Below are 1,065,022 nucleotides of genomic sequence, written 5' to 3'. Positions count from 1 at the left end.
ATTGTTGACTTAGTACATGCCTAGGCAAATAGCGGCCCACACCGAAATTTATTTTAAGCAATCATTCTAACTTTAAAAAATTTTTTAATTTGGTTTTGTGTTTGTGTCCTGCCAAAATATTGCTTATGTCAAAAAAGATTGGCAACAAGAAAGTATTAACAAATTGAATGACTATTCAGAAAAGGTCTGTAAGTTATACGACCCAGCATCTAGGTAGGTACTGGCGAAACAATACAAACATGTGCTTCGTCGTTAAAAACTGTATTTGCGTTAAAACAGTCAGTTCGAGAGCAATTTATAATTGAGAAAGTTTGGGTTTACGCTCCTACTATTAGTTCTAAAGCACAGATATGGATATATGTTCGATATACTTATCATTACTCCTGCTTATATTTTGAACAAATTTATAGAAATTAAAATCATTACTATATTTTTTTTATTTATCAATTAATCGGAGTAATGATAAGTATATCGTGTGCTTTAGAGCTAATAGTAGGAGTGTAAGCCCAAACTTGCCATCGCTTTCTTAATTATGAATAATAATGAAGAGGATAGCTCTCAAACTGACGGTGTTAACGCAAATATACTATAGGTCTTTCACAATCCGCAATTCAAACATTCCTGACTTAAAATTAAAAAAATACTTCCAGAATGTTGTGGGGAGATAGAAAACTTCGTGGCCTAACTCAGAAAGGGTAATAACAGATGCACAACTATTTTTGTGAAGATATGGGAGCTGTCATTAGCGAGTGCAAAATAAGATTTTAAAGTATAATATCTAATATTTTTTCGCAGTTTCTAGACTTAAGTCTCTCACCTGCTTGACGAGGATTGGTGTCTGTGTGTGTTAACACGCATCACCTTTTAATTATTATTTTATTTATTAGAGTTTAAGAAATATTAACTGGAATTAATCAAACAAGTCAGCTATTAAGCCATTTGCATGATTTTGTATTCGTTCGCGGTGTCTATTATTAAGCCTTTCGAAATGATTTTTAAGTGTGTCTATTTTTAGATCCTGATGCAACATCGAATTGCGAACATACCAAGGAGCGTTTGCTGCGATTCTCAATGAAATATTCTGCTGGGCTTGTAATTTTTGAGGGTATTTGCGAGTATTTATAATGTATCCCCACACAGGGGATGCATAAGACATTGCGGGTCTGATTATTGCTTTATAAATTAGCAGTTTATTTTTTATACTTAGTTTACTTTTGCGGCAAAGAAGGGGGTAAAGCTTAGCTCTTGTGTATTTAACTCGATGAATTAGAGTGTCTATGTGTGGTTTCCACGAAAGTTTAGAGTCTAAGGTAAGACCTAAGTATTTGGCCTTATTATGCCATTCTATCGGTTTATTATACATTTTAATTTTGGCTAAATTTTCTATAGCAAAGGCTTTTTTTCTTCTAAGAGAGAACATTACTGCGACGCTTTTTAGTGGATTTGCAGTGACCAGCCATTTGTCGAACCATTTTTCAATATTTTTTATTTTATTTTGAAGTTTAATTACCGCTCGATGAGGATTTTTATAGGTACACAAAATAGCAGTATCATCAGCGAATAGAGCAGTTATGTCGTTACCGCGGTGCTTGGTTGGAAAGTCGCTCGTAAATATAGTGAATAATAAAGGACCCAGTATTGAGCCTTGGGGCACTCCAGCAGTTATAGGTCTGGGATTTGACAAATGATTTTCAAGTTTTATGTTGAAATTTCTCCCATTTAAAAAAGAGTTGATTAGTTTAATTAAATTAGCAGGGAATTTGAAATGTATTAGTTTGAATATGATGCCTGTGTGCCAGACACGATCGAAGGCTTTGGCGATGTCCAGGAACACTACTCCAGTGGACATTCTCTTGTCAAAGCCCCTTTGGATATGTTTCACCACTCGATGAAGTTGATCAGTAGCAGAGTGTGCGTTTCTAAAGCCGAACTGTTCGTCGGGCAAGATTTTATTTTCTTTAACATGAACTAATAATTTGGCTTGAATAATTTTTTCGTAAATTTTGCTTGCAGCGGGTAGCAAACTTATAGGTCGGTAACTAGAGGCTAATGAAGGGTCTGTTCCCGGTTTGCGAAGGATTATTACGTTTGCTTGCTTCCACACCGTCGGGAAGTATAGGCACTCGAGAGAAGAATTAATTATATTTAAAAAATAATTGATGGCACTTGGGGGGAGGATTTTGAGAGCTTTATTTGGTATGGAATCATTGCCGGGTGCTTTTCGATTAGGAAGTAGACGGATGATGTTTTCTAGTTCAGGTAGTGTAATTTTTATATCAATATTAGTATCCACTGTTTTTTCAAAAAAGGATTTTAGGCACTTTTCTGTTTTATTTTTAAATTTACGTTTAAGTTTACTTAAATCGACCGAGCATTGATTTTGAAGACTGTCCGCTATAGTTTCGCACTTTTCTTCAACTGTATATACAAAGTTACCCGTTATTGTTTTAATTTTACATATGCCAGTGGATTCGCGGCGAAGAATTTTTGAAGTGTTCCAAAGTGAATTATCTTCAGGTTTTAGATCTCTTAATTTGGTTTCCCAAGTAGTATTATTATGTTCAGCAATAGCGATTCTAATTTCTTTTTGTAATTTGTTAAGTTGTCTTTTAACCGATTTTTCGTGATAATTTTGCCAAAGATGTCTTAAATGATTCTTTTTTTTAATTAATTCTTTAATTTCTTTGGGTAGGGGGTCATGTTTATTAATTTTGTTTTTAACGGTGCACCGTTCAATTGAAGATTTAATCACTTTGTTAAATTCGATTATTTCATCGTCGATATCAGTTTCAGTTCTTAAGATGTTGATACCAGGAAGGGATTTCTCAACGAAGTAAGGGAAGAAGTCCCATAGTATTTTATGCGATTGTGGGGCTGGATTATTATTTCTTAGATTAATTTCAAGCGTGAATATTACCGGGTTGTGGTCTGATGCGAGACTATTATGGACTTCTATTTCACACGCGGGCAGATCTTTGCAGATGGCAATGTCTAATATGTCCGAGCCTCCGCGAGTAGAGAAATGAGTTGGCACGGACGGTATTTCTAAGTGTATGTTACTATGAGAAATGTCATTAACAAAATTATTCAAAGTTCTACCGTTGCGATTGGTAGCTCGGCAATTCCAATCTTTATGTTTGGAGTTAAAATCACCTGCGGCAAATATGGGTTGTGAATAATTAAACAGTGATTTAATATCTTCTATGGGATATTTCGGTGTGGGAGGAGTGTAAACGGAATGTATTATGACTGGAGAATGCTCATCGGTTTTAATTTCTATACTCGTTACTTCTAATTGCGCGTACGCGTTTATTTTCGTTTCATTATGTTTTATATTATTTTTAATATATACTGCTGTTCCGCCGCCAGCGCCTAATAATCTATCCGTGCGGTAAGTTGTAAAATTGGCAAAGTTAATTTTTATCGAGTTCTTTAAGTGTGTCTCGGAGATAAGAGCAATATCTATATTTTGATCTAATAAAAATTGATGGAGTTCACTTTTCTTATCACGTAGGCCATTTGCGTTCCAGGCCATTATTCTTAGTATTTTACGATTTGGGTTTTTAATGTCATTAGGATTAGTCATAGGGGCTTCTTTTTTTTTTAAGTTAATTTCTATATTTTTGTTCGCGAGTTTACTCTCGGTCTTAGGATTATTATTATACTATTGTTATATAAGTCGTACTTCATTGATTTATGTTAATTAAGTGTTTAGTTATAAGCGCTTGTATTTGCTGCTGCATTTCAATTATAGTTTTAACTATATTAATATCCTGTAGTGGTGCTGGGGTATTTTCTACTGGTTCAATAGGTACGGACTGAGTGGTCGGTATTTCAGAGTTTAGGGACTGTGAATATGTCTTTTGATTTTTTGTATTATCATTTTGTTTACTGTTTTTTGTTTTAAAGAATTCACTTTTTTTATTATTAGGATTTTTAATGCATCCGCCATAGCTAGCAGGGTGTTTACCACCGCAATTACCACATAGTGGGTTATCTGTTTTATTACCGTGTGGACATTCTAATGCCACATGAGGGCCTGCACACTTAACACAAACTGGTGCTGCCCTACAATTCACAGCAGCATGTCCAAAGACTTGACAGCGGTGGCACTGTAAAGTATTTTTTGGTTTATTTTGAATTTCGATTGAAACTTTTTGATGTAACAAATGGGTTAAATTATATATATTTTTATTTTGCTCACTTTTTTTTAATGAAATGGCAAACAATAACATCGGCTGGTTGGTAGTTTTATTTATTAATTGATGAACATGGAGTACATCGAAATTTAAACGAATTAATTCTTCTTTTATTTCATCTATTGTGAAGTTGGAATTTAATCCTCGAATTATAACGCGCAGAGGCTTATCTTCGGGCAATGTATAGGAGAAGAATGAGAATTTACGTTCGTCCAAGACTTTTGTAATTTTTCTAAAGAGCTCTATAGTAGGTGCAATTATTTTTACATTGTTTGGTTTTTGAACCGAGGTAAATAAAAGACCGTTGTTTAATAGGGTCTGACGAGCCGCTTTAAAGTCGGAGGGTTTATTAAGAACAATCGGAGGAATTGATTCCTTTTTAGTTTCGACTGTTTGTTGAATTGTCACGGGCTCGATTGAGCGAACAATTTCGGAAACATCAGACATTTCCGGAGAATTTGGGCGTGGTCTCTTTTTAACTGGGGGCTTTTCTACTACTTTAGGAGCTGCAATTTGCGATGTAGTAGTCGCAGGATCGGATAAGTTATTTTTAATGTTAATTGGCGATTGGTTAGTACGAGTTTTAACGTTAGTTGGCAATTGGTTAGTAGGAGTTTTAACGTTAGTTGGCGATTGGTTAGTAGGAATTTTAACTTTAGTTGGCGATTGGTTAGTAGTATGTTTTTTAGTTTTAATTTTTTTTCGGAGATCTTCCATCTCCCTTTCTAAACTAATCCTAAGGCGCCGTTCCTCAAGGAGTTCATGGCGCAAGGCTTCCATTTCCTTTTTAAGGTAATTAATCGATACATGGTCACTCACCTGCCCGGTGTCCATAATAATGGAATCGGACGATGTTTTACCAGTCGACATGTCGTAGCTTGCGAAGGCGGCTGGTGAGTCAGCGGGAATTCCCACTTTTTATCACAAACACTAGTTATCAGAGTGACAGATAGCGCGCGCGACTAACTCGGTCGAATGCCAAAGCAAGACTCGATTTTAAAGTATTAATCGACTATAATATTAAAATACTACATAAAAAGGGTTTCACAAAAACATCTTGTTCATCATACATAATGGGCAAATAAAAGATAACATTGAGTTCAAAATATTTCCAGCAATGATATGAATACCAAATATTTCTGCAAGAACAGTTGACCATATATGTGTTTTTTTCGTGGCGCGACTTGTTGCTCTGTTGTGCAATTGATCATGATATTGGTGACAAAGGTTCACCAATATCAATTTATTATTAGGATTATTTACAATTTATTATTACAGGATGTTTCTAGCTGTATAACACATTCAACGTTTTCAGAAACAAAAATGACGTGTGAGGTGGTTTGTTAACGCGATGTAAATTCCAAAAATATTTGCCTAAAGTTCTGATCGTTTTCTTCGGATTATATTATGCAAATAGCACAAATTAAAACTCCTTGATGACTACCATAATAAAAGTAAGGCAACTTCAGTTTCCGAACTTTAAAAAATCAAACTTAAGTATATCTTCAGATTTTTTATTTTTAATCAAACATTTAATGTATTTCATTAATTATGAAAAATAATACATATAGACCTTTTGCAGCAGCCGATCCTTTCGATGACTTTTGTATACTTAGGCGGTATCTCGTTTATAACATGGCATATGTTGGTTTTTAAGTGTTCCAATGTTTTTGGTTTACGGCGTAGACATGACTTTTAGTGTAAACTCACAAAAATCCAACGAAGTTAACTCGCATGATCTTGGCGGTCAGTTGACGTCACCAAAAGGTAAAATAATGCGACGGCAGCTGTCTGATTTACCGTGCTGTTAATGTAGAAAACTCGAATTAGATAATTTTGTACAATCTTGTGGTAAGAATTTGTAGTGAATTTTACCGCTGTAATCTAAAAAGAAACGTCTTGACATTCGAATGAACTTGATACACTCTTTTTGCTCTTGCCTCTTAAAAACACTTCCATTATTTTAATAGTAAATTACACTTATGACTATTGCTAAGTTACAACAAAAGGAAAATATGTTTTTATTCTTAAAAAATGTGTCTGAGTTATTTAATAAAATAAGGGGAGCACCAAGATTTTTTAAGCAGGGAGTAGTATAATAAAGTTTGAAAATCACTGCTCTAATCAGTATAACTATGTTAAAAAATAATGTAATTACATATCGCTAAATTTCTACCTCGTTACTCCGCGAAGTTGGCTACCTAACTTCATGCACTGTTTTTTGTTACTGTTAGATTATTTTACCTAATGTTTTAGTTGTTCTAAGAAAAAATCGAAAAATCATGATCGATTTATCGACATAAATCTTATTGCATGGCAACCCCGACGCTGACGTTTCCGGCTGCGCGATATTCAAACACGGGCATTAGCATTTCCCGGCATCTTACTCTAAAATCGTAGGGTATATGATATCGAGGGTTCGGTTCGATTGAAAAAAATGTAAGATTCTGAGCATGGCCGCGATTCGGTCGGTCGGGGGCGTATGGAGGCGCTGCGCGCGCGTGCATGTGCGTGCGGCGCCGAATCGATTATCCGCGACTACGAGCGGCGAGCGGCCGGCGTCGCCAGTAGAGCGGGAGCGGGTGCCGGTGCCGGAGCGGAGCCGGGCGCCCCCCACCGGCGTCGCGGCTATAAATACGCGCGCGGACGCACGCGCGCGCACGAGTGGCCGCCTCGGGGCCCTGCTCCCCCGTCGCGCGCCAATAGCCCATGGGGCGGCGCCGCGGCCATGGGCAACTCGTGCAGCTCCGGCCAGGCGCACAAGGACAAGGACAACGCTTCGCAGCGCTCCGAAGAGTGAGTCGTCTTTCTCTCATCCGTCGCGCGCACAACAGGTGGCGTGCGCGTTTATTTATAGGCTTTTTCTAAAAGCGAACGCTCGAAGGGAGTCGCGCGATTCATTGTGTTGTTCATTTTTTATCATATTTTTTTAAATATGGCAACCCTCGATCGACCGTTTCATTGTTTAAGTTAATTTCATGATTCAAAAATTGTAACCGAAATCAGTATTAAATGTAATGACATTTTTATGTTGCTGAATGGCAACCCTGAATTGAGTTTTTCCTGTCCTGGAATAAACGTTATCTGCGTAGAAGTCATATTTCAGTATTTCAGTTGTGTCAAATATGCTGATTAAAATGACATAGCTATGTATTAATTCTGATCAACTGAAATCATGCTTAGAAGAGAGTATATAGATGTATGTATAATCCGGTAATATTCTCATATATCAAAATATACTATGAGACTTTCTCCATTAAACTGATCCTATACTCATCCCTGGTTATAGATCACACTGATACGCCCTTCTGACATCAGACATGCAATACATATATTCAAAAGCACTACTTGTTATAATCATAAACATATTCAATGTCTCTCTCAATCGGCTACTCTCCAGATATAGAAATAAGAGCCAACACAATTCCAATACAGAAACCGAATCAAGTCTAAACGACTGATTCAAATAAAAACTGCAACCACATATAGAACATATTCGGGAAGACACGGTTCTTTTAGATATCGAAAAGGCGTTCGACGCGGTTCTTTTATATATCGAAAAGCGTTCGACCCGGTTTAGCATAAAGGGCTATCTGCTTTGACTTCGCGAGATATCCCGATGGGAGTATACTCAGACCTCTTTAATGTGCTCGTTAGTAATATGACAATGCCATGGACTGTCAGCTCTATCTGTGCGATGATGACACAGGTTACTACAGTAATCCATAGGTTATAACCTCATTATAAATCGGTTCCAAGAGGCATCACTCTAAATAGCAGATGGAAGATAGAAATGAATGAGGATTCAACCGAGACAATAATATTTTGTACAGTTTTATTGCACAAATCTATAAGTTATAGGGATATACATTAAAAATGCATGTGTCAGTTGAACCAAAAGAGGGCGGGGTCGATGAAGATTTATAAAGCATCGCAGTTGTCTCTATGGTTCGAATGTATGAGTGATAGTGCTCGTCCAATGATTATCATGTCGTAAATTTTATAATTTACCCGGGTATGTCATTTCAGCTTTTTCCAGGGGATGAGGTACAAAAGTTGGCTATTAAATTGGTATTTAATTGAATGACATGCATTTTTCGGTTTGGTGATTATTGCGCAAACGAAAATTGCGCACAACGAAAATTTTGAACAGGAAAAATCTAATCATAGGAATGTATAGGAATATATGTATATCTATATTTAAGAATACGTCAATATATAAAAAAATATGTATATATGACATATGTTAATATGATTCTAATTTAATTTATATTAGAAATTTACATCGGTGTGATACACTTACATTTCATATAGAAAAATATATAAAGGAATTAAAAGTATAATATATTTGACAATCAAAACTTGTGTAATATCCGTGTGCGCATTTTTCTGGTTAAATTAAATGGGATCCCTGTTTAGAATACAAGTCAAAAGCAATATAATCAGTAGCAAAAAGGGTCGGTAATCTAGCGTTCGTATTAAAACTTTTTTGTCGTCGCAGTGGGAACGCTCGGTAACGAGCGTTCCCACTACGACGGCGCCGACACGATTTTATTGCTTTTGACGTGAATTTTTGACTTCTGAGAAGTGATAATTGTTTTTGCGCCCTCCTATTGACTAAAATTCGGTTTGAATATAATTTGATCAACACTTCTATATCATAAGTCGTAGTAATATCGATAAGTACAGCTCTCATACTATTAAAACATGGTGTAATATCCAAGTGCAGACAAACTGGTTCTCTTCCGCTTATTTTCCTCTAATAGATGATTTGGCTTATTTTGTATTTTGGACTTGACCTAATTAGTTTTAGAACTTTCATTAGGTTAGGTTTGGGTTTCAACAGCAAATGGACGTTTCGCAACTCTCAAATTGAGTTTCAGAGACAAACAGCTACATATAATTTAATAGCGTCAATCGGTTAAATGATATTTTTGCTAATAGAAATATATATCTACTGGTGAAAATGTATTCAGATTTCACTAGTGAAAATATAACTTCACTGAAAAATACACATTTACTGTAAAATTTATACATTAAGGATTAAGTAATTAAAGAAAAAGCATAAATTGATGAATCCATATTGTATCAGTAGCACCTTAAAATAAAATCATAATAAATAAAGTAGTCGATATTTAAATGAGTTTTTATGAAAACATTTAAATGATGTTTTTGGATGTATTTTTCGAATTATTAAAGGTTGTATTATTTAAAAACTGCAATAGTAATTCAGTTCCTAAAAAAATCGCTGAATAGAGAATTTTGCTTTATGGATGTTCGACTGTAACTTTAATTTATTATTCATATTGTAAAATGAATTATTCAAAAGCAGGCTTTGTTGGTATGGTCAACCCTTTGTGCATTAGTGAACCGACTCCTAGCGTAAGCCAGTGACTTCAAATATTTTGTTGTAACATAACTGGCGTTAGCCTAATGTGTTACATCAGGGCCAACACCATCATCACCTATAAAAAATAGTGTGGTAGAAATCATTGGCATCTATTTTATTAATTATATATGTATTTAAATCGTTTTTTTTTTAATTTTCATACGTGAGATTAGGAAAATCTAAAAAAACATTGGATGTGTTATGATACTATATAATAATCGTTATAAATTAAAAAGCACTAGATATCATATGGGACTAGAACCCATGTTTTTCAGCTATTAGTCATCGACTTTATCGTGTTGGTATTTTTATACTTCAATCAACACAATAAAATATGTTTTTCTAATTAATACTGTATTTGTACTATTGCAATCTTAGTTACCATTTGAAAATTAACAAAGAATTGTAAGCTATTCTATACCGACTAAAGATTTCAATAGAGAAGATAATGTAAATATTATATTAACAGAGTACGAGCCATGTTTTGATTTTATATTATAATATTTGTCGATCTATATATACAGATATATAAAATAAGCTACAGGCGCGAAATAAATATTTTCCATCGCATTTTACACCAAAAACATATGTGAAAGTGATTTGAAAATATCGATAGATAACATATGGAGCAACAAACTTGTCGATTATAATAGACCACGAGGAATTCTTGAAATCGTGGGGGTTTCAAGTATGAAATTCATCGTCCTTATATAATCATGTTAAGCACATGAGTATTCAAAGGAAATTTTTCTGATATTGCTACAAAATGTAGTACGGATCGCATCCGTATTTTTATCCTTGAAAATATTTAATGAAACACTATGAGGGTGGTGTCGACAATCCGTCGAAGCTCGTCGGGCAGTAGAGTGCCTTAGAGAGTCGCCATGCGTTCCTTTTTCTGGATCAAAAAATAGTGGTTGTAATAAATAATAAATTTGCATTGAAGCTTATTGAATATTTTAGTTTTTACGAATTAAATTTTTCTGATAAACTGTTGTTGATTTTTCTACAATAGCAATCCCGTTCGAATTTTTGTGACAGTTTTTTGCATTTTAACTGTGTCAAATCTGCTTATGACTGAATGTTAATTCTTATTAAAAATATGTACTATACTTTAAACCAAAATTGTTATAGCTACGTCTTTTTCACTTTATGGGAATATACTTTGATTAAAATTTTGAAGAAAAAAAAAATTTTTGGCGCTTGTGTTACAAAAAAATACGATTGTAGAGAAAATCTGCCTCCTATTTTTTTAGCATACATAACAAACATATCATTAATTATAAAAATAGTTTTCTAAGAAATTGTCATATTAAAAAAATAGGACTTGATATACATTATTTATCTGCATAATATTTTTTTGTATATTATACATTATCTATAACATCTAGGAGAAGAACAACCATTTAGTTGGTGATGACTTCTTTTAGCAAATCGATGATATTTTAAATGTCAACAACATTTAAAATATCTATGAATAAATTTAGTTGAAGGCAAAATTTATACAATTGTATGTAATAAGTTGTTTTTTTGTTATTGAGATACAATAAAAAAATATGTTTTTATATTTTTACATCTATATTATTATTTTATATCTAAGTTTTTGTCAATTAGTTGTATTTTGAGATGTACATTTTAATCTTATAATAATTTTTACTTTGCTTGTAAAAATAATGTTAAAATCTACCTAAAATTATTATTAAATCTTTCTTAATTTACATTCCATTTACATATGTATATATTCTACTTAAAACAATCCTAAAAATACAATCACATTCTGTTAAAGTTAGTATAATTAATTATTTCCTTATATTTAAATTACGCGTTACACCATCCGTATATAGGTAATTAAATGTACGCTCCTAAAAATACCTAATTACATTACTATTATATTAAAGATCGTTTAAAAAAGATTTTGTAGCAATTTGTAATAGCGTGTTAAGGGATACGGTTCCAACTTTGGCCCTCTAGTATAACAATAAAAGTTTGGCTAAAGAAATTAGAATTTCGGAACATATAGAAATGCATAAACCCTATTGATTACCACAGCATATAAACTCATTATTCGTTTTTATTGTTGTAAGTATCATTTGTAATAATTGGATTGTCGCCCATAAATGATGATCGGAAGCTGAGCTAAACAATAATGCTATTGGTTCTAAATTGGCATTCTCTCCCATTCGCACCATTAGTTAAAGGTGACATATTTTTATTGCTCTTATATTTAGCATTTAAAGAATTTATTATTTATTAAGTGAATTCTTATTTTATAGTTGAGTAAATAAATTTATTTAAATATGTATTCAACTGCATTAAAAAACATGACGCGCTGCATTAAAAAAAATCACACATTATATATAGTATAAATAGCTATAGTAAATCGTATTAGATGATCTATAATATATTTTACATTGAACTGAAATTTTTTTTAATGTGAAATATATAATATAACATTTATTTTCATAAATCAGTAACATAAACAGGATATTAAAAATCTGCACGTGCTTTATTCGATCGGAATTTTATTGCGTCAATTGGTTCGATTGTGTTATTTTTTCTTGAAATATCTTTTGCATGGATCATGTGTCTATTTTCGATAGCAAAATGCGCGGAATCCACGAAAAAATCTAAACTCAATCCAAGTTGAAAGCGCCTAAAGATTGTCCCTTTGGCTTACTAGTTTTGCACTAAAATTGGCGCACGTCCAGCCGCGACCACTTATTGACTCACGTGTTAGTTTTCATATCGTTTTATAAGCGTCGATGTGCAAAAAATGGGAAACAAACGTCACTAACAGTTTCACCGCTCTAGAAGGTGAATTGAAATTGAGATTCTAAGTTAATTTCTTTTTTTTTTATTTTCTTCATATTTTAATGAAGTTGAGAGTCACTCCTGATAACATCATAGCTCTCCAGCGTGTACTCACTGAGTTTTTATGAACTCTAAACGAAAAGTAGACGTCGATGGAGAAAGTTGCCGCTTCCCTCTTCACGTCAGACCAGCTCGACGTCCGGAATCCAGAGTTCAGTCCGCTTCGAAGACGATTGGATCATTCAAAGGACTTCAGATTAACATAACTTTACGTAAACGTAAATTGTTGCACAATTATAAATTATAAACTAAATCAAAATAAACACCCCTGACTCATAATATTCAACTGCTCTTAAGATACACATCCATATTCTTTCAAATACCCAAGTAATATTTGATCGTACAGTAAACCCATCAATAACGTGCTATTTGGGTGCGTGTAGTTGGGGAATCATAAAATACAATATGTGCGTACGAATCAGGCGCGTGTGGTCAGATATCCTCCCTTTGGATCGCTCATACATAAAGTAACAGGCACACAAATAACATGTCCCAAATTTACTGTGTTAATGGGGAGTCTACTGTACTGTGATTTCATATAATGTGTCAAATGAAATTGGAATGAAAGTGAGGCTATATTTTGTACTATTAATTATTAGATATATTCTAGAGAAATCCATCAGATCTAGATATCTATGATAGATAATGTAACAACATGACAATAATAGTTTTATTTTGATTAGAAATGCAATATAGAATTGTTTTTCAAAGCTAGTTTAAGCGTTTTCCAATAAAACAATGCGCGATAAGCTTTAAAGCTCGTTTTATGCACTCAATGGGCAACATATGGCTAGATAACACGATCGAGTGTCGATAACGATTTATGCAGCTATAAAGCTTCCTATGTGCCATGTTTAAAATTATGGAGATAGTAAAATTGAGCTGACATTGCTGAAGATTGTATCTTATGAATATGTATAATGATAGCATTGCTTAGAAGTTTAAAATGACTGAACATTATCTCTTCTCAAACATCAAAGAGTCATGATTTAAGAGATAATTTACGTATCCGGACTAACTTAATTGAATAATCTCGGTATTTACCGAAGAAAACAATGCGAGACGCTATTGCCTAAGTATAATCCATTTAAATTAACATTTTATACTATACTTATTACATTAAGTTTAAGCCATCAAAACCCACAATGATTTTGATTAGAACTTCTTCATTATCGTCGCATCATTGATAAGGATCGTGATTCACAACCACCACTTATGTATTTAAATGCTTCCAATAACTTACGTTATTTTTTCGAGTTTCCCATCTCAAAAATCAGCAAATTTCTCGAGAAAATTATCATTGTCTTTTTTGTTAAAAAATAAATATGAACGAATATTTTTGAATGTTTTATTACGGCTGAATTTTTTTATACCGCTGCATAAAAAGAGTGAGTCTGTGCCAGACGTTTTTAAGTAATTTAGAAAAAAATACTGTGACCAGGAAGTGGTTAAAGGAATTGCAATTATATGCTCAGGTTGCACAATGGTATTTTTTATGAGGATTCTTTGATAATTTAGGTTGCATAGGTACAATTTTTATAATTTTTCTCGAACTCATAAACAAACCCTTTCCACTCTCTTTTCATATGTTTATTCTAATATAAGATTTTCTTTAAAAAAATGTTAAAATCTTGTTTGCTTCCTAATCCTAAATTTCTAGATGGTTAGCATAAATAAAAATAATTCACATTCACCCTATTTTTTTAAAAATTTAATGTAATCATTAGAAAAGGCATTAAAGTTCGCGGCTAGTAATACATTATTAGAACAACTAATATGTTTTTACTCTAGTCATTTTATTTCCTCGTTAAATATATATTTTTTCATACATATTAAATAACACAAAAATGTTTCTGTGCGGAAATATTAAAGCATATTTAAAAAATGTCAAGAAGTTATTGTGATTATATTACTTTAGTAAAAATATTTTAGTTTTTTTTACTGTACATGCCCTGACCTATGTTTCAGAGGTGTTTATTTTCGATACAAGATACAAAAAAATAGTTTTTTTTTGATATTTGTGTCACATTCACATAAAAGTTTATAATCAGGTTAATGTATACGTGAAGTCTTCTTGTATTTACGTTTGAAGGATTCAGTCGTCGCTGAACTAAGGTTGACGTGAAGAGAGAAGCGGCTGCTTTTTCGATCTTTAATCTGATCTGTACTACCCACTAGTGGGCGATCGTTGTTTTTGTCCGGTTTTAAAAACAATGCCATATAAAAACTTTGCATGTTATACATACTATGTATGTATGAATAAAAACATACATTTAAAAACCAATTTTTTACAAACCTTACTCCCTCTAAAAATTATTTTACACTTGCACTAAATTGAATTACTGTGATGTTAATAGGCGTTAAGGAAATGTTCCCTTAAAATATACAAAAGTAGGCGGTAGGTATTAAAAAGTTGACGACCCCTGGTTTATCTTATTATTTAGTTCGAGTTCGTACGAACTCAGTGAGTTCAAGCTGAAAAGCTCTGGTTGAAGTCCTTGATAATGTAAGTTTTTGATTTGGGCGCTGTATATCTGCTTTTATACACATGGTCAGCCCGAGGGAAGCTTAGTGCTCACACACATCTTTGTTCACTGTGTTTCTTACTGGACTTTTATATTGCGTATGGCCTTGAATATTGAAAATGTTTGAATCGGCCTGTAAATATTTTGAACAAATTTGAAATCTTGCAAGAGTAGGTGATACTCATTTTAATAAAAGCTTTTAAAAATTGTTTTGTAAAAAATCTCTATAATTATTCGTTAATGTTTATGTAAATACTTCTCGAACTTCGGTGTTTATGTAAATACGCATTTAAAAGGTTCCCCTTTTATCTTTGTCAAATATTGTAACTCTTAAATATGTAAATGTATTTATATAGACTAGGGGTGACCAAACTTTTAGACCCCGCGGGCGACTTGCTACTGAATCGTAAAAAATATTTTTAAAAGATATTTTTATCTTTATGTAAATAATATTATTAAAAATAACATCATGATTTATTTACTTAAACTTGAATTAAATTAATAAAGAGGATTTTCAGGGCTTGAACATTTCGGTTATATTAATTTAAACCGTAGTTTTTGATAAAGAAAATTTTATAAACTGCTATTTTCCTGTAAGAATAAGTCGGCGTATAATTTGGAGTTATTCAGTATATCATCCCTTTCAATTTTCGATCGCCTGTCCAATGATATGATACGGGGGGCGGAACTAGACTATTTGTTATTGTCTAATAAATATATTATTACTTTTTGATACTATAAATTACCAATTAGGTGTGTTTTTAATTCGCTTTGCTCTTCAAACATCAACCCTATCAACACTGGTCCGAATATGGTATCGTACGTGACAGCCACGAACGTGATAGGCGATTTTGCCTTTCATGCTTCCCGTTCGGAGAACATAATTGATATTGTTCGCTTGTCGTTGATAAGTTGATGAAGTGATATCGGCCAGGAGTGCCGTGACATGTTGACGGACACGGTTGAATTTCGTCGTCATAGTTTTGGAACGTTTGGGGCACTTGACCTCGCCGATTTTCCGCCTGATCAATGCTATAAAAGCGGCTTCTGTGGCCTGTGATGACTATTTCTATAGAAAATATGTAAAAAAACAAACACAGAAATACCATAGGAACCTTGTCACTTAAGTCACCATCAGGGCGATTTAAAGATTTAAAACCATGATTGGAATGATTGGAGGAGAATGAAAAATAACTAGCTTAAGACGAAAATTATAAAAGCGCTCCATTCTAATGAAGTAATATTTTCTATAGAAAATTCATTGAACACAGAAGCATTTCTGATCATTGCATCATTGCTCAAAGTATACGTTCAGATAACAAATATTTTTCATTAAGAACCATCGATCGATTAATTAGTTTCTCTAATATGCGTGTTTTCCTAAACTTGTTTATGAGTTAAGGCGTTGTTGTCTTATTAAATATTTTATCTAGGGTTCGCCGTTTTGTTAACCTTATTATTTTATCTGAGTTCATAAGATGATTTTTTTGCAGTAAATTGTGTTTTCGATATACATAAATCAATAGTTTGTTATTGCAAGTTGTTTTTTTGCATTTAAATCTATCTATATGAGTGTTTTCAAACTTTTTCGCGCCATTTAATATGAATCAAATACCACTTTTTGTATATTGCTATGTGATACAAAGTTTTATTTATATATTTTTTTTAATTCTTAACAGTTTTAAATTCACGCATTCGAAAGCGGCTGTTTCCTTGATCTTGTAACTTTCCTTGATGCAAGTTCGGGTAAAGTGAAGTGGTAGAAGTGTCAATTCTGACTGAAAATTCCTGTCTCAGAGGTGAATTCAGTACGCCATGTTTCACTGTGTATACACAGTTTTTTCTGTTCTCGATATTTCGGCCAATACTTTCGCTCGGGGTGGAAGCAGACTGTTTGTTATCTAGTTAGACTATCTTGGCGATCATTAAAAAAATCAGTACACTTTGTAATGATGTAATTTCAATGATATGCTCTTGTGTTCATGTACCTGCTGACGCACTCCATATCGTATTATACAACGATCTTTCGGCTTTGAATTTGTAGTGTTTTCTGCAAGTACTTATAATAAGCTCATACATGCACGACTATTTCGTGCCCTCTACAATTTATCTATTATTTTAATGTTTACCTTAAATATCGAAAATTCAGTGTTCAGTATCTTTTGTTTTGATATTATCTCTTCTGTTTTTCTTAAATTTAAAAACGTTCTCTAATTTTACAAATCGGTTTTTAAAACCATTAAATCCTAGTTGTAATTTTATTATCTCGCCTGTGTGATACAATGGGTTTCCGCGAATCCATTTCATATATTATACATACCTATTATATATGTACATAGTTAAAACCATGTACATTATTATTGACACCTGTCAATGTCTAGATTTAGTAAAACCGTTGGTGGTTTAGATGTAGTACGTACATACGTTTATTTATTTTAGTGAATATACATATGTGCAGAGCCTAACAAATTAATGCTTATATAACTATAATACAAATAAACACTAGTGTTATTAAATAAAGGCAACAAATTAAATCAACTTTGGGATGTAACAAAAATCAAATCACAGTCATAATTATATTAGTTAGGGTCAGAATAAATATCAAATGGTTTGAATACAAATAGTATACGGCCAGAATAAAAATAAAACATATTATAACATTTATAAATAGCCAATAAATTATTTATTATAGAAATATCTTATAAAATATCTCACTCACACCAAAACCGTTGGACAGGTTAGGTGCGAGCGAGCGTTGGTCAGACATTGAACACTCCATGAATCTGTTGAACGCGAAGATATCTAGGGCGACAAACGAAGCGGAAATAACGACAGAACACTGGATGAAAGCACGCTTAGCTTGTTGTGTTGACAGCTGACAATGTTTCGAACATGCAAGTTGGTCCTAAAACACATTGATAATGACCATGTATTATTATGCTGACCGTCTGTCAACATAAAATTGACATTGAGGTTAAAATACAGATCATATAATATAAATACTGGACATTCCTTATAAATACAGACCCATACACTGTGAAAAATGATTCTGACCATCTGTCAAAATAATTCTTACCATTTAATATAAATTCCGACCAATTAATATAAATTCTGACCGATTTATTCTGACATTTTTATATACATTCTGATCTATTAATATGAATTCTTACCACAACCGTATTAAAATACTGAACCAAAAAACACAAGGTGATCTAATACGAGTTTTTTATGTTGGCAGCACTGTAATCACGCACCTTCAAAGTGTCAAATGTTGGTCTGCATAAAATTCAGATAACACAACAATTTGATGGGAAAAGTCGTAACTTAAGTTATTCGCATCTAAGAAAACCCTTTTAAAACTTTTGCAAAAGATTGTTTAATTTAACATTGAAAACCTTGGTTGTCTTTCCTAATGTGTGTGATGAAAGTATTATATTATATTATATGTAGTTTATATATTATTAAAATGTAAATATTTTCTACCCGTTTATCTGGTTTGAAATCAAATTATCTTTTCAATTAAGAATCGTGCTTCATGTACCACATAATCTTTAAGACCCATTGTTTCATCTCATCGACTGGAAAAATGAACAAACACGCCTAGAATCAGCCGCTCCTAGACAAAAGCGTAGCTCTGCTCGCAGCATACTTAGATTTTCAGGGACGAATCCGTCAGACGGATGCGGGCTCATATTAAATTTTCTTCCACCACCACGTCACGCATAAATCTACCACGAAATACGCGTACTACATATTCCGCTACGCTAGGTGGAAATCGGTTTATTTATTAGGTTATGTCCGGGCGGCTATCAGCGCGGCGCTGGGTGGGTGCCACCCTTTTCCGCCCCGAGAAAGGGGCGGGTATGACGTCACGCCTAGCCGCGTGACGTCACCGCCGTCTAATCTGACCCCTTGCGTTGTGCGTGCACGTATGTGTGTATTTTACAGCGTCTGGTCGCTCGTGACCTCGCCGGGGAGAGGAGAGAAAAAATAAAAGATTCGCGAACGCGCCGCCTCCCCCTCTTTTATAATGCGTTGAATATTAAGATGATCTGCATCGATTGAGTGTTTGCTTTGCGTTGAAACAGAGCGGCAAACTTGTCGATATGGTTTAAAAAACATGGTTAATATATCTTGGAACGAAACCATTATAGCTAAACCTGACCGTGTTATGATCTTTTATACATTTTTAAAAATTTTCAATACTAACATATCGTATTTCGGTATAATATACGACAAAATCATGTATTGTCTTTCGTGAATCTTGTGGCGTTGTATATTTTCGACTATTTTGCATACCTTTATTTAATATTTTAAGAACGGAGGATGCAAAATTTGTTTATAGAAAATCAGCGCTGAGATATTTGGTGATTATTGATTCTCATCCACACACCAGAGCCAGATTTATACGAAGAGAGGCTCTAGGCCAGGGCTATCCAACCTTCTAGTAGTGGCAATTTTTCTCCTCTATAAAAAAACATCGCGATCTATCAATATGCAAGGGGTTAATACTTTTTTTTTTATAAGTTCACACATAAAGAATGATTATTAAACGTTTCAGTAGATCAAAAAATACAATTGAAAATATAATCATAGTAAATACTACATTAGATAAAATATTGTTAGAGAGAAATAATCGTAAACATTGGTTAATATGTGCATCACTCAAATAATTTCGTATATCTGATTTTATAATGTCAAAAACAGCGGATTTAGACAAATGCATATGTAGAGCCAAAACAAGACATTAATATTTGTACCGCATTTATAAGGGTTAGGTATTTATCTTTGGTGTATTTCCAAACACAATCTTTAGATTTTAAATATAAATCATTCTGAAGTTAGCTTATTTTCAATTTAAGTTCATTCTGAGTTGCTTTAAATAATGTAAATATTTGACTTGCGATTTATTCTATGTTGATATCTTTCTGAAAAGAATTTATAAAAATAATGTGATATTTACAATCTTTTCAACATTTTTAATTTCGAGTTTCACTAGGTTTGGCTCAAATTAACTCACATCTGGATATATTATATATGCAAATATTTTTGAACGTAAGTAAATGTTAGAATACTCCAATTTTTAAATTTGCTTAAAAATAATATATTTTGTTGAAAAGCTTTTAACGAGCTTATCATATCTAATTGTAGGTAGCTATTACCTTTATCAGAGAGGAAACTTTTTATGTATTCTAATAACTAAAAACATCATAAGAACTCGACTTCTGCTAAGCCAACAAACATCAATGCCCAACAAAAGCTCCTTATCGTTATCCTCATTTTCTAATCTGAAGGGCACTGCCTCGTATCCAATTGACTATTTTAAAGTCTCTAAACATAAAATTTATTGCTGGATAATGCAGTGGTATGATAAAAGGTTTGGATGATTATCATCCTGCTGTCATAAAGAAATATAAACATTATTGCGACCGGTCATACATGAAGCACCGTCTGTTGAATTCGAAAACAATTTATAAATATGAAATTTTATTTCTATTATAAAGTTATTAAAAATTGTAAATGTATATTTTTTCGTGCAATTGTATTACTTTAAAAAGTTATATTTTTACTGAAAAATCTTTTAATACCATCCGGATAAATCAGTTCAGTCTATTCATAAAATTTAAAAGAAAAGGCTATGCATATATTTATGTCTTCTTTAAGAGGTCTTCAGGTGCTACATATCTGATCATTATGGTCAACTTGTCAATATGTGAAATGTCAGGAGTGGAATCTACGGAAAAGTTGAAATCTCTATCCTTTTCCATGTCAGCTACAACTAATGTCCATCCTTCATTTTCTTTGCCATGAATTTCTATACTGATTGATATGAGCATGTAGAAATGGATAGAATTTTGCTACCTGTATTAAAAGAGCAAAATACAGATACAAATTGTTGTTATTATTCATTTCAGTTGGAGGCCCTAGGCCTAATTAGTCTATATTATATATAAGGTTTGTAAACATTTGTTGTGTGTGCGTATTCGTTTAATATCAAACGCAATATATTTTATTTTTATTGTGATGTTAAGCTGTTAATTGAAGGTCGAAAAAATCCTGATAAATTAAGGCACAATAGTTCAAACAAGCTATTAAGAAACCATACATCAACTCGCCTTCAATGAGAAATATTTGATGAAAGCTTGTTATTTTACGACCGTATTTATGTAAAATATTAATTAATTTTTTGTGTTTCTTCGCGTATTTCATTTATGTGCGCGTTTATTTTTATAAGTACAAAGTATTTAATAAATTACTTTTAAATCAGTGCGAGTTCTACAGAACTCTCTTGTGTTCCAAGTCGTAAAAGTGTCGTCTTTCTACGAACAAGTTCATTTGTTTCGTCGGAATTATTAAAGCGCACGAGTCGATTGCATATTTGGGTTGATTAGGACCATTCGCAGAAAGCACATTTTAAATGTCGATACAAATACAAAATAATGTATTGAAAAAGCGGCAGGTATTATATGAAATTTAAAGTGCCCAGTTACAACATTAAAAAATATTTTTATTATATATCTGGAAGTTCCACTTTATTTGTAAAAATATAAATATATATAAAACAACTAAAGCGGAAGTTCCAGATGTATCACATTTAGGGTTCGGTTCTTCGGTCTTCCTGCTCTCAATCGTCTAGCTAATGCTATGCTTCAGGACGGAAACAGACTATATTATTGTCTGTTAACTATATAATAAAAATATTTATCAATGCTGTAACTGGGCACTTTAAATGTAATGTAATACCTGCCGCTTTTTCAATACATTCTTTTGTATTTGTATCGACATTTAATAGGTGCTTTCTGCGAATAATCCTAATCAGCCCAAGTATGCAATCGGCTCGTGCGCTTTAATAATGCTGACGAAACAAAGACGCAAATAATTAGTTTTAAAAGTTTTATTATACTTTTAACCAGGGCTGTGGAGTCGTTAAAAAAAACACGACTCCGACTCCGATTCCGATATTTACCAACAACACGACTCCACTCCGACTCCGACTCAAAAAAGTTTAATTTTATTAGGTATTTTTAGTGTTTTTCTACACGTTTAATATTCATACGCTATACACATTCATTATTACGCAATTAAAAAATCATAAATTTCATAATTTAAAAAAATGCTCGGAGTCGCTCATTTTTCACGACTCCGACTCCAACTCCGGCCAAAACACCACGACTCCAACTCCGACTCCGACTCCACAGCCCTGCTTTTAACAAATCATTGTAACAAACTTATAGACACTAAATTATCCTAAAATTCCTATAGAGTTAAAGATTAAAAAATGGACATGTTTGAAATGTAGTGCTGGAAAAGGATTCTCGGTGTCTCTCCATAATAAAAGAGAAATTATATACGTATATCCATAATAGAAAAAGAACGGTGTATGTTTGTTAAATGTTAAACTCAAAAGTGAAGACATTAAATATTTGGAAAAAATATACTTCTTTCCGTATTCAAGTAACTTTAAAAAAGTTCTAGCAAAAAACACTAGATAGATTAGTGGAATATGTATTAAGATTGTTTTACTTTTTTTTTTTTTGATTGTTACTGTCCAATTTTTGTGTACTATAGATACTTCAACTCAAATATCAAAATCTTTTTTTTTCATATTGATGTACGTTGTAGTACGTTGACATGAATGAGGACTAAAAGTAAATCCAGTGAAAAATTTTACAGAAAATGTTAAATGAATGATTAAGAACCAAATTTGAGTATGTATAAAAAGTTTTAGAAATATTTAAAATAATAATAGATGATTGTTTCTAGAGATATTTCTTTGAATAATTAGTATACATGTACAATGTGACTTGCATACTGATTGACATGCATTGACACATATCATTGTTTCAAAGCCGTTACAAAAATAGATACGATTTAGTTAAAATGATGGCAATCGATGAGATTTTATCTTTCATTCTATTAAACACATGTATGGCAATCACCATTACGCTACTGCTATTAAAACTACACAGTATTGTAGAAATTAGTAGTACAAGTATCGAGTAATTCGCTATACTTGTCGGTGACAATGGTTTCGCTTACGTTATCTCTTATTTGGCCTTGTTTCAGCCCATTTGATATATGCATACATATATACTTGTACTGTTCCAAAAATTATAACTATTGCTTTTTTCAGATCTCCATCATATCAGCTGGCATGCAAGAAGTCATCGGTAGACGGAGCAGCTTTAGCTGTAGGTGCGACGGGGCCTCCGACGACGGGCCCTATTGTACAATTACAAACGCAGCAGACTACGGACCAACGTGAGTGCAAAAAGCCTGGATTGGCCAAGGTTTTGAGGGGAGTAGCCAGCTCTAGCCTTTCAGGTAAACTATTTTAAGGCTAAAGGACGTTAATTGCTGATGATAGAGCATAATTGTTTTTGTAAAGTTTTATAAATTTACAGTTCGATAGTCTGTAATTAATAAACTGCATCCATTTTCTGCAGGTCAGCAATTCCATAAAGTCTTCAAAAAATAGAATTTCAGTATATTTATGAGGTTCTGTTTTTTTGTTGATCTACATACTTTTTAAAAAATAGTATCAAAAACAATTTGGCGCCCAGCACAAACTTCACTCGTATTTTGAGCATTTGTAACACAACCATAATATTTAGTTAAAAATCCACTCATAAAACAATGCAAAGTTTGGTTTAAAGCGAAAAATTTAACTGCTGCAATTCTGACAGATTCAATTCGGCTTATAATGGTCCAGATCTTTTAATGCTCACCCAATTGCCTCATTAATAGTTGGCTACTCTCGTCTTTTTTCGGTCACCATAAAATGTTGATTTTCTATAATTTCAGAAATCTAAAGGAGGAAGATGAAAGTTTTTGTATAAATTATTTTTAAATCACAACTGTTTAAAATATTCCCATAGAAATTGAGCAATAATAAATATAGTATATATACATATCTATTATTGCTGTAGTATTTACAACATCACATAGTAGTTCTTAAGTTGTATCGAAGATCGGGAACTCTTGAGAATTAGCTGACTGCTTAGTCGAACTAAATCAAACGATAAAAAGCAACAGATTTTTTCGGTATTTTAAGGGTTGTATCAGTAGATTCGGCATAGCTTTGCTTAGTGAGAGTTTGACTGAACTTATGTTATTCCAAATTGGAAGCAAAGTGGTAGTTTTGGATGAGGTTCCCGATTGAAATGTCTGAAGGAAATTAGTCAGTACGGCAGTGTTATAATTTATATACCCTTGAAAATTGGGGGAATTGTAAAGTCTCTTCCGCATAATCTGGAGATGCTGTGTTTGAAGATATGTCACTGACCATTGGCTTTAATGTAGTAAGACCCAACGGTTTTAGTACACTTGTTTGAAAATATTATAAAATCCTTTGTTTCTTAAAAAAATTCTAGGGCAGATAAATAAATTAATTTTATGCCCCTTTTGGCGAGTCTTTCGCAACTAATTTCAAAAGCTGCTATCTATACGCGCAGTGCAATATTTTTGGTATAATCACAAACAACGATACATTAATGAATCGAGTAATTTAGTACTTAGTTAATTTTCTCAATTAACATGTTTATTATTTGTCTGTTTTATAGATTCTATGTCTTTGAGCTCACCAATCGGAGCTCCAGGTTCTGAGCTAGATAGACTCGGTGCTCTAGGATTGCCTAGTGCTACACAGGTTGTTTATTTAAATACTTAATTATTTTATTTTTAATATACTGATATTTACTTATATATTTTCGGTTTTCAGTCTCTTCCTGATGCAGCTTTACTCCTGATCATGGGTCGAGCTGGCTTGGCCAAGCCACTCTTGAAGATGAACAAAATAGTCATATACATCTCAGCTGCTGATTCTCAGGGTATTTCTAACACTTACTTCATTATACGACACATGCGGTATGATTCGGATTTTTTCTTTGTGCTCATAATCAGCCGCGAAATATGCTTACCATGTTTTGTATCTCCTTTCCGGCCATTCTTTGGCTAACACGTAAAATGTATTCATATTGCATAATTTTATGTTTTGTTTGCTATGTTTTAATAACTCGTATCTCCGCAGATTGTTGTGTTGAAAAAGGAATGTTACACAGCGAAGTAGCGTCCGATTTGCGAATCTGGTGTCGAAAGAGAGGCTGGCAACTGCATGTAGTCGACTTGCACTGGAGGACACCTTTGGAAGCTCAGCGAGACCACGAATTTCCGAGGCTTTGCCTCTCCGAATTAGCTAGTATGCTCCGAATCATTTGATCTTAAAATTATTTTTGTGTAATATTTATTATAATAATACATTTACGATTTCAGGACATTCTGAATGCGCATATGTAATACCGGTACTGTTCCTAAACTCTTCGTTAGGAACTCCTCTATTACCACTTACTATTGAGAGCTCAGATTTTCGAGCTGCAGTTGACAGTGCAGAAAACGAAGATGATCGTTTGTTACTGAGCAGATGGTATGAAGTGGACAGTGCAGCGTCGCCGCCTTGTTTCAGACTGACCGAGCGAGGAAACGAAGACAAAGGCGACGAAGAACGAAGAGTTCTCGCAGTATTCCAAAAAGTACTATCTGTTGAATTACGAGATGCATATCTGACGACGGTAGTCGAACAGGTTTGATTTTATCTAAATAAAATTATAGATAAATACAGGCCCATGCGAAGGGGGAAGGGGGTTGGAAATGGTGATGGTTGAAAATTACATACAGATTGAGCAGCTGCAGTAGTATTATTTTTATTAAAAAGTTCATAATAATTTACAAATTATGTTACATGATAATATATGCGAGTGAACGGTGGACGAGGCACCACCGGCCGTTGTTTTCCCGTCGAGCTCCACCAAAAATTATAATTATAATTGCTGATTCTAAATTATTATTCATTTAAATTAAATTAAAACCAATTATAATTGCTGATTATAAATTATTTAGCAATTATTATTCATTTAAATTAAAAGAAGATCATCGTAACCTATCAGGTTACCCCAATGCGTCACGATGGTCGAAAACAATAATTGTATTATTTCAATACACAAAAAAAATATATAAATAAAATAATACATATAAAGTAGCAAACAAAAGAAATCATAAAATATAAAAATTAAATGATATGAACCGGACCAGCTCCTCTGACATTAAACAGGTGTATGTGCAATGCCAGTGTATTATGGAGCCGGATGTGACAACCATAGGCGAGTCGGCAAGTGCGGACGTCCTAGCCCCAACGATCATAAAAAAGGACGCGATCGTGTTTCGTGGAAGTTTTTCTAGTCAAAATGTTCCCACCGAGATCGTAGGAATAAACTGATGGCGAACTGGATCAAGAAAATAACATAGTATGGCACTTTCTTACACTAAAGGGCAGACGATTAACGGAAGCCCATCTCCATAGAGTCTAAAGCATATTGTAGAGAGGAGTCCGCAACAGATCGAATGCATTTATAGAATTTTAAATCATCTTCGTACAGAAGAAAACTTGAATTAGTAACTGCCGTATTTATGTCATTAATAAATAACATAAAAAGCAGAGGACCCAGGTTGGACCCCCGAGGAACCCCCGAATTTAAAAATTTGTAATAAAATACTAGCAATTGTGTACAAGAGATGTCTCTTGTACATTCATTCTCTTCACCCAAATCATAACATGTATTCCGTTCACTCAAATCCTAACAATAAAAATCCAGCATAGCAGGTAACGCGAAACCCTCTACGCAGATTCCAATCCCAGGATAACTTGAATACCTTGTTTTTTTATACATATAGAAAAAAATATTTATTGGTATATACTTTTTCTGGGGAGGGGGTGGCGCCTGATTAATGCTTTGCTCTGAGCGCAACTTTTACTTCGCACGGGCTTGTATATTTATATATAAATAAATATAATATATTGATCTATCGTTTACAGGAAGTTCATAATACAGTATTAATGAGTCAAGAATTGGCGCGGAGATGCTTATGGATCAACCGTGTGTTTGTACAACAAATAGGACGCCCTGAATACGAATCAGCTGGCGAAAAAGAGCTTCAAAGACGTCTTGCAATTTTACAGAAAGATTTAAAGGTATCTGTTTATCTTGGCTCATATTCGAGTACTTCAGAAATTTAATGACTTGTTTTTTTAGTCTCAATTAATAGAGAAGCATATTGCGAGGGCCATAGTTGCTGGAACTGGAATCGACGGAGTACAACCGTCAGTTCCTGAACACGCACATTACTTAGCTGGAGCACAAGCTCATTTAGCCGAAAGACTTAGAGCGGCTGCTGAAGCTATAATTGAGGAACATGCTTCTCGATCGCCATTAAATCACGCACAAGGGATTCACGCAAGGTATTAACATGATAAATATATAAATGAAGCAGCATGTTTAATATTCGCTTTTCAGTTTATTTGAGGAGCTGAATGAACACACAGTATTTTGCCAAAAAACTGCTCAAAGCAGTGTCAATCGAGAGGCGGTGCTCAACAATGTTAAAAGTTACCTGACCAGCGATAGTACGCAGACTCTGGTCATCGTCGGAGCCTCGGGGTCTGGCAAATCCACCTTAATTGCACGAGCGGCTCAGTGTTGCCATCAGTGGAGTCCGGACGCGTTCTTAGCGTTCAGATTCATAGGGATCACAAACAGATCCAGTACTATGGAGAACATCTTAAGTTCAGTAGTTAATCAGTGTTCTATTGTGATGAGTGGATCGCAATACACCGGAAGACATGTAAGAAACATTTCTATTTTTTAGTTAATATAAGAGAAAAATACATATCAATCAATCAATATTATAGGACATATCGACGTTGTGCGAGTCTTTTAAGAAGATAGTTTCCGAAATCGCTCAACAACGTCCCACTATTATAATAGTGGATGGATTAGATCAAGTCGAAGGCTTTGAACCGAATACCTTAGATTGGTTGCCATCGAAGCTGCCCGATAACGTTAAGATTATAATAACAGTGGCCGAAGGACAGAAAGAATATTGTCCGCAAGCAGCTGAGACACTACGTTCGAAATTAGCCGAAGGATGCTTCATGAAGATGCCAGATCTAGAGAAGAGCGAAGCTAGGAGTATTGTGATGTCCGGTGTGGTGCAGTACAATCATTCAGTTAATCCTGCTATACAAGACGCTGTTTTGAAGTCAGTCGGAGATTGTAAAATCCCATTGCATGCGAAGGTATGATTTATTGTGCTACTAGTTTTTAATGCTGAATTATATTCATCTATTAATCTGGATGCTCTGCACGTGCCGTTGCAATACCGATAATACCGGTTGGGGTAAAAATCGACTTTTGATACTACCGATATTACAAAATGCCCCTACCTGCTCCCTTCAAAAAAAATGGCGTCCCTATTTAGAATTCACATCAAAAGCAATAAAATCCAGCCGTTACAGTTTAAACGCTCGGCTATCTAGCGTTCATATTAAGACTTTTTATAATCGAAATCTTTTTAGAGTCGAATGAAGAATATCTAAACTGAATTTTGACTAATAGGAGAACGCAAAAAACAATTATCCCTTCTCAGAAGTCAAAAATCGACATTAAAAGCAATAAAATTGTCTTCCTTCCTTCGCAGTGGGAACGGCGCTAACACGATTTTATTGCTTTTGACGTGAATTTTTCACTTCTGAGAAGTGACTATATTATGACTTACTGAAAATCAGATGAAACAGATCTGAACCAAATTTTGGCCAATAGGAGAATGCAAAAAACAATTTTCCCTTCTCAGAAGTCAAAAATCTACCTCAAAAGCAATAAAATCGCGCCATCGCCGTGGGAACACTCGTTACCGAACGTTTCCACTGCGACGGCGCTGACACATTTTTTTTTGTTTTGCCGTGAATTTTTTACTTCTTAGAAGTGATCATTGTTTTTGCGCTCTCCTATTGACCAAAATTCGGTTTGAATACACTTTGACATGTTTCTTGTTAAATTATATTTGCATTAAATTATTTGATCTTTATTTAAGATCTTGGCGTGGAGAACATCAGTTTGGCAGGCTTGGGGAGCAAGAGCCGGAGGATCGGGTAGTGCTGGTGGGGCATTAGCCGCTTTGGAAGAATTGTGCGGTGAAGGACGATTGCGAGCTTGCTTGGGAGCATTGACAGCCTCTCGTCACGGCCTTGCAGATCATGAAATGGTAGATTTGTTAGCCAGAGATAAACAATTTCACAGCGATGATACTTACTGTAAGTATTACATTTTTTAGTCACTTTCCTACTTGATTTATAATGTAAATTATACTTATGTTATATTTGACGGTTTTCAGTACCATGGGCTCCTGCTGCTATATTCTGGGCTCGTGCATCTGCTCGTTTAGCACCGTTCTTGTGGTGGGGCGGCGATGGAAGAGCCCGTTGGAGAGACAGAGCTTTGAAGGAGGCTGCTCGTGAGTGCTTCTTCCCTCAGGCTGAAATGCATATACGGATGAAGTTGGTCGATTACTTTGAGGTATCAATCTCAATTAAAATATCGATTTAGATATATTATTGTGTACTAATAAATGTTTTGCACATAGGGTAAATGGTACGAAGAGAAGGATCCTAAAATGATCGGACGATTGATCTCGCAGGAGAATAGAATAACTCCCGAATGGTAAATAATTTCATTATACCTAATATAATCACAGTGATAAAATGTATTATTATTATTTTAGTTACAATGCAAGAAAATTAGAAGAAATTCCGTATCAAAGATATCACTTGTGTAAGCCAGATTTGGAACCATTAGGTACTGAAAAATTCTTCACTGATGACACATGGATATACGATAAAATAACAGCTTTGGGTTGCGGTCAATTATTGGAAGACATTGGTCTGTTGGAGATCAAAGACGAAGAAAAGATGCCCGAGCACGTCAGTTACCTCAAAGAGTTCCTCGAAATCAACTCGTTCGCTCTCAACTATGACTGCAAACAATTCCATATGCTCATGTATTTGTTCTTGGAAGAGAAGGCAAAGATTAATGCGCTCCAAAGTGAAACCTGCCTGAAATGGCACGAGAACGCCAAGAACTCGCCTATCCCTTTGCTCGTTCCGTTAAACCTATCGACAAGTAACAGACACAAGAAAGACTTGTGTGTAAGCGAAGTCTTTGATTCGAAGGTGTACGATTTGGTCATCAGATTGGATAAATCTAGCGGTTATGTTGCCAGTTTGTCGACTGAAAGGGAAGAAATTTGCGTTTGGGACGTTGCCAGGTACAAATAGAGATATTTAAATAATATTTTTTATTTATATCTTCTAATATTAATGTAATTTTATAGATGCAAAAAAGTACGAACTCTCAGAGGAGTCACTCATCCTATAAATCTAGTTGCTATCGATCAGTATAGATGTGTTGTGTTGTGCCGACGGGAGCTACGTGTCTACGACTTAAATCAGGTATGCATATGTCAATCAAAATGTATCCGACGTTAGACCATAAAAAGCCAACTTACTTATTTAATTGAGATTTTGTATTTTTGGACAACAGGTCTTGGTTTCTTGTATCTTAAAATTACTAATTATATGCTATTCGTGATGTGATATTTTTGATTGTTTTTAAAACACGTCTATTCATAAATCATTTATTAAAAAAATACATATGCTTCTAACGTGGCATTATTTAATAAAAACCTTATCTTTCAATCGATTATATTACATTTATCTTAGGTTACTTAAGTATTGCGCGTATCCAGCTATCATACTTTGCAACGTCTGTATATATTATATAATTGTCCAAATTACACGTTATCGTTTGTGTTAAGGATAATGACACTAGACCTCTTAGGTACCACTTGTTGTTATACATTAAAAACAGTCCTCCGCCAGAGTCTCCGTTGCATGGTCCACTGCCGTCTCCAGTACCAGCGCAAAATGTATTTTCGTTGGTGACTGGAAAGTATTTCTTTCCTGAACTTCTACATCCCTCCATTGACAATATGGAAACTTTCACAGTCCTGGGCTCAGCTGAAAAAGATCCGGTCTCATCTTTTCCCCATCCTACCACAGTTCCTTGCTGGCCGTCAATGGACTTTTGACTATCATCGAACGGCCAAAGGCAAATTGGTTTGATGTAGTAACTGAACTGTACTATCTGAGACATGACCATTAAAGCGATATCGTTTTTTAACTCAGAATTGTAGTTTTCGTGGACTTTAATCAAATACACCCCTCTAGTGACCACCGTTTCGTCTGTCTCATCGTCTAGATTGAAAGCACCTACTTTGAGAAGTAGACTTTCTGCAAGTTCGGGCAAAAGATTGGGTCTAGTCACGCAATGGGCCACCGTCACCACAATTTTTTCGGATAATAGAGTTGAGCCGCATTTGAAAGTGTTGTATATGTTACCGGTGGATACCTTGTTTTTCTTGTACACGGCTACTATCCAAGGCCAATCTCCCTTTATAGCTCCTTTGCCGTGGACGATGAGAGACACAGTTTTCTTACTCTCTCCGCACGAATCGTAGTCGTTCTTATTAGAACTGTTCGTTGGTTTGCTGTTAAAGATTTGCTCAAAATCAATGTTTCGGAGCATGTTTGATTCTGGCTTAGTGAAAGTAGTGGCTTTCCTTGGTTCACTTATGAATAATTGCGATGGCTGCTGTCGAGTTTCGATGAAATTTGGCTGTTGAGCGGTAACAAAGCTAGGTTGCTGTGAATTGCCGAATACAGTCCTCTGTTTCGTGTAAATCAGCTTTGGTTGCTGAGTTGCTATGTAGTTAGATTGCTGCGATGGATAACTCTCAGCTTGGAATCTATTTTCCACGTAAGAAGGTTGAGCACTTAAAGGTTGAGCGGTAACAAATCTAGGTTGCTGTGAATTTCCAAATACAGTCCTCTGCTGCATGTAAATCAACTTAGGTTGCTGATTTGTTATGTAGTTAGATTGCTGCGATGGATAACTCTCAGGCTCGAATCTATTTTCCACGTAAGAAGGTTGGACACTTAAAGGTTGAGCTAAATATTGTTCATCATATTGTTGCTGTTGGCTATAATTTGGAACGCCAGTTTGGGGGAAAAGTCTGCCAATGCCGTCTTGTATGCCATTCACCAAACTAGATAAGGAGTCCCTCAAATCTCCTCCTCCTCCTCCTCCTCCTCCACCTCCTCCACCTCCTCCAAACAATAAAGGTAGGAATTGCGATTGACATAGTTGAAGAACACAACACAGGAGTATCAGAATAAAAATATTCCGACAATACGCCATATTGTTTGATGATTTAATTAGCGATATTAAGGCATTGGCGTCATTCTTGTTGTGAGTTTGGTAACATACTAACTAGGGTTCTCAACTATTCGAATATTGAATAAAAAATGGATAAAGTATACGATTATTCAAATATATTCGTACTTTTTTTCGGTTTTTACTGATATTAATTTATTTAACAAATTAGTGCAAAAATCAAGTAATAATTAATTAAAAAATAATTATTGATTAATAATAATTATTTTAATTAATAATTACTTGAACTTTAATAACTTTTTGAATTTTATAAATTATGCATAACACAATTTAAATTTTTAAATTACTCCGAGGGAGTCAAAATAAAAATGCCTGATTTATTATTTTACATACTTTTTGATCAGGGGCGTCATTTCAGCTTTTTCAAGGGTGGAGCAAAACTTGACCTATTATACTAATAGCTAATAATATTTGGAACGAATTGCAGATTTGCATATAAATTAAATAACCAGAAATAAATCAACAGCGATCGAATTATGGAAATAAAATCTTTGCGTCTTGAAACAATCAATACAAATAATTTCTAGATTATAACTTTACAAAAATTTCTGACACACACCTCTTTTTTTGATAAGTGTTAAATTATAATAAAAGGTGGGCCTTCTCAACATTTTGTTTCTTTCAAGAAACGAATTCTGCGTTAACTGCGTTGAATTCTAAATTAACTCACTAGAAATTCATAGTGGTCTAAAAATATACAGGCCAATATTTTAAAAATGTTTAAACTGAGTAAAATAAAGTCATGCAACTGGCATCATCTCTTGAATCAAGAAATTAATTATATTGTATTTTATATTAGTTCCAAAAAATAAAGGTCGAAGACAAAAATAATGAAAATAACCTATTTTTTATTCTTTAATAATTTTCACCTTTATTATCATTAGTGTTTTATTTTTTATATTTCAAGGGTACATTTTTAACTACATTAAAGGGCGTAATGAATCAAAAAATGCCGTTTTATGGCTTACATGATCCGTCTCATCTCGTTTGCCTATCTCGCAATCGAATGTACGTAAATCTCATGAACACTGACACAGGTAAGATTATTTGCATCAAAAATATACTTATTCTCATAAAGTATTCTGTAACTATATACAATTAATTCTACAGGCGATTGCGTCACGACATTCAAAGCCGGCGAAGATCGTTTTCTTAACTCCTTGTTGGTATCTGGCGACGGAAGGTTTGTTACCTCATAACATCATATAATTTACTAAGAGTGATTATAACCTAATTTTTTAATTCGATAGAATGTTGGTATGTGGAGATGAAACTCAAAAACCATTCCCACTGCTGGTATGGAACCTTAGTTCTCGTAAATTGCTATATGACTTACGAATTCCTCACCATGACTTCATAACGTCTCTCGCTGCCATAACTCATGAAGGTATTAATTCATTTTTTTTATCTAATTTAATATTAATTAATTCTAAATTTTGTTGTGTCTATCCAGGATCATACGTCTGTGTGGTGGCTTTGGAGTTGGACGAACCGGCGCCGAATTTCATAGTAGTTTACGATTTACAGTCCGGTACATTGTTCAAGAAATGGAAACCTGGACGCGATACAGCTTCGCTCGCAATTAGTTCAATCGATAGTTGTGTAGTTTCGGGACTAGATGATGCACGAATCTTGGTTTGGGATCTCGTTACAGGTACATATGTATATACATACAGTTTTAGAGTGTCATATTTATTTTATTTTTCAAGCATTTAAAATTGACTAAATTACTATATATATTTTAGGTAACTGTCGATTCACACTATGGGGCCATACGAGCGCCGTGACATGCTTGCGTCTTGCGCCAAACGGTGGTCGTTTGTTATCCAGTGATGAAAAATGCAGAGATCGTTCTGTCCGACTTTGGGATTTGCATTTAGGTATATTTTTATTTATATTTGTTTACATATTTATGACCTTGTGCAACTTTTAGTTAATCAAGTTATTATGTCAGTTATTATGTTTGATTTAAATCAGTTTATGATATTGTTGGGAACTTGTGTGGGATCACTTAAGGAGACTTTTATTTTAAAAACATATTTATTTGGTTAAGCTAGGTATAAATATAATACAAAATAAAATAACTAAATGGTTTTGCCGACAATAAGAATACGGTATCCAGAGGGTGCAGACGCTCTGATGTTATTGACTCCCTAAAAAACTTAGCGGCGCTGGTTGTTGGCTGGACCTCTAAGGAGGCACTCTTTGTGCGTTATTATGTCCTTCCTCGGCGAATAAAAAATTTACCGTTATCTGTCATCTGGCGGAGAGAAGGGGGTTCTCGTAACCAAAACTTTAGTTCTTATAGTAGCACGCAAGTAGTTATTTTTACCCTTAACCCGATTTTATTTATTTCAATTATCTGAACTGATGATTGGTTCAGAGCCGCCCCAAGAATGTTTAGCGCCCTGGGCTCTAAAAAAAACGAAGGTCATCATGGAAATTTTTGTTTAAAATCCATCTTGTAAATTTTTCTCTGAGAAACTTAACAGAGGAGATTACCGCGAAAGCTAAAAATTAAAAGGTCGTCATGGAAACGTTTCTTCAAAAACTATCTTAATATTTTTGGACAAATTTGGAGTAATTGGCGTCCCAGGCGACTGATCGTATAGCTCGCTCGTTGATTGGATTGGTTATAACTCACAGATTAAAATTTGTACTGTCCGTAATCTATATTGAAGAATATACAATAATATCGCATTTCATTACTCAAAATTGTAGATGATATGGTACTATAATTTTTATAAATATTTTTACCACAAAAGCTGACAATCAATTGACTAGGTGACCACTCAGTAACAATATAGATATACCCCTAAATGAGTTACAAAAAAATCGGAGAAATCCAATCAAGATATATATTTTAAATTCTAATGATTTCGAGAAGAACTGTGTCTTATGCAAACTACTTTATAAGCTTTTGCCAAATAAGCCTGTTATAACGGGCTTACTGACTGTGATTTCTGAACAGAGTATAGTCTTTATTCATTATGAAATTGTTGCATTAAAATTGAACATAAGATTTGTTCAAGATTTGGATTTGTCTCTATGATGAATTAATAAATCAGAGTTTTACTAACTGTGTAAAAAATTTACAGACCAGTTATTATGAAATAATTGTGTTGAATGTTTGCGACGAGTGGAATTCAGTGGGTTTCGTTAATGACTGAATTACAGTTTGAGTGGGATTGCGAGACAAAGAAGTATGTGTGTGTAAAATGGCGAGACTACGCCTTCAAGTGAAAGATTGAAGTGCCGCGATGTACTCTGCATAGAGCTTGTACCATTTTCGAATGACCTATTTAAGAATGTGATGTAGGTGCATCGCTTTTATTCCTAGCGATGTATGTTGACTAGGCCTTGAATGTGTGCTCTACAAATTGTGATTTAAAGGGCTTATTTTTAAATAATAATTTACTTAAATTTAATTCAATTATAATTAATTTTTCTTTATAGGAACATTGATTGCAGTCTACACTCCACCCGAACGGGTAAGTTCCTGCGAAATAATGGCTGGCGGTCTCCACGTAGCGCTAGCTTTGGAAAGCCAAAAAGATTTGGTTACGTTGAAGTTGGTCTCTGGCGGTAGTGAAATGGATGCGAACGCCGACGAAGAAAATAAATCCGAGTTCTATGGCGAGCCGGAAAACGACGGCAAAGTCTTTGATCTCAGAGACAAGGAGCAAGGAAACAGCTGCTGATTGCATAGCGGTACAATAGCGAGTGTCGATATCTCGAACGCTATTCACTTCTCTTAGTTTGTGATATTCACATTCTACAACAGCTCACATGATGCGTGGTGAATTTAAAAAAAAGTACAAGTGTAACTTTAAATTTGTCGATTGTTCCCGTCAATGTCCCCTTGTGTATTGTATTAAATTCTTAGCAAATGCCAAATGATGCGGCAGTGGATATGCAACTATTGCCAATCGGTTTGATAAATGATAAAATAGTAAATAAAAAAAAAACACTAACGTTTAAGCCGGATACAGAGAGCAATACCTTTTCTTAAGATTACTTTTTGTTCAGCTGTAGCCAAAAATCGGTGTGTTTGACAATCTCGATAAATCATTGTTATTTATTGGATGTGTAATGTTATTTGTATAATGATAACTGTTATTAGTTTTGTTTTTTTGTGGTTTTGTTGATACAGAGTGGACCAAGGAAGACTGACGTATGAAGATTAGTATAATTTTTGTTATTCTGTTTGTTACTTGGATTCATATAGGAGATAATTACCTCTTATATCTGGGTTTCACAGACATTTTTGTTAAATGGTTTCTTCAGGATTTTTTATGCTTTTATCATTACAGCCCTAATTTTTTACTAAAAAAATAATATTGCACATTGTTATGTAAAATTGTAGTTATACAATCAGTTTTATTTTGATGTCAATGGCAAAAAATGGTGCATATATTTTGTGATAATGTAAGGATCACAATTGTCACATTTACCACTACAAAAATAGCAAAAACATTATTCACATTCTTAAATTTTTCTGGGTTCGCTCTGTATATGTGTAGATAATTTTCTGTGCAGTCATAAATTATTATATAATAATAATTAGCTCGGTCTTCTTTGTTACTATGCTATATCATATTAGAGTATAGTATATAATACATATATATTTAGCGATATGTGCGGATCGTTTGCGTTCGATCAAAGCTACCCTTTTGATAATCTCATACTCTCTTATATAAGACTTTTTCTAAGACCACCGATGCGCGGAGCCTTCACCCTTTCGGACGAAGCCGCCGAGAGAATAATGATGAAGAAAAATGACCAATATCTTTACTTATGTTGTGTATCATAGATATGTTAGATCGTTCAGGACCAAGAGTCTGTACATAATTTAATTGTGAATCGGGGCGAGCGTGAGCCGTTTTTGATGTCGTCATACAAGTTATGCTTTCAGAGTAGATGTCATGATTATAACGAATATCAAAAATATTGTCCTATTATATTAAAAACCTAAGAACGGTTTCAAGTCAATTTATATTTTTTGTGTTGTTTTTTTTTACATAAATAAACTGCATTTTAACCGCATAAGACTATGCTAAAATTATATATATTTATTGTTTAGTTAAGACTTACAAAAATGAAGTGTTCATGATTAACTGTGACTGGTTATAAATTATTTATTTATTAATATACGTTACCGGGAGTATGTTCCTGAAATTTATTTATTTATGTATATTTTATTCTCCTAGGTATTAGGTTCAATAAGGCTTTCAAAAGTATATTTCTCGAATTTTTATAATATATAACTAAATCATTATTTAACTATGCAGCACAATTAGGATTATGATAGATCATATCCATAGTATTCAAGATGTACATAATTCATTTGAGGTTATCTAATCTTTTTAAACCTTTTGAAAAATATTGCGTGAGTTAAGATGGATTTTGAATGAAAGAATCGTTTGATCGTAAAAATTTCTTAAAACGATAGATATAATTGCGCATAAGAATTGAAAGTAGTGCATTGTAAGCGAAAGATGTTGAAAATAATTTTTATTATAAATTTTTTGCGATCGTATTGAACAATCATGAATTGCGGTTGTATTTGTTTGTCATTTTATTTCTTAAGTTGGGTTCACACTATATAACAAAACAATGTTAACAGTGATGAATACAAACTTATTATATAATATTCTTCTTCAAAATCTCTTTTAATTTGAGCATTTCAAAATGGCGTGCGTTCCTAATATTTTTTTGTGTTTAGTCTAGTTTTAAATTTGTTACCAACATTCCAGATATTCAATCTTAAATGGATATATAGATTTTAAAGCGTGTTGTCAGGGTTTTATCGAAATGGCGCGTTTATTTTGTGTATTGGAAAGAGGCGAGTTCTTCCACTCGGTTTGGTCCTGAGCTGACGTCTGTTAAAGCTGCAGCTGTCTTCCTATTGTCTTTCTTTATAAAACGTCAGGAATCAGTCAATCTTCCCGGCCTAAGACCGCATTGGTTCTCGGATATCTTCTTTTGGCCGTCGAACAATTTCCCGATTCAAGTCTCAGATTACGGGACCGTTTATTTATTTTCAATTATGATTACGTTTTAGTTTTTAGGATTGTTGTGTTTTTAGCGTTGTTTTTATTTATATTATTTATTATTATTGTCGTACAATGGCTGCGAGCAGCCCGACCTTCTCTAATTTATCATTTAGCCAAATTTTATCACGTTGCTGGTCAATATTGATAAAAATTAGTAAAGTAATAATGGGTGTTTATTAGCCGGTAAGCGTAAACTCTTAAGCGATTATTATATTATTACATATTAATATGTGTAAAATCGTCATGACTCTCTTTTGACATTGTGACAAACTATCGAAATGTCTCTTTTATCATAAAGGCACAAACTATATTTTAATGTAAATATTAATAAAAAAAGTAATTAATGTGTAATTTGATATGTAACGTTATAAATTTAAATGTGAAATTGTCAACTATCAACAATGGAAAATTTATTTTTGTCTAAAGCAATTATATATGTATTGTATACAACATAAATATATATATAAATATGCAAAACATATACTCAGTGTGTGCATTTGTGTATTCTCAATATTTCTATTTTACTCTGTCATCTATACATTTACTTCTTGTAACGTTTATATATTTTGAACAATTTGGCAATCTTTTTCTAATAATTGTAATAAAGCGGTCATTATTTACTGAATTTTAATTCTTTCATTTCTACTTTTCAAAAATAAAAGCTCCATATCAATTTATGATTTCAAGGTCATGTCGTCTTTATAATGGTCTAGTGATCTAGTCAATAGTGTAAGAAAGCCCACAGAAAAATAAGATATAAATTAGAAACGCAAAAAAATGGAGATCTCGTGTGCTATGTTACAATGCATGATAAAAGAAATCTCATTTCATACCCTTTTCATCAACGCATCACTTATTTGATAGTCAAGCAACGTAGTGAGAAATTTATGTTTTTCTTTATGTAATTATTTTAATTTCTGTAATTAAATTTATAAGCTAATAAAATACGCTGTTACTAATAAAACCTACATAAAAACATATATGTATATACATATATTGGTTTTAATTTTATGAGAAAAAGAATTTCAATAAGTTTTCTCGATGAAGCCGCGCAGCGTGAATTTTTTGCTTTTGTGTTTGCTAGAATAATTACACTGAACAAATAAAAAAAGATGTCATTGAAGAACTAAGAGTGAAAATATAATTGTTTGTGTCAAAAACTATTAATGATCCATAAAATTTGAATTTGCTATAAACGTTTACAACAGATAGAGATACAAATATGATTGGTTTTAAAATTGTTTGGGTCAACTTTATCAGAATCTTAAGGTAAATCAATGTAAAGGTAAGGTGACCAGATTTTGAAAATATCAAAGGAGGACACTAAAAAAGAAAAAGTCATCTCTGAAATTTTTCGGAAACATAAAACAATTATAGTCCTTACAAATTGTATAAAAGAAATAAAAAATACACAAAAAAATTAAAAACCTTACAATTGCATAAAAGAGATACACAAAAAAGGAAAACTTTACAAATTATATAAAAAATTACAAATTGCTTAACAAAGTAAAAATTTATTGGGAATTACAAAACAAACAGAACATTTTATAGAAAAAAATATTTGTAATATTTTAAATGTTCCGGTAAATCGGGGGCGGGGAACTGAGATTAATAATATAATAATCGACGCAAACAGCAAATGTTCTATATTACTGCTAAAAATAAATTACAAGGTCAAAAACTGTTTAGACCTTATAGTGCATCTTGCTCGCACTCTCATACAATCAAGCAAGAGAAAAAATATGTCAAACAAACTTCCGTTCCACGCGTACATAAAGTATGCCATTGCAAGCGCGCATAATGAGGTTGTAAATAAATAACACATAATTTTTTTTTTTAATAATTATTTATTGTAGCAGTTCTCGCTATGATTTTGAAAAACATCTTAGTAGCCAAAAGGTAAAATAAAATAGCAATATATTAATCCAGAAGTAAATATTTAGAAAAATTGCGACTTATTTATTTATTGAATTTGCGTAAAACTGCAGAATTATAAATTATGTTACAGGTTTTCATAAATTTGTACCCCCACCCCTCTATGTCACAAGATGTCATTGATCTAAACTCCTGTTTGTTTCACACTGTCACCATTCCACTCACACTCCGCCCCCCTAAACCTGTAACGTCATTTATGGAAGCCGCCTAATTACATTTCACATAATCTTACAAAAATATTTTCTGGTCAAGTTTTGCCCTCTCTGTGCCAAAGATTTACAAACGGTGCAGGCCGGTTATCATTATATTTTTTTGAAAAGTGGCAGTACAAATCGGGCATTCTACGCGGTGGAGATCAATTAATTGTCACATAAGCTAGTAACTGGCAGCACTGGCATAGAGTGGCAGTGGGGACTTGACCTTTTATACTTTAATCGTTTAATAAAATACGAGATATAAAATATTAACCCCCCTTCGTACACTGTAATATAAATTAATATATATTTTAAGAATAGCTATGTAAAAACATTATGTTACTAAATTTAGTTATTATTTATATGAATTATAATTATTATTATTATTAAGAATTATTTATACGCTTTTTATTTAATTTTATAAAATAAAAAAAAACAGATGCCACGCATTGTCGGCTAATGGCCGTGAATCGACGCGTCAAGACCGAGATCTGCTAATTGTGGTGCGGCCGCGAGCGGGCGGAGCCGCATTTTATTGTCTTTCTGAAGCTTCTGAAGATGAGCGGTGTCGCCCGTCGTCCCGTTAAAGGGCCCGTCGCCCCCAATAGCCCCGCGACGCCCGTCGCCTACGCCGAGTCCTCAGATAGCGGCGATCATTCCGATCCTGTCAGTCGCTTTCCATAAAATAATCTTAATTTCACATTTGCCAAAAAAATACATCAGATTTTCACCAATCAGATTAAAATTTGTTAATTTGATTAGATACGATTAATTGCACGCGATTCTATGCGACCGTTATAGAACACGGGGCGACCTAGAAATCGGTGAAAATTAATTGAATTTTTTTCGCCATGTCGCCATTTTATTTTTCAAAAGAAAAACTTGAAATTAATATTAAAACAATATTTTTTTAAATTGAAATTTTTTTGTTGCATAAATGTATCTATTTTTAAATATATTAATTAATTAAATCTATTTTTTCATATTAAATGTTTTATTACAGTGTGCATTCTAAATATACATACACATTTTCACTTTGAATTGAGGTCAATTGACCTATTTACATAATTAACTACTTTCTCTGACACATCTAATATGAACTAAATAATCAACAAATGTTAATTTACATTTTTCAGGAAGGACGCGATATAGAATCTGACGAATATGGATCTGCCGAACACAGCGGTTCTGAAATTTCAGATAGAGATAGTGCCGATGCTCAGGTTTGTAACATAAAATACTTATTTCTACTTTAATACTTAAAAATAATATTGTATTATATTACAGGAAGATGCTTTGAAAGATGATTCTAATAATCTAGGTAAGCCAGTCGATCACGATGAAGATAGACGTAATCCTCAGTATATACCAAAAAAGGGCACATTTTACGAACACGACGATAGGACGGCAGCCGGGTAATTATTTATAAAACTTTTATTCGTTCTAAACTGAAAGTTTAATCTTCTAAACTTCTTAACAGTGGCGAGAACGAAAATGTAGAAGAAATCTCTGATGGAATTTCGTCGATTGAACTTAACCGCATCGACAGGAACAATGTTTCTGAATGTTCGGACAAAACTCCGACTCCTTCGTTGATTAACGAAAGACGTAAAACTCCTAAATCAAACGCTGATCGTTGGTTACACGATAAATACAATGAAAACGATCAAGTAGGTTATATTCTTAAGAGTAGCTAGTTATAAAAATAAAATAATAATGATTTAGTAGAGTAATAAAATACCCAGAGGCAAAAACATGTTAGTTGAGAAATATAGTACTTTTATATTTGAAGACTTGTTTAAAAACCACAAACCTTACTGGAGAGAATAAAAATGATTTCTTCCTCTATCAGCAAAAATAAATACACATGATTTTTTAATTTATTTCGAAGTATTATCATAAATATAATACTTATTTTAGTGGGGAAATAAAGAAAAAAAATCGTAAAAATTGCGAATATTATAAATGCACTGTTTTATTCATATTTTCTAGTAAATGTTTGTAATTTCGATCAATTATTTTTTATTTTGCCGGTACATGTATATATATCAATGATATTTGAATATTATTAGTTTTTGGTGAAAAAAATACGTTTAATAGATGTATATTACATACACAATCTGCATCCTTTTTATGTGTTCCTTGAAATTGATAAAATCAGAATCACAGATGTTCTTTGAAGATTCTAAATCCAAAATGGAAGTAAATGTTGTTTAATATTTTAAAAATAATTACGAAAATAAATTTAAAAAATGTATATTGATTTTGTCAAACCTCGTGTTCAAGTGTGTAAATACTGTAAATGTAAAAATATTATAAAATAATAATTTCTTTACGTAATATTATCAATCATATTGTCTTCAATATGGACGATTTGTTAAAATAATATTATTGATATTATTATTATATTATTGGGATGACTCGCATCACTCATCAACGCATCACAAAATCAAGCATCATGTGTTTCACATTTCAATTTATGTTTCACAAGTGATAAATTGCTTTTTTAGGCACACAATATATTAACAGATATACATTTTAGAACGTGTTTTAGATGCTTTATTTAAAAAAAAATGTAAAACTTTTATTGATTTTTATCTCTTGTTTATTATATTTTTATAATTCCTCATAAAAAGATTTACAATAAAATGCTAAGAACCACTAAATATACTTTATCAACAAAGCAAATTTTACTCTAATATATAAGTAAATAAAAAACAGTTTATAATTTAATGTTGAGAACCGCTTAATTTGCTTCATAAATAAATATACAATAAATTATATTAATAATAATAATATAACAAAACGAATTTACAAAAAGTCGTGTTATTTCCATTAGTCTTTACGTTTCTTACATTTGCAAAAATGTGTTAAGTTTTTATTAATTAACGATGATTTCACTATTCTTTCGGTGTTCGTCAACAATACATAGTCGTATCAATGATGCTATTCAGTAATGGGATGTTTTTTGTTTCGATATTTTCAAACTTAAATCAACAAAGGCAGTGGAGATAAAATAATCTCAGTTAGTTATATTATGCTTTATGAGTTCAACTCGGTCATAATGCGACATTATCAGTTAAAATCATCTGTAATGCAATGGACAGGGATGCCATTAAATTTAGAGTGTCAAATGTGGTTCTAAAAATTTCGTTCTGGGAATTTTGATATTGAATATATACGTAAGGGCCAGTTGTTAGTGAAGATATTAGGGCTGTCATCAAAGTAGGTCCAAGATTACTGATACAGAAGTTAGCACAAAATTTCAACATGTCGTCTATATCAATTCACAGACATTTAAAAAATTAGAAAAGGTGTTAATTTGCAGAATATAGGTATCTCGTAAATTGTCTGAGGAAAAGTTCGCACAGTGAATCTCAATATGCCTATAATGATTCTAAAACAGAATGATTTATTTTTGAGTTGAATTGTTTTTGAAGGTGAGAAGTGAATCTTTTAGGGTTCTAAAATTTTTGGCAACAAAATTAATTTAATATAATCATATTATTAATATTAACAAAATTAATTTAATATAATTATATATATTATATAATAGATCATTATTTTTATGTTATTTATTTATTTCAAACTTGTCTATATAATTAAAACAATTTTTATTGAATTTAATATGTTTTAATTATGAATAACAGGCTCCTAAGAGTAGTGAGGAGTTGATGACTGTTTACGGTTATGATATAAGAGGCGAAGAAGGACCTCCCAAGGCTCTCCGCCGACATCGTTATAAGTATATTATAATCAAATGAGTTACATAAAAATAACATTATATAAAATTATATTGTATATTTTAGTCGCGGGCCGAATAAATACACTCGAAATTGGGAGGATGAAAATGCATACGGAAAGATTAGTCCTGTAGTTAGAGCCAAACAGCCACCGTCCGTTACGAACGGTAAAGAATTCCCTTCGCTGCAAGATAGGAACGATAAGTGAGTTATATTACATTATATGTTGTTTAGTTCTATTAATCATTATTATTCATTTGCATTGTCAGAAATCGGCCTATAGATAAACGTAAGCGGAACGAAAAGAGAATCGTCAGGACTGTAGAAAGCAAAGTCTCGCCGGATAAAAATGCCAACGATAAAATAATTCACGACAATAAAGTTTTTACAAATAAAATTATTAAGGCTGAAAAGGAATCGATCGATTTGAACAAAAGACAAATCAGCGACGACTTGCCGAGATGGAAGAATAGACCACTGCCGAAGACCGACCTTAGGAAACCCGCGTTCGTTATGAAGAATCAAGATAACCAACAACAGGAACGACAGATAAAATGGTAAATTAAATAAAATAAAAATAGTTTTGTGATCAGCTTTTATGGAGTTTTGATATGTGTACAGGCCAGAGCTTCAAAGAGTCGGTTCGCCTCCAAAGTCGCTGCCGGTAGCGCCTTCGCAGCAGGTGAATTCGTCGCCGGTCTCAGTGCCTTTACAAGAAAATAAACTACCACCCGCTAGGAAAATTAATCCGGCTCAAGTTCCGCCACGCATGCAAAGTTCGACGGCCGCCGTTCCTCTGCCGCCGAGAATGCAACCTTCGACTGCAGCTGCTCCGGTACTGCCGTCTTCCGTAGTCACTGCGACATCTGCTACGGCCCCTTCGGCTGATTCCAACACGCGCGGGAAACGTTATTCTAGTTTACGACAACGACCGATGCCTGATACGTATCAACCTCATCAACAACAGTACATTTCTGGTGAATGTTTTTCTTAAAAACAAAAAGTATAATTTGAAATACTGATAAAAACATTATAAATTATGTTTACAGAGTATCAACAAATACCAACCAAACAGCCGGCTAATCAACAATCAATTTCCAACATTGCTCCTATATCTCATCAACAAACTCCTCCTCCTCTACTACAATCATCTACTCAACATCACCAACCTATTCAGCAATTACATCAACAGACGCCGCCGCCGGCGCTACCTCAACTGCATCAGCAAACCCCTCAAATTCATCAACAAAGTCCGCAGATTCATCAACAGACTGCTCAATTACATCAGCAACAAACGACTCAAATTATCCAACAAACTCCTCAAATCCATCAACAAACTCAGCAGATACATCAGCCGAGCGCTCAGCAGATACATCAGCCGAGTGCTCAGCAAATACACCAACCGACTGCTCAAATACATCAACAGAGCGCTCAGATGCATCAGCAGACCGCTCAGATACACCAACAGAGCGCACAGCTGATTCAGCAGAATACGCAAATGCATCAACCGAGTACGCAGCAGCTGCACCAGCAGGCTCCGCCTATCCACCAACAGACTCCGCCGATTCACCAACAGACTCCGCCGATCCATCAACAGACTCCGCCACCGGCCATGCAGCAACCTCAAACTCACCACCAAACACCGCCGCCGGCTCATCAATCTCTACCTAGGCAACAGCCCAATATGCCGATGAGACAAGTGCCAAGATCTCATCAGCAGCAGATGACCATGCATAGTCAACAAATTTCTATGTCTATGCCGCAAGGTATAATTGTGTATATACTTATTAATTTCCTGCTGAATACTGTGAACCCGTGATTCATCGCCAGAAAATCGTACAGATCTATTTGACGTAGCGTTGCTTCTAAAGTGGCATAAGCATTTTCAGTATTTATTTAGACCCAACTTTTGTCACGCCAAGATGTTTATAAAGAATTTTCAAGATAGTGAAATCAAAATATTAAAATAAGCAACCACTGACTGGCTAACTTTTGCCACCCCAGAGAAAAACCTGAGATAACGTCCCTGGTTTTAAACTAGAAATTCTAGGGTTATCCTTCAAAGAAAATCGAAAAAAAACAGTCAAATCTATACTGAAAATATATTTTTAATTATGTCTTTTCAGTGAAATTATATTAGAATATATTTTCACCGGTAGATATATTTTTACCAGTAAAAATATAATTTATCTGCTAGGTGCTAGTAAAATTATATGATTTCAATTTTTCCATATGTAGTAATATACACTCAGGCCTCTTTTTATGCGGTAGATACGTTCCACAGGAAAATGCATAAAAAATACCTGATATGTTCCATAATTTTTTAAAACTGAATAAAACTAAATCAATGAGTAAAAATATACCAAAAATCGCATGTATGGACGGCACGCCACTGTTCCAAATATGGATGACATGGTGCATTGTCAACAATCAATAGAACTTTAAATCGAGAGCCTTCTGTTTAATATATATTTCCTCTTTCAGTACAAAGCAATTAGTGAACCATTCATTAAATACAGCAGTTGTTACCCAGGCCTTTGTATTAGCCATCCAATGCACAGACAGCTTCTTCAAATCTATGCCTTTTAAAGCATAGGGTTTTAATATTCGATCTCATAACGCATTACTGCAAAGTTAGATGATCTTTGCTTCCTTTTTTCTCAGACTGCGATATACGTTTGACTAATATAACCCAGTCTCGTCAGCAATACTTGAGCGGGGCTGTATCTACCGTCTTTAATAATTTTAGCTAACTTTGTCTGCTGATGCAGTCTCGCCTCTGATCTTCAAATTGTGAACGGAACTTCTAATAAACCCGGTCAGCCATCTTTTGCTAGCTACAAATTCTTTATCTCCAATTGCCTTATCTGTTCATAAAACTCAAGAGCCATTTCCTTAATTAAATAATTACTTATATGAATTTTTTAGTTAGATCTTCAATACAAATAATGAGCGCTCGTTCCGTTTTTTTCTAATAAATCATCTCTCGAGTATGATGATAATTTGGAACTCGGTTTTGTTTAAAAATTGCTTCTTGAAATATAAACCGCATAACTTGAAAACCGTACGTAACTAAAAATAGTACGTATAAAAAGAGACCTGAGTGTATACATTTACATACTTAACATTATTTAATTATTTATTAGTATTTTTCAGTAAGGTTATGTTTTCACTAGTGAACTCCAAATACATTTTCACCAGTAAATATATATTTTTATTAGCGAAAATATAATTTAACTGATGGGCGCTAGTAAAATTATATGCGGTTCTAAAATGTATGAAACTCAATTCGACAGTTGCAAAATGTCCATTTGCTGTTTATACCCAGCTTAATGAAAGTTCTAAAACTAATTATAGTTTTAAAACTTTCATTAGGTCAAGTCTAAAATACAAATTAAACCAACTTAACTCAGGGGAAAATAAGCGGAAGAAGAAGTACAGATAGATCTCGCATATTGCTCCATGGTTTGTTTGCACTTCGATATTTTACACTGTTTCAAAAATATGATAGCTATCTTTACTGATATTACTTCTGATTTCTGATCGAGAGTATTATAGGAGAGAGTATAGGAGGGCGCAAAAACAATTATCACTTCTCAGAAGTGAAAAATTCACGTCAAAAGCAATAAAATCGTGTCAGCGCCGTCACAGTGAAAACGTAAATATATAACTAAAACTTACCAAAACTGCCATAGTTTATTATATCATATTTTTTTATAGGAAACATCTAAAAAAGTGATTTTCTTAATAATTTTTATTTAAATTAATTCGAAAAAATGTATTGGGTTGCACGGTGTCAGTAAAAGCACTAGCAATTGTTGTTATTTTTCAAAAAATATAGTCTTCATTCTACTGTCTTCAATAGATCAATCTTCATTTACATTCTGAATTTCGGAGTTTCTTTCGCAAATTCACAACTTTATCTTCAATCTTTGATGACATATTTTCAATATAAAAATCACTTTCACTAAAATCTCCATCAAGTTTTTTCATAGCATTAAGTACTTCCTCTTGTAAAAGTCGGAAAACATTGTAGTATTTGTCTCAAATTTTCATTTTCGTGAAGAACGGGATGATCCTGATAAAGATTTCATTTTGGGGTAAAATAAATCGTGATAATTAAAACCACGCACAATTTCTAAAAATACATTTTAAAACAACGCCCGGCGACAAACTCATGACATGTACACAGTAGCGGCCATGTGTTTTTGTATCACGTGCCTTCAACGTGTTGTAGAGTCCATGCAACAAGTAGTAGATAATATTTCCTGTTAGATGGTTGCTATTTAGTTACAATTTGGTTACATGGTAACCTCTGAATCAATAATTGTAATACTATTCCTAATAGAGTATAACTACTTTAGCATCCTTTGCGTGCACCACTGCCATTACCAGTACTTGGGCTCTACGAGTTCAACCCTATGGGCGGGCACCCAGCTTGTGACGTTCGGATGAGGGGGACCCACCTCCCGTAGTACTACATATTTTATGGAGTTTCATTAGTATTTCTCCCGAGCGTGGGGGTGCTCTCAATGGCGACCTGCATTGCTTTGAAATTGCATGCATTTGTGGATCATCCTTGTAACAGTACCATCCCCCTTTTATAGAAGGGTGTATATACTGCCTCAGTCGCAGCCTCGGCCCTCAGTCACCTTAAGGGGCCGAGCCCTTTGGCCCTGTTTGCGTTACTATGCTATGCTTTGTTCGTCATGGGTAGTGCCTCACGCTACTACCTCGGACAGTCGCCCGAGAGATCACTTCCTCAAAAGTTTGGGTTTTAACCTCATGAGGGTTCCCCCGTTCTACCACACTGCTCGGCGAACTCCAGCGTGTAGTCGACTGGCGCCGACTATTTCAAATATATGTAAATAGTATATAAGTAATGTAATTATTTTCATTGTTGCAATGTTTACTTTCAGGTGGACTCGTTTCTTCTCAAACGTATCCCACTCCGCAGCTAATGGCTCAAAACCAATACATTCAGGTAGTTGTGACATATAGGAAATACATGTAAAGACAGATTTTTCAATCATGCATATATTTTCAGAGTGCAAATGGTGCTGTTTATGGTCATGTTGTGCCTCAGGTATATCCTCCTCCTCAAGCGTATGCCACACCGCAACATCAGCCGATCGCTCCACAAGGTATACCTCCTCAAGCTTTGCCTCCCCAGGCACTGGCACCTCAAGCCATGCCACCTCAGGCTATGCCCCCGCAAGCGATTCCGCAGCAAGCAATGCCCCCACCGCCGCCGCACACTTATCATCATCAAACTCCTCCGCCGCCGCCGCCACATCAATATCCCGCACACGTGAGTATTTTACTGCAGATCTTTCGTACAAAAAAATATAATAGAGATATAAAAAAATTTTAAACCTAAAAATAAACAGACTGGTCGACCGGTGTTCAGGGAGCCTAGCGGAATTACGTATTATAGTCCACAAGAACAAAAAGGAACAGCACCACCTACCCGAAGGCCAACTAATGCAATTCCAATCGTACCTCCACCGCCGAGGGAAAGGTACTGCATCTTATTTATAACATATTCTCTCAAATCTTATTTTTTACTAATATCTATTATCTGTTCATATAGAGGAAAGCATTCAGATTCTGTTCCACCGCCGGCCAGCAACATAGATCACATCATCGATAATATGTTTGTACCGCGCCAGGGTCGAACAGTTGCAAGATCTAGTATGTCAAAACTTTTTTATAATTTTATCGATTGATTATTTAAAGATAATGTTCATTTTATAGGCGAGACACCACCTCGAAGCGTAGACTCGATGAGGTCTTTGGAAGAATTCGGGCGACATTCCGAAGAGAAATTCGTCGAAGAGAGAATTTACAAGGAACATACTCCTGAAATTTCAACGACTAGGATAGAGCCTCTACCGATGGCCGTCGAATCCTATAGCATAGTTTCTAGCGCAGTAGAACCGGATGTTAAAACGCCACCGGAAATTGTGTCAGAAGATGTTTATAAAACTGTAGAAGACTTTCAACAAACTTTAGAAAAACAATCGATCGAAGATGTACCTCATCCTGTGAAAGAAGATATACCCGAAGAAGTAGTGTGTAGCGAACCGCCGCAAACGATTCCAATGCAAGAAGAGGCGATCGAACAAAAATGCGAAGCCGTCCTAGAAACAACCGTCGAACACCAAGAGGTAGAAGTCATTCAAGATAAAGTCAACGAAGTAATAGTTGAAGAGACGCCCGCTGAAGCTCCGATTGAGGAAAAATTAGAACCAGTTCCGCTTGCAGTCCAAAGTCCCGACGAAGAAACAACCGTCGTAGAGACCGTAGTAGAGAAAGAATCCGATCATCAAAGCACAAAAGAAATCAGCGATGATAAAGTAGATGATTCCGATCCAAAAGTCGAGGCAGCAGCCAGTGTTTGATTGAAATACAATATAAATAATGTGCAATGTTGAGTTTTTTTAATGTTTTTTAATCAGTTAACAACTTGTTATTTGTATACTTTATTAGATCCCTTTTGCGCGTCCAATAGGGACCATGATTCTTTAGAATACATTTATTTAATGTATCATTAAATGATTATGTTCATTGAGATTGTTATTTTTGAGGCTCGACTACTCTGGTTATATTCAACAGAATGTCTTACATATTTTTGATTTGAAATTGGCTATAAGGCGTAGGAAAAGGGATCTTTGATATTATTTTTTTGAATTTGTATTTAGTTTATTATGTGATCAAATTCCTTTTCTATTTTTCGTATCGAATCTAAAGCTTTATATTATTTTTTTGCCAAGGTTCGTGTTTCATAACTTTCGTTGTTTGATATCGTTTACTTGTCGAAAATTGTATATTAAATATTAAAAAACTGCATATGCATTGAGAGATTTGCATTTAATATAATCAGGATGATTTACAATTTGCTTTTTTTTATATATTTGAAATATTGCACTATTTAATGTATGCTTTGTATACGTTGTAAAATAACAAATTCATAAATTTAAAGCACGTTATTGTTGGTGGCTTTTTGGTGTATTAATATTTATCATAACAACTAGATTCTTTGTTATAATATAAATATTTAATTATTTTTATGCGTACGCACATATACAAAAATATAGAATACTCTTTATTTGCTATTGAAATGAAAATGAACAAATTTTGTCTGCGACAGTGGGAAATGCAGAACGATGTATGCACCGTTTTCTGTTTCTAGTCACGCCACAATATTGAATCGGGAACGCATTTGGCATTTGTTGACTAACAAACTATTTAAAACCTTTAACCATATAATTTCAAATTATTTTTTCGACACTTATCATTATGGGTTATTTATTTTAGTTATGTATTAACGGAAAGTGTATGAAGAACAAGGTTTGATTTGCAGAAATGTGAATATATACGAACGAATGTTTCCTAATTGTGAGTTTCATTTTTTCCCCCATCTCTCCTGTGTTCTATATTTTGCGTAATTCGAAATAGAAATTGCATTTGGTTGAAATTAGTATCTGAGAGGTTATTGGCTTATGTTCATTTGATTATTAAACTTAGGGGCCTCAGGAAAAATCCTGCTTATTTGATCACTGTTATGAATCCAATATTTTTTATGTCACATATAGTTCATTTTTCATATGCAGGTTATAATATGAATGCAAAATAAAATGTGTTCAAGAGTGAAATTTATACCACGTTTGTTGTCATGTATGTAACAATAATTTTTTTAGTTAATATGATGGAAATTCTTATGCGAATAAGAGTTATTAAAGAGCATTAACATAATTATTTCAATTCGGATTTGTTGCGCATTTTAGCAACAAGTGCTTTCAATGTCAATGTTCGATTTAGCAATGCGTAATGGTGTTTCTGCGAAACAAAACATTTATCATAGGCAAAACTATATTTTTATACTTTTTGACTCATTTATCAGTGAGCCAAGGTTAAGATATCTAAATAATCAGAACTCCACTATATAATTGAATCAGTTGATAATATTAGCATGAAAAAGGAACGAAAAATTTGATGGGAATAAACCAGTAACTATTTACAATAGTATAATATAAAACAAGTTTTGTTGTGCAACATTTCAACGAATAAAAATTGTATATCATTATTAATTTATTAGCTATCAATATTATTAATGACTAAGTTTTATGTAAATGAATATAAAACTTGATAGAATTTGGCAAATAAACTGATCATATAAAAAAAATCATAAAAACCGTTAACTCCAATCATGTTTTAAATGGCAGCCTTTCATGACATTTCGCCACACTTCTACCTGTTTTCTCCCTATGTATTTGGTCACACATTTCCCCTATATTTGCGCGTGACTCCCCAACTACTTTGCGGACCCTTGCTCTAAAAAAAACAATGCTCTATCTATGTCTTAGGATAGGGCGAGCCGAATTGTCTGGTTTACTTTTAGAAATGGGGTTTAATTTCAGAGCCATTATTATTAAAGAACGTGATCGTCCTACATTAATTTCATTACGAATGTTCACATTGTTCAATTTGGAACCCCTCACAGTTAGAGAGAAGGGCGGGGCGCAACTCATCCCATACGCCACTAGAAGGGTAGCAAAGCGCGCGAAATACCTTTGTAGCAACTTATTATGTCTCAACCAGACATAATACGTTGAGCGTATTTGATTGCCCAGTGCAATTACAGGTCACATTTCCTTGTGCATTTTGCCAGTTTCGTGACAATAACTCAGTGTGTACTGTAATGGTATCGTCAGAATTCAACAGACTAGTGGATTATATCGAGAGCATAGTATCATAATTTTTTATGCGATTTTTTGGAATATCAGTTTTGCGGAATTCTTGGCGCTTAATTTTTGCCCAACCATTGTGCATACCTCTTTCTGTTGTGAAAGATCCATATTTTCACACTTTCCAATCGATCATGAAATCAATCGTTTCTATATCGTAACAGCATTTTTTTGTTTTTGAGCTGTTTGTGCGGCACCCATATGTCGAGCTGTTTATTTTTTAAGGTAATTTTAAGCGGTTCAGATTTGTTAGATTATGCCTAATTTTGGTTCAACTAAAGTCTGCAGTTGGCCGTTATCAAACTGCCGCATCTTCAAGCCCTTCGCCCCCAGGATGAAATTTTCGTAAACATTATTACACCTTATTTTTCTTAAACTGTTAATGAACTTGAAGTGTTTTTGATGCAGGTATTGCCCTGCACCAAAACATTGTTTAGTTTACGAGCAGTATTTGTTTATGATAGGCTCGTATTTTTCGGGTCAGAATATCCGGAATAAATATTAGATGGTCAGAATTTATATTAAATGGTTAAAATTATTTTGCCAGATATTCAGAATCATTTTTTTTCAGTGAGTATTTATTACAATTCCTTGGTCAGTATTTATATTATATAATGTCAGTTTTATGTTGACAGATGCTCAGCATAATAATACGTAGAGATTATTAAGATGTTTTAGGGCCAACCTGTTTGATTGTATTTGCAACATTGTCAGATGTAAACACAACAGGCCAAGCGTGCTCTCCGCCGCAGCTCTGTCGTTATTTCATTTTCGTTCGTCGCTCTGAACATCTTCGCGTTCTACATACAATTAAATAGATTCGCTGAGAGTTATTCGTAGGGGGATCATTGTTCTGACCAACGCTCGCTCACACATAACCTGTCCAACAGTTTAGGTGCGAGCGTGATATTTTAAAGGATATTTCTAAAATAAATAATTGATTGCCCATTTATATTTAATAATGTTGATTTATGGGTTCTAACCCTAAGGGGGTGTGACTTTGCAACTAGTATGACCTCGGAAACTAGTAACGAAATTTATTGTATAATATTACATATTTGACAAATTATGGTGGGCCTATATTGTTTTTCTCCAAGCGTCGCGTCGGTGGAGAAGCTGGCGGAGGGATGATGTTCAGTGGATATTCCTCAGAGGTCTTATAGTTGTGGCAGCGGCGATGTAGTTGATGTCCGTTCCTTTACGAGCTCTGCCTCTCTCTGGCCGTCACTGACTATCTGCCCCTTCGTCACTTGGAAATGGACTTTAAGTATCATAGTTATTAAAAACTCTCTGGCGAATTAAAATCATGCAGCGACCATTCAGCCAATTATTGCACTCGTTTATTTGACCAACAAAATATGTCCACGCCTCTAGGAGTGACATTTGCTTGATGGACATCTTTCGCAGGTCGAATTGTGCAACGGGGTAAATGTTGCTTTACGTCCGGTAATAAATTGTTTCTGTGCCAGTTACGCAACAAAGAAATATTATTTTTATTTATCGGAGGGTAATTACAACGTGTTATTTCTGTTTTACATTTTCCCCTTTGGACGTAACGAGGGCTATTGTGTGATTCGCTCAGTTACACTTTTGTCACGTTCGTCCTTATTATTGTCGTGGTTACGGTGATTAATTGCGCGAGTTTCAAGAAGAACCCCCATATTGTAATATAATATTTTTTATCACACGATTGTCCTATATTTTAATTCTATATTTATTTTGGGTTTTTTATTTTGACATAAAGTTGATTCAAATTCTATTTAATTTGTCGCCTTAGTTTTTTTGGCATCGTCTTAATTGTATCTTAATTTTATTCTACTATTATCCTTGTATTATAAATTGCTATTATAATTTCAAGTTTGCTCTTCTATGAAATATTATCGTCGATAATCTGGATATTTTCCAGATTTGTATAGCATCTTAAAGGCCATATCTTCATTAACCGACCATGCGAATATTTATTCAACACTTTATGTAACTACCGTACCTTTTGATTGTTATTTTTTGTCATAACTTGATTTACTTCTGCATCGTGTAACTGAGTTGTTAACAGTAAAATTGACTTATTTTGCTAAGGCACATATGATATAAGGCCGGCCGCACATGCACGGTTTCTTGATGCGGACCCCTAATCAGGAAAACGTGCATATGGTTCTTAAGCAAAATTTTCCGTGATGCCTTTTTTTTAGCTATCTCGGCAATTTTTTTCCAAATGAACTTTGTTTTTATTTTAAAGTCCGGGGCGTTGAACATTCCCGGGCCGGCCCTGCAAAGTTATTACTTTTATCCAAAAGAGCATCAGCTAATGATACCAATGTAAAATATTTCGGTTGTTACACCTATATTAATGTCATATTGTTATTGAATCACTGCTCAAGTGAGATTGTTTATCATGTCCAGTGCTATAAATACAGTTTAGAGGCAAAACATTAAGAGAGGTAAATTTTATGACTTATTTTTCATTTAAAAGCTGCTGAAAAATGAGTTGGGATTCAGAAAATAGGGTTGATATAATAACAACTCCATAATGTGGCAATAACTTATTTTACGTTGTCGTGGTCTAAGAATTTTAATTTAATCTATTGAATATTTTTTGGCAATAGACATACGACGTAATGTACATATGTATGTATTTATTTTATAGAGGAATATTTAGAAAATAAAGATAATAATGTAGTAAAACGATGTACATTCTGTGTAAAATAAGTTGACTAGAATTTGAAAATATCTAAGAGGGATACTAAAAAAGGATCATTTCGGATTTTTTAAGGTCACCTCGGACATTTTTGTTCGTGGACAATCCTCTAAAGAAGGACGTCTAGTCAGCTTATTTGTAAGGGAAATGTTATTTTTTGTGTTAAAATAAATTAAATCAACGTATATATAGACGTTGATTTTAATCAGAGTAATTTAAAATATGTCTTATAAATTAATTTGATTTTAGGAATCGGGAAAAGGGGAGACGTCCAAATCTTGTTTGCCTGGGTTACGGAAATGATACGGGTCGGCCTTGCTTCCTTATGGTCTTTTTATTTAATACATTTTTTTTAGGTGGCTCATTAATTATTTTTCGAATCATTGAGAATATTATCTTTAGTCAAAAAGAAAGTTGCGCAAGTTTTGATTGCAAAAGTGGCTTCCGCGCATGCGTAATAGGAACAGACGGCGTCCTTTATAAGAGCGTTGCGAGCAAGCGCGCGCCGTCAGTATCCGCGACGATCGCGGAATGAGTCGTCGGCGGCGGGCGGCCGGCGGTGCGCGATGACCGCGCCGCTGTACGCGCTCGCCGGCGCGTTCCTCGTCGTTTGGATCGCGTTGTGGGCCATCCATGCGATCGCGGCGGTGGCGGCGCGCTGCCGGCTGCACCGGCCGGCCGAGCCGCCCCCCGCAGAGGCGTCCCTCCCCGGCGTCAGCGTGATCAAGCCTCTGATGGGCGCCGACGCGAACCTAGCCGGCAACCTCGAGACTTTCTTCACCATGGACTACCCCCTCTTCGAACTGCTGTTCTGCGTCGAGGACGCGAACGACCCGGCGGCGGCGGCGGTGCGCACGCTCATGCAGCGGCACCCCCAAGTGCCGGCGCAGCTGCTCGTAGGCGGCGCTAAGGTGTTTATAGTTCCAAGCCTTCCAAATTTCACTCAATTGATTTTTTTTATTTTTTTTTATTTAAAATTCATGTTCAATGTTTATTATTTTTATTTTTCACGTTCAAAGTTTTATCTTATCTCATCATTAATACTGTAGTTCAAAAAGTGCTAAACTGATAAGCCAGAACCGTGGATCCAACTCCATATTAAAAATCAGCTCCAGTTATTGAAAACTATAATGTATAGCCATCACTGATTTACAGACTGGTGTTGTCACGATGCATAGTCCCAGGAGTTGATTGTTACACTGCTGTAACACTAACGTCTGTTGCGTTACAACGCTAAATTTCATTAATAAATATATATTTAAAAATAATCATAACAGCAAACCCTGTCGCGTTTTAAGCTACTGTGACTATTAATTATTTTTATCTATTCTTGGTATAAGATTTTTTATTTACTTTATCCCCAAACCAAAGAATCAGGTCAATATAACTTAATTAGTAAATAAGTAAATATTTATTTATTTCCTGTGAACCTCTCATTGAAACATGACAGCCGTTAGCCCAATGACTTACAATTGGTAAACAAGCAAAGTTTGTAAATCAGTGATATATATTTTATTAAGTAAAGTATTATAACAATGCACAACATATCTTAATTTTATTTTAATTATTCATCCAAGAGATTTAGAATATCGATCGGAATTACATTTTTGGGGTGGAAGCAAATGAATTCTCTTGAATTTGGCCATAAATATGCATGTTATTTAATTAAAAACAATGAGTCTTAATGAAGCAGAAATATTTAAAAAAAAGTTGAAATTTGAAATATGTAATTTTAGTGAAATTATATCGGAATACATTTACACCGGTAGATATACATATATATTTTTACTAGTGAAAATATAATTTATCTGACAGATGTTAGTAAAATTATACGATTTCAACTTTTCCATATTTAGTAAAATAACATTTACATACTTATCATTATTTATTTACATGCGATGTATAAATGTTACAGTGAATGTGTATTTTTCGGTAAATTTAATTTTTTTACTAGTGAAGCCCAAATACATTCTCACCAATCGATTTATATTTCTACTAGCAAAAATATAATTTCATTGTTATGCTCTAGTGAAATTATATGCTGTTCTAAAATGTCTATGAAACTCAATTTGACAATTGCTATTCTAACCCAAACCTGAAACTAATTATAGTTTTAGAACTTTCATTAGGTCAAGTCCAAAATACAAACATAGTCAACTCATCTCTCAGGGAAAAATTGGCGGAAGAGAATATTACACTATATTTTAAAAATATGATAGCTATTTTTATCGATATTACTATGGACTTCAAAATATATTCAAACCGAATTTTGGTCAATACCGAGCGCTCCCACTGCGACGGTGATGACTTTATTGCTTTTGACGTGGATTTTTGACTTCTGAGAAGTGATATTGTTTTTTGCGCCCTCCTATTGACCAAAATTCGGTTTAGATATGCTTCATTCGATTCTCAGTAAGTCGTAATATCATTATAAAAAGTATTAATATGAATGCTAGATAACCAAGCGTTTCCACTGCTGATTTTATCGCTTTTGACGTGGTTTCTAAACAGAAAAATGCATGTCATTTAATGAAATACTATGAATCATAATGAAATGGAAAGATTAAACAGCCTTGGAAAAATCTGAAATGACATCCCTAATTATAATTATAGATAAAAATTACTAAAAAAAAAAAAACTAGGTCTCATTTGTGACTCAAACTAGTCACTAATTATTAGCTCTTAGTTTTTTTTAGTAATTGAATTAGTTTATCTATTTACAGTTTTTGCTAATCTAGAGGTTTATAATACATATTAGATTTAGATAATCTTTTAGTAGCTATGTGATATTGTTTTGAATAATAATCGTGAATATTGTGAATAGGGAAGGCCCTAAAATTGCACATTGGAGAACATCTTCTTGGGATTTGACAGATATTATTCAATTTTTATTTTAAGTAAGTAATAAAGTTGCAACTACATGTTGCACAAAAATCCAATCGTAAATATTTTAAAACTCGATAAATGATTAAAAATTCCAATTATTCAAAGCTGGTTATTGATTCATTTTTTATTTTAAATATTATTATTGTTGATTTAGATTCACTAGTTTTCAATTTTCTTATGCATTATATACTGCAACAATAATGATACTTTTAATGTTAATATATTTACATTCCATATATTGAGGAAAACACATCTCAGTTATTATTGTAGTAGTTACGCAGTAAGCTTATGTAAGGATTACTATACTTTGGTTTCATTGGAAGATATGAATTATTGTGTCATTGGATTTACATTATAGGATCCGATGATGTGAAAATATTGTCGTATCTTATTTCAACAATTTGCTTGTTTTTATTGTTGCATTGCAGTTAGCTCGGTTAACTATATAATATCTAAATATTGATGATATATTTGGAAAAAATGTTATTTGATATGTTGACAGCCAAACCTGGACGTTAACCCTTTGAACGGTATCACCTTTGAGGTAAACCGTATAGTTATATATTTACATATATAACTGAAGAAAGAACATATTTTTATACATTTGATTTAATATAAATGATTTTAATAGAAAATAATACCAAATAAATCAACATAACAAACATATTTAATAAAAAATATTGAGAGCTTCTGAATTGATATAAAAAAATCCACAAAAGTTGAAAAATGTGTAAAAAATATGTAAAATAAAGTAACGAATAATGATAGGAAAGTGTTTAATAAATTATTAAAACAGTTGTAAAATAAATTAAAGCAATAAAACGTTGAGAATCACTGATTCGTTTTTAATATAATTTACTATAAATGCAATTAAAAATAAATAATTAAATATAAACTGAAATTATTATGGAAACATATATCAAATTAACTCACTCCCAGGTGTATAATAAATTAACTCACTACACAAAGGGTTAAAATTTAAATTGTACCCCTCCCCCCATACATTATCCAAAAACGTATTTTAATATATATATATTTGGTTGCAGGAATAATAAATAAATATATAAAAAAAGTATTATTCATACTTTTTATTGGATTAGGCATTTTTCAATAATCGGTGAAGATCTCTATTGGTGAAAAGATCTTTCCACATTTCCATTATGTTCAAGAATTAAACAACATATTAAAATATTTTAAATATGTCAAAATACGGTATCATCACAAATGAGCGCTGCTTCATAAGAGCGCTTAACAAAGTAGCGTACCTTAAATGCTTGACAAAAGAGAGCACGTCATAAGAGCGCAAAAATACTTGGAGAAAATCAAGTAATGAATATTTTAATATAATTAATTAATAAGGAATTTACAAAGAATAAAAATTCATTATATATAGGCGGTGAAATTACTATTTTATGTGCCTGAGCGTAATAATGATTAAAACGATTAGTCAATGAAAACATTATTATTTATTAATTAATAAGTACATACGAAAGTATGGCCACCCATACATACGATATACATATATTTTGTACTAAAATGAAATGCTGATTTTGAATTTATCATTAAATTTGTTCTGTAATGTTTCATTAAATTAACAAATTATTATCGACTCAACTTGCAATGAATGCGTACAGTTATAGGGCAAGGTATATGGACCTTTCACGATTTTTTCTCAGAAGTCATAAAATGTAGGTAAAAATGACCCATTCCGTTATCAATGTTTGCAACGCATTCATTTTTAAAATCTCATATTTACATTAAAAAAATATTTTACAACATTAATTTTGTATATATTTTGCAACGCTACGCTAAAACAACGCTACTTTGTTAAACACTCTTATGACGCAGCGCTTATTTTACGGCGCTCACTTGATGTACGCTCTTTTGACCGGCCGCCGTCAAAATACTGTTCGGGAAACAGATTCCATTTTTGGAAAACACATTCCCACCTTGCTGGTTTTTTTTTTTTAGATTCAACCAGATGATTTTTTCGATGTTTCCTTTTCCACAAATTCTTCGACTGTGATCTTCTGGTTAAAAATAAATGTCTCATTAATAGAAGTGTTATTTTATCATTAAGATTCATTATAACTCTTCTAACTCATCCATTGGAAAAATGCCGGGCAAGTTTAATAATGTATTTCTTCAATTCAGGCAATTCTCGCTAAAGCTTATCAGCAATCAAATTGTATTGATCTCCAGGACATGTGGGATATCTCAACTCTTCTACATGTAATGTTTATAAGACGTATATTTCCTAAAATAGTAAATCGCATATATAGCTTCTAAAGTAACACAATCACAACTTCATTTTTTTAAATGAATTGTTAATTTATAACAAAAATATCTCATTGAATGCCCAAATACCAATATTTTTGAGAATAAAATACTTTATTTTTTCTAGATAGTGCATATAATTTATATACATGATAAACTTCTTGGCGACTATTGATTTTGATTTAATGTATTTTTAGACTATGACAAACAAATGGTTTAAAATGTTATTAGATTTTGCGTCTCAAATCTAAGCTTTGAAAGATTTGGTCTTCTCTGATTCAAATTAGCTTACTGGAATAAAACAATACAATTTGTACAAATAGTTCTTTCCATATTTGATTAAATATTTAAAAGAAAAGTAGATTGTATAATATGTATTTACATTAAGTAATAGTTTTATTTTTAATTCTCAGGTGGGCGTCAATCCCAAGATCAACAACATGCAGCCGGCGCTGCTGTCAGCCAGACACGAGCTCCTGCTCGTCTCGGACGCAGGTATCCGCATGAGACCGGACGCCTTGCTCGATATGGTTGCTCACATGTCTCGCGATCGAGTCGGCCTGGTGCATCAGATGCCGTTCGCCTGTGACCGCCCCGGCTTCGCCGCTACCTTCGAGAAGGTCTACTTCGGTACCGTTCAGGCGAGAATCTATCTAGCGGCCGATTTCCTGCGCATCAACTGCCACGTCGGAATGTCGTCCTTGGTGAAACGGGAGGCGCTCGACGAAATCGGAGGACTGCAAGCCTTCGGCGACTACTTAGCGGAGGACTTTTTCTTAGCAAAAGCGCTGAAAGAGCGCGGATGGCGCCTGCGCGTCTCGAGTCACCCCGCTCTTCAGAACCCCGGAGATTCGTCGCTCGCGTCGTTTTTGGCGCGACTCTCCCGTTGGGCGCAGCTCCGCGTATCGATGCTGCCCCTCACAATACTCTTCGAGCCCCTCAGCGAGTGCTTGGTGCTCGGAGTCGGCGCCGCCTGGGCTTGCCGCCTCTTCTTCGGATGGGAGCCTGGCGCCGTCTTCCTCCTGCACGCGCTCGCTTGGTTCCTCAGCGACTGGTGGCTTCTGTCCGCCACCCAGCAGGGCCCACTGCCCTTCAGCCGCTTCCACTTTGCGGTGGCGTGGTGGCTGCGAGAGGCCGTCGGTCCGTCGCTCTTCGCGCTAGCACTGTGGAAGCCTCAAGTGCGGTGGAGGAGTCGAGTGTATCGTCTCGCCTGGGGTGGCCTGGCCCAGGAGCTCAAACCCAAGGCCAAATACTGACTGTTTAGCTAGCCAATTCCTCAGTGTAAATAATGTGCGGCATTTCGAGATCCGCATCTCCAATACTCAGTATTCTGTAAGCGATTAGCTTTAAGCGGCGTCCGACGGGGGCGCCTTAGAGTTACCCGAGAGACTTTTCGTATTCGTACGAACGTTGCGGCATTACGTTTAAGGATCGATATTTATTTAAAATGTTTTATATAAGATGGCTTAATTTTATTAAAAAGAAATGTTTCGATGAAAAATAAAAAGATTCGCAAAGATACATTTGTTAATGTTTTATTTCTTCTACATAGATAGGTACGTGTAACGTCAGTTTTACATATAAACGTTCGATCTAAGAACATAAATATTTTCATAATACTTGGTTACATCTGCTGTAGTGTAAATATACAAACATTCTTCATTGCAGGTTTCTGCTATATTATAACAATATTGATTTACGTCGCTTTTACACCTATCGAAACACACCTGACGACAGTATGTTCATTTGGAGATTAACTAAGGTGACCAGATGCCCTCCTTTATTTAGCACATGCAGCAATTTATTCTCACAAAAATTCCTAGATGGTTTTCGAACAAAAATTTTCATGAATTTTTTTTAATTTTCAAGGAATTTATCCTCAAATAAAAATTTCCGAAATGACCTTCATATTTTTAGTATCCTATGATATTTTCAAAATCTAGTCATCTTAGATTAACACATTTTTAAAGTTACGAATGTAAATTGTGCTAATCTCATTGTGGAAATAATATACACAAGCTATGCTAGTTATGATAAATCACACCTCATAAGATGTATTTACTTATACCGATTCTAAGAATATCTAGAATAACAGTTCGAAGAAAAGCTATTGAATCATCAAAGTGAAACGTTAAGCTACGATATTTGATAAAAAAAAATTTGGAATACGAAAAGACGACTCGAAGAATTATGGAAATAAAATTGAAAGAAAAGTTCAATCAGATCATCAAATCAATATAATCAAATTGAAGTTTGACATTTGAAGAACATACTTTAAGTTTTAAAACAATAACACTATAAAATTTGACCATAACGCTTAAATTATAAAAAATATGAATAATTCAAATTGGGAGGAACAATTATTATTTTGACGTAAAATTGGGATCGATATAAAAATTAAATCATATTTATATTTTATTAATTTTTTTTTCGTATTTGCGTATTTAACCCTTTTACCGCGGCTAATAATTTTGCGAGCCATTTTAAAATTTGCTAATTAGTGGGGGAGCATCTATTTATGTCACAAGTTTTTTAAATATTATTTCAATAAATTAGAGTGTTTTTCAACCTTAAATTATACAAAAAAATCATATAACAAGGCTCAAAAGTTCATGGCACCTTTGGTGCCCATTGCATACTGGCAATTTTCTTGATGCTTTCTATAGGTGTCATCCGTTATCAAAGGGTAAGGGTAGGGTGACCATCATTTCTCAACTAGTATTTGAATATATTTTTAACACAAACGTTATTTATATGCTTAAAAATAATTAACATATTATATTTTTTCATAATGTCATTCTAGATTTACGCTTACATGAATTTGATACATAATGAATAAATTCTGTATGTATAAACAATTTTCTAAAATACTTAAGACTAATTTTTTACTATTTAAGGCAACTTTATTTTATGCCATGTAAACGATAAAATAAAGTTCTATAGTCAGTATTTTCTATTTGAGGTCAATTTTTATTTAAGATTGAGTCTATCACCCAGTGCCATTTTATGTCCATACATTTTGTACTCTCAAGTCTTTGATTATTTTGTTATATATTTTTGGAGATACTATAATTTGAAAACCGATTTTTATATCGAATCTAGTCATTTTAGTTTATTTTGTTTTATTGTATATTTCTAGTTGCATAAAATATTGACTTTTAATCTGTATTTTTAGTTTTCAATTTAAAAAAAAAAACAAATTTAAGAAAATCTTAATTTTTTTTTTAGCCGAACATTTGCTGTATTTCAATAATTATGAAAAATATTATCAATTAAATGGCCGCCTCTAGACCTTTTGCAGCAGCTGATCCTTTCGATGTAATTTTCCATGACTTTATATGTTATAACTTGGCGGACGTTGGTTTTTAGGTGCTCCGTCGCTTCGGGTTTGTTGCGTGGACAAAACTTTTAGCGTAACTCCACTAAAAAATCAAACGATGTTAAATCGCATGAGCTTGACCTCCAGTTGACTTCATCAAAACGTAAAATAATGCGATCTAGGAAATTTTTACGCAAAACATCCAACGTTGCATCCGATGTGTTGCAAGTTGCGTCGTCTTGTTGAAATCACATGTCTTACATGTCGGCAATTTTGCTTATAACATAAACAGAGAGGTGTAAATGTGCCTCATCAAAAAAATCAGCACCAACTTCTTGCTGCTCTAACACCCAATCTAGGTAAATTCTTCGCTGTCCATGCTCTTTGGACTTCAGTTGCTGTGTTATCTTAATTTTATACGGATGTAGGTGCAAGTCCAGATGCAAAATGCGCCAAAGGGAGTCATACGAAAAGCCCAAAATCTGCGAACGCCGACGGCTAAACGGGCTAAACGGGCACCACGATGATGCAAAAGCCTGACCCTATCTCAAATGCTTCTATGCTTCCATTCGCTTTAATGTTTTTAATACGTTGCGATTTGTTCGCTCAGTAGGATGATGAAATCTGTAAATTTCAATACACTTTTCGTACATAATTATTATCTCTGTAGAGCAATTGAACTATTTTATCGCGTTGAGCAGTGGTTAAGCGAGCTATTTCGTATATGTGTTGTTGCAAACTAGCATTTGACACTTTGAACACCGTGATTATTAACAGCTGTTTAATTTACAATGCTGCCAACACAGGAAACTTGAATTGGATCAACCTGTATGTATGAAATTTTTATGATATATTTTTTTTCTAGTACCGAAAATAAAGTTAAACTATATTCCCCTTTTGGGAAAAAAACGAAATACTTAGTACTCGTTATTTGTCTGTAATATAGAAATTAAAAAAATCAAAAAGTGGATTTATTATATTTATTCATACATTTTTCCGTATACAAATTTAATAGTGTGATGGGCTTAAGGAAGTTTCGTTTTTTGCTTGGTATAATTTGTAGAATACCCTAATTCTTTTATGACCGAATACATAATTATAATATGTACGCGTAATGATTTAAAAGTTGTTTCACTTGAATCAAACGATGGTTACTCTACAAAAAATGTTGAAAAGGAACACGAACAATAATAAGTCCACAATAAATCTCCCAAAGCCTATGAATTGGTGTCAATGATTCATAAAAGAGAAGTTAAGATCGAATTACATTTTTTTGTAATGCGAATGGAACGTGAAATATTTATAATTAAATATATCGATTCACACGTAGCGCATTATGATAAAGTTTTAATAACAAAGAAATACGCTTAATAATGATTGTGCAACAACATATCAATGACCAATACGAATGTCATCATAAAAAAATAATCAAATGCTTCATAGACAACATACGATCAGATAAGATGAGATGAGATTATGATGTCGTTGAATTAACGAAAACATATTTAGTACACATAATTTTTATTTGTAAAATTGCTATATCCGCTAATCATGAAATACTGTTTTACAAACAGTACTTACATACAAATTCACTTATAACGATTACCTTTGCGCGGCCTTGACTGGATTTTCCGCCGCTTGCTGTCATTTACAACAATGCCGTCGTTAATGGTCGTAAAAGTGTTTATTACGATCTACCTTTATTTTTTCGCGCCGATCGAGCTCGTTCGTTTTGTCGGGGTTGCCATGCATGCTAAAGGATTTCCCTCAATTATTTTTAAATTGGATGCAATTTAAAATATACCAAACGATTAAATTGGGTGCTATATTTCAAGATAATTCCCGACAATATTTCGTTCATTCTGGAGTACTGCAGTGGTCCAATTGGTCTGTTGCTTTTCCTCCTCTTTATTAATGACATACATTATTTATTATACTATGTTAATTACCTGAAAGTATTCATTTTTAAATAAGAGTAGCGGTAGAGGTAGTCGATCGACATCTATTGTTGTACCACATTGTTACATTTTACAGATATTCTTTCTCAGTAGAATTTTCTAATAGTTTAGACAGAAGTGCTTAAACTGGAAATTCTTTCGCTAAAAAAATATAAGTGACGTTCGAGCAGGGATGGAGATTTAGTATGCACACTCGACCTTGTTAGTTGTTGTTAAACATATTAGATATCTCTAAAAGAAGGAGTGTAGTTTGTTATACGTATTTGTATTCCAGCGCCTTTATTACGAGTGATAGGGCAGAATTCAAGATGTTCTCGACTTAAAATGTACTCAATAAAGTACTATTTGCGTTGCTGAGGGAGGTGTCGACAATCCGTCATACGCGGGCATGGTTTCAAATTATTTAACTCGTATATAGAAGTCGCATTACGTTGATATAATAGTAGCGTTATCAAATGTGTTTATTTCAAAACTATGTTGAATGGTAACAAAGGTACGCTTGCCCAAGCAGTTTTTATATCAGGGGCGTGAAAATGAAAGAGATGTATTTCTCTTCTTAATTTTGGTTGAAGTTTCCAAGGACCAAACGATGTATTTGAGACTTAAAATTCGACACTTCATTACTTGTGTCATTTGTTTTTTTCCTTCGGCATTCACTCACGCTGGCTTTATCAAGATTTTTCGAGTCTCATATAGTTAAAAATGTAGGCAGCAGTACACATGTTACATATATTTTAAACTTACATGAACATAAACTCACGACATATTCAGGAAGCGTCTTATTTGGCAAACAAGTCACACACATTCTGCTCCAAACCTCAAAATGTTATATACGAGCTATGCGCATGTAGGAATTTAACTGTCGAGACGTATATCTTAAATCATCTGTTTTTTAATCTATCAATGTCTCGGAAAATATTTTATAAACATTATTTACACAATATATTGCAAAATACATTAGAAACTTTATTTAGCAAGGAATTGAAATATTATACAACTCGACCAAAAGCAAGTTTAGTGTTGTGTAAGTTCAGTGTAGTAGTAATACGTTATTTTCTCATCATCTTCTAGAATGAGCTTCAGACAATATTAAGCTTTTATAACGCAGTTTCCAAATTGAAACTGGCCCAAGTTGAAGGCCGTATTTTTCGACGAGGGTTCGCTTTAAGTAGGTAGACAGTATACATATACGCCGAACCAATATAATACTGTTGGCCGAATTTATTGCCTCCCCATATCGTAACAGTATCGGAAACACGAAAATTCCCAAAACACATGAGTATATTGTGCAAAATATAACCATTATTTTTGTTATAAAATATTGCATATTATTTCGCAAAAGCTGTATTAAGATTATTACATAAGTGGGTTATCGATTTTATAATATTGATAGACTTGGATTAACATTTAAAAGTAAACTGTGATATTTTCTCTATGGTAAAAACACAATTTCTATGTATTTTATAAATAATTGTGAAAACTTGAAAAGGTACATTTAACTTATTTTAGTATTAGGCAATAATTTTAAATATTCCTATTAACTATATGATTTATTATATCACGCAGTGTTATCGCGTGACAATATCTATTATTATTACTTAAGTAAATAGTTCCAGTGTATTTTTCAATACTCTGCTTATTATATATTATATATATATTTGGTCACTCAATGGGAAATTTCATATTTTTTTATAAATTTAATAAGTTGCGTATTGTAATTGAATGCAGATAGTGCAACATACTTGACAACGACAGGTTTCTTATACAACTCGTACAGTTTATTGTTGTATCATCCTTGCGTGTATGCCGAAAATCTTCTATATAATCATTCCCTCATAAGCCTGCCGTCGCTGAAAGTCTGTGAAAGTCCTGGACTGGTATAATTAGAATCTTGAATAAACGTATTTTAGTTCTTCTAGATATACTGGTGCTTTTGAAGTGTCTGTGCAGACCAAATACACGCCTGTTTGAATCCCATATGAAGCTTATCGTGTCTGGGAGATTATATGATTTTTTTCTAATTGATCATCATAGATTAGGTTCACCAAGATGTTCCTAATCTTATGAGTAAATATCGTGAATATCGGCCATACATAGTAACATATACTGATTGTGAGATGTAATAATAGTTTTGTCACTAATTTTTCACTACTTACTCAGTAGTTTTTGATTGTGTTTACCCCATAGTAACGCATTTGGATAACGCCTATAATGTCAAGTAAAGGTTAATAACAGATTAATAAATAAATACCATTAAGTTAATATGTTTTTTTTTGCTGAAATGAGCCTTGGCTCAAATCCATTTATATCCCTGAAGTCTTGCGGAAGGAAGGGGTTTCTTAGAACCAAAACTTTAAAGAAAAGTGTGACTTATGTTAGTAATAATTTTACTTTTATTTATTTTGGGCAATAAATCCAAAAAGTGAAAACTATTTTCATTACCGAAAGATATTGTAATATATATTTTATAAGGCACATTTCTTATAAAAAAACTTAGTACTTTTTTGTTTGATATCGATTTCTCAAGAATCTTGATGAAAAATAAATATGATTTATAATAAATACATAAGCATTTTACAACCAGAGCCAGCTGTATATGCAGTTGCCTGGGGCACTAGCTCCAGAGTGGTGCCAAAAAATCAAAGCAATTGTCTAATATTTATTTAAAATATTTTCAAGCAATGTTGCTAAAAAAATATTTATAAACACTTTAATTTTAATTTTACATTAATTAAACATTTAATTTTACATTAATTTAAAGGGATTACACTGAAATTGAATAATAACTTTTTAATTTAGCATAGCAAAGAGATAAAACATATTTTTTAGCTTCCATAAAAGATAGAGTGACACGATAATAGTCTTATCGTAACCGTATACTTTAATTTCTGCACCTCATTGCTTTTTAATGTACACTTTGGTTAGCTATTATTATATTCTTTGTTCTGTGGCTACCATACAGTTGTTTTCGACGCTGTGTATGATATTTGAATGTATTATATATGAGCTCATGTTTTAAATGCAATGTGTTGATAATATATGTAGGAGGCAGAAATGCACGATTGTTTGGCAAAAACTAATGATTAAATTTGTGATCAATTAATAGAATATTGATTTTGTCATAATGTCATAACATTAACATAACCAACCAAATGCATACAAAACATATTAAATATGCACTAAAAGAAGCGACTCGTTCCACTTTCAAAGTTATAAAACATAAGGATATAAAATATAAAATACGATTATCTCATTTTTTCAGATATACACAAATTTATTTCATTTTATGTTTGTGATGCATTGGCAATAATAAAAGCATTAAATTGTTGCAAAACAAAATTGTGAGAATTTACCCAATGAAAAATGTTTATTGTGTAATCGGCGCCGATTGGAGTTTTATGGAAATCTATAATACAGACGTCTAGATATTTCACGTGGTGAAAAAGCTCAAGGTTGGATATAAATAAAGAGATTTTTCTGCTCCACAAGTGTTTGGAAGCACTTGTTGCTCGAAACGCGGAAATGTGTGAGATAAATTTAAGGAAATCATGACTGGAATGTGAGATAATATAGTTTTAACGTTGATCCGAATTAGTGCTGCCAGACATATTAACTCGCGTAACTTAATTCTGTGAATGGAGTATAATATACTACAGAGAAGTGATTTTGATTTCACTAGAACGAATATTGAATTGGATTTTTATGGTAAAGTATGATAATTGGATTATGGTAAATATCATTATGCTTTGCTGTGTATATGTTACTGATACAAAAGTTTTCCACTTTACCATTATGGTATTGACGCATCGAATCTCGACTATACATATATATGTACGTGCTACGCCGTAGGGGCTACGATGTACAAACATCGAAATTATTGCTGCTTTACGATCTTCATTACTTTGGGAAACGATACACACAAACGTATATTATTCATTTTGACACACGCGACGCAGGTACGTCTTTCATACACGCCCATCCCCATATTTTTTGGAGGTAAGTAATTAGATTCTGTCGAAACGATTGAGGTATGAAATTTTTATGTGACAATTACTTGCTGAATAAAAGTATAAAATTTCGATCAACAAAAATTTTTTTCTTCGGTTATGAGGAAAAAAATCAATTTGTTTTTATTGTGAATTCGCATATTTATGTAGGTTAGGTGATGTGAGAAAATTGTCATTAAATAATATTTTTTCTAAAAAGATGTTAATGCGGCGAGCACAGATAGGCAATGCCACCCTAACCAGCTGTGTATTACCGTTACTTCAGTAACATAGTCATACTCACATAAGAAAATATATGAACAGATTATTTGCAATGACGTCATTTCAGTTTTTCCAGGCATTTTTCAGACACCCCTCAAATGACCTGTTGTCTATATGGATGCTGTGTTTGGTACATATATGCACCGACTCTAGATTTTGTTCATGACTTGAAACTGTCAATAGATACCGTTCAACAAATCCGTTCGGCTGAATACGCAATCTAATTTAAATTTGATCTTGTCGTAGTCACCGATTCTAGAGATTAGTGCCTTAATCGATCTAATTAACTGTTATTTTTAGTCACTTCTAGAAGTTTTTTATAATCGGTTTTGTCTTGGATTCATCAAAGTTTTCTGATCGGTGGATATTTTTGCTTGGATCGTAGTTTGGGTTGTGAGAAAAGCTTTTAATGGTCGCACGGTACGATTTCGCTCTATAATGGCGCATTTATTTGCTTCTTTTTCTATTTTTATAAAGTTCATGGCTAAAAAGCGTGAGCGAATTGGTAAAAGCGAGCGACGCACAGAGCGACATTCACGACCGACGTTTGAAGCAAAATGTAATTTTAGACTTATTTTATCATTAATAATGTTTAAAATTTATAAGACTTAGATAACAACAACCTCATTCTCAAAATTTATTATATTTCTTCCCCGTTCTATCAAATCTCTAACGTATAAAAAAATTCATTGCAGATAAAAATCATCAAATCTAAGTGACGTATGAGTCTTTATTATCAACACATAATTCAACCAGCTGTGACAGAATAATGTACCCAAATTACACTTGTTTTAATTTAAAAATAAATTACTCACTTAGCTTTGCAGTTGGCGACCCCATTTAGGGTCGCGACTAGGGTTCTCAATCAAATATTCGAATTAATCACCAGATTTTCAACTATATGAATATTCAACAATTGATAAAATATTTGTTTATACTATCTCGATTAAAATTTGAAAAAATCTTAGATTAAAATAATTTGCTTACTTGAGTCATTTTTTATCTCAACATAGTGACTAAAGCCGCTCTAAAGCTCATGGTCCTTTATATATATTGTTATTTTGTTTTGAAATTCGAGACAATGAAATGCTTCTTTTTAACAAAAAAATATTTTTACGCCTTTGAAAAACATCTGTGAATATAATGTTTATCGGTAGTGTCTACTATGACCGAAATATGCAGAATTCGTTCGTTAAACGAAAGAAAATATTGGAAAGGCTCACTCTTTATTATCGTTTAACACTTATCGCAAATTTTTGTTACGTGTTACGTTTTTGTATTTGTTGTTTCACGACCTCTACAGTCAATAGACCTCTACATAATAATTTTAATTAATTCAAATCTATCTTATATTTTATTTTAGTGGTTAAGTTATAGGTGTTGTTTTATTTTGGTAGTTATAATACATATATTATTAAAAAAGCCATGTAATATTTCATTCGCGAATTTTTTTAGTAAGACAGGATAATTATAGTATTTAATATATGCATATGCTATATATTATTAGATTTTAATTAAAGACCTCGAGGATAAATTATAAAAATTAAATCTATTTAGACAGTGGAAAGCATGTTTAAGAACTCAATAGTATTAAATATAATTTGCAAATTGTTATATTATGCATTCTAATCCTCATCATGTGATTATATTGATTCGAGGAAAACCCATGTCACTGTGTATTTATAGATATGATTAGTTATATCAAGTTTGTTATCAATCTAGTTACTAACAGTTATCATATATTTTTCGTTATGATATTATCGTTGTTTCATATGTACTATTATTCATAATATATGTACCTATATATTTTGAATCGCTGTTATAAAGTTATTTCAATCTTTATTTTCTACAGAACTTTAACCCTTAAATTAGAAAATAGTCTACCGCAAGAGTACGTGACACCCATTGGTATTCCACTCGTACTTTGTTCGAGTTTTCATTTAAATAATATATATTGTTACAGTTTTATCCTATCGGGGGATATGTCAAGATAATTTTGCGTCATCCGCGTAGTTTCTCATTCCAAAGCGTCAAGTTCACCAGCTCGGACCTTTGCCTTGGAGCCCTGCCAAGGGATAGACACGTTTATGGATCAAAGACAAATTTTAAAAAGACAGACGAAAATAGACGCCGCTGCCGCCGTAGCTTCGCAAAAAGTCATATTTGTGTGTAATACAATATGTTACAAAGATCTTTTAGTTACTTTTATTATATATTCTACTTATTGTTAGCTTTACCGTTTTACTTTCTGTCATAAAGAACATATAGAAGCAATAGCTAATGTGGTCGACATTGAAACCGCAAGTGATGCATAGTTTCAGAGTTAAGTTAGGTTAGTTATATTAAAGACAAACGCTATATTTATTTTTATCGAATCATATATTGAGCTACCAAGGAATTAAATTTAATTTGCAAAATAACATTCTCATAATCTTATAAGATAGAGATAAAAGACGTTTGTTCTAAATTATTCTAAAGCGTATTTTAATATAGTAGATTTAATTACGTGCTCTGCACGGTGCGAGTTTGGCTTACCTCTCGTATATTCCAAGTCGGAAGCGAAGTGTAAGTTCTGAGGCTATGTTCCGGATGGAAGTGAAGACGTATGGCAGCGTTCTGGCTTTCAGATGATTTTGGCTGTAACTAGAATATTTGTTTTTGTGTAATACAATCGTGGGAAAACTGCGGTTTGTATGCAAAATACAAGAATCATCAATTAAAAGTGGGAGACGAGGACGAAACCTTTTTGTACTTTGATGTTAATCTATGTCTATCTGTTTTTGTAAATATTTAGCTTTTAGAGGCTACTACTTCACCACTTCAACATTGCAAATAATTATGATTCTTTTTTATTATTTTTTTAAAAAAAAACCAAATATATTATTTTAAATGACTCCTAGCGAATAACTTTCTTACTACTACTGGATATCATTGGAAATTGTGTAAATCTAGCAATATTGGCAGTGGCGTAGCTATGGGGGGGCGGAGGGGGCGGGCCGCCCCGGGCGGCACTTGCTTGGGGGCGGGATATTCGCGATGGAATCGTCTAGTGTGGTTCTTAACCCTGAATAAACTAAAATTTATGTAAATCTACGAATACCAAGAGCTTAACAATAATCAATTTATTATTTTAAGAAATGCTGATTTTATGACCCTGCAAAAAAATGTATGGGGGGGGGGCGGCAATTTTAAGGATTGCCCCGGGCGGCACATACCCTAGCTACGCCACTGAATATTGGGTGCGCTCTGGAATGTTGTAATTCAGCGAGATTGTTTGCTACCTGCTCGGTGACAATATCCGGGGCTGACCGTTTTCTGTTGTACTGCGACCCAATGCTTTTAGATTCATTTTTTAGCTTGCGTCGCCACTTTTGATCGTTAAAATAGAAAAATCATATTAATTCTTAATATATTTGAGAGACATTATTTTACGAATCTTTTAACAGGTCTTGCGTAACTAATTTTACTGCGACGATTATGGATGGTCCCGAAAATATTACATAATATGAAAACGCAAATTTTAATTTTCCGGTTATTAAACATAGTTAAAATTGTCGCATTTTGATCATATGCGGTCACCCATTGTGTAATCATAAAGAAATGTCCTTGACATTGAAAACGAAATCGTTTGACACTTTCCAATGCTCAGAGAGCAGTATACATATATTATACAAATACGCTATTGCAAGTATACTTTCCCAAGGTCATACCACATTTTTATTCATATAAATAAATCGGTATTAGAGTGGCAAGTTCTTGTTGCGGTAAATATCTGTATTAATAGTTTTGAATAAACGTGTTTTAAATAGCATTGTGATATTAATATTCAGATCCAATACTTTTATGTGTAATAACATCATAAAACATATATTGTGCAATATAGTACAAATTACCAAACACATAAGTTAGTAACTTTTCAGACGCGTGAGCTACAAAATGTAGTTAAATTTTAATGAAAGAAAAATCGAGCCCATTTTGTCGAAAGTTTTTGTATGATTTACAAACTGCCATTTTCTAAAAATGACGAAACACACGCAGCTTGAAAATTTGCGACAATTTACTCATAAACTCTTTTTTTTTAAAAGAAAATATCTTCATTGGTCGCAAAGTTATTTTTATAAAATAGATATTTTCTTGAGTAGATTTGGCCGCGAAGTATATATTTTTAATTTATTTTATGGCTCAATTGCCGGATTATTTAAGATAACTTTATTATTTGAATTAACTTATAAAGTAATATCATTTTTTTAATATGTTTGCATATTATAAACGTGACGTAATGAAGGCAAAACGTGACGTAATAAAGAGAAAATATACTCGCTTTATTGAATACAAATATCATTTACAGTAATAAGTAGTATTTAAAAGCATTAATAGCCATAATAAAATAATTGTATATGTACATATAGAATGTAACTTAGTATTGTAAATATTATGCGCGTTTTTTTTTGTAACTACAAACTTTTTTTATTAAATTATTTTAAAATCAGTTTTATGCAATAATAACCATATAGATTATTGAGCTTAACTCTTATTCAAGTAACTGTTTATTTGGACCTGATCAGATAATAAAAAAAGAAAACTGTTAATTACCTCAAGATTGAAATGGTCACCTCGGTCGATTCAGCTTAGCTCCACTTGGCATGAGTTGGTCATGGTAACTGTTGGTTTTGGTGAAAATCTTGATGAAAATGGAAGTACGGTAGAGTTCTGGTTCATATACTCTTGAAAGATGAGTAAAGTATAATATCTCTTTCCTTACTTAGCTGATTACCGATAATTCGGGGTGGAACCAGACTCCTTGTTTTTTGCCTAAAACATATATTATCAAATTTTTTGACATGTGTAATGACGTAGGATTAGATTCAAAATCAGTACATTAAAGAAAGTGTGACGCAACGATTATGGGTGCATATTTGCATATTGAAAAGCTTTGTCACTGTTATTTAAATATCTCAAAAGAACGACTTTTGTGTGTTTTAAATAGTTGCCTTTACCATTAAAGTTCAAGAGCAAGATTTATGAACAAATTTGTTTTTAGAGTCTCATATTATGCTCTAAATTAATTTTGTATCAGATCACTCACAGTGAAATTAAAAAAAAATATTTAAAAAATAAAGATTTTTCATAAATTAAAAAAAATATCTTAAATAAAATTATATTATATATTCGGAATAATAATATAGTAGGATTATTATAGCGAAAAATAAATTACTTAGAAAATAATAAATCTTTCTTAACGGCACAATATCTCATAAACTCATGAATATAAAAATCATTAATAAAAACATGCAAATTCTCGTTTCGCATCAAAATACCTATCACATTAGATTTTTACATACATAATCGATTCCATAAGAAAGAATACATGTAATATCTATAAAAGCCTACACCAGTGTTTCTCAATTAAATTTAGTCACGTAAGTTTGATATTCATTTTGTAACACGCATAAACAAGAATTTGACATTTACAGTTACTATTTTATATCATAATTAAACTAAAGTATCCGTCAGCTATTATTTGATAGATCAAGCTACAATATAAGCGTTTTTCGTACTCAAGAATCGATTTTCCATATAAATCGCTCTTATACTTAAGAATATATTGAATTATGTTTAGTTGTAAGGACATTTAAAAAAAATATTCCACAATTTGATAATTTGAAGCTCATGTGGATGAAGAGCTTTGAAGTTATATATACATTTATAAATACGAACATGTGGTGGCCGCGTAGTGCGAATTTTTACTGATAATTTGTTGTTTTACTAATTTGTTTTCCAGTAGTCGAAAACTCATTTGATCGCGTGATGCATGGCATACATATTTTTGATAGTGTTGATACGTATTAAATTATATAAATTAACATGTTTACTTTACATGTATAATATTAGCATGAATTACATATGAATCCGAGTGCTTTTTAATTTATATAGTTTTTATTAGATCAAAATTAGTAATAACTATTATTTATTTAAATTAAATTAGAACTATTGTGAACTATCAGGTTACTCCAATGCGTCACGATACACAAAAAATTAATATATGTAGAATAAAACAATAAGAAAAATCATAAAATATTATATAAAAATAATTATGATCAATCATCACGGATTAGGTTTTCCTAGATTTTTCTAATCTCACGGAAAAATAATGTGAATAATGCTTAAAAAACAAGCTGGGTTTTGCATGGTGACATCCATTGATTTTAAGCTACATTAATGGTTTATAAATAATTAAACATATGTTACTTACTATATACAAGCTTTGCTATTAGTTTAGTGTCTCACTATTAATTTGTAGGCGATGCATGTGTCAACGGCGTTGTAACGCATTGGGCCAATGTCTGTCATGTTACAACTGAAAATAAATAAAAAAATTCAAGTTGTAATAATCTTTAAAATATGTATGTGAGAAATATTCGTACACGCTCAACGTACAATTTATTTAAAACAAAAATGTAAATATATTAAAAAAATCTGCGGACTATTAGGGGTCCATGGACCACCGGTTGGCGATCACTGAAAGTTGCCGATCATTAACGGATTGTCGACATCACCCCTTAGCAATTGCATAAACACTTAAAATATCATACCGGCGAATAAACATATTTTTGCGTTGATATAACATATTATTTAGTAATTATAATGATGTCTCTGAATCTTATGAATTTTCTCCAGCAAAAAGTTCTTCGCTGGTATTTCAGACACCATATTTTAAAACGCTAACAACTAATTTGTCATTCAGAACGTTAGTCGCCAATATATATTGTTAAAGTGACACACGCTCCGCATAACAAAGCCGAGCATTTTCGACTTTTACTTTATTAAATTACTTTTACATACACTTTTTTATATGTATTAAAAATGTTTATCAAGAAAAAAATGTGAGATTTTATACATCGTTTTTAATTAAATTCAGGTAGGTTGCAAGTTTATTCTGAAAGTTAGACTATGGTTATAAAAATATATCTTATTAACCGACATAAATCCAAAGTAGTCCACACATGCGAAACTTTTCCACTAAAATTCTCGTCTGTTATTGTCTTGCTCTTCTCCCACGCTTATCCATATCGAGTTCAGCATCCCATAACGAGCTTATCCGACCTTGCCCACAGACTGATGTTACTATCGAGTGACATTCCGGTGGCCTAAGTTCGCTTTTCGTTCGGGCCCCCGCGTAAAGGGTCCTCGCACACACGTCGAATGTAAACCGTAATAAACAATCGATATGCCGCATTGGGAACAACTGCAAAGCTAGAAGTAATGCTTCAAGCCTTGAACCGAAAACCAATTACTAGGCCGAAAAGAAAAGTTGAGCACGGAAATCGTGCGAAAAGATGAACTGGCGCCGCAGAGGTAAATGTGCACTTCTCGACTAACTTTTCACATTTGTAGACTATAAAAAAGATAGCGATTATGAGAACATTGACATGACATAATACAGACACATCTATAATGTAAATATAAATATGAGCAATTTCGGAAAAAAATAGATACATGGGTAGTAAACATTTTTACTAAGTTGCTAACACTTAACGTGGCAGATTTTATAGGCTTTAATTGCAGCTTTGATGTGCTTAAAATAGTCGAGCTAGTTTATTAATGACAGTCGAATTAAAAAAAAACCAAATATATAATAAAAACAAAATAATATCGTTTACTCTTTACGTTTAAAATTATATTATTCGTTCTTTTGTTGAAATAAATTCATCTATTATTTTATTAAAATCAAATTGTTTTGTAAAATCAGGACCAATCGATAAAATTGTCATATTCGATCATCTTTCCTGAGCAAGTGACGATATTCAATAGGTCTTTATATATTTCAATTTTCTGAAGCCCTTTCAGCAGAGTCTACAGTGAACGGTAATTATAAATTATTCTTAACGCAACATCCTAATTCAAATATATCTGTATTATATTGTATTCGTGCACTATTATTAATATACGAGGTATGATCAAAAAATACGGTGAATAATTTTATTACGAACAAAGTAATAAGCCTAGATCAAATTTGAATTAATCTCCTTGGCTAGCGATGCACTTATCCCAACGTTGATTTTATGACTGCAAGCAATTTTGTAAAGCTTCTTTCGGAAGGGCCTTCAGTTGCTTCGTTATGGCCCTCTCAATGTCGGGAATTGTGGCAAAACGTGTTCTTTTTAGCACGGTTTTTATTTTTGGAAAGAGTCAGAAGTCGCATGGTGCTAAATCTGGAGAGTAAGGTAGATGTGGATAAACAGTATTTTTTGCCCAAGAAATTGCGGCTTAGAAGCTAGGTGTGGCACGCCGCGTTGTCGTGATGAAGGCTCATTTCACTGGTCTCTTTCTCTGCACATCGTTTCATAAACGTTGCAGTACGTCCTTGTAATATTCGGAGTTTACAGTAGTTTCCCTTGGAACAAACTTTGAACGCAATATGCCCTCACTATCGAAAAAAACAATTAGCATGAATTTGAGGTTCCGTGAGGAGAGCCATTCGTTTTCCATTGGGAACCCTGCATTTTTGTCTCAATGTCATAGCCATACACCCAACATTCATCTCCAGTTATAAATTTTGACCATGAAGTCTGGTTCTGCATCAAGACGATCCTTCAATTCCGTGTAAACTGATACACGATTTTCCTTCTGTTCTTCAGTCAAAAGTTTGGGAGCAAATTTCGCACTCACTCGTCTTATTAAAATGCTTTGCACGAAGCCATATGAGATGTTCAGTTCTTCGATAAGCTCTCGAATAGTTAATCACCTGTTTGAATGAACCATTTTGAAACTTTTTGCAGGTTTTGTCTGTTTTTGAAGTCAAAAGACCGTTGCTCGTCTCCAACCGACTCATTTTTTTTGCAACTTAAAACTTAAAACCCTGACTTATCGCGATAAATGAGCTCTCCCCGGCTTGATTCAAAACATGCTCAGGAAATACCCAAAAATCGACGTTATATTTCATTAATTGAAATGGTGCGCCTGACGCACCTTACGAGTAATATAGAGCCAAGCGATGGTGCGTCTCAAGCACCTTACGAGCGGAAAGAGTTAACGCGTTGTTCGAAATCCATGATGCGCAACAGACACGGTAAACACGACCTCACTCTTCCGGTTCTGGAAGCCGGCTAACAAGTCACAACTTGTTCAAACTTGACACTGACTATCTCAACGGATCAAGCTATCGGACTTATTACTTCAAATGAATGTATTAACTGTACTTTTTGATCACACCTCACATCTAAGTTGAGATTTGAAATTAATGCCATTGCCTGGTTTTTGAAACTAATTATTTATTCATAAGAATTAATATCGTTAGAATATTTGAAGGCAATCTGAAATTAAATGAAAGTAAATTTTCTGCATTCATCGACATCAATATTTCTTCTGTTAAAAATTCAAAATATGTAGTTTTTTATATCTCAATCTAAGTTATGTTATTAAAATATCTACCACTCCTTTCATTGCAACCGTAAATAAAAAATATCATCATAAGGATCATATTGTAGATATCTATCATCACATTATTTGTTTTCAAATTCTGCAGACAATTCCATTTTTGGAGCCAATTTATCACTTCTAGAAAAAATATTTTTCCATATAATGTCTCATTTTTTGCAAGGAATTTGATAATCTTTGAATTAAACGTGAAGCTTTAATTATAATCATCGTTATTGACTGCAAAGCTTTGTTTACTCTATCTATTTCGTGCAATAATAAATTCCATGCAGATAGTGTAAACAAATATTTAAAAAATATTTGTTTTATTAGGCTTTTAATTTTGACGCGTTGTAAAAATTGTTCAATTTATAAATCCATTAACACGTTATATACTAATGGTATTTGCTGATCCAAATCCTTGATGCCATTTGCTCTTGAGACTCATCGGGTGTCTGTTTCTTTTAAATTTATTTTTAATACAGACATTAGTTTATCACATCTAGTCATCGAATTAAAAAACGTATAGATTCTGTGAACAACTCCGAAAAATGTAATCATGCTAGAATTTGAAGAAGCAACATTTTTACAAACAAAATTAAGGCTGCAATTTAATGTGGCATGTATGTTAAGGACCGAGAGGAGGAATCAATTGAACGAACGACTTGTAAAATGAAAGACTGTATTGACTCTGACTTCACTCTATCTCTCTCCGAGTGCAAGATCCCATTTATTTATTTATATTCTATATATATATATTAATATGTGATACATCATGTGACTAGTAATCACATGTTACAATTGTGTTATAATGTCAAAAGTATGTTATCTTAATACAATGTTGATAAAAACACTTAAAATATACAAACGCTCATATGACCAGGACTGCTGAGAGCGAACCCGGGACCTGGAAAAACAACGATTCCGGGCCTCATGACAAAAATGGCACTTTATATGTTTTTTAACATCGTAATATAATTTCTTGTATAAATAATAATAGGTACGAGTTAACCCTTTCTATGCTATGAATAAATAAAAAAAATTAGCCACCGTTGCGATATATTTTTTGAAATCATATTTTATGCGAAATATTTTAAATAAGCATTAAAAAGTATTAAAAATATCTACCCATAATATTTTTCTGAAAATTATTCGTTTTCTTTGCTGCTCAGTGTTGCTATATAGTGAATTTTTAGTCCAGGTCAGTCGCAGTGAAAATGCTCGATTATGAAGCGTTTATATTAAGACTTTTTATAACAATATTACGAGTGAGAATCGAATAAAGTACATCTAAACCAAATTTTGTCCAATAGGAGAGCGTAAAAAACAATTGTCGCAGTGGGAACGCTCGTTACCGAGCGTTCCCACTGCGACAGCGCCGACACGATTTTATTGCTTTTGACGTGAATTTTTGCCTTCTGAGAAGTGATAATTGTTTTTGCGCTCTCCTATTGACCAAAATTCGGTTTGAATATACTTTGATCAGCCCTATTATATTAGAAGTCCATAGTAATATCGGTAAAGATAGCTGTCATATTTTTAAAATGTGTAATATCAAATTGCAGACGAACTATGGAGAAATATGTAAGATGCGATTTATTCTTCCGCTTATTTTCCCCTGAGATTAAAATTTTATTATTATTTTTTGCACGGTTCAAGGAAATGGACCAATTATTTTTTTACACTGTTTTTTCTTATTAGCACTGTTACAAAAAATAAAAAGTATTAATAAATATTTTTATTTAAAAATACTATGGACCTTTACGAAATATTATTTTTTGATATTCAGCGAATTTTAAAATGCTGAATGAATATATGTTACTATATTAAATTAAATTTAAATCGCATACAATGTCAGTTTACTACTTATTATGTATGTAACTTATGAAACTATTGTTTTTCGAATTGGCAACACTTTTTTCAGCGACACCCAATTTGACCACTGACAGCTGATTTGTGCTCTGTTTGGTTTGCCATTTTACCATGAATAGTAACAGTTATTTTATTATAATCTTTTATTTTATATAATTTTACGTATAGTATTTACCACAAATACGCAATTTAAAAATATTAAGCACTTAACCTTAGTTATTACCTTGGTTTATAATCATGATAAAAAATAAAGATATTTTGTTAACTGTTTATGATTTATATTTATAGATAAAATATATATAAAAATAAAAACCTTTTTGCGAAATTTTTATTTTTATATATATTTATATATACATATTTATTAAATTCAATATTTTCGTATGTACTCATATTTATTAAATTAAAAAATAAATACAGTTTTTCACACAAAAAAACTAATTAAGAACATTTATTTACAGAGATGTTAATGTACTCGAGTGGTTTACATATATTGTAAAAAGTTTTAAAAACGAGTGCTAGAGCTAATTCGAAACCGAACATTTGGGGCTTCCACTTCTTCAGGGACGGGTGTCGCAGTAGCAATTGCCTAGATGCAGATCGTTAAACTTCTCAGACGGTCGCTCATAACCTAAACCGCGGTTTTCCCAGCTTTGGCCTTCAAGACCCGATCTGCCGTGGCTGAGGCTACTACTGTTGATATGGACTCTATACATGGAGTTCACTCAAGTAAGTGAGCATGGCTCTGAATTATAATAAAATCTTCCGCATCTTCCGTATTCGCGCTGAAAGCAGATATTTCTGCGATATTAAAAGCCACTTCTTCTCCCAGTGACGTAGTCTAGGGTTTGTGCCGCTCGGGGCAATCTTTAACTTTGCCTTCCCCCCCCCCATACAAGTATCTAATACATATAAATCTATAACTTAAAATAACTCCTTCTTTAGTTGAAGATTACCGAATGATTTTAAAACTTTCAGATGAAAGAAAATTATCCTTTCATTTTTTTACACTTCCCAAAGACAAATTGTTACGCGTTGTCATCCACCAGCTTAACAAGACTTATTCTGCCGATGAGATTAAGGAAGAGCTGATCTGGTTAATATTTCAGGTGGAGAGTGTAATCCACCTCATTAGTAATTAAACAAATAAAGCAATGCTTTTGTACGCTGTCGCACTAAAAAAGGGGGACTAAAAATATAAAAATTACAATGGCACAGATGTCAATTATTTGACCATTCTGTCATGATTCAGGGCTCAACCTGCTTGTGTGAAGTGTGCTGGAATGCATCTAACTTTAGATTGCCCGTATGTAAAATCCAGTCTGTAACCATCCTACTAGTTATGGAGGTTGCTTAAAAATTCCTAACAATAAAAAAATAGAATCATTCTGAAACGTGCTATTAATAATATAAACCCAACTCTTATCAGTGGAGTCAACCGCAACCGCTCCGATTACAGAATGCAACGATAATGGACATGCAAAAACAATTAAAAAATCTTATAACTACTTAATTATATATACACTATTAAAATATTAATGTACAACGTAACGGTTTAAATTTTTAACTTGGAACGCGTACGGTCTTCGAGAGAGACAGCATGAACTTAATTCATTTTTAATAGAAGCACGCAAAATTATTATATTAATTTAGAAGCAACAACGATATGAGTACGGTAATCCTCCTTGCCCTAACTGCACAGATATAGATTTACAAAAACTTTTTAATTGTTCGCGGCGGAGTACTTTAATTCAAAACACCGCGATTAGAACTGTAGAGCTACAAAAAATGGTAGATCCTTACGCGAATTTATATTCAAGAGAATATAAACTTAGAAGCTCCAAATTCACCTACGTATTATTCTACGCGCGGAGTATCAGATACATAATATTAGATATTGCTTTTTTTTAATTATAAAATGCAACTGATATTGAAGTTCATGCTACTCTCATGTCTGATTTTGAGCCAGTTAAATTGTCATTCTACTTAAGCCACTTGTCTCAAATTTAACAATATATCTCTTCTCCTTATTAGGTAAAGGAAACCCTTCTGGAAATTAGTTAATTTACAAATACTTGTACGGTTTCTAAATTCCATTCTGCAAGTGAAGTTGGTTAAGACTAGTTCTGGAGTTAGAATTAATGGCAATTCTTTAGCTGTTATTTTGGTTACAACCTATTTTTCGAAATAAACTATCGGATATGCTGGACTACTTAAATTGTATGATAAGTGTTTGACAATTAATCACTATAATTTTTTTCCTGCTATTTATTACATTATTTATTCTTAAAGGCGCATATCAATTGTATTGATTTATGTAACAAACAATTGCACTGTAGAGATTTTAGTGATTTATGTCAATAACACTGCATAACAAGATTTTTGTCATAGCAATAGAAAACAATTGACGATGTAATACATATATACAATATGATATAATATACTATAAATATTGATATAAAACTTTGATAAAAAGACAATATATAGATAATATTCCATGATTTAATTAGCATCTAAATAAATTAATTAAAAATATAAATATTTGTCATCACAATTTGAAGCTTGAACCAATCATTATTTTAACTCAAAAAACTGCTTAGCGGAGAAAAATAAATTTCTGTAATAAAATGCTTAGTGTTGCTAATAATATCCAATTAAAAATATGGAAAAATATTAAAACAGTTATCAAAAATACTCTAAATAAAATAGTTGTACTAAACATTAATGGAATTTTATTAAGTACAGATTAAAAAAATAGCTGATGAATTCAATAAACATTTTATCTTAATTGAAACATATCTGTAAGATAAAATACAAATAACCTTGATGATATAAACATTATCACAGATATGGCTTAAGTTAATAGATCTATTTTTATTCACCTTATATTAATACAATTACTGCCATATATCTGATTTACCAGTTCTATAAAAACAGTTTGAATCAATTCTAGCCAATAAAATAAATGCATTTTTAAAATTATAACTTCTTTATCATATTTATAATACGGATTTAGAAATAAATCCATTATAATTTTATAATATGCAGTTTTTGATTTATTTAATAAAATACAACGAATCTTAAATGATAAAAATAAAACTTCAGCATTATTTATAGACTTTAAAAAAGCTTTTTACACAGTATACCATAACATATTATTAGAGAAATTAAAACATATTGGAATAGTAGGAGTAACGCTAAATATATTAAAATGCTATTTAAATCATAGACAACAAGTAGTTGTAATAAATGATACACAAAGCGAATGTGAGGTGGTGAAGTATGGAATTTCACAGGACTTTATTTTGGGAAACTAGGATACAATTGCACCAAAAACCGTTGGACCTTATATTAACAAAAAACAAAAGTCAGTATTTAATACCTCGACTTAAATGCTAAATTTACGTCCTTAATTTAAAACCAGAAATTCTCGGTTTTATTTTAATTCAAAACAGAAAATATTTTTTTACATATGTCATTTCAGTGAAATCGTATCGGAATACATTTTCACCGGTAGATATATATTTTACCAGTGAAACAATAATTTAACTGATAGGTTTTTGTAAAATTATGTGATTTAAACTATTTCATACGTAGTAATACATACATTTACATACTTATCATTAAATTTACATTACCTTTCGATGTAATATTCGATGACTTTTTCGTACATTTCTGGCGGTATCACGGTTATAACTTGTCGGATGTTGGTTTTTAGGTACTCAAACGTTTCGGGTTTGTCGACGTAGACACGTTACCTATCAAAAAAATCCAACTGCGTTAAATCGCATGATCTTGGCAGGTATTGGGCAAATAGGCGCATTTACCTCCCCTCCCCTTACATTTTGACCAAAAAATGCATGTCATTTATTAAAATACAATCAATCTTAATTAAATCGTAATATTAAAAAACGACCATTGAATGATCAAATTTTGTCCCCTCTCTGGAAAAATCTGAAATGTCGTCCCAATATTTTAAATCTACCGAATCTAAAGAATCTGATTATATATTGTGTATTTGAAAAAATCTGAGAGTCTGTTCTTATTCCGAATCTTCTGCATTGATCAAAAATCGAGGACTGGGGAGGTCATTAGACTTACTGTTACTCTCTTAAATGGTAGATAAACTAGAACACACCGTCAAATCTTGATTACAGATGTACCACTTCGCTTCCGACTTGGAATTACGAGTGTTTAGTAATGAGAGCTTCGTTCACACCGAATAGACTAAAACGAACCTTTTCAATTTGATCGTACTTAATTACTTCGGTCATTAAAAACATTAACCAAAACTACCACTTCGATTTTGACTTGAAAATAGCGGTGCTAAGTGGACTTTCTGTGTAGCTCTGCTTGATGCAAGTTTGGCTGAACTATAGTTTTTGTTGAATCCTATTCGGTAGTGAAGTGGTCAAAATGTCAAGTTCTGACAAGTGTCTGGTATATACTCTTTTAGATCTAGAGGAAGTCCTTTGCTGTTCTTGTTCTGGATCGTCTGGCCAATGCGATGATGTAGGGTGGAAACAGAATATTTGTTTAGTTATACTATATTTTACGGACTTGGCAATGATGTAATTTTATGAAATGCTCTGAGGGTTCAGGTACCGTTCTGCACGCAGATTGTTCTTTTAACCTTTTGGTCGCGATAATCGACTACAGTCGCGCAATTGATTTTTTTATCTCTTTACGCAAAAATCAGTAAAAAAAAATGTTTTTAAGAAAAAAATTTTTTTTGTGAATAAACATAAAATATCATTTTAAATAAATAAAAATTAAAAAATCAGAACATTTAAACACAGAACCAAAGTAAAATTTGAATTTGAAAAAAAAAATATTATATTTATTTTTGATTAACGCGTCCAAAGGGTTAACGAGTGTATTTCACCCGTTCATATTTGCATCATTTGTGTCACGTCGACGATGCTTAAAATGAAGAAAATTACCACGTAAATGATATTTTATTTAGAGCGCTTCATACTGACTTACAACTAATAATAAAATCGATTAGTGTAACAAAAACATATACGATTTGCAATTAGAATGAATTTTTAAATTTAAATAACAATATTGTATATTTGTTGCTATATAATGCTCAGTGTAATTTAACGTTAAGGTAATTACATTTTATAACAGTCTACAATCGTTGTAGTAATGTGTCTACGCATCCAAATCGTCGGTTGATGTCTGTTGAATTATATGCTCGATTTACGTTAGGTAGGTCGGTGGTCGATATATTTATGAAACCGAATATGTTTAAATCTGAAAAATAAAAATGTTACTGTTAGGTTAGGTCATCGTTCGAATTACTTATTCGTACATTCAGCCAAAAGGCCTCGTTTAGTGAGCATGGCCGCCTTTAGACCGTCGTTTGGCTCGTTTGTGCGGAAAACGCGTGTCGCAAGATTGTGCACCGTTTGTGAATATCGTTTGCTGATAACCGAATATTGTGTCATGTGAACATCGATCGTCACGCTATCGCCTCAAGGGCGGAACTTGCTCTCTCCCCCTTTTTCTCTGGCATAAGGGGAGAGAAATAACACACAAAAATGAATATAATATTATATACTCGCGCGACTCGACTCACTGCGAGTACTATTGAAAAATAATTTAAAAGCAATCGTTTTACTTGCGTGTGGCGCTTGTATGATGCCGGGTCGTTTTTACATTTTTTTTTCATTTTTGCATTAAGGTAATTTATAAAATCGTTTGGCCTTTACAATATAAGTTTATCTCTCCCTTTAAAGCCGTCGGTTTGGAAGAAGTCAATTTTTAAGATTATTATAACTAGAATTTCTCGAGAAATTTATAAAATAATTTTTATTATATAAAATTCAATTTGTAGGAATATTTTTAAAAAGTTTACAACCACTGCCTATTTTATAACGCTGCATAAGTAAAGGCGGGTTCATGTCTAATATTCATACTTCTTGAAAGGTTTTTTAATGGGTTTGGGAATGGCAAAAAATTGTTCACAAAATTTTAACACTTGAACTCGATTCTTTTTTGTTTAAACATTACAAGAAGGCACTCAGATAAGAAACTCAATTTATATAATCCTTCTTTTAAGTAGATTTGTTTCAGTTCAGAGTATTATACTGTTCGGATCAATGCCCGCTGTATTTATATAGCAAAACGTTATTGGCCGCTTACGCAGCCGTTAGGGCCAAGCCATTGTCAATTTCGGGAATGTGCCGCAGCGGAGAGTACATAATCACTGATAAACGGTTAATTGCAATTTTTAATTGGTGTTTGGGGAATAAACACGCGCACGGCGATAAAAATCTAAATTTTAAAACGTATTTGTGTGGCACAACGTTGTTGGCCGCTTTCGTAGCCATTAGGGCCAAACGCAGCGGAGAGTTTCTAAGCACTAGTTTCTGAGCATGGCGCCGTTATTCTTAGCAAGTATCAAAAAGGTGGTTCTAGGAAAGTTTACCTACTGCAATAAGCTGACGAAAAGAAAATTAAAAATGATGTAGGATGAAAAGTTCATTTGTTCATCAGTGTATGTAACATCTAAGTGCAGACAAGCTATGGAGCAATATGCGAGATGCAATCTGTTGTTATTCTTCTTCCGCTTATTTTCCCCTGAGAGATGAGTTGGCTTAGCTTGTATTTTGGACTTTGCAAATTAATGAAAATTGTAAAACTATTATTAGTCTTAAAAAAAAATCGGTTAGGTTTTGGTTTGAACAGCAAATGGACATTTCGCAACTGTAAAATTGAGTTTTGTAGACATTTTAGAGCAGCATATAATTTCACTAGCTCCTATCAGTTCAATTATATTTTCGCTAGTAAAAATATATTTGGATTTTACTAGTGAAAATAAAACTTTAAGAGTTAAATAATACACATTCACTGTAATATTATACATCGCATGTAAATAAATAATGATAAGTATGTAAATGTTTATGTACATTACTACGTATGGAAAATTTGAAATCATACAATTTTACTAGAATTTCCCAGATAAATTATAGTTTCACTGGTAAAATATACTTCTACCGGTGAAAATGTTTTCCGATACGATTTCGCTGACATGACATACATAAACAAATATTTTCTAAATAGATTCAAGTCTGTTTTTTTTTTAAATTTATTTGAGAGATAATATGAGAATTTTTGGTAGAGAACCAAGGATGTCATTTCATTTTATTCCAGGGTGGATTGTGAAAAATTTGACCAGTTAGTGGGCAATTTTATTAAGATTCATAGTATTTCATTAAATGAAATGCATTTTTCTGGCCAAATTCAAGTTTTCTCCCAAACAACGTCTCTGACCAGAACGTTCTGATGGTGAATGAGATTGTGAAAATAGCATAATATGGCATTTTCCGACACATGTCAGACAGTTAACGGAAGCTCATCTTCATAGAGAATCTAAATCACTATGTAGAGATAAGAGTCCAGAATAGATCAAATGCATCTAAAAAATCATTGTCATAAAAAATAAAAATAAATTTGTAATCGCCGTATTTATGATATTATTGAATAATAAAAATAACAGAGGGCACAGGTTGGACCCTTAAGGAACTCCCGAAGGGGTAAAATATTATTTCGACAATCGGCTTCCATAGTTTACAATCTGTCTGCGATTGCTTGAATAACTTAAATAATCGTGTTAGATCATAATATAATAGCAACCGAGGTTCAATAATATTTTTTACTATGACAAACTTTGCCGAAGGCTTTTTCAAAATCAGTATATAGGACGTATACTTGTTTCCCGCATCAACGTATTTCGTAACTGTTTTGGCATAAGACAGTGACACAGGCGGGTCAAAGATATTATAGATAGCGTTTGTGACAGTCTGTGTTGTCAAATATTTATGATTTATATAAAAGATTACAGCGTCTTATGATATAGTGATCTTTATCTTGAGTTTTTTTATGCATTACAAAGTTATTGCTATCAAATATTTTTTTTAGTCACGTACGATTTGCTTAATTGTTCTTGTAGCCTTATCTATCTTGCATAGTTTCAAAGTCTCCAATGATCGGGTTGAATTCTTGGATTTCAGACTTCGTACCAGCTTTGACGTAAATTAGAAAATCGCTACTTTCTTGATCTTTTATGTTTAGGCGTAGCTTTGCTTAACGCGAGTTTGTCTGAACTTTCGTTATACCAAATCGGAAACGAAGTGGTAGTTCTAGTTAAAGTTCCTAGCGAAAATGTATCTGATTTGTGACTACTTGTTCTACTGAACACTCGTGTATCTCAAATCAGAAGTGAATTAAAAAAAAGGCAAATTTTGACTTGTGGAAGATATTGATGTATGTGTATTTTTTTGTATAAAAGAGTTGCTTTGGACCTTTCCTATTTTTGACCCTTGGGTCAATGAAACGATTTGGGTGGCAAAGTTTTTTTTTATTAAAATTTAAAAACAATATATGAAAACTTTTATGACCATTAAATTTTATTAATTAAATTTCCCAGTTTATCGAACTTTAACTCTAAATCTAAGACTGACGATTTTGGTTCACATCCACTATTTATTTTCAATTATTAATTGGGATTGATCATAACTGTTCATGTTGATAAAAATCATTATCCCTTTATCTAAATTGCGCAGTGCGCAAATATATTTATACGACATAGAATGTTGTTGATGAAAAATATAGAGATAATTAAAAGCACAAATTCTTTACATTCCAATTTTTAGATTAATACTAAATTTCATAATAACAATATTGTTAATAACGACAGACGTTGTTTTGACAAGTATTATATATTTTTTTATAAAAAAAATCACACGCACACGAAACACCCATCAATCGATAATATTCATATTCATTTTATCATTACAATACATTGTTTTACTGTATTATTTGGAAATGGGAGGAATATATAATATAAATGATAACAAGGTGCATCATTACGATAAAAAAATATGTAAATAGAATGTGACAGACAGAGGTTTTTCTTATTTTGTTACATTAATATAAAATCGTGGTTATAATGTTCATTTAAATATGACTTATAGATAATAGCATAGTACTAGTTATAAATTAAATATATGTTAATTAAATTGAAGAGATAGTATAACTCAGTGGCGTAGCTAGGGTATGTGCCGCCCGGAGCAATCCTTAAAATTGCCGCCCCCCCCCCCATACATTTTTTTGCAGAGTCATAAAATCAGCATTTTTAAAAAGAATAAGTTTATTATTGTTAAGCCCTTACTATTCGTAGATTTACATAAATTTTAGTATATTCAGGGTTAAGAACTACACTAGACGATTCCATCGCGAATATGCCACCCCCAAGCAAGTGCCGCCCGGGGCGGCCCGCCCCCACCGCCCCACCATAGCTACGCCTCTGGTATAACTAACAATTTATAGTATTTATTTAGAAGTTCTGTTGTAATGATTATACATAATTTCAATACAAGCCGTTGATAAATGACAAAAGACATTTGTTGTAAAACTAATGGCCTACAACTCTGCAAATACTAATCGCGAAAAAGCTCAGAGTACTAACAAAACTACTTTTTGAAAATTGTTTCAGTTTTGTTTACTGATTTTATGCAATTTTTAGTGCTGATTCTAAAAATGACAAGCATTTTTTCCTCTCCTCATAAAGTTATTTCACAAAAAAATAAAAGATTTAAATAAATACACAAAATCCAATTTTAAGATATTTGTGTTTTAATGTTGACACTTAATATAAACCAGAAATACACAAATATGAAAACTTAAATCACTATGAAAGTTTTTAACGTTTTTTTCTTTTGTAAACTTGCTGGTGATCGTCATTGTTCAACATCCAGCAATTTAACAAGACGATTATGTTCCAATTCCATCTTCTTTGGTATTGCATTTCCATTGTCTTTACGTCCTGGTAAAATTTTTCCCCTTGCTCCTTGCTTACTGCACCTAATTTTCAAGAAAGTAGTTCAGATGTGAATGGAGGCAAAATAATATTAAACGCATGTTATAGCCCAGGATCTTGCAATTTTTCAACATATCTTCAACGATATTCTTGTAGTTTAACTATCTTTTATTTCCAAGAAAGCTAGTTACAGCGAGTTTAAATGCTTTTCACGCATCCTCTCCCCTAATTTTTTTAATTTTTGTTTAAAAATTTTCATACTGCATAATTTTTTTGATATCGATTTCAGCAAAAATGCATTTTTTTAACTTTGCCTCTTTTTTTTAACTAGAGAATTCTTAATATATATATACTTAAAACATTCTACGTCATTTGGCAGAGCTTTGAAAAATTTCATCAGGCCCAACTTAATGTGAAGTGGCGAAAGTATTATTTATATTTCTTGTTTCGGATCTTAACGTTTTTGATTCAGGCTGTAATGTGTTTCTGATTGGCAATACTTAAATGATATAAAGCTGTTCTTTAGTATAGGTGGAATAAATACTTTGAAGCCATTGTCTTTAAAAAAAAAACAAGCACAAACACTCTTAAGTGACACTGTGTAACTAAAAAGTGGTTTCGCAAAGCTCAGAGCACTATGAATCTAAAATACACACTGTAGGTGGACGAAGGGATCGGAGAGACACTGAGATGGTTTGGGAAATGTGCTTGGGATGGGAAAACAGGTGTCAACAAGCTAGTGAACTGGTTTTCACAAGTTGTATTGTTGCAATTATGCTAGTTTAACCTAGTTTGGGGGCAAATGCTTACTGTTAACATAGTTAAAATAATTATTTATTTTGCCATAAATATATATGTATTGTACATAAAAACGGGTTGACTGTACTTTTCACTCTCCTATATGGAAAAATTATAAATATGATTTGTGAGGAAACTGTACATGCATGATTTTTTCCAAGCCATTGCCATTGTTGAAAACGTGTAATTTGTTGAAATATTGTTAATTATATTAAGAGACACAATAATGTTTTTATTAGATATAGAGAAAACGTTCGAGATGGTATTATATTACGGTTTAAGAGCTGATGTATTTTATTATAATTTTTTTCGCTTACACATTGCAACAATTGATTGAACATACTTACTCTTGCACAACTTCATGATTCATATATAATAAATAGGAAAACTTTTTGTTAAGTTGGCACAAATTTGATGCACATCTGTGTAGAGAAAATTGACAAATAATTGTATAAGTATACACAATATATATTTGTAATTAAAGGATGTGTTGTGCTGAGTCTTCTTTATTATTTTTGTAAATAGCTAAGCACGGTGATTAACATTTGGGACCCCAAATTGGCGTCACATTCTTGTAATTTAATTGGTTATAACCACAATAAGTAAGCCTTGAACTCGTATTTTAGAATAGTGCCACTGAATAGTGACGCTTGCTAATTAAGACCGATGACGACTACTATCTCGTATATAGCGGAAGACAAAACTTTTGACCGCTTGTCAAAGTGCAATTAGCGCTAAGTCAAAAGATACGCTACGTGTCGAATTAGCGCCACTTTTTCGCACTAAAAATACCTAATTTTACTTACTTACTAGCATGTTTGGTGACTCGATGATAAAGTAGTGGTTCCTGACCGACATGAAAGGTAATCGATACAAAAATGTGTTGCTAGGAACTTTATAAGATCAATAATGATATAGGAAGTAGGATGACACGAGCGAAGCGGTGACTCATCATTAGACGAGCCGTTTCCTGTTAAAACTAATAAATTATTTATTAGATTGTGGTGGCACTCAAATCGAATTAATGTACATTGATTTATGAATGTATAGTATAGTTTCCGCTTTCATTCACTCTTATTCAAAGTTCACAACTCAACAATCAACAGATTAGATTTGTCGTTTACCCTATAAAAAGTGTTTAACTTTATATTGTACCCACGTTGTTAAGTAAAAAAATGTCATAACACACAAAGAATCATTTTTCAGGATATGTAGGATAGTAATATAACCATGACCGCAATTTTTAATGTTTATATCTAACAAAAACATTCATTTTTTAACGATCTATGTGCGTTTGTAAGAAAGTACTTAAAAAAATACCATTGCGATATTTCGTTAATCGTTTACTGTTCATTTCAAGTATGTTCCATTGTTAAAAAGTAAACTAAGACAAAACCTGTTTTATTTTTTTTTAAATCATATAAATGTATTTAATAATTTATATTAATTAACAATGACATCTTACACGATAAATTAAAAACACATTTTGATTCTTTTCAAGTAATTTCTTTGTCGATTAAAATTTAGAGTTTTTATATATATATATACCGTTATCGGTTCAATAACTATTAAATCGGAGGTATTCGGTGAAAGCGAAAAAACACACGCGAAACTTGGTTTAATGTTAGAAAAATACTAGAGGATACTTGCAACATCGATCCTCCAAAATGCATAGCGTAATAGCGTAGGCCGTAGTCTCTGACTAATAACTCTGAGGTTACGGGTTCGAGCCCCGGCAGCGGGACTCGAATTTATATTTATAAAAATGCGCTATTATTATAAAAAAATGACCCCCGACTGCAGTGACATCTATTGATTATACATTGTTGAGCACATATTAATTTATAATTAATAATATAGATGTCACCGATTTTCACATTTTTAGTCTGGTAGCTAATACTTGTAGGTATTATTGCCACCATTGATTGACTTACTCAGTTGCTACAGATTTTCCCGTTGTAACGCATCGGGCTTACGCCTGTCAGGTTACAACGGAAGTTTTCATAAAAATAAAATAAAATAAATAACCAATATTCAAAACGCAGCTGCTTACAAAAACATGACATAAGCCGTTTTTTCGAAAGTAGAATAAGTCATTTTTGAAAAAAAATGAGTTAATAGTAGTTTTAGTCAGATATTGATATCTTCTTTTTATTTTATACACAGTCAATGATAATCAAAATAAGTTGAACTTTTATAAAATGTTATCGTTATGTTGAAAGTTAAGTCCATTCGTAATAATCATTATTGATGAGTTTACTGCCTTACACACCTACTACTCACCATAATTACTTTACAATGCCAAGTGTAAAGATGATTGTAGTATGAATAAGTTTGTTATTATTAGTCATTGTAACGAAGTGTTTTACTTTTCATATTTGTTTATTTTTAAGTTCAATATCATATAGCTGTAATTATTTATTAATAAGCTTGATTATTAGTTTACTAACATATTTTTATTTTAATTATTATTTTTTGTATAAAAAAATATATTTTAGAAATTCCAACTAATTATTATTGCAAAATAAAATTGAACAACTTTATAGTCTTAAGAACAATACCCGAATTAATTAACGTTTGCCAATATTTTTAAGTAGATTCAAACGCAAACCCTTGAATATCTCAACGTATGTATAAATACCACTTTCAAAAACAGTGGCTCATATAACGCGTCATAAATATACGTATCGTTAGAAGAAAATTCCGAGGCACAGCCGCAACACAGCAAACACATTTATTTTTTATTAATTAATTTATATATCCTAAATGTTTGCTATGTTGAAAAATTATTTAATAACTCTAACCGTGTGCGAAATGCGTTCTGCAATATTAACAAAATCCATTAAATGTTTTTATAAATGAAATATTACAAATCAAGACCAGCCTAGATAATAAGTGTAGCTTTTTTTGACAATGGAGATATACTATATGTATATCAATCTAGAGTTCATATCAGATTGTTAGTAAAGTAGCAAATAAGATATTTAGATAAAAACCTTCGAAGCCGGGCCTCCGAATAGGCATATACAGTCCACAGAGAGTGCGCCGTCACTGAGCAATCCCCAAACGCTGCGCCGTTAGGAAATATAAAACTCTGAAACACTACCCCCTAAAGAAATGGCTTCATAAATAAATTATTATAATAATAAATAAAACTAGTTTACAAATTTAAAAAAATCTTATCCATGACATTTCAGCTTATTATTATGTAAAATCGCACAAAATCAAAAAATTCGCGATATTTCTAAAGTTAAAAAAATTTCATTACAAAAAATAGTTGCTTGATTGGAAAACATTTTACGTAAAATTAAAAGTAATTAAATTTTCTATTAACCGTTTAATATTTTTTTTATTAATAATTATTTTAAGATGTTAAAGCCCTATCTATTAAAAAGAAAACATGCGGCTGTTTTTTACGATAAGCCCGTAAACCTAAGCTTTCCATCTCTTTCTCAATTATGAATAATGATGAAATGGTAGCTCTCGAACTGACTGTGATAACGCAAATAGGGTGTAGTGTAATTATTATTAGCTAGACAACATATTAACTATTATTTGTGAAATAGCAAAACATTTTGAAAAACGGATCGAATTGCTCCTCCTTTAGGCATATCAATAAGTAACCAGTTTCATTATAAATCAATCGGTTAAGAATGGAGCCAGCAACAAAACCATTCTAGCTCTGAACACTCCTCTCAGTAATATGCAGCAAAATTCTGTATTCCATTCAAAATATGTGTAATTAAAATACGTATTTGGACTAAGATCACTCTAGGCGCAAAAGAGTGCCATTGAAAAACACATAATTACGCCAAAAACATGTATTAAAATAATATTAATAAAATGATTAGTCAGCGAATCTTTTTTCATGTCGTTCAATTTTTGTTTTAAAGGGTCATTTATCGCAAATGTTAAAATTATGTTCCTTTGTAGCTTGTATCGGAGCAAAAAACTCTAAGATGCCACTTTGATGGTATTGTGTAGCGAGAGCATATGCATGAGTGCAGCGCTTTGTGTGTGTATTGCCGTTTAAAGAGCGGTACTTCCTTGCTTATATATATTCTTGTGTAGCACAATACCACTGCTTATCGTCGTCGTTTAGGAAATATTTTTATTAGATTAAATTACATAATTAGATTTTACTGTTTTTGTATTTGATATGTGATATATGAATTGTCTGCGTCTATCTTTTTTGTGAGAATATAAAGATACAAAAGTTTTTCTGTGAATTTTATTGTCACCCATAGCAAAGGAAGGCACAAGAGATAGATTGTTGTGCGTTAAGACAAGATTGATATCCCCTGCCTAGACAGGTATCACTACGCCCGCTTGTGAATCAATGAAAAAAATGCCATTTTTTCCGTGCGAGGTGTATCGCGTGACCCACCACACTGAAACACGTATTGAAACGTGATTCGAGGTAAATCGTCCATTATTTGTGATCAATAATACAATCGGACAGCAAACCCACCCTAGCTGGCGCCTTATTAAAATGTGTGCCGAGCAATTTTTCATTTACAGCCAGTGTGATATAAAACTGTTGTAATACTCGTCACGCTTTTCCGTATAGACATACACCGTGAATTATTACTGCAATTTAGCATTTCAGACGTTAATTGCTTTCGTTTTCAGATACCTTTTGATTTTTTCACAAATTAGAATCGTATAAAATAAGCAACTCAATAATGCTAAATACATACATATTAAATTGAAGTGGTTGCCAAAAGTCATCAGGCTTGAGTCGCCCACTTATTACTTTTATGAACACATAAAAATAATAAACGGTCTCTCCGGTCCTTTCGTCCACCTATAGTGCTCCCAGACTCTGCAGTACACGTGTCGTAGTAATAAAAGTTTTGTAAAAAAAAATACAATTTCATAAAAACTAGTGAATCTAAATCAACAATAATAATAATTAAAAGATTCGAACCTTATTCGAAACTACGCGATAAACTTTGAACCATGAAACTAACAGTCTTTGAGTTTTACCGAATAATTCAGACCTTTCTTGAATCTTTAACAGCAACAGTATTTATCAATGCCATATAAAATAACAACATAATAATGGTAGTTTATACAATATAGATAACAACTATAAAATAAAACTATCCAACATCTCAATATTACAAAATTTAAAAAAACTAAAAATAAAAATATATTTCAAGCCCTTTAAAATTCATAAAATGCTGTTGATTATAAAAAAATACATTATAGAAAATTAAAAAAAATATATATAATAGAAAATTAAAAAATATAATAAATCACTATAATGGAGAGTACTTGAGTAACTCTTTAGATATATTTCTATAGAATAACTACCTATTTCAGAGGGTCTAATGTCGCAACTTTCGAAAAATTTCAATGCTCTTTCTTCGACTATGACCTGTACATCCCAAAACTACCATCCATTAACAAACGTATCCCGTACAGTTATATTGAATGTATCGGTTTTTGTAACATAATAAGAAGTATCATATTTCACTTTTCTTAAAAGTATTTTTTGTACCTTTATATTTATTATATAAACAATATATCGTATCTACATTGTTACCTAGTTTGATTATTCTTGTTAAAAATCTGTCAATATTTTAAATCATATTATAAAGTATCGATCACACATCATTTAATTTTATTGGGAAACTTCAAGTCTGCTTTTTGGAAAGGCTATGTTTATTATTGTTAATTGTGCACAATAATTCACTGCGGTTGTTTTATTTGATTCCAGAAATAAAATAATTCTTTTATATTTTTTATATCACATTAAGCAGAGAGCATTACCCTTTTAAGTGGGTTTAGGGTTTCGCTTAATTGGACTTGTAGACTCACCGTTTATAACGTAAGCCATTTATTAATTTAAAAAATGTTGGTATTCTTGTATTGATTCATTAAATTTGCAATAGGAAATACATATGAGATTCAATGACATATTTAATGTGTTCAACACGTTTTATTGTGATATTGTTGCAGTTGTGATATTGAGATAAAACATATTATAGAGTAAATTTAAATTGGCATTATTGTAGTAAAATATTGAAAAAACAATACTATTTTTAAAATATGTAATAAATGATTTTTATTAATAATAGAGGAACTTAATTTCTTATCAAATCATCAATTTGGATTTAGAAATAAACATTATAAAATATGCAATGAAGAATTGAAAATAAAAAATACCGCTCAACCGTATTCATCTGTATCAGTGCAAAAGCTACGGTGGTGTTCGTATAGAGGAGTTCCTCTCAGGATGAGACCGCCCATGACATTATGCTGGTCTCTTCGAGTGTCCGCCTGTGTCTTCGAGTGGCTGCTTGTGACTGCCTTCTCCTCATTGGAGTCCAAGCTTGAGTATCCAGGGCTGCAAAGCTTGCTGACCAATTACAATCATGCAGAGATCATCCAGCCAATATATGTACTCGTTCTTTAGAACAGGGAAATAGGTCTACGTTTATAAAAAACGACATTCGCTTGACGGGCATTGTCCAAGGTCGTATTGTATTGCAATGAGAATCTTGTGGATCCTGTGATTTATTATATCGCAACAAAGAAATAATCTCTCAATGATGGATAATATTTACAGTAAGAACACTTATGTGCTATTTTTTCTAATCGTAACGAGGGCTTTTGTGTGGTCCATCTTTTACGCTATTGTTTCCTTGTTGATGGATGATCATTTTGATCACAGTAAATTAACGCAAGTTTTGAGAATACGACCCTTAAAATCTGTGTGTGGTCACAGATACTCCTGGCGAAACGGTGACCTCCCGATTTGATTTAAACATGCACACGTTCAACACTTCACTTTAAGGTTTGAGAACCCTAAGGGTGTGACTTCGTAGCCAGTGAAATGCTTGGTGGAATCTAGTTTTTATTAGATTATATTACAATTGCGAGATGTTTTTTTCCGAGCGGTGGTGGAGAAGCTGGCGTAGGGATGATGTCCGTGTCTTGCATGTGCCTGCAGCGAGAGTGTCTGGAGGCAGTTCCTCTTGCTGCGATGACATGTTATTTTTATTTTTCCTTTTCCTAGTTCCTAGTTTCTTGGAGAAAGGAGAAAAAGAGAAAATAATATAATAATATAATAATTGACTATTGTCCAAATAGCTGCATTTTAATAAAACAAAAATATATCTTATTCGTGTTTTTTTTTAATATGCAAAGCATTTCGATCGAAATGAAGCAATAAAACATACTATTAATGTACGATATTAATAAATCAAAATACATTTCTAAATAATGAAAAATTGTATTTTTACGAAAATTCAACGTTACATTTTTTTAACCAACAGGTTTTTCTCGTTGCTTTGTATGCAACATGCGTTTATAATGTATGGGATTTTTCTACAGTAAAAATATAAATTTATCCATCACAAAATTGCGAATTCGCGCTTTCATCAACAAAGCAGATGGAGTATAAATATTTTTATTCTACGAAAAAACACATATCAAGGTGAAAGAATAATTTGAAAAAAATGTTGTGTAGTGAATTTGAAAACACGAATATTCGATATTAACCCACATTTTGGGGGCACGCAAGCGAAGAGACGAGACCTTGACCTAAAATCCGGAAAACGACCCTTAATTTGTTTTTCATTGTGCATTTATAAGATCGAGGGATTCGTGTGAAAGCCGAGGCTCGAGTTGGGGGATGTTTTTTATGGCTTCATGAAAAATTACGCAGCTGAAAAATGGCCTTCAGAAATTGTTTAGCCCACATCATTTTGATAATTAAATTACATTAAGCTATAGAAATTAAATCAAGATAAATTGTATTATTTAATTTTTTTATTACAAATCTGACTATCACAACTTGACAGGTTTCGCCAATGCGTCATAATGACCATTATTAAGATATTATACAACTTAGCAGGTGTCAAAGAAACGGCGGGTTATATTATTTTAAAACAAGATCTAACAAATCAGCTTAGATCAATCATTTTATATTTATTCATAGATCAAATGCTATGTTGCGAAATATAAATATCTATTAAATTTTATACAGAATTCTCAATAAGTAACAGATATTTTAAAATTGCTTCTCAGAAACTCGATACACATGGGATAATACAATCAACATTATAATGTTTATTATAAATAAACGTAACACATGTATATGTGAAAATGTTTTACGGATGATAAAATTAGATGTTTTTTTGAAACTTTTTGTATTTTATTTTTAAATTACAAGACTAAAGACATTAAAAGAAAGGGCGTTTCTAATATTTTCACAACTCTAATTTGTCATACATTGCAAAAATATTTGGAAAAACTTTTATTTTTCCAATTATCCAGGGATCCAAAGTTGTTCAATATGTTACAAAATTTTGATATCTACTATGGAATTATATAGATACGATACTATATCTAAAAAATATTTTTTAATATATCCCTACAATTATTTATTAATTACTAGAACCAGTCCATTTTATCTCTGTTATCAATTCATATATGATAATTCTTCAATAACCACAATAACCAAACATTGCATTATTTAGATATGCTTATCTAAAAATACACACATGTTATTTTGTCACGAAATTTTATTTGCTTATTATTAAGTGATAAAATTGATCATTCATTTATGCATCTATATGATTTAGTATTTATTTAAGATTATATTCAACTGCGTGTAATGTTTAGATATTGCTATCTAAAAAATAAACGCCTTATTATATTACTTCTTATCAACAAAACCCTATTTATATTATTATAATGGGTCATGCATTAATTTATATGTTCCAATTCGCCAAGATAAGACCTCGTTGATTGATACATAGCGTTTCGATAAATAATTACCAATATCTCTATTGCACATTTATATCATTTTTATATTGATCTAATTTCTAATACTACTGAAGCAATTGATAAAGATAACACGATGGAGATATTTATAAGACAATATTGTAAAACTCAATGTATGATATCCTCAAGTACAATTTGATAAAAATATTATCTACTGTACTCTTTTTTTTTGTCAAAGTCGTGAATGTGACTATGAATAATATATATTTATATGATAATGATATCATTTTGTATGTGACTTTAAAATATAATTTATCATTTAATATATATGAGTCATACATACATATGTGTTTATTACATTAAATAGGATATATTAAATCTGATATCTTATAGGTACCATTAATGTTATTTCCGTTACAGTACAATGCCTCTCATTTGCTTAGCATATGATGTAACACATTAGTTTTTCAAATGATCTGATATGTAATTTATTTCGAGTGTTTAAGATAAGAGTGGTGCGTAGATATTAGGAATATTGATTTTTGGCACTTTTTGATCATATATAAACCTCGGTTTATGTATTAAAAAAATAGTATAATCTACTTCAGCTCCTCTAAAAAATGGATAGGTTTAAATTAATACTACAAGTAAAATATATATTATATATGAATTAAGTTTAGTAAAATATACTTCAACATATGTATTATTTCATATTCTAATAAATTTATTTGTATTTGTAAATAATTGTTTTGATAGTTTTCTTTAAATGTCTGATGTTTGTATTCTCTACCTTGATTATCGTGATATTCTACAAATGCTTTTTATTCAATTATGTGAGGATCATCCACAACGTTGTAACTAATATTACTAATATTGCTCTACAAAATGCAATTTTAACATGTAAGTAAATATGTATAAATTAAGAAGATTCTGTCTGTTCATTGTATTTATTTGCCAAGTTTGACGCGTTTCAAAAGATCAAAAGATTTGTATTAAAATTTGACGCATATTTTTTTGGCATTCTCAGAACACCTCACTTATTAAACACCCCTTTTATTCAAGTAGCAATTAAAAATTTCGCCTTGTTTGCGCACTGGCACCAGGATGACCGCAAAATTTTCAACCCTGATATGACACGTTCGGTAAACTCATTGTCGCGTACGCCCCCTCCCTTCCCAACGCGCAGTATACTAACAGTAATTGGTCAATAAATGTGATATAACTTTATAAATACCCTTGTATAATATGCTGCATTGAATATTATTATTAACGAATTAAAAGTATATAATTTATTATTATAAAAAAACGCAATGATTTTTATTTCATTTTTGCCCTTTATTTAATTTCAATTAATATAAATCACTCTCCCTTTTAGCGCCACTCTGTCACGTTGGCAGCCCTGCGGTGACACTATGCACGAAACAATCATCGAACAATGGTCGGAAAGTTGTTTACGTTTTTACAAATTCATGTTAGAAATTTTGGGTCACACTCTTGTGTCAACAGAAGATACAAATATAATACTTATACACTACAGCGTGTTCTTTTGTTTGTTTTTTTAAAACAAATACACGAAATGCCCGCTTGGGATGTTAGTTTACTACATGTATTTTTTACCTTTCGTATGAGTACTTATTTGTCGAAAAAGTGACTGTTGGTGTAAATCTGTTCAACCGATTTCAATGAACTTCCAGATTTATAAAAAATCTTTTGTAAAAAAATAAAGTAGCGATAATTTTAATTATAAATAAAATAAATGATTATTCATTTTTTTTGCTTTTCGAATATCAGGAAATATTTTAAAAAAATCCCTCGAGTTATGAGATTTTACGGCAAATTTAGTTTATAAACATTTATATTTTGTTGGAAACGAATGGAAGGAAGTTTCTAAGAAAAAGTTTAATATGTATGAATTTCGGTAAGGTGGCCAGATTTTGAAAATATTAAAGGAGGGCATTAAAAATAAAAAGTCATTTTTGCTGTAGGAGCTAAAAAATTGAGAAGGAGAATTTTCTACGGGAGCTTAAAAAAGTATTTTATAGTATTTTTTTCCAAGCAGGATAAAGAAGTTTCTGTTCAGAAACATTTGAACAGAACAATCCTCCTCAAAAGAGGACATCTTATCACATTCATTTTGGGGATTGTCAGGTGATGAGTACGCGTTAGATATCAATTTTTCAATATCAGAGATTTTTGCCGTAGGTGTCTGTGTAAATCGGCGTATGCCCAATTGTTCACTTCGTGTCCAAACATTCAAAGTGTGCGCGGCGAAGTTCATGCCATGAGGAATTAACAACCAATTCATCGTACATCGATTAAATACTCACATATGCAACGGAACCCGTTGTATGTGTGTAGGCAATTACTGTGTGATCAAAGATCAGTTTGTTTTTTAAAAAAAATATCCTCTGTAAAGTAATCACCGTGTAATCAAAGATGAGTTTTTTTAAAATTCTCTATAATTTAAAAAAAACATCGAATATATTTTCACTACTAAACATGGAAATGTAACATCTAAAAGGATATTAAGATCAATGACGAGTGCTTGACCTAAGATAGAAATAGGTTGAATCTAAAAAAAATGGAGGCCGAGTTGATGATAAAACAGAATTTCGGAATAAATTGTTCGGAACTTCAATTTAAAAAATCAAGGTTGAGGTCAAGTGATAAATATTAAATAATTTTTGGCTGCAAAGTCGTAGTAGTGTCGTTTTATCAGGTTTCTTGTTCTCTATTTAGATATTGCAATTTCATTTATTATTCTTATTTATAATATAAATAAATAAAGGGAAAAATTTGGTTGAATATTTGCAACATATATTTTTATACACCTGGAACTACAAAAAAAACTTATAATTAAAGCTTAGGGATGTATTACACCTTATTTTAAGATTTTCTCCGAGCGCTGGCGAAGAAGCTGGCGAATGGATGATGTCCAGTGGATGGTACTCTGAGGTGTTGTTGTTGTGGCAGCAACGGTGTAGTCGAGGACTGTTCCTCTCTGCGATGATCGTTTCTGCGAGTCTCTCTTTGGCAGCCTCTGACCGTCTACCTCTTAGACAGACCTTAAGTACCATAGCTAATGAAAACTCTTTGGCGAGTCATAATCATGCAGCCACCATACAGCCAATTGATGCACTCATTTATTCGAACAACGAAATATGTCCACGCCTCTATAAAGTGACATTTGCTTGATGGACATATTTAGAGGCCGAATTGTGCAACGGACAACATGTTAATAACAGTGCTTTTTAGATTCTGATGGTTTTGTTTCCATGCACGTTACGCAATGAAAACAATTCTTTCTATGCATCGGAGGGTAATTATGTGTTACCATTTTTTCTGGACGTAACAAGGGCTTTTGTGTGGCCCATTCCTTTACAGATTTTTGTCACGTTCATCCTTATTATTGTCGTGGTTACGGTAATTAAATGCGCGAGTTTCAAGAAGAGCCCGCACAAAATAATAATTTTGTGAGGGTTCTCTTTAACATTATTTATAAAATTAGAGATTTATTGCCAATATAATTGAAACAAAAAACACAATTAGGTTTAATCAACAAAAAAGGCGAAGCTTTTCACCACGATAACGCACACTTATATTACGTTAAAACTGTCCAGTAAAAACATCAGGAGTAAACTGAGAATTTAAGTCACATCAGGTTTTGCACCTTTACATTACTATTTATTTAGAACTATTTAACATTGATTTAGATATTTTAACATATGATCAATGTAAAAAATATCTTTTATTTTTAATTTATAATAAAGGAGCAAAATATTGTAGGGTTATTAAAATTATATTTTAGCTTAGTTTAATACAAACATAATATTATACGTTAGTTGTATATATAAATATATATAAAAATATGTAACCATTCACACGTATATCTTTTCGATATTTCTACTTATGTGAATTATATAAATAAAAATATCTCAGTGACAGCTTGATGAAAAAAATATTATGATGCAGTGGTTTTTAACCCTTTGTAGTCCAAAGTGTTACTTCATTTTTGAATGAATATATTTAATTAAAAAATAAAAAACAACTATTTTGGAAGAATAAACGTTAGAAGTTACATTATGTATTTATAATATAAGTAGTATTTAATTAATTTAAAAATTATAATAAAAATATACTTAATTATATTTATTTATTACTAGAATTTTTTTAATTACAATTTATTTTTTTAATTGAATGGAATTTAATTCATTTTATTTTAATAAATGTACTAATATTAATCTTATTCGATTATAGAAGCTTATTATTTATTAAAAAAAATATAATATATAGAGATATTTACATAATAAATAAAATGTTTAAAATACGTATTTATAGTATTATTAATGTCCTGACGATATGAGCATAGGAGCTGCCAGTAAAAGAACATATTCCAAACGGTTAATGAATATTGTATTTATTAAATTTAACAATATATAATACATACATATGTATATTATATAACATAGTATAAAAGAATTCTCGGTCATTAATGTATTTTTAAGGCATATTTTTTATTAGCGAATCAGTGGTTTTGTAATACTTTCCATGATTGTTTTTACATATATATAGTTTTTTTTTGATGTGCAATATAAATCGAAAGTATTCTTCGACTTTTATAACCTGAATCCTTGCAGCATTTTCGGTCACGTCAATACATAATAACAAGTTTTACCTGTCCACTTTGTGTTTTCTTATTTTTTGCAATATTATAATTTATAATGAAGCAAAAAGATCAGACAAGATTGAATACTTTGATCGTTTGTTTCAAAATACATGCTCATAGTTATAATTATAAGCTACTTTACTTCAATGACGTTTTTTATGAACAAAAAAATGCCATTTGTATGACTCAATAAAATTTATATATGTTTTTTTTATATAATATAAAATGAGCTCTTATAGTTTCTAAATTTACTCAATACCATTAGTTGAATGGAAGCTACGCAATGGAAAGAAACCCAAGTAAAAAAATAAAACACTTGAAAGGTACATATATGTGTGTATATAGTATGTTTAAAATACCAACGTCTACGTGCTGTTCAACCTAATTTAGGTTTTAGGACTTTCTTCTAACATAAAAAACAGGTTTTCGATTGTGGACCATTGAAAATAGAGGCATGTAGAAGTTTCACCAAATATTTGTCCATTAATTATGATGCTATAACTCCAGAAAAAAATAGTAAAAATGTAATATAAATAAAGAAATATTTTTTAATCATAAGTAAAATGTCATTATTTATAAGTCAATTGATTATGCTCTCTGAAAATTTAGTTAAAAATAATATTGTCACAGTATGAAAAACATAGTACGGAAAATTTATTTTTACTATCTATATATCAATCACTAAGTTATTTTACTTTGATTACAAATAGTTTGAAACATATTCGATATTTTAATAAAAATGTCTGTGAAGCAACATTTCACAAGACGTATTTTTGGCCAACGAAGATAATCATTTATTAGGATTATTTTACTTCAAAAATATATTCATTAACCGCATTTTATAAATATTTTTTTTTCATATTTTAAGTTATTCTTGAACCACCAAGAACATCATACATATCAAATTATCATAACAACTTTGCGGTTAAAGGATCGATTTAACAATCACAATTTCAACCACAATTTGTTGAACTATGCTTGTATTAGACATATCAACTACTCAAATAGATTTCATGGAATTTCAATAATTTAAGTTCCGATATTGCTAGTATTTTGATTCGATAATTGATTGAATGACACAAGCGTCAATTGACTTATGCCATAGCCTAGTAACCTTAACATCTAAAACCGATTTGCACTTATACGGTGCGCATTACATAAGAGGCCGTTATTACATAATCGTTTTTCTCAAGCGTCCAGATTGATATTATACCATTGTTTATAACCAGCGCGTTGAACTACCCGTATGTTATGCTACATTATCTCCAATCAACGGTCCATATGTTCATAATTGCTGAATGAATATTACATTTGCTTCGTCGGTCAAGACCAAGGCTATTTTATGACAAGTCCATATAAAAATATAAACACATAAGAGGAATATAAATAAAATTTCAGTGAAATCATATCGGAATACATTTTCACCAGTAGATATATATTTTTAAAAGTGAAAATATAAATTATCTGGCAGTTGCTAGTACAATTATATGTTTTCAACTTTTCTATATGTAGTAATATATATATATTTACATTTATTTATATCCGATCTGATGCATAAAGGTTACAGGAAATTTTTGGTAAAGTCATATTTTCACTAGTAAAGTCCAAATACATTTTTACCAGTAGATACACATTTTTATTAGCGAAAATATAATTTAATTGATGCTGCTCTAAAATGTCTATGAAGCTCAATTAAAACAGTTGCGAAACGTCCATTTGCTGTTCAAACCCAAACCTCTTAGGAAAGTTCTAAAACTAATTTTAGTTTTAGATGTCCAAAATACAAATTAAGCCAACTCATCTCACAGGGAAAAATAAATAAAATAATACTTACAGACAGAAATCGCATCTCACATATTGCTCCACAGTTTATCTGCATTTTGATATTACACATTTTAAAAATATGATAGCTATCCTTACTGATATTACTATGGACTTCTAATATAAGAGGGCTGAAAAAAGTATATTCAAACCGAATTTTGTTCAATAGGAGAGCGCAAAAACAATTATCACTTCTCAGAAGTCAAAAATTCACGTCAAAAGCAATAAAATCGTGTCGGCGCCGTCGCAGTGGGAACGCTCGGTAACGAGCGTTCCCACTGCGACGGCGATGGCACGATTTTATTGCTTTTGACGTGGATTTTTGACTTCTGAGAAAGGATAATTGTTTTTTGCGCTCTCTTATTGGGCAAAATTTGGTTTAGGGGTACTTTATTCGAATATTGTTATAAAAAGTCTTAATAGAAACGTTTGATAATCGAGCGTTTTAACCGCAATGGCACAATTTTATTGTTTTTGACCTGGACTATAAATTCAATATATGGCAATACTGATTAGTAAAGAACACACGACTAATTATCATGTAAATATTATGAGAAGATATTTTTAATAATTTTTAATGCTTAATTAAAATATTTCGCATAAAATATGATTCCAAAAATATGTCGCATTTATTTGTAGCATAGAACTCGTACCTATTTTTATTTATTCAAGAAATTATATTACGCTGCTAAAAAATATATAAAATGCCATTTTTGTCATGAGGCCCGGAAGCACATTTAGACTGGCATATGACTAAAACCAAGTGTAGCTGTATGCGTGCGAATACCAACTGAAAGCCGAGTGTAGTGTCTCTTTCTAGCATTCACTTGTATCTTTCTAGCGCGTTTTGGAGGCGCCTCGCTGCCGCTCGCGCCGAATTTTATTGTCAAACCAAACAACCTAACCTTTTTTTAATGATATTAAAAAAAATGAAATTTAGAATAAATCAATACAATATAGGTTGTTTGGTTTGACAGTAAAAGTCGGCGCGAGCGGCAGCGAGGCGCCTCCATGACGCGCTAGAAAGAGACACTACACTCGGCTTTCGGTCAGTATTCGCACGCATACAGCTAAACTTGGTTTTAGTCATATGCCAGTCTAAATGTGCGGCCCGGAATCATTGTTTTCCCAGGGCTTGGTTTCACTCTCAGCGGCACTGCTAGTGCTTTTTTTTTTGAGAAACTCATTTTAACTTACACTCACACGTTTCGGCTACTCTGCAACTTTGGACTCTACGCCTTTATGATCAACGTATGATTTTTCCGCATTCAAAAACGCCCCCCAATAGTGACACCTGATTACATTTATAAAAATAATTACTGATTTCAATAAAAAAACATACCGTTCATGTGTCTCTCTTGAACAGTATATTTAACATTTTATTAATATTGCTTAATTTATACCCACGCTATAAACATTTTTTTCTAGCATTTAAAAATAAGGCAAATTTTATGTGCAGTGGTTTTTCTGTGTAACAAACAACATTAATTATTCATAGAGTAGAAAAATAACAATATAATATAATAAGCAGCTAACTGACGCTAGATATTATAGACACATTATGTAGTAAAGGAAATAGCATTGATTTCTAAAACCACATAATTTGATTAACTTCTATTTTAAAACATGATAACAAAGGTCAATGTAATGATATGTGACTCAATGTTAAATAGTTCGCACAATTAGTAGATTGAGTTGACATTGTTGTATGAATAATGCATCAGCTGTTTCACACCAAAGCTATGCATGTAAAATAATAAATACAAAAGATTTTCCATTCCATTGATGGAAATCCATGTATTTATTATTTTATTTGGACGAAATGTGACTCCATTAATTTTATATACTATGATGTATGTCTGTCTGCATATCACAAAATTGTATGTGCGTGATAGCGCATAAACTACTCGACCGATATAAGCAATTTTCTTTAAAATTATAACAGAGATTTTCTACTTTTGAATTAAAAATAAAATAATGCTATAAGTTAATAATATATATTATCATATAATTTTGTTTCAATCCATGTTTAGGTCAAAAAAATATTCTTGTTATTCATCATACATATTATAAATTTTGCTATATATAAAAGGTTTTCTTAGATTCTTAAATGAGTGTATTTAAAGATTGTTGAGCTAGGTTCTATATGTATGATCAAATGTTTCTACAATACTGTCGCCACCACTTATATTTTTGTGACGAAATTAGTCACAGAAGATTCATACAACTAATTGAACCTAAGCAAAAAAAATTTCGTCGACGTTAACAGTTCCAAAATTACTTACCGTATTAAAATAAGTGCAATAAAAGGTCAGTGTGAAATGCGTTGCGAACAGGTATCATCGGATTAAACATTTCTTAGAATGACCACTGCCAATTTTACTTGATATCAAATGTTCCGTAACGCAAATGCACGCTAATGAGTTAAGATTAGACTATAACAAAAAATATATTGGACTTTTCCCAATTCTGAATTGTACGTAAACTAGAACATTTCCGCACTGAATTAGACACTTCATCTTCAGGGTTTAGTCGAACTTACACTTAGTGGAGTTACGTTGAATCGACCGAGAGTACACTTAGAAGCCAGGGAAAGCTGGAGCTTCTATATCAATATTTCGAACCGTCACCTGAATCTCAAGAGTTCAACTCGATCTTCGATACGTACAATATGAATCAAAGTATTGTGATTTAAAATAGATCTGGCAAAATTTACTAAGATTACTGTATATAAAAGTGTGTAAAAATGTTTCTTACGTAATTTTATTTTATTATTTAATTATTTATTATAAAACATATTTAACTGTAATTTTTAATATAGACATTTTAAAAAAAAATCATTTCTCTTAATTAAATTATTTGTCCCTTTTTAATTTTTTTATTCGAGCTACGAATTATTAACTTTTTTAGTTAGTCGCCATTTTGAAACAATATCTATCTAATAAACGCGTGTAGTTTTACCATTATGTTACGCACAGTATTAATTGCACATTAAATAAAACACCCAAAACATCATCATTTCCTGATCTATGCAAATGCACAAAAGTCACCCCTATTCATAAAAAGGGTGACAAATTATATATAAAGAATTATAGACCAGTCGCAGTGTTGTCAGCTCCTGCTAAATTATTTGTAATAATTATTCATAAATATCTCTATAATCACTTTCGGCAAGTTTTGTTAGACCAACAGCACGGGTTTCGTCCTGCCCGTTCCACTGTTACTAACCTTCTGTCGTTCATCAAAACGGTGACAACTTCTCTCGATGCGGGAATTCAAGTAGACGTCGTGTATACAGATTTTGAGAAAGCCTTTGACAAAGTTTGTCATAGGCTATTATTAAAAAAATTGTCGAACCTCGGTTGCTCAGATAATTTAACTCGGTTATTCTCGAGTTATTTAAGCAATCGTAGACAGTTTGTAACCTATGGTGGACGATTGTCAAAAGAACATTTTACCCCTTCGGGGGTTCCTCAAGGATCCAATCTGGGACCTATGCTTTTTGTGTTATTTATTAATGACATAAATACAGCAATTAAAAATTCAAGTTTTCTTCTGTACGCAGATGATTTAAAATTATATAAATGCATTCGATCTGTTGTGGACTCCTTCTCTCTACAAAGTGATTTAGACTCTCTGTGGAGATGGGCTTCCATTAACCGTCTGCCCTTTAGTGTCGGAAAGTGCCATACTGTGTCATTTTCTCGATCCCGTTCGCATCATAAGATTCCCTATCGAGCTCGACGGTTTACCGTTACATTATAATTAAAATCCACTACTATTTGCCTCTCAGCCATACACCGTGGGGGTGTTACCCTGCGCTTCTAAAGAAATATTTACCATTTGATTTTTATTATATAAAAATGCTCTTTTCTTATATTAAATATAAATATTTTATTGCTTTTGGAAACAAAAATAGTAGGAATACATTTAATAATGACTATAATAATTATATTTATTTAAACTATCGTTAAAATTCTGCACAAAATTAAAAAAAATCAGATACATAAGTAGTGAAATTATGGTATGAAGTTAGTGGTATTGTAGGTTAATCAAATTTATTCATTTAACAATCCAGAACTGACGCCGATCCCCTAGAAATAAAAGTGGGAGTGGTGTTGCATGCAACGAAGAAAGAGATAAAGCATGCTCTTTCGTGTAACGGTACTTCGTCCAGATGACATGGGAATCTTATGAAGCATCCCGTTCACCATCAGCTTATTTCTACCATCTCGGTGGTAACATTTTGACTAGAGAAACTTCCACTAAAGATCTCGGAATCACTTTCGAGAGCAAATGGAGGTTCTCTCTACACATACACGACGTCTGTGATAAATCTTCCAAGATGCTCGGCTTTGTTATGAGGAATGCCTTTCACTTTGACGATCCGTCAGTTATTCGCATCATCTATGACACCTTAGTTCGTAGCATTCTTGAATCGGGATCTATAATTTGGAATCCCCGAATAGCCAAATATTCCCTTTTAGTGGAAAAAATTCAAAAAAGGTATTTAAGATACCTTTACAAAAGGACATTTGGTTATTATCCGTACTTATATCCCAGCGCCTTTCTTTTAGGAGCGTTGGGATATGATTAGCTGAGTTCTCACAGAAAGTTGTATGTCGCTAAGCATTTTTTCAAATTACTAATAGGTGCTGTCGACAATCCAGCTATTCTCGAGGAATTTCAGTTTTGGGTTCCGGAACATTTTCGAGAATCACGATCGAGACCTCTTTTGATGCCGTTAGGGCTAGGACATCCGCACTTGCCGACTCGCCTATAGCTGTGGCCATCCGGCTCCTTATTACGCTGGCATTACATATTGACTTATTTAATGTTAGCTACAAGGATCTGATCCAGTTTGTATCATTTAATTTTGATATTTTATAATTTTTTGTTGTGTTTAAGTATTGTTATATTTATGTATATATATACGTTTTTTATGTTTTATAAATTTAAAATTTGTTTTCGACCATCGTGGCGCATTGGGGTAGTCTGTTAGGCCACGATGGTCTTAATTTAATCTAAAAAATAAAAAATAAAAAAATCAATCGTATATTGCCAATGAAAGCATACATTATTCTTATTGATGTTTTTTTTGAAAAAATAAGAAAAAAAAATTAAGTTATAAAACTGTAAAACTGTTTGGAAAAAATTAATTTTTTTTGATACATTATGTATCTCAGGAGCTGCTTATGATAAAATGCAAAAAATGAAATGAAAAGTTATTTTAAGTACCTTTTATTTATAGTAATACGAATTAAGCTTAATGTAGCTCTTAATTTTTAATGTATTTTTTACTAATTTACCATCATAGAAGACTATGTTTATCATGATGTGTGTCATTTTATTTTTTAAATGCCGCAATACCTGATGTTATTAACACTATTATTTAACATTCTATTACGTATCTTTTTACTATTATATCAAACAGATTTTTTATCAGATGTTCATTAAATACCACGTAGCGCACCCACAGCACGTACACACTATATAATAAAATTAGTTCAAGGTGATAGGCATAAGAAAAAAATAATAAAAAAAACAGGAGAAATCGATCCGGTTTTTTCGAGTTCCAGAGATGCGTGACTCTCGTGTCGTACGTACAGCTTCGTTCCCAATCTTGCTTTCGGGTTTTGACCGCTTTTACTGTTGTGTAACGATTATTAAAGCTTTTACCTTCGAAGGACACACCTGTGAGAGTTGGTACGCAAAAACTGGATGAGATTCGATTTTTACTACCTTCGGAAGCGTTGACCCAAAGCTTGTTTGCGCTTCTACATGTGAAAGTATTGAAAGAATACGATTTATGAGCATAGGTGCATGTATTCAATAATACGTGTGTAAAAAGCCCTCGGATCATGGGAACGTAAACAGCATCCGTATAAACATTTCGTTCGTTTCATAAATGTTTACGAGCTTATTGACGTGGAATGTATTTCTTTGTTTTCGTCTTAAGCTCGTGTGACATTACATAACGTGACGATGTGTTTTTACCTTTAACCTTATCAGTTTCTTATAGTGACATAATGGAATTTGTTAAGAAATGTATTTTTTTCGTAAATTGCAAAACTTTTCGCCAGAAAACATACAAATAGAAAACTATGCTAAGGTTGCTACATTGCGATTATTAATTTATTATATGGCAACATATGCAAGAAAATTTTTTACAATTGGATATTTTTAATAAATGGTTCTGGTTTTTTAATCACGTTGGATGATATAAGCCACTGTTTCCTCATCTTGTTCGCACAGCGGCGCAATTATTATATTATAAAACTTTCGCAGCACAGCAATGAATATTAACTTATAATAAATTTGTAAACACCACAACTTTGCCATGTAAATTTACCGAAGTATGAAAGAGTGGTCGACACGTGGTAGTGCGACAAATAATCATTCGTATTTTGAGTAGTGAAAGGTGAAACAAGGGTAGTGAAGTGCTCTCTTAGTTTATTTTAATTTTCCATTCAATAAAAAAATTGTAACTCAATTGCAATTGCCTAAATAAGTACGTCAATAAGAATATATTTTTTTTAATATGAATGTTATTGGTATATAGAATGAAAAGGAACGGTTTGAGCAACATTTTCTGCGGGACTCCAGGTGGAATTTCGCGCGGCATCGAGAGTTCATTCTTTAGTGAATTTCTCAGGTATGAGCGTCTTTTATATACGTATATATTATAATCAGATGCTTTATATTTAAATAATTTATAAGATAAGCTGTCGTACCAGACGGTGTCAAATGCTTTGTCTATGTCTAGCATTAGTAATGCTGTACTTTTTCATGTTTAAATTAGCGGAAACTATTTATTAGCTTGTTAAGTTGCAGAGTCGTTAAATACATTTCGCGAAAACTAAATTATAAGATCATTTTACTATATTCTTCTAGTTTTTTTTAATTGAATAAAATTTTATTGTTTTCCAAATAGTGAAGAAGTAATAATATGATAAACACGCTTTAAATATTTTAGATAAAGCCATTAAATGCCAGGTTTATATCATTATGTTATTTTATTTATCTATTTAATATTTAACATAACTCAGAATTAACAGTGGGTTTACTACAGTAATTGCATGATTAATTTTAAGAATCATACGCGCGGAGGCAGGCGCGTATGGTAAGCTACATTCCCTTCTGCTCGCTCGCTTGTAAAGTGACGGGAGTGAGTGAGAAGAAGTGGGCGTGCGGAACGCATGTAATGTACACCTATATCTCTCGTCACTTAGCACGCGAGCGAGCGAAAAGGAATGTATCTCACCGTACGCATCTGGTGCGGACGTCAAAAAAATATTAGTTTTTACTTTTAAGCGATTTTTCTATTTTTTATAAGGAATTTTCAGCCGATTTTTTGTCTCTCGTATTAATGAGTCAATACTAATGTATCATATAACGAAACTGAGGTAACTGTTTGTCAATCGGTCTTCGTGTATTTTTTAAAGACGGCGAATCCGCATTTGTTCGAATACTGATTTCTGAATGGCCGCATATATATCGTTGATAAAGAAAAGCCAAATTAAATCTCCACGATAACATAGCTTACATACTGACTGCCGTTAAGTACAATATATACTTAAAAATGTTAGTGAAACTCTTTTTAATACAAAGAGGTGAAATTACAATAGCAATAAGTAGCTAAGAAATTACGTACAACAGAGGCGGTATAGTACAACAATAAAACAGATCAAACAATCACTATCGAATTTCAGTATTATTGTTTTAGTACTAACTGAAATTCGATTACGGACACTCAAACAAATTGCGTAATGCAAATGAAAATATGCTGATCGTTATACCAGCGTTACATTTTGACTTTAATTTTTTTATCCTTATTGTGATATACTTGCGTTGTTTTAGCGCAAATTATATTGTTGTTTTAGCGCAGAATTTATCACCTGCTAATACACACCTTCGGCACACATACACAAAATATAGCGCAAAATTAGACATTTTAGACATTTTCCGGTACGCTGAGCAAACATGGTGACTTATTGCAGTTTGCGGTTATAAGAGGCGCGACCTAGTGTACAAAATTTAGATTATATACATATAGATAAATAGGTCGGAGTTTTATATGTAAAGATTAATTCTGCGTAGTAAAAATGACTAGTTTTAGAATGAAAAACGTCTTAATATAATATCAGAAATGGTGTAACATTAGCATCTAATTTAGTGTTTCTTGACACAAATTAAAATACATAAAAATCGTGGCACACCTATGAATATTATATATACTAACCTACAACTGATATACGTAGTTCGTGCAATATGTTCTTTACACTTGTAAATAAATGGCGTTTTAGCGACTGACTAAAAGGAATTTTCATGACATTGGAACATTAACAAAGTAATGCAAAAACAGGGGTTTATATAAATAGCATAAATAACGAAAAAATTGCGCCCCTTTGAATAAAGTTTAAAGAGAGATTGTTAAAACCGACAAAAAAATGACCTAAAGGAACCGAGTAAGAAAATCATTTCAACTTGGATCTTTGCTTCTGATTTGATATACACGAGAGTTCAGCTCTGAGCTTATGTTAAATTGCATGGACGACTCTTTCGAAATTAGAGAAAGCAGACAAATTTGGTCAAACCAATCAGTCACATTGAATCGTCAAGAGTTTAATTCTATCTTCGAGACGACTTGAAAACTACTAACTGCACGTACCTAAAAATACACGCGTGTCTAGACGCAAAAAAATGTTCAATGGAATTTAACCTCTGATGATTTTCATTCGACAACATCCCTGCGCCAGCTTCTCTACCACTGTTCGGAGAAAACAGATCGCCATTCATAATCTATCGCAATATGTAATATAATCTTATAAAATTCTCACTAGTTTTCACCTGCGTCTTACTGGCTGCAAAGTCACATCCCTTAGGGTTAGAAATTCAAATCAATCGCATATAAAATAGTTTCATAACCAAATTCAATTGAGGAACACTGTGATATTGAATGATTTTTAACAGTATTCTACTTAGAGCCATTAAAACGACTGCACATTTATTATCGCATTTGCGTATGTACCTATTTTGAAATGTTTTTATCTATATGGAACTTTGTTCTGCGTTTTTTGAACAAACGGAAGTAATTTAAATGCTTATTTTTTGTCTGACGATTAAATAATTTGTTTTTTGTTGTTGTTATGACTACTACGTTTAGTATTATTATTATTATATAGTACAATGGGTAGATCGCTCGTCTGCGGTTTTTTGTAATAATTTATCCACATGTTCGTGAATCATGTATGATTAATCAATAGCATACGTGTATGTAATAAATTTGTTATCAATTCTTCAGCTTAGATTATATCTCATATAATAAGAAACGTGTAAAGTACTAGATTACATATTTTGAAAAACCTGCATAGTGACATCTACTGATTGAACGCTATATAAAATAATTTACAATCAATATAAATAAACGTTAACCATATTCATACCTAAGTTTGTCTAGTGTTGTTACAATACTCGAAGGACCAAGTAATTATTTGTGTTACATAAGAATGTTGAATAAATACACTTTCACAAAGTTGTTGATTTACTTCTTGTTCGTTCCAAAATCGAATCCGGACAATTGCACAATATCAGAAAGCGAAAGAGTGCATGTTTCCGCATCGTTTAAAAATCCTTGCATATTAATTTAATAGCAATACTTATTCAGTTCTATAGTCAATACATTATAAGAAGATTTTCTACTTTTGTTCTGTAACGATATTAAAATTGATGATAAGACGTAGTTATGTATGTAAAGGAACACTTGCTCAATGGGAAGAAATTCCAAGAGATATTAAGCTAGGGGTCAATTGGAATGAATGGGGTCGGCTTTGGAATCTTTCATAGTAATTGACCCCACACACTAAACCTGCGTTGGGCAACACGTACCTGCGTTATTAGGGTCATTTTTATTGTTGTTGTGAAAAATGAACAATTTACCTTGAGTCGTTTGAAATTTTGTGGGTACATTTTATTCATGAATGTTTTATTTGTGAACGAAACGCGTTGTGTGTAATTATTGGTAACGAGAGTCGTTTTCAGGATCAATAATGAGGAAATAAATTATGCGTATTAAGTGTTTTACTATTTGTTTTACTATATATGTGTATTCTAATCAATAACATTGCCCATTGTAGTAATAAATACGTGAAATAATTTATTGTTAAAATATGTTTTAAATCAATATGTATTATGTAAATTAATCAGCTGTGCTGAAATTGTTTTACTGTAATATAACTTATTGTATTATATAGTGACATCTATATTCCAAAATGGGAAGATATAACTGAAATAAACTGAGTCAGAGAAAAACGGCTAAATCGTATAAATATCATATATAGCAAAAGTAAAAAATATTTTTGTAATATATACAATATATAATATTAAATTAGGAAATAATAAAAATATTTGATTTGAAAGTATATTTTTTAAATATATTTATCTCACTAATATCATCCTTCTCTTACCTGACATTTTTGATTTAAAATTTCAATTTTTACTACAAAATCATAGAAATCTAATATTCAATATAATATTTATGATAAAGTGTAGTTGTTTTTATATAATATATTTAACTTTCTATCTCAAATGCTTACGCTTTATTTTTATAATTTGTAGTCATATATACTATTCTTTTTCGAAATTTTACTTAGACTCGACCAAAAGTGGAGTGGGGGAAATTTATTACTCTGATCTTGAGCGTAAGCTCGAGTTGTATTTATTTAAATTACTTAAATTTAATTTAGTTATCTTACATTTTTTGTACGACATCCCAAGTGCACGTCAACGATTCTTCTTAATCCACGCCCTTCTTTGTATATGCACGTTCACTGTATTCATACGAATACTTCTTTTTATTTTCCAAGATCACATAACTCCTTTCAAAATGTTATATATGCTTGTCTACAACCTTGAAGTATTTATGAAAAAATTTAATACACGAAACGATTGGAATGATTAATCTTTTAAGTGATTTTCTGTTGAAACTGACTTTTAAAGTGAAATAAATTAAAACAGTTTTTTATTGTCGCAAAAGAAGAGGAAATGTTACATATAGTTTTTTATTGCAGGTGTGTTTTTTTTAATACTTAGCTTGTGGTATAATATTTATTATTTTTTAAATAAATCCCTAACACTTAAGGGATTATAAAAACTATTATTATAAATGATTTTTCAATTTTACGGTTTTCCCCTTTCATACTAAATTAAAATTGTATTAACTTGCAAACCATATTTAATTTTGCTACTAATTAAGATAAATATACTTAATTTTTATTTAAAAACTATAAATAAAAGGTATCACGTTTTATTTCTTAATTTTACACTATTTATTAATTTTATTTCATTAATATAATATTATGTGTTATGGCCAAAAACTTTATAAAGGAAACAACACACGTGGTTCCTACAACTGTCAAACGGCCGTCTATTGTCAAAACAATTATTAACTTGCATATAAATTGACAATACCATGTCATCCAGCAAGCATTCGGATCTGATTCGAACCATCGAAGATGATCAGCCGACCGAGAACTTTTCTGATGAATCGGACAAGGAAATAGAAGTAAAAATCTATTTTATAACCTCAAAAATTATTCATACAAGAAATGCGGTATTAAAATATATATTTTCTTTTAGTATCAACCTTCTAAGCAAAAAAACAAGAAACAGGTAGATTTTAATCCAGAATTCAAGTTCGTATCTTCGGCTGCCGAGTATAATAAGGTATGTTTTCAATGATTTTTATTAATATTGTGAAGGTTTTTGATTGAAGATTGATTTTAGGATACATGGGACGATTTAGCTAAGTATGTTAAACGTAAGGTTAAATCGAAGACTGAAGACAAAATTAAAAAAGCTCGAGAGAAAAATACTGCGTTGGCAAACAACGAAGAGTTAAAGAGTGAAGACGGTAAGGGCATGCCTTTAATATGGTTTGTTTATAATATTTTATTTTATAAATGTAATTATATTTGCTATAGACGATAGTTGTGACGATATTCATATATCTGACGACGAGCTCAAAAAAGATGATATCAAAATCAGAAAAAGGAAATTGACTAAAAAGCAAAGAGAGAAAGAAGTATAATTATATAAAATAATTATTTATTTGAGGTAATGCTCAACTATAAAAATTGATTCTTTCAGGAGCTGGAAGGTCTTGATAATGCTGTCGTTGAATATGATTCGGACTATTTTGAAGACGCTCCTCCATATGACGAAAATGCTTCTTTTTATCTAATGAATTTGTCTCGTCCTTTATTGAAAGCAATCGGTGCTATGAATTTTGTTCATCCTACTCCGATTCAGGCCGCTACGATACCAGTAGCTTTATTAGGTTTGTTTAATTTATTTCTTATAACAACAAAACGACTATTATTATTTATTTTAAATCTGCCATTAAAACAGGGTAAACACAATCAACAACTACTAATTAAGTGGTGGAACACCAGACTGAAATCAGTGATTTTTTATTTTATTAATTATAAATTATTATTACAGCTAACGATCAATAAATGTAAAACTGCATAACCTAGCTCCGTTTTATATTAATTATTCATACGTAAGACCAGAAAATTCAGGAATACAATATATGGGATATAAGAATTACTAGACGTGATCAAAATTTAAAAACATTGGGGGTCTCTATATGTTCATGATAAATTTATTTAAAATTGTGAGAGATAGAAGAAAGGAGTCTGTGAAAAGATATTGAAGTGCTTTACTTATGCACTTGTACTTTACATTACAGGTAAAGACGTTTGTGGTTGTGCTGCAACTGGTACCGGAAAAACCGCTGCTTATATGTTGCCTACATTGGAAAGGTTATTATTTAAACCTCATACAGGAACACCCGTCACAAGGGTAGTTGTTCTCGTTCCAACGAGAGAATTGGGCGTACAAGTTTATCAAGTTTCAAAACAACTTGCCCAATTTACCAGCATAGAAATTGGTCTGTCGGTCGGAGGTTTAGATCTTAAAGTTCAAGTATGTATTAATTGCTTCACTTCCTGACATTGATACAGTGTAGTTCATTAATTTATTATTCTTTTTATATTACAGGAAATGGTGCTTCGTAAAAATCCAGACGTCGTCATAGCGACGCCGGGTCGTCTCATAGACCATCTTCGTAATACACCGTCGTTTTCCTTGCATTCAATCGAAGTACTGATTCTTGACGAAGCCGATAGGTATGCGGAATAAATTCCTACATAAGATTTTATATTAATTTTAATTAAATAAAATAATTTTCATAGAATGCTGGATGAATACTTTGCTGATCAGATGAAGGAAATCATCAAAATGTGCTCGCCTAAGCGTCAGACTATGCTCTACTCGGCCACTATGACCGAAGAAGTTAAAGAATTGGCTGCTGTGTCACTTTCAAAACCTGTGAAGATCTTCGTCAATTCCAATAAAGATGTGGCCTTTAATCTAAGACAGGAGTTCATCAGGTATAAAATAAAATTTAAAGCAAGTATTGTAATTGTTTCATAATTAATCTTTGTTTGGTAGAAAAATCAATTTTATGATTTAAATAAAACTAATTATTTTATATGTATATACTTCAGTCAATCTAAGAATGTATCTCTTAGCAGAATTTTTTTGTGTGGTTTCGTTTATTAATTGAGTGCATCATCGAGTCGGATTAAATAGAAAGCTAAGTGAAATTAATTCACTTTCACTGGTGTAAAAAAATAGAACAGAAAGGGTGTTGCGTTTTCTATTTCAAATCTTAATTCCTTATTTTTTTTGTTTATATTTTAGGATTCGAGCTGGTCGCGAAGGAGAAAGAGAAGCGATCTTAGCCGCTTTAGTCTGCAGAACATTCCGATCCCAGTGCTTGATATTCTCAGCGACCCGTTCGCAAGCTCATCGCCTACATTTACTCTTAGGGTTACTAGGAATACACTGCACTGAATTACATGGAGCTTTACCTCAACCTCAGCGACTCGCTGCACTTCAGACATTTAAAGATCAACAAGCAGACATTCTCATAGCTACGGACGTTGCCGCAAGAGGTATTTTTAATTAGTCAAATTCTGAAATAATCTGATATTTGAATATTAAATATATGTAATTATTATAGGTCTTGATATTAGTGGTGTGAAAACAGTAATAAATTACATGATGCCTGCATCCGTAGAACATTACATTCATAGGGTTAGTATATATTTACCCGACTTATATGGAAACAATATGGAAAAATGCATTTTATAATTCCAGGTAGGAAGAACGGCACGTGCTGGCAGAGCCGGTGTATCTGTATCGCTCGCCGGGGAGAAAGAGAGAAAAATGGTCAAAGAAATCATTAAGAGAGCGAAGAATCCGGTTAAATCTAGAGTGATACCTACAGAGATTATTGCAAAATATAAAACCAAAGTAGATACGTTAAATGTTCAAGTCGGTTAGTATATATAGTTAAATTATAAAAAATCAGGGCTATTTTTAAACAAAAAAGGTACTGGAACTCACTTCTTGTCAAGCTTTTTACTAAAGAAAATTATATTTAAATATCATTTAAATTAAACCTATAGCACCTTTTCCTATGTCACGAAGTACATAAAAAAATAAACAAATCTAAAATTAAACGAACAAATATAAAAAAAAATTATAAAACATACATATATTTAAAACTTTTGTCCAATTCTCGTCTGACCTTTTTTAAATTGACACTTTCAATGTGAAATAAAATGTTTTTGAGTCAATAGAATCATTTTTTGAAAAATTTTCGTATAATACAGCAGTTGCAATACATTTATAATATGATCCAAAATCAGGGATGTCATTTGTCCTCCCTTGAATTTGGTATTTAATAAAATACTATGAATTTTAATGTAATCATAATATTTAAAAAAAACGATCACTGTTTGGTCCCCCTATCCCTGGAAAAAGCAGAAATTATCTAGTTACCTCAAAGAAAATATAAAAAAAACAATTCCGAAACAATCAATCACAAAAATATTTAAAAAAAATGTCATTTCAGTGAAATCATATCGGAATACATTTTCACCAGTGTAAATATATTTTAACTAGTAAAATATAATTTATCTGGCAGGTGCTATTAAAATTATATGATTTAAAGTTTTCCATATGTAGTAATAAATAACTATCATTTTTTGATTTTGAAATAGTAAAAATACAATTGATTTTGAAACAATAAAAATACCATAAAAAGGTGGCGGAACACCGTTCCACCGTGTTACATGACAAATAAAGCCCTGTAAATAATTATTATATTAAATAAGTATGTTTGAATCATGATTTTGTAATTCTAGAGGAGATTCTCCAAGAAGAATATGCCGAGCGGATGTTGGCTAAAGCTGAAAATCAGACAAACAGATTGACTAAGAAATTATCAGGTGAAGAAAACGGTGAAAGGGAACGTCCGTGGTTCCAATCGCCGCAGGAAAGAAAAGCCGAGAAGGATAGATTAACACTCACTAATAAATTTAGTGCGTCAAATATGAATAATAAAGGTATTAGAAAGCATTCAAAGAAGCAAATAAATAAGAAATGAAAATATAATGTTATATTTAATTTTTATTTTAGAAAATAAAGGAATTAAAAAGGGTAAGATTGAAAAACCTAAAAATAAAAGTGATAAGAAGAAAGGCAAAGGGAGGTTGACCCCTGAAGAGAGAGCTGATGCCGAATTAGATAAGGTCTTTGAATATTTACTTGTTAATTCACACGTGAGATATGGTTATTTTTATTTAAAATACGTTTTAGGTTGCTTTGCTACAAGCTAGAATAGCGAAACGGAACAAGAAAGAAAAACGAATCAGAACAGTTCACGATAATGTTGATTCTCACGGCTCGAGCAAACCGGGACAAAAGAGGAAACCCAGTAATTTCACCACCGATTTAACCGATACGTCCAGGAAAGGTGCTAAGAGAATGCGATACGATGCAAACGTCAGACAGAAAGAAATAAAAACGGGCAAAGTTAGGAACAAGAATAACTTCACTAACAAAAAAGGAGGAATGGGAAACAATAAAAAAGGCGGTGAAAACAAAAACTTCTCTAACAAACCGGGAGGAGCGAGAAATAATAAAAAAGGCGGTGATAACAAAAGTTTCTCAAACAAAAAGGGAGGCGGAATCAACAAAAAAGGTGGAGATAAAAGAGGGAAGAAGGCATTCGGTGGTAAAAATCACAAATAGATTCGAAATTTTTTTATTAAATTAACGCAAATTGTATATTTACAAAAATAAAATGTTAATTTTAATTATGTTTTTGATGCAATTGACCAACATATCCAAATAAAAAAATCTTAAATAACACCTTACATTAAAAATTAAATTACACAATAATAAAAAAAATCAACATTCAGTAGTTAACACTGAAATTTGATAAATCTAATACCTCTATGTAGATGAGAAGTAAACAGAAATACAATTTATTATTTAGTATTACATATACCCAATATTCTAATATCATAATTTATCTAAAATAACAATAAAGATAAAAAAAAATAGTCAAAAGGTAAAAAAATACATCATAGATCATAAAGTGAAATCAATGATCGTAGGATATTAAGCTCGGACATTATTTCACAGTTTATCATAAATAGCAATACAGATTATACATCTTACAGTAGTGATAAACCGATTAAAACTTGTATTTTGAAGCTTTCTTTTTGAGATATGCATTAAGGTTTATCTGCAGCATTTTGAGTTCCTGGCGAGTTTCAGGCCTCATCTGCTCGAAGGGCAAATCCAAATTACCGGACTCCTTCAATTTGTTTGGCAGAATAGACAGTATTGTCCCGTCCGATAGTGGTATGTTACAGTTTGCTTTGTCGTCTACGCCGCTGATGCTGAAAAAATTAAATTTAGTGGTGAATCAAACAGTTTAAAATTATATTATGATACTGGTATCTCATATTGTAATACAAACCTATTAACTAACAGTGGACTTCCTGATAGCGACACAACCATTTCGCCGTTCCTCGGTCTGCGGAGCACTGCCAAAGGTGTGTTCGGAGTGACCTAGAATAAATATATCATTAATCTAGCTCTCTTAATTTATTTTATTTAATATCACCTTTGGTGTAATGAGCGGATATTGAGGTGTTCCAGCAACACGATTGTTCGGAGTGCGATAACGCGGCCTACAAGAACGGGGTGGACCCATTGCCGAACTGGTGCTCGAGCTCCGCGACCTCTTTTCCATACCGGTACCATGCTGCTCTATAATTTTACAATGAACGGCAACATGAAAAACTACAAAATGATAATGTAAGAAATAGATAATTGTAAAATTGATTCGCTCGTACTCATTTTTGTATTGTTGCGTGACAAACTCCTAGACAGTCGCCGTGTGCTTTTGACGGGTGCCGGCACTACCGAGTGTACATCTGTAACGTAGCCTGTGTTTGAAGACAGCATAACAACCACAAGCATAACAAGTAATGAAGTAATGAGCCCCAGCAAACACCAACGACGAGTTTGATAGAAAATGGAAGAAGATAGATTTGCGATTAAAACATGTTATCACAATATACGTATTAGAAACAGGCTGTTAGTCATGGATGATGTTAGTGACTATTGTATTATATGTTTTGTACAAATATTAAATAATTTTACATACCGTCGTCTTTACTACTTGAAGCTAAGCTATCAGAATCAGATGCAGTAATAGTCAAGATTGGCAACAATGACTTTGGGGCTTGGTTTATTCTCTCGAATTCCTTTCTCTAATAAATAAAAAGTGTATAATAAAGATTTACAATAATTAATATTAGTTAGGAAATAACAAACTAATACAATTAAAAATATAATGCATAGCTTGTGATGGCCAGGACAATTAACCTTTAATCTCATTCTACTGGCCGGAGGTTGCATACACCTATGTGCGTATTTTTTGCATGACCCATTTATTGTTTTATTTTTCATTGCGTTTAGTAATTTATTTTAGTAATATTTTATTATTCAAATGCGTTTTTTGTTTTTATTTATCAGAATTTAAAACATTCCGGCAAAGATGGAATTATTTGTTATGAATCATTATTTTTATTGTTTAATTTTATTATTATTATATTATAAAAAAAATCGGGTGCGATTTAACAGGGAATTATTTTAAGAGATATGTGCATTTAAATAAATACTTAGTTCAATAAGATGAATTGTTTGTGCATTTCTGCTGCAGAGTTATTCATGGGGTGTTCACTGTTCTGATCAATGCTTGCACAGTAATGCACAAACAATACGTTTTATGGAACAATTATTTTAAACTTTTTTGCTCCTCTAAAAAAAGATTTATATTTATTATTCACCTTTAAAAAGAAAATAAAATGATTGAAAAATATTTCAGGATGGAAGTGGTTAATAAATAACTTATAATATAATAAAATATAACCAAAAAATCTTAGCTTTTATAAAAAAAAACTCGTAACCGATAGTTTGTTTACATTTAATCATCTTGAATTTTTGTCAAAATAACGCCGGCTTCGGAGACAACGGACAAAATGGTAGAATGAGGTTAACGGTTAAATATGTCAGTCACAACTCAAAAGGAGATTTTTATATAAAACTGAAAGATGCTTTATAGTGCATGTATTGAATGATACCCGAATTTGTAAACGTTCTCAGTATGTATACATTTAAATATATAACCAAAATACACCTTTAATTAATTTTGAAGTGAGTGAACGGAATAGATTTCCCGATCGATCAGAAAAAGCTCCTTTAAATAATAGTGGTGTTTATGCAAAAAAATACTAGCAAACTAAAGAAAACAATCTCTAAGTCTATTCACCTTCTTCCATAGTCGAAAGTCGAAAATTATATTAAAAAAATATTTACATAGAAACTTAACAGCATTTAAGGTTCAGTTGGCAGTGGGTTAGAACAGCTAATATGGGTCAAATTAAATTTATAATACATTTTATGGCTTAGTCATTTTACGATCTCTATGTATTACAAAAAGACGCATTAATATATATTTAAGGGAAAAAAATAGTCGAAATATTTTTTCAAATAGTAAAAATGAAAGTGGTTTTGGAAAAGATAATATTGTAAAAAAATATTGAAATTCGTCTCAGAAATAGTCTATAATTTTAGTCATGACGCTTTAAAGATGAGTTTAGGGTCGAAAGATTTAATGAAGATCTGTTCTATGAAGGAAAAACAGCATGGCATATTGTAAAGTAAAACTTACCACTTCGCCAACTGTCTTATTAAGATATGGTTTGTGTGATTCCAGAAGATATTCATAATACATGTTGAGCTGCTTTATTTTGGATTCATAAACATCGTTGATCCTCGCCCTTTTGATTTGTACTGTAAAAAAACAACAACTATGTTTGACAACGCATATAGTTATAGATTTTCGATTGATATCAAATAAGCTACGGCCTTGTCACCGCCATTTTGAATCGACTATGAACGGTTAATCATGGCGACGCGAAAGATAAAATATGTCAAATAAGGGCAAACCGTGGAGATCGAATTCGACGAGCACTTGCTCCAGCTGTACCACCGAAGGTTTCTTGGTGGCGGTGGTGCGGCGCCGGACGGCTTTGGTGCGCGGCATCTTCGCTCCGTCAGTTTCAAAGCGAATTTCAAATAAACGGTTCGCTAGGTGTTGCTAGAGCTTGGCGGCACTAAACGCACGGTGCGGTCTAAGCGCGACACATTACAGCCATGTCTATTCTTCTAATACGTTTTTGTGAATATTGTTTGTAAAAATAAATTAAAATATACCATAAAAGTTTTTAAATTTTTGTGCTATTAAAAAAAAAATGAAAGTATAACAGCTATAAAACAACTAATCTATAAAATAAACAATTTTTTTTATACATACAAAAGGTGTTATTTAATTTGACAGTTTTTCTTTGTTAAGTATAATATTGATATATTTTTAATACCAAAAGTACTACATTACATTTATTCATATAAATACATGTGCACGGTATAACAACTATATGCCAATGCATAGAAAAAAATACATATAAAGTTATTTACATTTTTTATATAAAATTTACATATAACATAAATAAATTACAGCGCGTCAACCAATTGCGAGTACTTGGGTGAGAATATTATATGATAGATAGTATTCTCACTGTAACGCAATATCTGGTAATTAGGTAGCACACAAAAAGTAAGTTTTTCCAGAATCTTATTATAAAAAGCAATAAAATTGTGTCTGCGCCGTAGTGGTGGGAACGTTGTTATGTAAACTAGACAGTGTTAAGACTTAAAAGAGTTATAAAGTTAGTACTTTATACATAATCTATTTATTAAATTTAGTACTCCATATATAATATTTTTATTTATTTATTTTTATTAAATCTTTTGTTGTATCCTGATAAGCGTAAGCCCAATGCGTTACAACAAGCAAATCTGTACCAACTGAATAAGTCAATCAGACATAATGAATACCTACAAGCAGGGCTTTTTTTAAACAAAAAAAATGCCGGCTCTGACTTCTTGCTAAGCATTTTACTACAGAAAATTATATTAAATATCATTTAAATTTAATTTAATCCAGCTTTATCTATGTCACAAAGCGCATAAGAAATTAAACAAAATTATTTATTTCAAAATTTATTGATATTGTTGCGACCTCTCCCCTTTGGAGATGGCCGTCTTTTCTTTTCGAAGGACCACCGTCTCTCGACGGAATTAAACGCCTCTAACCATAGAAATGCTTTATTATCAGAGTTTACATCCTCAGAATCCTTGCTGACGCACGACCACACGCCGTGACAGCTGAGGCGTCTTCAGGTTATTTATACACAAAAAACCACGCACGGCCATAACACACTTTTATTCGGCCATGCATAAATATATGTAAAATTGTCGGAACAGATATGAAAATATTGGTCAAAGTGTATTCAAATCGAATTTTGCTCAATAGGAGGGTGAAAAAACAATTATCACTTCTCAAAAGTTAAAAATTCACGTCCAAAGCAATAAAATCGTCCCGTCGCCGTCGCAGTAGGAACGCTCGTTGCCGAGCGTTTCTACTCCTATTGGTCAAAATTCGGTTTAGTTATTCTTCATTTGATTTTCAGTAAGTCATAATATTGTTACAATAAGTTTTAATATGAACGCTTGATAACCAAGCGTTTCCATGGCGATGGCACAATTTTATTGCTTTTGACGTGGATTTTAAGCAGGATTTGACCAGAAAAATGCATGTCATTTAATGAAATACTATGAATCTTAATGAAATACAAATGTTAAAAAAACGACCACCGATTGGCCAATATTTGCCCACCCCCACCCCGCTGGAAAAATCCTAAATGCCGTTGCTGGCGAAGGGTTTGTTTTTAAATAAAAAATAATGTTAATTATAAAATTAATGAAGATAATAATAACCTCGGAATTAAGATCATAGAGATGGATCGATCGCATGGTAAACATTTACATTGTGTGCATAATGATTTTTAAGATTTATTAAAAAACATGTTAAATAATATAAAGAGAATAAGAATAATTTTAGGAAATTTTAACATAGACATAACAAAAAATATATACATCATTAGTGATTATATAACAATGATACAATTTTATATATTTTTTAAACATTTAAAAAAATCTTTGTACATAATTCATGAATATATCATATTATGTTAAATTTGAGCTTGATAGGAAAAAATATAATATTGATAACGATGACAACATATAGCTTATAGAATGTCTAAGTAATATGAAAAAAATATCCAACAGTCTTGTATCAATAAAAGAGATATTTAAAATGAACTATATGTAAAAAATATAATAAATCTTGCAATTTTAAATTATTAGAAAATACCAATGAAAACTTTAATGATTTTATAAATAAAATTAAAGGATTTAAAAAAACCATAATTAAAATATATAGGCAAAGTTTCATTGTTTGACGAGCCTCTAAATAATATTAATAAAAATATAAATATTTGTCATCACAAATGGAAGCTAGAACCTAGTATTATTTTAACCCAGTACAAAATCTAGTTAGAAATGCTGTAACTGTTTTTCGGAGAAAAATAAAAGTTTATTATAAAATGTTTAATAATGCTAATAAGGACTAACTTAAAATTGTAAAAATATTAAAACAACTATCAAAAATACTCCAGAAAATTTAAATGAGAAAAATTGCTTTCCGAGGCACCGGTAATGCATTCTGTTGTTTCGACCAATAAAAAATAAGCATTGAAATATAAAACAAGATGGACGACATCAACGAGATAATTTTCATTAATTTGTTATGTGCGTTGTTTGATTTGACTGAATATAAATAATCGGACTGAAAATTAATTAGGTATGCTATAATTATGAAAATGAAATATATACATAATGTGTGTAAATATTATAAGAATACATTGATTAAACTAGATAAACAATCATAAAACAATCTTCGTAATGAAATCTTCAAATTTTGAATTCCTATCGACGGGCTCCGAGGCTGAAAAGTGAGTTTTTTTCTTTTACAATACATACAAATTATCATTGCTTCTGATTTAATGTACATATTCGTTAGAATTGACGAATTGTAGGTTTTAAACATGAACGTGTAATATATCCTTAACCCTTTCTACCCCACGCGCATCGTAACATTCGCAATTGAATCGATTCTCCTACGCCATTTTATAATAATAATAAATATTATAATTGTACTTACTATATTTTTTTAAATGTATATGTATTATATTTTTAATTTTAATGTATCAAATTGTAAAGTATAATGACTTATTTCTTATCATGAGGAAATACGTTAAAAAAATAGAAAAAATTTTCGCTGCGTGGCCAAATTATTTTTAAAACAATAGGTATATTTTTTACTCTTTTTCTGTTTTTTATAATGATACAAATAATAGACATATTTTTATACATATACATTTATTAAATAAAAACGTGCGATCGAACGTTAGTCATTACTAGTAATATATCAATTGAGTTACATCAAAATATATGTACATAGAGAAGAATATTTGGAAAAATGCACATAATAATTTGCTAAGAATGTAGTAGTGGACAATATTTTATTTTAATATATATTTTATAAAACCCGTCAATAATTTAATGAATTTATTTAAAATTAATTAGTTGGTGGACATTTTTTTGGCGGTTTATTCATTTCGTTGTTTTCCTCGTCTTCAAAGTGTTGTATTGTCGACCATTCTTTGGAAGCCATTGTACTGCGCATTGTGCTTTGACGAGCTCTTCTATTTCTTGCCAATTGCACTGGTATTAATGCGAAATATTTTAAGAAATTCACCTTATCCTGAAAATTTTTGTGGTCCATGATTTTTCTGAAATAAATTAACATAGTTTTGTCAAAGAAGAACGGGATCTAAATATATGAGAAAGAGGATAAGAACAAAGAAAACATATTTTTATTTATTTATTAAGATAAGATTGTGTATACTACATTGTATTGTTGGTTATTTCAGTATAACATGTATACATATACAAAAATAGTAAAAAGTCAATTTTTAAGTAAAAAAAAAAGTTGAAAAAGAAATTCAATATTTTCAATAAAAATACAAAAATCGAAATATTTCATTTTTGAGAAATTCAATACAATTTTATTGTTGGCAAATTAATAAAATTATTTTAAAATCGGTTCTTTAATTAACGAAACACGTAACAAATTTTTATAAGAAATTAATTTTTATTATATATATTATTTTTTTATTGCAGTTAATTAATATTTAAAATATATAAAATAACTTTTTTTATTGCACGCTAAATTTTAAAGAACCTTTAGAAGAAAAAGAAGCACTTAAAAATTAGTAAAAAAACAGTTCATCTTGTTTTCCAGTTCTCCTTAATTGGCTTTTGAACAATTCCCTGCTTCTTATAATGAGTTTTGGTTGCCATCTTTTCGTAGATATTAAGCGAATCTTCATCGGCAATTTGATCTGCAAATTTGGCATATTCATCGGGGCTGAGAATTAATTCGAGTATTTCGCTTAAAATCATGTTCCTTTTTAAGAACTTCTCCGTTTCAATTTCAACTTTGAGCATCAGCTCGTACGTCTTCTCTTGAGCTATCTTAGTTCTGGCTCGGCATATCCTAGCCTCTCGGTTGCTCTTTAATCTCGCCATTACATCATCCGCGTCTTCGTTGAAGGTTCTCTGCATTTTTGGATTGTAGTAAGCCAACTCGTTCGCGATTTCTTCTTCAGTAACCAGATTCTTAAGATTTTTCAGTACCCCTCTAGCTTTCTTAACCAGCGTTTTGCCCTCGTTGCTTACGTTGTTAACTGGCGTCATTCCAACGACGTCAAAGACGTCTAACTTTTTTTTCTTTCCGTACTTTACGGGCAGCTCATCGTCAAAGCCCATCAAGAAGTTAAAGAACTCTTCATCAGAAGAAAAGTCCTCTAGCATAGAATCAGCTTCATCTAGTCGTTCCCTTTCTTTCAAGTAATGCAGCAGGGCAGTGCTCAAAGTTTCTGGCGCTTTTCGCTTCCGAGAAGGCGGATTCACGGAACATTCTTCAACTATCGCTTCACATTGCTTGTCTGCAATTGTATCTTGCTCAAATGTCGTCACGCTTTGCACATTGCCGCTATCTGCACTAATATGACTCGTCGGCGATAAGGCTTCGTCGCTTCGTTCTCCTTGACTCATTTGTTCTAAAATTAACCCCATTTCATGGAGATCTTCTTCGGCAGCCCGGGTTCTTTCGTCCTCATTATTCAGTAATAATTTCAAGTCCTCCGTCGGACACATCTGAAATTAAAAATAAAATAAATTTAATGTTAATTATTCAGATTAATGTGCAAAAACATTAAATAGAAACAGTGTCTAGTGTGGTAATTGTTCAATACCTTAGAGTGTTGCATTGATGTGCTCCGTCGGAGCTCTGGATGGAGAATGAAATTTGTTTTTCGGCGAACGCCCTAAGGTACGCGAAACGAACCTAGCTTCTGCAGTTACTCATATTAGCACAGTGGTTACCAAGTGACGGGTCGCGGACGATTTTAGTTGGTGCAAATCAAGTACAATATACTGTGCGTGAAAATAATATCTCAATTTGGAAGATTACCAAATTAACATATTAATTTTAATTTAATAAAATAAAGTACAATTTTACGGTATATTCACTATTTGATACAGAAAAATAAATTTTTATCTGTAGTATGTATTGTTCTAAATTAACATATCGACATAAACATTTTATTTAGCATGAATGGTTCATACAATAGCGTTTTGGTATCTATTTATATGCGCATCTACTATGTGTAAATTGGCACGAAGAGTTCCATTATTCGCCAATTGAAGACGTTTAAAAGATAGAGAAAAGTGACGCATGATTATAAATATCAGAAAAGGCCAGAAACGTAATTTGGGAGGGGGTAAGTGAGGGCATTTGCTCCCCCTCCCTTGAATTTGGCTAGAAAATACATGTCATTTAATAAAAAACTAAGAATCTTAATGAAATAGAAATATTAAAAAAAATTTAAATTGACGTCCCTGAAATTCTCGAGTTATCACTCAATGGAAATCTAAAACAAATGGTCGATTATTTCCCGAAAATATTTTTTAAAATATGTTATTTCAATGAAATCATAGTGGAATACATTTTCACCAGTAGATATATATTTTCACCAGTTAAAATATAATTTATCTGGCAGGTATTATCTAGTATATCCATATGTAATCATATATAAATTTACATACTCATCATTATTTATTTATATGCGATGTAAAAATGTTACAGTAAATGTGTATTTTTTTATATTTTCACTAGTGAACTCCAAATATATTTTCAACAGTAGATATATATTTCTGCTATCGAATGTAAGCAGCTCTAACATGTCTATAAAACTCAATTTTATAGTTGCGAAACGTTTATTTGCTGTTCAAACCCAAACATAACCTAATGAAAGTTCTAAAATTATAATTTTATAATTTTCACTAAATCAAGTCCAAAATGTAAACTAAGCCAACTCAACTCTCAAGGGTAAATAATAATGAAGAAGTACATTTCACATATTGCTCCATAAATTGTCTGCGCTTGTATATTACACTATGTTTTAAAAATATCATAACTATACTTCTGATATAAGAATGTTGGTCAAAGTATATTCAAATCGAATTTTGGTCAATAGGAGGGCGCAAAAACAATTATCAATTCTTTGAAGTCAAAAATTCACGTCAAAAGCAATAAAATCGTGTCGGCGCACGCTTTTATTCTTGTTACAATATTACTTAGAATAAAATAAAAGAGAAATAGTTGCATCAAATGTTTAAAATTAAGGTCGAATTGCCTTCATATTTGATTATATTTCTTCAGGTCCTTCAAGAAACATATTTTTACGACTTCTTTTAACGTATTTCTCTGATATATCTGTTTCAAAATGAATTTTTTTTTATTAAAATATGGTATGGATTTTTGAAATGTGACATTCTTAACCCAACACAAATTTTAAAGTTCTTTAGTTCAATAAATCAATAGTACATAAAGCGATCTCAAGTCAAATTGTTATTTCTTTAGTCAACATTTGTATTTACAAATTTATCGTGTACTTAATACGCTGGCATTGCACATTGATCTGTTTAGTGTCAGCTACGAGGAGTTGGTCCGGTTCGTATCATATCATTCTAATATTTTATGATTTTTTTTGTTTGCTTCTTTATTTGTATTATTTTAATTACATTTTTTTGTGTATTGAAATAATACAGTTATTGTTTTCGACCATCGTGACGCATTGGGGTAACCTGTTAGGTTACGATGATCTTGATTTAATTTAAATAAATAATTAAACGACAAATCTTACTAGTAATCAAAATAGATATGCCGTTTTTTCCCAACACAAAATGATATTTATTTTGCAAAATTATTTATAACATTTCCTCACAAATTTAGATTTTTTTAAATTCCTCTACTGTGAAACAGTTTTTATATGGTGGATGTTGAAAACGTTCTAATAACTAAGTATTAATTGTATTATTTAAAACAAATTTTTAAAAAACAAATATTCAATTTAAAAACCGTTTTTTTAGAGTCGACCATTCGTAGATTATATCAAAAAATAATAAAAGCTTAGCAAAAAAAATAATGCAATCTATAAATATACGTAGTATACTACTTTATGAATTCAATTAAAAATATATTTATAGCTTGTAGCAATGTCTTTTTATTTCTGAATATTTGCTCGCCATAATCAATATGTTTTTAGCTTATACAAAATAAAATAAATATCTACATATATCAAAATTTATGCTGCTTAGTATTTTTCAATTTAAAATATATACATAAATGTATATAAAATAGTTATGTATTCAGAAAGACGCAATAATGTATCGGTAACGAATGACGGTCCTTCCATAGTTTGGGTCGCGTTCACCGAAATATTGTAAGCCCCTGACTCTAAGCAAACAAATTGATAAGGCTTACGAAAGCTTCAACTTTCCACCAACGGCACATCAGGGATGTACAATAGTTGGAGTGATTTATGGGCCAAAATTATATTAATTATTTATTTGAAAATTTAATAATATGGGTTATATTATATTTTAAGATTACAGATATTGTTTGACAGTAGACTTCTATGTTTATCAATTAAAACATATATTTAGAATAATTTATAATTATTTATCTTTCAATTGTCATTAATAATTATGAAGTAAATATTAAGTTAAAGTTATATTTAATAAATCTTGCTATTTTAACAGAGAACTAGGTATATTATGCGTTGCTTAAAAGAAAAGAAATTGTTCTGTTTAAATAAACCTATAAAAATGCATAAATATTCGACTAGTATTATATTTGCAATAGGAGCTTTATTTACTATATATTTATAATATAACTGATCGTTAAAAAATGTATTAAATGTTTTACATTCTGTGTAATATTTATTTGATAATAATTTAATTTATATTGAAATACTGTTAAAATTTTAATAAAATGAGTTTAAGATCACTATAAAAACATATTTAACTGTTTATCTAATTAAAAATGTTACTGACCGATTATTAATTTTAAAAATCGCATTCAATTCTCACAACAATAAAGCTACTTATAATTAATTTTCTAGTAGGAGTATTTATTACACATATTTGTAATATTTTAATATAGGGATGATAAATTGAAAAATAAAAAATAAAAACCCAAACCTAACCAAACGTAAGCACTAAATTAAATCCAAAGTAAAATCTAAGCCAACTCAACTTTCAGAGGCAAATAAGCGTATGAATAAGTAAAGATAGAAATATGATAACTATACTTCTGATATTAGAATGTTGGTCAAAGTATATTCAAATCGAATTTTGGTCAATAGGAGAGCGCATAAACAATTATCACTTCTCAGAAGGCAAAAATTCACGTCAAAAGCAATAAAATCGTGTCGGGGCTGTTGTAGTGGGAACGCTCGGTAACGAGCGTTCCCACTGCGACGGCTACGACACGATTTTATTGCTTTTGGCGTGAATTTTTGACTTCTGAGAAGTGATAATTGTTTTTTGCGCCCTCCTATTGGTCAAAATTTGGTTTAGTTATGCTTCATTTGATTCTCAGCAAGTCATGATATTGTTATAAAAAGCTTTTGACTTGGATTTTAAACAGAATTTGATCGGAAAAATCAAATTAAACAGAATTATTACACCAAATATAATATTTCAATATCAGTTTTAATAATTGCTCAAAAATCTTCATTGATTAAAAATAAATTAAAAAATAGAGCTAAAATTTTATTTATTTATAGTTTATTATTACATATTTATATATACAATACAATTTCAATTAATGTGATAATTTATTTTATAAAATAATAGTTTTTTCTCATCGTTTTCTTATAAAATCAGTGCTGTGTATTTGGAGTCGGAAATTGAGTATTTTTCTGGTTTAAGAGTCAAATTTATGAATTGTCAACAATTTTTTTATTATGACTATATATTCGTGACAATGTGATTATTCATAAAGGAATTTTAAATTTTAAATTAATACTTTAGGTAGATTTGACAATTTTTCAAAAGTACAATTGAACGTTAAAAAATTAATGTTTAATTGATTTTTAACCATTTTACTTCGCATTTCTTAAAAATAGTATTTTTTATAACGACTGCATATATAGATGATTTTTTTAAGATATTTAAATTATTAAATTCAGAATCAGAGTTTGAGTTAAAGTGTAATTAAAGCCAAAGCCTGAGTCAGAATTAGTCAATTTGTTAGATTATAATTTAAAAAGATAGGATATTAATGGTAATTTGTGTTTTTTATATTAAAATATTTTAATTCGGTTTTTATGAAGTAATTTAATTTTATATATTGAAACGCATATTAAAATCTGTTAAAATACCTAATATGGTATATCTAACAATTCATTTCATAAAAATTAATATAAAAACTATAACCATTTATTAAAACTACTGACCATTTAAATAAATTACTGGCCCAAAATATATTTTTTATTCTATTAATAAATATTAAATTAAATTTTTAATAAAGGTATTCTACAATATAAAGATTTTTTTACTCATATCTTATACTATAATATATGTATAGTATATTATAAGTGATATTATTCATCCACTAAAATTATTTTAAAATAATACATAATAATAAGTATTAATAATTAAATAAATTTACTAATTATTTAAATTAGCAATTTTTTTATTTAATGAAAAACTATTCTATTAATTCAATACATGTATACTTTTAGAATACAATATCTGTAATGATAGATAAAAGGGCAAAAACCTATAATTCCAATTTTTTGAATAAACAATTTATCACAAAATCGTTATTTTTAAGACTAGATTTTTTTCAATTCTTCTGAATTCGCATCTTCATCCCTTGTGGCAAAAAAAATCATAGAATTTTAATGCATATCCAGGTAAAAAATAGCAATGCAAATGGTAGATATCTAGCATATTTTTTTACAAGTGTATCTTGCGGCTTAGAAAAAAATTTAAATATCTACTTATTTAATATGAATTTGTAATTTTGCAATATATCTGAAAATTACAAATATTTATTGAACAATGATCATACTTGTAGATAGAATTTCGCAACTTGAATTAGATAGTTTGCTCAAAATTTTCACATTCTCGAAACTTTTGAAAGAAGCGACGTAGAGACTTATGAAATACATTGTTAGCTTGTATAACAAGTCTTGCTATCGATTGCGTTATACTATTTAAACAATTAGCTAAGCTTTCTCTTAAGGTTCTGATATTCTTTATATATATATATGTATAATATATACAATATTTCATATAATATACTACATTAATGAAAAAAGGTTGGCAAATCCTTAATTAGGTTGCTCTTTATCTTCTTCCTCAACAGTTTGTACATTTTGAATAGTACAAAATGCAAATCAGGTATGGTCGCAAGGACCTCGACGCCATTGTGTTATCGCAAAATTTCCGAAAAGGGTTAATCCTTCGAATATTAGCAAAAAAATGTTACCTTGAATAGATTTCCGTCAAGATTACAATGTGTCGATATTTTGAAACCTGGAGGAAGACTAAAATTTTTAAATGGCGAAGTGGCCGTTAAATTTTTGAACTCATTACATTCGCATTATGTATTAATGATGATTATTGTGCTAATGTAAGCTATAAATTATAAATCAATTATAAATGTGACGTTAAAAAACTGTACCCACCAATTATTTGCAACATATTTTATATTTGCATTTAAACTAAATCTTGACACAATGTAATAATTTGCACATATGACTAATTCATCAAAAAAATGTGATCATGTAAAGATAGATTGATATGTAATAATGTTATGTTATATTTATAAATATGTATGTGAATTTTAAACTTAATAATGATTTTTATAATCATAAAAAAATATTTAAGTTGAGAGGTTTTTATAAAATAACACAAAATATTTTATACAATAATTATTTATTAAAAGTACAAATTTTATTGGAGAAGGAATTAATCAAATGTTAATTTCAAAGAAAAAATCGAATTATTAATACAAAGATATTATAAACCCAAGAACATAATTAATTAATTAATTAAATTATTGAAAACCAATGTGATTCAATTCATAATACAATTATCATTACTCCCGACTAGTTTTTTTGGTGAAATTCCAAATCTTCATTCGCTTATAGATATATTTAATTTTGCGAGGCCTCTTAAAAAAATTCTCTCTAAAAGATTTCTTAATCACATCGAGGGCGTCTTCGTCGATCTCAGACTCGACAGTCTCATCAGGAAAATCACCAAAGGGGTCCAGGATTTTTAGCGATTCCGTCAGCAAAGTAAACCTCATCAAGTTTTTTTGCGTTTCTCTCTGAGCCTTGATCATCATATCCAATTTCTTCATTTTTCCGACCATAGTCCTGGTCCTATCGAACTTCGCCCTGCGGGTCTTCACAATTCGACTCTTGAATTCTTCCAAACTCTCGTTCTCATTCTTCTTTAATTTGTGAGTGTAGAAAGTCATCTCTTTGGCCATCTCCTCTTTGGTCACCAACGATTTCATGTTTCTAATTACCGCTTTAGCGTCGGTAAATATGACTAAACCTCCTTTCTTGGGGGGTATCGTTCCGATGATTTCTAGCACGTCTAGCTTTCTCTTTTTACCATATTTTTTAATAATCATGCTGTTGTTCCCTACCAGAAAGCTTCTAAACTCTTCATCGTTGACGAGTCGATCAGTGGTTGTCTTCTCAATTTCTCCGCTTTGTTTGAAGAATTTTGCTAAGGCAGCATCGTAAATATCAGCCGCGCTTCGCTTCTTCCCTCTTCTTTGCGACAGCATATTTTCAAGCTCCGGTGGTGAATAGTCTTGGGTAACTTCATTATGGTAGAAGATAGTAGATAGAAACCCGCTATCGATTTCGTCTCTTTGATTCAGTGCTGCTAATATACGCAACGCTTCATCTCGAGGCTCTTGCATCATAATATTATCTCGAATATTTTCATTTGGATATGGTTGATCGTCCAGTGTGGGATCTTTATCCACTAGTCCAATGCACATCTGAAATTAGTATTTTATGTTAGAAATATTTGGCTTGTTACAGGATATAAATATCTATAACGTAGGGCTTAAACAATTTGAAAGTACAATACAATAATTAAACTTTCACATTTAGGAATCAGAAATAGGTATTCGTTTACAAATATTTCGAAATAATCTTTTCCAAATTCATAAAAATATATTTATAGCATTTCTTCAGAACGAAGCGGTTAAGAATAATTAGAAATAATTTATGCATTTTGTCCTTTTCCGTTGTGATAAAAACTTTAAATAAAAAAAATACCTTTTAGAGATTTTTTGCCGATAAGACGTCTTTATTGTCTGAGATCCGAGACGCCAAAGGGAGAAAAAAACAAATATTTTTTTAACAATAACATATCCATTAAGTTGTATTGTTAATAATATGCTATTTTAATTTGATGTATGACTGAATAATATTCTACCTAATAAGATTTGTGACATTTTCGTGATAATTAATATTGTATCATTCATCATATATATAGAAAAAACATACATATTGAATATAACACATAGAAAAAATATTAAAATCCGCTGAATTTCTGCGGATTATCCTGAAAATATTATTTTATAAATTCACACCTCCTATCTGCCCTTTAATTATATATACATTTTTATTTATTATTATTATTTTCTAATTTATACTTTAATCTTCAATATTTCTCGAATAGCCTCTATTTTTTGTTTACTTGGAATTAAAATTGATTACATTCTATATTATAATACATACTATATACAGTTTAATGTAAATCCAGCCTTTAATTATATATACATTTTTATTTATTATTATTATTTTCTAATTTATACTTTAATACGCTCATACGCTCATAAGACTTGCAATATAGTTAACGTCAGTGTGAGCTTATTTATACATATTTAAAGTTGAATTTTTGTGACAATATAGAATTCTTGAGCATCCTGTGAAATCTAATGTGTCAAATTTTTGCAAAATATCGACAAGTATAAAAATTTAAACACTCGTAACTCAGTAGGTTTAAATTTTAAAGAAAAGATTGCTACAGATGACACGTTTAAAAGCCTAAACTACATCCAAATAAAATATAAAAAAAATAGTTTTTTGCTTCAAAACAAGCGATGTATCAGTTCGATCGGACCCCCATACGAGCCATTTTGACACTTTCAGAAGAGTTAACGCTCTTAACTGCTTGGTTTTAAAGATTAAAAATTAAACTTTTAGTATCGTATAGAACTAAAATTAAAATGAGTTTTTTTTATATAATTTAAGATTTTACGGTTATATGTAGATTTTGCCACAATTATAAAAGTACCTGGATTTACATTAAACTGTATATAGTATGTATTATAATATAGAATGTAATCAATTTTAATTCCAAGTAAACAAAAAATAGAGGCTATTCGAGAAATATTGAAGATTAAAGTATAAATTAGAAAATAATAATAATAAATAAAAATGTATATATAATTAAAGGGCAGATAGGAGGTGTGAATTTATAAAATAATATTTTCAGGATAATCCGCAGAAATTCAGCGGATTTTAATATTTTTTCTGTGTTATCTTCAATATGTATGTTTTTTAATATTGATATTAAAAATGATCTATTTGCTAAATAATTAAAATAAAATAAAATTTACAATCTCTTTATTTTAAATAATTTTAAATATAGTTTTAACTAATATTTTACTTATATAATATTAAGAATTAAACATTAGTTTATGATTATAAAATAAGTATTTACATCACTGATTATGATTTTTATTTGTTAAAAATATATTTGAAGGAGAGAACTCCTGTTTTACTAATGAATAATAATGTTTCTTATTCTTTGAATGCTATTGTTGTACCACAAGGATCTTATCTTGCTCCCATTTAATTTTTATTATTTATAAACGGTTAATTTTTATTATTTAAAACTTTTAAAAATCTCATGCAAATGCTCAATTTGTTTAGATGATTGCTCGTAACTATTATATATCAGGCATTATTAGTACATATGGCTAAATTTCAGTACCGAATTACCGGTAAATATATTTATATTTACCGATGTATCAGTAAATTCCAAAATCACATTTATTTACCTTTTAGCGTATTTTTATTTTGAAACTACGATGTTTGCAGCGAATAAGATCAGAGGGTGTATACTTACCTAGAATTCTAGGAATTCTCTCCGACTTGATACTTACAAAGGCACAGATGTTTAGGCCTGGAGAGTATTACAAAAATCACAGGTCGAACTTCATTTTAGTGCTCTCTATTCCTGACAAATAAGAGATTCTTTGACGAATAATTTGTAATTTACAAATTACTTGTGCCATCACCGGTTCGTTAATCTGAGATCTTATAGTGTACACATTAAAGATTTATCAATTGTAAAAAAGTTATATCATGATTTAACCAACATAGTAAAAATTAAATTTCGAAATAAATTGTCAAGTTGAAAGAGAGGTAGTTATTAGTCCAGAGAAATCGCCATTTGCTAAAGTATCAACAATGAACAAACTGCAGCAAAATATGAACATAATTAAGTAATAGAAAGTCATGCCACTAATAACATAACGAATGATTTGGCAAAGTGATATGATGTATGTATTTCAATAATAAAAAAAACGAAGAAAATATTCACAATTACCATTTAATAATTTTGCAATAATTAAACAAATAGTTTACAGAAAGAACTTTTTCTTAAGCATGTGTGATCTGCAATAAAATTAGATCCAACCTAAATATTTATCATTTTTCTTAAATATTTTTTTGTATTAAAAAAATATACATGTGGTTTTATACAAAATCCAAAAAAATCACTTTCAATGCCTTCAAAATTACCGGAAAATTATTATTAACTTCAAATTTTACCGATTTACTGGTAATGCAATTTTCCGTTGAGTATGCATGAGTGATCATTTTTTTTGAAGTGGAATTAGCCTACATGTTGATATAACACTTTTTTCCATGTTAGAAGTTAATGCTAAAAACGTTTTGAAAATATTGTGTTTTATTTCAGGAGTTTGTAAACGAACTAAAGTATGTATATTATATACTTATATTATACATATGTCTATTTAGTAAAAAGTCAACTAGAATATTTGTCGGTCTGATGAAATTAAAATATACCAGAAAAATTCTTGCGATGTGTGATTTAATTTAGTTTGATTTAATTATATTCATTAAAAATATATTTAAAAAATAGATTCTCTAGATCTAGCAAAACTTCTTAATTTTAATACAGTCTTAAGTTTTACCAGGCATATAATTCATATCTTCTCTTTTTTATGCCACTAGATCAGTGGCATAGATGGGTATGTGCCGCCCGGGGCAATCCTTAAAATTACCGCCCCCCCCCCATACATTTTTTTGCAGTGTCATAAAATCAGCATTTAATAGAATAATTAATTGGTTATTGTTAAGCTCTTGCTATTCGTGGATAGTGTATTCATGGTTAAGAACCACACTAGACGATACCATCGCGAATATGCCGCCCCCAAGAATGTGCCGACCGGGGCGGCCCGTCCCCTACGCCACTGCACTTGATCGTTCCAACGTTCTCCTGCGGTAGCGCCAACTTTGGGAATCATTGGTCTAAATGAAGATTATTCATCAAAAATATTATTAAATATAGACGATCAAAAAACTCGCGAAAATTGTGATACAGGTCAAAATAATATTTGTATTGGTCGGAAAAATGACAAATTGTCTTGGCATGCCGCAACTTGTTAGCTTTTGTACAAATATCTTGTGAAATTGTAATCTGAGCACAATTCTAAATGATAATGGTGTATTATATATTTGATCAATTACCTTTAAAATGTTTATTTTAGATTAAAATATAAATTTGTCAAATAAAATTATATAATTACATTCTGATTTATCCTAAGAATGCGAATGGCGCGATTAATAATCCTTATTGCTTAAAAAATATTTTTTACTTAATTTGTAAAACTAAGTATGATGAGATTGAATCTGTAGTCAAATAGGTGGGGAATAAAGAATTACTTGTGATATGAATATGTATCTAAAGTCAAATATAAAAATATAAACGCTTATCAGCTTCCAATCTATAATAAAATAAGGACGTAACGTCTCCGTTATATTTTCACTAGTAAATTCCAAATACATTTTCTCCAGTAGATATATATTTCTTCTATCAAAAATATAATTTAGTTGATAGGCGCTAATATGCTTCTTTAAAATGTCTATGAAACTCAATTTGACAGTTGCGAAACGTCCATTTGCTGTTCAAACCCAAACCTAACCTAATGAAAATTCTTAAACTAATTATAGTTTTAGAAGTTTTATTATGTCAAGTCCAAAACAAACTAAGCCAAATCATCTCTCAAGGGAAAATTAAGTACAGACAGTTTAAAAATAAATTAATAGTTTTTATTGTATTTATTTTTTTATCACACTTATTACATAAATATAGCAATAGAGTAAGTCAATATATATTTACAAGACAATTTTTTGTATTCTTTATATAACATAATTTTTTTAACGTATAGTTTATTTTCGATACAATCATAAAATTGAGATATTAAATAATATTTAAAAACAGCATTTTATTTTGCATAAAATAATATTTAATATAATATCTATTAAATTTAATCATTAATACAACCTAATTTAATTATTGCATATTTTAATTACATAATTAAAATTCATTTTTAAGTCAAACATTATTATATAAATAATACACGCACATTTTAGAGGCACCATTCTTTTTTCTATAACACTTAGGTAAAGTAAGTAATTTAAAATTATTTTTATTATTAATTATTATTTTAACATATTATATCTGTATTTATTTTAGTCATTTGATAAGATGGAAAATCGTAGTGAGGAATTTAACTCGATTTTGCAAAAGGATCATCTAACAGCCTCGCAGATTAAATTACTTAAAACAATTAACAAATTACGAACCCGTATTGCTGAAGACAAACCGGCAGATTTAAAAGGCGAAACTAGCAGCAAAACTTCTAAAAAAAGAGAACCGTCTACAGAGCAAAGTTGTGTCGAAAGAAGTAAATAAAAAAATTATTGGAGTGCTGAATCTAACGCATCTGAAATCACACATCGGAATGCGTAGATTGAATCCAAACAATGTATGGAATTTTTGACCTGTGTATATAATATACTAGATGACGAGGCTAGCAGCGGTTTTTCAGAATAAATAATGATCGTACACCTCTGCTGGCTGAAGTTTAAAATTACTAAAACGCTACGTATCAAATAAATTCTGATATATATACATAATATGATAATTAAAATAGATAGGCTGCGAGCCATATATTATTTAATTATTGAATTTATAACAAATAATTTTAATAAAAATTGTACTATACTACTATTTGTGTTTCAATAGTCGTGCCTCTTTCTATTTCTCATTATATTTCACTTAAAAAAACTTTGATATATAAAAATTAACCATAAGTAATATTTATATGTTCATCATAACAAGATGTCAACCACTTAAATAAAGGTAAATTACTTAATATGAATATTTAAATTTATAATCATAATATTTTCCAAATATTTAGATATAGATATTATGAGGAACAATAAGTTGCATAAAATTCGAGTGGTTAATGATTTTTTATTAATGTTTACTTAGAAGTTTTCCAATAAACTCTTAGATCTTCTTCGTCCATGTTTTGTTCGATCCACGAACTTTAAGAGGCAATCCAGTGATGACAAATTGTAGAATATGTGATATTTATAATATATTTATATGTCAGCTTTGGGTGAATCAAAAAAGCTTTCATTTAGCTATAATTTTCTATTAAATACAAATAAAAATAATTATATTGCTTTGCTATAAAAATATTATATTTATACTTACAGTTGTAGCATTATTTTTAGATGTAGGTAGTTATTTCCAAAAACAGTATCTCAAATAAACGTATCTGTGGTCCAAGGAATGTATAAATTAAACTGATCATATTTTATCCGTGCGAATTTTTATATTGAATAGGATATAGGACACATACAGGGTTGTCAATATTTGTTTATTTAATAATAAATCAGTTTGCGCAAAATGCATGATATGAAAAAAATAATATTTTTTTATAATTTTAATTTTAATCTTAATCTATTTAATTTATATATTGATTACATGGTAAAGCTTCATAAATTTTTTACTGGCTTAACCCTTTGAGGTCAAATATTTTTAAAACTACAGATCTAGATCAAGGCCCGCCAATTTTTATAAGAAACGGAACAGATTGAAATTTTTAAATGTATTCTTACTGGAATCATATGTATGTACAATATATGAAAAGTTTACGAATACAAATTGTCTATATAATAATAATATTATCCGTTGTATGAAGAACAACGATTATACTATAGTATTAAGAGCGCATGGCGCACGAAGAGTGATCTGGGAAAATTTCAGTTACCCTGGGTATTTATTAAAATTAAAATACTTTAAAATTAAATGTAGGTTATTGGTTTACAACCATTTTCTATTTTGCCAGATGAAATTAAAAACAAATAATTAAGTAAAAAAAAAAACACCTGAACCAATTATTTAAATTATTAAGATTATACATTTTATGCAAGACCACAATAACCTACGAAATATCCAGATAATAAGCACAATGATGTTTTTTATTAGCAATAATTTTATTGCTAATGCTGACTTATCTTGTTACATTTAAATTGATAGGACGTACTTGAACTAAAAATATTTTTGCTTGTTTAATAATTAATATCGTCAAATGTTTTATTATATTGTCCAGTGTATTACTGCTGTTTGAAACATAAGCTATTTTCGATATCAGTTCTAAACCTTTTCAACATTAGGAGTGATTTGAGGACCCATGCTGAATACAGTGCATCCTCAAGATCCGAAAGTTACTTCCGACTAATCTAATGTCTAAGATTGACGGTGTCATGTTATTAATAGAGTAATGCGATGGTGTTTAAAACACATTGCTCTACAAAACTCTATTGATTTGCTCTAAAATAATTAAAATAATGGTATTTGATTTTATAAAAATGTTTCCAGGTCTAAACACGGCATCAAAATCGCTTCGAAGCAACTCGTCTCACGGATAATTATACCTATCGGTAAATTGTTTGAATATCTTTGCTAGTTACGTTTACTAGTTCATCATACGTACGTTATATGTCAATGGCTTAATGTTTAAATGGATTTTAAGTTTTTTTAATACAAAAATAATACATCATGAGAAAAGTTCACGAGGTTTGAATGTAACATAAATCATACATTATGGTTCCGCCCTATTCGATTCGAGGGAGCTACAGGGTGTTGATCTCCTTCCATTTCCCTGATCGTATATAAGCATGAATCACTTTAATTGGAAGTTAACTTAAACTTTGCTTTATGCTTTATTTTTGCCCAGAGTCTGCTGTATTAATCGCCTAATTTATTTCAGTAATAAGGTCATAGCCATAAGACGCAACTAAATATTAAAAAAAACACCTATTTCGAAAAGTTTCAGATTTTATGTTTTTTATTCATATTTTCATATTTTATCAAAAATGAGATAAAATACAGTAGCTAATATTTCGCAATAATATCTACTTTTTTATTATTTATTATTTATTGTTTACCCTTTTGTGTGTCATTTTTTCAGATAATCTTGAACTTATACTTCTAAAGATTTTTATAAAAAAAATAATTTAGTTTTCTATTCTGGATATCTTGTGGTTTGACATAAATTCCTTGCTATTTTTTTATTATATTTTATATTATAAGCATTGAATATTTCATGTTTAAAGCATTTATTTCATTAAATATCAATTAATTATTAAATATTTATGTATATTTATTTTGATAAAAAATTGTCATTCTATTATTATATATTATAAAATTTTAAGTTGTAGCAATACTTCATGTTACTAATGAATTATTAATTATAATATTATAGTTGAGTTAACCGTATCTAATATTATTTTTGAGAGAAAATGATTTAATTTAACAATAAAAATATAATACAAAAAAAACGTACTTGTGTGAATTGCTCTTATAATTTTTCACAAATTGGCGATCGATCGACGTGATAAACATCACAAGTAACTAATAAATATTAATTCATATGTAACATATTATTTTTAATCATAATTAAATTTAATTTTTATAAATATATAGCCGTTTAGGGTTTAATAAATTGTCACAATAACAAACATTGGTTATAAGAAATTATTAATTAATTTAGTGCTTAGATTAATTTACTGCAAAGTACACGTTATCAATTTTAATATTTTTTACTTTGCATTGAATATTTATTAGGATTGATTGAAAATATTTGTATGTGAGTATTTTAATTTATTTGATTAAATTATTTGTAATAATATAATGTCAATATTTATGTTTACAGATATAAATATTTGACGACCACATTTGCAAGATTTTTTAAATTTATATTAAAAAAATGTCGCAAAATAAAAAAATAAAAGGAGCTAAAAAGAAACAAGATGATAATTCCGAAAATATTCCACCCCCTTCAACTTCAGGAAGTTCTAGCAATACAAATAAGAACGCCGTACCCAAGAATGTTGGTTTATTGATAACTACAAAAAAGTTACAAGAACGACTTGAACTAGAAAAATCTCGGAAGCAAGTGTTGAGTCAAATACAAGACGAAGCAGTTGCAGGACCAAGTTCTGTAGAACAGTCTAAGAACGAAGAAAATATTGACGTGGAACCTCCGAGAAGAACTAGACGCTCAGCAGCACCGGTGTGGCTGGGAATATCTGACGACGAAGAAGATTATGAAGAACAGGAATCAGTACAAGTAGAACCAAAACAAGTACAAGAACAAGAAGAAAAGGAACAAAAACAAGAAGAGCAGCAACAAGCACGAGTAAAAGATGAATGCGATACAGAGTCTAACACATCAGACGTTAACAATCCTGACAATAAAGATACTTTAAAAGAAGAAGTGCCAAGCACTAGTAAATCGAAATCAAAATCGAAAGCTACAGGACGGATATTTATCACAGAAAAGTTTTTGGGCATCGTAGGCGAAACGATGACACCGGAACTGCGGTCTGAAGCTGTCGATAAAATAAATCTAGAACTAGCAAAACTTGATCCTAAACAGCTGGGGAGCAAGAAGCTCAAGAAGAAGAAGACGGGGATCAAGGATAGGATCGTAAACGAGATGATCAATAATAAGTTTGTGTATATTTACGACACTCTTTTGGATTTGGCTACAACTAATCAAGAATTGATGAAGAAATACGAACTGGCTTTGAAGAGTTTACCTGAAGACGATCCTAGAGTGGAACGTCTAGCTAAGTATCTTGCTACTCACGTTGGATTGTGATTGCCATTTTATATGACGCTATTATTTTGTAACATAACGATTGTTTTTTTAGCTGCCATTTTTTTAGTTACAATTCTATGTAAACGATACATGAACATCATTTTCCGTTTTTATTAATTAATTTTAGTCTTGACCGAGAATAACCGAGAAGTTAGTTGTGATTATATTTTTTTTAATGGAATTACTAGTAATTAAATATAAATATTATTTTTTTATAATTTAATATACAGGTCAATATTAATTTTATTGGAGATATTAACTAATGTAATAATTTCATGTGCTTATGAAAATAATAGAATATATTATTGAAGATTAATTGAAATTAAAATAGTGTTATTTATATAAAATGCTTTGATGTTCATAATTTTACGTAAATATCTGAATTAATTCACAATAATATTTTTTTATTTGGATATTTTAAAGAAAATAATGTGATGTAATGTGTCTTAAACATTTCTATTATTAACTTTGTATATGCCAATCGAATTAGTTTAGTATTTTTTTTATATATTATATGTACAGTATACATAGTATATACATGTTTATGTACAAATTTAAGTCAAACGTTTATATAATAAAATAAAATAGTGTAACGATAAAAATTGTTTTAATTTTTTATCAAAAAGTAGAAGAAACATACATAAAAATATTCAATTCAATTTAACATTAATAAGAATTAAAAAAATATAGTAAAAATTAAAAAAAATAAAAAAAATCCATAATAATAATTATCATATTATATTTTTTGATGCGATTTTTATACAATTTTTTAAAATTCTAAGTTCATAATTAAAAACTAGAAACTAAAACGTAAATACAATATGGTTAATGATATGTATTGTAATATATATAATATAATGAAACATACAATTTATAAATTAAAAATATATATAAAAGAAAATTATGATATCTAAATACAATATCTTGGGAAGAAACAAATAACATAATAAAAATGAGTTTGTAATTGTATTTATAAAATTAATTATCTTATCTTTGTAACAAATTTTATGTAGTAGCTTTATTACAAAGTAATTTTTACAGCACTTAACAAAAATCAGTTTTATTGTTAAATGTAAAATAAATATATTTAATAAAAATGGAAATACAAATACAAATAAAATTTATTAAAAAACGACCAGTCCGTTTTTGGTTATAAAATATTAAAAAATACAGGTGAAAAATACATATTAAATTAATATATAAAATAACATATCTATGGACTGATATTAAAATATGACTATAAAACCATCATACATATCGTTATTAAAAATATGAATTAATTTAATCCTACATATTGAGATTATAAAAGATATTCAATATTATTAACTAAATTGTTATTAAAGAAAAAAAAGTCTGGCCAGTCTATTGTATATATTAACAGTACTAGCCCTAGTAATCTGCTCTGAGGTATTGGATAGACGGAAGATTTTTCGTCTTGATATTTTACTATAAAATATCTATCGCTCAAATATGTTTTACTTTCATATATAATATATGGCGAGGTAGTATTTTATATTTTAATCCCATATTGTCAAAAGCTTGATTTATATCTTATCTATACAACAAAAATCTATATGTGCAGTATTTATTTATAAAATTTCACTTTATGTATGTATATTTAATAATAATAAAAGACAGATCGCGAAATGTAAAGAAAGTTGTCCCATTTTTGTTACAAAATACAAAAATACCGGTCATTCAGTAAATATTTAAATAATTTAAAAATTCATTAAAACACAAAAAAGTATATTAGTAACATATTGAATAAAATACAAATTATACTTTTCATGCTCTATAATCTAATTTACAGTTTTTTATATGTCTGTTTTCATAAAATACAACAACATAATCAGAATAACAATAATACATTTCAAATCAAATTATATATATATATATTTTTTTGTTATTAAATATATAAAATGTAGTTTTTCAAATTAACAAAAAATGATATGTAATATAATAATGTATTTTTAATAAATCATTTGCGTTATTGTACTAAATGTTTGCCACACTGAAGAATCTATTTAGTAACCATTTTAGTCGTTATTGAACCGTCGATCGTGCGGTTCTTACAAACGATTTCATTTAGAGCACTATATATTTTATGGTTGAAAATATATAATAAACATATTGAAATTAATCATCGGCTTTGGTGAGTTTTTATTCAATTTGGATATATGATATTAAAATACTGTATTTTTTATTATAACATATCATTTTATTGTCACGTTGTAACAATACTAATTATTTTTTAATCTTTAATACATTTTATTTCAGATATTCTACAATATACGTATTTTTTTAAATTAAAAAACATATACTATATTTTTTGGATATCATGCGAGAATTATGTTCTTTAAAATAACAGTAAGTAATCAAATTAAATTGTTTTTATGTGCTAATTAAAATTATAATACATCTATGTAGTCTTAATGACTGCAATAATTGATTTTATTAACAGACAACAATAAAATTATACAATGTTTAACAAGTTGTAACAAGTATATGAAACAAATTACAGATTAAAATACAAACCGTTAATTTACTTTCAGATTAATATCTCAAATTAGAGATCTTCCCTTTCCTAAACAATATTGTTGATATTTGTCTTCTGAATCAACGGTGTTACAAGTATATCATTATAATATAAAGTATACCATATTATGATGATCTAAAATAAAGGTTTGTGTTGTATTTTATTGAACGACTGTAATTTTTATATAATTAAAAAGCCACGTTTTTATTACTTTCAGATTTAAGCATTGGTAATGAAAAATTAATTGGAACATAGCTGTATATCAAATTATCTTCTAAATCATGAGGAGACTAAATCTTCATTACCAGCAACCTTCGATTTTTTAAATTGAGTAACGGTTTGTACTTTACCATCGAAATTTCATATGGAATTTTACCTTGTCGTATAATAATAAGCATAACATATACCTACATATGTATTTATTGTTCAAATTACAACATTATATCTAATCTAAACATTAAATTTCAACAATTAGTAGGCATGGTAACAATTATAATTTTATAGTTATTTTACTACTAATATAATTGTTATAAATGGGGGCAAATCTATTATTATTTTAATAGTAATATGTAAGAGTCAAATGACTCCAAATTATTTATTTAATGACTAAATATACATATTAAATAATATAATATTACCAACAATATGTAAACAATTGATAGATAAATTCTGAAAATAAGCGACTGAAGCAATTTTAGGATGAAACATATTAAATGAAAAAAAGTATAAAAGGATTATAGTTTAGGCGGCGAGTAAATCAATTTAAAGATCACAGTCACTGCCATGGTGACATACTCAGAGACTCTGTTAAGCTAAGCTCATATCACTCTCGGTGCGCTACGGTAAGCTCATATCACCTTCAACCTCGTTCTTTCCACCCTCATGGATTCTGCCCATATAGGTGAATGGAGTGGACAACTTCGTTGAAGAGCCGTCCTCTTTTCGGTTTTGGTCCAACGACATTTGGCACCAGCCTGGCCAGTTCAATACCTACTAATATACTCTACGTCGCAGTATATCCATAACGATGCCTTGTACTTTGGATTGGGATTGAGGTTGTTGTTTGGGTTTTTCTTCTCTTATCTCGGTTTGGTTTCTAAAATGTTGATATTTCAACAATAATGAGTCCTATCTATCATGAAAAACATAATAGCTCACCAGGCCTGGGCTATACTTATTTTATAACAGCGGTAATTATTTGCCACTGATCAGAATACTGCTTGTCGCTTAAGCGTAACATTTACTTCCGATGGTTTTTTAATCGGTCTGTTCATATTATGCATATACCAACTTAAAACATAAATCATAGAAGAATCCAGCTTTTCATGCTTTCTCTATTTCATCTCTCTTGCCACTACTTCGGCAGCTCTCTTCAACATATTTTCCACACACTACTTCAAACTGCTTGCGACCGTCGGTTGTACATTTGTAGAATTTGTACTAACATTAAAGGGATAATCTGGTGTGTCCTCCTTTTCATACTTCTCTGTCCCATTTCTTTTGCCACTTCTTCGGCAGCTCCCTTCAACATATTTTCCACACACTGCTTCAAACTGCTTGCGTCCGTCGGTTGTACATTTGTAGAATTTGTATTAAAATTAAAGGGATAATCTGGTGTGTCCACCTTTTCATACTTCTCTGTCCCATCTCTTTTGCCACTCCTTCGGCAGCTCCCTTCAACATATTTTCCACACACTGCTTCAAACTGCTTGCGTCCGTCAGTTGTACATTTGTATAATTTGTACTAAAATTATAGGGATCAACCGGAGTGTCCAACTTTTCATGCTTTTTCTGTCACATATCTCTTGCCACTCCTTCGGCAACTCCACTTAAAATATTTTTCCGCCTTAATAATGTTGAACTATGTACTTTTAAGCGTCTTGGCGAATTATTTTACAGTAGCCGCACTTACTCGCCATTCTCCTGAAATCATCATAGTGATGTGTTATCCTAAGATGGTTCCTTTTTTGAGCCACTTTAACAGCAAACTGTACAAAGTGGCTCATATGAATCTCATAATTTGCTTCTGGTACTACTAGTGCATTTCTTTGGAAGTTGCCAGTACTGTCCTGATTGAACTTCCTCAATGTAAGATGTGACATTCTCCTCCGATGGTTCCCTGATTGTTCTATCTACGATACGCATATACCTACTTTAAAACATAAATCATAGAAGAAGGTAATTTACATACCTACTTAAAACATAAATCAAAGAAGATGGTTATTACTTTAATGTTAGAATTCACATTATACTATACTGTTCGCTTTATTCATTTGTACATTTGTAGAATTTGTATTAAAATTAAAGGGATATATCGGCGTGTCCACCTTTTCATACTTTCTCTGTCCTATCTCTTTTGCCACTCCTTCGGCAACTCCCTTCAACATATTTTTCCACCCTTATAATGCTGGGTTATTTTATAGCTGACACACTTACTTGCCACTCTCTTGAAATCATCATAGTGATGTGTTATCCTGTGATGGTTTCCTTTTTGGACCGTTTTAACAGTAAACTGTACAAAATGGCTCCTATGAATCTTTTAACTTGGTTATTGACTACTAGTGCATTTCTTCTGAAGTAATGGGTACTGTCCTGATTGTACTTTCTCAGTCTAAATGACATTTCCCTACATTCCCAATTCTTCGTTATGGAATATTACAGGATCGGTTGTTGCTTGAACTGTGACATTCTTCTCCGATAGTTTTTTTGATATATCTGCCTATGGTACGCATATACCTACTTTAAAACATAAATCATAGAAGAAGGTAATGCATATACCTACTTAAAACATAAATCATAGAAGAAGGTTATGCACATATAAAACATAAATCATAGAAGGTCATTACTTTAATGTTGGAATTCACATTATATTATACTGTTTGCATCCGTCGGTTGTTCATTTGTAGAATTCGTACTAAAATTAAAGGGATCAATTGTTGTGTCCACCCTTTCATGATTTCTCTATTCCATCTCTCTTGCCACTACTTCGGCAGCTCTCTTCAACATATTTTCCACACACTGCTTCAAACTGGTTGCGACCGTCGGTTGTACATTTGTAAAATTTGTACTAAAATTAAAGGGATAAACTGGTGTGTCCACCTTTTCATACTTTCTCTGTCTCATCTCTTTTGCCACTCCTTCGGCAACACCCTTCAACATATTTTTCCGCCTTAATAATGCTAAGCTTTGTAGTTGTATGCATCTTGGCTGACTATTTTATAGTGGCCGCACTTACTCGCCACTCTCCTGAAATCATCATAGTGATGTGTTATTCTGTGATGGTTCACATTTTGGGCCATTTAACAGTAAACTGTACAAAGTGGCCCCCTTGAATCTCTTAACTTGGTTCTGGTACTACTAGTGCCTTTCTTCAGAAGTGGTGGGTGCTGTACTGATTGTACTTCCTCAATGTAAATGATATTTCCCTACATTCCCAATTCTTTGTTATGGAATATTAGAGCATCGGTTGTTGCTTGAACTGTGACATTCTTCTCCGATGGTTTCTTTGATATATCTGCCTATGGTACGCATATACCTACTTTAAAACATAAATCATAGAAGAACGTAATGCATATACCTACTTAAAACATAAATCATAGAAGATGGTTATTATTTTAATGTTCACATAATACTATACTGTTCGCGTCTGTCATTTGTACATTTGTAGAATTCGTACTAGAATTAAAGAGATCAATTGGTGTGTCTACCTTTTCATGATTTCTCTATTTCATCTCTCTTGCCACTACTTCGGCAGCTCCCTTTAACATATTTTCCACACACTGCTTCAAACTGGTTGCGACCATCGGTTGTACATTTGTAGAATTTGTACTAATATTAAAGGGATAATCTGGTGTGTCCTCCTTTTCATACTTCTCTGTCCCATTTCTTTTGCCACTCCTTCGGCAGCTCCCTTCAACATATTTTCCACACACTGCTTCAAACTGCTTGCGTCCGTCGGTTGTACATTTGTAGAATTTGTACTAAAATTAAAGGGATAATCTGGTGTGTCCACCTTTTCATACTTCTCTGTCCCATCTCTTTTGCCACTCCTTCGGCAGCTCTCTTCAACATATTTTCCACACACTGCTTCAAACTGCTTGCGTCCGTCGGTTGTACATTTGTATAATTTGTACTAAAATTATAGGGATCAACCGGAGTGTCCAACTTTTCATGCTTTTTCTGTCACATATTTCTTGCCAATCCTTCGGCAACTCCACTTAAAATAAATTTCCGCCTTAATAATGTTGAACTTTGTATTTTTATACATCTTGGTGGATTATTTTATAGTGGCCGTACTTACTGGCCACTCTCCTGAAATCATCATAGTGATGTGTTATCCTGTGATGGTCCCTTTTTTGGGCCATTTTAACAGTAAACTGTACAAAGTTGCTCATATAAATTTCTTAACTTGATTTTTGTACTACTAGTGCATTTCTTCAGTAGTGGTGGGTGCTGTCCTGATTGCACTTCCTCAGTCTAAATGACATTTCCCTACATTCCCAATTCTTCGTTATGGAATATAGCAGGATCGGTTGTTGCTTGAACTGTGACATTCTTCTCCGATAGTTTCTTTGATATATCTGTCTATGGTACGCATATACCTACTTTAAAACATAAATCATAGAAGAAGGTCATTACTTTAATGTTGGAATTCACATTATATTATACTGTTTGCATCCGTCGGTTGTTCATTTGTAGAATTCGTACTAAAATTAAAGGGATCAATTGGTGTGTCCACCTTTTCTTGATTTCTCTATTTCATCTCTCTTGCCACTTCTTCGGCAGCTCTCTTCAACATATTTTCCACACACTGCTTCAAACTGCTTGCGTCCGTCATTTGTACATTTGTAGACTTTGTACTAAAATTAAAGGGATCAATTGGTGTGTCCACCTTTAATGATTTCTCTATTTCATCTCTCATGTCACTACTTAGGCAGCTCTCTTCAACATATTTTCCACAGACTGCTTCAAGCTGTTTGCATCCGCCGGTTGTTCATTTGTAGAATTCGTACTAGAATTAAAGGGAGCAATTGGTGTGTCCACCTTTTCATGATTTCCCTATTTCATCTCTCTTGCCACTTCTTTGGCAGCTCTCTTCAACATATTTTCCACACACTGCTTCAAACTGCTTGCGTCCGTCGGTTGTTCATTTGTAGAATTCGTACTAGAATTAAAGGGATGAATTGGTGTGTGATTAAAACTGAAGTACACCCAAATTCATTATCACTTCTGTCTGATGAAGCACATTATTTATTTCATAATTAAAATTAATTAGCGTTCTTGCTCTAGAAAAGGTCATGGAATGACAATTATAAAGATAAAAGTAATGGGCTTTTGTTTTAAATTGCTTGAAAATATAGTAAATAACACCGGCCTTCACTTTAAACCTTTAGATAGACCAACATCTAATGGCAAAATTTGAATTTGACTCGCGGACATAAATTGAAGACAATTATGGTTAAAAATAAAATTCAATCGTTGGTATATGTTATAGCGATACCCGTTTAAGCTATTCAACTTTTTATTATGTTTATTTGATATTTTGCCAAATAATCAGGTATTGAGCTTTAGTTTATCATAAGGGATTGTTGTGTATATATTTAAATTCGTCTAACTTTGTATCTAGGCATATATAATTGTAATAGTCAACGATGTTGCGTTATAGTATTTGTAAAGCTTATCTATCATGTATAGATATTGGAATGATTTATCTTTATAATATGATTTATCACATTTATGTTTTGTGGTGATACTTTATTTGCCTTCTTTATTATAAAAGTTTTAAGATGTTCTCCTCTATCTCAGAAATTGGTTTCACTACTACAAAACTATTAAAAATATATTAGTGATAATATGTTTTATGTATATATATATTAAGATTAGAAATTTGTATCCTAAGGAAGTAGGATACATTATTTAGCATAGTGAAGAATATATAAAGCTTTATTGCATTCATTTTCTACATGCTTGGAATAAAACACTTTAATCAATTACCAAATCTGTGCTCTAGTTTCAATCATGATCAAACGGAGGTTATTTATGAATCAAGCTGAAATTTGGTCTTTATAGCAGTTGATTCAGATTTATTATTTAGCTATCTTGTAGATTTTTTATTTTGTACGCATAGCTGGACAGCTTTACATACAAATTAAATTATATTTTCGTAGTAAAAATTGTTATTGTGAATTGTTTTTACACAAAAAATTATACACTTTTCTTACACAATTATTTTATTAGTGTTTTACCGCTCTTGTTTAGCAGATGTAGCGACTATTGTCCGATTGACTTAGCAACTGATTATTGATTGTTATGTTATATAATCTAATCCATTATGATGCTCGACAAATTAAATAATCAATTCAAACGTTTATATTTTGATTGTAGTCGCGCATTAGCTTAACACTTCAGTTACCCTCTCTTTCGATTTGGATTTGGTGTAAAAGGCATCGTTTGCTTTTGTGTGGTTATTCTTTCTGTCTCATGTCATTGGACGTTTGTTATTACTGAGCTTTAGCTTCAGACTATTGCTGAGGGCTCATTCGGAGTGCTAGGACGTGGTCTTTTATTTGTGATGTGTGGGTTTTACAAAGTGGGTTTGTTGACGTTGTGTTCCACTTTGTAAAACCTTTTTAACCCAGCATTATAGAGGTTTATTAATTTTAAATTTCAAGTTATGGCTTATAACATAACAGATTACCCCAATGCGCCACTACAGTCTTCTTTATTATTATGCTTATATTTACAACAAATAAGTTATAGACAAATTTTCAGTTTTGGTGTTCTAAATTTTTTACCTTGAAACTGCATCTGTTGATTCAGGGTCGAACCGATAATATTCAGCGCCCCGGGCAAGGACTAAAATTTTCAGAATAATTTTGATTAACAAATCAAAAGAATTCGAATAATAAAGATTAAAGGAAATGTTCTCTACACAAAGATATTTTTTTAGCTGTATCATTTTGTATTGATAAAATTGCTAAAGAATTCAAGGGTGCATTCGATAAGATGAAGAGTTCATTTGATAAGATTGAAGATAAATTTTAATTTATTTGAGTTCGCTAAAACTACGTTCACGTTAAGCAACTGTTATTGGAAATGTTCTAAAATTCTCAATGCTTTCCATAGAATTATTTCACTTCAAATTTGAAATTATGACTTATGATATAACAGATTATCCCAATGCGCCACTACGGCGTTCTTTATTATTATGCTTATATTTACAAAAAATAAGTTATAAATACACTTTCAGTTTTGGTTTTCCAAATTTTATATATATATAGATAACAAATACGACGTATTCTTTGTAGGCAAGAAAAAGTAATAAAGTGATTATGCCGCCCCGGGCGGCACTTGCTTGAGGGCGGCATTTTCGAAATTTTAGGACCGTTCATGTAATGTGGTTCTTAAACTAAATGCGCTAATATGTATCCATAAATAGCTTAGAACTAAGTTGAATGTGTGTAAACGATAACAATGGTTTAAAAAATGCCGATTCTATACCCCGGCCGGTCATTAAATGCCGTTCCTATAAATAAACATATTTTTGGCTGGCATTATTGGACAGTTTACAAATTTTTGATAAGCATATAATGTGTGAAGGGTATGCAGCGTAGATGGGGAGGGGGTTAAAGGGTCCGCTAGCCTCGGAAACTTTTGTTAGATTGAAGAGGCCCTGTAATCAGATTATATGCTATTGCTGCTGATGTTGATGCTACTGAAGTTGCTGTACTGTTGGAGCTATCTCTAAGCGGTGCGCAGAATCTTTGTGGTACTCAGATTTTGCCGCTTTGTGCTCTTGTGCAAATCTCCGCATGCGAGGGACGCGGGGCGTGGGCGGCTGCGTCACCTGTTGCAGCGAGATTTTCGAGCGACGCTAATGCTATTATGTAGGCGGGTTATTACGTTAGTGCCGTCCTGGTCTTCCTTCAATCACGTCGTGGTCACCACTTTATTGCCGTTCTGGAGGGTGCTATTTTTGTGGCAATGACAGTTCCCGGGTGCTTCCACCCGCTCCCTCAGGTCGTGTGGCTCATTTGCGACTTTAGCACTTGAACACGATGCTTACCATCGACCGATCGATGGTCCGCTGCCAGTCTCAACCTGGGTCGTCCCAGTGAACGACCACGGTTGATAACTTGATCCGGAGTTACTGATGGTCTTCGGGCATCACTATATTTTGTTGATGGCGGAGGGAGGAATAATCTGGACAGGTAAAGTCAGTAGGCAGTGTCGTCTCGGTGGAGATGTTTATGAGTGGTAGTGCAGTGTCGTGTTTAGTCAGCTATTGACGCGTGTGAATGTGCAGAGTTGAAGACTCTGAAGCTGAAAAAATGTTAAATCAGTTAAATTGGTTATAATTTTTTCTGAAACTGTTTTTGGTGATTTAAAATAATTAATTAATGTAAATTATTAAGAAATTGGGTAATGAAGAATTCTTGGCAAACTACGCGTTTAGTTATGCCTGTTAATGGTTACAAATTATGTTAGTTAGTTATTATCAATATAATTAAACAGTAAGAAGGATGAATGGCGAAGGATGATGCATTATAAAATTTGCTATTGCATCTGTGGCACGCGAGCTCAAGTTATCTGTACCTTACTTTAAGAAAAGAGATGAGTAATGCTGGGTTAATATCCGTCATCTTTCTGCCATCTTTTCTGCCAAGCGTTGAGCACCACCACAATTGTCTTCGTTAAGTTTATTTTCCCAAATTTGATTACTATGCTTAGTAATGACTATTTGCATTTCATAGTGTAATATAATATATTAGGGCGTTTTCCCACTATTTTTTCGCACTAATTTTGCTACATAGGTCTTGTTTGATTTTAAATTTTTATTAGATCTTTAATTTCAGTCGGTAAGGGGTTTATTTATGTTTAACTGTGCAACGTTCTGTAGATTGTTTGATAGTATTAGTAAATAAGCTAATTTAATTCGTTGATGTCTAATTTACTGTTAAGACGGTTAGGAACCGCAAGGGATTCACTCCCCAATATAAATGCGGATAAATGATATTTTCTAAAAAAAGAGAATTATAAATTTTGATGCTAGATTCTTCTTAGACGGGTTGCTTGCTATAGCAATATATAGAATATCTGCTACTCTATGTGTAGAATAATGTGTAGGTTTAGTCGGACCTTCTAAATGTATATGTTAATTTATAATAATAACTCGCCTAATTCACTGATAAGACGATTGGGAACTGCAAAGGATTCATTCCACAATATAAATGCGGATAAATGATATTTTCTAAAAAAGAAAATTATATGCTTCGATATCTGTTGTATTTCGTATTATTGCTTGTTATAGCAATATATAGAATACCTGCTACTCTGCGCGTAGAATAGTGTACAGATGTAGTCGAGCCTTCTAAATTTATATGTTAATTCTTAATAATAACTCGCTTAGGGATTCACTGCAATTCCGATCGCGGTATTTAGAATATAAATATTTAAAACAAATATTTGTTTAACAGATGTATGTACAAAGTACATAATATAGAAAGATTGTGCATCTATCCCAACCTTTATTTTTATAATCATTAATCGTGTATTTGATAAATATTCACCAGTTCACCAACGGCTTAAATCAATGTTGTATAGTTTAAAAAAGATTAAATGTGGTAAATAAGAACAATGTCTATTTGCTTATTCGATTATAAACTTTGAATTCTAATCTTTTCTCGCGTAAACCGTTAGCGTTCCATGACAATGTTTTTAGTCGATCGCGACGCGCGTTGCAATTCAAAATTAACAGTTATTTATATTTTTGGTGAAAAATGAATTGTAATAATGTTAATTTGAAACTGTATTTGTTCCTTTCGAGGCGCTTCTGATGGGGCAGTGTTGCCAACATTTTTTGAACTTTTTCGATTAAGAGGGAGTACTTGGTATATAAATGTATATTGAAATATGTATTAAAAAATGACATTTATAATTTCTCATTTGCAGAAACCGCGTCATTTGTGTGTTTGTTTATTGAGATATTTTTTTAAATGTCTATTTCCATCGCCTCACATTTTGTGCAATCAAATGGATTGCTTTTGGGCAATAAACAGTATTCATTAAAATATTTTGAAGTGTGTCTTATATGTGTCTTCATATTTTACATTCAGTAAAGTTGTATCTCCAGTACTGCACGGCTTATTAATTAAAAAATACTCTACTATTTTTCAGATACAATCTCTGACCAAAAAAAAACATCTTGAGGAAAATTCAATCGTATTTCATTGTTGCCTCTCCTCTATTGGTTGGTTTTGAATATCTTCTATTTGTTCGTAATATACTTCTTTATTCGATGTACCCCCTTTCGTGTAGATCTTCATTGTTTTAAACGCATTCTTCGATATTTATTTTTGGAAAAAAGCATTCAAAGATTTTGTTCAATTTTACGAGCTTTGCTCTATTTCGTACAGCGCCCGATGTATTCGTTCGTCATACATCATGTATCGGCCTGCACATTTCCCGCACTTCTTCAGGCACCCTAGGTATTCTGTGTACCTTCCTCGGATGAATATTAAATAATATAAAAAATAATATTAAACTTGCCTATAGAAATCCCCTTTGTAAATCGAATATGTGGAGTTAATGCAATTTTTCGTCAATTCTTCTATGTTTTTTTAACAATATGGTTATGATCTTTTGCAATGGAAGAACCAACTAGAAGATCTTGATCGCCCAAGTTTATTTTTCGAAATTTGTCTCGAACGAGCTTTTTATTTAGAGGCCAGTTTTCCTGTCAGTGGTTGGAAACCCTTTGCAAGATATTTCGTTAGTTCTTGAATAGGTGCATCAACAGAACTGGCAATTATACTCAACGGTAACTCTATTTTATAAGTTTTTAGAAGACCATAAAAACAAGAGGTCCTTGATGAGTTTAGTCCTAGTGCAAGTTGCTCATTTTGCAGTTTTGTCATTGGTGATTTATCAATCATATTTTTTCCTTTTCTTCTCCTGGTAATTCTTTTGATCATTTTTTATGAGCTTTATCGTCCAGTAAAGCTTTTATTTTAATATTATAGTCGCACTGGCTTAACCACCACGGTTGCATTTGCTTTTATTCAAGTTTCTTAAATGTTTGTGATTCTTCTTTCGACATATTTTGTTTTAGTAGTTTAGTGTCTCGTATAATTCTGCAAACGTCTTGAAGGACTTGATCCGCTGCCACCGGTTTCAATCTATCAATTGCTGCCTCTACGTTGCCAATAATGTCTAAATCCTTCTAATAAAACTTTTTTTCGACATCGGTTTATTGCAAAAATTAAAAACCGTTGAAGTGCAGTGATCAATTTTATCATGATCTCAAAGTTCAGGAAATTTAACTATCAATAGGTTACTTATTGTTGGTAATAAATATATGAATTTATCCGCTCTTAGAGTTGCTCTCCATATATTTACTTTACTCTGTTACAATGTTGCTTTGATATACTGTTGTATTTATGTAACTATACTTTTTGTATTATTTTATATGTATTTATGTATAAAGACAACGATATTTTGTTATTTTTTTATGTAACTGAAAAAACAACTTACCACTTAATGTATTCGGCATATTTCTTATTTATATATATTACTGATTTAATAATTAAAAAATGAGTTGTATTTGGTTTAGTAAAAATTCACAATACTTTTTTTACAATATATATAATTACAATACTTATTTAATTATGTGCGTTTGTGTATATCTGTTTATCTTATCTTTGTATTTCATGTAAGACCATGTCCATGTTTATTAGCTTTGATAAATAAAATTTCACAAGAAAAGAGAGTTAGCCCAGAGTATATTCGGGTTGTTTAAGTGGGGGTATTATATACTGTATATAAACGGTCGCAGAACTACATCATTAGTGGACTGCTAACCGAACGTTATTCACATCATTACTTACAATGTTCAATGATTGTTACTCTTTTTTGGAATGGGTTTCGAGTTGGGGGTGTGAATGGAGTATCAATAGTCCATGGGACCCCACTCTATCTGACAATACGAAGAATAAAGCTGAGAAAAAGTACATGAGCACTAGCGACGTGATAAAGTATAAAGGAGTTTTGACGGATGAAGCGAAGGCGAAGATCGTGGACACGGTGAACGCTGAGATGAAGATCTCGAACCCTAATATGAAGAGGAAGATGCAGGCTCGTGATAATGGAGCGGTCAAAAAGAAAGCGTATAATCCCGAAGCCTGCAAGCTGAGCAGAATCAAACAGAAGGCAATAACTAATGCAATTGCCGATGATATCCGTCGAATTAGAACGCAAAAGGAGTTAATCAAGGAGAGGATCCAGGGCCTGAAGAGTTCTGTATCTGAAACTTTGGTAAGCATGAGAGACGACGAACCAAAAAAGTGGGCAATCAACCATCTGATCCAGAGGCACTTAGTCAAGGACAGAGATAATACTGATTGAATATTTTTTGTAATAAAATTGATTTTTTGTGAATTATTATTTTTTTATTTATATCTCTTCAAATATCCTTAATAATCATAATATAATATACTCCACATAACTAATCAATACTACACATATGCATACAAAAAAAGTTTATTTTCTCGCGCAGTGCGAAATTTTTGCATTATTTAATACTACCTGTGTTATCAAGTATGCATTACTCTCTAGATTTTTATAGGTAAACTTGTAAATTGAGAGCTAAAAAAATGTTACCTGCATTTTTCATTAATTATCTCAGTAAAACACTCATTTTAATTACAAACTCCACGAAATTAAATTTTAGCCACCAATAATTTTAGTTCTCTCTTTATTTCTTTAACTGGTCAAAATTATAAATATTTAGACCAATAACATCTACATGCGATTTGACAGTTCGCCGATGCAACGCTACAATGTCACTTCCACCTGTTATTATTAAGATTGGTATGTAGTAAATAATTTATTTACCAATAAATGTAATTCATTTCAAGGTTTAGAAAAAAATATGCATAATCACAAACTTATTTCGGTTCACCTCATATATCAAAAATTGGTGAAATCAACTATTCTTTCCTCTGTCTTATGCACTGAGGTCTTTAATTCATCATATATTCTATTCACCGCACATATCTCTTATTTTAGCTTGATGCGTACTTTTTCGTTAAAGCGGTGGTTTTCAACCTTCATTAATCTGCTGATTATAAAGATATATTTTATTCCGTAAATTAAATAGTACTTTTTTAATCGTGACCAGGAGACAAAAGTTGGTTTGTCAGTGGTCGTTTTTTTTTTAAATTTCCATTTCATTAAGATTCAGAGTATTTCATTAAATGACATGCATTTTTCTGGTCAAATTAAAGGTGTCCCTGTTTAGAATATACGTCAAAAGCAATAAAATCAGCATTGAAAACGCTCTGTTATCTAGTGTTTATATTAAGACTTTTTATAACAATATTAGAACTTACTGAGAATCAAATGAAGCATAACTAAACCAAATTTTGCCCAATAGGAGAGAGCAAAAAACAATTATCCCTTCTCAGAATTCAAAAATCCACGTCAAAAGAAATAAAATCGTGTCGTCGCCGTCGCAATGGGAACGCTCGCTACCGAGCGCTCCCACGACGACGGCCACCACACGATTTTATTGCTTTTGATGTGAATTTTTGACTTCTGAGAAGTGATAATTGTTTTTACGCTCTTCTATTGACCAAAATTCAGTTTGAATATACTTTCACCAACAATCTTATATCTGTAGTAATATCGGTAAGGATAGCTATCATATTTTTAAAACATAAGTTAATAGTAAGTTCAATAAAATGAAGATAAATGACTAAAAAAGGAACAATTTTTTTCCAGATTATGACTTGTATAGTTTAGAATACACGTAGATGGATATGCATAGATAAAAAAATAAAAAAATTGTTGAACTCTCGCCAATGCATATTTAACAGCTGAACTGGATTAGTCAGCCTTGTCCCTTTTACGACCCTTTGAGTAGAATGAGAAAGGGCGAGTAAAAAAATATGCCATAATATTATTATAGATAATACAGAAAATAGTCTATTCTCTATTTGGATAACAATATTTTTAATAGTTATAATAAATAAAAGTGGATTCGTGACGATGAACGTCATTCCAGGTTTTAATCTTAAACTTTTGACCGGTAGTGTATATATGAGGGCTATGGAGTCGAAGTTGGATCATTTTAAGCGGAGTCAGAGCCGTAAAAATCGACCGACTCCGACTCCTTTTTAAACCTTTCCACCCCGACCAATATTATTTTAATTGTTCGTCGTGCGCCATGGGTTTTAAGTCAGTAATATGAAGTAAACAAAAGTTATTATGCACTTAATCAACAGCCGACATAGACACATACAATGGCACGGCACTAACCTTTAGATATTATTACAATTATTTTTTTTCTTTGTTGTTATTTACATGAAAAAAAAATAATTAAAAATAAATTTAATATTTTAAGATTATCTTATCGAATGTCGGAGTCGGAAAAAATTTCCAATAACGAATCCGCAGCCCTGGTATATACAAAACGAAGTATTATTATTGTTTCTTCAGTATGTGAGAGATCTGGCGTGCAATCGACAATTATAGAATAATATGTATTTGTTTTCAACTTTGTTACAATATTTCATTTTAAATATTTTTTCCCAAATAATTTCAGTGAATTTCATCATTAGTGATCTTCTTACGTGTTTTATCATTAACATTATCATCTATATATAATCCTCGTAATGCAATATTTTGGGTCCTGTGAAACTGAATGATTAAAATAATTGTTTTAATCACGTTTCTATAATGTTTTATATTTTCATTCGTTTGATTTTGATACTCACTGCCAATGGTTATACAACATTCAATTCTCTTTAAAAAGTAGTGTGTTACTTAGATGTTTCGTGAATATTTAATCTACGATACGTTTTGTGTCGATAACATCTTCCATAATAATATCATGTTTTTCCAGAACCAGGCATTGAAAACGAGGATAAAAGAATTAATTGTATGGACACAATTATATGTCCAGTAAAGGTAAAAAATTATCAATTTATAAGTCTATAAAGATTAAACAAATATTATTTATTTTTTAGACTGAAAAACAAGAAATAGAAAATAGCAGTGTTGTAGTTTGTTATACAAACAAAGCGAACGATATGTTTGAATCAGGTAAGAATACGTACAATTATATTTATGTTATTAATTTTTTTATGTTAATTTTTATATATTTTTAGAAATTCATGATGTTAAAGATGTTCTGGAAGAAAGTAATATCATCAAATGTGCAAACGATTTTACAGAAACACATGTATTAGTAAAATATATTACTATATAAATTTGTTAATGAAATATAATAAAATTTAATTATAATTTTCAGAAGCCAGATATTGAAGAATACATAAAACATACAGGTGATGTTCAGCAGTTTACTTGTGAGACTTGCTATGAATCATTTTCTCAAAAAAGTAATCTAATCCAGCATCTTAAATTACATTTTAACTTGTTTATCTATAAATGTAAAATGTGTCCAAAACAATTCAATATCAGATCTCAACTTTCACGCCATATGGAAATTCACACTAATTTTGTTTGTTACGGTTATGATAATTGTAGAAAAGTATTCAAGTGTAAACTTAATCTTTTACGGCACATTAAAATTCATGATTCTTCCGAAAACTTCAAATGCGACAGATGTGAAAAAACGTTTAAAAATAAACAATACTTACAACAGCATATGAACACGCACAGCGATTCTAGAGACCACAAATGCGAAAAATGTGGAAAAGCATTCAAAAGTAAATCTAACCTTTTACAACATATGAATATTCATATTGATACTATGGATTTGGAATGCGATAAATGTGGGAAAACGATGAAGAATAAAGAATGCTACATTAGGCATATGAAAATTCATATTGAATCTAAAAATTTTAAATGTGATAAATGTGGAAAAGCATTTAAGTGTAAATCTTACCTCACACATCATATGAATATTCATATGGATTCTAGAGACTTGAACTGTGAAAAATGTGGAAAAATGTTTCATAATAAATCTTCCCTCATATACCACATGAATGTTTACTGCGATTCTAGACCCTTTAAATGTGTCAAATGTGAAAAAACATTTATGAGTAAATCTTTCTTATTACAGCATATGAATATTCATAGTGATTCTAGAGACTTTAAATGTGACAAATGTGAAAAAGCGTTTAATACCAAACAATGTCTCGCGATGCATGTATATCTTCATAATGATTCTAAGTCCTTTAAATGTGAAAAATGTGAAAAATCGTTTAAGCGTAAAAGTGACCTTTTACGGCATGTGAACGTTCATAGTGATTCTAGGAACTATAAATGTGAAAAATGTGGCAAGGCATTTAATACTAACAATCAACTAATACGACACATGATTATTCATAATGATTCTATGAACATTAAATGTGACAAATGTGAAAAGATATTTAGGAATAAGGAATGCCATAGAAAGCATATGATAATTCATAGAGAATCTAAAGATTTTAAATGTGACAAATGTAAAAAGGCATTTAATACTCAACATCACTTAAGAAGACATGTTAATATCCATAGAGTTTCTATGAATATTAAATGTGACAAATGTGAAAAAATATTCAAGAATAAAGAATGCCATACAAGGCACATGGTAATTCATAGAGAATCTAGTGATTTCAAATGTGAGAAATGTGAAAAAGCGTTTAAGACTAAATCTTACCTATTAAAGCACTTGAATATTCATAGTGATTCTAGAGACTTTATATGTGACGAATGTGGAAAAGTATTTAATACTAAGCATTGCCTTGCAATGCACATATATCTTCATAGTAATTCAAAGATCTTTAAATGTGATAAATGTGAAAAAGCATTCAGTACCAAAGGTCACCTAATAAGGCATATGAATATTCATAGCGATTCTATAAACTTTGAATGTGAAAAATGTGAAAGAACATTCAAGAATAAAGAAAGCTTTATAAAGCACATGGTAATTCATAAAGAATATAAAGATTTAAAATGTAACAAATGTGAAAAAGCATTCAAGAGTAAATCTTATCTTTTACGACATATGTATATTCATAGTGATTCTAGAAATTTTAAATGTCAAAAGTGTGATAAAGCATTTAATTATAAAAATCACCTAATGAGGCATATGAATATTCACAGTGATTCTAAGGATTATAAATGTGACAAATGTGATAAAGCATTCAATAATAAAGATTATTTAGTAAAGCATATGTATATTCATATTGACTCAAAAAACTTCAAATGTGGTAAATGTGACCATGCGTTTAATACGAAACATCGCCTAATAAAGCATATGAATATTCATAGTGATTCTTTGGATTTAAAATAAGAAATGTGGAAAAATATTTAAGTAAAAACATATTTTTTTTACATGTGTATATTCATAGTGATTCTAGTTATACGTGAAAATCATTTAATGGTAAACATTTCACAATTACATATATCCATAATCAAAGAACACCTGACAATTTTGTCACTAGTGAGTAAAGAACATGTTAACTGCATATTTATCTAAAATATCATCTACGACAAAAATGTGTTTAACGATTGTTTTTTGTTTCTAAAATTTTTTTATAAGAAAAAAATATTGTTATTTACATTAATGTAGAAAAGTTAGATAAAACATGAATTTATCTACGTAAATCATAGTTTTACGAATAACTATTTCAAATGAAATATTGCCTCTTCAGTCTAAAAAAGTGTTCAATTGCCTTCATTTACTATTTATCAAAAGGCATTAGGGAATGCTTCAGCAGTAGTTTTAAAATAAACAAAATTTTATTGTGAAACGTCAAAAATAAAATACATAAATAATGATGTTTTTTTAAAAATTCCGTCAAAAAATTGAAATGTTATAAAAAACCTTATGTTGGTTAACATGTTCTTGCCTTATATTATTCATGTAAGTACATTTTATACCCTGCTTGAAATAGTTATAAAAAATAGTAATTTTTGCTTTGCGACTGAAAATATTGTAATATTTTATTATATTAATACTTTAATAAAATAAATAGCAATTGCGAAATACGTTTTTTAATCCGTGCAATAGAATTGCTTTTCTACAATTTTCAGAAAAATAATACATTTAAGAATGAAATGTATAAAATATTATTTTTATACAATGATAAAAGCACTGAAAACATATATTCGAATAAGCAACTCAATTATAAAAATAAATCTCGTTGGATGGTGAATTTTAACTAAAATGTTGTATTTTTGTCAAAATCCATCGACGTAGAGTACTAAAAGCCATATGTTCTGATTTATTTGGAACATGGACAACATAATTGCTACGGCCAACGACCAAGACAAGTCAAAACTTCCTCTTGTACTGGAGTCATCGTCCAACAGTATAAGAGACTGGACTAACACCATATTTCAAATGTGTTCAAACAAAAAGTCTTGCACATTCAATCTTAATTTACGACAATATTTCGTTAAAATATTGTTAAACAAATTTTTGCCGTGCGGTCAAATAAATTACGATAAAAATAGTAATGTTATTTGGCAAGATAACGTTGAATTATATGTTTAAATATATAGAGAAGAGTGAATAAAAATCAAAATCTATAAATATATTTCAAAACATGTACATAAAAATAGAAAAAACATAAAATAGCCTATTATTAAAACATGTAATAGCCTATTATTAAATTTTTTACATTTTTTTTAATAAAAAAGTGATAGGGGCGTGTTTTAATAATTTACTGATACTCAAAAAATGACTACGGATTATTTTTATGTTAATATTGTGCTTTATCTATGCCTATTTTCACAAACATTTAAGTTATTTAGTCGTATAAATAAATGAGTTTAATAAATAATCATGATATAATAAAAAAAAAACTCAAGTTATGAAAGGTTAGAGGACCTCTCGATGGTTAAATGATTTTTGGGAATTTTTCTCTTACTACCTAAAAAGAGGCCGTCACGAAAATTTTATTTTAAAACGATCTCGGGGGTTTTGTATGAGGAGAAATTGCTATAGGAGCTAAAAAAAAATATTTTAGAAAATTTTGATCAAATACCATCTCCGAATTATTTTTCGATGAATCAATGAGATATTGATAGCGTGTTACATATAATCAAATGGCACTGCTTTTAAAGCTGGTGACCGCCTGTATGGCCTGACTCTCGGCCCAGCCCATTTTAGCCTAATAATATATAAAGGACTGACTTATTAAATAAAAATATCCTGCGTCGACATAAACTTCCTTCAAAAACTGATTCAAATTAATTGAATTATAACGATAGCTCTGTGACCAATTTGGATATGTGTTACTTAAATGCAAGCGGTAGATTTATTATGTGGAGTAATGAGCAAATTATCTAAAAAAATTATATTCAACATGATCACTATACTATTATATTAATAAAAAATTAAATAAATATTTATCAGGAAAACATCACAATCAAAATTACAAAATTATATCAAAATATATACACGACGAAAATTAAATAATTCATATTCATTTAAATTAGAAATCTTACTTAATCTACTTTTTTTAATGCAGAAGATATTCAAATGGCAAAACGCGCCATTTGAATCATTGATCTTATTATTATAATTTTAAAGATAAGTTTATATTATGTTACTTAAACGTACGGATGCGAAAATAATATTTTTGGAATACGTTGAACCTCTTTTAAAAACTGTAAAGCTTAAAAGACTTTTTTTAAAAAAATGTCGCTACTCACACATACTATTTTAATTGAATTTTGATTATTAATTAAAAATCAGAGAACATCATGAACAAAATACAAGATAATATCAAACCACGTATTAACCATACTCAAAATAAATACAGTTATTAACTCTACAAAATAGTATCCAATAAGGCAGATCCTTCCCTCTTTTTTTCATGGTCAAAATTATAGATACTTAGACCAAAATGTGTTTATTTGGTTTGACAGACGTTACAATGTCCCTTTCACCTGTTATTAAAATCGGTATAAATTCAATATTTACTTAATAATGAGCTTTTTTGTTTAATAATAATGTAAACTCTTAAACGCCTTTAAACTTTAATCTTACACTAAATATTTGCGAAATCAATACCAAATATTTATTTTACTTTGTATTTATGATGACTGAAGTTATATCATATAAGCAGTCGAAATTCCTCAATGTACAGACATGGCAATTTCTTATTATTTGTGATTTACGGATTTTTTTACATCAATTTTACAATGTAATATTTATGTAAAACGTTTCTGATTATCAATATCATATCACTTATTTTATTTTGAACAAATTGGAAAAAAGTGAATTAACAACATCTTGTAAAATAATACAATATTTTTCTAGAACCAGGAGTTGAAAACGAAGATAAATTAATATATAATGAAACCATTGGTTACACATTTAAGGTAAACAAATCATTTATTAATTCAAATATGAACTTAAAATAAGCAGGATTTAATATCTTATTTTTTCAAGATTGTAAAAGAAGAATTAGAAAGTGACGACAGCATTGAAAATTATTGTTCAAACATAGGTGAATACCTGAATTTAATTATCTCATTACAGCAGGGCTTCTAAAATCTGAAATTTTGTAAACATTTAATTGAATACAATGTATTTTTTTTTCTAGCACCAGACATTGAAAACAAGTATAAAGTAGTAAATTATACTAACAAAATTGAATGTACAGTTGAGGTAAAAAAATTAACTATTAATACTAAATTAATTAAGTTAACAAACTAGCAGGATTTAAAATCTTATTTATTTTAAGTGTGAAAAAGAAGAAGTTAAACATGGAAACGGCGTTAAATTTTTTTATACAAATGAAGCGGACGACAAGTTTGAAGCTGGTAAGAAACATCTATATTTATATTTATGTAAAAAAAATATTTTTTAATATTGCTATTATATATTTTTAGAAATTCATGATGTTAAAGACATACTAAAAAATAATGCTATTGACAAATGTTCAATCGGTCTGACAAAAACAAATGTAATACTTGAATCGTTCATTATCAACAGTGTTTATTTATTAACAAATTAAATATAATTTAATTGTAATTTTCAGAAGATAGAGAGTGACATAGTTAAGCAGTTTACGAGTGAGACTTGCCATGGATCGTTTTCACAAAATAATAATATTAAAATGCATTTACGCTTGTTTATCTATAAATGTAAAATGTGTTCAAAACGATTTAAATTAAGATCCCAACTTTTACGCCATATGGACAATCATGTGTCTTTTAAATGTAATAAATGTGGAAAAGCGTTTATTAGTAGAGCATATTTAACAAGGCATACTTCTATTCATAATGAATCTAGGGACTTTAAATGCATCAAATGTGGAAAAGCGTTCATTAATAAATCTTATTTAACTAAGCATATTTCTATTCATAGTGATACTAGGAATTTTAAATGTGACAAATGTGGAAAATCATTTAAGAATAAAACTGACCTTGTACGGCACTTGATTGTTCATGATGATTCTAAAAACTGTAAATGTGATACATGTGGAAAACTATTTAAGTGTAAACGTAACCTTTTAAAGCATGTGGAAATCCATAATGCTCCTATGGACTTTAAATGCGATAAATGTGGAAAAACATTCAATAAAAAAGGTTACCATATAAGGCATATGAAAATTAATTGTGATTCTACAGACTTTAAGTGTGGCATATGTGAAAAAGTATATAGTACTAAACAACGCCTAATCAGACATTTGAATACACATAACAAATCTAAGAATTTTAAATGTGACAAATGTGGAAAGGCATTCCTCAATACAGAATATTTGTCAAAACATGTTTCTATCCATAGTGATTCTAGAAACTTTAAATGCGACAAATGTGAAAAATCATTCAAGCATAAAACTGATATTCTACGACATATGAATATTCACGCTGATGCTAAAATCTTCAAATGCGACGTATGTGGAAAACTTTTTAAGTGCAAACGTAACCTTTTATATCACATGTATATCCATAGTGATTCTTGGAACTATAAATGTGACAAATGTGAAAAAGCATTTAAAACTAAACATCACATAATAATGCATATGAATAATATTCATAGTGATATAATTAATATTAAATGTTTCAAATGTGAAAAAACGTTCAAAAATAAATCATACCTTGTCCAGCATATGCATATTCATAGTTCTATGGAATTTAAATGTGAAATATGTGGAAAAGCATTCAAGAGGAAATTTAACCTACTACAGCATTTGTATATTCATAGTGATTCTATGAATTTCAAATGCGATATATGTGGAAAAACATTCAAGAATAAAAAATATTATACAAGGCATATAAAAACTCATATTTAACATTGAAATTTTAAACGCTACTAGAAAATTAATGGTGTTTCTAAAAAACTTTAAATGTATAAATCTATTTAATTTCACACATGTAAAAAATTATATGATTCCATACAATGGAAAATTTATATATGTGAATGATAACCACATATTCGTAATAATTCTATGAACTGTATTTAATATTAAACATGAAGCTCTAAGAGTAAGCACTGTACAATTTATACGAAAAAAAACATCTGTTTTTGTTCTTTGATTTTGAACAAATATTTTTTCATTATTTTTCACAAAAAATGTTACCTTTTTGAATACAAGGTACTATCATAACTCGCAAATTTCCTCAAAAATGGGAGCACGTTGTTATCGCTTTTTAAAAACTTTATTGCTGTTTATTTGAAGTGCAATTAGATTGAGAAAATTCTATTTATAGTTGTTATTTGGCAAATAAAAGATTATGTCTTTTCTTATATCTATAGAGAATATATAGATATTGTTCTGTATTTTAATGTTATTATTAAAATTTATTTTACAAATGGATATTTTGTTTTTATATTACACTTTCACTTACAGCAATAATATTCTGGGCTGAACGGGCGCCACGATGATGCATAGGCCTTACCCTATCTCCAACGCTTTAGTCTCTTCAATTTTTTCTATTGAAGAGACTAAAAGACGATGAAATTGACTATAATCTTTCCGTAAATTTCGATACACAGTTCGTACAAAATTGTTATTTCTATAAAACAAATGTACAATTTTAACGCGTTGAGCGGTAGTTAAGCGATCCATTTCATAAACATATTGTTGCAAACTAACATTTGACACTTTGAACACGCGTGATTATTTAAAGCAGTCTGATTTACAGTGCTGCCAATATAAGAAACTAGAATTGGACCATCTGTACATGAGAAAGTAGGATTCACGTACCATGAATAAAAATACAAATTGTACTACTTTGCATTTCAAAACAATGTATATACGAAAACGTGGCATAAACAGTGGTGAAGTGGGGTCGAAACGTGCCGGAACGTCATTCTGACGCATTTTTCTAAAAACAGGTCGCATTCTGGTACGATATGCTAGATTTGTTAAAATTTCTTTGCGTTTAGTTTAATTGTTATCAATTGAACAATTTTAAACAGCACAATAAAATAAATAATTAGGGTAATCGTCCCTAAATTTACTTAATAATCCTTGGAGGAAAGTAGCGTTCCGGTACTTATTTTTTTAGAGCTACACCATTGGTCACAAACTTCATGAATTATTAACACAGATATTGTGGATAAATCATTTTGTTTGTTTATTATGTTCAAGCTCTTTTTACAAATACTTTGAGGTTATAAAATTCAAGTAAAAAATGTTCTTTACATTCTCAACATTCAAAGCATTTTACAATAATGTAGAAAATGAGTTTAAAATTATTTTAAGTTCAATACGCAATATTTTTAAAACCAGAACAGTGTGCCGTTTCCAAATATTTTACATGAACAGCATTACATAAAGTTTGCAATTTGCAATAAATAAACCTTAATATAGAAGAGTCATATATAGAATTTTTAATAGATTAGTATTTATTGAAATCAATATAACAACTAAATGTAATCATACGCTATTAATTAAATAAAAAAAAGCACTTAATAATGTGTACCTATGACCAGATTTAAAAAAAAGTTTGCGCATCCTGGTGGAACATCACTAGTGACGTATTGTGTTTGGCGGCAATTTGCTTTTGCCGATTGAGCTTCGATTACTTCGATCAAAATGGGGATTTTGGGTTTAGCAAAAATTATAGCCGACGTGGCTCCTAATGCCATCAAAGAGAGCGAAATTAAGCATTATTTCGGTGAGATTCGTTCGATTTAATAATTCGACATTAGTTTGTGACATAACCTAAATTTGTGAATTTCAACTATTAGAAAATTAACACATTCTTTCGCACTGTATTTAGGCAGAAAAGTGGCCGTAGATGCGTCTATGTGTTTGTATCAGTTTTTGATAGCTGTCAGGAGCGAAGGTATATATACCATAATGTTTTTGTGCTGAATTTTTTGATGAAAATTTATAATAAACACCATTTCAGGCGCTCAGTTAATGTCCGTCGATGGCGAAACCACATCGCATTTAATGGGAATTTTTTATCGGACGATTCGATTCATCGAAAACGGAATCAAGCCGGTGTATGTATTTGATGGAAAACCGCCAGAATTGAAGTCTAACGAGTTGGTGAAGCGTTCAGAGAGAAGAGAAGACGCTCAGAAAGAATTGGATAAAGCGACGGAAGCAGGCGATGCGGCTATGATGGAAAAATTTAATAGGAGGCTCGTGAAGGTTACGTCTCAACATGTAGAAGAAGCTAAACAGCTCTTGAAGTTGATGGGCGTTCCTTATGTGGAAGCTCCGTGTGAAGCCGAAGCTCAGTGCGCGACTATGGTTTGTATTATTTAATTATTTAAGTCCCTTAAATAATTAATTAAATATAATTCATCAACTGCGAGCTTTAAGAAAATATATCTTATTATGAACTCTTAAGAAATTGTTAGTCGTGAGGTTAAAGAGCTTTACTTTTTATGAAAAACATTTGCCTGATTGTTGTGAAAATTCGCATTTTTTTTATATATTTTTGATATCTCTTAATATTAGGTTGCTTCTGGTAAAGTATATGCTACAGCAACTGAGGATATGGACGCTCTGACATTTGGCTCAAAAGTACTGTTGCGGCACATGACTTTTTCTGAAGCGAGGAAAATGCCTATTCAAGAATATCACTTAGATAAAATATTGAATGGATTAGAGATGACTAAAGAAGAGGTATTTACATTACATCGCAATATGTCATATTTTTACAATTGTACTTATTAAAACGCTCTATGTGTACAGTTCATAGATTTTTGCATTTTGCTCGGATGCGATTACTGTCCTTCGATCAGAGGAATTGGTCCTAAAAGAGCTATCGAGCTGATCGGACAGTTTAAATCGATCGAAAACATACTTCATAACATTGACGTTAAAAAGTATGTGCCACCTGAAAATTGGAATTATAAAGAAGCAAGGAAGCTCTTTGTAAATCCGGATGTGTCCGACATCGCTGAAGAGGTGAGTCTTTGAAGGTTTATATTTATATATTATTATTATTAAATATTAATCATGGATTAAACCTTTCTAAGTTGAAATGGATTGATCCTGATGAAGATGGCTTGGTGAAGTATTTATGCGGCGATAAACAATTTAATGAAGATCGGATCAGATCTGGTATCAAAAAGTTGCTGAAATGCAGATCTACAACGACGCAGGGCAGATTAGATGGATTTTTTACCGTATGTATATCATATTTATGTAAATGAATCAAATAATGTAATTTTTGGAGTGGCTGCGCTTCTTATATAACACTTTAGTTGTCGAGCCTTTTGGAATTACTATCTAAATATGGATGTATTAAATAATAAAATAAATATATGTCATTTAACCTGAAGCAATTAAAATGTATCCAATTCTTTCTATAAAGATAACGTCAGATCTGGCAATTCTCATTAAAATAGCAAAAGCTGATATATCGATTTTGGCAACCAAAGGGTTAAGTAATGCCATAATGATAATATCTTTCAAATAGTAACTATTGTATTAAGATGATGAGATTTATTATGAGAGGATGATAGTTACATGACATATAATCTTGAATTTTTTAAGAATGATATTTTCCAATTGTTACTTTCAATCTAGTGTGTGATAAATATGCATTTCTAAACATATTAATAACTGAAACGTAAGGCATATAATCACATTTTTATGTACCACGATTTATCATGCATCAGCTTATCATTTTTACTAAGGTATATTTTGCATTTGTATACTTATACATTTAATCTCAATTATATACTAAAATGTTCAAAATATGACAACACATACGTTAAAAGTGATCTGATATGAACGATTTTATTTTTTCTGGCCTTGCCCGCCTGATGTGTTAAATTAGCAAAGTATTTGTAATTGGAATAACAGAAATATGGACGCGAGTGCTTGGCGAAATTGAGTAGCTGAGCTACCAGGAACACATGATACGTAGAAGGTCTTTTTTTGTGTAACATAAGAATAATGCAGTACCAGCTCACATATTGAACGGCATACGCTACTAACAAAATTGCAATAATAATAAAAATTATTTTTATTTATTTTTTTAGTGTATAAAAACCGTATAAAATTAAATGGTCAGACTTTAAATCAACTTTAATTCAGAATAAAAATCAAATATCGAACAGAATTTTATTAGCACATGATCAGAATAGATATTAAATGGTCAGAATAAAAATTATAGATGGTTAGAAATAAAAATAACACACGGTAAGACAAAATAACTTGCTACCATATATTTTAAGCTGGAAACTTGAAGTTAACCTATTTTATTATCTCATTCCAATCTTTGTACTTATATATGCATCTTTGCCTTTTGAACAATTGTTTAATGAAATTAAATAGTATTAAAAAACAGAAAAACCATTATTAATAATTTTATTATATTTTTTATTAATTAATTAATATACATTTTTATTAATTAAACAAGATGCATTATTTAATCAATTATAACTGCCTTATTTACCAACTTTGGCTTCCCTCTTTGTATTGTCATCCCAATCGGTATCTGTTTAGCCACTGGTGGTAGTTTCACATATTTGAGTCTAGTCAAAACTAGTAGTAACATAAAATAGAGAACAACTTAACTTATTTAAAAACTGTTTATAATTATGTACATTTTTTTAAGGTCTTGCCATCTACGAATACTCCGAAACGCAAGAATGAAAATGATAAAAAAGGCTCAACACCAAAGAGGGGAAAGACTGGCGGACCTGGCAGAGGAAGAGGACGTCCAAAGTAATTCAAATATTTCAAAAACTAATGCTGATCTTCTGAGAATCTCGCAATTCTGCATTTATTCCATACTTGATATTTATAATCAATCTCTTATGTGTAATTAATTAATAAATTATCTTTATTAAATTTATTTTTATAATAATATGGCTATTATGATTTTTCATAATAATCCTTAATGACCAATGAATATTCTTCAGGATGATTTGCACTGATATGTGATCAGACTTTTGCAGACACTGATTTTTCTAGACGAAAAATATTTTTAAAATTTTATAAAGAAAAAAAATTTCAAGATTTGAATTTTCGTTTTGAAAAGTTTTGATATTACCACACGGATGCTGGGCGCTTTGCACAAAAGACGGGGCGAAAAAAACATCCATATACTAAAAAAACAATTTCTTATCCATGTATATTTAAACACATAATTTGGAGAAGTTGTCAATCAGTATCTTATACAAATTTAGAATGTCTAATTTTACAGAAATAATATCTTTTCTATTAGAAATCGTTAGTGGTACTAAATAATTTGCACTGTATTTGATTTACGATCTATACAGAACGCAATATTTATTATGCAGGTATTAATTTAATTACGATCAAGTTAGGTTCCTAAGTCAAACCTTTGTAACCTCAAAAATAATTTACAACAGAATTTATAGCTTTCGAGGCATCAAAGGGAATAAACAGCTGCACAAAACGTACTCACTATTTATTCTACATAAAAAAATTAGGAACAACAATTTTACGACTAATTTATGGCCTTAAATGATTTAAAATTTGTCACGTCAAGAGTTAATTTTGGTGTCAAAAGCAGGGATGCACAACCCACGGCCCGCTTTAAAAAAATGATATACTTTTACTTTATATTTGCTTCAACAATAAATTTCCTGTAACAGTAATATATGTATATTATATATAATTGTCATAATTTTATATAATCGTCATTACTGATGTGAATTATATTTTTATTATTTACAGTAGACCCCCCAATAACACGATTAATTGGGGACGTGCTATATGGGTGCGTGTAGTTAGAAGACTATAAATTTCAGACGCGTGTGGTGAGATATCCTACTGTGGTGAGAGGTTAACTGCGTATGTATATAAATAAAAGTTAGCATAAAACCTGGACTAAGGAATCGTTGGAAATTTTTCCTGACTCCAACTTTTTCCCAAGGTCCGACTCGGAATTTAAAAATTTCGATAAAATAATCTTAAAATATTGAATTTATTTTCATGTAAATAACAACAAAGACGAAACAACAAAAAATAATCAATAATTTTTGGTATACAATTTACGTGATTTTTCTATACATATTGGAAATAATTGAATTTTTATGATAGGATGTGTTAGCGAATTAGGTGTGAAAGTAATTAGTAAATACATCTCTTTGTAACGAATACAGAAATAAAGAAATTCCCAGTATAACGAATCTTCAATTTGTCCCCGAAAAACTTTCATACAAAATGTTTTCATTGTAACGAAGACTGATCTCAGTATAACGAAATATTTTGATCCAAATTTAAGAATGACGTTACAACCGGACACAATATTTCTCCGAATTCAGTTCGTCCTTGACTTGGTGTGTGCCGGATGTGTTCACAAGCGACATTCAAGGTCTTTTGCGGACCCTCAAACTTTTTTTATAAAAATTTTTTCAACTAATTTTATTGTGTTCATTGTAATGAATCCTCTCTTACAAGATCGACAGATCGTTTTTTTGTCCATTTTTAGGGATAATGTAGTATCCCTTTAAATGGACAAAAAATGTCAATCTTTAAAAACGTCAAATCTTGTAAGAGGTTATTTTGATACTGTAGTCATATGGTAATTAAAATTAAAAAAAAATTATCATCATCCTTGCATTCAATATAATGAAAATTTTTCTTCGGTCCCGTGAGCTTCGCTGCACTGAGATTTCACTGTATTTCTAATATATCATATGTAAATATGACCAGTGTAGAAACATGACCCTGGATGTCATTCGATTCTAAGATCTAGATATAAGAATCAGAAGTAAAAACGTGCTTAAATTATCTTAGAATGTAGTCTTTCGCATTAATCTTATTTAATACATAGTAAAATATAAAAAAACTAGAGTTGAGACGATGAAATAAAACATTGATTTATGTTGCATAATTTGTGTATTTTTAACATACAAACATCTATGATATATTACCCTTCTTCAATGCCATTCAAATTGATCTTGACAATTGCCATTTGATATTCGCTGTCGCTTTCATTCCATTCTAAATTGTACAACATTGATACAACAATCACATAATATACTCGAACAATTATAATTTATTAACATCCATCAAAGCATTAATTTGTATATATATAAAATAAAAAGATTTAATAACAAAATGATTCAGTCTCGATATCCAAATCAAAAATAATACAAGAAACATTGCTATGTTTATATAAAAAATATTAAACCCACAAGTTGCGGCATTAAAATAAATGCGAATTAAGTAAAAAGTAAACCTAATCCATCAAGTGTCTACTGTGTGTTTAAGCAAAGTTTTCCTTCAAGAAGTTGATTAATCCGTTTGTAGACGGATCGTGCGACGACACCGGTTTGGAATCTTGCAACTCTGGCTCTATGGCTTTGGCCAGCTGCTTGCCGAGTTCAACGCCCCACTGATCGTACGAATTGATATCCCAAATGACTCCCTGTGTGAATATCTTGTGTTCATATGTTGCTGTGAAAATAATACATATATAATATTATTATATTCTATCATAAATGCTATTAATTTTAAGTTACCGATAAGAGCTCCAAGTGTAAACGGCGTTATCTTCTTCACGACTATGGAATTAGTCGGCTTGTTGCCTTGGAACACTTTATGCGGCAAGATCTTCTTGATGTTTTCAGCTGACATTCCAGACTTTTCCAACTCGTCTTTGGCTTGAGCTTCAGATTTTCCGGTCATCAGAGCTTCGGTTTGAGCTAAAAAGTTAGCCAATAAGATCTTGTGGTGGACGCCGCCGGCGATCGGATTGTGAGTCTGGGCTGGAGCGATGAAATCGCAAGGAATCAACCTATAAACATAAAATCAATATTATTAATCTACTCTCAATATAGATAAATCTAATATTATTAACCTAGTTCCTTGATGGATGAGCTGATAGAATGCGTGTTGTCCGTTTGTGCCTGGTTCTCCCCACACGATCGGTCCAGTCGAATAGTCGACTTTATCTCCGGTTCTCGTGACGTACTTTCCGTTGCTCTCCATGTCACCTTGTTGGAAGTAAGCGGCGAAACGGTGAAGGTATTGATCGTACGGCAGCATGGCGTGAGTTTCGGCGCCATAGAAGTTGGAATACCATATGCCGATTAGAGCCATGCAAATTGGAATCTTGAAGATGATAAAAAAATGTATTTTAATTTAAGAGGTTCGATTAATTTATGTTTTGTGAAAAATAAATACATTTTTCTGTAGTGGTGCTGTGCAAAAATGATTATCCATGAAATGAGCGCCTTCCAGTAATTTTTCAAAGTTCTCGTATCCGACGTACAGTGAGATCGATAAGCCGATAGCGGACCACAAAGAATATCTATAAAAAAAAATCGTCAAAAATTGATCTCAAAATAGGTTTTAAAATTAAATGTACTAATCAATCAAGTTATTTTTTATCAGAAAGTTTATGAAGATAATGTAACGCATGGCAAAAGAGAGGTTTATATTTTAAGCAGGGTCCTAAAGGAGGAACTATATAATTCAGATTGACCATGAATTTAAAATATTACCAAATTGTTCAAATCAAAAATTATATTGAAATCACATTGTTAGAGTAGAATATTCAAGAACAGTTTGAAAACATAATTACCTTCCTCCGACCCAATCCCAAAATCCAAACATGTTATTCTTGTCGATTCCAAACGCTGTGACCTTTTCGGCATTGGTTGACAAAGCGACAAAGTGCTTGGCTACAGCGGAGGGCTATAAAAGTAATTCATTTTAAAATTTTCATCCAAAGTACATCGTAAATAAATTTTAAAACTATGTTATTACATCATTGGCGGCTTTGAGGAACCACTCCTTTGCCGACGTAGCGTTAGTGATAGTCTCCTGAGTCGTGAATGTCTTCGAAGCGATGATGAACAACGCCGTTTCCGGATTGAGCTTCTTCAAGACCTCAGCAAGATGAGTTCCGTCAATGTTTGACACAAAGTGAACGTTGAGACCTTTAGAGTATGGTTTCAAGGCTTCGGTGACCATCAACGGTCCGAGATCGGAGCCGCCGATACCGATGTTGATCACATCGGTTATGGACTTTCCTGTGTATCTAATAAATAAAATATCGTTAAGTAAATTGTCAATAGTCTATAAAACATTTAATTTTATCGTCGGAAAGGAAGAAGCATCACAATACAAAATTAATAGATTTTCAAGTAAAGCATTTCAAAATTAAGTACTGGTCGGTTTTATACCGACCACCGCCGCGCTTGCACACATATTAATGGAGCAATTTAGCGCATGCGCAAAAGTTGTCTTAACAGTTGACTGACCGACGGGTCATTTATTCATTGCGTGATGTATGAAAACGGCTGTTTCGCGAAAAAAATATGATATACATATATTAAAAACAAAAATTTAAAGCAGCAATTGTGTAGTGTAATCCATAATATAAAATATGGCAATAAAATTCAACTCCAAACATAAAAAAAGTGTTAACATTATAGAACACGAGTTCTTTATCAATATTCTCAATAATCCATAAAGAATCAAAATGACTTTTAGAGTTGCAACGATTGCAAAAATCTTCGATAGATTATAATGCATAGTAAATTGTTCATTGATTATAAATCAAAAATCAAATTGCATATATAACAATTTTTTATACATTCTTGTTATCGGGGTTCAAATTTACTCTAAAAAAATATTAATTTATTTTATTTATTTATATACAATTATAAATGCTATTTTTTTAGAGTAATTCGTTGCAGTTATTCTTGGGGTGTTCACTGTTCTAACCAACGCTCACTCACTGCCCGTTTTTTGCATTTATTTAGCAAAACAGATTAAGCGGCAGCAAGTAAGCGTTGGTCAAAACAGTGAACATCCCATGAATTACTCTCTGCAACGAATCTACTCAAAAAATGTCATTTATAATTTTAAATGAATACATATTTTTAGAATAAATTTGTATTCCGATAACAGGAAAGTACTAAATTTTTTTACCCTTTCCATTGTCCGCCGATCACTTGTTCGGAAAATTCCTTCATGTGAGCGAGCACAGCTTCGACATCAGGAGTTACATCTGCACCGTTGACCAAAATCTCTTTTTTAGACCTGTTTCTCAAAGCAACGTGTAAAACCGCACGATCTTCTGTGAAGTTGATCTTTTTGCCTGAAATTTCAGTAAATTTATTAAACGCATTCTTTTCCCATAAATATTATTAATCGCTTACCTGAGAACATAGCATCTCTGGCTTCTTCCACTCCACGGCTTTTGGCCAAATCGATCAGCATACAACAGGTGGCTTTGTCGATACGGTTCTTGGAAAAGTCAAAGAACATTTCTCCGTCTTTGGGAGTAGGCAGCTTTATTCTATTTCAAAAATAAATAAAAATATACAACTTAACCTTCTGTGTATTTAGAGGTCACGCATATGTAACATACATTATTATGTGAATAAAATGAAAGTAAAAGTAGGGCAAGGTAAATGATCAATATGAAAGGTCAAGTATAGGACTTTCGTACCTTTGCTTATAAAATTACATAATGATTACGTGATATAATTAATTATACTTATAATATTTTTACATTATTTTTTAAATACAAATGCTATTTTTTATATTATTTTATTTAAGATGAGATTAAAAAATAAACAAATTCAATAGATTATGTTGATAAAAATAGATGAATTAACATGCTATTTGTATAAATAGAAGTAATGAATTTCTTACGTGAAATTGTCCATTCTGTCAGGTTCTTGTTGGAACAATTGCATGATGTTGAGTTTATCACCATTTTTGTTGTAGTAATCTTGCAATTTTTGATAGGCGGGATCAGCTGTTAGTTTTCCCTTGCTTTCCATCTTTAATACAGGTTTTAAAAGTTTACAGACAAAACGACAAACCACCGGCTAAACCCAATGCCGAATGACAGTTTGAATCGGAAAAGTCGTATGAAGGTCGTACGTATTTATTCATATATGTTCCATCTTAACACGCAATTTTTTGAGCATCACTAAAAATAAATAATAGCTCTATCGTTTTTTGTATGTTTTATTATTAAAAAATATATTTATATATTAGGAGAAATATATAAGTAATATTTACCAAGTATAAAAAATATTTTGTCGCACAACGTCAACACCATTTTTTAAATAAATACTAATTTTAAGCCCCATGCCCGTTTCACGGTGTTTATTGTTGTTTATATTGAACTTTAACGTTTCAGTCTGGTAAAATTCTGAGCCTTTAACACTTTAAGGCTGGCCACAAACTAGGCAACTTGGCTACCACAGAATCTCTTATAAGTTATTTTAGCCAGCGTAATTATTTTCTTAATTTAAATTATAAATCACTTTTTCTATACTACTATACAAATCTGTAGACTATGTCTGTTCATTGTAATTTTATTTCAAATTTTATGTCAAATATTACTTTTATGATCCACTCATACTCATAGATATGCTATCATTTTTTTAAATTTTTTGTCTGTCTGTTTGTCCTTTTGTAACTAATCAACTACTGATCTGATTAAGATGATTTATTATACATGTAAAAGACACTGTTCCTTAAAATATAGGCTACTTTTTACATTCCTTGTTTATCATAATCATATGTCAGTGGTGGGTTTAAAATTGCGAAAATGTAAAGGTATATTAAAACAACGTATTAAATATATTTAGAATTTTAAAAGTATTACAAAAGTGGTATAACAGAATGTACATATCATCACTAACTTTCAGATTATAATAGATTTTAGTAATCCCTTAATTATTTTTATAACGATTCTTTTTTATAAATAGCTTGCTGGGAATCGGGTTGTGGTGTATTTATCTTTGATAACTCGTTAAATAATAGCTCCTGCATCTGTGTTCTAAAATTTAACTTATTTAAAGATGGTAACTGTTTTATATATGGTGATATAGATTTGAACCAAAGAAGGTCATCGTCATTATTATCCTGTTGATCCTAACGAATCACTTTTATCTTCTCTCTCTCGATTTCGAGAAATGCTTCTAGCTCATTGTCTTTTCTTTTGCGTTTTTGTCTCACATTTGTTGTCAAGGATGAAGGCGAAGACGTCTGCCGTGTGATGCTATCGTGCTGCGGTGTTTCTGAGTATAGCAGCATGAACGACGAACTATCAGACAGATTGTCATCGACAGTAGCACTTTCAGTAGTATTTTGTATCATGTTTACGTCTAATTCCTCTTCCGGATTAGCGTCTGTAGACTCCCACAAATCCACCGAACTTCTTTCTGCTGGGTATTCTGGTAGAATATTCCCGTATGTTTTTCGGGGTTTTAAAACATCTTTTAAAAATAACATGGAGTCAAAATATGGCCACGTGCCTTTATACTCCGGCTTATTGTCAGGATCAGTTCCCGAACGAGGTTTCGGAATTTTTTTAAATTCTTTCATGAATGTGTCTCTCAAATTTTTCCATTTTTTCTTAGCCTTATCACCTGAAATAAAAATACAAGAAATTTATATACTTTAAAATTTCAAAATCGGCTATTTAAAAAAATCACTATTGTATCAGACGTTTGTAAAGCTATATGGACAACATTTTCACCGAAACACATGTCCGACCCTCCAGAAGATGGCTTTTAAAAAAATGGCGCAATGTTTTTGGGAAAGATGGCAAGTCCCTAACTGCATCGGAAGCATTGACACATTCGCATAAATAAAACCCAAGAAATCTGGTTCCGTGTATATTGCTACAAATTCTTGTTTTGATCGTATTATTAGCTGTCACCTATGCAACATCCATATAAGTTTGTAATGGTGAACGTAAGCTCCTATGGTAAAGAAAATTATGCAGGTGTTTTTGATAAATAAATTACTAAATTATAATGGACAGAAAATATAAAAAAAATATTTTGTGTTATTGTTATTTTTGTATATACATGTATATATATATACATATTTATTTACTTTTAGAAATCAGTCTTACAATAACGAACGGCGATCAAGTGATGGATATTGAGAGTAGTGACGATGAATTTTATATTGAAGATCACTTTTTTAATGATGAAACATACCATGAGAATTACTGACAGTGATAGTAGTGGGAGTGATTTATTACCACCTATAAGAAGAAAAATTATGCCATTATCTTATACTGATGATGAAAATTAATCTGCCCATATTCATAAAGAGGTCGATGAAAATTTATTTGGCATTTGTTATGATGTGACATACCAATATTATACATTTTACAGGAAAGCCATTTACTAGATCCCAGATATCATTATTAATTTTTGCTAGTATATTTATACGAGAAAGATTTCTTAAAATATTTTAGATGGTTCATATAAATGAAAATCAATTTATTCAAACGCTCAGAACCAGAATTGGTAAATTGAACAATTTCATGCTATATATAGAATCCAAATTTCAAATGTATTATGTACCTGAACAGAATATTAGCATAGATAAATCTGCAGTTAAATTTAGTGGTGAAGCTAGTTTTATCACATAATAAAAATAAGCCAATAAAATGAAGAATTCTGTTATATGTTTTAGCTGATTTGAGCAATGGCTACATATACTCTGTTTTACCATATTATGGTAGAGAAAATTTAGAGAAGGTTCTTCTGCTCGTGGAGGACCATCAAAGGCTTAACGAAAAAACACATTTTATAAGTAAAGATAGAAAGCATAAAGACTGTAAAGTATGTTCTAAGCGAAATGTCAAGGGCGAGCGACATGAAACTCAAACCATGTCTTCATCCTGACATATGCTTCGAAAGGCATAGCATATTAAACAATTACAAAATATAATGTAATAAAAATATGTGAATTTATTTTATTTAAAAATAAGATATTTTTTTATTTCAACAATTTCTTTTTACTTATATATTTAAACTGTCGAAAAATTATAAATATAGAAAAACTATATGAAAACTTATATTTATAAAATAACCTAAAACTATATAGCAATGTTATATCAAAATATAATATTTATTTATAGTTATCTTTAAATAAAAAATAAATAATTTGTTAAAAGTTTGGAAAGCTATATATTCCAATGTAATAAAAAATATTAAATATTGTGATATTTTATTTTTTCTTATTAAAACCATATATACCACAAAACTGGGTTACGATAAAACATAGCGATCATCATCATCTTTGTTGTCATGCAACGTTGGTCTTTTGAACTCCTCAAATGAAACTCTTCGGTTCATATATTTTTTTTTGAGATCCTTTTCTCGAGCAGTGATGACAAGTCGTGCATTGATAATTACATTCCTAGCAAAAATATTTAAAATTAAATAATATAATGTATGAACATGGATTTTGTAAAAGCGTTTCATAAAGTCAATCACGATTTACTTAAAAACTATCATATACTATCAGATTTTCTGAAGGTCTTACAAAATTATTTTAAAATTACTTAATCGATAGTCATTTTGTCAAGTATGAAAACTCATTTTCAGAACGATAAAATACCTTTACTGGAGTACCACAATATTCCAACTTAAGTCCTTTAGTGTATTTATTGTTTATTAATGACTAAGATTTGAAGAGGTGTCTAATTTAATCGATATCTATGTTTAACTTTTATTGATACCATTTCGAGCATGTTTATTCACAAAGTTTTATTAAATGGCAGCAATATTTTAGTAGCTTTTTCACTCAATTCCGAATATTTCTCATTATCACCCATTTTGATCCAAAAACATCCAATGATTCATTCTCAAATATATTTTTAAAAGTTAAATTTTCAATGCATTTTCCTGAGATAACGTGAGTGACTATTTCCAAAACAATTTAAGTGAATAAACAGATCTACCACCCACAAATATCCTATACGAGGAACATTTTCAGAAGAAAAATATTTATTAAAATTATTGAAAAGCATGTTTAAATGTTTTATAATTATCTGAATAAGATTAGAATTATCATTGTTTGAATTAATCGTGGTTGCAAACACTCCTTTCATTTTTGTCTTCCAGAACATATTTTTTTTATGTGCCTCAATCTTTTTTACTACACTAAACTAATTAGGTAATTGATCTTAAAGCAGTAAATTCAATTTATTTACCTCGTTATATATGGCAACTTCAAGGTCCATTCCTCGTTGTTAAATAATTTAGATAATTCCATACGTTTATCTATAAAAAAAGAATGAATTTCTTCCTTCAACTCAAAAACACGCGATAATATATTCCTCCTAGATAGCCATCTAATTTCAGTGTAATACAAAATATCATCGTGTTTAAAGTCCATACTACTACATTTATGCTAAAATAACCACTCTAATAAAATATTTTTAATAAGATTTACAACTTTAATAGAATTATTTAAAATTTCTAGGAGTTCGGGAGGCATTACTTTCGACGCCGGCACTTGACGATGGATTACACAGTGATTTGTTAAATATCAACATTCGCAACTGCTCGAATCTTTGAGGTTACTTCAGAATGCACTTCTGTCATTGCTGGGGCACCGTCTGTACAAAGACCAATAACCCGCTTCTAATCCAAACAGTGCTTTATAAAATATTCGTTTATGATTCGAAATATTTCTGAGCTGGTTACACATTTTGGTAAATTCCAAACATTTAAAATTTCCTCATGAAATTTAGCATTATATATGTATATATTTGATAAGCCCTATCAACATAGCACCATTAGATATATTAAGTGACTCGTCGATGTAAAAATAATATAAAAATAAAAATAAATATTTCGCAGAAATTAAATAAAAAAATCATATTTATGTAATATCACAGTAACTGGTTGTCAACTCCTACCTGTGATGTGTTAGTCCAGTGTGCGTGTGTTTTGGATAAAAAGTGGAAGCACAGGCGTTAAACTCTTCATCAAGAGCAGTGGTAGAAGTGAGGGAAAAATTTAAATTGTATTTTAAACAACATTCTTACAAATAATGTAAATTATAAATAAATGTATATACATACTTACTTGTAGTACCAATTATTTTGGCAACTGTCTCCCATTCACGGTTCGATGATACACGGTTGTAATAATTTTTATTTTTCTTGTCCCAAACTATAGGACGTTCTTTGATAGCAATGATAAAAAATTCTACCTCCGACATTATAAAATTAGAAACGGCACCGTGTCTACGTCGCGTGTGAAAATATCAAACCAACTGATCGCGTTCGCTTCGTCTCGCGCCGCGCCGCACCGCACCGCACCGCACCGCACCGCACCGCCCCGCACCCGCGTGCATTTGGTCACGTAGGCCACTATTTGATTTTTCAAAAAGCGTTGTTAAATTATATCCATTGATTGGTGTTCCAATTTACACTAATATTATTATGATAGAAAATACACAACTTTGCAAAAAATCCGCACGTAACCTTCGCAACGAATGTCTGATTTTAACTGATCAACGATTTTCAACCGTCGTTTTACGGATTAAAAATATTTCGTCACCGAATGAAGACGAAAGCCGTGCATTCGCATGCATTTTCAGAAATACGCATGTACGTGCGTGTGTTAACAACCCAGTGTCTTTTATTATTGTTTGCGTTATGTAGAGGAAATAATAAATCAAACCAAGATGATGCACTTATTAAAATAACGATCGCTTTTTTCTACAAAAAGAGATTGAACTTTTGAAATGTTGTTTTGGATTGCTATAAAAAATTATAATAATTCATAAAAAAATAGTTTTCATAAATGCTAGGGCCCCTTCGGGGCTTCTGTCCAACCGGGGTTCTGGGGCGAACGCCACCTTCGCCCGTGCGTAAATTGCCACTGGTTATGTTCGAAATAAATCAGTATAATAACTTCTTCATATGAAATATTTTCGCATATGCATTTTTCCGATTATTAAAAATAACAGTATATTTTATTTACAATAAAAAAATAAGCTTGAACACTAATATTAAATGAATATTTTATAAAATTACTCAAAATACATTTTTTATAGTGGCAATATAAAACGCGCAGGCGCACTGTACCATGAGAACCACTGGCGATTCAGCTGTCACGTTGACGTTTATATTTTCACAATATGGATAATGGAAGTTCTATAATTTACGGACTAGAACATCAGGTAAAATGACAAAATTCAAATATTATGCTGACATTTTATATATTTTTATCATCTTATCTCAAGAATACACAAATTATTTAATGAATTGTCAATTTTTAAGGCTCGAGCTTTAGCACCACAAATAGGGGAAAACGATGCTATTCGCTTCTTCATCGGCACTCAATGTCTAAAACCGAACAGTAATCAAGTGCACGTTGTCGAAGTTGAAGAAGATACTGGAGCGTTGCACACCAAAGTAACATATTCATAAGATACATATTCATATAAAATTGTATTATTAATATTATTTTATTTCAAAGGTATTTCAACATCCTTTGGGCGAACTTTGGTACATAAGATGTTCTCCGCACGATGCCTCCAACTTTCTATCGTGTTATTACAATCCAATGGATGGACAATTTGTTATGGGAACAGCTTTATTGAAGTTACCTAGCACTCAGATAATTCCTGATGATTCTTCGCCTCCCGACGAAGTAACTGCTTCGGGAGTACAAAAACACGAATTAGAAGTAGTTCAAATATATGATGTTGAAGTGAGTTTTATAAATTTAATCCAGGATATGTATGTTGTTTTTATTTATTATGTTATTATTAACAGAAATATGGCCAAGAAGTAAAATGCAGCGAATTTCATATGACTGAAAACAACAAGTTATCCATCGTAGTAGATAATAGCATAGTATTATTTGATGCTAACGGATCTGTGGTGAATCATATACAATTAGAAGGCAAAGGGCATTTGAAGTTTAGTGGTGGAAAATGGAATCCGCATCAAAATGGACAACAAGTATGAATTACATTATTCATATAAACATATCTAAATATTCAATCAACATTACCGTTGGAATCACTAATTCGTTTTATGGAACAATTGTTTTTTATATTGCGCATTTAAATTGTCCTCATATTTTCGTCAGTTTGTCGCCATGCAAGACACTCATTTAAAATCATATGATACGAGGAACAACTCTTCAAAACCAGCGTGGAGCTTAGAATCGGCACACAGTCAACATTTGAGAGATTTGGATTTCAACCCGAATAAGCAATTCTATCTAGCGACTGTGGCAGATGACGGTTGTCTTAAAATATGGGATTATAGAAACACAAAAGTTCCGGTGTTTTTAAGGAGTGATCACTCCCACTGGTATTGACGTTTTTACGATGTATTTCTATCTTTAATCTGAGTCTAATTGATTATTTTTATAGGATTTGGTCAGTCAGATTCAACACGTTCCACGACCAACTCATATTGACGGGAAGCTCTGACGCTCGTGTACTATTATCGAGCGCTGCTAGCGTAAGCTCCGAAGCACAGTTAACAAAACCCAAAGACTTAGTGCCGAGCGACGATCAAGGAGACGATGATACGGATAAAGATACGATAATACAAGAAGACGATAGCCTTAATAATGGTGGAAAAGATGCTGAATATAATATATCGGACAGTGATGCTACTCCAGAACATAATGGAGCTCCAAAGGAAAAGTAAGTACCAATAGTAATCTGAATCAATCAATCTCTCTTCGGTCTTCAGTTGAGTCTTTAATATATTACCTTGGACGAATTGAAAAGAAAGCTTATTTAGACTAATGACAGTATTGTTAAACCCAGCTTATTAAAGTAAAACACTTTCAATTTAGCAAGAGTATGGGTACTGGTAGATTAGTGACAGGCCAATCTGGGAGTCACATAAGATCAAAATTAAAATCATAAAATTTGTTTTATTTCTAGTTTAAAAAAATATTAATTGACTATAATAAATAAAATAGACGTCACTTATTTCTCACTATTTATTGATTGTGTTTACCCAGTTGTAACATCTGTTATGTTGCAATGGAAGTCTTACAATAAATAAATAAGTTTTCTAATTACAATCTTTACTAAATGTCATTGAAACGTGTATTTAAACAATTTAGGTACATATCATAAAATTGCATATATTACTAATATGATTTGGATAAAATTTAGTCAAGCTTGTCTTAAATTAAAAATATATGTTATGGTTACTTTCCTTTGGGTCAAGTATCTTTTTCCAGTTTCGAAAGAGAATTAACATAAAAATATTAATTTCTATTTTGCTTTTATAGATTAGCTGATGGTGTCTTGCAATGTTACGAACAACACGAAGATTCTGTGTATTGCGTAGAGTGGAGCTCTGCTGATCCTTGGACGTTCGCGTCTCTCAGTTACGATGGAAGACTAGTCATCTCTAGAGTACCGAGACATCATAAATATAGAATATTATTGTGAGACTAATACACCGATCAACACAATGCGATCGGTCTCATTCATTAACATTCCGTTCTATTTATTCGCTTATAAAACAATTGAAATAAATAATATGCTATAAAATATATTTATTTATTTTATTAATTAAACTATTACAATCTTTGTGAGACGCGAGATGCAACGTTTCGAAGCTGACCGTAAACTTTCGAAGGCGGAGAGCCGAGAATTAGATTACAAACAGCTCTCCTCGCTAGCTGAATATTCTGATAACTTCCTAAGATGTGTATTTTAGAGTCGGCGAGAACGATTCGAGTCTTTGTAACATTCTCGATTGTAAATTTTGTCCTTCCGCCTTTACCGGCCAAACGACCGATAGCTCTGCCCATATGGTCTCCCTTCAAGGTTTTCACATCTTTAATTTCGAACGATTCTAAGAATAAATCATCTAATCGCAACAACGCCAAAGCATCTTCAACTTCAAATCCACAAATGTACGCCTAAAATAATATAGAAAGAATGTAATTATGCAATACTAGATAATAATGGATAATTTAATACACACCTTAACAAAATCAGCTCCTTTTTGAAGATTCGCAATGTCTGTCGTTTCAGGGCCTGTTTTAATCTCTACGTTTCTCGTTCTAGTATTGAATCTCACTCGTAACAATAAATGCTCGACCAAAGGTGTGAATATCTGCGTCCACTTTTCTTTTAATGGCGTATATCTGTCGAATACCAGCGAATTAGAAACTGTTTATTGTCGTATTTTATTATGTTTGTTTACCTGTGTGCGGGAACTGAAATTTTTCTCATATCTTTCTTGGCTTCGTCGTCAACGGTCGCTTTGGACTTTTTTGCTTTCGGTGGCGCCTCCAGAGCCCTGCCGCGGACGCCTCTATGCTCTTCTTCGCCCAATTCCATGTCATTTTCGGTGGTAGGTTTCCGCTTGTTTTTACTTAACTTTGCTGTTTTCGTTGCGGGAATGAAGGCGTCCACGTCAACGTTAATGTCGTTCGTTTCAGTTTTAGACATTATTGCTGCGTGTAATTACCAAACAGCGTCGCGAAACTGTACCAAAATAAACAAGTGACAGCTCGCTAACACGTGCGAACTAAAAGGAAGTTTAGTTTATATTTTGACCAAAACCCAAAAATTTTCGACCATATCTCGATTTTATTATTTTAAGATAAATTGCAATTTCAATGCATGCAAAGAGAAACGTTGATTGAAAGCTTAATAAAAATAGATATGAATAAATTAAAATATAATTTAAAAAATCCTAAAGATATTTTTAATGATCAACACTCTATTTTAGCAATGTTGGCGAAAATATACTGTCTGTCTAAATGCACCGGAACGTCATTTTGGTACATTTTTCTACAATTGGAACACGTTTCAGTAGAATTTGTCAAAAGATCTATTCAAACTTGATATTTACTGGGGTGGCAGATTTAGGGGCTACAAAAAGTGGTGTGTAGAAAAAATAAAATTTATAAAAAAATATATGAGATGAATGTGTTATACGTTGTTAGCATTCCGCAGATAGATGACATTGACAAATTACTGCATTTGTAATAAAAACATAATTAATGGTCATTTCCTGCGCACATCTCAATACCTACAATCAAAAACGCTAAAAAAACTCGTTTGAAAAGCTTACATATTTTTGACATATTTTTGTAAAAAAAATGCACTAAGGAAAGGGCGCGTCTCTTTTTTGAAATCCACGGTTACATCCCACCATTCGAATTAAAAATATGGAATATATTATATATTTAATGTGTAGTAAATGAAACGTAAAATAATTTGCAGAGAAAAATGTTATTCTTATTGTCAATTGTGCTTTTTTAAAACCATTTTTGAATATATTTTCGAGTTTTGAGGTTAAAGGGGGTGTGACTTTGCAGCCAAAATAGCAATAGGAAAGCCTATAATAACTTGTTTAAATAATTTGTTCTTGTTTACCAACACTGAAATGTTGTCGAGATGAAAATTCTTTGTTATCCGAGTGCTGGTATCCTCAAAATTATTCATTGATGTCTCTCGTGTCTCAGAACGGAATCACAATTGTGTCTCAGAACTTCGGTGAATCACAATTGTGATGCTTGATTATTCGACCAACAAAATATGTTCACGCCCTGAATAAATGAAATTTGCAAGACGAACACATTTCAGGGGTCGATAATGCAAAGGTGGCGAATGACAATTGTGGATTTCTTCGTTGCCGGATGTACAAAATAATGGTAATAATGAACGCTTAACTATGGTGGTCTGTCAAATTACGCAATTGTCGAGTGCAATCCTTTCTGCTCAAAATAAAGGTTTTTCCTAGTGATTAGCACCATCACGTCAATGTTATCAGAGTGCAGCAAATTTTTGGATATAATAAAATAAATACATATGTAAGTAGGCCCCCACAAATGTTTTTACTTTTTAAAAATATTTACAAAAATTGCCTGTCGAAAAATTATGTTATAAAATAATAATATGTAAAGGGTGGCGAAATATGTTTTGGCAATGGCGGCGAGAAAACTGGATCGGTGTCTGTCCCAAACTTGTGTAGCGTTCCAATAAATGCAAAGTTGGTGTTTGGTTGTGAACAATGCTTATTCATTCATTCATTCAAATATAAGAAAAAAAAAAATAGTGAACATTTTTTTATTCTTTTCATGCCGAGTAGTAATATCAACTACCTTACCTGCGCAAAACCCGACAATATTTGCAACCTATTTCTGTATTCACAAAATAATTTTAAATATTAGACTTCAACTGTTTATGCTTTGAAATACAAATCATTTTTTAAAGTAGTTATCTGTTCCTTGAATGGTAACATATCAGCAGACCTAAATCGACTGTCGCAAAAAAATTGAGACGTCTGGTCATTTTAATAAATCCCGTAAAAATTGGATTCATCTTCATATTTCGCGTTGTTGGACTAGGTGAAAGAATAAAATATAAATATATTTTTAATAGTTTTTCAATATTTTTTACTCGTTCTTAAAATAATTAAATTATTCATGGTGATAGAAAATAATTTTAACACTTTCACCCTCTTGGGTGACAGTTGTATTTGACACTTGGCGCGAGCGGGTTACTTGCTATTGAATGACCTTCCGGACCGCCAAGGTTACTCGGAAAAATCTCTCCCGGCGCATAGTCCTCTCTGTGATTCCATAGGAATTACTTATCAAAAATACTCCGAAGCCTATCAAAAGTAAGTTTGACGATTTTAAGTAACGTTTTAATTAATTGGTTCAACTATTATTCAATAATTTGCAATTTTAGGTAAATCTTATCAAGATGCCACGACAATTCTGCGTCGGCGGAAACTGGAAGATGAACGGAGACAAAGCTCAGCTGACTCAAATTACGAACGATTTGAAGAAAGCCACTTTGGACGCCAACACCGAAGTCGTCCTCGGCTGCCCTTCCATTTACTTAGATTTCGTCCGATCTAATGTACCCGCTAGGTTCGGCGTCGCAGCTCAGAACTGTTATAAAGTTCCCAAAGGAGCCTTCACCGGAGAAATCTCACCGGCCATGATCAAAGACATCGGGTGCGATTGGGTCATCCTAGGCCATTCGGAACGCCGAGCTATTTTTAAAGAGGACGACCTCCTAGTCGCGGAGAAGGTCATACACGCCCTGCAGAACGGACTCAAAGTCATCGCCTGCATCGGCGAAACCCTGGAAGAGAGAGAAGCCGGAAAGACTGAAGAAGTCGTATTCAGACAGACCAAAGCTTTAGCAAACGCTATTGGCGCCGACTGGAGCAAAGTCGTTCTGGCGTACGAGCCCGTATGGGCCATCGGCACCGGAAAGACGGCCACTCCTCAACAAGCTCAAGATGTGCATGCCGCCTTGCGTAAATGGTTAGCCGAAAACGTATCCAAAGATGTATCCGACGGTCTCCGCATCCAATACGGAGGCTCCGTCACCGGCGGCAACTGCCGGGAACTCGCACAGTGTCCGGACATCGACGGTTTCCTAGTCGGCGGGGCCAGTTTGAAGCCCGAGTTCATAGACATCATCAACGCTAAGATGTAAACATTTATTACACCGCATTTACTCAAATATTAATTTGCTGGTTTGTTAATCAAACGTATACTTTGTATATAAGTGTATAAAAAAAAGTCAGTCATGATTTTTATTGTTAATGATACGCATGTTGTGGAAATTAGATGAAAAATTAATGATGTTATAATAAATTGCTATGTAAAACATATACTTATTTTTTACTCATTCTTTGTTAACCTATTACATAATAATTATTTTATTACCAAGTAAACTAAATAAATAGGTCGTCGGAAGACTTCTAAGGTTCTTGATGTATGTAGCGCCTAACAGTTAAATTATATTTTCGTTAGTAAACATATATAGCTACTGGTGAAAATGTATTTGAATTACTCTAGGGAAAATATAACTTCACCGAAAAATAAGCATTCACTATAACATGTATACATCTTATGTGAATAAATAATGGTAAATATGTAAACGTATATATTACTATGTATGGAAAAGTTGAAATAATGTAATTTTATTAGTACCAGCCGGATAAATTATATTTTCACCCTGCAGCCCTGAATACATAAGCGAAGATGTGGCCTGAGACTCCACAACACAATCATCGCAGCTAGAGGAACTGACCTACAGATACTGTCACCGACATTGATTACAAGACCCCTGAGGATCTTCCACGGACTTCATCCCTGCGCCAGCTCCTCCACCATCACGCATCGTATACGCAGAGATGGAATGTTTTTTTTAAATATTCCATTTCTGGGTAGATGATGCGAAAAAATTGTAAATACGCTATATTATATTAAACAAGTCACCGCCTTTACACAATAAGGAGCTGCATCATTAACCATTAAATGTATTGTATGAGAGGAGTACGATACAAAGAATGCTCTCGGATGCAAAGACAATATGCAGCTCTAAACCTCATTATGATTTCCTAGCATATTGGAGCCGTTATCATATCCTTGACCGTTAGATATTTCGAATATTTTTTCTGTCATTTCTTACCTATGGTATTATCTACAAATATTTATGAAACCTAAAAAACGTTCTTGATTTCTACATATTTAAAAAATATATACTGATTATAAAAATTAGGCGCCCCATGGCGTGCCTTTTACCATGGTGCCCTAAGCCTACTTGGCTTCACGTTAGAACCGGTCCTGACAACAAGTAGACATAAAAAACAAATAACGGTCTTATTGTGAATACTGACAAAAATATAACATGATAAAAATGGTTATTTATTGAAATATTTAGAAACCGTTTCGATTATAATTCGACAAATAAGATTGGTTCCCCACACATACATACACCTCAGACACGTTTGGTAATTTATAAGAAATATTTTCAACGTGTACGATAATGTGTATCTTTGATATATGAAAGTTTGCTCAAAACAAATATTAATATATTTTTAAATAAAAATATTCTCACGCATTTTATGCGTAAGTCTGGGTATTTACATTTATAAAAATCAATATTTTCAAGCAATTTATGTGTACTGAAGATGATTCATACATTTTCAATTGAATTATGTATTACGTAAGAATTAAATTTTTCAGGGTAATAAATATAGAATTTTTTTAAATTTATATTACTTAAAAATTATAAGTAAGGTACTAATCAAAATTAAAAATATATCTATTGGATTAATTGTGTATTTTTAATACACTATTTTTACATCTACAACAAATAGTTAAAAAAATCATATTATATAAATGCACATGTAAATATATAGTTTATTTAATGTATATAAAAAAAAGGCATTAACTTTTTAAATATTTAAATAATTTTTGAAATTTGGGTTGAGTTGATATTCAAGGTATTTTATAATTTATGTGCATATAACACAACAATATCCAGAAAGTCTTCTTCGCAAGCACTCAACTTGTTTGTATTATATATGTATATATTTTTTTAACACGTTTATTTAAATCTATGAAGTTAAGTGCGAATTATGGCAATAATAGTTTTTTAATTATATATTTATTAATAATAAGTTAGTTTACTATTTGCGTATTTATAGTTGATAAAACAAACTATCGTAAAGACGATAGTGAAACGATGTGCAAATTCTCACGCACTACATTTCACACGATATAAATATCTATCTTCAATGTCGTATTCACTGAGAGTATATTTTATATTTACGTTACGATTAAATATTTCAGAATCTTAAAAATAATTACATCGTCATTATTATAGCGTATCAATTAAATTATTGATCTACTGTTACAAATTTGATGTTTCATCATTATAATAAAAATAATTCCTTTGTCATTTTCTACAGATAAAACAAATTTTTATTTGAAGAAAACGCAATTTCTTAATTTTTTTTGGTGATCTGAAATTATTCTAAAATAAACTACAAAAATCTTCAAATTAAAAATATAATAGTTTTACTCAAAACTACTGTATTTATCATACATAACGCGATTAAAATGTGGCGGCCGACATGTGTCACACGGATGGAAAAATTGCTTTTTTTGAAGTTCGAACGACTTGCAACATTAACTTAAAATTACCTATTCTAGCGATCATTTAAAATAAATAAAATATATACCAACTCATCTAAGAAAGTCAAGCCTTAACAATAGAAAGAGGAATATTTAGACAAAACAATTGCGTTAATAATTGTTAAGATTTCATTCGCACATCCGCCCCGACTCGTTATTAACTCATAATCACTCATAAGTATCGGAAAAATGAGGCGCTATTTACAATGCATTCTACTCTGCACAAAAATGACTACTGTCATTTTATTATTTTGTTAATTAATGATCGTTGAAAATGGTTAGCTGAAGGCATAAACATATTTCATGGAGTGATGCAATTGGCCCACCAACATCCTTATCTGGGATTCGACAGAGGTGTCTCGAATCAGCATTGGTCACAAGGATACTTGATTCAGCAATTTATACACCAAGCTGTCATTGTTGATTTTTTTAGGTAAAATTATATAATGTCAAACTTCTTAAGCAATTTCCCCCAATAGTGATTTGGCGATTATTAAGCATTTTCATTGGTGAATGAATGCGTATCTTTCTTTGCAGATAATTCATAAAACGTTGTACCAGTAATAAACTGTGATGTTGAGTTAGCTCAATGTGGCCGTTATCGCCAACCGCCTCCGTTTCCTGCGTTGTCATGCCGCCCCCGTTGGTCCTAAGCCCACCCTCGTCAGCCTAGTCCTTACAAACCCTTCGATTTTACATAGTATCCTCGTCAAAGGCTACAAAATATAATGCGTTAATAATATTTGATTGTTAAACACAAATTACGCGTCAAATTTGATTGCTTCACACGCTTCTTAATCAGTGGCACCAAAATTAGACATACAAATTTTTATTTTTCTCATGCATTTGCATAGGGACGACTCTACTCGACCGTGGGCTGGAACGGAGTGCTGCCATATTTATGGCGTTTCTGTTAAGATACGACTGTTGTGTTCTGCCGGTTATTAGTCTTAATTATGAATTAAATTAGTTGCATAGTAAATATTGTACATCGAAACGATAATTCTTAGAATTTTCTTTAATGAATAAACAATGAATGTTGATTTTTTAAATGTTGTTTTATTAATGAATTACAAATCTAATTATTACGCTTTACCTAATGGCGTCATGATGACCTTTATATAAAATAGTTCAAATATTTCATACACATAAATATCTATTATACGTCAACACAAACATGAACCCATATATTTACACACATATACACACAATTTAACGCACATATTCCTATTAAAAAGAATATTAATATTTAAAAAAATATAATTGCGCACACCTAAAGAAACACGGTTTCAAATAAATTGTGACAGCTCCTCCCAACTATCGCCGAAAACATTTTTGTTGCTGGTGAGTTTGTTGAGAAGCTCATGTAAGAAGAACGTCATGGTCGAAATGGTCTAAAATAAGGAACGCAATTACGACTCTTTAAGATATTATACAGCTCAGTAATTCAGTAGCACAGGATACGTCGATAATGAATCAAATTAATTCCCAACGCTGCTAGAAAAAAGGCAATAGTATACAAATACTATATTGTGGAGATATCTGAAAAATTTCCTCTGAATCCTCTCTAACAACACGGAGTACTATGCTTTGCTGAGACGCTAAAAATTAGCGTAAAAACAGTTAAAATGACAAGCGCTCCGCATAACGAAGTCGAGTATCTTCAACGCTTTATTGGAAAATTTAGCGACGTGCATATTAAATCTCTGGTTAATTATTTCATCAGTGCCGAATACTAATAAATTCACGTATACTGTCATCGTTTTTTAAAATTAAATTCTTGTAATAGTTTGAAGAAAAAGTCAGTAAGGCGTAGCTGTAGTATTTCTTATAATATATAACATAATCCAAAGTTGATTAAATATTAAATCTATAAATATAATATAAAATATCACTATTAGTATTTTAATATATTTATGAGTATATTATTATGATACGGTGCCTTATTTCATTGTTATGAGATTGTAAATATTTACTTGTTTTGTGTATTAGCTAATAAAAAGATAAGTTTAAGAATACACTATTTTTAGTAAGGGCAATTTCTAGTGTATCTGTTGTATTTATTTATATAAATAGAATGAGTAACGTGTCAAAGGACGCTACAGCTATTATTAGTATTATTTAACATAAAAATCCCAATATTATTGCATTGATATTTATAGCGCATTGTTTGCATTTCATAAAAAAAGTTTAGAAAAACTGTCACCAGGGGTGTTTCTGCAATATTTTTGTACTATTCTTAATTGATTTTAATGCACGTCGATGGATTTTTTCAAGGATTGTTAGCTTTATAATGCTAAAATCATCATAGCTATACTAATATTGATTCTCAATATGCGAGTCGCGAGGAGAAAAATCAACAAAATGTTCTATTCGCAATAGAAACGTGATTGAAATTATAAGCGAATCATGATCGAAAACATCTCCATACTGGGAATCACCGAATCCGGTATTTATTTTAACGTAATGTTTGTATAGTTATTATTTGTGGCGTCATATGTATTAACTCTGAAACTTTACTAATTTTTGAAATTTTGTTACATTCAATGTGTCGCAAACAAACTATTATTGAAACTGGCCAGATGCTCTGAAATTGTTTTATTGTAACTATATTATTATTATTTGCAATACAAAAATATTTGATTAAGCCAAATAGAAGCATTTCTTATCTTTATATTATTAATGTATAACATTTTTATATCATAAACATTTATAATGGGGAGAAATGATAAAGAAAGTGTGATAAATTTATATTTTGGACGAAATTCTTTCATAGCAAATATACGACCTATTTATTATTTATAATATGTGTTTATATTTTTACAATCTCTAACTGATTTATTTTTCTATTTATTTAAAATATTTTGTGATCATAATGTGTATTAATAATATTTAATGACATTTTTTACCATTGATATATTATATTCGTAAAAAATAAATTAAAATAAACATAAAATTTACATTCAGTACATATTATATTTATAGAATTTTACCAGTATAGTTTGAACGATGTATAACAAATCACTGCCAAAAAAATAAAACCAGATAGTAACATCAACTGTCTGACGTGACTCAAAATTATTGATATCCCTAGCATTTGACGAAGGGAGGTGGTTTCTCAGAAGCACTCAGAAATATATAATAAATCAACGATTTCTATATTTTATATAAATAGTTTATTATCAATAATTAAACTTACATGTATTGTAAATATAATAAACAGGATTTGTGTATATTACATGAAGTTAGTCGCGAGTGAAATAATACAATTTTTTTTTGTTTAAAAAAATAAAATAAATGTTAATGTATTATATTTATGGCAGATCTATATACATTTACATAGTCGTCTGATTTTATTAAATATGTAGGAACCATCCATTGCAATTATTTCGTGCAAAATATGTTAAAAGAGCGATAAAAATTAATATTTTTTTATGCTTGATTTGAATTGACTACTCATTTGTAATGCATCTCATTGCAGAAATTAAGTAACGCTAAAACGGAATCTATCGTGCTGACACACATAACGAAAAAATGTGCATAGAATGGTAATATTTTTAATTATAAGTTTTAGCGGCTTGCCTAAAATAAACAAAAGACAATAGAAAATCAGCTATGTCGAGAGCAAATCATGCTGAAATAGTTTGTGTGTGCGTGCTTGAGAGAGAGTTGGGTTGTGAATCTTTTCCTTTTTTCCTGATTATATATAAAAAAACAATTCCACTTACGTTCGTTCTTTACTTCGCTTCTGACAGGAATACACAAGCGTTCAGCCAAGAACTCGAATCCAGTGGAGCTTACGCCAAATAGACACAACAATATTTAATAGCATCACATCTCCAGTGAAATTTCAGAATATTTTTAATAAATATATTTATAAATTAATTTTTATTTTATAGTAAAGTAACCATAAACAGCCTTTATAAAACTTTGAATGTTTGGCTTTGTATTTGCCACACTAATACTTTTTGTTTAATAAAATTAAATGTTTCACGCCCCTGGCTTTGCTTTGTGGGTATAAAGCAGGAAAAATTCGATGATTTCAAACAGTTCTATCGCAGCGCTTTGCGCGGTTATAGGACTAGTGTAATAAATTATCAGTAAACGCGAGAACGACACAAATAATCGAGTGTTCAGTTTCATTTTTCCTTCATTGAAAAAAGGGACAGTGTTGCAGCAGTGAAATCGAAAAAAAATCAAAATCATCATGAAAAATCTTGTGATGTCCCTATTTCTTTTAGTGGCCCTTATTGGCCTGGCGGATATGAAGGGTGAGTAAAAACTATGTATTTTGTATAATGATAGTATAAAATAGAACCATTTTATTTTTTTCAATATATAGTTATTATAATACGTTAAATTATAAAATTGTACGATATTAAAAATGAAAAGTGGAACCTTAATTAATTTTTTCTCGTAATTTTTTCTTTGTTCTTTTATGGCAAATCATAAGCAAAGAAAAGCTTTTTTATGTAGGTATAGTATATGCTTAACCTAGTTTTTATTTTCTTTAATTATATTACGATTTTATTGTCACTTAAAAATAAAAAATTCCACACAAAATAGGTTATGTAAACAGGAGATAAAAGCCTTAGTTCATCGAAATAGCGTAATAAAAATGAATCATATACAGACATTATTGATAACATGTTATTATTATTAACAATGTAAATTTACTGCTGTAAGATCACAAACGTGATTCAATATTAAGACAAAGTCTAGCAATTTGAGTCATCTGTATAAAATCATACTTTAAAATGAGTTAATTCACTATATTTTGTATGTACAGAAATCACAATCAGTAGGTAGAATTGAACAAAAGCAATTTATTGGTACTGATAGAGTACTAGAAAATGTGCATGTTTGAGAATAACAATTATTTAATCCCTTTTAAATGTTTTTATTTTATTTTAATGCTTTAAAACATAATTTCTTTCAATTCCAATTTAATTTATTTTCCTACCTCTAGCTTAGTATTTTAATTTCATTAGCATAACATATTGGAAGTTTTGATTCAAAATTATCATATCGTCTGCATTTTGGATTTTTTCCATCTAGGAAGTGATGCATCGATCGTTCGAAATAAATGGTAGTTGGAAGGAGCAAGGTTTGGATAATTAGGTGGATGAGATAAAACATTTTAGGCAAGTTCTTTGATTTAATCAAGAGTCAATTTTTTCACATAAGGACGTGCATTGTTAGTTAGAATATGTAGAATCAAAAATCTAAATATAGCAAAATTGTAGTTAAACTGTGTTTTATGATTTTGATACTAATATCGTTAGAATTATCTAATAAATTTAATTTAAGAAATTGTATAAAGCCTTTACTTACAATCAAACAGCTAGAGCTTCTGAATTAACAAGTGATAATTAAATTTACAATTAACAAATGAATATGATATATAATAATTGAATTATCATCTCAAATAAAATCTATGGATCTGTGATCTGATTTAGTGATTATTAAATAATTATAATTTCGATCGATCGTCACAGATTACCCAATCTCACGGATGAATATTGCGATAAATAATTTTAATAATATGGAGTTACATCTATTGATTGTAAGCTGTAATAATATATTTTTTACATCTTGTGTTTCGCTATTTACTTGGTAATTGTTGATTGTGTTTACCCTACTGTAACGCATTGGGTTAACGTCTGTTTTTACTTTAAATTTGCTAGAAATATATTTTGTATATTTTCAGAAAATGTAAGTACATTAATCACTGTTATTTGACCTGCTGTAGGATATTTTATTAATTATTGCGGTCAACAATAAAATATTGGCGATGATCTCACCACTCATTTATGTCAACAAAATATGATATACCATCTGAAAACACTGAGATCATCGATCTGAACGTAAACAATTGATCTATGAATCACGGTGTAACGGTTTTCTGATATGAAAACCTGCGTTAAATATTGTTAGGATTATTAATTTTTGAACACATGTTGTTATAATATTGAAAAAAGGTTTTAAAATATAAACTAATCCCTTAAAAGTTTGCGCAGTAAGATTTCATATTTTAAAAATAATTTAATATTAAATAAAATGATAATGAACGACATAATATTTCATTTTATTATAAAATGCAATTTTCTTATCTGAATTCTGCTATTAATAAATACATAAACTATTTTTCCATAATTACACGTGTGTGATTAGAAAATAAAATAATTTTATATATAACATTAGTTAAAAATATTAATTTATTTTACAAATTAGTATTTTTAACTTATTTTATAATGGATTCTTTAGTGAATTGGATTTAGTAGATTTAGTACTTCTAGTCCCCCAACTACACGCACCCAAATAGCACGTCTACTGTGTTTAAAAATGCCAGTTATTCAAAAAATGAAATACAAAAAAATATACTAGACAAAAAAAGGCAAAGTATCATATATATTAAAAATAAATTGTTTTTTTTTCAAACAATTTTATAAACAGGAATCTACTTGATTCTTGTGGCTTTCACTGAACATATTTTTACACTGAACATATTTAGTCTTACACCACTAATAAATATCACGAATAAATATATTAAAAATAAATAGAAAACGATTATTTTGGCATTCTACACAATAATATAGAAATTCTCTTTACTAACTTTTATACATGAGTTTCAAGAATAATCGTTTAATGTGACAAAAATTATTAGAATGATGAATGCTTCTCTCATGAGAAGTTTTATATCGTAATATTGAAATAATTTACTAAAAATCATCGCCAATTGGCAAATATTTAATAGTGGCAAATCATGTTTTCATAATTTTTTTAGCAATTTGGTCTACCTGGAATCTACGGTTAAAACATGTATTTGTTTTATTTCACGTTTTATTTTTTATTTCAAAATAGTTCATTTTCATTTTTAATTTGCAATAAAGGACATGTCATTGTGTGTAGCTCTAATACTCACAATTTTGAGTAATCTTTATCATTATATACAATTACTAATGGATATTTTTGTGTATAGCATATAATAATATTATTATATTATAGTAGGTCAAGGCTCCAAATATTTTATTTACTTATTTTTTCCTTTTTGTAATAATACTTTATCTTATTAAAATATATACGTTATTTATCTAATAACCTTAAATAAATAATAACACATGATTTGGCTACTTTTGTAGAATTTGTGATTTACAACAGTGTTTCGCAATTATCAGTTCCAGTTAAACAAACAAGTCGAAAAAATGTCATAATACACATATCCTTTATTTCATATCAGCTTCTAATTAAATGATTGTTTTTTCCTGGTACTTTTAGATAGTGTAACGATTTTGTTGATTTTATGAATATGCCATATTGCGTGCTGTGATAAAGACTAAAATCATATTTGTTAACTTCTAATCGACATTACTCACGAATGACGCTTATAATCAATAGTGTACCTATTTATTGCGTAGAGAAATTACGCATATATATGACACACAGTATTTTAAAAGCTAAACAAGTTTTAGATAATTTTTATTTTTATGTTAGACCAGTATTTTAAAGTAAATATAAATTATATGATGCCATGAGTTATCTCTAATGTTCTATATATTTATTTTATTGAAATAATACAAGTTTAGTTAAGTTTCATTGTAGATAATATGTCTAAAACTAAGTTTCATTAATGAACCAGGAAAATTCTACTCCTCACATTTTTTTTAAGGTTTTGTATCTGATTAAAAGGAAAGCTTTTTTAGCTTATGAATTAAATTAACCTAATTTATTATGATGTATATTTTAATCGTTTTGCTTTATCGTTTTTGTGTCGACTTCCTGAGAGGAAACGTGCTGTTTTTATCAATTTTCTTCAGAGGTCAAATTTATACTACATTTTTGTAACATAGTTAAATGTCTCGTTTTACGTAAAAATGGCGTATTTTCGGAAACGCTTATTTTACATCCGATATTCGCGATAATTTACGCTCCGCAGGGGAAGTCGTTATCAGATCGTTTCCAATTTCACATGCACAAGCTATGTATATTTATAATGTGAAGAAATTGTATAATAAATCTATGTAAATAAGATACGATTAACTATTATTTCTATATTAAAATTATTATAAAATTCTCTCATATATCTAACATGAAATAATCAATAAGTAATTTACTCTTGGTTAAAATTTAACAATAAGTATTTGTCAGTTGACATCGTCTCTCAAATATCCATTGTCAATGACGTTAGTGTTGCGTATGTCAGATTACAGTTTCTTCAATGAAAGATTTTTTGAGATAAATCTGTTTAAAATTTGAGAACGAAAAAAATGTATGACGACGAGTTGAGAGTTCAAAGCGTCGAATAAAACTCAAATATCTCTATTTATCAATTCATATAAATGTTTTAAGAAATAAATAAATAAATAAATCGAGTTCACGGTCATAAGATACTATATCATGGATCCGTTAATATAATAGTTTCGTTTACTTTATGTATCTATCAACAAAGAAAAAAAAAATCGCTGTAAAATATAGCCAACATGTTTAACTATTATATATAAATATATTTATTTAATAGAAGTGAAATAAACACTACAAAAATATAGGAATGGAAATTTTGTAGTATACATAAAATAAAAATATTTTGGAAACATCTATCATTATGTTTTGTGCGAATGACCTTATTTGCGATAAAGCTTTGAATAAGTACTGATGGAAAAATACTGCAAAATATTTTTAATTAATTAGGTTTCAATCATATAGTAATATTATTAATATCAGATTTCAGATCGAGATTAGTTTTTAAATATAGCTGAATAGTTACTTTTTTAAAATCATCAATAGTGGACCCCATAAAATATTTAAACTGACCTCACTGGACTCCAAGCTATACATATTTGCTAGTAAAATAAAAAAAATTTGAAGACGCAATTCTAGCCCTATATTATATTTAAACAAATTATATTTAATTGAAGATTGGATGTATATATATAATACAATATAAACACAGAGAAAAAAGCACTAGTTTTTGATAAAGTCACCGGGAAAGATATACGGGGCGCAGACCTTCAACAACACGCCATCTGCTTTATAAGGGCAAATTATGAGGTGAAAGCGAAAGGCCAAGGGCAATTCAGCTTAACATAAAAAATATTTACAGATCAATAAGACCAATTCATATACAATAATAGATAGACCACAATGCGTTTATCAACTGCGAGTACCTGAATGAAAACAAATCTAAATTGTCTTTTATTTTTTTTAAAACCAAACTGTTGATAAACATATTTAAAAAAATATATTGCAATATTCATTAAAAAAATAAGGAAAGTCTAGGGGAACCCAATCTGCGAAGATCGATGGGAATTATAATTAAATAAAAAGCGATAATAATATGCTGTAACATGCGTTAACCCAATGCATTACAGCTGGGTAAGCACAACCAACACCTACTGCAGTAGTGAGTTTAAAATCAGTTTGTAAATTAGTGACATATATTTTAATAATTAAAACCTATTATTAAAGCTTACATTTTTTATTTCAAATCTCACCATCCTCACTTGACAGATTTCTCCAATGCGTCACGATACGATTTAATATTATTTTAAGCACAATACATTGATTTGCAAGTTTTTATACGTAAGACAAAATAATATATAAAACACTTCATTGATTTTGTAGTTTAAAATATTCCATTATGTACGTTTAGCGGCTTCACTGTTTTATTGCACCCATATACTTTGCCACCTTTCATTGCAAAAAAATGACTCATCTGCGAAACACAAATGTGATCCTATTTAAATGTGTTAATATTGAGTTTATTATTATACAAATATCACTGATCAAAAACAGCTACATCTCTTAATCTGGGGTTTATTTTTATTGATGGCACACTGTGCTACGGAGAGGCTGCGTCCTAGTAGGCGATGATGTTCGTCATTAATATTTCGCTCGACCTATTTTCATGGCGAGACTTATCGGCCGACATGTTGACCCCAGCGGTCGCCATGTTTGTCAGCCCAACAGACACGCAGGCACCGACCCGTGACCCCTTCTATCGCCATATGCTGTTTCGAAAATTTTGACCGAAAAATATACTCTTTAAATAACGCTATTCGCAAATATTGAAAAATGAGCGCAAAGCGCATCAAATTGAGAGCAAAATGCGTAATACACTGGTGCAAAAATACACTTGTAAATGTAGTCATAATGCATTTTTAATTATGTATGTATATTACATATACATATATTTTTAATTCATTTTTATTAATAGTGTTAAGAGTAACATAATCACACTATTTTTTTTAATAAGGAAATACTGTCGATTTTACATTTATACAAATATGAAACGGGTTAGATATTAAAATAATAAAATTCTTCAAAAAAAGTTTAAATAATATTTAAATATTAATAATAGTTTTAATTAATCAAAACATAAAGGTTGAATTTAAAAAGCTCATGTACATATTTTAAATTTATATAAATTAATACAATATTTCTTTATTAACCACTGTAGTTAATTTATCAAAGTTATACTTTAAATTGACTCAATTTTATTTTAGTCAATGACATAATTGTTTTTATAAATGTGTTTATCGTTAAATTAATATCGTTATAGTTAATTGCGTATTATTTTTTAAATCATATTTATTTATATATTTATTTTTATTTTTTACAGGACTACCTGTTGACGACACATCCTTGTATGACATGCCAATGGTAAGAATAAATATTTAATCATATTTATTTTAAAGTAATATTTATATACAATGGTGAATGAAGAGCAAATATCTACTCGTAATCGTTTTGACAAATATTTTTCAATTTTATCTTTCACATTTATTTATATTAAAGTTCATTCACCATTCATTAAAATATTATGTAATATTGTGACACAAGTTTCATTTGTAAATAATATGATGATCTTACAAATTTTAACCGGGTCTAATGGTGGAAAGTTTTTCGCTTTGTTTATACTTTCTTTGAAACCAAACTCTTCTCTTATCTTCTTTTACTGTGCAACATGAACTTCTACTTAACACACACGCTTAAAAAAAGTAAGTCTTACTTTTATTCTTTATGTACATATGTATATTTATTTATATAATATTTCTATATGTTTTAAATCAATAAGTATCCGATTTTAGGTCTCGACTGTTTATTTATTTTAAAAATCGCATCATTACTCTTAATTTGTAATCGATATGCCGCGAAACAAATAATTTAACCCTTTAACCCTTTCGTTACATAAATCTGATACCGGATTTTGCTTCTTTCCGATCCGATGTTATTATTAACGAAAGAATCGAATACTTTTTTAATTGGCCATATTGTATTTTGACCAAAGATAAAAAATATTATGTGATATATCAATATTTAGACAGGCAACGAAAGGGTTAAGAACAGAGAAGAGCATAAATAATTTGTCTAAATTTTACAATAATTACCTAATACATTGGCAATCTATTTGCATTTAGAAATTTATGATGAGCGCAAATTTAGATTCAGCCTTTTTTAGTGTGATGTACACCGAGTGTACATCACAGTAATAGTAAATGTAATCTTATTATGTGAATATCACTATAAATATTTCAAATAAAATGCTCATTATTTAGGTATTTCTCCGTGATATATTTAAAATAAGATATCCTCCGTGAGATATATTATTAAATTAGATAATCATAATGCCAAAAAAATCAGGTAATCAAATCAGTCGAATTTTTTAAACTTAAGTTTCGATTCTGACTATTATAATTATGTTTATTTTACGATAATATTCGTGTTTTTTAAAAAAAAAAATATATGTACACTGAGTGTACAACACCGGGGCATAATTTTGTTATGCACCGTAAGCATCATAAGATTCCCTATCGAGCTCGACGGTTTACCGTTACATTCTAATTAGAATCCACTACTATTTGCCTCTCAGCCATACATCGTGGGGGTGTTACCCTGCGCTTCTAAAGAAATATTTACCATTTGATTTTTATTATATAATAATGCTCTTTTCTTATAATAAATATAAATATTTTATTGCTTTTGGAAACAAAAATAGTAGGAATACATTTAATAATGACTATAATAATTATATTTATTTAAAATATCGTTAAAATTCTGCAAAAAAATAAAAAAAATCAGATACATAAGTAGTAAAATTATAAAATGAAGTTAGTGGTATTGTAGTTAATCAAATTTATTCATTTAACAATCCAGAACTGACGCCGATCCCCTAGAAATAAAAGTGGGAGTGATGTGGCATGCAACGAAGAAAGAGATAAAGCATGCTCTTTCGTGTAACGGTATTTCGTCCAGATGACATGGGAATCTTATGAAGCGCACCGTAAGCGGAAAACGATTAGCATCATTTGAGTGCATTTTTCATTTGAATGAACTAGATAATATTACAGAGAACTGATTTTAGATAACAACCGAAGAACTGCGCATTTTGTTAAATAACACTAGTCTCAACCTCAGCATCTAAAAATGAATAAATCGGATACTTTTTGATCATAAATCATATGGTGGATGAATAACACAATTTTAATATGTATTAGAATTATTACATGTACATGTTTTAGGATGCTTTCAAGAGGTTGCCAAGAAGTCAAATCAAAAAGTGTGAGCCTGGACAGGAATTCAAAGTCGGCTGCAACACGTGTTTCTGCAATGAAGTCGGAACAGAGTTCTTCTGCAGTAAAAATAAATGCCCGACTGATAACGTCGAAATTAAATGCGTACCTGGAGCTGATTTTAAAGTAGATTGCAACACTTGCTTCTGTAACGAGAAAGGCACTGAGTATTTCTGCAGTAAGAACGTATGTCCTGATGAAAAAGGATCTATGGTGTGTAAGCCCGAAGAGAGCTTCAAGATGGACTGTAACAATTGTCGCTGTAGCGCAGATGGAAGTAAATATTCTTGCACAAGAAAGTTTTGTCCACCACGTGTGCCGTTTGAGAGAGCTCCTGAAAAGGTATTGATAAGTTGTTTTAATATAAATATAAAATTATATTATTATTATTATTATTTTGTAGTCTGAGGATGATTTGAAAAGAGTATCCAGAAGCACAACGAAATGCGAGCCCGGTAAAGAGTTCAAAGTATACTGCAACACTTGTTTCTGCAACGAAGTAGGTTCAGAGTTCTTCTGCAGTAAAAATAGATGTCCAGAAAATCCAAATGCACATAAAGATGAAATCAAATGCGTGCCTAGTAAAGACTTCCAAGTCGATTGCAACACGTGTTCTTGCAACGAGAGGGGCACTGAATATCATTGCACTAAAAGAGCATGTCCAGTTCCACCTATAGTACAAACTGGGGGTAGAAGTGGAATATGTGTGGCTAAAAAGGAATTCAAAGCTGGTTGCAAGTCGTGTTCCTGTAACGAGTTAGGAAACGAATTCTTCTGCAATAAAAATAATAGATGCAATGGACAAGATTTTGAAGTTAAGTGCATGCCAGGGAGCAATTTCAAAGATGGATGCAATCAATGCTTCTGCGATGAGAAAGGATCTGACTTTTTCTGTAGTAAGAATAATTGCCCTCCGCCACCTCCGCCTCCACCAGTTAGTAACGGACAGATGAGGACATGTGTAGCCAGTAAGCAGTTTACAGCTGGATGCAAAACGTGCATCTGCAATGAATTTGGAACGGAATTCCACTGCAGTAAGAATAAATGTCCTGGAGGCAATCCGGAGATCAAATGTATGCCAGGAAACGATTTTAGAGTCGATTGCAATACGTGTTTCTGCAACGAGAAAGGCACTGATTTCTTCTGCAGCAAGAATAGATGTCCTCCACCGCCTCCAGAGAGGAAATGCGAACCTGGGTCTTCCACCAAAAAAGATTGTAACACGTGTACTTGCAGCGAAGATGGTGGAGAGTTAAAGTGCACAAAGAAATTGTGTATTCCGAAGATTGGATAATAGTAAAGTAACTTCTATTAAATAAAGTATAATATTCAATATATATTTTTTGTAATTTTTAATGATTTTTTTAGGGCTTGAAACATTCATGCAGAAGAAGGAACAATACATTTTAAAACATATTAATTGATATTATGCTTGAATGTTGTTTTCGCACATTTTTATATATAAAAATAATAAAATTATGAGTACATATTTTTTTTTTATTATTATTAAAATGTATTATTATAATGCTAATGTTTAAATAAATCTTTTAGATCCATAACATAAGCCTTAGATAATAATATTTTTTTGTTCAAAATATTTTTGTCAAATAATGAATGGTTAGTAAGTTGTTAATAAAATTGTCATTCATATTGTAAATATATGATTTGTCATTATTTTTATTTTCAGATTTTTTTTGACCATTTGTCAGTAAATAATTTATCAATTTATCAAGAGAAACGAATTCCAGTGTTTTATTAAACACCATTTTTTTATTTATGTAATATTATAATAAAACTATTATTCATTTGTTAAAATTAAGGGACTAAGGTCGGACCAGCGTAGGCCGAAAGGTTTAGATTGGTAATACAGAGGCCACGGGTTCGAGCTGCAGCAGTAGACTCGAATTTTTATTTATAAAAATGCGCTAATTCAGTGTTTAATTGGCTTTAAATGCAAAGTGAATTTAATTATATATATATATATATATATATATATATATATATATATATATATATATATATATATATATATATATATATATATATATATATATATATATATATATATATATATATATATGTCACTGATTACCAGACGGAAAAGTCTGCTAGTTTTGTAGATATTCATTATGACTTAGCCAGTTAGTAAAGATTTACCCCGTTGTAACGCACTGGGCTTACGCCTGTCAAGTAACAACGGGATATGAAAACAAACATGACCAATCGTTTTTAAATACCAATATTCAACATAGTGTTCAAATTTAAAAATAAAAAATTGTTAATAGAATCAAAATTATTTAAACTACAATAAAAACTATTTATTTACTAAGCATTTAATGTAACTATTTAATGTAACTGTTCTGACCATTTATACAAAAAATTTTGACTCTATAATTATATTTTAACTTAAAAGAGTTTATTGCCAGTAACTTAGTTATACACAGTCAGTTAGCTTTAAACAAACGGAGAGTAAAGTAGCAAAAGATTGCATGTAATTTTTAAAAACATAATTTATATTAAAATTTTATAATTATTTTATTTTATATATAGCAATGTATCTTATTATCTGTCAAAATGACAAAAAATAGTTGAAATTTATAATAACCAATTATTTAATTTATTAATTTATTAGCAAATATAAAAATTTATTAAATTATTAATCAAAAGCAAACAAATATAATCTAATAAATACAAACAAAGATTTTTTTGTAATATAATTAGATTTAAAAATATTATATTAATAGTTACATATTGCTTATTTATTAATATAAATAAAGTAAGTGATATTAGTATTAGTATTTGCACACAAAATTCCATGATATTCTCATAAAATATTGTAACATAATCATTAAGTGATTTGAATGACTTTCATTGAGCTTTTAGTATTTTTCTAACAAATTAACAAATATTTGATTCAAGTTTTATTTTTTAATTTCATCTTTTGTACCATATTTTTACAATCTAGAAATATTATTAATAAATTTATTTTTGTATTTCACAGGGGGATCAACCTGCCATGCCAACAAAATGTATAGCTGGAGAAGAATTTAGGATAGACTGTAACACTTGTTTATGCAACAACGACGGAAAAGACTTTGCGTGCACAAGAAAAGATTGTATAAAATCAAACAGACGTAGAAGAGGTATTGTATCGATTATTATTTTAGCACACGTTGATTTAAATTAGTGCTCGTTTAACGGTGACTTCTATGCATATAGATGTTAGTACAAGAATACTGAAATGTATACCGAAAGAAAAGTTTATGGACGATTGTAATGAATGCAGATGTAACATTGATGGAACGAGTGCAGTTTGCACGAGGGTTGATTGTGGAAATCGAAAAAAAAGAGGTTATTTTTATTCATCATCATGAAGCTAACGGTTGATCAGATCAGTTAATAGCATGTACATTTACTAATATAATAATATATGAATAAAAGTAATATATTATATAAGGGTGCTTCACATATTTTTATAGAATATTATTTATATTAATTTTAATGCCTTGTAATATATATATATTGCTTTTGGTGACTAATTTATTTGCTAGATGACTTCGATAGTGTTATAAATACGTACCGTTTTATAATTAATTAGTTGTCTGAAGTAATAAGATCTAAAATATATTTAATAAAATATCGGTTTAGAGCTAAAACATTTATTACGTTCCCTAGATTTGAAAATTTTTTGCATCTAAAAACTGTAGATTAGGAAACAAATTAAAATCTGAGAGAGCAAGATCTGAGGAAAATGGTGGATGCGCTAATTTCTCAAATTCTCTTAAATTTATGGTTATATACAGTTAAGGTGATTTGTGATTTATTATAAATTTATCTAGCAAAACAATTTTTTACACATTCGTTTGTTTCTAAACTTTACTTTCAGCGCAAGGTTTATTTTATTTAAATTAATTAAACAATGTATATTTCAAAATTTATAAGAAAAAAATGACATGGTATAAAAACGGCACGTATTTATAAAGCTATTTAATATAAATATGAGTAGGCACACATGCAGAAAAGGAAAGATGAAAAAACGCTTTATGGAAATATTTTTTTGTATATAAATTGGCAAAATTAAAGGGAGATATGTTTAGTAAATTTATATCTACATTCCAGCTGTGAATTTCCCCGGTTTCAAGTGCGAAGCAGGAGTGAAGTTTATGGACGGTTGTAACTCGTGCTTCTGTGCAGCTGATGGAAAGTCGGCCGCGTGCAGTCGCAAAGCTTGTCCACCAAAACAAAAAAGATGTTAGTTAATATTTGTCAATTTTTATATTAAGTGAACAGGGTTAAATAATTTGACAGATTTAGATTCTGGATTTGTCTGGAAATTTCTAATAAAAATAATCTAATTTATTATTTACTCCAGTTGACTTTTATACAAGATTAAGACTAAAAGTTATTTTTGGACCTTTCAACTAAACATGTTTTACATATAAAAAATAATTAAGTGGACATTTTGAGTTTTCAATATAATTTACATGTATACAATCTACTCCCTAATAAACATAAAATACTAAAAACACATTTTAGTCAGTAGCTGTGCTTTTTAAAATCACTGTAAAAGAGCATAGCAGTTGTCAAACTATCGTTCTTTCAAAGCTGGTGTGGTACTTATCTCAAATCTCGCGTATTCTGTAACAATACTCATACAGAATCGAAACTGCCTATCTGATATTGGGTGTATATAAAGCACGTACAGTGAGATACATTCCCTTTCGCTCGCACGCGTGTTAAAAGAGAAGAAGTAGGCGTGCGGAACGTATGTAACGCACGCCCTTTTCTCTCACTCACTCTCGTCATTCAACACGTGAGCGAGCGAAAGGGAATGTATCTCACCGTACGCGTCTGGTGTATATGCCGCTTAGATGTTTCTCTAATCAGCTTTCTTAATATGAATCACCTCTTTAGGCTTCCAAAAGCCCAGGAATATTTAACTAAATAGGCGCTTGCAAACACATATTTTGAAAATCTCCTCCGAAGGCGAGAGATAGGTCCCTCTAATATGTCAATGGCTGTCTCACTAGAGTCGGTTGCGCAGATGCTATTTTATTTTTATTTTTTAACAATTCTATAGTGCCAGACTGGAACATGTTCGTCGCTCTCTCTGGCTACATATTCTTCTAAGTCATGATTTGCTTGTTGGCAGTAAACATATAGTTTTACAAAGTCTCCTGAAGCAGTCTGCGAGGTCACAGTCGCAAGTCAGATATCACAACCGCCGCCTTACAGGACTATGAGCTATCTAATTTAAATAAAGCCGTAGTGCCAGACTATTTCTGAACTATCTAATCCACTCGCACACTTGCTGATGTGGCAGACACAGATGGTTGTGTAAGATTAAAGTGAAAAGTTATGGCGCTATTCCTTGCTTACTCTTTGGATTTCCAACTAGCGGTAGTAAGCCCAGGTTTTATCTTCATTAACAACTCTTCCTTATAAGCAGTCGGCTTATTTATTACTATTTAATTAAAAAATGACCTCAAATCGAGAAAAATCTGCAAACTCTAGTCCACTCGTATCCTTTCTGAAGTAGGTGTGTGTATTTGTATTGGACTTCAATTTATTCAATATAGTAACTAACTGGTAATAGTATTCTAACATTATATAAAAAATAAATATAACCTGTTTTAGAGATTTACATTATAATTACCATATATTGTATTATAATATCTTAATCTGTAAATTTTTAACCTAATTTAACCACAAACCTAAGTAAATAGTATTATGATATACAACTTAACACATGTACATACATACATTTTCCATGTAAAGTTAAACATTATACAGTAGACCCCCCAATAACACGGTAAATCGCGGACGTGCTATTTTGGTGCGTTTAGTTGGGGGACTGGAAAATACTCATACATTTTTTTGCAATTTGCGCAAAAAGATGTATGAGTATAAATGTATAGTTCATACTCTTACTCTTACTCTAGCTGTGAATTATCCTGGATTTACATGCGAGCCAGGGTTGAGGTTCAAAGATGACTGTAATTCTTGCTTCTGTTCTGCTGATGGAAAGTCGGCTGCATGTAGCCGCAGAGCGTGCCTACCGAAACAGAAAAGATGTTTGTTATCTTCAATATCTATCACACATTTTACCTCGTAAACCTAAACGATTCAATCTATTTCAGCGTTAAACGGACCAGGATATCGATGCACACCCGGAGACCAGTTCAAGGAACAATGCAACGACTGCACATGCTCGGCCGACGGCAAAAGCGCCTTCTGCACCCTAAAACTATGCGCGACCGATTAATAGAATTTGTTGTGAATGCGGATGGCAGCAAGATATCAATCATAACACATAAATGATAATGTAATTTTTATATATAATAAATATAATTTGAGTTTCGCTTTGATGTAAAATAATAATTCCGTGAAGTTTTTTCAATTATTACCACTAATTACTATAGTCGAAGCATTAAAATTATTTATATATACATATATAAAATACAAAATAAACTTTTAGATCTATTAGATAATTTATATATTATTATTACTATACTATTATTATTATTAGAATATACAATACGTATGTATGTGAATACATTTATATACAAATAAATTATTTTAATAATATTGTTGTGATTTTTGTGTCATTGAGTATTTTGTGCTAAATATATTATATATTAGAAATAATTTGTGTTTTTTTACATTAACATTTACTTATACAGCATGTGAGTTATTACAAAAATAAATCATTGGGAATCTTACATAATTTAAATCAGATTTAAATGAAACTGATAAAAAACAAGTCTTCAGCTGTAACAATTATACATCACCTAATTAATTTACCATCAGTAAATAGCTTTCCTTTTCCTGACACAAGAGACTTTTAAGGGTCACATTAGACAATATTTTTTGATAATGTGATTCAGAATATATTATAAAACAGATTACATGCTATAAAAAATGTATTTAGAGATAATAGCTTTCACTCTCAAAGTTTTTTAAATTAATCATTGAATAAAATTAATAACAGGTATTTTTTTATATGTATATCATTTTTAAATTAATCAAATTAATCATTGAATAAAATGAATGACAGGTATTTTTTTATATGTAGTAATTTTTTTAAATTAATATATATATAGTTCAGCTAAGTTTTGAACCATAATAAAGATGTTGGTTGTAGTATTTCATAAATTAAATACATTTCATTGACTATCAAAAGATGGTGTTTTATATACGATTTTTTAAAATAATAAAATTCTCTGTTACAGCTGTTGTGTCTCAATTTCTAACAAGACTTTATAACAGCTGATAAACTGGTTGACTATTAAAAATCAATACAACTGGCATTGATTTTGATATACTGTGTTTAAAATAAATAAATGTCTGTACTATAAAATTATATTTTTTATTTAATGTATATCCATACATATAATATTTTTTTTGTAAGAATATAAATTACATAATTTTTTATGTACATAAGAGAAAATAGCCATAAATAAAATGGTTTTATTCAATTTTGTAGTGGATATCTTCACTACTCATTTTGGAATTAACTACAATTCTCTTAAGAGAAATCTAAAAAATATAGGGACAGGCGTAGCTTGGTTTAAAACGCCAGTGGCACTTTTTTATGAAATACCAAGTCGTATTTCAAACACAAATTTATTACTGCAGAACAAGATATATAAATGAGAATTCTTGTACAAATTTACGTACATATGTACATATATGTATGTATGTATGTGGATATGAATAATATTAAGTAATACATTGGAGATCTTACACAAATAATCTTAAGCGATTTATAAGTTACTTTTGTGTGGAATTTCAAACGATTTAAAATACTTCAAATTATCACATAAAAAGTCGCTAAAAATGTTAGTGACGGGAAGCACATATATGCGTCATTCATTCTACGAATTAAAACAAATTAAATTTCCATTTATTATAATTAAAAAAAAAAAGATTTTTAAGACTAAATATGAATTTTACATGGTGACTTTTATTCTGCCCAATAAAATTATTGAGCTATGTTGATTTCACAGGGTTTGGGTATAAGGACCGATTTTGTTAGTCTGTGAGAAGCTTATTGATGTAAAAAGATAAGTCGTAAAAGAGCCTTAAATACCTGATCTTTCAGCTTCGTTTGAATGTGAATATGTTCCTGTGAGCAGCTTTGACGAATGGTGTACTGGATTTTTTGAGCAATTAGGTCACATGATCAATCACAGCTCCCTATGAATTAAAAAATTATAAATTAGATTATTATCTGGCGCCTTGGCGGTTTTTCAATGCGAGTGAATGGCAATGACATAGAATTTGTAAACATTGACAAATAAATTAAGACAATTATATTGTTTAATATATAAAAATATGTCACAATAATAAATGTGATTTGCGTCTAATAAACGTACTTTATTTATGTTTTTGACTGTCTGCGGGGATTTCTACTTTTGGGGGTTCTCATATTACAAATTTTGCTTAAATTGCGATTTTTTGGTTGATTCATAACGTGTATTTGTAAAAATAATATTGCTTAAAAAATAGTTTTTTGTTTATATTTGTTTAACAATTCAACCAGGCGATAATAAATTCACATAAAAATTAATTACTAATAACATAATCTGATTTGTTTGCACTTCTTCAGTAGATAATTTTAACATTTCAAGGTAAGTCTACCATTGATACTCTACAATAATCTAGTTTATAATAACTACATTAAAGATTAAAAAATATCAATTTGGTAATAAAAATTAAAAACTAATAATAAAAACCGTAGCATTCTAAGATCATTATTTGTTCTATTAATTTATATTGACCTTGCATTGGAATCGCTTAATTTCATATTTGTACAAAAAGTTAATTAGCAATCACTAAATGTCACATAAAATTAATATTAATCAATCTAGTCGCATTTGACACTTCAAAGGAGTTCAAACATAAGCACAATATTGCATAGTTCATAAGTAGGTAGAACATTGTTAATTAATATAATGTAAACATAGTAATACCTGTGTATTGCGAGTTGAATGTGCAATTCGCCGGAAGGAAAAACCTTGGGTTATACCTTTATACCTAAAAGAAAAAAGAAAGTTCTTAATGCCATGGCTAACGACTTTGTACATCATTATATATTTGTAATTATTTTTGTATCATATTATATGGTCTATTTATTGAATATATAATAGCTGATAATTTTTTTTATGATTTTTTTATACTTATCTATATTTTGGTATTTATATTTGCTAGAAATAATTTACCACGATAAATATATGTATATTTAATTCATACAACGAATAAATTGTATAAATATATAATTCAATAAAAATTTGTTTATATTGCTGTAGGTGTATATACAAAAAATCTATTGATTTTTTAATGATACTAGGCTAATATTTAAACAAATAAATTTATGTAATTGATACAATACTTGAAATTAGCTTTAATTTACTGTGATATCTCAAAAGTCCAGGTTTGTGTGGCTTTTTTCATTAAAAGCTTAGCTTTTAAATATTTGTCCATCGCAATAATGAGATTTGAGCGAATACATACATTTTTCAAAATTCCAGCTTTAAAGAAAAACAATTGAGTAAAATTAGATTGTTATGATTATCACTTGGCAACATATTTTTAATCCGTCACTTTTTGATACATTAATATGTATTAATATCAATTTAATTTATAAAAATGTTGATAAATCCTCAATCAAAGACTATAGATAGATCGCGTGTAAAGTTGTTTGTGACAATTCTGTACAAATATATCCAGGATCGCTGTTGACAGGCTCTAGTGGGGAAGAGAAACGGTTTTCGTCTGCGTCGCTCTACGGAAACAGTGAGTCTCTTATTATTATCTTCTATACCGACTTTCGAAAAACATTTGACAAGTTTGTCATAAACTTATACTTCAGAAGTTAAAAAAACATTGCTTTTTTGAACAATTTTGCTAGTTTTTTCTCGAGTTAATTAAATGACATAGCTTCAAAAAGTATTAATTTATTTTGGAGTACCGCATGAATCTTATCTGCTTTATCTTTTCTTTATAAATGAGTATTCGTACAAATGCGAATTCGTTGTTTTTATAAAACGACATAAAGTCGCTGTCGATAGACACTTTGTGTCATATTGTTCATAGTTTTTTTATCTAGCAGATTTCTAATAGTATAGGGCAGGGGTCGGCAACCTTTTGAGACGCAAGAGCCAAAAGTTACAATTTACAAAATTTCCCAGTTTTTAAAGAGCCACTAACGTTTTTATTTTAATATTATGGTATTTGATTAGGATTAAGTACATCAATTTGATTTCTGATTTAAAATAAAAGCTTTAAATATGAAATAATATTTATTCATATTCATATGCACCAATAACTAAACAAACAGAACAGTGTTGCCACATTTCAAAAATGTCAGCTGTCCGTATACTCTCTACTCCACCTATTCTCACTGTTCTCTGTTGAGTGTTTTTATCCTGTTTAAAGTTTTTTTTTTGCAGTTTTTATGAGTTTTGAAAATAAAATAATTATTAATATTTGCGCATGGAACTGGAGAGCCGCATGCGGCTCGCGAGCCGCAGGTTGCCGACCCCTGGTATAGGGGGAAGTATTTTATAAAAAATATTTCCGTTGGAATCTTAGCAGTAATGTTGAAGCAAAGATAAAGATTTAGTATAGACATTGTAAAGATTGCGATAGGGTGTCGAAGATGCTCGGCTTTGCTGTGCGGAGCGCGAAGTTCTGTGATATTCAGATGCGGGATATAAACATTCTTGAGACTCGCAATTGCATCCCTAATTCTTACCCGTTGCAGCTAGAACGTCAGCGTTCGCTAATGCTTTTCTTATACGAGTCATTCAGTTTTTTAATAAGTATGTTTACGACAATAGCTATGAGGAGCTTAAACTATTTATGTCAGATGATTTCTATAAAGGCCATCATGACGCAATAGGGAAACTTTTTAATCAAAATCTAAAAAACAACAAACTTATCTAACCACTTCTGCTTCATTTCTACATTATTTTAATTTTCCAGTGTTGTTCGACTTGTGTCCTCTTTAAAATCAGGAAGTTTACATATACATATTGAAATAAAATATTGTGCAAACATAATTTTAAAATTAGATTATATCAGGATTAATTTCTAAGCCAGTGGGGGAAGTGATAGGAATCCTAAAGCTCAATAGATTTAAAAGCCCAGTCGGCTAAAGCGCTGAAGCTTTTCTTTTCACACAGTCAGAAGGACTTGAAGTAGAAGTAGTAGACCTTAGTTTAAAACGGACTACACAATCACCATTCGCCTTATTTCGCTCTAGTCGCCGCTAGTGCGAGCATCAATTTCCAAAAAACCGGTTCGGTTCTGATAAAAGACTATCGATGCGTGCGAATATCGTATAAAAGTGTTTCAAAACAATGATATAGTGATATTAATATCTATAAGATATTAGGTAAATTAAATAAGTGTTAAACGAAAAAAAACTAGTGAAAACTTATATTATTCTTGATGGTAAGTTAATAATTTTCAATGATTTATAACACACATTTTAAAATACAGACAAGATAAATTAAAAAAATTAAAACACTAGCCTTTTTTATATGTATGATTTAAATGAGCCTGTATTTATATTTCTTTTTAATTTTTATAATAGTTTAATAATCGTGTGATATGTCAATAGAATGTACTTGAAATGCATATTTTTACTGCAAAATAATCAGTTCATGCAATTTCTCAATAGTATTTTTTTTCACAATAATTTCTGTGCCCATTAAAATATATTGAAAAGATTCAATGAATATTTTTGTTACTGTATTTATTTTTTCTATAGCATAAGCTTTTATTTTTCGCAACTATCCTGTATATATTACATATTTAGTGTATAATCAATAATATGCAACGTGATTTTAGCTATATACATATATTCTAAATTATTTGCTAATCTATAATATATTTTTTATCACTTTATTTAAATTAGTGAAGCAAATTTTAATATCATGTTACGCAATATGTTTACATAATTAAACAATGATTATTTTTGTAAGACAATAGTTTACTACTTTAATATACCAATTAAATACCAGAGTATTTTTCGTAAATATATGTTTACCGCATATTTACTATTCACCTTCAACTTGGGCAAGGAAATTTAAAAAAGTTAATGTCATATTGAATATTTATGGTACAAGAATTTCACGTTTATGATGTCATGGATTTTGATTTAATATTACATAAGTCACATTTAAATTAATTTATTTGCGAATGTTATTTTTTTTTATAAAATTTCTTAAAAACTATGAATTTTAAATATTTTTTATATAAAAAAACGGTATCCTTTCATAATAAAGAAGGAGGTTACGACTTATGCAAACTAAATTAATTGTTTTGTAAAAATTGATGCTGATAATTTTGCATCTGTAAATCAATATGTAGAAAGATTGCGTTAAGCTTTTTGATTTATGATAGATTAATAAAATTTGTTAAACTAGCGAAATATATACATAAACTGAAATTCTTTTAATTCTAATTTTGAAATACGTAGTAATTTGGAAAATTTATTTTGTAATATTTTCGCAGGAAATTTAAAATTGCATATAAGAACAGTTTTTCGTTTTTGTTTCAAATCATCGATTCGTATTTTATGTTTAATTTTTATATGCTGTATATATCATTTATAAACGGGTTAATTAAAAAATATATAAACGATTGTTTCATTCAGAAAACCAGATTGTTTTGTAACCGCTTTAATGTTTATTATTGGAAACATTTACATCAAAATAATGTGTAACACCCGCAAAGTTTTCTAATAAAATTGCAAGTCAAAAAGTATAGGCATTGCATGAATATAAATAGTATTTATTGCTTAATAATAAAACAATCTTAACATACTGATATTTGGCAAAACATTTAGCATTAAATCTTATGTGGGTTAATCAAATCAATAATCTTTTAGACAATCTTTCACTAATCAATTTATTTGGATGTTTCTCTAGTCCTGTAGTTTTTTGTGAATAAAATATTTTGGACATACCATAATCAGCAAAGATTGCACAAGTAGTCCTGTTTGTAGCTAGCCAGTCTGTTGTACATATATATTAAGTACAGTAATGACCCTAGTACACTGCTCTGAGGTACTCTAGATTTTATTGGTCAGAGGGAGGATTTTTTGTCTTGATATTTTATACTCAAATATGACTTTAGAATATGATGAGGTAGTGCCTTTTTGATTTTATATTTTAGTCCCAAAAGCTTGACTTATATTCAAGAAAGCAGCTGAGCAATATTTCTTCTTTTGTAAATTTTTATTTTCAGGTTCTTTTCCTTAAAATGTAGCCATTCTCTACATTCTCGCATTGGGGAAACATATCATGATTTGATATGTTTCCCCAATGCGTCACGATATACAGTATACAATTAATCATTCCAAATGAATAATAATAAAAAACAGTTGAGCAAAATTCACATATTTTTTTAGGCTTTCTTGGCAAATTCTAGAGTAGTAATTTCTTATTGTAGATATGTTGTTTGTTGTAAAAGTGACATCATTATATTTCAATAAAACCCAATGATCAATATATCTTGTATATGTCTTTATTTTCGATTCGTCCATTCCTCAACCTTCGCGGTGGACAATCTCCATTAAAAACACATATCATAATAATCGTTTATGGCACATTTCCATAATTCCATACGCGGTCATTCGTTTCACAACATCATCAGCGTTCCCAGTGGCAATGACTTTTCCGATGTCGTACATCTCAAACAGCACCGTTACAAAAATGTTACTATTTTTTTGTTAAATACCACAGACGCGTGTGTTGTTTTCGATTGTCATTTCCATGAAATTATCGCTCCAATTGAATCAATGGCAACATTCTTGTTTTTCTGGAAAGCATGTACCTACAGTACATATTCGTATCAGATTGCGTTAGGCGCGAATCGTTCGATCGTAACTGCTCAATAGTGTATTATAAACTACACAATAATATGAGCATCGAATTGTGATTTATTGCATGGTGCGCGATTTGATGCGTAATTATGCAGCAAAACTACTTTTGTATTCATTTAAATTCTTATTTAAAATATTTTTTATTATCTGAACTGCTATTTTTGGGCTTCCAAGAGTCGCATCGGACGATTCAACGTAGCTCTGCTTGAAGTCAGAAGCGAAGTAATAATCAAGTTTCGTGTAGGAAGACCTGTATAAGTTCTGTTAAGACCTTAAAACTGCAATATTTTAGTCTATATATCTTTGAGGAATATTTCCTTTTAGTCACCGATCCTTTGACCAATAACGATGATTCGGAGTGGAACCAGACTCTTTGTTTTTTACTAATACATATATTATTCGACTCTTTTATGTACATTTGATAAACATTTTCTGGAATAAAAAATTGAGAACGCTGTGTTTATTTTCTACTAGGCGGCGTTATGTTTAAGTAAAGTCCAATGGTTTCAATAATACATATTTTTTAATATCAGCGAAGATACGCATACATTTAAAAAATCAAGGGACACAAATCTATTATTTTCACGATTAACACGATCTAACAATTAATTTCGTAGCAACGATTATGGATGTTCTCGAAAAAGTCTCTAAAAGACATTTAAATATTTTTGAAAGATATCTTTCAGGGTTTTATTTTATCTTAGCATTATATAATGCTTGTTTACAGATTATATAAAAAAATTAAGACTCCTAAATAAGTTCTGGAATTTCTTATTTATTTAAAATAAAATTTTTGACATATCTATAATTTAAAGAAATATATTTTCGTAATTAAATTAATTAATTAGTTGTCATAAAAAATAAATGTTTTTTTTTAAAAAGCAATAAAATTCTCGCTGCGCAGCCAAATATATTTTTTTAAAACTGAATACATAACGTATGTTTTAATGTAAGTAGTACTTATTTACAAAAAGGTGAGAATAGAGCGGGGAAGTGCAAGTTAAGCGTTCGGTTTTATATTGCGTCACTGTTTTAAACCTATATTGTTTAAAAGTGTACTTTAAATAGTGTTTGAAAAAATATTTTTCCCATAGCTCTTATTTTATCTTTAAATATAATTTTACAACACAATAAAAATAAAATTAATTATAGCATTTATGTATATAGTAGGTGTACCTTGGTAGGTGGAAAACCTTTCAATAACTCTTGATACACAAAAAAACATCGAAAGTGCACGAGCCTTGATGTCGAGCACGTTAAATGGTACTCAATCGAATCCAAGGTAACATAAGTATTGTCAGCTTCGCCGAAGATATCTTCAATTTCCTTGCATCTTTGTTGCTCTTGATTAATAACCGTTCGTTAACCTCAGTGTTTCGTACAAAACACTCAATGTCTCTCTTTGTAATGATCCTTGAGTTCAATCTGACCAAAATTGCCAACACAAAGGTCACTTATTATAAACAAAATAAACACATCAACTTATGCAAATATACGCCCACTGAGCTTTCGGTGTTTTATTGCCATAATCTTATTAAAAACCGAATAACGGTTTAGATTCGTGCCTATAGAACAGTTATTCAATTTTACTGGTTATGTTTTCATGTGAGTCTCGATGTCATCATTATAAGTTACTATGGAATAGATAGTTAATAAATGCTGGTAACCAAAAAATATTTTTTTCCTTCAAAATTTTTAAAGGCAATCAAGTTCATTATGCATTATAATATACTTCCTGCTTCAAAAAATGTTATACTTTTTTAATTACAGATATTGAGTATCATACAATATTAATATTATACAATCAATATCGATGATGTGAGTTTTCGTGATACATAGTAGTGTTTCATTGCTTCTCTATCTTGTTAATAATATTATAAGCTTGTATCTCGTTCCATTATTTTATTCTATGGTATGCGAGATTATATTATATAACGAAATTAACGTCTGCGATAATGCGAAAGTGAACGTTACGGAACGTTCACGAAGATGAAACGTATTCATAATAATCATATAGATAACTGTATTGATTTTCATGCGTACATGTTGAGAAACACTAGATGTAATGTTTGACAGCATTATTGTGTATTATATAAGCACATACCTTGAATGTCGCAACATGTTAATTTAGTTTAATTGTCAATATTTAATGGCGCAAAAAAAACACGTTGCGAAAGCAATAATGTTTTTTTTGTTAGACTGATCTTGATACGCAGTTTGAATATAAGTTTTTATTTTAAAATAATAATTTTCCCTTCATTATCTGTGAGATACTTAAAGGTCTGTGTGACTGTCAACATCCTTGACATGGAATTGCATTCGCCTTTTATTTATCATGCTCTAGGATGCGAATTGTTCTACCGAAGGATTTATTAAACCACAAAAACACCTACAATTTGCATGCTTTCAAGCAATTGATAATTTAAATAACATATTTTTTATAAAAGCTTCCATATAAATATTTTTTTATAGATTATTTATTGATATTCTCCCTTTCTTAAATAAAAAATAATTATTTTTATAAACGCAGTATGGCCACCCTTACCATTTATACTTAGTGTCGTTAAGATTTAAAATTTATCTATGTTTTGTTTTTCATAAATAAATAATTGCAAAGTTTGCATCTTATTTTATTAACAATTTGTAAAATATCATCCAACAAGTGATGAAGCAAGTACGTTATAGTATTATGATTGACGAATTAAATCAGTGTTGCATTTTGAAACAAAGCGCCTTGGGCTCTTCAATTTTATTGTTTGACACATTTGGTCGCAACACCTCAATTATCGTCTATGTGTAAAAATAATTTTAATTGCCTTTAATTCGATTATAATTATAAACGCATACACTTGTGAATTTTTTTTAAATTTAATTATTAGACAGATTAACATCTTGCATCCGTTTATTTGTCACTGACACACTGAGATGATATCTGATTTATTATCATTCGCCTTGACAAGAATTTCTATATATGAGGTGTTGCGACCGTCTGAAAAAATAACCTCCTCCAAATCCACGATCTCACCAATTATTTCACCATAGTTATTAAATTTACCAAAAGAATATTAAATTAAACGAGGGGAGTACCTATTCATATCGCAACTATTATGATGGCCCGGTACTAAAATGTTTGTATACAAGTTGGTTTTGTAAGAGCAATAGCCTTTCGCATAGTGATTTATTGTGAAAATCGGTCAAAAATAAGATCGAGCATGTGAGATGGAAAAAACTCGTTTATAAGTGTTTCAAGGTTAACGATTTTGATGATGATGATGCAAATTAGCAGCATGAAGTTCGTTAACCTGCACGCTTGAAATTGTTACACTTAAATGGTTATTGCTTTGTAATAAATTATTATTGATTGCAATATTGACATTGCGACGGAAGCACGTGTTTGCAATAATAAAATATTGAAGTGGGGGGAAAGTAACAAATAAATTTTACATTCCAATCCATATGGGAAAAAATGTCGTTCTTTTGGAGAACCGTAATATAAAGAATATAAATGAATGGATTTATTGATAAATTATTTATTTTGCTTTCACAACGTTTATATACTAAAATGGCAATGAAAAAAATAATATGATAATCAACGTTTATATCGCATATCAAATAATACATTGTGCAATGGATATGCTAATCTTTTTTTTTGTTAACTACTTAAAGTGTATAATATCCGATGATTATTAGATACACATATGTTGATGTGTACATAAAATAATTATAGTTTATATTATTGAAAAAAATATAGACAAATCGATTCATATTACTTTTTATATGATATCTACGAGCCATTGTTAAGATAACTTACTATAAATTGTGCAACCATAAATAAACCCTATGTAAACTATTATATTATAATTGCAGATATATATTTTCGATGTAGCTACGAAACATAAATAAAATACTTGTTATTATAATGAATGAAAATGTGTAAAATAAACTTTCATTTTCATTTTTGTTTCTGAGATCTTAACGGTTAACTATAATTAAAATATATTTTTAAAACACGTACAATTAAAATATAGGTTATAATACTCGATTTGTAGTACTTAAGGATGCCAATAAAATATAAGTATAATAATAATTTTGTCCTGACCTTGTCAGTGTGTTTGAATATATTATTATAAGCCATTATTATTGTGCAACAACTTTTGAGTATAATTTGCTAATTATTGTATATAAACGATGTTCTCGTAGCCTTGTCTGCGTCTAGTAATCCAGTAATCTTCGAAAATTGAACTCTGGATTTTGAAAGACGTAGGTAGTCCCGGGTTGACGTAGAGCTGCTGCTTTCTCGATCTTCTAAGTTTCCGTCGATGGTCACCATAGCTTTATTTGGTGCAAGTTCGAATGAAATCGCAGATTCCTTAAGTCGGGAGTAGCTAGTGAAAGTTTTTGTCAGAAATAAAATCCAAATAGAAGTGGTGATAGGTGTGAATTTCAATTTCTTCGCATTACATTTAATGCTTTTGCATACATTGATACAATAGCATTTATATTTGTAAAGGTACCGAATGGCTCAAGATACTTTTGATTAATCCTTCTGATATATAATTGTTACGTACAAAATGAATTTTTCAGCATAAAAATGCCACTTGGTGGGTTTTGTTTATTGCGCTTTTAACGCATGATGCGTCAAAATTTTTCTCATTTTCGATTTTAATTAAAGTTTTCTACCTAGCTGATGATCACTACTTAATTTAATAAGACAACATGCGATTTTGTTTAAAACCCTTGTTTATTATATAATTAAATTCAAAAATCTAAAATTAGTGTCTAACTTCACGTTTCCACGACAACGTTGTTCATTGACGTGATCTTTATTAAACAGTACAAATATTCACGTACCGTCTATCATTGTTTTTTAGCGAATATTATTATTATTTATATTTTTTATGATTTATGATGCTAAGATGCTATTTATGATCTTGGGGGTTTTTCGGTATATTTTTTTAAATTTGCATTAGTTACTTTTACTCTTAGATTCCGGTGACTTCTTAAGTGAAAAGCGGCTGCTTTCTCGGTCTTCTTGGGCAATACTCGATGTAGCTAAGCTGGTGCTTAGATTTTTCCGGACGCAATCTTTCCGGACACTGATTATTCAGACAAAAAATATTGCTATTATTTTATTAAAAAAAAATGAAAATTTGTATAATATTCTCTGAAGCAGTTAAGCTTAGTGAAATTCGGCTGAAAACCGGTCGACTTTAAAATGATGTAATTTTTATGAAAAGTGGGTCTAAGAAGCTATAATCACATTTCACTGTATTATATATTGATCCTCCGGCTAAGTTTGAATTACAGCGACTAAAAAAACTTGTTCTTAGAAAGTCACAATAAATAAAGCAATTAGTATTATTGGCTTTTAGCAAGTTAATATAAAAAAAATCGTGTAAGGATCAGGTGTGGTTCTAGCAATTTAAATGATTTATACTTAGATTAATTATGGGCTCCCGATTATAACTATGACTTTTACAAAAGGTGCTCACTATTTTGTATTAAATTTATTAGTATCACGTATGTAATAAATATAGTGTTATTAATTTGTTGCAAGTAAATGTAGGTTTCATATTATACGGCTTATTATGATTATGCGCTGATTAATTTTACTTTAGCACGTATAGTTTTTTATAAGCAATATTACTAAGTAATAAATTTCAGTGAAAGAAATCATGCTTTGAAAAAATTAAACACTTTATACATCATATAATTTTTATGATAACACATTGAATGATATTCATGACATGACTAGAGTATAAATACAATGAATTTTGTATATAAATCTCTGTGGCTCAAATCTTATTGTACAGTATTAAATTTGATTAATTGCGAACAAATAGAAACAAACGGACATGGTCAGATAAATGTTTGTTATAATCAAATAATTTCGTGAAAATATACACAAGTGCAGTATGTAATCCAAAATGGTGGTTTCGAGTGTCAACAAGAGTGTCATAACAGCGAAACGATCGACCATGATTTTTTTTATAATTAATAAAGCACGACTAAAATTGAGCAATTAATTTGTCGGATGTGCTTTTCGCAACGCTCTTCTTCCTCAATATTGACAAAATGTATACAAACCTGGCCTTGATTGTATGTTTCTTACGCAACGTTAGCGCCATTGAATTAATCATGGAATTTTTGTTACTAAGTATTTAATTTATTGTGATTTAATAAGTTTATAAAAGTTGTATATAGTAAAAACTTTCTCTAATCTCTTGTTTTTCGCTTACATACACATGTATTATAATGTTTTTTTGCCATTTGAGGCTTTGTATTGAAATAAAGGCTTCTAAATTTCACTCGGCTTATTGAATATGGGATAAAGTACACCGTTACGTAACGACGCACTATGTTTCTCAACAATTTCAAGCATTGATCACTCATAGAAGAGAAGCCTTTCAGAACTCGACAGTCTTGGCCTTTGTGTTTGGACACGAGGAGCGTTGAGGAGAAATTTCGCAACTTCTCTCTCGTTCGAGTGTTTTTTTATGTAGAAAATCAATACGAATTCGATAAAAAACTGAAATAAAATGGGAACTGACCCAAGGCCAAAGTTAAATTTCGTCACTACTGCGTGCATAGAGATTCTCAAAATCAGACTGGATTGCATTATTGTACCGGTTCTAACGCATGCGTACAATGTCGTGAATTTTCATTTTTTCTTGCGACCTCAGGCGTTGCATTTGGATAAGTAATTTATACATAGTATATCTACATCTTTAGGTTAAGCAAACGTATTTGATTAGAGCAAATCATATCAAATTTAACCGATGTTCATATTTAATTATGAACAATGGTGTTTGTATAATATGCATATTTTTAACTGTAAAAAATAATTAATTGATCAGGAAGTGTGAATGTTGCATATCGTGCAAGGTTTTGCGTTTCCGAAAAACGAGTTCACTTTCGCAATTTGGCGTAGTGAAAATGTCACTGTTACGCATTAAACTCGCACATTAGCAGCACTAGCTTAATTTATGCTAATTCGTTTTTAAAGATGATCGATATGTTGAAATATGTTTCGAATGATTTGTTCTTCGACGAAATTTAGTAAATGTGAACCAGTTATGATCTTCTCGCAATATTTATAATGCCAATATAATATATGTTAATGCACCTGTTATTTTTTTCAAAGTAAATAATTACAATACACAACAATAATTGAAAAAGTACACTATTTTAGTATAGTTTGTGATAATAGCACACAGGTGTGTATAATTAGTGTCGGATAGAAAAAAATATTCGAAAAAATTATTATTTAATAAAATCTGCTTTTCATCCTAATTTCTCCCATTGCATTACTTAATTTTTATGGTAAAACCATTACAGTTAAATAAAAATCAATGCTTATAATACTAAAAATATACAAATAAGGGTATGTACATTTATGTGTATTAGAAAAATCTATGGTTTAGATTGCAGTCAAAAATATATGAGGTACTGTAAAATAAAAACAAATATATGTAACTGAAAGTGCAAGCAATTCATATTTTATAGATAAAACACATCTACAAAATAGTACAGTCTGAACAAATTGGACAAAGAAGCTAACTTCATGGATCCATAATGTAATTGAATTGAAAATAATAAAAAATCGAACAGAAGCAAGATTTTCTTATTACTTTCACATTTTTGTGTAATATAAATTTTAATTTTACTGATGACTGTTATCAAGGTTAAATTAGCTCTGCAGCAAAATATTTTTCCAAATACATTAAGGAAATATTGAATATTTATAATTTGTCATTCGTTGGAAATGTATGATCCAATTTTTCTAATATACTATCATTTTGTTGTGTGAATATGTAACTAAATACAATAAATCATTATCATTAACTATTGAATATAATGGTTAATTAATGTCATAAAATGTAGATAAGAATAGCGTTGCATTTGGTAATAAATAAAGCAAATGGCCACGTAGTGCAATCTTTTTGAATATTTTTTCAAAAACTTATATATATATAGACAATGGTCTACTGTAAAATGTGCTAAATGCTTTTAGTAACTCGTGAATGAACGCTTAGAGACCGCTGGTCTATAGAGTTAAATCAGTCTTAAATCGGTATTTTCATTGTTGAAAAATCTTATATAATTTTAATAAAAACATTTTCATTTTTGGTTTAGGAAAAATTATGTTGTATTTTTTATAATAACATTTTGAAGTGAAGGTTTTTTGATACCACATCAATTTGGATACTATTTTCGGGGTTGAACCGTCTATCATATTTTATGGAAAATCCTTGCTAACAAATTTCACTTCCTTATGTGCTATTTTAAAAGCCTTGGCACTATTACCATCCAAAACTTATGGATCTGTCTTATTATGAAATTAAATACAAGCTTCAAAAAGTATCGGAAAATATATATTAAATAACGCTATACAACAATTTTTCACTTTTTTCTACCATAAAGATGAGATTTTTTTGTAAAGTTACATAGTGATTTCAGCTGTTAATTCTGCTTTATTAGTTTATAGTCGTTAGTAAAAATCAACATTTTTAACACATTTGATTTATTAAAATATTTGATTGAATTTTTTTCAAGTTGATTTTTGAACGCCTTATAAGTATGTATAGAAAAAACAGTAATGTTAATACATTTTTTTGTAATGTAAGTCGCTACAAAGTTGTGCCAAGAATATTTTTTACAAAATTTATATTAGAATATATAGATTTCATTTCTGGAAATATTTTTTGCTAATATATCTAGTTTTTTAGAGTAGATTTATTAAGTATGTTCTAGTTTTAAAATAAAGTCTAAAAAAACGTCGCTTCTGCTTTAACGTAATATTATAAAATATTTTATACAATTATACTTTATGCAGTATCTGACGGTGCACGCGTTTATTTTATTTTTAATCCAGTATTAAAGTTCTATTATGTGTCACGTAGTCTCCAATTCGTCTCGAAAATCAATTCGAGCCCTTAAGATTCAGGTGACACATAATCAAACTTACACCAACCAAAAACTCATGTAAAATGATTGAAAATATGAATAATTAGAAGTCGGTTATGCATGTGTCACATAGTCTTCAAATCGTCACAAAGAACGCGTTGTGCTTTCGACATTAACACTTTACCGACCGGCAGTTTCACTACCAGACTTACGCTAAATACCGGCACTTTTTCGCAAAACTTCGCGAATTTTACTTTTTTTATTTAAATTTATGTATCTTTTGATACGGTCCGAATATTTCGTTGAATTTTTCTAGACATGTTATAAATGTATCAATGCATCAATTCAAGTTATTATTAGATGGTTCTCAACATGTGGTTCGCCGTAAATAAAAAATAATTATTACTTTTCCTTATTATTAGATTTTTAAAATGATTATCTTGATTTTAAAATTATAAAAACGAAGAACCTAGAAATTTTAATAAAAATAATTTAAATTGAGTTAACCAGCGGTTCTCAAACTTTTTTAAATTTGTAAAAACTTTTTTCAAGCAAACTTTTCTTTTGTATTGTGACATTTTTACTAATACGAGCTTACTGATATATAATTCATTTGCAATAAAATATTCACTAACCGTTGTAATTCACTTCATCGTAATGTGAAATTTTCCAGGCACATACACAGATAATTTACATTGTCTTTCACGTGTAAATCACTTTTCACAATAACTAGTTATATAATGAAAGTTTAAAGTGTCTCGATTTTTTACCGTTTTTCGCAATTGCAACAATATTACCCCATATCGTTTATATTTGGTTTCAAATAAGAGTAATTTTGCATTTTTCAGATATTCTGGTAAAACCCGATTCTTCCTTATGGTACCACAGATTCTATTTTTTTCATATATATTTTTTTTGCTATTTCAACACTGTTATAAAAATCGTCCATATAAAGATGATGCCATTTGTATTTATTGTCTGATGTTAGATGTTAGATGTGATATTGAATCTTGTATCGAAATTCCAGGTCCTGAATATATTTTAAATTTCGATATGTATCCTGACACTAATTCACATACCATTCTTATCACTATACCGTACTTTGTGAGCTTACTGGGGTTGTATACGTGAAAATTTATTCTTCCACACCATGGGATCATACCCTCATCCAGAGATATCTTTTGGCTTAGTTTGTACATATTTTTTAATCTTTCGGAGAAATAATCAATTATTTTTTGTACTTTGAACAGTAATCCTACATTATCAGGAACATTTTCATTATTGGAAAAACGCAGGTAACGTAATATTTGATAAAACCTATTTCTACTCATGGTTTTTGTAAATATCAAGGTTCCTATTAGTGGATTTATTGTCTAATACAGGTGTAATGAGCCTTTTTTTACCAGGCCCATTAGCAGCACACGAAAACCAGATGCACTTCACACGATAGTATAACTTAAACTTAATTCTTATCCATAAATTTTTATGTGTATCGTGCTAATAATTCAAAAATAATAACTCGAAAAAATTCCCACTTTCTATAATAATGTGTCACTGAGATTCGGTATTTCCAGTAAGCCAGTATTATCTGACGGGAGATAATATTTACTCACAAAAAATATGTTGGAATTTCCTTATAACAGGATAGAAAAAAATACAATAGAATCTTACTAATCTGACAATCTTGAGATTCTCAGTAATCCAATACTATCTAATGGTTAATGATATGATAAATTTTTAGTGTCTTGTACTTTTTATATATGTACATCGTATTTTTTAATTTTATATAATTTGACTTTATTTCTAAATAAACCCATTTACCCAATAAATTATTTTTAAATATACATATTTATATGTTTGTGTATAAAATATCATATTTTTTCTTTTTTTACACCGTCCGAAAAAAAAGTGTGCTGGAAAAAAGTTTTTAGAAATTTGAAAAAGTTTGAGAACCGCTGGTTAACTCAATTTAAATTATTTTTATTTAAATTCCTAGATTACTTGCTTTTATAATTTTAAAATCATCAATCAATTTTAAAATCTAATAATAAGGAAATGTAATAATTAATTTCTATTTCCGGCGAACCACATGTTGAGAACCACTTAATAATGGCTTGAATTGATGCATTGTTACATTTATAACATGTCTAGAAAAATTTGGTAAAATATTCGGACCACATCAAAAGATAAATAAGTTTGTCTGGTAGTGAAACTGCCTGATGAAAGAAATATAAAATATATTTATAAAACCTTCGCATTTGTCTAAATATAATTAAAAAAAAAAAAAATTAAAATAAAATGAAAATTCATACATTTATTTAGTCATCTCTTAAAAAAAAGCAAATAAAACACTAAACATATATTTTTAATTTGACATGGAAACGAAAACATACACAGGACGCCAATTGGCGTCTGCGGTGTTTAACTTTCGGCACACTCAGGACGCCAATTGGCGTGAGCGGTAGGTAAAGTGTTAAAATAACTCAATAGCTTAACCTGGTTGATGGTCTTCTAAGGCTCATTTCAGTGTAGCTGCACTTAGTGCTAGTTCGGCTAAACTCTCAAGTTGAAAGCAAGGAGGTAGTTCTCTGAAAGTTTTAGTAATGTATATGAAGAAAGTATATCAGCTTAATCTAAAAATATCTGATCCAATTTCCCCATAGACGAGTTAACTCGTATGTTTTAGTATTGACTTTGATTTACGATATGAACGAAACTACCCATTATCGAGTATACTCACTAACTGAAAAAAATACGATCATATCAAAGTGCTTCTGATTATTAAATTAAGTGGACCAGTTTATTCTAATACATGTGAGATATGGTATTTATACGTTATTTTGAACTGATTCTTAAGAAAAATGTTTTTTTAATTATATGGAGTTTGCCCTAACATTTTTACACACACTTATATTATGTATGAATACACACACATTTCATTTAAATTAAATTTTTAATTTGATAATTTTGTGTTTTTTTTTGTATATTTTGGTTAATATTAAAATGTGTTTTTTTTTAAATAAAGAAAAAAAATATATATTTATTTTAGTCCTTAAGTTGTCAATCGATATGCTGTAATAAAACTATTTCTATAATCATTTACATTATTATGATGTTGAGTACATGCTTTATGTTTAAATTCAATTTTGTGTTATTTTTTCTTTTAATTATGAACTTTGAACGCAAAATAATACAAAAAAATAAAAACATATTTTTACCATTGCTTGTGATAGAGTAACGTTCAAAATTAATATTTAAATGATTTAGTGTTAGTTTTTGCGCTATATATTATAATAATATAAAAAAAACTCATCTAAAAATAAAATTATAGAAAATTAATGCTGCAAGTAATTTTAAATATTATTTTATATATATTTAATTTTTGTAGTAAAAATCTTAATACATTTCTGTACTTCTGAAAAGTTATTATCGCAATCAAAAACAAATTAAAATTTACTCGAATAAATCTATATAGCAATTTCTCCATGCAATTATATGTTTCTAATTTTGATTAACATGTCTTATCAATCATACATTCACAATCATAATAAATATTCGAGGTCGTTATACCGGACAGTAAAGTATTATTAGAAAAAAGTGACCGCGTGTCTAAATTGCAGTTTACCTTGAGTTAATTAATATTTACTTTTTTTCAGTGTAATGAAATATAAACCGTATGTTTTCCATCGCAGGTGGCGCCAGGTTAGAAATAGCTGTAAAAATGCAAGTTTGAAACGCGGAACCGTTGAATAAAAAAGGAGAAAATGTGCGTCGACCGCAGAAAATCGTCCATAATTAAAAGATATGAGCTGGGATTTCGGCTGACGATCGATTGGTGCGTTCGCGTAACTATCTTCGCGGTTATGCTACTCATTTACTTTTCGAGCGCAAATCCGGTTGCTTACCATAATGCAACCGGAAGTGAAAATCTCATCGCGGGTGGAAGTGGAAAATACAACGCTTTTAGCAATGATCTTTTGAAAGGAAAACTAAACTTGAAGAGTAAAAAATATTCATATAGCGACACGCAAAAATTATCTTCTGATACTGAAAGCATAAATAAGTTCGATAGACAAAAATTGCACGTCACTACTGAAGGTCCAACTGATGAAACAACTGTTACAAACTTGAATGAACACAATTCGACTGATATTAGTGAAGGTATCGAACTTACTACGACAGAAATAAATGCAATTATTACTACTGAAGGTTTGGAATTTACTACTGAAAATCCAAATGATGAAACAACTGTTTCAAACCTGAATGAGCAACATTCGACTACAATTAGTGAGGGTTTGGAGCCTACGACAGATATTAATGAAAATGTTTTAACTCTGAAAAACATAGATGAATTGCTGGAAACGACTACCGAAAATTCAAGATATGAAACAACTGCTACAAATCAGGATGAACTACTTTCAACTGATATTAGTGAAGGTTTAGAACATACTACCACAGTAGTTAATGAAAATGTTTCAACGCTGAAGAGTATAGTAGACAATTTCAACGAAAGCTCTGATATTGTTGAAGGTATGAAACTAAATTATGAAACTACTACTGAAGTAAGTGATGAAACTACTACAGTATTTTTCACCACTGAAGTTAATTCCATCACTACAGATCAATCATTTACAACTACTACAAATATTGATGTTGATAGTAATAAGACTAAAAATGTAAACTCAACTATAAAAGATAACATAACAAATATAACAGAAACAGTAAGAAAGTGCAGGGACTGTGATAATAAATATTATAATAAACATACCACAAAGAAACATGAGACGGAGGTCATAACGCAGTCTGACTATAATTTAAGCTATGAAGATTATGAAGAGGAAATCGTGAAAGCATTTTCGTTATCCACTACCAGTACTACAGTAAGATTAAAATTATTATATATAGTCTCTTAGTTAAGAAAATATTAACTGACGTATACTTCATAATATAAATATATACATGTCTTATCTATTTTTTTACATAGGACAGCACAAAAACTCTTTATAAAACACATTCTTACCCAAAATTTGTCTCACATGCAGTGAACGTGTTCTTAACTTACTTTGAGAAATGTGTTTATTTTATCAAATAAACAAACAAAACTTAATCTAAACCCAATTCAGAAATCAAACATTGCATTTATGGTTAAAAAAGACTCGGTATTATCAAATATGCATCATTTTAGAAACTCCTTCATAGCAATACCCAATGAGTCTACTGACTGTGATTTTTGAACAGAGTATAGTAGATATTAAACGTGACAGTTAACATGTTTCTGCCTTGAGATCTTTAAATACAATCGGTGCCGGGTCATGAGTGGATATTGTGTAGCTATTTCTTAAAAAGTGTAGTACTATAAATTTTATATTTTATATAATTAACAAACATAACTATGCAAAATCCTCTTATGAATTGCTACTGTATAAGTGCATTGTAAATATACATATTTTAAATTAAACTCAAACTTTTTAGACCGAGAGATCTAATCCGTTCAACTCGTTGAGAAATCTTGCTAGCAGTTTTATTGAAACCTTATATGAAACATACGTACCGAAAACTTTCAAGGATGTGTTTACAAGAATGCAAAAGCAGAATGATAGATTGGAAATGGTTCGACTGAGAAGCAGAGAAGAAAACGGTGGATTAGGTCAATTCGGAAGGAGTATAATAAAGGGTTTGTCGGAGCCCTTAAATCAACTAATGCAAGGCGTCAGGGATTACGGTTCTTTGGATTCAGATAAAAACTTCTTTGCCGGAGTGGCCTCTGATATAGTATCGCTTGCAGATTCAGTCTCAGACTCGTTCAAAGATAGAGTAAGAGCAATATATCCAGGTAAATATAAAGTGAAGTCCAAATAGTAATGTATAAACCAACAAGAAACCTTAACATTTATTTATCTATAGGTACTTTATGGTGTGGCGATGGAGATATGGCTCGATCGGCAGAAGTAGGTTTATTTTTTATGACCGACAATTGCTGCAAAAGACATGACGCCTGCAAATATTACATTCCTGCCGGTGCTACTAAGTATGGGTTGATGAATACGGGTATCTTTACTAGGTATGTATTGTTAACACTGCACAACAGTTGTGTACATTATCTGCTACAAATAACTAAAAATATACATTAATTAGATTTTTAAAATGATATATAGTACGTATTATTGTATAACAGTATCCAAGTTGTCGCGAAGATTGAGTTAAACTTTTGAATGTTGAAGTAAGTGATAACGGTTGTCTTTACTAATGGCACTCTTTGGTTACTGTGTAGCAGCATGACAGATTAGTTTTAGTGTAAATTATTTTTATTCATCGCTTTTTTCACCCAAATTTTCAGGAAATTAATCCAGATGTGAATAGAGGAAATGTACTTTTAAACTCACGTTACAGCCCAATATCTTGAATTTTTTTGATATTTCTTCAAAAATATGCTTGTAGTTTAATTATTTTCTATTTCCAAGATAGCTGGTTATAATAAGTTTAAAAACTTTCCACGCCTTTCACATTTTTTAAAATGTTTGTTTCGAAATTTTCACCCTTCATAAGTTTCGTCATGTTGGGTCCAACAAAAATGCTTTCCTTTAACTTTGCCTCTGACAAACTAGGAAATTGGTTACAGAAATACTTAAAACAATCTCTTTCTTTTGGAAAAGCTTTGACTAATTGTTTCATTAGCCCCAGCTTAATGTGAAGTGGTGGAAGTAGAACTTTTTCGGAGCAATAGGAATCCTTTATCAATGTTTTTGATTCTAGGCTGTAATGTATTTCTGACTGATCATACTTTCTTGATATAATGCTGCTCTCTGGCACGGCTGTTGCATTCACACAGAAAACACGGGAATTTTGTGTAACCACTCTGCTGACCAAGTATCATCGATATTACTTTTAAGTCGCTACAAATTGTCAATTTATGATCTGGATCTGGTCCACAAGGGCGACCCAACTTTGACTACACTAGGATTACTCATTATTACGTATCCGGTAATTCAAGAATTTGGAGATTTTTTTATTGGAATTTTCGTTGATGAGTCATTCCTTATCTTGGTGCCATTGGAATGTGGTTTTCATCTGACTGAATAAAAATATTTAAAAAAATAAAATTTAAATATAATTACAATTTAGTTAATTATGCAAAGGATCTTGTTGTACAGTGTGGTATATATTTATATTTTATAGTATAAAATTAATATTATTTTGATGTTATAGATCACACTGTGAGTGCGACAGAGCTTTTTATAAATGTCTTAAAAGGACTAATTCGTTCATATCCATGCAAATTGGATTAACATACTTTTCAATTCTCGGTCCACAGTGTTTTAAGCACGAACATCCGATTGTTAAATGCAACAAGAAAGCAAGGTATGTGTTTAATATAAATTTATATTTGTTATAAATAAATTGACTAATTTGTGATAATTTAGTGGAATGACTGGTTCAAAATGTGAGGAGTACCAGTTAGATTATAAACAACCAAAAATGTGGCAGTGGTTCGACAGTGAAACATTTTGAATATTAATAATGTGATAAAACTGGTATTATTAAGTATGTGTATATATCAAGTGGTGTTAAATTTTTATTAATCCACTAATAATTCTTATGTAATAAAATTGGTTTTATTAGAATAAAATGTAAGAATGCCATTTATATGTAAACTTATATTGTATAAATAAAATAATTTATTTTTAATGTATTTTTTATTTGTAAATAAACAAAATAATTATATAAACGGCAATACATAGAATATATTTCCAATATATGGTAAACGTATCAATATATTTCTCTATATGTGAGCGAACGTCTTTTATATGTAAATCAACATATATTAGTCAATAATCATAAATGAATAAAAATAAATAAATATTATACATATATAGTTTTAGAATAAATAATGCTATTTTTTAATACATTTATAACAATGATATGTCAGGCGTTTAATAATCTATAAACAATATATTTATTATGTATACTATGAATAAATTTTATTACAATACATACAACAATTTAGTAATATATATTTAGAATTTATACATACAATTTAAACATAAATTATAACAATAAAACAAATTTAAACATAAGTTATGATCAAAATAATTCATTGAAAATATTGGCACATTTATTTTAACATTGTAAAATAATATGAAATAATTATAACAATAATGATAACATCTTCACACAATAAATACATCAAGCGACAATAAATTTGACTATCTATATTTGTATACAATACATAAATTAAACAACGGTAGATATTTATCATTTATACTAGTTTGTGCTTTCGATTAGATTAATGCTATGCCCATTTACCGAAAAATCTCTGTTTTCCAGATGTTAATTTTCACTGTGAAACATTTTTATAGTATGAGACAAGCGAGAGAGACAAGACAAGTATAATATTTCAAAATTGTAACAGTGCAATTTTACTACTAGTATTTCAGAACTAATTTTTATACATAGAGATAGATAGGAAGATAAATCTATATATTTCACAATGAAAACATCCACATTTCTCTTATAATTTCTTAGTCTTCATTACGCGATATGAGCGATCTCATAACTTATTACATTTCATAATATATATGTATATACACAACTATTTATGAACAACTTTGTAAGAAAATAATGTATTTGGAATATGTTTATATTTGAAGAGTAAAAGAGAGCAGAGATCAACTAAACATGTTTAATATTGTAGCAGTATTGAGCGTTTTAATAACTAAGCAATATTTACAGAACAAAAATATTTTTTTGTGTTTCTTACATTAGTCAATACTTGCTTCACAGAAGCTTTTCACTTTTAAAATAAATTTTGAGGTTATCTTCTTCATCATGGTATACGATTCGTGGGTTATAATAATTAAAACGTTAATCAACCTCAATAAATACAACCGGTAATTATCAAACTAATAATAAACATTTCTAGCTCGCTTTGTTTGCAGTTTTGTTGTACAAACTTTGATTCCGCTTCTCCTTCTTCTGCAAATCCGTTAACGGGAGCTGATTCTTTCCTCGTCTGCTGATATTTCTTGATATCACAATAGGAGCTTTGGTTGCACTACTCTCCACCATAGTCTTTGACGTGGAGTTTGAATAAATCCAACTATCGTCACTGAGCATCGCTAGTCTATCGCCCTCATCGGATATCAACAACGTATAGTTTCCACTAGCGTCTCTCGAACAGATCGGTATTGCGTTAGACCATTTTCCACTCCTAACATATAACACAGAAGATTAAAAACTATTTGCATAAGATACATTTAATGATGTCTTTATAAAAATGTCATCTTTCATAACCGGCTATCACTTAAATCGTATCCTTTTACAATTGCCCCTTATATACATCAATTTTCTTTCATTACTTATGAGCATTTTGGATGCTCCACAGTATTAAATTGACAATAAGAGAAGCATTCATTCACTTCCCAAGTTAATTCAATGATCAGTGGGATTCTAGGATTAAACACATTCTTCATCTATTATTTTGTCAATTTAGCAAAATTAACATTTTGTGAATGACAATAAAGAAATTAATTTCATCACTTTTACATTTATTAAGACGAGCATTGTTCGTTTTTTAAGCTAACTCTAATAAAGAACAATAGGTGTTTTTATTTATTCATTATGGCCAAATCTAGACGGCACATTTATGTGACGGCGGCGGAGAGCAGCACATTCTTTGGAATATCTCGACGGGAGTTTGAGGTAAGGTGATGCCTCGTACGCCGATACAATATAAAATGTGAGCCATATCATTTATTCAATAAAATAATACTGTAGCGGCCCAATCCACCAAATAGGTATCATTGATTGAAAAATATAGATATAAAATCTTGGGTTACCAATAAAAAGAAGCAGAGAGAAATTATCTAAGCAAAAAAGTGTTTTATTGCAAAATCTGAGTTGCAGAAGACGGATATAAAAGGCCCGTCTCTAGAACCCATAATCAGTTAAGGGCGTATTACGGTTGGAATTGCTACATGAAAGTAAGATTTAGACCAGGGGTGGCCAACCCGCGGCCCGTATGCGGAACATTTTTCCGGCCCGCGAGATTCATCACACTTTTACAAAATATATTTATTTTATAATGGGCAAATACACTATAGACAATTTTTCACTCCAAAAAAATGTCTATAGTGTATCTAAATCTAATATGGGGATATATAATTTTATATGTGGCCTGCATTTCCAAAGTGGCCCACAAGATCACTTGGGTTGGCCATTTAGATTTAGACTATACATTGGCCTTGAAATGTGACGTTATAGACAGATACTCAAAGACTCAAAGACAGATACTTCAAGACTCAAAGAATAGCATATTGAATAAGCATACCTTAAGCACCGCAACATTGCTGCACCTCTCAACTGTAGACCTGGCTCACAGGTGAAGCTTATATTTTCGCCGATCTTATAGAAAAACTTGACCGAAGACATTCGACCAAATATTGTTGTTCCTGGATATGAACAGGCTTGTATACCTAAACATAATAAATATTAATCAGATGTGTCGTATTATGATATTTATGTTATAAGTAGAACATTTTACATTTCGGAGTTTCTCCACTCCATCTGGCATTATCTTGGCACGCGACTATCGGTTGGCCTTGCATCATGTGCGTCGGATTGCAGTTAAATTGTACAATGTCACCTGCTCGAAACGGAGCTCTTCCCAATAAGTATCCATTATTCGGTGCTTGTGGCGCAGGACATGATACTTCTGTATACAAAAATCAATTGAAAATTATTTTCTTCATATGAACAAGTATAAAAGCTTTACATGTTTTTAAATATTCACTTTATCATAAATATTTATTAACTGCACGTGAATAATTGTTGTATTTAAAAAAAATGACTTCGATTTTGACACAATGAAAATACAATCAGAGAGAATGTTTTCAATACAATTTTTTATTTTTACTTATATTATATGTAGATCATATGTAGGTTCTTAAAGTGAGCGATGGATGAATCTTGGTGGCTAATGCTGGGTCTGAAGACTTTGGTGGGCGATGGAGAAATAGGCAAGAAGTTCATTGTTCAAAAAATTATGTTATGCAAAAATCTTTTGAAAGTGGCCGCTGTAAATGTTTTATCCAGATACCAATGAGCTAAGCCCAAATCGTTAGGATACTTACTTATTTTTTAAATTGCCAATACTATTTTTATAAATATCATTTATTATTTTATAAGTAGAGCATATTTAATATATGTAGCAAATGTACGTTTCGCAAGTGTCAAATTGAGTTTCATAGACATTTTAGAACAGCATATGATTTCACTAGCGCCTATCAGTTAAATTATATTTTCGCTAGTACAAATATATGTATATCTATTGGTAAAAATGAATTTAGACTTTACTAGTAAAAATAAAACTTCACTGAAAAATAAACATTCACTGTAACATTTATACATCGCATGTAAATAAATAATAATTAGTTTGTAAATGTATATATTACTACATGTGGAGATGTTGAAATCATATACTAGCATCTACATTATTATATTTTCACTGGTAAAAATATATATCTACCGGTGAAAATTTATTCCAATGTGATTTGAATGAAATAACATATTTTACAAAATATTTGCTGGATAGATTCAGTTGGTTTTTTTTTGAAATATTTAGAGGTGCAAAAGTTGGCCAGTCAGTGGTTGTTTTTTTAATATTAAATTTCATCAAAATTCATAGTATTTCATAAAATGTTATGCATTTCTTTGGCCAATTTAAAGCGAGTAGAAATTGGCTAACACCTGCCCCCTTCAAATGACGTTCCTAGTAGTACAATCTCAGTCATGTTTAAAACCACAAAATAATATTTTTTCTCTTGCGAGTAACTTCTTACAGTATATTCATATTTGTAGCTTATAATAATAATTCATACGAACCGACACAAAGAGGGAAAGGTTGAGACCATTCGCCGTTCGGCATGCATATAGTTTCTTGCGGTCCTCTCAGTCCCCATCCAGAAACGCAGCTAAAAGCAGCACGTCCGCCAACGCCCCGCGACACAATGGTAACGCGTAGCTTTCCAGTGCTGCCACCAGGTACGGCAATCTCACCACACTCTACGCCTGCAGGTACAACGGACATTGCTACGCATTGAAAAAGATTATGTACTTCTATCAATAAGTCAATATTCAAGAAAAATATCCAAATCGGCACGGATATCTTTCTCAATGTACGCGCCATACTCACTTTCGCATAATGGCAACGGAGCGCTCCAGTTGCCACTTGGCAGACACGTCAACTGCGACGCTCCTATCAGCGAATTTCCATTGGCACATGAGAACATCACTTCAGAGCTCATCTTTGTAGATTGACTACTCGAAATTAAGCCTCTTCTTAATGGTAACGGCGAACAATGCACGGCTGTATTGAAGTTCCAAGTCATATTAAAATATATATATATAGACTAAATGATCATCTACGATTAATATCAGACATGTCACATTTATTTATTATTAAGTAAAATTAAAAAAATATAAAAACAAAGTATAATATCAGTTCAAATAATATTTCCTATTAAAAAAGGTTTATGTAAAGCAACTAATGGCACTAAGATTAAGTAAAAGACACTATTAATGGACGCGTCTGATATTGTTTCAAGATGTCACATATATGTATATATTTACAATATACTATACCTTCGACTACTATTGTGATGTGATGTGATTGCCGAGCTGGTGTTATACATGTGAACACACCAGAATCATCTTTTGTGGCGTGAAATATGCTGAGTCGGAATTCTAAAGAGTTATCTCTTCCGGGATCACTGGACCAACCTTCCGGATATTTTCTAAAAATATAATATTGATTTTTTAGTTATATTCTCATTTTAAGCATTGTATATAAATATAAATGTAGTTATCTAATATAAATAAATAAATGACTTTAAGGATAAGTCAACCAGTAATGCTAGAGATTAAGAGCATTGCACTCATAATTAATTAAAATCAGATATTTAAATTTTTGTATCTTTTCTTTATTTTCTGTAAATTATAAGGTATACCATGACAACATAAAGTAAGACAAATATGACATAATTAATTCATACAATCTGAGTTAAATGATCATATCTTAATATTTTATGATACTTGATGATTAAAAATACCTGTATTCGTGGCTGACCGTCCATTTGGGATTACCAAAGCGTCTCATCCACAAACACTCCATGTGCAATATAGTGCCTGGATAGACAATCAGACGCCCGTCGTTGCTCTGAGCGATAGGTCCTAGCTGGTGACGGAACAGTATCGTCGGTGGTTTTTCCACTAAAACGTAACATATAAATGGAAAGATAATAAATCATTTTGCTTCGTTTAACGCAAATGTATACTTACTAGCATAATCATTTTCTTGATTCAGACCGAAGCACGACGGCTTTGAGCCGTCCCATTCACCGCCCATACACCTACGTTTATTCGGACCAATCATGGCGTATTTACCAATATCGACACATCTGAGGATATGAATAATAAGTTATTATGTACATAAACATGCATTGGTATGTGGTGTTGAACATTGAGGATAGAGAAGAGTGGCAGGAAAGTGTCCTTACTCGCACTCGGAAAGTTGATAATAATAAGAAGATTGACTCAATGTACTCAAACAATTGCAATATTTAGCCAAATCAAAAAGCTTTTGTCAACAAAAGATCCTTGTAAGTGTTCATCAATAATATCACTCGGCTTAACAAGTGCGCATTCCTCAGTGAATTTAAAAGTAAAAGCGTTGACAAATGAACCGTATCCGTTTAAAAGTTTTAAAAATGAAAACAACTTGCAGCTAATATAATACCCTTTATGCCAAGCAAGCAAGTATAGTAATTGGACAAGAAATTCGAAATTAAGATATTTTTTACTTTTGTAATGACAAGGCGATTATTTATTACTCTACATTAGTTTTTAAAATTGTATGATGTATATAACATATTATTTACCTTGATATAAGAACAGTTGCTGCTGGAAATTCAACGAGTTCTTCTTTGATCTCAAGATCGTTGTAGAAAGACACTACGTTAGGCTCATTGTTTCTGAATGTGCACGTACTGTTGCCGAGAAGACCGGAAGGAACTAAATCTTCTTCTTCTAAACATAATAAAGTATCGCCATCAATATAAAATCAGTATCATAAAATTTATTCTCATCTTAATATTTACCGCAACTGATGCTCTTTCCGATCCAATTTCCTCTCTCGCATAAAATCTTCCACGTTGATTTTTCTCCCATGATTGTGGCTATGCACCGAAATGTGACTTCGGTGCCGTGAGGATACCTAGTTCCTGGACCGGTTGAATTCATCGGTGTTCCGTCGCGATAAATCAGAGTTCCTTGCACCCTATCACAAAATTGAAACAGTCAATGAATATGCAATATTTAACAGAGCATTCGGGGATTGTTATGCTCGCATTGAAGAATCAAATAATACACAGTATTAAAAACAGCAATGCAAAGCTTATCCATGCAAAATACATGCAATGAACTGTATATTCTCATGTTTATTTAACAAAATTGATTTATAGATTAAGCGGTCACTACAGACTTACCGTGCGGTTAATGATTCACGATGGTGTTAGATAATGAAGACGCTTTTATTGGTGACATAAAAATGTATGATCTGAAATGAAATATGTATGAAGTATAAAGGAGTGTTAATAAAGCGAAGAATCACACATGCAAGGTCGAAAAAGTTGTGAGCCATTATCTGAAGAAAAAATATTATATTTGAAACGATAGATGTCACTGATTAACTTTATAAAATAAAAATGTAGTTAAACGCATTATATGTTTGTCAGAAACTGGACAGTGGTTACGATGAATAACGCAAGATCAAAGTGATAAATAAGAGAACTTGGTATGGCAAGAAAGTCCCTGGACTGAGTGAAACAATTAGATATAACATTTAACTTTTATAATAAAATTGATATACTTGATACAAAAAAGGAGTAAATAACCATCAACATGTAGTAGACCTCCCAATAGCACGGTAAATTGGGAACGTGCTATTTGGGGGACTAGAAAATACAGATACATTTTTTTGTAATATAATATATACGTACGAATCAGGCTCATGTGGTGAGATATCCTCCCTCTAGCTCGCTCACATAAAGTAACGGGCACCTAAATAGCATGTCCCTAATTTACCGTGTTATTGGGGGGTCTACTGAATATCAATTCTCTAGTTGTTCTAAGAATGTATTACTTGTTGTGTACGGTTATACCTCTTAAATGACTCGTGATTTTTAATTTATTGTGAAGACATGCATTGAATGAACTATTTTTATCCTAAGAGATACATTCTCATATTAACCAGAGTATCCATTCTAACAGTTTTGAGAAAACATAGTACTTAATTCAAAAGTATTTTTTTTTATTGCCTTGAAATTTTCTTTATAAATAACAGCCGATATATAATTGTAAAAATAATATTTTTTACAATTAAAATTCACAAAAATTAAGTTGCTCTTTAATATTAAAATATCGTGAAAAAAACAGTCCAAGCACTCTCCTACAATACTCTGAAAATATGAAATTAAATTTATTTGAGTCATAAATAATTTATATTACATTTATACAAATTATTAGTAATAAGAAAAAAATGCCAATAATACAAAAAAAAATAAATATTATTTATGACTCAATGCGTTTTGGAAGTTCCCAAATTGCACTTATATTTATTGTTGAATAAATAATAATAGAAAAATAAAACAGAAGCAATATAATATAATAAGCAAAAGAGGCTTACCAGGGTTTAGCGTTGCGGTAAGTGTGGCTGCCTTTGAGACTTCAGCCGACCGCACAGCGAGGAAAGCAAATCAAACAACGAAGGTTTTGCAACTATTTTTACTATCTATAGGCCTTATACAATCACTACTATTTAAATTTATTCACACAGATATATATAAATATATATATATATATATTGTTCACTGACAAAAAGAAACATAACTTATTCGTTAACATGTCCAACCACCTTTGTGTGAATAATGAATAATAAAAATTAACAGTTATATCGCTAAATATATCAGAGATATATTTAGAAGGTATAAATTAAATAAAAATGTTCACTTAATACACACAAAAATAGCAATATAAGACATATAATAATAGGCTAACACAACATTGCTGTTAGTTTAGAAAGCAGAGAAATATCTAAGGCCACAATGCAAAGTAAATAGTAATTAATAGTACGGTACGATTATATGCAACTAAATAAGTATAAGCATGTGTTAATATGGTTGTTGATTGATGTAGGATCGAAAGTAATAAAATTAAGCTTATGATTGTCATAATATAATACATCCATCCCTTTAATTAAATACAAAATATTTAAACATTAGGGGATAGATGTGTGGTATGATTTCGTCGAATGTGTGAGGTATAGATAAAATATAATCGATTACCTGGCTGGTGGACCACAGTCTGAATTGCTCGATGAAGTAGGATACTCCAATTCGTCAAAATCTTCACGAACAATATCCGAGCCTCCTCTGAAATCTTGACCCTCTCGTATATTAGAATAGTTCCCTAAAAACGTCACACAATTAAATCTTTAAAACATTTTTATAAAGCAGTAATAAGATGATAATGTTTATTACAATCACCTTGAATCGGAATGCATAAATCTGCATATTGAGGTCTCAAATTGCCCAGTTCGCAATGGAATGTTGCGGTTGGAGAGTATCCAATCTCACAGTGCAAAGCGACTGAAGATCCGTGGGCAATCGTAAGTCCTGCTCGGTATCCAGCAGTATATACTCCATGCCGAACTACCGGTAATTCGCATGGTGCTAAAATAATATTTATTATTTATTAAGTATATTAATACTTTTTCGTATAATGTGTAAATGTAAAATCATACATGGTATGCATTCAGGCATAGTAGTAACGGCCCATTCTCCATGCCAACATCTTAAGTTACTAGCTCCTTGTACGTTGAAACTAAAATAAATATAATGGTTTAAAATTGTATTTTTAAAGGGAATATGATGAAATGAACATATGATTTTTACCCTATTTCACAAGCAAACTGTACAACTTGTCCATTAAGGACACGTGAGGTATCGTTTAGTAAAATGTCGGACTCAATCGGACCTCCATCTGTTCCTGATAATGTGAATATTCCATTTTCCGTCACAGGTATATGACACGGTACTAAAATAATAATATATTTAATATGTATTTTTGTAATAACTTAATGTTATGTATTTTAATATAATTTGGAAAATATTATTAGATTATTAGGTATATATTTGTTATTTTGACGATTGATTTCCAAGCCGATTAGCAAAGTGGAATGCACACGGTACTGAAAAAAACTTTTTTTGTGTGTTTAGTTGGCAAAATCCTATACATCCGATTTTAGTAACCATAATGGATGAGAATAGCGAAGAAGCAATTTGGAAGTTATTACCATTTATTGAAGAAATATTAATAAAATCTAGAATTTATAACCACACATATTTTTATTTTTTTTATTAAATCTTCCCTTGTAACATGACAGGCGAAAGCCCAATGCATTACAATGGGGTAAATCTGTACCAACTTAATCAATCAGATAAATGAATAGGTACAAGTATTAACCACCAGACTGAAAGTCTGCAAATCGGTGATAGCTATATTAATAATTATAAATTATTATGTGTAATATAATTAATAACCAATAGATGTCACTGCAGCTGGGGCCGATTTTTTTTATAATAGATTCGAGTGCCGTTGCCAGGACTCGAACCTGCAACCTTAGAGTTTCTAGTCTGAGATGTTACAGACTATGCTATTCCATCCTTATACGTGGAAATACATATATTGTAGTAAAAAAAGTCTCAAAATATTTATTTTTTAAATTATTTTCTCTTGTAATCGGACTTTATATTTGAGAAAAACAATTTTACAAAACAAAAATCTACTCACAAATCTCGCATGTAGGTTTCGATGGCTTCCATTGTCCACGTGCACATCTAGCCGTAGAGTTATCACTGCTCAATCCATAGCCTTTACCGCAGGCAACTCTCACTATCGTACCTATTTTTTAATAAATTAATAATACTTTTCAATATAGATATATAATTATTTTCAAAAAAATATTTTTCAATTCTCACCTGAACTGTGACTTATATTGGGATCTTTACCGTATTTGACAATTTCTATATTAACGTAAGGTTCACTGGATAGAATTTCACACGGGACTTTCTCTCGAACCTTTTTAGTACCCTTTTCGGGTATAGTTTCATTCTTCAAATCGGTTGGACCGCTTACAGTCAAATTATTTTCTTCTTTCTTCACATCGTCCGTTATTGGAAGGTTGTTGTGTAGTTGCTTTCCTTTGGCATCTTTATTGCTAAAATTAATAAAAATCATACAAAACATGCATCTTAATAAAAATATGATTTATAATTATACTTTTTTGGTACTGTCGACGTAGTTTGATTCAATTTTTCAGTTTTACGGCTCGTTCTTTTACTTCTTTTTATAAAATCATCATCTAAAATCCTAGGTAAAGATCTGAACGGCGTACTTTCTTCAATCAACGCAGAAGCAATGCTACGTTCGTTTTGATTCCGGTTCGGAAACGATAAAAAATCTTTTGCCTTCACCGCTAAAACGGATGCTATGACTTCGCCACTATGATCCACTTTCCATAAATCACTATTAACATCTCTTTTTGAAATTCTCTTTAATGTTTTTGGTTTGTTAAAAATATCTCTATACAAGTTTATATATTGTTTATTAAACGGCATTCTTCGTTTCAACTCAAAATAACGATCGTTCAAATGAGCTTGTCTCTTCAAGCGCTTCAAAGACATTATGGACCTTTTTCTATGATACTTGTAATGATTGTATCGCATCATATTTATCAATTGAGATCGTCTGGATCGCTTAAAGCGAGCTTTAGACATTAAATAATGATTGTAAGGCGGCAATCTTATACGATGATATTCTTTTAGATCGTTTTTTGAATCTGGAACGAATCGTTTGATTCGATTCGGGACTTGAACTGTGACTTTTGATCGTATCTCAGATATTATGTTGTTGAACTCTTCGGTGGCGTCTTCGGGTAGTTCGTCTAACTGTTTAAAGTAATTTTCTATCAACAGCTGCCGTTTAATGTCCATCGATTTCTTCCAAAGCTCGTCGTAATATTTTCTAAGATATGTTGCTCTATCGTGTCGGAATTTATCCATATCTAACGACCGACGACGACGACTCCAACGCAATCTAGGATGTTGGCCTAATGTGCAACTGTAAAAATAAAACAATTATTATTAATAATAGATTGACATAATTTTATTTATTAGCCATACTTGGGCAGTTCTCTAGGACTCCAATGTCCGCCGATACATGTAGCTCCTGGCGGTCCTTCCAATAGAACATATCCTTTATCACAATCGTACATAATCTGCTTATTGTTGACTACCTATAAATTAAACAATAATTAATAAACAATATTTATTTAAAACAATAAAACATATATACCAAACAAACCTTTCTAACATATGGTCTATAATCATACAAGCCCATATTACCGACGAGAAGAACTTTACCATTTTCTATATATCCAGGAAATGGACAATATACTTCCTGACATATTGGCATTTCTCCAGTCCAATTTCCGAACGAGCATTGCAATAAATCGGGACCGCGAAGCTCAAATCCATCTTTACAATGGAATCGAGCTCTCATCCCATGTTCAGTCTTGGGAGCCACAACCATGCCATTTCTTGGAGGTTTAGGCAGTCTCTTACATCTGTACGTTCAATTAAATTTTAATTCAAGATTCAATATCAAATATAATAATATGATAAAAATATTACCGTGCAGGTTGACATTTTGGAATCTGAGTCCACGTTCCGTTATTGCAAGTGACTGCCGGATTGTTTGAGAGAAACTCATAATTCTTCTCGCAGTCTACTATTAGAGCTTCACCTGTGTTATAAAGTTATATGCTATCATTTATATACTTTAGGAAAAGCGGTGTAATAAATAAAATATAATTACCATGATGAACCATCGTCGAAGAGCCGATCAGTTGTGTCGTTGGCGATGGCGATGTGTCGTTAGTTTCTGGTGCAGTTATATTGCTCGGGATTAGAATGACTTTTCCTTGAGTTACATGAGGTACGACGCAGGGAGCTGAAACAGTATATTTAACTCTTAAATATATTTTTTAATTTTACAAAAGTAAGTAAAAACCTCTTCCCGGTCATGCATCAGAAATTAATTTATCAACAAATTTCTCGAGAAAATTATCATAGCCTGTTTTTTTTAAATTAAATTTGTACGAATATTTTGAATTGTTTTACAATGGCTTTTTAAAATCCGCTGCATATGAAAGGATGGGTCCATGCCAGATGTTTTTGAGTAATTTAAAAAAAAAAGTACTGTGACCAGGAAGTGGTTCAGAAGAACTGTTTTTTCTGCCTGTCTTTCTAAAAATTTATAAATGGACCACTTAAGTGATACTACATTTTTACAAAATCTAGGTTCCTAAAATTGATTACTTTAAAAAGCAATCAATGTAAAAGTCAGAGGTTCAAGAGGTAATGTCAGTTGCAGCAAGTTTATTTTACTTAATTGACGAGATAATGGATGACGAAAAAGCTACTAGTTATCTAGTTGTGTTCTTAAATTACCCAATTGGATTACCGTTAACATTACGTCATCAATCAGAGAAATTATTGTTTAAATATGAAGGAAAGATGCAAACTCTTATTATAAGTTGTAATTTAATACAAAGTATTGAACAGATCTAAATAAAGCTATTCCAATTTTTTTTAGTAATATATAATTAAGCTAAATCTGAAAATATTATTAATCCTGATTTCTAGCAATGGTAGCTTCACTCAATCCATTATTTATGTATTGCTAACGGAGAGTACAAGTAAAGGAAATATTGATAGAGCTGTATCATATATCAAATTTTATACAAACCGAGACATTTTGGTAGAGGATATCTCCATGTTCCGTCCACTTGACACACAGTACTCGAGTTGCCCTCCATTCGCATTCCATCGTGACACCGGAATATGATGGATGCTCCCAGTCCAGTACCAGCTTCGATATTTTCTAACCAGCCATTATATAAGCGTCCGGGGTGACCACAGTTTATTTCTGCAAATCAAAAGTTTGATGTACAATCAAAGATTACTTGGATTACATGGGACGATCGGATCTTACCTTTGCACATAGGTTGAGTTCCTGACCATTTTTTATCAGCTCCGCATCTTCTCGTATTGTCGCCGACTAATCTATATCCATATTTACATTCGTAGCTAACTATGGAATTGTAAGCGCAAGACGTGTAAACGGGTCTGCCATGTCGGGGAGCATCGGGGACCGGACATTGGACTGCCGTTACAACTGTGGAATGTTTCAAATGTGATTGTTATATAATTATGATTTAATTTTTATTGTAAAATATATGTGATTATTAATTAGTTACTTAAATGTTTATGCTTTTTGCCTTATTATAAACTTTTTAGTAACAAAGGTTAGTCCATAAATTATTATTATTTGTTAATCAATATATTAGGGGGTTAAAATAATAATAAAGGCGATGCACGAATTTTGCTACAAAATAAAATGAATTGGAATAGTTTATTATGTTTTATGTTTTTTATAATTTCTTTTAGGTGTTATTTACGTTATTTTTGCAACAAAAAAAATCACTCGGTGTCGTCAAATGCTTCAGCTCGTTCTTATTCTCTTAAATTTGTCCACATCTTGCTTACAATATCCACATTAATAAGTCAGGAGCAATGAGGTTTGGCGATCTTGAAGATTTTTCCCCAAAGACCCCGAACTTTGATCAATTAACTTTTCTTTTTATAAATTATATGCGTCACAAACTATTTTGAAAATAAAAATAATGAAGATATTTAGATTTATTTTTGTAGCAACATTCCTGCATCACCCTTCATTTTCATAGACATAAGGATGATAATAAAAACAAAGAAGAATGTTACTTTAAGACATATTTTATTATAGAATAATAAAATGTTTCTATATATTATGTATATAATTCAGAAGATACATTTTAAAAGCGGTAAATTACTAACAACATCAAAGTACAATATTTTTCCAATATACACTATGTATATTCAACGTTTATAATAAATATACTAATCTTTAATTTTCTCCGAAAGATAAATATTAAAATTTACTAACAATTTCGATAGCCATGAGCAATATAAATACAAATATTTTCTTATAAACATACCAAATAACAACAATTTGATAAAATCGATCATACCTGATAATATAGTATATTTTTTTACAAATTTTCAATAGAAATATTTTTTTAGTTAATTTTAACAAAAAATATCACTATGCAACAATTAGATGAGTAACGTGAAAAACATGCAATTATTTATTTATATATTTATTGTAAAATGTCATGCATAGAAGATCTATATTTAATATTATATAAAAAATGATTTAATTTATGATAATAGTAATAAGTTGTGCGTTGAACCGATTATTAGTAAAAATTAAAAATATAAAGAAAATAAAAGAGCATGAAAGCAAGTGGGAGTGCAAAACTACTATATTATATTACACAGTATGGAAAATAGTTATTTTCTATTGATAGATCTGCGGAACAAATTTATATTAAATTTGATTAATCATTGTCTCCATACTGTGCATGATATTTTTTAACAATTACATGATAATAATGTGCACATGTGCGTTTGTTATACAATCGTTTATAAACATTATAAAGTGATTTTTCACAATTATAAAATACAACTTAAAATGAAACTATGAACTATATCATTAAACTTTATGATATGTCTGAAAACCCGGCTCTCATGCTCCTCCATTGGAAATGCAGCATTAAAAACATAAACGAACGCATTAAAAAATATGCAAATCTACTAAGAAAGAAACATTCTTTAGATATTGTCGAATAGAAAATAAAAACGATGATAAACATTACTCCAAAAAATTATACTACAATCTTTGGTAATCGAATAAGCATGATGTGATATTCAATTATTTTAAAATTAGTTAGTTATTTTTTTAAAATACATTCTATTTAACAATGTTAATTAATCAGCTTCTCGGTATATGGTAATACAAACAAGAGTTAAACTTTGAATTACAAATAGTCATAATATGTATGTATATAATAGAATTATAAAATTCAACAAACGCTACTTATCTACTACGAACACATTTGAAGCTTTATCAATGAATATAACATGCTACTTTAATATTGTTTGTTTGGTTAGGTCACGGTTATAGTAGAAGGAGTAGTACACTTACGAACACACGTCGGAAGTTCGTTCGGAGCCCATGTGCCGTCCGGCTGACAGAAACGTTCAGCGCGGCCGACCAATTCAAAGCCGGCTCCGCAGTGCAGGGAGGCGCGGCAGCCAAAGGTGTGACATTCAGCGGTGACCCAACCGTGGGGCAACTCTCCAGGAGGTCCGCAAGATCTCGCTGAAATTTTGATTGATATATAAAACTATGAATGACTTAAAATATCTTAAGAACCAAACAGTAATCATTTTTCTACACATAGTTATGACAGAGGAACATTTCAAGCTTCTCCGATGTTAAATTCGTGATAAAAAAAATAGGATTCATTCAGAAAAGCGTTGCATTGTTATTTATTAGTATATGTGTAACATACCTACATATATCTGCAACTAACATTAAACACCTAAAATAAAATAGATGCCGAATCTTGTCAAATACAGCATCTCATTTGTAACAAAGATTGATAAAACCTAATGTTTTAGATTGAAATCTTTTGATAGTTGCTGTTATTTTAGCAGATTTGGTCTCATTAACAAATTATCTTTTGTAGTGCGAATATCAGTAGTGACCCATGAGTTTAATTTACTAATATTAAATCACTTAAATAGTAGATTATTTTCTAGCACAATAGGACAGGTAACTAATACCTAAAAAAACCCGAGTTTGAATCCCATTAAATTTCTATTATTTCTGGGAGATCATGATTAGTGATTATTATATGGTTTTAATTCTGACCGATTATTACAGATGGTTTTCCTAGATTTTCCTTATCTCACGGATGAGCATTGTAATGAAAAATTACAATAAAATCGAGATAGATTGTAATCTATATAATAGTTTTTGTATGTGTTGATTGTGTTTACCCAGTTGTAACACATTGGGCTAATGCTTGTCATATTAAAACATGCGCTTAATATTATCAATGTATTAAAAGTAATCTTCAGTATGATTAAAGAATTAGGAATATAAGATTAGGTTAAGTTATTCTAATTTAAAAGTTTTAGTACAGTATCCTCGTCTCTTGTAGTGCTAATATCAGCAGTGATTAGAACCATAAGTTTAATTTGTTCGTCCTTAATTTCATCAGCAGGCGCGTACGCTGAAATACTTTCCCTTTTGCTCGCTCGCTCGCGTGTTAAGTGAGCGAGCGAAAGGGAAAGTATCTCACCGTACGCGCCTGTTCATCAGTATGATTATAGTATTAGAGATCAAAGGTTAAGTCAGGTTACCCTAACTATAAGTTCCAAATACAGGATCTTCGTGTGATGCAATCATCAGTGTATCTTAAATATTAGATTGATACTATAAAGCTGCCTTGTGGAACTCCAGAATTTATTTATAGAGTTATGATCAATCCTCCTGATACTTGACAGTATGATTTGTTGCCTAGTTGCTGATAAATAATATTATTTCAACTGGCTTCCTAATAAAAGAGATAAGAAAAGAATCTGTTCTGCTACCAATGAAGGGATTCTAGAACAACTCTATTTTTGGGTGCCTCACATTTTCTATTATTATAACATACCTTTGAATAAGATGTAAAAAAATGTTATATATATGTATTTTTTGGTAGATTATGTATTAAATTATATAATTAAATATTTTTAGTTATGGACATGCTTAAAATATAAACTTAACTAGACTTTGATAAAACTAAAATATAAAGCAATAGAGATAACTAGAGTATTGAGCGATCATGTGATTTTGGCATGAGTCTGAATTTCAAGCAATGTACGACTATAAGTTATTTTTATAATAATATGTTTAATTTGGCTGATTATTAATAAAATGCTTGCTTAATTTATCTCCGCATATAAGATAAAATAATAAAAAATGGATATACCTGATATTGATTCAATATGTATGTTTGTTAAATTAGAAACTTTAGCTGGAAATAGGCAGCTCAATTTATAGTTCAGGGTTCTTTAGAGATACGATTTTTTATGCTTTGAAACTTCTTTCTCAGAATACCATCAAAACTTTTTGCTCACAGGGGTGTGCCTCAACAAAAACTAATATGATAAAGTTTGATTACTTTTCGGTGCCTATGATACGGAAGATACGTACGTTCGCAAGTAATGTCCGGTCCGTACCAAGATGCTTGACCTTCGATGGCTAGGCATTTGGCTCTCGGGAATCCGTTCGTAACGTATCCCGTGTGGCAATGGTACTGAATCGTCGCGTCCAAGTCGAACGTAGCCTGTTCGGGTAACGCTGAATGTCTTGCATGTTCAATGTGCGGCGGAGTCAGACAATAGACTGAAACAATAATCATTAATTAACACACATATGGTTAAATTTATTTTTGATGAGGAACTCACTGTTTTGTTTGCAAGCAGGAGGCTGACCGGCCCACTGTCCGTCAGCTTGACAATTTCTACTTTGTAAGCCGACGACATGGAAACCATGAGGACAAGAATAGACAGCTCTGAAATTAATGATCAAGATGATACGATTGTCATATTAATTGCATACTATATAAAGATATAATGCGCATACTTATCACCGAAGAGTCTTCCAGATACGGTCACATCTCCAACTTCCGGTTTCTCCAATTCGGGGCATTCACGATCTACGAGTAACAATATTGACAACAGGTTAGGTTACAGCTTTGTGAGAGGTTAAGATGTTAACTTAATGTGGCTTACTAAAGAATAATGTGTATAGGAAGAATAGGTATTTCCAATCGTCGAACATCACTTAATATGTATTGATATAAAAATACGTCTATCCGAGTTGGATAATGAGCGGTGAACGCACCAAAACAAAATCATGTATTCGGTTTTAAAATAGACACACAAATGACAAAAATATACTACGTCGTCTCGCTGTCTGCTTCGAAAGGATTGCCAGGGTTCATTCGAGACGTATTGGCGCCCTGGGTTAAAAACTATAAATTTATTTATATATTAAAGTATTTTCCTAAATTTGATAGCAATATAGAAAATAGCTGTGTAGCGAAAATTTTGTGAATTTTTAATAAAAAAATTAATTTTGAACTAATTATAAAATTAAATAAACTTTTGTTGTTACATAGTATCTAATTCGTCGGTATACTCACTCTGTTAATCGCATGTTACATATATTTTATATTGTATGGCTAAAGTTTATGGATATTTTATTTATTAAGTTTACAAAAATACTAATACAGCTGCCGTTGCAATTTTAACAAAGGTAATTCGGCCCATAACAATATCTGACCTAGTCCTTTCGGGCTTCGTATTTTTTTCTGATTTTTTATGTGTTATAATTTAGGTGAGTATTTTGGAATAGTAAGCATTATTCGAAATATTAGTTTTTAAACGCAAAAATTCATTAAAATACATATTTATAAATATAAGTAAAAAGACCAATGGACCAATAATACATATTTTATTATTGTACATATATGTTACAGTGACCAGTGAAAATATATTTTCATTGGCATTTCAGTGAAATCATACATTTTCATCGGTAGATATATGGGGGCCATTTATATATCGTGATGTGACGACGGCGGACTTCCAACGGCCGGTGCTGCTTCGTGCACCATTCATTCACTTTCATATTCTAAATGTAAGCCTAATTATATTTCAATAAAACACTACTGTAGCGGCTCAATCTGTGTCTAATATCCACCCATCACCATCCGTCCGCCAAAGATATAATGAAAATATAATTTCACTAAAAAATGCTAGTAAAAATATATGCTGCTCTAAACTGTCATTAAAACGGCTATTTGCTTGTTTTAAAAAAAACGTTTTTATCTCGAAGAATATTAAAAAATATATTCAAACCGAGTGCTTTAAAATTAATATTATAAAACTAACTATAGATCACCACCAACCTGATGTTTGTTTAAAAAAATACTTGTAGGGCGACAAAAAGTCAAAATGTATTACGAATTAATTATACCCAAATTAGCTAATGAAAGTTCTATAGTTTTTGAACTTTCATTAAGTTGGTTAGGTTAGGTTTGGGATTGAACAGCAAATGGACGTTTCGCAACTGTCAAATTGAGTTTCAACGACAGTAGGGCGACACATCACCTGCTAAGATTAAAATTTACCAAATGTATGTGTAACAAAAGTTTCACTGTTATTAGCCAATGAAATTATAAATCAATTGTTTGATACATTTTCACTGGTCTAGTTAGTGAAATTATATTTTCACTGGTGAACATACAACTCTATTGGTCCACTGATCATAAAAAAATGACAGCTTCTCAAGGACCGGAATTAGTGATTATTAAAATAAAATTTAGATCGTCACAAATGAGGGTTGTCTAAAGTCATGGATGAATATCGTTATGATTAATTAATAAAGATAAGTTGTGCTTATACATATATTGTATGAGATGAGATTTCAGGTTTTAAAACATCTTAATTCTTTGTGTAGCATGTTAATAAAAAAAAAATAGGAGAAAAAAATCACACTGCACTGCTTAAAATTTGACGTTGAGTAATAAATACAAAAAATATTCAAGGGCGATTATTCATCCCTAGAGACCAGAGATAACGAGCGCAACAAATCAATGTCTGGAGCTTTCGTTAAACCATAATTTTTCCACCCCCGGAAGCGTTGCACGAACTCTTTGAAAAATCTATCCTTTCAGCGCTCGTGCATTGACTAATGGTCGCCTTGGATAGCATTTTATTCTAAAGATAGGGTATATAATTTATGATAAAAGGATCTCACCTGGTTTTATGCAGGACATTCCACACGCTCCGTCGCATAGACACTTTTTCTTTTTGCTCTTGCAGTCCTCGTCCGAGGAGCATTTCCTCAAGCATTTCTGACCCTAGAAATTAAACAAAGGCAAAAATATATAAGTTAACTGCTTGATTATATAATCGATCATTTTTTTATAATGATAAAGTAGATCGATTAGTGAACAAGTTATTGATCACTCACTATAATTAATACATCAGGTTTATATATATAATAGCTATTGATGAAAACCGGTCCTAAGTACTTTATTATGTAAAAATATTGTTCATAAACAAACTCACTCTCCTTTTCACTAGATTCTTTCAAAATTTATTAGCATTCTGATTTATTTCACTTTTCACTTTAAAAGTTCTAAAGTTGCTCGACATGTTTTGATAAAACTTTCGCCATGTATATGTATTTTTATCTCTATATACTTATGTAGGATACTTTAATTTGATCTGATATTTTATTATAACGTGGCACAATGTTTAATAATCAGATTCGACATCAGTTCGTGAAATTAGAAAAAATCTTGAATTGAGCCGTGATGTCATTTTATGAAATACTGTGAATCTTAATGAAATCAAAATGTTAAAAAAACGACAACTGATTTCGCCTCTACTCTAGAAAAAGCTAAAATGATGTCCCTGAATTTAAACCAGAAATTCTTGGGTTTCGAATCTATCCCGATTTTTTTTAAATATGTCATCAGTGAAATTATATCGGAATACATTTTCACCGGTATATATATATATATTTTAACGAGTAGAAATATAATTTATCTGGCATCATACATTTACATACTTATCGTTATTTATTTACACACATATGATGTATAAATGTTACAGTTACTAGTGAAGTCGAAATACATTTCTACCAGTAGATATATATATATATATATATATATATATTTCATACCAGTGAAATTAAATTTATTTATTTATTTTTTCGATTAAATTAAGACCATCGTGGCCTAACAGGTTACCCCAATGCGCCACGATGATCGAAAGCAAATTATAAATTTATAAAACATAAAAAAACGTATATATATAAATAAATATAACAATACTTAAACATAACAAAAAAAATTATAAAATATTAAAATTAAAAGATATAAACCGGATCAGATCCTCGTAGCTAACATTAAATAAATCAATTTTCAATGCCAGCGTATTAAGGAGCCGTATGGCCACAGCTATAGGCGAGTCGGCAAGTGCGGATGTCCTAGCCCTAACTGCCATCAAAAGAGGTCTCGATCGTGATTCTCGAAAATGTTCCGGAACCCAAAACTGGAATTCCTCGAGAATAGCTGGATTGTCGACAGCACCTTTTAGTAGTTTGAAAAAATGCTTAGCGACATACAGCTTTCTGCGAGAATTCAGCGAATCATATCCCAACGCTCCTAAAAGAAAGGCGCTGGGATATAAGAACGGATAATAACCAAATGTCCTTTTGTAAAGGTATCTTAAATACCTTTTTTGAATTTTTTCTACTAAAAGGGAATATTTGGCTATTCGGGGATTCCAAATTATAGATCCCGATTCAAGAATGCTACGAACTAAGGTGTCATAGAGGATGCGAATAACTGACGGATCGTCAAAGTGAAAGGCATTCCTCATAACAAAGCCGAGCATCTTGGAAGATTTATCACAGACGTCGTGTATGTGTAGAGAGAACCTCCATTTGCTCTCGAAAGTGATTCCGAGATCTTTAATGGAAGTTTCTCTAGTCAAAATGTTACCACCGAGATGGTAGAAATAAGCTGATGGCGAACGGGATCGAGAAAATGACACAGTGTGGCACTTTCCGACACTAAAGGGCAGACGGTTAACGGAAGCCCATCTCCACAGAGAGTCTAAATCACTTTGTAGAGAGAAGGAGTCCGCAACAGATCGAATGCAATTATATAATTTTAAATCATCTGCGTACAGAAGAAAACTTGAATTTTTAATTGCTGTATTTATGTCATTAATAAATAACACAAAAAGCAGAGGTCCCAGATTGGATCCTTGAGGAACCATCGAAGGGGTAAAATATTCTTTTGACAATCGGCCACCATAGGTTACAAACTGTCTACGATTGCTTAAATAACTCGAAAATAACCGAGTTAAATTATCTGAGCAACCGAGGTTCGACAATTTTTTTAATAATAACGTATGACAAACTTTGTCAAAGGCTTTCTCAAAATCTGTATACACGACGTCTACTTGAATTCCCGCATCGAGAGAAGTTGTCACCGTTTTGGTGAACGACAGAAGGTTAGTAACAGTGGAACGGGCAGGACGAAACCCGTGCTGTTGGTCTAATAAAACTTGCTGAAAGTGATTGTAGAGATATTTATGAATAATTATTTCAAATAATTTAGCAGGAGCTGACAACACTGCTACTGGTCTATAATTCTTATATATAATTTGTCACCCTTTTTATGAATAGGGGTGACTTTTGTGCATTTCCATAGATCAGGAAATGATGATGTTTTGAGAATCAGATCATAAATACATTTTAGAGGAGCAGCGAGACTGACTTCGCAACCCTTCAAAATAAAATCGGGAATTAAATCAGGTCCAGAATAATAATAAATAAATGTCTATAAAACGCAATTTGATAGCTGCGAAACGTCCATTTGCTGTTCAAACCCAAACCTAACCTATAAAAGTTCTAAAACTAATCATAGTTTTAGAATTTAATTAGCTGCATTTCAAATATAAACTAAGCCAACTCATATCTCAGCGGGAAGTAAGTGGAAGAAGTACAGACAGATGTCGTATCTCGCATATTGATCCATAGGTTTTAAAAATATGATAGCTTTCCTTACTAATATTAAAACATTCTTAATATAAGAGTATTAGACAAAGTATATTCAAACCGAATTTTGATCAATAAGAGGGCGCAAAAACAATTATCACTTCTCAGAAGTCAAAAATTCACGTCAAAAGCAATAAAATCGTGTCGGCGCCGTCGCAGTGGGAACGCTCGGTAACGAGCGTTCCCACTGCGACGGCGACGACACGATTTTATTACTTTTGACGTGAATTTTTGACTTCTGAGAAGGGATAATTGTTTTTTTTGCGCTCACCTATTGATCAAAATTCTGTTTATGTACTCTTTATTTGATTCTTATTTATTGAGGATTATAATATTGTTATGAAAAGTCTTAAAATGAATGGTACATAATCAAGCGTTTTCACTGCGACTTGGACGGCACGATTTTATTGCTTTTGACGTAGATTCTAAACAAAGATTCCCTTGAATTTAGCCAAAAAATGAATGTTATTGATTGCTACTTTTATACATAAAATAAAAAATAATAAAATGTTTGAGGAAATGAGACCAATTAACATGTTACCATGATGTAAAAGTACTAAGCAAATAATTAAAGGATTTTATTTTTTCTCGACACATTCTACGTGAACAGCAGTCGGGATTCAGAGAAAAACATTCCACTAAAACTGCATTATAAGTAGTTATACTGATTGGTTGTTAGCCAAGGATATAAACAAAATCATTGGAGCAGTTTTCTTGGATTTCAAGAGAGCTTTTGAAACAACAGACAGATAAATAATGTTGAAGAAATTAAATAATACTAGTATAAGTGAAATAATTTGGAAACCACCGTTGCCAGTTTTATGCAAATATTCGTCAAGATGATACCAGACGTGAGAATTGTTGATTTTCTTATATTAACCAGCACGATAGATCAGTGGTATAGGTCGAAGACAAATCTGAAAGACTTAAGTTGGAATCCTATATGGAATATAATGTTTTTATTCACAAAGTTACCACATTATATAATAATTGTAAGGATTTCTTATTTTTAAAACGAAAAACTTATAAGCCGTATATTAAAAGTGATCTTGAGGAGTAATCTACGAGAGATATGAATAATATTATATTAATACTTGTCTGTGCCGATATTAAAATTCAATATATTCTCAAAAAAAAAAACATAAAACAGCATGTAAATATGTTTGTATATGTATAAAGAAGATAACTACTTAAAAATCAAGAAACCCAAGTTCTAGTATACTAAATCATAATATAATATAATATTAAACATTGACTGGTAGATTGGCACAAACTTTTCCCATTAATGATTATAAAATAAATCTTATCAAAAATAAGATCAAAGTACATAAAACACCATGATTTGTGGTAACTTTGGTGAAAAGTTTTTTGATGTGGCGCGTATAAATTTATCGCATCGATCGTTTGCGCGATTTTAGAATAAAACACGTAGTTACAACACCATTTTCAAAATCTAAATATTGCCATAAACACTTCATTATATTATAATCGGCGACCTTTAAACGTCGGTTATCTTAGATTCATTGTTTGTGTGATCTTTCATAGTGAACGGTGAGTAATCTTTCTAGGGCAGCTTAAGAAGTTTGATTATGTTTAAGATAATATAAATAACGAGATTCGAAATAGTTATATGAGAATATTATTTCCCAAGATTGTCAATAAAGCTACCAAAATAAAACAAAGCTAATCAATATTGCAAATAATGGCTAATAAAATGTTACAAATTTATACGATTTAACTAAAAGATTCAGAACAAATTTTAATACTATAGAAGTTAAGCAAAACTAAACTAACATGGTCGAATGTGTTGTACCTAAATCTTATTTAAACTCTCCAATCCTAATTTAGATAAACTTTATTCTATATTTTCCATATATGTATGTACTTATAAGCTATTCAATAATTCTCAAATTTCATCAGTATTAAAAAAGTACTAAGCTAGCAGATTTTTATTACATAATGTTCTGCTGCAAATGTATGTTTCTTCATATTATTATCTAAATTAATTTCAAGAGCAGAAAAAAGAGAGATCTTTTTTATGGATTTGTAAAATAATTAGTTATTTCTCATGTATCTGAATAATGACATCAGCAATCAATAATGAAATTTAGTCTTTCAAATTTAAGACATTCTTAAAATATATTTATTTTAGTAGTCGCCAATCGGTGGCCCGCGAAGAAATTTTAATATATTTACAATTTTCGTATCTATTAAAAATTTTCATTATATTATAATTTATCTATTTTTATTTTCAGTCTATAAAATAGAAAGTTCATTGAAGGCCCAGATCAATAACCAATATTAGCGGTGCAATTGATAAATCAATTTATTTTTAAAGAGCCGCCATCATCAATAGGCGAGATCGAGAAAGCAGCCGCTTCTCTCTTCCGGCAACATTGGTCCAGAATCCAGATTTCAACCCACTTTGCATACGACTAGATAAGAGGGCTTTGCGTGTACGTTAATATAATTATAGAACTTTACGGGAATGTGACTAAATTTTATGCACTAATATAAAATTTAAAGAAAAACAAAATTTTTGACACAATATGCATTTTTAATGTATTGATATAACTTATAACTTAATTTACAAAAACAAGAATCATTTCATATTTAGAATGTTACTTGTATCAAAAAATCATGGTAGTGGTCAGCAAGATATTTATTTTTGAGTCTAATGATTCATGAGATCCGAATGGTTGGCGACCGCTGTACTATTTACTCGAAACCAGTAAATGATGGTGGCAATTAGACACAGATTGAGCCGTGCAGTAGTATTTTTTTTAAGTCCTCCAAAATAATGCCCTGCCATTACCAGAGTGCCGTTTAGTTTTGGCATATTAAAATAAATACATATATAAATAAGTCCCCACAGTACTCCCCCACTGGCAATTCATAATTGTGAAATTCAACTAGAAAGAGAAAAGGGAAACGTTGGAGTTACTGCTCTACAAACGTTGAGATTGGTAGAGCTGGTTTGAAAAAATTAAAAAAAACTGTCCCTCTTAATATATCGTCAAGTTTTGCCATAATAAAATAAATACATATATAAATAGACCCCTACAGTACTCTCCACTAGCAATGTATAATTGTGAAATTTAACTAGAAAGAAAAACGTTTGCATTGCTGTTCTTCACACATTGAAGTCGGTGGATCTGGTTTAGAAAAAATAAATAAAAAAATAGCCTTCCTTATATATAATTTTAGAAAAAACAATATTTTTCATGACAAAACATGTCTATCTGATTAACGAGTTTTGTATTTATGTAATATATGCACGTGTATGTTTCTATAATTTATGTTTTAAATCGTTTCAAAGATCCGGTTGTACTCTTGGGTTTCAGGTGAAGGAAAACCGATGTTTTTATCGGTCGATTCAGTGTAGCTTCGCTTGGTACTTAATTCTCGTATATTCCATGTTTCTGACTTAGGTGATTCAGTATGGCACTTTTCTTGCTTATATTGCTTTGAATATTGGAGGGAAATTTAGTGTCCTCTAACCAATGTCGATGATTAAGAGCAGAATCAGATTATTCGTTATTGTCTAATACATATCTTATTAGACTGCATAACTGCGTAACATTAGATTAAAAATCGGTAAATATAGCAATATCATCATTCTATTAAATGCGTATTCCGAAAAATCAGGAAATATGCACTGACCTTCGTCTTTGTTAAAGTAAGGTCCACAGTAATTATACAAGTGACGATTTGATACGCAATCTGCCGAAAACGCATTTTTTAGTTGATTAAGCGTAGCTATGTTTGATGCTTCATTCTTTTATATTCCAAGTCGGAAGCGAAGTGGTAGTTCTGGGAGAAGTAGTGGAAGCGAGTTATTGATTTGAGTGATTCAGTATAGCACTGTTATTAGAATTAGGTGGAAGTTTAGTGTACTCTTACCAATGTCGATGATTCAGATCTTAATAGACTGCATAAGTTCAACATCAGTAAATAAGGTAACATCAACAAGCAGAGATATGCAACGACCTTTGCCTTTGTTTAAGTAAGGTCCACGGTATTTATACAAGTGACATTTTGATACGCAATGTCATTTGTTTACGATAACGAGAGAAGAACTTTGTTTTCGAAAAATCTAAGGGACACAAATTAATTTAAATTTGGACGTAACGATTATGTAATGTGGTTTTTAATTAACTAAGTATTTACAATGAAGTAAAAGTATATGAAATATTTATTTTATTCAAATGATTATGCTGACTGTTGAATTGATTTTTCAAATACCTGATATGCGTAAATACTAACATACATTTTTTCCCCCCCTCAAAATTACTGTTAATTTGTAAGGTATGCTGGAATATGAATCTTTTTCTTCACTTTGACGCGTATACTTAGTAAATTTATCTTATAAAAATCAGTATTTCACAGAATAAAAATATCACCATAAACGATAAGATGAAGGTAGATAAAGTAGTAAAGACTCACCAGTAGAGTAGCTTGTTCTTCGTCTCTAGGACATTGAGCTGATGGAGAATTCCTCGGATTTTTGTACACTCTGCCGTCGTCGTCTGCTTCTTCGCCGCCGTTACCAGAATTGGCCGCAGTTCCAGTTCCCGTCGTTCCCGAGGGCTCTTCCCAATCGTCGTCGTCATCGGGAGACTCCGTGACGGCGCAGTTGACTGAAAAAAACCATAAATGTACAAAGGCGGAAAAGACCTATGATTAACTTAGCTAGATGACGGTGCATTGAACCGGTTAAGTGCTAATCACGCAACGGCCGTCAAGCGGTTAATTAATATACTGCACATGGTGGTTGAAAAATGTAGGGAAAGTCAACAATGCGGTTAAATAAATCAAGTAAAGTATAGCTTTCAAAACATATGTGAACACGCGCAGAGGATTGATTGGAACGTTGATTAAAGACCAATAGTATACCCTTACAATTATGTAAGCATTCAAGTCTGATCCGAGCGAGGAGAGTCTGTCACGGAACCTACTTCCTACAACATTTATTGCAGTTGATACATTTAATGTGTTTCCTGGTTTTTGTCTTAAATCTAATAGGCATCAGAAAAGGACAGGATCGTGGCTTTTGGAACCCAAAACTAGACATCTTTGAGAATAGTTGGACTGTCAACAACACCCTTCAGTTGTTTGAAAAAATGCTTAGCAACGTATAACTCGGTGAATCGAATTCCAACGCTCATGAAAGAAAATAAAATATCTTCATACAAAGGTATCTCAAGAACACTTTCTAAGCTTTTTCGATTAAGATCGAGTATTTGCTTATTCAGGGATTCCAAATTATAGAACCCAATTGAAATGTTACGGACTTAAGTGTCATAGAAAACACGACAAAGTGAAACGCGTCTGATAAATTATGTGATAGTTTATACAGATGTATATACAATACAAATACAGACGTCTCTCTGATCTCTAGTTCATTGTGAAGTGAGTTCGTGATTCGCGAGTAAGTGGTTATATTTTTAATACTGGTCCTTCGATAAAACTTGAACAAATGCGAGAAAAGGTTCATTTAGAACCAGTAAAGTTATTGTTCAGCTACACTTCCGGTACATTACAGTAAATTGATTAAAAATCACTTAGTTAAATGTATTAATAAAAACATCCAATGTGGCCATTTATGGGCGACCATCCGATAATTGCAAAATATACGTAATATATTTAATTTAATAACAAGGTGTTGTTCCTAGGCATGTCTCGAAGTTTTTGAATAGCGAGTTTATTGTGGTAATTAATGATAATTGATGGCTTCTTGGGTGTTCCGAAATTTCAATTTCACTCGTTTTGTTAAGCCTAATTTTTATTATTGTAGCTTTTTGATTTAGGTTAAAATAAGTGCAGTTTTTTTTATTAATTTAAAAAATAATACTACACTCAGTATCAAGAAAAGAATTTATTTTTAATATGGTTCTTAAGAGTCAATAATAATATCAGATAGCAAAATAAATATTAATATTTTTTTTTGGAAGCAGCTAAAATAATTAAGAAATAACAAAGACTAATATAGTGTTTATTTTATTTTTTATTACAAATCTGACCATTATGATTTGACAGGTTTTCCCAATGCGTCTTCATAGCAATTATATAAATAATAATACACATTTAAAAAAAATAGTGCACACCTAAAATAGATGAGCACTATCTCAAATATATTTTTTTCCAGCACCTCCTAACTATCACCAGGGCCAAGGCAAAATGGAATTTTATATATTTTTTAATATCGTAATATAATTTCTTAAATAAATAATAATAGGTACGAGCTAACCCTTTCTATGCTACAAATAAATACAAAATTTAGCCACCGTTGCGATATATTTTCTAAAATCATATTTAATACGAAATATTTTAATTAGGCATTAAAATGTATTAAAAATATCTACTTTCTATATTAATCGTTTTCACTGCTGCTCAGTGTTGTCATATAGTGAATTTCGAGTCCAGGTCAAAAGCAATAAAATTGTGCCATTGCGGTGAAAACGATCGATTATCAAGCATTTATATTTAGACTTTTTATAACAATATAACGTATTGAATATTTCGTTTTATGTTTAATATTTTTTAAAGTTCAAAAAGCAATAAAGTCTAAAACTACAATCTGTCCCTTTGAATAATAATGTTTATTGTGAAAGTACTACCTAGAAAGACGGTTCTTTGAAGGTAATGTTCCACTTATTTTATTTCTTGTTAATATGTATAAAAAAACAAAGGAACTTATATTAAATTGTGTCATTATTATAAATTAATTGGTTTTTAAAAATATTTTTCAGATTTAATTATATTAAAATTAGCATTAAGTAAATATTTTTAATTAAATAATTTAATAATCATTAAATATACGAAATTTATATTCATTTAATAAAATAATACTATTTAATTTTAACTAATAAATGGATATTTGTAATTAAATATGAAAAAATAAATGAAATACATCAGTACATAGTACATCTTAAACGACTGTAGTTAAGTTCAGATTCATTATTTGAGGTCGGTTTTTACTTTTTTTATACATATATCTTTGCTATGATTTTTTCTAGAATCAGGCCACGGGAATTTGTCCCCCCCCCTCTTGACAGGTCTGACTATCACCGAAAACAAACTTGTGCAGCTGGATTACTCGTGCAAGCGGAGAGTTCTCAAGCGCTGACGTCCTAGCCGCAACCGGGAGGAATAAGGGAAGCAATCATGACTATTTAAAGATCATAGCTAAAAATCGATAAGCATTAACGGATTGTCGATTTTATTCTTACATTTCTTTTCTCGCATGTCAAGACATGTATGTATATATAATCGATAAGATCAATGCATATTGAACATTTTTAAATTGCATATTAAATAAAAATTATTAGTTATATTGTAGTTTATTGATTATTATTTATTTAGGAAAAAGCTTCAAGTGAAACATTTCAGTCATATCATTCTGTTAATATAAATAAGTAATTTATTTTACTATCAGAGACACATGAAATACAAAAATACAAACCATACGATGAACTACTTAATGTGGTAAAAAATAATATCATTAAAGTACTGCTACTTTTTAGAACTCTTTATACTAGTTTTTAATCATTAAATTGACAAACTATTGGACATTTAATTATATTAAAATTATTTATTTCTAATAATTATTAAAATAAATTAATAGTAAATTAAATTATTAAACACTAAAAACATGTCATTTAATCTATTTAGTTAACTGATGAACAAAAAATCAATTCTAGTCATCGCCATTTTTATACAAACTACAATAAATTGGCGATAAACTAAGAATTTGAAGAAAAACTCAAACAGAGTAACGTTGTTCTAATAATACATATACATATACGTATGTATATATGTAGACATTTTATTGTTCTATATTGCGTGATTAGATTTTTGCATTCGTGCACGTTATTCACGCTTGGCGTGTATTATAAAAGTTATATTTAAATGAATAGTATGAAAAGCTATTAATCAGACAATGTAATTACTTATACATTTCTCAAATACTTCATAGATACAATACAATTTTAATAATCTATTAATCATTATCAATGTGCATCCTTTTTTTGCTTGTTTCACGAAAAACTTGTAATATGATTTTTACAAAGCATCGACTATAAATATGACTTTGGAAACAATCAATGTTAAACTAGTTATTTATGATAGTTGAGATATTAAATTCACTGAATCTAAGAGGATTATTACAATACAAACTAACCTTTGCTAGTCCCTAGCGATTTGTCTTTTAGGGAATAGATAAGTCACAACAGTCACTTAATACGACAGGAATTAACTTGATAGATAGATGCTTTTTTACGGTAAATTTTATCTTGTATACAAAACATTAATATGTGCTAGAAGATGCTCTTATTTCATCAAAAAACATCGTTTATAGTCAAGTGTTAAAAGATATTATATATATCCATAAAAAATACAAATCTAATTTGACAGAAACTCATGCGTCTTTTTGAGATACGTATTATCAATATGTTCTGTCAGTTATCTCGAAGAATAAATCTCGATGTTAGATTGATAGCTCTCTTCCACAAGAATGTACTTTCCGTTTCGGGATTCGCTTTCGAGGGAATAATGCGTAACCGCGAAATTAGAACATTCGTTCACGCGAATTTCTATTATGGTAAGACTTTCGTTCAATCAAAGCTTTCAGTTTCGAAGAGTGAGAGTAGCTGGAGATACAGATCTAAATGAGTCGGTTCACGGGTTTTGAAAATAATTATTGTATGTTTCTATCTCATGTTAATATACATATGAAGCGGCATGATTTATTAGGAAAAATATCGTTTTTTTTTCAAGACACTTTTTCATCTAAGAACAATTTAATTGAATTTATTTTTAATACATTACTTGGAAAATAAAATTGATACGGGCACCAAGGGAGATTGCCGCCCGGCTTGCTGCCAAGTCTAATTTTCCAACCTTTCAAGCTTGGAACATAAAATCTGATAAAGCTTTAAAAATACGAAAATTTTCGCCTTTTCGTGGCTATACGCCACAAAAAAGCATCTTATTTTTAGACCCTAAAAATTTCACATTTAATTTTTTGTTAAGGTATTAGAGTAAATTAAAACGATTTTATTTTACTGTAATACATTTGCGGTTAATGTAAGTGGGTAGTGTAATAATTATAATTTTGCTAATAACTTCCTGTCTAGTCATACAGTCAATTCAAAACAATTAGTTTTATGTAGTAAAGCTTTGCAGCGGAAAAGTAAAAGTCATCGATTATTATATAATACTATTTAGTCGATTAAGTAGTAGAAAGTATTATATAGTGGCATTGATAACAGTTTATACGGATAATGTATTCCATAACAAGATCCAACTTAATCAATATATTTAGATTTTTGTGTCATTTATAATTGTGCTTTGTATGTGAGTTATAATAATTTTGAGCAACAGCAAAACTATTTATTTCTAAATAAATTAGGTCACTTGCAAATAAGTGGAAAGGAACACAGATTTAGAATAAGTACAATAATAATTTATTAGTTAAAACGTATGAGATGAATAAAAGAGCTAAGCATTAATACGTTTCATTGCTGCAGTATTTCAATGACATAAAAGCTAAAGTGTAAATGTTGTGGCATAAATCAAGTTGCTGTTAAAAATACAAAGAAAATTTTATCACGTTTTTAATGCTGTTTTATATATTTTTAAGTTCATAAAACGCCTATGTTATTTATTAAAAAAAAAACATTATAATATAGATTTTAATTGTAATATATTAAATTAAAAAACACTGTTATATGTTATATAATGTATATAAGGTAAGTCCAAATTTTCAAGAACTGTGGACGAGAACTAAAATAACCTTAAAAATATTTAAAGTATTTTATTATAAACTTCTATTTCCTCCAGAGAAAATGTCGAAACGATATTTTATTGATAACTATTTTCCTCGAAGAAATGAGTGAAAGTTAAATGTTTTTACTAGTTCATTTTTATTTATGAAATAGACAAGGGGTTTTATTATATGCTTTTTTTTAATTAATTGCTAATTTTAGATATCATACTTAAGAGCTGGTATTTTATTTTCAATATAAATTAGACTAAATTTTACTTAAATGTAAATAAAGTCATCGGCAGAAGTATTTTATTGAATTCTAAGATTATAATTATGAGCAAGTTGAGTTGAATCTGGGTTTGACATGGAGAGGGAAGCGGTTGCTTCTGCGATCTTCTCCATTTTGAGCTGTCTCGAATTTGTATACACATAATATACGAGTCCAAGTTTTGAAATTCGAAGTGAAAGTTCATTTTAGGTCATGTATGTCATTTATTTTTTTCATGGCTATTGCTAAATCAAGAAAAAAAATTTAAATATGCTGACTTCTCGAGAATTTTTTTATTAAAAAATATTTGTACGACTGTTTTTAAATGTTTTACAACCGCTGCATAAGAAAGGCTAGGTTCGTGCAAAAATATGGATGTTTACTTGAAAGCTTTTAATAGAGCTTGGAAGTATTTGAATGATAATAATTTTTTTATGATTTTATCAATTATTCCTATCAATCTTATATTTGCTTAGGTAATTTTAAATTAACGTTATTAATTAGATAAAAAAATTCACTTCGCGTGGGAATCAGCAGATTGCAAAAATGTATGGAGGGCTTTCCACAGAATTACACCATAATATTACCTTTCGACTCACAACAAATCTCATTTTTTCATTATTCCAAAGGGGATTTATATTTTAATCTTGTTCGAAATATAACAAATGTAAAGTAGCAAAAGTCGTTATTGAATATTTGCTTTACGATTTGGATATAAATACGAAAGCCAGAATATCCTTCGTAACTCAACGTTCTGTAATCAATCGAAGTAGATTGATCCGTTCTAGTCCATTATAACAAATCATCATTCTACTAAAGTTTTCTTAAACGATCAGAGTTTTTTGTTAATCAATATTTTTTTTAAATTAGAGTAAAGAAACTTTTACACAGCCGAAAATTTTATTTGTTTTGGAATAATGTATTAGTTTTTAAAAAAGTTATTCTAAAAATAATCAACCTACTAAAATGTTTTACTAAACAATAAATGTTTTACCATACTTCAAATTTTCTTTATAATTTAAATTTTATTAATAATATTATTTACATGCTTGAATATTATAAAAAAAAATAGTAAAGATATTTTATTTATACATATATATAAAGATATTTATAATAATATATTGTTTTATTATATTCGCATATTACGTATTACAAATATAATTTTATTCATCAAAATTTATCGAGAATTCTCGAAAAAATTAGAATTCTTATTACTTGAAAAATGAAAAATACCGAGAAACCAAAATGCCTACTCATGGCTCCTCCAAAATGAGATTTAGGGCTCACCCACTTGTGCTGTTTCTCCACCTCTGCGTCGTTTGACAAGTAAATGCGATGAAAATACTCTTGAGATATTATGATTAATTCGTGCTTGTGTGGCATGACAAATATTGCATTCATATGGTAATAGAACGCTATTTTAATGCATTCCGGGCAACAACTACAATGCTAGCTTTATTAATAGTCCGCAGCATATTGTCCGCACCTTGTTTTATGACTTCGATAAGCACTTGTTTTTTGAAGTACTTCATAAGCTCTATCTGCCTGCCAATGTTTATGACTTGATAACGTAAATTTTTTTTCGCTTCGATTTTTTGACATATTTGTTTTGAAATTAGCTGTATTAAATTAACTGTCGCTTACATACGCTGATGAATTGCAGATTGATATAATTGATGAATTGTCATATTTAAAAATTAATACAAAAAACATTGCTCAAACAATAACTAAAAATGAAATCTTACTAATGAATTGAATCAAATCAAAAGCGATAAGGTTTATAATCCAGTTATAATATTAATATATTGTGTGTAAAAAATCCTGATATAAACATATAGAATCAAACTTGGTGCGTATTTTGTCTCCACTCTATTTTTTACAATTTTTGTAGGCAAGATTATGCAAGTATCATCTTACATGATTGAAACCTAAGCCTTTTGTTCTCCTGTCGCATTCTATACAACTTGGCGAACGTTAAATTTGCATCAAGTGCAAATTTATTGATGCTGCCTCAGTAGCACAGGTGGGTCCCTGTCGCTTCCAAATTGTCTGGGAAACCACCTCTCGCACTTTACACACGCGCCGTGAATAAATTATCACTACCCCGAGCGCTTATCGCACCCTGGAGCCGCGGGGTGGATTTAAGTCGTCGACATGAAAAATGTAGTGTTGTTGTGTGCCTTCCACAATGCAGTATTTCTCGGCTGGTCGGGGCGGATCTCATGATTTACGACACGGGGCGGAAAAAGCAACTAAGGAAACTTTGTTCTCCTCTGGGTAGAAAAAATATATCATATAAACCCTCACACCCCTGGGCATATTCGCATGAAACACGATGCTAAATCTGTTGTATCGCTGAATAAAAAAATATATATACCTTGAGCAAAAATGTTGTTGAAATGAGAAAAGTAAGTACCTCCGTATTTATTTTGATTTAAAAAATATTTATTAGTTACAGCAGTCTACATTAGAGCTGACGATCAAAGTGGAAGCGGCTGCATTCAATTAAATTTTATGTATTTATGTGATAAATATTTTAATATACGATTATATTTACTGAATCATGTAAGTAATCAGTGGTATGTCGAATATAAATAAATAATTATTTGGGTTCAAATATATTAGATCTATAATATTGCTACTTTATATTTAAATATTAATACAAAATGTAGAAAAACCTGGCGCATAATAAAGGATTACGTTTTGTTGCTCCCGTTACGCCATTTAGGATATTAATGTAATTTGTTGCTTTTATTGCGAGAGACTGAGATAAAATTTCTTATTCCGAACATGATGGTTTTTATTACTCTTTGGTGTATTCAACTCTGCTGTGAGATATCGATGGGTTCACAGCTAATATCAGGCTTTATTAAAAATTTATAAAAAAGGGTTAGAATTCGTCCTATTTTTGGCATCGCATTTTTTTTATAATATAAGATATGTTTGCAAATAAATAAATAGCTTACATACATTTTTTAATACACTTACTTTTTTATATGAACATAAGATATCAGAGCTTTAAAATATATTAAACCCTTTGAAGCAAAGAGCCTTTTTTGCGTAATATAGCAAAAAGTATTGTTTTGTTGAAATCAAACGAATCGTATTTAGAAATATTTTTATGCGAGCCTTAAACATGAACATGATTCCTACTGCTGCTGCTATACAACATCAGATAGTACTAATTTTACTTCAATGTTTGAATGTATAAACGCAATTTGCAAAATATTCTTATGCGCACATAAAAAAATGACGCCAAGACTTAGACGCTCACAAAGTTAAAAACATATCTTATGGTCTATTCCTGCCTTCTCATTTTTATCTAAGAACTATGGTTTTTGTTTTTTTAAAATATTTTTTTTATATATTTTGAATTAATTAATTATATAAATAAACGTGTAATGGCAAATGAGAACATGTAACACGCAACTACACATGCAACGCTTTCTCCGGACCGAACTATAATATTATATAAAATTGCAAATACTTTTTTTATAAATCATTAGTCATAAAAAACGATTTTTTTAGTTAGATAATGTACTGTATCTATTATATGTAATATTTTTATATTTATTTTTAAAAAGAGATATTGACGCGTGAAGAGAAATAACAGATGGCAAACTAAAAAGTCGCCGGTATTTAAAGGGTTAAAAATATTAAAATGCATATGTTCTTTAAAAAAACTGTGAACAGTCAAAAAATGTATGATGATATTTGTAAGCACTTTTCTAATTTTCACAAAATCTAATTTTTAATTATTATAAAATCTGTCAGGATCATCCGTAACTGGTGCGACAAAATTAATCGATGAAGTCTTGCTAAAAGAGCCTTATAAATAATACAAAATTATGTTATATTGATTTTTCCGTCGGTGTAAAACAAAGGATTGCGTATTTAAGTAAACATATATTAAACGGTATCCATTAACTGTTTCAAAAACATTAAAAAATTGAAATAAAAGCAGCAGAAGCTAGATCTATATTTATGCCGAACAAGTACAAAGAATCTTTGTTAAGATAACTTTGTTAAGTATCATCACCGTTAAGCAGTGACACGCTTTAAAAATATATAGTATATATATATATATATATATATATATATATATATATATATATATTGAACAATAACAAAAATTCTGGTTCCATCCCCAATGACAAGAACTTGTTGGAAAGTTGGACTTTTTCTTATTCTAAATAAAAAATAAGCCAGAAAATTGCTGTACTAAATCACTTTTTAGATAATAAAGTCAGGAAATTCATCCAGAACTACCACTTCACTCTCGATTTTAACCGAACAAGTACAAGTAAAGAAAAATACGTCAGATCAACTAAGATGCTTGTTATCCAATCTGAGTAAGCAGTCACCTGAATCACCAGAAAAGAGTGCAACCTGATCATCCAGACGACTTGGAGACATGTCGCAGTATTACGACAAGAACAGGCACGCATACTTTAATATATTATACTATATGAGTAATTTAATCGTGTTGACCTCCGAAGAAAAATTGTGGGCGATTTTCGCGAAAATTTGCAAATCGTTACACTAACATGCGATTAAGTGAAGTATATGTAGTCACAAAAAATATGGTATTACTTGGTCAGTTTCGTGAATGTACGCCAAGCTTTTCAGCACCAACAGAAAGCGACTAACCGCAATTAAGACACGTTTCCGGAATGATAAACCGAGTTTTAAATGAAACCTAAACCCTTTTAAGCATTCGAGTTGATCAACGAGCCGAGCTCGGGGTCGGTGGGTGGTTTAGCGTTGTTAATTCCAGGTGTCTAGGGCCAAGCCGCAATTTGTCACGTTGACCCAATTTCGCAACGCGGCTTTGTTTCCAGTCCGATCAGATAAAAGGAGGACAGTCCACTACATACAAGTGGCATGATCAGATCGCACCAGGACGATAACTCACAGCTCCTTCCTACTTACGGCTTATCGGCTAGAAACACCGGGCCCGGAATCGATCCCGGAACGAATATGACGAGCGTGGGTGGCCCGGGACCGGGTCAGGGTGTGAGGACTTGTGTTTTTTTACCTCTAAGACGTAAGTGTGCGTATTGCGATAAGTCAAGATTGTGCTACTTGTGCCATTTATTCCAAAGCATACCAATAATTTGCAAAACTTCCAACACGCAACAGTTCAAAGTATTTCATGGCTACTGATTTAGTATTTATTGTTTCATGTGTGCTACTTGTTCGCTAAACATATTTTTCAGGCTTAATATAATATGGTGATTTTTATACGTTAGCGGATAAAAATTTAGAATGCCTCAGTTGGTAGTATTTATCTCAGCTCTTTATCTGCGAGAACAGGAAAAAGTCGCAGTAAAGTTATATCTGATGAATACGTTGGCTGCGGCATTACGACGGTGTCGTTTTTGGCCAAAAAAACACGAATTAGTAGTGAAGTATCGTGTTCGCCTACAATTCTGGTTGTTTCTTTTAAATTGCCTCACACAGTGTAAGTACCAGTGGCGTACGGTGGGTGTTAATATTGGGTGTGCTATAAAAAATAAAAAAAAACGTACATTTTTTCATTTTTATTAGCCGAGGTTTTGACATGCCTAAACTGCCTTACAGCTTTTTCCCATATATAAATAAATAAATAAATAAACATCAAACCTAATCTAAAATATTATTATATAAAAATATCAAATTTACAATAAACATAAACTTATAATTATTTATATATAAAATCTAATCTTCTTTCTTTAATCATAAATTTTTCTATCACGCTGTCATAAAAAGTGCTCTTCTTTTTAATATCCATAAGGATCCCTTTTTCTATTGAAATCAAGCTAAGGCCACATAGCCTTTCTTGGCCTTGGGTACTTCGATAACAATTATTAATTCGTTTCAGAGCAGAAAATAAACGTTCTGCTGAAGCAGTACTGCTTGGAAGAGTTAATATTAGTTTGTCTAATTTATCTATTTCCTGAAAACCTGACTCAAGATTATTTGTGTTCATAAATTGTACAAGCTCATGAACAGATTTCTCTGTAAATTTAGGTAAATGATAAAGAACAGCAAGCTCATTTTTTAAACTTATATAATCAAATAATGCTCCATAGAATTGTTGCAGTTTGGTAAGTAATTCATTTGGAAATTTTTCTTTATATTGCTCATATTTTTCTTTCTCCAGAAGGTGAAAATATTCCAATTTGGATATTGAAGAAAAACGGTTTTCAATTTGCTTACATATATTATCAACTATTGTATTAAATAATTAGCCAAACGCGTGCTTTTCTTCAACAAGCAAATCATTACTCAGTCTTGGATAATTTTCTTCCGTTACATAAGAATCCCATAATGTTTCATAATTATTTTCCTGTTCATGTCTGAGTTGTTGCAAAATTTCGGTAACTTTCTTACAGCAATAATATGTCAAAAGATTTGGATTGTAAAATGTTGTATATCATCAGTTTTTCCAAAAAGGTTTGAAAATATGTGGAGAAGTTTTCTTGTTTCAAAATCTTCCAAAAAGCTAAGAAAACCTCGTGCTTTTATTACAGTGTCGGGGTCCCATTTTCACGACGTCTCGAAAAAAGTCCGTAAATTCATTTCTGTATTTTTGCACTGTGTTACTTAACCGTGATGTATAATTCCATCTTGTAGGTGTAACAGAAGGAAGTCTTCTATCTACAAACTCTTGTAAAGCATTTATTCGTTTGGAAGATTTCGAAAAGAATGCAGACAATCCATTTAAAGTTTGAAAGAATGATTTGCACACTTTTATATTGGAAAGACCTTGTTGTAATGTTAAATTCAACATATGAGCATAGCAGTGTGTAAAAATGGCCAGTGGATAAACTTCGAGTACTTTGGCTTGCAAACCATTAATATGCATACTCATTACACTTGCCCCATCATAAGTCTGTCCAACTAATTTTTTCTTGAATTTGAAATTCTTCAATTATATTTACAACGTGGCAAAATAAGCCATCGGCTGTTTTATCAGAGCTAACGTCTGTAAAGCCAATAAACCGCTCGTAAACTTTACCTTCATAAACAAAACGCAAAACTGTCGAGAGCTGTGAGTTCGTCATTATATCTGAAGTTTCGTCAAGAATAATAGCGACAAAATTTGCTGAATTTACTTCTTCCTTAATATGATCTTTAATAACATCACCAATTGCTTCAATTATGTCATTCTGTATGGATGGGGAAGAACCACAAAACACCGTTGCAGTATTTAAATGAGTATCCAAAACAGAATCGTATTCTCGAAGTGCATTTAAAAATTCAAGGTAATTTCCTTTGTTTAGTGAATTACAGGATTCATCGTGGCCTCGAAAAGGTTGTTCTTGTTTTCCTAGATATACTACTGCGTCAATCATTCCTTTTAATATTTCTCTATTTTTATGAACATGTTCATTATGTTGACTTATATTAGCTTTACGTTGAGCGTCTATCATGACTTCAATTCGTTGTTTTCCAAACATTTTGAGAGAAAAAAACGATTGAACGTGTGACTGCGCTCTTTTGTGTTTTTTCAGTGCCGTTATCAGATGACTAAGGTCAGCAAATCCACTTTTACTCCACACGCTTCTTTCTTTGGAAAACAATATACATGGCCAACAGAACAATCTAGATCGAAGTTCGCAGCCTGTTAACCACTCAGTTCGTTCATATGATGAAAATGAAAAATGTCTTGTATATTCACATTTATTGTCTTTATGCTTCATAAATAAATTGGGAAGAGGTGGACGTGGTTTGGCAATTTTGATTATCTTCAATTTAATTTCATAACTTCTTTTTGAAAATTGATTATTCAGAATATCTTCAACAGTATTCTTCATCATTATTGGGGTAAATAAAAAAATATAATCTAGAATAGAAAATTAAATATTGATCATATGTAAATAAGATAATAAACTATTTTACGCCAAAATATAAAAAATGAGTGACCTGTTATTGTGATATAATGTAATAAAAAAGCAGCGACGGACGCAAGAGTTTTTGAAGTACGCGCACCAAATTCGAGACCAATTTTACTACTGAGCGCTGCCAGCCGACAGATCGACTTCAGCCGTTAAATCTCGGAACAATTTACTTTAGTCGGCGGCCGCGCGCAAGGTCGGCGCGTTATATGTGTTGTTCCAAAACGATCGCTCGCGCGAAAACGTTCAGAGCGAATGACAAATACCAATGCATACTATACACTGCATATTAAAATTTTATAATTTTGCATACTACTCTATGCAAAATGATGTCGCTTTACGCCCTAAATTTTCTAAATTTCTAAATTTATATTTTAGATGGTTTTGCGGGTGTGCGCCGCACACCTAGCACACCCTGAATATACGCCCCTGGTAAGTACAGTAAAAGCTCGATATAACGAACTAATGCGGATGAGAGGGTGTCCGTTAAAGCCAAAAGTCCGTTATATAAAAATAGGTAATTCAACATCAGTGAAGTTTCCATAAATGGATTGAAAATATTTTGTGGTTTTAAATAATGATAAGATAGGAATAAAACTTTATTTCACAGAATTATAATTTTTTTTAGGTATAAAGTTAAAGTTAAATAATTAATGTACATATGTATATTCTCAAATATGATACATATGTACTAATGTATTTCGAATTAACTTTGTCTTGTATAAAATAAACACCCTGATACCATAGGTAAGGACAAGTTTATATAACAAACTTAAAGAAAATATATATTTAGCAAAATAATATAAATAATAAAAAGTTCGAAAATTACTAAAAATAATGCGTATGTTTTACATCGTAAATACTAGCTTTTTTAGAGACACTTTTATTACTATATATACGAACGCAAGAGGTTAGGCAACTAAATTTTGCAGGCATGTTTATATTTATTTTCACTCTTGTACGAAAGTTTCTTTGATTTTTTAAATGGAAACAGAAAATTTCTACCTTTAAAGCTGGGCATAAGTCTGACATTTTATGTGGTATTGTCACATATTTTAGTAGGAAAAGGGTCGGCTCACGTGACTACAAAAGTTTTTTCATTGAATGGATGGAAAAACGTAAGTGAAATTATGTGACAGCTTGCATTATAAAGGCAAAACCTTTTACGTTAAATATTTTTATCTCGATTTATACTTTTCTTATTCAGAGCTGAATATACAGCATTATAAATATGTAACAATATTCACAATAGAAAGAATTTACAAGCGGAAAAGGTAAGAAAGGCCCCGGAGGATTTCTGGTCCTGGGGAGTTTTGATCGCTCAACTGAAAATGCGAAACGATCCATTCATGACATTTACTTACTTTAGAGTCGTTTATTTTATTTTAAAAATGTGTTTCGTTACTCAAAAAGAAATGTCTTTTTTTTTTGATACCGTCTGGGTTCAATTTGTGACAGACGAACGACCGGGGGAATTTAATCGTTAAAAATTCCGTTTGTTTCAAAAAAATTTCTGTAATAATATAGTCAACGTTTTTAAATTGCTGAATATACTTTAATAAAAAAATACATTTAACAGTAAAGTTAGACGCGCTCCGCTTAACGAAGCCGAGCATCCTCGACGCCTTTTTATAAACTTCATTCATCTAGGCAAGGGGATCTAGAAAATATGACAACGTGACACTTGGCGATGCAAAAAATCACAGCGACTTTTTTTATAAAGAAATTGAATCTTAATTTGGCGTGAATACTTTGAAACACTTTCAAATGAATATTTTGTCAAAATATTCATGATGATCTAAAGAAAAATCACTAGTTTTCAAATATGTTTTAAATGTACACTAAGTCTACATCACCGGATCTTGCGGATTTTTGCATCGTAAATTTAATGGAAAAAAACTACCTTTATCAAAGAAAGTATTGAATCGCTTTTTTCATATTTTATTCATAAAGTGCTTTTATTTAATAAAATATTCGAGTTCAAATTGCTCGCACAATAATTAGATTTTCATATAATATAAGTATTGAATCACTGTGAAAGATTCTTCATATGAGTTATTCATTTAAGAATGAGGATTCTCATCAGTTATTTACATAATAATCTCGATAAGAACATATTATTAACATATATACAAAAAATGTACGTTGAAGTTAAAAGGTATTATTTAAAAATCGATTAAGCACATTAAGCAATCACAAATAAAAGGATAAAGTAATAAATGAGCCATTCAAATAGTAGATTAAAACATGACCTAAATTAGGTCTTAAGAAATAAGTTTTTTAATCTTTCGTTGTCGTCAACGCAATGCATTACAAACTGCTAAATCAAAAAGAAATAATGAATTCCTACAAGTATTAAAAGAATAGGAATCAGATAAATTAAAACTTGTTATTTGTGTTATAATTTATAAGCAATACTTTTTAGATGAGGCCAGTTTTTATTTTTAAATAAAAATTCAAGTCTGCTGCAGTGGCTCGAACCTGTGGCATCTGGGTTATCAGTATAGACCCTACGGACAACACTATTCCGACCCATTAAATAATAAACGCTCTGCATTCACAGAGTTAAAGAGCAATGCTGCAGAAATTAACGCATTTTACAGCCAATAAAAAGCAACGATGAGAATAAAGTTCGATAGAAGTTAACGTCATATTCGACAATAAAACAACCAAATTGGATTAAAAACACGTTTTTATGACCGTTTCACATTGCATGTAATAAAATATATTGCATTTAAAACAATCGATTGTACATATTTTTATAAATTAAATATTGTTGCAAATGTCATTTACACACCATCAGCTTAAATCAGTTAAAGAAAGGCAGGAGCTAAAATTATTCTAAATTAGTGTGTGTAAATGCATAAATAGGTACATATAAATTAAATAAATTAGGAAGATTTCAAGGTAACATTTATATATTGTTCTTAAAGGTAATTTACATTTTTTTGTGTAATATAATATTATTTTATAAAGGACTAAATTTTGAATTTCCGTTACTGATTGAGCCACATGTGTTATTAGCTTTTTTGTATCTCTCAATAACTAGATTTCACGAATCGGAGCTATCTATTCGTATATTCCACAAGCCGCGTTTCGGTTTTCTCCGGTTCATTTTCAGCCCTGAATAAAATATATATTATAATCAACACATGAACCCTTATCCGACCCTCTTAATAATCCATTGACTGTGTTGGGAATTCCTAATCCAAACAGTTTCATTAGACGCTTGTTAATTAAATGATACCAATCTTCGGCAAAACAGAGACATCTTTGGAACCCTTTCGATGTAGCATCAAAGCGGTGATATATATTCCAAAAAAATACCAAGATTAAAAGTTTATAAACCTGACTTTAGATAAATCTCACTCGGTATTATCTACCATGTGCTGTCGAACTGGCGCAATCGTCTGCAAAAATCAACTTTGCGCTGAATAGTCGTTTTTGCGTGGGAGAATAAATTTAAGCGTTTTCTTTTTTTTTTTTTTTTTTTTTATTATTTTATTTCGTCGTCGTTTCTGTTGTCACAATGGACATACATAAATCTGGAGCCTTGACATGAAAAGCCAGCGGTGTAATTTATTCGAGCGGCGCTCGGGTTCAGATAAAGGTCCGTTTATTGCGCATAAACATTAATTCGGGGCAAATAACTGCCGCTGTGAATTTTCCAACTAGACACTAGAAAAACTGGGAAAACAATTGATACCCATTCGATTCAAATTTGCTTCAATTAACCAACACGTTCCACAAAATTTATGTTATGTTCATATGTAGCAATTTCGCACTAATGAAAACCGACTCGAGCTTTATGTTATATTATATTCTAGTTGTTGAAATATTGTTTTTATTGTTATAATAGATTGCACCAATTTATAACTTCAATAATGGCGATTTTACGGACTGATAAACAATTTCATTTATATGGAGTAAATCAGATTTGAAATACAAATTAATTAATATAATAATATTCGTGGATTATAGACCAAAGTTGACGTGGAAAGAGAAGCGGCTGCTTTCTCGGTCTCGTCATTTTTTATAAGTTATAAGTATACATATTTTAAAGTTTTACTATTAAAAATATTCCAAACATAAAAAAATATTTTCTGACATGGTTAAATTAAATTTTATTTTTGTGTGATTATCTCGCTATAACAATTGGTTATGTATCTACTGTTGTATTCCATAATCAATTTTGCGAACTCGAGCCGTCTCATTAAAATGTATACTTCTTTTATAAATTTTGTACAACGTGCCTGTTTATTATTAGTTAATGAAGTTGACTGCCGGGGTTCTGCGGAACCGTTTCCTCGCAAACTTTATGAACTAGCACCGCAAACGGTTCTCGTCAAAGTTTTTAACGAGCGGTTCCCGGCGGCGCGCGCCCCGTTAAATTTAACTTTTAAACTTATATAGAATTCGTTTCAATGTAACAATCTAAAAATATCATTGTATATTACTTCCGTCTCTGAATTAATATATATACATACATATACAGCTTATTTTATGATTTAATACAATTTAATACTGATTTATCGTTTGATTAGATATGTACATATATCAGATCATATCAAACAGACAAACGTAAGAATCTACTTGTAGGAATACGTTTGAATAGAGCTATGTATTACAACTTGTTTTAAAGCAAAAAACTTTTTTTTTCTTTTTTTTTCGATTCAAGTTTCAACGTTTTTTATGAGGCACACTTTTTTGTAGGATTTTATCCGACGAAAATATGATATTTTAAGTTTTAAAATTTGTCATCATTTTGCAAAAAAGAAACATATATTTTCTTAGAAAATATTATAGGGGTGCTTAAGAATTCTATATTATGGCAACAATTTAATTCTTAGTCATTAAAACAAAGCAAATATCAACCTTAACTATATTGAAATCTTATAAAAGTTTGTATGGAGGGTCGATCGACTTATAATACTTAGCTTGTTTTGAAGCAAAAAACTATTTTTATGACATATTTTATTTTTTAGCAAATATTATAAGGGTTCTTAAGAGCTCTATTCTATAACAAAAATTCAAGTTTTAATCTTCAAAACAAACGAATTGATAGCGTTAACTAAATTGCAAGTCTCATAAAAGCTTGTATGGGGGTCCGATCAATTTATTATAAAACTTGTTTTAAAGCAAAAAAAACTATTTTTTATATTTTATTTCGATGCAGGTTTAGCTTTTGAACATTTTATATGTAGCAGCCGACGAAGTTATGAATTTTTAAGTTCTTAAATGTAAATTTAAAAAAAAAATCTATTTTATAACAAAAATTCAAGTTTAAATCATTGAAACAAGAATTACTAGCCTTAAGAAAATTGCATCAACTTGTTTTAAAGCAAAAAACTATTCATAAAAATTTGATTTTCTGATTCTGTTTTTTTTATCACAGATGGTGTAAGTGGCATTATTAAATAGTTTTCACTAATTTTAATGATAATAGGTAATTACGTTAGTCGTGCTTTGGCTGTTGATACCTGTTGGGATTGCAAAGAAGCTTTTAAACCTGGCCGAACCATAACATCAATTTTATATTGTGATCAGCTAGATCTTTAATAAGAAAGTAAAAAAAGGCCCGCACAAAAAATACTAATTTACTCAAATCAACAGTAGCTTTTATTTCAACATTTTATATATACTAAATTTTGTGTGAATTTTGATAAGCCCAGATATGTGATATAGTATATATATTTTTCATTTTCATTTTCGTATTTGTTTTTACTGGTTTTTAAAACACTGCTAAAAAACGTTGGTTACGTTAGGGGTCGATATGACATTATTAAGGGTCGATTATGGTCGAGAGAAAATAATAATTAAAACTAATTATTATATACAATTGATAAACAGGATTTTTTTTAATTTAGTCAGGTCATATAACGTGTTTAAGTGAGTAGTTATACTATTTTGAAACAAAAAATCACAAAAAGCTATTTTTTATATAATTTTAAAGTAGTAATATGTTATTGTTGTTTAATTTATACTGCTATCGTGTTTTTTATATACACTTTTTGTATACTGATTTTATTTAATTTAAATAAATGTTTGTATAAATAGATATACAAAACTTTTACAAAGTATTGAATATAACCAGTCACTGAATTTGTAGTGAGATAATCACATTAAAATAAGGACGGGCACTTAGCTTACGATGAATTCAGTCATGTCATCAGGATATATCTACAAATGCTTTTCAATACTTTAATTCTCTATATTTTAAAAGTGACTAAAACAGAAACGTAACATAAGTATATTTTATTTTATATATATTACAAATTTGACCATCATAAATGACAGGTTTTCCCGATGCGTCATAATGGCTATTATACTCGTTGAAAAGTTTTTATCAAGCTTATCATAAGTAAGGATGAACTAACACGGTAAAAATAAAATCACGAGTGATAAAATTACAGAGCAAAAAAAAAGGAAAAAAATTACTTCTAAGAATACACACGAAATAAAATTCTCACTGTAATAATTTTAAATTCTACAGTAACATTTTAACCCTTCTATCATGCATATAAAAATTCAAAAGTAGAACCAAAAACGTGAATTTCATGTATAAATATTTTCTATTAGGGATTATTTTTTATATATTTCTTTTCTATTCAGGTCTGGTCCTGACGGACTATGCTATTCTAAACTAATTAAACAGATCCATTAACCATTTTAAAATACTTGCATTAAAACGAATAAAATCAAATGATCGTACCAAAAGCAAAGGGATGCGTTGCATTTATTCGTCGAACAGGTACAGAAACCAGGATCTTCCATTCAATAAAATGACGACGTTGTTAGTTTGGCGTTATATAGATGCACGAAAAGCATAAGTCTAACAAAATATATATTAGACTATAATAATAATTCTAGTTCTGTTTTGAATTACCGTTCTGAATCACTTCAGTCAAAAACAGAACTCCCACTTCAATTTCGAGGGTCGAATCGGTCTAAGAAGCTCGAGAAAGTTACTGCTTTCAACTTTGATCGTCAGATCTGGTATCATAGTCGACTCAATCTCAAGAGTTTAACCTCATCTTCTGAGACTGTGTGACGAAATATTGCGACGGGAACAGATATGTATATATTTATCATTGCATAAATTGAACATCCATTGAATCAGCTGTGATTAAAAATAATTTATATAAAAAAAACTTTGCACTTAAATAAACTTATAAACGCGTACACCGTCAGGCTTCGCAAACAAGTAATTATTTTAAGTGGAATTGAATGAAAGTAATTTGGATAAGGCAGCAATGATAATCATAACTTTTATGACAACATATCATTACTGGAAATAAAACATAAATACAGATCGTGCCTTTTAAGCGGAGACTGAAATAAATCATGAGAATAAATATCAAGATATTGATTTTTTTATATTTAAATATACAATGTTATCTCTTCAGACTGTTTTTGAGAGCTGTAGCAGAAATAAAGTTTATTTTTGCTTAATAAGGTAGTGAATGAAGTGTTTCACTATATCTAATAAAATACACACAGAAAATAAAGTACTGTTTTACATTAAGAACTAAATTTTTTGAGAGCCTTAGATTTTCTTTTAGATATTAGGAGCCGTGAAACAAAAAAGTTTAAGAGTCTCTACTATAAATAGTACTGATCTCACGAGCAAGCTATTGGTATTTATATAAGTAAACTTTGCGTAATTGCCATTACACTTATCCCTCGATTTACGCGGTTGAGAAAAAACTTTTTTTTTAATATTCCAAATCAGACATATTTGTTTACAGACGTAATGGTGATGTACAAAGGCATGTGTTAATTAATGGCTTACCGCCACTTCTTGCACTTGACCTACATCTAGAACCTCTTCCACTGCCCATGCAGTGTGTCCCGAGTTAATATTTGAAGTGCACGCGTGTCACTGAAGATATATTTCTTTGAACGTATCTACCGCGTAAATCAAGGGATGAGTGTGTATGCATTTAAATAATAATAACACTACTGTGCTGAAATTTCCATTTATCGAATTGCGCTGAAAGGAAACTCCGGTGAAAATGGTAACTTTGTTCGCGAAAATAAACATGAAAAAGATTTTGGTAATTATTTTTCATTACCAGACATAAAAATGCTTGTTTTATTCCCGATGTAAATTAACAAAATAAAATTAATGGCTTTTTCGGCGTAACGTTGACCGCCGACGTTTCGCTTTAATTGCATTCCCATTGTTGCGGGAATTGTATAAATTAACCCAACTACACCCTGCGGAATTACGAGCGTGTCCCCGTTGGCCATTGTGGGGCTCATATTTGAAATATAAAAAATATGTACAAGACCGCAGGGGCGATTTTTCACACCCTGACGAAATGTAATCAGTCAAATTTCACGGAAAATAATACTGAAACATGAATTGAATCGTTTGTTTGCTCTTTTTTAATTAAGTTGAGTGGAAAATAAAAAACATATTCACAACTGTTTTTCAATTAATTTATTTAACTTTAAAAAAGTATGTTATGGATACGAAAGGTATAAAAACTAAGGTTTTTTAGCAATCGCGATCATACAGTCTAATTAGAACTTTATGAGACAAATACAAATAGTCGGTTTCCGCCCTCAATCATCACATTGGTCAGATGATTGAGAACTGGAAAGGGCGGTACACTTATCCCGATTCTTAAGATTATATAAGCCCGAACAAAACCGCACTTAACACCTAAAAATCATTTCACTTCTGACTTGAAATTAACGAGAGTTCAGCAGAACTCGATCTTTTGAAGACCAATGGAAATAGCCACGTGTCTTACGACAATAGACCAGGTCTAGTTAAGTAATCACATCAATTCCGAGTTCAACCCAATCTTCAAGACGACTTGCAGACTAAGTATAGCAGTATTACATGAACAAGTACGTATATTAATTATTAAAATTAGTTAAATATTGAGTTGGGAATTAAGAGAGCGAAGCGCGAAATTATGAGTGCAAGTCGAGAAATTATAAGCGCGTATTGCGAAACGGCTGCCGGCAGACCTGATACGAACGATAGCGAGCACCAACGTTGTTGAAGTGTTTTAATAAACATTAATAATAAAAAGAGCACGTTTCAAAGTAAATTATATTAAAAAAAGTATTTTTATAAAAAAAAAAATTATTTCACAAAAAAACTCGATTATTTATTTATATTCTATAGTACATGTATGATATTTTCTATAAGCTATAGTGGTTATTTGTTAGAATTTTTTACTTATTATGTACGACCTAGCTCGATTTTAATTAATTATCACGATATTCATCAGTGAAATTAGGAAAATCTAGGAAAACCTGATCTATAATGATCATTATACAATGATTATTAACTCTGATTTCTTAGATACGATATAAATTGGAAAACACAAAGGTTCATATTGGATTCCAGCCCAGGTCTTTTGGTTATTAGTCATCAACTATACCGCGTGTCTATCGTATTGGTCATACAATATTATACAACAAAAATACTACTTTTTAGACGTTGTATACAATTTAAAACATTTTCTAGTAAAAAAGTAGAAATTAAAATAACTAGGGTTAATGAAAATATTTTTTTTAAATAAATTACCCTTATACAATAGAAAGAGCATACTTTAAAATTTAAAGTTGAAATGGTTAAGTTTATTAAAGCTACATCAACTAGGACAAACGAGCTTAGGCATTTTGTGTATACTTAAATTTGGTTTTGTCGTATATTCTAAAGACCATCGGATTAATATTTAAATAATATTAAAGCGTATTACAATCTAATTTTATCTTTATTTTAATGATAAAATATAATACTTATGTTTCTCTAAATCTGGAAAGCATTGGTTATAACTGATCTAATTAGCTGTTAATCTAGTACAATCATATACTCTTATTATAATATATAAAATAAAAAATGAACGATCACTTTTACTGTTTAATAACAAACATAAGTTACATAAACGTATTTTAAGAGACGAACTGTCCCAAAAGTTTAATGATCTGAATCCAAGAGGTTGCTGCTGTTGGAAATTTATGGTATCATTGATTAATTATACTCAATCTCTGACACTTAATTCTAGTGATGTGCTTTATTATAATGAGATCCGTTATTGAGCAAAAATAAAGTTTAGCCAGGAATTAAACTATATAAAAATTTAAAAACCAAGAATGGAAAATAATTATTTATTTTAGTTGATATCGTAGCTCGCTTATCTAAATTTAATATAAGTTTACTCATTTAATATTTTATGACAATTAGAATAACACTCATATTAAAATCAATATACAATTTAATACAAATAACGCTTTTTATTTTAATAAACGTTATTAATATACGAAAAATAATTGTGGAAAACAATCTAAGAACATTCTAATATTTTATATAACTGTTGAAAACATTCTAGATGATTTTCAAAACAAGATTATTGATCTTAATAGAGATTTTAATTTGAAAGAAGTATTTTAATAAATATAACTAATTGACTTTGAAGTTTATTCATAAAAAAAATAATAATAATAAAATTAAAAATATTTTTTTTACTATTGTTTGTAAAATATTATGAAATAATATCGAACTAATTATGATTATTAAACTTGTTTTACTTTTATTTCAGTATTACTTTTTATATATTGAAACATATTTTATTTTAAGTTTGTAATTGTAATTTAATAAGTTAATTAAATTTAATGTAATAATTTTAAAAACACAAATCCTTTGTTTGTCACCGTTTGACGTTTCATCGATTTGGCCATAACGCCCGAAAAAACAAAACATTCGTTTGACGTTTGTACACTTTTTTAATATAAACCCTTAACGGTTTTAATATCGACCATGATTAATTTGAAATTTGATCGCGTATTGTGTAAAATCGAATGAGGTTGTTTATCATAGTACATTTTTTGTTTAAAAGAAAAATTTAAAAATAAATACCTGCGTTCAAGACGAAGAGGGCGGCGAGGAACACTAGCAGACGGCGCATGGTGGCGGCCTCTGCGGAGGTGGGGGAGGCCACTGACGCTCAAAGTGTGGCGCCACGCTCCGCCATGGACGACGTCGCTACAGCTCGAGTGTTTGGCCGCGACTGAAGCTCGGCCGGCGCGCCGACACGACGACTGCAAACTGCGCAACCCCCGGAAAAGCGCCGCCGCTGGAAATTACACAACGAGAGAGCGAAATTATTGCACTTTTCTTTGAAACGACTCCCCCTCCCCCTGTAAAATAAAATTGCGAATTATATTCTAAAACAGGGGTAGATGAACACATTTAGTTATTACCGCAAAATATATTATTGTACAACTATATTAATGCCAAAAATGAAAAAAAAATCCCCCCGCAATAAAACAAATATTACATCGGCTAAAGTTTGCAAACCTCGAAGTCGCTTCGATGAGTATTTCGCTCATTCTGGAGTACCACGGGGATCCAATCTGGGTTCTCTGCTTATTTTGCTCTTTATTAACGACATATATGTTACAATTAATAACTAAAATTTAGTATATGCTGATGAACTGAAAGTGTTTCAGGGTATTCGCACAGATTCGGATCCACTCTTTTTACTGAAAGACCTTGGGTTGCCGTGGATGTCTTTCAATAAAGGTGTAGATCTTTTAGCAGTCACATTTTCAGATTACCTTGCCTGGTGGAATTCTCTTACAGTTTATGCGGAGGTTTTTTAAACAGAAATACTTCCGTCGATGTCTTGGAGTGACGTTCGAACTGATATGGAGATTTTCTATTAACATCGCCACAATTTGAGATATCTTTAAAAATAGGTGTACGGATTATATTAGTATGTATATCCTAGTACCTTTTAGCTAGTAGCGTTGAGATACAATTCATTGCATTCTCGGCATAGCGTCTACTATATAAAGCACTTTTCAAAAGTTGCTAAGGGGCGGTGTCAACAACTCGTTAATGTTCGGTGACTTTAATTTGCAAAGTTTATTGTTCTAAAGCAATTATAACGCATTTGAGAAACCTGTCAAGTCATGATGGTCAGATTTGTAATGAAAATAAAATATAAATTACGCTTGAATCAGACGTTTATCAGATAAAAACAAAGATTTCAATTTTACTATAATACATCTGTATGGGCTCAATAATCGTTGGTGATGCAGATTTTGATCTTTTCCCTTTTCACAGTAATAGATAAGCAAGAAAGCTGCAATGGAACTTAACTTTAGTTGTTTAATAAGAGCTTTCATTCGGCACTTATATCATAACTCCTACGCCGAATCGATGCAAATGTCCTTTTAACTAGAGATTGCAATACCTTTAGTTACATTATCGACCTCGTTCCATTATTACAAAATGAATGAATACCGGTAGTACAGAAAATATTATTTTTTTATTTTTAATTACTTATTTTTTGTTAACGATATCTCCATGGCTTAGAACTACGAAAATGACATATTTATTTTTAAGATTACATTGCAAAAATTTATACATTTTTTAACACGATAAATTTGTGGAATAAATGAATTTTATGATAAATATTCATGCTGTGTTATTCTTAAAAGTAATGCTGTATCGTAAAGTCTTCAAGTCATGCTAAAAAACGAATTAAATTCAAATTGATTTGACGAGACTAGACCTGATGATCGTTGTGGGAGCAGCTAAATTTTTTTGAGCTTCGTTGATGTTAATTTGGCGTAAGTTTCGATGGATGCATTGTAAGTTGAAATGGAAGGTGAAGTGATTTTTTAAATAGCAGCGTTCGGATACGATCAGAGAAATTGGAGATTTACAACTTCTCGACTTATTGACCAATCATTGCTAATTTAGGGTGGAAATTGAATATTATTATGATATTACAGCTGTTAAATATGTGCATTCGTCCTGGGTTACATTAATCCGGCAACAATGGAATTGTATAGATTGTCTGTTCGGAGAAACGGTAATGCTGGCTGGTTTATTTTTTGGTGTTGTGTTAACGGTCAGTTATATTTTTAAGAATGCTTTATCCACGTACATTTGATGAAAATTCTTTAGTTTTTATGACTTATTTTAACATATTCTATATTTTGTACGATATACGAAAGGTATCAACATAAAATGAATACATTAGCTTGATCTCAGGCAAGTCTAACGGCACCTAGTAGTTCCTAGTAATTATATTATATAACAGCAAAATAAGCGCGCCGCCGTGGCCTGCCGTCTTCATTTTTTATAATAAGGATGGCTGGCGAAGTATGCAGGTATTGCATACACGAAATTATTTTTACTATTTGTACATTTTTTATGACTCATAGCTATTATTGTAGGTACATAGATGTTTATTAAACTATGTAAAAAGTAAATAAAAAAACAAGAACGAAAAGAGGATGTACTCAAATTTAAATATAAAATGAGCGAAAATCGTCGATATATGTTGGGCAATGAATTTGGCCTTTAAAATTAGTACACTTTGAAATAAACTGGCATGTTTTATTTAAAAGTGATAAACTTTCAATTTAACCAAATCATTAAAAATAAAACAGAAAAATACACAATTTATAATGTATTTTTACGTTTTCTATTTTGACTTTTTAAAAACAATTTATCATTAAATATTGTCTATAATCAAAGTTTAATATATATAAAATTATACTTAACTTCAGTTTTTCAGTAAAAATGTTATTTATTTATTAAAATAAATTATTATAAATAATAAATGTGAGAGAGCGTCTTATTCTCATATTAATATAAGATTATAAGTATGATATATAAAAAATAATACTCTTTTCAATTATTAACAAAAATATTATTTATTTAAAAAAGTAACTTAGAAATAATAAAGTTTATAATAGTTCCATATTTCTGAAAGATAATAAGACAATAATTTTGCGATTTATTATAATATAATTTTGTGGAGTATATGTAAAATAAAAATGATTTCAATTTGCCCATATTTAAATTGTAATTATTTCAATTTTCCCAAAATTCTTATCGAATTTATCTCACATTATTGAGTGAAAATCACAAAATATATTTAAAACTTTTCAGAAATAGGGGAAATGATAATAAATAAGTAAACAGTGGTAAATAAATTGGTTTCCTAATAACATGCAAGAAAAAGAGACGCTTTTTTCTTTTATTAAAATTCTTCGTGCATTGACAATGATTAACTTAAATAAAAAAAACAGTAACCAATCTTCTAATAAAACTACAAATTAAATACGAATACTTGTTAAATGTCTAATTAATCACAATAGCATAAAATTACAAGTACAAAGCAGGCGCGTATGGTGAGATTCTTTCCCTTTCACTCGCTCGCGTGTTAAGTGACGAGAGTGAATGAGAGATAAGCATGTAACGCACACCCTTATCTCACTCTTGGCATTTAACACGCGAGCGAGCAAAAGGGAAAATATCTTACCATACGCGGCTGGTACAAAGGCTTACAAATTTAAAGATTATTTCTAAAATAATCAGTTATCGCAAATATTTTTGGGACAATTACTGTAACAATTATAAGAGATCTTCAAAAATTTACATTTCGACATATGTAGGAATCGTTTCTACGCCACAATTATTACCTTTAGCAGACATTAGGATGTAACCATCGATACCCCAATTCTTGGACCATGAGTTTTTGATCAACCAATAGTCTTGACCTCTAACCGTACCATATCCGACAACTAGCACTATATGATCTAATTTATCCAGCCTTTTCTTGCTAAACATATAATTATGATTAGAAAACTATATTATGAACATATTGAGAAGTATGAGATTTACCATTTTGGTTCATAATATACACCGTGCGAATAGAAGCTGAAGGACTTATGGGAAGCATCGATAGCAACAGATACTGGACCATGTTTGAAAATAGCCAACTAAAATAATAATAGTATTAATATGATAACCAAGGTGAACGACTAAAACAATGAGTAGTTTATCTTATTTGTCATATTACTTTTAAAGCATAGGGATTGTTTGTGGTGACATTGACGAAGCCTTTGATAGGAGCGACAAAAGTAACATTATCAGCATGACAATAGTAATCATGTCCGAGATAGCCCCCATATTCCTCTTCCAATGGAATACCTCCATATTTCATAATCCATTGATAAGCTCTGAAGTCTTCACCCCCTTCGCATCCAAGATTTCCAATGCTACTCCATTATTTAATAAATTAAATTAACGCAATGATCTATTAGATCTTTAATATAAATATAAGATACACCTACCCCCAAGAACAATCAAGCAAAGCTTGTTGACTGAGAGGCGTCAAATAACCTCCATTATGCAAGAAATAAGCACCTTCAACGGCCCCAGTTACACCAAAAGCCCAGCAAGATCCACATACAGATTGATCTAAATATTAAATATTATTTTATTCATATTTGTACAAAAATATAAATAAATTGTGAAAAATTACCCTTAACAGGCGTAACAGCTCCGTATATCCTCCAGTCATACTCTTGAGGAATTTTGTTCTTGATCTTTCTTAGAAGTATCTGGTCATAAGGAAAAGGTTTAGCTCCATTGTTTGGAGTAGTGTAACGGCGGCCACGTAAATCCCGTATTTCTGAATCGTAACGATCGGCTAAATGATTGACCGATAGAGAATATCCATGATGCGCTCGGTTAAATGACTGAATATATCTATTTTTAAAGAATTATTTGTAGCAAAGAACAAGTTATTTTTATATAAATAATCTTACCTAATATTATGTCTGAATATATCCTTCCTCTTCGTATATTCCAAACTATTGTCATACTTTTTATGGTGTTTATTTATAAATCTAAAAGTGTTATATTAGAGAGTAGTATAATATTAATTAGAATATTAAAATATTATAAAATAAATCAGGATACCTATCAAATTCTTGATCGACGTGTTCTGTAGTGACCGGGTAAATAAACTCCCTCATTGGATTAAGCGTATAAATGTGCGTCACACCAGGACCAGGAAAACCCATGCAAGTCATATCTAAGAAATATAAATTTTTATGTAATATATAAGAATATATTTTAAAAGTGTAAATAAAATAGAGAATTACTATTGAGTGAAAATATTTGTTCAGGAATGTCGTCAACGTTGTACTCATCATATTCTAAGATATAATCATCGTAATGAAATCCGATCCCTGAATTAAAACCAAGCATCTGGTAACTGAAAATAATAGTATTGTGTTGAATTATGATTCGGCGAATACAAGAAATAAAAGGAGTGGAACATTGCCTTCAAAAGCATCCACCCACTTTATATATGCACCATTTATTCATTCATTGTCAAGGAGAATCTGTGAGAGAACTCTCGCCATTTCGAAACTTCCTACTAAATTTTGTAATAGATATCCATTGTCTTACAAAAGTTGAATGAATTTTTTTTACACAAATGGTAATAAAAAAATAAGTAATGATGAATTTTTGCACACAGGTATAAAAATATCCTTCTATCTACTACTCCTACGGGCTTTGACTTTTATTATTCTAACTTGACCTACCGTACTGGTACTGGAAGTTTGGCTTTCATATCGCTAAATCTCTTATATTTGATCCACATTGTGTACTTATTGATTTTTTCACCAATCTTTTTTGCATAGTACCATTTTTTAGTTTTTTCTCCATTAATAATTTCAGATCCTGGATTAAAAATAATACAACTATTATGTAATAATTTGATTTAAATTGAACGAATAATTCAATAATTATAACACAACCTATTAGTTTAAAGTTGGTAAGATCAGGAAGTACCGATTGAATGTCCACGGAGCTTTGTTGCGTTCCGTTGACTTGCAAGCACGTTTCAACATTATGCTGCTCTTCGGTAGTTATCGGAGCTAATTTAATGCTAGTACCGAATTCGCCGACGGCATTCTTTGAAAATTGATAAGTCTTGACCATTCCTTCATAGTAATCGATTCTTGAACGTCCACTTTCGCAGTCATACCTGGTATATAAAAAAACTATTAATATAAATAAAATAAAATGCGTTTTATAAACGTTGCGTTATCGGTGTTTGTAAGAAAAATACAATATTCTTATCAAAGAGGTCGTCGAGTTCATAGCTTAAACGTACTAATGTATCATTATATCTTTAATTTAATAATGGTAAGATATACTAATAAAAATAAATTATTACCAAGCGTTGAAAGGCTCCATTACGTCTGTGAAAGGAGTTGTTAAAACACCTTTTACGGTATACACGCTACTCCATATTGGCGATGCTTTGGCTTTTTCGGCGTTGAAAATATTAACTGTAAAAATATTGGTGCAGGTCAAACTTTGGACATTTGATATAAATACGTAAACAATAACATATTTAAAGAATCAATGAAAATAAAGATTTATATCAAGTCGCTATTTTATATTTTTAGAAATCCATTTTTTTTCATGGCTTGGAAAAAGCCATTTTTATATGTGTAAATTTCAGTGATAACAAACTAAATCATATTTATAACGGTTTTAAATACCTGAATGAGATAATCCAAATAGCAAAAGTATAAATATTAACTTCATTAAAATCATCTTGATGCTCTTAATCAAATGAAGATGCGTAATTTTTTTATCCGAAAAGAGGACTAGTTGCTCTTAACAACAAATATGATGTATGTCCGTCAAACAATCGTTTATATGGAATGAATCGTATTTATCAGCGAAACTTAACATTGTATTTTGCGTTTAAATAAATTGGACAGCAGTGGATTCAATAGGAATAAAGTTTTTGTTCGGTAAAGGTTTTTAATATAAATAGTCATTGGTTTTGAATCAAGTATCACTTAAAAACAAAAATACTAACTTAATTAATATTACTATTTGTTACTCTCTCAACAATTAGTTATTAATGTGGTGATCGGTAAGCAACCACAATGGGTATGTTTATGAGGGGCCACCCGGGATCAATTTTAATACGTGCATACACGCTGCATAATTGGTATAAATAAGCTTTTTTCACATTTTTCCCAACTTAATTTAAAATATATAATTTTTAAATATTTCACTATGCTATTCTATAGAGGAAACTTTTTAATGAACTTTTGCGTCAAGAATCAAATTTTGTGCTATAAGCGCTAAAAAAGTTCACATTTTTAAATATTTTATAATTTTAATAATAAACTTGAGGGTTTGTGAACTAGGGGTGTGAATCCGTAGCCAATGAGACTCAGGGTATAATCTAGCTAGAATTTTTATCACAATATTTACATATGTTGCGACGGACGGTTAATGGCGAGACGTTTTCTCCAAGCGGTGGTGGAGAAGCTGGCGCAGGGATGATGTCCGTTGACGATTCTCAGAGTTCTTCTAGATGTCTGCAGCGAGTGTCAGGAGGCAGTTCCTCTTGCTGTGATGATCGTGTTCGGGAGTCTCAGGTTATATCTTCGCGTGCCAGGCGGGGTGAATCTGCTGGTGACTTTGTGACCCTTACTACCTGACTCCTCATCGGAGTCCGGGACTTATGTAGGACCAATCTCAATTATGCAGTGAACATACAGCCAATCGCTGCAGTCGCTTCGCAGGACGGTGAAATAGGTCTACGCCTTTAAAAAGCGACATTTGCTCGTTCAAGGTCGTATTGCATTTTCGGGAATGTCACGGATCATTTACGCTATTGCGTTGTTTCCTTGTGATGGATGACCATTTTGGTCACAGTAAATTACTGTAAATTTTGAGACAATCGTGGTCATCTGTGTGTGGTCGCAACAAAATATTTAAGTCGATAAAATGATCTCATTCACATTGCTTATTCTCTTTTATATATGTAACAAAATTGAAATAAAAATTTACATGATATTGAAAGTATTAAAACCAGTTTGAATTCAATGTAAAATGCACTAAAATAAGTAATTTTAATTTCAGTTATAAAATAATTTTTCAGTACTATACGAGATATTTTATTCATTATTATGCTTAACTAATATTCCTCGATTTTCACTGATGCCTTTCTGAAGATGGAGAGGTCATGAATGTTGATGAAAGATGGATTTTAAGATGACAGATTTTATTCGATAAAAATATGCAAAGGTTCCAAAAAATTTTGTCATACAACAAAGACAATATTGCATAATGATAATTTTGTATTAAATTCACTAGGTGCAATGCAGGTAGTAGAAATTCCTAACAGTAGTAGTTAATGGGCAATTTTCAGCAGTAATGACTAAACCATTCTTTTTTATTTCGCATCATTTAATCGTTACCTTACCTTAACCTTTGTGAATTGACAAAGGTCAAACCTAAATATAAAACATAACAAGTCTTTCAATAAAACTACAACATAAATTCTAATATTTAATAAAAATCTAATTGATCATAATAGCATAAAATTACAAATACGAAGGCTTACAAATTTAAAGATTATTGCTAAAAGAATTAGTTATGCACAGCATGATTAAATTTAAACATTATTGCAAATATTTGTGAGACAATTACTGTAAAAAATATGGGAAATCTTTAAAAATTTACATTTCCACATATGTAGGAGCCGTTCCTACGCCGCAATTATTGTCTTTAGCAGACATTAGGATATAGCCATCGTTACCCCAATAGTTAGACCATGAGTTTTTGATCAACCAATAATCTTGACCTCCAATTGTACCATATCCGACAGCTAACACTGAATGATCTAATTCATCTATTTTATTTTTGCTAAAAATATAATAATCATTAGTAAACTATATAATAAATATATTGAAAAATGTAAGTTTACCATTTTGGTTCATTATATACACCGTGAGAATAGAAGCTGAAGGTCTTATGGGAAGCATCGATGGAAACAGATATTGGACCATGTTTGTAAATAGCCAACTAAAATAATAATAGTATTAATATGATCTACAAGGTGAACGAATTGAAACAATGAGTTGCTCGTCATATTTGTCATATTACCCTCAAAGCATTGGAATCGTTTGTGGTGACATTTACAAAGCCTTTGATAGGAGCGACCAGAGTGACATTATCGACATGACAATAACCATCTTGTCCAAGATAGCCTCCATATTCATCTTCTAATGGAACACCTCCATGTTTCATAATCCATTGATAAGCTCTGAAGTCTTCACCGCCGTCGCATCCATTGTTTCCAAATCTATTATTTAATAGATTAAATTAACGTGATGATCTTTAATAAATATATGAGATGCACCTACCCCCAAGAACAATCGATCAAAGCTTGTTGACTGAGACGAGTCAGATGACCTCCATTGTGCAAGAAATAAGCACCTTCAACGGCTCCGATTGTGCCAAAAGACCAGCAAGATCCGCATACAGATTGATCTAAGCATTAAATATGACTGTTCATAGTTGTACAAAAATATAAATAAATTATGAAAAATTACCCTTAACGGGCGTAACAGCTCCATATATCCTCCAATCATAATCTTGAGGAAGTTTGTCCTTCATCTTTCTTTGAAGTGTTTGGTCATAAGGAAAAGGTTTAGCTCCATTGTTTGGAGTAGTGTAACGGCGGCCACGTAAAGCCAACATTTCTAAATCGGAACGATCGGCCAAATGGTTAACGGTTAGAGAATATCCAAGATGCGCTCGATTGATTGACTGAATGTATCTGTATTTTTTTAAATGATTAAGTAGAGAACAAGTTATTTTTAAATAATTAATATTACCTCATATTATGTCTGAATATATCCTTCCTCTTTGTATGTTCGAAACCATTGTCGTACTTTCTTTGATGCTTATTTACAAATCTTAAAGTGTTATATTAGAGATTAGAATATTCATTAGAATTTAAAAATATTAATCATAATACCTATTAAATTCATGATCGAGATGTTCTGTAGTGACCGGATGAATAAACTCCCTTATTGGATTAAACGTATAAACGTGTGCCATACCAGGACCAGGAAAACCGACGCAAGTCATATCTAATAAATATATATATTTTTGTATTTGTATATATATAGAAATATATTTTAAAAGTGTACATTAAATAAAATAAAAAATTACTATTGAGTGAGAAGATTTGTTTAGGAATGTCATCAACGTTATACTCATCATATTCTAAGAAGTAATGATCGTAATGTGATCCGAGCAGTGAATTAAAACCACGCATCTCGTAACTGAAAAGAATAGTATTGCGTTATAATTATGACTATGAGTCGACCAGTGGGAATATTTAGATTAATCCTGTACACAAAGATCACTTGATACTTTGTCTGTCTAATCCAATAATACTCTATTTTTTACTATGCCTGCTACACCACAACAATTCTTAAGGACTCTCAAGCATTCGACACCGCCACCCAACACTGACACCTGATTTATTTATATATATATTTAAAATTTGTGCAATAAATCAAATATGTTCAATAAAAGTCACACTATGACTAGTTACTGAAACATTGACCATAACAAAAAATACATATGCTAGTAATATTTTCATTTAATATAATAATAAATATAAAACTGAAACAAATTGAAATATAAAATCGAAGATATCTAAAAAAAAACATGACCTTAACATATCTGATTTATTTTGTTATAATTAGTTGTAAACATTTTCATAAATTTTATTTTTAATGATTCATCAAAATTTAATGATGACATATGTATGTATGTGGTAAGAAGCTAAAACTGTTATTGAATTTGACATGTTTTTTTGTCACATGGCTAATGACAAGTGGGTGCGTAATCCGTTTCTAGATATGTATATGTGTGTAGGTTCTCAAAAAACATACATATGCGTAGCCCGAAATGAACGTGTTTAAAGGGAAAGATTACAATTAATTTTTCATACTTAAATATATTATTCACAGCAGATTTATATGAATATATTTTAGTTCCCTTTATTTAAATTTTACATACTTGCATGATTGTTTTTATTGCGACCCTTTTGGGTAGACAGATTGAGCTTAATGTAAGATTAAAGTATATACTATAACCGATATTGGGGCAAAAATTAACCTTCAGTATTATGAAATACCAGTACTGAAAATATTTTTTTTTAAATCCTCACATCTCATAGTTGAAAACAATATCTTTATGCCTTAGAACTACGATAACGATGATGTCAACATCGCTTAAAAACAAAAGCGATGAATTAAATGATTGTAGGGGATTAACATAAGTAGGTTTATCAGGGTAGAATATCAAAGTAGAATAATATTATCCCTTTTAATTCCCAAAGGGTCGAAATATTGGCCCTTCCTACCTATGCAGAAAATCACAGTGGCCAATATTTTAAAATTTAATTTAACATGTTCGATATTTTTTACGATATGCCGAACGTGTTAACATAAAAGGAATACCTTTCCTTTATCTCAAGCAAGTCTAACATTACCTAGTACTTCCCAGTACTTCTGTTATGTAACAGAGAAATGACTGCGCCGCTATGGCCTGTCGGCCTCTTTTTATGATAGGGATGGCTGGCGAAGTAAAAACAAAAGCAGGTATTGCATACACAATTTTTTTTCAACTATTTGTACATTTTTACCCGAATAATCTACGGAATATGCTTCACTAAGCATAGCTGTTAAATATTAGCAATAAGTCTCAATAATTATATTTAAATAAAAAAGGAATTTGAAAAGTTTGTGCGAAATGAAAGTTATTTTTTAAGAAAATCCTTTTTTATTGGATTTTTTTTGTACCCTGGTATAAAATTTAGGAGGTAGTTGATCAAAGAAAATTTTAGATTTATTGTTCTAATTGGATTGAATAGGGGTTCGAATTCTTTAAAATTTGGAAAAAATGTAGTCGAGAAAATAGTGTGGTAAATAAGACATGTGATTGAGACTTGTGAAATTTTATTACGAATTTTATTAAGTTTACCATTCAGTGTCGATTCTGCAGAAATAAGTTTTTCGGCGTTACGACGCTAGGAAATCGAATTAATAAAGAAAGAATATTGGATCTGGCTTTATTATATATTAATTGAGACAAAGACTTAAATCCTAGATGAAAAACTTTTGTACTGATTTACAACGGCAAAAAAACGAAGATTAGTTTATTTTGTAATTTAAATTAAAATTAATCTCTGGTGTTTTTAATATGATTGATAAATAACAATCCATGTTCATAATAATATTATCTTCTTTATTCTACTCTAATCTTATTTTCTTACGTAATTATAAATAAATATTATATAAAATATAAATATTATATAAAATAATTAATAAAATTGTCGGGTTCATTAATTAGAACACTCTCTATTCACAATTGGAATGATAACTTGAATTATAATCATAAAAAAGGGCCAGTCAATCGCGATAAAAGCGTTTTAGGCATCGAAGAAAAAATGAATTTCTTCGTTTAAAATGAGACACCGTGGGAGACCACTTAACGGATTACGGTATGCGCCATAAATCATAAATAATTAAATATTTATCGCTTCAAGAATAGATAAAGTACATAGGCGTTTCTAATTTATTTCAAATAAATTCGCCACCCTTCTTCGGTTTGGTCGTCCCACCGAAAATAGGCGGATCACGAAATACCTTAAGCTTTGGACTAGCAATTTACTTCAAACGTCTGTAGCCTACGGACGTATCCACGAATAACCCGTCTTAACTGTTGCGCAACAAACATTTATCTTTATAAACTTTATCTTCAGCAAATCAAGACCCCGGAAATAATGTTGTTTTTATCTGTATATAATTAACTTGAAATAATATCAAGACATAATAAAACATTTATTTCCATTAAAATTTCACATTGTTTTAATTTAATCTTTCTGAAAGAGGTTCTACACCAAATTAGTTTTCTCTTAAAAAAATACACTACTATGTATGTATCATATTTACTATTATTTATATCGTAATTTTAATTTAAAATCACATATTTTTAATGCATTTTTTACCTATTATGTTAAATTTTGCAAATTTCAATTTAAAAATGGCCCCTTAATTTTTTGAATCCGCTAGTGAGTGAATATTGTAACAAAAAGTAAGTAATAAAGGATATTTGCACGCGGATATAATAAACGTTCCTTAACCAACTAATCCTGTCAGCTTTAAATTCTATTATTCTAACTTGACTTACCGTACTGGTACTGGAAGTTTGGCTTTCATATCGCTAGGTCTCTTATATTTGATCCACATTGTGTACTTATTGAATTTTTCACCAATCTTTTCTGTATAGTGCCATTTTTCAGTCTTTTCTCCGTTGAGCATTTCAGTTCCTGGATAATAAATAATTTAAGTATTACTCAATAAATTAAATAAATTGAAATAATAATTTTAGAATATATAACAACCTATTAGTTTAAAGTTGGTAAGATCGGGAAGTATCGATTGAACGTTCACAGAGCTGTCTTGTGTTCCATTCACCTGCAAGCATGTTTCAACGTTCTGCTGTTCTTCTGTAGTGACCGGCGCTAATTTAATACTAGTACCGAACTCGCCGACGGCTTTTTTCGACAATTGATAAGTCTTTACCATTCCTCCGTAGTAATCGATTCTTGAACGTCCATTTTCGCTATCATACCTGTAAAGTATATAAAAATTATAAATATAAGGAAAATTTAATGCGTTTTAAAAACGTTGCGTTATCGGCGTTTGTAAGAAAAATACACTATGCTTATCAAAGAGGTCGTCGAGTTCACAGCTCAAACATACGAATATAGGATTATATTTTTAATTTAAGAATGAAAGATGTATTATTAAAAATAAATTATTACCAAGCATAGAAAGGCTCCATTAGTTCTGCATAAGGAATTGTTAAGACTCCTTTTACGGTATATACGGTGCTCCATATTGGCGATGCTTTGACTTTTTCGTCGTTGGAAGGCGTAACTGTAAAAATATTAGTACAGGTCAAACTTTGGACGTATGTAATAAATAACTTCTTTAGAAGCTGTTTTATATAAGTACGAAAACAATTATATATTCAAAGAATTAATGAAAATAAATTTCATATCAAATCGCCATTTTATATTTATAGAAAAATGTCGACCATTTTGTTTCATGGTTTAAATGAAGCCATTTTTATACTTATTAATATAAAAAACTTTTTGCAATAATTACCTAATAACACAAACAATAAAAATAAGAATCAGTAAATATGAAACATATAAATTGTAACAATAAATATATGTTTGAAAATTACAATGATAACAAATTAAATCCTGAGAAAGACAAATTTAATTTTAAATACCTGAATAGGTTAATCCAATTAGCGAAAGCAAAAATAAGAGCTTCATCGACAGCATCTTAATGCTCTTATTCGAACAAAGACACGCAATTTATTTATCCGAAGAGAGGACTAAGCGCTCTCAACGGCAAATGTGACGTATGTTCGGCAAAACAATCGTTTATATATAATGAATCGTATTTATCAGCGAAACTAAACAATGGCACGCGTTCTTTCGTAAATTGGCCTAATTTGTATGATGTGCAAATAAAGTAAAAAATAATTAAAACGAGATTTTACAGTTAATTTAGGATTTATCAAATAAAAAATATTTATATAAATTGTGTTCGATATTACCCCTAATTATATATTTGTTTTACATACGAAGGTTATTCGCAAAGTATATTCGCAAGGCTAGTAAATATAAAAGTATTTTTATACTACGCAGATATATTCTTGTTAAATACGATTTTCATTTAGAAGAAGAGAAATAAGGCTATCGGAATCTGCGCGCGTTGGGTGTCGAAAAAAAAAGTTTGCGTAAATGGTATGCGCGAGTCTGTACTTTCAAAAACAATCTATGTTGATTTCAAAATTATGCTTGGTGTGCTTGTATTTTTAACCGATTTTGAGTGAAATGTGTATAGTCAGGCTATTAGGCTTTCGGTATACTAAGTGTGGTCCCAATTTTAGCAGTTTTCCTCAACTAAAACGTGTGTTATGTAGTATATTAATGTAGATGTAAGGGTACAATTGAGATAGGGTTATAGTGGTTCATAGTTAAAATCAGCGAATGCTAGTGCTTAAACGTGTAAAATTAAATGGTCAGAATTTAAATCAACTTTGAGTCAGAATAAAAATCAAATCTCGATCATAATTTTATTAGCAACATGGTTCCGAATATAATGGCTACCGAATACGAGTCATCAGAGTATAAAACCAATAGTGAGTTTGATGATTCAACATTATCCACAATAAACGGTTCATCTTCGAGCAGCACGCCGGATACTATTTTCCAATTACCCTAGAACACTCACTGGTACGAAATGAGAAAAAAACGCCTATCAACTACACCAGTGAACATCACGCTATCCACTTTTTATTCAAAACACACATACGCTATATGCACACAATCGTATTGTAGGAGTTGACAATCAATTACTGTGATATTACATATATTTTATTTTGTGCGTAATAGACTGAAATATTTACCTGTTGGACAGATTAGCTGTGAGCATTGGTAAGAACAGTGATCACCATATGAATAACTCTCTGTATCGAATTCTTTTCCGAAGAAAAAATCCGAAGATTCACCTTACATTAATGCACAAACAATTTATTTTGTGAAACAAAGTATTTATTTAAATGCATAAAATAATTTTCAGTTAAATTTCATCTGAAGCAAATAGATTATAATTAAAAAAATGTCTCATTATCAACCCAATCTTCTACTTCACGTTCTTCGAAAATTTCTGCATGGAAATCCGTCTCTAATTCAAAGATGAGGGTATTTTTTGTTTCGAAAATTTTACAAAGCATATATAAAAAACTAAAGGATTTTTTTCTTATGCAACCAGATCAATTCTACTTACCCCTTTCTTTGGGAAAACTATGTCTAAAGGAAAATTTGAGAAAATTAATGATGGGAAAAATTGACAATTTTGAACGGACCGGAAGAAACGTTCAAAATCCAAGAGCTTTGGGAAAAAACCGGGAATTTTGAGAATTTATAGATAACATTTAGGCTTAGGCCACAAACTTAATAATACATATATTATGACATGTATATATTCTTGAAAATTGAAGTAAATTCAACTATAACTTTTTTGACAGGATTCAAAATAAAGCGGCATCACTTTTATACTTTTTTGGCAGATGGATGTTGACGGGTGGCAATTATGCACAGATTGAGCCGCTGCAGTATTACCTACTTATTGTGAAATATATGGTGTACTTGTTATAACAATGAATGTTCGGTGAAGGAGACAACAGTCGCTGTCTATCCGTTAAAGTCCACCAAAAGAATGTGCCGCCATCAAATTAATAAGACTTTTATTTTCTAAATAAATTACTGAAAAATAAGGTTGTTAAAAAAATATAACATACGTTTTAAACACAGTAAAAATGATAAAAACATTAGACCAAATAAAAATCAAAAACTAGGTATATTTTTGGAAAAAATGATTATACTTTTGTAAAATAAATTGTTTTAAAATTAAAAATTTAATGCACGTGTACATATTTATAATATGCAATAGCTGCATATTTGTTACGCTCAAGATAACGTTTAGGTAGCAAGGTAAAATAATTAAGTGCAAATGCAATATATATATATTTTTAAACGCTTTAATGATTTGCATAATAATATTTTAACCATTAATTTTTATCAAGTATGAGTACGATATTTTTCATTTGCAATACATTTATTATTCCCTTTTGGTTCTTAATTTTTAATAAATTGGTCGATTTGCCCATGGTGATAATTTATGGTGTTACGACTGAATTCGTTGACAGTTGTGAGTCAGAGCTGTCGGTTCGGACTTCGCCAAAATGGTAATTTATACGAACGCAAACCGTTATTGTGCGATTTATTTTGTCAATGATATATTTTCAATTTCAGGCAACTGAAATCGAAGATACGCTGAAGAGAATTCACGCCCACAAGGGAGTAGTCGGCACAATAATCGTCAATTCTGAAGGTGAGGCTAATGGAATGTTTGTATGCGTTGTTATGGTGATATTGAACAAACACATTAAAGTGTATTCTAAAAATATGTCCTTTTTAATCTTAATATTAGATATAACATATTTATGAAAAATTACTTGTGAATTGCACTCACACAAATTGTCAGTTTTGAAAAAATTCTAAATCATATTTCTACTCGCATACATTGAATCGCAGATACGGCTAATAATTGTTAATTTTGTAGTTGTAATAATATAATACTTTTGACAGGTAGGACTTCTTATTTCCACTTATCTGTTAGATGCTGTATCTTAAGTTCAGTTATTATAATAATTAAATATAAACCTAGATATTAGGTTAAATATTAAATTAGATCAGACATGTAGAGATCGATTATGCTGCATACAGTAGACCCCCCAATAACACGGTAAATTGGGGATGTGCTATTTGGATGCCCGTTACTTTATGTGTGAGCGAGCCAAAGGAAGGATATCTCACCACACGTGCCTGATTCGTTCGTACACATTGCAAAAAATTGTATGAGTATTTTCTAGTCTCATAACTATACACACCCAAATAGCACCTCCACCATTTACCGTGTTATTGAGGGGTCTACTGTGTATTGATTTTACAATGGTAGATAATATGTTCCTATTTTTAGATTTTTGCCCAAATTTTTCAATTGCATGTCGCATAATTTGAAGAAGTAGTGCCGGCCATTTGTGACTGCGTTAGTAACGCACGCTTGAATATCTTATGTACACACATGGCATTGCGCTCATGCGTGTGCTATTCATACAAATCCAGTGTTGCCACACAACTAAATCATATCTACAAAACGCATAAATCATTCAAAAGCAAAAGTAGTCATCTGCTATTTTTATCAAAATTTAGTGAAACTCAACATTCTACTTAATACCTATGTATTTATTTCGAAGAAGAACTAAACAAATGAACATTAGAGCTTAGCTTAGATTCGAAAAAAGTATTCTGATTTATTTAAACGTTTTTAAATTACTTTTACATAAAACTATAATAGTAAAAAATATACACAAACTTACAGCAAAAATATTTTTTAAGGCAATTTGTTGTGTTTCACGATATTAATTAGTTTACCATATACATTTTGTTTACACAAGTTTAGTGCGGCTTTATGCAAGTACTGGAAAAGACATTTGCTGATTGCAATTTACTGTGTGACTGTTTTGTGTTTAATAGCGATTCATTACAAGGGTTGTTTTATAAATCTCCATTGTTTATGTTTTTGAAAGTGTGTGACGATTTTTTATTCTGGGGGTTCTCATATAATGATTTTTTTAAATTGGGGTGCTATTTAATTTATGCATTTATGTAAGGTAAATCTATGGAAAAGGATTCGTTGCAGAGTTATTCATAAAGTGTTTACTGTTCTGACCAATACTCACTCGCTCCCACCCAATCTGTCCAATAGTAATGCACAAACAATTATTTTATATATCGCTCATTTAAATTGTTGGACCATGTAGCATTTTCTACATATTATTAATTTATTTTACGAAACACAAACGTGTCTGACTTAAAAGTTCATATTATTTTTGTAATCATTCTAGGTATACCGATTAAAACATCTTTGGATAATGCCACAACAGTGCAATACGCCGGTCTCATCAGTCAGCTGGCGGACAAGGCGCGGAGCGTCGTAAGAGATTTAGTCAGTATTTCAATTATTGAAGAGTTTTTTCTCAGTATTTATAATAACACAAACGTTTTGTCGTTTTTAGGATCCCACAAATGATCTTACATTCCTCAGAGTCAGAAGTAAGAAGCACGAGATACTCGTTGCTCCCGATAGAGAATTCATTCTAATGGTAATACAGAATCCGACGGACTAGCTATTTTTCTGACTTAACTATTATTTTTTTATTATACTATGCATTCAACAAAATATAACAGCGGCCATCATTGTTTTTCAATCGCTTATTATTATGCTAATCAGTGTATATAACTTATGGAATATTATTTATTATGCAGTTTAAATAAAACAAATTTTTAATATAATTCTTTTTTATTTATAATTTTAAATTATAATGGTATAAAATTTGTAATAAATAATTTATACAATGTGTCTCTCAGTCTTGTCTCTGCTGCTGGTGCATCTGAAATTCTAAAATTAAATAATATAAACAATTTTTAAAACTATAAATTTAACAAATTTACCACTTGAACCAATTATTAATCACTGTATAAATCAGTTTTTTATAAAATTGAATAAGGTCAATGTGAAGTGTAAATGGACAGTGTATTGAAGTTAAAATGTTCTTGGAAATTCAACATAACGGGTAATTTTTTTCCAAGAAAAATTATTTAGTGGTACATAGGATGTTTTCGTTTGAGAAAATAGATATGCAAGTCAGACATTTGATGTACCTAAGTCACTCAATTTTGTTTTTAGTATATATATTATTATTATTGACATCAGATTCCGTCGCGATCTTACTTTTTAATAAGTAGTTGACGTTTTGAAGAGACTCTCTTCATAATTGGAGCTGAACTCCGATTTAGCTTCAATGATGAATCTTCATCATGGCGGGAATATATCTGCCGAAACATCAGTCAAAAACGACCAGCACAAAAATACCACAGGAAAACTTATGTTTATTTTATTAGTTATAAATATTTATCAATTACAAATTTTTTATTTCACCGGACAATACTTACGTATCTTTACACCTAATATTAGATTAATTATTTTTAAGGATACTCAATTTGTCACGTAGTTTTTTAGTCTATTATATTTTTAGATATAATTTTTATTTAACGTATATTATTTATTCATAAAAATTTAGGGTAATTTAGCGTTTAATAAAAAAATATTGTTTAGTTTCAGAATTAAATTTATTATAGAAAGAAAAATATAGTCAGATACACACACACACACTCACATATATTTTGAAAGTTTTAGCTTATATTTTATATAAGAAACATTTTTAGTGTTACAAAAGATACTTTTGGTTTCGTTCATATTGATGGTTTAAAAAATAAATTTATTCAAAGTACATATTAATCTTTTGTATTATTAATGTTTTATTATACATTATTATTTTTTTTAAATTGAGTTAAAATATAACAAACATATGAAAATACTATGTTAAAAGTTTACCGGTTATTCATTATTATATAAAAAAACCCCCTAATAATTCATTTAAATTATATTAAATCTCAATTTTGACATTATTATTACAAAAATTCATGTCTATGAAAATACAATCTTTAATGTTCTCAAATATACATATATAAGATCAATATCCGACTTTTTATGTGTATTTTACGATTTTACAAAATAATCTATTTTTTCATACCAATTTAAAATTGGTACTGTTTTTTTTTATTAAGATATTTGCATACTTGTAAACAAGAATGCAAACATTTTTAGTTCTACAAAACATTATTTATACATTTATGAAAAAAATTACAGTTTTGAATAGTTATTCAAATTATAATTATTTATATTAATGTAAATATATAACATTCGTTATGCCGATGACACGCTTTAGTTTATTTTTAACAATCGATCCTACTTGTGGTTAAAAACAATTTTGATAGGTTTAATATTTTACGATTCTATTACTACTGAGTATCCTTGTGAGTGATTATTATATAGAATCTTAAAAATACTACACGCACTATTTTTTTTTATATTTTAAATTGGGAATTTATGTATATATTTTTGTGTTGTAAAATTACAGTGGTATCCTATGTACTCGGTTAGCATAAATTAAAAAACAACATTCAAAACAGAAACTTCCCTTAATCCTCATCAGCGGTAATAAGCTCACTTATCTAATGTACAGCGACAGATTGAAGACATACATTTACACATAGTAAGAAGCGAACGCAACTAAAGATCGACTCGAATGGTGACATCTTGAAGTCTGATTGTTTTTTTAATAAGTAATCTGACAAACGAAAAATAGTACTTAATTATGCAAACAAATGAAACGTGCGCACATTTATTATGTATAAATAAATACATGTAATAATAAAACTGATGGTAAAGCGTCATAAGCTGTCCTTACCTAATTACTTATTGGGACGAGGGTACGGACTGGACCTGTAGCGAGCTTCCCTAGATGCCGATGTGGCGCGGCGTATTCCTGAGTGAGAATCGCTGCGAGTGTTGGACATGCCCTTATAAGAGCGGTGATGGTGATGAGACGATGTGGTACTTCCTGCATTAAAATCAACTTGAAAAAAAATTTTCAAATACGTTAGGCGGAGCGAAGTATAAAGCCGTTTTTTGTTAATATTGTCGTTTACAGCAAAACTCTTATAAATCTAAATGAATTTAAAATATGAAAGTGAGCCTAATATAATTCATTTAATCTGCTTGGTACAAATGACTTAAATGCATTAATCAATTGCAAACTAAACGTATATTTTTTAATTCAAAATTATTTCATATGCATTAACTGCATTTAAGCTTAAAAATGCACCAAACGCAAAATATAATCATGATTGATAAAATGTTTTTCAATTAATTTATAAAAATATGACATATAAACAAAATGCCAATTTTTACAAAGCAATAAAACCAATACAACAAATAGTGTTTAGGTTAATTTTATTTTTATACTAGCTAGCTATATTTTTCAGAGAATGAGAATATAATATTTAAATGCTATATATAATATAAACTGTATACATTGTTTGTTTGATTGCAGTGGTTTTAAAAAATTAAGCATTTTTACTTCACAAGTTAAAACAAATTAGATATAATCATAAATGTCCTTAAATTTATAACTACATGATTATAAATGTACAAAAATATATATGATGACCTTATTTGAAAATCTGACCTCTTTCTTATTGTCAAGAGCATGCAAAATCATAGTCTCTACTTGTAAAAGATAAAAATAAATTCAATGTCACAAAAAAAAAATCAGAACACTAAAAACACAGTAGTATATTTCTCATTTCTGTCATTCATAATTTAATCGCGTGATATATTTATTAGCCCTTAGATCAGCAATCCAGTAAATTTTACTTTTCATAGATTATGTAATAAATTATTTATATTTTAATTAATACCTAAAATGCCGATGACATTATTATGAGTTAATTGGTAAAATTATCGTTAAGAGCTGGTGACGCAAATGTGCGTCATTTGTACAACTATTATTAAAAAATTGTATGCAAAAGATGAGAAACTTTGTTTCGCTACGTTTAAATTGATTAAAAGTGGGATACGAAGAGTGTGTATATTTATCAGCAGCCTGTAGTGGTAATATATCAAGAAAACTACTTACTTATTAACAATATTTTTTGTATGAAATTTTTCTAGGACCAATTTATTAGATAGGTTTGAGATAATTTGTTTCTTGGAGAACATTTATTTGATTATAGTGTAAACAGTGCCGATATTTAATTATTAATTTTAGTGAAAATATTCTGAATTTGAACCAACTATTTTTTAATAATGATTAGTTATAACTAAATTTTTATATACAATTAGCTAAATAGACATAACGAGAAACTGTTTTTTTTTTTGTATCTATACCAGTGGTCGGTATACTTTTTTGTAAAGAGCCGGATGGGAAATATTTTAGGCTCGCTGGACCAGAAAGCACAATTAAATTGATTCGAAAAAATTTGGAGACCACTGGGTGTAGTCAGACAATGTTTCAAATTTATTTGGCTATTGATGTCACTCACAATGTGCTCAATACGTCTCACTGAACAATAATTTAATTCACTATCGGTAAATGGCTTTGATTAGTTATTAAATGAGCTACTTGTGAACTGACTTCAGCTACAGCCCTATTTTTATTAATTGATGTTTTAAATTGTATTTTTGCAAGTTGTGAATATTGTGTCGTGTGCTTATTTATTAGTATTGTAATAATGACGTATATTGTATTCTTCTAGTACAGACATAATGGCATTGCACAATAAACAAAATACATTGTTATCTAATTTAATAAAAATAATTTATAATCCACTGTTTTAATAACACGGCATTCGAAATCAACTAGTCTCCTTTTTCTGGCTTTGACAATGACCTGACGAATATCCACTAAGAATAAAATATCGCAAAAAGTGTTAAACGGCCACTGAAGAATTATAATTGCGTAGCGTCACAGAAGAATACGAAGCAATAAGAACACCACATGGTCATATCTAGCAATTCAACTCGTTTTAACATTATAGTTTGAAAATGGCAACTTAGTTTGCGGGCTGGATTAAAATAGACGGCAGGCAGTAGTTTATTGACCCTGGTCTAGAAGATTCGGCTGAGCTTACAGTTGGAATACAAGAGACCGTGAACACTAGTTTTAGAGGTATAAACCCGTCAATTTGTCGGGTGTCATTAAAAATAGGTGTCAAAATATTGTTAATATATTTGCATTGTTCAAAAATAAAAAGTCGTATACTGTCTGATACAAATTAAATCAGAATACGGACCAGAAACCCGTCAATTTGACGGGTGGCGTTAATCTAGTGTTAAAGGTCTATTACTAGCTCGCAGGCCGGATTAACATGAGCAATGGATCATATTATACCGACCCCTGATCTGTGCTGATTTCCTTCAAGGAGACAAAAGACTTGTCAATGTGGCTTGGATTATTTAGCAAACTGTTTTATTATAAAGATATAAATAAACAGGACAACACTTTATACAATTCTGAATGTTGTTTTTAAAAATAATTTGTTCAGGAATGATAAAGATAAAATTAAACAAAATTTTTCATACAATACACTTTAAATCGATAATTGTCGTTAACGAATCGTAGATTCCCTCAACACACAATCATTATTATCACAAAATAGACAAATATTTAAAAATCATAACATGATGTTCTACACATAAAGAATTGGGTGTAGGGAATTATATTTTAGGGTGGATTTGATAGCTGGTTACATAAAATATGGATCATTTTCTAATTTTAAAAATATATAGATAGTACAATTTAACAGCAAAAATTTTATATTTAAAAAATAAAATAAAATAAAGATTTAGAGGACATAAATATGGATATTAATAGTTCAGCAATGAACGTTACTTTCTTGTATGACATTGGATGCACAGATGTATCAGGTTTCAAGTCAGCAAGTAATTAGTTTATAAAAAATCTGGGATATTCGAAGATTTTTTCTTCTTAAATATTATTGTAGTACTTTTAACGCAGACGTAAAATAGCAGAATATTCCAGGACTAACAGATAGCGTTAAACTAACTTATTCAAAACACATTCTAGGATCTATAAAATCAGTTTTATCCAGGGCTTCGAACCGTTATTTTTTCATTTTGGTTTTCGTTCCAGTTCAATTAAATAATATCAGTTAAATCAGTTTAGTTCCGTTTTATAATAAGCATTACTACATGAATTGAAACGAAATATAATAAAAACCCATTTTTTCCTCCCACCAGCATCCCATATTCAAACTTAACACATCGGGTCACTTTAATTAATGCACGTGTTTGAACAAATATCAAACTGAAATAAAGCGATATTTTTTGGTTTTCCGGTTTAGTTTCATTTATATTTGGGATAAAATAAAGCCCTGGGTTTATCCCAAATATAATTCAGATAATCTATAGCGGGCAGAGATATTAGTCATAGTCAGTGCTTTGAAAGCTGTGGCATGATAATAAAAATATTTCTATTCAAAAGTCCAAAAAGGGTTAGGAAAAGATAAATATTATATCATTTTTTGTGTGTATCTCGTTGTTATAAATAAATTTTATCAATATATTATGTTTAGTTTACGTTTTTTGGTAACAGAGGATATAAAACAATGGTAGTGTTTTATGACAATGTTAGTTTTACAATAACGAGGGGGACCCAAAAATAGCGAGACTTTATATATTTTTTTCAATATTTTTAAACCAAATTTTAATCATCTTCAAAGTACTCTCCACTGAACAATATGCACTTATCCAAACTTTTTCCATTGTACAAAACAGTTCTGGAACTCACGTAATGGTATGTTAACCCCTCCAGCGATTTTTATTTTATCTCTTCCACAGTCCCAAAACGTTTTCCTTTCATGTCCCTTTTGAGTTTAAGGGAAAAAATAAGTCAAAGAATGCCAGGTAATGTGATTAGGGCAAGTGAATAATCGGTGTCATTCCGTTTTTGCTCAAAAATTGCCTCAGACGTGGTGTGAGCCGGTGCATTATCATGACGGAAGAACCAATCCCCTGTGTGCCAAAGATCCACCTTTTTCTTCCTGATGCTCTCTCTCAACCTTTTTAATACCTCCATGTAGAAGGCGACGATCTTCACGGATGAGGTTGTCGATTTTTTCAACGTCAGTCATCTTCAATCGTCATTTCGCCCCTTTTAAACCGTGAAAGCTCTAAACCATCATCCGTGTAAGCGGTTTGAAGCATTAAGGTTCGGATGCCGTTTTCCAGACCAAAAAATAAAATTTTACAGTGTGCGATGGTATCGAGCGTCAGCCATCTCACGTTTTCGCTACGTGGGAAAAAGTTGTTTTGGTTGCACGAATGGGCACTCTCACTGTGAAGCATCGCATACTGACTCATACTGGATACCCCACTACTCAGAACTCGTTCGCCTAATGTCCCTCCCCTCCACAGCCCGAGTCTCGTTACTTTTGGGTCCCCCTTGTATAAAGAACAGGCACAAATTGTTGTCGGAGTTTCTCATTATTAAAGTCAATTAGTTATAATCATCAGCAGTTGACCTTTGCAATAAGCAATTTCATACATTTAAAGTCCATTTCAATTATTAACACTATTTAAATATAATTGAATTATTAGGTGTTTGCTAACTTCAACAGATTTTTTTTATTCTTCATCACTGACTGAAATTAATGGAGTTTTACTGTACAATATAATAGATATTTTGAAAATTAGTTTCATAAAAAAAAAGAAAAACAAAAAAACGACAATAAATTTCACCACATTAATGATAGTTAAAATCTGTCATCACCTCCGTATTCGTGTTCTGGTGGTGCATGGTGGCGAGAAGACGGTGCATAATATGGATCTGCGTTGCTCGAGCCAGACGGCGGGCCGTCGTAGTAGTTGTCGTGGTGGTGATGTGATGGTGGCTCCTCGTACGTCACAGCATAGTGATGTGACGAGTGGTGGAACGGCTCCTCCTCGACGACGCCCCGCCTCCCGCTTGACGTTCCCTTGTACTCATCGTCGTATCTGAAAGAGCGAAAGGAAACAATAACAAAAGGCATTGACAGGCTAAGAATATTTGAAGAAAAAAACGAAAACACACAAAATCGGCTAAATGTAAAAAAAAAAATAACTTCTTCATAGAGATATAGTGGCAACGTACACGTAGGTTTCTTCCATGGCGGCGCGAGCGCGATCGAGTATACTCATAATTTTAGTTTTAGCAGGCATAACACGCGGAGTAGGTAGCGGGCTTCGAGTCGGGGGCGCACCGCGCACCACGCCACCTCTGCTATAAAATGTTTTAGTATTTAAAATAAACTTACGATTAAGCGCACGGTCAAAGAAATGAGATTACCTCGAAACGGGGGGCCTGAACATGCCACGGCCTCTGCCGCGGGGTGTGCTGGTTTCGACTGGGGGAGACGCTTGCGGGGTGTGCATGTCCATCATTTCGCGTATTTGCTCTTGACTAATTAGATCGTTGTTGTCTGGGATCAAATACTTTCTTACCTAAAATCATAATTGATAAATAGGATAAATACTGATTGTTAGATAATTAAATATTATATAATTTACCTCAGCGAGGGCAAATGCGATGCGAGCATGAGCTTCCGCCGGTGGTCCCAAAGCGCTGATCTCAACGTGTAGATCGTCAGACAAATGAGCGTACTTTGGATCCAAAGCCTGTCTGAGCTCTTCTTCCTTTTGTCTAAAAATATTCGAATGTTATGTTAGAATACGTACTCTCAATATACAAAGTAATTCATTGATTAAATATATTTATATTTTACCTGTCTTTCATTGATCCTCTTCCTAAGACGGCCATCTTGCACATTGTTTCTTCTTGAAGTCTTTTCATAGATATTCCTTTAGGTCCTAACAGTTTTCCAACAAAGTTAAACTGAAAGAATAACACAAATTTAAATAATTAAAAATTGAACATGAATAATTCTTATGATTATCATTTGTTTTAATGATTTTGAGGAACCAGTGAATGTTGCATCGATTCGAAAAATCCTACACGATACTGTGATTTTGACTTCTTCCAATTTTATAATACATGCTAATTAATTAAGAATAACTAACTGCACAAGCAAATAAGTTAAAAAAGTCATATATTAACATTAGATTTACGGTACCAATCAAATTGACAGGTTTTCGATTTGTTTGTATCACAGTATTTTTCTGTTTTTTTTTACGACTTTTAATATATTTGAACAATGCAAATATATTAACAATATTTAATTTTCAGAAACGTCTTATTTTTTAAATTCTGGTACCCATATACTTATTTTTAATGACAATTGTCAAATTGACTAGTGTTAAGGAATTAGGTTTTAAATTTCAGAATTAGTTTCAAAAATCAATTTTTAAGAAAAAAGTATACAAGTTAACTAATTTTTCATGAGAAAATAATTAGCAAGGCAAGCCGAATAATTTACATAAATATGCATAACATAGCCAATTATTATTTTCGTACGTGAATAGTGAAAATCTTTGGCGGGTTATATCGCTTTTGCAACTATATTTAAATGCAAAGTAGGCATTCTAGTAAATTACTTCAAAGCATTCGATTATTTCGGGCAAGAATCAACACTATAAAAAGCGATTTATTAGAAACAAAATTGAATATTCTGGTACGTTTTAAATAAAGAGAGAAACTAGTTAAAGTCGCTGAAGTAATAGAACTTGCAATCTCGACGATAGACAATATATATCCAGTTGCTCCGGTGTTTTTGAAAACGAAATTTGTTCCAAGCTTCATATAATAATTCTTCTTAGTGGCAATGCAGAAGGAGCATTAAACTTAAAGCCCTTACTGGTCTTTTTTTTTACAAAAATCCATCTATTTTATAATGCACATGGGCAAGATGCAACTGAGAAAATTAGAATCAAGTATCTTCATAAAAATACTATATCCTTTATTCAGTTGATGGATCAAGCAGAAATATTTATGTTAAATGCTTATTATTTAAGGGAATCTTTTTATCTATTTATGATGATACGGAACCTGGAAAATTTTAATCATTCGAGGAATTTTGTTTTAAAGGATGCATCAGATAATATCAGAAAGAAGTAAAGAAACAAATAATGAATCATGCGTGAAAAAAATATTTGACTGGAGATTGCTTTTTATGCTTTAACCCTTTTGATGACAGAGGGCTAAAAAATTAGCACTACATAGGTAAAACTGCTACAGGCCGATTTTTCGACCCGGCACTTTTAGTAAAATAAACAGAATATAAAGTGACCTATATATTTGGATCAGGAGTGAAATTTTGTGGTCCTATTGACTCAGTACTTGATGGAATGAGATACTTTATGGATAAGAAAGACAAATAATTTTTTTTCAAACATTTGTTTTATTACGTAATACATCGACATTTAGATGGTAGACCACCCAAAAGGTTCGGCAACCGAAGTGTTATTATTAATTTAATTGTATAAATTATTAAATAGGATCTTTACATACTTTAGGACTTAATAAGCACTATCAACTATCATATGAGCCCGGAGATGTCAATGGTTGGTGTTGACAATGAAAGAGAAAGAACTCAAAGATGACGCGCCATTAATAACAAATTGAGAGGTTAAGTAAAGAACACTTTGGCTTTAAACTATGAAAAGAGAAATTTACTGTACTACAAAATAATCATTGTTTAGAATGAAAGTGAGGACCTCCGCCATGAGAAGTCATTTTAGACAACAGAAGAGAAATCTCACACAAAACAAAAACAATTAATAAAATATATGAAACAATTAATTTATAATTTCACTGGGCAATATCAGCGAAATTGTATTTATTCACTACGCACATTATACAGAATACGTACATTTTGCATTTAACATTTCGTGTATTGCCCCACAATTATGTTTTAAAAATATAATTTAACCGATAGGTACTAGTGAAATTATATGCTGCTCTAAACTTGTCGAAACTTCAATTTGACAGTTACGAAATGTATTAGATTTGGGTTTAAAAAGCAAATGTACGTTTTGCAAGTGTCAACGAGGGTTTAGAGCAGCATATGATTTTACCTGATTTTGCCTATCAGACGAATTATTTTTTTCAAATATATTGAGATGTGATTTCACTCAAAATATTACACTATTTTTTAGCGATTAACGTTCTATATAAACCAGTCAATACGATACACACATCTCCTAGTTTATTCGGTATGTTACCTTGGGATGTTCTCGAACCGGAACCCGCACCTTAACGGAGACTTTAATTGGTTTTTCGCGGTATATATCCACATACCGCATGTCACGAGTGGGTACACGTCCCAAAGACTGCACTCTGGTTACCTCTGCAAACATACAAGTCGCGTCAAAATATTATGACATCGAAGTCGGTAACGGCGAGTCGCGTCGACATTGCACGACCTCAAATCTCAAACAGCGGACAGGCAGCATCGTCGTGAGAGACGTAACGCCGCCGGCGCCATTTGTAACCATAACCATAACCTAAACGTCGGGTCACCTTGGTCGATGAGCCTGGTGGATATGGGGAACTTGGTCTGGTCTATCTTGATCTTCTCGGCGAGGAGCTCTCGCATGTATTCGCCGGCGCGCTCCGCCCCCGGCTCGTTGGACTCGCCCTCGTTGTCCGACTTCATGGGTGCGCCCATAGACATTTGTGGCCCGCCGCCTTCGGACGACGCGTTGCGCTTGAAGTCTCCGCCGCCGGCGCTGCCTCCGTACCCGTTCTTGTCGTATTTATCCGTCATGACGATCGCGCACAAGATTGTTCGCCGGCCGGACGACGCCAATCAGCAGGCCTGCCAACGCGCAGTGCTGCCAACGCGAACGGCTGTTGAATGTTAGTCTTAGCGCGATATAAATCGGCCATTGTTTATTGTAATAAAAAATATTTTTTTAGACAGTAATTAAATATTACCCTAAACAATTCAATATGACCCCAAACTAAAGATAGAATTTAGGCATTTAATTCATTTTAATTATATTATATATGTACATATTATGCACCAGTTTAATCATTTTCTTTGCTGAAGATTTATTGATATGCATTTTTGACAAAAGATTGGCTACTTTTCATAAATTATGTCATAGGTTTAGGAGAAGGGGAGGGTACGGAATTGTGACAGTGTAAACAAAACAGGAGCCTGGCTCAATGAAATCTTGTAATACAAGGCAAAAATCTATGACATATATTATATAAGCCGCCTAATACAAAACAATAAATATTGTAAAAATGACCACAAACTTTACATAAATTTCGATACACAGTTCGTACAGAATTTCTGTAGAGCAATTGAATGCGTTGAGTGGCGATCCATGTCATAAATGCATTGTATCAAACTAACGTTTGACACTTTCAACACGCGTGTTTATTGACATATGTCTGATTTACAGTGCTACCAACACAGGATACTCTAATATATTTAAATGCAAATAATTGGTGTTTTTCATAAATGGTGCAATAATAAGAAGACAATTAAATGCATATTATTTTTATCATTCTTCTCTTATGTTTATAATAAAATACCTATTACTTTTTGCGTATTATAAACAATAAATAATAGTATCACTTTTTACGGATTCATATTGTTAGAATTTTACACAAAATATTCATCCCGAGATTTATTTAAATTTACAAATTTTACGCTGTTAAAATTTGCTACTTTTACAATTAGTTTTTTTTTGGGTTTCAAGTTGAAGGGTTGCGACTTTGCAGCTAAAGTGCAGTTTAACGGATATTTTTAATTCACATTCTTACTCACATTACTACATTTCTCGAAAACATAGTATCAGCGATGCTTAAGTTATTAAAGCAGTATCATTAAAAACCTATTGTTTATGTAGATTGCCTGTTTATAATTGGCGCTTTTTGAGTTTGTCAACCTTTAAGTATCTGTTAAAGGACGCTTATACACGAAACAAACGTAATGATCAGAACGAGCTGCCCTCATCTCAAAACAGAAAGTGAAAATGTACATCATATTTTTTTTGAAGTTATACATATATACTAGTATTTTATGATGTATACAAACGAGAAGGCACAGAGGTGGTAAAGATACATATATCTGCTATTTTTTAAGATAGGGGGCTTAAAAATTTCTCTTGGCCCTGGTCGTAGTTATTTTAACTATATCAGTCAAAAAATACGTAATATAATTCGTCACTCCAAAGTAGCAACAAAATATGCTAATCGAACCAAGTGCAATTTATTAAAAAAACATTTGCAATTCGTATTGTGAAATGAAAAGAAAGTGAAATTATGCCTCTGGATTTAACCTCGAAATGTAACAATATTGTTTTATGCTCACTTGCAATTTCCTGCCATATAATTCTGTAACTCTGTTTATATTTTAGGAACCATTTATTTTATTTATCTTTAAAGTATCATCTGTTGAGAATCGCTAGTTTTGATGAGTTTCACATATCACAACTATTGAGAATATATACAAACCTCTAATTAAGTAAGAGTATGGCTTCCGGGTGATTCGTTATAAACGAAACCACTGTCGTCACTTGTGAATTTCGACAAAATAATAAATATATTTGTATGTATAGTAGGTCCTATGTAAATGAATAAAATTATTTAGTGCGGTTAAGTAGTTTTTGTTATGGTGTTTGAATGTCTGCGTGACTATTGTTAATATGGTCGCTCTTCAGATTCTTGGGTGTTTTGTTATACTGCTATAATAAATACTGCGCAATTATTTGGAATCTTCTACATATATTATTTTTGTAGAAAACAAAGAGTTGTAGTTAAAAATAATACTAACGCAATGCAATTTGAAATAAATATTTATTATACAAATAAATAAAATTGCGCTTTGACATCAAGAATAACATGCACACTTAATACTTCTTTATAAATATAATTTACATATTTCTTGCGTGTATTAAGGAATTTATTACAAAATAATAATATAATCTTATACATTATATCTGATGTACAATACATACATACATTTACAATTTATCTAAATACAGTGCAATTTATCTTTTTTTGCAGTTTATTAAATCTGTGATAATGTAATTATTAGTGATAAAATCTGGGATGCATTACATTTTTAGCTTTATAAAAAATCAAGTGTACTCATTAGACGTGCTTTAAGTATTACATTATAAGCTTTCTAATGTAAATATTTTTCTTGTAAACTTGTATTAATACTCACATTAAGCTTGCATTGATATATTTTATTTTTTCGAAAATAAATTTAAAAATTCAGCTAGCTAGTGAAAACAAGTTTTGTAAATTCTATATGGTAAATAATAATAATTATTAAATTAATATTTCTTGTATGAATTTACATTTTAGAAAGATTCTATTAACTTATCCATCGAATATATAGTAATACATTTATATTTTTCAAGTTGACTACTCAATCACATCTGAAAGTTTTATAAATATAATATATTTAACACATTATAAATAAACCACATCATACACAGTTTGTAGTAGGTATGTATCATATTTTGGCTTAATAGTTTTTGCCATTGATAAGATGAAATAACAATTTCGTTTATTTTTTTCATCATCACATTTAAAGATAAACATATGTATTGAAAATATGGAAATTCAAAGCTCATTGTTACTTAAGCTAATTAACTTTAATACTGTTTTACATTTCAATCTTTTCCATTAAGAGATATTAAAAATCCATTGATATTGGATTAAAAAATAATTTGGTAGATAGATTTTAAAATATATATGTTAATTAAAAAATAAATAAATGGTTTTTGTACTTTTTGAAATTGAAAAAAAAAATGTTTTTCAATAGTAGTAAAATAAACAACTATTGTTTTTGGACGAAGAGATATATATAATGTAATAATATATGTATTTTTTATATTAAATATTTTACAATTTTTTGTAACAAAAAAATATATTTTCAATAACCTTTTAATTGTATATGAATACATTTTACAAAACTTTTGTAAATTGTGTAAAAGTAAAACGTTTCAAAAACATGATGCATTTGGTCCCGCCATGCTTTTGACAAATACAAAATTAAAAAGCAATTTTTATACATGAAAATACATATTTTGCATAATTTGTAATATAAAAATAAATAAATAATATTTTTTTATTGTGTTATTTAATTTTGTTACATTATTATGTATTTTTTATTTTAAGATTTGGAGAAACAGCAGGACCACTTGCAATAAATCAGACTTTTAAATTTTATCATCATTCTATCAAAAGTTTATAATTGTTAATGAAAATAATTCAAATATTGCCTGAGAAATGTAATTCAGAAAATTTGGAGATCACATTCTCAGTCGAAACTTTTCTAAAACATAACGAAATGATTGTCAAATTCAATCTTGAAGCAATATCTATTATAAATATTAGCTAAAGTAACTTACACACGACAATTAAGGTAAATAAACAAATTTACTGATTAAAAAATGAAGGAAATCAACAATTTACGATTTTTTTTTATACTACTTCATGAATAAAATTTTCTATTATCTATAGATTAATGCAAAGGGTGTTTCATATTTGCAATAGTTATTTCTAGCAATTTGCAATTATTGGTTATAATATTATTTGGCACGCTATTTATAGAAGGATTGTTTAGTTTGCAATATTTTATACGTTTATTCGTTTAGTCATGAAATTAAAATTTATTAAATCATACAATAAAATTATTAACATGCATTCGATTACATATAACACTTAAATATCTATTCATATTGAATTGACACGTTTTATAAAGTTATCTTACCATCTAACAAACTTATTCATCGATTATGATATCCGACTGCGTTGAAAGTTTAACAAATTATGTGATTTTAAAAGTCGAACCTTAACTTAATCACCATTTTAAATTGATGAAATAATTTTACATTATGTAAAAAGACAACGTGTTATAACTTTTATCAGATTGTATAATATTCATATTATATGATACAACATATATTTTTTAACACGGTCCACTTGTTATATGTAAATCAACAAAATTAATTATATAATAATGTGTAATATATAAAAAAAAACACTATCTACTACAATAATATATAACGTTGATTATTTGATGGAATTTATTTTATATTACACATATATTTTATTAATGATCTATTTGCCATATATTTTTTATTTAATTAATAATAACTACATATCTTTTTAAATAGTTTTTGGAAAAAATACAAATTATATTTATATGCTGGATAATGTGATTATTTTATATTTTGTGATCGTGTGTTGTAACAGAATAACAAATCTATTTTTATATTAAATCTGTGCTGCGTGTTTGTGTGTTTATAATATATAATTTAATCTGTCATAAATATTTAAACAATACCCATTTTTGATAAGAAATTTAGGTTGAAATTGTTTACGTCAATTAAAATAAATTTTCAGCTTTGTTTATATCTAACACGTAAAGCAGAATATTTTTAATGTCTATACATATATCATATATATTTTATAGTATATATGTATATACACATTTTAAAGTACATACATAACGTATTATAAATAATATGTATATTTTATTTAGTAAAACGAAACGTATGTAAACAATAGGAATTCGTATAATTTGGTGTATACATAGTTCTATTTAAAAATTTATCTACTCATTTATTCGCTTTATAACAATTAGTTAATTAAGTTTAATTATTAACAAATTATGCGTTATGAATTAAATAATTTATGCTAAATTTATGTTAACTCCTACACCAGTCACGTAGTCTTCTCGCAGAAGTGGCACCAGAGTCGTCGCTTGTCTGAAAAGATAAAAAAAATATATTAATTTCATTTTGAACATATTGAAATATTATATACATATTCTTATCTTTAATAAAAATAAAGCAAACATTTATACAGGTATTAGTACGATTTTGAAGTGCTCCAAAAGTTTCCTTTAAGCGCTTTGTTAATTCCGTCCTTTCGTTGTAGTTTCTTGAAATTTATCGTACAACTTCTTATCAAGGGCCACTCAAGTTGTTCTAAAGTCCAAAGGTCTAGTTTTAATTTATTATTATTATTATTATATAATTTAGAACATTCAAGAAGCAAAATAATATATAACATATGTTTATGGATGTGGTGTAAGTAAATGCAACACAAAGGGATCCTTTGGAAACACTTTTAAATACAAATTTTTCAGATTAGGCGGTAAATTTTTATTTTGTACGAACACAACGTGGAGCAAGCCACCAGAAATATCAATTTGGTATTTAACGAGGGTACTGTTAGTCAAATAATTTATTTAGTTGTCGTCGTTATTGATATTGAAAATGAGCATCGCGATTGTTCGAGGTTTATTATTGTAAAGAAAAATTGGATTTTTTTTTCAACATAAGAAAACTTTTATTTCCTGTAAGAAATAGTTATTATGGCACACACTTTAAGGTTGTTAATTATAAAGTGGCCGATTTTTACCCGAATTGGAACAAGACCTTATTTTATTTATTTTGTAAAGGTGTTGTGTTCTTTATTTTTGTATCTAATTTGCAAACAATTATTTTCTTTACTTTTTTAGGTTCTATGCTTGATGTTAATTAAAAACTTACGTATCCTTTTTTGTACAATTTAAAATCCAAACACAGTGCAACACAGATCTAGAATAATGTTACTCAGAGAATTGTAAGACGTTGATTCGATTTTTTTTACTAGTGATATTAGCCAGGAAAACGAATCTCGTGAAAGACCGCCATTGATGAAGAAATATTCACTGCGACTTAGATGTTTTTTCTGCATCCGTTTAATGACATCTGTATGCCATATGAAATGTGAAAAAATATGGATAAATGGGTACCGCACGAACTGACTGAAAGGTTAAAATAGCACGTCTTTAAGTCTGCTCTTCGTTAGTTTTTAGAAGCAATAGAATAATATTCTTGAAAAGAATCATACTATATGATTAATATATTAATTAAAATAACCACAAGAGTTCAAAACCATTTGAAACAATTAAAAGTTTTAAAACAATATTTGGAACTGAGCTTAGTAGTATTTTGATGAATTATTCATGTTTTACACGTTTAATTATATTTGAAACCCACGAGTCTTAAATTCTATCAAATTATATTATAGATATACATAATTCATGAATCTTAAATTATCCCGGAAATTCCTGGAATTCTATTTTTTTTTATTCATTAATGTTTCCATCTGCTTAAAAAATATTTATTTAATGTGTCTGATTGTTTTTTTGTAAGTTTTTTTATTATATTAATTTTAATCCTCAGTTGTAACATGACAGGCGTAAGCCCAATGGGTTAATTTGTACCAACTGGTTAAGTCAATCATACCTAATGAATATCTGAAGTAAATATTATACACCAGACTGAAAGTTTGGGGATCATTGATATCTATATAATATATAATAAATAAATTTCACTTTGAAGCTTTGGTCAATTTTTAATAAAAGCGCATTTTTATAAATAAAAATTTAAGTCTGCTGCTGTAGCTCGAGCCTATGGCCGCTAGATTTTTAATCTAGACCACGCGGGCTACGCTCTTTTTACAATTATTGCTCTTGGTTTTTTTTTCTGTAGCTAGTCAACAAAATATGATAACAATAGCTTCGTTCTGAGGACATTAAAAAAATATTTTTTGTATGCAAAAGTGGTTTAAAATTTGTTTAGAAAAAAATCGACTATGCGATTTTATAAAGAAACTGTAATACAAATTATTTATATGTTCTAAGAACTTCACATCTTATGAATTTATGGTCTCTATTTAATATCTGTAATAGTATTTCTATTTTTGATGCGTTATTTTTTAGCGTACTTTTTTTCCTTTATTAACTCTGAATCGCTGTATAAATTTTAGAAATAATTTATTATTGATATTTGAAAATGATGCTTTTTGAAAATTTCCAAATTTCAATATCATTTTTATCTGTGGGAACAGAAAAAGCAATATGGGACCATATTTTGTAAATATAGTAGCTGCGGCATCACGATAGTGTCAAGTTCACATAAGTAGTGAAGTGTGAGCCGGCGCGTTATCGTTATGATCGTAATAAATTGTATGTAGGACACAGACATTCGATTGAACTTTGCGTGCTTTTTCTTGCGTAGACTCTTCAATGCGCTTACATTAAAACAATTGCATTTTTGTTTTAATATCAAAACTATACATATACTTTATTATATGTTTGAACAACTTCATTGTTATAACACAACAGATTTAGTCTTAAATCTGCGGCGTCCATATGTACATACCGAGCCACTGCTAGAAACGAAATAGTGAACTCTCTTGCCATTTGATCAAAGTTGCCATATTTTTATTGGCCTAGGATCTATAGCGTTCAGATATTGCTCAGCAATTTTCTCTCTTTTATATCTTTCTATATTATTCAAATTAATTATATTTTGCCAGAATTAACTTTAGAAGTTAAACTATATATTTATAATATAATTAGTATTTAATTTTTATTTTTGAATTAAATTTAATTGATATTATTTCAATACATGTACTAATATTTTTCTTGATAAATTAAAAAAGTTTAATTTTTATAAAAAATATTTTATTAATTTCTTTTTTTATATTACATAGAGATATTTTTATAATAAAATATTTAAAATACATTTTAATTATTTATTTTATGTACTACTTTATATTACCTTATTTTATTTTAAACATCGAATTAAATCCGTCATTTTTAAAATAATTAAATCGCTGAGCGTTATAAAATGCGTTGTTAGTAATTGTCTGTTAAACACAAACTACGCGTCCAATATAGCTGGCAATTGACACGTGTATTACATATAGTTGTAGCACCGTAAAAAAACTATAAACTCAACTGAAAATTGTATGCATATTATATGTAGCAATTAAACAATGGTTTGTTATATGATAAGGGAGATAAAATGTTAATTAATAAAAGTTTTATGTGTATATACATATGTATTATATATGATATTATTGCTCCAGACATACGGGTAAAATAAAGGTTATCCACGAGTGCAAAGTACAAAGGCTTTTACACTTTTTTGTTCGACAATTTCAAATTAACTCCCTTTGTTTAGAGGGCTCTAATTCAAATTACTTTTTTTAGCCAGACTCTCTCTCTCGTTTCGCCCAAAATTTCAATTAAAACACCGTTTCGGCACACTTATGCCCATGAATAATAAAAGGAGGCTGGACGTGGCTGTGACAGCCTTCAGACTGAGGGGTGGCAATGGTAAAACGAAACCTAGGGGAGGATTAAGGCAACAGAGTGATTAAATGTGTTTTTTTTTTAAAAAGTGCTCTACATATATTATATTATCTCACATCAAGTGTAAGATGAACTACAATGCAATTCAAGGGTTTCAAGATTGCATAAAGTTATTCGGCTGTTCAAACTTTAAAGTATAATAAATATACTGAGAGTAGAGATATATTTTTATGGGAGCGATATTTCGCTAGGGTCTGCGTGACGTGAGCTTACTATAATATATAATTCAGATCTGCAGTGTGTTTTAAATTAGAAAATTGTCCAGTATTCAGATTTCTACTTAAGCTCATCATCAATCTGTTAAAACCAAAACAAAACGTGACAAAGCGATATTGTGAATATAAAATAGACATTTGTAACGTTTTGAATTTCTTTCGGGTGTATGAAAAATATATATATAATAATTTAAATATTATACATATATATATACATAGCAAGTATATGACTATAGTACAAATGTGAAAGTCATCTGTAAGTCGAATTAATTGCTAACATCGACATATGCGTCGCTCGGTCAAAGGTTATGATAAATACAAGTCGTTTATGTTAATTGGCAGTAAGAGATAAAATGCAAGTTAAAGTGTTGATAATAATATATTTACCAGCATTTATTATTATTAAAGAAAAATTTTGAATCGCGCAATTTTACATATAAATTTTTTTATCGAGTCTTTGTGTCAAAAAAAATCGTTAACACGTATTAAAACCAGAAAATTACATATACACATCACACGTTGCCGTAGAATCATATTAAAATATAATTTAAAAACACATATTGTACCATAAAAAATAATTATTTTGTATAAAAATACTTTTTAATCTAAATTTTTATTTAAAAAATATGAATAAATAATCTAAAGCTACGTAGCTTTTAATAAATTATGTATAATAGTATATATTATATAAATTTTATCATAAAATTAAAAGCAAAGGTATTTAAAATCAACATATACATTAGCGTCGGGTTACGCATATGTGCGTCTTTCGAGTAACCATATGTAGATGTTAGTTACGCACCCGTAAGTCTTTAGCCATGAGATACCTTGGTAAAAATATGTTGAAGACAATGACACTTTTTACCATTATTAGTCATAATTATTTTTTGATGTATCATTATAAAAATAAAAAATATCAAGATGTTTTTTAATAATACATAAAAAATAAATAGAGCCATTTTTACGTATTTCAGTTCATTTTATTTCGGTAAAAAAAATATTTGTACAGTAATATCTAACTTAAAATTAGATGAGCAACGGTAACTTTATTTAAAAATTCAATAAAATTTTATAGTCTAGTATTTAAAGAAAATTTAATTCACTGTATGATCTTTTCTATTATTTTTACAATTGTAGAAAATAATATATATACCATTTATTAAGAAGTAATGTAATCTTGTTACATCGCGCTTGTAAAAAATACATACATGTGTAGGAATGTTTATTTTTTTATGAACATATGTTTTTAGCATGTAGATACAAATTTTCAAAAATGTCGCTTTGCATCTTTTTTAAATCTATGTACACATATACTACATTATTATACGCATTATATGTTTACATATATGATACAACTGTTTATGTTTACTTTATCCTCATTAAGAAGATATAGATATGTTTACGCGCTTATAATTATGTTATTATTGCAATACCAATTATCAAGAGCGATATTTACTTCAATTAAAACATATAAATCATAATTATTTATCAAGTCATATTTAGTATTTTTCACTATTTAAGATTAAGTACTATTAACAACTCATAAGTATACGCAATGATTTGTTAGTAGATGCAGATTTTTTGATTAATGGATTATTCCAGTGTTACAAGCCAAACTTTATATATATTATGATTTGCTATTTCACCTACATATCACAACTATTCGGTTAAGTGCAAGTTGATTTTATGTAGAGCGCGTATTTTATGGGCATTATAACGACCACTTGAACAAAAAAAAGGGAAATTTTACAAAAATCATAATTTTTATATCTCACGTATCACACAACAGAAGAGAGATCTCAGTATAATGAAAACAAACACTTGTAATAGAAGACGCATGACAGAGCATGCGTTAACAATACAACTTCCGTATATTGTTAGCGTCCATTAATGTGTAATATTTGATTTAGCGTGAAGATATGTGCGTTAATAAATATATAAATATACACAGATTACATTTACTTAATCTGAGAAGTAATACATTAAATATATTTATGAAAATATGTACCGTATTTATTCTGTTAAATCGATTTTAACTTATATTGAATTCAATAATAAGATAATAATGCATACTCATGAGTGCATCAAAAAACATAATATTTGATGAAAATAAATGTTATTAATTAATACGCAAATTAACTATGGCAATTGCGAAAAAGGTGTTTCTCAGATAATGTACCCTAAATATAAAACTGAATAACTTAAGAAATACTGAGATAAGAAAAGTTAAGCTTAAAGATTTAAAAGTTAATCTAACTTTGTAGCAAAGCATGTTTGTGAATGCTATTAATAAACCATTGCATCTTTGAGCGTGTGTCGTTTATAAAGAAAGCAAAAATAAAAATCCGTTCACTAATGAAATTTTAATTATAAAACCTTTTTACGGCAAAATAGTAAGATTTTAAAAATAAAAAAGTAAATATTCACACATGTATAATTTTTCAATTAAAATGTGTACTCGAGTACATCTATTGGCTAGATGATTGCTGCATGATTGTGATTGGTCAGCAAGCTTTGCACTCCAAGATAATTAAACTTAGACTCCGATGAGGAGAAGGTAGTAGAAGAGACAGTAAACATGGTGTCTTGGGCGCATCTGTACACTCAATGCCACGCCACCTACAGGACCTTTGAGGACTTCTCACGGACATCATCTCTACGACAGCTTTTCCACCACTGCTCGGAGAAAATATCTCGCAATAATCTAATAAAACTAGATTTCACTAAGCATCTCACTGGCTACGAAGTCACCCCTCCTAGGGTTCTCAAATTTTAAACTATCTTATTTATTAAATTCATTTTAAAAGTCATATCTCTACAATATCTAAAACAAATTAGGTTATTAAGTATGAAACGATTTTTAATTTTTTTTCGTATAGTAGAATTTATATGTATCTATATTTAATTATTATATATTTAGATGTAATCAAATCTTATCTTTACATATTATTAATGTACTTCATTCATAATACAGTGGCAAGGTGTTATTTCATGGTTTAAAAATGTATCAAAAAAATCTGGTAAAATATATGATTAAAAATTAATACTTTATTAAAAGCATTTCACTTTACGAATGAAGCTTGAGAGGTTTTAATATTTAATTAAAGACGAGTCAAGTGTCAAATTCCGACGTTTCCATTCGCAAAAGTGACGTTTTGAAAACAACAGTTAAATAATTGATAAAAAGGAATTTTCACCGCTCGCATTTGTGCGGAAAAATAACTGACGCGTTTTTGTTACCAGAGTGTAAAAAGCAGCAAATTTCCGCCGCTCAGCGACGCAGTAACTAAAAGTGAAATCGGAAGAGGGGTAGAATATAATAAATGTTTAATATAAAAAAAGATCACATTGTTTAAAATGTCCCGGGGGCGAGAATTCTTATAAATTTATAAAATGTATTTATTTGCACAATATATGAATATTATATAATACTAGTCGATAACCTCCCTGGGCGATGTACTTGATTGAAAATCTGTCTTGCCAAATCCGACTGAAGGAAAAAAAATACTTGAATAAATTTGAGAAAGTTTTAATGGGCACACAAAAAAAGTTCAAGTCCAGAGTTAATCTGCTCTGAAAAATTGACGGTACAAAGACGGACGTTTTAATTACTCGCTCACTCGAGACAGATATCTCTTTGTAAAACTTGACCATTTAACGATACAATTAAGAGTTGAGATTAACCACAGTTAACCCTTCCCTTATTTTGTAATTATGTGAAACAACATGTAAATACATACATAAGTGTATATTCTATTATTATTAATAATAATTTATATAGCTGCTTAAGTTCTCATCATAATATGCATTGTTCTTATGCTTAATACTATATTTTAAACATATAATTTTGTAAGTCTATCTTTTCAAAACGATAGTGGTCGTTAGCTTCGAGAATGGATACATAGTTAACGACCCGATATTTAGATAGATATGAAAGTATACAGACGATCTTGTCTGTGCGAACTTCTAGTAACGTGACACATATTATCTTAATCTGATTAAATAACGCTGAAATAGTTGCTTACTACAAAGTTTCAACAAAATGATGCAAGTATAAAAAAAAGCTAATCAGCTTATTTAATACATTTCTGACCCAGGACTTTCAATCAACATGACGCCAATTACTCTTTTTTACAATTGAGTTGTGTGAATTATAAAAACGCAGACTCTACGCGTTGAATATGCTATAAGAAGACTGGATCTTGGTAACATCTTGCAGCATCGCCGATGGGGTGAGGTAGTAAGTAGCAAACGAAGCGAAATAGGGTTCAAAAGGGGGAAAAAGGAAACGGAAATAGAGCCTGCAGAGGATGAAGTTATCCTCACTCGACGAGGAGGGGCACTGTAATTAGCAGAGGTGAGAAAGGATTGCCTCGGGGCTGAATTTATCGGGAATATATTATAATTAAAATTTAGTAATATAGATCTTCTGATTATATTATAAATATATCGTATCAGTTTTATTAGTTGTACAAATAAAATATATATATAAATCTACCCATCCCGAAGCAGGGTAGTTAATAATAATATCTAGCTAATATTTATGGTCAATTAAAAATATTTTACTATAAATTTATCGCAATAAAACAAGCTTATATTATCATTTGCAATCTTTAATGGGGTTACTCAAACATTTCTCGGTGTAATTTTCAGGCTAAGAGCGATTAAAACGTTCAAATATATATTACACGGCATAGATACACACACATATCTCTAAACATTTGATTTATATTATGAATATAATGCAAAATGTAATTTCAAAGCTCACTAAAATATTAATTACTTTAAAATAAATATGTGCTGCTGCATGAAATAATAAATACATAAGTTATGTAAATTAATAGAAAACAAACTCGAGCTAATTTTGTTCATTTCTGAAACCTTTTAAATTTTCATATGAAAAAATATTTTTTAATCTAAAATCATTTTTTTAATATTGTTTCTTGCTTATTTGTCAGTTAGGTTGAGTTTTTTAGGACAAAAATATAAGTCAAAGAAAAGCAATTGATTAACTATGTGATATGATATTTTTTCTGTTTTGAAAACTTTCGAAAAGTTTGCGATAAGGCGTCGGAGATACTCAGTTTCGTTATGCGGAGCGCATGTCACTTTAGTAATTTTTTGTTGATTCGCGTTTTATACTGTCAGATATGATTTTTTTTCAATGTAGTAAAAGTCTATCAAAATCCGTTATTGATTTTGACAAACAAAAGGTTAAACAATGAACAGTAAATTTTTAAGTGTATTTTAAATGATTTTTTTTAAAGTATAATATAACTAAGTAATATTAAATTCTATACATTATAGTATTTACACAAAGCTACAACTTTTAGATTATGATATCGTTTTAACGTATAGTAGACCCCCCAATAACACGGTAAATTGGGTGCGTGTTGTTGGGGAATTAGAAAATTCTCATACATTTTTTGCAATACGTTCGTACGAATCAGGTGAGTGTGGTAATATATCCTGCATTTGGCTCGCTCACACATAAAATTAACGGGCATCCAAATAGCACGTCCTTAATTTACCGTGTAATTGGAGGGTTTACTGTACTTGTATATTCATATAAAAAATGTTAAAAAATATTTTTAAAATTAAAATGTAAGCTTTTGTTGCCTTGCCTGTGTACACTTCCTATGCTCTTAAACCGCATTTTCTAACTTTATAAAAGCCTTCCAAGGCCAAAGATGCCTCTAAAACTTTTCGCATATAAAGAACCACGCGACACGTTTCATTTATAGCTACAAGTGCCTGGCAAGAATAGGCTGGCGACGTTTCGCTAATTGAAAATTTGGTCTCCTCCGAGGTGTACGTATTATCGCACATACGTGTAGCATATACGTAAAAGCCTTTTCGAGCACTGGCTTTAAAGTGCGACCTTTCCAGGAGCGAAAGCTTGTTAATACGAACGGCACGTTTGAGGCAAAACGACCCGGGGCAGTCAGTTCGAATTTGTAGCGGAATTACCGAAACAATATCAGATTTTGAGCACACGTGTGCTAAACTAAATTCCAGTTTCAATCGCGTGGGTTTCAATGTCTATAAAAATGGGATTTGGAGAGAGCGAGAGAGACTAAATTTGTATTTTCTGTGTCGATCGTTTGAAGGATACAATGTTGTGACTTGAGGATTATTTACAAATCTCAATGTTAATAAGAATTTTATCAAAATAAAAGTTTGTTGAATGTTTTCTTCTAATGATTTTCAATAAATTATCAACAGCTAATTAAATGATTGTAATAATGTCAGCAAATAAATCGAAAGACTATTAAGACAATTATTGTATTTAATTAAATTAATACAGCTTCTAAAGACAAACATGTGATATAATTAATTTGTTCTCAGGAATGTAATTCAGTAATGATTTATAAAATTTAATTTCGTATCATAATCGACTATAAATTTATTATTTTTTTAAATAAAACAATATTTAAGTAGTTGTAAAGCAATTTGTCTATATTTTCTCAAATTTATTTATTCAAATTAAATTAAAACTATTATAACATTACAAGTTACTTCAATGAGTTACAATGAGCAAAAATAATTTATAGTACATATGAAAATTAATAAAATGAAATAATACGAACCGGACCAGTTTCTCGTAATAACATTAAAATTTAAGGAGTGGAGTCGTTGGAATTTTTTTCAGACTCCGACTCGACGAATTTCAAAATTTCGATAAGATAATCTTAAAATATTAAATTTATTTTTAATTATTTTTATGTAAATAACAACAAAAAAAATATAATAATATTTCTTAGGATTAGTGCCGCGCCATTGTATGTGTCTACGCGTGACAACGCCGGTCGGTTGACTGTTGGGTATTTGATTAAGTGCATAATATTGTTTACTTCATATTACCGACTTAAACCACATGGCATATAGTTTAAAGCAACATATAATTTCCCTATCATCTATCATATAATTTAGATTTTTAGTAGTAGAAATATATATACCTACTGGTGATATGATTTTATTAAATTGTCAATGAAAATATATTTTCACTGGTGATACACATTCACTGTGACATATAAACTTTTTGTTGATTTTCAAATTTATAACATATATTTATTATATGTTATAAAATATATAATAAATATAAAATTAAACGTTATAACAAATATTTATTATATAAAATATGTATTTTTTCAAACGTTAACATATAATTAATAACATATTTTTCCCGAAAATGTTTCGAATTTCATTATATTAAATGAATTCTTTATTAATTTTTATCAAGGAAAATACTAGTTTTTAAGATAAGAAGTTTTGAATTAAATCACGTATTATCCATATAATTATATAATAAAATAAAAAATTTAAATGCTTAAAAATAAAATTATTAGATACAACCCAATACGGTAAAAGCATTAAACAAAGGGAATACCTTATCTGTGAGAAAATGGGCCGTAACGGCATAATTCCAGGAAATTACATCTCAGAAAACTCCGTTCGCATGGCAGAATAATTTTCATTCGCATATTTCGGCTGTCGTATTTTTTTCATGAGGTTTTTAATAAAAGTATTTATACCATAATATTATATACATCGATGTCATTTTTATGTAAATTTCATTTCAAACACAATTAAAAATAGTAATATTTTTATATTTAATTATATAAATTGATTCTCGATGTATTTATTATTAAAAATTAATATAATTTTAAAAGAATCTTTTAATGATTAATTGTAAGCTTCGCAAGTTGAGAATATAGTACTTATCATAGCGAGTGGTGATATATGTATCATAAAAATCATTTTTAATTTATATATTAATTCATTATGCTAAACTTTATAAAATGTCTGTATTGTGTCTAAAAATACCAGAAAACAGTTTCATTTTTTGGAATGTATTTGTTCGGTTGTTAAGCGTTCCTCCTTTAAGCTAATTTAATAATTGGGAATAAGGTTTTCATCAAAGAAAATATTTTTTTTAAATATTTGGAAAAGACTTATTAGTCTAAAAGAGTTAGATTTGTTGATTTATTATCCTGGTTTTAATATAAGTATTATTTTTAAAACCACATTTTGATATAAATAGTATGTTTTTCTTAATATGCCATTTAATAAATACTAGATGTCGGTACCTCACTGCCGTGAGGTACCGAAGCTAGCAAGTGTGCGATTACCGGACCTTAAACTTTTTAACTTTTATAATTTTTATATTATTTTTGCTTTGTCCTGATTTTTTTAATCAATTTTTAAATTTAATGGTTAAAATTATATGAAAAATTACAATATAAATGCTTTTTGAAGCTAGAAATTACCTACTGATCTATGAGCTGAATTATCGGAGTAACGGAAAGCTGTCCTTAAGATTGAATGATAAGCATCATCCATAACCAAAAGTGCCGAATTATTTTCCTAAAGGTTTGTTTTCACTGCAAGAAGAAGCAATAGTTTGTCTTCATTGTAAGACATCGCTCGTTTTTCAAGTATAAAAATGCTTGAGATTGCGAAACGTAAAAAAATGACAATATATTATCAAAAAAATTGCAGAAATACATATAAATACATAAAGAGATAAATATTTAGTTATAAATATTGATCACACTCATGTCAATCAAATGACCTCGTCTGCATTGATAAGCTCTAAAAAACAACATATTTTGCAAGATTAAGAAAATGGTTTAAAAAATCAATCAATAATTATGTTCATAATAACATGCTGCGTACAAAAGCAAAATCGCAATAGTTTTATAAACATCACATGAACCATGAACCTGAGATAAATCAAACATTTTTTTATTAAATAAACAGTATATAAACTGGCACAGAGCTCCGATAGCTTCAGAGTCATCTCGCCTCTCATATAGTTGGCATTAGACCCATAATGCCAACTGAGAGGTCAGAGATTGTGATTCTGGCGGTCTTATGGCGATAAAAAGACCGTCAGTTGATGCTTTGAGATCTTAAAAAAATATCAAAGTACTCTCATGTCACCTATAAAAGATTTAAGATTCTTAGTGATTTTTAGTTTAAAATATCACACAGAATCTTAGTAATATCAATCGCCTATCACCGAAACTAGATCTAATGGATTAAAAGTGAGTAATATTTATTTTAAAATGTATATATATACATATATATATATATAAATCTTAATATTAATTTTAATTTCAGGTGTGCATGTAGAATATCTTTATTAAATAATCAATGAAAATTAAACGCAACTATATCATCTTTGTGTGCTTAACTTTGGTATGTATGCTTAACTTAAATATTATTAATTTTAACAGCTGTATTTTATTATAGTTTGTTTTAATTTCAAGTCTCATGGTGCCTTATTTTATAGATTAATATAAACACAAATGCATAGCCAATAGGTATAATAAATAGTTTATTAAAGAAGATGTACACAAAAGATAAGATTTCTTGTTGAGTGAAAAGTGAAATTATCCTTTCAATGTCTCAAGGGATTTTTATTTCATTTAAAGAATAAGAGGTAGATATTTTAAATGAAATTATAATGTAGTTTCTGATAAAATATTTATGATCTGTACTTGAAGATGGGATAAAGAAAATAATTTTACATTTCACATTGGCAATATTTAATTGAAATTCTATAAAAAATATTTTTTCTAATGCAAATAATTGGCAAATATTGTAAATGTGAAGAAATAGTTTTGCTATAATTTCAATTGAAAGTATCTGTGGATATAAATGTTAATTTATACAAAGACATGTTTACCTAACTAAGAAGCAGTATTTTGAGCTTGATGGTATATTTTCTAAATTTATTTTATGTTTATTCGCTTAACCAAAATTTGTAATGATAAATTAAAAACTACCTATTATTTTTAGATATTATATTTTAAGTCAAATATTCAATAGTTTAAAAAACTATAACCAAATTCGCTGGATATGTTAGCATATGTATGTTTATATTTATAACATTTTTATTTTTAGTATTTTAATTATTGATTTAGTTAGTAATTTAGTTTTAGTTGAAGAAGTTTTTATAATTTATGTTAATTCCCCCTGCGTTAATATAAAGTTGAATATATAATGTAACTAGTGTCATCTATTAACTATCGCATGTATTGGAAATTAAAAAAATGTACTACAACAAAATTATATGCCTTGCTATCTATATACATATATTAGTAATAAAAACGTATATATTAAAATATAATGCCATTATTTGAAATAAAGTTCTGTCACATATTTTTTCGTTTAATTTTAATCTTAAAATGATATTCTGATTTTTAGTAATTAATCTAATATGTATAGGTAATAATATTTACTAAACTAGAACCGTACCAATTTAAAATTATCAGAAAGTATATTTTACTCATAAGTGCAAAATTAATTGTTATGTTTTATTTTAAATTTTTATACGTATTTTGAATTTATTAGAAATTTGTTGTTTTCATAAAGCCCCTACTTTTTTATAAAAAAATTAATTTGTACGAATATTTTTGAATATTTTAAAACCGTTGCATAAGAAAAGGTTCATCCATAACAGATGTTTAAATATATAAATGCTTTTTTGAAAGTTTATCATAGAGATCGGAAGTATCAGAATGGCAAAAATTCTAGCCTTTTTAAAAAAAAAATTATAGCATATCTGAGCATTAATACCTTATAGGTTTCTCCAATGCGTCACAATGGCCATTATACAAACAATAATAAACACTGTAACACAGTTATGGTTCAGTTATGGTATAGGTTTCTCCAATGCGTCACAATGTATCACCGAACACATTCTTGCGTTTGGTAAGCTCGTTAAGAAGCTGGATATTCTGGCCGCGACGGGTTAGAATAAGGGACGCGATCGAGACAATTTTTTGTTATTCTGGTGTCAAGATCGATTCCAGACATTGACAACTATTTTATTGATTTGTTTTTAGTATCTTTGGCCGCACGAAACACTTTTGAGTATATTTCGTAACCATGACATATTTTTTTTCCGATCAATTTTTTTACTTTAAAATATTCCTACCATTAAAGTATAAAAAAAGCTAATATTTCTGACCTCGAATCGCGTGTGTAAGAAACTACATTTATCTCCATTTGATGGTTAAAAAAAGTTCTTATAGAATTTTTATGTACACGCCTGTAAAGCCAGATCTCAAACGTTTTCATCCTATTATCGTTTCTTCTCTTAGAAGAATATCCAGTTCTCTGTTATACAATAAAATCGAGAAAATCAAGAAAGTGTAATAAAAAACAATAATAAACCAGAATCCCTAACTATAAAATAAATCTATTAAAGGTTGTTCATAATGAATGTTTCAAAACTGAATCTCTATAAACACAAAATTAAAAATCACACTTTGTTTAACACGACATTGCGCAAATTTGTTTAATTTGTCGCAATGATAATAGAAAATTTAGCATTTGGTACATATGGTATCTAGTACAAATAAATAATGTATGGAGTGCATTTCACCGTGTATAATCTCATGGGTAAACAAAGCTGAAATACGAGTGTTTCAGTTGATAATTTCCCTAATGCCTCACAATAATAACACGGAAAACTTCGATATTCGTTATACACGTTTTTCATCAAGGGTTTGTTTAGTCACCCTGAAACGGGATGTCATTATATGTAATATAAACATACTATGGGATAGTTTGCCTAATAAAGCACAATATGATCGAAAAGTAAGTGGATTTATTTTTTATTTTATACTTTTTTAAATAAGAGAATACGCACTTAATAATCTAAGAAGTTCTTTCATTTAGAGTGTCTGATTTTTACTTAGTTGAAAATTAACTATGATTGGAAGACCTTCATAATTAATATCCTTATTTAATTTAATTGATAAAATGTATCGTGTTATTTATTTTATATTATCTTGCTTGCCGTCAAACTTGTTTTTATGTATTTTTTAGATTCTATGCATATGATTGTCGTTTTTTAAATTAAAACATAATGCGGCGCAAAAACATAAAGGATTTGGCGAGAGTACTGTTAGTCAAGGAATTGTAAGGCGATGGTCTTAGAAATTTATTATTGGTGATATTAACCTTGAAGATTATATTTGTGGAAGACCCCCATCTGCTTTTGACCCCTTGAGTAATGAGTTAAGTTGTAAACATTTATTAATTTGTTAGTAAGCACCTGGGAGTGAGTTAATTTTACGTATATTTCCATAATTATTTATGTTGTTATTTATTTATTGTTGCATTTATAGTAAATATTAATAAAAAAATCAGTGTTTAATTGTTTTTTTGTATTATTATGTTTTAATAATTTATTTTAACACTTTTCTAGTATGAAGTTATATTAATTATTATTATATATTATTTGGCATTTGTGATTTTTTTTATATCAAAACAGAGGATTTTAATATTTTTTTATGAAATTAATATAAAGTATTTATTTTGTATGGAAATCATTTATAAAAAATTGATTTGAAAAAATATAATATAATTATAATGTATTTTATTTATTAAAATATATCTGGGGTACCTCAAAACAGTGAATGATCGACCGCCGTACATGTACGGCGATACTTCTCAAAGGGTTATTTAAAAAATGAGTAAGAAACACGGTTGATGCTAATTTACAAAAAGATCTGTTTAATTACTAGCAGCAGACTTTCAACGGTTTCATGATATCTAAACGCCATAGAAAAGGTATAAAAATAAATGGGTACCGCACGAACTGACAAAAAAGCAATAAAACAACATTTTTTAAAGAGAATCATAATCTGCGATTAAAAATTAAATTTCCACGATAAGTAGAATAAAATAGTATAATGTATAGAAAAGAAGTTTCAAAACTGAGTTTGCCTCCGAAAAAATATAGATTGATCGTTTTTTAAACCAGTCAATTCAAACCATACATTTAAAATCAAGCATGAAACATCTGATGCTAATAACCAAACTTATTAGGATTGTAATTTTGTCTCATCTCACATATTCCCACTACATTCCTCTACAGATTATCACCTTAACCAACATTTACTCATTTCTTTAAAATATAAAATTCAATACAAAAGATCATTTCTGTAATAAATTTGTAGTGTAAATAAGTGTAGTGTTTTATATCTGACTAAATAAAAAAGACTCATTAAAATGCTAATAGAAATAATATATTTGTGTCCTTTAATTTTTTTTTAAAAACAGTTTTATATCAGCTTAGCAATAAACGATTATTTATACAAAAATGGAAAAATAACCGCTGGACCCTACTTTAACACAAAAAAACAAAAGTCTGTGCCGAATATTTCTTTCAAGCAGGTTCATTGCCATCAAATTGCACATTACAGAAAATGATGACTTTGCCAAATAACAGATTTTTAACCGCCATTATACATGCTAAAGAGTCTTATAAGATATGCATTTAGCAAATACAAAGAATTTGATTATGAGGATAGAATACTACTGCACTGAATAACTCATTCAGCCAAAATTTAGGAAAACAACTTTAACTTGACCATATATATGTTAACTAAACTAAATCAATCATATGCTGCTGTAATTATTATTATTAATGCATTTGAACCTAACTATTTATATAATATTTTCTAGAAATAAAACACAATGATTATTCAACTAATTTGATAGTCCTGTTACTTTTTAACGATACCTCTAATATTAGTGTATACATATTTTCTATTATATTGTGTCACAAAGATTACTTTATATCAGATAAAATAATTTGGTTGTATATTATAATATAAATTTTCTTAATTACTTAGTTTTTCGATGTCGTATTGTCGTAGCTATAATAATACATTTTCTCGGAAAAATATAATAAACAATGGAGCAAGTTGCGTTAAATATACATAGAAAAGTTTTCACGAAAAAAGCAATGTAACAATAACCAATAGAAAAAAGCCCACAAATATAATTGCTCACAAGAAAAATACTCACAAAGTAAAAGCACACACATAAAATAAATGAAGTCAATTTTACAGTTTAGACAATTATGTTACAACATTATGTTTTAACAGAATTTTGTTGTGATTGATTGATAGTGCTTATAGATAATTTTATAAATTAGTCCTAATAAAAATATTAATCTATATTACTGTTTTATTGTTATGAATACAAAATTTTTCTGTGAGATTTTCATTTTGTAGGCATTTTTCTATGTAGATATATTCGGATTTTCTGATGATTATAGCATGTATATTTGTATGTGCATACATCAATACAGATTATTCATAGACATTCTGGATTTCGATGGCGCAAATCGAGTTAAGCATAAGAACATTATTCACTTTGCATATTATCCGGGCAACGGCCATGTCAAATTGTATTATGGATGCATCTATCACTTGGATCGTTTCCGGAAATTCACGCGCTGTTTCATTGCATGACTTGTGTAAATTTCGGGTTGTCAATAAACCATACTTTAGTCGAGCGTTGGTTTTAAAATTACATAAAAAAATGTAAGAACTGAACTCATATAGTACTACTGCCAGTTTATAAAAATATTATGGTAGTAGAGACCTAAAATAATGGAATCAAAGTTTACTACTTATTGGATTTTACATTTAAATAACTCACGCGGCATTGACATGTAAAGTTTAGGCTTATTTTTAAGTACTGCTTCATCGTAGTTTTTAAATGGTATTAAATATCAAGTTAACTCTTGCAGATTCGGCGTAAAATAGCTTTGTGTTAAGCTAAGCTCTTGTCATTGCGAGTCAAAAGCAACGTAGTTCTAAAATAAAGATCCGGATAAGTAAAGAATTCAGGCAAAAGTTTTATCTATAATGTACTGGGTTGTTAAGACACAGTTAGAATCATATTTACAAATATTGACCACGAAAATGTGGTATTTATATATAGTATTAAAAAAATAGTCAATAATTGGTTGTTAAGACCAAGCTGTGAGTGAAATGGTTAAGACCAAGACAAGAACTTAATGGTCAATGAACTTGTGGTCCTTTTTTGACCGCTAAAAAAATGTTGTGTACTGCACTCTTAATTTTAATTTCTCTTTAAAAAATAATATGCAACACTAAAAATTGATAAAGATTAAGAAGACAATATTGCTTTCCTAAAGAAAAGTTTACAATAAATATAAATTTTGTTAAAAAATTTAGTATATTATCTAAATATTTAATTGATTCTATAACAGTTTACTCGATATAGAATATATATTTTTTTTTGAAAAATGGAATGCAGCTTTAAACTATTTCTGGAAATACAGAAATTCAAAAAAAAGTTTATATTAAACAAAGTTTTGTCATCATCATCTTATTTATTACAGTTAAGTTGTTTTTGCCTTTATATTTAGTCAAAAAATGAATAAATATATATTTTTATTTTTAGTCATTGTGGTACTGTTTTATTATAGATAAATTCAATTAAAATAAGTTTTTATTAAATATTAAATTATATAAAATAACATTCAAAGTTTATTTTAAATTACATTGATGCTTCTGTGCATATGTGTGTTGCTTTTTAATAACGATTAGTTATTAGCTTACTTGTCATATAAACAATAAAAATCTAAATTGTAGTTTTTAAATATTGTTTAAGGCGTACAACTAAAAAATATTTCAATTAAACTTCGATGGACATTATATAAAAAGTAGAAGGAAGCGAGTTGGAGGAAATTATTCATATTCATTTACATTTATATCCAAGAAGAAGGAAAATAAGCTGAAGCAACTTTTTAAAGAGAGGCTGCTTATAAAATATTAAATAAGACCCTTTGGCTCCTCGGAGTTCCTCAATTAACCATCCCCGGCTAACAACGTTTGTTGCCAGGTGAAAATATAAAGAGCGCGAGTTCCTTTTAAGGCTTTACTGAAATGCCCTCTTTCCGTGTTGTAGGCAGAGCGAAATCGAATTATTTCCGATGCCCTAATTTGTATCTGCCTCGCATAAAAGTAAATCATTGTTATTGCATTGGACGCGGGCTTTAAATCACTATTGCAGCGGTGATCCCAGACATGATTAATGGTTGTTAGTTTCCAATGCAATTATACCGCACGTTGGTTGCGGTTCGTGTCAGATTTGTAAAAAGTTTCATAGCGTGCTACTAGGAACGTGGGTGGCATGAGTTTAATTAGAAAATGTGTACGATTTGTGCAATGCTAGTAAATATTCTGGGTAATTTTTAAAAAGTAAAATAAGGGTAATAATTTAAAAATACGTGAAACTCAGAATTTAAAAAAATTTTGTTTGATTGATCTATTTTTTGGTAACTTGCAGTCTCTATATTTTTTTTGATTTGAGACAAGTTCTATGATTGAACTGCAACTTTACAGTTTTTAAAAAAATTACATTTACAAGTATTTATAAGCGGACAAATGTCCCTTAATACTTTTTCACAACATAAAAAACATATTTATTCGTCAAAAAGTTATACAGCTTTGCAAAAGTATCTGAATATTTATTTAAATAAAAATAAAAATTATTGAAATATATATTGTGGTCAAATAAATAAAGGATTATTTATGTTAAAATAAAACTACATTTGTAAGAGTGGGTGTTTAAAAGATGTATTAAATGCAGCTCGTTGTTTAATTTATATATATTTACAAAATAGTTAAATTGACTAAAGTTCTGAAGTTATTCTTATATTGAATAGCATCAATAATATAATTTTTAAGGTTTATCTATATAATATATAACAAAATTTCTAGACACATTTTTTTGCTTACAATACAAGATTTTTTACCTAAAATAAATATGTTGATGTTTAACTACAACAAATAGTTATAAAAACAAGCATTAACTGCAGAAATTCACGTAAAATTCGATGAAATAAAACTATTGATTCGAATGTGTATTGGGAACAATATCCATTAGGATAAAAAATTATCAGCAATTTAGTTGCGTGCTTAAATTCTACTGCATAACCGAACCCTCGTGGTGAATGATGTTGAGGAATATGGATATACGTTTGCAAAGATATTTAGCACATCAATGAACATTGTGGTTATTTCCAGAATTCCATTAATTCGTATGATTCAAACACATTTAATTTGCCTTGCCTTAACAACACTACATATATACGTTACATAAACTAAATGTCACAATAATTGATTTAAAAAATTATTGCTTATGTCATGGTTTTCAATTTTAAGTATTTTAAGTACTTTTTGAGGTACAAAATATGTATAAATACAGCAATAAGTGGCATTTTGGGGGGCACTATCTAATAATGAAGAGTTTCATCTGTCAGCTGAGTTGAATTTGTGACTCTTGAGAGTCCGAGAATAAAATTTGTAATGTGATTAAATGCCTAAGTCTTTCGAAGAAGCTTTGGCGAATAGGAGCAAATATTAATTGAGAGTCAATCGCGTTAGTGTTTAGCGTCAACTTATTGTTTTAAGGTGATCTCATGTCTGATAAATACGATGCCTGTTCGATGCAAGGACATTATTATTTTAAATAGATAAGCCCCGAAGCTATTAAAGAAGCAGTTGTAGAGGTATTGCGGGATTTCATAAGAACCTAAAATGTTGTTTAAAAAGCCGAATAGACTCTTTACTTTTTTATTCCGCAATTTATCTATAAATTTTGTCAAGATATGATTGTGATTAAGAACAAACCATATGTAATAAATCTTTGTGTCTTCAACCAAAAAATACGGAAGACTTGGAATGCTTTCACAAACATACACTGAATATAATGACCCTGCTTAAAACAGAGGAATTCCATAATCTACTCATACCTACTCTACCCCTTTCTATTAGTTTCAATGTGTATATTAAGACATTAAGTTAAAAAGGTTAAAATAAATAAATTGCTTTACAGCAGAGTTTATCCTTCATCATCTGATCTATGTATGTAAAGATTACAATAATGGCTCTGTTAAACTTCATACTTCTTTATGCTAGAATATCAAATTAAATTTTCTACAATTTTAATGTCATATGTTTAAATCGGGAGAGCACGCAGAATTGCACAATAGCCACATACATATACTCTTAGAAAATTGTAACAAAAAATATTTTTTTTTCATAAGCTTCAAAATTCGTCTGGACAAAAACACTAATGGCCTTGCATTAAATAAGTATTGTTTAAACTATCCTTTGTAATTATCGGACAGTCACCAAACGTTGGGCTGTGAATCAAGGTTGATTTGGAGGTAGAGCTAAAAAAGAATGCGATTGTAATTAAATTTGCTTTATCTGCTGTAAGTTCAAACCATTATAAAATATGCGACTCTTTATGTGTATTTATAAGTAGAACATATATCACTATTTTTTTATTTAAAATTCATAAGATTATTAATAGTGATCAGACCAAAGCCAGATAATGCCTGAAATTCCTGTTTTTCAGGGTGATCGTCTGCGGGGGGAGTTTCACGTGTGCTTTTTATTATATCGGAGACTGCGTGCACTGGCTTTATTAGGATGTAAAACATCGACGCTTGCGATTCGCGAGACACGTAGCAAAAATGTGACGCCATTCTGCGTGAGGGAACGCGCAACATTTTTTTTATATCTTAAACGACTATGTTGTCGCTCGTGCTTGCGGGATTTGTTTTTTGTATGTTCAGTCGCGTCGTTTGGAAAATTAGGTTATGTACGGTGAAATTTAAAATGAAATCGTGAGGCTCGTTTCAATTCGATGCTGTGTGTGAATTTTTACACATTTTTTTATCAAGCACCTCCGTGAGTCGGTTCAGATGCAGCAAAAATGTTTATAATATGTTAAAAGCTCGCCCGGCGCAGAAATAATTTAATTTGAGCGCCTTGCTGTATGTGCAATTTACAAAATTAATGAACATTTACATATTAAGGACTGTTGTACTTTGGGAGAGCTTGAATTAAATTTATCATGATCAGTGCTTTTATATAATGATAATAACAAGAACTACAGACATTAATCAATATTTATAAAAAATATAATAGATAATTAATTAGAAAATTACTATTGTTAATAATCGAATAAAATATTTAAAAATAACCAAATATTGTTTTTGGAATAGATTCTGATTATCTTATACTTTTTAAATATTGAAATATTTTTATTATTATTTTAAAGCGTACATGAACTGTTTTTTAACAATATTTTAAATCACTTATACCTGAACATTCAGCACGTATGTTTTGGTTAAAGCACTATTTCATAATCACGTTATAGCCGACCACACTAAAGCGTAGTTGCATGCCGTTTTCAAAATCAGGAATTTCAGGTATTTTAAAACAGGCAATAAAGCCGCAAACTCATACGCAGAAACAGCGTCGGTGACTATATATCAGGTCACGTGACATTAATGGCAATTCCGATACATTTAATGCGACCGTTACCCTAGCCGTTCGATACGCAAATTTAAATTGTTGCACATCCCTGGCTGAATTTGCAAATTATATTTCTGCGGTTCCGCAGATAGCTGCTTAACGTTTAAATTAAGAGAAAAATAAAGACCAATTTAATTAAATGGTATTTCAAGAAAAGCATTAATCTTGGGATAAAACTCCCGAACTCAAATCCACACTCATCGCCATGATTAATATCAGTTAAATGGTTACTGTCACGCAGTGATACGGATTTGTTATGTTACAATGTTTTTTTAAAGTCGTTACTTTAATATGTTAACCTGTTTTTTGGTAGCTTTTATATAATAGGTTTAAAATTTAATTTATGATGTATTAGATTGTCGAAAAAAAAATGTATAACGTCTACTTTTTTAATCTTCTCTATTATAATATATTACAATATAAGTACTCTCGTTTTCTTCGCTTGGTGTAAGAAAATTGCTTTTTACGCTGTTATCAATTACACGCAATATGAAAAAAAATAATATTTATGTCATCATATATTTTGTGGCAATCGTTTACTAAATGAGATAACTAGTTTATAACTGCATTCTAAATAAGATGGGCAATTGATCTTGAGTCATTGATCAAAGTGAACTTCATTCAAAGCTTCATATGCATACTTAAATAACGAAGTCCAAAAAAGGTTTCTCTGATACCTTAAACTTTATTTTTGTGGGTCACCCAGATGTTTTCTTGAGAACGTATCGAGATTTTTAATTTTTTCAAAAAATTTTATAGAGCCTGTTTTGTTACAAAATAAATTTGTATGGATATTTTAAAATATTGCTACATGTGTCAGATGTTTAAAAATATGTATGCTTTCTTGGAAGCTTTTATATATGACAAAAGTATTTAAATAAAAAAATACGATTTACAAGTACTCTAAATGGCCTAATCTTTGCTTCGCTATTTTAATAACTACAGTCCGTCCAAGATGTGAACGCTCATCGATATAGTATTGGTGAGAAATATTTTAGAGTGACCATGTGAAATTAAACGTTCTAACAATTTTTTTTTTACTTTAATTTGTTGAGGAAAATGTAAGATATCACTTTCCCGCTTATTTTATTTATTTATATACATATTTAACTCAAAAACATGAGAGCAGTTTTGGAATCACTCTCTAGGTTGAATATCTGTTTGATATAATATTAAAAAAATACCAATAGAATATTACAGGAATTGTTTTATTGATTGCAAGATACCACAACATGACAATAATTTATAATAAAAATATAACACATTATAATTTTTAATTCAATTTCTAACGTGTGGTCTCCTTACCATTAAACAGCCCTGATTTAGTATTGGTAACGTTCTCCTATTGGTGTAAACAAATTCGCGGAAAACTGTATATGTATGCATGCATGCGTATACGCACACTTATTTCCAACACAACAATGATGAGCGTTAACATCTTGGATGGACTATACATTAGTAATCTAATAAGAAAAAAATCAGTTCATGTAAACATTTACATTGGCGCAACAATTAGAGAAATACATTTTTTCAGCCTTACAGAGAGTAATATAAGAAAACCAACGTGTTACAGATTAATAGAGAAAGAATTCATCCTATCTGAATCGACTAGAAGGAGAACAAATAATTTACAGTGCCTGTTTGAAATCTTGTTGTCGATTAAACTAATATCAACACAAAGCGAGAGGAATTTTTCTACGACAAAAATTTTTTAACAAAAAAAAAGAACGAGGGTGTTTGATTCTACTTTAGATTACATGTGTTTTTAAAGGGTTATTTTAAGAATAATATGTTATAATGCTTTTGCAATACTTAACATATAACATACATGTTTTTATTTATCAAAATTTCTCGAGACATCTCGAGAAAAATGAAAATCATTGAGAAATCAGAATGCCTAATTCCAATCTAGCATATATCAGCATCCCAAAATGTAAAATTTTCTAAAATCCATCCCGGTGTAGAGTTTTATAAATATGGTAAGCTTATATATAGCTAAGTATTAAAATAGATTTGTAATACCAGAAGAAATAAAATTAATTATAAGGAATAAAGAATAACTGGCGAAGCTGGATAATAACGCTGGTATATATATTTATGTAATGAAAAGGAACGGACAGAGAAAACTACCCTACGGGACTTCAGCTGAAACTTTACGGCACTAGCCATTAAAAGAGACAGTTTTAAAGAACTTGTAAAATAAAAATATACTTTTTATGGGAAAAATAAGAGTACCAATCTTGCAAATTTCTTAACTACTTGACTCACAGATATTTTTCAGCATATGAATGGGATATATCTTCTCATTGCGATGTCACCATAGATGTAACTAAACCTTATAAGATTTTGCTATGTAAAATGCTGATTTAAAATAAGAGAGTAGTGGAATTCTTGCAAATTTGAGACACAAAAGTCTGTCACAATTCTTAGGAGAAAGAACTATAACACTTTATTGAAATCTATATAAAATTTTACAACTTATTTCAAATGATTTATATCTTAGTGCGATAAAAACTATGGATCCGCAGTTTATATGATAAAAACGAATAAAAACTAGTTTTTCTTTATACATAAAATTTATTACAATTAACTCAAAATTAATTCTAGTGGTTTTTGAGAGTATCCTATATTAATCTTATTAAGATAACAATTTATTTATGATTTCAACAAGGTATCTTATGCAAATCAGGAACAGTAAGAACATATTCTTAAAATCGATTAGATGTCTAAAGTGACATACTTATTAATATATAACCTAATTTTATATATTACAATCTAATTTTTTTTCTTACATTTAAAAAAATATTTTTTATAAAAGGCGCCCATATAATAAAAATAGTAGCAAAATAATATCCAGAAAGTGGTTTAAAATATATAATATGTATCTCATAAATTTAGACTATAATTGCTAGTGACACTATTTGATATTACGTGAGATTCATTAGTAGTAATATAGTAATATTATTTTAAAAATAAATAAGTATTCATATTTATAATGAATGTATTAAGGTTGATTACCTATTCTGATCGATCAATAGGGTTTCAGAAATTCAACAAACGCTATTCAATAATTTAACCCTTCAAACACAAGCAAGAAACCATCTGCATCCGGCCCGTTGTGAATAATGCCAAAATATTTGTTTATTCAAACGAAATTTTGAAATAGTTTTACCCGACAATAGGTGTTTACATGGCATGGGGTATAGAAAATATAACACATTTCAAACATTGCCAGAGCCAAACTGAAACTTAATATTATATTTGGATTTCAGTTTAAGTTAACCGCACCTTGGGGCATAAATCCTTTTAGTTTTCGAAATAGACATGCGTCGGTCGGTGTATATATTGTTCATAAATCATGACCGGGGTCTTTAGGGTTTCATTACGCCATATGTGTATGTGTAAATTGTAGATATTTGTAGCATAACATAACTAACTTTTTGACACTAACGTAACTTGATACAAATTTAATAAACAAATGTACTTACTAGAGGCGGTTCATAAATAATCGACCTTTCATAGAATATCTGAAAAACTATGTGTATATACAGTCAGATATACACATAGTCATATAATAAACAATCGAGAACGTGCTGAACTACAAATAATAGAAAACTGCGTATATCTAGGGAATCAGTTGAACGCAGAAAAAAGGTCAGATGAAATCCTACAAAAGCTAGTATACTTATTGAAATATTTTGTGGATTATGCGAATATAGAAAAAGGGTTGGAATACTTGTCTCAACTGATAAAAAAATGACAATTAATGTTAGTTAATTTTTTGTAATAAAATAAAGCATTTAGAAATCTTTGACAAAAAATCGTATTTTTATGTCAGTCTACGCGGGTAATGAAGCGGTTAAAAAGGGTGTACTCACTCGGGAGCTGGCCTGAAGGCCGTCGACGGCAGGTGCTTGGCTTGTGCGGCCCTCGCCCTCGCCAGCAGTCCCATCACGGTCCTTTTGGTGGGGCTCATCGAGGCCCTAGGGCCTCCGGCCAGCAGCGGCCTCTTGCGCCCCATCACGCCGGCGCCAACTGAAAGAATACAAAACACAGTGTCGCATGAGAGAATCAAAGTTAAGCAATCTGGTCACGTCCTGTCAAAGGTTAACGATCGTCGTTCTTATCCCTTGTGTGAGCATTATGTTTTTGATTGCTATCTGTGGGAAAATATCACATTTGTGTCTGGGTAATGTGCGCCTAGAAATCCCAGAAGTCGTTGTGTTTGACAAGTTTGTTTGGGTTTAGATTAAATATGTCTGAAGTTTGAGATAGATATCAAAAGTTAAGTTAAACATATTACTTTGTAGCGTCAAAAATAATATAAAAATTGCCTATTAAATTTATGTAAAAATGATGTTTATTCTTAGTGTAGGTGCTGCAGTGACAATAAGAAACAAAGTAGGTGCTGCAGTGACAATAAGAATTGAATTCAACTGTATTTTACAGTTGAATTCAATTTTCTGGCATTCGCTGTGAGCTAAATAATATCATCTTTCAGAATATTAAGACGTTTTATATTAATTTGGTTAGGCTAGACAAGGAGTTGGCAAACCTATTATGTGAAGGGCAAGATCGTAAATCTTTTAGGCTCAGTGAGCCAGGAAGCAAAATTTACTATTTATTTATATTTTAATTTCAATTGAATGTTTGGAAAAGCCGTTCAAATCGTTAAGTTACTCTTAATATTTTCATCAAACCCTTAAATTATATGAAAAATTCGCTATTTCGATATATATACGTGTTATAATTTGACATTGAGCGCCTTTTTGCTTTGCTATATAATTGTCTATTGATGTTTCACACAATGTGCTCAACCCTTCCGGCAACTGTCTATCCAAAAAGCTAGTAGATTAAAATAAATTTATTTTTTCGGGACACATTTCTTCTGATACAACAATCAACCATGAATTAACCATCAGTAAATTTTTTTTTACTTATAGTTAATATAGATAAACCGAAAAATAATGTCGAATTTATGATGGTTGTTAAATATTACAAAAATATAATTTGACATTTAATTTTTTTACCCATTTACAAATAGAGGATTTGATTAAAAAAAATTGCAACTAACGTTATCAACAGTATTTGCGATGTACTAAGTGATGTTTTGAAAGTTCAAACATTTCAAAGGTTGTTTTAGATGAGCAAAACAATGATGACATTTTAAAAGTCAAAACTTAAGCAAAATCAACTACAACCATTTAGAAAATTCAGGTTATATCCAATGAAGGGAATTACATTGTAAATTATTAATTATTAAATTGGGTTAACTTTTTTGAACTTCAATTACAGTCTCATTTTAGGCATTAGTGAAATTATATGCTGCTCTTAAATATCTATAAAATTCAATTTGATAGTTGCGAAACGTCCATTTGCTGTTCAAAACAAAACCTAAGCTAATGAAAGTTCTTAAACTAATTAGTTTTAAAACTTTCATTAGATCAAGTTTAAAATACAAATTAAGACAACTCATCTCTCAGGGAAAAAGAAGAACAAACAGGCATTGCATCTCGCATATTGGGGTTTATCAAAGTATATTAAAACCACTTTTGCGTTGGTCAAAATATATTCAAACTGAGTTTTGGGCAATAGGAGAGTGCAAAAACAATTTTCACTTAAGTCAAAAATTTACGGCAAAAGCAATAAAATCATGACGGCGTCTGCACATCGTTATCAAAACTAGATTTAAATCTAAAATGTGTAAAAGTCTTCAGTGCACTGATTGCTCAGTTGATTGCTGGCGACCGACTTGGTAAAGCTCGTCAAAACGTCAGTTTTCGCTGCCTGCAAATACACAAAATATTTAATCAGAAGCAATTAAAACAATTTAATTGCTTTAATGCACTAATGCAGGATTTTATAATATTTGATTTAATAATAAGAGCTTTTAGTTAAATTTTTTTTAAAGCTTATTTTCATAAGGTATATTCATATAAGAGTAAGAGTATATTTAGCGAAACTAAACATAATACGATTTTTTTTTAATATTGTTTAAAAGCTAACTCATTTATTTCGTAGGCGAAAGGTTATATTTTAAGTTACTATTGTAAATCTTATTAAATATTCTCTTTCAAGGTAAATTCTAATGTTACATTTATTACTGTTATTACCAGTATTTATCATTTATACAAATTTCGTGCAATTTAATTTTAGAAAAATTACACTGCGAGCCTTAAAAGAATTTAAGACAAGTCAAGCGAATATCTTGAAAGTCTTTGTTTAATTTATATTAATAAATAATAAGAATAAAAAACAATGACAGCTCGTTTCCTAACCGTTTCGAGGAATTCAGTTACAAACGAAGTTTTTAAGCCAGACGAATGTTTCATATTTCAATACATTAAATTTTTACCGTTTTTCTCTTTAATTAATAGAAAATACCGTAATCGATTTTATTATAATAATTTAAAACCAGTATTTTTATATTTATATATTATTGATCAATAATATATTTTTATTCGTCCTAAGTATATGTTAATAAAATAAAATTTAATGGCGCTTGTGTATACTTGTTATTAAGCTTTGATTCCCAATGGGGTTAATTATTGTTGTGGTTCAATGTGACATGCTAATAATAATAATTTAATTTTTAATAATGCTTAAATGTAATAAAATTTAAAAAATAATTAAGCATTAAAATCATAAAAATTCTCAGGCTTCAACATATTTGATTTGCAACACCACTAGGTGTTATCAATGTATGTTTTAGGGTTGATATTCAGATGCGTGTGACGTGTTGATCCTTCAATATATGGTATTCATAACGTCAGTTTTGAGTAAAAAACTCTTTCCACCTCGACACCCATAGCGGGTTATCTGTTGGATTTTCCAAAAATAAAAAAAACTTTTCTTCCTACACATTGCGTTTTTCAATAATCTCTTTGTCGTTTATCTTGGGATAGACTGAGCTCAGATACGCCTTGAATATATTTAGGCAATATTGCTTTTTCGCGATTCGTAGGAACATTTAGATTTAGATAGGCGAGAGAAATCGTTGGTGCATGAAAACAGACATTTAGAATTGGTTTATACCAATTCAGATATGTGAACATATTGACGACTTTGAGCTATCAATATCAGAAGATTTTTTCCCAATATGGTTTGTGCATATAATAAAAACAGCAATATGCTTTTGTACCACTAACATGTAACATTATTTTAAGGCTTAAGTCGTTTTCACAATAGCATAGTTTTATAATCGAGTTAAGCTGGAGATTCAATTTGATACCAGTCGTAGTATTCGTTATATGCCCATTTACGAGGACTTTTATGGTTTCGACGCCTTTTCCTTAGTTGGAAAAGAACGTTTTGAAAAATGATGGCGTTTATGTATAACACTTGCGACATAACTGCTAAACATAAATCGAAACGACGGGTGCTAGGGTTGTCAAAATGGACGCTCGTTATGTATGACACGGTGTGGACACTTTATACTTTTGCACCTTTGATATTTTATTTTATGGATATTGATATTGCTGTAGAGTGTAAGAAGCTTCTCGCAATGTTGAAAACCTTCCAAGTTTTCCAGATGTATCAAATTATTTTTATAAAACAAATACATTTACCGAACAGTCGAAAACGTAAATAAGTCATAGTTTAAAGTTAATAGATCACACACTAAAAGGCCAGTAGAGTTGTAAAGCATTTACTACAAAAGAAGTTTTTGATTCACATTAATAAAGACTTTTGAAATTTTGACAAATTTTAATTTAGAATTCTATTACAGATTAGACGAAGGTGTTTTAATTAGAAATACTTCCGTCGATAACATAAGAATGACGTTTGAGCAGATATGGAGATTTTTTACTCACATTGCCAAAGTTTGCGATACAGCGTCAAGGATGCTCGGCTTCGTTATACGGAGCGCGTGTCACTTCAATTATTAATTAGTGATACGCGTTCTGTACTATACGCTAGTTCGTAGCGTCCTTGAATACAACTTCATTATCTAAAATATTTTGTCAAGTAACAATTTTGACTCAGCTACACCAGCAAATAAAGCAACCCTTTTTGTTATTTAATGTAGTCTATAATGTATGTGATTCTGTTATATGTTGATCAACGAAATATTTTTTTTGTTTTGTGATCCAGAACTATTGATTCTATTGACCATCAATACAGATCTACATCTAATTACTAATCATTTTATTATAAGTTTGGAAGGTATGGAAAGCTCTAATATCAACAAACATTGCACTAATACATTTGCTATTTTTTTATTTACTTTTGAGTACTTCGTGTATAATAAACTTTTTTTGTGTTACATTGTGTTAAAACTAAACCTTAGCAACGGTTAGACAAGTTGAAATGGTGTATGTATAATTTATGCTATTGTAATACAGTAAATGCACATTACAACTTGGAAATGGCTGTCAAATGCTACGACGTTCGATTATTTAGTTGGGTGGTTGCTGTGTTATGTCTATGCGACTTGAATAACCAACAAAACTCTTTGCTACAATATTAATATTGCTTAACAATATGTAACTGTGGAAGCTCGCTTAGTTTCCGCGACATTACTAACAATTAGTGTGTGACTCTCTTTGCTGTAGAAAATGCATTGTTTAATTCATAAATTTATATTAAATTAATGACGGTTTATGTTTTTAACGGAGATTTTTAAAAATAAGTTGTAAAAAACACTCATTATAAATCGATAGATTTTTGGGTAAGCAGCGTCAAATTAAAATAACGCTTAAAACTGGATCTAATGTTAACGGCGCAAATAAAAAAAGAATTTGAGGCAGTGAAACTATTAATAATAATAAATGTATGGCCATATTTTATCGTTTTCTATCTTCTGCATGGCAAATACTTGTGCTAATAATATTCATACTAATTTGTTCAGTAATAGTTCAATGCGTTTTATTGAAGTTAATCAGACATAACGAATACATACAAGTAAGTATTGTATTAAACTATTAGACTGTAAATTAATTATTAATTATTATGAGTATTATAATTTAAAATCAATAATAGTTATTTTAGAGTTGTACCCAGTTTTTAAGAGCATTTTATAAATAAAAAATTGAGTCTACCACCGTGACTTGAACTCGCAACATCTGGATTACCAGTCTAGACCGAATTGACTACGCTATATAAATATGATATTAGTAATAATTAAAACCCAAGCATTTGAGTCACCGTATTTATTACATAAATGTCTGTCTGTGTGTTACAATAACATCTCCTAAATACTGAACAGTAGCGACGTGACATTTGCACAAGTCCACTATATTTGGTCAGCTATTTTTAACTTTTAAATATGATACTGCAATACACGTAGACAAATCTAAGCAGCATTAAGAATAGATACAAAAGTGGTATGAAAACTCGATAGATAAAATAAAAAATGATTCATATAAGATGTGAAAAACAATAAAGAGAATAATTAATCCGACTTAGAGAAACGACATAATAAATATAAAGATTAATGGAAATATAAATAATAGCAGAAGAAATAAGTACATATTACTTTGATAGTATAGAAGAGATTGTGAATTTAATACTTCAGTTTAATAATTTAGAACAATACTATAATGAAACATTTATTTAAAAACTCAGTGAATTTAAATCAGTATCTATAGAAAAAATTCACAACATAATTTGTAAATAAAAAAAAAACAGTTTTGATGAATTATATGTAATTATAATTAAAGAAACTTGGGAAATACTAGAAACTAAATTACATTATGTAGTAAATACAGAACTTTCCGAAGAATAAATACTTGATAATCTGCTACTATTAAACCTATACTTAAAATAAAAAAATAGCAGAAAGGTTGAGGAAATGAGAGCAATTAACATGTTGCCTTGTATAAAGTATGTGAAGGAAGAAGTAGGTAGTAATATTAATACAGAATTTTGAGTATTGGTTGAAGTATATCCAAACCAAATTTTGTATCAATAGGAGAGCGCAAAAACAATTATCACTTCTCAGAAGTAAAAAATTCACGACAAAAGTAATAAAATCGTGTTGGCGTCGTCGCTCGGCAACGAGATCGACACGATAAAATAAATTTTAAGGAACATTGTAATTAAATATTAAAAAAAACAGGTATACAAAAATAGGTATATTATTCAGAATGAAAAATATGTTAAGCATAATCACAAAAAATTACAATAGTATCATACTGCTCTAATTTATTAGTGTGTATCAATATTAGATATGTTAAATAAATAAGATAAATTGATATTGCAAAAATTACAAAATCGGGCAATGTGAGTAGTCCTAAATATAAATAGATTTAGTAGTTGTAGAAGAATGATTGATAGATTGGAATGGTTATGTTAAAAAAATATTGATAATATAATAATAATTTTATAAAATATTTTTTTTTAATAATTAAAAAAAATATATTTAAAGTATTATATAAGTTAGAAAATAATATTTTCAAAAGAGTATTTAAATAGTTTTTAATAATAAATAAAGATTAACATAGATTTAATACTAGAAATAGAGTCAATTTAAGGATAGTTAGGTATATGAAAATGAGTACGGCCAGGGGAATTATGTACGGAGGTGTGAATTTGCATATTAATATTTCTAGAACAATTCGAAAAAATAAGACTGTAGCGTGTTTATATAAATATATAAATTATAATATTAGGTATTTTTTTATTTTCTGTTTATAATATGTATTACATGTTTGTTTAGTGTAAAATTTAGCTATATAAGCAAAATAAATTATTAAAATAATAATAAGATACTAAAGATATTGTATATAGCTAAATATTTAAATAAATTTGTAATAAAAGGATAAATAAAATTATTCATAATAAATAAAGAATGAGTTTGTATCTATCCCGAGCGAAGCCGGTATAATTTGATATGAAATATATTCAATCTTGAAATAACAAACTAAATTATAGAAACGCTGTTTCTTCATACTACACTAGAAATAAAGGTATACACATTTTAGATTACATTTATAGTTAGATATGTATCTCGAATTGGGTATCAGGTGTGAATATTAGCAAGTGATGGTGTGAGACCTACAATTGAAATTGTGAATTATCCTCAAACTGTAACCGATAATTCACAACAATTTAATAATGTGTACAGTGTAGTGTATTTTTACATCTATTCTTATATTATATTATACGCATTAATTTTGTACGGTATCTACATTAATATGTGTAGTACCAGTGAAATTATATTTTCAGGTAATCAATATCGGAATATATTTTCACCGGTAAATATTACTAGTGAAACAATAATTTATCTGGCAGGTGCTAGTGAATTTATATGCTGCTCTAAAGAGGCGTAAAACATGTGAAAAAATCCTGTAAACCAGTGGTGTCAAACACTTATACGAAGATGAGTCAGCAAAATAATTTGAATGTCCGTCGGGCCGATGACAAAATACCGGTAAAAATTCAGGGGTAGAATATGTACAAGGATATGATTTCACGAAAACAATTAGTGATTTCATAATTACACAAAAAAAATACACATTCACTATAACACATCAACTACTGCATTTTCATATAACACAATATGATGTAAAAACCTTAATCGAATATTATAATATACGTCGCATTATAAACGTGAGCTAACAACGTAATTTTTATCTTATAAAATGCTATTTTTAATTAATACACGAGATCGTACTTCGTAAAGATTAACCCAATTTTTTCCTCCTTATTTCGACAATATTTACGCAACTCGGGGGCCGAATCCCGGCGGGATTCAAAGTGCACCCACTTCTAGTCTCTCGTTATTTCAATTCCATTTCCGTCGCTTACCCGCGAACGTTCCGTTTTTATTTATTTAAATAAAAAGGATAAAGTAGAAGAAACGAGACGAAGAAAAAAAAGGCAAGTAAGAAAACACGACCGTGGGATGATAAAGACTTTAAATTAGCCCTACAGGGATGAGGCGAATTTCGTTGGGGGCCAGGTAAATAATGAAGGCCCCTCTCCTTGAATGGATATATTTATTTTGTCTTGGGTTTTCGATGGACGGGAAATGGCTGTCGAATATTGAAAATTAATCAGACCGAGACCAATTTGCGTATCGGTTACACTTATCATATCGCAATTAGACGCTAATCGGATCCGATCGTGACTGTGGATCTCAAACTATTTATATCACAATTTTAGGGCGTAAAAGGGTTTTGGTTAAGTGGCAAAGAATAATTTCATTATAATAATAATATCGTTATAAGCTATATAAGACATTTAGATTTAAAATGCCTATTTGCTCGTAAGATTCTGATGCTTAAACTATGACGATATTACATCTTAAACATTGCAAAAAAATAATATTTAAAAGATGATAAAAAACAATATATTCTAGCATTAAAATACATACAAAAAATATATAAAATCAATACACAAAAAATTTACTTTGGGGTATATTTTTTAAATTTTTTGTAGCTCATTCATAGAGATTTAATACTTTATATAAACAACTATTTTGATTTTAAGAATCATCATGATATTCTGATAATCGACCGAAATTAAAATTTATTAACAATCTCCCAGAAACGATATAAATTAGAAAACACTATGGTATAGATTTGAATCCGGGTCTTTCAGGTACACTGTCAGTGACTTATACCACTCGTTTATTGGGCTGGTTCTATATAATAATATGTGTAAAAATCATTAATAAAGCTTTTGCATGCTAAACTGTCATAACATAACATAAAAATATTAAATTGTTACTGAAAAAAGTGACGTTCAAAATTAACAAATACCATTAATTGTATTTATCTGAAAATTACAATTATTGATAAATACAATACATAATTAAATCATTTCTGTTTTACTTTTTCTCCATAATGAATAAAATAGTATAGTTTGAATGAAAATTGTAAAGATGTCACAAAAATATTATAACCCAGCTAAAACATGTTATATTATATATAAGGGTAAAATATAAGTATTCAAATTATCATCTGAATCTAATTCAGAAGAAAAGGTTGTATTACAATTTATTTGTGTATTTTATTTAAAAGCTCTCCACCATACTACGGTACATGCTTATCTTATGTAGTAAATATTTCCATATATGTGTACTTGTGCCTTCACATAAACCAATTAATAAAGGCAGTTCTAGGACCTCGTTATTACAAAGTAAAATTTATGAAACTAGGAAAGATCGTATGCGAATAATAAAAAAATTTCAGTGGTTTAAGACACTTATTTTTTAATATTATTTAATTTTTATTTTATTTTTTAGATTAAATTAAGACCATCGTGGCCTAACAGGTTACCCCAATGCGCCACGATGGTCGAAAACAAATTTTAAATTTATAAAACATAAAAAAATAAATATAACAATACTTAAACATAACAAAAAATTATAAAATATCAAATATATTAAGGAGCCGGATGGCCACAGCTATAGGCAAGTCGGCAAGTGCGGATGTCCTAGCCCTAACGGCCATCAAAAGAGGTCTCGATCGTGATTCTCGAAAATGTTCCGGAACGCAAAACTGGAATTCCTCAAGAATAGCTGGATTATCGACAGCACCTTTTAGTAATTTGAAAAAATGCTTAGCGGCATACAGCTTTCTGCGAATCGTATCCCAACGCTCCTAAAAGAAAGGTGCTGGGATATAAGTACGGATAATAACCAAATGTCCTTTTGTAAAGGTATCTTAAATACATTTTTTGAATTTTTTCCACTAAAAGGGAATATTTGGCTATTCAGGGATTCCAAATTATAGATCCCGATTCAAGAATGCTACGAACTAAGGTGGCATAGAGGATGCGAATAACTGACGGATCGTCAAAGTGAAAGGCATTCCTAATAACAAAGCCGAGCGTCTTGGAAGATTTGTCACAGACGTCGTGTATGTGTAGAGAGAACCTCCATTTGCTCTCGAAAGTGATTCCGAGATCTTTAGTGGAAGTTTCTCTAGTCAAAATGTTACCACCGAGATGGTAGAAATAAGCTGATGGCGAACGGGATCGAGAAAATGACACAGTATGGCACTTTCCGACACTAAAGGGTAGACGGTTAATGGAAGCCAATCTCCACAGAGAGTCTAAATCACTTTGTAGAGAGAAGGAGTCCACAACAGATCGAATGCATTTATATAATTTTAAATAATCTGCGTAGAGAAGAAAACTTGAATTTTTAATTGCTGTATTTATGTGATTAATAAATAACACAAAAAGCAGAGGTACCAGATTGGATCCATGAGGAACCCCCGAAGGGATAAAATATTCTTTTGACAATCGTCCACCATAGGTTACAAACTGTCTACGATTGCTTAAATAACTCGAGAATAACCGAGTTAAATTATCTGAGCAACCGAGGTTCGACAATTTTTTTAATAATAACCTATGACAAACTTTGTCAAAGGCTTTCTCAAATCTGTATACACGACGTCTACTTGAATTCCCGCATCGAGTGAAGTTGTCACCGTTTTGGTGAACGACAGAAGGTTAGTAACAGTGGAACGGGCAGGACGAAACCCGTGCTGTTGGTCTAACAAAACTTGCCGAAAGTGATTATAGTGATATTAATGAATAATTATTTCAAATAATTTAGCAGGAGCTGACAACACTGCGACTGGTCTATAATTCATTATATATAATTTGTCACCCTTTTTATAAATAGGGGTGACTTTTGTGCATTTCCATAGATCAGGAAATGACGATGTTTTGAGATGTAATGGATTATGATTTTTATGTTTAAATTAGGTTGTAAATTAAAAACCTTATTAACAGACAAGGGTAAATGATACTTTTTCAAATACTTGGACTAACTTCATATATTAATGTAAGACATTAAAAAATCATTTATACGACAGCTTTATTTAAAAATCTGAAAGCTAAAGTATACAGGTAAATTTAAATAAAAATGATTTAAGTCCGATAATAATATTCTTATTTTTTTGATTGACTGTAATATAGGTAAATATATATTTTTATTCTATACAAAAAATATTTGTATAATGTTTTAAAAAAATAAGAAATGTAGAACCACGTATATAAAAAATTACTGTTCTGGATATGATTACAATTTATCTTTAACCGGTATTAAATGTGGTGAAGTTAGCTATTAATCTATTTTATTACTTTAATATTCTCTCCGTTATATTTCAACGGGTACGATATTATGATTATTTATTTCATATCCCTATTGCCAAATATGTGCGAATACATGTTATGAAAAACGTTGGCCGCAACTGGTATCAGAAAGCGTAATTTCCCTGCCAGCTTTATAGACCGACCGGTCTATAAAGTACCACACATAAACACACATCACCACACTTTACCACACACGTCTGGTCGATGGGGAGCGAGAGAGAAAGATTTTTACGACGTTAACGGTCACAATCGACGAATTGCGAGGTTCGTGGTATCATGAAAGACAATGTGGTGGACGAGTCTTCCTGTTGGCCTTTCCGGTTTTCTAGAACGACAATCAAAAGCTTCATCCCTTAACCCTCGGATACTTATCTCCGGACAGAACACATAAAATATTACGGGTGGTCGTTAGGTAATAGGTCAGAAGCGATTATGGTAATGATTGAGAGAGAAAGGAAATTTATTTATTATATACTTACTTAAACTGAAATATAAAATAATATATACATAAAAAAAACGAACTGTAATATATATATCAGTTTAATCCAAATTAGCACTTTCCAATAATGTATTATATTTTTTCATTAATATATTGTCAAGTTGAAAAACTGTCCGGTAGAATTAATGTCTCCTAAAATCCAGTTTAATAAAAAGCGAGCGAAGCTGAATATTAAAGAGAAATATGTTCCCTTTATTTTTGTAAAAAATATTGTGGATACTTAAGCCACATTAGAGAATTTAATTATTATGCACATTGAAATTGTTAAAAAGGGCGTTTCTTATGTCTTAGCTTATTTTATAGTGCATGGGATTTTGTATTAAGCCCAAGAAACACTGCTGTAGCATCTCTTTTTCCAATAATACGCCTTCCGAGCGCAATTTAGAATTCAATTATTGCATAGTCGGCTCATAGGGATAATGGCATTGTAGTAGGTCGATCGTAGCATCTGGATATGCAAGTCGAATCGGGGCAAATTCCAATAGTACATCAAACCCACAGGACCGACATTTAGCGACGGTCAAGCGAGGTACGCGATCTGAATATGAGCTACGAAATTGCAGCCGAATAAAGCGGCCAACATTGACGAGTTAATGCGAAAGCCTACTAATTCGAGCCCGGAGAGACAGACGGATGCTAGTTTCTGTTCGATTCGCTTATCTATAGGGGGTAACAGTTGGTGGTATATATATTGGAAGGGACGTGATTCGGTCTTGCAAATTTGGATTTGAATAGAAGCAGTAGTCGCCTTGTTGAATCTGTAGATGTGTATATATATAATAGAAACCTGCAAGTTTCGCAGCTTAAAATAAATATTTAATTCAAAGTGCAAGGGTATATATAATATGTATAGATGAAAAAAATATTTTATGGTACACAGAAAATATAGGTAACCTAAAATGCATTTTTAATTCAGTATTCTTTAGTATCTTAATAACTTTTCTAAACTTGAAAAGTTAATAAGAGTATCTGGTTACTCAGGGATTCCAAATTATAGATGTCGACTAAAGACTTCTTTATTGGATTATAAATTAACATGATTTTTGGGTGTAATACATTTTTTTATATCATTAAGTACTTTTCCGGAGTCTGTGAGCGACTGTTTGTGACTGCTCTCTCCTCATTGGAGTCCAGACTTTAGTATCCAGAGCTACAAAGCTTGCTGACTAAGCAAAATCATGCAGCGATCATCCAGCCAATAAAAGTACTCGTTTATTAGAACAGCGAAATAGATATATGCCTTTAGAAAGCGACATCTGTTTGATGGGCATTGTCCAAGGTCGTATACTGCAATGGGAATCTTATGGATCCGGTGATTTATTATATCCGTGACCTAAATATTTTTTCAATGACGAAGAATATTTTGAGTAAGAAGAAAACTCGTGTTATTTATGTGATTTTTCCTGATCGTAACGAGAGCTATGTGGTCCTAATCTTTAAGAAATTATTTTGTTATCTTCTTAATGGATAATAATTTTTGAGTTTTAAAAATAAAACGTCACAGATATATTTTAATAACACATGCAGAAATTCACTATTGGCTATTGTGATCATCTATTGTCACGTAGGGTCTGCACTAATCGGTTTAAAATAAATAGATTTATGGCGCTCTTAACGTATTTAACGGTCAGTGCGTTGATTTCAAGATTTTTGTACTTACAGGTGATCACTTTGGATTCTAAAATTTAATTTAAAAAAATTATAACAATTATTATCATCAATCTGTAATTATAGTCGGTCCGGACAAAATATCTTGGAACCTCTCATTATTTTGCAGCTAGAAAAATAACTAGATGTTGGTCTAAGCCAGTGGTCGGCAAACTTATTAGCCAAAGAGCCAAATATATACATTACAACGATTAAAAAAAAATTGAGAGCCAAATCTATTTAATAATTTAGCAAATCTTTATTATAATTTTCCAAATCAACACAAAGACGTTCGAATTTAGAGCCCCATATTTCCTTGTTTTTTAAATCTGGTGCGAATGCCCGTGAATATTTGTGCCAGAGCCGCACTTAAGGGGCCAAAGAGCCGCATGCGGCTCCGGAGCCGCACTTTGCCGGCCTCTGATTTAAGCCAATAATAAGGCGAAAATTAAAAAAAAACCCGAATAAATGACAGATTTTTAAAGTGAAACGTTTTACTCATAGCAAAGGTGAGGGCATAGAAAGATTTTTCGTAGACGACGTTCACCTGAGAGAGAACCTTCACTTACTTTCAAAAGTTATTCCGGATCTAGTGAATTTAGTAAAGGTCACTCTATCTAAAATAGTAAAAAAAATCTGATAGCAAACGAGACGAGAAAATGACACAATATGCCACTTTGCGACACTAAAGGGCAGATGGTTGACAAAAGACCCTCTTTATAAACAATTTTAAAACATCGACATAAATAAGAGGGTTGCACCCTTGACAATCGGTCGCTTTAGATTATAAACTGTTTATAATTCACTAAAATAAATAATAAAGTTTATAAATAAAAAATCTGAGTAATCGGATCCAACAAGAGCGCATTTCTGCAAACTTTACCAACTTTTACTGAACTTGTATTTTACTATCCAAATATCAATTGTACCTAAATTAACTTGAATCAAATCCTAATATATTTACATATAAAATTTTGCATCATTAAATTTCTGAAGATCTAAATATAGACGTCTTATTAAAAAATTTTCATTTATTATATTGTTAAATCTTAAATTTAGCCAAAATACCCCTTTTGGTTTTTATTATGTATTACGAATTCCACATAAATTCTATAGAATGAGACGTACAATATTTTTATATTGAATTTCTATCCGATATGAGGAATAAGACATTTTTTTATTATTAAATTCTGAGAATGTATTTTTCTCTCCTCTCCCGCAATATTATGTTATGTCATCTTCTATATAAAGCGTTAACCTAATTTTTCGCATTATCCAAAATTCAATTATCGCGTTTTGATAAGGCGAAAAAGTTGCCTTTTTTGGCCCGATATTCAATTAAGCGACCCCTTTGTTAAAAACGAAGTTTGAGGAACTTTACCAAACTGAAATATAAAATATTATAGTACTATTTTTATATTAGAAGTTAACGAGTTATAAAATGTTAATATTTTAAATCAGAACTCACTATATAATTAAAAAAATATGGGTATTATAAAATTAACACAGTTAGTAATATAGAACAAGATTTCACTATAAAAATATAAAGCAGAATTTAAAATTTAACAAGCACTATAAACGAGTGGTATTGTTGAAAAAAAGTTTTAAATTAGTGTTTATTACATACAATAATTATAATTTCGATCGATCATCACAAATTACGTATGCCTGAATTTTTTTTATCTCAAAAAAAATTAATCAACGAAACTTCAACACCTTCAAAGATCACTGATAAGAGAATTATCACATTCTCTGAAATAATATCATTGTTTTAGCATAAGATTGAAAGGCTCAAAACAATCAGTGAAACATATGTCTCATTATCAGGTAAAAATCTAGATTTTAACAAAAAACACACAATCCAAATTTAATGTAAATAACGAGATTACAGGGCAAACATTAAATTGAAATTAAGTGACCGTGTCAGACAAATCGCTTAATGCCTCTCATCGCGCCTAGAGGGCTAGTTTGTTAATGATCTCCCCAGACATGGGTCCCATTAAATCTTTACAAAAGGGTTCTGTATATTTAAACATACATCAAGCTTAATTCCGAAAGTGTCTTCTCGTGGTAAAATATCTATGTGTAACAAGATTTTTAATTATAATAGAAGCCTCTCAAGGGGTTGCTTTGCGGCTTCCTACGCAGATATGAAGTTTGTGTAGTTGTATGTGTGAACAATTATTTGCTTTTGAGCAATGTGTATTGTCGCAGTGCCTACAAGTGGATGTTCTCTTGCACAAACAGACGAGTGACGTGGTCAGTCACTGCCTAGGATTAATTAACTACCGTAACTGATACTGCGGCTATGCGCACTCTATTATGGTAAACTAAAGTTTGGAGCGAGCTGTGTGCTGAGCTATACAATTTGAAATCTATTAATAGTAATTCAATTTTATAACAGTAATCTAACGAGAATTGGTTGAGTAAGTAGTTTTAAAGATAGAAAAAGTTCTAACCTGATGGAACGGCGTGAAGGGTGGAAGGTTTCAACCCTCTTAACGCAGGGTGTAATGCACCACCTGCTACCACAGCATCGGATGGACCTCCTGCAAAGTGTTGAAACTTATTAATTAGTCAGTTAAATATTTAATATCCATTGTTATATTTTTTATGGTAAGGTAAGAATATAATAAAATTAAATATATATTAGTTGTACATACCAATTAGATGCGCTTGTCCACCATTTTGTGCTAGTACATGAGCATGAGGTGCACTTGCAACAACAACTCCATGAGCAGTCATCTGTATAAATAGTATAATTAAATTATTATTAAATAAAATATGTCTTTAAATATTGTTTTATTTGATTAAAAACCTAATATTTTTTTCATGCTAAAAATAAATATTTTTTGTTTAATTAAAATATTATTCTTAATTACTGCTGAACAAATTATTTAGCTCACTCTATGATTAAAAAACAATGTCCTTTTAATGTCTTATATTTTTGTGGAAACAAAAAAATATATAGGATAATAATGGATGCGGCATCATGACGGTGTCGTTTTTAGCCAAAAATTTACAGCTTGGTAGTAAAGTGTGGGCCTGTGAGTTATCATGGTACAAAATCCAAAACTTTTATTTTCTGGGACTTCAGACAATCGAGCCATATTCAAAGACGCTACGAACTACCGTATAGTACAGAACACACTTTGGAACATTTCTGTCAATGCATGGCATTTTATGCCATTTATCTCCTTTCTGATTGTTATTTATTGTGGTTCTTTAAGTAGATACATTGATCACTATTAATTGCACTGCCTTTGCATTTTGTTTGAACAACTTTATATTCATAAAAAGGCATTATCGTGAAATATATTTACGCGACTATATCGTTTCACTTAAAGGTGAGTAGTATTAATAAATTAAAACATAGATTCGCTTTATCACAATATACGCTTTGTACATTATCTGTTTTATTCCAAGATTTTTTAGATCAATGATGTTTTTGTGTGAATATCTCTCAAACACAATAAACCAACTGAAGTATTCATGCTGAAATTTGTTTTGATGTTTGTTTGATAAGAGCTACCGCTGGGATGATAGATATTTCAGTTATGTGTATTTTTCATTTTAATTTACAGCATGTTTTGTTTTTAATAATATTTATATGTGTGCTAATATTCTTTTTTAATTAGTAAAAATATAAAAACAAAATATATGGATTCTAAAGTTAATTCCAATAATACGTTAAGCACACTTAAAAAATATCCCCTCTATATTTGTTTACCCTTATTGCCAATTTAGCGACGCAAGAGCGACAAGTAACCCAGAAAGGCATTAATTAACGTCGCGAGTGACAATCCTCCTCTTCGTGCTTAATTAAAATTTTATCTGCTCAGCACAAAAGCATTGCCTTGCGAAATTTACATACATACAAAACCACGCCCATTCCAATGTGAATAGTGGCCGGAACTATTCTTGACAAATTGTGGACCGCTGGCAATCATTTTCTGCAAATTTCGCATACAAGACGCAAAATTGTGTTATTACTGTTATTCCGGGAGACGACGTCGCGTGAGTGGGTGGATGGGTGGTTTGGTGGTAAGTAAGGGATGAGATTTTCACACGGTGGTTAAACTGTAATTGGTTAAAAGCAAAAATCTCATAATGGGGTTTTGTTCAATTTGCGACGTCGAACAAACTTGGTTAAGTTTAGCCGAAAGCTATTATTCCTAAACACCATTTTGTTGAACTATAGCGTCGTTAAATTTACAGAGATCTTGATTTAATTAGTAATAAAAAGTAATGCTTCTTTACTTTTTATATATACATAGATGATCCATTAATGAGTTTATGTCTAAAGCAATAGTAAGAAAGTACTTATTTGAAATAAATTTTATTGAGATAAATATATAAAAAAACATTCACATAAATAAAAAAATATCATGATAATGTTTCCGACTTCTTTAAATCAAAGATAAAAGTTTTATTATTAGCAAAAATATAACGGGTTTCATAAATGGAATAAAAAAACACCTTCGTACATATAGAAATAAATTATAATATTAAGACTTTATTATTGTATATTATATTATGTATTTTTTATATATTTTTATATATGTTTACTAAATTTGTTAGATGTAAAGATTAGCTATTAAGCTAAATAAATTAATAAAATAAATAATAATAAATAATAATAATAAATGCATAGAATTGTCTTTTAGACGTCTAGTTTTAGTTGTATTAATGAGGTGCATTGTTAATATAATATTTTCAATAGCACAAGAACAGAAAAAAAATATCTTGATGGTAAAACAATTTGTTAAGACAATTTTATAAAACACAAAAGAGAGAAGCTTAGTAACTAAAATACTAGAGAAAAACTTAACCCAAAGAATAAATTAAAATACAAATTTACATTAGAAAGTAAGAAGTTGCAACTTTAATAAATATTCTTTTAATATAGACATTATTTTATAATTTGTAGACGTTTGCGTTATAATTTGTACTGTTATGAAAAATTTTATTGTACAATATAAGTATTTTTTTACGATTTGGTAAAATTATTAGCTCACGCAAGGCTATTTTCTTAAACAAAAAAGGTGCCAAAACTCACTTTCTGTCAAGCGTTTTACTTAAAAAAATATTATTTAAATATCATTTATAATAAATTTAAAGCAGTTTTTTCTATGCCATAAAATAAAAAATTAAAAAAAATTATATAAGAGATTTTTTTATTTTGAAATTTATAGCTATGAAAGTATTAATCAAAGTGTATTTAAACCGAATTTCGATCAAAAAAAGGGCGCAAAAACAATTAACACTTCTCAGAAGTCAAAAATTCATGTCAAAAGTAATAAAATCGTGTCGGCGCCGTCGCAGTGGGAACACTTGGCAACAAGCGACGGCACGATTATATTGCTTGAGAAGGGAAAATTGCATTTTGCGCTATCATATTGATCAAAATTTGGTTTAGATGCTCTTCATTTAATTCTTATTAATTTATAATCGTAATATTGTAAAAAAGTCGTAAATAAAATTGTAGCTTAAAAATAATTAAAATGAAAATAATATTTACATAAAAATAAAGATATGTAATGTTATGCAGATTGTCAATGTTTTTTAAACATTAAAAATACCGCGTTACATAACAAAAAAACCCTGAGCTTACCTAATCTAACCAGTAAATATCAATAAAAATATGCAGAATTCCTTTTACGCCTCATTCACCATTTTGCACATAGCTACTTTATAGTTTAAACATCTAATTTCAACAATTTAATAGTTAATATATATTTTTAAAATCAGTATGAATTAAAAACAAGCAAAAGCAAACAGCTTAGCGTCCGGTATTCGCACACACGCTAGCTGCGGTATCTCGCGACAGTAAAGGAGCGACAATATTTCAAGTCTTAAAATTAAATTTATTTATAAATATTTAAATTATAAAACACAAAAATTTTAATTGTTATAAATATATTGGCATGTATATATTATATATTAGTCCATTTTCAATATTCATATTTAATGTACATTAATAATAAATGCTCTATCTCAAAGCGTATTATATTCAAAATATAAAACATATCACATTTTGGTTATATTATTGTATAAAAGAAAATGTAATAAATAATATATTAACTTTTAAACTATGAAATATCAAGCTTAGTGTCGTTTCGTGTACATAAGCAAGTGATGTTCTTAAGGGTGGAAAGTTTTAAGTGAATATAAATATTTGATTTAGTAGTAAGTATAAAAGCTCTGAAATATTTTTTTCACTTGACAGTTTCATCCTATTATATAAGTTAAAAGCTATTCGATAGAAATTAATAATTTATGTTTTAATTAGTGGATATTTATGAGGTATTACTGTATATTAAGGCGCGTCAAAATTCACGCGTAGGAGTCTAAAAATTACACAAAGCAATTAAGTCAATACATGTAAAACCGTTTGCTTTAGAAATAATACATATTGTAATAGATTTAAGTGTTAAATAATTGTATATGAGAAATAAATTTATGTTTGATTCAAAACATGGAGAGTTTTACGTAAGAGTCAATTGTACAATCAATGTTTTTTGTAGAACCTTCCTTAAATTTATAGATAAAAGATCTATAAAATAGTCTACTGATTTCTTTTAAGATATGCATTTGACATTTAATAAGCTATAGTCCACTATCCTTATTAATTACTACGCTATACATAGATAACTATGGCAGATCTTTAGACAGCGTACGCCGTCTATTATAATTCATTAATTAAATAAAACTGTTTTCTGATTCGAGCAGATAGTGAAAAATTAAATTACATTATTTTCAATCATATATAAACCTAGAATGCATCTGGTAAACAGCTTAAAAGTATTATTAGATAATAAAAAAAGAGATTCTATTTCCGCCTAAAATTATTCTGGTTAACAAAAAAAATCGAAGAAGAGTAAGATCGTTGATCTCCTCCCTTTCTCTTATCGCATGTGCACGTAACTCTGCCATATAAAAATCACTTTCTAGGTATTAATTCACAAAAAATCACTTCGATTCTATAGTTTCAATAACATTTCAAACTTTTAGCCTAAACTTTAATCCAGTAAATCGACACAGTCAAATAATAAATTCAATATGCACTTTTACAATTAGTATTGTGGTATCTGTGCATTATATAATAATTAAATTAAATAATTGCTTGCTTTTATGCAAAAATAATTTTCAGTCGCAATAGAAAAATTCAGATTAGGATATGGACAAGTTTTTAGAAATATATTAGTAAGCAAAAATTATTTCTCAATAAATGGTACAATAATTAGAATTAAAAATATTTTACATATAAATATTGAAAATTCTAATATCTCACCTGTTGCTGTTGAGTGGCTACCATCGTCTGATGATGCAAGGGCGTCATCGTTTCTTGGTCGATGGTCACGATGCCTACCGTTGCTTCCACTCCATGTCCATTAGTCATAGGTTGTACATGCACTGGCTGCACATGCGTCGTCTGCTGCTGCACGTGTGTAGTTTGCTGCTGTACGTGCTGGGTGGTAGTCTGTTGCACATGAGGCACCGACTGCTGGTGGGCGGAAGGGGGTGGATTTCTTTCCCCGGACAAAAGAGGCAGCGTCTCTTCACTGCCGCTCTGCGAAGAGTCGGGCGGCGTCATATGCTGTCTCTGGGTTGATAGGATTTGCATTTCCCACATTTGTTCCTGTCGTATGTCGTCGTTGTAGTCCTGAAATAAAATAATTTAAAATATAGTAATTTATGTAGTCTAGACAATAAAAACATCTAAATTTAATTTGTATGTAGTTATATGTAGTATGTCTCTTAGAAATAGGCACTAAAACGTCAGTCTATACCTCCACTGAACAGATACTTAGCATCCCTAGTATTAACATTACATAGAATTTAGAGTTAGTTTTATTTTATTTCTACATAATATATTCATAAGTTCAAATACAGTACAAGAGAATATCACTGATAGCTGTTACAAAATATTTGTTAAAAAGGTTTACCTATTATCATTTGTCGTGAACGATAAACTATTAATTGGAACCAGATAGGGGGTGACTCATCACAATGATTGTATTTTTTTATATTTATGTTTAAAATAATTTGTTTTCTAATTCTTTGTTGTTATCTGCCAAATGCATTACAACAAGGTGGATCTGTAGCAACTAAAAAATTAAATAAGATATACTTTACCTAAACTAAATAAATATTTAAAATATTAATAATATCCCAAAAATATACGCACAATGTATGTTGTCATAAAAATACTTTCATTGCTACTTTTGTAATTACTGCATATGCTTCATTTTACAATTCACATTATTATGACAATAAACAAGTTAGAAAGACGCTAAATGTAATAGTATTGCATATAAATTATTAAATAATTCAAAGTAATATAAAAATATATAGGTTTGAGTTAGGTGTTTTAAAGATTATCGGATGGCTTACTACATCTCAAGTTTCATAGTAAGCGTGTTAAGAGCATTTATGAATAAAACAAAGCGTGAGAAGAACGGTCAGGATATTATTTATTAAGTCCAATATTGTGTGTCGTACAAGGTCGTAACTGCCTTGGGGAGAATATAAAAACATTTTTTTATTATTTGTCCCTTTAGAAGTATGTGTTGGGCTTTGCGTTGGCGTCAGCGTATTATTGCATATTTTTGGGGTCTCTCGAAAGAAGAAAATAAAAATAAAACATATATTACTGGAAGTAATCTAAGGATTATAAACGGTCCAAGAGTTTATATAACTATTGAACAACTTATTATAATTTAATAATTTTTTAAATTCATATTCCCCAATGAGAACTCAACACTATACAAAAATATTGATTTAGGTATAAAGTGTAGTTAAAATAAATTCTATAAAATTCAAGCATGAAAGTTTATTATTATAAATCAAAAAATATAATAAATATCTTAGTTAAATTCAAAATCGTTTAAGTTATTTTGAACTAAATACTCGGGGGCGTTTCTTTGAAAAACTTCATTAGTCCAGTTTAATCTGTACCATTAAAACAAGGTAGAAAACTTATAGAGCATCGTTCGTTAATAAAACGTAAACTTTGCCTTAACTGGCTTAATTAAATAATTTGATTAGCAAAATACTGGCGTGATTAAATTTTAATAACACAATTTATCTGATGCGCAATTTGCGATATTGCATTAGTTAAATAATTTAGGTAAATTCATTCGCTTAAATATTATAATTACTATTTTAATATATTAAATTATACAAAATAATATACATTATTTATGTTAGCTTTATTTTAAATAATGGAAATTAAGTTATTTTTAATGCGGGTCGCGTTTTCATGTTGTTGTATCTTGTTCCGTCAAAACTTTTCCCCCTAAATTTTATGAATTGTCTATGTTTACGAATGTTTTTAAATGTTTTACAAGCGCTACATTTTTCACCGCTGCATAAGAAAAGGTAGGTCTGTGCCAGATGTTTTAAAATATGCATGCTTTCTTGGGAAGTCATTCATCAACAATTGAGAAAAATAAAACAATGTAGTGTAAAGGATGGGATCACACAAAGGTCCTCGTTACATAAATAACAAGCAAGAGTTCTCTGGTGCATTGACAGAATATTTCTTTGTTGCGAAATGGTCAAGGGAAACAATATATCACGGAAAGACAAAAAGCACCGTAAAGTCACAATATTCCCGTAGCACAATTCCACCTTGAAGGTGTTTATTAAGCAAATCTCACTTTCTATAGCAAGTGAAACGGTTGGCTGGATGATAGCCGCATGATTGTGATTTGTCAGCAAGCTTTGCAGCTTTGCTCCCATGAGAAGAGGGCAGACGCCGGAAAACACCGCAGATTTAGACGCGAAGATACGGCCTGAGACTCCCGAGCACGATCATTGCAGCAAAAGGAACTGACCTCCAGACACTGCCACCTACAAGACCCATGAGGATCTTCCACGGACACCATCCCTGCGCCAGATTCTCCACAAATGCTCAGAGATAAACGCCCATTATAGTAACTAACAATATATGTAATATAAAGTGATGAATTATTACTAATTTCTACCTGCATCTTACTGGCTGCGAAGTCACACCCCTTAAGGTTACCAATCCTTAAAGTTTAATGGTAAACTAAATCGTTGTATATATGTATTCTAATTTTTCCATGTTTTTTATTTCTTTAAAAATGAAAAGTCATGTTTTCACTAAGCAATTTTCTTGAGAAATTTCAATAAATAAATTAATGTATGTAATAAATAATATTTGCTTAATATTAAAAATATATACAATATACTATTAAAGATATTTTTATTTTAACTTTTGGAATATTTAAGCATGTAAATTAAATTATTCAAAATAATTAATTTGTAAAGTAGTAAAATAATATCTTTTATCAAAACATATCAGTAGGTATAACATTACACATTAATATTGAAATAACTTTTTTAAAAGCACATATCATCTAAACTGAAATTAGATATCTGTTTTTTTTTTGTTGTCAGGAAATATTCGGTGGAAATAACAACTGAAAAGCCTCCATAAATTTTTGCAATCTGCCGATTATAAAACGAAGCGCTTTCTTATGGATTATGTAGTTCTTAGATTAACAAAACAAATATAAGGCCGATAAGAATGGTTAAAAAAAATATAAACAATTTTTTGCCATTCAAAAAAATTCTGTAAATGCTTCCAAGAATGCAAGCGTATTTTCTAGCCCTATTCAAATTCAATGATTGTAAGACATTTAAAATTTTTGTACAAATTTATTTTGTCTCTATGAAAATATTCTGGAATTCTCGATTTTAGCATTTCCTCTAGAAATTCTAAAAAAAATCACAAGAATATAAAATCAACTACAAGGTGTTATGATTCCAATCATAAAAAAAAAATAAAAAAGTAAAACTTTTATTTAAAAAATAATTTCAAGCAAGTCCAATTAAATTAAAATAAAATAAAAATTATGTGTATTCAAATGACGAAATTTTGAAAAACACTAATTGACCAAAAATTTACATTGTAACATGTATTTTAGAATTATTAAGATTACTTTGTAATTTGATTTCACTATAACCAGTTCAATATTTCTATTTTTTTTGCTTATATTTAATCATATTATATAATGATGTTAGATTTAAAATGTTTTAGTTATTTGTAAATAAAATTTTAGATACATTTATAATAAACCTTTCTAAAATGTAATATTTGTGAAAAATAAACTTAGAGCCAGATATAACAATAAAAACTATCGAGACCAAAAAATATATCACTAAAACTTGCCAGTGAAAATTTTCAACAAAAATTATATGTAATATTGCTTGTAGAAAACCATTATATATTTATACACGTTTATTTGCTCTTAAATGATTGTGTCATCACACAATCGTTTTATTAACATTATATTAGTTTCTCAGTATCTTGAAGTTTTGCAGTATTTAACCTTTAATGAGAAATATACAATACGATATAGAAATTCACGTAATATAAGGTTCATTCCGACTACAGTTTAAGTTGAAATACAAATAAAAGACAAAATACATTCCAAAGTTTGATTTGGATATTTGTATTCTTAAGCCTATAGTATATTTTAGTCAATTTAACAGTTTAAACACACAAAAGGTTTAAACACACAAAATATTTTCGATAATATTTTTAGAAAAAAAATGCCTTTATCATATAAATATATTATATTTTACAGATAATTTAACAAACTTTTGTAAGAACATATTGATTTTATAAACATTAATTAATATTAAATAATGGACCTTTTTATATATATTTTTAGTGACACTATAACACTAAATATAGTGTACGATATATAAATGATCAACATCCAAGATCTTTACGATTTTTGCGACATACAGTTCATAATATTGGTGCAGCCGGATTAGATTTTTTATTACATGGGTCTCATAATCATTTTCCATTGATCCGGCTTAATTGCGATATTTTACTACGCAGTCCCTCCCGAAAGATCTGGACCTCACGTTTTGCGGCCCAAATACCCCTCAAATCGACAATGGCCCGTGGCAGTTTAACAGCGATGGTAAGCCGAGCAAATCCCCGGGGATTAAAAAGGTCGTTTTTATAGGAGGACATTGCGTGTAGGTACCTACCCTCATATCGAAGGATAATGCTACACCAATAGGGTAGGCAAAAAAATACCCAAAAATATTTCCGAGGTGGGATTTGCAATATGCTCCACGCCGTTTTGCTTTGAATGGCTCATATGAATAACGAGCTAGGCAAGGGATAAAGTTAAAGAAAGGGGTTAATTTAAGGCATGTTCCCATGATGATTGATTGTGAAAGTAGGTAAAAATAGCATGTTTCAAACTAAGATTGATTGAGCATCACTGGCTGCGCAAGTTACCTAATATAATCAAGACGACAAGCCTTAAATAAAGGTTTCGGAATTCTAACCCTAAGGGATGTGACTTTGCAGCCAGTAAGACGCAGGTGAAAACTAGTGAGAATTTTATTAGATTATATTACATATTTCGACAGACTATGATGGCTGAAATCGTTATTCTCCGAGCAGTGGTGGAGAAGCAGATTGAGAGACGACGTTAGTGGAAGATCACTAAAGTTCAGGATGGTGTGGCAGTGACAATATATCGCAGTCCCTCTCAGAATGTGAGCGTCCATGACCGTAAGAGCCGAATCTGCCTGGTCTTCATTGGCGATCAGCCTTATGTATTTAGCTGCAAAGCTTGCTGACCAATCACTCCAGCCAATCGTTACACTTAAACAACGAAATATGTATATACCTTTAGAAAGTGACATTTGCTTGATGGTCATCTCTGATGTTGAATTGTGCAACGGGAATGTTGTAGCCTTACAGTGTTTTTTGTCTTCCGGTGATATATTGTTTCCCGTGGCCGTTTCGTAACAAAGACCTATTTATTCAAAGCACCGGAGAATCCTTGCGTGTTCTTTATAAGAACCACTTTATTTTCTAGTCGTAACGAGGGCCTTTGTGTGATCCCACTATTGTCTAGTTTATCCTTATTGATGAATAATCACTTTTAGTCAGAGTTTCAAGAATAGGACCCCCCGCAATGCCATGCACTTACAATATCCGACTTGGACATACGACCAATATGTAATAAATATTAATCATATAAAGCATCTATACTATTCGTCATTAAATAAGCTATTTATAAATTACTACATGATTAGAAGCAAACTCTATCTATATGTTAAAAAGGAGTTTTTATCAATTTTATACTATTTGAGAGCGTATGGTGATGATTAGATTATAATACCTGAATAAAGTGAGCACTGATTATATTGTATTTAAACACGTTTAGCAAGAATGAATGGTTAAAATCGTAGCATCCCCAGTGACAATGCACCGGCTTACACCGCAGCACGCACGATTTTTTTATGTCTAACTTTTGCGATGTTTCCTTATTTATGCACTTGTGCTTAAGTAAATTTGCCGTGTTATATAAAGTAAAAAACAATCACAAGGAATGAACTTTTGGTCCATTAAAGAGGCAATTATGTTGCACAACGGGATCATTCCGTTGGTTCCTAAGTATACTTATTACTACTTAGTTTTAATGAATAAAACTGTGTATAACCTTGACCAAAATAGTAAGGCAAATTAATAAAGGTCTTAAGGTTTGAGTGCAATACGTATACCTAATAGCTTAGGATTTTTTTCATGATATATAATTTATTTTAAGCACGTTTTAAATATAATAAATTCAATTGTAACTATAATTAGCCTACTATTAATTTTTTTTTCATTTGATTAACATAATTTTGAAGCAAAGCTTAAACTTTGATATAGGTTTTTTGCTTTTACAATGACCAAAAATTTTATTTGTTAGGTTTTACATCCATTTCCGTAACAAACACAATATTGTAATAAGTTCTTAAAATAATATAAAATTAATCAAAAAAAATTAAATATAATTCACACCTGGATAATCGAGAGTACACTGTATTTGGTCGATTTAACTCAATACTTTTAGTGTCAATAATCTTAATATTTTACAGATTTTTTTTTATGTTTAGGAATAATTTTAATTTAATACTCACTGGAACTAGGAACCGTCTAACTTCAGCCAAGGCGTATGCTATGCGCGCATGCGCTTCTGCGGGCGTAGCAAATGCGCTAATTTCCACGTGCAAATCTTCGGAAAGGTGCGAAAACTTTGGATCTCCGCTCGTGCGAAGTTCCTCCTCCTGGAAGTCAAAGGAAGGTTGCTGATGTGCTTTTGAGCAATTTTTAAGAGATAACAAACTGCATAGTAGATTTGTACCTTTTGTCTGTCTTTCATTGAGCCTCTGCCTAAAACAGCCATCTTGCACATTGTGTCTTCTTGAAGTCTTTTTAGTGAGTTGCCTTTGGGTCCTAGTAGCTTTCCTACGAAGTTGAACTGTAACAAGATAAAAACACTAATTAAAAACCTGTCATTAACATATTTTTGAAACAAAAAATTGTCAAGTAATATTAATTGAGTAGTATTCGTTTGAATAATTTATATTTTATTAAAATATATAGAGCAAGGGTGGGAAAATATTTTGGCTGCCGGGCCATATTAAAAAATTGCCTATTTTATAAGTTAGGAGGGCTATTTTATAAATATTTAAACACAATTATTTATTGTGCAAAAAGAATTAAAAAAAAAAATATTATCATCGGATATTTCCCCCAAGATACATTTATCATATAACACAAAACAACAAGATTAATTAAAAACTGTACAAAATACTGTAACATAAAATAAGATATTTTTTTTACATAATACATATTAATCCTTTTAGCAAAACGTACAATTCCAAATAAAATAAAAGGCATTTAAAATATGAATATTTACATATATAATATAAACATATGCATAGAAATTAAAATTTTTAATAAGATTCATTTTTAACTAAACCAAAAAATGATCAAAATTAAAATTTAAAGACAATTAATTTTTTTAGAACGTACAATTTTCATATAGTGAAAAACATAAAAAGTGAAAGAAAAAAATTATCAATATACATAATAATCGTTACAACAACATAATACAATTGTTAATAAAAGCATAATACAACTTATTGAAAGAATGATATTTACATTCATTTTTCATTAGACCGAAAAAACAACACCAGAATTACCTAATTCTTATGAATATCCCATTATTATACTGCGCGACACATAACAAATAAATACGTAACGTAAATAAAATTTTAAACAAAAGAAAAATTATTCGTTTAAAAAAATTATAATAAAAGTTTGTAATATGTATGCAAATGTAACTAATAAAAAGGTTTATATTCACTTAAAATATATATACGTAATTTGGATTTTTTTAATTAAAAAAATCAAGTGATTTTTTTTAAAAAAAAGAGAGCGATATAAATAAGCAACTAATATAGATATTAGTTGCTTATTTATATCGTCATCAATGCACACAATTCTACGTGTTATTGTCCGTCCATTTTGTAATTGGGTTTTAATACTCGGACATACAATCTTTTATTTTTTAAATTACAAGCTTGGCCATAATAATGACACACCCCCAAAAATCGTAAAAATATAAATAAAATACCTCCTAAGCTTGTTTAAAGTGCTTATATAAACTCTATTTTTATTATTTAGTAGGACCATCCTTAGCTATAATTACAGCTGTAACCATTTTTGGCATCCTGTCAGCTAATGACTTGCGGGTGGACAAAAACAATTTTCTGCATTCCATCTGAAATTTTTCTCGCAGCTCAATTTTGGGTTTGCAATTGTGTTTGGCAACCTCTTCTTTTAATTTTTCCAATAAATTCTCTATACAATTTAAGCTGTAAGGCATTCTAAAAGCAGCAATCACTTTAATCCACTTTAATGTAGGAATCCATTAAAGTGAATTCCATAAATATTACTATTCTTAGTTCCCTCGCAAGTATACAGGCTTCCTATCCCTGCTGCTGCCATGCAACCTCAGAACACAACGCTTCCGCCACAACATTTTACTTTGGGTAGTACGCAATCAGTTAAATATTCTTCTCCGACTCTTTGTCGCACGTTTACTACACCAGGGGTCGCAAAAACTTGAAAAAATGTTAAAACATGTATGAATATTCTAAAAAATAATGTTTTTTTAAAACTCAAGTGCACTTGTAAAGAGTTACACATCATTTTAAGGGGTGCCCCATTATAATGGCCAATGCAGTATATGAGGAATTACATAACTCGCTTTTGTGGTATCTTCTTGTATATATTTTGATAAGACATGATAACAAACATTTTTTAAAGGGCTTAGAATTTCGGCGCGAGCCGGATCCGGCCCGCGCGCCCCCATTTACCCAGGCCTAGCTATAGAGTAATGTCATTCGACATTACCCTATACATTTGTTTTGGCTAATTTATCATAATCGCAACGCATTAAAATTAAAAAAAAAAGTGAGATGGGTACAACATATTTGATTTGCAGCTTATCAATTGTGGAGAGGAGTTAAATTAACATGTCTAGTTCAAGAACCGAACAGCTGCACTGGACACGGAACAAATTAATATTTGAAATTATACCAACTCCACCACAACCCCTCAGGCACTAGCAACCACAAATCCAGGCTTAGGCGAGTGAACGATTGTTCCCGGGGTCCAGTCGCGACCTCGATCGATAAATATCTGCGGTTTTCCTACCAGGTATATATCTGGCGATATGCTTTATCTCACCGCCACAGTGACAAAGGATAAGTTCGATACAAGAATTTTATTTCAGAACAATCTGGATTTCATTTATCCTCGAATGGAACCGGAGGGATGAAGACACTGTGAGTTCAGGCTTATGCGGACAAAGCGTTCGAAAAACAAAATATTATTTTTAAGCTTATATATGTATTTTATGATGAAAGATAGGGCTGCGTAGTTAGATTTAAATATATTTTGATAATTTAGGCCTTGTTACTTTTAAATCAATCATTTTAACATAACAGTAGACTCGCTAATATTTTCTCTACAATTTTAAGCTCACCCAATCAAGCTCACGACAAGATGGCGTCATATCGCCGATTCAGAACAACGATGCTTTGATTTTAGGAAAAAATCACAGTCGTTTCAGATTGTTAAACTTCCTTTACGAATTACTAACACGCGTCGTTGGTCGCGACACGCGCCTGTCATGACTACCAGGAAATGCTTTTGACAGGGGATCATTCACGGACTGAATCCCGCAACGAGCTTTCCGTAATTTCCTCGAAAATTGTGTATAATGTACAACATTTTTTATATGTAGCGTACAATGTAATGACGCGTGTAACGCTGAACACAGGGATTTGATTGAAGATGATTAAAAGCGTGTTTAAAACTCAGATATGCTCATGGTTCAGGGGTAACCAAAATGTCAACTGTGAAAATTACACTGAGTAACGACATAACTAAAAATTAATGTGGTTTAAAGATAACAAAAATTAACAAGCAAATATATAAAGTATGGAATATGTAAGCTGTAATTTTTTACGCTAATATTTTATTTATGGCAAGATTTAATTGATGTACGCAGTAGTAATACTCTTGTCATAAATATGTTTTGAGATTTAGCTCTTTAAGTTTACGTGTCTTAACCCTTTGAGTGGCATTGCCGTACATGTACGGCAGTCTATCTTTCACTGTTTTAAGACACCCTAGATTGTTACATATTTATATATATAACTAAAGAAATAATAAATAAAAAACATTGCATTTATAAAAATTTTTTTTTTTATATTTGATTCAATATAAATGATTTTTATAGAAAATAATACTAATAAATTAAAAAGTACGTAAATGAATATAGCAAAATATATGTTATATTAATTTTATAAAAAAATATTGAGAGCCTTTGAATTGATATAAAAAAATAATTCACAAAAGCCGAAAAATATATTAAAAATATGAAAAAAAAATTACCGAAATTTAAATTGGGTCTACAATAATATTGGAATAATTGCTCAAATAATAATTTATAATATCTAGAATAAAATTTGACAAAAAAATTATATTCAAATAATTTGTATACTTGACCAATTGACTGATGCCGCTCCTAAATCTACGGTTATTTATATGCCAATATTTTGTTTCGAAATTCGAGACAATGAGACACTTTATCTTACCAAAAAATGCTTTTACGTTTTCCAAAATCATTTTCGAATAGAATTTCGGTTGTGTCTAATATGACCGAAATTCACAAAATTCGTCCGTTGCATGAAATAAAATGTTTATTATCGTTTAACGAATATCTCAAAAATAGGTGTGCGTCGCAAATTTTTGTGCACTTCATGTTACATTTTTGTATTTGTTGTTTCAAGACGCAAAAAAATATTTTAGGAAAATCAATAATTCAATCAATGTTAATTTATTTTTATATATAAAAATCTGCCCAAAACAAACGTCGAAGCGGATCCAATTTTAATGTATATATTAGCCATTGTATATATAACAAATTCGATAAAATTATGTATATAAAATGTTCTATCAATTTTTCTAAATTAATTCAATCGTATAATAGTTAATCTGAATTCTGGTAATTTAAAAAAGTTAAGATAATTACTCTGATACAAAAGTATGTAAAATAAAAAAATAAGCATTTTTTGACGCCCCCACTAATCAGTAATTTGCACAGAATTGAAAAGAAAAATTAAAGTAATTATTGAATAACTTAAATAATTATTATTAATTAATAATTATGTTTTAATTAAATAATATTCTATAGAAAATGAATTGTTTTTTTGCACTAATTGATTGAATAAATTATTATCGGTAAAAACCAATAAATAAATTACGAGCATATTCGAATATTTATTTTTTAGTCAATACTTGAATATTTAAGAACCCTACTGCAGAAGTTTCGGAGGTGGTTTTTTTCTGGATTCTGGATGTCGATTTGGACCAGTGAATGTAAAGAGAGAAGCGGCGGCTACTGCGATCTTCGCTGATCTGAAGTTGGGTGGGCTTCCTATTGGTTTTAGTTAAATTTGGAGTGCTTTTAAAAGCATATGGTTAAAACTAAAAGTGTGCACGTCAGTAGTGTCGGAAAAAATCTCTAATAGAAAATGTCTAAGGGGAAGTCCTTAAGCAGAGTGTCTAAAGGGAAGTGATTTTAGTACTTATATTCATGGCCCCCTTCATACAAGATTTCAATTTGTCGGTCTCTTTTTTCGAGTTTTCTCTTCTCAAGGCATCAAATATTTTTATCATTGCGATTTAAGCTGTTAATAGGTTTCACATTGCTATGTTACATTCGAACGAAAAAAACATTTTTTCTTGCACAGTCAAAAAAAAAAGCAAAGTCAAACTGGCTTATTTTATAATTTATTTGAGTTAGTCCTCCAATGCAATTTATTTGATGCTCCTGAGAATGTAGTTTAGATTTAAAAAAAATCTACGTAAATCTGTGTTAGAATCCGTCATAAATAAATAATAATACGTTGCTGACTAATAATGTACCCAAAAAACCTAGGTTCGAATTCTATATAGACCTAAGTGTTTCTCAATTTATATCGTGTTTGCGAGATCTGAATTAGTGATTATTATATAATTATAATTCCGTTCGTTAATCGCAGATAAAGTTAATCTAGATTTTCCTAATGTCACGGATAAATATCGTAATGAATAATTAAAATCGAGTAGATCGTACACATTAGATATTGAATAATGAGCCAATTTAGCTCATGGAGTATATATAAATATGTATATATATATACTTTTTAATATTTCGATAAAGATTGAGAATCGCTATTTTTTATTAAAAAAAATAAAAATAATATAGTTATAACATGCAATTTTTCTTGAAAGCTTTTAGTACAGTTTAGAAGTATTTAAATGACAAAAAAATATTTATGATATTAAGTCTTATATTTGCATGGGTAATTAGGAATCAGATAAGAAAAAACCGCTCAGCTTGAAAAAAGGCAGATTGAAAAAATGTATGGGGGACTTTCCACAGAATTATGTACACCATAAAATTTGCCTGTCGATGAACTAAAATTTAATTTTTTCTATAATCCAAAGATGTTTTTAATCTTTAATTTGTTCGAAATATGAAAAATGTAAATAAGAAACAGCTGTTATTGACAATTTTATTTACAATTTAGGTATAAATATGAGAGCAAAATATTCTATTGTAGTAGATCGATCTGTTCTGATACTTTTTAGTTTGTACTTTTTAACCATTATTCTCTTAAACTGTATTATTTTAATGACATACACTATAAATTTCTTATTTATAATTTTTTTTCTAGAATTATCGAGAAAATCGATAAGTGAAAATTTTTATTTATCGAAAAATCAAAAACATCATGAAAGCAAAATTCCTACTAATATAAATACACACATGTTATTACAAAGGTGTTTATTAAGATTAACTTAATTAGTCAAATAAACTCAAACATACACTCATTTGAGCAATGTCGAAAAATAACCCAATAAAAAACCTTTTCACTCAAATGACTAATCTATTTTGAGCTCCCAACTTTATGAATTACTACAGCATTCAACATTGACGCCTGACACTGAGACCGAATTTACATCTTAATATTGCAAAAAAAAAAACCAACAGGCGTCACATTGTCTGACAAAGTCACACAAATATAATTTATTTTACATTATGTGATTCTTTAACAATTTATATTTTCTTCAAAGATTATAACTACTAATTTGTAAGACAATGTTAATTAAGTATTTGTGTTTTATTAAGAATTAATTGTAAGTAAAATATCTAAATTATTGACGCTGCATAGCTAGTTCTATTTCAACATTTAATTAAAAGAAAATTGGCAGTTTAGAGTAATATAAAATTAAAATATATTTATCTGGATAAGAAAAGGACTTTCACTCATTTTTTATAATTTAAAATTTAAGCGACAATTCTATCACATTTAACCTAATCATAATATCATTTCCATTTCAATTTGCGATGAATTTTAGCAGCAGTTTCATCAAAATAAAACAAAGCCTGAATATACCTTTTTACACTTCGAGACTAAAGCTTTAAAAACACACTTATATTTTAAATAGGCTTGTATCTATACTTCTTGATTTTATTATAACGTAATATTAAAATATATTTGTTATTATTTAAGAAGTGGGACATCATAAAATGCATACCATTTTAAATATACATCAAGCAATTAGATCTGTTCGAATCAAATTTAGATGTTGTATTAATTAAAATAAGCAATCATAAATTCAAAGCAGTGTTTAACTTGAAACCTAACAAAACATCTAGGACTTTTAGTGACCGCTTCACTATTTTTCTACGTATTGTTGTGTATTGATGGCTTCAACTTTAACAGAGAGTTTATTTTCTAAAGCAGACGCCATCGCTTAAAAGTTTTCTACGTACTTGTGTTTTAGCACATTGTATTTATGTTAGATGTCGCGATACGAGTAAGCTTTTTCACGTGCATGTTAAAATGAGTTTTGAAGCTTTGCGGTAATCAATAGCACCAGAACATCGCGCCATATCACAAATCAATGAAACTAATGTCGAATAGTTGTCGGATTGTTTCAACATTGCCATAAATCGACTACATGTTCGTTGGTATATGTATGTTTTGTCGTTCGTTTTCAATCGTAAATATCCAGTAGGGGTTGACATATATTGATGTACGTGTCAGGACGATTCGGCGCAATATAATATTTATATAAAACCATATATCTTCTGGTGGCTTTCCGTCCATCGGCCCTTTTTATTTTTGTCTATAAACTGTGAAAAGGAAGCGACCATTGAATATTTCACTGGCGTCCCTTCTTCGACTCCTGTCCAAAATCTTCGATAATAATAAATGTGTGGAATGGGTATTTTTTTGTGCTAAACTCAACGAATGATTTAGACGTGACAGTTGATCATTTTTGGATCAAGCGGTAACTAAATAATTGTAAGGTGAAGTTCAACGCAATAGATTACTTCATGTTACTCTCAAATTAGTTGCATATTATTAAATCATCAAATCTTTTAGAGACTCGTGCCAAAATAAACACAGCGAGCTGTAAAAGAGCAGTAATAAATCTGCAGCGATTCCTATGACAAATTGCCGAAAATATGAAAAACTCGTAAAATAATAATAAGAAGGTCGAGATTTTTCAGAATATTTTGCTGTCGAGTAAAGACGTTATAAAGCGCCATTATCAATCGACGTCTAACGAAAATTATATTTATTGTTAAAAAAAGTTGGCAAATGCTCTTTGATGAAGATAATTTTCAGTTTTCAGTCGGACGTTAAAATATTTACAACAACGTAATTTTTCAATGGTAAATGTTAGAAAAATACGTTCTGTTATTTTAATTTTAATTAAGATATTTCAACTTGTATGTTTCTAAAAAGGTCAAATTGATTTAACCTAAATTAAATATAATATATATATTATTATATTTTTTCAAAATTGTATGCCTAGTAATACAAAAAAACATTAATTAGATTGTTACGATTTAGTATAATTAAAAATATAAGGAGCTTGTATTATATATAATAATTATTTAATTAAGATTAAAAATATTAATTTTAATAAAAGAATACATTTTAATAAAAAATGTTATATGCTTTCCTGTGGATACCTGAGTACTTCTTTTGTTATATATGTTGGTGCGAATCTATACTGGACATACCGATATTAATAAAAAATTGGGCCGCAAAATTTACAATAGCAGAATTTATATTAAAAAAAATATCAGAAAGTACGTTCGCTAAGAACATTTGTAAAGTAATAGGTAATTCATTATGCTTCCACTTCACTCTCCGAAAGTAGGCGACAGTTGGCCAAGGACGGGAAATATAATGTGAAAATTCGGGCTTACTTCGGTCGAGCTCGGTTGTCCCCGCGCTAAAATCTCTCGCAAGTTCTCCGAGGTCACCGCGAACGGGAGGTAAACTGGGGGTAATTTTGGTCGAGGCGGCCGACTTCGTCGCCTCCAAAAATTCCCTCGCTTTCCGAAAGTAATACCCGAAGACGCTTCGAGCGCGAGCGGCGAGATACTTCCCCTTTCGCTCTCTCGCGTGACGAGAGAGAGAGATAGAGATGGTTTATCGCAAACTGAGATAGAACGATTCAATTTTAATATGGGCGTCTTCACGATCGCGCCACTGTTTGGTATTTTTGCCCGATCTGGACGGCCAAAATTATTTCACCACTTTAGTTGATTCCATAAGTGCTCTTAGTCAAATATATAATATTATAAGTGCTAAAAAATACAATTATTTAAAGTATTTCTTTAATTGTAGGCCCGAGGAATAGGAATTCCGTGTTGAACGGTCGTGCGAATTTCGCCGCGTAGCGTAAAAAAAAAAATTGTATATGTTTTTTATTAAGAAAAAGTATTTGACTAGCATTTTATCATACTCGGTATCGTTTTTTTAAATATGTATATATTTAGTCATTCCAAACAAATTTTTATTTTATTTCATTAGTACGCGATCCACAATTTGACGTTTACTGATTTTACCACGGTAACCATATTATTAAAAAATTACAATCATTACAAAACTGTATTTTAAATTTGACGTTAACATTTCTTTAATTGTAGGCCCGAGGAAGAGGAATTCCGTGTTTAACTGCCGTGCGTAGCGTAATAAAAAAATTTAGCCGCGTAGCGTAAAAAAAAAAATTGTATATGTCACAAATTTGCTGTTTTATATTAAGAAAAAGTATTTGACTAGCATTTTATCATACCCGGTATCGTTTTTTTTTTAAATATGTGTATATTTGGTGATTCTGAACAAATTTTTAGGTCGTAACTTTCGCGACTAAGCCCCGTCCCATTTTTAAGAATAATACATTTTTAAGGTATGCAATGTGTTAAAAACCGCAAAAATCCGCAGTCAATTTTGCATGTATCATAAAGAGAAAGACCTAAGCTATATATTGTATATAAAATCTCAATTCAGCAAATTGACTTTCCATACTTTTCCTTAAAAAATAATAGAAATTATTCATTAGTTGCACACTTGAACGTTTCCTGTTTATTATTTATTAGTGACAGTGAAGCCTCGATTCAACATAAAATGTCTTATTTACTAACATTGATCTATTCCGGTGCATTGCAATCATCCACCATCTCCTTTTTCTCCATTTGGCTTTAATTTTTTTTGTGTTTAAAACACGCACGTAGTTATAATACGCGAGGTTGAGAAGCGTGCACGCGTATGAAATTCCCGGCTGTGCGAACGCTATTCGAAAAACTGCGACCTTGACCGACTTCGGTCGAACTTCCACTAGGACAACTTTCGGAGAGTGAAGTGCGGGTATTATAGATATCCATTGATGGCAAATATGGTTTTTTAACAAATTTGAGTGGAGAATTAAGATAGCAAGAAGAGTCCTAGATGTCGGAGACAAGAAAGATAGACGATGCAGTCCTAGCTGTAGCAGGGGAAAAAAATCTGACTCAAACTACCTGTCAATGTATTTTATTTTAATTTTTTACATGAAATTGTATTTATCTATGTATAATATTAAATATGTTATTATTACTGAATATTTAATATAAAAACATGCTCAATGATTTAAAATAACAGAATTAAATATGTAATAACTTTTGGTTGTAGTGAATTTATAGTATTTTAAATACAGACGTTTAGTAAAACTATTGATTAAAAAAATATTTTATCTCATTTGAATTACACGTTTAATATAAATATCAGTTTTCACTGAAATAAATAAGAAAATATATTTTTTAATATTATTGCAATAAATAACTTGTCGCATTTTTCACTTTATGGCAGTAAAAAATTGTTCAAAACCATTTTAATACAAAATTTTCCTTTTTTCTATTAAAATATAATACAAATTAATGATTAAAATATATATTAACAACTTTGCTTAAAACACAATAAATTTGTACTTTGTATAAAATGTTGTTAAATTAAATAATAAATAATTAGCGACATTTTTCCCTTCATGGCAGTAGCAAATTTCTCAAAAATATTTTTTACTGAAATTTTCCTTTTTTCTATTTAAATATAATACAAATTAATGATTAAAATATATAGTAACAACTTTGCTTAAAACAAAATAAATTTGTACTTCGTACAATATGTTATTAAATTAAATAGAAAATAGTAAATTTTATAAATTTTAGAAAACCTTAAACTTAAAGTAAAGCTATCTATGTATAATATTATATGTTTTTATTGTTGGACATTTAATAAAAAAGCATGCTATAACGATTGATTGCTTATTATCCTGAAATAAAATTAATAAATATGTTATTATAATAATGAGCTTAAATTTTAAATACAGACGTTCAGTAAAGTAATTGATTACAAAAAAATATATTACAGTAAAAAAGCTATTTTTTTAATCTGTAAAATATTCACAATTGTTATATATTTTTTTTATATAAACCAGATGGTTTTATTTTATTAAAATTATTAATTAAAAAAAATTATAAAATTATTTTATTAAGCTTATTATAAAAATCAGTTTTTACTGAATTAAATAAAAAAAATTGTCATTTAATATTATTACAATAAATAATTTGTGATGATTTTTACTTCATGGCAGTAGAAAATTGCTCAAAACTATTTTTGTACTAATTTTTTTTTTTTTTTTAATAAAATATAATATAAATTAATAATTTAAATATAATAGCTATAACTTTGCATAAATCACAATAAATCTGTATTTTGCATGATATGATATTTAATAATAAAAACCATAGTTAATATCCTATGACACAATATAATTAACGTAAAATTAAAAAATATATTTTCTTTATCCTTTTAGCAAAATAATGGTGTGAAATTATATATATATAATATATATATTATGTACGTGTTTTAAAAATGTGTTATTATTACCAATTTTTTTTAATGAATTTCTGCACTATTTTACATTTTAATTTAAGACAATCTTAAGCACTATTTTATAACTATTCTATTTGGTTCATCTAGAAATCTTACGTATTATTTTAGACAGCAGGAAACTTTTCCATAATAAAACATCTGTCAACAAAAAATATTTTTATACACAAAACGAATCATTTGAAAATGTTTGAGAAGCTACGTTCTATAATAGATTTTAGAGCAATGTAGGATGCGGTTTTAACGACGTTAGTGTAGCGCTATACCTTCCTGAAACCGTTGATCAAAATGTCGTTAGATGATATGGCGGAGACATACGAGAGGAGACACCACTTCAAAGTTATCGGATTATTCTGATGCAACACCTACATAGTATATGGTATAGCACGAATTGTATGCAGGCGTGCATAATGGATGTTAAGGAGGTGCTATAAAATGTAAAGAGATAAAAATAAGTGGTTGTATTATGATTTTATATCAGAATACTTAAACGTTAGTCGTTACAAAAAGATTCAAAGACCATTCTCTTTCAGATAACATTATATAAAATATACGTATCACTTTTAATTTTTATTTAAACTCGTTATTGCCACAAAAATGTACATAATACACTTTTCACATTAAAACTATCAAGTATGGTAAATTAAAATGAGCTTAATTTTTATGCTATTATTTTTAATTAATACTTAATTAGACTCAGTGTTTCACCCATGTAATATTATTTTATTTCATAAAATCTCTTTGATATTACATTTTCGAATAAATATTAATTAAAATATAAAGGAATTGCCTTTACTTGCATACATCTCTTTGTTATGAGAATAACATATTTTTTTTATTAAGATTATTCAGCGAATAATAAATATTTATATCATTTTAATACATTATTACTAATTATGATTACATAGAAGTTGAATAAACGTTTTAATATAGCATCTAATTATTGTTCTGCATTTGACTATCCTAGAATTTGTACAAATGTTCATACTTTATGGTACATGGTTTTATATTTAATTAATTGCACAGTAAAAATTTATAGATATGACTATTTAAAGTATAGATAATTTATAGCTATGTATTTTAATTGAATTAAAATATTTTTATATCACGGTAGTTTAGATGATATCTGGAAGATTCTAATTAATAATATGTTACATATAAGACAATAACAAAGTTTACTTATTTATTTCTACAATTTCCAACCCTTTTAATTTTATACTCGCGCAAGGCCTGCTTAAGATGGATATCCTAGGGCGATATAAAGTTTTCAGGTAGTTTTATTACCGAGCCGGATATAAAACATGCTGCCCGAAAGGGCCGAACTTGTAGGTACCTTGAGGTCAGAATCGATAGTGTTTTTCGGCAATAAAATTAAAACCCTGCACCTAATTTCATTACAGGAGGGACTACAAAAAGTCGAGGAAGAAAAAAAAAATCAACAAACAATGTTTATTTTACTTTCATGACATAAACACATAATAAAAGACATCCATATAAACAAGAAAAGACGAACAATTATAAAATGTTTTTTTATTTATTAATAATATAATTATTATTTATATAAAAAAAACATATTTACTTCTTTGTGTTTAGTGGTGTTTCGTCATAAATATTTTTGTAAATATGTTAAAAAATCAATAGGGATAAAATAAAACATTGTATCACTCTTGCTTTAGTTTTAATATTATATAATATATAGAATTTTAATAAAGATAAAATTAAAATAATTATCTAAGTAATATTGAATATCTTGATACCAATATAATAAGTTGTTAAAAGAGTAAGCTAACCTTTAATTTTTTATTCTAATTAATTTCAATCTCATTTGCTTAAAAAAATTCGCTAAAACCTAAATTTACATACAGTCAAAAAGTATTTCTGATTAGTTATAAAGCTTATAATATCGTCATACAGGCAATATAATTTGTTTTCCCCTAGAATTAGTTTGTTTCTAGAGGAAAAACAAATGATATATGTAAAAAGCTGTAAAAAACTCGAGAATCGAAGGACCAGCGAAACACTTTGATTGCTATTAAAATCGTTTATTTTGTCTTTTTAAGTACATTACAATGCGTAGGCTTTTCCCTCGCGTCCGTACATCATGAACTTAAACAAATATAAGAAGAAACAGAAACTCTTGTTTGAGTTGGAATAGCATCTTAATGATAACTAACGTTTTGCTAGGCATACATTTAATAAATCAGAACATCCTTTGTTACAAAAATTTGTTGCTATATTCACGTTTGTCTTAATTTTATTTTAGATGCATTTTTGCGTGAAATACTCTTTGTTTAATTTTGTAAACAAAGAATATCGTCTAGCTTAGATTGTCAAATATTCGAGGGATATTTACAAAGTTCTAGTTCTATTGTTTAATCGCTATAAAGAATCAATATTTACATGCATACTGTTCATCTATAATATTTGCAATTTAGTTTGCTCCAATTGTTTGTTGAATATGCTTCTGCAGTATTGATTGGGGAATTAAATCACGAGCCAAAATTGAAATTTGACGATTACGAGATATTAGGAATAGAGGAAAAAGTTATTTATATTTATATGTGTATACTACATACCGTTTATAAAATTAGTAACATATAACAAATACAATTGTTATTCATGTTTTTTTGAATAACAATAATTTTTTCAATAAATAATGAAGTACATAGCAATATATTATTAAAAAATCCTAATATAAGTAAATAAAAACTTATTTTTTATTATTTATTATTATTAGTTCTCTAAATTAATTTATATATTAGAATTACTCAGATCTTTGGCGATGTTATAATCGTGTTTTGCACCGTTAAAGGATTATTTATTACACGTGAGCATTCAGCGATCCCGCACTTGACAAGTGCAGGTGTATCAAACAATTTTTATTAAGTTGCTTGTGTTAGACAGTTTTTAATTCTGGGTGCTCTCGATTTTTATTAGTCCTATAGTTGTGATACATTTTCAGCCATAAAAGACTCACAAAAGATTTTGCGTTTATAAGGCATTGAATCGAATCAAGTATCATAGAAAACATGTAAATGACAATTTAAAATGTCACTGTTTCATATTTAATTGTATTTCTAGTACTTAATGAATCACCCTGTGTATCCAAACAAATGTATTTTCATCATGTGTATTTATTTGAAAGCTTATATTCTGTTGAGTGTGTCTACAATATAAAATATAAAAAATATTTGTTATTCTCTATAGCTTTCTTGTTTTTTTATTTGTTCCATCTGTTCCGCTTCCTATTCTATTTTTTTATGCTGCCTTATTACTTTTTGTTTCTTTGACATGGCAAAACTTACATTATTTATTACAATATGTATCCATATGTCGATACGAAGCATGGGCGTACGTGTTGACAGTTAAAATTTTCAATTTCCCCAGGTGCAAAAGCATTGCCTTATATAAACACATACTTCCCGACGCTTTTACAAAATAACGGCGGTCGCTACAAGACCCCATAAAACCCATGAAGACCTCTTGAATCCTTGCTGGGCTTGTTAATATTTTATATTTTACAGCACACCCGCGAGAGTGCTAAGTTTTAAATTTTTGCCTCAATTTTAATATGCTAGTGAATAAATAGTTATTTATAGAATATGTTTAAGTATACAATGATAATTAATTTCAGGGCTTATAAACTTATGGAAATTTATCCGAGAACATTTTGAAACAGAGTTACTAAAATACAAATTTAAAATTAAAATTTTCTTTTGGACAATGGAGCATCTGAGTTTTAAAATTCTATTCAGCGAACACCTTTATAAATAATACGCCTATATATTTTATAAAATTATAATTAAGAATCTCTTTGATCAAATTTAAAAGTAAATTTTGAATATTAAAGCAAACGTTTAACAATACCTTCATTTGTAAATTTGTCCTGAATTACAAGTAATTTATAATATAAGCCTTCTTTTGAGAGACTTGATATATATTTGTAATGGAGTGGTTTGACAATAAAATCAGCAAGAAAAAACAGTTCAAACAACTCAAGTCTAAGACCTTTGAAAGTTGTCTATTAAAGAAGGCGGACCAATACAAGTAATTTGTTTTTATATGGGTAAAAAAATATATTTTTAATCGAGTACCATTCGTTTTACTTAAATTAAAAGTTTTTGGGTTTTGCCAAAGTGTCAAAAACCAGATTGTTTATAACCTTGTGTATAATAATAGCATAATCAAAAAATCACATCGGTCTGTGAACTTTTTGATCTCCACTCGTTGTTCTCATGTTACGTTTGATGGAAGCATGTCGTAAAACGCGCGCTTCGGGCCAAAAACACACCCAAATTACGCTAATGGATGCTTCGTCTCAATAGGTGGACATGTTAAAACGAGACAAACGCTCGTTTGATATGTTTGTTTTCCACAAACATAATCGAAAAACACGACTGAAGCCTTCGTGTGTAATAAAACGCGTAACGGTCGACGGACGGCAGCTATTTCGAAAGTTGCGCATGTGCTATTGCATAATAAATTATTTATTCGAGAGGAGAGAGAAAAGCAAGAAAAATTATAATCACACAACATTTATAGATAGTCTTGTTCGTACGAAATACCAGAGCCATTTGTAAAGTTCGCTAATAATGTATAGAAGTCGGTAATATATCTAAAACTTTTACTGCTTTGTATTGGAATACTTGTCTTATAAACAGCTATAAAATTTCAAGTCGATTGATTTAATAGTTTGATGTGTAAAGTTGTTTCAATAAAAGCACATAAATGCAGTTTTAAATAGATTAAATTAAAAAAGGTTTAACACTAACTGAGATTTTTAACCCTAAAAACAATATATTATGCTGATAGGAAAATATAATAGTTGCGGTTTATTACTTTTTATGACTTAGTATATAATTGTAATAATCAAAATACAAATTATAATATAATCTTTTCAGAGATCAATCGTGCGATATGTGGTCTTGCATTGTCGTACAAGAGAATTAAACCAATTTGATAAACTATCACACTTAATAATTAATGTATTTATTTTCATTCGATTAAACCGAGTTTTGACGAAAAATATTCGATGTGGCAAAATTATTTTGAGTTTCATTTTTATCTAACCATTATGCAAATTTCTTTCTGTTTCCTGCAAGATTCGTTGAGTGAAATAATACAAAAAAATTTTTTTTTTGTATTATTTCACTCAACTTTTCATTTAGTTCGTGCAGCACCCATTTGTACAGCTTTTTATATTTTCCTACCAATCTTAAGTGTTTCAAAACTATTTGATTATTAAGGCTAACATTTAACTTTAAAACATAAAAAACTCCCACACCTTTTTCTTTAGCGCAATTTTTTAAAACTACTTTTAAACCATAGTACCGACACCTCAAGCACTGTTTTTTTTAGTAATAATGAATCAAAAGATAAAAACATAATCTAGGTTATACCAAGCGCAGACCATTTTGCGATATGTTCAGGGGTTTTATTTTGTCCAACCATTGAGCTAATAGCTTTTACTTGTCTGGCAATTAAACAACCTGGCCAACTAGAAAGCATTTATTAAAAATATGCATTGACAATGAGAAAGCACTTGTCGCATACATGCGTTAAAAGCGCAATAAACAAAAATAAATAATTGTTATGTTGACAAGTAAATTTGTACGATCGGAGATTCTGATAGATTGTCATACCCAAATGTTTCAACAACGGTTGTTGCAGTTACAAACTAAGGTGGACAATCTGTGAAATGTTTTACTAGGAAAGACAAGTGCAGTGTTGCCAAATCTATTGCTTTTAAAACTTCAACGCTCACGCAACGATTTTTTTAATTACGTAAAAAATAAATCTAATTTCTTCTCTAAATTGTAGAAGAGCAGAAAAACCTCTTTTATCTATTTTATTACATTGGTACACAAAATTACATTTAATTCGTGCGGTACCCATTTGTAAACTTTTTATATTTTCCTAACCTAAGTGGTTCAAAACTATTTGATTATTAAGGCTAACATTTAATTATTCGGATACTCGTTATTGATATAAAAAAAATCCCACAACCTTTTTCATGCTTATCACATTTTTTTAATATTATTTTTAAGCCCTACGTTCCTTACTTGTACCCACATTTCAAGCACTGTTTTTTTAGTGGTATTGATTTTAACAAGATTAAAAATATAATGCAGAACATTTCACGATATTCTTAAGGCACTAACCGCTTTCAATTGTCGTAAAAAATTTAGAAATCGATTTGTGAGGACAACCTGGGCAGCTAGAAAGCACTTAATAAAAATATACATTGCCTGTGAGAAAGCACTGGTCGCATATATGCGTTAAAAGCGCAATAAACAAAAATAAACAATTGCTATGTTGGCGAATAAATTTGTACGATCGGAGATTCCGATGAATTGACATTCCCAAATGCTTGCCTTTACAAACTAAGGTGAAAAGTATGTGCTACCTGGAAAGAGAAGTGCAGTGTTGCCAAATCTCCAGCTTTTAAAACTTCAACGGTTTTTTTTAAATTACGTAATCTAATTTGGTCTCTAAATTGTAAAAGAGCTAATAAACTTCTTTTATCTTAACTAAGTATATTTAAGTAGATGGCGCACATACAAAAACTTACATTGTAAACTACTAGCAATATAGTTTATTCCAATTCGAACCAAGCTAATCATCGACTAAGGCTTAAAAGACAATTAAAATATTCAGTTTAAACCAAAAAGTCAATATTCTCTGTAATAAAAGTTAAGGCTTTTATTTTATGGAATCCAAATGGCACATTGCAATTGATATCTTAACAAAATAGTATGCTAATCTTTTGTAAAAAAATAACCAATTCAGGTAATGCACAATGACAATGCTATACCAGTTTCTTTTTAATTTAGCACTAATGCTTTTACTTGTTTTCATACTAGCCATTTTGATAGCTTAAAGGTATCGTTCTTTCGTGATGTAATAAATATACTAAAATATCTGTAAAAGTTAAGAGAAATTATATTAAAATATTCGATAGTAAGAAACTACATATTTATGGTGCATTGTATTAACCACTTAATTGTGTTGTAGAATTTTTAAAACAACAACAAAATATGAATCATAATTTTGCGTTGTTATTACAAACTTCGGTCCGGAATTAATTAATCGAAGGGGCGATTGCCCCGTTTCCGGATTATATTTGCATCTCATTTGTCGGGAGGGTGGCCCCCCTTAGTGCCACGTAAGGGTTGTTTCGCTGAAATAACGATGTCGAGTGACAAAATAGGCCGTTTCTAATGACAGCGCCACTTTAGAGAGTTAAAGAGGGCCATGGATAGAATCTGGTAAAGCCGTTCCGTTTAATTGAAGTGGAAAGTCGGACGGAGCGACCACCGCGCTAATGATGCCAAGGGGCAAAAAATAGAAAAAGAGCAAAAAAGCTAGAAGTATTTCCGAATCAAAAATTCTACGTATGCGCTAGCTTACTGCGCAGAAACTGTCGGCTATTCTACCTTTACTTAACCCTCTTTGATTAATGATACTGAGTATTGTGACTAAAATATAAAGTTTTGATTTTTAAATATTAAGCTAATAACTATCGATTACGAGCATACAATTATAAAATATTTTTATCTATGCTATCTACTCTTATTGCATCATATAAGACGAGATATAAAGCAAGAGAAATCAGTGGCATACGTGAGTTAATAATACATAAAAGACTTGGGTGCGAGTCTATTGAATTAAAATATTTGCTGCTGTTGATACAGGTAGCATTTAACGCACTTTTGCCTTCACTGCTATGAGTTGTGTGGTACATACCCTTTAGTTGGCGATACGTGATGATATTTTTGTACAAAAAAATATTTCGTCCTTTATACAGAAATTCTAAAAAATCATAGGAATAAACATGCTACCATCAGAATTAAGAACTTGAGATGTCTTATAAATTTGTTACGTATAAATATTACATAATTGCTGAGAAAATTGAACAGGTGAGATACCGATGTAATTAATCAAAAAACTTATTTCAAGAATGACAAGTGTTACACACGTGGCGCTAATGTGAAGCACCGACATACGTACGATATAAAGATACACGAGGGCAAATTTATTACTGCGTTAGTGCCTTAATGAAGCCTTTAAGTAAATTTAGCGCGGCGCACGCGAGCCTTTTGCCTCTTTGAAGGAACATTTAACTGCGGTTGAACAGCTCGTGTACGAATTATGAATATTGCGAAATTAAGAATATGATGTACATACATAAAATGAACGAAGTGGTTATGGTCTGAAACACAAATCTAGTATAAAGGGTTGAAGCTATATAATTTTCATATCTAATGTATAATATAATATATTTAAAAAGTAATACTATTATAAACAAATATCGGTGAGAATTATGATCATATTACTATTCCATCCACGCTGTGCCATGCCACCACTCAAGCAGTCTCCAGAACGCTTTTGTTATCATGGCGCCTGAATATTTAAAATTTATTCTAATCGGCTTAAGTGATGCACTGGAAATGAGCTTAAGAAGATTGCAAAGATTTTTTGCGAGGGGACGTTTAGGAATCCACCCCCGCATTTTGCTCTACAACTTGCAACGAAACGCTGCAGGGATGTCGATGAAACTATTTTCACATTTTTAATGTTATTGTAAAAATAATCTTTTCAGTGACATTAGGTTATAATTTATGTAAGCTTGCGCCTGGACTATGAAATATCATTCACAAAAAAAACAGTTTTAGGTACTGATTTTTTTCGATAGTATATTATTTTTTAGCAAAATACAGCGAATTGCAAAACTCATATATATTAGACTAAAAATAGATGTCTTGTTGAAAAAATTAGTTATTATGATACAGTTTAAGCAAATATGAATCTAATATTCCATCTACGATGTATTAAACCAAAATTATTTGGTTTCGACAAATTTAAGTTGAATAAAACATGTGCCTCATAAAATCTGTTTTATGTTATTTTTTATAACTATAAAGTAAACTTAAAACTGCGAAAACAATTTCATAAAATTCTTAACGTTCAACACTAAAATTTCATCTGCACCAATAGCGAGGTTTATGCGCGCAATATGAAAAACTCTCATCCAGCTAAATTAATCATAGTTCTTAAAGCTATTACGCTTTACCTGTATATTGTATATACAAGAAACGCGTCTATAGGCAGTTTTCAGAAAAAAAGTATATTTTTAACATCCGTGAAAAGTTGTGAAACTCTCGGATGAAACTGTAAACATTTTAATTGCCCCAGTTCGAATCGCTCCAAGTTTTCGTGCTATTTAGGATCGTTAAAATTTGAACTCAAAACTGAAATGCATTGTTATTTTTTTATAAATAAATTTTTAAGCTCTGAAAAGCTTAACTTTAGAGACTTGAGTAGAAAGAGAGGGATTTGGTTTAAAGAAAATTCCACGACATATTGCTTTAGAGTTTAAGTTGTTAAAATCGTGTTAAAAATCACAAAATGTCACTTGTATTATATAATACAAGTAACATTATGCTGAAAAATTTCAGCTAGATCACACTTATACGTTATAAATAAATCTAGTAATTTTAAAAACATTAAGTAATCAAATTTGTTACAACCAAAAATATTTAATGTAATAATAATTTGGCTCTAATTGCAGGTAGTAATAGTTAAAGATGCAATCAATGTCAATGAAACAGTATTCTTAGCTTTAAGAGATTTAAATTAAAAATGCAGTTTGTTGTATGTATAATGTGAAAAAATTTAGAGTGTATCTATTAAGTGGTAAATTGGCTTAGTAATTATTAAAGTGAAAATAAATTATGTAATTATAAAATACGCGATATAATAATAATTTAGTTTACTAATTGTATAATAAAACTAGGTTGTTAGATAAAAAATATTATTTTTATATATTTAATTTATTAATAAATTACTGTATGTAATCATACATAATAAGTAAAAGGGTACATATGTTTCTTATAAAACATAGAGACAATTTAAGAGCAGTGAAGCATAAGTGAATAATTGAGAAGGTGTAGGTTTATATAATAGTTTCTGGGGTAGAAAAAACATTGCTTCTATTATATCCCAATTTTAATTATTTATTTTAAGTTTGTAAATATTTTCTGATTTTACGATAAGCTATTAGCTAATATAAATAAATTACCATTTAACTAAAAAAGTTTATTAAGCTTAAGCTTCATTTGCACAAGTACATATGTACAAAAGTTGATAACTTCTTAGTCAAATCTGTTAGTAAAACTTTTGAATGTGACTATTAAGCTTAAATAGACTGCAGTCCATTTACCATGATCATTTAATCAAAGCCCAGTCAAGCGTATTTATCTTATATTCAAGATGCTGGAAAGAAGCATATTATATATTCCAAAAAGGAAAAGAGACTTTGTGAATTTGTATAGCATTAAGACATTTTTGTTGCCTCATATGAAAAATTTGATACTAAAAGCATTTTTTTAATATACTATTTAAGTGTATGAACACATGTGAGCTAAAATTTATGTAGTAATTATTATCCGGCATAAGGAACGGTTATTAAATGTCTTCATTTCCGTGGAAACGAAAGGTTTAAATTCTCATTAGTACCTTTTATTATCAGTGATGTGTCAAAATGTGTGACTCGCTATAATTTAAAATAAAATGATATATAATTTTAATGAAAAATGCCTATCTTAAAGTATAATGAAAATCATTTTCATATACATATATTTCAGCAAAATAGTTTTTTGTTAAAGGCATTCTTGCTTTCCGTTATTTTTTATAATGATACACATTATTTTTAAGATATTCCAAGAAAAAATCTATATTTGGTTGAAAAATTTCAATCAAAAGGTAAAATAAAATTTAGCAAAACCATTTCATTATTTCAACGATGCTCATCAAATACTAATGTTTTTATAAAAAATTGTTTGATATTACCAATTCTTTCAACTGATCAATTAAATGTTTCCAGATGTATTTTTAATGCTATGTACTATTTTTTTTCTTGAAGAAAAGTTGAATTAAAAGATTAATTTTGAACTTAAAAATAATTAATACACCTTCTACAAGCTGGGTATATGTATAAAATCGGATATATAGCGATAACAGGATATTTTCTTTTGAGCTTTTTAATTCGGACACACGAGGAACCGAGAGAAGTAACCGAATATCAATCAACAGGTAAGATCGAGAAAGCAGCCGCTTCCCCCTTCGCGCGTACTGGTCCAGTTTGACGTCCAGAATCTAGTTTTGCCACTTTTGATTATTTTATTTTTAATAAATTAAATAATCATTTATGAAATTTTTTACGCGTCTGTGCTGATGATTGTTCGATTACGGTTGTTAAATATCAATAGTTGTAGTGTCCGTTGGGGCATAGTTCTGTCGTCTAACCAATAAACAGGACTCGACAATACTCCTGAAACCCTTTCAATCAGCTTTGTAATTCAAAGACAATATAATGCATATTTCAGTGCAAAAACGATTAATATGTATATATAAAAAAATCTCTGTATATCATAATACATTACTAATACAACTAAGTTCATATTATAAATTAAACATACATATTATATGTACATAAAGTGTTTTTTAATTATTTTTATAGACAATGCAATGTTGCTGTACATTGTATTTATAATTAATAATTTTTATGTTGGATAGTTTTAAAATTTAATATGTTTCTTAATGAGAGTTTCATAATTATAATATTTCACGTACACGTAAAAACTACGTGATATTTATAAACTAATCTTTCCCTCGTTATTACATATTACAAGATATTAAGGTAGCTTTTACGAAGCCATTGTGCTTTTCCTTGTATTACAAGTTAATTATCAACGCCTGCTTAATTATTTTCCTGTTTTTAAACCTCGTCTTGTTTGTAATATAACAAAATAGAATACCTGATTTTATTTATAATTATATTATAATTGGTAGGTTCTCGAGCCCGTAGGCGTTTTCTGCTGATACACCAAAAAGTATGTATAAATTTTTAATCCGTAGTTAATACGTTATACAATGTAATTATAAGGTATTTTTAGTAAAAAAATATGGAGTGTTTTTATAATGAAATTTTCATTCATCCTCTTTTCAAGTATTTTTCTGTTGTTTTAACTTTACGCTCCAATCTGTCAAACTCGCATGGAAAAGATAAACGTTTTAATGAAATATGACACAAACATAATAAAATTTAATACAGTGTAGGCAAAATTTATTTTCAGGAAACACAACGGATAGAGAAATATCTACAAAGAGAATTAAAATATGTATGTATAACACAAAAATGTAAAAAATGTACGTGTTTGAACTCTTATCTAAATTTTGCAGGTCATTGCACACAAAAAGAGAATTTATGTTATTTTATTTTACCCATAAAACAATTTTATTCGTTATTATATTTTAAAATAATGACTTATTTACGTGCTAAATATAATAATATCTGTTAAAAGATATTATAAATTGTATTTTTTACTTTTCAAAACATATACCTAAAATCAAATCTCAAAGATGCAATTTTATTTAATATTTTTTACGTTAATTTGTGCATGCATTTTAACTGTAATTAATCACATTATCGGAAATCAAGATTTCGCTTTTTATATATAACATTATACACGCTATCTTAAGTAGCACGCTCTTACGTACCAGCGCACGTCGTCGTGCTACGACAGGATAATAATACTAAAATTAAAACTAACGACACAATAACGTGTCCATAAACAGATTAATAATATATAAAAGTTGCTTATCAGGGTGATAGTACATTTCTACGAGCAATACTATTTTAGGTTGTCTATTAAAACGAAGTTTTTTAATAAATACAAATAATCTTCTACGTACCAACGCTTGTCGTCGTGCTGCGACAAGATAATAATACTCATTTTAAAAATGACTAGACCACTATTTTTTCAGTAATTGCGAGTATTTGATCTCAATCACTAAAATCTAAACTTTATGATTATTTTGCTGTTATTTAATGTTTCCGTTTTATGAGAAATATTTTTCAAGGCTCATGAAAATAAATTTCTGCTTGTATTTTAGCAAATGTTTAGCGAAAAGTTGAGAAATAAATATATTCTTTTATTTATTTAGCTTTTGAGACGCTATTCTCAGTATAGATACTATGGATAGAAGGCTAACGACCCCTTGGATATCAAAATTGATTTTATAGCCGAGAGAACAGCGATAAACCGCCTCGTTTCTCTCCACGCGAATACTGCGCAAATCCTCGCAAACAATTGCTGAATAGAACCTGCAAAAATACTGAGAAATTCTCTCCATAAGTGATAAAATTAAAAATGAAAACAACTTTAATATGAGTTAACGCCAATTTAGCGCATAAAAATATACGCTCACTGGCAACACCGGCGATTGCGAAAACAATGTTCAGCCGTCAATAATCTCTTTGGGACTCTCGCTCGACGATAAATACCGAACCGTTGTAATATCAGTTTAATGCGCACCAACCGTTGTTGACAATGAAAATTAATTAAAACGTACACGCAGTATATTGCCCATTTAGGGTTGTCAGGTTTCGAAACAAAAAACTATATTATGGTCGTCGGAATTTCCAATTAGTACTATTCAGCACTGGCAACACTAAAATATGAATTAACGTCAACTGTCGCTCCACAGACCATTAAAAAAATTAATTCAGTTGTATGGATTATCTCACTACAATGCTATACTATTCTATATATATATATATATATATATATATATATATATATATATATATATATATATATATATATATATATATATATATATATATATATATATATATATATATATATATATATATATATATATAAATATATATATATATATATATATATGTATATATGTAATAATACTAAGTTAACCAATAAAAATATATACATTTATTAAATCGAACTTAAAGACATCCCTACGGACGACCTAAAGAAAGAATATGTCCGAGAAATGTAAGATGCCTGGCATCCCTAGTTTAAAGTGCGCTTCTCGTTGTTGACAATGAAAATGAATTAAAACGTACACTAAGTCTATTGTTTATTGAATTTTAATAAGCGCGTGGCGTGCGCCGCCATGTTTTTACTTAACGCCGAATGAGCAAGAAAATTAGATCATTATTCGCTGTTTACATTAGGACTATAAATTTATGCGTCGCTTAATCTCTTTTGATATCGAGAACCAAGGATTATTCAGCAAGCGATTTTGACAGATGCGAACATAACAATATGTTTTGCGACCATTGTATAATTTAATTTGCAACTTTGCAAATTTAATCATTGTTCTATGCTCTATGGGGTTAAATAAATAATAACAATATCAATATTGATCAATATTTAAAAACTTAAATATCGATACGCGTTTGACTAAATAAAACGTGATGCTCTTGTAGAAAATTATCAAATGAAGAAAATATTTTTTTTGTGACACTTCGTGGATCAACAGTAAAATGAGTTATTAATTATTTTTTTCAAATTTAACCATCTTGACTTGACAGGTTTTTCTAATGCATCATGATAGCCATTATGCAAACAATAAAAACGAAAGTGAAAGGACAGCACATGGAATGCGAAATTACTGACTTACAAATTATGCGAAATATTTAACGGGCGTACAAACTCATTCACATGACAGGTTGAAATCTGTTCAAACGGCCGTTGCAGTAAAACATGGGCGAGCACTAAGCCTCCTCCAGGCTTACCATGTGTATAAAAACGGATTTACAGCGGCTAAATAGTAACTTTTGTGCGAGCTTCGCGAAGGATTAAAAGATATTATTTTTATCGCTTGTGAATAGTATGTATAATTATATTCAATTTAAAATTAATTGTACCTTATTTTTTTTAAATAAAATAATAATCATATATAATAATTAATGTAGTTAAAAAAGGTTTTGTAGAGACAGTTTGCTATTCAAAAATTAAAACTATGTCGCTATAATTACTTCAGTTTGAGAACTTCAACTAGTGTTTCAGAAGTTAGAATCACTGAGCTCGTACAAATTCGCACCAAGTGAAGCCGCTAACCATTGACAGACGATGAAGATCAAGAAAGCCTCTGCTTCCCTCTTCACGTCAACCTTAATCCGGCTCGAATGGAGCATTTGGACGCTGACACGGATAAAAAGATTTCGTTATTGTGACGTAACTTGTTGCATAATATAAAAATAAATACATTAAAATATTAAAACAGCATTTAAATAATATTTAATTGAAATTGCTTAGAGTTTTATGTAATCGCATATAATTTTTGTGGGGTAGATACATGTTAGTAAATTAGCACACTGTTCTACTTATTTTTATAGTAATCAAAGTTTAGAGGTACATATCATTTAACGTAGGTTTATAGAAAAATATCTTTATAAGTAAAATGTTTGTTTAAGTTAATATTCGTTATATTTTTTTTTCAAATACTAAATACATACACAAACGTATAAAGCAGGGTTATGTAATCAGGATTAAACAACATAAATCCACGAAGTTAATAGTGAGATTTATATGCGTACGTTAAATATACACACAGATTTAATATATCGCGCGAGTTATAACACATTAAGACCACATGTCGGTTTCGTATCTTAACGTCATTTTGATAGGTACAGGACGTACCCTGGGATATAACTGTGTATGTGGCTACATCTCGGCATATACCTACTACTACATGAATATTTATCACTCCTAGGAATTCTTTAAAAGCTAATGCGTCAGATAAAAATGACACTGGAGACAAAAATGCAAGGGTGTTTTTTTATGGTGAAGTGAAGGAAATTTTTGAGGCTAATTTAATTTCACGTCAAGGGGATTATTCCATTATGATCTTAAATGTAATATTAGAAAACCTTATAAAATATATTTTTATTTTTACTTTTACAAAAATATACTGGTAGATATTAATCCTGAGTCCATCAAAGATGACTGTCCTTTTAATAGTAGAAAATAAAATGTTTTGATTTGATCTGATTAAATGTTATGTGCGTTTAGATATTTGGTTTAAAGTCGTCAATATATATATTTATACCATTGCGTATTCTGTGTGATTTTTTTTTAAAGGTTATAACCAGTGGAATTATTAGATAAATACTATAATTAATTTGTAATATATTTAAATAAATATAATTGTTAATTATTTGGTTTGGTTCTATTTCAATATTATATACATTTACAGCGCTGTTTTTTGCTTAGAAAAACGTTCTAGTATAATATACGTATAATTTGACTATGTTTTATATTTCAAACGTTAAAATAGTTTCGTAAAACAAAGGTAGTATGTCACTTCTACCATTTTAATTAAAAATAGCAATATATCATGTATCACCAGCCGAATGGTATGTGCCACACAGCCCATAGTAATGAATTCAGCAATGAGTATAACATTACCTATATTAGAATCATTGTTTTTGATTGCGAGGTGACGATCAGTTAACGATTGATTGGCAACTGTCATCACAGTACACATCATAGGGGTTGTATAGTGGTTGAAGAAAAATATTCTTATAAGAAACGAGCTCGCATTAGCTGATCGAAATATGTCTTTGTGTTTATATATATTATAATTAAATAGATAATGTGCTAATGGGGACGCTAATATCAAAAGCATACAACAAAGCATAAAAACAAAACCTTTATTCTTGTTAGAGCATGTTCTTTTTATACACAGAAGACGTACAAAGAGCATTAATTGGATTAAAGCAAAGACAGCGGCAGTAAATACAATATATGTTCCGAATGGAAATTGGTACGAACAAGGGGTAGAAAATCGTGTTAAATACCCCCTAATTGAGATATTTATCCGTTGATTAGTTAGAGGCGGTGTGTGGGTGGTACGTTTTAGGCACTACCATTTTGTAGAAAAGCGTTCGACGTTTTCCGTTTGGTATCTGTTGTGGCAATAATTGAACTCGCTAACGCCGGTTGTGTATTATGTGTTGATAATTTTCGCCGAATCCAGCCCTGTATTGGATTTCTAGAAATACATATATAGAGCTGGTTGAAACAGCCCATGGAAATATCGGATTAATTTAGTTTTAACATTAAATTTCACTGGGTATTCAGATGGGTTTTTGTATTAACTACTCGCTGAAATATTAACGGAAATCTAGCTTAATTGGATGTATACTAAAATAGCATCTAATACAACACCAAATACATTTATTTATTATTAGAAAAATTAGAAAATAGATCTAAATTATTTTATTTTGCAGTTAATCTAAGCATTCTAAGCATATAAAACACATTTGGCTTACTAAAAGCGGAAACAAAACGCAACATTTTATTTAGATTTTAATATTTTTTGTTTCCGCTGGGGACCGTATGACGTGCCAGAATTTATTAGGACTTAATCGTAGGTTTTTTTATAATTTAACATACGAATAAATATATTTAGAAAAGGTAAAAATTTAATTTAACGTTCTTAACCAATCTATAAATTAATTGTTTTGTGGCGAATATTTGCCGACTTTTTGACACTCAAAGACGATAACTTTATTTTATGAACACACACTAAAAAGAGAAAATGTAATTATAAACTTGATTATTTGCAAGTATTCATCGTATAACAAAGAACAGGTGAGAGCATCCCCCCCCTTGAATTTGGCCATTTATTGCAATACTTTGAATCTTAATGTATTCGAAATAATAAAAAATACAACAACTAGTCAACTTTTGCCCCACCCCCTAGAAATATAGTAAAATGCCTTCCCTAATTTTATACCAAAAATACTCTGCAAAGAAAATCTAATAAAAACAGTCTCGAGTTTATCCTGAAAATATTTTTTAAAATATTTAATTTTAATGAAAATATAATAAGGAACATGATTTATGAAATGTGAGATTGCCCCTCCACAAATTGTATAAAAATATTTAACACCCGTTCCAAACATTTTACAATATCAGGTTGTAACCTGTTCTTCCATAGATTCGCTACAGAAAAAAAATGGGCGAGCACTAAGCCTTCAGCAGGCTGGGCATTTATTTTAAAACTAATACATAAATTTGTTCAAAACGCGCAAAATATCCATTAAAAAAAATATTTATAGGCTTGTGAGTAATATTTATTATTACATTCAATTTAAAAGCAAATGTACTTGATGCTTTTTTATATTACGATTTTACTAAAAAATGCATCAAATATAATTTATTTAATGGAAAACAATTAGTCGTTAGACTCTAGCAATAAAAATCATATATGTACATACATGAATTAGAGTAATAGTTTCATAATAAAATACTCTGTTAGACACTAAACTGTATAACAGGTCACAAAGCGCCCGGGAACGATTAGTTAAATTCATTTCAGAAAGTCATAACTATAAATTTTCATATGGTAACACTTGCCTCTCCGCGGCAAGTTTTTGGTCTTAAGACGAATTATTGCCGACTAGACGCTAACTTGTGGCGACGAATTTTAAAGCTCATTTGGAGTGAAATTATAACTTGTTGTAAAAGAGTTACAAATTATTCACCATAAAAAGTTGACTCAATTTGAGAGAGATTAACTAAAAGCAATTAAAGGCATTTATTATTAAAGGGTATATGTTTCAATTGAATTTAAAGGTAATTTTTTTGATCAATTCGAACATATGAAAAGATAAACCAACTCATTCGAAAGTAAGACCTAACAATAGAAGAGAGATCTAGGACTGAACAATAGTATTAATAACTGTTAATATTTCACGGAACATTTATTAACACATCTGTCACAAGACTAATCACTACTAAGCACATATAAGTACCGAAAAATATACATTTTATTTATAAAATATGCTCGATATATAATTAAAAATGCGTATAAAAGAGTATTGTTATTTAATCTCATTATAATGATCGTTGGAACGGCTACTTTGCCGTTTTCTTTTTAAGGCATAAACACATTTCGTGGGTGTGTCCAAGAAGCGACACAATTGTCCCACCGACATCCTAATCTGCGATTCACCAGAGCTGTCTCGAACCAGAAATATGAAATATGTGACACTTAATCACAGACGGGCAGAAGACAGATGAAAAAAGATGCCACTAAAGATGCCAGAGTACAGCATCATCCAGTATCATCTCAAGAACATATCAAGACAGATCACAGCTGACGATAATTTAACTCGACACTCCAGCGAAGACTGTTCGACTTCCAATACTTGCCACTTCGTCACTACCGGGTAGTGACATCTATATTTTTTCATATATATGAGCTTATTAGTATATGCTTGTACAATAAATTTGTACCGGATTTTCTGGTGTCTATTTTGACTGCAAAGTCACACCATTTCGGCTTCAAAACTCGAAAGAAGTCAAATAATGCATATTTTTAGAAAAAAAATATTTAATTTATATTTGAGACATACTGTATACTGTTTAACGCAAACACAAGGCGTGAAGAAAATTTGATGTTTTTTGCTATAAAGCTTGTTTTAACGTCTGCAGAGAATTGAAATAATTTACATTTAGTACCCAACTATTGTTTACTTATGTTTACGATTCAGAGTAAGAGCAAAAGAGTGCGCTTTAAATAATAAACATAGTCGTATATCACTTTTGATGTTAAGTCATGGATGATGCGCTTTATGTTTGTATATTTATGTGTTGTGCGATGTCTAGTATCGATATAAAACATGCATATTTACTTATAACATCAGCTCTATACTAAGTATTTTTAATTTATTTCTATTACATGTATATAACGTCATATATATTATTTTATTAATAATAAAAAATATATTAGTAGTTTTTTATTTTAATGTTTGAACATGTATTCGTTTGTATGTTAATCAAAAAGTTAATTAATTAAAAAGTTGTATTTCATTCATTTGTCTAGGTTTTTCTCTCAAGTCTTTTCTTTAAATATTTAATAACAAACTCCCTGATTTTATTAATATTGTTTTTATATAAAATCAAATTATAGATCATATTGTAGGGTCATATTCTTAAAACTCACGTTAATTGACTGTGATCAAAGTTATCATTCATCAACAAGGAAACAAGACAATAGCGTAGAGGATGGGATCACACAAAAGCCTTTGTTACGACCAGAAAAAATTACATAAAGAACACGCAAGTGTTCTCTGTAAATATTCTCCGTCATTGAATGAATATTTCTTTGTTATGAAACGGTCACAGAAAACAATGTATCATCGGATGACAAATATTTCCAACGTTATGTTTTAAATTGTGTCTCAATGGCTGCAAAGTCACACCTCACTTGGGTACAAAACCTTAAAATATTGATTAAAGACATGTATTATGATCAAGTAAAAAACTTAGATATTTTTTTATTTAGTGTCACAATTAAAATATTTTTTAAACATCAGTAAAATATTTTCTACAGCTTTGGCATAATATAAAACTATTTTACTAGAGCAACATTTTAACAGATTATAATTTATTATTAAGCATTGAATAGTTTATGTTGAAGTGATATTTTAAAATCTAAAAAATCACCTTTATCTTAATAAAGTTAAATAATATAATTTAAGTATAAATTATATTCAGGTAAATTGTAAAATATATTATAATAAATGTCTAAAATTTAGCAAATTTCTTTAAACTGTGTGATATGTTAGCCAAACTTCTCTACAACTTTAAACGACACATTATTGTTATTTGTATATAAATCTCAGGCGATACATTCCAAATAAATTTATTTAGCTATTGCACTTATTTTAATTTAATTAACAAGGCCCGCAGCCAAAATTCAGACGCAGTAAATTCACAAAAAAGCGATTTAAATCACCCGATGGAATGAGCAAAACTACGGCCGGATAATATAGTAGCAAAGTCGGGGAATAACAACGAAAGGTCCAAATCCCCGGGGTCCGACGTTCTGCAATGAATCCTATACCCTGCAAAAGATACAAACAAAAACTGTCCGATTATAATTGTTGCCTCTAAGACACATCGCTTTATTTGTTCGAAATCGAAAAGATTCAATTTTCCGCTTTCCATTATCTCCCAAGATCCATCTATCCCCTCGTTCTCTTTCATTATTATATCTATAGGTGAAATATTGTAGGTGGGGCTCTAGATGGATGATCTAGAAAGCACATAGCCATAAAAACGTTTGAGATTCTCTGTTTTTTATGCTCGATAAGCTTTATTACTTTGGAGTCATAAAAGTGGATAATTCGTTAAAAATACGCGTCAAAATGGCGATAGATAAAATATGTCAACCTGGGCACAAAGAAATACTGATAAGGCTCGAATTTACATTTTATGGGCGTCCAAAATTGTGGATATAAATTTTAGAAAGCATTACGCCCAGAGTGGCGTAATGCGTAAGGTGATGAACTTAATTTTTTCAGCAATAGTCAATTTTTATTTATAATATAATAAAAAAAAAACACTAACTTGTATATTTTTTTTAAGTATAATGCAATCTGTCTATTAGGAAAATAAGCAATTCTAACATTATATATATTTCCTTCTTTTTCCTTTCTCACAGAAATTAGGCACATGATGATTTAAAAAGAGATTCCTCTAAAACCAGTTCAAATTTTTTTAGTAGTAATTTTTCTAATATTTTTGACAGAACTTGTAAGATACTTAGCGGTCTACAGAAAAAAATATCATCGTTTAATTTTCCTGGTTTCAATAAAATTATAATTAAAGCAACATTCCATTGGGTTGAAAAGTGTTAAATAAGGTAGTCATTAATCTGATGACATTCACCGGCAATTCTTATATCACTTTGCCGCTTATCAGGCCATATTCTGGCGTCTCTTGATATATTATACTACTTTTATTAGGATTTTTTAAAATTATTTTTCCATCTCTTACTATTCTGATTATTTTCATTATTGTCTAAATGTATTAAGTAAATGATCGACGGAAGCTTCGAATTTTTCAATATCGTCTCTGACCCATTTTTCTTTATCAAGTTTTTACTATATATATAATTAAAAAATATATTCGAGTACTAAACTAATTTTATTTTAATTTTTATTCTTAAGTGTTACACATATAACACATTTGGTTAGCGCTTTTTATGTTACAATAATAATAAATTTACATGTGAGAGGTAATATATATGTGTAAAAAAAAGTAATTTACGCTTTTATATGTATATACTATATATATACTTTTAAAGTTTTTTGGTTCATATAAATGATTTATATTCTAGTTGATTAATATTATAACAGGCTATGTATGCTCTCTTTCACATTATTAATTTGGTTAAAATGATAATTTTCATTTATGATGAATATTAAACGTATGTTTATTAAATTTTCCTTGAATGAAAATTGTACCGTTAATTATGTAAATAAAGTTATCCTCAATGTAGGCAACTTTTTGAATTTCACGACTCACGAGGGATTACCTTTAATATATTACAGTGTAGCGTAACATTATCGACAAATTGACAGCGTGCTATTGTGAATTTTTTTCTTGTTTGCGTACAAAATATTGCAGTTTTGCTGATAATTTATACGATTTTGCAAACGTGGACATTGCCAATATTGTCAATTAATTAAATCGTTTATCTGCGCTGGCAGATATTATTATCATACTATTATACTAATTTAAAAAGCTTTATATAATACATATTATATTATAAACTCTAAACTGTAAAATATTAGGTTCAAAGTTAATTTCAGAAATAATTTTTCTTTCAGTTTAAAACTATTGATACATAATGTAAAATAAACAGCGCTTTTGGTATGAATACTGTAAATAAAAGTGCGATTACATTGTTATTTAAAAATATTGTGCTGGACATGAGAGCATTAAATATAATGAAGATCATGTCGTCCTTATTTAATTGACAACACTCTAATGAAATCGTTAGTCAGAATCACGCATTACAATTTAAGACTTGGTTAAGAGCCATTCACGCCATAAGGCGTCACATAAGAGCCAGCTGCTATCAGCCGCTGACGCCATTTGGCGTCAGAAAAAATAGTAATAGCAAATACAGTTTTACTTTTGGATGGCATATGGATACATATATGCATATGTAAATAAAATATTTACACAATTGCGATACGTAATTGCTTAGTAGGAAGCAACTAGCAAACAAAGGTTCTTTATCGAACAAAAAATAAAGAAATCGTAATTTAAGAGCGACTTAGTATAGTAACGCAAACTTTTACTAAAATTACATTAACAAAAATACTAAACACCTATAAAAAATAACATTGTTTCGTGTTACTAATATATTGTTATATGTATAATTTTTCATAATCAAAAATTACTACAGTGGTCGCCTAGAAATGACCACCTGGAAGACATACTTTTGCTTCATTAAAATAGTCGTACAAAGGTAGCGTTTAATAAAAGGGCATTAGTATAAAAATGTGATTTCGACTAATAGTTCAAGCTTCTTCAAAAAAAACTTTACACTTGCTCACATTAATAATACGAAAACAAAACAACTTTGAAAACTTCACTTTTGCTAAGCCTCCACTTAGGATACAGCATCAGGATCAGAGATCCATCAAGTATGATTAACTTGTACTAACCGTCGCGTCGAAATTATGTGAGCAAGGAAACCTTCCTTATTAGACAAAGCATATTCATAGCAAATATCATTTTCTTTTGCTCCACAAAAGAATCTGAACTCGCACAAAGTGGAGCTACACTATCAACAGAAACTGAGGGGACCGAGACGGCAGCCGCTTCCCTCTTCACGTTAACATTAATCCAGCTTAGAAGTTCAAAATCCAGAGTTAAATTTGATTTTTTGGGATGATTGAATAACGATACGCAGACAAGGCTACTAACACATCACGTATATATAATACAATAACTAAACAAATTTTACGTGAATCACAATAATCCATATTTTTAAATTCACAACTCTTATTTTGACATTTTTTTTACAATTTACGAGTGAGACAAGTTTACTGGTAACCAATATATATATTTAGCTACTAATAAATTATAATATGCTAATGAACCGTTTATTAAAAATAAATTACCAAGGCTTTTGCTATATAAATATAAATTCGCTTATAAATTATAAAATATAATCATATTATTTTATTAACATACAGTTGCTTTATTTGATATTAAATTTAGATGTATCTAAAATTAAATAAGTATTTATATTGTAAAATGTTATGGCAATTCTAGCAAGAAAACAATTTCACTTCGTCCCGATTTTCACATTTTACATTCGACTAGCGCCGCACAAAGCCAACGTATAAAAAACAAAGTAAAACTAGCGAATCCTTTATCAGGACCCCCCAAAGAAATGGGTTCTAGTTCCTTTGAGCCACATTTTTTTCACTGAAGACAAATCAAAGACAAATCTCTTTTGCTAGCTCCGCCGCAACTTAACGGCATGAATCACTTTCGCGACAATACAATAACAAAAAACGGCAGTTTTTGCACCTAAAGCCTTTGAACTAAGCCCCCATTTTCTATTTGTGCGTTTTATGTATATGCATAGTATGCGAAAATACTATTATATTTAATATACAAATATTAAAACTAATATAAAAGTGTTGCTCTAAGATTAAACCGAGTAATAAGTAACATATTATAAGAGTTCAGAAATAGCTATTTTATTGATAATGATAATTCCGATGGATCATTACAGAAACAATTTTTACTTAATTTCATAATTTCACGAATAAGTATCGTGATGCAAAATTAAAACAACATCGATCTATGTCGTGCGTAGTGTTATATATTTATTGCCAGTTATAATAAAATTGATATGTTATATATAATGAAAGAAATATCATATATTTCTAGACTAGTTCAGTTTGTTGTCTAAGTAATAGATTGTATTTATCCGTTAAAACGCATTTGGCTAACGCTTTTTATGTTATAATATTTACAATAAATAGTTCTCTTTTCATATTAAGTTTTACTTGAGAAAAATGTCAAATCAAAAATTCACATTTCTCAAGAAATTTTATAAATCATTTTTTATTACATAAAATTTAATTTGTACGAATATTTTTAGAAGGTTAACAAACACTGATATTTTTATAACGCTGCATAAGTAAAGGCGGGTTCATGCCTAATATGCATATTTTTTTTGGAAGGTTTTAATCTGGGAATGACAAAAATTGTATACAATTTTTTAATTCTAAAACTCGCTTTATTTTTGCTTGTGCTAGATGTGTGAAAATATGCATACTTTTTCGGAAAATGTAAAGTATTTGAATGCGATTTTCTATTACTCTAACCGGCCGGCGGTTTCATCTTTGCTTTGGTGATCTAAGAACCCGCTCTGATAATAATAAATAACGCATGGGATTCGGCAGAATGCAAAATAATTTAGGGCTATGTTTCTTTTTCGATAATCCAAAATTGTTTTTGTATATTTACAGCTGCTATTGACAATTGTCTCATGATTATTATTAACAACTGAAGGGGTTTAAAAATTTTTTTAACACTTGGAAAATATACATATATAATTATAATTAAAGAGAAATTATATAATCGAAGAAACCAGACATTGATGCCGTTAATTAAATATTTACAGAATCCAGAATATTTCAACAACCGAAAAAATAATTACTTTTTTAGTTATTCCTCAAAAGCAGAAATTTAAAAAATAGAGAAAAAAATATTCCCAGATTATTTAATGGCTCGACGAATTCTAAGGACCGTTGCGACTCAGTTAAATCCATTCAAAAAATTTAAAATTTATCACTGGCACAACAATTTGAGAAAGAATTCATTTTTAGCCTTACAGAGAGTATTGTAAGAAAAGCAGCATCTTACGGATTAATGGAGAAAGAATTCAAAATATATAAATCGACGGGCAAGAGTCAAATTTAAAGCCATGATGTTGATTAAACCAACAAAAACATAAAACGAGAGAAATTTTTTTAACAAAAAAATATGGAGGATGTTTGATTCTAATTTAGATAACATGTGTTTTTTAAAGGGTCATGTAAAGAATAATATGTAATAATGTATCTGAAATACTTTACTGTATTACATACATTTTTCATCAGTCAAAATTTGAGAAGTGAAGTCAAGAATTCTCATTTTTCGTGTAATGAAAATGATCGAAAAATCAGAATGTTTGGTCACGGACATTAATTATTAGAAAACGTTATTATTTTTAATAAATAGGAAAGATAAATTGGTTTGTATATATGACGATATCTTGTTAAATTCTAATATTTACTAATAGTTAATTATAAAATATGACAACAATAAACAATATATGCATATAAAATATAATAGGAATATAAGAGAATCTAATTTAAATTTTATAACAAAAAGGTGTTTCTTTATTCTCATCAAAAATCCCATTAAATTTTTACTTTTAAGAATACTATTATAATAAACCCAAGCCTCCTTCGTATAACATTTCCATAGCCGTACTCATTTTCTTTTATATAGCTTTATAGTATTTATTCTATGTAAATTTAAATTACAGTATATCCTTGGTATATTATTTTAATACTAATTCCTAATACTTAATCATTGACCAGTATTTTTTAATAATTTTTTTATACGTAACTATCAATACTTTTATAATTAGTGAATCAATTATATATTAACCATTTGAGTAGTGAGTTAATTTAAACACATTTGTCAATTTGCTAATACACCTGGTGAGTTATTTTTACGTTTTTTTCTATAATTATATTTATTGTTATTATTATTTATATTGCATTTATAGTAAATTTAGAAAAAAATCAGCGTTTCTTTTACTACTTTCATGTGTTGGTATGTTTTAATAATTTATTTTAACATTTTCTAATATTAAAAATTAGTTCATTTTTTTTACATATTTTTTATATATTTTTCGGCCTTTGTAAATTTTTTTTTGTATCAATTCAGAGGCTCTCAATATTTTTTTTATAAAATTAATATAACATATTTTTTGTTAGATTAATTTACTTGCTCTTTAATTTATAAAAAAAATATTATTCGAATATAATGATATTCATTTATTATTCTTTACTTCTATATGTAAATATATAACTACCTGGGGTACCTCAAAATAGTAAGATATCGACTGCCGTACATGTACGGCGATACCGCTCAAATCGTTAATTATTATGAAGTAACATACAACTTCGGATTTTTATTATGATACACTTTTTTTTTTATAAATATACCTTTCTGTCTTATATTTGCAACTAAAACATATACTATATATTTTTTACATCATATCATATATTTGTTTATGTTCCAAAAATTCACCTACAATTAAGAAACACTGCTTCTTTAAACTGTAACGTAGGTTATTTGTTTTTTGGTATATTGCACCATAAAACATATATGTACTATGTCTTTGAAAAATGTAAAAATGTGCCTGAACGTCGACGATAGTTTTCCAAAGTTATAATGCTAGGTTGTGATCTACATTTTCAACGCTAAAATGTTAAGTTTGATAGTTGAGCGAAAGTTTTAAACGAACACCTTAGTTTCAAACGCTTCTTGTTCATGAAATTATATATGTGTATACATACATATATAATTTCAATTTTTTAATAAACAATATGTATTTTTATGAAAGTTTCAGATTCTTAATGCCAGAAATTGCATCATCAAAGTTCGAGTGATGCAGAAAATATATTCCACACAAATAAATTACGTTTAATATTTAAAACATTCCCAGTTGAGTTAAAAATTATTTCATTTAATTTATAATAGATGCTTGAGAGAGAAATAAAATAAAGGTTATATCACTAGCTTCTCGGTACTTTGGTTAAACCAAATGTTACAAATTGCTCGTGTGTTATTTTACCGTCATACATGCAAATTTTCGTTCGTTATCAAAATATGATCGTGAATGCTTATACATATGTATATGTTATTATTATATTTGAAGATTTAATATATGTTAAATCTTTAGGTCTTCATAGACTGTTTACATAACCAATAATTATTAATCATCACAAGCATATATTGATAACATTTATTTATTTATTACAAACGTGACTAACATTACTTGACAGGTATCCCCAAGCGTCATGCTGGCCATTAAATATTTAAAAAATATTAAATAACAAAATATATGATGCCCCATAATAACACCATCCCATATATATTGTTTCAACTCACGTAAAGTTATCACGTAAAACATCCTTGTGTCTGGCAAGCTCAAAGGCCCCATAATGGATTTCTATGGCACTCTAAAATGAATAAAATATGCTATAGATAAGTAATTTAATATTATAATATATTATAATAAAATATAATATGCATATTTGGAAGGCTAGATCAAGCAAAAAGTCTTTCGTAGTAAATTGTACAGAGTACTCGTTATCATTTTACTAATAAAATATTAAAATATTGAAGCAACATCAGATGCTCCCAGAAACCGTCGTTTCTCATCAAAGTTCAGGCTAGTATCCAATCACAATTATGCAGCAATCATCCAGCGTATCGCTGTAGTCGCTTCTTAAAACAGTGAAATTTGCTTGATGGGCATTGTCCAAGGTCGTATTGCATTGCAATCGGAATGTTGCGGATAAGATGATTTATTATATCTGTGACCGTTTTGCAACAAAGAAATATCTTTTTAATGACGGAGAATATTTACTGTAAGGACAAAAAAAGGATTTTTCTGATTGTAAAGAGGGCTTGTGTGGTCTAAATATTTTATGCCATTGTGTTGTTTCCATGTTGGTGTATGATAATTTTGGTCACAGTAAATTAACGCAAGTTTTGAGACAAAGACCTTTTCAAACTGTGTGTGTTCGTTACAAAATGTTATTTATAAAACTGTTTGTCAGAACCATCAGATATAAAAAAGACAAACATGGATGCCAATGGTTTAAAATATGCATATTTTTAACGATTTTTGGATAAATAAATCCAAGCAATGACTTGACACTTGATCACATAATCATTTACTCACATATTAACTTACAAAAACAATCGGACTGAGAGACAGCTCATGAGCTCGCAAAACAGCCGACAAGAAACCAGAGACCAGAGAGACTTATTGATTAATTCAATATTAAATTGAGAGAGAGAGTAATTATTGATAAGTTTATTATTAAACAGCTCTTCTAGTGTCTTAATATAATTATAATAGTGCCTCGATAATTTAATTTGATAAATATTTTTGTCACGTTTAGAGTTAATGTGTGTAGTTCACGTACACTTAAATGAACTTTCATTACTTGAAAGACTTAAATATATAAAGTTTATACTATTGTGTTGCGGTTATTATATATAATATAAGAGTCAACGCTCTTTTATTTAACACAATTGACATAGTTCTAATTATACGCATGTAGTTTTGATAAAAAAATAATTTAACAGGTATCTGTTTAACACATCATTGTCAAATGTTTACTTGATAGTATTTATGATAACTAAAATTTACATTTTTACTGAATGTTTATAGTAAAAATATATTACAAAGTTACGTAGAGTAACTAAGCCGACGATACGATACACACTTCACACAAATATTGATTTCGAATTTTACGAATACATTTACATTTTCGAATCAAGTTTTTCTCTCAAGTATCCAACGTGAAAAACGATTCCATTCAGGGTTTTATAACCAAATGTCAAAATTGAAATCGTAAATTCTCAATATAAAGCACCTGCCGTACAAAATCGATTTTGATTAATTTCACAGCTTTGCCTGACCAAAAAATATATTCTCCTTAACTAAGATTGTTTGACTAACAGCTCACAATATTATATTTAGTCCGTAACATTTTTATGTATTAGTTTTCAGCGCCATCCAAAGTGTCGCGATCGAAGTTTGAAAGTTACAAGAACACTTTGCAGAGGATCTTCTAGTTTCGCGATAGACTTGCTCAAAGTTCGACTTTGGACTCGAACAAAAGGAATTAATCTCGGCAATTACCCCACCCAGTTATTCTAAAAGCGACTACGTGCTCACCTTTCCACGGAATCAGAGTTATAAATACGAAATTGCCTTCGTACTAAATTCATGAAAACATATGCGTCGAAAGAGCATAATTGGATCGAGTCTTGCTAGCAATAATTTATTAAACTCGGAATTATCTACGTCATTAGATACTACTGATTTGCGCTCGATTTCTCTATGTATTTTATATAATTAAAGTATTTATAATAAAACAAATAGAGCTAAGAATTAAGGCTGTGTTTCTTATAGAAGCTTAAAAATTTATGAAACTCATTATTTATGATCAAATACTTATGCCCAAATCTTTTATATTTGATTTAGTTTAATTTAGGATATGTTTTTGATTGGCTAGTAAAAATTTAGTTCAAAGCCTTCGTACTTTATTTTAACAATTTGTTTTGAATTATGCTTTGAACAATAATTAAATATTACTACATATTCTGACAGATGTATTAGTAAACATTATGAACAAGACACGTGTTGTATGGTGCTGCGTGGTAAGTGCCCTTAAATCATCTCGAAGTCAAAACTCATGGAGATTCACGATGACCGCTTGGCTTGACCAGAGTTGACGATCGAAGTATAAGTGATCGCTCTCTTTGGACCTAAAAATAGCCATCTGTATTGATTTAGCGTAAACTTTTATTTATTTTAAGTCGAAAGCATCCAATAGGTTTCAAAAGAAAATTTAAGTAAAGTGCCAGTAATACTTATATATCTCAGATCTATGAAAATAGTGTCAAACAGAATTCAAAAGTACGGCATATTTATGACTAGGGAAATGAAAGAAGATCAAAGTCGCATAGAGAGCAATACTCTCCCCCGTTACTTTGTTGTAAATAAAATCAGTAAAGGTTTCGTATATACAAAATATTTATAGTAAATATCTTTAAAGTTTAATAAAAATTAGGATTAATTTATAATTTTTGAGAATTGTAAAACATCTAAAAAAAAATAATCGCCAGGAATACAAACTTTTAAGAAATGAGAAACACGAAAACACGTCTGTTGAGTCCAAAGCCAGAATTAGGAATAATGCAGAATGCTATGAAGCACTAAAATAAAACTCAAGTAATTGCTTAAGCTTATGATCAATGGCTCGTTAAAAATTCTGTATAAAATTCGGATGGGCTATATTTGTGTTCATAATCTGCATTATTATAAAAGTACGTATATTGTGAAGAGTTATGAAACAGACTTTTTTTTAATAAAATTCTGACCATCATGACCTAACAGGTTTCCCCAATGCGTCATGATGGTTATTAAACAAACAATACTTGTCCAATTAAACATTAAAAAAAACAGTTATGGTTGTATAAACAATTTGGGCATACCGTACCGTCCGTTCGGTCTCGTTTTTTAAGGAAACATTGGTCGAACACACCGTAAATTTCGTCATATAAAGCGGTAAGGGTTGCGTCTAGGATGTCGTATTCATAGACTCGCGTCCGATTACATTTCGCCAATATGTTATCAGGTTAAAAAAAAGACTATTTTTGAATCTGGCGCTTTGATAATTAATGGAATGTAATAATGTCATAAATAAATGTAATTTTCAACTTAATTATTAAAGCTGGGTGATATTTGTTTTGAAAGATTAATTAATCGTTAATAATTATTTTATATTATGGTTTCAATAACTTAAAAGCACTAATAATATACACAAGTTCATGTTCTTAGCATAAAAAAAATCCATAAATTAATTTTAAGAAAAAAGTACAAAAAACTTGTAAGAAATAAACGTATATCATAGACATACTCAATTTGCTTTTTTAACATACCATTTTCATGTATTATATACTCGGTTGCAATTCGTTAGATGTCAAGATGGTTGCTGTGAATTGCATAAAAAAATGAATTATATTTCTCGACGCGCCCCATAATGCAACGTCGCGCTACGTAATGGCAACGTCGTTCGTGAAGTGCGCCGGGCTTCGTGAAGCATTTCCCACCGTGAATGACAATTTTTATATTTTTTCAGTTTTATATGTATCTATTATACAGGTTGATTAATTTAAAAATACAACTTCAAAAATATTCACACTAAAATAATATACTATTAACAAAATTATGTGTCAATGATATATCGGTTAACATTTTAACTACCAGTTTTTTAGAATACATCATTAAAATTTATTAATAATGAATATTTTCCTATTGCCTTTGATTTTTTATTTTTATTTAATAGATCAACCTGTATTGCATACGTATACTTAGTGTAAATATACGAATACCTAGCGGTGAATACGATGTGAAACTATTTTGTCACGCTATGGTTGGCATAATGGTAGTAGGGATGATGTTCAACAATGGAAAATTTAAAAAGTGCTAGAGTTCTGAAAATTTACGCTCGTGATACGTTTTCAAAGTACCTCGTTGAGATTTATGCGCACTTTAATAAAGATTATATGCGATTTAACAAAGTCACAAACTACAATGTGTGCGATTTCATCTAGATATGGTTTTGTCGCACGTATTCTAAAGCCACCATATCAGGGAAACTGATAAATTATAGTAGAATAATCTCATCTATAGTGCGATTTGTTTTTGTCATGAATCTGCACACATATATTAAATTTGAGACGGTTATTTTAGACATGTATTATATTGTTTTTCGCATTCAATTGTGTATTGAAAAAAATCCGCCAAATACATAAAATACATCGCCATATATAGATCGAACGTCTACCTTACATGAACAAATTGAAGCCAGCAAAGTGGTTAACTTTAAATAAGATGAGCGCATGTAGACCGCAAATACCTTACAAATACATCATTTTACAAGTAGTTAGAATGTTAATGAATAGAGAACACGCAATTTAATTTATGAACAATAACGGAAAAATGGCAAATAAAAAAGAAAACAAGATGAATATAAAATTTGCCAAATAAACTATTTTTTTTATTGACTTTGAATATATTGTGCATCACTGAACAATAAGAAAGATAAGCTCAATATCTATATGATTGATTCGTTTAAACTCAGTAAAGATCACTTTACATATAGGTGCTCAATATGGTTTTAATATTAGATGTGTTTCTTTGGACTCAATAAATTAAAATACTACGAGGGTGGGTCAATAATTCCTTACAAAACAATAAAAAACACATTATTTCGGGTAGATTTGCAGCGACCACATAAATATGACATATTTTAAAGTGTGATTTTTTTTAAACCATTAAACTCGCGTTAATTACTGTGACCAAAAGCGATAATTTAAGAACAATGGAGACAAACATAATAGTGTAAAGGACCACACGTAACATGAGTTCACAGTAAATATTCTTCGTCGTTAAGAAACGGTCACGTATATCATAAATCAATACATCCGTGACTGTTTCCGAAAAATGCAATACAACCTTGGACGAGCAAACGTTGCTTTCTAAAGGCGTAGATGTATTTTGCCGTTCTACGAAGCGACTGTAGCGATTGGCTGGAAGATCGCTGCACATATGTGAATGGCCAGCAAGTCTTTGACCCCTAAAGTTAATAAGCCCGGGCTCTGATGAGGAGAGGCAGACGGTCAGAGAGACAGACAGTCAGAGATGTACATATTTCCATCTTATAATAAAAACTCCAGTCTTTATTAAGTTTACACGATATTTTTACAACCTTATGCTACATTATTTATAACTATTGAAAACTTTCGCTTTCACGCGAAAATGCGTGAACGGACTGCTTTGCAAACCACCAAAGTTACTAAAATAGAGCACTACTTCATTACTTATACAATGGTGAACCTATTTCATTACGTATACATTGGTCAACCTACGCTCATATATAAGGCAATAAAATGCAAAGAAGAAAAAAGCAGAATCTAAAAATACAACCTCGTATAACGACTTTTCCAGGTCATTACAAAATGGTTTAAGTAACTACTAAAATAACATTATTAGTTACAGTTTTTAATTAAAGAATCAGTAACATAAAGATTAAAGTTAATCTGTAAACCAGCACATGTCAGAGTAAATAAAACATTAAGCACAAGAATCTTTAATGATACTATGACTAGATAATTGTCTACTATTAATAAAAGAAAATTATAATTTATATGCATATAATTTCAAAGCATGTACAATATGTAATATAGTACAATCCTATTTAGAACGTTAATCTAAGAAATGGCGTCTACTTTTCACGCTTGAATATTATTAATATTTTTCTCTATTACTTATTCGTTCCACAATACGCGCAATATTCTCGAAAAAGACGCCTCAGACAATTTTCATTGTCATACGAAACAGTAGTGCCAAGGATTCATCTCGTCTTCGCACATCCGCCAAGATTGCATCGTAAAATATGAAGAAGAACAAGTAGACGTTCGTCTCTCACTCAATGCTCAAGAGCGCTTCGTACAATTTTCCAGATTTTCAGTTCAAACAACGACAAGCCCCACATATGTTTTCTTTTGCACGGTTATCGAGTGTGTGTGCGTTTATTTGTTTTGTTACATTTTTTCTCTCTCTCTAACCAATTCGCCCCTGTGTGGAGTGGTAATTTTCGCATTTTCCGTGCGAGTGAAGTTTGTGTCACAGCTTCGTATGGTTTCGGTATAAGCTAGACAAGGATTGAATGTATATATTATATAATACATCCGGAAAATTGTACAGCTGTATTTCAGATAAATTAACTTTGCAACGTATTTTAAACAAAATGTGTTTTAGTTTAAATGAATTTTAATATTTGGAAAATTAAGAAAACAGCTGTGTAAAAATCTTGATGTAAATTGATTTTTATTTTTAAAAACACAACTAAAACAGCTATTTATTTTTAATAAATTTGATTTAGATAATCTATTATGATATATTACATACCAATTCATATAAACAATAAAAATATGAATTTTTAAGGTATATTTATTGCTTAAAAATCTGCATCATAACGAGTGCAATGTGTAAGGATAAAGAAAGCTCAAAAAATATTTTTTATTTACCTGCAAATAGGTTTTTTATACATAAGACAACGCTAGTAGCGTATAGGATTTAAGAAGTGGTGTTCATAACTGTCACTTAAATATACCAAATATGTCGTTTTTCTTACACGTTTTACGCCTGTCAAATGACAGTTTAGAGCAGCATATAATCTCACTATCACCTCTACTGCTGAAAATGTATTCCAACATAATTTCACTGAAATGCTAGTAAAAATATATTTTTACATATGTACATAAATACAATTAAATATGAACACAAAAGCATTTTTGATTAAAAAAAACTTTTAAATTCTATACTTAATAGAGTTTCAATTTATATGATCTAGAAAAGTACTGAGAATCATAGTACTTATTTAGTCTCTCATAATAAATAATAATCCATTATATATTCTCGCTTAGGTTTACGTGTTACATTATATAAAAAAAATAAGTCTATACTTTTTTTTTATTATACCGCTCACGTATAATTCTAGTAAAATACTACTCATCGCGGAAACCGTTCAGGCTTGCCTGAATTTCCTAGCATTTTCACCGTTTTTTCTTTTCAGCGATTCTCAGTCAGGGCCGGCTGGGGCTGAAAACGTGAAAGGCCGCATCGGGACTAATTAAACGCGTGTCTGGCGTGAAATACGCCCAGCACACGACTTGAATAAAATCTTTTAATTTAATTGATGACCAAAATGGCCGAATCAAAAAAAACGTAATATAATCAAATTTTAGCATTTTTAATTATTATTGTCTTTGCAAAGAATTTCAAACCTTACTTGCAATTGAAACATTATTTCAAAGAAACAAACCTAAAATATTTTTTTTTTGAGTTTGTTTCTTTGAAATGATTTTTCTTGTGATTGTTATGGTATGCATTTGACTGAAAAAGTCGATGTCAGGCATTTTTTTATGTTTAATTATATTTTTTTTAAACATTTATGATTATCTAATAAAACATAATAAAAAATGCTTTTGTTGACTATAGTTGCCGAATTTTCTTTAAGACAGTTGTAAGTTGCTCACATGGTAAAAATTCTGCCATCGTTAATTTTGGAGCCCAAAGGAAGATGGCAGTCTAGTTATGTACCAACTAAAGATCGAAGTCTCTGTTTCGTATCGATTGAGTAACGATAATGAACGATCATTTTCGATAACGACAACGATAATTTTTCATTATCGATAATACATTTTTCGATTATCGATCTCTAACGATAATTATCGATAATGAACGATATTTTCGTTTGTTTAAGCGATATTTGGCGGGAAAATACAAAATAAAATAATGTTAACCAATGGCGCGCGAAATTATGCGGCCTTTGACTTCACGTTTATGGCCGAACTAGTCCTGATATTAGAAAAAGTGAGGGACATTCTGCTGATGATTCACTGACCGCTCAAAAAATATCTTGGAAAAGTGCTCACTGCTGATCTAACACAACAACTCACGAAAGAATTCATCACGGAATTTCAGAGACAAATGGAACGAGTTTTGCCGAAACCTAGTACTGAAGAGCACCGTGTACGTATGGCCAATCAACTTTACCCGTATTATAATGGATTACCTCATACTCAGTTCAACAAGGAAGAGTACACTCTAAGAAGATTTCTTGACTCACATCCATCGTCTCAAGAGGTTGAACAGGATACTTCAACAAGGCAGCATATCGGACTGGCATCAACTCTTGCCCTTGTGGATCAGTTGGTGGCTGAAAAAGCTCAGCATGCGATTCTAAATCGGACAAAATCGGCAGTGGAAAAGTAGTGGGACTCCTTCAAGATTTATCCCGGACCTTCATCTTATAAAATTGATGTATTGACCTGGTGGAAAGACTACAACAGGATCTTCCCGTTGTTGGAGGCTGAAGCCAGAAAATGGCCAGAAAAGTGAACGGGTTTTTTCTGCTAGAGGAAACCTCGTAACATTTCAGAGTATAAGGTTTGACCTATCAAGTGTTGAAAAGATCCTCTACGTACAACTGAATCACAGTAAAGTCCGTATCACTAAATACAACATTGGAATTCCTATTGCTGAAGAATTACCTGTTGGAGAGAAGGATAATGAGGAGAGTGGACCATCATTTTTAACTTCAAGAAGTCGTGCTGGTTCTGCATCCAGTGCAGCAAGTAAGGACTCCCGCAACACTGTGAATGTGACTCCAAGAAAAGCTCAAGACAGTTACCGAAAACTTAAAAAAAATGGTAAAAAGAATTGTTTATGCTCCAGATTCAGACTCAAAAGATGATGTTGTCAGCATTGGTCCTTCAGACACTATCAGTGGAAGTTACACAGAATCAGAGGCATCTACATAAACTGATTAAAGAAATGCATCTTAAAAAGTCATTAAATTAAGGTAAATTTTTTGAAATTTTAATATTTGTGATTTTTTGGCTTTAAGGATAAAGTAATATTTTTATTATTTAATATTCTGGTCAATTTAATTTATAGCTGGTAATTTCAGATAATTTTGTAATAATAATAATTTAATAAAATTTTGTTACCAAAAATTTTTTTTTATTACAAACGAAAGTTACAAAATTTATCGTTAATTTTTGAGATTGTACAAAATTAGACAATATTTAAATGAATAATAAACGATATTATTTATATTAAGCGATATTAGTCGATACCAAACGTTGTTTATAATATATTTTTTTATCGTTTCGTTCATTATCGATTACGCTCCTTAGTACCAATACAGATATTACAAAATACGTAAGGTATTAATGGCCAAAGCACAACTGACCACGGTATTACCTAATATCAAATATTAAAAGGTAATGTATATGCGATATTTACGGTATTGGCTAATATATAATTTATGTGAATCATCCATACGTTTATCGAGACAATAGAAAAAAAGAATTCTACGAAATATATCTAGGTCGCGATTATTTGGCCGAACAATGGGCGCGAAGGGGTTGATTGAACACGCCCGATCTCAACACAAAAACGAGTGTTCGAGGCAATTCATCAAAAGCGCGAGGTGAACGAGAAAACGCGTGTCTAGATTAAAGACTCTCACGGCACAAAAGAACGACGATAACCCCGTATTTCAGAGTAAGAAGACTCGAGACACATCCACAAGTGTGTTTGTGATTAATCGACAGTCGATTGAAAGAAGGATGTTCTTGTGAACCAAAGGCCAATCTTGTCGATGTTGGTAATTCCACTCGACGCCATACATCCAGGTTTTATCGAATGGAAGGAATCTTATTGATTTTGTTATTGTGGAGGCGGTTTAATACAATTTAAATAAAATCTACTGTATGTACTAAATGTCGACATATTTTAAATCGATTGGAATATATGGGTCTCTTTGGAATTGAAAGTCGTTTGGGATTGTATTGTACACTGCAACAAATTGAACGAGACAGTCTCTTGAATTAGTTGTTGAGCAATATTATGGTATATGAATAAAATACGGTGCAAAATAACGCTGATTTGATCAATTTTGTCAATGGTATTATCATCTTTATTAACTCGTGCCACAAAATACTGTTGACCACTTCATTACACCAAACGCTTGTCATCGTATTTTATTTACGAGCCCACGGGGCCTTTATATTGAAAAGCTTTCTCCAAAATAGACCCCTATCCTCCAGGGCTTACGTGGATCGAACCCAAATGCCAATTTAACACGCACATTGTAATAAGGTCCTTTAGAAAAACTCACACATACAAACTACAGTGTATATAAATCTTTCAACTTTATATCTACTGTAGAATTTGTTTACTCCAACGTTTCATAATGTCCACAGCGTTCATGCTATCTATGTTTTATATCAAATTCGGACTCCTGTGCTTACAGCTCAACCGGACTGATTAAGTTTTCGCTATTAAGAAAAGTCTGAGAGAAACGAAAGAAAATTAATTACAAACTGTGTCTCAATCAAAATTAATTATCTCTATCAATTCAGGATGGCAATAAAGTAGTGAACAAATACGTTTTCCATGGTACGATAGTTGCTGAGATGGATTTGAGGTTTAGTGGCGAAATCGAAATATTGTAGAATTAAAATGTAAAGCTATACATAGTAATATAAGGTAAAAAACTTAATTTACATATTAATTTATAGCTAATAGTGGATGCGAAGAGAGAAGCGGTGACTTGTGCGATCATCGCTTAGCTTCCTCTTGGTTGTAATCCAAGTTGAAAAGCTCTTAAAGATGCCTAAAATTTCTAAGTAGCTGTTCAAGTGTCAATTCTATTAGAAGTAGACTCAGAAGAGTTTTTAGAAAAAAATTCCAAGAATAAGTCCTCAGAGAAAGTAGTTCTTGGTTACTTGCGTTCCCTCTTAATGTGAGATTTTGGTGGTACAATAAACTACAGAAAGATGGCGAGTATATTTTCAAAAAAAAATTCTATTGGCCACTTAAGTAGATTACAAACGGGCGTTTTAAGGGCTAACTAGAATGCACGAGTATGTTTTTTCAAAACAACGAATATTTTAATTCTTTCTAAATAATAACGTGTACTTTGTAACTTAAGCTGTTACAATTTTGCCCACGGTGGTGTCCCATTTTAACTAGGAAACGCATTTTTTCTTAAAATGTTAAAACGCTTTATTACAATTTGACTTGTTCTCTTTTATAATTAAATAGCATGAGTTAATCCCTTTAAATGTAAACAAAAAAACCCAACAAAACTTATCCTAAGAATAAATTAATGTTATTCTATTGTTGTGAACGATTTTTTGCACGCTAAAATTCAATCAAACAATTAATTAAAAATTTCACAGTATATGTAAATTATATTTTTTTTACTTTTTTTACGGATAACCTAATACGTTTATTTTCACACAAATTTAAGGATCTTAGTCTCAAAACTTGTGTTGATTTACTGTGACCAAAATGATCATCCAACTTTTTTAGATTTAGACTACATAAAAAGCCCTCGTTAAGAACACATAAATAACACGAGTTTTGTCCTTACTACAAATATTATATGTCATTAAGAGAATATTTCTTTGTTGTGAAATGGTCACGGATATAAAAAATCACTGAATTCAAAAGTCTTCCGCTACAGCATACGACCTTGGACAATGCCCATCGGGCAAACGTCGCTTTATAAAAGCGTTTATCTATTACACCGTTCTAAGAAGCGATTGGCTGGATAATCGCTGCATAATTACAATTAGTCAGCATGCTTTGCAGCCCTGAATACTTAAGCCTGGACTCCGATGAGGAGATGCGAAAATACGACCTAAGACTCCCAAACACGATCATCGCAGCACGAGGAAATGCTTACTAAATAAGACCTTAGAGAACCTTCCGAACATCATCTCGCGCCTGTTTCTCCACCACCGCTCGAAGTACACATCATCTGACGCAATTGTAATATAAACTAATAAAAACTCTTACTAGAATCCACTCTGAATCTCACTGGCTACTAAATCATCATCCCCTAGGTTTTTCAAACTTTAAAATCACATTGTTTTACAAAACACTACAATATTTTAAATACTTTAAAACATAACAAAGTTACCATATGAAAGATGTACAACTATAATAAAAAAAAATCTAGAAAATACCAACTTATGATGATTGATCAGAATTATAATTATATAATAATTATTAATTTAGATCTTTCAGACACAGAAATGCTAGAGTGCATATGGAATTTAAACTCAAGAATATAATATAATTGTCATTGGTCTATTGTGCTTTTGTATATGTTACAGTGAATGTGTTTTTTTACAAGTATAATTATAATCTCACTGTTCTAGTCAAATCATATCTGAATACATTTTTAATGGTTGATATATTTCTACTAGTGAATATTTAATTTAAATTTTATGCTGCTCTTACATATTTTTGAAACTATGTAAATAGTATATTTGACAGTTGCAAAACATCCATTTGCTGTTTAAACTTAAACATAGCTTAAACAAATTAACACAATAAAAGTTAAAAAACTGTAGGTAGTCTTATAACTTTTTAACCCAAAGTTTAGTTAATTCGCTTAAGTTAGATTAGGGTTTAAACAGCAAATGGACGTTTCGCTACTGTCAAATAAACTTTCAATGACAGCTTAGAGCAATATATAATTTCACCTATCGCTTAAAATTATTTTTTGCATAAAAATATACCCTCACTAGTAATATATATTTTCTGTTACATCACAATTAATCATGTAATTATTTTTTCTTAAAAACTTTTTATAATAAAATAAAAATTGTGTGACAAACATCAAAGAAGTAGCTTCATACTAAAAACATTTCTACCTAAAGCGCATTCTAAGAAATATATTATATAATATATAGATCATCGTCTTCTAGGTAAATGTTCTAGGGAAATTAAGTTATAAGGAAAAGCGGATAAAAAGAGCGAAATACAAAAACTTTTGTATATATGTATACACATTCTTATACATACATATGATTCACTTTTGCGCCTGTGAAAATACTGTATTGAATATACATTTCTTATCTATTTTATATTCCCATTCAGTAGATGACACATGTCTAAACATCCATTCACTTCCATCTGATAGATAATCAAACAACGCCACCCCAAGAATAATTTTTATATACACACAGATTTTGAGTGACGTTTTGACACTCCTCCCGTGCAAATGTTCAAATGAGAAGATTTTATATGTGAATAGTCAAGCCTGAAAAGTGCTGCGCTTGTATAGTCTATTGTAGTTAAAAATACATAAAATAAAGTAGGTATTTATTATTGTATCGTACTTTTATTTAATATTTTATTAGGAATAAAATAATATATATTTGTAAGTAAATATGTTTGAATATTTTTGAGGATGACTTAAATATTTCTCAAAAGCTAGACTGAAATTTTAGATCTACCTCAAAGCCAATGCGTATAATATAATTAAGCTCGCGATTATAACTAAAAGTCAAATGTGGTCTGCGGGGCTTAAAAGTTGCCCACTTCTGGTTTATACCATGTGGTCGCCGGCGAGCAATCTACTAATGAACTGTCAAAATTGCTGGAAAAACCTCTGCCGGTCCTGGAAAATTAAAGCAGATCGATCTTCGCAACTCATTTATCACGCGATCCAACTTTACATTGCTCGGGGACAGGGATGACCCGAAAGGTTTTATGCTAGATTTGTTTTTTTAGAGGGCCACATTTATGTTCGATTCAAAGGCTCGTGTTCAATCAAAACAAAGCTTTAAATCAATATGCAAAGGAAGTTCACTGAATTAGTATTTGTGCTACAAACGGGAAAACCATATACATTACTTAAAAAAAGAGTGTATATATTTCTACACAAATAAATTAATTGCTGTGTTTTAAAATACTTATTATGATTTATAGTAATACTTATTATTTTCTATATAGTTTAATTGGAGCATAAAGCGTAAAATTATGAGCGTAAGGGGTGAAATATTGTTTTAATGAAAATTACATTAAATAAGGAATGGACTTACATATATTATTGTCAAATAAAATACAAGTAAATACATGCGAGTGCAATATTGAGAATTTATTATTCGACTTCAAAGTTAATTAAATGTATTTTTTTGCAAGTTAAAAAATTTAAAAAAGTTATATAATAAATAATATTTTAATTTTATATTATCTAATTAGATAAAATACATTATTCTTGTTCGTCATTATAATAAGACTGTTTTAAAATAATAAAACAGTATTTTTAATAATTAAAATTAGCTAATATTTATTTTCATTAAAGTATCCACTATGAACTTTAAATTACAAATAAACTAAAATTATTTATGATACATTTTCATTATTTTTAATATTTAAAAACTTTAATATACGTAAAAGTTACTAATGAATAAAGGATATTTTTTACAATAGAAAATACTATTGAAAGATTTTGTACTTGCAAATTAAGCATCTAATTTTTATTAGATATATTAAATAGTTTAAAATCATTTTTAAAATAATTTGAACGTTTTGTAATTTATAGATAAACCTATTTATGTTTGTTAAATAAAAAATACACAAAAATATGAATACCACAATAACCAAAAATCTAATTAAAATAATAATAAACACATAAATTCGTTATTAATTTTGGTTAATTAAACTAATTAGTTTTTAGAAATCAGTATTAAAATAAAATAAACGTTTTATAAAAATAATATGATACAAATAAATTATATTTTCATGGCATAGTTGATTGGACTTATTTCTATGTGCTTTTCGCTGAGTCATGAAAGTAATTATATCAAATTGTATATTATGATAATTTATAATTAAAAAAATTAAACTTTTTTAAGAAATTTTGTCTCAGACAATAAGATATAAGATACATACGATTATATCGAAAATATAAAAGTTCTTATTTAATGTATTGTAAATGTAAGCTTATTTCAAGTATTGATTTTATTTTGTGATATCGCTAATATAATAAAACAAAACTCTTTTATAAGAAAAAAATACACAATCCATAAAATAAATATTCTGCCAGAGCATTTTTATTGAAAGACAAAGTTTTTAATATGGGTTGAATAAAAGGGGTTAATGGTGGTAGTCATATATGTTTTATTGTTATCAATTGAAAAAGTTTAAACTAAACTTTATTTTTATTGTATTAGCAGTTTACGATATATATTATTTTCTGATCATCCTTAATATATAAATATTATATGAATATTGATCGAAACAAAGTTTTACAGAAATTAAATTAGTTTGTTAATATTCAGGGGAAAACAATATTAACATTTAATATTTAAGCGTATTACTTTACCTTTACAATATATTTTTAACAATAAAACGTAATAATTTGTGAAATTATATATACATATATATTATTATTTGACAGGTTATCCTAATGCGGCATGATGGATACTATAAAAATAATATAAAAATTGAATAAAAAATGAAAAACCAGTTATTGTGCACACTTAAAATATATAAGCACCATCATATATACATTTTGACAGCTCCTCATAGCTATCGCCGAAAGCATCCTTGTGTTTGGCAAGCTAGTTGAGAAGTTAGATAGCTGGATGTGCAAAAGAAGTGTTCTTAAGCGCTGAGGTGCTATCTGCAATGGGCAAGAATTAGGAACGCGATCGTGACTCTCTAGGGCACTCTAAAGCGCACAGGCGAAAGTATTGACGGGTTATTGATTTATATATTTTTTTTATCAAAGATAATAAATATTCCTAATCTGACATGATAAAAATTTAAATTAATATCAACCTAGGTCATGCATATAGACATCTTTTGATTTTAAGCCGTAATAATTGTCTATAACTAATAAAATATCAGTATGGTATCTCACTATTTACTTCGTAGTTGTTAATTGTGTTTATCGAGTTAAAATGCAAACGAAAGATTTACAATAAATTAATATATTTAACAACATTTACTAAAATATTTCTTAACTCACTCAAAAATGTAAATTATTTAAAATATTAAATCATAATTATTTTTAATATTATTATTATTTAAAAACTTCAAAATTAAAATCTATCGAAATATTTTGTAAAATCAAACTAACTAACTTGTTTTTTGTACATTGTAAATTTTCATAGAAACACAATTTTAGTTAATTAATTTTACTAACTCTATGTGTTATAAGTGGATAAGAAAAAAACCAAAGTTATAGTATTTATTGCAGTTATTATTCGTATAAGTAAGTAACTTTACATGTGTTAAAATTCATAACTTAGCAATCCATTTTATATATAAAGCATATATAATAAATTATTTAATGTCTTCTCAAGTTCTTCATCCATTATTTTTTCAGTCATAACTTTACACTTTCACGTCATGTCCGAGCAATAAAAAATAACTCTCACAATAACAGACACTAATAGTAACAACTCACGCCTCGGTCTAATTTTTCCAATTACCATTCTTCGGCGTTATTGCGAATAAAATAAAACATCTCGAAGAGAATAAGTACTTTCACAACCACCTAGGATAATGCTACCCTTCTCCCTTATATACCCTGGAGAATTGGAGGGAGGGGGGGGCGATCGATTAAAAGCTTGTTCATAAAATTACAATTTGCACTTCTGTTTGGTCATAAATTAAGCAGCCCGTAACAAACTTCTGATGTTTCACGCTTTTAACCCATTTTTTTATTCGCTGCCGGTCTGCTGAAAGTTTCAAAGCTTCGGCTTGTGTTTAATCTTTACAGGTTGTAGTTGAATTTTGTACATGTGTTCAATAAAAAGCCTTTTGTTAACTAACTAACTAGTAATTGGACCAGAGCCGGCCCCGAAGCGATTCAAAATGTGCAGTTGCACTGAATAACGAGCTTGAGAATACAACCCAAATATTTCAAGAGTTGTAATTCTATTATACTAATACGATCAAAATAACTAGTATATGTTGTAACATATATTTGTGGCAAAACATCGATTTTTCGTACAGTTATCAAATTCATTACATTGTTTGAATTATTATTATATAATTATCGGACGGATGCCAAAGAAAAGAGATATTTACTAGGTTTTACTAAAGAGGATGATTTTCAGATGTGATTGGCTTCCATTTGGCTTTTATTTTCCAAGCTTCCTCAAAGGACCATTATAAAATATATGACACTCGGTCACACCAATAATTACTGGAAATCAAAGACGACCACGGTACCTACTCTCATACGAATTGCAGTTAATCAATTGCCAATCACTGGAACGACTCCTAAATCTACTTTTATCTGTATGAATACTCGGTCAATATTTCATATTTCTAATAGTGTTTTAAAAAATCAATACGCAAAATAAATAAATCCATTAACTTGTTAGTTACTTATTTATTTAAATAATGTTTTTAGGGATTATGAAAAAGATAGAATAATAGAGCAAAATTATTAAAACTACATTGTGATAAAAAAAATATTGCGAGATTTTCGAATCTTTCTAAGAAGTCAGAACTAATTTTTTTAAATATTTTGCAAAAAATATTTATTCTTATGCTTATTAAAAAAGGATATTTATATATTATTTCAATGCTACATTTTCGTATTTGTATGATATTATGTCAAACTGGTAAAGTTATGTTTTTTTAAATAAAAGGACATAACACAAAAAAATTAAATTTCGTGATTCAAACCAAATTTTGGTCAATAGGAGAGTGCAAAAACAGTTATATACTTCTCAGAAGTCAAAAATTCACGTCAAAAGTAATAAAATCTTGTCGGCTTCGTCACAGTGGAAACGCTCGGTAACGAGCTTATTTAATTTTTTTTTAATTTGAATAAATGGTATATTAAAAAAAAACTTTTTTTTCAAATAATAAAATTTTAAAATTTGCTTTCATGTAAATAATTTCTTTAGAAAATAATACAAGTTAATTAAAGAGTACAAAATAAATGAATATAAACAAAAATAAAGTTGAATAATATATTAAAAAAAATGTAAAATAATTTACCGATATTTAATAATAAAAAAGTGTTAAAGTAAATTATAAAAATTTACTAATAAAAAATATTAGTACAATAAATCAAAGCAGTAAAATGTTGAGAGTCACTGATTTGTTTCTATAAATTACAATTAAAGCAATATAAAATAATAATAAATAAATAACAACAGAAATAATTATGGAAAACACTTCCAGGTATGTATATACAGATGTGTATAAATTAACTCACTACTCGGTTAATGGTAAATAAGCATAAGGAAACTCCGGAAAATATTTAGGAATTTATCTAGCCAGTAACCATACATAGAAAATTAATATTTGGAACGAAATGAAACATCTGGGATTTTAACTTTGCAGCCTGTACTGTCTCACAGGACCTAATTTAGGCTTCTCTATCATAAAACTTGTGAGGTCTTATGTAACGCATATTTGAGGTGTGACTTCCATATATATGTTGTATATGTTGTCCTCCATGTATATATATTTACTTGTAACATTGTCTTTTAGTAGATTACTTGGCTAGATATGTTGGGGTGAGTTCTTTACTTGTTTCAATATTATTCACTTTTATTTTTAATCGTTTCTTTTACATTGGCACAGTTGAAGTTATTTAATTTATTAGACACAAAAATAAAAGAAACGATTAAAAATATAAGTGAACAATATTGAAACAGGTTAAGAACTCATACCAATATAATCGCAAGTAATCTACTAAAAGACAATGTTACAACTAAACATATACTTAAGCGTGTAAATATAAGCTAACAAATATATTTAATTAACATAAGCAATATAATGATCATTAACGAAAGTACTACCAACCAACCTATAATACAATAAAGATAAGACTATAAATTAGCTTAATTAAACACACTGTAAGTTTATGTTAATTATTTAAAGGAAGCCTCCAGCGGAAGACTTTCTATGTGTTATTTTTCTTTTTCCTCTCAGGGGCTAAATACTGATTGCATTTAAATTAAGAAAAAAATTACAACATTCAAAGAAAGGAAAACGGTGTATTTAATTACGGTACAATTTTTTAACATGATAACTGTTTAGCATCTAGTTGAATTGTATAATATTATATTTTATACTCAGACCCTTACCGAAATATAATAATAATATAAAACTAAGAAGAAATGTGTAAGATATGGAGAATTGTCTCTTTCAATAGATAAAATATAAGCCTTTATATGTGATGTGTCAGACAGCCTCAGATGCTAATCAAATAAGTGTTTTCTTATTTTTTCATTTCAGCGTCCATTTTTGTATCTCATAAAAGACCGAATGGCACAATATCTTTCAGGAATGCAGAATGTGTCGCGGTTATTTAAACCCTTTAAAAATATGATCTTGTAATATTCTTACCAATTTTTTTAATGAAAAAATACATTCTAACTTATATAGGTTAAAATTTAGCCTAAAGCAGAAATGAATATTTAAAATCATATTTTTATTTTTGCATATCCTCCAAATTAATGAGTTAAAAATCGGCTCGGAGCATAAATATTTAAACGTCCCTGGCCGTTACCCCAGAATGGCGAAGTTGCTCCAACCCAAGACAAATAAACCTCACTCTTTTCACTGGATGAATGTTAACTTCGCTAATTAAACCGACACACGCAAACACCTTTTGTGCAGACATACACATACATACGAGCTTATTCACTTTGAAGCATACGGCGAACGTAATTATATATAGGAATTTTCGCCCAATCGAGCTTTTCAACTTTCAGCGCTATAAGTTTAATATACATTTCTTTAATATTGACGAAATAAAAGCAGAGCTACGAAATTTATACGCAAAATCAATCGATACTAAAACCGCGACCTTTTTTCCCACTGTTCTTTAGAGGTATTGAACGTAAAGTGTTTGTTTGGCATTTTTTTTAAGCAGATCGTAAAATTTGGTATATGAACGTATAAATCTAATTTTAATATTTTTAGCGCTGTCGTAAAAAAGCTTTGTGATGTATAGCTTTCTATTAAAATATAATAAAATAAGAGGGCGTAATAAAGTTATCTTAAAATTCATAAAAGGATATTTTCATTGAAATATTATTTCTATATCATATGACTTAACTTCAAGTCAACTTTAATCTATTTGTGCTTAAAGTTGAGTTTCATGCTGCAACACAGTTATGTTACGAATGCAAAATATTATATTACAGTTGTGAAAAGTGTCAATATTAAGGGAGAGAGCCATTTCAAAATCTTATTTGCTATACACGCTTTCCTCCTGTCGACCTTTGCAAAGTTGTGGGCATACCTGCTGGAAGCGGCAGAGGTAAAAATCACGCTTTTTGTAATAAGAAAAGTTTGTCCAAAGTTTCAAGAAAGCTAAACGCCACTTGAGGTTTGAAGCTTATTTTCTTACACAACTTGAAACGAACACAAAACTCCACTTTTTACCCCGATCGCGTATCGTGGAATTAACGAAAACAATATTTAGGTTGTTAAGTTTTCTTATAAATTTAGCTCCCTAACTGAGCTTCATATTTTTTATTAACAAATGTATAAATTCTGTGTCCTAAATAATATTTATTATCTTAAGTAAAAAAACTATTAAAAAGATAAACATAATCCATTATTATTAATTTGTTTTAAATACAAGTAAGGTTAATTAGCAATAAACATAAACGAATTACCTAAATATAGATATTAATATATATTTAAAATGGCGTGCTTATTTAATAACATTTTTTTATATTGCCATCATATTAGGACTTAATATAATGGCAATATAATAATATATAGGACCTAATATTATGGTTGCATAATTTTTCCATCTAATGTTACATTTTTAATTCCACCCATGGATTATCTTCTTTGTAGCAAAGATGACAATTTGCTTAAATTCTGGAAAGAAATGACAATACTGGAGGCGATAAATAGATTAACTCGATCTTGGTTCAAAATAAAGCAAATAACACTCGTTCGATCATGGAGAAAAATTCTACCAAATGATTGTTTAGATTCTATCGATCATGAAACAAGGGAAATATCTTAACTATGTGAGCTAATGTTAAAGTGATTAGAATATGATTAATGTAATCCAGGTTTTCAAATAATAAGTGACGCGGATATTATTTCCAATATCATTCAACCAGAAATGAAAAAAAGTAATGCCTGACCTACACTCTCTGGAAAAAGTCCGAACCGAAGTTACAACTGAAGTCGGCTAAGACCTTCGACTACGAGTGAGCGACCACACTGCCACAAATTTTATATGTCGTCCGGACGGCGGCCGTGAATGACGTTCGGACGGCGGCTACTGTCACGTACAGCTGGCATATTTGCGCGCGATCGAAAAATGTACCAAATAATCGCAATTTTTAAATTGTCATTTTATTAAGTTTGTGTGGGCACTCACCAATACAATATCAGTGAAAACTTTCCGGTCGTAAATATTAAATTTACGCAAAATCTTTGTCGGCTTTTGCAAAATGCCATAAGACATAAAAATGATACTTCAGAATACGAACACCACATCTGTGACTATCCTTGAATTTTTTGCCATCGATTCTAAATAAGAATTCGTTATGGTGTGACATTTGTATAAACAAATCTAGGAAAATACATAAGGATATTCGAAACGATTTTTTTTAAGAAAATCAATTACCTCTAATTCTTTTTTAATTATTTAATTTTATATATAAAAAAAATTAATAACGATATCTGTTAGAATAATATACAATCAAAAATATAAATAATCCTTTTTTGTGCCCTAAAATATTCAAAGATGTCAGTAAGAGTCTGTTGAAGTCCCCGATAAGCATGTGGTAATATAACTTGACCACGTGACCACGATGCAGCGCTCGACGTGCGTGTTAATAGGACGCCCACGCGCATACTGAAATTAAACCGAGATACTTCTTCTACATCAGTTTGCGAAAAACCATGTCTTTATCTCTCTCACTGTCGTCACTTAACACGCGAGAGAGCGAAAGGGGAAGTATCTCACCGCTCGCGCTCGAAAGAGCAGCTCCGACTTCGGTCCGTTTGCCGACAATGTTCGGAAGCGCTCGAAGCTGACCAAGTCGACTGATTTACCCCCACTTTACCTCCTGTTCTCGGTAACCTCGGACAACTTCCGAGAGATTTTAGAGCGGGCAGAACCAAACTCAACCGAATTAACCCACTATATTCTTCGTCCTTGGCCAACCTTGGCCAACATCCAGAGAGTGTAGTACAGGTATAAGACTGAAAGTGAAGAAGATATGATCAATCGCACTCTGTATGCAGCTGTGATTTTAACGGACTTCTTAGAAGTACCGAATTTGGTTGCCCGGAAGGGTTTAACTAATCTCTAAATCGGTTTTGCAAAATATAAAAAAATACGGAGAATTTTTCTTCTTCAAAATCGTGTGACAACAGATGTTTAATCAAAAAAAAATAAACATTACATATATTGATATGGGCGGCCGGTCAAAAGAGCGTGCGTCAAATGAGTGCTGCATTATAAGCGCTGCGTTATGAGAGCGTTTACCAAAGTAGCGCTGTAACAAAATAGCATACGTCAAATGCGCACAGTCATATGAGCGCTTGACAAAAGAGAGCACGTCATAAGAGCGCAAAAATACTTGGAGAAAATCGAGTAATGAATATTTTAGGAATTGGGTATGCAAAATTTAAGTAAATTGTGAGAAATTTACAAAGAATAAAAATTCACGAGATATAGGCGGTAAAATTAGTATTTTATGTGCCAAAGCGTAATGACGATTAAAATTATTAGACAATGAAAATATTATTATTTATTAATTATTACGTACATACGAAAGTATGGCTCCCCATCCCCATACATATAATATACACCAGTGGCGTGCGATGACTGAAAAGGGCATGCGGTTAGGAGGGATGGGAACAAAAACTATATATTTTTTAATTTATTTTCTTTATTTTATAAACATATGTATTTATTTTTGAAAATTATATTAAAAATTGTAGAATTTACCATTTTAAAAGGGGACCATATATGATATAAACTTGTTTTAGAAACAATATTTTTATTAGCTTACAAATAATAATAATAAACTATTACGCTAATTTCTCTTAGTAAATTGATTAGTGTTATTATAAATCGATATATTATTCTATAATTTCGGACAGCAAATGGATCTCTTGGTGCAGAGGTATTATATTAGGTTAACAATATTTACTTGGCGCACCATGCCAATTAATAGTCTTAATATTTAAGATTATAATAAGATTCGTATTCATTATTTGCATCAAATATTGGCATAATCCATATTGTTTTAAGTGGTTAGATCTACTACTATTACTGTCACAGTAATAATAACACGGTTAATATCAAATTCATCGTCACTTCCTTAAACATCCATTATTATTCGTAATTATATGGATAATTTCTAAAAGTAAATCAATATATGTATTTATAAATAATTAAAACACAGATTACTAATTGTTAGTAATTTACTAGCTCGAAAAGACTAATATTATTATTTGAGTTGCCGCTAAAAATGTCGATACCCAGGTCGATGGTTGTCGAGCGAGATAGCGAGCTCTGCTTGCATCTCGCTCTTTTTTTCGTCATACTAAAATCGTTTTTATTTGATAACAGACACACAATATTAAGTAAGAATTATGCACAATTAGAGCATATATTCCCGTTTCATCCCATATCATAAAAATATAGATACCCTTTGAAGGAAAAAATCAGTTTAAGACCAATAATTGATAACTGTCATGTATCACGCGATTCAGTCTTAACACAGCACGATTCGTCCATGTCCGATGAAAAATTTTAAAATAAACTTACACTCGTAAATTAAAGATTATTGAGTTATTTGCGTGAGTTACAAATTCAATATTACTGAAATGTGTTTATTAGAAGTTTTTTTTACCATTAATAAATTGAAATTGGCAAAATTAGCTTGAACACAAAGCCAATAAATGCATTTCAAGTTTTGTCGACGTACGAGTGCAACGCTTGGAATACGATGTCGACACATTGTCGACTTACTAGCACAAAGGATTAACTATATGACACAGACACAATTTGAAATATCCGAAAATTACAAAGACATTACCTTGTAAACCGCATGATTGTTAATAGAATTGTTAATAGCCTCGCGCCTTCGGCGTCACTCTCGCGAGACCCGCGGAAGAAGGGACGCTTCGGTTATGGACGGCGTGGACACTAATTTCAACTATACACTGCTTAATTGTAACACATACACTAAATTACACTATCACTTTATAATTAAAAACATCGAAAGGGATATTATTATAAACGAAAACACTTATTCGACAAAAATGTAACGAAACAATGTAACGCGCCCGATGACGCATAGCTACTGATTTTTTAAAAAATATTTCGAGATGCATAAACAAGTACAAACGAGTTCAAGGTTATGCTTCGTGTTATGTTCATATAAACCATAACGATTAAAATGTCGTGCATCTCAGATTACAAAAAAAAATTTTTTATCAAAGGTTGACAATTTGTCTATTTTTAAAATATTTATCTCTAATTCGAATTATTTGAATGCAAGTTGTCTGCTTATTTTTAGAAAATCTATCTCTCATTCGATTTATTTTAATGAGAAAGTGACACGAAGGTCAGTCACCCTTGTAATAATGTTGACCTTCTAAACGTCGATGATTTGAAGTTTATTTATACATATGAAAAATATTATTTAAATCTAATTTATATGTGCCAAAATTACGAACGTATCAAATGACGTTCTTCCGTTGAAAATAGTGAAAAAAATATATTTTTATTACATTTTGATTATAAGACACAGAAAATTCCAGACATTACCTTGTCCTTCGGCGTGACGGGTGGGGTAGTGGGGTTAGTGGGGGCGCATCGGTGCGGCGATCTTACCGACGCTAGCGCCACGCGCCGCGCCGGTGCGACTAAACACTATTATAAACACTACGCTAATTTCAATTATACACTGCTTAATTGTAACACATACACTTAATTACACCATCACTTTATAATTAAAAAACATCGAAAGGGATATTATTATAAACAAAAACACTTATTCGACAAAAATGTAACGAAACAGTTTACGCGTCCGACGTCACATAGCTACTGATTTTTTAAAAAATATTTCGAGATGCATAAACAAGTTCAAACGAGTTCAAGGTTATGCTTCGTGTTATGTTCATATAAATCATAACGATTAAAATGTCGTGCATCTCAGATTACAAAAAAAATATTTTTTATCAAAGGTTGACAATTTGTCTAGTTTTAAAATATTTATCTCTAATTCGAATTATTTTAATGCAAGTTATTTGTTTATTTTTAGAATATCTATCTCTCATTCGATTTATTTTAATGCGAGAGTGACACGAAGTTCTAAAAGTATAATGTCGATGATTTGAAGTTTTATGTTATATAAATCTAATTTATATGTGACAAATTTACATTTTCAAATGACGTTCTTCCGTTGAAAATAGTGTAAAAAATATATAATGTTTTTTGGGGAGCCATACTTTCGTATGTATGGAATAATTAATAAATAATAATGTTTTCATTGCCTAATCATTACGCTCTGCAAATAAAATACTAATTTTACCGCCTATTTCTCGTGAATTTTTATTCATTGTAAATTTCTCACAATTAACTTATATAATATTTTTTATACCTAATTTCTAAAATATTCATTACTTGATTTTCTCCAAGTATTTTTGCGCTCTTAAGACGCGCTCTTTTTTGACAAACGCTCTTATGACTGTCTGCGCATTTGACGTACGCTATTTTGTTACAGCGCTACTTTAGTAAACGCTCTTATGACGCACGCTTATTTGTCCGCGCTCATTTGTGACGTTGTTAAAATTGCCCGGTTCTCGGTTTATTTAAAACCCCGCGGGTACCCGGTTCCAGTTCTTACCCAGTTTGGAAGCCCTAGTTATTATCTATTTAATTTTTAAAACCATATTTAGCATTTGCAGATTCAAAAATACATTTATAAACCATACAACTTTGCATAAATTGTCAACTTGATAAAAGTTCTGCAATCGTAAATTTTGCCCAATTTATTTTTATATATCGGAATATGAAATTCAGATGTGAATCAATACAGATATATCAACATACGTACTTTGGTTTAAACAGCCAAAAAAAAATTGACTATTAAAACATTGATTACAAAAAAACGATAGTCATTTTGAGATTATCTAATTATATATTTTTTTAAGAATTCATAATCTAATGCTTAGAACTATGCCTAAGTTTATTTGAATGTGTATTGTATATACAAATATACTATATTTATGGTGTATTATTTTCTATAAAATTATTTAATAACAACTAATACTTTGTACTAATACTAAAAATTAATGAGGTTTTATTTTTATGTCAAAAATCTTTTATATTTAAATTAAAAAATATATAGTAATTTCACCAAAGCAAAATAAATATTAAATAAGTATATATTATTGTTACGTAAATTAGTTCAGTTTTATAAGTTATTAATTTTGAAGTGTACAATATAATCACAGAAGTTAAACCAATTAACTGTATAAATTCTGAATTAATGTTATTTTTATTAAGTCATTACAATATATATTGTTCTAATTCTTAGTATCCTATAATGATAATATAGGTGGAATAATTAGCTTTGACAGATCAAGAGAAAATCCGACCCAAAGGTAAATTGTCAAGGGGCTCAATTTGCCGGCTCAATGAAACATTATCAAGAATTTCAATAATTAAAGGGAAGGTTTGAGTTTTGAAAACTTGACGTCTAAGAATATAATTATGTCGGCTATTTGGTTTTTGGGGGAGTTAAGCAAGTTATGAGTTTTGTGCAAATTTGAATTACCCTTTTTGTAAATAAGTTATATTTAAATATATACGTATGGATATATTTTCATGAGCTTATCCGCAAAATACTGCAGATTTTTAATATGCTAAAAGCATAAAAAATCTCAACGCTTAATGCTTTGTCAATAAGCATTAAGTGCTTCGATACTGTTATAGTTATAGCCTTTACCTTGTCGGCGTAAAGCGATTTTCTTCACATAAAACACGCCTTTTTGAACAGTAAAATCTGGTTTAATAGGGCGACTATAAAAGACCGTCACTTAGAAACATTTTTATGTATGTACATATAGGTTGACCCTTATTAAAAATGTTTATAGATTGCGGATCAACGTTTACAAATAATTGTCTCGCTTTGATACTATTGCTTCGTTATTTTTATTGTACCAATCTGGTTTGCAAGTTTAAAACTAAACTAGGCGTGTGAGAATTTGCAATCAGCCGAAATTGCGAAAGCACCGTTAAAGTCTAAACTTATATATTTTACGTATTCATTAGTATAAAGTTCAAAAAGCGGAAATACTACGGTGCAACGCAGTAATTTCATTTTGTAATTCCCATACAATTTTGGATAAAGTTGCCCAAATGTAGTGTTCTATATTAATATATTTAGGCAAAATTAGTTCATTAGTTATTTAAGTAATATAAAAGATCCAGATAAAATAAAGTAAATTTCAAAATAGCTTAATAATACTTTGAACATTTATATAATATTAAAAATATACAATTTCATAACCTAAAAATATTAGGAATTTGTTAAATTTAATTGAATTGTTTAAAAAAAATATACAAAATTTTTAATTAGTTATGTTTGGAATTGAGTAAGAAAATTACATTAAATACATTAAATTGTATGTTAAATAAAATAAAATCATTAGGCATATTCAGAAAATTAATACAAAATATCAGCTCTGTATTTAATACCCTTATATAGTAATTAAAGCTATGATAATATTAATATTACAATATTAAACTAAACAGATAAATAACTGCTGTTTTTATGTAATGTTTAAACGATACATTTGTAAGCAAGCTTTTTATCAAAAGGCTGAAATTAATTTGCTTTGTAAATATTTTGATGGCAACCTAAGCTATAAAACCATTTTATTTTTAATAATTAAAAAAATATAGCCATATATATAAGTGTCAGTTATTTTTGACTTTATGTGTTACTTAAGCTCAGATAAAGTACGGATTTACCACAATTTATGTAGAGATCTTAAGAAGAAGAAATTAGTTTATAAGCAATAGTTAACAATAATTTTATAACATATCATATTTAACACTCTGCACTCTAAAGACATTTTCAAAAGTTTTTCAGCAACTCCAAGTCATTTTCAGTAAATTTGTCAATAATTATGTTTGAAGAAGGAAAAAAACAGATTTTAATATATACATATGTATCAGTGGCGTCTGGTACATACATGCGGTAGATGCGGCGCATGCCTTGAGATTGTATAACGATTCAAAAAGTGAAATATTTGTATCACTTATAAATTTATTATTTTACGTAATTATTAAACGTAATTGCTCAGAAAATCGGCTACAGACAACCATACCAAGGAAGCGGCTCAAGCCGACTGCAGCGCGGGCGGGCTGGCTGACCAGCTGTTAGGCGCAGTCGATACGCGTACGCCATGAATTACTTATTGGGAATTGAATTGTTCGCGCATGTGCACTAGAACCTCAGTCGTTACTTATGCTCGTGTACAGTTGCCCGTCATCAACCGTTCATGCGGTTGACGTTTTGAATCTGTTTATTTCCCCGGCATTTAGGCCTTAATGTCTCGCAGTGGGAGCTGCCGGCTTCCCATACCAATAGACAGGCAGATGTGAACTCTATCGTACACTTTAAATCCCTACGATTTTGTTTTAAATTTAAGGAATACGAAAATAATTTTCCAGAACCGCTTTTTATATCACTTCAACGCTCGTATGGAATTTTTTTTGATTTAATGAAATTAAAAAGTGTACTTATTTATAAATATTTGTCACCAGAATTCTATTTAAAATCTATAAATTGCATAAATAATGTGAGTATCAAAAATGTACTAAAATATATTTATGAAAGTATTCAATTTAATAAAAATAATTTTTATCATACCGGTGACAAGTGCTTCTGCAGAAAGATCATTTTCTACAATGAAAAGAATGAATTTATTCACTAGAAATAGTCAAAGTGAGAATGAATTGTTAGCTCTTGCATTAATATCAATCGAAAATTTTTTTTAGACAAATTAATAAAAGAAAATATATTGTATTATGCGGGTATTGATAACTTTTGTTAGAAGGAGCGACAAATAAAATTAAGTTAAAAAAAATAAAAACATATTACTTATCAAATAAAGAAAATAAATTAAAAAATATAGTTTTTATTACCCCCCCCCCTGACCTCATGCCCTGTTTCAAAAGTCACCGCACGCCACTGAATTGTATGTATATAAAAGAAGGTTTAAATTACAGTGACTCTTTAATGTGTATATTGCACATTTTTTTGACAAATTATTTTTTTTTAAATTAACTAGATATTTTTTCACAAATTTTGCAATATTACGACGTTTCTTATTTTCCTTAGCAACTTTGGGGTCCTAGTCCTCAAATTTTTATTATGATATTTTAAATATATATTCTAAATAAATACCCAGAATATTTAAAAGGAAAACCTTCACGGAAATAAAATATTTTATCAAAAAAAGCAATCTGGAACAAAAAGCCCATAACCAAAATGTACAGCTATATTTATAAAAACCCTAAGAAATAACATTTTTATGCTATACCTAATTGTTCTAAAGCTTCATACAAAATATTTATAATTTGCACTCACCAAATTTTTCGGCGTCCGTTTACTGCATACAACTGTCACAAACACATTTATTTTTATAATTACACTTATACACTACACTACACTATATCATCATTTTTATTTATTTTTATTATTTACACTTTCCTATCTATTTGAATATTTTTTGATACGAATTTCACAACTTCTGCAAATGTATTCTGTACCTTTCTCTATTCCACGTGCAGAACATACACGACATTTTCTTCTCACATATTTTACCTACTTTTTAGTTTTTTTGGCAGATGATTTTTTAGCTTATCCGAAAGCCTTTATGGTGGATCGTAAGCACGGGCACGACAAGATAAAATGTCTTTAGAATCGATAGATTCCATTGAATTCTTTAGCCTTACTCAAAATAAAATCTTTGAATTTAATTTTGCTGTTAGGATTCAAATTTTGATAGACACGAAACGAATTAAACAATGAGCACGGAGATAAATAAAACAACTGAATTTTTTTATCCACTCCTTTGTTTTTTGAAATATAACTTCTCAGACTATTAACTCTGAGGTCGCAGTTTCGAATCCCGGCAGTGACAATTAAATTTTTATTTGTAACAAATAATACGCTCTTATTAAAAAAAAACGGTCCAGATGCAGTGACATCTATTGATTATAAATTGCATTACACATAATAATTTATTATTATTAATAAATAATATATAGATGTCACCGATTTACATACTCATTATATCTGATTGACTGACTCAGTTGGTATAGATTTATTCCGTTGTAGCGCATTGGGCTTACACTTGTGTGCAGATAATAATCAAAACCAATTTTCTATATTTATTTAGATAAGGTAAGCACATCTGCGCTATTCAATTATTTAGATTAAAAAAAACCATCGTAATCTAACAAGTTACCCCAATGCGTCACGATGGTCGTATTATATTATTACAGATAAAATATATACATATTTACATAATTAAAATAATACACTTAAAATAATAAAATTAAATTAAAAATCATAAAATACCAAAAGTAAATGATACGAACCAGGCCACGTCTTATTAAAATATATTATATCAAGGATATAGATATTTTAATATTAAATTGAGAGAAGTCCACCATCATTCAAACGATTTTTTTAAACTTATAAAAAGGGAAGAACGAACCGTTTTGGCTAAAGGCTAATTAAAAATAAGATAAAACTTAATACCATATTTATTGCTCAAAAGCACAATAAAAACTACCTTTTTGTGCGTAAAAATGCAATTGACAATGCTTCAGTTTTGTGTAAAAACCACTATTTTATTCTACCACTTGCTTTAAAAATTCCTAAGGTGTACTTTGGTTGAAGAATATGCAAGCGATGCAATTGGCCCAGAAACATCTGCATCTGTGATTCAGCAGGGACGTATCGCAGACGATTTAACGATTCGAGCAGACAATCCAGTGATTCTAGAGTAGACGTTTAAGAGGTTCGAAACAATCAACTGGTTTAAGATGGCAGACAACAGGAAACAACAACACGAGCAGGATTGGTTCAGATTCTGGGATTTCAAGATTTTTCCCGATGCTATGTGCCTTAAGAGGCAAAGCATACATGTAATTAATGATTATTTCTACTTTGAGTCGCAAAACACTGTCAACCGTAAACACAAGATATTTTAACGAATCATTCAGAGGACACCATTTCTCTACCAGTACTCAGTCTACGAAATACAAATCAACACCATTTCTCTATGGTAAATTGTACAATACCAAAAAACTGCTGCCAGATTTTTCTTAGGTCTATTTTGGCTGCAAAGTCACACCTTTTTGGCCGCAAAAGTCACTAGAAAATTGAAGGGACACTGATATATAGTTTTTGTTTAAAAAATATATATAATATAAAAAGGTTGAAATATTAGGTTATTTGAAAAATAAATATTGTATGATATACTTTCATCGTTTTCATGTTACTAATATTTTAAAATATATTTTTGGTTACATCGAATTTTTAATTAATTTATCAAAATAAAGATTGAAAAAAAATACCAAATTTAGATTTATTTATAATTTTGCTCAAATTAAAATATTGAATAAAATAATTTAAATAAACAAATAGTAGTGTCAGATCCACCCGTTAATTGTGAAAAAATTGTTAAAAGCATCTCATAAAACTTACTCATTATTTGTGTCTAACGGACTTTCTAAGAACAAAGTTTTTTCTTGTTGGCGTTATAAAAAGGATCATGTTTTTGAGCAGCTATCCAATAAACGATATTTATTAACAGTTTAAAATTATTTTTAAAACAAGCAAAAAACATGAAAGGGCAATAATATTCCTCGGATAATCTACAAAAATAAATGTAAAGGTTTCCTGAATGAAAAAGCACCTTCGTGCATTAAGAAATAAATTATTACATCTAAGTATTTTTTTATATTCTATTTATGTTTATATTATATTTTAAATAAATGTTTTTAACATATTTCTTTAGTGTATAAACAATAAGCTATTTTAGTTAAATAAATAGCTTTGTTCTACGATGCTTTTATTTAAATGTACTACAAAAAGTAGATCGTTCACAACAATAAAAAGCGGTCTTTACAATGGTTGGGCAAAATTAAAGCCTCAAAGTTATGTACACTGTCGTTTGGGTTTGGACCTCGGAATAATTTTCTATAATTTCTTAATCTTAGCGAAATTATTACAAACAAGTTATTGTAAACTTTTCGACAATATACACTAAGTATACAAAAACTGTGGCGTTTAGTGCTCGCACATTTTAATTTAAAAGGTACAATTCTCTTGCAAGACAATGCGCAACCACACATTAAACGATAAACACTGTATGATATATTGCTTCATCTCTAATACTCACCAGGCATCTTATTGACAGATTATAATTTTTTAAGTATTTCTATATATAATATTAAAATATAAGGTCTTTAACAATGAAGTTAAAAATAAACACCGCTGATATTATTAAACTTATAATTTTGATGACACATGTATTTTATTTTTGCAATTATAAACCACTTTTTTTCTGTAAAATTAAATATCTTATAATGAATAAGCATTTTGTTGTTTCGACCAATAAAAAATAAGCACTCAAATATAAAACAAGATGGCCGACAGTACCGTGACAACAGTTTTAAATAATTATTATTTAATAATAAAATTTTGCTACGCGACAATAATTTTCATTAATTCATCATTTGACTGAATATAAATAATCGGATTGCAAATTAAATAGGTGTGTTATAACTATAAAAATAAATATATACATAATGTGTTGAGGATTGTAAGAATACATTGATTAAACTAGATAAACAATGATAAAACAATCTTCGTAATGAAATCTTCAAATTTTGAATTCTCGGTGATAGGCTCCGAGGCCGAAAAGTGAGTTTTTCCTTTTATATTACATAAACATTATCATTGCTACCGATTTAATGCACATATACGTTAGATTTTAAAAATTGCAAATAAACCAGGTATGTTTTAAACGTGAACGTGTAATATATCCTTAGTATGTATGAGAAGTAGTAACGAAGATTGATTTCAGTATAACGAAATATTTTGATCCGAATTAAGAATGACGTTACAACTTGACACAATATTTCTTTGAATTCAGTTCGTCTTTAACTTGACGTGTGCCAGATGTGTTCAAAAGCGACATTACAGGTGTTTCGCTGACCCTCAAACTTTTCTTATAAAACATTTTTGTCACAAATATTATTGTATTTCATACAGTATTTTTTAAAGTAGACTAAAAACGATCTGTCAACCTAATAAGATGTTATTTCGATGCTGTAGTAATATGGTAATTAAAAATTAAAAATTTATATCAACTTCCTTACATTTAATATAACGAATTTTTAGTAAACCGAAATTTATTCAATTGTTCCGTGAGCTTTGCTACATTGAGATTTCACTGTACAATGTTTAATTTATTATTATCTAGCTTAAAACCTTGATTAGGTAATTAATTTTTCTGTTGGAAACAATTTTTTATCAAAAATTCAAAGTTCAATGAAATATGAAACACTAGAGGCATTGCTATTTTTTAATATTATTTTCAAAAAAAAATAACAGCACTAATAAATTTGACTGTGGAATTTGAAAAAAATAAGTCTAATAAGTTTTTAATATGTGTCATATATTGTGTGTACATAAATATTTCGATTAAATTAAATATTAATAATTATATATCGATTTTAATTTTCTATTCGAACATTTTTTTTATTATTTTAATCAAATACTATTTAAGAAAAATACAAAAATCAAATAGTTTAATTTTAATATAACTATGAAATATAAATAACTAAGTACCAGGCTAACTAATAGAAAACATCACTAAGCGGATCATTCCACATCATCACACGAACACAGCCAACAATAATACAACTTTACACGCTAGCGAAGATTTTGACTTTCAAGACCTGTCATTATAACTTCACTGCCTGATAACGGCATTTTAATTTAAATGTAGTAAATTATACATTTTTATAAAATAAAATAGTAGCAGTTTTGGCTGCTAAGTCATATCCATTTGCCCTTAAAACATTAAAATATTATGTTAATATATAAAAAATAAGCAATATTTTGGTATTGTATTTAAAGATTAGCAAGTATAGGATTTATTGGTTTAGTTTAATAACTTTCAGAGGGATAATTCATTATAAAATTATTAAAATTGAATTTGTATACTTTTTGAACGATCCACTTATGTTACGAAATCCATTGTTTTTTTGTATAACTTATTGTTATAATCTCCATTGTCTTAATCCCCTGCGTAAAACAAGTCCCATATACTGTTTCCTTATCGTCGCCGACGAACCTATTTAATAACAAAACAGTCCAGGAATAACTGTCCAGTTTGGGGCGGATTATTGCATTTCATAATTCCTCAAAGCCTCAATCCGGCTCTGGGGAAGCAAGTTTATTATTTCTGCAAAAGCTCTCGCAGAAAGGTCGATAGAGATAGCGCTATCTGCCCACTCCCGGGAAAAGCTTCCTGTTTCCTTTTCCATTGTACCTAACCTAGCACAACACTAATCCGATTTATATAAAGAGCCGACGCAAGGGTTGAAATAATTTGCATAATAATCATTTGCAAGGATATTGAATCGTTAATCCTTTTTTTCGTATAAATCGGATCGCTTGAATAAATTCTGATCGACATAAATATTTGCAAATCATTCGGGAAATTTAAGTGGAAAAAAAATATTATTATCATCGATACTTTTCTGTTTTGAAATTTGTTTTATTTCAATAATTTGATCACAAAAATATAATTTACACCAAACTGTGCCTTGAAAAGCATATTTGAGTTAAAGTTGACTGATACTTAAATTGGGAATAATTGTGAGCTTTTTTTCGTAGCACGAATAAATGATCAAATGCTCTTTTACGATTTTAAAAATATTTTTTAATATTATTTTTTTGGTTGTATTGGTTATTTGGAATTTTTATCGCTGTTCTAAAGCTTCATAAAGTTGTATATACTAGGATAAAATATCAATGTTGTAAATAATGCTTATTAAGTTATAAGTTGTGGTTTTTAATCCAGAACTAACCCATGATGTTTTTTTATTTCTATATTTTCTGTCATACTGATATGATTGTCTTGATACAATTAAAATAAAATAAAGTCGATTAGAAACTGCACTGTGAAGGCACCTTAAGAATTTGCTTAACGAGTCAAAACGGCGGCCGGGCGCCTTTTAGTATAATTATGAGTCAAATTTAATCGCGGGCACATTTTGCAGCCATCGTTCGATCAGCGTAGGTCGTGCTCAGTATGTATGTTTTAAAAAGACATCTCTATTTATAAAAAATACTTTTATTAATCATTGCTTTTGTGTTACACAGAAATATGGATACTCGACCGATTGTATATATTTTTGCGAAGCGATATCTTTTTGTGGGCGAAGGGCTCCGTGACTTCACGATGTATATGATTCAACGACTCATAAGATACATACCGTTGAACTATGACAGAGCATTTTGCCAATCTGCAGTGGAGCACAATTGTGCCTACATTATTATAAAATGTGTACCAACCTAATAATTTTATGTACATTTAAAAAAATGTTTTAAAATAAAATCAATATTTTTTACTTTGTTTTTTTTTTATTTGTTGATCTATTGATAACACAGCACTATTTAATTGTTGTATAAATTATGAATCATACTCTATGATTGACAAACACTACCACTCAAGCATTATGACTCAGACTAAAACAATGAACTGCAAGCTGTAAATAATGGGGCGATTTTAAGGAGCAATCTTGAAAAAATCATATCAGCAGGTAATTTAACAGAATCGTATTTGTGAAAGACAGACAACAAATATTTGCAGCAATATATTAATAAGCAATGGCATTATGAATAAAATAACATCATCAATTGTTGAACCAAACCAATGATTCATATTGCTCAGCTGCGAATAAATAAAGCCGAGTCAAAGAGATTCTGTCACCAATATTTCATCAAACAGAAAAATTTCATGCATTTAGCAATATGCAGGTAGAACCTAAATTAATCATATGCGCTTTTCTATATAATTTATCTACTACTTGTGACGATTTACGTCAATATTTTACTTAACTATAAATTTATATTAAATACAGATTTTATAATGATGTATTACTATTTTTTCAATCGTCATTATAACACTCCATCTCTCTTTATCATGTTTTCTGCAATATGCGTTATTTAAGCAGGCTCGAATTACGTCTTATTAGGGCAGACTAGTAAGTGTCAAGTTTAATACATATATTTATAAAAGTGCAATATGAAATTCATAATAGAACACTACACTATCTGGTTCTCAAATATCTACTTTTAGATTTATTCAACCAAGCAGAAAATAATTAATCACTTATTGTTAAATATGAATTTCATGCATGTATTTTTGGCATTATACTATAAAGTCGGAATAGCGTAATCCGTAAGGTCTAGATTGGTAGTCAAGATGCCACAGGTTCAAGTCAAGTCAAAAACATTTTAAACTCTCGTTTAAAACCGAAAAAAACCAGATCTTGTCTTAAGTTATATTATTATTTCTCATGAAAAAGGGCGATTATTATGTCTTTAAATTGATCATGTAATAAGAGTATGTTCATTTATAAATTAATATTTAAATTCAAGTTATAAGTGTCTCAAAAATTGTCTGAAATATTTTTAGAAGACTTTTTAAAAAATTTAAAAATATATTAAATTTGCATAATTTTAAAATGAAAGATGAAGCAGCTAGCGCCGATGAGGCCGCATCTAAAGAATATCCCAACATTTTAAAGGGAATTATTGAAAGAGGTGGTCATAAACCTGAACGAGTGTTTAACGTAGACGAAACAGGGCTTTATTGGAAGCGAATACCTGATTGCACGTAGTACATTTCAAAAACCGAAAAATCTGCGCCTGGTTACAAGGTGTCTAAAGAACGATTAACTTTGCTACTTGGTGCAAATGCCGCGGGTGATTTTAAGCTAAGACCACTTTTAATATATTTGTCCGAAAATCCAAGGCCTCTTAAAGAACTAAATAAAAATCAATTACCCGTCATATGGAGATCCAACAAGAAAGCTCGGATGACTAAAGCTACTTTAGAGGATTGGTTCAAAAATCACTTTTGCACAGAAGTGAAAAAATATTTGCGAGACAATAATTTAAGCAACAAGGCTTTGCTAATTTTGGATAATGCACCAGGGCATCCTACTAATTTATCCGTACTATCTGAAGATGTCATGATTGAGTACCTTCCGAAAAATACAACAGCTCTGATCCAACCAATGGATCAGGGTGCAATAGCCACTTTTAAGGCATATCACCTACGCCGTAAATCTTCAATTAAAACATTTTGGCAAAACTATAACATCAAGGATGCTGTTGACAGCATCAGTGAATCATGGAAGGAATTAAAATTAACAACAATGAACCATCCTTGGAAAAGAATATGGCCAGAATGTGTAAAAAGTACTGGTGCAGAAGTTAATTGCCTTCCTGAAATTAGGCAAAACATTTTGGATCTAGCACATGATTTCGGCTTTGAAGGTTTGAACGAACGTGATGTGCTTGATCTACTTGAAGCTGATAGGGAGCCCCTTTCATATAAGGAACTCATTCAGTTGCAAGCATAACCGGCATTTGATGAAGAGACAGAGCCTGTTGTATTCAAACAGCTAACATCAAAAAAATTGTCAAAAGCTTTTTCCTATTTCGAACAAGGAATCAACATCTTCCTTGAAAACGATCCTGACGTCGAGCGTAGCGCTAAAGTTTCTTCAGGAATTAACTCAGCCATTAGCTGTTATTAATCACTGAAGAACGAAAGAGACAAAAAGGCAAGACAAACAACGTTGGACAATTTTTTTAAGCCAGGCCCATCCTTACCAGCGAAAAATGAGAACGACAGTGATCTGCAGGTTACCATTTCTTGATCGTCTTCAGATTAAAGCCATTAAAAAAAAAATGATGTATGTATTCATACATATATTTTATGTAACATGAAGTTGTTTCATTTTTGTTTATGGATTATTGTTGGTTTTTGGAGTCTGTTATTATTTTATGTACAAATGTATGTACTTGTTATGTATGTATTTTTGATTTAAATGAAATAAAAAGATAAAATGCATTTTAAATGATAAACCAGGTTACATATTTAAAAAATTTGGAACCCATTGAATTTGTATGAATTTGTATTAGAATAATTGATTCGTTATACGGCTTTTCGCTTTGCGGCCAAGTTTCGTGGAACGTATCTAGGCCTTAAAGCGAGGTATGGGTGTATTGTACTGATTTGAACAGTTTTTAACTATATAACCTGCACTATACAAAGCATGGTTTTCAACAAGCTATATACCATTGCATTGTTATGGAGTAAGAATTCAGCTTATAGTTAGTCATGTTATAGATGAAGGCTTTTAAAAAATATATTATATATAACAACACAACTGCACGAATAAAATCTATTTTTAACTGAGAGCTTTTAATATCGCGTTCGAAATAAATACCTGATGATACTTGGAAATACATTCGCACAAACCGTCACACGCTTCGTTTTTATCAAAGCGATATCGTGCTGACGGGCGGCCATTTTGACCAAAGGTAGGCGTCGAGCAGCCATACAACCGAATATAAATATGGTGAAAAAAAGCGTATAATATTGACGGGATTGTGGGCCCAAAAAAGGATTATCTGATGTTTAACCCTTAACTGCTACCATATTATTTTGTAGCGTAACTAATATGTACGTAACATGTCAAATAAAAAAAATCTTTTGTGAAATATTTTTTGGGCTTCTCTGAAACGCTTTATTTGATATAATAAAATCATACTTTAGATTTATCTATAAAATAAAACTAAAATTTTGTAAAAAATTATGTACTTAAGCAATGTGCATTTTTTAATGAATTTATAAGTGAACGCAATTTTAACAAAATAATATGTTTCAAAGTACTTCAAGTGTTTCTTAAATTTAAAATAAAATGCCAGTTGTAGCTCGATCATTATATTCAATTAGATGTTTTTCTGCAGAAAGTTAAGAACCACTTAGTACCTTCCAAACACATTTTTCTAATTGCAATTATAATAAAAGTATAAGTTAAATCAAGCATATATTTAGAATATTATTTGTTATATCAAACATGACCATATTTGGATATCTGTATGTAACGAATATTTGTATATTTTAGCGATTAATTGAATTCGAGCTTGTTTTTCAAAGTATTAAACTAGTTCGTAACGCTCTCGAATCTTGTTCCTTTGTCTGAAATCTCTAAGGTACTTTATGTTGTTAATTCAGAGTAAATGTATCTGTATCTTAGCGGTGTTTAGTTTTAGGAGCGTTCGAGTTCAATACATTGTATTCTCGACGTAGTGTATACTCAATAAAGCCTTATCTGAAGTTGTTAAATGATAGTAGCTACTCTACAGATCTATTATCGCTTCCCATATTCAAAGACGCCAGCGAAAAAAACCCAATAAAACCAACTATATTTAAGGTCGCTACGAAATAACGTATCATACAGAGCAAAAACGCTAATAAATATCTATTGATATAAATCAGTGACACATGGATCCTGGTGTTTTTAAATTTATATTGTGTCTTAGAGATCGGATTTAGTGATTATTATATATATAATATTTTCTATCAACCATCACTAGTTTTCTTAGATTTTCCTAATCTCGCGAATAAACATCATGATGAATAATTAACTTTATTTAATTTTTAACTGAAAATTCTTGATAAATCACAAAATAATAATAGTTTGTAATTAATAAAATAAATGTCACTGATTTAAACATTGATTTTAGAATCGCATTGTTTTTGCCCCGTCGTAACGCATTGGGCTACAACCAAAAATGTTTAAGTGACACGTAATCCACATGAAAAAACCTTCTTGTAAAGGCAGAAATTCTGCATTTGTGTTTATAAGAAGCATGACAAACATTGACAAATGCTGTTGAAAGGTTTATTTCATAAACCTGCATTTAAAAATCTAAAAAAATTGTCATCGCCTTCGAGAGGATGAAAACTGTGCTGTTGGTCCACTAGAGCCTGTCAACATCAGTTAATAATATATTTGTAAATAATTATAATACACATTTTGGTATGTGCCTAAAGAATAGCGATTAATTAATATTTTTTATGACTTAGAAACATCTTCAAGCAAACAAGTATGGTTAGGTTCATAATATTTTTTTATGTGAATAACGTAAGGAGCTGGTTAGACAGCACAATATGGTATTGTGTTGAAAGATGACAGATATATGATTAAAACAGAAAAACGTGAGTGGTCTGACAGGCCTCTGATAGTATTTAAGGGTTAAAAAGGGGGACGTACCTTCGGATGGTCTCTGACGGGCACTACGACTCTAACAGCCACTTTTATCGGCTTGTCCCTCGTGATGTCCACCATTCGCCTCTCGCAACCCCCTCGGCTGGTATCTGTGAAAATAAACAATAAAACAACATATAATACTCATGAGTGAAATACACATTTTTTGCTGTATAATATTCGGTTGGGAAAAATATTTTTTATGTGCGAAACTGACCAAGCGATAAAACCGTGTTGACGCCATTATCTGTGTGAGCCTAAAAATGGGACGGTGAATAAAAATATCGTACATTGCTGACATCTGAAGCGCGTTTGGAAAATGTCAGATTTAATCTGGCATATAATGTGTTCATATTTTTATTTTTTACGCTATAATTATGAAAGACTTGGTATTTTTGTCGACATCTACATATAAAATAATTCATATTTTATATGGTAAAAAGATGGTTATTACATAAATCAGGAAAGTTTTTATTAAAAATCTGAGCATTATAACAGATTTCCTTAAAGTGTCATGATGGACATAATACAAATAAACATTAAAAATCACATCTAAAATAAATAAACACCATCCCACATACATTTTATCAGCTCTTCATAGCTATCGCCAACAACATCCTTATGCAAGAGGAGCGTTCTTAATTGCTGACGTTCTGGCCGCAACGGTCAAGAATAAGGGACGCAATCGTGACTATCTAAAGCGCTCTAAAGTATGCGTATCCAACTTTTTTCATATTCTAGATCGCATTACTCGATTTGTCAAGGACTGCATATAGTTTAATATATTTTTTTACAGTGTAACCTGTATTACCAATGGGTGGATTACAACTTTACTTGTTACACAAAAGATAAAAACATATTATTTTGAATGTGAACACTAAGATTATTTTTGCGTCATCAGTGCATCATTATAAGGCTTAATAATGGAAGTAGCGGCGCAAAGAGTATTTTAAAAATGCTTGTTTAAAAATTTGTTTTCATTTTACTTTTTGTGTGCTTCATACGCTTCATTACCAGAGTATATTTTTAAAGTGCAGGGTATTTTTTATTACATTTAACTTTTTGTGTGCTTCATATGCTTCATTACCAAAGTATATTTTTAAAGTGCAAGGTATTTTTTATTATGCAGTTATAAACAAATGAAATTTTAGTAAAGACACTAGAATAATGTTTATAATATTATCCATTTATAGCGTCGCTTAATTAATGTATAAAATTAGAAATCAGCTATACTTCATAAAATGGGTACTAACGATTTAATTTTTTATCGTCGTTTACTATATCTCATTTGCGTTAACACAGTCAGTTCGAGAGATATTTATTTCATCATTATTTATTATTAAAAAAGAGATGGCAAGCTTGGGTTTACGTTCCTACTATCAGCTCTAAATAGGGCTGTGGAGTCGTTGGATTTTACCCGATTCCGACTCCGAATTTAAAATTTTCGATAAGATAATCTTAAAATATAAAATGTATTTTAATTTTAATTTTTATTTATTTTCATTTTTATAACAACAAAAAACAAAAAATAATTTATAATTTTTGGTATACAATTTATCATGATATTGGAAATGTTCAATGATAGGATGTGAGTTAAATAATGTGTTAGCGAATTAGGTGTGAAAGTAATTAGTAAATACATATAATTTCTAATATGTCATATGTAAATATGACTAGTGCAGAAACATGACCCTGGATGTCATTCGATTGGATTAGTGCCGCGCCATTGTATCTGTCTACGTGTGACCACTCAGACCGGTGACCAGTCAGCTGTTGTTGGGTATTTAATTAAGTGCATATTAACTTTTGTTATACCGACTCAAAACGCATGGCGCACGACGAACAATTAAAAAATATTTGTCGGCGTGGAGAGGGTTAAAATGGAGTCGGAGTCTGTTGATTTTTTACTACTCTGACACCAGCTCCGATCCACAGCCCTGCCTGTAAAGAAAACGATACGCCAACACGCAAAGACGCCAACATCTACCATCCTTCAGTTCTCTGTAAATTTTATTACTATCCGTAAGAAAAAAATGGTCTAAGCCGTCGCACTAAGTTATCTAAAATAATGTCTTAATTACTGTCCATTTCTTCCAAAAGACTTCGAATATAATTCACTATATTTATAATAGTCTTCATCACAGCATATACTTCGCGATGGAAATACGTGCTGCTAAATCTTCTAGGTGTAATATGCAGTGAAATAATAAGAGGTTTGTTAAATTGTATTTCTACTTTAATAGCGAAATAAATTTGTTTACAGATATAGGACATTAATCAGTGCAGCATTATTATTTTATTGAAAAGTACTAATACAATCGAGATAATCTGTGTTATTGGTTTGCTTCTTTATAAATAGGGATTTCAAAAAAAATTATATATTAAATTCTTTTTAACGCAATATCTAATGAAAACGGAACACTCATGTTGCTTAAATGTCGGTACTTAAACCCAAGGCCAGTATAATATTGCAAATTTAGGTTTGAGAGCCCTAGGGGTGTGACTTCGTAGCCAGTGAGACGCTTGGTGAAATATAGTTAGAGTTTTATTAAATAATACAACTGTGACAGACGATAAATGGCGAGATGTTTTCTCCGAGCGGTGGTGGAGAAGATGGCGCAGGGATGATGTCCATGGGTGGTCCTCGGCTTAGCAGCGACAGTATAGTGGAGGATGATACTTTTATGCTCGTATGGAGGAATCATGTCTCTGAGTGGCTGCTTGTGCCCTTTCCTCATCGGAGTCCAGGCTTAAGTATTCAGGGGTGCAAAGCTTGCTGACCAACAACCATCACGCAGCCATTATCCAGCCAATGGATGTACTCGTTTCTTAGAACAGGGAAATAGGTATACGCCTTTAGAAAGCAACATTAGCTTGATATGCATTGTCCAAGATCGTATGATGTAACGGAAAATTTTTATTGAATTTATCAAACAATATTTTAGACACATTAATAAAACATTTTTAGGTCGTCAGCATACAATAAATATTCAGAGTTATTAATTGTCACGTGTATGTCGTTATTAAAAAGCAAAAAGAGCAGAGGAAATTGAAAATCTGTGGTATTCCAGAATGAGAAAATTACTCATTCGAGTGACGATATCAGTAGCTCATTGAGAGATTTTTCCCCGCTTTCGAAAGACACAAGAAATTAGTGATGATGTAGATAAAATTATTGTGTATATATCTGTGAAGAATTATTAAAAGAACTTATCAATATGGAGTTTTTGATAAACGATTTATCACTTTTTTATGGATCGTACGTCTCTACAAATCAGGAAACGATGAACTTTAAGTGACAAATTGAAAATTATTTGAAGTGAAAGAAGGAGAATAACATGACAGCCTTGCAATATTATTAGAGCTACGCGATTTAAGCTTATCAAAATCGTACTTCATGTTTAAAATGTAGCTGAATAGTGAGTTCAGTTGATCAAGAGATAAGTATGATTCTTTATAAACGGGATAAAAATAAACGATATCTTAATACCCATCGAAAATATGAAATACTTTCGTTTATGTAATATATCATAATCGCAAACCATCTGATTTTATAAAATACAACAATATTATTATTGCAAATTTGTTTTTCGAATATCTTAAATTTTTTTATAGCACAACTAATTATTTTTAAATTTTATTATATGCTTTAATAAATTATATTTTTTATGTGTAATATGTATTAAGTACTTTCGGTAAATTTACATAATTAGTATTATTTATACTAATATATTTATAATACACACAAAAACCTTTTTTAATTAAATAATAAATAGTTAGATGTCTAATGATACATATTCTATATGTTGTGTATAGTGCAAACTACATAAATGTAGCTTGATTACGGCGCATAATGTCACAATTAAACGGGTTAAACATCAAAGGAGTCACAGTGGCGGCTCGTGCACGACACACAGGGGTGGCGTATATGTTATGAATAAGTAATTACAAATAATAATAAATCTTCCAGAATTTGCACCAGCAATGTTTAATATCGCCTAACGCGTACAGTTTTGCGTTCTTAGCATTTCAAACTTTGCGAAGAACCCTCGTCACGAACACGTAGGGGGAAACTTTCTAAAAAATACATATTGAAAAAAAAAACTTATCTAACGTATTAAATTATTATTATTGTAAAACGAGTATCGATAACGTTTCAATATTACTGAAGTAATATAATCGCTGTAACAAATATATAAAAAATGTTAGAAGCTTTAGACATTGATTTAATAATATGTTATGACTTTCAAAATTTAAGAACACAGTCAAGTTGTCACTAAAAGCTGTTTCTTTTTTGGCATTGTTATTATGAAGTGCTACAGAAGCAAATTTAATTTATGCAGTGCAAATATATCTGTTTATAAATTAAGTCCTAAATCAAAATTTATTAAGGATTAGTAAGCACATATTAATAAAAACTTTATCACTAGCCTAGAATAGATTCCGATTCAATGAGTATACATGTTATAAGGTTAGACTAGACAGAAAAATTGTAGGGCCGAGGGCAAACTTTCTACATTGATTAATCTAATTTATCAACTTGATTTGCCGAACTATATATTATATTATATGAGCCATAAAATAATAATATAGTGCATTAAAAAATAGCTTCCAATATGGCGTAGAAAAAATAACTGTAAAATATTACAAATATAATTATTTTTTGTCATTGGCTCATAATAAGTATAGTCCATCCAAGATGTTAGCGCTCATCATCGTTGTGTTGGAAATAATGGTGCGTGTACGCATGCATGCATACATATACAGTTTTCCGCGAATTTGTTTACACCGATAAGAGAACGTTACCAATACTAAATCAGGACTGTTTTAAGAGTAGGGTGACCATAGGTTGGAAATTTAATTAAAAATTGAAATGTTTATATTTTTATTATAAATTATTGTCATATTGTGGTATTTTGTAATCAATAAAATAATTCCTGTAATATTCTATTGGTATTTAAAAAAATAATATATTAAACAGATATTCAACCTGGAGAGTGATACCAAAACTGCTCTCATTTTTGAGTTAAATATGTATATAAATAAACAAAATAAGTAAGAAAGTGATATTTTACACTTTCCTCAACACATTAAATTAAAAAAGTAAAAATTAATTGCACTTGTAATTTCACATGGTCACCCTATTATATTTTCTCATCAATACTGTGATGATGAGCGTTCATATCTTGAACGGACTTGTTCAATCTATTTGTGCAATAACATAATATACAATCGATGCAAAGAATTGCAATAGTTGTAGTTGTGTGAGTTAAATTTAAAACAATGTACACTTGATAAACGTTTTATTAAAAAAATCAAACTCCTTTTGCATAACCTTAAATTTATTTATATTAAGTCAATTTAAATATTTGTGTATTTAAAAATATCAGAATAACAGCAGTTGGTTTACTTGTATACAACACAGGTAAATTCAAATTTAATTATTAAAAATATTTCCACACGCAATTGCGTAACGTTATAATCACCCAGCGCGTAAAACCACACCGAGTGTAAAGTGTTAACTGTGCACTTTCACGGGGGGTGAAAAAAATAATAACAATAATAGTAAATAATAATAATAACCGTAAAGGCAGCGCTGGCAAACCGTCCGAGTGTAAAAGTTTATGAACTAAAATTAAATTAATGAAAGTGAAGCGAAATGAAAAGAATGCGTAATAAAGTTGCGGCGAATATGTCTATGTGCGCTTTTACAGTCAGGGGCGCTCAACCAGCGGCCAGTGGAATTCATAATCGCTATAACGGCTTTTAAAAAAATTGCAAATCTTCCACTTTAAACTTTGACGCGGCTGTATATTTTTAACGAACGGCATAAAGTTATCGTTGGTGGCTTTGGTTTGCAAGGGAGTAGAAGATAAGTTTATATGTATTAGTTCAGTTAATATATAGTAGCTGTTATAAGTAGTTATACAAGAAAACAATCTTTAAAGTTATTAATAAACATTGAATAAGCTTTTGACACTATTTTGTAATAATGAAACTTCAATTTATTTTTAAAAATAAATTTATTATTAAATTCTTTAAATTATTCTACGTTACGATACATAAACTTATGGGTTCTAATCATTGTTGTCATCATATCATGTACTGTTTTGATGCAATTTTTGTAATGTTTACACACTTTAAATAAATTTAAAAGTTTTTCTTCCAGCGCCTGTTTAGCGATAAACTTTTCTCTTTTAAGTTCACTTGAGGTTTCAATACCTTCTTCGAAAATAAATTCTTCTTTTATATTGATATTTTCTTCAGGTTCTTCATTTTTCAATGTAGTATTTTCATTATAATCGTATTCAATGAAATCAGAATCACTGTAATATAAATATTTATTACAAAGTTTATTAACATTATTGTCAACTGTATTTTTTTTAAATAAAGTCATACTCAAAATATTCTCGATATTCTTCGTTAATCTCTATAAATTTATCGTTGTTATTTTTTTCTTCTAAGTAATGACGAGAACTTATTGGTTCTGGAATTATGCTTTTATTTTTTATGGCAACTTCTTCATTTTTTATGACAACTTTTTCATTTTGTATGGCAACTTCTTCTTTTTTTATAAGACTATAAATAACACAATAATAGATTAAATACTAATTTAATGTTATTATTATTTTAAATACAAATATATAAATATTACCTTAAATATTTTAAATTACTTAGTTTTCGCTGTTCTCTCTGTTTATTAAAAATCGTATTTTCAGTCATATTAGTTTTTCTTTTATTTCTTTTTCTACGTTGCTCTTTTTTTCTATTTGAAATTTTTCTGTAAATAATTTGATTTAACGTTTGATATTTAACATATATGATTCAAAATACATTACTTAAAATGTTTCGTGTCCTCTAGTTTCCTATGCTCCTTTTTTACTTTATTTTCAGTCCATTTATAATTCATTTTTACGTCTTTTTCAGATTCTTCAGTATTTGTATCGGCAGTCATATTCGACATTTTGCTGTAAATCGTTTAATAATTTTTTTATTAAGATATTGGATAATATTTGGATGTACTCAAAATATATTTTTACCCAAAAAGCTCAAAATTTCTTTGTCTTTGGCGCTCTTTCTGTAGATATGGGCTTTTTTTATTTTTTTCTATTTTATGCCTTTTCTTTACTACTTTCTCAGGTTCCTCGATTTTTATTGTGCACTCTGTACTAGTATCACTATTTGACGGTAATCTGCAAATAACGTTAAATAAATTTTATATTAATTTAATAATTATATTTTTACTCAAAGTACTCTGAATTTTCAAGTCCTTGATGCTTTTTCTGTAGATGAGAGTCTATTTTATTTTCACTTTTTTGATACTTTCTCTTAACTACTATTTTAGGTTCCCTGATTTGAATTAAAAATATCGTATTAGCGTCAATGCACTATTTAAATATTTATTAACTTGAATATAAAAAAGATATATTCTTACTTATTATATCTTTCATGATGAATTACTGTTTTTTTAGATTCTTCGGTTTTTATAATGCACTTGTTACCGCCATCTTTATTTATGATTTCTCTGCAAATCACTCATAAAATTATTTTGTAAAAAGCTTAAGAGTTATTAAAATTAATATTTTTACCTCAAATAATCATCTTGATGACAGGATGGTCTTTTATTTTCAGTACTTTGATAACTTTCCATGATTTCTTTTTGTTGCACCTTGGATTTTAAAGGATATTTTCTAATAAAATCCTCATTTTTTATTTTTCTATAAATTTTCCAATAAATTAATAATAATGACGCTTAAAAGATTTTGTGTATGTCTTACTTAAAATATTTCGAATTGTTCAGTGAAAAGTTTTCACTTTCATGATGCTTTTTGGGGTATGTTATTTTTTCAGTCTTTTCCTCTTTTATCTTGAATTCTCTTTCACGTTTCTCTTTGTTTATTACATTTTTTTCATCATAACCGCATTCATTTGAATATATCTTTGAACTTCTGCACCGTTTATGCTTTTCACTACAAAATAAACATAACACGTATTAATCCATTAGATTATAATAATAAACATAATTAAATATATTGACTCACTGGTACTTTGACTCCTTTTCTTTATCTTCATAGTGAGCACTTCTATTATGTTTTGGCATTTATTCGAGAAGGAAATACGTTTAACTATAACAAGGCAAGAATCGCGTAGAGCAGACGAAAGCACTAATAATAAAAACCCTGACGTCCACTATTCACAAAGATAGTGTAGAAATGGTGTATTTTTTATAAGTGATTTTTAATTATTGTTTTAGACAATGGAAGCAACATTGCATAAATAATTTTTGCAATCTCTGACGCAGGTGGTGACCGAGTTATAAATACAGTGATGATTCATGATAAGTAGATGACTCAGATTTTATCAATAAGCAGTGCAAAAAATAAAGAGAAATATATTATAAAAATAAATGTAGGTGCGAATTTATTTCTTTATTTAATATAAATATCTTTGTATTGTTTACAGCTCTTATTTCATACAAGAAGCGCGACTTTATTTAATGACATTTAATAAAAACTATTTTTTAATCGAACATAACATCTTTGTCTATTTTTAAATAAAAAAATAGATCACGTATACAAAAAGTACATGTATTAATTATTAATATAATGAAACTTCTATTTAATGCTAATTTTACAGGATGTTTATTTTTTTAATCAGTGTGATCACTACATGCTAAAAATAAACTAGTTTTTTATTCACGATTTTTCATTAAGTTTATCCAAAAGATTAGCATATCATTTCAAGATAATCATTAAAAAATATTCAATTATATTATTTTTTACAAAAATGTTTTTTTAATTTGAAATTATAGAAATCCTTTTTGTTTCATGAAAAATGTAACCAAAAAAAATTCTTGGAGATAAAGTAAAATCGCTATACTTTCAATGTTTTGAGTAAATTTCTGTTCAATAATAAACAATGATTTAATTATTAGTTATTTAAAATGATAAAAATAGGGTAGCTCGAAATAAAATAAAGCGAGTATAAAAGAAGAGGTATAACAACTTTGTTATTTTCTGTTCAAAATTAATAGGGTATTAGTAAAACATAAAAATCGAATAGTAAATACTTATGTAAATATATTTATTTAAACATATTTGCTAACTCTGCTTTTTATGCATATAAAACTAAAACCATATTTGATTACAGAAAAAAATATTTAGACCTATGAATTTTATTATATGATTGCTCGTGGTGGAGTAACATAAATAAAAAAAAACTTTAAAACAGTCATAAAAATACTATTCACTATGGCATTCGAAAACTTTGCAATTAGCAACATTTATATCATAATTTTATTCACTTTGCTATTCACAACTGCTTCACTATGCAATAAAAATATAAATAATGAAATTCTATTAAATCTATCTAGCCCAACATTTCCATACTGAAGATAAACCAAAACTGCTTAAAGGAAATTTGAAAGTCAATTTATCAATAAAAAACAAACTCCTAATGCGAGACAATACTTTTACAGTTAAACACTAAATTGGCTTACTATTTCTTTTCATTTGCTCTGTTATCGTTGAGAATCCAATTTTAAGCTTATGTAACCAAATAGTCATTTAAAGATTGGAGATCTCTCTAAGCTTTTCAGTTCGAATCTGATCCTTATTATATAAAATATTCTTAAATAAAACGCGACAATTGCGATTCACTCCACGTTTTTTGAACTATTAAATACATTTAGAGCTTTTAAGTTTATCTGTCAATTATAGCAAGAAAGGCTTTGTTATGTCTCTATCATTATCAATATCTTTTTTACTCACTACATCCGAACTTTTATGAAGTGGAAGGATATTCGCGAAACTTGCTTTCACGGTCGGTAGCCGCGTGATACGATAATGGCATTCGTCGGCGATTTAGTGCCAAAGTTCACAACAATCTGTTGGTCATCTGACAGAGGGCTTTTGTGGGAGGCGACGCCCCCAGCGGACAATGGGGGCGCTGGGGCACAAAGAAGCCCCGATCCTTTTAGGCGTCGTCAGGGCATCGCATCACGTGCAATTTGCCTCAGTCGAACACGACGCCATTGTGCCTCCGGACAGAGTTTATTGGCCGGAAGGGTCATTTGCTAAAGTTTTACAAAAGGACACCGATAAAAGAAAAAAAAACATTTTTCTGAACTATTTCGGATTAAGGAGTTTGTCGCCGGCGCACATAAAGTTGTACGAAAGAATGGCGCAAAAAAATCAACGACCCGCCTTAAAATATTATTATGCGGGTGGTGTAAAGGGTAGACCCTTTTCGAATGTCTTGATCGTACTTTGCTTTATTACTTAAATTGAAAAACGTAGAAGCGAATGAATCAATCGATATTTTTTATAAGAGCTGTTTGAAATGTAGACAAACTGATACATCATTGCGGGTAAAGTGATTCATCATAAATGTGGCGTTGAATATGTGCTTCGAAAATTACTTTATAAGAATATATAGTAGTTTAAAGTATCTGATATATTTTAGCGTCTGAAGGAAACAATTTTGTTTTAGTCATAAAATGCCTTGGTAAGTTTCACACTCACGCACATATGGTAGATATACAATAATACATTTTAGTATTTTTTCTCTAGGAGGTAAATATCTTGTGTCTTTCTTTGACATAGCATATATATAAATATATTAATTACCTTTCGGCGAAGGGTAGAAATTTCGTAAATAAGGGGCAGGTAGACCGCGGCGCGTCATAAATCAGACAATACGTAGAGTGGCGCTTTTATAAATTTGCCCTTTATTAATTCAAGTTGATTAAGCGTGGCCATTTGCCCTGAGAGCTACGAAGAAGAAGAAAAAAAAAACAAGAGCAACAACCGGAGGAAAAGTCGATGATTAATTGGCGGTGAGATACAAAGCTTGAGGGGAAAGACGAATGATGCTTTGCTTACTGCTTACGCTTACAAAACATCATTTATGTATAAGTTTATAAACAAAGCATCGTTATGAATTTAAAAAAATATATTTACCCATATTCCCGGAAAAATACAACAGATGTAATGCATTAAATATTTTAAACGTTAATATTACCAATCGCTTAAGCTGAACTTAATAAAACATTTTATAGGGTTCTGTTTCTGAGAATTTTTTTTCACATTAGGCTCAGTGCCTTTATTCTTTCTTGAACTTTTTGTTTTTGTTGATCATCAAAATTATTAAATAAAACTCAGATCTTCCATATAGCTTTAACACATTGCGTACGGTGTGCACAAATTTGTGCGTTTCAGAAACCTTCCGTTGCGTCGGTGTGCACGAATTTGTGCGTTTCGTCATTTTAAAACCTACGTAAACTGCGTATTTACTGTAACGTATTTATTTAGGGATTTACCTACAGATGTTACTTATATCATAATAACTAAAAATAGTTCAAAAAAGTAGAAATTCTAAATTCCAGAGGCTCAAAACTCGGGTAAAATAAATTCGTTTCAAGATGTATGCTTACATATATATATACAATTTTTTTCTATGGAATTATCTCACATATTATTTATTAGAAATAGTAAAATCACTCAACACCAAATTGCGAATCACGTATCAATATTATATAAATATATTTAATTAATTTTTAACACTTAACGGTCGATTTACGCGGCGATATTCGCAAGACACCCAACCGTCCAATTTCGAACAAATGTAACGTTTCCGTTAGGCTAAACGCACGCTGTTATAAAAATGTTACCGAAAAACCCCACCTTATCGGTTTGATTTTAATTTTTTTAGAGATATGTTTCTTGAAATTCTTATCTACAAAATTACAAAAAACCCAAAACATTCAATGGTAACCGCATAAAAAAACGAAATGTTGAGCCAGACCTAATATCTAAGTACATATTATAAACCCGAAGCATTATAACAAAATAATCAGTGATTCTCAACTTTTAATTGCGTTAATTTATTTTACAACTTTTTGCATTATTATATTTTGTTAGGTTTACAATATATTTTTGTAATGCTTTTTTATTTAGTACTCCTTCATTTATTGATACTATTTTCTAAGAAATTACCGTAAATTTTAAATTATAAAATATAATGTTTTTTATTTATCATTATTTTCTGTTATATATGTATATGTATGTAGAGGTATCGTGGACACTTAAATGCAGATTCATCAATCCCAAATGTGATATTTTATAATATTATAATATTTAGACCTGAAATGATCCCGATCTGTTCAAAGTAAATAAACTGTTCTCAACATGTTTTCAATTACCAACACATTGAATAGCGGGCATTATTCCTAAAAATGAAGCGTGCGGCGGGGATTATTTGCGAAAATTAGGATTTTATTTAATTTGTGTAACTATCCAAGCACATTGGTGGTTCGAGTCTTTATTGGATGCGAAGTATACAGTAAGTGTGCGTTTTTCATTATTTTAACACATTGCGTACCGTGTGGTAAAAATACAAAAAGTGGTAAATATATAATATTAACGCAATAAAATGTTTAGAATAACTGATAATTTTTAATTATATTAAATATACTATATAAAATAATAATACATAAATTATAACAGAAATATAAAATAATAATACATAAACAATAAAAGATTGCATTTAGCCAAAGGCAAACGTTACGTTTGTTCGAAATTGGACAGTTGGGTGTCGTGCAAATTTCGCTGCGTAACTTGACCGTCAAGTGTTAAACATTTTGAATTGATTGTATAGGTCACAAAATTAGATATTTTTGGTTTTTATTATAAACAACAGTATTTTATCATCATTTTATTATTATCTTTATTGTTTTTATTCAAAAATATATATATTTGGTTATTCTAAACTAAAAATAATATTTTATTTTATTGGTACGCGATCCACATAATACAAAAAAACGATCATTATGAATCTGTTTTTTAAATTTGACGTTAAAACGTTGACTAATTAAAGAGTAACGATGTTTTAAAAAAAATAAGTTTGTATCCTAATTTTCGCAAATAATCCCCGCCGCACGGCTCCAATTTAATTTTGAGAGTCAGTTTCACTGCTTCTCTGAAGCACATCTGATTCTTAAGATAGCATGAATTAACAAATTTGGCTTATTAGAAGTTCTCAGTATTGTTACATGATTATTGAATAGAAAGGTTCCAGAAGTAAATAAATTGATTAAAAACCATCCTTTTGTATGCTTTAATTACCAAACTAAAATATTTAATTCATGCTTATCTTTTGGATATTTCTCAATTATCTGGAAAACGGCAAAAAATTATCAGATAAAAAAACTAATTGCCCGATCAGCTTATTGCCTACATTTAGCAAAGTATTTAAAAAAGTCATATTGTAGCGAACACACAGATGACCATATTTGAAAGGGTCATTGTTGCAAACCCTTAAACTCGCGTTAATTACTGTGACTAAAAACGATAATTTATTAACAATGGAGACAAACATAATAGCGTAACGAAAACGTATTGTGACGAAACGGTCACGGGTATCATAAATCACTACATCCGTGACTGTTGTCGAAAAATGCAATACGACCTTGAACGAGTCGCTTTCTAAAGGCGTAGACGTATTTCGCCTTTCTAGGAAGCGACTGCAGCGATTGGCTGGAAGATCGTAAAAATGTAAAAAAAAAATATTGTGCTAAAGTGTAAAATACATCTGTTTGCGGACGACTCATTAATGTATTGCATAACTAATACTATTAAAGAAGTAATAGATAATTTAAATAATGAATTAAGTATAAAAAATATATAAAAAAAGAATGTACTTAAACTAAATGTTTGTTTAATAAATATAAATGTATGTTAGGTAATAATATTAAAATAAATAAATAACTCTACTATTGAAATAGTCGGATTAATTGTAGATACAGTATTAAATTTTAAGGAACATTGTAATTACATATTTAAAATATTAATGGGAATATAGGTATATTATATAGAATTAAAAATATGTTATAATAATAATTTACAATAGTATCATATTGCCCCATTTTACTTATTGTGCGACAATGTTAGATATGTTTAATAAATGATAAACAAATGTTGCAAAAATTAGAAAATGGGGCAATAAAAGTATTTTTAAATAAAAATAGATTTACTAGTTGTAGACGTATGATTTATAAATTGGAATGCTTAAATATTCAGGAAGTATTTTAGATGAATGTTTTAGTATTTATATATAAGATGAAAAATAATATGTTATAAGAGTATTTAATAAGAAGTGAAGATGTACATAAATTTAATATTAGAAATAGAGAAAATTTTAGGATAGTTAGGTATAAAAAAACGAGTACGGCTAATGGAATTATATACGGAAGTGTGAATTTGTATAATAATATTCCTAGAATACTCCGCAAAAATAAAACTATGACGGGTTTCCGAAATGGAATAAAAAAACACATTTTTTTATTTTCTGCTTATGTTTTATATGTATGTTTAGTTGAAATTTGTTTGATGTAAAAATTAGTTATTAAATTAAATAAATTAATAAATAATATACTTATTTTTACGATTTTTTGATTACATATGAACTAAATTAGTACGAGCCCGTTCTTAATGTAATTCTAAAGAAATATTATATAAATATATCTTAATGTAAATCTATTATTGAAGTAATCAATCAATAACTTTTTAATGGATAAATTGTATAGAAATCATTTAAAAGCGTGTCACTAAATAAACTAGATTAAGGGAAGGTTTTCTAAATGTTGAAGAATTAGAAAATAAATTTAGTTAAATCTAAAATAACGATGAATAAAATCAATGATTGTTTTTATTATATTAAAAAAATTCGTGTTTAACAATATGATAATAATAATTAGCATACGATTGTATTTTTTCTTTTTTTATTAATGAGTCAAGTTCATTATTAAAAAAAGTGCTTGCACCTCTCTCATTGTTTAATCGATTACAATGATATCAATGAATCATCAATATTTGTGGAAGATTGTTTATTCAGAGCGACAGCAAAATAATGTCTTATCGACTGTTTATATAAAAATACACAATGAAAATGCTATATATGAAATATTTGTATCGTATTAAAATATAAACAAATAATATGTATCTTATATTTAATTATATTATTTATTATTCATTTAAATATTACATATTTTAGAATTTTAATAATAATAATGTAATAGGTATAAATAATTATAAAAAAATATTTAATGATGAAAAAATTTAAATTAATATAGATACAACATACAATAAATAATAAACAAAATTACATACTGATTTATGACGACCTAGTTCGATTTTAATTAATCATTACGATATATATATATAAAAATCTAATAAACCTAAATTATAATTATAGAATAATCATTAAATTCGATTAAAAAAATGGTTCATATATTGTAGAATTCGAACAGAGGTCTTTTAAGTCAATAGTCAGAGACGACGATAAAAATTATTAAAAAAATGTCGAAAAGCATAACTCAAATGTCGATCTTGCTATTGTAGAAAAAAAAAATCTTCTTTTTCTTTATTTATTATTAAATATCATCAATCGTGATATACAGCTTTTAACACATCTAATTTGTAGTATGTATAATAAATACATAAAAATATTTTATATTACATAATATAAATGTATCTGAAAATTCTTTATGTAAAAAAAAAAAAACATAGCCAAGAAAATATTTTTCTTGCAAAATAAATTAAATACGTACAATATATTATATAAGAATATTATCTAGTCAAAACAGAATTTTGTTAAAATAACAACTCTTGTGAAATATGATCATGCAGGAAACATATCGCCGAACTCGTATGTCAAACATGTACATACTATGTTGTAAACAATATGCAAAGCATAACAGTATGGTTTAAATGACAAATAAACTCATGTAAAAAAATTATAATATAAAAAAAATATTATGATAATTATTGAATACATAAAAAAGATAATTTTTCATGCAATTTATATATTTGTAAAAAATTGGAAACAGATTTAAGCTCGTCGCAATGAAAGAAATATAACATAATTTACGTGTATTTAATAAATTATGGGGTGGGTGTAAGAAATGAAAGGTTTTTTAAGGAATCCTATAAATAACGAGAGTGCAGATTGAAAGAGAGTTTTTTTTATGAATGGAACAAATAATTCCAAATATATATTCTGAATTTATTAAGAGGCAATTGCGGAGCTTCGGTGATTTACGTTTTTCAATATAATATATAAATTATTATACAAAATTTCGTTAAATTTTAATGTAGCAAAATGTTCTTTTTGTGTTTTTAAGTATATATTATAATATTTATTATGGCTTTAAAAATGTTCCAATAAATTATTTTGCCTTAAAAAAAGTATATTTTGGAATTATGTTTGTTTGATAAATATACAAATAGTTTTATTAATCTAAGGTTTATTATTAATAAATATACAAATAGTTTTATTAATCTAGTATTTATATCAATGATATAAATATGTATTTATATCAATATATATTTGTATATATTTATAATATTTATTTTTTATTCATATAATATTAATATTGATCGATCATTACAAATAATTTTTTTTTAGATGTTTCTTATTGAAGTGTTAATTATCGTAGGAAATAATTAAAATAAAATCGAACTTGGTTAGACTTAATGACATCTATTGACTATAAGCTGTAACAATAATTGATAATTATTAAAATAGTTGTCACTGATTTCTTGAACTTTGATTTGAACTTGTACTTACTACTTACTTAGTAATTTAATTTTTCGATAATCGAGAATCAATATTTTCACTTTTCGATTTTCTCGAGAAATTTTAAGGAATGAAAAAAATATTTAATATAAAGTTTATGATTATAATAAATTAGTATATTACTGTAGATATTCTCATATTATAATACACTTCGAAAATTGAACGAATAATCAACTTAAACTGATTACAAAGCCTCTAGTTAAGAACGAATTTTGGGTTACCGTATTTATATCTGAATCCTGAATAAAATTATTAATTTACCTGTTGCCACTAAAAATGTACATACTTCAAACATCGTTATATTATAAAAAAAAAAATTTTAAATTTCGCCGACAGAAAAATGTGATCGCTATACATTTCTGCAATCTGTGGATTCCCAACCGGATTAATTTTAATAGTGTAATTTTTAGATTACACTATAAATCAAATTTTAAGCATTTTGCACTGATCCACCCTTGATTATGCAGCTGTATATAAAAATGCAGCGGTGATAAAATATTAAATAATATTCATACAAATTTAATTTTTACCAAAAAAAAGCTCAATGAAAGCTCTCGAGTAATCAGCAAATTTTCGAAATAAAACACTACGACTTACACATCATTTTGGATCAAATACATGGTATTCGTAGCATACAAAGGCATAAAGGTGTATCAAAAATATATAATTTTATAGAAGTTTTATTAAAGCTCTAAGCGTTTTCAACGCAACAATCGACAATGTATCTTTCATTTTAACACCTTTCGGACGTCTGTCGTTATAAATTAATTAATTAATTATACGCCTGAAGGGTTCAGTTAAATATTTTATTGTGTTTGTCGCACGTATAACTCACGGCTGGGAAAACGGCAATTTATTCGCTGATTTCAATCGGGATGATTTACGGCGGAACGGTGTCGGCTTCGATTCTGTAATTAATTTCCGACCGAAGCTGTTTATCAAATTGGTAGCAGGTAGCGACAATACCTATGTATGTATTATATGTACTTGTAGCATAACTATTAGAATTTTCCAATAAGTAGGTATATCCTCACGCACAATACCCGTTGGATGTTCAGCCGCTCTAGCGAGTAATTTTATCGGCGAACGTTGAATATTTGTTGTCGCAGATATAAAGTTTTGTGAATTTATATTAAATTATAAATTTAATCATTTATAAAATATATCGATGCCATTTTGTTCGTTGGTTCAACTCAATCAGCTTCCAATCCATAATTAGTTGCAAATATTACAATAAACAAGTGGTATAGTCGATGACTAATACATAAAAGGCAATGGTTCGAATCTCATATTAATCGTATGAAAAAGATCAAAATTAGTGAAAATTAATAATTATAAATCTGATACATTATTGCAGGTTCGATTTAATTTTTAATTTTTAGCAAAATTTTTGTATTTTTTTAAAAATACTGCTTATCCGTATTTTCAGATATAACTCAAGCTTATGACAAAGCGTAAACTACTTTAACAAAAAGAAAGTACTTTAACAAAACATATTCTTAATAATTTAATTTTACCTGAAAAATTGCTTCGGATAAAATGATTGTTATCGAATCAAATAGTATTGTTTATAAAATGTATTTGCTACTTATAAGCAATTAAAACAAGGAAAACCATGAACTTTATTATTCCAAATAAAAACCCAACTAATTTATAAATAGCTTACTGAAAGTTTCCTACAATTTTTATTTCATTATCTTATGTTGTGGTTTTCCCTTGCATATTACATTGAGAGGAAAGATAGACAGACTTGAAATATGTAGTAGTTTCCTAATTTATTTTTAATAAAAATAATAATTAAGCAAATTGTATATTTTTTTTTTTATTATTGATAGACATCTATTGGCCACATTTATAGCAATTATTTATTGTAGTAATTAAAAAAGTTCATTATTTTATAAAAATATTGTACAATACAAATTCGTAGTATTTATTTCATTCTATAATAATATAATACAAAATATGTATAATTTTCCATTAAAATTAAATTTAATAGATCTTACATCATATTTTCACCAAAAAGTTGTTAAAAAGTTTAAATAATTAAATTTTTATTTAGATAATGTTACATTGAAAAAATATTAAATACATCTTTCACTATTGATTATAGCAAATTAAAAATTAAAAAATCTTTGATCGATGATTTACACAAAAATAAAACATTTTATTAAAAACACAGAGATTTTGCATATTTATAGTATATCAATGGCAAAATTAAATTTGGTATTCGATAAAAAAAAATTAAAATGATATTATTATAAAAAATAGTAATTAATTCAATCTTAGAATGTATTAGTTAAGAAACATTGTATCTTAAAATATTTTTTCTTATACATTGACATTTTTTTTTGTAGGTGATGGGTGACATTAAGACAGATTGAGCCGGTGCAGTAGTATTTTTATTGACTTTTATTATAGTTACGGTGCACGGGCCCGCACTGGCATGCGAGCCCGCCAGAGTTGCCACAAGAAGAGTGTCCGTCACGATAAATACATATATAGATAGGGCCCATACAGTATCTTTAACACTACATTTCTTAATGTTATTTGTTCAAATTATGATTTTTTGGTAATTAAAAACATATTTTGTATTAAACTGTATTGTTTTAAGTTATTTTGCATTTATTTTTATTTGTATTAAATGACTCATTGGAAATCGTTGATTTAATTTTTTTGTAAAACCCATCGTTTTTGACACTTTTGCCTTAACCAAATAATTTTTGGTTAAATATATTACAGACATACAATGAGTTAAAGTAATAAAGTAATAATATTTATATTTTTATAAAATAATACATATTTTTACATATAGTTTAAGAATAATATAGTACAAAAAAGTAAGATGTAATTTACTGATATACCACAAATCAAGAACCAATTAAAAAATACTTGAAAAAACAAATGTCTTGAGAAACTATAAATTCGCTGTAAAATATTCTTCATACAAATCGACGGTCTATTAAAATCTACATACAGTTAAACTATCTAGATTTAATGATTGAACATTGTGAAAAATTTATAAAAAAATGCACAGTACCAATCAAAATAATAACATATATTTGTGGAACTTATAGGAGAATAACACTTATCAAGTTTAGTCAAAATTCTTATAAATTGCTTTTTTCTTCATCAGAAGAATAATAATATCACCTTTTAGACCATTTTTCCAAACACCTCACGTTCTGGCGTTGATGGATAGGAGAGGTATACATACATATATATATATGTATTATATGAATATGAAAGATTTTTTTTATTTATTTTCGTCTATAAATTTGTCAAACTAAACACCGGTTCGTTGTTGAGACATTGTAAAATGTTTGTATTTACAGACAATTACGCTACTATTACCGCGTGATTACAGAGCAAGAAGTTTAGACGGGTACTAAAGTATACCAAAAGCAATTAAGAAGCTGGGACCAAGCTATTATTATACGAGGGGCTTTATACAAATTATGCTGGAATACAAGGAATTAATATTCAGTATGCATTATACATGCACAATATGATATTAATATTAAAGCATGTATTTTACAGTGTTTTCAATAACTGGTTATTATTATATAAATAAAAATCTTGGCATTGCATGTTAAGATATATTCAATAATCCTTATTGATGCGATGCAACCCTTGATGAAAGCTATTACAGCTTTTAGTATCTTGTTCATTCATATATGACAACAAAATAATTACTTATTGAATTGTTTAACTAGCTTTGACATAACTTATTTCGTCATTCAGATTATTTTTTATGTCAAGTACACAAAAGTTTGAATATATTTTGGTGGGTTTGTGTTTAATGCACCACAATGTGTTTAAATTGTGTAATGTTTAACCCCAGTTTTTAGTCAAAAACAATAGGAAAGCATAGACAAAGGGACACTTTTCATGGCATAAAACTGCGTCAAGGCATGTTTGGGTTATTCAATGGAGTGTTTTAGACAGGCGTCTGTCTTTGTGCTAGGAATTGAATATTTTACAATTGCATTCCCCGGGTGAAAAAGGATCTTTTATATCGCATTCAAAACGATTTCAAAGTAACAGTGACATGCATTATTTAGTAACGGTATTGCGAAATTTACGTACAATTAAAATTTTCATTTTGCAGCTCGCTTTTATAATCAGAAAATATTTTTAGCGATGCTTTACTGAATGTAAATAATTTATATGGAATAAAACAAATATTGTTCCACATATAGTTACAAAGAAAACTCTGATTTGTATTAAAATAAAATGTTTCAAAATTCATATAACATCAGTTTGACAGTACAATAGCACGAGTCTCACTATCTAATAATCGGAAATTCTTTATTGGTATTTCGTAATATTCTACAGTTCCCATCTACGTCAATAGAGTTGTTTGTGTTGTTTTCTACCTTTAGGACAAGGATAAGGTTAAGGATAAGGTTCAAAACTATTTAAGTGTTATTTTTTTTAAAACCGCGAAACTAGTCATTTGGGATGTTTGGTAAAACAAGTTTATACAGATCATTTTATCACACACCACAACTTAATTGCGATTGTTATGTAGATACTTTTACCACATCCTTTATAACGCTTGTAATATGCAAAATACCGAACGTAAGCCTTTTCTATTAATAGACATAAAAGGAAAACCACAAATTTTTGGTGTGTTCAAGCCGAGTCAATGGGATATACCACTAGTAATTATTTTGCAAGTAAACATTTATAGTTTAATGTGTATTTCATTAATATTTTACCTTTGTAAATATTAAATCATATCGATTACGAGTGGTCGGTTTTTATATATTTGCATAGCATTAAAAAAAGCTTATATTTTATTCGGTATGATAATAAAATTACTATTGATATTAAAATGAATATTATCTATTTGAAACATATAGGCCTGAAGAAGTAACGCATGTGTCTAAAACCTAAGCGGCTGGTTCACCGGCCTCAATAGCTATCCAATTGTTGTTTTTGCATTGAGTTATGATGTGTACCATCCTAAGATTGAATTTTAGCAATAAATTAAATTTTATATTTAATCTATTATATTATATTATTTTTATACGCAAAAATTGTTTCTCTGAATTTATTTTTTTGAGCTGCAAAAGGTGTGCAATTATCAGTAAATAAATTGTAAAAAAAATTAAAAAAAGTTTTTAAAACAAAAATGGATTTTTTGTCGCAATTTTTTTTTTTTGGCAAATATTCTTTTTGTGTGTAAAATAACTAGAGAAGTCAGGGTTTAATTTTTGTTCAATTATTAAAAAAAAAAATATATTATGCAAAATAATATATTTAAGTAGCAAAAAATCCGTAACGTATCAGACTATTACCTCTGAGACTATTACCTATTAATTATAAATTGTATAGCATATCATACTTTAAAATTATTATTAATGACACCGGTTCACCGGTCAGTATTAACCACCAGTACAGATTTGCCCATTGTAACGCATTGAGCTTACGTCTGTTTGGTTACTACGAAATATTAAATAAAAAAATAAATAAAAAGTATCAAGAATAGTGCTGAATGTGGAAGATCAGCAAAGATAAACGATGATAGTTCTACTTAAACTATCCATCAGCTGGCTGAGAAGCTAAACACATGCATCAGATTCGGAAGGCTTGGATACATAAATATTATCTATAAGCTGAAGAAGCGCATAATAACTTAGGATCATATTATATAAGACCTAGCTCGATTTTAATTTAACATCACGATATTCATCCGTGAGATGAGGAAAATTTAGGTGAACCTATTATAAAATTATAAATCGATCAGAATTATATTTATATAATTACTTATTAATTCTGATTTCCAAGAAACGATAAGAATTAAAAAAGACTAAGGTCCATATAGGATTCAAACCTAGGTCTTTCAGGTCCATAGTCAGCGACTTATACCACTCGTCTATCGGGCTGGTTTGAAAATTGAGCAAAGAAGTCGGTAAGTATCTGCATATCCTAAGAGCTACTGGATCTTGAAGCTAAGTCGTATTTTTTCGATTTGAAAACAGTCTATAGAAAAAATATCAAAACTCACTGCAAAAAATGTTAATTTGTGTGAATGGTGGGGTTGTAAACGGATTGTGTATTATAAAAGCTGGCCAAACAATAACAGCAAGTTTATATTATATTTGCATGAGGAAGTAAATAAATGCGTGCAATTTCCATAATAAGTCGAATAGGCTTACAACAGGAAAAAGCGTGTTCCCAAGTGGCAAAATAGGCACTTGATAAAATTATAGAACTGTTCTGAAAGGATTCATCTAATTCACCTTATTCTACAGACTTATTTATTTCGATTGATGCAACACTTGCTAGATGGATAAAAATCAAAAAGCATTTTATGTAAAAAAGGAGCTATCGTAATAATTTAAATCATAACCTCCAAAATTGTATGCTAATGGAAATAAAAAAATAGACCAAGAGGTCGGAAAATGTTATATTTTTAGAGTTAAATTGTATTTTGAATCATTGAAATGTCAATCTACATTGAAAAGTATTATTTCTGATTTAATAATGAAACGACATTTATTTATAATACTATTTTAATATGTTAGTAAATGATATGAAAAAGCAATGTTTATACATCATTTTAAGAAATAGGGCGAATATATGTTACGACTAAAAATATACTCAACAAGCTACCTATATTTTACCTTTGATATTTTTTGTTAATTTAAGCCTCAATTTAAATAATTTGAAAAGTAATAAATGCTAATATATAATAATAGTCCGACACCCGTATCCTCATGCTAGCTGCGGTACCTCGCAGCAGTGAGCTACATATAATAATAAATTTCTGGCCACGAAAAAAATAAATTAATGTATGTAAGAATATAATAAAAAAATCTCAAACGCAGTAAGGAATTCTCTTGAAGGCTTATAATTAATACTGGGAATTCCCACAATTGCTACATATGGTTAAATCCCTTTTAATACATTTATTACATTATTAATTAAAGGTGTACTAAGGCGCAATAAATAACCTACATATGTATATGTTATAAAGTGAATATGTATTATTCACTATATGCACGATTGTAAATGGTCGTTAAAAAACAGTAGATTAAAAATAAATTCCCCCAATCGATGTTCATTACCGGTTGACTAATTGTCTATGGTCGCGCCCGCCATTGTCTATGCCCCCCGGGCTATCTATGTCTACCGCCATTTTCCCCGACTGCAACCGCAGCGCTGAAAAATGTTTCCGCGGCTTTATCGTAGTTTTTCCGGACAATTAAGTAGAAATTGATGACAACCGAATATTTGTTTCCTGGCTGTTTTTATCTCAATATGTGCCACATCACACTAAAATATCTTTAGTTGTGTAGTTAAACATAATATTCTGTTTTAAGTGCAAAGTTTTGTAATATAACTTCTTAACTTTTGTTAGTCAAATGTAAGATAATACTTGGAATATACGTATGTACATCTCTACTTTAAGTAGCGCAACAATATAAAAGGGTAGTGCATTAAACTTGATAAGCTAAAGACCGAACTAAAATAATGCATATAAGCTTTTTTGGAATAACTTATTTTTGAATAAATAATGCTAGGAAGGAATAAACAGTTAAACAACTAAAACGTACGAAGATTTCCGAAGCAAAACGTAAGCCAAACGTTCTCTTATTATTTTAATTTAAAAAAATGACATTATTTTAACAATTTCTTGATTTGTTTTTTAGATCACTCAAATGGTTTAAATTGATATTTAAAAAAAATTAGAAAAATATTTTTATTAATTAAATAGCAATGGTCCCAATTTAGACCCCTGTGGTACACCATGAGATATTATTTTCTTTTTGAAATATGCACAATTTATTTTATAAATTTTTGCTTTCTTTTAAATAATTATTCAACCATCTTAAAACTATTTCACTTGAATCGATACTCTCTATTTTTTTTCTGTATATTGCCCCAATGATTTTGTTTGTATCTTTGGCTAACAACCGATTTTTTATAACAACTTATGTATAGAAATATTTTTCTCTAAGTCCCGGTTATTTTTTACATAGAATATTTTAAGAAATAATAAAATCCTTTAATTTTAATAGTATCTTAAAAAAAAAATCTCAGGTTTTCAAAAATATTGTGGAGATTTTTAATTTAAGATGTTCGTATATGGATTTATATTTAAATCACGCTTTGTTTATCATAGTATTATGTAGGATCTCTTACAGAGATGTTATCATATTGATCAGGGTTAAAGACTTGTTTGGTATGAAGCAAAATGTTATGAGACACTAATGAAATTAAAATCTGGTTCTAGCAGACCATTTAGAAGATCGCGATTATGCTTCGGAATAATATCATTAAATTTGAGGTTGTGGGAAGATGATTATATAAATATTAAGCTCTGATAAAAGTTCAAATGCTGCACCTAAATAGTTATATAAATATACTAATTCTAATTTTACGTGCAAATATATTTATACGGCACATTTTTAAATGCGAGATCCGGATCATATTTCAAAGGTTTCAAAAAGGTTGAACCCTTTCGTTTTCAAGCCCTTCGGGCACAGAATATATTTCTCAAATTTACAAGTGATATCCATCTTTCACTCACTTAATTAAAGAACCTTTAAAATCGTTGTCTACTGTTACCATATAGAATTTCAAAAACAATTCGGTAACTTTAGTAATTGCAAAACGTTCGAACAAATTTATAAAAAAAATACAAAACCTAAGCTTAAATAAATCACGTCTTACATGCGCCCTTATTAACGTGAGAAAATATGAAGGCAGATGTATTTTTATCTTAATAAAAAAAGTTATTTATTTAGAGCAGATGCTGCAAGCTCTCTTTGATGAAACGGATAAAAACTTACATTCGTTATCCTGAGCTAATGGATTTTTCTAAATGGCCTTTATATCTTTCTGAACGATACCGAGTCTATACTTGTTGCGTGTTTATTTTATTTCGGACGTATGAACGAATTGATAATGATATTTTTATAACTCGCTTTTAGATTTATTGAATTTAAATAAAATTTATGTTTGATTTTAAGAATTTACGCTATTTAATATCTTGGCTCACCTGTGTAAAGATTCCAGAGTGACTTTATTATTTGAATACAAGTTAAGTTTAATTAATACGAAATGGGAGATCAAAGGAGTTTAAATTTAAATTAAAAGGAGTTATGATGTTTAAATATTTTTAGTGTGTTTTGGTAATATATATTTTTGAATAGTCAATTAAAGAAAAAATGCACAATTTTTTTAGAAACCTAAAATAATTTAATAGACTAGCTTTTTGAATAAATAAATTGTATAAAACTAATGTCTGTAAAAAATCAATCCTAAACTTATATGTAATATAAATTAATAATAAGCGTGGTGTAATATAGTTTATTTAAGTGAGTACTAAAACTTTTGGTTAAATATAAGTTTTAACTGACAGATTTGCTTTGGTCGTTGATACCCGGGTATGTATTTTATTACAGTGTTGAAGCGTATCTATACTACCCATTCCAAAATTTAAAAAAATGGTCTCCTAAATTTACGATGCTTGAATTTTTACCATGTAAACAGTTTATACAAAAATTGCATGTTATATGAATTTCTTTAAAAAAAGTGGCAAATACGGTCAATAAAATATCTGTGAAATGGTAGGTGATTTAAAATAAAAAATATAAGATATGGCTTAAAAAATTTTGAACGGCAAATTACGATATCCAGAAACGTGCTGGAGATGGTAAATCAGCAAATATAGATGATTATGTCCCGACTGCAGAAATGGTAGAAAAATTCTACTCAAAATATCCATCAACTGGCCGAGAAACTGTACCACTCTGATTCAATAGTGCATAGAAGATTAGAAAAACTTGGAGACAAGGTCGCGAGTATACGCATATCCAAAGAGCTTCTGGATTTTGTATCTGGTCGCCTTTTCTCGATAATTTGATAACCAGAGATCATGATTAGGTGTTGTATGACAACAATCGTCGTAGAAGACAGTGGTTTTTTATAGGTTAGGTAGCAAAAGGTACATTGAAGCTCGAGCCCACTATAAGAAAAAAACAATTTGTGAGTATGGTGAAATTGCTAAAAAATTGTGTATTACGAAACTCTTAAATCTGGCCAAACAAGCTTCTATTATGATCAGCTGAAAAATAAAAAGAAATAAAATAATGGTCTGGTACACAAAGAAGTGAATAAAAATGTCAGCACTTCAACAGAAGTCGAATAGTTCTCCAACACGACAATGCGCGTCACCATGTGGGGAAATATATTATCAGCGAAGGTTTTTATCTTATTCATCTCATTCTTCAGAACTTACTCCTTATAACTACTGTTTTATTAGATTGATTTATAGATCAATAAAAAAGCAGACAATGTAAAACAGCGGCTATCAGAATATTTTGCATCAAAGCCTTTAACATTTTTTGCCAATGGAATTGAATATTGATTTACTTGCCTCATTAAAAAACGACATTCATTTTGTGATTACCTAATATTATATACAAAAGATTATGATCGTGTTTTTAAAATTATCAAAGATCTAAGAGAAAGTTCGACAACCTTATTAACAATTTTTAATGAGTCAAAAGCTGCAGGTTTAAATAAATGTCATTTATAAAATAATTCGGAGGTAGAAAAATCTTTCAAACTTTAAAATAAATTTATAATTCATCTGTGAGTCTAATCCTCTAGTGGGCAGTGGATGTCGATCCATAATTAAAGCAGTGTTTTTCAATCGGGAGACCGCAAGGTATTGTGACGAAAATATACACCTTGTGCCAAAACATGCGTTGTTACATTTAAATAGTATTTTTATTTATCAAAATAAAATAATTTTATTTCTAAAAATATTCATAATTTTCTAGAGAATTCCTAGATATTCCTTAGATCAAATATTTTGTAATCAAAAGCATATTCTATATGTATTCATTATATAATTACCAATTCAATATCAATTTGAATGTTTATAAGTAGATAATGTAAAAAAATAGTGTTGCGTCAAAACGACTTAGAACAAAATAACGCTGACAAAACAACGCGGCGTCCAAACAGCGCAAAAAATACAAAATATTCCGAAAAATATATATATATTTACATTCAAAGACTTTGCTAGTAAGTGTCTTACTTTTTGTTAAATACCATTTAAAAATAGTTACTACAACATAAATCACGTGAAATAATACAACTTTTTTATTATTGATTAAAAAAAATATGATTTATTAGTGTGGTTTTGTTAGGCGAAAATCTTAAAAAAAAATCGCACAATACTTAATTACACTAACCAATTTACAGCTATGATTAAATATCTCTTGAACGGAAAATATTGTCTTTAAAGCATTATTTTATTGTTTACATATAAACTTTTTGCTAGATTATTAAATCTTGTGTCAAAAACTTTCAGGGCAAAAAAGACCACAAACGAGTAGCAATATACATTTTAAATATTGGCAAAATTATTATATGAGCTATAGTTGCACACTTGATAATAAAGTCTAAATAAGATATTTTAAATCATTCCCCTTTAAACTCACTGTGTGTATTAGAAATTGCCAACTACTATCGCTTTAGTCACCAAAATATTATATTAAATATCTTTGCGAACAAATATAACCTTTTTCGATAAGACATGATCATTATTCTACACGCGCACCTGATAATCTAGCGTCACTAAGAGGGGCAGTCCCGCGGGAACAGGAAGCATGAAAAGTAACGTCTTCCTTAGTATAAATAAATATATAAATTATTCATTAAATAAAACAAAGGAAAAATAAAATCACACAAATTATAAGTCACAGATTTTGCTAAATTAGGGAAATCAAAACCGTGCGAAAAATGACGTTTACGCAAGGGAAAACATGTCAAAAGTGCTATAAAATAATTAGAGCTCACATACTGTTAAATTTATTTACTCAAGCTTACAATCTTTAAGGTACACTAAACATTAAATAGACTTGTACGATAATCGACAACTGATTAAACTTCTCGTCGACCGACCTCAAGAGTAAATCTGTTCTGGGGGTATGAACTTTTACTTTATTAACATTATAGGCAGTAAATTAAAAAACTATAGCTGATTTTTCGTTTATTTTACATTATCTCAAAGAGTAATTTAAGCGTTCGAAAGAGCAGAAAAATAGCACACAAAGTCAATAGAGGCACATAAAAAACGACGTAACAATGTGATTATATTTATAATTATTGCGACAGGCGATAAATTGCGAGATGTTTTCTCCGAGCGGTGGTGGAGAAGCTGGCGCAGGGATGATGTCCGTGGGAGGTCTTTGGAGGGCAAGTAGGTGGCGTGGTAGCGAGTGTACAGCGGAAGTTGATTCTTCTATTCTACGATGGTGCTCGGTATGAAGGAGTTACTCTTAGGATGTAAGCGCCCATGAGAGTATGTTTTCCGCGGGTGGCGGGCGTCTGCTGGTCTCTTCGAGTGACTGCTGGTGACTGCCTGATTACCTTCTCCTCATCGAAGTCCAAGTTTAACCATCCAGAGCTTCAAAGCTTGCTGATCAATAGCAATTATGCAGCGATTATTCATCCAATCGCTGTAGTCGCTTCTTAGAACGGCGAAATGAGTATACGATTTTAGTAAGCGACGCTCGCTTGATGGGCATTGTCCAAGGTCGTATTGAATTCCAACGGGAATTTTGTGGATTTGGTGATTTATTATATCCGTGATCGTTTCGCAACAAAGACATATTCTTACAATGACGGAGAATATTTACAGTAAGAACAAAACTCGTGTTATTATAAGATTTTTTCTGGATGTAACGAAAGCTGTGTGGTCCAAAATATGTGTGGTCGCCACAAAATATTTATTTTTACTTCAAAATCCTGTGACGTCAGTAAATCAGAAGTATCAATCTGTTATATGATCTCTTGGTTCCCTTCACACCATTGGAACACTAATTTATTGACACCGTTCTTCCTTTTCCATGTAACCACTGAGTTCGGCTTATCTTACAAGATGTGCAGCAAACATGAGGAGCGCATGATTTGTCTTGATCACCAATATGACACCCGAAGTAGTGAAAATATGCAGTTTTAATCTTTGGAGTTATATTATTTTTCTGTTTGACAGATATGTTCCACATATACGACAAAAACTGTAAATCGCGGTCTTGCAATGTCTTGAGCTGCCCTTGATTATTTTACTGATTTTATGTATTTTTTTGAGGCTTTCAATCAATCACGAGGTATCTGTCAATTGACAGCAGTGTTGCCAATGTAAAAAAGTGTTGTAAACATAAATAAAATAGTTAATAAAAATATAGCATGATTGCTGCAAAATGTAAAATTCTGCCTTCATATATATTTATAACCTATATTTATTTATTTTTATTAAATCTTTCGTTGTAACCTAACAGGCGTAAGCCCAATGCGTTACAATGAACAAATCTGTACTAGCTGAGTAAGTCAGTCAGATATAATAAATTTCTACAAGTAAGTATTAACCACCAGACGGAAAGTCTATGAATCGGTGACATCTATATATTATTAATTATAAATTAATATGTGCTATATAATTTATAATCAATGGATGTTAATGCAGCTGGGGCCGGTTTTTTTAACAAGGCGCATTTTTAATAAATGAAAATTCAAGTGCCGCTGCCGGAGCTAGAACCCGCAACCTCAAAGTTACTAGTCTGAGACGTTACGGACTACGCTATTCCGTCTTTAATATACATATCTTTAACTGAAAAAAAAGATTTTTTGTTTTCGAATTTAAATTTAGCTTTGCATAATGCGTCAAGATCATGTATTGTTATTCAAGTTATAAAAAAAAGTTGAAAAATGTTGGTCAGTATAATTGGAGGTAATTAATGTCCATTCAGATTAGACGGAATTACAATTAAGTCTAGCATATGCAGGTAAAGCATTTCTATTACCAGAGGATAATAAAAAGGTCACGAGAACGTTTGAACGAAGGGCACTACTAAAAATATATGACCCATCACTGTGACATACTATGTATAACTTGCGATGCGTCAACGGCGATTGTTGTGATTTTATTTTTCGCTTTCAATACGGATATAATATAAATAAGGGCGTCCCTACTTTTATGTGATTTATTTTTATTATTCCGCCCGTTTCGGGTTATAAATTCCGCGTATTCCCGGGGATCCCTTTAAAACCTGCCCATACCCCTTTCGGCGGCGGGTAGCTAGGTACCGCTCGTTTCTCCTTTTTATCTAAATTGGCACACTCTTGAATTCCAGACGTTCGCAAGACTCGGGATAGCTTTAGCAAAAGTAAGTTGACAACCGAAACATCTTCGGAATAGTCGAATCGGCAGAGAGTAAACGGCCCGAAAACCGTAGGTAAAAAGGGCTTTTATCGGACCCTGAATTTATGTCTGAAATCGAAACAGAATATTATTTTGGACGATTTTATTATTATTGTTTATATAACATGCGTTTGAATAATTTTCATACTGAGTTAATATTTACTTAATTGTAACGGTCATGTGTTACCTGAACTGAACTGAAGTCTTTAAAATGTCACAAAGCATTCTATGTCAACGTTTTTAAAATCAATTTATTGCAGCAAGTTTTCAAGAGCATTGTTGAAGGCTTACCAATAAGTGACTCAGTACACACAATGCTGTAATTCAAAATATAAATTAGCCTCTAAAGTGGCTCTCTTTTCAAGACATTGCCCACATGACATCGTCGAGTTAAATGGTTCAGATTAGGTTTAAGAATGGTCGCTTCAAAATCGACATGAGATAAGCAGCTATAAAGGCGGGCTTTCCGCCTTTGGCACTGTTCAAACAATACCATCGGGATATATACGGGTGGCGTTTACGAGATGCCGAGATGTCGATATACCACTTTCATACATCTCTCCATCAAAAGCACACATGCGTGAGCGCTCCTCAAAAGGCTGGCCACCTTTGACTAATAACGAAAGCGAAATTTGCGAAGATAGACACTTTTCAGAAGTCCCAATTTGCTATGACTCGAGCGCGTGACGCGCGTTGGCAATAAGGTGTAATTGAAAAGGGTTAGACGACGGATATGTTTTTGGAGTTTTTATGAAAAATGTGAAGGAAAATATGAGGAATTCGATGCTACGCTATGGGAATTTTTGTCCGTTTCCAATAGCACGTATGAGGAAACGATATCTACAAATTGATAGCAATTCAATAAAAAAATATATAAAATACTTGGAAATAGAGCAATTATTGTAGTTATTAATATTTGAGAGTCATTTAAAAAGCGCGTTATATATATTTTTTATATACTAAAAACACAGTTAAAATTAATGTTTCCTAATCCATACATCGTTAGCTTAAAATATAATAATAAAGTGTTATATAATAATTATTTATATTAAAGTTTGTATGTAACTAAAATAATAAATAAAATAATAAATTACTTATTATTAATAATATAATAAATTACTTATTTTTAATAATATAATAAATTACTTATTATTCTACAATTTAATATTGAACTAGCTGTCGGTAACCTCACTATCGTGAGGTACCGAAGCTAGGGAGTGTGCGAATACCGGACCCTTAACTTTTTGGGTTTAATATTATTTTTGCTTCGTTCTGATTTTTTAAATTATTTTTTAAAATTGAATGATTCAAATTAGACATTATTATTTAGGATTTTCAATGATAGTCAAAATGTTTTATTCTATAAAAAACTACTTAACATTTTCAATTCATTTGAAAATATGTTTACAACTTGACTAAATATTTCCAGAAGAAAACATTTTATATAATTTATTAGATTTGAAACGTTATATTTTTAATGATAAATCAAAATATTGTATATCATTTTTGAATAGGTTTAAAACTTAGCTAGATAATAATAAATTTAAAATTGTACAGTGAAATCTCAATAAAGCGAAGCTCACGGAACCAATGAATAAATTTCGGTGTACTGAAAATTCGTTATATTGAATGTAAGGAAGATGATATATTTTTATTTTATTTTTAATTACCATATTACTACAGCATCAAAATAACGTCTTATAAGGTAGACAGATCGTTTTTTGTCTATGTTTAAGGATACTGTACGAAACACAATAAAATTTGTGAAAAAAATGTTTTATAAAAAAAGTTTGAGGGTCAGCGAAACACCTGTAATGTCGCTTTTAAATAGATCTGGCACACGCCTAGTCAATGACGAACTGAATTCTTAAAAATATTTTGTTAAATTCTGATTAAAATATTTTTTATACTAAGATCAGTCTTCGTTACAATGAAAACATTTTGTATGAAAGTTTTTCGGGGACAAATTAAAGATTCGTTATACTGAGAATTTCGGTATTCGTTACAAAGCGATTTTACTGTATTAATTTTTAAAATAGATTTGTAACTCAACTAAATATTATTAAAACTAAAAAATACCAAAATAATTTCAATATAAAAAATAATATTAAAATGTAACATTTTGTAATATTTAAAAGTAGGTTTACAGTTTAAATAAATAGTAATAATAATAAAAAGCATTGGTTACACATCCGTTCAAAAATATTACTGATATTTAAAAATATTTTGTTACACCTTACTGACGCTACAACACAATCAATCACCTATAGTTGGTGCAATGTGAGCGATTATAAGTCATTGATTGTGTTTTAGCGTATTTTAGGTGTTTGAGGGCCCGTTTTAACGCTGCATATAACACAATTTTATCATAAATTTAAATTTTAGTAATAAGAACGTTTTTTAGTTACACCATAAGTTACTTTTTAATTTAAACAGTTGTTTATATGTTTTATGTGTAAATATAAAAGCCAATTAGAAAGAAATAATAAACTGAAAATATCAAGCACCTCATCTGTTACTTTAGACCAAAAGTGCGCTTTAAAAATATTAATAATTTTGAGTCCTTGTCTATTTTTATTAAAAAATATTTTGAATTATATATTTTTTGAAATAAATGTTTTTTATGCGCAGCATTATATATTTTAATTATTAATAAGTGCAAAAAGTTTTCACTTTATTTAAAATTAATAATAAACTAAAAGTATTTGAAATCTATATTAAATTAAGAATATTTAAAATCCATAATAAAATAATAAATATTTTCAAGGTTAAAAAAAATATTTTGAATAAATTTTGAAATTATATTCTAAAACTTCATAATTTAAAAAATATTTAAATTAGTGTTATACAATTTTGTGTAGTTTCCTTTCAAAGGCAAAGAGGGATTATTGCAACACTATGTGTTTAGTAGTTGTTTGGTAATGATAAGTACTTATTTTAAAACTTTTTGTTGAAAATGTTGTTTCAAGCATAGCATTCTATGAAAAAAATTGAAGCGTGAATCATTTGTTATAAAAATTAGCCTGAAAAATTTAATTTAAAGTAAAAACTATTTATTTCTGTGGTTATGTGTGATTAAACTCGCCCTAAGCATGTACGATAATATATGGTTTTGAATTATTCAAAGTAAACAAGTATTCAACAATTATATTTTGTGACGGGATGGTGACGGGTGGCAATTAGACACGAACTGAGCCGCTGCAGTAATGTTTTATTAAATTATTTGAAATTGTTTACATGTTTACAAAGCGGACGCGAGACGACGCGTCCGAATGTCCGGAAGATTGCCAGTAGAGAGAGTAACCGTCACGCCAGTGTTACCCAAGTGCCGCCAAGTTTTGGCCATAACAAATCTAGGCTCCACACTCGTATACTTTATTAATTTTAAATACTAAAAACAAAATTTAATGGATTAGCTTTGCAAACATGTACTCGCATATGTATTATATGAAGCAAATTTATGCAGCGGAAATTCTCTCTTGATTAAAATGCAACTTTAATTTAGTAATATGTGCTCTATATGTAAATTTTATAATCAAGATAAATCTATGAATAATTAATCCATATTAAATAATTGATCAAATCTACTTCATGCAAATGTAATTTGAAACATGATGATTTTTAGATATACAAACTAATCACGTTTTATAATTTTTGGCATCTTCCGTATTAATTTAATTTATTATTCGTTTTTTTATGTTCCTAAGTAATTCTGAAACAATTACCGCCACGTAAAACCAATCAAGTCGGTATTATCCATATAATTTTACTACGCTTTTAAGTTTAAAGCGTCAAACGCTTGCTACGGTTTTATAACTTTGTCCTGTTCGTTTTGGCGAGTGCAAAAGCAGAATTTATTATCGTTATTAAAGTGCCGTTTCAATATTGTTCAGAGCTTTTTCCGAGTTACACTTTTTGTGGTCAAGCTTTCCATTCGTTTTACGAATTCAATTCTACTTTTAGAATAATATGCAATATAAACTAACGACATATATTTAAAATGTCAGTGTGTTTATAATTGAAACGCTATTGTATGATATTTATTGCATTCAACCTAATCAATAAATAGAAATAGGAAGTGAGACACCAGGCTAAATTGAGTATTTTTTTTAATTATGAACCAATAAGGAACTATGCACGACTTCGCCATATTTTATTTTTTTTATTTATCATGATATTCATCTATGAGATAAAGATAATATAGAACAACTTAATCTGTGATATTTGATTGAAATTTTAATTAAATAATAATAACTATTTTCGAATTTCCAGACAGGATAAAATATGGAAAATATCGGTTTTAAGCAATCATTAGTTGAAATTAGTTTAGATGATAATATCTACCCTTAGAAAAAATCCAGTATTTGCGAAACATATGCCAAATAAATATATGTAATTAACCCTTACATATGGCTTAAGAAAAGAAGTGTATGAAAGTATACTAAATTTGTACAGATCAGATGAAGAAAATTGTGTTCATTGTCTTGACGATTCAATTTAAATAAATTAACATCAGTTAATATTTCTAAATCTCAAGACAGGGGCTAATATGTTGTTATAACATATCTAAGGAACTGAATTTGATGTTCAAACCCAAACCTAACCTAATAAAAGTTATAAAACAAAAACAAGTATCAGGTCAAGTCCAAAATACAAACTAAATAAGCGAAAGAATAAGTACATACAGACATCGCATCTGCATTTTGATATTAAACTATATTTTTAAAATATAATAGCTATCCTTACCGATATTATTATAGACTTCTACTATAAGAAGGCTAATCAAAGTATATTTAAACCAAATTTTAGGCAATAGGAGAGCGTAAAAAATAATTATACCTTCTCAGAAGGCAAAAATTCACGTCAAAAGCAATAAAATCGTGTCGGCGCCGTTGCAGTGGGAACGCTCGGTAACGAGCGTTCCCACTGCGACGGCGACGGCACGATTTTATTGCTTTTGACGTGGATTTTTGACTTCTGAGAAGGTATAATTGTTTTTTGCGCTCTCCTATTACCCAAAATTTGGTTTATATGTACTTTAATCGATTCTCACTTGGAATATTTTAATAAAAAGTCTTAATATAAGCGCTTGATAATTGAGCGTTTTCACCATGAAAGCACGATTTTATTGTTTTTGACCTGAATTGACAACACTGAGCAGCAAAAAAACACGACTTATTTTCGAGTTAATAATATGAGTAGATATTTTTAATACCTAATTAAAATATTTCGCATAAAATATGATTTCAGAAAATATGTCGCAACGGTGGCTGATTTTTAAATTTATTTGTAGCTTAGAAAGGGTTAACTCTTACATATTATTATTTATTCAAGAAATTATATACAATGTTAAAAAATATATAAAAGGCCAATTTCATTATGAGGACCGGAATCATTGATTTTTTTTGCAGCCCTGCTACGAGGAGCTGGTCCGTTTCATATAATTTAACTCTAATTTGTTTTTACTATATGTTGTTTTTTTGTGTATTATTTATTATCTAACTAGTAATATATTATTTTTGGGTATCGTAATAATACTATTAGGTTATGATGGTCCTTATTTAATATAATAAAATTAATAAATTTAATCTAAGAACTAGTACAAATCAACTAAGATTTTTGTTAAGTTCTCGTGAGTATTTTTTAAGAAATATATAAATTATATCAGACGGTCATACTCAAACAAAAATGTTTAGTTACTAATACTTGTAAGAATTTTATTGTAGTTTAGTGGTGTTACTTTTTATTAAAAAAGCAATGATTCAATATTACACAACATTAAATTATTAATTGTGTTAAAAATCAAATAATGATATTACACGAGTAAGAGGAGTTTTTTGATGTCTTTATTAGTCGTAAATTAATGGATTACGTTGTTACGTTTTACATTTAGAGAATACGCTGATAACTCAACTTTTCCGTATGAATATTTATGAAGTATTACTTTACTGGAGCTCGGTTAGAGCCTGATCTTTATTTAAGATAAACGTTTTTTTATGAACCCTCTTCTCGTTATTCTAAAGGGGAAGATTATGAGTTTTTCTTTTTCAAAAAACGAAAAAAGATATACAAACATAAAGCTAGGCGGATTTTATTATTAAACTTGAGCTGTGTTTGCAAATAAAAGTTAATCGAACATACCGCTCGTAAAATATATTTAGGTGTTTATCTAACAATTGAGTCTGGGTAGTTTATTCGAGATCACAAAGGTCTGTCGTCTATAAATGAAACCTAAACGATAAAGAATGCTTATTACTTATAAAATTGTTATATTGTATCTACACTTAGGAAAGTCTTTTAGAGGTCATGGAAATTTAGAACAAACCTTACATAACTATCGCCAATCTACAACGTTCCTTAGCACATAATTCTGTGAGGGTTGATAAAATTATGTTGGTTGGATATAAAAACCTTTTCCACCTTTGCGGTAGTCGTAAAAAGTTTTGATTTACGACGGTCTCCGAAAGCTTATCTGTCGATAAGGTTACACTTGTGGCAGTCTATTTGTCGGTTATTTTCGCAAGTCGCAACGTAAAATTTACCTATTCCAGAGAATGAATCATTTTTATGGGTCGCTTGAATGTCAACCCTTTCATTATGGTTTTGGATGTTAAGAAAAATAAGCAATGTTTTTTTGTTTCATAAATAATAAATACAATTAAAAAAAATATTTATGAAATTTAAGCGGAGAGGTATTTTTAAAACCATAGATGTAAATCTAGACACAAACTAAATAGAATCCACTACTTTAATATGATTTTGTAGGGGTTTTAATTACATGCACAATTAACTTAAAGGTCATTCTAATGTCCATTTTAAATAAATAAAAAAAATAATAACTCAATCAAAGAGAGATTGAAAAGAGACATTATTCACTCGTTATCATTCATAAGTACCAAAAATCATTTGCATTAAAAGGATGCGCTTTAAACAATGCGTGTTACTCTGCGCAAAATGATTTTTGTTATTTTTACCCCTTTGTTAACGATCGCCGAAAATGGCCAACTAAAAATTTCACATTTTAGGCGTAAAAATGCAATTTGCTCACCAATATGCTCATCTGCGATTCGATACAATATAATTTTAAATCACATATGTGGGATTAACTATAAATAATTTTATAAATTATTAAATTATAGTTACATAGTTTCATTAGTTGAATCTATTCTACTATAAAATTATATAGTTAAGAAAAACTGTAATTTAAAACGATTTAACGTCAATCTATATCAAGCATCCGACCTGTCGATTGTCGTTTTTCCATTCATCAATCGGTTGCGCGCGAACCAAAGTTTCAGGAGCGACAAGTTTAAACGTAATTATACCGCATTATTAATCGTTTAAATCCAATAAATCTACGTCCCGAGTTTCGATCCGTCCGATTTAATCCGGGATTATGCCAACACGACAAAATAACAAGACACCCGTAGGATTATCCTGCTCGTTTGACCCTCCAGAGGAAAGCTAAATAAAAATGTTAAAAAAGAGATTTTTATCGTGCTTTAGTTTATATTTATACAAATTTGATTCGCTCTAGAGAGTATTATTAATCTGATTTGTACGCTTGACATGGCAATTAGTGTAATACACAGATATTATATTTTTTAATGATGTGAGTTTATATTGAAATCTGGTGGTGTGTGTGTTATATACGCTGTTTGAATGCTTTGTAAATATCTGATAATACTAGGAATAAATAAACATAGCGGTGGATACTAATGAATTATATGCTAATTATGATAAAAAAATAATGGTTGTTTTAATACAAATTATAAATTTTACCATCATGACTTGATACGTTTTTTAATGAATCATTATGACCATTATACTAAGGGGGCGTAGCCCTAGAGGTGGTTGAATTCGCGGCTAATGAGACTCTACGGTGAATCCTATTAATTGTTTATTAAGTTAAAAGTACAATTTTGACTATGGATGATTACGGCGTGACGTTTCTCGCGATGAAGGTGTACGTGGCGCAGGTGGTGATGGCCGTAGATGATGCTCAGGGTTCTTGGGCTGCGTGCGGCGAGCTTCAGGTCTGTCGGTGAGGGCGCGTAGCTGGTTCTTCCAGATGGCTGCTGGTAGATCTTGGCTCTCTGGTCGTTTGCGTCGCTGGCTCTTCTGTCTCTGTGCCTCCGTCTCTTGTGGTGCCGTGGACCGTCTGCCTATATCCTTTAGGGGGATGCACGCTAGCTGGCCAATCACAATTGTGCATCGATCTCTTAGCCAATCGCTGCAGTGGCTCCTTAGAATTCGAGAAATCGGATGTATATTTTGAAAGCCAGTTTTTTGCTTGGCTCCAGACTTTCAAATTATAAGGAAAGGGTTTGCATTGTGGTGATTGATTGCGTCCGTACTGTCTTATCACAAAAGGGATTTTATTAACGACCCGTGTTTTGTGGTCAAAAGAAATCTCTCTTGTGCCAACATGTTTGTTTCATTGTTAATGAATGAACATTTTTGGTCACGGTCATTATCAATGATACAATTGCTCTTTTAAATGTGCCTAAATGTGTGGTCGCCACAATACAAACAATTATTATATAATTTAAAATAATTATTATGCACACCTAAAATATATGAGCACCACCTTACATATTTTTTTCAGCCGAAAACATCCTTGTGCAAGACAATCTCTTTAAGAAGCTAGATGGTTCGCACAAGAGAAGCGCTCTCAAGCGCTGACGTTCTGACCGCAACGGACAGTAATAAGGGACGCGCTCGTGACTCTCTAGCCGTAAATCTCCGAGCCACGACGGGTTGTCAACACCAATCTTTAACAACTTCATTAAGTAGATGCTACGCCAAGGATGCAGGTAATTGTATCCCAATGCACATATAAAAAAGGCACTAGGATTCATTATAATTATATATCATAATTATTTTTTATAAATTTGCTTTACTTCGATTCCAGACATTGAAAAAATATTAAAATTAGAACGCGTATCATTGAAGTGAAAAGTTTTCCGCATAACGAAGCCTCGCATCTTTGATGTCTTATTAAAAACTTTGGTCTTATTGAAAATTTCGCCAGGCAAGAGGATCTGGAAAATATGGCAACGTTATACTTGGCGATGCTAAAAGGTAGTTGAATGTCGATCGACAACTTCCATAGCGACTTTGTGTAAAGAGGGTGAATCCCAATGTATGCGAATACTTTCAGGTCATCAAGCTATTAATTGCACCATGTACTATGTCATTAATGAAGAGAAAAAAGAGCGGAGGGCCCAAATTGAATCATTGTGGTACTCCCGAATGAATCACATACTTATCGGAGCGATAGTCGCCATAGCTCATATATTGATAGCGGCGACTTATGTAACTCGAAAAAAGGCCAAGATCTTAGTGACCGTGGAACGACGCGAACGAAATTAAAGTATTTTTTTGCATATCTTTAACAGCTTAACGACCGGTATTTATTTGCCGAACTTTGCTTGGTGGCCGGGCGATCTCACGGAAAAATGGCAAACAATTATGTTTTTCAGTAAATTCTCTATAGCTTGTAAACTAATTAAGATATTGTATTCAAATTTAATATGTAGCTTCCTTATGATTTTTCGCATAAATACCTGTCAAGTACGTCATTTAACCAGTGTTTCTAAACCTGTGGGTCCGATTTGCTTGAAATACTAGTTTCAAAAACAAATTTATATCATTGGCAAACATCTTACAAATACAAAGTAAGTGAGACTCTTCAATAGATTAGTATTAATTACCTAATTTTTTATCACTTTTTAAATTTAAAAATAAAAATTTTGATTTGTTATTTCTGGGCCACCATGTCTGACCATTTGTATGCCCATACTCACGAAATGAATTTACGGTACACTTCACTAAAAATATTTTGCTTATTGCACTTAAATAAATTAAAAGTAACATGTATGCTTTCAATATATTTTATATTCATCATTTTGATTCTTTCCATAATAATAATTTGGTATTATATAGGTGATATAAACAAAAAACCAAACATAAATTCTCAGAACAGTTTCTTTCTAATTATGTTGTATGCTTTGAGCGAAGGCCAACACCCATTTCTAAAAGGTTCATTGTTGACAATTTACTACCTGCACTTGCGATAGATAGATTGGCTCTAATCTTAGGAAAGATATTTTCTACTTAATTTTGTATTGGTTATTTACATGAAACACAAGTTAGATCAGCCCACAACATTCGCATACACTACAAGGTGTCTAGCAATTCACAAAAATATTATGATAATATTTTATTTAAGAAATTATTATTAAAAAAAATAGTTTACGATTTTATCTAATGTTATTGTTAATTTATTATTTTTAATCTTATAACACATCTAAGCACTATATTTTTTACCAACTTAACGCCCGGTGTTTTTTGCCGAAATTTCCTTGGTGGCCGGGAGATTTCGCGGAGTAATAGCAAAAAATTACCTTTTTTAGTAAATTCCCTATACCTTGTAAACCAAATAATATATTTATCGAAATTTAATTTGTAGCTTCCTTATGATTTTTTGCATAAATATATTGTAATTACGTCATTTAACGAGTGTTTCTAAATATGTGGGCCGCATATTTAAGTGATATAACGAAAAAAAAATTGTTTACGAATATAATATTAAATATTTACTATAAATTACAATCAATGTTATTCTAAAAGGGTAAATCGCCACTACCTGTCTCGTATTATCAGCTTACCTTGTGCATACCTTTTAAGAATTCATCTATTAGGGTATATGACACTTTTTTTATTGTGGAATTCCCAAATTCGGGAATTCCACACAGATAAAAAAATGCATTTTATAATCGAAGTAATGCAGTATATTTAGTGTCTTCTAAACTATCGGTCGAAACGTATCGCGAAAATTGCTCTTCTCTCTGTGATCTTTTGTGATTGTGATTTTGATTTGAAAATTTTATTTTCAATCACGGCAAAATGGACGAAAGAAATTAAACCTTTTTGGAAAATTTTGAAGACACGTTGTCCAACGCCCCCCAGTGATTGTGAACATAGTGATGTGTGCGAAAGTAATTCTAATTCAAGTGTACGTGAACATAGACCGCGTGTGACAAACTTGCACTCATGCAGTTCATATTCTTCATAATGACAAATGTTTTTACACGTATCACTCAGTGTAATTATGAAAATAAATGCGTTCGAAACAGTTGTACGCAGAAAATGGACGCCAAAAAATTTAGTGAGTGCAAATTATTATGTATTATAAATGGATATTTCTTATAAATCGTTTATACAAAAATTTTTAGAAGCATTTAAACATACATGTTATTAATTTAATTATCACAGTTTTAAGCTAATGTGGTGCTCAAAAAAAATCGTGCACTAATGAACGTTGTCAAATTTAAAATTTTTTTTTAATGATTATTTAACTATTTTTGTAAATACGCAATTCACTGTTTTTAATATTATTAACTAACTTTTACTACAAATTATCACTTATTAATAACAACAACAATAAATAAAAATATAATATTCCACAATGCAAAAAATATGGTCACTGTAAGTGGGAGCGGCTTGGAGAACCGTTACCAAACAACACACTAGCCCAAAAATATTAGAATATAACAAACTAAAATAGGCGACGACTCGTTGCATTGCGACGCAGTGGGATAAAACGACTCTTTTTACGAAAAATTAAAGTAAAATATAATTTATTTTATATCTTATATTAGGTAGAAATAGTATACTACCATCTCGCATTATAATATAGGGGTAAACTATATTGTATCATAGTGTATTTTTAATAAAAGAAGACGCGTGACGCAGGACGCACGGGCGAGTCCTCGGCCGCTGCAAAAGGTTCTCTCAGGACTCGTGGGTGAGTCCTCGGTCGTTAAGCTGTTAATATAATAATACTATAAACAGTTATTTATAAATTTTATTTGTAGGCTCTTCAAAAAAGGTACGCACTTGACAGTTATAATAACTGACACGGCTATCATAAACACATATTTTAGGCACAATGCTGCTCAGACTTGACCGTTTAAATTTTGTATTTGTACTAATTGGTTTTATAATTATTTTTTTCTTAATATCATTATTAAATTAAAAATGAAAAAGATTAAGTTAATTCTGGTTTAATAATTTAAATTTTATGTATGTATGTATATATATGTATGTATATATATATATGTACATAAACATATATTAATCAATATGTGAGTATATCTACTATTATTTCACGTGAGCAATTATTATATCCATCAAAGTATAAAATTGCCTATTTTTACCGAATCACGTTCAATCCTTACATTGGAAAAAAAACTCAATTCATCACATTTTTTGTCAATACCATCCCTCGAGACGAGAAATCGCTATTTAATGAACATTCCAAATTATTTTTCGGCAATGGTAGTAAAAATATAGGTGTAATATGCGGAACGAACGTGATTTATAGCGAAGTCTATAAATCCTTCATTCATAGCGATTTATTTATTGGAAAAATTACGTATTATACATATCGTTCTATATCTCTCACTTTGAAGTGGATAAAAATGTTCCAATAAAATCGGCTTTGACGCTATCCAAACCAACGATTAAACCTTCCAAAAACATAAACGACGAAGCGTCATAAAAAGCTCTCTGAAGATTTACATAACATAATTTAATGAGCGATAAAACGTTGAAGAAGCGATAAAAATTAATACGGCCATTAGGGAGATCCAAAAGTGTTGCTGAATCCAAACGAGCCAATAAAACATTGTAGATAGGATTAGTTCATGTATTATATATTATATTTTCAGTTTCTATCCAAAGCTAAATAATATACAAAAATATCGAGTACATTCGAATGATAAACAATCTTTCTTTAATATTATTTTGATACACGTTGATATAATGAAATTGTATGCTCGCTCTGTTTTCCTGACATGTATTGTTTGGATGCATTTCACAGTTGAATTCAGTAAACTTTTACATAAATTAATACAGTGTTCATTGAAACGTTGAAAAATCGGATATGAATGGTAAAAAGTCTACTCGAATGGTACGTCCTGCTTTTATGGATACTTTTCAACAGAAATAAAAAACATTAGATGGATGTGGATGTACAACTCAAAAAAGCCCACTGGCTTAATGTTGAATATACGCTCAAATTGTAACGAATGATACATTTTTAATAATTATTACTTAAAGTTTGATGTATTAAAATAATATATATACACTTTTACGGTGTAAGCAACCCTATCTGAGTAGATAGGAAACTTGCAATATCATCTTATTTTCTCGTTCGAGCATCATATCAAGCACGAAACATTATACGACTTAGTTTACGATCGTCATATGCGTAAAGTAGTAATGAAGTCAAACTTCTTAATTCTCGCAGCTTCAGTGCGTTACCACACACATACTCTTGTGTAATTTTTAAGTAATCAAGTAAAACTTTTTTATTGGGCTCGTCGCGATGAGAGTAAAACGACAAAGTTCACGAGAAAGCAAGAGCGGAGAAAGCTTTTCTTGGGATTTTCACAGCATTCTTTGTTTTTCTTTCAACTCCAGTTTACTTTCCTCAGACTTTGGCTTGTTCAATGCACGTTCTTCTTATGAAAATATGACGATGTATATTATATGAAATTTCACTATAAAGGAAATTTATTTCAACGTAATAATAGCATCTAAAGACTACACAATCTGCAAGATCTAGAGATCGTTTATGTTTATAGCAATTTATTGCAATATTTTTTTTTATTATTTTACTTTTAATTTAATATCATAGTTGCACTTTCTTACGAAGGGAGCAGCAAAATTTAAGATCAGTTTATATATGATAATATAAGGCAATTAAAATATATAACATTGTAATCTTAATATTACTTTATAAATACTACGTTACATAGTCGCCTATCATCTGACAAGGTTGACAGCACTCTAAGAAGATATATTTGTTTAAGCTCAATAGATTGAAACAACAAATTATTAGCAATATCGAATTTTATGAATAGTATATATTTTATTATCTTATAGTTACGTTGCTATAACACTCATCAGATATTGTTTTGTTGTTGTAACATAAAATATTCACCAACCTTTAAATGTATATGTATTATCAGTAACTAGTTTAACTAGTATTAATATGATTTTATTAACTACAAAGTGTCAATTAATAATTAACAAAATATTACAATATTTAATATAAATTTAACTTAGAACCAACTAAAAAACTGCAGTATCATACTCGACAAAAAACTATAATATTTAAAATAAATTGAACCCAAACCTAACCTTAACAAATTAACCAAATAAAAGTTAAAAATTGTAACTGTTTTTAGAACTTTCATAAAAGTTAAGTTTAATTAATTATTTATGTTTGACTTGAGCTTAAACAGAAAATTCAGTCTCATAAACATTTTAGAAAAGCATATAATTTTACTAGCGCTTATCATTAGTTATTCGCTAGTATACTTATATATCTACTAGTGAAAATATAACTTTACTGGTAATGAACATTCACTAGCATACACAATTAATGTATTTTCCACCTGAAGATTTTTCATTAATAATAATTTACTTAAAAAAATTATATTCTCGTTATTCAACATATATCTAAGACTTTTTTCAAATTTAAAATCACTTTAATACTGATCGACTTATAACTTATACTAACAATATTTTATTATAATATAATACTGTAAGTCTAATTTTATACGCCTAAATTTTTTAAATCAATATATTAATAACGGTTAAATTATATTTTTACTAGTAAAAATATATCACGATATGATTTTATTAAAGCTTCTATTATCTATTTAAATTATAAATTTAAATGCTTTGATTTGATATCCTTGTTTTAATAATAATATATATATCCTTTTATATTGATAAATTTGTCCATTTTATTTATTCATTTAACGTCTTATTTAATCATTGTACTTTAATTAAAGCATTAAACATACCTAATTGATATTTAACATTCAATTTACGTTTTATCTCGATTACAATGCCTTTATTAATTACCCTTTAAAAACACTTTACTGCTACTTTACCCGTTATTAAAATGCTTTAAAGTGTGCTCAATTAATTTTTCACATATCACCATATTTTTGTATTTTTTTACAAACTACATATAGATAATGCTAGACTACTTTATTAGAGATTTTGACTATTTTCTGATATTGAGATTCTTTTAATGATTTGAAATCAGTGATTAATGTTTGTGATGTAGATATACATTTATCACTTAACAATAGCCAAAGATCTATTTATAAGCAATCAAGTTAATTAAAAAACAATATTGATAAAACGTTTATTACATAATTATATATTGGGTGTTGCAAAATAGACTCGAGAGTTCTATGACATTGTAAGAACAAAAATTTGTTTTTAAGTTAAACATAAACTAGCATTATAATTTTTTTAAATAATTTTTGTATTAACATATACTATATAATAATTATTAATTAGAAACAAATAAGTCATTTGCTATAAAAGAGCAATTTATAAACAATCAAGTAAGGTCAGAGTCGTTCTTAATTAAAGGTTTATGATTATTATGTTATCGTGAACGTTGCGTGCGTTGGGTGTTGAAAAAAATATTTAACGCATTTAGCATTTTTAGCATTTACACGGTAACGCAACGTTGCTGCGACTTAAATATACCATTAAAAAAATACTTTTATTTTTGATTTTTTTTTTTATATATTTTTTGATTTTTATAAATCATTTTTAACAAACACAGCAAAAAGTTTTATTATATAATCAATTTCCAGGTACAAATAGATTAAAATCAAATACTATAAAAAATAATTGTATAACAAATAGAAAGATGGATTTCCGTGCTGTATCTTTTATCATAAAATATGTGCGTTTTTATGAGACACTGTACACATATCGGTCGATATCTCGCAAACACGTTCGACAAACATCTTAAAACCCTCTGGTGGCAAACAACGCGGCAAATTGTTTTCGTCCAGCTTGTAAATAAAGCGTCGAATTATTATTAATATTATTATTACTCGTGATATGGCAAAGGGGGAAGGAGAAGAGAAAAAATTAAGGTTTCAATAAGGTTTCGCCCCCGATCAACCCTGCTTCGACCGGGGCGAAACCAATTAATTTCGACCCGCAAACGCCTGTTGATAAATTCCGAAATTGAATATTGAACGATCCGGGGTGTGGGACGACTCCGAGATGCGGAAAAGTCTTGGGATAATAAAGAAGATGACAACGGGATCGGCTTTTAACCTGTGGCACTGGTTTTTGATGAATCAATTTTTTCCCCTCGTTCGTATAATTGAGATAAATAGGATTGGGTAAAAATTATATTTTTAATTTTATTTTAATATTTAATAATTATGACAAAAAATATCAAAATTGCACACTACACATTTCTATGTAAATAGAACAATAATACAAACCATAACAAAAATAACCAGTTTTATTAATGAAAAAAGTACGTTTAATTGTTTATATTAATAGCAATGATGTCATTATAAAATACAAATACGGATTGAAATACATTTAACTTATAATGCATTTAAACAATTTTAAATCATCTGCATAAAGAAAATAACTTAAATCTATAACTGCCGTATTTATGTCAATAAAAAATATCGTGAAGAGCAGATGGTCCAGAAGAGGTAAAATACTCTTTTGACAATCGGCTGCCATTGGTTACAAGCCGATTGCTCAAATACCTTAAGAATAATCAAGTTCAATTATCTGAGCAACCAATGTTTAAGATTTTTTTATTAATAATTTAAAATCCGTATATACGACGTCTACTTAAATTTCCACACTGAAAGATTTTGTCACCATTTTGGTGAAAGTTAGTAACAGTAGAACAGGCAGGAAAAAACCTATTCTGTTGGTGTAGTAAAACACGCCAAAAGTGATTAAAGACGTATCTATAGAAATTATGATGTCGTAAAAAAAATATTTTAAGTCAATAAAATAATTATGATTTTTGAAATTTATTTTTCACTTTACATAAAAATAGATGAGTTATTTATAACTTTATTTTAATTGTAAAGTTATACTGTTCTGTATTAATTATTATTGTGGCGAGTCAATTATTATTCTTGAAATTAGTTTTCTTTGTAACAGTGGCTCTATTTCGTTGTGTAAGTGCAGTTACAATGTGAAGCTTGTTAGTTTTCTCAGCCAGCAGTATAAAACTTTTCAATGAATTAATTACTCGCTAGTTACAAGTTCCTTGTTTTAAATGAAATACGTCGTATATAAACCAGTATCGTACATGTTGAAAAATAAAGAAAATGTTTGTATTATATATTTATTATACATTAAGTTTTTATAATTTATTTAAAATAATTTAATAAAAACGTCATTTATATTAAAAAATAATTTTGAAAAAATGGTCTAAAATAATGTTAATCTTTTATATGAATAAAAATACTATTGTTGTATTTTATAAAAGCATTTACTTTAATCGAAATAAAAGTTTATCAAAAACTGTAAATTCACTTCCATTTTTTAATGCTTTTCTATGAATTTAAAAATTATTAAAATTAAACAGTTACGGAAATTGAAAAAACTGTTTAGTCTTACAAAATCTCCTGATGATGCTAAAAATATTTTGGCGAAATTAAAATATTACGGCCGAATGAAGGATAATTGGATTACCAATATAGTATGGTACATATGATACAATACAAGACACATTATAACTATCTGAATGTGTTTACTGTATTGAGAGTCTATTGTAAATCATCGATTATAACCATTGTCACAATTACGTTGTAAGGGATAACTTAGATTTATGGATTAAACAATAATATAATTCTTATAGATGCCAAAAGACTGAATAATACAATTTTTATTACTTAGATAAGACACGATTCATATATAAACTAAGATATTTATTACTGTACTAATATTCGAATATATTTTTTTATAATGCTATTTCAGATATCAGATTACCATTTCTTAAATTTTTGCGAATAGACCAACATTAGTTTACCTTCATATATTACAATTTGCAATACAATAATAAGTTTTATTAGTTCTTAAAAATCACCGGCGCCAGCTTGCTAACAAACAAACCTATAAAGATCTAGGCGGTTAACGAATTCTGGTTAGTTTTAGGTGAGTTGAGAAGCGATTTAAAGATATAGGGCTATGTTCTAATGTTGGATTCCATGTCATTCTATGATATCGAATACAAATGCTCACATAAATTGATGATTGATGCTAGTTTGCAATTTCCCTTTAGCATATCGTTGACGGACTGATAAGGATGTATTTGTGGCGTTTATGTTTCAGATAAGTTAAGGTGTAAAAAATAAAACCTGTTGGCAATAATATGACAAAATTTACATAAATATTATAAATAATATTTTAATTTGGAAGCATAAACATCTTAAGTAAGTAAATATATTTTTAATGTACGACTTATTAATTAACTTATATTTAATAAGAATTACAAAACAATGAGTTAATTGTTATTGTTGAATTGTCAAAATAACAAAACATCGATTAAAACATTATTTAGAGAGCAACATTGGTGTGAATTAATTGAACCACGAATGAATTTCTGTATTATTTACATATAAAATTTGCTATACTTAGTTAAAATAAATTGTCACCTTTAATGAGTCAGATATATTTAAAAAATAATAGAACAAATAGTAAAAAAAACTTGAAAAGAAAATATTAATTTTTTATTCATTTCAATGAACATTCAATATTTGTTTTATATTTGTTTTTATTTTATTATATGCAGAAAAAGTATGTAAGGATATATCAAAGGCAAAGATTTGTCTTAACAAAGCATTAAAACACGCATATATTTGAACACAAGAGCTACACAGACGTTCTAAAGCCATAAGTTATTACAAAAACTTTTTAAACCGTTTTTTAATAAGCTCTGTGACATATTAAAAATACTTGTAGCCTTGTAAGCATTGTTTTAATTATTATTTGCAATTATCGGACGGTTGCTTAACGAAATATAACCTTTCACAAAGGGTTGATTAAGATTTAGAGCTAAGCACTGACGATTGGCTGTAAATTAACTTTTGCTCCCATTCAGAAAAACTTCCCTAAAAACCGTATAAAGAATGCGACAATTTGTGAGTGATTATTTTTGATATTATTAATTCAACTTAATTACAACATGAAGAAAAATATATTATATAAAATTAGATTTGGGAGCAAATATATATATTTTTATTAGTTTAAGTTTAGATCCCTATTAGTTGTATATTCTTAGTTACAGCACTCAATATGTATGAGAAAATTGCCGTTTGAATAGCATTTTTTGCACAAAGCTTAGACAACACACAGTCGTATCTTGTTTTTAAATCTACAAAAAAAATATTTTCTACCTAATTCTAGATCAGTTTCCGTTTATATTCGGTCATGTTACAACTCCAAATTAAAGATATTTTTAAAAATATAAGCTGTGACTTGGAACATACGTTAATATTAAGATATTAAGACGTCTCTTTTTTTGTTAAGCTTAGTTAATTTAACATTGAAAGATAAGCCCCGTTAGAGATCCTATAAAAATTAATGACAAACATCTTAAGGCAGACCCCTGATTGATAAGAGAAATTGCAGATGCCTTAATATTGACCAATCGAACGTCCATATTCATTCTCTCCAAACTTCGCACCTAGCAATAATATTTATTTTGTTCCTTGCAAAATTATTTTAATAGTCTATTAGATATTTCTATATGAATTCTGTAGAATTTAAGTTTTTAAGAATATGACTAATAAAGTAACTATCAGGTTAAATAAATTATAGTTAATCAAATACATTTAGCATAATAAAGATTTATTATTGATAAAACAGCAACAACCCTCGCATTAGCTTAATAATTTTAATGTTTTTTTATTATACATATTTTATAAATTAAAAAATGTTATAAATAATATGTGATTTGAAGAGCACTCCTACCTTCAATCTGATATCCAAAAGGAACTGTAAAAGAAAAAAAAAATCTATGGAAAAATCATAATAATAGCAATAATATAAATTATATATCATATAAAAACATCAAAGACAATAAACAGGCAAAACAACATTGAAAACACACACTATATATTATATAAAATAAATATTTAATTTAGTTAGTGAGATTATGTTTTATTGATATTTATTATGGTTGTATTTGTTTTGTGCTATACGCTTGTATTTTTTTATTTTTTTGTTATGACATAACAAACCTAAGCCTAATGCGTTACAACGGGATAAGCACAATTAACAACTACTAAGTAAGCAATGAAACACCAGACTGACATCAAATTCAGTAAATCAGTGATATATATTGTATTATTTTTTTATTATCTATGACAAAATTCATCTATAAATCTGTGATAATTGATCATTTTTTAAATTATGTTTTAATTAATAATTCGTATTTACCGGCCACGATAATAAATAAAGGATTTGAATTCAGATTTTTTAGGTATTAATCACATATCATTTATCTTAATATTTTTTTCTGAAAAGGTATACTTTTTTAGTGACGATTAATACAAAAAAGTCACTGCTCTCACGTGCGTGAACATGTATGCATTTTCGAGAGCCGAAACGAAATTACACATTCACTGTGAACATTTCACCAGCTGAGCGTTGAATATTCATTGACATTTGAATTTTAAACCAGTCAACGCCGACGGACCATGACACCACTAGATGCCTGCACTACTGCGTTACTGGTGGTGTATTGAAAAATATACTGGCGTCAACGCACAGTGGTTGATTTAGATATTTTGTGAGGAAAAACATTGTAATAAAACAATAAATATAGTTATTGAGTGGACCGTGCTTGTCGAATATGACGTTAGCTTTTAGCGAATTCCTTTTGTCGTTACTGTAAAATGCATACATATTGCGGCAATTTTTAAGGGTATATATTCTATTTATTAAACACGGAAAATGGTTATATTCTGGGGTTTAAGAAATAGTTTTGGTGGAGTTGAAATTAGTCTAAGAAACTATATATGACTTGATTTAAGTTTTTACAACTTTATTTGTGTCTTCACGTCGGATTTATACAAATAATGGTGTATTTAAGTGGATGTATGCTTAAATATGAACTAGATTAAATTTAGATATAAATTTATTTTATTCCTATATATTCGCTAAATTGACCACAGTGCGGCGATACAAATTCAGCATGACGATTTACGAGAACGACCCTTTGGGATTTCAAATTGTGAACGCGCTTCCAGTGCAACTTTGTCATGATTGATTTTTGCAACGACACAAATACATTATATTTACATTGCTATATTTTCATTCTCAATCAAGCGTTGTACTACACCTTTGTTTACATTAAATTTGGCAGCACTCTAGTGTTGAATTTACAAAAAACAATCAAACATAGAATCAGATTTTCCGAACAAGAAATATTATTATTAATAAAAAAATGTATTCGTAACAATTAAAAAAATATAATTTTCCGTACAAAATAACATCCACTAAGAAGTTCAAATGTAGAATAAATATACATTTAACCAAAAGATAACAATCAAGAAGTGTATATTCTGAAAGTTAAGGTCAATATATTTCTCAATTAACAAAATTTATTATTAGAACTATTTTGTATCATTATTAATAAAAAAAATTTGCTCTTTTAATTTGCTGTATTCAAGTAATCATATAATGATACAGTATAGATAACTGTCTAGCTAATAATATTTTTAATAGTAAATAAAAAAATCATTATGTCAATAAATATTAAAAAATATAAAAATCTACAAAGACAGAAATTAATTAGATGTTCCACATCCACTCGAATCTCGACTTTTTCACTTCTCGTAATTATTTCAAAGATGGAAACGTCTCATTTTAAATTTAACGCTCGATCTATCGCAAATTATGCCTTGCAAATTGCCACTTTCGATATTCTAAAATTGAGTCATTACGAAACGTAAATGTCTCAATCTAGACTTTTTATGCTGGGCGTAAAAATACTTTCCACCACCAGTCAGATGTGATTTTGGCTCATAATCGAACGCATCATGAAAAAATGATATAGAATTAAACATATACATATTTTATAGTTGGGTTTTAAAGTAACAATTTGATTACATCTATTAAAAATCAAGTGATAATGTATTAACAGGTTTAAAAATATAATTGATTATGAAAGATAAAAAATATATATCGCGCATATAAGATAAAAAAATAAAACCATGTCTTTATACAAAGATATCGTCAATGTGATGGATCTGGAAGGTCCGAGCTTACGATTGTGTTTTGCTGGCGACAGAAAGAAACAATGGTCTTTGAGAGTCAACAAAAGAAGTACTTAAACATAAGCTAATAATACTATTTAGATACCGAAGTAATTTTTAAAAAAAAATTGCACTCTTTAGAAGTAAACTTTAACCACTACCTATATTTTTATTTCTTTTTAACTAGATGTTTGTGTATATGTAATCTCTGATACAAACAATAAGCAAATTTTATTATTAAAATACTAATATTTATGAATAATATTTGAAAGTTATTAGTAAAAATTATAAAGCAAAATAAGTAAAAATTGTAGCGATTTCATACTTGGTTAATGAAGCACTAGTTGAGTTAAGGTTCGCGTGATATGGCAGAGTTTACATGAACTTTGTATTTAAAGTGTATGTTTAAAAGTCGCATAAGACTCGCAAGTTTTGGTCCACATCAACAAGCCTTACCATGTCCGACTTCCTACCTAGGTTGTCACAACACCATTTATGGTCTTCAGTGCCACTAATGATATGGATATGGTATATCAGGAGGAGATAAGTAAGGCAGTCGCACTCCATGTACATAAGAATCACTTTCACGGAGAGGACAAGAGGACAGATTTTCTGCTCTCTTGTGCTCTTTGAAAATAAGCTTTTGTTGCAGATATCATGGGATTTCATAATATATTTAACTTGAAACTACATGGAAAAATAGTGCTTATATATAATGCTTACACTGCGTAAAAATATAAATTGTGTTTTTGGCTAAATTTTTGAGTAAGAAATTACTCAATCTAGGGTTTAAATTTAATACATTAAAATTATAAATATTATACATATTTATTTAAAAAAATTAAATAAGTACACTTAAAATATATACTATTCAATTTTTGAAGAACAATTTGATTAAAATTTACTGAATTTTAAAAATAAAATTCTTTGCAATTATTTCAAGTTGATTTTGGTAAATCATTAAAGGTTTTAAATAAAATATATTTGAAAGAATTTGTGCCAAACTTCACAGATAATGCTTTAGGGATGTATAAATCATCGGCAGATTTAATTTTGCAGTTATGTAGCTGTTTTATGAATTTTAATTAAGTATTTATAATATTTTTTAAGTTACCATTATTGATTCATATTTTGGTAGAATAGTTGTAGACAAATTTTAATTTATATAAATATTTGTTTTGTGTGAGCATCACAAGGCAAATTTAACAATTTTTTTATAGCACTATTTTGAATGACCTAAAGTAATTTTAATTTAAAAGTATTTGTAAATCCCCTAGCACAAGACTATGTATAATAAACGCTTAATTTAGTTTTATAAGATAATATATTTTGAAACCTATATAATTTTTTTAACATTGATAATTTTTTTAAATAATCGACCTGGTTATGATAATTTAAGTTTTTATCTAAAAGTAGATTTAAGTATATTATATGATTTTTTTTGGTTTTGATTGTGATTTTAAAATTATCCTTAAATATCGTATATTATTTTTTTTTCATTAATCGTTAATTTTTCTAATCCATTAACTAATATGAATCAAATCACTGCACGTTTCTTTGCATATCTTTGTATGTTTTAGAGTTAAATATTCTATAATTAGCATACAGTTGAATACTTCTTGGAAGTTTACATGGGGTTAAATCATTTATGTATAGATTAAAATAGAACCCTGTGGAATTACACACTTCACCACCTCACATTCGCTTTGTGTATTATTTATTTTACTTTAATAGCTTTTTAATAAATTTAGCGTTGGTTCTACTATTTAAATATGTGTATGATTTACTGTGTCAAAAGGTTTTTTTAAGTCTATAAATAATGCTAAAGTTTTATTTTTTTCGTTTAGGTTTTAATGTAATTTATTAATCTAATCAAAAGTTGCATGTTTGTATTGGATTTTTTCTAAATTTACTTTGAAAATGCGATGAAAAAATCGTGTTTTTAAAAGTTATATATTAGCTATAATTAATTCAGTAATGTTAGTGATCTTCTTAGCATCAGCTTTGTATAAATGAGTTATTTTGGCAATTTATTTTTAGGCAATCGAGGAATATTTCAATCAAACATTTATTAAATAATTTTACTAAAATAGGAGCAAAAGACTGTTATGCTATCAGAACCAGGCGCTAAGTTATTTGTTTATATATGTATCTTATGACTTCTAATTTAAGTTATTTGAAATATAAATTTTGCAATTAAGATAACATGCTTATATTTTTTGATCTGTGGTTAATTATATAATATTTAGAATACCTTTTTGACTTTTTTAACTTTTGATATATGTCGTAATATTTTTCCATATTAAAAATTTTATTGTAGTGATATATTTTTTTTTCGATAAGCAGTTAGTTAAGATAAAACTTGTGATGACAATTATGTATATTTTTAATTGAGTTATTTAGATGCTTATTTAACCATAGAATGATACCTTTATTTTTCCTGATTTGGAGACACAAAGAAGATAGTATATTGTAAGTAATATAATATTAGTGAAACCGATATTATAAAGAGTATATAAATACTTAAAAATAAATATACTGTTTAACTTGTTTTAATAATTATTATTTTTGGACAATAGATACATAAAGATTTTAAACTGTAAAAACCCTGTATATAACTTTCTATAACCATTTAAAATTATCATTTAATTTATTTCTGGCTAGTAATTTTAGCAAAAATTCAATAAAATAAATATGTTTCTTATCAAAATTACTCTTATTTACGACTCAATTCAATCGAAAATTACCGATATTATCATACAAATCCCCCGGGGGAGTTCCTCGCATAATTGCTACGATTCCTTCCGTGAACAATGTCGAATTATCCTTCTCAAGCGATGCGTCTTTTCGCTCTCCATGGAAGCATTGCGTTATCCGAGACTCTTTTTTGGTACCTATTTACAAGCAAAAAAACGCTCTGATAATTTATTTACAGTTATAAATTCGATTGGGTTTCGTTTGTGGGCATTGTCGTTCAAATCCCCGCTCAATTATCTTGATTATCCCGAGTGTTCCCGATTCGTGGTCCATTGTACGGCACCGGCCGTAAAACGAGCCCAAGACTCCATTATTCGACAGAATTAATTGCGACGATTGTGTTTAATTATTTTCGCTTGTAAATGCGAACGCGCTACAGAAATCGATCCGAACTTTCAGGGAGTCGAGAAGAATCGTGCGTTTATGAAGAGCGGCACTTCCGGTGTTATCCGAAAGGAGTAACACAAATCTATATTTAGAACTGTTTATTTCCTTCTTGAAATGTTAAGGGCGAAAAAGGGTCAAAGAAAATCTTTTAAAATATGGCGGCTCTATTTTTTTATATGACTAAAACCGAAACCATACCAATGCCCTGTGTAGAATGCATAATCTAGGGCAGCGGTTCTTTACATTTTCAAAATCACTAAAGCCATAAAACTAATTAAAAAAATGTGTATTACCATATCATTTGTAGAAATTTTAACCACCTGCACAATTATTTAAAATATAGAGGAAATTTTAACGAATATTTTGAACATACGAAAACACGTCTCCAAAGTAGAGCCACACTCAGTATTTTTATAACAATGGAAGAGAAACCTTTGTGGAAATAACTGGAGATAGCACATTATTAACCCATAAGTACTGCCGAAAAAACTATTCTAATTTTAAAGAACGCGCGCTGAATAATACATTTTAACATGCGCATAATACTATTGTTTTTTTACCCTTTAGTTACCGATCGCTAGCCGTAGCAATGCAACTGACTTGCAAACATATTACGTTGAACATAAACATAGAACGTTGTATTATAAGTTAATTTATGTGTTATATTATCGCCCAAATAAGTAATCATAATAGTCGTCAAATATAATATTCGCAGATATCAGTTTATCTCTATTAAAATATATTTAATATCTAGCCGTCTGCAATTTCGTTAAATACAACGATACAAATAAAATAATTTAGCTGCGTTCCACAGAACACCGGTTAAGAATCCATTGATCTAGCAAGACAATCCCCTTAATTCCATAACCGCTTCTGGGAATTTCAATCATCGCAAAATATTACTACATATCTAACTAACCAATCTCTCAAACCACCTGTTTATTAAGCATTTGTTTTTACTTCCGTGTGTATATTCAAAGACATGTAAAATATAAATGTAACGCGTAGAAAAAAATGTTTAGAAAAAGTTTTTTTAGATACTAGTCAGGGTTTCGACAAGGGGATTAAAAAGGCACTACCTTATTTACAAAGTCATATGTGAGCGATAAATATTTTATAAATATCAAGACCAATCTGTCCAATAAAATCTGGAGTACCTCAGGGCAGTGTTTTGGGGCCAGTATTGTATTGAATATATACAGTAGACTTCCCAACTAGAAATAGGATTACCTGAGCAACCTTTGTTGATGACACAGTTATTATGGCTTCTTATGGGAATCCGAATACGGCGTCTACTTATTTCCAAGAAAACCTCAACAAAATACTAGAATGCGTATTTAAAAAATAAAGACAACAGACAGAGCAAAAATAAGCTATGAGTTAGAAGCCTTTGCAAAGCAAGAAAGCATACTACGCTTCTGAAAATATCATACACTACGATGGTCTTAGTGTTTTTCGAGAAATATGTAAAGTATAGATTTTTATAGAGAATTTATTATTATATAAAATTAAATTTGTAAGTATATTTTTAAAAGGTTTAAAATCACTGCCATTTATATAACGCTGCATAAGTAATGGCGGATTCATTAATGGGAATGACAAACATTGTTTACAAATTTTTAACACTCTAACTAGCCTTATTTTTGCTTAAGTAATGAAAAAAGACACTCAAATTAGAAACTTTTCCGAATGTATTCGTGCCAGATGTTGAAAATATGTATACTTTCTCGGAAGATCGAAAGTATTTGAATGGGTAACAATTTTTTGTGATTATCTATTTCTCTAACCGGCCGTCGGTTATATCTTTGTTTTGGTGATCTAAGATGAAATTACGCATGAGAATCGCCGAATGCAAAACGATCTAGAGATAATTTTATTTTTCGATAATCCAAAAACTTTTGTTTTTGTAAATTAATGATCGCCGGAGTGGACATACAAACTGTTCCACTTTTATGGCGTAAATATATTTTGTTAGTGTCCAAGAAAATATGTCTAACATTCTCATCTGCGATTCGCCAGAGCTGTCTCAAATCAACATTATAAAATATGTGACACTTAGTCGAAGGTAGGCAGACAGAGAGTCGCGGCGAATACAAAAACAAAAGTAGGAAGACGCACTAAAAAAGACGCACGAGACACATCAGTGGATCGTCCAACATCAACATATCACGACAGATCATAGCCGACAATAATACAACTCGGCACTCCAGCGAAAATTTCAACTAATAGCAGTATCTACAATTCCATATAAAGGTGAGAATTTATATATGCTTATAAAATAAACTACAATAGTTTTTTAAGCGTCTATTTTTTGTTGAAAAGCCACGCTCATTGAATTTCAAAACACAGAAAATTTTATAATTCACAAAATTTAACCATTTTGAATTATAAAATAAAAAATATACGATTCATTTATGTTGTAGATAATTATAAATATTCGTACTTATTTTATTTGAATTATTTTCTATAAAAATTATATTAATTGGTTATATTTAATAGTAACCATGTTTTATTCTAATTACTATAATCCAAAACATGGTCACCATTAAAATACAAACCCCTATCTGCGAACAAGATAAGGATTGGCAAATTAGAATTAGTCCGTATTTCGAAAACATTACCAAGTATTTTAAGCACTTAGTTTTATTGCACTATCAAATAAATTGGAATCGGTCGGACACTTTTGGGTCTAGTTAGGCACATCTGTGTCTTATTTGAGATCAAAAAACAAACTGTTTAATTAAAGTTTTGAGAAATAAATACGTAAAAATAATACCACATAATAAAAAATTGAAGTTTGTTTTCTACAGTATTTATATTGAAATTTTTAATTTTAAGTACATTGCGCATCATTAAAAATTATAAATATTAATGTGTTCTGAATTACTAAATCCAGATCAATAAACTACTGCATAAATTTTGTTGAAAAAATGCTTTCAATATAAATATAATTTTTTTGTGGATTTTAAATTATTGTTTATTAAACAAACACTTAATAACTATCTAAATATATATTATACAATAATAATATATAAATATAAATACTTGATTTGTATTAAAAACTGCTTCGTTTTAGTTACTTTTGAAGCATTTTAATTGCAATTTAATCAAACGACAATATTGAAAAATAGTCGCTTTAGTTATACATTGATTTTTCCGTTAACGTTTCATATTATTTAAAATTAACCAACATTGTCAAAAAAGTTCATTTCCGCTATCCAATATTTGCAAGAATAGAATTACTACGAGGAAATTGGACGACCGGAAATGAATATTTCAAAGAGACGATAATTTCATGCTGGCGTACCCTAACGACGTCGATATGGCACACAAAATTGGTGACCTTATTGTCGGTTATTGCTATGACTCGAGATATTTGGTCTCGAAATAAGCAAAACATATGAATTGTAAGGACACATAGTAGCGGAAGAATGTGTACAATAATATAAAATTAAAAAAGAAGATGATTTTCGGGTCCAACTACATACTAAAGGTCTATTAATGCTGTGGACCTTTTATGGTTACCAAATGTTTTTATTAAACATATTTTTCAGGAAAATACAGTGCTTAAATTTGTCTTTATGTGTCTTGTGCACTGAAAAAATAACAATAAAATAAATACGAATTTTCTGGTTTATTTCAGCATAATTATTATCACCGATTAGCTGTCGGTTCTTTACTATTGTGAGGTACCGTAGCTAGCAAGTGTGCGAATACCGGACTTTTTTACTTTTTGAGTTTTAAATATATTATTTTTTTGAAATTGTTACATTTAATTAATGAAAAAAATGAACTATTTTCCCTACGGCATATTTTATTGCTATTAAATGGTTTGGTTAATTAAGCTAATAATAAAATTGTATAATATTTTTTACAACATCTACACAATTTAATCACATTCTTCCATTCCGCTTTTGAACAATAAGAGCTTAATACAATTTTATAACACATAAATTATTATAAAAATCAAAAATAAATGTTACTTGGTGATATTCAAAAACATTAAATTATAATAGTTACTCAAGACAGTACAGTGCGCCACAATTAATTATCGTAGATTTTATGAAATAAAAATTGAACAATCTTTTAACCCTTTGGACGCGTTAATCAAAAATAAATATAATTTTTTTTTTTTTAAATTCAAATTTAACTTTGATTCTGTGTTTAAATGTTCTGATTTTTTAATTTTTATTTATTTAAAATGATATTTTATGTTTATTCACAAAAAAAAGTAAAAAATCAACTGAGCGACTGTAGTCGACTATCGCGTCCAGAGTGATTTTTACGTGCTAGAGATTATGCAAAAAAATGTAGAACTAAGAATTGTAGACTATATTAATAAAACTTTAAATAATTAGTATTTCAGTAATTATTTTCTTATATGAAAAATATTCTAGGATCAAATATAGAAGAAAAAAATATGGACAATATTTATTATTATTTTTTATCTAAATCTAAAATAAGCTAAAATTAACAGATAATGAGATATATTTAATGAGTAAAATTGATACTAAACAACCATGCGGTCTATATGTTATACTAGCTTCGCTCGGTATAAATTTAAACTCATTTTTTATTTATTATAATTAATTTTATTCATCCTGTTATTTTAAATTTATTGCAATACTTGACTATATAAAATATTTTTAGTCTTATCTTCACGTACTACAGTAGCACGTAATCAGTCACCAGCACATCGCTGTGCAGCTCAACTTTTAAATTTAAAACTAAAAATTAAAAGTAAAGAATAGTTTAATTTACAAGTTTCATGTTAATCAGTAGCTCATGGACTTTATAGACGAGATTTTAAGAAAAAAAAATCACATGCATTTCTCAGTTGCATATATTTCTAAGCATCCTAGCACGACAAACTTAATAAACTGCTCAAATTCACACAGCCTAATACCAAATTTCCACAGCTCCACTACAGTTTATGTTGTATTAAATTGTTTGGAGACACTCACGAATCAGTGAATTAAAACAGGACCATTACGAGCAAATTGTTTAGATGCTCAAAGCATTCGAATATTATTAATTCGCTTCAAACGCGTACATTGGGATATGTTCTGCCTGAGAGCACACGACCCCTTTAACATTAACGCAATGTATGTATGAGATTCACGACAAAGCACAGGTGTTAAATTTAAAATACTTTGGAATGTCCTGATTTTTATAAAATTAAATAAACATTTTTAATTAATCAGAAAATAAATTTTACAAAACTGCAACAATGCATATTTTAACAATTAACAAATCATAATTTGAACTATTTATTCATATGCATGTCTATAAAATAACATATATTCGTTTTATTAATTAGGATTTATTGCGATATATTATTTGGAACACAGGCAAATTTTGTTCGATAATGTCGTACTTCATTGACATTTCACCATATTAAATGAACCATAGAAAGGCAAGTTAACGTTACAAACTCCAAATAAAAGGAACGTTATCGATCTTAAACGAACCAGAAGACGAAGTTTGGGCGCACATGCGAAAACACTGAAAGCCATTTCAGAGTCACATTTATTCGCTAAGTCGTTTAAAATTCGTTATTTTCTAACATTGATTCGATTGATACATTTAGTTAGTCGATTTAATTTAACTGAATCCTTTGTTTTTCTAGAGCTATATAACAAAAGGGTTCAAAAAGTCCAGTTAATCACACGTAAACGTAAAATTATATATATAAGCTATCTTTTTTAAACATCACCCGAGTGAATATAAAAATATGTAGTATAATTCCAGTTTTCTAGATTTATTACATTTTTTTTTTATTTATATATAATAGATACATAATGCTCAAATATTTTTGTATTTTCAAACACATCTGACCAGTCTCATAATGTTGTATTTTATAAAATTAGTCAGTGGTATATTTCTTATACATTTATTATTGTAATACATATGTAAAACATTGTAAAAACTATAATATTTATCTGAATGTAATTTAATACATTACTAACTATAATTATACGATTCTTGGAAAAATTTAAAAATAATAAAATCTATTAAAAACATGAAGTTGTACCCATGCAATTTGACCATTCGGATCATTTGTTCGAAACAAATATTGCAATAATGAAAAATAGAGTAATACAGGATTGTTGCCGGATACGTGAACCAATATTGCAGTTTTCATTTCAATTTATTTTTCATTCAACATGAACGCAGTGGAGATTGTAATAAACGATTTGATAAAGAACGCGTTGAATTGAATTTTCGTTTTTGTCGAGATTGACTTTTCATCGGTAGTGAAAAGAGCAGGCAGAGCAAAAGCAGAACAGAGGCGACTCGATTGTCAAAACATTAACAATGGATGCCCGTTCCATGCTTTATCAGTGTTGCCGGAGACGACCGCCCCCGTTTCGTGGTTTTCGTTTTGGTGACCTCTCTGTTGAAACATCTTTGTAAAATACAGAGCAAAATCTGAAATATGAACTCGCAAAATATTTACTCTCAATCTTAAAATAAGTTTATTTTATTTTATATTTAAATCATAATTAATAATAATGCGAAATAAAAATACAAAATTAACACTTTACAGGTCAATTGATTCAGTAGTTAATAATCCAATAATTTTATATCACATTTTATAAAATGTTTTGATACTGGTTAACTTTGATAAGCAAAGCTTAAGTGTCTTTATAGCATTTCAATATAATTAGATATACAGTAAGACTATTAAATTGCATCTAAAATCTAATCCTTTACGGATGGATATAAATAGCATGATAATTTAGTTAAAACTAAACATTCAGCTAGGTAGTTTTAAACCGCTAAAGTAAACTAGCAGCAGATACTAGTCATTCTAAATTATTATTTAAAATTAATAAACAAACATTTACCGCAGAGGTGCCACCGCGGAACAAACTCGTTACCATTCCGTATGGCACAATCTGATATGACTAAACAAAGTTTCAAAAGTTAACCAAACCCCAATCGGATCGCACTGCTTAACTCGCCTAATTTTACTCGGTCAGTTTCCAGTCCGAAATAAGCTAACTTGTTACCCGAAATACGTTTCGCTCGAAAGTAATACTCACACTGTGTATGTATGTATGTATGTAGATGTATAATTATCGTACAAACACACCCAAGAGAGTTTGAATAGAATTGACAATGTCGGATAAACTAATGAAATTACTAAGCTGCTGACCACTTGCTAAAATGTCGGAAACAAATGTCTTGCAAGTTAACTTTGAGGCATCAGTTTAAAGGATACTGTATCTGACATTGGAATAATTTAATTTTAAAACTTTCAAGAACTATTGTTTGTATGTATTATTCGAGTGGAAGTGAAAGCGACTTATACTTGATTGACAACAATTATACCCAAGCCTGCCAAGAGGGGAGGGTAGAGGGGACAAATTTCCGGCACCCGTTCTTCTTGAGGGTTCCAACTCTGAAAAATCATAGCAAGAATATATTTATAAAAACAAGTAAAAACCGACTTCATATAATGAATTTGAACTAAACTACATTTGCTTGAGATGTATCTTTAAACTGATGTATTTCAGATATTAGTTCCTTTAGCCCTTTTTTATAAATATTATACAAGTAATAGAAGGAGCGGAACATCGCCTTTAAAAGCACCTATATTCTAGCTAGTACTTTTACAACAAACAGTATTATTCAAAGGGACAGATTGTAATTTTTTTGAAGCGGCTCCGTTTGTGTTTTAAAAATATGATAGCTATCCTTACCAATATTACTATTAAACCTCTAATATAAGAGAGCTGATCAAAGTATATTCAAACCGAATTTTGATCAATAGGAGAGCGCAAAAAATATTATTACTTCTCCGAAGGCAAAAATTCACGTCAAAAGCAATAAAATCGTGCCGGCGCCGTCGCAGTGGGAACGCTCGGTAACGAGCGTTCCCACTGCGACGGCGACGGCGCGATTTTATTGCTTTTGACGTGGATTTTTGACTTCTGAGAAGGGATAATTATTTTTTGCGCTCTCCTATTGGGCAAAATTTGGTTTATATGTTCCTCATTTAATTATTATTATTATTATAAAATTCATAATATGAACGCTAGATAAGCGAGCGTTTCCACTTCAACGGCAAAGGCACTCTTTTATTGCTTTTGAATTCTAAACAGGGACCTCCTTGAATTTGACTAGAAGAATGTATATCATTTAATAAAATATTTGAAATAAAAAAAATATAAAACGCTAAGACAACGGGCACACCCCTATATCGTAATTGTCGATTGCAACAAAAAAATTGGCGAGCACTAAGTCTCCTTCATACTTGCTATGTGTATAAAATAAAACGTAGCCCCTAAATCATAACTTTTGTTTAAAACTTATGAAAGAGTAGTTCGAGATAATATTTAATGGCTTGGCGCAGTGGGAACGCTCGTACCTGAGCGTACCACTGCGATGGCGACGGCACGATTTTATTACTTTTGACGTAGATTTTCTGAGAAAAAATAATTGTTTTTTTTGGGCTCTCCTATTGGTTAAAATTCGGTTTAGATGTGTTTTATTTGTAATATTGTTATAAACGCTTGATAATCAAGCGTTTTCACCGCTCATTTTATTACTTTTGACATGGACTGGAAATTCATTATATGGCAACACTGAGCAGCAAATAAAACACGAATGATTATCAAGTAAATAATTTGAGTAGATACTATGAGTAAAAATAATTTTTAATTTTTAATTAAAATATTTCGTTTAAAATATGATTTTAGAAAATATGAAAATATGTCGAAACGGTGGTTTATTTTTATATTTATTTGAAGCATAGAAAGGGTTAACTCGTACCTATTATTATTTATTGAAAAAAATATATTCCGATGCTAAAAATTATATAAAATGCTATTTTTGTTATGAGGCCCGGAATCATTGTTTTTACAGGGCCTGGTGGCCCTGACTTATTTTACATTCAGTATATAGTATCTTATTTTATATATCTCGTAAAATCTTATTAATTTCTTTATGGATTTTCCTTCGGTTGATTTATTACGGTACTCCTTGTTTTAGGATATACATAAATAATTAGGCTATGCAAAAACTTAGCTCCTGTTGAATCTGATATTAATTCTAAACGGATATTAATTTCTAGGATACAGAAGCGGACTATATGCCAGATATATTATTTCATAGAAGCTGCGTTGTTACAATAATTGCGGATAAGTCGGATACGGCGACTCATTCGACCTTGTTTATTTCCTTTAAAAAGAAATAGTTATTTATGTTATGGAATATCATAGTTATTAATTAGAATTTTTGTCTTTAAAATGTATTAACAAATACAGAAAAAAAATTACTAGATTATTTATAAAAACATCTGACCAATAGTATTTGCTTGGACAAATATTGAAAAAAATACAAAATAGGGCAATGAGAGTAGTTTTAAATTAAAACAAATTTATTAGTTGTAGAAGAAAAATTGATAGATTAAAAAGGTTAAATGTTTAAGAAATATTGAAGATGAATATTTTGATATTTATAAATAAGTTAGAAAATAATATGTTACCAGAGTACTTTAAAAAGTATTTGATACAAGAAAAATGTACATAGATTTAATACTAGAAATAGAGAAAATTTAAGGATAGTTAGGTATAAGAAAACGTGTACGGCCAGGGGAATTATGAATAATAATATTCCTATGACAATTTGCAAAAATAAAACTGTAACGGGTTTCCTTAATGGAATAGAAAAACACCTTCGTGTATTATAATATTATAATATTAAATATGTTTTTATTTTTTGTTAATGTTATATTTTATATGTATGATTAAATTTGTTTAATATTAAAATTAGCTATTAAGCTAAAATATTAAAAAAAAAGTGTGTGTTGTAGTTAAAGTATCATAGCATAATGATAACAATTTATTCTAAAAGTAAAAATAAATTTCATTTCAAGTAGAAAACTTGATACTCACACATTAATGCAAACAGTGAATCAGCAGTATTTATAGGTTACGTACTGGTTTAATGAGCACGCACAATAAAAAAATATAATGTGAATCATCAATTTTTTTTTATTATATATTATTTTTTAATTTGTAGAAATATTTATATGGTAGTTGACGAATTTAATCTAAAAAGAAGCGCTTTAAAAGCTTAAATAATATAAACGCGTATCTAATGACTGTTTTTTTTTAATTAATTAAACGCATTGGTTCAAGAAGTGTTAGTTCTTGATTGATTGGCATATTTCCATTTTTTTTAGCAATATAAATAAATATATATCATACAAAATTTCAACACCACTTCATATTAAGAGGGATAAACACGTTCTTTAGTATTTAAAAAAACACGTTATCTTCATAATTCGCTTTATCTCTATAGGGATCAATCGATTAATAAACCAAATCTGGCCGACACTTAACAGTCTCACAGACGAAAGGTGGATGAACATCCCTGTGATTTACATCCACAAATCCACATATACACTCAGCTTGATTGAAAAGCTTGTTCTGGTGAAAAACAATAATGTAACGAACGTGTGCGACCTCCGTTTTGTTTTTATGTTAGCATACAATCCAGCTCGTAAATCAACGGCGGTGTTGTCGAGGCGTAAATTTGCGAGAGAACGAACGCAGCAATAACAATACGTCATAGTTTGAGAACCACTTGGGCGTTTCTTTGCAATCAGTGATTTAATAAAGTGTTTAAGTATCATTGTATGTACATATATTAGGGCATTTTGCAATTATTGCGGCATTTTATTTTTAATAAAAATTTAAAGTTAATTTTTTTGGCTAAAAAATTCAATTAATTTAAAAATATTGAAAAACCTATATTCTGTAATACCTGCACTACACTCTATGGAAGTTGGCCAAGGTTGGACAAGGACGGAGAATATAGTAGGTTACTTCGGTTGTCGGCAAACAGACCGAAATCAGAGCTGCTCTTTCGAGCGCGAGTGGTGATATACTTCCCCTTTCGCTCTCTCGCGTGTTAAGTGACGACAGTGAGAGGGATAATGATATGGTTTTTCTCAAACTGAGATAGAACGAGTAGCTCGGTTCAATTTCAGTATGCGCGTAGGCATCCTATGGTTAACACGCACGTCGAGCGCTGCATCGTGGTCACGTGGTCAAGTTATAATACTACATGCTTATCGGGGACTTCAACAGACTCTTACTGACATCTTTAAATATTTTAGGGTACCAAAAGGGATTAATTATATTTTTGATAGTATATTCTTCTAACACATATCGGTATTATATTTTGTTCATATAAAATTAAATAATTAAAAAATAATTAGTGGTACTTGGTTTTGTTAAAAAAAATCGTTTCGAATATCCTTATGTATTTTCCTAGATCGGTTTATATAAATGTCACATCATAACGAATTCTTATTTAGAATCGATGGCGACAAATTCTAGGATAGTCACAGATGTGGTGTTCGTATTTTTATGCCTTATGGCAAAAGCCGACAAAGATTTTGCGTGAATTGAATATTTACAACCGAAAATTTTTCACTGATATTGTATTGGTGAGTGCCCACACAAACTTTTATAATTATCAGTAGCGTAATTTTAATAATGTGACAATTTAAAAGTTGCGATTATTTGGCACATTTTTCGATCGCGCGCAAATATGCCAGCTGTATATGACAGCAGCCGCCGTGCGTACGTCATTCACGCGCGCCGTTCAGACGGCATATGAAATTTGTGACAGTGTGGCCGCTACTCGGAAGTCGGCGACCTTGGCTGACTTCAGTTGAACTTCGGTTCGGACAACTTCCAGAGAGTGCAATCATAAGAATGGATAAGGAAATTAAGTCATATCTAAAGGTCTTTAAAATATTTTTTTTATAAAATTAGAGATACGCCTTAATTTGCTTCCACTGTTAAACTAACAATAAATTATATGCAAAAAGATGTAAATCATCAATTTGGAAATGCCTTCAAATTAATGGTTCTTGCTGTCATCCCTTATATTATAAATTACTTTTATTTCCAAACGCGTGACTATATAATCTTAAATGCCAATTGTGTTTATTTTTCATATTTTACTAATCAAATCACAAGTGTGATTATCAGTCTTGTCTTGTTAAAAAATATGAGGAACAAGCGTGGTTCATAACAATAGCTTGTTCATTATTGATTCATTTTTCACATCTAAATTTAAATATCAGTAGCTCAGCCACAAATGTATCGTTAGATATGTATATAAATCTATTTTATACATATTCAATGAAGCATTTGTGTCGCAAATATAAAGGACTTCTCAATTATATATTTGCTTTGGGAGTTTCGGCAGGGTGACAAAGCGACAACAACTGTGAATAAACTGTACAAGATTTATTGTGTCAAGAACAAAAAAGGTTCTATTTTTTCAGTCTAGGAGATATAAGGGACTTGATCGGAGTATATGAGAGACTTAACGAGATAAATATAATATTTCATTGAGAATATCGTATAGATAATATTTTAAGAAATACATAAAGAGTAATTGAGCTGTTGGTTATGTTTTATATCATCCCGAAATAAATGTCAATTTTTGTTTCGATAATTTTAATTGATTTCCAGATTACAAACTATACAACTTCACATTTTAATTTGGCGTATATATTAAAACTGTGTTCTTATGGGATGGCACATAATTAATAAGTAGTAACGGAAAGTTGTGATTCGCTGAGACTTGATCATATTATCGTAATGGGCGGGTACAACTAACATGATTAATAATATATTTGCATACAGGTGTAAATAATATATGTACATATGTGTATGTATATGCAAAGTATAGACCTGTTTCTTAATGATATATTTATATTAAATACCACAGTCGTATTCTCTGAATCATTGATTAACTAAAGGGCAACTAAACTTAGAACAGTATTATATGAATGTAATGTAAATTAACAACAAAACTAACTACAATAAATCTTAAGTTTTAAACTTATCTGACATAATATGTTTCGTCAAGTGGAAACAAATAATAAAATCTTTTTTTGTACAGTCCTTATATATGTTAGGGTTTGAGTAATGATCGAAGTTCTTTTCACAAATAAACTCTTATTATCTTATGGTTGTATCTACATTTTTTCTTTACATACTTAAGAAGTAATTAAGACCAGTCTCGGTGCTTCTATATATGCACCAATTTCCTTATTTTATTTCACAATATTAATAAAATAACCATTACAAATATAAATTCCGGGATTTACAAACACGTAACTTGGATTTACTATATGTGAAGGCTACACGTGTTCTTCACCAGAGCAGTTTAAATTAAAAAAAAAAAAAAAATAGTACTTTAGTTATTTTAACAATTTTTTTAATCTATTCCTATGGTTTTAATATTACTTTAAATAAATAATAATGCTTTTTAGCATTATTTTAATACATTATCTTTCATATGTATATTTATTAAACATGATCATTACACAAACTTAAATGACTTTTTTGCAATAACTGCTTAGTTTTGCGGTTTTTATTTACTCTGGTAAAGAATTTCATATAATATGTAGGTGAAAAATACATTTAAAATGAGGAATATAAAGACGATTTTTACTTTAAATAAATGCTGCGTTATATCATATTATCTATTAAAAAAAATTTAATTAAAATAAAATAAAATATTTTTCAATTATTTAAAAAAATGTAAATGTAACATTAAAATGCAAAAAAATACAATACAATTTATTAAATAAATTGCGTGCTGCTGTTAAAGGAAAACGACATAGTCAAGTGAGTCACTATGTCAGACTTATTATTTATTGTAACGGATTGTGTCTGAGCAAAACTATTGCATTCACAGTAACGAATGCAGTTCCTAAGAAATATCACACCTGGTTCTGATTGCTAACAACTTATTTCCGTTTTAAAAATAGATATCATATACCCAAGAATCTAATATTTTTTATGCTTATCTTGAAAATAAGATGCACAATAGTATACTAAGCAAAACCAGCCAACTAAATAATGGCAATATCGGTAGAGAAATTGAGATGATTCCATGGGGTATACGTATTTTCTACCGTTCGAGTTACGATGTGGATTTGAAAAATGTCAGTGCTGAAACGATTGACATTTTAACTGCAAATAGGTTGCATAAAAATATGTTGTATATATCCACTATATTCATTTAAGATGATTATTTTTTAACTGTACCTTGCAGCAAAGCATGCACAGTACCTCAGTACCTTGTACCTCAGAAGCAGCAAAGCATGCACAGTACCTCAGTACCTTGTACCTCAGAAGCAAAGCATGCACAGTAAAATAAAACAAAAAAGAAATCGAAACTTTTTCAATTGTCGTATATAGGCGCAAGAAGCTTTGCACGATTCTGTTTTGCGAATAGATTTATGGTTTAATTAAAAATTTGCGGTGTGTTGCAGTGAAACTGGGAATTATGATGTCGACTCTTAAAAGACGGCCGCCGTCGTAAAGTGTTGTTGAAATTCGTAACAATAACGTCGTTATGGCCTATTAACGTCGAATCGTTATAAGGCTGATATTTATAGTGGCACCTCCAAGATGATTTACTTTATCTTCTTTATCGATCAACAGAAGATCCAGTTAGCAAGAAACTACGTATAAAATATATATGTTTTTTTATTTTAATTATAACTGAATTTTGACGAAGTAAACTTTGCTGTTTTAAAATATTGCATTGCCATTAAAGTTCTGGTTAAACATTAGTTAATAAAATCAATCTTACTTAAAATTAAATAAAAGCTGTTATCAGAATTAATTACACAGTCTTCAAACAATTTAAACAATCGCTAATTATCGCCTGGAAGTTTATTGTTCTCGCAATTGCGTCTCAACAAAGGGGTGTTTCGTCCTGGATGTGCCACTTAAGCGAGTAGTGAGAGTGAGCAGCAGATGACGATGATCATCATCATCATTAGGCTTCAGCTGCCAACGCCACGGCCACTTAGCGTGGCCCATTTGGCTATTATTTCACAAACGACCTAATATTTATCCTCTTGTATATGCTCGCTTTCTTCGTAATAGCGCGACAAAGCAACGGCACTTAGTGGGTTAAGGGCACGATTTGATACCCAGTCTCAAGCTTTAAGGTAAGAAAGTCTCCATCTACCTTAAAATATATTAAATTATCTATAATACCTAAATATTCCAAAATATCTACAAAAGTTTGCAAAGAAAAGTACATACACCATTGATCAACATATCTTAGACAATAGTATAAATACTATGAATTTTTTTACATACATACATTATGACAATAAGCATTTTTTATATATTTACTAAGATAACCAGATTTATAAAACATCAAAGGAGGACACTAAAAATAAAAAGATCATCTCGAAAATTTTGTTCAAGAAGAACAAATTGCTACGGGAGCTAAAGAAAAGGTCATTTCGGACATTTGTATTTTAAATAAAGAAAAACAAAAAGAGGACATAAAAGGACAATTTTTGGTCTGGTTCTTATTCTAAATGTAACCTTTTTTTGTTATACTACTAATCTTGCATTTTTATGTTTATTTATTACTTTTTTACTACAAATCTGACAATTAAAACTTGACAATGCATCATGATGGCAATTATACAAACAATTATAAACATTTAAAAAAAAGTTACGGTGCATATCTAAAATATATGAGCAGTATCGCATATATTTTTTTCTAGCTTTTCATTACTATCGCCGAAAATATCATTATGTTTGAAAATCTGAAGGCCGCAATGGGTAAGAATTAGGGACGCGATCGCGACTCTCTGGGACACTTTAAAGCTCGCAGCCGAAGTTATCGATCATCGACAGATTGTCGACACCGCCCTTTAAAAACTTAAAAAAGTGATTTTTCGGGTAGACGCTACTGCGATAATGCAATTATTTATATCCAAACGCGTCTAGCATGTAACACTTATACACTATTTGCGTTAACACAGTCAGTTCAAAAGCTATCCATTTCATCATTGTTCATAATTGAGAAAGAGATGTCAAGTTTGGGTTTACACTTCTACTATTAGCTCCAAAACACACAATACATTATCAATAATCCGATTAATTGATAAATATAAAAAATATAGTAATGATTTTAATTTCTATAAATTTGTTCAAAATATAAACAGGAGTAATGATAAGTATATCAAACGTACATCCGTATCACGTGCTTTAAATATAATGGTAATGGTAAACCCAAACTTGCCATGTCTTTCTCAATTATGAATAATGATAAAATGGGTAGCTCTCGAACTGACCGTGTTAACAAAAATATAGTATAGATACAAATACGGATACAAGATATCTCAAAAATTTTCTTAAAATTCTTTCAATAAATTGAATTGCCATAGCTCACATAGTGATAGCAGCGACTTAAGTTTCTTCAAAAATGAGTGATTCGTGTCTGAGAGTAGGCACCGTAAACGTCGTTGATTGACAATAAGTGATGTGAACGTTTGTCACGTATTTTATAATAATTCTTTAAAGAATTTTGAACAAGATCTACATTAAAACGTACTCTAACTTTAAAATACTACGCCAATTAAATAAACTCGAATTTTATCAGCTTTAAAAACTCAAATATATTAATACAAATAAAAATCACGCAAAACCACCTCTTAAATAAATTTGTATTTAAAACAAGTGTAACTATTTGCTTAATTTTTTTTTAGTTATAACTGTAAAATATGCTTTTTATTATAACATACGAATGAAACCCTGTGGGAACCAAAAATTGTAATCAGTTAAAAAACTCCGCAGAATTTAAATTGTAAAGAATATTGTGCCACAAACGTGAAGCTCTAGATAAAATGAGTTCCCTAAAATATTTAAATAAAAGTTACTAGGAAAATAAAAAGCTCTTGAAGATGCGGAGATAGTGTTACTAGATGAACCTATAAATCTAATAGAATTTATGGGGGGAGATTTAATACGCTTGAATTAATACAAACATGTTTCTACTACTTCTATGATGATATTATGTAAAATTAAGGGTATTATATTAATGAGAAAATATATATCTACGGCTTAAAGTATACTATTATATATTTGCTGCAACATGACGTTAGCCTAATACATTACAATGAGATAAACACAAACAAGCAACCACAATGTAAATACACTAGACTGAAATCAGTGACATCTACATATCTACGAGGTAGCTTAATGTAATTTTAATAATTTTTCATGAGATTAAGAAAGAAAAACCTAATTTGATTATGTAATCTAAGACACGATAGAACTTAATAAACTCTAGAATCCACGTGGGATTCGAATCCATGTCTTTTATGTATTTTTCTAAACAATCGTTGCAAAGCAGGTGTTCTTTACTTCCATCAAAAATAATATAAAAGTTGAGTTTAACCGCACTCTAGTAAATATTTGTAATTTGCGCGTACTTATTTTTAAAGAATAATAAACGGTCTATATTTAAATATTACAATATTTAACTAGCATTATTGTTTACTTGCTAAACTCCAGTGTGCACATAAAACATGAAATTTATGTGGTATTGACGTATGAAAAGCAATTTTAAAATAGATTGTTGCGTAGTACCTACTTACATATTTCGAAAAATATGAACATCGGATGTGGATTCAATTTCCCCTGAAGATGTTTTCTAAAATTGAAAATGTTATTTTATCGCAACTCACCAGTTAGTGAAGCTTTACATTTTCTAAACATAATGCATTATTTTAGAGTGACAAATAAATTATTTCTATTTATTTTTGAAAGCATGGAAAATATTTGATTTGACGGAAAATAATTTAACGGATCAAGAGTGAGACATTATGTTCATTTAACTGAAAAAAGCTTAGCAATTATAATAAATCGATAGCTTTAAATTTAAGTGTTTAAAACAACATTACAATGCAACACACAACTTCTTCTCTTGATCTCTGTAACATAAAATAACTATCAATGTTCATAAAATAATCATTTATGTGATCAAAGTAGATCTTAAAATGAACTTTTATAATATATTTTTTTGATAAGTGTAGGCAGATCTTTTCAGCATCAATATCCAGATTAAGCCTATCGCACGTTACGAGTAACACACGTGTGTTATGCAACGTTCGAAATTGCATTCTGCACTTTTGCACGACACATTCGATTTCTCGTTCGAGGGAGGCGTCATCCCTCAGGAGTAGAATCCAATCCAAGATATTGCTGTGGGAATTTTCTATTCGTGAAAATTTGCAACAACAAATAAAAAAGAACGCATTAAATTAAAACCCATCTTCATCTTCTCGCGGTGCGCGACCTTGCTCGGGTCGAATGTACTATTCATGAGAATGGGAAAAATTACCCTCCCTATTCAGTCTTTTCACCCCCATTCTCCACCTCTTTCGTTCGATCTTAATGCTCTGCGTAATCCCCGTAACAATCTACGAGCGAGACTGATAAGCTTTGGGAATCCAATGTTGAGTTGAGATGATAAAAAAATTAAAAAAACAAATAATAATTGCTTTCGACCCTAACAATTCCTTATTAATAATTCATGAGAAGATTGAGAAATAGCTAAAAAGTCCTAATACTTAATTTGATTTAATAACTCAAAGCGTATGATACTTTAGGATCCGCGGGCGAGTTATTGTATATATTTATGTATGTACCCCAAGGGTTTTTAATCTCTTTAATAACAACGATAGAAATATAATCTTAGGTATATTTATGCACAACACAAGTTTAGGAAATATTTAGTATATAAATTGTTATTTTAATCCATCGTTTCTCAAACTTTAACGAATCGAATAAAATATATTTTTACGACTTTTAAAAAGTCTCGTTACTTATCGAACACACCTCAACGCATACAAATCGTAAATTATGGTTTACAAGATAATTAAACGCGAATTTTACAACGTCTGAAATCAATTTATTATTTTAGCTTCTGTGTTATTATATTACGTAATGTGAAAAACAGAATTTATTACGGTTGTTAAGCGCGGTTTGTGAGCGCCGACTATTAAACGGTTAAATTTAACCATGACTCGTGAATTGAATGGCTTCTAAATGGAAACTTCTTAGCTTTCTTTTAAAATGAATTATTTTCATTAAGGCAGATTACTTTAAGTTTGTGAACGTTGAAATATGTTTGTATTACTGAATAAAGCAGATTTATATTTATTACATTAAGACGTTTCTTAACTATAAAAGGGATATATTTATTAGACAGTTGAGACTTAGTAACTAATTGCTGTATTTGTATTGTTTAATTTAAGTCTAACTTTAATTTTTTGCAAGGTTAAAATGTAAGGGAATGCTTAATGTAACATGACTATAACAATGTTTTCCTTTTGAAAATATATGCAAAAAAATTCAGGCGTATAAAATTAAACTCGCAGTATACATACTGCTTTTATCTTCGCCTAAGCCTTGAAAAATATGGAATAAAATTTTTGAGATAGGTATAGCATAAAATATAGTTAATCTCTCAAGTCCTTGATATATTATCGAATAACGAGAATATGAATAATCTTGTATGTTTGTGCATGCTGTTGATGTTAATATGAGACGGTGGATTTATAAATGTTTATTTCAAAACACATAATTTTCTTCTAAGTATCAGTTTGTAAATACAAATATTATGTATGTTACGGTGAATGCTTATTGCCAGTAAATTTATTTATTTTATTTATATAAATTAAATTAAGACCATCGTCACTTTTTTCTTGATAAATTTTTATTTTTTAATAAATGAGAATTTTCGAGAATTTTTTTCACAGATTAACCCTTAGAGCGCCGACCGGTAAATTCTTAATTACTCGCTGTACGCCATGCGTTTTTAGCGATATAATTTTTTGGCTACTTACTCTGTTTAACACATCATTACAGCCAAAATACTCAATTTTTATATTTTAAAATTATGTATGTATGATTAACATGATTTAAACATTCTAATTATATCAATAAACAAACATTTTTTGTCGTATTGTTGGAAATATGAAGTGAACAAAACTAAATCAATTGGCCGGCCCGCGTGTTGGCTCGCGTGCACACACCTACACACACATGCACGCGCGCGGCACTATACAAGCGAACGACAAGCAGGGTCATGCTCACACTGAGACAATTTTAATATATAAATCTGCAACGCATTTTTTCTTCGTCTGACCTACATCCTGTTATAAAAATTTACAAATCGACAAGATTTCTTTGATGCATACAAAATTACATATATCGTACACAAAAATAACCCTAATAACCAAACCGTTTGTTTTTGATCAATGGTGTTTGCAATTGGTTGTTGTTGAAGGTTGTCATATTTCTTTATATATAAAAATAATAAATAATAAAACTTGATAGCAAGATACGATGTTACATTTAACTATATATAATTATATGTATAATTTATAATATATACATATTCTTCTTCTTCTTCCACGGCGCTACAACCAGTGATCGGTTTTGGCCTTTCCACCTAATTTCTTGTAGGGCTTCTAGATATATCTTGAGTTTTAGTATTTCTTCCGCTATTGTTTGCATTTTTCCTGGTTGTAATATTGCACATTCCAGCTTCCAAAATTGAAGTCCAATCGTTTATCTAGATTTCGATCGTCTAGAATCTAGATCATTATGAATCAGGGCGGATTTATTATTTCTTTGTGATTTTTTCATAACTATTTGGATTTATCCACGTTGGTTGGTTTGCTCCATGATAGAAACCCTCCTCCTTTATCCGGGCTTGGGACCGGCAAGAGTGCAACATATCTACACTCCAGGCGGAATATGTAATATATATTACACACACACACATATATATACATTAATAATAAGCTTTTAGACCATCGTGACGCATTGGGGTAACCTGTTAGGTCACGATGGTATTAATTTAATGTAAATAAATAAACATATTACAAATAAATTATAAAATAATAGAACAAGTAAAAAAAATGATTCTACGACAAGGAATCGTTTTTGTTATTATTATTATTATTTAATATTTACTAAGAGTTATTATTGATATTTTATTAAATATATCTTATTTATATTTATTAATAAGTATTTAAAAGTAATTATTATTATTTAATTATTACAAACAATAAAAACCAATCACAAAAACAGTTGACAATATTAAAACAGTCGAAATAACGTATAAATATATTCACAAGTATTTACAAATCACAATTATCATTAAAATATTGATGACATAATTTAATTTCGATTCATAAATTAAAGTATAAAAAAAGGAATTTCCGCGATGCGTTTGTGCTAACCCTAAAAGTGGCACGATCGAAACCGCCCGCGAAATACAAACGACTAAAATTAAGGCGTGACTTTATAATTGTATTTACCACTGTTTCATCGCAAATTCTATAAATAAAATCACTGAAATCGTTTACTAGGAACTCAAACTGATTTTTAAAACATATATTGCCAACTTTTATTTTTCCGTTTCTTTAAAAAACGAAGGTTTTAAAGAGCGCATCATATCATGCGCTTGGCGTTAGACAGTAGATTTAGTTGCGCATCATATCATGCGCTTGGCGTTGAAAGGATTAAGCATGTTAAAATTTATTGGTTTTCTAGTATTACAAAATAAACTTCATTAAGTTTATATTGGCGGAAGTATCAAGATAAAATCTAGATACAAAAATAAAGAGTTTGTCTCTAAAAACACAACGTCAGAGACAATCTAGCGTCAGATTTTGAATAAAAATTACAATATTTCATTGTGGAAACACATAATGAACGACAGAGACGTGAAATAATTTTCCTCTGACGCACGCGTGCTTGAACTTATAAAATTTGCGTTTTGAAGCATAAAGGAAATATACGCCACGCCCGGGATAATATTCTACTTGTTTACAGTTGACGCCGTGTGCGAACTTTCCAGAACTCAATTTATATTCGAGAATAAGAAGGAAATGAATTTTCTGCGCTCGGATTGTTTGAGAACGGACAGGGCAGGATAGTTATCGAAGCATCTATCCTATATTAACGCAAACAATACTAACATTAAACAACATATTTCCTACAGAGATAGCATATTATACATAATTGGCAATAGTACGTCAAGGAATATTTTACTAGTCAATGTTTCCATATCACAAATATCACAAATTTAGATCTTTAATAATTCAAATGTGCTTTTTAGATGAATGTAGTATACAACCTTGGCCATAGCAATGGGGCACCACATAAAACTCTTTACAAGTGGATAGTATGACCGAAATATTTTAGCAGGTAATTCTGAGAAATATACAAAAGAATTTGTCGTTTTTAATTTTTCACTTGAGTTTTAAAAACGGATGGCAGGAATAATTGTTCAATCTCAGTTGCGTGATTTCAGACTTTATTTGTCATAAAAATTTTTTTATTCACTAATTTATTTTTAATATTACGAATACATGCCAAAAAACGCAAATTAGGTGACTCTAAATGAAGCTATTCCGATATTTGAACATAAAATATCCTGACTGGCAGATAGTAGTTGAACAATCTAAAAGTCACTAGTACAGTGGTTCATTCTAAAAGGAATTACCTGCAGATAATGACTTTAGCACTGTCTTTTTTTCTTTGATATATAAATATGTATATATTATATAAATAAGGGCTGTATTTGAAAAACATATAAACCTTACAAGCTATATTTATTTCTCTTGAATATGTTTTTTTTTCCATTCATATAAAAATCGATAGCTCTTATTAAGAAGTACCTTTATGCTTTAATATTTGATAAAACATTTTTTTATGCCTTCTCGTTAACGATTTATTAAGACATTGATGGGAAAATATTGTAAAAAAATACCATATAATATTTATTATTTCCTCTCCTGTATTCCACATGTGTGTAATCATATAATGAAAAACGTGTCGTCTTTTCTGTTCACTTGCCGAATTTTGAAAATACGACGACAGTTACGGCTTCCGAGTATGTCATTCGATAGCCGACATTTTAGCCCAAGACCGCGAAACGCTCTTAAAAGAAAAATTTACGACTATTATAAAGAAAGAACATATCCGACAAAACAACGATAAAGCAGCCAGAACACACATGCTCGAAACAATCGAAATTAACGTAATTAACGTAACGAGAATTAGACAGAAAGAGAGAGCAGATCAAATGGCAAAAATCTATCTAAGACTTCTACTTTATATTAGCTATAGCAGATAAAAAACAATTATTTTATCAAGGCATTAAATAGCAAGTAGTTATAATATTTTCTTGCTTTTATAATATACTGAAATTTATTTATTATTAATATTTCAATCTGTGTAAAGCATAGAAAGAAAGTTGCGGTCAAGTTTATATATAAATTATCTAACGGGCGCGCTGCGGTGTGAGCCGGTGCACTGTTGTAGTGAAGCAGTGAGTGTTGTTTTTTGTTTGTTTATTTAAATACGCGTTTACGATGAGACTGCATAACTACATATGAACCTATCATGATTTAAAAAAATGTTAAACGACTTGCTATTCAGGGTCATATGTGGATAACTTGAATCACATGCAGCTCAACAAGTTTTCTCACTGAACGAGGTCGGGTGGATGAGTTCTACACAGTCATTTCGTGTTACTAGCTATATTGATGCTGTTCATATGTATATGAAAAACAATTATCATTCAAAGTCTTTTTGAGACAGATATGTTGTGTTAATAAATCATTGGTAAAAAGAGTTTCTTTCCAAAAAACTGTTTAAAATTTTATATACGTATCTGATACTCTTTAGTTTTATTTAAGTATGTTTCAATAGAATCGTTATATCAGATAATAGTTTTTTTAATTAATTAACTTTTGGGAACGTCAATGTTTCCACTTCTCAAACATACAAGTTCCAATTAATCTAACTTTAACTACGAATTGTCTACAAATGACGAATTATTGAAAAGGCAATTCAATTCGCTTTTCCCTTTGGCTTAATTAGTGCAAAAAGTGCGACCGTCGAGAATGAATCGTTGAAAATTAATGAAACGAACTATTGTTTAGCGATCGAGAGCGCCGATTGAAACTTCACAAAGAACTTTGTCATTAGTGTACAAGGAAGGAAAGAACTTGTGTTTTTCTTGGACAGTTTTCTTTAACGTTGTTCCCGACGTTCGCGCACCGACAGGCACGTACACACCACTATATATAACCTTCTTTAAACTTACGAGAAAACTATAGATAAATGGGATTTAAATTATAATTAAAATTGTGGAGCTCCTTCATCAGATCAGCTGTGTTATTAGAGAAGGGTGACACGTCTGACAATGTACATATATATGCAGGATGTGCTACCAAATATTTTTTAGAAAGAATAAAATGCGTTAACCATTGATGATACAAAAATGAATCTATTGTGGGACACTCAGTATATAATTTTTATTTAAAGAATATGAGGATATATATACATATTTATATCTATATAAATATATACAAAAGCTATTCGCAAAAAACGGTGTCATAAATTTTAATTAAATACTTAAGGAAGTGACACAAGTTAACGCGTTTAGAACATGCAAGAAAAAACTCGTTTGATGAGCGTTTAAAAATAAATGCACTTATATGTTACTATAACTGAATGTAACTGCTTATAAAATATTAGGCTATCAGACACAAAACGTATAGTACGTTGGAATTAAAAAAATAAAAAAATAAAAAAAATACAATTTTCTAAAATATATAAAAAAATAATATTTTCACTTTTACACATTTAATTAATATTTGTTTTAAAAGAGTTTTAATTATGATGAAAGATTTAAATAAAAAAAATTAAATTAAATTTTATACCTAAACTATTTAATCTATTGACGCATTAAAAAAATATTAATATTACTTTTGATGCTACAGAAAAAAAATGTAAGCTCTTTCAATCAGTTTATTAATTGAAGCAACCAGTATACTTTTTTCAATAGCAATTAGTCTCAAAAGAAATCAATGTTATTTATTATTTATTAAATAAAATTAAAAATATATGCATATTATATACAATATTTATATTTTATAAATTATTGAGTCTTTCTTATTTAAAACAAACATTCTATTTAATTATTGGTTAGTGAAATTAAAAACACATTTGTATATGTATCACTAAATACATATATCTTATTAACATCAAAATAGACAAACATACATACATTCATGTAACAGACGATGTAGATGATAAATGCAGATGCAATTCAATCCAAGAAAAGTATTTTACATACCTGAAACAAATAAAAACATGTATTACTATTTTTGTAACAAAATTTTATACTTTAATGCAGTTTTGTTATTAAATAATTTATATTTTTAAGGAATTTTTATATTTTTTTTTGTTTAAGTAATTTCTCTTTTTATAAATAAAGTAAATTTTAACATAAATATTAAATTGTAAAATTCCCTAAAAATAATTACACAATTTATATAAGATAACGATGTAGCTTACAAATTAGCATAAATAATGATTATCGTATTTTAAAAGGCAATTTTCCTTTATTATATTTATTACTAAAATAAACAATTATTCAATAGAGCATCTTTGATTTTTAACTACTGCATTTATATATTACAAAATTTAAAATTACAATTTTTTAATATTTTTAGCAATTTAACTGCGGAGGACCGATGTATTGTGTTGGCCATTAACTAAGCGGCAACACTTTTTGCTGGACCTTGATCGGAAGACTACGACCGATGGTGCATCGTCCGCCGATTTCCCGTATCATATAATTTACAACATGTAACTGATTATATAAACTTTTAATACAGCGGCCCAATTTATGTATAATTGCTACCCGTCACCACCTGTCCATCAAATAAAGTTTAAATCATTAAGCATATTTTTTACGCAACAAAAACTGATTTAGGTTTCTATTGGTAATAATTAGTGGCAATTGATTAATATTTTTAAAAACTGTCTTGCAACTTTTGCACAGAGAAAATGAACTACTTTTTACAAGCTACTATTGAAGACAACGTAGAAGTCACACAATTGCCTTTTCAAATGTGAGTAAGTTATGTTTTTTAAAGCAATAAATTTAATTTATATTTGATTTATAATTAAAACATTATTCCTTAAACTTTTTTTGTAATGACAATTAAAATTTGTTGTTTAAAACAGTTAATATTTTACATGTGCAGAACACATGCCGTGTACACGTAAGCTAAATTGGTAACAGCTTGTTCTACAGTATATTATTATAAAATAATAAAAAGGTTCAGTTATATTTTTCCGTTCTTTTCAACTTCAACCCCACGGATAACCGTAACACGCAAACGGCGAGCGTTCAAGGGGTTAGCGGCAGATAAAAGGAAACGCTCGAGGCAACGTAGCTTTTACAAGGAATTAGTTTTCCGTGCCAATGGCAGAAGTTTCCCGTCGGCCAGAAAATGTAGTACTGGTCGAAAGCCACAGACGGCCAACGACACCTTCGTGCTAATATTAAATCGTTTTACAAATGTCTGACAAAGGCTACGATGATCGGTGCAAATCCGAGTACCAAAAGAATTTTCACAACGTTCGTAATTTGATGGCAAATGCAGTATTACCTTTTCCACAGAAAAATTCAGACCGAAGCAAACGAGCATTTTGAAATAAAAATATACAAGAACGTATTCCCCAGCAAATATGCATATACAGAGTGTTCCATTAAATTAATATTATAAGATAAATTTGTATTTTATTAAATACAGCTTTAATCATAATTAAGTAAATATACTAAAGACAAAAAATGTATCTATAAAAAATATCTTCAATGACATTTTTTCTATTCTCAAAATATATATATATATATATATATATAAGCTTAAAAATACACATCAATAAATTTAAAAAAGGAATCCTATATTATCACAATTGAAAAATATGTTAAATTAAAATTATACCATAATATATTCAAGCATGATAATGAAGATTGGTTAAAATTGGTGATTTTAAATAACTTTTTAATAATATTTGGATAATAACATAAAATTCGAACACTACATAAATGATAAAATTAAAAAAATCTGTATAGTGTAGGATATTAAAAAAAGTTTAGTTTATATATTTAGTATTATTAGCATTGATGCCAAAAACAGCTTCAGCTTAATTTAAGAGTTTATTTTATCATGTGCCTTATACATATGTAAAATATAAAATTTAATTGTTTTGATATATAAATATATATATATATATATATATATATATATATATATATATATATATATATATATATATATATATATATATATATATATATATATATATATATATATATATATATATATATATATATATATATATATATATATATATATATATATATATATATATATATATATATACATATGTATATATATATATATGAGTGTTGATGGTTCGCATTACACGTAGGATTTTATAGAATATTTAATTAAAGCATCGCATAGTAATAAGGTAAACGCAATAAAATGAGGTAAATCTAGTCTTTTTTATCGGTTGAATATTTATTAAAATTTTATCTGATAATATTTGAGACACAATGTATTGCACAGGTACATTATTACATAAAGGAAAACGTCGGTGACCTCACAACATACACAAATGTTTATAGTACACAATATAGTGGAAAACAGATAGGAAAATAGAGCAGTACCCCAGAGCTACTTGTTAGCGATCTACCAAACAACTTTAGTTCTACTATTGTACTCTTTCAAACAAAAAGAATATTTTTTCACATGTTTTCTGCAGTGAATATAAATCTTTATTTATATCTGATTACAAAAAAAAACATAAAAATAGTGAAAATTGCTTGAATCATCCGTCACTATTTTTATTACCAAAATAATGATTCAATATAATTTTATGGTATTATGATCTGTATTTATATTAATTATTGCAATACATACATTGTATGCGTAAAAAATATTAGAATAAAGCGTGAGCTGAGAAAGGTGAGTATATGTAAAAATGTATGAAAGATCATCTTAATAATAAAGATTGAATCTCTACGAGAAGCATAGTGAAAAGTTTTATAAGGGTACTTCTTGAAACTTGCGCAATAATTACCATAACCACAGTATACTAAAGATGAACTTGACAATAGAGTGTAAAGAAAGAGACCACACAAAAGCACTCGTTACGTCCAGAAAATTATTGCGAAATCACCGGACGACAGAAAGCACCGTAAAGTGACACTATTCCCGTTGCACAATTCGACCTCAGAAGAATGTCACGTTCTAGAGGCGTAGACATATTTCGTTGGTCAAAGAAACAAGTGCAACCGCAGCAGAGAGGAACGAACCTTCGCTATACCATTTCTGCCACAACTACAAGACTTCTGAGGACTATCTACTGGACATCATCCCTTCACCAGCTTCTCCACCACTGCTCGTTTTCATGGTATTGGGTTAAATGGTCGTAAAAGTCATCAGATTAATTACCATATTATGAGATTAAGAATATAAATAGAAATAATGAACAGATGGCGTCATGTATTATGTTTGACTCGAATCTCAATCATATTTATATTTTTTTTCTATAAAATTTTACATTTTATTTCTTTGTATTTGTATGAATATATTATATGGAAGTGAGTAAAAAAATAAAATTGGATGTAAAGTTTACAATTTATGCACCATGTGCATTCGGCGGTAGTTTGCGCACGTAGGCCACTTAAATAGTACAAAAAAGTAGAGAAGCCAAACAGGTCGGTTTATATTCCCTGCGGGATGCGACCCGGGAATCCGTTTACTCTGTAAGTCCTAGGGATAACTGTGCTTAGTCTCCATTTTGTTTATTTATATTGTATTTTACAGAGAGGGCGCTGAGAATTTTCTGATTTCAGATAAACAGTTTTGTTGAAAGTTAAATTCAAAATTGTAACCTTAAATATTTAAGAAAGTTGAAAATAAATTTTATAAAGGTTTTAAATTAGCATATTTTTTTTAAAGTTTTGTTAAAATTTTCTCTAAGAAAAAATAAAGATAAGCTTTGTGATTCTATTTATTTTTAATATGAAGAACGATTAAGCGAAAGTTAATAATTTAGAACTTCTATTAAGATATTATATGATGATAAAGTAATTATTAACTATAAAGATATAGTATTTTTGAAAAATTTTAATACTTAAGAAGTTTAAAATAAAATTTAATGGCACATATGTTTTTTTTAACAAGTTTAAGATTTAAATTCATATGTTTAAACTTTTTTTAAATTCCTTTAAAATGACAGAAATCATACATTCAACGATTTATTAATTACTAATGAAAAAGTTTTATTGCTTATGTTATATAAGAGTAACATAACATAATTTTAAAATAAATAATAACTAGGTCGAAAAATATAAATTATTAAAACGGGTCCTTGATAATAAATAATTCTATATATGTACTATATAAGTGAGCATATTCTACGACAGTTTTTTATTCAAAGGGCCATTTGAATATTTATAAAATCATCCGCGGGCCATTCAAAATTCTCAATCACAAAGTAACCATTTGTTTGTCATACATGAACACAAAAATTTTCTGAAAACGGTATTTTTTTACTGGCAAATTTTAAAAAAAATCACACATTTTTAGTATAAAAAAATATTATTACAAATTGGTATATGTATTAGTCCTGTATCCGCGGCTGGAAAATTCTAATAAACTTACGGGCCGTATTCGGCTCACGGGCCGGAGGCTCCCTACCCTTGGTCTAGAAGCTGCGATAAATATATTACATAAAAAATGTTCTATTATCCTGTTTCTAAATTCAAATATGATTTTATAAATTTTTCATGCTTTTAACCTAGTAAGTAATCCAAAATACAAGATGAGGTTTAATTGTTTATTTAAAACTAAAAATAAGATAATTTCTAGTAAATTACCACCTATCGTCATTGTCGTCTTTGAGTATTATTATTAAATTAAGGCAACGTCCACGAAAAGAAATGTGTATTTTCAACGGCAAGGATATTTATTACAAAAAATTTATGAAAACTCAGATACTTCGCTTATTAAATTATTTTTTGAAAGCTTTTTTTTGACGCCGAAATACATAAATTATATTAGTTATTAAAAAATATATACAAATTAATATATTTTTATTAAAAATTGTATTATATGAATAATATTTATATTAAAATAGAATCACTATAATCAAGTTATCTATAAATAGTAATTACGTTATTCATAAATTGTACATTGGAAAACTAACAGCAAATCTTTTGTGCATTAAAATTTGATAATTTTTTTTAATAAACTTAACTAAATATGAGCAGAATTTTTAAAAGAATTATTAATAAAAGAAATAAAATTGATCACAATAATATTTATCGCTATTTTAAGGCTAGAATACTTTCCCTGGTACTGGAAAGTAGCAGAAACAACGTTGTATAGACCGATAAGCCTGTTATCTGCGTCGTCAAAAATATTCGAAAAACTGTTACTTAAACGAATGATTTCAACAATTAAAGAGTAAAAAATTATTTGGACAGCAATTTGAAGTCCATAGGATTTTGAAGGCAAAGAGTACTGCACCGCTGCTTTCACATAATCAGTCAGATTCCAAAACAAGGTTATTCGAATAATAGTTGACACTCCCTGGTATGTTTTTAATGACGTTATACACAATGTCTTTAATATAGAATCTAAATAAGACGAAATAATGAACAAATACTCGACATGCAGACAGACTAAAAATCCACTTATATAAAATGGCAACCCAACTACTTGACTTTAGATCTTACGACACCAGTAATGATTGAGACCATCTGACATTGTAAATAACTAAATAAAAATAGTAAATATAAAATAAATGAGATTTTATATAAATATAAAAACTTATTGTTACATATATAAACAGTATTATATCTTATAATACATAAAAAAAATCTCGTTAATTATGCTTTTTATAAAAATAATGAAATTTATTCCAATAAATCTAAGAGCGTCGAAAAATATTTTGTAAAATATAATATTAGATTATTTTGCATGAAATATTGATATAAAATATTAAAAGCAAATGCATGTATTGTGTTCCTTTCACAAAATTAGAAATAGATTGAATGAATATTTTATATTATAACAGCTCAGAAAAGTATAACATCAATCAGCTGATCAAATATGTACATAACCCATAAGAAAAATATTCTAGATTGAACCAATGCTACAGAATCTAATAATGTAAATTAGCTATTATTAAATTTAAATTGTAATTCTGCATCAATAATATCGTAAGCAGGATTTCCCGGAATCTGATATGCATGTTAATAATTTAAAAATTACAATGAGTCAAGAGAAACGTTCATAAATGCCTATTTTGGATTAGATTATGATATCAAAGAAGCAAATTGTTTATGCATGGGTTTTCTAAATTATAAATAATTTATAAATACTACAAACGAGAAAAGTATTGGCTCGTGTAAAATAGTGTGAGTGTCATATTCCGTTTTATTTTATTCTAATAATATAATAATGTGTACTAGTTTAAAAAAAAATATTGCGTGATCAACTATATTATGAGGCTTATTACTATTGCGATATATAAGTGCTATTATTATTTACTAATAGGAATTTACCTTCTAGAAATAGTGACGAAGTCAAGAATTAGATCATTTACGCATAGGTTGTTAAGCATAATATTAAAAGAAAATATATTTTATATCAATACATTCAGAGGAATATTATATATACCTATACATCAAATTATTTTTATATTATCCTTGAACTTTCTTTTACAAATTATCACCTTTGTAAACACTCAGATTTATTTCTTTGAAATACGAAATTCAATAGTCTGAGTGATATTGTACAAATCTTTAAAGGTTCATTTTTTTTTTATAAACGAGGGATCCATACGGAATCATTTTTAAAATAGGGCAATGTTTGTTAATTAAATTAATTATATTATATCACAGCAAACATATTTTACATTAAAAAATCAAGTATTCTAGATTGCTTTACGTTTTCAATTAGCATATATATGCAAAATCGTATTAATATTATACATTCATCGCGTAGTATGTGGTCTGCTTAATAGGCGCGCGTTTAAGGAGCCCATTCACGCCGAAACAGGCGCATTGTGGTACCGCGTCTCAATATTGAACTGTCAATTAAGATAACAAACAATAATGGACTCTGGATTTGAATTCAATCCGACGGGGTAATTCGTAGACGCACATATATGTACATAGGTACACGCCCTTTGGAGTTAACCCTAAAATTTTAACCCTCGGTTAGGCTAATAACTAGGAAGCCGCAGCGAGATCGGTGGATTATTATCGCCATTACTGAACCGCCATTACGTGACAATCGGCGTACACTGGAGATAATATGAAGCTTTTTGGCCAAGAACACTCAGAGTGTCCATTAAGGGTTTTGCCAATAAATCATTTTTACCATGAGATGCTGAAAAAGTAAAGACACGTTCCAGCAGCGGTATAAAAATAAGACTCTATATTAAATCTTTCATTTTAAACCAATCAAGTGGTTTTGGAGTGATCTTTATTTAGAGAAATGTTTGATCTATTTATATACTTTCAAAAGTTTTGCTTATATAATCCAGATATTTTTACTAAAAATAAAATTAAATAACTTCAAAGACATTATATTATTCTAAGACAAATAAAATTAAAAATGCTACAAGCTTTTAAATAAGTGTGTGTTACGTTCTTTGTAAATGTAAAACTGCTAAAAAACATATTCTTAAGATTAAAATGTTATTAAAATAAGTGGCATGTTTATCGTAAAAGTGCTACTAAACGTCTAAACGTATATCATATAAAAATGGTTTATTCATTGAGATTTTGATTGAGGAAAGTGGCGTAAATACACCAACAAAACTTGCTAGATGAGTGTATAATGAAGTTGTTCAACGTTCAGAATTTACAAGTTCGTGTTGTACTTTGATATGAAATTTTCAGAAATAAACGTCAAACATTCTGAAATTTATGAATTTTAAACGGTTGTACTAACCCATAAAATGTTGATCAAAACTTTATGTATATGTATTATATAATAATATACTAAAAACATATTTACTTTTTTGCTGTATATAATAAATATAATACGTTGGATTATTTTCTAGTATAAAATAATATATTTTACAAATATTTTTATCTCGCATAATAAACGATCCGTTGTCTATATATTATATATACATATATGCATATATGTATATACATATACATATATGATATGATACTATTACTTTTCCGGCTGCTACAATTAGCAATTACAATACCTTAAAGCATAATTCAGACGTAACTCTAATCTGACAAAATATGTCTTCCTAATCTCTTTTTTATCACCTTAACACAATGATCTTCATTGTTAGGAAGGACATAATGCATCATATTGTTTTGATTGAAATCTTTGTATTATTCAGAATTTAAAACTTTGGTTAGCACAGATGTGAATTCTTCTATGTTTATATTATATTTTATAAAGTATCCACTAGTTTTAAGTTTACTTTGATATAATACTAAAAGATCTTTGCTGTTTAACTTCACGGGTGGACGGTTTTTCATTTAGTGTTATTTTTCTATTTGAGGTTTTAAAATTTCAAATAAAATAATAACTACAAAAATTATTACATAATATAGTTGTTAACAAAATAATAATTTTATATATATATATATACATATATATTTATAATATACATATATATTATATGTGTATATTTGAAACCTCGGGATTCATCGCGATTTTCGCATACTTTCTTTCTATATTTCGGCTGCGATGCTACAGTCATTGTCACGAATTTATTTTATTCTAGAAATAGGTTCATAAAATAAAATAAATAAGTACATGTAAAGGATAAAAATAAAATACCTAATACACCGTTTATTAGATTTGTACACGTATTAAATCTGGACTAAATCAATATCTGCTTAGAAAAAAATGATTTAATTTTTATGTATAAATTTTTATTATATATCTCAACCCTTTGGACGCGTTAATCAAAAATAATATTTAATTGTTTTTTTTTTAAATGAAAATTTTATATTGATACTGTGTTTAAATGTTATGATTTTTTCATTTTTATTTATTTAAAATGATATTTTATGTTTATTCACAATAAATAAGTTTTTTCTTGAAAAGCAATTTTTTTACTGATTTTTGCGTAAAGAGATAAATAAATCAATTGGGCGATTTTAGTCGATTTCCGCGTCCAAAGGATTAAGGTAATATTATTTTGCCATTAAAGTATATAAATATATATATTTTTTATTATTTAAATCTCGGGATTCATCGCGATTTATGCTTACTTGTATTCTATATTTCGGCCGTGATTTTCCGGCCATGATCACGAATTGCTTGCGACTGTAAGCAATTCGTGATCATGGCCGGAAAATCACGGCCGAAATATAGAATACAAGTAAGCATAAATCGCGATGAATCCCGAGATTTAAAAAATAATTATACTCGCGAAAATCTAAAAATCCATATATATATATATATATATATATATATATATATATATATATATATATATATATATATATATATATATATATATATATATATATATATAAAAATATATATATATATATATATATATATATATATATATATATATATATATATATATATATATATATATATATATATATATATATATATATATATATATATATATATATATATATATATATATATATATATATATATATTTATATATATATATATATAGTTGACCTAATTTTCTATTTACAGTACAGAACAACATTTCTGTTTTTAGAAAAAAATGTTACATTGCAATATGAAATATTTACTATGTAAATTTACTTAAATTTCAACTAAACATTTCTCGACGACAAATATTGAATAGTGCGTTTAGCACTTAATATAAATATGCGAAATTTAAATATCATTCAATATTAAAGATCAACAACTGAGATGCTAACTGATTTTTTAACAAATATTTTGGTTCCGCATTATTTCTTTTACAACATTATAATAATGATAGATTCATTTAAAAGCATCTAAAATAATCAATCCAGTGAAGACTTATAGCTTGAATTTGCATCCCTTAATTAATTGGGAGCCACATTTTGCTTTTAACAAGCTCCTGCATTGCGGTTTAGCGGTTAGTCTACGGTGGTCTACTGTTAGTCATCGTTTTTTTTACGTAAGCCGTGACGTATTTTTTTCCATGTATCTCTATCTCTCTCGGAGGAAACAGAAATAGCGCATTTGGAACGCACCAGCTGAGGTGATTTATTGCGCGAATTTCTTTCGATTCGGTCAGCCACCTGATGATGATGATGATAGTCGAAGGTCATGACCACGTAGACAACATGGAGAGTGATTAATATTTTCGGTCGCACGTGAAAGATTTACGCGCGCGAAATAAAAGTATTAATCAGCGGGATCTGATGATGATGGATAGTTAGACACTTTGGTCAGATTGACTTTTTATACCTCGTCCAATTACATCTCTGGGAATTCTGAAGGTTAAGTCTATTAATATATAGTTAAGTAAGTCTTTCACCGTTGATGTTGATTGTTGACGCTTCACGTGTCGTAAGAATATAAGACAGTTTATAAAATTGTGGACGCAATATTATCATTCCTCACTATTATTAGTTCTTGGCTTCTGTACTGAGTAAATAAATAGCAGATGATACATTGATAGTGACTTTAAATGACATAACTGGTTTTGGGTTGAGTTACTGTATTTAGGCAATCAATACTTAATATATTTTAGAAAGCTTTAAATTTATATTTAAGTATACTTTTTATTATTATTTATTATCGTTACTTATTCGAGATACTCAAGAAATAAAATTTGATGTCTATTACACTCCTACATTGTCATTAAATTGGTTTCGAATTTATTTATAAAGAAATTTTTCAAACGTAATAACTAAATACTACAGAAAATATTGTTTTTATAAAAAAAAAATATTAAAAAAAAACTTAGCCATCAGAAAATATTTTTCATCATTTGGGAAAATATATCGTTTGTTCTTTAAATTAATTGAAGCAAAATTATTTTAATTTACATATGTACAATATATTGTTCATATAATATAAATTAGGCAAAAATAGAAAAACCCAACTGATGTAATCCTTCAAATTATAAACACGAACTCACCTCACAAAGACTAATGAAAATTTAAAAAAAAATATATCTTTGTGAGATTTGAACCCGTGACCTTCAATTTATAAACAATGGCTCTTACGACTGCTCAATTGCGCTGTAGCTTATATATGAGTATAGAAAAAAACATGTATGATAGCAAATTGTTTTTGATATTTTGTTGCGGAAAAATAGTGCTATCAACTGATTTGTTTTACAGCAACCAAAGCCCACTGAGATGATTATAGAACAAGTGTATATAGACTTTACTATTTGTTTTAGAGTGCTCTCATTAAATAATACACATGCACACAAATTGAATTTTGGACTAGCGGCGTCTTTGCAGCATGCTCGAATCCCGAACGGAAACGTTTCGCGCATGAATAATTCGCGAGGCACATAAGTGGATTCGTTTTTGGATTTTGCATATCAAAATGCAATAACGCTTCAAGAGCTTTGCATTAAAACCGCTCGCAGATATAATATCCAGAATTAATTTATGGCTATTCTTGCTGTAAACGCGATTAGCTGCTGCGTGATGATTAATTGCAGTTAAGCATTAAATGAAACCAGTAGAGGGTGTTTTTCAGACAAAGTCTTCTCGAAACCGAGCTTTTAATTCCAGTATACTATAAAACAATTTAATACCAGTATCAGTATTATTAATTTCACATATTTTTTTATTATTAATAAATTTCTTCCTGTGATGACTTCATATATTCGTTTGAGAATAGGGGATGCAAAATCCATTCGAAATTATTAAAATTGTTTTATAAATAAGTGTATCGCGTAACTATAAAAGGATTAGTGATCTTATTTTTTAGGTTTCAAGGAGTGTAATTTTGCAACCAAAATAAACGCCAAAAAAACTGGTAAAGTTTATTTTATAAAATCAGGTATTGACTGCACTATTTAACATCTAGCCTATTGATATGAAAAGAGATAAGTGTTATTCTCAGAAAGTAAATAAAGACATAATGTGTTTTTAAATATCAGTAAATTGATATCTTAAGGTCGAATGAAACATAAGGGAAAAAGACATAATTCTACATACTAGTCACCTGGAAAACATGCGTTTACTCTTCTTCAAAGAATAATGATACATATGTTATTATATACTTAAATTATAAAGATATTAGACTAGTTTCTAGAAAAATAAAATTTTCGTTCTTAGAAAAAAAAAATTTTCGTATTTTCTTTGTAAGGCAAAACATGTACAAAATTAGTCATTTTTTAGTATGATCATCTTATTATCAAATATATACATATATAAAAATATTATATTATGTATTATTTACTTATTTTTTCCTTGATTTTACTTATTCACTTTCATTTTAAATATTTAAAAAAAAATCTGCTTTTTAATATCGGTATTAAAAATATGTTTCAGTATTAAAAGTTTTAATAAATAGGACAAATCAGTTGCTATGTTGAAAAATGACAATAATTTAGTTTTTTTTGCAATAACATAAATGTATAAATTTGCATTATTTTGTGATATTTTTTAAGTAAAATTCTATATATATACTATTATATATGATATTGAAATAATATTTTTTTTTAATTTTATAGTAATTAATTATAGTTTTGTATATTTAAAACAGGAAGAAATATTTTAAATTTATTCACCACGACAACGCACTGCGACTTTTTTGGCAAGACGTCTGGCAATCTTGCCCCATTTACTACTTTTTGTTACATTTCAAAAAATAGTTTTACGTTTATAAAATATAATAATGCAATTAAGAAATTTTTATTTGCCACAAATGTAAGATATATATATATATATATATATATTTAATATAAGATGAGACAAATGTACATATATGTATATTATTTTGCCGTTATTTATATTTAAGTATAATTTTTTTTAATATTTGATTTGTAAAAATACCTTAATCAATTAAGGTATCGTGTAGAAAAAACATACCTGAAAATACTCAAATAAATTATAGTATCGTATAGTATAATAAAAGGCAAACAGATCTACTGATTCACCACGACAGCGTACTACAGCTTTGTATTTTCTTAAATAATAAAAACAAATGTTTTTTTTTCATTTTATATGAAAGCATAATAACACTACTTTTTTGCCACAAATGTATGAATAAAGTTATGTTCACTTGTGTTGGGATCACATATAATCATTTTTAAAAAATATTTTTGTAAAACTAAATAATTTTTTCCTATCATATTACCAGTTTCAAATTTATTGTAACACAGTTATACAGTCTAATCTAGACTATATAGCTATTGAATAAGATTTTTATTTGATAATATCAAAGAGTCTGGTTCTGTACTAAATTTATTTATTTATTTATTAAAATTATAACCATCGTGACCTGACAGGCAAACCCAATGCGTCACGATAGTCAAAAGTACAAATACATTATAATACATACAAATATAAACAAGACAAAACAACAGACACAAATCACCTCAACAGGTGTGCATTGTCCCATACGAACTGAACCAAAACTCCATATGTGCAAGAGAAAATGTCAATATTTCTATGGACAGAATTGAGCAGATAAATAGCCTTGGCCAGAGAAGAGTTGGCAAGTGCTCCAGTTCTAGACTTAACAGGCAAGAATAGTGGACGCGACCGAGAACTATAACCACCTTCAGGAGCCCACATTTGAAGCTGCTCGAGCACTGAAGGATTGTCTACGATGCCCTTGAGCAATTTCCAGAAGTGTTTAATTACATAAACACTTCTGCGAGTCGACAAAGAAACGTATCCTAGGGCTCCCAAAATAAAAGCACTGGGAAACAAGAACGGATAATACCCGTATTCTTTCAAGTATAAATATCGAAGAAATTTACGTTGTACTTTTTCCAGCTTCAATTCATTACATTGATTCATTACGCCTGGGATCCAAATGATGGAGCTAGTTTCTAGTATGCTGCGGACTAGAGTATCATAAAGAGTGCGCAATACCAAAGTGTTCCTGAAGTAACGCGCATTTCTCAAGATAAAACCGAGCATTTTTAAGGATTTGCTATGAGTCTCTGCAATGTGCTGGCTAAATTTCCAACGTTCTTCGAAAGTCACTCCTAAATCCTTAGTTGAAGAAAACCTTTCTAGAAAATATCCGCCCAGATGGTATGAATATTTTGCCGGCGTTAATGACCTTGAAAATGAAATTGTGTGACATTTCTTTACACTGAAAGGCAATTGCTTATAGCAAGCCCATTTCCATATAGAGTTGAGATCCTCCTGTAGGTCGAGGGAATCAGAAATCGAATGCATTTTCTTGTCAATTTTCAAGTCATCTGCATATAATAAAAAATCTGAATGCTCTATTGCTGTTTCTATGTCATTAATGAACAATAAAAACAACAATGGACCCAAATTGGATCCTTGAGGTACTCCAGTAGGGGTCTTATATCGTTCTGAAAAAGAGTTATTATACTTGACGAATTGATATCTATTGGTCAAGTAATTTGAGAATAGATTTATAAGATCTTCAGAAAACCCGAAATAAGATAACTTTTTTTACAAGTAAAGCATGGTTAACTTTATCAAATGCTTTTTCAAAATCTGTGTATATGACGTCCACTTGTACACCAGAATCCAATGATTTTGAAACATAGTTAGACAAAACCATTATATTAGTGACAGTGGATCGAGATTTACGGAAACCATGTTGTTGGTCGAGAAGCATAAACCTGCAATGACTAAAAATGTATTTATGCAAAACAATTTCAAATAATTTTGCAGGTGATGAGATCAAAGCTATTGGCCTGTAATTGTCAATCTGAGATTTGGGACCCTTTTTATGAATCGGAGTGACTTTTGAACATTTCCACAATTCTGGAAAACAAGAGGATCTTAAAATTAAATTAAATATAAATTTTAGAGGCTGTAAAATACCAGACTTGCATCCTTTCAGAATGTAGTCTGGAATAAAATCTGGTCCCGAGGTAAAAATGGACCTTAGTCTGCTAAATAATCGATATTGGTCAGAAAACCGATGACTTGAAAGAACGTTCGATTTTCTCAATTTTTTTAAGATATATAATTAGAACACAACCGTACTAAATAATTTTCTTTAGATTTTTAATTTGGAACAGACACAAAACTGCCACTTTGCTTCAATTTAATACAACGAAAATTAAACTGAGCTGAGCTACGCCGAATTGACCGAGAAAAGTCTGAGAAAGCAGCCACTATCCACTTCGACCGTTCAAAGTTACCCAAATATATTAAGAGTTCAACCCGATCTTTGATTTTACTTGTAGCTACATTTTTTTAAATACTGTGCAGTATTTAAAAAAAATATTAAGACCACAGAAAATCTCTTTACACGATACATATTTTCAATACAAAAAAAATTAGGACAGATTTTATATTAAAAGATACATATGGCTTGAAAGACCGATAAATATTGAAAATTTAACACTTCAGATTTGGCCATGAAATCAGTTATGGATGTTTTACTGACACATCTACATATTTATATACCTATATGTTAATAAATATGATAAAGAAACAAAACATCTCAAAGTTTTTACATATTAAATTAAAAAAATATGGAAGTAAAAGCTACATTTCATATTATTTAATAACGTAGATGTGTTGTGAATGGTTCATATTTTTCACGTCAATAGTATTTCTCTATATGATTATATATATAAAGAATAATTTCTTTTAAAATCTGGTGTATGTAATCCTATCAAAAGCTGGAATATCGGCTTAAGAGTTGTTATATCAATCCTCTTGGGTATATAAGGTTGAATCATAAGCTAGATTAATATTTTTCTAATAGAAAAAAATATATTTACTGTCATAAATATTATTAAAATTATTATTTTTACATAGTCACATCCACGCTAAAGCTATTCTAGTGATCGACCGTTCATATTTTACAATACAGCTTTCAAGCAGTATATAGCTTATTTAAATTCAATCAAAGAACCGTAAAATATTTGAGAAACGCTGGTCGAAACGCACGAATAAAAACTATTTACGATAGTGTATTTTTGTTCATTCGTAGTGACGCGCGACTTCCAACACGTGTTCGGATGAATTATCGTAACGCGTTTTTGTGTTTGTATTTATATCTATGTAATTTTACGATACCGAATGAATTTATACACTTTTAATTATTTCCAGTCTGCGTGCTTTTTGCGACGTCTTTTCTGTTATTCTTACACACTATATTTTTACGTCGCTAAAAAAGTGAAGTGTGTACGTGATGTTTTACGCGCACATATCTTCACTGTCATATATTTTGCAACGATTTTATTTAGCATATTGATACTCATACTTAAAATTATCGAATAAGAATAACCTTAACCAACTTTTCGCTGAGATTTTTAAGTATGGTAATAAGGAAAAATATGAGAAATAAATTCTTGAATCTGTATGAATAAGCTAAGCCTCTTTATTTTATAAATGGATTAAATATATGTGCTGAAACCAGTATTCGATTTGCGACATCATAATGAAATCGAAGAAAATAGTAATTAATAATTCTGTTCTAAGTTTGACTTATTTCACCTCAAGGCACTTAATGAACCTGAGAATGAGTTTTTGTATTTCAACGTCATAAAAATCTAGCATATGCTCTCTAATTATTTCATTCAATAAGCTTTTTATAAAGAACAGTTGTGAAGATTTTTTAACATTGATTATAAAGTTCATTGATCGTTAAACAAATTTTGAATAAATTTATTAGTGACAATAAAGTACTTTCGTCATAAACGTCACTTTTTGCACTGCATCAAATTTAGAACACTATTTTTGACATAACGCCATTGACATTAACAAAAACAGGCTAACGCAAAATTTTAGTAAGTTTTTTTTTGTTCGTAAATAAAAATAGATGACTTTCGCGTTTTGAGATTGAGAGGTTGTGGCTTTGCAACTAAATAGATCCAGAAAAAAGATAACTGTTTATTTTCTATAGGTAAAATTCACTACATTATTGTCTAGATTTCGCTTCTCATTTGTTTGAATAGTCGTTAAAGTGACTTGTAAATTGCTACACACTATGCAAGTAGTTGAAACCCAACATCACTAAAGAAACTTCACACTTTGGCGTTATTAAACACAGACACTTTAAACACACTACAGGCATAACAACACGGCGACTAAAATCTAATAAACCCAACTACGTCTAGAGTAATTTAGTACAATAACTAAAAAATAGCAATATATAAATAAATAATGTCTGACATTGCCTAAGTACTATTACTACACTGAATCTCATTAAGATGACGCATATCGTGTTTAAGTGGTAAATTAAAAACAGCAACAATAATATTCATATGGATTTGTAAAGACATTTTTATAAAAATAAATATAATTTTTATACAGTTACGCTCATGTTTGCCATAAAGATAAGATAAATCAACGATTTTTTTATAGTATAAAATATTTATTTTACTTTTTCTTTTTAGAATCATTGATTGAATAGCTCTTTAGTCACAAAAAGACCAGTTTGTCTTGTGATGGGGCGCAACCGCGAGAAACATTTTAACAGCTTGAGTCACAAGGTATACATTGCAATAATTTTGCATTTTACGATTAGTGAAGTCATAAAAAAACAGATTGTCTTGTGATGCGACACAACCGTGAGAAACTTTTTAACAGCTTGATTCACAAGGTACACGTTATAAATCAAAATAGAGGAATTAAATCTTTATCACTTTGAAAGAAAATAACTCATTTGAATGGGTTTATACTTAAGACGCCCGTTCGTAATTTGTTTATCGGCCAACAAATTTTTTTTAAACAAACTAGCCAAACTTGGCATCCAAGAATCACTTCCCCTCAAATATTTTGTCTAAGATCTTTCTATCTGACACTTTAAGGTATTGTCACTTTGAAGGAAGGACGACTCAAGTTCAGTGTATTATTTATTTTGTACCTATTTTGACTCTCACGATTTTAGATTTTTTTTATCAGAGCATTTAATGAATTGTAGATCTTGTTTTAACTCATAGTAAAAACCACTTATAAGTTATTTTTTTATGTTTAAATTAAATGATCAAATATTTGCTCGTAATATTTATATATAATAATAATAAATTATTTTTTATATAAAAATCAAACTTCTGATAAAAAATTATCAATGCGATATTAATAATTTTATTGCTTTCATAATTCATAATTAAATTTTAAATAACTCAACTTAAAATAAATTCAACATGTAATATATACATATAGTATGTATATCATAGTTTATCAAAATCAATCATAAAATTGTTTTTTACAGCTAAAATAACGTGTACTTTTATCTAGGAATCGAGTTGTAATATTTCATCTTTGTGACATAAAAGTTGAAATAATAAAAATAGGAACATATTACTTATTTTATTATTGCTACGATAAAATAGTATATAATTTTCAGTCTGATTTACAAATCAAAGCACAATAATAAATTTATTTTTATTTAATTCTATAATTTAATATATATACATAAAAAAAATCAAAATGCATAAAATAAACTATAATAGAGTAAAATATGATTTTGTATTCACTTCACGAATCCATTCTGTATTAAATCTGAGCAATAAATAATTTTGACGTTTATCTTTTCCATATAAAATATCGTACTATACAGGTGTAAAATTCATTCACGTCTCGCAATAAAAATGTGAAAAAATCATATTTGATTAAATAGATAAAATAAAATCATCTGATACACATTTTTACGACTTTTTGCACCCAGATGCCTGAGATATAATAGTTTTGTTACGGTCGGATCTTTTACAATCGATCAAATCCGACACAAAATCCGCATTAAACCAGAATCGTAAAGTTTCAAAGTTAATAAGCAAAGTTGGCTGGCTCTGTGCGAAGCAGCAAACTTTTACCCCTCGCGAACAGCTGTGCTCTAGCAGACCGCTTAAAGTGGAGACACATAAAATTCTAAATTCGGACTCGTAACGCACAGCTGACGATGTGTGTCTGATGACCGCGGTCATCAGTCACGGAAGGAGACATTAAGGGAGCTTTCACTCTTATGTCGGGGCTGGATTTGGGCAAGGAGTCGCCCAATTTCAAGTTAAGGAAGATTTACTATACCACATCCAACTTTCTTTTTAGGTGATATTCAGGGAGTCTATGTGTTTTGATGGCAGCAACTATTCACATAGATCTTTGATGAATTTAATGTACTGCGCTATGTCATGATAATGAGACAGTTTGAACAGGTAATCATTAATTAATTGACGTTCTTTAAATTTAACAAGTTTTTTTTACTGATATGTTTTAGCATTAGAAAATATTAGTTTGTTTTCTACATTTTTAATGCGTGATATGCGATAAGTTTTTTTCTCACGGTCAATGCATCAATTTTTATATAGTGAGCCCTACATGTCAAGTGCGTAGAATTTATTAAAAAATATAGTAAATGTAAATATGTATTTGCATTAAAGAGTAAAAAATGTAAGCAAATAACTGGAAAATATTAATCGAAGTCATATAACACTTGGTTACAAAAAAGTTGTCAATATACATTAAAATAATATAAGTATTTAATTAGCAGTAAAATTATTTTTAATTTACCTAATCTGTAAATAAGTACAAATTTAAATAACACCTGCATATCTCTGTCTATATCGTAATTTATTAAAAAATTCACTTATGATTGTTTTGTCCTAATTTTTGATAAATATATTTTATTTTTTGGATACTGTAAAAATTTTGCTAAAATTAAAGTTTAACCTTAAACATAAAAGTTTATATTTATTACCATATATACAATTTTTTGCACGTTAAAGTACAATTAAATCAATTTTGTAAAAATAAAGTATTTTTATGTTATTAATAGAGCTAGATATAAATATTGATCATATTATTATTTTTGATATGTACATAATAAGATTTTAACTGCTTAAAATCCGTAAAATCGATACTGTCAGGTTCATACAATGAACTTCTATTCTATTTACAATTTAAGAGATTAACTTATCCAATGTAACCATAAAAGAGATAATTTAGCACTCGATAAAGCGTTTTGAGCGCTTAAGAAAAGATGGATTTCTCTAGTTAGATGGGGCAATACCGTGGGAGGCCTTTTAACAGCGTAAGTTGAAAGTACGTGCCATATATTAAAAAAATCTTCATTTAATCGGGAAAAGATAACGCGTGTTATTTGGCCATTTGATTTCTGTGGTGATCGGGATTTTATTTTTAAAAAATACGCTACTTTTTTGTAATTGCTTGTTTTATCGAAAAAAATACATATAATAAAATAAGGGATTTTATATGGTCATGAATATAAATACAAGAAAGCGGATTCTCTTCCCATTAAAAGCTTTGTTTGCGAACTCCTCTGAGACCTTTTTAAGGATTTGGACAAATGAGAGCCAATTGATTTAGTTTTTAACTCCACCTTCAAATGTTTCTGTAAAATTTAAATTTTAAAGTGACCTTCTGATAATTGCAAAGGATATTTCAAACAATGCTTATTTAACGCAGACTATTATTTTTTAAACGTGTCCTAAGCCTTAGGAAGAAAGTGGTTATGTGTTAAGTTTTGCTTAAAATATCCTGTAAAGATATGAAACGCTAATTTATAATGTTTATTGCTACGAATCCTACACTAATAGTACAATCATTTTTTCTTATACCCGGTTTTCATTTAATTGTTTCAAAGATGGTTGATTTAAATTTTTTTGTAGTACAACTAGAGATATTATTAAGGGTAAGTCATACAAATATCATTTGTTTAGCTTGTGATGCGACATAACCGTAAGAAACCATTTGACAGCTTAAGTCACAAGGTACATAAAATAAGGTCAAAAAATCTAATTGTTCATTTAAAAATACAATTAAAGATGACTGAAGCAGTATTAATTTACTTACTTCGATGTATATAAATGCAAACATAAAATCGGTATATAAATTCGGCCCTGTACAAATATAGATATTAGTCAACGTCTTTAAGCATCTCGAGAAGAGAAGCGTGTATGTTTTGGGAGACCTGTAGCTTAAAAACACACAAGTGCATCCAAGATGCAACCGACACTGCGAGATTTTCATCTGGAAGACATTCAATGGAGACTGGACGCGTTCCAAAAGCGCGTCCAATACTCGAGATACGTGAAAATAGAAATTTTCAGTGAAAAATCGCTTGCTAATATTATTTGCACGAAATCTGACGGATGTTCTGTTTGTGGAGAAAATTGAAATGTGAAAAATTAGCAAATTTTTATTTATTTTCGGTCGGCGTTTTTGTCGCCTGCGAGGTCAAATTTGATGGAATGATTTGTGTGGCACGATTTATATTTTAGGGATTATTATGTTAATAAATTAAAACTAGAGACTAGAAATATAGGTAGATCGTAAATATTATTATTAATGGAAATGTCATAGATTTTAAATATATTTATAATAACTCGTAGATGTTAGCAATATTAATTGTGAATTTTGAAAAATAAAAACTGTAGTCGATTTATAATATAAGTATAATTTGCTGTTTTTAAACACTGTTTAAAAACCATTTTTTTAAAAAAAAACTGCATTACTAACACCTATGTATATATATGTACTAAAAACATACACAATCTCACAAATATATAATCAGCTCTTATTACTAATATAATGATATTATTCTAAATATAATTTAAATGATACTACAACAACATTTGCAACATAAATAAATTGATTTATATAATATGTATTTTGTAATTTAGATTTAATAATTTTCAGACAGAGATTAAATTAAAAGCTCAGTAGTTTTAATAAATAATTAGCTGTTAAGTGTTTAGTATTTTGTATTTAATAACTAGCTGTTAATTATCAGCTTATTTTTTAATAACAAATGTTATGTTTTTAAATTATATAGTAGTTATATTTTAACCAAGCGTTGCTTTTTTAACAAATAATATTCGTTGTTTGACTAAAAAGAATTAAAGTATTATTATCACAAACAATACCATATAATTAATTTATTTTTGTATTGTCGCAAAGATTCAATAATAAGATTTATAGAGCATTCAAACATATTAATGTATTATTATATATCTAAATATTACTTTTATTTATAAGTTTCTAGTCATATATTATTAGAAAACTAACTATTTTATTAATTACTTTTTAATTATAAGGATTTTTTACTGAGTTTTTATGTTCATTAAAAACAATAATACAGATCGATTTTTTTGTATGGTAAGAAATATTGTTTAATTTGTTTTAGGTTCTAAAACAGGGATGTTGAACTTTCTGGATTATCTGGGGCGCATTGCCCGACTAAAAAATTTCAAGGGTTGCATATAGAATTTATTATTGATTTTCTATAGTGATATTACCAATAGTTTTACTACAACTTTACTTTTTAAACAGAAGATAATATCATATTATATTATTCTTTATGTGAGCACTATGTTTATTTTTTTTATATCTATACACCAACATCTCATTTTATAATATAAATACTCGTCTAAAATTTTCGTTTTAATTTTACTTTTCGTATGCTTCATACGAGAAAAAATTAATATACAAAAGAGATGTGATTAACAAGGCATATTCTAAAAGTTAATCAATAATGTAAGTATATTAAAAAACACTGTAATACACAATACATAAAATTATCTGAGAATAGAGTAAAAAATGTATTATGGCTAAATCTGTACTGTTTCTGTAGTGCATACTTTTATAAAAAGCATAGAACGAATAGATAAAGAAAAACAATGAAAGGTTGCATCCATAGATCAAGCAACAATATAAGTATGTCGACTACTTTGTACTTTACAAGGACTACGAGAAACTGGTTCTGCATACAATTTCTTCGAAGCAAGAATAATTTGCTTCAAATTAAATTTTATAATATAAATAAAGTGAATATTAAAAAAATATGAAATAATATGATGAACCGAATGGAGGCAATAAAATGTATTTTTTTGTGTTTTTTTCAATTAACTACCTTATAGAAATAGTTTCGAGTTGTATTTTGTTGACTGGGTGCTGGTAGAGATGTTGGGGTTTTCTTTGCTCATCGTTTGATCGTCTCTAACCCTTTCGTCTTAAATGCTTTAATCGTCTTGTTTCGACTCATTGAATTGCTTACTAATGGGAAACATATTTTCACTATTGATTTTAGACAGCTCTGTGAAATCATAGATGTGGATGTTAGTGAACCAATTGCATCGCTTGATGATTCGTCAATCGAAATATATTTACGTCTTGAAATAAAAATTTCGAAGATCGTTAATGCGCTTTCTGTATGTTCTATCAGGTAGGTTGTCTGTGAAATCGCAATTGTAGTATTGAGTATTATTATGTATTCTTAGGCATTTTGTCTGGCAATTTTTTTTTTTTTTTTTATAATATTTGAAACGGTCGTTTGAATGACCTCAAAGTTAATGCAGTACAAAATTTTCTGTGCATCGCATCAACTGTATATATTAATATTAGATATAAAGAAAGTATGTAAAAAGACTCAAAAGTGAAAATTATTAAGTAAAAGAAGCGCAGAAGCTATTTTTGCTGTTTTAATTTAATTAATAACGCACAAGTGTTTCTGTGACGACCACACAATGTGTCTCATAACTAGCGTTACTATACTGTGACTAAAATGAATATCCATCAACAAGAAAACAAGACAATAGACCACACACATAAGCCCTAGTTACGATAATTGCAGCAAGAGGGACTGCCTCCAGACACTCGCTGCAGACACCTACAAGACCTTCGAGAACCTCCCATGGAGATCATCCCTGCGCCAGATTTTCCACCATCGCTCAAAGAAAAAATCTCTAATATAAACTATTAAAAACGAAGTCATCCCCCGTAGGGCCTTAAATTTATAAACTCTAAGATTGTGGTTTTTATTTAATTTTAGCAAATTGTTTTTAATACTAGTCCAGAAGCACATGCATTCGAGAATAAGTACCAACGATTTCAACAAGGATCGACTGACGCAACCAAAGATCTACTAACAAAGCAATTACATACGACATGTACGTTAATAACTAATGCTTTCAGTTGGTCATTGGTCTTCAAAGCTTTTGTTTAAAGCACATTAAAACCGTAATCACATTGTAAATTATTAAATAGTACTCACACCAAGAGCCTTGTTTAGTTAACAAGGCTATCAAATATATCAATTATAAGCAAAATTGAAAATATAACTAAGTAAGTTGATATTAAAACATAAATCGATAAATGCACTTAAAAACCAATATTATAAAAAAAAATAAAAGTAAAACTTCAAATATTTTTCTAGCACTTTTCGCTAAGATTAAATTTGATAATTTAATTTAAACAAAGATTTGTTTTTTAAAAATATATTTTTCAACTCACTAATTACATATAATGGAGGCTTGTATATTTCTCTGTAATGGCGGTGATGCTGCACAAAAAAAAAACACAAAACTGAGGTGAGAGAAGGAAGGTGAGAGTGGGCATTCAGCTTCGTGAAAATGTTGGCCTGCGGCCAGCTGAATAAATTTTGCGGCCAACGGTACATTAGTCATCCTTTCAGTGTGTCAGTCGAGTGTTTTGTTGGGAAAAGGAGCTGGCCATATTGACAAAGTGGTATGCGAGGCCCATGTATCGGTACGTCATAAGGGATAAGCGCAAGATGATGCGACCATAAATATCTGCTTCTTACTCGGACACTGAATGATTCTGGCCAATTTGTAACACGTTGCGAAGAAGGATAGATACATATGCAAATGGGCCATATGTCTCAGAAAGCTGCTGTTATTAATTTTTAACAATTCAATTATAGACCTTACGTAACATCTCTAACATACATTATTAGCCTTTAGAATTTTGAATACTATTTTAGGTGTGCTCTTTTGAAATAGTATACTAGAATACGAACATCATCGCTAATTTTACCAAACCGATGTATAAAATGATAAACAAATACATGATGAAGAGTTAATTTTATCAGCACCAACTCAAGTATGCTTCAAACAATACCGAAGATTTTTATAATCAGTAGAAACGAATCTGTTTTTTTTTTTAATCACGTAATGAAAAATATTGATAGAGGCAAACAGGTACTGATTTTTAAAAAAGCTTTTGATAATTTTTGTCAGGTCCTTATTTTATAAAATATGGATAGGTTTGGGTTTTGACAAAAAATTATCATTTTTTTTGTAGCACAATTTTAATATAACTAGCATACTCAGCTAACGCAGTGTTTAGATTAAAACATATGCCCAATGCCTGGAAGATTGCAGAAATAATAATGATTCCCAAGCCAGAAAAACCATTAAACGAAATAAATTCGTACAAACTTATATCATTGCTACCAATAATATCTAAAGTATTCGAAAAGCTCCTGTTAAAAATTATGAAACCCCTAAGCAATTCCTGAACTTCGGTTTGGGTTCCGAAATTCACATTCTACAATTAATATAATTATTATACACATGTTACAAAACAAAGTTAATGCTTTTTGCTGTGTTCTGTGTGCGAAAGTGCTTAAACTGTGATAAAAAATCTGTGCGAAAACTATATTTTTTAAAAAAATTTTTAACCGCTGCTTTTTATAGTGCTACTTAAAAAACGGTAGGTCGATTAATTATTATTTGATTACTAATATAAATTTGATTTAATTTACCCATGAAGCGAAGAAACGAAATCTCAATTAAAACTTTTACTCCAAACATAATATGTATCTGTGTATAGAAAATATCAAAAAGTTTAATTAATGCATAAAATACGAAAAGCGTCTCGTTCTTGTTTTCTAGTGGACGCATACACGCTTGTTTTGGCGAATGTTCGATAAAGAGGATATTGCAATAATTGAGAGACCGTATAAAAGTTTCCTGGCGCTTCGTACAACTTTGTCTTTACATACATATTTGCATTAGAAAATTCATAACAAGAAAAATAACGAATATTGCGGAAGAAATAAGATTTTACAAACTAGAATTTCCATTTGTATATTTAAGAATAAAAAATATGGTGTTATTGTAAAATAATTGTTAAATAGTAATAAAAATCGTTCTGATATTTATTTGAGAAATATATGTATTTATTTACAAGTCAGTTGTAATATTGTAAAAGTGTTAAATAGATAATCGAACAAGGACATGTGATTGGCATAATACGATATTATTTACAATAACAAGAATTTAAACATTCGACAGTGCACTATTTCAACACAACTCGTCTTTAAAAATACAAAATTATGTCACTAAATAGTTTTCGAGACTTTCGGTCGAATCTTTCAGAATTTTATCTATTTATTTAAGTTAAATTCAGACCATAATAGTGTCATAATAGTCTAAATTACACAAAAAGTAGTACATATGAAAAGTCATGTAATCATACAATTAAATGATACGAACCGGAACAGCTGGGAAGGTTTATCGCAGACCTTGCTTACGGGTAGAGAGAATCTCTATTTGCTTTCAAAAGTGATTTTGAAATCTTTCATAGAAGTTTCTCTAGCCACAATGTTCACACTGAGATCGTAGAAATAAACTTATGGGGAACGGGATGCTTCATAAGATTCCCATGTTATCTGGACGAAGTACCGTTACACGAAATAGCATGGTTTATCTCTTTCTTCGTTGCATGCGACACCACTCCCACTTTTATTTCTAAGGGATCGGCGTCAGTCCTGGATTGTTAAATGACTAAATTTGATTAACCTACATTACCACTAACTTCATTCCATAATTTTGCTACTTATGTATTTGATTTTTTTAATTTTGCGCAGAATTTTAACGATCTTTTAAATAAATATAAGTATTATAGTCATTAATAAATGTATTCCTACTATTGTTGTTTCCAAAAGCAATAAGATATTTATATTTAATATAAGAAAAGAGCATGATTATATAATAAAAATAAAATGGTAAATATTTTTTTAGAAGCGCAAGGTGACACCCCCACGGTGTATGGCTGAGAGGCAAATAGTAATGGATTCTAATTAGAATGTAACGGTAAACCGTCGAGCTCGATACGGAATCTTATGATGCGAACGGGATTGAGAAAATGACACAGTATGCTACTTGCCGACACTAAAGTGCAGTAGGTTGACGGTAGCTCATATTCATTTATAATTTAAATCACTTCGTCCGCACTCAAGAAGTCCGTAACAGATCGAATGCACTTTAACAATTTTAAATCATCTGCATACAGAAATGTCATTATTAAATGAAGTGAAAAGCAGAAGATTAAGAATGGATCCATAAAGAACCCCAAAGGGGTAAAAATTACATTGATGAAAAAACTGTGAAAACGCGATAATAGCTGAATTAAATCATCCGAGCAACCATAACAAACCTTGTCGAAGGCTTTCTCAAAATCTATATATATAAATATATAACGTCTACTTGAATTCTCACTATTTTGTTGAAAAGCAGTGTATCGGACGTGATAAACCGTATGCTGTTGGTCGATCAAAACTGAAAGTGATTGAAGATGTATCTATGGATGATTATTTCGAACAATTAACCCTTTGCACTCGTATTTTTTTTATATTTTTTTATGATCTGATAATACTGCGACTGGTCTTTAGTTTTTTATGCACAATTTGTCGCCCTTTTATTGAATATATGTGAGTTTAAGACATTTTCAAAGATCAAAAATACGTTTTGGAGGAGGAGCAAGACTGATTTCGCAACTTTTTAAAATAAAATTGAGAATCAAATCAGGTCCAAAAAACACCCCATTTATATCATAATATATTGTGAGGAATATAACTAGCTGCATCGTTAACGCTGTGCTCATTCAAATAAATATTTCAAATTTTACGAAAAGGAAATAGCAACTCGTTTTGACAAAAGGTTTACTCGTTTTAAGATACGGTTTCCGAGGCAAACTGAGAAAGACCGGCATATAACCTCATTCTGTTTAGAGCAGCAACGGCAAGATCTTTCCTTCTAATTGAATTATAAATTGGTAGGGGGGGGAGTACTGTGGGGGCCTATTTATATATGCATAGGTTTTAATTACGGCCAAAATAAAAGGTATAAATATATAAATAAGCCCAAACAATTTTTATATTTATCGAGTATCCTCAACATGTTGAGCAGCAAAAATAAGCGTTTTTATTTTTTGAGAAATAAAAATATCAAAAAACCAGAATGCTTACTTAAACCACATAGTATGTACATACATATATTTTTAATGCAATTGTAAACAATTTTTTTTAATTAAAGAAAGAAATAGGCTGTCTTTAATTATCACTACTTATTTATTTTTTTTATACTTGGAACATCTTAGAGTTGTATAATAAATCATAGATTATAAATAATGCGTGAAGAATGTCGCTGTTAAAATTTCCAAATAAAAATGTCTTTTGTATAGCAAATGACGTAAATACCTATTGAATGTTCACTAATTTGATTGTAACCAAATTCTATAAATATAAAAACCAGTTTTGGGTTTCTATTCGGTTATGCGTAAATTATGTATGAGAAAATCGCAATAAAACACGTTTTTCTATAAATGAGATGAAATACAAGAGGCTATGCGTAGGTAGGTATCCTTATATGTCTTAATGTATAATATTATTTCAGATATATTGTTATATTTCTACATGACCATAGATTTTAATAATCTGAATTTTATATATAATCGTTTTTTCATTAATTGTACTATATAATACGGTCAGGCAATAAATTAAAAATTTAATGGTCTGAGGGTGACCATAAAAAATGTATTTTTATGATCCAACTCCATTAAAAAGCGTTTCAGATTTCATATAAATAGCCAGGCCGTGTAATGAAATACATCATCATTAACAATGTATTTGTTTACACAGAGAGAGGCATGAAAAAATAATTTTTCAACAAATCCATGCGCCAAAAATGCAATATAATACACTTATTTTGCCATTCATATTTAAGCGCCGAAGAAAAAAAAACGCTCCGGGGACTCGACGCATGTAATCCTTGGATGGACGCACACTGTGGCAAAACAAACATAATGCCGAGAATTTTAATATAAAATATTACTATAGCTACGATACATTACTATTAAAAAAATGCGTTTAAGTACACGTAAGTCTTGAAAATAATAATCCTAAAGATCTGGTTTTCGCAGATCGCTTTGAGAGTTGAAAGAGATGGCAGAATCTTATACTTGTGGCCATGAACCCATAATAGAGGCTTATGTTTGTGTTTTACTTGTAATACATGTATTATACTAGTAACATATACGTTAAAAAAATAGTAGATAATATATAATCATACAATCGCCTTAAATTCATTATAGTAAAATAAACGTCAGAAAAGCTAAGTTAATTTAATTAAACATGTATAAAAATCTACATATATTATAAATAAAATTGTACCTGTTATTATCAGGTGATTAAGTTGAAATATTTATTAACACAATTGCTTAGTCATGAGCTCCTGAGTATCATTTTCAATTTGTCATATAAATAATAATATATTTTTTATTGATTATAATTAAACTTTGGGATTTATCATTATTAGTAGTCTTGTTATGGGATAAGTTTTACTATCGCTGTTATTATCATTTTACTCTAACTTGCAAATTAGTTTATTAACCTTAATTTTTTTACTATAACTTTTGCAGTCAGTAACACTTTAAAGAGGATGCGAACGGTTTTTTGTAGAAAGTAAATAAACTACAATAATGTGTATGTACAAAAAAATCGGTTTGCTGAGTTGAATTATAACTTTAAAATGGTTAAGCTATAGCTTAGAAGAATAAGAGAAGAGGACAATAGAGAGCCAATCGTATCAGGGTCTAACTATACCTTAAAATCCGTCCGATAATTACAAAAGATAATTGAATGTTTTTAATATATAAGATTTTCAGCTTAAAAAGCTAGAGATTTGGGAGTTTTTTGTAGTAATTGATGGCTTTTGAGGTATACCATTGTTGTTAATTAATCATTGATACTATTGAGTATTATTAATGTTAATTATGCCATAAAATCTGACGTTTAGCCACACCACGCGCACCCCCAGTCGTCTCTCATTTTTACAACCCCGTAATCCGGCGGCTGAATGGGCATTAAATATACATATTTAAGCGGTCAACTAGACAAGATTCCGAGGAACGAGCAGTGTTTTCCGCCGAGCTGGTTTCAAAGTTAATCCCTTAGCAAGGGCGACCGCCGAAGAGTCTTTGACTAAAGACCATAACGGGATCACGATAAACCGCAAAGTGGCGCAAAACGAAACCAAAGACGCTTTTCGGTCTTCGTGAAAGTCAAAGTGGTGAAAACTTTGCAAGGACGATGAGGAAAAAAGTGCACTTAGGACCTTTGTGGATTTTGGTTAATAATTTATAGAGCAGTGAAAGTGCGTCTCATGTGACCTGAGTGATGTTTTTTAGTTTAATTAATATTTAAATTACATCAGATAATATGTATAAGCTTTCAATTATTAGTTGATCGTTAGCTTAATTATCATGTAAGGTATGACACGTTTTATTTTGAGAACATAATTAATAGCACTGATCAAGAGTTACAAAGAAGATGCCAAGCTTGTTTGTGTGTAAAATTATTTTCATTACAACTTTGAGTTATAAGAAAGTAAAACATTAAAGCAGCTGTAACTTTAAATTATCTTTACAATAAAAAGCATGAATATTCAATCAAAATATTATTTTAAAACAAAGGTACCGTAATATAAAGCAATTTTTTAAAGTTATTATTTAATATAGACTTTTCATAAAAACCCGAATAGTGTCCCAGAAGGTTTTTTTTTAAATATTATTTTAATAATTAAATTTTTTTTTAATATTTTTTTAAAATATCTTTAAAATATTCATAAATCATAAGTAAAAGTAACCCATATCACAAACGTGAAAAACAAATAAAAAAATATGTATTTTTATACAAAAATTTTTTTTTAACTACATATAGGGAAATAACTTTAAATTAAGTTGAAATATATTTTTACTGACAATTTAGTGAAATCATATCGGAATACATATTCACTGGTAGATATTTATTTTTATTTTTTTATTGCGAATCTGACCTTCAATAATTGACAGGTCGTTATACAAACAATATTAAACACTAGCTATGACGAATTATTATTATACTTGACAAGCTAGATGGTTCGAGCAAGAGGAGCGTTCTCAAGCGCTGACGTCTGGCAGCAACTGACAAAAATAAAGACCGGTAGCGCCGGTCAAGACAGTATCGTTGCCGCGTCTAGAATTGTGCGGAGCAGTGTTGTTGTCGAAACTGATGACAGAAACGATGAAATGTCTGGAGCTAAAAATTGAAAGTGTCGCCATGTTTTCAGACTCCACTGTGGCGCTGGCTTGGATTAAAGGTTGTCCGTCTCAGTGGGAGACGTTTGTGGCTCATCGAGTCACCCAAATTCAGGCTGGGCCAGGGTTGTGGCGCCATGTTAGGAGCTCAGACAATCCCGCTGACGTGATTTCAAGGGGCATGTCACCCCAAGCGTTATCAAAGTGCAAGCTGTGGTGGAATGGTCCGCCTTGGCTGTTAAAAGATGAAGATGGCTGGCCAAATGAGCCATCCAATTTCAGACAGGACGAGTGTGAACTTCCTGAGAGGAGGAATATCATCCAAATAAATGTTATGGAACGATCGTTTGTTGACGAGCTCAGTCAGCGTTTTTCCAAGGTGGAGCGACTGATTCGTTCAGTCGCCTATTGCCTTCGTTTTGCCAGGAAGCATGTTGGCCTTCTATCGGCTGATGAGCTCAAAAACGCTGAGCATGTGCTTATTAAGCAGCTGCAACAAGCTCATTTTCCCAATGAGATAAAAATATTGAAGAAGCACCTTCCCTTAGCCAAACAAAGCAAGCTGGTCAAGCTTGCTCCTTTTGTTGACCCAGAAGGTCTGTTACGAGTGGGTGGTCGTTTGATGAACAGCGATTGGGGCTATGATGCCAAATATCCGGTGCTGTTGCCGACCAAGACGCATTTCACTCGGCTGATAGTCCAGCGTGAACATGCAAACTTGCTACACGGGGGTCCTCAAGCCGTTTTGGCATCCCTGCGCACAAAATACTGGTTCCCGTCAGGCAGATCATTAGTGAACCAGGTAATTAGACAATGTGTTCGGTGCACAAGGGTCAAGCCAAAGATGCTAGACCCAACGACAGGTAGCTTACCGGCCACCAGAATTCAACCAAATCGGCCGTTCACGATCACCGGAATGGACTATGCTGGGCCATTCTTGCTAAAAGAAAAGACGGCCATCTCCAAAGGGGAGAGGTCGCAACATTTGGTCCTACGAGCCGGATGGACCACCAGCGCTTCGCTGAGGAAGCATTCGGGGCAGCAGCAGCTGAACAACTGCGGGGCATCATAGGGAAGCCGCCGGGTCGAGAAGCTGCGCAGACGGACGAGAGGACATTTAGGTTAGTGGTTAGCCGTTCCCCACTTGTTATTTCCTAACCTCAAACTTTTCCCTTGAATCAATATGTCGAAACGCGACATACTGAAGCGTTCTAGGCTGCAGTCGCAGCTTAAGCGATTTGCCGACGCTGTTGAAGGCTGGGTGTCTAAAGGAGACGCGTCGGGTCTTCAAGTACATCTTGATGACGTTGTGGATGTCTTAAGGACCTTCAGGCAGGTCCAGGAGGACATCGAATGCACCATAGGTGAGGTGGACGATGAAGCTACCTCGGCGTTCGAAAAGGATTATTACAAAACCATTTACGCCGCGAAAGAGTTAATAGTGCGATATGCACGGGGGCAACCCCCCCTCCTAACAGTCGCGCCGCCTACTAATGTCTCATTACCTGCCCTTCGGTTGCCTTCATTTGAAGGTAACTACAAAGATTGGCCGCATTTCTCTAGCCTTTTTCTAAATATTGTTTGCCGAAAGGCAAACATATCAGATCAAGAGAAAGTCCATTATTTGTTGACTTCGGTCAAGGGAGAAGCCGCTGAGGTCCTTCGCGGTATAGAGTCCGCAGGTCAGTCATTTGACCTCGCATGGGAGTTGTTGCGATCACGGTTCGACAACCCGAAAATTTTAGCCACTGAGCACTGGAGAGCACTGCTCAGTATTTCGACGGTTAGCGCCAGCTCCCATGTGGGGTTAAGGAAGCTGATCGATGCGGCTACGTTGCACGTAAGAGCACTGGAAGGTCTTGGGCTGCCAGTGCAGCATTGGGATTTTGTCCTAGTGCAGATCATCGTGTCAAAATTGGCAGTGGTGCTGGCCCGCGAATGGGAAGCGACAGCACTAACAATCAAATTGACAACGTTCGAGGCGTTGTTAACATTCCTAAAAACGAAACATCAAGTGTTGGAAAACACAATTATCCCGACTCAGGTCCCCATTAAGGAGCCTAAAGTTGTTCACCAAGTGAGCCATCAGCCGTTGCGCGAGGTATGTCCTCAGTGCAAGGGGACTCACAAGTTGGGTGAGTGCCCCAGTTTCAAACAATTGCATGTCCATAAAAGGTGGGTCATCGTGAAACGAAACGCACTATGTTTTAATTGCCTGCGGAAAGGTCATAGTGCTGGTAATTGCAGGGGCAGTTGCTGCTCAGTGTGTGCAAAAAGGCATCACTTTTTGCTCCATGAAGATAGGGATCGAGCAGAAGCTCCAAAAGCGACAATATCCGCTGTAATGGCCTGCCAGCCAGGTCAAACCGGTAAGGTAGTATCGCAAATAGCTTTACTTTCGACGGTAAAATTATCCATCCGGGGTCGAAATGATTCCACGCAAGTCTGCCGTGCCCTTCTTGACACTGGCGCTGAGACGAACCTTGTATCATGTGCACTGGTTGACAGGCTGGGTTTGAACATCCGCAAATCCAGCGCCAACATAGTGGGTGTAGCGGAGTCTGTGGCCGCTAGTCAAGGCTCTGTAAAGCTAAAAATAGCGCCGAGGAAGAAAAAGCAGTGGTCGGTAATTGACGCTATAGTCATGCCGAAATTGACTGCAAAAATTCCAAGCATGGCCATCAGCAATGTACGTAGGGCCATCCCTAGATATATCCAACTGGCAGACAATGAATTTGACTTGCCGGGAGAGGTGGATGTCATCCTTAACGCAAGTTGGTTCTTTGAATCAATGCGCAATGGGCGCAAAAGAATCAAACTTGAGGATGGGTCAGTTGTAATTCTGGCAAATTCCACATTTGGGTGGATAGTGTCGGGTAGCATCTTAGCACCGGCCGCTAAAGATCCTGCCTGCAATCTTAGCTTGGTGCAGATGGACAGGCAGTTAAAGAAGTTCTGGGAGCTCGAAGAGGTCAGTAATGACCTAAGAGCTAGTCACAGCGACAAGTGCGAGGAAGAATTCAAGGGTTCAACAAGTCGTACAACGGAAGGTAGATTTGTTGTACGCCTTCCATTCAAAACTGATGACCGCACTTTGGGTGTATCATACGAGCCAGCGCTTAAGCGGTTCTTTGCTTTAGAGAGAAAGCTGGCGAAGTCTATAAAGATTCGGAATGAGTATACTGACTTTCTTAAAGAGTATATCTCTCTTGGTCACATGTCTGAGCTTCCCACCGATCCGTCCATAAGGGACGAGGGTTACTACATTCCACACCATGCTGTGATAAAGGAAAGTAGCCTCACAACCAAGCTCCGAGTGGTTTTCGATGCATCGTTCAAGTCCAGCAACGGTGCCTCGCTCAATGATCTACTGATGGTTGGTCCAAAACTACAGCAGAATATTTTTGTCGTGTTGATTCGTTTTCGTCGGTTCACGTATGTCATTACGGCTGACATAGAGAAAATGTACCGGCAGGTTCAGGTTCACGCCTCCCATAGGAGATTTCAAAAAATCTTGTGGCGATCTGACCCGCGGGACGACGTGAAATCGTTCCAGCTGAACACAGTAACGTACGGGACAGCTCCAGCTTCATTTTTGTCGGTGCGTTGCCTGCATCAACTTGCAGCCGAGGCAGAGGTTGATTTTCCTGCAGCCTCTGCAGTCATAAAAAATGATTTCTATGTTGATGACCTGCTCACCGGAGCAGAATCCATTGTGGCCCTTAAGGCATTACGGTCTCAAATTGACGTCATATTGAGAAAGGGCTGTTTCACCCTGAGAAAATGGCTGTCAAACGAGCCAAGGGTGATAAGCGATCTCAAGGAGGACGCAAAGGGGCAGATCTCTCACCATATCATTGAGACGAATGAGTCAACGACACTGGGAATGGGCTGGGAAACGAGAACAGATAGGTTATTTTCTATGGCAGCGTTCCCGGAGACACTCCCAGTGACCAAAAGGGAGATCCTCAAGTCGATCGCACAAATTTTTGATCCACTGGGTCTCGTCGGTCTCGTTGTTGTAATATTAAAAATATACATGCAGCAGTTGTGGAAGGAGAAGCTTGGCTGGGATTATAAAATTCCCAGCTCTTTAGTCAGCTCCTGGCAATTGTTGTATGGGGGTTTAAATGGCCTAAAGGCAATAGTTGTCCCACGCCATGGGTTTGCGCAGTGTCTGTCTAAGATCAAATTGGTCGGATTCTGCGATGCGTCCATCAAGGCATATTGGAACCGATCAATGGTGAAGGGCTATGTGTGTGTCTTTGTGTGTTTTGCGACAAAGGCAGTGCACCTGGAGGTTATCACGGGACTCACTACAAATGAGTTCATGAACACCTTGAGACGATTTATCGCGAGGAGGGGCAAACCTGCCGAGTTGCACTCCGATAATGCCACGAACTTTGTAAGAGCCTCTCGTCAGCTAGGAAGGCTTATGAGATCTGCCGACTTCAAGGAAGTTCCGGCTTCGTTAGCTGAACAAGGGATTAAATGGAGATTCATACCACCACGGTCACCGCATTTTGGCGGTCTGTGGGAAGCGGCTGTCAAATCAGCCAAGCGACATCTGGTAAGGGTAGTGGGAAACGCGTCCTTAACATATGAGGCCTTCAGTACCGTCGTTGCGCAGATCGAGTCAGTATTAAATTCGCGTCCGCTCACTCCAAGTTCCAATGATCCAAATGACCTCATTCCATTGACTCCTGGTCATTTCCTTATCGGCGAGCCACTAACTGCTTGTCCCCAGGAAAACGTGCACGACGTGCCGGAGTCACGGCTGTCTCAGTACAGACGTTTGCAGCAGCTGGTGCAGCACTTCTGGGCCAGGTGGTCCAAGGAGTATGTGACATTGATGCAGCAGCGCAGCTTCAGATCGGGTTCCTCCAATCCTGACATTGGCGACATGGTGTTGTTGAGGGAGGACAATCTGTCTCCTCTTCAATGGCAACTTGGACGAGCGATCGGGTTGCAGCCAGGAGAAGATGGAGTTGTACGCGTTGTCTCGGTAAAAACGCCTAGCGGCATCACCAAACGTGCAGTCAGCAGGCTAGCACTCTTACCAGTGGAGCAGCAACAGGACACAGTGTAATAAAACAAATGTGCGTAAACATCGCTCAGGCGATGAAATTAGAAGATAGTGAGTAAGCAAGTATCGTTTCAAAATAAGATACAAAGCTACTTGAAGTGTAGGGAGGAAAAAATGTTCCAAACATAAGTTTTTGCAAACGCATTGACAGGTTGTCGACACCGCCAAACGCTCCTAACAAACACAGTTACAGTGATTGTGTATTTTTAAGTAAAATTATATTTTTATTGATAAAAATATAATTATAGTAACTGTTTTAATGACATCATATTCGAATACATTTTCAGCACCAAAAATATAATTAAACTGATAGACTCTAGTAAAATTATATGCTACTCTCAAATGTCCATAAAATTTAATTTGACAGTATCGAAACGGCAACTCGGTTAAATCTAAACCTAACTGAAACAAACTAACCTACCATAAATAATTATTTTTCAGTGAAGGTAAATTTTCACTAGCACAAAAATACTTTCACTGTATTACTATGTGTCAAACATTTTATTTATAAGTTCACTGGTTAATGAGAAACTTTATTTATCCACTGCGCGGATAGTCCGGAACATTTTGGCATCAAAAGGTGATTTTTTAACGGAATTTACTGGTGGCTCGAGAATTTGTTTAACTCTTTATGTGCCACGGACGCCATATGAAGCTCTGTCGAGTTACGACCGTATTTCCACGGCCTTCCTACGAAGTGATATTTCAACACCATTTAGATATATAAAGCCATCTATATAGAAACGTTTAAAATTATTACCACTTAAACAACGTTCAGCAAATGGGTAAAACTAAATGTTTAACTTTTCAACGTCACTGGGCTGTCATAAATAACTTGCGCCTTTGTAATTTTTAATAACAATTGATAATTAGTACATACATAACTTGACTAAAATTATTTTTGTTACGCAAGGCTAAAACGTAGTTAAGCTAGTATGGATTCGCGCCTTTTTAATATAATAACTTTTGCCCAAATTTATCGTAAGATGACATGTAAAAAATGCCGAAAAGATTTTTTATTATTGTTACATTGCTCGATTATATTTTGTAAAAAGTTTTAAAAACTCACAGAATCCAAAAATATTTGTGTTAAAATAATTTTTAAAATGTTTTTAAAATGACACATAAAAATAAATAAATTACATTACAAAATATACATTAACACTAAAACCGGTCATTGGTAGTGAGCTCAGGCGTACATTAAAACCATTACCAGTAACCAGTAATTTCAACGTGATCACAATGACTGAAATTTCCGAACAATAATTTATAAAACTACCTGGTTAGCCAATAAAAGATCTATAAATCGAAAGTTTTTAACCAGGTGCTTGTAATATGTTTAAAAGAATCATTAAAAAAATCAAATAAAAAAAATATTTGCATCATAAAAATACAATAAAAACTGTTATTAATTTACATTAAATTGAATTAGGACTATCGTGACCTAACAGGTTACTTCAATGCGTCACGATGGTCAGAAAATAATACACAGTATTATTAGGATACACAAAAAAAAACATCATGACTAACAAAACACCTCAAAAATTAAAGTGAAATTAAAAAATGAATAAATTACAGCCATCGTGACTTGAAAGATTACTCCAATGCGACACGATATTAAAAAATAATAATAATAACAGTGTATTATTGCAATATACCCAAATAAAATAATACACAATAAAATTCTGTATAGTAAGAAAGAAAAAGAAATATTAAAATAGTTAAATTATATGGTACAATCCGAACCAGTTCCTCATAGCTAATATTAACATTTTAAACGCCGCAAACTATTCGCACGGTCGTACACTCCAGGCCGGAAAATTTGTAGTACAAATAAAATCTATTAATTTTTTTTTGCAAATGTAACGATAATGATTTTTACGGCCATTTAAAATAAAAAAAACAATAGTTTTTCCCTTCCAAGACAGGGTTGTCACATTACAAAATATAAAAATATTGAGAAATATATATATATATATATATATATATATATATATATATATATATATATATATATATATATATATATATATATATATATATATATATATATATATATATATATATATATATATATATATATATATATATATATATATATATATATATATATATATATATATATATATATATATATATATATATATATATATATATATATATATATATATATATATATATATATATATATATATATATATATATATATATATATATATATATATATATATATATATATATATATATATATATATATATATATATATATATATATATATATATATATATATATATATATATATATATAAAAAAAAATGAGTTAATATAATAAAGAAGTATACAAATTGTAAGGTTGTCACATATTAAAAAAACCGTAAAAAATATTCACATATTTTTAAATATATATAAAAAATAAATACTAGGAAGTTTAATGCAAAAAAATAAAAAAAATATCTTAGTTTTCGTAAAAATACAAAATTAAATCAGAAAAAACATTAAATTAAATTAATATAAATACAGACATTAGTAAAAATAAACTGATGGCAAAGACGATCGAAAAAATGATACACTTTCAAAAACTAAAGGACAGACGGTTGACGAAAGCTCTATGTATAATCTAAATCATTCTGTAAAAAAATAGAGTTCGGAACATATTGAATGAGTTAAAACAATTTAAAATCATCTGTATATAATTACAATTATTACTGCTGTATTTATGCCATTATTAAATAACGCGAAGAGCAGAAGGAACAGGTTGGACCCTCGAGAAACCCTTAAAGGAAATAATGATAATAATAAAAAACGCTTCAACTCATTTTACCGTATCTAAAAATAATATATTGTTTTGAAAAATAAATGTAAAGCAATTTAAATAAAAAGAAAAGCTCATTAAAAAAATCAGTAAGATATTTGATAATCTTTAAAATTTATTTTCAATCATATTTTTTTCTTTTCACTTTTTTGGAGGAGCTAAAATCCGTATGCTAAATATTTAGTAATTTAAGATTTTTTAATAATAAAAATGCAAACAGTATATACTAAAGAATTTGTCAGTTTAGGTAGACTTACAAATAGGAAGTTACTATTTATTTTTCAACTCGTACGATACTACATAGTACATAATGTTAATCAAGCCAATAATATATGCTGTTCGAAAACTGTTTACGTTTCTAGCTTTTGGCACTGTGTATAGTTTCGCCACCCCGAATGGTAAATAGGGGTGCGATTTTCGCAACTCGGAGAGGTCGGAAAGTTGGCGAAAGTTTTCGACGTGATAAACGCGTTTTCAGTTCTTCGAGGCGTGTTTTATACCTTCGACTGAAAAATATCTGCCAGTTTGGCAAACTATGGGTTTTAGCCCAGTTTGTTTACAGATAAAAAATAGGAAGTTATGAGAAACGCTGCTCGGACTATAACGATCGTCGTGAGAATCAAATTTGCAAGTGCAACAATAATTTGAAGACGGCGGATGCGCAATATAGCTGCGACACGAACGATATTAATTATCTGCTAATTAAAATTATTTCTATATCAATAATAATACATGTTAAATTGATTAAAAACGAACAAAACTACCGATCATTGATACAAGTTTCTTAAAGATATATTACGTGTCTGCAACATGGTGGGCCAATCGATTTTTACAATAATGAACTAGGATTGTTGAGATGAAAATAAGAAACATTTTATATGATTCAGCACCTGAAGATGATCGTCAAAGTGCGTTCGTGAAAATATGAAAATCGTATTTTCATCTACAAAAATCAAATATATTGTTGCGAGATAATAATAATATATTACACATTGATCTGAATAATGTACTACTCGTATCATTTAATATTATTATTTAATGATTTTTTTTTATATTATGTATTAATACCATTTTATGTCACTAGTTCCATATCTGTTTTCCGAAATTAAAATAATAAAAAATTGTTACGTCACTTCGGCGACGATGCACATTCAACATAGCAAATTTATGACGCGCACAACGGCCGTCATAGTGACATACATAAGATTAAAATTAATTTATCGAACGTTGTAACGAGATTGTAACCGCATACACCCCACCCCCACCCATATTCTAAAGTTAAAATTTATTATAGTACTTCCCGTTAAGGTTCAATCATAACCGCGCTAGGGTTTAATCGTAAACGACCGGGTCCAGATTTTATGTTTGCCAAATTTCGCGTGAAATAAGGGTCGGTCGAAAACTCGACCAAACACAATAACTGGTCCTTTAATCGGTCGATGTCGTAAAACGACACTCGATAAAGTAAATATAATATAATGTTTCAGTATAAGCAATCTTGAGCTAAGTTTGAGTTCAACTCGGAGAGCGAACGATAGAACTTTCAATCGTTTGATTTGCTATCGGAATGCAAGTTGAAGTTTCTGGATTTGATATTGGCAATAAGTTCAAATTATTTCAAATTGCTGGGAAAGGTTTAAAATATTGACTTTGATATTTAATGTCAAGATGTATGTTTTAAGTATACAGATGGTCAGATTAATATGTACCTACACACATATAAAAACATATTGATGTATATTTATATTTTAATATATATCTATAAGGTTATTATGGTAACATGCTGTATTGAAGTTATATTTATTATAAATAAGATTTAATACGAATTTTGTCACAACTTGCTCTTGATTATTTTATAGAAAATAAATTGCTTTATATCTAAAACTACATGTAGATTTAAAATTTTCGAATTTTTAAAAAGGTTTTAAATTTTAGATATCATCGATTTATATTTTTCTAAATCGTAAATAAACAGTTCACGGGATATACTTAAGGTTCTTGTGATAACATAAGTGATTACTTTGCATAATAAAGTGTTTATAATAAATGAAAGAATCTAATATATGTATCGTAGTTACTAGACATTGCTCTCTTATCTGGTTTTTTAATATGTTATTAAAGTAATATATCAAGGGAATTAATTTCAATAAGTAAATAGAAAGAAGCACAATTTATTAATAATTGAAATATATTATATGTCACATAGTTTACATATATTTTTTTCTGTATAAAACATATCATAAAAAGTAGGTATTCAAATATTTTTTCCACATATGAAAGGTAATTTAAGATTTCAAATTCAATTTTATCAATAAGGTCTTGTTTTAAGTTATCATGGATTTCTAAACCATTAACATTTTAAGACATATAAAAAATCTATATACAATATTTTTTGTGTATTATTGTAAATATATTTGTATCATGTATAGTTTTTATAGTGCGAAACTTTCTTCATATATTATTCATTTTAAAATTTGACCTTTTTTAAATTGAAATTTAAAATTATGTTTTTTTTTATTATTCCTATTTCTATCAACGATTTAATTATTTATTCAAACAGTCGCCGTATGAATGATACAAAATACTATATGTACATGCCATAAAAAAAACAATAATATATTTTATAATCAAAACTATCAACAGAAGTCTCTAAAATACTTTTAAATTACTAAAATTGATAATAACATAAATAGATTTTCAACATAAAATATTTTTTTAATTAGAGGTTTGTGTATAAAAAAATCTATGTTAAGTATTTTTTTGATTTTATTGTATATATTTAATTTTATTTACGACTATTTTTATATTTTTTGCGAGCATGAATAGTTTTTTTGTGGCACGTATTTATCTTTATATAATATATTTTAATTTATAACATTTGACTTAATTTTTTTTCGACAAAATTTTTGTCTAAAATTATGCACTGATTTAAATTTTTTAATAATATTTTTCCTTATATGATTTAAATATTTTTTATTTTCTTAGTACAATACATCATCATTTTAAATGATGCATAACACTAAGCGTTTTAAAAAAACATGTAAATGTTAAAAAAAAATTTAGAATCAAAACTAATAACAAAACTCCCTGATTTTTTGTATTTATATGACTGATAATGACATTTAATACAAATAAATATTTAAGTCATATAAATATTATTTAAAAAAAAATTTTTTTTTTAAATAAATAGTTTTATAAAAAAAAAAAAAAAGTTTTTTTGCACAGTAAAAAATATATATTTTTTACTGTGCAAAAAAACATGAGCAGTATTTCTTAAAAGGGTTAAATTTTTTGTACAATATTAAATACGTTTTTGTTGTTGTATATTATATATACATATAGTTTTTGATGCTTTTTATTTTGTAACATTTTTTGCAACTCAATTTATATTTAAAATTATGTTTTTCACTACATATTATTATTTAACAACTTTTACTACAAAAAAGACAGCCATAAAATTAATAAAAAAATACTAATAAAACATTTAAAGTAAGCATATATCATATATTTTTAGGCCGGATATATTTTTTTAAGTGTATAATTATAGTCTATTTATTTTCAAAAGTCAGTGCGCATCAACGTCGTTTAACGCGTAATAATAATATTCTCTTAAATTTCTGCCCTGTTATTGCAGAGTTATCACGCATTGGCTCTTGAAAATAAATATACAATAGATTTACAAAAAACGGAACTTCATAATAATTCAATATGTATTTAAAAATAAATAAAAATAAAAATTTTTTTTTTTTAAATTCAACTTTATTTAAAATTATTTGGTTTAAAAAAGGCGTATAAATCGAGTATAAGGGCAAAAATATAATTTCTACAATGTATTTATGAGTTAACAGTCCTTGAATTTGCTTGTATTGAAAATCGAAATCTTTATAAAAAGTACGAAAGTATAATACTTTCTATTTTTTATCACTGCGAGCCGCAGCCTAAAGGTACGCACAGGTAATGGTTTAAGTGCATATTTATTTTATAAAAAAAAAAAAACAGATAAGCAATCAATGTTGCAATGAAAGATAAGGATGAGTCAGGGCTGGCATTTTTTTGTAGTGATTTTTTTCCATGCATATGTTTTAACATTATTAAATGTACCAATAATATAATTTTTTGTGAATTAATATTATTAACGATAATTATATTAAGATGATAAATATTTCATTTAACTTTTGTATTTAAAATTAAAACCCTTGAGCGCAACTGCCTGAACTTTACAGTTAGTTACCGAACGGAATACCTGTCATATCGCTATATCTGTGCACCCACAAAAAGGTAGGGAATATCTGAAGATACATAATTGCAACGCACAGGTGAACTACCAGTACAACGAGTTTTGTCGTTAGAGTGGGACGTTCGTTCGGTGGTGTTTATTCCAGTGAAGTGTAAAAGTGGACTAATTACATAAATACAGATATATAAGATGGCTTATGTTCTGTTTTTACTCATTTTGGTGCACTTTACTTTCGTGATATGCCAAAGGCCGCCGCCTTCCCCTTGTCCTGAAGTATATTATTACGAAACGGACGGATATCAGATATACGGTGTGGCAGAAGCATCAGATCCACCGCCTTATGGTTCTCAGATGGTTTTCAAGATCAAATTAACCGTCAGAGCTGAGCTACCGTCTGATTACGTCGGCAAGGTTGAATTATACGAAGACAGGATGACCGTGCTGAGACTCATCAACGAAGGAGCGCCGATTAAGTACAAGATCGACTTTCCAATCATATCTCCGCTGCCGAATGTCGTCTCCGTTATTTTTGACGATCGGATCATATGCTCCGGGACTCCAGCGACAGGCAGGATAGTCACCACTATAGATTTGGAGCACACGCTGCGCTCAGGACAAGCCGTTTTAAACAATCAACCGACCTACATCAGAACCACAACACCAATCGCGGAATACATATATAGTACTACTCGAGAACCAGATAAGCACACATATCAAAACAATGATATATGCGGAACGACTTCAACGACAATACCTTTGGTTGTTGGGGGAGAGGCGGTTGAAAGAGGAGATTGGCCGTGGTTAGTAGCGGTATTCAGAGAGAAATTCGGCGGATTAGAATTCATCTGCGGCGGAAGCTTAATATCAGATCGATTAGTTATCACAGCTGCTCATTGTGTGACAAATACTGAACATTTACCAGTGGAAGCAGAAGATGTCGTTATACGATTAGGGGTGCATAATATTGGCGATTGGGCTGATACTTCGACTGTGACGATGACCGTCACGAAAATAAAAATCAGGGATTATTTCAAAGATTTTGTGTTTCATAATGACATCGCCGTTTTAGTGATGGCTAGGAGTGTGACGTTTACGGATTATATACGGCCGGTTTGCTTGTGGGAGGGAGATAACGATCAGAATCAACTGTCCGGAAAAGAAGGGATTGTCGTCGGATGGGGGAAGGACGAGAGTGGCGTTAAAATATCTTTACGACCCAAAAAAGTATCAGTGCCTATTGTTCCGATTACTGTATGTAGAGGATCGAATCAGAAGTTCTTTCGATTAACGTCAAATACTACGTTGTGTGCTGGAAATAGAGAAGGGGCTGGTCCTTGCACTGGAGATTCAGGCAGTGGATTATACATGTTCAGAAGATTAAGATGGACCATCCGAGGGATCGTTTCTCACGCACTTAGAGACCAAAATAAGAGCTGCGATCTATACGAATATGTGATATACACTGACTCTTCCAAATACGTGTCTTGGATAAAAGACACGGAGTGACGACTACTCGATCGCTGATTGTCCGAGTGGATGAGCTGGTTTGACAATCTGCAGGTAATTATCAAAAACGTCTTTGTTTCACATTAATGACCGGTCATTAGTCAATAATGTCGTGTTTGACTTCAGTGGCTCAACGACTCGCTCGTCGAAAGCATAGTTTAAGATGCATATAAAAATATTTTGCACGCTTTTAATATTCGATTATGTGTTTTCGCAGCTTCTTCCCGGTTCGCCATGTCCGAACATGTTCGGATACGAAAATGACGGTTACAGTTGGTACGGAGTGATCTTAGTGCCCAATCCGCCCAATCATGGAAGTTTGACTATTAAAGTGAAACTATCGTTAGCCGCTAACTTACCCACTAAGTACGTGGGGAAGTTAGAACTGTACGGAGATAAGGCGGTCACGATGCGAAAGATCATGAAAGGACATTCGGCAAAATACAAGGTTAATTTTCCACTATCAGCTCCTCTGCCTACGTTGGTCAGCTTGGTGTTTAACAACCGATTGCTCTGTTCTGGACCGCCAGCTTCCGGGAACACGGTGACTTCGATAGATCTTCAACACATACTACATCTGGACAATCAGCCAAATCAATCAACGCATACCACTCAAGCGCCTATTACTTATCAATCAACAAGTGCTTATCAACAACCTGAAATATATCAAGAGCCGCAATACCAAAATAAACAACCTCAACCTCAAACTATGGATGACAATTCAATTTGCGGAACCACGAGCGTAGATCAAATTCCTCTGATAGTAAAAGGACAAACGGTAGATAGAGGAGAATGGCCATGGTTAGTCGCCATCTACAGAAAGACGACCGGAAGTTTAGAATTCACGTGCGGCGCTACGTTGATTTCAAAAAAAAGAGTGTTAACAGCAGCTCATTGTGTCACAGATAGTCAAAGACAAGCAATCGGAACCCACAACATTATGTTAAGATTAGGCGTTCACAATATAGATGATTGGAGCGATGGAAACGCAGTTTATAAAAGTGTAGTGGAAATCAGACTGAAAGACTTTTTTAAAGATTTTAAATTCAGCAATGACATTGCCATTTTGATAATGTCTGAAGAAGTTGTGTATAGCGATTTAATCAGGCCAGTGTGCTTATGGGATGGTGAAACTAATCAGAATCAAATTCATGGCAAAGATGGCTTTGTGGTCGGTTGGGGAAAGGACGAGGAAGGATCAAGGACTACTTCTGAGCCGAAGATGATTAAAGTGCCGATTGTTTCTACGACCACTTGCAGAGCTTCAAACCCGAAGTTGTTTTATCTAACTTCGGAAAAAACTTTATGCGCCGGTAGCAAAGAAGGAGCAGGACCCTGCACGGGTGATTCCGGAGGAGGAATGTATATGAAACAGAGAGGCAAATGGGTAATCAGAGGGATAGTCTCCAGTGCTCTGAAAGGAGAGGACAACAGCTGCGATCTAAACCAATACGTCATATACACAGACTGCACGCAGTTTTTATCGTGGATGCAACAGCCATGATTCACAGGTAAATATATAATATATTTATATTAATAACATGTAAATAAATTATGATTTAATTAAAACGTTTAGTATTAATACCATGTTCATAGATAAGACATGTCGAATAACTGTTGTATTATGCGAATTTTAATTATTGATTAATTAATTAACATTGCAATTCCTTCCAAGAACAAAAAAATATGTTTACACATAAATACTTTGTGTTTTATATGAAATAAATATTAAATTAAGTATTTTTTATGTACTCAATAATATATAAATGGAAAAAAAATTTCAAGGTAATAAATTTTCAATACATATTTGACCAAACCGCAATAAGACCTTCAAAATGTTATATCATACTCATATCTAAAATGAATGAAATATTTTTTAATATACATATCCTGTATATTAAGGTAACAAGACATTTGATCCACCTTGAACAAAAAATTCTGATATGACATTTTTTAGCTCCCGCAGCATTCCTTAAACAAAAAAAAAAAAGTTAGTGTCCTCCTTTAATATTTTCAAAATATAGTCACTATATGTATATACATAAAATATATAGCACACAGGATATATTACAATACAATTATTCTATATTTAATAATGCTTGCAGGATAGATCTTGTAGGGACTACCATAAGTACCGGTTTTTCCTACAGTCCCTTCAATAATGTTCCTTCCTTAGTTTATTTTTTTATGATGAAATGGCATTTTTAATGATAAATACTTGTATTTTCCTGTTACTATACATTGATTATTTTTATTTAATGGTTTTTACTATATCATTTCAGATAGCCTTCATCTATAATACATAGAGAAAAAAGTACTGCACATTATTATCTTCGAAGAAAAGTAAGTGAAAGTCGTAAGAGTCATACTAAATGTTTTTTAATTTGAGTAATTCATAGTATATGTTTTCATATGAACTTAAAAACTCTTTGTTTAGTTATAAAATTGTGTTTATTAATATACTAATTGTAAAAGAGACACAAACCAGTTAAACCGCTTTTTTTTCAATATTGCCAATATAATATGTGAAACATTTATTTTGCAACTACATATTTATATTTCTACATGATACGAAAGCAAATTAGCATAAATTCTGAAGAACAAATTTTGCAAAAAAGTATTGTGATTAAAAATCTATGTATATTATTTATTCTGTATACAAAGAGTATTACAAATTTGGTAAACCTCGTGTTATCAGTAAATAGTAAAGATATTAAATCGTGTGTGGTTAGATAAAGTAGTAATATATTTTTTATTGAGAATTTCTTAACATAATATAAAAATATTGAACTTCTCCTAAACTTTATATTATATAATAAAATTATATTTTATAAAGTTGCTCTAAAAATATAATTAAAGCAATGTATTTCTAAATAAATAGAAAAAGTTTTTTTTACTGATTGTTCATCAAAGTTAATTTAAATATTAAACATATCGATTTTAATTATTATCTCTTTTATTATTATTTTTCATCTTAAAAAAGAGCGACATTTTTGTGTAAGCTACTTGTATTAATATTAAAAATTATTGTTAGTTTATTATTTGTCCTATTTATATTATTACAACCAAAGTAATTGTGTCAACACTAAATAACAGAATTTTCACTGTAATGTAATATTTGTTTTCAAAGTTCATAAACAATGTGAAATGGCCTAAATATTTGTGAAAACTCTGTGATATTGTATAAAAATATTTTTTTATATAAATAAAATTTATACTATACTAGAACATATTTTAATTTATTTTATAAACCTACACTCAAAACTGGAAACGCCTAAAAAATTAAAATTAATTATTCTCTGTGAAACTAAAACTATACTAATATAAAGCATGAGAGATTTTTTAATGTAATAAACTTTTAGTTACAATAAATTACTAACCGTAGCATGACTTGAAATTGTTATTTTATTTAAATAAATAATTTAAAGTAATTGAGAATGGTTGAAATATCAAATATTATAAATTTTTTCGCTACATGATTAAATCAGTTTATGCTGTTTCAAATAAACAATACAGAAAAAACTCACTATTAGTGCAAATAGCATATATAAAGACTAGAAAATAAGCCAAGCTTTTGTAAAAAAAAGTAAAATTATCTCGTTGCGCAGATTTAATTTACGACAGTATTCATCGTTTTGCGCAGATTACCCGACGGCGTCTGTTACTCGCGACAGCTTAGGTAGGAGGTTCGTGAATAAAAAACCGACCTTGAAATTCTTTATCCCTGATTCTATAACAACAAGTATTTTTTTTTAATCAATGAATAAATACTTGAAGTAAGTAGCTTATTAGCTATTTGTTAATATAAAAAGAGTTTGCCAAATACTAGTATTTTTAATAGAGTTTCTTAATGCAAAAAAATGTGTTTTTTTAGTTTTCTCTACTTCACAGATAATATATTATGATAAATTATTAAATAAATAAAAATTGCGCTGAATCTTACATTGTGATATATATTTATTTTAAGCTTTATTACTTTATTAAAAGCTTAAAATTAAGAAAATATATTTACGGATTCAGTCCAGTGACCTCACATCTTATTTGTGGTGGTTGATTGTGTTTGATTGTGCACTAACGCCTGTTAAACCATGTTGCAACGGAAGATTTACAGCAAAATAAACGAAAATGTAATTGACTTATAGAATTATTTTTATTATATGAAATATTTTGTTGCCATCATTTGCCACAAAAAAACGATTTTATTAATAATATGTGCAATGAAATACTGATTTCAAATAAAATACCTATTATAAAAAATATTTTATTATATTTTATTTGAGGCTAATTTTGGTATTTTGGTTAATATATCATAGAAAAATGTGATGTTTAACTCATTACTGTAAAGATTATTTGATTTATAATAAGTAATGGTTAAAGGGTGATTTTTATGATGTTGCATAATAATAATCTCAAGCTAATAATCATAGGGTTTGTTTTTTTAATTTAATGGTTTCTAAAATATCAGAAATAGTAATATATATATTAAAATATTTCGATTAATGATTATAAATTAGGTTTTCCTAAATTTTCGTTTTTTAATGGATAAATATATAAATATAATGATTTGAGTCGTGCATGGTAATACATAGTAAATATGCATATTGGTTAACCCTTTTAATGCCAAGCGAAATTAGGCAGTGTATGCTAAGAATGCCAAGCATTATTTTGAAAAATATAGATGGTTGATAAATATTTCTAATATTCTATTTTTTTGTGTGAATCACTATTTATTATAGAAACAAAATAAAATCCAGTTTATATAAATAAATACACAAAAAGTATAGAAAAAAAAATTTCATAATTAAAAAAAAATACAAAACTAGAAACGGACAGGTCATTCTTACGGTTATAATAATAGTTATAATATAGTTGTCACTGCCTTACAAACTTTGATTTAGATATAGTGTTTTCACTGTTTACTTAGTGGTTGTTGACTGTGTTTACACTGTTGTAACACATCGCGCCTATGTCACGTTGCAATAAATAATTTACTATAAAAGTGAATGATAAATGATTTTTTATAGGAAAAATTTTGCTGGTATTACAGATTATAATTAATTGCCACAAAGATTAGATAATTTAAATTAAAAGTGAAATTCAGTACTGATTTTAAAATTAAAAAAAATATAGTTTTTAACGATAATTTTTTTATACGTTGCAATGAAAGATTTGAAATAAAGTAATTAATATAAAATATTTTGTTATCATTACAGATTAAAACATTTGCCACAAAGATTTAATAATTTAAATTAAATGTAAAATTCAGCACTGAAGTTTTTTATGGATGATTTTATTACATGTTGCAATGAAATATTTACAATAAAAGTAATTATTATGATGGAATGATTTATATTAGTAATGCAATATTTTGCTAGCATAACAGATAATATTTGCCACAAAGATTCGATAATTTGAATTGAATAAGAAATTCAGTACTGATTTTAAAATTATAATAAATGTAGTTTTTTATCGGTGATTTTATTACATGAATGCAATGAATGATTTACAATAAAAATAATTACTATAATAGAATGATTTTTTGTAAATGGAGTATTTTGCTAACACTACAGTTTATTATATTTGCCACAAAGAATATATAATTTCAATTAAATGTAAAATTCAGTACTAATTTTAAAATTATAATAAATTTTGTTTTAATCGAAGATGTATTACATATTACAATAAAAGTAATTAATATGATAGAATAATTTTTTGTGAATGCAATATTTTGCTAAAATTACATATTATAATATTTGCCACAAAGATTCCATAATCAAAATTAAATGTAAAATTCAGTACTGATTTAAATTATAATAAACATAGTTTTTTAATCGATGATTTTATTAAATTTTGCAATGAAAGATTTACAATGAACCTAATTGATAATGTCATGATATTTTTTGTATTGTATGCAATATTTTTCTATCGTTACATATTATCATATTTGCCACTAAGATTTAATAATTTATATGTGTAATCAGACACTAATTTTAATAAAAAAAAATTCTATTGATTCAAAATGTGTTAACCAAATATCAACAATAATAAATATAAATATAATAAAAATATTAATTAGGATAGAGTATATATAAAGACTTGACTAAATTACAGTAAGGTTTTATTCTTCAGATTATAAAAAAAATACAAATCGCTTGTAAAATTATATGATTTTTTTATGACATCGCCAATTTTGTTACTTTTGGATCGACTATTACAATAAATTACCCACATCTAATTATAGTACCAAGCATTTAATTATAGTATAAGACTCTATAAATCACTACAATGGCAAAACTGATGCTAATTTCAATAAATAAATTCTAGACAATTATGTTTGAATCGATCTATTAAAAAAAAATATTACAACTAAAATCTAATAATATTTATATGCTAAATGTATAATTTTATATTATAAGTAATTTTAATTATCAGCTGAAAATTATATTTAAAATCCTAATTTATTTTTTGGATATTAAATATATTTTAGTCACCGCACCCGATGGTAATTCCGCATTTTCCCCTACGCGCTTTTAAATCCTCATACGTCATACACGCAATGAATGAATCATGAAACAGTGGGTTTACGTACCGGCATACCACATACGTATGTATATAAACACACGTGGTCTGTCATGGGGATAAGAAGGCAAGCAAAATATCGGAAAGACGGTCACGGGCGTCCAGTCAGTCTTTACCTTTCGCGCTTGTACGACGCGCGCATCAATATGGAGCTACCACTGATAGTTTTTGTACTACTGATATTCGGCTGCGTAGCCGCACAAGAACCACCGTCGCCATGTCCGAGTGTATTCAAGTATTCGTCGGACAATTTCAACAATTTCGGACTAATTCTGGCACCAAACACAGTGCCGTATAAATCGCAGAAGATACAGATAACTCTTTCGTTACCTCATTCGACCGGCAACGTTGGAAACATACAGATGATGCAGAGTGAAAACGAAGCGATCCAGAATATATTAGCAGGAAGACCTATTCTGTATAAAGTCAATTTTCCATTATCCAACATATTGCCGAGAGTGGTCAACATCAACTTCAACGGAGAGTCCATCTGCCAGAGCTATCAGGGAAACCAGTACATGATCACCCTACAGCACACTTTTAGGGTAGATTTTTGGCCTATGCTGCTCAACAGTCCTCAGCCTACGACTCCACGCTACGATAATTACAATAACTACGATAACTATAATAACCACCAAAATTATCAAACGACGCGCAACTATTATCAACCGACTCGGCGCCCACAATACACGACTCAAGACGTCTCCAATGAAATATCAATAAATGATGAGCAAAGGTATCCGACTTACAAAGATAAATATCAACAACCACAGCGACAACCACAGCAACCACCACAACAGCAACTACCACAGGCGACTAATTACGCTACATGCGGAGTCGAAAAGAAGATCATTTCGCTCATAAACAACGGAGATGCGACAGTTAAAGGAGAATGGCCGTGGATTGTGGCATTATACAAAAATAGCAACAACGGAGGCAATTTCCACTGCGGTTCAACTTTGATATCAGATAAATCTGTAGTAACCGCAGCTCATTGTGTTGTCGTTAAAGGAGTGACTATATCTCAGGATACCGTGTTTTTAAAACTAGGAGCACATGATCTTGAAGACTCATATGACGACACAGTAGAAACTAGACAAGTGGCTAAGATTAAAGTGCACGAAGATAATCAGGGTTACACTAACGATATCGCAATCTTGGTGATGGATAGGCCCGTAACTTTCACCGAATACATAAGACCGGTTTGTCTTTGGTCAACGAATAATGATCAAAAGTACGTGGACGGAAAGCAAGGATCTGTCGTGGGGTGGGGTTCGGATGCAGATGGAAACATGAACACAGAGCCTAGTCTCGTCAAAGTGCCCATATTATCTATGGCCAAGTGTAGAGATGCTAACAGTCAGTATTTTCCACTGACTTCGGAAAATACTCTTTGCGCTGGAGGAAAAGACGGAAGAGGACCATGCAAGGGTGATTCTGGAGATGGACTGTACATTTATGAAAATAAAAGGTGGACAATCAGGGGTTTAGTGTCGTTGTCTGTGTCAAAGACAGACGCGTGCGATTTTAATGAATATGTAGTGTACACGGACGTAGCTAAGTTTATTGAATGGGTTAGAAGAACGATGGAGTGAATTTTACAATCGACAATTGTAGATCAACTGTGATAAAAAAACATATCATGTTTTCCTAGCGTCCTTGTAAATAAGAACATTTAAGTTGTGCTAGATTTGCTTGTAATTTTAGAAATACATGTTATTTATAGTGAATTGTAAATTTGATTTATTTATTGCTAAATAATATTAAAATGATAATATATAATTAAAGAACATTTTTATTTTTTTTCATTAGTACTTAGTGATGACACAATTGATGTTTACTACGCAATAGTTTTAATAAACGATAAAAACACAGTCAGAGGTAGCGTTTGATATATAAAATTTAAAATATGCTGTTAGTTATGCATAATTTACCAAGAAGACTGCTTACATTTTTTATTGTTTTGTTATAATAATCGCAATATAATCAATACAATACATGTATACTGCTAAACAAGATAGTTGTTAAATGTTTTATTTTTATATTATTATATGGCGTTTAACGAAATTTATAATTTTGAGTCAGTTGACTCATAAAATAATGAATACATAAATAAAAAAATGCTGTCAAAGTTGACTATCTATTGAAGAATCGCAAAGGGTGAAACAAAAAGAAGAACTTAAAAAAGAAAATAAACAATAAAAGTAATACTATTTTAAACAGATTGAAAATATCAGATAAGCTGCTTAATTATTATCATTGCACATCTTAATAAATCAAAAGTTTTAAACTTCTAAAATTTAATATTTTATTAAAAATTTTATTCGTTAAAATATTTTTTATGTGGTTTAATACCGTCAAATTAATATACATATTTTTGTATAATAATCAACTAAAATATATTATTCAAATTAAGTACCATTAAAATCAATACAAAATGTAATACATGTATTTTAGATCAATTAAGTATCATATAATATAAATTTTGCCAATTATCAAGCACTGGGGAAACCTGTCCAGTCATGTTGCTTAGATTTGTAATTATAAAGAATACATTTATTACGTTATGATTAATAAAAAGTATCTTTAGTATTTATTAAATTCAGTGTTCAGTTATTACCTTACTCCAAATTAAGTTGTCAAATTGTTTAAATAACTTAAAATTTGTTGCTACGATGTTTGTCTAAGATTTTTAATTTGCATAAATACAATAGTCTAATTTTAATCAAAAAAGAGTATACTTTAAATTAAAAAAAAATAATATAAATTTATTTATGTATTTGGTGAGATTTATTTTCAATTTACAAGAACTGTTTTAATTAAATAGATTTACTCTTAAACACACGTTTTCATTTACTTTATTATATTTAAAATAATATCTAATTTTAATTTGCAATAAATCTAGAATTTTATTGTAATAATGCACTATCACCATTTTATTAAAATGTCTTATGAGTTTTGTTTATAATATTTTACTATTTTAACAAAAATTCTGTATTATAAAAAAAATATGCCAAAACTTGTTTAGCTTCAATATAAAGATATTGTTGAATTATTTTTTTACTATAAGATATCAAAAAAAATCTTGCCGCGCTGATAAATGATATCAGATTTTTTTTTCAAACTAAAGCTTTAAAACAATACCTTATAATTCTGTAAATTGCCAGAAATGTTGTATATATAACAGTACTAACAGTCTGCCGTTCTTAAAATTATATGTAATATTTCTGGTGATTTACTGAAGTATAGGGTAATGTTTTAAAGCTTCAATTTGACTTATCCTCGTAAAATAAAAGTCCGATGATCATTTGTCAGCGCAGCGAAAAATTTTTGATATCTTTTAAAACTATTATAAAACAATTTAGAAATATTTTTACTTTAAAGCTAAAAATATTTTGTCGTAATTAGGTTATTTTTTATAACACAGAATTATTGCTAAAATAGTAAAATATTATAAACAAAACTCAAAAAACAATCAGGAATACAACAAAAAGACACGTATATTTTATTATAAATATTCAAAAATTTTAAGTTACAAAGGTGATTTAAATTTAAACTGTAAAAATTGACTAGTTTTTTCAGTTTAACGCTCTTTAAACTATACGCAACACTGAAGTGTTGCATATAGTTTAAAGAGCGACTAATCAGGTATGTAGTAAGAAGGAACGTGTATTTTATATTATGATAATAAAAAATCAAGCTACAAGCTAAAAAAAACTGCCTTCTATTCTTTTTTTGATAAGAAAAGTTTTACATATACTTTCCAGAGATAGGTAGAATTACTAATCAAGTATAAATAAGAAAACACGTGTATTTTGTTACATATTATATTTAACCCGCCGTTGGTCGCGCGAGTATTGCATACGCCGTTGGTCGCGCCTGAGCGAATAGCCGCCTCTCAGTTCTTTATGTTTTTAAGTTTAAATATCGAATATTTATTATTTTTTTTATTTTTGGTATTTGTGGCATTTGATGGTGATTTTGAGATTTTTTTCCTAGGGCAAAAAATACATTTTGGACGATTCTATTCACTTGGTTCTGGGTGATGAATTATCGCAGTGTCAGGTTTCTATCCTAAATATTTGTATTTGCAAACTTTGCGATAAATTTGTTTAATTTGTTTATATTATCTAAGGGATCGAAAAAAAATTTCAAAATAGTTTTTTTATACTATGTATCAAAAGAGTTAAATAAAATATATTTATAAAATAAATTAAAAACATAACAATAACAACAAAAAAATAAATAATAATAAAAAAAACTACCAAAAAATAAAATTTCCAGCACGAATCTAACCCGCGTAAATAACGATCTCTCTCGATCCTTGATATAACACAACTAATACGCAAAACCAAATGTATATCGAATTAGTAAGCACGTGTTTGAGCCTGCAACATTGAAGAAAACATAATTCTTGAAAAGTAGAGGGACCCGCAAGTTAATATGTTTCATACAAAAAAAACGGCATCAAAAAAACTGATAAGGTGAGCGCTGCGCCGCCGTGCGACCTGCGGCGGGTTAAAAAATTAACCTGTGCTGGCAAATGATATTTAGATTTTTTTCTACGAGGGTAAGCCAAATTAAAGCTATAAATCATCACTGTATTACTCTATAAATAATCAGAAATTTTGCATATAATTTTAAGAGCGGTCGACAGATAACAGTAATAATCAGGCATGAAACTAGAAGACACGTATATTTTATTATAACATTTAAAAAAATTCTGACATACTATCAAATTGTCATCGTATTTTTCTTAATCGAGGATGAGGCAAATTAAAATTTTAAAACATTGTCTATCATTCTATAAATTGGCATAACTTTTTAGTTCAGTTTTAATGTAATAGTACGCATAAAATAAAAAGACACGTATATTTCAATACAAAATAATAAAAAAATACGACGCCTTAAGTGAAACAATAATTTCCTCCTATTCTTTTTTTATTAAAAACAGTGTGACATATACTTTCCGGATACAGGTAGCAGTACTAATCACGCATAATTAAAAAAAAACACGAGTATTTTTAAATATATTGTATTTGGAAAAATGTATTATTTTGTAAATAAACAGAAATTTTGCATTTTATTTAAGAGCGGTAGCAGTACTAATTAAGCATGCAGAAAAAAGGCACATCTATTTTATTATGCTATATTAAAAAAATATTTACGCATCATTAGATTTTTTTTTCAATAGCTTAAGTCAAAATGTAAATTACAAACATTTTTTAAATATTACTAAATATAAGTACGCTTGGTGAATCGGTGCCAACTATACAAATAAAAGTAAATTAATATGTGTATTAATATTTACAATTAATATAAGTCACTTGCGCATTTCTATAAATAAAAAATCGAGTCTGCTGTCGGGGCCTGAACTCATGACTTTTGGGTTACCAGTTTAGACAACTACGCTATTTCGAACTAATATTATCTTTGAATTAATAATAATAAGCAAAAATCAAGTATGCAATACAAACACAGTATTTCTTGAAATTGCAATAGTCATGCGTTTTTTAATGGTAGAGGAGTAAAATCAACAAATACAAGCTTAGTATTATGTTATTCAATATGAAAAATGTAGAAGTGAACTAGATGTTTCTAAAATAGCTTGAGATATAAAGCAGACCTTTCATGCCAAGACATTTTTGCTGACTTTCTCATCGACACATTAAAGCTTTTTTTTCTATTTTTTAGCATATTTAAAAGCTCATATTAACATATGTGTATATAATACAATGCTACATTTAAATAGGACGCGATATATTTATTAAATTTTCAGAGCGATTTTTTTAATAATAATAAAAAAATATTTGCGAACCGGATACTCTACACCCAAATATCAAAAAAGTCATTTTTTGCACTGGTTCCACACTTCCAGTAAAACATACTACAAGAAAAAACATGTTTATTTCAAAAGAGAGTATCATAAAAATTCACGATAACTTTTTTTATAAATTTTGTATCGAAAAGTGTTAGTCAATATCGAATAACATTATTACCGAATTAATTTAGTGCTATATAATATCCCAAAAGCAAATTTAACGATCCAGTCAACTTTTGCCTTTCGCGTCTGTACGACGCCCATTGGAGATGGAGGTGAAATTCGCGATTTCGTTACTACTGATTCTCGGCTACGTAAACTCTCAAGTGCCAACATCTCCATGTCCTGGCGTATTTAAATACTCATTTGACAATAACAAAGTTTTCGGATTGATTTCGGCGCATAACACAGTGCCGTATAGACATCAAACGATTAATGTAACTCTTGTGTTACCTCGATCAAGTTCATTTATCAACGTTGGAAAGATACAAGTGGTGCAGGATACCGATGAAGTCATCAAGAACATTTTAAGCAAAAGACCTATTCTATACAAAATCAACTTTCCATTTTCCAATCCCTTGCCGAGGGTCGTCAATATCAACTTTAATGGAGTGTCAATCTGCCACGATGACGTGGCTGATGAAAACATCGTCACCCTGAATCACACTTATAAATTGACATATTGGCCTACATTGCTTAATAGACCTCAGTCTACGACTCAACGCTATGCAACGACTCAGAACATGTATTATACTACTCAAAATTATCAACAATCAATAGCTGATAAGCAAAGCTATTCGATTCACGATACACATATCCATATGATACCGCCAGCGAATAATTACGCCACTTGCGGGGTCGAAAAGAAGTTTGTTTCGCTCATACATCATGGAATTGGAATAACTAAAGGAGATTGGCCGTGGATTGTGGCAGTCTATAGAAGAAGAAATAATGGTGACGCTTATCATTGTGGCTCAACTTTGATTTCTAAAAAATCTGTCGTAACGGCAGCTCATTGCGTAGTTGGAGCAGATAAAAGAACGAGGCCTGTGAATACCCTCTTTTTAAAACTAGGTGCTCATGATTTAGAAGACTCTTATGATGATGGAGTGGATATTAGACAGTTGTCCAAAATTAAAGTGCATGAGAATAATAAAGAGTTTATCAACGATATAGCAATCTTGGTTATGAACAGGCCCGCTACTTTCACCAAATACATAAGACCGGTTTGTCTTTGGTCAACGAACAGTGATCAAAAGTACGTAGATGGAAAGGAAGGAACTGTCGTAGGATGGGGTGCAGATGTAAACGGAAACATTAATTCAGAACCTAGTCTTGTCCACGTGCCTATATTATCTATGGCCAAATGTAGAGAAGCCAACGTTCAGTATTTTCCACTGACTTCGGAAAATACTCTATGCGCTGGAGGAAAAGACGGAAGAGGACCTTGCAAGGGTGATTCAGGAGATGGACTGTACGTGTACGAAAATAAAAGGTGGACAATCAGGGGTTTAGTGTCGCTCTCTTTGTCAAAGACTGGCAAGTGTGATGTAAGCGAATACGTAGTGTACACGGACGTGGCAAAATTCAGTGATTGGATTAAAAGTTCATTAGAATAAATGTGACAATTTGTGAATAAAACTGTGATAAAAATAAATATACATTATCCTATTTAAAAATGTGCTAGCGTCGTATTTTTTTAATAACTATTGCATTTGAAATAATTTTAGAAATAAATTTTATTTACAATATCATAATAGTCGTAATATATAATAATATTAATTATCATATTTTTCCAGTAAAATAAAATGTTATGTAAAATAATTCATGCTTTAATTACTTTTTTAACAGATTCGTGTAACAGAAAAACGTTTATTTTCCTCTTAAAATATTTTTCGATAATACAAATATAAATGCAAATGTCAAACATACTCATGGTAAAACTGCTAACTCATTATCGAATATCAGTTGACATGTCATGCCTTGGGGTATTATATAATATTATTTTACAGTCATTTAAATTTTAATATGTAAATATTATAATCTATTCATTATAGTCTATTTAGACAATAAGCAATTATTGTATTTAATATATAATAAAAAATATACATATAATGGTTCAAAAAAATAACACCTAAAGAGTCTCCTAATTTTAAAGAGTAGTTCATGGGATTATTTCAAAGAATACGGCTTAGCAGTATTTTTAATTTTTAAGTCTTCTATATTATATTTTTCCAACCAAATTATAATTTTGTAATATGTTTAGTTTTTCTATTACCTCATTTATTATTTTAAATAATATTTTTGACGTAACTGGTAAGATACTTATCGATTTGTGGAAAGCGTTATCGTCTTGTATTTAACTGGTTTCAGTAAATTTTTTATTTGAGCAACTATCCATTGAGTGAGAAAATAGTTTAACGTTATTTCTGAGTTAAAGAGAATGATAATAATAACATAATTAATTATTTGAAACGTTCTGATTTTTTTATATGTATAATATGCATTAAAATTTTATTGTTAATAAATACTAGAAGTAAGCAAAAAAATATATAATAAGACTAATTGTAATAAAGACATTAGATACGTTTTAAGATAATTTAATTTTTTTTTTACAATGAAAAAAAAAATTCCATGTAACAACTAATATAATCGTATTCTAACACAAACCTGCTAAACAACATTTTATAAATAAAATTAATTTATTTATATTAAAATAATATATTTAACACGTATATACTATACGCCATAACTTTACAACTATACAAAAGAATATGTTAATATGTTTTAATTTTGTATTTTTAAACTGAATCTGGTTTTTAATAATGGTTATTATTATACTATTTTTTAAATATTGTAAACCATGAAAAAAATATTTGGTATATAATTTATGCGATTAATGGAGTGATAGTTTGTATCCTGTTTCTATTTAAGTATTTTATTAATAATTAATACAATTTGTTGATGAAACAGAATTAATAAGTTGTCTGTTTAAATTAATTAACCACTATCTGACGCACTAATAATATATAACACAAACAATAATACTATTAAAATATTAAATATTTAGATATAGATATTCTATTGACTGGTAATTATATACTAATCTCTGATACATACATATTTTTATTTATACAATTATATATATATGTATATAAATTTAACACTCTTTTATTTTAACCATTTAATGCCGATTGCCAAAAAACATTTTATTTCTTGTATTTATTTAAATGCACATTTTATTTATTGATATTTTTACTAGCATTAAAAATAACTTTGCTAATGTTTATATAGCTCACAAATTTATCTGCAAAAACGAATTATTTTATTAAAAATAAAACTATTACAAAAATATCATTTAAAAATTAAAACACTTAAAAATAGAAATCATCATTTTTTGTAATATCATAAAAATTAAACTTAAGCTTTAACAAAACAATACTAGGTATAGCTATTCATCAAATTATGCGGTACCCGTATTACGCGGTCTAAAGAAGATAATTTTTTTACCTCTTAACTACAAAGTCATTTCACAATCAAAAACTACTAAGTAAATTGTGAGACATCTGACTGAAATCAAAGTGTTTAAATTAGTGTTAGTGGCATATATTTAATCAATTTTAAGCATTAGTACAAAATACAGTCAACAGATGTCTTGATTTTATTTTGTTTATTCATCACGATATTTATCGATGAGATTAGGAAAATTTAGGAAAACTTGATTAACGATGTTTGACCGAAGAAATAATCACTAATTTTGATCTCCCAAGCAGCATAGAAATAAAAAAATAACTCGGGTCTATACGAGATTTAAAACCAAGTTTTTTATTCATAAGTCGTTGACTTAGGCCACTATTATACCACTTTTTATTTGTATTCGTTTTACAAAAAATTTGAAACCCATCGTCTTATTTTATATCAGATATTTTGTTTTTGCGTTTATTTTGAATATTTTGGTAAGCTTTAAATATAGGTGTATATAATTTTTAATTCTTATAAATTATATAAATGGATTATTTTTTGATGTAATTTTAAATTCATCATGAAAAATATTATTGCAGTGTTTCAAAATTTGGCATTCAAGTATTTGGTTATCTGGATTTAACCCAGACTTTTTTGTATACACATATAATAACAAACCATTAGATTTTTTAAATATGTACTAATTCATATTTTATAATATTTTTAGTCGTAATTAGTTTTTATCAAACACAACAATATTAAAAATTGGAAAAATAAATTATTTAAAAAAAAATTACATCATTTAAAAAACATTATTTCAAGCTGAAGCTAAAAACATAAATAATATGTAGGTACAAAAGTATCAGAAAAATATAAAAAATAGACATTTTATCAATACAATTAAATGAAATAATAAGAAAATATATAGTTCAACCACCAGTATAGTTTGTTATAACTTAAGATCAATCCGTTTCGAAAATGAGACCATACACAATATACATTAATATTTAAAAATATTGCACAGACCATCTAATATCACATTAACCTTGAGACGTTAATCACCCTTAAGTTTCGCCAAAACTACTCTTTGTTTGGAAAGGACGCGCGCTAGACAATACATTTTACTATGCGCACATTACTATTATTCCTAAACTCTCGGTGATCGATCGCCTAAGAGGCTATCTGGCTCGCAAATACCTTTACTAGCATTATAAAAGATATGACAGTTTGTAACAGAGAGGAAGATGTAGTGAGAGATGACACATCATAATAGCAGAGACAAGCCAGGTGACTACATCGACACTAGAGACATCAGCGGATCATCCAGAGAGCACCAAGAGAACATATCACGACAAATACTAGCTTCTCCACTACATAACGACCGACAATAATACAACTTTGACACGCTAGCGACATTAATACAACTTCAATGACCTGCTTTATCTACTCCACCGCCTGATATCGGCACCTACATTTTTCTCTATATATAATAATTTTATTTATGTTATAAAATCAATATTTTCTTTGGCTCCAAAGTCACCAATCTTCGGGCTTGAAACCCGAAATAATAATAATAAAAAAATTGCATTAAAATATAAATTTAAAACATTAATAAAATATTATAGTGATATCGACACCTACATTTTTCTCTATATATAATAATTTAATTTATGTTAAAAACTAAATATTTTTTTATTATTATTAATTTACTCGACCGGCTCCTAGCATCGCTTTCTTGCGTCAGTGTAGAAAAAAATATTTAAAAAAATATTATATTATATGTATATATTTTTAATAACGAAAAATTATCATTTATAAATATCCATATCGATTTTTTGTCATATTCTAAGAATACCAAATATTTTTATAATAAATTCTACATTTTTTAATAAATTTTTCCAAATCTCACACAAAAAAACAGATTAAGCTTGAAGTATCTGACCTAAGAATGATATCTTTCATACTTTTTAACCATTATATTTCATAGTAATCTAAGTAAAAGTATTTAAATAAATAAAACAAATAACTTTTATTGCGATTACATCAAAAATATTATTAAGTCGTTTTACCACGACAATTATTTTTTTTTACTCGTTTATTTTTTTTTTTGAAAAATATAGTATTATTTTTTAATAGTTTTAGTAAACGCGGCAATATTTTTTAATTAGAAAAAAATAACGCAACTATTGACATAAGATTCTATTGACTGGTAATTAAGCATACTAAAATTACTACAAAATATATTATTCTTGGGTTAGATACTTCAAGTTCTACTTATTTTCTGTGTGATACTCACAAAAATAAAAAAATAGTAGAATTTATCATAAACATAATGATAAAATTTTATTAAAAATATATACTATTTTTTCATATTTTTTTTAACACTGACGCAAGAGACCAGTGTTAGAAGCCAATAAAGTAAATTATTAATTTTAAAATAAACCTTTATTTAGAGTGAAGACACTGCATTGAATATTTAGAATAATTTACTAATAAATAAAATACATTAACCTTTTTTAGCAACATGGAAATATATAAAAAAAAACGTTTTCACATACAGAAACCTACCCGATTTTTACTACCCAGCTTTTGCTGATATGATTTTTTTATGTATTGTATACTATTTGAAACAGGTTTTAGCAATTTTTAAGATATTTATGATAAGGATAATTTAGGCTAACTTATTGCTATTATTGGAAATATTATTATGAGAAAATGGTAGGTTTATTTAACAACATATACCCTAATTTTTGATTATATGTGGTGTATAAATTGTGTGATTGAGTTGAAAACCCTTTAACTGTAATTTCTATCGTATTTATTGAAGACGATAAAAGAAATCACTAATATTTTATTTATAAAATTCATACTTTTATTTTAGTTAGTATTTAATTTAATTAGTGCAAAAAAATATAGCTATTTAATAAAAAATATATTTACTTGTTTTACAGTTGCTATTTTTTGATTAGCTTTAAGTGTTATTATTATGTTTATGAAATTCAAAAGGTTAATAATTTACATTAAAATATGTGATATATTAAAAAAAAATGTAATTTAATGCATTTTTTTCTTATTACTTTACGTGTGAAAAAATGTTCAACTCTCATACACTCTCGTAATAATGATAACAATAAAAATTCAGGACCTTAAATATATATACATTTATCATAATATTTATATTTTTATTAATAATATTGTAGCTTTACTTCAAATAGTCTTTTTAATATTTTACTATGTATAGAAAAATATCTAATATTAATTCATTAACTAAAGCATTACTAATTTTAATATATAATACTAAATTATTGCAAAATAAATACAAAACACATTCTTATAAAATAACTTTAGTGTGTTTACATTTTTTTTACTATTTATTTTGAGATTGACTTGATTAACACATTGAATACCGTGTGTAAAAATTTGTGCGTTTTGTCATTTTACCTCAATACAACAACAAAAACACGTATGTAAACTGTTAATTTACTGTAACATATTTATTCAGTCATTTAAACTAAGGATGTCACTGATATCATATTAGATAAAATAGTTTCTCCTCGTCTCTTTTGTGTCTTCCGGTGATAACACATATCGAGTCCTTTATATATTAGTTACATATATCACATTACCATCTGTCAACCTTTTTATAAACATTTATTAATCTCATATTTATCTCAAAGGTAATATAAAGTTTTTTTGCTAATATTTGACCACAAAAGTTAACTAGTAGCTCCCAACCCTTTTTATACATATTTTTTATGAGTACGAGATCTACAGATTGACTGATTTAAATATTACAAATACAAAAAAATAATCCATGGACCACTTAATATCACATTATTCACCCTTAAGTATCGTCATAAAACTACTCTTTGTTTGGAAAGGACGCGCGCTAGACAATACATTCTACCCTGCGCAAATTACTATTATTCCTTAACTCTGGTATTCTATCGACTGAGTATCTATCTGGACCATTTTGGGCTAAACACATATAATATTTCGCAAACATCTTTATCTACGATTTAACGAAGCTGTGTTGAATCAGCATTATAAAATATATGACAGTTGGTAACAGAGAGGATGACGCAGTGAGAGATGACACGGATACATCACAGAGTTATAACAGCAAAGACAAGCCAGGAGACATCGACATGAAAGACATTAGCGAATCATACAGAGAGCATAGCACGACAAATGCCAGCCGACAATAATACAACTAGACACGCCAGCGAGAACTCTCTGACTTCCATGATCTGCTTTTTCAACTTTTTCGTATAGAGTCCTTTATTTATTAGTTATATCCCATCACCATCTTTCAGCCTTCATATGAACATTCATCAATCTCATACGTATTTCAAAGGTATTCTAAAGGATAGTAGCTAATATTTGACCGTGAAATGATCTCGACATATTTAAAGCTAACCAGTAGCTCCCAACCATTTTTAAACAAACTTTTTCATTAGTACGAGATCTACAGTTTGAAATAATATGATTGAACGGTAACAAAAATAATATATAATCGGTATGCAATGTTTTTAAAAATAATTGCCATATATTGATATTGTACTAAACATACATAAAAATATTATTGTCAAATCTGATTTAACTGATTATTAAATAAACACTAAGATAATTAAAAAAAACTGCAGATACTATTTATGTATGAAAAATTTAATGTATTAAAATGTGAGGTCTGATACTTTTAGACTTACACGTATATTGTCAAATACAATAAAATGACAGACACAGGTATACCTGTCATTTTAAAAGCATGACTTTTCAAAACCAGTTTTTTCCGAAAACGACATTTTATGGTTAAATTAATATAATTTTATTTAAAATCCCTATGGCAGCGTTAGTACGTTTTTAAACTCGCGAACAGAATGACGCCACTGCCTTAACATCGCTAATTTAATCGTCAAAGATATATATAAATCAAATTAGCATAATGGCGCGTTTTAGACATATTTTCGCTCTGATAATCTTGTGTTGTGTCTTTCAATTGTGCCAGTTACAATTCCTACCTTCAATATTTGGAGGTATAGGAGGAGGAGCGGGAGGATCGAGCAACTCATTATCTGGTTTTGTCAATGGCATACAAAGTGGCATTAACAGACTTTTTGGTCAATCCGGCGGTGGTCTGAGTTTTAGTCAATCCAACGGTGGTCCAAGTTTTAGTCAATCCAGTGGTGGTCCAAGTTTTAGTCAGCAACAACAATATAATCCAATATCCAGTGGTGGTCATGGACAGAGTCATCAGCATCAACAATATTTTGCACAACCATTGAGCATTCAGCCTTCCTACATGCAAAATGGATTCCATCAACCGATAAATATTGAGAGATACCCATCACAGCAGCCTAACTTTATTTACTCGCAGCAGAGACCTGAAATAGGTAATCAGCAAAGCTTTATTAGACCTCAGCAGCCAAACTTCATTAGGCCTCAGCAGCCTAGCTTCATTAACGTTCAGCAGCCTAACTACATCCAAACTCGCCAGCCCAGCTTCGTCAATGTTCAGCCGTCTAACTTCATCGACACTCAGCAGCCTAACTTCATCAATGCTCAGCCGCCGAAATTTATCGAGCCTCAGCAGCCTAGCTTCATCAACTCGCAGAGTCCAGTATTTACCAATACACAACAGCCCAGCTTCGTAAATGTCCAGCGGCCAAGCTTCGTCAACTCCCAAAGACCTGTATTCAGCAGTCCAGAGCAGCCTAGCTTCATCAACTCTCAGAGTCCTACATTCACCGATTTTCAAGAGCCTAGTTTCATTAGTTCTCAGCAGCCTGCTTTCACAATACCTAAGCAGCCATCGCAGTTATTCACAAGTAAACCACAGAAAGTCACTACTTTCACTAAACCAGAACCAGAAAAACGAAAACCAGTCCAAAACTACGATTTTGAGCAAATATTTAACAGCAAACCGACGATAAATGCAAATCAGAACGACTATGATTCGTGCGGAAGGGGCAAGCAAACAGTGTCTCTAATCGTTCATGGCAATAGAGCGACAAAGGGAGATTGGCCTTGGTTGGTAGCAGTATATAAAAAGAACAAGATATCCACTGGTAATATACAAAACACATTCAAATGCGGATCGACTCTATTATCTGAAAAAATTGTGGTAACAGCAGCCCATTGCGTGACAAGACCAAATCTATTGCCTGATCTTACAGAGACTTTACTTCTTAGACTCGGAGCTTTCAATCTAGATGACGAGGCAGACGAAACGGTGGTCAGTAGAGGAGTTTCGCTGATCAAAGTCCACGAAGACTACAACGCAGAGAAGAAGAACGACATCGCCATGTTGGTCATGTCTCAGATAGTTAAGTTAAACTACTACATAAGACCGATTTGCCTTTGGCCATATGATGATAGTCAGAATTCAATTGATGGTCAGCAGGGAACTGTGGTAGGATGGGGAAAAGACGAAACCGGATCTGTTGCAGCTGAGCCGAGAACCGTGAAAGTTCCCATATTGTCTGTGCAAAGATGCAGAAATGCTGGAAAAAAATACTTTCCGGTCACCAGCGAAAAGACATTTTGCGCTGGTGCTAGAGATGGCAGTGGACCATGTAATGGAGACTCTGGTGGGGGTTTATTTTTAAAATATAACGACAAATGGTATCTGAGGGGCCTAGTGTCGTTATCAGTAACGCAAACGGTAACGTGCGATTTGAATAATTATGTTATATACACAGACGTTGCAAAATATGATAACTGGATACGCGAAAGACTTAAGTAACGTACAATAATTTAATTAAATAATTGTATATCTATCAATGATCTATGAATAAACGTGCTTATAAACATGTCACAACACTGGTTTAAAAAAGTCATACTACAATTAAATATAATAATAATTTAAGTTTTACATATGGAGTTGCAATTTTTTTTCACTATAAAAGATAAAGTTATCATTCGATTCAAGCACACTTTATTACTAACACCATTAAATTTTTTCATGCTTTTAAAATGTTATAAAATCGTTTAAGACATATGGTGATTTTCTAGATAAATAATTGTAAAAATACTTTAAAAAAATTTAGTTTTTTAATATTTATTTTAATAACTTATATATAATAGCTAAAATGTATTTTTTTATTTTAACTTGAAACATACAAAAACATAAATATAAAATATGACATCAATAAAAAAAAAAGTATTATATACAAAATTTAAATTAAAGTCTAATGTACAAATATAAGTTTTTAGTCCATATTTTTAATTACCTAATTTTTTACTTCTGCAGATTGTTCTATAAATTCACAGATTTAAAAAATATTTCTTAGATCATATTCACTTTTAAAATCTCTCTAACCTTAAGTTATCTAATATTCTAGTATTAAGTCTACACACGTTTTTATTTTTTACGAAATAATGGAACCATTTCAATCTTTCAAATATACAAAATAGTTTTATATAATTATATGAAACAAATATTTTAAGAAATTGGTAAAACATGTTAAATATATGCTAAAATTAATAATCAATGTGAATATTTGGTAAAACTTTAAATTAAAAAAAAAATATAAGATATTTTCCTCAAAAATTGAAAAGATTTTTTTAATGCTCTAATCGATATTTAAATTTAGAATTAATAAAATACTTTTGGGATATATTAATAAAATAAAAATCAAAACTCGAAAAATGTAAAAAATAAATGCTTAAAATACGTTTTTATAATAATTATAAATAGTCGATATTTTAAAGTGATATAGAGTAATTATAGATAAAATAAATAAATAAACGTTTTTATTGAAATATGTAATAAAAATAGCAATAATAACAATATTGAATATATGTTAAATAAACTAAAATTATAAAATAGGACAATGAGAGTAATTTTAAATAAAAATAGATTAACTAGTAATTTTTGCAACATAGTTTCACATAATTCATATAGCATATAATATATATTATTATTGTACTTTAATTAAAATAAAATTATTGTATTACATATTTTATATTAGTAGCTTGTTTTATTATGTATTTACACCTAGATATTTCTAATCCTATTTAAAATTATATTTTTATTTTATTATATGTATATTGAAATAATACATTTTTTCATTATTTATTATTACTCTATATTACTTTTATTTGTCAAGTATATATATAATATAAATACTAAAAAAACATATTTTGCACATATATTTTGTACAGTTTTTGCATTCTGATTTTTTATTTATGTACATTTTATCATGTATTTTAGAAATAAATAAAAAACTAAAGTCATTGAAAATAATTGTGATTTTCTCAAAAATTATGAATTTTAGAATCTAACGCATATTGCTCGAAATATATGTATGTCTGTAATAATTATCCAGAACTACTAGAATATTATTATTTTACATAAGTTTTAAATGTTTTTATAGATTTTGATTTATTTCTAATTCCTATAAGAACTGAATTGTATCAATTAAATATATTAAACACCAAATATAGTTCACATTAGTTACATCTGTATTTTATTGTAATCTATTATTAAATCTTTATTATTTAGCACTTCCACTTCTCATATTAAATCAGTGTATCATTCGCAAAAAAATAAATAATGCACACTTTTTAACAACATCTATCACATTATTTTAACATAACACAAACGATAATAAACCTCACTCCATTTTACACACAAAAAGTATTTTTTTCACATAATATTTTTTGCTTTCCTATACTTAAATAGCCTTTAAATTATTTCAATATTTGACTTTTTAATCTATATACAACTAACTTTGTTACTAGTCAATTTAAAAATATAGAAACACTATATCAATATTGGTATATAAATATTTTTAATTTATATTTATTAAAAATAAATAAGTTGTATGCTTCTTTCAAAATTTTAAATAAAAATGTTTATACCATTTTTTTTAATATTTTAATTAACGATCTGCCACCTCATCCATAATTTATTTTTGTTTATATCACAATTAAAAACACCGTCAAAACTTTATATCTATCTGATGATAATATAATACTAGGTTTGTTATATTTTTTTATTTCATTAAAAAATATAATTAAATTATTTTTAATCACTTTATGCCTAAAATATTTTTCAAAAGTTGTTAAAGTGTAAAAAAATAAAATTAAAAAAACTAGGAAACATGTTTTAAATCAGCTTATCACAAATAAGCTTTGGGAATAGAATCTTATAATCTTGTTTTATGGTTTGTCATAATTATTATAAATAAGAATTTAAAAGATAAGTATTGCCACTCGGAGAAAAATACAAAGTGATAAACCATGGAAAATTTATCTGGCACATGCAAGGATTAAAGATCGATGGAGGAAAGACAAAGGCTTAAAATAGCAGTCAAGAGACAGGATATGAAATAGAAGACGAAGCCACAACGAGAAGAAGGGTAATCATATTTCAGCTAAGCAAAAAATAAACATACACTTTAATTTGTTTTAACTCTTTTATAAATTTAATTTGAATTTTAATTGACAAGTTTTATAATTAATATATTTTTTTATAATTACTAATTTCCAACGACAAAATAAATATTGTAAAAATATTTTTAAATATAATAAGATTTAATTTTACCATTGATTTAATTATTTATTTGTGTCCGTTTTATATGAGTATTTAAAAAAATAATTATCGTATCATTAATAAATAATAATTAATGAAAAATAGTATTGTATAAATTAAAGAATATTGTTCTAGGACTCGACAATAAAATTTGCATTTTAAGTCTGCCAGACTAATGTTGACATAAAATATCCATTAAAATCTTAACCACAAAATATTATTCTCAAAGCAACGCATTTGGAATTTCGAATACCGGTTTTAACAAAATAATACATAAAAAACGTCAAAGGAGACGGCAAGTATTTTTCTGAGTGGATTTCATCCATCTTATAAAAATCTTCAAACCTTGGTTAGTGCGTCTTCATGCTTCTAAGCAGAATCACGCTATTATATTTTAATAATATATAACAGTTAAAATGGTGCATTTTCAATTGATTTTATTGCTAGTGGTGTTGAGTTGCAACTTTCCTTATTGCCAACAACAATATTATCCAGGTGGACAAAACATTTATTCAGACATTGTGGCCGGATTACAGAGAACCTTTGGCATTGATTTCAGAAGAAATCCTTATAATTATCATAATCATCATCAGCGATATGATTATCGTCAACCTTACACAATGTATAACAATAGATTTCAATCTCAACAACAACCACAAACTATCTTTGAAATTGATATAACCGATAACATACCGAAAACACAAAATCAACAGCAAAATACGCAAAACATTCCTCAAAATCAAGCACAAATATATGAAATAAATGTACATAGTGATAAATTTGAATCTATGCAGCCACAAAATATTATATACGAAAGTCAAAATATGCGAAGCAGTGCAAATCAAAAAGAACAGCAGCAAAAAGTTTATGAAATTGAAGTTCCAAGTGATGTGTTCGAATCTATACAGAATAATCCACAGCAAGCACAGAAATTTATCTACGAAACTCAACGACGAATGAGTATACCAAAGGTTCAACCAACTTCACCAAAGCCACAAACGCCAATTTTTGAGTATGTGAATCAAAAACAGAGTATTCCAGAACGAAGCACGACACCTAATTATGAAGTATGCGGAGAAAGCAAAAGATCTGTACCGCTCGTCTCACATGGCGAAAGAGCAAGCAAAGGAGAGTGGCCTTGGATCGTGGCAGTATATAAGAGGATGAAATTATCTACTGGAAAAATCTTGAGCGAGTTCAGATGTGGCGCTACTTTGATATCTAGAATGGTGGTAGTGACAGCAGCTCATTGTGTCACCAGAGCGAATCTTTTACCCTTTCCGGTAGAACTTTTCCTACTAAAACTAGGTGCTTTTAATCTGGATGACGAGACTGACGAAACTGTCGTCAATAGAGGAGTATCTTTGATTAACGTGCACGAGGCACATAATGCCGAAAACAAGAACGATATTGCGATGCTGGTGATGTCTCAAATAGTCAGATTTAACTTTTACATCAGACCCGTTTGCCTTTGGTCTTTCGAGAAAAATCAAAATTTAATCGATGGCCAAATGGGCACTGTAGTTGGATGGGGAAGAGACGAGACTGGACTGTTCTCAGATGAGCCTAAGATGATCAAAGTTCCTATAGTGTCTGTAGATAGATGCAGATCTACTGGAGCGGAATATTTCCCGGTTACTTCGAGAAGGACTTTTTGTGCAGGGAGCAGAGATGGAAGCGGTCCATGCGTCGGAGACTCAGGCGGAGGACTTTTCTTGACGTACAACAACAAGTGGTACTTGAGAGGAATTGTTTCCTTGTCGGTATCAAAGACCAAGACCTGCGATTTGGATAAATACATTGTTTACACAGACGTGGCAATGTATGACGACTGGATACGAGCTTCGATCACTTAAAATGGTAATTATGTTATTATTATTCTAAACCTAAATTCATGGAATACACATATGGCCTTCATCGCCAGTAATGAAGAATCGTTAGTCATGAATTGAAAAACAAATATGACAAAATAGGAAGTAAATTTTAACCCTAAAATACATTTTTAATAATAATGAATAAAAAATTACAATATATAAATTTTAGAAAAAAATAATTATAAAAAATATTTTTCTAATATAACTAAGGTTCATTAGATGGGCAGAAAATACTATTAATAAAATAAAAACTCAAGTAAAGTAAAATCTAGCAATGTCAAGGTAATTCAAACATTGTAAAATAGTAGTTATACTACTTTAGAAAAGTTCTTAAAAAAGAGTAACCTTATATAATAAAATAGCTGTTTCGATTTTGACTTATATTATAATGATATCTTTTTAATATTATTTTTTTTTTTTTTTTTTTTTTTAAATGTACATTTAATATACAGCACCGAGGCCGTAAAGGGCTAGTTTACGCTTTTCTTATAAATTAATGAAAAAAATATTTTGAGTACTTTAATATTATTTCATCAAAAAAAAAAAAGTGGTATATTATAATATAAGGTATTCTAAGATCATCGTAGCAAATAGCTTAGTTTAATAAACTAAATAGTAAAAAAAAAAAATATTTACAATGGTTTTAAAATAGAACAACATATAATTTTCAAGATTTTTTAAATAAAGTTAAATCTCATATTTTAAAAATATATTTTATTGCGTGCACTTTATTATTAGTAAAATATTTTCCTAAGATAATGACAGATTACAAGGCACGTAATTTGATATATTATATTTGCTGACAACTTTAGTATAAATAATTAAATTAAAATATAAAATATTTTTTTTTAAATATAATTTATTGAAATATATCATATATGATTAAAAAATAAAACAAAATCTAATATAAAATATTTTTTCTTAATATAAAAAAAAAAATTCTTATCATTGATTATTTTATGCATATACTTAGTCTGACAAATAGTTTTATAATAGCTATTAAGTCCAGAGCCTAAACTTTCTTTTATAAAATCACATATTACAATATAAACATATTCAAAAAATCAGTCACGATCTATATGCAGGTAATAGCTCAAGTTTTAAGACTCAAGCATATACTTAAGGCGCGTGCTAAGTGTGGAGAGTGAGTGAGAGATAAGGGCATGCAGTCCGCATTCTCTTCATCTGTGTCGAACGACGACGAGCGGCGGTACGCATGATAAAAAACACTCATAATATGCCGATATATTACGGCAAAATATATATAAATTATATTAAAGCGCTCGTAACTCGATATTATGAACCTAAAATACGAGATGCTTAAAATTAATTAGCATGACTAAATTTTAATCGATTTTAAGTACATACATTCTAGTACAATACTAACTCTATTTACAACATTAAACCTCATTCATATGAACTTTGGGATTTGATAAGTTATGAAAGCTCATCGAATATTGGTTTTGTATTAGATTGGCTGCACCTTAAGTAGTATTAAGGTGGTAGTAAGTTTCTCAATTTGGCGTTTGTTATAGTTGACTCACACACGTATATACAATATGTTGTTGTAAAGTGCTTTGTTTGGCAATGTTGGTTTTCGTAACAATTTTATATGCAATAAGTTGCTGTACAGATTATATTATTGGTAAAATATAATTAATTAATTAATGTGGGTAATGAAAGAAGTGGGATTGTTTCTCTTTTATATGTTAAGCCTACTTTTCAAGGATGTTATCGGTTTAGTTAATTTAATATGAGGATGGTTGTTCTTGTTAAAAATATTTTGCTACCCATTCGATACATAAAATATATATTTAAGTGATGTAGCATTACACAATGATTTGTAAATATCTTAATAAATAAGTAACGCATATATATTGCATTGAAAAAATATTTACACATCATGAAAATAATAATAAAGATATACGATAGACTGATATTAACGCACAATACTGCCGTGCATTTAAGAAGTCACAAAAATACTAATTATCTTGAAGTGAAAATTTTCAGCTACCATATCACAAACATAAACAAAATGATTGGCATAAGTGAAGCAGATATAATGACTGTTATTAGACTAATAAGAATTGCAGCAGTTACTTAGTAATTGTGAACATAGGCAAAATAACATCTTTTGATTTTTGTAGTATTTTAATTAAAATGTATTGGAATATCTGAAAAGTTTTGCGCCTTACTTTGGGCAACATCATTCGACACACGAGGGTTAAACCGGTCTTAAAATTCGTAAGTTAATAACAACACACCTACGTTCTTGTTATTAATTTACGTCAGTTAGTCGTTATACTTCCGAGGAGTATCAAGCTGCTATTTTTCTGTTGCTAAAATTGCAATGATTAGCTTTCGAGCGTGTTTGATATTGATCGTTTTGGGGTGCCACTTTCAAGCATGCCGACAACAAAGTGCACAAGACTTATTTTCTGACTTTGTAATTGGAGTACACAAGGCTCTCGGCTTCAACGTTCAAAGAAATCCTAACGTCTCAAGTACCGATATTAAACAAAACCATTTTATACAAGTGCAGCCTAGTCCGAGCTCTTCAACAATAAAGACAACTCGGAGAGTCGTTTCAAACTCGCGTCCAAATTACGAAATATGCGGTAAAAGCAAGAAATACGTACCTCTCATCAGCCAAGGGGAGAGATCAAACAAAGGTGATTGGCCGTGGGTAGTAGCTGTGTTTAAAAGAGAGGTATTGAAAGCTGGACACATCAATACAGAATTCAGATGTGGTGCGACGTTGATCTCTACAAAAATGGTAGTGACGGCAGCTCATTGTGTAACTAGATCAAATCTTTTGCCCCTTTCGGTAGAGTCCCTTTTGTTGAAACTGGGCGCTTATAATCTAGATGATGAGACTGACGATACTGTAATAAATAGAGGAGTATCAACGATCAGTGTTCATGAAGGACACAACGTCGAAAACAAAAACGACATTGCAATGCTGCTGATGAGTCAGAGAGTAAGATTCAATTTTTACGTCAGGCCTGTTTGTCTCTGGCCTTTCGATAAAGATCAAAATTTAATCGACGGAAAAGTCGGAACGGTTGTCGGTTGGGGTAGAGATGAAACTGGATCGGTTACTTCAGAGCCTAAAATGGTCAAAACTCCCATTGTTTCGGTGGATAAATGCAGAGCAGCTGGAGCGGAATATTTCTCAGTGACTTCTAAAAGAACTTTCTGTGGAGGTGGCAGAGATGGCAGTGGTCCGTGCGTCGGAGACTCAGGTGGAGGACTGTATATAGTGCACAACAACACGTGGTATATAAGAGGCATAGTGTCTTTGTCGGTATCAAAATCGAAGACCTGCGATTTAAACAATTATATCGTTTACACAGACGTGGCCATGTATGACGATTGGGTTCAATCAAACCTTACTTAAAAATGATATGAAATTTCAAAAAATATGTAGTGCGTACTATAAGTAATATAAGAAAACCTAAAGTGTTCTAAAATATTATACAATATTAAAACATAGTGAAAGTTAATTTTAAATATGTATAAACTGCTAATATATTGTTGTTTTATATATAAAAATCAGAACACATCAACTGATAATAAATTAGTTTCAAGATATTTAGACATTTGCAGATTTATGTGTTATGTATTTTGATCAATGCCTTACATATTTTAAATTGTTAGCAAGAAAACTATAGTTACTTTAGCAAACCACAACTTAATCATTCCACAGAAATGTGGAATTCATATTATAAATTTATAAAAATGCGTGTATCATTTATATTAACTATTGCGATCAAATTTAACCAGTTCAAGATTATTGAGTACAATATAAAAAAATAAATAACGTTTTTCTCTTCTATTTATTAATAAATTAGATTTTTATTTATTTAGTAATTAATTACAGCTGCATAATGCAAGTGAAATTTAATTATAATTGATAAATATTATCAAGAAAATTATTTTAAATCAAGGATCTTAATACAGATCAATTTAGATTTTTTGAAATAAAATTTAATGTTTATTAACAATCTTCTAATTATTAAATACCTGCCTAAAACAAATTGCTTAAAAGGCATAAACTTAAATTTAAGTAGCATCAGGAACTTGGTTAGGTCTAAGGTTGAATAATTTTATACAATTGGATCACGTGTATTTTACATGACATAATTTCTTTCACAAGAAAGGCAAAATTGGTAAATATAGTTTTACAATAAAGAATATCAAAATAGATTATTGATATAAAATAAAATATACGTTAAATCATTTAAGAGTAAATTAAATATATTTAATCTAAGATGTGAGCTATGTAAGTAACTTTAAAATAAATATTTAATATCAAATATGTATTATTATGGAAAATTTGTAGTTAATTTCATATTATATTTTTTTATCTATGTTATTTATTATTTTAAAATCGATTCTAGTGAATAATTTAACTAATATTTATATGTAAATGGCAATAAACATGTTCATTTAAATTAAATTTTATTTTTATTTAAGACATACATGTATGTATGCAGACATATGTGAATATGCTAAAGTAAATAAATTAAGTCAAGTTTTAAACCATTTAAATAAAATTAATTTTACTCGCCGCTAATTTCATGTGTTACACATATTAATAACCTGTTATTTAAACTTGAAAACGAGAATGAATATTTAATGCATTATTAAATATTCATTAAATATTTAGTTATAAAAATATTTTAATTTTATCGATGTTCCTAATCAATCGTTTTATGCGATATAAAATTAAAGTTTTAAATTTTTGACTCAAATTTTTGCTGTTTTTGGCTATTTAAATATCGATAGTTTGATAAAATATATCAATATTCAAATATGTTTGTGAAATTAAAAAAAATATTTATTACATGTATATTTTTTATTTAAAAAAGAATCAAGAATCACGTGTTTTAAAATTTAAATTAATAAGTTTTATTTTAATTATTCCTGCTGGCAAAATCGACAACTCTATATGCTCAAAAAAATATTATCATAATGAATAACTTTGGGCAGACTTAAAATAAACATTATTTGCATTGATTTAAACAAGATAAGAAAAATGCTGTTGAGAAAGTCCACAGCTGCACGACTTTAACCCAGAAATATGAGTAATTTCTGGAATTTAATTGTAGGAATTTAGTTGTAAAAAGTATTTTTTTCGTTATTCTATTAGCTTTTAGTTTGTTGTAAATATATAATTAGTTGTTAAAAATAAATAATATTTGTATAAATAACAGATTGAAAAATAAATTTTCTGAAAAAGGGCACAATTGGACTAAAAAAACTGCAGTGGCACACTGGCGAAAAAATTGACTACCTGCGCTGTTAAGATACACAAAAGCTTTAAAAATAATACATAACTGTATTTTAAGTTTGTAAGTATTTGGTATTTTCAGAAATATCAATAAATAGTTTAAAACGAGTAAATAGATTTGGTATTCAAATAATGTAAATTGAATTAGTAAAATATAGTATAATATAATTTTATTCTATTTTGTAAAAGGTTTTCAAAATTTATTTTAATTTATGTTATGTATTCATTACCATAAGTCTTTCTATTTTTTTTTAATCTTGAAAGCTAGCAAAATTTACTAAAGTTTGTATCTATGTATTTTCCTATATTTTTAAAATTTGTAATAAATATTTAGATACACAAAATAGAGATTAATTAAATATGATTAAATACTACACACTGTGCTAAATGAAATAAAAAAATATATTAATAATAAGTAATACTTATTTGTTACTATTATTTTTTAATACCGTTATTACACTATATATAGAATACTTATAATTTATAAAATATAAATATTTCTATTAGCTTTACGTGTCAATACATGATTTATTTTAAATCGCACAATGAAAAGAGATTCGATCCTTGAGAACTATTTGTATTTTTAATAAGATCAATTCACAGAAATATGAACCTTTGCTCAAAATTAAACCTCAAGGTCGAGCAGTAAAATTTTTTATACTAGTTAATTATATAATATCATTTTTTAATTCGAGGCAAACGTGCGTTCTTTAAAACGCAATATTGACCGTTTATATACAACTTGTTTCGAATGGTTTAAGATGAAGTTTAAAATTGCTTAAACCGGTTTGGATTCCCCAAGAAAACATTACATGGTGAGTAAAGTTTTAAAAATCAACAAAATAGAATGATGCTAACAAGATATAATGAATTTTAATATAATACTTTACCACCGTTGTTGTTGATATTTTTTTCGAGATATATTATGACACTCACCTGAAACAAATAAAAAAAAATTAGTATAATATTAAAACAATTTATTTACGTTTAATGTATTTTCATATTGTTAATAAAGTGACAAAAATTTCGCTTATATGAAACATATTCTATTTAATTTATTGAATTTTATAAAACATAAGTTAATATAGTTTTAATTGTTATGAATCGCTAATCACTTCCAGGAAGAATATGTCCGAGAAGATTTTGTGTCCATGATCTTTAATGGAAGAATCTCATTTTAATAACATGCAAATTTAATTCACAAATATTGCAAAGCATAGTTTGCATATTTACCATAATTACATATATATTCTTCTCGTGCGCAGCAGATTATTTTAAAATTCATATTAGAAGAATTAGTTGCTATGATGATACGAAGGAAGTCGTCGTTTTCTAAAAAAAAATACATTTTAAATCTAAACAACAGGTAAAACGAGAAAACATCTTATTGACTTTTAAATACATCATGTTAAATACTGATATGAGTTTAGCATAGATGAGATTTCTACATATGTTTTATTAGCACTTTGAGCAGAAGAACACGAATATAAATCTGTGTCAAAATAGTATCCAAGTTTTACGTTGCTTAAGTAATTTAATTTTGATTGATAATAAAGATTTTTAATTTTTTTAATTCGCAGTAATTTTAAAATAAAATAAAAACATTTCTTACAGTTTTACAAGAAGGTGCATAATTTTTATAATGAGTGATATGACTGTTATATATTTTTTCAATCTATGTATTTGCTTAATTGCTTATATATAATATATTACTAGTTTAATTATCTATTTTTTTCATATTTTTGACATAACTCATATGATACTAATCGGTCCGTAGGAGGCAATATCATTTGATTATTTTTCTGGTTTCAGTCAAATTCTTTTTTGAGCAACTTTTAATTGGGTTGGCAGTAGGAAGTAGTTTAATATATTTACTGAGTTGAATAATCAATAATCTGATGACTATATTAATATCATAGACGATTCTCCTTTATTTCCTCATTCATCAGACAATTATTTCAAAAGCAACCGGATATCCAAAATATCAACCGCATTATTTAATAATTTAAATTTTTATTATATGTCAAAAGCGACTTCCAAATATTTAAAATAATTCACACTTTCTATTTCATAACTATTTAGCAACACCGACACGGTTTTATATATCGTATTATCCTCAACACTTTTATATATTTGATTTAATTTTAATGTATTTATAAACTTCTAGCATATCCATTCCAAGATATTCTAGCATATATATTATATCATATTATCCTATTATATTTATGATATTATGATTAGCATATGCCACTATTATGTATTTATTATACTAATAATTTTTGGGCGATATTAAATAATGATTATCAAAAATAAACGGAAATGATTTGAACATCCCAATAAACACATATGTTAAATCAATTGCTTTGAAACCCAAGGTTGTTATTTACAAAAGGAAGCAAATGGCTTATCAATGTACTACTTTGGATTTAGCACATACAATAAAGGAAATTTTAACCGCAACTTATCTCTACTTTACTTATCGATGATTTGCGTGCTTGATAATTAAATATATAAATATTTACATATGTAAAACCCAAAATATGAAGCAGTAGTAAAATCAATTTTCATCGTAATTTTTACTCATAAACAAACTCATTTGTAAATTTATTACAAGTACGATTGCGCAAAGTTGAGTTGATAAATAATTTGCATGGAAAGACCGGCTTCGTGGAAGAAAGCCGGGAAACCCAGATGTACTGATTTAAAACTGTTTTACATAAATTATTTTTTACGCATTTAACTTCATCGTTTACTTTTATTGAAATAAATTATGGGATCTATTGTATCGAATCGCACAATCATAATAAAGAATCAGTATTCGTCTACAATTGTAACATAAAAAAATTAATTTAATAATAGTATTACTATTTTAAACTAATATACAATTCATATAAATGTTACGTTAAATACTAATATTTAAAAAAATTCACTACAGCTAAACTGTTCTGCAAAAAAGATATGATATTTTTACTATAAAGGGCTGTTCCTTTAATTATCATCGATATTGTTTTTTATACCATTCAGTAAAAATATTAAATTAATTTTAAATTATGGTTATTTTAGAACACGGTGCAAAAAATTAATAATAATTAAAAGACTTTATATTGTCATATTAAATTAATTTAAAAAAAAACTGAAATAAAAAAATAATTATATTAAATAACTCGTTGCTATCGTATATATTTTTAATAGTTAAGGTTATCGTTAAAAATAGCTCTTATTGACCCGTAGTTATTGTTTGCTATATTTCAATGTTTTATGTCTAGATTTATGCGATATTTACTAGATCGTAAATCAAGTCGATACTTTAAATCCTAAAAAAATTATTACATATTATGCGAGTAATATATTTAATTTAAAGCATAGTCAAGTGTTCTTACTAATATAGTAATTGACTTACTACAGTAACTAGCTCGATTATTTAAGTCAGTGACTTAATACTTGAAAAAACTAGATTCCATAATTTGTGTTGTTTCTAAGAAGTCGGAATTTGTGATTAATATTTATTTATAATTTTGATTGATCATCACAGATTTGTTTTTCCTAGATTTTTATAATCACACGGATTGAAATAAATAAATTTGATAAAATAAATTAATTTTATTGTATGCAAATATACTATTTTACTTATATACTGTATCGCATTAAGCTAAAACCTATCAAGCTTTAATAAAAAAATCAAGAAAAACAGTAGTGATTGACTGCATATTAGCTTATAAAATCAAACTTCGTTTACTGATGTGCTTAGATTAAAATATTAAGTACATAACACTCAATACAATAAAAACGTAAATTCCAATTTCTATGAATACTAAGTTTAAAATACTACATTAATAAAAAATAAATGATTTATGAGTGCGGATTTTCTTTAATTGACATTTTTATTTATTTAATTTGATTTATCATATATTATAAATATTATTAAGCGATATATTAGTTTTTAATTAATTAAAAAAAAAACATGCTGATTAACACATTTAAAAATAGCTAACATTGAAACCGCATTCAGATCTATTATCATCTCACGCTTAAATATTCTAAAGAAATAATTTAAAATCAGATTTACTGTTTAAAACTGGTGACATTTTTGTGTTAATTTTAATATTAAAATAGCTTCAAAATAAAAAAAAGTCAATGCACTTCAAAGAATGAGTGTTCATAATCTAATATAATTGACTACGCTTAAGGTGTCTTGTAATACAATACGGATAATGGTTCAAACATTCGAGATGATAACAGTTCCAACACTCTCTTTAACCAAGTGTTTTCCTTACTTAAGCAAACAACACTATAACAACAATACTGCCCTATCAAACAATGTATCTCAAACCTCTTTATATTATGGCTCATGAAATCTATAAAAATAATCAAAAGCGAAGCATATTTTTAGTTTAAAAAAAGTATTCGGTATATTATTTTAAATCAATATTTTCAGTGCTCGCTGAAAAGTTATTTTTTAGTAGATGTATGTCTTTTACTATATTCCAAAATAATTTGTATATACCCTTAAGTTTATTCCACGAAAATTAGTACATTTTTTAAATACTGAATCCCTTAGATCTAGGACCTTTAAGAAGCGCTTTTTATATGCACTGTTATAAAGCATCTGAATAGGAGATCGCGGCTATCATGAATCATTTTACCATTTTCTGATCTCATTCTTAGCTAGTGTATATTTTAAAATATAATCAGCTCGTAGACTTTCTGCTACCGGAATTCATGTTATCAAACTAGTTCTAGGTATATCTGTAATGACCTCTGTAAACGGAAATGTTCAGCCAGCGCCAATGAGACCTGCGGTTCCAACTCTAGCACCAGTTATACCGCAGACGATCTACAGGCCTACAATTACCACAAATCAAATTAACAATACCTCAAAATTTTACAACAAACTTTTGTGCAACAATAACTCAAAATTTTATGGTTTAAATTAGTTGCTTTATGACACTAAAAAAATATTTAATTTTTTTGCAATCATCTAGATATATTTTAATTTTGGAGTACTTTTTAGATATTTAAGAATTTAAATCCCAAACTGTATCACTAAGTCGAGGTAAACAGATTAACAAATTTTATTTATCATCTAAAGTTCTTCTGAAATCAAAAGTTTTTAAAGGTTTGAAATTAGAGAATTATCTAATTACATATTTATTGGCTTTTTTTGTAAAACTGTTATCAACTTTAAATATTTATTATTTAGGTCATTAAAATTATCCTGGCATACCTATTTTTTTGGCCGTCAAATGATTAAGGGAGTCAATACAAGATGTTCTCTAATTGTAATTATTAGAATTAATCATAATTTTTTTTTAATAATAATCGAACATCTTTGCACAGCACCTGCTATAAATGCAGCTACAAATTAATCAAATTTAGAAATCCCTGTTCCTTTTCTTACTACCTGCACTAAACAATGCAGTAAATATACCGGATTTTGTCTTGTTTTCTAAATTAAAACTATTGTAAATCATTTTAAAATATCCGTATAAATTTATATTGTCAAACAATTGTTTCGGAGCGTTATTTAAATATCTCTGTCCTTTATATCACTACCTGCTCTGAATTCAACTGCAAATTTAGCAGATTTTATTCACTAGCTATTTAAATCATTAGTTTATAAACGAGTACTAACAGACAATATTTATTGGGGTGATCTGTCTTTTTTCTTAAATCACTAGTCTGAATGCAACTGTTTATTTAGAAGATTTTAAGCACAACATTTTTTTTAAATTGTGGCAATTGTAAACCGCTTAGAAATATTTATATACATTTATTTTGGCAAATAACGTTTTCAGAGCGTTAATTAGATATTTATATTTTTTCTAGTAGTTGCTTTGGTGCATTAATATATTATTATTAAAATTACATCGGTTGTGAATCATTAAAATGTATGTGTATTATTATTATTTATTAAATCAAAAAATATTTATGAAGTGTAAATCGGAAATATGTGTCACTTTTTTCACTACCTGCTTTGAATTCAGCAAATTGAGCTGATTTTATTCACTACCTTTATTTTAAAATTGCAGCAGTTTTAAATCATTAAAAATAGGCTATAAATTAATTTAAGAAAATAATGTTTTTTTTAAGATGTTATTTAGAAATCCCTGTCCCTTTTCTTAATCCCTGCTAGGAATGCAACTATATTTTTTTTAACTTCAACTTATTTTCTGAATTTTGGCAATAGTAAATCATTTAAAAATATTCATAGAAATTTAGTTGGTCAAATAATACGTTCCGAGCATTAATCGAATATCTCTTTCCCAATTCTTAGTACTTTCTCTAGTGAAATTTTAAATTTAGCCAACTTAAGCCACACAATCATTTTATAATGAGACTAGTTGTAAGTCATTTCAATGTATTTATTTAGTCAGACAATACTTTTGGAGTATAATTGAGAATCTCTATTTCTTTTTCACTACCTACTCTGAATTTAGCTACAAATTAAGCAGATTTTATCTATCTTTTTTAAATTGCAGCAGTTTTAAATCAATAAAAAATAAATTGATATTGTCAGATAATATTTTTTTATGATGTTATTCGGATATCCCTGTCTTTTTTTTAATGCCTGTTCTGAACGAAACTTTAAATTTGGCAGATCTTAACTTTAAATTATTTTTAGAATTGTGGCAATTGTTAGCCATTTAAAAATATTCGTAAAAAATATTTAGTATTATATAACGGCTGTAAGTTATTTAAAATTATTTGTATTAATTAATTAAGGCAAACAATACTTTCGGATTGTTAATAGGAAATCCCTGTCTCTTAATTCATTATCTGCTATGAATGCAGCTGCGAATTTAGAGGATTTTAACCACTACTAATATTCACATTGCAGCTGTATTAAATTAATAAAAAATATTTAATAAATTTATATTGGCAAACAATGTTATTCAAAAACCCCTGACCCTTTTCTCACTGCCTGATTTGAATGTAATTGTATTTTTTTTTATTGTAACCACAATTTGTTCTTAAAATTTGTATTAATTGTTTAATAACATTTTAAAAGTTTGATTCGGAAATCTCTGTTTCTTTTTTCAGTACCTGCTCTGAATGCATCTGTAAATTTATCAGATTTAAACCACTACTTGTTCTTTTACTTAAATATTTGTAGAAATTTAATTTCAAGCAAAACAACATTTAATGATCATTATCATAACTTAGCATTTTTATTCTAAAATTCTCAAAAAAAAATAACTCTATGTTTAAGTTATACGAAATAATATGTAATTTACAAAATACTCATTGTGCTTTAATTGATTAAAATTATATTGTGAGTCTTGATGTGTTTATTTGTGAAACATTTAATGTTTATCGTTCGAAGGTATATCAACGGAAAAAATAAAAGCATTCCTAATATATTAATTAATATAAGATTATGTGACTACTATTGCTAAGCGCAAACCATTAGTTATTAAGCTGGTAATTAATTATAATATTGGGAAATACCATATCATATTCACAATATAAGGTGAGGGGTCAATTGTTGACATCGAAAAAATATGTGTTATCTATTTTGGTTTTGTCTTATCGCTTGTTCGAGAATATGCGTTTAGATGTTTTGAAATTCCTTAACCATGCTGTGAATATAGCATTATTTGTTCGCGAAAAATTAAGCGATTGAAAAAAACGACTATACAATTTTTTTCAAAAGGGAATGACATTTCATTAACTTTATCATTTTTTAGCACGAAGATAAAATCATGTAAAATATTTTTTTTAAATTGACTTTGATAATATATACTATAAACTCAATTTTTTATTTGAGTTTTTGCATCTTATAAGAATTGTTTATGTTTATGGTATGAATAGATAAAATAATTCGTAAAGATTATTTTTTTATAAAAATACATTTTTACGCATATAGCGATAAAATTATTTTTGCAACGACATTTACGCACAGAGTTCAGAATACAAGTCAAACAACTCTTGGGTTTGCTTATTGAGCTGACTGAGAAGAGTAGTGTGCTTGAAATCGTTATACGAGTGTGTTGTGTGCCGCTGATGTGCAAAACCGGACCTGTTATTGTCGCAAGAAATGCGTTTATACACATTGTTTGTGCGTTTCTTCTGGGCCGCATTCTTGACGTTGACAATGGCCCAGAACATACCTCCAACGCCATGCCCTGATGTATTTCAATACAACTACGATGGCACCCAAACGACCGGTGTAATAACAGCCATAAATCCACCACCTTACGGATCTGTCATGCTGCTCAAAGTCGTACTGTCACTTGGCGCGAGTCTTCCTTCACAGCACTCTGCAAGGATAGAGCCCTACTACGACAATGCCGCAGTCTTACAGAGTATTCGGCAAGGGGGTCCCATCTATTACAAAGTCTACTTTCCGTTCACTTATCCCTTACCGTACGTAGTGAGCGTAGAATTCGATAACAACATTATATGTTCAGGACCTCCCACAACCGGAAGTTACATTACTACAACTCTAACATTGTCGCATACGTTCAGATCTGGTTCGGCTTACACAGGTGGAAATACTAATAACATAATTCCACCACCGAGACGTACGATGAGACCGCAAACGTTTAACCCGCCTGAAATAAGCACCACTTTTTACCGTCCACCGGAAGAGAGCCCTCCAAGCCCGCCGAGAAGAACGACTACTACAAGAGCGACAACTACAAGAACGACGACTCTAAGAACGCAGCTATCGTCTTTCGACGAAGGGTTTTCTTATGTGTCTTGCGGAATCCCAGAAGAAAAACAAACAGTTGGTTTGATCAATGGCGGAGAAGTAGCAAACAGAGAAGATTGGCCTTGGCTAGTCGCGTTGTTTAGAAGGAGTGGAAGTTCTGGAAATATTAGGAAAGAATTCAAGTGCGGTGCTAGTTTAGTCAGCGAAAGACTTGTTATCACTGCAGCGCATTGCGTGACAACCAGTACCGGAAGAGCGTATCAACCTTTCCAATTCTTGTTGAAGATCGGCGCTTACGACATCGACGACGAGGCTGACGAATTCTCATTGGTCAGAACGCCAAGTCGTATCGTTGTACGAGACGATTACAATCCGAATACGTTCACTAACGATATCACCGTTTTGGTGTTGACTACAGTAGTGACGTTCAGTAAGTACATCAAACCAGTGTGCTTATGGGACTCGAGCGACAATGAAGATCAAATCGTGGACGTTAGGGGCAAAGTAGTTGGTTGGGGCAGAGATGAGTTAGGTGTCAGCGTTACTCCCGAACCTAAAGCTGTAGAGGTTCCTATCGTCTCGTCCTTGACTTGCAAAACTTCTAATTCGATCTTATACGATCGCGTAACTAACACGACCCTCTGCGCTGGCAGCAGAGACAACACCGGCCCTTGCAACGGAGACTCTGGAGGAGGATTGTATATTAAGCGGGGCAGAAAATGGTACCTTAGAGGGATTGTTTCCAGTTCCTTGAAGAGAGAGCAAGACAGCTATTGCAACTTAGCTGAATATGTGATATACACTGACGTTGCCAAATTCGGCTCTTGGATAAACAGTATTTTTTAAGACCTCCCAGGTGAGTGTTTTCAATTTTATATCATATGTATATACATAACCTTAGCGTGTATTAGTCACTCAATTTGCATGCTACAAAATAATTTTTATAATGAAATGGCCGTGAAAATACTAATTTTTCTTTATAGGAATTCTCAATATAGAATGTTGCAAAAGGCATAATAAGTAAGATGAAATTTGACAGAATCATGGTTGTTAAATATCTTACTTATACAGTAGATTAGGCTGTTCCAAGCTAAAGCACGATATTTTGAATTTTATTTCTAAACAATGTTGGCATTTTATAGCAAAAAAAATTAAAAAATATATTTAGTACATTTGTACATATTACAAAAATTGGGGCCCTCCACTAAAAATATTTTGGACACTCTGGCCTTCAGTGACTTTGAGGTTGAATCAGTCTACTGTAAATAGTCATAAACATGTTTAAACAAGTAATACTATATTAATTCACATAAAAACATTGACTCTTGTTTCATTTAGCAGGTGGGTCATTGATCCTTGTATATTCATTTTATTTTGACCAAAAAATGTTCATAGAAGTCAAAACAAAATGTTTGATAATAGTAATCCTTAGAGTCGGTCGTAAAACTGCATTCATTTAATTTGTAGCAAATTATCCAGTTTATTAACAGTAACTTTAATTTGTAATGGCTTAGATAAGCTTAAAAAATGTAGTGAATTACACCATATTTTTCTTAAGGTGTAATTCAAGTTTTACATAATGCTTAAAATATTTTTCCTTTAAGTTTGCTTATTTCTCGATTTTTTTTGTTAAAAATTAATAATATTTAAGTATTTTTAAATGTTTTAAAAACACTGCATCTTTTAAAACTACTGTACAAGAAAGGGTGGGTCCGTGCTGGATGTTTGAAAATATGTATTCTTCCAAATAACACGGTAAATTTAGAACGTGCTATTTGGGCGCGTGCAATTGGGGAACAATAATATACTTATACCTTATTTTCAATACGTATTTGGGCACGTGTGGTGAGATATCCTCCCTTTGACTCGTTAACACAAAGTAACGGGCATCCAAATAGTACGTCTTCATTTTACCGTGCTAATGGGGAGTCTATTATATTGTCTAATTCACTACAAGTTTTTAAGCCAATCTAAACCATTTTACAAAGCAAATTCAACCATCAGAAATGTTTTTTTATGGACTCTAGAATTTAAATATGTAGAAATAAACTTAGTTAGGACCATATGAGACCAGAAAAGTGCATATTCTTGTTGTTTAGATAATGTACGTCATAAAAAAAATATGGTGAATAAATTTTTATAGCATTAACTGCTGATTTATTTAAAGTAATAAGTCCGATAGACTGATCCGTTGAGATAGTCAGTGTCAAGTTTGAACAAGTTGTGACTTGTCAGCCGGCTTCCAGAGCCAGAATAGTTAGGTCGTGTTTACCGTGTCTGTTGCGCATAATGGATTTCGACCAACGCGTTAACATTAAGTTTTGTTTTATGTTGGAAAAAAGTGCCAAAGAAGCTCACGAAATGCTAAAATCAGTGTATGGCGATAATGTGATGATTCTGAAGACTATTTACAATTGGTATGAGCGATTTAAAAGCGGAAACGAGTCGGTTGAAGACGAGCAACGACCTTAAAAACAGACGAAAACGTGCAAAAAGTTATAAAAATGGTTCGATCAAACAGATAATTGACTATTCGAGAGCTTATGGTAGAACTGAATATCTCGCATATGTCCGTGTAATGCATTTTAACCACTAATTTGCCAATGAGACATGAGAAATTTGTTCCCAAACTTTTGACTGACGAACAGAAGGAAAATCATGTGTCATTTGCACGGAATTGAATGATCATCTTGATGCAGATCTGGCCTTCATGGTCAAAATTATAACTGAAGATGATATAACTGTTGGGTGTATGGCTATGATTCCGAGACGAAAATGCAAGGTTGCAAATGAAAAATGAGTGACTCTTCTCGTCACGTCAAAGGCACGTCAGTCAAAGTCATGGCCGTGCTATTTTTTTCGATAGTGAGGGCATAGTACGATCAGAGTTCGTTCCAATGAAAACCACTGTAAACTCCCAGCGCGAAGTTCGGGGTACCATTCAAAAGATGTCACTTCGAAACCGGTGTATGATTGTTTATAATAGCGCATTTTTATATATACAAATTCGAGTCTGCAGCTGTGGCTCGAACCTGTAGCCTCTGCAAAACTAGTTTAAAACCTTAATATATCTATATATTCTAAATTTAATATTTGTCTGATCTCATACACGAAAAATCGTATGCGAGAGGATTGTAATGGAACGTGCAATTTTATGGCACCGATCTTTTTTTCAATATTGCGGTTTGCGATTTACTTTGAAAAACCATTATACAATAACCGCGTATTTTTTATATTTAAAACGACATTTACATAACGATTGGAATACAAATTAAACCACACTGGGGTTTACGCGTTATAGGCGACAGTGTACTTGAAAACTTTACCAGAGTGAGTTGTGTTGCTAATATGCTAAAGTGTCTACTTCGGTTATTTTCGCAAGAAATGGGTGTCCACATATTGCTTGTGCACTTCCTCTTAGTCACATCTTGGGAATGGACAGTGGCTCAGAACTTCCCTCCCACGCCTTGTCCTAGCGTGTTCCAGTACAACGACTGGCCCACACAGACGGTTGGTTTATTAACAGCCACCAACCCGCCGTCATATGGATCGATGGTTATCGAAGTCACACTGTCGGTGTCCGCGAAAGTTCCTGAAGAAAATTCTGCAAGGGTAGTTCCATACTACACCGGCGATTCCATCGCCCGAAGCATGCGGGAAGGGTCTCCTATTTATTACGTAGTCTACTTTCCGTCCGGCTACCCCATACCGTACGTGCTAAGAATAGAATTCAACGGCGATATTATATGCTCGGGACCTCCGGCCCGCGGAAGAATCGTTACCACTCTAACTATGTCGCATACGTTCACATCTGGTTCGAGTTATACAGATGGAAATAATAATAATCGAATGCAACCGTTGAGGCGTATGAGACCACAATCCTTTAACATGCCTAATATGCTAGATTTTGGTTCATCAAATATGTTTAATTCATTTGGGTCAAATTTTAATCTTCTTAGTGATGATTACAATCCGGCTCCGTCATATGATAATCGCCCTCGAGAACAGTATGATCCATCTCCGCGTAGTAATAACCGTCCTCGGGAGGAATATTATCCAATCACCCGGAGAAGAACCACCACGGGTACGACAACCCAAAGAACAACAGTGTCTATGAACGATGGATTCTCATTTGTATCTTGCGGGGTTCCTGATACACAAGAAACGATGGGTTTGATCAACGGTGGAAGCGTTGCAAACAGAGAAGATTGGCCTTGGTTGGTCGCACTGTATAAAAGGACTGGAAGTTCTGGAAATAGGAGGATAGACTTCCAGTGCGGTGCTAGTTTGGTCAGTGAAAGACTTGTTATTACGGCCGCCCATTGCGTGACCACTTCTACCGGAAGAGAGCTTAATCCCTTGCAATTCTTGTTGATGATCGGCGCATACAACATCGACGAAGAGACTGACGAATTAGCATTGCTCAGGACTCCAAACCGTATAGTCGTGCGAAGCGATTACAATGCGAGTACGTACGCCAACGATTTGTCCGTTATTGTGTTGACTACAGTGGTGACATTCAGCAAGTACATTAGGCCAGTGTGCCTTTGGGATTCGAGCGACGATCAAAACCTAATTGTGAAAAGTAAAGGCACAGTAGTCGGTTGGGGCAGAGACGAGTTGGGTGCCAGCGTTACGAGCGAACCTAAAGCTATAGAGGTTCCTATCGTCTCTGCTTTGGATTGCAGAACTTCAAATGAGATCTTGTACCAAGCCTTTACAAACACAAGCCTTTGCGCTGGTGCTAGAGATAACACTGGTCCTTGCAACGGAGACTCAGGAGGGGGATTGTATTTGAAGCGTGGGAACAGATGGTACCTCAGAGGAGTTGTTTCCAGTGCGTTGAAGAGGGCACAAGATCGCTATTGCAACCTAACTCAATACGTGCTATACACGGACGTGGCTAAATTTGGCTCTTGGATTAACAGTATTTTTTAATGATCACAAAGGTGAGTGCTTTATACATAACGATAAATTTATTAGTACCAATCGTTTTCGATATAATGGATAGTATCTGTATCTTGCAATATACTGCAAATGTATAAATGGGATAGTTAAAGAATTAATCTACTATGTAGTTTGTTTTACTTTTAAAAATAGAACAAGTTTAAAAATAGTTATAAAGTTGATTTTCATTCTCACTCATATTGATCCCGTAATACGTCAACCAGAATGTAATTTTATTTGTTTAAATTTATTATGGGTTCAAATATTCCTTTTAACTTCAAAAGATAAAGTAAAAATTATTACAGGTATTCGTAATTTACAAGTCTATTAAAAATGACTGTAACAAATTATACTATTCTAGTTAATTTAACTGTTTGAATTACGTCGGGTCACCACTTTTTGGTTTTGAGGCCGAAGGAGTGTAACTCTGTAGCAAAAATAGACGCCGGAAAAGCTGGTTATTTTATAAGCATATATTAGTTACCACATATATATTGTATATATGGAAATGTAGCTGCCGTTATTCGGTAGTAAGTCGAAAAGACTAGTCATGGAATTCGAAGAATTTTTCTGGAGTGTCAATTTGAATATGCCTCGTGCTGTGACTAGAAATTGCAAGAATATCTGTATTACCGATTTATAAAACAGTCGATACCGGTATTGACATTATTTGACCAAAAAAATAATCCGATTGCCGCTCGCACGATTCACTGTGTGTATTAATTAGAAAAAGCAATACATTCGAATACCCCGACAAGTATTGTTTCAATATATTTAATAAATTTTCTATAATTTAGGCTCTTTATGATTACGTCTTATAAACTCGAATAATCAAAGACTAATCGATTTACTTCAATTGATTACAGGGTGTCTTTGTAAATATACCCGAGTCGTAGAAAAAAATGTAAATAACAGCTGATGCTAATTCACATTTTTTAAATTACAAACAATATAAGGAATAATGTCCTTTTTGATAATTAAAAAAACGATATTTAAGTTCGCCAATTTTTATAATGTAATTTTGTGGAAAGCCCCCATACATTTTTGCAATCTGTTGATTCCCGTGGGGAGCAGTTTTTTCTTATCTGATTATTATTGTAGTTATTAGAATAGCAAAGAAAGATAAGGCCGATTAACATTGTTAAGAAAATCATAAACAAGTATATGCAATTCAAATACTCATACACTAGATACACACACACAAAGAGAGAGAGAGAGAAAGAGTATTTTATTATAATAAGATATCGTTTTTCAAAAATATTTATTTTTATTTTAACTCATCCATTATGACGCAACGACTATTTTATTTAATAATGTATGCACCGCAGTTGTAATATAAATCAAACCACTACTGAGTGTGCACGTTCTAGTTGTCCGTGAACAGTAGTGTACTCGAAATCGTTATCGGAGTGAGTTGTGTGCAGCTGATGAGTAAATTAGACCGGTTTTTTAATACAAAATGAGTGTACTAAGCATTGTTTACACTGTTGCTTTGGGTCGTGACTTCGACTTTGACAATGAACCTTAACTCCGACGCCATATCCTGACGTCTTTCAGTACAACAACGATGGACACCCAGACGATCGGTATTATTACAACCAGCCACTCACCATCGTATGGATCGACCATGAAGTGATGCTGTCGTTGTCAGCGAGATTTTCTGCACACACCACTCTTAGAGTGTTACCACTCTGAAATGGTCGGATACGTTCAAACCGGAAAGACCAATGATGAAATCATAAACGATACCTGCTCATGAAATGAATTGTATTTGAAGCAGAATAACAAATTGTACCTCAGGGAAATTGTTTCCAGTGTATTTGAGAGGGAACAAGAAAACAATATTGCAACCTGACTCAATATGAGCTATACACAGACGTGGCTAAATTTGGCTCTTGGATAAACAGTATTATTTTAAAGTCACTTAGGTGAGTGTTTTTATTGTGGAATCCTAATATGTTGTGCAAGTGAAAAACTTTATTGTTGGATGTTTACTAACTATAAATAAGACAGTCTTATATTTAGTTTAATATTATTTTTCAACGCACAAATTATGAAATACATTTTTGTATTTTTGAAATACTATATTGTCGATAAGTTTTGATTTTGTAACGTTACATTATTTAAATAATGTTGTAATTATAGCCAAATATTTTGCAGGAACCTAACTTTTATTTTTTGGCCAAAACTCAATCATATGCTATATCAGCGATTACCTTTTTAAAAAGTTTCAGTGAAATTCATAGTTTATAAAATTTTGTAATCTAATTTAAAGGTAATTTAGACTCGTTTAAGTAAAATAGGTTTAAACAGAAAATTGACGTTTTGCAACTGTTTTTCAGTGAATTTCTATTTTCCCTAAGATAAACAGAATTTTAATAATTTTAGTTAAATTTTTTTATAAACAGTAATAATTACTGTGTTATTGTAAACATCGTTTATCAACAACAACTTTGACAAATTACTTAAAAAAACATATCTAAAACAAGGTTTTGATCTCTACATTATCTTAATTTATTAGATACAATAAAGCCTAATTTAATTCAATTTTTTTAAGTGACTTTTTGAAAATCTGTAATTATAGGGTTTCATTTTAATATTTAGGCAATAGATAAACAAGCAATATGTAAAATATAATAAATAATCAGTATTTTAATATAAAAATTAATGTTTTTGAATCTAAGTGTTGGTATTTTAACACAACGTTAATATCTTTAATTAAAATATACATATAAAATAAATAATTTAATTTTAAATATGTAAGTAATATTTATAGTTTTGTTGCTTTACTTAGCGTTTATCAAAAAGTTACTGACCATTTTAAATAATTATTAGTTGACACAATTTAAATAAGGTTATCCACTATTAAATGTAAAACTTATAATCGTTACTTTTTATAAGTATAAAACAAATTAAAATATATATTTTGAGATTCTTAAAACATAATCGCGATACATTTTTTTAAAAAACTAATATTTTTTCAATATTTGATTGTATACAGAATTTTATTTTTAATAGTAGGTATATGTAATACATATGTATACACTTAATTTTAAGTCATTATTGGTGATTCTATAAAAAAAATATGTATTGATTTATAAATATAAATACCTAATTAAAAAAATAAAATGAAAATCAATATAAACTATGTAATAAATAGTAAAAAAATTATGAACATTGCTGACTAATTTTAAATACACAGATTTGTTAAAAGTTCATGTAATATTTATTTTATCTAAATTTATAACATATTGCTAAAAATTTTAAATAAGTGAACATAAACAAAAAAAAAATGTTACAAAAAATTACATTGTATGGACCTAACTATTTTTGTAATGAAAAATTAATTTTGTGAATTGCTTCTATTGATAAAGCTACAGAATATAATCAGTTGTTTTCATAAAATTTCTTACGTTAAGGTACTTTTTCAACATCCGTAAAATGAGCCTTGAAGGCTAATATCACACTATCAATATTTTTAACATATTTTTTATCCTAAAGTTGGAATTGACCTAAAAAATTGAAAAATTTACGTAATTCTTCAACCTTTAAGATTAACAATATGTTTAACTTAAATAGTGAAAATATTTTTTTTAAATAAGTTTTATAACGGAATTTTGTTACAAAATTTAAAAAATAGAAAATCGGGCCTTTGTTAAAAAATCTTAATAGTAAAAAACGTTTAAAAATATAAATTCAAATTATAGATTTTTTTTAAATTTTATGCTCAATTTGAATTTTGAAATAACTGTCGTAGTTATAATGATACTATAAGGAAATTAGTTTTGAAGTATATATTGTAAATATATCTGTTTTAAAATGTTAGTTTTTAAAAATATAAACAAAATTTGCTATTCTTTAAAAAAATATTAAAGAAAAAAAAAGTTATAAAATCGAAATTGTAATAAAATTTAAACGCCCATATTTTTTTATCGTTTTGTGGGTTATTAAGAAATTCGTAGAAAAAATAACTGCAGTAGTTTAAATCATGTCGACAATAATTTTACTCCAAAAATACTTATTGTAAACATCTCGGCTATCTAGTTTTCAGTAAATTTAATCGGCTATCCAGTTTCAAAAGGGTTTCGTAAAAATATTTAAAAAACAGTGTATTATACAATAAAAAATCGTAACTCTTCATTAAATAACTAATAAAAACATTTAAAAATATAAATTTTAATATTTTTTTTACTTATTATTGTGAATTCTAAAAACAACTGCCATTGTTTCAATAGTACTGTAAAACTTAATTTAAAAATATATCTTGTAAATATCTAGATTAAGTTCGATTCGCCATTTCGTTTCAAAATGACAGCTAGTGAAATCATAAAAAAAATTGTACTTCCTTGAAAAATCTTAACGGTTAAAAACATAAGAAAATATAAATTATATAAAAATAATAAAAAATTGTAGTTTATGTGGGATATTTCAAAATTTATGGACACGATTACTGTCAGTGGAATAAATCATATTTATTTACTAACAACAAAATTTACCCCAGACATCCAAAAAAATATTTAAAAAAAAATCACTTAAGCGATTAAATTCTGATTGAAAAAATATTGTATTTTAAATTTCATTTGCCTGACAAATATAGTATTTTATAAAATTCGAAATATTCTGAAAGATTCTTTCTAATTAAAAAAATATTGGTTGGTAATAAATATTACTCCACAGTCCTGATTTTAACAAAAAAAATATCGTTCGATGATATATAAGTAACGCTTTGGGAACACTCGCGTTAAACGAGCGTCGCGGCGAAAAGGTTAAAGTTAAAATAACACATAGTGAGGCGGACTAAGACTATTTTTAAAGTTTTACCAACAAATTGCTTATAAATAAATTTTGTTATATATTTAGAATAAAAATATAACTGTAGTTTGAGTAATATTATATATTAAGAAAACATAATATTTATATCGATTCAATGAGTTATTTTGAATAGTAGTTTTTACATGAAATTTGACAAAATCGCAATATAAAAATAAATTAGCGTCTTATAAGTGTCACTAAAACGTTTGTACTAAAAACCCATATTGTCGAATATATTTGATTACACATCAGATTTCTAAACCACTTGACAACAGTTCATATGTGAGATTTTGTAATAGGAATATCAAAATATATTGTTAAATATTTTCTATTAATTTGAAAAACCCATTGATGATGACGTCAAACTTATTTATTATATATTCAGAAACGACATTTACGCACTGCGGTTGAAATACAAATCAAACCACTACTGGATTTGCTCGTTCAAGTTGTCCGTGAGCAGTAGTGTGTTTGAAAACGTTATCGGAGCGAGTTGTGTGTAGCTGATGTGAAAAATCAGACCGGTTCTTTTCGCACAAAATGAGTGTCCACACATTGTTTGCGCTGTTACTTTGGGTCGCGACCTCGACGTTGTCAAGGGCCCAGAACGTACCACCAACGCCATGCCCTGACGTCTTCCAGTATAGCTACGATGGCACCCAGACGATTGGTGTTATTACAGCTAACAACCCACCACCCTACGGTTCGGTCATGAAGCTCAAAGTCATACTGTCGTTATCAGCGAGACTTCCTGCACAGCACGCCGCAAGGATTGAGCCCTATTATGACAACAACGCCGTCTTACAGAGCATCCAGCAAGGATCTCCCATCTCTTACAAAGTCTACTTTCCGTTCACTACCCCCTTGCCATATGTAGTGAGAATAGAATTCGACAACAATGTTATATGCTCGGGACCTCCGACTACCGGAAGATTCGTTACCACTCTAACATTGTCGCATACGTTCAGATCTGGTTCGTCTTACACAGGTGGTAATGATATTAACGTGATGCGACCGCAAAGACCAGTGATGAGACCACAAACGATACCTACGCCTGAAATAAACGTCATCACTGTCAATAGACCGAATGTATATGTTCCAATTCAACCGAATGTTAACCGCCCACAGGAGCAAAACACTCCAACTCCGCCGAGAAGAACGACTACAAAAACGACAACTGTAAGAACGCCTGCGTTTATCGACAGTGTATCTTGCGGAGTCCCAGACAAACAAGACACAGTAGGTTTGATCAATGGTGGTGAAGTTGCGATCAGAGAAGATTGGCCATGGATGGTAGCGATGTTCAAGAGAACTGGAAGTTCTGGAAATATAAGGAAAGAATTCAGGTGTGGTGCTAGTTTGGTCAGTGAAAGACTCGTTATCACTGCGGCACATTGTGTGACCACTAGTACCGGAAGAGCGCTTAATCCTTTACAAATATTGTTAAAGATCGGCGCTTACGACATTGACGATGAAGCTGACGAATACTCATTGGTCAGAACTCCAAATCGTGTAATCGTGCGACAAGATTACAATGCAAACACATTTGCAAACGATTTGTCCGTTATGGTGTTGACTACAGTAGTGACGTTTAGCAAGTACATCAAACCAGTATGCTTATGGGACACGAGCGACAATCAAGACTTGATCGTGAACAATATGGGAAGCGTAGTCGGTTGGGGCAGAGATGAATTGGGGGCCAGCGTTACGACAGAACCAAAAGCTGTACAAGTTCCCATCGTATCGTCCTTAACTTGCAGAACTTCTAATGAGATCTTGTACAATCGCGTCACCAACACGACCCTCTGCGCTGGCAGTAGAGACAACACCGGACCTTGCAATGGAGACTCAGGAGGAGGATTGTTTTTGAAGCGTGGCAACAAATGGTTCCTCAGGGGGGTAGTTTCTAATTCATTGAAGAGAGAGCAAGACAACTTTTGCAACCTGACTCAATATGTGCTATACACAGACGTGGCTAAGTTCAGTTCTTGGATAAACACTATTTCTTGAGAATCTTCAAAGTGAGTGCTATCAATGTTAATTTAATATCAGAACTTTTAGATTTTATTTATAGTTATAGCAAATCAAGAACTCAATTTGAAGGCTATGAAACAGGAAACTGACAACTTCCAAGCTCATAACTATTTATTAGCATAGACGCATAATTTTAATTTGTGTAGCTTTAGTTATGTTAATTAATTAAACATAGAACTAGTTAACTTAATTTTATTTAATTTATTTATTAATAAATCTTTCGTTGTAACCTGACAACGGGATAAATCTGTACCAACTAAATAAGTCAATCAGATGTACTGAATACCTACAAGTAAGAATTAACCACCATACTGACAGTCTGGAAATTGGCGACATCTAGATTAGTAATTATAAATTATTGTGTGTAATACAATTTATAACCAGTAGATGTTACTGCAGCTAGGGGCGGTTTTTTTTATTAATAGCGCATTTTTTAAATAAAAATTCGACTGCCGCTACCGGGGTTCGAACCCGTAACCTCAGAGTTATTAGTCTGAGACGTTACGGACTACGCTATTCCGTTCGCAAATAAAAATAATTTTCATATTATTAAAGGTTATTTTTTTTGTTCTTCTATAAATACTCTAAGCTCATTGTAAAACTGTGCCTTGTATTTAAATATAATTTTAATGTAACAAACTTTTTGAAGTAAATATACAAATATAGCGATAATAACAAGTTTTGCAAGTTACTTACAAGTTTTAAACATTGTTTATTCATATTTCTCTCGATATAAGAATATGGAATTTTTATCGTAAATTATTTAGCATCATTATGCTCATCTGCTTTCCATCTAAGAAGCGCAATATTAAAAACAACGTTATATACATTTGCAGTTCACCTTGGTTCGTCGCCGATTATAAACGAAAACCAGTTTTTCCTGTAAGCTCTTGAAATTTACGAAGCAATCTCAGATTTTTCTTTCCATCTCATTTCAGATGGAGAAAACGAGTTGACAACAACGCAACGGAGAGAACAATGGACACATCTACCACTAGCGAATGCTTGCCAATCTACTACTCTAATTTATTTCAATGCTTGTTGTGAATCATGTGATATAAAGTAATAATTTTAAAATATAAAAATCAGAAATAATTAATTAAATGTATTAAGGTAATTATAAATTATTATATAAGGACGTAATTTGGTTATTTACTGGTGAATAATATAGGCAAATGTACTTATGTCGAATCATAATTTAATAAAGTTAAAAAGTACTATAAACAAATATGTAAGTCGGGCTTATTCTAAATTTGTTGAAATCAGTTTTTTGTGACATTCAACATAAACGTAATACTATAATTTTGTATTTAATTGTAAATTTTATTATGATTAGTATGCCAAAAATTTCATTGATTATTTGACTTACTGAATTAATAGTGTTTTAGGTGCTATAATAAAATTAATATAAAATATTGTACAATCAATGTCTGTATTGATCGTTGTAACGACTATTACGATTCAAGCAACCAATTATTTCCACCTAAAATCTTGAGGCTTTCACTCCTCCATATTGTCAAGAAGCTTTACTAATGGAACTGATTCAATTATGTAATTGATCTTGTCATAACACCACCCTACGTCCACGTGGTTAATGCACGTGCACTTAAACTTTCTTAAGGGTTCATATCGGCTGTGGGTGGATGCTGTAATATAATAATTCAACACTTACCCATTCGTGCGAGTCAAATTTAAAGGGTTAAAGGTTTCGATTAGATATATATTCTGGGTATTTAGTATAAACTATAGAAATGTAAAAGCTTTATGTTCTTGAAAGTTTAAGCATTTAATTGAAATGTTAAATGAAGGATATAAATACATATATTAGGTAATCCTGAATTTTTAAGCAAAAAATCAATTTTTATTTCAGTGCATTTAAATATTATTTTTATTAAAAGGAATTAATTTTTTCCACCTCGCTATTGAAATTGTAATTTTTTGCTCAAATATTTTTATACCATCTTTGAAATTTGCAAATAGTTACTTTACAAAAGTTTTAATTGGCTGTAGTTTGCAATTAAATATGCGACGCGAATAACGTTGTGAGTTTTAAACATCTAAATAGTCAACTTCACAGTAGGTGAAAATTTAATTTACAGATACTTTTATTTTTGGAATTGAATAATATTATATTTCACAATTTTTCATCAGAAAGTTTTTTCATACTTAAATAAAAAAAATTGACGAAAAATATTTAAAAAAAATATTTTTTTTAGAAAACAACGAATTTGAAATTTAAAACGTTACATTTTCTATATTAAATAATTTTTCATTTGCCGGTAGATATTTTGCACAACTTTAGGTTTTTATATATATTTTGAAGAAGTTGATTGAAATCGCAGAATCACTCATATAACGTTATTCAATAAAAATCTTAATTCAGACTATAACGTTATCCGCGTCGCATATTATTTTTTTTAAAATATCATATATTATTTAATTAAAAATTATTAGACGGGTAAAAATACTGTCATTCTAAATTTTGGGGCCCAATTTTTTGACTTAAGATGTACACCAACAAAAATACGTGTTGAGATATCTACAGCCAAAACAAAACGGACCGTTAAAACTTTAATTTAATTTATTTTCATTTCTGATTACCATATATATTCTAGTCTATTAAAATAATAAGTATATTGAGTAGCTTTCTAAATATAACAAATCATCAGAAGAAGCTGAATATCTAACTCTTAATATAATGTCTTAAATCTTATTGAAGTAATTATTTTTAAACAATTTTGCCTTTAAAAAAAATAAAATAAACACAATAGAAATTCCTGATATACTTATAATTAGGTTGTGAAAGTCAATATATAAATATTTGTGACAGGATTATATTAATGATTCGTACATTATTTTGTAAACGTTCAAATTAATATTATACATAGGTTAAAAATTATTTGCCATTTTAATGACAAGTGATTATTATTAGTTATTTTTAATTAAATATGCATTAATTTTTAATATTTTAATATAATACCATGATATAATGGTGATATAAGAATATATTTGTTTTATCAATGTTTATACAACTATAACTAATTTGAGTTAAAAAATTATATATTTTTATAAATGTTGATATAAAAATATTATTGTAACAGTATTTTTCTTAAGCTGCATTTCGTTAATAGAATCTATATTAATAATCAATAAAAATGTGTTTATTATAATCAAATTTACAATATCTACTGATTTTTTTTGCTGTAAATAAAAATATTTTATTAAAAATATTGTGGCATTTTAATTAAACATATAAATGTTATAATTTGCGATAATGAAATTGTTATTTAACTATTAAAACACAACATTGTTATTTTATTTTCGATTAGAATCGAACATTATCAGCTTAGGTTAATTTAACTGCGGTTTACGTTAACGTGGTTAAATTGATAAGGCAATCAAATGTTGTATAAAGTGGTTATAAATAAAATAATAATTTATTACTGTATAGATATTACAATATTTTTTTATTGCTCATAAATAAAATTTATTGGTAATAATAAATCTGATGAATAATAAGAATAATATATATGATATTTAAGATAAAAATAATCGATATGACGAATATACAACTGTGTCTATTTATAACATTTATGTTATTATTTAATTTTAGAATATATATTATATATATTAAGTAAAGTAAAGCAACAATGGCATACTTAAATGTTTATTTTGTAGTATGCAAAAATTAAACAAACAAAGCATCTCTGCCGTCCTCTGCATTGTGGCCAGAATTGAACATGTGTTGCAAAAAAATTCTGCATCGACCCAACTTATTCAATATTATAAAAAGATACCACAGAAAATATTAACGTAAATATCTGACTACAGAAATAAAAAAACGTAAGTATCCGACTTCATATTTACTTTAGTAAAAATAGAAAAAAATAATATGTTTAATAAATTAATTAGTAAATACAATATAAAAGCACAGAGAAGCAGTGAAAAAGTTATAAAAATAAGGACGATGATGTATTGTGTCTGTTAGCTTTAAATTATACTTATCAGCATTGAATATAAGAAGTTGCCATGTTTTTAGTATTTTTAAATTCTTATAATCCTAAAAAATATATCATCAGTGTGTTTTTTATTTGTTTTTTCTTTTAATAAATATTTTACTACAAGTTTTTTTTTTTTTTAAATATTTAAAGAAAGAATCTTAAAAAAGATTTTAGAAAATATTTTAGGAAAGTTTTGGGTTCTCAAACCGCTCAAAAATTTAAGGCTGTGTCGTTTCTAACGACACATTAAAAGAATAATTATTTATGTGGTTATCGATATTGAAGAGCAAGTCGTAGAGGTGGTAAAGAAATCAAGATGTTTCGCGATTCAACTTGATAAATTAACTGACGTCAGTGACCATGCTATTCTACCTTGATTTGTGAAAAGAAGTGAAGCTGAAGACTTAAGAGAATAACTTCTTTGTTGCCTTAAATTACCTAGATGGTCCAATAGTACAGATTGCCGAGTATATACAAGGGCATGACTTGTAATAAGGGAAATGAAGCATGACAATGCGATCGCTTAGGTGCAGTTGTCGATTCAAAAATGGTGTTCCTAGTTTTTTATAAACTAAATGCATTGATAAAGGATCATTAACAAAATTTGTTTATGATCCATGGCTATTCAAAAAAGGGTTCTTTCACTCTTAGACAATTTAGTCCCGAGTAGTCTCTAAATTAAAAAAGTTTAGAGACGTCTTTTTAGATACATTTATATGATGATATTTAATTACTAAAAACTCTATAACAAAATTGACTTTTACTTCCTCGCTCTTCTCTCATTCATTCGACGTTTTTTTTATTTGCTAATTTCTACTAAAAATAAAAATAGTCATAGTAGATTTACGAGCGTTACACGCTCGACAATAAACCCAATAGACCGCGTGTACAAATCGCGAACTTGTCCGCACATTAATCAATGTCCCGAAAATCGAACGAACGTGTCGAGGCGGCAACTGGCCCACAGCCAGACAACTGACTATGTCGCGTCGAATGTGTTATATAGATCTAAATTGGGAAACTGTTGAGTTTGTTGACTAAACAAAAAGCACGTGCTTTACCCATACATGCCTCTCCAAATAATACTGGCAGTCGACGTAAACTTTGATCGCTCGAAAGAGATTCGACAGAGCTTATAAAAAAACTGATGTACAAATCTAAGCATGCGAAAAACAAGATTAACTATCTACAAGTAAACCTTGCTATCGTATAAAATACGTGACCTATTTTATTTTTTAAATTTTGATTTGCATAAGTATTACCAATGCTGCTTTTACAAGAAAATTTAATATTTTTTTATCATATGCTTGCTCGGGGGGGAGTAACATTAAAAAAAAAACTGTAGTTTCAAACTGCAAGTCATCTAAAATAAGGCTATAACAATGCTTTTGCAACTATTAAGTAAATAATGCGACACCATACTAAGATCGAAGTCGGTAAATCAATACCATTTATTTAAATAATTATTATTACAGCTTACAAATACTACAAAAACCTTTACACGACAAAGCTCGATTATATTTTAATTATTTATCACATTGTCATCTGCGAGATTAGACGGATTTTTGATGATCGGTCGGAATAATAATTATTCAAGATTTATTATTTGACTCTGCCCATGATAGATTCAATCATATGTTTTTCATTAAAATAATTTTTATTTAACTTGTTATTACAAATTTTAAATTTACGAAAATAGGAAGTATAAAATTGAATAGTTAACCGGCACATGCTACTTAAAAGTTTACCCTAATGTCATAATCACGTATTCACGAGTACATCTATTGGCTGGACGATCATTGTATGATTGTGATTCATCAGCAAGCTTGAAGCCCTTAGTATTTAAGGCTTGTCTTCAAAGAGGAGAAGGTAGTCATTCGACAAAATACTGTCATAGACGCACACATCCTGAGAGAGACTACACCATTCGAACAGCGTAACAGAGAGGGATCTTCCATTATACTGTCGCTGCTACGACACCTACAAGACCTCTGAGAATTTTCCACCAACATTATACCTGCGCCAGCTTCTCCACCACCGCTCGGAGAAAACATCTCGTCATTTATCGTCTGTCGCATATGTAACATAGTCTAATAAAACTCTAACTAAATTCCATTTTGCGACTCACTCGCTACAAAGTCACACCCCTAAGTTTCTCAACCCTTAAATATTCACGTTATATGTTTAAAAATTTAATTCAAAGTAATATGCAAGTAAAAATTATTTTTTTATAGTGTTTATTTTATTTGAACTTTTATGACGACATACAATATGTAGATTTATATAAAAATATTATGCTACATTCAAAAGCCATAAAAAGTAAAGCTTATAAATTATGAAATAAATTTTTAACTTTAATTAAACTACGACTTAAAATTTAATATACCTAAAATTTTATAAACATAGACGGGTACAATAAAGTATATTGTAATATCAAACTTGTTTATTGTACTACTAAATAATACATATTTAATATGTTACTTATAAAAAAACATAACTTATCATAAATGTGAGTATTATATCAAATTTCTAATTTGTCTACGGATCCAGTTTTAACATCAAATATTTGACTGTCAACTTTATTGTTATTGCCGACGATTATAAGAACATGTCTAGGTTTTCCTATCTGTGAAAATATTATCCAATAAATGTGAGTTATTATCTCAGCAGATGGCACTGACGACATATTAGAAAATACTTATTAAATATTTTTTGTAAATAAACCACGACGAACAAAGTGTAAGTACTACTATTCAGATTTCGAGACTATAAATTTCAACTATTCGCAGTATTAAAAAAGTTTCCGAAACTTTCGCAGTAGCAAAAATGCAGCAATATAATGAGTGCAGAGCGAAAGTTTGCAAGTATTCTTACGCCACTCAAAATAATAAATGGTCCAGTTAATAATAATAATATATTCGATGAAAATATTCCACTGAATTGAAACACTTAAAAAATATACTTCTACGGAAAAACTTTACCACAAAGAGCGCAGATAACGTGTAGATGTAAAAATATATCTTGATCCGATTTTCTTTCTTTTCATATTCGGTAGAAACATTATATAATTCTCACGCGTGTATTGTTTGAGCCCAAAGGAGTGAATGTATTGCGAATGGCAAATATATACGATCAAATATTGAACAGAATTTATCACTGCGCTATTGTTGAGTTACATAAGGGATGAGAAACGCCTACGTAATTATATATATATATATATTCATATTTCAGCGGTTAAATAATTAAAATTATTTTATACATATTTAATAGCTTTTACTTATTGCTCTGGGGATAAGCTTAAGTCGTAGCAAAAAGTTTACCATGTGGAAGATAAGTTACAAATCGATGGTTTTGTAATAATAAAAACTACGTGAATAATCCATTAGTATATATTTTTATTGAATAATAAATAAGAGAAACATGTCTCTTGATTCAGGCTATGCAATGTTACAATACTAACTTGTATAATGTACTTTTAAATAATGTAAATTTGCTTTTTAGAGATTATATTATAAATTTGATTCAGGTTTTAATAGGTATATTTATTTAATGTCACTGTTACATACACACGTATGTTATTTTAAGTAGCTTTGTATTATATGTTATCTAATATTATATAAAGAACTGACGGTATTAACTAATCTTGTTGAATAAATAGGTAAAGTGGTCTTATGCTTCCCTCTCTGTAGACTCGAATGTTAATAGGATATGCAGTAAGAGAATTTTTAATCATTGCAACTCAAACGTAGAACACCCCCACCAAATTAATTCTATATTTCGTTAATTAATTAGAATTAGTTACACCTGCTAATGCGATATTCGAGGCTTGTGTTTGTAATGGAAACGTACTTTGGCTGCTTCACCACAAAGAGGGCCATACACTCCCATAACTCTTTGCTCACGCACGATACACTGGTGGTACATATATTTGGCATGTGCGAGTAACGGTACAAAATGTATACGTATGTATTAAAGTCACATTTAATACTCTCCCCACCAAAGTTTTGCTCATTAAATTCACCACTTGGAAAGGCTTAAATTTCATCCGGCTTTAATAATATCTCAGAAGCACGCCGCTCGTAAAATACGAGAGAGAGAAGAAGAAAAAAACGCCTTTATAAAGCACTCGAGCAAGTTCATTTATTTCGGGTATCGCGTGTACTTTTCGACCATTTTTTGCAACTTAACAGAGATTTGGGTCATTCATTCCCAAGTTCATTCACTTAACAGGTCTTTCAACTCTTGTCGGTAGGGTTTTTGTCTCGCAGTCCTTACAGTGTCTTCAGAATATATATTATATGTATAAGAAATATATCTCTGAACATACAAAGAAAATAACTGTATAATTTTAAGTTATTAATAATATACAAAAAATATAAAAGTAAAGTATTTAAATTAAAAATCGTATAATTTTAAGTTATTATTAATATACAAAAAATATAAAAGTAAAGTATTTTAATTAAAAATCGTTCCTAATAAATATTGAAACTAAAAATAATTAAACCATAACTCTTTCAACAATTATTAGTATCTAGATAATCATCATTAAACTACTCTTTTATTATCAAACATAGGATTAACTTATGGTGTTAGGTTATTAAAAAATGCGAATTAAGCCTGTTATAAAGCATTTTAACCAATTAAGAAAAATGGGTTTCTTTGTTAAAGTGTGACATAGCCGTGTGAAACCATTTAACAGCTTAAATCACAAGGTACACGCTATATATCAGAAAATAATAAAATATCTGTCACCTTGAAAAAACATAACGCGTGCATTCAAGTTTATTCTTTAAATGTTATTCGTAATTTGTTTATCGGCCAACAGAAATTTACTTAAAAAATAACTCGCCACTATTCTATTCTTGGTCGTCCCTTCGAAAAAGACGGACATACCCAAGCAGTAGGTTAAAAAGTCTGACATCAGTGCTGATCTAAGAACTATTAAATACGTATGTTCTTAAAAATACTATATAGAATCATAGCACAAGGTGGTTATGTGTCTCTTTATAACCTATAGGTTGTGTAAAAAATTTAACAGCTTTATAAATAGTTTTATAAGGTATGGAATTAAATGCGACTCTATACATATGTAACCCTACATGCATATATGTATTGAGAAATCTTTTCTACACTTTTTCTGTCTCAATAGATATTCGGATGCATTTAACAAACAGTTTGAGAAAAGTAGAAAATAAACTATATGAGAATAGCCAAGAAAAATCACAGCATCTTGGAAGTCTCAAATAAAAAAGTAGAAATACACCCAAATGAGTTAAGAATCAGAGAAATAAACCACGTTATTACATATTTCGCAAAAAAATAATTAATGATTTTTTTGAGGAAAATTATTAATTTTATAGATACACACAATAAATCCATTTTATAAGTCAATTACTTATTAATAGCCTGAAGAGCATAACTCAAGTGTCGATGATTAGTCCACGTCCAATTATTATTGTAAAATCTATAATAGTAATTTAGGGCTTTCAAGATACTCTAATTTTTCTTTGCTATTTTAATATAGTCTATTTTCCACTTTTCTCAAATGTGTTTAGCTTAAGAAAGGTGAAAACTGTTTGTTAAAAAATGAATTTAAATATTTTATTTCTATTAAGATGATAATCAAAATTAAGACAATAAATGTGTAGAAAAGATTTTTATTACACGTATGTTGGGATACATACGTTAATATGTATAGTATATTTATGTAAAGGGTGAAAATAATAATGGACAGTAAGAACAAGTTCGATATCAAAAATATTATTTTTATCTAACTTGACACAAAAGCTTCATAAAATAGCATAGATTTAAAGTGGCACAGAAGTCGCTATGTATTTTTGAATAAGTGCATATGCTATGTATAATAGTTGTCGTAAAATGGCTGAAGAACGTATTTGAATTATAAGTGTATATCCGCTTAATGTATAATATTCTCTATGAGATAAAAATAATATCATTATAGAAATTATGAATAGATAATTATTTTTAATAGATTATCACGATAGTCATCTGTGAGATAAGGAAAATCTAGAGAAATTCGATCTGTGATGATCGATCGAATTAATAAATATGTAATAAACACTAATTTTGATCTTTCAGACACGATACAAATTATTAAAACTAAGATTTGAATTCAGTTATTTTTGGGTATTTGTTATCGACTTATACTCCTAAGCTATAAGAAAATAATCGAATCTTTTTTCACAGTTTGTTTGAAATACGTGCAGTTCTTAAAATATTTTTACTATCTAAAAAGTCATATTTAACTTATTTCGCTGATTTTGGACATTATAGCTAGACCAAGTTGACATCATAGGAGAAGCGGCTCTATCTCGGTCGATGTTTGGCGAGGTTCTACTTCGTTTGAGTTAGGGTGAATTTTTGTGTTTTAAGTCAGAGTTTTATTTTAAAAAAATCTGAATGGAAGTAAATTATATGCGTTAAATTGCGCTTATATACGCTTGGCCAAGCTGGAGAAGATTTTTTTGCTCGCTCACTTTCGACGCGATTACAAATTACAAAGATTTTGTCATGTAATTAGAACTGTTTTAGGGATTTTGTTATAATCAAGAAAGCAATTTTATGACTATTTGTCACAAACAAAAAGAAGCATACGCTTGGGTCAAATGTAAGGTAACACAAAAATCAAAGAGGAATCTCGAGAACAAACAATTCGCGTCTATAATTAAAAATATCGCGCAGACCACCTAATAGTACGTCTATTCTGAGACGTTAATTACAGATAAAAAAAAACAACAAAAAAAAGACGCGCAATACAATACATTATATTTTGCGCAAATTACCATTTTTATACTTCTAGGTTAAAGTTAACATTAGTATTGCTTCTACTTATTTGTAAGTGCGTCCAAGAAGTAGTGCAATTGGGTCGCAAACATCCGCATCTGCTAAAGTTGTCTCAAACCAGCATTATAAAATATATAACACTTAGTCACAAAAAGGGAGACGCAGAAAGGAGACCGCAAATATACAAAAGACATCATTAGATTATCTACAAAGCACCACAACAAATCTCAGCTGGTTCACAGACATCACAGTCATCAAGAAAATCGCCAGTACTCATACAGATACTATAAGCTTTTGAGCCTAATAATATGTTTATTTAGTGTAATTTAAGACTGTAAATCACTTGAATTTGTTGAACCATAATATTTAAAAAAATATGACATATTAACAAATCTCGAAATAACGCGCAAAAATATCAGCCGCTGTGAAAAGGTTAAAAAAATAGTTTATTTCCCTTATCTTTATAATTAAAATATTTTTGTAGCTGTAACTGAGTTTAAAAAGGTACAGATTTATCAACCTTGCAGTTGTCTTTGCATTCCAATTGCTACGCTTGTCAGTGTTTGTAAAGGCATCGAATGACCTTTTGGTGTGCTTTTTAACGTTTTTTATGTCAATGCATTAATTTCCTCAAGCGCTTTTATGGTTATTGCTAACTAAAAATATGAAACCTTTCACATATTTTTATTTTTTGCTTAAATATCTTAAATGCAATGATTTATATTTATAATACTCCAATTTGTATAACAGGCTTAAAGACTATACTTCGAGTTCTAATTACTAGAGCTCTGTGTATGTATAAGGTATCGAACGACCAATTTCGAGTGCTCATTTAACATTCAGTTCCCAATCAAGTCGAAAATGGAAAAAGGTCAGAGTGGTTCGCTTTCCTTAACCGAATGGATCCGTTAATAATTACTATGGCACTATAAGCACTAGTGGAAATGGACATGGATGTTGTTTTTAATTTACAACCCTAAAAGAAAAAATGTCGTAAAATGTATGTATATCTTCAGGAAAGAAAGTTTGTATATTTTTATTCACTGCGCCGTTCATTTGCATTTACAGTAAAAAGAGCGACTTTTTTTACAAAGTTTTTTAAAATGATATTATTCACATTTTACTTAAATAATTTTTAGATTAATATTACTACGAAAAAATCAATTACTACATTTTTTGCCTTAGGGCAACTAAGAACATCAAATACTTGGTCAAATAAAATAGATGGAAATGTGTTTATTCAAATGCTGTTTTTAAGCACCACCAAAAAATTTATTTTTACAGAAAAAACAATATATGTAAGACAATAAAAATAATAAATTTGACAAGCTCTAATTTATATTGTGTAGAAAAAGCAGTACTAGTTTATCGTATTATAGATAATAGTATACTTTCGTCAAACTCTTAAAATATGTGCATAGCATATTATTTAGTCAAGTGTTCCACGTGCGTTATTTATTGAATTTACATGTTTTATAAATGAGCTAGTAAAATATGATTTCTATAATTTGGTTTTCATACAGAAATTCAAAGTATATACATAAGTTATAAAATACATATTTTTATTGAAAGAGTTTTCTGCTTCTCTGCGACAATTTACAGGAACAACGTGAGATGACTGTTGATTTTCCATGTAATGGGTTTTCAGGAGGCACTCTTTCTCTCTTTTATATTGCATGAAATATTCTTACACGTGAATTGTGAGAAATAAAGAGGGAAATTGAACAAAAATTGCTTCCATCCGAGGGTAAATAATAAATGATCCAAAAATGATTTATCATATAAGAATTTAATCTGTGAAAAAAAATTTTTTACTACTACTTGTATGCATATAACTAAAAACATGTATGCTGTAATGGGGTCAATTATTGCGTTCGTTCATCCGAGTACACTTCACATTTTACACCTCCAATGAAAAGTCATCCATCGCAGTGATGTCAAAACGTGGACCATTCAATATATCACTCGACACATTCAATTGAGCAATGTGCAACCCGTTACACATATGCATCAATTTAATTATTCCATTAGTGTCACTTTACTCGTTGTCGTATCTTTGCCAAAAATTACTGTATGTACATTATGATAAAATATGACTGTGTAAATGTTCTCATTATAATTAGGTTTTCATAAAGAACGATTTAATATTAAGAATCAAAGTATAAAAACTAATATTAAACATATCACCCAGTTGAAAAACCGTAAAACTCTATGTAAGTATTATTTAGAGTCCTGTTAAAATAGTGTTTTCATTTTTGGTTTTCGAAAGTCTGGATTGCTCTTGTGTAATTCTGGGTGGTCTAAAATACCGATTTTACATTATTTTTAAGCCAAACTTAAAATGTCATTGTTAAAACTCCCGTACAATTTTTAAATAAGTGAAAATTTAAATCTGAACCTTTCTTTAAATAATTTAGTTTTTTAGTACAGTATCTTACAGTTGCGTACTTTGTACAACGAAAATAGTTTATTAGTAAATATGGTATATTTTAATCTTTTATATAAAAAAATATATAAATGAATTTATCCAAGACTTATTTAAACGGCTATTTTTGTTAGTAAAAATATAACTAAAAAAATAGTTTAGTTAAAAATAACCATATTAAAGAGCAAATCCTATATTTGCAAATGTGATCTATTGTTCTTAATAAATAAGTAATAACCGACCAAATCAGATGTGTCAGTGATATATGAAAAACGTTAATAATTGCTTAGAAATCAGTGATAAAGTCCTCTCCTAAGAAACCCTTATCCCTACTGTAATCATATGACATTTAGATTGTGTTTATGACAGCTCTTCTCTATTATATTGAATTTGGAATATATTAATTATCCATTGAAAAATTGTGTCGATTACATTAACAAATGTCGTATGGTAAAAGATTTTATAAATAGTAGCGTATTTGAATTGTTTTTAATCACCCGCTACTAATAAATGGAAGTACATATCAAAATATATTAAATATATATTTTAATGTCAGCTATTTCTAAGATATTGTTTTATTCATTTATAAATATAGTATTATATTAGTTGTATAAATAAACTAAATACTTTTATACGTTCCTCTTATATCCATGTGCTTTGATATTTAAATCGAAATTGTTCATAAAACTAAAATATTTTAATAACTTTGCATCGCACCCTCTTTTATATTAGGCAACTAAAATCATAAAATACCAATCTGGAATATAAATTAGAACGCATAAGTATGAGTAATATTCGCGATTTATGGCAACATGAAAACATAATTTACGATTGGAGCGAAATTTAATTGAGTTTTTAGGATATTTCATCATACGTGTATAAACATAATTTATGGATGCTAATGTTAAAAAATAAAATTGTTTGTAAATCATCCGCGTATTAGTGTAAAAATATGTTTTTATTTTAAGGTGAATTTTAACTAAAAATAATTTATTTATATAACGGTAACGAACAATTTAGTCACTGATTTACTTCTACTGTATTCCTTCGAAACAATAGACAGAAAAATAATGTTAAAGAAATTGGAGAGTATAGGTATAAGTGATATAGTTTTAAGATGGTTTAATAATTACTTATATAAAAGAAAACAAAAAGTTAAAATAAATAATGTATATTCTGAAGAGAAATTAGTGTCTTATGGAGTACCACAAGGGTCTAAATTGGGACCATTGTTATTTGTTTTGTATATTAATGATATAGTTAATAACGTGAAAAAATGTAAAATTCATCTATTTGCGGATGACACATTAATGTATTGCATAGGTGATAACATTAAAGAAATTGTAAATAATTTAAATAATGAATTAAGTATATTAGAAATATGGTTAAAGAATAATGTACTTAAATTAAATGAGAATAAAACTAAATGTATGTTTATTAATTATAAAAATGTGTTAGATAATAGTACCAAAATAGTTATAAATAACTCTAGTATAGAAATAGTGGATAATATAAAATATTTAGGAGTAATTGTTGATACAAAATTAAATTTTAAAGAACATTGTAATTACATATTAAAAAAAATTAGTAGAAAAATAGGTTTATTATCTAGATTAAGAAATATATTAAGTATAAATACAAAAAAAATAATTTATAATAGTATAATATTGCCCCATTTTAATTATTGTGCAACACTATTAAATATGTTAAATAAATTAGATAAACAAATGTTGCAAAAATTACAAAATAGGGCAATGAGAGTAATTTTAAATAAAAATAGATTAACTAATTGTAAAAGTATGATTGATAGATTAGAATGGATGAATGTTCAAGAAATATTGAGTATGAATGTTTTAGTATTTATATATAAGTTAGAAAATAATATATTACCAAAATATTTTAATAAGTATTTAATAAGAAATAAAGATGTACATAAATATAATACTAGAAATAGAGAAAATTTAAAGAAAATTAAGTATAAGAAAACGAGTACGGCTAGGGGAATTATGTACGGAGGTTTTGATTTATATAATAGTCTTCCAAGAGAAATCCGAAACAGCAAAAATATAACGGGTTTCATAAATGGAATAAAAAAACACCTTCGTACATATAGAAATAAATTATAATATTAAGACTTTATTATTGTATATTTTCATTTTTTCTTTCTGTTATGTATTTTTTATATATTTTTATATATGTTTACTAAATTTGTTAGATGTAAAGATTAGCTATTAAGCTAAATAAATTAATAAAATAAATAAAATAAAATAATAAATATAAAATCAATAAATAAATACGAATTAAATAATATTGTAAGAAAATCTTAAAATTGTATTAAGGAAGGATTATTCTATATGATGCTATTTTATTTGCGATTTATGTAAACTTTTAGTAAGCTATCGAAAAAATGCTCGAAACCGCTAAATAAAAATAATATTTTATCTTGCGAGTAAAATTATATATTTTATTTTATTTATATTGTATAATCTAATGTTATTATTTCTCTAATACGTAAACTTTCTTAATACGGTTTTATTAGGTATTATACCATATTGAAAAAAAATATTACATCGACCTTCACAAAAGAAATGATTATATACTAGAAATAAATATAAAATAATGCATACTTTCACCTATTTATCTTTGTGGCAAAAAAAATTGTGTCATACTAGAACTAATAAAAAATGTATTAAGCTCGAATGCTTATTATTTATTTAAAGGTCAAAGTAATTAAGATGTAAATTAATATTATTGACGGCAAGTTTATTGCGCTTTTAACGAATATTTTTTACCACTATAAATATATATGTGCAATTAGTGTTTTTCACCTAGCTTAGTGGTCCTTGCATATATTAAAATGAAATAAATGGATATTTAGCTATTTTTTGTATGTAAATAAATTCCAAATAACTTTCAAACCAAAATTTTTAATATTATGATTTTGATTTTTTATAAAGCTTGACTTAAAAATAAACCTCAAGTCGTAGTAAAAAAATACAATACAAAATAACTTTTGAGAATTTTGCTAAAGCTATTGTTAAAAATACGCTTTAAAAATAAAATCGACATAATCTAATCATTTGAACTAATTTAATCACAGTTAACAGTTCAAATCAGTGTTTAATTCACTATTAAAAGACTAATTCTTTCAGTATAGAAATAAGAGAAAAATAAAAAAAGAATATTTATATCTAACTAATGATTCTTGAAAAATAGTTACCCGTTTTTATACCTTATATATGTAGATTTAATTAAAAAAATATTAAAATATAAAATATATAAACATTATTGTTAGATTTTAATATAAAACTTCAGTTGAATTAATCTACACTAATAAATAGCAATACAGTTTAAGGAGCTTGCTTCGCAATATAAATTTAGTAAGATATTTTTCTCCACATTATACAGTAAACTGGTAGTAGGATACGGATACTGAAAAAGGAGAATTTTAACTCGAAACTTTTTCGATTCGCCATTTTCCCGATGAGTGCCTAATATTCCATATATCCGTTCGGTTTCGGGATTTTCAGGATGTTCGGTTCAGTGATTAATTTCGTTCGGTTCACGTGATAAATAATTCAATATTTAGGAACCGACTTGTCCCAAAACACATAAAAACGTGTCCAACTTAATAAACATTGTAAAATATTTTATTATAGTTTCAATTCTATATATGATATTGAAGACTCATTTTAATTGATTTAATAAATAAGGCTGTTTTGCCAGGTACAGCTGCTAACTAACATCGCCTAAGATTTGTTTATACAAGCAAATTTGTGAATATTTCACAAAACCTTTTAGAGGTACCGTGTTTACGGCAAGAGCACATCTGTTACTACGTACATACATATGTAGGCGGAAAGAGAATTTTTCAAGGAGAAAAAATCGCACATATTAATATTCAACAAACGCACTCAACCTGGCGGTAAATAATTTAATTCTAGGCAATAAAATAAGCCGAGAGTCCCACCCGAGCTTTTCGAGTCCCGAAGGTACGCCGAAGGATTTTTTTAACACCCTGTACCCGCCTTCGAATATCCGCCACATTTATTTGCATTATGCGTTTGAGGAGGGTCTCGTGTTTGGCTTACGAATTACGCAAATATACATTATAAATACAGGGTAAGAGGGGTTGAAAAAACGACACTTGTTTCATAAAAATCGTACCCCTATCTTTCGGCTATATTTGCCATGATTTTTTTTGGTCATTAATTCCACATTTTTATATGTTTTTTTTTTTTTTAAACAAGTGTTATGTATATTAAAAGTTAGCTAAATATATGTTTTGAAATTATAGACTTAACATTTCGAAATCGAAACCGAGAGAAAAATATAAGAACGTCAAGTATATAAATAATTAACAAAGGTGGACTTAAAAACATCATTGCACAATAATTTATTACTTTGACTTATATAAATAAAACATTTATACAATCAGGTCTAAACAGCTGTCATAGTAATAACAGTTTATTTTAATTGGCAACGAGTTCTTTTCTTACTTAAATATGATTACATTTATGACATTTTTAAATAAAATTATTTCGCATATCCATGACTTTTAAACTAGATAATCCTAGCAAGTAAGTGACGAGAATAAATCTTAATCTTAAATAAACTGTCTTGTTAAAGAAGAACATACATAATATGATTATTATTTATCTTGGCGTTGATACTTGGTACAAAAAATAATTCTTCACCACAAACTAAATCACAACCTTTCAACGCCCTTTTTGCACTCGTCTAAGACGTCTTGTACAAATTTTCAGCCAACAAATCATAAAATTATCTTTAATATTAGCCCACACATACACACGCATTACTATGTTAAGTTACCTTAATAAAACTTCGCAACTTTGATGTAAACACGCTCGGTTCACCACTTTTTAACAGTCTCGCCGATGACAAATTAAGTCCCACTCGAATGGATATCGCGGTTGTAATAGCGACGGGCCACCGGTGATTTACGAATGTCGTAAATCAGCATCGGAATTAAGCTATCGGCGAGAGTGTGCTATAACGCTAGAAACTAACCTCGGCCATTAGGAGAACCTGTGTAGCAGAAGGAACGCGATGACGTCACGAAATGACAAATGATCGTTTTGGGTGAATCTGGAGATGTTGGATATAATTGGGGGCAACTGGCGAAATTACACATTAAACTAAGAGAGCTATTCAAAATTTATAATATAAAAAAAATAACAAATCAGATCGGTTGATAAATGTACATATAGTATGTATGTTATAAGGAATGTATCTTAAAAAATATTTTTTTTAAGAAAATATATATAAAATAATTCTTTGATTTATTAGACCGCGTCTTGGGAAATTTTACGATTTTTTCCATGATAAATGCAACATAAAATTGTAATGAGCCTCTCATCGAGAAAGTTTATGTTCTTTTATTTATAAAATAGTATTTGAATAAATACGAGAAATGAAAGAAATTTATTTACTATGTTAGTAACATTCTCGATCAATAAAAAAAATGTTTTTTCCAGCCTGTTTAAAATGGCCGTTTTGCGTTTTAAATACGCAAAGCGTTCTTTTTAATTTCAGGTACGAGAAAGTAACGTTTTTGAAGATAGATGAAAAAAAATATAGCTTAAGATATTTACAAAACATGTTTATATGTGGGTTTTAATTATATACTTAAAAATCTGCAATTGAAATGGATTTCGCTCAAGAATATTCATTAGTAATCATCGTTTTAGAAGAACCAAGAATTGCACAAAAGCCTTGCAGATTTAAAGCAATAGCCAATAATTACCAATAATTTTTTGATCAATTTTTGTTAAGTTTCGAATCTCGCAAAAAAACATTAATCACGATTAATAAAATCAGTATTGTTTTAACTTATTTGTAATAATCATACTACAATCTTAAAATTTTCTCAAATAATTAGATTGTTAGTGGAGCTAAACACGAACGCGATTGGGTCTCAATTCGCTTTGTTTCCATTCGTCTAAGGTTTTTCAAAAGATCATTTAAAAAATGGAGCTACGAACCATTAGTTATTAATCACTAATCACTGTTGCTGACTATTTACATAAAATAACTCCTAACGATTATTAATCTATATTAATAATGTGTACTAAGCTACTTAACAATTAAATTATGCGTAAATTTATATACCACGCAAATATTTTACGTACTATTAGCTATTATAATATATTAAAATTATATATTTAAATATTATAAGAAATATAAGCAGAGTAAAGCTATGTATAATACATACAAATAATAGATGTGTTTTAATATTATAAATATGTTAAATTCACCATACTTGCATTAGATACTCAAAAAATAAATGAGTCTCTATAAATTCAAATCAAATTTTGCCTGTTGATATCTAAGTACGTATTTTTTTGTCTTGTGTTGATGCACATCTCTGAACTCTCAATTTTAATTGTTAAATATAAAAAATGGGCCCTAAAATTACAATAGCAGAATTTTCACCTCATAAGAAAAATTAAATTATTTTTTTTTTCAATTATTACCATTAAAAAACATTTGTGTATACTCTATTTGCGTTAACAAAGTCAGTACAAAAGCCATCCATTTCATCATTATTAATAATTTAAAAAGAGATGGATAGTTTGGGGTTATGCTCTAAAGCACACGATACGGATATACGTTTGACATACTAATCATTATTCCGATTGATTGATAAATATAAAAAAAATAATGATTTTATTTTATATATTTTTTTTTCAAAATATAAACAGTAGTAATGATAAATATATCGATCATATATCCGAATTCTGTGATCTATCGATTATATATCCGTAACAGTAGCGTAAATTCAATCTGTTTCTTAATTATGAATAATGATGAAATATATAGCTCTCGAACTGACTGTTTTAACGCAAATAGGGTATAGTGGTAAGTGATTTATTAGATATCAAAGAATGCCAAAGTTCTGGCTGCGAATATAAAAGTAAATCCTACTTAAAGTTATTCATCAGCTGGCCGAGAAACTAAACTAGTTTAATTCAACATGTGCATAGACACATTAACAAAATTGTGAAGGTTTGGCGACAAGATGAATGGGTTCAACACAAATTAAGCGAAAAAAATAATTCAGCGCATATCCACAAATCATAAGAGATACTGAATCTTAAAGCTGGTCGCCTTTTCTGCTTTATTTAATAACCGGAGATGAGAAATGGTTATTATACGATAAAAATATACGTAAAAGTCAGTGATTATCCAAAAGTCAAGTAGCAAACACCAGCTTACTTTAAAACAAGTTTATCTGTGTGTTTGTGTGGGATTGCAAAGGGATTATGCATAATAACACTCTTAAGCCTGACAAAATAATAGCAGCAAGCTTCTATGGTGATCAGCTGGATAAAAAAAGCGAATAAATCTACAAACACGACAATTCACTTTTGATAACAGTTAAAGAGCCTGGCTGGAAGTTTTGATCTCATCCATTATACTATCCAGAGGCTGCACCTTCTAACTATAATTTATTTTGATCAATGCAATACTTCCTAGATATGATACAGACAATGTAAAAAAAGAGCTATCAGTATATTTTGCACCAAAGTCTTTAACATTTGATGTTAATGAAATGTAACAAATAACCGAGAGGTAAGAAAAAGTTATATCTAAGAAATAGCATTAAAATATTATTAAATAAAATTAAAATAGACGTATAAAAGATTTTTTTGCTTTATTTATAAAACGAGATTACCTAATAATATTGGTAAATAATAGCAGAGATATACAAATTTTGAATGACATATATGTTATTTATAATATATTATATGTCGGTATATGTAACTTAAAATGTTGAAAGCTATTTAACAAATAAACATGTGGATTAACCACAACTCTTTTTTAATGATATTGATATCATTTACTATAAACATCACATTAAAAGAGTTTTAAAAATAATTTTGATAGAAATTTAACAAACATAATAATGTCACAGTATACATTTTTAAACTCAACACTAGTATACATAAATCTCGGTAGCTAGGATTTTATAATTGGCGTCAACTGAGTTCGAATTAATAGAGTGACAATTTACATGTTTTAAATTTATATTACACACAACTACATATAAATTACAAGAAATATTACTTGAACTTTGATGTTTATAAATTTTCTTTAGAAACAGATATGTGTTATGATTTCTTGTTGCCTTTAATACCGAATAAGATATGTAAAGACATTCTTAAATTTTAATTGCTAAATATTTACGTTACTTCTTAGTAGCAACTGGACTCTTAATTATCAGCGCAAACCATTTGTTTCGATTTTGCTACTTTAGTAATAAAGTATTGTATTTATTCACTGCATTATTGCACTACCATATAATGTAATAACATAAAACTACTTTGTTGTTACTATTAATTCAGATTAAGAACATCTAGCGAATATTAGAGCCCTTGAGCTTTCATGTTTACTTTATAAACTTTGTAAAAGCAATAACTTGACCATGTCAGGCAAAAACATTTGTAAAGAGTATAGCGTAGATGCAAGTTCAACAAACTCACTAGTTATTTTTGTACCCAAGGAGTAGCAGCCTTTCAAGTGATATAAATAGGTTTTACGTTCAAACAACGCACTATGAGTTAAAACATCATACTGATTCACACACAGTCTTCAGTCAAATGAAAACTACGTATTTAAATTTGTATTGTGTCATAAATCTTGTATTGATTGCTAGTTTGAAATAACAGATTTTTTTTATTGTTTCTAACTATGTATTATTTTTTTTTATTGTTACAATACTGTGTTTTTACAATCGTAACGTATTGAGATAAGTGTATTAATTTAATTTAAATAAATATATATAATAAATATAGAGAGTATTTTAATCAAAGTAAAATTATAACCTGTATTTTAAGAACAGATTAATTATATACATAAATGAGGTTATCTCGTATCACGACAAAGCGCAACCACGTGTAGAGATTATCCCTTCACAAAAATTTTAAAACTTGATTAGAATTTTATTAAATACTCGCAATATTCTCGTAACGTTTTCCTCTACAATTAAATTATATCGTATAAATCGATTACATCATTGTAAAATAACTATAAATTAATAAAGTCGTTATATACATTAGAATATCCTTGTTTAATAATATTGGTAACAATAGTCAATATAAAAAGTAATTGGGAAACTCCCTTTAACTCTTAAAACGTATTTAAATAAATACTATATGTAAATAGTGAACAAGAAAAATGTGCTTATAAATAACAACAAAGCATTTATAAATAGTGTATGTATATATAAAAACAACTATCTAGGAAAATTTACTATATAAATGGCCATAAATTAATCTAACAACAAGATGTGAATCAATTACTGTTAGGTAATATAATTTACTTTAAGTTATTAAATTTCGTTTAACCAACATATAAATACAATGCATAAATACATATATTAGTTAATAAACTCGCTATTATATATTAAATTATTTATATAATACTTATATGTGATTATGGAAAATACTTGCAGAATTGAAAATGTAGTTTATAAATCAATATTTTCTGAAAAACTGATATTGCTACCAATAGCTGCGCTAAAGCAATCTGGTTTTTAAGTGATTCACATTTAATGCGAAATAATAATTCACATTTTTAGTTCTTAACTATCAAAAAAAATTCTCTAAGAGTTTTTATGAATAAAAAAATATATGTAATATATAGTATGTGATTTTAATAATGCAGTTGTGGCGACCACACATATAGGCACATTTAAAAGGGCGATTGTCTCATTGTTAATGACCGTGATCAAAAACGTTCATTTTTTAACAATGAGACAAACATCATGATACAAGAGGGACTTCTTTTGACCACACACAACACGGGTCGTTAAGAGAATCCTTTTTGTGACAAAATGGTACGAACGCAATCAATCGCCACAATGCAAACCCTTTCCGAAGAATTAGAAAGTCTAAAGGCAAGCAAAAAACTCGCTTTTAGAAATATACATCCGATTTCTCGAATTCTAAGAAGCTACTGCAGCGATTGGCAAGGAGATCGATGCACAATCGCGATTGGCCAGCTAGCATGCATATAAGCCCGGACTCCGACGAGGAGAAGGCAGACGGTCCGAGATACGAGACGGCTGAGGAACGAGACAAGAGACGTCACCAGACAGCAGAGCCAGCGACGCAGACGATCAGAGAGCCAAGATCTACCAGCAGCCATCCAGAGGAACCAGCCACGCGCCCTTACCGACAGACCTGAAGATCACACCTGACACTCGCCGCACGCAGCCTAAGAACCCTGAGCATCATCTACGGCCATTACCACCTGCGCCACGAACACCTTCATCGCGAGAAACGTCACGCTGTAATCGTCCATAGTCAAAATTGTAATTATAACTTAATAAACAATCTAATAGGATTCACCGAAGAGTCTCATTGGCCACGAGGTCAACCATCCCTTGGGCTACACCCTCTAAACAGTAAATATCTTTATAATGTTGATGAATAGTATGATGATAATCAAAGGACCAGAAAAGATCGATCGGTTTAAATTGATTATAGAGCATTAAATTTCGGGTTACATTATGTGTACTCAAATCGTAAATAAAAATCTTAGTAACATCGGTTGGTATTATTTAAGAAAAAGAAAAAAAAATTGGCCTTTGGAAAACACAAGATTTGAGTTTGCTTATAGAGAAATTTAATCAATTCTTAATCCTGGTACTACAGTTCATTATGATCTTTGATCTGATCCAATATTATATATAACATATTGTAACAGTATTCTGTACCTCAACTACTTAGTTGCATTTAGTTAACCGCTTTGCAGGCTTCCAGTCATCCATGCAACTAAAATGATCAGCCCATCTGCGCCATTGTATTCTACTAAAATTACTCTATAACTTACAATATAGTTGAGTTTATAAATCACTCTCTTAAGAAGAATATAAAAATGAGATTAATTATTGGCTGAAGGATGTGAGCACCTGGGCCGGCACGCCACTCGCACAAACACTGTTGTCAAAATGTTAATATTTACAAACCCGTTTCATTTTCAGTTTTCAAAAGGCTTATTCGTCATCCCTGTAAGCCTTGCCCTCTATAGTGGCGCCCAGCCGCATACCTTGTATGAAATTAATCGTATGGCGCCCACGGGACGTGTTTGGGTTTTATTGTTTTTTATGGGGCCCTGAATAATGCATAAACGGCCCCCCGAATAATACATACGAAACGCTTACGGTCTCAGCAACGGAGCGCATTCAAATGCGGAAAATTAAATTTTAGAACACTACATTCATATATGCCGCTTCCTGTTCTGCTATGTAGACCTCAACTTTAACCTCACGCAAAGGAGCGAAAAATGCTAAAAACTAAGGCCAAAAACTTTCATGGAGCTACATTTAAATAAAAAAACAGCGGTTTTTAGTTGCCTATTAAAAAGTGTTTATATATAGTCAGTAAAAAAATCAAAAAATATTTCTTGATTAAATAATTTTACTAACGTAATTATAATCGTGTTATTTATTATTTTGGCGCTAGCTTCATAACAATAGATGCTTCTTGAGAATTTCACAAAATAGTTGATTAGGCAAAATTCTCATTTTTCGAGATTTTTTTATACTGTTGCGTAAAATATGCATGCTTTTTTGTAAGGTTGAAAGTAATTAAATGGCAAAAATCGTAATTACGATTTTCTCATCCAACTAAATAAATCTTATCTTTGCTATTGTAATCTAATAACAACATTAATAATTAGATCAGAAAAATGTGCTTCGCATTATTGGCAGATTTTAACAATCAAATGAGAAAACTCATTTTGCGTGAAAATTGGCAGATTGAAAAAATGTATGGGAGCTTTCCACAGAGTTACGCCATAAAATTTGCATTTTTGCACATTTTTTCAATAATCCAAAGAAGTTCCTCGTCTTTATCTTGTTCGAAATATGAAAAATGAAATGTAGCCACAGTTGTTATTAACTTTTTTTAAATACAGAAGCTCAAAATTTAATCATAACTCAACGATCTATAATCAATCGAATTCGTCTGATCCTTTAATTATACACGTCCATTATAACAAATCACCATTCTAGTTTTTTATTTGTTTGTTCCCTTTAATAATCATTGAGTTTTCTATTTATCAATAATTCAATGCCATTTAGAATAATATACTGTATTATTAATTAAAACTTCTAAAGCAATCTCGAGAAAATCGATTTTTATTTGACGAAAAATTAAAAACTCGAGAAACCAATTAATCAATTAATTAATTTGGTAATAAAATATTTATTATTACCAAAAATTTAATATACCGAGGATAATTGTTCAACTTTCTAAACTCTATTATTTAAATTTCTGTAAAAATGCAGTTTTTTTTTTGTACAACTTACTTAGTAATTAAACATATTTTTTATACAACACACATACTAAGTTATTAGGAAAAAGTGAATATTACGTCAATGATTTACATATATGGCGTAATAAAATTTGCATATATGGCGTGTATAGATTCTGAGAACATACTTGCAATAATAAATAAGCATTATCCTACTCTAATAAATTTTAATTTAATAGTTTATATTAAGTTAAATAGTTAACATGAATATGAAAAATTATATACATATTTGTTTACACTATTTAAAGAATAATAATTATGGTTTTAATATCTTACAGACATTATCTTATTAATCCAGACAATCACTAGCTGATTTTAATGTTTTTGAAAAATACAATGCATTAGTAACATTTTTTTTAAAATCATTTTTTTTTAAATATTTTTTTTTAAAATCACTAGCAATATTATAATGTTTTTGAAAAATACAATGCATTAGTAACATTTTTTTTATGTCATTAAATTGAAAGATGCGATAGATATTTAAGTTAAGATATTAGGTGTTACAAAAGCTATTGAAAGGTAATCATTAACAATGTAATCTGTTCTTTAAAATAAAACACTTTGATATATTTTTTTATATAGAGCATTATTTGTCCTTGCATTTAGAATTAAAATAAAAATAACAGGCACCACATTGCACGCGTTAGTTTAATCAATGTTTAATAAAACAATACAGCAACCATGTTTATTTCTAGTTTATTTAGGTTTCGCATAGTTTATGTTTTCAAGCAAAAAATTTACATATAGCAATTTTTCATCAGAAAAACAACAAACATTTTGATGCGCAAAGCGTCAATATTCATCGAGCATAAAACGCTACTGTATCTGGTGCGAATGATTAAATTAAAATCGCGCTACGCGCTCATGGCTTAGATAACGTTACATAGATATACACATAGTGTGTCAAAAGTTTGACGTACGTTTATATTAAATATAAAAGTTAAAAACATAACATCCATCAATCATTTATCCCCCGCAAAGTCGATTCGTCTTCCGAGTCGTCTCATTTCACCCACACAGGTTTAATTCGATCTGTATTAATAAATACGCGCTTAAAATATCGAATATATATGTGGGGCAATCTAAGTTATCGTGTGAATCATCTTTGCTTAAGGAATATAACGCATGCCACATAATATATTTTACATTACCCAAAAAGATACGCTTTGAGAGCAACATCCTACCACTAATAACTACAGGATGTTTGAGACCTACCACTAAAATTTTATTTTGATATTATGATACATAGATATGTATATATAATCAAATATAAATATATATAATCTAAATTAAAACGCCAACTCGCTTTTAGCAACAAGATTAAAACAGAACAAACATGCATATTATGTACATATAAGTAATACACACTTAACCCTTCTCTGCATTAATTCACTCTTTAGGACGAGCAGTCTTAACAAAATATTTAACACATACTGTTCGACTTTATAAGGATGATTTCAAAGGGCCAGAGCATACACGCTCGATCCTCAAATCTTGCGTATGCTAATTAGGCATTCCGTTTCAATATGAAATAAACGGTGAATCAAATTACGAAATTCCTTTCATGAACCTGTGTTTCATTGTTAAATTATGAAAGGTATCTCTGCCTAAAAGTTAGAGACGTACTGGCTGTCGGAATTGCCAGAAACAAATCAAGAATTTGCACTTCTCTATTTTTAGTCATATTTAAAAATTAGTTCTTGAAAATTAATTAAAATTAAATATGTAATAGAAATAAGAAGTAATAAGAAAATTGTTTCAATAGTTTTCTTCTTTGATAAAATATTTAGCTAATCAAACACATTTTTTATGTATTATTTTGAAACCTATAAAACGGAAAATATATTAAATTAATTCATAACTATTGAAAAATTTACTATATACAAATCTTTACCTACAATACTACAAGTTTTTAATCACAACCATATTATTAAAAGCATTCAAAGTATTTTGGAGCAAAAATCACTGATAACTTTTCAAATAAATATTTTATATCACACATAAATTTTTGCGGTCTACGATTCTAAAATATTGTATGGTTTACTAAACAAAAAATTGTATCATTTACAAAGCAAATTGCTTTTAACAAAAAAAATGGTTTAGAAACTAGCGCATAGTTAAATAATTAATATATGAATGTATTTACCGCGTTATACTTTAGCCATATTTAAAATAATATACTAACTAGCAAAGAATATTGTAGGACTTGTCTTATTATAAAAATATTTTGTTAAAAAATTGATTTTCATATTAAATATTTATTAATTAAAATAAAACACCTCAAAACAACGAATGATTTTATATTATAGTCAATCATAGATGTATTTATAATATTATATTTTTTTTTTACATTTTAATTTTTTTAACCCATCACATTATTTTATTTCCTTAAATATTTACAAGAAATAAATAATAATAAAAATATATTAACCGTTTGTATGCCACGGACGCCGTACGAAGCTCTATCAAGTCGCGATCGTATTTTCACGAGCTCGCAAAAAATCGCATTTATACTTTGAAATGATATTACAAGACTTGTATATAGAGCTATCTATAAAGAAACGTTTAAAATTATAACCTATAAAATTATATTATACATATAATTTGACTACAACTTTTACTAATTATGACTTGATTGATTTTTCCAATGTATTATGATGGCCATAATCCAAAAAATAAAAATACATTAAACATAAATAAAAAAATATTATTGTGTTTGGTAAGCTCGTTGTGAAGCTAGATAGCTCGTGCAAGAGCAGCGTTTTCAAGCGCTGGCTTTCTGGCCACAATGGTGAAGAATGAAGGACGCGATCGCGATTCTCTAGGGCACACTTAAGCTCGCCGCTTTTTTAAGTAGATGCTACGCCATGAATGCAATAAATTGTATCCTAACGCTCCTAGCAGAAAAGTAGTAGAATAAAAATTCGGATAAGACCCGTACATTTTCTTGCAGAGAAATCTTAGATTAAAAAAAAAATTTTAGCGTTAAAAATATTAAATCTTTCTGTGAATATGTAGTAAATCAAATTTGTGCGTATATTCTAAAACAATTAAAGGTTATCAGCATAAAATAAATATTTCAAGTAATTCATTTCTGCACATATATCATAAATAAAAAAATATTAAATCCCTGTAGTAATCCAGAATAAGCTAAATACTCGCATACTGAAGGCGGCGAGTTAAGTAACACAAAAAAAGCTAACAAGACCATTTGAAAAACTAAAATTGCTTAACTTTCGAACAAGTAGCTCATGACAAACTTAGAATACTTTATAAAAATGCATAAAGACTAAATTGGCCTGGATTTTAAAATCGAGGGATTTTATCACCGTTATCAAATGTGACCGTGGAATGACGCGGACGAAACCCGGTTGTTGATCTACCAGCGCTTGCCGATAGTGATTGTGAATATGTCTGTGAATAATTATATCAAACAACTTATCAAGTGCCGAAGGAATGGCAAAAATATAGATAGTAGTGCATAATATGCGGTAATGCGTAAACATATTAAAATAGTTTATTTTAATATTTTATGACAAAGATATATATTTGTATGTAATCTGTTGATTAAATTTTAGCGATTTTTTTAGAAAAAATTTACCTTTTTTGACTTTATAGAAGCATTGCAACAATAAGTACTTAAAAATGTAGTGTTTTGATAGTTTTGTTACAGTCAAAGACCGAAAGAAAGAAATCAACTATATAATATACGAATACAGTATTTGGAAAAAATAACTTTAATACAATGGAAATCTGCATTATATTATTTTTATGGCAAAGCAAAAGTTATTATAATTTTCCTTTGAGTTGCCGCAGCTCCACGGCTCTCGGATAAGCATTTTTTGGGCCAAAGCACACACGAGCGATTCGCAAATCCTGCGTAAGCCAATTACGAATTCCGTTTTCATATTCCGTATATCCATTAGGTACTTTCTTTCGAAACGTAAGCGATAACTCGTTTAACGGCGCAAAACGGCGCGTAAAACGAATCCGCGACGCGAATTTGTAAGCAAAATCTCTGTCTACATAGTAACTCTAAACATTTCTGCGCCCGATTTAGATTTTGACGCGCGTCGGATTGTGTTTGGATTTTGGATACGGATTCGGTTGCTGCATCGTTAATTGTGTTTTACGGCCATTTTCCTGTTTTTGTGTTTGTGATACAATTGTGAATGTGACTCACGTATTGTTGAAAGTCGAACGGTGAAATTGAAAGTCTTTTCAGACAGCTTACCTGAAAAAGAAATAAATACATTAATTAACTAAGTTTTGTAAACAAATATAGAATATTTATTAATATCTATGCTAAGCTGTCAATCACGATAAACAGTTATCATTGCAGCTTTCTTTAACTTATTTACAATCTTTTTAAAAAAAACTGTCTTATTGCGAAATAAAATACGCACTAATTTTGTACACATTTTTGTTTAACCACCCTCTTTAGATAAAACTGTCAATCTAAGTAGTAAATTGCCATTTTAATAACACAAAAATATATTTAAAGGTAGGATAGTATTAAAATTAAAATAAATAAAGCTCAACATTTATCTATGTTTCGTATTTGTATATTAAAACATGAATTCACAGTATTGCATTAAACTGCTACATTATTTTTAACACATTAGCATTAAAATCAAAAGATAAAAGCTTTTCTCGTGTTTTTAACAATAACACTAATAATTTATTGCTTACATTTAACATTTGTTGTTTTACTTAACTTTTATACGCCATATAAAATTATATTACACATTAACAATATACGTTATTTAGATCTAAATTAATAAATATATGTATATTAATAAATATTGAAATACGCAATGAATTTTATAATGTACTTTAAAATATCATTTTATTTGTTAAGCGTAGCCCTTGTATTATATAAAAACACGAATCGCATGGAAAACTGTTTTCCTTCAACTTTTCCACGGTAAATAAGTCCACGAGAGAAACTTTGCCGTTGACAGTTTTGTCCGCGGCATTTGCACACATTTTCGCAAAAAAATAATACACAAACAAACACTGAGACAGCTATGTTTGTTACTGTATTTTATTCGTAACAAAAGCAATCCCAAAGCTCAATCTATTTAGCGTTAAATGTATATATAATTTAAGCTACACACAAGCTTTTTTCATGCATACAATAAATACGCTCTATAATTAATCGCAATTTTAATAAAAAAAATATCATACAACTATTAATAAAAAGCTTTACAAGGGAAAATTGTACGACTTGTTGTTTAAAGTAATAACGCTAATTCATTTAATACGGCGTGCAATACTTCCCTTACTCGCCTGGTGAAAATTTAAAACTTTTCCGAGTTGAGTTGAAAAGCTTTAAAATTATATTGCAAACTTTTGCTCAGAAAATCAGATATTATTCAATCTAAAATTTTGAAATAGAGAGCGGCAAATTCCCGGAGGGTTTATCCATTCTTTACTTTTGTACTAATTTGCTAATTATTATTATTTTCAATTAATTATATATTATATATAGGTATATATATTGACCATTAATCTAATTTAATTTAATAAGTACATCTTTAAAAGTGTCGTTTTAAGTATTACAGTTTTGAGCATTGTAAATACAATTCTAAAGAGCACTTAATTTTTATATATTATAAGAGTACTTTGCTAAATCTACAAAACAAATATTAGCAGTTTTTTTAATTATTTAAATAATACATAAAATTACAGTGCTCATATATATTATAAAAAAAAATTATAATAAGAAACAAACAATTTAAACCTTGGCAATATAGTACATACGTTTATTAGTGTGAGCATTTTTAAGTATAGGTTAATAAATTTTAAGATATGAAATTCTATTTTTTTTTAAATATAACAAAAAAAAAACCTATGGTTCGTAAAAATATTATACGATTTTCTATTAAATAATTCTCTTAAATATTGCAGTGGATGTTTGAGACGTCTTTTAGTATAAAAATGGGTTATATTAATAAGCTAAGTATTTATTAAATTTTCTATAATTGTTTATGTTTTCATAATTGCCATTCTTAAAATTTTTTTTTGCTTCTTCTAATTGTTAACATGTTAATAATAATTTATTTAACTAATAATATTAAATCAATTATTACTAAAATATGGCTGTCTTTCAGCAATGAAAAATTATAAATATATCTTAAAATCAAAATTCGACAATAAAATATATTAACTAGCTGTAATAATTATATTTAATTATTTTTTTATGAATAATTTCGAAAAGCTGTAATTAATACATATATTTTTTTAATCTAATAAAAATGTAAATTAAACAAAATGTCATTATGTATTTGCATATTCCTCTCTTGCGTCTACGTAGTTTTGTCACTGCATTTGAGGCGCATTTTATTTTAGTATTCAAAAAAGTTTAAATGGGACAGAGATGTAGACGATACTACAATATAAAAGCAGAAATGCAGTTATGCTGTGTTAATGTATTTCAGACTTTAAAATAAAATAGTTATAAATAATTTAACGAAAATTAAATGTGCAATAATGATGTATATAACATTACAAAGGTTTCGGAGAAATTTATGTTATTTGCAAGGGTTAATTTTCGGATTATAATTCAATTGAACTACTGTCCTAATCTATTCTGTTTATTAAGGATAAATTATTTCTTATCGCACGTATGGTTTTAAATTGTATCTGACAACTAATGAATAACAACTTTCGGTTAGATTATGCAGTGCAATTTTTTTATACGTTTTATAAGGCATATTTAGATATAGTAAAACAGTTGTAGGAATATCCTTTAAATGTAAATAAAGTGTCTGAAAGGTTGTTTGTGGATTAGCTTTAACAATGTTTCATAAACTTTTTTAATCAACAGCAGACGAAGCCTGTATGAAATTTCTCAAGCCGTCATCCTACAGTTCTCTGACTAACAATATCTTTACTAAATCCCAAATTATTATTTCTCATGGCCGGCGCCACTTTGTGTTCAAGCTTAAGCTCTCAGAAAAAATAATTCTCATTGACATTATAACATATAGGAGCTCAAAAAATCAATTAAATACAAGTCTGAAATATATAGAAAATATGGTTGTTACGTAAAACGCATTGTTCTAATTACGATCCCTTTTTGACTGAACAAAAATCGTTCATTTGATATGCAACACTCTAATACTTCCGTTTTAAACTTTTTACCCTTCTTGCTTAAAATACATGTTTGACCACAAACTCAAATACAAACTACGAATCTCGATTATACTAGACCATACAGTTAGCAAATTTGTTTTGTAAAGGACCGGATCATAAATATTTTAGACTTGGTGGGGCAAGAGAGCTTAAAACAAAAAACGCTTTTTCTTATAATCACAGTTTCATAAATTATAATTTTTTCTCGTAGTTAGATTCTTTAATAAATTCCATAATATCTGAACCAAATGCTAATTTACAAAGCAATTAAAATGTTTGTTTTTCTAGTATTATATTACACTATGGACAACCAGACCGAGACCGAGAACAAACAAAAACAAACACAAGAAACCTCAGCGAATCGTCCAAAGGACGTCACCCCATCAAAAGATTCTCGATCAGCACTGTCTAGTTAATTGTACTTAAAGACAATAAACTATGACCAGCTTTTTCCAGCGTCTATTTTGGCTGCAGATTAATGCCACTTTGGTCTCTTAAACCCTAAAATAATATGATCTATTATATATTCTATTGTAAAATATGATTAAAACAGTGTTATTTTAATGAATTTAATTATTATTAAACATTTATATTTCAAGTATTATATTACATTAAAGTAGTTCGTACTATTTAATCGCTATTTAATAACCAAAAAGATTTTGTGTAAAATTATGATTATATATATATTATCATATGTCATTAATTCCTATTTAATCTAAATTATTGGTGTGATTATGTATCCTAATGAATGACTAAAACATATGAAAATAAAAGCATGTATTTATCTCATAGAAAACATTTTTTAAGATATTACCCATAGTGTTTAACATAATGTCCTGTCAGACTGATTGATTTACAATGATAAACGAGGCAACGATTCTATTCGATATATATATATGCGTAAATACTTTATTTACTTTTTCAAAATGACCCGAGTCAAGTCGTCATTTTGGAATAGTGTAACGCGAAGACCCTTGCAAGTGTCAGATTTACAGACTTGTTTATTTGTTTGAACCCTTTGGTCGCACTTTTCGAGGAAAGGGTTATGTAAACAATAAGAAACACCATGCGACAGAACCATGACATAATCAGATAAAGGACCTTTATTAACCGGGCCTCGGGACACAAGTTTCGGTCGGAGAATGTAAACACACATGTTCGAAAGTTTTGCACAGACGAAATTATTTCACAGAGGAAACAGCAATAGTACATAAATGAGCAGTCACTATTGTGTGACCAAGAAAATAATTATTGTATTTTACATCAAAGCGTTCGTTCTTTCGTTTCACAAAAGCAGATCGATTACATAATAGATTTACTTACATATACGTATATGTATAGCTAGGTTCAAATAGGGTTTAATACGCGTTAACAAGTAAAGATTCCATAAATACATTTTTGAAGACCTTTGTGAAGATAGAAGTATACGTTGTAAGATCGATGTTTCAAGACAATATATAGATAGCGATTTAACTAATACGATAGTTTCACAAATCTTTTATGTTCAACTTAAATGGGTCACGCATCTCTTAGTTTGCTTTTCTCTACAATAATAACATTTTATTGATTTACTCTATGTCACTATTGCGTCTTTCATTGCAGAGAGGTTTGTTAGCATTAAATCCACACCAAGGAATAAAGAATACATAAATCCTATTGTTCGCCCAAAAAATGCCATTTTGACGAAACGCTCCTCTAGACACCCCCTCGTCACATTTGAATAAGATCTCGACGCTTCTTTGTGAGGCCCTTTTTACTCCTAGTACTATCACGTATCTTTTTTTTATATTATTATTAGTAGTTTTTAAACGGTTAAAGCTTAAGAGTTGTACTTAATCATTTAAGTTTTTATTAAAAATACAATATATAGTAAAAAAAATTTTTCTTTTGTAATTAATATATAAAAATCACATTTTTATGTACATAATTTTATAAAAAAAACTAATGAAATATGAAATTTTAAAGTCATATTAAAGCAAGAAACTTTTTACGAATTTTACTGTGTAGATAATGATATATAATCAAATGATGGCTAAAGATGCAAAAAAATCATTTGACGAATTGTAAAATTAAATCAAAGTAAAATTAGGAATGATATTTTAATTTTTATATAACCAACATATTATTAGTAAATCAGCGACTAAAGTAAAATTGGTAATTATTGTATAATTTTAATTCCGATTTACATCACAGATAGATTTACCTTGATTTTCTTAATCTCACGAATACATATTAATCATACGTGATGATTAAAAAAAAAACTAGCATGTATTGACTGTAAGTTGTAATAATGGTTTAAAATTATGAAAATATATGTCACTGATTTAAGACATTAGTCTTGTGTCTCACTGTTTTATTAAAACTTGTTGATTGTGATAGACAAATTACTAGCAATAGAGACAATTTTAGAGTATCTACAATAGATATAAAATTATACAAAAATTAGGTTTTTAAATATTAGCAGCATTAGAATAATTCACAAAAGTGTGTTTTTGCAATTAATTTTTAACCTTATGCAATCATATTTATATTTATTTCTGTGTTGATTGTGATTTTGGTAAATAACATAATAAGCTATCAGCTAGTAATATTTATCGGTTTTTATTTTATCTTTTTTTTATCTACTTAAATTTTTTTCCCAAATAATAACCATTAACAACATATTTTACTGGTTTAAGACCATATAATTTTTTTTAAATACGGTATGTTTGTAAAATTATGTGAATATTAAAAAAAGTTTTATAAAATAAAAAAGAGCTAATAATATTATATAAATTAATAAAATTACATTAAGAAAATATTCTTTGACAGAACAACAAAGTATTTTAATAAATTTTAAAGCTATTTATTGTACCTTGAAATTATTTAACGACTAATATATATTTCTATATATTATTTAATTAATTTGTTTATATTAAGAGTACATATAAAAGCAATGAAGAGCAAGAAATGACAAATATTATCAAGAGGAGATCCAACTTATTAGCCATCAGAAAGAAGAAAAATTCCTGACTTGACTGACTTCTGCTTAATAAAAGGAATATCAAGAGCAAACTCGAAAGCAAAATACTCCTTGGACCTTCCATCAGCTTCTCGCCATTTTTCGGGTAAAAAGTTTAGGAATGCAAGTTTTTACAATACTTATGCTTACGATCATTATAAGCAAAAAAAAAAAATGGAACTTATTTAGGGACCTGTCAGAAAAACAAACAAACTAGATGTTGCCCTTAAAACAAAATAAAATTTAGATTAAGTGCGTGCAGTGAAATCTTTTTCCTTTCGCTCGCTGGTATGTTAAATATCATACCAGCGAGCGAAAGGAAATTATCTTATCTCTCACTCACTCTCGTTATTTAACACGCGTGGGAAAGAATCTCACCACACGCGCTTGGCAGTTGCTCATATTAAACTCACCCTGCGGTGTAGCACCCCAAGAAAAAAGAACATAAAACCAGATAACTTACTTTTACTAGTAAAGAAGCAACGAAAGAATGAAACATATACTAAGTGACATCAATCAATACAAGACTCTCTAAAAAATAAATAAAAAAGAAAAGGCTATCACATTCTCGGATTACCTAACAAAAGTTTTCGAACCATTTCCAACATCTTGACAAAAAATACATTTCTGGAAGCATTACAACTACCCTTTGAAAAAATAAAAGTTGGATGAATAAATTTCATAATTTAAAATTACCTCAGTCTTAAAAAAGCCTCTAAATATGATTTACAAATAAAAAAGGTGCTCAAAGAACTACCAAAAGAGTAGAAAAATAATAAAAAAACATTTTTGACGCAATAATAAGACTCCAATATGTTTCAACACAATGAAAGAGCTCAGGTTATATTTATTCTAAAACGAGGAAAAGTAAAATTTGTAATGCAAACCAATAGACCAATTAATCTTTTGCCTATTTTGCCAAGTTTGAGAAGCAACTGCTACGTAGAATAAATCCAATACTACATAAACGAGAGATAATCTCACGCCACCAATTTAACTTTTTGCAAGAGCACGTCACAATTAAACAAATACATTGAGTGGCAAACAAGAATAATAAAAATCTACAAGAGAGAAAACACTATGTAGCTACTTTCTTGGATATAAGTCAAGCTTTTTACATGTGTGACATATGGGATTAAAATATAAAATGAATAAGGTTATACTTTGTATCTAAGCGATAGGTATTTAATAATGAAATACGAAGATAAAAAATCTTCCGCTTATCAAAAAAAATCTAGAGTACCTTAGGGCAGTGAACTAGGGCCAGTACTGTACTTATATATATACAGCAGACTTGCCAACTACAAACAGGTCTACCTGTGCAACCTTTGCTATCTACACAAACATAATTGTTTTCTAGTTATTTTGAATAGTCGCTGATAAGCGATTTATCTACGTGAAATTAAATGATAAGAGTTAAGCTGAATGTAAGGATGTAAAGATAAATTGCAAAAAAATATACAAAGTATGAGTAGGAGTAACTAAATTTGCTGTAATATATTTTTTAACAATTATCCAGCGGTAATTACAGTTTAAATTACTAAATTTGCTGTAATTTGTTTTTTAACAATTATATAGCGGTAATTACAGTTTTAAATTATTATTAATTACGTGTAATTTGAAACTTAACATAGCAATTAAAAATAACAGTTAAATTTTATTGAAATGTGCGTATTAAATATGTTATAGACGCTATAAAATATATTAATTCCCATTATAATAGACTGTCGTAAAATTGTTAATACATCTAATATAAAAGACCCATCAAATCATTATTGTGTCGTTATTTAGAAATGCTTTAATTGAATAGGCCACGTTTTCGCTGATTTTTGAGTTGAAACAAAGAGCCTTAAAAATAAATATATCTCAATGCAATGGGCCTTAAAATATTATATAATATACATTTTTGTACAAAATTTATTGTCGGGCGTAAATTTTATATATAACTAAACGAAAGTTACGACCGATGAATAAGAATTTCATTAATATATTGAATACTTCTTTAGCAATAAACGATAAATAACAATATATCCTTATGGTACTAGAATATAAATCTAAATGAAAATAATATTAGGGTTAGTTCATTATGTATTTTTAGTTGCGCTTCGGCAGAGATAATAAACTGTAATATATACATAGTATATATCCAAAATATATTAAAAATAAAGTGTTTCTCTTTTAAGTTCATAAATATATTTATTTTAGCGCTTTTAATTAAATAAATTTATTGCTGCTTAAGCTATATATATCTAAAGAATATTTCATACTATACTAATTCGTTTTTGGTGTTTTAACAGAAAAATATAGAGATTCGCAACAGAAATACAATACTCTCATTTAAAGTAGCTCAATTTCGTGCCAAACCTTTGCGAAGCGTTAATTTAGACAATTAAATTTGCAAACTCAGTTATTTGAGTGGGATGATTTTCCTCAAACAAGGAACAACTAACTCCGAAATTATTCCTTTTGCGCATAGAAATCGAGTTTAAAATCAAGAAACAAATTTCCCACTAAATTAACTACAGTGTATTAACGATTGATTGTCGATTTCTTTGCTTTATACTTTTAAAAAATATATGTTTTCATATATAAATTAGTAAAAATCAATAGGTGTCATTGATAAATTACGAGCATATATCCCTCCTAACATAATTAATATTAATATATGTCTCTTTAATTGAAACGGATTATGTGACTTAGACGATTCAATTACCAGTGTTTAATTTCAGAGGTGGAATTATTACTATACCATTACTCAATACACTAATTATTTAAACATATATTAGTATTAACTGGTTTTGAAACGTGAATTTTGAACATATATTTATACCAACAACAACAAGTTTTAGCAACATATTTTTTTCGATAAATTAATGTAGAGAATTAATTATTTATAAAATAAGGCCAATACCAGTAGTATGTTCTCTAAAATAGTGTCTAATATTTTTTGCATGCGTAATGTTTATATCCATGGCTTACTAATTTATAGATTTTGTTGTCCGCCATTTTTCAGTGAAACAAACAATTACGACAGGGTGGCGAGTTTTTAAATTAAAACAGAAAAGAGAAACTAAAAACAGAATACAAACGACCGTTTTGAGAGTAAATCTAAGTGCACGCGTTAATTTTTCTAAGCACGAGAAATATTTTATTCCTGTGTACCTTGTAACCGAAGCTGTCAAAATATTTCACCCGGTAGTGTCCCATTCTAGCAAAGAAACACATTTATTCATAGATTACTTTCATTTTAAACAAAAAAAAAATGGGTTAAATAATGCACCCGTCAATCTAAATATTAAAATAAATATGTAATTACATATATTTGCTAGCCCCGATTTTTTTATTGGTATTTTAATTATAATAAAAATCACTTTTAAATCATTCAAAATATTGTTTTTTTTGTAAGGATGTAACTTTTTCCGACCTCAAATTGTTTAATTCCATTAGGTTATTACGGTTTAGATTTAAACCTTTGAGCGATATCGCCGTCCATGTACGTCGGTCGATCTTTCACTGTTTTAATATACCCCAGATACATATATAACTAAAGAAAAAATAAATAAAAAATATTCAATAAATATATTTATTTATAATTTTTTTAAATTTAAATAAATGTGGATGATTTCTATAAAAAAAGAATACAATATAAATTAATTAAAGAGTATAAAATAAAGGATCATACCAAAAAATATTGAGAGCTTCTGAATTTATATAAAAGAAATCTACAAAGGCTGAATAATATATTGTAAAAAAATATGTAAAATAAATTAACGAAATTTAATAATAGAAAAGTGTTAAAATAAATTATAAAAACATACTAACACAAAAAGTAGTATAATAAATTAAAGCAATAATTTATTATATATAATAATAATTAATAAAAAACTACAGAAATAATTATGGAAAATACATATAATTAACTCATTATTAGGTGTAAACTAACAACTTAATAAATGTGTATGAATTAACTCATTACTCAAAAAGTTTAAATATACCGATTGCCAACTTTTAACATAGTCTGCAATCTAAATTTTTTAGGTTGTTTAGGAAGTATTGCATAAATTAAAATAAATATTTTTCGGAAAGAGCAATGGATGAGATAAAATCATCCAGCTAAGTCCTTTCAATTTATTAAGTGGAAATTTTGCTACATATGGACATTGTCGTGATGTAAAACTATTTGATGCTGATTGAAAATTGCAGATATTTTTTTTACTTTTTCGTAAAAATGATCAAATTTATCACAATAAAAGCTTGCCATTATTAAGGAGCTTGCAATCTCAGAATATACACAAAATAACGTTTTTTACAGTGAGTTTTGCTACTTGACCTTTGGATAACTATTGTCTTCTACGATTGTTGTCGTACAACATTTATTTCTCTTTCTTGGTTATTAAATGATCAAGAAAAGCTGACCAGCTTCAAGATCCAAAAGCTCTCGGGATAAGTGGATACCCGCCAACTTGTTTTATTTTTACCCTTACAATACACCTGATTTCCAAGCCTTCCCAATCCTCTCAAAGTGTCTACACCTATGTAGTGTAAAATTGGACTGGCTTAGTTTCTCAGGCAGCTGATGGATAGTTTGAGTAGGGTTTGCTGGCCACATCTAGAACTATTTTTAATATCGTAATTTTATTTGTTGTTCTAATGTTGCTGAATTGCTAACTTGGTAAAAAATCTGCTTTAGTAAATTTTGAGAATCATTTTTTATAATTACAGATTGTGGAGTTAAGTTGTGCATCAACACAGATTTAACGAAAACAATTCTCTAGTATCAACGGCCAAAGCACGACTGACTGTTAAAACTTAAGAAAAAAACACTGGTATTAACTGTGATATATTTATAGTTTCAAGCAAACCGTTTTGAAGAACTTTACAAATGATAAAATGATATGTAAAATTAGTTTATTATCAATGCACAGTTAAATTAAATTTCAGTTGCATATCCGTTTAAGCTTCCAGTTAAATTTAACTAAGTTTTCAACGTTGAGCCAGACGTCAAACACTAGCGATTTATTTTTTGTTAGTATTTTTTTCACATGTATTTTGTTTCAAAGTCACGCAAATTTTATTTTTAACCAACGAGAAAACAATTTTTCGTCCACTTTAAATATTTTTTGTATATATTTTCATCGAGCTCCATTTGTCCACGTCGCTCTTGATACGCCGCATACGCATCCGCGATTAGTTTAATACGATAAAATATGTTCGTGTAATTTGTAGAGCCGACTCCACAAAGCCCTGTCAAATGTTTTGACTAATAAATAAAAAAATTAAAAAATCGCACAAAATTAACAACGTTAAATAAATAAACAAACATGTGTAAAGTATTAGACGGCTCGTGTCTTTATTATTGAAATAAAATAATAAGGTTCTCTGACATTTCTCTTTGCTTTTATATTCACGCTCGAATGATAAAACGCTTAAAAATATAAGCCTCTATTGTTATATTAGAATGAAAAGGAACGAGTTTCAAAAAAGTTGTCAAAATTAAGATTTAATACTAGAATTTGTAATGTGTCGAATATATTTTTTTAAGCAAAGTGGTACAAGGTATAAATATGCTGCACATCGATTGTTATCTGTTAAATGTAACCATTGCCAAGTTATGCTAATTAAAAAAAAATCTGCACAGGCAAAACATATGTATTATTTTAATGCAGAAGTATAATATATTTTAATAAGACTAGTTACACTAATGGTCTCCAAAAATAAATGTTTTACACTGCACCAGTTTAATTATTGAATAGAAAAATATAACGACTATCGATGCATATATTTATTTATTTCATATTCTAAAGATTTATTGCTATTTTTTTTATAAAAGTCAACAGGTGACAATCTTAAATCACCTTTTTTCTTTCCTTAGAAATTCTATTCTATCCTAATTTTTATTGCATAAGATTCATTGTTTATGTGATCGAGGTGAACTATTTTCATATTCGGAAATTGGCACGCGAGATGAAGAAAGCTTATATCTTTCGCATTATCCTAATATACAAGGGCATACGACGTACCCAACTCTTGCAATGTCTTAACATGATCGAAGTAAAATTAGACTTATTTATACGCAGATGTGTATAGAACGATATTAAAGTAATTAATTTGATAATGGTTTTAAACTTTAAAATATAGATTTCTGAATAGTTTAAATGTTCGTAGAATATGCATCAGAATAATGAGAGAAAAGTAACAATATTATTCATTTTTATTTAATGCATATTTATATACAAATAATCACATATTATTTTCTAAAATACAACAATCAGATCTATTAATTATTTTTATTGGCTTATAATCTGCATGAAATTTATAATATAAGTCTGTAAATATTATCTAAAAGACCTGTGTTCGAATCCGATATAAGCCTTTTTTTTATTTATATTATGTCTAGATCAGAAGTCATAATAATATCATAAATATAATTTTGATCAATCATCAAAGATTAGTTTATCTAAGATTTTCTTATTATCACGGATAAAAATGGTGACAATTATTTATAAAAGAGCAAAATTGTTATTATATCAAATAAAAATAAGTGCATAAAAGTATTATATATGTATAAACTCGTGTTTGTCTTTCTCACAAACAAATAATGAGAAACTATAGATATTCCCGTTTCATTATCAAATTAAAATCTCACAGATTAAATCATTTGATAAGTGAAAAATAACATGTATTTTAATCGTCACAGTCAAGTTATTATTTTTATGGAATTGACAAAAAAAATAATGTTCTAAATGCTCTTTTTGAAAAATATCAAGAGCTCTCCACTGCTCACTGGTTAAGTAAATACTCAATTCAAAGTAAATAGAAAGTATCTTTAATACAATATAGTAGTTTGAAAACAGTTTAAAGTGAGGAAAAATCAGCGTCACATAAGTACGGTAAACTTTTGTGACAACCTTACACACATAAATATATTTATTACATTGAAATAAATTCATCTTAATATACAATACTAATAAATCATAATTCAGCATAATTATTAGGTTTAGTAATGTGTTATATACCATAAAGAAAAGCACTAATTATTTGTGGTAACTAATTCATTACTATACCATACAATAATTATGTATTGTATTTTTTTTTCCCTAATATTCAAATAAGTTTTTGCATATTTTTTATTTAAAATGGTTTCTAATTTGTTTTTATTCTTTTTAATTGAATATATGCGTACTTCCTGGCCGTATCGCGCAATAATAAGGGACGCGATCTCTACTCTCTAGGTCAATTTAAAACTCGCAGCTGAGAGTCACCGAACATTGACAGATTGTAGACACCGCCTTTTACTTCTTTCAGATTATGCTTTATCAGGTACACGCTACGCCGAGAATACAATGGATTATATTCCAACGCTTCTAGGAAAAATGTACTAGGATATAAATATGGATACGACTCATACTTATTTTTGTATGGATATCTAAAATAATATTTTTATTTTCTCTAAGAACAACGAGTGCTTTGATTCTTTTGAATTCTAACGGACAATAAAGTAATTTTTAAAAACGCCACGAACTAACGTATCGTACAGAATTCGAATTAGCAATAAATGAATAAAGTGACACGCGCTCCGCATAACGAAATCGAGAATCTTTAAGGTTTTATCATATTTTAGTGCATATAAAATATTAGTCTCTGCTCGAATGTTATTCCAAAGTCTTTATGTAAGCAAAATTACTTCCGTCGAGGACTTGAAACCTTCTTGGCAAGGGGATATGGAAAATGTGACAACGTGACACTTGGCGTTGCTGAAAGATAGTCGATTGTCGATCGACCAAATTTATTTTGCCTGCCAAGAAAATCTATTATTTATACTATTATTTCGAAACAATTATTTTGTTTTGACAGTATTCTAAGACACCAATTTAAGCTCGTTATTTTTTTACATTACCCAATTAAGACAGACGCTAAAGTTTTACTGTCGGTATCATGCAACCATACTACAACCATGAAAATCTGCCACAGAAAAAATCGTGAAAAAATAAATAAAAATGCAGAAGCACGTGAAAAACGGTTTCACAATCATCTGTCTACGTCAAGGCGATCCAGTTCCTTGATAAGACTAAAAAGGACAAAACTATTTGTATTAATCTAGTAACAAAACTAAATTAGTGTAAGTAAACATGAAGACATGAGTAAAGTGACCTTTTTATTATAAACTAAGAGATAATATTTAGTGAAATCAGTTTTTGTTACAACTAAACTACTTTTTAATCTATACGCTAGATAGTAGAAATAGAGTAACTTAGTATTTTTTCTTAAATTGTACGATTTGGCTTAGTCATATACAATATAAATAAATTTAATGAAAATAGTTACAAAAAATATTTTATACTGTGTTAATAAAACTGATTAAAACTTTAAGTACAATGCAGCATTATAATGACATATGTAAAAATTAATGTATCATTGATAATTTTAAAATAAACATTTGGCCTAATATTTTTTACAAAAATCTGTGTAATTATATTAGTATAATATTATTCTAATAATATATAAGTAAATCTAATCATTTTCAATTAAAAACATATAAACATAGAGTACCTAATACATAAATTTATCAATACTAATTAGTTAGGTAACATAACAACATCGGATCATCTTCCCATGCCAAAAATTATCCCGAAATATACCTCACAACAAACCCTACCTATACCACAACGATAACCTTTATTTTATTATATCATCTTCCACGCCGAAGCCGTTGAATATCGCGTTTCATTTTATTGTAATTAATTTGCGTGCACGTATAACAATATGCATACGTGTGATGTGCCTACATCCATATTACATCCCTTACTCGCAGAGGGCTTATTACTTTATTAAGGCACGCTTTTTCCTACGGGACACCCTGATTAAATCCAACGGGAACCCACCATCGCGTCGCTATACACGTGCCATAGATGACACGTGACACGTAAACGTCGCGTGATTTTTCATTCACGTAAAAGTGTGACCCGACTCTATACAAAAAAATACATCTAATCTTTTTAATAACACTGTAAATACTTTTTTTATATTACCATATATATACATGGCTTCTATAAATATATAAAATTGACGATATATTTTTATATAATATCACAATAACAACAAAATATATATTGCAGTATTCCTAAATCATTTTTTTTTGTAAGCCTTGACCGTTAATCTGTTTTGGTGCACATTTGAGAAGAAGTATGTGATTTATTAGATATGCGTAAATGACGAAGATAGTTTAAAAAAAAAATAACAATAAATGTGAGAGACAAGCAAATATATACGATGATGATTTAGCTGCAGAAATAAAGTAAAATTCTACCTAAACTATTCATAAGCTGGCTGAGCAACTAAACCACTCTGATTTAACATAGTGAGCATAGACACATTAAAAATATTAGGAAGGCTTGGAGACAATGTGTATGGGTTCCACATGAATTGAGTAAAGAAAACAAGTTTGCGCGTATTTTCATATGCCAAGAGCTTCTGGATCTTAAAGCTGATTGCTTTTTCTTGAGCATTTGACAATCAGAGATAAGAAATGGGTGTTTCACGACAAAAATCGTCGTGGAAAACAATGGTTATATAAAACTTCACCGTAAAAAAAAGTTATTTGGTTTGCATGATGAGATTGCAGACGGATTGAATAGTACGAAAAAATATTTCATCCATCTTATACTCCAGACCTTGCTCCTTTCAACTACCATTTACTTAAAAATCAAAATACAGACCATGTATATTTTGCATCAAAGCCCTATTCTTTTTGTGCTAATGGAATTGAAAAAACGACAGAAAAGTAAAACAAGGTGGCTGGAAAAAACTATATTTTAAATTAATAAAATTAAAATAAACATCTAATGGTGATGACCTAATACTTGTTATTTTCATTATGTAATTGATGAAAAAAAATATTGCCTGAATATATTTCTTATAATTATTGAATTTCATTTGGAATAGACCATATTTAATAAATGATTTGAAGATGTATAAGATTAGTGACAATGAAATGACGCAAACGAAAACCGTGTTTTTTGTGATTAAAGCTTGCCAATAATTATTTTAGATATACTTATGAAAAATTATTATGAACATATTTTCAGGTGCCAAAAGAACGGCGACGGGTCTTAAGTTCTTGGTTCGCTATTTTTTACAATATTTTTTGATGGCTTTGAAATTGAAAATGTTTTAGAAATAAGCAAGATTGACTCGTAAATCGGTAATCAAATGCGGTCATGTAAAGCTACGCGATTTGAGCTTCTCAAAACAGTACTTCAAGTCGAAAATGTCGAATTTTATAGCCTATATGAATTGTGCTGTCAGAGGAGCCGAAGATAAATAATCATAAACGTAGTAAAAAGCGACGTCTTTATAGCTGTCAAAGGATTTTCCATCGCTATGCATCACTGTCGGTGTGGATTGTGCGCACCGCTTAGAGCCGATGAATCTCCGAAACCTTCCGGGATCACTGATAAGAGAATTTTTGAAATACCTAAGGTAATCTCAGTGGCAAGAGATCATCATGCGCTTAGCTTGTGCCCGCAAGGCACGAAACTCGATTAAATTTAGCGGTATTTTCGATTCTCTCAAAAAATTCTAAAAAGCGTATTTATTTTTGTTATCACAATTTTGTTTTATCCGCGCTATTGTCAAACACACCGTAGATTTCGTCATAGAGAGCGGTAAGGGTTGTATCAATGTCATTCTACTAGTAGACTAGCGCCCAATTTTATGATCATAATTTATATTTTTAAATTAATAAGAAATAAATTTCACCTACTAATTGGCAAAAAGTCAATAAGTTTTGTAAGAATATCTAAGATACGAAGTTTACGATAATATTTAAGCCAACTGTAAATCAATATCCATGTAAAAAACTGACAGGATTTCACGCGTGATGTGTCGTCGCGTTTTCCAAGATTTACATAATCGGTTTGAAGAGTGTCAACACCGAAACGGTTGACCTAAAAGTTTTGTGAATTTTATCTGTACTTGTTACTTTTAAATATTATTAATATTTAATGTATATTAAGTTTACGAACATTGCATCAGCATCTTCCTGTTTGCAAAGTGTATCTCGTATTACACAACTTTGGGATGTATACTTGTTTAATAACATTCATGCTCTCGTCTTATTTGCTTTATAGTTGCACAGCAGCTCTATTCATATTTTAACGGTATTATTAAGCAGATTTAATAAGAAAGTTCAACGTTTGTATAAAAATTATACATCTTGCGAAAAATCTTCATTATGAAGAATGGGTCCTTATAATAAACCCTTGTACGTAGCTACAATTGTTGAATGGAAAAGGTCACGCTTTCGCGTGTCGCAAACATAACATAAAAGGTCTTTGTTAACAGGATTTTGAAAGCTCTGCAAGAAAGTTTCTTAGGACTGAAAACTTTGATCCTATGTAATGACGTTCGTCCGCGGCGAAAAAAGGCCAACGCGAAGAATAGTGGGATCTGATAGCATGGTTCGACTGTACGGATTGGAGATTTAAACTTTGGATGTTTCGATTGAGCAGCGCTCCAAAGCGTGAGAAGATTAAAAAGTTGTAATTGATTTAAACACAAACTATCTCCTTGTAAGTTTCCTGTGAGTTCTAAAACGGAATTTTATATTTTATTATTTTTTAATATACATATACCTTCTCAAATACAATCAACTCTATGCTACTAAATGATCAATTACTAATATTAAAAACATAAGTTAATAAGCAAATTTGGTATAAATTTAAATATACATCGAGATACTTCACTGCCTTTAAGAAGCAGAAGCTGTGCTGCTGGTGAACTAAAGCCTGCCGATAGTGTTATTAATTATATTAGGCAACTATGCAGCATATACTAGACATTTAAGTATATTTAATTTTTTCTTCCAATACTGCAAAGAAATTTAATACAAAGTTTAGACAACACCTTGTAAATAATTCTTCAAAACGAACGACTAATCAAAAAATAATAATTAAATACAGTCTTAGAAAAACGGTCCATATTTACATACATAATAAAGTAATCAAATGTTACTATCGAATATTTTAAATAAGAACTTGCAATGGCTCTGAACATTTTTAATTAATTACAAAATATAACTTAATTAATTATTATAAAAAAATATGGCTGACGACAAATTATTTTTCATTCGATTTAACATGTTCGGATCTACAAATTAACTAGATACGTTTTAACCATAAAAATGTAATAAATATATACAGAATATGTGAGAGTTAAAAGTAAGCATTAATTTAATATTATATAATTTAAAAATAAACATTTTTTGAGTGGCTTAAAAATAGTATTGTCGCTTGGAGTGTTTTGCCAAGGGAAATGTACTGTACTGAAGTTGTATAAGACACTATGTATCTACATATATATGCAGTGCTGTATTAAAGGCTATATGAAAAAAGAGAATTAAAATAGAAAAAAGATATCCGGCAAAATGACAGCTGATAACAGAGGTGATTTTGGTTTGGCTTTACGTTCCGTTAGACTAATATATTATAATTTAAAAGGTACGTTTTAACTATGCAAATATAGATTATAATACATAAAATATGAAAGTGACTTAATATATGATAAACGACGTTGATCTTTCGAGTCAACTACGGGCTTCTTAACTCAAAACCGAATATTTTTGCTATAATTGCCAAGTATGTGGTTCTTTAGCTAAGCAAATTGGCATCCTATTTGTTTAAAAGGAATAATCACTATTTTTTCCGGGGTGGCATGGTAACATGGAATCTTATTAAAAATAATTAGAAACCATAAGAACTATTCACTTGAAATTTTATTTACAGCCTGGTCATAATTAAACTATTCAGAAGCAAAATAAATATCAAATCGTTAGAATAAAAATAGCATACAATCAGAGTAAAAATATAGAATGACCAGGACTCAAATAATGAATGGTCATACTAATATTATTCAGGTTCAGAAATAACATCAAAGGGTTATTATAAAAATAGCATACGATCAGAATTAAAATATAGGATGAATATGTGAATTTAAAAAATATTATTACAGAATGTATTATAATTATAATAAAAATCGGCAATAAAAAAATCCTAATATTATACAAGCCTTAAATTATTAATTGAACTAACCTAACCAGTGAAAATCAATAAAATATGCAGAAAGAAAATATGTAAAAATGGCTTTTATCTAATTTATAAATCACCATGTTGAGAATAGCTAAGAAATAGTTTAAGTATTTAATATTAACAAGCAAATGCTAGGAACATATCAGAACGAATCAAAAATATAATTTAAAACCCAAAAAGTTAATGATCCACAGAACACACAATTACTAGCTGCGGTACCTCATGACAGTGAGATACCGACAGCTAGTCTATAATATAATATATTGCTATTTATTTTAGAATTAAATAAAATACATATATAGCACGCCTTTATTTACATTTAAGATGTGCAATGATTTTGCTATCCTTTTTTTTAGTTACTATTTTAATAGATAAATAAAAAAACAATGATTCATAAAATTGTTTATAAATTTATTGCTCGTTGAACGTCTCTTAAAACGATCATTATTTTAATTGAGTTTCACAATCAATTATATTTTTATTAGTCGTATATTTTAACTTTTAATATGGCTATTTATATAACATATATTTTCCTTAAAATATTGAGAATCATACATTTTTAAGTATATTTATATTTAAAAAAAAAAACTTTCGGAAGGAACGATTGACTACATTTGCAATATATTCTTTTTACGCGAAGGGTCTTTCTTAATAAAGTTTTATTTTATATCTTTAAGAACCTTTAGAACCTTTTGACACGTTCTCCAAGATCTTTGAGGGTTAAAGGGCGTGTCGGTTCGTTGAACTTAAAAAAGTTGAAAAGGAAAAAGGAAGAGTCAACTTTAATAAGACACATTCGACGTTTCATCTGCGATGGAATAAGATAAATAAAGGCAGGCCTAAAAACAATAAATAGTTTTTGAATCCTGATATTTCCCTTCATTTGAAGCATTTTATATCAATGTAACGTTTTGAACCGTTCTAAAAACAAATATTAGGTTGTTTTATATCAAGTGAGCAATTTTTACTCAATTGGAAATTGCCTGTGATTGGTACAAAAGGATCGTAGAAAACCCTATATTTTTAATTTGATATGCAAGGGATGTTGTGTTATTTTATTTTTGTTTCCAGTGAAATTTATATTTTTTGGCTCCTATGGACTATATCGAAATATATCCTATTTTTATAATAGTTTAACTTAAACACAATGCGGCGAAGGCTACAAGAAATACCAGTTTCGTATTTGACGAAAGTGTTGTTAGTCAGAGAAATTTAAGGAGTTGTTATTTTTTCTTATTTGCAGTCAGATTTTTTTGCATAATGGTGTCGACAAAAATATTTATGTATCTATTTTTGAAAGAGTTTAAACTTTGTCGGACGGATGGTTACGGTTAGCAAATATATAGTTAGCAAAAGACTTTCATATATCTAAGATATTTTAAATAAAAAAATTGTGAATAAAAATAAAACATATAATTTTAAATCTTACTAAAAAAATCGGCTTTTCTAAAATAACAAAAAATGAATTTACCTAAATATATCACGAACTATAGAAAATAATCATTGTAGTACATTACATTGAATATACTTCCACCATATTTTAATGTTTTCTTTAATTAGGTTTTGAAGTATGGCAATAACGGGAGGAGTGCAAAAGTTATCGTCGAGTTATAAATCCGCCTGATTATACTAATCTACTTGGATGCGTTGCTGTGTTTGTGGCTTTATTGAAAACGGATAGTACTGCGAAGGTACGCCCTTGTCTGGGCCGAGTTATTTTATCGGTATTGTTAGAGCCCAAATTAAAATAATATTTTACATTTGAATACCCGAGTGTACAGGCTCGGTTTTAATCTGCCATTTGTTAAAATTAATATTTCGTTGCGCGGCGACGGCAATCGCATTTTGGGAAAAACCACAATTTACAATACTTTCACATACTAATGCATATTATATATAGGACTTTTGTAAATGAAAGGAAAGATAAAAATATAATTTAGATAAGCTTTTTCATTGCGAACTTAGCCCAGTATTATAAAATTGACTTCCAAGATAGAATAATGAAAAAATTTGTAACATCATCATATTGAAGTTAAAACAGACATTTTTAAAAATAACATTCCAATTGTTATAATGCAATTATCATGGATTACAATTGAGATGTAAAATTATATGTTTCAGCTCATTTTTATTATTTAAGCTGATTTTTTAAATAATATAAACATTAATAATATAATGTCAACTATTTAACAATAGTTCAAGTATCTCCTTTACATTTTTAACATCAATGACATGAGTTATTTTCATATAAAAATATTAGTTTTAAACTAATACTAGAAATCCATAAAAAAACTCTTATTTTCACCTGCCACGGAATAGTAACCAAACAAATCTCATTTAACTTCTAAGCAATTTCTACGCTTCCAAGAGTAAAATAAAAACAATTTCAAACTTGCAAAATGTACTAAAGCAGCCTCTTGATAAATAAAGTGCGTACGAAATTGTGCAATCATAACTTTTTTATAGTACACAAGCTCTATAAATATAGTCTTCGCGTTATCAATATTTCACGCAAGAGTCTCATTTTAAATACATATGCATATAAATATATCATATAAATATTTATAAATAAAAATGTAAAACGCTTTGCAGTAATGAAAAAAGTTATTATTTTTTTTATGTCGTGAAATATTGGCGGGTTATATTAATTTTTTGCAGAATATCATTTTTGGAGAATGCCTATAAGTTTCCCTGAGGTCAGGCAAACTTTTTGCGTGGGCGAGAGTTTCACTGTTCATAAAGTGAAATTTTTCCCATTAGTTTCCGTTTTTTCAGCCTAGCAACGCTAATAAGAAAGGAATGACACACTGGGGGAGAGAGATATTAAAAATTGAATGATGGCATGACGCATTGCTTTCCTAATTAATGCGTTTAATTTAAGGTTTTAATATATGTATTAAATCATATATTTTTTAAATTGTAAATTACACCGGACGACCCAAATTTATAAATAAAAAAGTCGATCCAATAAATTTGAAATACATTCAGAAATATTTCCAAAGTTAGAAAGTAGCTCAAACTTTAATACCTTGTACTTAATATTTACATCTGCTTTCATATAGATATAGTCTGGAAACATTGTATAAACGTAGCAATTTCAAACGTCGTTCAAAACCGCATTATGCTTTATTTTTAAAGCCTGAATTGCTTAAAGATTTTACAAAGCTGTTTTTCAATTTAAGTTTTAGGTTTAATTAAGCTAAAAAAAAACAATAAAATTTGTATAATAAGGGTGAAAAACATGTATAATATATATAGTACATACGTTTACTAGATATTTAATTTTAATAAATAATAAATTAAATTATTAAATACTAATTTAATTAACTAAGGAATATATAATATTTTTAATAATATCTAAGTGATACTAGCAAAAAGTAACTAGAATACAAATACGATTAAGACCCGTACTTGATATTTTCCAACAACATGTAGTACTTTGTTTCGCTCTGATTCCAGACAATGAAGCCCTAATCAAGTACGCTATGAACCAGCGTATTGTACAGAATGTGAATCGGTAATAAATTATTAAAGTTACACGCGCTCCGCATAACAAAGCCGAGCATCCTCGACGCCTTATTACAAATTTTGGCAATGAACACGAAAATCTCTATTTTTTCTGAAACATTACTCTCAAGTCATCAACGAAAGTATATCTGCTTAAATTGTAAAAAATTCCGACAAAGCAGAGGACGTAATTTATACCCTTGTAGAACTCCAGAATGAGCAAAATATTTATCGAAGCAAAAAAAACATATAATTATTAAATGAAATTATTACTTAATAGTATTCAAATAAATAAGCTTTTAAGCCGGTCGAAAAAATTAGTAACTAGCAAAACTTAAAAAGTTTTTTTGGAAAGTTCTATCGGAGATGTTTTTTAACCGTTTTTTATGTCACTTATATTACACTATCTGTATTTAAATTTAAATATCTAATGCAAAATATTAACTCATGTATACAAAAGAATGTGATATGTATACAGAATCAGTAATTATCTGGGTGGCACCTGCACGCCTAATCTATATCGGTACGCGTACGAAGAACTATCCCGCCGGCCCACTACCAACATTCTAACGCTAAATACTACACCCGAAACAACTAAAGTCTTCAATTAGTCATCAAATTCGCTATAGACCTAGAGATACTACTGAGCTCAGCTGTTTATTTTTTACAATAAATAAATACAGCATCGTCAGAACGTCTCATACAGATTATTCGCCAGTAAAGTATTACACAACTACACAGTAGAGTATTTTTTTTTAAAAATCATACAATACATATTGAATGTGTGTGCCTATTCTTTTACAGTAGCGCAAACTGTCTTCAACTTAGAGTACAATGTTATATGCCTAAAAAAGCACGTAAAAAGGGATTCGAGATCATTAATATATACGACAACATAAACACGATCCTCACATACCCGATCGAATATTTATTTACCAGCAATAGGATAAGAGGACCTACCCCATCTCGAAAGCGTGTTGAATCGTTTATATTTATTTTTCTACGGCTCTGGTTTATTCATACAAAATGTACACAAACGGTTACTACACACTATAGTTTGAGCCCGTCAATAAACACCGTGGAATTATTACAATGTGACGCGCGAGCACGTCCGTTTTTCGGGGCATTTTGCACCTTCAAAGCGTACCTCGGGGGTGGTGGCCGTCCGTGCTGAATCTTTGACACCTTAAGAAAATCCTCATTGGTATTCCATCGCGCCACTTTCCTTAATCAACTTTTACGAGGGTTTTTCTTCGGACGAAGTGTCCCTAAAAAGTGGCACTCTCGCCTCTCTAGCTAGCGCTCTTGCAGAAAAATTATTTTAAATCGAAATTTATGTTTTATTTGTCCGGAATTGATTTTCACTTCCGCTCCGTACGTGCAAAGAATAAATGTCTTATTTATTATAAAACAGCATGATCCATTAAGAAGTTTACATTTAATACAGCAATAACATATAAAAGCACTTATAATAAATCGATAAAATTAACGACAATTTTTATAAAACTTCACAGAAATTTTAAAGATAATAAAATAGTAACTGCTTTTGTAGGTAAAAAGCGCATAAATACATATCACGTGTTATATTTTCTATAGCTGAGTGACTAATATATGAAAGAACTAGATTCTAATGCCATAAGGATTTTAATTTTTGTCCTTTCTGGAAGATCATAACTAGTGATCAATATATAATTAATTCCGTTAATCATGACAGATTTTCTCAAATTTTACTATTCTCACAGATGAATAAAATAAAATTGCATAATAATATACATTATTTGTAAGCTCAAATATTCAATAAAAAAATATGTCACTAATTTACAGACTTTGGTTTCAGTCTGGTGTTTTAAAACTTACATTGCAATTTTTTATTGTATTTACCTTATTAAAATGCATTGGACTAACGCCTTTTATGTAACAATAAGTCAATTAAGGGTAACGTTTAGCATTAAAATGAAAAAAAATTAAAATATCACCCTGTATTTGACTGACAACTTTACAGAAATCAAGTGAAGTTCAATCTGTACATTATATGAACTTTATAAATGAGCTCTTAAAAGATGTTTAAAAAAAACTATTATTCTATAATTAATTAACCAATACATTTTAATATTTATTTTTAATTTAACATGTATTATATTTATTGCACTATTTAAGCTTAAAAATAAGTATTATTTAAAAAAAAATGCGGAGTAACACCAATTTAAAGTCATTAAAAACACAGCTAGAAAAATAATATATAATATACCTTTTATACTAATCTTAAAAAATTGCATAATATCCACCAATAAGCAATAATTAAAAAAAAAACAAATACAGAAGGCAATAATATAAAACTAAAAACAAGCGGTAAATATCTGAAATTACACCTGAACTTATTTAACATATTGTATTTGGCAACTTCGCTCTAAATGGCTTGCCGCCATTGCGGCCCTTAGACCAATATTTAATAGCATGCTAGCTAGCAAAAATTAAATTTCAATTTATGAACAATTAATTAGGGCTGCCTGGTGTGGTGTGGGAGCCTGATGAATAGTAACAAGTTCTGTATATTCTATGATTTAAAATAGCAACACATTTTTATCTTTAATGTTTAATGTTCTTTTTTTAGCGGCTTGTAAATAAATAAAATTTTATTATATATATTTTTCTAATCTATACATATTTTATTCCGAATCAACTGCAATATTGTTTTCTGATGACAAATAAATCAGAATTGCACAAAGTTCACGAAGTAAAATAAATGGCTTTGCTGTAGCACAGTTTTATAAAATTACATTATTAAAATACGTAAAAATTATGTGGTGAATATTATAGGGGTTAATTAATAATTCTAAATTACTAGGTAAAATTTCGATAATAATAAATTAGCTAGTATATTTAAACATCGCATTTTCGTATTTTAAGGGAAAAAATGATAATTGATAATTTAATATTGACAGGTAGAATTTTTTGCCGTTCCACATTTCAAACACAGCTCAAATACTTTTGGACTTACCCATACATATAAATATTTCTGACACACGATACAGGCAAATCCCGACCGCCATTGCCAAATTGCCGTTTCACGCTAAATATTGAATCGTCTCGCCCGAGTAAGCACTCGAGATTTGATCGAATTATGCAAATTCGCCCACCACACCTGAAATACTTGAAATTTCTACTAGCGCATAAAAAATAAGTTAGAAAAAACCAAATATGTTACATATTTATTTTCTCGGCCTAGAGATTAATGCCCGAACATGACTCGCGGTTCCTCTTTCGTTCACCCGAAGCCCCGCAATTTATTACGCCGAGCCCCTTTCTCGCGACCGATCATCAATAACAGGTGAATTATTTATTCGCCACAGCCGCGAGTGACCGTGAAAATTCCGCCAGCCCTCGGAGATATTTTCTCATGGTGTTTTTCACGTTTTTTCGCGGTGCACAATGCGGGAAAACGTGAACGTTTTGAAGCTAGCTGTTACTATGTAATAAATAGTACTTCGTTCCGCTTTAGATTAAAAAAAATAACAACTGACTTTTTGATAAAAGTCTGAACAGGTTATATCTAAAAAGAATGATATCTTAATAATTAAATATTAATTGAAAATTCGACTGGAGTCCAGATAAGAAGGCAAAAGTCAATAGTAACATATCCGACGTCTAGTAATTCTATCTTCGGTCCTTACATTATTTAGCCGACAACAAACATATACAAAAAAAGTTTGTTGGAAAATACTAATGCGGATTTAAGGCCGGAAAGTTAACTATCAGATATTCTTAATACGGTAAATTAAGAATGCATATTTCTTGATAAACAAAAAGTAGTGACCGGATTATTGCGCAAATAAAAATTGTACACAGCGAAAATTCTGAACATCAGTGATTGTTCATTGTCAAAGGAATTTAACTTTTAATTTAAACGGCTTTATATTTTACTCTATTTTAAAGTGAAAAATTATAAATTAATAATATAATTGTAAAATATTTTAAAACATGATATTTAAAAATTAAAATCACATAATAACATATGTTATATATGTATACAGATATTTCTTTATACATATTGACGTATTCTTAGATATATTGTACATGTATCTGTTTACAAATCATCTATGATCAGCATTTTTGCTGTTTGAAATATTCGCTATGCGCAATAATCAACCAAAAACAGTATTTGTATACACCTGAATGTGCCAAATGATAAAAGGAAAACATTAAAAACACTTTTACAATACAAGCAAAAAAAAATAAAATACAGAAAAAAATTAGGTGATAATTTGAGTATATTTCATTGCAGAACTACAACCATTGGCATGTTGTCTTTAGCCTCTAAAGCAATCTGTGCTTTAACATTTTGTGCTTGTTGTGTTGTTTCGCGAGATATTTTTATAATATTTTTTTGTATAAAATGACAGTGTTCTTTAATTGTTTCTATTTATAGGCTAGTAGGCAGTTTTTTAAAATAAGTATAAAATAAATTGTAATTAAAAAAAATAGTATTACTGGTGTCACTTCATACCTGGCAGGTATATATTGAAATGGGTCTAATTATTTGTTCATAAAAAAGAATTTTATTTTTGATAGCTAGCGTGCTACTTTAAATAAGTATTGGTCTGAGGGCCGCAATGGCGGCAAGCCCTTTGGGCCGGTTTCACATGTGCCGGTTGGATTCATTGGCGCCGTGTAGTGAGGATGGTATACAATATAAAGAGAAACGGCCTGAGCAATATTCTCTGAGGAACTCCGCTAGAATTTTACGCAATATCAAGTGTTTATTACTTAGTAAAATAATATAGCTTTCACTTCTTAGGTGCATTAGATTTAAGTTTCCACTTATCGAAATATTTATTCAAGATTTTTGTAAATTATTTTATAAGCACTATATCACATATTTATACACATGTTTTTTTATTTTTCGGATATCGTTCGTATACAATATAAAGAGAAACGGCAAGAGCAAACTTTCCAGAAGAAATCCAGCTATGATCGTATTTAACGTAGCAGATAGTTAGGGGTCTTATGTTTGCCATACCGTGCTAAAAACTTTTTCTAGAAATAAAAGATTCGTACTCTTTTTCATATAAAAATTAGCCCAAATATACTTTGTTAAACTATTAGGTTGATGTGTTTTCGAGTGAGTTTCACGAAAACTAAACTGTTGGTTAATAATTTTATTCCCCAAAGTCTATTTTAAAAGCATTATGATTATTCTTTTTATATTTTATTAAATGACGCTAATAAAATGATGAGCGATAAGTAATTGGAATTGTAAGATCCTTATCGGAAAAATTTTAACAGTTTTTCAAATAATTTATAAACTTAATTGACTCATCGCCCACTTTTCAACGGCAAATTTTTCATCGCACACTTTTCAACGACTAAATTTTTATTCGCCCACCTTTGGAATACTCTATTTATATATCAGTTAATAATAAATTGTAACGTAGCAAATTTCGTTAATATATTAGTGTACCTTGTGCAATTTTAGAATATCAAAAAGCAAGTAAAACAAATATTTAATTGATGAAGCAAGGCACACTTTTAAACAACATTTAACCTAATATTATTGACTATTTAAATACATTTTTTTGTAATTTATAAAGTGCTACTTATAAAGTTGAAAATGGTAATTAGAATTGATATTTTCTATTTATATCAAATATTTGTAGCTAAGACTAATAATTTAATAATTATAAAATAATAAATGCTACTTATAAAAACAAGATTATTTTTGCAGATACTATTATTTGCAATTTAGTTAGGTATTTGGAAAAAATTATGGCTACTTTCAAAAGATCTTAAAACGCATTATATTTGATAAAAAAAATATTTACTTTCTAATAAATATAAAATGCTAAAAAGATTTTCGCACATTAGATTTTTGACAAAAAACTTTTTCAAAAATAACAATGTTCTTTAATGGTAGGAATTAAATATCTGGTTTGGAGTTTTTTAAGGTTATTATAAAACGGTGTATTATATAATAACTTTAAGGTAATTAATAATAGTTTTAGTGGCGCCATAATAACTAGCTAGGATTGCTGTATCGTCAGCGTACATTGATAGTTTAGTATTTTTCAAATTGGAAAATCATTGGTATATAAAATAAAGAGAAACGGCTCAAGTATACTTCCCTGAGGTACACCAGGTGGTATTTTACGCGAAATCTAAAATGTATTATTTAGCGAAACAATATAGGTTAGATTTTTCAGATGGGACTGAAAAATGTGGATAATATAATAACGAGTTCCGTACTTAAAAAGTTTATACATTAATCCGTCATTCCATACTGAATCACAGGCCTTTTCTATGTCTAGCAATTAAAGATTAGAACTTTTTTGCATATTAAAATTGGTACATATCTGCTCTGTTAGTATGTTAAGTTGATTCGCAGTCGAATGATGTTCGCGAAAACCAAATAATTGTTTGTGAATAAGTTCGCTATTAAGAGATTACTGTAATCGAGGTTATATGATTTTTTCAAATATTTGCTAAATGACGGCAGTAAACTGGCATGATGGATTGGTATATAAGCTAATCAAAGCTAAAGTTCCTCTTTCACTTATTCACATAATTGATGATTATCTTTGCGACAGAAAATTTAGCTTCTAAATAAAAAGGAGAAAACCCAGTCCCGAGAAAAGAACCAATGGGAGTGCCGCAGGGTAGCATTCTCGGCCCTTTTTTTGTTATCCATGACGTTCCAGCTCCACAGTACTGTCAATATGCGGATGATTCAAGCAGGAAAATAATCGGCAAAAGACTTCAAAGCGGTTTAAGGCAACTACACAACTTCAATAGCAAGTGGAAGATAAAAATAAATGACGGAAAAACAGAAGCTATCGTGTTCTCACGTATAACAAGGGTGATTCTCTTGTCGCAAATAAAAATGAACGGTAAGGCGATTCCCTGGGCAAAATCTGGCAAATATCTTAGGTTACGCATGGAAGTAATTTTTATTACAATAGATACATAGGAGGTGTAGATGAATCTGACAAAATGCTGTATGTTTATCTTGATGAAGAAAAACTCTAGAATATCTATAATATTTCCGTATGATCCTAGAAGTTTATATCATTTATAAAATAAACGTGGGTAGTAAATATATGCTACGTCTTTAATATACGTCAAGTTTAATTGAAAAAATTGAGCGGAAATGAGAATTTTTCCAACAGAATTAAGAGTGTTGGAAAAATTACCTTGTCGTAATTGTATGCAGTTCCCAAAATAAATAACCTATAAAAAAATCTAACCTAATTTGTGTCAGATGTAAAAAAGGTGTACACGGAATATGTGTAGGCCAGCAAAAACGTAAATATTATATTTTAAGTTACATAAAAATGATTGCATGTGCAGCCTAATAATAATGTCTAATAAAAATTTGTAATATATGAAGAAAAGTTATAAACTTTATTAATCAAATTATTTTTTATATCATGAAAACCATATATAATTTTTTAATATTTTTTTATATATTAATTAATTAAATTAAGGTTTTGCCATGTACATATGTTTAGCAACTGTTATGTTTTTATTATAGTGTATACAAATATTACGATTGTTTCTTATTTAAAAAAGTTGTGGGTTTTTTTATATCCCTCTTTTTAGTTAAGAAATTGCTGGCAATCTTTACATAATATGAAAAAAACGCGTGGCACTCAAATGATGAATAATCTAGACTAAGATAATAATTTTAAAAAACTAAAATTATTGTAGAATTAGCTAAATTTACTAACAAATTAAAAACTTTGTAATTTTTTTGTTATAAAGGTAGTCATTTATCGATCTACCTCTACAGCAACTTCAGGTCTTTTATAGAGAAACTGAATCTGAGTTCATGCGAATACAGTAAAACGCTTTCAAGTAATCAGCATATAATAAATATTCCGATGTATTAATTGCCCCATGCATATTATTAATTAAGAGCAAAAAGAGCATAGCACTTAGATCGGTTCTTGTGGTACTTCAGAATGAGCGAAATATCAAAGTTGCTTAACTTCTGAAGAAGTAGGTCATGGCAAGCTTTCTCGAATACTTTTAAATTACATAGAATTAAATTTTGAAATCAGAAGATTTTGTCTCCGTCTTCGAAAGGCGCAAAAGAATGATGACTATGGAACGATGCGAATTAAACCCGTTTTGTTGATTTACTAGTGATTGTGAATATATCTGTGAATAATTATATTAAGCAACTTAGCAAGTGTTCAAAACACGATTTATCACTCTTTTCATGGATCGGGATGACTCGCACAAATCGAGAAACGATGAAGTTTTAAGCGATAAATTAATAATATATCGAAGAGGAGCAAGGTAATTAACCTGGCGCCCTTCAATATAAAGTCAGGAATAAAGCCTAGTCTTGTGGAACTATTTGACTTAAGCTCAAAACCGTATTTCATGTCGAATATACATATTTAACAAAAAAAATAGTAAACCTAATTTTGAGACCGATACGATGTACGGCCGCATAGTGCGTCGCCGCGGTTTGAAAAGAATTTTCGCGTGAAATAGACCCGCGAACGGCGGCCAGAGACCCTCAAAACTTTTCGCTAATGCAAAACTTTCGAAAGAAATTGCGTGTAATGCGTGTTTCGGCGCTTTTCAACGCGTGTAATGTAAAGTAGGAAGTTTAAGGCAAAATGCGTGTTATTCGAAATACGCGGAAGAAACGTGCTTAGTCACTTTTATTTTGTTCCACCGTTATTAATTTTAATTGTGGGAGTGGGAGTGGGAGTGGGAGTGAGAGTGATATTACGCCCGTACTTTACGCCATTGCACATTACGAGAACAAATATTAAATTTTAAAACTGACAAATGTAAATTCCCGGACGCTCCCAGGCGACCCAAAAAGGAGGACATGTTCCGGGGAAAGCTTATGAAAACTCAAATGTCACAGAATGTCAGAAATATTACATAACAAGTGTCGACGTATTGTGTATATTGTGAAGAAAAAAAAGCTCAGAGAATGACAGATTCAGTGTTGCCAAATAATGATTTATTTTTATTTTATATTATTATCCATCTCGCTGGACTACTGCTACTAAAATAAGCCGAAAAACGTAGAGTTTATCGTTTAAAGTCGCATCAAAAGTACGTGTCGAATAAATCAAACGTATTTAGAAATCAATTTCGTTATGATTGATGTCACCGACGCAACGAGCGTCACGTCTAGCTGTAACGAGCGTTAAATATTTGTTCTGAACTAACGAGCTCAATTATCCATGTGCGTGAGTTTAGCTATAATGCCTTTTAATTTATTCTCTTGTATAGTACCATTCGAAAAAAGTGCGGAACTGAGAAGCTTCAATAATTTGTTGAATTACACGTGTAGCGCGGGTGGGTATTAGGGGTCGAAATTCATTTGCATAATTCAATAGGATATCTTCGAAGATGGTGTCTCTTGTTTGATGAGCTCGTGAAACGGGTCGGACAGGTTTGCTCCGCTTCCTGGCACATCCTATATTCGACGAATAACGGTGATTGATACACTTTTTACGCATTTATTTAAGCCACACTGTAATATAATAATTCTAAAGATAATATGATTTTGGCAAGGTGACATTAAGGGGATGTTTAAAATGGAAGAGTATTTTACATATCGATGCCTTGAAATGTAAAAAAAAAAAGTATCACTGTTATTTTTACAGGCAAAATTTTCATAAAAACATCTACGTATATATGAGAGATTTTTATTAAATAAGTATGTATATTAACATACTTATTTATTTATTTATTCACATTTATGTGTAGCGTAGCGTGGGTCTAAAAAAATCAATTTTTCGAGGCCTTCAAGGCGCTGGAAGCGATAGCAGCTGTAGCTCTATCAGACACATCAAAGCTATCACAAATTAAAATAGTAGACGTTACTTCAACCTCATTTGAGATGTAGAAAGAACTGAAGACAAATCAATTTCACTTCTTTGCTGCAAAGATTTACGAGTAATTTTTATGTGGAATGAGCGAAGAGCTGCAAAATAATGTACTCTTATCAAAATATAATGTATAAAATCACTCACATCAAGAAAGGTGGTCTTTTATAATTTCAAATATGTTTGCAAAAAGGTAAAACCCCCAATTTTTGCGCAAACTCAAAATGTTTTTAAATATAATTTACCTATCATATGCAACAAAAATAAAGTACTTTGATGCTATTGAAAGTCAATAAAAAAAATCCAAACCAGATACCACATCTGTGCAATGAAGCATATTTTTATCCATTTCATAATCAAAGTTAAGTGATGTTTTTTTGTAAAATCATGAAATGATATTTTTGGACGCAAAATAATAATCTATTAGCGTCGTCGTTAGTGGTCGTCGGCATCAAGATATTTTAATTATGAATAACTTTATTTGTGTCATTAATATTTAAAAAAAAACAATAATAAAGAAAGATTAAAAACTTGTAGTAATAAATTTAGATCGCATTTTGAGAATAATAACAAAGAGTTAAAAAATATATTTTATGTGAAAAACCAAGTTTAATACTTTTTGAGAATTGATGCTTGACAAATTTTATTTCAACCTATTTAAAAGCAGTCTATATAATAATAATCTATAATGCAATACTACATAACCACTGTTTTAAACGTATTTTTATATCGTAGAACTCAGATCTAATAGGCTTGCTAATTATTACCAGAAAAAGCATATTATTAAGAAAAAACAAAAAAAATTCTAGGATGAAGTAACACAAGTAATTCAGATTATTATAAACTCCAAGTCGATCAAAATAAAGCGATACTAATATAAAACAAACATTTCTATACTAACAATATAAAACTTTAATTTAGATTCTCAATACTTATTAAGAAAAAACAAAAAAAAATTCTAGTATGATGTAACACAAGTAATTCAGATTATTATAAGCTCCAAGTCAATCAAAATAAAGCGATACTAATATAAAACCAACATTTCTATACTAACATTATAAAACTTTAATTTAGATTCTCAATACTAACAATTAAAGAACATTGACATAATCGTGCCAAAAAATACAACAATAATATTACGCAAGACCATATCAATCTTTACAGGACAAAAACTCTTATTAAATCACAAAAAATAGGCAATTAAATAAACTTATTCACAGATCTATTATTTATATATAATTTACTTATGGTACACACTGTACCTGTTTCACATGCTGGGACCACAACCTTTAAAAAAAACACCCAAGAATTCAATGCCAAAAGAACTAATGTTTCGCTCTATCCTTGTAAATATTATTTAGTTAATGATTCACATCAATGGTTCTCAACATATTTTGAATCGCACCGAATTTATTGTTATTGTTTTTTATTACTTTGATACATGAAAGACTAAAAATATTTATGTATGAACTTTACAATTACATACATATTTAAATACTTGATGTTTGGCTATCGTATGATATTTCTCGAAGCAATTTTTCATTTGAAAAGGTAATTTTGAATTACAGTTAATTAAATGAGGAACATAAAAACCAAATTTTGCCTAATAGGAGAGCGCAAAAAACAATTATCACTTCTCAGAAGTCAAAAATTCACGTCAAAAGTAATAAAATCGCACGTTACCAAGCGTTCATAAGTAGTCATGAAACTTATGTATCAAACAAGTGTTAATCCTAAATCCTTGTGCTTTTAACTACCTGCTTTTAATGTAGCTGTGAATTTAGCGAATATGAAACTATTACTTATTTTTAAAATTTGCAAAATATTCATATATTTTTTTAACAAAAAAGCATTTAACGAAAAATTCATGAAAAAACCTTAACATATTAAGAAAAATAAAAAATCCTAATTTTACATAAATTTCAAAAACACTAACTGCAACGAATTGCATGCAATAAAAAATGTATACTACAATTTCTTATTTTTTACTGTTATCTAACGATATGATGGATGCCTTTGTCATTGCAATGATTAAGTGAAATATTAAAAAAAAATATTGAATCTGTTGATGCATTCTTCTAAATTATTTTAAAAGTGATTTGAAAATAAAATACATCGATTATAAAAGTTCTTCCTCGCAATATGAAAGCCACGTACGACAGTTTGTATCATGCTTATTTTCAACGTAAAACTTTTAGCAGCTATGTTTATAAAAATAATTTGCATATTGTTGCTGCTTATGGGTTAACAGAGTAATACAAAAGCATTATTAAAGAAAAATATAGCCTCAAAGGAGCAAATTCGCACATAGGAAAGAGCATATAAAATTTAATCCACTTGTAACGGCAGAAAGAATTTTATTGCCACCTCTAAAGATAAAACCTGGTCTTATAAATAAATTTGTTTGGACGTTAGTTAAAAATAGTTCTGGACCTTAATATCTCAAAATAAAATTTTCTAGAATAAAAGAAATATATTTGTGAGTAAATCGCATAAAAAATAGACCAATAAACATGGACAAGCTTTACAGAGGTATTTATGGATTGTCACCGCTTTATAAGGAATTGATCCACAAACCAGTTATAATATGCTATGATTTAGTAGAACTCTTCTTTCCTGAACATTACATCCACGGCGAGCAACATCCGTAAACGGGCGAAGTCGTCATAAATTCGGCGAATACAGTCCGATTGCATAAGCATTCGTTACTTTCGTTGAAATTATAATAGCACCGTAGACGATTTACGAGCGAAGGCTCCGGATTCGATATGAATATTCTCCGAATTTATAGCCTCCCATTAACGATTCCACACGTGCAAATACATGGCTCACACGTGTGTGCGGCAACTTGCCGTTTTTAGTGTAGCAGAAGCATCCGCCATTGCGACCGAAAGGTCAGGAAATGTTCGGTTGGATATCCCTGGACTTTACGGACAGAAAAACCAATTTTTATATATGTGACTTGATACAAAAACATCAATTTTTGATCAAATATTTTTTTTCCTAATAAATTCGAATTTAAAAAGTTTCCTACTTATGTTTGTCATATCTGTCGTAAAAACAGTTAATTGTTAATGTTGATATTAAAATTTTTAAAATATTTACAACCACTGCTCTTTTTATAATGCTGCATGAAGGCGGGTTCATGCTTAATATTTAAGGTTTTAACCCTTTGGGCGGTATCGCCGTACATGTACGGTGGTCGAACTTTTACTGTTTTAAGTTGCCACAGATAGTTATATATGTACATATATAACTGAAGAAATAATAAATAAAAACGTTATATAATATTTTTTTTAGATTTGATTTAATGTAAATGATTTTTATAAATAATAATGCCAGTAAATTATAAATTACGAAATAAATAAAAATACTAAAAAATATTTTATATTAATGTCATAAAATATTGAAAGCCTATGAATTGCCAAAAAAATACATTGAAGCTGAATAATATATAAAAATATTCAAAATAAATTAACAAAATTGAATAATTGAAAAGTGTTCCATTAAATTATTTAAACATATTAACAGTAAGATAAATCAAAGCAAAAACACGTTAGGAATTACTGATTTTTTTCTATAATTTAGTATAAACGCAATATAAAATAATAATTAAAAATTAACAACAGAAATAATTATAGAAAAATACGTGAAATTAACTCACTACTCAAATGGTTAATAGGGGTCTGTGAATGATTAAATATTTTTTACGAATTTTTAGCACTTAAATTCGTCTTATTTTTGCTTAATTAATAAAAAAGACACTTAAATAAAAAACCCTTTCGAAGGTGATCCGTGCCAGTTTTTTAAAAATATGCATACTTTACTTAAAGATCAATAATATTTGAATGACCAACATTTTTTTGCAATTTCCTACTACTCTAACCGGCCGGCGGTTTTATCTTTACTCTGGTGATCTAAAAACCCGATCCGATAAAAAGAAATTAAGCATGGAAATCGACAGAATGCAAAACGATTTAAGGCTAGTTTATTTTTGATATTTCAAAAAGGTTTTTTTATATGGTTTTTGTAAAGTAACAACAGCTGTTATTAACAATTGTCTCTCAATTATTATTGATAGCCAAAGGGGGTTCGATTTTTATTTTAAAACAATTGGAAAACATCAATTCTGAGCTAAGCTCAAAATTTCAATAGGCAATTATAATTAAATTGTACAATTGAAGAAACCAGACATTGATGTCATTAATTAAATATTTGCAAAATCCAGAATATTTTACCAGTCTAAAAAATAATGAATTCCTTAGGAATTCTTCAAAAGCACAAATATGAAAAATGGGGAAAGTAACTATTTGCAAATTATTTATTAGCTCGATGAATTCTAAGGACTCTCGCAATCCATTACACTATTATAATCCATTGAAAAAGTGTAAATTCATCGTTGCTGCAGCAATTAGAGAAAGAAATTTATTTTAGCCTTATAAAGAGTAGTGTTAGAAAACCACGGTCCACGGTCGAAATATTTTTAACTGAAAAAAACTCGAGGATGTTTCATTCTACTTTAGATGGCATGTGTTTTTTAAATGATTATTTTAAGAATATAATGTAATAATGTATCTGCAATACATACATTTTTTCATTCATCAAAATTTCTCAAGAAATTTGAGATGTAAAGTTGAGAATTCTTATTTCTCGATAAATATAAATCATCGAGAAATCAGAATGCCTAGCTATGCTATAGGTATCTTAATTGCACGATTTTTTTCATCCATAAATAATAATTAGGTTAGCAAAATATAACAAAATATTAATTGATGAAGAAATCCTTAACAAAGTTGCTTTATAAACTTGCTCTCAAAATTAATTAGCATTCATATAAAACCCTAGATAAGAACACCCAGAATTAGATATCGCCAAGTGTAATAAAATATAAGATTTATGCGCTATTATCGCGTTTAAACTAACTATTGTCTTTATTTATCTGTGTGTAAAACAGTGCATTATATGGTTCGCAATAAAACCACATACGTGCTAAATCTACAAAGTACATAAGGGGATGGGAAATAACCATACGGTTAAATCAGTCAGAATAAATCCGTTTACTATGCGTTAACCCCACTTGCAATAGACGTATAAAAGGGTTTGCAAGAACAAACTGAACTACGCATATTAATATTGTATTTTTTAAATTTTATTTAATTTAAATTTTAAAATACAAAAGTTAATATGCGAAATAGAGATAATATATCTGTGGTAAACTTACCATTTTTCATGTAGTATCCAGCATTGTGTTGCGGCCCGGAAGCACCCGGTTGGCCACCTCTGAGCTGGTCCTCGGGCCCCGAAGACCCACCCTCCGTGCTCGACATGACCTCCACGGTGAAAGCGATTTTTCTTATAGCTTCGACACGGAATTAATCAAACTTACACCTTTCTTTGCATCACTTCACTTTTGGGTCTTGGTTTATTTCATTTTTTCGCAAAATAATTTGATTACTTTTCACACCACACACTATTTTTTAGATATGCAAAGATTTTTTTATTGAATATTATCACAGAGACACTCGCGCAATAACGATTCTGAAACAAAAAAAAAATATATATAAAACTCAATTGTACTAATCGTTTGATATATTTTTTATGAGAATACTAATTACTAATATATAATAAACATAAGTGTTGAGAATGACATTATCACGCTGCAGATTTATAAGTGCATATAATTATTTTTATTATTAATTTAGAAAATGTATCCGTTCCCTCATATTTATAAACAATACAGAAACAATGTTTTTCATTGATTGTAATATTTTATTGTTAAAATGTAAGAATTAAAATAATTAATTAGGAACTGATCGCAACGTGCGAATACTTCATTGAAGCTTTTAAAAGTAATTAGTATTTTGTTATAAGTGTTTATATATTTATTAATAAAACTAACTGTCGGTCTCTCGCGGTAAGGTACCGCAGCTAACGAGTGTACGAATACCGGACGCTCAGCTTTTTTAGTTTATTGCTGATTCGTTCTAATTTAATTTATCTAGTTTTAGTAATAAATTTTGCTATGTTATATAATAAAGTATAAATAAGATAAAAATTGCACATTTGTTGGTTTAGTTCAGCTAATAATTAAATATATATATTAAATTATTTTTTTAAGAACCGTACAAATTTAATTACATTCTTACTTTTTCGTACAATCAGAGCTTAATAAAAAATAAAATTTTATAACTTTTAATAATTATTATTATCAGAATTAAAGCTTTATATACATATATAATAATAAAATAAATCAGAAGCATTAAAAAAAATATGTTTGAAATAATAATTTTAAATTAAATAGTAGCTCTTTAACAAACTTTTCGTTCCTCTAAATTACAATGTAACTTCCTTTACTTGATATTATGTTATATAGTAACGAGCGTGGTCGCTTAAACGCTCCTTTAACCGCCATAGTTGCACTTATGTGCATTCACCGTCAAGTGTGCTAATTATAACGTCAGCCATTTTGTTCTGAACGAGTCGTAATCGTGTAATATTTGTTCAAACTAAACGACAAGCGCTGACGCGTTACAATAGTAACCGGCTGTGTAAAAAATTAAATTGGCGCAGAAATATGCTCGGGATGATGGATATTTCAGCGTCTGAGCTGACGTTCAATTAATTCTGAATGAAAACAAGGGGAACCGTTTGAGAGAGGGATATATGTTTTTGTATAAATAAAAATAAAAACGCGGGACGCACATGACGTCGGGGATTATTTATTGTTACTATTCTGGACGTTTAACAGGGTGGATAGAAATAGAAACGTAAACGCTCATTGTTGTGCCGAACAAGAGGAATTTTACATATATTTTAAAACTAGCAACCCTGCAGACGGATTTATGGACTTTTTAATAAATGAAAGTAAATCAGATTCGTTAAAGATGTATGATTTGTGGGGCATAAATATATTATCGCCATCATTAAAATACTAATGTATTAATTTAAATAATTATATCTAATAATACAATGCTAAAAGTAATCACCCACCACAGATTGCTAATAATTTCAATATGATCCTTAACATGACCCAACTGTCGCTATATAATTAAAATCGACTTTGATTACAATCTGAACGTCAAGTCAACTCCCACATCCTTATATAAATTTTGACATTTTTGCCATTTTGTCTAATAAACGATTTTTTTGTGTTTCACATAACAAGCAATGATAATCATTCTTTTTTAATGTATTTTGTAGATATTTTTATTAAAAATAACGCAAGACAATAGCGTATTCCTCAATTGCTGACTAAAAAATGCTTGCGACGATTAATATAATGATTATTGTACAAGGTGTGACAATAAAGCCGTCACGAACCACTTCTCATTTATTTATTTTTTAATAACATAATAAATGTTAGTGTAAGACTATTATTATAGAATTACATCATAAAGAAAGTCTCCACTTTTATGATGCAATAACACATGCAAGAGAATGAGATAACTAATACGTCCATTCATAAAATTTGACGTATTTTACTAACGCTAACAAAAAATATAAATAACATCTGCTCTTTTAACTACTGTTGTATAAACAACACTTGCTATTTAATAGTTATTTAAATGTAAAAGACTATAACAATTTCGCGTTGATCTAAATATGGGAACAGCATGGGCAATTCCTATAAAACAGAGCATTTATTATCTTCTAGAATTGAATTAAATAAGTACAGCTGTATTTAAAAAAAACGTACACAAGTAATAGCTTCTAAAATATCCTCAAGGCAATCGCTTTTAACTTGCGATCCGCAAACCTTAGGGTTCAGCACAAAGTTTAGTAGAGTGAGTTCTCGACTTAGATAAAATACAAAAAGTCCGAATTAATCAAACTTCTTTTAACAATAAAAATATTTGCATATAAAATATATTAATTAATTAATTATATTAAAGTAAAGTTAACACTTATATAATATTGGGTGGAAATGCTGTTTAGGATTGCAAAATCATAGCACATTGAAAACATTAAAGCCCTAAGTTAATATATGTATTTTAAAAACACTACTACCTTTTATATGGAAACCTAATCAAAAATCATGGCTAACTAAATGTTTTTTTGAAGACTGGTATGTTATAATTTTATGTTTATATACATATATGTTAGTGGTTACACATTTTTTTTTTTTTTTTTTTAACCTACATTATAAAATTGTATTGTTAATATATAATACACTAAGTCATCAGTGTGACTATAATGAAAACCTAAAAAAATGTTCTTTTATTTAAATACAACCTTTGTTATTTGACTAATGTATATATAACAAATTTTATAGGAATTATTATTAGTTCTGACAATAGTATGATATATTTGAATCTGTTCTGCTATTTGTATTATCAAATTGTATTTTTAATATATATGGAATAAGTTTACTTTATAGTGGGTCAGGGATAGTGTGCAAACTAGAAAAGTTGAAGAATGTTATTAGCAAACTAGTAAAAATAATTAGTTATAAATTTAGAAGAAGACGATTCTGTGTTTAGCAGACTTTAGTTTTGCAAAAAAATTTTAATAAAACTAGAGGATCAAATAAATAATACTATTTTAGATGTACAACAGCAAGAAAATAAGCAACTACAGATTTTTTTACTAATAATATTACAATAAAAAATAGCATTTTTTTTACTCGAATATTAAAAAAAATCCTTTTACCTATATATGATTAATATTAATTAGCGAGTGGTTGAACAGTTTGGCTTCCGCGAAAACCACTCTACGACTCATCAGCTCAATAGGTTAACAGAGCACATCTCTGCTAATTTTAACATGAAAAAATCAACGGGACTCTTATTGTTAGATGTGGAAAAAGCGTTTGATACTGTGTGGCATGATGGGTTGATTTACAAACTCCACAAATATAAAACCCCTAACTATCTGCTACACTTGTTACGCTCCTACCTTGATCGTCGAAGTTATGTTGTTTCAGTAAATAATGAACAATCGATACCGCGTAATATCCCAGCTGGTGTTCCTCAGGGGAGTTTACTTGGACCGTTCCTTTTCATTTTGTACACAAATGATATACCTATTTTAAAAAATACTTGTCTTTCAATGTATGCCGATGATACGGCGATAATGAGTAGCTCTTACGGTCTTAAGCCTATTTCAATAAAATTGCAAAAATCCTTAACTCTCTTAAGTAATTATTTCAAAAAGTGGAAAATAAAAATAAATCAGGACAAAACGGAGGCTATAATTTTTACAACTCGAAGACAACCTTTGCCCCCGACTATTATAAGCGAGCAGGGAAAATGTATAGAATGGAAGGCGAGCGTTAAGTACCTCGGAATTCACCTGGACTCCAAGCTTAAATTTAATAAACATATAACCGAACTTAAATCTAAAGGGCTCGCAGCCATTGCGGCGTTAAAACCAATTTTTAATCGAAAAAGTGCGCTAAATACTAAAAATAAAATTCTATTATACAAGCAATTAATCAGACCGGCAATGACTTACGCCTGCCCAGTGTGGAGTAATACGTGTAATACTAACTTTTCTAAGCTACAAGTTGTTCAAAATAAAGCTATAAAAATAATTTATAATACACCTTTTTATACTAACCTCAAAAAACTTCATAATAAATATTTAATTCCAACTATTAAAGAACATGTTCACCACCATACTAATGATTATTATAAAAAAATACCGCGAAATCATACTAACCCGTTAATCTCAAGAATCGGTGATTACGACAAAAACAAACTCAAATTTAAATATAAACACAAAATGCCAAAGCACATCTTGTTCTGACGCATAAATTTTATCTATTAATTTAACAGCTCCAGGTCTACGAGTTTTATATTAAAAATATATATTTATAATTTAAATTTTTTTTTTTTTTTTTGTTAAAGGTGTTTATGTACTTTGACCTAAACTTAACGTATTTTATGTTCTTTTATTATTCTTATTTTTGTAATTCCTCTTAATTTAGCTAATCAATCGTAAATTGTGATAATGGTAATTAACCAGCAACCAATGAAATGTAAATATATATGTTTATAAAAATGTATTATTTAATTATGTAATAAACGATAATTAAAAAAAAAAAAATTAGCGAGTGGCAAAAGCAGTATATAAATCTATACATTAATTCATAAAACTGTGGGTGCTTTGACGATCTACACAATTGGTTATAATTTAAATGTCATTCTAACAACCGTTTTGAACAATCAAAAATTAGGCCACACAATTGTGTTAATAATTGAAAATATTTCACGGAACACCTAATAGGATTATCATCCCAGACGTTAAACAGCCATAAGTACTGCTGAAAAAAACAATCTTTGTTTGGAAAGGACAATAGGACTAAACAATATATTCTACCCTGTGAAAAATATTATTGTTTTTTCAGCCTTTGGTTACTGATCGCTTGAGTGAGAATCTGATCCGTTTTTTTTTCAAGGCGTAAACAGATTTAATTTGTGTGTACATGCGATTTGTCAGGTCTCGAACCAGCATTATAATATATGTAACCCTTGTTCACAGAGAGAAAAAGAGAGTCGCAACAGTATGAACGTCACGTCAGCATAAACGAGCTAGGACACTACATGGACACAAGATACAATAGCGAATCGTGCATCACGAGAGCACGTCCTTGCTGCTCCACTAACAGCCGACAATAATACAACTTGACACGCCAGCCTAACATTTCAACTCCACCGCCTAATATATTTATATATGTATGTTGATAAAATATATTTTCTGGAGTCTGTTTTGAAAGAAGAATCACATCCTTCGGCCTCAAAACTTTAAAAAGGCAAACACTACATATGTACATTAAAGTACAAACTACACATTGTAATAAGTAGATAGTTTGTAGTTAAAGTGTATGTATATTAATAAAAAAATTCTTTAAAATTAGCAAAAATGGCTCCAAAAACATTAACATGAATCATTAGAACAAATTAATATTTCAACGCTATACATTTTTTTTAAAAAGAATTCATGTCGTTTCACAAATCATTTCGACAAAAAATACACAAAAGAAACAATAGATTTTTACGACGTGTAGAAAGAAGCCCTTAATTTTAATTTTAAATTCCTTAAATCATGCATCAAATACGTGCTTCACTATATGGTGAGAAATCTTATTAACTAATTGAAAAAATCCCATTCTCAAACTCCACAATTTCCCGCATCGCAGAAAATATTAAGCAGTAATTTATTTCAAGGCTTATGTTATGTAATGAGTTTTCTTAATATTTATATGAGACAACAAACGTTGCTTTTTTTTATTTTATTGTTTTTTGCTATAAATTACTATATTTATGTATTTATATTTTTATTGAAAAATGCACCTTGCCAAGTGAAAAATCAGATGACAATATAAAACTATAAATAATATTTCACAATTTTATGAAGAGTCCAATAATACTTTTTGTAAGTTTCTTTGTTGTATATAGTGATAGTGCAAAAAGTAAAAATTAATGAAAGAAATAATAAGAATACCACTAAAACATGTACTAGTTTTTACCGTTCTGTTTTAGATGAAGCGGTAAAAATCATTAAATTTGATGAAATTTGATCAATAAATATATGTATAATAATACGCCATAATAATACCAGAAAAAGCAGTACTGGTAATAATATATATAAAAAACTGTTGAAATATGAGACATGAGAGGAAATCTTCAACGAATGTGAATAAGTAGCAGTAGATTAAGGTATTTGATCTGAAAATTCAGATCGAATACCTAAGAAAGAAGCAAAGAAATAACGATTTGACAACTGGATTTATTACAGCAAATTAAAAAAATAGTTCATTAAGTTTTATGTGGTTATTCATAAAAGAAAATCTGGAAAAAAACACTATATTTTTTAAATATGTTATTTTAGTAAAATCATATCGGAATATATTTTCACCAGTAGATATATATGTTTACCAGTAACAATATAAATTATCTGGCAGGTGCTACTAAAATGATTTCAATTTTTTTATACGTATTAATAATCATTATTTATTTATTTTTGCATGAAGCATAAGCTATAAAATAATTTTAAAAACAATAAATAAAACATAAATAACATGAAAGTAATAAAAATGCAAACTTGTTTTAATAAAGAATAATACAGAAATATTTTAGGCGTAAATTTTTTCAGTCAAACATTAGCCATCTCGTGTCAAACGCTTATGGTAATGAAGCCATGAAAAACTTGAGCTTGTTTAAACGGCGTAAGCGGTTTAGGGCGGTTTCGAAAATGTCACGAAATGATGGACGAAGCGGTTTTTGGAAATTGCGGAATTTTCGTATGATTGTTCAACCCCCTAGGACGAGGGAACGAGTTTCTGTCTAAATCCGAAGGTTCTTTGTTCAGGATTAACTGAAACTGTTTACTTCCAGATGCAATCGAGACGAGATTATGTGCATTAGGCATAAGCTGCTCCCTTAATTGGGTACTAGTTGAATTTGGATGTTCTGAAGTTTTATTATCATTTTAATATTTGTATTTGGATCATGAGGATTTATGATCCGGAAAATTAAACAGTACATTTTAAAAATACCCATAAAAGTTCTACCCTTGAGTATGAAAGCTTTAGATTTGCGATTCAGATCTATATTCATAAATATATTAGCTATATGTAACAGAAACATTATTGTATATTTATTAAAAAAATAATATGTACATCTTAAAACATACTGAGACTATGTTTATATAACATATGTTATCACAACATTAACGGCTCAAGAATATATAGTATAAAAAAATTATTAGTTTAATAGTGTATTGAATTTATGAATTCTTTAATATCATATATATGTACATAGGTGTAATATATTTTTTGGCGATCGTTAAAACATTCCCCATTAACATTCTCGACTCATGTTTCACCATTCATACCTATTTCCACGACACAAAAAGATTATTTAAAAATTATTTTCTCTCAATGGCTTATTTCAAAGCAGCTGAAAAGAGAAAAAAGAGCGTCGAAAGATGAAAGAGACATTCACACTCAAAACCGATCCTAATTGGCGCACAAAATCGGTATGTTTGTATTATATATGTTTAGAAGCTTGAAAAAACACCAAAGCATATTACAACGTATTGATTTCACAAACCATCCAATATTAACACTTTATTTTTATTTTACACAGTTTTGAAATAAAACACGTTTAGATTAATTTAGACGAGCATTAGTCAGGAATTTTGTATATTTTAGTTACTGTTATAATCTATATTTTTTAAAGCCTCTTTAGTAGCTTTGTAACTTGACGATTTTGTGATCGTCCATGCGTTAAAGTTAAGGTATCCGCACACAAAAAATTCTCAAAAGGCAAGGTGTACTACGAACGAAATTTTTCGCATTATCATTATTAATATCGAAAGATTATCCCTCAATAGATAGAGGCCTATCGAAAAGTATACGGCAGTATTCCCGCAGGATGACGAAGGGATCATCCCTTATCCAATTTCTAGCCGACCTTTATTTACTTTCACCGTGTGATCGGACGTTGGTTTGGTAATTTTGAAGCTATTCATCGACAGAAAAGTTAAAGTATACCATACATATAAACTTTTTACTTTTTAAAATACTTGAAAATGTAAACAACTGTATATGACATAAAAGTCAAAATTAAGAGTCGTTATTTTTAGAATAATTCAGATTGACTTTTATATAACAGATATTAAATGCATCGTTTTACTTATATTTGTACAAAAATCTCTTTCTCCTATATTAATAAAATATCGACAAGAAGATTAGATTGAGTCGATTAAAACATATTAAGAGATTATTGAATATATTTATTAGAGCTTAATAATACTTAGTGTGAATATATAATATTCTATAAATTGGTTTAAAATACACCAGTGCTTCTCAACTACAGTATAAATATATGTTTAGTACTTTGAAAGTAGGTCCAACTTTGAAACTTGTATCGAACGCTACAAAACGCAACGATCGAAGACTTGGTAACCAACCTGTTATTTCTGCCTTGTGGCGTGACGCTATCTACCACCAAAAATACAGGGTGGTCCGTTAATATTTGATCAGCTGGAAAAGCTGATTAGTGGAAGAGTTTTCGTGGTGTGGTCGAAACCGATAATTGAATTTATAACTAAGCGACTGTCGAACGTACAGAGACACCGTGAAAATGGGTCGATCGAATCCCCTGGATTATTAAACACTGATATAATCTTCTAACGCTATTTATATGTATTTTTTGCATAAAAAAAATAAGAATATACATTATACTAAGCTTAAATATATTTTATGTTTTTAACAACTTATTATAAAACTTAATCTGCGAATTTCCTATATCATATTTTCAGACACATTTGGCAAAAATTAAATATTTATTAATTTGTGAGTATTTTTTGTTATATATATGTTAAAATATTATTTCCATTTATATTTTTTAAATTGCATTGATTTTTTTTAATTACTATAAAAACTACAGATAAATATAAGGGTTTGAAACAATTAATTTAGTGCTCAGTCTAACGAATATTTGGTAAAAATATCAGATTGATAAATTATTATTATTTATTGTTAATATTGTAGCTTGTAATGTTAAAATAATATGTTTCGATCTTATAGTCATTTAGCAAATCTAATGAATCAAGTTGTATTTAATAATACCGTTATTTAATCCAGTTGAATCGAAGTATTCCGAAATTGAGTCAAAGAGAAAAACGCGATGACTTATTACATAGCCCAATAATATAATAAAGCTTGTAAAAAATCTGAACGAAAAACTTCAATCAACAAGTTTTGGCTGACTCGCATACACACAAACAATTCGTTCTCGGCGAATTCTTCCACGCGTGATTTGTTCCCGACGATTGTGCGATAACTCGTCTACGAGGGTCTAAATTTAATTTCGACAGTTCAACTTGGACCCGAGCCAACATCGGGCTCCGATTTTTCAGACTTTTATCGAAAATCGTCAAAAAGGCGGGACGAGTGACAGCTACGTCTAACAGACAATTGACGCAATGCTTGTCGTTCCCGTATTAATTATTCTTGGTTGAAAAAAATGTGGTGGTAAAAATATCAACGTCATATCATCAGCTTTCACGTAATATCTCACAAGCAACGTATCATTGAAAAATGATTGAACAGCAAATCTAACTGATATATTCTGGCAAATAATCATTCATAATTAGACACATAATAACTAAGCATTTTAAATAAGACTAAATTATTATACAATAGAAATACTAAATTTTAAATAAATATAAAAAATAATAATATATATTATTATATAGGTATTTTAATTGTCGGGACGACCCATGCTCGTTGCGATAAAATTAGTCCTTAAGACACTTGTGTTATAATTGATTTATTCAGATCATGCACAATTTTTTCTCGTCGGCATTATACAAACGATTGCGTATTCTAAATAATTTTTACTAATAGTTAAAGTGCTTTAAAAAAGGATTTAAACTATATGAACAATATGATAATTGGTGCAAATTACAAAAGATATGCGTTGCATATATCCACCGAAAGTTAGCAAGCATTCTTTGAATCTGCATTTTATATGGATACATTGTATGCGACTGTTTTATTTGGCCACAAAACTAGACGGCACTCTGGTAACACTGACGAGCAACTATCAATGTTGCCCTTCATAAGATATTACTACAGCGGCCCAATCAGTATCTAATTTTCACCCACTACCATCTGTCTGCCAAAACATTTTCAAACCACCGTTACGACTAGGGATTCTGTGTCGAGACAATCCGGGAATTTATTCCCGAGAATCCAAAGATTTTTTGCTGTCTCGAGTCCCGGGAATTTAAAAATTAATAACCCGGGACTCGAGACTTTCCGAAGTGCAATTTTACAAAAATATGTTAAGAGCGAATTTGATCTCGATTTGAAGACAAGGTGGAATTCCTTATTACCCATGATCTCGAGATTTTGAAAGTTAAGAAATTGCATTAGAAAATCATTAATTGATCTTGGCATCGGCCAAATTTGGAATGAATCGAACATTCCGTATTGGAAAATATGTGTGAAGTACTCACTCCTATAAAACTGGTAGTTGAAGCTCTAAGTCGTCGAGATGCCACTTTATTAACTTCCGAAATTATGGTTAATTTTCTTTTAAAAAAAAATATTTGTAATCAACACAACTCTGTCGCACGAACCACCAAAATATTTCAACGACTAGAAATATAAAATTCAACTTAAAAAAGGAGTTTCAGTTACAATTAAGCCAACATCTACAGAAAGCGAGAGAGTTTTTTCTACATCTGGAATATTTGCCACAAAAACCAGGAACAGGCTATGTGATTCATCATTAAGCGCCTTGGTGTTTTTAAAAACATATTTTTACTTACAAAAGTAAAGGTTTCAACCCAGATATGCCCAAGAAATTTTGCTCTTTTCAAATTAAAAAAAAAACAGCACAACTTCACCAGACGACGAAATTGTAATAAATTAAATTTAAATAAATATCGAATAAAGTGTTTTCAGATTGTTTCAATAAATTTTCACCTATCGTACCTATAACACAAATAATATAAGTTAATAATAATAAATTAAATAAAGTTAATAATAATAAGTTAATTAAAGTTAATAATAATAAGTTCATTTTTTAACATAATTTTTTTTCATGATTATACGAAAAATAATCAGTGTCGAGTACCGGGAATTTCCGGGACTTTAAAAATTTGGGTCTCGAGTCCCATGAATCGAAAAAACCCGAGACTTCAGAATCCCTAGTTACGGCACTAGATATAGTTAAGCAAAACTATTTTTACGAACAAAGATTTTTTATAAAAAAAAATCGTTTATATGTAAAATAAAATTTAATAATAAAACATATTTTGCTATGCTCAATATAAATCCTTTAAACTTATATCTTTTCCCCGTCTTTCAGATTTTTATTTTGTAGTATTGAAAATGATTACATTATATTATAAATTTGTATACAGGAGAATCTCCATTTCGCGTCGCTTATTAGTTAAAAGCGGGAGACGAGAACAAAACTTTTTATGTACTTCAATGTTGAGATTCCGTTCACAAACATCCATCTGTTGTCGTAAATATATACTATTCAAAACAAGAATCTACTTTACCACTTTTAAAAATTCCATACAAAGTCGAATGTTAATGTCATCATTCAGATAATTATTTGGATAATAATAAAACTAATTCATTATTGATTTATTTATATCAATAAAAATGTATTCCTTTATTAAGCAATATATTACTGGATTTTTTTATACTACAATTTATTTTTGATGACTTTTTAAGCCGCTGCTGTTTACTTTTTGTATGTATGGTGTGACGCCTAACGTTATTTAACAAATACACGAATTTTATTATAAAATTATTGGCATTTTATTTAATTTATAAAAGTCATATACTATAAAATTGCACGATGCTGATAAAAACATAGGTATGATTTTTAGAAAAAGTTCTATTAAAACAAAGATTTTTTTTGCTACATAAAGTATGAAGTAAGCTATAAATACCAAAATATTAATATTTTCAGTAAATCCCCGTGCTAATTATTATTTAAAAATACCAATAATAAAAACCCTTATTTATATGATAATCAAGTATTTTATTAAATATTTTTTTTACTAACTACTTTCATACTTGTGCAAAAAATAATTTTAAAATAAAACCATTGAAAAACGAGTTTTAGAACCTGCATTATTTTTTCGCTCATTGAATTTTATTATATTTAAGAACCTAATTTTGTAAGACAATATCCAAGGTAATCAAATTATACCTTGCGGTTTTTTCAATTTTTTCTTTTTCCTTTCCTTTATAATTCCCTTATTAGACATATTACAGAATATTTGTGAATGAGTGCTTTAATAGAAATTTAACTGCAAGAAGAACTGAATTTTTATTATAGCAATCTTAGCTTTCATCCATCTGTTGCCAATCCTTTTATCAAGTTATTCCAAGAATATTGATATAGAAATTTTGCGACATAATCTTAAATAGTTACGTGGATATATGCAATTTAATTAGAAAAAAAAACGAAAAACATTCTGGTTTTAGAAAGACAACCACATTGAGATAATATACTAAAAATATTTGTAAATAGATACAACGTATTGTATTATATTTTTTCATAAGACATAACTTTAAATATGACAGTTGTATTCACAAATACTATTTTACATGAAGTGCATGTGTCTAATTTATAACTATTTACAATTATGATATTATATACAATTAAACAAATAATGAATATGAATGGTATGAATGGCTAGAACTCAATCATATTTCAGAATTACATTGTTTTTGACACAAAATGGGACAACAAAAACTGTTTAATACATTGGCATACCTATACTACACATATTTTTTATATTTTTGCATCATCATGTGCGAATGGACTACACATTTTTATGTATTTTAAAATATATACAAAAAATAAAAAAAAAGGATGCAATGTTATTTAATATTTTAATATTATTATCCTGTTTTCTAAAATTGAAGAAAAGCTCTAAAGTCACCCTGACTCATAAGAGTAGGAAAAGTCTCGCATTGATAATTACAGCCCAGTGTTTGTTTTAACACTTAAAATTATATAACATAAATACATTTTTATTTATTTTGCAAATGTATGCTTTTAAAACAGCAACATTGTATCCGTCAATCTTGGTCCACTTTTAGTAACCTAATTTTTTTATAACTTTATTTCGAGATCATTGGACTACAAATTACAAATGGACATTATACACACGGATTTTGAAAATGCGTTTTTAAAGTTATTCACGATTTTAATATTTTAATTCGGCTTTTCTAGAGGTTTTATAAAGCTTTTCCCAAATTACTTTATCGATAGATTCAAAACGATTTAATACTTCTAATGGAGTACCGTAACTAACACAACTTTAGTCCATTGCTGTTTCTATGGTTCAAAAATGCGTGCAGTTGAATGCAGTTGATTTAGGATTAACTTGACCTGCAAAAGGATCTCAATTCTTTATGGAAGTGGGTTTTCTGTAACAAATTGCCTTTCATTGTCAATAAATGTCACATGATTGCATTTTCAAAGTATTCGATACCAGCAGAATACTACCATCTCAACAGATATATTCTAGACAGACAGTATGTAAATATATACATATAGTATATTTTATGCTTTTTGCCATCGTGACACATGTGATTATCCTGCCAAATCACGATGGTCTTAATTTTAATTAATATTTTTTTTTAATTAACTTAAAAGTATAAGACATGTTTAACTTTATATATAATATAATGAGATAATATTTGCTAAAAAATATTGCTACTAACAATACTATTTTTGCTAGTTGAAAAACACCTTTAAAACACTTTGAGATAAATAAAGAATTAATGATTAAGTGTCAATAAATTAATTATAAAATATTAATATTAGTACATTACTGCTGTACACAGAAACCCTAAATACATGCAGATTAAATCTACTCGTTAGTTTTTTTAGTATCAAATGTATTTACATTCTAGTATCTAAACGACCACGAACGGACACAATTAAATCGAACGAGCTTTTACATCGTTAAAATACGCCAGAGCTTTACTAGTAAATAACGCAGTGGACGTTTTTATTTTCATTTTAGTTTGCCTTAGTTTATTTATCTATTTTGTTCCGTGTCATTCGAACCAATTAGTAGCGGCATAAATTAAAATCCACAGTATTGTGTTGAAGATCTTAAAAATATTCGTAGTAATAGTCAATTATTTATTACGCGCACATAAAATAAGATTTTAGGCATTCAAGAGAACATATTTACAAACACAAATAATAATAAATCAATGTTCAATCGTTCATATTTTTCTTTCGAGCAAAGTTTGCGCGAATAACATATCAACTGTATTTCACGGAAAAGTTTCGCATTTTCCACTCCATTAGACTCCACGAAAATATATATTAGGTATTGTTTTCGTTCCGGTATTTGCGAATATTAGACTGATATGATATTTATTCGTTTTTATAAACATGTTTATTTGTATATTTTTTAATAAAAAAAAATATGCAAATCAGTATGTATTTAGGGTAAAACGTTTTCAAAGTCTAGCCATGATTCGATTAAGCTCAAACTAACAATGCTGAGATTTCTTTTTTTTCCCTTTGCTCGCATAATAGTCTTTCTGTGTGTATGTATATATGCATATATTTTTTTATGCAGAGAAAGAGTATCCAATTGCCTACTGAATTCGTTTTTTATACACAAAAAATCCGTTCAAAATCAGGTTTTTCCTCGAAATGTTTACATTAACTTTAACCTTAAATAAATATCCCAGCACTAAATAAACACTACAATTTTAAATGAAAAATATATTAGTTATATATATATATATATATAATTCGTTGTACTATTTTGAATTCCATACAAATAAAAGCTTTATTATCTGTGTGAATTAGATGTCTAAAAATATTAGCACCTAAACCTTAAAAGTGAGTATCAAAGGCTTAAATATTTACTGATGTTCCTTACAGTGTACCTAAATATTCAAAGTGAATATTGATACTAATCATATCAAAATTTTTAATAAGTTACAAATTATGCTTATTCAATTTTACATAAATTTACTCTTTTTGGAATAATTTATTTTAAAATTGACAATATGACTGTAAATTAATGTTTTAAATATAACTACCTTCCGTTAAAAAACACAAAGAAGAGGAAAGAGAAGTTTTACACATTACACATTATTTTATTTTTAAAAGTGTAGTTTTTAGATAGTTTTGAGCATTATATAAAAACACAAACTAAAATTAACATATTTTAATGTCTCGTAAGAAATGTTGTATTTTAGGTAAATTATTTTATTCATTGTTAATTTTTTATAGTATAAAATTTCATTACTATTAAAATATTTTTACATAAAATGTAAATTTATAATATATTATTTCAGACTCTACTTTATGTTTATTATGATACATAAATTCTAGTAAATGAAGCAATATTCATATTTTAAATGATTTTTAAAATCATAAATATGTTATATTAATATATATATATATATATATATATATATATATATATATATATATATATATATATTATATTAATATATATATATATATATATATATATTTATATTAATATATATATATATATATATATATATATATATATATATATATATATATATATATATATATATATATATATATATATATATATATATATATATATATATATATATATATATATATATATATATATATATATATATATATATATATATATATATATATATATATATATATATATATATATATATATATATATATATATATATATATTTAATAGGGGAAAATAATTATACTATACTAAATTGGGATCATTACTGTTTATATTAAATAATAATAATATAAAAAAATGTAAAATACATCTGTTTACGGACTACACATCAATATATTGCATAAGTGATAATATTCAAGAAGTTGTAGATAATTTAAGTAATGAATTAAATAAAATATAAATATGGCTAAAAATAATGTACTTAAACAAAATGTATGTTCATTAATTATAAAAATATGAAATAGTTAATAATGCAAAATATTCAGGAGTAACTGTAGACAAAAAATTAAATTTCAAGGAACATTGTAATTACATATTAAAAAACTTATTAACCAGAATGAAATAAATGTTAAAATATGTACACAATAAAAATAATTTACAATAGTATTATATTGCCCTATTTTAATTATTGTGCAACAATATTAGATATGTTTAATAAATAAAATATAATGACGTTGGAAAAATTACAAAATAGGGCAATAAGAGTAATGAGAGTTTTAAATAAAAATAGATTTACAAATCGTATAAGCATGATTGATATATTGGAATGGTTAAATGTTTAAAATATATTAAAGATAAATGTTTTAGAATTTATATACTTATAAGTGAAAATATTTAATAGGAAATAAAGATGTACATAGAGTTAATACGAGAAATAAAGACAATTTAATGATTATTAGGTATAAGAAAACGAGTACGGCCAGGGGAATTATGTATAGAGGTGTAAATTTGTATACTAATACTCCTAGGACAATCTGCAAAAATCTGCTAAATGGAATAAAGAAACACCTGCGTGCATCAAAAAATATATCATAATATTAGGTCGTTTTATTTTTCTGTTTATGTTTATATTATGTATACTAAAAATTAGCTTAATAAATTAATAAAATAAATAATACGATTTGGAAGCAATACTAAGCAGTAATAATTTTGAATTGTTCAATAAAATAATACTATTCTACAAAACCAAAAGTCTCAAAACATTTGTCATTGACCTATACCACTAATATTTTGCGTTGGTATATAATTAAAATATGTTTTAAATTTTGTATTTTTGATTGTATTTTCTACCTCTTTTATGTTTACGTATATTTTTTATAATATTAGTTTAAATTAAAACATATATTTGTCCTGTTTTTTATGTTGTTAAAATCATTCATCTTTTAATTTAGAAATAAGTTTAGGCAAGTAATTACGTGCTTTTTTAATTGCTGGCTTAAAAGCCAGCCGGAAAGAATCCTTAAGCCACTAAAAAGTGGCTTAAGAATTCTTTCCGTAATTAATTTATAAAAAAGCTGATTAAAATGATTATGGCAGGAATTCGTTAAAAGTAATTTTATATAATTAAAACTTTTAAACAAAAATGTTGGCCCTAATTTTTTTAAGGTCTAGACTAGGCATTTTGATTTTTCGGCGTTTTTTATTTATCAAAGAAGAGAATTTTAATTAGGTATTTTTTTGAGAAGTCTTAATAAATAATAATTAATAAAAAAATATATGTTATATATAATGTGTGATTATAATAATACAGTATATTGTTGTAAAGATCTTTATATTATTATTGAACAGAGAACTGAGTGATTGTTTAGGAGAATAAACTTCAGTAGGATGACGTTTATTTAAAATGAGTACGAATAATCGATAAACTAGAACAGATTTATATTCTTTGGTAAATTATAGGATGGAGAGTTACGAAGAAATTTCATATTAAAACCCCAATCATAGAGAAAATTGTCAATAACAGCTGGTGCTATTTAACATTATTATCTCTGTGGAAAACCCCACTCATTTTTCTAATCTGACGATTCCACGCAAAGCGGGTATTATTTAATATAACTAATTTATTCACATGGTAAATTATTGTGAAGATCTTTATATTATTGATAAAAAGAGAAATGAGCGATTGTTGAGAAGAATACACTTATGTAGGATGACCTTTAATTATAATGGACGCGAATAATTGATAAACCGGAACAGATTGATCTACCAAATAATCGATAAACCAGAACAGATTGTTAAACCTCAATTAGAGAGTAAAACCTCAATTATAGAAAAAATTGACAGTCAAACTCTCACTATTTTACATTATTAACTATGTGGAAAACCGGATACATTTTTCTAATCAAACAATTCCACGCAAAGCCATTTCTTTTTTCTAATTAATAATATAGGTAGTTCTTATACTACCAAAGCAAAGAAAATTATGATTAGAGTAGCTAAAAAAATCATCAACAATTTTTTGCTTTAAAAATAATTTCGACCTCAATTAAAAGCTACAAAAAAAGCATGAACATTTTGAAACATCTGGCACGGATCCGCCTTTTAATGGAGCGGTATAAAAATACCGTTTTATTACAATAAATTTGCATTATTTAATTTATGCGACAACCAAGCAACGAGCTTTTATAAATGAAAGTAGTAATAGTAGTAGTAGTTAATCAATCTAACGTGTCAAATTGCAATAACCGGTAGTTCCCTATTAAAAAACCAAGCTAAAAAATATTTTTGGTATTAGAAGTCCTTATTTTTATACACATAATGTACCACTCTAACAAAACACATAGAATTTTTTTGGTAAATCATATATCCGTATTTCATTCAAAGTTCAGATTACGACTTCTTTAGGGCTTTATCAATGAACCAGATTTTCCAGTCACCCCACAGCTGATCCATCGTCGCTATCTCTTTATTTTATCAATAAATTAAAGGCACACCCACCATCATTACACATTCCGTCGGCGTCGAATGCAGAGCGCCATCGATCAAGGCAGCCTTCCGTAACTCGAGACTTCCTGGGCAACCCTCGCTTGGAATATTTCACCTTCTTCCCTAATTTATGCCCGCGGACCGGGTTGTAAATGTCTGCTATTAAGTTGACGAGTTTTTAAGCCACGAAAGAGCAGACGGCGATAATGGCTCGGCGGCACCGCTTCCTAATCTCGTGATGTATGAAGAAGACAGACAGCAGGCTCGTCTCGAGAAATTGCCCATTTGTCAAGTAGGCGCAGTCTGGTGGCAATTGAGATGCTGCGCCTCATCGGCGATACAACGTGTAACACCTTCTTATGTGGCCCGACAATCACTCTTTCAACCCTCTTGAAACAAACGCACACTAAGAGAAAGGTGAAAATGTCAGGGATATTAAGACATCTCGGAAATATCTTAAGAGACTGCATAATTTTCTATATTATCATTTCTGACAAATATACGAAAAGGTAAAATACAAAGCTAATAAAGATTTTACTGCGAAAGATCAGTGAATTCCTATGTACACCATAATATATTTACAATTACTATGTTGCTTAGAAGATTGTAAATAGTGCAACTAGTATATTTTATATGATAATAACAATTGGATATAGGCTTGAATCGTTATTGTAATGCTATTAGTTTATTCCGTCTATTGTCACGTACGGTTAGCACTGACCTGAATATTTATGCCGCGGATTTATGCCGCGTTAAAAGTTTTGTTCTTACGGTCAGGGAGTCACCGCACAACAATTATTAAACGTTTATCTAATTTATAATCATCGTTAGACAGTAAATAATAAAACATTAATTTTTTTCTGAAAGAATAATTTGACTAATATAATAACATTAAATAATAGGCATCACACCTTTCTCAGACTAGCCATGTGTATAAAATCGGATACACAGCACCTAAATCAGCAACTATCATTTGATATTTGCTTCTGACAACACATCTAGAACTTGAGCTTCCTAATTTGTATACACGGGGGTTTCTTTGAATTTGAACCAAAAAAAGCCGATAATCAAGATACAAAAAAATAAAATAGCCGCTTCCCGCTTCACGTAAAACCCTAGTCCAGTTCAAATTCTAGAATCAAGAGTATAAGCCGCTTTGCAAACTAGTCATTAGACACTGATAAGATCACTATGCATATACATACTTTAATATAATTATACGTAATATTTAGATTTTTATTACAACAATAATTAAATATATTTTTTCAAACAGATTTTAATGCAAGAATGTAACTTATATAAAAAACATACAAAGCATTCTTCACAAAATACTGTTTACATTTGCACAATTCCACTACACAATAATTCAGATGGTACACGAGTATATGTTTGGCTTACATCTGATTTTGCTGCAATACTTCGTGTTCATAAGTGTTAAATTATAACTCTCAAAAATGTGAAGTCATTAAATGACCATTTAAAATATTATAAAAATAAAATTAGCTACTCGTTTTGACTAAAGCCTTAATAACAGTACGATAAAATATTCAATATCAGAATTAGTTATCTCGTCATAATTTTGTGATATAGACATAAGACAGGCAAACAAGTTTGTTTCCATAAATTAATTATTTTTAAGACAGATGCAATCACTCTTAAGACCCTCTAAAATAAAAAATAAAACACCTAGTTTAATATGTTAAATAATATTTTAAGATAAATTTAACTAATAAGATAAATAAATCAGTTTTAATAAATATTAACTGCTTCGCTCAAGGTTATTTAAAACAATCTAAATATGTATGTAAAATCCACATAATAAATAAAAAATAATTAAATCGACATAGTATCAAATAATAAGGTTCATCTATGTAAAAATTATAGTATTAGTTAGTTGCTGGCTGTGATTTTTAAAGTGTTTATTAATTTGAGTCTTTGTAATATGGGAGTCATAAATTAAATAGCAATAAGGCATGTTATATCTAAATAGATAAACTCTTAATAATAAATTAAATAAGATGATTGATCTACTTTTATAAATAACATCAACTAAACCAGTACAATTTGATGATATGTATTAATTCCCATATGAAGTATTTTTTAATTTTTAATATAAAATAAGTATAAATCAGATCGAACTTTACATATAATATTTTCCTAGATTATCCTTATCTCACGGATCAATATCGTGATACATCATGCATATTTATTGATTGTATTTTGTAATAATTGTTTAATATGACAAAAACAGATTTTTATTTCAGTCTGGTATTTCACAATAACAAAGTAGTTATTGATTGTGTTTACACAGTTGTAAATTATTAGGTCATTTATTTTAATTAATAAATAGAAGATTTACAATTAATAAATATCATGAAAATATCAACAACAGGGTAGATAAAACATTTAATAAAATAAGTTGAAATGCTTTTTGTAATTCATTTTATAAGTTTAATATTAAAGTTTATTCATACAAAAAAATCTGAATTAATAACGCAATTTTTAATATTAAAAGAGCTTTATAGTAGTGAGATATGAAAAAATCTGGCATTTTAATAAACCTCTGCATTTTCTTTATTATATCTAACATATTAATTGATTAGCAAAATAAAATATTTTTTATGAAACATTTCTTAAAGTTTTTCTTTAAAAAATAGCATTTTGACCTTAAATTACTTCATAATCTAGTAATAAATAATAATAACACTAATACAAATAATATAGATTCAACCTTGTGATAGACCAGTGATCAATATCTAAAAGACATAATTCCAAAGCAAGTATTCTGTGGAACCAGTAGCAGTAATGGTTTTGAAATTTATTGCAATATGTCATATCAGGTGTTAAAATCAGATTGTATTACTTTTGAACAGCGACATTTTGATATTAAATGATTGACTAAAACATAATTTTCTTCAGTAATACAAATTTAAATTAAGTCAATTAATTGATAAAACGTGACAAAATATATTTTACTAAAGAGGATTATTTTCAACCTATTTAAAATACACCCCTTTTAAATATTTAACTAATATTTTATACCGTAATAGGCTATTTTCTTGAAGCAATTTATTACCTTCGTAACGCCTAGCTTATTGAAAATTTAAAATATCAAAATATAGATAGGTATATATTTTTCATTACTCGGATTATACTAAAAAGCTCTTACCTTGCGTAGGTACCTCATTAAAATATAATGTTTTACAATTTAATATATGTTTGGAGTTGCGCCAAATATATCTACCTCCCACGTATATACTTATTATTAAACTGTTGTATTTTTATTTATAAGATTAATTATTTCCACGGCAATGTCATTTACCAGATGAATGAGAAAAGGCGAAGGATAAAAACATGATTAATAGCCATACTATTTACTTGTGAGTCAATATAATTAATTTGCAATAATGTACTAAATATAAATTGTATTATAGAATACATACATGAACCTGAATTTTGATACATAATATAGATAATTGTAATAAACGAAAATTGTAATAACAAACTAATTGTTTAATATATACTAATACGAATTAAGGTAATATAATATTATATAATAATTCAACACCTTTATTCAATTGAAATATTGATTATTTTATATGAGTATTTTTTAAATTTTATTTCGATTGCCTACGTCATAAATCAATTCACACAGAATGATAAAAATATTCAAGAGCAAAAAATACGACTGATGGAAATATGATAGATTATGTGCGCCCGTTTCATGTATCATTTTTTATCCCGGCCATTTTTTCCAGTGATTAATTAAAAAGTTAAATTTGAGAGTCTGAAGCCGAAACTGAAACGGAAACCAAGCCGGAAATGAAAAATCAATTAACACAATGGTGGTGGATCGGATCTGATTTCCGGACAATTGTAAACTCGTATACATTACATAGGGTAATATTGTATTGATTAATAATTGATGGGTATAAAAGCTTTCGAACTCATATTATCCGCAATCTTTCCAAGTATAAAACATTAATATATAAATACTTTCTCGATTTATAGTTTTATTAGCTAGCATTATATTTTTAAGAGCATAAAGATTCGACTTGACAAAATACAACAAGGAGCATCTTACAAAACATTTAGTACAAAAGATGTAGTACTTTGAAATAAACTTTAACAAATACAAAATATAAGGTCGGGAATCTTTTGATCAGTTGATGTATTTATTATGTGGGAATTTTGCTTCTTAGATTTTTCAGACCACCCAAGTCAGTGTTGTAAGAAATAGGGGATAATTTTACGACTGTAAAGTATAAATAAAAGTTCAACGAATGAGATTTGAACACATGCTTCACATCTGTATCTTAATCTAAAAAAAAACACATACATGCTTACATATCGTAGATATATCATATATAGATAGTTTTATACTCAATTACGTTTATCTAAAAAATATAACTGCCTTGTAATAAAAAATATATTATTAAATCTAAAATAAAAAAATATTTTTATTACTATTTTTATAATTTTAATTTTTCAACCTGATATAACATAGAAATCTTATTGTGAATTACACAATGATTTTACAAGGAAAGAATCGCTCCGACCCTCTACTGAATTATTTAACAAGCAATGAAGGCAATTGTTCTGGCAGCGACACAAGCGGAGCGCGAATAGTTTGCTCGACGTTCGTTCTCATCCTTGGGGCACTTTTCCAGAATTCCATTCGATCGAAACAAACGGAACTGGAACTGCCGGAAAATAAAACGGCTAAGATTACATCCGGATCAGATCCGCAAATTAATTACGGTTCGGTAGAGATGGAGCGTCTGGAATTGAGATGCGCGCCGCGCGAAAAGGAGCAATTGGTGAGGACATGACGTCGGTACGAATCCCGGTTAGAATTAAACCGACACGTTTGACGAAGGATACTTTGCCTAACCGATAATTTGGAAACGTAAGTAATCGATTGCAGATCCTTTATGATAATCGACGTTTTGATTTGTGTGTCAAAAGCAGATATAATAATCAGTTCACCGTTACTATCTGTTAGATAGATGTATTCACAAAACATAGTTACGTCTAGATCGGACATCAGATAAGATAGGAATCTATTTCATCGCTTAATCTGAATCTTACGTGCAAACCCAATAATATTTTATCGTGTTTTTTAATAATACTAAGAGCATTTAAAAATTTTGCAATTTAAAATATATATATATGTTCGGTATACAAAAGGGTTTTAAAAATCTCGTTCAAGTAATATATAGATAATGTTACAGAAAGTTAAGAGTATGATGTTTTTACATGCAGTTAAAAGAAAAAAATTCAGCTATTTATAATAAATTAATCATTTAATACGGATAGCACAGATTTAATTTTTTTTAGATACATAGTATAGTATGAGAGCGAACCCGGGCCGTGGGAAAACAATGATTCAGGGCCTCATGGCAAAATATATTAAATAACTGGGTCCCAAAATTAACAATGACAGAAATTTCACTAAATAAACAATTAATATAAAATTGCAAGTTAGATTAAAATCTCAAAAAAAATCGGAAACTACGATCACTAAAAACATTTGTGAATTGGAATGTAATTTATGTATGTCTGTAAATGTCAAAAATGCTTTAAAAAAACTATGACTTTGAAAATGAAAAATACGCTTCATGACAAAAATATCACCTTATATATTTTTTAACATCGTAATATAATTAATTGATTTAATAATAATAAGTACGTGTTAACCCTTTCTATGCTACAAATAAATATTAAAATTAGCCACCGTTGCGAGATATTTTCTGAAACGATATTTCAAGCAAAATATTTTTATTATGCATTAAAAATTATTAAGAATATCTAATATTAACCTGATAATAAGTCCTGTTTTTTTTAGCTGCTTAATATTTTTTAATATCTTTAAAAAATTGTTACAATAAAAGACCACATGATATATATTAAGTGCAATATCATCAATTTTTAATACTTTGATATATAAAAAAATAGGGTTCATTAGAGAATTTTTTTAATTAAATAATAAAACTAACATCAAATTTAAGTATGATTTTTTCTGTATAATTTTAATTTGTAATTATATAAGCAATAAGCGCTTTTATCCAATCATTTGAAATGATTAGATAGAGGCATTGGTTAACTAGTTTTTAAATAACCTAAAAAAATTACTTTCAGTTTGAGAAAATATAAATAGAAAAATTGCCAAGCAAAGTATGACAAAATTTAAGGAAAAATTAGTTTATTTTGAGAGTTCACGATCTAAAATTTATTTTTTTTAAATCATGGTAATATTTAAAGAGGCAATTAAAAACCAGATTGTGAGCTCTTAAAAATGATTTTTATCTTAACGAATAGTATAATTTATCAAGTATGTCTTAACTTTTCACGACAAATAAGATAAGTTAATAATTCTATAAATTTACATATTTTAGTAATTGTTGTTTAAGTCAAATATTTCTGAGTATAAATAAAAAATCTATTTTTTAATGTTTTATTTAACGTCATATATTACTATGAATTTGTTGCGATAATTTGATACCATGCAAAAATATGACGTGATATTAAACTATAATGAGCTTTTAATGACGTTTCGCACAAAAAAAGCCGACGGATATTCAAGATATGATAAAGTAAATACATTAAAATTAAAAATTAAATTTATTATTACATTTTAATGTGCAATTATATATTCATTAATTTTATTGTCACTTTGGATATAGCATTGACACTATTTTAATAAAATCATATGTTTTTACTTAAATTGAAATTCACTAGAATCTGACACGTTTCCTGTGTATAAAAATGCAGGATCTTTTTTTTAATCTATTTATCTATCAAGTCAAGATGGACAGATTTGAAACAAAAAAATAAAATTACAAAACAGTGTTAATATCACACAAAGACTAAATATATATATTTGTGAATTATATTTTCACTTAAATAAAATATTCTAACTACACCTAGTAATTCACAAGAGGTTTCATGTTACATGTACTATAATAAAATTTTAATTTCTGATATTATAAATAAAAGTATAAGCTTTCATTTTAATGCCACCACACTTTTAGTATAAATTGCAACAAAGTTTACCACACCTGTTTAAAAGCATAAAAAGTACGCTTATCTTTTTTTAACTTTTATTTAAAAACACCTGAATGTTTTCTTTTTTCACAAGAAACACTCGCCACACATAATTTATTTTACATAATGTAATAAATTACAACATCCTTGAAACTTCTGGTTTCGCAATACCGATAATTATTTTTACTTATGCGCGAAAAAGTAGGCGGACAAAAGAACTATTATGCTCTCTACATTTCTCAGATCACAGATTCGGATGAAAAATAAATAAATATGACATAATATAAACGTCTCGTTTCAGAGACATTGAAAGATCCTAAGAAAAGATATCTTTCTGCAGATTGACAGTGGAATGTCATTAAAAATGAAATGATATAGTGTATTCAAAATGAGATAGTAAATATATGTTCATTCAAAATTAATATTCTAACTCATTAGTTATAGTTTTATAATCTGATTGGCTTGCAATCCTAATGCAAATTGGCGCCTTTAAACATGAGCATATAATCAAATAACAGTTCGTTATATCATATTATATTAGTGGAAGTTGGATATATAAGGATTCTAATACATGCGTATGTATAAGCTTTATCTAATATTTGCGATGTTATAATGTGATTTGTGTAGCTAAACACATGAATCGAGATTGAATAATATTTTGATTAGCTACAATATGATGTTAACGTGTGTTTATTAACGAGTGGTAAATACTAAAATATCATGTAACAGTGACTATGTAATTGTGGTTCAACTGTGATTATGTATTTACATAACTAATTATCTAATATACAAACATGGTAAAAGCGACCTGTTTATATTTAAGCTATTAGTAATAAAAAAATACATAAACATATATATATATATATATATATATATATATATATATATATATATATATATATATATATATATATATATATATATATATATATATATATATATATATATATATATATATATATATATATATATATATATATATATATATATATATATATATATATATATATATATATATATATATATATATATATATATATATATATATATATATATATATATATATATATATATATATATATATATATATATATATATATATATATATATATATATATATATATATATATATAGGAAAGTTTCATTACAGTATAATTAAATATGTCTGTTACAAATGCCTTTTATGCATGTGATATAAAGCTTGTTTATTACATAAAATATAAATTACCACAAGACCTGCGCAAACTGTCAGTGTAAACCTTTTCTTTATTTAAAACATATTTGGTTAAAAAGCAGATTTTCCCCTTAAACATAATTCTTTTAAGTTACATTCATACATACGATATAATATGTAGATTTATTTAAAATGAAAGAATTTATATTTACTTGGGTTATGCAAATATTATAAATGTACTATTGCATGAATACATATTTACTTCTAGTTAATACCACGAAGGCTAAATTCTCCGTTTCTAACCATAACGAAAATCTAGTATTTCCACCGCGAAATCTACGAAACAACCTTAAAAATCCACATTGCGATAACCTACCGAAATGAAAGGAAAATAAATAAAACATGGCACGGGCGGCTTACTCACCCGGTACAAATGATCCTTCTGAAAGGCTGAAACGTAAAACGCAAAGGGTTAGGCGTGTTTGGGAAAGGTAGGCAAAATGGCGAGAAAAAGCTGAAGACAGCTATCCGAATGCCAGGTTGACAATCAGGACTAACGTAGGTATCACAAAGCTTTACAAGGCTACACTGTGTCGAGGGAAACAACTAGTATATATAATACATATATACAATTATGAGGTAGCATTTTTTATTTAACATGATGCGCGAATATTACTAAAAATATTTTTATTGTATTTTGCTTGCCAATTTAATTAGAACGTATATACTATATTTTACTAAACACTAGAGACAATCTTAAAGATGATTCGTTATTATCTTATTTTTATTTTTAATATAAATCTTTTAGATTAAACACAATGAATAACTATTAAGTAACTAGTGCAGCACCAGATCGAAATAAAAGTACTTGAATGGTTAACATATATTATAATAATTATATTTACTAATATATATGGTTGAGTAATTAAATACAATATTTATGATTATATTAACACGTATATGTATATACCGCATTACGTCAGTTTTATATTAGTATTATGTAAATAACATAATAAAGGATCAGCGTAAAAAGTATTTTTAGAAGTACTTGAATGTAAGGAAAATTGTTTAAACGCTTCTTATTGTTTGAAACACGAAATAATAAAAAATAGTCGGACGGATAATTGGTCATAAATAACGGCAACTTAAGTAAAAATTTTCCCTGATTTTTTATTATATTTATAAAAACGACAATAGTTACTACATCTTTTAAAGACGATGTTTCGACCCTTGTATCCTTAGATTTTTTCGCAAAACTATGTATATATCAATAATATTGAACAGCATTCAATTTAGCTCTGAATGAATAGATATCTATCTAACGTTTAAGATACTAAACATGATACACAATAAAAAAAATCTACAGGTCGCTATATTGTAAACATAAAGAAGGATAATAATATAATTAAAATATAAAATCGATAGCGGAGATATTCAATCGACAATTGACTATAGAAAAAACTGATCGTTCATTGTTAATTACACTATATTGTATTTGATGTGTTTGATATTAAAATTTAATCCTCATTCATGACAACTTAAATGCAATAAAAAAATTACTAAAATTTAATTTTAATGATAAAATAAATTTAATTTAATATGTGATTGCTTTTAAAATTGTTTTTCATAATCGATGCACTAATAAGTTATTTTTATTCCACCAGCTTAGGATTATTTATTGCTAATATTTTTTAATTTTTATTAAGCTTTTTATGGTTAAAAAATATTTAAGAAATAACAGACCATAAAAAAAAATTGCATGCATCAAATTCCTTTGAAAAATTGGTATTCATAACTACTTTTTCCACAATTTGGACCTAACGCGTTTATTTTTTTACACCCCTGGCGTGTAATGTAAGTTCTTTTCTAGATTGAAAACAGCGAAATTGTATTAGTCTCGCATAAAATTCTCGCACATATGTGGTCAAATCTTGCAAGCACAAAGGGCGAAAACCTACCCCGAAGCGGCCCTGTTCTTCAGTTTATATTATGTGTATTCGTTTGAGTGTCGAGATTGGCTCATAAAAATTCATGGCGTCAAGTTTACCGAGCAAATCTTGCGACGGCACCTTCATAGAACGCTCACCCTAAAATATGTATCTCGAAAGGACCCTCCAGAGGTCGTCAGATTGGAAATCTTAATGAGTGGCATGTCTCTATCGGTCTATAAGGTTAAGTACATTTCGATATTTATATTTTTGTTTTTCATAATATGATTGGAATAAGGATTGAAAAATTTTAATCCCAACTTCTGGAATCGGTTATAACGTATAACGTGGTTTATATATGTTTACATATATAAACCACGTTATAATTAAAAAGAACAGAATATTTACATAATAGTACACTCCGTAAGCAATTCAAGGTCTCACTCAAATTACAATTCAGAATAATATTTTAGTTGAGTACTGTGTTGATGAAATAAAATATATTGACTGAGACGAAATAACAATGAAAAAGAAACTCATTCACATTTAGAATTAAGAATAACAAAACGTTGACAGTTAAAATATGTTTAAAAAAATAAAAAATCTACTCCATTCACCTGTTAAACAACCAATGTCAACTATTTAACATAGCTGGCGACTTAATGAAGAAATATGTTAACGCTTAAACAATCAGTAAAAAAATAAAACAGAATGTCTCAAAAAGTACTAGATAAAGTATAAAATTTATACTTTACCATATTAATAATACATTTATTAAACTTAAGCATATTTAAAAAAAAAATATTAATATTTTTATAAATTATATTTTAAAAATCGTTGAACTGAATATTTATCTAAATACAACCATCTCGTATTTTGTAAATTTAAAAACCTCAATATATAAAGAGTCTTTATGTATGGATAATTCATGATAATTTTTTTTCAAGAGTCGTAAATCTCCATCGTAATATTTTTTCGAATTCTTCTAAAATACACATTCGAAAGGAGGCAATAAAATGAATTGATGTCATGTACATACAAGTACTAGATGCCGACTCAAATATTATATATGTCCTGCTCGATTTATTGATCTATGTTTTAATGCCGTTTTTATGTGCTTTTATATTTTTGCACGGAACAATAATAAAATGACGATTGATATCTGTGTTAGCACAGGCGTATTTGAGAACAATTTCGGATTTTTTACAGAAAACTAAACAAAAAGAAATCGAGAATACTAAATTAAGTATTATAAAAAATAATTTGTTTTTATATTGGTACTAGTAAACACAACTAAGTATTCATGTAAATATACTGTATGAATGTAAAGTCTAATATTTATAAAAAAATAAAAAAATAAATATCTAAAAAACGACACGATAAATTCATATATAGCTTTTATCAGTCATACTACCATTATTTTTGACAGTAAATCTTAGTATAAAGTGCTATTTATAATCCTGTCTAAATATGTCTTATAAATTTTAATTAAATTTAAAGCCTGATCCACTTCATTTCGGCCTTTAATGCGCTAAATGAATTTTATTATGTAACATAACTCGCTAATTAATTATACAACGCTGCGGGATCAATCCGACCTCGATGAGGTCGAAACTAATTGAACCCTCCGAGAGATGTTCCCTCGTCTAAGATCAACAAAGGCTTGTGCAAAGATTGCCGTCTGAGTCCCGAAGGGAGGAGAGGCATGAGGTCTACGGACCGAAACGTCGAGATTTTATCTCGGCGACAAGGAGACAGGGAGACACGCCGAGTCGGCTCAGGTGAAAATTTGTGAATGTGCTGACTTTGTAGGAGTTGTTTTCGCACGTGTCGTGAAAATTAGTAAATAGTTACGGCTAATGAAGTCGTGCACGGGGTGCGATAAGGTGGCATAATTGAGACAAACTATGTGAGTAAAGATTAGATTATAAGGTATGTTTGCCACACAAGATTTATATATTTTTCACATGTGTTAAAAAATGATAAAAATATTTTTATATATATTTTTAGATTCGGAAACGTAACGTCCGTTAAACAAGACCTTCATTCACCTGACTTCACCTATTGTCATGTCGGTTTTCTGAGGTCACGTCAATATCTTGTCATTTCGCGGCTCGTTATCTCCCCAAATCTTTCCTAGCTGACAAAGTTCCAATCAAAAGAAAAAATATATATTTAGAAAATTCCTAACAAACATACACATAATTAATATGCGTATGTATTATGTGATCTAAAATAAAGTTTACATTGAATATAATTACAAAAAAAATTATTCAGGAAAAAAATATTTTTATGACGGGCGATTCGATATTTAACTCTTTATATATAAAAGTCATTTATGACTTAAAGTTGTTAAATAGTTCAAGTTAAATTTTTTACTAATATTAAAGCAATGTTTTTTAATTAAAGGTATTAAAAATCTATTATGATTTTTTAGATTTGTTTCGAAATGTTTTATATTTATAATATAGCTTAATTTTAAATGATTAAAAAGCTACTAATGTTACTCTACACCTAGCAATTGTATATTATTACTAGTATATAAATATATTGCTTTTTTTTTATTAAATTTTAATTCCACGATAAGTATTTTCGCTGTGATATTTCTGTTTTGTTATTAATTTAATATTGTAACGCAAATATTGTAAGTTAATTAATAACCACAGTGTTTAGTCTTGGACTCTTTGTTCACAAGAACAAACTACATGGAAACCAAAGGATTCCAGCATAAAATAAAAATGGTTACTCTTGATTTGACTATACATTATTTATTATAAAACACTCAAAATATATATATATATATATATATAATGTAACTTAAATAAATTTATTACTGTAATTTAAGGGCACGGAATAATATAATGTGCTTTGATAATCTGGTGTCATAACACTGCGGTAAGCTCTAGATGATATATATTTTACTTTCTTCATATTTAGAAGAATATTTTATACTTTTGGCTCTAAGTACATAATATAAGTATATAATATTGTTCTCAATTTTTAACATCAATTTTTGACATCTTAATTTTTTTCTAACTAATAAACAAGTTTAGTTTCAATACACTCTTTTTGTGAATAAGTGAGACTTTGCGAGTGATAACTCACAACAACAAACTAGCCAATGAAAAATTTGATAGTTTTTAGTATGTATACGTAAATGTGTAAATGTATTTTTTAATAAATAAATCATATTTCTTTAATAGAAATTCATAGGGGGTGCGGGAAAATATTTTCAGATTCAAAGGGACACCGATCATTAAAAATGTTAAAAAATACTGATATATAAAATGAAGCGAAACGGTCTGAGCAAACTGTCCTGTGGAAATTATTAACTGTATCCTAAACTTATAAATAAACCACAGCAGTTCATAGTAGGTCACTAAGATATATTTTATTTAGAAAAATCTAAAGCTTGTATTGAGCTCATTATTCCTATTGTGTTGGCATAATTTACGGTCTCGCCTTATACACGCTAAGGATATCTCAGCAGTTTTCTCGCAATTTCATTTTGAACGTTGAATCTAACCCTTTGAACGTCGCAACAGAGCCGAATTTCGCATTTTAATTAAATTAAAATGTGAGAGAAGAGGACGTAAATCGAAGCTCTTAAAATGGATGAAAATATGCGTGACAAATAGAAATAAGAAGATTGCTACCCTTTCATTTTTATTCGTCTATCTATATATTTGTATAAAATATATATTTTAATAATTTATTATATTTTAAAAACATACAATATTATTTATGTTAACAATTTTAAAAATAAGTTTATAAAATAAAATACTAATTTATGGGGATTAATGAAAAAAAAAACTTTTACAATTTAAATACAACAAAAAACGAAAAAATATAATGGAAACAGTGGATTAAGTTAAAAATAAGTATGTATGTGTTTACGTGTATATACAGATTATATTTTGTATTGTTCGATTACGGTGGTTAAAATAATGAATATCATTGTCGATTGTTTTATCCGTTGGGGTGTAGTTCTGATGTTCTACTACTAAATGGAGTTCGAATATAGTATAGAAACCCTTTCAACCAGAATTTTTTTAGACAAAAAAAGGCATAACCTGGCACTTGCAATTCAGTATAAAAAACACAGAAAGGTGTTCCAAGAACAAAGACAGATCTAAGCATTACTCATAATAAATAAAATATTAAAAAGTGATCATGGGTCCTGGATCGATTCACGCTGAAGCACTTATCTAGCATTAAAATCACTGGTTAAAATCATTGAATTTCTATTCCATACACTGCATCAAGATCGCAAGGGGCTCATTCACATCCTAGAGAACTATGCCAGTGACTTTAATTATCAATGCCTACTTAAATAAAATACTATTAGATATGACTAAATGAATCTACATTAAATATTGACAATATATTATAAACAACGTGAAAGAGATCTCCATTGTGTAATATTAATGATACAAAGAAAATTCAACAATAAAAATCTCGTCTTCGAAATTATTTTCTGAAAATAAATCAGCCCCGTATTTTTCGCCTGGCCTGAATGATTTATTCCATTTTTAATACAATTTAGTCGCAGCGAAAAACGGACAACGATAAATTCCTATTTCTACGTTCCTTTAAAATATATTTTTCCCGAAAATATTTTTATTGAGTAATTCGATCGTTTATCACGATTAATAAGCTTAAATACAGATCGTTTAATTAATTATTATGAATGACTTCGAACACTGTGTATAAATAATCATATCTCGGTTAAAGCGGAAATTAAGTAAACGTTCATATGAACACGTTTTGATTTTGTTTTTAGATAGGTAACAGATCCATTAAGAAGATTTAAGCCTTTTAAATTTATAATTCAATCATGATTCTAGTAAGTTGATGAATCTAAGCATTATAATATTCGATTATATAAAACAAGATTCGATAAACTTATGCAATAATCGAAGATACATTAATTAAAAAATTACTAGCTTTTAATATATATGTCAATTAATAATAAAAGTAACGTCACTAATAATAAAGTTAAAATGCAAATAAATAAATATATAGGAATAGGTCACAGGAAATTAATCAGAATCTAAAGATTTAATTACATGCATTCTAACAAACTCTCAGAAAACACTTTTACGGTTATTACGTAAAGCGAGTGAGCAAAAAAATACAATTTGATCAACAAAAAAAACTAATTAGAGCTCACATCCACGGCGGCATTTTCACACTTTATCCTTGACAAAAGCGTGCTCTTTTGACAAATCTCCTTTTGTCTCATCTCCCTTTTGATGTTCTTTCATCCCTTGCGCATTTTTTTCTCTACCCGGCGTCTTTATTCGCCCTAGCGTTTCATAATTTGCCCGAAGGCAGAGAAAAACTAATTATTTTAATCGCCGAGTTATGCAAAAAAATCGCGAGTTAAACAAGAGTTTAACGCTTTGTTTGTAATTCATCATTCTGACGCACGTAATAAACCAAAAATTACCAAAACGTGTAATTGAAGTATTAAAAGCACGAATATAATCCGCATGGATTACCAGATTATTAAATTAAATTTGCCTCCTAAATAAATAATGCCAATGGTAAAACGATGACAAAATTAAACATTAATGTGTATTTTAAGATTAAAATATTAAAATCATTAAACGATTTCCTTCAATATAGCGTTAATTTTGTTGTCATGTTTAACATATAAATTAAAACATTATTAAATATATTACATTTTTTACACTTAGTATTTTTGTTCCATGAAAAAATATATTTACCTAGAAAATTTGAAATACCTAATATTTAAAAATAATAGTATCAAGTGTTTCTAAGAAAAAGTAAACTTTAGTATTCAAATCTGAATTTAACAATAAAAAGTATTAATGTTCAGAGATTTATGTGTTTTTATTTGGAGCTCTGATTATTTTTACAAATAATGGAAAAAAATATAAAAATAATTCTTTCATTATAGTTTAAAATAAAAAAAAAGTATTTTAATGATGTCCACTACAGTAAAAAATATTTTTAATGATTCGAGACTGACATGTTTTTGAGATATCCCGAGACAAAATATCTACTGCGCATGAACCTTAAACATACGCACGTCAAGTGTTTTCGACCGATTTCAAACGCATCGCTACACACGTTTCATTCCAGGGGTCCATCACATCACGGTGAACCTAACCCACACACACACACACACACACCTAAATGTATCTGTAATCCCCGCAGGTGTAATTAAATTCACGGCTGAATATCAAAGCGTCGCGTGAAACGCTGTCATAATTAACTGACGCCATCGCGCCAAATGCGAAATATTCGCTTTGTTTAATATTCGATACAACCCTTACCACCAACACCCACTCAAATAAAACATCCACCCACGGATACTAACTTATCCCCTTTTACTATTTAGGGGTAAAATAAAAATTCCAATCACTTCAGTACTGCATCACATTCTATCAACGAAGATGAAAATTGTATCCATTTCACTAGTACGTTTCAATACCGGGAGAAAATATGATTAGACACAATAAATTTAACAAATATTTTTTTAAATTAGCTATTTTATGACAATATGCGGAATTGTGGTTGAGAATCGTTACCGCAAATTTCATGCGGTATCTGTGGTACTTTAACCTTTCGTTGCATGTCAGAATATAAATAAATAATGTTTCATGTTTTTTTTGTGATTAAATTTAAAAACAATTTTTTAATAAAATATCTTAGGAACTGCCTATTTTATAAAACAAATAATTTATAAAAAAGATATATATATATATATATATATATATATATATATATATATATATATATATATATATATATATATATATATATATATATATATATATTAAGAGTGAGGTAGATATATTAAGTTGTGGAGGTGGAAATGAATCATAAATAGATTAAAAGTACTGATTTTTGACAGCATTAACAGAAGGCTAAATCAAAGATATTAAAGACTATTGTCTCTTGTTTAATACCTGCTTTTATAAAAAATGTGCAACTGCATTTAGAACAAAAATATAATTTTGACCAATCTGTCATTGATTAAAATTTTAATTATATAATAATCACTAATTCTAATCTTTAAGACACTGCGAAAATTAACAAACAATAGGATTCACATCGAATTTAAGCCCATGTCTTTCAGGTCAATAGACAGCGACTTACACTACTTGTATATTATGCTAATTTTTAATTAGGCAACCTGAGATAACCTTTATAATATTTATCCAAACAATTTAAAGCTAACCTTGTTTAATAAACTATAAATGCAAATAACATCTAAAACATAATATAATTTGAGTGGTAATAATGAAATATCAAGCCAAGCTATGTGTAATTACAATTTTAATAAGTTTTTTTTTTACTTTCCATATTAAAATAAAACGTTAAAATACAAGACATAAAAATAGTTAAATGAGGTCTCTTTTATTATAGATATTTTCATCATAAAAATAAATACATATTTCATTTTTTTTTCATCTTATTCACTCGCATTTCTTACCTAATAGCTTTGAAGTTTAATAAATACATAAAAGCACTATTACGTTAAACATGAATTTATTGAGTTTCTATAATGTGGCTAAACGCAAAAGCTCCTCATTCCATATATATGGTACAAAAAAATTATATTACTTTATTTTTAACCTTTCATACACATCTTTTATGTAGGTGGGTTTCAAGAAAATCTTTGTGCTTCGTGTTATATTGCCTGTATTATATTTAAACTCTTTTCATTGAATGAAATACCACACTCACGTCAGATATGACAGATTGCTGTGGATTAAAAGGGCATAATGAATCGCCAAAATAATAATAAACCAGAAATTTATGGTATATTTTGATATAAATTGCTTAGCTAGAAAGAAAGCAAAAGTTGAAATATTTCATTCATAATTCTGGTGATTTTTTTCAATAAATGTAAGAAAATTAAAAAAGCTTTTTCCAAATAATAATATAATACACAAAATAGAATATTATTAGACTGTATCAATAACTACTTAAATTCACTAGTGTGATTAGGAAAACCTAATCATTAATGAGCGGTCAAACTATATTTTTTTAATTATCATTGATTCAGATTTTACTGAAAAAGAAAATAATTAAGAAAACACTAAAGCCCATCTCAAACAAAGTCTTTTAGGTTTTAGTGACCGACTTATACTAATAGTATATTGAGCTGGTATAAATTTTAAGTAATGCTATAGGTAATTCTGCGCACGTTGGATAAAAAAAATTAAGGCATACGATTATTATGACATTGAAATTTACAAACTCATTCGTAAGCTTATTTAATCAATTAATGTATTATAAATGGTGACTCTACTTTAAAATAAATAAAGAAATTTGCAATAAGGCGTCAAGAATGCTCGGAACGCGTGTTACTTTATTATTTTTTTTCCGATATGCGTACTGTACGACACGCTAGTTCGTAGCATTCTCAAATATGGCTTCATTGTCTGGAATACAAGTGAAGCAAAGTATTTCTTGTTATGAAAAAGAATTCGAAGAAAATATCTAAGATATCTACAAAATAGAAAATAAGGGTTGTATCAGTATTGTATGTATTTTGCTAGGAGTGTTGAGATACAATTTATTGCATTCTCGGCCTATTCAATAAAGCACTTTTTAAAGTTGCTTAGGGGTGATGTTGACAACCTGTCAATGCTAATTGACTTTTAGCTGTCTTAGTGTCCTAGAGTCGCGATCGCGTTCTTTATTCTTGCCCGTCATGATCAAGAAATCAGCGCTTGAGAACGCTGGTGGGAGCTATAAAAAGATTATCTCAGACATTTTTGAACAAAAATTCCGGGATGACCTTTTTTTGTTTTTAAACTCTCAACGAAAACATCTGAGGTGACTATTTTTTGCTTAGCTGTCCCGGTTCAGAGTTAGAAAATTATAGTTAGCCTAGTCTGGCTTCTCAACAAACTTGCCAAACAAAAAAATATTTTTATTATTATCTATATAATGCCCATCATGACGCTTTGAAAATAAAAAATTAATAAGAAAAATGATTTATCATTTTTATATTTTTAAAAAATTTTAAACACAGTGAAAATTTTTTTATAGTTCTACCTATTATTTTTTATAACAATTTCATACTTTACTTTACAATATTTAAACGTATTTTTAATTAATTATTTCATCGTTCACCTACCATGAGGTCAAATACGTTAACGCGTTACGTCTGAATTGATTTTTAATAAAATACGAGTTGCAAACACCCGCTTCGGATGTGGATCACATGTGAAGTCATTTGCACACCCCCTAGACTTTAAGGGAGGATCAATATTTACTCTGGTCGTATCTGAGATAGGTTTACCGGAGTCGGTGGGTAGATGAGCGCAAAGTCTGGGTCTGTGGGTGGAATATTGTATAAAGAAATTTCCGAATATGAAGGAACGGTACCCTAAAAAATGTATAATGCGTTTGCACTGCGCAGAACATCAAACACAATTTGTTGAAAATATGAGCGGCTGTAGAACGAATTCGAATATATTCATTACACCGGCAGAGAAATAAAAACTTCTACAAGGCTCACCATTAAACATTAATTATCAATAATAATAATAAAAAAATCGAAACAAAAGTGATATAACTGTTAAAATGCATAAGACTCTCTGATCTCTGATCTGCCAGTGATGCTCATTGATCTAGGCAATTTTCTAGCCTTTTATATGTTTTTACCTTAGATTAATAAAAAAAAGCTTACTTAAATAATTATTCGCACTGTCGACAATCCACTTCATTTAATGAAGCATCTCCTTTTTAAGCGAAACCATTTTAATCGCTTTCTGATGACAAACAATTACTTTTTGGTATACAAGACCATGCATATATGAAATACTTATTAGCTATATGGATTGTGTAAAGGAGCGTTCTCGAGCGCTAGCGCCCATTCTATAATGAACAAGAACAAGGGACGCAATCACTCTCTAAAGCAGATGTAAGAAAACTACGGCCTAATATAAAATTATATTTTACGTCTTTAAGCTTTTTAAAATTACAATGGACTATAACTGAACAAATAAGAAGTTACATGATATGACCGTATTTAGTGTTCCTTTTGTTCTGCATTTTGCTGTGGCGTTATGCAGTTATAAATTGACAGCGTTTTCAGTTCCCTGTGTAACGCTTTAGGGTTATTTTGTACTTATTTTATTATCCGTGGATATTCATTATGTCACTTTCATAGCCAAAAAATTAAACACTAGTCGACTTTTAATGTCGTGCTTTCAAAGCAAAATGGAGTGTAAATAACTTTGTTATGAAATTAAATAACATAGCAATTTGTTAATTGTGCGATGACATTAAGCCTGTATTAAAACAATGCAATACACGTCAACATTACCAGACTAAACATTTGTCACATTATGTACAACTCGCAGAAAATCAACGATCAAAAAAGTTAGAAAGTTAAAACAAAAATATTACAACCCATTTTCTGCAAAAATAAAAAAAAAGTGCGAATATAACTAAAGACAGCTCACGTTTACTTTATTTTATAATTAAAATTATTATTGAATGGTTAATTAATAAACTTATGTTTGATTGTTGCAGCTGAATAAATGTGTCATGGGAAAATAAATTAATTTTAATCTAACCATTTTTCGCCGATAAAAGGGCTGGGCACATTGTGAGTTACATCAATAGACAATTAAATAGCAAAGTAAATGTTTTCAAGTGGTCTTCGTTGGCTTTAAACAGTGGTACCTATTTTTTACTCTTGTCGTTCTTACTAAATTCAGTTTTAAATAAGGCGCCCTATGTAACATTATTTGCGCTTTGCTCAAGTTATTTTTTATATTTAAAGGGTTAGGTTAATCAAGTAACAGTATGTGCTAATATTTTTAAGATTCTTCAAACGGTTATTTACGAAATGAGTATTTAAAGACTCAATGCTATGTTTAAAGTGACTTAAATTCAATAAACATTCATTATGAAACAACTACAGACAAAATATTTTTAATGAAACTGAGGAAACGTTCACAAAGTATCAGTGTCACATCTAATAGTAGTAGAAAAAATACGCAAAACAGGCTTAGTTGAAAAATTATTAAAAGCTTTATATTGTTCGTTGTATTATATACTAACAATTTTGAGTAAAAAACATATTATCCTATTATGTGGTAATGAACCAGTTGTGTCAGTGATGAAATTGATTAGCCCTCCTAAACTTTTTTAGACTCTTTCTTATCAGAAATAACTGAATATCCAAAATTGTTATTCTATACAACATAAATAAAGATGCAAAGCCTTCTAGGGCATTAACATTAAATATAAATTTTGTCTTTTAATGGCCGCTTAAATAAAATTAATTAATATAAGAAAGAACAGATACTATAAACTGGAACCCTGCGGTACTTCAAAATAAAATATTTATATAATAAACATTATCATAACAAACTAATCAAAATTCCCATTAATATACTTCAATATATATTTGTACCAGAACTAGACTTCAATAATAGATATCTTGACATTTTAACTAAAAATTTGTTACTTTAATGTTTTATTATCAGTAACAGCCTGTATTAAAAAAGTTAATTATCTGACCCTATGAATATTTAACTTATCTAGTTTATTTTTAAAGGTTTACAGTAATTTTCCCGTTTGCCGTTGAATGCCGGATATCGACCTAAAATTCACTTCCTGTGAAATTATTTTCCCCTTAGTCCCTCACGTTGTCGGTTTTAGATAAATTTAAACATTTTAATATTTTATATTTGACATAAAATTTTAATCTGAATTTCTGAAATATTTTTAGAGGATGGCTCAATATGTTTTGATTGATTTATAGCAAGGCGCTCGTGATGTGTCATTGCCTAAATTAAATTAACTTTTAACTACTCTCCTTTAATTAATGGTTGTTAAATACGTGGTAATAAACCTAAAAGGCATACACGTGGCGTAGCAATCTAGCAATGCAATCAAACCGTATTGAAATTTACATATTTAATTATTGGTTTCAGTTTATGAAGTCGTAAATTCACCCAAATCCATCAATGTATAATGCTACAGATATTACAAATTAATACCATTGAAATAATTAGCAATTAAATGTTAATAAATCAATTTAACTACAGTATTAGATATAATATTTCAAATATAATATAATATCTTAATCTGATAAGTAGAATACAGAAAAATAAAAAGTATTTTTTTTAATTGTCAAAAATACTTACATTTATATTTGAAAATAATATAACACAGTGATCAAGCATTTTAATATACAATTAATATGTTTGAGAATTATTCTAAGAGTATGGATCAAATTCCAGAACATTTATTTAACAGTGTACACTAACTAAACAAATATTTTTATACATCTATATATACTTATTTATTCTATTTTATATATCTTTATAAATCATATAATTTTATAAAAATATTGTAAAACATAAAATACACGTGTCTGTCCGTCTATCTGTTTATTTATAATTCCATTACTATAAACGAAAGAAAGTTGATGAATTTTATCAGAAAATATAAGGAATTTGTACGGATGGTTTAAACACATAATACAAACATAATTGCTAATAATTGGACCTGACTAACTTTGCCACGACAATTCCACCATAAAAAGCACTAATTATTTTTGACTGAAAAAAATATATGTATTTTTTGTTAGCTTCGTATATTTATTTATAGTAATATTATATACACTTACATATAAAATAATTTATTTAAATGAACTATTTTATTGTCATTTGATTTTAATTATTAACTAAAGCTAATTATTGTCAGGACCACTTACAATCCTATTAAATTATTTTTTAAAGTCTCTTAGATCCTTAAAAATAAATCGTCGGCATAAACAAACTATATTGCGTATCCGAGCAATCCATAAAATTGTATTTATTTACAGTTTCAAAGCACTTGTATAAAAACCGTCAATCTTACTGCTAAATACTAAGGAATGCAATGCGACCATAGATACCAGTCATTTTTGTATAACACATTTTATATAATGACTGCGTTGTCAACTTTATTTAATTGCAATCTAATTTTCTAATAATATACCTATTAAACATATGCTCCAAATCATATGGACAAATCACTTCCTCCAGACACTTTAGTCAGTACTTAAAACGAAATTATCACTTCGTTCATGACTTGGAATAAACTTGAGTTTAAGCGGATTTGAGCCAAATCAAGTAAGTTCGAGAAAAAAATGTCTTTTTACTTTCCTCATTGGCCAGATCCATCTTAATAATTACCTAATTCCCAATAGTTAAAACAGATATTTTATACGATTTGGAGAATACGGAATGTATGGTAAGAATAGTCACGTATATATATTTTTTATTGCAACGTTAACTTAAGCTAACTCTAAAGTCTTGATTAAGGAAGTATTGCAATACTCTTCCAAAAAAATCATTTTGGGAATAACCAGTGCAATCTCATTTCCTAAGGAATCGTTGGTTGAACACATCGTAAATTTTGTCAAGGTTGTCACATTCATAAACTTGCGTCTAATTACATTTCGCAAGCATTTCGCAAAAAAATTACCTAGAGGATAGTATGACACTATTAGTTTTTAAGTATTCATACAAATTTAAGCAGACCCGCTCGAAGACTGTGAATACGTCAAATGTTACTTTATTAAGACCTTGTGATGAAGGCTTAAGACCACTTCTAAGTAAGATACACATATGCCTATGTAAACTATAATAGCACATCAGATTTGTTATTAATACAAGGACGCCACTTCGTCGTAGCCCTTTCCATAGAAATTTCTTAGCATTCAAATGGCGAATTAATGTAGTCCCGAATCCAAGGGTTCATTACGCCATCCGGTTAATGTTTACATATTTAAGGAGCGCTTTCAGTGCGCGTTTGAAAACCTTGTTAGGATTCCTTTTCAGGAGCCGTCACGGAATCTGGTATATATTTAATAAAGGCCCCGCATGGATCGGGGAACAATGTCGCGGCCGCGCGCTGGACCCCTTGTATAATTGATACCGAGCTGAAAACCCCCCTGGGATCATTTTCTGGATTCTGAATAAGAAAAGGAAACAGCAGTATCCAGTAGAAAACCTGTTGATCAAGACGATTATTATTCACTTATGGACATTTTTTCAAGAGATTGAAACCAAAAAAATACTAAATAGTCAGTTAAAGACAAATTTGTTTTTATAAATTTATAGCAGCAACAAGTGCTTCCGTAGAAACAGATATAGTTCTCAATTACCACAAATTCTCTTTATATTTATTTGGCTAAAAATACTTGGCAAAACACGATACTTCATTAGCCAATTCACAAGTTTGTTTTTCTCCCTCTAGAAACCCTCTCCGATTGCTTCGGTAAATACGGATAAATAAACTAACATCACCACCGAAAAACAAGATTATCTTAACACACCTGACAGATTTAGGTCAAATTTTGATAAAGCTATTTCCTCTAGCAGTAAGATAGAACCTATACATCACAAACATGGCTTTATAATTCACACTTCAATTAATTCCTATCAAATCAGGTAACGCTAAATAGAACGATAATAGCACTGATGGTAAAAGCTTTTATTTGTATGACTTATATGTTTGCTGCAAAAGTGAGATACTTCGAATTTTCCCCAAAAATATTTGTTTTATTTATATATATTTTTTTAAGTTTAAGTATTTTATTTCTATCGTATCTGAGAGATCAAAACTAGGTATTATTATATCAATCTAATCAAGATAGATTATCACAGATAAGGTTTTTCTTGCTTTTATTTATTTATCAAAAAAATATCGTGATAAATAACTAAACTTTGTCATGTTTAGTCTAGAAAATATAACTTGAATAAAACCAAAAAAATTTAATGTGGCGATTTTTATAATAATTAAAAGTCAGGTATCTTTTTAAAATATTTATATCAAATAAAACAGCCACATTTAAACTATCGTACTACAAAATAATTAATAATAAGCTTATGTAATTTAAGCTACAAATTCACGTAAGACATTTAATTATCTCATACTTGTGTGAAAGGTTTTAATCCTCTACGCTAATAATCACAATTAATATGTCACCATTATGACCGCTTTAACAACGAAAATAAAAATCTCTTACACTACATAATTATCAAACCCATTACGAGTTAAAACCACACATCACACAACGAAAGAGAGATATCTGCACTACAAAAGCACCGTCAACAATAAAGAATTTGTACTAAAATGCGTCTAATACAATATTTTGTGACAACCCCTTGTATGAGAAGACGCACGCCATAAAATAATTCTATTCTGCGATTATTACCATTGTTCTTTGAACTTCCTGGTTACCGATCATTTAAAAAGCCGATAAAGTGCTCCACCTCTGTTCTCGACTTAAACCGTCACGATTAACGACTGCCGCTAGGTTCCCGGTAGTCATCAGAAACATGTTTCCCTCATGCCTTATGACCCGAAACTCCGTATTGATTTAAAAGTAACTGAGAGTATAAAACTATTACTTATTATTTTTATTATTATGAGTGCTCTCATTAAAAAGTAAAAAAAAATTGAACCCATTATAAAGAAAAATAAATATTTACTCACTTGTAAAACAAATCAATTGATAGGTCACAAAATTAGAGAAAGGATTGGTCAATTTATGACCAATGCCCCAAGTCATAACCAAGCGGCAAAAGGGGCACGTTTGTGTCGATAATTAGCGATCGAAGTATCCCGAGTTTTACGATTTCTGCGCTGTAAAAACGATCTTAAGAGCCGCGATTTTAACGACCGTTTTATGTATGTGAATCGTAAAATTGAAAGTCCGCTTTGATCTCGTTAACAAGGATGTTCTACAGACGAACACACACATAGCCGATAAAGAGTAGAGAGAGGAGTGCTTAAAAAGTTCACGTCATAGATTAGAAAGTATTGTATCCCAGCATTCGTTGTACAAAATTCGCAGTTATTGAGGATAGATAGAATTTCTATTCACTTACATTATGTTATCTAAAATAAATATTTTACACCTAACAAGAAAGTCGATTGCATTATTTGGCAACTTGACAAGAGATGCGACTTAGAACTAAGTGATTATACAAGGCACACCTAGTAAATAATTTATCCAAGATCTTAGAATCATTATTTCATATAATTTATATATGTCAGGGAATATGTAATGCCTAAAACTTTAAGCATGAGAAAAAATGGGTTTCTTTCGTGGCAAACCTTTTACTCGATAAAGTCACAAAGTACACACTATAATTTAGAAAGGATTAAAACATCCGTCTCCTTAGAAAAAAAACGCGTGCATTTAAGTTCACCCTCAAAATGGCCGTTCGTAATCAGTTTATCAGCCAACGATAATTTGTTTCAAAAAACTCGCTACCCTTTTGATATTAGTCATTTCAATAAAAAGGTGTAGAAAACAAAATTTTGCACGTATGGAGGCCATGAATATAAATATGGGAACATTAGAGTCATTAGATATTCAAGAATCTCTAGCTTAGACCAAGCCGACTCAACCTCAGAGCAGCGAAGTTCGCAGAAGCCGCCGCTTCTCTCTTCGCATCCAGTGGTCCAGACCGAAATCTTGAATTTAATATCTTAGTACATAATTTTTATTTGAAATTTATTGAACATACTTTGAATAGTTAAATATCAATTAATACTGTTTTTTTTATATATATTTCAAATAATAGGTTAATAAAAAATAATTTGAAATAAAATACGGGTGTATTTTTGAGATATCCATATTTTTATATAGCAAACCATTCATACTTTATACAATATAATACGAAAATTTAGAGTCCTATTAGCATCACGGTCACACAAACTTTATAAAGATTACAAACTTTTCAAACATCCCTCTATACATATCCATACAAGTAATCTCCAATACACGGATGCTTCGAAGGTTAATACAATTACGGTGCCCTTCTAGGGACGCTTAACCCCTTCAGAACCCACATTCGACCCTATGTACTTTAATTTGTGAAAAAATCGTTATGCGACGGTTTTCCTCTGATTGCGTTTATGAATTTTTTAAAATAGATAAGCGACTGGATGCATGAAAAAACGTATATAATTTTTTACGAACCAGGTAAAACTGACAATTATTTTTTCGAATCGTTGGCAGATTATGTTAATCTAATTTGTTGAGGAAATCATATAAAATGGCGCTAGTGAAAATTTACAGATGCTCTCAAACCGGTTACGCGTATATGAAATTCATGACTGGATTTAATCCTCATATAAGCTGGTATTATGTTCCATGGAATTAAAAAATATAATTATTAAATCAATTTTAAAATAACGTGAGTATATATAATATAAAATAATTTTATAGCAAGTAAGCTTTGAACTTTTAAATAAACATTTCCTTTAAGATAAGATTCTGGAATAAACGCGTAACACTCACAATGGAAACTTCTAATAAGTACATAAGAAGCTTAGAAATAATGTTACAGTTAAGCAAACAGAGTATCAAAGAAATATGTATGTATATAAAAATATTACATTTTAACACATATTTATAAAGCTATATAAGTGAAATTCAAATATAATATACCTACTACTAAAAAACTAACAGTTTAATATATCTTTTACGCAGGAAAAATGTAATTTAATAAAATACATAATATATGTATAATTGTATGTTATATAACCGATTATTTTTCATGATTCTTTTAAATGAGCCAATTTGTAGCATATTTTATTTTTGGATTAACTTTGCATAACAAAATGTTTTGCATACATTTCATACATTCTCTTATTAATCTCTACATGAATATATTTAAATCTCACGTATTGCGATTAAGAATAAGATAGCACTATAAATTCTTGGCACTGTCCTATGTGAACTTGTATGCATCAAGTTTTGAGCAAATGTGCATGCAATGCAGCGATTAATCACGATTTTCAGATAATCAGGCTCTTTATAAATAGTGCTTTATTACACAAAATATTCAACGAGATGTTATAAAATAAGCCATAAATATAATCAAGATAATTAACCTATTATATATATTTTTTCGCTAAGAGAAAAATATCAATTTGCGTACACGCGCGAAATGACTATAAATCTCACCGCGTCGCATAAAAATTAATTATTATAATCCACAAGAATTCCATTTGGATGGTATATATTATTTTACTGACGTAATATATGCTTTCAATTAAAAAATATGACCGTTTGCATATGAGTTTTGTGACAAACTAAAATGGGAAACTTCATGTCGACACAAAAACAATTTGTCTTATCCAGGAGTTCTAAATCTGCCAGTTACGCTTTTTTATAAGATAACTGATCATATTATAGTAAAGAAATAATTGACTATTAAATATAAATTGTCAATACCTAATGTAAAATAAATATAAGTTAGAATTGGGATATATTTGTATGTAACTATAATAAATTATTACTGTCATGAAAATCTTCATAAAAAAAAACATGTTTTTTCCCTAAGCAATCTACAAATAATGTTGATTAAATTCTTATTGGACTTCTAGTGATTACCGTATATATAGTTTTATTTAAAAGCCGTTGACAGTGTTTGTTATGGAGCTTCATGTGACACTCTTAAACCTCGGATTTTTTAATAACCATATTAGAATATTTGCTCGTAAGTTATTGAAGCTACCTATCAAAAAGATAATAAACCCCTTCTGGAGTTTCGGAAGGTTCTAACATGTCACTAACCTTTTTTATATTAATATGAACGACATGAACAAGACTTATTTTTTTTTTAATTTTAAATTGTGTTTAAAAATTATTTGTAAAAATGTGCTGCTGATAATTGTTTCAGCATTGAAAAGTCTCATTTCGTGTTTTTTTTTCAAGATTCATATTGCTTGTAGAGTGGGACTAAGATCAAAGATTGTGAACTAGTAACATCAATATTATTATTTATTATAACAAAAAATCAATAATTGTCACTAATGTTATTTCTTGAGAAAAATTCCACATCAAGAATTTTAATTTCTCTAAAAATACCTTTTAATAAATAATTAAATTCGTACATTTTTTATACTGTTGCATAAGATAGGGTGTGTCTGTTCTAGATGTTAGAGAAAATTAAAAGAGGTCGAAAGTATTTTAATGCAAAATTTCACGATTTTCTCTGGTAATCTAAAAACTACATCAATAATAAAATAGGAATAAATAGCTTTGCATTAAAATCGGCAGATTGCTAAAATGTATTGTGGCTTTCCACAGAGTTACCCATAAAAGTTGCTTTTCGGTGAGCTTAAATCTCGTTTTTTCGATAACACGAATAGGTTTTATCGTTGTGCTGTTTGAAAAATAAAAAATGTGAAATAACAACCGTTGTTATTGACAATTTTCTTAACGATTCGGGTAAAAAAATGGGAGCTCGAAATTCCTTCGTTACTCGATTAATCGAAGTAAATCGATCTGATTTGGTCCTTTGATTTTCGCGTCCATTATAACAAATCGAATCTTTTTCTCTGTTCAGTAAAAAGATAAATATATTTATAATAATATACTGTATGATTTTAATTACATACTTTAAAATAAATATATTTTTTAATTATCAAAATTTCTTGATAATTCTCGAAAAAAATAAGAAGTTGAAATATGATTGATTTTTTTAATTTATTACGGTATTGCTCTGTAAGATATGGAAAACCTGAGAAAACCTAATGGTTCATTAAATGATCCATCGGAATTATAATTATGTATATAAAAATCAAGAATTCCGATTTTATAGACACGATAGAAATTGCAATAACAGTAAGGTCAATATGGAATTTGAACACATATCTCTCGATTTTAATCACCAACTTCTACCACTGGCCCTAACGTGAAGGGAAATTAATTTAATTAACGATACGCAAAAAACACCGATTGTGTATCATTTTACATTTTCTAATTTGTGTACTTTTATCACTAAATATTGTCCCATAAAAATTATTTTTAAGATGCCTCATTATACAGTTTAATTATTATTCTTCGTTTTTTATTAGGAGCTTTATGTTATAATTTACTGCATTGTACGAAAATAACACTTTTAAACATAAAAACTGATATTATTTCTATTCCCAAAAGGTTTTAACTTTGGACACCGAAACGTCTTCGAACAACGCGTTCAAGATATATTTTTATGCCAGTTGTTAATTCACCTGTGGCAGTAGTCATTTAGTTTCTTAATACGCCTGTTCAATGTCAACTATAAGTAGCTGGTCCGATTTATCACGCTTTATTTTGGTTTTTATCATATTTTTATCGAATGTTTAATGCTACGTTTCATTAATACATTTTTATTTTTAATTATTTTGCCGCTTTTGTGAAATTGAATAAGTTATAATGCTCTATTTTTGATAAACAAATACTTATCTACAATCACTTTAAAATAAAGGTTTGGAATTTAGATAAATCACTAGAATTTTTAGGCATATATAGGATATATATTTACAAATAAAGACAATTCAAACAATTTAATGCTAAAAAAACTGATTTTTAAATACTAACTGATAAAAAATATAATAAATATACCTTTAAAAAATGACGTTATATTTTCGAGAATACATGAAATGAAGACTGGCGCTTTTAATTAAATGATTGAGAGCTCAATCAATAGTTATTTTTTGTGAACTAATATGTTTTAAGTATTTGATTAATTTATTTATTTTATTTTATGCATTATTGGTCTGATCACCATGGCTTGAGAGGTACTCCCAATGCATCGTGACGGTTATTATACAGTATTATATAAACAATACTTCATTAAATTAAAAAAATAATATGGTGCAAGCTACTCATAGCTATCCCCGAAAAATTTGGCATGCTTGTTGAGGAACTGGATGGTTCGTACAAGAGGAGCGTTCTCAAGCGCTGACTTCCTGGCCGCGATAGACGAAGAATAAGGGACACGATCGCAACTCTTTAAGGCTTGTTGACATTGCCCTTTAGCAACGTAGATGTTATGCCGATAATAATATACTGACTAAGAAACAAATTCATATGTATAACAAAAGTATAATGATACACAATCGGTATTTTTTGAATTAGTGATTTTTTTATTAATACTACTTTTTAAATTGTATTATTATTACCGTTTTTTTCTGTAAATAAGACAATTTTGGCACTAAATTGTATTAAAAATACGTGTTAAAATTAGGGATTGTAAAATATATATTTTTTTTACAACGGGAAGAAACATTTTATATATAATTGAAAGTACGAGATTTTATGTATATTTAAAATCTTCTGCTATAAACCAAACTATTTTTTTAAAGTTAATAGTGAGACACTAGACTAAGATGACAAAGTACTTTATAAATTATAAATTAAAAATACTGCTTACAATAAAAAATATAAACCTTCCATTGTAACAAAAAAATCTGTGAATCAGAGACATATATTTTATTAATTATAAAATATGTTTATAATTAATAAAATAGCTTGATTTTAAATTTAATATTCATCACAATATTTATCCGTGAGATTAAAAAATCTAGGAAAACCTAAGCTGTAATGATCGATTCGATTTAAACTTATATAATAATCAATAATTTTAATCTTACTGATACGTTAGAAATTAAACAATACTAAAGTCCATATGGGATTCAAGCCTATGTCTTTCAGGTTATAATCACTAATTATGCTAGTATTTTTATATTATATTCTCACACTGAAGTACATACATTTCTAATTTGGATTCAAGTAAAAAATGTTGATGTATTTAAGCTTTTTGGCTAGATGTGAATTTGCTACATTATTGATCTTCGTTCTTAGTATAACTAAAGAGAGCATGTCCCAAAATTTATTGCAACGATATTTTGAGTAATCTGTGTAATCGCATGAACTATTTTTATAGCAGCAACCTATACTTGTATATATACATCTTTAACACTTGCCATTAAGAATATCAGAGATAGAAACTAGTTCAAGATTGTCATTTGAATAACTATTATTTTACTAAGCGCAACATCAATAATGTGTATTTGTGTACAAAATTATATATAAAAAAATACGTATTTTATATTAATTAAAAACCAAATTGCAATAAATACTAGCAATGATTAAATACAGTATTTATGATCCGAATATATTTCTATCTATGTATATAATTTGACAGTGAAGAAACATCTAAACGTTCGTTTTAATAAAACACACAGATTGGATAGACGTCGGAATAGGGGACACTTTTCAGGAAAGGGAAATGTTCCCTGAACGGAAATTGCCGATGAATGTTCGGATATGATTTCATACATGTATAAATACTGTCGAGCGCACACGTACGCGTTTTATTTTCACTATATATAAAGAAAAAAAAACCCTCGAATAATACAAGAGACTCTGTATAATATAAACATGACTGAAAAAAAATATTTGATATGTCAACGGCGCTCAGGTGTAAACGAATCTATTGAACGAAGTACTGACAGAAATAATCGACATTTTATTTCATTGAAGTTGTTTAACAGATATGTATATAATAATAATAAAAATATTGTATATAATAATAATAAAAATATAAATAAAAAATATTAGTTCATTAATAATAAAATTAATTTAACTTTTTTTTAGACTGAGTGAATTAGGACTCTTAGTTAGTAATTAATATATATATTTTTTGGCTGAGAAATATATCTTATATCAAAATTATTTATTGACATCTTCTGCCAACCTATGCACTATTGTAGAGTGTATATTTATAAAGCCAAATTTATGATTTGGTTAATATTATATAAGGTTCTTCTTTTTCAGATTTGATTATCTTTACTATTTTTTTTTCAAATTTTTTTGACATATATTTTCTGGTTCTTTTTCTGGTAAAAATATAATTTCATAAATAAATTAAAATATTTTAAAACATTCCTAATTCGTCCTTACATATACCATATCATTAAGCACACAAATATTAAAATATATTTTAGAATTATATCATATTTGATTATTAATTATTTTTATTTAAAAAAATATATTTGAGCCTAATACGTTAACTCAATCCTAATGCAATAATTTTGTCTAACTAATACTTCATTATTATTAAAGATACAAGTTTTCCGATCCAGAACCATTTATTTATATATAACTTTACTTCGTTACGAGCAAATTAGGCGTATTATAATAAAATATATTTTATGCCACTCTTTCTCACACCCCCCATCAATTTGCTAGCTGAGTAACTTTATTACTCCACTACTTTGTGTGCTATTGTGGGAAGGTAGGGTCTCTTGGGTGCCCAGAATGAGAAAAAAAGAGCCCAGAAAATGTGCGCAGGTATTTATAAAGAGATTTCGCGGAAACCGTTCGAATATATAATAATAAATACAATTCTATGCACGTGAATGAAATAACATAAACATCTGGGTTCGGTTTTTATTTTCCTTTTGTGAAAAAATAAAGGTAAATATATAATGTACGAAGCTGTGTTAGGCGTATGCGCTCGTGTATGAGTAACAGGGGTATGTGAAAAATATTTATGAATAGTGTGTGTATTTCTAACGCAGAAATAAAAGCAATCGAAAGCGCAGTGGAAGATCAAAGAACACGACTACGACGAACGTAAACTTATACGATCCGTACATGAAAGTAGCTAAAACCTTGTGGTTATTATTAATATAATTCTATAAATAATAACATATTCCATATGAATCCTAATGTGTTTTATATATTTTTAACGTATCTGGGAGATCAGAATTAGTGATTATTATACAATTATAATTTTGTATGATTATCACAGAATAAATTTTCCTAGATTGTATACATCTTACGGATAAATTTCGTATTATATAAATAAAATGAAATTAAATTAGATTGTGCAAAGCAACATTTAATTGTTAATAAGAACCCTACCTGCCCTCCCCTTACACCAAATAATGCCTCTGGTTGTCAAAAATTGAATGTAAAATATTATTATATTTAAGAAAAATTTATTTTTTAATAAATTTATATACATATATAATATATACGTAAACTTAAACTTTAAAATTAATTTTAAAGCTTAATAATAAATAAACGTCAGGAGAACAATATCACGAGTTTCTTTTGTAGTAATATTGATCCGAAGGGAAAAGAAACTAGTGATGATGTAATTACCACTGTTACAGTCAAATCTGACATACCTATCATATCTTCTAAAAATAAAAATATTATAATAGCATCGAAATAAATAAATTTAAATATTGATTCCCTAAAATTTACTAATAGAGTCAATGAAAATAAGTTTTCAGAAAACAAGAAGATTTTTTTTTAAATTTATTCAATATTAGTTGTCAAAAATAATGTTAAAAGTGTCGGATGTCTAGTTTGTACTAATTTGGAATTATTAAATGTAGAATTTGAGAAACATACTTATATTTCTAAAGAATGGAGTGAAGAAAATATTATTGCACACGGCTTATCTACAAGAATTAAATTACCTTCTTTACGTAAAAAATTGCTGTCATACGACATCAATTTCTCATATTAAAGCTGTGTAAATAATATTCGGAAAAACATAGCTTTAATAAATAAAATGCATGAAAAGTGTTTTTATTTTATATATAAATATATAAAAGAAAAACACTTTAAATAATAACTTAAATTATAGTTAACTAATGCGTAATCGTCTGATATCAGACATCACAGAAGAAGTTGAATTACAAAAAATATTGGTCTTGATGTTGGGAATTAATACATAATAGATTTTCAAGGTAAGATAAAAAATAAAAAAAGGAAAACATATAAAACTAAAATGTCTTTCTATAATTTTAATCCAGATAAATTTCTTTAGGAAAATTGATTGTTGTTATTACTTAAAATATATATATATACACAGATACATATGTTTATTTTAGATGTTCGTGAATATAATCAATATTTAAATCTCGGGATTCGTCGCGATTAGAACTTACTGTTCGATATTTCGGCTAATAAAAGCACACAAGTAATACGAACTTAAAAAAATAACTAAGAATCACTACTTATACGTAATACTATACATTATTTAAAACATTCTTAAAGCTTATATTATTCGAGAAAATATAAAAAAAATAGTACAAACTATTTACGCATTTAGCGTCCTGAAAAAAATGAGCAAAAAATATTCTATAATGTTGTTTTAATAGTTTTTATAATTTAAAGCATCGTGTACTTATTATTAATCATAAAGTACAAATAACATATATTCTTTAAGAATATAAGTGGTATTTATGGCGACTATGTTTATAAGTTAATTATAAATATGGATCAAAAAAATTTAAGTGAACAATTTCGTTTTAACAATAGCCCACAGAATATATGTATATTTATCTATTGTTTAACTTTGGTTGTAACGTGACAGAGTTGCAACAGAGAACACAATCAACAGCTACTAAGTAAGCAGTTAGGGCACCAGACTGAAATCAAAGTCTGTAAATCAGTGACAAATATTTTATTAAGAATAAACTATTATTTATTGATTTATTTAAAACACACAAAAATCATCAGATATCACAATATTAAAAAAAAAAAAAACAATACATTGTAGTATCGCAATACACACTACACAAAAAAATAATATCATATATTGTAAAAATGTGAAAATTTTAATAAAATAATAAAATCAAATAACTGCCAACAAAAATCAAGGCAGCTCCTCGTAGCTGACTGTAAATATGTCAATGTGTAATACCAGCGTATTAAGAACAGCCGTGAAAATAAGCATACAACTGTCATATTTACATTATTAATAAATAACGTGAAGAGCAGAGAGGCCTTTTGAAGATACTCCGAAGAGGTTATGATATACATTTTGGAAAAGAATTTTCCACTTAATTTTTTTTTTCTATAAATAATATTCTTACTTATTTCTTAGACCTAGAGAATGACTTACTAAATTAATATAGTACATTATTTATCCTATCACTATGACACTACTTCATCTCATGATACAACAGTTTATTACGAACTTCAAAAACTTTTACACCTAATCACTATTTCTAATATAGACACTAATCATTTCTACATTGTGGACTGCCTCAAAATCTATAATAAAGCATTGGGTTTATATAGTATTAAGAAATCCCTAATTTTGCTCTAAGAAAAATGTGGCCAGGTTGCATTGATTGGCTTGCTCATAAACGGGAACCGCCAATTTTTGATAAAAGTGTGTCTTTGGGGAAGAACATGAGACTGAAGACAAATGAGAATACTATTCGAGAGTTGGTGATGGAGCATGTCCACCGAAATAGTAATAGCACAAGACTACAGAGAAAATCTTGTCTGAAGAGAAGCAAAAATAAGCTAAGAAACTTTAAATGAGATATCTGTAAAATTTGGAGCGAGATGTAAATCTATTTAATAACAAGATAATGTCAGATTTTCACTAAATCCTCAAAAAAAGGCAAAAGAAATTGTCAACTGATTAGCTGCTAGATCAAGTTCCACAAAAAAAAAATCATTGAACTATTAGTGATTGCAATATAAATGATTATTAAATTAAATTATTTATTTATGAATTTAAATAAAAAAAAATATAAAACATGTATGTTTTAATTAAGTGGTATTAATTATTTTTAAATGAATATTTTTTGGTTTTGGGACGAATCAAATTAATTTACATTATTTCTTAAAAATAAATTTATTTGATATTCTACTGTATAAAATATATTTATAGTATTCATAACCTGAAAAAGTCATGGACAACTATTTTAAAAATGAAATAGCCGTTCAGACTTTATGAATAAAAATATGTATATTAATTAAGTGATTTTATGTCAAATGATAAGGTACTAAATATATTCACTGTTATATACAAATCTGTGAGTAAGGTACGAAATAAAATTCTGGAAAATTCATTATCAAGTCATTTAAAAAGTACTTTCTCGTGTACCATTCTTATGCCTTTGAACTTTTTTAAACCATTTAAAAAAATCAAATAAATAAAGGATCAACATTTTTAATTAAAAATACATTTGAGTCATTAGATCATATAGATAAATATAGTTGATTAAAATTATACATATATTTGTACATTATAGTTAAGTGTACAATTTTCATGGGATTAAAATTACCGATTGTAATTAACTAATGCATTATGCATGAAAGGCAATGACCATAACTTATCTGACATGACAACCAAGCGTTTCTATGGATATACATATTAAAAAATACGTCAATGGTATGGGATCATTATATATTAATATCTAATGTAGAAAACATTATATATTATGTATAGATAATGATGAATTTACGATTTGAATATATAGATATATATTTTTTTTTTATTAAAGCTTCCATTGTAAACATAATGCGTTACAACGGGATAAATCTGTACCAACTGAGCAAGTCAATCAGATGTAATGAATACCTATAAGTAAGTATTAACCATCAGACTGATTATAAATACCGCATTTTTTTATAAATAAAAATTCGAGTGTTGCTGCTGGGGCTCGAACCCGCAACTTCAGAAAAATTAGTCTGAGACGTTACAGTCTTGCCTTTATGTGTATATGTATTGTAGATAAATATATTAAACAACAATAGATTTCACATAATAACTACAGATCTTAAATTACTAGATATCTCATTTTTCTATGCTCTTCTCTCCTAATTTGAATACAATAAATTAAAACATAGTATATTATAAAAGCGTTCGCGCGTGGTTGCGCCACTTATTTCGCGCTTAATCACAAGTCACCATATTTCAATGCAATTTGTTCCGTTGGGCGTTAAAGCTTTTTTAAAAGCTCGCGTCTCGAGCTTTAGCCGCACGTCGCTAATGCTATCACTCATTATTTATTTATTTTTAAGGTGTTTCTACATTTTTTTTATACAACACAAGGGTGCGTTTTTTACACGGGACATGTGAAAATTATAAAAATTTACCTGAAAAGCTTCGTCGACTTTGCCGCTTTCGCCGAAAATCGCTTAGTCTATTTGGGCTGAGAATGAAAATCGCGGAAGCCTCCACAGCTCGTAAATCAAGCACCTGAGGCGAAAATATATGCCAAAAACACGTTATGTCGAAATTTTCTCTCAATCACCTACACAATAAATCACGCACGGTTCTATTGTGACGAAAAATACATATCGACGAGCCAATGTTTTCATTCGATCGTAATACGTACTATGTAAGCATAGAGCCTCTATTTTATAAGAAAAATGTTCTACAAAAACGTTTCTTGTTATTGTAATATCTCAACACAAAACAAACATTTTTATGGCAATATTCTTTCATACTAAAAGTAATATTATTTAAATTCTAAAGCTAATTTATTTTATAGCGTAGTATATAATTAATTGAATAATATTTTTTTAGACTTCTGTTCTATTTATCGTATTTTTATATACTAATATTTTAATAATTTAATATATCTACAAAACAATCTATAATACATATAATAGTATACTAAATAAGTTGAAAGCATGTGATATAGTAATATTGTAGAATTTCCTGAGTTATTCATTTCAATTACGGTGTAATTAAAATCAATGTTGGAATTTTAATGGTGCTAAAAATTTATGGAGGTGTATATATGCAAAATAAACAGATGTTATTTAAAGTTTATACTTAAACTTAAAGCTATATTAAAATCCTTTTAATTTGACATTAAAAATGTAAGCAGCACGTCTTAAATACAAGCCATTAACTTATATATTATTAATAAAATAATATATACGTTTATTATTTTTTAAATAATATATTATTATTCAAATAATATATGAACTGATATTAGGCCATTAACAAATGAATTTTTATTAAATATGTGAGAATATAAAAAAACAAAGAAATTTATTCAGCAATGAAAATTATTTGAAAAACACTCAAATTATATAGAATAAAATACTAATACAGCTACTTTTTATAAGAAAAAAAATGTATCTAAAAAAAATATGCATTAACATTGTATATTTTCTTTAAATACAAATCACTTTTACTAATAAGAATAGTTAAATACTATAAATTATGTATATATATATATATATAATATAAAAACTGTTAGACTATCGATATTATGTTTAATGTAAAATACATATTAAAATCAAATTATATGTATTTTAGATACATAAATTAATACAAATACGTAAACCTAATGTCTGCACAAATAAGATAATGATATTTTTCTGACAATTAATATACAATCATTACTATTTTAAATACGATCAGATCGAATCAAAGCATTGTCTTTAAGTAAATAAAATAACCCTGATATATATTTTTCATTATTATTAACAATCTTGATTAATTCGCTTCAGGTGTCGCGATTTTTCTCTTCAATAAATTTTTAATTTAAAAATCACAATCGCAGGGTGCCAATAACCCAAAACACGAGTTTATATTTTATTATATAAAAACCGACGTTTTTTATTACATACACTTTAAATTATTCGAATCGTAACGACGCGAACGCGAAACGAGACGAAAAACAGAACGCGTTAAAAGCGATGCCGTTACCCGACGACGGCCGCGAGCAAACTGGCGCCGCGACGCCTTTGCACTCGACTGAAAGCTCGTCAGGGTTTCTCAAACTGTGATTGCGCATGAGTATGAAAAGCTTAGAAAATATTTGTTATCAAATGCAGGATATAAAAAAACAATAAACTGTTTCTTTATAAATCAACAATGTCTATTTATAGTGTTGGATTGTGATTACAGGTTACATAGCCCCAATGCGTCACCATGGTGAAAAAAAATAATGCATAGTTTATAATAAATATAAAAATCGAAATTAAATACCATGAACTGGACCAGCTCCTTGTGACTGATATTATTGTATATATATGAATGAGAAATGACAGTGTTTTAAGAAGCTGGATGATAAAAACAGATAATAACCAAATATCTTCATATACATCAAATTATTTTCCAAGCTTTCCGATTGAGAAAGAGCATTTGGTTTACACAAGGATGTTTATGGCTATGAGGCACTATTAAAAAATATATTTTAAGTGTGGTGCACACGTTTTTACGTAAGTGTGCACCACACTTAAAAAATAACAGTTTATATTTATTAAAAAAAAATTTAATGGTAAATTGTATAATTATTGCATGTATTTTGGTCATCACAACGCATTATAAAAACCTTTCAAGCCATGATGGACAGATCAATAAAAAAAATTGCGATGCTCGTTTACGTACAGAGAGAATCTACAATTGCTTTTATTAGTAATAATAAGATCTTAAGTATTTTTTTTTCTAAACAGAACGTTTCCACTGAAACTGTAAGTAAATGTGATTGAGAAAATGACATGTGTGATTTTCTCATAATATGATTTTTTCCTGAACAGAGCGTTTCCATTGAAATTGTAAGGATATTTTGATAGCGAATGAGAATGAGAAAATTACATAATATGTCATTTTCCGTTTAACAACCCATCTTCATACAATCTAATTAAATATGTAGAAATACAAAGTCTGCAACAGAATGATCAAGATAAAAAATAAATCACTGAAGCACCATTAGAAAAATTGCTAAAAAAAAATTTTTGTCGGCTAATGCCTTTACTTTTGACAAGCGTTTTTAACATAAAAATTGTAGCAGCAAAGCGTGTGTTAAAACTGCTAAATTTAAAATTAATTGCATTTAATCAAATGTAGTTGCAGTTCTTAATGATATCGAAATAAAGGTTCAGTCCATGCACGTACAAAATTGTTGTATATACCCTTATAATATAAAAAAAATAGTAGGAGAAAACTTTGACGTTCCATTGCACTTGGGTCTTCATGGCGCTTTGATTAAGAGGACTGGACCAGGCGCATACGGTGAGATACATTACCTTTCGCTCGCTCGCATATTAAGTGACGAGAGTGAATGAGAAGGAGTGGGCGTGCAAAACGCATGTTACGCACGCCCTTATCTCTCACTTACTTTCGTCATTTAAAATGCTAGCGAACGAAAAGGAATGTATCTTACTTTACGCGTCTGATTCAGACGTCTTAATAAAAGCGCCATGAAGAGCCAATAGAAAAAATACACGTCAAGTTCAATCAAACGTCAAGATTTGCTCCTACCATGTTTTTAGATTTCAACGGTTGAATACACAACAGTTTTGTATTATTAGATAGATAGATACCAGATCGTCTGATCGAAATAAAAGTAGCTGCCTTTAGGATCGTCTCGGTCGATTCAGTGAAGCTTTGCTTGGGGCAAGTTTGGCTGACCTCTCATACATTTTAATATGAAAGAAAAACGATATTCTAAGTACTACAGATGAAAGTGATGTAGTACGGTAAAAATCTAGCTTATATAGCATTTAAAAAAGCAAGGAGTCTAACGTATTTTTTAGTCTTTGATATTTTGCCCAGTGCTAATGCTTAGGAACTAAATTTAAATATTTATGTCGAATAAAAACCTTATTTTAATCATGTTTAAACTTATTTATGAAACACCAATAAACAAAAAAAAATATTTTTTATTTTTTATTTTTCTCTCTAAATATTTTTCTCGGTTATATTACAATTATTTTTTTTAAATTAAAAAATGTCAATAAATATTTTAGAAACGCTTCTCTTTATATCGATTACAAAGACTAAATAAAGTTTTCGCTATCGCTGTCGTGATAATATCGGTCCAGCATCGGAAAAGTTTACGGCGCACACTTTGAGGGTTATAGGCGTTGGGCTTTGCAACACCTGTACTCACCTGCGTATCACTACATCTTCGGAAAAGCGGGCTGAATAATAATAGCTTTCTTAGACTTACGATTACGGTATGTTTATATGTATATACATATAGAAACACTAAGATATATTATATATAGATAAAATAAATCTTCTGCTATACTTTGTTTGTTTATTGGTGTGGTAAGATGGCGTAGTGAATTTTTATTTTCAAGTATATATTTTAATGCGTGTATTTAGGATGGGAGAGAAGGAAACAAGGCTCTAGGGCAGGGCTTCTTAAACTTGTTTCATTCACGACCCCATTTATGATTGTGAGTTTCTTTGCGATCCCAGATAAATATAAAATAAAGATATATAAATATTATGTGTTGATTTTTTGATTAGGTAACAACATACATAAATATGAAAAAATATACTCTTAGAATTTTATTAGAAACATACAAAAATATAAAATTAAAAATTGCACAAAAAATTGTGAAAATATATTTATTATAGTTACAAAAATTATATGCTTTACTTTTTCTGCTGGACGTAAAATCTCTTCCACATTTTTTAGCGATGAACGATGTTGGGATTTAATATGTGTTACAACTGAAAAAGTAATTTCACATTAATATGTGGTGTTGAAAGGTAGAAGAACACTTAATGCCATATCAGAGATTGTGGGAAATTCAGTTCTAGTTCCGATCCAGAATTCAATCAAGGGCTTTTTTGGAAAATCCAGTTTTAAGTTTGAGTCACTCAAAAGCTAAGCAAATTCCTCTTGAGCTTTATATGGCAGGTGATCAATCTCACTCAAACCAATCAAAAGTAGTTTTGGAATCCAAGATGACTTGATGACTTTTTAAAGTCAATATTTTATATAAAATATTCACGAAACTGTGTTTCTAGCGCTTTCAAGTGACATATATTAATTTTTGCGATAAAAGTTTTACAGTGATTTTTCTCGATTATAAAATTGTCGATACTGGAAAACAATTTGAACGAATCCTTTTCTACTTCTTTTCCAATTATTGATATTTTTAATAAAATTTTGAATTTTATCATTCGAAATAAATATGTCGTAATTGTTTCCTTGAAGAGACAAGTTGAGATCGTTTAATTTCTCAAAAATATCTGACAGATAACGCAGCTTGGATACCGTAGGTCATTTTGAAAAAAGAGCAAGATCACATTTTTGTTCGGTTAAAAATATTTCGGTTTCGTCCTTTAATAACAACAATCTTCTTAAGCTTTGACCTTTTGATATCCATCTTACTTTTGCATGTAAAAATAAATTTGTATAGTGGGAATCCATATTCTTACAGATATTTGAAAATAAGTGGCCGTTAAGGGCATGGCTCTTAATAAAATTTAAAATCTTTATAGCATCCTGAAGCACATTGTTCAGTTCTGGTGCTATTTTTATTGCTGCAAGGGCCTCCAGATGAATAAGGCAGTGAGTAAAAGTTATATGAACATAATGAGCAGCTTGGAAAAAACGATTTAAAACATTTAATTTAAATTCATATATTTAAATATTTTACATTAAAATCTCGCGACCCCAAGATTTCGCTAAGCGACCCCATTTGGGGTCGCGACCCATAGTTTAAGAAGCCCTGCTCTAGGGGAATCTGACCTGTGGATGATTTGCCTCATGCTAATATTTATTTATATAAGTATCTTTCACAAAAAAATAATAAAAAAATATCATAAAAAAAACCTTATTAGCAGTGTTTTTCAAACAAAAATAAGCACCACATTTATAATTTTATATAATAATAATAATTAAATAAAATTATATATGTAATATAAAGATCGTAGTATCATCTAGTTCAAGAGAAAATATACATATATTTGAAAGTATTTAATTTTTAGAATATAATAACTCAATTTACTTCTATATTAAATCAATGCACTTAGTGAGCCTAAGAAAATCTTTATTAATTTTGCACCTGATCTTTTTTTCAACAGAAATTGCTCGAAAAGTTATTGCTTTAACTATTTATTATTAACATAATATACACCGTTATGGACACACAGTTTAATATTTATAGAAGTATTTTCATAAGCTACAATTATTTTATATGGAGAACCCACTTTAAAGATTTACACAGCATATGTATACATTTATGTAAATATACTGTATCACTTTTATATTATAATAATACAGTGAATAAATAAATATTATAATTATATAAAAAATAAAATACAAAGCATAACAATACAATGGCACATAATACAGCTCAAACACATATTTTATTGGTTTCATTTTTTCTTTTCCAACTGTCCTTTATAAAGGTTAAAAAACATATTATTTGTATGTATATTGGATTCCTATATTATCCGATACAACAATATGTTTTTAATTTATAAAACTTATCTACATTAATATTAAATTTTGTTTTTAAGCGAATCAAAATTTTGTAATTCTGACGTTTAAAATACCTTACAGTATTTTATATAATTTTAGTAATCTCATATAGGATATAATTGGTCAGTATTTTATATCTTTATATTGCAAAAATATTCATTGTTTCAATATTTCTCATTACATAAGTATAGCTCATACGATAAAATGACCACAGGGTGAAAGTGTCACACGGTAAGAAGTTCGCACAGTAAAAAGTCCTCACGGTAGAAATAACACACGGTAAAAGTCCCCACGGTTAAAAAGAACACACTAACAACCTAAAATTTAAATATAAGCACAAAATTCCAAAGCATATGTTGCTTTAGAGACTAAAGAGAAACATATTCATGGTTTCAGATCTTTATATTAAAATTCTTAAAATAGCACTTAATCCATTGTTTTTTGTTATTGTCTCATTTTCTTTACACATAAATTAGAAAAGTTTTTTAGTTTTATTTATCTTTATTTTTTATATAAACAAAATTGTAAACCCAAAAATGGTTATAAGCTATTGTAGTAATATGTTTTGTATAAAATGTTTTTTTTGTAGAATTATTAATAATATTTAAATAAATATTTATAAACAGAAACAATTTGACGAATTTTCAGCAGCATTACTGAACGAGTCTGTAAATCTGCGTCACAACGTTGCTGTGACTGAGGCTGGTAAACTCTCCCACATCACGCGAAACTTTGCGAAAATGGCATTGATTCTAACTGATTAAAAAAAGTCATGCAGTACATACTTTTTTCTTTCACTTGTAAATTTAATATTTTAGCGCTGAGCATTTTGAAGTAAAATTACACAGTAATGCGAGAAAGTCGTTTTGCGTAATTGGTTAAATACTTGATGGTGCTTCAGATATGAATCTATTTATAGTTGATTTAGTGGGGAGCTAAAGGGGTGGGAATAGATTTTGAGATCAAGAGATGAGCGCGAATCTCGTCATTTCCGGCGGGCCCCCTCGGTCATTTAACATTTAAGATCCCGCAGCGCCACCGAAAACCGGAACTACCCCTACAGCAATATCGTAAACCGCACCCCGTAAAGCATAAGAAATTACCGGTGTCGAGGACTCGCCCCGCTCTTAGCCCACGTGAAATATTCACGTGTTAATTATTATTTTCGCCGCCGACGTTAGCGCGCTAAGCCGCGATGATTGATTTATTAATATTGTAACGGTCAGACTGGACTAGGCTGAAACAATGCATACAAAATTATACCTGTTGGATCGATATTAAAGGTAAACTAGATTTATAAATTATTACGTTTTAGACAATTAGTGAATTGCATAATTAACATCTTTAAGACCGAAAGTTGCCATAAAATATTTACTTTGGAAATAATAATATTTTGATTAACTTAAGACAAGAGTTCACACAAAAAATCCGTATAAATCAGAGGTTCCTAGCCTGGGATTTCTCACCTCCATAAAGTGCAAAATAGCATTTTAGAGTGTGCGATAAAGAGGAAAAGTATGTAACGTAAAATCGAAAGGTCTAAGAATTTAAAAATTCTTTATTTTATTTTTCTCAATGTGATACTGTTACAATGGTTTTATGGGTATTTTTTCGCTAAAGACAAGAATATTTTTAAACAACTTGTGAATATTAAATAATAATGAAAATTAAATTTATTTATTCGTACAGTGCAGTTTGCAACCAAGATTTGATATGATTTTAATTTTCAATCTAGAATTCTTATTTTTCTTTTCCATCTTTTATCCTTTTTTGTTGAAAACAAAAAATTGTACAAATATTTATAAATGTTTTACAATCGCTGCGTTTTTATGCATGTTTTCTTGGAAGCTTTTAACAGATGTCTTTTAATAGTTTACGATTTTTTCAACTACTTTAATCAACCATATCTTTGCTTTGATAATATAAGTTCCACACTATTAATCAAATTAAAAGATATCGCCCAGCGTGGGAATCGGCATATTATAAAAATTTATAATGGCTTTCGACAGATTTACGCCACAAAATTTGCCGGTCAGAAAAATTAAATCCCGTTTTTTAAATAATTAAAAAAAATCTTAAGTCTTATTTTGTGAAAAATACAATAAATGTTAAATAACAACAGCTGTGATTGGCAATTTTCTCTATAATCTAAGTATAAATACGGGAGTTCGCAATTCCTTCGTAACTCGCAACTTTATTATCAATCCGTTTATGTCTATAAAACTAAATCGTCGTCCTTTTAACGTATGTTTTTTTAACGACCACATAGTTCTTTGTTCATGGATAACATTTTTCGTTTATGTAAGTACCCAAGCTTGCAAGTTTTATTAAAGAAATTACCAAATTTATAATTATAATTTATTTGATAAGTGCCTGTTTTGTAAACAGATTCGATTCTAATTTTTTTGTAATAATCGCAAAATAAATCTTATATAAATTTATCTAAATTTTACATTAATAAAACAATTATAAAACATTGCTTAATCTATTCAAAGCTTAGTTTAATATTTAAACTTTTTAATAAAGAAGAAATAAATAATTTCTTTAAAAAAATATTTTCAGGTTATTTAATGACTGAATTATATGGACCACTGAAAAAGTCAAACATTTAACATTATTCAATAATTACAAGATTTTTTAAATAAAGTAATGTAAGAAAACCAACAAATTATGTATTAATTAAAAAAACATTTAAATAATAAATTGAACGGGCAAAAGAAAAAATAACTAAATGTTTGATTGATACTCTGATGTCAATTAAACCAACACCGACACAAAACGTGCCAAAATTTTTTAACAAAAAATTCAAGGATTGCTAATTTAGATGAAATGAGAGTTTTAAAAAAATATTTTAAGAATAACGTGTGATAGTGTACTTACTAAATGGTTTACCATTTTTGAAGTTATTTTATATTACATTATAATTACTATAAATAATAAATTTTACATGATTGAACATTTGCAAAAAATATTCTATTAATATTATTAGATATTTTTTTATTCATTAAACTTTCTTGAGAAAATTTAAATTGAGCAAATTTTATTTTTTAAGAAATAAAAAAAGTGCTTAGTTAGGAACATATGTATGTCATGAAATTAAAATATGTAAACATACTCATAACACATTTATGTTTTCACACTGAAATAATGATTATATTAATTGTTTGATTTTTTAGAGAGTCTTATGTAACTTCTAAAATATTTCAGTATAGTTTATATGATTAATTACAACCAAATTTTAAAATTTTTGAACGGGTGGTAACGCGTGAAAATTAAACACAGATTGAGCTGCTTCAGTAATATTTATTGAATTGAATGTTATCGTTGGGTTTGTTATGTATGTGAATGATAATGACCGGCGGACGAGTCCTCACCGGTCATCGTCTTCCCGACAAGGTCTGACAGTAAATGTGTTGCCCTATGCCGCCATCACGTCAGTGTTACTAGTGTCACTTAGTTAAGCCTTCAAAGTGAATGTGTATTACCGGTGAGGCTTTATTTTCTTTGGTGTTTATATACATAAAATTATATGCTGCTCAAATATATATATTTAATTTTATTTAACAGTTCCGAAAGTTCATTTGCTAATTTAATTTAAACCTAACCTAAACGAATTATATAAATCCAACATGGCCTAATAAATGTTCAAAACTAATAGGTAATTTTTTATATGTATTTCAATAAATATATTTCTGTGAATAAAATACATTACTGTCGTAATATTTTTTTACTATCAAAGTTTGTTACCCAGTCTTATACCTAATTTCTTAAACAATAAAGTAATTAGCAAAAAACCTTGTAAATTTAACATACCTTTTTGTTACATACAAATCACAGTTCTATAAAAACAAAATTTAATTGGCTGTAACAATGGACTTGAAAATATTTTTTTTTATGATAAAGGGTTAAAAAACCTTAAGGTAATGCTTGTTGAACTACTTACCAAATTTATTATAATAGTTTAATTTAATTTAATCAAAATTGCTCGTTAATTACAGGGTGCTTTGTTTCTCTCACAAAAAGAGGCAATATAGAACTAAAAGGATAACGTCTATTTATACCAAGAATTTGGGAATTACTTAATGGTGATGTATTCAATTATATATAATGAACGTGCTATTGGATCTTTCACTCAGGCTATCCATTTAGATATGTTCAAACTTATTATTATGGTTGAGGTAATGCTTAAGATTTTCACGATAATTTATTTATTTATTATTTTGATAATTTAAAATGCAATTAAATATACATATATCAGTTTTTATTTTAAGGGAATTTTTCAAGTAATGTTTCTCTTAAGCTTTTTGTTTTAAATAAACGATACAAAACACTTAAATATTATATACAATGACCTTTTTTTAATATGACTTATACAAAAAATATATAAGTTATGTAAATATGTATAAAAATTCTAATATAACACGAGCAAAGAATATATCTATGATATTATATAAACTTCGCGTATTACGTATAAAATATTTTATGGTATAAATTTATGTCTTTCATCAGATTAAACTTTGTAAATGTATTTAATTACTGGTCCTGATATTTAAAACTAAACCTTAATATATTCAACTTACTTATTCAATATTCTGTAATGTTTTTAATGTTATGTTATATGTTAAGCGGCGACTTTTCAAATGCAATGCCAAAACAAAAAACTACAGATTTGATTTTACACACAGATGTGAAGTGGTAAATCCGAAGTAAGTTTTTGCAAAGATTTCAAGATTTGCTGAATAAAATCATTCATTCTTGCAGAAAGAGGAAATGATCATCTAAATCTGCTTGCCTAAAATTAGCATTCTTACGTGAAAACTAAGTTTTCTGAATCTAGATTTACAAGTAAAAACAGCAGAATTTAATTAGTAGCATTTCTGCATTTAAAAGAAAAACTTTAGTTAGAATATAAAATCTCAGGAATAAACGTTTTGCCAGATTTCCAAACATAATGGAATATTGACAAAAAAAATACTTGCTATCATTTTAACCTAGAAAATACATATACAAAATACGGAACGTTCCATAAGATTTAAAAAAATAATTAAATGATATGAGAAAAGTTAAAATTCTAGTTTAATTTATTATAAATCTATTTAAGGATGGCGAGGATATTCAATCAGGTTAAAATAAATTTTCTAAGCTATTTAATTTTAATAATAGGCGCTCAAATATAAAATTATTATTGTGCAATGTGATATTTCTAAAAAAGATCGTTATCGTTAACTTATTATTTTCCCGATTTGCCAGATGAAATTAATGTATAATATTAATATTAAATATTCCTTGGTTATATATTATTATATATTATTTTTCTAAGCCGCTATCACTTACGGACGCGCGCGCTTTAAAATGAGACATTATATGCTTAATTTTCTACTTTTTAAATCATATCGCTTTGTATGAACGGTGTATAATAATACACATAAACAAAGGAAATATATTTAATTATAATTATTAAAAATAAAAATAGAATTGGCCCGATGACTTTCGAGTTTCCGTTAATGTATTCTTTTGTTGTCGACCAATGAAAAATTAGCATTCGAATATAAAACAAGATGGCTGACAATGCCATGACAACAGTTTAAATAAATATTATTTATTAATAAAATTTTGCTACCCGACAGTAATTTTCATTAATTAGTCATGTGCGTTGATGGATTCGACTGAATATAAATAATCGGATTGCAAATTAATTAGGTGTGTTATAAACATGAAAATATATACATAAAGTGCTTAGGATTATAAAAATACATTGAATAATCTAAATAAACAATCTTCAAATTTTGAATTCCCGTCGAAGGACTCCGAGGACGAAATGTGAGTTTTTACTTTTATAATACATAAACATTATCATTGCTTCCGAGTTAATGCACTAATAAATTAATGAGTTATTTTGGTAAAAGCTACTAATTTATGGTTTTAGAAAATCTGCGTGGTTATTGTGCAATTCTGGGTGATCAGCTGATATCAAATGTTTATTGTTGTGAGCCAAACCATTGTTTGCAGATGAGTTATGTATATTTTGTATTACTAAATTCTCTATTATATCTCTTGTTAGATATCTACAATTTTTTGAGCTACTTTGGTAGAGTGAAGACTATTAGCGAAGCTTTTGGAATAACACTACGTTAAGCTTTCAAGTCTTAATCTAGGTTGTCTCGAAAACAGTATCAATTGGAATTCTTGATCTACAGCTATACATTTTCTTCTCTACCTATTGGCATTTATATTCATTGTTGATGATCGAAGAAAATAAATAAGGGTGAGCTGAATTATCATGATTTTCCATAACACTTTTTATTATTCATGAAAGCTCTCAATCACAGATAATATTTTTGCATTCAAATACAATTTACGAAACGTTACGCCTGACTTCCTCATAATATGTGCACAGTAAAACGTATTTCGAAAGCCATTACTAAAGCGCCAGCAGTTTCAAAGTTTCAAATCACTTTCATCATTCACCTGGGCACATGAATTTGGATATTTTAGACATTTTTATAAAACATAGCACCAGCATCCATCATCGCCGTTGCATAGCGGCGTAACGGCCAATTACGACAAAACGGCGAGTGAAATATGCGAATATAATCGCTCGGTCTTCCGTTTGGCCCGAACAAGCCGTTATCTCCCAATAACCATAACGATAATCGTAACGACACTAACGAAACTAACGAAAGCGATAACGGCGTCACAAGACGTGTTTGTTTTGGCATCGCCGCTAGATTCCTGGCGGATCGCATAAATCGCCTGACCGGCCGCATAGACCCATAGACCTGACTGAGATATGGCAAATTGGTCGGTCGGACGAGCTTTCATTCATAAATACCAAGGCGAGTGAAAAATAATGAGACGAACATTACAAAATTATGTGCTTTCGTCGGTTTGGTCTACCTACGTACTGGTGGGCATGGTTAGTGTATACGCATAAGCTTTATTAGTGAATCGGTGAGTCATCGGAAATAAAGTGAAAACTTTGCGATAAAACCGCAAATGTCTATTCTATTCACAATATATTTTATGTTTTTAATGCATAGTTTGAATCACAAGCAATCTATAGATTGAAACATTAAATATAGAATTTAATAACAATGCTTGATACAATTGATAATTTAACTTTAGTTGATATAAATCCTATGACGTAAATTTTTTTTTCCTATTAAATGTAAAATTAAACCTTTTTTCTATTGTATTATTTAAGTATCACTTATTTAGGGTATATATAAAGCCGTTCTAGATACTGGAATCAGGCCTACCGAGAGGGTGGAAGAGGGGGCCGTTCTTCTTGAGAGGCCTAACTCTGAAAAAATCATAACAAGAAATTTATAAAAAAAGTAAAAACCGACCTCAAATAATGAATCTGAACTAAACTACAGTTGTTTGTGGTGTACCTACATACTGATGTATTTTAGGTATATTCCTTAAGCTTTTTTTATACATATTATACAATAAATAAAAGGAGCGGAACATTGCCTTCAAAAGCACCCACTTTCTAGGTAGTACTTTCACAATAAATATATTATTCTAAAGGATACTGAGACCGAGAGTTCCCAATGCGACGGAAGCAAAACACTATTCTATTGCTTTTGACGTGAATTTTTGTCTTCTGAGAAGTGATAAATTTTTTTTGCTCTCTTATTAACCAAAATTTGGTTTGAATATACTTTGATCAGTCTTCTTACATTAAAAGTACATAGTAATATCGATAAGAATAGCTATCATTATTTTAAAACATATTGTAATATGCAGACATTTTTAATTTTGTTATGATTTTTCCCTTACCCCCCCCCTCCCTCCCTTCTTAGCAGGCAGTATGTATGTAAATCGGTCGATTTTGTAGATTGAACAATATATAAAGCAGTTCTTGGAAAAGGGGTTTGTTTTTCACCATTGCTTCTATATTAATATAAATAATAAATATTTAAAGTGATTTTTTCAATTAAGTAATTCAATACTAGGCGACGCGACGATGTAAACCAATATTCTATCTATTCCGGCATATCTTTTACTGAATCATAAACAATTCCTTGTAGCTATAATCTTTGTGTTTTTAATAATATCTTTTAAAGCAAAATCAAGAAACAAATATTTATCATATTAACATAAATATTTACGAATTAATAAAAATATTGAATAATATGAACAGTAATTAAGTTTATTTAGGGTTTTCTTCCACAGTTTTTAACGAAATATTTTTGAGTTGTAATTAAAGTGTTCAATAGTTTAGTACAGAGGTCCCTAAACTTTTTTGTCTCGTAGACCACTTGCCATGTTTTTCGGTTTTGGGTAGACCCCCTGCTTGCTTGATATTGATTTTTTGCAAATTCATCAACTTCAAATGTGTTTTTGACAGCTGGTATCGTGCTACTCACTTTGAAAGATTTCTACAATCTGTGTATGTGGATTATTCCATTCATTGAAAGCCAAAAATAAAGTCACCCACATTTACATCTCATGGATCCCCAATTTTATTTTTCACTGACATGGACCCCTTGCAGGTCGTCGTCGACACCTAGGGGTCGATATAGACCACTTTGAGAATCACGGTGGTATATCATTATGTGCAGGTTTTTACAGGTTCAAAATTTATTGCGACCACAAAGCGAATGCCTGCATCCTACAACTTACACAATTTTATAAACATATATAATAATTTTTTTACTTCATATGTACTTTTATAAATAATGTATATGTCTGTATTTTATAAGATTATAATGTAAGTAGATAGGTACTATCAGTGGTTGTTGAGATCCACTTCAGTGGACCCCCATTTTTATTTCATGGACCCCCAAATTTTTTTTCGCTGACGTAGACCCCTTGCAGGTTATCATAGACCCCTGGGGGTCGATATAGACTACTATGGGAATCACTGGTTTAGTACAATCATCCATAAAATTAAAAAATAACATATATAATTGTTTTTAATGAATAATTCTATTTTTAAATGGGTAATAAATAATTTACAAAAATTACGCTTATATTCCATTAATCAAAACAAACTTTAAAATATTTTTAATAACACTAAAATAATGTCGTAATTCATAGTAGCTGAGTCAGTTATTTCACTTTTGTGATCACAGTACATTTTTTATACATATATTTATAACTCGGAACTGACCATATTTATGTGCGTTTCGCAAAAGATGGATTAGACACTTCCCTGTAGCGCTGGTATATAAAACATAAACTTATTGATGTTCATAAATAAAATAAATTAAAAATATATTAATTCTTTTTTGCGAAAAATATACTTAAATTTACACCTAACGTAATTTTATACTTAAAAATATATTTATTTTATTAATATATAGCTGTTGTTAATGATCTTACATTAATAAAACTTGGCTCAACATTTTTCAACTAAAAATGTCTCATAACACATTTATATTAGTTACTCAAAAATTTAATTTAATTAGTACTAATGTATAATAATTAGTTTTTCCTTGTGAGATATAAAACAATTTTTTTTGCAATATATTAACGCTTATCTCGATTTTAGTATATTCTTAATAGAGAACTGATTTATTTGGTAAAAGCTAGGCGACGCTCTGCTGTGACAATTCTAATGTGGCGGCTGCGAGGAAAAGACGACGACCGGCGGCACCTCGATCACTGATCTTATTTATAATACTTTATAACTACGTAGCTATTACCAAACAACTTTTATAAATTGCACTGCAGCGAACAAATCCAGACAAAAAATATTTTTTAATTGCAGTGATTTAAATATTTTCTTGAATTAATATTTTTTTTTAATTTTTATACTTTTACGCGTAACTAATTATATTACTTGACTGAGATTACACTTGAATATGCCACAAAAAATAAATCCGATGATATATATTTAATTTTATTTTTATTTGTTTTTAAATTTTCCGTAACTTTACACGCGTAAGCCCAATGCGTTATAACGGGGTAAGTTTGTACCAACTGAGTAAATCAATCAGATATAATAAATACCTACAAGTGATAATATAAAATGATTAGTATAAAAATGCATATTATTAATTATTTTGGATGGCTTATCATTTAATAAAAATATTTTTGCTGATGTTACTCCATAACAAGCAATTATATTTTTTTTATTAAATTAATAGTTTTGTATAGTTCACAAATAAGGTTACTTTTTTGGGGATTATTATTTATCTGTTCTGGTCCAGTCAAGTAATCACTTCAAACCTCTCAGAATTCAAATTAAAATTTGAGATGATTAATGGACTAATAAGACCATAAATATTTTTCAGAATAATAAATTTATTCTTTTTTTTATTACAATATTTTTTTATTGATAAAATATATCGAAGAGTAAAGGTACAATTTAATTTAGTATATAAAAGTCAAGTACGTATTACATAAATATGATTTTGTGTATCTCACATTTTAGATATAATCTAATGATATATTCGTAATGCATTATTTATATCCCGGCAATTTCTCGACGTCCGCAAACGAAAACAGTTTGAAAAGCACGTCACGTATCCGCTTTAAAACTGTTTGGTTTCGAACAAATTAATTTTCAATCAAACCTCACAAATGAATGAAACAACTTTCCTGATTTGAGTCTCAAATAGCTAATTTACGAACGATACACTTTGCTGTGCCGAACGCTTTGCTATTTATATACATTGTTGGAAATGTTTTATTTTTTTCTCACTACACATTTTTTTTGTCTACAATAAATAGATCTTAAATATAAATTCTCTACAAATAAATAGGAGCGTAAATGAAATATCACACGCGGGAAAGCGTATTGATGGCGAAACGTATCTCATCTAATTTGCGCTAATAAATAATATCGAACGAAAATAAAAAATCAACGCACCTGTTCGCGTAATTAGAACTTATTATGACTGTTTAGAAGAGAAAACTGAGAAACGCTGTCAGCGGTTTTCGTGTAACACTGTATTTGTACGTTAGCGAAGTGATTTTTTAAAACTGAAAATCTGAACTTGAAAGTTATTTTCAAGAAACAAATCGATATTGTCTCGCGTTAAAATGTGATTTTTCATATGTAAAAAAATTAAGATATTTATAAATTTGTAAAGAGATTTTTTCCAAAATCACTGCCAAGAATGAATTATAGTAAAAAGATAAGACAACTCACTAACATACTACGTAACAAGTACAAACGCAAGATTTCTAGATTTGTATCAAGGTTATCTATTAAGCGAAACCGTATTAATTAATTATCTTTTTCGGGGTGATGTTTAATACAACACGCAGATCAATGGATCTATATTGTAAATATTTTCTTAGCTTTTTTCTAAATTATAAATATAGATTTCAATTGTAAAAACTACGTCAATACTCACTGATCTGTATCCACAAAAATAGTATAAAGCATATATTTGTTTCCCAACTTTTTTTTGCAAATATTTACTTTACACGCTTATTAATACTTTAATTTAACTTTAAAATACATTTAATTTTTCAGTTGCAAAAATAAATTGAGCTAACTTATCAATATAAATTTAGATAAAAAAACCAATTTATGCTTAAAAACACAAGGTTGTCTTAACTTTAAACTTTAATTTACAACTGTAATTAATCTATGTCTTACTTAACCATTTGTTTATGTCTTTGTATAAATCTAATTCAATAGAAAGAAATCAGAGTTGCCAGCAGTTTACAGTTGTCATTTGTTTCCATCAAGACTGACTTAGAGTCATAGCTAAACTATCTAGTATATTATAATCAACTTATGCGAGAACTTACCTTATTAGATTTTTTTTAATAGACATCTCTCGTTTATTTAAATTCACTGTTTTTAATTTTTGAGAAAAACAATCATGTGCTTATAGCATATAAACTTAATGAACACTAAATAAAAAAACATTTAGGCTGTCATAACACATGATGAAGAATGTGACAACTGCCAACTTGTCGACTTCGATATTGGTAAGATGTATCTTTATATAAAATATTAACATACATACACCGAACAAAGATTAATATATTAATTTAACAATTATGTTAATTTAAGAAACATAAATAACATTCTGTATATTTTTTGCATTATTTCTATTTGTGGGTTGTTTTATTTGTCACATATAACGAGATGATATATAATTAGTAGTTCTTATTAGACTTATTTTATTAGGATATTTTGTTTTCGGTTTTTTAATTAGGAATTTCTGGGAGATTTATAAATAAGTTTTGAGTCGAATAATGTAGCAAACAATCAAAGAATAAGTTTCATAAAAAAAACAATCTTTAATTGCTGCTAAAAACCAGATAAAAACTGTCCTCCGAAAAATGAAGAGTGGTTAAAATTGGCTCTTAATAACTAAAAAATATAAGTTTTATGTTTAAATGCTAATACCGAATTTTTGATAATGATAATTAAAAATTAAAAAAAAATAATATCAAATTAAAATCGCAAGATATTTTATTAAAAACCGAGAAATAGCAAAATAAAAATCAGTTTCAATATGAAATTGAATACAACGCAAAATTAAATTTTTTGAAATACATATTTAAAGCCTTATTTATTTGTGATATTAGGAACAATTTCAAGCTTATATTCGTATTCTGAAAAAATGTAAAATATTATTATTTAATTAAAATTATGTCTAGTTTTAATAAAAATACAAATAAACATAAAATTGAATACCTCAACACCAAATCCAATTCCTGTAATACTTAAAAAAATAAATTAAATAAAAAATGTCTTTTATTTGCATAATTTGCATAATGAGTGTAAATAACTACTTACTAAGCTAATATTGATATTCTTAAAAATATTTTCGTGATCCTACAATATTATAAATAATATATTAACATATATGTATTACTTTATTTCATTAGATATTGAAACGTTTATTTATTTGAAGTCTGCAATATAAGTTAATAAGCTTAGGAGAATTAAAATAAAAATGAAATAATATAAAAGTACACTTTGACAATTTACAACATCTGGATTATATTACTAATGATGTTTTTGTTTTCTAGATACTTCTTATCTGGCATAAACTAATGCTACTAATTAATTTATTCCGTGAAATATATAAGTGTACGATTATCATTGACATTACCGACTTAAGACAAATAGCAACTATGTCAAAAAAAAAAACGATTTGTGGTAAAGAGAAAAATATACATAAATCAAAACATTCCGTTTTGGTTTGATCTTAAATTTCAGGAATTTAATGAATTAATTTGTGTCAAAAAAAATTTATAATTTTTTAAAGGGCTTTATGAATTATAAAACAATTATAATGAGTATCAAATTAAATAACTTTAATATGTTTCAATTTAAATATTATTTTATGTACTTTATCAAAATATATGATACGAATTATATATTTAAATAAAATTAAGACCATAGTGACAGATTTCCCCAATGCATCACAATGGTCAAAAAACAATACAAAAAAAAAAAAATTGCAAGTAAAATAAAAAATAAAATATGTATGAAAGAAAAAACTCATAAAATATTATTATTAGTTTAATATTATAAAATAAAGTATTCTCAAATCACGCGAAACCATCTTGTTTTAATTAATTAAATAAAAAACTTGAAATTATCATTAAAACTGTAAAACCTTAAAATCGCGTGTTAATTTCTATTGGTAATATTTTTAAATTCCAGTAAAATTCGTGCAATTATTATATTGTAGCCTTGTTGGGGTTACAAAGTTTTAAAGTCTCTAAAAATTGGTTTATTCCGAATTAATTTGTAATTTAACCTAGTCGGATATGAAGTGGGAAGCTTTTGCTTTGTTGTTTTTTTTTGGGATCGTTTCGGTCGATCTCGGTGTAGCTCCGCTTACTGCAAGTTCAGTTGAATTCTGGTTACTTATAAGTTGTAAGCAGAGTAAAAGTATGGCTAGTATAAATTCGTAATCGAATGTGAATTTAATAAGACGTTCGCGTCTATATACTTTTTAAAAAAAGGTCCTGTACTTTCCTATTTTAATACATTTGTAATAAACCAACTATTTTATTATTTATTTCATATTAAATTTATATTTGATTTAAAAATCACCATTGACTTTATTTATTTGGGTGATTTTATAATTAAATTAATTTATGATATTCTTATTTGAAGTAATCGGTCAAGATTACAATTAAAAAATTACCTTTATTATTACTGATCTTACATACAAAACAGATACATAAGATACAATTTGATTACATCAGACAATATCTGGAAGTACATTAAAATAAATAAAAAATCCGTACATTTTTTTATTAAGATTGTTTGAAAATTATTGTATAAATATTATTCTAATAAACATAACGCAATCGGTTATGGTGCCACTCATAGTAAAATCAAATCTATCACATCTATAAAACACAGCAACCATTCGACTTTACTAATTTGCGAAACACATGTCCGCCTCAGTCGAGTGAAAAGATTGATTGTCCACGTTTTGTATGTGCTGTATATAAATATATTTATAGACAAAAACGTAGATGTTAGCCAAATCTGATAACGAGCGTCGAGGAAGTGGTAGCTCGTAAAGGATCTAAATATATCCGTAATAGCTGTATTCTCTCTCTCAGAGAGCAAGTGGCGGTAAGGATGATAGATTCATTATCAGGAAGTGAGGATACTCGATACTCGGCAGCAATATAATTGACAGAAATGCCTGAAACGACGCGATCAAAGTCAGACTTTGACCAGACGTCATGGCACTTGGAGTGCACCCAATCGTGACAAGGACATGGCGCATTTATCATATGAACACAAACATGTTTAATGGTGTATATGATATAATGGAGTCGTTGAACTATTGTCAATTTCCTGATATTGTACTTATAGAAGGTATATGGTATTATGAGATGAATATATGTATGTAACTTTAACAAATACATTAATATAGGAGTCAATATCGTCGTGCTATTTTCCTGGTTTTAGTAAAATTATAATTTGAGCAACGTTCCATTGGGTTTAAAAGTACTTTTATTTAATTACTAAAGTGAATAGGATGATCATTAATCTGATGACTTTCACCGGCAAATATTTTATTACTGCCGCTTATTAGGTCATATCCCGACGTCTTCTTGGCATTTATGTATTTTTTTGATAATGTTTTCAAACTTTTTTTATCGACGATATTTTAAATTGTTTGACTATCTGAAATGTGCATTTAAAAAATAGTAATAACAAAAAATATTTACTTGATCATCATTTTTGGAAATTACTTCCATAAGTTTTTTATTCACTAGTTTTCTCATTCAATGACCTAAAAATATATTTTATTATCATTTAATTAACAAGGCATATAATTATATTATTGTCATCTAATAATAAAATTAACATTTTCAATAACTTTAAAATATTTTTAAGTTATTGAAAATGTTCCACCATACGAGCACCGCAGCAGAAAGGGATCAACCTCCGCTATACTGTCGCTGTCACACCAATCAGAACTCTGAGGATCTTTCACTGACATCATCCCTCCGCCGGCTTATACACCATTGCTCGGAAAATAATGATCTCGCTAATCATAGTAACTTGCGATACATGTTGTATAAACTAAATACAATTCTCACTAGTTTTCACCTGTGTTTTACTGGCTTCAAAGTCAAACCCTTTAGAGTTAGAAACCCAAAAGGGATGACTTTCCGACTTGATCTTAACACTCAAAACATTAACACTCTAAAGGAACATTTTAAACTTATGATTAGAAAATAACCAACACGTTTTAACAAAACACCTAACATTATAAGAGATAACTCAGCGGTGAACAATTGCGTAATAATTTTAAAAAAAATATGGACTACCTGCATCCATCTCGAGGTATGTTAACTACTCGTAAACACCGTAAAAACTACTCTTTTTTCGTAAATGATGCGCGAAACACAGTGCATCTAACCTGCGTAAAAACCACTATTATCAAACCCCTTGTAATTACCTACTTTTGCAAGTTTTATCTTGTAGTTTTACTTCAAGGCGTAAATGGAATGGAATGGTCAAGCGACGCAGTTGTCCCACCAACACCCTCATCTGTGATTCGCCAGAGCTGCCTTGAATCAAGAGAATAAAAAATGTGACACTTTGTCACATTGACGGAGGACATGGCAATCTCAACATCTCAACTAACACTTATTTTACGAAATATAACTAGAGACTATTTATTTACTATGTTAAACTGTACTTAATAAAAAATAAACTGTTAACGTAAAAAGTCACACTCCTTCGGCCTTAAGCCAGAAACGACTAATTGGACTGTATGTTTAATCTCCGCACCATATTGTACTTAAACAGCTTCTGGCATGTGTGTATCTCTAAAGGGTGGCAGTCAATAAATGAATTTATTGTATTTATGATGCAATGCCATAAAATTTCTCAATTGCGCGTTTGGATAAAGACATGCGTGACAAACGGTTATAAAATTATTAACCACATTGATTAATATGTATGGTTCACGTTTTTATTATTTGAGAGTTTTGTTTACGTTTTCGAATGTCTGTGGCAATTTCTACCAATAAAGGGTTTCATATGCGTTTTATATAAATACAAATCTCTAGAAGACTTATTCTTAAAGCACTTTGTTAACACGATTAATAGTGACTTTTTCTAATGTGCAAAACACAAAATATGTTATTAAAGTTTACATTGCTTTTCACAATCTTATTTTAATTTTAAATTCAGTAACGCAAATGTTTATTAAAAGTATGTCTTTTATTAGCTACTTTTTTTATAAAATAAGTGTGTTTATATACATTGCTCTATTTTTATTATAAATAAATTAAATACCCAATAATTTTAAATAAACTTACACATAACAATGAGAGCAACTGTATTGATATTAAAATTCCAAAACTGCATTTTTCTCTCTTGATATTTTAACGTGTATTCACTTCCCACGTACACATTGTTGCACCTCGAAACAATAACACTTGTCATAAATCTATTTTTTCTTAAACTAACGTCTTGATAGCGCAATCTCAATACACAACCGAGTCCTAACAATGTTTTCTTAGCGTTATATATACATAATTTGACTGGTGGCAACTTTGAGGCATATTTATCGCTCCCGGTACAAGTCCACTTGATGGTCAATTTGGCACAAGTCCACCGTCGTCGTTGGGTCTCGAGGATTTCAATGTTTGCTCTTTTGCTCTACGTGTACTCTAGTGGATCGAATTGCATATCCACAAAGCGACTCGCGCTTATGACTCCGCGCTCTTATAGATTATTGAGCGTTTGCTATTTATATCTGGAAATACGTGCAAACAATGCGGACGAAACACGAGTAAAAAGCTGCCTGCGTATCCATCTAAGAGATTTTTCAAAATTTCCTTTCACGTCGTAAATCACAAAGTGATTGGTGAAAGAATTTCCGAGAAAGCTGAAGTGCTGAGTGATGGCAAAATTTCACGCGATTTTTTTTTGAATTTGAGAAATGTGGTACTGTGCTTCGTTTGAAGATAAATATTTATTTAATAAAATACGACCATTATAACCTTACTGATTTAACAAAATGAATCACAATGATTTTAAACAAAAGTAGCAAAATTTAATGAGGAAGGAGACAAATTCCCAAGGCCCGTTCTCCTTGAGGGGCTTAACTCATAGCAAAAATCATGGCAAGAATATAAAAAAAGTAAAAACCAACTCAAATAATGAATCTGAACTAAACTACAGTTGTTCGAGACGTACCTATATACTGATGTATTTTAGATATAAGTTTCTTTAGTTTGGAACATTGCCTTCAAAAGCACCCAATTTATAGCTGGTAGTTTCACAATAAACATTATTATTTGACAGGACAGATTGTATTTTTTTGACGCGGCTACATTTGTGTTATAATTTGTTTGCAAATTATTGTTGACTTTATTGCTTTAGGGTCGCTTAAAAAATATTAGACATGAGAGAAAATATTCAACGAATGTAAATCAGTAGCAGTAAATTTAAATATTCGATCTGAAAATACAGATCGAATACCTAAGGAAGAAGCGAAGAAGTAACGTAAAATCAACAACAGCACCGGCTGAAATTTATAATATAAATTTAATGTTTTTATAGATTGTATAATAGATTTTTATGTAGATTTAATGTAGAAATATAAATAAATGATACATTCAGTTTCATGAGCATATTCCTAAAAAAAATCTAGACAAAACAGTCTCGAATCTATCTCGAAAATATTTTTTAAAATATGTCATTTCAGTAAAATTATATCAGAATACATTTTCACTAGTAGATAAATATTTTTACACACAATTATGCAGCTATCATCCAGCCAATAGATGCACTCGATTCGTAGAACAGCGAAATAAGTGTACGCCTTTAGAAAGCGACATCTGCTTGATGGGCATCATCCAAGGTCGTATACTGCAACGAGATTCTTATGAATCCAGTGATTTATCATATAAATATTATTTTAAGATAGAGAATATTTACAGTAAGAACATTTGCGTGTTATTTGTGTGATTTTTGTGTGGTTCATCATTGTTTCCTTGTTAATAGATAATCATTTTGGTTACAGTTAATAACATGCGTTTTAAGAATAAGACCCAACAATATTTTTATAAAAACCGTATAGTTTTTATGAATATGTTCTGTATATGAATATGATCTGTAAATGTATGTTTTTTGTTAGATAACAATCAACACTTACAAGTACATACAATGTCGAAATAGCACAGTCTGTAAACTTATATATAAAACTTACAATGCATTTTAAAAAATGAAAGTCATGTTTTTAGGGTCATTTTGGTTTTGCTTTTCAGCTCGCCAAGCCTAAACATATTTAAGATCTGGCAAAAAAAGTTTATCTTTTCTCTATTGTACATAAAAATAATTTACAGCTACTCAGGACATTAAATGAGTGTTGATTTAAAAGTAAAATAAATATTAATTATTGTTTTATAATTTTAATTTAATTAAACTAAGCAACTCGTATTTAGTAACTGTTCATAGATTCATCGCTCTGGTCAAAAATTGAAGTGGAATTCATGATCAATCTCAATCAAAAAGTTCTATTTCAAAATAATAAATAATTATTGTGAATATACAAATCTAATCATATTTTTGTATTATGTTTCTTAAGACTAAAGTATATCTCAACGATATAATATATTGTTAAGTTACGATATTAATCAATTCAAACGAAACAATCTTTCATATAGAAGTCATTTTATTATTCCAAATTGCACACAATCTATAAATCTTTCCGTTTAATTAATCTTAAAACCAAAGAGGGTAGGTACGTAGAAGCACCGTTTTATCTCGCTGTGTACCTCTCATTATTTCACCGTCTTTGCAGTCGATGCGAAGGAAGAATAATGGCAAAGGAGCAGCCAGTTCAGACAGAAGGGGTTGGAAGAGAAGGGAATTATCCACGGAAGATTCGTAGCCATAAGTTCACCCCCAAAGTGGTTGCATTTAAGACTGAAAATATGCCAAGGGTGTAAATCATCTGTGTGCTTTCGGGTCACGGCGTGGTACGTCTCAACGTAGATATGTATTACAAAGCTTACGTTTATAGCTGCGGTACGTTGTTTCACGTACGTGGGGTGATTTACGTTCGAAACTAGCTATTTTTAAGAAGATTTTAATAGCGCACTAAGTACAGAGACGCGAAACTTGTGGTAGTTACATTTTTCTTAGTTAAGACGCTGTGATCTTGAATGGCTCTTGTAATAAACATAAAAATCTGTATTTTTACACTTTGATATTTTATCTCAATATTTAAAATTTACAACTAGAATTTCATTGCAAGGATCGTCTATCTGAAATTTTGTAAAAATGTGCCCCATTCACTAATGATTGTTTGAACTAGCGCACATTGGTGCGAAACGCTATAAATCATCTCAAAATTCAATAACTCCCAATATTAAATTTGGTATAAAAGTTGATGAATATATATATTTTTTTAATTTACTAAAATCATAATGAAAACAAGAGTTTTAGTACATTGAAAATACATTTTATAAACATCAATTTTTCATACAATATGCTTCCCAGAAATTTAATAATAAAACAGCATTAGTTATTTGTAACATACCGAAAATAAAACGAAATACACAATATTAAATATTGCAAGTAATATTTTCATTTTGCGTATTATAATATAACATAATCATAAAAAACACTGTAAATTTGCATTAAATAAATTTCTTTAATCATTATTTATAGTAGTAGATGAAATTATTAATATTAACCTGAAATATCATGGCTTTTATGAAGATCAATTTTTGAACTTTGTGTGGCTTTTATTAAACTTGAAAAACACATCTCAACTGCAGAAAAATTCTTAAACAAGTATCTGAGATGTAATATATATGCGTTAAAGCAAACATAGAAAAAAAAATTTGCCTTAGTTCACGACAAAATGGGCTGCTGTACCAAGAAAAAATATTGTTTTATCAACAATAATCGAGAAACTCGATAATGAGCGTTTCCACTGCAACGGTTTTATTGCTTTTGACGTGGATTTTTGACTTCTGAGAAATGATAATTTTTTTGCGCTCTCCTAATGGTCAAAATTCAGCTTAGATATTCTTTATTTGATACTCGCTTATTTTACGCAATAATATTTTTAAAAATATTTAATATGAACTGTTTTGGTGAAAGATAAAAAAATAGTAATTGAAGACGTCTTAATGAATAATTATTTCAAACAATTTAGCAAGAGCTAACACTGCGTCTGACTATATTTATTTATGAAAAATTTGTGTAATTTTCAATTACATCATAAAAATGACAATTTGGCACGTATTACAGCGCACTTATTAAAAAAATAAGTATTTTTTGTTAAAATAGCACACCGCCTTGAGAAACATTTTAAAACTTTAACTTTTAAAGTGCGCGTAATAAAAAAGAGATATGTCACCTTAAAAAGAGGTAACACGTTCATTTAAATATTCTTTAAAGCAACCGCACATAATCTGCTTTAGTAGCCAAGAGCAATTTTTATTTAAATAATATTTTAACATGTTATTAATATTATTCATATTAATAAAATATAAAAAAAAATTCTACATTATTCTTGAAATATTTTTTTAAAAAGCACAATTAAACCCTCATAACTTTTTTCAATCTGCCGATTTCCACGCGGAGCGATTTTTTCTTATCAGATTAGTGACGTAGTACTTAAACTAAGGCAAAGATTAAACCGATTTAAGTACTAGAGAATATTGTTTGCTGTTCAAATACTTCCTATCTTTATTAAAGGCTTCCGTGTAGGTATGCGTAATTTCAAGCACCTGGCACAGACCCACCCTATTTTATGGCGGTTGTAAAACATTTAAAAATATTCGTACAAATTTATTTATGAAAACTCTCGAGAAATGAAATATATTGATTTAACATTCATTCTGAGAAATTCTTAAGAAATTATTGTTAAGAAGAACTACTTTATACATTATACACGGATACGTGTTTTTTTTATAAAAAATATCATTTACTCACTATTTATTATTATATATTTATTTTAATAGTTAAATTATAATTTACCTATTTTCATATACTTCAAACCACGAACAATTTTAATTATTATTTTAATTTTAATTTGCGACTGAACCAAATCACAACATTATTGAAATATAATTGTAAAAATATGCTTATCATCATCGTAAATTAAACTATATAGTACGATAGTTTATTTATAGTTTTTCTCAAGTCACTATAAGTCTGTTTTTATCACTATAGCTAAAGAGAGAATTAATTAATACGCTCGAAAGCTTCTTCACAATAATTTCACTTGAAATGATACAAAAATTGCAGAAATCTCTGTTCGACTTTACTGTTTCACATCTGTTTTCGCTGCACGCTAAACATATTAAAGCACAATTTCATTGTCGCCATTATAATACGTTTATTTTCAACGCATAACATCCCAGGGGGACGTGTTTATGAAAGTTTGCTGCTGCAGGACTAATCTTCCGTGATACACCGAAAGAGAAGAAGAAAACTCGCAACGGAGCGTGGTCCAATAATTCATCCGAGAGGACGTTCACCCAAAAATATTCTCCAAGACATTCCGAAACACAATAAAACCCGAGCTTCGAAATTGGTTCATAGGAACATCCAGAAGGGACTAGTGCCGGATTTAGACTTATCCAAATAAACATCCGAACTTGGTTCGGCGCGATGAGTGCAAGAACATCTTGACTTGTGTAACTCTCCCGAGACCTTTCCGAAAAAAACGAGCTTCCTCAATAAACTAGATGGGTATGCGGTGTTATATTGAAAACCACATTAATGGCCACGTTAATAAATAATTAAAAAGTATTTTGAGATATATATATAAATATATATTATTGTGTTGTAAATCTGAAAATGAGGTATGGTTTTACGCAACGTATAATTTAATTTCTAGTTCTTTTAATGTATGTATTAATATATTATTTCAAGCACTTAATCCGCCATAAATCAGTTTGGCCACAAGCCACCTTGGCAATGCCTCGTTTGGACTTCTTGGAAAACGTTACCTCATCAGATCATTCAGCGCTTTTGAAACTGTATTTTTAAGAAAAACTAGTACTTCAAAGAGCTGCTGGAAATGTTCCATACACGGTTCTCAGTGACCCACTTTAAAAGTATGTCTTATGTAAATCCTGTTGCTTCTCATTTATCCATCTGTATCCTGCAGACTTGTGCTCAGACGTTCATTTCAAACCATAGAACACTGTTGTGGCAATGCACTTTCGAATATACAAATTGCGATCTCTAAATCGAGACTCGTCTCGTTTGGTACCCTTTGTCGTTTCCATACAATGGATTTTTCATATTTCGCACAAACAAAAGGACCATTATCCGTCTCCGGAAAGGATATCGGAAAGAGAGCGAGGTTGTACGCCCTGGCACCATTATTTGCAGGATCTTTGAAGGGCGTACTTACCCATCAGCTGGCATTAAGTGTTAGCAAATGATTATTCTTGATAAAAAGACAGGAAATCTAAATATGTGCCAACATGCGCAAAAAAGTACACCTAACATTTTTTTATCCTAGATAAAATATTTAATAATTCTGACGAATATTTCTACTACAAAATATTTATATATTCTCTAGTATTAACTTTAAATAGGTCTAGTTGAATTTGGTTAGTTCGCTTAAGTTTGGATTAAAACAGCAATGGACATTTAGTAACTGTAAAATTTAGATTCATAGACATTTTACAGCAGCATATTATTTCACTAGCGTCTTTTAGTTAATTACATTTTAACATATATCTACCGATCAAAATGTATTCAGATATGATTTATTTATTTTTTATAAAATACATTATTACAAAAAAATTACAATATTTAATATGTACGACCTAACTAGAATTTTTAATTAATCGTTACGATTTTAATCCGCGAGATAAGGATAAACTAGGTAAACCTAATATGTGATGATCGATCGGAATCATAACTATAATATATCTATATCTATATTTTCAATTTCCAAGACAATAAAAACAATATTTTCCGTATAGGATTCGAACTTCGGTCTTTCAGGTCAATAGTCCGCGACTTATACCACTCGCCTATCGCGTTCAAACGTCAGCTAAAACATAACTTCACTGTAACATATTTATATACATATTTAATACCAATAAATTGTTACTAAACTTTCCAAATATTTGCAGGTTTCAAGTGCTAAGTTATTATATGTCAATCCAAAAAAAGTGACAACTCAAGGAATGACACGTTTATTTACTTAATATCATATATTTTAAAAATTCCTCAGAGTGAAATCATAAAAATAGTCAAATATAAAAGCACTAGATATAAAACAAATCTAAAAACAATCAATAAATGGAATTTTGCAGAGATTTTAAACATTGATAATTATATTTAAAATGGATTTTCTAAATAACCATACTATTCTTTTTAATCAAAAATGCAAAATTAAAGCATTTTATCAAAAATAATAAAGATTGTTTTTATGTCATGTAAAAAGAAATAATTAATAAAAACAGACAATACAATGATTAACGGCCATTAAGTCATTAGAGCTGACCACCACTAAAGATACTAAACAAAAGCTTGCACAAGATGCAATTTTAATCAAAGGTCTAAAAATGTTTCAAATGGGTATGAATATGTCTTCGATCCATTTGAACAAAATTTACCTGCTTAAGAGTCGCCATAGATGTTGGTTATCAATCATATAAAAAGGCTTTTCATGAACACATTAGACTTTATGCACAACGCTATTTTACTAGATCATTTTTTACTAAATAATAATTGCTTTGTGTAATAATAATATCAACAAAGCATGACAAATTGTTGACCTACTTACTTTGCCCCAAAACAAAAAAATAATACATTTTTGTAGCCTTGTTTAAAAAACCCTATTATCTTCTAAACTTTTAGTTTCAACTATCTGATAAAATATGATTAAAAGTTCAAATGAGTTATTTTTTGAATCGCGTTTTTATCTAGCTTTAACATATAAATATATATACAAGTTAAGGTTTATTTTGTCGTGTAGTGTAAATTTTTTAGATAATTTACTTAATAGCTGCAATTTTTTAAAATAAACTATCGAAACACATTAAGATTTTAGTGATTTAATTAAATAAAGACTGCACAGCATGATTTTTTTTTAATATTTATGTTTAACTTTTGAATATGTTTTTAAAACTCAATAATCTTTCTCCGACACTTGCCCTTATAAAATAAATGCTTTGCAGTCCGACACAGACTGCAAAGCATTTATTTTATAAAAGCATAATGCTAATAACTATAAAAAAAATAAAATAAATAATACAGTTTATTACTTTACTTTAAAAAATATATAAGGGTTATACTCTGGCAAGTTTTTGACACCTATTGCTTATTTTGTTTAAGGCATTTATGTAATGAAAAATTTTTTATCTCCTTACCGTGTCTGAATTTTAGAATCAAATTCACCTTTACGCATTTTTATTATGAATTCCACTTTTCACCGCGTACGTTTCCGAGTTCGCTTATTAAAATACAGTACAGATATAGTGCCATATTTTATACATGTATATGATACATACATACACACATTTATTTAATATTTATGTTGTATGACTGTTGAGAGGCAACTCGGCGTTTACCCAAACTCTATATATTTTACTGAACGAACTTGCGGATATATTAAAAACGCCGAGGAAAATTCACGTGAAAATATCTTAGATAACTTAACCAAAACTACCTTTTTGATAGCAAGACACTCCTAGGATCATAGAGCCAAAAGGTCTGTCACCATATTTATATAAACAGTGATCTTTTAAAAAGTTCAATATTTGCAAAACATTTTCATTTTATTTTTAAAGATATAATTTAAATTTTTTAAATAATTACATTGTACTTATTCGCTTTGCTTAATATATTTTTTTAAGACTGCAATAAATTATTGTAGTATCTATAATTTGTAATACAATATTGAAATTATCAAATTATATTTACTTCGAACGTCATTTGGGATTTTAATTGAATAAATTACCTATCACTAAAAAAGAATTGTTTTTCATATGGCATGATTAAATAAATAAATTGTAGTTCTCTGAAGTATAACTAGTCAACCTTTTTATTAAATTTATTTTTTGGGCAATAATTTGAGTTTCATATTACAAATAAAATTCAAACGCATATTAATTAAAAATAAATATTCCATTGCTAAATGCAATCACAATTACTAAGTAAATAAAGGGACACCAGAATGAAATCAATGTTAACCCTTTGCGCTCGTAAGTCGACTATGTGTCGACATCGTATTTTAAGCGTTGTACTCGAACGTCGACAATATGTCGACAAAACTTTGAATGCATTTATTGGCTTTGTGTTCAAGCAAATTTTGAAAATTTAAATTTATTAATAGTAAAAAGACTTCTGTTAAACACATTTCAGTAATATTGAATTTTTAACTTATGCAAATAACTCAATAATCTTAAATTTACAAGTGTAAGTTTATTGTAAAATTTTTCATCGGAACATGGTCAAAGCGCGCGCTGTTAGGACGGCATCGCGCTAGACTTGACAGATTTAGGTTGTCAATTAATGCTTTAAAACTGATTTTTTCCTTCTAAGGGCATCTATATTTTTATGATATGGGATGAAACGGGATCATATGCTCTAATTGTGCATAATTATTACTTTATATTGTGTGTCTGTTATGAAATAAAAATAAAATTTTTAAGACGGAAAAAAGAGCGAGATGCCGTTATGCTAGCAGAGCTCGCTTACTCGCTCGCACTAGTAAAATGAGCGATTGACAACTATCGACCTGGGTACTCAACTCAAACGATAATATTAGTCTCGACACATTTAATATATTTTCGAGCTAGTAAATAGCTAAATTATGTAAAACAGAATTAGTAATCTGTGTTTTAATTATTTATAAATACATATATTGATTTTCTTTTAAAAATTATCCATATAATTACGAATGATGATATAATAATATATTATTACTGTGACAGTAATAGTATGCGTTTATGCTAAGACTATTTCTACCAATTTTAAATCTTGTACAAGTATTTAAAGTTTTAAGTTTTAGGATATTCTTTTAATGTAATCATTTTTTACGATCAATTATAATTATATTTTTAAAAACTGTTTTAATAAATTCAATACTTAAAAATTCAAAAATAAAGCCACGAGGCCAAGCTACGCTGGTTCGTTCTAGGTGTAAGAACGCCTGCCAATCCAAAACAGATCCCCACAAAAAAACAATGTAATATTTATCATTTCTGCCTCAAATGGGCAAATACATACGAAAAACTTGTAGAATATTTGTCTAAATATAAAATTTGATCATTTTCACAAAATATAATAAAACTTTACCGGCCCTATCTAATTTTTTTTATGTACAAAAAAATTAGGTGAGGCCTGGCCCCGATTGCATTTAGATTATCACCACAGCTGATATTTTTGGGCGCCATTTCGAAATTTGTTAATATGTGGGGACACCTATTCATGCCATATTTTTAAAAATATTATGGATCAAATAATTGATTTATAGCCTTAAATTATACTTAAATGCCATTTTATTAGGCTCAAATGCTTACGGCACCTTTAAATGTCCAATGAGTACTGGCGATTTTCTTGATGACACCTATAGAAGTCATCCGCGGTGAAAGGGTTAAAAGTCTTGTAAAACATGTTTTTTTCAGTAAGTTTTAGGATTGTATTGTACTTATATAAATTTATTACTTATTATTTACACTCTAAAGGTGGATGACTCAAATATGCGTCATTGAAAAACTATTGTTAAAAGTCGTTTATGCACAACATAATCAACACTTACACGTTTAATTGAATAAGATTTAAAACACGGTTTGTAAATTAGTGATATCTATTATATATTGTTAACTATAATTACAGCTTACAATCAATAGATGTCGCTTAGCAGTTAGGGCTTAATTTTAATAATAGCGCATTCTTAATATTAAAATGTTTAGTTTGCTGCGGGGACCTGAACCGATAGTCTCTAGGATATCAGTTCAACGGCTTAAGGACTACCGGTTATACAAGACAATCTAAATATAAAGTTGTAAAATCGCCATGACGCGCTTTGAATGTCTCTCTGTAAAACATATGACTGAAGAATATAGACAAGGTTATTTTGCTCGTGTAACACCATAGACCAGGGGTCGGCAAACCTTTTTTGTGAAGGACCAGATTGTAAATATTTTAAGTTCAGCGGGCCAGGAAGCAAAATTAAAATGAGCTTTATCATTTCTCTCAAATATTCAAATGTTGTGTAAATATTAAATATAAGCACTGTTTTTGTTTTTAGCTTTAAGTTTAATCTGTTAAGAAATCTCATGATATCTGCAGCAAAGGCTAATTCTCAAATCTATTTAATTTCAGATAATAATAGCTGAGGGCGTGGTTTTTCGTTGAAAAAAATTTTAATCGCTCCTATGATTTAAAAAATCTTAGTCAACCTATACCATGACTGGGCCATTGGACTACTGTATGGTAGAGAAAGTCGAAATATACGGCTTATATTATGATAAAAAAATAGTCACAGAACTGATGACGGTTAAGTTCATGATAGTTAATAAAGTTTACGGTTATTACAATTGTTTTAATAATACACAATAAATTTAAATGTTTTCTATAGTACCTGTTGGTGAATAGTGCATTTTTACAAAAATCATATTTTTTCTAAAAAAGCTTATACTTGTTCTGCTTTTAATTTTACCACCATCAGATGTTACACATTTTATTCGAAATTCACTTTAAAATGTTCTTTGTTAACGTTTTTCAACTTTATTATTAATATTTTCATTTGTAGTAGTTCCATGCAAACTATTCATCAAAACTATTTTTTTTGTCACTTTAACATAGCATTGACTGCTTGAATAAATAATTTAGTGCAAACCAGTAACTTATTTAGTAACTTACTGTTTGCAGAAGCCTTTAAAAATGGATAAATACTGCTACTATTTATACATAACCCTTTACTTATACAAAATATTAACTATTTGGCAAAGGCTACATGTAATATTTTGACTTAGAGAGCCATGCAAAAGCAATGGTGTTAATCGAAAATAATTTAAAACCACTGAATTGAGTTAAAAAAACTGCTATTTAGTTGTCTATTGATGTTACACACAATGTGCTTATCTTTTAGCAACTGTTCTCGCCGAAAAACTGGTAAACGAACAAATCTATTGCAAAAGGCGTTACGTGGGCACTGAAGATGCTGTCAAATTTAAAGTTCATAACGTCACGGTGAAATACAAAGCAATAGGAGCACCTTATAAGGTGATACATAGCTAGCTCCTTAACTCGATTGTTAGATTGTTAGATTTTTTTATATGTCAAATCTATCAATTACTTGCAGGCCGGATTAAAATAAGCAGAGGGCTGGATTTGGCCGTAATTTTCTGACCTCTGGCATAGACAGTGAATATATTAAAAAATATCTAATTTAATTTGGCCTTCTTTTTCGTATCTTAAATATTCCTATCCTAAGTGCACGTAAACGCAGGACAAATACCCCCTGGACATATATCTCCATCAAAACTCCCCTGGACATTAACCCCTCGTACAAATAATCCCCTGTGCAAATAACCCCCTGACAAATAGCCCCCTGAAAATTAACCCCCCGTGTAAATAACCCCCCTGACGATTAATAGAGATAAGTATTTTATATAAGTTGTTATTATCTATAATAAATGGTCATTATTTTAATAAAATAATGTTTAATACGAATAATCAATATCAATACTAATTTATTTCATTCAGCAAAATACAGAATTTTTAAAATATCAATAAAACCAACACACTTACGAAGAAAGTATACGTATTGTATATTTTGTACCGGTGACCGGTGCGAGCAAAATTGTTATAAAGAGTATTAAAAAAAATAAAAAATATTATTAGGCTAGATACATATGTATGTATAATACAGCTAAACTTTGGTAATGGCATCAGTATATGTTTTATTAAGTATAATAGAGCGTCACGAGACGTGTTAAGTAATATCTGTATTATATTTATACGTGGCGGGGATTAATTGTCAGGGGGGCTATTTGCATGATGGGTTAATTGTCAGGGGGTTATTTGCACGGTGGAAAATGTCCAGGGGGGTTATTGTCCAAGGGGTATATTTCCAGGTGGTTAGTGTCCTAGAACCATATTTCTTAATCTACATTTTCCTTTATATATGGACCTTCGCTTTACTTTATTCGGAATCTCATTATCGGCAACTTAGCGTCAAAAGTGTTAAATTTTCTTTTAAAAATCATTGGTTAAATCGTCAAAATGTATCCTTTTGCTTAAAACATATGTGCTGATGTGCATATTGTTTGTGTTTTATTTATTGTAAGGTGCATAACAATTTTTCGTATTAAATATGTTTTAAAACGTTATTATGTTATTATATGTTTTATTTAACTAACAGTATATTTATTTATTTTTTATAATACGTTTATTGTAATTTGATTTTCTAAAAAGTGTAAAACTTGTTAATGGGAATGTATTAACTATTTACCAAGAAAAAACAACAATTAAAAAAAACTAAAAACTAAGGTTTTACTAAGAAAAAAAAACAACAAGTAAAAAACTTGTACTCTTTGTAATTTTAATCTTGATTAAATTATATTGTAACCATTATTTTTTTGTATGAACGCAAATTTTTGATCGATGTTATGAGCGCTAAACGCTATAGAACGAGCGCGATGCGCAAGATAATAAGCGTATTGCGCAAGATAATAAACGATAGGTGCAAAAAAATACAATCAGTCCAATATTTTAATTATTTAGAATTCATATGACATCTAGCTATTTACAAATTTCTTAATGGTTATAAACCCCTGCCGGTACAACACTCAGCTGTTTTTTAAATAATTAATTTATTTGTTTTGCCGCGCATTTGATTGCGATGGACGAAAAATCATCTAAAAACATCATTACATTTACCTTCCTATACTATATATACCTAATACTATGTCATTTTTTTTTTTTGTGAATAGTAAGTACAATTCTTCGTGAACACATTTTAATAAATTATTCTTTTCTAAGTTTCATGGTTATCGTTTTACAAGTTATTTAAAAAAGTACAATATAAAAAGTTATTTTCCGATTAAAGTATTAAAATTATAATGTATTTTAAATATTTAATTAATTTTTTTTTAACTAAAATACTGACAAACTATCCACCTTTCGCTGTATTAATTTTAATTTGTAAAAAGATTAGTCAAAACATGTTTTATTTCATTTTTACTTCCAAAAATTGAACTTATAAAAAATCTTGAAATTAAATACGAGCTGGCACTACCCCAACCAAAAAAAAAATACGAGTTCAAAGGGTTAATAAATCAGTGACATTTATTTTATTGATTATAAACTTCTATTACAGCTTACTCAATTTTTATTAGATATATTCATAACAATATTTATTCGTGAGAATAGGAAAATTCCGGAAACTTCATCTGTAATAAATAAATTTAATAAATTTTCCGAATCAAAATCTCAAATGAGATAAAAAATATAATTAAAATCAAGCTAGTTCTAATAATGACTTATCTTAGCTCATCGAGATTATCTTATACGTATTCAACAAAATAACAAAAAATGTCTTTTAGGTTTCAGTCACTGGTTCCCAAGGGAATTGATATTACTTTTCTGAACATGTTAAAGTCTTTAATAAGTCTTTAATATGCTCATGCTAAATTAGCTTGGACTAATCACGTGTGGGTTTATGAAATCCAATTAGGTCATAAAAAAATATTATCCTCTATAACACGCACCTGGCACCATAATTAATAATATACATATTATATAAGGGTGTAATTTGTTTTAGGAAACGAATTAGTATAGTGATTTTTCATTGATTTCTATATCGGAATAGGATAGTGAAACGAACATATATAAAAGATACATCTCTTGAACACTAATGCAACTATTTTTTTTATTTTAACTATTGTATATACCAATATGATAAACCAGAGATACAAAAACCTGAAAGACCTGGGTGCAAATCTTATATGGGCCTTAATGTTTATTTTAATTAATATCACGTCTGGACCTTATTTATTATTGATCTATTGCCCTGTAAATTGAAAGCAGCACTATAAATATGTTATAGAGTGATTGAGAGGTGGCAGTGCGAATTTAGGCAGTAAATTTAGGAACATAAAGAAAGAATAGTAGCCTAAAATAGTTGCCGCATAATTTTTCTTATTTTTAAAACTGAAACAGGGTTTTTAAATTAATTTTATTTAAGTAATTATGTCTGTTACTGTAGCGAGTATATTTTCTAAAATAGCAAAACAACAAGAGTTTTGTAGTGAGTTTTTTTCGACAAGATAGGTTAAAGCTAATTCAAATGGTACTGTATATTATTATTTAAACCAATTTTAAAGACAAAAAAATATTTTTAAGACTCTATAAGTCAAAGAAAATTTATATTTTGTGCCGATCACCCTGAATCATAATATTGTTAGTAAATTATTTAAGGTGCGATATAAACTATTTATTTTTATGCACGTACAAGTCATACAAAAAACAGCATTTTATCGGACTGCCGAAAATAAATTAAGATAGCAATAAAGTACATAATATGATATATTTATAGGAGACCAACGCGGTTTCAATAATGTTGTGCAAACAAAAAAAACTAAAGAAAACTGTTTCTGTATACAAGTAATGAAACACAAAAATACTACTATTGCATGTCTTACATAAATATTGCGACGCAATGCATATGCAACAATAAAACAGTTTTATAATATAAAAACGAGATTCTAGCCGCACAAATTATTCTTTATTTGTCAAAAATTTGATCATCTCCTATTTTTTCGTCAATTCATGTATATATCGGTACACCGTATCATTTTCATATTTCCCACACTATTTGAAAATACACAGTAGTTCAACCCTAAAATCACAACCAGTGAAGCTTACGGCAAATTAGCACAGACATCCCAGTACGGATATAGACATTATTGATGTATTCAAAAACTATTTACTGCCAATATTAAAAAAATTTTACACAAAATAAGGTTTTTCCCAAATCCCAAGCCCTAATATTCTTTCTTAAAATATTTGTTTTTGCTTTTTATTATCAATATAGTATAATTAGTTTAGTACGTGGTCCAATAATTATAATGTCAAGCGCATTATTTAATTATTTATTTTAATTTAATCTGAAAAATATTTTTTAGGATGTATTAATGTATGATAATTTTAACAATTTTATTTTTTTTAATATAAACTCAATTATTTAAAAAAAAAAATATTAATGTAAGCACAAAAAAATAAAAAAATATCTTTGTAGGGAACTTTGTGAATAATCACGTTGTAGATCACCAATTTGTGTACAAACAGTGTACATTTTTCACTAGTAATTTATTTTGGACAATGATATTAATTATTTGTTGATTTTGAAAGTTACGAGGAAACAAAATTTTATAAAATTTTGAGTCTTACAGACTAATGGTTTTACACAGAAATATGCTAATAGAATAATGCGACCGACAAATTACAGGTGAACCCAAGGGATTTGCAGTTTTACATATTATTTATTTACCAAAGAAGCAAAAATTGAAGTACGCGAAAATTTTTTTTAGTTACATTTAATATATCTAAAGGAAGAGTGGACCGTGCTCTCAATGCAACAAAATTTCGGAGTAGATTTTCGTGGTAGAATGGAAGGTTTTACCAGGAAAACCAATGAGGAAAAAGTAAAACACATGAAGGAACACATTGAACTCACAATCCAAATAAAAGTTTCATTATCCCTGGTATATTCTGTTAGTATTTCGCTCTCCCTATATTTAGATTTCTGAAGCTAATTAACAATGGAACAATTTTATTCAGAAAATGAATTCATAATAAAATAAAAGATCGCTTATCTGTTTTGTATATTTTTAACCTTTATTATGAAAGCGGCAATTAGAAAAAAATATTTTTCCACAGAAATCGCTTCGAGGGCAGGATCGCTTCATTTTTAGACGTCATAATAATGGAGCACTCCGTTGTGTTTTTGAATTATATCCCGAGTTAAATTATGTATCAGCGAAAAAGAAGAAAAAAACATCAAAGAGCAATCGAGCAAAGCGCGCCAGGCGCGGTGCGGTGTCTTCCCCTTTTGCTCACTCGATTTAATTTTAATTTTTCAATTTATTTTATTGCCCGGCTCGCGCTGGCTGGGAAAAAATGGAAAATTTACGGCGTCCATTTCTATTTCTTACTAATCGCCAAATAAAAAAAGTATGTGAAGAATAACCGATAATAAATCGCCGGTGGCGTGAGAAGAGATTTTTTTTCAGAAAAAAGTATCCGGTCGCAGCTCGACACGTTTTAGCCAAAACGATAATTGTGCATCGCCACGATTGGATCTTTTGCTTTTTTAGGAAAAGGATTGTTTTTTTACACGTAGCATTTTACCACAGGACGGATTTCGCGGCTACAGTATGTTGAGACTTGATTAGCGGAAAACATTTATTTTATTTTTAATTAATAAAAATACTTAATTGATTCTGTAAAGATCAGCTATTATTGTACGGTTGCCTTAAAGTAATTTCAAGTTAATTTTGACTTGCCCTTTGATACCCCAACAAACACAAAAAAATATTCGGTAAAATTAATTTTATTTGACGCGCAGATTTACCTTTTCTTTTGGTGCGTTGTTTATATTTGCATTTGGTACTTCATCAATTTAAAGCAATTTCAATCACAGATGTCACATATGCAGGTTTGTCCTCTACTCTGGCACTTTACTATTTATCTTTTGCCATTAGGCAGCATTAAGAATCTCTTGGTCCTTATGCACTAGTTGCAAGATGGTTGCAAAAATACAAGCAAAAAAGCTCCACGGATATTTGACCCAACGACAATACGTTAACTTCAAAAATCTAACCGACTAAAGCTGTAGCCAAACATCGATCCATTACCATGACAGCCAAAAACAAAACATTCAAAATGATTTTTTCAAGAGAGAGCGTTTAATAAATCTACGAATTGATCAGTGACAAAAATTTGCATATTGCATTTTAGAAGATTACTAAATATAGGTACATATTTTTGCGAAAGGAAGCTCGTAGCACTCGATAGAGCTTCGTAAAACGTCCGTGGCATACAAATATATATCAATGTGCAAATCCAGTGTATTAACGAGCCAGATGGCGACAGCCATTGACAAGTCGGCTAGTGTGAACGTCCTGGCTCTAACGGGCATCGGAAGAGGACGCAATCGTGATTCTTAGCTCGTTCTGTAAAGAATCTAAAACTCCTCGAGAATAATTTGATTGTTAACAGCACCCTTCAGTAATTTAAAAAAATGCTTAGCAACAAACAAGTTTCTGTGAGTCGTTTCCCAATGCTCCTGAAAAACGGCGCTAGGTTACCAAAAAGTATAATAAACAAATATTCTCATATAAATGTATGTTAAGAACCTTTTCTGCATTTTTTCGATTGTAATGAAGTATTTGGTTATATAAAAATTCAATGTTACAGATCCTGATTCAAGAATGCTGTGAACTTAAGAATCATAACTGACGGATCGTCAAAATGGAACGCGTTCTTGATAACAAAGCTGAGCATCTATATTTATTGCAGACGTCGTACACGTGTAGAAAAAACCTCTACTTGCTCTCAAAGGTGATTCAGATTTTTTTAGTACAAATATCTCTAACCAAAAAATTCCACTAAGATTGTAGAAATAATATGTTGGCAAATAAGGTCAGGAAATTGGCACAATATGGCGCTTTCCGATACTAAAAGGTAGAGTTGTCAGAAGCCTAGGCATTCTATTTTCTCGAGATATAAAAATTCTCGAAAGATTTTGACGAATAAAAATATATTACATATTATTCTTAAAATAACCTTTTAAAAAACACATGCTATTTAAAGTAAAATCGAACATCCAAGCTTTTTTTTGTTAAAAAAATTTCAGTCATGCAAAAATTTCTCTGTTGTTGATTTAATCAACACTATAAATTATTTGTTCTCTTACCCGTCTATTAAAATATTTTAAATTCTATCTTTATCAATCCGTAAGATGTTGGTTTTCTTACACTATTCTCCGTAAGGCTGAATGAAATTTCGTTCTTTAATTGTTGCGCCAATGATACATTATTTAATCGAGTCATTAAATAATTTGCGAATAATTTCTTTCCCCATTTTACATACATCTACTTTTGAAGAATAACTAAAAAAGTATTTCTTTTTTTAACTGGTAAAAGATTCAGGATTTTGCAAATATTTAATTATTGACATAAATATCTAGTTTCTTCGATTATATAATTTCTCTTTAATTGCCCATTAAAATTTCGAGCTTAGCTCAGAATTTATTTTTTCCAATTGTTTTAAAAAAAATAAAGATCCCTTCGGCTGTCAATAATAATCGTGGGACAATTGTTAATATTTTGTGAAATAGCAACAGCTGTTGCTACTTTACAGAAATAATATAAAAATACCTTTAAGATTATCAAAAAAGAAAAATAGTCCGAAATCGTTTTGCATTCTGCCGATTCCATACATAATTTATTTTTATCGTAGCGGGTTCTTAGATCACCACAGCAAAGCTAAAACCGCCGGCCGGTTAGAGTAATAGAAAATCGCAAAAAATAGTTGGTCATTCAAATACTTTTAATCTTCCGAGAAAGTATGGATATTTTCAAACATCTGTCACGAACACCTTCGGAAAAATTTATCTGAGTGTCTTCTTTTATTAATTAAGCAAAACTAAGGCGAGTTCAAGTGTTAAGAACTTGTAAACAATTTTTTGTCATTTTCAGACCGCTATTAAAATTTTCCAAAACGTATGCATATTAAGCATGAACCACCCTTTACTTATGCAGGGTTATCAAAAGGGCAATGGTTGTAAACCTTTAAAAAATATTCGTGCAAATTAAATTTTATTCTATACAAAGCGATCTTGATTCGTTGTTGAGACAAAATTAAGGCATATGCAACGACCAGCTACGACTTAAACTTTTGTACTTTTTCCGTTGAATTTATATAAAAAAACAAGTATTGTCCAATAAAAATAACCATATAAACACTTTTTGCTTATACATTATAGCAAAATGTTTACAAACTGTATGTGTAGTATTAGAATTAATTCATAGAGAAGTGGATAAATTTTTTATTTACCTTTTTAATGTTTGGCTAAAACGCAAACAATTATAAATAAATAATAAAAAAGCAATATCTACGAAATAATATATGACACTAAGAACCGATATTTACTTTTATAAATACAGTCCAAACTTATTATATTAACTCAAAAAATATATATGCAAAAAACAATGCTGCAAAATTTACACATTTCATAGAAATTTCAAGTGGAGACGACCAAATGATATCACTAAAAGGTAACGTCATATTCGACATAAAATACGACCATACGATTTTTAGAAAAAAATGTCGCCCATTAACAGAGAAATCATTTTACAACGCTAGACAATTTTACCAGCAACAGTTTGATAAAACATCTCGAGAACTGATGCACACAACTAGCGGAAAAAATTATAGTAAAAGTATATTTCAATAAAATAATTAAATTTACAATCATTACATGTCTCAATCTGATCGCGTGATTTCTGATTTAAATTTATTTTATATTATGTTATATAGTGCGTGAAGTAATTAGGAACCACCATATTTAAGCAATTCCGCTGAAATGTATCCACTCCTTCACGATTTTTTGTTTTTAAATTTATTCAAGGCCATTTATACTTACTTAATACTAGGAACATTCACTCTTGGTCCCACCTCATATTTTTCGCCCTGATCTATAGTTCAACATTTTATCAAAATGTTTAGACCTTCTGTTTAAAATTTAAGGTTTATCGCTGTTGATTTCTCTGTCTTTATTTATACACGCTGTCGTTCTCGGTTTCAATTATTTTCGGTCTCTATTTACTTTTTAGTAAAACGTTCTGCTCTTATGGAGCGAATTGAAAGTTCTTCTCCAGTTGCTTACGCTCCAAGATTTAATATTTCCGTCAACGTGTATTTTTCTCGTCTTTCCTTCTTTGCATATACCCTATAGGTTTCTGTATTGCTTTTTGTATTACGATGTTGTAATATTTTATATACTTTCACTTTTTGTCAATCTGCGTCGAAACATTCCTTTCCTTTTGATTTTCTCGCCACTCAACTTTAGTCAATGAGCTGTTAATGGGTTAAATACAAAAATATTTTTTTTAGATCTTAATTTTAATTTTTAGATCTTAATTTTTATTGAATTTAATTCACTACATTTGTATCACTCAAAACTTACTGACTTGTGAGTATGTATATATTGTATTAAGAAAGTTATATTCTAATACCCATGTATTGAAATTAATTTTGTGGTAGACATTTTATATTTTTTGTGTAATGCATTCGTATGGTTATCAGAAGTGTTTCTTACTATTTATTATATATTTGAATGTATTATTTACAAAATAATAGCGTTTTTTTATTGAAGTCAATTAAAGAAAACTACATTTAAATAAAAATATATATAACAAATACAGATACTTTTTAAAGTGCGTTTAATATTATAGAAACGCAGATATATATATATAGAAAGTATTGATTACATAAAATATGAACACAAAAAAATTATTATCAAAATATCCTAAAATATTTTAATTTTCTCAACCATCCAAGCATTTCATAAAGCGCATTTTTTTTTTTTATGCTAGCTTGTGCATACTTCATAATTCGTCTAATTAGCTACGTGAGATTGTCGCCAATGATTTGAGATACGGCCCAATGATAAAATAATTTTTCAGATTCTAACGAATCCTAAAAAAAATACACCGCCGATAAAAAAAGTTTAAAAATGGCCACCTGCCAGAAAAATAATTAGCATAATATTTTTTCTTTGCGTAGGTCAAAATCATATTGACGTTTCATCCGCCTTGAGCGGGACCTTCTATTATTGTTTCCTCTCGAAATAAACCATTGAATAAACCAACAATCGAGATCAGAATTTTACTTTTAAAACAAATCGTTTAACTTATATTAAAAAGTTACGTCGAAGCATTGATTAAGCGATCCAGCCGAATTGTTTACTCTTTTTAATAAAAATAATTATTATTTAAAATATGCTATTAAATCACAATTTAAATTACTTAAATAATAATTTAATATTGGAAGAGTATTCTATGTTATTAAGTGAATCGAAACCAATTAAATTACGGAAATATTTGCGATACGCTTTTACTCTCGAAAAGTTGTAAGCACAAAAGACTTGTTCCCAGAATCAATTTTCCGTCATCGGAACTTATCCATTAAACATTTAATCCACTTACATCCTTCAATAGATGTATATGTATATTGTTTAAAATGTTTAAAATACATTTTAACGGTTTATACTCTTCATTGATATCAACTTAACAATTATTAATGCCGTTTTTTTAATGACACAATAAATCACATTTTTTTTATTTACTTACAATTTATTTATATATGTAGAATTAAATATATTTTTTTAATTACAATATTGCCATGTAAATAAAACATCTCCATATTTATTTTACATTAAACTTATTTATTTGCCTATAGAGTGGTGCCTTGACTTACGAGTTTAATTCGTTCTGTGACGGAATCCGTAACTCAAATTACTCGTATGTCAAATCAATTTTTCATATTGAAATAAATTGAAATGCCATTATTCATCTCAGTAGAGAAAAATAAAATGTCAAAGTTAATTTTTAAGTTACGCAATATGATTTTTTGCTCATATGTCGAGTCAAATATGAAAGAAAAAATATTGCTTGCATCTCAAGTCACTCGTAAATCGAGTGTTCACTGTACTAATTTACAATATTTACTATTTAAAATATTTATTATTATTATATTATTATTATTCTTATCAGTATGTCAAGTGATATAAATCGTTTAAATCGTCTAGTATCTTCAGATCTGCAGTTAAGTAGTGTATTTTTGTGATATGTGACACAGAATATATTTTTTATACCGTCTTTTTAATGGTGAATATTTTTTTATTATTAATAAAAATAATAAATAACAAAAAAATATATTTTCCCATGAATTGTTTTCAAAATGAGGTTGAACAATTTATTTTTATTTTGTTTCCCTGTCGCTTTTTAGCATTGTCTGAAAAGTGACCTATTCTGACACCGAAGCATTTCACCAGAAATCCCATAGAGACTTTCTCAGCGGTGAATCCCGCAACGGGCCTTAGGTAACGTCTCGAGAAACTTTCTCAGAGCAACCTCATAATCAAACTTCACCTCGTCCGGTTTAATATCGATGTACTTCTCGAAAGTCTCCCATGGGGTTGATGATAAAGGCGGAGGCTTTAAGTAAGCAACGGCCGACACACACAAAGACAAAGCCGCCTAAAGTTTAGACCTTCAAGACGGTCATAGTTTTTTCTGTCGTCCTTTTCGGTTGCCCTTTTGAAAATAAAAACATAACGATAAGGCATTTTCGTGAAAATTCAAAGTGGCTTATGTTAAGCTTCCGTCGCTATCTAAGGATATCCGAAAACACTTCAGTTCAATACCGAAGATAAGATGATTTATGTTGATCCCCACGCGCGTGGTCTCACGTACATACAAAACACATTTAAACTTATCCTTTTATATATTTATGTAAATGCCTTTGTGAGAATTTGCTATAAAAATCAATATATTTCAATCGCAATTATTGTGAGACAGAAAAGGTTAGATAAAAATATCATAGTATTTTGATTCGTTTTCGTATAACTGTAACGAACTAGGGTTGATAAAAATGTTGATCATAGAAAATGCTATAACATATTATTAATTTATTTTGCAATTAAAAAAATATTAAAATCAAAAATACACTTATAATACAATTAACTATAATTGCAAAAAAAATCCAGGAACTTGTATTATCAAACATTTTCGACAATTAATTACATTGAATATTAAATTTTAATAATACCGGTATTACCAAGAAAAGAAACACTTATACCGGTAATACCAGTATTTTTACAAGTGCTATCGTGTATGCATTACCTGTTTTTGCTTTGACTTAGCCAGCCATCCCTATCATAAAATCTCTGTTCCATAACGAAATAACTAGAAACTGTTAGGTACCGTTATATTTGTTTAAAATAAAGTAAATATATTCCTTTTAAAATACAAAAATATCAAACATGTTGAATTACTTTTTTAATTTATGCCGAAGTACTAGCCGGTGGAGTTTTAGGCATAGCATAGGGTGGGCCGATATTTCGGGCCTCTAGGACTTAAAGAGAAAATATTATTCTACTTTTATATCCCACCCCAAAAAACATACCCACAATGAGCATTATATATTTATACTCTTTTGCTTTCAAGCAATATAGGAATTGTTTTTGTAATTAGTTTTAAGCCGTAAATATATCATTTTCAACAACAAAAAATGCATGAATTTCAAAAAAAATATAAACATATATTCTGTACTATTGGTATATTAGACCCTCCAATAACACGGTAAATTGGAAACGTGCTATTCGGGTGAGTGTAGTTAGGGGACTACAAAATACTCATGCATTTTTTGCAATATGTACATACGAATCACATATAAAGCAACGGACACCCAAATAGCACGTCCCCAATTTACCGTGTTATCGGGGAGTATAATGTATTTCATTTTGTAATACAGGTGTACCGAAGATCAATTTTTGCTAAAAAACTGATATTTCCGGCAATATTTATATATAATATATTTACATAATTTATATATTATAAATATGCTCTCCCTATTTCTAATTATTCTTCTCACATTTTTCCCACCAAATATATGAACAAGAGTTTTAAATCTATCTCATTACTCTGATCCACAATAAATTACGAATTATGTACAAAGCTAAAATTATCATAGTTTATTTTTTAGTCTACAAAAAAAAATTTAATACTTTTAACATAATTTTAAAAACCTCAAGTTTACTGATTATTAGAACAAATTATCATTTTATGTTTAACGTTTTTTTTAATAACAAGTTTCTTTTACGCACACTACAGCATAAATCTATATTTATCAATTATATAGAACTATATTCATGAAGTTGCAGTCAAAATTTGAGCACATGTGCTGTTTCATCAAAGCAATGAACAGTTTTATAATCCACTGTCTATACTGTATACCTTCCAGTTCGGAATATAAGAAGCACACCAGATTACTTGACCTTGAGACATTGTTAGCCGTATCTTTCTATCTGAACCGTAATAATTTATTTCACTTATTCTTACGTAATACCTTATTAAAAATATCAATTCTGTTTTTGGGTTGAATGCGTATTTTTTGCATGTGTGTATATAAATTAATTCACTCGTTTTTCCACATTTAAGTACGTTTTGTTTTATATACATTTATGGAGTTAAAAATAGCTTAAATATTTCACTAGATAAAAAATCGTACCCAAATTCCATTCAATTTGTCACATGGGATATGAAGTGACACTATATTATTGAGGTGCACCGTATACAATTAACAGGTCGTTTCAGTTTGAAAACTTCACACGTTGAACGCATGCGAAACATACATCATACGATTCCGGATGTGCTTTCGCCCGATTGAGAAACGCAATTAAATTTAATTCGTGACAATTGTAAATAGCACATAGCTCGCCGTTCTCAAAACTGGAGCCATTAATTAAAACGTTACACGGCTTGTTATTTCAGCTGAAGAGCATTCCTGCGACGTTTGTGATGTTGAGGCTGCTTTTCGTTCGCTCTCGTTGAACGACTTAAAGCTTGTGTTCAGTTTCTAGATCATGAAACAGAAGTATTTGTAAATTGTGGAAAACATTTCTTAAAAGCATTTCTTAGTAATAAGGAATTTATATAATTTTATTTTAATATAAGGTAATCCGGAAATAAATGTTGCTTTTTTAAAATTAAGTTAAAAAAAATTGACTCTAAAATAAAAGGTTGGCAGAAATTTCAACAAATAAACAATTAATACAAAATTGCATGTTAGATTAATTTCTCAAGAAAATCAGAAACCACGTTCATTAAAAACTCTTGTGAAGTAGTATGTAATTTATGTCAGTAAATGACAAAAATAGCATTTTATATCAATATTTTTTAACATTGTATTATAGTTTATTGAATAAATAATAAAAGGTACGAGTTCTATGCTATACATAAATATGAAAATTAGCCACCGTTGCGACATATTTTCTGAAATCATATTTAATGCTAAACATTCGGCATTAAAAATTATACTCATAATATTTATCTGATAATTAATCGTGTTTTTTTGCTGCTTAGTGTTGCCATCTAGTGAATTACTAGTCCAGGTCAAAAGCAATAAAATCGTGCCATCGCAGTGAAGACACTCGATTATCAAGCGTTCATGTTAGGATTTTTATAACAATATTATAAAGGAGTATCGAATAAAGCATATCTAAATCCAATTTCGTTCAATAGGAGAGCGCAAAAAACAATTTTCCCTTTTTAGAAGTCAAAAATCCACGTCAAAAGAATTAAAATCGCGCTATGGCAGTGTACTAAATAGTTGGAAACATACCTGCTAGCATATTAACCACTCGTAAGCGCTAGAAAAACTACCTTTTTTTGCATACAATGCGTCTTTCCTGCATAAAAACCGCTATTATGATATATTCTTTGAATATCTTGAATCCCTTAAAGACGTGAACATATTTCGTTAATTGAATAAGTAAGCGATGTAATTGGCCTACCAACATTTCCATCTGTTAGTCAGCGGATCATACAAATCCCAGCATTTATTTTGTGATATACAACTCGATACTATTTCTCTGTGTTGATACAAATTAATTGTATTTGATTGAATGGACTAGCTATTCTGGCCTATTTTTTAGCTGCAAAGTCACACCTCTTCGACTGCAAAACCCGAAAAATAAATAATTGATTTTTTTTTTAATTTTAAAATAAAAATGAATATCGATAACTTTTCAGCCCATTCTTTAACACAAATATTAGACGAAATATATTCGCTTACTTTTCAGTGTGAATTTTTAATGACATTTATTCACCAGACCTATGTTCATTTAACTAAAAACATTTTTTGTTGGAAAGAGATTTAATACAAATGAAGAGTTAGTAGCTGAATTAGACGTGTATTCTCAAAAGCTTGATAAATTGCACTTTAATACCAGCATAATGGCACACGAGCATCGCTGAAAGAAGTAGATAATGTGAATAAATATAAATAATACTACCCTAACGATTGTATTTTATTTTTTAACTTTACTTTAAATCAATAAAATAAATTATTTGTATCCTTAATTATTAGTAAAAATAAAAATCAATTGAAAAAGAATGAAATTTAGGTAATTCTTAAAGAAACATTATCTACTTATTTGGGGAAACTAATGTGAATAATTGAGCATGTAATTTTTATTAGAAATTGCTCATTGTCATAACAAATTTGAACACATTGATATACCATTTTATTTTTTTTATGCAAAACAGCAGTTTTATTGGGATTCGCAAATAAATAGCGTACATTACAAATTATGGACGTCATAAAGTGGCTAGACAGCTAAATGAAATAAAAAATCAAAGAAACTTTTATTGGGGAGATGTAAAAATAGAATGATTTTATTATCGATGAACGGAACATTAAAAATGAATTAGATTTTTTGTACTTAATTGTCTTTCGCGTTTTGCAGTAATTTTTTTTATTAATATTGCAAGAAAATAATAAAACAAAAAATAGCATAAAGCATTAAATTTTGCATGATTCATTACATCAAAAGCACGAAAAATCTAAACCTTACTATTTTTTTACCTAACGTTTAAATTAAAATCAATAACGTTTTGATTCGCTAAAAAATCAATAATAATTAAATTAAGTTCCAGAAAACCATTACAATATTTTATTATCAGTAAAAAATAAAATAAGCGTAACTTGAAATTTGAATTCTCCATAACAGATAAATCCTCAAGTTAATGGCAAAGAAGACCCAAATGCGTTTAGGGGTGAGTCTGATTAAATCGAGCGCCGTCCAGGGACGTCCGTGATCTGAAAATTTTCTCAGGTTTGTCTCGTTACACAAACGGTGCCATAATAGCAAGGCGACGTCTCCTCGTCGACCTGAGAAATTGCCTAAAAAGGTTAATTACGTGCGAATATCTTAATTAAGCGTAATTCCCAGCGAAGCTTAACGCTGCTTTCCCAGCAGCCAGCCGGTCAAAGTTTCATTATTACAACGAGCACGAGAAAATTTGACTTTTCAGAAAAATTCAGAAGCATTTTACCTGACGCGACTGAAAAAATAGCGTTTGAAAAGTTTCGATGGTTTAAATGTATTTTATAAGTTATTTTAAATCCTAGATTAAAAAATTTAATAAATTATAATACACTATTTTTATGATCAACGAAAGCTTCAAATTTTTTTTCTATTGTCTCTGACCCATTTTCCGTTTTTCTGCAATAAAGTCGTAATGTAGCGACGTATTGTTTTGCATAACTTTTAATACACAGCTTTCGCCTTATTTCTACACTCATTCAAGCGAGAGCGAAGCAATACATCATAATAATAATTGTTATTTTGACGTTTAACACGCGTGCATTAGTCAGTTATACTCATACAATATTTTTTTAATGTATATACTTCCATATTTTACTTTCGCTTCTCGTTTGCCTCGCGAGCAAAGAAGAATGTCGCGTATTGTAGGACATATTGTATTTTTGAAATGCCGCTTAGCGAATTGAAAACGCAAACACGAGAAATAACTCATGTTTCAATATTCATGACGTTTCCATATTGAAGATTCTTTTCCTATTTCACTATCGAAAAATATTTCATCTCTATATTAAACATTCACGAGGCAATAACGCTACACTAAAATATTTCAATCTGCTTTAGTTATGCTCTTTTATTTATTCATGCGATGCGTCTAATATTACTCATTGTACTGCAAAAAAATTCAATAGCTTTTTGGTAATATTGTGTTATAATTTAAGACATATCTTATATCAGATGTGTCTTAAGTGTAATATTTGCGTAACGTAAGACAAACACGTAAATAAGGATACTACTCCAGGTACAATTTCGAATATTGTTTCACGTACGTAAGATATGTTAGATGAGAATTTGAAGAGATTAAATATGTATTCATGGCTCTGGCGAAGATTTCCACTTTCTCAAGGCTTAAGGTGGGATAATGTCAGCTTTCGGGTGTGGAAACTCTCTCGCAAATTATGAAAAGTGGTTTTGGTTTTCAATATTCGATATGTCATCTTCCTTTATTATTAGATTCTGTTTGATATCATAAAATCATTATGTACCATATGTATTATGTACGTTCATTGTAAATTTGCACAATCTCTCAAAATAGCAGATCTCGTGGGATTCTTGCTCCTGAATTCATTATTTTCACGAGGAAAATAAAACGACAAACTGCAGCGACTCTCTCTCTTCTCGTTTGCATAAATAAATTGTCTTGTTTCAGAATTTCCCTAAATAGCTTATTTTTATTTTATTTTAAAGTACAAGTGATTATGATCTCAGACTTATTTTATATAAAAATATTGTTCATATAGAGATTTTTATTTTAAAAATGAAGTGTTAAAACATTTTTTATAAATATTGTCTCTTAAATTAAAATTAGCAAATCAAAATGTAACTTTAATAATTAATTTACTATGAGAATATTAATATATAATAATATTATCTATTATTTTTTTATAAAATCATCTTGATAGATGCTGGACAAAAACATTATATAAATATGAATTTAAAATAATTTCAATCGTCTAAAATTGACTACATTTGTCGGTCATGGACAAATGACAATATTTGACAGGGGACGCTCTTTGAATTATAAAACGACAGGTTCGTGGAGTGACCTACGACCTCTGCATATTAATTTGGCTCAAGTGCCAAAGGGACGAAGTTCGCACTGGACTATTCTGTGGCTATAAATTGAACCCGGCACAGCGGGGACACAAAGTAAACCCTTTAGCTGAAAGACCTCCAGAGGGCGAACGCCCTTCTAATTTTTGAAATAATCACCCTGGGTTGTAAATCGATTTCCAAACTAATTCCATGATCCTAATGACCCTGCAATATGGATCAGAAGGATAAGTAATTACATACCAATATAACTTAAAAAATAATAAAATATTTATATAAATTAGCAATTCTGTCAATTTGATTAAGAACTGCATTGTAAAATATCTGCTGTAAAATTAGACCTAAAGAAGTCTAATATACCTTTACAACTTTAATTATCAAAATAACATATTGTAAAATAGCATTACTAACAAAACTAAACCACAAATATATTAAAAATAAATAGGATATGGAACGGAAGATTCCACTGAAGTTTATTTACCAAGGGAAGGAGAAAATATAATTAGACGTTCGCTCATTATGAAAACATAGATTGTAAAATAAATAGAAGGAAATGTTTATACTTAAATTTAAGTTAATCACAGATGCTATTTTTATAGTATTTTTCGGTATATTTATGACAATGTTCTTAATTTGTTGGTATTAAAAATCAACTATGATTTTTTTAGCCATAGTGTAAAAAAGTGTGTTGGATATTATTTTTATTGGATGATTTTATATGAAAGTTTAGGACTAATGTTATTTTATATCATTCGGTTTATTTTAGTCTTCCTTTTAATAAAATAATTAATTAGGTTTTGTTAAGATTCTTATAACTAAATTTAAACTTATGAAAAATTTATATAGTTATAACGGCTAGTATTTTATTGAAATGTCAGATCGAGAATTTTCATTTATATAAATTTTTCGAGAAATTTAATAGAGAAATTTAATCATATAAAAATAAATTTTAAAAGGTTTACAACCACTGACATTTGTATAACACTGTATAAGTAAAGAGGGGTTCATGCCTAATATTCATACTTCTTGTAAGGTTTTAATAAATTGTAAGGTAAGAGTCTGGGAACAACAAATTATTTTTTAAATTTTTTTAACAGTTGAACTTGCCTTATTTTGCTTAATTAATAAAAGAAGACACTTAGATTAAAAAAAATTCTGAAGATGTTCGTGACAGATGTTTTAAAATGTGCATACTTTTTTGGCAGATCAAAAGTAATTAAATGACCAACATTTTTTGCGATTTTTTATAACTATAACCGTCCGGCGGTTTTATCTTTGCTTTGGTGATAAGAAGAAATTACGCACGGGAATCGGAAAAATGCAAAACAATTTAGGGCTATTTTTCTTTCTCAAAAATTTAAAAAAGTTTTTTTATTTTGCTTTTGTAAAGTAGCAACAGCTGTTATTAACGATTGTCCCACGATTAATATTGACAGTTAAAGGGGCCTAAAATTGTTTTTAAAACAATTGAAAAATTTTAATTCTGAGCTAAGCTCGAAATTTAACGGGCAATTAAAGAGAAATGTTTGATTTTAATTTAGATGGCATGTGTTTTTAAAGGGATATTTTAAGAATAACTTGTAATAATGTATCTGCAATACTTTACTACATTACATACATTTTTTCATTCATCAAAATTTCTCGAGAATTCTTGAGAAATTTTAGAAGTGAAGTCAATAATTGTCTTTTCTCTAGAATTTGAAATCATCAAAATCAAAACAGCTGTGTCGTCAACGTACATTTAAAAGTCGTTTTTTTATTTTTTTATTTTAATGCAAAAACGTAGGTTAATTTATTATTCAATGTTTTTAATTTCAGTCTCTTATTTTTTGCCATTACTTTATAATTTAATTGTTTTAATAAATATGTTTATTGATTGACGGAATTATTTAAATTTTATAAAAAAGAACAAATAATCAATTAGTAAATTAATACTTTTTTAAGAGATAAAATTTAAAAAAATATTATTCTGATATATGTATTTCACTGCTTTTTTATGCTGTGCTACGTGTACTTAAACTCTACATTAAAATTTAAAAAACTTTACCATACAATCGATCACTCAAGGGAATTTCAAACTAAAACCTTGCTGATTCTAAAGTGAATTACTTATAATGTAAGCTCAAGCTAATCTTGCGGGTACATGAGCTTTTGTTAAAGTTCTAGCGAGTGCACGATATAGTATATACCGTTTTAAGCTGAAAGCTAGGTTGTCGAATCTTGGCACCATCTTAACAATTTATTCAGTGTTTACCACATGTGAATGTAGGCAAGACCGCCCTTATACCATGGCAACAACAAAGGCTCATTGTGGAACAATCAAAGCTATGCAAACAACGTCTGATAATGAGAACCAACGCTCTGAGGAAATGGGCCCATTGTTATTAGAAGCGTTTATGGTACATGTACGGGTGAATGATAACAGAGTATCTGGACTGATTGGATGAAAAAAATATATTTGTTGCGTTCAATTACATATTTCAGAGTATTTTTTATACACAATTAGAATAATTTTAATAGTGCATTAATCGTAACATAGACCAGCGGTACTCAACCGGGGGCCAAAGCAAACTTTAGGGAGTAAAAATAAAATAAGTTGAAATATAAGCAAACGATAATAATATAAAATGGTAAAAAAATACTTAATCTATAAATTTGTGTATATTAATGTTAAATAATATTCAATTAAAAAAACGTAAGACATTAAAATTATATTCATTGATTTAAGAATTAGATTAATAATGATATAAATTAAAAACTTACTTATTAGTGAATTTTATTAAACAACAGTTTGTAATTTATAAAAAAAACAGCAACAGAGAAACACTAATATAGACTATTAGTTGCTTATTATTTTTTCCAAATACTAAATTATATGTGTAATTAGTTCTAAGCTTTTACCTTCCAAAATTATTTTTTATTATAATAACTTTCTGCACTTCGCTTAAAATAACTTTACTTCACCAGTCTTCTAAATTCATCCTAATTTATACTACAAACTATAAGATTTTATTTTAATAAAAAAATCAAGTCACTTACTACTCGTTTAATAGAACATATTTTATGGTATCCATCATTTATGAACCGCATACTCAAAGCGCAATAATGTCGCAAATAATCTCGTCAATATTTTTACGTCTCCGCATATTTGGCAAAGGGAGACGTATACGCTGCGCCGTTTGTTTACATCGCAGCTTCTCCAACGACATTATTATTATTATGTCACGTTCCGTTTCGATTGGTGAAACTCTCGATTGAGCTTTAGCGTTGAGCACAGCAGCCGGATCGTGTGCTTTCATACATCTTCGCGACTTCGAAGGATTAGATCGCCTTTTAGTAAATTACCTCTGAGCTCCGAGCTTTCAGACACGATTCCCGTTTAATTTTAATTTATAACAGAAAAATAACTTTAATCCGTTAACATATGGGCGACCCACTTCCAACACGCCACGTTAGTCAAATAAACCAAAAATAAATTTGAATAATATTAAACAGTTGATTTAAATAGACTGAAACTGCCTTTTTTGGTTTTCAATTGAACTAGAAACAAAAACATGTTAACTTTATTGTTAAAGCTAGTGTTTATTTTCATAAGATATTTCTTTAATTTTTTTCCAAGAAATGGCAAATTTGTACAAATTTATTTTTAACAAATAAATCCTATGAAAAATTCTTGATCTAATATTTTTTTCGAGAAGAAGCACTATTTTATATTATATCTTTTAACATGAACCAAGACTTTTTGTTTTGTTAAAAATGTTCTGTTTATATCAATAATATACTGTTTTTTTCTAAATTAATAAAATACACACTAATGTAACGATAAGGTCTATATATATATAATTTTTATTCATATTTTTTTTTCGCTAAACATTTTAACGTCGTTTGTATGCATTGTGTATAATGTATATGCATTTATGTTACGAAACATAAAGGACAAGCGGCGGACGGAACAAGAGTCTATTTTGCTATATTATTTACGTCAGTCCAAAATATCCAATTTGCATGTGTAACGACGTTTATATATAATATATTATATAAACACACATACTTAAGTACATCTCGTAAAACTTCCTGGTGTACACTCTTGGCATATTCGGGATGAATTATTAATGGATATTTGAAAGGAAAAAGATTCTTTCGGGGCAATTTGACGTGCACGTGCGCCTCTCGGGTTTTGCACATAATTAATTGTTGGATCACTTGCTGCGTCAACTAAATAACCATTCTAAATGTTTTTAGAGTTTTCCACTTGACTTTAAAAACTAAGATTATTAAAAATACTTTTCTTTTTCGATTGTGAAATATTAAGTCAAGAGATATTTAATTTTACATTAAGTCTAGAGAGTATAGAAATATTTTTTATCGGTGTTTATTCTGGTCTATGTCATTGTGTATTATTTTTTAGACCATTGAATAATACCTGAAAGTCCAGGATAAATATTGCTCTTCAATGTCTGAGAGATCAGAATTAGTTATCTATGTGTGGTCGTTATACTGCATAAAAATATTTTTTTTAATTCTTATTGAATTTTAAAAATTCGGCATGTGCAAAAAAAACATTTGAAAAGTAACCCGAAAAAAAATTTTTTTTTCTTCATTTATATCCTAAGCATATTAATTAGATACAACATAGTTAAAATATAAAAAGCTTAATATTCCTAATAAAGAAATTCGACGTATGCGCAAAAAAATGTATGCGGACTAAAAGTATTTTTTTGGTAAATTTTTTTTGTATTTATATTTGTATTTATTTAAAAACGAAAAATTTCAAAAGTACACAAAATATAGCTCTTAAATGTGATTATATGTTACAACATCTGCAATAAACTTACAAGATGCTCAGCTTTGTTTTAAGGAACATGTTTTATTTTGGCGATCCGTCTGTAATTTCTTTTCTATACCACTTTGGATTGCAGCATTTAAAAATCAAAATCTTTAATCTAGAATAGACGAGTGTATTCATGATTTATCTTAATAGATAAAATTGATTAAACATTTGAAATATTTTTTGTAACTATCAGACAGTCACCCAAAGGGAAAATTTTGCAATAACTTTTACTAAAAGGGATGTTTGAGATAGACGTAAATATATAAACTAATACGACTGGTTCACAATTTGCCTCATCTGCTGTGAAATTTGTGACATTACATCTCATCATCAATCACTAATCAATTACCACAATAAAGACTCAAACCAACGGCCACTCGAGTGACTCGGCAATTGGAGCAATTCTGCCACTCGATGGTGTCTTCTACACTATTCTGTACTCATTTTTAACAAATTATATATTTGTACTATAAGCGTTTTTAATTACCTGCGCCATTAGTTACACTTTTTCTGTCACCATATCAACCATTTGAACAACGAAAATATCTCTCACACTACACTTTTACATCACGCGTCACATAATAAGAGAGAGAAAGCTTGTTACAACAACAAGAAATATTGCACGAAGCGCCGAAGATGTTATCCCCCATTGCTACCTCCCAAAATGTTAACCCACCCCATTGACACTGCCGAAAAAAATACTTTTTGTGTGAGGACGCAAGCTAAACATTTGACTACATTGTTATTAACGATCGCCGAAGTTTTGTCGAGACCATTTTTTCTCTTAAGGCGTGAAAACATTTTGGAGGTGTGTTCAAGAACTTATGCAATTTTTGTATCGAACAATTATTATAAAAGACGTAACACTTGAACATATCGAGATACGGCAGCGACACGGGGAGTATTTATATAATTTTTTCGGCATCTATTTGACTGCAAAAGTCACTGTATTGATTTATTATTTTTTTGTAATATTTAATTAATATTAAATTCATAATCATACTTAAATTAATTAGTCTTTAAAATAAAACGTCAAAACTTTTGCATGACAAAAGTAAATATATTTATATGAAAACCTTTATAATACAGCATACGAAATTGGTTTAAACAACCCATTAATACGTGTGTATATGAAAAACTAACTAAATTATAACTCACTTTAGCAATTTATATCTGTCATGAACAGAAATATAAAAATATTTATAATAACTTGAACCACTTAATAGTACTAGCTGAACTAATGGAATGCAATTGTAAAATCCATTCAGAGTTTAATTTTAAAGTACCACAAACCTAATCACTCTACAATATATTTATAAGGTTAATTAACTAAACATTTAAAGCTCTTAAACAACAAAAGTGTATATCTAAGCGAGCTTTAAGTTTAATCCTCCTTAATTAGCGTGCTAAGTTGATACCCACGCGTACACACACCCAGGGCTGATTATTTTTATTAGCGTGCCATTCCGTCCCTAAGGAGGAGTTGTTGGACGCAAAGAGGTCTTATACAAATATATACTATAATACGCCTAGGATATAACTAGTTTCCTGAGGGCCGGATTCTTAGCTGGCTAAATGCTGATGCATCGCCAATGTGTAGCTCAGATTATGGGAAGGCCATTATTCGTCGTTAACAACTTAGCCCACGGGAGCACGTATATGCCGTTACGCTCTGCCGAGAGAAAAAAATAAAATAAAATAGAGCGATGCGCTAATGGGTTAAGTTTTAACGAAGGGGTGAATGCGATGGAAATAATGATTAATTCAATAGGGGGCGGAATCGGAATTGCGAAAACCAAGAAAGTTATTTAATTAGACGGGAGATTGTTTGCGGTCGCTGCGGCTGAAGGTCTCCTTTGTTTCATTTTCGACTCTGCTTTTTGAGAGGAGGATGCGTGATGTTTATGTGTGTGTGCAAACAAGAAATCCTTGAAATGTGAGTGTCGGGTTTTAAAGATGATTCGTTTGAAGGCCCTTTCCAAAGGTGCAAGAAGATAATTAGTCTGAATACCTAGGTATATGTAAGCAACATTAACCCATAATTTTATTGCTTGGGCAATCTTATATACATACTAACAAATTATTATAAATATATTCACATACTTAATAAAAAGTCAAGTATTAAGGTATGCGTACGCTTAAGTTTTGTAACTTAATCACCACAGTAATTAATATTTTGACGTTAAACATGCGCTAAACTAATTTATTCTTAATAGTGAAAGCAATACTAATTGGCAATTAATTTTGTTTAACAATGATTAATTTCAAACTTATTTGTTTTATATGTAAGGTAATCTAGTATTATTAAATGAATCAAAGATGCCAGATAACAATTCTTCATTTGCATAATTTTAATATTTCTCAATGTGATTTATGAGATGCCAAAAAAGTTTATAATTTTGAGCGTTTGCGCATGAAATGTTTTTGTGATAATAAAATATATATCCAACCAGCTACACATTTAACTCAACAATCATTCAAATTCTTATTTGAAATATTTTGAAAAGGAAATAACGAACTCGCAAGACAAAAGGGGTAACAGTAGAAGAGAATACTCAATACTAAAATTGCATAATAATGGAAAATTTTGCGAGACCACTTATTAGTACTACTCATTCGTGCGTAAATATGTGCGATAGACAATGCGTCTAATCTGCGTAAAAACCGCTATTATCATCTATCCCTTTCAGTAACGATCTTGGAAAGCTTCACTTAAAAGCGTGAACATATATCGTTAGTTGAATAATCAAGCGATGCAATTGATCCATTTTCTTCCCTTAACGGTATTTATTATTGACATAAATACGGCAGTTACCAATTTCAAGCATATGATTTAAAATTGTTTAAATGCATTCATTCCCTACAGATTGATTCAGATTCTCTATGAAGATGGGCTTCCATCAATCATCTGCTTCTTAGTATCGAAAAGTGGCATATTGTGTCATTTTTTTCAGAGAAACTTTTACTAAGGATCATGTATATTTAAGTTGAAATTTTTTACATCGGAGTTATTAATTATTTATAAAATTTAAAAAACGTTTTTAATTTCTGTAATTTATACAGATGATGTGGACAGGCACTAAGACAGTAATAAAATGTGACGCTTAACTATGTTTTTATGAGAAAGAACTTGTGAATAATACCTCAATATTATCGTTAATATATAAATAGTCGATGTTAAAACATCACTGATATTTTCTTGTCTCGGTTTTTAAGACGTGAATCTTGGGAATTGGGGTGCAAAAAAATTAGAAAAATCCCTGGAATTTCTCGTAAATGACCCAATACACGTCACGAATATATATTATATATAGCAGCACTGTTGAGTCAAGTTCAGAGTCATAAAAATGTAAAAAATCAACCGACTCCGACTCCTTTTAATGATTTTTAAATTAGTTAATATTTTTGTAGCGCCTTATTCTAAGAACTCGTGTAAATTTACTATAACCAAAATGCTTACCCATCAACAAGAAAACAAGATAATAGTGTAAAGGATGGGACCAGAAAAAATCACATAAATAACATGCTTATTGTAAATATTCTCCGTCATTGAGAGAATATTTCTTTGTTGCGAAACGGTCACGGGTATAATAAATTAAGATTTCCGTTGCAATGCAATACGACCATGGACAATGCCCATCAAACGAATGTCGCTTTCTGAATGCGTATACCTATTTCCCCGTTCTAAGAAGAGACTGCAGCGATTGGCTGGATGAACGCAGCATAATTGTGATTGGTCAGAAAGCTTTGCAGCTCTTGATACTTAAGCCTGGGCGCTGATGAGAAGGCAGTCACCAGCAGCCACTCAAAGATTCAAGCAGACGCCCGCTGTCCGCAGACAACAACTGTCATGGACGCTCACATCCCGAGAGGAACTCCATACTAGCACTAACGTAGCAGAGAGGGATCAACTTCTGCTGTACACTCGCTGCCACGCCACTTACTAGACCTTTGAGGATCTTTCACTGACATCATCCCTCCACCAGCTTCTTTACCACCGCTCATAGAAAACATCTCGATTTTTATTGTCTGTCGCAACATAAATATGTAAATATAATGCAAGCAACTCTAACTAGATTCCACTAAGCGTTACACTGGCTACGAAGTCACATCCCGTAGAGTTAAATGTAAAAAACATTTTCAAGTGGTGTGATTCTTTTTACATTTGAATTTCATTGTAGTGCTTTTTATACATTTTTTTTTAATTCCATACTTTTTTACTATTTAGAAAAAGTCACTTTTTGGTTACAAATATAAAATATCAAATGATCAAGTATTTGTTGAACTATTATATTATATTTTCAAATAAGTCATCTTTTGTATAAGTTACACCACGTAACTCGTTCGAAACTCAAAATTGAGATTATCGAGTCAAGATAGATTTTTGCAATCCTGTAATAACTAATAATATATAAATGTTGATGACAATATGAGTAACACGGGGTTAGAATTAAGCCAACGATTATTTATATAAGCCACTAAGCTATCTAGATAATTATAGTTACTATTAAGTATTGCGTTGGATTTTGATATAAATTATATATTTATTACACGAGCGTGACATGTTAATCTCTAACGTCATCTGAATTTTAGAAAAATAAAATTAAGGTATCAAATGTGACACTTGCGGTCGTAAAAACACAAAGTTTACGATAGGTGAGAGTTAAAAATATATATTTTTACCATTGCGTAATATTTAAAAAAAAATGAGCCAATGAGATTAACCGAAAAATTATTTGTAATAGAATAAATATTACTCATAATATGACAAACGCGTTTATAATAACTTCACGACAAACACTAAAATTATTCTCATAGCAGATGCAATAAAAATAATTTATTTTGCCTTTAATTCACAAAACCGCATGTTTCTTATTAATATATTGCGCTTTGGGTTTACTAAAAAATATTTTTATATACACAAACAAATATATAGTAATGCAATAAATAATCGTGTTTACTAATTTATTGCATTAGTGCTATCCTCATAATAAATCTTTATAATGGTTGAAGCGTTAACTAACGAACGCGTCGTAATGTAATAATAAATTTACCTTATTTATCGACTTTGTACCTATTTTTGCCTTAATCTTGTTAAAAATATGTAAATAGAGCTTTCGTAATTAAATAAATATATTTTGTACTACTAATATATAACTTAAAATATTATTTAAACGTAGTTTAAATTAAAATAATTCGCAAAACTTGCTTCATATATAAGTTGGCTGTTGAGAAATTCGCATTCAGATAAATTTATTTCGGTCAGTGGTTTCTGGAGGGTTTTTACCCTTCGTCAGGGGTGGTTGTTGATGGTTTATTACCGTTTTGAATTTAGTTTAATACGTTTCTGATAACTTCAAAGCATCCATGAATTTATATCGTAATGGAATAAGTACACATATGTGAAATTCATAGATATAAATGTTAAGGGTTCTCTCACATTTAACGAATATAAAATAGGCTTACTGGGGAATTAGGAAATGAGTTAAAATGTAATCGTTTTCCATTACCTTATACCTTTAGGCAAATTGATGCAGGTTTATAGAAGATTGTTTTTGTAGATTAACGTAAGTTAGAATAATTAATATTTTATTGTCAAATACTAGCAGTACTTATTTCAAACATTACTACAAAATAGTTATGCAATTTATATTGTACTTGTGTGGTATTATTCTAGCAACAGAAAGAGAGAGAAAGAGGTGGACATAATAAAAGAAATGCAAATTTTATGGGTGTATACGATGACTTATCTAACTGAATAATTCTACTGTTTTTATTGCCAGAATATAAAATAATAGCTAATTTTACTGTTTCTTATATCATATAATATTTTAAATAAATATATATTTTACTAGAATGTTCATTGTGCACTCCTGGCTCGGTTTCTTTTCACTTGCATAAATTAGCATGATACACACAAGCAGGGAGACAGGCAAGAAGGAGCATTCTGGCGGAACAGTCACCGTCGCGTAGAAGAATCCTCAGGCGAACGGTAGGTACCTGTTCGTTCGCATTTGCCTGTGACGAAATTACGTTATTTCAGCCAGTCGTAAAAATGTTTCATATCCGCTGAAAGAATCCTTCAGTTCTATTATGCGGCCTGGTTTAAACGTACTCGCTTCAATGTGTCACGTTAAGTTTAACGTATTTTAAGAGGGCTGTTGAGGTTGCCTGGAAAAAATTAACGTTGTGAGATGTACGTTAAAATTTTACGTTACCGAATATATATAATTTTTATAAATGCCTAATTAATTTAAACCGCATTAATCATTAAAATAATATTAACAATAACCAATATGTTAAAAGTCGTGAGTTTAAATTCTACATTATCATACGCTTCTCAATGAAAAATGTATTTTTTGTAATATATTTTTTTCTATTTTTTCTTATCAATATCTTTATGCAATAATTCGCTTACTATTTTTTTATTAATATGTGACGGCAAATTTGATCTTTACCGCATTAATACGCCATTCGTTATTTTTTATTTAACTGCCTAAAAAATATAATTTGTTTATGATAACAACTCTTACTAAAGTTTATCTTAAATTATGTTTCGCAAGTCGCAAAAATATTTTTTTACAAAAAATATATCTAAAAACTAGTTGCAATTAAAAGAGTATGTATCTTGATAATATAATTTATTCAAATATGTTTTTTATGGCTGTCTTAAAAATATACTTTTTTACATAAACTTCTTTAAAAATTATTGTAATTCTTATCCTTATAAAATGCAAGTCGAAAACTGTTTAGTTACTGTGTAACTAAATGCTTTTGCTACGTAGTAATTTTCCTAACATCTTATAAATATTTTCCTACTGTAAAATTGGGCAATATTGTCAATTTTTTTTTGTGTTTATCATTTTGGAACATATACATATTTTGCAACTAATTTTTATAATATGTAATTACAATATTACTCAAAAATTATTTTTTATCTACAATTACTCATTATTATTTTATCAACAACTCTATAATTGAGTTATCCATAACTATTTTTATATTATTATCTAACATATTTTTTTATTTATTGAACGTATATTTAGGTGTTTTTTATTTAATTTAAATACATTTTTTTAACTATTTTATATTATACTTAATTAAATATTTAAATTATTTACAACTACTTTAATATTATCACCTTATTTTTATTTATCAGAGTTATGGTTATTAAAAAAAATATTTATTTTTAGTATATATTTGTTTATATACAGTTTTATTTTAGTAAAATATTATTTTTAAATTAAAACGATAAATATCAACTATGCGGCCAAAGATATATGGCTAAAAATACAAATACGTGCCCATTTTTTTGTGTATTATTTTCTTCGTGACTTTTGGAGAGACGATATATTTTTTTAGCTCCCGAATATTTTTTATTGTACCCAGGATTAATTTTCGATCAGCTATTTTAGGGGTGGCTAAATATCGTTTGCCTAGGGCGGTAAATAGATGAGAGCTGGCTCTGAGTATGAAATGTCAACAAAAAAATATGACAGTAAAGTTAACTATAAACCAAAGTCGATAGCTAGCAATCGTGTATTATAAAAAACTTTAATTAAATTAGAAATAAATTTGATGTAACAATAATCGATTTTTGTGAAAGCTTATTAATGTATATTTTATTTAATTTCTAAATTACTTAATATATAAATTTTAAAATGACTCATATTGCTACTTATAATTTTGTATTTCTTGCTTTATGTAATATTTTATTTTAGAATAAAGTAAATAAAGCTAATTATTTTAAGTTTGATAGTCACTGATGGTTAGATAAAAAAAATAATAAGTGAAATTTTTGAAAAAAAAAATGAAAATATATATACTAATTTATATATACTATATAATATACAAAATAAATTCAATTTAAATTGCAAGTATTAAATCACCAAAAATCTAAAGTTTCTGAATTCACTAGAAACTAGCTTTGGAGAAACTATACTTTACTGCAGTAAAATAATTATGTCACAAACCCAAAAGAAAAACCTTAACTTGAATTTGAAAATTTTTGATTTAGCATTTTTAGTCAGTTATTTTTTAGGCATTTGAAATTAAACTGAATTCCATGAACAATAAAAAAAATAATTGCTAGTTTATCATATTTTTTGAAGTTTTAGAAAAAAGCTACTCTATTTTCAGTTGACATCAACTCGTTGCTTGCCATTTGCAGATATTATGAATGAATTGGAAATCAGATTTAAAATTTTAAGAATTATTTTGATTTGCAGTAATAAACTTGAAATAATTATTATTTTAAGTTTACTACTGCAAATTGATAAAATCTATAGAGTCTAATTACATGCCTTGTTTATGACGTCTGTTTTCGAAAGGGGTTTATTTTTGTCAGTATGAAATATTATATACAAAAAGTAAAATTAAAACAAAAGTTTTAAGTGTGAATTTTTTTTTGCTTCGGTACTTTTATTATTAAACCAGATATTAATGCATTGATAACGAAAAAAATCTCTAAGAAGTCTAATAGTCTAATAAAATAAAGTTGTAACCGACCCATTGGTAATATACATATGTTTCACTCTAATCAAAAATAAACATTTATTTCTAAATGCGGTCCTTGACAATTTTTTGTCAGGTGATGCGGCCCAGAAAATCTAAAAGCTAGGATACCCTTAGTCTAAGGCATTATAATATAAGTCATTACAAGTCTTACATGATATGTACCTATCATAAGTCATGCTAAAAATATTATATATGTAATTCAATACATAAATGCGTTTCGACCTTTACTATTTCTTCAAGTTAAACTGAAATCTCACAAACAGAACCATAATTCAGTTATGAAATTATGCTCGTAACGCCCCGAAAATATATTACTTGAGGTTCGAAACGTATTACGTGTTATCGTATGAATATTACCAATTTTTCATCCATTGTTTATTTTAGTTGGAAGGGCAATCACAATGGAAAAGATTGATGGAATGTTTTATCGGTCGGTATATGCCGAACAAAGCGCTTTGGGTTTTCGGTTTCGCAGAAAAAAGTTTGCCATCGCTACCTGTTTGACGAAGAGCTATTCCGCAATTTTCTGTGCTTAAATGTATTTTTTTACAGTTTTTTTACCGTTCTTCAAGGATAATTTAAACAAAACAATAACCTGGGACACAATTTTTCGATTGGTATCAAAAATATTTTCACAGAAGATTTTTTACATTACTTTTCAGTAAGCTTCGTATAGTTATATCACAAAAACACGCTGGTATTTGTGTTATTAATATTGGATAACGAATTGTAGCTCTAATTGCTTATTTTTTTTTTTGATAAAAAAGTAATATCGGCGTTATTTCATTTTTTGATAAAAAACTTAATATTAAGATACAATATGTATTATTTATTAAATATAGTTATGAACGTTTCAGGTATTTACTTTGATCAACGTTTTTTTCAAATACTAGTTAACAATGTTGCTTGTAAAACATGCAAATCAAATCTTGATTACTATATAACTGAATTATCATTTAAATCGAATACCATATCCGCCTTGTCGTTGGTATACATTATACATATAGTACACAAAGTACACATACATACCTATGAAATTTAATCCGACAAAGTTCCCCGTCGGTTCTTATGGCGAACGTATGGCCAAATTCCATTTAACTTATTAAGTTATCCATTATACGAGGCTGAGCTTTTCAAGCTATAATTTCAACTTTTAAGCCATTCAACGCCAATGAAACGCCTCATTAGCCACCATTCTTCTTCGCCCCATACCCACGCCGTCACACTTCGTGAATGTTTGGAATTCGCCGCCCACCAGGCCCATTATTCTTCATTTACCTAAAGTCGTCGTTTGCTCACCTTCGGAGATGCCGAAAGAAGCTGGATTTTGCCGTTCTTGGTACTGAGAGTTCGAAAACCTCGTAGGATATCAAAAAATACGAAATTCTCTCATGAGATTTTGCAAGCCTAATACATTTTATTTAAAATATTTTCGTGTAAATAATATAAATAATAATAAGAAAAACACTTAAATCGTCTTAGAGTACGCTATTTTTAATCTAAAAGCTTAGCATAGTACTCGATTAATAATGTATTACCTCTTGCTTAATAACAAAACCTGTAGACAAAATTAACTTGTCATTTGATAGTAGATAATATCTTTGCTTGTATTGTTTTGACTTGAAGTTTCACTAGTTGTTAAAATATATTTTAAAGCCACATTCGTAGTTTTCTTATATAAAATGCTTCAGTTTGCCAAAAAATGTTTTTTCATCTAAATTTTCTACAGCTCAAGAAATTATTTTTACATTTAATCTATGATTTTCTTAAAGAGTTTACGCCTTATATTTTTAATTTATATTGTTACTTCAAATGTAATTTTCTTTGTGATTCTAGAAACCATATTTTACAATATTTTAAAATATTTTGTTTTAAAAAACTACTTGAAATCTGAATACAGTAGGCCCCCCAATAACACGGTAAATTGGAAACGTGCTATTTGGGTTCGTGTAGTTGGGGGATTTTTTGCTGTTTAAAAACAAAAATATATAAACTACACTAAAAAATCAAATTAATATAACTAAAATTTAATTTAAAATAGATCAACTTAAAATAACAATAAATAAACTAATTTCCCCAAGAAAATTTAATAAAGAAGGAGTAGCTATATTTGAAGGTAATAATAAAAATCACCTTAAACTTAAAATAGGAAATATTGAGAGAAGCTCATCGTCATAGAGAATCCTAATGACTTAGTTTACAAAAAAAAAAGAAACAGTTCGCATCAGATCAAATGCATTTAAATAATCAGTATACATAAAAAAATGTAATTTGTAACAACACAAAATAAGAGTAGAGGACCTAAGTTCGACTCCTGAGGGGTGAAATATTTTTTCGATAGTCAAACGTAATGTCACTCAAATAAAAACCGAATTTAGACAATTTTTTCTCTAATAAGCCATAAGAAATTATGTCGAAAACATTTTCAAAATCAATATATACTACGTCTAATTTTATTCTGCTATTAAGAGATTGGTCACTGTTGTTTTGCTGAAAAAGTTATTGATAGTAGAACGGTGGTACAAAACCTAATATGTTTGTCCAATCAAACAGGCAAAAATTAATGAATATAATTTATGAATATTAGGAATAATTAAGCAGAAACACTAAAAAACACCACGAGCAAATTTAATACTTTGGCTTTAATAAAATTCAATTTGCTAGATTTTGGATTATATTTTAAAGACGCTAACATTTTTTTTACAAACATTGTAATTAATAAACTATTATCAGTTAAAATAGAAACCATAATTGAAAATGTTGGAAAGTGATCAAACAATTTTTTTTAAATACGAATTGTAGTTTCATGAAACATGTAAATATTTACAATACAGAAATGTTTATTAATTCCTAGTTAATTGTACAGATGAAACAAAAAAAATGTATATAAAATATCAACCAGGAGAACCTAATAAATTATTTAATTATAATTTATGATCACTGAAAAACAGCTCATTGAATAATAATCATTTTAATTTACTATGTGCGCTGCTGAAAAATAAATACATAATTTCTATGTATTTCAAACGTTAATCCTTACGTCGCAAAACTCAAATCCCAGCATCAATCATCTCTGGTAAATCAAATATTAATCTTGCCAATTTAACTAATGCACACGCCATAATAATCCGATTCCCCAAAACAATTATATAATTGCACAAACTCAGCAAAAGAGGTATATTATTAAAATTTCAATATTAAATGTGAAAGCCGATTAAGCACGAAAAAAACGTTCCTGTGTTGTACGTAATATCGATGAGGTATTCCCGAGACGGCCAAAGTTTCCGGGAGAACTTTGGCCGTCCTGGTAATATTTCGGTCATCGTTTTTTTTTTGTGTACTTTGGTTCAGATGAAATCTGGCGAGAACTTATAGATTTCGGTTAAATCGACTGTATAAAGTTTCGATATATTTTATTATGTGTGTTTATTTTGTATTGTGTATAATGATTGAACGATGTTTAGGATTACATACATTAACATTCATAAAATGTATTGAATTACATACATTAAACATATAAAACGAGATATGGGAAAATAAATTGTGAGGTTGATTTTTTAAAAAGAGATGTAGATAATGGATGTTGTAATAAATAAAACATTATATAATACAATTAATTTATGGGTGATTCTTCCTTTGCAACATGATAGGCATTAGCACAATGCGTTACAGCTGGGTAAACAAAATCAACAAGCAATAAGTATGTAGTGAAACATCAGACTGAAATGTGTCTGTAAATAAGTTACATATATTTTATAAATTAATAACTATTATTACAACTTAATCAATATATGTCATTATGCACAATTTTATTTTAATTATTTATTAATTATATATCCGCGAGATCAGGAAAATCTTAGAAAACACAATCAGTGATGATCGATCAAATTTATAATTATTCTTAATTCCGATTTCCCAGATACGATATAAATTCAAAAACACGATTATGTATAAAAGATTTAAATTTTTTATTTCTATTTTCTTTCTATAAAAACTTTTTTTAGTGCTAAATTCGTTAGCCAACCTAATCTTGTTGCGAAATACCAGCAATTCGAAATATTTGAATAACCGTAACTTTAAAAACATCTTAACAAAAATAGTCAAAAGAGCCGAAACAAACCGAGTAGTTATATTTTTAATTTATTTTCTTGTAATTCTTCCTTTGTAAGCTAAGTGGATTAAGCCCAATGCGTTACAACGGAATAAATCTGTACCAACTAGATAAGTCAATTAGACATAATAAAATCTGACTAACAATAATTATCCAAAAGTTTAGGAATCGGTGACATATACATAGTATATAGTCAAGTATTAATTAAAATGTGTATTTTAATTATTAATCAATAGTCACTTAGCAGCTTGGGCTGGTTTTTATTAATAGCGCATTTTTTAAAATAAAAATTTGAGTCTGCTGTTGTGACTAGAACTTACAACCTCTGGGTTAACAATCTCTATCTTACGGACGTTATTCCGACATTAAGAATTTAACAGGATCTTCGTTACGACTTACAGATTATGCGAATATAGTACGATTATAATTATTTCAAACTTTGCCTATTTTAAGCATACATAAAAAACAGTACTTAAGAGATTATTTTATACTAAAAATATTCACAAAAAATATAAAAAATTGAAGTTTAGAATTGGAGTTTTTAAAAACACCATAACTATCGTAGTTTTAATGATATTGTTATAAATTTATTCTATTTATAATTCATTAATTTATTAAGTAAAAGGTTATAACTAAACTGAAAAAACACAATTACTGCTGTAGTTTTAAATCATTAAGACTACAGCAGTTATTAATATACAAATATTTAAGTTATATTATTATATTAGAGTTTAATAATATATCGACATGGAACTAGCTATAAATAAATCTCGGCTAAAATAAAAAAATCAACCTTATTTGCTATCTCGCTATTAAGAAAATAAAAAATAAAGAAGTAAAAATCGTTGAAATAAAAAAGTAGTTTAAGAAAAAATCAAACATTTTAAATAATATAAAAATCAAATATATAATTATCATACACAGAAATCTACCTTATTTTCGCGGACTTTGCCGGATAAAATTTTCTTATAATAAACATATTTTTTTATAACTACTACTATAAATATATTTTTAATAGCATAATCCATTTTTTTAAAGCATACATTTAAGAGTTAAAAATAAATATGTATACTTTTTTCAAAACGGTTACCTTGCTCATTGTTTTGGTTTTGTAACCTTAAAGCTATAAATCTATATGAACAGCTCTGGTGAACAATTAAACTACATTACATAATAGCAAATTTAAGGTAATTTTAAAATCGTTTGCATTTATATTTTTGGGCTAAATTACCATTGCAATGAGCAGAAAAGTTGCTAAAAAAAGCTACTTGAAGCACACACGACACAAAAAAACCTCAATTAAAAAAAGTAGTTTATAGTATTGTTTTTATGAACAACTTTTTAATTGTGTACCGACCATATTCATTAAATTTTTTGTCCAAACTATTCTAATTCAAAGTGCATATCGAAACTTCAGCGGACATTGTCAACTGCTAATTGCCCAAAGGCATTAATTATCCTTTCGGATTCAATTTGAATTTATACTCACAGCATGAAAATATTTATTTCAGTACTTTTCGCGTTACACCGACGAGTTTTCCCTCGCGTAGAGTTTCCGCAGCAAATTTTTCCGACGAGTGCACGAAAGTTGGTTAATAACGAAGCTCCATACATCTCCAGACCGTTTTTTGCTGTATATATTTTAATTTTTTGTTCTCTTTTTCTCTATTCTATATTATCTCACTAAGCAGATTCATGAAAACTCGGCGCGAAGTTAAAATCGCGAGTCACAATACCCTTAATCGAATTTGCATACCGTAGGCTTTCCTGCTTCTCTGAATATTCTTTATCCGTGTGTTTTATAGAACCCTAGGTATTGCATCGAAGCACATATGTCTCAAAGATAATCTTAACGTATTCAGATTGTATCTCACTACACCATCAACAGACTTGTTTAGACTAGATAACAATTTTAAAAGCTGATTTTTCTAATATGTTTTCAAAAAGCTTGTCAGTGTGACATTTTAATAATTGAATAATTCATTCGGTTACTCCTTTGAGGTTCAATTTCTTGAGAATCGATTCTGTTTACGTGGATTCTGGTACAATTTCACTCATCAATGAGCATTGAAAATCAGAGGTTTCATAAAATATGCATTAGAACCCTTTGCGCAAGGCAAACCTCACATAACCAAACATCAACACTCCATTAAATATGAGTTAATTGGTGTTCAAAGGTTAAGTGACTACTAGATGTAATTACATTTTGATTTATATTTTATAGCATTTTTGATTTGATTTTTTTTACCTATGATTTTTTAAATGGAGGAACGACTTTTTTTTAAGTTTATATACCTTTTTTATTTCAATGTTATATATTTTTTCAAACGTTTTTCGACTTTTTAATTTTTTTTAAATGTACGATTTTTTTTAATAGCAACTTCGACACGCTGTACAGGAACATTTTTTTAATATGTATTGCAATCGTATGTATTCGACGTTTAACTGTACGAAACATTTGCTAAGGATGGGTTTAAAGACATATCCTCACTATTTAATTTCAACAATGGATGAAAAATATAATAATATTCCAAATTTAACAACTACATTGGAAAATGGATTTGAAAATATAAAATTCGCTGAGATTTATGAGTTATTCGTGGACCAATAAATAGATGAAAAAGAATTAATTACTATGGTAACTGAAACCAATAAATCGTATCTTAAAGATGATGTCAGCGTAATAAATGAGTTTGTCAAACCAAATGAATTTACTTCAAAAAATAGTTCTACACAGGTTTTAAATATTGATCCAAATATCTAACTTTCAGCGAGATTTAAAAATCATGAGAAATTTACAAGGAATTGAAAAACATTGAAATACATTAGTTACTAACATATTATTTAATAAGGGTAAATTTAGAAAAATCTGCTACTAGGTATGAATCTGATAATAATGATTTTGAACCAATTTTAAGAATATAGCAGCGACAAAAAGAAATATTAAAATTGTTATCCTATTATTTTTAAACAGAGTTTTGAATTTTTGAATTTCTTTAATGCTTTTTTAGAAAAATATATTTTTTATTTATTATATTAATGTTTTTCATTTTTTTAATAAAGTTATAATTTTTAATAATTTTGAAACGAACTTAGCCGAGATATTTTAAGAGCAAGTTTCATGTCAATATCATTAAGACTGTGGCAGTTAGTCTGTCCTCAAATTTAGATAATATAACCAACGTAAATGACAAAAAATGCAAAAAAAAATTTACCCTGTCCTCCTGAAGCGTAGATGCTCCAGCAATAATATGACGGTGTCGTTGTGACGACTGGTTAATGCCCTTTATTTATTTTAATCGCTTCATATTTACCCTAAATACGATACATGTGTATTACTTAAGTGGCAATAAAAATAAATTCGTTGTTTCTATGCGATTTTAATTTTATTAAAAATAATTTGCATTTAACTTGTTAGTTCCAACATATTTATTAATATTTTATTTAAATTTCTAATAAATATTTTTTGCTTTTTACAACAAAAAGTTCTTAAATTATTTAATTTTTATTCTACGATTTTTACCGAAGCTTAATTTTTTTTATTTTTATAATTGCTGCTATTTTGAAGCAATCTGGTAGATCAAGTAAAGTTTTCAACTATCGAGCTAGTAATATTACACTTTAAGCTACTGATATTTAAATATACATATACACTTTATCTTTGCTATTTTACTCACTAAAGTGATTTTAATAGTAAATAAATAAATTCCTCCAAAAAAGAGTCCGTTAATTTTACTGTACAGCAATATTTCCGATACAAGCTCTCGAGAATACTTAAATCCTAAGTAAAAATACACACTGGTTTGGAGCAGAGCTCGAAAAGTTTTTTTAATAATGACGACTGGATAAAAACTATGTCTTAGCAGAATTGACAGCATAAGTGCGAAAACAATAATTTTAATTTTAGTAGCGACATCCTTCAGTCAAAACTATAGTTTTTGTATTTTATAAATTATTAATTATTATATAGAGCACACAAAACACAACCAAATATTATTTTATTTAATAAAAAAAATGCAAATTAAATTTTTAATTATTTTCTTATCGCATTTTTATTAAAGTTTCCAAAAACAAAACTTACTTATTTATTAGCATTGTGTAATTTTACTAATTAATTTAATTAACTTATCTTTGTGGCAAAATAAGAAAAAGGTAGAGCTTTTTAATTGAGGCATTGCTTATAGCATTTAATTTTTATTCAATATAGCTTTCCAACAACATATTTAACGAAAAATCAAGCTGTTATGGTAGTCGTTTTCACTGTGGCTCAGACGTTGTGTTTGTTTTTAAATTTTGACATACACAAAGACAAAAAATTAAAAAACTATTTTAGCAACAGCCACAAACCAATATATTAATTTTAATTTTATTTATGGCTATTTTTAAAACGTCTACGGCAATTATAAGAGATTCGGCAATCTAACTGATTAACGACTTTTTTTAAAACCCCAAGAATCATAACTTTATCTGAATAATTTTAGGAGTTTTCGAGACTTGGGATTTTTATTATATAATAAATATATATTATTATAAATAAATCCTCGAAAAAAATAAATTTGATCTCAAAACAAATTTTGTCACACAGATTTTTTAATAGCTTTTTAAGTTTACATTATGTTTGATAGATTATAATTTTTCTCTTTGTTATTACTCTCAAAGATTTTTTGGTTGCTATTACTATCTCTGTTTTAAATTAATTAAAAAATTTCTAATACGCGATTTTTATTTGTATTATTTATAATATTGTGCATTTTTACTATCATTTATTTATTGTTTGTGTTCATCGTATTTATCTATTGTTTGTGTTCATCGTATGTGCATGTGTCTGCCGTGCAATTAGCCAAGATTGTGGTAACCAACCCCTTTGGAGGTGAAAACCGGCAGATATTTGCGCGTAAGTAGCACAATTTAATAAATAGTATAAATAGATTGATTAATATAATATATAAATAGTATAAGATAGAAATAATTAGTATTGTTACATAAAAAAAAAAAATGGCCGATAGCGGCGTGACTATAGCTGGCGTAATTACGCCAGAAAATAGAATAAAGGAAATGAATGAATTAAAAACAAAATTAAATGTATTATTATCAAATGGTAATATATTATCAAAAGAAAAAAAAACCATTATAACTAATACATTTGATATAATGTATAAACATTTATTAGATGTATTAAAAACTAATAGGGACGATGTAAATAATAAAAATGAAAATAATAACTCAATAATTGAGTTATTAAATGAAGTTAGAAAAGATGTTTATAATATAAAGGATAAACTACATTTAAATAACAATATTATTAAAAATAAAATGCAAAAGAAACATTATTCGGAAATCGTAAAAAAAGGAAAAGATATTGCGATAATTATACCTAAAAATTTGCAAAATATAGAGCAGACAAAAAAGGATTGCAAAAATTTAATTAAACCAACAGAATTAGAAGTTGGAATACAAAATATAAGACCAATAAGCAAAGGAGGTATAATAATTACATGTGATAGTAAAGAAGATGCATCGAAAATTACGACAGATGCAGTAAAAAAACTAGGAGATAAATATAATATAAAAGTAGGAAATTTAAAGAAACCAAAAATAAAAATAATTGGAATTTCTGAAGAATTAAAATATGATCAACTAAAAAAGTGTATAATGAAACAAAACACATGTGTAGAAGAAAACAAATGTTATTTAGAAGTAAAACATATTAAAAAAAACAAATTTAATAAGTATGATGCTATTATTGAAGTAGATGTTACGACATTTAAAAATATAATGGATGTAGGCAAATTAAATATTGAATGGGATAGGTGTAAAGTATATGAAGACATATTCATATACCGTTGTTATAACTGTTATGGTTATAATCACAAAGCCAGTGAATGTAAAAATAAAAAAAATTGTATAAAATGTGGTTCGGAAGAACATTTAATAAATCAATGCAACAAAAAAGAAAACTGTGTGAATTGCTGTAGAGCAAATAAATTACTAAATCTTAATTTGAATGTGGAACACAACTCCATGGATAGAAATTGTTCAATTTATAAAAGATACGAGCAAAATTACTATAATAAAATACAATATAATATAGTATAGCAATTAAAAAAATCAAGTTCATATGGGAAACAAGAATCAGTAACTGGGATATTAATCAATGCACAAGGTTATTTAAAACATAAAGAGGAAATAGAATTAATTACTGAAAAGGAATATCCAATATTTTTAGGGTTAACTGAAACCCATATCACAAATGACATTGAAGAATTTGAACTAAATATTGGCAATTATAATATAATTAGATGTGATTCTAATTCCAGACATACAGGAGGTGTTATACTGTATATTAGAAATGATATAAAATTCAATACTATATTTAAAAATAATCAAGATAAGACATACTGGTCTATCACAGTTAAGATTTTTATTGAAAAAATTCCCATAATATTATGTATAGCATACAGATCTCCAAATAGTAATCCGAATATATTCATAGAATTTATAAATAATATTGCAGAATGGAGTTTTGATCAAATTTTGGATACTGTTTTAATTGGAGATTGGAATTTTAATTGGAACAAATGTGAAGATTTTTACACAGCAAAATTAGAAAAAATATCAAATATATTTGGTTTAAGACAATGTGTCAAAGAAAATACAAGGACTAATAATAGATCGAGCACATTAATAGATTTAGTATTTACCAACAACAAAAAAATTTATTGTGAAGTAAAATCAACTCCAAGAATAACTGACCATTCAATTGTATATATTTATATAGAAAAACATAATGAACTTAAGTTTAAAAAAAACAAAAAAAATTGATATAATTAAAAAAATTAATTTTAATAAATTAAGATTAGAATTACAAAAATGTGACTGGAATGTAGATAATATGGATGTTAATAGGATATGGAACAAAATTTATAAGAATATAGTAGATTGTAAAACAAAAAGTCAATATAATTTTAAAAAGGAATATCGTTACAACCCAAAACCGTGGTTTAATGATGATGTTAAAAATGCTATAAAGAAAAGAGATGAGTCATACAAAATTTTTCAAATATTAAAAACAGAACAAATAGAATATAAAGTCTTTAATGAAAAATGGAAAACATACACACAATGTAGAAATATGGCAGTCAAAGTATTAAGAATGGCTAAAAAGAAATGGTATGAAAAATTGATAGATGAAATACAAAATGATCCAAATAAGATGTGGAAATCAATAAAACAATTAATTAATCCAACTCAGAAAAACGACATAATAAAAATGGAAATTAATGGAAATATATATCAAGATCCTTATATAATAGCAGAAAAAATGAATACATATTACATTGAGAGCATAGAAGAAATTGTAAATTCAATACCAAGGATTAGTAATTTAGTACAATATAATAATAAAACATTAATTGTAAAATTTAGTAAATTTAAATCAGTATCATTAGATGAAATTCATAACATAATATGTAAATTTAAAAAAGGAACTAGTACTGATGAACTAGATATAAATATAATTAAAGAAACATGGGAAATAATAGGAACTAAATTAAATTATTTAATAAATAAAGCACTCTCCTTAGGAGAAATGCCTGAAAATTTAAAGATTGCTACTATTGTACCTATACCTAAAATAAAAAATAGTAAAAAAGTTGAAGAAATGAGACCAATCAACATGCTACCGTGTATAGAAAAAATAATAGAAGAAGTAGTAATCAAACAATTAAAGGAATTTATTACTTCTCAAAACATAATATGTGAACAACAATCGGGATTCAGAGAAAAGCATTCCACTGAAACTGCATTACAAGTAGTGATAAATGATTGGCTGTTGGCTAAGGATACAAACAAAATCATTGGAGCAGTTTTCTTGGATTTCAAGAGAGCCTTCGAAACAATAGACAGAGAAATAATGTTGAAGAAATTGGAGAGTATAGGTATAAGTGATATAGTTTTGAGATGGTTTAATAATTACTTATATAAAAGAAAACAAAAAGTTAAGATAAATAATGTATGTTCTGAAGAGAGGTTAGTGTATTATGGAGTACCACAAGGGTCTAAATTGGGACCATTGTTGTTTGTTTTATATATGAATGATATAGTTAATAACGTAAGAAAATGTAAAGTTCATCTATTTGCGGATGACACATTGATCTATTGCATGGGTGATAACATTGAAGAAGTTGTGAGTAATTTGAATGATGAATTAGGTGTGTTAGAGATATGGTTAAAGAATAATGTACTTAAATTAAATGAGAATAAAACTAAATGTATGTTTATTAATTATAAAAATGTGTTAGATGATAGTACCAAAATAGTAATAAATAACTCTAATATAGAAATAGTGGATAATATAAAATATTTAGGAGTAATTGTTGATACAAAATTAAACTTTAAAGAACATTGTAATTACATATTAAAAAAAATTAGTAGAAAAATAGGTTTATTATCTAGATTAAGAAATATATTAAGTATAAATACAAAAAAAATAATTTACAATAGTATAATATTGCCCCATTTTAATTATTGTGCAACACTATTAAATATGTTGAATAAATTAGATAAACAAATGTTGCAAAAATTACAAAATAGGGCAATGAGAGTAATCTTAAATAAAATAGATTAACTAATTGTAAAAGTATGATTGATAGATTAGAATGGTTGAATGTTCAAGAAATATTGAGTATGAATGTTCTAGTATTTATATATAAGTTAGAAAATAATATGTTACCACACTATTTTAATAAGTATTTAATAAGAAATAAAGATGTACATAAATATAATACTAGAAATAGAGAAAATTTAAAGATAATTAAGTATAAGAAAACGAGTACGGCTAGGGGAATTATGTACGGAGGTTTTAATTTATATAATAGTCTTCCAAGAGAAATCCGAAACAGCAAAAATATAACGGGTTTTATTATAAATGGAATAAAAAAACACCTTCGTACATATAGAAATAAAATATTATAATATTAAGTCTTTATTATTGTATATTTTTTCTTTCTGTTATGTATTTTTTATATATTTTTATATATGTTTACTAAATTTGTTAGATGTAAAGATTAGCTATTAAGCTAAATAAATTAATAAAATAAAATAAAATAAATAAATAATAAATTATTTCTAAGACACTTTTTTATTTCACAACAAATATTTTTCCGAGTTTTCTTAAAAATTTCGTGACAGAAACACTTCTATAGATAATGAACATCTTGCATATACAACTGCATTCATGTACATATGGGCTCAATCCATCCATAAAATTATTTACAACTCTTCGCGCCACCGCCGCGTTATTATTTCAACTATGAATACATTAACCAATCAAGCACCTTGTGACTCTGGAATAAGCATCGCGTTAATTAGCATCTTTAACTGACGTTGCTAGTCCTGGCAAACTTTGAAACAACATCCAGCCGTCATGAATTATACCATTGCCTTTGACCCAAGACGGTCCTTTCGACAGTCCTTCATCTCGATCGTTGAATAATTTACGAAAGCGGCATCGCTAAGAGCGTCGTTATTCGTTATGACTCTGCGGGGGTGTAGCACTATTATTTATTGAGGCACCATTCCCGTCGAAAATAGGTGGCGTTTTGGCCTTATTAGGCCTTTGGTTCGTCTTCGGGGGGCGTTGGCCGTAGACTTGTGGCGCGTGATGGGTAATCTAGTGGAAAAGCTTTGAAGAGCGAAATTCATACGAGGTTTAAAACCAAAGAATAAATTTGTCACGAAGTATTAAGCCCGCCGAAGTATTACGCACTATCGACTATTAAGCTCAAGGGGATGTTTAATACGTCCTGGATTACGAGGGACAGTTCCGGATTTAACAGAGCTACCCCGTATTAATAATTTCTCTGAAAAAATAAATTATCAAAATATCCCATATTTGTGAATAAAGCTGTCTATACATTTATTTATTTATTTATTTTGATTAAATTAAGACCATCGTGACCTGATAGATAACACTAATGCACCACGATGGTTTGAAAATGATCAAAAAAAACATAAAATATTAAAAATAAATGATACGAACTGGGCCAACTTCTCGTAACTAACATTAAATAGATTAATATGTAAAACCATAATATTAATGAGTCAGATGGCTATATTCATGTCATTAATAAATAACGTGAAGGGCAGACGACCAAGGTTAGACCCTTGAGGAATTATTCTTTCATTATTTAATTATTATTATAGGTCAAAAACTGTCTACGATCGCTTAAATAACTTGAGAATAACAAGGTTAAATCATCCGAGCAACTAAGGCTTGACTTTTTTAAAAATAACACATGACTAAACCTTGTCAAAGGCTTTCTCAAAATCTTTAGATTTTGAGAAAGTAATAAATTTATAAATTGATACATTTCCAGGACCAACAAATATATATAGATGGCTCGGTTAATATATAATATTACATATACTAATTGTATGTACTCTCCGTATATTTATAAAAAATATATGAAATATATTTAATAAAATACAGAAACATATTTATATATTTATTGCTCAGATGCTTTCCTAGACATAAGTCAAACTACGATTGAAATAACGACAAAGAGTGGTATATGCGATTAAATTTAAAATCAAAATGACACTACTTCAGCATATGTATGAAATTATATAGTCATATCTGAGCAATAATTGTTTTATAGTAAAATATCAAGATAAAAAATCTTTCGTCTGTTCAATAAAATTTAGAGTACCTCAAGGCAGTATACTAGGGTCAGTAATATACTTGATATATACAACAGACATGCCAACTATAAACAGAACTACCTGCTTAACCTTTGATGATGACATAGTTATTATGGCTTTTAATGAGAACCTGGTCCCGCAAATCAGACAGCCTGAGGAACCCTCATCAGATGATATAACCAATTCAGGATACTGATCGTTCTCCAGGAGATAATACCCATGGAATCCGATATAAAACTAAAGAATTAGAACTACTGATTACTAAGTACAAAATTTAACATATTTAAAACCGCATGTAAACATTTACATCCCTAACTTTGCCTGTCTCCGGAGAGACTATCTCTCAAAACAGGGCGAAGGAATCGCGATATTTTTAAATAAATCAATAAAACACACACGCATATATACTAACACAACTAAGCTAGAAATCATGGCGATGCAAATTGAACATAAAAATACAATTATAATAATTGTCGTAGGGTATGAATTATTTTAACCGGAGATCTCAAAGCCCGACACTTGCATTGGAATCGTTCTGGTGTGAATCTATCCGAGACGACGCTTTTCAACTACTTGCACGACACAGATACGATTTTAAAAATCACCAACGCAATACCCTACTAACCGCATATTGCGTTAGTTAAAGATCATGCTCAGATCTCAGATATGCAATGCATATAAACTCTGTTCTCGGACCACCTTCTTGTGTTTTTTACACTGGATTGTATGGCTTAGTTATTCATAAAATTGTCTTTGATTGGAAAGGTTTCAAGAGTATTGTCGAGTTCTGTACAGTGGTTAGATGACTATGCCCCAATGGACACTAAAACTATCGGCGATGACATTAATAATTTAACAACCGTAATCGAACAAACTAAAATATCTCGTAAAATTTTCATAATTATATTGAACTTACTCCATCGATTATTAAATTAATTAAAATTAAAAGAAGAAAGCAGTGGCCAAAAACTAAATCTTCGCAATTAAAAACTTTAATGAATAAGGTTGTTTGTTTCCTGTATTTTTTTCGCTTAAACTGTAAAAAGTGTAATATTTTTTCCTTTAAATTATAATCACAAACGTTTTGTTTAATATTCTTATTTTTTATTAGTTTAAGCTAATAACTAATTGTAAGCATGAAACAGAAATACAATAAATTTATTACGAGAGGTCTACAATTAAATACAAATAATAATTGCTTCATAGTAATCCTGAGCGATCGCTGATGGACGATTAAGTTAGTCAGATTTAATGATAGAAGCTTTGCTGAATATCAGAATGAAAAGACAGATTAAAAAATTAATATGTATATATCATATAATAGGTATAATTAGATATACATATGTACATATACATAATTAGATTTTATTTAAATAAATATTTGCAATGCTTTATATTAAATTTCATTTTTTTGCATACTTTAAAAGCATAAATTTGGTATCTGCATCTGAAAATTGTCCCAATACTACAACCCCTATAATTATTTCATTTTTGGGATAACATTTATGGTCGTGTTTCATAAAATTTATAGCGAAAATCGAATGTTAATTACATATTACATGCATATATAATTATTGACAATATCGCAACGCTGGCTCTCGTTATTTATTATTCCGAGGCGAAACATACAAATGGCTTTGGTTGCCACGTTGCGGCCATTTCGTTGCTCATTTGAAATTCGAAATGGTCGACGGCAAGATGGCGCCCATAAATAAAATGGCGGCCACCTGCATATGCTCCACGCGAAAGCTTAACCCATCGTTCGTTGCTAAAACATATATTCACAAACTTTAAAAAACGCTTTGCCTATTATTATTGCTTACTATAAAATATTCTATGCTTGAGAAAGTTTAATTTTTTTAATTGTTTAATTTTTATATTTATTTAGTAGCAAATATGAAAGTGTAATAAGTATACTTCGGTAAATGTAGGCGCTCCATTTTTTAGATGTTTTTTATTTTTTGAGAAATAAAAATTATTATTTTAATTCTATTTTCTCGAGTATTTTTAAAAAATTTTGAAAATAAAAGAAATAATAATGTAATTAATAGTTTGTGATTATAATTACAAAGCACTAAATGTTCATTGAAGAGTAAAAACTCCAAAAGAATGATGATTTGTTATAATGTTCGCGACAAATCGAAGGACAAAAACGGTACACATGAATTGCACATACGTCATCCTTAGTGAGTATAGGACTTTTAACTGTGCTCGTCTAATAAATTATAAGCGAGCAGTCAAGCCATGTTTTATGCACGGGAAACTTACTACAATATTTAAGCGATGGGCCTCGAAGCCTTTCCGGTGCATCTTCTTACTTTATGTGGTGGATGTTGAACGTTTTACGATGCAACAGAAGCTTCATCTATCTTGCAATACAAAATTGCACACTTGAATTTTTATATACGTAGAAACTTACTTACGGCAGTTTTGTGTATTTAAAAATATATGTTAACTACAAATAAAATGTATCCTTACATTTTTATATAACTAAACCATAGTATTTCCAACACAATAGACATGCAACTGTTCCAATGCTTTGTGCAGTTCGCATTTATAGAAAATTCTACTGAGCCATCGTTATAAGCACAACGTCAGAGTGAATTCTTGCAATTTATATCGGTCAAAGTACAACGTTTATAAGATTTTTTCGCAAAAGATACAAAGAAAATTCTAAGAATGCGAAGTAAGTTTAAGAAAATATCTGAGAATTCAAAAGCTTCGCCTCTAAAATGTGACATGATAATACGCAACTAGAATGTGCACTGAACTGGAATTTGGTTCCGACAAATTTATTCCACATAGCTTAAAGTTGGAATTTAGTTTTTAACCTTTGGCAAAAATTGATTTAAATTTATTTAATATATTAATTATTTTATACATTTTCTGAATTTATCATATAAATTTATTTTATTTTATTGTATTCCTTACTTAGTTAGATTATGTTTTCTTACTTTAAAATTTTTAAAATACATTTAAAGCTTAAAACTTTCCCATGAAAAGTAATACATATTTTTCTAATATATATTAAATCTTAATTTCCTGCTTTAGAATTATTTTTCATACACATTATTGGCTTAAATAAATTGAATTACCTTAAGAGAAATAAAACTACACTATTTTTTTTAACTAGATTATTATAATCAATACTTAACATTTTTAATTAAACGAAGGTGATTTTGCACAAAAAATATGACTGAACAATAAGAGTACATCATATGCAATTTATAAATAATATTTTATATGAAAAACAATATACATCCTTGGTCATAAAAATTAGGCATTCCTTAAAATGGTATGTAACTCTTTACAAGTGCATAGTCTGACTGAAATATTTTAGCACGTAATTTTAACCGTAATTCTGAGCACTATACAAATAAATTAACCGTTTTTATTTACTCACTTAAATTTAAAAAAAATATTGCAGGTTAAATTATCCAGTCTCGCTTAAATGGCCTTTATTTATCGTTATATATTTTTTATTCAATAATTTATTTTAAATATTATACAAAAAGGTAAAACCGCGAATAAGGTTAAGCAAAAAGAGCGAATATAATTTTATTGCATATTATTGACTAATTATATCAGAAATTAAAAAACACATTTATTGTTCATGACACGCTGTCCAAAATGTTTTAAAACGGTTCAACGAATATGGTTCTTACAAATCAAAGTCAAGAACTGAAAGACAACGATAGAACATCAAATCTTGGTTCGCGACTCCCTTAAAAATCGTCCAAAAATGTCTTTAAAGATGGCTGCTGAAGACGGTGAGAAGAAGTCTCAACAATGTGGAATCTGACGTTGTAAAGTCCGACATAAAACATAGCTTTCAGAAATAAATAAAACTCGAAGGTTAGAGTGGGCCCGGAAACATCGAGATTGGACATCTGAAGGTTAGGCAAAAGTTATTTGGCCCGATGAAACCAACTTTAAGATAATTTCAAAGTAAAATTGGTTACAATAAAACAAAATATTAAAAACCGAACTTATTCAAAAAAATTCAAAACAATATTTTTTTTAAATAATCCTTCTTCTTCTAACAATATTTTAAGTTTTTGCGATCCCTGGTATAGTACGCGTGCGTCGAAAAGCCAGAGAAGAATATCTTACTGATTGCGTAGTACCCAAAGTCAAATATAGTGGCGGAAGCGTTATGGTCTGGGGTTTCATGCCAGCAGCAGAGGTAAGAAACAGTACAATTGCGAGAGTAGTATGAATAGTGACATTTATATTTCAATGTTGAAATCCACTCTAATGGATTTCTACTGAAAAATATTTCTAAGTACAGACCACGCTATTATCCGATTTCAGCAAGAAAACGCTCTATGCCATTCTTCGCTAAAATAAAAGGTTAGTTTGCGTCAATGAGTTTGACGCTTTTAGGATGGCCTATACAGTCACCACACCTAAATCCTCAATCATTTATGGCCTAAACCCAAAACTAAGCTGTGAGAAAAATTGCAGATGGAATGGAGAAAATTGTCATTAATTAACAGTGTCCCAAAAACGGTTGCAGCTCTAATTATAACTAATGTTGGGCCTACTTAATATTAAAAATTAAATTAAAATAAACACTTTAAGCAACCTTAGTCGATTTTTTATTTATATTTTCACCTTTTTTTATGATATAACACATTTATTGTGGTACCCCATTATTATGGCCACGCCTGTATATCATCCAGTCTGTTTATCTTTATATATAAACTTGTGTAAATATTGAGATAAACCATTGAACAATTTTATAATAAATGTTTTTTACTCTGCACACTAAAAAAATAATTTTGTTTCGATTATTAAGCTTCAAGTTACACGATAATCGAAAGCTACTTTTTTAAAAAGCATTTAATAACATGTATATAAAAAATTTTAACAATTTAAGAAACACTGGAATTCCAGTGAAACGCTAATTCATCTTAACTCTAATCTGTTCATAAATGTCGACACTAATGTAGAAATATTATCATATGCATTTTGAAAGGTATGTTTTATAAAACACAACAATATTTTTGAGCAATTTTTTAGTTAGATATTTAAAATAAAACTAATATTTTAAACCAAGTTATGTTTTATTATTTTCCGTGGGAATATAAATATTTGAGTTTACTAATATTACTTATAATTATTATTTTTTTTTTATTTATATTTGATAGGTACAGATATAAGACTTATAATAAAGAAAACTACGTTTTTTATTAAACAACCGAGTACCCGCGTGTTTTTAAAAGAACCGAGAACCGGATAAGTTTTAACGGGGACCCGGTTCTTTTCATTTCAATATAATTTTTTATTTTTTTAAATTAAACATATGTTGCCACACAATTTTAAAGAAGCAAAATTCTCCGTTTTTTTTTTTCAAAACCGATTTAGAGATTAGTTAAATCCTTCCGGGCAACGATATTCGGTGCTTCCAAGAAGTCCGTTAAAATCACAGCTGCATACAGAGTAGGTAGTGATAAGCGGAGTATCGAAAAGGTAAAATGAATTATGATTAAAATTGAAGATAATTCAAGATAAAATTCAAAACTCTGGATCAGTATATAATAATTGACAAAAATTACCCGGAATCGAACTGAGTACCGGTTCCTTTATAAAATAGCTGAGAACCGGGTAATGAATTTGGGCGGGTATTTGGATGCGCTAGATGCAGATGAGTTCATCTAAATATTGTAGTATGTGCTTATAGTGGTCGTGTCAATTCCAAATACTGTTTCTTCTATACAAAATAAAAACCGTAAGAAAAATTAACTTCAGAAGAAAAGTGTAATTTGAAAGTAGAAACTATATAAGTTTATTAAAAATAAACAAGTAAAAAGCCATCGGTTTTCGTTCATTTACCTGATCAAAAAATATTTCTGATAATAAAAAAAAACATATAGAACTGTAATACTGCGAGAAGTATCCACTAATATCAATCTATTGGAAACTTGAGGAGGAGGGTTAAAAAACTACAGGGCGTACTTATTCATCAGCTGTCATGTAGTTTTCGTGTTTCGAGACCGAAGGGGTGTGACTTTTGTGTGATTTACTGTAACATACATTCATACAAAAAAATTACGATATAATACAGCATTTTCTTGATAACCCAATACAAGTGTGATACTGTTTGTAGTACATGCATACTCATATATCTATCTACATTGTGTTTCTTTGTCTATTTTCTACCGAGGCAATAACAAATAACCCTTTCTTTGGTGCAACCGATCGATGCGAAAATAGCCTCGGTATTATTTTTCTCGGCCGTTTTTTTCCGCCTTCTAGTCAACCTGTTACGCCAGGATATGCCTTGGATAAAGTCAGGATATACCTCTCGTTCCACCCGTGTGGATTCCAGCACGGTTTTTCTGCTTGAATTCGCGAGCAAAGGTATTCGGTTCACTTCCTTACGTCTTGTCACGTTTCAACGAAAACGGGTTACGAATTCTCAATACCCCAGAACGTCCGACAAGAATCCCAAAATTATATAGAGTTATACATACGTAAATATCTCTGAAAAGACCAGCGAGACATCAATTTTGTATTATGCTCCAGTCACGCGCCGCGTGTAACAGGGATAGTTTTGAAGGTACCCTGGTTAAATTACGTGTGGCGCGAGGCTGAGAAATTTCAAAATTAAAATATGATCCATCGTGCAACATCTGCCGAGACGCCTTAAAATTGTAAAAATATTATAATTTACAATCTGGAACAGTGGTTCTTAAAATTCAAGTTGAAATTCAAATTTGGAATATCGCGCTTCTACATTGAAAGCTCCAAACGCGTGGTGTCTCAAGTTTGGGTTAGAGAATTGAATATCAAAATACAGAAAACTATTCTCTCAAAATTGATTTATCAATATGACAATGAAATGTACTAACATAGTATTTTATATACTACATGATACTACTTTTATATTTCTCAAATTTTTGATAACAGTTAATTTTGCGAATTAAATTATTATCTATTTTTATTTTTTTATCAATCTATTTACTTCATGTGTTTTAAATACTTAGTGAGTTTTTACGATACAAAAAAAAGCATCAGCTTGCTTTGATCCGTGTTAGCTATTATATTTACAGTTTTTAATGGTGTTAAGTATACAATAATACGGTGCAAAACTGATTTATTTAATTGCGGTTTCTCTTTGACTAAAATGATGTACGGTCGTTTTATTTTTAATCTAGCAGAGCTAATACACAAACGCATCAACGGCGATACAGACACATCAAAATTCTGTCACACTTCACGCTAGACGGCTTCCAGACTTGATCTTTCCCCGTGAAAAATTCTTTCTGCCTTGCAACAAATAGGCCTTTGAGTGTTTCGTTCGCAGTCTATTAATCATTTTAATTAAATAAATTTTAACTTTAATGAAACAGAGCTTCGGTGTTTTTGCTTTAGACGAAGAGCCAAAGGATAGAGAGAGAAGACGATGTAATTTATTTCAATTAAGCATCTTCCTAAGCCACCCATAATGAAATGCAACTTATAGGCCACCGGTTTTCCCTCGTACGAACTTCGTACAAACTCTTGTTTAATCTTGGATATGTGCTTTGTGTATTAAACAAGCAAATTAAAAGGTTTCCTTAATTATAATATAACGTATCTTTCAAGAAAACACCCTTTCATCCATCGGATATTTTCACCTTGCAGTTTATTGATTACCTACAGTGCATGGCTAATAAATAATGCAGGTTAACATAAACTTACTTACGATACTTACAACTTGATTGAAAGTTTACTATTAATTAAACTCAACACAGATCGATGTGAAAGCGAGGTCAAGAATGGCTTTCAATGTGAACGCCTTAATCAATTACCTAGTAGCTAGTGCATGCTGTTGAGATATACATATGTATGATCATATGTCATTAAATAATATATTTAATATTAAATTTTATTCAAATATGCAATGCACCCAGGCTCTATCCTTGAACCACCCTTCTGTGTTTCTTACACTGGATGGCGACGCTTAGTTTTCCATAAAATTATCTTTGATTATAACAATTCTGATTGGAAGGGTTTCAAGAGTATTGTCGAGTCCCGTACATTGGTTAGGTGACAGAACCCAACGGACACTTAAACTATCGACGATGATATTAATTATTTAACAACGGTAATCGAACTATCTAAAATATCATCAGTGCCGACGCGTAATTTTTTTATAATTATACTGAACTTATCCATAAAATTATCTTTGATTATAACAATGCTAAGAAAGTAAATATATACATAAAAAAATAAACACCACCCCTTAAGAACTTTAAAAGGTACTTCATTGAGTAAACGTTACGCCGATAATTAATAAAAAATTGTATCCCAACGCTCCTAGTAAAAAGGAATTAAGATACAAATACGGATAAGACCCGTACTCCCTCTTATGAAGATATCTTAGAAATGTTCTTTGAATTCTATCTAGAAACAAAGAGTACCTACTACGTTTCACTCGAATTCCAGACAATGGAGCCATATGCAAGGCGCTATGAATTGGTGTATTGTACAGAACGCGAATCGCCAATAAATTGTTAAAGTGACACATGCTCCGTATAATGAAGCAGAGCATCTCAATGTCTTATCGCAAACTTTGACGATGTGTGCATAGGAAATTTCCGTCCTTGCTCGAACGTCACTATCGAGTAACAAACGGAAGTATTTTTGCTTAAAATACATTTGCCTGTATGAAAATTTAGCACTTGGCGGTGCTGAAGGTAGTCAATTGTTGATCGAATATCTCCACAGTGAATTATTTTTGTGGTCATCAGTATACTCAGATTGAATCCCTGCGGTAATCCAAAATGAGCGAAATACTCATCGGAGCGACGATCGCCATAGCTTACATACTAATGCCTGTAGTACACTCTCTAGAAGTTGGCCAAGGTTGACCAAGGACGGAGAATATAGTGGGTTACTTCAGTCGAGTTCGGTTCTGCCTGCTCTAAAATCTCTCGGAAGTTGTCCGAGGTTAAAGTGGCAGGAATTCAGTCGACTTGACCAGCTTCGAGCGCTTCCGAACATTGTCGGCATTTTTTCCGAGTCAAGGGGACCGAAGTCGGAGCAAGTCTTTAGAACGCGAGCAGTGAGATACTTCCCCTTTCGCTCTCTTGCGTGTTAAGTGACGAGAGTGAGAAAGATAATGACATTGTGGTTCGCAAACTGAAATAGAACGAGTAACTCGGTTCAATTTCAGTATGCGCGTAGGCGTCTTATAATTAGTACGCATGACGAGCGCTGCAAAGTGGTCACGTGGTAAAGTTATAATACCACGTGTTTATTGGGAACTTGATACTACAGCAGGACGCATGCCTTTATGAAACTCGATCTTCAACAGACTCTTACTGACATCTTTGAATATTTTAGGGCACCAAAAGGGATTAATTATATTTTTGATAGTATATTCTTGTAACAGATATCTTTATTATATTTTTTTCGTATAAAATTAAGTAATTAAAAAATAATTAGTGTTACCTGATTTTGTTAAAAAAAAAATTTTCGAATAGATCGGTTTATATAAATGTCACACTATAATGAATTCTTATTTAGAATCGATGGCGACAAATTCTAGAATAGTCACACATGTGGCGTTCGTATTCTGAAGTTATCATTTTTATGCCTTATGGCATTTTGCAAAAGCCGACAAAGATTTTGCGTAAATTGAATATTTACGACCGAAAAGTTTTCATTGATATTGTATTGGTAAGTAAGTGCCCACACAAACTTTTATAATTATCAGTAGCGTCATTTTATTAATATGACAAATTAAAAATTTCGATTATTTGGCACTTTTTTCGATCGCGCGCAAATATGCCGGCTGTACGTGTAGTGCAGTGGTGGCATAACAAAAAAATCTAACGAGACCGTTCGAGAAATCGAATTTGCTCAACTTTAGAAGAAGTAGCTTTGTCGAATGTTTTTTTTTTTTGAAAATCGTTATAGCCTACAGGAACCTAGATTTCAAAATGCCTATTGAAGGCGGTGACCATGGAATGACGAGGACGAAACTCGCGCTTGCCGACAGTGATTGTAAATATACATATATGTGAAGAATCATAGCAAGCTGCAAGAATATGTTTTTACAATGTGTGTAAAAAAATCATTTGTACGAGAAATTACTAAATGTAAATTATAATAAAACAACCTTTATATTGTGTTATCATTCTGGTTTTGTTTAATTAATCCTTCAACCTTTAAAAGTAAATCACGTTGTTATGAAAAATTTGTTATTCATAAATATTAACATAAAATTAATTAAATTTCTAAATTAATTTTATTTAAATATTTATTCTACATGTGTTAATATTGAATACTAGGTTTGCAAACATATTTATATGTATAATTTGATAAAATATATTGTTTAATTTTATCTAAACAATAAATAACTATTGCGTAAATGCTAATTGATTTTAAAGATATATAAATAAAATAAAGTGTCAAATCTATTCTTTTAAAAACCAGTAGATTACTCTTTGCGCAAACTATATTTTTTTTAATATTTAAATATTAAAAATATATTAACAATAAAATAAAATTTAAGTATTCTCTATGACTATTTTGTTTTTAATTTCACTAATGTTTATTTTAGTTTTGTGTTGTTAAATGATAAATATATTAATATAGTAAAATATTAAACTTTTACATATAATATGATGATTAAATTTTTTAAGAGTAAGAGAGTCATTGGTGAGTAGTTTGAAAGTCCAATTTTATTTAGTTGATTGTGATTTATCACCGCCTTCAAAAGGCACATGAGATTAGTGACCATAGAACGACGCGGACGAAACCCGTTTTGCCTGTCTAGCGCTTGCCAACAATGATTGTAAATATAGATATACATATGTGAAGAATTATAGAAAGCAACAAGAATATGTTTTTACAATGTGTGTAAAAAATCATTTATACGAAAAATTACTCAACGTAAATTATAATACAACAAGCTTTATAATTGTGTTATCGTTTTGGTTTTGTTGTTTAATTAATCCTTTGACCTATAAAAGTGAATCACGTTATGAAAAATTTCTTACTTATAAATATTAACATAAAATTAATTAAGACTATAAGATTCATACTTGTAAATTAATTTTATTTAAATATTTATTCTACGTGTGTAAATATTGAATATTCGGTTTGCAAACATTACTGATTAGTTACGCGTTTAATTTTATAGAGCAAATGTATTAGTATTATAAATTATATTTTAATTACACAATTTGTATAATACGCTCTTACCCTTGTCTGCGTATAGTATAACATTGCTCAATGAAAAGATCAAATCTCTTAAAAAGACTTACCAAACTCCAATTGACAATTATACATTAATTCCAGTGGAAGAAAAAAAATGTAATTTCTTATTACAAAATCATATTTGGACATACCAAAATATTAAAATATTGAAACATAAAAAATGATTACGTTAAAAGATTATTCTAAAACTTGAAACTTAGAGATTTAAAATTGGTAGAAATAGTATTAGCATGACGTGTCTAAAGCTGATGTTGAATGTTCGTTCAGGTCGTTGAATCGCATTAAATACATATGAGAAAGTTGATTTCCTATGATGTACTAAATGCCCTTGCTGCACTATCAATCCAGAAAGTGTATAAAACAAATCAAATTAAAAATTTAAATGAAAATTATATTAAAAAAAATGTAGGATTTACAATTTTAAAAGGGGACCATATATAAACTTGTTTTAGAAACAATATTTTTATTAGCTTATAAATAATAATAATAAACTATTATGCAAATCTCTCTTAGTAAATTGATTAGTGCTTTTATAAATCTATATATTATTCTATAGTTTCGGGTCTGGGTATCTGGACAATAAACGGATCATATTTACTTGGCGCACCACACCAATGTATTGTCATAATATTTAAGATTAAAATATGATTCGTAATCATTATTTCCATCAAATATTGGCATAAACCATCTTCTTTAAAGTGATTAGATATCATTCCTACTAAGGATCGAAGTCTCCGTTTCGTATCGATTAAGTAACGATAATGATCGATAATGAACGATAATGAACGATAATGAACGATAACGAACGATAACGACAACGCTAATTTTTTATTATTGATTATCGTTCGATATCGTTAATGAACGATAATGAATTTTTCGATGATCGATCTCTAACGATAATGATCAATAATGAACGATATTATCATTTGTTTAAGCGATATTTGGCGGGAAAGTACAAAATAAAATAATGTTAAACAATGGCGCGCGAAATTATGCGCCCTTTGACTTCATGTTTATGACCGAACTAGTCCTGATATTAGAAAAAGTTAAAGATGTGAGTGCGGGACTTTTTGCTAATGATTCACTGACCGCTCAAAAAATATTCCCATTTCTCTTATCTTGGAAAAGTGCTCGCTGCTGATCTAACACAACAACTCACGAAAGAATTCATCACTGAATTTCAGAGACAAATGGAACGAGTTATGCAGAATCATAGTACTGAAGAGCACCATGTACGTATGGCCAATCAACTTTATCCGTATTATAAGGGATTACCTCTTACTCAGTTCAACAAAGAAGAGTCTACTCTAAGAAGATTTCTTGACTCACATCATCGTCTCAAGAGGTTGAGCAGGAAACTCCAACAAAGCGGCATATCGGACTGGCGTCAACTCTTGCCTTCGACGACATGGATTTCATGGATCAGTTATTGGCTGAAAAAGCTCAGCATGCGACTCTAAATCGAACAAAATCGGCAGTGGAAAGATAGTGGGACTCCTTCAAGATTTATCCCAGACCTACATCTTATAAAATTGATGTATTGACCTGGTGGAAAGAAAACTACAACGGGATCTTCCCGTTGTTGGCGGCTGAAGCCAGAAAATGGCCAGAAAAGTGAACGGTTTTTTTCTGCTAGAGGAAACCTCGTAACATCTCAGAGTATAAGGTTTGACCCGTTAAATGTTGACAAGCTCCTCTATATACAACTGAATCACAGTATAGTCCGTATCACTAAATACAACATTGGAATTCCTATTGTTGAAGAATTGCCTGTCGGAGAGAGGGATGATGAGGAGAGTGGACTATCATTTTTATCACCAAGAAGTCGTGCTGGTTCTGCATTCAGTGCACCAAGTAAGGGCTCCCGCAGCACTGTGAATGTGACTCCAATAAAAGCTCAAGACAGTTACCGAAAACTTAAAAAAAAAAGTTATAAGGAATTGTGTATGCTCCAGATTCAGACTCAACAGATGATGCATTGCTCCTTCAGAGACTATCAGTGCAAGTAACACAGAATCAGAGGCAGATACAGAAACTGATTAAAGACGTATCTTGCTGTGAATGCATCAATGCATCTTGAAAAGTGATTAAAATAAGGTGAATTTTTTGAAATATTAATATTAGTGATTTTTTGGCTTTAAAGATAAAGTAATATTTTTTATTATTTAATGTTCTAGTCATTTTAATTTATAACTGGTAATTTCAGATAAGTTTGTAATATTATTAATTTAATAACATTTTGTTAACAATTTTTTTTTTTTATTACAAACGAAATTTATCGTTAATTTTTGAGGTTGAAAAAAAATTAACCATAATTTATATTAATATTAAACGATATTAATCGATAACAAACGTTGTTATCGATTAATATCGTTCATTATCGATTACACGAACGGTAATATCGATCAAACGATAAATTTAATTTTTCGTTATCTACCATTATCGATCTAATCGATAATAAAAAAATTAACGTTTCGTTCATTATCGATTCGAACATTACGTTCCCTAATTCCTACTACTATTACTGTCACAGTAATAATAACACGGTTAATATCTAATTCATCGTCACTTCCATAAACATCCAATATATCGTCATTCGTAATTTTATGGATAATTTGTAAAAATAAATCAATATATGTATTTATAAATAATTAAATAGACTAATATTATTATTTGAGTTGTCGATAGTTGTCAATCGCTGATTTGAATAGTGCGAGCGATATAGCGAGCTCTGCTTGCATCTCGCTCTTTTTTTCTAATCGTTTTTATTTCATAATAGACACACAATATTAAGTAAGAATTATGCACAATTAGAGCATATAATCCCGTTTCATCCCATATCATAAAAATATAGATACCCTTTGAAGGAAAAAATCAGTTTAACACCGCACAACTGTCAAGTATTGGTCTTAACACCACAAGTGTACGACCATGTCTGATGAAAATTTTTACAATAAACTTACACTCGTAAATTGAACATTATTGAGTTATTTGCATAAGTTAAAAACTGAATATTACTAAAATGTGTTTACCACAAGTTTTTTTACCATTATTAAATTTAAAATGGCAAAATTAGCTTCAACAAATGCATTTCAAGTTTTGTCGACGTAAGAGTGTAACGCTCGGACTTACGAGCACAAAGGGTTAATTATATTCGAAAGACAAAAAATTACAAAGACATTACCTTGTCGGACGTAGTAGCGGGGGCGCGGGGCGTCGGCGTCGGTTATGGACACCGGCTCCGCGCCGCTGCAACGGCCTTGCATAGGCCCAAGTATAGCTATAAACACTAATTTCAATTATACACTGCTTAATTCTAACACATACACTTAATTACACCATCACTTTATAAATAAAAACATCGAAAGGGATATTATTATAAACGAAAACACTTATTCGAGAAAAATGTAACGAAACAGTATACGCAACCGTTGACGCATAGCTACTGTTTTTTTTTTAAATATTTCGAGATGCATAAACAAGTGCAAACGAGTTCAAGGTTACGCTTCATGTAAACCATAAGGATTAAAATGTCGTGCATCTCAGATTACAAAAAAAATATTTTTTATCAAAGGTTGACAATTTGTCTATTTTTAAAATATTTATTTCTAATACGAATTATTTTAATGCAAGTTATTTGTTTATTTTTAGAATATCTATCTCTCATTTGATTTATTTTAATGCGAGAGTGACACGAAGGTCACCTTTGTAATAATGCTTACATTTTAAAAATATAATGTCGATAATTTGAAGTATTATATTATTTAAATCTAATTTATATGTGCCAAATTTACTGCATTTTCAAATGACGTTCTTCCGTTGAAAATAGTGAAAAAAATAATATTTTTAATACATATTGATAATATGTGAAATTTATATGTATAATTATATAGAATGTATTTTTTAGTTATATCTAAAAGATATATAAATAAAATAAAGTGGCAAATCTGTTCTTGTAAAAATCAGTAGATGTAATTTTTTTTTTTTTAATATTTAAATATAATAGTAGACAGTAGACGAAAGCCAATCTCTTTGGCAAATCTAATTCATTCTGCAACATATTAAAAAAAATATATATATACATATATATATATATAAATATATATATTTATATTCAATCTTAAATCATCTGCATACAGAAGAATTTGAAACTTCCGTATTTACGTCGTTAATATTTAAATAATACAGAGCAGAAAGCCTAGACTGGACTCTTGGGGAAGGGGAGGTTAATAATCACCCCTTTGCGATTTATTGGTTTTACAGACCTTAGCTCTGAACAGCCAGCTGTTGAAACAGCTGTTGATTTCTTTTGCCACGTTGTATATTTCAAATTCAAGAAAAATTGGTTAAACAGACAGACAGCAGGCGGAATTATTTTTGGAAATGCTTAAGATCATTGGTAAAAAGTTAGAATTTTGAATTACGTTTCACTTTTCTGTTAATATTAATAAACAGAAGTAACATAAAGATAAATGCCGAAGAAGTGTGCGTGCGTAATGCATGTAATGCACGCCCTTATCTCTCACTCACTCTCGTTACTTAACACGCGAGCGAGCGAAAGGGAATATATCTCACGGTGCGCGTTAATCAATTATTTCCTTATTTTTCTAATTTTCGCGGAAGTGCAATCTTTTCAATAAATTTTCCTAGGTTATGTATATTTTATTAAAGCGTAATAAATGTTGTACTAAATATATTAAAATAGTTTAATATTTATATATTCCACAAAAAAATCCATTCAAATCAAAAAATATAAATAAGACGACCGCTTAGTTTTAGAAAAAAATAAAGTCGATCGCAATCCTGAACAAGTTGTCCAGGCCTGATATATTGCATTAATTTTACTGAATATTTATTTTATTAAATGTACATATTTTTGCATTTAAAAATTGCCATATATTATCCTTCCCTCTTCGCCTAACTGACTTGCAGCATTCTAGTATTAATGACCATCAAATATACAAACTCTATTTGCATCCAATTGACTCAATTGTGTTCCAGAGATTTTTGCTCCAAACGCTCATACGTCCGTCGACCGATACCGTATCTGTAATTAGGACCCGGTCAGTGGGGACTGTCGTCATTACCAAGTCAAATTGACCACTTCTGGCAGATTCAAAACCGACCCCAAACCCGATTTGTTCGCAAACCGAACATGGCCCGCAGCCTTCGAATCGAACTCCAATCTGCGACTCTGTTCTCTGTACATATGTTTGTGTACTAGTACAAATTGCAATCGGGTGATGCTTGTTTGCAGCGCAGTATGCCGGCGTTGATTGGCGTGAAAAAACGAGTACGGTTTTCTTGCTAAAATAATATATAGAGAGTGTGCCATAACAACGTATTCAAATAAGGCAATGTTATCTAAACATATGTTTTAGATTAAATGCATATTCTGGCTGAATTTACTTTATACTTTATATAGTTTATTATAATATTCCAGTAATACTACTCACAATTAAGCCTTGCGGTTTTTGATAATAGCTCATTTTTTTATAAATAAAAATTCAAGTGTCGCTGCCGGAGCTCGAACCCGCAACCTCGGAGTGACTAGTCTGAGACGCTACGGACTGGGCTATTCCATTGTTGTTATTATATCTAATCCACGCATGCTAATCTAATTATCACGTCCTATAAAGTCTGCTTTACTATTAAACATGTTATACAAATCGAATGATCCGTAATAATTAGTAGAAATGTATCATTGTAAGCACAACCTTGAATCGGGGCTGGTGTGGGAACAAACTTGTTTACTCTTCGTTCGAAAAGCAAACAAGCATTACTTTATTTTACCCAGATTGTCACCGATGAAATAATGCCATGTTTGTGCGCTATCCAATTAATCCAACCCATGGTAAAAATCAAAACATTTCAATGGATTTCTGTGTAGTCGTAAATAAATAACAAGATCATATTTGTTGAAAACAATATCGTGCCGTCCATTTCAACTTTTCGCCACTGAGCCTGAGGGCAATAATCTGAGGGCTCGTTCCATATCAATTTTTCATGCCACGGAACGTACGCCATCAAAAGCATTTAATACGAAATCTCACTTTCGAACAAAGTCGTTAAACGGGACGTGTGCGGAATAGAGAGGATGCGAGAGATTAAATGCCGAGAGATTCTGACCCGCTTAACGGACTGACGTGACGTGGTGAAATGAGAGGTACTAGGGAAGATTAATTTTATTAAATTTTTGTCGAACAAAAGAGAGACGTGGTATAAGTCTTATAAATTAAAATATCAAATAGCACTTACGGTCTTTGCCATTTATACTTAGTCTGGTTTGAGTCCAATTTGCTGCTTTATAATTTTAAATGTTATCTTTCACTCATACAACAACAGACCACGGAATAGGATTACATAATACGAATCATCTGGTACTGAAAATATAACTCCAAAAACGAAGATTTTTATGTATGTATATACTTATGTTACATCAAAAATAGCTGAGAAAGCATGGAAGAATGAAATTTTTAACTTAAACAGCGCAAGGGAAAAAACATGGATATGCTTTAATCGTTGAAAAAATATAAAAATAACTATAGTTACTTTTATTTCTGTATTGCCTAAGCAATGAAAGATAGATATTTAAGAAAAAATAAAAAAAAATATTTACTGATAAATATCACTAGGGAATTTTATTATGTTTGGCGTTGAGTTAAAATTAACTTCGCATAATGGATGACTAAGCTCTTGAATTTCAAAACGTTGCAATTTAATCAGGTTTGACTCGATGAGAAGTTTAATACTAAATGAATACATTAAAATTGCATCAGAGAGTATGTGCTGTATATAGCGTTAACTGATGTTTCACTATTGAATTCACTGACAGCATCCACTTGATTATTCCTTGCTCCAACGCGCTGATTTGATGAGGAAGAGCTTTCAATTTAGTTTATGATAATGAAATATTGATTTTGCCAGGTGTGGTATTTAATATAATAAATTTGCTATCCGGAAAGTTTACCGACTGGTTAATTTGTGAAATGGAGAGTTCACCGATTCTACAATTAATCGCCGATGATTTATTTATTGAAAACCATCAAAAGTCAGTAACGTATTTAATTTCCTAGTTTGTCATTTTATCTTTCAAATATATACACATAATTTTCCAAAATTAATAAATAAATAAACAACAGAACAAACTTTTCAAGATATCATAAAGAAAAAATCTGTTAAGATATAAATTAATTCAAACCATAATACAATTAAAAATACATATAAATATAATAATATTCACAAGCAAATTAATTTAAATTAAATACCTATTAAATCAGTATATAAAAAAACGTATTTATAGTCAATGATAGTCAAAATGGTTCAATCTATAAAAAAAACTACTTAACATTTGCAATTCATTTAAAAATAGGTTTTCAACTTAGCTAAATATTTCCAGAAGAAAACATATTATATTATTTAAAGTTAGATTTGAAACTAAGATATTTAATGATAAAACTAAATATTGTATATCATTTAAGATTAGGTATAAAGCTAGATAATAATAAAATAAAACTAAATTAAAAAAAATATTTTTAGAATTTGAGGATTTTTATACAATTGTGTTTTACAATTTGAATCGATAAAATCAATTGCTTAGTTAGTTCTCAAGCGCACCCAAAACCGGGATTTCCCTTAGCTCTCAAATTTGTTTACATGTGATAGCTCTTCTGTTATCTGACAAGCGCTCGATGCTCGTGCAGTTCGGTGCAATTAAATAAACACTGAAATATGTTATAGTCACAGCATTTTTCTTACAAAATGTTAATTGAAGATGATTCCAAATGATATATAATCAAAACTATAAATTATGAGTGTGTCAGTAAGTGTTTGGTTATATGAATAATATATCATGGTTATTCTAACAAAATTACTATTGACTTTCTAGGATCAAATATTAAAAAAATAAACAGCAGTGATTTGGCAATTAAAGATATACATACCAAAGTTAATTAAACATATTACAATGGTAGTAATAATGAAAAATCTAAAAAAAAAAGTTACATTTACAAAAGAAAAGTTACATTTTACCCACTAACTGTAAACGATACTAAACGCTTCTGAAAATTAACTGTAAACGATAATATTATCGTTTACAGTTAATTTTCAGAAGCAATGAAAGATCTAATATTATTTTTCAGAAGCAATGATAGAACATTTTAATAACTTATATGACGACAACATAGAATTGGTATATATAAACAAAAAGTTGAAGTCACTGTCAGCATGTGTTATTTTTTTATAAAGAACATACTACATAATTTTGATGTAACTGAATATCCTGAATTTGGCTGTTCCGAAAGAGAATTGATTGCACAGAAGAAAAATTGATAAAATATCGTGACGTAGATACATATTTTGCTACATCAGAATTAAAAATAACCCACTCTTAGATATTTTGGCTATCGATTATTCCAGGTATGCACTCACATATTTATAATCATTGTAAAATGTCGTTTATTAGATAACATCCAATTTGATCAACATTAACTTTTAATCCTCATACATACTAAGTATATATTACACGTTCACGTTTAAAATGTATCTGGTGTAATTGCAATTCATCAAATCTAACGAATTTATGCATTAAATCAAAAGCAATGTTAATGTTTATGTATTATAAAAGAAAAACTCACTTTTTGGCCTCGGAGCCCATTGACGAGAATTCAAAATTTGAAGATTTCATTATGAAGATTGTTTTATGATTCTTTATCTAGTTTAATCAATGTATTCTTATAATCCTTACACACATTTTGTATATATTTCATTTTCATAGTTATAACATACCTAATTAATTTGCAATCCAATTATTTATATTCAGTCAAATCAAACAACACACATGACAAATTAAAGAAAATTATTATCGCGCACACAATATTATTGAAACTGTTGTCACGTTAATGTCTGCCATCTTGTTTTATATTTGAATGCTTATTTTTCATTGGTCGACAACAAAAGAATACATTAGCAGAGGCTCGAAAATCATCATGCCAACTCTATTTGTATTTTTATTAATTATAATTAGAAAATATCTAAACAAAAAACACAATCAAAATCCCAAATAATGGAGTTAAAGTACCGTCTCTGAAATCCAAAAATTAAATGATTATCAATAACTTTTATTAATTAAATAAATAGTTCAATCATCAAGTTGATACATCACTCTAAGGCGGGTTTTCACACGTGCTGGATGGATTTGCCCAGCACCGGGCCGGCGCCGTGTAGTGGGGGTGGTGTTGTATGGGCAGCGTCGGGCCGGCGCCGGATGGATTCATCCGGCACGTCTGAAATGGTAAGTACTAGCCCATACAACACCATCCCCACTACACGGCGCCGGCCCAGTGCCGGGTGAATCCATCCGGCACGTGTGAAACTGGCCTAAACATATATATATACATATAATACAAAATACACAATTTCTTTTTACAAATTTAGCTTCATATTAATTGTACGCACATACATGTATTAATTGCTTTTCTTCTTAAAAAGTCATATAAAATTTAACAATAAAACATTTGGTAATAGTTTATATTTATAATCTCTTGATTATACTTCATTATAAAAATATAGTAAAATTCTTGTTTTATTAAATATTTAAAATTAATTTAATAAAATTAATCTTAGAAGTCATTGAAATGACATGTCCTAACCTAAACACAGCATTTGTCATCACTATTTTGATTATTATTATCCGTATCGTTTCTGATAAATATCTCTTCAAACGTCTTATTACGTGTTTCCGGTACATATAAGTACACAAAAATAGCTCCAAATAAGCATGAAAAAGAGAAGAAATAGAAAATCGTGTAATCTCCTAAAATCTGTAAGTAGAACAAGTATTATTATCTGCATTACAATATTTTTCATTCATATTATAATAATAAATGCTACGTAAACCTCAACGGCCGGCTTGAAGAACTGCAATAATATGAAAGACGTCGACCACGTTATGAAAGCTAATATTGAACCAGCAATACCTCTCATCTATAAATCATCATTTACTTTACATATTTGAAAACATTAGCATTTATTAAAACTATATATAAACGAACCTCATCTGAGAATAATTCTACCATCACTGTATAAGTTACAGATCCAACCCCTATGTAACATGATAGTACGCATTCACATAGAGCCACAATCGGTATAAACACAGAATATTTATCATCTTCACGAAAATACTCCAATTTTAATGCCAGAAAGTAACTTGCTAATGCTCCCATTCCGATTGTCAATAAAGTAAATGATATTCCCATCAAAATCTGATATACAATATAATAATTTATTTTATCATGGTATTTAGCTATTTAATTATATTTTAAGATATCTTATGTTCACCTTTCTACCAAATTTGTCTACAAAAAAAGGTGGTATCATAGCTCCAACGACCATAACACTTCCATATATTATTGTAGCCGATGACGGATCAGATGTATTTCCGGCTCTTTTAAATATACTGCCCGCATAAGAGTTGACAGCAAATATACCACAAAACGACAATAAAGCAGCAAGAACACCAGCTAATAATAAGCCACGTTGTGCTATCTTGTTATAATCTGTAACAAGCAAAACTAAATTATGTGTTACGTGTATACAATCCTAAACTCATCAATATATCTAAATCAAATCTTGCAAAGTTGTTCTTTAGGACTCTTCTTAAATTATATGTACCCTTTCCCTTCTAATATATGTATGTACGTTTGTATGTAAATTTAATAAGAATGGTTTTCTCAAACTAACTAATGGTTTATTTGTGTCAAATCCTAATCCCTGATAAGGCCCGGGCTTAAACTACTTGTATTTCCATAATATATAACTAATTAGTGTCTTACGCATTCAATAATTTAAGCATAGCAAACTTAACCGACAGTAAGCCTTTGTTGTAAAAGGAATGGAACAGCGTACTATAATACTTACAAAATTCCTTAATGCTAGCAGTTTTAACGGCCCCTTTCTGTTGTATCTTCAATTCTGTCAATATTTTACTAGCACCCTCATAGGGACATTTCCTTAGCCACATTATAGCTTTAACTGCTTTCTGTTATTATAATATAAACATCATAATGAACCTATAATATAAATATAATACAAATCAAATATTACCTCATCATTTCCGCAAAGTACTAAATATCTCGGGGTTTCTGGCATTATCCACCAAACAAGATAAAAACAGATGCTGATATTCAAGTTGACTACTACAACCATTGTGTATGATAAATAAGCTCCCATTATATAAGAAATTAATATTCCTATTGTATAGAATATTGGTAAGAATGATCCTATAAATCAAATATGTATTAAACTTTATTATTTGGAAGTAATACAATTTATACTTATATCACAAACCTAAAATTCCTCTTATTTTTTCATCAGCTACTTCATTACTATAAATGGAAATTATAGTGATTGCTCCGGCGCCTCCAATGCCGCCCAAAGTCCGTGCCACAAATATGTATGTCATATCCGTACCGATTGCTATCAATGCCCAGTGCAACTGAAAATTTAATATGCATTATTGAATGATGATATGTGGTTTATCATAATACTTACAGATAGACATATTGCCACGAAGTAAGCGGCAAACTTCCGTCCTCTGTAATCGGCTAGAAAGCCGTGAATGGGAGCAAATAGGCAAGCTCCTAAGCAATAGGCTCCTCCGATCCATCCTGAGGTTATAGAATCCAATCCTTTAGACCCTGATGGTAGATCATCACCACCGTCTTCCAACTGAGTGACTGCGGCTGAAGACCATCCTATAGTTTGTCCATATATCAACGATAAAGATGAACCTTAAATTTTGGTATTGCAAATTGAATGGAACGTTACAGATAGGTAAGAATTTAAATTAGAAACGGGTTCTCAGTATTCTTTTGAGGATTATAATACAGATTAGCTCATAAAATAGTATCTGTTAAGGTTGTAAGAATATCGGTAATTCTATATTAAAAGTATCAACTTCCATGTCAGTCTTATTCATAAAGATCTTGTCCACCTTTACAAAACTTTCCAATGAATATATCTCATCTTCTAGTATTCTATTTATTGACAAAAACAAAAAACTGGTTAAAGAATATGGCTCTATTTTATTATTCTATTAGGAGCAAAAATGTGTTTATTACCAGAATTGCATCATTGAAGATCAAGTAATGGTAACAATTTCAACACATATTTCAACACGTTCATTGTACTTTATCGCAAGATAATAAGCAAAGAATCTGCTATTAGTTATATAGTTTATTTATAAAATTATCTAAAACTAAGAGAATTACTACAGCACAATCTAACCCTTAAGAAATTTAGTCCAATTATAATGCTGAGGAATTCAATAAGGGATTGAGAAAGGGATTCTAACTGCTTCATTGTAATGCAAAAATGTGTTTATTAACAGAATTATGTTATCAAATATTTGTAGTATTATTTTATGGCTGAGAAATTAACACCTACAAACATAGAATACATATATACATATATATATAACAGAGGCAACGATCCTTACTGGCTCATTTAATTGCATGTGTACTTATTATTCAATTGATTCTTAGCGATCTACTTATAAGTGCCATCAATTTTAACTGACAAAAATAATACACAAAGACAGTATTTCAATATATACTTGAGAGATTAAAGCTTCTATCTTTGTCACAATGTCATAAGCGATGCATTCAAAAACACCTTTTGTGTTGAAAGATAAAAATTATTTAACAAAAAACATTGTCTATGATCAAGTTTTGAAGCATATGTTAAAACTGAGAACAAACCGTGGGCAAAGCCGAGTACAAATTCTACTTAATATCATATACTAATTGAAATACTAAGATATATATGTATTATATATGTTACTTATATAAAAAAATCAGCCCATCTCTAATTTAAATTGATTTGTACTTACATGTGAGAACGGCAACAAACTGATTTATGTTATTCATTTTAATTTATCAATATGTTACGCGTGGCTTATATCGATTTACTATAAAAGTGAAATGTATCTAACATTATCAAATATACAACATCTATGCACAACAGTGATCCAATGCAATTTTTTAACATTGTTTTAAATGACTGTGCAAACAATTTCACTTTTAACGACCGTCTCTTGATAACGCCCGAGTCAAAATGCAAAGTTCAAGAGCCGTCATCAATAATCATTTTCAACAATCAGTCAATTTCGTGGTTTGTTGTTGTCGCTTTATCATTATCACTATTCTCTTGGGTGTTACTGGCAAAGCGTACTTGACAAAACTAATTTTTATATAAAATTTTTTAAGCATTTCTACATATGTGATTTTAATCTTATCTTAAAAAACTTATTAATACATATAATTTTCGTTGAAAGTAACATGTTTGTATTAGAATTTTTAATGTAAATGATATTATAGCTGTTTATGTTAAGTCTATATGACGTTAAACAATAAATATTTACAATGTTTTATATAAAATGTACAAAATAAGGTGTATCTAATTATATCTACTTAAGTAACGCGTTCATATATTTAACTTGCAAGAAAGAAGAGGACAATCACTAATGCAAATATGAAAGTAATTTACTGTAAGCATTCGTTGAAACAAGTTTACCGATATTATTATAATACCACATTGCCGTCTTCTCGGCGCTCTTAATTATCTTTACAATAGGAAAATGAAAACATCCATAAACAAATCAAGCTAAAATTCGTCTTACTTATACGTGCAATGCTATAAATCATTAGTATTTACAATGTTCAACATATAAATAGTTGTATATTTGTCACCCACATGGGAGTCATAATTTTATAATACTTTATATAGTGTCAGTTTTATCTCACTATGCATTTAAGATTATCATCATCATATATAACTTTAATTACTATACACTTTTGGATATTACATTTCCGTAAAGGTAGATTTATTGATAATTCATCTTTATCATAATCTACGATATGGTGTTAAAACAAATATTGATAATGCAAATCTAATGACAGAACTCAAGTACTATAGATTTATTTTGATTATTAATCTGAAATCTATAAAGCATAAATGAAACAGTAGTAGATTATTATTTAATTAATTAATACCAAAATAAGTATTTCCCGTCTATTTAAGTCAGTGTTTCTTAGGCTTTTAGGGCTGTGACATAGATAGGGTAATACTTCTGCTTTTACTTTTTCTATTATTGGAAATAAACTATGAAAAACGAGCCAAATATTATTGGCTGTATCTTAGTTATATTCACAATTTGGTTTTTGTTATAGTAGAGTAGAAAACCCTTACATGTAAATAGCATAAATACTTTTAGTGTTTCATTTACCAATATTGGCTTTTTATTTTTAATATATTTCAATCAAAATGTACACAAAAACTATGTGTTTTTAATAAAATCATGCAAAGTGTCTCGTCACATCATATTTCAATGAGTTGTTCCTGCAAGTAATTCATATTGACAAAGTCTTCGTGTAAGTCTTGTGTATTATAATTAAATACCACCTATATATAATCATATTTTAAGATATATTCTTTGTAAATATAAAGATCAACTTCTACCAATTGAATCTATAAATGTCTGATGATATTTTTATTGTCAGCGTCAGCAAAGTTAATGTTGTTATCTTTAATAAGTTGATTAAGTATCTCTCGTCCACTTGTATAGCCTGCCTTTGAAACATATCTTTTAATATATCTGTAATTGTTGAAAATATTTCGCAACTCGTTCAATCGACCCAATTTTGGATCGTGGTTAAAAACCGTGAGATAGGTACTAATAGGATAGGTAAAAGATAAGCATTGAAGTTTTGTTTTATTGATTATATGTTTATATGATGCACACATATTAAAGATTTTTTTATTTTTTATTGATTAATTAAAATAAAGTATAATTATGCAGTACCTGTGCTTGGCACACGTGTTTATTTTAAGTTAAAATTACAATTAAATTAGTAGAAATGCTTGTCTTTCGTGTCATGGCGCTGCGTCACTGTAAGCTCCACTGGATGCTAGTTCAGGGCTAAACTCTTGTATATTCCAATTAAAAAATGTAGTAGGAATTTAAGAGAAAGTTACAAATGGAAGTTAAAGTAAAAGTGATTTTCTTACATCAGCGTTCCAACTTATATACAATTGTAAAATTAAAATCTTGATTTTTTAATTGTAGAACTAAAATCTTGATTTTTATCCGATTATATTTTTTTAGACTTTCTAACCATTTAAGCAGATGCATTTCGTTTTAGATTGTATAAGTTTGACTTGGTCTGGGATGATATTTTAACTAGCTCTGTGTATTTTTGTTAATACGGTTATCTTTAAAAGTGCACTTTGGTAAGTGTTAATTTCTTTTGGTGTTCTATTGTCTTGTGTTAAAGACTGAAAGCTGCTCACATTCTTTATAAATGCAAGAGATAAATCAACTTCTAACTATCACCGTTTCTGATAAATGAGAGGAGAGCTGTAGTAACACAAAATTGAGCTACGCTTAGAATCGACCGAGAAGACCCAAAGAAGTTTATTCTATTTGTTGTCCTTGAAATAAGTAAAATAAATAAATATTTAAATCAATAAATAAAAATAAGTATACTGGTCTTTTTTCCCTTTGATATGCAAACAGATTAGACTGTCATTACCACTTTTTCTATATTGTCACTGTATCATTATGAAAGTAGTAGATAAACAGTTTAAGTGATGATATAAACAGTGGAAGTTATAAGGAATAAAGTTAAAATGAAAGTAGAGGCAGTGGTATTCTCAAAGGTTAATAAAAGTTGTCCAAATTCCCACTTTTATATACACAAATGTACATTTTTATATGATTCAAGATGTTTCTAATTGATTTGCATAAAAGAACAGTGCATCTACCACAATAGATTCATTCATGGATGGTCACTTTAGAAAAATACTCATGCTTTATTAAGGCGTATATTAGAGAGGCGAAGTTTTACTATTCGGCCTTCTTGGTCTAAATAATCCTTTTTTACGATTCGTCCAAGCTGCTCGCAGAGAATGTATAAAAGGGTTAACACTCACGATTTCGAAAGGCAGCAACATTATATTTTTGCTCATTGCAGCTTATTCAATTGAAAATAATATAAGAAATGTTAGACAGCATCACTTTATTGAAAAACGTATAAAAAACATTTAATAATTTATATATACACGTTATGCATTTTTTGAGATATCACAAACTTCTTCTTGAATCCATAGTTGTTATCAATGTTTTCAGTTACTGATTTTCCCTTTGTTTCTTTAATACACAGTAGAGTAAAGATTCCCATGGTTGTCGTAGATAATGCAAAGAAGTAAAAAGCTACGCATCTTCCATACAAAGCTACAATCGGTTCGTAGTATTTCAACAAGAAAAACATAACCAAGTTGTACGTTGATAGAGCCATCGATGAAGCAATACTTTTAACCTAAATTGAAACAATTTTATGAAATGAATTCATGCCTTATACAATATATGGATTCTTAATACTTACTTCACTTGGAATATAATCTGAGAGCAGTACAAAGGGAATCGGTGCACCACCCACTGTGTAAATATAAACGCATAGACACAAAGTCAACAACGGTAACCAGTTGATACTGTCCACGTTAACGTCGCTATCTTTGAAATAGAAGAACGTTCCCATAGTGATCATACATAGCCCTACTCCAAAGAGAGATGTAGCTAGAAGAATCTTAAATAATACATAATATATATAGTTTAATAAAAGAATACGCTTAATGTACCTTTCTTCCATAACGATCTACAATCCACATAGTAGACGTTGCTCCTAGTACTTGAATGCATCCATATATAACAGATGCTAATTGCGGTGAAAGATTAGAAGCACCACTCTCTGCGAATATTGATTGGGCGTAATTATGAATCACAAACACGCCAGAGGTGCATTGTGCCAGAAACATGAACATGCATATAATGAAACCTTTTCTTACTGGTTTTGACATAACTGTAACATTTAAATACAAAACATACATCAATTCCTATACTTCATAATGCAAAATTATCATGCCATTTTTATAAATGGAACTTATAGATAAGATGCATTTATTCAATTTTATGTCACAGCTCATGATAACTTATAAAAATTCTTTTAAACTGTTTTTTTGGAAATATATTTTTATATTAGTATCATTATGTAGAAAGTTTGATGTCATCATATGTGATTTATGGATTAAAGTAAAACCTCTTCAGTAAGTTTACTTATTGTAAATAGAAAAATACCTACCAATTACTTTAACACCATCTAGCACAGACATTGAACCATAGTTTGAAGATGATCTTAAATTTTCCAATTCTGATTTAACCTCTGCACTGTCCGGATCGATGTTTCGAAGCCACGATATAGCCTTTATAGCGTCCTGTTAAAAAACATATATTGTAACTTAAACTTACAATATAAACTGAATAAAATGAAGCAATACTTACATCTATTTTGTTATTTTTAACCAAGAAAACCGGCGTCTCAGGCATATAGAAGAAAAATACAAAGTTTATACTTGCCACTATGCAAATAGCTAAACCGACGGCTTTATAAGATATAAATCCTCCAAGAGCATAACTAGTTGTGATTCCAATGGTGGAAAAAACAACTAAGAGAGAACCAAGAATGCCTCTAAAGTTTACATCAGCTATTTCTCCTATGTATGTTGGATTGTTGCATAATGTTATGATCATTCCTAAGCCGGCAAAAAAGCGGCTTAATATTAATATATTGATGTCAGTGGCTAACATTATTAATAATCCGTTTAACTAGAACAAAAATATTTATTTTATAAAGGTGCTTAATAAAAAAAAAATATAATATAAACAAGTTATCAGTCAGTCGGGTCATTAAACTCTAAAAACTACATTTTGTCACTTCTTTCTTGATACGCCATAGATGATGATAATAATACTCACAAAGAATGGTATAGTTCCAACAATGACACCAACTTTTCTTCCATAATATTCAGTTATGAGCGTCGATAGTGGCGATGCTAATATGCCCGGCAAGTTTACGATAGCTGCTAGCCATGCTGATTGTTCTAAGGTCACTGGACCAATGGGCGACGATGGTGATGATAATTGTGGAAGAGATGGTGATAGCCAACCTATCACCAAACCACAATTGAAAGCGCCCAAATGGCCTGAAATTTATTTTTAAATATATTCACCGGCTCACTATTACTTGTATATTTTTCATAATAACAAATATATATTACATAGTATCGCAGCTATCACTTGGTTAATAGGAAACTTCATTCTCTACATATACATGCTATAATACTGAAGTGAAATTTCTCCATGACTAATATATATAAGCATCTTGTGGTATGCGTAAAACAGGTCCGCATTATGTATGCAGATATACAACAAAATTATATTATACGCGAGAAGATATTCTATGATAGTTAAGTTATATTTATAAATAATTTGCATATTAAAGGTCATAAGTGGGACAATAACAATAAATTTTTAAACTCGAAATTTTAAAATAAAAACCAAATTATTATTATAATGTATTTTAAATAAACTAGTTTGATTCTGGTACAACTGCAGTACACACATAAAATATAATATTCAGATTATTATATGAAAACATGTAACATTGAATAGATAAGCAAATTAATTAAAGCATGAAGCTTTTAACGTAATTAATGTGTTATTGTGTTATATTGCTTATTACACAAAATGCATTTACAGTTTTATCTATTGGAGCATTGATAGTGAATGATTTAAACATGATTAGCATATTAACATTAGCAAATTTAATAAAAATGGTGAAAATTAAAAAATAATGTATTTATCTGCATAATTATTTCATTCCAAAACCATCTATTTTTCAACAATTTTATTTTGACAAAATATCAATAAAATATTTTCAAATACGTTTTAGTGTTAATTATGTTAAAGTAGAATAACGAATTTATAGTTTAATAATTTATTGTAAGTTTTTTGTTCTATAATATAATTATCTTGTTTCTATAAATTTTATACAGATTTGGTTCAAAGCTATGCTAAAATAACTAAATTTTAAAATAAAATATATATTTTAATAAAAAGAGTATGATTACTTTTTTTATAAATAATATTAATAGAAATATCTTAAAAAGTTTTACGCTTCGTTTCCGGTATGCATTGGTATTTAAATATAACTCCCAAAAATGCAACCACTAAGAAGAAATAAAAAACTGAATTATCTTTCACTAACTGAAATTATAAATAGCGGTATACCACCGGTATACATACATATTGTAACAGTATGAAACAAGTAAACCAAATCATGATTAAATGAAAATATTTAGCAAAACGTCTTTTTTGAAATGAATATAGAATTGCAATAGTTTTAAGTAAATGATTACATTAGCTAATGTATACACCAAAATACTTAGCTTACACCATCAGAGTAGATTTTAGTTATAGTAACATACCTAACAAAACCAAAACCCATATAGTAACATAACATGCATCCCGAAAGAGCAACTATCGATATGAAGATTATTTATTCCGTCTACTCATCGATGCATCCTGAACTGATTGCCAAAAAATATCTCTCAGATATAAACATACCGATTAAAATAAATATGCGAGACAGACTCAAAAGGATCTATAAAAGATACATTTTAATAAACAATAATAATAAAAATTTATAATACCTTTCGTCCGATCCTCTCATTTAGTAATTGAGGTATTATTGCTCCTATGCACATAGTAATTCTGTATATTATAGTTGCGATGAACGAATCAATCGTTTTACCGGCTCTTTGAAATACATTATTGGCATACGAACTCACAGTTAATACTCCAGTCAACGTTTGTATCGTAGCCATCAATATCGTGAGAGCGAAACCACGGCGAGCCACTTCACTTTTGACTGAAATTATTAGTGAAAAAATATTAATTATTATACTAATTTATTTCTATAGATTAAATTAAGATCATAATGACCTAACAGATTAACCCAATTCGTCACTATGAGCAAAACTAAGATAAAAATCGATACAAATAATAATTATAAAAATGAAATGATACAAAATGGACCAGCTACAAGAAGCTGACATTAAATAGATGTGCAATAGAACTAAATGCTAACTATCTTTGATGAATCAGCTAGTGCGGATGGCTCTAATGGGTATTAGAAGCGGACGGGATTATGACTCTCTAAATCGTTCCGGAGCCCAAAATTAGAATTTCACGAGAATAGTTGGATTATCAACAGCATCATTTAGTCCATCAGTAGCTAAATCGCGATGGTCAACCCTACCGCGGTCGTCACTCGGATGATCAAGGAAGGAGGCTTAGCCTGTCTGCGCAGCGTACAGAAGTGAAAGCTAGACTGGGTAATATCCGGTCGCCCATGGGCCGAAACTCCCGAGCCTAATGCAACCGTAGGAATAGGACGTGGACCAATTTAAAAAAAGCATCTTTTAGTGGCTTAAGGAATTGCTTAGATAATTACTACTTTATGCAAGTTCTAATCAAATACTAATAAAATGCACATGGATACAAGAAGGAATAATAACCAAATATCTTCATATAAAGTTATCTCAAGAACTCGTGCTTTATAAGGCGTAAAAATACTCATGCTTTATTATACATTAGAGCAGGTCTCGACAACCTGTTTTGGTTGCGGGTCAAAATAATTAAAATGTGACTATTAAAAAGACTATTCGGGTCAGTGAATATTTTTGGTCCTAACAACCAAATATGTGGTCTAGTCGTGACATTGTAACACGTTAAAAAAATGATATTTGCAGAACTTAAATGGGTCACTTCAAATCATCAAACGGGTCACTTGGTGACCCGCGGATCATATGCTGTCTAACCCTGCATTAGAGAGACGAAATTTTACCATACGGCTTTATTGGTCTAAATAAGTCATTTTCCGACCTATCTAAGCTGCTCGCAGGGAATGTAAAAAAGGGTTGCCACTCACTTACCATTTAGAAAGGCAGCAACATCATATTTTTGCTTATTGTAGCTCATTCAAATGATAATAATATAAATAACATTTTACAACATAACTTTATTGAAAAACATATAAAAAACAACAATAACTTATATATAAATATTATCTAATTTTTGAGATATCACAAATTTCTTCTTGAATCCATAGTTGTTATCAATATTTTCAGTAACTGATTTTCCCTTGGTTTCTTTAATGCACAGTAACGTAAATATTCCCATGGTTATCGTGGATAATGCAAAGAAGTAAAAAGCTACGTATCTTCCATACAAAACTACGATCGGTTCGTAGTATTTCAACAAGAAAAACATAACTAAGTTGTACGTTGACAGAGCCATCGATGTAGCGATACTTTTAACCTAAATTAAAACAATTTCATGAGATAAATTCATGTCTTATACAATATATTGATTCTTAATACTTACTTCACTTGGAATATAATCTGAAAGCAGAACAAAGGGAATCGGCGCACCTCCCACTGTGTAAATATAAACGCATAGACACAAAGTTAACAATGGTAACCAGTTGATACTGTCCACGTTAACGTCGGTATCTTTGAAATAGAAGAACGTTCCCATAGTGATCATACATAGCCCTACTCCAAAGAGAGATGTAGCTAGAAGAATCTAAAATAATACATAATTTATATAGTTTAATAAAAGAAAATGCTTGATTTACCTTTCTTCCGTAACGATCTACAATCCACATAGTAGATGTTGCTCCTAGTATTTGAATGCATCCGTATATCACAGATGCTAATTGAGGTGAGAGATTAGAGGCACCGCTTTCTGCGAATATTGATTGGGCGTAATTGTGAATCACAAACACGCCAGATGTGCATTGTGCCAGAAACATGAACATGCATATAATGAAACCTTTTCTTACTGGTTTTGACATAACTGAAACATTTAAATACAAAACATACATCAATACCTATACTTCATAATGCAAAAGTATCATGCCATTTTTAAAAATGGAACTTATAGATAAGATGCATTTATTCAATTTTATGTAACAGCTCATGATAACTTATAAAAATTCTTTTAAACTGTTTATTTTGGAACTATATTTTTATATTAGTATCATTATGTAGAAAGTTTGATTACATCATATGTGATTTATGGATTAAAGTAAAACCTCTTCAGTAAGTTTACTTATTGTAAATAGAAAAATACCTACCAATTACTTTAACACCATCAAGCACAGACATTGAACTATAGTTTGAAGATGATCTTAAGTTATCTAATTCTGATTTAACCTCCATGCAGTCCGGCTTGATGTTTCGAAGCCACGATATAGCTTTTATAGCGTCCTGTTAAAAAACATTTATTATAACTTAAACTGACAATATAAATAGAATAAATTGAAGCAATACTTACATATATTTTGTTATTTTTTACCAAGAAAGTCGGCGTTTCAGGCATATAGAAGAAAAATACAAAGTTTATACTTGCCACTATGCAAATAGCTAAACCTACAGCTTTATAAGATACAAATCCTCCAAGAGCATAACTAGTTGTGATTCCAATGGTAGAAAAAACAACTAAGAGAGAACCTAGAATGCCTCTAAAGTTTACATCAGCTATTTCTCCTATGTATGTCGGATTGTTGCATAATGTTATGATCATTCCTAAGCCGCCAAGAAAGCGGCCTAATATTAATATGTTGATATCAGTAGCTAACATTATTAATAATCCATTTAACTAGAACAAAATCATTTATTTTATAAATGTGCTTAAAAAAATAAAAAATTATAATATAATAGTGTTGCTAGTCGGTCGGATCCATTATCCGTAAAGAGTACAAAATAATCATTACTCTATGACAATCTCTAACAACTACATTTTATACTGTCTTTCTTATACACCATAGATAATAATATTGATACTCACAAAGAATGGTATAGTTCCAACAATGACACCAACTTTTCTTCCATAATATTCAGTTATAAACGTCGATAGTGGCGATGCTAATATGCCTGGCAAGTTTACGATAGCTGCTAGCCATGCTGATTGTTCTAAGGTCACCGTACCAATGGGCGACGTTGGTGATAATAATTGTGGAAGAGCTGGCGATAGCCAACCTATCACCAAACCACAATTTAAAGCACCCAAATGGCCTGAAAATTTTTATTAAATATATTCACCGACCCACTTTTACTTTATATTTTTCATAATAACTATATTACATAGTATCGCAGCTATCACTTGGTTAATAGGAAACTTCATTCTCTACATATACTTGTGATATACTAAAATTAAATTTTTCCATGACTGATATATATAAACATCTTGTGTTATGCGTAAAATAGACCTGTATTATGTATACAGATGTACAACATAATTTGAAGGTCATAAGTTTGACTAAAATAACAAATTTTTGTCACAAAAATACTAAATTTTAAAAGTAAATAAATATTATGATGTATAATAAATAAACTAATTTAATTCTGATATTACATACATACATAAAATAAATTAGATTATTATATGAAAACATATAACATTGAATAGATACGCAAAATAATTAAAACACAAAGCTTTTAACCAAATTAATAATGGAGTTATCAATTTTATTGCTTATTGCATAAAATGCAGTTACAGTTTATCTATCAAAGCATTGATAATGAATGATTTTAAAAATGATTAGCATCTTAACATTAGCAAATTTAATGAATAATTTAAAAAATGTATTTATCTGCATAATTAGTCATCCCACAACCATCTATTTTTTAACACATTTTTTATGATAAAATTAAAAAAAAAAAAAATTTTAATTAGGTTATAGTATAATAAGGAGTTTATATTTTAATAATTTATTGTTAAATTTTGTGCTCTATAATATAATTTTGTTATTTTTATAAATTTTATGTAGATTTGGTTCAAAGCTATGATAAAATAACATGTAATTTTAAAATAAAATATATATTTTATATAACAATAGTATGATTATTTTTTTTTCATTATATCAACAGAAATATCTTGAAAAGTTTTTCCCTTCGTTTCCGGTATGCATTTGTATACAAATATAGCTCCCAAAAATGCAACCACTGAGAAGAAATAAAAAACTGAATGATCTCCCACTAACTGAAATTATAAATAGCGGTTTATATTTTTATAAATATAAATTAAAAATTATTTAATATTATACTTACCTCAACTACATAGCTGAAATATTGTATAAGTATGAAACAAGTAAACCAAATCATGATTGAAAGAAAAGATCCAGCTAAGCCTCTTTTCTGAAATTAATATAGAATTACATTAGTTTTACGTAAATGATAACATTAGCTAATCTATATTTAAAAATACTTTACTTACATCATCAGAGTACATTTCAGCTATAGTAACATACATAACAGAACCGAGACCCATATAATAACATAACACACATCCCGAAAGAGTAACTATCGGAATGAAGATTACATATTCCGTCTCTTCATTGATGTATCCTGAACTGATTGCCAAAAAATAACTCCCAGAAATAAACATACCGATTGAAATAAATATGCAAGACAGACTCAAAAGGATCTATAAATGATAAATTATAATAAATAATATTAAGAAAAATAATGATTTTATAATACCTTTCTACCGATTCTCTCAGTTAGTAATTGAGGTATTATTGCTCCTATGCACATTGTAATTCCATATATTATAGTTGCAATGAACGGATCTAGCGTTTTACCGGCTCTTTGAAATACATTATTGGCATACGAGCTCACAGCAAATACTCCAGTGAACGTTTGTATCGTAGCCATCAATATCGTGAGAACGAAAGCACGGCGAGCCACTTCACTTTTGACTGAAATTATTAATGAAATATTATATTAATAAATAAAAATATTAATTTATATATTAATTTATTGATATAAATTTAATTAAGATCATAATGAGCTAACATATTAATCTAATACATCACTATGATCAAAAATAGGAGAAAAATAGTAAAAAAAAACATAATTTTCCAAATAACATGATACAAAACGTACTAGCTCCTCGTAGCTGATATTAAATAGATCAATATGCAATGGAGCTGAATGGTGACAACCATAAACGAATCAGCTAGTGCGGATAGCTCTAATGGGCATCAAAAGCGGACGCGATTGTGACTCTCGAATACGTTCCGGAGCCCAAAATTAGAATTCTACAAGAATAGTTGGATTGTCAAGAGCATCTTTTAGTTGGGCGCCAGTCGACCACATGCTAGATTACGCCCTTTAATAGTGTGGAAGAGCGGGGGACCCCTCTTGAGGTTAAAACCCAAACTCTTAAGAGGAGTGATCTCTCGGGCGGCCGTCCGAGGTAGCAGCGCGAAGTACTACTTATGACGAACAAAGCATAGCAGAGTAACGCAAGCAGGGGCAAAGGGATCAGCCCCTTAGGGTGTCCGAGGGCTGAGGCTGCGACTGAGACAGCATATCTTGGGGGGGGGTGCTGTTACTGGGATGATACGCAATGCATGCAGTGCAAAGCAATGCAGGTCAGCCAACGAGAGCACTAAAGAGTCGGCCCTAATGCACGGGAGAAATACTAATGCAACTCCAATAAAATATTTAGCACTACGGGGGGTGGGGATCCCGCTCACCTGGCCGTCAAAAGCTGGATGCCCACCCATATGGGTTGGACTCCTAAGGCCCTAGTACTGATGGCTACCATGTAACCATGGATACCATGTAGTTATACTTCAGCATCTTTTAATAGTTTGAAGAATTACTTAGATACTTACAATTTTATGAAAGATCTCAGCACATCCCAAAAAAAATGCGCTGAGATACAAAAAGGAATTAAAACCAGTTATCTCAAGAACCGTACCTGAAGTTTATCGAATGAGAAGATTTATTTGGTTGCTCGGAAACTTAAAATTATAGATTCAAGAATGCTGCGAACTAAAGTGTCAGAGGATACGAATAACTGACGTATTGTCAAAATAAAATGCGTTCATTATAAAAAGTCGAACTTCTTGAAAGTATCAAAATCTTAATGTTACAATACTCACAGAAGTCGCATATAGTTGCTGGTTTTACTGCTCCGGCCTGTTGGAATCGAAGTTCGGCTAAGATCTTCAATGCTTCATCCGAAGAACAGTTTCTTAACCACTTGATAACTTTCAATGCTCTCTGCAGTTTTAATTACGATTTTACTTCAATATATTTAATATCACAAAACAAATTATATTGTACATGATAATACCTCATCTTGAGCTCGCAGAATCAGGTACTTGGGAGACTCAGGCATGCTCCACCATATCAATGGGAAGATAACGCTCATTCCTAGATTTATATAGATCACATTCTCATACGAGAAATAGTGAGCCAAAATGTACGATATAAAAATACCCATTGCGTAAAACAATGACATGAAACCACCTGAAATTATTATGTATCAACGTTTGGATATATTCTGATAGTTCATTACCATAAAAACCTAAAATTCCTCTTCTGCTATCCTCAGACACTTCGTTGTTGTAAATCAACGCTACCGTGATCGATCCAGCGCCGGCAACACCGCCGAACGATCTTCCCAAGAATACGTAAAACATATTCTTGGCAAACATTATCAGTATCCATTGTATCTTAAATTTAATAATATAAATTATATTTGGTTCGTTATAAGTATTAATGTAATTATTGGTATATCATATAAAAAAACAAGCATAAATTTACTTCAATACAAAATTATATTATTTTTTTATGTCGGCCGATTTATAGTGATGCATGTTTTTATAATATTGTATTTTATAAAAACATACAGTACTTTCAGGCAAATAATTTATTATTTGTGTTAATAAAAAATCATATTTATTTATTTTATAATATAGATTGCTATTATCTCAAAGAAAATAGCAATCCCATTTCTGTCTCAGAGAATTGTGATCAGCCCAAGTATATTTTATTGTACGGGATCCTTCATATCATACATTAATGAATAGAAGCTTTTTAATATACCCACAAGAGAAATCGTCACATTAGATGATCCAAGAATTTGAAGACACAAACAATTTACATCAGTGTGACCAAAACTCCTATAACAATTTGTCACCAATAATCAATGTATTGTATTATTGAAATGCACAGTTAACAAACCAAATCCATTGTCTTGCTTTAAAATAACGTTTCACCTAAAATCACCGTGAAGCTACCACAATAGATTTGTTTATCGAGAAATATGCATGTTTCATTATGGTATTCATTAGGGCAACATTAGAGAAGCAGAGCTTTACCGTATGTGTTAAATATTTAAGACTTATATTTATTAACAAAAGAGTCCAAATGAATCAAAGCGGTGTTTTAGGTCGTCGAACCTGAAGTAGATAAGTTATGATAGTGTTTCTTGAAATGAGTGTGTGGCTAGAAATGAGTTATTGCAAACCCTTTTATATGTTCCCTACGAGCAGCTAAAAGAAATGTGTGAAAAAGTCCAACTATATCTGTAGTGGAACCACCCGATTGTAAGAAAATACTTAAAAAACAAAATAAATAAAATCAGTATTCGCGAGTTGCTGAACAAGGGTATTCGTAGCGCTGACTTATGTAACGGTTGGAGATTTAACTTAAAAAAAAATTAACATTAATATAGGCTTTATGTATTTACCATTTGTATTGCCATTAATTAATTTCAATAATATACATTGAAATACAATAATGGTATTTTAAATCATTACAATGGGGAAAATTGATTTAACATATGAGTAATTTAAGTTATGAGCTCCGTCACAGAACATATATCACAAGTGTAGCACTGTTTTGCAACTAACAGGATACTTCATCGTTTGAAGACTGTGAAAGAAGAGATTCGCTATATCATATTCATTTAAAATACAAATCCAATAATGTATATACACATGTGAATATTAAATTTAAGAATTTGGTAGTCTTCTGTATTTACACTAGACCATTACTCATGTGAATCAATAACTGGGTACTATAAAGTATGTTAATACATAAACTTATATTTGAATCTCAACTCATTAAAATTCTACATACTCTCCATTGATATTAATATAATTTTTACATACGATTTTAATATAAATAGTTATTCAATCTGTACTTACCATATAACATACGGATACAATATAAGCAGCATACTTTCGTCCGATCGAATCGGCTATCATTCCGTGGAGTGGAGATGATATAAGAGCTCCTAAGCAAAAGCTTCCTCCGATCCATCCTGATACTAGAGAAGCTATACCTTCAACTCCTGATGGTAGATCAACTCCACCTTTTTCTAACTGAGATACTGCCGTAGATGGCCATCCTATGCTTAATCCGTAAACTAAGTTTAAATAAGAACCTATGTAAAATTAACACATAACCTCAATTTATATATAAGATAAACATATTTTAATTAATTAATCAATTTATTAACATACATATAATTGCAGCTATATATTGGTTTTTGGCACTTTGCTTTACTTTCTTGTTCTCAGCAGTCATATTGTTCCCATGGAGTTTAATCGTGTGATATAAAAAAAATTTCAGCTCGTCGCTTATTTACAGTAGCAATCTTATCAGATGATTTTCAAACTAATTATAACAGTTTAAGAAGGTATACTGTAATGAAAGACAACAAATGGCATTTGAGGCGTATAAAATAAGTAATTTTCTGATAAGAGACGAGATACTTTTGCCATTTAATTATGCACTGCAGTATTTCAATAATTTATTTTTAGTAAGAATTATTTAAAAAATATAGTACACGTGTTTTTAAGTTATATTGCTATGATATAAGACAGGTGTAATGAGCACGCACAATACAGCATGCAACCATTTATACGTTTGATTTACGAAAAATTACTATTAACTCCTTTCTTTCTCTCCTTTAGTAACAATAACACACAGGTAAATCGAAATAGCATCAGGATTTAAGCAAATGGTAAAATTATACTATCAGTCAATAGATGGTGTTAGTATAATTTCGATGAATAATTATTATTCATTGTCATTACAGTAGATATGGTATGATATGGTCATTATATATGATATGGGTTTTATAAGTTGTTGACAAACATTACATTAAGTATAAAATTAAGGAAGATAATTAAAGCATTAGTGTTTAATAATAATAAAATTTAAATGTATAATACATTTAAAGCATAACGGTCTAACAATATTGGTTAAATTTGGTTCTCAAACAACACCACAAATAGCAACAATCGTAATTGCCTTAGTCGAAACTTTTCCAATAATTAAAAATAAGGTAACTGATTATTCTTGCATTGATGATATTGTATGTACATACATAAAAGATTAAATAAAATATTTGTGATGGTTTTAAATTATATATTTGGTTTTTTATATTTACATCGTAAATTTAATTTTAAAAATAACTTAATATAATTTATAAATCATTTATTATTATTAGTAATCACATATTTCTTTTTAAAATTGTAATTCAAGTCTACGATCTCTTGTGAATTTTTTCCTTTTGTCTCCTTTAAAAAGGCAAGTATAATAAATAAATTAATCAAAGTACAAGTCCCAAAGAAGTAAAATACTGAATGTCTTCCATAAGCTAAAGACGCAGGCTCAAAGTATCTTAAAAATATAAAAAGTATGAAGTTCAGCGTGAAGATTACCATCACATTAGCTACACTCCGTACCTGTAAATGTAAATTATTATTTAAAGATAAACAATACAGATTGTAACAAATTTTGATACATACCTCACTAAGTAATAGTTCTGAAAGAAGTACATAAGGCACTGAACCAGCTCCAAATACGTATACGAAAATACAAAACGATAATGTTATTACCGGTAACATTGAAAAACTATCTAAGTTATAATGAATGCTTTTTAAGAAGAAAAATGTTCCAATGGTGTACATTGAAACGGATACAGCGAACAAGGAGAATACTAACAGTATCTGTGTAATAATAAAAATAATAATTAGAATAGCATTTATATTTATAATACTAGTATGCTTATACAACCTTTCTTCCTAAACGTTCAATGAGCCACGACGTACACAAAGAACCCAAAATCTGAATGCAACTATATATCACCGCAGCTAACTCCGGCGTTAAGCTCGATTTACCGCTCTCTATAAAAATTGGTACTGCATAACTATTGATCACAAACATTCCTGTGAAACTCTGACTGATAAACGCTGCAAGACATATTAGGAAGCCTCGTCTTAACGGTTTTGAAGCAACTGAAATGCAATTTTTTAATAATATAAATATTTCAATCATATATAATTAAATACATACACAACATTTTTAATGATGTAATCATTGAATATGATGACAAATTAAGTGTTGATTGTAAAAACTCCATTTCTGATCTGATCACTTCGCTTTTAACGTCAGCGTGTCTCAACCATGCTAGTGCTTTAGCAGCTTCCTATGTTAAACACACATCCATTTACAATAACACATTTTGGATAAATATATAATATATACATTAATTTACCTCATTTTTACCCTGCATGATTAGATAAACTGGAGTTTCAGGCATGAATATAAACAGTATAAAACCAATAATAGATACAATCAAAGAAATCCAACCGATAGCCACGTAAGATACATAGCCTCCAACTACATAAGCTGTGGTGATTCCTAAGCTTAGACATACTGTGAAAAATGATCCGAGGAATCCTCTTATGCGAGGTTCGGCTATTTCTCCAATATAACCCGAGGTGTTCGTTAAAATCAACGTGCATCCGATACCAGCGATGAACCGTCCGACAATCAGTAAATTTGCATTCTTTGCAAATATTACAATCAGTCCATTAATCTGAAATGTAAGTAAATCAGAGTCAGATGAAAACATTAGTGAAAACAAAAATTAAGAATCCTATATATACTCTAGTGTTTTACAATTTCTATCGTACTAGTTATGATTATACAATTTAAGCTCTGATCGATCATCACAGAGTAGGTATTCCTAGATTTCCTTAATCTCCACAATGGTTTTACTTATAAAAGGCTACCCAGAAGACTTACTTTTGCTACACTGAGTCGTTGTATATTAGTATGTAAAGTTAAACAGTTAGGTCATTAATCTAAATAAACTTTCTCTTCCATTTTTTTAAGTCTCGTCAAAGAAACGTATATAAGACAAATCATGGATAATAGTTTAGTTCACTGCGGTTATTATCATGCAATTTTAATAAATTTAATCAATTACCATGCAAAACAACTATTGGGTTTTGCACCACAATGAAGCACCGGCTCATATTTCACTACTAATTTATGATTTTTGACTAAAAACAATACTGTCGTGACATGCTTCTGTTCCCATAGATAGAGAGGGCATTGAAAAGACAATATTTTAGAAGAGATAAAAACTAAAGACCATGCATTCCACACAAGTTTAGTGGATTGAAAGAAACACTGACATTAATGTATTTCACCATATGGTTACTATTTTGCAAGGAACAATAATATTTAAGAATTAACAGTAACACTCAAAGGTGTATATACAAAACTGAGACAACAGTGTGTTCATATTGTACAAATATTTTGGAAATGTAACAAATATTCCTTGCACACACAAAAAAAAAAAACATGTGTATTGTAAACATCCGCTGTAAGTAGGATCAGGTCTGAAAAAAATGTGCAGCATGCTGCGCATTCAGATTTTTTTAATAGGTATTCGTTCAATTTTTAAGCACTGGGAAACTTATGTATTATAATATAATGCCATGGATACTACAGAGAACAATGATTAATTTTGATCCATTATATAATAACATAACAATTATTCAATGTTTGCATTTGACTCACTCTCTTAATTATGTTATCAATTTATTATTTTAGTTACTATTTATGAACACAAAAACATCTTGAGAGAATTCCGTTAAATGAATAAATAGCTGCATAAAAATAACTGTGAATTGTTATTGCTGTGCAATTATCTCTTTTAGTTCAATTATATTTCGTTTAGAAGATAATTATGCAGAGTTGTGGCTCGCGACTAAGTAAACAAGTGGGAGGCCTAATTAAAAAATCATTAAAAATATCTATATTTCTTTTAGGTTTAAAGTCCTAAAATAAGAAAAAAATCAATTATAAGAGCAATAGCTAAACCGAATTATGAGTATAGGATCGTGGAATTAATCACATTAAAAAAAACAATTGAAATATTGCATTCCTTTTTATAGATTTACTTTTATTAAGTTGACCCCCAGATTTTAGGAAACAATCTTAGTTTCAATAATGCTGTCGCAAACTAATAATTGTCAGGAAACAATTCAATGAAAAAAAGAGCTTACTTAAGTGAGACTTTATTTTCCACAATTAAGTTGATTTAAAACAAATGAACATTAGAATAAATACAAATTTATTTTGAACATATCTATACTATAGAACAGAAAATACTCGTGTCTGTCTGTCTGCCACAAAAACTCCTCTCAAACGGTGGACAGTAGCGACGTGACAATTACACATGTCTTTCTGGCTGTCATTTTTATATTAACTGTGCTATTTTATTCTTTCAACTTGTTGGGCTGAACAGCGACGTACTGATGACTGACTACGTGCTATTACAATGCGTACCAATGAAACCGCTGAAGAAACCGAATAGCGACGTGCTAACGACCAATTACGTGCTACTGCAATACGCGAAAATAAAAGTCTATAATTATTGTATATGAATAAAATATGCATTTGAATAAAATAAATATAATTTTTACAGCATAATCAATGTTTTGTTTATGAAAATATGCTATTATCATCCAACCATAGCTACAATATATGTCAGATTAGAGTGCCACATTTTTTTAAGTAAATAAATCATTTTTCTAATGTTAAAATAATATTTTTAATAATAATAAAAATATGTTAACTTTTATACAAAATCCCATAATTTATAGCTGAGTGGCTAAATTAATTGCAATATTTCATTAGAATTATATTAAAATATTTTTTTTAAGATTTTTTAATTTCTCGCTACGCGACTAAATATTAAAACTATGAGAACTACAATATTTTTAAATGAAAAGGTTTAATACCATAAATTTGAACGAAGTCTTCAGCCATTGAAAACTAAATCTTAAAAGTTTTAATTCCAAAACATACTAAGTCTTTGATTCAAGAATGTTGTATGCATTTGTGAAAAATAAAAATACTTTCACTACGCGGCTAAATAAATTTCAACAGTATACAATGACCATATACCACCTATTTAGAAGAAAAAAAAACATAAGACTTTGTTTCAATCTCAAAATTTTACTTTTGTCTCTGATAAATAAGTAAATTAATAATAATAAAAAACTTTAAATTAGTTAAAATTAAAAAGTATTATAATTAATTACAAAAAAAATAACAAAAACTTTGATTTTACCAGCGAATCGTTAATTTTTTATTTAAAATATTTTAATTATGGAATATAAAATTATCTTACTATTGCTCTAAATTAAGCTCAAAAATATCTTTAATTTTGTTCTTCAATAGTTCTTAAATTTTAATTAAATTGCTTTTATTGAAAATTAAAAATTGAATTTAAATTAATAGTTAGACATAAACGGTACAATTTAATTTTATTAAATCAACATAATATATGTATAACTATACCATATGCTAAATATAATCATAATAATTATATTTTTATATATACAGTGTCTAAAATATATTTTTTTCCAGTTCCTGGCCAAAGCCATTTACCTGGATATCTATTAATTTGTTATTACTTTTATTTATTTCTTTTTTAGGGCAAAAAAAAAAGTAAAAAAAAAACTTTTTGTTTCTTATTAAGTTAGCTAGCACTTATTTTTTTAATATTCATGTTACCTTATTAAGGTTTTTAGCTAATGGGTAAAAATGATTTTTTTTCTGTCATGGTAATTTACTTTTTATAAGTTTATTAAGTTTATCGAAATAATATTTTTATATATAAGTATTTAAGATTATATTAAAAATAACTCACAAAGAAATGTTGCTTTAAAAAAACTACAACATAAAATTAAAATAAACTACTAAACGATATGAATTTCAAATTGAGAAGCCCTAATATATATTATTTTAATTCAAAGATAAAATAAGTACTTACAGCATATGGTATATTTGTCATCAATAAACAAATCTTTCTACCAAATCTTTGAGATAGGATTGCAGTTAAGGGAATGCACAGGATCGTCGGTAGCAGCAAACAAGCAGCCATCCATGAAGTCTGCTCTAGGGTCACTTCACCGACAGGTTTAGATTTTGAAAACAATTGGGGTATAGCTGGAGATACCCATCCAACTGCTAAACCAGTATTGTATCCTCCTAAATGACCTGTTTTAGTTTTTGAAGAAAAAAAATAAGTTACAATTATTTATTCAATAAATAAAGAAAAAAATAAGTTACATATCACAGCAGCGATCACTTGATGCATGGGAGTTTTCATTTTTAATTTATTTTCAGAAACGACTGCCAGCTGAGATCAAATCATGTTAAGTATGATTGTTGTTGAACAATTTTGTCTAGTCGTACAAATGCGTCGAGTGCTAACTTGCAACTGAATAATGGTAAATAAATTAACTAAATAGATTCCCAAAAATCTATATCTGACGTCACAACTGCAGCAAGAAAATTACATAATTTCATTCTAAGAAACATTAGTAAATTGATGATAAAATTAAATTGGAGTGGTTTAAAACTTCTGTTATATGATTTTAAATATTATCCAGAATACTACCAAAAAAAAAGATATATTGACTAAAAGAAAAAACAATGTATGTATTTTAAAATCTGAACGCTTATAACAACAGAAAATAAATTAATCTTTAGAAAAGTTTATTTCAATGTAATTATATTGTTAATTATTTTTTTGATAAAATTGTAGGATCCACTGTGATGGCTTGTAAGTCAAAACAGAACTTGATTGAAATTTACGCAGTGACCGTAAATACAAAACCTATTACGCATTAAGAGCGTCATAAATCTATGTTTATACTGGCCAATGCGGACCGTACGTGACAATAGACGAAATAAACTAAAAGCACCACAGCAAGAAAACGGGTTGCGAAATTGCCATATCTTATTCAAAATATTTAACGACCGTTTCAAAGCTGTTAAGATGCCAGTTTTCAACCTGTTTAACCTTGAGAAGTCCAAAGGCATGTATGTCATGCCTAAAATGGTTTTATTATTGCAGTCCAAAGGCATCTATGTCGTGTCTAATATATTTTCTATTTTCTGAGGCAATTTTAAATGATTTGATGCTAAAATTTTCAGAATTTTATTTCATTAGTTACTCAAAGACACTTATAGCAATATAAAAAGATTTAGTAATTTATTTTACCTGAAATTTTCAAATTAATAAAATTTGTCGTAAAATCTGTTAATCCATCAATTGCTTTTGCAAGCATTTTTTTGATTAGTCTGTGACAACTGTTCAAAACCTAGACATATGATTTGTTAATAAAAAGTTTTATTTTTACATTTATTTACATAGAAATAAATTAAATTACTGTTTTTAATTCAACTCAATATTTAGACAATATACAGTGGTATGACAAAATAATTGGACCAGACATTATTTTACATATATTTGTAGTTTCTACACACTTTTGTGTAATTTATAAATATAAAAACAATATTTTTACACAAACAATTTATTTTTGCACGTTTTTAATTTAAAAAAATAGTATCTAGTAACACCAATTTCCTCTTTTATTACTTAAAGTACTCTTCTATGCATACTAAAAAATAATAAAATATATAATAGCTAGTATAGAGTACTAACTATTATATTTTTTATTATTTTTTTTGTCGTTTAATTTTACCGCGGCCTGGTTTTTATCTGCAAGCGGCATTTATGCGTTATTAAGTGGTTTGGTAACTTTACCATAGAGCTATTATATTTTACAATTATTAATATTTGGATGACGTTGTTTCTGATTTTTTTTTAAATTATTTTAGTTTTTTGTAATAGGCATTTTATCAGATATATGCTGTGATCCACGTCAAACTATTTTTTTATATGGATAGCCATTTCTTATATTATATGTCATACACGTGGTGACTCAGTTATTTTTTATTGATTTCCACGTGCTTAAATTTGTCGAGCCTCATACTTTTAGATCTACCGGTATGTACATATATAGTCAAGTGTTTGATAAGATTTTTATTTGAATAGACTTATTTTAATCGTCAAGTCTTAAGTTTTATAATGAACTATCCACGTTATTTGTTTACTGTGATTCAGTCGTTTTCTAACAGTCGTCGTAATTGTACGACTAACAAGATTACTTAGATGATTTGACAAAATTTCTTAGTTAAAATGAAAAGTCCTATGCACCAGATTATTGCAGCCACAATATGTAATTATTTTTTATCTTATTTAACATTATACAAATATTTTTATTAAGTTTGTAAACATAACATATTGATGTTTAAAAACAGGCCATTTAGGAGGATACAACACTGGTTTAGTTGTAGGTTGGATATCTCCAGCTTTACCTCAGTTGCTTTCAATAACGAAACCAGTCGGTGATATAACTCTTGAACAATCTTCGTGGTTGGCTTCTATTATTCTAATTCCAACAATCCTGTGCACTCCCTTATCAGCAATTATATCTGAACGCTATGGAAGAAAAATATGCCTGCTGATTAGTAATATACCCTATGCTGTGAGTATTTCAAAGTGCAATTTATAAAAATATGTTTAAACAACTATATATTTTTTTTAATATTTTTCAAATCATGTGCTTGAAAACCACTGATTCAAATACGACCAAATCATAAAAGTGTTGAGTCACTTAGTTATCTATTTTTGACTTAATTTGAGTTTAGTATAGCTATAATTTATATTACATAATTGAGAATAAATAGACAAATTTCTTAACCAAATTATGAGTAAAAATTTTAGGTTTGATCCAATTGGTAGAATATAAATTAACAGTAATAAACTAATTTTATTATTTATTTTTCCATTATAATTAGGAGCTATAAATCGTTTATGTATAGAGAAATAATACAAGGTGTAACAAAAAAAAATTAATTGTGTATGGGTGTTGTACACAATTTGTTTAATAATGAATATATGTATACGTGTGTGTTCTCGCCGTACTACTGCGCCATGTTAACCACAAGACGTATCAAAGATCGGGCTGAACTCTCAAGATTCATATTGTTTAACTGGACGTGGTTACACGGTCGATGTAAAGCTGGTGCTTTCTCGGGCATCTGGAAGCAAAGTTATGGTTCTGGATTACTGTTTGGATGCTTATGAAGACAGTGATTCTTTAAATAACTAGGAGTCTCAAGGTATCACTTAAGAATTATGATAAGTTCAACGTTTCTTCCTGTCCTTGGCCCTCTGACTAATCTTGATGATTTGGGGAGGAACCAGACTCTTTTTTAGTGGTTAATATATATCTTATTAGTGTTTCGAAATATGTAATTCAAGCTTTTAACACCAGTTCAGCGAAAATAAAAACAACATCTCTTCTTGATCGCTTCAGCGGCATTCCGCTTGATGCGAGTTTAAATGAACCACCTTAGTCGAAAGCGAAGTGGTAGTTATATGTCAAGCTCGGTAAAAATAATTCAGCACAATAGTGTTTTAAACTATATATTATTGATAATTGAGAAAAGTCCAAGGCTCTTCCAGTTCTCAATTATTTGACAAATGCCGATAATTTAGGGTGGAAACAGATAGTGTAATAAATATGCATAATCATAATAAAAAATCAGAATAATTGGCCACAATGTGATTCTACAGAATGGATAATCCGTATTTCAGCAATTTTTTATACACTGATATAAGTGCTTTAAAACTGTTAATGGATACCGTACGCAATATCGCTGTTCACGATAATACAAAAACTCGTTACTTAAAAGATCATATGGACGCAAATAAATCAATAAGTCCTTTGCAACTAAATTTGTTCCAACGATTACAGATAGTCCTGACAATATATTCTAGATAAATTATATATGTTTGTAAAAATATATCTATCTCTAATAAATATATTTTTAATGCAAAATAATTCAGAAATTAGCATTAATACAATAATGAAATATGACTTGAAAATATATTCTAGATAAATTATGTAGTATGTATGTACATTTAGCTATGAAACATTATTTATCTCTAATAAATATATTTTTATAACCAATAAGTCAAATCGTAAATATATTTTAATGCAAAAAATTCAGGAAATAGCATTACAATAATAATACTGTACAATATTTTACTACAAAGACAATTCGATGTATGTATGTATATGTAGAATTATTTATTTAACCCGCATATATGATTATTATTTATTACTAAAAGTAATTCGAGTTTTTTTTGTTTCGAAATGTTTTGACAAAACACTTTTTCTTCAAAAAATATTTTTACATAAAAATATATTTTGATGTAAAAAAATTCGTTATAAAAATCTTTTTCAACAAATACTGGCTATGTAGTCTTTCGATACTATTAAAAATTTGATATATTAGGATTACGGAATTTTTATGTTTGTGAACCCTAGAGGGTGATGACTTCGTAGCCAGTGAGACTCAGGGTGGAAACTAGTTAGAGTTTTATTACATTATATTTACATATGCTACGAAATGTTTTCTCCGAGCGATGGTAAAGAAGCTGGCGCAGGGAAGATGTCTGTGGGTTGTTCTTGAAGGTCTTATGTAGTGAGTGTCTGGAGGCAGTTCCTCTTGCTGCGATGATAGTTTTCGAGAGTCTCAGGTCATATCTTCGCATCTGTCGGCGGGGGCGCGTCTGCCAGGCAGAGTGAATCTGTTAGTCTCTTCGAATGGCTGCTGGCGACTGTCTTCTCCTCGTCGGAGTCCATGCTTGAGTATCTAGGGCTGCAAAACTTGCTGACCAATCGCAATTATGCAGCGATCATACAGCCAATCGCTACAGTCTCTTCTTAGAACGGCAAATATGTATACACCTTTAGAAAGCGACGTTCGCTTGATGGGCATTGTCCAAGGTCGTATTTTTACACAGTTTTGAGAATAAGACCCTTTCAAAAGTAGACATCTGTGTGTGGTCACTATAAAATGATATTTTTTTGTCATTAAAGTGTTATTATTCTGTATTTTTTTACTTTTTTATCTTTATTAGTTTATTTTATTATTGTCATCGAATCATTTCATAAAATATAATTATTTTATTATTTTAAAACATAAATTTATAAAAATTCATTAATGTATCTGCTACGGTACAAAAAATTCGCGCGCTCCGGTGATGTACTCTCAGTGTACATCTAAAACTGTGTAAAAGTGAGTGATTTAAAATAAAATAAATATTGTCATATTGAGCGTGTGCCTAAATTTACGCACACCTGTTAAAACGCAATGAAACTAACCAAATCAACAAACGCTAGTGACGATCGGAGGTTTAGACGTATTATGGACACTCAAATTTCCTTTTAAATGGATATAAACATACAATAGTCCGTGCCGAATAAATTACAAAAGGAGTGATAAAAGTTCCGACAAAGTCGGTGGAGTGTAACTATCAGTTATTAAAAGTGCCTAAAAAATCTCATATATTTGAAAGATAAAATCGTTAAGCATGTATTCTATTACCGAAGAATTAGAAAAAAACACTGATAGAATTTATTTTCGTCTTTCTAATTGCTTGACAATAAATAGGCTTACCGCTGCATCCGCACATTACGGAAGCCAAAGGTATAAGACCACCGGAAGTTTCTCCCTCGTATCGGTCCAAGATTTTCTTGACCATAATAACAGTTTTAGTGAGCATGTTCAAAATAAATCAGAACAACCTTCGCTATATAAAAAATAATACATAAGCTTAAACATCACTTACTTATGGAACTTTCGAAAGGCATTTCTCTTAGGATATTTTTCTGGAGCTTCATATATCAAAACTTTCTGAGACTTTTTGAGACTTTAGGAAACAGATACTTTTCACTCTACCACAACCCTGATCCAGCTATGAAATCTGAAATCCAAGAATTTGATACATTCTTTAGAGATTACAAGACAACAGAACAATACGTGTTTATATAAGTATACAAATCGTACATGAATTTAAAACTGTTACGAAAATAATATTTTTTATTACATCCGGCGGTTACTTACATTAACATTGAAATTATCTTATTTAATAAGTTAGAAATTACAAAGAAATACTTTAATTTTAAACTGTTGCATAATAAGATAACATGTACACTCAGTATACATCACAGGATTTAATAAAAAAATCTTGCCTATGCTCATAATTTTTTAAGAATAATCTGATTTTTTTTTTTGAATAATTACGTGTTACACTTAACAGTAAAAAACATGTGTTTTTACATATGTTATCTTCTTAAGAAAAATATATTAAAATAAAATTGTCCTTTAATATATTTATAAAATAATTAATTTTTAGTTTTATTATAATATATTGGGCACCGTGTACATACGTAACTCTTAAACGAAATATAATGAAGCTGTAAGATAACAGCATAATAGCAATAGTTAACTGTTTACTCATTAATAGTTTCTAGAAATATAGTGGTATTTTTGTATTATGAGATATTAGTCTAACTTGACGCAAAAGTTTAGTAATGTAAACATGAAATCGATTGTTTTGATACTGGACGACAGAATTGTGGTTCAAATTGATTTAGAATCCCATAAGGATCTAAATATGATTGTGTTTAGTAAATCAAAATTAGTGATTATTATAATAAAAGAAATATAATTCCAATCGATCATCACAGATTTTCCTAATCTTTAGGTTGTGTATAGTGACAATTCATAATTAATAAAATAGCCGTAATTTATTTACATACTTTATGTCTCACTTCTTTCTTAGTAGTTCTCGATTGTGTTGACCCTATTGTAACGCATTGGGTTGGTGCCTGTCATGCTGCAATTGAAGACTTACAATAAATAAGCAACATGTATTTTTCAGATTACCGGGTTGATTGTTTTAATCGCTAAAGATGTAAACACACTGATCGTAGGACGATTAATTGGTGGTTTTGGATGCTTATTGATCTTGTCAAATACTTCAGCTTACATTGGAGAAATAGCTGAACCTCGCATTAGAGGATTACTCGGATCATTCTTCACAGTTGCTTACAGCATTGGAATCACTACAGCGTATGCCGTTGGAGGATTCGTATCTTACATAGCTATAGGTTGGGTTATTTTGATAATGGCTATTATAAGTTTCGCATTGTTTCTATTTATGCCAGAATCGCCAGTTTATCTTATCATGAAGGGTAAAAATGAGGTAATTGACAATATATGTATATTTTAAAAAGTAATATATCATTGTAAATGTATCTGTATTATAGGAAGCTGCTAAAGCATTAGCATGGCTAAGACAATCTGATGTTAAAAGCGAAGAAATCAAATCAGAAATGGAATTCCTACACATGACTATCAATTCAACTTCATGTTCAATAATTACTTCACTGAAGATGTTATGTATGTATTTTATAATTTATTAATACCTTAAGTTTTTGTATTATTCGTTTATATTTCAGTTGCATCGAAACCATTGAGACGTGGCTTTTTTATATGCATTGCCATGTTTGTGGGTCAGAGTTTTACTGGAATGTTTGTAATCAATAGTTATTCAGTAGCAATTTTCATGGAAAGTGGTCAATCTAGTGTAACGCCTGAAGTAGCTACTGTGATATATGGTTGTATTCAGACTTTGGGTGCTTCGGGAACATCGTGGCTAGTTGAACGTCTAGGAAGAAAGGTGATTTTATAATAAAAATTTAAATACACAGTACTATACTTATCCATATTTTATTACTACACAGATTCTGTTAGTGTTCTCCCAATGTGCTGTATCAGCTTCAATGTTCACCATTGGTACATATTTCTATTTAAAGAGCATCGATTATAACTTGGATGATGTGTCATTACTACCGGTAATAACGTTATCGTTTTGTATTTTTGTGTACATGTGTGGAGCCGGATCTGTGCCTTACATACTTCTCTCTGAATTATTATTGAGTGAGGTATGTATCATCTTTTTCAATATAATCTATATATATTAAACTTTAAATAATGATTTATAATTACAGGTAAGAAGCGTAGCTAATATGATGGTGATCTTTATCTTGAATTTCTTGGTTTTTATATTTTTGAGATACTTTGAACCAGTGTCGATAGCTTATGGAAGACATGTGGTGTTTTTCTTCTTTGCGACGTGTACTTTGATCAGTATAGTGATTACACTTGTGTTTTTGAAGGAGACGAAAGGAAAAAATGCTCAAGAAATTGTGGATATAAACTATAATTTCAGAAAGAAAATTGTGTTTAATACTGATGAAAAGACAAATAAAAAATAAAATATAACTATTTAGTATATTTGGAAGTATTGCAATTTTATTTCATATTAATTTAATATAATACTTTTTTTAATAAGAATACTATTGTATATGGCACATCGCTTATTATACATATATTTTAAAATAATTGAAGAAATGGAATCACATATGAAATTCGAGTTAATTATATTTTATAATATAAAACACAACGAACTCGAGACTACGTTCCTCAAATATTTACATTAGAGATAAGGTTTTGAGATATATATTGTCACCAAAAACAACTATTATGTATTATAGTTTAACAATCAAGAATATAATATAAGAATAATTGAAACTGGAAGCCCAAAGAATGTATCTAAAAGGGTAACATTGACAGTTTACAATCCAGAATTCAGACTTAAGAGTAGTGCAAGTATCAAGTACTACTTATAATACCTAAATTATAACTATGAACGCGCTTATTTAATTCTAAACTAATTTGTGTAAATTTGTGTTACGATTATCGTGTCTTGGTCTTTGCCGAGTTGCGTTTTTCATGCATTTTCTTCTAGGGCCCGATTTTGTGGTTCCTGTAGCAACAACAACTCGGCGAACTCTTGGTCATGTTTTTATTTCGGAAGTTGTCGCTAATGGTAAGACAGATCTTCTATCACAAGCTGGACAGCAAGCAGCTTGTTTTTGAAGCAAAGAATACAAGTCTGATAAAAATCGACCAAGAGTAGACGCTGTTCCCGATCGCAACGTAGGAACGCCTCCAGGTCTTAAAACTCCCCTAACTCTAACCCCCTGCTGACAAAGAGCACCTGACATCCTGTTCATCAAAGAAACTCTGAGCTCGCGACTCAAAGGCTTCATTCTCATGACGAACCTAATCAAATACTCCAACAGTGTAGCGTCCTCCTAAAACAAACATCACATCAAAACCAATATTCAAACCAATCAATAAAAACTCAAGTACCAAATGTAATTTTTGAAGGCATTCAGCAGTTTTTTCAGACCAGATGACAATAGTCGCTAGATCTTCTCTATCCAAAATAGGAGTTTTTAAGTTTTCGAGCCATTCAAAAAGTAAAGCACCCAAAACTGCTATATCATCCTATAAAAATATAATTTACAAAGCATATAAATTAATAAATATCATCACAATAACATACCTCAGTATTGATTCTGCTGATTCCTGCAGCTCGATTATTGAGATCAATTTGAAACTCTCGTAAATATCTCAAGCGTTCTTCAGGAAGACGATTAGGCTCCAACAGCAGTGACTATAATACATTTAAAATGCTTAATAGATATTGTGATGATTCTATAAATAAGCCTGACTTACTTCAGCTACTTTAGAAGCTGAAATGAATCTCAATTCATCGTCTATTTCTAGCATGTGATTTGGAGATGAAGTTGGAGTTGGGGCTAAAGACATGTTCATACTGACCAAAGTAGATTTAAAGTCAATCTCTATAAAAATACAAGCATTAATAATAATTTTGAATGTGAATAGATTAATTTGGTTCAGGATTACCTAATTTTTTTGTTGGACTTGTTTTGGGAGTGGTGTACATATCACCGCATAAAGAGCAATATAAAGGAGATGGGAATTCGCTCTCATCCAAGACCAAATCCGTGGAAGTAGGCGGAGTAGCTGCATCTTCACAATCTTTCTCTTTAACATTTCTTCCTTGATTTGCTAAAAATGTGTTGGTTACTGCAGTTCCTACAGCAGTACAAAAACCAGGACCTCCACCACCTTCTTCGCAATCGCAGATTTTCAATAATCTCTCACATAAACAAAATATGATCTAAAACATTGATATGTTTCATAAAAATCTAATGTATGTTTATATATAAATATTAAAAGTAAACCTTTGGAAGATTCTTGAACGCTCTTTCTTCTAGTCCATGAAGTGTAGCGCGTTGTCTATGAAGATGCTGAACCAATCCAAACTCAGTTGCTTTGTTACGATCCTTTAGTGGTTCTCTATATAGTAATTTATTTATTCATATAAATTAAATGAAGACCATCGTAACATAATACAGCTTATATATAAAAATAAAAAAATATTTAATATCAAAATTGAATTATTCGAAATGGACCAGCTCCTCGTAGATGACATTATATGTTCAAACTCTTGCAAAGTATTTGCCATAACGCAACGAATGATCGTTGGGTTAAGGAGTTGCGAAATATGTATGTGGTGCTCCTATTGCTTTGCATTCCATTCTAACAGCGTTTTCAGTGCCTCGTAGAACGCTTTTTGCGATATTTTGTTCTCATTTTTTTATATGTCACTGTCAGAGCCATTAAATAAGGAATTATTGGACTATTATTTTATCCAAAAAAATGACATGTATTGTGCGATGACTTTGTATATGTATTAAAAAAAATACAATAATCAGATTAGCAACTATCAGAAAAGTTGTAAAATTTAAACAGAATTTTTCATTGCAGTGCATTTTTTTCACGAAAAGTAAAAATGAGGTTTTAATTAAATTCAGCTCATTTATTAATTATAATATTAAAGGAAAGTTTTTTACTGATGATTAAAATAATAAGTCATGTTTGATTGTTGCAGCCGAAAAAATATAATTATTTTAATGTGACAGTTTCTTGGCAAAAACAGTTGCTAGAATGGTTAAGCACATTGTGAGTTACATCAATAAGCAATTTAATAATTTTTTTTCGGCCACACTTACTTAATCTAAATTCTTGTTATATAAAATTATAACAAGTGCACTTGCAAAATAGCGAATATTTTTTATAATTAAATGCCTATTTTTATAGGCTTTTGCAAGCAATTAGTTGCTTAGTGGGCTACTGGTTTGCAAAACATTTATTCAATATTTTCTTTGAAGTGACTGAAAAATTAATTTTTATAAATAGTCTATATGGAACAACTACTGATAAAATTATTTTTAATAAAGTTGAGGAAAACGATAAATAAATCCAATCTAAAGTGAAATCGACTAAAATGTGTCACATCCAATGGTGGTTAAAATATACGCGGAACAGGTTAAGGCTTGGTTGAAAATGCAAGGTATTTTTGCCTTTGATTATTTTCATTATTGCTTACGAGTAGGTTTTTTGTAGGAAACATCTCAATCTATCATGTGCTATTGAACCAGTTATATCAGAGTTGAATTTAACCGTCGTCAGTTCCATTTATTTTTTTTCAGATATGGAAGCTAAATACCATTCATCAGTTCAATGAAGTCTTATTAAGATTTTAAAACCTAAAAATAAGAGAAACTATAGAAATCTTTTTTACAAAAAAAATCATCCTTAACCATTGTTATCGAATACTAAATAACTTCAGAAATTAGCTTTTGCTGCAGGTATCATGAGATTTTTTAACGAATTTAATTTAAAATACAATAAAAAGCAGTGCTTGTCGCTTTTATCAATAGAGGCATTATCTAACTAATAATCATACAAATGGCAGTTTAACTTGTGTTTAAGCGTTTTAGCCACTTTAGAAAAAATGTGTTTCTTCGTTAAAATGGAACACCGTGAGAAATCTCTTAGAAGAATAAATTACAAGGTACGCGCCATAAATCAGAAAAGATAAATATATTCATCGCCGTGAGGAGAAATAACCCGTATTTTTGAGTTTATTCTTAAAACGACCGCTTGTGACGTTCGGCAATTCGTTTCAAAAAAAATTTTCACACTTCTCTTATTGGTAAAAATAGTTATCTATAAATCTAATATATAATTGTAGACAAAAATAAATAAAATAAATTTAACGTACATTGTAATTACCTAATCCAAAAATAGGTATATTATCTAGTATGAGAAGTATGTTAAGTATAAATACAAAAAAATGTACAATTGTATTATTTTGCTCCACTTTTATATATTGTGCAACAATATTATATATACCTAATGAATTAGATAAGACGATGTTGTAAAAATTACAAAATAAGGCAGTGTTAGAAGTTGTGAGTAAAAATAGATTTACTAGTTGTAGAAGTATGATTGAAAGATTGAAATTGTTGGATATTCAAGAAATATTGAAAATGAATGCTTTAGTATTAATACTATATAAGCTGGAAAATAATATGTTACCAAAGTATTTAATAAGAAATAAAGATGTACATAGATTCAAGATTAGAAATAGAGACAATTTTTTTTTTTACTAAATACATTATGAAATAAATAAATAAATAACTATCTTTGTCTTAACAAAATTAACACTTCTGACTCCAAGGTAAGGTAAAAGCGCAATTTTCAAAAAAAACTCTTTTTGTAATTAGGAATAATAATAAACTAAACTCTTTCGAGGATTTTTTCGAAATTAGTATATACGACGTCTACTCATATACTCTTGATCTAACAAAACTCGCTGAAAGTAATATTTATATGTATAGATTATATTGATCTAATGCTTACTTTATACAAAATATGGCTGTTTGTGGAAGCAGATATCTTTCGAAATGATGTACAGCTGCAACTTGCTCACTAGTTTGGATTGCTTTATCTCTCCTCCTCCTAACAAGTTTGATTGCATCATCCGCTTTCATTCTCAAAGCGTGCACTAGATAGCAAGCGACCAAAACTCCAGTCCTCCCAAGACCTAAATTATACAAAATTAGTTTGCTCTTTTCTGGTATATAGCTCACAATATTTGTATACCTGCGTGACAATGAACAGCAACTCTTCCTTCAGTGACGGCAAATGCCAAAACTTTAACCGCGTCCAATAAAGAACGCAAACCGCACGCGCTATAATCTCTCCATCCAAAGTTGTAGTAATAAACTGAAAATAGGCATCTACTCTCATATCCATGTGATCATTAAATAGTGTGTTTCATTATCGTTATCGTCTTTACTGTCGTTGTTCATGAAGACGTTAGGATCGTAGGTGAAGCCGGATGCTTCCAGGGTTGGTCCACAGTTTGCGTGCTCTCCGGGCATTTGCAGGTTTATCACGCTCCTTATTCCCCAACTGGAACAAGGTTTTTTCATGGAGAAATATGAAGGTCGACGAACTCGCGACACAAAAATGTGCCATCGTTTAGCATCGCCCCAAATGTTTGATCAATAAGTTCGATCTTGTATGATTTCATGGTTGTAAATATAGAAACTGGAAGGAATATTATTATGCTAATGTGGTATGGAAAACGAATGCCTTACATTTCATTTGGAGTTATAGTAGAATCAATATTAACATACGTTGCAAATAATAATACGATAATCACTATATTTTTTTATATGTACATATGTATATGTAACATTATTTTTAGAAAAATATAGATAGCTGTAAAATGTAGTATTAAAGTACCTGTGAAACTGTTGTATAAGATTCCACGTGGCTATTGAAGTTGTACTAGGGCGCGCCATCGCCAAAATGTCTTCTGTTATCCTAAGCAATAAATTATTTTTAATACGAGATAGAAAAGCAATAAGATACAACGATTATGCACGTCAAAAGAGATATATTATTATCCATTAAGCGCAACTAATATTCACCAATGAGAATAGACTCCTTGAAGTGCCAGCTGATCGGGTGGCCATCTCTGAGGTCTTTCGTATCTGCAACGAGCTCCTCCGCATAGAATGACGCATCTGGCACGCTCTGGAGCAAGATTTCGAGCAGCTTCTCCTAAAAGGGAATACTGCGCACGCGCTTCACCGCTTGGACGTACTGCGCCTGCGCCCATAACCAAACGCGGGTCTACCGCTGGGTCTTCGAGAAGTCCTCCGGCCATTTAGGCGACTAGATTTTTTTATATAACATTTACTTACATAAATAAACACTTATTATTTCTATTAATTTAGGTGAATTATTTATTTTATCCATAAATTCATGCATATTAAAATAATTGATTAGTTATAAAAACTAATAGATTTGCTTCCCCCAAATTTTTAACTAAGCACTACCAAAAAATAAAAGCTTTACATCTCGTTGCAAAATCTATCATACCAATAAAATAATATGCATTAATGCCTTTAAAAAAAGGCAACTGTTAAATGCAAATACTCAGGTTTAACAGGTTCAATTTCACTATTGCAACTTTCAAATGGTTAACTTCTAAGAATAAGATATAAAAAATAATATTCGAGATAATAGTTTTGGATTTGATCTCTTCCCTTTTCCCCGAACGCAAATAAGCATGAACACAGCCATAAGACTTAATTTCAGAAATTTCACTTAAGCTACCACTGCATTTCAAACTCAAAACATGTATTTAAGCAGATCATTCATATACTATCATCAGTTATTCAGCCGCGCAGTGTGAAATTTTGCATTTAAAAAAAACTGACAAATAATATAGAAACAAATCATTTTAATTACATTAGTAGTAAAAATAATGCACGCTTATAATATATTTTTAATTAGTTATTTTACAGCACAATTTTTTATATTAACACTAAAAACTCATATCTTAAAATTTGTTCTCGTGTCAATTACCTGAAATTAAATTGTACAAAATTTTGTTTTTTCGCACGTGCAAAAAAACGATGACATTTGAGCGGACCGCTAGATAGCAATTTTAAGGAAAACAAACTAGTGATATGACGCTAAAACTTACTTTCTAGCGCAATTAATAATTTTAAAACATGATTTGTTGTAAAATTATATGGTTTAAGAATTGAAGAAACGCGTTATTTTGAGATTTGTTGATTGTTTTACGTGAATATTTGGATGCATTCAATCTGAATAACAGAATAAGCAAATCAGAATTAGATTTAAATATCATTCAAAACAAGCAGTATTGTTCAAAAATAGCTCAGGTTGAAGCAGTTTGTTTTAATCTTCCGTTATAACTTTACATACGTGAGCCCAATGCATTACAACGGTATAAATCAGTACCAAATTGTGACATTTATATATTTAAATATAAATTATAGTATGTAATATAATTTATTACACTAAAAGCCATTTTTTAATATCAACGCATTTTTATAAATAAAAATTTGAATTTGCTGCCTAGGCCTGAACTCATTACCATTCTAGACTTTACGGACTATACTATTCCGACCTTGTTTGTCAGAATAACATAGTTAGAAACCAGAACATGAGAGTTAACTTTGTGCTCGTCACTAGTGGAGCTCACGCAAAACCCACACAGACAGAGAAAAACAGATTTTCTCTTTGACCGTCTCCTTAAATCAGTAAGATTGAGCCTTGAAACAAATTATAGATTTCATTATGAGCAGATTTGAAATAAAAAATAAAATCAAATAATTTGGCTCTGAAACGACTTTTAGTATTCATCAGGCGCGTACGGTGAGATTCATTCCCTTTTGCTCACTCGCGTATTAAGTGGCGAGAGTGTGTGAGAAGAAGTGGGCGTGCGGAACGCATGTAACGCACGCCCTCATCTCTCACTCACTCTCGTCACTTAACACGCGAGCGAGCGAAAGGTAATGTATCTCACAATACACGCCTGGTATTCATAAAGGAGTTTTAACATTCTAACCACTAACCACATTTATTCTGTAGTGAAATCTAAACTTCGCATAAAGCGATTATTGTCATCCGTTTCTGATAAATTACATTTATGTATTATATATTGTGAAATTGATAATAATAATATGAGAAGAGCACATTTAAAAGAATAAAAAAAGGGAAAATATGCACGAATTTACAGATTTTAACATAAATATATATAAAAAATATTCACCTCACAATCAGCAGCGCTATAATGTGTCAGACCAATAAGACTTCTGCTCAACATTTACTCGTAGTTTGTGTATGGACTCTCGCTGATATTTATTAAATGTATAGTCAAGGTATTTGCATTTCAATCACCTGAAACATTAAAACAATAATTGCACCCGTTTAAAAATAGTTGTTGTCGAACCTTGACTAGAAAATGCTATTAATTATTACTTCAATCGATAGTTTTTTTCTGTGAGAAATTAATTAAATAACTAACTCCCCGAGTACTCTCTTTTTATATTCTCCATTGAATCGTAAAACGTGTAAAGATAATAAATATTATTAATTCAACACACTTAAGTAATCAAATTTTCGATGAATAATCAAAATATTTGAGAACGTATAAGTTAAATAATAAATTATACTTTTTTAAATTAAGTATGTATATTTTTATGAAGCTCTAATCTTTGTTCAGTAAAAAATCTTACATAATATGTATATGCAGCTTTTCTATTAATCATTAGAATATGCCATTAGACATGAATAAATATATTATAGTACAAAATTATAGACTTTTTTTAGAAGAAGAGATAAATGTATTATAATAGATAAATTTATTTATGTTATTAAAAATGACGTTAAAATTTTTCTTTAGACAGTTTTTGACTTAATAAAAATAAAATAAAAATATGGATTACTGTATAAATTATGGAATTTTAGAAAAAAAAATCACTTCAGTGAATTTATATTTTTTGCTAAAAATAATGTTTTGCTTAAAATCAGTTTTATTATTAATAATTAACTAATGAAAAATTTAGTTTTTTAGTTAAAAAAGTAAAAGCATATAAGTACTTAATTACGTCAGGTTTATCCATTAAAATTTTAGTTGTTTCATTGTTTTATTTTTTTATTCATTATATTGTATTAAAATACCACAGTTAAAACACATATTATAAAGTATTACCATGTATTTTATTAAAAAGTATATATTGTATACAAACTTATTAAAATAAACGTATTCTAAAAAGATCATGTCAAAAAATAAATTTAGTATGTTTGTTACCCAAAAATAGAAGCACAGCTAAAATCAGCTTGTAATAATATCAATCAAGTTACCTTATCTCTGTGGCAAAAATCGTGCACCATATACAAAAATGCAACAATATTAATATAGAATACATGTCGATAACTTGCTTGTTATCAATAATTTTGTATATTTTTCACGCGTTTTGACGGTTTAAATACTAATGTATGTATTGTCATAATGTTATTTAGTACTATTGAATTATTAGGTACTATTGAATTATAAATAAGGATAAGCTTTTAAAGCTACGGCTATTCGAGCTTTTGACAGATATCTTTTCGTAAGTCTATTCAATAAATTTCCAAAACCCTGTATTTTCCGACCGTCAATCATAATTTAATAATTTATAAGCACGCTCGTGAGGCGTGATACTATAATTGAAAAATAGTATTTTATTACTATAATTAAAAAATGCTAGAATAGTGTAATTAATAAGATCTTCCATAATAGATTTTACGGTGAAAATCTGCGGATTTTGCAATTATTTTTTTTAATTGATTAATTTGTAATAAGTAAAAATCCAGATACTAATATATATTTGGTAGCTAACAATGAAAGTAAAATCGTGGTACTAGTAATCCTACAAGGTGTGTTAAAAAAATCACGACTATATCTATTTATATCAAAAAGTATTTATTTATACTTCAATATTGATTTATTCATTTCTGAAATGCGGCACTATTTGGTATATAATTTAGTTTACATGGCGGTTTTGCCTTTATCACCTGTATTGTTTTAGCAATTTGTCTTTTTATTCGCGTAAAAAGGAAAAAGTGACATGTATAAAAAATACTATATCTATTTTTATCAAAATGTATCTATTTATACTTCAATTTTGATTTAAATATTTGTGAAATATTATTCAGTTTTCACAGCAATTTTACCCTTATCTCTTGTATGGTTTCAAATTATTATTTCTAGTACATTATAAAAATGTCAGTGTTTTTCAAAGTTGCTATTTTAAATGTAATAATTTATAGCAATAAATAAATTAAATTATGCAGTGTTAAAAAATATTTAGTAAAAAATATTACATATTTACAACATTTTTTTTTTTAAATACAAAAATTGTATTTAAATAACTTGCGATTTGAAATGTAATAATTTATAGCAACAAACTAATTAAATTATGAGGCGCTTAAAAATATTTAATTAAATATAGCGGTGTATTTTATTATACATCAAAAATAATGTTAAAAACAACAACCAGAAAAGTGATTCTATGCAACGTTAATATGTAACTATTACTTTAAAATTAATCAAAAAAGTAAAAAATTATGATTTCTCATATTAAATAAGTTGTGAGACACTAAACTGAAATCAAAATATGTTAATCCATGATTATTTATTTATTTTAAATTCATTATAGCATACAATTAACAAATATTACTGGACACAACCTAGCGTCATTTTATTTTAATTATTTATCACGATATTTATTCTCAAGATAAGGAAAATCTAGGAAAACCTAATCTGAAATGATTGATCGGTATTTAAATTATATAATCACTAATTAATAAGTGTGGGTCATAGTTGCTAATAAGCTGAAGCTCATAATAAGCCTTATTTTTTATTGTAAATTTTCCGTTAATTTTACATGACAGTTGTTAAAAAAAGTAAAGGTGAGTAGATAATCAGTTTGTAAACTACTGACTATGTTAATTAAAATAAAATATTTAAATACGAACTAGCCCAAATTAATCTAAATTTTAATACGAAACGCATTTGAGTGATTGAGATAATTCAGAAAAATCTAATGAAAATAATAAATAAATAATAGATTCTTTCAGAAACATTAAAAAATAAGCACTTGCCATAGGAACCCATGTCTTTCAGCTATTAGTCATTGACTTACACTACTGTTTATTTTGTACTGGTCTTTTTTATTTATTTTTTTACGTAATTCCGCATAAGTAATAAGTAACTCCATTATGCGGCTACAATTTAATACATTAAAATTATAAATTATTGATTTTGAAAAATATAATAAATACACTTAAAATATTTATTATTAAATTTTAAAAGAACAAATAAAAAAAGAATAAGCATGTTATATATTTATTATTTGATTAAAGTTGCATAAATGCATTAAAAAATATATAATTTCTTTGCAATTATTCCAAGTTGATTTTGGTAAATCGTTAAATGTTTCAAATACAATATATTTTAAAGAAGTTGCGCCAAACTTCTTAGAAAATACTTGAAGAATGTGTGAATCATTCGCAGATCTAATTCAATAATTATGTAGATTTTTAGTTACTATTATGTGACAAAATAGACATAATTTTAGTTTTCATATATATGTACCTGTCTTTTGTGTGAGCATCGAAAGACAAATTTACCTAAAAATTTATAGCACTATTTTGAATCAACTTGGGTGATTTTAATTTAAATTTACTTGTAAATATATTTTTTTTGTGCCATTGTTAATACTTTTTTATTTTACAATCAATATGGTTATAAAAAATTATTTGATTCAAAAATAGACCTAAGAATTGTATATTATCATTAATAATTAAAATTATATACAGTAATTGTTATATCAAAATTATTATTAAATATCATATAAGTGGTGTTTTTATAATTAATTTTAATATAGTTACAGATGATTATAATAAATGATAATATCTTACATTGAATATATTTAGTCAAAGAAAATATATTTAAATATGTTTACTGTTCTAGCTCACTAAAAATAGAATACAAATAAAAAATAAAAATCATATATTAATAAAAAATAAATGATACGAACCAGACACGCTACTCGTGATTAATATTAAAAATATAAATTACAATGCCAGCGTTTTAAGGAGCCGGATAGCGAAAGACACTGGCGAGTCGTCTAGTGCAGATTTTCAGACTCTTAACGAGCAACAAAAAAGGACGGGAACATCTAGTATTGAAGATAAGTATTAGGAACATATTCTAATATGCTTAACAAGTAAGCGATTGATTTATATAATACCATCCTAAAACTAGTATTTATAATAAATATCGGTATTTTCAAAGTGAATATTTTATACACACACTCTGCCGGCATAAATTTTTATAGTAGCTTTGATTTCATGTTTAAAAATAGTTCGACAAATATATATTAGTATATTTTTAATATGAATTTATGAATCACTTTATAAGATTATATTTATGTATAATACGTTTTCGTTTTATTTTCCTATATGGTTGCATTTTGCCCACAAAGAATGTACACTTTATTTTCACTAGCACGCAAATGTATGATTCGTTGAACTCAATGATGTTTTATTTATATACTAAATTACTATGCGTAGACCATTTATATCCATACAAATAATACGTATTATTTTAATATAAAATGTAGATTTGGGTTATCAGCGCAGTGGTGTTCCTATAACACAAAGCAGTGACACGTGGTGCCTGGCATGCCAAGAAAAACGTTTAAATTATTATATGTTCTGGCATGCAAATCGAGCTTTCCGACGAAAAAGCTCTTTATGTACACTTTGTGCAATTTGTACAACACAAATAAAGCAGTAATGCTAGACAAAGCCGAGTGTGAAGTTTTAAAATTGAGCATTTAAATCACTTTATGAATAAAAAATACAATTAAAAAAATATTTTCTCTCAGACTTAAAGAACATAACCTTAGATATTATAATCGACAAGAAAAGATCAAATCACTTACAATAAACTAGCTCCGTTGTCAAACAAACCACAATTGACACAAAAAAAAATTCTACGTCCGAAAATTTTCAAACAAAAGAAAGTATATATAATTATATTTAAAATCGAATGTACTTTGTTTAAATTTATTTTAAAAAAATCTCTTAAATAGCATATAAAAATATGACTGCAAATAAGAAAAAATATCAACTTGCTCATTTTTCTGACTTAACTACTTTCGCCAAATACCAAATTGTTATTTCTTGTGGTCTGCGCCGGATGGTGTTTTAGTTCAAACTATTTCATACATTTCGATATTAAAATGCATAGGATTCAGATGTCTTGAAACAGTTGCTTAAACATTGTTTCTCAATCCTTATTTATTAAAAATTTCACCAAATCCTAAATTAGTATTTCTCATAGCCTAAACCGTATTGTGTTTCAGTTCTTTTGTCAAAACCATAATGCATAAAGGCACAAAAAAAATTGAGCTGAAAATAGGAACACAACACCTTCGTAAAAATAATGAAAAACATAGTTATTTATTTCATTGACAGTCCTTTTTCTACCTAATTAAAACAAGAATCAATACGATTTCATAAAAAAAAGTTTTCTTAATTAAAATAAATAGAAATAATTTTTAGGTTTAAAACACTTAAGCTGTAAAATCATAAAATTTAATAAAAATAGGAAACGTAATTGTGCTACAAATTTCATCACATATATTTGTATTTTTTTTAATTATTTTACAAACTATTTTTTTCCTATTATAAATATTATTCACCCTTCTAAAACACATATTGATTAATGCGGTTTTCTAGCTGCAGTGACAAGTAAAAATATATATACTATGTTACAAAATACATGCCTTTGAATACAAGTCAAAATTAACGCTTTCGAGCAGTTTAATTTATACTATAATATATATAACACGCAATTTTATTTCGCCTTGAATTATTCATTAATAACAATATTATTATACTGCACGAAAGGTCGTTTGTTCGTTGGGAAAATATTCGCCTCAATTGATACGCATATTGGAATTTTTATATATATACTTTTGGATGGATCTAACCAAGTGCCTTATAAATCGACTTGGAATTGTGTATACGTGTCGTAAATGAGACGATAAGTTGACATTAACACTTAATGATTTCAAAACCTTAGGTTAAAATATGCAAAATGCTTTTCAGCAACGAACGAAGCGTGACATGATTTCTTATCTTCTTGTTATACAAGCCAGCTATATATTTATAGCGTGCTATATTAGTTTTATATGCATATGGTTTATTTTTAGCTAATATGGATTAAAAAAATGTACTTCAATAATAATGGTACATATATGAAATCGTATTTACTTGAATATAGTATATAATAATCAAATATTAGCAATACAGCTATTGATTTAATTCATATTAAAAACAACTTGAACTAAACAAATATTATTACCAAAGTGACTTGCTTCTTACATTTTAATTATATTTTTTTTTGTAAACTAGTGAAATAAAATTAAGTATATTAAATTACTACAATACCGTAAGTTTTATGTCAATGTTTTAAAATACTACGTAAAAAATATTTAAAATAATTTTAAACCGAAATACAAAATCTACAAGCGTTTAGCATTAATAAAAATTTTACTTATGAATTATTAATTAAAGTATATTTATAATTATTGTTGAAATACATTAAAATGACTCACCAGTATCATTTATTTATAAGATATCAATTCCCACTAAGCATTATTTATTATTTATTTGATATAAAATATTATTAGTATTCATATTTGACGTATATTTTACAAAAATATCACGGGTGTTAAAAGCACGAGTTACGTGTGCTTTCACCGAAGCTTTCCGTTAGACTAAACAGTTTAACGCCGACACGTAAACTTAACTCAACCCTTAACCGTAATATTTACATGCCTATACATAAATTATAGTCATGCGATAACAGTGTCACATGTTCGATAATTAAAATAAAAGTACTTAATGAATATGAAATAAAACGCAATTTATTTATCTAAGTCAAAATTTATTTTATATATATAATATATAATAATATAATGTTTTATTTTATGTATATATAAAAAAAGACAAACATTGCTTTTATTACATACATATGTATATAAAATATTTACACAAATTGATTCACAATGATGAGATTCGAATTCTTACAAAAAATATAAAATATGAAATAGAAGCCTTAACAACAAATAAATAAATTAAAATGATACATTCGCAAACTTTCACACAATCGCATACAAATATATATTTATTAATATAATAAAATGTGAAAGCGAAAGATATTATCAATAAATACTTATAATATAGGGAAGGTATAATTTAATCACATTTACTAAATATTATTATGTTTGTATCGGAGTTTTTGGAACCGCCGATACGTTACTACATCAATTCCATTTAAATGGCAATATGGATGGCAATAAATATATGTTTAATTATTATTTATATAAAATAACATTTTATCTAAAATATGCGCAATTACAAGAATGATTATTTAATACAAAAATTGTAGATATATATGTATGTAAAAAGAGCCTTGAAAATAAGGCTCTATTACTGTTATTTAATGCTTTTCGACTATGTAATGTAGTATATTATTATAATACGCTTTTTAACGTTTAATGCATAAATGTTTAGTTTAGTATATAAACATAAATAAAATTATTAGAGTCTTATCTCGTTGAGTCTTTGAAGTTGCTAAAATTTAGTATAAGTAATTTTTGGGTTCTTCTGCGAGCGGTTGATCGCAGCTTCCTAGGTTTTTGAATTGAACCAAGCTCCTGAAATATAAATAAAATAATATATATGTAATTTAGCTTTTAAACTTACATAAAAAATTGCATCTGTAGTATTATTTATATTTAGATCACATCATTAGCACATTCAAACGGTTATGCGTCCGCCGACACAGATCCACACAAAAACGAACTGTATATTGTGAAGTAAATTATGGTACAATTATGAAAACAGCATGATAGCATACCTCGATCGGCAATTTTCCATCTCCAAGAAGCAACGGTTGGAATAAGTTTTGTCGTCAGATCCGCAAACTGGATTGTATTCAGTTGGACATATGCGGGCGCATCCAGTAAATTGGAATCTGGACAAGCAGCGGGATAAAGGCACCACGAAAACATGTTTTCTGAAAATGAGTAACAAACAAATTAAGATAAAGTTAAGTAAACTATAATTGCATTTAAAAATTATCAGAATTTATGATATTATAAAATATAAAAATACTATTACGAAAAATCTCCTAAAATATATTGTACGATTTATCTCAAAGAAAGTCGCCTACTATCTTAAACAAATGACCTAATAATTTCATTCTTCTGAACAAAAACACTAAAAAAATCTTTGTAGAATCCCAAATGGAAAACCATTATGTTGTACTCCATCCCTAGCAAGCATTACCAGTCAATTATTTCTGACATATTAAGTCACATATTAAATAAAAAGGTACTTAATAATATATATTTTACAATCAAAATATCTCAAAGAATACATTGTCCGATTTTATTTTTGTAAAACATAAAATAAAACATCATTAGGTTTTACTCTATCCTTAGCAAGCATATAATAGTGTATATATTTTGTTACATAGTAAGTTATTTAACGCCTGTAAATGTGACTTACGTTTCAAGCAAAAACACTTATAAATACATTGTTCGATTTTATCTTCGTAAAACGGTATATGAGAAACTTTGATTTTGTAACTTCATCCCTAGCAAGCTTAATGTGTCACTGTTTTTGCTACACAGTAAACGCTAACCATCTAGAATAATAGACTAAATAATATCTATTTTCAAATCAAAAACAGTATAATTTTTTTTTATTGTCGGATTTTATTTTAGTAAACGACAAATTACGTTGTACTCGATCCTCAGCAAGTTTACCGTGTATATTTTTTGTTAAATAGTAAATTACCTAACACCTGCAAAAATGACTTACGTTTCAATTTTATTTTATCTTCGTAAAACGACAAATGAGAAACTTTAATTTTTTAACCCATCCCTAGCAAGTTTACTGTGTGACTGTTTCTGTTAAACAGTAAGTCGCTTACAACCTGAATTTTAAGCTTAATCATATTTATATTCAGATCAAAAACACTGTCATAATTTTTTCCCAAAAATTTATTGTTCGATTTTATTTATAACCACTTCGTTGACTCCACCCCTAGCAAGCATACTATGAAACTATTTATGTTATAGTTGGTAACATACCGTATAAATAAAGTAAGAAACACATTAAAAAAAAATACTTACTGTTTGATATATTATGTTTTTATGCTAAAGTGGTTAAAATATATACTATCAAATTTATAATAGTTGTTTTTGCCACAAATACAATAAGAGCAGTTAAAATAATAAATATATTTTTTAAATACACCATATTTTTAAACGTTAATTAGTGTAAATTATGCAGTTTTTTGTAGTAATATGCAACATTAAGTTATGTTGCACAACATTCAAATCTATTTAAAAAAATGTAAAAAAACTATCGTTTTTAGTTCTGTAAAAGCATCGAGAGCACTAAATTAAATTAATAAATTAATATTTAATACATATTGTATAATATTTGCATAGCAGATGTTAAAAAATCATGAAAATTTTTAAATTTATATTTTAAAGTAATTTACCTGAAATTTATAATTTAAAGTAATAATATCAATATGGGCTTAAAAATAGTTAAGAAATTACTATTGCTTAGAAAAATCGTTTTCTAGGTATATGTAACGAAAACATGAACGAAAAAAATACAGGCACGTCAAGAAAAGGGGTGACTCATCGTCATAAAAATCTTAGAACTATGCGTTTTTAGAACCCCCTTCCCTCCGTCTTATATACAATTATATACATTGCAAAAAATGTAACATAACTATTACACAAATAAATGTTTTGTTCTTTAAAATGCTTATAATAAAAATTTTCTGCTCACTACATTTGAAAAAATATTTAAATATAAAATTAAAGTATGCTCCTAGAATTTCAGCAAGATCCAATAATTATAGGCGATTGTGAATATTTTTTTTAAGTCGATGGTTATAAGGTTACACCAAATGTTTAATAAAGGATCTGAGCATTACACTTACATGAATTTTATAGTACCTGAAATTTTATGCACGGCGAGATAAGAGATGACTCATTTATGTAAAATTTTAATAAGCCATCCAAATCTTTTGAGTTAGTTTTCTCAGAACCCTCTCATTCTCAATGACAGTCGATAATATAACTTTACATATTTGATTGCAAGACATTGATTATTTGTATATAAATAGTGCAGGTGTTAACAGCTTGAAACAACACAAATAATCAATGCTTAGACATTTAATTTTAATATTTGCAAAATATTTTTCATAGAATAAAATAAGTTTATAACTCATGCCAACCTTTTAACATTGAAATTGTTAGTGGATATGGCGTAAGTTAAAGGCCATCCATTGTCACTGATAAACTTATTTATTTGTTTTAATAATTAATGTTAATGAACAATGTTAATGCAAATAAAGGCTTTTAAAAACTATTAGTAGATATTGCATTTTTTTAAATACAGCAACTTTTAAGATGAGAGGAGAATTATCAATATAAAATTATTGGTGACCAAACCTTAGAAATACTAGTGAATCTAGTCATAGCAACCTTTTTTGACACTTTTGTGATTAGTTCATACCTATTCGTGCTAGATTTATGGATCGCCCTATAATCGAATAATTATCATATTCGCATAGTATACACCAAAATATTGTTCCCAAGCCCTAGATTCACCATGCATAATGGATTGCCCTTTTATTCATCTCGCTCATCGACCTCGCACGCAACTGCTACCTCACGCACACGACTTTCAGGTCACGAAGTCGCACAACGGCGGTACCATTGCCACCACCATCGATTGATTCTCTCACCCGCAGTTGACCCTCTTCATTTCGCAGTCGTTTTTGTAGAACCTATTGTCCGATCCGCAGACCACGGGACCTTCGGAAGAGCAAGTTAGTCCGCATCCTTCGGTGCTCCTGCAGTGTGAGTCACCAGCCGTGACCACGTGCTGTCCGCAAGTCATCCTACGCATCTCGCATTCGGATCTGGAAGCATTGCGAATTGTAGGTTGAAGCGTTCAGATTGAAGATTGGAAGGCGTAGATAAGGTTACCGACTTGTAAACGTTTCCGTCCGAGCCGCAAACTGGTGCTAGTTCTTCGTCTGGGCAAGATATGGGGCATGGCTCTGGTCGAAGGAGCTCAGTGCAGTTACCTACGTGGGCTAGTTGAACTCCTTTCCTGAAATTAAGAGAATGTGATTAAGCAATATAATTTTTATACCAGATGCATCTTGACAATAAAATGTTTGCATTGACCATTCTACTTAAATAAAAATGAATTTTATCTTTGTTGTACCTGAGAGTAAACCATAGATAAATTAGCTAAAATTAGGACAAAAAAAACACAAATTTATTGCCATAATAAGCAATATGTTACTATAGATTTTTAAATTTTAGTAAAAGTATACTAATGCTATTCTTTAAAATATATGTTTTTAATCGTTGTATTTGCACTACTTGCTTTTTTGAATTAATATGAGGTTGTTACACGACTGAAGACAAACCAAAACTGGCTTATAGCTAAATAAAAAAATTCTTTTAGTATGACATAAAATTGGTTCTAAAATAAGATATGGCTGCAATCAAAGAATGGATTTTGATTTGTCTAAAAAACAATGTAATGCAACACTCAAACTCTGAGTATTAACAGTATCTGCAGTTTGCTTAAGAATTTATCTTTTTCGCAGTTCTTTTGAGCTCATATTTTAAAGGTAAAACATATGTTTTAAATCGTTGTATGCGCACTACCTAAATTTTTAAATTTATATAACATGTCATAATCGAATTTTATAATAGGCCAGTATTAATTTTAATTTGGGGTTGTTACACGACTGAAGACACAATAAATTGTTTTGTGTTTATTTTGATTCTTATTATTTACATACAATTTATAAATTTATAAATTAACACCATCATTAATTTCAGCCGACCAACATTTTTGACAAACCCTATTGTATACTATATATTATTATAATTAAGAATTATTTAAAAAAACGAATGATACAGATCAATGTATAATTTAATTTAATCATTAATCTTATTTTTGGGCTTGTATGTATATTATAATCATATATTAAACTAACGATACTCAAGGATAATTAAATACTTCAAGATTCTAAAAGCATAAATTACCTAAATTTTTATCAAACATTATCAAACCAGAAATACAAAAGAACTTGATTTATATTATTTCTGATTATTTGATTGTATCTATTGTAACCTACATATCTACATTTAATACTTCCGTACTAAACAGAGAACCGGCACAAATTAAGTTCTAGTTATAAAATTTCACGCACAAACTTCTAATGGGACCGACGCACGTCACGACTCAAATCTTGATAATTGTCAAAATCACCAGGAAAGTTTTGACCTAATTTTAACCCATAAGGTACTTACAGACAAGTCGCTACTTTCAGTTGGCAAAGGTTTTGGTATATCGAAGCGTCTGTTCCGCAAACTGGGTCCATCCTTTGTCCGCATTTAGTCTTCAAGCACTTGGTCAGCTTGCTTCTGCATTTTTCCATTTCGACTTTGACGACTTTCTTGCGACTGGAAGCTCTATATGTAATAAAAAATATATATATAAACATATAATTTGAGCATTGTAAATAAATTTAAAAAAGAGGCGAATTTGTACTATTTTTTTAAAGCTTTTGCTTCTCATACTCACCCACAGTTTAACATTTTCATCTCGCATTCGTGTCTGTACACGTTTTCATCAGAACCGCATACCGGTTTGTCCTTTGCTGAATTGCAATTGGTAGGACATGCTTCGCTGCCTGAGGTCCTCTCTTGAGACATGCAATAAGCAATGGGTACTTCGAAGACGTGCTTGCTGAAAAGATCATAATTGTATTAGAAAAATGTATTTTTAATGCTACTCTAAAATATTAGAGAATGCTGCTTTTATCTTTATATTCCAGTATTTTTTTTTTTAAAAACATCACGATGAGATAAGACACTTTATCGAACATAATAGGCTTAGATATGCATCTCGGTGTGTGTCAGAATCGATCTAACAATCTACCGTGATGGGATCGCGTGAGATAGCGATGGCGATATAAAGATGCTTTAGTTGAACATCACTCGGTGACTAATCATGATAAAGATGAAAAGATTAGCTTCGACTGCTTCTGTACAAAAAAATCTATGCAGCTTAAAGAAGCTTTTAATGATATTTTGTTCATGGAATAAAAACCTAAATTTAATAATCATGATTTAGAAGAAAATACTACAATTATATTAATGATATCACCTTGACTTAATATTAATATTATTAAAAAAATGTTTCTTATACAAAAAAATAAGTTAATTACTTTACTGTGATGTAATCCTATGTAAATATCTCTTTAAATATGTCAAATATAAAATATTTCTCCACTATATATTTAATAATTACTTAATACTATATAACATAATTTACTTCTGGCATTGTCTGGCATATAATATGTCGCAATAATTTACAGAAATATTTTTTGGAACAACATATAAAATTCTATATTAAAAAATATATATTAGAAGAGGAATTTCTCCGATAATTTAGCAATCGAGTGAAAGGGTTTTTTTTTCATTAAATAAAGATCAACTAAAACCACAATACGAAAAACTTGAAAATATTTTTCAAGAGTCCAAAACTAATTATTTTTAAAAACTATATGTTAAAAAAACGTGTGTTGTAAGTCAAAAATAAATAAATAATACTCGTGGCTCAAATATTTTTGACCTAGAATTTAATAACCTATTTTTAAGTAAATTAAAGAGAGAAATCGCAGAAATGCTGTTTATTTGATCAAAAAACTAATAATTACAATTTAAAAACTTAGTAAAATTAACCATTTTTTCTCACTTTTTAATAGTAAGATAAAAAATATCTAATAAACAGTTAATAATAATTAAAATGACTATTAAATATGTGTATCTGTAGAATTTTTTTTCTGCTTCTTTGATAATTTATTTTGCAATACTAATTTTATGTTATTAAATATGATTTTGCATTTTTTTTTATCATTGGCCAAAATACCTATGTGTTTAATTATACTGTATCGCGTTTTTTCTTGAGAACTATTACTTTAAAATTCATCAAAAAAAGTAAAAATTATGATTTTTCATTTTTTGTTTAAAATTAAATTTATACCAATATTTTCATATAATGTACAACCACTGCAATTTTAAAAACAAGTAGTGGTTCTTATCCGATAAATTAACAGCTTCATTAAAAGCAGGTAGTAATAAATGGACAAGGATTTCCGATTGAGATTGCTTGATAATAAAAGTTTTATGACCGACTCTAGGAATTACGATTAGCAAATATTTATTTTCAACGTTTTCGAGCATTTACCAATCAACAAAAAATATATAAAAATTAGTCGTTAATTAAACATGCATTAAATATTTACCTAAAATTTTTAATATTAAAAATTTTATTTAAATTATGAATATAATAATTATGTACTTTTATGTTTCATTATAATCATATTCTTAATTTAATTAAAATAATAAAAATATTTTTGAAATATAAAAATATATTTTATCATAATATAAATACCATATATTTTGGTATATGTTCAAATTCTCATTTAACAAGAATGATGTGTTTCATATCAAGTAATAAAAAACACTAATTATGTAAAATCAATGGCAGAGAGAAGTCAAAAAATTTAGTCTCTAGTAATTTTTAATGCAAAACAAACAATATTAGTGGTGTTAAAAGGCCTGTGCTATGAGATAATTTAGTTTATAGTGTCTATGAGATAATTTAGATCAGGTTTTTCAAACTTTTTTTATAAAATATATTTTGTTAAGTTCTTTAATTTATTGGTATTATTTTGTATAGAAATCATTTACATTAATTTAAATTAAAAAATATTTGAATAATATAATGTTTTTTACTTATTATTTCTTCGGTTATATATGTAAATACATATATAATTATCTGGGGTATCTCAAAGCAGTGAAAAATCGACCGCCGTACATGTACGGCGATACTCTTCAAAGAGTTAAATGTGATTTAATTTATTTATTTGTGATAAATATTTTGTTTTTGAAACATATCGCATTACAACGCGACACAATCAACATCTACAAGTATCATTCTATAAATTAGTATGATAAAAAAATCTAGGAAAACCTTATATGTTATGATCGATTGGAACATTAAATATATAATAATTAGCATTTATGATTTCCTAGCAGTGATACAAATTTAACAACATTAAAATCTATATGGGATTCAAACCCAAGTCTATCAAGTCAATAATGAATTAAATTTATCCCAAAGTGATTATTACTTATATATAAACTAAAAATGTATACTAAATATATTTTAATAATTATAAAATATACAACAAATAATAAAGTAAATTATTATTTGTCTTGTATACATTATTTTATTTAAAAAATACAATTGTATGCCCTCAATCCAATAAAAAATATGATGTTCTTACCCGCAATTCTTGGACCTCATGCTGCAAGCGCTCGAATACAGAGTTCCGTCAGACCCGCACGTCAATGAGGCGACTCTCCAGCAAGACTCCCTGCAGTTCCTTGTGGTCTGACAGTACTTCTTATGAGTCCTCACCACGCCCTGCCTAAAAGTGTCAGAATTGATAAGTAATAATTAATTTATTCTGAAGAGTTGCACCAGATGGCCAACATAAAATCAAAAACCGTTATTCAGATGCTTTAATTTCGCAAATCCAGTTCACGCACGATTTACCTAGTACGTCAAAAGCAATGGCTGTGCGTTCATAAAAGCTATGGAAGTATTTTTCATAAATAAAAACATTTGTTTTATGTAGGGTATTAACGTAATAGTAATATCATCTAGATATTACTATTAATGTATCTTTTCAGAAACACAGTTTTATTTAAGATAGTGATAATAGAATATATTTGATTACTTGCTACTTTAAAACCCTAATATTTACAGTATTGTTGAAAAACAGTCCATGTTCATTAATGTTTAAAATACACTTACCCACAGGTGAGGAGCTTCATCTGGCAGGTGCTCTTGTACACATTTCCGTCGCTGCCACAAATGGGTCCATCGAGTGGTGCTCGTTCGCAATTCAGAGGACAGTTCTCTCTGTGCGCCGATATGTTGTTGCAGGCGCCCACGTGGGAGAACCCGATACCGATCCTGAAACGACGACATACCAGTTACATATAATGCAGCCTTCAAAGGTGCAATAAATTCGATTAGAGCCGCACCTGCAGATCTCCACTTGTAGCATGCAGCGGTTCAGGTACGTCCTTCCGTCCGTTCCGCACACTGCGTCCTTTTCGTTGGTGCAGCGATGCTCGCATTTAGACCCTTGAGCCCTTTGACAGTGGCCGGGGTTGTTAGTTAGTTTTACTCCTGAAATAAAGATGCAATTTTGTAGATGCTTTTACCTTTTTCTTATAATAAAATTTTATGTATATATACTACCTAGAACAATTTAATAATGTTTGATTTTGCTGTGCAGTTTTTTTTTAATTATTCTCTAAATAAATGTATTATTTTTGGTTTAAATAAATTTATATTTTTTTTGCATACTATTTGACTTCCAGATTAACACAAATTATCTATAAAATGTATTGCAATAAATGCTGTGTTGGAATTAAGTGGTAAAATGGTTTGCATTTGAAAAAAATCAAAATAAACTCAACAAGTTTTGGCACATAAACATGAATCCTATTTTACTATTGTTACACAGTCCCAAACCATAATATTTTCATCCATAATTCCATCTACAATATATTTTTCCCTGACACTATGACATATATATATATATATAACCCAAAAACTCATAAAAAGTGACATCAAGATTTATATTATTAAGCAAAAAAGTTTGTGCAATTTTTTTGTGTTTAATGCATTTTTTTTAGATAAACGTTTACTACAAAAGTAAAACATGCAATTTGCTTAACCACAATTTTCTGGTTTATAACCACGTTCTAGTTCACAAATATTAAATAGGAATAATAGTAATAATAAAATAATTAAAAATTAATAAATACAAAAACTTTTTACAAAGTGAAAAATTAAATAAAATCAAAATGCATTAATTATTTATTTTGAATATTATGTTTGAACGTTCTTGTTTCTTGATTTTTTTTATTTCTCAAGAAAATAAAAATTCTCATTCTCACTACTAGATTTTCTCAAGATTTTTTGTAGATATGTAGGACATCTTCATTGTGTATAAATAAATAATTACTGCAAAAAAATATTTTTACAATAATTTCATGGCAATATAAAAGCATGTTAATTATAAAATTCATAGTAATTAAAATATAAAGGAACTTGAAGAATGGTAAAACATAAAACTCTCGAGGATAGCCCCCATACATTATTTTAATCTGCTGATTCCAAATTATATAAACCAAATGCAAAATTAATCACAATTACTATATCATCATAACGACCACTTAAACAACGAAAAGAGAAATAATCCCATACTATAGCAATTCCCTTTAAAAATTTAAATTACAAATCACACAACGGGGAGATATTTAAATAAAAAAATTGCTTGTACATCCATTGCTTTGATTTTAATAAAAAAACTGCACAAACTTTTTTTATTTTACCTTCTTTATTCAAAGCATAATAAAATTTAGGCATTTAATTCATTACATTTATTAATAAAAATAAGGATTAAGCCAAAATTGTTGAGCCCATTTAAGTCCACTCTAATTGAAAAGGCAAACTTTTTTAATATACAAAAAATAGATAGCTTTTAATCTCCCTCTAAGAGACTTTCAGTGCAAATATTATCAGGGGAGTATTCATTATATTCTTTTAATTATTGTACTTGTAAATAATATATTTACTAAGCCTTTTAAGCAGCGTGACGTAAATGATTAGTTCGTTTATTAACGTTCGTCCAAATAAGTCCTTGAAAATACAATAAATACATATTTGCTGTTTAACCTTCACCTAAATCATTCATGAAATGTTTTTGTTATACTCAAAATAAATTAATATTATAAAAATTAAATAATGGCAAAAAAATACAAAACACGCAACTACACATTTTTTTATGTATTAAAATATTAATTAGGGTATGTTTGAATTTTTATTTTACTATGTATTATATTTGTGAAAATCATATTTTCAAAACCTTCCCACTGTTATGGACAAGACGAGCTATTAATAAAAAAAAATAAAAAATATTGCCCCCGTCAGATTATATAGAGTTATGCCTAACATGTAAAGTCTACAGTTACTCAAAGATATATATTAAGGACGGAATAGCGTAATCCGTAACGTTTCAGACTAGAAACTCTGGGGTTGCGGGTCCGAGCCCCGGCAGCGGTACTCGAATTTTTATTTATAAAAATGCGCTATTATTAAAAAACTGGTTGTAGGTGCAGTGACATCTATTAATTATAAATTGTATAGCACATAATAATTTATAATTAATAATATAAGTCTTTCTCTTCAGAATTTTGTAATCGCAAAACTATGTGTTTTTAATTTTTTACATATTTTTAAATATATAATACATCTTTTTTAATATGATGTATAGTTTTGAGACAAAAAATCACGAATTAGTTGTAAAGTGTGAGCCAGTGTTTTACCCTTAAGACTTACTGTTTTCACAAAACTACATTTAAATACTATTTATTGACCGTACGACATGGTTTTAGTAAAGTAAAGTGAATTATTCCATTATAATCAAAGAAAACCGCAAGGAGAATCCTGATATTTAATTGAACTTAACGTGCTTTTCTGTATTTTTGTGTGCTTTCGTTAGGACAATTACATTTTTATTTCAAATTCATATGCATAAACTCATGATGATTCTTCTATTATTCATTAAAGCAATTTTGGGTCGTGAGTGACTTTAATAAATTAATAATGATTCTGTTATTGTAAAAAATCTATTGCCAAAAATTTGATTTAAAATTGATTTGCATGAATTAAACTATGTTCTTAATTTATAAAATTTAAGACCACCTATCTCTCATAATTTTTATATTTTAACTATTTATTTAGACAAAGCATCATCGCAAAAAGCATTCTCTAAAATATGCATCACTTGACTATATTTAATTTTATTAGTCATTTTTAAAAGCAAAAAATCGTCAAGCGTGATAATATGCGTTGCCAACACTTGGCTATCAAACACAAACTACTCGTCAAATATAACGGAAAATTGACATGCAAACCATAACTTTATATTATCTTATATTGATTGATATGAGATAAGTTTTACGTGCGTGTAGAATCACTATTCATAATGTATTTAACATGGAAACTCTTGCATGTTATTTAACCCTACAGTTAGTCCTTAAAAAATATTTTCATATACTATAAATTATAGAGTAACAGCATGAGTTTGAGGAAAATAAGTTACTGAAATTACATATTTATATATTATTACATACCGCAAACACCCCTTTACAGTTACAGTTCATAATACGAAATCTTTCAACTTCCTTTAATTGCACAACATCGCGTACTTTCCCGTTAATCGGCAACCCAAACAGGAAAACAATTTGTTAACTTTAGTGGTCAAAAATCCCATTCAGAGGTCCAGCCCGAAATAATTGGACGTCGAGAGTGTCTTATTAAGCACGTTTTTCCTCGTTCATTATTACCTTTGCCGCAGGTCTTCTTGCGCATGTCGCACAGCGAAGGGTAGATGATTCCATCCGTGCCGCAAACTGGTTCTCCCTGAAGGGCTGCTGGGCATATCCTCGGACAGCTAGCGTCGAGGGCACCGTATACTCCTGTCGAAAATAAAATTATGAATAAGTTAAAAAATAAATTAAATTCTTGACATAATCGGTTGCGAGGATGAGGAAAATTCGGCGAAGAGCATAGGAGGTCTTTGAAGGACGAATACCAATCTTGGATGCATGCTGAGATAGCATGTTAAGTATTGTTATATATATATGAGAGTATACATCTGGAAGCAATATAAATTACAACAAAGGTTTGAATATTATTAAAAAAAAAACATTATGACTGTAGGCAAACGTCATTTGATATAATGAGATGAAATAATGAATACCTACAAGTTAGTTTTAACCACGAGACTAAAAGTATAAGAATTGATGACATATATAATATTAATAATCATTTATAATCAATAGTTTTTAATAATAGCGCATTTTTCATAAATATAAATTCAAGTGCCGCTGCTGGGGCTCGAACCCGCAACCACAGATTGACTAGTCTGAGACGTTACATACTACGCTATTCCGGCATTTAAAAGGATATAGGAACATAGGATACGGTCGGTGTTTGAATCATCACCAAAAATGTAGTATACAATAACAAATAGTCTGTTTTGGCCCTGAATCAACGCATTAAATAAACGATCGATAATTGAAAGGGCGTTAGATATTCTCTTATTCTAAAAGGATTTTAAATTTAAACACTTTCAGCAGAAGCTTGATAATGCTTACAAATGAGAGTTTAGCTGAACTTACACGAAGCAAGTTACATCAAATATCCATAAAAAATTTAACCCCATAACTTTAAATTTAATAAAAATAAAATCTGAAATCCCTAAAAGTACAACTGAAATTTTGAAACTGTGCAAAGAAACGTTTTGATTGTAGACAACGAAAGCTATACTTTCTGCCATATTTTAAGGCTGCAATATAAGCGTATTTAAAGAGTTATATTGCTTCAAATGATTTTTTTAAATTTGAAGCCGTATTGTATCGATAAATACAGCTTTTTAAAGCTGCTCCTCTAACTGATGTTAAAGGAGCTATCTACTAGCAGATGCATTCATAAGTTTTGTTCTGTGGAAGGTCCACCCAGCTACGCAGTTAACGCTAAGGTCATTCAAATGATAACTGCAAACTTTTTGAAAAGAAAATAACAACTCGTTTTAACAAAAGGCTTAATAACAATAATAAAATAATTCAAACAACAATTGCGTAACTTACAACTGCAAAAATTGTGCTAACATATAGCATATTTATCGAATATTTGACCTTCTTGTTCACCCATTAACTCGTCTTAGCATCTTAAAAATAAATATTCTGCAATAGACAATGCGTCTACTAACATAAAAACCGCTATTTTAATATACAGTCTTGCATTAACAACCATCGGAGTGTGTTCATCTTACAGTTTCAAGGCGTGAACATATTTTGTTGGTCGAATATGCAAGCGATGCAATTGGCCAACCATATTCTGCATCTCTAATTCGACAGAGACGACTCGAATCAAGAGTATGAAAGATCTGATACTATGTTACATCAGCAGATGAGACGCAAGAGTCAAAGACAATCAATCGATTCGAGATGACAGACAACCAGAACGAGACGACGAAAAAGAAGACATCACTTCTCAACCAGAGAAATATTTATAGCTTGATACTATTGTATTTCACTGTGATAAATTATACAACTAAATTAAACAAACTGTCACGAGCTTTCCATTTTTGATGCCCAAGTCACACCCCTTTGGCCTTAAAACCCGGAAGCTCTAAGTGAGAATAGGACTATTAACAAAATATATTTTTTTAGGTTGAAATATGTATTTTCAATATCAAATCCGAAGTCTGGACGCGCAAAAAATGGACACACGTCCGCCACGACAGTCCAAGTGTCAAACTTGAACGCAAAAACTGCACGTCATTTAGTTCGACGACCGCCGATTTTAAGACGAAATCTCGTTATGCGACCGCCAATCTGTCATCTGTTGCGAAATTGCAGCCCCAGGTCTCCATTTTGAATATCCGCTGACATTCTGTCGTATCCGACTTCCGATCTGAATAATCGACACATAAATCGTGATCGATCCATTACCACCGCAGTGATTTTTTTGCTCAAACGAAAGTGACTATTCACCGTTTGGCAAAAAATGTGCCGTAATTAGGAACACGAGGAGATAATTACAGTATCGGCCATTGACAGTGAGGAAAAAAATGGAGGCGGATTTTTTATCGATTTTTTTATATCGCCGGCATTGATTGATGCTCCGCTCAAGCGTGGACTACCGGCAGACACGCCTTATTATATTTTTTATTCTATTTATAGTAAAAAATAAATGATTGAGAATGTATTATTATGTCGGACAAGGAGCTACCGGTCGGGAGCTAACTGAAGAAGATAGCTCCAGTAGCAATTTAGAGCAACTTTCGATGCGGATTTTATAAAATAATACGCTTAATAATAATGTGAGCAGAGAAAACATGATTGAGTTATAATATGCGATTTTATAGTTAGCAAATTGAGGGGCGTTTACGCTTTTTTAAGATGTGATGATGTGTTTATTTGTGTTTGGCATAGTTTTTATAATATTTAATAATATTATATAAATTGCTTAATTTAATTTGAATAAAAAATGTACACAATGGGGTTATTAATATTAGTTATCCATTAAAAATAAAATAGACCACGTTCTAATTAAGACTTACTGGAGGTATGAAATTTCAGAGGCGTAATAATAGCGGAACTTTCAATACCGGTACCGAGAGATAAAACCAGTAAATACCGGTATTACCATTATTATTATTATTTTAATTAATTGACTCGCATGATTCACAATGTGTATTAATTAGAAAAACCAAAATAATTCATTAATTAAAAAAAAAATATTTTCGAAAATATAAACACCAAATTTTTTTTCTTTGGGAACAGTAAATCTAGGTCTTTGCCAAAATATGGTCTTTGATCGATCGCTTTTGGATGCCTTCTAAATTTTTATATCAGGGGCCAGAGCAGCACTAGCAGATTTATTCCAATAAAATATATTACTCATTATTTTTTATCAGTTACGATTATCCGAAAGAACCTTATGAGAAAAGATTGCGTTGAAAATTGTAAATCTGTTTGTTTAAAGCGACATATTTTTTTAAAAAACCGATTAATATGATTGATGATTGTGATATTTATGTTATTACTGTGTTATTTATTTATATCATTAAATATATATTTTAGAATATCCCAATTATATTTAATTTCGAAAGATTTTTTTCTCGTATATTTATTTATTTCTACTTATGTTAAAAGTAGCATTAATTAAATTTTAATTATAAATCTATGTAAATAATATAGAATAAATAATACGTGAATACTGCATAACCCTTTTAGTCCCATTTTTTATTTTTTAAATAAATTATATTTAGTTTGAGCTTAAATTTTTCATATATATTTACTTAAAAGAATAATAGATAAATCAAGTTTGATGTGAAATAAAACACCTATCAACACATGCTAATTATAGCGTCTAGTACAACCTAACTTTAATTGGCACCAGAAAAAAATAATATTGCATTATTGTCTAAAAAAAAAAATTGTTTTAAATACATACATTTCACGAAAATTTTTCAAATGAGTTTTTAATTTAAATATGATAATTTAGACTTAATTGTTGCCAATATTTAACACCTATGGTAAGTAAATTATAGTTCTTGGACTGTGTAGAATGGGGGTAAAAATGTACAAATAAAAAGAATTTCTGCTTTACTTTTCACTTCGCCAGCCATCCCTATCATAAAAAAGTGTCTGATAGGCCGCTGCGGCGCGGTCATTTCTCTGTTACATAACATAATTATTGGGAACTGCTAGGTACCGTTAGACTTGTCTGAGATAAAGCAAATGTATTCCTTTTAATTTGACATTGATTTACAAAAACAATATATAAAAATCCTTTTTGGGTTATTAAAAAAAATAAAAATAGACCTAAATCGTTTTGCATTCTGCCGATTTTCATGCGTAATTTATTTTTATCGGAGCGGGTTTTTAGATTACCAAAGCAAAGATAAAGCCGCCGGCCGGTTAGAGTAACAGAAAATCGCAAAAAAATTGATCGTCCTTCAAATACACTTATCTACTGAGAGAATATGCATATTTTCAAATATTTAGCACGACACCTTCGGAAAGGTTTATTATCTAAGTGTCTTCTTTTATTACTTAAGCAAAAATAAAGCAAGTTTAAGTGTTAAAAATTTTCCAGACCCCTATTGAAAGCTTACAATTAAGCATGAACTCGCCTTTACTTATGCAGCGGTATTAAAAGGGCAGTGGTTGTAAACTTTATTAAAAAAATATTCGTACAAATTTAATTTTATATAATAAAAAATGCTTTATAAAAACTCTCAAGAAATGAGAATTCTTAATTTGACATTTGTCTCGAGAATTTCACAATAAAAAAACTAGTTCTAATACATACACGACATAATTGTAAAAATATGAAAAAAATAAGTATCGCCGAGGGAATCACCCATTTAAAAAAAAATACTGGTCCAAGTAATCTCTAACGGGGTTGACTATCTCTTTAGACAATCGACCACTCAAATAACTCGAGAGAAACCGAGTTAAATCATCCGAGCAACCAAGTTCCGACAGTTGTTTTATTAATAACTTATGACAAACTTCGTCATATGCCATATAAATCAACCAAAACAATGAGTTTTTAACTGATTAACAATTAAAATGGTTATCACATTGTGTTAATATAATCTTTATATTATTTTACAATGTGTTGTGAAATTCCTAGCAGAATTTTCTGAATATATTTTTCATATAGTTAAAACGCTTTTAATAAGAAATATTAAGTAAAATAGAAATATAGTATATATCAAACTATAGTGCTTTTTAAAATCAAAATCTATCATTATACTTATTTCAATGCTATGTTTCACCCTTTTAGATTCAAATGTTCCTAAATATATATTCCTAGCATTCGTCAACATAATGCATTTATTACCACAACGAATTTTCTTATGTTCTTTGTTGTCAATATACTTTATATGACTTTCAATATGAACCGCCTTATTTTATGTACAGTAAGCTCTGAGCTAATATTTATTTACATATATAATGATATTTTTCGGTGTCTTGTCATTGTAGCACTCACTTCAAAGTCGTCAACCATCAACACTTACGTACTCGTACTATTTAAGCATCATCGACAAATCTGTATTTGTTTTTTCTGTACACACAAACAACAAATATACAACATCGTCCGTTCCGTAATGCAAATAGGCAAACTTCAATAAAGCGAATGCACGTTTTCAAATATTTTCTTAACGTTCTCCGCTTCTGAAGCGGTACATTTCCGAAAATAAGCTCTAGTAATAAACAATTTACGATAGGTATTCGGGTCATTCGTTTCAATAACTCGATCCTATAATATCGCACGCGCTCACTAAATAATTTCAAAAGCTACAGAAATACTAGCTGATCAAAGATGTGCCAACGATAAAATTTTACCGCGTCCTAATTTCCATCTTACTGTAACGAATGTACAGTATTTTTACAGCAAGAGATGTCGTTTACCCAATTGCATTAATAACTCAAAATATTGCACGGACTATCAAATAAATAGTATATCCGTCCTAAAACGCAAGATAATACGTTCTACCCTACGCAGAATATTAGTGTTATTCTTCCCTTTGATTAGTAATCGCAAGAGTGGTCATCTAGACCAGTGGTCGGCCACCCAAATGCATTGGCGTCCCACAAAACAGGTAATTCAAAGTATTGGACACTCAGCGTGCCACTGAAATAAAACTAGTAAATATATTGTAAGACAATTTCGTTTTACTATAATAATACACGCTACATAAAAACATCTAGATGTCGTATAAACTGGTTTTAAAAAGCCTTATTAGTAAAAAAACTGTCGGATTACGATTTATTTGAGTTATCGATTGTCAAAAAGATATTTCATTCCTTCGGGAGATTTTTAAAAGTGCAACCTGTTCCTTCTGTTATTCAATAATGACATAAATACGGCAATTACAAATTCCAGTTGTATTTTATATACCATTGAGTGGTATCGACGTACATGTACGGCGATCGATCTTTCACTGTTTTGGGGTACCCCATATAATTATATATTTACATATATAACTGAATAAATATAAAATAAAAAATATTATATTTATTTAATATTTAAAAAAAAATATTTTGATGTAAATGATTTTTATATAAAATAATACTAATAAATTAAAGAGTACGAAAATGAGAATAACAAAAAATATGCTATATTAATTTTATATAAAAATATTAAGAGACTCTGAATTGATATAAAAAAAATCCACAAAAGCCGAAAAATATATAAAATATATGTAAAATAAATTGACAAAATTTAATATTAGAAAAGTGTTAAAATATTTTTTTAAAACACACTAATACAAAAAAGCAGTAAAAAAATTAAATCAATTACACGTTGAGAAGCACTGATTTTTTTATATTTGAAATATAAATGCAATATAAGTAATAATAAATAACTAACCAAAAAATAATTATGAAAAAATATGTAAAATAACTCACTCCCAGGTGTTACAAACCAATGTCTTTAAATTAACTCACTACTCAAAGGGTTAAAAGTTAAGATTTTTTAATCACTTTTGAAAAGTGTAGATTCTCTCTACACGTAAATGTCATGTGAAAAATAAAATTTAAATTCTTTAGTATTGGAAAATGTCATTTTTCCTTTAAATCACATTATGCAAACGGTTTTTTTTATTAAGACACTTATGAGAGTTTTATCGACACGTAAACGACGTCTACGAAAAATCTTCAAAGATCAGTTTTGTTACACTTTAACGACCCGTCAATTATTCCAGTTTTTTATGATCAGCATTATCTACAATTTAGATTCATCTTATACTCAAGTTTGATCTAAAAAGTTTGTAAAATACTTTTATATTACTATATTTGATTACTATTCATTCTTGTATCTAAATCACTCTGTGATTTAGATTCTCTATAGATATGAGCTGCTGTCTGTTTCTTAGTGTCGGAAAATGCCATAATATGTCATTTTCTCAATCTCATTTACCATAAGAATATTCTTATATATCAGTATAGATTTCAGAATCACTTTTGAGAGTAAGCGAAGATCTCTCTACGTGTAAACGACTTCTGCGAAAATCTTCTAATGTGCTTGCTTTTGAACTTATTCAAGTTCTTACTGTGCAAACATACAACAAACGAGTATATTTACTTATTTATCTATACTCAGAACATTTATGAACAAGTAATTGTGAAATTTCATCGCGTCCCAATTTTCAACTTACTCTCACGGAAATATTATACTACATAGCGATCATTATCTCCATAAACCATCTAATGGCATCTCCTTGGCTTGGATAATCGTCCAATTATGCAAGAATTGGTAGCTGATTTGGTTTGACAGGCGATATAGCCATAATAATAATAATAATGTCGGAAAAAATCGGCAATTCGATTGACCCGAAAGAATCGTCATGGCCTGCTTTCAATCAATGAATGACTCTTCCTCTTTTGAATATATTATATTATTTTAATTATAATTTTAAATCAACATTACGGTGCGTATGCGCTCTCAATTTTCAATTTGTATGTAAAAAAAATATGGAAAACCGTCTCTGTGCTAGTTCCAAATCTAAAAATGAACTGATGAAATATTAAAGCTACTCGTCGTTTATATGAATCTTTTGTGAATATATTTATTAAAATTGTTCATTATATATTTGTGTATATAACAATACAGATTCATAAAATGAATAATATTAACTAGTACAAAGAGAGCTATAAAATCTCAAAAAAATAAATAAACGATTAATCATCACAATGAATGAAAGTGTCGAAGGACTCTAAAAGAATCCGGTTTTAAAATGTTAGTAATAAAATATTAATTTCCTAATATGTTAAATCTCAGTATAGCGAAGTACAAGGGACCGAAGAGAAAATTCGTTATATCGAATGTAGGGAAGATGATAAATTTTTATTTTATTTTTAATTGCCATATTACTACAGTATCAAAATAACCTCTTGTAAGATTTGACAGATCATTTTTTGTCCACTTTTAATAATGCTGTAATGAACACCATAAAATTTGTAAAAAATATATCAAAAAAAGTTTGAGGGTCGGCACACATCCGCCACAGGCCAAGTCAAAGTCGAACTGAATTCGGAGAAATATTTCGGCAAGTTGTAACGTCACACCTAAATACGGAGAAAAATATTTTGTTACACTGAGATTAATCTTCGTTACAATGAAAACATTTTGTATGAAAATTTTTTGCGGACAAATAGCAGATTCGTTATATTTTGATATTCGTTACAAGGAGATTTCACTGTAATCAGAAGAGAAGAAGAGTCACGTTAATCTACAATATTCCAGAGATATTTAAAATATATTATTATGAAGAGAAGTATTTTTTAAGATGGTCGCTTTTTAATAAATCTTCTTAAAAATTTATACAAAAAGTTATATCTAGTATAAAGAATATATCAATTGTAGAATTCTAAGCTCAAAACTTGCACTAAAAACACTTCATGTTATTTTTAAATTATGTTCAACTATTTCTATTTAATTTTTACCTTTGATAAAATATGTGTTGACAAGTATGTATATTTTTATTTACATATAAAATTGCTTAAGATATTATTTGCAATTATATAATCAATAAGTTTGCTAAAACGCCAAGAAGTACAATCAAACTATTTATTATCAATAAAAATGCCCAAAAATTTTACACTAAACATGTAAAACCAGTTATGACATATTGTATAACAGAACGAATACTATAAACTTCATTATAAGGATATGGAAAAAATACATTGAATGCATTTTATATTATTTTTTTATAAATCTTTCATCTCCGCTGAAATTGCCATGCATCAAAGAACCGTCCGGATTCTGTAGGTCCCAAATTGAATAAAGTACCGTTTCGAAATCGATTTCGTTCTCTAACTGATGTGATAAAACATCTCCAAGAGATAAAAAGAATTAGGTCATTTCGTGGAAGTGATCCAACTACCATATATTGTGTATATAACATATCTGGTGGTCTGAAAAGAAGCACTCGTTGACGTGCGACAAGAGTCTGCGTTGAAGCAAAAAGGCAATCGGTGTCGTTTCATGAGCTGATGTGAAGTCTACTGCCAGTTCTACTACTGTTACTATTAGTACTGCTCCACATACACCAGGTAATGACTCTATCGTCTCATCCGTCAAGCGGACGAGAGATTGATGCGTCTACGCTAAACGATAGTCGGACGTTTCACTTATAAATATTTATTTACTCACCTAGTTATTACATAGAGATTGCCACCCAAGAATTTATTATAGAACTATCACTATAGGTTAATAATGAAGATATACTGAGTGAGGCAGTATTTTTAGATACGCTAATAAAAAAAAATAAGGCAAAATATACGAAGGGATTCCTAAAACTTGCTTAGTTATATTTTTAACACTAGTTTTTTATACGTACATATTTTAAAATGCAAACTGATCTACTTATTGATATCTTAACAATCTACATATTAAATTAAGAAAGTAAATAAACCATCAAATAATATTACTGTAACATGAGGATAATGAGAGACGATCACCTTTGGATAATATGAATCGACCTTAATTATTTTGTATGAGATTACAAACTTTATTAGCCGGCTTCAATACGCAATCATCAAATAATAACATTGATAAAAGTTAAAAAGGGCATAGATGTCCTCGAAATGACAGAAAAATTTACATGTGCAAATGTCATGTCGCTACTGTTCATCGATTGAGAGAAGCTCTTGTGACAGACGGTCAGATGTATTTTCTGTTTTATAGTACAAATGTAGAGATTTTTTAATTTATTTTTACAAACTATTTCAAATTTAGCAATTAATAGAGTAATGTGGGAGATCTCATTCTTGAAACTCGCGTTAATGCCTGTGACGAAAAATGATTATTAATCAATAAAGATAGTGTAAAAGACGGGACCACACAAAAGCCCTCGTTACGACTAGAAAAATGGGCCACATAAATAACACGCAAAGATTCTCCGGTGCACTGACGGAATATTTCTTTGTTGAGAAAAAAACAAAAAGCACCGCAAGGCTACAATATATATTATATTGCGATTAGTCAGCAAGCTTTGCAACTCTGAATATATAAGGTTGGTCTCCAATGAGGACCAGGCATACATACGGTCATGGACGCTCACTTTTTTGGAAGGACTTCACCATACGAGCACCGCAGCAGAGAGGGATCAACCCCCACTATACTGTCGCTTCAACATTAATCAGAACTCTGAGGATCTTCCACTGACATTATCCCTCCGCCAGCTTCTCCGTCACCGCTCGGAGAATAACGACAAAATTTTTACTAGTTTTCACCTCCGTCTTACTGACTGCAAAGTCACACCCCCTTAGGATTACCAAACCTTAAAGTAAGTATAATAGTTTATAATAATAATAAAAGAAGTACGAAAATCTATTTTTTGTTGAAAGATCCTAAAGTAATTTATGAAAAAATCAATGTTAAAGAAAATAAATATCGTTGACAAAAAATAAATAATCTTTGATGAACGTTTAAAGCCATTGTTAATATATGTCTTATTAAACACAACTAATCCTATAAAATATATTTTACACGAATCAATGTATTTATTTAATTGCTAATAATTTAAAGATGTAATTAATAATCAAATGCTATTTTAGTAACACTAAATTTGTCCTATATAATTTCGCATTAAAAAAGCAAACAAGCGCTTTACAAATCAACACGTAAAAAATATTAGTATTTAAACAATGCGTGATATGAGAACCCCCAGAAGTAGAAATCGCCATATAAGTACGTAAAACATAAGCTAGGAACTAGAACATCTAAATACCCGCGCAAATTCATTACCCGTTTCTCATGTATTTTTTTTATAAATGAACCGGATACCCGGTTCGATTCCGGGTAATTTTTACAACTACATACTGACCCGGAGCTCAAATTTACGAATATTATAGTGAGAGGCTGCAGCAATAAAATTTGCAAAATTGTAAAAAATATTTTGTGAGAATTAAAATTTGTACTAAATAAGATATAATATTAGATAAAAATAATGTTCCGCAGCATATATGGACGAACCGCCTTTCATTAAAATACTTTAATAAACATTATTTATTAACTTAAAAGAATACTTAAAAAATGTTACGATGTATGCGCCAAATTAAAAATGCGTAACTGAGATTGACTATGCGTCCTAATTGGATTGAATAAATCTGTTAAACATTAGTCAAATATTAGTTTAAAATGATTTGCAAAAACTCGAATTCTCAGACACTTATTTCGATTAACCCCAACGTCATGTTTTTAAATTCTAGACTATTTACTCAATAATCTTCTAAACTATAGCAAATTATCTGGATTGCTCTACACTGATATAATGTCATATAGTACATAATCATTTCTCAGTATAATTTTAAAACAATGTTTAATCTATTGTAGTATATTAAAGCTCGATTGTAAGTTTATCATTACAATAAAAGCTTTGAATAGTATCAGTAGTCAGCTTTTTTATTATACTTTTAATCGAAGACCTTACAGTAACACCGACAATTAATAAATTATAAAATAGTCATTGATATTGATTAATGATTATTTATTGACAGCTTGACAAGATATAACTTATATATAATATACTTATATAACATATCAACTTTTTATAACCATTATATGAAAAGCTGTCGACAGTATTAAACTAGAAGCTATAGAATAAATTATAGTGTAAGATCTGTGTGACATATTTATCGTAAAACTGGATTATAAATTACATTTTTTTTGTAATTGTGGTCGTAATAATTAATGAAAATATATTATAATTGAACATATTACAGATTGATATAAGCGATTAGATTAGCGTGCTTTAACAAACACATTTTTTTGCTGTTAGATTAATTTGATATATATATATAAATTTAATGTTATATTTATTAATAATATTATTTTTAGTCTAGTGTAGACAAATTATCTTAGATATGTCAATGCCATCAATCAACGCAATAGAATTCCACAAATCGCTCAACGTTACGCATCCATATAAATCATGGCTGTCAGTCAGAGTTTTTACTTAATCTCAAAATAATATATTTATAAAATATCCTAATATTTTTAAGTTATAAAATAATCGTTAGTCCTGATTTTTTGACTGCATTAATAAATTAAATTATTAAATCTAACTGTTGAATAAAGCGGTATAAATTTTCAGATTAGAGTTTTCAACTCCATAATTCTTTCCCAAGGCTTTCGCCGTTAACGACTTTGAGTTATTTAAATTTGTGACTTGAAAAATATAATTCGTGCCTTATTTTGGTTCGAGGGTCGCTTGATTAAACAGCAATTATTCGACCCACCCTTATTGTTGGGGGTGAAATAAAAAATATCGAACCAATTCCGTACAACACCCATTGAATTGTTTGAAATTTCCGATTTTTTTTCCATTCATTATCGAACACAATTTCATGTATCGCATGACGGGTCGCAATTATTAAGGATTGATTTTTTTACATAAGCACTGTTCATATTATATGTACGGATTAGCGATATGAAACATTATAAAAAATGTCGCATTTTAACTTGAAACGTGTATTTTTTGATACCGAGTTAATTTATGGAAATTTTATATTCCACACTATACCGATTGGTGCGTTATAGATCGATAATTTTATGGTTCAAAATTTTAATAAATAGCTTATTATGCTAATCTAAAATTAATAATAATATATGCAAATATGAAACACATTTGATTAAATCAAACAGTCCGAAACATTTTTTTAATGTATCGTTATCATAAATCAGAATTTTTATTACTGACGTTTATTTATTTATCATTAGAAATAAATGTCTGATTTTATATTTAAACAAATTTCATCAATGGCTGGGTCATTTCCTTTCATGATTTTGATTACTGCGTATAAAATATACATTTAAATGAAATAAAGTCAATACTCACAGAACAAGGACTACGCTTAAATATTTTTTTTCAATAAAATATTTCTCTGCTTTTGCAAACCTAGTACATATTTTATATTAAAATTTAATGCTACTTAACATTGCCTTTTAAAATATATAAGTTTGATGAAAATAAATTTTTATTAAATGTTTTTTATTTTTATATATTGTCGTACTAAACAGAGTTAACAAATATAAATTTCTGGTTCAAAATAAGAGCTGAAAAAAATGTGATGCTAGATATTTAAATATTTTTCATTAAAAGCAGATGTATTTTAAAAAATCTAAGTAGGAATAGAAATATTCGAACTATCATAAAAAATATAAAATAGCACTGATTGTTTAAAAAAAATACATATGGGTACAAAAAACTATAGCTACAAATTTTACTATTAAATAAACACACTTAAGGCAACAATAAAATAAAGCAACGAAAGAGTTAAAACAAATTTTAAGCGACAAAGAAAAATTAATCACTATAAAATTATTTTAAAAAATTACTGCAACTTAAGTTATTTTCTCTGGAAAGTAACAAAAAATCACCCATTGAAATGGGCAAAAAATATTTAAAAAATTTCTAGTATTTTGTATAAAAAATAAAGGAGAAAAAATATCTAGAAGCCCAAATCTTTGAAGAAAATAAAAATAAGACAAGATTATTTCTTAAATAAAAATAGCCTAATAAATCAATTACATAATATAATAATAAATGTGCTTAAAAAACTACCGGAAGAGGCAATAAAAATAATAACAAACATTTTTCAACACAATGGAAAATGGCATAGGTTATTCTAAAACCAGGAAAGAACTCAGGAGATGTGACATCTTACAAGCCAATTAGTCTTTTGCCTATTTTATAAAAAATGTTTGCGAAGCTACTGTTATGCATTATAGAATAAATCCAATACTACTGAAACGAGAGATAATCTTAAACCACCAGACAATTGGACAAATGCACAGATTAATAAAAATCTACAAGAGAGGAAATATTGCTTTGCTTCTTTCCTTAACCCTTTATGTGCCAAAGCACCTTGGCGTAATATACGACCGTAATGCCAGCCATTATTATTAAAATTACAAAGAGCCAAGTTTTTTTTAAGAATTTATATTTAATTTTCGCCATTTTATGAGTGCTATAGAGTGGTTAAAATTTTAAACGTTTTTCTATATATGGTTATTTATATTTTATTTATAGGCCATAGAGCTTCGTATGGCGTCTGTGGCATACAAACGGTTAATATAAGTCAAGCTTTGACAAAGTGTGGCATATGGGATTTATATATAAAATCAAAAAAGCACTACCTCACACTATATATGAGCGATAGATATTTAATGGCAAAACTCCTCCGTCTGTCCAATAGAACTGGAGTACCTCAGAGCAGTTTACTAAGATCAGTACTATACTAATATATACGACAGACTTACTAACTATAAACAGAAATATTGAAAATTGTCAAATTAAAGTGGAAAATGCAAGACAGAAATACAAGGAATGATTGAAGAAATATTAACATATTAGGCAATAATTTTTTTACAGAGAGATTGATTGGAAGATTTAAGAGAAAAATAATTGTCCTAAAGGGCAATTTACTTTCATGAATGATAGATGCATAAGTGAGAGTCTCGATTTCAAGGATTGCAAAAACATATCAAAAAACCTTTTAAACGTTACTTTTCATGTTAACTTTGTTGATAAATTTCTCAATATTTCGACTAACAAATAATTTTAGTATTCCTATATTTATATTATTTTAATATTTTCTTTTACAAAAATTTTAATTAGTAATATTTTTTGACCAACCCTGAAATTTTAGCATACGCCTATCATCATGTCAAGTTGAGTCGAGTGATGCCTTTCTCGGCCCTTATTTCTGTCATTCGTGATGTTTCCATGTTCTAGATGCGTCTGATCTAAAATAGAGAGAGAAGACCACCAACGTCATCTTGGGTGAATGACAACTTTTTATCTTTAAGCATAATCGCTAACGAGTACGCCTTATAAGCTCGTTGAAGTGGTCGAAAAAGCTCGTTCCGTATCACTATGGAATTGTCTCTTCATGAATTATTCAATCCGATGCGCACATAAAAGGCAATACAATACATGGCAATAGTGTGAACTATTTTTTAATTGACGTTACTATTATGACTGGCAATAAAATAGTCAATCCGTCATTTTTTTGCATTCACTCCATTTAACAGGTTAATTGGATTTTGATCTTAACGGATACATTTTTTTTAATACAATAAACTGTGTACGTTCTAAGGATCACTGATTTTTATATATATGATATTATTTTTGCAAGAATGACACAATTCCCATTAACAATTTTATTCAAATGTATACTGCGACATCGCGACCTAAATATTTGTTTTGATAGCCATAAAACTACAACGTTTATGTCAATCGTTATAACTGTGCTAAACTACGTTATGACAATGATATAACATATCGTTTTATGTTGTTTGAACATCATTACAAAAATGTATTTAAACATAATATAAAAAAATAATAATAATTTTATGTCATTAAAATAGATTTTAATGACATAAAATATTTGTGTCATTCCAAAAATGTATCATAAAAATATCAGGTGTGTTTTATTATTAAATCATAATATTAAACTTCCTGTAAAGTTTTATACATATAAATAAAATATTATGTAATGTTTTTTAATAATAATTAATTCTTGAGACATTTTTGAGATAGAGCATAACTATTTATTTCTTATATAATGTTTAAAAAAACATATTTTTTCATTATTTTTATATGAATTTTTGTGACACACGGTCGCCATAATAACATTGGGCTAATTGCAAAAATGGATAAATTAAATAAGCAATACATAAATTGTTCCATAAAATCAATCATTTGTGCATTACTGTTGGACAAATGAGCATTGGTTAGAATAGTGAACACCTTATGAATATTTCTCTGCAACGAATCCCTTTTTAAAGAAAAAATGCTAAAATTTATCTTACATAAAGTACTTATATAAATGCACATATCTCTTAAAATAATTCTGTGGTAAATCGCATCCATTGCGAAAAAATATACGATATAGCAATATAGATAAAAACAGAATCTTTTAAAACAGACAGTTTTGTCTGTATAGAACAAATTAAAATTTATGGAAAAAAAACATCTGATCGATTTATAAAAAAAGTTAGAAATATTAAGATATATTTTAAATGTCTGCAATATTAATACATATTTACTACGTATATATGTATTAATATTTAAATATTTTTTGAGATTATACTAATAATGACTTTATCGAAAATTTTCAAGAAATATGGCGTGAAATTTATTTTCTCAGGATAAAAAAATATATAGAAATGAAGAACGCTAATAAAAAAACTCGCAAAAATCAGAATCTATAGATATGGTAGATACGGTTGCCATTGTGAATCTTGCTCGGAACGAATGTCGGTTGAGGAATAAAGAAGCAATTGCAGCAAAAATTATAATTTTATTTATTATTTATTTTAATTTTAAATCTGACCATCGTGACTTGACGTTTTTACAATGCGCCATGATGGTTATTATAAAAACAATAATTATACGGTTTTAAAATAATATAAAAAAAAACAGTTATGGTGCATACCTATATAGATAAACACCACACCACATATTTTTTCCAGATCCTCATAGCTAATGCCAAAACCATATTGTGTTTTGTAAGCTCATTGATAAGCTGAATGTAACGTTCTTAAGCGCTCACGTCCTGACCGCAACAAGGGACGCAATCGCGACTCTTTAGAGCAACGTGATGTTTAACGTCACAAAATGGATTACCAATTAATTAAAAATTAAACATATACCCAATAACTTATCATAAACTATCATGTGCCAGTTTAAATATTCTTCTCCGTTCACACAAATCACGGGGCGAAGCTTTCGCACGACAGACGGAGAATTCTGCGAATTCCATCAGCATATTAACCGCGGCAGATTAATCTGGCGCTCCTCCAACTAATCAGAATACGCCGGAAGGCGCCATCAGATTCGGATAGCTAAATCTTTCGCGAAATTGATTGGCATACAGAAAAAAGGTCTGCCGGCAACGAGGTCAGGAGACACTGGTGGTGCTTTTTGGACAGAAGATCGTAAAAAAATGAAACGGATAACGGAAATAAAAGTAGTTTATTAGATGTCACGCCGAGCGAGCAGTTTCGGCGCTGCCAGAAACATACAGATTGGATTCTACGATAACCGGTTGGTCGAAAATTTTCTCGGTAATGCAACCCACAATGGACTCGTTAACTTTCTAATGCAATTCTAAGCGCATTCGCTTCCCAGAAATGACATCTTGATCTATGGGTCTCGAGCGCTGCTGGTTCGTTGTACGATTTTTCAGGGTGTGCTAACGGATGGGAGTCATTTTTTCCCTAAATCGTTTTAAGACATTGAAAGATTTCATAGAGTGCCGAGAAGAGTGTGAACGCGGCCTCAATACTTAAACTAGTCGTTAAGTGTGCCAGATGTTAAACTGTTGTAAGATGTTGATACTGTTGCAGTCGATCTGGCGTTAAATTTTGCACCATTGAGGACTAGATTATTTTATTAAATTTATAATTATTTAGAAATAAAATGCTAAGACAACTTTGCAATTTTATTGACTAATCAATCTAAATTTATATTTTACCAAAAGTTTTCTTTATTGATTTTATATGATTTATTAAATCCTAAGCTATTTGAAAATAACTATTGCTATATACATATTTAAAAAAATCAGACAGTATGTAATTATAAATATCTACTAAAAAATGTTCAATGACTTACTGCTAATGAAATAAATAAGATAATTGTATTTAATTAATCAAAACTCCTGACGCTTCATAAAAATCAGTAAATAAAGCTTTAAAACAATGCTTTTAAATTAATAACCTTTTAAGGGTCGAATACAGCATAGTAATATATGAACCTTTAAGAAAAAACCTTTTTTAAAAACGCGGTATGATAGAACCCCCAGAAGTATAAATTGTCGCAGACTTTTCAAAACGTAAAAAAAGTGCTTTCACAAAACCCTTTTTAGGTTAAAATATTCAATATATTTTATTATAATGTTTGTTAATGGTTAACCCTATTGATTTATGACTTACGCTGCTAACTAATAAAAAAAGATAATAGTGTTTAATTTAACAAAATTTCTGACGCTTCATAAAAATCAATAAAGTATTTTTCAAAGCAGAAATAACACTTAACAAGTAGTTTCAAATTACCGTACATAATTTTGCGATTTATGAAAAATTGTAATAAAAACTTCATATGACAGAACCACCATAAGTTAAAATTGCCACTGACGTTTTAAAAATTAAGCAAAAGACTTTTACAAAACAATATTAATATATTAAGAAAATAAATTACATCATTTTTACTTAAATTTTGCTGAACCACTTCCATTCAAAAAAAATTAATGATAACAAAGATAATCTGTAATTTAAATATATGTACATATGTATGTAAATCAATTACTAGAACATCCTTTCTCTCTAAAAAATTATGTGAAATTACATTGAAGATCATATTTTGTGCAGTTGATTGATTTTTAATCATATTTAATACTCTAATTATAATCTACAGTACACGTTTTTTTTATGTTTTATAAATAGATTAATTTTAATTAATAAATAATATTCTTAAGATTTTTTTATATGATAAAAATATCATACCTTTAGTTTTTTGCCCAATAAAATTAATTCTCTTTTAAAACATCTACAGCAATACTAAAAAAGTTCTCTCGAATTAACCGAGAAATCTTAGAGTAAAACCTTTATTTATAACATCACATACTAGGGCGATTCTTAAACTACAGATATATATGTATATAAATTATAGAAATAATCACTGTAAGAAAAATTCTTAGAATTTTGAGAATAATAAATTCTTACTAATATCAATGTTTACTTTTGAATAATGTACAATAGTAACCATTTTTTTATACCATACTAAATAATACGTCAAAACAGATCGATCAAACTGTCTTTCCTTATGCAATCAGCATTTCAAATGCATAATCAATTACAGAATTAATATATTTACATATTAAACTTTTTAAATATATAAGTATACTATAATAATAACAATAAACTTATTGAAACGAAATGAATTTCTAAATTAAATTATTGATTTCAGTTTAATGTGCATATATATTATATATTTATTACCAACCTTAAAAAACACAGTTAGCTAATAAACTTTACAACATTAACCTACACTTACAATGGAAATAATTGATAATGGTGCTTATTCTTATTGAGTTCAAACCCTTTTCCTGCTATGTATATATATTAAATATATTATTTTGCATATTTTCATATATCATGCATTTTTTAATAAGTATACGATTGTATACGTTTGTTGAACAACTGTTCGAAATTAAATTATAAAATAATTTCGTGCGACTTTTGAAACCCACTAATGAAGCACGACGTGGAAGTTATGGAGATAACGAACGTCAACAAGAAGTGCAGAGTCACCTGATCTGGTGCAAGGGCAGTGGCCTTGTCCGATCACCGAAACGTTCACCCCGCGCCTCATCAATATTCCATCAGCCATATTTACATATTTAATGCGAGCCACAAGGAGCTACCGGCCACGAAGAGATAAATAATGTATAATACTTGCACTTTTACAAAAGAAAATCCCGCTGGGCGAAAGTCAGCACTTCCCAAATGACGCTGCAAGAGAATCTCGAGTTGCAGTAAAAAATGCTTTATTTTTTCCAGCACTCGTCGACAAACTTTGCTATAAAAGTAATTTGATTCATATTCACAGATTCAGACTAATCCTTGTAACATGATTAAGGAAAGCCTAATGCGTTACAATGGCGTAAGCATAATCAATAATTACTAAATATGTAGCGAGACACAAATTAATTATATACTATTTACAGCGTACAATCCTGATTATATTTATCATGATATTAGAACAATATAATAAAACCTAATCTGTGGTGAATTATCATAACTTTAATAATATAATATTTTTTAATCATGCATTACAATATTCATCCATGATCGATCAAAAGTTTAATTATAAAAAAATCACTAGTTTTGCTCTCCCAGACACAATAGAAAATAAAAATAAAAACTAGATTTCCTATGGGATTTGAACCCAGTTCTTTCAGGTATTATTCACCCATTTATATCACTAGTCTATCGTGCAGAAAATATACAATGTATACAGACTTTGATAAATTTAATTAGCAAATTGTTGTTAATCTTAACTTTTCCAATTTCCTAACAATATTATATTGTAACTGGGTTTATTTTTTAGCAATACTCAACGTGCTCTGGAGTACTACAAGGAGCAAATCTTGTTCCACTTTTGTTCATATTAACACTCGGACTTTTTGTAATATGCTGACGATTTAAAATATGAAATCTAATCTGATGCTTCATTTATTTATTTTTAATGTTTCGGTGTAAGCTTACAGGCGTAAGCCCAATGTGTTATAATGTAGTAAATCTACACCAATTGGTTAAGCCAATCAAACATAATAAATTTCCACAAAAGAAAGTTTTGGAATCGTCATTTGGAATATCATTTAAGTAAATACAAATTCGAGTCTGCTGCCGTGGTTCGAACCCGTGGCCTCTGAGACGTTACGGACCGCGCTATTCTAACCTTATCCGATCTCATCTATACAAAAAATTTAAAGTCATGACGAAATAAACTTTAGTTAATCGTAATGCATTAATAAATGTCACTGTAAAATTTTCTAAAAACTAGACTTTATAGCAAAAAAAAATATTTCTATAAACTATCATGACATGTTATGTTATCCATTAAATATTTTTTTTCACAAAATAAATAGTCTATGGCTTGCAATATAATATGAATCATAAATATTTGCTTTTAAAAGAATTTAGATATTTTACTTTTATATTTGTTTATGTAATCAAATATAATCGGCAGAACACCCAGAATTGCACAATTACCACAAACCACAAAAGCTTATAAATATTTTATTTTAATTAAATAGAAAGAGCATATTAATTTTCTTAGATTATTTTTTAAATTGATTAAAAATATCAAATAAAATAGACCTAATTCTAGAATATAATATATTATTTGTAAAAGCTCTATTTGAGTAATTTGTTTCTGCCTAAGAAAAGCTATTTTCTTTTATAATATTTATTATTGAATCACAGAAGTTTTTGATAATTCATTTAAATATAGCTAATAAGTGATATCGAATTTTTAATTAATTCTTACAATTGTCTAGAAATATTATAGGCCATTAAATGTTATCCATTAGCAGTTCTAAATCACTTAAAATAAAAATCGTGGACCTTTATCTTACATGTGCAATGAAAGACCAGCGGCAAATGCATATAAATGCGGTTTCGACCAAGACTCCCCGAATTACATACTACATAGAATGACGACGTTGACATTTATTACCTATTTTTAGTCTACCGATACGCAATTGTACCAATATTTAATATACAATAACAAAGAGTCTAGTTCCGCCCCAAATTATTGACATTGGTTAGATTATTGAGAACTAAAATGGAGTTAGACTCTTTTTTCTTCAAAATATATAAACCATAAAACTGTGATATTTGGACGCCTAAGTCAAAAACTTCATCCGAGACTACCTCTATGTTATCGTCTTGAAATAAATGCTAGTTCCGTTAAACTCACACTAAACGGAGCTACGCCGAATTGACTGAGACAACCCTTAAATCATAATGAAGCAGCCGCTTACTTTGGACACCTGACTTTCTAAGAGTTAAGCTAGATTTTCGAAACGACTTATATGACACGTATAAATAAAAAATGATTATTGCATAAATTGTACATTTTTAAACTGTGGTTATTTAAAAATAATTTGTATGAAAAGCAAAGTTACGCACAATATTTTGTTTTTAAAGATGGTTAATTTTAAAAAAGCTTAAAGAAGAGTAATAGTTACAAAACCATTAAAATTATTTGATCCTCAAATATAGTGAACAAAATTATTAAAAGATTTATTATATTTGAAACATTGTAAAGATATCAACATAATTTTGTGGCAGTGCAGCTAACACTAGGGTTAATCAAATGACAATTTTGAACTTATGAAAAGGAAATAGCAACACATTTAGACAAAATACTTATAAGCAATAAGAGAATATTCAATACAATAATTGCATTACTTACAATTTCAACAATGGTACTAACAGATCCTCTCTGTTGGCACATCGGTCCATTAAACGCCATAAAAAAACGATGCAGTAGACAATGCGTCTATGCGGCGTAAAAACCGCTATCGTAATTTACCCCTTTTGCATTGTGTTTGGATCATTCAGTGTCACTTATTCAAACCAGGAACATATTTAAGTAAATAAATTGAAATAAATAAGTGAGCTATGCTATATAATATATTTGTTAATCAAGAGAAGCGAAAGACAGCTAGCTACAAAATTACTGCACAGTGGATTTCCCGAATGAGGCATATTTGTCATGGAATACCACAGAAGACTTATGTGTATATACTGTGCTTTGATAAACATATGTGTAAACTTCGACGGTAACTCGAAACTTTTAGAAGCTTGCTCGAAAGGACACGCTCGTAATTGCGTCGATTTATCCTTTTCAAGTATCGAGTTACCACTTTCGTCCGCCATCCGACACCGTTCAAGTTTTTCATCCTCACAAAAATTCACCTTGCGTTATGAATCCACAATGACGAGAAGAAAAATTCACCTCTCCAGCATCCGTCGTCTGATTAATAAGACAGGTGGCAAAAAAGACACGCGATTGGAACGAGAAAAAAATGGCTCGAAATAAAAATAAAAAGGGATTGACAAAAAGACCGACGTATGAAATATGCACCGTATAGTGAAAAAAGGGTATATTATTATATATCGAGACGTCCAACCCGCATCAAAGGCAGTCATCTATCAAAATGCAAATTCATATTCATTATAACCGTGTGTGCTATATATTATGATGCTGTATCGAGTATCCAGCCGTACGACGAATAATAGCGATGTGTAATAAATCTGCGATAGAATTGATGGAGACACTGATTGTAGATAATTTGTGTGAAATTGTTTCGATTCTAGTTGCATTTTCAATTTGATATGTTTTATTATATATCAAATCAATCTGAACTAGTTCGATACAACCTAAACATTATTATTACTATAAAAAATGATTGATATACCAATTAAATTATTAATAATAAAACTTGTGTTTCAATCAACAAGACTAAATTAATTAAATTCTTGTTTCAATTAATCATTTAAGAAAAGTAATGGTATCAATATAATAATTTATTACTCACTTAATTGATATTGAAAGTAGAAAAAAATGTAATAAAATACGTATTAATTAATTGCACAGATAAAACTATCAAATTTAATTCAATTAGAAATAAATAAATATGCTTGTCTATAAACCGCCTTATATTAACAGGATGTTATAGGATATATAATTATAAAGAAGGATATTATCAAGTTTTCACACTAGAACCAATTCGAACGAGCAATTTGCATATTTTTACATAAAATTTACACATTTTCAACCCTCATCATTGATTATTATTGCAGGAAAAATTATCCAGTTTATATGTTTCAAGATCTTATTTTTGTTTTTTTTTCTGTTAAAATAATTAAATTAAATTTATTTATTTTAAGATCATTTATAATTACTAATTTTAAATGGATAGATAAAACTTAAAATATTCAAGACGCAATTAAAACTACTTTATGTTAAATAGTTTATGGTTTAATATGTATTGGTAAACTTAAATTTAAGTATTTTAACAAATTTGCTTTAACATTGATAATTAAATTAAACATGAAAAAAGAAAACATTGAAAAACTGGAGTAAAAAATTTAAATTGCCAGAGATCCATTAAAAAGTAAAATTGGCTCTAAATACCATTGTTTTTGTAAAGAACGACGTCTTTAAAAACAACAAAATTATACCTAAAAGTATATAAACTTAATTAAAATACAACAATTATTACTTTCTCTAATACAAAAAACGCATAATTTTTTTTATGCAATTTTTTATTGACAGATTTGAAAATAAAAATTTAGGTATTACGATAAAAGTAAATAAAGATTAAATGATTATAAAATTATATTTACAATCTCAAATACCAATAAAAAAATTAAACATGAAATTGAGAAAAACCAACTATAAAATAATGTAGTGAAAAGTCCATATAAGCAGAGATTCATTAAAAAATAAGATCATTAGGAAGGCTTCAAAAATGTTATTTGCTCTGAATAGATTTTTTATGCATAAAAAATAACGCAGTATATAAAATACAGCATTTACTAATTTTGTCTATGCAAAAACACTAATTTTTAGAAGATTTATAACGAAAATAAACAATAAAGTTTCACGACAAAAGTTAATGGTTTAAAAAATTACCTTTATCTCAAATTAAAATTAACAGGATTTGGGCTACAATTTTTTATTAGATCTGAATTAGTTTTTGTAGAGAAAAGTTTTTTTAACTGTACAAAATACACCAAAATATATAACTATAAATTTTTATATTCAAATAAAACATTTACTATCAATTATAATCAATTAGATCTTAATTACAAAAATATTACGACAAAAGCTAAAAACGATTAAATAGTTAATGGTTTAAAATATCTTTATCTCGAATTAAAGTTGATAAATATTTATTATTCTGATGTAACAACAATAAGATAATTACACATAAATGTTAAAAGAAACAACTATTAAAGAATGAAGTAAAAACTTCGATTAGGCAAAGATCCATTAAAAAAATTGGGCTTCAAAAATGTTATTAAGCTTTATTACCTTCATTAAAATAAAACTTTTACTAATATATTTAATGCAAAAATAGCAACTCATTAATTTTTGTAAATATTTTTTAGACATTAATAACGAAAATAAACATAAAAGTGTTACAACAAAAGTTAAAAACCATTAAATATTTAATGGTTTGAAATATAATCTTTATGTCAAATTAAAGTTAACAACTTCATTATTATTCTGATATAAAGTTAAAAGAAACAACTAGTTAATATTGCAATAAAAACGTCGATTAGGCAAAGATCCGGTAATAAAAATTGGGTTTCCAAAATGCTTTTTTGAAACCCTATTAAATTTTAAATTTTAAAACCAAGAAAATACAGAAATATATCTAAAGCCTTATAAGCTTCATTAAAATATAATTTTTACTAATTTATTCAATGCAAAAACAGCAAATCAATAATTTGTTTAAACAATTTTTAGACATTAATCACGAAAATAATTATTAAAGTACTACGACAAAAATTAAAAATAATTATATAGTTAACGATTTAAAAATAATCGTTTTCTCAAATTGAAGTTCACAGCGTTATTAGTATTCTGAAGTAAATGTTGGAAAAAATAACTAATAAAGAATGCAGTAAAAACGTCAATTAGGCAAAGATCCTATAAAAAAAAATTGGGTTTCAAAAATGGTACCTTAATTTTGTAGGGAACGAAATTTTTTTAGCAATATATTTAAGCTTCATTAAAATATAAATTTTTTTTTTGTTTTCTTTTATTCTAAAACAGAAACTCGTTAATTTTTATAAATAATTTTTAGACATTAATCACGAAAATAAACATTAAAGTATTACGACAAAAGTTAAAAAGTGGTTTAAATATAATTTTAATGTCAAATTAAAGTTAACAACTTTGTTATTATTCTAAAGTAAAAGTTATAAAAAACAACTATTATAGAATGCAGTAAAAACATCGATAAGGCAAAAATCCATTAAAAAAAATTGGGTTTCAAAAACAACATTCGAATTGAATACCCTTATTTTTGTAAGGAACGGGATTTTTGTAAACTTGAGAACATACAGAAATATATCTAAAACCTTATTTATTTATTATTTATTTATTTTATTAATTTATTTAGCTTAATAGCTAATCTTTACATCTAACAAATTTAGTAAACATATATAAAAATATATAAAAAATACATAACAGAAAGAAAAAATGAAAATATACAATAATAAAGTCTTAATATTATAATTTATTTCTATATGTACGAAGGTGTTTTTTTATTCCATTTATGAAACCCGTTATATTTTTGCTGTTTCGGATTTCTCTTGGAAGACTATTATATAAATCAAAACCTCCGTACATAATTCCCCTAGCCGTACTCGTTTTCTTATACTTAATTTTCTTTAAATTTTCTCTATTTCTAGTATTATATTTATGTACATCTTTATTTCTTATTAAATACTTATTGAAATATTTTGGTAATATATTATTTTCTAACATATATATAAATACTAAAACATTCATACTCAATATTTCTTGAACATTCAACCATTCTAATCTATCAATCATACTTTTACAATTAGTTAATCTATTTTTATTTAAAATTACTCTCATTGCCCTATTTTGTAATTTTTGCAACATTTGTTTATCTAATTTATTTAACATGTTTAATAGTGTTGCACAATAATTAAAATGGGGCAATATTATACTATTATAAATTATTTTTTTTGTATTTATACTTAATATATTTCTTAATCTAGATAATAAACCTATTTTTCTACTAATTTTTTTTAATATGTAATTACAATGTTCTTTAAAATTTAATTTTGTATCAACAATTACTCCTAAATATTTTATATTATCCACTATTTCTATACTAGAGTTATTTATTACTATTTTGGTACTATTATCTAACACATTTTTATAATTAATAAACATACATTTAGTTTTATTCTCATTTAATTTAAGTACATTATTCTGTAACCATATTTCTAATATACTTAATTCATTATTTAAATTATTTACAATTTCTTTAATGTTATCACCTATGCAATACATTAATGTGTCATCCACAAATAGATGAATTTTACATTTTTTCACGTTATTAACTATATCATTAATATACAAAACAAATAACAATGGTCCCAATTTAGACCCTTGTGGTACTCCATAAGACACTAACTTCTCTTCAGAATATACATTATTTATTTTAACTTTTTGTTTTCTTTTATATAAGTAATTATTAAACCATCTTAAAACTATATCACTTATACCTATACTCTCCAATTTCTTTAACATTATTTTTCTGTCTATTGTTTCGAAGGCTCTCTTGAAATCCAAGAAAACTGCTCCAATGATTTTGTTTGTATCCTTAGCCAATAGCCAATCATTTATCACTACTTGTAATGCAGTTTCAGTGGAATGCTTTTCTCTGAATCCCGATTGTTGTTCACATATTATGTTTTGAGAAGTAATAAATTCCTTTAATTGTTTGATTACTACTTCTTCTATTATTTTTTCTATACACGGTAGCATGTTGATTGGTCTCATTTCTTCAACTTTTTTACTATTTTTTATTTTAGGTATAGGAACAATAGTAGCAATCTTTAAATTTTCAGGCATTTCTCCTAAGGAGAGTGCTTTATTTATTAAATAATTTAATTTAGTTCCTATTATTTCCCATGTTTCTTTAATTATATTTATATCTAGTTCATCAGTACTAGTTCCTTTTTTAAATTTACATATTATGTTATGAATTTCATCTAATGATACTGATTTAAATTTACTAAATTTTACAATTATTGCTTTATTATTATATTGTACTAAATTACTAATCCTTGGTATTGAATTCACAATTTCTTCTATGCTCTCAATGTAATATGTATTCTTTTTTTCTGCTATTATATAAGGATCTTGATATATATTTCCATTAATTTTCATTTTTATTATGTCGTTTTGCTGAGTTGGATTAATTAATTGTTTTATTGATTTCCACATCTTATTTGGATCATTTTGTATTTCATCTATCAATTTTTCATACCATTTCTTTTTAGCCATTCTTAATACTTTGACTGCCATATTTCTACATTGTGTGTATGTTTTCCATTTTTCATTAAAGACTTTATATTCTATTTGCTTTATTAAAATAGAACATTTACCAATTTCTTCAATGAAAAAAGAGTAACACATAAATTTGTGTAATCAATTTTTAGACATTAATCACAAAAATAAACAATAAAGTAGTACGAAAAATTTGAAAAAAAAATGGTTAGTGGTTTTATATTTAATATTTATCTAATATTACATTTAACAAAATTGCTGTGTTCTGACTTAGCAACAATTAAGTAGAAACAACTATGAAAAAATGCAGTAAAAACTTACTATTTACTAGTATGATTAAAATAAATTGGGGTTCAATGCTCTAAGTACCATTTTTGTAGAGAAAGTATATCTCAAGCTATATTATCTTGAATAAAATATAACATTAACTGATTCATTCAATGCAAAAACAGCATCACATCTGTGTAATATTTTTTATACTTTTATCACAAAAATATAAACGAAAATATTATGGCAAAAGTTAAAAACGAATAAATAATTTATGGTTTAAATATTTTTTTAATGATATCGTATAATAATAATAAATTATATTGAATATCGTTTGGAATGAATAATTTAGTATTAATTATCTAAAGTTACTAATAAAATATCGGTTAATATAAATATAAAAACTTATATTATAGTATTATTATATTTAATATTATTTATAGGCATTAGATAAAACATATTGAAATTCATTAAATAGTTCCTCTATTATCTCACTATTCTGATTCTTTAATAGAAAAAACTTACAACTTCTTTGTCAATAAAGTAAGCCAAGCAGTTTTTTGTCCTTTCTATAAAACTTACACATATGGAGTTGGTCGATTAAAACTTAAAGCCATCGAATTAATAAAAACTAAGAAGCGTTTTAAAAAAGACTACTTTTTATAAACATAGGTATGTTATTAAAGTGCTATAGTATACTAATAAACATATACGTATTCATATATAGGGAAAACAGCCATAACATTGACATAGATATATGTGTACAGCTATTTCTAATCGCTAAATTAAAAAACCAAACACCGTATTTCGCATACAACGAAAGCAGTTAATAGTCCTATAGATGCACATATCATAAACCCAAATCTAAGTGTGACAGTAGTGAAAACGTTTTCCTAGATAACACATGCATAGAATGAGAATTTCGGTCGTTCGATAATTGGATAATTTGAACGTTTATTGATTCTATTAATGGCGATAATAAAAAAAATCATCTTGGGCGATATTTTTAACACGGAGGCAGTACGGTAGATGCACTAACAATACTCTTGCCCTTAATATGAAGTGTTTGTTTAGTTAAGAGCGAAGAGAACCGTCGCCGACGGCTAGGTGCTGACCTGATAGTCCAGATTTCCACTTCCCAGCATCCAGTCCACTGTGAGTACTCGCTGCTTCCGCCGAAGTCCATCTATCGAAATTACGACACTAAAGCCATTATATTAATTATGGCCATGCAAAAAACTAAAGTTTTTAACGAACACGCCAGTCTAATTTTTATTGGGGACTAGATCCTGCTACATTTTTTTATAAGGCAATTACTATTAAATGGTTTAAATAACTTCACTCAAATTTAAATTTTCGCTATACGACCAATTATTATTGCGATGTTTTAAAGTTAATAAATTATGATAATTATTACATTGATTGTTTGCTAAATTCCTGTCATCTCAGTTATTATAAAAATTGCTAAAAATAAATTAATAATGATGTTCGGTTTGTATCATTTAATTTTATGATTTTTTTTCTATATATTGTGTATTATTTTTAATCTAAGTTTTATTTAATTTTTGTGCATTATAATAATACTATAAATTGGTTTTTTTATCAAAGTCACTGTGGTCTTAATTTTAATTAAATTTAAATAAATTGTTTTTGAGAAAATAATTCAATCTTTCTAACACAATACTATCTATCCAATGAAAAGTTTTATGCTTGTACAACACTCTCTAGAAGTTGTCCGAACCGAAGTTCGACTGAAGTCGGCCGAGGTCGCCGACTTCCGAGTAGCGGCCACACTGCCACAAATTTCATATGCCGTCCGGACGGCGGCTTCTATCACGTACAGCTGGCATATTGGCGCGCGATCGAAAAATGTGCTAAATAATCGCAATTTTTAAATTGTTATATTATTAAAATTACGCTACTGATAATTATAAAAATTTGTGTGGGCAATACAATATCAGTGAAAACTTTTCGATCATAAATATTCAATTTACGCAAAATCTTTGTCGGCTTTTGCAAAATGCGATAAGTCATAAAAATTATACTTCAGAATACAAACACCACATCTGTGACTATCCTAGAATTTGTTGCCATCGATTCTAAATAAGAATTCGTTATGGTGTGACATTTATATAAACCGATCCAGGAAAATACATAAGGATATGCGAAACGATTTTTTTAACAAATTCAAGTACCACTAATTATTTAATTTTATATAAAAAAAAATATTATAACGATATCTGTTAGAAGAATATACTATCAAAAATATAATTAATCCCTTTTGGTGCCCTAAAATATTCAAAGATGTCAGTAAGAGTCTGATGAAATCCCCGATAAGCATGTGGTATTATAACTTGACCACGTGATCACGATGCAGCGCTCGACGTGCGTGTTGACCATAGGACGCCTACGCGCATACTGAAATTAAACCGAGTTACTCGTTCTATCTCAGTTTGCGAAACATCATATCATTATCTCTCTCACTCTCGTCACTTAGCATGCGAGAGAGCGAAAGGGGAAGTATCTCACTGCTCGCGCTCGAAAGAGTCCCTTTGACTTGGCGTCCCTTTGAAGCGCTCGAAGCTGGCCAAGTCGACTGAATTACCCCCACGGTAACCTCGGAAAACTTCCGAGAGATTTTAGACCAAACTCGACCGAAGAAACTCCGAATAACCCCCTATATTCTCCGTCCTTGGCTAACCATGGCCAACTTCCAGATACTGTAATGCAGGCATTATAGTAGCATTGCTACAATCTGAATTTAGGTATTTTGCTTGTGCTATATATTATTGCAATCACACGATATTCAACTACAAATCTATTTTTTACCCCCTTGAGAGTTTGGCCGTACATGTACGGCGGTTAATCTTTCACTATTTTAAGGTAGCCTAGATAGTTATATATTTATATAAAACATAACTGTAATATATTAACATATAAAACTGAGTAAACAATAAATAAAAAATATTATTTTAAATATAAAATATTATTACATGAAAACAATTTAATAATAAAAAAGTAAAATAAATTATTGCAACATACTAATATAAAAAAATAGTAGAATAAACCAAAGCAATAAAACTAATTGAATCACTGATTTTTTATTATTATTTACTATAAATTCAATATTAAATAATTATAGAAATATACGTAAAATTAACTCACTCTTAAATTCTAATTAACAAATGTATATAAATTAACTCATTACTCAAAGGGTTAAAGTTGATTTAACTATTTGTATATGAATATTTTTTATTTCCTCGTATAAAATTGTTATATTTTATATTAATAAATAATATTTTTCTTTGATTTTTCATTGCTATTGTGATGTGATTAACCTCTTAGTTAATAAATTTAAATACAAATAAATCGTTTTAACTAAATGGAAAACACTTCATATTTAGCTTTGTATAATGCAGCATGCAGCACTAAGTGTTAATATTAAAGTAAACTTCGAGATGTTTACTTGAGTTTCAAGAGATTTTAAAATGCCTGAGGATAATAATAAAAATCATCATCATTGACCACTAAAGTGCTCTTCAAATTAAGGTTGAACTGTAAAGTCAAATCCAAAACATTATTTATACAAATATTTTGATATTAATATGAATAAATTTGCATAACTTTAAAAGCTATCAATATTTTTTTAATTATGTATATAATTTTAAATAACGGATAATAATAAAAATCGAGTTAAATTAATAACGTTATTAAAATTAGACCATAATAAAAAAATATAATTTTTAAGTAATATAACTTCATAAAAAATAATTTTATAGAAATTTAAAACTGATTTACTTTCATAACCCAAAAACTTGTTATAAAAAAATAAAAATGATATTTATATGAAAATAACTTATCTCTGTGGCAATAATGTTGTTATATGTATTTATTATAACTACGTTTTAATTATTATCCAGTTATTTGTATTTTAATTTATTTATAATGGCCCACCTAAACTAATCGCATTTTTACATTAAATGCTATTTTAATGCTCACATATTTTAATTCGCATAACGCATATTTTCATTGCGATTTCAAGGTCATCCATCACAATTAAAATATGCTGTTACTTTTCATTATCGCGAAAAGAACCGTTTAATGCCACTACTATTCGTAAGCCGATTCATTTTTTTCTTTCAATGAATCATCTTGTTGTTTATTTTTTATTATATAAATATCTAGTGTGTATCATTTTTTCAACGATCAAATTGTTTTTTAAACGATGCTATTAGTTTTTTTCTTGTGAAGTCTATCGTGATATATCAGTGTTGAGCGATATAGTGAGCTTGTTATTCAATTAGCTGTACAAGGTATGGAAAGAAAGTTTATTGATTGATTTTTTATAATTATCAATTATATGATATTGCACAAATATGTCATAGCTAGAGGATTCAATCAAGTTAGTATCTAGTTATTTGTTTTGACCGTTGTTATACAGCGTGCTCAATAATGCCGAACCTCAGACAAACAGTTATGGCAGGTTTATAGACAATAGGTATTGATCGATAGACAAGTTTTGTTGTCTGGCCTAGACATCGTGGCATCTATCGCGTTTTACATGATGAACGATGTGTGTTTAATCGAGCACAGCTTAATTACACGTATTAAATCGACGATCATACAAATTAATGTTTGATGCAAACGATTTAATGTGTTTAAAGCTTAATAGTTAGCTTATATAATAGGCGATTTTATGAGATAGTAGTAATAATATTTTAAAATATCTTAATGGTTAGATTCTAATAATAGCTATAAATATATTGAAACAGACTGAAAATAATCTTGTTTTTATATGTATGTATATGTTTATATCAAATCTAGAATAGTGCTTTTTTATAAAATTTAAAAATCAGCTAATTTACAATAAAAATATAGACATAGTAATGTAAATTATTATGTAATATATATTCTCTATTCATTTTCCATTTGTTATTATAACGGTATATTTATATGAGCTAATAAACTATATCAAGCTAACATGTAAAACCATTAATGAAAAACAGTATCAATTCTAAAGGTTTTATATATTGTAGTGTATTAACTGCTTTTATCATTCTTTAAAAAATCATCAAGCTCGTTAAAATCCATTGTAAGGGTACACTAAATAATGATTTAAATTTTCGAGTTTACAATCAATGGTGAATTTACAATTAGGCAATCAAATTATACTGTTACGATTATTTAATTGTTTTGCATATTTACCCCCTTAAAAATTGTTATTTAAATTTTATTTTAATTACAAAACACTTTGTTTATTGCATATTGTATTTATTACAAGCTCAAAAATCCTTAAATAGAAAAATTATTTGTAGTGTTCTTATGAAAAAAACTTTTGTAAGAAATTGATAAATAAACATACAAAAATACAAAATAAACAATTTTTTTTCTAAGAAATTGCTAAATATTTTACACATTTTTGTATTAATTTTGCTCCTGATAAATTCTTAAAGATTACTTTATCTTTTTCATGTTTTAGTTTTTCTTAATAATACTACATATTAAAAATACGTATTCGAGAAATTATATGGATATAAATAAAAACCTCAATCATTTTCAAGAGAGTTCTCAAAGCTAACATCTTGAAAAATATCCTTAAATATTTTTTAAAGACTATGATACTAAAATTACATTATTTATTTATATAACTGCCTTTTTAATGCTTAGATAAAATAATAACTAATCTTTTTCTAAATATTTTTCCACGTTGTACTATCTTTCGCATACATTTTAATTGTTCCTTTTGTACATGAAACTACCATATAGTTAAAACTAAAAAAATAACATAAATATATAAATATAAATATGAAAGAAAATGTTTTAAGCTAAGCTACTGATATTCCTTAATAAGTTCTCATATGTAAAATCATAAAATCATTATTTTTAAGAATAAAAAATATTTTAAACCTAAACTTATTTTAAATTTCATTTTTTTTTATTACTTATTTTCTTTAATAAATCTTATTTTTGTCATCATTCTGTGATCTCCTGCTTGTTTTTTTTTGACAAAAACTACTACATAATAGAAACATAAATATATGAGAAATTTTATTGACACGCCGAAATACTGATATTATTTTTTGAGCTCTCATAGATAATAATTAATAACAGTTTTTATCGTGAAAATACCTTTAAAATTTTTTTACTGTATAAGGTCATTAGATAAAATATAAAAAAATGATATTCCTATTAAATATTATTCATATTATTGTCCTGATTTTTTTTTAATATATAGATTCTGTGCTTTTTCGCATATTTTATGCTTGTTTATTTTGCACACTAAACTTAAACACGATGGGAACCAACACAAATATATATTATTAAATATATTCGTTAAATATCATTATATAAAAATTACTATAATTCTTTTAACTGTAAATAATAAGTAAATATCTCACGCATTTTCGTGGTAATTTTATCTTTATTAATACCTTTTTTTGATTTTTTGTATATTAAGAATAAACACGAAAAATAAAATTAAGAATCGCCAAAATTTCTTAATCCGAGTTACAAATATTTTCTCATATATAATATCATTAAGAATACGCTTAAACATTTATATTATACCCATAAAAAATATTTTAAACCTAATCTAACTATTTATAATACAGCCTTCTTAAACCTTGAATAAAATACTAACTTATTCCTTCTTAAGGAATAAGTAAATATCTAACACATTTTCGTCCTAATTTTTTCTTAAATAAAACTTTTAAGATTCTGTGATAGTTGACATATTACTTTCTTATTCCTTTTTGACATAGAACTACTGCATATTAGAAACTAAAATAAATACATCAATAAATGAGAAATATTATTGAAATTTGCAATACAATTTTTTATTCCGAACTACAGATTTTCTTAATCAAGTTCTTATAAATAAACAACAGTTCCCATCGTAAAAATACCATTAAAATGTTTATGGTCATAAGATAATTAGATAAAATATTAACAAATATATTTTATTAGTAAAATTATTCACATTTTAGTCCTAATTTTTTTTTAATAAATCTATAGATTCTGTGCTTTTTCGCATATTTTTTGCTTGTTATTTTTGCCCACTAAACTAAAACATGTTAGGAACTAATACAAATATCCGTTATTATTTGTAAATGGTAAATATTATTATATAAAAAATACTATAACATTTTTTAATTCTTGGATTAAATAATAATTAAACGAGTAATAAGGAAATATTTTATGCATTTTCGTCCTAATTTTATAATCCTCAATATTTTGTGATTTATAGCATATTAAGAATAAACACGATAAATATAATTAAAAAGTGCCAAAAATTCTAAATCCAAGCTACTAATAAGTTCTTATAAATAGTATCATATAGAATATACTTAAATATTGTATTATCTATACCTATAAAAAACATTTAAAGCCTAATCTTATTACAATACAGCCTTCTCAAACCTTCAAAAAAATACTAACTTATTCCTTAGAAATAAGTCAATATCTAACACATTTTTGTCCTAATTTTGCTTTTAATAAATCCTTAATGATTCCGTGATTTTTCGTATAACTTTATCAAGTAGAAACTAACACAAATATACACGATAAATAATATTGATAATCGTAAAAAAAATTCCGAACTACTAATCATAGATTATGAAGAATACCTATAAATATTTACTACGACTATTAAAAATATTACAAACCTAATCACCCCAATAAACAGCTTTTTATTATATTTTTCTTAGTAATACATTATTTACTCGTTCCTTATTTTATTAAATATTTAAATATTTTATATACATAAATATTTATTTATTTATTAAAATTATAATCATCGTGACCTGACAGATAAACCCAATGCGTCACGATACAATTTCATATACGCATAAATACACACACACTCATAAACATATAAGTAAAAACATGAAAAACAAGATAAAATAACAGACACAAATCACCTCAACAGGTGTGCATTGTCCCATACGAACTGAACCAAAACTCCATATGTGCACGAGAAAATGTCAATATCTCTATGGACAGAATTGAGCAGACGAACGGCCTTTGCCAGAGAAGAGTTGGCAAGTGCTCCAGTTCTAAACTTTACAGGCAAGAATAGTGGACGCGACCGAGAACTATAACCACCTTCAGGAGCCCACATTTGAAGCACTGAAGGATTGTCTACGATGCCCTTGAGCAATTTCCAGAAGTGTTTAATTATATAAACACTTCTGCGAGTCGACAAAGATACGTATCCCAGGGCTCCTAAAATAAAAGCACTGGAATATATGATTGCTATACTCAATATTTTTTTTAATTTGAGCAATTGATATTCCTAGTATAATATATAACACTGAAATATAACCTTGAATATTTTTTAAGTCTATTTAAATATATATTAAACCCAACCACATTATTTTACTATGTTTTTAATATTTTATTGATTTATTAACTATTTATTTCCTTAGGATTAAGTCCTTTCAAAAATCCTCAAAAAATCTGTGATTTCTTACATTTCTTAAAATTGAAATTTTTACTCACAAAACTATATATTACACTAAATATTATTGTTTCTCAAAAATATATTTACTTTAAAGTAAATATTCTAAGATCAGCGCTAAAAATAACATTTAACCAAACAAATAGTATTTAAATTATTTAGATAGGATCTCATAATAAAAACTATAAAAGATCAAGGATATTATTTATGTATTACAGTGTAATATAAATAAAACAACATATAAATAAAATCCTAATTTCTCAAAATGTTTTTTTTTTTAAATAATGTCATACTATAAACATTTTTTTAAAGACTTTTTTAAAGAATTAACTATTATTAAAATGTATTATTTCATTAATTTAAGATACATTCTTTAAATACTATATTTATAATGTAAACTGCAATACTTTGTCTATATATTATACGTATATTTTATTAATGACTCACGCTATATAACCAACAATCTAAACAATTCTAGCTCGCTTCCCAACTATGTTTTACCCAGAATTTCTTAGAAATTATTTTATAGTGCAACAAATCTTAGCATAGAACATTCCACACATACACAAGTTACATTATGCAACTCATAGTTAGTTTATAATATAGCCCATCCAGTCTCCAATAATTATTTACGCTTATTGCAACACTGAGCCTAATGATGCCTCAAATGATTTTGTGGTCACATTTTTTATCAATCACGGTCACGGTCCCTGGAACCACTATGAAAATTGAAAGGTCAACGCTTTTAACGCAGCAGGTTCAGTAACGTAATAATATATAAGATAATCGAACGAGAAGCTCGAATTCTTTCTTAATTGGATCGGAATCTGCGAATGGAGTTTATAAGGATAATGAGGAGAATAAGCAGACTAGATGTGAGCTTATTAGTCATGGAACTTAACGTAAATTTTTAGCTTTGTAATCGACAAATATTTCAATATTGAATAAATCGTATTATTTATTGTAATTTATACAGAAAAGTTTTAGTATCAAATTTTTGGGATTTTACGTACTTCAAAATTAATTTAATTTTGACGTTTTAATATCTAAAGATCGGTATAATTTTTTTAATAGTGAACTCTTTCACAGTTTATTATTAGTGACACTCAAAATTATTTTTTAGATTGTTTATAAATTGTATTAAGCTTAAAAGTATTATATCCCATTACATGTCATTTATCTGAATTTCAGAAGAACAAATACGATGGAAAATATTTATTTTTATGCCATTTTTCTTTAGACAATGCGAACATTGCTTGTTTGTTTTTTTTTGTAAAATTATAAGCATTTTTGTGTACTTTAAGAACCAAAAAAACCTGGAATTTGATTGAAATTTCAGAGCACTATTTATACTGGAAATAATTATTGAATCTCCTAAGATATTATGTACAATTAATAATTATTATTTTGTAATATTGCTACTATCGGCCTCCTAGCAATTTATCGTTTTTATTTAAATAAAAAATTCTATTACATACATACATATATTTAAATCATAAAATTCTTTGATAAATATAAACGTAGTTAAACAAATTTAAGATTTATGATAAAATATTATTACCTATAATAATTTTAATTATTACAAATGAAAAATGAACAATGAATACAGAAAATATGATCTTTAGAAAGACTGCAATACTTTTATTTATTGCAGAGAAGCATCTAAATTTAGGTTAGATAAACTTTAATTTAAATTTAAAATGTTTTAGAGCCCTTATTGATCTTGAAAGAGTATTAAGAGCATAAAAATAAATATTTTAAAGCTCTTATTGATATTAAGACCTGTCATATAGGAATATTTAAGTAATCAATAAGTTGAAGAATTGAGTCACAAGGATATTTGTAATTAAAGTTAAATAATAACTTTAAACTAAAATTTCAATAATAACACAGCTTAAATTTTTAAAGGGCTTGAAATTAAATGTTTCATAAATTTGATATTAAAAAAATAGTGATGACTTATTACTGTATGCTCTAAAATTATTATATTATATTTTGCTTAAATCTAAACATGATTTTTTTCATCACAACAATTAATTCAATTACTAATTAACTAACGATAAAAAATTTAATATATAATATACATGTTTTTTCAGAGTCCTATACAAAATTTTTGATGTTTAAATCATAAAATGTTATTATATGCATAATGACGAAGAACCTATAGAGTACTACAACAAAATTTAACACCGTTTGCAATAACTAGAAGATATGTAGAAATACTGTAATAAAATTTACAATGTTACTGCAGTATATAGGAAATTTACGATTCATAAAATATAGAACATTTTACGATCTTCTATTGAGTTTAAGAAACGTATGTTATTATTCCAATAATTATTTCGGTGTAATTTTATCTAAATGTACATAATCTGTGGTAATTCTAAAAAATATTTTAGTCCATAATATTGCAGCTTTGATATACAAATTGAATCATAATGTTATATTCTAAAATAATTTTTAATGTACTCAAAATAAAATTTAAAAACGTAAAAATTGAAATCCTAAGCTGTATGACATAATTACATTTTCTTATATGCTCTAAAAGTATTGTATTATATTTTTCTTGAAACTAAACATGACTTTTTTATTACCTAATAACAATTATTTATTAATAACTAATAAAAATCTCATCAAATAAAAGCTTATGTTTTAATTAACGTTATTTAAAAATATATCATTGATAATGATAATAATGACGAAGGATCTATAGAATACTCTTACATAAAACATTATGTTTTGATAGATTTTCAATTAAAATTAAATGTCTAAAATAACTTTAGAAAGACCACAAAGAAAAACACAATGTAGCAGCAATATATAGAAATTTACGATTCATAATATTATTTATTTATGATTTTGTTATAATCTCAAAGCAATTTTAAGATCATTTTAGTACAAAAAAGATCTGGAATTTATTTTAGTATGGATCGTTTAATTAAATGAATAAAAGCAAATATTGAAATTTTGTGAAATATTTTAGTGTTAAATACATTACAACATTTATGTAATAGATCGATTTTAAATAAAAATAAATAAATCACAAAACTATTATTTTTTTGTAAAAAAAAAGATTAAAATCTCATAGCTTTGTTATTATAACATGAAATTTTTACCTATATGCTCAAAAATATTTTTTATATTTTTCTTAGAATTAAATATGATTTTTCTTTGCAAATAAATAAATTTATTTCTAATAATTTATTAATAACTGATACAAATCATATTGAGCTAGAAAAAATTATATATGTTAAAAAATTATAATGATAGTTATTGCTAAGAAGTACAAGTAAATTTAGTTTTCAATATAAATTTGATGATGTTTAACAAAACTCTAATCTTTAAAAAGACTGCAATAAAAAATACAAAATTTCAGCAGTAAATAAAAATTCAAGAACGTGGAAATAAAAATCCTATGGCAATGTTTTTATGAATAAATCTGGTGATCAGTTTTTTCTATATGCTTCAAAAATATTTTATTATTTATTTATTTAATTTATTAAGTCGTCCATTGCAACCTGACAGTCATAAGCCCAATGCGTTACAGCTGGGAAAATTTGTACCAACTGAGTAAGTCAATCAGATATAATGAATACCTACAAATAAATATTAACCACCAGACTGAAAGTCTGGGAATCGACGAAATCTATATTAATAATTATAAATTATTATGCTTAATTTAATTTATAACCAATATATTTAGTTTTATTTAATAAAAGCGCATTTTTTATAAATAAAAATTCGAATGCTCCTGCCGGAGCTCGAACCCGCAAACCTCAGAGTTACTAGTCTGAGACATAACAGACTACGCTATTCCGTCCTTAGTTTGCTTATATCTGAATAAGCTTTTTCTCATCAAATAAAGAAAATTATTAAGCATAATTTAATAAGTGCTAATGAAAACTTTTTCAAAGGTCCTATAGAAAATTATATATATATATGTATAAATTATTTAGGTTGAAAAATTGATAATAATGCTAAATAATCTATTTGGTAAGTACGCTTACATATTACATTGCGTCACATTTATTTTTTAATCAAATTTTAATGCTGTTTAAAATCACTTTTTTAGAATGTTGCTGTATGAGTTTTAAAAGCTTATATTATAATTCTAAGAAAAGAAATAGTTACGATTAATTTGCAGCACTGAGTCATAAATAAAATGTATGTAGTTGAATTTTTAAAGAAAAATAAAAATAAAAATCTTATGCTTCCACTACACTCTTTGGAAGTTGTCTGAACCGAAGCTACGACTTCGCTCCCTTTGACTCGGAAAATATGCCGACAATGTTCGGAAGCGCTCGAAGCTGCCCAAGTCGACTGAATTACCCACACTTTAATTCCCGTTCTCGGTAACCTCGGACAACTTCCGAGAGATCTTAGAGCGGGCAGAACCGAACTCGACCGAAGTAACCCACTATATTCTCCGTCCTTGGCCAACCTTGGCCAGCTTCCAGAGAGTGTAGTGCAGGCATTACAGCTTAAATATTTCAGCAAAATTAAAAATAATTGATTTTTATTAAGCACAAGAAAAACAAGATTTAAAAAATATTATAATTCTAGTTAATTTAATTTAATAAATTTATACCGAAGATTAATACATCTGGGATTAAATTAAAGTGCGAGTCTCTACCTCCGTATTTTTAAAATGTGCCAAAAATCAGAATCGCTAATGTATCATTTTACATATGATGTGACAATATCACAATTTACACCTATTTTGTTGTTCATATCCAATTATATTAAATTGGCTTGAATACACGCTCGACTGATTCTTAACGATTGACTTATTGATCCATTCTGAGATTAACAAAGGGTTACTCTTCACCTTTCGGTCCTTCGCGTTCGATCACTTGAAAATCGCAAAATGACGACGGTGCGAGCCGAGAACAAAAAGCGAAAAAAAATCGGCAAAGTGTAAGTCTAAGCGCCAAGATCGTTGAACTTGGCCGATGGAAAATAAAGCGAGGTGTTCTTGGCCGGTGTAATGGCCGTAAGTGACTCGGTAAATAAAAGCATTATCTTGTAATCGAGAGACTCGAGGAATCGGTTCTGAGCGTATTATTCAACTCGTAATTTATCAGGCGCCTTCTTTATACTCTTCAATGTAATAAATATGCTATATAGCGTCAATTGCATGTAAATAAGTAATGGTATAAATGCCAAAAAATATCTACGCAATTGACCATAAAACTGATTTAAATTTATCCTAGAAATTGCATTATTAGCCATTAAATGTATGGTATTTATTCCGTACACTTTTAATATAAAAATTAATTTGCATATAAATTTTCCACTCACTATTAATTAGCACAACAAACAAACTTTAACGGTAACAAAATTTTCAGATTTACAGTTGGTTCTGTTTATTGTTTGCATTGATTTAGATTAGATATATTATCTTAACGGAGGTTTATTATAACTTATACTCGTCAGATATTTATTATTTCCTGAATTAATGTCCTAATTTTGCAGATGAATAAATATTAATTCATTTTAAAATATTACCTTAGGTCATTGTCTGGGGATAATAATTTAATGCAGAATGCTGTCGGCTTTAACTAACCTTAAATTATGTCTTCTCGCTCTTAGTTATTCTAGACATGCCAACAATGCATTCTTATATGTGCAAAAAATACATTTTAAACTTATCCACATAAATTCTAAACTGATTTATTACTAACTGCATTCCAATAGAATTGTACAGAAAGCATAGTTTAATTGTCCAACTCACATTACCAATAAATATAAATTATATAATCTAAAAAATATATTAAGATAAATCATTGTTAATGATCTATTTTTTTATTTTATTTAATTACAGTGTTAAAGCCAATCACTATTCTAAAATAATTCATTAATAACTAAACTGGGCGTTAATGCGAAATTAATCGATGCTAATAGTAGATTGGCCGGTTTTTGATTTGCCTAGATTTTATCTATAATTTTTATTGGTTTTAAATGTATAATTACTTCAAGTTTTTAAAACCAGTATCAAGCGCAAATTGAGTTAGCTCTAAACTCATGTGAAGATAATTGTGTTTGATGTTAAAAGAGCTACCGGTAAAACCAGACACGGTAAAACACTTCATTAAGACTGAGTATACTGGTATTTAGCGATCTTAGAAAGGCAATATTTTATTAGAAAATGTCTTTCTTAACGTTTATGTCCATCAATTATAAAATAGCCTAACGAACGCTATAAGGAAAGACAGCATTGTTTTCAAGTTATCAAGAATCGTCTATTCAGAGTTTTTTGTTGTTTTAATTTATTACCGATACAAATTAGTAATAATTGTGAATGAATAAATATGAAATGCCTTTACTGTAACGTAATCAAGGTTTCCTGCGTAATTTTATTTAACTGGTTTAAATTTCGGTTTTGTTGACAGAGACTCGCGAAACCGGTGAGCAAAAACCGCTTTGTTTGCTTGTCAAAATTTGCGGTTTGAAATTAATACGATCACGCAATCTTTCGGCAAAAAAATAATAAATAAAAAATAGAGAACTCACCCGATACTATGGCGGTCAGAGCGAAAATGGCGAACAGTGCTAAAATTTGCGGCTTCATCTTGACTTATATTTGCACTAAAACTTCACTTTGCTCACTAACTGTCGAGTCTCTAGTGTTTGGTAATTATTCTGAAACAAAATAAAACATGTTTTAGTAAAATTAAATAGCATAAATTTTAGTGTATTATGCCTTAGTTTAAACTCCTTTAAAGTTTAAATAAAAAGGCGATGCAAATATCATTAATTTTAGGAACAGCACTAAAAACAGAAAAAAAATTTTCATCATGAAATTTGCATACTTTTTATAACTATATAAGCTATGAAGTGTCAAAACATTTAAAAAAAAACAGTATTAATATAATATAATATACTAAGAACAACGGTGACTGCTACTGACTTATAAAAAATGCTTATACATTTTTTTTAATTAATCCATAATGGCTAAAACAAAAATGAAAATATAAAAAAGATAAAACCAATTTTTTCCGTAATTTATTTTATCATATATAATATTTGTATTTTTTTATACTTTTATACTAAAAAATCAGAAAAGTATTGTAAAAATATGTTAATTATTAAAAAAAAATTCATTGGGATTAAGGCAACATAAGCTTTCGTACAGTAAGCTCCGGCGTCATAATTTGTATAGTTATTCATGACTGAGATTTCTAGATATCAACAAAACTACACAAAACACTTTTTTAGCATCTCCGTGTCCAAAAATATTTTTTATAGCCCATTCGCGTTCTGTACGATACGTTAGTTCGTAGCGTATGGCTCCATTATCTGTAATCTCAAGGCTCAAAAACATCAGATAGCTAAAGAGAGCGTTGAAATATTTTTTTTCTAATCTCAACGTTACTTATATTCAATAAAATATTTTTTTTAATTTAAAGGGTGGTGTCGATATTGATAATAAAAAAATATTAGGTGCTCTAAAGTATCACATTTGCGCCCCTTATTTTTCTACCTTATCAAAACACAATTAAACTTAGATCAAGGGTCAGCAAACAACGATCCGCGGAGCAAATCCGGCCCAATGCCTATTTTAATTTGGTCCACAAGCTACATTTTCTAAATATGCGCTATAGCGGAACGACTAATGGCGGAGTTGTGACATATGTCTGTATGTGGTGTTCCTATTGCTTCGCATTACACTGTGACGTTACATATTCAGTGCCGCGTCTAACGCTTTTTGCGATATTTTATTATCATTTTCTAGCTATGAATATTTATCGTGTCACTGCCAAAGCCAGAAAAAAAAATTAATGACTTTGATTGTCGTGATTTTAAAGCAGAGTAGAGTAATAATTATTTTGTTATCAAATTAGATGACAAAGCATTGTATTTATTTCGTGATGACTTTTTGTATGTATTATAATAAAACAATATATGCATTACTACACTAAGCACTCAACACGATATTCACAACTCGCATAAAAGTTAGAAAAATTAGGACGATTTTTTTCGTAGAAGTAAAAAAATTAATGTTGTTCAGGAGTAGCTTATTTATTGATGTTGAATTAAATAAGCCATGTTTAATTGTTGCAACTGAAAAATTGCGCCCTTAAAAATATATTTATGGCGAGAACAGTTGCTAGAAAGGTTGAGCACATTGTGAGTAACATCAATAGCCAATTAAATAGCAAAGCAAGCTCGATGATCTTGCGGAATATATGTTTTTCTAATGTACTCTTTGTCAAATAGCAAATATTTTGTATCATTAAAGAGTTTAGTATAAAAATTAACTGTAAGCACATATTTTTAAAGGCTTCTAAAAACAGCTAGTTACTAACTGGATTACTGGTTTGAATCACATTGTTTTATCAATGATTTATTAGCTTTCATGAATGCCTGCATTGAACAATTACAGACAATAATATGTTTAATGAAGTTTGTAAGACGTTAACAAAGTACTTTCTTAAATGAAATCGATTATAATGTATCACATTCGATAGTAGTTCAAATATAAGTGAAACCGGTAACGGCTTGATTGAAAAAAATATTCATTGTATTATACACAAGCAGATACTTTGTGAGAATCATCTCAATCTACCATTTGTTATTGAACTAGTTCTATTAAGTCAGTCTTTTTTATTAAAAATAAAATCCGAATATCCTAGTTTGCTTTACTATATAGCAGATTGATGGGTCAATCATAGTAAGGTTTTATTAAGATTTTTTGTACTCAGCGGAATGTTTGAAATTTTTATTTGCCCTTAGCTTTTATGTTTTAATACTAAATTTCTTTGAAAATCGGCCTTTTCTGCAGATATAGGACTTCCTAACGAATTTAACTTAAAACTACAGTTTTAAAGAAATGCCATTTTTTAACATTACATTAATTTGGTTCTTGGCCCGTCAAACCTAAAATATCTGACCCTTCACAAAAAAAAATTTTGACTCTGTCTTAGGGATAGCTACGAGGGTTAGCACATTTTATATGAATTTGATGCTAGTATTTATTTTATATTTTACAACATAATTGTGTTTATGCTGACGCATAGAAGATATATTTTTGTTGCGTTATTATTATCATGATCTTTAAATATTTTTTAACATTTAATAAATAATACAGGTAATCATTTATCTATAAGTAAAATACCAAAATCTTAAATATCATTTCCTACGTGATTTAAATTGAATGCAGGTGGCAATGACATTAACTATGCAGTTTCTTTTTATTTCCATTTTAGATCAGACATCAAGGGTCACAAAGTATTCGCCCAAGGGTTGACCGACCGCGATACAAAAGAATACCATGGACAAAGATAAACTACATTATCTTATTATAATATTACAAACTCGACCGCAAAACTTATAGTCTAGTCCCTATCTGGGCGACACTCGGGAACAGAGATGACTGCCCGGACTGTTTTGTACCGTTACCGTTCGAAACAAATGGACATATGCAAATAATGTTGCTTTGTGGACTGGATGCGGTTCAATCACATTTCCTTATGCGAAATCAGTTTTTTTCGCTTCAGATAAGCCATTGTGTCTGAGAACAACATTAAATCATTGTCTACGTCGACAATGCACCGTTATCAATGAATATTGGATTTGTTCTGAACAAAGTTTCATCCGTCATCAGTTTACGGTTGTTTATATTCGTAACTAAAATGGTATATACAGAATTTAATATAATACATTCCTTCATGTATTTTGATGCTAGATATTATATATTATTAATACATAACAATGGCTGTAAATCTAAACCGGCACACTACATCATTTTCAGTTTTACGATAAGCACAAAAATTAATTGAATAGTAATAAATAATTATTTATATATTTAAATATATTAATAGTAATATTTTTATGGCATATTAATGATAGCAAAATGGCATTATTAATTAATTTTTACTGATGAAAGTGAGTATTTCTATAAACATCAATTTCATAAGTTGACCCATAGGGTATTATATCAATGGAAATTTGTCCATAACTGTCAATAACGTGCATGTTTTTTTTATGTACATTCATTTAACACGCTTCGTGTCAACATATTTTTTTCTCCATCTATCTCCATTATTGAGATATATAATACATATGTTCCTATCCATCCATGTGTTTGTGAAAAACAATACATGCTTGTAACATTTTTTCTACCCTTCAACATTTCGCCTGTCATGTCGTGTCCGGTCGTATAGATCGTATCGACCGTGTCGTGTCATGTCGGACAGAAATATGCAAATTGTCATTAAAAAAACAAACACTGCATGGGATACGTTTAACAAAGTGAACTATTAAATTCGCGCTATTGCGCAATAAATCGCGGTCAATTAACTTTCCATCGCAATAAAAAAATGCCTTGAATGCGAAAATTTTACTGTTACGATGTCGGTTCAGTTTCGGATAATAAAATCAAAGAAAATATCCGCTCAAAATAAAAATAGATAGATATATAGCTATTTAAAAAAATGTTTCCAGAATAATAGATTTATTGGTTCATGCGTCAATTTTATGGCAAAGCATAAAATGAGCTTTCTTCAAACCTTTTTTGTAACGATACTATTTCACGAGATATCTACAGGCTTTTTAATTGTTTACGGTTATGACTCTAAAAATTAACGGAAAATGTTTATGGTACATTTTAAATTGTGAAAGACTCACATTGAACTTTATTATATTTTATTATTTTTTTTATTAAACTTGCTATCATAATAAATTAATTATGGCAGACAGACTTAAAAGAGAAAAAATCTAATACTGCCTATTAAGAAAGTCCACAGCAAAAATGAGTCATTTCTGGTATTTCGGCAATTGCAAAGTATATTTTTTTATTAATTTATATTATTAGCAATACGTGTTTTGATTATAACTTTTATAAATATCATATAGATTAGGGAATTATATTGTAAAAAAGTCACAATTGGACTAAAAAAAATGCAGCAATAAATTTAAAGAAAAAAATCTGCGTTGTTGTAATACATAACTATGTTCTTAGAGTTGGTCAGTCTTTGTTGTAGAAATTAAAAATTGCACCACAAATACGAACGTATAGTTTGACAAATAATTGTATAATGAACTAATGTATTTTATATTCATATATTTAGATAAAAATCTGTACATTGAATATGTAAACTGCACATTTGAATGAGTACCATTTTATTGATAATGAGTGACACATGAATATAAAACTTTTGATTAATAATAATATTTATGTTTTTAGTGCAAAAAAGTCAATATTATTTAGAAAATCGACAGCTGCACAATATCAATTTAAATATATGAGTAATTTCTGGAATTTCGGCAGGTTAAAAAGCGTTACATTTTCATTATTTTGTTTGTTCGCTATAAGTTGCTCTTATATATAACAAAGATAAGAAAATATTTTTTGTGAAATAAAAATACCACAATTTGCTAAATATATTACACAACTGTGCTTCAGAATTGTTCAGTTTTTATTTTTATAAAAATCTGAAAATTTCGAAATATTTTGCTACAAATATGAACGAATATTTTGAGTTTTTTAGTACCTTCTAAAAAAACGTTGATATGTCGCAATAAGTCACTCCTTCTCCGCGCAACTTTAATCTCCAATTTTTGCTCTCCTCAAATGAACAAGCGTCTTTTGGCATCAAAACCGAAAGTTAAAGTCAAAAACTATGGATTTATATGATTTTTCGTAGATGAAAATTTGTATAACTGGATACAACCTTAATGGGATCTTTACTGATTCTCATACCTTGAAATGGCAAAAAAAGTTTTTTTAATAAAAATAATGGCATGTTTCCTAAAAGACTTATTTAAACAAATTTTCTGGATTATCGAGCTCGCGCTTGAATACAAAATAAGACTGTTTCCTGGGTGTACCTATATAAATGAAACTATTGCGGTCGCTTCCCGATAACGACAGAAAGATAAAACAATTCCTATTGTACAATATTTAAAATGTTTTAATTTTTTAATATTTGTCGCGGTCATTATTTTATGTGTGATTTAATATAACAATTCCTCTCAAGGATTTGTTTGTGAAGCACCATTATTAAATTAAGCTTTATACTAAAAAAATATGTAAGATTTATTATACTATTGTAAGAAATATATCTAGAATGTATAGGTATGGAGATGGGAGCTACAGCTCCTAATAAAATCATGATATTTTGGGTTCCTCTGATCTCATGGCTCCAGATTTATTTTTATAAAAATATTTTAAGTACTACAAATCCGAGCGATAGAGCCGGACATTTATAGTAAATATTATATTATAATATGAAAGATAACACAATTAGTTATTTAGTTATAAAATGCTAAAGTGATTTTTACTCCATTCTTTATAAAACACCCTTGAATGTAAATACTAATTTATATAATTTTTAAGTGCTAATTACTAGTAAAATAATACATCTAATTTTGACATTTAGTAGAATGGAAAATGCAGTGAAATGGTTTTTATGTACCATACATAATTATGCAATATTAAATAATTATTTTAAGTGTGTAATTATATTAATTATAACTAGCATAATTACAACAATAAAACTAGCCTGTTGTCGCCTGTCTGTTTCCCCATCTCTTACACATTTTAGTGTCTCTCCTGTCCCTTCGTCCACCTACAGTGTGTAAAATGCTTCGAACTTTTTAGTTACACAGTGACATTTAAGAGTATGTTTTTTTAAAACAATAATGCCTTACTAAGGGTGTGTAAAAGCAATGGGTTGTTTTTGTTATATTTGTGGCAATTATATGGTAAAAAAAAAATCAAAAAAGAAACATTTCAGATTTTGCTTATTTTTGCATGAAGTTGAGTTCCCATAAAGTTTGTTCAATTTGCGTAAAAGAACTGAATTTTCTCTTTGGTGTACCAATGTTTTGAGGAAGACAAAAAAATCATAGTGATGATTGTTACTCTTTCTCAAGAAATATGCAAGGTTTTAATCTAAAGAAAAAATGAGATTTTTTTCTTAATGTTCTAATAACTCAATGACCTGAAATACGTGTTCCTTCTCCTTCAGATACACCAGAAAATATATTAGATAATATCGAAGCACTGCTCCAAATATACAGCATATGATCCCGGCAAAATGTTTCAAAACATTTCACACAAACAGAGTTAAATGATTTAGTCAGAGTCTTAGATCTTTCTAATGAATCTGCAGACTTTTAGGTTCTAGATTAAAGGGAAAAAATTGGCACCTGCTACGTATTTTTATTGGTTTTAAAGTGGAGAAAAATTATTTGTTGTGATCTTGTTTTTTGTAAAGATGCTTCCAGATTCGTTGTAACTTTCAACATTGAATACAAATCTGACGATTGGAGGCTTTTTATTGATTCGTCAAAAATAAGTCTGAAAGCAGTACTCTTACACAATGCATTTAATTGATTTAAAAGAATGCTACAAAAATCTTGAGTTGATTCTTTACAAACTTTCATATCCAGATCACAAATGGATAATTTGTAGCGAATTAAAAGTAATATCGATTGAGTGCTTACGCTAAATTTTCTATGTTTTCTGCGTGAATGAGACAGCTATGCCAAAGAGCAGCAATATATTAAAAAAGTATGACTAATCAGAAATACATTACAGCCTAGAATCAAAACATTGAAAATGTTTTTTTGATCTGAAAATAGATCTATTTCCAACACTTAACATTTTAGTGGATTTGTAACCAATTCCCTAATTTGTCAGTGGTTTTGTTGGACTTGAGAAAACTTATGAAGAATAAAAAATTTGAAACAAATTTAAAAAAGTACGAAAGAGGCGTGGAAAGCATTTAAACTTGTTGCGACCAGCTTTCTTGAAAATAAAAAAGAGTCAAGCTACGAGTATATTGTTGAAGATGTCGAAAAAATTCAAGATCTTTGCTGTAACATGAGTTTAAATGTACATTTCTAGATTACTTTCCTGAAAATTTGGGTGCAGTAAACGAGAAGCAAGTTTAAATATTTCACCAGGACCTGCAGATAATGGAAATGCGATATTAAGGAAGATGAAATGTGAGCATGATCGCGGACTATTGTTGAAAAGGATGATCCTCAGAAAGTTCACAAAAGGTAAGACGGAAAAATTACTTTTGAGGTAAAGAGAAATTTGCTATAAGAATATGTTAATTTTTTTGTATCTGTTTTAAGCTTTCTTAATGCTTTTTAGTTCCCATATTTGAGTATGTTTGGTATATATTAAGTGTCAACATTAAAACACAAATATTTTAAAATTGCATTCTGCGCCATTTTTAAATTTTTCGTGAAATAACTTCACGCGATAGATAAAAATATGTCATTTTTAGAATCAGCACTAAAAATTACATTAAAATTGGTTAAAAAAATGTTTTAGCAGGCCTGTGTTTTTTGTCTCAAGCATTGTTACACAACGCTGCTAACGCCTGTATATACTACATATACAAAACATTATTTTATTTAATAATTAATTAAAAATCCACCATTGTATCATGACAGGCGCTAGTGTGTTCATTACAACGGGATAGCAATAAACACCTACAAGTGTACATTGTGACAGTGACATACAGGAATATTGTTTATGTTACTGCCTTATTTTTTTAAGCGAACTCAAGGCTCTAGATTAGTAGTTAAGTATTGAAGTGCATACAGGGTATATCCAGCAAAAAGCACGACACACGCAGCAAACGCTGCGTATGCAAATGCCCCACAGTGCGGGGAACGGGTTAGCCACCCGGCGGCTGTGGGGCAGTCTCTATGTATTTTCGTTTTTTCAGCACAGATAGCGCCACGCCACCGTCCGCCGCTACCGGATCCCGCGTATCTACTACACGGCATAACTAACGGTTCGCCGACGGGGCGCCACAATCACTGTGCAGTTTTTTTATCTCCATAGTTGCGCCCCATTTCGAAGCGTGAATGCAGCGATTTACATTTCGACAATCAGATTCGAATCTCTCCCGTTAACGGAAACGAGTTTTTTGCAATGCAAATTTGTGAATATGAAAAAATATGCATAGTTTCCCGTTTAAAATTCGGTGTTTATGGTGTGGTTGAAGTGTGTATATATCCTAAGGGAATATAAGCAAAAAAAACGTTTATCCAGATTTGTATAAATCCACAATTTTTTATTAAAGTTACACATACAGTTGAGAGCCATCGAAATAGTAATTTATTATTAAAATATGTTTTCTGCTTATATACATAATATGCATATTTTTTCATAGTCACAAATTTTCATTGCAAAAAACTTGAATCGATTAACGGGAGAGACTCTGTATGACATTTCCCAAAACGATTACGAATTTAAAAGTTATTAAAATATAAATAATTACTCGGAACATAGATTGAAAACCACCCAAACGTTATTTATTTGCATATATTTAATTATGAATATAGCAGATCCAATATTTTTTTAACTCCCATACGTTTGTAAATTATCAGTTTTCTTCCAAAATAAACACAAGAACCATCGAATATTTAATTTATTTATTAACATTGAATAATAAAAACAATAAAGTCTTTTTGCAAACAAAATTTTCAAAAAATATAATTCAAAAACAAAATGCCCCCAACAAAAATAAAAAATATATTTTTTTGACAATGGAAATTTCCAAAGACAATGGAAATTTCTTGTAAATTTGCAAAACGGCCTCGCCACAGTTTATGCCCCGGCGCGACTGCTTATAAATCGTTTTATTATTGCGTTAAAATCTACTAAAACTAACATGCTAAAAGGGTCATAACACTAATATCGACGGCAGAGAATCAAAGTCAAATAAAATCTTTCTATAGAAGTGTCTCATGTTGTCAGCATTTCCGTATTTATATATGTATGTATATAGCCTACTTCACAAAAGATTTTGTTTTCCGCCCCTTTCGGTAGAACGCTCCATTACAAAAGTGTGACAAGTTTTGGAGCAGATTGCCGTTGGCCACTATCGAATTACAAACAAATATTTTTAACATTTTGATTCATAGCGGGTACTTTGACTAAATTTGCAAAAAAGGTTTTCACACGGTGATGTCCCATTTTACCAAAGAAGCCCTTGTTTTGCCCTAAAAAATTATAACCCGTCTATGTTTTTAAAATGCCAATGCCTAAATGGCTTTCCTACCAGCGATTATGATTTAATAGCATAATATTTAGATTCTTATGCCTTTAATTTTTGCTAAAAGCATATTGATCACTTTCATTTTTATTTTGTATTTAATTAGATTGTATTATATAATAAATCATAGCTTTTTAGTGAAACAAGATTAAGCATCTCAAACACAATTTTGATAATATAATTTTATTTATTCCATTTTACTGATACTTGATTCTATAAAATTATACCATATATTTCTTTCCAAATTAATGGGACCCGAAAAAAATTATTCTAAGAACCTCAGGGGTTTGCGCATAAGAGACTGAGAGAGTACGCGATTTTTATCGCGTCGCTTGGCACTCCATTCAGGATATCGCATGTTCGCTTTTGCTGCCTTCACAGAAATGAACATCATTTTTTTAAATATAATTTTATTTTACTAGTACTTGATTATTGGCAAATAATTTTTTCCCGACCTAACTCTTTTTTTACTAAATTAAAGGGACATAAAATTATTATTTTTTTGTCTAGTCTTAACTTTTTGTAGCATGTTTAAATATTCAGATAAAATTACCTAAATAATTGATGCTAGTTAAAAGCAACCAAAAAACTCGCTAAAGATACAGTAATATAGAGAGAAATTGTATTTAATTAAAATGTATTAAGTAAGAAAACAGCTATTTAGCGAAACAAGATTAAGCATCTCAAAACAGACTTGATGAAACAGAGAATAAAAAGAATAATTATAAATATTTACGAAACGGATTTAAACTACTATATACTGTAATGGAAATCTATGTAAAAAATAAAATGAATTTCCTTTGAAGTGATTAAGATTTTTCTTACATATAATTATAAAACTCGTTTCATTGATTTGTAAAGCGAATAAAATTTTCAATAAATTAAACGCATGTATCACAAAGTCGTTATTGATACAAAAAAAAAAACATATTTTTCCCTGCATAAAAATAAGTAACCTTAACACTAATATTAATGCCATCCATTGTACGTCGATAAAACAATAAAACATAAATAAAATGTTCACGAATAAAAGCCACAAAAAAAGCAATACCACAAAAGGTATTCGCTAAAAGTTAACATCACATTCGAAAAGAAATCGTCCCTCATAAACAAATACACTTTATAAATTTGCTTATAAAAAAACTCCGATCCAAAAATTTAGATTAATAAATGCCGCTTTTAGATATGAAAAAGAGACGAGCAATTACATTATAAATAAAACCGTTATTCGACTTTGATGTATGGTAGAGAAACCAACCGACTGCAAGTAGCAAAAACAATGACTTGGTTTTAAAGCATAATTGTAGTTATTATATTACAGAGTTAATAAACCTTAATAAATGTTTGAATAGGAAAAGTTATATTTTATTAACCTATGAAAAATGTAGAACGTATCTAGTAGCTTAATAAAGAAGTACATTCATGGTAGTTTGTTAATATGTTCGTTAAGCATTACTCTTTCTACCATAAATTTGCGGTTACATTATTAATACCTTTACCATCCATCTCATCTTTTTAAATTTCCGCTAAAGACTTAAGCCATATCCATAAACGCAACAGACAATGCGCAAGGCCGTAAAACGTCTCGTCCGGGTCAACATTGACCAACGAATGACCCACATGCCGCACCAGCATTTGACGAGAAATCGAAAACCTGCCACAAATGTGCAAATTGCACAGAACCATGAACAACAAATGTAATAATAATAACAACTGCGAAGGAACCCAATAACCCACATCTCCAGCGAGAGGTCCCGCAAAGGTCAAGTGCATTAAGGCCTTCGCCGCCAAACGGGACCGAAGGGCAGAGAGAAAGTCGAGGCACAGTTCCCAGTCATGCACCGGTCTAGGGCGCCGAGAGCAAATTGCGGGAAAGTGATGGCCGACCGTGGGCACGCGGGCAATTTACGCACGTGAACGTGAAAAAATAAAATATAGGTAAAAAAGCATCATAACGTAGATTAGAGCGCTTTCTAGCATGTGAAGAATCTAGTGTTGTAATTACGCGATAAGTGAGCCCTAGGAATGTATCATAGATAGATGGTTTACGTTCAGTAACTAAGCTTTTATATTTAATATATTCTAGCATTCAATTAATGAGTTTCATACTTATATATCTTAAAATAATCATTTACAAAAACGAATTGATCTTTGTTTTATTTTTATTTTTCACGTAAATTTCATCTACGGTAAATATTTATAAGGTATTTATTTTTTATATATGATGTTTTAATTTTTTTCATAAAAAATGTCTTTGAGATGCATAATCTCGTTATGCTAAATTTGTTTTACTTAATACAGTCTAACTAAATATAAATTAAATTAAATATTTTCTTTCTCCCTACTTTAACAAGTTGGTTTTGGTTGATTATTAAATTAATTAAAATTAAAAATAAAATGAGAAAGCAGTGGCAAAAACTTAATCTCTGCAATAAACAACTTTAATACTTTAATAACTGATATTCACGATAGTTGTAGCTAAAACTAGCAAATATTTCATTATGAAAAGTAACTAAATCGCTTAAAAATAAACACACATAAATTCCACGGTTAAAAACTCAAATATCATAGCTGACACGGATCTGGATAAAGGAGAAATGTTAGTTAATGCTTTTTCTGTATCGTACGAACTTACTAAAAAAATTTAATACTCTAAAACTGAAAACGAAGTAAATAGATCAATAGATTATTAAAAACTTATGATAAATAAAAAAAGTCCTAGGATTGGTAGGTAAGATAACACGTTGATTAAAAACCTTCCTGAAATTTGCATAAATTATTTAACAAACTTTAAAATTCATCAAATATCGCTAAAATTCATAAGGATCCTACAAATCCAATTAATTATCAATTAAAATAATCTTGGTTTTCGCAAAAATCATAATATTTTAACAAAGCACATATGCGCTAATTTTAATAATAAATAGAATACGGGACTTTAATATTAGATATAGAAAAAGCTTTCGACACAGTGTGGTATGACGGTTTAATTCATAAGCTATACAAAGACTAAGCCCCTGACTATTTGCTTCACCTGAAAAGTAGAAGCTATGTTGTTTCACTAAATAATGAACACTCGAATGCGCGTAAAATTCCAGCTGGAATCCTTCAGGGAAGTTTGCTTGGTCCATTTCTCTTTATCTTGTATACGAATGATATCACAAAAATAAATAAAACGCGTTTATCTATATATGCTGATGATACAGCCATTTTAACTAATGCTTACGGTCTTAAATCTTTTGAAAACTTGAATAAATATTTTGAGAATTAGAAAATTAAAACAGAAGCAATTATTTTCACAAAACAAACGTAGACAAACATAACGTCAAATACATGGACTCCCAAATTTAAATGTAATAAACATATTTTAGAACTTCGCTTTATAGGGCTTACCGCTATTGCGACCCTTAGAACGATATTAAATAGAAAATGCGCTTTAACTATAAAAAATAAAATTTTAATCCATATACAATTAATTAGACTCATTTTTGCAAATTACAAGTCATTCAAAACAAAGCTATAAAAATAATATGTAACACACCTTTTTATACTAATCTTAAAAGCCATAAAATACCAACATTTTCATACCAGAAAATATAAAAATATATCGCGAAACCACTGACACATTAAATTTAAACACAAGCGCAAAATGTCAAAGCACATATTGCTTTTGAGACAACATATCAAAATGTACAACATATTTTTTAATTTATTGTATTTTTTTTCCCTTAAATTGCAAAAGGTTCTTAATTATTTTTCCTTTAATTTATAACCACAAATATTTTGTCGTATATTATTATTTTCTATTAAAATGAGCTAATAATTAATTTTAAGCATGAAAAAAGTTATAAACCAGTAACATGCTTATTATATACATATAATTAGTATGTCTACAAAATTATTTATATTATCGAAATAAACGTATATATTAAAAAAAACAATCATTTTAGTTTTTAGCTCTACCTCCATATCTACGCTTTTAGTGAAAGCTAGTTTTAATGGTCCATTTAAGGTGACTGTCCGATAATTACAAAGGATCGTTAAAATAATATTTATTTGATGCGAGTTTCGAATCTTAAAAAGATTTTTTTTATAAATAATGGCTATAAAAAAATATACGTTAATGTTAAAAAAACACATTTTGTTACGTCAAATTTATTTTATATACTGTTAAATCTATTAAATATAGAAAATATTTCGTCATTGTTGATTTAATTGCACGTGTGCCTTCAAAAAATGTATCAGACAAAGACCTACATATAAAAGGTCGTAACACCGATAAAGTAAAATAATAAGTGGCACTCGATAATTTAATCTTGAAAAGTGGAATGTTTTAATCAAATAAAAAACGAGAGGTATTAATTGAATTCCCATCGCTTATTGTGCAACTCCGCTCCTCTCGATGTGAATGCTCCATAACGGTGAGAGTATTGTCCGAGCAAATATGCTGACCGCTAAAGTGTCAAGGTCGGGTCACGGATGGAAATCGGATCCGAAGGATGAACGTTGGAATTCCGCGTCTAGAGATCTAGTGGTAGTAGACAGATCGGCTCGTGACGCGCTATGATTGCGCTAGGTATCGAGAGGAGATTAGCGAATGTACAGCTATACGTATAAGACTTGACACATTGACATGCTTGCATGACTGGATGCTGTAATGGAATACCGCTTCCGACGGTATGATATGTCATAAATTATTTATTTATTTTTATGTGATATATTATACCTTATAGCTTTTATTTGGTCATGCCTTATAGTTTTATACATTTATTATATTAAAACATAGCCACAATGGACCACATCGATTTTATTGATTTTAATGTCATAGAAGTCTTGCGCTTGCTCTCTTTTACGGAGTTTTTTGGTAGAATAATATTTCATTAAAACGTTAAATACCGCGACAATTAGGGCAAAACCATTTTTATTAATTTGTATTTTAAAGTTAAATGCAATGGTGAAATTAGTAGACGTTAAATTTGTGTTTAAAAAAGGATTGGGAGCCATTGACTTACAACAAAGAGGTCGAAAATATTTTAGAGCCAAATCTTTAATGTAAGTTAGAGATTTATTATTGTGAATAGAAAAGATGGGTGTAATTAAAAAAGGGATACAAAGTAGATGGGAACAAGAATATCAATATTTTTTAACTGGTTTAGTTAATGTGATTTTTATTAATATCTTAACCAAAGGTATCAATAAATACGTATTTTAACATGTGTGTTTTTGAATGAAGTTAAAATGACAAATTATTGACATTTTTCATAAGATCAATGCAATAAATATGCCTTATTTTGCTTTAATGTGACAATACTGTTGCAACATATTTTGCATTTTCGTAACATCATTACTATAAACATCAATAAGTTAACAATAAATTTATAGAAGCTGTTTTTTGATGAGATAGACATTACAAGAACTCTATACTTATCAAGATTAAAAATTTACATGGCCATTTTAATCAAACATTTCTGCGACAGATGCCTAAATAATGATATCACGTAATATGGACCAGGGATGTCATTTGCAAAATGCGTGTCAATAAATGAAATACTATTTTAATGAAATCGACATATTAAAAAAAACGACTGACTAGCCAACTTTCGCCACCCCCTCCCCCCCCCCCGGAAAAATCTAAAATGTCATTCCTGAATCTAAACCAGAAATTCTCGGGTTATCCCTCAAAGAAAAAAACATCTCAAAAATATTGTTTTAAATATGTCATTTCAGTGAAATCATAGAAGAATACATTTTCACCAGTAAAAATATAATTTATCTGGCAGGTGCTAGTAAAATGATATGATTTCAACTCTTGCATATGTAGTAAAATATACTTTTATATAATTAGCGTGATTTATTTACATGCGATGTATAAATATTAAAGTGAATGTGTGTTATATTTTCACTATACTATATTTGCGTTAACACAGTCAGTTAGAGAGCCATTCATTTCAGCATTAATTTTAGGTTTACGCACCTACAATTAGCTCTAAAGCACACGATACGGATTTATGTTCGATGTACCTATCACAACTGCGATTGATTGATAAATATTAAAAATATAGTAATGATTTTAATTTTCATAAATTTGTTCAAAATATAAACAGGAGTGTATCTCAATTATGAATAATGATGAAATGAAACTGACTGTATTAACGCAGATATGGTATAGTGAAGTCCAAATATATGTTCTTTAGTAGATATATATTTCTACTAGCAAAAATATAATTTAACTGATAGGCGGCACGCTGCTCTAAAATGTCTATGAAATTCAATGTGACAGTTGCGAAACGTTCATTTGCTGTTTAAATTCAAATCTAAGTCGAACCTAATGAATGCTCTAAAACTAATTACAGTATTAAGTCAGTAATATTTCATTAGGTCTAGTTCAAAGTACAAATAAAGCTAGAGGAAAAAATAAGCGGAAGAAGAAGTATAGACAGATATCGTATCTCGCATATTGCTCCATAGTTTGTCCGCACTATATATTACACTATTTTAAAAAATACTATAGCTATATTTAACGATATTACTACGAGAGTATTGGTTAAAATATATTTAAACCGAATTTTGGTCAATAGGAGGACGCAAAAATAATTATCACTTCTCAGAAGTTAAAAATTTACATCAAAAGCAATAAACTTTAATTGCGTCGCAGTTAGAACGTACATTCCCACTCTGATGTTAGAATCAAGGCAATTAAGAATCAAATAAAGAGCATCTAAACCGAATTTTGACCAATAGGAGAGCGCAAAAAACAATTATCTCTTCTCAGAAGTCAAAAATTCACGTCAAAAGCAATAAAATTTTATTGCGTCGCAGTTAGAACGTACGATCCCACTCCGATGTTAGAATCAAGGCAATTAAGAATCAAATAAAGAGCATCTAAACCAAATTTTGACCAATAGGAGAGCGCAAAAAACAATTATCTCTTCTCAGAAGTCAAAAATCCACGGCAAAAGCAATAAAATCGTGCCGTCGCCGTCGCAGTGGGAACGCTCGTTACCGAGCGTTCCCACTGCGACGGCGCCGACACGATTTTATTGCTTTTGACGTGAATTTTTGACTTCTGAGAAGAGATAATTGTTTTTGCGCCCTCCTATTGACCAAAATTCGGTTTGAATACACTTTGATCGTTACTCTCATATCAATAATTTTTTTAATAGACAATTTTTTGATATAAATTTTGTTTATTTTTATATGCGCTTAGTGGCATAGGAAAAGCTGCTTTATATTTAATATAAATAATATTTTTATATAATTTTTTTTAGTAAAAACGGCATTTATTATTTATAAATAAGCCCTGCTCCTATATAATTATTATTGTTTATTATTTTAACTGTCTCAATAATGAGATATTCGTAAGAATCTTAAATCTAAGAATATATCGTATATTATATATTTTTCATTATTAAAATTATATTGAAGATAGCACTATAAGAAAACATTATTATTTTAATAAGTAGGATATGATAATTTAGAATAATATGTGGTTCAAAATATGATACTTATATTGACATATAAATATAGAATTATATAAATTTGAAGCAATATATGCATAAATATATTTATTGTTATATTAAAACATATTTATTTTGATATAACTCAATATAAAAACATTAATAAAATAATAAAAATAGTTTTAACTTTTTTTTAATATATGATGGCAAAATAAGCAAAATGATTGATAATGACGAAAAGGATAGACCTCAAAGTGACTCTGTTAAATGAAACGGAGCTTAGAATTTTTTTATATGCTCGAAAATTATATACTAATAAATACTATATGATAAATTTAAATAATAAATATACTGCTATTAAATGGACAATGATTTTTTTACTATAAGATAAGCAAAATGATAAATTTAAATTTTGCATAGATTAAGCAAAACAATTAATATTTTTAGCAGTCAAAAATAATAATACGATTCTTGTATTATTTGTCCTAAAACTCAAAATCAATCTATATTTTAAAATCGTTTACAACATTACAGATGGACAAGACAATTTTTTATCAGACACAACTTGAAAAATGCTGTTCAATCGCACATTACAATGCAATTAAAGTTTTTCTCGTAGATGTTAAACCAGTTAATAACAGCTAAATAAAAATCACTTACGCTGCACTAATGAAAGAAAGGTATTCCTACATTTTTTTGTATTGTGTGAGAGCAATTTTAAAAGAATTTTCATATAGAAGTGTATATTACATTTAAGTATGATACATTAGCAAAGCTATCTTGAATCATTTTTTTATTGGACATTTATATAAATAGTACAATATAGACCACTTTAGCGGTATAGCTCCTCAAAGATCGTTCCTCTCTTCCAACGGTAAGAACAAAACGTCAAACACGAGCAAACAAAGGACGTTATACAAGCGACGCTCGAACGAGACGTTAACCGTTCAAGTTCAATTGCCAACCGTTTCCCATTGTCCGCAGCAGCGGCAGTATCAGTGGTCCATTGAAGTCAGAAGAACAGTCCGCGTAACGGAGGTTTCAAAGGGTTCCGGCCCAAGGAGAGATTTTCCGCCGTGCCGTGCCAACAATGGGACATACTATTCCGGCACTTTTGTGAACTATTATTATGAATTATTTATTTAGTCGCAGTAACGACGATGAACTCTGGCGACTCTGATTATCTGTATCCAGCCTCCCTGGACCTGCGCCAAGATCTCTTATCGGATCGTATCTGATCGAAACCGGTGGAGCGATTGCCAGTCTACATTCCGTTGGTTTCAGAGATCGAAATCTTGGGCTTTCTTCCCGTTTTCGACTCTGGGCCGTTACCACACTAACACGGTTTCGTTTTGCTATTGCTCATTTAATTTCGGATAAGATATTTCCGTTAAAAATAAAAAAAATGTATCAGTCTTTCTTTAGAATACAAATAAAAAACCGTCTTACTAGTAAGACAAATATTTAATAAAAAAGTTAAGACTCTTGAGTAACTAAAGATCGAAAAGCACTGTATTTTTTCATAAAAGCTCATAAGCATCATAAATTAATTAAAACTTAGATTGTACGTAATTTATATAAATAAACATTCAATATAAAATGAAACCTCTTTTTTATTATTTAACTAGTTATTCAATAACTTCAAAGAACGACTATATAATAAAACAGAAACTAATATAAAATTTGCATAAAATAAATCGTTCTCTTTAATTAATTTTATGTAACATCAGCATAATAAAATTAAATAATCATCATATGTATAACATTAAAAAGTACTTTCTATTATAAAAATATATACGTATGTATGTAGACCACCCGCGAAAGTTCAAACAATTGACAGTTTGTACACGTACAGTTAAATGGTAATGTTTTCCGTATTTGCGATTAGCACCACTACTTTCTCGGCTGTTCCACATAACCTTCGCATAATCTTCGAGTAGTTCATTTTCAAGTGCCACGGCCGATATGACCAAACGGTTATTCAAATTTATATGGTACACACTGTACGTACATAACTCGTCTTCGTCGAGTTCTGTTTTATTGGACATGTTATCCATCGGTCGATCACCAGACATGATCGGCGCAACTCCACATATTTGTACATACTGCAGCTACATGTAGTGCGTCTGACAGTTAAATATTTATGAGTCACCAACACCAATAACTAAAAAGCTTTGAAAGGTGAGATTGGACTAAAACTGAATTAGAGATAAATTAAATCTTTAACCCATCGACTAATAAATATTTTTAATTCAGATTTGCTGACATTAATAAATTAACAATGTGGAGGAAAAAAGCATATAATATTTGTTCCATTGAATTAATTATAATAATATTTTACAGACATTTTAAAAATGACAATTTCAATACAAGAATAAAGAGGAGTGTGTTATAAATTATAAATTGTACACATATCACCCTTATTATATTTATTTTGCTCATACATATTTATTATTCGTAATAGTGACACTAGAAATTCCGCATATAACGAGATCAGCAATAAAAATGGGGTAAATGGCGCTAGCGATTAATAGCCAGGCGCTTAACATTCAATATGACATGAAACGTTTTATTGCCTAGCAGGTTACAGCCCTCGGGAAATAACCGGTTCAGGTTCAATTGCAGCCAAGATGGTGCAAAATACGTGGGCTTATTTATACATACATATAATATGCACATCCATAGAAAAGACCGATAATAAATTCAACAACCATACCTATACGCATAGATAAAATCCTATGTCAAATATTAGAACACCATACCTTAGATATATAATCTCAAATCATTTTAATTGGTATATTTTATTTTATTATGCTTAAGTATATTATTAATTAATTGGGTTTCGCGCTCGACCGTACGTCCATATTCTTTTTATAGGTACCGGTTGTGTTTGTTATGTTAATCAATTTTATGATAACTTATTTTATGACAAACGCAAAGCTATCGATTTAATGTTATTAACATATGTATGTAAAGCTTCAGAAACGTGTGAAACCAATCAGTATTTGCTAAAAGGATATTAATAGTGAAGGCCTATAATTTTTATTTTTTTTAATGATTTTTTTTTAAATCTCCTAAGAGTATTTTGGCGAAATATATAGAGAATGAGACTCAAAAAGAAAAGACGCGATCTCAAACATATAAATATTATCCTTTTTTTATATACATATTAATCGCGTAAAAAATAAACAATATTTTTTTTATCTTTGGTGTTACTCTAAAAAATAAAATTGTTTAAACATATACCTCAGACCTAAGCAAAAAAAAACTTCCGAAAATGTGTTTAATTTATATTATTATTTGGTACAAAAAACACTTTGGTACAAATATCACATTTTGGTTTAGTTTATAAAAAAAATATGGAGCCTTTGAAAAAAATATTTGTAAAAAATGTATGTGTCTTTTCAAATACTACAATTTGTAAATATGTATACAAATTGTAGTATTTGAAATGATACATATCAATAATGATTTAGGGGCTTAACTATATTGTTTTAAAATGATTACCTAACCAATTGTCTATTAGATTTGTATTGAAAATATTTATGAAAATAGCTTACAGTTTCACATTAAAAATATCCAGAAAGTTAAGACTTAAAAACATATTCAAAAATAATACGGACTTAGAAACATTAGAAATTAATAAAATCATAAGAATTTACTATATATTTATAATCTTTGATTATATTTTTGCTGTAGTAGTATGTCTTTAATGTTTTATATAAAAATACATTGCCAATTGAAGGTCAGATTTAGTAGTTAACATTTTAATAGAAAATCCTAGTTTAAAATTGTGCACTATTTATTTTGTTTTATCAACGATGGTTAAAAACAATCATCAGTATAAAGACTTTTTAAAAAAATACAATAATGAGTCCAATAAGTCGAGTGATACTACATGATAGATGTAAAACTCTGGATATTATCTGTGAAACAGACATTTAATAGATAAATAAACATGCCAAAAATTCTAAATAAATGCGTCTTATACGCATAAAATGCATTAACAGATACAAAATCTGGACTGTTTTTTATTGCAGAAATAGTGACGCTCTCTGATAAAAATAAAATAAATTCATACCGATCCGGTGAGATGGACTACGTGTGTTTTTAATGTGGCGAAAGATACAGCAAAAATGTTTTTAGGCAATCGTGCAAAATCTAGAGACGTGTTTCTTATATTCCGGAATGGAAGGTATCTATTTCATCGACGGAACAGTAAATACGGTGGATTATACAACTATCCTAAAAAAATTATCGATTCATGTGGACTCAAATTTGAACTGTAATTTTATAGTTGCTCCTACACCATATCGTTGAAAAATAAATAATAAGCAATGTTTTTCATTAAATAGATCAGAAAAAATATAGATAAAATTAAAAAAAATATATAAAATGAATACTTTACGCAAAGGAAAAATATCTTAGAATGGCCTGGAATAATTCTAAAAAAATATTGAAATATCTTTAAATCATTATTAAAAAAAAATATTGCATAACTCAATGAACTAATAAAAGCCTTTAAAAATAGCGATATGCAAATCATTTAATTATTGATTAATTCCATGCTTTCTTTGCTAAAATTGCTAAAAAAATATGAGTGAATTAATGGGTTTTTATTACTAAAACATGATTTATTTAAGCATCCTTCATATGCTCCAGACCTTGCTCTTTATTTATTTTATTGAAAATCTGATTTAAAAATGTATTGATTGATTTATCAAAGCATCTAAAATATTCCAAAAATAAATGATAAAATAATATCTTTACTACAATTTAAACTTTTGCATTTAATCAATATATATAGACAATAATGATTAAGTATTAAATAAATCATGCACATATACCAAACATATCCTTGACTTTAATTACTATATAAATAACTAGCAAAAATTTGCAAAATATATTCTTTATAACATATTTTTAGTTATATACAAAATATGATTGAAGGTGGTGCAATTTTTTTTTGCACTCTGTATTGAAATATAATTTTTTTTAACATTAAAAAATTTATAAATAACATCAAAATACAGAAAATAAACTCAAACTTTATCATATATATGAAATTATGTCTGAGCAATAGATATTTTATAATAAAATAGCAAGATGAAAAATCATTTATATTTTTATAATTAATTTTCATAAAAATCACGTAATTAGTCAATTATACAGTTTAAAATAAATTTAATTAAAAATAAAGTATAATTGAAAAAAAATATTATTTTTTATTGAACGAATTTACACTTGATTCGGATTTTTCCACACCTAGCACATATAGGGTTAATTAAACTGGAGTACTTCAGGGTAGTGTACTGAGACCATTAGTGTATGGCAGACTTGCCAACTACAAAGAGAACTACGTATGCAACCAGTGCTAAGAACCAGTCTCAACAAAACATAATACAAAATGTTGCGTATTTGGAGATGCACCTCGACAAAAAGCTTACCTAGAAAACCCATATTTGGAGTTAAATAAAATAACTCTATAACATCTCTCAACTGACAGTGAAGAATAAATTGCTCGTGTACAAATATATCCTTTAGCCAATTTTAATTATATATAGTTTTCAACTCTAAGGATCAATAATCAACTCCAATATAAAAATGATTCAGAGGCTCCAAAATCAAGATATTGAATGCTCTAAAGTACGTCCAAACTTTTTTATTCACAAAGACTTAAAACTAAAAATTTTCAAGGAAGAATTGGAAATCGCAAGACAGAAATACAAGGAAAAACTGGAGAAACAGCCCAATAAATTTATTATAAAGAGCCAATAAATTTATTATAGCTGCCTTGTTAAATCGCTGATTTACTTACGTGAGATTTAAAGATAAAAGTTTTTTCAAGTGCCATGATGAAAAGACAGATTCCAAAAAAAAAAGAAAACAAAAAACCAGTAATATCAAGTTAATAAAAATATATTAATACATATGTTTTTAATTATTATTTAATGTAAGAGGAACATATCATAAATTTAGGTTATATTTAAATTACTATAATTATATGTAATGTGGTATTTTTTTGGAAAATGTGTCTTTGATATAAGATTTGTCTACAACTAAAAATAATATATTAACTACTGACGCGAAACAATATTTTATTTATTAGAAAATAAATATTTCTAAAATTTTGCATTAGCTTTGCTTAAATATAAAATCAAACATGCACATTAAATACTGACTTATATTAGTATATAAATAACTACCAAAAATATGCAAAGTATATTCTTGAAAAAAAGAAAGTGAGGAAGTTGCAAATAATGTCAGAAAAACGATATTATCTTAAATTATTTATAAAGGAAGTCCATGAATTTTATGTTTCAAATTAATATGAAGCATATTTTTATTTTAGCTCATTATAGGTGATAAATAACCAAGGCAAGTGTTGGATTTCTCTTTTCTAATATTAGCTCAAATCGCGAGCGAAACTCTGCCAATTAAGGTGACATTTTCTTCTTATAGATCATTATGGATCATTATAAATAATTCTACATTCCGTTTTATATTGAAACGACATCTCTGTGAGCCATATGCCGAATATCAAACACATTTCCGCTAGTTAATGGTAGCATTATTATAATATTTAATTTTTTTGCTCTCCCAGCAACTCTCACGAAATGTACTGCATACATAAACGTATTATGTATTTTCACACGGATTACTTGTTAAAATGCCACTTGACAAGATTGAAGTTGACGCTTGGTTCAACATGGTACGGTATATTTTCTCTTCTCATCTTCACGCACTGATTTTGGTCAAATTAACCAGCCTCGGTCGATGGACTTTTTCGCGCTTGCATAAACCGGTCGCGGAACTCTTGTTGTTATATCATGGATATTGTGCAACGGAAGTGCATGTTTATATTGTACAGTCAAAGACCTGTAACGGTCATTGTTATGATTTTTTATTTTACTGCCTAAAAGTTGCGATTTTCTTAAAGCCCTAAACACTTTACGATATTGTTCATGAACTTCACTCCTTCCTGTTTTAAATTTTCTACACTAGTATGCTTTTTTATCCCGGCGATGAATATCGCGAATTAAGTCTGCTAAGCTCTACCACATCAGACACTTTTTTAATAAAATCTAATAAAACATCTAATAATTCGAAACATTTATGCAAAGCTTTCAGCTTATGTTCAACTAAATATTAATGGTAAATGTTCCCTTTGTGTAATAGTTTTATGCATATAAATAAATCAGCGGGATGGATTTATTACAAATTTCAGATTTATTGCATTCATTGTAGTAATAGTAATAATATTCAGATAATAGTTCAACTTTTCAACATTAATCAAAAGCTTCTGACAGCTTTTGATCGTTTCTGTGATTAATCAACGCGCACGTGATAGAGGAAGTGTTTTGATGCAAAAATTGTGACAATGAAATATTATGTTATATTATAACAATATCATGAAGGTGTGATTCTCAATAATGTTTTGTTATTCATAAATTAGATTCATGATGCTGAATATTATATGCATAATAAGAGACTAGTTTTAAAATGAAAGCGTTAATAAAACATTATTTATTATAATATGTTCTTTGATTTAGAAGCATAGCTTCGAAATTGATAATGCTTCTTCGAAACGTTAATAATAGTCGATCTATAGACTTTATCATTAAAACTGTATTAGTTACAAGTTCCAAGAAAGATGAAACACTGAAATAGCGTACTTTCTATATTTTAAGAAAAAAAAAGAAAAAAAAGTCGTTTTATTTAAACATTAAAAAAAATATAATGCGAATTAAAATTGAAGAAAAAATAACTTCTATTTAAAGTTATTTTAAATAGAAGTCAATTAGCTTTCTAAATAAATTATCATTATAAGCTACGCGCACATTAATAACTTTTAGATGTTTTTAAAAATAATTGCAGAATTTTTATTTGCTTTAAAATATTTTATATTATTATATTAAATAGTTTGTTTTTTATTGTGTTTTTTTATTTTATCATAAAAAATAATATAGATTGCAAAAATAATATAAAATATAATTAAAATATATTTATACAAAAATCACACAATACTATGAATTTTTCTGGCAATACAAATTAGAACGCGCAACTATATATTTTTTTTTTTCCAAAATTTACCATCAATTTAATAGACGTTTGTCGAAACATTTATTACCTGACCCAATAATAGAATCATTACTAACCGTTTTTTTTTTTGATGCCGCGCAATGATTTTTTTATTGTTTTTTCTCAAAATTTACTAAGAATTCAATATCGCGGATAAATGCATGCAATATAAGCTTTACTGAATGCTTATTGTCTGAACAATATTGACTTTATGATAATAATATTCCTAGCCATTTTATTTTAATATTAGTACTGATCATTTAATTTGTTAAAATAATAAAAAAAAAATTCTAAACACCATTTTTCCATAAATTATATAGCACGATCTAATAGATTCATTTAACGCTTTACTGCTAGTTTTTAAAACGTTACTGACCATATGTTAATAATATTACCGTCTGCTTAATTTTAAGTTAATAACCGTTTAATTTGTTGCAATTGTAAATTAGTATGTGCAAAAATATATTTAATATTTTTTTTAAGCCACGAGTTAATTTTCGCAATTGGAGCTTTACTGACCGTTTGTCAGAACATTTATTATCTGACCCTATAACTTTATTTGTAGTCATCATAAATTAGGACGTGCAATGATATTTTTTCACAAAACTTACCATCAATTTAATTTATTGCCCGTTTGTTACAAAATTACTGATCATATGATGCTAATATTACTGACCATTATAAATTAGGTTGTGCAACGAATTTTTTAATATTTTTCTCAAAACTTACTATCAAATCAAAAGCACGATATACGCAATTGTAGCGTTACTGATCATGTGATAATATTATTACTGACTTTATTTAAATGTTACTAACCGTTTAATTTGTTGCTATTATAAATTAGGTCGCGCAATGATTTATCTATGATCTATTTTTTGTCTTTCAAGATATGTAATATTATCAATTTTTAAAGTTACTGATCATTTATTTGTTGTTATTATAAATTAAGTTGGGAAACAATTTTTTTAATACTTTTTGCCAAAACTTACTATAAAGTTAAAAGCACAAATTAATTAACGCAATTGAAAAAAATACTGTTCATATGGTTTATTACTGACCGTTTCATTTAAAAGTTACTGACCTAATCCGTACCACGATATTTTTTTTTTCAAAAAAGTTAAAGCAAAACGTTACTGAGCATATGATTATAATTTAATCATTTAATTTAGGATACTGCCATATAATTTAAAAAAAAAAATTTTACTATCAAATCAATAGCACAAATTATTAGGCGTTATTATAGTTAAATTAGTTTAAAAATACTGCCAATTTATTTTAAAAAACAAAACAATTAATTAATTGCCCTTTGCAATTAGGCTGCGCATCGATATTTTAGCGGTTTTTCTTTTAACTTAAGCTTTTAACCCTTTCCATTTTATTTTCATTGATTTTATATTACTATAAAATTTATTTAAAAAAATATTTTGTCAATAACGTTTTAATGTATATTTTGCACTTAAAAAATAGCAATAGTAAATGGGGATACAAGATCGATCTAAAAACTAATTTGTTTTTAATTTCGGTATAACAATAACAAGGGTAACTACTGTGTTAATGTCGACAGCCAGCAACATATTAGGTGAAGATAAAATAAAAATAATGCAAGTGCTATTTTTATTTAAAAATAGTCAGTCGGCTGAAGTTGCATTATAGTGTGTCTATGAGACTGACAATCTTAGAAAACTGCAGTGGTCGATTGACTTTGAGTTTGTCTTCGATATTTTATGTGACAAGCAATGTGTCAAGAATCTCAAAAAGTAGTACTGCTCGACAATGGAATACTCATTGAGAGGCGCCACTATCCTGCAACAGTTGTTCCGTTTTGCATTGCATACAAAACATAGCATGAGACAAATAATAGGAAAGTTTTTAAAAATATTTTCTACGTAACAACATAAAATAGCTATTTTTGAGTCAAATATATAATACAATATAAAATTGTTATACGGGAAAAATTATCTCTTCAAAAAATCTTCATGACCAATTAAATGCTATTGTAATAATAATTTTTCTAAAAAAAAAAATTTTAACTTATATTTGCAGCTCATGAGTCTCAAAACATTTATATACATGGAAAGTTTAATATTATATTGAATATTTCTAATGTTTGTTTTATATATCTTTACTTCAAATATATATTAACTAAAACTTTCGGAAAACATAGTTTGTTTCAGAAATTCATAATTGTTAAGTTCCGCTACTGAGATAGACAACTAACGAGGCAACTTATAGGGTGGCATGGAACGGAAATGAACAAGGGAGAGTTCAAGTCAAACATCTTTGGAAACAAGAAGAAAAGCTGAACCGAGTAAACCACAAGAATAAAATAAAACATAAAGTCTACAAAAATGGTTTAAAACTATTACATAGAGCTGCGTAATTTCAGCACCCCCAGAATCGTTTGCAAAATCTTTTTCAAGCTATTACTTAGTCCTATTCTTCCTTTGAGCTATAGCGGTGACGGGAGCCGACAATGGCCAGTTTGCATGAATAGACCAGAACAGATTGCGGCGATAGGTGGCGCAGAATGAAAGATTTGCATTCAGCTCTCAGCAGTAAAGCTGTGTGCACCGGAGCCATGCATGTTTATTATGCACCGGCCGCCGAGGACGCAGATTTACTGCTTGGCCAAGGACCCGCTGGATGCTGAGGTTAATTGTCTCCGTCTGGTCACGACATCGGGATTCATTATTGATTCCGAAGATCATGTTGCATAATCTCATTTATAAACCTGGGGGTGAATCTCGAATAGTTACGGCCAATCAATATCATAGAATATTACGAGACACGTGCCCGCTTTAAATCTAGTTTATTAATTAATTTCAATCCATTCCCTCGTATATAAACTAACAGTGTGCGCGCAAACTAACTAGTAATGTGGCGTTCGTGCTTTGAAGCAGTACGTATAAACTCGGTGAGATATCTATCGCTGGGTCTTGAAAGTAACTTTCATCAATTGCCAAGGAGTTGGCCGTAATTTGCCACGGCGTTCATCGCGTGTCAATAAGTCGAGAAAATCCTTGTCGACCAGTCTCGAGAGCCAGCAGACTCAAGAACGAAAATAAAAAGAACTACTAACAAGATAGAAAACGAGAAACGAGTCTCTGAGAACGACTGGTAAACGCAAATGAGACCAGATTCGACATTAAAGATTTCAATTCAAGTTAACGTATCGTTTAATTTATTTAGAAAGGGATAAAGAATAGAAATAAAAATCAACTAAAAAAATCGATAGTTATTCAGAAAGTCAAGAGAAAATAAGATCTTCGAAAAGAAAGATTGGGACTTAACGACATAATAATAATTTAAGATATACATGGATAATCATCATTTTTATTTCTTATTTAAAAGTATTTATTGTTTAATTAACCTTTAAATTCGTGGTGAAAATAGTTATAAAAATGATTATGCTAAACCATACATAATTTAGTTTGGGTAAAAAGAAACAAGACAATTTTTACACTCTGTTGATAAAATACTGAAATAGGTGCAATAAAAAATAACTACCCTTAGTAAAAATCGAGTGATATGGTATGTGCTTACTTGATAGGAGCCAAAGTGAGGATATTACTTATTTTTCATATATATGGTTCTCAATCAAACATACAATTATTCGAATTATTTCCTCGATTTTCAACTACATGCATATTCGAATAATTAACCGAATGTTTGTAAAATATTCGAAAGAAATTTGAGAAAATTTTCTTTTTGCCCCTTTATTTTGTTTCAAAATGTGAAGCAATGGGACACTTCTACTCAACAAAAAAAAATGTTTTTACGCCTACGAAAAAGATTTGTGAATATAACATTTATCGCCGTATCTAATATGACCGAAATTCGCAGAATTCGTTTGTTGCACGAAACAAAATTTTGTAAAGGCCTACCCTATATTATTGTTTAACGCTTATCTCAAAAACAGGTATGCGTCACAAATTTTTGTATTTTTTCATTTATATTTTTTTTATAAATTTTTATAAATTTTCGTATGCCTGCTAAAAAACAGTTAATAACTGAATAAATGCATCTAACACGCATGAAATGGAACAATCGATACAAAATCTAGACTGTTTTGTATTGATGAAAAATGATTCTCTCTGATAAGAGTAAAATAAATTTATCAGATGAGGTACACTAAATTCGTTGTTGAAGTAGCGGAAGATACAGCGAAAAATATATATCCATGCAACTGTGAGAAAGCTAGAAATCCAAATGTAGTTGAGTCTTATATTTTGGAATGAAAGATATCCATTTTATCGACGGAACAGTAAGGACAGCGGTTTATAAAACCGTCCTAGATTTTTTTATCCCTTGATGTAGGCTCAAATTCAGACTGTAACTTTTTTATCAAAGCAGAATTTTAGAATACAAGGAAAAATGTTTTGTAAAGGCCCTGGAATAAACCAGAATAAGGCCTTATTAGAAAACTGAGCCATGACGAGCAAAGCATAGCAGATTAACACAAGCAGGGCCAGAGGGCTCGGCCCCTTGGGTGACCGAAGGCTGAGGCTGCGAATGAGGCAGCATTCAGAGAACTGGAGGGTGTTGCTGTTACTGGAATGAAACGCAAATGCAATTGCAATGCAATGCAGGTCGTCAACGAGAGCACTAGAGGCTGACCCCACACCCAGGAGAATTAAAATATGTAGTACTACAGGGGGTGGATCCCGCTCATCCGGCCGTTAAAAGCTGGGTGCCCACCCATTGGGTTGGACTCGTAGGACCCAAGTACTGGTAACGGCAGTGGCGCACGCAATGGAAAAAGTAGCTTCACTTCTGCACAATTCAAGCTTATATAGAAAAACTCATGGTCAATAAATCGTTGATTAATTCAATGCTTTTCTATGTTTAAGATAAAAATAAAAGGCTAGAAGGGGTACAACAAAATTTTTGCACAAAGTTTATTTTTACTAATATATTATAAAATATCTTTTCGTAATGATTTTCATATATTTTTTAATTATTTTGCCCGAAATTTTACTATTATATTTTTTTTTTTTTTGTTTATCATAGGTTTTTATTTTAATTTTGGTGTTTAATACTTTAATGAACATTTATATTTAATTAAAAAATAAAAATTAAATAAAACTGTTTCTACACCTAAAAACTATATTTAAAAAAATATTAAGCAATATTTTTTTTATTAATTAGATCAAAGCAAAAAAATGATGAAAATTAATACGTTATTAAAATGTTTTACAATATAAGAAAAAATGTTGGGAAAATATTTAGAAATGCCCCTGGAGTATACTTTAATAAAATCAATAGAATCATAAGACTATTTTTAGATAAAAACTTATAGAAGTAATTTAAATGCTACGAACTTATTGAATCGTTGATGACTTCTATGCTTTTCTGTATTTTAAATAATAATAAAAGGCTAAAGGGGTGCAACAAAATAATAATATTCAACATAGTTATTGTTTATTATTGTTATTATTAAATGAACATTTATAGAGTGTAATAAAAAATATAAATTTAATAAAAATTAATAAATGTTTCTGCACCGTGTCATCAAAAAATATATTCAGAAATATTTTTTTATCACTTAAATCAAATCAATGAGATTTAAGAAAGTGATAAAAATAAATATTTTATTAAAAATTTTTAGAATATAAGGAAATTGTAATAAAACCAATTATTAGAAGAAAAAAAATCGACTGCATAATTCAATGTGAACTTATCAAACAAAAACTTTAGAATGCTTCTAAATGACGCGACGAATAAAACCACGAACTCATTAAATCATTCATTAATTCAATGCTCTTGCGTGTCTAAAATACTGATAAAAATTATAGTAAAATAATAATATTTAACGCAATTATTGCGTATTAGTGTTATTATTTGATTATGAAATACTTTTTCACAGCAAGATATTTCAGAAAATAATGAGTTTCATAGCTTTAAAAATTATTTTATTTTATATGTTTAATACATTTAATAAAAATAGCTTTTGCTGGTGATGCGTTTTTTTACACGTGTATTTAAATATACCGAGCAAAAAAATTAAGGTTCAAGATCATAATCAATAAGTTTTATTAAACTATTAAATCTTATCTTAAAATTGTAAAAGACGAGAATATGAGTACTTTTGTATTGGTAATTGATGATGAAAATACGTGCACTACAAAAAAATAAGGCCACTAGAAACAACTCAAATTAAGATATTCTAAAACGGAAAGAGCACATACTTTATGTTCAATGAGCGATAAAGATCAAAGCTCTTTTTGCATATAACAGCTCTACGTTTTTTTTTGATAAAAAATATGATTCAATCAAAGAGCAAAATATGGATTTTTATTATTAAAACGTGATTTAAAAATATGAAGCATCCTTCATATTTTTCATGCCTTGCTCTTTATTTACTTTATAATATTGATCGATTCATTAAAGCACCTAAAATATTCTAAAAATAAATGAGCTTGCAGAAAGATGGGATAATATATTCACTATTATTTATTTTAAAATAAATACGTCCAAACTTTTGCATTGACTCGATATATAGACAATACTGATTAAGTATGTAATAAAATATGTATATTTAGCAAATTGACTTGAATTAACTAACTAACAAATATCTGCAAAATATGTTCTTTATAGCATATAAAATATGATTGAAAGTGGTTCGTTTTTTTGCACTCTTTATATACATATATAAAATTTAAAGAGATCTTGATGTAAATATATTTATAAAATAAACTCATGGTACTACCTCAATATATATATATATATATATATATTTATATATATATGAAATTATACAGTCTATCTAAACGATAGATAAAATAAAACATACACCAAACAAATTTTTGGTATTAAAATAACTATCAAAAATTTGCAGAATATATTTTTTATGGCATACAATATATTTCTGTACACTAACTATTAATATAATTTTAAGGCATAAATCTTGATATAAATATATTTATAAAGAACATAAATACATCAAAATTATACTCATCAATCTAGGTTATAAAAATATCTTTATATATGTAAGAATATCTATGTAAGAAAAAATTACAGTTATATAAAAATGATTATTTTGATGGAAAATGTTTGTATACTACTACTACTAATAATATCTTTACTACTGACTGAAAACAGTATACTATTTATTATAAAATAATGACGTCCAAATTGCATTTAGCAATAATTAATTAATAACATTTACAATAATTGCACAATCAGTTGTAAATGTCGTATTAAAAGTAGTATATCAACCAATATATTTTAAGCTCATATATTAAAATAAACTAAGATAATTTTTTTCCTTCCTGAACCAAGATATAAAATAATCATTTGATACGAACGTGACGGGATTAGAACCCATGTCTCTCTGTCAATTTGACAAGCTTGATCCCAATTGATCCCTTATTGTGTAACATCTTAACAATGTTTTTATTAAATAAATTCATTCTGGCATTGTTACACACACATGCATATATTATGCTAATATAGCAAACAAACAAAAAATGAAATACGAATCAAGTATTATTAATTCTAGATGAATAATCGAAACGGTTAAACTCACCAGTTAAGTGGGTTGCGGCGCTAAACAACACGTCTTCTGATGAATAGGGTTTTGTAAAATGATCTATGGATCACAATCACGTTAAATGGATCACGAGTAACGGACGAGGCGTAATGTAATACAAGATCGACAATGGGTCTGCGCGAAAGAAACTAGAGCTATTATAGACTTCTTTTGCGAAGACCCTGTGTGGCCTTATTTTTGGATAATTTTTTATCTTACTCAAAAAAGTGTTCCATAAAAATGTATTCGCATTTAAAATTTAAAAGTGCATTCAAACCAAACCATAATATTCATTTGTTATTATTTTATTATTTATTATTTTCATAAAGAGCCGTTAAAATATATTTTGATTTAAATGTAATCTATATTGATTTTTTACTTGGTTTATTTATACACAGTTAAGTCAGTTTTAGGCGTAACTAAATTTTGCACAATTGCTAAAATACTCTTTATAACAAAGTATCAAAGTGAATCGTTCACTTGCCCGAGTAAGTATAACTCGAATATAAAATAATGATTTTCTATGACAGTTAGTGAAAATTTTAATAAATATTCAGTTTCAATAAATATTTTTTAGTTTGGTAATATTCGATAAAATTATTTAAAAATCAAATGAATGTTATCTAATTATGAATAATAATTAAATAAATGTCGTTATAACTAGGAAATGCGTATGTATATATATTTTTATGGGACACTTGTAGAGATGTATGTTTGTATTACAGGTTGGTCGCGAGATAACCGGCTGGTTAGTTCGATCTGTAGCCGAGAGACGGTTAGACACAAACCGACCGACACGGTGTTCCAGCACCGACTAACTGCAAGAGATCCGTTGCACATCTACATATACTCTCGACATACTCTCATGCCTCTGCCTCTGCTGCTGATCTTTATTACCGAACTGACTCTCTCGCTGCACTCGCACATATTCAGGCAACGTAGTATGAACGAAAGCTTTGGGAAAGTGTGGTTTAAAAGGAAAATTTTCGGTACAGGAATTCGTCGCAGTTGTTGGTTGCGGTAGAGTGGAGCCATGGGTACCTCGTTAAACTGAGTGCACTCTTCTTATGCTTTTGCATATACTGGTACATATTTTACCCATTAAAAAGTCAAAATTATGCTATTTACTTCAACTGTATAAAATTATTGTTGTTGATTTTTATTTTAGCTGCAGTTATAGTTTAAACAATTTGCCTTGATCTTTCTTCAAATAACGTTAATCAATAGGGTTAGCTTACGATAAAAATAATGGCATACATTTCAAGAAAAGTAAGTTGAACATTTTTTTGTTGTTATATAAACATCTTTCCAAGCTAAACGTGAGTAAATATTAAAAAGAGCACATAAATATTTTAGTAGGCGAGTATAGAATTTTCATATAAAATAGCATTTAACACAGTCGTTAAATAAGCTTATAATCCGTTATTATATAACGGATTACCAATTTCATCTTAAAGCTTTTTTATTAACTATTTAGAATTAAACTATTACATATGTAGATAATAAATTTTAACGAGCATGACCCAATATTACTGTAGTTAATTTTATTTATTATAAATTAAATTACTTATATTACTAGGTAAACCTTAAATGAATGTCGTTTTTTAATGAATAAAAAAATACTGTTAAACGTTATTTTTATATGAATGTTTTAAAATATATTTTTTTTCTAAAGATATAATCTATTCCCACTTATAGATCAGTTTTTGAATTCCATTAGCATAAAATATTATTTTCACGTCGATCGAAATAAATGATAGCCGGAATGAGCAAGGTTTAGATTATAAGGTGGATGAAATAAAAGCTTCCGGGTAAGCTCCTTGATTTTATCGAGGCAATTCCGCCACATAGACATTGTCGTGTTGTACAACTATTCGACTTATGTTGATAAATGCGAGGATTTTTTTTCTTCCTACGAGTCCAACCCTTATGGGCGGGCACCCAGCTTGGCTTACATTGCATGCATTGCGTATCATCCTTGTCACAACATCACCGCCTTGATCTTCGAGGGGTGTATATGTTGCCTCAGTCGCAGCTTTGGCCTTACACTCTACCTCAGACGGTCAGCCCGAGAGATCACTCCTCTCAAAGGTTTGGGTCTGTCTCACACTATAAGCGGCGAACTACCGGCGCCGTCTTCCTTGTACAAACGATTTAGCTGACCACAATAGAAGCTTGCTGTTATTATTTGGCCAGTCTTAAAATTTACCAAATAGAAAATTTCTTTCCACATATTTTTTTACAGTGTAGATTTTGATACTTTATTTTTGGTAAACCACTTTCTTCTACGACGATTATTGTCATGCAACATTTATTTCTCATCTCCGATTATCAAATGATCGAGAAAATGTGACCAGCTTCAAGATCCAGAAGCTCTTGGAATTAGCGGTTATGCGCCTACTTGCTTTCTTCGCTCGATTCATATGGAATCCAAACACCTTGTTTCCAAGCCTTCCCAATTATCTTAATTTGTCAATGCACTCCTGATTTGCACTAGCGCAGTTTATCGGCCAGTTGATTATGTATTAAATTTATAAATAAATTATTGCTGTATGTGATATTTATTAATTTAAATAAACACTTTTTTTGGTGTGCAGTTTCATAGTTCTGAATTAAATAAAATAACGTCCGTAACGTCTCAGACTAGTAACTCTGAGGTTGTGGTTTCGAGCCCCGGCAGCGACACTCGAATTTTTATTTATATTAAAAAATGCGCTATTAATAAAAAAAATGACCCCAGCTGCAGTGACATCTATTGGTTATAAATTATTATAAATCAGATTATTTTTCAATTAAAAAGGGTTTTATCGTTGTACTTATAATACTATAAATACAATTGTTTCTGTTATAAAAATATGCAATAATTTTTACGTGCGGCACCCATTTCTTAACAATTTTTTTAAGGCTGTTATTAAATTATTAACGGTATACTTTTTGTGCAAGCTTTTAAGTTGGTCATTACCATATAAAATAAAGACGCCAATAAACTTTTCAATCATTTTTTTAGTCTTTTAATGCGTTACAACTGAATAAGTAAATTAGATATATGGTTTCAGTTTATTTTGCTTACAACCATTTTTGAAATTGACAATGAGATACAGATTAACCACCGCAGAATATTTATTTGATTTTACTTGCAGTAGTTTTCTTGTCGCGCCCTTGTATCTGTAATGTTGTCAGAGGACCGCTTTACTACGGTGTAGCCAGTGATGCTTCTCCCCTAGGCTATGTGCCGCCTATAGACAGAGTTAAAAATAGCGCTTTTACTATTTTTCGAAGTAATATTTTTCAAATTACATTACATATTATATGTGTCAATTATTGACAAAGATCTTCACGAACCATATTCTATACAAATATGATCCAAAAAGTCCATATTATTGTCAAATAATTATGTAAAAGATATCTATTACAGTAACTATACAACAGAAAAAATAATATCAATTTAAAATACACTTACATGATATAAGTATCGACTCTTGATAATCTTGATAAGTATATAGTATATATATGTATATAATTAAATATTATATATAATTATATTTTAGAAAATATAATTTTAATTACATTAAAATTGAAATTATTATCACTATTGAATATGTATGAAGAAGTCAAAGTATATATTAAAATTATAAATAAATGCAATTAAAATTTAGAATGTACTTTAAACACTATGAATTCTTGCTTTTATTTTTGCAAAATCATGACAATTTCTTGCAAGTCGAGCACATATGGCATCTCATTCTCGATAGATAAAACTGAAAGCCCTTTTAATATTTCTTCGGTCATTCTTAACCTTAAATGGTTTTAATTGAGGTTAAATTTTGAAAAACTTCATCTCAAGACTGGCTACAGATATAGGAATTCTCAGAATTGTTCGAATTGCAGTTGGGTTATATCTCTTATAAATTTTAATTGTTAATCGTTAATTTTAGGACTACTTGTGGTCAAGAATGTGGCTTAACCAATCTCCAGAGTAATTTTAATTATTCACAGAGTTCAATGGCATCAATATCCGATAGTTCATTATCGGTGAGCTTGGTTTTTATTTTTTTAACAATTTTCCATCAATGCATCTGGCAAATCATTTAATAAACATGATCTATGATTTTCTTTTCTACTAAACACTTTTTAATATAATATATAGGCTCATCATAACTTTCATAATTAGCTTCTTTATGAAATAATACAGGTATTTCGAAGGCTACTGATAATTCACAAACTGCAATTTTCATTAATTTGAATCCATTTTCTTTGTAACCGCGGAAAGTTTTAAAACTAATTATACTCTTAGAACCTTCATTAGGTCAAGTCTCAGGGGAAAATAAACGAAAGATCTCGCGATCTCGCTCATCATAGTCTGTTGCAATATGTAATATAGTCTAATAAAATTCTTACTGATTTCCACCAGCGTCTTACTGGTTGCGAAGTGACACCACTCAGGATTTTAATCACGAAAAGAATATTTTGACATTTTCAAAAATTCTTCTGTGATCATTTGCCGCTTCTCAGTACTTGCTGCTCCTAGGCAACTGTCTACTTGCCTAAACCCTGAGTGTACCCAACTTAAATCAGCTCCTAAATGCTCTTATTGTTTTTTTTCATATTTAATTGAATAGCCCAATTTGAAGAAATTAACAATATAACTGAATTTAATGCTATAAAAAATTAAACATATTTAACAGAAATGGAAGTTGAAATTATTTTCCTTGCAACTTTGTATTACTATAATATTTATTAAAATATTTTCTATATACACAGGTAAAAATATAGTTTTAAGGAATTATATTTTTAATTAATATTGTTTCAAAAATACTACGAATCAAACACTTATTTTAAAACTTGTAAGTAAAAACCCACACATTTTTTTCTAATTTGATCTTAGAACCATATATTTGCAATAGTGGTATTAAAATTAATTGAATAAGTGTGTAAAAGGCCTATTATCTTAACCCATGCTTATGACGTCTCTCTAATTGGTTCTCGCTCATTGCCCGAACCTACGGTGACCTCGAATGCTTGAATAATACGGCCTAAATATAATACATATTCTCTCATATCGCAACGGCCACAGTTGGATGCAATCATTCAGACCGAAGTTGAGTTCTGTGAAACCAGCGGTTGGCAAACTTTTAAGGTCACGTTTATTCAACTTTAAATTGCTTTTTTACCATAAAAAACATCGAGGTTTGACTATAATAAAGTAAATTTATCTGATATTTAGACGACTAAGCAGCGTAGCGAGAATATTGGCAAATTTAACTATTTTCCCTCATTATTCTGAAAGTAATATATTCATTGAATATATTACGATATATACGACAGTTACATACAATTAGCTTAAAAATACAAATATGATTGATTTTATATTACAGCGAATAATAACCTTGCTATTAATAACATTTCTTAAAAAAATCTCAAAAAAGAATACTTGAAATAAAATTCAGGAAATTTTCTGTTCATATTTTTTTTCATATATAATAAAAAAAATACTTTGTTATTACTTTAAAGATTTTTACATATAATATAGCAAACGTTTAATATTTTGTGGAGGATCTTATTCTTGTAAGTCGCATTAATGACTGTTCCACTGATATAATCCCTTCGACAGCTTCTCCACCACTACTCGGAGAATAACGATCTCGCCCATAATATTCTGTCGCAATATATAATATAATCTAATAAAATTCCTACTAGTTTCAACATTCCTTAAAATTTATATAATTTTATGTTATTTAATTTTATGTTTAATGCTTACATAAATCCATTTAAATTACATAATATAAGTTTTAAGAAATTAAACAATTAAAAATTAGATCGCGATAAACAATTATTAAAGAAATATGCTTTTTATCAAGAAAATATTTTTCAGAAGTAAAAAACATTACTATTTTTACAGTAAGAGTGAAGCTTTTTTCGTAACTTATTAATCAAAGTTAATATTATATACTAAAAGCTATTATTTATAATTAAGAACCCCAAAATACTGCAATAATACACGAAATTTAACATATATCTTTTGACTGTCAATAATATTTGGCATTTATTGTAGCCATTGAAAAATAATCCACAGTAGTATTCTTTACACAATCTCAAAATAAAGAGATCGTCAGTTTTTTAATTGAAGGCACATGCTCAGGTTTCATCAGTAATAGCTGGGCCTACACGCGCGGATCTGTCCGTCACGGATGCCTGGCGGACAAATCCGATCGTGTGTGCTAACAAAAGACAAAGATGTATCTGTCCGCTGTCCACGCTCAAAACGAACGGATTATTCGCGTAAAAATGCTATAGAGCAAGTAACTACAAACTTTTATTTTAATTCTGCTCTTCTCCCAACAGTCTTAGAAACTTCCTATGTCCTCAAGCAATTCAATAGTATTTTCACATCAAAATTATTTACTTAGTTGCTTTGTTGACCACTGCACTCATAGTCTTTAAATTAATAATCCAGCTTAAAACGATGCATGATTCATAAAGCTTTACATTTTTTTAAATTTTTATTTTGTTAAGGACGAAATAGCGTAGCCCGTAACATCTGAGACTAGTAACACTGAGGTTGCGGGCTCGAGCCCCAGAAGCCTCACTCAAATTTTTATTTATAAAAAAAACGGTCCCAGCTGCAGTGACATCTATTGGTTATAAATTAAATTTTACATAATAATCTATAATTATTAATATAAATGTCACTGATTCCCAGATTTTCTAGAGCTAACAAAACTGTTACTTTATGTACAATTTGTCACCATTCTTATGAATAGATGTGCATTTTCAAAGATCTAATGTAATGAAATAATGTTTAGAGGAAGAAACTTGATCCTAATGAACTCAAATTACTTCAGAAAGACGTTCTAAAGATCTGGAGGATGAGCAGGTGCATTATCTACAAGCAACAAGACATTAAGTAGTAAATTCTTTATTGCAAGAATAATCATAAAATGTCGAGAAGAATAATCGACTCAGTTGTAGAGCTGTAAATTAATGCAATATATACTGCTCGTATAACAAGATCGCTCGTTTATCAAATTTAAATTTATTTAAAATTGCAATCCAATGTTCCGCTATATTAAGATTTTTTGATATCGGCAGTTGAATAGAAGTTAAAAAAATATTTTATTTTATTAAATAGGTGTATGTTTTTGAGGAACAACACTTTGTTGATCCCTGATTTATTTCATTGAATTAAACGTTTGTGCTCTTGATAGGTGTCCTTATTTATTTAAATAAATAAAAAGTTTTTTAATTATCAACATAAAAAAGCAACGACATTGCACCTTGGCGCACATTCTGTCCGAAATATACACACGAAAATGCATAACGAGTGCGCCATATTTTTCACTTGTTATTCTCGAGTGCCAAGTCTAGCCTGGTACTTTGGTGCTTGCGAATAAACGTGCTCGCAAATGCATACAGAATGCAGTGGTCAAGTGGGAAAAATGCTCTTACATAATTAAAGGCACCAGGGACGGAGTTTTGCGCACTGTTTAGCGATAGCGTAATTGGAAAAATACGTGACAAAAATAATATAATAAAAGTAATTTTATTTTGTCTGGGATATAATTAATTTACACAGTTAACATCTGAACGTAACTGCTATTATATAATATGATATATAAGTAGGTATTCAGTGGCGAATTCCGAAAAATATTTTATACGAAAAAACTGACATTTATATTTATTTCCAAAGGAATTACTTTATAATTTTACAATAATAATAACAGTAATATTTATTGCCGATTAATTAATCTGCATTATCTAGCTATGTTTTTATTATAGAATATTTATGTGCATCTGAAATTAAAACATAAATAGAATAGACTAAATAAATTTAAGACATAAAATACACTTGTGAAAAATCAGGTTTGTCAAAAAATCTATGTTTAAAAATTTACTTGACAGTTATTAATCTGTGTATAATTTCTAATATGAAAGGCGTTAGCCGTCGGATGATGAGGTCTCTAAACTTTTTTAATCGTATCCTTATGACAAAAGCGTACCCCTAAATATACATATATGTATATACATAAATAATATATATGCAACATTTAAGTTATACTCGTGGAATTTAAAAATACAAGTTTTTTGTTTATCTATATTTTTTTGCCGTACACCACTTTAGAGACTACTGTTCTAGGGAGCGTATGCGCTGTGGCGCTATCTCGCAGGCTCTCTGTAGTCCTTCGTAGCGCAGAGTCTTCTGAAGTCAGACTCTTACATCCGAATTTAAGGTAACACTCAACTTAGTGGAAAGTTTAGAAATATGATTTGAATAATAGAATGCCTCTTTTTAACTTCCATTGATATCATCCCTATTTTTTTAAACATATATTATATTCTCAAATAGCTAAAATAGCTTATTTTTAAAGTATCGGGTTTCTAACCCTAAGAGGGGTGACTTTGCAGCCAGTAAGATGCAGTTGGAAACTAGTGAGAATTTTATTACACACTATGATGGGCGAGATCGTTATTTTCTGAGCAGTGGTAGAAAAGCTGGCGGAGATCATTAGAGTTCTGATTGGTATGGCAGCGACGGTATAGCGGAGGTTGATACCTTTTTGCTGCGGTGCTCGTATGATGGCGGGCCGAATCTGCAAGTGTCTGCCTGATTATCATTGGAAACCAATCACAATCATGCAGCGATCATCCAGCCAATCATTGCACTCGCTTCTTAAAACAACGAAATATGTATGTATACGCCTTTAGAAAGTGACATTTGCTTGATGGACATCGAGGTCGAATTATACAACGGAAGTTTTGTGGCTTTTCAGTGCTTTTTGTCTTCCGGTGATATGTTGTTTCCCGTGACCATTTCGTAGCGAACAAATATTGATTCAATGCACCGAAGACTCCTTGCGTGTTATTTACGGGAAACTCTTTTTTTCTAGTCGTAACGAGGGCTTTATGTGGTCCACCTATTGTCTATTTTATCCTTATTGATGAATGAATATTTTTGATCACACTCATTAACGTGAGTCTCAAGAATGAGATCCCCACAAATTAGTACCCTCCTTTACGTCTATGGAAAAAGGGTAACATATAAATAGCATGTTGTAAATACGCTTCGCTGCATAAAAAGCATATTTCTTTGTTGCGTAAAGGTCGCGGAAACAAAACCGTCATAAGACAAAAAGCACCTTCAATTATATCTATTAAGCAAATGTCACTTTCTAGAGGCGTGGATATATTTCGTAAATCGAATAAACGAGTATTGGCTGAACGGTCGCTGTATGGTTATGATTTGCCAGCGAGCTTTGCAACCCTTGATACTTAAATCTGGAGAGAAAAGACATCAATACCACATTCGCTCGAAGAATAACAATAATCGCTTACAATAGTTTCTTGCAATATATTATAGAATAAAATCATTACCAGTTTTTACCAGCATCTTACTGGCAGCAAAGTCTCACCCCTTAGGGTTAGAAACCTTAAAGGATTATAATTTGCTATAATGGACACGGTTTATTGGAGAACCAGAGCGAATCGATCTACTTTGACTGATTACAGAGCGTCTAGTTACGAAGGAACTTCTGGCTCACGTATTTATTCCCTAATCATAGAAAAATATCAATAACAAGAAAAAGATAGAAAATCTCTTTGGATTATTAAAAAATCGGGATTTAATTTCGCTAACAGGCAGAGTTTATGCTGTAAACGTAAAGTCTTTATACATTTTTGCAATCTGCAGATTCCCACGCAAAGCGATTTTTTCTTATCTGATTATTATTATAGTTTTTAAATTACCGAAGCAAAGATAAAATAGTAATAACAATAAAAACATAGAAAACCTCTTTAGATTATTAAAAAAACGAGATTTAATTTCGCTAACAGGCAGATTTTATGCTGTAAGCGTAAATCCTCCATGCGTTTTTGCAATCTGCAGATTCCCACGCAGGCTATTTTTTTCTTATCTGATTATTATTATAGTTCTTAGATTACCGAAGCATAGATAAGAACCATTAGAGCAGTTGAGAAAATAATAAACATTTTTTGTCATTCAAATATATTCTACTTTTATTAAGGGCTTTAAGGAAAACATTAATATTTTCATTAAACTGGCATAGACTCGCCCTTTTTATGCAGCAATATAAAAAAATGCATCTGTTGTAAAAAAAATAATATTATTCGCACAAATTTATTTTCTAACAATAAAAAATATCTCATTTTTACGAAATTAGTAAATTTCTTGAAAAATAAAAATACTTAATTTGGCACTTGGCTTTCTCAAAAAAAAAACGAAAAATATTTTTTAACAAGCTAACTATAATTATAAATATATTATATAACAATCAGTATTATTCATAACCTAAAGTAGCTCATTACTATTGATGTCTTAATATCTAATATGCCCTAGAATATTAGGTATTAAAACTGACAGAAATTAATAAACACAAAGGTTCATATCGAATTTAAACTCAAGTCTTTCAATTGTTAATTACGAACTTTACCACTATTCTATTGTACATGTTTGCTGACTCGCTAATTTGCCACCAGAACAATTGGAATTTTATTTTATTTCTCGTCCGTGTGACACATTTTGGCCGCCATATCCTAACACAAAATCAATTTTACAGTAAAATTCCAACAAAAATAGATTTATATATGAATTTTTGAAGTTCATATTAGTGAAACTATTAAGTACAAAAAGTCTCTAGTAATAGCAAACTTTGATATGATTGTCTATAATCCAATCCATTACAAACTATTTAATATATTGTTCAATACTTTAAACCACAGAACTAGATTTGACATAAGCTGTGTATTATCTTATCAATTGAAATCCGGTTCATTGTAAAATTTGTCCCCAGCAATATTTTTTTGTTTATCTAAATGGCATTCTTAAACAAATTTTATAGATATTAATATTTACTAAATGTATAAAAAATATATATAAATATATTTTTGATAAGTATCTGAGGCATTCTATTAATTTTGTGCTTCTGTCGAGAGGCAAGAATTTTACCTACATACTTACATAGCTGTGTTTTTATTTGTATTTATGGTAAAGTACGTGCATTTTCGTAACATAGCTCAGTGCATTGTCCTTGCATTTTTCAGTTTCATTTTTTTATAAAAAAAATATACATTACTCACCCATAAAACGCACAGCCATAATGTAAAAATATTATTCAACACCCAGACACCGAAACGAATTAATCAGTTCTGTTCCGTAATACCAACACCAAATATATTTAATGGATACTTTTCATACAAAAAAAAACTAATTTATTTCCAATCGAATAAAATATAAAAAAATAACCCGTGAGAAACTTTAACTTTTATATACAAAATTTATTTATATAATAGTAGATTACAATATGAAACTTGTTATGTTTCACAATTGATTAATTTTCATTCATCGCTTTATCGATCAATTGGTTTGATATCGAATAATAATAAACGTCAATTTTCATTATGGAACCGATAATACAGCATGATTGACCGACTTTCTTGTTGATGTCTTAAAAAGCGATATGACGGTCATTTACGATTAAATTTATAATTAAATTATACATCTAAGATCCAATTTAGACTTTCAAACTAAAACCTTTCTTCTTTTGATTTATTAAATTCAGATTTTGGCCATAAGCAGATAACTGATGTATCACTTTAATTTATTACCATGGTGATATTTCAAATCAATTTATAATTATAAATCATAAATTATAATTAAACTTGCACTTCGAATTTTATTTAAATACATATTTTTTAATGTGTGCTGTTAATTCTACTTTATTTAATCAGTGGCGTACCTACGCTTTATTCCTACATATAAATACCCAATTTTTTTTAAATAAATTATTTAGTTTTATATAAAATTTATTGTAAATATTTTATTGCAACATGACAGGCGTTAACCCAATACTTAGTAAATAGTGAGGAACCACACTAAAATCAAAGTCTATTTTATTATAAAAATTAAAAGCTATTAAAACCTCGCTCGATTTTATTTTATTTTTACAACAATATTCATTTATAAGATTAAGAACATCTATGAAATATGTGATGCTCGATTGGAATTATAATTATTTAATAATCAGTAATTCTAATCGAAACATAAATACACTAGGTATCATATGGGATTTGAACCCAAGTATTTCAGTTATTAATCCATGGCCTATAGTACTACTAGTTTATTGTACAGATTGAATATTTTAATAATGTGTAATCATTGCACTTTTATACGATTTTTATTATATTATATATATAAGACAGTGATTTTTTCCATAATGTCTTAATAATTTTAGTTAAAATACAAAAACATCTAAAACCAAGATATGTAGTGTACATACATTTTCACTAGTTGCATTTTTTATTTAGTGTTTTGCACATATTTTACTGATTATTTTAATTGAATACATCCTTTTTAACTATTTTATGTGAAAATCCTTAAATCATTCATAGCAGTTGTTTTTTAATAAATATATTTATCTTTTTCTTCTATAAGCTTTGCATATTGGATATAATTATGGATTGCCTTTATTTTTGCCATCATTAGTTTTGTACAATACACTTGTGGTCATCGCCTTGAATCGTTACATTTTAGTTAAATTTTACATGATCCGACAAGTCAAAAAAACTAGCATATAATAATTTAAAAATAATACGCTAGCGATATAACGCTGAAATTTCCCCACCAGCACAATTACCGCTTTTTAAACGAGATAAAAAAATGTAGGAATAGCGACTTTCTCGCAAAAATAAAAAAAATATTGCAAAACCTACAAATCCTAACGTTTAACGCATATAATATCTAATACAGCCTAATCACTAAATATTGTCCAAGAAAAGATCTGATGGAAAAATAATTTTCTTGTGATTCTCTGACAATATATAAGCTGAAACACCGCCGTATGCAAATCATTTCTGACTTGAAAAAAAACAAAATAGTCTTTAACTTGTCACCAGTAAAGCTTACGCCAAATCGACATAGATGAATATTATGACTTATCCTTATATTTTGCTTGTCAAATTTGTTCCAACACAAAAGAAGCCAAGGCTCAATCTCTAATCATATAATTTAAATCTTGATCTTCAAAAAAAGTCTTTAGTCGTTTCGAGAAACGACTTAAGACTTAACAAGACACATGACAATTGCTATTGTTATCCCTTATTGGTATTGGTATCGCACATACTTATTGGCAGTGCTTTTTTTAAAACAAAAAAGATGCCAGAGATCACTTCTTGTCAAGCTATTCAAATATCATTTATATTCAATTTATAAAATTTACCAAAAAAAAGATATTCAAATATCATTTATATTCAATTTAAAGCAGCTTTTCCTATACCACGAAGCGCATAAAAAATTAAATATAACTATATTTCAAAATTTATTGATATGAGAGTATTGATTACAGTGTATTCAAATCGAATTTTGCTCAATAGGAGGGCGCAAAAACAATTATCACTTCTCAGAAGTCAAAAATTCACGTCAAAAGCAATAAAATCGTGTTGGCGCCGTCGCAGTGGGAACGCTCGGTAACGAGCGTTCTCACTGCGACGGCGACGGCACGATTTTATTGCTTTTGACGTGGATTTTTGACTTCTGAGAAGGGATAATTGTTTTTTGCGCTCTCGTATTGGTCAAAATTCGGTTTAGATGTTCTTTATTTGATTCTTACTTGTAAAAATGTGATAAATTAAATTGTAGCTTCTTATCTTTCCATATTTTTACCCATACTTTACATAGCTTCTTATCATACCAATATTTCCATATTTTCTGTCACCGTATCTGTTATTGTTTTGGTCCTTTTTTAGTAGGACCGGCGATTGAGAAGTAGCCAAAAATTTCTTACATGTTTAAAAATAAAAAATAAATAATGACGTCATATTTACGTAATACTAAAAAAAATGTTTCGCAGATTGTCAATGTTTTTTAAACACTAAAAATAGATGCCAAGGGAGTTAAAAAGACGTTGCCAGAACCACGTTACGTATCGCATTGCTTTAAGTGTAGCACACTACTTTTTTCCCTTTTCTAGCGACCTACGTCAAGCGCAGGACGTGACTCGTCGAGTGAGACATTCACACGTAGGAATTGAAAGTACACATATTACAAAAAGTGATGAGACGCGTGCCTGACATGTCACGCACGCTCGACACGTGGCTGGACGTGTCAACACGCATCTAAACGCCGCACTTATGCAATTTTCACACGGGGACGACCGACATTTGTATACGTTTGTGGGACACGATCACATCCCGGGATTGCTTTCTGCGGTTATGAGTTAACCTTGTTCAGTGAACAGTTAACAAAAAATAATGGCTATATCCAACATAAACGATGTTTGTTCATGACACCGCAAAGTCAGCTTGTAGTGCAGTCGGATTCCGCATTCTAAAATATTTCATTCCCGTAAAAACAATTAAATAATTTTTATTTTATTATTATTTTAAAAATCGCCGAGCAGGTAGCAAAACCCACAAATCCTAGCGCAGATTATGAAACCGCTCAAATTACTAGAGCTGATTAATAATTTTGATGTGATAAAATTGTATTTAACATTATATGTAAAGAATGTGTGAAAATAAAAGATTTTAATTTTTTCAAATATATTCTTAAATGGAAAAGAGCATATTATAATATAAGAAATAGTGAACAATTATTTTATAAAAAACATGCTTGACATAGCTGCAAATATTATTATTTTAAAGTAAATTAATTACTTAATTTTTATACAGCATCATAAAACAACAAAAAATATTTTTCTACTTAACCAAATATCAAACATGCTTAAACTATTAGTCTAACATATTTTTGACGTACGTGATGTGACGGTTTCTTGGCATTGTCAGATAAGGGGTGACTCATCGATGAAAATTTCTGTTGATTTATTCTCGCCGAAGATCATAGTTCTATCCATGCTGAAGTATAGTTGGATTGATTGATATTTATGTCGTGGGACCCCTAGACCATTAATATTGAATTTTTAGTCCAGTTTCCATTGAAAGAATGCGTTAAAGCAGATACCGGGGGCAGTTGCAACGGATGTGATTTAATGAAAGAGGACCTCATACGAATACTAACCTTTGTTAAAATCGGCTGATAGTGTATTTTCAGAAGGCATCCAAATTTTCTAAATTTGAGTTTTGAGATCCATATCTCTCTGGCAAATGTCAAGCGATAAAATATATCGAGCTACATTCAAGGGATAATTGCAGCTTAGTTGTCATCCGTGACTGTATTTAATATTGCTCTACAACTTGTTCTAGAGCAGTGTTTCACAACCTTTATGCTATCGAGGACCTTCCTTCCCACCTAATAAAAATTTATTATTAAAACCACTCTTTTGAAAAATAAAACTTTATCTTCAAATTTAATATAAAAAATATAGAGATGTAAATTTCACTAAATATATAATTTAAATTAAAATATTTGTCGCCGCAGGAAAATTAGATATTTATAGCTTCTCGTTGATTTCGAAACTGCAGTAGATTTAATTACAGCCTAGATGCTACATCAAAAACAACAGCGTCTCCCAGAGAGCCAGTGCCCCCCAGAGGTGCCGTGCAGCCACTGAGCTTCCTCAACCCAGGGACGAGATTTCTTTTACGAGCATCTCCATAAAACCGTTCACAACAATATTTATTCATATAAAATATTACAGTCAGTATAATGGTCTGTTATAATATAATAAAGTCAGCAATGCCTTGCGGTACAACGATCCGCAATGGTGACCTTAGGCTTTGACTAATCCATGCAGCTAAAATTGTGTCGATTGTTTATTTCTATTTAACGCCAATAAAATAGCATCATAAACTGTTAAATGCCATTTTGCGTTTACATTAATTACAAATATTTTTTATTGACAAATAACCACCGTCACGCGACGTCACTGGCTACACGGAATAGGCGTGCTCCATGAAAGCGAATTAGAGGCTCGATTTAATTAGAGGGAGTGTTTATTGGAGTAGGTAAGGCGTTCAAGGTCAACGCGGTCATTTGTATGGGTGTGAAAAAAGAAGCCGAGAAGAAGCGACACATAGCGAATTAGGAATGAAGACACTCACTCACACAAGTAGTAGAAGCGGAAGAAAGCAATGCGATCGGTGAAAGTCAAGTAAACGTACGGAATGATGAGAACCCATTCGCTAAAAATTAAGTGCAACTAAAAGCCATTAGCGTACATGAGATGACAAACAGTTTTAACGGTGACTGAAATGAAGAAGATTTGAATAGAAGAGTCTGTATTGTCCAATACTTTAATTATAATAATTAAAGTCGGACAAATAAATCGTTGAAACTTATCATCAGAGTGGATTTTGCTTAGTCGGATTAAAAAACACAATCTTCATCATTCACCTTTTCTTGAAGTAACTTTTTTAGTTCATTGACTTTGCCCCTAAATAAAATGTAAGTGTATCTCAGTTTATACAATTGTTTCAGACAACCTTCTAATCAATTTTTATTTTGATAATCGAGCTACAGGCATTTAATTAAAAAAATATAGTTAGGTTAGGTTGAGAACGTTCGGTAACGAGCGCTCTGCCATTTCTAAATCAACTGTACTATCAAGTTGCAAGTTAACTGAACAACGACCGACTACGTGCTACTGCAATACATAAATACAAGAGACTAAAAATATTGTATATAGCCAATTTTATAAATATTTGTTTAATAGCAGAACAAATAAAATTGACTATATGGAATAAATAATTATTCTTAGACGAAGTCAGATATAAAACACTTTTCAATACGCAAAACAATTTTTAAATGCACTATTTTATATAATCAAACTCATAATTTTAACGTCCTCTTTATCTTAACAAAAGGGCCATATCTTGTGAACACTGTTGCTACGGCATTGCAACCATAAAACATGAATTAATAGTGGAATTTGAGCTTTTGTTAACCCATAATTTTTACTTAATAAAACGCCATGAAACTTCAAGATAAATAATAATATTTATTGACTATGAACTGGTGTTAAAAAATTGTAATGAACTTTACCAACATTGGCGAAACTATGACCTGCACCGCGGGTCACATGTTATTTTATGTTATTTAATGTTAATTTAATTTTATGTTTTACTTTATTAAGCTGAAATAATATTTGTTTATATTTATTAAATTCTTAAGTGATAACATCTGATCTGTAGACATGTAATTGCAATTTATAAATTTGATTCTGACCCGCCGTCGTTAGATTATTCCGTTATAATCAAAGAAAATAATTAGGAATACCTTGACTTTCGATTGAACTTGTTGTGCTTTATTTGATGTAGACTCTTCAGGGCGCATACAATTATACGATTTGCTTTTACTTTAATGGCATAACCATAAGTCACTGATTCGTCACATGTTGTTACGGTTTGAAGCGATTCTGAGTCGTCAATTTATTTCTAAAATTTGTCTGCTACAGAAAAAAACTTAGCATGTTCCAGGAGAGATACCAGCTTCTCTAGTAATCTTTTTAATAATAGTTCAGCGATTATTATTTTTTCATATTTTTTTCAGACGACAATTTTTTGTCGTCTTCGACTTTTCGCAGCCTTCTTCGAAACTTTTATACCATAAATAAAATGGTCATTAGGACATAGCATAGTCGCCAAAAAAATTTTATATGCAATAATGTCCAAGTTATTATTAAAAAACATATTATTTTAACTATTTTATATAATATTTAACTATCACCAAATTAATACATAAAAATCAAGTTATAAATCCTGAACGCAAATAACGATATTCATACATTTGTGACCAATTTTTTGACAGAAATTGTATTTTAGTTACGTCTGATAATTATATGCATTGTTAATACATTATTTAATATGTAAGTGTATAACGGAGGAGTGGCTATAATTAAATATAATTGTACAGTTTACATATGTACACTTGGTTTACATCACAGGAAGGCAAAGGCTATGCACGTGCAATGCTTAATCTGGGACTGGGAATTTTTATTTTATACACATTTAATTAATATTTCAACACATAATATATATGTTTATTTGTGCATTTGATATATTACAAAAATATTTGATTTCCTTCGTTCATCAATTATTAGAAGGATCAAAGGTTTGATTTACTTTGTAACATTAATAAAATAGTTTTAGAATTTTACAGTTTTTTTCTATTGATTTTCTTTTTAAACATATAAATATTATTAAATTAAATTATTATTTTATCATTTTACTCAAAATCCGGCTCATGCAACCTTTTGTTAATAACAATTACTTATGCGGCTAACGGTCGACTTCACCTACATATATTAGCTAAAATTGCTCGCTGGTCGCAAAATTCCCTCTCTTGAGGCCAAAGTCACGTGACGTTTTCGCGTTTAATTACAGCGGTGTGTTTCAGAGCCGCGTTTTTACCCAAGAACCAGTTCTAAGTTCAAACCGCGAGCGCTGCAAATAATTATTTCATCGGTACATTTCCAAACGATCACAGACCTCGATCCGAAAGCCCATGTCTTTTCCAGTGGCTCTCAAAGAAGAAAAGAGCTTGAGCTTTATGTGTAATGTCCTTTGGAGCATATGGATATTCATATAGAAATTGTGAAACGCCCGATAGAAAAAGTAATCTTATAAGAAGAAGCAGAGTCAATGAAACAATTTTTACTCAGTTTAATTATTGATCAAAGTGAAAAGCAGGTCACAGATAGTTTAAAGAGTTTCCACAAGTTACATAATTATTCATATATGTAACACGAAGGTATAACAGTAGCTTAAAATAGAAACCGCATTTGAAATATTAACCTAAGTAGAGCAGCGCTCTAGCATTTATATCTTTGGGTAGTGTTAAGATGAAAAATTTCGAATCAATATGAGCCTTGTAGCAGGCTTTTTTTAATTAAGTCAAATGAAAATAGTCGAGTAGCAGTATATAATAACATTATGGACACAATGATCTGCAGCTCCACAAAGAATTTTAGTGGTAATGAACCGCATTTTTGTGAAGATATTCAAGCACCGATTCTATTCTATCTTCTAATAAAGTCCCTGTTTTTATGCAAGTGCTTTAAAACTTTAAATATATACCGTTTATTTGATCTACTCGGATACGCAATATCGCTTGTTTACGCCGACACAAAAACTTATTTTTGTATAATAGATTTAAGGGACATAAATTAATTGGTTGCATAAAATCTTTTTATTATGTCTTCTACGACTAATTTAGTAGCAAAGATTTGGGCGGTCCAGACCGACAAATAAAAGTTCAGTATAGTGATGCATGTTTATCGCTTCAGTAACCGTACGAGTGGACTAAAAACAAAAACAATGTGAGCTTTACAGCTGATTTTTCACGACCAGGTCAATCCACTGCTAAATTATTGCACTACTGCAAAAGTAAAAAATGTAAAAATAAAATTGCACCATAACTCAAATTCCATTTATAAAAAAAACTAATGACTAATGCATCATAATTATTATAAATCAAATTTAAAGTCAAATGTATCATATTTTGTGTGGAAAATTCAAGAAATATCCTTGTTTTTTAATCGGTTTAATTCAAGTTCAACAGTGTATTCTTATCCCGCTCATTATTCTAAGCCTTTTCACTTATCGGTTGTTATGTTAAATAGTAGATAGAGACAGATGAGAAGCTAGTTAATCCATTCATGCGTGTCACTAATTAGATGACGATGCAATTAGCTACATTTACATAGGATTAATATTATTACCAAATGGCATATTTCAAGTAAAGTTCTTAATACTCTTAAAATGAGGGTGGTGTTTATACCCTTAATCATCCGAATATTTTTGTTTCTTTGCCTGCTTTTCACTGACTACATGTTTCCATTTTAATTTTCTTCATCTTGCACAACTGCGACATAGGCAGGTTATAATAATTTCTAAATCGAATATTCGCCACGAATCTAGGTTGCACCGGCAGTTAATGAAAATTTTCAATCAGTATGAAATGGTAGTATTTCACTGACGTCTCATTAGAAAGTGCGTGGCCGTGTGGCAGCATGGTCAGGAAAATGGCCAGAGGGCATGGAAATGTCGTTAGCGATCGATTTTCCAATGTTAAACGCCGATCAAAAGCGCACATTAAGCATCGTCAAATACTCGATCGACAATTACATACCCTAGCTTGAGCAGCATTAGAGAAATTTCTCTGGAGAACTCTTAGTTTCGTTTCAAGCACTGGAAACGAGGACGACGATGAGAAGAAAAGATTCAATAAGAAATAAAATCAAATGTTCTGACCAAAGAAACTAAGGTACGTATTTGAATTCAAGACAATGAAACATTATGTAAATGTAGTTGCAGTTCTAAAAAACAGACTAGTTCACCTTTTGTTATGTGAAAGATGCTCGCATCAAACATATAAAAGGGTTCGCAAGAACTCAGACTTCATACACTCTGTATTTAAGAAGCGCACCAAAGACATATTAACTTGATGACCTGCTACATCCGCAATTCGACACCGACGCCCGACACTAACACCTGCTCTATTAATATACATATATTAAATATATAACAAGCGCCTTTCTGTTTGACAAGGGCACACTAAATCTGTCCTGAATCTAATCCAATATATAGATACATACAGATAATATAATGTCGCTATTCAAAGCTTTTGAAAACGTACTTAAGGATTATTGTTTTTATGATAATATCACATATGAAGAACTTGCTACTCCAAAAACGCAGTTCATGGATGCAATGCGTCAACTTCTTATTTACATGGTCACGTTTCCTGAAATCCGTCAGATTAACGAACGTGCAAAGTGCACGCGTGACGTTATCGCGATTTCCGTTAAGTCGGCTAACGACCACCGCGTACATGACCCGGTCTCTTCATCACATCCACGTCATAAATCAGCCGCGATTAACTTTTTTCGACGGAATAATGTATAGCCAAGACAATGGATTACGTGATAAATTGGAAGAAATTTCGTGCGCACGCGCAGCTAAGATAATAAGATGGCGTCCGCGTTCCAGCTGATCGCTTTGACAGATGAGCCGTCGCTTTTGACTTATGATTATAGATTATCGATCAAGCGCGGGCGATAAAGCGATATGGGAAGAGCAAAAAGATTAACGACTACTGCTTGCGAACGAATGATGTATGCGTGTGTATTTATTGGCAATATAAATAATACACGCATAATCAGGGCTGCCACGATATATGTATGTAGATGATCCTATGTCAGAAAGAGATTAGAACACTTAAAAAGATTCTTCAACTTCCTAAACTGCACTTAAAAAGGGCAGAGATTAAAAATGGTTCTAGTACATGTGGTATACCTATTTTCACTGCATTATTTGAAGCGGTTCTTTAAGCAAAAACAAATTACTGCAGTTATTTACAAATTTTCCGGTATAAAAATTAGGTTACATATTTTAGCAGGCTATGAATTTTTGCGTTTTAAATTTTTATATAAAAAACGCTTATCGGTTAAAATCGGGAGACAAGGACGAAACTTTTTTTGTAATGCGATGTTAATGTTTCGTTTATCTACACCTATATGTTATCATAAATATTTACTATTCAGAGCAAAAATATACTATATCTAATTTTTCTCTGCGTTTTTAAGTTTAGGAAGACACATCTGCATCACATTTCAAACAAATAAAACTTTTTAAAAACACAACAATATTCATCCTTGAGATTCAAAAGAGCTAAGAAAACCTAATATGTGATGATAAAATAACTAGTAATATTTTTATAATTCATTTTTAATGGTGTATAGTGTGCAATGCCAGCCCTGTTCATATCGTATCGGCTTCCGAAGATTCTGATATTAAAGAATGCCAGCGATTGAACACCGAGCGACGATCGAACGGTATTTGGTACTGTTTTCATGACACTTTTAGCAAACATGGTAACTCAGTTCCCACGGAGCGCCTCTCTCCGCCTTCTTCGCCTTTAACCATTTTACACGCTTTCCTCCTGTTATAAATACATTCTCTAAAAGATTCGAATCTCGAGACACAGACCTAGAGAAGACGGGAGAAGTGGGCACACAGAGATACACCAACCGCAAAATTGCACTCGGGACTTTCTCCTACAAAACCGTTTTCCACGTGCAACGCGGTAAAAGTAGTAAAATTTTAACCTAGGAAACAATTAAAACCTACCAGATGTATAAATAATAACTTTCTACGGCGGCCTAAGTAAGTATTTTATATTTTTTGGAGCGCGGTCGTAAATTCTACAATTAGAATGCAATCTGTACGTAAGTGTCACGCGGCATATATTCTAGAGGCATAAATCATCCGGCGAGTTTAATTGAATTCTCTTTATTTCGGGTAGGGGAAAAAATAATATTGTTGCACCATCGAGGTCAGAGCTGGGTCTAGGTCTAGGTCTAGATCGGTAGGAGGCCTTTGTCTCGGTTCCACCGTTGTACACAATGCAATTGTTGACAGCGGGAGGTCCTCTTGATCAAATTCGTTTTGACCTACATTATGAACTAGAAATCTTCACGATAATGTGCTAAACTGAAGACAGGAATAATAAAAAACTATTTTATCAAAGAGATCCGTCACTATAATATACAGTATTGTAGTAATACATAAAAAAATCGGCGAGTGTTGATTCATTTTAATACTCTTTACGCTTAAATTTCGAGTATACATAGTAGTAAAAACACTGTAAAAATATTAATTTACTAAAGACGTGTGTCCTTATTATTTTAGGAAATTATTTTTTAATTATATCTCAAACTATGTAATGAAAAATAATTTGTAACAGCAAAGTGCGGAACAGTGTCGAGACCACCCATTGCGACGAATTAAGTCTGAAAATTTCCAAAATGGATCTCTAATTGATTTGTATCACTTGGATCTTTTACGAAACGTCCTAAAACGGTTTCAAAGCACTTGCATAAAGTTGTGAACATAGATGAGGGTCGATCTTCGTCGAACATGTACCAAACCAAGTATCCCCGGATTATAGATTCCATAGAGTGGCGACGTTGCCAATTATTATTAATCGCATATCTATCATTACGTTGATATGCGGTCTATAAAATCTGTGTTAGACAATAACAAAGACTCGAAATCAGGTCCTAGACTGGAAAAGATGTTGGACTCTTTGTAATTTTGAGAGGTATCTCTGCCAGAACACTACAGCACTAAATACATTTTTCTGAAACTTTATCCGGAACTACCACTTAGCTTCCGACTTGCAATAGACGAGAGTTTCGCTGAATTCGTTCTAAGCGAAGCTACGCCTAATCGACCGAGATGACACTTAAAAGACCAATGAACAGTCGCTTTCAAAAAAATAATTTCAGCGATTTTTCTCAAAATTTTTTTTTTCTTAAATAATGATTGAGGCATAACATTTTTAAAATCTAAACCTTGTTTTGCCTATTTCACCCTCACCATCTGATAAATTCTGCTTGATAATACTGTCATTTATTTCTTTATTTATTGTAAATTTTCCATTGCAATAAGTGAAAATCAAATGAAGCATACCTAAACCGAATTTTAACCAATAGGTGAGCGCAAAAAATAATTATCCCTTCATCAAAAATCTACGTCAAAAGCAATAAAACCGTGCCGTCGCCGTCACCGACACAATTTTATTCCTTTTGACGTGAATTTTTTACTTCTGTTTTTGCGCCCTCCTATTGCCCAAAATTCGGTTTGAATATATTTTAACCAATACTATCATAAGTCCGTAGTAATGTCGGTAAGGACAGCTATCATATTTTTCCCCACCTGCCCCCCCCCCCTAAATTATGTCCCTGAATAAATGTCACAATGCACAACCTAACTCGATTTATTTTAATTATTCATCCGTAAGTTTTGGAAAATCTGAGAAAACGTTATCTGTGATTATCGATCGGAATTAAAACTATATAAAAACCACTGATTCTGATCTTCCAGACACGTATGGCCGTAATATAATTATAATAATAATAATATAATAATAACCCATTTTCAAAGAATATATTTGATTTTGCTAGAAGTCACATGTCATTATTTGTAAACTATGATAATTATAGTTAAAATTTATATGAAACACTTACCCAAGCGATATTCATTGGTTGTCACTTTTTTCGAAAACAGTTGAAAGCATAACACTAGCATAAAATGTTTTTTTTAAATTAGTTATTATTAGTCTTAACGTATTTGTTTACTGGTGTTTCGTTATTTTATATGTCATTTATTTTACTGTAAGTTTCAAGTGGATATTTATGTACAATATTTTTTCCATCTGCCTAAAAATTTCCCAGTGGTTATAATAAACGTATTCGAAAATTGTGAAAAAAAATAGGGGGGGGGCGCCAAATAGTATTTTCGCCCCCAGGCGCAAATTAGTCTAGCTACAGTATTGCAGACACAACATGGAATTTGAGCCCAGAGCTTTCATGTATTTGGTCATATTACCAAAATTCGGTGCACAAAAACAAATACACACAGAATTCATGTGATCGCTGAGAACAAGATTGAATTAGCAAAAAAAATAGCTTAGAAATAAACGTAGAGCAGTGCAAGGATTATAATAAATAAAACATATACCGCCCTATGTACATACACATACCAGTACCGCCCCTCAAGGCGACGAACCAGTCGCAAGTCAGAAATTTAAGAGCACATAATCATGCGTTGAACGATGCTTTTGTGAACTGACTGCTAAAAATAAATAGACTGTAATGCGTTATTGTTCTCAACAGAATTTTGGGTTCTGAAGTTAGTACTTTTACATTCGTCATTGTGACTTTAATAATGTTTTTTACTTAAATATATGTACAATAGTTTGCCTCTGTGACAAGCAATACCTAAACTCTGTTGATCGATAATAATACATATCCATTTAATTTAAATCAGATATGGAACTCTTTTTAGGCGTACTTTTTCTTCGTTCCGTGGTGATAAATCATTTCACAGGTTTACATCTTTATGTTGGTTATTAATATTAAAAAAATCATATTTATATACTTTTATTTAAAAAATTAAATTCTCAAAAAGATACAATTAAATGTGTCTAAATAAATAATTACAATAAAAAATTTGTAATATAAAAATATACAACCACAAATAAATCTCGATAATATCTTCGATCAAAATTAATTTCAATACCAGGCTTTTTTTCCTAAAAAAATAAAATTAAAATAATACATAAATAAATCGTATAAAAAAAACTATAATTGACGCACTCAAAAATAACCCTAAAACAATTTATATTATACGTATAGAAAACCTCTGTACACACTACAAACTTTATGTAACATATAATTTTAATTGACATTTTACCAAAAACTCAACCACGTGGGCTACCTTTAACTGCGCCATTTTCTTTGCAAACAAACCAATACAACGCCTAATCAATATCAAACTTTACCGTAATTTAGGTACAAAATATTGATTTCAATCAAACCAGGAACAGGCACTTTAAACCTACGCACTTTACGTTCTATAATATCTATCTCAACCGTTGCTGTCTTACATGACTATTATTGCCCTAATACGTGTACCAATTCAGCTGCTCTATATTGAAGAGTAATCGATCAAAATAGGTTCCTTACTGATCGAGTTTTTAACGAAGGTCTCATCAGACTTCAGTCTTGTGAATCCACTCCTAGTCTTTGTGGTGGTCTTCTCCTTGGATATTGGACACTCCGTGGAGTTGTTTTTGAACAACGGATGTCTCTTCTTAGGCTTGATCGCCTCCGTCTCGTTGCTCATGACGTTCCTTTGGTTTTTGTTGAAGACGTGCAGATTGCTCGCGTACAACTTCTGAAGTGTCCTAGCGTGACTTGGTGCTTTAACGTCTCCGGTTGTCTGAATTGTACTAGAAGACTTGGTCTTGACCATACCTTTATTCTGTATATACGGATCTGTGACATTCCCAATTGGAGGCTTTTTAGACAAATAGTCTTTTTCAGCAGCTCTGAAATTAAATTAATCAAGATTATATGACTATAATTATGTATATAAACAACTTTTAACATATTTTTTATACTTCAATCTTGAAACATTGCTTAAGATTGTAAAATTTTAAAGCTCAGTAAACAAGTATTATATGAGAAAAGCTTACTCAGTATTTAACTGTGGTTTAAAGCATGTGTTTTATTGTTAGAGAATAAACTCTAACGTCCTACCAAATTGCCAATAAATAGAAAGATACATCTCACTCATGACAAAACTCAGTAACATGTTGTATTAGCGTCTTAGAAAACTTTTGTACAACCATTAAAGAACCATATTATGTGCATATGCCATTATCATTGTTACAAATTGAACTGTGATTTAATAATTAAGATCTTAATGACAATCTAGCGGGCTTCCTAAATGGAATAAAGAAACACCTTTGTGCACTAAGAAATATATTATAATATCAAGTCTTTTTTTATTTTTTCTGTTTATGTTTATATTATATGTATGTTTAGTGTAAAAATTAACTATATTATCTAAATAAATTAATAAAATAAATAAATAAATAATTCATATAAAAATACAGAGTGAAATGTTGTTCAATGAATCTTCTTCTCGGCAAGCAAACTACGGCTGAATCATTAAAGAATACCTTCTGCTCAATAGAAAATTTAAGCATTTGAACAATTTATTAAATATAAAACATCAAACTTTATTAGAAATAGTTAATGATATTTTTATGAAAAGCACTTATAACATAACCAAAAATGTTTTTTTTTGCTCCTAAGCAAAAAAAATGTAGTTATTTAAATACAAAATATGTACTAAAAATACAGTTTAATAATTATATTACGTCTTTCATTCAATGGTAACTAAAAAGGCAAAAAATAATAAATTGAAAAGAGCATATTTCATCAGAAATCATTTTTTTATGTAGGGCAAATATGACATAACCTCAAATTATATTATATTTTTTCCTACACATAGATTTAATGTAAATAAATGTACTTCTTAACAACAATATTTTCCCATGAAGAAAAAGAAATCTATTACAAAAACACAAGAACCTATAGATTCAAATGTCAAAACATATTTATGGCAAGAACATGTTAACACATCGTTGTAAAAGAATAGTGTATATTTTCCACTATCTTTTAGCCGTTTTTGAGCAATATAAGTGCGTTTATTTAAATTGACCAGATATCCCTTTTGTCTTCTCGTACAAAAATTTTAGTGTCCTCCTTTCATATTTATAAAATCTTGTCACCTTAGTTTATTTGAAAAATCATAAAAAATCTAATAGATATACATCCAATTATCGACAAAAATATCAGTTAACATGTTCTTGCTTTAGTTTTTCAACAAAAGAAAGGTGAATAAAAAAAGATTTTGAATTTACTTGAAACAGTTTCTGTTTAGGAAAATATATAAAATAAAATATTGTACTTATTAGAAGACCTTTATCTTTCCCCCGGAACAAAAAAAATGAAACTGTCTAGAAAATATAGTGGCCAAGTGACCATGAGTCAGATGAAGGGTAAAATGCTAACCCTAATAAGTAAATATATATAATCTTAAAAGTATAACTCACCTTCTTGTCAATCCATATATCTTATTTCTGTATTCGTCTATAGAAAGACGCAGATCCTCACGTAGCGGCGGAATTACATCGCCGGATAAAATTGGTTCATTATTGCTATGATTATTAAATCTAAAAATATATGCTCCAATTCAATTTCTAAACCATATATATACAGAAACGCCGTAATATGTTTATACATACTTGGCAACGTAAGAATGACGGAGAGCCTCCGAGGCGGAGCACCTTTTAGTGGGGTTGAATATAAGCAGACTGCATATCAAATTGGCGGCTTCATCGGGAGCATTGTTCAAGAGCTGGCGTAGAGGCGTTCGCTTCTTGATCACTGTACGTATCAGTGACGATCCGTAACCGGTGCACACTGCCGATATATCTAAACACAATAGCACGAATTGACATACAGAACATATAAGATACATACTCCTTTCTGGCACTACAACTCATAACATGTTATATACCTGCTGGAGTCGGAGTTGGCAAACATGACATGATCTTTTCCAATTGATTCACTGTAGACGTTCCAGGAAATAGCGGCTTACTGTTAATCATCTCGCCTAATATACAACCCAAACTCCACATATCGACTCCTTTTGTGTAACTGTAATGAAATAGAAGTACATTAATATTGGCTAATATTATAATAAGAGAAGTACTCATAAAACAGTGTTCTCCGAGTATCTTGTTTTAAATTGCAAAATAAATCAGTAAATACAAATTGGATTACACTCTTCTACAATTTAATTAAAAATACTGTTTCGTTCTTTGAGAAAACAATGGTTATGCTCTGTTGCGTTACATTTTATTGCTTATCGTTAAGTAAAGAAATATCAAACTAAATTATTGAGATTATATCAGTTAAAGTAGTACGATTAATCAATGTAAGTATAAGAAAACAACGAACATACTAATAAGCGACTTCATCTGCATATGGTAATAATTATTTACAGAGACTCAACATACCTTTTACTGGCTATCAATATTTCAGGCGCTCTATACCATCTTGTGGCCACGTAATCCGTCAAACAAGGATCAGCTCCGCCGTTTCCATACTTATCCAAATTTGATACAGATCTCGCCAGTCCAAAGTCAGCGATCTTCACTCTGTTGTTTGGGTATGTAATACGTTTACACATAGTTTTTTTATAAGAATAAAGTATTTTAAAGTACCTGCATGAGTTGTCAATCAAAACGTTGCTGGGTTTTTGGTCTCGGTGTATCACATTGCCAGAGTGTATGTAATTGGTCGCTTTGACCAATTGGTACATTATGTATTGCTTATGAATGTCTTTGAGTATGTTACCGCATTTTATCACATTATGCAGATCGGTTTGCATGTATTCAAAGGCGAGGTAGATATCTTTGTTGTTAGTTGCTCTGTAAAAATGTTACTCTTAATTATATGTTTGTCATGTTTAAAATAATTATTCCGATCAGCCTCATGAGTAAGTCTTATGTGCTTTTTGGTGTTAACGGTACATAGAATCTTACACCTGCTGCTAGAACTACACAAAATGAATGAAAAATTAACGCGGGTTTATGCACCGTTACCCAGTGACAATTCGTTTTAAATATTTTTATGTATGTAATCAAGTCAGTAATTTTTTTTGCTTAATTTAATATCTTATATAGTACATATTTTGGTTTCATTAAAAATATTTTTTTAAATCTTGAAACTTTTATTCCTGCAGCCCCACCACTATAAATTCTCATATGCTACCACTACCGTTATCACCAAAAAGCATCAGTGCTCCGAGTAAAAGAATTTGTGATATGACCCTTACTATGCATTCTCACTATGACAACGATAGCACGATTTTACAACTTCCCAGAAAAGAGAACTGGAGAAAATACACAGAAGAGCGTAAATATCTTACTTCTCAGAAGTCAAAAATTCACAACAAAAGCAATAAAATCAACTCGTCATAGTGGTAATGATTTGTTACTCATGATACAGAGTAGATAAAACAGAAAACTTTTAGTACAGCTTGTAAAAAGTGATTCTTGAATTGAATTGAGTATACAAAAACCATATATTATATTTTGGTAATAAATTCTTCTAATTTTGTTGAAGTGTTTTGGATTTTTTTTTAATATTGTATTCAACTGGATTATAAAATAAAATCGTTTTTGTAAATAGAGGTAGTTTTTTTTAAATTTACAAAATTGTGTCCACCATAACTAGAAATATTTTGATGTAAATCAGACGACTGCCTCTTAATATTATTTTACAACTTTAATTTTTTAAAATAGTAAATTAATTATAGCTAGAAAAACATTTTCAGGACAATCAGACTTAACATACATATAAACTATTTCTTTTAATCTTCAAAAATAATATTATCAGTTAATAATAAAAATTAAACATATAGCAAATATAACAAAGAGTATACAAATCCATCTAGTGATTCTCAATATTTTACTTTAAGAGTCGTCGAAAAATATTATAAATAAACCACATAAAAATTATAATTTTGGAAAAAAATATGTTGTTCTGTGCGCGATTATGGGATCACAGTAAATTGACCACTCACAAGTCACAAATCTTGTTAAGCTCTTATTAACCCTAAATTATTAGATGGATAACGTGAAATATTATATTTACTTTTAATGGCGAATAGATATTAAAAAGGAGAAGTAAAACAGGACAAATTAAATATAATAAATTATGAGTCGCATTAATGTGCTCGTCCAGTAATACGTTCTTACAACAATTTTTTGACAAAAATGTTTGATTCTGCGCATGATTGTATAATCATGGTAAATTGACCACTCACAGTTCATGAGTCAGTCGCTTACTAAATGTCTATTTAAGCTATTATTAACCAGATAAATAGCAAGAATGATGGTAATTTACTTTCGTCTGTGAAGAAGAGTAAAACGTGTTAGCGATACCGTGAGCGGGGTATAATATATTCTTACAACAACCAGAGTAGCTAAATCTAACTAATGGTTTAAAATTTAACATCGCTTTATTATCAACCAGAAACAAATTTTTGCAACAACTAATATAAAGAATAAATATTGTAATGTTACTCAATGTTAGAACTCTTTAGATAGTATATATATATATATACAAACCGATGTACGCTTTGTAGTTTGATTATATTAGGGTGCTTCTTGAAAGCTTGTAAGAAGAAAATCTCTCTATACGTCCTCTGAGCGTCTGTTTGATTACGAAAAGCATCAAAGATCTTCTTAATCGCCACAGTCTCGTTCGTCTTTTTGTCGATTGCTTTATATACTATCCCATAAGCGCCTTTTCCTAGTCTCTTCTTCACTTCATATCTGTCTGTGATGTGTTCATCAATCTCGCATATTCTATCGGATGCTTTCTTGACTCCGTTTTCAACATTTTTGCTCTGGTCTTTCACCTCCGTGTTCTCCATGGTGAACTCAACATAAAATTGATCCTGAAAATATGTTTCAGACCTCAATACATAGTAATTTAGCGAAGGAGCGTGCGACCCAAACGAGGCTAAATCATAAAATGTCGTGAGTCACCGTGTAATTTGATTTTTACACGAAACGATTCGTAGCTAGGCAATAGTTTGTGACTTATCGAACAAAATGACAACGACCGATGCAAAGGAAATGGGACAACACGCCAAAAAAGAACTACACAATCGATATTACAACGAATAAATTAGCATGAAAATTGCGAAATTATCTTAATCGACAAGGAATGATTTTAAAACTGAACAGTAAAAAAAATTCAATTAAATAGTATATATAGTATTAAACTATAATTAAATTAACATATATTAAATCAATTTTTCAATTAAACTTTTTATAAATATAGTAATAAAAGGATATATATTAATTAATATTAGTAACACATTGAATAAAACTTACCGGTGTATGAATGAATATCAATATGAAATGATCTAACGGCTAATTTTATACATATAAATGTTGCTAAATAGCAAAATTATGTTCTTTCGACGACCGTTTAGTAAAGCCGTCGTGTTTTTAGTTCAGTTTGTTTGGATAGGTTCCACTCGGTCGGTTTGTTACTATGGTTACAATGTTGTTTCAACACTGGTTTTCTCGATGTACTGATTATTTTCATTTTTATATAAACGTCTTGGACTAATTATTTGTTTAAATAATTTATATTAATATAATATAAAAAAAAATTATAATACAACATACATTACCGTTTCAATTTATTAATAATAATATGAAGTAAAAATATTAATAACTATTTATTATTTATTTAAAGTATTAATAACAATTTTAATATGTGTAAAATTAGTTGAGGTTCATTTTAAATTATACATGATATTTTTTGCAATTATTAAAAATGTATGTCAAATTATATTTTTGCTCTGGCAGCACTAAAGTTTGACGTTTCTTCTTGGCGGCGGTAAACTGACACTAGCGGTATTTTTATAGATTATTTTTACTTTTTGTATGTTATATATGTAATAAAGACCCCATGAAGTATTTAATATGTTTTTCAAAATATCGGTATTACCGGTATTGTACCAGTTGTTTTAATACTTTTACCACAATCATCGATTTGACATATTCCAACGTCTTGATTTCGTTTGAAATAAATTCAGTGTCTCCTTTTTTTAAAACATTTTGATTAGGGAAGCTAATAAAACATATTTAACTTAACAAAATGCGTATTTGAATTTAATAAAAGTACTTTTCCGATCAGTTGAGTTTTTATCATTAATTGATGTCTTTAAAAATCATTGAGACTTATCCACGACGAAAGCTTTCAAAGGAATGAGATCCGGATCTCGAATAAATCCATTAGGTTTATTAAAACATATTTTTGAAAGAATTTGTAAATAAGTTATAAAACGGAAATGATGGGTAAATCATAAAATGTTTCTAGCTTCATATACTTTCTTCAACATTTGAAATCATTATTAATAAAAACTGTTTCCAGAACAATAAAAATTTATAACAATATTATTAAGACTAGTTTATTTTGTTTTATCACAGATTTGGACTAAAATGAGCAACTTAGAAGACTTCCATAGATGTTTTCTAAGAAACATTATGAGCAGAGGCGTCCTGACGTATTATGATGTCGAAAAAATTAAAAATTCATTCACAGGTATTGATAAATAATAAATAATTATATTTTCCAATCAATGCTTAACATTTATATTTCATTATAGATGGAGAAATGTATGAAGTAAATGATATAATCACTCAAGTCAACAAAGCTATCCGGCCCATGAAGCAACAAATTAAAAGCATCATTAACGAGTTGACAAATGAGAAAGAAGTGATATTTATGAATTTAGTTGAGGATGAGGCCGCTCTCGCTCAAACTGTGTTTTCGAAAGAAGATATGGATTACTTCAAGTGTTTGTTAGAAGAGATAGTCACTTCAGACGGAAAGATTATATCGGGTATCTTAGCAATTAACGTCTCTTCAAAAACTAAAACGCTCCACCTTACCAAAACTCGTGCGCAAGTATGAAAAATTATATACAATAAAACCCTGTTAATTTGATTTTTTTAAATAATAATTTTCTATAAATGCGAAAAGTTTCCATGGAAATGAAATATATAAATAGAAATACGAATGAAATATAAATAGAAATATGAAAATCGTGGTCACTGGAAAATTTTTCTCAATGATGGTATTTTTTATAATCGCTCTTTTGATGTGAAAATCACCAACCCTGAGGAATGACATGATGCAATTAAACACCTATACTCAGAAGTCCACGATATTTTAATTAATAACATTGTAGATCGAAGATGAGTGTGTATCATAAATGTACTTCAATGAACTTACCTGATCGAGGAAAATCTGCTACAAAACTCACACTGTTTCGAAAGTTTCTAGTCCACTATTACATTTACTGGAGTTATAGACATGTGTCACTGTATTAAACTTTCATTCGTCGTTGAATTTTAATGAGTTCTTAGCTCTTTAATACTGAAAAAAACGAATGACAACGCTTCTCCACATTTGTGCATAGTGTAGCAGCCATTTTAAACTTATACTGTTCCTTTGTGTTGAATATCTGATTCATACCATCATTCTTTAAATAATAAGTAACAATGCTGCTGATATAATATACATGAATTTTTATTAAAGATTTTCATCCTACTTACCTTTGTATACAAAAAATATATTAAAAAATTATGTTGCAAATTTTGATAACCTTAGTTTCAAATTAACAGGGTTTTATTGCACGTGTATATATATGTACATCAAATTAGAGGAAAACTAATATTTATTTTGAAGCACTTAGAAAAAATACGAGAATAATTTAATGACGAATATTAACTGTATTAAATATCAAATTCCTCTAATTTGTAAGTACTACGTATGGTTAAATGATGAAATAATATATTTACATTTTCTACCAGGAATTATTAGATATCTGGTGTCAAATACATTACCTCAAAAAGAAAACAAATGGATACTACATCCTCGGTTCTCGGACAATACACGAGTTTGATTCGTATCTTAAAAATTGCTTTCAAAATTTCATCGAAAAGTGTTCTTTGTGTGATAAATCAGTATTTCACGTATGTTTTGAAATAAAAATATCTCTTATGATTCATTTCTGATAAATTAATAGTTATATTATTTTAGGGAAAGCAGTGTCCTTCCTGCAGCGAATACTTCCACTCGCATTGTCTCGAAACATACTTACGTAAGATTACAAAGTGGCCTTGTTGTAGAATTGATTATGTGGATGTTCCATTCGATTTATTGCAAAGGTAATACAAATATTTGTTTGATTAAAGTTTGTGACTTTTTATTATTTGTGGGTATATTATATTTACAGCGAGCTCGAAGTCACCACAGTTATCGATAATAGTTCATCCTCTTCATCTGATGAGTCTACTGATAATACTCAAAATGACTCGCAACGCGTTGAAAGAAAGAGGAAACGTAACTGAAAGCACTACATATCTATTTAATAAATATTTTTCAAGTAAATAATATAAAATAATATGTTCAAATATTTTCATTAAAAAATACAATAAAAACTTTACTTTATTGGATTTTTATTATAGTAAAAAACAATTCATTGGAATTATTTCGCGTTGTGTGTATGCTACTTTTTCAATCTGACTACACTAGCAATAAATGACTGTCTGATATTTTTATACTATATTTGCGTTAACACAGTCAGCTCGAGAGCTATCCATTTCATCATTATTCATAATTGAGAAAGAGATTGCAAGTTTGTGTATAGTTGTTTTATAAAATATTACAGAATAATATTTAGATTCGACATTTTTTTAATTTTTCGGATTATTTCCTTACCACAACAATCAATACCATTATTTAGGTTTGTTTTAGTTTGTATATGTTGTATTATCAGATGCAGATTTTAAATAATTTTCATTAATTTTATCTCCTCCTTGAATCCTTAATTTTAAAATCTCCCAAAAATGTTTTTCGTTGGTTATACCTCTCATTATATGTATATAATAAAATGCCATCATCTCTATGACCTTCAAAAGCTATGTTTTGTTTTCCAAGTCTTATAATATTATCAATAATAGAAATAAGTCTTACGATTTTCTTTCACTAGTTTCAATCTACTTGAAAATAAAATATTCCATAATTCGTTTTATAGCTTGTTATAACAACGTAAAAAAAATATAGTTTGAATTGAAATTATATGACATATTTTTCGTTGGTGTCTTTCCAATATTCTATTATTACCCAGAAGTTTTAAGAACGCTTTCAAAACTTTTATAACCAAAGTTCCGATTTTATCATTGCATCGTCCTTCGCCTACAACTGTGAGAGCAAATAACGAACAATATTTACATGAGACCCCTTTCATAAGTGGGGAATAAGCTAACCATGAATATTTATGAAAATTACTTTTATTCAATTATCTTTTCATAATTTTATCTTTTAACTTGTACGCTAAATATGGAAAAAGATGTATTATTTTTAGAGGATGTGGATTTTCCAAAAGTTATTTTTTTGAAAGTAAAAGTACTAGGTCCTAAATTATAAGGACTATTTTTTGCATAGATATGTAAGGGGCCTATTTATTTAGATTTATTATGGCCAAAACTTGAAGGAACTCTGGTAGCACTGACATGACGGACTCTCTTCGCTTGGCATTTTCGGCGGGCTTGTACGGCCGGTGCGGCCCAAGGCACTATCCACTCAAACTCGCTTGTATATTCATGTAACTTCTTTATCGCAATAAAAATAATACTATCTGTCTAATTGCCATCCGTTACCTTCCGTCGCCAAAAATATATTTTTGAAAGATAAAATGAAGATTTGTTGCGATAACAGCAAGAACACTTTTATCTTGCATTGAGTTTAGTCTGTCTACCTGGAAGGATTGTAATAAAAATGAAGGGAAATATAAAATGTTTATAAAAATATAAATCTGTTGTGAATAATACGTTTAAATATGCCCCCCCTTGGATCCGCCTATGGAGGTAGAGCAGCCTTTACTCGACCAATCGAATTGAAAGAAGTCTTGAGATGCAGCTAAATTCGTGTCAATATGCAGCAATGGCGTGTTTTGTAGACTTATCATGAGACAATCAGGACAATTGATAACATATACTTTAATTTTAAATCCCCTTCCCTTCTTAAATAATAAATAATGTATGACCTAATCATGAAAGATATTTATTGATTTTTAAAAAATTACCTTACTTTTTAATTACATGTCTCAGAATTTTTACGACACTGGCGAAAACACTTTGCTAAAGATAAACCTAAAAACTAGGCCAATGATATAAATAAATATTTTCGATAAGAAAACTGATACAGAATGCTTATTATATTGTTTTAAAAATATTAATAATAATTAAATCGCGTTATTTACATAATTAAAAAGGATTTTACATAATTAATATTTTTCGCGCATGGCCGCGCATATCACTGCTATGGTTTAGAAACATAAAAAACAAAACCGTCATACGTCACCTATATCAATCTGACATGACCAGCTCATGCGACTAAGTCTTATTTTTTTTATAAATAATCTGATTTATGAATGACGGGTTAAATATTTAGGTAAGGAATAATTACGATTTATGTTGTGTTAGTTGTTTATACGCATTTTTTCTGTATAATGACGATTTACCAATCGTTACGGCTGATTTTGCAATGATAAGTTCATAGCGTCTCGAGTAGCATTAGATTTTATGTCAACGTGTAACATAGCAATTATCATCTAGTATATGTCTTATGACAATAATTAATTATTAGTGGTATTCCGCACTCTACGCGTTAAATACATAATATATGCAACTTCAATAATTGTATTACAAACAAATAAGTGAACGATATAAATCGAGGAATTGCGATTATCTCTCAAATAAAACACTATCGCGTTGGAAAAAATCCATAACACTGAACGATATTTACGTTTCAAACTTTACAACGCTACTATTTATCTCTGTTTAATTTATATGTTTAAAAATCTTATCACTTCAATGATGAAGCAACTCATCGACTTAGTTATCTTATCAAAATCGACACTAGTGATAAAATTGTCATACTGTAAAAATGTAATATATGAACATATTGTCACATATGTATATAATATCAATTTTATTTTCATAAAATAAAAATGAAATACGTTACAGTAGATATAATAAGCGGAAGTCAAAGCCTTATCTCTATTAATAAAATATATATACATATATATATAAAGCTAGTGATGCATGTACATATATGACTATTTAATTATTATTCACATTTGAAGAATTATTAAATATATATATATATATATATATATATATATATATATATATATATATATATATATATCCCTGAAGTAATTTTCCTACAGCATGTCATAATTCTTTCTTTAATTATGACACCAGTTCTGTCAATTTTGGATCAAATACAAAAAGCCCATATATGAAATTTCGGAAACCAAAGAGCAAAAAAAATCCCATTCCACCACTTAATATAATAGCTACAAATAATTGTGCAGAACCTTAAAAAAAATTAAACTTCTTTCATGTTGTTTATTTATTGATTTAATTTATCAATAATTAATGATTTAAATCATTATAATAACACACACCTTGTAATTTATTTTTAATTATATTTGACTATATATATTTTTTATAATTTGTAATAAAAAAAATTTAAAATGAAGGTTTTTAAAATAATAAGCAGTTTACAGGAAACAATAACATTAATAATATTTATTTAAACTTGTCTTTATGACAAATAGCTAACTTTAATTAATAATATTTTTTAAAACTGTCTATAAAGACCAGCAATTAATTTTTCTCTATATTTAATAATTTATATTTTAAACACTTAAAGTTTTCTGTTCTACACTACACAATCACTAATTGTAAATGAGTTTCAGTAATGATAACTAGACCAGTTTGAAAGGCTTAGTCCTCTTCAGTCATCTTTTCAAGTTGTCCACATTGAGGAGCTTGCTGCCTCAATGTTGACGTGTTGTTCGAGCCTCATTTCATGTTTCGCCGCAAAACGTTTTATAACACTGGCGACGTCTTTGACACCTAGGTCACTATGTATGTTTCTATCGCAAACATATCACAGAGCATTCACAATGTTTCACAGAGTTATTATTACTTCTGCTATTTTCCAGGCACATGTTTTAATCTAAATATGTTAGTTTAACTATTGCCTTTTTTAGAAGCTTCTTCATAATTTCGCCAGTTATTAAGTCAAATCCAAGTGCTTTATTTGAATTAATATTAGTTATTATTTCTATAGCTACTTCTTCCTTGGTTTTTTATTTTGCTTCCTGTGTCGTTGCCCTGTATTTTAATTTCATTGGGTTTGAAGATTTCCTCAAGATAGTTAGCAAAAGCGTTGGCTTTTTGTTTGTTATCTCTCGTCCAATCTCCATTTATCGTTTTGATTGGCGGCTTATGGATTTTGGTCTTTTTAACCTTTTCATTGCTTTCTATAAAGAATATTCCATATCTTTATCTGTTGTTAAATTATTGAGGTTAATTAATTAATTTTTGTAATTTATAAATATAGTGTAAATAAATATAACATAATAATGTAAATAATGTATTTATAAGCATATCGATAATGTAATAACATGGTAGTGTTCTATTAATATAAGCGAATACATAACAAAATGGGCAATAATGAACTAGAACTAAAAGCACCACTTGTTAAAGCGAATAAGCAAATAGAAGGACTTCGCGACATCGTAGAGAAGCTAACTAGTCGCTCTGCAAACTGAATGGATAGTACAGAAGAATAAAACTATTGGAAACGCCTGACAAAATAATAAACAATCAAAAGACTAAACAGCATAAACCACCTCCAGTAATTGTAAGCAATGTCAAAAATTATAGTCAACTAAATAAAGAAATAGAGACAGAATATAAAACTTTACCAGGACTCATGTACGAGACAAAACAACAATGACATACATATGAATCAATCAAGACCAATAATGGTTGAATCTGTCACATGAAAATCGAAATTGAAGTCCTAAAATGCAATAAATTAATTTTGCAATGCAAAAAGTGTCAAAGATATGGACACGTATAAATTCTCAGGAAGAGAGCCAAAATGCGTTAAATGCACAGGAGACCACCACACCTCCAATTGTAAAAAATCCATAAATACAAAGTCTGTCAATTTCAAAAAAGAAAAGCTGAAACAACCAAAGCATGCAGTAATAAATGAAGAATCATATGCTCAAATAACCGAAAAGAGCGTAAATTAGCAAAAACAAAACCAGTGAAAAGCTTAATCAGATATAAATGATGCAAACTTTATTGGCAAAGTTTGAAGCTATTGAGTGGAAGACATCAACATCAAAATTATAACTCACTTAAAACTCCAGTGATCTAAAAAATGTAAGAATAGCAACATGGAACGCTAATGGTCTACTAAATAGAAGAGAAGAACTACAAATTTTTTATATGTTTAAAAAAATTATATATGTTTCGTTTCAGAAACATACTTTACAAATCAATCTTTGCTAAAGATCAGAGGCTATAAAATATATCATAAATTACACCCGCAAAATAAAGCAAGAGGAGATAGCGCTATCATAATCAAAGAGAGTATTGACCATTATGAAGAACAGCAATTACAAACGGATAAAATTCAACTAACAGTGGTAGGAATTAAATCAACTAGACAATATATGCTAATTGGAGCTGAATATTGCCCGCTAAAGCAAAATTTAAAAAAATATATTTTAACTTCCTAAAGCATATTGGTGAAAGATAGTAGATTTTGATTCCAAACACACAGACTAGAGATCAAGAATAATTAATACAAAAGGCAAAGAACTTAAAAATGCAATAAGGGAATTAAAATGTGACTTTATTACAACTGGTAAACAAACCTATTGGCCCACTGCTCCTAAAAAAAATGCCATATCACCTTGACTTTTTCATCTCCAGAAAGGTAAAAATAGAAGAGAGCCTTGAGTTGACTTCTGATCATTCAGCAGTGATTTTGATCTTTAGTGAAGGAACAATTGAGAGAGAAGTTAGACCAACTCGCACCAACAAAACGACAGATTGAGAAAGCTTTTAAGTAGAACTGAAAAACAACATTAAGTTGAGTGTACAATTAAAAACAATTCGATGAAGAAGCTAAATACTATTTTTAAGGACATACAAAAAGCAGCTTGGAACAATACTAAAGAACTCACTCATAAGGCAGTAAGCAATAACTACACAATAGAGATAATAAATCTGGTAAATTAAAAAAGAAGACCAAGAAAAATATGGCATCAAACCAAAAATATTTTAAATAATAAAACACACCAATTAAAACCAAAAATTCTGAAACTAAAAGAAGATTCAATAAATAATTACATTAATAATGTAGTTTATCAGTCAGATTTTTTTAGTTAGGGTGGAATTTTATTTTTATTATTATATATATATTATTGAATAACCTAAAATGATTGGATCAATAATCTAATTAAACTGTTAGTAATTATTTCAGTGTCTGTTATATATAATATATATTAATTGTTACGGTTTTAAATTAAATGGTTAATTATATTTTCACTGAATGTTTTTATAAAAAAATGCTCAAAAATTGCTATTAATATTTTTACATAGTGCAAGTATGACATAACCTTAAATATTATTATCTTTTTTGGTATAATAAGATTTAATGTAAATAAATTAATTTCTTATCTAAACTAAGTTCAGTAGATATTATTTTAGACCAAAATTATGTATTTCTATTTTATTAATTTATTTAGCTATAATAAATACACTTAATTTTTTTAACAGAATATAAAATTGACTAATGTTATAATTTATTTGTTAATGCAAGGTTTTATTCCGTTGAGAAAACCCACTACATTTTTATTTTTGAGGATTGTCAAATTCACATCTCCGTATTATATTCTCCTGACCGTATTCAAAGTAAAATGTAAATTATTTTCCATATATCTTTTGAAAGCAACTTCAGCCTACAAATGTCTTTACATGAAAGTGCAAAGATATTTTTTGCTTGACTGAGTTCCTTATTTCATTATTTATTGTAAATCTTTCACTGCAACATGACAGGCGTTGACTCAATAAGTAGTGAGACACAAACTGAAATCAATCAGTGACATATATTTATTAATTATAAACTATTAATATAGATTACAATCAATAAAACATTAATATCGCACAAATCATAATCGCCACTGGGGACATAGTGTCGTAGCACAATTATGCCCGTCTGGGATGCAACGTGAAGGCACTGTCTCAAGAGGTGTCGATGATGTCCTAAATAGAATTTGCTGGCCAATGACGAGCTTGGCGAGCCCTGTAATGTACTATGCTGTCTAGTTGGCGACCCAAGATCAACTGCAAGTTGGCTCAAAAATTGGCGCAATCCCTGGAGTTAGAGATTTTTGGAAACATTCAGAAACGCGTGATAAGCTAATGAATTCCTGTTTTTATCACTTAAAAAATCATTTCAAAGTGGGTCCGAGAAGACGAATTGTTGACAACAAATTGACAAATGGTCGCCACATAATAATCACAATAGAAATTTAAAAGCATTAGGGTTTATATGGGATTAAAACTCAGGTCTTTCATGTATTAGTCATTGATTAATTTCAATGGTTTATCGTGCTTGTTATACATACATAACCGTTTAAGCTTTAATATTTATTTTATTTAAGTACATTTGGATAATAACGACTTAAACTTACTTTTACACCGAGAATGTTCTAAAATCTCTAATATGTTTAGTTTTTTTCTGAATGATAATATATTAATGAATTAAGTAAAAATATATTCTTATGAAAAAATATTTTCATAAAAAGAGAAACAAGTTGTTTATAAAAATAAGGTTCGTTAGAGGGTAAACTTCAATTGGAATGTTACATTTTTATCGTAATCCGTCGATGCAGAGGGTTAGAAGTCATATTACGTGAGCTCTTAATTTTTTTTAAATTAGTTTATATATCACGCTCTAGAATTTAAACAAAAAAATACAGATTTATGTATTAAAAATTACAACTGGCGGGCTATTTCGTCCATGGGGAATTTTGTTAGAATATTTTTACAATCAAGATAACTTAACGCGCGGAAATTTTTGCACACATGTTTTACGTTTTACAATTTTATCTTTGCTAATATCATCAACAATATTGATAAAAATAAAATGTATTTTTCCTAAGATACAACACTATAAATATAATTTTTGTGCTTTATTGATTTTTTTATACGCGACGTCATCATTTGATGCGAAATTTTATCTTATTATCATGAATCTCATCTCTAGAATAGATCTAATCATAATAAAATATTCTTTAACTGTTTTTTCTTTTTTTTCATTATAGTAAACTACGCAGATTGAATGAACAGTGCATTAATTTTTATTCCGTATGATTACAGATCCAATATGAACAATTTGACAATATCGATCTTGGTGATTTGTTCAATCATCTTAACCAGTTATGGAGTATCCGGTAGCAAAGCGCCGGAAGAAGAGCAAACAATAGAAGAAAAAGCAGAGGTATTTCATTACATAAGTGTTCGATTAAATTGTGCAAACATGTGAGCAATCTCAAAAATTATGCCACTCGCTACCTTAAGTCCCAGAGATGATACAAGTGTGTCAGATAACGCACGTCTGATATCAAACACTGACGTATTGTTCAACACGCTCGGATAGTTCAAACATAATTGTATCGCGGAACGCCTGTGTACAATAAAAGTAATATTTCGATCTATTCGCTAAACAAAATAGTTTAAAATTAATCTAATTGACAAATTATCGTATCATAATGGATCTGAATAGTGTTTCGAACATTGGACAGAGTAGTGAATTCACTTTGAATAGGAGCACCGATTACGTTTCCAGTTACGGTACTACACCGTTGGATCATCAAGGATGGAGAGAAGCGCTTTTCGGTGCATTTATGAAGGTATTTGCCGCTCTGAAATGTAAAAAATCATTATATATTGGTTTTTGTATAAAAAAATGATTCGATACGGCTCATGGGACTTCTTTGTGTAATGTTGTGATTTTCATGCCTTTATGCAAGTGGTTAAAAACTTTTGTTTATGTTTTGTTCTTGAAATTATCTCTGAAGTGAGTAACAGCTTTGTCATAATTATGTATACAGAAAAATATCTTTTCATGTTGTTTTTATTATTCATTGTAGATAATAAGTAACAATGCTCGTAATATAAATGTATATTCTAAAATGGAAAAGGTCGTTGTATCGTTGCAATATTTGAACAGAATGGTTTGCATCAAATTTATATTACAGTACTTCCCAATTACTAAACAAATAGATAAAATTATTCAATGTATCTGTTAGATTATTGCGGCCATTTATTAAATTAATAATAAATTTTTCGTTGATTATACGCTTTAAACGTTTTTGTTGGTTTTTGACGTATGTATGCTACTTTTTAATTTTCGAGATAATCGTTTAAAACGCTATCTCACGTAGCTGTATATAAAACCATATCTGAAACACTCCTCGATTGTTCAAATCGATGGTTTTATTATGTTCCCTTAACAACCGTTTATGTACGTTACAAATTGTATACAGTCTGTGATCCTCGATAAAGTATGTCTACTGATTCATTATGTTACTTTATCTTAAGACGACATTCAGTATCAATGAACGATAAGATGTTTATTTTACCAAACATTTGAAATTTTACCGAATTACTTATATGAATTTTACTGAAATCTTTTTTCTGTATTCGCTCGGAAAAATGTTTTAGGAGACAATAAAAACAGAACAAAGATTTTTCGTCACTCACACTAAGCCATAATTTTTTGTTTTATACAATCTTGTTAATTATTGTTGTGTCAAGTATTTTGCTTTTCAATTTTTTTTTTAAACTCAATAATGAAAAATGCTTTTCCGAATAACTATAGATATTATGAATTGTTTATGAAAGTAGTAAAAAATATCTTTAAAATGAATTATAAATAAAACAGCAACAAAACAAACCAACAATAATTTAACATACTAAATACAACAAAACAGATTAACAACGATAAAAAATATAATAAGATAGTCAAAGAACTGTGCGCTTGTAACGAAAAAAATAATGGTTCGATGCCCCGATCTTCACTAAGGGTAGTTATTTTTATTCACCCATTTCGACATTTATTTTAAAACGTTTCTGAGCTGATAATTAGTTATAACCGACAGACGTCATACTTTGTCTTATATTATATTTATTCTAATTGATGAATACACAATAATATTAAATTTTTTACTCAAACTAAATTCTGAACGATTTAACATTATAATTTTTGTAAATATTTTTACAACAAAATCTGATGGTTAATTGACTAATAAACTACTCAAAAGGTTCCGAAAAATCAAATCAAGGATTACATACACATTTATCTAAATTCTTATGATGTTGAGTAGTGAAGCTTTTTTTTATATGCTACTGTAGATTACATCATATACAGTTTTGTTATCTTAAGTTTTAAATGATTCAAGTGCTCCATGGATTATGAACGATTAAATAAATTACATTTGTGATATTTATTAATATAAATATTTTTTGTTCACGTTAACAATAAGTGTTCTCTAGATAAAAATATAGCTATTAATCTTCTATTCTTTCAATATAAAAGTCATTGATCAGACACTTGTGTCATTATTTGATAAGTGCATTTATGCAATTCAATAACTCACACATGATATTTTTTGCAGCGTGTTGAAAATGAAGCTGGTGCTTCATTCGTGCAAGGCTTTGTTGCGTCCTTGTCAATGATTATCGTCAGCGAACTAGGGGATAAGACGTTTTTCATAGCCGCCATCATGGCGATGAGACACCCTAGAGCTTTGGTGTTCGGAGGTGCCATATCCGCTTTAATATTAATGACTGTGTTATCGGGTAAGCATTGTATGAATAATGTTCTTTTATATAATATATATTACTAATATTTTTATTTAATTTTATAGCTGGTTTTGGATGGGTGGCTACAGTAGTTCCTAGGGCGTATACATATTATTTAAGTGCTGCTCTTTTTGCTATATTTGGGATAAAGATGTTGAGAGACGGATGGAAGATGGACCCAAACGAAGGACAAGAAGAGTTAGAAGAAGTGCAGCAAGATCTCCGGAAAAGAGATGATATGGTAAATATATGTATTTACTATAAATCTTCCATTGTAGCATGACTAAACACAATCAACAACTACTAAGTATGTAGTGGGGCACCAAACTGTAATCAAAGTCTGGTAATTGAAGATAATTTAATGTTTCGAAAGTACATGGCTATAGTGAGCTTAGTGGCTTGATGATTTCAAGATTTTTTATTTTTGTATCAGGCACTTTCGTTCTAAATCCTATGTAAATGTATCTAATACACTTGTCTAGTTATGGCACTATTTGTACCCAATTTCATCAATATTATATGTTTTAGTACGAAAAAGAAACAGCACTCTCACTAGTCGACCAAGAAATTGGCCGCACTAACTCTGTAACAAAGAGTAGACGCCAAGCATGGGTCGCTGTGGCTCGCATTTTCATGCAAGCTGCTTCCATGACCTTCTTGGCGGAATGGGGCGACAGATCTCAACTAGCTACGGTGATCCTTGGTGCTAGAGAGGTAAATATAAACTTTCACTCCACATCCCGTCATTTATATGGTAAAATATAAAATTGAATTTCAGGACGTGTGGGGTGTAATCGTGGGCGGTGTTGCAGGCCATTCGGTCTGCACGGGTTTGGCGGTGCTCGGTGGTCGAATAGTAGCTCAACGCATATCTGTTAGAACTGGTAAGACATTAGACCTAAAATATTCTCTATTGCAACTTTTATATATGTTATAGTGAATGTGTATTACCAGTAAAAATATATTTTTACTGACATTTCACCGATAGGTATAATACTAGTGAAAATATAATTTCACTGACAGTTGCTAGTGAAATTATATGCTACTTTATACTGTCATTTGAAAGTCGTTCATGTGTTTTTTTATGTCAAATAATTTTTTTAAAAAAGTAACTGACAACCCGTTGAATTTTCTTTGAAAAATAGTTGTAGAGCGATATATCACCTGTTAAGGCCAAAATGTTCAAACCTAAACTTAACAAATTAATCAAACCCAACTTGATCTAATGATTGTTTTAAAACTAACTATAGTTTTTGAACTTTCGTTAGATCAAATTGCCCCCCCCCCCCCCTCAATGACGTCTTTGTATTATAATAAGGTGACCAGATTTTGAAAATATAAAAGGACATTAAAAATAAAATGGTCATTATTGCTGCGGGAGCTAAAAAATATAATTTCGGAAATTTTTGTTCGAGGGAGACAAATTCCTGAGAGCTAAAAAAAGTCGCCACCAAAACTTTTATTTAAAATCCTTCTCAAAAATTTTTATCCAAGGGTGATAAAGACATTGCCTTAAAAAATTTTTTTTGAGAACCAAATTCTTGAGGAGGATAATCCACCCCAAAGGAGGACGTCTGGTCACCTTAGTTTAGGTAAAGTTTGGGTTTAAACATCAAATAGACGTTTCGCAACTGTCAAATTGAGTTTCAAAGACAGTATTGTGACTTATCACCTGTTGTGGCCAAAAAATTTTGAACGTATATGTAACAATTATCACTGTTATTGACTAGTGAAATTATAAATCAATTGCTTGATACATTTACACTTGCCTAGCCAGCGAAATTATATTTCTACTAGTGAAAATATAATTTCACTGAAAAATACACATTCACTGTAACATAAAATACATATTCAAAAGCATTATAATGATCATAATGTGGTATTATTAATACACTAAAAATTAATAAATGCTTTATTTTATAATTTCAGTTACTCTTATCGGCGGTGTGGTCTTCCTAGTTTTTGCAATCAGTGCTCTGTTCATAGATCCGAACACCGCGTAGATTAGCAATAACGTATTTAATGTAAATGTAGCAAATATTTCTAGACTTTTTAAATTATTTCTTAAAATAAACGAATATCCATCAAAGCATTGAAACATATATAAAAAAAAAACATTCAAAGAAAATATGTAACAAAAATGTTTTAATTTTATGTATATACTGCTCAAATATCTCATTAACACAGTCCTAAGTGCATTTTTATGAATTACAATAGTTCAGAATAACATTCCATTGAACACTGAATCAACATTATTTCCAAATATCTACTACATATTTTCTTTGAATCAAACTCAGATGTAAAGTTGATTCGGGACCAGCCATTATATTTTAATTGCCAACAATCAATACTAAATTCTTCAGTATTAAACAACTCCTTAAGTTCGGTATTATATTAGAAATAAATAATTAAAAAATACGTATTGGGAGTTAGTAAATGCTTTTAACAAAGTGGGCCGAGAATTTTATTGTAAAATGTTTGTACCCATTTGTATATTTTATTTTTTTATTAATAATAATGTATGCTGTATTTAGTGATATTATTAATTTGCATTTGTGATTTGATTGTGTAAGGTTTATTTATTATTATCGCTCTGAGATTTTGTATTCAATTTGTGTCACATGATAATGTATATTTAGAACTGCCCTAATTAATATAAAATACACTCGTTATACTCTTGTTTCATTTAGAGATTCTAATGAGAATATAACACTAATGTTTGTAAGTGAAATGATGTATTTTACATCCCAATGATAATTTATTGAATTTAATAAGAAGTATATAGTTAAATGATTCATTAAAAGAATAAATTTTATTTTTATACTTAAGAAATCAAATGTTTCAAATCAAAAAACATGCTATACTAATAAGTATATATTATCATTTTTAACTTTAAAACCACAACTTGTTGACTGCTATGCAGTATTGAATTATTTATTTAAAACTATGTACAAATGTAATAATTTGAAGTAACTTGTTTGTTATTTTTTACTGTTGCTTCAATATCAAAATTCAATATGGATGTATGTATATAAAATGTATTGTATTGTACTGTAAAAAAATATAACTATACATTAACCTTATTATTTTTTTATTTGATTATATATGAACTAATCGTAAACATACAGCAGACCAATGGCGTCCCGTAACCATTTTGTAGTGGAGAGGTTAAAGCAATAAATATCTTTAATTAAAACTAAAATATATACATATATAAGATATTATACTAGACAAAAATAATTTACTACGTTAAGTAAAAATATTTAAAACAGTAATATTTATTTATACTGGGAGGGCTGCAGCCTCACAGGTCACAGACCATATAGAGGAACTGCTACTGTAGCAGACATACAGGGGTAGCCAACCCGCGGCCCGCCTTGAACATTTCTCCGGCCCGCGAGATTCATCACACTTTTATAAAATATATTTACTTTATAATGGCCAATACACTATAGACAATTTTTCACTCCAAAAAAATGTTTATAATGTATCTAAATCTAATATGGGGATAAATAATTGTATATGTGGTCCACGGAGTTATGATGCAGTTTCAAAGTGGCCCGCAAGATCATTTGGGTTGGCTACCCCTGCTTTAAAACAACCTTCCCAAAAGGATCATGGTTGCAGCTGAACAGGAATAATGTTACATTACTGCTTAACAAAAGATTTCCAAAACTATCTTGTTGAAAAATATTTATTAAGTAATAACAGTTAATTTTTAGTTTTTTATCAAAAAAACTGTAAGGGGCCTATTTATATTGTAGCGAATGTAATTCTTGGGGCTACGTAATTAAACGACCTTTTTTATAGAGCTGGCGAGGACCTGGGGTGTTAGACCGTTGTTATATATTGATTGAAAAAAAGAAAAGAATGTATATTTAAACTAATAAAAATTAATTTAAAAAACACCCGCTTCACAAGTTGAGCGGTGGTGTGTCAACACTGAGAACCGCCACAATATTATATATGTATATATTTAAGTTTTAATATGGCCAAAACTTGGCGGCACTCTGGTAGCACTGGCGTGACGGAGACATGCTAGTACCGAATCTGACTAACAATTTTGGTGCGAGCGAGATATTTTATAAAATATTTTTAAAATAAATAATTTTTTGCAATTTATATTCATAAATGTTATAATTTGTTGAATTCATATGACCGTCCTATATTTTAATTCTGACCGTATGCTATTTTTATTCTAATCATTTGCTATTTATTCTGACCTTGAATAATATAATTATAACCGAGATTTGATTTTTATTCAGACCCAAAGTTGATTTAAATTCTGAATATTTAATTTGTATCGATATAAATTTTACGCATGGCAGCACCAAAATGACTGCTGTCATATGTGAGCGCAAAGTTCATATATACCAGTGTTGCTAAGATCACACGATTCATATCTCAGCAATGATTTTGCTAGCTCTTAATTAATATTGTATATTTGACGTATATTTTATAATGTCGCTGCCAAGCTCTGGAGGAGCTGCGGTCTTGAGAGCCGCACAAAAAGACGAATACTTCATCAAAAGACTATCGGCGAATGCTTCCGAAGCTTTGAGGCTCTTCGGTAACAAAACATGGAACAAGTACTCCAAATATATCACAGACGCATCGTCAGTCGCTTACGGATATTTGACAACGATGAAAGATTTGCAAACCTTGGGTGAAGAATACACAGGAATCTTACAAGTGGACGACAGCTATGTTAAACTGCCACATAAAATATATCAATTGATATACATTTTAATGAACGCATTCGGAGAGACTTTTGTAAGGAGAGTTTTAAACAAATTAAGGAGTGATATTAAACACAATGAAGAACTACTACCGAGCGCTAAACAATTATTATTGAAGTTTATAACAATATTGATTTGGACCATACCGATCTTGAAAGATCTTCATCAGTCGTGGTTTTACATGGGTGGAAAGCATCACGAAATTTCTAAACGATTGATGGGGATTAATTACGTGAATGCGGTTCCAGGAGCTACTCTTTCTTCGAGTTTGTTAACGCCTTTGGGTATACCTTGTTTCTTGAGAGCGATATTAAACGCAGTGAGATCACCGCCATCTTTCGACGATTTAGATCTGAAAGGAGAGACAACGGAGACGTCCAATAATGAAAGTTCATGTCCCGGATGTCTGGATTCCAACTTGACGCCTTGCGCTTTACCGTGCGGTCATATTCTATGTAACAGTTGCGCAAGAGGCTCTTATGTGTGTTCTTTGTGTAGGGCGCCTTATCATCCTAACAGAACAGTTCCTTTACAAAATTTTAAATTTGCTTGATTAGAAGTATTTATATCTGAAAAACTTGTATGAGTACAAATGAGTTTGTCTTTTTTCATCTTGCTTCATTTTATTTTCATAATGAATGTAATTACTGATAATCTTTAACAGTCAAGTGCCTTTGAAATACCTCATTATATGAAGTACTGGAATAAAAATTTTGTCTGTAAAGATATTTCAATTTATAATATCGAAATCTACCGAATATTATTGTTTTTTGTTAATAAATATGTTATAAAACATTTTTGACTTTTATTTTTTTGAATCGCTGAAATTTTAAAATATCATGGCAGATAAGCATAAGCCAGCTATTGAAGTTGCAGAATAGATTTAAAGAAATGTAATTAAAAGGAGGAAGATTTAAATGAGCAATATATGAAATCAAATGCGCATTTATTGTAAGCATTTTATAAAATATATGTTCATTAAAATAAATAAACTGTGCATTAGCGCTGGTGTGGTTTTATTGAAAAAAGGTAATATTTTTTATTGAATAAAGATATATAAATTTAAATGTTTACTTCACTTTCTATTATATAAAAATTTTCTCTATGATTTTTTTAATGGTTGCTAATTTTAAAGTGCTTTAAAATTTATCTGATATATTAATAAAATCAGTTAGATTACAACTACGGCAGTTATTGTTATATTTATACAGTTAATAATAGTTAAATAGTGATTATTGCAATAAAACACTAAAAACTATGTGATATATCGTTTTATTTATAATATTATAAATTTGTAGAACCTATTAAATGAAATAATTATTAAAGAAAATGTATTCAAAGTATTGAATACATAATATAAAAAAATGTGTTAATAAATTAATAGCACCGTATACTTTTGTGTAACTAAAACAAATTAACAAATGTAGTAGTATAAATCTTTTGGTCGACATTTTTGACTTACAATTTATTCATCTAAACTTATTGTAGATTTGAGTCACATTAAGTACTTGTTTAAATGTGAAACGACACAAAGTGTGTGTATTAATGTTTAAAAAATATACACACGTGTTATGAATAACCCTTTTATTCCATTATCAATAACACAACAAGTTTTAATTATGGTAATTAGGTCATTTCATTTCTGATAAACAACACACATGATATAAGTGTTGGAAAAATAGAATATTCAAACTATCTTTCAACAGATTAGGTTCAGCCGAACTTAAAAAAGACATACCTATTTCTTTATATACTGTTAACATCTGAGCCTAATCCATTCAAAGATAAACTTATGAACTTTTCATCTGTCCGTCACTATATAAAATTAGGAACGAAAATGCTAAAAAATATACACATTCCAAAAATAATTATATTTTTATTTTTTACATAATTTGAGATATATGTCACAAAACTTTTTTATTACTGATGATACATACTTCCATTTGCTGGTCCAAAATTTCTAGTTTTTAATAATTGATGCTGTGTATATTTTCAACAACAAAAAAACAGTCTATAAAAATATCTACCATATTTTCTACATTATTAATATCTAACAAGTATAGAATTATGTACAAAAAATAACAATAAGTTAACATAATGTCAAACCAAAAATGCCACTACTAATCTATACAAAAATGACTAAATTAACATAATAAATATAGTAATATATTATTTGTATATATATGTACATATATAATAATTAATATATGGCATTCGATTTATTCAAGACGTATTTTTTAACAGTACAATTTAAAGCACATATTAAATTGGAATCTTACAGATCAATTCTTTACTATGTTATTAAATTGAACACATATTTTTTTGTAATTTAGATAATTAATCATATCATGAAATACGAATTATTGTGCATCCTATAGCGTTCATGCCGCAAGAGTGAGCAAGGGCAAGTTCGAAATCTTTTAAAGGATAAACCTAAAGAAAGAGATTATTAATAATAAAAATATTTAAATAAAGATTATGTTTATTCAATACCTTATCAACGACGGTTTGAAGAGTGCCATTCTCTACGTAGTTAGCCAATACATCTAAAACTTCCGCGTCCATCGCTACAGGAAGCAAAAAATCAATATCGGAATACATCCCACGAAGCCACTGAAAAATTTACATTTATTTAGTGTTATACTTTGTTTGAAAATATAAATTATAAATAATATTTGATACGCATAGGGAATCTGTGTCGAGACAACCCAAGAATTTATTCTAGGAATATTTGCTGTCTCGAGTCCCGGGAATTAAAAAAAAAAATTAATTGAAAAATCGAGTAATGTAAAAACCATAAAAACCAAAACAACGTATACCATAAAAAAGTACTAGGGTTTCAAAAAGGGTATGAAATGACACCTAATATATATATGTTAAAAAAATATGGTTTTGAATTATCCCATTCATATTATTATACTTACTGATATAGTTCTTCTTAGGAACAGATACGATCTGTAGAACGTACACAGGATAAATCCAACTCTATCGGTGTTCAAATCTCTGGGTCTCATATCGGCGAGTACTCCTAACGGACATAACAGCTTTTTCAACATGAACATCTGTATAACTTTCGGTGCTCTGCATATTAAAATCACATCCCATGGATCTCGTGCGGCCAAATCCAACACCATTGCTTCACACAAAGCTAAGTTAGCATCTTGACCGTTGTTTGTGCCGTTATCATCACACCAATCCACTATCACAACATCTTGGGCGCCTGAAAGAAAAAATATTCATTTATATATTGTAAATCTACTGAAACGTGACACATGACAAGCGTTAGCCCAATGCATTACAATGGGATAAACACAATCAACAACTACTAAGTAAGTAGTGAGATACAGATCATAAGCAAAGTCTGTAAATCACAGCTTACATTTAATAGACCAATAAAACAAATGGTTCTGAATAAAATTCGGTTAGAACACTAAGGGACACCACCGAACAATGTAAATTATCATATATAAAATTATATTTCAGTCTTCCATGGATTAAAATTATTATGTTTATAGGTTTGTCACTCTTTAAGAATAATTTAGGATACTTAAATTATACTCGCAACAAAGCTCATTAACGGTCCCTCACATGGAAGTAAGCAGCGGCAATAAAAATAATTATCTCAAAGTATAAACATTGATTCATGATAGCAGCACAAAACGCTTCAGTTTTTGCAGGTAGATACAACAGAACATGTCGTTAAACATCAGAAGTCGTAAAAGGTAGTCACTACCCGTCCCATGGATTACCAGCAGCGGACAAAGCGGGTAGATACTACTCGACCCATTGGAAGTATTAAGTAACTTGAAAAAAAGTTAGCAAGACCATTAGAAGAACCGAAGTTTCTTAACTTGCGATGAAGTCGCTCATGACAAACTTAGTCGGTATAGACTACATCGACCTGAATTTTAGAATCGAGAGATTTTGTAACTGCTTTCGAAAGACAAGAGGTTAGTGATCGTAGAACGATGCGGACCAAATCCGTGTTGTTGATCAACTAGCACTTGCCGACAGTGATTGTAGATATATCTGTGAAGAATTTTATCAAACAATCTAGCAGGTACCAAAAGAACAGTAACCTATTTTGTGAATCGGGATGTACATATCCAAAAATCAGGAAACTATGATTCGAAAATATATCGAAGAGGAGCAAGGAGATCTACCTGACAGTCCTTCAATATAAAGTCAGGAATGAACTAGATGATTTGAACTTCTTAAACCGGTACTTCATGTCTAAAATGGCAATTTCGTTTAGACTACAAATTAAATGGTCAGAAGTTTAATCAACTTTGTGTCAGAATAAAAATCAAATCTTGGTCAGAATTTTATATTATTATTCAGAATAAAAATAGCAAAAGGTCAGAATAAACATATATGATGATCAGAATTAAAATAATAAATAGTCATAATTATATAATTCAGGGTCAGAATAAATATAAAATGGTTAGAATAAAAATAGCATACGGTCAGAATAAAAATATAGGACAATCAGAATTAAAATAATGAATGGTCATAATTATATTATTCAAAGTCAGAATAAATACCAAATGGTTAGAATAAAAATAGCATACGGTTAGGTGGGAGTGAGCGAGCGTTGGTCAAAACATTGAATACCCCATGAATAACTCTCATCTATTTAATTGTATGTAGGACGCAAAGGTATTCAGAGCGATGAATGATGCGGGAATAACAACAAAACAGCTGCGGAGCTTAGCTTGTTGTGTTGACATCTGACAATGTTGCGAGCCCAACCAAACAAGTTGACCCTAAAACATCTTGATAATGATAATAAACTGCCGACATGCGAATGACAGATCGACCAGTTGTACCAATTTTTGACATTAGAGCAATAACATAACTATATGCTTACACTATTGCAAACTAAAAAAAATAATTCTTACCATTTAATATAAATTCTGTTCAGTTCAATTTAAATTTTAGCCATTAATTATAAATTCCGACCGATTAACATAAATTCTGAGCATCTAATATTTATTCTGGCCGTTTAAATGCTTTTAATATAAATTATGACTACAACCGTATTAAAATTCTGACTCGAAAAATACGAGTCTTTCATTTATAATAATAATCATATGAATTTTTTATATACCTAAAGATAAAGGCAATTTATTTGTTATGAAAAAAGTGTAAGGGTCCTATTTATATACGTATTTATTTAGGTTTATTATGGCTAAAACTTGGCGGCACTCGAGTAGCACTGGCGTAATGGACACACTTTCTATTGACGACTCTGGTGGGCTCGCACGCCGGTGCGGGACCCGCGCACCATTCACTGTATATTTATATAAATAATATGTAATTTCAATAAAAATACTACTGCATTGGCTCAATCTGTGTGTAATTGCCACCCGTCACCTCCCGTCGCTAAAGACCAATAAGTAATTTATAAACTGTTTCTTGCATTTCATTTTTATCATATAAGCAAATCATTCTGTCATTGGACTGCTCACGGATATACAGTCCAGTGAATCTGTTTAAAAGCAGTCAATAAAAAGAATACATATTGTACTATCGCAACTATTCGAACAAGCCACTTTTTCATTGCATTGTTGTGATATATACATTGGAAAACAATATTAAATAATTTTAATAAGCAAATTGCTGTTATTATAAGATCAATATAATTAAGTACCTAATGCAGAGACTAGATTTTGAGCACGTCGATCACAAACGGCTGTATTAATAGCTCCCCAGCTCTTTAGCAATTGCAGCATCACACATCCAGCACCGATTCCGGCTCCAATGATTAAAACTCTAAAAATATCTTATGTATAAATTTCAGAGTTTCGCCTTCAAACATATTACAACAATTATATATTTTATTTACATAATTTATATATAGTATCAATTTTATTCATAAAAAATTTTTATCAGGCAATAACAGAAAAATAGTAATATTACATATGAAATCAGCGCGAAATTCTAAATTTAACTATAGAATAGGTAAGATGTTAAATTATAATAATGCATTGTTTATAAATCGCTGTAAATAAAATTTATTAAGTATATTTATTTGGTGCATACCGTTTATTTGTGCACATTTGCTCGTTCAGACCTGTCGAATTGAGATAATGAAGGGCCAATGACCCGCAGTGAGGCAGAGATGCTGCGGCTTGTGGAAGTAAAGCTTGAGGACTCCGGCTGATTCGCCGGGCCGGAGCTGTGATGTACTCTTGAGCTCCGCCACCCTCCCATTCGGCTAAAGCTCCCCAAACCTAAAGGAAATGTAATGAATCAAAATAAAATCATATAAAGATATACATATAAAAATACTAAGTACTTCATCTCCAATCTCCAGTTGAGAAACAGCCGTTCCCATCTCGGTTATCACGCCTGAAAACGATCGTCCTAAAGTAACGTCCTGAAATTATTAAAAAAAATAGTATAATACGTATCGATAGCAAGACATAAAATTTTATGTAAAAGGCCACAGAATAATATACACATATTTTAAAGCAGAAGTTGACCAATCTCTAAAGTACTGCAAGGAGCTAATCTTGATACTGCTTATTCTTTATATAGAAGACATACAGTACTATATATTGGACTCAACTTTTTTGATCTACACGGAATCATCCGCATTCAACATTGCCGCCCGATACTGACACGTGAATTATATCTGTATATTGGTATAATTATTTTGTACAATAAAAATATATATCAAACAGATCTTCCAGTATCTATTTGACTGAATAAGTCACACCGTTCATGAATCAATTCTATGTATAGAAAACTCTCAGTTAATTTGAACTACTTTTATATACACTCCGTTAAAACTAGTTAATGATATTTACCATATTTCTGGGACGAATCATACTTCTTAGATTTCTCCCCCGACCTCTCAATATATCTCTATCTAACGGTTGAATTGAAAAGGAATGAATTTTGACTACAACGTCAGTGCTGTGTGTAATGTCGGATCCAAATGCGTCTTCGACCATAACTGCTGATCCCTAGGACATAATTAAAATTATTAAATATATAAATACTATCATTAACACATACACCATAGATTAAAAAGACAACTGAATGAAAGTTTATGGTGTAGCTTATCTGAAACTTCATATTTGAATAACAAAAAATTGTGTAAAGATAATTTTACTAAGAATTTCAGATATTATAAGAATTTTTATTACATCTTTTAGCGAATGGAGCGCTTTACAATGTGGAACGGCAAGGACTCGAGCTCTCCAGTGCCACCCAATCGTGATGCCAAATACTGAACCGCAAACAACACCGCTCACAAAGATAAACATGGTGTGTCTCCACACTGAAACATACATATTGAGTACACCTATACTATAATATATTAGTTTACGTTTTAGACTTACTTCGATCAGCAAAGAGTGCATTTAATCGTCTGATTACGTCGGCTAGTGACGGTAAATCATCTATGCCGACCCGGCGCCATGCCCCCTGGGCGCTTTCTATTGCGCGAGCGCTTGTGATTCTCACCGTTTCCGCGAGTCTTTCCCAAGCCTCTATCATCTCTGGATTGTTCCATGTCTGTAATTTTTTATAAATTTATTTTAATATGAGTATATATACCAAATTGCAATTAAATTCATGGCTTAATTATAGTCTATAAGATCAAAGATTTACAAGAATTGTATGCAAAATTTTGATTATAACCTAAAATTTGGAATGCTAATTGATTTTATCTATCTGAGAAAATATTTGGACTTTTTGTATAAAAAGTGAATCAGTTGTATTATTTGGATCTCTAGACAAATACCAACATCTTAAGTCTTTATTGTATATAATCAACGATGACGCATAATCGACCAAATGCCAAGTAGCATTAGTTGCTGACGGAAAATTGAAATTGCCAATAATGATTATATTTTTACGACCTACCTTCGGTGAGGTAACTAAATTAATATAAAAAAATTGTACACTATAACACTCACTTTTATAGGTGCAAAATATAGTATACGAATATAAACAGCAAATATCTTCTTCGACATTTTTACCCAAAGGTTCTCTATAGTAGTTTTGAAGGGCACAATGCCATACCATGCACAATGATAGATAGTTTTGCATTAAAAACAACAAAGATTTCAATCATGTTACTTCACAGAGAAGTATGTCGGCTACCAATGAGTTCACGTTTAAATCAATTTTATGATCTCAATCATATATTTTTTTGAAAACAATGAAGATTCATTACAATAAAACAGTAAAAAAAATATTTTTTAAATTTAATGATACGAATTTGATCAATGTGTTTTGTGACAATTGGATTGTAACGAAACTAGTCTCGTACAAACGAAATTTAAGTCATGAAGAATTATACCAGTTTCTGAATCTTTCTGTCTTGAACATTCAGAGGCACTCTATATTGATTTGGGCTTCAAACCCGTTCTCTGAAGAATCAAAATTGCAATTAAAAGAGGTATTTTATGAAAAGGTAAAATTTTAAATTTTCAAATACGGGTACCAAGAGTTTTGGTTGCAATAGTAGATATCCACACTTTATCCAGTTGAGGCAATATAAAATTTGATTCCTGTCATCATATTTAGGCAAACGTAAATTTAGTCTTTTAACCTTTCCTTTACTGTGCCAAATAAATCCATGCGTTACTGTGCTGTGTAGTCAATACGCATGCAAATATTAGTGATTTAAAACCGGAATATTCATAAATATCGCTTTAATTATTTATAGTTGAGGTCACCATGTAATAATTAGTAAAATTGAATTGCTGCAAATAAAAAAAATCATTAGCTGAACAGCGCAAACATACAGATTTGAACATAAGACCGATAGATACTGGTCTGCACCCGCACCAGGTCCGATTTGTGAGTTATTATTATTATTTTATTCAATGCGTAAAAATAATAGAGGAATACTTAAAACCTCAACCCAGTATTTATTATAATTTTATAGATATTTAAATTATTAGAAGCAATGTGTACTAATTACACATCACAGATAAGGTTAACTAAAAATAAATTAATGTAGACAAACTGTTAGTAGATCATTCTTATAAAAAATATTTTTAATTGGAATGATTTGGTTAATATTAATTACTAAGTGAGCAATCTAGTGTTTGCGTTTAATTTTTTTTTTTTATAAATATATTTTCCATTGCACTTTTACATCATTACAAAAATTATGTTTTTAAATTTACCTCAGGTGTTCATATTTTGTGTAATGAAACTGTTTTGTGACTGACATTTTCGTTTTAATTTATGATAGTGTTCCTTTTTCAATCTTAATTTGAAATTTGAAGTCGTTAATCTCAAAATATGCTTTTGTTGAGTTCGCCATTAATATTTTCAAAGTCTCATATGTTTACGTAGTTAGATCTTCATATAAATTATTAACCTGAACTAAAAACTCTTGTATCTTAGCGACAAACTGTTTGGCCTGATGCGCTCCGGATATCACTTGTAACTAAAAAGCAAAATTAAATTAGAATCATGATTTTATTAAATAGAAAAATATTTGTCGTTAAAAAGTATATAATGTAAATAAATGAACAGGATCACCTGCAAGAGTTCCAATCGTTCAGTGGCTCTGAAAACGAGCTCGTCGAGTCCAGAAGCCATGTGGGGCAAAGCACTGATTTGTCCTCCTGCAACAGAAACACCGACGACGGGCAACAATGTAATTTTGCCAATTTTTATTGCACACCTCCATGGCTCAAGCCAAGATTCGTACGAGTGTCAGTGTATGGTCGCCAAAATAGAAAGTAGGACCCTTGACCCTTGACGCAAGACCAAATGTTACACAACTGGTTGGGTAATTACCTTCTTCTTGTCAAAATGGAGGCATCGTTCATTTATCGGAAGGTTACGAGTCTTTAGATTAGCTGCTTCTTTATCATCGTAGTGAGGTTGGAGCAGTGGAATCAATCGGGAGACTGTCACCGGGATTTTATATCAAAACATAACCTATGAGAGGATGAAAGCCGATCAGCTGGAAAAGTGTTGCCATATCGAAAAAATATTACGTAAACTTGAACGTCACCTCTAGCTTACAAAATTAAAAAGTTATGTTTTTAACTCTCACACACTCATGCTATACCGCTTTGCCAGAGATTTTTGCAAGAGAAATATGGGTGAGTATACCCCCTTTTCTCTCGCACGGATTCGCTTATACGTGTGCGAGCGAGATACACAAGTGCATGTGACAGAGCGAGAGAGCTAGGGCAAGATGCCTTACGCTCTGATTCGCTTTGACACACGCATCAGATGGCGTTTCAATCGTGCGTCAATATTACGAGTTACGTCAAAGCGCGGAATATTCGTGCGCTTCTCAATTATTTTTAAAGTATATTTAATATTTTACTTCGTTAAATAATATTAATATAAACTATCTTTATCTTAAATAATATTTATAGCGATGGCCGAAAGATATAATGATTCTGACAAATCGGATCTCGAATTTGAAGGTGTAGACCAAGAGTGGGGAGCCTGCGGCCTTTTGGCAGCTTTTTTTTATAAATACAAATATATTTCCATATATTTCAATATATTTCCTTTGATCAAAGAATTATGCGCAATCTTTTGGAAAAAGAGCATAATCAACCCATGATATGTTCTCAAAGTTTCTGGTACTGATTTTGAGGTCATCAATTGAAATTTCTTGAATGCGGTCTTTTTTGTTTGAAACTAACTTAATGCGACCTTCCAACGTGAAAATGTCCCCACCCCTGGTGTAGAGTGTAGAATTTCTCTAGAATAACAAAGACTTGACTGAAATGTTCGAATCAGAATCAGAAGAAGATTATTGCAATTACAAAGTAAGTACTTTTCACATTTACATTTGAAATTATTATTTATTATAAAACCAGTGATAACAAATTTTCATTATTTATAGTTCATATCAAATATATAAAATTCATCGGAGTGTAATGAAAACACGGAAGTGTCCAAGAGGCAATGAAATTGGTCCGCCAATATCCTTATGTGTCATTCGCCAGAGTTGTTTTGAATCAACATTATATAAGATGTGAGACTTAGTCACAGAAGGGGCAGACGGAGGAAAACGCGACAGACTTGATAAGATATGCACCAGGATCGTTCAGCAAGCTGACAATAATTCAACTCGACTCTCCAACGAAGACTCCGGCTTCAAAGATTTGCCATTTCAAATCCACCGCCTGGTAGCGTCATCTATATTACTCTACATATGAGGTAACTTCTGTATGTTTATTAAATAAACTGGTACAAACATTTCCGGCGTCCATTTTTGGACTACTGCAATAAAAAAATTACAAATATTAATTAAATCAAAAAAATTGTCATTTTTATGATTTAATATTTTTATATAGCATTTTAACTATATAATATAAATAGATTGCGTTTTAAATAAAATTAAAGCAGAATATTGCAATGCAGTGAATTTCAATTACTTTTCTATGATTTATTTCATAATTCAATTTATTTATGATTTATATCGTGGTAACTACATTATAATGTATTTTATAGTCTTTGCTAGTTTTTAAATAATGTTAATTTTTACATAAAAGTAACTATTAAATTATTTTATAAATTACAAATATATAATATATAATACAGTCTTAAATATATGTTTTCCAGCTATTTATTAAATTTAGAAAAAATAAATTATAAGCTTTATGCAACTATAATATGTATAACAGTAAAGTGTAATTGTGTGACATAACATCTGCGATTTATTGCAAAACATTGAACAACCTATGATATTACTTTTATTACATGATACGTTTCAGCAAATGATTCTATCTTAAGCATTTATTTGTGAATTAACCCTTTATGTTGAACATTTACAAAGCATAAAAATTAATATTAAAAATAAATCAAGTTGATTATATTGTAATATAATCAACTTGATTTATTTAACAAATAGTAGAAAATGTATTTTTTGTTTAAAAATAGTTATGAAAACAATTAAAATGAAACGAGAATAGTATATAATAGATTCAATTATTACTATTATTTTTGATATATTTTATACTATCAAAGTATACCCCAACAATCATTTTATGGTTGACACATATATAAGAAATATAAGTTTATAATTTTACCTTATTCAACCAAAGCAGCTGGTATTGTATCAATCATGAAGTTTATAATCCTAATCATATTAATCTACAATCTTCCAAGCGGATATACTAACTTATCATTAATGATTCACGACAAAAGCTTTACAATAGAACAGCTTTTTGTCAACAATATTGTTCAGCATAGGCTAAACAATAAATATGTGATCATAATGTACATAACAAACAATGAAAACGAGGAAGACAATTTTATTTTTACCAAAGATTTAACTGTTCCCATAAGGCAACCCGTTTATATTGTAACTAGTGTTGATAACTATAATAAAATAGCTGGGAAAAACTCCATTGTGGGAAACCATGATGTGATGATAATTTGCGATATACACAGTATTGATAGTGAACTCGAGATTAAATCATTATCAGACAAACAAATACTGTTTATCGTTTATAAGGAATCTACTAAGATGCATTTCATTCAATCAGCTAAAACCATAACTGTAACTAGTTATCCAGAAGCAGTAACACGCTCTGAAATGATCAACTATTATTGCACACGAGCGACTTTAAAGGAATTCATTTTATTTAGAGAAAGTTTACAACTAACTCGTACGATATATGCAACGCCCAAAACAAATGTGAGCAGTTGTTCAGTAGGTTTACTATTTTATTTGTACAACAACTTTAAAGGGAATTGGTTTCAACGATTGGACTTCATAAAAAGACACTACGTGTACAGAGTTATTAAAGAAGCTGGAAATATGTTAGGGTTTGCTCCCAAGATAGTAACATACAACCAAGACATCGAAGGATACGCTATCGAAGACAATCATCACGAGTTATTGACTGAGTATTTGATCAGAAATAGAAAGTTGTTTAATAAATATTATTTCAAAGTACATCATTGGCTTGCTAGCGATATTTTTATACAATCTACCTTGAATACTGGAAGATTCGTCTACATAACAGACGCTAGGGTAGTTTGGTTGGTAATTAATCACAACCAAACCAAAGATATTTTTAAAGTTATAATATTTTTTAGCTTTATAAGTACTGCAGTTGTATTTGCATGCATCGTGGAAATTATAAAAAGAATTTTCAAAATTAAAACAAACTCAATATCCAACGTGTCGCTCCTAGCTTGGTCGATCTTTCTATCCGTATCGGTAGCTAATCAACCTAAAATGTTCTTCAATCGAGTCATATTCCTATCTTGGATCATAGCATCTTCCACTATAACGCTGTGCTATTATTGTTCTTCTTTAACGGCGCTAACTTCTCCGTTGTTAAAAAAAATAGCTAATCAAGACGAATTAATTCATTCAAATATTCTATTGATCACATATTCAGAAGATTATGCAGATGTCGCATTCGAAAACATGAGAAAATCCGGCCACGAACCTAAGTATACTTCATTTTTTGGACACGGAGAGGACAAGCAAGATAATGTCTCGTTTTTAGAACATGTTAAAAATACTGTAGCATACAAGAAACCTGTAGCAATTTTGATCGATTATGACTTATCGTGTATGATGATTGATAATTTGCAGGATGACGACTTTTACTATCTGCCAGAAACGGTCAGTTTATATCCGGTACAATTTTATTCCAAATTTAAAGACACG

At 29.6% G+C, this 1,065,022-nt stretch overlaps 40 protein-coding genes and 4 long non-coding RNA genes across 84 annotated transcripts; 23 read left to right on the top strand and 21 right to left on the bottom strand.

Annotated features, from left to right (window-relative positions):
- Positions 1–5,699: 5,699 nt before the first annotated feature.
- Positions 5,700–6,613, bottom strand: LOC148231715 (uncharacterized). Its single transcript, XR_015810564.1, has 2 exons — positions 6,075–6,613; positions 5,700–6,003 (listed from the first exon to the last, which is right to left on the bottom strand). It is a non-coding gene; the product is annotated as an uncharacterized LOC148231715 (long non-coding RNA).
- A 152-nt stretch (positions 6,614–6,765) lies between these two features.
- LOC148231713 (NACHT domain- and WD repeat-containing protein 1) lies at positions 6,766–38,845 on the top strand. Of its 2 annotated transcripts, none has more exons than XM_088191257.1 (21): positions 6,766–6,995; positions 23,119–23,246; positions 24,548–24,633; positions 24,706–24,814; positions 25,015–25,182; positions 25,257–25,564; positions 26,854–27,009; positions 27,071–27,276; positions 27,332–27,659; positions 27,727–28,113; positions 28,908–29,127; positions 29,208–29,389; positions 29,457–29,533; positions 29,595–30,137; positions 30,204–30,321; positions 33,072–33,201; positions 33,275–33,347; positions 33,415–33,551; positions 33,618–33,818; positions 33,910–34,044; positions 35,621–38,845. In XM_088191257.1, exons 1-21 carry the CDS (start codon positions 6,928–6,930, stop codon positions 35,863–35,865), a joined length of 4,005 nt encoding a protein of 1,334 aa, XP_088047383.1. In that variant the 5' UTR covers positions 6,766–6,927; the 3' UTR covers positions 35,866–38,845. The 2 variants fall into 2 exon arrangements, with proteins under 2 accessions (XP_088047383.1, XP_088047381.1); XM_088191255.1 differs by having other exon boundaries at positions 23,119–23,309.
- On the bottom strand, positions 30,463–32,258 carry LOC148231714 (ovochymase-like). The gene has a single exon (XM_088191270.1). It carries the CDS (start codon positions 32,126–32,128, stop codon positions 30,593–30,595), a length of 1,536 nt encoding a protein of 511 aa, XP_088047396.1. The 5' UTR covers positions 32,129–32,258; the 3' UTR covers positions 30,463–30,592.
- Positions 38,846–40,824: 1,979 nt separating the features above from the next.
- Positions 40,825–51,491, top strand: btz (CASC3 exon junction complex subunit). Its single transcript, XM_088191258.1, has 14 exons — positions 40,825–41,015; positions 41,486–41,572; positions 41,637–41,764; positions 41,830–42,019; positions 44,000–44,094; positions 44,159–44,296; positions 44,362–44,649; positions 44,714–45,069; positions 45,142–45,858; positions 49,012–49,076; positions 49,140–49,403; positions 49,483–49,613; positions 49,686–49,786; positions 49,850–51,491. Exons 1-14 carry the CDS (start codon positions 40,908–40,910, stop codon positions 50,494–50,496), a joined length of 3,315 nt encoding a protein of 1,104 aa, XP_088047384.1. The 5' UTR covers positions 40,825–40,907; the 3' UTR covers positions 50,497–51,491.
- A 4,553-nt stretch (positions 51,492–56,044) lies between these two features.
- Positions 56,045–62,221, top strand: GlcT (ceramide glucosyltransferase). Its single transcript, XM_088191272.1, has 2 exons — positions 56,045–56,448; positions 61,114–62,221. The coding sequence occupies exons 1-2, from the start codon at positions 56,104–56,106 to the stop codon at positions 61,954–61,956; spliced, it is 1,188 nt and encodes a 395-aa protein (XP_088047398.1). The 5' UTR covers positions 56,045–56,103; the 3' UTR covers positions 61,957–62,221.
- A 56,553-nt stretch (positions 62,222–118,774) lies between these two features.
- On the top strand, positions 118,775–123,616 carry Rs1 (Dead-box helicase Rs1). Its single transcript, XM_088191259.1, has 14 exons — positions 118,775–118,947; positions 119,022–119,108; positions 119,169–119,295; positions 119,366–119,466; positions 119,532–119,721; positions 120,136–120,371; positions 120,447–120,574; positions 120,641–120,838; positions 121,152–121,405; positions 121,474–121,547; positions 121,611–121,791; positions 122,663–122,863; positions 122,937–123,049; positions 123,117–123,616. Exons 1-14 carry the CDS (start codon positions 118,855–118,857, stop codon positions 123,549–123,551), a joined length of 2,418 nt encoding a protein of 805 aa, XP_088047385.1. The 5' UTR covers positions 118,775–118,854; the 3' UTR covers positions 123,552–123,616.
- LOC148231709 (uncharacterized) lies at positions 123,549–127,036 on the bottom strand. 2 transcript variants are annotated; one of them, XM_088191275.1, is made up of 7 exons: positions 126,828–127,036; positions 126,550–126,671; positions 124,981–125,086; positions 124,667–124,759; positions 124,435–124,580; positions 124,288–124,379; positions 123,549–124,207 (listed from the first exon to the last, which is right to left on the bottom strand). In XM_088191275.1, the coding sequence occupies exons 1-7, from the start codon at positions 126,922–126,924 to the stop codon at positions 124,000–124,002; spliced, it is 864 nt and encodes a 287-aa protein (XP_088047401.1). In that variant the 5' UTR covers positions 126,925–127,036; the 3' UTR covers positions 123,549–123,999. The 2 variants fall into 2 exon arrangements, with proteins under 2 accessions (XP_088047401.1, XP_088047402.1); XM_088191276.1 differs by having other exon boundaries at positions 124,667–124,747; positions 126,828–127,034.
- A 3,992-nt stretch (positions 127,037–131,028) lies between these two features.
- LOC148231708 (uncharacterized) lies at positions 131,029–132,187 on the bottom strand. The gene is made up of 2 exons (XM_088191274.1): positions 132,161–132,187; positions 131,029–132,062 (listed from the first exon to the last, which is right to left on the bottom strand). The coding sequence occupies exons 1-2, from the start codon at positions 132,173–132,175 to the stop codon at positions 131,130–131,132; spliced, it is 948 nt and encodes a 315-aa protein (XP_088047400.1). The 5' UTR covers positions 132,176–132,187; the 3' UTR covers positions 131,029–131,129.
- A 31,705-nt stretch (positions 132,188–163,892) lies between these two features.
- On the top strand, positions 163,893–173,895 carry LOC148231707 (uncharacterized). Of its 4 annotated transcripts, none has more exons than XM_088191262.1 (11): positions 163,908–163,978; positions 166,014–166,078; positions 166,138–166,213; positions 166,279–166,352; positions 166,422–166,455; positions 171,390–171,451; positions 171,522–171,579; positions 171,676–171,740; positions 171,817–171,895; positions 171,965–172,038; positions 172,114–173,895. In XM_088191262.1, the coding sequence occupies exons 1-11, from the start codon at positions 163,948–163,950 to the stop codon at positions 173,368–173,370; spliced, it is 1,875 nt and encodes a 624-aa protein (XP_088047388.1). In that variant the 5' UTR covers positions 163,908–163,947; the 3' UTR covers positions 173,371–173,895. The 4 variants fall into 4 exon arrangements, with proteins under 4 accessions (XP_088047386.1, XP_088047388.1, XP_088047387.1 ...); XM_088191261.1 differs by having other exon boundaries at positions 166,422–166,509; XM_088191263.1 differs by lacking the exons at positions 163,908–163,978; positions 166,014–166,078; positions 166,138–166,213; positions 166,279–166,352; positions 166,422–166,455 and adding an exon at positions 170,842–171,031.
- A 1,119-nt stretch (positions 173,896–175,014) lies between these two features.
- On the top strand, positions 175,015–178,347 carry Fen1 (Flap structure-specific endonuclease 1). The gene is made up of 7 exons (XM_088191273.1): positions 175,015–175,201; positions 175,307–175,372; positions 175,439–175,788; positions 175,999–176,166; positions 176,236–176,451; positions 176,523–176,672; positions 178,112–178,347. Exons 1-7 carry the CDS (start codon positions 175,120–175,122, stop codon positions 178,223–178,225), a joined length of 1,146 nt encoding a protein of 381 aa, XP_088047399.1. The 5' UTR covers positions 175,015–175,119; the 3' UTR covers positions 178,226–178,347.
- Positions 178,348–180,347: 2,000 nt separating this feature from the next.
- On the bottom strand, positions 180,348–184,359 carry Pgi (glucose-6-phosphate isomerase). Its single transcript, XM_088191268.1, has 9 exons — positions 184,141–184,359; positions 183,642–183,781; positions 183,412–183,580; positions 182,242–182,515; positions 182,057–182,169; positions 181,657–181,783; positions 181,331–181,584; positions 180,993–181,267; positions 180,348–180,927 (listed from the first exon to the last, which is right to left on the bottom strand). The coding sequence occupies exons 1-9, from the start codon at positions 184,269–184,271 to the stop codon at positions 180,737–180,739; spliced, it is 1,674 nt and encodes a 557-aa protein (XP_088047394.1). The 5' UTR covers positions 184,272–184,359; the 3' UTR covers positions 180,348–180,736.
- A 704-nt stretch (positions 184,360–185,063) lies between these two features.
- On the bottom strand, positions 185,064–189,558 carry LOC148231704 (uncharacterized). The gene is made up of 2 exons (XM_088191279.1): positions 189,342–189,558; positions 185,064–185,873 (listed from the first exon to the last, which is right to left on the bottom strand). The coding sequence occupies exons 1-2, from the start codon at positions 189,475–189,477 to the stop codon at positions 185,377–185,379; spliced, it is 633 nt and encodes a 210-aa protein (XP_088047405.1). The 5' UTR covers positions 189,478–189,558; the 3' UTR covers positions 185,064–185,376.
- Positions 189,559–190,344: 786 nt separating this feature from the next.
- LOC148231703 (EARP-interacting protein homolog) lies at positions 190,345–192,795 on the top strand. Its single transcript, XM_088191271.1, has 7 exons — positions 190,345–190,443; positions 190,544–190,678; positions 190,743–190,976; positions 191,042–191,230; positions 191,361–191,587; positions 191,650–191,928; positions 192,531–192,795. The coding sequence occupies exons 1-7, from the start codon at positions 190,402–190,404 to the stop codon at positions 192,691–192,693; spliced, it is 1,269 nt and encodes a 422-aa protein (XP_088047397.1). The 5' UTR covers positions 190,345–190,401; the 3' UTR covers positions 192,694–192,795.
- Positions 192,796–193,813, bottom strand: l(1)G0004 (RNA-binding protein pno1). Its single transcript, XM_088191277.1, has 3 exons — positions 193,457–193,813; positions 193,235–193,397; positions 192,796–193,169 (listed from the first exon to the last, which is right to left on the bottom strand). The coding sequence occupies exons 1-3, from the start codon at positions 193,702–193,704 to the stop codon at positions 192,825–192,827; spliced, it is 756 nt and encodes a 251-aa protein (XP_088047403.1). The 5' UTR covers positions 193,705–193,813; the 3' UTR covers positions 192,796–192,824.
- A 1,988-nt stretch (positions 193,814–195,801) lies between these two features.
- On the top strand, positions 195,802–196,897 carry Tpi (triose phosphate isomerase). The gene is made up of 2 exons (XM_088191278.1): positions 195,802–195,886; positions 195,958–196,897. Exon 2 carries the CDS (start codon positions 195,973–195,975, stop codon positions 196,717–196,719), a length of 747 nt encoding a protein of 248 aa, XP_088047404.1. The 5' UTR covers positions 195,802–195,886; positions 195,958–195,972; the 3' UTR covers positions 196,720–196,897.
- A 6,376-nt stretch (positions 196,898–203,273) lies between these two features.
- LOC148231700 (uncharacterized) lies at positions 203,274–218,158 on the top strand. The gene is made up of 9 exons (XM_088193696.1): positions 203,274–203,482; positions 209,830–209,870; positions 211,730–212,122; positions 212,184–213,071; positions 214,782–214,923; positions 215,000–215,131; positions 215,900–216,031; positions 217,723–217,854; positions 217,921–218,158. The coding sequence occupies exons 1-9, from the start codon at positions 203,419–203,421 to the stop codon at positions 218,043–218,045; spliced, it is 2,049 nt and encodes a 682-aa protein (XP_088049822.1). The 5' UTR covers positions 203,274–203,418; the 3' UTR covers positions 218,046–218,158.
- A 4,943-nt stretch (positions 218,159–223,101) lies between these two features.
- LOC148231699 (uncharacterized) lies at positions 223,102–242,218 on the top strand. The gene is made up of 6 exons (XM_088191264.1): positions 223,102–223,240; positions 238,277–239,464; positions 240,057–240,417; positions 240,489–240,645; positions 241,791–241,943; positions 242,006–242,218. The coding sequence occupies exons 2-6, from the start codon at positions 238,349–238,351 to the stop codon at positions 242,091–242,093; spliced, it is 1,875 nt and encodes a 624-aa protein (XP_088047390.1). The 5' UTR covers positions 223,102–223,240; positions 238,277–238,348; the 3' UTR covers positions 242,094–242,218.
- An 881-nt stretch (positions 242,219–243,099) lies between these two features.
- On the bottom strand, positions 243,100–294,339 carry Hasp (Hig-anchoring scaffold protein). Of its 5 annotated transcripts, none has more exons than XM_088191250.1 (31): positions 294,140–294,339; positions 269,784–269,977; positions 262,518–262,620; positions 260,340–260,412; positions 260,162–260,268; positions 259,908–260,099; positions 257,844–258,020; positions 255,753–255,935; positions 255,507–255,686; positions 254,574–254,708; positions 254,390–254,501; positions 254,061–254,322; positions 253,880–253,992; positions 252,978–253,817; positions 252,677–252,915; positions 252,489–252,599; positions 251,591–251,732; positions 251,440–251,519; positions 251,183–251,368; positions 250,982–251,105; positions 250,324–250,362; positions 248,738–248,916; positions 248,519–248,666; positions 247,920–248,038; positions 247,691–247,850; positions 247,224–247,375; positions 246,775–246,948; positions 246,465–246,671; positions 245,125–245,295; positions 244,912–245,056; positions 243,350–243,792 (listed from the first exon to the last, which is right to left on the bottom strand). In XM_088191250.1, exons 1-31 carry the CDS (start codon positions 294,186–294,188, stop codon positions 243,501–243,503), a joined length of 5,388 nt encoding a protein of 1,795 aa, XP_088047376.1. In that variant the 5' UTR covers positions 294,189–294,339; the 3' UTR covers positions 243,350–243,500. The 5 variants fall into 5 exon arrangements, with proteins under 5 accessions (XP_088047379.1, XP_088047378.1, XP_088047376.1 ...); XM_088191251.1 differs by having other exon boundaries at positions 246,465–246,650; XM_088191253.1 differs by lacking the exon at positions 250,324–250,362 and having other exon boundaries at positions 243,100–243,792; positions 246,465–246,650.
- A 2,600-nt stretch (positions 294,340–296,939) lies between these two features.
- On the bottom strand, positions 296,940–300,770 carry LOC148231697 (digestive cysteine proteinase 1-like). 2 transcript variants are annotated; one of them, XM_088191265.1, is made up of 12 exons: positions 300,613–300,770; positions 300,282–300,396; positions 299,860–300,089; positions 299,644–299,782; positions 299,197–299,309; positions 299,012–299,126; positions 298,858–298,938; positions 298,572–298,798; positions 298,381–298,507; positions 298,107–298,308; positions 297,929–298,026; positions 296,940–297,866 (listed from the first exon to the last, which is right to left on the bottom strand). In XM_088191265.1, exons 1-12 carry the CDS (start codon positions 300,665–300,667, stop codon positions 297,680–297,682), a joined length of 1,689 nt encoding a protein of 562 aa, XP_088047391.1. In that variant the 5' UTR covers positions 300,668–300,770; the 3' UTR covers positions 296,940–297,679. The 2 variants fall into 2 exon arrangements, with proteins under 2 accessions (XP_088047391.1, XP_088047392.1); XM_088191266.1 differs by having other exon boundaries at positions 298,107–298,305.
- A 1,644-nt stretch (positions 300,771–302,414) lies between these two features.
- On the bottom strand, positions 302,415–308,377 carry LOC148231696 (digestive cysteine proteinase 2-like). Its single transcript, XM_088191267.1, has 12 exons — positions 308,243–308,377; positions 307,767–307,881; positions 307,344–307,573; positions 307,130–307,268; positions 304,097–304,209; positions 303,900–304,014; positions 303,757–303,837; positions 303,472–303,698; positions 303,283–303,409; positions 303,023–303,221; positions 302,844–302,941; positions 302,415–302,782 (listed from the first exon to the last, which is right to left on the bottom strand). The coding sequence occupies exons 1-12, from the start codon at positions 308,295–308,297 to the stop codon at positions 302,596–302,598; spliced, it is 1,686 nt and encodes a 561-aa protein (XP_088047393.1). The 5' UTR covers positions 308,298–308,377; the 3' UTR covers positions 302,415–302,595.
- A 2,327-nt stretch (positions 308,378–310,704) lies between these two features.
- Positions 310,705–312,941, top strand: robl (dynein light chain roadblock). 2 transcript variants are annotated; one of them, XM_088193412.1, is made up of 4 exons: positions 310,705–310,771; positions 310,839–310,917; positions 312,494–312,582; positions 312,665–312,941. In XM_088193412.1, the coding sequence occupies exons 1-4, from the start codon at positions 310,769–310,771 to the stop codon at positions 312,773–312,775; spliced, it is 282 nt and encodes a 93-aa protein (XP_088049538.1). In that variant the 5' UTR covers positions 310,705–310,768; the 3' UTR covers positions 312,776–312,941. The 2 variants fall into 2 exon arrangements, with proteins under 2 accessions (XP_088049538.1, XP_088049536.1); XM_088193410.1 differs by having other exon boundaries at positions 312,494–312,594.
- On the bottom strand, positions 312,930–323,840 carry LOC148231694 (KH domain-containing, RNA-binding, signal transduction-associated protein 2-like). 17 transcript variants are annotated; one of them, XM_088193393.1, is made up of 9 exons: positions 323,528–323,840; positions 323,230–323,354; positions 320,835–320,944; positions 320,620–320,752; positions 320,399–320,553; positions 320,204–320,332; positions 319,844–320,067; positions 314,960–315,127; positions 312,931–313,047 (listed from the first exon to the last, which is right to left on the bottom strand). In XM_088193393.1, exons 1-8 carry the CDS (start codon positions 323,772–323,774, stop codon positions 314,964–314,966), a joined length of 1,287 nt encoding a protein of 428 aa, XP_088049519.1. In that variant the 5' UTR covers positions 323,775–323,840; the 3' UTR covers positions 312,931–313,047; positions 314,960–314,963. The 17 variants fall into 17 exon arrangements, with proteins under 17 accessions (XP_088049532.1, XP_088049519.1, XP_088049527.1 ...); XM_088193401.1 differs by having other exon boundaries at positions 314,960–315,112; XM_088193397.1 differs by having other exon boundaries at positions 320,204–320,329.
- Positions 323,841–325,800: 1,960 nt separating this feature from the next.
- Positions 325,801–860,643, bottom strand: LOC148231685 (uncharacterized). Of its 8 annotated transcripts, none has more exons than XM_088193440.1 (12): positions 766,998–767,086; positions 765,507–765,664; positions 708,951–709,267; positions 513,514–513,537; positions 462,804–462,907; positions 382,984–383,100; positions 382,760–382,906; positions 376,080–376,451; positions 371,449–371,530; positions 371,245–371,334; positions 355,464–355,620; positions 325,801–328,749 (listed from the first exon to the last, which is right to left on the bottom strand). In XM_088193440.1, the coding sequence occupies exons 3-12, from the start codon at positions 709,054–709,056 to the stop codon at positions 328,674–328,676; spliced, it is 1,275 nt and encodes a 424-aa protein (XP_088049566.1). In that variant the 5' UTR covers positions 709,057–709,267; positions 765,507–765,664; positions 766,998–767,086; the 3' UTR covers positions 325,801–328,673. The 8 variants fall into 8 exon arrangements, with proteins under 8 accessions (XP_088049566.1, XP_088049568.1, XP_088049567.1 ...); XM_088193442.1 differs by having other exon boundaries at positions 765,507–765,609; positions 766,998–767,082; XM_088193441.1 differs by having other exon boundaries at positions 766,982–767,065.
- On the top strand, positions 341,206–341,715 carry LOC148231693 (uncharacterized). Its single transcript, XR_015810646.1, has 2 exons — positions 341,206–341,460; positions 341,537–341,715. It is a non-coding gene; the product is annotated as an uncharacterized LOC148231693 (long non-coding RNA).
- On the top strand, positions 457,729–458,075 carry LOC148231692 (uncharacterized). Its single transcript, XR_015810837.1, has 2 exons — positions 457,729–457,758; positions 457,828–458,075. It is a non-coding gene; the product is annotated as an uncharacterized LOC148231692 (long non-coding RNA).
- On the top strand, positions 587,200–645,661 carry LOC148231686 (uncharacterized). Its single transcript, XM_088193558.1, has 4 exons — positions 587,200–588,544; positions 595,192–596,718; positions 614,352–615,808; positions 642,506–645,661. Exons 1-3 carry the CDS (start codon positions 587,232–587,234, stop codon positions 615,802–615,804), a joined length of 4,293 nt encoding a protein of 1,430 aa, XP_088049684.1. The 5' UTR covers positions 587,200–587,231; the 3' UTR covers positions 615,805–615,808; positions 642,506–645,661.
- LOC148231691 (serine protease gd-like) lies at positions 588,769–591,265 on the top strand. The gene is made up of 2 exons (XM_088193448.1): positions 588,769–590,059; positions 590,831–591,265. Exon 1 carries the CDS (start codon positions 588,793–588,795, stop codon positions 590,050–590,052), a length of 1,260 nt encoding a protein of 419 aa, XP_088049574.1. The 5' UTR covers positions 588,769–588,792; the 3' UTR covers positions 590,053–590,059; positions 590,831–591,265.
- LOC148231690 (serine protease gd-like) lies at positions 601,180–602,627 on the top strand. Its single transcript, XM_088193439.1, has one exon. The coding sequence runs from the start codon at positions 601,218–601,220 to the stop codon at positions 602,565–602,567; it is 1,350 nt and encodes a 449-aa protein (XP_088049565.1). The 5' UTR covers positions 601,180–601,217; the 3' UTR covers positions 602,568–602,627.
- LOC148231689 (uncharacterized) lies at positions 609,252–611,227 on the top strand. The gene has a single exon (XM_088193437.1). It carries the CDS (start codon positions 609,356–609,358, stop codon positions 611,153–611,155), a length of 1,800 nt encoding a protein of 599 aa, XP_088049563.1. The 5' UTR covers positions 609,252–609,355; the 3' UTR covers positions 611,156–611,227.
- LOC148231688 (serine protease gd-like) lies at positions 616,750–620,393 on the top strand. The gene has a single exon (XM_088193449.1). The coding sequence runs from the start codon at positions 618,173–618,175 to the stop codon at positions 619,220–619,222; it is 1,050 nt and encodes a 349-aa protein (XP_088049575.1). The 5' UTR covers positions 616,750–618,172; the 3' UTR covers positions 619,223–620,393.
- Positions 629,037–641,558, top strand: LOC148231687 (uncharacterized). Its single transcript, XM_088193556.1, is given in 3 exon segments — positions 629,037–630,609; positions 633,028–634,701; positions 640,054–641,558. Coding segments are annotated over 3 exon segments (4,632 nt in total). The 5' UTR covers positions 629,037–629,156.
- A 5,176-nt stretch (positions 860,644–865,819) lies between the features above and the next one.
- On the bottom strand, positions 865,820–870,335 carry LOC148231684 (facilitated trehalose transporter Tret1-like). 2 transcript variants are annotated; one of them, XM_088192030.1, is made up of 9 exons: positions 870,013–870,335; positions 868,674–868,876; positions 868,470–868,617; positions 868,227–868,402; positions 868,041–868,161; positions 867,462–867,679; positions 867,176–867,385; positions 867,021–867,107; positions 865,820–866,944 (listed from the first exon to the last, which is right to left on the bottom strand). In XM_088192030.1, exons 3-9 carry the CDS (start codon positions 868,582–868,584, stop codon positions 866,774–866,776), a joined length of 1,098 nt encoding a protein of 365 aa, XP_088048156.1. In that variant the 5' UTR covers positions 868,585–868,617; positions 868,674–868,876; positions 870,013–870,335; the 3' UTR covers positions 865,820–866,773. The 2 variants fall into 2 exon arrangements, with proteins under 2 accessions (XP_088048156.1, XP_088048155.1); XM_088192029.1 differs by having other exon boundaries at positions 865,822–866,944; positions 868,674–868,912.
- Positions 870,336–873,182: 2,847 nt separating this feature from the next.
- LOC148231683 (facilitated trehalose transporter Tret1-like) lies at positions 873,183–875,360 on the bottom strand. 2 transcript variants are annotated; one of them, XR_015810808.1, is made up of 7 exons: positions 875,295–875,360; positions 874,993–875,219; positions 874,519–874,842; positions 874,319–874,451; positions 873,819–874,039; positions 873,566–873,756; positions 873,183–873,499 (listed from the first exon to the last, which is right to left on the bottom strand). XR_015810808.1 is itself a non-coding variant. In XM_088193248.1 (7 exons), the coding sequence occupies exons 1-7, from the start codon at positions 875,332–875,334 to the stop codon at positions 873,233–873,235; spliced, it is 1,413 nt and encodes a 470-aa protein (XP_088049374.1). In that variant the 5' UTR covers positions 875,335–875,360; the 3' UTR covers positions 873,183–873,232. The 2 variants fall into 2 exon arrangements, 1 of the variants encoding a protein (XP_088049374.1); XM_088193248.1 differs by having other exon boundaries at positions 873,566–873,766.
- Positions 875,361–878,078: 2,718 nt separating this feature from the next.
- Positions 878,079–885,547, bottom strand: LOC148231682 (uncharacterized). Its single transcript, XM_088193695.1, has 15 exons — positions 885,410–885,547; positions 885,092–885,330; positions 883,465–883,612; positions 883,231–883,406; positions 883,037–883,157; positions 881,625–881,842; positions 881,359–881,568; positions 881,193–881,279; positions 880,992–881,124; positions 879,931–880,157; positions 879,418–879,741; positions 879,218–879,350; positions 878,717–878,937; positions 878,464–878,664; positions 878,079–878,397 (listed from the first exon to the last, which is right to left on the bottom strand). The coding sequence occupies exons 1-15, from the start codon at positions 885,471–885,473 to the stop codon at positions 878,131–878,133; spliced, it is 2,769 nt and encodes a 922-aa protein (XP_088049821.1). The 5' UTR covers positions 885,474–885,547; the 3' UTR covers positions 878,079–878,130.
- A 201-nt stretch (positions 885,548–885,748) lies between these two features.
- LOC148231681 (facilitated trehalose transporter Tret1-like) lies at positions 885,749–891,357 on the bottom strand. Its single transcript, XM_088193694.1, has 8 exons — positions 891,330–891,357; positions 891,031–891,257; positions 887,452–887,775; positions 887,250–887,382; positions 886,971–887,191; positions 886,703–886,903; positions 886,513–886,639; positions 885,749–885,756 (listed from the first exon to the last, which is right to left on the bottom strand). Exons 1-8 carry the CDS (start codon positions 891,355–891,357, stop codon positions 885,749–885,751), a joined length of 1,269 nt encoding a protein of 422 aa, XP_088049820.1.
- Positions 891,358–893,160: 1,803 nt separating this feature from the next.
- Positions 893,161–899,274, top strand: LOC148231680 (facilitated trehalose transporter Tret1-like). Its single transcript, XM_088193249.1, has 7 exons — positions 893,161–893,287; positions 893,370–893,596; positions 897,850–898,173; positions 898,238–898,370; positions 898,430–898,650; positions 898,715–898,915; positions 898,982–899,274. Exons 1-7 carry the CDS (start codon positions 893,248–893,250, stop codon positions 899,246–899,248), a joined length of 1,413 nt encoding a protein of 470 aa, XP_088049375.1. The 5' UTR covers positions 893,161–893,247; the 3' UTR covers positions 899,249–899,274.
- Positions 899,275–899,695: 421 nt separating this feature from the next.
- LOC148231679 (protein tyrosine phosphatase domain-containing protein 1-like) lies at positions 899,696–904,935 on the bottom strand. Its single transcript, XM_088193669.1, has 11 exons — positions 904,697–904,935; positions 904,509–904,589; positions 904,057–904,172; positions 903,861–903,983; positions 903,618–903,801; positions 901,091–901,205; positions 900,750–901,026; positions 900,558–900,685; positions 900,385–900,495; positions 900,189–900,326; positions 899,696–900,130 (listed from the first exon to the last, which is right to left on the bottom strand). Exons 1-11 carry the CDS (start codon positions 904,933–904,935, stop codon positions 899,831–899,833), a joined length of 1,812 nt encoding a protein of 603 aa, XP_088049795.1. The 3' UTR covers positions 899,696–899,830.
- An 8,634-nt stretch (positions 904,936–913,569) lies between these two features.
- Positions 913,570–1,002,841, bottom strand: LOC148231678 (serine protease inhibitor dipetalogastin). 2 transcript variants are annotated; one of them, XM_088193246.1, is made up of 13 exons: positions 1,002,700–1,002,841; positions 1,001,974–1,002,111; positions 969,392–969,520; positions 926,267–926,398; positions 922,889–923,036; positions 922,656–922,817; positions 922,123–922,266; positions 919,350–919,514; positions 919,076–919,237; positions 917,733–917,855; positions 917,485–917,661; positions 914,566–914,724; positions 913,570–914,362 (listed from the first exon to the last, which is right to left on the bottom strand). In XM_088193246.1, the coding sequence occupies exons 3-13, from the start codon at positions 969,447–969,449 to the stop codon at positions 914,287–914,289; spliced, it is 1,506 nt and encodes a 501-aa protein (XP_088049372.1). In that variant the 5' UTR covers positions 969,450–969,520; positions 1,001,974–1,002,111; positions 1,002,700–1,002,841; the 3' UTR covers positions 913,570–914,286. The 2 variants fall into 2 exon arrangements, with proteins under 2 accessions (XP_088049372.1, XP_088049371.1); XM_088193245.1 differs by having other exon boundaries at positions 1,001,974–1,002,036; positions 1,002,700–1,002,835.
- Positions 1,002,842–1,026,814: 23,973 nt separating this feature from the next.
- Erk7 (Extracellularly regulated kinase 7) lies at positions 1,026,815–1,033,326 on the bottom strand. 2 transcript variants are annotated; one of them, XM_088193243.1, is made up of 8 exons: positions 1,033,214–1,033,326; positions 1,032,440–1,032,771; positions 1,030,529–1,030,735; positions 1,030,322–1,030,462; positions 1,029,820–1,029,959; positions 1,029,545–1,029,734; positions 1,029,353–1,029,472; positions 1,027,268–1,027,777 (listed from the first exon to the last, which is right to left on the bottom strand). In XM_088193243.1, exons 2-8 carry the CDS (start codon positions 1,032,745–1,032,747, stop codon positions 1,027,375–1,027,377), a joined length of 1,509 nt encoding a protein of 502 aa, XP_088049369.1. In that variant the 5' UTR covers positions 1,032,748–1,032,771; positions 1,033,214–1,033,326; the 3' UTR covers positions 1,027,268–1,027,374. The 2 variants fall into 2 exon arrangements, with proteins under 2 accessions (XP_088049370.1, XP_088049369.1); XM_088193244.1 differs by lacking the exon at positions 1,033,214–1,033,326 and having other exon boundaries at positions 1,026,815–1,027,777; positions 1,032,440–1,033,001.
- Positions 1,033,327–1,033,703: 377 nt separating this feature from the next.
- Nse1 (SMC5-SMC6 complex component Non-SMC element 1) lies at positions 1,033,704–1,036,344 on the top strand. Its single transcript, XM_088193255.1, has 6 exons — positions 1,033,704–1,033,744; positions 1,034,321–1,034,435; positions 1,034,500–1,034,801; positions 1,035,710–1,035,871; positions 1,035,939–1,036,066; positions 1,036,135–1,036,344. The coding sequence occupies exons 2-6, from the start codon at positions 1,034,333–1,034,335 to the stop codon at positions 1,036,247–1,036,249; spliced, it is 810 nt and encodes a 269-aa protein (XP_088049381.1). The 5' UTR covers positions 1,033,704–1,033,744; positions 1,034,321–1,034,332; the 3' UTR covers positions 1,036,250–1,036,344.
- A 1,910-nt stretch (positions 1,036,345–1,038,254) lies between these two features.
- LOC148231674 (putative divalent cation/proton antiporter TMEM165) lies at positions 1,038,255–1,049,733 on the top strand. Of its 3 annotated transcripts, none has more exons than XM_088193252.1 (7): positions 1,038,255–1,038,353; positions 1,044,164–1,044,284; positions 1,046,464–1,046,647; positions 1,046,716–1,046,891; positions 1,047,179–1,047,364; positions 1,047,429–1,047,534; positions 1,048,580–1,049,733. In XM_088193252.1, exons 2-7 carry the CDS (start codon positions 1,044,171–1,044,173, stop codon positions 1,048,651–1,048,653), a joined length of 840 nt encoding a protein of 279 aa, XP_088049378.1. In that variant the 5' UTR covers positions 1,038,255–1,038,353; positions 1,044,164–1,044,170; the 3' UTR covers positions 1,048,654–1,049,733. The 3 variants fall into 3 exon arrangements, with proteins under 3 accessions (XP_088049378.1, XP_088049379.1, XP_088049376.1); XM_088193253.1 differs by lacking the exons at positions 1,038,255–1,038,353; positions 1,044,164–1,044,284 and adding exons at positions 1,044,369–1,044,485; positions 1,044,570–1,044,696; XM_088193250.1 differs by lacking the exons at positions 1,038,255–1,038,353; positions 1,044,164–1,044,284 and adding an exon at positions 1,044,369–1,044,696.
- Positions 1,042,500–1,043,156, bottom strand: LOC148231675 (uncharacterized). The gene is made up of 2 exons (XR_015810809.1): positions 1,042,948–1,043,156; positions 1,042,500–1,042,867 (listed from the first exon to the last, which is right to left on the bottom strand). It is a non-coding gene; the product is annotated as an uncharacterized LOC148231675 (long non-coding RNA).
- Positions 1,049,734–1,050,956: 1,223 nt separating the features above from the next.
- On the top strand, positions 1,050,957–1,052,184 carry Pex10 (peroxisomal biogenesis factor 10). The gene has a single exon (XM_088193254.1). It carries the CDS (start codon positions 1,051,112–1,051,114, stop codon positions 1,051,940–1,051,942), a length of 831 nt encoding a protein of 276 aa, XP_088049380.1. The 5' UTR covers positions 1,050,957–1,051,111; the 3' UTR covers positions 1,051,943–1,052,184.
- Positions 1,052,185–1,053,593: 1,409 nt separating this feature from the next.
- Positions 1,053,594–1,061,354, bottom strand: LOC148231672 (NAD(P)H oxidoreductase RTN4IP1, mitochondrial-like). Its single transcript, XM_088193247.1, has 12 exons — positions 1,061,164–1,061,354; positions 1,060,903–1,060,988; positions 1,060,739–1,060,807; positions 1,058,742–1,058,916; positions 1,058,547–1,058,680; positions 1,058,205–1,058,363; positions 1,057,691–1,057,771; positions 1,057,435–1,057,625; positions 1,057,043–1,057,164; positions 1,054,314–1,054,609; positions 1,053,883–1,054,002; positions 1,053,594–1,053,822 (listed from the first exon to the last, which is right to left on the bottom strand). The coding sequence occupies exons 2-12, from the start codon at positions 1,060,960–1,060,962 to the stop codon at positions 1,053,736–1,053,738; spliced, it is 1,494 nt and encodes a 497-aa protein (XP_088049373.1). The 5' UTR covers positions 1,060,963–1,060,988; positions 1,061,164–1,061,354; the 3' UTR covers positions 1,053,594–1,053,735.
- Positions 1,061,355–1,065,022: the final 3,668 nt, after the last annotated feature.

The sequence above is a fragment of the Plectrocnemia conspersa genome, unplaced genomic scaffold, assembly GCF_051122295.1.
Source record: "Plectrocnemia conspersa isolate PC_06_02 unplaced genomic scaffold, ASM5112229v1 ptg000009l, whole genome shotgun sequence".
Classification (NCBI taxonomy): domain Eukaryota; kingdom Metazoa; phylum Arthropoda; class Insecta; order Trichoptera; family Polycentropodidae; genus Plectrocnemia; species Plectrocnemia conspersa.
This window is presented reverse-complemented; position numbering and strand designations above follow the sequence as displayed.

What these genes read in the sequence shown, in the direction of transcription:
- LOC148231707 (XM_088191260.1), top strand. Translation starts at nt 163,948, where the DNA reads ATGTCACTTCCACCTGTTATTATTAAGATTG. An exon ending in GAACGATATGTTTGAATCAG is followed by an intron (nt 166,214 to 166,278) that starts GTAAGAATACGT and finishes ATATATTTTTAG; the next exon opens with AAATTCATGATGTTAAAGAT. An exon ending in ACGATTTTACAGAAACACAT is followed by an intron (nt 166,353 to 166,421) that starts GTATTAGTAAAA and finishes TATAATTTTCAG; the next exon opens with AAGCCAGATATTGAAGAATA.
- LOC148231703 (XM_088191271.1), top strand. Translation starts at nt 190,402, where the DNA reads ATGGATAATGGAAGTTCTATAATTTACGGACTAGAACATCAG. An exon ending in CTGGAGCGTTGCACACCAAA is followed by an intron (nt 190,679 to 190,742) that starts GTAACATATTCA and finishes TTTATTTCAAAG; the next exon opens with GTATTTCAACATCCTTTGGG. An exon ending in AATGGAGCTCCAAAGGAAAA is followed by an intron (nt 191,929 to 192,530) that starts GTAAGTACCAAT and finishes TTGCTTTTATAG; the next exon opens with ATTAGCTGATGGTGTCTTGC.
- Nse1 (XM_088193255.1), top strand. Translation starts at nt 1,034,333, where the DNA reads ATGAGCAACTTAGAAGACTTCCATAGATGTTTTCTAAGAAACATTATG. An exon ending in TTACCAAAACTCGTGCGCAA is followed by an intron (nt 1,034,802 to 1,035,709) that starts GTATGAAAAATT and finishes ATTTTCTACCAG; the next exon opens with GAATTATTAGATATCTGGTG. An exon ending in CCATTCGATTTATTGCAAAG is followed by an intron (nt 1,036,067 to 1,036,134) that starts GTAATACAAATA and finishes TTATATTTACAG; the next exon opens with CGAGCTCGAAGTCACCACAG.
- LOC148231685 (XM_088193445.1), bottom strand. Translation starts at nt 709,056, where the DNA reads ATGTCGAGCACGGAGGGTGGGTCTTCGGGGCCCGAGGACCAGCTCAGA. An exon ending in CCTTCACGCCGTTCCATCAG is followed by an intron (nt 355,621 to 371,244) that starts GTTAGAACTTTT and finishes GTATTCTTTCAG; the next exon opens with TTGGCGCCGGCGTGATGGGG. An exon ending in GCCTTCAGGCCAGCTCCCGA is followed by an intron (nt 328,750 to 355,463) that starts GTGAGTACACCC and finishes TTATCTTTTCAG; the next exon opens with ACAAGCGACGACTCTGGTGC.
- LOC148231694 (XM_088193393.1), bottom strand. Translation starts at nt 323,774, where the DNA reads ATGACGGATAAATACGACAAGAACGGGTACGGAGGCAGCGCCGGCGGC. An exon ending in TCGCATTTGCCCTCGCTGAG is followed by an intron (nt 320,554 to 320,619) that starts GTAAATTATATA and finishes TTATGATTTTAG; the next exon opens with GTAAGAAAGTATTTGATCCC. An exon ending in TTCAGGCCCCCCGTTTCGAG is followed by an intron (nt 320,333 to 320,398) that starts GTAATCTCATTT and finishes AACATTTTATAG; the next exon opens with CAGAGGTGGCGTGGTGCGCG.
- LOC148231686 (XM_088193558.1), top strand. Translation starts at nt 587,232, where the DNA reads ATGGCTTATGTTCTGTTTTTACTCATTTTGGTGCACTTTACTTTCGTG. An exon ending in TCTTGGATAAAAGACACGGA is followed by an intron (nt 588,545 to 595,191) that starts GTGACGACTACT and finishes CATGGGGATAAG; the next exon opens with AAGGCAAGCAAAATATCGGA. An exon ending in TGGGTTAGAAGAACGATGGA is followed by an intron (nt 596,719 to 614,351) that starts GTGAATTTTACA and finishes ATTTTAATAATA; the next exon opens with TATAACAGTTAAAATGGTGC.
- LOC148231697 (XM_088191265.1), bottom strand. Translation starts at nt 300,667, where the DNA reads ATGATTTTAATGAAGTTAATATTTATACTTTTGCTATTTGGATTATCT. An exon ending in ATGGAGCCTTTCAACGCTTG is followed by an intron (nt 300,090 to 300,281) that starts GTAATAATTTAT and finishes TTTATATACCAG; the next exon opens with GTATGACTGCGAAAGTGGAC. An exon ending in ATATTCAGACATAATATTAG is followed by an intron (nt 298,799 to 298,857) that starts GTAAGATTATTT and finishes CTTTAAAAATAG; the next exon opens with ATATATTCAGTCATTTAACC.
- LOC148231709 (XM_088191275.1), bottom strand. Translation starts at nt 126,924, where the DNA reads ATGCCGCGCACCAAAGCCGTCCGGCGCCGCACCACCGCCACCAAGAAA. An exon ending in ATAAGACAGTTGGCGAAGTG is followed by an intron (nt 125,087 to 126,549) that starts GTAAGTTTTACT and finishes TTTATTTATTAG; the next exon opens with AGAAAGGAATTCGAGAGAAT. An exon ending in ACGCAACAATACAAAAATGA is followed by an intron (nt 124,581 to 124,666) that starts GTACGAGCGAAT and finishes GTAAAATTATAG; the next exon opens with AGCAGCATGGTACCGGTATG.
- LOC148231672 (XM_088193247.1), bottom strand. Translation starts at nt 1,060,962, where the DNA reads ATGGCTTCTGGACTCGACGAGCTCGTTTTCAGAGCCACTGAACGATTG. An exon ending in CGCTCCATTCGCTAAAAGAT is followed by an intron (nt 1,058,364 to 1,058,546) that starts GTAATAAAAATT and finishes ATTATGTCCTAG; the next exon opens with GGATCAGCAGTTATGGTCGA. An exon ending in AACTGGAGATTGGAGATGAA is followed by an intron (nt 1,057,626 to 1,057,690) that starts GTACTTAGTATT and finishes CATTTCCTTTAG; the next exon opens with GTTTGGGGAGCTTTAGCCGA.
- btz (XM_088191258.1), top strand. Translation starts at nt 40,908, where the DNA reads ATGAGCGGTGTCGCCCGTCGTCCCGTTAAAGGGCCCGTCGCCCCCAAT. An exon ending in CTGCAAGATAGGAACGATAA is followed by an intron (nt 44,297 to 44,361) that starts GTGAGTTATATT and finishes TTGCATTGTCAG; the next exon opens with AAATCGGCCTATAGATAAAC. An exon ending in TCAACAACAGTACATTTCTG is followed by an intron (nt 45,070 to 45,141) that starts GTGAATGTTTTT and finishes TTATGTTTACAG; the next exon opens with AGTATCAACAAATACCAACC.
- LOC148231681 (XM_088193694.1), bottom strand. Translation starts at nt 891,357, where the DNA reads ATGCATCAAGTGATCGCTGCTGTGATAT. An exon ending in TACATCATTAAAAATGTTGT is followed by an intron (nt 887,192 to 887,249) that starts GTATGTATTTAA and finishes ATTGCATTTCAG; the next exon opens with TTGCTTCAAAACCGTTAAGA. An exon ending in TTGAACGTTTAGGAAGAAAG is followed by an intron (nt 886,904 to 886,970) that starts GTTGTATAAGCA and finishes ATTATTACACAG; the next exon opens with ATACTGTTAGTATTCTCCTT.
- LOC148231699 (XM_088191264.1), top strand. Translation starts at nt 238,349, where the DNA reads ATGTGCGTCGACCGCAGAAAATCGTCCATAATTAAAAGATATGAGCTG. An exon ending in AGTAAGAGCAATATATCCAG is followed by an intron (nt 240,418 to 240,488) that starts GTAAATATAAAG and finishes ATTTATCTATAG; the next exon opens with GTACTTTATGGTGTGGCGAT. An exon ending in AAATGCAACAAGAAAGCAAG is followed by an intron (nt 241,944 to 242,005) that starts GTATGTGTTTAA and finishes GTGATAATTTAG; the next exon opens with TGGAATGACTGGTTCAAAAT.
- LOC148231674 (XM_088193250.1), top strand. Translation starts at nt 1,044,556, where the DNA reads ATGGATCTGAATAGTGTTTCGAACATTGGACAGAGTAGTGAATTCACT. An exon ending in TTTTCGGTGCATTTATGAAG is followed by an intron (nt 1,044,697 to 1,046,463) that starts GTATTTGCCGCT and finishes TATTTTTTGCAG; the next exon opens with CGTGTTGAAAATGAAGCTGG. An exon ending in ATTAATGACTGTGTTATCGG is followed by an intron (nt 1,046,648 to 1,046,715) that starts GTAAGCATTGTA and finishes TTAATTTTATAG; the next exon opens with CTGGTTTTGGATGGGTGGCT.
- GlcT (XM_088191272.1), top strand. Translation starts at nt 56,104, where the DNA reads ATGACCGCGCCGCTGTACGCGCTCGCCGGCGCGTTCCTCGTCGTTTGG. An exon ending in TGCTCGTAGGCGGCGCTAAG is followed by an intron (nt 56,449 to 61,113) that starts GTGTTTATAGTT and finishes TTTAATTCTCAG; the next exon opens with GTGGGCGTCAATCCCAAGAT.
- LOC148231691 (XM_088193448.1), top strand. Translation starts at nt 588,793, where the DNA reads ATGTTCGGATACGAAAATGACGGTTACAGTTGGTACGGAGTGATCTTA.
- LOC148231683 (XM_088193248.1), bottom strand. Translation starts at nt 875,334, where the DNA reads ATGAAGTTTCCTATTAACCAAGTGATAGCTGCGATACTAT. An exon ending in AGTGATAGCTGCGATACTAT is followed by an intron (nt 875,220 to 875,294) that starts GTAATATATATT and finishes AATAAATTTCAG; the next exon opens with GCCATTTGGGCGCTTTCAAT. An exon ending in TTGGAACTATACCATTCTTT is followed by an intron (nt 874,843 to 874,992) that starts GTGAGTATTATT and finishes TTTTTGTTCTAG; the next exon opens with TTAAACGGATTATTAATAAT.
- Tpi (XM_088191278.1), top strand. Translation starts at nt 195,973, where the DNA reads ATGCCACGACAATTCTGCGTCGGCGGAAACTGGAAGATGAACGGAGAC.
- LOC148231714 (XM_088191270.1), bottom strand. Translation starts at nt 32,128, where the DNA reads ATGGCGTATTGTCGGAATATTTTTATTCTGATACTCCTGTGTTGTGTT.
- Hasp (XM_088191250.1), bottom strand. Translation starts at nt 294,188, where the DNA reads ATGCGCCGTCTGCTAGTGTTCCTCGCCGCCCTCTTCGTCTTGAACGCA. An exon ending in ACGGTCAGCCACGAATACAG is followed by an intron (nt 247,376 to 247,690) that starts GTATTTTTAATC and finishes TTATATTTTTAG; the next exon opens with AAAATATCCGGAAGGTTGGT. An exon ending in GAGTGGAGAAACTCCGAAAT is followed by an intron (nt 245,057 to 245,124) that starts GTAAAATGTTCT and finishes TATTATGTTTAG; the next exon opens with GTATACAAGCCTGTTCATAT.
- LOC148231713 (XM_088191255.1), top strand. Translation starts at nt 6,928, where the DNA reads ATGGGCAACTCGTGCAGCTCCGGCCAGGCGCACAAGGACAAGGACAAC. An exon ending in CTCAGCTGCTGATTCTCAGG is followed by an intron (nt 24,815 to 25,014) that starts GTATTTCTAACA and finishes GTATCTCCGCAG; the next exon opens with ATTGTTGTGTTGAAAAAGGA. An exon ending in TGCGTTTGGGACGTTGCCAG is followed by an intron (nt 30,138 to 30,203) that starts GTACAAATAGAG and finishes GTAATTTTATAG; the next exon opens with ATGCAAAAAAGTACGAACTC.
- LOC148231680 (XM_088193249.1), top strand. Translation starts at nt 893,248, where the DNA reads ATGAAAAGTCCTATGCACCAGATTATTGCAGCCACAATAT. An exon ending in GATTATTGCAGCCACAATAT is followed by an intron (nt 893,288 to 893,369) that starts GTAATTATTTTT and finishes GTTTAAAAACAG; the next exon opens with GCCATTTAGGAGGATACAAC. An exon ending in TTAGTAATATACCCTATGCT is followed by an intron (nt 893,597 to 897,849) that starts GTGAGTATTTCA and finishes TGTATTTTTCAG; the next exon opens with ATTACCGGGTTGATTGTTTT.
- LOC148231700 (XM_088193696.1), top strand. Translation starts at nt 203,419, where the DNA reads ATGAAAAATCTTGTGATGTCCCTATTTCTTTTAGTGGCCCTTATTGGC. An exon ending in TTGAGAGAGCTCCTGAAAAG is followed by an intron (nt 212,123 to 212,183) that starts GTATTGATAAGT and finishes ATTATTTTGTAG; the next exon opens with TCTGAGGATGATTTGAAAAG. An exon ending in ATCAAACAGACGTAGAAGAG is followed by an intron (nt 214,924 to 214,999) that starts GTATTGTATCGA and finishes CTATGCATATAG; the next exon opens with ATGTTAGTACAAGAATACTG.
- LOC148231688 (XM_088193449.1), top strand. Translation starts at nt 618,173, where the DNA reads ATGATTAGCTTTCGAGCGTGTTTGATATTGATCGTTTTGGGGTGCCAC.
- LOC148231684 (XM_088192029.1), bottom strand. Translation starts at nt 870,049, where the DNA reads ATGAATAACATAAATCAGTTTGTTGCCGTTCTCACAT. An exon ending in TACTTTGCGGAAATGATGAG is followed by an intron (nt 868,162 to 868,226) that starts GTAATATTTGAT and finishes TTATAATAACAG; the next exon opens with AAAGCAGTTAAAGCTATAAT. An exon ending in TAGACAAATTTGGTAGAAAG is followed by an intron (nt 867,386 to 867,461) that starts GTGAACATAAGA and finishes ATTGTATATCAG; the next exon opens with ATTTTGATGGGAATATCATT.
- Pex10 (XM_088193254.1), top strand. Translation starts at nt 1,051,112, where the DNA reads ATGTCGCTGCCAAGCTCTGGAGGAGCTGCGGTCTTGAGAGCCGCACAA.
- Rs1 (XM_088191259.1), top strand. Translation starts at nt 118,855, where the DNA reads ATGTCATCCAGCAAGCATTCGGATCTGATTCGAACCATCGAAGATGAT. An exon ending in CTAAGACAGGAGTTCATCAG is followed by an intron (nt 120,839 to 121,151) that starts GTATAAAATAAA and finishes TTTATATTTTAG; the next exon opens with GATTCGAGCTGGTCGCGAAG. An exon ending in GTCAAATATGAATAATAAAG is followed by an intron (nt 122,864 to 122,936) that starts GTATTAGAAAGC and finishes TTTTTATTTTAG; the next exon opens with AAAATAAAGGAATTAAAAAG.
- LOC148231690 (XM_088193439.1), top strand. Translation starts at nt 601,218, where the DNA reads ATGGAGGTGAAATTCGCGATTTCGTTACTACTGATTCTCGGCTACGTA.
- Pgi (XM_088191268.1), bottom strand. Translation starts at nt 184,271, where the DNA reads ATGGAAAGCAAGGGAAAACTAACAGCTGATCCCGCCTATCAAAAATTG. An exon ending in CAGCACCACTACAGAAAAAT is followed by an intron (nt 181,585 to 181,656) that starts GTATTTATTTTT and finishes ATCATCTTCAAG; the next exon opens with ATTCCAATTTGCATGGCTCT. An exon ending in CTCATCCATCAAGGAACTAG is followed by an intron (nt 181,268 to 181,330) that starts GTTAATAATATT and finishes TTATGTTTATAG; the next exon opens with GTTGATTCCTTGCGATTTCA.
- robl (XM_088193410.1), top strand. An exon ending in AATAATCGTCAATTCTGAAG is followed by an intron (nt 310,918 to 312,493) that starts GTGAGGCTAATG and finishes TAATCATTCTAG; the next exon opens with GTATACCGATTAAAACATCT. An exon ending in GGAGCGTCGTAAGAGATTTA is followed by an intron (nt 312,595 to 312,664) that starts GTCAGTATTTCA and finishes TGTCGTTTTTAG; the next exon opens with GATCCCACAAATGATCTTAC.
- LOC148231689 (XM_088193437.1), top strand. Translation starts at nt 609,356, where the DNA reads ATGGCGCGTTTTAGACATATTTTCGCTCTGATAATCTTGTGTTGTGTC.
- Erk7 (XM_088193243.1), bottom strand. Translation starts at nt 1,032,747, where the DNA reads ATGGAGAACACGGAGGTGAAAGACCAGAGCAAAAATGTTGAAAACGGA. An exon ending in AAACTACAAAGCGTACATCG is followed by an intron (nt 1,030,736 to 1,032,439) that starts GTTTGTATATAT and finishes ACATTTTTACAG; the next exon opens with AGCAACTAACAACAAAGATA. An exon ending in ATATATGGATTGACAAGAAG is followed by an intron (nt 1,027,778 to 1,029,352) that starts GTGAGTTATACT and finishes ATTTAATTTCAG; the next exon opens with AGCTGCTGAAAAAGACTATT.
- LOC148231696 (XM_088191267.1), bottom strand. Translation starts at nt 308,297, where the DNA reads ATGCTGTCGATGAAGCTCTTATTTTTGCTTTCGCTAATTGGATTAACC. An exon ending in ATGGAGCCTTTCTATGCTTG is followed by an intron (nt 307,574 to 307,766) that starts GTAATAATTTAT and finishes TATACTTTACAG; the next exon opens with GTATGATAGCGAAAATGGAC. An exon ending in ACGATTCCAATGCTTTGAGG is followed by an intron (nt 302,942 to 303,022) that starts GTAATATGACAA and finishes TTATTATTTTAG; the next exon opens with TTGGCTATTTACAAACATGG.
- Fen1 (XM_088191273.1), top strand. Translation starts at nt 175,120, where the DNA reads ATGGGGATTTTGGGTTTAGCAAAAATTATAGCCGACGTGGCTCCTAAT. An exon ending in CGAAATTAAGCATTATTTCG is followed by an intron (nt 175,202 to 175,306) that starts GTGAGATTCGTT and finishes CACTGTATTTAG; the next exon opens with GCAGAAAAGTGGCCGTAGAT. An exon ending in GATAGCTGTCAGGAGCGAAG is followed by an intron (nt 175,373 to 175,438) that starts GTATATATACCA and finishes ACACCATTTCAG; the next exon opens with GCGCTCAGTTAATGTCCGTC.
- LOC148231704 (XM_088191279.1), bottom strand. Translation starts at nt 189,477, where the DNA reads ATGTCGGAGGTAGAATTTTTTATCATTGCTATCAAAGAACGTCCTATA. An exon ending in CAAAATAATTGGTACTACAA is followed by an intron (nt 185,874 to 189,341) that starts GTAAGTATGTAT and finishes TTTTTATTTCAG; the next exon opens with GTGATAAGGCTAAGAAAAAA.
- LOC148231678 (XM_088193246.1), bottom strand. Translation starts at nt 969,449, where the DNA reads ATGAAGCCGCAAATTTTAGCACTGTTCGCCATTTTCGCTCTGACCGCC. An exon ending in TCTGACCGCCATAGTATCGG is followed by an intron (nt 926,399 to 969,391) that starts GTGAGTTCTCTA and finishes TATTTTCGACAG; the next exon opens with GAGTATACGGTGCCCTCGAC. An exon ending in CTGAAAGTAGCGACTTGTCT is followed by an intron (nt 917,856 to 919,075) that starts GTAAGTACCTTA and finishes TCTTAATTTCAG; the next exon opens with GAAAGGAGTTCAACTAGCCC.
- LOC148231679 (XM_088193669.1), bottom strand. Translation starts at nt 904,935, where the DNA reads ATGGCCGGAGGACTTCTCGAAGACCCAGCGGTAGACCCGCGTTTGGTT. An exon ending in CAAGGAGTCTATTCTCATTG is followed by an intron (nt 904,590 to 904,696) that starts GTGAATATTAGT and finishes TTTATTGCTTAG; the next exon opens with GATAACAGAAGACATTTTGG. An exon ending in GCCTTCAAAAATTACATTTG is followed by an intron (nt 900,131 to 900,188) that starts GTACTTGAGTTT and finishes TGTTTGTTTTAG; the next exon opens with GAGGACGCTACACTGTTGGA.
- LOC148231682 (XM_088193695.1), bottom strand. Translation starts at nt 885,473, where the DNA reads ATGACTGCTGAGAACAAGAAAGTAAAGCAAAGTGCCAAAAACCAATAT. An exon ending in TTGTATCCGTATGTTATATG is followed by an intron (nt 883,613 to 885,091) that starts GTAAGTACAGAT and finishes ATTAAATTTAAG; the next exon opens with ATACAATGGATACTGATAAT. An exon ending in TAGCAGAAGAGGAATTTTAG is followed by an intron (nt 883,407 to 883,464) that starts GTTTTTATGGTA and finishes TAATAATTTCAG; the next exon opens with GTGGTTTCATGTCATTGTTT.